This window comes from Tenrec ecaudatus, chromosome 17 (genome assembly GCF_050624435.1).
Source record: "Tenrec ecaudatus isolate mTenEca1 chromosome 17, mTenEca1.hap1, whole genome shotgun sequence".
Classification (NCBI taxonomy): domain Eukaryota; kingdom Metazoa; phylum Chordata; class Mammalia; order Afrosoricida; family Tenrecidae; genus Tenrec; species Tenrec ecaudatus.
The window spans coordinates 36,165,386-37,318,818 of record NC_134546.1 but is presented as its reverse complement, the minus strand read 5'-3'; the positions used below and the strand labels follow the sequence as shown (position 1 = coordinate 37,318,818).

Below are 1,153,433 nucleotides of genomic sequence, written 5' to 3'. Positions count from 1 at the left end.
CACACACACACACGGCCCACCATGCACAAGGTAAGGAAACAACACCTTGTCCTGGGCCAGCCCTAAGATCAGATCACTGTGATCTCAGCAAATCACCAGGCCCTCCTTCCTAGTCGGTCTTGGTCTGGAAGCGCCACTGAAGCCTGTTCAGCATGGTGGCAGCAGATAAGCCCTCCATGGGCAGTCGGGTGGTGGTTGCACCTGAGACAGGAGCCCAGGGCCCCCACAGGGAGGGAGAGAACTGAACCCCCACAGTCCCCAAACTCCCACAATAGGCTGTTTCTAATTTTAGGCTGTTGCCATCAATCCAACCCTCCTGCATATCAAGGTGGGATTGAATTCCACTCTCCCCTCATCTAAATATTCATGGGTCACTTCTCTCTCCCAGGTCTGTGTCTCACATTCCTCACCTCCTGGCTCTCAGCACAGTGTTCCCCACGGGAGCAGGAGCGCAGTGCCCTGGTGTGCAGCATCGGGGAAAACTTCTCAGTGGACGTGATGGAGCTGTTCTAAACCCTGAGAACCCAGCGCGCAGGGACACTTGGATTTAAAGCAGAGGTGGAGCAAGGGGTGGCTAAAGAGGAGCCGGGGGAAGATCATCTTTACTCCACTATCTGGGGTTGAACGCTTAGCAGGGAAAACGGTCACCCCGGGTCAATGTACTGCACTCGCCCAAGTATCTGGACACTGTCCCCTCCCCGCCAGGGCTCCACACCCAAGCTTTGTCACCTGTGTCTTCAGAGGACAAAACGGGCACACATGATATCCCGCTATGGGAGAGCCAGATAAGGCCAAGGGAATGCCAACCAGCGGGCGGTTTGAGAAGGCAGCCAGTGGATGTGCGAGAAGCTGGCTGAGGCCCATTCTCTCTCAGGTTCTCTGCCCATGGCAGAGGGGGCATGCTTGACAGGTGCGCCCCAGTCAGCTGCAATCACATGCCCACAGAGGGGCCAGGAAGAAGACTGGGCTTAGGCAGACCTGAATGGCCCTCAGCCCCGGTTGGGACTACCCTCCTTGGGCTTCCAAGTAGGGGGGTTTCAATTTGGAGAAAGTTCTGCAAACCCTTGGGTCAGATGGCATGGAAAGGGAAGCTTATTGCTGAGCAAGAGCTGCTGGCTCTCCTGAAGAATTCTTGAGTGTTTGCGGAGGTCCTGGGGGCTTTGCTCGTGTAGGGTCGGCCAGCAGTTCCCCTATCTGAGGGGCAGCAGAGATGGTGGCCTGATGGCCTGCCCAGCCAACACCAGGGACCAAGAAGTTGGGATGGCAGAAGAAATTCAATGTCACAAACATGGTCACGGATTGAACGGGCCCTATATGCCAAGCTCTGTGACACCGTGCAAGGCAGCGTGTGGGACAAATGACTATAAAGGCCCGAAGGGGGAAGAGCCAGGGAGGCGAACCTGTGGCTGAGGAGTTGGGCATGCCTTTGTGCTGCTGTGGCATTGGAGCTGGGCCTTGGCAAGACATTCCGGGGACTGTCAGACAGTGGGGATGAATGGAGTGAGAATGTGCTCAATGGGGCTCCCGAGGCTGTCAATCTTTGTGGGAGCAGGAAGCCTCCCCTTTCTCCCACAGTGCAGCCGGTGAGTTTGAACCTTGGGGTTAGCCTCCCAACGCTTACCCAGCAATGTTTCCAGTTATCCTTAAAGTTGGAATGGGGGTTAGGGAGAAATCTTGGAGGGCTTCACATGTCCTCTTAAACATTTGGAATTTCTTCCGGAGAGGAATCCATCACCACCACCAGTGATCTTCAAGTCGATTCCAACTCTCTGGGAAAGACATGTGCGTCAGAGTGGAGCAGCGACCACAGAGTTCTCAGTGGATGGTTTTGGTTTTGCTTTAATGGACTGCCAAGCTTCTCTTATGAGGCACATCCAGTGGACTCAACCCTCCAACCATCCAGAGAGCAGCTGAGCCCATAACTATCCGTCAAGGATAGATGCTCATATTCCAGGGAACTAGGGGTGTAAGGAGGTAGCCAGTGGGCAGCTGGGAAAGAATGAATGAAAGGGAGTGTGCTCCCCCACACTCTTCCCACTGTGACTCCCCCAACAGTCACCCGGGGCCACACCTCCTCTATAAAATGACAGGGTATGCCCTTTGGTTGGCGGTTGGAGATTTAATGAAAAGGGGCCACCTGGGCTGAGTTTGGAGGCTGTGGTGGGAAAGCCAGGCTGGACCTCCTCCTGAAAGAGCCCAGTTGTCCTGCCAAATGGGCGGCAGCAGGTGCCCATTAGGGCAAAGCATCCATACCTATCGCTTCTGCATCAGCAACAGCATCTAACACCCTTTAAGCCCCCCTCTGCCGGCCTTGGCTGGTTCGGGCAGCAATGTTTTACCACGAGAAATCCAAATATGACCTATTTTCTAAGGTGGAAGAAAAACAAGTCAAGCCACGCATAGCCCGAGAGCAAACAGGTAATGGGAGGTACGCAACTGGCTGCGTAATGTTCATACTGGGCCAAACCATTTATTCAAAAGAGAGAAGACAAAATTTCAAGGTGTTTTGTTGTTTGTTGTTAACATATATATTCATCTAGTTATGGTAAGAAGCCAAAGGTGAGTTCGCTGGTCTCTCCCCACAAACCTTTGGCAATTGGCAGCTTTGGGAATGCTTAGGAACCTTTGGATTCTTTCTGAGGGAGAGTGGGGTTAAAATCTGCAGTTGGATTGAGCTCAAACTTCCCCCCATCCCAACTCTGCTTTCAGAGCCCACCGCGATGGGCCTAGGAGTGGGGTCCAGGCTTTGGGGCATCTTCTCTTCCTGAGCAGCGGCCAGCCAGGGTCCCCAGCGCCCCCCTCTCCGTTCCGCTCCCGGTGAATGGCAGATTCCTCTGTCCGGGTCGGGTTTCCGATCACCATAGAAACAAACTCGGAGGCAGTTTCATTAATCATTTAGAGCATGAGAAGTCTAGGTCAGTCTGATTGCAGCATATCGGGTCTCATCTCCGGGCCACATGGGACTCAGTCGATTTGAATTAAAAAAGATTAAGCTGCCCTGGGCTGCCTGGCCCCATCAGCGTGGGTTCTCATGTAACAGCGGTCTCTGGAGCCATATGGATTAGTGAGTGAAGCTATGCGTTCATGTGGCAGGGCTCAGTGAAACATCAGATGTCTGCAGGTGTCTGAGGGGAAGAGGCCCAGGGGTCACATACAGTTTGTGTTGTGTTTTTTTATACTTGTTGCTGTTCTTTGGAAACTGGAAACAATAACTCAGTTTTATTTCTCCAGTGACAGTTACCGCCCTTGCTGACCATGAAACGGTACATTTGTTACCCGGGGTTTATGGTTCACGACGCCACGGTCTCCAGGAGGCAGCCAAAGGTCCTGTAGAGAGGGTGGCAGTGAAAACGCTGATATTTCTCTCAATCTTTTGGTTCTTATCTGTTCCTACCGCATCGAATAAAATATCGGTGGTATTTGCCTTCTCCTGGTATCAAGATTGATGAAGCCCAGGAAATTGACTTAGAGGGGGCTACAAATCAACGTGGCTCTGAAAGCGTTGTGTGGGAGCCCCCCCACCCCCTTCCAAAGGACCTACCTTATTTATGGGCCGCCCCACGACTTCAAAGAAGGTCAGTAACTCAGGCCAGACTGCTTTATGGCTTCGAGGAGCGAAGATGTTCCAGGGGGAGACGGAGCCTTCTTAGTCTCGGGCAAGTCTCATGGGTGGTGGGCAAAAGCTCTCCACCTACTGACCTGTCCATCGAAAGCCCATGACACTCGGCTTTCTGCAGAATCAAGTCCTACGTCCGTCCTGTCAGCCGTGCTTGCAGGTGGGAAACCCGAGACAGAATGTTGGCGCTCCCCACCTCCTCGTACCCTGGGGCAGCTACCTTGGACTAACTGGGAGGCAGGCGGGCCTGGGATGCATCAGTCCTGGAGCTCAGCAGGTGCGTTCACAGGGCTGCGATTCCTGGTCCGGTCCGAGGGGCTGTTTGGTTTTCCTTCATGGTTTGTGACTGAGATCTTTGCTGGGGAAAGCAGGAAGAAGGGATCAGGCCATCCACCCCAGAGCCCCTGTGGGTGACAAACCCTAGGCCAGAAATCAGGTCCTAAAGCCATCTACAGACTTGGCCCTAGCTCGGCTCCTAAGCCTAGTCACGCTACTTCTGGGTTCCTGTGCCTCATCTTTGAGCCGAGAAACTAGACTATCTACCTCCAGCTCTAAAATCCCTTCACAGATGAAGCACTTGAGGTGTGAGATAGTTTATTGTGCCAACCTGGCCGATAAACACATGTGGGGTTAATTGAAGCGTGGAGATAAATGACTCGGTGAGCCTCACCTTTTGAGTTCTCGGGTCTCTTACTTTGTGATGGTCAGACCAGAGTGCAGCTGCCTTAGCCAGTTCCCTGCTTCAGCTGGCAAGGCTCACTTCCTACAAGACATCCCTGAGGAGAAGCCGCATGGACCTACCCGGATGCAGCCCTGGGTGCTGCAGCAGCCGTGTGGAGACCCCTGCCAGCACTGAGATACTTACATACTCACTGATTCAGCTTTCCTCCTGCAGTCGGTATCATGGTGTGTATTTTGTGAGATGGAGGAAGACTTTGTGAATTGTTGTTGGACATATGGGCTAATGTTGGACTTGTGGGCTTGGGCAGCACTGGGTTAGGATGTTTTTTTGATGTGCACTTAACCTTTATATAAAACTCTCTCTTATACATATGAGTTTCTGTGGATGTGTTTCTCTGATGTACCCAGACTAACACAAGGTGTTTGGGAAGAGAAAGAGAAAATGGCCCCAGTTTCAGGAGTCAGTGATGGGTGGGGTAGGGGAAGGGTGAGCTCAAGCCAGACTTGGCCCTGGATGGCTGTCAGTTCTCTGAGTCGCTCCCCCCCCCCCCACACACACACCAGCCAACTTCCAGGACGGCGTGCCACACCTATGTCCTGAGCCAGTGCGGTTCTCCTGGTCTCCAGACGAATAGCCTTCCTCATCTCCCTCCCTGAGTGAAGGGTGGGGGCTCTAGAAGGTTTTCCACAGCCACTGCTTTGGTGGAATAGTTTGAAACAGTCTAGCCAGACTACTCCCACCTGAGAGGAGAAAGGCAGGCTGTGTAGAAGCCTCACGGGCCTGGTGCAGGAGCAGCAGTCCAGGAAGGCCCTGTAGCAAATGGCTCTAGCACACCAGCAATGGGCTTGCTGCCATGACCAGGAAGGACCACGTCACTGCTCTTAGTCAGAGGGCACGGAAAAAGCGCAGCCGCTGGAGTCAGAGGTTCTGGGTGGTTCTGGTCTCCCCTCTCTGGTACTAGTTGGTGTGAGCTCAGGGAGGTGACTGGATACGAGGACTCTGTCAGCTCCTGCTTGGGGACCCAAGGACTTTTACTTAAAGCCAATGCTGGCAGAACGCCTTCAACTGTCAGTCCCCCTATAGGGATTGTCTCAACCAAAGAGTTATTTGAAGGTCACGGCTCCTTCCTGGGGCCACCTGCATCCAATGAGTGACCAGCATGGAGGTCTAAAGGTCTCCTCCCCTCCCAACTTGGAACAACTCTACAGGGCTAGCCCAGCTCCACAGCTCCCCAGCTCCCAGTGCCGACAGCAGGGGCCTTCACTGAGAAAACCCCAGAACTCCGCTGTTCTCTCTGCCGAGGACTGCTTCAGCCCAGGCCTTCCCAGTCACTAAGCCCCAAAGGCAGAGCACGCACGGACAGACGTCCAGCCAAGTTGCGGCTCCTCTTCTGTCTCAGAATACGTCCCGAGAAGCCTAACTTGAGACGGCTCCTCCCAGAGCCCCTCGGTACTTCTTGTTTCCTCGTCGTCACCACTGAGTTCATGGCCTTGCCTCACTGTCAGGAATAGAACCACGAATAGCATTGAACTCACTGCCTCAAAAACTCTAAGTCTCAGCCATCGAGTCAATTCTGACTCATCGTGCCTTCGTAGGACAGAGCAGAACTGCCCCCTGCGAATTTCTGAGACGGCAACTCTTTACAGGGACAGAAGCCCGTCTTCCTCCCCCTGCGTGTTAGCTAGTGGTTTCAAACTGTTGACCTTATGGCTAACAGCCCAACCACTACACCATCAAGGCTCTGGCATAAAGAAACTGTACTACACGCGAGTTGTGGGCTTCCATATGTTGTTATTCTCAAGAGTTATCATGAGCGTCTGTTCTGACTTTTAACAACCTTAAATGTAACAGAGCCCAACATGACCCGGTGCTGTGACGTCTTCATGGTAGTCATGGTGGCTAGGGTGTCCATCCACCTCATCGAGAGTCCCTGCCATTCTTGCTGACTCTACCAGACGTGATGGCTAGCTCTAGCGATTAGACTTTCCTAATGATGCGCCCTCTGCCCTAAAAGACAGCCCTGGATTTGCAGAAGAGCTTGGCCTTGACGAATACGCTCGGGTGCAGGGAGAGGACACAAAGGGAACGGCAGAGGTGTGAGTCCTCTCCAGCCATTCTCCTCTTCTTCTTCTGTGGCAGGAGATGCTGATCTTCAGCAGGGCGCACGGCCACCCAGGCTAAAAACCACATCTGTCGGTTTCTCTAGAAGATAGTTGTGTTCGTGTGACTAAACTCGAGCTAATGGGGTGTATTAAAAGTGGCATGTGCAACTTTCAAAGAGTATCCTCGAAGGCAGAAAGCCTGCCCTCTTCCTTTACTGCCTCCTTCATGAAACGCAGATGTCACGACTGGAGTGATGATACCAGCCATCGTGGGCCAGGAAGTGATCTTGGAAATGACAGCCAGCCACAGCCTAAGCAGCAAAATGGAAGGATCAGGATCACTGACCCCGTATGAGCCCTGGGCTGCCTGTAGCCATCAGAGCAACAAGCCACTGTCCTTTTAGGTTTGGGCTCTTTGTGTCCAACCTACCCGGAAGTTACTCAGAAGGGCGTCTATGTGACTGAAGGGTGAAGACTCAGCAGCACAGCTGTGTAAGACCGTGAAGAGCTGATCTGTCAGTAATCATGGCAGTCGTACCAATAACGGTTCTATTATGATAATTAAGGTTTTGCATCCATTCCATGACTAGATATGCTATAAGCAGCCAAACAATTGAAAAGATGTTTTCTCGGGGCTAGGCCTGCTTTCAGTAGATGTGGCTTCTGTGAAAAGCTGTCTTGCTTTCTACTGCGTTGGAATCCTGCATCTGGCTTCTCGTCTCACCTCGATTTCCTACTGTGAGCCAATTGTCTTGAGATAACCCTCTCTGTAGATATACATATATTAGCATCACTGGTGTTTGCTTCTATAGAAAACCCAGCCCGGGACATCTGTATATTCATGCCCTGCCTTGCTGACTTCAAAGCACTTTAAAAAACTTTTTTCCATTTCATCTGTACAAGTTTGTACAGGAAGGGGCATTTATTTACCTCTATTTTACAGATGAGAGAATTGAGGCTCAGAAAGACGGAATATTAGCCCAAGGTCACACAACTAGAAAAACAGCAGCGCCAACGTGAGAACCCAGAAATTCTGAGGCCTGGGCTGGCTGTCCCTAAGTGGATCAAATGGATGCATCTGACAGTTCACTCAAACCATTTTAGTTCATCGTACTCTTGCCAAAGCCTTGTGTCCAGGAAATTTGCAGTGGTCTGTGCATCATGGGCTGGTTTCGGCACCATGGTTTATCACACCAGGTGCTTTTACATGTATAGCACCTAATTCCCTCAGATTAGCTCTCTATCTTGCATTTCCAGGTTCTGATCTCTATCACACTTTTGTCTCCACAGAGCCTTCTCTGGTGGCCTACTGGTCTCTCGCCTTATGAGGTGGCTCCCAGGTGGACTCGTGCAATAACCTCTTAACTAGAGCTTCAATAACAAGAAAGCAGAGGAAAGACTTCAGAAATAGTAACAAGACCAATGATTAACTGAGGTTATGGAAAGAGAGGGGGGTAAGGGGAGAGAGGGAAATGATTGCAATGATGACTATGTAACCCCACTTGCGGGGAACGAATTACAGAATGGTAAGTGAATGGACACTTTGCATGGTATCTGATACAGCAAAACAATAAAATAAAATAATTTTTTTTAAAGCAGAGTTCTGAAGGAGTCTATTGGTTGAAGGCCAATAAATGAGACATTCTCCTTAGAATTAACTGAGGTGCAGGAAACCCAGCAGGGACTCTGGAGTCAGAATAGTTCCCCAAATTGCTCAGCCTCACCAACTGAGTGACTGTGGGCAGCAGAGCTGGCCTGTCTGAATTTCCGTTTCTTTCTCTTTGGGAGGAAAAAAAGTACAAAAGGCAAGAGGGATACTGAGAGATTGCTTTGTGCAAAAAAAAAATAGTAAAACATTCAGTTCATTATCTAACATACAGTGTGCACTCAATAAATATCATCCTTTCCCCTGTCTCCAGGCCTTCTCCAGATGGATAGCAAGAAAATGCTGGGAGAAGGAAGGGGGAAATTTGAAGTATTTTGTGCAGAGGAGAAAGAAAAGATGGCAGCCTGGCCAGTGCTAGGTTGGGCATAAAATTAGAAACCTGGTAAAAGTCCTGCTTTTGCCAACAGTTAGAATCAGCCCCCACAGACTGAAGTCAGAGGGACCAGATAAAAGAAGTAGGTTGAGATGCCTGGCAAGGTCTCTGGAATCTGGAATCAAGATCTGGGAGGTTTCTTGTGGCTAAAACAAAGCTGGCGAATTCAGGGGCCCAAAATGCATTTGCTTCAAATTGACTCCAACTCATAGCAACCTTATGGGACAGAGTAGCAAGGCCCCATGGTGTTTCCAAGGCTGTGATCTTTCTAGAAGTCAACTGCCGCACCTCGCTCCTGAGGAGCAGCTGGTGTTTGAACCACTGACCTTTACAGTAGCACCTGAGTGCATGACCACTGGGCCACCAGGGCTCCTTTAGAACCGGAAGAGGTCATCAACAAAGTCTATGCAGCGTCACTGGAAACCAGGAGGAGAATCTAGGGTCTCATTAAGAAGGTTCTTGACTCCTGCTGGACCCAAGGCTCCTAAGGAAAACTGAGGGCAGCATTAGCAGAGCCGGGGGAGAGGGGAGTCTGGGGTCCACGGACAGGTGTGTCAGAGGAGAGACTAGACAAGGACATTGCAGCGCAAGTTTTCCTCGCAGCAGGGGGTGCCGCGGAGCCTCGTTCTGGATTCCAGGTCACCAGGGTAGATAGATGTCCATGCGGGCTCAGCATGCTCTCTGGATGCTCTCCGTGGAGCCCAGGAGTGAGTTAGCAGCGAAGCCCCCAGCGGGGCCCGAGAAGAGTAGTCAGATTTCTGAGAAGGATGGGACAAGGAAGATCAGACAATGTGTCAGAAGTCAAGCTATGAGTTGGGGAAAGCAGACAGCATGACTCACCTGGCCAGACTGTGCCACGGTCGGTAAGAAGTTTGGTCCTGAGTTCTGGGATCTAGACCCTGACTTTGATTGCAACCTTGCTCTGTCTAACCAGGTGTGGTACAGGCTCACCCTCAAAGGCAGGGTAAGAAAACACTGCACCATCACCCCCAAATCACTCCCTGCTCTCTTCCCCTGCCTTCACACCCGCTACCTGTGCGTCACAACACCTGCAGCCACCCCCGGAGTGGAGTAGAGACTCGTTGCCTTCTTGACTCCTCTGCAGGTCCTCAGGGTCTGTCCTCATCGCTTCCACCTTGTGGCTCTGCCGTGTCATTCGTGAGCTCCATGATGCTCACCTTTGTCCTTCCAGGTAGTGACTACCATAAGGTTTCATGCCAGGTGCTCCACACTCATGATGTCACCCCACCCCACCCCTTCTCCCTTCCTGTCCCCTGTCTTCCCTGAAAGAAAACCAGCAGAATCAAGGGTCTCTCTTCCCCATAAGTTTGCACTGAGCACATTAGCGAGAGAACGTTTGGAGGAGGGGGAGGGGAATAAAGTGTGAGCAGCTGGAGGAGTGGGTTCCTTTGACCCTGGTTCAAGTTTGCATCGGAGTTGTCATGTCAAGTCCATCCACATCTGAGGGCACTCAATCCCTCTTTGACTAAGGACAGACAGCCACGTGCTGCTGCCGCCCCCGCTCTGCCAGGCAGATAAGCAGCCCTTGGCTCCCCTGCTCTCAACAGTAAAGCATCCAGCTTCTCAGGGGAGGGGGGTTCTGCAAACAGTCCCGCCCCCACCCCCACTCCCGATGTCCACCTCGAGGACAGGGCCATGTCTTCTCTTCCTACTTTGTTCCCCAGAATACACATATGCACATGTCTGCACACGTCTGGATACACAATTATTAAGCATTAAAGATAAGTTGATTGATCGATGGCCAGGTGGCAGCATCAATATCAAGCACCAAAGCTGGGCACTGTGAGATAAAGAAATGCCATGGGCTTAATTTCCCATCCAATGTCTGCTCTCCGGGGCCAGGGAGAGGTCTGGGAAACTAAGCTCAGCCAGGAGTCAAGTGACTGCCCTCCTCACACCCTTCTGTCCCCACCTACAGGCTGGCCAGATCGACCCAACATCTCAGGAGACCAGAGGAAGCAAGAACAGGCTCAAGTTCCTTCGCTAAGCCAGCGTGGTCCTCGCTCTGCAGGACGACAATGTCACTAGGTTGGTGTGATCTTGTTTCAGAGATCTCCGATGTGAAATCCCTGTCCACGCTCCAAAGAAGCTGGTCCCCAAGTCCCTTCTGGTTTACTCCCAATGATACAGACACCCTCCCTGGACCAGCAGGCTTACAAAGGGGTCCTTCCCCCTGGTGAACCCTGGTTGGCCTCCCTGCCCCACTTCCCTCTTCTTCTGGGGCACACCAAACCTTGGCTCCCTGTAAGTGATGCTTGAACGGAAGATGACTTTATGTGTGTGGGTTGTTGTTTTTTTATTGTGATCAAGACCATTTCTTCCATTTTACAATTGTATGTGTGTGTTTAACTATCCCTTCTGAGTATAAAAATCATTCATATTTGTTAAGAAAGTTTGGGGAACCAGGTAGTTTTCAGAGCTCACAGAAGACCACTAAAGTCACCCATAATCCCATCATCTTGAGGAAGGTCCTCAATGAGACGGGTTGGCACGGGGGGCAAAGCCTGAAAGCAATCGTGAGGATGGCGCAGGGCCGGGCACGGTTTCCTTCTGTCTTGCATCCCACCCCCAGAGCGACCACCATGGGCAGTGCACTGCCCTTCCCAGTGGTCTTGCTCCTCCCCGCACACAGCAACGTGACTTCCTTTCTGTGCTCCAGTTTGGGTCTATGTACAATGGAGACAATAGGGGCATCTAGGCTTGACACCTGAAGTCTGCAGCCCCCAGAGGGGCAGGAAGTAAAGACGCAGAAACATCAGTGGCTAGTGTGCTGCTGCATTTCCCCAACATTTTTAAACAGAGTCATAGTGGACATGTTTTTATGATGCCTCCTTTTTTTGTAACTCAGTGTGACCATTTCCCTATATCATTAGACATCCTTCAAAGCACTTTTAATCGCTGTAGTAGTTCATCTCAGGAGCTCTGGTCATTAATTCAATCACTCTCAGAGGGATTACTTCTGTAAACTTTTTTTTGTTTGTAAACCCAGGCTCCCAGGTCAGAGCCACAAGGGCAGGGGGTGGGGGCGCCTCCAGATCGGCTGACCCTCCCTGCCCCCACCTCTCCAGTCATCCATTACCCTCGGCCTGCGTGGGCCTCCCTCCACCTTCAGCTGGAATCAATTGCTCTTGCTTCCGGCCCTTCCCTCCTGCCCTGTAACATCAATCAACCAGCAAGGCACCAGCTCAGTGCCCAGCCCAGTGCCAGCAGTCTGAGAGGGACCAGAGAGAGGCGGGTCTGACCTGCCTTCAAGGACCCTGTGTCCTGTCTGGAGAGGTAACAGATATGTCTGGCACACAATCAAGAGAACTCGGGGGGGGGGGGGGTTGACAGGTTGCAGTGGGGCAGCAGTGGGGAGGGGAAGCAAGAAGGTTCTGGAGGCAGGAGAGAAAGGGCTGCAGATGCTGGTATCCTCTGAGCAGTGCTGGGTACAGGGTTGAGAGAGCACTCCAGTGGTGGTCTTGGAAAGCAATGAGGGACAAGGTGCACCGCAGAGCTCAGGAGAGAGTGGGGAGGGCTAGAGGAGGGGAGGGGCCTGCAGAAGCCCAGGTGGAAGCCCAGGAGGGCAGTCCTGCTGGGGTCTGAGCTGATGGCGCCTTCCTCTGCTGTGGGCCTGCTTCAGCTGGGCTGGTTTTTTTTTTTTTTTTTGGGGGGGGGGTGCGGTGTGCCGGTTCCAAGTGAGTGCCCCCGGTGGCTAGGGGCAATCATTTCGAAATGAAGGTAATGATCCAATTAGTGGTTATCCATCAAGTTCAGTTATCTTTCCCGGGACTGCGGAGCAGAGAAGCTAAGTAAACACGTGCCTGGCTCTGTGACATAAAACCAGACTCCCCTGTGTTGCAAAATGAGTTCAAGATGCAGGCAAGGTACCGCTCGCGCTGGCAGGTTCATGTCTCTGTGGCTAAATGAAGCGGGAGAACCACCGGGAGTACCAGGTCTCCGAGATGGAAACTCTGGCTCCAATCTCCGGATCTGGCCTTGGCCTCACTGTGAGGATGAGGAGAGGCACAGGGAGCCGCTGTGAGCCTGCCAAAGGTGTCACTCCCCAGCCAGCACCTGAGCTGGGTCCCAATCTGAGGACTTCAGCTCAGCTCAGCCTCAAGCCCAGAGCCATAGCCGGTCTCCCCAGCTCCCCACATCCTCTCCACCCGGCCCTGCTTGTGTCCGAAGTCTGCACAGCAATGCTGTGCCGAGCCAGCCTCCTTATTTAGACTCCAGGTTCGGTAAAGCAAAGGGCAAGCTGGGTCCCCTCGCAGGAGGACCTGATTTGTCGTTGGAAGGAACGCTGGGGCGTCTTGTGTTCCAAGTGGCTCTTGGAAACCGAGGTCAGGGTGTGGGAAAGGGAGATCATAGCCAAGGTCTCCTGGCTCCCCAAATAGGTAGCAAGGACTAGTTATGTGACAGGCACAGTTCTGGGCTTTGAGGGACTCTAGTGAACAAACCCGGACAAAAATCTGTTGTCATGTGACCTATGTAGTGCTGTGAGCCAGACAAGACACCAAAGTCCCAACCCCTGGCCTGTCTGCCCATTTTGACCCAAAGTGACCCCAAAGGACACTGTAACACTCCTCAACGATGCCAAGACTCAATCTGTATGGGCGAGACAGAAGTTTCTCCCACTAAGCAGCAGGTGGCCTTGAACAGTGACCTTGTGGTGAGCAGGCCTGTGCTTGACTCAGGGTGGCTTCAGGCAGACAAGAAGAACACTACACGGGCCCAAAGGGAGCGCTTTCCAAGACAGGGAGTAGTGGGGGGGTTTGTGGCCATCGTGGCTGGGAGGTCCATCTAGAAAGGTGACCTTGAAGCCAAGACTTGATGCAAGAGTGAGAGGGAATGAGGTGGCTTTCCAGGGGAAGAGCACTCCAGGAGAGAGGACGGCAGGTGCAAAGGTGACCGGGTCAGAGAGTGCCTGGCATGTTACAGGAACAGCACGGAAGCCGAATGGACTGAGCAGAATGAACATGAAGCGAGGTGGAGGGAAGATCAGGGGAGTCAGACTGTAAGGTACCTTGCACTCATTGTAAGAACTTTGGCTTTTACTCTGAGATTGGAAGTGGGGGTGGATGGGAGGTTGCTCACTGAAGGTCTGTAAGTCATGTAAGAACAAAAGAGGCCGCTCTTCCCCAGTATGACACAACTGTGCCTGCCTGCTTTGTTTTTTCCACAGGGCCTAACAGAACATAGAGCACACGTTCTGTAGATGTCAAACGCGTGCACTCAGGAACTAGAGAGCCAAACCAAGAATCGGAACCTTCAGGAGGCTAGTCCTGCAGGTGAGTCTACCTGGCCAGAGCTTCCCAGAGAATGTGAGCCTATATCCAGGGATTATGACTGTTAGTGGATGAGGGACCCTATTGGCGTCATGGATGTACATTGGGCTGCTAACCACAAGGTCAGAAGTTCGAAACCACTAGCTCCTCTGCAGGGGGAAAATGAGGCTTCTCTTCTCATAAAGAGTTCCAGTGTGGGAACGCCCCGGGGGCAGTTCCCTTCTGTCCCGCAGGGTCACCATGAGTCAGAATTGACTTGACGGCAGTGGGTTTGGAGTTTCTGCAGGGAGTGGCTGTGGCAGGGCAGAAATCGGACCCCAAATCCACTACATTCCCCGCTCCAGGTTCTGAGAGGCTTGGGGCCGAGTTCCCCCAAGAGAACTGAAATCAACCCGGGGGGTGGGGGTGGGAACTCTGTGATCCTTAATTTCTCCAGAGGACGGAACCAGCCGTCACTCCACTACCCAGTCCAAAGTTGGACCTGTCTGTGAAGATCCTCCAATGTGGGCACTGTCCTATTAGACTTTGCCTTCCGTTTCTCTGCTCCAACTTGGGCTTGTCAAAGAGAACATTCCTGGGTGTTCTGTCCAGGCATTTCCCATTCAGAAGCTCACGCCATTGCTTATTTCTCACAGCTCATGATCCCACTGTCCTCGCAACAGTCTTCTGAATACCTCCCACTGGCTCCGATCAGCCCGGCCGCCTCACCCTCACTCACCTGTGCGCTGAGTAGTAGCTGAACTTCAGGGGTGGGGAGGTTATTGGGCATAAAAGCTCTCAGCCCCTGATCTGGTGAGATCATTGAGCAGTGGTTCTCAACCTGTGGGTCGCCCGATTCACAACAGTAGCAAAATGACGGTTATGAAATAGCAAGGAAAATAATGTGATGGTTGGGTGGGTGGGTGGGGTCACCACCACATGAGGAACTGTAGGAAAGGGTCATGGCATGAGGAAGGTTGAGAACCACTGTCATGGAGTGAGCTGGATAATGCTGGAACATGCTTGGCTCCTCCAAGACCCCCCTCCCCACCGCCTCCACACAGAGAGGCCCTCCTCATTGTCCATCTTCTAGGTGACCCACCGCCTAGGCATTCCCAAACTGACCACCCCAGTGCTAAACAGGAAGCAGTGCAAGCCTTCTTCCCACCTTGGAACCTGCTCAAGTAGATCTTGTCGGTCTCACAAGTCCTTCCCCAAGAAGGCAGCAGGCGTGCCCACCCTTGAAGCCGGGTCCTTCCTGTATCATGATTGTAGGCATGGAGGCACAGGCCTCCCCAGTCTGCAGAACGTTCCTGGTGGACCCATAGCTGCTTCTGCTGGGCCCAGCTGAGCACTCGCTGACCTGATGTGGCTCTCTCTGGGTTGCCCGGGTCCGCTTTCAAAGGGTTTCCTGTGTGCTCACCTCTCACTGCGCTCAGGATGCATGGACTCACTGCACATTGACCGCAGGTCATCGCTTTTCCAGAGGCTTCTTCTACACTCCCCCACATGACCCCTATTTCGTCTTATAAAACCCTTAGCCCCCATGGGCTTCTGAAGGGAATCTCTGCTCCACCACATATAGACTGTGTGGCCCTAAGTGACTGAGCTTCCACTTTCTTATCTGTCAAATGGAACAAAGAACAATGGCTTCAAAGCTTTGTGGTGAGAATGGGTAGAAGTGGACACGCCACGTCGGACACAGAACAGGCCCTCATCTACGGTCTTACTTTTCACTGGACTCTTTCTGTCAATGCCTAGAGCTGTTCCCCATCAGGCATGCTTCCTACCTGTGCAATTCCTTTCTGCACTTACCCATTTCTTCCTCAAGTGAGATCCCAGGGATCTAGAAACTTAGAACCTAATAAGAGGAAGGATGTTGCTCCGGGAAGCAAGGAATGCTGGCTGATGCACTCAAGAAAGACAAGGCAGAAAACCATCAAGCGAACAAGGCATTTTTATTCTTCCTACAAATGAGAGTTTGAGGAGGGCCTCTAAGGGGAAGGGGACTCCTGGCCCACAAAGAAGCCAAGGCCAACAGCGATGTCACCTGAAAAAGGCTTCAGCAAGACAGGACTCCATCAGCACCCATGTGATGGCTGATCAAAAGCTCTGGGGCTCAGAAGGCCCTTAGAGGGGTCTGCTGTCCTGAGATGTGATTAACTTGGGAATTCAAGCACTTCTGGAAGACAGATTGTCTCTCCCCCGCCCCCCACCCACCCAGTGAGTTGCCCACCTGTGACCTTCCCAGGTTGGACCTCATACTTAGAGCATCCGGAGGTTACCAGATTCGCTACCTGCATTCCCATCCTCATCTCAGCAACCTTCTGACGGAAATAATGTCAGCGTCCCCCATGTAAGGAAACCGCGGTCTGGTTAAGTGACTGGACAAGGACAACACCAGGATTCCCACCCAAGGCTTCTGACTCTCTTCACACTGTAAGATGGAAAAAGGAACGCAGACTTCCAAGTTGCATGGTTCGAATGGGTAGGACCCAGGGCAGACTCCATGGCGTTTACTCGTCTAGGTCCCTGCAGATTTGGTGTGGAGTCATTTCACTGAAGTCCTGCTTGAATTCTGAGCACAGAGTAATTGCCCTTTTGAAGTCTAATCCTCTTTGATCCTGCTGGAGTTTTCTAGGACACACACACACACACACACACACTGCACGTTGCTTTGGTCAGGGTCCTTGAAGGCAATATCTACTGTGACCACTCCAGATTTTCACTTGGGAGAGGTCCCTGCTGCTGAGAAGATGAACCCCCTGAGCTGATGTTGGCCACCTAACCGGCTGTCTGTGAGAAAGAAGTGCTGGGGGCCTCTCCCTGCGCAGCCCCCTTGTTGACTTTCTGTTGCTGTGTGATCCAACCACATGAAATTGCTTCAAGCCGCCTGTCACAGAGATGCCGTTGTCGTGCCATGGGAATAGCACGCTCCCAGTCACAGGTACGTGAGGGCTCGAATTCCACGGAGGCATGCAGGGGACATCACACACGGGGAGAGGCAGACCACAGGTCTGAGATGGGTTTCCCAGCTTGATTTTTTGACATCTTCTGGGGCGAGTTACTGTGACGGATGACTTATGAAAAGTCTGAGCCCTCCAGATGATGAGATCATGCCCTGGTCGCCATCTCAGGTTGTCTGTCCTGCCCCAACCCCCAGTTTCTTTCCTTCGGTGTCCACTCCCTTTCCCTCCGTGTTGTATGTTCTCTGTAGACCTGGTGAAGAGTGGAAGGGGGGAGGAACCAGCTCTAAGAAGAGCTGACAAACTCCTGACACAAAGGAGCGGCCTCAGAGGAGTGGGGTAAGCAGAGGAAGGCCGAGGAGTCTCGCCCCAACCAGAGTGGCTGCTTCACCCCAGCACTGTTCATCAAGGTCCTCTCCAGCCTTTCCTTACTGAACGTTTCCATTTAATTAGACCCATAAGGTGTGTTCTTGGATATCAACCATGTCCTGGGCCCCGTGAAGCAGTCAGAGGCTCGTGGAAGCAAGGAATCTTAGGGGCAGATGGGCCTTCAGTAATGTGAGTTCAACTCCTCATTTTATGAATGACGATCCAAAGACAAGAGAAATGGAAGGGATTTGCCCAAGGTCACAGGGCTAATTCCTGACCGAGCCGAGATTGTAGAGAAAGAGGGAAATAGTCACCATGTTTCCCGGGGACTTCCATCCTAGACAGAGAAATAAGCTAACAACCTCCAGAGCGTAAACTAGGAGCATAAGGGACGATAGCATCAGAGTCAGTCTTAGGGAGACAGAAACTGAATTCAGAGAAGTACAGAAGCAACCCTGGCTGGAGAGGCTGGGGCAGATTCCGGGAGGAAGCAGCAGTTGAGTCGGATACTGGTAGGTAGGCTCTCTGGCGGCAGGAATTAGCAGGGAGGGTGTGAGAGGCTGAGATAAGGTCTGAGGGAAAGGAAGGTGGCTGGGAACCCAGTGGGAGAGAAGTCCATAACTAGGGATCAATATCTGGAACCAGAGCACTCTGCACATCCTCCTAAAAGTCCTGGAGTTCTTGAACCAGAAGCAATACATGAAAGCCATGTTTTAGAGTTTCACTACAAGTGTGGTCTGGGGACTACTAGCACCAGCCTACCCTCATCTGGGAGCTCTGTAGCAACTCAAATGCTTGTTTCTCCTCCTGACCTATGAAACCCCCAGCTGGACTCACATGCACAGGAAATCTCCCCAACCACCAGAACTAACCATAGCTTTCCCCTGTCTTAATGATATCATTTTAAAAATGATATCACTTTAAAATTTTGAGATAGGGGACACTGAAATGGCGGCAAAATCAGAACCTCTGTGAAATTCTCTGCAAAGGAGCTTTAGGGGAGTGGGGAAATGGACAAGATTCCGCATCTTGAGTTCAGGACCTTCCTTGATGAATGGAAACTTATACTAATTACATCTCATCATCTTAGAGGGAGGAATTGACCCAGGGACTCCTTTAAAAATGAAATGTATTCTGTGTTGCCCAGCAGGACACCTCGGGAGCCCCCGCTCCCCTTTTCCTGCCTCTTTGAACTTCAGTGAAAAGTGGACAGTCCCCCTCCTTCTCCCCAACCCCTACTCAACACCTCAAAGAACACTAAAACTTGTCCCTCAAATTGGGGTGGGGGAGAGTCACAGATTTCTGCACCCTTATACCCTCACAGCATTCCAGCGAGACAGGGGAAATTTAGGTCAACTGTACACTGCCTCTTAATAACCAGCTGGCACTCTTGGGACTGGACTGTATGGAATTTCCCTGCAGAACTGTGGGGGCCAAGGGAGCCAGGGGAAATGCAATATTAGGTGAGTGTGTGTTAGGGGTGAGGACCAGCATGGCAGAGATTGAATATGTGTGGGCCCAGGATTCAAAGTGTTCTCACCTGCCTGCCTGCTGCCCCCATGCCCAATTAGAGTCTGGGCCCTACTCTGAGATACGGCCTCAGCAAAACAGCTCTAGTGGATATTGGGGATCATCTCTTCTCACCCCATGGTGTCACTGTGTTAATTGCTGCCTGGCACCTCCTGGAGAGGTAAGAGCCAGCCTTGAAACCAGGCTATCAATGGAGGCAATTTGTTTTCTACCTTTGGCTCCTGTTGGAGGTAGGCTAGTGCTGAACTGCCATCTGACCACCTTTGATCATCTACAATAAGTGTATGGGTATTGCTTTGTGCCCAGAAACAAACAAACAACAACAAAAACAATGCTATGTCTCAAAAGCAACAAATTGTGCATACATCTGGAAACAAGAGAAAGCAACTCTATTAACTGAAATACATACAAAAGTGGACCCCAAGGTCTTGGAGGAGAAGAAAGCTTTGGATCTTCTCATGAGGGTGATGATCTTCAACTGACTTAAGTGACCGGAGGAAAAAATATATAGAAATACAGGGAGGGGGGAAAAAAAAGAGGAGACAACACAGGAACTCAGGAAGGCACTACAAAACCAATCCAACAAAATACTTGAAAAACCAGAAAACATCCAACAACTCCAAATAGAAATTGAAAAGGTCACACTAAAAGAATCAGTGTTCTTGAAGGCAAAGCTCTCAAAACCAAACGACAAGATCAAGCAATCAAAGACACACACACACAAAATGAAGAAAGCCTAAGATATCTATGAGACTCTACCAAAAGGAACAACTTACATTTGATAAGCGTCCCAGAGCAGAAAATAAATATTAATTATAGAGTATTCAAAGAGAATTTCCCTGTAATTATGAGTTCACATACACTACTCAAGACACCCACGGAACTCCAAGCAGAATCAGTTCCAAAAGAAAATCACCACCACCCATTACAGTCAAACTTTCTCACATCAAAGAAAAGGAAACAATCCTACAAACAGCATGGGAATAAAAGAGCAATCACGTACAAAGGCCGCCGCTCAGGAGAAGTTCAGATTTTTCTATAGAAACCATGAATATAAGAAGGCCATGGATTGATGTACTCAAAATTTTGAAAGAAAAATCTGCCAGTCAAGAATCTTATATCCAACAAAAGTAGCTCTCAAATATGAGGAAGAAATAAATCGTTTTCAGATAAACCAACACTAAAGGAACTTGTAAAAACATGACCACCTTTACAAAGCACATTAAAAATAAAAACACAATAAAAAATTCCTCAAAACAAGAATGAAAACAACATAATCAAAATTTCTGGGACACAGCAAAAGCCGTCCTCTGAGGGCAGTTTAGTTTATAGTAATAACTGCACCTATCAGGGAAGAAGGAATGAGAGCAAACACCTTAACACATCAACTACAATAATTAGAGGAAAATGAGGAGCTGATTGCAGAAGCCCAAGCGGAAAGTGAGTTTTGAGAATGATGAGGGCAACGAATGTATAAGTGTGCTTTACACAATTGATGTATGTGTGGATTGTGATAAGAGTTGTATGAGCCCTCCATAAAATGATTTAAAAAATAATAAGAACAAGACCAGTAACACAAATCCCAAGATACATATAAGATATAATAAAGGTTAAAGCAAAATAAATTAATCTGAAAATAAAAAACTATAGAAGAAATCAACAAGGCAAGAAGTTGGTCCTTCAAAAAGATTAACAAAATTGATCAATCACTGGCAAACCTAACAAAGGAAGAAAAGCAAATATTATAAATAAATTAATTGTGCCTACCTAGCTCTCATAATTTGTATATTACCCCCTTGTTAGAACACCTTAAAAACCACATCAAGAGAGGCGGCCACACAGCTGGGGTCAGTTTGCCTATGTCAGGGGTAGGGGAGGGGGGAGAAGAGGAACACAATGAATTAGTGCCATGCAGCAGTGTGCTACAGTCGTCCCAAGTTCAGAGTAATTAGTTTACTGGGAGATCAGATCAAGAGGAGAGGGGGTACTAGAGGGGGAATTGCACTTCTGATGGTGGGTGGGCCAAGTGGAGCACCCAGCCAATGAGAAAAACTCTTAACATTGCTTGTAGAGACCTCAAGGGGGAAATACCTGATATTATGTCCCTAACTTGGCACTTTTAACCAAACTCCCTACCAACCCCTTATGACTCAGACAGGGTTCTATAGACAACTCAGACATTAGCCTCTGACCTTCTGAAGTACACAACACCCTTCAGAGACCACACCATAAGAACCCAAACTGGAAACCCCACTAAGCAAACTGGACTTTACCTTAAACTCACTTAGAACCAAAGAACAGGAATACTACTTTAATTTTAAGCTAAAATGCCCTAGTGCAAGAAGAAGCAGACAATTGTTATCCCAATATTAAGGAATTGATGATCATTGGACTTTGGTGGATTAGGACTGTTTGTTAGTCTGGGTAGACTAGAGAAACAAATCCAGAGACAGTCATATGTGTGTAAGAGAGAATTTTATATCAAAGAGCAATTATACATTAAGAAAACATCCCAGCCCAACTCAGATCAAGTCCCTAAGTCTGATATTACCCCATATGTCAATACTAGTCCATGAATTCCTCTTTAGACTCACACAGCCATGCAATGATGCTGAATGCAGAAAGATCACAGACTAGTGGGTAGAAAGTCTTGTAGATCCAGTGGTGGTGGAAGCATCTCAGTGCTGACGTGGGTCTCCATGTGGCTCCTCCAGCTCCAGGACTCTGGCTGCATCAGTGTAGCTCCATGTGGCTTGTCAGCAAGAACACGAAGCACAGAGATTCTTTTGCCTCCAGAGAGGAATACAGAAGTTCCCAGAATCCTTAGGAGAAGGCCATACCCATGCAGAAGCCTCATTGGCTCTGGCCTGATTGACAGGCTAGACCCTGCCCCTTCACAAGTTGACAGGAGATTCTGTAACTGCCACAGACCTATTGTTCTGAAGGTGCCCAATGAATGGTGACCCAGAACCAACCTACTTGCTGTTTTCCCACTCTCTCTGCTTTTAAGTGACATGTTATATATGTCTACCAGACATGGCTCCACTCTTGCAAATGAGTGTTACTGCAAGTATTGTCATATCTCTAACCCTTCTAGCATGTGTAACTTAACTAGTGTCCAGGCCCCCACACTTTGAAGACACCCAAGTTAACAATTTATGTGTTGGAGTCTGAAAAGTCCTACACATGTCTAAAACTCTGCTCAACAGTCCCTTAAGCCCCCTGCGGGAGACCTACCTTATGGTCCTACAATCTCTCTCTTTGTTATATACCTTAAAGAAATAAAGAACAAAATAGGGACAGACATATGCACACTCATACTTATTGCATCAATTTCTACAATTTCAAAAAGTTGGAAACAACCAAAAACTGAAACTGAAGAGGAATGGATAAACAAATCTGGTACCTTCGTACAAGGGACTGTTATGCATCCTTAGGAAACAATGAGATGTCTATCAAACATTTAAGACATGGGCAAAATTAGAGAGCGTTGTGCTTTCGCAAGGTTAGTCAATCCCATAAAGATAAGCATTTTATGACACCATTATTATAAAGGAAAAGAAATATGATTTTCACACCAAAGGATAGGACTTTAAATCTGACAAAGCCAGGGTCGGCGAGGGTGAAGGGGCTGGGGAGGGACAGGGAACTGGAAGGAGGAAGACTGGGGAAAGAGAACCACATATACGGGGAGGGGTGGGTGTTATGGGGTCCTGTTACTAATTTGATGAGATGGCTGTGTAACTACACAGTGTGGGTGCATATGATGCCCCACAGACAAAAGGGAAAGCATTTATAAATACATAGAAGGGTCACACCCTTAAGATCCCTCCAGATGCCTTATTCATCCCATCTGAGCACTGGTCTGAGAGGCAACATAAGGAGGAAAAGAAAAAGTGAAGTGGACTTGGATTCTCTGGGACATAGAAGTTCATTTTTTAAACAAGACATCATTCACATGCGAGAGAAAACACCCAATTAAATCATACAGTCCAATCACGTTTAGTTTAGTCACAAGCTTGAAAGCCCTGCTTTGGGAACCTACGCACTGTGTGGTTTTCCTTGGCTCTTCCAGAGGAATCCCGGCTGGTTGCCGACATCATTTCGTTCTGACCAAGGATGGCTTCGTGGATTCCTCGAAAGGGAGACTGGCCAGCAAATTGTTTTCAAGTGGAATCTGAAATGCTCGTGAAGATTAATTTTTACAACGCACGAAGATGGCATGATATTTAATTGTGGGAAACCTAAGAAAGCTTTCATCAAGGTGCTCCGGTGGCGCTTTTAGGTAAGCGATGGATTGCTAAGCGCAAGTTGGGCAGTTCAAACCCACCAGCCTCTCTGGGGGATGAAGGTGAGGCTTGCTGCTCTCATGAAGACTTACAGCCTCAGGAATCCTAGATAGGGTCACTGGGGTGGCAGTTAGTGAGTGAGCTAAACATTTGTTCATTTAAGGTTTGACCTTCCCCTTTCATGTTAGAGCCCGTGGATTTGGGGCCAACGATCAGATATTTTCTAAGCCCTGGAGCTTGTGAGCTCAAGTCATGGGTTGTGTGCTGTCTAATGGATCAAGCAGGCCATGGTGGGTCGTGTAAAAGCAGGAACACCCCCACCCCACAAGCTCAGGGTAGTAGCCTGGGAAGGTGGCAAGACCTCAGAGGAAGACAGAGAGGCGCTGGTCCAGCAAAGACTCCTACCCCACACATCAGACATCAAGGAAAGACACACCCAGTTAGACTCCCTTCTCTTTCCCCAGACTCCACATCCGCTTCCCAGCAGCTCAGTGGTAGGAGGAGCCACGAATGACTGAATGTTCCACCAGCCCACAGAATAGGCACTTAGAATGGGAATTCAGTTGATTTAAGGAAAAGACATAAAACGGAAGTGATGTGTGTGTGTGTGTGTGTGTGTGTGTGTGTGTGTGAGTTCTTAGACTAAGATGAATCCTTGCTGTATTTGAAGGATGCACATGTACCTGAGGTAAGCCCCCATTAGACTGCGGAGTCAAGGGAGTCTTTCGACTCTTCAACTCTCGACTGAGATTCACAGGAAGCACGGAGGCCCTGCTCCCAGCAAGCCACAAAATATGTGCCAAGTCTGGGTCACGGTCACTGCTTCCTCCCCCAGTGAGCATCTTGAAGTGCTTGGGTAGACTTTCCAAGACAGAAATTCCTTTTGGGTCCCTCTGAACTCGCTTATGGTCACCCAGGGGCTGCTGCTCAGGGAGGAGTGTGCTCCGTGCCTGTATGCCTCTCAGCAGGTCGGCTCTGCTGGGGCCCTGCCTGCAAATCCTCCTCAGAGGCCTCCACAGGCAGTGCCCTCAGAGAGACGGCACTCTGAGATCCTGGGTCTCCTGACAGGAACCTTCGTGATGGGGAAATCTCCCACAGTGATGGAAACCAGCTTTTTATTGAAATATCCCTCACAAGCCACACAACTCACTCTTTTTAAAGGTATTGATTCGCTGGCTTTCCGTATATTCAGAGAAGTGTGCAAACCTCACCACTATCGCACTTCAGAACACTTTCGTTACCTCAAAAAGAAACCCCCTAGTTATTAGCCGTCACTCCCCATTCTGTCTCACTTCGCTACTTTCCGTCTCTACGCATTTGCCTGTTCTGGCTATTTCCCATACGGGGAGTTATACAGGCTGTGGTTCTCTGTGTTTGGCTTCTCTGCCCTTCATCTTGCCGTAAGCAGACTTGTCTCTGTCCTTTCTAATGAAGGTCTAGAAGCGGTTGCTCTAGGACAGATGATAGTCGTTGCAGAGTGAATTGTCCTGAGAAAGGCCATTAGCTTCTATCTTCTTGGGTGCTCCTCAAGGAAGTTGCTTAAGCCCGTGTTGGAACTCAGGTCTACTGAAAGGAGAAGGGATCAGGTCAATACGCGGAAACTCATTTTGCTGGAGAATTGTGGCTCAGCTCAGGGCCTGTGCTTGGCACAGAGCAAAGGTCGTTGACTACCATAGACACTAACTTTCTTCAAATCATGTCCCACTTGGCCAAGGTCATTGCATAATATTCAAATGCCTCCTCAGTTAACCTTCACTGCGGGGTGGGGGTGGGGGTGGCGGGGACGCGGTGGAGGCCAAAATTTTGCCAAGGTCACACAGGTAGGAAAGAGAAAGGCCAGGATTCAAATCCAGATCTTCTGCCTTCAATGTTCTCCTAACAGCTAGCTGCTTCCGTGTTACCTAATCATCTCAGAGTGTGCTTGTGGTCCTCTGCCCTTCCAATCCATCCTTCTCTCCCCATCACACTGCTTCCTTCAGGAAGCTGCCCTGTGGGGATGCATCAATAGCGAGCCGACAAGCAGGTACTTCCATTCTCTCCTTCCCGTCACTTCTTTCTTTCCACATCCTGTGATAGCCCAAGTCTGTGTGTCTTTTCCTCCAACATTAAGGCCATTAACTTTTTCTTTTTGAATTTTCTAACTATGGAATCTGGAGAAAGTTATTGAACCTCTTTCTTGGTGTTACAAGTGAGGATGATGTTGGTGTTTCTGTCAGGCACCGTCAAATTGATAACAAATCATGACAACCATATAGACAGTAGAAGTGCCCACATAGGGTTAACTCGGCTGTCATCTCCATGGAAGCAGCTTACCAGGCTCTCCTCCCACAGAGCCATTGAGGGGTTTCAAACCACCAACCTTTTATTTTGCACCTGAGTGCTTAACCCCTGAGCCACTAGGGCTCTCTGAGGAGAATATTACTTACTACCTTTTAAAGAAGGAGGCCCTGTAGCACAATGATTAAGCATTAACTGAATGTTGGCAGCTCAAGCCCACCAGCCATTCCATGGGAGAAAGGTACGAATGACAGCCCATTTCCTTGGAAACCCTAGGGGGCAGTTCTGTTCTACAGAGTACTATGAGTGAGAATCCACTCACAATGGTGTTGGATTTCATTTTTTTAATTTTGTTTTTTGGTTTTAACTTTTAACACTGTTGAGAGCTGTGTTAGTCCAGTAGACTAGAGAAACAAATTCATGGACATTCATATGTGTATAAGAAAAGAACTTTACACCTTCCCAACATGATTGCTGAAGACAAAGTGGATGCAAAAGCAAATGTGATAAAGAAAGCTGATGGTGCCTGGCTATCAAAAGATATAGCATCTGGGGTTAAAGGCTTGAAGATAAACAAGCAGGCATTGAGCTGAAAAGCAACAAAGCCCACATGGAAGAAGCACACCAGCCTGTGTGATCATGAGGTGTCTATGGGATCAGGTATCAGGCATCAAAGACCCAGAGCAAAAAATCAATGTGAATGAGGTGGGGGCGTGTGGAGTGGAGGCCCAAAGCCAATCTATAAGCAATTAGACATCCCCTTACAGAAAGATCATGGGGATAAGGCGGGTAAATCAGGGTGCAGTATAGCACTGATGAAACATACAGCTTTCCTCTGGTTCTTTCCTATGTGTCCACCTCCCAACTATCATGACCCTAATTCTACCTTACAAATATGGCTAGACCAGAATATGTACATGGTACAGATAAGAGCTGGAAACACAGGGAATATAGGACAGATAAACTCCTTGGGACAAATATTGAGAGTAACCATACCAGGAGGGGAAGGGGAAGGTGAGGGACAAAGGGGGAACCTATCTCAATGATCTACATATAACCCCCTCCCAGGGGGGGTGGACAACAGACAAGGGGGTAAAGGAAAACATTGGGCAGTGCAAGACATGAAAAAATAATAATAATTTATAAATGATCAAAGGTTCATAAGGTAAGGAGGGAGGGAGTGAAGGAGGGGGGAAATGAGGAGCTGATACCAAGGGCTCAAGTAGAAAATGCTTTGAAAATGATGGCAACATATGTACAAATGTTCTTGAGACAATGGATGGATGTGTGGATTGTGATCAGAGTTGTACGAGCCCCCAATAAAATGATTTTTTTAAAGAAAGAAAGAAAAGAGCTTTATATACAAAAGCAGTTGAATATTGAAAAAACATCCTAACCCAGTCTAGATCAAGTCCACAAGTCTGATATTAGCCCATATGTCGGATACCGATCTATAAAGTCCTTTTCAGACTCGTGCAACACATGCAATGATACTGAATGCAGGGAGATCACAGGCCAGTGGGTTGGAAGTCCTGTGGATCCAGTGACGTTGTAAGCATCTCAGCGCTGGCAGGGTCCTCCATGTGGTTCCTTCAGCTCCGAAACTCTGACTGCCTCAAGGTAGCTTCGTGTGGCTTCTCCTCTGAAATGTCTCATGGGTAGAGAGTCTTATCAGGAGAGAGTCTCCAATTAGAGAGAGAGAGAGAAGAGTGTCTCCCACCTCCAAGAAGGAAATCCAGGAATTCCCAGAATCCTCAGGAGAAGACCATGCCCACATAGAGGCCTTCATGGTTCTGACCCGACTGACAGACTAGACGCCACCTCTTCACTCTGAATCCTCACAAGTCCCACTCACTCTGAATCCTCACAAGACACCAGATTATGTAACTGCCACAAGAGCATTAATTGATACGTGTAAGGAGTTTAGAACAGTGCTTAATACATAGGAAGTATTCAATAAATGTTAGCCTCTTGTGTATTTTTATTTCTCGTCCTGTTGAATAATAAGCTCTCTTGGTTCACATTGTACCTTGTACAGGAGAGATGTGTGTAAATATTGGAGGAAGGAGAAAGGGTGGAAGAAAGGAATGGAGGCTAGAAAGGAAGGAAGGACTTTACAGCAGATTTATCCTAGCTAAGTTTCCTGTTTCCTTGGAAAATGCTTTTAGGTATACACCCTGAGCAAATACCAGCAGTGCAGAAAGGACAACTTCAATGGCAATTTATGAAATGCACTTGAAGTTGTGAATGGAAAGACTCGTGTGCTGTTCTCTTTGTTGGCGAACCCTGGTGGAAAATCAATACTCAACACTTAAATTCATTCTCACATCAAAACTGCAGTTACTCTTGATTACATCAATTGCCATTTTATTGGATTCTCATTTCAGCATCCTGAGGGCCTGGCTTATTTTATCCTCTGCATTGGCTGGGTATCAAGTTCTCTGCTCAGTCCGTCCCACTTTTCCTTTCCCTCTGATCTTCGCATATAAAGTTCACAGCATTGTCTCACACCAGGATCGGCCTTTGCTTGCTGATTTCCTTGCGAGTTGTCCATTCTAACTTCTTGTGTCATGACTCGCTCTGTATCTGGTGGGTGTGTCGGGAGATGGGGAGACAATGTTGTGAGGGAAGAGAAATTTCCCTCAGGGGGGAGGCTCTCTTTCTTGACCATGCCTACACTTGCGGAGATATGTGGTACCCCAAGCTGCAGCAGGACACAGCACTGGACTGACCAGCCTTCGACGGCTGCCACTCTCGGTGCTATTCTGAAAGATGACACCTGTGTTGTGAGTAGCCTTTAAATTGCCAGGTTTTAAACTTAATGGTCCATCTGTCGCTCTTCTCCAGACCTGGAAGAGCTGACTGGACTAAGGAGAAGCATCTGGCTAGGGAGCAGCCAATCCAAAAGATGAGATATCCCCACCTGATGCTAGTTCTTTGGCAGTGTGCGTGTGTGCGTATGTGTGCATGTGTGCGTGTGTGTGCATGCGTGCGTGTGTGTGCGTGCGTGTGTTGAATTTGTGGTGCTACCAGCATGAGGATGACTGGGGGAGGCATTTACCAAGCAATTGGAAAGGTGTGTCTGGGACTTAGAAAGGACACACCAGGGGTCAGGGTGAGGGAAACTGGGGAAGAAAGTGGAAATGCAGAGGAGAAACAATCAGGGTGAGTGAGAAGAGGGAAACAGAGGTGTAGGAGCCACGGAACTGCCTGGGAGGAAGAGAGTAAGCAAGTGAACTTCGACAGTGGGAGAGAAGAGGAGTCAAGGGACAGAAGAGCCTCGTAATGAGAAGAGCGGGGACAGAAATGCCAGTGGCTCCCCGGGGCGTGGCTATTGACTTTGGCGGGAAGAGAAGGAACAGCAGGGATAAGTGATGGGGAAAGCTTGGGCAGGGTGGGCTAAGACCGAGCAGCCAGGAGAGGGGGAGGAGAGAAAATGCCAGAGGGCAAGGGTACTGGAAGTTAGACAAGTGAACACCCTTGTACTTCACTGTGGGGTTTGAAAGGGCCCTAGAACCACTGGCTCCGACGCTGGAGGAAAGAATGTGGTCCAGAGACAAAGCTTCTGAGCAACGAGGGAAACGATACTGGGAAGTGGCCTGAAGGTTACCGTTTCATTCTAAGACCCAGGGTGTTCTCTAGAGCATTCTCAAAAACTTGAAGGAAAAAGAACACGTGTCTTCCTGGTTCGATTTTATGTCAACGATGACGTAACTGGGGGAGTCCAACCCATCAGTGAGCTCACAGCCTGATGGCATCTCCTTGGGGCCAGGGTGACCTTCTGTGTAAGACAGACCCTGAGCAGAACTGAGCTCACTCTTGCTCCTTCCCCGGCTGCTGGGTCTGGATCCTGCGTCTGATTTGTTGATCTGCTGGTGTGTTTGTTGCCTGCTGGTCCCAGGAGCTGTCAGCAGACTGCAGACTTTGGGTTCATTCAAGGGACCTTTGGAGTCACTCAGCTCTTCCTCCACCAGCCTGGGGCCCCCCTGCTTCATCTTCCCGCTTCATGTTCTCAGTTCCTGCAGCTACCTACCTGAGTCAGGAAATGGCCCCAGCTTACCTCTGACCTGCAAACTTGAACTGGACTGAACTCTCCTACTTCCACAACGGTGTAAGCCATTTCTCGACATAATCTTTCTACATGCCATATACACTCGAGTATAAGCAGACCCGAATACCAGGCAAGGCACCTAATTTTACCACAAAAACTGCCTAAAAGTGCGCTGAAGAACTCGGCTCATATATGAGTATGTGCAGTATGTAAAAAGAACTCTGGTAGCATAATGATTATGCACTGGGGCGATGAACCGCACGGTCTGTAGTTCAAAACCACTAGCCATTCCATGGGAGAAAGGCAGGGCTTTCTAATCCTGTAAAGAGTCGCAGTCTCCGAACCCCACAGAGCCATTCTACCCTGTCCTATGGAGTCATGATGAGTCAGCGTCCACTCGATGGCAGTGGGTGAGTACTATATGTGCACAGACAAGCATCACTGACATTTGCTTACCAATCTAACATGCTTCTTTAAAAAAAAAACCAATTCAAATACAGCAGAAATTTCTTACATAAAAAGTGAAAGTTTCCATAAATCCTCCTTCCCTTAAGATGAAAACTACATTTCCTTCCAGAATGGATTATGTACATGCAAACAATTTGTTCTTTCTCCAGAAAATAAATAAATAAAAAGAATCAAAGCATCCATACTGATGGGCAACTATTTTTTTTTCCTTTTAGGGTAGTAGTTTGTGGGCCTTTGTCCAGATGTGTACATAGATCTCCTTCATCTTTTCTTAATAACCACACGGTATTCCTTTGTGCGGGTTACCATAGTTTATTTAACTGATCCTCTGCTGATGAATTGCTAGGAAAGAAGCCTTTCCAACTCTGTCCTCCGGGAAAGAATGTGCTGTGTTTGGAGCACACCTAGTTCTTCCGCAATTGCGCGAGCATTCCCACCGGGAGAAGGAAAATCTCCGTGGAATGTCTGATTCAAAGTGTACAAACATTCTAATTTTTGTCAACGGTGATAAAGCACCAATGAAAAGTGTACCCTTCCACCCCCAGAACAGAAAGTGCCTTTTCGCCCATCATTGCCAAACTGGCGCTGCCAACATTAATCTTCTTTCCTAATCTTACGGGAAAATGAAAAGCTGTCATTGTTTTAATTTGCTTTACTTATTGCTGGAGAGGCAGAAATTTTTTCATAAGCTTTCACCTTTTTAATTTACCTTCAATTTTTTGGTGAATTTCTGTAAGTATACTTCTATTTTTCTGTTGCGTTGATGAATTATTTTTTTTCTCATACAAAGGGTCGTAGGTAAATGGTTTTATGTCAACTTGAATTTGTATGAACGTGGACGGGTGGAGTCCCACCTGTCCATCAGGCCACAGCCTGATGATGCTTCTTTGGGGGTGTAGCCTTCATATAAGGGAGAAACCGAGAACTTTCTCTGCCTCTTCACCTTCCAACTTGCTGGAGACTCTGTCTCCAGGGCCAGCCCCATGTGGGCCACGTGACCACAGAGCTGTCTGTGGCCTGCCAAGTGTCCACTGACCTTGGATCCATGTGACTCTGCACCTACCAGCTGGTGGTCTCTTCCCTTCATCCTTTTGCATCCTCAGCCTGCAGCTGCATGCGTCTGAAGACAGGAATGATGGACTCGCATCAGACTTAAGAGTGTCTGTTAGATGCCTTCGTGATATCTGATGACTTCTTGCAATATTGATCCTTCTTCTGCATGGATGAGTGTCTCTCTAGACAACCCAGACTGACGCAGGAAGACGTTCCAACAGAGGTCATCGGAGGGCCCTTCTAGGAAGCATCTCTAACTCTTGCAGCATGGCCAGAGACCCACAGCATCTCCAATAGTTAAGTCATTCACACTGCTCGTTTTGGCAAAGGGGATAGCTAAGGATGTAGAGACAAATACAGTTGTTAGCTACTGTGAAAGCGGGCTCTGACTCCTGGAGGCTATATGGATAATAGAACGAACTCTTGCAAGAAAAAAAAGGTTAGAAAAGTTGTGCTGAGGAATTTTTTCAATCCATCACAATGTACGCACTCATTCTTCAAAGGAAGTGAGGGCGGTCCCGCGAGAATTTTGTGAGGAATAATTGCTCCATTCACTCTACAACCTTAACACTTTTGTCCCTTAGCAGTATTTTTTTTCTTCTTCTTTGCTTCAAAAGTCAAAGAACGTTTCAGATGAGTACTTTTGCGTCTTTCAAGGATGCCAAAAACTGCCGTTTTGATGTGGCGTAAATGGAAGCCAGCAGAATTCCTCAGGGAAGGATTAGAAATGGAAACGCTACCTTCAGAAGTGTGCAGGCCTAGCTGAAGGATATGCTGAGAAGCAAAAGCTTCACACTTTGATATTTTTGCTTAATAAAGATTTCTCTTAATTTTACAAATACTTCTTTGCTTCCCCTCAAAATATTCCAAAACTGCTTTTCTATTTTATTACCGTGTGTTACCTGGACTTGGGCGGAAAACATGTGCATGGAGGGGCAAGGCAGGGGTAAGGAGGATCAATCATGGTGTCATCCGGCTAAGGTGCACAGTGGGACAGCCCAGAGAGACTGTCCTTCCGATGGCTCTGGAGTAAGGTCTATTTGTGAGCAGGCACCACCATGGCAGAATCTCCGTGGTGCCCAAACCATCACATCCGGCAGTCAGTTCTTGTTGAATTCAAGTATACAATGTATACAGCAAGTTCCCCAAAGGACTCAAGCAAGGACCAATCTTAAAACTTGGTTGTTCAAGCCGAGCACAGTCAGGTCCGGTTTTTGCTTTGTTCTTAGGCCGTGTTTCTCCCCAGGGGACTCGATTTTTCTTTTTCCTTCTAAAGATGTTGAATGCCTTCCCCACCCAGTGCACCTTTGCTTCCTTCCCTCCGACTGGCTGCCAGAGACCGAGAGCCATTCACTGCTGCAGCACAGTTTTGCTGTGGGTAAGAGTCCCGTCTCTCTGAAGCACCAGCTGGTTGGGGGGTTCTCTGGCAAGTGATTAGTCCATACACCCGCCCGCCTGGCTGGTCCTGCAGCATTCTCCAACACAAACGGCTGAACACATGCCTTTCCCAATGAGGAAAATATGTAGGATTTGGTTCCCAAGTTATGGTTCATGTTTACAACAGTCCTCTCATCATCGTTAGTTGGATTAAATTTAGTGATTACAAGGATTTTTGTTTTTATCAATAATACCCTTGATCTTAAAAAACAAGAGCCATTTAAACAGACCCAGATGCTCTAAACTCCACCACATGTTTGTTGTATTTTTTTAATCGCATTGTATTCGAGGTTGTCATTTAAATCAATTAAATATGAACACTGTTCCTATGACCATGCTTGCCCAGTTTCTCCACCAACCCCGCACTGTGTTCAGTTATTCACGAGCAGAATCTTCTAGGAGAAACATACCCTGTCGCTTGGGATGGCCATCTTCCTCATGCCCCTGTAATAGGTATCGTCCCCGACCAAAACCCACGCAGGTGTCAGCGTGGAGTCCAGGGAGCACTGATTCTGAATTGTCGAAGCCACTAGAGTTCAAGTCATTGCTCTGTTTATTGTCTTCCAGGGAATTATTGTTTTTTTCTCCTTTGGTTTCATTATTCTCACTCTGATTAGCAGCAACTCCTTCTGTCAGTGTAATTCAACCAAATTTACTGAGTGTCCATTGGCTTTGTATAAACATTTTCCATCCACCGATCATGGTGGCTTCAGCTACCTTGGTTCTGCTGCTGTGAATTCTTGGGGAGGGGGCCGAGTGGGGAAGGAAGGCCTGAAGCAATACGGTATTGACCCATCGTGTCCATAAACAGAGGAAGGCTGGTGCCCAAGGGCATGAATTGACTTTAGCATCAGTCCATGACCTTGGGCATGTCATCTAGCCTCTCTGTGAACTTTCAAAAGCATGTGTCTCAAACCTTCATGAGAAAGAATCCCTTTGACATGTTGGTGGGCAACACCACATGGATGCTTTCAGCCTGCGCAGCACCACAGCTGCTTCCAGAGACCCTGAGGCCTTCTGATCAGAGTCAAGGAGGGCTAGATGTCTAGAGAGCACTCCTGGATCCGGGAGGTGAGCCTCCGATCCTGGGGTTAGAAAGATGGGAACAGTGGGAATCAAGGTGAGAAGGCTCTTGGAATGCCTCAGGCTGACAGACAAGGGCTTCTTGACTGAGAATCTCTTTTTCTTTTGAGAATCTCTTTCTTGAACTGAGCTTATTTGAAGTTTTATGTTATTACAGAGACAGCATTCTCGCACACTTTCTCCCAATCTGATGCTCCAAATCCCTCAGTACCTGATATTCTGGCCTGATCGTGCTCTGAATCATTTCCAGCAATGAGGATAGCTGACATGAAGTAAGGGACACTCCCTCCTGGCCCACTGGATGGTCAACTGCACAGACTGGCCGACTAGAATACGGACTTCTTCTCTTCACATGGAGAGGAAACCTCAAATCTCACCCTCACCTTCCCAGCCTGGCTCCAAACAACCAACAGTGCTAGCCAGCCACGAGACTTCCCTTATTATGGGAAGACCTGGGAAATGGTGAATGGACACAGAGGACCTCATTCTACAGCTTACTCTGCTGTCAATGGTCAAAGCTCAATAGAGTCCCTTTGTCATCTGCGTGTGTTAACTGCTGCCCCAAGCTTGATAAAGGGGGGAACTCACAGCAGCAGGCAGGCCTGCTTCCAACCCTGTAAGCTCGGATTTTAGTATGGCAGCTGAGAGTTCCTGTCTGAGCATCATGCATGCTGGGCATAGACTATCTCATAAAACCATCATAATGCAGCAATCTCATGGGTCTTATTTTCTTCCCTTTGGTAAGGTGACTTGGACCCATCGAAAGTAGGTAAGACTCAAATGCAGTCTTGGTCTTTGCACCACTAAGCCTCCCTTGAACAAGGCATCGTTTGAGGTGTGTGCGGTAACTGGTACCAGGTAGCCACTGTGGCTGGCTAGAAACACATGTGTCGGTACATACAAGGGGCTTCAAAAACGCCACTGTCTTTCCATTTTATTTTTCCACGCACTTGTTGAAGGTAAGGAGGGAGGTTCGTATTTATTGGAAGCTTTCTAGCAGGGCTTCGAGGAAGATGTGTGGAGGTAGCGCCAGTCCCCCTCCCCACCCCAGGTGGTCAGGAAGCAGAGGCCCTGGGGTCTGAGCAGCAGGCTCGGTGAGTCTATTCTCAGGGTCATTTGGCCCCAACTCCCATCTCCTGCAGCTCTAAGTTGCAAAACTCTTAACACAAAAATAAGCCCCTCAAATGCTACTTGTAGTGACCCCACATGTGACAGAGCAGAACCCCATATGGTTGTCTTCCACCCAGCATGTTCCCACAGCACTGCTATGTGGGCGCAACCCCCCAATCTTGAGGTTAATAGTCAACTGCAAGCCATCGGCACCCCCAGGGATTACAAACTCTTAGGAGGGAAAAAAATGGTAAGACTGGCTTGGTCAGATGTACCACTGACGCCAGTGAACTCAGTGTTTAGGAGAAGCAACGTCCTTATGGGAGCAGATCATGCTTCATCTTTCTCCCAAAGAGGGGCTGGTGGATTTGAACTACCGACCTTGTGGTTCTAGTTGGTATTTGAACCTCAAAAGCAAAGCAGTCCTGACCCAATCCAATCTGAGCAAGCAGGCTCCCTTTGGCTCTAGCCCTTTCCCGTCCACCTGGTGTCCCAGTCTTTCCCTGGGTCTAGCCCAGCCTCTCGACCCACTCCATGACCATCCAAATATCCCCTCCTTTCAATGAGCTCACCCACCTTCCAAGAAACCTCTCTTGGTTCTTCTGTGCCCCTTCGGCATAACACCCCTATAGAGACCTATAGCACTTAACCTGTGTGCATACTTTACCCCTTTGATTATATTCTATACTATTGGCTCTCTTTTCCTGCTTCTTGGTCTTCTTTCTGCCAACTAAAAATACTTTTGAAGAGCAGATACCTATGTTCTCAATTTCTTATAGAAAGCAAATGTATGAGAACACTTCCCACCAAACCCACTGCCATCGAGTAGACGTGGACTTGTAGTCACCCCTGTGGGTTTCCAAGACTGTACCTGTTTACAGGGGTAGAAAGCCCAGTCTCTCTCCCACGGCGCTGCTAGTGGTTTTGAACTGCCGACCATGTGGATTTCAGCCCAACTGGTAACCACTACGACACTACACACCAGGGCTCCTTCTACATGGTCCTCCTTACCTCGCTGAGCCCAATGATAAAAATAACCGCACCAAAAGTCACTCTGTCTATAGCCTCTTGGAAAGGCTTTGTCCGGAACACTTACAAGCCCTCTTGGCATGCAGCCTGGGCTTCCTCACAGCATGGCAGCCTCAAAGCAGTTGAGCTTCTTAGTGGATCAAAGCTCTGAAGGTGGGGGTCACATCTGAGTTCCTACTGACGCTGCTGAAAGAACAGGGGAAAGCATAACGGCAAAGGTTGCCCAATATGATGAGTGTAATCAGTGTCACATTACACATGCAAAACTAATTGATTTGGCAAATGTTTTGCATCACTTTTTAAAACTGTGATATATATATATATCACACTATGGATGTGAGATCTACATCACAATTTTTTTAAGTGAGTCTTCCTGAAGAACCAGACAAAAGCTATATGACCTTACCTGAACTGGTCTTAGAAATTGTTCCTTTTCTGTTACACTCCACTGGTGACAAGTGAGTGCATAAAGATATAGCCCAGATTCAAGAGTAAGGGACTTAGTTTTAGGTCCCACATCTCAGTGGTAGGGTTGTCGATGAATTTGTCCAAAATATTTTTAAATTGCCACAATTTCTCATTCGACAGAAAATTGGAGGCCAGGTGGCTGGCCAGAAAATAACAAAGTCGGCAGTCATCCCTGCTCTGTGTGCAGGGTCAGTCTCCACCTGGTACTTGTAGATGATGCACTGATGCACTGTCTTGGAAGGAAGGCAGTGGAAGGACCAAGAGCGAGAAGAAGGAGAGAGGGAAACTTTGAGTGATCTTTTAGGACCTTTCTTGATGTCTTCTCTCCTCCAGGCTCCCCTAGAAGACCACTTTGGACTTCCACCAGAGTTTGAGAGGTGCCTACTTTCTCAGAGCTGAGAAATCACTCTGTTTATAGAAATAAATAGATCAGTGCCGGATGTGTGTATTTTACATCAATCAGGATGTAGAGAGATGTGCCTGTGGCCTATCTCATGTATCCTCAGCGCCCGCAGAAAGGGCTGTGGCTGGATACTTGAGAAGAGGGCTGAAGTGTTAGCTGGTACTGAGGACGAAACTGAGGAGCCCTGGTGTGTGCTGGTTACATGGGCTGCTAACTGCAAAGCCAGCAGTTTGAAACCACCAGCCGCTCCATGGGAGAAAGACGGAGCTTTCTACTCCCATAAAGAGAGACACTGGTGAACCAACATCTTCCAAGTATTGTTACTGAAAACCCATTATAAGCAAAAACCCAATATAAGCAAAAGAGAGCCCAAGTGGGTTTAATGTAATAGTATAAAAAGGACTGATGAAACTACCATTTGTCAAGTTCGAGTGTTGTATCAGAAAAAGTATACTCAATTACCTTGAATGATATTAAAATTGTTTTCTCCTTCACTCAAATAATAGCCCTGGGCGCAGCTTATAATTAGTCTGCTGCCCGAGCATGATGCAATTTTAACACCAGTCTATGTGAGGTCGAATTGGCAATACCTATTTGAAAGATTAAATAGAGACCTTATGGGGTCATGGGTTTGTTCATGAGAGAGGGTGTGCATGGCTGTACAGCTGGAGAAATGTAAACAGTATCACTAAATTGTGCGTTTAGAAGCTATGTTTCACTATGTATGCTCTCAGCAAAATAAAATTAGAAAACTCTTCCCTTTTCCAAAAAAAAAAAATACAGTCTCAGAAATTCACAAGGGGGAAATTCTACCCTGTCCTATAGGGTCGCTATGAGTCAGCATTAACTCGATGGCAGTGAGATTGGTTTTTTTTGTTTGGTGGGGGAAAAATACCTGGAGGCTGAGAGATGAGTCTGAGATCTGGGACTAAAGGCTATGCAGGCAGTTAGAGCCAAAGACTAGGGCCTGGGGCTGGGGGCTTGGAGCTGGCGGATGAGGCTGGAGGCTAAGGGCAAAGGGCCAAGGGTTAAGAACCAGAGCTAAAGGTAGGGGGGACTGGAGGCTGGAGCCCCGGGCTGAGTCCCAGGAATAAGGCTCTTTGACATTGGCCAAGATGATGTGCCACGCTCAAAGCCTGGGCACCTATTCACACATCTGTTCCACACTTGCCTGTAATCACTTAGGTTTTGTTATTGGACTCATCACCATATTCATATAGCTTACATTTAAATTGATCGTAATTGTAAGTTTCCTGAGAAACCTTGATTTATTTTGTTACAAGTTGTAATTAACTGAAGCACTTAAATTAAAACAATTATGTAACCACAGACTTGCCTTCCTTGCACTCCGTGTCAAAAATGGGGTTTTGTACAAAGCACAATGTGTGGAGACTCATATTTCAAAATTGAGGTCAATATCTAGCTGGAAAGGAAAACTAATTAACAAACTCTCACCTGTAATCGCCTGACACGTGTTCCCATTAAGAATGCAATTCTTCTTGATCACCATTCTAATTCAGACGTCCAGACATGTTAATGAAGCTACCAATGAGTAAAATCAGGAACAAAATAAGTCAGGACCTCTGGATGAAAAGCGGAGGATGCAGCTGTCTTCCGGTGAAGGCAACGAGATACACATGGGAGCCAGCTGCTACCGGGGTCCAACAAGACCTGCCCTCAGGCGGAGTCTTACCCGCAGTGAGTTAGATGCAAGAGATTGTCATTCTCTCCCCGCTTTGTCCAAATGGCGGGACTCTAAGCAAGGGATTTCGTCTCTGTGCCTCTTGATTTCTTCATTCATTAAACGGGAATGATGAATTATATCCGCCTCATAAAACTGCTGGAACCGCTGGCATCGGTCACAACTCAGAAGGGAACTGGGTTGAGCAGGAGGAGGCGCCGAGAGAAGAGGTAGGGATCTCCGGGGTGAGTCTCAGGAAGCCTGGGGGTTAGTCCCACGGGGCCACTTGCCAGCTGTGTAACCTTGGGCAAGTCCCTGACCTCCTCTGACCCTCTGACCTCACCTGTGAATGAAGGCCACCAGGCTCTCTGCCCACCCACCCCAGCCCCAGTGGAGCTCCGTGACACGCTTCCAGACTAAAGCGAAGGGGTAAGCTCCCAGTACCCTCCAGGATTCCCACACACTGAGCAAGGGATGGAAACTTCTGAAAGCCAAGGAGTCTGTCTGCCCAAGTTCATGGAAAAAGAATCAGTAGGTTCTGGGACTCTGCTCCCTTCCCTAGAAACCTTTACCAGAAATGCCAACCATCTGCCGATTTGTAGACCCCAAGCCTCTGCTGGGGATACTAACCAATTGTCATTGAGTCCACATCAATGCTGATAACTCATAGGAACCCTGCAAGTGTCCAAGTAGAAATGCTGAGTTTCCTCACCTGTAAGATGGGAGCTGGCAAAAGGACTTCCAAACTTCCTGTGCTCTGTGCTCTCCAGTTATTCCTACATGTAATTTTGGTTTTCCTTAGTACCCCCCCTCTTCAAAATCTTTGTTCTATTATTTTTACAAAGCCAAAGATCCCGTTTAACATTTATTTCATGGAAAGAATGTATTTTTTTATCCAGCTGAACTGTCTCTAGTAATAGGGATGGACTTCTGTCTCTAACCAACCCACCCCCTTCCCATCGTCACAGGCTCCCTGGGATTCGGATTTAGACCTCTGGTCATCAGCTCATGGTGACCTCATACACAACAGCCCATAATATTGCCCAGTCATGTCATCCCCACAATGGGTTGTGACCCCAACAATCATGATCCCTACGATTTTCACTGAGGAATTTTCAGAAGTAGACTGCCTGTACTTTCTTCCCAGCCTATCTTAGTCCGAAAGTTCTTCTGAAACCCGTTCCCCATTGTAACAATCTGTAAGCTTCCACTGACAGATGGAAGCAACACGGGGTGTGGCTATACTTGAGTTGTATTGTCTCCCCTGTGGACTATGAGAATTCTGCCACAAAACTACGACAGGAAGAACTGGTGGCAATGGGCATGTGTAAGGGGCCATTGTTCTGTCTACTGCTGAGAGAAAAGGGGGAAGAAAAAATAGAGAGAAAAAGGAGGACAAGGAGGGTGATGGGAATTTTTCCATCGAGGAAGCTTGAGGAGGTCACTGGTTCTTCCTCTGAGTTCTGGGGAGTGGGTGGCATCCCAGAAAATTGTCACACCCACTGAATTCCTGCAGGGACGTCCCGGGCTTGGCTCCGTCGAGGCAAAAAAGGAAGAGACAATGCCTTCAGCTTTTCCTCTGAGCAGACCAGCTTCACCAGGCCTTTCTGATCCTCAGAGGCCCCAGCGGACTGGTGGTGTGAAGTCTGGGCGTAAGCAGGCTGAGAGCCATCTGTGGGTGGTGATGTAAGAGCATGAAGGCGGCTCTGCCCAGGACTCAGGACAATCCCTCCACCAGTCTCCCCTAGGACCTCTTACTGCCACCTCTATTGCTTGCTCCCAGTAGATGAAGACACTGGGCCCTCAGAAAAGACAAGGACCTCTGGGATGGGTGTTACACACGGAGTCATGATCAGGCACTAACCTTTTCATGGAAATTCAGGTAACAGAGTGCTAGGAACATGTTTGAAAGGAGAAAGGTTGATCCTCTCCCAAAGCCTGGAGCACCATGGAGAAAGTGCAGACCGAGGCCAGGTGCTCCTGGTGGTCAGGAAGCTGCAGGAGGGTTCTGGAGGGGTTCTGTTTGGTTGGTCAGATGCCGTTGTATTCATTTTCTATTGCTGCATAGCCAGTTTCCACAAATGGACCAGCTCTCAACAGCACAGCTTCATAGCCCCACCATTTTCTCTGAAGCAGAATTCAGTGGGTGCTCAGTTGAGCCCTCTTTTTCGAGTCCTACCAGGCTGACATCAAGGTGACAACGGGACCGGGTTCCTTACTGGAGGCTCTGAAGCATCTGCCTTTATGCTCAGTCAGGTTGTTGGTGGTTATCTGTTGTTCTCAAGTTGTAGAACTAAGGTCCTGTCTTCTGGCTGGCTCTCTGTTCTGCTCCGGAAGTCACTCACGTTCCTTCGTAATGCTTCCCATGGGGCCCTACAGCAATCATTGGCCAAGTCCCTCTCCCGCCCCACCTCGCTGACTCCAGCCAGAGAAAGCATTCTGTTATAAAGAGCTCATGTGATTTGATTATGCCCATCTGACTAATGAAGATAAGCTCCCCACCTTCATGTCTATGACCTCAGTTAGATCTGTAATGCCCTTTTTGTCACGCGCTGTAATAGATTCGCAGGTGGACATCTTTAGAAACTATCTGCCTACCACAGTCACCAGCAACACCATCTTACTCCCTACTTGGCAATTCATCCTTGCAACTAGCAGGGCCTTGAGTCTTCATTACGCAGGCAGAGAGGCAGGTGTCACAAACATAGACGACAGCATCAACCATGCACAGGGGAAGAGCGTTGGGTTTTCAACATGCCATCTCTCTTCAGCCTCACCCTGGCTCTGAGAGGAGGTACTTACATTTATGCAGGGGGTGTGGCTTTACTATGTAACAGAAGGACACTCCTTGCCTCCACCACCTCACATACACACACATGAGATAACCACAGCATACTGGTCTCATATAAGTCCCATGAGTACTTGTACCTGGCTGTGTTTTAGGGTCAGTGAGAAACTTGTTGACAAATGGAGGAGGGTAAAGGAAACAGAACTCACACTTGTTAAGCACCTGCTCTCCTCTCAACGTTTAGCCCAAGAACGACAGGCTCAGAGAGTTGCAGAAACCCTTGAAGTCAAGCCCAGGAAGGGTAGGGCCACGTCACCCTCACAGGTGTCCAACTTCCACCTCACCAAAGTCACACCCCACACCCCAACACTGCGGAGATGATGATCTGCCTCTGTCACCTGTTCAGGCTGCCTAAGCGGAGACCTGGAGCACAGAGTATGCTCTGATAAGGAGGCGAGGAATAGCTATCTGTGTTAGGCCAGGCTGACAAGCGAAACAAAGCCAAGGACACGCATGTGTGTGTAAGAGAGAGCGTTATAGCAAAGAGTAATTGTATATTGAGAAAACATCCCAGCCCAGTCCAGATCAAGTCCATAGTCTGATATTAGCCCGTATGTCCAATATTGGTCCATAAATCCCTCTTTAGACTCATGCAGCACATGCAGTGACGCCAAATGAAGGAAGATCACAGGCTGGTGAGTGTAAAGACTTGTGGATCCAGTGGCAGTGGAAGCATCTCAGTGCTGGTGCAGGTGACCACCACATGGCTCACTCAGGTCTCAGCGTGGCTCCACATGGCTTGCCAAAGGGAGACAGAGAGAGAGAGAGAGAGAGAGAGAGAGAGAGTTGCCTCTTCTAATGGCAGAATCAAGAAAGGAAGTTCCCAGAATCCTCTTGAGAAGACGACGCCCACAAGGAGGCATCATCAGGCTGTGACCTGATTGACAGGCTAGACTCCACCCCTTCACTCTTACTATCCTCAAGTTGACACAAGAGCATGTAACTAACTACCACTCTATCTATCTATCTGTCATCTATCTAGCTATCTCCCTCCCAGGACCTGTTCCGGGCACACAGTAACTCTTTCTGTCTCTTATTCCCAAACACTGCATGGTGCAGCTATGGATCAATTTGTGTCCCTCCAAAACATTGTCTCAGCATTATGTAATTATTCCCCATTTTTGTAGTTGCCCTATGTGTGGTAAATCTTCTAATGATATATGTCTATGTTGTTAATGAGGCCATTTTAAAATTAGTTATGCTAATGAAGCAAGATGCAAGCTATAGGATCAGGTTGTAACCTGAGTCACCAATCCCTTTTGAAATAGAAAAGGCTGTAAACAATTGAGCGGAAACCAGAGGGATTTACTATTTCAAGAAAGGACTGAAAGAGGAGCATGCCCTTTGGCTCTAGGGTCCCTGTACTCCCCTACCTGACCCAAGAGTAAGATGGATGCCACGCCTCATAGGCACCTGGGGAGCCACAAGGGCCCACAGATGTTCCAAGAAGACAAGAACCAACCGAAAGAGAACCAGCACCCCGAATCTGAACATCTAGCCCCCTAACCTGTAAGAAAATACAGCTGCTTGTTAAATCCATCCACTTGTGGGATTCCAGTTGTAGCAGCCTGAGATAGCAAAGACAGGCACCTAGCCGACGTCTCTTGTCCACCTGTCCCCGTGGAGGACAGAGCTCCTCACTGTAGCACCACAGCATCTACCCTGCACTGGCCACCAGGGGTCTGTCTGCCAGTGTGAGACAATGCCCATGATCCAAGCTGGTCTCTATCTTACTCTTCCCTATGTGAGTAAAGCTTCGTTCCATCACTGCATCTGTGTGTGTGTGTGTGTGTGTGTGTTTTCCATCTTTTGTTAATGATCTCAACTTTATTATGACATTATTCATTAGACTAATAACTTAGCACACATGAATTACTGGGTTCCCACACATGTAACATTGGTATGAGGTAGAATTAGAAGCCTCTTAGGAAAAAAAAAATTGAAGCCAATAAAAGCTTGACCCAAGATTCACAGTGAATCTGTATCTGAACTCACAACCCAAGAAGACAGAAGAGTTGCATCTTAAAGAGGAAGAATGGAGTGAAGGAAGAATGCCAAGAGAGACAGACAGGCAGAGAGAGAAGACATTCAGGAGTCATGAAAACACCGTCAAGAAAACACACTTAGAGCGTCTCTTTCTTTTGGTCCTTGTCCCCTTTGAACCGCAGGGGGCCTGGCATTCCCCGGAGTCTCCATGTGTTGTCATCAGCGGTTCATGGTGTGCCAAGGCTCTGCAATTTCTCTAGAAGCAGATCCAAGGTCTTCTCCTGTAGCCTCGGGTTCCTGTCATTGTAGACAAAGCAAGTCAATACTCACCGAGGCATGGTGTGTTTCCTCGAGGGTTCTTGTGAGGAAACTAGTGAGGACGCACACCAAACTAGACGTGAGGAACTGGACTGACCAGCAGCTGGGCCAAGCCGTCTCCCCTGCCCAGAGCTGCCGATGGAAGCTGACACCTGGGTCAGCCACATGGGTCCAGACTCCTGTGAGGGAAAGTACATTTCATGGGGTGTGGAAAACAAGGTCCCTAAAAAGGGATTCAAGGTAAAGGTTCTAGAAAGGAAAGGATGGGATGAGGCGGGAGACAGTGTGCATCGGCACAGGACAAAGACATCCCCTGCAGGCTGGCCCAGTGGGATCTTCTCTTCCCACGTCCACCTCTCAGCTGACTCAGAGGAGTAAGAAACTCTGATAAAGTTATAGGTTTTACTCCTCCTCCCTTCTACTGCTTTGTGACACATAAGCAGACCAAGCACATGGACAAGCGAAACCTCACTGAGACTCAGTGCATAGTGACGGTCTGTGGGGCACAGAGCAGAGCAATACTGAAGAGCTACCTCCTGACCCAGCTCCAGGGCTCCAGCCAAGGTCACCAAACCAGCAGTGACACTATCATCACCACCCCAACCAACCATCTGCTCACACCCTTCAATGAGTTCGTCTGCAAGGCACATGGATCTCTAGTATTCTCTCGGCAGAAGTTGCCTGTGGTGAAGGTTAAAGCCCCCGAATCAAACTCACCGCCATTGAGGTGATTCTGACCCATAGCAACCCTACAGGATAGAGTAGAACTGCCCTTTTGGGTTTCCAAGAGTATAAATCTTTCAGGGAGTAGAAAGTCCTCATCTTCCTCCCTCAGGGAGGTCAGTTGCTTTGAACTGCTGTGGTTTGCAGAATGTCAGAGGGGTTGGAACTTAAGAGCAAAGCTCCCAGGGCCACCTCTCTGCAGTGATGTCACTGGGGGAGCTATTGGAGGGGGGGTGTCCAGTGACACTGCCAGGGCCATGTGTGGAAGGACACCAAAATGGCTATCTATTAAATTTTTGTGCAGTGGTTCAGTCGACATTTCTTATTTTTTGTAAGATGACCCCTATTGTTTGTTAGAACAACAAAGACTTTCTTGGTAAGGCCAGCTAACATGTACCAATGCAGCTGGATTGCTCACACCCTGGGTTGGTTCCCTTCTTGAGCCTCCTCGTGTGCCCGAGCAGAGCTGTGGATATTACCCAATGACAATGGCGCTGCTGATCCTGTAGTGTTCTGTCTCCATAAGCTAGGGGCATGTGCTCTTGTGTTCGTTGCTGCTGTGTTTTGATGGTCGCTGAGTTGTCGAATTTTCTGGTGTTTTCGCTCCAGTATTTGTGAAAAGTAGACTTTGTGAGCCTCTATCAACAACCCTTTTGAGAATGATGTAATTGCAAGAAAAGAAGGAGGCCTCCTGTGAAACCCAGCTACTGATAATGTTCCGATCAGCTTATCAGAAGTCAATGTAGAAATATTTGACGAACGAATTTTGTTATTAGTACTCAATATGCCTAAGAAATATGACCCTCCCCCCAACTACCATGATCTGAATTCTACCTTGCAGGACTGGATAGGGCAGAGGTTGTACACTGGTACATATGAGGGCTGGAGACACAGGGAATCCAGGGTGGATGATACCTTCAGGACCAAGGGTGTGAGGGGCGATGCTGGGAGAGTGGAGGGCGAGTGGGTTGGAAAGGGGGAACTGATTACAAAGATCCACATGTGACCTCCTCCCTGGGAGATGGACGACAGAGAAGGCGGGGAGGGAGACTCCAGATAGGGCAAGATATGACAAAATAACGATGTATAAATTACCAAGGGCACATGAGGGAGGGGGGAGAGGGGAAAAAAAAAAGAGGACCTGATGCAAAGGGCTTAAGTGGAGAGCAAATGCTTTGAGAATGGTTGGGGCGGGGAATGTATGGATGTGCTTTATACAATTGATGTATGTATATGTATGGATTGTGATAAGAGTTGTTTGAGTCCCTAATAAAATGTAAAAAAAGAAAAGAGGAGAAAAAAAATGATTAGGGCAAAGAATGTACAGATGTGCTTTATACAATTGATGTATGTATATGTATGAACTGTGATAAGAATTGTATGAGCCCCAATAAATTGTTTAAAAAGAAAAAAAAGAAATATGACCTATAGGCAACTTACAACGGTATGGATCACACATCACCTGATGGTTAAAGTAAGTAGCAAACATGACGAAGAATTCTGTATGATCGGGTCAGGAGTAAAGTCCTTGAGTTACCTCACTGGCTGAGACTAACCCCAGTGACACCCCTTCCACCAGGGTCCCACCCCAATGTACATCCAATAAAAGCAGCTGTCACCTAAGTCCCCTGGGTCCAAGAAGGCTCCGGGTGGTGAGGAGAGGACAGGGACAGCAGAGGACAGGCGGGCGGATTGCTCCTGACTGGGAGTCCTAAGTCTCTGTGGCTGCTGTTCTCCATTAAACAAATTGTCACTGTGTGCCAGCTGCGTGCCAGGCGCTTTCCTATGCACAAAAACTCACAGCAGCGACCCAAACAAATATAGTCCCTGCCCCTTGAGGAGTGCTGGTGGAGCCCTGGTTAAGTGCTGGGCTGCTAACCAGAAGGTTGGCAGTTCAAACTCGGCAGCTCCTCGGTGGAAGGAAGACGTGGCCGATAGCTCCGGTGAAGATTCCAAACCCCACTGCCATCGAGTCCAACTCGCAGGGCAGGGCAGAGCTGCCCGGCAGGGTTTCCCAGGCTGTCCATCTTGACAGTTTGCGACCACGTGTTTCACCATGGCGCCACCAGAGCCTTGGGAGGGGGAAGGGAGCCCTAGAATCGCTTGTGATGATGTCTATTCAATGTTTTTGAATAGTGATTTAGCCAAGTGTATGATATATGAATATTATATCAAGAAAACTAGTAAAAACTAAAAATGGACCAAACTTGACCTGTGGCTTCCGTGGGTGAAGGAGAAGCGGTTTGCTTAGGCCATTGAGTTTAGGTCAGTGGGGGGCGGGGGGTTTGATCATTTGGAGAAGCCTATCAACAATGGATGCACACACAAAGAGTAGAACCAATGGCACTGAATTTATACGTGTAGAAAGGCTGTTTTGTATATTTTGGCCCCAGTTTAAAAAAATAATAATTACATGAATAAGGGTGAGTATAAGGAAGGAGAAAACATTCTCAACTTGATGTGGCGATGATTGCCAACTCTTCTTGATGTGATTAAACTATCGAATTGTATGATAAGTGGACGGTGTGCCAGTAAAACGGTTTTAAACATGACAGCCTTCTTTATGAGCCGGCATTGACTCAGGGGCTTACATTCTAGTAGATAGAATGAGGCAAGAATTTAAATGAGTAAGCAAACATATAATCAAGAGAAAATAAAACGGGGACAGTTGCCAGGGTGCAGGAGTGTGCCAATTGAAAGGGGGCGGTCAGGAAAAGTCTCGTGAAGATGGTGACATCTGAGCTGGTCAGCTTCCAGTTGGACTTGACACTGGCTGGACCTGGGGAAGTTCCCTTCTCTGTTTTTTTCTGAGAAATAATAACATACGGGGACTGACCTTAGTAACATTCAAAAAGACTTTCTCCCTGCAATAGGTCCCTTTGGTCAAATGAACAATTGCCCAGAGCCCTGTAGGTTGGGCGATTTTATTTCCAGACAAAATATAAGAGTTAGATCTGAATTTCAAGGAAACAATGAATATCATCGAACCTGCGTATGTCCCAAATGGCATGTGGACTATGCTTCCGTTCACAATTCTTTGTTTATCTGAGATTCAACTTTAAGTGGACATCCTGTATTTCTTTTTTTAAAATCATTTTATTAGGGGCTCATACAACTCTTTTTACAATCTGTACATACATCATTTGTGTCCAGCACATTCGTACATATGTTGCCATCATCACTCTCAAAGCACCTGCTTTCTACTTGAGCCCTTGGTATCAGCTCCTCATTTTCCCCCTCCCTCCCCGCTCCCCCCTCCTCCTGAAACCTTGATAATTTATAAATAATTATTATTTTATCATATCTTACACCATCCAACGTCTCCCTCCCCCAGTTCTCTGCTGTCCGTTCTCCAGGGAGGAGGTTACATGTAGACCTTGTCACCTGTTTCCCCTCTCTCCCTCACCCTCCTGTATTTCTGTTGGCTAAACCTGGTAGCCCAGAGAGGGAGAGGGAGAGGGGTAGGGAGAAGCACCCTTCAGCTGGCTGGCAGAGTGCCCTCTGGGAGCCTCAGTTTCCCACAGGGGAGGGTTGGAAGGCACAGAGGGGACAGTGGAACGGGTCTGGATCGCCCTGAGAAGAGCGGAGCTCCCTCCTCCCAGCACTCCTCCTGCAGTTAGGCGGCCCTGGGGCTCTCACATCGGAGGGAAGTCTAGTTCAATGCCCAACGGGAAGACATCCAGGTCGGCACCTGGCAGCCAGGGGTGCCCAGAAACGGTTTGTTTTGTTTGGGTCTAATTTCCTGGAAGACCGCCTTTGCCCTCTCACCCCCACCCCAGGTCTTCCGGAGGTCACCTCCTGGCCCCTTTAGCCCAGATGGCCCCTCAGCCCCACGGGCCAAGGGGAAGTTGACGGAATATGTCACTGGATCCAGGAAGAGAGCCCGGCAAGGCTTGGGTGGTATTCCCGCCTGGGCCGGGGAGCAGAGCTGAGTCTGGCCCACCAACTCAGTCCCCCAAGTTTGTTTTGGAAGGACTGGCCCTGGGCTCTCCCACCCAGGGAGACTTTAATTAGGGAGGTGGGGTGAGATGAGGTTTTTTTTTTTTTTAATGAGAACAGAAAACTATCGGAAAGGTCCTGGCAGGTATGAAAACTAGCCTTTGAATGGCATGAAGTGGAAGCAAAGCCATCGTCTGCCTTCCGGGAGATCCTCGCCTCCGCAAATGCTGCGCGCAGCTGGGGCTTCTCAGCTGACAGCCAGCACTTGTGTTCTCCCCGGGGTGAAAGCAGTAGCCAAAGCAGTCTGCTCTCAATTATCTGCTGTGGCGGCTTATCTGCTGTGGTGGCTTCACTTCGGAGTGAGGGTGCGAGGAACTGGGGACAGAAGACGGGGCGGAGGCAGGGCAGAGCTGCGGCATGAGCCCTGGCAGGCTCCAGTTACCTGTGGCCAGGTAATGAGCCACCTCCAAAGCGAAGGACTTCCAACGAAGTTTGTTTGCATGGCTCAGGGCTCTGTGTGTTGATTGGCGCTGCCGAGCGGGGCTCACGTTGGGTCTCTCCTGTCATTGCCCTAGCACAACGGCAGAACTTCTGTCATCTGGACACTGGGCGCCACGGGGCATCCAAAATGGTTTCTTCACACACGCGCGTGCACGCACACGCATGCACGCATGCACGCTTGCATCTAGGCCATGGGCTGGGCTGGTTGGAATGGCTGGGTTATCTCACGAACACCCCTGTCTTTGGACTTCTTCACAGTACTAAGGCTTCCCAGTCGTGGGACGTTTTACAGGGTGACTGACTTACTTAGGTCACATCTTCCCAGAGTCCAAGGCAGAAGTGAACTGCAAGCCTTTTTATGACATCACTTCAGAAGTCACACAAGGTCATGTCCACTGCATCCTGTGCACAAATGGGTCAGTCCAGATCCACTGCGGGAGGCACGACAGAGAGGTGTTGATCCTGAAGGGCAATTCTGGAGGCCAGCTCCCACAATGTCCTTGCTGTGTGCTATGCAACACCACAAGCTACGGGGGAGTCCCCACCAGCCCCGGTTCCAGGCAAAGCCAAAGCTGAAGTGACAAGGACAATCACTGCACTCCCTAGGACAAGCGATGTCCTTGAAATCTTGAAGAATAGGGCAAAGTGGTAGAAAGAGCCAGACAGCCTGGGTCTAGCATTTGCTGCCTACCCTTCCCTTCATGATTGTGTGTATACGTGCACGTATGTTGGTATGGGTGTGTTGTGAGTGTGGATTTGTCTCTGTGTGTGCGCCAGTGCATGGGTGGTGCAGGTATGTGTGTGCATGTGTACTTTTTTGCATGTATGCCTGTGTGGGAGTGTACGTGTCAGGCCAGTGTCCCACCGCACAATGTGTTTCTGCTTGAGAAGACTGCCAAATGAGTAGTTTATACTGGAAATGGCCTGGGCTATCTCACTATTTATATAACTGGGTGTTGTAGGGCCTTTTAATTTAGCCCTCATTCCAAATGCATGACATGTCCTTTTGACACCTTGAAGAAATGTTTCTCAGATGGCAGGTTGGACCCAGCAGCTCCAGGCTGCAAAAGGAAAACACACAGTCCTGAAAATTAAAAGTGATTTAGCTCCTCTTAGGAAACGCCTCCCTCCAGGCAACTTGATGTGGTCATTTATTACATGACTTAATCAGGTAAGTAACTCATTCACAGAGCAATTAAGAGCCTTTCCAAGAACTCCTGGGCCCTCCCTATCGCAAGTGGTGCAATGTGCTCATAATGGGATGGCCGGAGGGGAATCTCATTCCGGGGCTGGGGAGCGGCTAGCTGCTCTGGTTGTGGAAACTCTGCAGAGTCTATCCTAAATCACTGAATTGGGGTACGCTGCCATACAAATTCAGGGGTTGCTTTGTTGTTGTTTAATATGGTTTCACTTGACCAATGGCGGCATGAGTCCAAAGACGCTCTCACAGCGTCCCCCTAAACTTAACTCATCATATCGCTGGCCAGGCAAACTCAGAGGAAAACATCAAAAACGAAGGCTACACACCTGGAGTTTGCTGATCTGGGGCTAGGACTCAGTCTCCTTTCTTGCTATCCAAGACTTTTGGCTAAACTAGAGGTGGAAGGGACTTCCCACAGCTCTGTTGTGATAGTGAAGAGATACTCTAGATTTCTACTACTACTAGTCATATGTGGATCCATCCATCCATTCATCCATTCATTATCCATATATTTGGCCCTCCATTAATTATCCACCCATCCTTATCCATCTGGTCATTCTTTCTTTTTTTTTGAAACGTTTTATTAGGGGCTCATACAAGTCTATCACAATCCATACATACCTGCACACCACCTGGGATTTAAGCTCTATCCCTGGCAAGAGACTCTGTTGTTTTATTTTCTGTGGAATTTCTAGTTCTAGACAGACAAGGCCAAGTGGACAAGAGTATCCTGTGCATGTGTAGTGTGAATGAGTAAGTCAACGGGATGCTCAGTGAGAGAGTGTGTGTAACAAACATGGAGTATTGATTTAACGAGTTCACCATTCATCTGTCAGTTGGTTGTACTGTAGCATCTTTCATGGTGCTATGATGCTGAAAGCTGTCCAACCAGGATTTTGAATACTGTCAGGGTCAGGTGTGGTAGACAGGTTGCAGCAGAACTTCCAGGCTAAGGAAGACTAGGAAGAAAGGCCTGGTTATTTACTTTTGAAATTAACCCATGGAAACTTTGTGGATCGCAACACAATCGGGTCTGGTATACTGCTGAAAGAGGAATATTGTAAGTTAGAAGGCACTTAAAATACACAGTAGCCACAGCAATAGACTCAAGTCTACCAGCAATCATGAAGATGGTACAAGACCAGGCAACCTTTCATTCATTTGTGCATGAGGTCATCATGAATTCGCTAGATGGCAACCAACAGCATCTGTTGATTGTCAGGAACTGTGCTCACACCAAAATGGCACACTCGCTGCCATCAAGTCATTTCCAACTCATAGCGACCCTACAGCACAAGGTAGACCTGCCCCTGTGGGTTCCTGAGACTGTCACTCTTTACGGGAGTCTTTCCCCCTGAAAGTAGCTGGTGGTTTTGAACTGTTGGCCTTGCGGAATAAACCCACATAACCACTATGCCACCAGGGCTCGAGAAACTAGAAATATCACATAAAATAAAACAGAAAAGTCTCTGACCAGGGATAGAGCTCACATTCCAAGTGGTGTGCAAAGCATGAAAAAATGATCGGATTGATAACGATGAGAGGATAATTAATGGAGGGCCAAATAGATGGATAATGGATGAATAATGGATGGATGGATGGATGGATGGATGGATGGATGGATGGATGGATGGATGGATGGATGGGTAGGTAGGTGAATGGTTATTGCAGCTAGAGAGCCAGGAAAGCAGTAACTTCAGAATAAGAGGCTGGACTCAGAATGTGGAGTCCCGCTACTCCCTATGAACCTGCAACACAACCAAAAGCAGCTCTAATAAAATATTCGCTTCTCAAAACCCTCCAGTAGCTGCTCCATCGTCTACACTCTATACCCTCCCCTCCCATCCACCCTGCTCTGAGGTTTGCTTCTTCCACAACTGGACAATGCATCGCAGTTCATCATCACCGCCTAAGCTATTGAAACCAAACAAACTCATGCTTGCTCCTCTGACCAGACTGACCCTCCTTTCTCAAATGCCCCTGTGTCCCCTGCCCCTTCTTCAAGCCCCCTCTCCTTGCTTTCAGCCCTCCCTGGTCACTCAAGTCCTCTCCAAAAGGCTTACAGTCCTATTGCCTTGGGCACTGTGAAGCTGACATGTCTCCCCTACATCCTCCGAAGTTGCTGAGTCTTCAAGAATAGGAGCTGCCATCCCCTTCAGCATCCCCATACTTGAGCATGTTGCTGGGCACATAATAGATGTTCAATAAAAATGCCAGGAATATATTAAATCTAGACAAAAATAGTGCAAAGAACCCCCTACCGCCAGAGCGCATGCCTGGCCCAGGTTTAACTCTAGGAAACTCTGACACCCAGTTCTCTTCCTAGAAGTGCTTCCCCACAGGCCCCGTCCAGCTGTTCCAGAGGATCCCCTTGGAAATGGCATTGAGGTAAGGCCTAGAGCGCTAGCGAAGAGTTTTCAGAAAGGGCCTCTGTTCAACCACAAACCTGCTCTTCTGAGCTAGGGAATGACTCCGCATCTTGGAACCCAAAGGAGAAAAGCACACAGGGCCTGGTGGACTTTGTGAAGCCTCCGAGCCAGGCCCAGCCCTCAAGTGTCAAGTGCGGCACTTGAAGTGTGAACAGCACTGCCACGAGCCTAACGCATCAAGAATGGGGAAAGCACTTTCTGTTGACTGACTTGGCCACCCAATTTTATAAATGGAACCTTGAGAAGAAAGTTGATCCAAACCTCTTTCTCCCTGACATCTGACCTGGGCCTTTCTAAGAAGAAGAAAGATGAAGAATTAAACATGCTTTAAAACCGCTGCCACCTTACAGTGAAGGGCCAAACCTAACCCAGGGCCATCAAGTCGATTCAGACTCTGAGGCCAGAGGATAACTGACCAGACCAGCGGCTCTCAACCTTCCTCATGCCGAGATCCTTTATAATACAGTTCCGCATGTTTTGGTGACCCCCAACCATGAGATTATTTTTATTGCTACTTCATAACTGTCATTTTGCTACTGTTATGAATCGGGTGACCCCTGTGAAGGGGTCATTCGACCTCCAAAGAGGTCACGACCCACAGGTTGAAAACTGCTGATCAGAAGGTTTCTCAGGTTGCAAATCTTTATGAAAGCAGACGGTCACCTGTTTCTCCAGCAGAGCACTGGGCGAGTTCAAACCTGGATTAGCAGCCAAGTGTCTAACCACTGGTCCACCAGTGTTCCTTATACTGAAGGATGCACTTAAATGCACATTGATTTCAGAAAGGTCCTTAGTGTCTGGGGCGAGCGCATGGGACCCTTTGACACCCAGGGAAACCTATAGACGCTTTCTCAAAAATTATACTCTCGAATATGTCAAATAAAATACTCATGACTACAAAGAAAATCAGTTCTATTCAAATTGCTAGAAAGTAATTTTGAATGTGGCCTAGTAGCATGGGCTTCTTTATTAACATTTTAAATTCCAACACCAGACTCACTGCCACTGACTCAATGCTGACTCCTGGCGATCCTTTGTGGGTTTCTGAGACCGTAACGGTTTAAGGGAGTAGAAATCCAAGTCTTGCTCCCCTAGGAGCTGCTGGTGGCTTCAAACTGCTGACCATGCGGATCACAGCCCAACATGGAACCACTACACTGCCGGGGCTCTTACAAGGTCTAAAAGAAGCTTGGCGGTGCTGTGGGTTAAGTGCTGGGCTGCTAACCACAAGTGAATCTCTACCAGCAGTTCAAACCCACCGGCCATTCCGGAGGACAAGAATGAGACATTCTACTCCTCTCAAGATTTACCACCTTAGAACCCCCCAGGGGCAATTCTACTCTGTCTACCAAGTCGCTTTGAGTTAGAATCAATTTCAAAGCAGTGTTTGTTTGTTTGTTTGTTTGCTTGTTTGTTTGTTTCATGCCCCTCTACCAAGCGTGATTTCCTTCTCCAAGGCCTGGGGGGTCTTGAGTCAGGCATTGGCCTGCTAACCACAAAGTCATCAGTTCAAACCCACCAGCAGCCCCGTGGTAAGAAGATGAGGCCGTCTTTAAAGAATGACAGCCTTGAAAACCCACTGGGTCCTATTGGGTTGCTATGCGTTGCAATGACTCTAGAACAGTAACTTTTATTTATTTGTTTTTGGTAATAATTACTCTTAATTTCAAAATAATCATGGGCATAAGTAGTGAGAGATGTGTTCAACTGAATGATATGAAACGATCAGCAGATACTGGCCAAGAAGTCTTAAGTATGGCTCCTCCGACAGTAGTTGTTTGCTGCATTCTTGAAGAAAGCCTTGAAAAGGAGGGTACAGAAAAGGGGGCCAGTCTTTCCCACGGAAGTTCCCACACTCTTAGCTAACAATATCAAAGGTGTCCAAGGGACCTTTGATTGTGGCACCGCAGGCCAAAGCCCGACGCTTCCCTATCCGGGATAGTGCACAGCCTACTTCAGACACAGACAGCAACAGCAACAACAAAAGAGGAATTGAACTGGAAGTTGCCCCTCGGCCCTGCACACCGCGGGCAGGGAGTGGCTAGTGACTCTGCCTAGTCCTGCTTAAAAGTTCAGTTCCTTCCTGGAAGCCGAGGGGGCTCTTCATAAAGGGGCTTTATTCTCATTTGAAGGTCTGTGGAGGCCCAGGGAGGGGTGGGATCGCAGATAGCAAGGACCGCCAGTCGACCTGTGCAGCCGCTGGCCGGAAGCGTTCCGGAACAGTTCATCCTTGTGAAAATCCCCTCCTCCGACATCTCCGGGCTCCAGCCAGCGCCCCAGGGGACCGTCGGAAAGGAACCTCCCCCAGAATGAGTCCGCCCTGCGAGGAAGCTCCGTCCCTCCTGCCCTGGCCACCACTGGCATAAAGGGCCAGGGAGCTAGCTGCCTGTTGCGCTGGCCTGTGCTGGGGTCCCAGCGCAGGGTGTCACCCCAGGACGGGGCCTGGAGGAGGCATCTGTCGTGCCCACATCCATTGGCCCACCCCTGGCCATCTGGCGGAAACAGCTAGGCTCCCGCCTCCCTGGAGCTCCTGTGGATCTCAGCTATTGGTGAGACGTTCTTTACTCAGAGAGGCATGATAAACTTGGTGCTCACATGCCGGCCAAACTCAGCAAGTTCATCTCCTCTGCGGTAGCGTCAATTTGCCCTGGGTACCCTCTGAAATCAGACAAATCCATCTTAGGAGAAGCTCCCCCAGAGTGCTCCTTAAAGGCAAGGATGGGGAGACTTCTGCCGGACTTTGGACGTGCTCTCAAGACCCCCCAGGCCCTGGAGAAGGACATCATGCTTGGTAATGTAGAGGGGCATGGAAATAAAAGGAGAGGCCTCAAAAAATGGATCGGCCCAGTGGTTGGAACCATTTAGACCAGATTCAGAAAAGGGTGTGGAGCAAGGGCTGTCATTGCTGATGTCAGATGGATGTTGGCTGAATGCTGAGAACACCAGAAAGACGTTTACTTGTGATTTATTGACTCCGCAAAGGCATCCAATGGGTGGGCCATACCAAGCTGTGGATAGTCTGGAGAAGAATGGAACTCCGGAACACTTGGTTGTGTTCGTGGGAACCTGTACGTGGATCGCTAGGCAATTGTGTGAGTGGGTTAAGGGACTGCAATACAACAATCTTTTTAATTTTTAAGTGTGCTTTAGGGTTATATCCTCTCACCATACTTCTTAACTCTGTATGCTGAGCAAATCATCTGAGAAGGGGGACTATCTGAGCAATAATGAGGTATCAGAATTGGAGGAAGGCTTATTAACAACCTGCAAGGTGCAGCTGTCAACAACCTTGCTTGTGGAAAGGGGGGAGAAATTGATGGCTTCCTAGTGCAGATCCAAGAATGCAGTCTTGAGCCTGGATAGCAACTCAATGTAAAGAAAATCCTCATATTTGGACAATAAGTAACAATATGATGAATGGGGACTAGATTGAAGTTGTCAAGGATTTTATCTTACTCGGATCCACAACCAATGCTCATGGAAGCAGCAGTCAAGAGATTAAAAGATGAAATCTGCTGCACACGTCTTATTTAGAATGTTGTAAAGCAGGGAATCCAGGAAGGATGACCCTTCAGGACCAGCCGTGAGAGTGGCGATACCGGGAGGGGGAGGAGGGTGGGGTGGAAAGGGGGAACCGATCACAGGGGATGGACAACAGAAAAGTGGGTGAAGGGAGATGTCAGACAGTGCAAGATATGACAAAATAATAATTTATAAATTAGCAAGGGCTCATGGGGGAGGGGGGAGTGAGTAGGGAGGGGTGAAAATGAGGAGCTGATGCCAAGGGCTTAAGTGGAGAGCAAATGTTTTGAGAATGATGAGGGCAATGAATGTACAAATGTGCTTTACACAATTGATGTATGTATGGCTTGTGATAAGAGTTGTATGAACCCCAAATAAAATGTCTTAAAAATCAGAATTAAAAGAGAGAGAGATTGCTATAAAGCAAGAAGATTAGAGGACTAAGGTGTGCCTGACCCAAGCCAGAGTATGAAAGTGAGGCATTGAATGAAAAGGACGAAAGACAACCCGGGGCCTTTGAATTAAGGTGTTGGCAAAGAATATTGAAAGCACCGTGGGCGGCCGAAAGAACCAACAGATGTGTCTTGGAAGAAGGACAGCCAGAATGCTCCTCAAGAGCAAAGATGGCGAGACTTGGTCTCACTTATTTCAGACATGTTGTCAGGAGAGACCAGTCCCTGGAAAAGAACATCAGACTTGGTAGAGTAGAGGGGTAGCAAAGAAGAGGACCCCCCCCCCTTAACAAGACGGACTGAGCCAGTGGGCACACATAAAAACAATGATGAGGAAGGTGCAAGACCAGGTGGTATTTTGTTCTGTTTTACTAAGTCACTACAGGTCAGAACTGACTCAGAACACCTAACACCACCACCAACCAAACACGCCAAGTACTCAGTTCATAATCTGTAAAGTGGGCTTAATAATAGTCCTCACCTGTATCCCTTTCCTAGAGCCAACAAAACAAATTACTACAAACTGGGGGGAACTGAAAACAATAGAAATGTATTCTCTCCCAGTGATGGAGGCTAGAAGCCTGAAGCAAAGGGTTTCTCTGGGGCGGGGGGGGGGGGACAGTGGGCCCCATGCCTTTCTCACAGTTTATGGTGTTGCTGGCAATCTTTGGCCCACAGTCAGATGGCTCCAATTACCGCTCCCTGCTATCCCCACGTCATCATCATATGTCATCCCCCTTGTGCGTTTCTGTGCCTCTCTATAAGGACCTTAGTCATTTTGGCCTAGAACCCACCGGAAGCAGCGAAAACCTCATCCTAACTTCATGACATCGGCAAAGGCCCTGTTTCCAAGCAAGGTCACATTCGTCGTATGAGGAGTTCGGACTTCAATACATCTTTTGTAGTTAGGTGACACCGAGTTGGTTCTGACTCATAGCAACCCTGTGCTCAGCAGAAGGAAACACCTCCTGGTCTGATGCCATTTTCACAAATATTGTTGCGTTTCAGCCATTGCTGCAGACCATGTGGCACTCCATCTCCTTGACAGTCGTTTTCTTTTCCCCTGACCAACAACTATGCCAAACAGGAGGACCTGCTCTGGGGACTGAAAGTACGTGAGACAGAGTCTCACTATCCTCACATCTAAGGAGCGTTCTGGCTGTATTCTTTCAGCAAAGATCTGGTCACTCGCTGGCAGTCCACGGTACATTTCATACTCTTTGCCAACATCATCATTCAAAGGCATCCATTCTTCTTTGGGCCTCCTTATTCGTTGCCCAGCTTTCCCATGCATATGAAGCAATTGCAAATCACGATGGCTTCAAGTGGCATCTTTGTGCTTTAACTCTTTAAAGGAATCTTCTGCAGCAGCTATGTCCAGTGCAGTGTGTCCCTTGATTTCCTAACTGCACCTTTCATGGGTGTTCATTGTGGAGCCAGATAAAATGAAATTTTTAACAACTTCACTCTTTTCTGTTTATCATGATGGACCACTTGTGAGGATTTTTGTTTGCTGGATGATGAGGTACAATCCATGTTAAAGGCTGTGGTTTTTTATTTTCATCAGCAAGTGTTCAACTTCTCTTCAAGGTTGGGCCGTCTCCATATCACAGGTTGTTAATGAATCCTTCTCCAGTCTTGAGACTGCATTCTTATTCATGTGGAACTTCTTGCATTATTCGCTCAACATACACACTGGGGAAAAAAAAGATGGTGAAAGGATACAGCCCTGGTACATGCTCTTCCTGATTTTAAACCATACAAAATCCCCTTGTTGTTTGAATGACTGATTATTGATCTGTGTTTAAGTCCCACAAGGAGCACAATTAAGCATCCTGGAATTCCCATTCTTCACAGTTTTGTCCTTAGTTTGTTATGATCCACAGAGTTGAATGCCTTTTCATAACCAATTAACACCAGTGACCATTTTTCTGGTATTCTCTGTTTTCAGCCAAGAGCTCTATGATATTAGCAAGGATATCTTTTGTTCCACATCCTCTTCTGAATCTGGCTTGCTTTGCTGGCAGCCCCCGTGTATGGACTGCTATAACCAGTTTTTATCTTCAGCAGAGCTTAAGTTGCATGTGATACTAATGATATTGTTCTATAATGCACATACGCTCTTAGGTCACCTTTCTTGGGGATAGGCATATAAATATGGCTCTCTTCCAGTCAGCTGGCCACGGAGCTGTCTTCTATATTCCTTGGCATACGTGAGTGAGCCACTCCAGTGCTGCTGCCCGTTGTTGGAGCCTATCCATTGGCATTCCCTCTGTTCTTAGAGCTTTGGTTCTTGCCAATATCTTGGCTACAGCTTGGACTTCTTCCTTCAGTATCATCAGCTCTTGATCGTATGCTCCCTCCTCAACCGATTCATTTTGGTACCATGATTCTGTGCATTCCTAACCCCTTTTTGTGCTCGCTGCATCATTAAATATTTTTCCCAAACAAACTTTCAATATTTCAACTCAATGCTCACATTTTTTGTTTCTAGTTCTCTCACTTTGAGAAAGGCCAAACATGTTCTTCCCTTTTCCATTGAAAACACTTTAGTTTTTTTTTTTTAATTTTTTGGTCAGAATTGTATAAGCCAACATAATCTATGTTTGCATGGTGTTGGCATCGTTTCTGTTGCTAATTGTCAGTCTTCTTTAATTAGGGCATGGACTAGATTAATTATTTCCTTGAGAATTGATATGGATAGCCCATCTTTAACATCATCTTGCCTTGTCCCTTCTTAAAAGGAGTTATCTATGTGTAAACTGCCGATTTCTTTGGGGTATTGTCCCAACATACTTTGTAAAGCCCCAGTGATTTCACCATTTTCCACCCAAGCTTCACTATACAGATGATGTTTGTTCTTGCTTCAATATTTTTCATTAAAAATGCATTTATTAATTCTTTTTTAAAATCACTTTATTGGGGGCTCGTACAACTCTTATCACAATCCATACATACATCCACTGTGTCAAGCACATTTGTACACTTGTTGCCCTCATTGTTCTCAAACATCTTGCTTCAATTTTAGTAGAATTTATGTTGCTCTGATAGGAGCTCTTTTGAAATGAACGCTTTATCCTAAGTGCCTCAAACTAGGCTCTCTTCAGACATGCTGTTCCAGAAACCACTGCCACTGAGTTGATTCCAGTGCATTGCTGCCCCATACAGGGTTTCAACGGCTATACGTCTTTACAGGAGCATATAGCTTCATCTGTTTCCCTCCTAAAGGTTGATGGGTTTGAACCACCGACCTTCCAGCAGGTGGTCCAGTGCTTATCCCACATCACTCTCAGGCCTGCGCTCAGCCTGGTCTCAGCTTCCTCCACCCCCACCCCCGACGCCTCTTCGCCTCTCCCAAGTCTCCCTGGCACTCCGACTCCAGGTCAACAGCACATTCTCCACGAAGACTTTCTAGCCCTCGCGGTGAACAGTAGAAGTGGCCGATGTTTCTTCTGCTTCATACAGACTGGTTTTGTTATCCAAGTCACCTGTAAGCTTCTAGAAGGGAGAACAATGTCATCTCCTCTCCTCCCCCTGACAGAGTCTACCCCAGAGTTGGATGTAGAATAGAAGCAGCGCAGTAACCACTGATTGTAGGAAGATAAGTATTTATGTTGCATTGACTGGGAGGAAAGATTTCATTCAGCGGAGTTGCTCGCGAGCATTGTTATTAGTGATGCAGGTGATGGTGAACCTTTCAGAAAACGGGTGTAGAATGAAGCCGGTAGAAGCTACTAGTCCGTCAGCATGGCTTCAGCCCCGGCCATATGCCACGACAGCCACAGCCTCTAATACAGCAAACACACAAATTGTTCTAACTAAGAATGCTTGTATCTCAAAAGGAGGAAAGCCCAGTAACTGAATTTATTTACATTTTCTATTTTTAACTTCTACCCCTCTTACACCGTCTCCCTCCCTGAAAACCATTACAAAAAACACAACTCACTTCCCTCACAAAAGATGAGTTTGGGGGTGATTGAGAGTGAACTATTGCGCACAACTTCAGGAGTCCCTTCCCCGTGTGAGTATGAATGTGTAGGGCCATCATTGTTCACATACGAGTGTTTATGTGTGCTCCTATGTATATATGAGAACATGTATTTGCCTATATGTACCTAGCTTATATGTGTTCCCATATTTGTTTATCCATACACCTGTGTGTGTGTGAGTGTGTAAGTCCCACCATAAATCCTGACTTCAAACAAGAACCCTACATTACAGTCTTGCTGAGGCCACATTGCCTATATTGCTTAATTTAGCCTCTCCCACCAGGCTATCTCATTTTATGAAATGCTCATTGATTTCATGGTCTGAATCTGTTCCCTCGGGCTGTCTGCTTCCCCAGGTCTATCCCTGCGTCTCCTAGGCCTGCCTTTGGAGATCACTGGCTTTGTGGGACAGAGAAAGGGCAATGGGTTCCAGAAAGACTGACAGTCTTGGAAACACCACAGGGCAGTTCTACTGGATCCTGCGGGGTTGCTATGACTCAACAGCAATGGGGTTTCTTTTGAGCCCCTCTCCCCCCACTCCCAGCACTATCCCTGGCCCTCATTGTCTGCTTGCGTAGACAGCAAACACGGTCACCTGCAGCTGCACTGCACTGTTTTCTGTTAGGCCTGTCACCATATGTCCTTTAAAACAGTATATGTTTACTTCTATGTTCTATGCAGAAAATCACAGTATTGTTCTTTGAGGAGGAAATATGAGACTGATGATTCAAGCTATTAAGGATCAAAAGTCCAAATTAAGCATTTTTCAAATATGACTCCGGTGCGGAGAGCATGGGGTGGGGGTGAGAGAGCCCTAGTCCCAGGGCAGAGGTAGAGGTGGTGCCTGGTGGGTCACGAGCCTTTTGCAGACCACTCGTGGGAGGGCCTAACCATCTGGTAGCCAGGCTGAAGTACTGGGCCCCGAAGCTAGGAATAGTTGCCCCACATTGTGATTTCCTACCACAACACGCCTTTGTGGATGTGACTGTGGCTCTGTGTGTGTGTGTGTGTGTGTGTGTGTGTGTGTGTGTGTGTGTGTGTGTGTGTGTGTGTAAGAGAGCACTGTCTCAGATTATTTGCTCAGTATACATATTGAATAAGTATGGTGAAAGAAGGCAACTGATATACGCCTTTCCTGATTTTAACCATACAGCTCCCCCTTGTTCTGTTCCATGACCCCCCTTGATCTATGTCCAGGCTCCATACGTGCTCAATTGAGTGTTCTGGGATTGCTGCTCTTCACAATGCTATCAATAGTTTGCATCCTTTGCATAGTCAACAAAATGTAGAGTAAGCATCTTTCTGCTATTCTCTTCAGTCAACAACCATCTGACACCAGCAATGATATCCACACCCGACATCCTCTTCTGAATCTGGCTTGAATTTCTGGCAGCTCCCCGGCAATGTACTGGTGCAACCATGTTTTAGTTACTATCAGCAGAATTTTATTTGCATGTGATATTCATGATATTGTTGCTAACATCCACGTTCTGCTGGGTCGCCTTTTTTAAGCACTGGTACAGATGTGGAACCTAGCTGGGGTAAAGCGATATCTTTGCTGGGTGGTGAGTATCAGGGACCGTAGATGGGCCTTGGTGAGTGGATGTCGTGGGGGAAATGTGAGCACTTTAGGGAAACAGACACTGGGTGCTACACAGCATAAAGTAACTATAAAAAGAGAAGCCATGGGAGGAGCTCAGCAAGACTTATTGGTGACTGCATCCCTGATGTCCACTCTGCGCATGCATCTTAGCTACCACTAATCCTGAAGACTACGTTTGTAGGGGTATTGAGAATTCACCAAACACAGCTCATGAATACAGTCACACTTGGTCCTCTCAATAACCTCTTGAAGTAGCCCTTAATGCATCTCATTTATAGATGAAGTACCTGAGATGGCGTTTTAGTATAGGCAGTCCCTAAGAAGGCTTGAGTCAAAGTCACTTTATGTTACTTTTTTTATGTTACGTTTTCCCCCACCAGGGGAAAGAATGAAGTGAACTTTGGGTTGGCTAACTGACCCTAGCAGGGTCGTTGTGGCGAATCCAGTGTGTCAAGTGGATCCATACCATTTGAAATGATCCAGATTGTTCCTGGATGACCCTATCATTATCCCTGGCTTCTGATGAGAAAGTTGATTGGATCCATAATATTCAAGATTAAATTATGGTCCCTCCAAAAAATATATATGTGTTGGAGTCCTAATTCTGTGGATGTTATCCTGCTTGGAAATAGGGTGGGTGTTTTTTTAATAGAGTGGTCTTTTTTATACGGGTATTAATTAGATTATGCCCAAGAAGAGTGAATTCTAAATATAACCACTGATAAGTTATAAAGCAAGGAGACTACGTTCATGGCAGGGAGATGGGCACCATGAGGACCATCTGCAAGTCAAGACGATCACAGAACCCCAGCACTACCTGCAAGGGTCAAATGTGCCCGGATGGGGCCCTGATTTGGACTTTAGTGTCCAAAGCCTGGCAACAGCAGATCTGTGTTCTTCAGAGACACCTACTCATGGAATTGGTTTGGGTAGAACTAAGATAATGAGTCAGGTGCCGAATCCCCCCAGTAAAGACTCGTCCAGCCATGTTCTTGGTGCTCTCTCAGGAGAATGCTTTCTCAATTTTTCCTAATTTTCACAATCTGGAGAAGCCAAGAATATCCATACCCATCCAGTGGGTGGTTTGCATTACGTCACAGTTCCTGCCTTACTTACCTCTTCCCGCTCACATTTACTAGAGCCCAACCGGGAGACACAGAATGTGTCTTCAAGACTTTACTTGGAAATCTCCTCAGCTGGAGATTCCGGTTCATCACTTACCTACTCCGATTCCTATTCAACAGTAGAATGCAATTCATCCAGGTTGTCTGCCACTGCGTAACAAGGACCACATTCTCTCAGTGACCAACAATATGTTTCTCCTTCTCTTTCCATTAGCATTTTGCTCAGAGCGATATATGTATTCTCTAAAGCCATCGAAGTCTTCTCTATCATGCTCTAACCTCTTTCGGAGACCACACCATACTCACCCTGAAAGTCCATGTTTGTATGAACCATTTCTTGGGGCAAGCTAGTTTTTTTCCATCATGCATCTCAAAAATTCTGATCATTACTCGTTTCCAAAGCTGTTTTCACAGATTTAGGGACTTGTTACCATAGCACTCCACCTTCTGGGGCCAAAACCTGTATCTGTTTCATATGACTGCTGTAACAGATTCCCACACACCGAGCCACTTTACACAAAAGAAATCTATCCTTTCCTAGTCCTGAGAGCTATATACCTGAAATGAGCAGAGCCATGCTCTCTGCATGTATGTCTTCAGGAAGAATCAGTCATCCCTTGCTTGTTCCTAGCTTCTAATGACTGTGAGCAGTCCTTGGCAGTCCTTGACGTTCCCTGGCTTGTGGGTTTACTGTCTGTCTTCAATCTTCACAAAGTCTACAGGACAGAGATGACGCAAAATGAAAGACAGCTGTTGAACTCCCGACGTCTACAGGTTCATCGAGGTGCTCCGAAGCAAGCATGTGCTATCAACCAAGAAACCAAGACAAATTAAGAATGGCTCGAGGCGCCAGTAGGCAGGCTATCCTTCCTGTCCAAAGGCACAATGGACAGGGCGTGAAGCCTCAACATATTGTTCTCAGGCCTTGGCACTGAATGGAATTTGCCCTGTTTGATTTTGGACTTGCTTGGGATCAGTGGTCCCCTTAATTCCTTTCACCTTCTCAGTATTCAAATGGGAATGTCTGTCTTATCCTTGTTACATCTTTGTACTTTAGAAGATGACTTGTTTTCTAGTTTCATGATCCACAGATGGAGAGAAACTTTACCCCAGGATGGCTCGCAATCAGTCTCCCACATAGCTAATGTAGATGATACTTGGAATGTCCTGAGTTAATGATGTTTACATGAGATTTTGAACTTAGGATTGATGTTGAAATGGGCCTTCACCTGTTGGTGATGTGGGTGTGAGTGGTGGATGCCAGCAGTTGAGTTGGTTCCAACACACAACGACCCCAGGTACAACGAAACGAAGCATGGCTTGGTTCGGCGCCATCCCCACAATTGTTCTTATGTGTGAACTCATTGTTGGGGATAAGGTCATGTATTTTGGCACTCAAGGAGGATATTAATTTGTGGGGTCAGAAGGAAAACTCTAGTGAGTTTCATAATATCCCTTCAATGTCTACTGAGAACCTCACAATGTGGCCTTACTTGGAAATAAGGTATTTGCAAGTAAGGCATTATTTAATAAGAAATTTTGCAATGTAAGGGGAAGAAATACAGATGACCTCCCCACCTCTCAATGGGAGGAGGTTCAAAGTCACATTAAAGACCACATGGGATGGGAATAATAGAAAATAAACTCTGCCGCACCATGGTAGATAGACCTGTGAATTAATTCATTGATTAACGAATAGCATTCGAGTACATCCATGCTACTAGCCTGCGGAAAGTGGACTGGGGGAGCTCACAGTCTGCTGGCGAAGTCAGATAGAAATCAAGGGCTTACAAGACTGTGAACCAAGTGTAATGATGGAGAGAACAGATAGGGAAACTGGACCAAGACTGCAGACTCACAGACCTGGGCAAGAAGAGAGTCAGACAAGTTTTTCCGAGAAAGCACCATCAATCTGAGTCATGAAGGATTAAAGGGTTAGGAGTGGAAGGAGAGGCTACAGGGAAAAGACATATCACATATAGAGAAGGACATAGATGATTCCGCTCTGTTGCAATAATAAGCAACCCCCAAATCTCAGGGGTGTATGTGAATTATTCCTCGTTCATGTTAAATGTAGGAGGCACATGAGCTGTGACTGTGCTTCAAGATGGGGCTCTGGTCGGTGTTTCTTTCCATGCACCTGTCTGGAATATCAGGGCAAAGGAAGAAAGCGTCCTGCTGACAACCGGCAAGGCCTCAGTCTGACTCACTGGATGCGTTACATGGCCACGCCCAGTGGAAAAGATGATGGATTGCAGATCACTCAGGGCGGAAGGAGCCTTCAGTCAGAATTGGGTGTCATGGAGCGATAAGCTGGACCAACAGGCAGAGTCTCACGACAAGGTGTCTCATAAACTCACTCTCACTGCCATCGAGTTGATGACAACTCATAGTAACCCTATAGGACAGGGTCGAACTGCCCCCGTGGGTTTCCAAGACTGTGACACTTTATGGGGGTAGACAGCCCCATCTATCTCCCTAGAAGCATCTCATGTCATCCTAAACTTGATCCTGAGATCGGCAGGCCCTGTTAGAACAACTTAAACGGAAAAGTGTGCATCTTTGCTCTAAGCCGGTGGCTCTGGCTGACTCACAGATGAATGGATTTGGAAAGTCCCCAACACTGGGAGGTGAGAAGAATGGGGAAGGGAAGGTAAGCTAATATCTGTTTGATGCCTCTGATGTGCCAGGTATGGCGGCCTGTCACTGCCAGTGAGTCGGATCATGCCGAGGAAACACTTCCATTAAATAAAACCTTCCAGTGATCTCGCTGCCATGGAGTCAATTCCTGTCCATAGTGACCCTATAGGACAGGGCAGAACTGTCCTGTAGGCTCGCCAGACAGTGGTTTGTCACAGGAATAGAAAGCTTTATCTTTCTCTCTCAGAGCAGATGGTGGTTTTGAACTGGTGACCTTGCAGTTAGCAGCGCAATGCATAACCACTCTGCCACCAGGTCTCCTCGTATTGTGATAGACATTCGTATTCCAAAGCAGGCTAGAACACTAGTCCTGCCTGTTTTGCCCTGTCTTGGATCCCAGTCCCTGCTGATGGACAGTGGGTCATCTAGTTCTTCGCACCCTAGACAGCACTGGAGTTGGAATCTCTGGACCTTTGAGCCAATAAGATTTGCTTTGAGAGGCAGCGCTCTTAGAGTGTCTTGAGTGCTTGAACCAGAAGGACACATTACAGGTGACAAAGCTGCTCTTCAGAGAGAAGAAGACAGCTACTCAGAAGGAAGCAGAGACCATTCCACCACCCAGAAGGTGCAAATGTGACTCCCTTGCTTTCCACCTAATTTCCAGTTTTTCTACTTCCACCTTCTTATGGACAATGGTATGTACCACCTTTGAATCTGTGAGTTATCCCTTAAGCCTTATAATAAATGGATTTCAGGGACTTAATGCTCAAAGTATCTTGACTAAGATATTTGAATTCTCCAACGGCCCAGGTTCACCCCAGGAATAGCGGTGCCAAGTCAATGGTGCTATGAATCCACCTGGTTCACCAGCTGTGGCGTTGAGGATACTACTCTAGAGTTCACCTTGGTCATGTAAGATCCTGCCCTGAGGTGGGACTAGGGAAGGTTGGGCTGACAAGGATACAAGTCCACAGACTCAGAACCTAGAGACTGAGACTTGAGGAGGGCACGTTGGCTTTTCCCAGAGCCTAGACTCCTCTTCTTCCTGACACCCAGAGCTAATTCTCAACCTCTTAAAGCCAGAAGCTCCTGGAAAGCAAAGCTCAGAGAGTAAGAAAGAGCTAGGGGTAGGGAAGAGGACTTGGCAGAAGAGCTGGACCTACTGAAATGACTCAGAACTTGAATCTGCAGCCCGAGGATCTGAGTCCAAGACTCACCTCAGCCACAGATGCCAAACCCTGGACAAATTACCTATCTTTAACTTTTCTGAACCTCGGTTCCACCATCTGTAAGACGGAGCCATACTGGGATTACTGGAGCTGGTTAATGGCTTGCACATAATAGGCATCCAGCAAACGCTTGATGTTATTACTTTGTCTATTAGAGACCAGCAGTCGGCCTATAGAGTTTAGTGTGGCTTTGGGCATCAAGGACTGTCATTCCAAATGTAGTAACTAGCTGTATGATAAACTGGCTTCTCTGAGCTTCTCAACTTATCTGCTGCTGCTGCTGCTGCTGCTGCTGCTGTTGTTAAGAGGCATCAGTTAGTTCACTCCAACTCACAACAACTTATGTAGAACAGAACACAGCGCTGCCCGCTCCCGCCCGTCCTCAGCCCTGTTGCTGCGTCTGAGCCATAGCTGTCGTCACTGGGTCAGTCCAACTCGTGCAGCATCCCGCTCTCTTGCTGAGTCCCAACTAACCTAAGTGACACAAAGGTGCACTGCCTACTTCTACGAAACATCCTTCTGTCTTTCCTCCGAGGCAAATCAGTCCGTTCTTGTGGCAGTCCGCGGGATCGTCTCTGCTAGTCACAAGCTCCAAAGTTCAAACGCATCAATTCTTCTTCGCCCATACTTGCAAGAGGAAGTCAAAAGGTGTTGCTACTAAGGTTCCAATGTATCCGGGCACATGTTTACTCCAAGGGAAATGTGTGCAGCCATGTGTCCGCAGTCAGCGGAGGCCTACGGAGAACTCTGCTGACTAAAACACTTGTCTCCATCTCATTAGAACGCGTTCCAAAGAAAGGAAGCCTTTTTGTGCCATTGGGGAATTTATTTTCATGTGCACTTGTGTGTGTGTGTCTCTCTCTCTCTTTTCATTTATTTTCTCCCTTCTTTTTGCTCCCTAACCTATGCCCCCAGCTTCCCAGTACCATCAATGTCTACTTCTTTGGGTGTGAAGACCATTTTTCTTGATTTTTTTCATTTAAGTTAATGAGCTCATGGAGTATTATTCTTTATGAGCTTAATAACTTTGCGGAGCATAACATCTTCCAAGTCCATCCAGGTGGCTTCTGAGTGGGCCTGCTGGACAGTGCCCCACTTCTGCAGGCCTCTAACCCTGCCCTGCCCCCACCCTCATGCTCTGCTGTTTCATTTATGCCACATCAAAATAGTGGCTATGTTGAGAAGCAATAGCTTCTCATTTGTGTTTCCAAACCACTTTATTGAGTAGTTCCGGGAGAGCCGTAGAAGTAGCAACCAGGTCCTATGACCGAGGTCCAGCAGGATCTCCCGGCTCCCCCCCCCCCCAACCAGCTGTCAAAAAGCTAGCTTTACAAGTTGATAGCTTCGTTTAATCAAGGTTTTTATGATTTTGTAACAGTACTTTGTTTACTTACCCTCATACTTTATAGGGTCATTATGCAAGCTATTTTTATTATAACTGATACACATGCTTCAAGGTGCAGGAAGTTGATAAACAAAGAATCAGGGGTGGGTGATTGGAATTACTTTACTCTCTTTTTGGGGGTGGCAGGTTGGATAATTCTTTATTTTTATTTTCATTTTTTAACAGTTTTGTCAGTACAGTTCAATCAGATCGCGAAGAGTTGTGCAGGCACAGCAGCCTGTGTGACCGTGAGGTGTCAACGGGATCAGGTGACAGACATCAGAAGACCCAAAACAAGCAAACAGAAAAACATATTGTTGAGAATGAGAGAGGTCGGAGCAGAGACCCAAAACCCATCCATAGACAATGGGACATCCCCTCACAAAAGGGTCGCAGGAAGAAATGAGTCAACCAGGGCACAGTATAGCACAAAGAAAAGACACAAGATTCCTCTGGTTCCTTGACCACCCCCCCCCCACTATCATGACCCCAGTCCTGCCTTTCACTGCGGGCTAGACCAGAGCATGTGCACAGGTTCAGATAAGAGCTCACGACCTGGAACCCAGGTCAGATAGACCCCTCAGGAACAGCGCTACCTGGAGGGTACGGGGAAGGCGGGGAGAAGAGGGGAGGATGGGGGAACCAATCGCAATGATCAACACATGACCACACACACACCCCCCCCAAAGGGGGAGAACAACAGAATGTGGGGAAATGGAGACAGCAGTTGGTGTAAGATATGAAAATAATAATTTATGAATTATCAAGGTGTCATGAGGTGGGGAGGGCTGAAGGGAAAAAAGAGGAGCTAATACCAAGGGCTCAAATAGAAAGTAAATGTTTAGAAATTAATGATGGAAACATGTACAAATATGCTTGATACATTGTTATAAGAGCTGTAAGCACCCCCAGTAAAATGATCTTAAAAAACAAACTAACAGCAATAATAAAGTAAAACAGATAAAAAGCTCAATCGAAAATAAAACAGAAAATGTTAAAAACGGAAACAAATTTCAAGTGGATCAAATGGAGATCAAATGATAAGGTGTTAAGTTTCAACCTGACTGCATCTGCAATAAACCACTTTCCAACGCATTCTTCATGGTAGCCACGGTATTCAGCTCCTGGTCTATGGTCAGGGGGAATTCACCCGAGATTTAATTCATGAGCATTCCCCCCTTTGTTTTTTAAAAAAAACTTTAAAATGAGTCAAAGGGGAGATCAAATGATACTACATTTTAACCTAACTCTATCTGTCATAATCAACTTTAAATGCACTCTGTGATTTATGTCCCGCAACTATGGTCACAGAAGATTCACCAGAGGCTTAGTTGAAGTGTGGACCCTGCAAGTGGATGTTGGGCTTCCACTGACACCCATTTTCTTCTGCAAACCAGGTGTTCACAATTTAAGCTCTGCTACACGTCTCTCCTCCGAATGGGAATTTTATATTCCTTGGATCACACAGGTTGATGTGTTTCTTCCATGGGGACTTAGTTGATGTTTCATTTAGATGGCTGCTTGTTTGTTTCTGTTGTTGCTGTTGTTTTGCTTCTATTTTAACAACTCATTTTATTGGGGGCTCTTACAGATTGTACAACAATCCATACATCAATTTTATCAAGTACATTTGTACATACGTTGCCATCATCATTTCCAAAACATTTTCTTTCTACTTGAGCCCTTGGTATCAGCTCCTCTTTAGTCCCCTTCCTCTCCCACCTCCCCACCCTCACGAATCCTTAATAATGTAAAAATTATTTTTATTTTCATATTTTACACCATCTACTATCTCCCTTCATCCACATTTCTGTTGTTCATGCCCCTGGTTCAGGGGGGCAGGAGGTATACATCCATCATTACAATTGGTTCCCTCTTTCTCCCTCTTCTCGCTCCACCTTCCCCCTACCCTCATAGTATTGCTACTCTCATTGTTGGTCCTGAGGGGTTTATCTGTCCTGGATTCTGTGTGTCAAGAGCTCTTATCTATACCAGTATACATGCTGTGGTCTAGCCAGATTTGTACGTAGGACTGGGGTCATGATAATGGGTGGGGGAGCATTAAAGAACTAGAGGAATGTTGTGTGTTTTGTCTGTGCTGTACTGAACCCTGGCTGGCTCATCTCTTCTTTGTGACCCTTCTGTGAGGAGATGTCCAACTGTCTACAGATGGGCTCTGGGTCTCCATTCAGATCTCCATTAATCACATTGAAATGGTTGTTTGTTTGAGTCTTCTGATGCCTGATACCTGATCCCGTCGACACCTCGTGATCACAGGGGTTGGTATGCTTCTTCCAGGGGTTGGTGGGCTTTGTTGTTTCCTTGCTAGATGACCGCTTGTTTAACTTCCAGCCTTTAAGACCCCAAACACTTTATCTTGTAATAGCCGGGCACCATCAACTTTATTCACATTAACTTATGAACCCTTTTTGTCTTCAGCGATCATGTCGGGAAGGTGAACATCACAGAATGCCAGGTTATTAGAACAAAGTGTTCTTGCGTTGAGGGAGGGCTTGAGTAGAGGCCCAATGTCTATGTGCTACCTTGATATTTAACCTATAAATATATGTACAAAGACTTATATCCCTATTGTTATATATTAATATATTTACATATGTACATGCCTATGTTTATACCTCTATAAATGTATTTTGCCTCCTACTTCTTTCCTCTGTTTCCTTTTACTTTCCTCCTGTCTCACTATCATGTTCAATCTTCATTTAGCTCTGTGTAGTCTCTCTCAGCTGCATTGCACTTGATCGAACCCCACCAGGCTGTCTATGCCCTCCTCGTCATCAATTTTAGATCACTTGTTGTTCCCTTGTCCCTGGGTTTACTGGCTCCCTTCCCCCACATTCTCTTCTCCCCTTCCCCCGCACCCCCAACCAGCCCCCAACCATCATTCCAGTTGTTTTCTCCTCGGGGTTGTACATCCTACCTATCTTATATAGATAGACATGGGGAAAAAAAAGAAAAGGGAGAAAAAGAGCCTATGAATAGCTCCAGGTCTGTCTCTGACCCTTATGAATGTTTTCAGGTCTGGTCTGATGCAGTGGGTGGCTGCTTGTCTGAAGACACACATTTAAAATCCCAGATGCTGTTCCTTCTGTTAGCCAAGCACCATCTAGTTTCTTCACCACACTTTGCTATGGTGTCCATATTATCAGTGATCTCTTCATGAGTGTTTGCGCCGGGTCCGGACCAGGCAACCCTTCCCATAGCCTCTCAGAAAGACTGATGACCTGCTGGACTTTGTGGCCCCTGCTTCCAGCATTCCAAAGAGCTGATCTCTCCAGACAGGGCTCACCCAGCCCCGTCCCCCAGCATTCCTGACTGATGCATGAAGTAAGCCTGCAAAAACAAGATGATTTACTCACAGGCCTCCTCCTGGCTCAAATCCTGCAGCTACAGCACTAAAAATCTCCCTTCCCCTCATCAGTACATTCGTCCTTAGCTCAAACCCTATCTACATCCCACCACCTAAGTGCCAGGCACAGCTTCCTTTAGGGTGTGGAATCCGCCTAGAGGTTCTTCCCTGCCTTAATAAAAGCCTTTCTTTACTTTCTGTTCCTGACTGAGCCCTATCTCCTTTCTGTGCCTCCAGTTCTGCCTCTCAATAAGGGCAAGCATCAAGCAGGGACATGTCATAATACGTTATTGACTTTGGGTCACAGTCACATAATCCACCTGTTCCTGCTTTAGGCTCAGCCCTGGGAGTAAACACAACAGAAGGAAAAATATTGTTCTCAACCCCATAACCCCAAATCCATTGCCATCAGGTAGATCCAAACTCACAGCAACCTTATAAAACAGAGTGGGACTGTCCCACAGGGTTTCCAAGACTACGCTTTCTGGAAACAGACGGACACATCTTCCTCCCTCTCTAGGGTCAGTTGTTAGAGTTTGAACCAGCACCTTTTTAGGTAGCCCAGCCCTTGACCCACCAGTGCCGCCAAGGCACCACTCACCCCATTTCACACTTGCATGCAGCTATTTTTTGCTGTCTGAGAATTGTCCTCGTGAGCCCCAAATCTTGAAAACCCCATCAGACAACGCAGCACACAATGGCAACTGAACTTCTCCTATTGTCCTTCAAACTGGGGTCCCGTCTTTTCACACCTGTGTCCTCATCTCAAAACCCTAGGAGCACAGGGGGGAAAAATGATCTATAACTTATCAAGCCTTCATCGGGGAAGGAGGGGGAAGAAATGGGGAGCTGACATCAGGGACTCAAGTGGGAAGAGAATGCTTTGAAAATGATGATGGCAGCATATGTGCCAATGTGCTTGACACACTGGATGAATGTATGGATTGTGATAAGAGATGTAAGAGCCCCAATAAAAGTAGTTTTAAAAAAAAAACACAACAACCACCCCAGGAGCAAGGTATCTGTTATGCACACCGTTTTCCTCTGCAGACTAAGAAACTGACTCCCTAAGATGAGGTCACATGTCTGGGTCACACAGTTACTAAGTGGCAACTGCAGGATTTAACCTAAATACTCTGATCCCAAAGACCACAACCACCCTTTGCAATGTTCCCATGGATAGTGTGGGGCATCGACCACAACAGTGGTTCTCAATCTTCCTCATGCCACGACCCTTTAACACTGTTCCTCATGTTGTGGTGATCCCCTCCCCCCAACCATGAAATTATTTTTGTTGCTACTTCATCGCTGTCATTTTGCTACTGAGATGAATTGGGCGACCCCTGTGAGAACCGCTGGCCTACACTGATCTCCAGTCTGAAGGGTTCATGTCTTTCCAACTGTTCCCAAGAAGTTTGAATCCCATTGTTAAACCTTTTCCACATGCCAGTCCCAAGTCTGGATATCTAACAGAGACTTGATAAGATGTGACCCCTGCAAACTAAATCTGCGAGGTGTGCTCTAGAAAACACCAAGTGTATGCAATTACAAACTGCATCCCTATAATTGATGGATGGATGGATGGATTGTGATAGGAGTTGTATGAGCCCCCGATAAAGTGTTTTTTTAATGATGGAAAAATAATACCAGTGACAATAACAGTCTCAGTTATTGAGCACTTATGAAGAACCAGAGGCTTCATCCCTAAAGCCACCGCTTTCAATTCAACAACCAATTGGTGAGCGCTTACTGTGTGCTAAGCATTAAGCTACTAGCTCCAATTTATAGATCAGCACAGCAAGACTTCAAAATGGACTGACGTAATGGTGAGAACTGGGTGAGGTCAAAGCCTCTGCTCTATCCACCCCACCTTCCACATGTGACGCATTTGTCAACAGTGTGAAGGCGCTGGAATGGTTGATGGTAGTGATTGCTGGAGGTGCTCCTGTATCTGTCCCAGCAAACTGCCTGAGGACATCTGCAGGAGCCTCCTGCACAGGCTCCCCAGGGCATCTGCCCCCACCCCCAAGCCCAGCAGGACTGGATCTTGTTTCTATCTACTTCATTAAAGTGTTCTCACAGCACTGTGCATAAATTAATTAGCACGCATTCTTCTATAAGAAACAACCCCTGGATTTGAGCCTTAATTCACAGAGACAACTAAGGATTGGATTTCCAAATTAAGAACAATGCTGGCCTTTTCCAGGTTCCTTTTAAAAGGTAGAACTTGGTTGAAAGCCCTGTGTGACTGCTTCCAATGGCTAGGTGGGTGTGCCCTCTGCCAGGGAGCTACCCAAATCCAGTGGGGAGAGGGGGGAGAAGGCAAGCAGCCAGGGGGAAGGGTATTACTGATGAGTAGGGCTGATGCATTATAATTAATGGTAATAAAAATAGATGCTGCAGAAGAGAGAAGTGACATGCCGGGAATCCTGCTCCCAGATAGGGTTTCTCACAGGTAATGGAAAGAAGAAGAAAGGCCCTTCTTACAGGAAACATGATCTTACCCATTGCCCAGAGAGGACTTTTTTTTTTTCTTAAGTAGAGTAACTAAGAAAATGCAAGGAAAGACTGCAGCCCCAGGACCAGTAGAGTAACTCCAGTCTAAAACCTTTCCTCCCTGCAGCCCTGGGGACCTGGTCGTGTCAGATTGCCCAAGAAGCAAGGTAAGCACTGGCTTGCTGGCGCTTACTCACTAATCTGTAATGAACATCCTGCCCCTAGGTCTGCCTGGCATCTGTCTCCCAGCCCCAAAGCATCTTCCTACAGAATCAAAAGCTCTTTTCAATTTTACAATCCCTGCCACACAGTCAGAGTACCAGGTAAGCAAGGTACGAAGGGACTTACTTGTGCTTACTATCAATCTGGAGTGAGTGGCACAGTAAACCCGTACTTAAGTGCTCCATGGGCAATACGCTCTTGGAACCTGGTAACGCTGTAGTGATTACACCTGGAGTTTCTAAGAAAAGAGCCAAGTTCCTTGAGCCCTTTGCAGACCGCAAGGCCCCAGTAGGGTGAGGCAGGCCTCCGCGGCTTCCGAAACTTCCTGTGCAGAGACAGGGGGGAGGGCAGGAAGGGGGATGGGAGAAAAGAGAGGGAAAGCCTGTCTCCTATTGGCCTGGCTACTTCCCAGTTGTGGCTGTCCGTCAAAACCCACTGCTCCTTCAACAAATGTCCTGCATGCTGACAGTGTGCGAGGCTGACCCCGGCGCTCCGGGGGTGGGGGTTGGGTGGGGTGCAGGGACAAGCAAAGGAGAAAATAGTGTGTCTGTCCTCAAGGGCCATGTGATCAGAACCTGCCTGGCAATCTATTGCCCTTCGGGACTTGCTTTGGCGTGTGGAGCGCCCCACTTCTCTGCGAGAGGTCCCGGGCAGGTGAGCGCGTGGGGCCTTCCTTCCGCGCCTGCCCCTCTCTGTTGTGGACGCACTAGGGGAAACCGCGGAAACCAACCCAAGGACGCCACTGCTGGGACCCGCCGCGTGGGGCGCTCGCGTGCAGGCCCGACAGGAGGCAGGCGAGGGGCGCACAGCCCCTCGATGCCCCTTCCTGGAAAAGAAGAAAACAAACAAACACACAAAGGCACTGGATCTCTTTGGGCTCCCGAGCCCAAAGCCAAGAGCCTGGCCCCCTCACCATGCCCGCGGTCCCCTAGGGGAAAGCCCTGCTCCCAGAGGGAGCCAGCGGGCGCAGAGGGGACACTGCAGGACAGAGCTGTGACCGAGGGCGGGGATCCGAGGCCGCGACGCGGAGGAGCCATCAATTACCGCGCGCGCAGCCCTTTCGCAGCTTCTGGCCGATGTGTGCGTTTCCCTGGCCTCCGGGCGGGCAGGGAGACCCTGCCAGCGCTCTTTTCGTTTGAACGAGATCCCCCGGGAGTCCACCGCTTCCCAACCGTTTTCCCCGGAGGACGCGCCCGGCCTCTAAGGCCCGACGGACAGGCCTGGAGAGATGAGGGGCGCGACGCCCCGGGACCCAGCTGCACTGGCCCCAGGAGCCTGGGAACCGGCCAGCCCCGTGCGGTGCCGACGAAGCCCCAGTTCGCTCCTGGCAACCCTACTCGTGATCCGCACGGTCCTTCTGAAACGGAGATTTCGTTTCGTTCGGGAGCAATCCCCATAAGAGCGAGGCAGGCAGCAAGAGACGGGCTGTCCTTTAGCGCTTGCCCGGCCTACTGCTGCAGGACTGCGCTTGGGACCTCCGGGTCTAGGGACCGACCCAGAACTGGGCCTGGGCCTAGCGGCATGGAGAGTGGCAGCTGTGGGCGGGTGGGGGGGTGGGGGTGGGAAGGTGGTGGCAGAGGCTGCAAAATTCAAATATTTTAAAACACCAAGTGCCCACCTGTCTCCTCTCCCCTTAAGCCTAAAGGACGATAGAGAAGAGGGTTTGCCAAATGTCGGCTTTCCTGTCTGCTGGCTTTGGAAACTGGTCGCTAGATCACACACCGGAAAAACCCCAACCCAAAGTCAGGGAGTCCCTTAGGAAGCCTTCGGCACTGCTCTAGCCCTGTTCCCCAAAGTCCCTCACTTGGCCTGCGAGCCTGTCCTGGGAAGGCGGGCGCCTCTCTGCTGGGAGGCCTCCTGCTCAGAGGCCCCAGACTGTCCTTGACCTTAGGGGATGTGTCACCCATGAGTTAGCTCCTTGGATTGTACCACCCAGCCAGCTGGTGCCTTCCAGAGTGTCAGATCGCATGGCACCTCCAGAATATTCGAAAAGATGTTTCAAGGATGCGCCACTTTCACACAGGTGCACTAAAGTAGTCTCCTCCCTAACCTCATAGCTTCTCCAAAGCCCTGTCTGGTGAAGCAACAGAACCTGAAGGTTTTAAGAGAGGGGGAAAGGGCGGGGTTCCAAAGTTGGGGTGGAGTCTTCCAGACACAGAAAGCCTCACCAGCAGTTGCTCTGAGCGCTTTGACTGAAGACTGATATTGTCTTAGGTTCAGACTACTGTCTATCAGATGCCTCCCTGACGGTTTGTCTTATGCAAAGATTGCTGATCAGAATGGGAGCCAGCTTGAAGACATCCCACCTCAGCTGGCAGGCTTTGGAGGAGGGCCCAGCTGCTGCTAAGGAAAAGTTCTGTCTCAGACCTATTAGAAGCCCAAACCAAAAGCTGCCTGTGGATTTCCAACTCATAGTGACTCTATACACAGAGGAGAACTACTTCTGTGGGTTTCCAAGACTGTGACTCTTTTTTTTTCTTGATCATTTTATTGGGTCCTCTTACAGATATTATAACATTCCATAAATCAATTATATCAAGTGAACTTATACAGATGATGCCATTATCATTTTCAAAACATTTTCTTTTATTTGAGCCCCTTGATATCACCTCCTCTTTATTCCCTCCCTCCCCCACACTTGTGCACCCTTCATAAAATATATCTATTTGTTCATATCTTACATCTCATCCAATGTATCCCTTTCACCCACAGTTCTGCTATTCGTCCCCTTCCAGGGGAGTTACACATCCATCATTGCTATCCCCTCCCTTCCTTCCCATACCCTCATGGAATCATTACTCCCAGTATTACTTTGGAGGTGTTTCTCTATCCTGGAATTCATGTGTCCAAAGCTCTTATCTGTACCAATGAACACACGCTGGTCTAGCAGTATATTGTGAGGTCTAACTGGGGTCATGATGGTGGGGAGGGGGCATTAAAGAACTATAGGAATGTTGTGTGTTTCATCAGTGCTACATTACTGCACCCTGGATGACTTGTCCCTTTTGTGAGGGAGTTTCCAATTATCAAGACTGTGACTCTTTACTGGAGTAGAGAACCTAGGCTTTCAATCCAGAACTGCTGGCTTTGTAATTAGCACCCCAACGTAGCTCCACCTATTAGAACCAGTTCCCTATAAACAGAAGAGAAGGAGGATAACCAGTGACATATGGACACACATACATATATCAGGCAATGGTGCTACAGGCTTTGTATGCTTATTCTGCCCTAACATTTTATACATGCCTGTTCTCTCTCCACTGCCCAGCATTGCCTGGAGGTTCCTGTCAGAACAGACTCTCAGGCTTAAGGAGGGTTCAGAAGGTGTAAAGAGCTCAGTGCCGGCAGGGTCAGTGTATCTGAAGCTTTGGAAGATGCCCGGGACATCCACAAGTGGGGGAGCCCTACAGCTGTAGAAAGCCCCAAGGGCCCAGGGTACTCGAGTAGGTTGCAAAGATCATCCACTTTTTCAAGGTTAGAACTCATCTTGACCCAAAACCTACAAGGACTTGAAAGATCGCCCAGGCCCTCTTCTAGGGAGAGAGAATAGGGCGGAGAAGGCTATCTGACCATTCTCTGATCCTGGGACACCCCTCAGAAGGCATCCAGACGCTAAAGCATAGGAAAGGTACTTTGGGAATGTCACTAAAAAGGAAACGGACACTTAAGGGGATAAGTACGTGGCTTGCCCGTAGACTTCAGACAAAGGCCAGTGCTCGCATCACAAACTCGGGAGGAAGTTTATAACGGTAGGATGGAAGAACTGGGTCCACCCGTCTAGGCAGGGGGCGGAGCCAGGACTAGGCGCTGGCTCAGGGGCCAGGCCTTGGCGCCACACGCGGGCCCGGGAAAGTGTCACAGAGAACAGCGCCAGCTGCGGATTCGGTTCCCGACCCCGAGGCACCCGGCGCAAAGAAGGAAATCGAAGTGGCGAGGACCAGTTCGGGAAGGCTTTTCCAAACCGTAGAAGCAGCATTCAACTCCCCCCCCCCGCCCCCAGCTCCAGCCGGCCCCAGCGCCCCGAGCTCACAGAAACGACAGCACGTGCTTCCAAGAGCCCTGACAAAGAAGCCCAAAGCGGGGACCTCTGTTTACATCCCTTCTTTTGGAACTCTACGCCGAGCTCCCTAGCTGAAATGGCAAGAAGAGCCTAAGTGAAGGTCGGGCGGGTGGCCTCCAGGCCGGGGTCTGACGCCACTCCCTCCTCCCGGACCACCCACCGGGGAAGCGCCTCGGCCCTCCTCAACTCCCGACCTCGCCTCCCCGGGGACAGATGGCCCGTCGGTGCGGTGCTCCGGTTCGCCACTGCGGACTCCGTTCAACTTCCGTGGGGGCTTCCAGGAGCCGCCGGGAGATTCCGGGGCCCTGGAACCCGCGGGGTTAACTGCGTGTCGGCCCAGCGCGGAGCAGTGAGCGCCGAGGCGGCGGGGGCAGCGCCCGCGGCGGGGCAGAGGGCCAGGCTTGGAGAGGGAGGAACCGCGGGCGGGCGGGCTGGGCGAGTCGATTCTTAGGCGTCTGCCCGAGGCCGCGGCCAAACCTTCCGCAGCTCTCCCTCCTCCCTTCGGCTGTCCCTAGGGGGCCGCGCAGGTCTCGGGTTCCCAAGATGGGGGTGGGTGGGGCGCCGTTAGCCAGAGAAGTCCGTGACGGACAGCTGAGCACCTCCAAACTCTCCCCTTCCGTGCGCCGACCTCCGGAGGGGCGCGGTCACCCAGTTCGGGGCGCGGTCGCCTGGCTGGGCTGGAGCCGGGCTGCAGCCGCCTCCCTTTGCGAACGGCTGAGCAAAGGTGCCGGCCCCAGAGACCCGCTCCAAGCCTCGTCCCTCCCCTTTCTCCCGGGCACCGTTCCTAACCCACCTCGTTCCTCCCTTCTCCCCCCACCCCTTCCCTTCCCACCTCCGCCTCCCCTTTTCTTCCCCCGGTCCCCACTTCCCCCGTCCTGCGCCCTCCCCCTCCCCAGCTCTTTGGGCGTCCGCCCCGTCAATCACCACCGCCGCCAGCCCCGGCCCGGCCCCTCTCCGCCTCCCCGGCTCGGGGAGCGCCTCCGGCTGCCGTCTCGGGCCGCCCTCCGCTCTGCGCCGAGCGGGGCGATCTGTCAGCGGAGCCGGCCAGGGGGAGCCGCCCGGCCCGCCGGGGCTCAGGTTACCCGTGACTGACAGCGTCTCCATGGCGAATAATTTGACTCCGACTATTGTCTGGCGCGGGCAGGCCCTGGGTCAGATAACCGGACCAATCAGGGCCCGGGCCGCCGCGCCTCATGCCCGCTTAGAATAATATTATTAAAAAAGCAGCGAGCGAGCTAGACGGGAGGGAGAGCGAGCGCGAAGCGACCGAGGGAGCGGCGGGCGGGCGGGCGCGGAGCATGCTGAGCAGCGCCCCGGGCGGCCCCGCGGTTTGGGCCAGGGCGCGGGCGAGGCGCGCGGGACGGCGCAGAGCCCGCGATCGGCGCGGGGTCGCGCTGCAGTGACTCGGGGCTCGCCCGGAGCCCGCGCGCGCCGAGCCAGGGGCTCCCGCCCCGCCCGCCGCCTCGGCCGGCCAGGACGGCCGGGGGAAAAGGAGCCCATGCCGGGCCGCGCGGCGCGGTGAGGGCGCGCGCGGGCGGGCGGGGGCGCGGGCGGCACCATGTCCATGCTGCCGACCTTCGGCTTCACGCAGGAGCAAGTGGCGTGCGTGTGCGAGGTGCTGCAGCAGGGCGGCAACATCGAGCGGCTCGGCCGCTTCCTCTGGTCGCTGCCCGCCTGCGAGCACCTCCACAAGAATGAAAGCGTGCTCAAGGCCAAGGCCGTGGTGGCCTTCCACCGCGGCAACTTCCGCGAGCTCTACAAGATCCTGGAGAGTCACCAGTTTTCGCCGCACAACCACGCCAAGCTGCAGCAACTGTGGCTCAAGGCGCACTACATCGAGGCGGAGAAGCTGCGCGGCCGGCCGCTGGGCGCCGTGGGCAAATACCGCGTGCGCCGCAAGTTCCCTCTGCCGCGCTCCATCTGGGACGGCGAGGAGACCAGCTACTGCTTCAAGGAGAAGAGTCGCAGCGTGCTGCGCGAGTGGTACGCGCACAACCCTTACCCGTCGCCCCGCGAGAAGCGCGAGCTGGCCGAGGCCACCGGCCTCACCACCACGCAGGTCAGCAACTGGTTCAAGAATCGGCGACAGCGCGACCGGGCGGCCGAGGCCAAGGAAAGGTATGAGTAAGTAGCACTTCGGAGGCGTCCCCGTTGGGCCAGAGGGAGGGAGTCCTGGGGTCGTCTGCCACCGCCCAAGAACGGACCTAATGTGGCCTGACCCTGATGGCACAGAGATTGTGCGGGAGACCCGACCAGCAGGGATTTGTCCAAAGCGGGCAAAGCCCTCGCAAACTTGTCGGTTACACTCAGGTGGCTCGTGGACAAAAGTGGAGAAACCGCTAGCGCGGGTTGGCCAGGCCAGGGGACCTGGACGCCTGCAAGTGGGCTTGGCAGGCAGAGTCTCATGGACCTCCCTCCTGATGGAAGGAGGGGCTTTGGTCTTTCGGATTTCAGGACAGCCCATGCGAATTCGCCAGCACTTCTTCTTCATCCTTATTCAGCTCGGGACTCAAAGGAGATTAGGGGGCAGGGCTGGAATGGGGACCTCTTTGCCATGACCAGAGACCGGAAGGAGACTTGTCTTTGCCCAGGTGCAGAAATTAAAGAGAGCTACTTCTTTATCCCGCATGGAAAGAACTGAGGTGGAATGCTCTGGGGGAGGAAGTGTCAGGCCTGGAGACAGAGCTAGAGAGAAGTTCATGCCCTACGGGTCTGCCTTGCTGAACCTAGCCAGGCCCTTAACCCCTCTCTCCGCATGTAGGTCCATGGGGCGCTCACTTTCTGGGGTGTGCTGCAAACAGCAGAAGGGCTAGGAGCCCGTGCCCTCAGGCTCACAAAGACCTCCTGAAGTGACATAAAGTTTGACCACTAGGTCTTTTTGGGGACCTGCCCTGTGACCTCTTGGAACCCCAAATCTGGAAGGAGCTGATAGGAAAGAAACAGAATGTGCCAGCCGAATTGAGCCTGAGGGTACCAGCTTAACAGGACACCTGGGGTGAGTGGTGTGGGCCGTGTGCAGCCTAGAGTCTATTGGGATCAGAGATGGGGGCCCTGATCTCTGAGACTCTAAGGATGAAATAGCCACAGTGGAGGGCCCAGCCACCAGTCAAGCAGAAAGTTTTCCCACAGCAGAAGAGGAAGAAAAGGCCTCTCAGGAAAGCAGTAAGAGAGTCAATGCAGGATTTCAAATGGCCACTTCTTGCCAGGATCTACCAGTCAGAGGCAAGGCAGGAGGGGAGTTCTCTTGGCTGATGGCCGCTGCTCCCCACCCCACCCCACCTCACACACACCTCCATCCACACTGATACGGGTCCACATTCTGGGAGAAGTAAATTCTCAGGTCAGGTCCCTGGTGAAGGCTGCAGCACTCCTTGAGTTTCTGGTTATGGCCCAAAAGTATCAGAATTAGTAATATCCTCCCTTCTCCCTGGCTCTTGCCCTCCTAGCCTCAGGCTCCTGTCCCTGCCACCCTAGGCTGAAGACTTCGTTCTGGGTTGCAGAGAAAGGAACTCTAGCCCTGGGCCTCGTCTCTAGGCCCCAGAAGGACTACAGAAAGAGTTAGGAGCCCCTGCCTCGAGCGACAGGGTTCCCTTCCACAGTTAAAAAAGAAACCAAAACACTAATTTCCTCAAACCTGGGGACCCTCAACTGGGACCAAGGTCCCTCACCTTCCTGGCATCACCGCCAGGCAGCAAACCCAGTCTGAGAATCCATGAGCTGTCTGGAAATCCAGGTTTGCTTTCTCTCCTGCACCCTGCGCTGCTCCACTGGTGCTGGTCCCTGCTTCCCTCGCCTCTGCTCCCAGAGTTGAGATGGAACGAACATTAAATTGAGCACACAGAGATAAGAAAGAAAAGAGCGAGGTGACCCAGAGGGAAAGACATTCGTGAGATTTTGAGCCTGAAAAAATAGAAAGATAAATAAGGTAAGGGCAGAAAAAAAAGCGGCGTCGGAGACCAGGCGGGAAGCCTGCCTAGGGGCGAGTAGAAAGTGAAAACACCCGCAGGCTGCTTGGGGAGTGTGGAGTCAGGCAGCCACCGGCGCGGCCCGGGTGATGCGGCGCCAAGCGAGCGGCCTCGCTTTCCGCTGACGGCTGCTTTGCTCCTGCACTTGCAGGGAGAACAGCGAGAACTCCAACTCCAACAGCCACAATCCACTGGCTTCGTCGCTGAACGGCAGCGGCAAGTCGGTGCTGGGCAGCTCGGAGGATGAGAAGACGCCGTCGGGAACGCCAGACCACTCGTCGTCCAGCCCCGCGCTGCTGCTCAGCCCGCCGCCGCCACCCGGCTTGCCGTCCCTGCACAGCCTCGGCCACCCTCCGGGCCCCAGCGCCGTGCCTGTGCCCGTGCCCGTGCCGGGCGCAGGCGGCGCGGATCCACTGCAGCACCACCACAGCCTGCAGGACTCCATCCTCAACCCCATGTCGGCCAACCTCGTGGACCTGGGCTCCTAGAGCCCCGCCCGCCCGCCCGCCGCAACGCGATTGCCCCACCCCCCCACCTTGGACTTGGGTCTGGACTACCGAGAGAGACGGTGACCTTGGGCGCCCCAGCCGGTGGTCCCATCAGGTACTGGAGAACTAGCTCGCTGGGCCGGCAAGTCGCTGGCCCGGGCAGGGCGCAAAGCGATCTGGCTTAGTCCTGGTTGGCGATGTATTTTCAACAAGCTGGTTTTTGAGATCCTTTGGTTCGGACTTGCCATAGGGAAGAGAATAAATTATACACCATGGTCATTCCTCTACTTTCTTGTCCTGTCTCTTTTCTCTGCTCCCCGCCTCTGCCCTCCTCGGATGGGTCTTGGACTCCTCTCTTCCCCTCTTCTTGTTTTCTCTCCCCCTTTTCTCTGTTTCACTGCAGAAGCCCGACAGGCCACCTCGCCCTAGTTCTCTTGTGTGTCTTTCTGCACTCTGGGTCCCGCTCCCTCTGTACTTCTCCCCGCGTCTGGCGATCTCTGCTCCCCACCAGCCCCTTCGCTTTCCCGGCTCCGGTGGGAGGGAAGACCCAAAAAGAGGCAGACTCTGTGAACCCAAATCGTGTCCTGCGACTCTCCTTGAAAGCCAGAGAGGCCGCAGAGGTCCGCTTTGCGCCTAGTAACTTAAGTGAAAGAAAAGGCGGCACCGCGGTGCCCTGGAGGGCCTCCTCGTCCCCTCCTTTACGACAACACCCCCGGCCATGCTGCTTCCTCCTCTTCCTCCCGGGACTGTGGCCTCAGCGCACCCCAGCGCAGCGAGCCCCAGAGCCGCGGACTTGCCGTCTCCCTGTTACGCCCTCATGTGAATGTTTCTGCTTTTATTTTATAATAAATTTAGAAATCATAATTATATAGATGGATCTACGCCACGAGGACCGCCGGCTGCTGCCGAAGTGTCTGATTTCCCTATGGGGACTTGACACCCTGAGTAGGTAGGCTGTTGTGCTTATTGATATTCTTGTCAGTCCCCCAAGCCGGGCAAGACCCTCACAGGCACACAGCCAGGGTTAGTCTCAGGGTGTAGGGCAAACTCTGAAACTTTCTCCCCCAAAGCTCTCAGAGGCAGAGGCAGGGGGTGGGGTCTGCACCCCTGAGAGGAGGGGACTCCTTTTCCCACGGGCGGCTCCCTGGCCCAGCGCTGTCTTCACCTGCCCGGCAGCGGTGTGCTGCGCGCAGGGAGGGACCCGTGTTTGGAGACGCCAAGGCCGGAGAATAAACATAGTCGCGGAAGTTTCTGAGCGCTCTGGCCAAAAGGCTGTGGCCGCAGATCCCGGGGTCAGGCTCGACGCCTCGGACAGGACCCCTGGCTGCAGGCGAGAGGCAGATAGACGTAAATTACGCCCGGGAAATGCTTGGGGCGTGGAGCAAAGATTTCCACGCTCTGAAATCTGCACCCCGCGCTTCTATAGAACAGCGCTAGAACGGTAGGATGGGGCTCAAAGGAGACTCACCGAGCCTTGGGCTAGTTAGCCGTGTTCTCGATAGGGACCAGGGGGTGCCCCAGCTCTGCGGCTTACAAGGATGGGTCTGGGTGGGTGCGCTCCCCCGCGCTGCTGGGTGCTTCGCTTCAGAAGCTGTAAATTAACCGACACCGCTTCACCACGTTCCCCCTCAGCCCCCCAGGGATCGAGCCCCCACCCTCTTAGAGACATGTCAAGGCTGGCCCAGGCAGATCCAAAGCAGGATGGGCTCAGCCAGGAAATGGAAGCGTTTGGGTCTCAAGTCTCCCTGGCTGTAGGTACTGAATATGACCCTCCTCCTAGCTATCTGGCTCAGCTGCAGGCTGGGCCTCCAGTAGCGGATTCACAGAAGGACTGGCAGGGAGAGACCAGGCGACATCCCGACTTTCGGGCTCTGGGACCTCTCCGGCCATTTGTTCTACAGTGTCGACCGGGCTCCCCTACTGTTGCCTGAGCCTTCGCCCAGTGCAGCCTGGAGGTCACTGGGTCCGCAGCACATCTTCTGCCTGGGCTTTGGCAGCCTTGTCCCTATGAGCCTAATGGTGTTCTCCTGCAGTCAGCATGATCCCACCTCCGCGACAGGGACAGGTGAGCAGACTAAGCAGGCTCCTGGCTGATTGTCTGAAAGCAAAGCAAGAAACCACTTTGAGTCAGCGGGGTTGAGTGGACAGAACTCAGCACTGCCTGGCGGGCAGTTGCTGCTTTTTTTCTGTGATGGGGAAGGAAACCTCAGGGACCTGCCTCATCGTTCCCTGCTTGCATCCATACCTATGTAGAGGCCAACAGGTTCTGAACCAACGTTCACAGTGAGAGGAACCAACACGTTGAACATCCATTCCATTCACTTGTTGAGAGTCTGTTGGGTGCCAGCCATTGTGAATGGCACAAAAACCCTTACTTTAGCTTACACAGCAGCCACCCACAAATCCACAGTCACATACACACACAGAAGTAAGCACACACGAACTCTCAGCCGGTTTCATAGGACACTGTACCTGGATATTTACAGAGATAAGGAGCTCCATTCATGTACACACACACACACACACACACACCTTCTTCCCAGACACACAAAAATGCTCATTGATCCAGCTTGCTTGGAAGGGCCAGCCATCAGGCCCTGGGTCCCAGGAAAAGGTACCCAGCTCAGTTTTCTGACCTCCTGTGAACACCCTCTTTCCAGTGGCCCAGGTGAGATTGCTGGAGTTTATCCGGAGCTTTCACAGGCCAGCAGGGGGCGGGGTGCTTTAGTGAGAAAGGGAATGGGGGAGTGGGAGATTCGGAGCTACCTATTGCAGACTTCATTTTTAACCCCTTGGAAAGCTAACCCCTAAAATAATTTCTTTGAAATGGGAAAACTACATTGTAGTTCTGAAAATAAACCTGAGCAGCTGCTTTCTCGTTGCCTAACCCCACAAGCCAGTCCCATTCCACACTCAGACCCAGCCAACAGCTGCCATAGCAAGGAGAGCGCGCCAACTGGACTCGAGTGGAAAGTAATGTTCACTTAGGTCTTCCCTGGTGGGAATCCAGCCGCACCCTGTCAAAGTCCACTGAGTAGGATTCCCAGTGGCTTGTCACCTCCCCAGGACACAGGACAGCCACTGCAGCGACGGGTTCCTAGGTGACCAAGGGATGGATTACAACTGCGCAGAGCTTCCTTTTCTGCTCCCAGGCCAGCCTCGTGTGCAGCCAGGTGCTGGTCATTTGTTCCCCGCCAGGACCCATGTCCATGTGGTGTGTGAGACAGAACCCGAAGGGGGAGGACAGAAACCAGCCCTTGGGGACAGTGGGCTGGCTGACTGCTTAGGGGAGTAAAAACAGGGCACTGGGGTCACTTTCACTGCCATCCAGTCCATTCCCTGTCTACGGAACAGAGACAGCAGGCCCTGGAGAAGGACAGCATGCTTGGAAACGTGGAGGGGCAGTCAAAAAAGGAAAGGCCCTCCAGGATCATGACGGATTGACACAGTCGCTGCGACACTGGGCTCCAACATCAGAGCAGTTGGGAGGCTGGCGCAGGACAGGGCAGTGCTGCCTACTGTTTTACACAGGACCATGGGGGAGGAAGAGCTCACAGGGCATCCCTGTCTGTCTCCCCCACCTCCGCTAGGTTCAGGCTGCTGGGAGCTTGGTGCTTGAAGTCCTGACTGCAGCCCACCTCCAGTGGCAGCCCCCACCTGGAGAGCAGATGGTAGCATCAGGGAAGTTTCCGCAGAGCTGCCCAACACAGGGTTTATGCAATCCTTCGTGACCCCCCCAGGTCGTGTTGTTGAGCAGGTTCCGACCAACAGCCACCCTATGCTGTTCTGTGCCACTTGGGACTCTATGAAGAGCAGGGACCTGCGGGCTCTGGAATCCAGAGTCAAGGAATTCAATCTGCAATCTTACCAGCAGCCACCTCCCACAGGACGCCAGCGGGCCCCTGAGGGAAGAGACTCGGTTGTGTTTTGTGTGGAAGGATGGTGGGAAAAGGTTGGGGAGAGGTCAGGCTTGCGACTGAACTGTCCTTCCTTCTGGGTTGCCCACCCTTGGGGGCGGGCCCGGAAACTCCCCTCCCCCCACACACACCTACCACCACCAAGACTGACTAGTTGAGGATGGCAAGTCTTGGGAGGAGATGTGAGCAGGTGGGGGGGGGGCGCCAAGGGAAGGGAGGAGGAGAAAGAAGGAAGAACACACCAAACACAGGGTGTGCCTTCTGAGCGTGCTCCTTCTCTGGTTCATCTGGTGGAAGGGGGTCCTCAAAGAGCCAGGGGAGCAGCCCCAGCTCGCTGAAGGCCCATAGGGCTGCCGCTGGAGTAGGACCACTCTGTCACCCAGAAGACCTCATGCGCGCACTGGGAGGTCGCAAGTCCTTTTGGGAGATGCTGCAAGGGGGTGAGTGGGTGTCTGGGGAGGCCAAGAGAAGGAAGCCTCCCAGGGCAGGCAGCGGAGTCCAATTCGCATCTGGTGACCGAATCCAGGGCCCACGCGCCGCTCTCTCCGAAACTCTGCTAGCCCCATCTGTGTCTGGAGCTCAAAAAAAACGCTCCCTCCGAGGTGGTGGACTCAAAGTGGGAGGGCCTCTGATGGCGTAGGTTTGTCTGTTCACTTTTCCGTAATCTCAGCCGCAGGTGGTGCTTTCTCTGAGCGGCCCCACGCAGGCCCGAGGGTCTCCTGTGGCTGTGCTGGTGGAAAGTCCGATGGCAAGGCGCGAAGGGTGCCCCAATGGCCCTTTTCTCGAAGGGGCCTGCGAGGCCGGCACCAGGACCGACTCAGAGTCCTTTCTCTGAGAAATTAAGAACCACAGCGACCCAGCCAAGCAAGGCCCCAGCGAGTCTTCTCTCCCGGAGGAGGAGCCGGTGCCCCTGTCCAGCTGCACGCCAAGTCTCCTGGGTCCCTGACCTGGTTCCCAAGGGCTTCCCACCCGCCAGCTCTCAGCTGGGCCCCATCCAGCGCATCCCCAGGACCCGCCAGCTTTGAGGGGGGGGGGTGCTAGTGGCCCTGGGTGGTGCAGAGATCTGGGGCTAGCCGCTAGGGTGCCTGGCTGTTCTATCTAGTCCCTATGCCTGAGCTGGCTATAAGGGCAGGGCAGAGAAGTGGGAACCAGGACATTTGGGGGCTTGCCACCTGCAACTCACCATCCACAGAAGCCATGCCGCCTCGGTTGGCCCAGAGCACCCAGGAGCGTGTAGTTGGCCGCGGGAGTCCGTGTCCCAAGAAGGAGCGCCTTCTCTGCTGCGGGGACCCAGGGTGGGCCGCCAGCCGCCTGCGGTCCCTCCAAAGGGCAGGGCGACCGGCCCCAGCCATGTGTCCTCAAGTCCCTTCCTTCAGCGCGCTTTTCCAAGGACCACCTAAGCGCTCTCACTCGTTGAAAAGTTTGTCATGGACGGAGGTCGCCCTCCTGGGTCGTGGAAGCGCTGCTTCGTCGTCCCCTGGGCACAGGGCACAACTACCATTTCTGGGCCGCTTCCTACGTACTGGACACGGACACCTCACACACCTGGTATCTATTTCAATGGGAATCTGTTTAATGCTCCAATCGTTCAGACAAGGATGCTATTGTTATGGGCGGATGAAACGGAGACGCCAGGCTCTGGGACGTGGGCCGAGGCGCAGCCGTCCCCGCGCCCAGCAGGCGCGAGCCCTGCTCGGGATCGCCGCTGCCCGGGCCGCCTGGGGGTCGGAGCAGCCAGCCTGCCTGGAGCTCTCGGGGCTAGGGTGGGCGACCCGGAGCCCCTCTCCGCCGCGCCGGCCCCGACGACCCGGAGAACCTTGGCCGGTTAGAGGTGAGCGGCTAGAGGCGAGCTGTCGACCTTAGGAACCGGTTTGCATCTGGGGGAGCGTGTGCCCCCGCCACAGTCGGGGAGTTACTGCCCCCCTGCTCGCCCTCCCGGAGGTAGACTTGACACGGTATGAACCACGCTGGGGGGCCGGCATAGGGGGGAGAGGGGCTTCCCTGAGACCCCCGCCCTTGGTATTGACCGCTCTGCCGACTGCGGGGACCTGAGCGTGGAAGCTGGAGTCCCGCGATCCTGCGTTAGAGGGTCGGTCGGGGCTTTCAGGCCCGGAATCAGCCTGCCCCCTGCGGGTGGAGTGTATTAAGGCGTCGACTCTTGATTCTTTAACGCGGGTTTATTGCTAGGGGGCCGCCAGACGCTGCCCTCTAAAGAAGACAGCAAGTTGGGCCCCCACATTATTTACGCCCCGCGGGGAAGCTTCGTGCTCTTTCTGCCGGCGGGGTTGTTGGCGGTACACGGGCTGGCTCCGACAGCACCGTGCGATTCTGTCCACTACAGGAGAGGTATGAAAAACCCTATTGTTCTGAGACAGAACCTTCGGGACCCTGGAAAGCTGCCCTGAGGCACCTGAACTGATGAGGGAGGTCACTTCCAAGGCTAAGGAAGTGTACTAGTGGGCGTTGAGGGAGGGGGGGGGCGGCGGTTCCAGAAGGGAGACTCAATTCCCAGCCTGGAAAGGGTAGGGAGGGGCCAGAGACCCCAGCACTAACCTCCGGAGATTAGAAAGGCGGAGAAAGTAATGTTCAATGATTTCCAAAAGCAAAATTATGGAAATAGCGCCTTGCCTGGACCTGGTACTTTACACGGTGCAGAGAGAATTCTGGCGTCGTACTGGTTTCGTTTTGGGCTGCTAACCGCAAGGTTCGCAGTTTGAACCTACCAACTGCTCCTTTAGGATCGCTGTAAGTCAGAATTGACTCGATGGCAGTGGATTTCCAGAGTGCCAATGGTTTCACAGGCGTCTGTTTTACATTCACACGTACGCAGGGTGGATATAAAATAATTCTTAGTCCATATGACATGGGAAGAAGAGAGACTCGGGGCATGGTTTTCTGTGACTTCCAGGAGGTCTGACGTATGGAGACTCTTTCCCCGATCTCCTGATGCTGAAATGACTTGTGCAATCTTGGGGAAATTGTCCACACTAAACCAGTTTGTTCCAGCGTGTTTTGGGAAAAGGGACCAGGAAGATGACAGCCAGACTGGAATCTGGATGCTATCAACAGAGGGACAAAGGACACGCAGTTCACAATCCACCCGAGTAGCAAGTAGCAGGCCCAGGGATACTGAAAGAAATACCTGAGCCAGCCTCTGCAGGCAGGACGCTTCCATACAAGGAAGGAGTTAGAAAGCTGGCACACTGGAGAACAGGGCTTGTTTTTCACTGGGCTCAGGGCCTGTCAGTCAAGGCTCTAGGCAAATGAGTCCGGAGCCAGAGATTTCCTAAGAAGAGGAACAGGCATTTTTGTGGGTGGTCATACAGAGAAGAAACTCAAGACTTCAGTTTTTTCTGAAAAGCACTGGTTTGGCGGCTTCGATCAAGAAGTCAAGATTTACTTGTTCACTTTCTAATTTGTCGTTAAAGGATTCAGAACCGACTGTCAGATAGGAAAATGTGGAGAGGAGGAGAGGAAGGGTAAGGGGGGGGATGAATAAGGTGGAAGTGAAAGCAGATCTTCAGAGGAAGGGTGAAGAAGTCTCCAGAGTGGCTGGAGACAAGACACCATCTCAGGGATTAGGCAGATCTCAGGACAGCACGTAAGCGACCAGGAACCAAGAAGGTTCCGGAAAGGATCAACTAGGTAATGCCGCACTGCCCAGAAAAACTGAGGTGTGTTGGCCACCAAATCAGAGAGCAGGAAAAGCCTGTAGCTCACACCTAGTGGTTGTATCACCCCAAATCGACATCCGGCTACAAGTCTACCCAACAGGAGCCAGCTTCCGAGCCAGATGGAGCTACAGCAAAGCGTAGGAAAAGACTAATAGGCATTGCTACAAGTCCTAACACGGAAAGCTTATTCCTCACCCACCTAATCATCCATTTGTGGGAATGAGTAAGGAACGTGGAAGGCTTCGGAGAGACCAGCTGCTGGGTGTCTAAGACCTGTGGAAGGTTTGAGGGGGACCCGGCTTGGATCCATCCTATCAAATGGAATTTAGTCTTATGGCCAACCCGTGGAAATCTGGGAGATACTAGCATAACCAACCGGTGTGACCAAAACTAACAAACAAACATGAATCCCCAGAAAAACGATGTAAGGAGCCCATGTTCTCATCAGTTCCCACCAATCGGCCTCCAGGGCTTTGAGGGCAAAGAAATGTGGGCTCTGTACCTTTTCCTTGTTCGTGGATCCAGGTAGATGCCGGATGGTTTTACGATTGTGGATTTGGGGGCACTCGCTATGATGTTCGATAGCAGAAACACACACACATGAAGATACCACTCCCACCCTGTTATCACAATTCACTTCATTTCTCTGGGCCACTTATGCGTATCATATGTGTTATATGTACCATGTGTATCATACATATTATATGTATCATATGTGTTATGTGTGTCATATGTGTTCTGTGTATCATGTATGTTGTGTGTTATGTGTGTCATATGCATTATATGTATCATATGTCTTTTGTGTGTCATATGTATTAATTAGGGTATGTTGCAGCTTCAAGTATTCAAAAATATAAACATTCATCAATTCATTACAAGGGAGTACTTAAAAGAGCAGGGTCAAGCCCCACCTGTTCTGTGGCTTCATTGGGCATGGCCTCAACCTCATGACCTAAGATGGTAGCAGGATCGAAGGAGGAATGAAAAGGGCCAAAGGCATATATGGGACACTGTGTTTGAATGGTTCCTGGGGGCTGCTGTCCATGTCCCATTGGCTAGAACGTGTAGTCAAGCGATGGATCACACTCCACTGACAGGAAGGATGTAAATGTAGGTGCACATAAAATCTGACCATTCTGTTACTGAGAAAAGAAGGAGAGAATAGATACTGGGGGACTTTGCATCTGAATTCAGAGGACGCTGAATTTAGCGATTTCTGAGAACTGAATGTCAAGGATTGAATTATGTCCTTCAAAAATACGTGTCAGTTTGGCTGGTGGTTACGCTAGTCTCTTGTTCACTATTTTAGAAGCGCTTGTCATTATCCCTCGTGTGAAGGGTTGTCGATCTTAACCTCCACGTGTTAACGAGGCAGGATTAGGGTGGGCCATATCTTGAGTCGCACCCTGGCTGTGTCTTGGGAAGCAGAGAAGGGAAGGACGTCACTAATACCCAAGAAGGAAGAGGGAGGAGTGGAGCTCATCCTTTGGACCCAGGACGCTTGCACTGAGAACGTCTTAGACCCAGAGGAAGGCTGATGTCAAGAAACACTGGGCTCCACCCGCCACCCCGAGCCCTAACAGAGAGCTAGTGCTGAGGACCTGCATTGGACTCCTCGCCTCCTAAACTGAGCGAATGGATTTCTGTTTGTCAGAGCAACCCACTGAGGGCATTTCTGTTAGCATAGCGCTAGATACGGAAGAAAGTGGCGTTCTGTGTTTTGATAAAAACAAGAACAAAGACAACAACAGAGTGTTGGTTTTGTTGTTGTTGTCTTAAGGCAATTTGTTAACAATATTCCATAATCAACTTGTCAGGCTACAAATCACACTAATAATAGCATCACCACACATCTACATGGGTTGTGTAGTTGTAGAGTTCCATCTACTGGACTTACCTACAGGAGAGTTATTATTAACTACCGCCCATGCCTTCATATGGAGATACCATCTGGAGGCATGGAGGCACATCGAGGGCATCTGCAACCTACATTGCTAACAGAACGAGAGTTGCAGAAAATGTTCTTTACCTCGCTGTATAGCAACGGAAATGCAATCCCACTTCTTGGCTTATTTACTGAAGTATTCATTCATTTATTCACTTACTCATTTATCTATCCAGTTACTTAGTAAATATTTACTGATCACCTCTGCTTTCTTGATATTGTTAGGTGTAAGATTTTATGATCATGTTCACTCCAAAGGAATATGAATGGACCCAATGCGGGTCACTCCCAGGCCTGTTTGCTTCCCATGCTCCTTCTCCCTAGAGGCTGACATGCCAGGTCCAGGCTTCCCATGGAGGTCACGCATGAAGACGGTAAAGTTAGCATTCGTCTGATAGGTGAACATATATGTGTATCATATATGAAGACAACTGTTAAATTTTTAACAATAGTCATACCAAAAACAAAGTCACTAGAAGGGCTTGCTGACAGGTCTGAGCTGGCAGAAGAATCAGCAAACTGGAAGATCGAACCACTGAGATGCTGCAGTCTGAGGAACAGAAAGGAAAACTCACATAGAAAAATAAGCAGAGTCTTTGAGGGAGATGGGATCCCAGCAAGCACACAGCGTGCATACATGCATGCAAAAATGAAATTCCAGGCAAAGATGGAAGAAAAGGGACCGAGAGAGCTATCTGATAAAATTTTGCTAAATTTGCTTAAAACAAAAAATGACACATCCCAGAATTTCAATAAACCCCAAGTAGGAGAAGCATATTAAAGAGCTGTGCACTCGGTCTGCAGAAGGCTGTGGGTGACAGTGAACGCCCCAAAGCCATGTGCGGGGTCCCCGCGTGGATGAAGCCTCTGGTGGATCCCCTCTATCACGGACCTGGGATGTGAGCAGCCTTCCTATCACAGGCACTGCAAAGTGGACTACTGCAGACATAGTTAGGTTAAAACTTGATACCATATCATTTGTTCTCCCTTTTAAATTTGTTCTCATTTTTGTCATTTTCCGTTATTTTGCAACTGATGATTTTCTAGGTCTTATTTTGTTATTGCTATCGGGGCATATTATTTTGCTTTTTGTTTCCATGTGTTTTCCTTGATATGAAATCCATGATAGGTAAATCTATAGACAAGTAACTTGATCGCTTCTTGGGTGATGGCAGGGGAAGTGGGGAGAAACGGGGAGCGATTAATGAGCACGAGGAAGAAGAAAATGTTCTGAACTTGATTGTAGTGATGATTGCACATGCCTTTAAGATGTTGAAACTCAAAGGGATCCACACCGAGATACACGATAATGAAATTATGACAAGCCAAAGGTGAAGCAAGTGGGACGTGACTCATTGTCTCCTGAATGAGACAAACAGCTGACATCTCCTCAGAAACTTGGAGACCAGCAGGAAGTGAGATGACCTAACAGCCGTAATAATAACAAAGGCGGGGTGATAGTCAGAGGGACCGGCATCCAAACTCCATCTCTAAATATCGTTAAAGGACTCTGAAAACCATAGCTCTTCACTTTTTGGTTTCGGAAACTAGGGTCTAGAGGTGATGTGGCTTGCCTGAACGGACATCGGGTCCTAGTGGTCCTGGCGTGGGTGCTCCCGGCTTCCCCGGCTTTGTAGTCTCCTCTTTCCTCCACGTTCTTTAATAATTGTTTTTTATCGAGCTCAAGACTGTGTGGGGAGGGATAGGTCAAATCGTTTACATCTTGGTTATTCGAGAACCTCAATCTTTAAGCCAACTTTGAGTTGCTTGCACAAACCAAACAGCTGTGAAATATTCCAAAGAAAGAACAAGAAAGAGAAGGATGGGGCGGAGGAAACATAGAAGTAGATAAGGAAAAGAGAGAGTGAGATTAGAAGTGGAGGAGAGGAGAAGTATAAAAGGAGAGATGCGAGAAAATGGAAGATGAATCATAACGAATAAAAGAAAGGGGTGCCGGAAAATAAATGAGAGGACCCAGACACCAAGAAGCCTGGGAGCCCCGGGTCTCATTTTCTTTCTTGTTGATAACGATTGATGTCTATCGGTCCAGTTGTGAGGATTTGGGGGTTCTTTTTCCAACGGTTTAATTGGCACATAACCCATACTTCATGCAATTCAATAGCTCAATTATATCCAGAAGAGTTGTACAATCACTAGCACAATTTTAGAATATTTTCTTCATTCTTGCACTCATCCTTATTAGCTCCCATTTCCCCCAACCTCCCCTGCCTTACCTCCAAGAACCGTTAATCCAGTTACTGTCTCTATAGATTTACCTATCCTGAATATCATATACAAACAAACAAAAAACCCGAACAACAGAGAAAAACCTGAATTGAAAATCATTAAAAACCAGAACAAATTTAAAATGGGTCAAAAGTGAGATCAAATGATAAGGTGCTAAATTGTAAGCTAACTACATCTGTAATAATTCACTTCCCAGTGCACTCTGCATGTGCATGATAGCAAGATTACACGAATCCCTGGTCTATAGTTAGAGGGGATTCACAATGGTTTAATCCATGTGTGAACCCTACAAATGAATTTTGAGCTTTCGCTGTCTTCCATAGCCTTCTGAAAACCAGGTGTGCTCTGATACCATTCCCTCCTTCAGATTTGGATTATATTATTTACGATCCTTTGCTCAAACAGGCATGGTGTGCTTCTTCCATGTAGACTTCATTGACGCTTGACTTAGATGGCTGCTCATTTGAATTCAAGCCTGTAAGACCCCAGATGTTATTCTTTCTGATAGCCAAACATCATAGAGTTCCTTGGGCACACTTTACTACAGCACCCAATGCCTTCAATGGTCTCTGCATGAGGGAAAGCACCACGCAGGGCCATGTCATAACAACAAATTATTCTTAGATTGGAGCTAGAATTGAGTTCAAACCCCAAATCCATTCATATCTCTACAATTTATATATGTCTTGGGTTTGCCTTAGAGACATCATTATCATCTTATGTTAGAGAATATTATCAATCATCTCCTTGGAGCAGAAGGTAATTAGCAACCCTCAGTTCCTCTTAATTGGGACTACCACATCCCCAGACTTCAGAGAAGGTGCCAAGGAATGGCACCATTTGCATAAAAAATATAGCTGAAACTGACCTAGATCTTGACCTCAAAGATCTAGTCCTGGACCACAGAACCTGTCTCTAGCCCTCCATTAAAAGTATTTTGATGGCTCCAAGGCTCAGTGCAATAAATCCTAGCCCTTGTTCTGAAAATACAGCTGCAACTTTGCCAGAACACTGTAATGGGTCTTACTGAAAACTCTCCTTTCCTGTTGCCCTCACCTTGGTGCTGGGGCTACCATCACTCCACCTTTAATCTAGATGCCTCAGGCTACCACCTTGGTTCATGGATTTCTTCTCTTCCTTCCTCACAGCCCCTTGATTCTGGAAGAACCCCTAAGTGAGGTATCTTGATGAAGACATTTGTACCAGACCCCAGGTATTGTCTCCTTCCCTATTCCTACCAGCACCCAAGTTTTCCTTCTCCCTCCTTGCATAGGAGCTGTGAGATTTGGGTAGGACTGACCCCATCCTCAGCTTCTGAGGCAGATCCCGATTGTTTTCATCCAATCAATATAATACCACCCCTCTTGATTCAATAATGACTTTGTGACCCAGACCCATATCCACACGGCATTCTGCACAGATCATGACTGGTGTGGTTGTTAGGTCTGTTGAATTGGTTCCGACTCATAGCGACCCTAAGCATAACAGAGCAAAGCCCTGCCTGGTCCTGTGTCATCCTCACAATTGTTCTTAGGTTTGAGCCCATCAATGCAGCCACTGAGTCCATCCATCCTCTCGAGAGCCTTCCTCTTTTTAGCTGCCCCTCTCCTTTACAAAGCATGCTGTCCTTCTCCAGGGGCTGGTCTCTCCTGATAACATGTCCAAACATGTGAGACCAAGTCTTGCCATCCTTGCCGCAAAGGAGCCTTCTGGCTGCACTTCTTCCAAGACAGATTTGTTTGTTCTTTTGGCAGCCTGTGGTACTTTCTTTGCCGGCACCATAATGCAAATGCATGGATTCACCATGACCATGCATCAATTCGCCAGGAGTGGCTAGGTTGGTTTAACTGTAGAGATACGCATGACACATTCCTAAGTTTCACAAAGGAAGAATGGTTTTTCCTCTTGATCTGAGCTGAGTGAGAATAGGTTATGCTCTGGAACTGCTATGGCTGTTTTTGCCACTGTGGGGGAAGACAGCCTGAGGGGAAGTCAAATCATGTAAACCCCAAACTCATTTCCATCGAGCCTATTCTGACTCAGACCGACCCCATAGGACAGGGCAGAACTGGCCCTTTGGGTTCCTGAGACTGACTCTGCACAGGAGCAGAAAGCCTCCTCCTTCTCCTGCAGAGCCTCTAGTGGTTTCAAACAGCTGACCTTGTGGTTAGCAGTCCAACGTGTAACCACTGGCCACCTGGGCTCTTAGGTCAATGCATAGAAGAGGGGAAAACTTTGGAGAATTATAGAGACACTACTGCAAACATACTTGTAGGTCGCCCGTCGCTCATGAGAACTAATGAATTTCCTAGTGACTGGGCTTTCTTGCACTTGGCACCCCAATCATCCTAACTGATACTACCCTCCACAGACTTCAACCCTGTAGGTCCCGCCTAACTTTTATTCCACCCTTCCCGCTCCCAAGGGAAGGGGCTCAAGTAGCCCAGTCAGAACCTCTGCTGATACACAGAGGTGGCTCCTAATACACATACCAATGGAAAATTGGAAATTTCATCCCATGACAGGGCTCTTAAATTCTTACTTCTGGTCGCTGTCAGCAAGACTAGCATCTGTCTGGTCAATGTTTCCACAGCCATTCCCATTATTTATAAATATTCTATCAACTTCTGGAATGTGCTATGGTCAGATGCCACATGATGTATAATCTTACTAACTGAAAGGGGGGCACTGCTTCCCAAAGAGGACTTGGGAAACCCACACAAGGATATTTATCTTCTCAATAAGTGAGTGAATGGGGGAGGGGCATTATTTCCAAGTTAGGAAACCGGGAGAGGGTCTTTGATGCCATAGAGGAGTGGGACAAAGAGCCAGCTATGGCTGTATGCATGGGAACTGGGCTCGTGGAAGCAGGCCCTGTTGGTAACAGCTGGTTCTGTTTGTTTTGTTGCTATGCCTTTGGAGGCTGCGCTGGGAAAGGCTGTCTCCCTTTGGCCCCCTTCTCTGGTGTGAGGACTGACAACTGGAGCCAGAAGCTAGGAAAAATGAGTTCAGAATTTGGGAGGAAGGGCAGAGATAAGAAAGATAGAGGGGTCTGTGGTACCATGGATCCAGGAGGTAAATGAACAAAGAACATAACACAGTGCTGATGCCCATCTGTGGTAGTTACATATCTGTTGTCAAATTGAAACTATTAAAAGGGAAGTGGTGGAGTTTAGCCTGTCAATCAGTCACAGCTTGATGACCTCATTTGGAGCCGCTAAGGAGACAAAAAGCTCGCTGGAGGCAGGACACACATACTCTGCCTGCAAGACATTCTTGTTGACACGCCACATGGAGCTACGCTGATGGCAGCCAGAATCTTGAAGCTGGAGGGGTACGTGGAGACCCACACCAGCACTGAGATACTTCTACCACCACTGGATCCACAAGACTTTCCACCCACTGGCCTGTGATCTTCCTGTATTCGGCATCATTGCATGTGTTGTGTGAGTCTGAAGAGGACTTTGTAGATTGGTATGGAACATATGGGCTAATATCGGACTTATGGACTTTATCTGGACTGAGCTGGGATGTTTTCTTAATATATAATTACTCTTTTGTATAAAGTTCTTTCTTATACACATATGAGTCTCCCTAGATTTGTTGCTCTAGTTCTACCCAGAACAACACGCCCTCTAAGGTCAACTCAATGTCAGCTGATTAGATGACCCTCCCCCAGAAGGAAAGAATTATCCCTCATGCTTTGTGTGATATGCTATCGGCATCAATTCTTTTCTGGTAATGGCCATAGACATCAGTTGTCCTCCTTTGCTTAGTTTTTATACCTTTTTTCATGATCCTCACCCCTGTTGAGTCAATTCTGACTCCAAGTGACTTTATAAGACACAGTAGGACTAGCCCATAGGGAGGCTACTTTACACAAGCAGACAGCCTCCTCTTCCTCCCCAGGTGTGACGGGTAGGCTCACACTGAAGACCAATGTGCAGCCACCCACCATGCCTCCAGGATTTTGTTTGCTTGTTTTCGAACAATAGAATCTGCTGCTCGTAAGGAGACAGGGCTATCCAGAATGAAAACTACAAAATGAAAAAGAAAGGAAGAAAACTACATTGCCCTGCTTCCCTTGCAGCTAGCTGTAGCTAAATTTTCTCTGCTGGATATAACTGGAAGCGGTGTTTGCAACTTCCTGAAGTGTCCTTTGAGAAAGAAGATGCACCCCGTGTTCTTTTGGCTTCCTCTCTGCTGGCAGTTGTGATGGCTGGTGTTTGCACAGCCATGTGGGATCAGGAGACATTCTGCTGAAGTGGGTCTCATAAGACTCTGGAGTAGTTCTTCGAACCTTGCGCCTTGGACGTCGTCGGTGAAAAGAGAACTGCATCCCTGTCCTGCGCGTGCACTTGTATCTAGTTTTCATTGTCACGTACAGTGTGCATACTCTTTCCTCCTGTGGCTCTGTGGCTCCTTCACAAGGGCAGCCTCCATTTATTGTCTCTTTTTATCCCCCTGGGGTGTGGTGTGAACAGTGATTATTTCAATTTCACTAAGGTACAGAAGCATCACACAACTCAGTTCAAATACCACCTCAGGCAACGGACTGGGCTTGTTGAGAAGACATGCTCCTCCTCGGTCTCCTGTGCCTGTAACCCCACCAGAGGGAACATGAAAAGGTAGGTGGCCACTTAACGCAGGCACCAGAAAGATGGACATGCCTAGCCACTCGGGTGTCTGCATGAATTTGTGGGGATTTTGGAGGCTTCTGGGGTGCCCCACTTTTCGTTCAGGTTTTTCTCAGGATGACACTCTTGGGAGGGATGCAGAAGGCAAAGAAGAGGGGGAGAGTCCACAGCTGTCCCTTCACAACTGTGAAGGGAAGTCAGATGGAGGTGGCCTCATTCCCTTCCCATGGGATCAGCACCTAACCTAGTCAGACCTCAATGGTATAAATGGTTAGGCAAATCGTGGTGAAATCTCTAGATTTGCCAATGGCCCTTGCTGTGCTCTGAGAATGACGGACCAAGAGGATGGAAGAGATCAATGCAGGAAGAGTCCGCACAGCCACAGGTGGACTAAGGTAAGTGAGTTACAGCCTGGGTATAAGTACTGTCTTAAGTTTGGGAGCTGAAGCTGAAGGCGGGGGCCACTGTGAACTCCTCTCCAAAGACATTAACGCATGCGCTAATGGAGACATTTCCCAGGATTCAATTGCACCATGTTAAAATTGCACCTGCATTCAAATCCACAGTGTGTCAGGCACCATACTGGTTCCAGATTTCAAATGTGTGCGAGAAGTGCCCTCCCAGGCTGCAAGGTCTAGTTCCAGGTGTCACCAGGTTGGGGACTGCAAGCATTGTCATCTCCTGCTTTCCAGACACTATGTGCGTCACAGGTCCCTGTGCTCTGAGGAAGCCACAGCAGAGCTGGATGGGGAAGCTCCAGAGAGGATCCGTGTCAGAAGTAAGGATGTCACCCTAACCCCAAATCGGTCACCTCCTCTGGGAAGCCATGCCTTTTGGTTCCTGTAGGTGGCACTGACCTGATCGTGCTTGGGTATCTCATAGCAGTTTGTAAATGATCTGTCATAACCCTTTATTCCACCTGTAAAAATGAAAAATCTGTCTTTCCAGAGAGCATGGATACCTTACTAATTCTTGTATGTTTAGGACATAGGATCCTAATTGCAGGGAGAACCTGTTGGCTTGATGGGATAAGTATTAGACAGCTAACTGCAAGGTTGGCAGTTCAAACCCAGCAGAAGCTCCTGAGGGAGCGAAATGAGGCACAAATAAGGCTATCTGCTCTCATAAAGATTCACAGGCTCAGAACCCCTGCAGAGAGTTGCTCTGAGTGGACATCGAGTTGATGGCCGTGGGTTTGGCTTCGGTTATAGCAAGTACATGACTTGCGGCCTGTGCTCAACGTGTGTGTCTGCTAAATGGATGGAAAGATGGCTAGATGTCTATGATACAAAGGTAAGTCACAAAGTAATGCGACCAGGGTTCCAGTTCATACAGGCACCGATGTACTCCAGACAAAATGTGTGTTGTCACATCGCTGCGAGCAGTGTGGCTCCAGACAAGTTCCCTTGGGAATGCACTGGGTTTAGCATCATTGGGGTTCTTTCCAAGAAGCCCACTTAGAACAGTGGCCTCCAAGGGGACAATTCAGAAGGATACAGCATTCCAGAAGGATAACCCTGAGGGATTCTCTGAAAGGTCACGGGTGATCATGGGATTTATATGAAAATGTTTTAAGAAAACAGAAAGCTGCCTTGGTGAGAAAAAGCCAGGACAGTTTCACCAGGAAATGCTTCCATCAGGACAGCGCACCTGCTGGTCCTTTGAGGGTAACGATGGATGTCCTACCAGACTTTTATTGGGAAACTGTGCCCCATCTTGTCCCTTCAGACTTCTTTTTGTCCCCAAATCCCAAAGACCATGGGGAGGAGCAGGACTCGAGGGTGGCAAAAATGCCACTCTGATGTCATATCAGTCACAGGGCATGGGTGCTTTGGGCAAGGACTAGCGATATGGAAGCACCAGTCTAAGGAGCGTAGCGACCTAGATGGGGTAGGCAAGAAAAAGAAGCTCCATACTCTGACGTTATTGTTTAATAAAGGCTTCTGTGACCTTACAGCAAAACTGTTTTTTTTTCACTCACACTGGTCTCCAAATTTTGTTCAGACCAGGGGACTACAAAAAGTTTGTGGGGGGAAATGGAATTGAAAGGCAATTAATTTTTTTCCTGTACAACCCAGGTATTCCCTGGTGGTGGTACCCCTAAAGAATAAGACCCTCGTTCTCATAATATCAACACACAAAGACACATCCATGTGTAGTGCAGCTCTGTACACAGTAGCAAGAAGATGGAAACAACCAAAATTTCCATCAACAGATGAATGGATAAAGAAACGTCAGGCCTGATCGCTGAAGACAAAATGAGTGCATAAGCAAATGTGGTAAAGAAAGTTGATGGTGCCCAGCTATCAAAATATATAGCGTCTGGGGTCTTAAATTCTTGAAGATAACCAAGGGGCCATCTAGCTGAGAATCAACAAAGCCCACATGGAAGAAGCACATCGGTCTGTGTGATCATAAGGTCTCCATGGGATAAGGTATCAGGCATCTAAGACCCAAAACAAAATCATACCCACAGTGAATTGGGGGGGGAGCATGAAGTGGAGACCCAATGCCCATCTGTAGACAATTGGACATTCCCTCAAAGAGGGGTCACAGGGAAGAGATGAGACAGTCAAGGTGAAATATAGCACCAATGAAACATACAACTTTCCTCTAGTTCTTTTTTTTTTCTTCTCTCTAGTTCTTTGGTGCTTCCTTCCCCCCACTATCATGACCTCAATTCTGCCTTACAAATCGGATTGGACCAGAACATGCACACTGCTACAAATAAGAGCCTGCAACACAGGGAATCCAGGATAGATAAACCCCTCAGGACCAACAAGGAGAGTAGAGACACCAGGAGGATATGGGAACAGTCGAGGGAGAAAGGGAGATCAACCTACAACTCCCCTCTCAGGGGGACACACAATGGAAAAGTAGGTGAGGGGCGACAGAGAGTGATGTAAGATATAAAAATAATAATCTATAACTTCGTGAGGGAGGGCGGGCAGGGGAGGGAGGAGGAAGAAATGGGGAGCGGATATCAGGGACTCAAGTGGGAAGAGAATGTTTTGAAAATGATGATGACGGCATATGTGAAAGTGTGCTTGGATGAATGTATGGATTTACTGGATGAATGTATGGATTGTGATAAGAGATGTAAGAGCCCCCAATAAAAGTATTTTTGAAAAAAGAAAGGAAAATGTAAACTAAAAGAAAGAAAGAAAGAAAGAAAGAAACCGCGGTATGTATACTGTGCAGTGCTAAAATCTAACCACCTCATGGCATGAATGGACTTGCAGAATATTATGCTGAGTAAAATTCGTCCATCACCAAAGGACAAATAGTGTGTGAAACCACTGTCGCAAAAGGAAAACCCAAGACAAAGACTTTTGTGCCAAAGGGAACAGATTTTGGAGTTTGCCAAGTGGGGAAGAGTGGCGGGAAAATATTGCCTTGGGTGAAAGGGAAGAAGAGAGATCAAGCAAAGCAGGGGGGCGGAATTGTTGGGGGACTGAAAAGTACTTTAAGTTGTTGGATTCAACATCGATGATCTGAAATGCAAACGCTCACCTAATGCACAATGGAAAATTGTAAAAATAAAGTATAAATAAAGCTAAAAGACAATGAAATTTTAAGATAGTGGAGACTTTAAAAATAGGAACTGCTTGAAACTCCTTCATCTACTACCTGAGAAGAAACTATTTGCGCATGCTCCCTATGGGGAGTTCAAGAACCTTTATACTTTATTGTGCAAATGATGGAACATGCACAAAACAAAATTAAAACTGGACAAGGTGTGGAATTAGTTATGAGATTGTTATCATGCCTCCAGCATTCACAGCGCTATCCACTATTACTCAGTAACAATAGGCAAAATAATATTTCAAATAGCCTCCATGTGGTGAGCTTAGATGAGATATACATGATACATATGCATCTGTTTTTCTGACGTTGTCTGACTTCCTTAGGATGGCATTGCTTTCACCTCCCGGCTCCGCAGATAAAGTGTTCTTTCTGGATGCTGAAGAAGCACCCAGCTCCTCTGTGCTGTCGGCATTCATTGTGACATTTCCAGACTGCAAAAGCTCTGTATCAGCATCCCAGCCATCTGGGTATGGGGCATTCCAACATGGTAACCCCTGAACCCATAAACCACAGGTTTCCAAACTCACTTGGTCTACCACTGCCTTTTCAGAAAAAAAGAAAATTACTCAAGTCCCCACTGACAATTAAAAGCTGTTATATATAGTCCATAATCCAGGATAAAGTGTAGGCACCTGCTTCCGCAGGCTCCCTGTATTGTTCCGGGAGGATGACAGGGCTTTCTGGCCCTGTCAACAGTTACAGCCCCTTGGAAACCCACAGAGGAAGTGCCACCCTGTCCTATAGGGGCACTAGGAGTCACTACTGACCCCATGACAGTGACTTCGGACCGTTCCCACGCCCCCACTTCTAAAGCACACCAACTCAAATTATTTAGGAAGATCTTGGGTGGCAATCCTGTCAGGAAGCACTCCCTGCTTCCTCAGAGGACCGTGGGTACAGCAGGTCACACATGGCCACCTGGAAAGTGTGGGTGCCAACACACTCGACATGTGAAGCAGTACAAGAGCAGACAGAATGCTGTTGATAGAGTGAAACGGTGCATGAGATTTCCAAGGTGTCCTTGTCTCACCCCAAAGGGTCCTTTCTGCGGCTTGTTAGTCTATGTTTGGGATTTAGAAAGGTTGCCGAGAACTTGAGGTTCTTTGGTAAAGAAGAGGCAGGATGGCTGATGCATGGAAAGCCAGAGCTAGAGACACACGAAGTTCATTTCCATTCAAGTCTAAACGCAAGAGGAGAAGAGGCAGGAGCCCACGAGCCCACCGTCACACTAGCCACCTGGGACTCTTCTTGGGCTGCTTTTGGTTCTAGCCTGTTTGTGCAAAGAATCAATAGTTTTAGTATTTTCCTTCATTTTTCCATCTTTACGCTTCCCCAACAGGATGAAGTCACAATATTCTGCTTCATCTAGATGGGGCTCTGGAAGACGAAGCCCAAGCTACAGAAGTGGGCGGTAAAAGAGGAGCCCCCATTCCATCAGTAGCTTTCACCTGAGCATGGTATGTAAAACCCTGCACATGGTGCAAGTCAGATCCTCTTTGAACCAATCTCATTTCATGATTTGTAATGAAGGAAAAACACACGATGACGGTATACATAGGGTTAGTCGCCAGTTTGGAGAGAGATGCAAGCATACCTCGTTTTATTGGGCTTCACAGATCGGATGTTTTTGACAAAAGGAAGGCTTGTGGCAAGACTTTGTCTAACTAGCCTATTGGCATCCTTTTTGAATAGCATGCACTCGCCAAATGTCTCTGTGTCACGTTTAAGCAATTCTCTAAATAGTTTTAACTTTTTCATAATGTATTGCACACTTAATAAACCAGAGTGTGCTGTAAACATAACATTTATGTGTACAGGGAAACCACATAAAATCTTTGATTCTATCTAAGATTTTTTAATTGATTTCAATTCAATAAAATGCGATCATTTCAGAACATTGAGACACCACATTTTCTTTCATTTAAAAAACAACACGAAGGCAAAATTTTTAATCCTTCTGCAAGCCAAGGGCAGGATGTCCTGGGCGAGTCTCTGGCTGGAGCTGGTGTTAGGCACCATGGAGCCCATTTGTGATGCTGTGTGATTGATTTCCAAGCCGATGTCTTACACCCCCCTGGACCTCTAAGCCATCCAATCAGAATCTTCCCCTTGAGGCCATCCTGAGGAAGGGGCCTTGTGGGGTGTCCTGGCTGATGGTCTCCCAGCCAGTCCTGCCAAGGCCCCACGCATGTGCAAGAGAAGCTTCCAAACCAGCTCATATGCCAACCAAATGCCCTCTCGTGACTCTGGCAATGTCACATGGAACAAAAGAATGGCCCCGAGAGCTCCCCTCAGACCTCTGACCCACAGGAACACCGCCACTGTTTTCAGTCACTGGGGGGGAGGGGGGTGTTGTCGCCACAGGCAGAACCAGGCAATCTGGGAAGTCCCCCAACATCGGAGCTCTTGAACATGGCAGCAGATGCCAGTGGTGTGTGTGTGTGTGTGTGTGTGTGTGTGTGTGTGTGAGAGAGAGAGAGAGAGAGAGAGAGAGAGAGAGAGAGAGAGAGAGAGAGAGAGAGAGAGAGAGAGAGAATGGGGGCAGTATTCAATGAGACTGGACAACCATTTCCCAAGGGTGCTTGGGCGACAGCTGTGTTATCATGAAAGAGGGCTGAGCTGGAAGTGGGACAAAGTGCCTGGATTCAGTGACTCCTCAAATTCACTGCCATTGAGTCCATTCCACGTCCTAGTGAACCTAGAACAGCGGTTCTAAACCTGTGGGTCACGACCCCTTTGGGGGTCAAACGACCCTTTCACCGGGGTTACCCCATTCATAACAGTAGAAAAATTACAGTGATGAAGTAGCAACGAAAATAATTTACGGTTGGGGGAATCACCACTACGTGAAGTGTATGAAAGGGTCGTGGCATGAGGAAGGTTGAGATCCACTGCACTAGAGGCTAGAACTGCCCCCTGTGGGTTTCCAGGGTGGTGATTCTCTTAACAAGAGTCGGAAGTCTCATCTTTCTCCTGCAGAGGAGCAGGTGGTTTCGAACTGCTGACTTGGAGCTGCACAATGCAATGTATCACCCACGATGCCACCAGGGCTCCTTAAACTCTTCAGCCATGTGTCTCGTGGGCTGTTCCAGGTGCCCTTGGCAGTGCCCCGTGGTGGTGCGGTAACTCCACGGGCATGGGGCCTTTCTGTATGGTTAGCAGCTGAGCATGCTGACTGTCCCCGGCACTGCAGGGGGTTCGCAGAGATAGCCTGCTGTCAGCTCAGCGGATCTCCTAGTTGAGGGATTCCTAACTAGGTGAACAGTTGAATTAGGTGAAACCCTAGCATCCTTTGAGTCTGCGTGTCTATTAAAGGAGACTCAGTCATACGTGGTGTAGTAGTCAGGTAGAACCATGTAAACGTGCTGAAAAGAAATGGTCCCAGCCTCATTGGTTAGGATTTCACCTGGCCAAAGCCGGCTGGAAGTCCACGAAGGCGCTTCTGTCGCTTCCCCTCGCTTCTGGGACACAGTGTCCCGGAGATAAGCATGGGTCATTGGGTTGGAGACATACGTTGATTTTTTATCCAGATCCCAGAATTTTTTAATTTTTATTTAAACTATTGAACTGTGTGGTGTGTGAATGACGTATCAATAAAACCGCCTTGGAAAAGAGCCTCGTCGTGAATTTGCCTACCATCTTCCTAGGAAGATCGAGAAGGGCTAGCTCGTATTTCTGCTGCGTTTCCAAGAGTGTGTTTGCGGTACTCAGATCAAGGCACAGGCAAATGGAGGATTTTGGGAGAAGAGCGGATTGGGGGCGAGATGTGGGTGCCAGGAGATCTCCAAGCGGGGAGCCCCGGATTTAAGAGCCAACTCACGCACACCCCTCCCTGCTCTGCTCGCGCTCAGAGATCAGTGCCTTCTGCAGCACTGGAGGTCCTGAAGGTAAAGTTACGGCGCCACCTGCCGAACAAACGTGGGATAGGCTTCTCTCCGCGGGCAGGAAATCCCTTCTTCGCCATCTGCTCCTCCCTGAAACAGCTCTCAAGGCTCAACCCCACAGACACCCAAGACCTGCAGGGGAGCCACAGCCCGGCCAGGTGAGAAGCCACTCTACTGCTTATCGATATGCTGGCAGCGTGTCCAAGTCTGCGGACTAGGATGCTATCAGTTGCGCACCGTGATTGAGCTTTTGAAAAGTTGAGGGCCCTGCAAATTCCTCCATGCCTCGCCAACTTGCCATGAGAGGGCCTCTTTCCAGAGCCTTTGGGGATGAACACTGATGGGGCACTGAAGACAGAAGCCTGGGCTTTTCTGGGCCACTAGCTGATGGAGGCCCCCGATCCTTCCCCACACAGGAATTTGCAGGTGCCGGGCGCTGTGTAGACGGGGCTGGAAGGTTCCCCAATGACCCCATAATGGCAGGCAGATGCCTTTTCAAAATGCTCCCTCCTCAAGGGACCATTTAGACAGCTATTAAGGGTGTCTAATTATTTCCTAGTGCTAACAAAGGTGCTAATAAGCCTGGAAAGTTTGCTTACTTTTATGGGGATAATTAGCAGGCCAATTATTTTTTATGTACACAAAAGAGGCAAGCTGTAATTCCTGCAGCTGTATTTGATTCTGCGCTTGTGGCAGGGGGGTGTTGCAGCACTTCATTACTGGATCCCAGGACCCCACACTTCCACCTCGGGGTCGGCCTGGAGGAAGCAGAGAAGGCCAATAGGCACTAGCATACTCCTGGGCCTTCTGGGCTACCAGGTCATCTTGGTCATGCTTTCTACCTCAGGAACTGTGTGCCGCCTGCTTCTAAGGTCAAACCTCCAAATCCACTTGCCATCTAGCAGATAAACTCTGGCTCATAGTGATGCTATGTGGTGTTTTTGAGGCTGCAAATCTTTACAGGAGTGGAACACCTCATCTTTCTCTCATGGAGTGGTGGGTGAATTTGAACCGTCAACCTTGTGGTTAACAACTCAATACTCGTTTATTGGACGGTGCCACCAGGGCACCTAGCTGTAAGCCATCGAATTGATGCCAAATCACAGCGACCCTAAGGACAGGGTAGAACTGCCCCGGTAGGTTTCCAAGTCCATAACTCTTTATGGGAGTAGAAAGCCTGCTCATTTTCCCTCAAAGTGACTGGTGCTTTGAACTGCTGCCCTTGCGGTTAGCAGCCCAACACATAAGCCACTACAGCAGGGCCACTACAGCTCTAAAACTGTGGTTCTCAAAGTTGAGCTACACCTGAATCCCCTGGAAGACTTGTTAAGACACAGGTTGCTGGGCGGAAGCCGCCGAGTGCCTGAATCAGTCAGCCTGGCATGGGGAGACTGAGGATTCTCATGTGTTTCAGGTTTCCTAATCATTCCCCACTGCTGGGGACTCGGACTCCCCCAATCCCATCAGCATCAGAGAAGAGCTGGGCTCCACGGGGTCTTTAATGATGCTCTTCTTTGGAAGTAAGTTGCCTGGTCTTTCTCCCGAGGCGCCTCAGGGTGGACCAGAACCTCTGAGCATGCTCCCCTGTTTAGACCACCAGGGACCTAGATAAGGCTGGTCTTAATGCTGGGACCACCCTTTGAAAAACGCTGCTCTAAAACACCGTTATTCACTTACGAGTCTATAAACCAACACACACATACAAGCGAGAAAGAGTAATGGGTAGAATTCAAAGGGGTTCGTGGACTTGCTGGGAGAGGGGAAATTTCCATTGTTATTTTCACTAGCCTCAAACTGAAACTCGGCTTGGCCTTTCACTATGCACGTAGGCAACAGGTCACGGTGGTGTTAGCAGTTCGAATCGATATTTTAAACTCGCAGGAGAGCTGCAGCAGGAGTCTTGAAATGTGATCTATCTTTGCTCGTCACCACTTGGGAACCCCAATCGGGATCTGTCCGGCTAGCAAGTCTTGTTATCGAATGAAGAAGTGCATATGCCACCTTACCTCGACTTTAGGCAGCACTTCGGCAGCTGGGCTTTAGAGACTGGGTTCCTCTCAGGCCCCACCTATTTGCTCCTGGGCACTCGAAAGCTCCCTGTGGAGAAAAGGCACCCTGTGCTCCATGGGCTGCCTTGGAGAGGGCAGGGAGGTGGAGACCCTGGTGCCCAGGGAACAAAAGCTTCAGAACCCTGTTTTTCCATAAAGGGAATGTTTGAAAGAAGTGGTGCTGATTGGAGACCTCGAGGAGGGGTGGGGGCGACCCAGCTGGCCAGCTTGTTAGCCTAATGGTGATGAAAGAGCTGGCAACTCAGTATCTTGCGCCCTTGTGTTGGTGTCAGGGTAAGGTCAAAACCCAAACCCAAAATCATTGCCTAAGTCCATTCCAACACATAGTGACCCTTTTAGGACAGGACAGAACTGCCCCGGGGGCATTCAGAGATTGTAACTTAGCTCCTGAAGCGCAACTGGTGGATTTGAACTGCTGATCCTGTAGCTAGCAGCGTAACACATACCCACTATGTCACCAATGCTGAGGTTTCTTAAAATAACTACCCACCCAGCTTGGAATTTTTTTTTAAAAGCCAAATTCATTGCCATCGATTTGGTCTCATAGCAACCCAGTAGGACAGGGTAGACCTGCCCCTGTGGATTTCCTAGAATGGAAACCTTTTTTTTTTTAAAAAAGCAAAACAGTTTTATTAGCACTTTCTCCACATGTCATATAATCCAATAATTCAATCATATTAAGAAGAGTTGTACAATTGTCATCATATTCCATTCTAGAACATTTTCTTCTTCTTTGTAGTCATGGCTATTCATGTAACTATTATTATTTTTTCTACTTGTGGTAAAAATATACATGACATACACAATAGAACATTCTCCAATTCCACACCTTCTGCTTGTATCTTTCAGTGCCCTTGGTTAGACTCTTTGTGCTGTACGGTCATGACTGATATCCTTTTCCAAATGATTCCACCAGTGACATAAACGGGGTGCCCCTAAGCAACAACTCTTTCCCTTCACCCATGGAAGCCATTAATCATGCTTGGTTTCTTTCTTTCTTTCCCCCATAGTTTTCTTGATGTAATATTCACATATCATACACTTCCATGGTTAAATCACAATCAATTCTAGTGCTCCCTCCCCCTCCTGCATTCATTGTTTGCTCCCCAAATCCCCTCACCCTCCCTATCTTCCACCTCCCACCCCAAACCCCCTATAAACCCTTGCCTCAATTACTAGCTCTAGGCATCTATTCTGTCTAGGCAACCCCATAAAAACTATAGAAAGCAGAAACAAAATAAAATGGTAAGGATAAAATAGTAAAAAGATAACAATACAAATAATGAGTAAGAAAGAGAATCCCACCAAGAATGGAAATCTATGGGAGTAGAATTTCCCATCTTTCTCCCCACCTTGGAATGAGCATTGGCATTGGCATGGATAATGCGAATACATACTAGATTACTGACTTTAATAAGAAACGACACGGTTTCCTAAGTGAGTGCTAGACATGGTTTAAGAGGCATGATGGTGGTCATCATTTCATAAAGCATGGAGCAAGAAGGGGAGCCTACCCACTCGCTGCTGAAGAGATGAGCCTGCTCCCTTGCCTCTGATCCTTCACTTTCCAGACAGTTGAAAGAATGAGTGTGTGTGTGTGTGTGTGTGTGTATGTGTGTGTGTGACTGGGAATTGAGAGAGAGCTATAGGCTTTGTGGATCCCTTCGCTATCCCCTCCCTGAGTGAACAGGTCTTGTCACAGTGGCCCCCAGACCCAAACCCAAAGTCCTCTGTGTGGCGTGGAAGCAAGCACCTGCGAACACGGGCTCTGGGGTCAGAGAGGAGTGAATGTCCCTACTGATTCTGCTTCCGTGAATGTGGACGCTGCGCTCTACCTCCCTGGACCTCAGTTTCTCCATCTGCCAAAGGAAGATACTGCCTACCTTGCATGGTGCTTGGCACACACCGGGGGCTTCCATGCCCACTGGCACCACTGGCACACCTACCCTTGCTCCGGTAACCCCACGGTGGCACCTCCCTCTGCTGCCGTGTCAGTCCTTGTCATTGCAGCTTGCCCATGCGCCTCTTCCCTCTTCCACCTTGCCACTACTCCTCAAGCCCTGCTCTCCAGAACAGAACTAGCTACCAAAGTCCCGAGGTCCCGAGGTCCCAGGGTCCCTGTACCACCATAAATGGCCTCCTGGGCTGTGGCAGCTGCTGCTGACTGTCACCTGAACAGAGACATCTGTGTCTGGCCAGAGGGACACGGTGTCACATAGCAAGTCTGTCTTCGCACAATCCAAACCTTGCCAGCATGGGTCTTAGCCAGTAATTGTCTGGGGGCTTACTTTGTTTTTTCGTGGGTTCTTCCCCCTTCCTTGTGTGTGTTGAGACAGGCCTCTCAAGCCTGTGGCTTTGAACCCAGCCCCCAGACCTCTGCAGCACCCCCACCCAATCCACCCCCCCCCCACCTTGGATGGCGCCAGAGAAACACGCTGATGCTTTGTTTCAGAACTGGGAGGAACTGGTCATGTCAACACCCAAACGTCTTGCATTCAGCTATTTTAATCCTTTTACTTGCTCTGTGTCCTTAGGCAAGTCGCCTAACCTTTCTGGGCCTGGGAACAACGTGTCCTGGTGGAGGGAAGGGTGTCTGCTCATCGGTGCTCCAGAAGGAGTGGCGGGGGGCGGGGAGGGGGGAGCGGGTTCACTCTTCAGAGGGGGCATGACAGTTCAGGATCTCACTGGCCTGAGATCCACGGGGCCTCGCTGCAGCAGCCCCTTCCCCACCCGTCTGGCTGCACCACAGACCGGCCTGCACTGGGACAGAGGATCCCGGGCCAGGAGCAGTGAGAGCTTCCACTGTCCTCTTGGAACGGGCAGGCTGGGCTCCGGGGTGGAGCACACCAGGCTGAACGATGGTGGGTGGAGGGAGCGGGGGGTGGGGGCGGGAATTGGGCACCTCTACACCCTATGGCCCCACTGAGCATTTAGGAGGAGAAGCAGCCTTGCCACAGAGGATGTTAGCCAGAGATAGAGAGGCAGCCACACAGACCACGTGCATCCCAGGACAATCCCAGGGCACCTCAGGACATCCCTGGGGAAGCGCAGACAGAGGCTCGGGCAGCAGCGCCAGGAGCTGAGATCAATTACCACATTAACAGCCAGCGCTAGAGCCCTGCGCTGTGTTCCTTGAGCACCTACTAAGAACCCGGAAAACTTGCTAAAGTGTTTTTGCTTATTTACGTAATCTTCCTTATAACAAACCCGCCAAACAGAATGGGTTGTCCTTGACTTAGGGACACTCAGTGGAGAAGAAGGAGCCACCACACAGCACTCTGCCCCAGATCCCACCAGGGAACCCATGGTGGGGGGGGGGGGGAAGCCTGGACTACCAAGGGCTGCATAGCCCCTTGGGGGGCTGTTCCCAGCTGGTTTTCAGCTTCTGCAGCTTCAGTGGTGAGAAACGGCCCCATCTGAGAAGAAACAATCAGAGCAACAGTGCAAGTCCCGGTGTGGTGCGTGAACAGGCCTGGGAGGCTGTCCCAGCCGCTCCTGCTATGGACTGAGGTGACACTTCTCCCCAGAGCCCGCAGCCACCATTCTGAGGGACGAGGAGGAGGGGGAGGAGGGGAGAAGGTGGAGGGGGGCAGCAGAGAGGGGCTTTGGCATCTCCGTTCTGCTCTTTCCCCTACTAACTTGCTGGACTCACTAGCCAAGCTCAGATGCTGGCACCTACCTCATCCCGACCCCCAACTCCAGGAAGCCGGGGGGGGGGGGAGTATGGGAACTGGGTGGAGGTGAGGAGTGATCCCCATCACACCTGATCTCTAGCTGTCCCTGAACTAGCCTCAGACTGCAACAGAAGGGCAAACCCCAACACCCAGGCAGCAACCGGGACAGCCCTACTGAAGCTGTGTGGGGAAGTGGGGGGCTGCTTGGAGCCACACCAGCTAGGGTCCCATCACAGCATCTCTCAGAAACACTGTGGCCCCTCTTGATCCACCACCCCATCTCAGAAAGCTCCTTAGACAACTGTGAGGCTAGAAGAACCCCTTCACCCGCCCTCTTCACCCCCAGCTTGGAGGGACAGGGGAGCAGCCCCCGCTCAAAAAGTGAGTGTGAGGTGGTTATCTGTCCTCACTTTGGGGTGGGGGGAACCAGGAACACTATCATCGGATTCACCTAACTGCCCCAGCCTTGGTTCCCTGGTCTGTGAGGACCCAAGACGTGAGCAACCAAGCACAGAACCAGGCTCCAGTCATGTCATCAGGGCTCCGTGCACAGCTGTCCCTATGCCCTCCCCCACCTGGGTCCCAGCACCGGGGCTGTTCTTAAGGAGTAAGCCTGGAGCAGGTCATGTGGTCCCAGGCACGCCAGGACCCCTGTGGCCACTGCTGGGTGGAGATCTTGTGGTCAGATCAGAGCGTGGGAGCTCGTGGGCCAGAAGGGGCTTTTGCATGAGAAGCACTCGAACAAAGAGTCCCCAAAGCCAGGGTCTCCCCTCTGCAAAGGGAGATGCCTCTGGGTGACAGGAGGGTGGCCTTCAGCTGTCAAACTTGTTGGGAGACAATGGCCCAAGGACAGTGTGACAGCTGACTTGGGAGGAAGAGCTGTCCGGAGAAGCTAGAGGTGGCTCCGGCCAGTTTGGGTGGAGGTGAGTTGGCACCGCACTGGAAGTTTTGGAGCAGAGGCTGGATGAGGTGGGGAGGAGTTGGAATTCTGGAAGAGGGAATGTAGTGAATGATCAGACCAGAACTTCTGAGTCTGTCGGAACAGGTGGGTGTTAGATGGCATAACTGGAGCGGGACTCTTTACCCCCAATCTCCCTTCTGCCCATTGCGAAAGTCCGAGAGTCCCCACTGCAAATCCCTTGCTGTGTGTAAGCTCACCGGCTCTTGCAAAATGTCAGACACCTGGTCGGCGTCATGTAGATTTATCAGAGTCCTTAGGAAGGTTCTGAAGGCAGGGAGGACAAGGACAGGGGACCCCTGGTGGTCACCCAAAAGGAAAACAGAAACAGAAAAGGAACCTCTCTGTATGCCCCTGAGATGGGGATTGGGCAGACGACATACTTCCCGGTACACTGGGGGCCAAGAGTGTGGGATCAAGCTCCCAGTCTCAACTACTCTTCCCAGTAGCCTTAGAGGATTTGAGTGACTGCAGACCACTTCCCAGAAGAGCATAGCTGTGTACTTAGAGACCAGTTCTAAAAAGACTGCCATATGAGTGCCTGAGGGTGGGTTTGAAGGCTTAGACCTCTACTGCATGTCCCCAGGAGATGCTAAGTTAGCTTCTGACACCCCCACCCCACCCCCCACACACATATGCAGGCCTGTAGTCCAAACAGTAAGCATAACCACAACAGCAAGACCAACTCCCAGCATTGAACTTCAGCATTCTCTCCAAGAATGGCATGAGCCTCATCTTCCAAAGGGCAGAACCCAGACTTGAGCCCAGTGCACAAAGTCCACATAATGTTCCCCTGGGGCTGCCTGAGATGTCACGCCAGCTCTCGCAGGGCCACCAGAGGGCCTGCAGGCACCTGCATTAGGGCAGGCAGCAACCTCCACTCCTCACCCATCTGGCCCACAGGTACCACAGGGCTGCCCAGGGCGGATACAGGCCCGGTTTCTGCCACAGCTGCCCATCCACTTTGCCCCAGTGGCTGAGTGCTGATGGGAAGGAGGTTCTCAGGGAGCAAAGGGGACGGGCCCCAGGACAAGCACTTGCAGCAGACAGCCACTGCGGGGCTGTGAGGAACTAGCCATTCCACAGCTGAGCAGGAGCGGCGGGAGGAGAGCTGGGGAGAGCGCAGCGCTGTGTCCATCACACTGGCTGGCGCCTTGGCTGAATGGTGCGTGGGATTGGCAGTTGCCTGCCGGGGGCAGCAGGAAGCAGCAGAAGAAGGGGGAGTGGGCAGCTCGCTGAAGGCAACCCTTGGGTAAGTACCTTTCTGGGAAGGAGCCTTCAGTGTCCTGTGGACAGTGGCAGCAAGGAAATATTTTCTAGGACAATCAGAGGTGGCTCAGGCTGTCTTGCAAGAGGATGAGCCCCTCCATCACCAGCGGTGGTCCCGGACACGCTGTCCTCTGTGGGCTCAGGGCTCCCATTGCCTGGGTGGCTTGTTAGGAGAGTGGGCAGAAGTCTCCAGAAGAAGAGGTATTGTCTGAAGGAGTGGCTGCAGCTTATTCAGAGGAAGCCACTAATCCTCATGGGGAGCCTGTCTGGCCCAGGGCACTGGCTAATCCCAAACTGCCATTCTGGGGTTTCCTTTCATCCTGGTGCCTGGCAGGGGCGGGGGGGGGGGGGGGGGCTGGGCAGGACAGCAGCAGGGTTCCCAGATGCCCCCTGGCAGCAGTGCTGGGTGGGGCAGACAGTCTGGCTCCCTGTGCCTTTGCTCTCAATGCTGGGCTGCATAGGAGGCAGCCAGGAGGGGTGGGTGCAGAGAGAGGACATGTCACCTCACCCAGAAGGACTGTGTCAGCATCTCAGAATGGACCACCTTATTCCCTCACTCTTGCCTCTCTACGTTCTCGGCTTTCTGCCCACCCCCCACCCCAGCCCTAGAGTCCTAAACTATCGGTATGGGATATGCCAACCGTTTCAACCCAGCCCAGCACGCTGCCCAACTCCTTCTCCTGTAAGCCAACTGCCCACTCAACCTCTCTTCTTGGGTTGTCTTATAGATGCTCAGACTCAAAGCGACCAACCTGAGCTCTAGTGCCCTGACCCTCCACTCCCCTGGTCTCTGGGGGGCAGCTCCAGGCTTCCAACTGCTCCAAATCTTTCTGAGACTCCCACGACCCCCGAGCACAAGTCAGTTCTTTCCAACGACCTGGGTGCTCCCTCTGCGTCTCTTCTGCAGACACCTCCAGTGCTCTCCCTCCTGTGGGACCTCCTGTGATCCCCAAACACAGCAGGCTGGCCTGCAGGCCTCTCTCCTAATGGTTCTTTCTTCCCAGAATGCTTTTCTTCCATCTCCTTCCAGTCTGCCTACACCTCGCTTTCCCACCGAGGTGAAGTTGCAGCTTGGGCTACAACTTGCCCTCCTCACACCAATCCTTCTGGTCTTATCTGGCCCTGTGGCTCTTGTTGTTTCCTAGCACACTCTGTGTTTTCACGTACTATCCTTTTTATTGTCCCTCTCTAACCGCCCCCAATGTGAGGACAAAGATCTTAGCGTAGTGGATACACCTTGGGCTGTGATCTGCAAGGTCAGCAGTTTGAAACCACCAGCCACTCCAAGGAAAGATGTGGCTTTCTAATTCCATGAAGAGTTACAATCTTGGAACACCTTCCCCCACCCCTCCCCCACCCCACCCCGGGCCAGTTCGACCTTGTCCTATAGGGGCACTATGAGTTGGAATTGACTCGGTGGCACTGTGTTTGGCTCTAAGCCCCTACACTGGATGCTGAATACATACTGTTGCCTTGACGGACAAATTCACGCCTCCGGCGGGCCCGTGTGAAGCGCTTCACTGCCTCCTCATCGAACAGAGAAATGTTCCCGCATCCCAATGAGATGTTTGATTAAAACTCCCCGTCTAGATGGTCCTTACACATTAAATTTCCATTGTGCATCTTTGGGGAATCTTGGGAAGGGTGAGCCTCTGGCTTGCACTTTGATTTCAATTCTTCTATCCGTATTCAATCAATCCCCTTTGCATATGTTAATCAAAGCACAAATAAGAGGGGTGTTGGCCATTTTCTTTGTAGATCTCAACTGGGTCCCAGCCCCTCGGCCCTGTGACTTTGAGTGTCAAGAGAGCACCTGAGCTGCTGGTGTCCACAGTGGTGTCAGCGTGGATGCCCAACCCACCTGCTCAGGGAGCTGCTGCACAGGCGTGCTTGTAGAGAAGCCTTCAATTCAGAACCACCCTCTCCTCGAAGTAAAAAAAGCCCCTCTAACCCTCTCTGCAAACCCTAGTTCCCCTTTCCTCTGCTCTTTCCACTCTGGCTTCTCTGCAAACCTGGGATTCCCCGGTTACAGGATATGCACGCGGCAGCCAGGTGCAAAGGGGAGCTGCTACAGGCAATGTGAGCTTCTGCAGAGAGCCAACATTGGATGAACCTTGGCGTGCGTTCGCTCTCCGACACTGTGACTACACGGTTTGACATCCTCACACTGTGAAATAAGGAAACAGCTTCATCTGTCCTCATTCCATTCATTGTTCTCATTTCCATCAGTGCAGCCACCCCACACCTTGAGCCCAGGAACGTCAGCGGCTCAGCAGACCCACATCTGGGGTCCCTTTGTAGATGGCTCAGTCTGGGTTTGGACTCTGACCTGGCATCTCCAGGGTCAGGACAGCCTGCACACCCTCACTCTCTTGGAGATGTCTCTGGTTCCTGGCCCCAGGTAAAGAAGAGGCCACTTATTCCGCACGTCCGAATTCACCAGGCTGTGGTCAGCTATACTGCATCACAGTCACCTCGAAGGCACAATGATCCTGCATCACACTGCCTTCCTCCTGGTCTCCACCCTGTCCCCTCTGCTTCTCCCACTTCCAGCCCAGCCCTGGAGGGTGCAGCCACACGCAACATGTGGTATAAAATGAGCCTGCGCCTAGGATGTGTACAAGTTCAAGTCCCAATGCCACATCTGCCAGTTACAATGTCAGTGGCATTGAGCATGGCATTTTCCAAGTCACCTAACCTCTGTTTTCTCATTAGTCGAACAGGGCTGATGATCTTGGAGCCTCGGTGAGAAATCATGCCTATGGAGTACCTTGGACAGCGCCCAGCTTAACATAAATGCTCACTAAATTCGGGGTTTCCTCATAATTCGTGCCATCTTCCAACTCACTGTTTTTATAACGTCCTATGCCACCTCTCTTTCACCAGTCCTTCTTCAGCGTTCGGCCTAGTTCCTGAGTGAGATGATGTGCTGGGCGACAGCAGGGAGTGGATCCCTCCTAGACCCAGGCTCACTGTGACCTTGTTTGAACTGGCTTCATACAGTTCCAAAGTGCCTCCCCCTAACCCAACTCAACCTCCCATGGCCAGCAGGAAAGAGCAGGGAGGCTGGCACTTGCATACTTTTTGACATTAATCTTAAGTGTCTCATGGGGACAGGGAGGCTAACAAGTGCTCCTTTTTGACAGACGTCAACACATGGCATTTTCCCCATTTTCATACCAGATCAGCATCTTTACAATAACGAGGCAGCCCCACAGATACCCACAGGGCCAGTCACTCCCTGCCAGCCTTACCCAGGTAGTGAAGCTTGCAAAGAACTTGCTTCTCCAGGTGTGGCAGTGACAGCCTTGACCTCTAACTCCTTGCTATGTCACATTTCTTTTCAGAGACAATGATTTGAAGTGTCATTTAGCACTCAAGTATTTGGTTCTAATAAAACTATCTGAGCAGGGTTTCCCCTCTTTTGTCCTCTTTCCTGTAGCCCTGGTGGTTAGTGGTTACACATTGGGCTTCTTGCTGCAAGGTCAGCAGTTCAAAACTACCAGCTGGTCCATGGGAGAAAGATGGAGCTTTCTACTCCGATAAAGAGTTACAGTCTTGGAAAACCACAGGGACATTTCTACCCTGTCCTACAGGGTCTCTGTGAGTCAGCATGGACTCCATAGCAGTGAGTTTGTTTGTTGTTGTTGTTGTTGTTTGTTTGGGGGGCGGGGGGACTCTTCTGACTACAAAGGCTGAGGAAGAAGAACCCATTTCAAAAGACTTGTCCAGCTGGGTTGGGATGTGGCAGCCTTGTCTGCAGCCAAGAGATGGATGAAAGCCATGGCCACTCATGCTCTCTGAGTGCTGTGGGTTCCCTTCTGCTGCTGCACCTGTAGAAAGGGTCCCCAGGCTATGAGCAGTCAGCCTGGCTCTAAGGGTGAGGACCAAGGTGAAGAATATCTTAAGACATTCCTCAATTGGTGCCAGTGGGGGAAAAAATATATATCCTGAGCCCTGAAGTTTGAGGCCAGCTCATATGACCCTCCTTGGCAGGGGCAATTCTGGGACTGCAGACTCAGGACCCACTTTTCCTCCCATGCCCTTCCCCCATCTCCACACCGACGACCCCCCCCCACTCCTCTGTAGATGAGGCAAAGTAAAGGGAACATCACAAACAGTGATGTCAGTGGAACAAGTCAGCCTGGGGCAAGGGGTAGAAATGAAAAGACACGGTCCCCCCTCCCATTGGCTTGGGGGCTGAGAGCAAAGGAGCTGAGCTTCCGTCACCCTGTGCAGCTCAGGCCTCTGGAGGGTGCAGTGGGTGGATATGCCACAGAAGGTCTCCTCTGGAGGCTGGAGCATCTACAAGTACTGGTTCCAGGGCCCATGGCAACCACCCCTTCTTTCAGCACCCCAGCACCAGCTCCTATCTTTTGAGATGATCAAATGCCAATAGTTTTCAAAGTTCCTTCTTACCAAGCAATTCTGTGTTACCCCAGGGATATGAGTGCCCGACAGAAATGTTTTCCTTGTCTTCTGCAGTGGTTATACTCTGGTCTGCGGCTCCTTGCCGTGGCTCACCACCACCCATCCTAAGGAGCCCTGGTGGTGGCGTAGTGGCAAGATCAAGCTTGGGTTGATCAAGGCAAGGTCAGCTGTTTGAAACCACCAGCTGCTCTGTGAAAGAAAGACGGGTGTTCTACTTCTGTAAAGACACACAGTCTCGGAAACCCACGGTCTACCTTGCCCCACAGGGTCGCTGTGAGTTGGCATCGACTCAACGGCAGTGAGGTTTTTGTTGTTTTGACCACTTATCCTTGGGAGCCCATGTGACCGTCACGGCTTCAGGCCCATAGGTCAACACTGATTCAGGCCTACTAGAGTGGATGGGAACGGTGGTCCCCTAAGGCCAACGCCCCTGGCCCTACAGTGGAATGTGTCCCAGTGCGGACAGCTCACCTTGGCCTCTGTTTTCCTCTGTCCACTGGTGGGTGGGGACCATTCTCAGAGCTTTTGAAGGGGCATTGCCCCACCCCCTCTTCGGGCAAGCCTCGTTAATTCTCCAGCTCCTTTGAGGGTCACTCAGTCACTCCCGAGGCGAGGGTGCCAGAGATTGAGCAGGGAAAGGTGAAAGAAAGCGAGGAGGCTGGGCCAGTAGGTCACACTGCTTCTCTGCAGCTGGGGAGTAAGGATTCTGTTTCCCGAGCCGCGCTCCTACCGTTTGGGCTTGAACAGATGGAAATATAGTTCAATGTTTCAACATCATTTGCCTTTCTCTTGCTGAAATATTGATATGTGCTACCCAGGCCGCTGCCCCGGCGGTTCCGAGCGAGCGAGCGGTAACTGGAGCAAGTTGTGTACTGAAGTGAGACAGGGCAAGGCTGTAAGGAGGGTTTAAAATTCCTGGAATAATGCTCCAAGCCGCCCCTGAGAACCTCCCCCTACCCCCAACCAGGGCCGCCTCCGAATAGGCCAGCCTGGCCTGGACCCCCTGCTGGTGGCAATTAGGGACGCAGCTGCTCGTCTGGAGGATGGGAAACAATGAGGGGGGTGCCTGCATCTGCCCGGGTGGTTAGCGTCCCACAGAGCCCGGCAGGGGAGGGCGGGCGAGCCTGAGGTGCTGGCTCCTGCGCCCATTCTGGGGCCTGCGTTTGGTTCTCAGGCCCTGACAGAGGGAGCAGGGGTCTGGTGGAAGGCAGGGCAAATGTGGGCAAATGTGGGGGGGGGGGCTGAAAAGGGGAAGAGCAGAAGAGGAACATGGGGGGCAAGAGGGAAAAGGCAGAAACTTGAGAAAAAGAGAGAGGAAGGAGAAAGAAAAGCGGGGGGCCGGGGGAGGCGGGAGGCACAGCAGCCCTCCTGGGAAGAACCGGCCCACCCCAAAAGGAAATTGTATGGTGCCCCTGAAAACTAGAAATGGGCCTACCAAGGAAGTCCAGGCTCCTGCACCTCAGCCAGTGGTACCCGAGCCCTAGGACACCCCTCTGCAGACACAGCCCGCGCCCCCCACCCCCCCATCCCCACCCCCACATACAGCAGAATGCTAAGAGGAAACCTAAAGTGGGGGCTGGGGTGGCACTTTCAAGGTTTGGGACCACACAGTTGAAGATTTCCCAGGACCTCAGTATCACCACACTGAGGACAGGCGGTCTAATTGCAGGTGATCCCCCCATCCTTAAGGTTCTCATAGACTTTCAGTACACCAGGAGCCCTGGTGGCTGGGCTCGGCTAACCTGGGGTCAGCAGTTGGTAAGCCATCGGCTTCTCTTTGGGAGAAAGAAGAGGCTTTCTACCTACCCTAAGCCTCGCCATGAGTCCGAATTGACTCAATGGCAGTGAGTGGTTTTCAGAAACCCTTTCTCAATCTTTGTGGGCTTGTTTGGAAAAATGCTTTTCCGAAAGACCCTACTTGAATCCTCTCACCAAGAGAGGGTGTCTGCCTTTTACAGGAGTGACCCCGTTAACAGACCCACGTAGGAGGACCCACGTTTGAGTCCAAGGAAACAGGGGCGCACAGCTCTGGGAAAGAAGTCTGAGGGTTGTATGAAAATCCAATCAGTAGAACTCAGAGTCACTGACTAGACACTTGTGCAAATGATTATTATGGGCGGGATAATATTTGCTAGTGGGGAGATGCGATAAGAAATCACTAATGAGCTGCAGAGCAGGGTCTGACAAACTTTCATTAAATACTGCTTAGCCTCTGCCTGCCACAAAGTACAACTCAATGCAGTCATGTAAATAGGATGAACACATCCTCAGCCACATGTGGGACACGTGGTCTGACACAGGGAGAATGCTCTAGGAACAGTCAGGATGAAATATAAAATCACAGAGGACTGCCCTGGTGGCAAAGTCTGTAACATCGTGGGCTGTTAACCACAAGGTCAGCCAATCAAGCCCACCAGCGACTCCTCTGGAAGAAGGTAAGGCTTTCTGCTCCTGTAAAGATGGACAGCCTGGGGGAGCCCCCAAGAGCAGTGCTCCCCTGTCCTGTAGGGTGGCCAGGAGTCAGAATCAGCTGGATGGCAGGGAGTGGTGAGCCTGTGGTGAGCCTGTGTTTGCTGTTGAAGTTCTGAGATGTGCATCCACCATCATGAATATAGGTGTCAGGTAACAAGAGGGGTGGCTATGAGTTGGAAACAACTCCATGACCTGTGGTGTGTGTGTGTGTGTGTGTGTGTGTGTGTGTGTGTGTTGGGGTTAGAGGGTGGGGTAGACTGGTGGGTTGCAGAGACATCCCCTGGGCAGCTCTTTGGACCATTGTTAATAGAAGAGGGATTGTCTAGAGTCCAGAAACACCTCAGGCTCCAAGGCACTGGCAGCAGCCTCGTCTTGCTCTCCTCTGTAATGCATCAGGGAATGACTTGCATGGTGGCATAACAGTAACCCTATTGACACACGTCTGTGGCTCCAAGGACATTTCCTCATCCGTGTGATGTTCCAGTTGCTGGCCACAGTCCAGTCACCCGCTAGCCTCAAGCACACACACACACACACACACACACACACAGAGAGAGAGAGAGAGAGAGAGAGAGAGAGAGAGAGAGAGAGAGAGAGAGAGAGAGAGAGAGAAAGGCCTGCCCATCACCCAAAACCAATTTCCCTGGGCTGTTCCTGAAATGAGCTGTCACTCGGGACTGAGGACTCAGCAGTGGTCTGTCCTCCCGGCAACAGGGCTGGGTCTGTGATTGCTCTCCCAGGCCCCCTGCAGCGTCTGTCCAGAGTGATGGGGCATCAGCTTCCCATGGCCAGAGGTGGGGTGGGCAGGAGAAGCTGTGGGAGTAGCCCCAAGGCTGACCAGCTTCTCCAGGAAGTTCCCTGCAGGAGCCCCAAAACCCCACAGTAAGGGAGTCCGTCTGAATGCCGCAGTGGCCTGAGAGACCAGGACCCAGGAGCAGACAGACAGAGGAGAAATCCTGGGGTGGCTGGAGGTCACAGCCAAGGGCAAGAACCAGCCATTAGGGAAGAGTCTTTATGGCTAAACACTATGGAAGGCTGGGTTTCTATGGGTGATGCCCATGTTGCTAGGACACCACTTTGAGTGTCAAGGTCAAATCTGAGAACAGGGTTTCCCAGGGTAGGAGACTCACAAGACTCATCCAGAGGTTCTGGATACTGAGGATCCAGGAGCATGTTTGTCCAGAGCCTCGGGGGCCCCTGATGGGCAGGTGAGTTTGAGAAATGCTGCCCTAGAGGTTCGGGAGACATGGCCACAGCTGGACAAGCCCTTAGCACCAACTGGGTCTTCTTCAGGAGTCTCCTAGGTTTAGCTGGTACCCTTTCCTCCATCAGGGGAATGTCTTGGGAGACTGTTTTCTGATCTCTCTGTCTCCTCTTCTCTCTACCATGAGAGCTGGCAGAGCCCAGGGCAAGTGGCAGACATGACAGAAGTAGGTACCTCAGGAAGGAAAAATGCTGGGGGAGCCAGTGACAAGTGAGTGTCCATCCTGTGACAGGGTAAGAAGATGGATAAGCCAAAACTAGGGAAAGGAGAAAGCCGGACACTGCCAGGATGCTAAGAAGCCAAGTGAGCACCACCACCCCCCTTCCATTACTTCATGGACAAATGAGACCATGGGGCCAAAGGGCCTAGGGAGGGATTACAGGGAGCAGGGGTGAGAGAGCATTCTGCGGTGGAAACCCAGCCCATGTCTGCTGCCAATCGGTAAAGCCCACCACTTCTGTCTGTATCACAGAGGGTGGACCATCTGTGCGTGGGAGGCTCGGTATGATGCAGGCAGCCCGAGGGGCCAGCTGGGAATCTCAGGCTCTGAAACAACACAGGGAGACAGAGGTCCAGCTGACCAGAATCCAAGGCTAAGCTGGGCCCAGCTTCTACTGAGTGGCCAGGGAAGAGGAACTCATGCTTGGTACAGATCTGCCCACTCTCCCTCAACTGACATCCCAGCCACCATCTCTGCATTTTGGAGCAGTCACCACCACGCCTGGGCCCTTTCTTTGTCTAGAGCACACCAAGTACCCACTTCCTAAGCAATGGAAACACCCATTGGCTCCTTAATCTCCCATCAAGCCTGGCAAGATATATGCGATTGTATCCATTTTCCACATGAGGAGACCAGGCTGGAGAAGCTTGCCTGTCGGGCTGTGACAGGGAAGGGCTGCACTCAGACCCAGACTGTCCTAACAGTTCTCAGACTTCTTTGGATCAGCACCGTGGAAAGAGCCGCAAACCCCACACGAGGCAGGAATACACTTACTTACCCTCTTGTACCAATCAATCAATCAAATCAAATCAAGCATATGAGGATAAATAAATATTGCTATGAAATCTCAAAACAGGAAGCTGTTATCTCTCGGCATGATCTCCAGCTGGGTCTACCCACATCAGAAAGTGGCCTTTCCATCGCGTTAGCCCTTCCTCAAAGACGCCTTCGCTCTTCAAGTAACACCGCATCAAAAGGGCAGATGGGCATTACCGAGGGGCTCAAATCAAGCCGTGTTCTCTTGGAATGTTCTTTGAGTTGGGGGAACATAAGAAGTCTCAGGAGGCAAGATCAGGGCTGAGGGTGGTTGGGGTAAGCTTCTGCAGCCAAATGCTCACATGACAGTCCTCACTGGGCTATGAGCTCAAAGAATGAGCAAGGGCATTGCCGTGATGGAAACCAATTCCCTGGCACAATTTTCCTGGCCTCGTCTCACAAATATTCAAATGTCTTCAAGCTTCTCCCTAAGAAGCTCCCAGGAGAGTCCTTTTGAAAAAAATCTAACAATTTAGATTTTCTGGTCTTCTCATCTGTAAATTCCTTGGGAATCAAAAACTGTCACTATGACCTTCTGAGCCGACCTCTGCCTGGAATTGAACTGGCCCGGAAGATGCCTTAGTGAGCCACGCTTTCACTTTGAAGGCGCCTGATGGAGACAGAGAATTTGTCTAAAGTCATTCGCTGATTGCAGAGATATGTTTAAATACAAAAACTCTCTGCCTTCGAGTCAATGCCAATTCACAGTGGCCCTATAGGACAGGGGAGAGCTGCCCTTGTGAGTTTCTGGGACAGTAATCTTTACAGGAGTAGAGAGCCTCGTTTTACTCCCAATTGAGGGGGGCAGGGGGGTGGGGAGGTCTGGCAGTTTTGAACTGTTGACCTTGCGAATAGCAGTCCAATGCAGAACTGCTATGCCACCAGGGTTTGTAGAAACCTAGTAGCAACACTTGTTTACTTACCCTCATATATTAGAGTAGTTATTGGGACAGGTGGTACATGTCTAGAGACCTTTTTCCAAGAGATATGGACCTAGAAAAGACCTAGATTCCAATTCTAGTTCAGTCGATGGGAGCAGATGAGCTTGCCCACCAAGGTGTGGGAATGCGTGCCGGTTTTGTCCTAATATGCAATTCTATTTCTTGTTTTTCCTCGAGAAATCCATCACCACACGTGGTAGTCTGAGGCACACCCATTAAGTCACCATGTGAAGCCAGCTCCGCACACATGTCTCTATGAAGAAAATGGGCCATCAAGGCGAACACACGCTCTTCCTAGTTCGACAACAAATAAGGTACATGGTGGGTACCAGGAGCTGTTCAAACGGCTGGCTGTAAAATTCAAGAACGAAGCCAGGAAGGATGGGGGCGGTGTGTGTGTGAGATAAAATAGGTGGAGGCAGAGTTTGCTGAGATGTAAGAGATAGAGCCAGGGAAGGGCTGTGAAGACTGGTGCCCCCATGGGACCCAAGCCTGGCTGTTGTGAGTCTCAACTCCAGATGTTTCCTTGTGACATCACCTCCAGGACCCCCTCCTCTCTGCCTGTGCCCCACACACCCCTCCCTCCCTCCTGTGGACTGCTTTCTCTTTGAGGGCTCCCTGGTTGCTTCTGCCCCCTCACCCCAGAGTCTCACTGTGGGCAGGCATCCTGCCCTGAACAGGCAGTCTGAACGCCCACCCCATGCGAGAGATCCACATGGCGTCCCTGGGTGATGCAAACCATTGACATCTGGGCTGCGAACCAGGCCATGGGAGGTTGGAGTCTACCCAGGGGTGCCTCCGAAGAAAGGCCTAGAAGCCCCCCACAGGCACAGTTCTTAAGGGCCCATGTGGGGTCACCTAACTAGAAGGCTCCAGGTCCAGTGTGTTCCTACCAGGTCCACCTGTCCATGCCCCACACCTTCTTCTGCCGGCTCACTCTGAACTGACGCTCATCGATCACTCGCTAACTCATTGGATCCGTTCCCTGGATGGGTGCCAGGGTTTGTGTTAAGGGCTGTGGGCCATCCAAAGATGCATTCCATTCAGCCGTGCCCCCAGTCTAGGGTGGGAGGCCAAGTCCAACAGAACATGCCCTTAGGGGGTGGGGTCAGGGGCTCTTCAGGAGCAGGGTGAGGCGCTGGCAATTTCTGCTCTGCTCTGTGCATGCCCGTCCTTCTCCAGCAGCCTGAACACCGCATGCCAGAGTGCACAGGCCAGGGCCTGATTACTCAGAGGCTCTGAGTCAGCTGTCCTCGGCTTGGGTTACCAGCCCCACCTGGTCTACAAGTTCGTCCTGGGGACTCAGGGAGTGCAGTTCCAGGCTCTAATCTCAGGAAGCTTTCTTGTCCTAAGACTTTCGATAAACAGGGAGACAAACAACGTAGTTGGCTTGACGTTCCCAAGGAGGGGGCAAGGGAAAGCTCCGCTGCACAAGGAAGCACTACTGACCAGCCCCAGAGGGAATGGGGCTCTGCAGGGGAGGGTGCCGCCCTACCTGGAGAGTTGAGGGGCTGTGCCCCAGGGTTGTCTGCCGGCCAGGTTTTCTCACAACATCCTCCAGAGACCAGCGCCCCACTCCCAACCCCAGCCCCTCCCCTATGGAGGAACCCCCCACTCCCCTGCCCACAACAGGTGCACAGTCCCACCGTCTTTCTGGGGGAAGGGACGGGAAAGTCTGATGGTCCACCTGGCTCTGTTGAAACCTTGCTTCTGGTGATCAACAGGAGTGGCGACCCACCCACCCGGCCTCTCGACCCCGGGGATGCTGTGAGGGGTCAGAGAAAGAAGGTGGGAGAAAGGACCCAGGGTGCTGCCTGACCCCTAGGACATTTTCAATCAAGGGTCTCTTTCTCTCTCCCTCAGCAGCTATGTGTCTCAGGCAAAGGTCTCAAGGCGGTTTTACCTGTCCCTTTCCTGCAGAGGTGAGAGTCTACCCCCACACCGGGAACCCAGGGGACCCGGGGATGAGATTAGGGGGCATCTGGCTGTTCCTATTCTGATCTGCAGGGGTGGAGCCCAGTACCCCCTGGGTCTGGAGAAAGGGTGTTAGGTGCAAGCGGGCACCCAGGGTAGAGGACCCAGAAGAAGAGCCCTAGTCAACAGCTCAGTCAGAGAGCTCAGCTCCGTTGAATGATGCACTTCTTGAAAGGGGTCCTTCTTGGTTTTTCAGTGTCAAAGCTTCTTGACCCAAGCTCGGCCCAGAGTCCCGTCTGGGAAGTAAAGGTGGCAACCAGATCAAGGGAAGGGCCAGCAGAACCTGTTCTGGGCCTCTCTGCTATGAGGATGAGAACCAGCCTCTCCATTGACTCAGCAGGGAAAGTAGAGGAGGGGCCAGGGGAGTGTCTGCACACGCAGCTCCTCCCAGCGCTCCAGGGGCTTACGGCCTCCTGGTATCGGAGGAGGGAGGCACCTGAATAAGGTGACCTCTGGCAGGTATGGGTGACCCTGGGTGGGGAGGGGCTCAGCAGGTCCTCCCTTTTGCCTTAACTCCCCCAGAAAGTCATCGTAACTCTCCTTTTCCGTCCACAGTAAACAACAAGGGTACACACAGGTTTGAAATACTGTTCACCCCTAAAAGGAAGAAAGCCCATATGACCACACGGATGGACTTTGATGAAAAGAACCGACACGGCACACCATGTCTTACCTGATTCCAGTTCTACGAACTATCTGGGCGAAGTAAATGCAGAGAGGCAGGAAGTAGATGAACTGGGTGCTAAGGGCTGAGGAGTTGGGGGCGCAATGGGGAGGGACTGCTTGCTGGGTACAGGTTTGTTTCGGGGGGTGATGAAACATTTGGGTACCAGATCCTGCTGGTGGTTGACAACATAGTGAAAGAGCTAAGTATCAGGTGGTAGACGTTGCCTCACGTGCCTTACGAAAACACCTTGTCAAGTGGCAAGCATTCCCTCCTCCACCTTCACCCTGCTACCCCCTGCCTTGTTTAAGAAGAAGCGAGTTGTGAGGAAGGCAGTGTCCACTGGTCAAGTTCACTGAAAGGGAGCCCTTCCTCTTCATTTCCATAGGACCTGGACTAAGAACAAGAAGACAGAAGACCCAGTCTTAGGACCCTTCTTAGCCCTGCATCCTTATGCAGACTTGTCTGTCCCAGCTCACTCTGTTTCCCTGCAGTGGGAGCAAGGAGCAGAGGCAGACCCTCTGACTTCCAAATTGCAGTGAGCGGGCTGGAAAGGGCCTATGCTCCCAGGGCTCAAGGACCGTTTGAGGGGTCTTCCCTGTGGCCACTGCCTCAGGGGCCTGCAGCCAACGAAGTCTGGACACCCCCAGAGAAGCAGCTGGGACCTGTAAAAGATAGATACCAAGGGCCACAGGAAGCCTGGACAATTCCCTGTGTATCTCCCTCCTCCCTGGAGAAAAACCTGGAAGCCAGTCAGTTCAATATGAACCAGACTTGACTTGTGGGCCGGCCAGCCCAAGTCACTATCAAATGTCCAGTAGGAAGCTTTCCTGGGTTGGGATGTATGGGGAAGAACTACAGGTGTTTGGCGACAGGAGCCTGATTGTTTGGCTGGAAGACACCAGAAAAGATCAACTTCCCCAGAGGGCCCTGGGACACCTTCTCTCACCTGGATTGTCAGGGGCTAGGATATATCTGTCTTCGCCAACTTCTGTAGAAACCAAGACCCTCACTTCTGGGCTTCTCCAGGATGTCACCAACACTGCTGAGCTGGTTCTGTGGCTTGTCCCACAGCCAATTTGACTGATCCTTCCTGTGGGCTTTGCCCTTCGGTGATTCGCCAATTTACATTTGTATTCCTCCCTCCTGTGTGAGCCTCCTTATCCTCTCACTAAAACTCTAGGGTACAGTGTGTTTTAGATTATTTCTGAAAGGCACATGTAATGGTGTATGTATCCTACATGAGGAGCCCTGGTGGCATAGTGGTTACTCTTCGGGCTGCTAACTGTGAGGTTCATAGTTCAATACCACTGGCCGCTCCTCAGGAGAAAGATGGAACTTTTCTACTCCTGTAAAGAGGTACGGTGTTGGACATTCACAAGGGCAGTTCTACCATGACCACCACTGACTCCAGGGCAGTGAGAGGGAGACTCCTTACGTGACATAATATCCCCACCTTGGTCTGAAGCAGTCCCTGTCATCAAGCACATTCATCCTTCTGTGAGGCGACAGCTGGTGTCCATGCAAAGTGGGATAGATTAAGACCATACATCAGCCATGGTCAGATTCCCTTGCCAAATGATTTTGACAGCAAACTTACCCAACAATAGCAACAAAACCGTTTCCATTTTCAGAAGGTTGTTTTGTTTTTCTTTCTAATTTCCTATTGTCAGCTAAGAGAATGGGGACCAGTACTTCTGCAGCATCAGAGGGAAACCAGGCAAGGAAAGCTGCCGTGGAGAAGAGAAACGGAGTCTCAGATGGCTTCCCACACCTCCCAGGCTTCCCCTGCCTGCGTGTGAAAAGGATCCAGCAGGGCATCCTGTCTCCCCACCCATCACCTCCAACCCCACCCACCCACCCCAACCCCTGCCACTGTGGCTTCTCAGCGTTATGGGCCGCCTAACTAGCTGTGTCCTTAAGGCCAGAGACTTGGCATTCTGAGTCTGTTTCCTTACCTACGTAAATGCAGGGAGATGTCATTTCATTTTCTAACCCTACTACATTCACTAGCCAACTCTGGGTGCTCTGTGCAGTTGAATGTCTTCAGCATCCAATGAAGGGGTCCCAGAGAAAACCAATGTCCTTTGCACACATGCCTTTGGACGGTGTCCCCCACCCCCAGGCTGGAAAACCCATACTTGTCGGTTCAGCTCTGCTTCCCATGCCAACCCCATGGCTCGCTCTCTGTGGCCACGGAAATGATCATGAGCCTCTTTCTGCTCCCACCGAACTATGACTGCCCGGGCAGGTCTGTGTTGGCCATCTCACTGTCCCCGGTGTGTGACACAGGGGCTTCGCACAGGTGTCGTAGAAAGGATGAGTGGTTAGGTCCCGGTGCTTCCCGCCAGACAGACAGCCCCACACTCCATCTGCACAAGGCTGGGAGGCATCTGCCACTGGAGAAGTGACTGTGCAGGGAACAGGAAGCGTTCACGCCGCTGCAGGGCCAAGTCCTAAAACACACGATAGGAGCTTAAAAGCGGGGCCCAGGTCACATTTACAGACGCAGATCAGTGGACTTTGTTTGATAACAAGACAGTCCTCGAAGATCCCTTGGAGAGAAGGATTATGGCGGGGGAAGGTGCTGGGAAAGACCGGGAAGACCCGCGGCCAGTTGGACGGCGCAGTGCGCCCTGCGGCCGCGAGATGGCAACAAAAACCCGTCAATCGCCGCAGCCGTGCGCGGCCTCCGGCCCCCAGCGACTGTCGCTTTTCACGTGCCCGCTCTCAAGGGGGCTGAGGGTCGGGGGCGCAGACGTACATCTGCGGGTTCTGAGCTCCGCTTCCGGGTCAGGCTCTACTGGGTGTCTACTTCGTGTCGGTCTCCGAAGTGGTACCTGGAAACTTCTCCCAGGAGGGGAGGGAGGAAACTGCGTGAGGACCAGGTCTCAAGCTCCAGCGTGACTGCGGCTCACTTTGTGGAGTCCCTCCCTGGGCTTGTCAAGGAAGACCTGCCTCCATCCTTCCCCGTACGCCTTCTATTCCTGCTCACAGCTCAGAATAGGAGCCGCCCCTGCCCTAACTCCTTAGGCTGCCCCGGTGGCCTCGTGGTGACAATTTGGACTGCCAACCACAAGATCAGCAGTTCTAAACCCAGCGAAAGATGAGGCTTTCAACTTCTCCGAAGAGTGACAGTCTTGGAAAGCCACAGCACTAGTTCTGTATCGTCCTATAGAGTGACTGTGAGTTTAACTTTTGTTTGCTTGGCCCGGTTCCTTAAGCTTCCTTGGAGGTGGGGGGGGGGGCGCACAGTTGGTCAGGCTCTCTAGCCATTACAACCGTAAGCTGAAGTGTCCTGCTGCCAACCCACAGAAGGGTACCGTGGAAGAAAGGCCTTGCCACCTGTTTCTGCAAAGTCCCGGCTTTGAAAACCCTGTGCAGGAGTTCTACTCTGCACGCATGGAGGGCACTGTGAGTCAGGCTGCAGGCAACGCAATGTACAACAATTTAGATCCCTGACACCTATTATTCACACGCCCCCACACATGCACAAGAGTGGAATCATTCTAAGGCCATACACGGTGACACACACTCGGCAAACAGCTCAGCCACCTGCCCTCTCCAGTCCTCTGCCTCTTGGGGTCCAGTGGAAGGAACCTGGGGCCTGGGGGCACAAAGAGAGTCTTTTCCATTTTTCCGGTTCTCCAAGCTGCTTGCCCAGCCAAGAGCAAGAGGCTCGGAAGCTGACACCTCCTCTGAGTCCAGCCCAGAAGCCGTCTTGCATGTCCCCCGCACAGAGCCATCTTGACACTGACACCGGGAGCCCTTAGCTAGGACAACGCCGGAGATGGTTCCCAAATGGGTCGAGCCCAAGCCTGTGTGCATACTTCAGCATGTCCTTGCCCATCGCCCTGGGAGAGGGGGTGTTACTGCGCCCTCTAAGGCAGACGGAAGTGGGCATCGAATGAGACTGGCCATGCCAGACTCTGCTCAGAAGGTGCCCATGGGTTTCAGAAGAAGTGGCACGGGTGGTCAGATGACCCAATAAGCAAGATAAGCATGGTTTACTTGTGCTTATTTTCTTATTATATGAACCATTTCACACACACACACACACACACACAGATTCTACTTCCAGGTCTGGTTGGCATCTCTCTGTCTCCCAGCCCCATAGCACCTTCCCACAGAATCAAGCCTCTTTTCAAATGTACAGTCCTGGACAAGAACCAAGTACTCAGTAAGTATGGTAAGCACAGACTCACTTGTGCTGCCTAACTTGGAGGGATCAGTTTCAGTGGGGAGACACCCTTCTGAGACACCAATCTGATTGGCACCACTGATAGCCCCTTCAAAAGAGTACAAGAAAGGGGCGGGGTGGCTTATGAGAGTGAAGTACTTCAATGCTTTGGGAAGAACCAGGGTCAGAGGATGGCATTGGGGTGAGGGGCCAGGCACTGAAATCCCATCCTGTCTCCATCTGGTCAGTCCATCCTGGCCATTTCGCCTTGGAAAGGCTCCTTCATTTCTCTCCTGCCCAAATTAGAGGGGAACAGCGGCACCTAACTGTTCAGATTAGGCACCTAACAGGCCTTCCTGCTTCCGCCTCACTTTCTCCAAGGAATGTCTATAAAGAGAGGTCTGGGCAGGACCATTCAAGCTCTTCATAAAATGTTATTGGATTCCCAGGGCCTAATCAAGACCGCACACCTTGTTTGACTTTGTAACTGACCCTCACTACCCCTTCTCTTAGACTCTACCCCCAGCTTCATCTCTGGTGCCAGCCACCCTGCCTACCTCGAGGGAGGATGCAGCAGCTCTTCCGTGCCTTTGCTGCCGCCATGTCGGCTAGGCATCTCCGTCCTCAATCCAATTCATCTTCTGGGTCAAGATGGGTTTCTCTTTGTTGTAATAAATCTGAAAGGTGCCACTCCCCCCAAAACATTCTGTGTGCCTCTTCATGTTGAAAATGTTTTTGCTGTTAGTGGTGATAAACACAACCAAACATACACCCGTGCCCAGCCTCTAAGAGAACTGCTGAGTGCCTCTGACTACATGCCTCACCCTGGTGCCATTCTCAGGATCTTTGCCCATGTTTCATCGCCATTCATTGAGGCTCTCTGTCCCCCTGTCCTCCAGATTTCCTGTTGTTCACTTAACCTCATGTGGATTATTCTTTGTAAGAGTACTGGGCTCAAGGCAGACATACCTCTTTCAGGGGGCTGTGCTGGCGTGTAGCTTAACTATGCCTTTTAAACCTTGAACTGAAATGATTCCGCGAGGGCTTCCTTAAGCTAACCCATAGTAAGTCTGCTTTTCTGTGTGAGTGTGGAGCTCTGTTCTGTGATTTTCCTCCTTTTGATCAAGAGTCAGATGAGCCTTTCAGTAAAGGTAGTCAGGACCCCTCTGTTTCTTCTGGCTTCAGTAATGAAGGTAGTCGTAGGTGGAGGCAATTCAACCTGCTGCCCATGCCTCTGGTCTCCTACCTTGGCTATCCCCAGTGAACACAGCTGTTTGTTGTAATTGGGGATAGCCACTTGTACGCGCTTAAGACCCCAGGTGTTGCTCACTGAACTAGGAGGCAGGACAAAAACTCTAAAATTATTAGGAGAATTGACTGGGTAGACTCTGTGGGTTTCACTTGATAAGTTTTGGACCAACTTGGACGCATCATACGCATCACCTGTACAGCACTCTAGAAAATGCCGGTCCCACCCCCCAAGGCACATCTGCAGGTGGCCCTGCCAAGGGGACAAAAGTCATTCGCTTGCAGAAATCCGCTCAACAATCACATGGCATCTACAATGAAAGTCACACACACACACACACAACTAGCCCACGGGAAGCGTTGTCTGTTCAAGCAGAGCCCTCTCCTCTGCTCAGCTAGAAGAGCGCACTCAATGCCGGCTAATCCTCCGGACTCCGATTAACAGGCGGCCACGCCGCTCACAGCCAGGCGCGTCTCTCCCGGTGCGGGGCCCAGGCACGGCCAGCTACCGTGCAGCCGGGGGAGGGGGTCGGTCTGGCCCGCAGAGCCACGGCCGCCGCTCCCCGCCCCGCCTGGCTCCCAGTTCTCGCCTTTGCTCGCTCCTCGGGTGCGCCCCACGGAGTGTCCCAGAACAGCATGGCCCCGGCGGCCGGTGGCGCACCTGCGGGCGAGCGTGGAGAAGCGCTCTGAGTACGCAGGGGCGGCCGAGGGACGGTGGAGAGCGGCCGGGGGCCGGCCGCGGGCTCTCGGCGCTTCCAGCTCCCGGGCGTCGTCGGAAGTCCAGGCAAGCTGTGGCCTGCATTCGGTGCGGCCACAGGGGTGCCTGCGGCTCTGCGCTGCGCGTCGCTGCCCGGTCGCAGTCGGGTGGAGATGAGCTGGAGGACAGGCAGCAGGCGGCGGCGGCCCTCCGGGAGCGCGGAGCCGGAGCCGGCGGGTCCGGAATTAGCATGGTGTTCCCTGCTAAGAATGTCTGTTTAATCATGATCACAAATGAGTTAGGATGGTGAACGCGCATCTCAAAAGCCAGCAAACTCCAGTCGCTGCGGTCCTGGGAGAGCGCTGGTCGACCCCCTCGCCTCCTCTCCCCATCCCAGGACCGCCCGTCTCCTGGGGCGACCCAGCCTGGCAAGACTGCGGTCGAGGGCGAGGCGGGGTGCCGCGGCAGCGGGACCAGAGCATAGAACCGGGAGCCGCCGGGACTTCGGCCACAGCGCCTCCCAGCGGCCAGGGGAGAAGCACGCCCGAGTCCGAGCGGGAGGCGGGTGACAAAGGCCCAGCCAGAAAGCGCACTGCGGAGTCCACAAGGAGGAAAGGGAATTTAGGGGTGCATGCACCCACAGGGCCGCGTCTGGATCCTTCTGGTGCCCGCTCGAGTTCCCGCGTGGATCCTCAGAGGACAGCCGGGCGCACGGGAACGCGCTCGCTCGCTCACTCACTCACTCACTCACTCACTCACTCACTCACTCACTCACTCACTCACTCACTCACTCACTCACTCACTCACACCTGCCTTCCCGTCTTTCAAGGCTCTGAAAAGACCCCCCTCCCCCCCAAAAAAAAACTCACTCCAAGCCCCGCCTTTGGAAGGCGCCTAGGCCTGGTCTGTGGTTACTCCAGCACCACCTAAGACCTCCACCGAGGACCTCCTCCCGGGGAACTGCTAAGGTGGTGGAGCAAGGCCCTCGGGCACAGGCCTTCCTTCCACTGGCCTTCCTTTCTGCCAGCACATTCTCTGTGGCTTATGTGGTATCTCAAAGGGCTAAGGGGTTAAGTCGCCCTTGTTTTTAATCCCCCAAATGAGTGGTGTGTGTGTGTGTGTGGGGGGGTGTGGGTGGGTGTGGGTGTGTGGGTATGTGTGAATCCTGGGCTTATTTGTGGTGACAGGAGCTATGGCTGGGCACTGGAGCTGTCCTCTGGTCCTTGCAGGAGGGTGGAGCATATGCCTACAGGTGGAGTCATATGTAGGGTGTGCAGTGTGAGGGAAGAGGCTGCTGCCCAGTGCAGGGGGCAGAGGCCTGAGAAGGTGGAGTTTTCTTAGGAAACAGAAAAGGCTGGGCCAGGAGACTGCCTGGACTCCCACAATAGGAGCAGGCACTTGTAGGGTCCAGGCTGCCTGAGGACCTCAGGGCAGCTGCTCCCCCAGGGTGCTTTCCTGGGTGTTAAATCAATCATCTCCTGATGACAGTCCCCTCACAAGATCCAGATTCAGTTCCCTCTAGTGCTGCCCCCTCTTCTATCCATCTTCTCTTTTGGAGGGAGGAGCAAGGTGTCCCCTCACTTTTTCCTGTTTCAATTCCTCGTCCTCTTTCTCCCTAGTCTTAATCTCTCTCCCTCTCAGGTACTGGTCCTTCCTTCTCACTCTCTAGAATACTACGCACTGGGCACTGGGGTGGACAGTTCCGCTCTCCAACGGACCACTTTCTAAATCAGGCATGTTTCTCTCCTCTCTTTTCTCTGGTGTGTGTGTATGTGTGTGTGGGGGGGGAAATGAGTTGACCAAATAGGTGGTTCCTGGGTGCCTGCAGTCAAGCAATGCGTTTGGATAGCTCAGAATGGCATTTCTACTCTATTCTGAGTTGCGGTATAGGGTTGTTTGTGGGGCAGGAGCTTTCCCCTCTGCATACTATCTGTGTGTTTGCCATAGTGAGGTGAGTGTGTGTGCTGGCTGTTTTCTGCTTTAATCCTTCATCAGTTCCCTTCCTTCCAGGGGAACTTTATTGGGGTGCATGTCAACAGGCCCTGCGCTCAAGGTTGTCTTGGGTGCTTGTACTGGTTTTGTGCAGATGTGTGTTTCAGGGTAGCTCTGTCTCGGGTGCGATTGTAAGGCTGGGCATGTTTGTGTGTGCCGCTGAGTGGCCCTTGGGAGAATAAGGGGGAAGGGTTCTTGTTATGTATGTCTGAGGACCAGGGCAGAATCCACAGAGGTTCAACCACATCGGAAAGGAAGGCCCGGTGGTGCACAGGTAAAGCGTTCCACGGGTGCTGAGGAACTGCTCTGGGACTGATGGGTGTGTACGGGGAAGTAGTCTTGTTTATAATAAAACGCCTTAGGGTGAGGGAGTGCAGATGTGTGTCTCAGATGTGAGAGCGGTAGGTGTCTGTAGATGGCGTGCGTGCGTGTGTGTGTGTGTGTGTGTGTGTGTGTGTGTGTGTGTGGTAGTCTGGTAGTCTGGTAGCCTGGCGGTGCCTGCCTGCTCCCGCCGCGCCCCGCCCGCCCGGCGCAGCAGAGCTCAATCAGCCGCTGCATGAATACACTCGAATGGAAAGTTGTGCTCAGCTGACCGGAGAAATCGGAGCCCGGCTAGCGCGGCTCCCCTCCTCCAGGCGCCGCCCGCCCTCCCCTGCCCGCCCTCGGGCCAGACGGCCGCCACAGTCGGTTCGCTCGGGCAGAGGAGGCTCAGCTCAGCTGGGGCCGGAAAAGGCCCGGGCGTTGGGCGGTAGAGGGGGCCTACGAGGGAAGACTTAGAGGCGAGTGTCCTGGTGGGCTGCAGAACTGCCAGAGCGCTGGCGAGGGGAGGCGGGGAGGCGGGGGGGGGGGGGCAGAGGGCAGTGGGAGGGCCCGGGAAAGCCCCCGAGGCGGCAGCCGGCGCTCCAGGTGACAGCCACACAAAGACCTAGGCGGGGACTAGACGGCCACGGAGGCGGAGGGAGACAGAGAGCGAGAGGCGACTGGGATGTCCCCCTGCTCAGAGGCAAGCGTGCCCAGTGAGCCAGGGGCCTGGAACTCTACAGCAGTCAACGCCTGCGATCTTGGGAGAAGCTGGCCCCAGAGTCCCGGGCTGGCCAGTTCGCAGGTCAGAAGCCAAGAGCCCCATTCTACTGCTACAGCCCACAATAGGGTTCCTGCTACATGCCTTGCCATCCCTGCCTACTACAGGAATCTAACCCCACTCCCAATGCCTCCCCGTGCTTGGCTGGCCTCACCACTGTAACCCCAGCCCCCGCAGCCAGGCTCTGTCTGTAACTGCAACCTCACTATTGATTGCATCCCTGCCTGGCGCCAAGGTAGCTTCCGGGGCATTTCATTATAATCAGCTGTGCAACATACACTGTGCTGGCAGTAGATTCTCAAGGATCCTAAAAGGAGAGGCAGCTGGACCTGATCTTGGGGCGGGAGTGGGGGAAGAGGAAGAGGTGAGCTCAGCCAAGGGAGAGATTGTCCTACCTCCCCCAGGAAGGCAGCTTCTAGGGGGCCAGAAGTACACACCAAGTTTCCGCTTTCCACAGCCCTTATTGCCAGTTTGGGTTGCCGGTGCAAATTTTGGACCAACATTGTTTTTCTTTGAGAGACAGAGAGATGAAAAAGAAAAAACCCCAAATAACAATTCTTCCTCAAGCCAAGCGGCTTTCCACATTAGAGTGGACAGCCTAGGTGCACAGAGGCCATGCACACAAGGAAGGCTCAGCAGGACAGAGCACACTCTCTCGGGGGCCACAGGCAGGAAAGCACAACATGGGGTGCACACAGGAGGAGAGGAGCCTGCCCACCAGCAGACAGCTGAAGGCCAGGGCAGAAGTGACTGATAAGGGTTAATAGTGAGACCCAATTGACCTGACCTGATGAGGACACTGAAGACTCACTCACTCAAGAGCACACTGGGGGCTGGAGAAGGGGGGTCTTTGCCTGGTAGCTCACCCCCAGGTTGGAGCACAATACCCAACATCCCAGGGGGATGTGCAGAGCAGCTGAGGCAGTTTCTTTACATGTGGTGCTTCAGCCTGGCTTGTCCTGGCACTGTCCCAAGAATGCCCACTGACTTCAGCCCACTGGGATGGCTGGTGGCCTTGCCCTGTGGCTTTGAGGGACGCAGAAAGAGGATCTGTAAGCAGCAGGTGCAAGTCTCTTTACCCTGAGTCCAATGTTTGAAGGAGCAGGGGGGTAGGGTGGGCAAATGGACTGGAATATCCTCAATGTGTCAGGGTAAAAAGTGGATGAAGGAAGAGTCTCCTCCACCCCCACATCTACTTCAAAGACGTCCCAGTGTGATCCTCTTTCCCTTAGAGGGGCCAGAGGGCCATTTAGAGGTGAGCAGACTAGAGACAGTCTCTGAACTGACTAGAACAAGAGGACTCAAGCATGTCCAAACCTGAACCATGACCCACATGGTCGATGTCCACTATCCAGGAAGGCAGCACACACGCCCAGCATCCTGTGGGGGCACTGGACAGGTCCTCCTTGGAGAACGACACACATAAATAAAAACTGCCCAAGCCATAAACAAATACCTCAATTCTAGGCAGGCAACATACATGGAAACACGTGACTGGCCACATCACACTGCTGAGGGCACACACACTCACGCCCAACAAACAACTCAGGCACATCTCTTTGTATGCAGTCCTTGACTGCCTGGTGGAGGCCCAGTTTTCAGCACTGTACACACATGCACCACCCCACAACAGGCGCAAGGAATCTGGAGGGAAGGTCAGAAAGTGCGGAGAGTAGAGTACTGGTATTTGTGCAAAGCTGTGTCCAAATAGAGATGAGAGAGACGGATAATAAATAGCAAGTGAGATAACAACCGGCTGGTGAAGCCCAAGAGAACCCAGCCCCGCCCCGCCCCACCCCCGCCCCCATCTGAAGGCTGCCAAAGAAGAAGATGAGTGAGCCTTGGATGTCCCAAGTTCCTTTCTTTGCGGAGTGAGTGGAGAGAAACCTAACTCCACCAGTTTGTCACCAGACAAAAAGGCACCTGGCTCCTTGCTTAGGCCCTTCCAGGGGCTCCTCTCTAGTGTGGCCTCCCCTTTCCTTCCACCTACCAGTTAGGCTGAGCCTTCTGCCCTCCCTGACTCCCATCTTTCTTTGCGTTTTGACGTTCAGGCTCTGGGTCACATTTGTGACAGGCTACCTGGAACCTTAATCCCAGAAGTCATCTGTACACCAGAATCAAGGCTCAAGCTGAGGAGAACCCAGGCAGCCCCTAACCCAAAGTCCTACCAACTGGGTCAATATTGCCCAAACAGGGTGGCATCCCGGTTTCTGGGCATGGAGCTTGCAGATCCTTGGACACTGCTCTCACCACAGAAGGTCTTGGAAGCCCAGGAGAGGCCTGATGGATGGCCTAGGTCTCCCGGAGGCTGGAGAGGGGGAACCTTGCCTACCACACAGCCCTACACCCTGGGCATGGCTGATTTGTGCACCCAGAGCACCTTGGTGTCCAGCCAGCCGCCTCTCCGCCCAGTCTGCCAGCCAGCCTGCCTAAACCCCATGGCGCTACCCTGTATGGAGACAAAAGGAAATCAATCGGAAGTCAAAATTAGTTTGGAAACGGGCGCGAAATTCCAGGCACGTTTCTCCCTAATCCCCCTCTCTTTGGAAATTGAACTTTCAAGTGAAGGCAAGTTTTCTGAAATTACCTCTTCGGTTCTTCCTCGGGCACAGGCCGCCCTGGCCCAGAGCGATGGAGGCGCCACCAGCTAAGTCATCCCGCCACCCCCTGGAAGTGTGCCCCCACCCTCCCAGTGCACAAGGCAGGGAGGCCTGAGGCCAGTGGGGTTTGGGCTAGAAAGGAAGGTGATGGGGGTGGGGGAAAGTATTTTAAAATGTACACCAGCTCGGAAATGTCTTAGGGGCTGCTCCAGATAGTAAGAAATGTTCAGGGAGGAGATCCAGAGGCAGAGAGGGTGAGGGGCCCAATCAGAGCCTCAGATGAACACGCAGGTGGGGCAGAGCTAGGCCAGCCCGTCTCCAGGCTTCCACTCAGCCACCGCTGCCTCCCTGCTTCCGCTGGCCAGGACTCAAGCTACCTTCCCTCATTCCAGCCAAGGAGGCAAAAGCTGTCAGCTCCGCTTGCTTGGGCTGGAAGCTTCGGTTAGGCGATGTGGAGTCTTTTCCCCCTTTGAAAAACAGAGCAACAACAACGGAAAGACACCAAACCAGAACCCACCAGGCCCCCACCCCCACCCCCAACGCCGCAAAGCCGCCAGGGTCTCACAGCTGGGGCACCTCGTGGGGCAGAAACCAGCCCTCGCCCACTGGACGGTTTAGCTTCGGAAAAGGCTTTGGCACCCCGAAAAAAAACTGAGGCCCGGCCTTTACAACCCAGCCGGAGCTCAGGCGGCTGTGAGGGCCGGGAAGCAGAGGCCAGGCCGCTGCTTTCTCGGGGCTGGGTGGGATAAAAACACCAGTCTCTGGGAGTGATAAGAAAAATGGAGAATACTGTATTTGCTTTAGAAAGTTTTTACATATAGATAAACACGCAGTTAGGATAACAGTAAAAGCGCCCTATGGGGAGTGAGAGACACCTCCGAAGCAGCTAAGAAATACTTGAAATAGCTTTTGCATAAGAATACTACAGTCTCCCTCTCCACTTTCCCAAGCTGGGTCTTTCTACCCCAGCTGAGTCAAAGCCAGGAACTCCGAGAGGAGGGGGACCCCAAAAAGGAAAGAGACAGGTGAGCAGGGGAAGAGGGCTAGGTGGGGGTGGGAAGGAAGGCGAAGAGAGAAAGAAAGAGAAAAGGAGAGGAGAAAATGCAATATCATATACAGGCAATTTCTACACATATATTACAAACTGGGAAAATGACCGATCATTAAGATATACATAATTCATATAAAATTTTGAAATAAAAATAAAAATCTGTTACAGTCATAACTATTCTTTTTCCACATTTATAACCAGTACCCACACAGGCAGTGACAGAAGTGGAGAGAAAAAGGTGCTTACGAAGAAAATGATTGTCTGCAGAACAAAAAACAGAAGATTGCATCTTGTTTGACCAACACTTGGACTGAAAACCCGCGAGAAGAGAAGAAAGAGAGTAGGAGAGGGGGAAAGAGGGAACAACCAAAGGCAAGATACATTTGCTAGTTCCCTCTGGAAGAAGTTCCTTCCTTTTTTTTTGTACAAATTCAGAACGGAGATGGCGGATTTTGTTTCTTTTTTGTCTGTTTTGCTTTTGTCGTCTGGTAGTCGTGGAGGTGGAGGTGGTGCTCGGTTTTGTATAGTCGATTCTTGTAAAATCATTTTAACTAGAGAGAATATTTTCCCAGATACAAATAAATCGTCATGCAGGTGGGGTGCCAGGTCCGTGGGAACCGAAAGGAGAAGCCGTGCTTGTCCTAGAAAGTATACAATTGTCACCTCTTTTATGCTTTCTGCCCGAAACATCAGCCTTTGTGACTGTCTGTTGAAGTCGTGGTCCTTGGGGGTGATCGTGGTTGGGGGTTGTTGATGGTTTGCTGTTAATTTGTTATTTTTTTTCTTGGTTTATATGTATATATATATTTGGCTGGGATGGGAGTGTGTGCATGTGTGTGTGTGTGTGTGGTTGTGTATCCTGATTTCCATTTGTTCTGGGGATGGAGGAGGAAGATGAGGAAGAGGAGGAGGGAGAGGAGGAAGGGAGGAGGGAGAGGAGGGCGGCCTTGGCTATCATACATCACATTCCGAGTCGCTGGAGGTTACCGAGAGGATGGAGGTGCCCGTATCCGCGCGCTCCGTCAGGCTGGACACACTGGTGGTCGGGCTGGCCGCCGTGGACGGCGACTCGGCCGAGCCGTGCGTGGGACAGCCGGGCTCGGCCAGCGAGCGCATGCCGCTCGGCCCGATGGCCTGGTGCTGGAGCCTGCGGGAGAGAGTGGCGCCGGGCCTGACACAGCGGCCTCCCCCACGGGCTCCTCTGAGCCGCCTCCCTGCTCCCGCGCCACCCGGAGCTGGGTCGGCGGTTGCCTCGCTTCCTTAGCCTCCCCTGCTCCCACCCCCGCACCACCCCCAGCGGTCGCCAGGAACTCCGATGGGTGTCCGGGTGCCCACAGCCCCGTGCCTGGCTGCCCCAGAGCGCGGCCACGCTTCCCCAGCCCAGGTCTGGGCTCCGGCGTCCCTGCTGAAGGCTCCCCAAGGAAAAGTAGAATCGTAGGCCAGCCGCCTGGGGGAGGCCACCAGGGAGCCGCACCTGGGGAGCAGGAGGGAGTCTGGGGAGAGGGGAGCTCTACAGACGGAGCCGGCCGCCCTGAGGCTCCTGCCCACTACCCTAACTGCGCCTTGGAGCTGCAGGTTGCTAGCCGGTCACATCTCTGGGTCAGGTCCCACCCTGCCAGCTCCTGTTCCCGGGATTCCAACTCACAACGCAGGAGCAGGGGCGGGGGAAACAAACAAACACACAGTCAGGAATGGGGAACAGAAAGGTGGGTCGGAGGAGAGAAAGGGAATGGGGAGAGGAGGAAAAAAGCAAAAAAGAGGAGGGAGGGCCGAGCTGGCCACTGGTGACTGGACGGAGACCTTCAGTTCTTCCCCAAAGGAGGCCCTCACCTGACCCTGGGTGCTCCCCCCTCGGGCGAAACGTGGCTTTCGTAAGCGGGACAAAGAATCGTGGACTCAGCCTGGGTCACCGGCATCCAAACAACCTCTCTCACTGCACAACTCACACAGGGCTCCCAGCCCTGAGCAGCTGTCAGCCGCCAGGGTTCAGGACGGCCCAGGCCTGGCGGCAGCCTTCCCAAGCAAGCCGGGCACAGATTCCACCAGAGAGCTTCCAGCCAACTTCCTTCCTTCCTTCATCTGCTTCATGTGCCCTGGCTTTCCCTCTAGTCCCCAGCCTCCCGTCGGCTCAGCTCCATTGATGGTCAAGCTAAAAACTTTGTGACTTTGTGGCCAACTTACTGGCAGTTGGTTGATCCTGCACCTCCTCAACCCAGCGATTTTAGGGGCAGGAGGGTGAGCAATTGCTTGCCTCAATCTCTCTCTCACCCTCTCCCTCTCCCTCTCTCCACTCCCGGGCAGAATCAGGCTCTCCGAAGGCGTCGTGCTATGTGGGAGGCGCGCTATGTCGCTGGCCTTTTCCCTTTGTGACAGGGGCCTGGTTCAATCGCTCACGTTTGTGCATTTCTCCTGGGCTTTCGCAGTGCATGGGAAGGAGGAGCGATCACCAGAACTAGATGGCCAGGGGCGCTTTGACGGAGTCCTGGGCTCCGGCGAGGGTGAGCCTGTGGGGGTGGGGGGTGGCTGAGGAGGCATACTCGGATGCTAGGCAGGACTGGAGGCTCCAAGGGTGGGAACCCCCAGGGGAGTGGGCATTTGGGACCTCACGCCCTTGTCCCAGAAGAGAGCCCCATCTGGGACAAAGCAGTCTGCAACCCCACCGCCCACCCCCAGCCCGGCCGGCCTGGGGAAACTTTCTCTACCTGGCCTCAAGGAGGTCCAGGTTTGTGGGGCACTGGGCGGATGCCGCCACTATCCCGCGCCCGTCCCTCCCTCCAGGGGGTCCGGAGGCGGTCGCCAGGACTGGGGGCCCACCAACTGACCTGTTCTTGGCCGCCGCGGCGCGGTCGCGCTGCCGCCGGTTCTTAAACCAGTTGCCTACTTGTGTGGGCGTGAGGCCGGTGGCCTGCGCCAGTTCGCGTTTCTTGCTGGGGTTGGGGTAGGGGTCCTGCAGGTACCACTCCCGCAGCAGGCTCCGAGTCCGCTCCTTGAAGCAATGCGTCTTCTGCTCGCCGTCCCAGATGGTGCGCGGCAGCGGGAACTTCTTACGCACGCGGTACTTGTCCACCGGGCCGAGCGGGCGGCCGCGCAGCTTCTCGGCCTCCTGGTAGTGCGCCTCCAGCCACATGGCCTGCAGCTTGCCGTGAGACTCCTTGGTGAACTTGTGGTTCTCCAGGATGTGGTAGAGGTCGCGGAAGTTGCCCGTGTGGAAGGCGACCACGGCGCGCGCGCGCAGGATCGACTCGTGCTTGTTGATGGCCTCACACGCTCCGGGGGCCACGGGCAGAGACCAGAGGAAGCGGCCCAGCCGCTCGATGTCGCCCGTCTCCTCCAGCGTCTCGCAGACGCTGGCCACCTGCTCCGGCGAGAAGTTGAGGGTGGGCAGCTGGAACATGGACAACTCTTCCGGGGGGGCCCTGGAGCCGCCGCCGCCGCCGCCGCCTGCTCCGCCAGCACCGCCGCCTCCCGCGCCGCTCCCGCCGCCGCCGCCGCCGCCGCCGCCGGCTCCCGCACTGCTCCCGCCGCCGCTACTCGCCAGAAGTAGGGAACGGTGGTGCGACTCGGCGAAGTTTGGCAACAAGAAGTGGGAAGAATAGAGGTCTAGGGGGGAGCGGAATACCATGGACTGACCTGAGAGGAGAGGAGAAAATTCAGGGAGAGGAAGAGAGAGGGGAGGAAGAGGAGGAGAGGGGGGAGGAGGACCAAGAGGAGGGAGAGGAGAGGGGGGAGGAGGAGAGGGAAAGGAGGGGGAAGCAGGAGGAGGAGGAGGAGGGGAAGGAGGTAGGGCGTAAGGGACACCCACACCCCACACACATCCACACGCACACACACCCGCGCAGCCACATAGAGAGGGAGGAAGGCGAGCGGCCCGGTGCGCGCGCGCAGAGGGAGCCCGCGGCGGAGACGGGGAGAGGGGGAGACAGAGCCGAGCGAGAGCCAACCACCGCCGAGTCAAGATTCAGCGATTCCCCAGCAATCGCCCTAATGACAACAGCCTCATAATATCTCCCCTAAATCCACAGTGAGTGCAGCATTGAAACATTTTGTTTCGCTTTTCTATTGGTCTGCGGCTTGTCGTTGTGGCGTTGCCACGGCAACCACTGCCAATCACTGTCAGCCCTGCCAATCAATACCGAGAACGTAAGGACGGTTTTACCACTTAGCCTGAAAAGGGGGGGAGGGGAGGAGGAGGAGGAGGAGGAGGGGTGAACAGGGAGAAAGATTTTTTTTAATCTTTGCAACTCTTAATCTCGCCACTTCCTCTCCGCCCCGCCACCCCCTACCCTCCTCCCCCCCCCCATCCTGGCTTTTCTTACTGTCTGAGTCCCCTTCTTCCCTCTTGCCCCAAAGAAGTTGATCCAGATATCCGAAATGGGCACACAGTTGTTGAATGGGAAGAGCAATTAAAGGAGGGATTTTGTTGGGAGGCAGAAGCTTCCCACTCTGTGCTCCAACCAGAAAGCCAGCCCGCAGGGAGAGGCTGTGAACCAGCCTGGCAGGCACCTTTGGCATTTGGTGAGCACTCATAGTGACGTGGAAAAAGGATAGATGAGATCATGGGGCCCACAATCCACTGACACAGGTCCTGCAGAGTGGGACGCCTGGGATCCCGGAGGGGGGAGGGAGGGGGCTTGAGGGCACCTGGCATCCTCTGAGCTCTGGGAGCATGTGCCCAGGATTCAGGGTGCTGGAGGCGGCTCCTGTGGCCTTCCTGGTCAGCACTGCTGGTCAGTTACCCACCCATGTCCCACTGCACCAGTTTCCAGCTGCTTCCAGTTTACTTCAGCGGCAGTCCCGGGGCCTCCATTCTCCTTCCCTCCCCCATCAGATAGTATTTTAAGACAACAGTGGCAATAAATACATTTTTCCCATTTTAATGTGCAACGCGTGTCATTGTTTCCCACCCCATCCCCACCCTCCCTAGACTTCAGCCGCCTCCACTAGGAGCTGAGGAAGCCGAGGGATGGCAAACTCATGGTGCCTGCTAGCCTGCAGAAAGAGTTCTGGGCCTGCTCTCCTGCCCCAGAAGGGCACTAAACTTTAGAGGCTGGCCCTGAAGCTGTGAGCAAGGCCTGTACATTGCTTGCTTGTTCATACTGATTACAAAGCAAAACCAAAAAACTTCTCGCTGATTTCTCTAGGTGATGTAAGCTAGCAAGGCCCGAAACACCCTCCAGAGAGGACTCTCCCCTCAGCACTGGCAGTCCCTAGACTGGGCCTGAGTATTTTATGATTAGGTAGGTTGCTTTTAAGAGGCTGTAATCAACATCTTGAGCCAGTCTCCAGTCTGCTTTGTGAAGCTTCTGTAGCTATGAAAGTGTGATTCATGTGGGTCAGAGATGTCTCTTAACCGCCACCGCCCTCCCGCCTGCCCCCCACCCCCCAGTACTGTGTATATTTAGACAGGATTCGGTTTGGTGTTAAAAAGTGTATATTTTGAATGGATTCACACACAGTAGCCAACAATGCCCACATTGTCGGCCCGTGTACAACGTGTATTGAGACGCAGCGTCCAGACTTCAACTAATCTGCCCTCAATAAAGCTGAAATAATTATCCTAAGCTGCCTTTCCAGAAGAAAAATCATTGAGGAATTCAAAACTTAAAAAAAATCTTTTCTGCATTCCGATGCAGATCTGGGGGCGAGGCACTTGGTCCACAACTCTTTGGAGAGCAAATGGAGGAGGGGGAGCAAGCAAAAGAGAATGTAAATGGAAAACATAATGGGGGGCGCCCCTGAAACCTTCTAGGGCCCACTCGGGTTAGGCGGTGACTCCAGCCACTCCAGGCCTCTAGGGCCGAGACGTGCGAGTCAACCACCATGCAGGCTCCAGGGTGTAGGGCGGTTTGGGAGTGGGCTAGGGACCCTCAGCAGCCCACCCAGCCCGAGGCAACCTAGGTTCTCGGGTCATTAACCCATTGACTGGAACTAGGAAATATTCCCCTAATCAAGACCAGCCAAACTCCACTGGGGGTGGGGTGGGGGCGGGGGCCTCTCCGCTCCATAGTTCTCGGTCTCTGCCATGAGTCCTTTTCTGCTCAGCTCGGAAGCTCTGGGAGGCCGTTCACAGCGCGCCAGCCAGAACCCAAAGGTTGGGACACAAAAACAGACACTTCATCTTTTCTTCCCGACCCCTTTCTCTTGTAACGGACGGATTATAGGCTGAGAGGTGGGAGGGGGCAGGGGCAGGAGGAGGAAGCCTGGGAGGAAGGATTGGAAAAGGGGAGGGGAGTGGGTATTGTGCCGCGTGTGGGGGGAGAATTCCTACGGGTGGGTTTCAGAAGATTGTGTTCAACTTTTTGAAAACAGCTCGTGACCCCGAAACTGCATCTCCCCGAGCCCGGGAGACCCAGGCGCCGGGCGGGCGGGCGAACCTGGCCAGCTCCCTCCCTATCCCCCCTGCAGCCCCCGCCTCCACTCGGGGGCCATCCGGTCTCTCCGCGGGCCGCCCCGGCGGCCCAGGGAGGTTGGCAGGTGCCGTGGGATGTGCCCAGAGCGCTGAAATAGAAAACCGTAGGCCCTGGAGGGGAATTGAGAGAAGTGGGGCTGGCTACGGCGCTCCGAGACACCCCCGCGCCCCCCCCCCGCCTCAACCCGGGCGTCTGGCAGCCCGCAGTACCCCTCCAGCTCGCTGGCTGCCCCGGCTCCGGAGCGCAGAGCCAGGCGGAGAGAGTCGGCAGGGCGCGCAGCTGCGTGCGCCCGCGGGGACCGAGCCGGGCACCACGGGCTGTCAGAGCGTCCTGCCTCGCCAGCTCGCCGCCCCGCCGCCGCCAGCGCCTAGTGCTTGGAGCCCAGCACCACGCCGGCCGCCGGGAGCCCGTAAGTGCGGAATCGGGCGAGCTGCGCCGGGAGGCGGGGCGGGCGGTCCCGGGCGCCCGGCCCTTGGGATTCCCGGCAGGGGTGGGATCCCGGCGGGACTGGGAGCCAGGCTTGGAGGGCCTCAGTTAGAGGTGCTAAGGTGTGTGTGTGTGTGTGTGTGTGTGTGTGTGTGTGTGTGTGTGTGTGTGTGTACTTCCCCCAACATCCATTCTCTGGGCGGTGGGCGTAGAGGAGAGGAGGAGTAGGGGGCTCGGATCCAGGGACTAGGGTTACCATCTCTACCATTGGGGACCCAGGAGTTGAGTGCTGGGGGCGCGCTGGGGTCGCCTGCAGCACTGGGACTCCCTCTGATACGGGAGTAGGGGAGCGCGAGGGGGTCAGCTGCTCGGCGGCCTGGAGCAGCCCCTGCCGAGGAACTGCTCAAATTCCCGGATCTCGGACTTGGCGCGGGTAACAGGCGGAGGTCACCTGAGAGGAACAAAATATCCTCCTTCGTTCCGCTTCCGACCCGGTGGCCACAAGAGCAGTGATCAGGTCGTGCGAGCAGCAAAGGTGTTTAGGCTGGAGTATTACTTATGTGGCCGTTGTCTACGAATGTCACCTACGCCGTCCACTGGGAAAGTAGCGGCCCCACCAGGAGACCGTCACCCTCCCTCATAGAGTCAACCCCTGTTTCGGCAGCCAAGGACTTTGCAGGCCTCTGGGACCCGAGGCCTCCGAAAGCCTGCCAGGACCCTCGCCAGGCCAGCGTCCACCGGGCCCCGCCTGGTGAAGGCTGGCCCGGGGACCAACGCCCCTTCCGGACTGCATGGTGTCTGAACTCGGGTCCCAAAGGGGCTTCCTCCCCAACTGTAAACCGAGGCGCTGGGCTCTGCGGCGGCCAGGGAGGGAGGGCGCAGGGAAGAGCTACTCGCTGCTGAAGGGCCGGGAGGTCCTCCAAGGACCCCATTACTTTCCTTTGAATGAAAAACAACAACAACAACAACAACAACAACTGCTCCCAGGCTGAGCCTAGGGAGGGCCAGAGCTCCGAGCAATTGTCACCCTGGACAGTAAACACAACTCAGTTGCCTCAACTTTCGCCCCGCATAAAAGTTCCTGGAGTGCCGGGAAATTTGAATATTTGATCAGCCCCTTTGAGTGACCCTCATTAGCCTGGCGCCCTGCTAAGGCGCAGGCATTGCAAGAAAGCTGCTGGGCCCTGCATTTGTACGCCTTGTTAGCGCTGCTTAATGAAGCCGCCCTACCGGCTCAAAGGCGGCCTCCAGAGTCGGCAGTGCGCGCACCTCAAGGCACCCCGCTCAGCCTAATGAGCCCGTCCCTGGCTGAAGGCCCCTTCGCCCCCCACATCCTCAAACAAGAGAAGTTTGGCTCTGCCTTGGACCACAGCACCTCCCACCGTTAGACCTGTAAGAGTAGCTACAAACCCGACCAGCCTTGCTGCTGTGGCGGAGACCCAGCCCAAGAGAGAAGGGTGAGAGATTTGGAGGGTTTGAGTCCAGTGAGGGCCGGAGGAAGTGGGCAGCTTTCACCAACTTGGGCTCTCTCTGTGGGCCGGGAGTTCAGTCAAGATCTTCAGAGGGCAGGTTTGAAATAAATTTGTCTCCTTCCTAGTTTCCTTAAAGATGTAACATGACTAAAGTTGGTAGTGACAGAGGGTAATGTGCCCAGGGGAGGGGCAACTTTTCTTCCTTTGCTCTCCCCAAATTCCTCTGGTTTGGATGGCCCAGGAGGCCACGCATCTCTTAAACATGATCCTCTCCTGCCAGCCAGAGGGCTTGACTTGACTTGGTGAGTGGGCAGGCTCCTCCCAACACCATCATTGCCTCCCCAGATTCCAAACGCTGTCAAAGTTATTATGATAACTGGCACTGAAGAATGAAGGGTCTCCCATGCCCTGAGACAACCATCACCTCTCTGGTTTCTCTTCAGTGATGTTTCCAGTCCCAATGAAGGAGGACAGAAAGAAAGCACCTAGCCAGGGCTGCCTGGCTAGCAGGGAGATATACATAGGCAGGCCTGGGAGAAAGAATGGGAGGAGAGCTCTGGAAGGCAGGAGGGTCAGAATCATCTGGGGCTCTCGCTTGTTTTTGTTGTTGTTTTGAGTGGGCCAGGGATGTGGCTAGCCAACAAAGACAAGGGGGCTCTATTAGGATTTGTGCTGCCAAACCCTTTGCAGCTGCCTTTCTGTCCTCCACAGCCCCCTTTCCCTGGACATTTGGAGTGGAAGGTTCTCTCTCACACCCTCCTTACCCACCCAACATTTGGCTCTTAGCGGTTACAGCTTGCAAAGCCTGCGGCTTCCAGATTCATATTCAGAACTTTCTGGAAGTGACTCCACATGCCCCCCAATCTCAAAAATATACCTATTGGCTTCCCCAAGTTAGTCTCCCCAGGTCCCATCCCAGGGCAACCAGTTCTTGGAGGATTGGGACCCACTAGCCCACCCCTCTGCCAAAAACAACCCTAGAAATCCCTCTGGCTCCCCTTCCCTTACTCTCACCCAGCTCCCTGGATGCCCCATTCCTGCCCTCCCCATACCCCCATCCTAGGAGTCAGGTTCAAGCTGACAATCTTTGGGATCATCTCTGTGCTAGGCCAAGAGTGTCTTGGCCTTGACCCGCCTTCCCAAAGGGCAAAGGTGGGGGCGTGAGCGGGAAGGGTAGGTACTGGTGGAAAGAAAGGGGACTTGAGGTAGAGGGTAGCAGTCAGCCGGTGGCCCCTGGCCAGGCCCACCGCTTGCTCAGGGGAGGAGGAGAGGGGAGGGGGCAGGGAGTCCCCAGGCGTTGGCCAGGGCAGCGGGGGGCCTCGGGCGTTGGCGTGGGGGCTAGGTACGAGGAGAGGGGCGGGGAGGAGGGGGTCGGGGAGCGCACAGGGTGGAGGGGGTGCAGGTCTTTAAGAGGCACACCGCTGGCAGGAGAGGCTCTCGGCCGGTGCTGGTGGCGCACTGAGCCCCCGAAAAGGATTTAGCATGAAGTGAGAGGCTGGGTTTCGGGGGCTTTGTCTGGGGGCGCCCGGAGAAGCCAAGTCACAAGAATAAGTAGAGGCCTCGGCATGAAAGGCCGCGCAGAGTCAGCGGCGCCCCTGCTCTTGACTTCTGAGCGGGGCTTAGAACTCGGGCCAAGGCTTAAGCTGAGCGACTGGGGCTGGGTCCTGAGCACCTATCCCCCAACACCTCCACTCCCACTCCCCACCCCCAGCCTCGGAGCTGAGCGGGCCAGCGAAGAGGGGGCGCGAGGGTGGCAGGGGCACCTGGCCAATTCAGTCGCACTAGGCTTTACAGCCTCCTGGCCCCAGCGCGGGGCTGCCAGCATGGAGGGGCGCTTCCCGCAACCGCAGCAAAAGGATGGTCTGGGTCCAACTTCGGGTTTGGGTGTGGGTTCCTTCCCGCGCAACTCTGGAGCCTGCCGACCCCACAGGGAGCTTCAACAGGTGCCAGGGTAAGTCGGTTTAAAGAAATTCTGTCTACACCGACAGTCCCGACAGTCCTCTTCCCTCCTCCTCTCTCTCTCCCCACTCCACCCGTCGCCCCAAGTTCTGGAGGGTTCCCCGGAAGAGCGGAGGCGAGGGAGGGAAGGGCGCGGCATCCTCTTGTCGGGGGTGGGGGTAGGGGGGGTCTCGGAGCTCCCGGACGGCGGGCGGCGACGCTCCAGCCGGAGTATCCCGAGGACCAAGTGGCTAGGGGAGGGCGGGGGGAGGGGACCGTACAGTGCCGTGGCGCCTCCCAAGCGAAGCGGGCGGGAAGGAGGGCGGGGGTCCCGTGGCCCAGAGGCCTTTGTGTAGGGCTTTTAGGCGGAAACCGAACTATTCACCCTTTCTTAGGAGAGACCCAGGACCCGGCGGGGGGGAGGGTGGGGGGAGCACTCGCGCCATCCTGACAATAGCCAGGCCGAAGAGCTGCCCCCAGAGGCAGAGTGGGGGTGAAGGGAGGACGTAGGGTAGGATGGGCGGTGGGGCGGGGGGGTTGTCGCGCGATGAGGAAAGCCAAGTCAAGAAAAGGCAAGAACCCCCGGGCGCCCCAGTGAAAAGTCGGAAAATGTCCCCAGAGCGCGCGGGCAACCCGAGAGGCGCGCGCACTCGCAGCACACATCGGTGTTCGCTCGCCCGCACACAAAACACACTCGGCCCCCAGCCCCGCACCTGCACCGCACTCCGCCCTCCCGGCAGCCCCCCACTCCTGTTCTCCGCGCCCGCGCCGGAGCCGCCGTCAGCCTCCGGGCCCGCCGGCTGGGGCGTGTGGGGTCCGCCGCCCGGAGCCCCAGTTCAACGCCGAGCAGAGCCGCCCACCCACCACCCACAGCCCACCGTCCGCGCCGGGCCGCCCCAAGCCGTAGCGCCGCCTGGCCGCCGGAACCCCGCGGGACCCCAGGGCAGCCCGGCGGGCAGTCGGTGGCTGGGGCTTACCTGCGGAAAAGTAGGGGAAGCCGGGAGCAGGCTGCAGCGGCGGATAAATATTCATTAGGAAGTGTAAGTGCCTCCTTTTAAACCTCGCGGCGCGCTCTCTCGCTCCTATCTCTCGGTCCCTCCCTCCCTCTGTCCTCTGGTGAGCGCCCTCTCCCTCTCGCTGCCGTCCCCCCACCCTTTCCTGCGAAAGGCCGGGTGGCTCCCAGTCTAGCTAACCTGTAGGGAAGGCTGCGCCGCGGGCAGCGCCTCCACTGCTTTTTGCCTTCGCTTGGGGCAAGCGTGCCCCCATTCTCCCGTCCTCCTCTCGCCCAGCCCCTCACCCCCTTCTAAATAACGACATCATTAGCTTTATTTTCCAGGGTGGGGGTAGGGGGAGCCACAGCGCAGCCCCTAGCACCTCCCCACAACAGGGCGAGAAGCCTGCACCAGCCCAGGCTGCCCCAAGTCCCACCCCACCGCACCCTCTCCCATCCCCACCGTTCTGGCTTCTTCTCTCTCTAGTAACCTCCCCCATCCAGTATCAACCATGGGAACCCCCACTCCTCCCCTCGTGTTTCCTCCGCGGAGGCCCAGGCCCGGCAGGCACTGGGGTGCCAGTCCCAGTCCCACAGTTCGGATGCGTGAGGCTAGGGCTCCACCCAGGCCCCACGGAGGGGGCGGGCAGGCCTGGGGCATTCTTGCCCACTGGGAGTTGTCCTGCCTGCCTCTGGTGGGTGACTGGCATCGTGGGCCTTAGTTAGGATCAGAAGGCCCTCGCAGCTCAAGGGCCTCAGTCGGCCAATTCTCAGGCCCCCCCCCTCCCCGGACAGTGGCCCTTGGGCCCACCTGGATGGCTACTTGGCGCAAGGTGGAGGTGAATGCATTTTTGTGCAAACGCATAGGAGAGACAGAACGACCAATGGATTGGCACTTGCCCCTTACCAATAGACTGGCCTGAAGTTAACCCCCAGTCCACATCTTTCTCCCCCATACTCACAAGAAAGCAACATCCAGGATCCCAGGAACGCATAAATCCCGGTTTAATCCCTCTGGGAAATACTTGCGGCTCGCACGCGACCACGTGCGCCTACCCCCGCCCCCCTGCACGCCCGAGGCCGGCGCTCTCACGGACTTCGGAGACTGGTGGGCCAGAGAGCCCGCGAGGGGTCTCCCGGCCAAGGGGTACATCGCAGGAACGCCTGGGGACTATCCTGAACATCTTCTTGGTTCCCTTTTTCCCAGCTTCAGGGTACTAGGCAGCTCCAGGGGTCCTGAAAGAGGCGCTCCCCCTCCCCGCCCCCCCCTCTCCGGGGTGCTGGGGGTGGCCAGGACTCCAGCACTAGCGGCCAGCGGAGCGCCGAGGTGGGGGCGGGAGGAGGGGCCGAGGGGGCGGGCCCAGGCCAGTTCCCAGTTACAAATGAGGCTGCTGGGGAGGCCTAGGAGGGTTTTAGCCCCAAATGCGCTTATCTTTCTGCACCCAGGTCTCGAAACTCCGAAGTAGGGTTTCTCCCTTTCCTCTAGGAGCCTAGCTCACGCGGAGGCTAGGTGACCCAGGCCTGTGATCTCAACCACTCTACTTGGCCGGGGCACAAGCCACCAGAAGTCCCAGAAGTCAGTCCAACCCTACCTGAAAGTCTCCAGACCTAGTAAGGCCTCCATGGAGGAGAAAGAGGCGGGGCGAATAAAAGTATTAGAGACGCCTAGAGGGCCCCAGCCCCCCCACCCCCCAACCCTCTAGCAACCTCCTGCACTACACCCAAAGCCCAGTGTTTGCCCTGGCACACCACCTCTACCCCACCCAGCCCCAGAGCGTGGCGTAAGCCCCAGCTCGGACTCAAACCCAGTTACCCGAATTCGATTGTACCCGAACACACAGGGGAAATTAGAGGGACGCCGAATGGCATGTACACACCGAATTTGAAGGATAAGGGAGTGTCCACAGGTAAACTAGGTCGAAAGCACAGACAAGCAGCTGTCCAGACTCAGACAAAAGCTGCTCAGCCACACAGGCTGACAAGGAAGCCCTACTCAGGAGACCAGGCCCAAATCGGATGGATGAGGGCCCCTGGGCCCAGGGCTTCCTGCTTGGAGGACATCAGCTCCAGCGGGGGAAAGTTTGCTGAGCAGACAGGGTGAAAGGTTGTGGCAGTTAGAAAGAACGGCTTGTCCTCCCCACTGCCAACTCTTCCGTTCCCCAAACCTTCCATTCAGCTTGGCCACAGACACCCAGAAGAGGGAAAACCCTGCAAAGATCCCTCTTAACTGCAATTATTTATTATTATTATTAACATGTTATGAATGATTGAAGAATGGGGCAGACGGTAGAGATGGAGCCTTGCTCACTGTTAGGAGGCTCAGAATTCCTCCTAGAAATGTGCAGCTCCAAATAGGTTTCAAGGAGCTGCAGGGCCCTTGTTTTTACCCTGTTTACTTCTCAGATCCTAAACGTATTCCTCAAAAAGAACCATTAGCTCAACCCCACCCTCTTCCACTTTGTCCCCTTCCTCACCAACCCAACCCCTGGCCTATCAAATGAACTTGCAAAAGAACCTTCCAAAGAAACCCTGTTATTTTGTTTACTGAACGAATGTTTCTTTGTGGAAGGTTGAAAGTTCTCGGCCCAGTTCCTTGATCCCAAGCAAAGTTAGTTTGTTTGTTTTTTTCCTGGGGGGCAGGGAGGAGTGTCCGTGGCAGCTGAGTCAGAGATGGGGATTTCACAGAGAAATGTGCGGAGTGGTGGGAGGGCCAGGCCAAAGTCAGGGCATAAGGCTTGTCTTTTGGCACCAGTTCCATTTGCTGGCCCAGGATGGATTTTCGAGAGGGGAACGCTGGCCCAATTGTTCTCCTTTCTGCTTCCCTCCCCACCCGAACTTTCTTTTTTTCTCTGAGTCCCCTGGCCCTCTGAAAGTAAAGAGCAAATAGGGGAAGATTTGGTCAAACATAAACAGAGAATCTTTCTGGACTGCAGGTTGCAGGTTGGCTGACCACCCTCCTTCCATGCGGGGCAAAGGCTGGGAGGTCTGCTCTGGAAGAAGCTTGCAGAAAACGCTGCCAGAAGACCGCAGAGTCTGCGCAAAGAAGGCCCTGCACTGCACTCCTGGGATGTGGTTGTTCGAGTTGGACCGCGGAGGAGGGTAGGGAAGCAGGTCTCCCTTTTTGGAGACCAATTCAGTGCCTGCCAGCCCGCCCTCTCTCCCTCCCTCCTAAAATACTCTCAATCCCTGGGAATTTTAGCAAGGGTTTGTTATTGTAGATGTGTAGAACAATAAGAAGTGAAAATCACTTTAGAGTCAATTAACCTTTAGAGGCAGGAAGGGCTGTTTGTTCCAAGGCTGCTTTTCTTCCCCCAGGTTTGTTTTCCCTCCTTCCGAAGGAGAGTCCACCTGCTGAGGCATCGCTGAGGGGGTTTCCACTGAGAGACCAAACATCCTAACTTGCATTCCCTGTAGCTGAGACTGGACGCAGAAGCGAACGCATCTGCTTTTCGGTATTTCCCTCCGTTCTTTGGGTGGCTTGTGTAGAACTATCCCAGCAACAAATAACCGTCAACATTTTAGAGTCCGAGGTGTTTGCAAATTAAATCCAATTCTACAAGAGTCCCTGAACGTTTGAGAGCTGCTTGTCCAATGAAAAAGCACTGTTTGCACGTACCTATTTATGCTGTTGCCACCTTTACTCAAGCAGAAAAGCGACCGCTTTTCTCAGTTTCCCAAATGTCCCTGGTTCCAGTTTCTTTTCCCCTGTCTTTTCCAAATGCCCATGCCACCTTGACAGGGGACACAGGACTCAGGACAACAGTTTGATGGCACTTGTCACCTCTAAAGTGCCAGCGGTTTGGTTTCGTTTGTAAGAAATGCTCAGAAATTGCGTGGGCTTGCTCTGGGCTCTCTGGCTGGCCCAGAAGTCGCCGTCTTAAGGGTTGTACTTGCCTTCCTCAGTTTAGGTAGAAGCTAACCGCTGCCGCTGCCCTGAGCACAGGACTGGCAATTGTGGTCAGATCCCGAGCCTGGGGTTAGAAAGTAGGGGGAGGGGTGCTGGCGGGGTGGCGGAGTGGGTAGAGCCCCTTCAATAATAAAATAAAATAACCAGCTATTCCTATAATCCCTTCCATCAACAGTGTCAACGCGGCTCTTAGAGAGGCCATCTCACCTCCAAGGTCCTTCCACCCCCCAAGGACCCGGCTTCCAGCCACAGCCGCACACTGGGCCCGTGCGCCCCAGAGGAGGTGCTCCGACGGCAAAAATCCCATACATTTTCAACTACAGTGATTACTAAATTAATAGCAGGCACTAAGACAGATGTCAAAACGTCTTGAAAATGTTTATCTGTGAATAATTGAGAAGGTGGTGGGACGCATTATCTGATTGTGTAATGAAATATGTATGAGGAACAGCTGTTTGCAACCGTCCCCTCCCGCCTCCGTCTTCGCCGGGGCCCTTCTCTGGGAGGCAGTCGCCCGTGGCGACGTTGGTCGCCCACTTTCATCCACGTAGGAGCCCGCTCGGGCCCTGCCCGCCCGCTGGCCGCGGCGGGCTCCGCCGGCCGGCAGAGATGGGGGCGGCGTAGCCGCAGGCCGAGATGGCCCGGGCCGGCGCCTGGGGCTGCAGCGAGGCCTGCGAGGTCCGAGAAGAGCCGGGGGCGGCGGCCGGGGCCCCGAGCCCACCCCGCGAGCGCCGGGCGAGCGCCCGCCGAGCCCGGAGGAAGGCTTGGAACCCGCGGCCCAGCGGGGCGGGCTGGGGTCACCGCGGGGTGACGGGGTCCCGACAGGCCTTTGTTGGGCGCTCGGGCCACGTTGCGCACTTCCGTCCAGGCCTGGCGCCCCGGCCCTGTTCGTTTGTCCAACGGACACGAACTCAGCCGTCAGGGTCCCGGGCCCGGGCCGGGGGCAGGTGCACACCCGCCGGGTCAGCGCCGAGCCGGCCCCGCAGGAAGAAGCGGCGCGGAGAGGCGGGGCTCCGTGGCCTTGGCAGGTGGCAAAGACCCGAGCTGGGCCTCCGGAGGGTGCGGGTGGCCTGGGCGCTGCCCACTCACTCCCGGAGCCCCCCTGTCCGACCTCCCCGGATCGGCGGCGAGGCAGGCAGACGAGGGCGCCCACGGGCCCCGCAGGCTCCCGGCCTGGACGGCGCCGTCTGCCTTGCGGGCAAGTCCGCGCCGGCCGCCTGGACGTGTCGGCCCCCAGCCGCAGCGGGGCGCTCGGCGGACGGCCCCGGCGAGGAGCCCGCGCCGCTGGACGTGCGGGGGCCCAATCCGCCCGCCGGCGGCCGGCCGTCTCGCGGCCTCTGGGCTCCTGGCCGCCCTGAGCCTGGGCCTCGGCCCGCAGCTCCGCGCCGTGCCCGCTCTTCCGCAGGCCCTGCCACCGACTCCCCGCTCGGGGTCGGGGAGTGGGGCCAGTTCGGCGGCGGGTGGGCTGGGGGGACACACGCGTCTACGGGCCGCGGGCTCGCTGAACGATGCGGTATTTCTCGCAGGTCCCCCCCCCCCTTTTTTTTTTTTTACCTAATCGCTTATGCTTTTATTCTAATCCTACACATTACAGTTAATCTGTAATGATACCGCTTCGGAGGAACCTGTTGCACGGGAGGCACGGTAATTTGTCACCTTGGAAACATTTAAAATAAAGATTCTAACCGTGATGTCAACTGTGTTTATTCTGCGCGCGGGAGGCGGCTGGGAGGACGGCGCGGCAAGGCCCGGGGGCTCGAGCCCGGCGGAGACGCAGCCAGAGCGGCTCCGGAAGTCCCAGTCGCGCCGCTGGTGGCTTTCGAGTTGTCTTCAAGGAAATGACTTGGTCTGAGCCCGCGAGGCGTTGGGCCCTGGGGCACGGCCGTCACCGCGGCGGGAAACTCGGTGAACTTGAGCCGCTGCGCGTCCCGAATTAGCAGCCCCGCGGCCCGGCGCCCCTCCTGACGCGGACGCCGGCGGCGCGGGAGCAAAGGACCCTCGGCCGGACCCAGCCGCGCAGCCGCCGCCGCTCGTTCCGCTTTCTGCGGACAGACCGCCAACAAGCGTCCTAACCGGCTGGCAAGCCAAAAGCAAAGGGAAACAAAATTACTTTTATTTATCTACTGCTTTTATATCATTAAAATATTTTTAGTTACATTGTATAAAATAGCATCTACTCTGATGCTTACCTGCCATATCTGTTGATCTGCTCCTTGTATGTTCCTTGTTGCAATATTAACAATTAAGAGAAAAGCACATCGTACACATTGTATCTGTCAAGATACGTTACAATTTCCATTAACAACCAAAGAGTATGCTTATTGAAGAAGCTATGAAGCATATCTTTCACAAGCACTTTATTAATAATCACAGTTGTCAAAAGAATTAGATACGCACAGATTGTAGATGTGAAGGAAATATTAGGTGTGCAGAGTAAAATACACAGTGGGATTGAGCCACAACTATTTCTCTTTTAAAAAATTGTTTTATTGTCGAGTTGGGGGAAAAAAACAAACCCTGAGCTATTAAGCTTACTTAAAAGACGGCTTTGTTGGTTTAATTATACTGTAGTTATTTTATAAATGTTTCAAAGGAAGCTTGCCATATTGCATGTCAATGAGGACTTTAAAAAAAGCTCACAAAAGCTAATGCATACCAAATACTAAATTTTAGTCATTAGCATTCTTATTTATTACAAACTAAAGGAACATATTAGCAGACAAGACTTTCTATTTAGCTAGCATTACAATGTTTGGCCCTTAAAGAGGGCAAAGTACATACATATTTCTTCCCCCTTGCAACTATATGTTCTTTCGGCCTCCAAGCTCATAGAGGGATTGGGTTAGGTTTCTGATTGGGAAGCACAATTCCACTGCAAATGGGCTAACCGGTGCAGAACCCTCATATTTTAGGTCTGGAGCTTAGTACTATTCGTTTGGAGGCCAGAAGGTGCTGGCTGGGGCTCTGCTAAGGGCTGAGGTCTGCCCAGTAGCCACAGCCAGTGAGGGGCTCTTTGTCTTTAATTTGTGTCCCAAGCATATGCAAATCATTAATGGTTTTTCATCAGGGGGAGGGAGTGGATGACAACGGTAATAATGCTTTTGTTTGGGTTTTTAAATTTCCTCAAAAGCTCCCCAGATAGGGTACTTCTCCCAAGGCGAAATCCTCAGGTAGGAAATGGCGCGGCTACACGGACTATAGGCGGATATTCGTTCTGGAAACAAGCATATGTAGATTTGTGACAATTGAAAAACCTTTTCCCATTTAATTAAGAAAAATAATTCTGCTCACACACAAGAAGTCAATAGATAAACATATCCTCCCACCCCAGAGTGCTTATTTGAGGGGTGGGGGGAATTTTCAACTATTATTATATTGAGAAGCTTACAAACTATTTTTCTTCCTAAAATTGAGGGAGGCAGGGGAACAAAATTGAAAGGAATTGCCATGAAATGTTTACAAAGGGTTATTTTGAATAAAGTTAGGTGAGATTTATTTTAAAATACCCAACAGAAAAAAAAAAGTCACATGAGGTTGTTAAAGTCTGCACATTTACGAAAGGACCCAAAGTACAAACTCTCCCAGCCCGATGTTTGACCAGGACACTATTCTGCCTGTGGATGCTGCGGGGGGGGGTGGGGGGCGCGGGGAATTATGCAGCTAAGAAAATAGAAGACGGAAGAAAATTGGAATATTTCTAAGAAAGATTTATCCCAGGAAAGTCCATATAAAAACAGATACCCTGAGATACAAGGGAATCTCTGAACCCCTGATCTGAAAAAAAGAAAATCTCTCCATCAAGACCATCACTAGCATCTGCAACTCACATGAAAAGAATCTGCATTTTCCATGTAGCACTACCAGTGGGATGTGCTGGATGCAGGTATTCTATTCCGTGTGGCTACCTGGGCAGAGTCCAAGGTGGGAAAGTGCAATGCTTCTCAAACCACCAACTCCCTGATGGGAGAACGGTGCACGTCGCTGTATTAAGCAGCTCAGGGTGCTTCGATGCCTTCAGCACCAGGGGTGAGGGAATGACCTTTCTGCACCAATATCCCAGGAGAGCTGCTTGGAGGAGCCCTGGTTGTGAAGTGGTTAGTGCTGCTCTCTGTTAACTGAAAGATCAGAGGTTTGACTCCACTTGCGGCTTTGCATGTGAAAGACATGGCAGTCGGCTTCCATAGAAGATTCATAGCCTTGGAAGCCACTCCAAACTATAGGGTGGCTGTGAGTCCGAATTTGACTGGATGGCAATGGGCATATCTGGATGAGGTGTTAACCCCCAAGTCTCCAAAGCATAGTCCATACAGATGCAGGAACATGGCTTTGAATAGCTAAGTGGACCCCTCCCCCCACCAAAAGATAAAACCAAAGGCTGGGTATACCCAATTATTTAAATAATTCAACTCTTCTTAGAAAACAAAAGCCAAACTCAATGCTGAAGAGTCAACTTCAACTTGATGACCTAGACTCTATCCCTCCACCCACAGTAACCCTACTTTACTCATTCCAAATGAACCTGCCTGGTTTTGCATCCATGAATCCAGTGTCCACCTGACCCAGATGTGCTTCCTTTGCATTGCCCCCTTCCTTGGCTCCAAGGGTCAAGGAGGACCAGGCTGTTCCCCACATGTTTCAGTCAAGTTGGTTTTGATCTCAATTCGAGGGATTGACGACCCTGTTTCCGGTTACCTTAAATCCCACCTTGGAGAGCAGACGAGGGGGCTATTTCAGTGACCTCAAGATGGGTGTGGTGTAGACCCCTTTTACATAGGGCTATCACTGGCTGGGGGAGAGTGGTATGGCACAGGACAGTCGGTACAGAGCATGCTGTGCTCTGGGCATCCCAGCTAGGAGTGCACACGAGGAAGCCTGGAGAGGTCTGAGAAGGCTTTCTGGAGGAGAGGGAGTGTGGGCTGAGCCTTGAAGGATGAGTATGATGCATTGTGGAAGAAGGCAGATGGTGAAGAATATGATGTGTAAGCAAGAGCAGCATCCAGTGACAACATAGTGACCAGTCTTACATAAGGTTGGCCTTTAAGAGTGCTTTCTTAAATGAGTGATTTGAAGGAATAAATTATTTTGAAGCCTGATAATAGGTTTCTTGAAATATTTCTCCGTAGCGTGGCCTGCCTTGCTCTGAGTAGACTATGGTAGGCTGAAATTCCCCAGTTTCTCTCCTCTTTGGTGGCTGAGGGACCTTAGTTCGAGAGTTCAGATGGTGTCTAGAGCTGACCAATCGATGCCCCCTGACACCACGTAGTAGCTGCAGGATCTTACTCAGGGAAGACTTCTTCAGGAGCATGTGCACATGGTCTGATAACATTCCTGCAAGAAGAAGGGCATTCCTACCATTCTAAAGAAGTTGGGATTTTGCATAAACCTTCCTCTTGTGGCAGCTCTTGGCGTGTTCAATTTCAAATCGCATGGCCAGAGGAGGCCTGTTCACAGGCTTTTATATACAGAGCCAGGAACGGTCCCAAGGAAAAGGTCTGCGGGTTCGAAACCAGGCAATCTGGTGGACAGATACGCTAGCTCACCCAACCTGGCCTCACTTTTTCTATCTGCAGAGTGGGGACCATAGAGTCCACCTTTGTCTCTCTGGCCAGGCCTTTTGATTTTGTTATGTAAACATGAAACCACAGGGAGGTGGCCCATTGCATTGTTCTGAGTGTGGCCTGCAGTTGTAGGAGGAGGGACTGGGGTCATTTACAGGCAGGTGATACTAACTTATTCTGAACAGTTTCCCAACTTTCAGCCCCGCAACTTACATTTACCAAGACCAGAAAAAGAACTATTCTTGGCAAGATGGGACACGGAGATCCATAGCCCCCTTTCTTCAGAAGGTGTAGTTTAAATGTGAGCAGGCCCCAGGAGTGCAATCTGCATTGGGACCCAGCAGAGATGCCTTCTTCAGGAGGCGCCTGCACCTTTCCAAAGGGCTGCAGCGGGCACGGGCAGTGTTATTTCAAGTTTCCCTACACGATCTCCTCACTCTGACCTCACTCCAAGGATCTGAGCTGGTTTGCCTTCTTTGTCCTCTCCCCCACTCTCCCTCCCCAAATAAGCCAGCTTCTTCCTATGAAAGTCAACAAGTCGCAGGCAAGTCTCTTTCAATAATAAACAGTGGAGGCCCTTCCACGGGAAGCACCTAATTCAAAAGGAGGAAACACGGAGGAGGGTGAAAATGTCTGCAGCTTATGAGGCCTAGCAGCAGACAGTTAAGCCCCTCCTCCAGGGCCTGGCCTGCTGAATTATCTCGGGAAGCTGGGTTCCCTTGGAGTCCCTCTGTGGACATTCCATCCCATTCTAATATCTACAGGCTCAGCATACGAAGAGGCGAGTGTGTCCGTTAGCCCATCGAGGAACGGCATCTAGGGTGCACAGTCAACAAAGGGCTTCTTGTATGCCAGCCTGGTATTACAGCATCTCTCCGGGAAACCCTGAACTGACCTCAATTTGCATGGGCAATGTGCTCATATGTGTGTGCACGCGTGCACGCCCACGTGCACGCCCACACGTGTGGTATGTGTACAAAGCCAACGGAATTCAGGCAACTCAGTAAGTCTCTTGGTTATTATAAAGGAAGAAGAAAGTATTGAATGACCTTGTATGTAGAGGTGGTGGAAGAGGAGGAGCCCCCAGAGATTAGCAAACCAAGAAGAGCTGGCATTTTATGTTAATGAGTCTCACATTTCCCTGGAGAGTTTGTCTGAGAACTTGACCTTCTTTTCCACTACTTTCTCTGCCTCGAGACACACAGAACTCACCAAGCTGAGGCGGAAGAGAGGCTATCTCAACTCGAGCAGAACGCGGAAGAACTCTTGGCCCCAGTGTCCCACGGTCCTAGATCACGAAGATCAAGTGTCAGGTCAGGCCATTAGGACTGAAGTCAGGAAGTCCCCTAGCCCAGATTTCAAGTGCACCGAGACACCTTGAAAGTCTTTTCCTGGAGGGAGAGTCTGAGCAACCTGGATCAAGAGCGATTATGGGTCTTCTCTTCGTAGGGCACAATCTGGCTTCTTCCTTTACCCCTGATACCGAGGTCAAGTTTCTTGCCCCTCCTGGGCCCCACTGCAAGGCAGTATGGGTTTGGTAGGGAGGGGTCCTGAGCATTAAAGTGGGTGGGGAACAGGAAGAACCCAGAGAGCATGCCTCAGAGAGCCTGTCTCTCCTCAAACAAAAGGGACCCACCCACCTGGGGCAGAAGGGCTTATGAAGGGCTCCCCTCAGCCCCAGTGCAGACTCCTCTGTGGGTCCCTCAGCATCCCTATAGTTGGCATCGGCAGGGGTGAAAACGTTCCTTCTATCAAGTTGAACAACTCTCTGGAGTCACTTCTGAGCGGGCGGATTGCTTATTCATGCGGAAGCAACGACGCCCAGTTCATTTGGCCTGTTTTTGCTGCTCTTTGTTGGGGGGGTGGGGGTGGGGGGAGGCTGTTAGGGTAGCTGCAAATGGCTTCTCCGGTGACATTTGCTGACATTCAGCGAAGTCCATTTATCAGTATCCGCCGGCTCACCTCTATACACGCAGTCCACTTTGTTTTATTCTTCCTAGGCACCTCCTTTCCGACACTCGGGCCCTGAAAATGATAAATGGCAAGGTGGTATATTTCGCGAGCTGCACTCAAATGTCACGGTGAAAAATCTTTAATGGACTAAGTGTAGCTTTTCACGTTGCAACTTGTCAGGTCCTGAGAAATTCTAGAGTTTCCCCTTCATCCACAAGTCGTTGGGACCAAACATCTGCAAGCAGAGACTAGTTATAAGTTGCACCAGTCAACCCGGGCAAGCAGAAACCAAGGAGAAAGCATTGGCTACCAGCCCCTTCGTTTTTATTATTCCCCTGCTCAGCTCCTATTTTGCTTCCTATTTCTATTTCCTATTTCTCTTCCTACTTAGAGAACATGCTAGGTGCGGACAACCAGTTAGCTCAATCAAGTGGGCGTCGGTGTGTCCCCGCCCCCATGGGACCCCTGTGCAAGGGCAGAGGGCAAAGGATCTCAGGTGACATATTTTGGATGGGTGGGTACCAGACTGACTCAGGCCCTGGAGTACATATGGGAAATGAGTGGTCTTAGTAGTCAAGACAGATCGCAGAAAGAAGAGAATAAAGTGTGTTTATGTATAAAGCGTCGACATAACTTGGCAGGGTAGCTAATTAAGCCAGATAGATAAGGAGGGGAAATTATGTGCCATAATTCTAGAACCCATCAAACAAGCAAGCCCAAGAGTGGTTTTGCGCGCCTGCTTTGCACATTCCTGTAAGCTGTTTGGCGACAGTCCTGTTGCCGTGGGGTTGATTACGACACACGGTGACCCAGAGCCACATCTTTCTCCACTGGCGTGACTGCCAGACTTGAACCCTCGACCTTTTGGTTAGCTGCCAGACCCTTGGGCATTGTGTCTCCAGGGCTTCTGTTTTGAGATACAGAGGGCAACAACATATCAGCTAGTCATATCTGAGTTTTTAAAACTATTGGCTCTTTAATTTTTATATTGTTTATCTATTTAAAAAGTACTTGAATAGTTAGTTCCAAAATCAACACGCATTCATTGTCTCTTAGCTGATGATCCACACAATACCTGGGTTGAGTCTTAGATGTGGGATGGGATCTGTGACTACTGGGTAAAGTGGGATAGAGTGTAGTGTGTGTGTGTGTGTGTGTGTGTGTGTGTGTATGTGCACTCATGCTTGTGTGCATGTGGGGATGTGGGAGTGACACTTTGCAAGAGTCGGGAATGGAGATGAGGAGGACGCCTTTCAGAACCCAGGGAACTGGGAGATGCCTGCCATCCAGTTTTCTCACCTGACAAATAAAACAGCCTTCATTTTAATACATAATTACCGTCTGCATGGAATAATTAGTGCCAGGTTGCTTTTTCAGACGTTCTCATAGACTCTAGAGGGTCTTCCTTTTGTTTAACTGTTTCGGGGCACAGGTAAGGAAGAGCTTTGAAGGCCCTTGGGGATGGGCGGGTGTTTTCTGTTTGGGTGGAAGTCTGGCCACCATGAGTGGAGTCCAGTTTGCTGCCAAGTGTCACCCTCCAACAGGCATCGTCAGGGCTCAAGCTGGGCTCAGCACGCTCCATGTGGGCCCCCTTCATCTGCAGAGAGGGGCTATCTCAAGACCTTCTTTGGCCATCTGCACACCTCGTGTGTTTGCTTGGGCTGGTCTGTCAGCAAGACACTTCAACTTCGCTTCTTCCTTCTCATTCCTCCTTGTGAGCCCTAGTCCGTCAAGCTCCCTCGGGCATCGTCTCCTCCAGGAACCTCTTTTTAGACCCTGAGTCCTGCAACAACTCCATGATCAAGTGCTTTGACCCAGTTCAGCAGCATCTTTGTGGTGAAGCCTTGGTGTGATAGCAAGGTCACCAGTGTCAACTAAGCAAATCCGTGGCACTTCCAGGGAAAAACGACAGGTCGGTGTGCTGTCATTGGCTGGGAATGGCGAGGTCAGGCAGAGCCCAAGTGGGTCAAGCACAGGAGATTCGGACTTCAGCTGACATCTATCGACCCTTCGTTCCAGTTTCTGCCCAGTCAACTCTTTCTCCCCTGACGTCTCCAGAAAAGTGTTATTTCCTTCAGTTTTCCCCAAGCCTTTCTTCCTGTCCCACTGCTCAGGGGTCAGGACCCAAGCCTGACTCAGGTCCATGAGCCTCTCATACCTGGCTTGCATTTGTACCTCTCTTCTGTGACTTCATCTTCTAGGATTTCCTTCACTCGATGTCCTTGGCTTCATCTTTCACTCTATTTATTGTTTTGCCCCCTTCCCATCACCACTGGGAGCCCCTGCGGGGGGCTGGTTAACTTCTAGGCTGCGAACTGGAAGAGGGTTCAAACCTATTAGCTGCTTTCTGAGGGAAAGTTGAGGCAGTCTTGAAGGGTCCAGTCTGGGGAGCCCTATTGGGCAGTTCTACTCGGTTCTGCGGGGCCCCTTTGGGTTGGAATCAACTTGATGGTGATGGAGGTGGGGGCTGAAGTCCCATAATAACTTCATTGCTAGAGCAGACCACTGTTTGCCCAGGAAGAAGCTGCATATTATGGCTCACGGGCTATATTGGTGTGCTACTTGCTTCCATAAATAAAGTCTTGCTGAAACACAGCCGAACGGACTTGTTTCCATCTTGTCTGTCTGCTTTCTCCCCACAGCAAGGCTGCGTAGTTGAGACAGAGACAATACGGCCCACACAACGGAAACTTTTCATTGCGTGGCCCTTTACGGAAGAGTTGGCTGGTTCCTGTTCTAGATGACAGAGGGTGTTGGTATGCTGCTGAGAACACGTCAGCCAGGAGGGGGGAACTGATGTGATGGGGACTAGAGGGAAGGGGTGGGAGCAGACTTCTCAAGAAGGGAGGAGGCAATGCGATCGAGAGCCCCAGTGGAGAACTCGGTGTTGGTGAATGAAGCTACTTCATGCCGGGTGAACAGGCAGGAAGGCAGCGTTCTGAGGACAGATGCCGGCAGGTAGCTCTTGCTGGTAGCTTCTACTGTTGCTGTCCACTGCTGTCTAGCCGGCTCGGACTCATGTGCAACAGAACCAAATACTGCCCACTCCGGTGCCCTCTGCATGACCTTGGGGTGGTTGAGTGCATGGTGGTAGGTACTGTGTGTTCCGAGTGCTTCCTAACCCACAGAGTGCATCTTCCAGCACTGTGTCACATCGTCTTCCATGACCCACAGATGTTCATTGGCTAATTTGGGGGGAAGGCCATTTCCATGCAGGCCTTTCTTTCTGCTCTACCTTCATCTGGAAGCCCTGCTGAAACCTGTCTACCCTCACTGGCCCTGCAGGTGTTTGAAACACTGTTGGCATCAAAACGGCCTGTGAGACTCTAGTGGATAGCTTCTAGCCACTAGCTCTGTCTCGGCGATCCCTGAGCTCTGGTTTCATGAAGAGCGAAGCATAGCCATGAGGCAAGTCTGGGAGTGTGGGCGGCTTGAGGAAAAAGGAGACCGTGTAGGGTGGGGTCACATGAGGACATATTGTTAGAGGGCTGGGCAGCATTGGGGTCGTGAATGCAGACGTGCAATGTTCTCCATCAGTGTTCATTGGGGGTAGGGGTGGTGGTCATTGAGCCTCATTAGGGTTGGGATTTTCCAAGTAAGCTGGACGATACAGAGAGAGGCGATGCATTGTGGTACAACAGGAATGGCTATTATTAATGGTGGTCACGAATCCAAACTGTTGAAGACCATGATAAGGAATCATGAAAATGATGGACCATGGGAAAAGTGATGAGATCAACCAATGGACTGGATGTCTCCCTGAGGACCACGTATTTTGGAGAAGAGAGCTGGAAGGACAAAATGGCAGAGCATGGGTACACGATGCCCAGGTTCCCGCAGTAGGCAGACCCTGGTAATGGCAGCGTCTAGGGACAACCAGAGAGCCCCATAGAAGAAAGGATGATGAGGTTTCTACTTGCTTCTTTGGACACATCATCAGGGAAGAACCACTTGCTGGAAAAGAACAGCACGTGTGGCACAGCAGAGGATCAACAGAGCAGAAAAAGCCTCGGTGAGACGGACTGACACAATCGCCACCACAGTGAGCTCCAACATACCCACAAGCATGAAGATGAGGTGAGACCAGGGCATGTTTCATGCATGTTTCATTCTCTCATCCAGACGGTGGGCCATGAGCCAGAGCTGCCTCCGTGGCAATTAACAGCAACATAACAGGTGTGGTTATGGAAGCAGGAGACTAAGGTGCAAGAAGGAAAAGTTCCTTGGAAGCTGAGGGGTTCAGGGAAGTCAACACACTGACAGGTCACCTAAATTGGAGACAGGCAGGGGTATAGAGAGGAGGTAAGTGAGTGTTAGTAGCTTTAATGAAAGGGGGTTGACTAACAAGACAGCAACTCCGGGGAGAAACAGTGCGAAGACGAGGTGGTCAAAGAAGCCAGGGTTTTGAAGGAAGAGAGAAGTAGCAATGGGCACATGAAGAACTTTAGCTCATCTCCAGTTCGTGGTGTACAGCGTGCAGGACCATAACAACCTGAGTCTGAGTGGGCAGAAAGGTGAGTCTTCAGGGGAGAAGCAAAAAGACAAATGTTTGATTCCATTAATAGGACATGGCTAGAAGAGGAAAATCCAGAGAGACAAAAAGCAGATCGGTGGTTGCCAGAGGGTGGGCAGGGGTAGGGAGATGGAGGCAAGGGGAGTGACTGATCAAGGGATTGGGGGGCTCCTTGGAGGGTGAGAAAAATGTCTTGGAACTAGCTAGCAGTGATGGTCACATAACATTGTGAATGTACTACAGGCCACAGGATTGTACACCGTGGAATGGTTACCTACGTTATATATATTTAACTCGGTTTTAAGGGAATGAGCATTCAGGGAGGTCATTGCGATCTAAGAATTGTGCTGATTTTGACACAAGACCTAGCACACCCCACTGTGGAGCTTTGGGAGTGTGGGGAGAGTTGGGTTGACTGGAGTTCGATCAGGACTGTAACGGTTAAGTTCTGAGAAATGGACCAGGAGCCTTGAACTTTTGGAATATGATTGGGCTATTGAAGTGTATGTGAATTATATGCCAATAAAACTTTTTTTTTTTAAGACTCAGATGCGATTCTTTCTGATAGCTGAGCACCATCCGGTTTCTTTACCACACTTTTTCTGTAGCACTCATATCGTCAGTGATCTCTCCATGAGGGCGACTATTGAGAAGGGCCATGCCATACGCACTAAGTGTTCTCAGATTCAGACCAGAATTACCGGTAAGTGTGAGCCCCGAATCCATTCTAACATCTATGATTTGTATATATCTCTCTGCTTCACTTTAGAGACATCATTGTCATTTTATGATAGAGAACATTATAAATCATCCCCCTGGATGCATAAGGTAATTATGATCGGGTCATTAATTTAGTCGATGGTGTTGAATTTGAAACACTGTTTAGCGAAAGAAAGCAAATATGTAGAAGGAAGGTTTTCAGAGCACAATACATGAAGTGTCGACTTGTACAGATTAAATACTCAGGTGAATGGACACTGTTCCTTGAACAATGGGGTTAGTGGTTGGGCAGAACGTTCACTAACACCCATTCCCAAGGGCAGAATTATGTCTACCAGTCTAATACATGTCCTAAAAAAGGAGGGAGAGCAATAAAATAGTAAAATATGGTAGCTCTGGGTCACTATTCATGGGGCACCCTCAAAGTAAGAGATCTGAACCGAAGTCCAACAGCCACCAAATCCATAACCTTGGGCTAGCAGGCATCTGCTTCTTCTCACACGACGGGCTTTCAGCATTAACTCTAAGGGCTTATGTCAGGGTCAGCAACCTGCTATCAGTGTTTGACATAAAGACCAATCATTTAGTGGAGGATCCACTATGAAAGATTTTGTGCACTCCAAGTGGAGAGTTTAAAGTCTAAGTAGCCTATAGCACGCAGCTAGTGTTACCAAGTGCTAGCTAGAAACTAGGCCCAAAGTGTCCAATTAGGACCACAGTACAGGACATATTCTCCCCTTGAGTTCTACATAAATATCAATAAGGGTTTGTTATTTTTTCCCTGCTGGGAGGTTGCTTCATCGGGTTTACCCGCTAACAGAAGAGTAATTACCTTCTCAAGACATGTCCCACCCCCATCTCAACTTGCATTTCCAGTAAGGTTCCCTCATCACTCTAAGAGTACTCGTTGATTTGGGGTGTCCTCAGCACAATGTTGGGTGGCAGCAACTGAAGAGCCTGTTCTCTCAGCTTGCTAAACTGACCCCCATTGAGGTGAGGTCTCCTCTGTTGAAGTGGTTTTTACGATGTAGATGGCTGATATGTGGTTCATGGGCACTGGGCAGCCTCTCTCCCTCATTGCTGGGGAGACCAGATTAGATCACATGGTCTGAGAGCAAAGCCCTGCCTTTGTCTTGGTGCTTGTCCTACCAGTAGTGGAATCATACCATGTTTGTCCTGTGATTGACTAGTTTCACCCAGCATCACGGTTTCCAGGTCCCTACATGCCATGAGGGCTTTCATTGCTGGCTTTTAGAAATACATTGTATCCCATGAGGTGTGTCAGCACCATAGTCATCTGTCCATTCTTCTACTGATGGGCATTTGGGCTGTTTTCAGCTTCTTGTTATTGTGAACATGAGAGAGTACATGCCTGTTCATGTTCTGTCTCTTACTTTGTTGCGGTATAAGCCCAGCAAAGCACCATATACATTTCAATGGTGAATTAAAAAAAGAAAGAAAAAAAATCAACAGACCTTTCTTTCAAGGTGCCTCTGGGTGGAATTGAACTTTCAGCCTTTTGAATAGCAGTCAAACATACTTACTACTAATACCACTCACGGCCTCCTTGTAGATTGGTTAGGTGCCTTCAAGTCAGTTCCAATTCATACTGACTTTGTGCATAGTGGAGTAAGACAACACCTGGTCCTGCGCCTTCCTCATAATCTTTGCAATGTTTGGACCAGCATGGATGTGAACCACAGACCACATCTTCTATAGGGATGGCGTTGTCAGTTCTTAAGAGTTAATAGGGTTCCCCTCCATCCCCACCCCTCATCCCCCACTGAGAATAGGCCTTGGGGGAGCTGTGGAAACAAAGATGTGGACATTGTCTAGTCAACGGAGGGGAGGGTGGGGAAGATGAGAGTTGAGAATATTGTGTCCTCCTGTGACTCCAGGAGTCATGTGAACATGTAGAGGCAAGGGATTCAGGCGGCTGGACATCATAGGAACCTTTAGACCTTGAGCTTAGTTCCTTGAGCAATGGAACCCACATAGTTGGGGACATATTAGTTGCTTAGTTAGTTGATAGGATAATTTAAAAGGATTAAAAGCCTAAGAAGTCTCTCTAGAATTCTATTTCTCACAGTTCCGGGAGGCTCCTTTGTTGGTTTGAAAACTCATTGGCACTGCTTGCCTTTCCATTGGTCCCATATCCTAGAGGGAGAGAGAGCAGAGTCAGGAAGAGCAAAGTAGCAGAGAATGCCTCATTTGTATCTGGGCAGCAGGACTTCACAAGCTGCAATACAAAGCTCTGAGAATCAAGACTATTCTTATTTGGGCTTCAAAGAACCCATTTAATCTGGAGGACCCACCTTCCAAGAATCCTTTCCTTTAAGAACATTTTTTTTCACCAGTCAGATTTCAGTTTTATTCTTCCCATTCATTAACTGAGCTGAAGTTTTTGGTCAGAGAATCAAGCACTCATCAAGCATGCAGACCGGGGCTTCAGAAAGCTTTGGGGGTCTATGGAAACAAGGAAACTATTCCTAGTGAGAGTTGAACCTGGTCAACTCTCTGAGCTGGAGATGGATGAGCCAGATAGACCTTTGGCTTGGGAGCAAGGCTATAGAGCAGTGGTTCTCAACCTTCCTAATGCCGCGACCCTTTAATACAGTTGCTCAGGTTGTGGTGACCCCCTAACCATAAAATTATTTTTGTTGCAACTTCATAACTGTAATTTTGCTACTGTTCTGAATTGTGATGTAAATATCTGATATGCAGGATGTATTTTCATGGTTACAAATTGAACATCATTAAGGCATAGTGATTAACAGAACAATATGTAATTATATATTGTGAATTATTTATGTGATTTTCAATGGTCTTAGGCGACCCCTGTGAAAGGGTCATTTGACCCCCAAAGGGGTCACGACCCACAGGTTGAGAACTGCTGCTCTACAGGTAGGGCTGCCATCCCTCCAAAAGATGGACCACTAGGTAGAAGATGTCAAGGCCTAATTACTGCCCCAAACCCTTTCAAAACAAGACCCATGAAGCCATCCTTCCCCATTTCTACACGCTTCTCCAGAGCAAGGGGAAGCATTACAGGCTGTGATCGTTAGTTTTTTTTGAGTTTTGTTCTGATAGTTAGGTTTTATGTCAACTTGGGTGGGCCAGGATTTTCCCATGATATGATCTAACATAGTGTAGTCAGCTCCACGGTGGACTATTATTCTGTGAAGCCGCCAAGCAGTTGTGGGAAGAATGGGGTAGAGTTATTGTTGTTCGATGCTGGCAAGTGAAGTCAGTTCTGACTCACTGCGACCCTCTGTACAACGGAGCAAAACGCCACGTTGTCCTGCACCATCCTCACAATCGTTTCTATATTTGAGTCCATTGTCACAGCCACTGGGTCAAGCCGTATTCTCCAGAACCTTCTCCTTGTCACTGTCCTTTTGCCGTCCTAAACATGGTGTCCCTTTCCAGAGACCGATCCCCCCTGAAGACATGTCCAAAGACAGAAGACGAAGTCTTTCCATCCTTTCCTCTAAGGAGCACTTGGGCTGGACTTCTTCCAAGCCAGGTGTGCTTGTTCTTTGGGCAGTCTGTGGCACTTTCAATATTCTTCACTGGCACATCATTCAAGTGTATTGATTCCTCTTCTGTCTGCTTTATTCCCTGTCCAACTTTCACCTGAATCTGGGGCAATTGAAGGTATCATGGCTTGGGTCAGGCACACTTCAGCCCTCAAGGTAGCCTGGCTGTTCAACACTCAAACGAGGTCTTGTGCTGCAGATTTACCGGATGCCATGTGTCCTTTGATCTTTTGACCGCTGTTTCCATGACCATGGCTTGTGCATCCAAGCAAGACGAAACCTTTGACAACTTCCATCGTTTCTCCATTACCATGATGTTACCTGTGGGTCCAGTTGTCGGGATTTTTTTCTTTACATTAAGAAAATGTAATCCATTGTGAAGGCTGCAGTCATTGATCTTCATCAACAAATACTTCAAATGCTCCTTACTTTCAGCAAGCGAGGTTATGTCATCTACCTGTTGAAGGTTGTTAATAAGCCTTCCTTCAAACCCAATACCATGTTCTTCATATAGTTCAGTTGCTCTGATTCTTTGCGCAGCATACAGATTGAATAAGTATGCCGAGAGAATGCATCCCTGAGCTACACCTTTCTTGATTTTAAACCATACCATATCCCCTTTTTCTGTTCACACAATTGTCCTTGGATCCATGTAGAGGCACTGCGTGAGCATAAGCAACTGTTCTGGAATTACCATTCTTCTCCATGCTACCCATAGTTTGTTCTGATCAATAGTCAAAAAAACACAAGGAACCATCTTTCCGGCATTTTCTGCTTTTAGTCAAGGTCCATGGAATGCCAGCAATGAGACCCCTTCCTCTCTGTCCTCTTCTGGATCACGTCTGCGTTTCCGGCAGCTCTCTCTCAATGGCCTGTTGCAACTATTGGTTTACGATCTTCATCAAAATTATACTTGCAGGAGTGTGTGTGATTTGTACAAGGAGAGTGTGCTGTGATTTGCACATTCTGTTGGGTCATCCTTCTTTGGATTGGGTACTAATATGGATCTCCTCCAGGGTTTCGCCAGGTAGATGCCATCCACATTTCTGGACATAGATAAGTGAGGGCTTCCACTGCCTCATCAGCTTGTTGAAAGATATCAATTGTTAAAACATATCAATTGGTATTTGTTAATTCCTGGAACCTTGTTTTTGGCTAATATCTTTAGTGACACTTGGTTTTCTTGCTTCAGGTCCGCCTCTTTGAGTTGGTCATAGTCTCGATACATTTGAGTGACGGTTCATTCAGGGGGTGGCCTGCTCTTTGCATAGATGGATGCTATGTGGAAGCTAGCTCACTTTCATATCTGGATCTGGATCCTGCATCTGGCTCATAGATCCCCCATTCTAGCACCTGTTGATGCCAGGAGCCAGCAGCGGACCTTGGATTCATTCAGTTCTGCATTTCTCCCAGCTTCATCCTCCTGCTTCCTGTTCATGAGCCCCTGTAGCTACAAGAGCCAGGAAAGCCTGATTTACAGCTGACCCAGGGACTTGAGCTGGATTGGACTTACCCACTTCTACAACTGTGGGAGTAATTTCTCGATAGAATCTCTCTCTCTAGACATTCACAAATAAGTGTCACTGGGTTTGCCTCTGGGGAGAACCCACCCTAGGACCTTGGAGTTCAGAGGCTTGGTTTCTGAACAAGGTTTCTGGCATATTTATTCCGACAAACAACTCTTTACTGCATGCTTACCACCAGCCTGGAACCACGCTGATGCTGGGGCTGGGGGTTGCACAGTGAGTGAAATGGACACAGGCCTTGCCACTATAGAGTCCACCTCTTCATGGGCCTCTGTTTTCTCACTTGTAAAATGAGATGGTTGCATGAGAGAAATGATGTACAGAGTTGAGTGTGTATCAGAATTCCCTGGAGGCTGGTTAAAATAGAGACTTGGGGGGCTAGAATTTGTCTTTTGAACAAACGACCAGATGATACTGCTGCTGCTGCTGATGATGATGATGATGCAGGGGTATCTTGCGAACCACTGGACTAGAGGACCCCTCAGGTTCCTACTTTGTGTGGATAATCTGGGATGCAGACTGATGGGCGGTGGCTAGGGTAGCCCAAGCAGAAGGGGATTGTGGGGAGCTAAGCCAGAAATACAAAATCCTGGTGAATTTACAAAGTTTAGGGGGGAAATGGCTCAGAGATAAACCCCAACAGAGCCATAAAAACATTGCCTCATAATTAAAATAATGATTAAAAAGTAATTCCTGAACATGAAAGTTCAATTCAATGCTAGAGAAATTATTTCACCTTTCTGTGGGGAAGAAGAACTTCACTAAAAAGCTACCAGGGTGCTGATGCCTATTAAATATTTGCTTTGCTCTCGAGCCCACCCCAGACAGAGTCATTTGTGCTTGGCAGAAACCAGCTCCAATTACATCAGGCAATCCCAAAGCCCAACTTGCTCAAACAAAATGCAAACAAATTAGTCGGAATAGCCTAATTAGTGGACTGTAAAACTGCAAACTGAGGCTGGCAGCCTGCTGTGCATCTGTCAAGAGCACTGTCTACCCGGCACAGGGAGCCTGGCACGACCCACCGACCGTGTGTTTCGGCTCCATCTGACTGAGGGTCTTTTGGGGACTTCCAAATGCCAGTGGCCCAGCTGACCCCCAGTGGTTCTGACTCGGGTGACCTATCCTCTCCTGGCCCATAGCATGCCCTCAACTTTCATCAAGTTGGTGCAACGGAGAGAACGTGGACCTTGGACTAGCCTCTCCGCCCGTCAGCTCATCTTGCTGTCTCCTTAGTCTGGTTGCTTCACCTCTCTGCGTCCCTGGTTTTTAACGTGTACATAGTATATCCTGCCTTAGAACGTGGTTGTGAGGAGAAGCCATTGTAAGTCTGTGTAAGTGCTTGTATGTCCTACTTATTGTTATTTAAGGTCTGATTTCTCCTAGCCTGGCATTCCGCAATGGTTCCAACGAGCTCTGAGCAGTTTGGTAGCGGTTGGGGAAGTCTGGGGTCCTGCCCTTCAGAACAATGACTAAGTTTATCACATGGCATGCAGGGTAGATGTGGAATGACACAGACGTCTCAGTGCCACTCCTCAGAGACTACAGGCGGCAGCATCACAGATGTGGAAAGGACGGCAGGCATCATCCAGTCAGTGAGTCCCAGCCCAGTCTGTCCATCAGAATCCCATTAGAATCCTCCCCCCGACCCCCAGGAGCTTGTGATTCTATCAGCCTGGGAGGACCCAGCAATCAGTATGAGTTGATGATTTTGGAGGTCGTTCTAAAGTTAAGTCAAGGTTAAGAAGCACTCTTTTAGATCAAATTCTTAATTCTGTTGTTAAAAACCATAATGAAACTAAAACAATCCAAACCAAAATAGCAACCATAAAAAAAAATCCAAGCATAAATGAAAGACAAGAAACAGCTCAGTGTCTTTGAGAGATGTGAATTATCTAAGGCCATGAATAACTGAATTTATACAAATTTATTTTTCATAAAACTTATTGCATCCGACCATTGGTTCTGACAAGACAGGGAGCTTGGGGAGCAGCAGAGAATCAGGTGTCCCAAATAATCCCCAAAGGAGGCTAACGTGTTTCTGACAATCCTAACGCCTTCTCACAGAAGCATTCCTGGGTCAGTTGGAGGGAAGCCACCAGCCAGATTGAGACTGGGAGGCTCAGACAAGTGCTAAGAACTGCCTCAAGATCACACGGCCAAGCAGTGTCAGAAACAAGCTGGAGGCACTCCGGATATGAGTGTTAGAGAAATAGGGAGCCCTCGTCAAGTCTGGCCCCCATACTTTGTGTATCAGATAAGGAGGGTCCCGACCCTGTCATGAATTCTATCCAAGGGCAGGCAGCAAAGCCACATGTCTTCAAAAAGCAGGAGGGTGTAGCAGAGAGATGCTGCATTTCCTTACAGAGAGACCCTGAGCTCGAAAGGGGGATTTGACTCGTCAGGAAATGTGTCTCATTTATCTTTATATTATGCATTTCCAAATGTGTCATCCTGACCGGAAGGCCACCGCTGCTCCCAATGGAGTGGAACATCTGAAACCCAATGAAGTTGGGCCACAAGCAGAACTCCGAAGCCCCTCACCCGGAGGGAGAGGGTAAGTACTGGGACTCCCGCATGCAGCCCAATTCCCAGCTTCGGTTCTGTCGCCAAGGCCATGTTTCTTCAGTTTCTGATCCTTTCTCTTTGTCTCAGATGTCTAAATTCCAATCCTTGGGAATGATCAATGCCTCTTCCTTCCATGTGTGGTCTTGTTTGATGCTTAGGTGTGAACATTAGCTGAACCTCCGGGAAATGAAGAGCTAAACCAAAGATTTCCAAGGCAGCCAGAGAAGCAAAGGATTTTAATGAAACGCACAGAGACATGCAGTTAGAAAACCAAAAGGGAAGCGCATACTGAATACTGCTGAAGAGGAAAGAACTGAAGAGGAGTTCAAACCTCAAGTTGAAATATTGAAGGCGTCTGTGGCAACATATAGAAAGAACATTGCAGGAAGCATTGAAAGAAGATGGAAGGAATGCACAGAGACATCGTGCTAAAAAGAACTGATTGACATTCAGCGACTTCAAGGAGTAGTATGTGTTCCGGAGCCAATAGTGTTGAAGAAAGACGTTTGAGTTACACTGAAGGCATTAGCAAGAAGTAAGGCTCTAGGAATTCACCAGAAACCACTGGAAGCATTTCAACAAGCTGATGCTGAACTGGAAGCACTCACTCATCTATGGCAAGAAATCTGGAAGACATGCTATCTGGCCAACTGATGGAAAAGAAGCATCTACGTGCCCACTGCAAAGAAAAGTGACCCAACAGAATGTGGAGGTCATGAAACAGCATCACTAATATCAGAAGCAAGTAGATTTTTACTGAAGGTCGTTAAATGAACCAATCACATTAAAGCAGCCCATTAACAAGAAGGTGCCCAAAATTCAGGCTGGATTTAGAAGATGATGCGGAACGAGGGATATCATTGCTGATATCACATGGTTCTCGGCTAAAGGCAGAATACCAGAAAGACGCTTACTTGTATTTTATTGACTATGCAAAGGCAGTTACCTGGGTAGATCATAACAAATTATGAACAGTATATTTAGTAATAGGAATTCCAGAACCTTTCAATGTGTTCATGCAGAACATGTGCATAGGCCACTAGGCAGTTACTCAAACTGAATAAGAGGATATTGAGTGGTTTAAAATCAGGAAAGGTTTTTTTTTTTCTTTCCTCACTATACTTATTCAATCTGTATGCTGAACAAACAGCCAGGGAAGATGGCCTATAAGAAACAGATCATCAGCATGGGAGGAAGACTCAATAACAACCTGTACTAGACAGATGACCCAACCTTGCTTGCTGAAAGTGAGGAGAACTTGGGACATTGACTGATGAAAGTCACAGACTGAAGCCTTCACTATGGATTAAAACTCAATGTAAAGAAAACTAAAGCTCTCACAATGGGATCGATAAGCAACATCACGATAAAAAGAGAAAAGATGGAAGTTGTCAAGGATTTCATGTTACTTGGATCCACAATCAACACCAATGGAAAAAAAAGCCAGGAATGCAAACAATATATTGCACTGGGAAAATCTGCTGCAAAAGACCTTTTTAAAGTGTTCAAAAGCAAAGCAAAGATGTCACTCTAAAAACTAAGGTACTCTTGACCTAAACCATGGTCTTTTCAACTACTTCACATGCATGTAAAAACTGGATAAAGAAAGACTGAAGAAGAATCAATGCCGTTTAATTATGGAGTTGGCAGCAAAAAAAAGAGGAAGACCCTTGTGGTAGTTACATAACCTGATGCCAACTTGAGACTATCAAGAGTGAAGAGGTGGGTTTTAGCCTGTCAATCAGGATGCAGCTTGATGACCTCATTTGGAGGCACTAAGGAGATAAATAACTCACTGAAGGTCAGACCCACCCTCTCTGCTTCCTCTTCCTGCTGATAAGCCACATGAGCTATGCTGATGGAGGCAGAGCCCTGGAGCGGGAGAAGCCACATGGAGACCCACTCCTGAGCTGAGATGCTTCCAGCGCCACTGGATCCACAAGACTTTCCACACACTGGCCTGTGAGCTTCCTGCATTCAGTGTCATTGCATGTGTTGCATGAGTCTGAAGAGGAATTGATAGACTGGTATCAGACATAAGGGCTAATATCAGACTCGTGGACTTAATCTTGACAGGGCTGGGATGTTTTCTTAATGTCCAAATGCTCTTTGATATAAGTTTGCTCTCACACACCTTTAAGTGCCTCTGGATTTGTTTCTCCAGTCAACCTGGACTCACACAGCCCTGAAACAGTGGGCTGACAGAGTGATTGCAACAACGGGTTCAAACGTAGGAGCAACTATGAGCGTGGCACAGGACTGGACGGTGTTTTATTTCACATAGGGTCCATATAAGCTGGAATTGACTCAAGGTCACATAAGAACAACAACAAAGTACTCTTGGGTGCACTCTTTGTTGTGAATTAGGTAGGGGTTCACATTTCAGATAATCATTTTTCTATGCAACAATTTATCAAATTTCCCAATAGCTTGCCTTCTCTCCCCCTGACCTCACCTTCTTCGCTTGCCCTTCTTCTTCTTGTAGGACATTATTTCCCCTTCAGCCAAGTGGCCGCATGTCTGCCCTCTAGCCTATTGCTTCTCCTTCTTTCTCTTTCGGTCTCACCCCTGATAGCCATCAAAATCGATTTCACTTCCTATGAAAATCCTTAGCTTGATTTTTAAAATAACAGTGCACATAATATTTGTCCTTTTGTTACTAACGTCACTCAGCCTAATGTCCTCCAACTCCAACCAGGTCATGAGGTGCTTCACAGTTTCATCATTGTTCTTCAGCTATGTACAGTATCAAAATTTATTTATCCGTACTTCCACTGATGGGTGTTTGGGTTGTGTCCATCTTCTTGTCATTGTGAGTAATGCTGCCAGGAACAGGGGTGTGCACACATCTGCTCGTGCTTTGCTTCTTATTTCTTCAGGGTATATACCGAGTAGAGGGGTTGCTGGGTCATAGGACATTTAGATTCCCAACTGTCTGAGGAAGTGCCATGCTCTTTTCGACAGTGGTTGTATAGTTTAATCAAAGATAGCATCAAGAGAGTTTTAAAAAGAACTCACAGACTAGGAGAACTTTTTTTTGGTACAGTAATACACTGGGTAAGGGACTAATCTCTAGAAATGCTCATGATTACTAACTATTAGAGAGATGCAAATCAGAATAATGATTTGATAGCACCTCCCACTGGCATTGATAGTGAAGTTAAACAAATGAAACAAAACCAGACAATTTAGAGATGGTACAGAGAGATTGGAATCCTCATACACTGCTGATGGAATGAAAACTTTCCAGCCAGTGTGGAATGTGCTATGGGGCTTCCTCAAACAACCTGGAAGAGACGTAGTTATGTCATAATGAGGCAAGAAACCAGGCTGAGGTTATCTCCCTGCCTTCACTTACCTTTCTAAGCCAGATACTTAAACTCATTAGGTCTCATTCTCTAGTTCTGTATTTCTAATGTGATCTTTAAGGATACACATTTCCAAAAAAATTTTTTTAAGGATACACATTTCCTTCAAACAAATGCTTAGCTGCTTCCAAGAATTTTGAGAATGCAGTATTTTATCTTTCAGTTTTAAATATTTTCTAAATTTGTTTAATGAGGATTTATTGGTAGAAAATTACTTTTGTATGAAAATGCATTGGAATTGATTTTCCCGTGGAACCCCAGTGGCATAGTGGGCTATGCGTTGGGTTGCTAATTGAGAGCTCAGCAGTTCAAAGCCACCAGCCTCTCTGAGGGAGAGAGATGAGGCTGTCTGCTCCTGTAAAGAGTAAGCAGTCCCGGAAACCCACAGGGGCAGTTCTACTCTGTCTTGTAAGTTTGCTATAAGTTGGAATAAACTTGATGGCAATGGGTAGTGAGTATACAGTTTCAGATTCCCAATTTTTTTTTCTCAATACCTTGAAAAAAATTTTCTCACTGTCTTCTGGTTTTCAATGTTACTACTGAGGATCCAGTTGCTATTCTAATTATCATCCCTTTAAAAATTGTATTTTTCCTTTCTGACAGCTTATGAAATCTTCTTGTTGTCTTTTGTGTTCCCCATTGCAGTGTGAAGTTTATGGGCATATACATGACCACTGTACTGATAAATATCAGTAGTAGGTTCGGATTGATAGAAAACTAGACATAGGCACCCCCTGGATGGTTCAGATGAGGTTTACTGATCTAAATAACACAGAAAGGCATCAACACAGTCAGAATACAGCAAAGAAAAGGATAAATTCTGGGCCTGATTTTTCACAAATGTGTAGATTGCTTTAGACTGCATTTTTTAACAAATAGAGTGAGGATCACATCAGAATTTCTAGAGAAATGACTTCACCTTACAAGTCCAATTTTAAGTACCATCTTGGTGTCACACATTAATACACTGTATGTTTATCAGGACAGCACAGTATATTATAGCATGCTTGTTGTGGTAGTTACGTAATCAGTTGTCAATTTGACACTTACGAATGAAGGGGTGGAGTTTAGCCTGTCAATCAGGTCGCAGCGTGAAGACCTCATTTAGGAGATAAATAGCTCGATGGAGGTGGGACACACACTCACTCCCTGTGAGACATTGCTGTTGACAAACCACATGGAGAGAGGCTGATGGAGCTAGAGCCTGGAACTGAGGAGTCATGTGGAGATCCATGCCGGTGCTGAGATGCTTCCACCACCACTGGACTCACAAGACTTTCCACCACAGGCCTGTGATCTTCCTGCATTTGGCATCATTGCATATGTTGCGTGATGGGCTAATATCAGATTTATGGACTTGACCTGGAATGGGCTGGGATGTTTTCTCAATATTCAATTATTCTTGTATATAAAGCTCTTTCTTATACACAGATGCGTGTTTATGAATTTGTTTATCTAGTCTACCCAGACTCACACACTTGTGCAAAAACATAATCCTCTGACATCTAGAGTTACCTTATCTTATTTTATTTTGCATGTATTTCATTTGAGATCTGAAGGGGAGCTTTTATTATCTATGTATTGCTTTTGAAAAATTCTTATCTTTTTAAGTATCGATCCCCTCTGCTCAATTCTTTATTTCATCTCCTTATTAACTTTCTTGAGATGCATGCAAGCAATAGTCATTCTATCCTACATGTCTTTTAAAATAAATGTCTTTCACATTTTTTCTCTTCATCTTTCTGAACTGCAAAATGGACTTTTCTAAAGCTACATTCTAATTTATTAATCTCTTTTCTGTCATGCCTTACCTGCCATTTTGTAATATCCTGAGTTTGTATTCCAATGAAATGGAACCCATAAAGATTGATATCCTAAGCATTTGTGAACCGAAAGGCATTGGGATTGGGCACGTTGAGTTGAATAATCATCATTGTTCAGGTTAAAGTTGGATAAATTTAAAAGTCCATGAGAGCCAAAATACTATTTTGAGTGCACCCCAACTGAATTTATAGAACCCCTCAAGAATAGATGTAATGCATAGACCTCTAATGAGAGAAGACCTGAGGAGTTGTGTGATGACATCAAGAACTCTCAAACTCAGTGCCAGCGAGGTAATTCCAATTCATAGCCACCCTATGGGATGCGGTACGACTGCCCCTGTTGGTGTCTAAGACTTTAACCCTTTACAGGGGTAGAAAGCCCCCTCTTTCTCCAGAGGAGTGGCTGGTGATGTTAAGCTGCCTACCTTGAGGTTAACAGCCTAACAATGTGTAATCAATATGCCACCAGGGCTCTGCTGATCCCAAGAATATCATACAGGAAGAAAGAAAAAGGTCATTAAAAAGGCAAGGAAGAGAGAAAAGATCAACGTGGATGTCAGAAGAGTCTATGAAGCTTGCTACGAAAGGACTGATGTTCTCAAGGATTTGCATCTTGCTGGGATCCGCAATCAATGCTCTTGGAAGCAGCAGTCAAGAGATCAAAGGATGCATTACATTGGGTCCATCTGATTAGGGCAAAGACTGTACAGATGTGCTTTATACAATTGATGTATATATATGTATGAACTGTGAAAAGAATTGTATCAGCCCCAATAAATTGTTAAAAAAAAAAAAGTGTTGAAGAGCAGGGAGGCTACTTTGAGGACTATGGTGTGCCTGCCCCAAGCTGTGGTGTTTTAGTTCCATAGTGTAGCGAAAGCAAATGGGAGAAATTATGGCGTAAAAGAGCTGAACAGAAAATTCAAAGGGCACCTACAGAAGATGAAGTAAGACATTATAATGAAATATAGTTAGAAATGAAATAGAATTAGAAAATCTAAAAGGAAGAACACACCCAGCATATTTCAAGCTGAAAGAAATGCAGGGCGGGGGTGGGGGTGGGAATCAAGCCCCAAGGTGTGATACGGAAGGATTCTATTCGGGAAAATATTGATCAATGCAGGATGCATCAAAAGAAGAGGAAGGAATAATAGAGTCATATACCAAAAAGAATTGGTCAATGTCCAACCATTTCAAGAGGTTAGCATAAGATCAAGACCTAATGCTATGGAAGGAAAAAGTCTGAGCTGCACTGACAGCATTAGGAATGAAACAATAGATGGGATACCGATGGAAAAGCTTCAACAAGCTGAACATAGCCCTGGAAGGCTGACGTAGCCATTAATCTATGCCAAAAATTTTGGATGATACCTGGTCAGCTAACTGGAAGAGATCCATATGTGTGCCTATTCCAAAGAATGGTAAACCAGCAGCATGTAGAAATTGTTGAACAATATTATTAATAGCACATGCAGGTAAAATTTTGCTGAAGATCATTGAACAGTGCTTGCAGCAGTGCATTCATAGAGAGCTGCCAGTAATTCCATCCAGATTCAGAAGAGGACATGGAATGAGAAATATTACTGATGTCAGATGAATCTTTGCTGAAAGGAGGGAATACCAGAAAGACATTTACTTGTGTTTTACTGACTGTAGAAAAGCCTTTGAACCCTGGGTAGCTGGGAGGGGAATGGGAGTCCAGAGGGCATTACTGTGTTCTTGGGGAACCTGTAAACAGACCAAGAGGCAGTCCTTCAAACAGAGCAAGGGAAAATGCGGGATTTAAAATCAGGAAAGCGTGAGTTAGGTTTGGATTCTTTCACCCTACACATTCAATCTGTGTGATGAACAAATGGTTTGAGAAGCTGGTTTATATGAAGAGGAATGTGGCATCGGGTTTGGGGGATGTCCTCTTAACAACCCGTGAGATGCAGATAACACAAACTTGCTTGTTGAAAGTGAGGATCTGAAACATCTGATGATGAAAATAAAAAGAATACAGCCTCTGAGGGAGTTTATTGTGACAACCTGGCCGATAAACACACGTGGGGTTAATTGAAGGGCGGAGGGATCAATGGCTCTGTGAGCCTTGCCTTTCTAGTTCTCAGGTCTCTTGCTTCCTGATGGTCGGACCAGGGTGCGGCTGCCTTAGCCAGTTTCCTGCTTCAGCTGGCAAGGCTCACTTCCTGCAAGACATCCCCGAGGACAAGCCGCCTGGACCTACCCCGATGCAGCCCTGGGTGCTGGAGCAGCCGTGTGGAGACCTCTGCCAGTGCTGAGATGCTTACACATTCACTGACTCGACTTTCCTCCTGCATTAGGCGTCATTGCATCTGTTTTGTGAGATGGAGGAGGACTTTGTGGATTGGTGTCGGACATATGGGCTAATGTTGGACTTATGGGTTTGTCAGTACTGGGTTGGGATGTTTTCTTGAGATGCACTTAACCTTTATATAAAACTCTCTCTTACACATATGAGTTTCTGTGGGATTTGTTTCTCTAAAGCACCCAGACGAACACAGCCTTCAATATGGATTGTAACTCAATGTAAAACCAAAAATCCTCACATTGGATTAAAGACAATATCCCGATATATGGAGAAAAGATTGAAGTTGCCTGGGATTCCATTTTACTTAGCATCAAAGGAAGCAACAGGCAGGAACTCAAACAAAGCACTGCATTGGGCAAACCTGCTGCACATGTGCTCCTTAAAGAGCCAAGATGTCACTCTGATGACTGAGGTGTGCCTGACCCAAGCCATGGTATTTTTTTTTAAAAAACCGTTTTATTGGCATTTCATCCACATATCATACAGTTCAATAGTTCAATCACATCAAGGAGAGTTATACAATCCTCACCACAATCAATTTTAGCACACTTTCTTCTTTCTTGTACTCATTGTTATTTGTGTAATTATTTTCCGAGCCATGATAGTTTCACTTGTTTCACATGAAAGCTGGACTATGATTAAGGAAGGCTGAAGAAGAATTGATGTACTTGAATTATAGTGTTGGCAAAGAGTATTGATTAGACTATGAACTGCCCGAGGATAAATAAAACTGTCTTGGGAGGAATATAGCTAAAATACTCCTTAGAAGTGAGACTGTTGAGAATTTATCTCACATACCTTGGACAGACTGGTTCCAGAATTAGGACATGATGCTTGGTGTAGGAGAGGGTCAGCCAACAAGAGGAAGACCCAGAAGGAGATGGATTGACACCATGGCTGCAACAATGGGCCCAACTATAATCACACTGGTGAGGATGATGCAGGGCTGGAGCACTGAGTCACTGTGGATCAGGATCGATTTTGTGGCACCTAACAACAATGACAGCAACATACATTTTTATTTTTGAAAGTCCTAGTTGAAACCATTTCCAATCTGCGTGGGTTTGGCTACAGCCTCTTACTTCTTAGACATACTTCAATCCTCTCCTTTATTTCTTTAGATGTATAAAAGCCATGAATTGGTATTGCTATGTGATAATCTCAATGTCCGAAATCATTGTGGGTCCACTTCTGTCTCTGACTCATGATGTTTCCTTCTTTGAATAGTTTGGGATTTTTTGACTATGAGCTTCTGTCATGGTGACTTCTTTTTCCACGGAAATTCTTTCAGGTTTGAATTCTCACTGCTCTAGAGGGAGCATTTTCTTCCCCAGCACCACTGCTAACTCTGAGCTACCTTCTCAAGTTCTTAACTTGAGACTTCTAGGATCGCCTACCCCTAAACAAGTCTGAATTCGTGGCACAAATCTGTGGAGGAGCTGATTTGTGGCTACATTTTCAGAACAACTCTTCCCCTGCCTCCCCTTAGTGCCCAAGGAGCCCTGATGGCATAGTAAGTTACCTGTCGGGCTGCTAGCTGCAAGGTCAGCAGTTTGAAACCACCAACCACTCTGAGAGCGAAAAGTGAGGCTTTCTACTTCCATGAAGAGTTATGGTCTTGGACACTCACTGTGTTAGTTGTCATCTGTCCTTTAGAGTGACTGTGAGTCAGAATTCACTCAATGGCAGTGGGTTGTTTTTTTTTTTTAACTTACTGTCAAAGTTGGATCGACATCATTTCCCCTTTAGTCCTCAGAGTAAAATCTACTTCTCATTCATCTTTACATCCCAGCAGTAATTTGTCAATGTGGGGTCTCAACTTTAGGCATGGCAGATGTCTACCCTGTTCCTCACCTTGGGTAAGCACCGGGACTTTTCTCTCCCTTCTTTGCCTCCAAAGCTGAGAAAACAGAAGCCTTCATTTACCGCAGGCCCAACCCAACGCCTGGGCTCTAGTTTCTCTGGATTTTCATTGTTGTTTCATTTTGGGTTCAAATATTATGTCCCCCCCCCCACCTGAGTTAGTTAAAGTTTATTGTGCCAACCTGGCTGATAAACACATGTGGGATTAATTGAAGGGAGGACAGATAAATGGTTCCGTGAGCCTTGCCTTTCTAGTTCTCGGGTCTCTTGCTTTTTGATGGTTGGCCCTGGGTGCAGCTGCCTTAGCCAGTTCCCTGCTTCAACTGACAAGGTTCACTTCCTGTAAGACATCCCCAAGAAGAAGCCACATGGACCTACCCTGATGCAGCCCTGGGGGCTGGAGCACCTGTGTGGAGGCCCCTGCCAGCACTGAGATGCTTACACATTTACTGACTCAGCTTTTCTCCTGCAGTCGGTGTCATAGTGTGTGTTTTGTGAGATAGAGGATTTGGGGATTGGTGTTGGACAAATGGGTTAATGTTGGACTTGTGGGCTTGGGCAGTACTGGGTAGGGATGTTTTCTTGATGTGCATTTAGCCTTTATATAAAACTCTCTCTTATACATGAGTTTCTGTGGATTTGTTTCTCTAACACCCACCCACCCCCAATCTATCAATACATTTGAAAAACTGCTCCTTCTTGTTCCATTCAGCATCTTCAGTTTTTTACCTTGGGAAGGTGAATCAGGATATCGCCCAGAAACAGTTCTGGCCCTCCAACTTCCGGGCCTGTTGTACACACTTGTTCTCATGGAAGTGCAATCTCCTCATCTATAAAAGCATTACTTTCTGAGGGCTGTTTGATAATCAGTTGACCTCACATATCAGAAATGTCTGTTGAACAAGGAAAACAGAGCTGCATATTAACAGTAGGCCACTTCCTGAGTCAGTATCTGATCAACGAACGTTCTCTTTTTCATTAAGATGAATGAAGAAAACGCGCACAGCCTATTTATAATTCAGGTCAATATATAGCTATTCCTTTAACAAGCATCCGCCAAACACCTCTTATGTGGCACTTGCTTTGCGTGGGAGTTACCTGATTCCGTGATCTCCCGAGGTGTTGAATCCAAGACAAAATTGTGACTTATTTAATAATTAATTAAAAAAACCCAAACACCCTGTGCTATTTGCTTGTCCATCCTTTATCTTCTGAATGACAGAAAACTGACATGTGTATTCCAGCACACCCCCATTTGCTGGTTGAAGAAATAGGTTTCATTCTTTAAGAGCACTCTTAAGTGCCCTGACCCCTTTGGGCATCACTACCTGTCTCTCTGTTTGTTGTTCTGTGCCATGTGGGTTGCTTTAATGCTGGAAACAGTGCCAGAGGTATTTGAAACCTACCCATGGTGGCTAGGTTTCAGTAATGTTTCCCTTCTAAGACAGACTAGGAAGAAAGGCCTGGTGATCTATTTCTGAAAAGCAGCTAATGAAAACTATGGATCAACAGACTGAACCACACCAACATAAAAATGGTGCCCAAACCCAAAACCCAAGCTCACTGCCATCGAGTCATTGCCGACTCATAGCGACCCTGTAGGACAGGGGAGAACCGTTCCTGTGGGTTTCCAAGACTAAGTGTTTATGGGAGTAGAAAGCCCTGTCTTTCTTCCAAGGACTGGCTGGTGGCTTTGAACTATGGACCTTGAGGATCGCAGCTCAATGGTTACCATTACGTCACCAGGCTCCTGAGGATGGCCCCGTCTGGGTAAAATTTTGCTGTTATCTATCTGAGGCTGTCATGACTTGAAGCTGGTGCAACAGCACATAAAACACCTTTCAGGACTTTTCTCAAGGGCTGCAGTGGTTTGCTGCAGCCAGAGCCAACCCCGTGAGGGGCTAAGCTGTCAGTCTAGACTGAGGGGTAAGAGGTCATTCATTTCTGTCACCACTAGGCTGCCTGAATTTGGGATAGTCACCCGGTATGGTTCCAAGGGCCATACTCCTTAGCCTTACACAAGAGGACTGCTAACCACAAGAGTGTTGTGTGGATCCATTGATAACAATATGCTGGGAATTGACAAGCTTCCTATAATTTAAGAGCCACAACCACCCCTGTCAAAGAGAGAGAGAGAAAACAACACTTGGTGTTGAGTTGATTCAGATTTGTGATGACCCCACGTGCTGGAGAGCAGAACCGAGCTTCATAGGATTTTCTTGACCGTGGCCTTTACAAATGCAGATAGCCAGGCCTTTCTTCCATAGCACCACTGTGTGGTTTTGACCAACCAACTTTGAGGCTAGTAGTCAAAGACAAACAGCTGATCCTACAGAGACCTCTAGTTGTAGGAATGATTATTGCCCAGCATGAGAAATAACTGATCTTCAAGCTACCCATAACCACCCCTTCTGCCACTGACATACTATCTCCTAGCCCTCTCACAAAATCTGCAGGGCTCATTGTCTTGGCAGCCTCCGTGTGAGCGCACTGCCGACCGTGTCCAATCGCGGGACACATCCTTGTCTGGCTGCAGACCCCTGCCTCCGTGAATGAATTCATTCCCGCTACGTTGAGTTTGTGCAGCAGCACCTGTGTCCTGGTTCCTCCCCAGCTAGGCTGTCTGGCTAGCTGGGACTCGAGGCTCCTGGAAGATGAAAGCAACTGCCTCCCCCCCCCCCATCACACCCTCCCCCCCACCCCACTCCCGCCAGCCCCAGCTGAGGAGAGCTGCCCTTCTGTTCTGGGTACAGAGTGTCAGACCCAGCTGATCTGCGAGGAAGCTATGGCATCAGGGGTCAGTGTCAGGCCGTGCTGACTGCGGAGGACACGGTGACAGGCTGAGCTGGGCCAGTAATTAGACAGTGAGCTTCCTGCAGCAAGCTCCAATCAATAGGTCCGCTCACGGAGGGGAAACAGGATTAAAGTAAAGCAGATGGCGGAAGATAATGACATTTCCCACTGAACTGGCATTTTCACTTGTCAAAGTACTTTCAGGACCATTTTCTCATTTGGTCCCTCCCCACCTCTAGTCTCAGGTCCTCTGGTGGGTGTCGCTGTCCGAGTTTACAGCCAAGAAAGCCACCGATCAGAAACCGCAGCCGACTCGCCTAGTGGTACAAGCTGGGGCTCGTTTCCATTCTTCTGGTGCTTCTGTATCTCAGAGAGAGGGCAAACATATCAATTTGTCCAACAAACATGTGCTGAGCACCTAGGACGTGCCAGTCCCGGCTCTAGACATAGAGGACTGTAGCAGTGACGGAGGCAATGGCCTCTGGTCACGGGAGCTCCATTTTTGTCAGCACAGATGCCTAGAAACAAATAAAGGGTCACAATCGTGCCAGAGCGTGGTGTGTGCCGGGAGCCAAGACAGCCGAGCGGATTGGCAGCGAAGACCCGGGGGGCGGGGGGGGGGGTGCCTGGTGGCTGGGTGGCTGGGATACGTTCTCTTAGCAGGTGGTGTGTGAGCTGAGATCCAAGTATTCAGAAGTCACCGGAGGGTCAGGAAGAGGCAGACTATTCAAGAACGAAGGAGGAGCAGGTGGGCATGAGTCCTGCCATGGGAAGGTCGGGGGGTCGGGGGGGGGGCTGTGGCCTCTCAGGATTAGAAAAAGGCGGCTGGGGAAGAGGGTGCAGCACAGAAAGGGGCACCAGGAGAGTGACCCAAGAAGTTATAACTTCTCACTGTAGCGTTTCTCCCAGGCGTCCCCCTGCTGGTCTTGGACTGTCCATCTGTAAAGGTGCTGTAACAGCCACGTTGACCTGCAGGCCCCGTGGACAGTGGGGAAATATACTGCTGGGTGGAACCTGCAAAGAGGTGGCTCTTGCTGCCACTGGATTAGTTGCTGTCCAGTTGGCCCTGCCTCCGGGGGACGCCAGGCAGAACAGAAGGAAATGTTCCACAGGCCCGTGCCATCCCCACCATCAGTTGTGGCCCAAGGGTTCTTACTGGGGGGTTCTCAACAAGGTCACCAGGCCTTTCTTCTTAGTCCTCATTGGTCTAGAGCAGCGTTTCCCAAGGTGAGGGATATTGGGGTTGGAATGCTTGGCTTGGGGTGGGGTGGGGCTGCAAACGCAGACAACTAGAGACCTATCCTTGATCCTGGATTAGGGGCTAGCGTACAACCATTTTTCATTAACGAGGAGCATGGAGTAATTTCTTTTTCTGATAAGGGGGCAGTAGATGAAATAATTTTGGGAGCCTATGATGCAGAAGTTCTGCTGAACAGCAGCACACACCTGGCCTCCACTGTCAGGGAGGGGTGGGGCCTGCGAACGAGGTGCCACCACCAAAGCGCCCATGTCCCGCCTCACTACAGCACCAGCAAAGCCCAAACCCACTGCCCTCCAGGCGGTTTCAACCCAGAGTGACCAGATGCTATTGTGGTCAGGAGACTCCACAGAAGGAGACACCGTCTGCTCCTGCACCTTCCTCAGCATTGTTCTTATGTTCGGGGCCCATTGTTGTCACCACCGCGTCCATCCATCTCCCCGAATGCCTTCTTTTCCACTGCCCCGCATACTTTACCAACCAGGATGTCCTTCACTAGGGGCCGGTCTCTCCTGGTAACGTGTCCAAAGTGCTTGAGATGAAGGCTCGCCATTCTTGCCTTAAAGGAACTTTCTGACTGTACTTCTTCCAAGACTTCTTCTGAAGACGTACAGTGACCCTACAGGACAGAGTAGATCTGCTTTGAGCTCCTGAGACTGTAACTATTTCTGGGAGCAGACAGCTTCATCTTTCTTACATGCAGTGACTGATGAGTTGGAACTTCCAAGTGGTTAGCAGGTCAGTGCGTAACCAACCGTGCCACCAGGCTTCCTTATGGGCCACTTGCTGTTGTTAGGTGCCGTGGAGTCAGTTTCGGCTCATAGTGACGCTGTGCACAACACTGCCCGCTCCTGTGCCAGCCTCACAATTGTTCCTATGTTTGAGCCCATTGTTGCAGCCACTGTTGCCACAGCAGTACAACGAATGGACAGAGCGGTGGTGGATGCCCCACTCAGCAAAGACTTCCTATTTAAAATGATGCTACTAAGACATCAAAGGTACATTACTCTATGCACCTGAATAATGCTTTGCATGGTGGACTGTTAACAGCAAGGTTGGCAGTTCGAAACCTTCAGTTGTTCCAGGGGGAAAGGTGAGGCTTTCCCTTTTTGTGAAGAGCTGGAGTCTTGGAAATCCACAAGAGCAGGATCTTCTGTCCCGTAGGGTCATTATGAGTCAGAATTGACTCAATACAGTGAGTGTGCTGCCACATGACATTAGCTTCTGTGTTAGTCTGGGTAGACTAGAGAAACAAATTCATAGACACTCACCTGTGTATAAGAAAGAGCTCCATGTAAAGAGTACGGTAATTGTACATTAAGAAAACATCCCAGCCCAGTCCAGATCAAGTCCCTAAGTCCGATATTAGCCCGTATCTTTACCAACCCATAAAGTCCTCTTCAGACTCACAAAACACATGCAATGATGCTGACTGCAGGAAGATCACAGGCCAGTGGGTGGTGAGTCTTGTGGATCCAGTGGTGCTGTAAGCATCTCAAGGCTGGCAGGGGTCCCCCCATAGCTCCTCCAGCTCAGGACACTAGTGTAGCTCCATGTGTCTTGTCAGCTGCAATGTCTCCCAGGAAATCAGTGTGTGTCTTGCCTCCAATGAGCTATTTATCTCCTTGGTGCCTAAATGAGGCCATCAAGCTGAGACCTGATTGGCAGACTAAACTCCGCCCCTTTACTCTTAATCCTCTCAAATTGACAGCAGATTATAAAACCACCACAGCTTCTTAGCATTTCCTTTTAGGGATACCACTGTCTCTTAACCTAGCTTCCAGCTCTTTGAAAGCTAGTGTCATCTCTGTGAGGACGGGGCTGGCTTCTCTTTCATGTTTGTCTACATACTAAGCATGCAATCAACGCTTGTGGAATTAGTAAGCAAAAGAGTATCATAATCCTCATCACATCCGTTCCAGTCTCCATCTCCATGTGGGCATCCTATGAAGAAACCGAGGCAGACCGAGAGCCCTGCAGTCGCTCTCCAAGCCACAGACTCCACTGACCTGACGATAGAAACTTCTTTGAGTAGCTATATTGGTAGAAGCATTTGGAGCATCAATCAAGTTTTCAAAAGCAGAATCACAATGGTAGACATTGCTCTCTGCTTCGGGGATTTCAATTCCTTAAGTGGGTTTGCCTAAGAGACTTTATAGACCTAAGGAGTCTGAAGCTCTGAGCGAAGGAGCCTGACAAGATGGTTTAGACTTGCAGGTGAGGAACTTGCACTTTCTCAAGGTCACCCAAGTAGCTAAACACTTAGTTTGAGTCCAGCCAGCGCCTCTCTTTACAAAAGATGCCTGGTGGCCGAGTCATGAGGTTGCATGTCATTTACGTCTGGATTGCCTAAGACGTCAATCTCTTCTAGCCACCTGCCAAGAACATGGCAAGCATAAGACTTTTTCCCCTCTTTTTTTCTGGAAGGGGGATGAAGGGAGGGATGAAATCAATCTAACTGTTTTAATGAAAGGGGTGGGGGTGGGGGAAATGCAGCCAGTAGATTCAGATGGTAACACAGCATGTTCCGACATCGTTTGCTTCACCCAAGCGGCACTCCTTTGAGGCTCTTGCGATAGTTCAGGCTGAGTAGACATGCCCAAGGGAGCTGATCTTAAGAGCATGAAATCCCTTTTCCTGTGCTCTGGTTCTTAACCCTGGCTGCTCATTGGAATCATCTGGGGAATTTTGACAAGCACTGCTGCCAAGGACCTACCCCAGGAGATCTTCATTAAATTGTGCTGGGATGAGGCCAGGACACTGAGCTGAAAAACCTCAGCCAAGGTTGGAGACACCAATCTGTACTGTATACATTTCCCCCAAGTGGCCAAGAGAAGAAGCCTCCAGTATAGAAGATGCCATTTCCTTGAAAGCCCACGTAACCTATGACCTATGCTGGGACTGTCACTTCTCCGAAGATGACCTATTGTCCCAATTTTAGCACAGAAAGTCTCTGAAATCCCTCAAGACAGGCACACCAAGAGGTTGTTTATGATCTGTCCTCTGACCCCAACCCCGTTTTTCTGCCTGATGGAAGGAGGGGGATTGAGAGTTCCCCAGGCTCTCCTGGGGAGGGAGAGGACCTGGTAAGAGAGGGAAAAAGCTACTTTGGTGGATGTCTGGTGCCTGTGGGCATTCCCACGTGCAATTTCATGACCCTCAACTATGCAAATGCCAACGGATCTCAAAATACTTGGTATGAGTAACTTTTTTCCCTTTGGAAAACAGAAAAGGCAGCTGAGTCTGATTCCAGGTAAGTCCCTAAAAGCTCTCGGAGTGGCCTGGAAAAGATACACCCTGATCCCCACAAGGCTTTGCAGAGCATTAGACTGCCCTAGGCTGTGGAGAGGATGGGCTGAGAAGTCATTTGCATCTAGACATGGAGAGAGAAGGCTCAACACTGGCAGCCCTCGGAACTCAATCCCTTTATTGGAAAGTGCAGAGGGCGTGGTGCCTTTACTGGCGGAGATCCGCGACTTTCCTCCGGGTCCCCGACACATAGCACAAAAGTCCTTACAACTGGACCGATAAGCAGCAGCAGCAGCAGCATGATAAGCAGAGAAAAGACAGAGATTACCAAGAATTTCATTTGACCTGGATTCACACTCAGCATCGGTGAAGTCATCGTTAAAAAGGCAAACAATGTATTGTTACATTGGGCACACTTCAGCAATCTCTATAAAGTGTTGAAATTAAAAAAAAAGAAAAGAAAACGATTTTGAGGTCTAAGGTCCACCTGGCCCATGTCATGGTGTCTCCCATTTTCTCAGCTGCATGAGAAAGCTGAGCACTGGATGGGGAAGCCAGAGGAAGAACTGTTGACTTTGAATGATGGTGGTGGTCGAACATGATGACTAGGTCGGGCACTGCCGGAAGAAAAAGCAGATCTTTCTGAGGGGGAGGACAGCCAAAATGCTCCTCAGAAGCGAGGCTGGCAAGACTTGATCTCATGTGCTTTAAATGTGTCATTGGGAGGGACCAGCCCGTGGGGAAGGACGCCGTGCTTGGTGAAGTTGATGGTCAGTACATGAAAGGATGACCCCCGATGAGTTGTTTTCATAGAGTGACTGCAACCCTGGGTCCCCCTGTAGGAATCCCGGCCATGACGATGGTGCTGGACCAGGCAGAGGTTCATTCTGTTGTGCACAGGGTTCCCGTGACTGAGAACCGACTCATCCACCCCGACCACCACCAACATTAGGTAGATGGCAGACCCTGGGCTCCGGCTTAAAGCAGGTGGCAGGGACAGAGGAAGGCCCCGCTGGAGGCTTGCTGGGGCACAGCCCAACTGGCACAGAGGGATGTGTGGAGAGCTTTGATGGCTTCAGAGGGCGGGGCTCTGCTTTATCTCGCGGGCTAAGCGGCACGTCGGGCCAGCTTGAAGAGTGGCCATTGGCCAGGAACCTGGCATAATTAACTGAGCAGATCTTACTCGGAAAATGACCCAGTGGTCATCTCCCCAGTGGCCCCCAAATAGACCAGCCAGGCAGCTAGAAGCAGACAGAATCCCCTTTTCCCCCAGGTCCACTCCATGTGGCCCTGGCTCCCCTGAGGAATGGAGTCCGACATGTTTCCGCATGGCCTTTGGTGCTCTGATTTTTTAAGGGAAGAAAAACACCTATTAAAAATGTTCGTTCCGGGCGGATGGCTGCTTCCAGCAGCTTCCGGGGCCGGAACAATGCCTCTAGAATCCCCAGTCCTGGCCCAAATCTCAACAGCAGGTAATTCAATTTCCCCCAACAGTTTGTTTGATCACCTCAGTTAGCTTGTTGACATACACTAGGAGCGCTGAGAGGTACAGCTACTGAATCATTTTCTTTTACATATTGATATTAGTACCTGGAGTGGGGACATCTTCTTTTCGGAATATGATGACGATTTGGAAATCTGAAGCACAGGAGGGAAATCCATTCCTATAAATTAAACAAGAAGTTCTGAGAGCTTCTATCTCCGGTTCCCTTCCAGACACTAATGCATCTCATTTACTCTGTGCCCGTCCCCGCCCCCACCCAAGTTATCTGTGTCACGCAGACGACTCTGGCATGACACGTTAACTATCTACTGGGAACAAAAAGCTCCAGAGTGCTTGTGATTGTGCCCTGAGCCAGGAGGCAAAGGTAGGGAGCAGACCCCGAGAAATCCATCACCGTCACTTTTCAAGTTGCTTGGATATTTTAATTTAACAAGGAAAGAGCCCGTGCCAGCCGAAGATGGAGTTCTAATTAAAATGCTAGGGCGTTCACTAATCTCCAAACCTGCTAGAGCTGATGTTGGCCTCTTTCACCCATCTCTAAACTATGAAATCAATTATCTCAACAAACCACTCACTTCTGACGCGGATAAATCATCTGAGACGCATTACGGACGCAGATGCGAACCGCTCTTCAGACGGGGAGCCCTGGCCAACTCTGAGGGGATGGGCTGGGGAAGGCACCCCCCCCCCCCGTGGCTCCTGTGTCCAGGGCAAAAAGTCTGGGCAGCAGAGGAGGGCAGTAGGAAGCAAGCTTCACTTCCTGGGTGGCTGTGTGTATGGCTTTATACATAGTGACAAACGTGTTCCCAGCATACCGCAGTGACAGTTCCCGGGGAAAGCGGGGACAGACATCCGAGTCTGAAAATAACCTCTTGTGGGTGGGGGATGCAGCTACCTTGGGGCGGTGACAGGCACAGGTGCCCACAGGGACCGAAATGGAGTTGATGTGATGTCATTGGGGCTTACCCTGAACCTGGTTATCACTCCCCACGCCTTCGTGTCCGACCAGACCAGGAGGAACCCCTCCATGGGAAGCGGCTGTGTTGGCCCCTCTCAGGGAGGTGGAGAATCCAAGAGAGGAATTCCTAAGCCAGATGTGACCATTGCCCCTTTGCCACTGCTGCCACTCGGCTTTCACTAGTGGGTGCTGGATCTGCTGTTGACGGCTGATTATGACCATGACAGCTTCTACTAAGAGTCATGGGCCAAGAAAGGAACCCCCCGTCCCCTGCCCCCATTTTACTTCCCAAATCTCACAGGAGTGCATAGAATTGGCAGAATGGAATGAGCACCCACAGCCTGCCAAGAAATCTATAGTTTTGGGGTTTTTCCAGCTTCCGTACTCTAGCTCTGAAGGTCAGCACTGCTTCCCAGACATTTTGCCTGGATTCCCTTCAGGGAGGGCCCCTCCAGCTGCCAGTCCGCCCCTCCACCTCCTTCCACTTGCTCTGCAGGTCACATTCACCTAGAGAGACCCTCCCCCCAACCGCTGGCACCTCCACCCTCTCCGTTCCCATCTGCCCATAGGAGAGGTGTGCTTCTTCCTTGGACCCTGACGAACAGAAATGCTTCTCCCTTCAGCTCAGGCCCTGAGGTCAGTGCACAGGACGACAGGGGCACATCGCTTAGTCGGTCATTGGATTGCAAACAAAGAATCGAAAGAAAAGAAAGAAGTGAGTTTTAGAATTACTAAGATTTCTTGGCCTACAGGAGGGGGCCTGCAGGTGCAATTGGATTACGACTTTGAATCCATTTCTCTGCCTTTCTCACTGATTCCTCTGTGTATTGGTGTGGTCTGCACGCTCGCTTCCCTCTTGGCCACACATGGCTAGAGAGGCAAGGACACACTTGCCCATTCACTCCAGAGAAGAGGCGTAGAGAGTCTCCAAAACGCAAAGGCCCGAGAGTCTCTGATGGAATTGCCTCCACGTGAATCATGAGGGCCTGGCCTCCCTCCTTGTGTGGTGAGTGGATTCAATTTCACCCAGTCTGCCCGCCTGCTGCCCAGTGGGGAGGGTTCAATGGGGTCAGGACTGAAACTTAGGGTTCACTTGCAGGGAAGATGACTGGGTTCAGTTTTGCAGCCCAGACCGCTGATCAGTACACTAACCACACACATTCAAATCTCGCATATGAACAATTGGAGATATGTGCACTGGAGTTAGGGTTAGATAGCCCATCACTGCTTGTGGCTGAGGCTGGGTTGGGGAGGCGGGATGCCATGGGGTCCCTGGGCCTCTTGTCTGCTGACCACCGTTGGCCAGGCTTACTGAACAGAAACACACCCCTGGCTTCCTAACACAGGATTGCAGATCATGTATGTGTTAACTCGACAGTCCCTTTCTTTCCCAGCCAGGGACACCTGCAGGAACCTGCAGAGCAAACGCCTATGTTCGCAACCAGGTTGTTAAACCTGGTTGTTTCTCAGTGGTTCTCAGCCTGGGGGTCGCAACCCCTTTGGGGGTTGAACAACCCTTTCACTGGGGTCGGCTGATTCATAACAGTAGCAAAATGACAGTGATGAAGTAGCAACAAAAACAGTTTTATAGTTGGGGGGTCACCACCACTTGAGGAACTGTATGAAAGGGTCAGGGCATTAGGAAGGTTGAGATCCACTGACTCAGCAGCTCTGAAAATCAAAGCCAGAACCAATGGTTTCCTGTGCACCATGGAAAAACTGTGCCTCACAGGGTTTGGCTGTAGTCTTATGGAAGTAGATCACCAGGTATTTCTTCTGCGACTCCTCTGGGTGAATTTGAGCCACGACCTAGTAATTAGCCACTTTCATAAGTTACCCAGGGCCTCCAGCAGCTCTGGGACCTGGGAAAATGATGAGGTTTCTAAGTCCTGGCTTCCTGAGCTACACGTGGACATCATGATTAACTCATACGATTGTTGGGAGAAATCAATCATGTGGACAGATGCGTTGGGAGAGTGTTCTTAACCATCTCTCCCTTGTGACTCCCAAGGATCAAGATGAGCACTCACCTAGCAGTCACCACCTCATAGACATCTCCTGGCTGCCTCTACTAAGCCTGGGTCCTGCCCTTTATCATCCAGGACTGCTGCTGTCCTTCCAAGGAACATGGACATGGAGCAATGAGTCCATTTGACAAGCCTTGTGTTCCCTTGTCTACTTCTATTTAAGGGGCGGCGGGGGTAGCAGGGGAATGAGAAAACAGTGGTCTTTGCTTTTAAGGAAATCAATCTGGCTGGTACAATATGACTTTTTTGCAAATATGGATTCAGGGAATCCTGCCATCCTGGCCTTCTAGAATCTTCTGGATCAATGTCAAGTTAGAATGTACTGTCCCTGCAACTCTGCCAAGGAGATCACTTTAGTTAGGTGACAGTAGGTCCTCTGAACACTTCCTTCATGTTGAACAAGACTGCAAACTTGGCCAAATTTGACGACAGGACTTCTGAGCCTTGCATGGGCCTCAGTTCCCTATACCTCTGAGAGGCCTCTCATTCACCTCTCTTCCTCTAGCTAAGGTCCAGGGAGCTGCTATCTAGGCACTGCTCTCTGAACCAAAGCATCACATCACCAAATCCACACAGTTCAACACAACATAACACAAAACAACTCAACAATCTGAAAATGAACACTAGCGCAGGTGTGTGTGCACACGCACACATGCCCACACATGCTGATAATCGCCATCATGGGCTCATGGGCTTTCTTTCCTGGGTGATTTTGATGATCATCAGACTATCATCTTCATGATCATTTAAGACAAGAAGGTACATAAGCAAATGTGGTGAAGACAGCTGATGGTCCCTGGCTATTAGAAGATACAGTGTCTGGGGTCTTAAAGACTTGAAGTTAAACAAGGAGCCATCTAGCAGGGAAGCAGCAAAGCACACCAGCCTGTGTGATTACATGATGTACACAGGATCAGGTATCAGGCATCAGAAGACCCCAAACAATGATATCCATGCGAACAAGAGGGGTCAGAGTGGAGACCCAAATCCCATCTGTAGACTATTGAACATCCCCTCACAGAAGGGCCACAATGAAGGGATGAGCCAGTTAGGGTGCAGTAAAGCACTGATAAAGTACAACATTCCCTAAGTTCTTTAATACTACCCCTACCTCCCACCACTATCATGACCCAGGTTTACCTTACAAATCTGGCTAGACCAGGGCATGTACACTGGTACAGGTAAGAGCTCTTGACATGCGAAATCCAGGACAGATAAACCCCCCCCCCCAGGAACAATAATGGGAGTAGCAATACCATGAGGGTAGGGGGAAGGTGGGGGGAAGAAAGGGGGAACCGATACAAGGATTGACATGTAACCTGAGGAGAGTGAAAACCGAAGCATGGGTGAAGGGAGACAGTAGAAGGTGTAAGATATGAAAATAATATTAATTATAATTTATCAAGGGGTCACGAGGGTGAGAGGGTGCAGGAGGGAGGGATAAAAGTGGAGGTGATACCCAGGGTTCAAGTAGAAAGAAAATGCTTTGAAAATGATGATGGCAACATAGCTACAAATGTACTTGATACAATTGATGTGCGGCTTGTCATAAAAGCTGTCAGAACCCCCAATAGAATGATTTTTTTAAAAAAAAGACTGTCATCTTTCCCACCCACAGCTCTGCCCCTCCAGGGACAGGAGAAACTGTAGCCCCACCAACAAGGTGAGTCCTCTCCGGGGGCACCTGCCCAGATTGGAGTCCAGGAGCCTGGATGTCACTAAGACTTTGATGTATTTTTATAAGCTAATCACTCATCTTTCTATACAGGCATTTTTAAAAATACTTGACTTTTTGCAACAAAATGCATCACTCAGTCTCCTTCCCTCCCCACCCAAGACACTATTCTGGGACTGGCATTTTGGTATTTTTAGGACCATTGATTTCTTTTTGAATCATTATGCCTGAGTTATTCACGATGTCCTCAGACAATACTTCTGGTCTGACTCTTCTATGGACACCTAGCAGAGGCATCCTGCCATTCAGTTAACAGACACGGCAGGAGGCAAGGGGCTGGGGAGGGAACCTCAGCTTCCTCAGTCCCTTCCCCTCGCCCCCCGCAGAAATAATCGTGATAACAATAACGACACCAGCACCCTGTATTTAGATGCCCCACTGTATTTAGATGCCCCAAAGACCATGCACCTTTCCATGAGCGGTGTGGAATAACTTCCAAAGGTTGAGAACAGAGCGATGTGCCAGAGGAACAATTTTTGACTGGGGTTAGGAGTAGGGGGTAGCAGTTCATATACTCTAGACTGCTTTCTTACCAGTTGCCTCTGTCTGTGGAGGGAGGGAAGTAGCTACCCTGTGCCTGTTAGCCCAAGTGGGATCAGTTATCCGCCAACCTTTAACCAGTGGAGAGCCTAGAGTGATCTGAAGGAATCAGACTCAGAAAGAAAACGATTTCTCTACTTGCTTTCTGGGCAAGTTGTATTGCCACCAAAAGTCATGGGTTGGAATGGATCTAGTTCTAGGGACTTTGGGAGAAAATTTTCACTGGGAAATAGTTATGACATAGCAGAAAGATAACTGGACTTGGCATCTGGCAACCAGGGTTCAAATCTTGGCTCTGCACTTGCCTACTGGCTGTGTGACACTGGGAAGTGGAAGACGCATTTCCCTTTTCTGCTTGCAGTGAAAACATGACATGAGTGTCTGAGGGACCCCGAACCCAACCCACTGCCATAAAGTTGATTCTGCCTAATCTTCTTCCCAAGGTTATAAAACTTTATGGGAAAAAGAAGGCTCATCTTTCTTCCAAGGATCAGCTGGTGGGTTTGAACACCTGACTCTGTGGTCAGTAATCTGAAGCTTAGCTGACAGCACCACCAGAGTTCTTTCAATGCGTGAGGAGGCAAAGCAAAGAAGAGGTGGTAGCAAGAGGTGGAGGAGAGAGGATAGCACTCATGCTTCTGGATGTGGGCACTAGAAATGACCGGGAGATCCTGGGCAAGTTACTGAGGCTTCTTGAACTTTCATGTCCATGTCTCTATCAAGGAGAAAACAGACTCAGGGTCCCCAGCACCGTGATCTATATTCAGTAAGTGATACTTACTTCATTACTACTGTTTACGTGCATTTTGAGTCTTGGCTCAAGCTTTGTCTTCTCACAATTTGAGGAGACAGGCATAGTTCATAGAGAAGGATTTACCACATCAAGTTGTAGATGTCACAGGTCAGATTCTACAGACACACAAAGCAGCCTGTGAGCTCTCTCCCCTTGGGCAGCTCTCTACTTGGTACAATGACCATAGTGAGGTCACCTACTCATAAGAAAACCGAACGAAAGGATAACAAGAGAATCGCAAGTGAGAATGACAGCCCTGCTTCAAGGAGGTAGAAGGTCTGCCTTTTACCTTTGCTCCCCGGGCCTCACCTGTACCACCTACTATAGATCCTTCTTCCCTCGGCTCACTCTTTTGGGGTCACCTTCAAAAGTTGGTTTCACCAGGACACCTGGATCTTGATATGAAAGAAGAAAAGACTTTTGCCCTGATTCTAAAATGCTGAATGTGAGTATGTGATCAACTTTTCTAGATATGGTTGAACCACTGAACTGTATGATGTTTGGATGAAATGCCAATAAAACGTTTTTTTAAAAAAAGAAAGTTTTGGGGCTGGACGTCTGCTCAACTCCTTGATTGTAGAATGCATGGGATCCAAAGGTACTTAACCTTCAATTAGGAGTCTAGGCCGTGTTGGAATCCAGAGCCCACAGAAACCCACTTCACCCTGTTAGTATGTCCCTCCCCACCATGAGCACTTCTGTTAGCAAAAAGACCTACGTGAGAATCTTCATGCCAGTTTTATACATAACATCCCCCCAGTGTTGGCAACCCAGATGCTCACCCAAAGTGGAATGGGTACACATCGATGTGGAGTTAATTCAGATACATGGCTTCCCCACACATGGAGAGAGGGGATGCTCCATCAGGTTTTCTGGCTGCAGCCTTTCTGAAGTGGATTACCGAGGCTTTCTTGTAAGACACCTTTGAACCACCAACCTTTTCGCTAGTCTAACCTGCTGCTGTAGAGCTGATCCCAGCTCACAGGGACCCACAAGACAGGATAGAGCTCAGAGCACCCACCTTTCTATTAGTAGCTGAAGGCTTCATCATACCGTGTTGCCGGGGTTCCTTTCAGCTGGTGTAAAAACCAGAACAAACTCACTGCCATCAAGTTGATGGCCAACTCACTGCCACCCTATAGGACAGGGCAGAACTGCCCCTGTGCATTTCCGAGACTATAACTCTTTATGGGAGTAGGAAACCCATCTTTCTCCCTTGGAGTGCCTGGTAGTTTCAAACTGCCTGGGTCCTTTACAGAAACAACTCCACAGAACCTCATGAATAAGAGAGAGTCTTATATAAAGGTTAAGTGCATATCAAGAAAACATCCCAACCTAGTGCTGACAAACCCACAAGTCCAACATTAACCCATATTTCTGACACCAATCCACAAAGTCCTCCTCCATCTCACAAAACACACACAATGATGTCCACTTCAGGAGGAAAGCCGAGTCAGTGAATGTGTAAGCATCTCAGCGCTGGCAGGGGTCTCCACATGGCTGCTCCAGCCCCCAGGGCTGCATCAGGGTAGATCCATGTGGCTTCTCCTCAGGGATGTCTTGCAGGAAAGGAGCCTTGCCAGGTGAAGCAGAGAACTGGCTAAGGCAGCTGCACCCTGGCCTGACCATCAGAAAGCAAGAGACCCAAGAACTAGAAAGGCGGAGCTTACTGAGCCATTTATCCCTCCGCCCTTCAATTAACCCCACCTGTGTTTATGGGCCAGGTTGGCACAATAAATTAACTACCTCACCAATGCATGATCTCTATGCCAGCAGGACTCCTGAGAATGGATGGTGCTTTACTCACAATGAAATATCCTACAGCAATCAAATATAACCAGGTACTGATATTCTGTTGAGTAAAAGAATCCAAACCCAAAGGCGTAGGCATACACAATGTGATTCTGTTTATATGAATGGCGAAATTAATCTATGGTAATAGCAATGACTTTTGGTGGAAGTGCAGACAGTATTGACTGGAGGGTGTAAGAGGGAACCTTTTATGGTGCTGAATCAGAAATGCTACTACCTTCTGAAAAGTAATTTGGAAATAGAAGACATGAAAATAGCCTGTGTTTCATATTTCAAAAAAGATTTTGGAAAAGATTATGGCCACTTGAGCATAAGCCGTGAGGGAGACCCAGCGTTCTCGATCATGCTCGTTCAGTTGTTGGTGGTGTCAGTTACCTTTGAGTTGGTTCTAACTCTTAGTCACTTAGCTAGAACGGAACAAAATGTTGCCTGGTCCTGTGCCATCCTCACCAACGTTGCTATGGCTGAACCCCTTGTGCCAGTCGCTGTGGCAGCCCATCTCCACGATGGTCATCTTTTGTGCTGCCCTTCCACTCTACCAAGCAGGATGTCCTTCTCCAGGGACTGGTCCCTCCCGACAACACGGTCAAAGTAAATGAGGGGAAGTCCCACTCAAAAGACTTCTAAGGAGTATTCTAGAGATACTTGGAAGACAGATTTCTGACAGTCTACAGTATAGTCAATACGCGTGAGTCGTTAGCATGCAGAATTCTACAGTATGAAGCATTCATAAATAGATGCTGCTGAGCGCACATAGTCAAATAGCTTATGTTGAATCAATACGTGTGAGTCATTAGCATGCAGAATTCTACTGTATGAAGCATTCATAAATAGATGCTGCTGAGCGAACATCGTCAAATAGCTTATGTTGAAACAAATTGTTCACCAGTCAGCCACTATTTTCTGATGTGATTGACAGCTGCACCAACCCAAATGTCAGCAGTCCATATCGAATAGGCCAAGAGACGCTTTCCCAGGAGTCAGTGCGTCTGAGGAGACGCACAGGTCCAGGCTGAAGCCATGTAAGCAATCAAAGTCTTGATCCTTGACTCCAGCTGAACTCACCCTGCTCTTTGGACTTGAGGCCTTTGAACTAAAACCTACCCCTGCACCATTTCCCGGCTTTCTTGTTTGGGCTGAAGTGGAATGAGAAACACCATTCTTATGGTATTTCAGGATCTCCCCTTCCTGCCCTGTCCCTCCAGGAGGAAGTTCAGAGAGGGGCAAAGGTTCAATGCAGTCGCACCATCTACCGACCATCCGGCCACCACCTTTGCCCTGAGCATGTTTCCCTTGAGAGTTCATTCGCTCTACTGACCGGAGCGCCCCTTATTGTTTCTCCAGTAGCCGAGAGAGAGAGAGAGAGAGAGAGAGAGAGAGAGAGAGAGAGAGAGAGAGAGAGAGAGAGAGAGAGAGAGAGAGAGAGAGAGAGAGAGAGAGAGAGAGGAGGCCAGGAGCATTTAAATCCTGGCTTGAAATTTTATTATCTTTCTGACAACAAATAATTATCATCATGATAACACTGGGCACTTGTGTGAACTCTGCTATTTTCAAGACCTTTCTTGTGATCTTGTAAGAAGAGCTGTTCTTCTTGGAGTTGCCTTCAAGTTGACACTGCTGCATGGTGACTGTGTGTGTGTGTGTGTGTGTGTGTGTGTGTGTGTGTGTGTGTGATTTCAGAGATCTCCCCAAGTTCCCACAGTGGGACTACGGAGGAGTTGGGGCCAGCATCGAAGCCCCTGAGACTCTGGTTGCTCACAGTCCCATCCCTCACCTTCCACTGTGCAGATGGGGCTTGCTCTGGGAGAGAGAGAGCCGAGGAAGTCACCAGAAAGGTAGATGCTAAGGATTGACTTCAGGACTTCTCAAGGACCCAAGTGACCCCTGGTGCTGCTCCCGTGTCCCCAGGGTCCCCATGAGGACCCCTCGGTAAAGTGAGTCAGCACCGAAGCTCCCAGCTTGAGGAGCATTTGATGAAGGGCCCTTGGGGCCACCTAGCATTTCCTATAACAATGGTTACTAGTACTATTTTGTGAGGGTTTACTGTGTACCAACAACTGTAAATGTTTTTAACATCGATGATCACAATAAGACAATGAGTTTTGGGAATCCAGCCACACAGAAGAGCCCAGATTCGTGTCACCGAGTCAATTCTGACTCACAGTGAACCCAGAAAAGCAGAACAGACTGGGCCGGGTGTGTCTGAACGGAAACTCTTGTCTTTTGCCCACAGGGCAGTTGGTGGGCTTCACCTGCCAAATTTGTTTGGGTTAGCAGCCCCATGTGTACACCCTCTACGCCACCATAGCTTCTGATAGGTGGTTTGATCATGTGAGGAACCCAGGTTCAGAAAACTGCCTGGCCAGTGGACACTCAGACCCTAAGTGGGGTCAGATTTGGGCAGTTAAGGCCAGAGGCCAGACTCTTGAGCTCTGACAGGCAGGGGTCTGCACTCCAGGCCACAGATTCCCAGCCAGCTCGAACTCTTCAGGTTGTGTGCTTTGCTGAATGGATCATCCCCGCCTCATCAGCACGCTCACCCACCTGCTGTCAGCATTTTGGTGACTTACTTTCCCCCTCATTTTCTCACATTCTTCATGTTCTTTCCTATATTTCTAATAGAGATCTCCCCCTTGTATCACTCCCCCCCCCTCTCCCACTTTGTCTCTCCTCCAAATTCTTTCTCCCCCTTCCCCCACCTCCTCCTCCTTTTCTCCCCGATGCCCTTCCAGCCATCTCTCCTTGGCTCTTGCAGTCATATTGGCCCAGACGCAAATTGGAGCAGAAAACCATCCAGACCAGATGATTGAGTGCCCCCAGACACCACCCATGCTTTCCTCCGTGTGGGATAAGCCGACAGCCTGGGAGGTCATCCACTCACTCAAGGCCTATGGACCAAATGCCCTAAGTAGCAGATAGTGGACACACAGTGACAAGAGAAGCAGGCATTTACCACATGCCCCACAAAGGTAACGATGCACGTGGGTTAGCACAATTAAAGAGGGAGGTTGGGACATTGTCAGGAGCGATCACCTCATGGGGACCTCGAGGACAGCAGAAGGCGATACTCCCATCCTGCCGCGTCCTCACATTACTATTATTGAAGCTCGTTGTTGCAGCCACTTGTCAGTCCATCTCCTTAAGGATCTCGCTCTTTTTTGTTGACCTTTCTGTCCAGCAAGATGTCCTTTTCCACCAACTGATTATTCCTCATAATGTGTACAGGTCCATGAGACTGTCTTACCATGTGGCTTCTAAGACTTTACTTCTTATAAGACGAATTTGTTTATTCTTCTACCAGTCCATTTTCAGCATTCTTTGCCAGCATTCTATCATTCAAATGCATGAACTCTTCTCCTGTAGCAATGCTTTGGCGCTTCCTTAGGAGACCTGGTGGCGTAGTGTGTTGGGCTGCTAACCACAACATCGGCAGTTCGAAACCACAGGAGAAACACGAGGGGCTCTACTTCCAGAAAGAGTAAACCTACAGTGGACAGTTCTTCTCTGTCCTGTAGGGTCAGGATGAGTTGGAATTGACTTAATGACAATGAGCCAGTTTGGTTTTTGCGTTTGTTCTTTCATATTCTTAATTTCTCTCGTCATGAGGGAGAACACATAATAGTGGGACCCAAAGTTTTATCGAATTAGTTTGCTAAATGAGATCTTCACCCCCAAACCCAAACAAACAAAAAACAACAAAAATACCTCACTGCCATAGAGTCAGTTCTGACTCATAGAGACCCTATAGGATAGAGGAGAACTGCCTATGGGGGTTTCCAAGACTGTCAACCTTACAGGAGTAGAAAGCCTCATTTTTCTTCCACAAAGCATCTGGTGGTTTCAAACTGCTGACCTTGTGGTTAGCAGCCCAACGTGTAACTCTGTCCCTCACTGTTGTAAGTGCTATCAATCGTCATTTAGTGCTCCTATAACAAAAATACGAGTGCATGTCTATCCCAAACTGAAGGGCCTTTGTTCACAGTTTAGAAGCTCAGGGCCCAAGTGCAGGGTACCAGCTCTAGGAGTGGCTTTCTCACTCTATTGGTGCCAGGGAAGGCCGGATCTCCTTTCAATATCTTTGAGTTCCTTGCATTCCTGCAATGTCCTTTGGGTCCAGACGTCCCCATGTGTGTTGGTATCAACCTTCTGGATCTAGGATGGTCGTAGTGCAAGGACCTAGGTGATAAGTCCTTGATGATAGGTCCTGCTCTGTCCTCTTCTTTCTCGATGATACCAGGTGTTTCCCTCGCGGTTTGCTATTCTCTCCTTTAACCTCGTGTAAGCTAAAAGGTGATGCGGGCCACAGCCCACAGGAATTCCCCTTACATCAGCTCTGGGCTGTGACCTGAGAGAGGTGCTGCATCTTATGCTAATCCTGCCTCATTCAACACAGGCAGCGTTTTGCGTTTACAGCCCAGCACAAAATGTAGGGTAAATACAGCCCATCACGAAACACAGGCCAATCACATCGTATTGGGAACCATGGCTTAGCCAACCGCCATTTTACTTGGAGAAACACAATTCAACCTATGACATTCCACCCTTGCCGCCGACATCACCAAATCCATGCCCTCATCCTTGTAAAACACTTTCACCCCTTCACATCAATGTATCAAAAATGTATTTGATCCCCATAATAGTCCTGGGCGGTGGGTATCATTATTGATCTGATTTTAAAGATGAAGACACTGGGGTACAATGATATTAAATGATTTGCCCCAGGTTACAAAGCTAGTGAGGGATAAGCTGGACTGCAAGCCATGGTAGTGTGTCCCCAGAGCCTGTATGCCCGACCCCTCCTCTGTGGTCTCGCCAAGAAGCGATGGCAGGCTTTTTGAGGAAGTACAGTTGAGGTAAGATCTAAGGAAGAGCAGAGCTGGATTCTGAAATAAAATAGATAGATAGATCAATGCTGTTGTCTTCTAGTAGTCACGGGCCTGGTCGACATCACTAATTGATCCGTTTTAGAGTCCTCAAGAGGATGCGCCAAGAAACCGACCCCTCCCATAGATCAGAATTGGTCTGAGAGTTAAAACCAATTTTCCGCCCTAAGTTTTGCTCATTCAAAATCAGCAGGCACTCGATGGCCACTTGGATGTGTCTTTGAAAGACCATCTCTCAGTGACAGGGAGGAGGGCACCGTAGACAGAGCACTTGCTGTAGACAGCATTTTGGCTCTCCTGCTGTGCTTCCTGGACGGAATCTTCCTGCTCTGAGAACAGTGACAGGGGTAGCTAGATGGGATGGGATGCTCTTCCAGAGGGCTGGTTGTGGGCATGAAAATTGGCTGTGGAGCACACAGCGGGTGAAGAACTCACAGCCTGTCTGTCGATGGCTTCATTGTTGGAAAAACCCAGTTTCCATCCTGGGGTCTGGAGTCTTCATTGACTCCCAGCCAAATAGAAATCATGCCGAGAACAGCAGTCGTGGCTGGTCCCAAGCATTAGTTTCCAAGCAGGGAATTCAAAACATCTGCTCCAGTGGTGACCTCTGCCTGCCATCTCTCCTTACATCCCCACCCAGACCAGCTGCTGGCTGATGCATCTAGCTTCCTGTGAAACCCCAGAGCAGAGGGCACCATGGCTGTGATGGGGACCAGGGGTGGGGGCTGCGGTGCTGAGACCGGGTCCCTAGACATCCAGCTTTGTTGTATCCCTCCACTTTGCTGAAGTCCTGCTGCTGTGGCAAGCACTCATATTGTAAATTGTTTTGTTTTTTTGAAATATGTATTTAATGTGGCTACACTTGTATGAATGGATCAGTATGATATAAGTGATATTTAGTAACCAATAATTACTATGCGTTAGCCATCTGCTATTCCTGAGGGTTTCACCAAGCCCTTTCATAAAAGCAAAATGATACTCGGCAGCCAAATTATATAACATTAACAGAATATTTTATATGCGAAATGCTGTATTTCTTTACTTTTCATTCAGCAGAACATGTACACAGTCAGTAACAAGCCATTTCAGCTGCATATTTATCCAAAACATTTCAGGCAAAAAAAAAAAGTCAAGTGAGAAAAATAGCAGTTCAGCCACATGAGGGCTAGGAAAAAAGCACATTAGAAAAGGAATCCTCATTACAATAATAAACGAGAGTCCAATTAAGACTGCCACGTGGAAGGCAGACCCACAACTGGCAGGAGAAACAGTTCTCAGGAGGTTTTGTCTTTATGGGGAGAGCATCCATCCCAAGCACCCTCACCGTGTTCCCAGGTTGGGGCCAATCATTCCAGACATCTTCCAGCTTCATCTCTGGTTAAACCTTCTCTCAGGTAAGCAGATTCTTGCTGCCAGGCATATTGGGGCCCAGCCTCATTACCCCTATAATCCTCCCTACATTGCAACGAAGGGGACAGGGATAGTTGGTTCAGTGGTAAAATTTTCCCTTCCATGTGGGATATGCAAGTTGAATCCCCAGGCAATGCGCCTCCCCTTCAGTCACTACTGGCCTGTCAGTGGAAATGATATAGCGGGTTACTCCTTGAGCAGCTCACCACAAAGTCAGCAGTTCAAAGCCAGCGGTTGTTCTGAGAGAGAAAAACGAGGCTTTCAGCTCCCCCAGAGTTACAGTCTCAGACAGCCTTGTGAAGCCGATTATGGCAGACATCGTCGAAATGTAATATCTTATCACTTGATCTCCCTCTTGACTCATTTTAAAGCTGTTTCATTTACAGAGAGTGAGAGAGAGAAAGAGAAGGGGAAATAAAGTGGGTTGAGCCCCTGGTGAATCCCCTCTGAGCGTGCTCAGGGATGTGAGTAGACATGCTGTCATGGAGAACACATTGGAAAGTAGACTGTTTCCGGTATACTTAGGTTAGCATTAAACACCCTATCATTTGATCTCCCTTATGACCCCCTTCAATTTGTTTCAATTTCTAGTATTTTCGACTTTCTTTTCAATTGAGGTTTTATCTGTTTTTCTCATTCGATTAAACAAATGCTTTCCTGTATATGAAACCCAGGAAACAAAAATCTATAGAGACAGTAACTGGATTCATGGTTCCCTGGGGGTGTGACAGAGGAAGCTGGAGGGAAACGGGGAGCTAATAATGCTGAGTAGAAGGTGGAAGAATATATTCTTCAATTGTGGTTATGAATGTACAACTCTTCTTGTTGTGATTGAACTATTGAATTGTGTGATGTGTGAATGATATGCCAATGAAATTGTGGCGGGGGGTTGTGGTAGGGTGGGGAGAGAGTTACAGTCTCTGAATCCCACAGGGGCAGTTCTACCCTATTCTATAGGGTCCTTATGAATCAGAATCAACTAGATGGCAGCGAGTGTGGAGTTTCAGAGTGACGTGAAACAGGTTTTAACAGAGCTTCCAGGTGAAGGCAGACGGAGAAGAAAGACCTGGTGATCAACTTCAGAAAATCAGCCCTTGAAAGCCCTGTGGATCACACGGTCTGATCCCTGGGATGGCATTGCTTCCTTCCTTTACCCACCGGGCCCCTATGAACTGGGTGCCAACTTGAGAGCAGCTAGCAATGACACAGTTGTTGGTCCAAGGGCTGTGGAGTCTCAGTGTGGTGCAGCAAGGAGACATCTCTCTGCCTGAGAACCTGGGGACCCCTGGAAGGGAAAGACACCATGGGGTTGCCGGCTAGTGGCACGTGCCAACTGAGTGTGATGTATATGATCACGCAGAGGGGGTGACTTGGGCAGCCTGCCCCGTAAGCTGAATCCGAAGAGGGGGTGGAAGGAAGAGTGAGTGAATTTACTGAGTACTACTACCCAAGCAGGAGGAACCCAGGTGGTATAGCGGTGTTGGCTGCAGTCTACAAGGTCAGCGGAGGGAAGAGTGAGCCGAGCAAGACGGGGCTGCGTGCTGAGGGTGATTGGTGCCCTCCGTTTCTGTGCTTCAGCTCTTGAAGGACACCGGCTGTCCCCTGTCACTGCCAAGGTCCTGAGGCCTCTACAGACAGAGCTCCCCTCTAGTCGCGTGCACAGCCTGCCCGCACCAGTGACCAGGCCATTGCTTGTTCATGACCACGTGGCCCCAGGAGATGCGGCTTTTTGCCAGGGTGGTTAATTGAGAAGGGCAGGGAATTATCAGAGAAGGGCAGGGAATTATCAGAGGCACTTAAATGTCCCTGGGTCAGCAGTTTACTTTAATTAACTTTCCCAGAATTGCTCTATCGGGTGTTGCAAGAACGTCCCCAGTCTGCCTCCTGACTCCTTAAAGGGGAGGGGCCTTTTGCATAGGATAGTTCAAGGATCTTTCAGATAATGTTGTTGTCGTGTGTCATAGAGTGCACTCCACTTCATGGGTACCCTGTATAACAGAGCAGAACTGCCCCATAGTGCCTCCTAGGCTGCTGTCTTTTTTAAAAAAAAATCATGTTATTGGGGGCTTATACAGCTATTATCACAATCTATCTATCCATTCATTGTGTCAAGCACATTTGTACTTTGTTGCCATCATCACTTTCAAAACATTTGCTTTCTACTTGAGCCTTTGGTATCAGCTCATTTCTCCCCTCCCTCCTTCCTACCCACTTGATAATTTATAAAAAAAATTTCATGTCTTACACGGACCGATGTTTCCCTTTACCCACTTTTCTGTTGTCCTTCCCCCTGGGAGGGGGTTATATGTTGATCATTGTCTTTGGTTCCCCCTTTCTACCCCCACCTTCCCCTTCCCCTCCTGGTATAGCTACTCGCATTATTGGTCCGGAGGGGTTCATCATTCCTGGATTCCCTGTGTTAGCCAGATTTGTAAGATAGAATTGGAATCGATAGTGGAGGTGGGGAGGAAGCATTAAAGAACTAAAAATTCTTTCAAGTTGCATGTTTCATCGGTGCTCTACTGCACCCTGACTGGCTCGTTGCTTCCTTGTGACCCTTCTGTAAGGGGATGCCCAATTGTCTACAGGTGGGCTTTGGGTCTCCATTCTATACTCCCCCTCATTCACATTTGACATTTTTTTTTCTGAGTTTTTGATGCCTGATACCTGATCACATTGACACCTCAGAATCACATAGGCTGGTATGCCTCTTCCATGTGGATTTTGTTGCTTCTGAGCTAGATGGCCACTTGTTGATCTTCAAGCCTTTAAGACCCCAGATGCTATATCTTTTGATAGCCAGGCACCATCAGCTTTCTTCACCACATTTTCTTATGCACCCACTTTGTCTTCAGCAATCTGTTGGGAAGGTGAGCATCACGAAATACCAGCCTATTAGAGCAAAATGTTCTTGAGTTGAGGGGCTACTTGAGTGGAGGCCCAATGTCCATCTACTACCTTAATACTTAACATTTAAATTGATGTACATAGATCTAGTTCCCTATTCTTATATATAAATATATTTACATATGTACATGCCTGTATTTAGACCTCGACAAATGTCCTTTGCCTCCTAGTTCTTTCCTCTATTTCCTTTTACTTTGCTCCTCTCCCACTATCATGTTCAGTCTTCATTTGGGTTTCAGTAATTCCTCTCGGTTACATTGCCCTGGATCAGAGTGGATTGCCAGTTCTTTTCTCCAGTGATGAGGCCAGCGAGCTGAACCACCAGCCCTGCGGTTAGCAGCAGGGCACCACCAGGACCCCTTCTCAAAACACGAGACCATCTATTTCCAGCCGCGATGACTGCCTTCTTCACCTTTCGCATAAAGTCACAGAAAAAGGGACAGGAGGAGAGGGACAAAGAGAGAGAGGAAGCAGATTGGGGGAAGAGGGTGGTGGTCTCAGGAGAGTCAAGGTCAGGATGGCGTCAAGGTCAGGATGGCGGCAATGGTCAACAGTTCTGGTGTGAGTATCTATTGAAGAGCCCCCGTGCTGTTCCACTAGCTGAAGATGCCTGGACTCCCACTGGGTGGGTATAGTTCTGCCCCAGCTGCAGCCCAGTCTCCCGTCTGAAAATGCAGCTCCGTGGAACTGGGAGAGCGGCCTATGCACACACCGGGGCTGCTCTTGGTGACACCAGGGATGCGTCTTCTGGACAATCTACTCTTTGGAGACTCGTTTTGTATGTAAGGCAAGTGAGGGGCTGAGCCAAACCAGTTCCCATGCCATCCACACTGCCTCCTGGGGCCTCCTGTCTGTCAGAGGTGAACGGCTCCACAGGAGTTTCAGTGACTGGGTTTTGTTTTTCTGGAAGCAGAACATCATCTGATGTCTTCAAGAGGACATGATGCTTTGCCATTTGATGTTGCCGAAAGTTCCGTTGAAACCCAAAGTCTTCAGAGCCAGTGTTACGTGGGTGCCAGGGTGGGGTGTGGCGAAATCGAAGGAAAAGATCAGGGTACTTCTCCATGAACTTGTGGAAGCCCCTTCCTAGAGTAGCTCTGTGGGAGAAGCTGGCTTTTTAGAGAGAATCATTTAAAGTGAATAATGAGAATGCTATATATATTAATTTATCTAGTCCGAGAAGTTGACCTATTGGGTTTCCTTTACATTTCATTTTCCGTGGCAGGTCATCTCTACGGGGACACCTGTACATTGTGTGCCTTTGGGTTACTTTGGACTGATGAAGACGCCGTTGGAGTGGAGCTGCTCTGTAGATTTCAAGGCTATGTGACCTACCAGAAGCAGACCGTAAAGCCTATCTTCCAAGGCGCTGTGGGCGACTCTAAATGGTCAACCTTTCGACCAGTCATTGAGTGCATACGCATTGGAGCCACCCAGGGAAATACTTTGTAAACACAGTCAACAGATTGAGTACTTGATGCAGATAAGTAAAGAGTGGCGCTGTGCTGAGTCCACCCAGCGGGGTGCTCTGTGTTTATTGAGCATTTACTAGGCGGCAGTCATGGGGAATGAAAAAGAAGTATCATTCACCCCTGCAGACTTTCCTTTGGCCCCTACACCAGGAGAGAGTGATGTCTTAGACAAGGCTAACTCTCACTGCCTAATCTCAGTGACTTATGGAGGAAATCTAGGCCCTAGCAGGCCTCAGAAGTGTCAAGGAAAGCACCATCCAAGTTTTCCAGTAACATCATCACTGAGGCCAGAGGATGGAGAGGCTGGAGGCGCCGGAGACGTCTGAAAGTCTTTCCTCCAGTCGGTGGGGAGATGAGAGGCCAGTGTTCGGAGAAGGACATCATGCTTGGTCAAATAGAGGGGCAGCGGAAAAGAGGAAGGGGTTCCACAAGATGGAGGGCCTGTGTCTCGTGGCTGTAGCCATGGGCCAGGAGCATGGCAGCAATTGGGGAGGACAGCACAGGACTGGGCAGCACTTCCTTCTGTTGCTATGAGTCGGAACTGACTGGACAGCCCCTAACAACCACCCAAGGGTCCCAGCTTGGTGCTGGTTGGGGCCGAGAGAACCCTGGGCCTGACAGGTAGAGAGTGACACTGACCACTGGGAGGCAGGGACCCTCTGGGGCAGGGACTCTCTGAATGCCAGGTGAGGAGTAGAGGCTGGCAGTGCAGGTGAGACAAGTTGGGAGTGCTACTTTGGGAGACCCAGCCTGGCAGGAGCTTGGGGAAGGAGGGACCATCTGGGAGACTTTAAAAATAATAATTTAATTTTTGCCCCTAACAGTTCATTCCACTAAGAGGTCCTCACAAGGTGACCAGGGCTCTCTGGGGTGACCTTCTTGTGTCTGGGTCATGGACCTTTTTCCCGGGGAAAATTACCTGAGTGAATGAGTTAAATAAGTCAACTTTGGCTTCCCTGGCACAGAACTCTGATCAAAAGTGTTTCTGAAAGCACACCGTGTTGTCATTGGAAGCATTTGTTTGTTTGAACCCATCTGAATACTCTTCTGCTTTTGACTCCCCTCATAAAGCTTCGATCTTGGCCGTAGTCGACGAGCTTTGAGCCTGCTTGCAGTTTGACTTCATCGATTCCTGATCCCATGGCCTTGGGACAATTCGCCAATCTTCTTAAACCTCAGTGTTCTCATCTATAAGATGGAGATGATATTAGTACTTGCTGAACTGGATGGTTGGAAGGTCAAGTGAGGTCAGGGTGTGCACAGAGTCCAGGGTAGTGCCTGGTACAGTATAAACACGTGCTACATTTCCCTGCCAGGAAATAGGAAGCAGCATTGGATTATCTAGTGAGGATCTATTGGATGATGGATAGACCTGAAGTGGTGTGGCTCCCAGGAGGGGCATAGTCAGAGCAGGTGAGAGAGGGTGTTGGGAATCCCGCTCAGATGGCTGCCTGGACGAGGGACATTTGTGAAGATGGGCAGGGGACAGACTGGGCCAGGAGCGCCATCTCTGTTCAGTCGGTTCCCTGCACACATTGCTTGCTGGGCCCATGAAGACGGCAACCCTGGGACCCTGGCAGGCTTTGTCGACACACTTTTGGTTCAACTGACTTGTTGGCCTAAGTATGAGGAAGTTCATTTTTAAAAATTCGTTTTTCACTTTAAACATCGTTATGAATACTCGCTGATGTGTAAAGTAATTTCCTGAGCTGAGGCGTGTGTCCTTCCAGCTGTTGGCCCACAGTCAGTGGATGCAGCAGACACTGAGTTTCTGAAGATACTCCCAAACCTGAATGCCAAGAGGTTTCTTTACAGAACCACCTGGTATTCTGTGAGTGGTGCTAACAGGTGATTCGACTCGGAAGAGTCCCAGTCCAACACATTTACACCAGCTTCCTTCTCCGAATTACGATTAATTCTGTATCAACTTTAGTGAGCATTTATTGAGCTACGACCATGACCGGGCAACTGTACATGACTTATTCAATCTCAGCATAAACTACCTTCCGTCCTTCCCAAGGGACAGGTTTTATTGTCATGTCCGCTTTACAGATATGGAAACTGAGGTGGTGGTGGCAGTGGAAGGTGGGGAGCTAAGGAACCTGCCCAAAGACACACAAGAGACAAGGTTAGCACTAAACTCCAGGTTGGTCTGGTTCTAAAGCCTAACATCTTAACAGTGATACTTTTCTGCCTCCTGATAGCCAAGTCATTGAGTATCGGGAACAAAAAGGGACGTGTCAGGTGGAAGGATGAGAAGAAGAAAAACTGAGGGGTTTACAAGACTGTCTGGGGAAATACAGCAAGAGAGGAGAAGAAATCTGGCTGCAGGAGGGCCTGCCCGCAGGGTGTGTTTAGAGGGTGGAAGCTGCATGGCTGGAGGCACTGGTGCCACATCCTGGTATTTGCCAAGCAGTGCCATGCACAGAGCTTGTATGCTACTAGGACCCTAGGTTTTTAGGAGCCAGAGGGGGAGTTTCTGAGACATGAGGACACACAGGGCACCCCAGTCTTCACTGTCTCAAACATCTGGGCTTCTCGGGGCTGTGGGGAAGGCAGAAGGCCCTTCTTTACCTTGGAAATCCAGCCTCAGGGGAGTGGAGGTGGCTTCCAATGACTGAGGAGTCTCAGAATGGGAATGCATTGGGCAGGCACAGAAAATAAAGCCCCGTTGGTGTACCCGATCTGCAACAAAGCCAAGCACATTTACAAGCATATTATGGAAGCAGTGGGAGCGGGAAATCATAGGCAGTTTCTGGTGAACAAGGAAATTGGAGATGGAAAATTGGAACATCTCAGTAGTGTGCCGATTATTATTAATTTGAACGGTGTAAAACGTTATTGATAGTGTCTTTGCCACTGCCGTCTTCTTTCTGGGTGTTTGTTTTTCTTCTTGTTTTTCTTAGCGATGACACACGCATTTGAAAGGCTTCTAAGGGGTCATGCTCGACCTCGTGCCTCAAGCTGAAATCCCCGAGAAACCCCGATTCTCCTAGATTGGACGTTTCTTCAGGCCTGGAGAGGGCTGAGGTCCTGCCTGGTGTGCTTTCCTACCTCGGGAATCCCTGGCAGGCTACCCCGGGAACGGGCACACAGTAAGCGCTCAATAAAAACCCGTGGATCTCCCTCCTCTGGGCTGTGTGACAAGTCTGAGACACGCACTGAGAAGGCAGGTGGCCCCACTGTCTGCCAAGATGGGGCTCAGAGGGGTGTGTGTGTGTGTGTGTGTAGGTGTGGAGTGGGCCACAGCCAGGGGAAGGTTTGCTAACAACTCTGTTTTCTCTGGATAGTGAGCAAGAAGTGAATGAGGAAGGGGTGGGAAGACCCTCCCCCCCCCCATGCCACCCCTTCCCCCCACCTCCCAGGGCCAAGACAATGAGAACATTGAAGAGCAAGCTTGCCCACCTGGTCCAAGCTGACCAAGATACAAGGATGGCTCAGGGCCTGCCTTGGATCAATTCACTTGGTTCAGCCCCAGACTTGGAGGAGAACGGAAATGCAGAAGCGTTTCCACTCATGAAGGACACGAGGAGGCCGCGCAGCGGTTCAGTGGTCAGCTGTAGGCACAGGGATGGATTTATAATATTATTATTTGGTAGAAAAGAACTTACTATGGCCAAATGTAAAAAAAAAGAATTTTTTTTGATGAGTTAAAGAGATTAAGAAAAATCGGGCCGATTTTGACCGAGAATGGTATGTAAGCGAGAGGTGTTATCAGTGAGGATCTGGCACCAGCTCCATTTTGTTATGGTGAAAAATATCAGTATTATTTACTAAGAAGATTAGGGTTGAATTGGAAGAGAGGCTGGTTGTTGTGTGCAGATGGAGATAAGATAAGGATTTTACCTTCTCTGCCGAGCCAAATGCAGCACACACAGGGCTGTTATCTCAGGCCCGGCAAGCAGGGGATATTAAGATGTACGTTGTAATTACCAGTGGCAGGAGCAAATTTCATAGCGACTATTTTAAACCCTAACAAAATGCCGGCCTTTAATTATACAGCTTTGAAATATTTTTTCTCAGTTAATTGCAACGAGGGAAAATAAAATCAACCTCATATTTGAAACTGATTCTCCCAGGGAAAGTCCTCAGCCTGGTACGCCAGCTGCCTCTGAGCACAGCACTGTGTGGATGGCCTGTTTGGGTGAGGCGGTCCAGGCCCCCGACACACCTCTCCGCATTCTTCACTGCCCTCCAGCAGTGCACCAGAGAAAGAAGAGAAATGGAGCTAGCCTTCCCATGGAGAGTTTGAGTTCTGCTACACAACCCTCGGCTCCCCTCGCGTGTCCAGTCCTGCTGGGAAGGAAGTCTGGTTTCCAGAAGCAGGTGGGGTGAGGAGAGGGGAGAAAGGAAAGTTCACACCAGGAGAGGCTCCAACTCTGCCCAGCCGAAGGAGCCTGAGCCCCCATGTCCGCCAAGGAGGGCCATCTTTGTGCCCAGCCGGTACCACACACACCTCTCCTGCTTCTCAGTCTCAGAGATGCAGATCACAGCACCTCCTTCGCCCCTACATGAAAACACAATAACTATCTCACACCAAAAAAGACTCACCTGAGAGCAGTGGCAACGGTGGTAGGAGCTCCTAGGCCAGGCACTGTTTCTTGTTGGCCCGCATGCACCTCTCAGCAGCTCTAGGAGGCAGATTGATGCTCTATTTTCCATTAGCTCCATCCTACAGTATTGTTTCTGAGGTCCAGAGAAGCAAAACCATTGATCCATATTCACCCCCAGGCCCCGCCTACCCCAAAGCCCCAGTCTTCATCCCTGCTTGTAAACTCACAACTCCAGGTGTCCCCTCCGGTTCCTGGGGTCTGTCGTGGTCCTCAGCAGGATCCTCAGGAAGTCTTGCCCAGGACTGTCCTTTTCAGACCATCACCTTCCTTTCATGCTGCCTGGTCCATTCTGCTCGGGCTCTCAAATTCCACCTCCCCACCGCCCCCACTGCTTACAGGACAGCAACCGCTGCAGCTGCTCCCAGCGACTCTGATCCTGAAAGGACCCCTTCTCCTTCCATCCCGTCAATCTGCTTTCAAAAGGAACCACACCCACCAGTCTTCACTCCACCTGGAACCCCTGGGGGCTTTGCTCCTCCTAGCTGTTCTCCAAGGCTCCCAAAATGCATTTCACCCCTCCATGCCCGGCCACTCCCAGCCTTACCACCAGCCCTTCTTCTGAGCCCCTGGGAAGCCCCCGTCCCACCTCTTTGCAGCACCTGTTTCTGCTGCCTTGTCTGCATAGTTTAGAGTGTACGCTCCTGAGGGCAGATGGGGACTCGGCTTTGCCCTACACCGTGTGCCCAGGGACAGACCATTCACCTGAAGTCCTCCTATTAACTCAACGGTGGGTGGCCAGTTATCCTTTCGTTGGTGCATGTTCTATTCCACCTAGTGCAGTGGTCCTCAACCTTCCTCATGCCGCGACCCTTTCATACAGTTCCTCATGTTGTGGTGACCCCACAATCAAAAAATTATTTCTGTTGCTACTTCATAACTGCCATTTTGCTACTGTCACGAGTCAGGCGACCTCTGTGAAAGGGTCATTTGACCCCAAAGGGGTTGCAACCCACAGGTTGAGAACCGCTGAGTCCTAGTGGATCGCACGCTCCTGACCCAGAATTGCCAGAGTTGCCTTTGGTGGGAAGGGGCTGCTTACAGATCTTAGGGCCATGTGGTGCAAGAAACTTCTGTGAAAGATGACACTGAAGGTTGGAACAATCCCCCCAATCTCCACCTCTTATGCAAAACGGACCACCCTATAGAGAGTGGTGAGTGTGTGGATCCAGGGGGTATAGGGACAAGAAAGGCTTCCGGAAGTGCACTAGCATGCCATGTTGGTAAAAACCACCTCCTTCCCCAGGGGCTGTCTGGACGCATCAATCCCTGTTTTGTTGGCGGACATAAGAAAAGAAAATCCCTCATCCTACACCCCTGGCCCCTGGGCTCCAGCCACACAGCACTGTGCAGGCAGACAAGAAGGGACCCACCCGGGAAGCCTGGTGCTGAGCCTGGGGGAGGTGGGGTCCTTTGGGAATCTCTCCTAGGCGGAGTGAGATAGGGAAAGTGAGCGGTGAGGGCCTAGCCCAAGAAGAAAGAAGCAGCCCAGTGAGATACCCCCCTGTGTGATCTATTTCTCACTGGGGCTGCTGGCCGGCAGGAACCTAGAGAATGACTGGCGGTGGGGTGTGCAGCTGGCTGGGCACTGACCTCCTAATGAAGGAAGGACTTGCCACAGCCACCCAGGGAACCTATTCATATGACTTTCACTGCCTAGCTATTGTACACAGGAGAAAGTGACCATGGAACAACAGACAATGGAGTGGCTCAAACACTGCACCCATGTATGTAGTTTCTCTCTCTAGCTTTCCAGCGTGCTCCAGAGCTGGGCATAGAAAGAATGCTTAGCAAGCAAATCCTATTTCTCCACTCCATTACACCTTCTTCTCTTCTTAAAGTTGGCCTGCTGAATTTCTTAAAGAGCTTCTCGGGACCTCCCAGCTCTAGTCTTTCTGCCAGAGAGTTCCTGATCAGAAAATAAACTCTGAACTCACTGCGATGGAGTCCGCTTCGACTCTTAGCAACCCTGTAGGTCAGGGTAGAGCTGCTCCTGTGGGCTTTCGAGGCTGTAAATCTTTACAGGAGCAGAGAGCCTCATCTTTCACCCTCAGAGTGGCTGGCTGGTGTATTTGAACTGCCGACCTTGTGGTTAGCAGCCCAATGGGTAACCTGCTATGCCACCAGAGCCAAGAGCTTCCTCCCCCAGCAGGTCTTGGGTTAGACGTGTCCCACTAGAAGGAAAGATTCTGTGGTCTTCAGTGGTTGTCACCATCAGTGACAAGCATTCATCAAGTCCTGACTAAATATGCCGTCATAACTTCCCCTTTACATTATTGATAACACTAGTTAACATGAAAGGGATATCTTTTACATGCAAGGCACTAAGCTAGATAGGACACTTTATACATGGTCTCATTCTGTCTTTAAAAGGCAATCTAAGGTGGGTATGATTACTATCCCCATTTTCCTGATAAGAAAACAGATGTGTAAAGAAAGGGGGTAATTTGCCCATGCCCCACTGTTTATAAAGGACAGCTGAATTTGGTCTGATTCTAACTCCACACGGGGCTAGCCTGCATCATGTAAGCATGTATCTCCACATACATGCAAAGGGGAGTATTTGACTATGTGCAGTTAGTGCTCACTGGGACCGTGTGTGGGCACATGGGCAGCAATCCCACACCTTCCCTGTGGCTGTCATTGGCCCTCCTGACAGTTAGCAATACCCAGGGCTTTGTGAGTCCCGGGTGTGTGTGTGTGTGTGTGTGTGTGTTTCAGGGCCCACTTCGCTGCAGTGGCCCTTTAGCCAAATAGCAGGAGCCAGCCAACATGTGCCGTCAGTCACAGAGCTCCAAGATTGAATCCTGCTCAGGTGTCTGTCAGGGACAGCTGCGGCTGGCCCTGGGGTTAAAACATTTGTGGATGTTGGCTGTTGTTGGGGCTCTCACTGTTCCAGAAATAATTAATACTCTGATACGATCTTGATGGCTTTCAGAGATGCTCCTCTGGACTGGGATGCTACTGGTTGATATAAAATTATATATATATATATATATATATATATATATATATATATATATATATATATATATATATTTTTTTTTTTCAATCTATTTCATGGTGGCAGTAATTGAGAGGAGGAAATATCTTTGCTTTCCTCTAGAGCTTTATGCTGCTCATGAAAAAGGAGGAAAAGAAAAACAGAAAATCATGGAGAATTTTCCAGAGAACTTAATACATTAGTAACAGAGCATTCACTTTCTAAATATCTGATATGTGACACATGGCTTTCCCACCCTCCCTGAAGAATAATGCCCCCCGCCCCCAACTTCCAAAGGCCATGCATCCCCAGGGAAGTTGGTGAGATAGAACATAGGCAGGGAAAGGTTTGAAAATAGGATGGGGTTTCTTTGATTCTTCATCCGGAAGCAGTTCTATGTATTGGTTTCTTTGAGCAATTGCCCATTATATTTGCACCCTGCTCTGAAGGACCCCAAGGCATAATTTTAAGTGAGAGCTAAATCCACTTATGTTGTTTGTTCCTCCCACTGTTCAGATGTGCTTAAGTTGCTTTGTCTCTGGTGAGCGCGTCCCATGACCTACGCAGCTCTTCAGAGACATGCTACTAGACCTGGTAGAACTCCTACTACTTGTCATTCTTGTTTCCCTCGGCTGCACATGAAAAGCTGAGGCCATTTGTAATAATACTAAAGTGAGAGCTTACTGAAGCTTCTGACTTTGCAGTGAACACTGAATTCAAACAGGGCTCAAGACACCCATTTGCCACCGAGAGGCTGTGGTCGGCCATAAATGGCCAGCAAGTAGCTAGTGACAAGGAGTTGTCTCGGTCTGAGAATCTGAGGAGATTTGGTGACAGGAAAATTGTGATCATGCTTGCGTATTTAGCATAGGTGCTTATAAAAATGATTTTTAACAGTCACACGGTCCACAGTTTAAAAGTCAAAAGCATAATTTCACAAGGCTTCCTCCCACCTTCCTGTGTGTGTGCACCAGGGCCTGCCGTTTGAAAAATTCTAACAGCTTTTTCAATTCTTTGCTTCCACATATCTAAATAATGTGCGTATGCTGGTATTTCTAGCTTTTCCAATTTTGGACATTGTCCGTTTACTCTCTACTAAGGAAGACAAGGATTTGGTTTTCTTTCTTACACCAATTCTCTATACCCCCATCAGCACCCACTCCCTCCCCTTAACACTCTCTTCCTTCCTGCCCCCCTGCTCACAATATAGTTTTAACATAATTTTGACCAAGTCAACATTCAGTGTTTTTATTACCATGATTAAGAAAATATTCACTGTGAAGCTATCTGTACATTAAGGCTATATTTTATTTATTATATTTCCTCTGTCTTCTCTTTACGTAATTTTCTATATCTGAGGGGGCTTCAGAAACTTATGGGAAAATTCTATTATCTTTTTAATCTATTTTCCACCAACTTTTAAAATCTTTTTCATACGTATCATTATTCATCCCCCAAAATATCTTAAATTATAAACCTTCTCTATACTTTTCCCCAAGAAAAGTATCCTGCTTCCATCAGGACTGGTTACTCCCTAGGCTATTGCATGAGGATTGTCCTGAGATGATTATTCTAGTGACCCCCTCAGTTATTTCTTATGTTAGATTTCCTATTTCTGGAATCCAATATATTTCACTTTTTTGGTTTATTCCTTCAGAAGATTCTTGGGGGAAAGACATGTCAGATAAAGGGGAGGTGAATTATTTGAGGTCCTGTAGAAATTTAAATGTCTTTATTCTATACTTATGCTTGATTGGCAGTTTCGCTGGGTATAGAATTTTAGTGTAGAAATCATTTTCTTTCAGCGTTTACAAACATTTCTCTATTCCTTGCTAGCTTCCAGTACCGATGTTGAGAAAATAGGCAGTTGAGAAAGAAAACACAAGCAAAGGCATGTCAACATCCATAACTTGCCTTAACTCAGAAAAATTATTGTTATTAGGTGCTGTTGGTTTCAACTGAACAAAATGCTGCTCATTCTTGTGCCATACTATCATTGCTATGTTTGAGTCCATTGTTGCACCCATTCTGTCAATTCATCTCATTGAGAGTTTTCCTCTTTTTAGCCAGCTATCTACCAAACATGATATCCTTTTTCATGGACTGGTCCTTCCTGAAAGTAGAGCCAATCTATGAGAGATTAAGTAATTAATTTCTGGTTTCTAAGGAACATTCTGGCTGTATTTCTTCCCAGACAGATTTGTTTGTTTTTCTGAAAGTCCCTGATATATTCTTCAATAGTTCTCTGCATTTGAATAATGCAGAGAATATGCATCTTTATCATCTAGATTACATTCAGATTCTGAAAATAATAAACCAGCGGAATCATTTCAGTGATTAACATAGTGGGAATCTACTAGATTTTAAGAACTACAGAAAGGTTGAAGGGTAGATGACCATTCAACAGGTATCTACTGCTAAGATAATAGGAATGCCATTAATGTATCTTTTTTCATCTCCTTTTTTAACATGAAGAATTTCAATGTATCCTCCTGTAGGATGCAGTTCAGTCTCTTCCAAACAGAATTCTAAATTCCAACCCAGCCCATATCTTCCCAGTATGTTTACTCCAGGCTAGTCCAGTTAAGTTATTCTTATCACTTGTTCATTTTCCCTCACCATCTACCAAGGATTCTGTTCCCTCAATGTTTTCTTCTTTAAAAACCCTTAAATAAACCCTCCACAAGATCTATTGCAAATCCCGTTTTCTCCATGAGACCTGGTTATACTAATATACCAGATCCTCTGAATTGGCTCATTCAAACTCCCTTCTTCTTCCTTATAGTTGGAAAGATTAGATAGCTGAAAGTCGCATTTCTAAAATCTTGCAGTGGGAATTTTGGATTTGAATTAGGTTCTGGCTAGCTAAATAGATACAAACAAGATCTGAAAATGAATTAGGCTCTGCTAGTTAGAAAATTGATGACATAAAAGAGCTTAACAGAAAATTTCAAGAGTCTCCAGAAGACAAAGCTAAGTATTAGAATGAAATATGCGACGACTTGGCATTGAAAATCCAATAAGGAAGCTCATACTCATCATATCTTAGGCTGAAAGGACTGAAGAAAAAAAATTCAAGCTTCGAGTTTCAGTATTAAAAGATTTCATGGGTAACATACTGAATGATTCAGGAAGCAACAAAAGAACATAAAGAATATACCAAAATATAATTAGTTGGTGTTCAACCATTTCAACATGATCAAGAACCAATGGTATTGAAGGCGTTAGTGAGAAACAAAGCTCCAGAAATTGACAGACTATCAATTGAAATGTTTCAATAAGCTAATCAAGTCTTAGGAGTAGCATTGGTCTACGCTACGGAAATTTGAAGAGAGCTACCTGGCTGGCTGACTCAAAGAGATTCATATTCATGCCCATTCTAAAGAAAGGTGACCCAACAGGATGTAGAAATCATTAAACAATGTCATTAACATCACGTGCAAGCAAATTTTTGCTGAAGATAATTCAGCAATGATTTCAGCAATATATTGATAGAGATCGTCCAGAAATGCAAGCTGGATTCAAAAGAGGAGACGAAATGGGGGGTGTCATTGCTGACAGCAGATGGATCTTGGTTGAAAGTTGAGAAGTCTAGAAAGATGTTTGCTTGCATTTTATTGACTATATGAAGGCACTCGACAATATGGAATCATAACAAACGAACGATAGCATTGAGAAGAATGGGAATTACTGAACACTCTGTTGTGCCCATGTAGAGCCTGCACATGGACCAGGAGGCAGTCATTTGAACCGAAGAAGGGGATACTGTGTGGTTTACAATCAGGAAAGGTGTGCATCAGGGTTGTGTTCTTTCAACATACTTCTTCAATCTGTATGCTGAGCAAATCATCAGAGAAGGGGGAATATCTGAGCAATAATGAGGTATCAGAATTGGAGGAAGGCTTATTAACAACCTGCAAGGTGCAGCTGTCAACAACCTTGCTTGTGGAAAGGGGGGAGAACTTGAATCACTTGATAATGAAGATCCAAGACTGCAGTCTTCAGTATGGATAACAACCCAATGTAAAGAAAACCCCAAATCCTCACAATTGGAGAACTGGTAACAATATGATAAATGGAGACAAGATCGGAGTTGCCGAGGATTTTATCTTACTTGGGTCCACAATCAATGCTCATGGAAGCAGCAGGCAAGAGATAAAATGGGGCATCATATTGAGTAAATCTGATGCACAAGACCTCTTTAAAGTGTTGAAAAGCAAGGCCATTGCTTTGAGGACAAAGACGTGCCTGACTTAAGCCACAGTATTTTCAATTGCCTTAAATGCATGTGAAAAGTGGACTGAATAAGGAAGACCAAATATGAATCAATGCATTTGAATTATGATGCAGGAGGAGAATATTGAAAGTACCATGGACTGCCAAAAGAACAAACATCTGTCTTGGAAGAAGGATAGCTAGAAAGCTCCTTAGAAGCGACTTCATCTCGTGTACTTTGGACTTGTTTTCAGGAGATATCAGTTCCTGTAAGAGGACATCTTGCATGGTAGAGTAGCAGGGCAGAAAAAAACTAGGGAGCCCCTCAAAGAGATGGACTGACACAGCGGCTGCAACAAAGGACTCAAACACAAAAACAATTGTGAGGAGGGTGCAGGACCAGGGACTGTTTCATTCGGTTGCACAGTGTTGCTTTGAGTTGGCACGGACTCAAGGGCGCCTAACAAGAACTAAATAATTAGAATCACATGAGAGTTTGAAGTTGGAAATGAAGTGGAGCATCTTTCTATTTCTTTGTCTGTTTCTGATGTCAACCACAGGTGATGGGTAAGTGAGGTTTCTCTGCAGCAGAGTCCCAGTGTCCGCACTCAATCTTCCGAAGGCCTAGCTATGTTGACAGCAGTGGGAGTGGTGATGGCTTCTCTTTTTACTTATTTAAATATTTTTTGTTTTAAATTTTTTTTCGTGGCTTCTCTTTTTAAACCAATGATGGCCTCTGAGGTGGTGGTCCCTGGTAGCTCCTTATGTAGGTTGAATCTTTGATGATATGGGAGTCATTCTTGGAAGTTGAGAACCTGTATATGCCTTACCGCCACTTCTTTAAATTCCTTCTTGCTGGAGAAGTTTCTGTTCTACACTGAACTCTGCCTGATACAACTTATTTTGGCCTCCGTTCCTAGCTGTACTTTCCCCACCAGGTGCTCAGTGTCTCTTGGGAAAGAACACTTTCAGTTGGCACTTACACATCATGTCGCCCCTTTCCCTCCTCCTATAGAAAATTTTCTTGTTAATACCATGACCCCTCCAGTTACAAAGTTAGCTCCTTAAGGACAAAGGCCATATTACACTTAAAATTTTTTTTTCTTCACCATAACATCCTTCCAACTCCACAAACCATCCAGAACAAGCCATCCATTTTCAGCTTGATGCTCATCCCATGACTGCGCGTCCTACATACACACACTACCTGCCTGTCTCACACCTTGGTTATTTAATACATACTTGCTGAATGAAGAAAGAAATCTTTTCTCAAAAGAGAGGCCAAGGACAAGTCGATGTATATGGATTATGGTGTTGCTAAGACTATTAAATACACCAGGAACTTCCAGAAGAAGAAAGAAACCTGCCTTGAAAGGAGTAACAACCAAATGCTCCTTAAAAGGGAGGATGGTGAGGCTTCCCCTCATGTCCTTTGACCGCGTGTGAGAAAGGACTAACCCTTGAAGAAGGACGCCAAGTTCAGTAAAGTAGAAAGTCACTGAAAGAGAAGTCCCTCACCAAAATGGGTTGGCTGTAACTGTGGCCTCCTAGATAGCAACCATTGTGAGGAGGGCGCCGGACTCGGGAGCATTTCCTTCTGTTGGCCATGGGGAACTGCCTAGTAGCCACGCGTATGTATATAAGGGAGAGATTTATAAACAAGAGCAATTGAACATTGAGAACACATCCCAACCCAGTCCAGTCCAAGACCATAAGTCTGATATTAGCCCACATGTCCGATATCAATCTATAAAGTCCTCTTTAGACTCACAAAACACATGCAATGATGCCAAATTCAGCAGGAGTCTCTCTGTGGCTTCTCCGGCTTCCAGGTCTGATTGCGTTGGGTGGGGGTGGGGGGGGAATACCAGATTTCCCAGAATTCTCAGAAGAAAGGCCCTGCCCACACAGAAGTCTCATTGGCTATCTCCAGATTGACAGCTTAGACTCCACCCCTATACCCTTAATCCTGAACTTGATTGACACTCTTAACTTGACTACCACAGAGGTCTTCCTTGGCCTTGCCCCTCACCCCACCCCCCAGTGCAAAGACGGAGGAAAGGAAAAGGAAGTTCCAGTGAACTGATCTTGCTTTAGGGAGTTCAGCATCATCACCTATAGTGGTAACTGATGGTAAGTAGCTGATTAGCCGTGCACATGCCACGTGATTCCCGGCCCAGTTCTGTCTGGCTGGAGGTGCTTCTGTTTTCCCTTTCGAAGCACGTTTCTCTGCCCTCAAACATGCCTCACTTTATCTCGTGTCCAGTTCCTTTCTGACTGGCAAGTGTCAAGGGACTATCCCTGGCTAACAACACACACTAGGGGGATTCTCCCAAATGGAGCTCTGTGGAGTCCCTCATTGTTCTCCAGAGAACTCATGCATATCTGCCATTATGTCACTTCTGAAGCATGGAAGAAAAGGAGGACTCCATTCAGAATGACTGACAAGGGAAGGACAACATGTTCCCGAGTCAGACAAGTTAATCTTAGAGCTTGTTCACCAAGAGTTCTTTGGGAAATAGAGAAAAACATAAACACTGCCTCAAATGCCACGTGCAAAGAGGCAGCATCTATATGATCACATATATAAATATATGTTTCAGAACTGCATGTAGCAGTTAGTGAAATGACTACTGACAACAGCGTGCTCACCAACCGTCACAAGGAACCAGAAGAGACAGCAGAAAGCAGGCGAACCTGAAACAGAAGCAATCGCTAAGTTCAATCGAAACCTTCAAATATGTATTGAGTGTCCACTGTGTGTTAAGGCACTGATCTTCTTTAATCTATACGTGGTGAAGTATGTACTACCAAGTCCATGTGCAGAGCAGGATAAGGAGGATCAGAGAAGTTACATAAGTTGTCTGAGGCCACAAAGCTGTTTCCTCCACCACCTCAGCCAGAGCCTCTCCATGGTAATAAAGGATAGACATTGGTTTTTTCCCCATTAAAAAAAACAGACTTTGGGCCTGCACAGCTCTGAATCCAGTCTCATGCTGAGGTCCACCATATACTCACACATTCATCCACTCCATCCGTGAGTCTTCACTGAGTGCCAGCTGAGTGCTCTTCCCAGCCCTGGAGTTCAAGAATGAGAAAAATGTGCTCACTCCACCTCCAGACGCTGACCCTCTTGAGAGAAGACGAGAAACCCACAAGGTACAACTCAGAGCAGCGGTGATCAAATGCCCAAAGGGAGGGTGTGAGCTCCCCCAATACTCAGTTAAATTTATTTTTCAAGAAAATAGACGCTTCAATCATTTAGGGGCACTGAGATACAATTTTTTAAAATAATCAGACTGGAACAACTGCCTATCCTAAAACCATCATTTTAATTCGGAGCCCACTCCACAACATAGCTAAAATTTTGAGATGCGTTCACACAGGAGATATATGTGTGTGTGCTTTGAGTAGGAAATATTTAAAAACTAATGTTGATAATAATTTTGAAACTTTGATTTAAAAATTAGTTGGCAAAGAGTCCCTCCCTTTAAATCATAATTGATTCATTTTCTGGTTATGTGATGCCTCCCAGGAATTTTAAGAAAGAAAAAACTCAAACTTACAAATTATTTTCAAATATATTTTATGAGTAGTGAATCTAATGATAACAAATGGAAAATTATGATATAGTGTAGCTATTTAATTTGGCACATAATAATTTTGATTTTATTTTATAGTCACAAGTCAATAAAGGTGTTTTAAGGTCTTAATATTTTTATAGATTCTTGGAGAGGGGTATGGGGAAACAAACCTAGGATTATATCTAGAATGCCCATAGATCAAAGCAATATGGATTTGGTCTACAAACAAACAGACAAACAAACTCACTGATATCAAGGCAATTCTGGCTCATAGTGACCCTAGAGAGCAGAATAGTCCTATTCCCTCAGGTTTCCAAGGTTGAACATCTTTATTGGAGTGGACCATTTCATCTTTCTCCCATGGAGCAGCTGGTGGGTTCCAACTGCTGACCCTGAGCTTGAGCTTGCCCTTGGAACTACTGTCCAGAATGTAATGCCACTCTACCACAAAGGCTCCTATAGGGTTGGTCTAGTCAATAGAAATAAGAGGAATCATTGAATATATATTTCAAATATATTCAAATAATTGAAGATATTTATATATCAAAAAACTCAAACTCACTGCCATGGAGTCAATGCTGACTCATGACAACCCCCTTGTGGGTTTCTGAGACTGTAACTGTTTATAGGAGTAGAAAGCCCAGTCTTTCTCCCTCAGAAGCTGCTCGTGATTTTGAACCGCTGACCATGCAGATTGTAGCTCAGTGAGCAACTAAAACACCACAATTTCTCTGTGTGTGTGTGTGTGTACGTGTGTAAAGTTCCTCTATTCCCTTTTTATTCCTCCACTGAGAATCACACAAAAGGCAAGAGAAAAAAAAGCATGACAATTTCCACCAAAATCAGTCCTTCAGTTTGTGCCCTGTTCTGGTAGTGATTGACGAGTGGTGCTACAGAGAAGCCGGGCAGAGACATGGAAGCCATTGAGGAGTCTTAGAAGATCTGGTGCCCCTCAGAAGTTCGGATACTCGTGATGAAGGAAATAAAGGACATTGCACGGTCACTACTCAATGATCTGTTCCAAACTCCCAACAATATGACTGCAGACCCTCTCACCACCCTTCGTGCCTAAACTCCCCGCCCAACTTGGTTCCTATAAACAAGTTGTTGCTGAATTGAATTGGATACGTAGTGACCTTGTGTATAATATTAACATTGTCTTGTGTGCTCCGTTTTCATAAGTTTGGGTGCATTTGAGAGTCCACTGCTGTAGTTGGATCTCTCTCACTAATCTCTGAACCTCACTAACCTTCAGGACAACACTCTGACTACCCTCAACCAGGGGTGCACGACAGAGTGTCTCAAAATACTCTCTATCTATTACAGCAGGCAGATGAGAGAGGAAGAGAATGGGCTAGGCCCTAAAGATCAAGGCTCCTGGGTATCCATCTACTGTGTGGGCCAGGCTGTGCCGGTTTGTGAGCTTGGAAGTTGGATGATGAGAGCTGAAGTAGGAGACAAATTCCAGGCACAGTTTCTACCCAGAGGGGGCCGGGGGGGGGCATCTTTTAGTTGGGGAGATACGTGAAAAGATTGAATACCACCACTACCTATTAAGGCAATTCTGAGCCGAGTGATGCCTAGATCGTGCCAGTGGTGAACACGCTGGCTGCTAACTGATGTTTGAGGGTTCAAAAGACACCTTAGAAGAAAGCCCTGGTGTGATACTTCCAAACGGTGAGCCAGTTCGACCCTGACACACGGGGACCCTAGGCGTGGCAATCAATTCAGTGGCAACTGGTTTGGGCACATTTGTGCTGAGAGGAAAGGGAAGGTGACTGGAAATGATGGCAATTGAACCAGGCCAGGCTTGTCCCTTCTGGGGCAGACCATTTATCTGCCCTGTCGAATCACTCAGCTTCTCCAAGTTCCTATCTCGTTCTAGTCTCTTGCCTCTCTTCCCCTCCCAGAGATATTGGCAGGCTTCTTTAGTCATTTGTATTTCTTTATATTATCAAGGCCAGAGGTATATCTTCTCTGATAGATAATGGCCCTCAGTTAAGACTAGCAAAAGCTATTTTGCTTGATGTATTAGCGCCCTATTTTAGAATAATCCTATTCCCTTGATTCTTTAGTATTTACAATTTTTGTAAGTACCGATTATATTTTCTAAGTCAAAGTGGGGTAAAATTAGTGCATTGTATCCTGTTGTTGCCGCTTTCTGGAGTAGCCAGTCTTACATATTTGAACAATACCACCCTGGTGTAATTTTAAAAGGTAAGAGCTTGATTCTTTAAGAAACACTTAGACGGGCAGTGTGAGCTCTCTCCGAGGATCCTCGCATTAGGAGTGTTTTACATATATCAACACAAAAGGAAAATGCGTTTGGAGGGGATGGGGCTCATCCGAGCTGAGAGCTGGACCTGCTGAATTGTGGCAAATGGGCCCGTTTCTGCCAGCTGCACACCACCAGCCAGGGTGACATTTAAGGCATCTTCCTTAATGGAAGTGGGGCTTGGGCGGAGAGAAGGAGGCTCCGGACCTATTCCCTGATGGAGGCATGTCAAAAGTCGGAGCCATTGGAAGCAGTGACCTTCCCACGTGTCCTCAGACTAATGAAGACCGAGTCTTTCCCACATGGTCCTTGCCAACAGCCCACGTGTGCTCTGGACGGTCTGAAGTACATGCAGCGAATACTGACCTGCACAGAAGTAAATCGTGGCTGTGGGGATTCTGTTGGTTCACTGGAGGTAGAGATGGATGTGAGCTGGAATAGTCCAGAAAGACTTCCTGGAGGAGTGAGTGGGCCTTCAACAGGGGTAGAAAGGTGACCAGCATTTAGATGGGCAGAGCAAAGGACAGAGAACTTGACCATGTGCTGCACCTGCTCGGATCCCAAATCTGACTTTTGCTCGGCTTTGAGAAACTATCCGCTCAGGAACTTCTTAGCTGCCAGCTCCTTGCCATTAGGCCAGGTCACTAACTAACATGGCTGGGTTTTACCTGTGGGTCTCAGTGTCTTCTCCTCGCCCTTTACTGGAATCCTAAAAATAAGCAACCACTTCAAAGCACACAGGATATGGTAATAAATGCTCACATACAAGTCACCCAGAACAGGACAATATATGAACAGTTATGTTTATCCAGCTCATTTTCTAATAAGATGAATTTCACAGATAACATAGATTCCCCTGATGTCTTCCCCACCCTCATCCTTCAAGCGCGCTAACACATTTGATTTGTATCCATTTATGTTTTCATGGTGTGTGTGTGTGTGTGTGTGTGTGGTATTGGCCTTTTTCAAAGATTATCGCCCTTGATTTTTTTTTTAAACAGAGTGGGTACTGCAGCATCAAATTCTGAAAGGCAGATCCGTCTGAGAGATGATGAGAGGAGAGAGGAGGCTGGGAAGGCGGGACCCTTGACTCATAGCAAGTGTCCCTGGTTGTTTCTTTGAATAGAGCTCACACAGCTATTGAGGCTGTAGCATTAGGAAGAAATTCCGAATCTTGCTGTGTGTGTTTACTACTTCTTACAGGTGTTGACGAAGTGCTACAAGAAGAGGTTCATACAGGTGATCTTGTAGCAGAGAAAAGAGGAAGACTGAGCACAAGAAACACTGGTCTCTCAAGCCTTCCCACATCTCGTCCTGACAACACGGGCTTCTCACATGCAAGCTTATGTCAGAACTGCCTTCAGCAGAGGCCAGTAGATCAAAGGACAGGGACTGGGCATAGTTGGAGGCAAGGATTCTCAGAATCGCAGACTGAGCCCAGATGAGATTTTGGCTGGCCTATGAGGGCTTCCTGGAAACAGACAGAAGAATTGTATTGCCTCTTAGGAAATCCCCCAATTTCTGAACTTTTATTGAAGGTAAAATTTTTAAATAAGGCATCGCAGCCCAAGACTGTTCCTCTTCAGTTCCACCGTAGGTGTGCCCCAAGGATGAAACACTCGGGAGATCCTCCAAGAGATGCGAGCGCTGCCGGACGACTAACCTCTCATCTCACAGTGTTCTCAGCACAAGAATCCCAGAGTATGCGCGGCATTGCTCACTGAACAATGATTATTGTCTGTGTATACAAGCGTATTTACCTTTTTCTGAATGAGAGTTTTTAACCCTATTTGGGTGGTTTGGAGATGGAGAATATATTGTAGTCCTTCATCACTGGAGCATAATGGCTGCTTCCTGGATATCCGACAGTTCAGCCCTGCTCTTCCATCACCTGTATGAACCTTTTGACTCCTTCTCTCCCACTAGATACTGGACAATAGCATCTACTTCCACCATATTGGGACCCGATGCACAAGAATGCTATAACTGAATGAGATTTTGTTATCTCCTTATGAAAGGGGTTACTGCATTACGTGTAGTTAGTGATCTTATTGTTGCTGCCATGGGTTTTAAAATAGAATCCATGAGTACTTAAAAGGGGTGGACTACAGTAAACCTTATTTGTTGCTGTGTATGGCTCGTAATATTCCTCATGTAGGACGCTCTTGATGTCATCCCATAGCGTGCCAGGTCTTCCGGAATTTGTGTTCAATGAGTCAAATCTATTCCTGAGATGTTCTTGACATTCAAGTGGGATCTACTCAAGGTCATATTTTGGCTCTCTTGGATTGGTCTTAATTTTCTTCAACTGCAACTAGAATGTACATCTTGGCAATTGAGGATGTGTACTGCAGTCAGCCCCTGGCCTCTTTTTGGCTGCTCATTTTGAGCTTCTCCGTGGTCGCTTCCCACAGATGCAGTCAATTTCCCTCCTGTGTAATCCATCTTCTTTACTCGCTGTTTATGTTATTGAAAGGGTGTTTGCCAGGTGAAGAAGTTGTTGGTCTTGTAAACTTCTGTTATGAAATCCCCAGCTTTGTTTTTTTCATCACCGGGGCCATATTTTCCAACTACTGTTCCTTCCCCTTTGTTTCCAACATTTGCATTCCAAAAACAATCACTTCACCTGAAATGTATGTTTGAGCAATTTCAGATTGAAGCTGTGATGGAATTTTTCAATGTCTTCATCACTAGCTTTATTGGTTGGTGCATAAATTTGAACAATAGCTGTATTGACTTGTATGTGTATTCCTTGTATGTGTACAGATATTATTTTATCACTGGCAGCACTCCAAGACAGATCTGGAATTTGTCATGCCTGGCATAGTAAATCATATACCTCTCTGGATGAAATGGCCAATACCAGTCCATTTGAGCTCATTAATGTCTAGAATATCAATCTTTACCCAGTCAATGGCATATTTGATGACTTCCTGTCTTCCTAGATTCATATTTTGTATATCCCACGTTCTGGTTATTAATTAATATTTGTAGCCATTTCTTTTCATATGACTCACGCCCCATCAGCCATCACCCAAAAGCTTTCCTCCATCTGCATCATTATGACGAACTCCATTTTGAGCCGACTGCCCTGGCCCCGTCAGAGCATGAGTACCTTCCAACCTCATCTTTTGGCAATGAATCGACAATGTTATGCTTCTATTCGTAAGGTTTCCAATAGCTAAACAACAACAACAATGCAAGAACATATTTAGGCTCTATCAGCTGAAAGAGCTGAAGAAAAATGTAAGCCTCGAGTTGCAATTACACAAGAAGTATCTAAAGAAGAGAGAAAATGCACACAGCCACCGCACCTAAAACACCTGGCCGACACCAAGCCATTGAAAGAGGTAACAGCCACCGCACCTAAAACACCTGGCCGACACCAAGCCATTGAAAGAGGTAACAGCCACCGCACCTAAAACACCTGGCCGACACCAAGCCATTGAAAGAGGTAACAGCCACCGCACCTAAAACACCTGGCCGACACCAAGCCATTGAAAGAGGTAACAGCCACCGCACCTAAAACACCTGGCCGACACCAAGCCATTGAAAGAGGTAACAGCCACCGCACCTAAAACACCTGGCCGACACCAAGCCATTGAAAGAGGTAGCTTATGATCCACGGAACCAATGGTACTGAAGGAAGAAGTCCAAGCTGCATCAGAACGATTAGCGACAAACAACACTTCAGGAATTGAACTAATACAAATTGAAAAGTTTCAACCAGCTCATGAAGCCCTGGAAGCACACACTCACTCCTCTAGGTCGAGAACTTGGAAGACTGCTACCTGACCAGCTGACTAGAAAGTCCCCATTACAAAGAAGTGGCCAACAGAATTCAGACATTATTGAACAGTATCATTAATATTACATGTGAGGAGAATTTTCCTAAAGATCATCCAAAAATGGTTGCAGTGATATATTGATAGAGAGCTGCCAAAATTTTAAGGTGGATTCATAAGAGAAAGCGGGACCCAATCACAATGACCTATTTATAACCCCCTCCCAGGGGGATTGACAACAGACAAGGGGGTAAAGGGAGACATTGGACAGTGCAAGACATTAAAAAATAATAATAATTTATAAATTATCAAGGGTTCATGAGGGAGGGAGGAGGAGGAAGGGGAAAATGAGGAGCTTTGAAAATGATGGCAACATATGTACAAATGTACTTAACACAATGGATGGATGGATTGTGATAAGAATTGTACGAGCCCCAATAAAATGATTTATATATAAGAAAAGAAAGAATGGACTGAGGATGCCTTTAAACGTGGATGTCTGTTTACAAAAATGTGGGTTTTTAAGTCAATCTAGAGACATTTTGAAGAGGAGGCTATTTTTTTATATTATGTAATTAGCTTACTCTAAAATTTAACTTGGTCAAGTAATAAATGACATTGTTACTAAAAAAAAAAAAGAAGAGGAAAGCATGGAATGAGGGATATCATTGCGGACATCAGCCAGATCTTGGTAGAAAGAGGTTGACTTGTGTTTTATTGACTATGCAAAGGTCTTTTGACTGTGAATCATAGCAAACTCTGGATACCTTTGAGAAGAATGGGAATTGCAGAACAGTTCGTTGTGCGCATGTGGAACCTGTACATAGACGTAGAGGCAGTCATTTGCACAGAACAAGGGAACTCTGCCTGGTTTAAAATCAGGAAAGGTGTGCATCAGCGTTGTACTCTTTCACCATATTCAGTCTGTCTACTAAGGAAATCATCTGAGATGGATGATCTGAAGAAGAACTAGGCACCGCAATTGGAGGAAGGCTTATAGCACCCTGTGACGTGACGATGGCACAATCTTGCTGGCTGAAAGCGAGGAGGGCTCGAACACTTGCTGGTGAAGAGCAAAGATGAGAGTCTTCAGTATGGGTGGCCCCTCCATGTAAAGACAACCCAAAGTCCCCTAACTGAACCAACAGAGAGCGTTATGATGCACAGAGCCAAATACAAGGTGTCAAGGATTCCATCTTGCCTGGACCCACAGTCAGTGCTCATGGAAGCAGCAGCCAAGAAACGAAATGATGTAGTGCATGGAGCAAATCCGCTGCACAAACTTCTTTAAAGTGTCCAAGAGCAAGGGTTTCATTTGGAGCACTAAGTAGTACCTGACCCAAGCCATGTCATTTTCAATGGCATTATATGCATGTGAAAGGTGGACGCTGAATAAGGAAGACCGAGAAAGAACGGATTGATTTGGATGACGGTGCTGGTGAGGAATATTGAAAGTCCCATGGACTGCCAGAAGAACAAACAAATCATCTTGGAAGAAGTACAGACAGATTTTTAAGCAGGGATGATGAAACTCGATCTTGAGTACTTTGGACATGTTGTCAGAAGAGCCCCGGCCCTGGAAAAGAACTTTGTGCTTGCCATTGTTGTTCGTCACCATTGTTGTTAGTCACCATTGTTGTTAGTTGTCATTGTTGTTAGTTGTCATTGTTGTTAGTTGCCATTGTTGTTAGTTGTCATTGTTGTTAGTTGTCATTGTTGTTAGTTATCATTGTTGTTAGTCACCATTGTTGTTAGTTGCCATTGTTGGTTCTAATCCACAGCAATCCCGTGCACAACAGAATGAATGACACTCTCCGGCCCTGCACCAGTCTCACGATTGTCCCTATGCTTGCACCCATTGTTGCAGTCACAGTGTCAATCCAGCTCCGTGAGGTTCTTCCTCTTTTTCCCTACCCCTCTGCTTTACCACACATGATGTCCTTCTCTGGGAAGGACATGTCCAAAGTTGTAAGCTTAAGTCTTGCTGTCCTAGTCTCAAAGGAGCGCCCTCGTCATACTTATTCCAAGATTTTAGTGGTTCCTGCTACTTTCAATATTCTTCAAATGCATCCTTTCTTTTTCTTTGGTCTTCCTTACTCGACATCCCACTTTCAGATGCACATGAGGCAATTGAAGATATCCTGGCTTGGGTCAGGAGCACCTTAGTCCTCAAAGTAGTATCTTTGCCTTTCAATACTCTAAAGCGAACTTATGCAACAGATTTACCTAATGCAACACACACATCTTTTGCTCTTGACAGCTGCTTCCATGAGCATTGATTGTGGGTCCAAGCAAGACAAAATCCTTGACAATTTTAATCTGCTCTTCATTTTGCATGACGGCACCCTACTGGACAAGTTGTGACAATTTGGGTCTTCTTTACATTCAGTTGTAATCTGTAATGAAGACTACCATCTTTTATCTTCATCAGCAAGTGCTTCTTAACGTCTTCTCACTTTCAGCAAGCAACGTTGTGTCATCTGCAAATTGCAGGTTGTTAGTGATCCTCCAACTTGATGCCGCGTTCTTCTTCATAGAATCCAGCTTCTCTGGTGATTTGCTCAGCACACAGGTTACGTGCATATGGGGAGAGGATGCGATCCTTCTGCATACCTTTCCTGATTTTAAGCATCATGCTTGGAAAGCTGAAAATCGGTGATAAATCAGAACACCCTCAACAAAAGAGACTGACACAGCACTGACACAATGGTCCCCAACATACAGACAACTAACAAATTGACACACGGTTTCATTCTCAATTCCTTCTAGCATACCTTCCTGTACTGTAGAGACCCGTGTCGATGCAAATGCACTGGAGCCGAGTCGATTTTTGACACAATCAGACTGAGTAGAAAGGCCCTGTGGAGTTCTGAGACGTCATTCCTTATGGTGTAGAAATCCTCTTCTTTCTCCCACGGAGCGGCTGGGGCTTTCAAATTGCTGAACTTGTGGTTGACAGCCCAACACAGGACCAACCCATCACATCACCAGAGCTCCTGCCTTGTAAAGACTAGAAAGCTAAAATCTCGGTCTTTACGACTTTCTTGCAATTAAGGTGCTGGCTGAAAATTAGTTCCCACCAAGTAGGTGCACTTACTGTGCCTTTTGGAAGACAGTAGTGAGGCAGAGTTCCATCTTCCATCTGAGTGGGGCTCTATTTTGCTGAAAAGCAATGCAGTAGATACATCCTGGTTGAGTATCCACTGCGGGTGAAGGACATTTGCAAAGACAGCCCCTTGATTATGTTGGATGTCTAGACAGATGCAGTAGTGGTTCCAAATATAAATGTCCTGATTCCTAGAGTCTAGCTATGGCTGTCTGTTGAGTCCCCTAACTCCCTGGTGGCCTCCCGGTACCCCACCTCACTGTTTGTGTTACAGGCAGAAGCATCTGGACCATGGTGCTCAGAGATTCAGCTCATGGCTTGCTCTTCCAACCCTTCAGAGATTTTGAAAACAGGGAATTTCTTAATTCCCTGTATCAAATGCCTAATGTGGACTTTGTTTCCTAAACCCTGACTGATATCATTACCTTTACAACCAACTTCCTTCTTCTGTGTGGCTCCCCGGCTTCCTTCTGGTGTTCACCTTTCTCCCCATCCCCCACATGTTTCAGTGATCTAAGCCAAACGTGGTAGTTGCACCACCTCCCCCCCTTGTTGTAGTTGGTTTGGAAAAGGATACTGACGCAATTCTGGACCATAAAGATATGAGGAAAGCCTACTGAGTCGTCCACTATGAGGTCTTTGCTTTATAATGTAATTCTCTTTCATTGAAGGTTGCTGTGGGTGGTCCCTGGGACTGATAGTCACGTTGTAGTCAAGAGAGAAGGTAGGCTGAAGGGAACACATTTAATGTTGTGGAATGAAAAGATAGAGAAATCTAAGCCCTTGATGGTGTCTTGAAATTGCTGAATTAAATACATCGGATGACCCTATTAACAGAGCTTTGTAATGTTGAGTTAATGGATCTCCTCATTTTAGCAATTTCGCGTTAGAGCTCCGGCTTACTTACATTTGAAAGAGTCTAACTAACAGGGTAGCCACGAACAATTATATTTCTTACTACGTCGATGTAAGTATACACCATATCATATTTTTAACAATTACTTTAATAAAATGATATGCTAGTAAGTTTCTGTAATCCCTTTTCCCTCTGAAGTTTTCCAGATCTATCCATGTTGCCAGATTTCCATGTTGATACATTTAACTACAGTCAACTTATTTAAACACTTGTGTTTCTAGAGTATTCATCTAGAGATGGGGCCATAGGGACACTGGATGTGCACTTTTTACATTGTGTGAGATATTGCCAAGTTGACCTCCATGATGGTTGTATAATTTAGAGCCCCACTAGCATTGTGCTATAGCTCCTACTCCTCAACATCATTTTCAGGTACAAGAATGTATTTTCTGCTAATCTTATGTATGTGAAATGATCCCTCATTGTGATTTTCATGAGCTCTGCCTTGATATAATGAGATTGAGCCTTCTAAAATGTCATTTGAGGCTACTCAGGTTTCCTCTTGTGTGAATTACATATGTCTCTATTGGGTTATTTGCAGCTCTTTTTTCTAAATGGTCATCTTTTTGTTGCTATACAAGAAGTAAATATCGTCTGCCAGCCCGTTGCTTGGTTATTGGTGTTGTTTACAGTGCCTTCTGCGCCATCAGAGTTTTCCATTTGTTTATCATTTTCTCCCCAATCTGTGTATTTGCAATCTGTGCTTTTGTGTTATGTTTCTTTTTAAGTCGTTCCTTAACTTGGGATTATACGTACATTTCCTTCAAGTTGATTTGAAGCTTAAGTTCAATCTTGAATAAATCTGGAATTAATTTCACGTATGGTGTGATATAAAACTCTAAAGCCCACTGCCATGGAGCCCATTCCGACTCCTGGCGACCTACCCTGTGGGCCAGAGTGGAGTAGCACGGCCCCTGTGGTTTCCAGACTGCAGCTCTTTTCAGAGCAGGAAGCCTCGTCTTTCCCTGAGGAGCCGTTGATGGTGTCAAAGAGCTAACTTGCCCGTTGGCGGCCCAACTTGTGCCCACTACGCCACCGATGCTCCGCGGTATCATGCAGCCATCCAATTCTAGTGTGCGCTCTCTATACGGCTACCCAAGTGATCTAACACCATTGATTAAGTAGTCCCGTCTTTCCCCACTACTCTTCTGTGGGACCTCCGTAATCCATCACAAACCCCGCAAGCCTGTTCTTGAGCTTTCTACCCTACACGCCTGCTCTCTCCATCTCCGCCTGCACCAATACCTGGCTGTCACGGACACCATGGTTTTATAATAGTAGTTCTCAGTTAATTTGCTAGCAAGCAATTTATTAAAAATAAATTTTCGATTTTTAATAGCTTCATAGAGTTATGACTTATGTACTATACCATTCACCCCCTCAAGTGTACATTGGCGTTTAGTGGATGTGCAGAGTTGTGTGATCACGGCGATGACCCAGTGTCAAAACACTTCCATCGCCCCATAAAGTTACTTCAAGCTCATTTACAGGTAATTCCCCTCCACAAATCTCCTGGGCAGCAACTAATCAGCATTTTTGTCCATATAAATTGGCCTTTTCTGTATATTTTATAGAAATATAATCAAATTATTATAATCTTTTGCATTTGCAAAAATCAGTGTTTTAGAGTCAATCCACCTAATGTCCAATTTGCTAAATTTATCACATTTATTAATTTATAAGAAATCAGAAATTGCCCTCTTTAATACATTAAAACATGACACTGTTCTTTTTGAAATGATATTCATAATTACACATACAAGTACACATATATATTCTAAATTACCTTCTTATAACTGTTAAGTGAATGTATAACTTTCCACAAGTTAAGCTATAAAGACTATATTCTTGAGTATATTTAATATAGTCTTGAACATACCCATGTATGTAGTTAATCCTTTCTTAAACACATTGCTTATATAAGCACATATTAATGAATATTCTATTATTATGAAATCATTTATTATATTCACTAAGAATATAACCTTGGAGTATTTAATATCTAATATATCCTTGACTGGATTTACTATGTCAAATATATTAACTTAGAATTCTTATAACTAACATCAAGAAGAATATTTTTTAAAACACATTTGTGATTACTCAATAAATCTGGTAAATTTTGGTGAATTGGTCATTTGTGGAATTAATACTTTGGCAAATTGGCTTTGGGGAAATTAGCTTTGGGAAAACTGGCCATTCAATGACTTGGTCATTTGACAAGCTGACTGTTAGTGAATAGGCCAGCGTCAAAATGTGTATCGCTAGCCAGGGCAGCAAATCCCCTGTTTTCAATTTTGTTAGGAAGTGTACTGAATGTTGGATCTTGCCTAATAGGTCATTACTGGTGTCTAGAAGTGCCGTTGACTTGTGAGCTGATGTTATACTCAGCAGCCTTCCCAAATCTTATTCTGAGTTGAGGCTCTTTGGATTTTCAATGTGGATAATCATGTTGTCTGCAAATATTTCCCCCTCTTTCCTGCTTCAATTCTTTTTCTTGTGTCATTACGTTCTCTGGAACCTTCCGTACAATGTTATGGAAGAAGAGTGACAGTGGTTCTCCTTATCTTATTCCTGACTAAATTTATAACATTATTAATGTATAAAAATTAGGGGGGAAATTAGAACCAGCTCTTTTAAAGAACCCCCTTCAAATGAAATCTTTAAACGTTATGTAAAATGTCATTACGGATTTTCGGATAATTTCCTGTCTGATTAAAAGAGCTTTCTTCTATTTCTCATCCGCATGTGAAAGTTGCACATCGAATAAGGCAGATTCAAAAAGAATCGATGCATTTGAATTGCGGTGCTGAAGGAGAATACTGAAACTACTTTAGATTGCTCAAAGGACAACTGATCACGCTCGGAAGAAGTACGGTCAGAGTGCTCCTGAGAAGCTAGGCCGGCAAGTCTTTGCGTCGCGTACTGTGGCCTTGTTGCCAGGAGAGAGCAGCCCGCAGAGGAGGACATTGTGCTTGGTAAAGGGGCAGGAACAAGAGGAAGGCCCTCAATGAAATGGGTGGGCACCGGGGCTACAACAGTGGGCTCGGGCACAGGAACAATTGTGAGACGGAGCAGGATTTTGTTCTATTGTGCAGAGGGTCGCGATGGATCAGAACCAACTCAATGGCACCTGACAGCAACAAGCGTTTCCTTTTTTAAAGTTATCAATAAGTATTGAATTTTACCAAACTTTCTCTTCACCTTTTTGACATGATTATATTTTCTCTCTTTTTTGGTCTCGTAAGTGGAGTTTTATAGTGAAATATCTTCTGATATTGAGAGATACTTACACTCCTGGCATGAATCCTACTTCTTAAAAAGAGAAAAAAAAGCAAAACGCCAACAGCCCATTGCCACAGTCAATTCTAATGCATAGTTGACCCTATTGGACAGAATAGGATTTCCGAAGCTGTGTTTTTTATGGAAGCAGAGTGTCACATCTTTATCCTATGGGGTAAATGGCTTCAAACCACCGACCTTTTGGTTAGCAGTTGAGCACTTAGGCACCGTGCCAACAGGGGTCCTTAAAATTAAACTTGCTCAAGCAGTATTCTTGCTATTAAATATTTCTGCATTTAATTGGTTTTTTTGTATCTTTGTTCATGAATAAAATTAACAAAGAGTTGTTTATTATACTATCCTTGTCCAAGTTTACTCCTAAGGTTAAACTAATTTCTTAAAAAATCCTTTTTTTTTTAAAAAGCATATTGGTTACAAGTTGGGCCACTAACCATAAGGTCAGCAGTTTGAAACCACCAGACACTCCGTGAGAGAAAAATGAGACTTTCCACTCTTGGAATGAGTTACATTCTATGAAACCCACAGGGCAGTTCTATCCTGTCATGTAGGGTTGCTATGAGTTGATTTGATGGCAGTGAATTTTTTTGTGGCATAGTGGGCTGCATACTAAGCTGCTAAATGGAAGGTCAGTAGTTCGAATCCACTGGGTATTCTGGGGGTGGGGTGGGGTGGAGTAGAAGCATCTTAAAGTCTCTGAAACTCACAGGGGCAGTTCTACTTTATCCTATAGGGTCACTATGAGTTGGAATAGATCCAATGGTGGTGGGTTTGGTTCAGTGTGGGGAGAGCTTTTATCCTCTGAAATAATTTGCTTTGGAACTAGATCTAAGTAAGTATTCACTCAATTTATCTAACAATGATTACAAATCTCTCAGAGTTATCAATTTTCCTTGAAAACATTTTTTATAATTATTCATCTAGCTAAGCTTTTACATTTAGGAGTATAAAGTTGTGTACAGATCATCTTGTGATTGGAAAATATCTACTGCATCTGTAGAAATATCTCTTTTATTACCCAATATTATTATGTATGTTTCTTCTCTATTTTTTATTTGGCTCACTCCTCTGATAGAAGTGTACTACAATTTCCCATTTTAATTTTAGATTTTTCAGTTTTTTAAATTATAATGGTCAGTTCTTATTTCATGTGCTTTGAGGTTATCTTGTTAGGCCCATACGCATTTGGGGGGATGATTTTCTTTCAATTGTGAATGATTCTTTTATTTATGCAAAGTTTCCCTTTATCTCCAGGTACTTGTTTTGCTTTATATTATATCTTGCCCGATGCAGTTATTTCGGTTGGTGTTTGCCTGGAAGGCAGTTTTGCTGTCTACTTGGTATCAGCATTCCTGACATTTGGTTTGTACCGTGCTTGTAGCTGGATTTTCAAAATCAGCTCTGACGGGCTCGTGCAAAGGGCGTTTTGCCCTTTTCTCTTTGTAATGACCCCTGTCGTGTGCCATCAAACAGAAGCCATGCTCTTTTTCTCTCCAGGTTTTCCACCGGCTGCGTTTGTTTTTGCTCTTCCTATGATTTTGTGTCTGATTGGTGAAGTTTTCTTTATTCCCCCCTTTTTGCCTTTTCTGCTAGTTTCATAATTGCACCGTGTACTTGCTCTAGTCTAATGAGTCTACGTGAAATTCATAATGGTTTTAGTATGACATCTTTAAAATATAGCCGGAGTTGTACAGAATGAGACCATCCTCATCACTATTCGGCCTCATTCAGTGTTATATTTCGCCATCTTTGCCATCTCAGATTTTTTAAAGGTATGACAGGCCATTTAAAGGGACCGGTGGAGCCCTCTCTGACCCCGCCCCCTCCTCCTCTCCAGAAACAACTACTGAGCTGAATTCGGAAGGTCATCCTTTCCATTCGTGCTACACATGCATGTCTCCATGACCACTACGGAGTGTTGCTATGCGGTTTTGCAAGTTTTATGATGTAAATGATATCGTACTATATGTATAAAGGCACCGCCCAAATCTAATTTGCTACAAAATCCCTGAATTTTTTGTTAACCAAAAATATCCAGTTGTAAAGCTGCTGTTTCTCAGAGTATCCTCCATCTCTTGTACACTTCTGAAGGAAGCGCTTCCATCTCTGTCCTCTGTCCCTGAAGGGTCCTGTCCTTTAAAACTGCACAGCACACCAACAGGGCAAGTCTGGCGCCCAGCAGCAGCCCAAAGCATGTTCCTTTTCCATGTTCTTGGGGTTTGGGGGACCTGAAACGTCTGAAGGGGTAAGATCCAGGTGACAGGGGGAATCGGGTATGGTTAAGTAATGCAGTTCTTGTAGGACAGCTTGATATCCTCAAAGAATGTGCAAGCGCACTGTTGTGGTGAACAAAATCCTTGGGCTCAACTTTTCTGCCCTTTTTCTCATCAAAGCAGTTTTTGTTTTTCTTTAAACTTCTTCCTAGTAAGTCTCCATGATCACCTTGTGTCCGTCAAGAAAGTCATTCCAGATGACCCCTTTGGGGTCCCCCAAACCTTCTGAGCCTTGGATTTTGTTGGCCCAGTAAATCCCCTCAGAAGGCACTTTTGAGCAGAGTCTTTTATTGATTTTTTAAGGCACCCAACGGAGACTAAGACAAGAGAGAACTTACCTGCTCCCCTAAAGATTACCATCTTGGAGACCCCATGGGGTTCCCACTGAGCCCTACAGGTTTGCTGTGAGTCAGAAGCAACTGAACAGTCCCAGGAAGATGTTTTATCCACTGAATCAGCAGGCCTCAATCCATTCCCTGGTGATGGACGCTGAAGTTGTTCCCTTCCCTCGGTTTCAAGCCCTTTGGAAATAAACTTTCTAAACATTCAGTTCTTCTGCAAATATGTGTTTCTGTGGAAGTGAGCTCACTCTCTCCCAGGCGAGGCACAAGCTCAGTTGTATTCGGTATTGCAAAATTGCTCTACAACTTGATGTAATTGGCATACTTCCCAGACTCCCCTGCTCCAGACCCGGATGCCAGTAGGATGCATTCATGTGGAAGCGGGAAGGAGGTATGAGGAAGATGCCACGCTTCGGCTGCATCCACCCGCAAGGGCAGTTGGGAGCATTTATTGGCTCTCTGTTGCAGCATTGGCAGCGATCCCAGGCCCTGGTCCCTAGCTCTAGGCCTAGCGAGGCAGGGTTCTTATTGTTGAGAATCAAATAGGTGGCCCTGATCCTAGAAGAGACAACAGTTACGGTGATATCTATTGGGAATTATTCCTAAAAACTCAACCTGGAATCTGGTCAGTTAGTGCAATTTAATAACCTATAAGAAATCTCTTTCTATCTAAGCTTACTAGAGTGGTTGTTGTTCTATGAAACACCCTAACCATTCAATTAACTGTCTCTGTGGGGATGTTCCCCCAAATCAGGATGCACTATGTTTTTAATACCCCTTCCCTAAAGGTATTACAAATTTTTACAAAACCTATAGTTAGTTGGGTCGCCTTTTAAAAGCTTGGTGCATGCTTTAAAATGCCTTATTTTTGAAAGGGTAATGGCATGTGCACCCTTAAACTTTCAGAAGGCGCCGAAACATACGGAGTGGAATGCTGCAGAACCCCCTCACCCCGCTGTCCTTCAGCAGCCCGCTCCCCGGAGACAAGCTGTGTGTCAGCGCTTTCTGTGCGCTCACAGGCCTGCATGTGTACCTCATTTCTGAACATCAATGGTGTCACACTACATATATACGTACACAAGTTCTGGACTTTGCTTTTATGAGAATTAACAAAGGGTGTTGGGAGAGATAGCCTGAACCCTTAAACATGTGCTAAATATACAGGGGGGCTGCCAAAAGTTTGTGAAGAAATTGCCTTCTCTTTTGATTCCATTTCCCATGGACTTTCTGACACCCTTCATCGCTGTCGAGTTGAATTAGTAATTATTAAATATTCCTCTGTGTAACTGCCACCCAGAACAAGACACGGGACACCTCAGCAGTCCAGAAGCTTCCTGGTTGTCCCTTCTGAGTTCCTGGATACACACTGTTTGTCCTGCGGTTACCACGAGTCAGAGCCCGTTCAGTAGCTACTAGCGACGACAGTGTCGACATCGGTCAACATGGAGAATCGTTCGGTAACAGAATATGGTTTCTTTTGATGTGGTCTATTTCTTTGCTTGCTTATGTTTAAATGATCTAGCTCCTGCACATTCCTTGTTCAATTTATGTCTCAGCATCATTTACCATTGTCTCTTTTAACTGGTTACTGCTGTGACTTAGAAGGACGGTGGGTTTCTTAAAGAAAACCTGGTGCCGTGTTGAAAGCCCTGGTTTGCTGACTGAAAGGCCGGCAGAGTGTGACCTTGGGGTCACTGTGGGGTCTACCCATCCTGCCGGGTTTCCATGAGTTGAGATCAATTTGATGGCAAACGAAAACAACCGTATATGAACTTTGTGCTCACTCGCAGGATTGAATTATACTAGTTCTTCAGTTAATTCTCTTATTTCTTTCCCCCAGGTAAACACATCATATACAAAGAGTGAATGTTACATTTTTTCTCTGTTTTTGTCTCCTGTGTTGACCAGTCCTTCCAGAACCATATTAAATTATAGTAATAATTTTAAAAGCCCCGATTTATTTGAACTATGAAGCTGTGTGTATTCTTCCATCCTAACAAGTGAGGCTCCCCCCTAATAAGTTGGGGGGCAGCTGAGGCTATAGGGGACTGACGGTGACAAAGTCCATGATCTTTTAAAAAGTTTTAAACCATTTTTATTGATACATAATCCACGTGCCATATAATTCAGTAGTTGAAACATATTAAAGAATTGTGCGCTATCCCCACATTCGATTTCAGAACATTTGCCCAAGTTTTGTCCTCATTATTAGCTCCCCATTTCCCACCAACCTCCCCTGCCATGCCCCCAACACACTGACTGTCTCTATAGGTTTATCTATGTTGGATTTCACATAAAGAAAAACGTACACACACATACCCCAAACACATAAAAGACAAAACAAATAGACTCAACGAGGATAACAAAACAATGAAAAACCTTGGTTGGAGAGAGAACAGAGAATAAAAACTAGAATACATTTAAAATGAGTGAAGGGCAGAGCAGAGGGCAAGGTGTGAAATGTCAGCTTCATGGCACCTGTGTTAGTCCCCTCGGTCTGATTCCATCCCTGGTCCATGGTCAAGGGCATTCACCTGAGGCTTATTCCAAGCTCGGACTCTGCAAGTGGCTTTTGGGCTTTCACAGCAGGGCCTGTTTTGAAAAAGTGACTTGAACCTTGTCCCGTTGGCTAGGCTGGGCTATGGGGGAGGATTCTGCCTCACTCGGCTTCCTGTCTTACCACTTGGCCCGAGACAGTTCATGCAGAAGTCCAGTGAGTGCTGGAGATGAAGAAGAGGATGGGAGCTTTCGGAGCTCCCTATGGATTCTCGCGAGAGCCAAGGCCACCTGCCTGTGCACAGTGAGCTCTCTGGGGGCCTAGCCTCAGAGGCACTTGCAGTGACTCTGTTCTACTCCACTGGCAGATCGGGAGGCTGCTCGGCTACAGCAAAGAATAAGAGGTGAGAGAGCATTTGCATGCTCTTCCCCCTCCTGCAGTTTAAGTTTAGAATATTGCTATTTCTTTACTGTTAATAACATAACAACCTATTTATATTTATCGCCAATTCTCCTGTTGCGGGCCCCCTTCGCCTCTTCCCGGTCATCACGGAAACATTAGAGTAATACTCTTCTCTCAGTTAACCTTTCCTCCAGGATAGCTTATTTTTGAGAGGAAACATTTGATAAAGCTCAGAGTAATTTTAAATACATGATTTGCCATGTTAACACTTGTCACTTATCGTATGCACTTCCAGCCGACCTCCCTGCCATTCTGTTAACCTGCAGAGGCACCCTTCAAGCAAAGCCATTTGCAGTTGCCTTGTGAAAACTCTGCATTTAAATTGCTTTTCCTCTCTTCCCCAAATTTTCCATAACTATAAATAAATTTAATTACCATGCCAAGAAGTGTAAGCAAATCTTCTATTACATTTTTTAATCTTTTATCTCCTTGTCCCTCCACCAAACATACAGTTTATCAGGCTGCCTCTCTGCTTCCATTGGCTCCCAACTCACCCTCCCTGATAAAAAATGGTGTCTGCTTTCCCTTCTGTCCAATTGGGTTACAGTCCAGCTTGGCACACGAGTCCCTAGGCTGCAGACAGGGGTAATTCTGTCTCCTGTACAGGGGATCAGGATCTTAGTCTGCTTATCATGCCCTTTTGTGCCTCCCTCCCCTGGCAGCCGAATGGGGCTTATCCAGGGTAGAGTCCTCGTCACACCCCAAGCACATCTTTCCTTTTGGGACCATGAGGTTGGGGCCAAGCAGTCCCTTGCACAGGCACACCAGGCACAACTGAGCCTGAAGGCTGTGCTCTTCGGCCAAGAACATCCAAATGCACGGTTTCATTCATCCTGACTAAGCCCCCACAATGTAAGAACAGCAAGTACTTTCTTAGCCCTCCACACGCATCACGCACTGAAGAACTCACTGCCAGTTGAACTCTTGAGTCGATTCCAACTCACAGAGACCTGAGAGGACAGGGTCAGACCGGCCCTGTGGGATTCAAGACTGTCACTCATAACGAGAGGAGAAAGTCTCATCTTTCTCCCGGGCAACGGCTAGTGGTTTCAAACTGTGGACCTTTGGGTGCGTAGGCTAACGGGCAACCCACTATGCCACCAGGGCTCCTTTTAATGATGCAAACACAGGAATTTAAAATGGTCCTGCTACACACACACACACACACACACACACACACACACACACACCTATCCCTACCTCCAAAGCTTCTGCTCTGACTCCCAGTCTCTACCATCTCCTTCGTCAGAGCTAGAAACACAAGAGTGGGCATGGGCCTAACTACTCTCCTTTAGAACGAACTACTGAGGACCCAGCAGGTGTATCTGGGTCTGTGCCTTCTCCCTGCTTCAGCTCAAGACCCGGGGGTTGCTGGTTCTCTCCCTTGGTCAGCTCATCCCAAAGGTCCTGGCTGCGTCTCATGGGCTCAGCTTCCCAGACAGAGAATCAAAGAGTCCAGCCAAGGTGATGCTTTCCTATCCATGCCACCCAGATCACCTCCCTCCTTGAGCCCAGGCCTCAAGGGGGGTGATGGGCCTGACTGACTGCTCACATTGGTGTTCTGGCCCAAGGTGCTTGGGCCCTGGAGCTGGTCCTTGTAGAGCTGAGCAGGGCTTGCTGTTCAGATGGGAACAGGAAAACAAAGCAAGAGACAGAACTAGAAAGCCTGAAAAAGGTTTGGAAATTTTACTCGAAGTAGAGTGAGCCAGTGAGCGAGCGAGCGAGTGAGTGAGTGAGTGAGTGAGCGAGCGGGTGAGCGAGCGGGTGAGTGAGTGAGTTAACATTTGGACCTGTCTACATCTGTCTAGTAGCTGACTGGTTGCAGGCCTTGCATGGCATTCACTGGGTGGCATTCAGGAAAGCTGTCAAAACCGCTGCCTGCCCCCATGGCTAACAAAACAATGACAATAGCAGTTGCTGTGTCCCAGGGCCCCCTTTAAGAGCTTTCTATGTAATAACTCATTTAGTCCTTCTGCAGCCTGATGTGGGAGAGAATAGTGCTACCCACGGACAATTGAGAAAAAATTGAAGCCAAGGAAGGCAAGCAAATTATCTCAGTTCACTCAGCTACGTAAGTGGCGGAGTGAGGATTCCAAGCTGGGCTCTAGAGCCCAGGCTCTTTGCCATTGCACCAGGCGATGATGGTGTCAAGGCAACCTGTAAACCTAGGTTGGATGGGTTGGTTCATGTGGGATGACTCAGCTGCCAAGTATGAAAAAGTGCAAGCCACTTCCACAGTAAGGAGATTTCAAAGCAGGGCTTGTCGGTTTGTTGGCTCAGCAACATCACCAAGGCCCGGAGGCTTCCTACCTCCCAGCTCTGCATCAGCTGGGGTGCGTCTGTGTCCTCGGCTCTCTCTCCTGGGACAAAGGAAACGATTTGGCTTTAGGCGAGTGACCTCATCCTTCTGAAACTCTAGTTCTCTTTTTGGGAAAGAGCCGAGTGTACAGTCAAGGCTGTGCTGAGGAATTAAGGAGCAGTGAAGCCCCAGACTGCCTGTGCCTCTGCTGTCCTGTCCTTCCAGCTACCACCTCCTCCTGGCCCTTCCTTCACACCCATGGCGCCCATGGCATCCCCTTCATCGTCACCCTGATTCAGCACACTACACCTGCACTTGAACTTACTACAGGCATTTGCTAACAGTCTCAGGTCCCCAATCTTTAGTCCCTTCGGTTCATTGGCTGCATAACTCTTCAGCGGAACCATCCGGAAAAGCATTCTAGCCATCTTGCCCTTCTGCTGCTACAGGATTCAACCACTCTGTATTATGTGGGCCACCAGGACCCCCAAGACCTGGGTCTGTCCATCTCTCTAGCCTCCTGTTCTTGTGCCCAGCCGTCCATGCCCATCTTGAGATGTACTTTTCACCCTTGTTTACACATCCACCTTGACCTGAAATGTTGTTTCTTCTTTCCCGGCAAACAAATAAATGCAGACAAACTAGGAGAGGTTGGCTTTCGAGTCAGAGGGGCCTGGGTTCTCATCTCAGCTCTACCACTAACCAGCAGAGAGACCTCAGGCAAGCAGCTTTGCTGCATCAATCTCCAGTTCCTGAAAGCTCCACAGTTGTTTGCTGGGTTGTGAGAGTTGATCATTAAGAGCATGCAAGGAACATGCATGGGACAGTGCCCTGATTCCAGGAGGTTCTCAACGGCTGTTACTTTTTGCACCTCATACATCTCAGCTTGTGTTTCATTTCCCATAGGAACATTTCCCTTGGCTAGAGTGGCCTTGTCCCGTCTTCATTTCTACCTAGAACCCTTTGGCCTATTCCAGAAGGATCTGCACCACATTCTTTGTAATCATTGGTTCAGTGTTCAGGGATGTCGTAGCTTTTTTCTAAAGAAACAGAACCAGAGATAGATAGATGACAGATGGCCCATAGATTGATTGATTGATACATAAAGGAATCGATTCAGGCAATTAAAGGAGGTTGGTAAGTCCAAGATGCGTAAGTAAGGATCTTCAGCAGGCTGTGCCCCCAAATCTGGAGCTCAGGCAATGGAAAGAATGAGAACTATCTGGAGAAATATCTGTTAATAATCTGGAGGCAGAAGGACCCTGAGGAAAAACTCCCGTGCTTGCTTTTAAGGGCTTCGCCGGTTGACCAGGGCCCACCCACTTTCCGGGAGGTCATCTGCTTTGCTTAAGGTCCACTGACTGAATAGCACACAGCTACTCCATCACAGCAACTAGACGAGTGTTTGGCCAAATAACGGGGCACCGCCGCCTAGCCAAGTGGACATATGAAAAGCACTGCAGGCACATAACCGCATCCTGGAGCAATGAGCAACCTCCTGGAAAATTACCCAGTTTCCAACCTCATGCCAGGACCTGGCCCGAAAGGGACTTCTCCAGAAAGGCCTCAGAGTCAGGGCTGGATCTAGGGATGGATGTTCATTAGGTGTAACAAGCCAGATTCCTAGCCATCCGTGGCCCCTGGATAATCTAGTTGGCCCCCAGCCATGGCTGGTGACCAAATTTGTCCTCCGTCCCCAAGGACAGCCAAGACTGGAAGGGAACTGACGTAAACATACACACAAATGCTCACAATCCTTTCCATTTCTCCTTTGCTCTGCTGCACAGAAAGTGGCCCGACAGGGGCATCGTATGTCTAAGATAGCTCTCAAGTCAATTTGTTGGTCTCGTTTTCAGATGCGGCCAGCCCTGATGCCCAGGACCAGGCCTAGAGAAAGTTCTCGGGGGAGGGGTGGAGCAGAGAGGTTCTGGTCGAGGTGAATAGGGGTCAGATGATTGGATGACTTCCTGAAAACAGTCTTCGTGTCCAGAACTTTTTTCTCCTGAGCCCGTGGACCAGGCAAGAATCTGGCTTACCTACCCTCCTCCCCCGCGCCGAGCCCACTCCATTTTTATATTGCTCCGAGGTTAATAGCCATGTCGTGTGGGGTCATAGAAGACATCTGTGTCTCAGATAATATGCTTACGGTGATTACCACACATAATTGACTGACCTCCCCTCATTCTTTCTCTGCTGCAGGCCGTGGCTGATAGGATGAAGCAGGCCACAAGAGTTTATTTTCCATCACACACCATTGTGCTGCTGAGCAAATATTTTAGCAAGCTTTGAATGAACCACTTTTTCAGGCTCTAAAATTTCAGAGGTAAAATAGGAAGCCATGACCAAACTAATAATATTAGATTTTAAATCAGCCGTGGGTCATCCGACTCAGAGTATGCTTGTGGGTCTCCTGGAAAACCAGGTTTGGGGCATATGAACACCCCAGGATTCTTTTCCAGTCTCCCCAAAGTCTATTCTCTTCGTTTTGCTCTTGGGGTGGGTGGGGATTAGAGAGTCTTGGTATTGAGTGCCTGGTGTCTTGAGGGAGGGTCCAAGCAGCCCTTGGGTGCCCAGACAATGCAAGTCCCACAGGGTAATGGGAGCACAGACCTTTAGTCGCCTCATCCACCCTGCCACTGGCCACCTGAGACTCAACCACCAGCCCCTGCATCCCTCCGCCTCTCCCAGGGCCACAGAGCTTTACAGAGGTCCCGGGAGTACTCAGCCTTCCTTCGGCAAAGACAACTGAGATTCCTGATCCCAGAAAGAATGGAAAGCTGGGAGAGTAAAACGAAAATACATTTTTTTTAAAAAAGCAAAAAGAAAAGAAAATCCCCCAAGCAAACTTCAAAATGTTACATGAAGATTTTAAAACTTTTTAATAATGTTTTACCATAGCTCTATTCCATCTATCTAGCAATTAATCCATCAGTCTCTGCATAATACACACCTACAGGAAATGGGATCACACTCCTCGGGCTGGGTCCCACTGTGAATTACTAATGTGTTAACACCAGGGAATTCCAAGCGACTTTGGCTTTCAGCAGTGGCTCCTCTCACCCAAACCAGGGCCGTCTGTCATGGAGGACACAGTTGGGGCCAGGTGGTGGTGTCCCAGCCCCAGAGGGTCACCCAGGTTCAAATGCTCAACGGCATCCCCCCTCCCCCGCCGCCGAACCCAGATTGATTATCTCAGTAGCCGTACTGATGGCTCTCATCGGCTTCCCAACCCCCAACAGGGCTGTGCCCCTGTGTGTGTGGGGGGGGGGGCAGTGTCAACAAGGAAGTGTTCCTGCCTCAGTTTATCACACAAGTGCCACTCCAGAATCGTCTTCCTCTGAACAATCACTTGAATTGGGTTCCAGTTGCCTATTCAGGAGACCCACCTGGAATCATCGGTTCACCACCATCTCGCCTAAGTCATCCACACCTTCCATTGGCGGGAGAGGGACCAGGGAGAATCGGGGTGGGGATGGGGAGACAAGGGAGGCAGCTTGCAACCCGCCTAACAGAAAAATTAAACATATTCTAAACATATGGGTGATCTTTAGAAAAATCTCAGCATCACTTCATAATGATAGACTACAAGTTTTAATTAACTCAAGCTCTGTAAATCATAATGCCTTATTAAAATGCAATTAATTCTTTGATGAAAAAACAAAAAGCACAAGTATTTACAACAAAAACACAAGTAGAATAATTACAAATATCATGTACCCATTTCTTTTATTTGGGTGTCACTTCTGGTGTCGCCTGCTCCCTTCATTAATTCAAACACACTCATTATCTCCCATCCACAGCAGCGTGAGTGACAGTGGCCACCAAACACACAGCACTATATCCTATTGATTTCCGCAAATCCCGAACAATGCCATTTGCATGCTTGTTTCTGTAATAATAAAGATATGCCATTCAGAATTAAAGCCTGGCCAGGCTAGTGGCAGCTAATTGTGCTGTATGTAATGAGTGCAATTTCAATTTGATATCACCCTCAGCTTTTCTTGCCGTACTCGCTAAGTACTTTCAAGTCTTTGTGGGGAAATAATTGATTTTTTTGTGCTGTGGGCACAAGAAAATTATTATGATCTTTTGAATAATGCCAAAGAAAAGACCATGAATGATTTAAATTGGTATATGAAGAAGGCTTCGCCATGGACCACGGCTTGAGTGACATCCTGCTAATGCAGTATCTAGATTAGCCGTTTTTTTAAGGGGGCCGCTAATACAAAACTGGTAAAACAGAACAGGTCGCCACTGGGATGGGTGTGGGGGTGGGCTGGGGCGGTGGAGTGGTGGGGGTGAGGGGTGCCGCTCTATCTTGTCTGTTACCGGGCAGGACCAACACTTCGGGACTAGGAGGCACAACCCGTTCCAGCCACTGCCTGGCCCTCACCGCGGAGGGCATGTTTCTGTTTGGACGGATCCATCACAGGGCGCATTGGAAAGGCGGATGGTGCAAGACCGAGGTGGGATGGTGAGATCCACCTGAAGTCGGGAAGGTCCCCTGTCTGGGATATGAAAGTGAGTTAGCACCATTGTCTGGTATTCCTCTCCAGGAAGAAGTTGGGCGAAGGCGCTCAAGGTGTTACCTTGTGTATTCTTAATCTTCCCATGGGGAATAAGTGCCCGATCCTGCGGTGAGTATCGCTTTGGTCTGGCAGACGAGCGACCATTCCCCCCTTTTAACCTGGGGTGATAACCCGGAAGGGAATCTAAACCCCAAACAGGTGTTCTTGGTGCCTCTGCAACCTCAAGGTTGTCAACTCAACCAGGACCCCCCAGGGCCCTCTCCATTACCACCCACCCCGCCTCCCCAGAGTGACAGCCTGGCCTGATGGAAGATGGAAGATGGAAGGATGGATCGCCGCCGGAAGCCACAATTCCACCTTAAACTGCACCCACCTTCCAAATCTCGTTCTTCGGAGGAGGGAGTGTTGTTAATTTAGTTGGTCATAACTAAATAGTTTCTAATCTGGAGCAGGAGGCTGCTGGGAATATTGGACAGTTTAAAGGTTAATCACCATCGCCTGGTTACACAAGTGAGGCAGAACTAATTCCCCCAAAGGCAAATGGCTTGCAGTTTTATCAGCAGTGCAGATTAGAAGTGTTAATATACAGAGCAGAATGGACGCTTAAGGGCCGGTTTTCCCCTTATCGGCAAACTTTGCAACAGAACTCCGCTCCGGCACAACCTCTGCACTTCTATAATAAGACCCCTTATTTTGCCTCTCGAGCAGAACTATCAAACAATCCTGTCCACGCCACTGCCACCAAAATCAGGGTATTACAGACCACGGCTAATTGGAAGATCACTATAATGAAAGAAGAGATAAAATACTTTGGCTGTCGGCCTGAAATGTGGATCAACACAACATAGGAAGCTATCTTGCTATGTCACATTCGGAGAGATTTACATAAACAAGAAACTCAGTCGGGCCGCTCCCCCAAATACATCTTTGTTTACCATAAATGCAACCCGACTAGAGGAGGCCGGAGAGGTGCTTTCCATAGGGCATGTGATTAGGCCAGCGGCTTCTGCAACTGCGCAGGGGAGCGGGGACTGTGTGTATTTCCTCTCTTGCAATCAGCAGGGAGAAAATGGTTTTTAATGTTCTCCACGCTTCCTATATCATAGATATTTAAATATTTGGACCTCTCAATATGCTAAAACGCTTGCACTCGCTGCATAAATTGGCTCCCATGTTTCTGCTCCAGCTGCAGGTGCCCTTCTGCGAGCGGCTTGGGGTGGAGAATGGAGGCTGTGGATGGGGAGGGAGAAAGGGCTCCCGGCCTGGCACCCAAGATGAGTGCCTTGTGTGGGTTTGCCTCTGGGGACAGGGTGGAAGGGGGTGAGGGGTGCAGGTGTGGGAGGGGTATTTTGTGTAAGACAGCAAAACCAGAGACAGTCACCCTACTGTTAAGGAGACTGCCCGGATGCCTTGATAGGCATCTCTTGCTAGACTAAGACTAAAATGCCAAGCACACAAGGAAGAGCCTTGCTGGGGGCTGGGCACTAGAGCAGGTCCATCCAGGTGATGCACCTGGACCCAGATTGTTCCCCCCGCCGTCCCCAAGCCGTGCCCAGCAGCCTGGATGAACCCACTTCCCTTGTCTTGCTCCAGGTTTGTCCGCTTCTGGCCGATAGCTCCACAAAGCCCAGAGATAGCTGAAGCACGGGGGTTGGCATTAAGGTGGGGCATCCAGCCAGTAGTAATAGGTTTTAAACGTGGACACCCCTGGCAGAAGGAAGCCAGGCGTTTCCTCTGAATGGCTCATGACACATGAAAGAGTCTTCCAATCAGATACTACCCAGACTCTCGGTGACCCTACACACAATGGCACCTAGTGCTCCCTGGGGTTGTGTCACACCCCATGTCGGGGTATCCCTGGGGCTTTGTGAAGTACATTGTGCCCCCTTTCTTCCCAGCCCATGTGATTCTGGAAGCTGTGCAGCATGGTAGCAAGATGCAAACCTCCCCTGACGCCCAAGCGGCGCCTGCGCATCAGGGGCAGGTGCTGGGAATCGAACCCCATTCTCCCTGCTGGCAGGTGAATTCTACCACCGCACCATGAACTTCTCCTTCCGGCATAACATTTCCCCAATGACTAAAGCAGGCAGCATACAGCTGTGGAGTGCCTTTGATGTTGCCAAGGGCCAGGGCTGCTTACCAGGCGCTAAGGAGCTTCACGGGGGAAGACAGAGCCGGACTGACACCTATGAGGTGAGCGGGCACAAAATAAAAGGGGAAATGTGACATGAAGCTTGGCTAAATGTCACCTACCTAGTTCAGGCAAGAAAGACACGCATTGCGCCACCCTTTCATACCGTTCCTTATGTGGTGGTGACCCCTCAACCATCACATTATTTTTGTTGCGACTTCATCACTGTCATTTTGCTGCTGTGATGAATCAGGCAACTCCTGGGAAAGGGTCGCTTGACCCCCAAAGGGGTCGCGACCCACAGGTTGAGAACCGCTGCATTGGCAGTTGGGGGTGGGGCTAGGGAGGGGGAGGCAACTGGTTACTAAAGTGCTCTGCAGAGCCTTTGTGGAGGAGGGGCTTGGGCTGGGCTCCTTTCCCTGTTGAATGACCCCTTCAATGAGTGTGTTGATGAGGCCCCTGCAGTCTTCCAGAGACCCAGAAGGTGAAGGTAAGAGAAGCGAGGCCCCCCAGTGTTATGGGACTCACAGAGAGGGGTGAGCAAGAGGGACCCACACGTAACCAAAGAACCCTGTCTTCGCTTCCTCAGACTGCATGCGGGACAAAGTGCCACAACTAGGTAGCTTTGAACTACAGAAACGTAGTGCCTCACAGTTCTGCACACTAGAAGTTCAGGGTGCCCATCCAACTACGCTCTCATCAAAATCTCTAGGAAAAGGTGCCTCTTGCCTCTCCCAGCTTCATGGGAACTCCAGGAATTCCTTGGCTTGCGGGTGCATTTTTCATGGCTGTCATTTGTCTCTGTTCCCTGGGTCTCTTCTTTTCTGGAAGAAGGGCTGCAGTCAGATTGGATTAGGTCCCACCCTACTCCAAGGTGACCTCATGTTAACGGCCAACAGCTTCAAAGACTATTTCCAAACAAGGTCCCAGGGGTTCAAACTTCAACATCCCTTGGGGCTGGGGGGCAGGAAGCATGATCCAATCTGTAGCAAGCCCCAAGACATCAGGCCCTTGGCATGCTCACATTTAATCTGTGACACTGGAGCTCACGCGACGTGCCAGTGTGAAGGGCCATGCCCTGAAACCGCCTGTGCAGAATGGTGGGTGCAGGGACCGGATAAGAAGGAAGGCTCCTTGCTGATGGATGCAGAAGGCCAACCGCAAGCAGAGCTGGGGGGAAAGGACACCCAGGGAAGATCTTTAAAAGGGGCAAATTCACAGCACAGTCATTTAATGAGAAGAGAAAGAAAACTGGGGGAGAGAGAGAGAGAGCACACTTACAAGAACCGAGCCCCTGAGGACAGGAGGGTGCTACCATCCAGAACATAGTGGAGAGTAACGGGCGCAACACATCATCATTTGCCCGGGACTTCCGAGTTTCTGCAGTGACAGTCTCACCTCACAGGAACCCCCTCGGTCCTAACTCAATCAGGACAGTCCACCACCCTTGTGGCGAGTCAGCCTTAGAAAACCGGCGAGGGGGGCTGAAGGATGGGCAGAGTAGATGATGGGGAGGTGGGTGGGTGGGTGGATTGGGTGAGGCGATAAAAAGGTGGCTCTCCCGGAGGCAATTTAAGAGAAGTCTTGTATTAACTGAGAGGAATGAGGAAGGAGGGTGGGAGGCTTCAGGAGAGAGGAAGAGGTGGGAAATAAATGTCTTGAAAGAGAGGGAGGGGTTTTTGGACAGTGCCCAGTGCTCACTTTAGATCTGGCTCATGCACTGCAGGTGGAGCCAGTAGGCAGGGTCAGGTGCTTTTCGCCAGTCATGTCCCACTGTTGATGTGAAAAGATGGAGGAGGAGGAGGAGGACATTCATCCAGATCACAGGAACCTGGGTGGGGAACCTGAGGCCCCAGAGCTAATTAAGTGAGTCTCAGGAATGCACATTCAAATGCACGCTCCTGTGAGAGCCCAGGGGACCTGCCTCCTGTCTAGCTCTAGCAGCGCTTGCTTTCTGTCTTCCCGGAAGAGGCCCTCCAGTCTCACTAGCCCCTTGGCCAAAGGTGTTTCCCTGTTCTTCAGAACCCCTGTCCTCCCTACCCCTGTGGGCTGGCAGGCTGTGCTAGGCAGCAAGGAGGAGGCAGGGCTGCCCAGGCAGGCATTTGACAGAGGGGCATCCAGGGCCAAGGGACAGCCAATTGGCAAGCAGCAACCACAGGCAGGAGGACCTGGGGAACTTCTCCCTATGGATAGGGACAGCAGTCTGCCAAGGAGTTTAATCTCATGTGCCTATGAAGCCATCCAAACATATAATTATGCAATTTCATTCTTCAAACCGTGCAGAGAAGATGAAATGGCAGCCTGCTCCCTCTCTGCTGTGCCCCCGGCTCCCAGAGGGGTGGAGAGAGATCAACCAGTCTTTCTCTAACTCTCTAGCACCGCCTTGGCCATCACCTGTGCTGCTTGTGGGGAGAGAAGGCCCAGAGAGCTCAGGAGCATTACCCAGGGCAAAGCGCAGCTGTGGTTGAGTAGCAGGCATGCGTCTTTGCTATCTAAGGTCGCCGTACAAAATATTGCAATGTGGGTGGCTTTGATTGTCGTTGTTTTTGCTAGCTGCCTCTGAGTCGATTCCAATGGCAGAGTAGAGCTGCTCCCGAGGGGTTGGGAACCTGATTGCCTGAATTCACTTCTGAGATACCGCTGGATTGGTCTAAACCATGAACTTCTCTCTTGGGAGTCTAGCACTGAACTCTTGGCACCTTCCTGGGTCTCCTGAGGGTGGCCTTCAAGAACAAACATTTATTTTTTCATAGTGCTGGTCATGTCTAAGTCAAGACCTTGGCTATGCCAATTTCTTCTGCGGGCCCCTTTCCCACTTTCTGGTGACTGCAGGCAATGCTTACTAAATTCCCTTGCTGCTTATAGATGCACCTGCATCCATGGTTGCGTGGGATCTTACCCCTGTGTTCCTATTTCTCTTTGTTTCTACTCCCCTTTGTCAGTTCAGAAGGGATCAGGTTTAGGACCCACCCTATACCAGTATGACCCCATTCATAGCAACAGGGAACCTTATTTCGAAGCAGGGTGATATTCATAGGTACATGGGTTAAGACATTCGGGAGCAACACATTTCAACCCATAACAGGATTTAGTAACAGTCGACATATACTGAGCACCTAGAGTGGTTGTGGTACTGTGCTGGGGGCTCAGGGATACACAAGTTGTACAAAGTGTGTGGGAAGGGAGAAGTGGGACTGGTGTTCAGAGAAACAATCATGGCTTTGGAGCTCTGAAGCATGGCAGAGTATGCAGGAGCCCTGGCAGTCCAGTTGGGCTGGATCATGTTGTGTTCCCAAGGGACCAGGCTAGAGAGATGGGCAGAGATCAGAAGAAGAGGCTTGTCTACCAAGCATAAGACCCAGGTTTGTCCTTCTGATGACCAGAGCAATGATAGGGTTGGACTTGGATTTGTGCGTTTGTGTGACCAGTGGAGCAGACATGGCAGTGAGACTAGAGGAAGAAGATTGGAAGTGGGGAGCGTATTAGGGTGTTAGAGAGTTGAGAAAAGGGGACCATGATAAATGCTTGGGCTGAAGGAGAAATGGGCCAAGAATGAGTATTCCATTTATGGCTGGGCAACTGGGCTCAAGAAGACCCAAATCAAACACACCGCCCCGGAGTTGATTCTGATGTTCAGCCACCCTACGTGGGGTTTCTGATGTGCTAAACCGTGATGGGAGCAGATAAGCTCGCATTTCTCCCTTGGAGAAATGGCTAGTGGGTTTGAACTACCAATCTTTTGGTTAGCATAAGTCAATACAAGATGACATTCCAATTTGGTGGTCTGGTAATGGATCTCGAATGGGAAACAGATTGGTGAGTCATTATTGTTCTCAGAGGGAGCAGAAACTGTGGCCCAAGGTGGGAGTGTTCAGGGGAGTATAAATTGAATAGGGAAGAGAGTTACAACCTAAGGGACCAACAAGGGCCGAAATGTGAGCGAGAAGGGGAGTCCGCACGGAAGACAGTTACAGAGCGGTAAGGAAAGAAAGCAGGCTGCCAGAAGAGTGCCCGAGAGGGGAGATGGTGAGAGAAGATGAGGACGGACCGGCAGTGACTTAGATTTGGTGGAAGTCTGGAGTATTGGTGTTGTAGGGGTTACACACGGAGCGGTTACATACAGTGGTTCAAACACTCTGGCCTCTCCAAGGAAGAAAGAGGAGGCTATGTGCTTCCATAAAGATCTAAGATCTCTGAAACCCAAAGGGGAGGTCAACTCTGTCTTGTGAGTGTTAGGTGTTGGAGTGAACTCAACGGCAGTGGGTTGGTGGTTTGGTTTTAGTCTAGACCTGGGTCAGCAAACTACAGCTCTTGAACCAGGTATAGCTTTTTGGGACATACATGTGGCTCTGATGTAAAATTGGAAAATATTAAAGATATTATTCAGCTAATGGTGATTTCATTTGTTTAAAATATATATTTATGGCTCTAGAATAATTTTTAATCTGTTGTGAGTGACAAGATTGACTCTTCCGTCTCACAATGTGCTGTCTCTGGGGCCGGGGGATTTCGGTGGAGGTCGGGGGTGGGTGAAAGTGGGAGTTAGAGGGGAGTGATTGAGTGAGGGACGGGGGTTAGTGAGGAAAGGAAAAGAGAAAATGTTGTGAACATTTGGCTAGAACCCTGACTGCAATGAAAGGAGGCAAGCAGTTGGAGGAAGTTAAGAATCAAGGAAGGATGTGATTTTCTTTTCTTTTGTTTTTCTAAAAAGACATTCTTTTTCCTACTAGTCTTTAAAAGCCAAGGTCCAGGATTCTGGTCCCAGGTCGAGTCACGGGATCCATCTGAGTGAGTCCTCATGTAGCGTATACAGAGCCAGACCCTGCCTTGACTTTGCTGCTTTCCTCCCCACCTCCTGCCTTGCTTGTCTCCCAGCCTAGGGACTCCACTCTCTGCCAACCTCTTTGCAGATTCCAGTTGCTCATTTGCCCAGATTTCCATGTGTAGCCTGTCCCTGATTTCATTTCGTGCCCGCAACTGGCTCTGTCCCTCAAGTGCCTGTTCCACTCAATGGGGACTGTTCCAGGGCAAATTCCAACCTCCTCGAACTGCCTGTCCTGACACAGTGGACGGGGTCGTGGTCTGAGCCAGAATGGAATGGTTGTAAGCAACAGAAATTAAACGGAAAAGGCTGATGCTAGAAGGATATCGGAGCAGCTTATTCAATGAAAATAAAGACAGGCGTCTAGGGAACTGAAGGTGGTAAATGAAGAAGCCACAGAGAGCTCAGAATCTTTTCTTTCCTTCCCTCTCATTCCCTTTTTAATTCTCCCCATCCCCGCTTCTCATCCCCCCTCCCCCCCATCCTTAGCCACTCTTTCCTGGTCTGCTTTGTTCTCTTTGAAGGGCATCTTGCCCTGCTTCCTCTGAATTGCCACAGCCACCCTGCCTTTTGGCTTGCATGTGGCTCATATTTGCATTAAGTCTAATGACCATTGTATTCAGGCTTAATCTCAAATGCCCACTACCAAATCTTCCTAGTTTGAAAATGCAAGGAAGAGAATCTGATGGCATGAACTCCCGAGGCTTGTCTATGTTTCTCCTAGGCCAGGTGATTAGGCCTCACCCCATCTGCCTTGCTAGAGGGGAGGTTGCTGTTGGTTTCAGTTGTCATCAAGCCAGTTCCACCCGTAGCGACCGTAAAGTACAACAGAAAGAAACACTGAGGGAAGGCAGGATAGCATAAGGCAAACCACAACTTTCTGAACCTGTTCTTGATCAAGCCTCTGGCAGATCCCCTCTGGCCACAGGCAAGGGAGTCAACAGCTTTCCTCGCAGACCGAGATGATTGGAAACTTGATATGGTATGCTGCTTGCTCAGTCGACCTCCCTCTTGACCCAACCTGAATTTGCCCTAGGCTTAAATCCTTCTCCCTTGTTCCACAACAGAAATTTCTTCTCTGGCTTTTAAAATATTGTGGGTGGTCTTTTCTTTCTTACTCTTTATTTTTTATTATTATATTCTTCTTTCTGTTGCTTTTTGTTTTGTTTTATTATGGTTTCTGTTACTTCTCCCAGTTTATAAAGCACAGAGACAATAACTGATGTAATGGTTTATCGGGGACAGGGATTGGGGAGATGGGGAGGGTGTGGAGAATTGGGGAGTAATCAACAAATTCAGCAGGGGCAAGGGAAACACCAGAACTAATTGTGATGATGTGTGTACAGCTCTTTTGGAAAGCAACTTATCAAAGTGCATGATATGTGAAGTTTATATCCAGAAAACGACTGAAGAAGAGATCAAAGTTGACCGTGGATGAAAGGGGAAGAGTTTTTGCTTATATTAATGGTGGTGGGATAAGTTGGAAAACAATATCAATAATGGTCGCACAACATGAAGTGTATAATCAAAGGCACTGAATTATACATGTAGAAGTTGTTGAACTAGAGAATGTTTTAATGTGTATATTTTTGCCATAATTAAAAAATAGTACTAAACCTGTTCTTTCAGAGGGTCTATGACAGAACTTCGTTTCCATAGAGGGAAAAACCAAACCAGACATTTATTGTGGACCATGAGGAATCCCCCTGATTGTTGCTAGGGATCTTTATTCCACTTATGTTGCCTCATTTCCTAAAGGAGAGTGTGGGTGAGATGGTTAAGGTTTACTGTGCCAATCTGGCCGATAAACACATGTGGGCTCAATTGAAGGGTGGAGAGATAAATGGCTTGGTGAGCCTCACTTTTCTGGTTCTTGGGTCTCTTGCTCTCTGATGGCCAGGCCAGGGTGCAACTACCGTAGTCAGTTCTCTGCTTCAGCTGGCAAGGCTCACTTCCTGCAAGACATCCCTGAGGAGAAGCCACATGGACCTAACCCGATGCAGCCCTGGGAGCTGGAGCAGCCGTGTGGAGACCCTTGCCAGCGCTGAAATGCTTACACGATCACTGATTCAGCTTTCCTCCTGCAGTCAGTGTCATTGCGTGTGTTTTGTGAGATTGAGGAGAACTTTGTGGATTGGTGCTGTACATATGGGCTAATGTTAGACTTATGGGCTTGGACAGCACGGGGTTGGGATGCTTTCTGAATGTACACTTACCCTTTATATAAAACTCTCTCTCTTATATACATACGAGCTTCTGTGGATTTGTTTCTCTAATGTACAGACTGACACAGTGGGCAAGTTGTTTCAGAGACTTGATTTTTGAGACAAAAATTCAGCCCTCTAGCCCTTCTTTCTTCTGGAGAGGGATAGAATTGGCGACCACTTTCTCCTTCACAGAAGCCTTGAGTAGGTTGAGACTGGGAATACCCAGAAAGCAATTTCAAAACTGCTATAGCACAGAGATGAGATTAACCTCATCAAGAATTTCATTTTGTGTGCATGTACAATCAATGCTCGTGGAAGAAGCAGTCAAGAAACCAGATGACAGGTTGCTTCGGGCAGAGCTGCGGCACAAGACCTTTTTAATGTTGGGAAGAGCAAGACGCTCACTTTGAGGACTACAGTGTGCCTGATCCAAGCACACAAGTGTTTTCAGCTGTCTTACATGCTTGTAAAAGTTGGATATTGAATAAGGAAGACCAAAGAGGAATTGATGCATGTGAATTATGGTATGGGAAGAGCATGTGGGAAGTAACACGGACTGCCAGATGAACAAACAAATATGTTTTGGAAGAAGTATAGCCAGAATGCTCCTTAGAAGCAAGGCTAGGGAGATTTTGTCTCACGTACTTTGGATATATGATAAGGAGAGACCCGTCACTGGAAAAGGACATCCTGCTTGGTAAAGGAAAGGGCAGTGAAAAGGGAAGGCCCTTGACAAGATGGGGTGCCACAGTGGCTATCCCAATCGTTGTGAGGCTGGCACAGGGCCAGGCAGTGTGCTGTTCCCTCGAACACAGGGTCACTGGGAACTGGAACTGACGATGGCATCCAACAAAAGAGCCAATCTAGGGAGACAGAGAGGGGAGTCCGTGCTGGCCAACAGGCAGAAAGAAGGCCTTGTGGGATCTTTCCATGTCAAGGTAGGCGGATCTCAAAACAGCAGAGATTAGGGTGGTCCAGCCCTAGGCAGGAGATGAATCAGGTCCTATCTCAAAGCCACCTTCAGTTCTTCCCTTACCATCAGGCCCGGGATTGCTGGTGGGAGAGGAAACACCTTCCTTTTCTCCCATGTTCTGACTGCCCTTAAGAGGCCACACCTCCGCTCTCCCCCTTCTTTCCCACCTGGATGAGTGCTGGAGGAAGCATTCGTGTTACTGGGAAGAGATTCCCATCGTCTCTCCTACATACACTGAGGAACAGCCTCCTCTTTCTCCAAGGCTCCTAATTTTCAAGGTGCATAAAGGAAAGGAGCAATGAGTAGTTGCCACTTTGACCTGAAGTTTAAACCATGTTCTCCAGCCATGCTTTCATTAAATCCTTGCATTAGGGGTCGCAAGTGTTAGCCTAGTGACGAGTAAAGTCATGGTTTACTTCCTTGTTACTGATCCCCGGGCTGCTCCTCAAAGCTTCAGAACTGTGGGGAAAGAGGAGACTGACCCTCAGCATACGTAGGAGACTTAGAATCTACATGTGCAATTTACGAAAGGTAGCCATGCGTCTGCCCTTGTACGCAGAGCAACTAAAGTAAATGATGAAGTAAAAGAGCGGAACAGAATCTCTCAAAGGGTAGCTCTGGAAGACAAAGTCAAGTATTCTGATGAAGTGTGTAGAGATCTGGAGTTGGAAATACAAAAAGGAAGAACACCATCAGCATATCTCAAACGGAAAAAAATGAAGACGAATGCAAATCTTCAGATGCGATGTTGAAAGACTCCATGGACAAAATATTGACTTCGGCGGGAAACATCAAACGAAGATGGAAGGGTTTCACTGTGTCACTATATTGTGAAGGATTGAACACATCCAACCATTTCCGGAGGTAGCATATACTCAAGAAGCAATGCCTATCAAGGAAGAAGTCGGAGCTGCGCTCAAGGCACTGGTGAGAAACCAGGATCCAGGAATTGATGGCATACGATGGAAATGTTTCCATAAACAAACACAGCCTTGGCAGCACTCACTGATCTGGGTTCAGAAATTTGGAGGACAGCTGCCTAGTCAACAGACTGAAAGAGTTCTGGTTTTTGTCCTTCCGAAAGAAAGGTACTTGGATCCACAATCAGTACTCATGGAAGCTGCAGACAAGGAAATAAATGGTGTATTACAGTAGGCCAATCGCTGCCCAAGACCTCTTTGAAGAGCAGGGATGTTGACTTTGAGAACTAAAGTGTCTCTGACCCAAGACATGGCATTTTCATTGCCTGATATGCATCTGACAGCCGGGCAACAATGAGCAAGGGAGTCCAGAGAAGAACAAATGCATTGGAATTGTGCTATTGGTGGAGAATATTGAGAGATATGTGGACTGTCAGAACAACAAATCTGTCTTGGAAGAAGTACAGCCAGTAGGCTCCTGAGAAGTATGGATGGCTGACTTCATCTCACATACTTTGCATCAGTAGCTGAAAGGGGACATCTTGCTCAGTAAGCTTCTTGAGGTATTTCTGTTTCATTTATTTACTTTTAAATTTGTTTTGATTGACATACAAATCACATATCATACATTTCCATAGTTCAGTCATATTAAACAGTTGTGCAATCACCACTACAATCAGTTCTAGAACATTTTCTTCCTTCTTGCATCTATTGTTAGCTCCCCATTTCCCTCAGGCTCCTCCTCTCGTACCCCTAGTGAGCCATTCATCCAGTTACTCTTTCTATAGATTTACCCATCCTGGATTCCATACACTCGAAAATCTATGTTTTTAAAATAGCAACAACAACAAAAAAAGGACCCAAAACAATAACAAATAGTCTAGACCAAAAAACCTATTGAAGAAAGAAGCAATTCACATGTCATGACCATGGTTAGAGGGAATTCACCAGAGACTGAATCCATGTCAGGACCTTACAAATGGATTTCGGGGTCCCACTGTCGTCCATAGCCTTCTACAAATCAGGTCTTCACAATTTAACCCTCCTTCGGGTTTGGGTTTTATTATCTACAATCCTTGGATCAACCAGGCTGGTGTCCTTCTTCCATGTAGACTTAGTTGATGCCTCACTTAAGTGTCCGCTTGTTTAAAGATTAGCCTTTAAGAACTTAGACACTATTCTTTCTGCCTTTAAGACCTCAGATGCTATTTATTCTTTTTGATAGCTGGACACGATCTGTTTTCTTCATCGCACTTTGCTGGAACACATATTTTTATTGATCTCTTTGTGAAGGTGAGGCATGAAGCTGGGCCATGTCATAGGAACTAAGTGTTCTTAGATTGGGGGTAGAATTAAGTGCGAACCCCAAATCCATTCACATATGGCTCTGGTTCACTTTAGAGGCCTCTTATCATTTTATGACAGAGAACATTATCAATCATCCCCCAGGGGTATAAGGTAATTCTACTAATGGTGTCAGTAATTTATCGAATGGCATAGAATTTAACACACTGTTGAGGAAAGGACGTCATACAAGTATAGAGGGGGCTCTGAACCACATTCCATGAATTGTCAATTTGTACAAATTCAATTTAAATGGTGACATAGACAAATTCAACTTAAATGTTTACATAGACAATGAGGCTTAGTGATGGGGCAAAATTTCCAGAAACATCCATTCCAATGGCAGAACCATTCCTATAAGATAAATACATTTTATAATAAAACAAGGAGGACATTAAAATGGGAAATAAGCACAGGGTGGTCCTGGCCACCTTTCTCTGTGCACCCTCAAAGCAAGGGATTAGCCCCACAGTCCAGTGACTGCCACTTCCACAGCCTTGGGGACAGCACCAGGGAGTTTCAGTCTCGAGTCCAAGGGCTACAGGCCAGTTTGAGACGAAGCCCAGTTCGTTGGCTGTGATCTCCACACTGAGTCCGTCTAGTGTGGCTTATGAAGGATGCCATGTGCCTTGAAAGGACAGAGTGGAAAGTCACAGGAGTTTATAGCACACAGCCGGGGTCGTCGAGGGCTAGAAAGAAACGAGGTCAAGAATGTCTCATTAGGAACACAGTACTGGGCTTATTCGTCCCTTAGGTTCTACATAAGCATCGTTAAGTGGTTGTTTCTCCGATGGGAAGTTGCTCCTCCCCATTTGCCCACCAACAGGGATGTAAACGCCTCCGCTGAAATATACATGCTCCTCTTTGCACATTTGGACGTGACTCTCCAGTAAGGTTCTCTTATCACTCTTGTAAGAGTATCTGTGGATTTGGTGTGGCCTTACCACAATGTTATCTGACAGCAAATGAGTGGTCTTCTCCCTTCCCCCCCTTCTTAAAGGCGTGACCCCAGCTGAGGTGAGGGCTCCTCTGTCACAGTGGTGTTGAAGATGTACCTAGAAGGAGGGTGAGGTGTGAGGCATGGATGCTAGGCAGGCTTTCTCCCTCTTGGTCTGACAGACTGGATGAGAAGTTTACGTGCATTGAGAGCAGAAGCCTGCCTCTGTCTTGGTGTGTCTGTGTTTTATTTTGTTATTGATATTGGATGCGTTTTTGGTATGTTTTTCTTCAGATGAAATCCAGGATAGGTAAAGCTATAAAGACAGTAACTGGATTTATAGTTTCTTGTGAGTATGGCAGGGGAAGTTATGGAGCTATGTGGAGCTAATAATCATGAGCACAAGAGAGAAGAAAATGTTCTGAGATTGATTGTGGTGATGATTATATAATTCTTTTTAATATGTTTAAACCATTGCATTGTAAGATATGTGAATTCTGTGTCAATAAAACTGCTGCGTTTTTTTTAAAGAATAAGAACAGTAAGACACATGTGCAGAGAGGTTTTATTTGGGTTTTATATTTAAACACTTTTGAAAAATGCATGTTATAGGAAATAAGCCTCCAGTGAACTCCCTCTGTCCACACTTGAGGGACAGGAGGAAAGTGACTACTAAGCAGAATGCATATTAGAGAGAAGAGGATAGAAGGTCCAAGGCGGGAATCTGACTTGAACAGGTAAGACTTTGTCAGTTGATCCCCCTCTAATGCAGGCTGCACCTGATCTGGTTGTCAACACTTCTGTATTTTGGTTTGGGTTGGTTTTTGTTTGTTCCTATTAGGGTATATATTAGAAGTGTTATGTCATTGGGGATCACCCTCATGAAGTTGTGCTATATTTTTCCCCTTTTTTTTTTGGTATATGAAACCCAGAATTGATGACCCTATAGGGACAGGAAGAAGATTGAGGGTTTCCAGGGGAGATGGGTACAGTGGGGGAGGGGAGGGGTAACTGAGAGACAGTGTCAGGGAATCCAGGAAGAAAAAGAGTGTTTGGAAACATTGTGGTAGCAATTGTACAATTGTGCTTGATGTGATGGAACTATGGAATGATATGATATATGGATTAACTTCCAATTAATAATCTATTTAAAAATGGAAACAAAACCGTTACAGTCTTGGAAACCGATAGGGTGCTGCTATGCAACAGTGTTGGCTAGCTGGCAGTGAGTTTGGTTGGGATCTTTGCAATCCTCGAGGAAGGTCGGGTCTGATTCAGAAACAAATGACGCCTCAGCTCTTGTGAATGGGTGCCATGAATTACACTTCATTCAGTTCTCTCTACAGTCGTCGTGAGTTAGAGCCAACTCCACAGTGATGGATATCAACAACCATGTACAGCTCAGAGAGTACAAATAAGCAAAAAGAAGAACAGCATGCTGGATGGCCAACGTCAACATTTCGATATATCCTTTTAGACTTTTTTCATGTAGATTATGTGATGCTTATTCTTGGGGGGATGTTAGCATCATATTATGCAATGCTCTTTTGTAGCCTGGCATTTAAAATCTAGCATGATTGTGACTACGTGTCCCTGTTACTATGTGTGATTCAGAGCCCCATTTCGGTGGTTAATTACTATTCCAAGGCCGGACTGCGCCTTCAATCATTAACCAACGCCATCAGTAGATGTTCAGGGCTTGTCCAATATCCGGCTGCTATCATGAGCAGGACAGCTTATGATCAAGAACTGCTAGTATTGAAGGAAGTTACCTGGCCAGCTGATTAAAAAGACTCCATATTTATGCCCCTCCCCCACCCCCAAGAAAAGACTGTGATCCAAGAGGATGCAGAAACTACTGAATAATCTCATTAATATTGCATGCAAGTAAAAGTTAGCTAAGGATAATTCAAAAACACTTGCAGCAGTACATTGACAGGGAACTGCTGGAAATTAAATATGGATTCATAAAAGAATGTCGAATGAAGGATGATATCATTGTTGACATCAGGTGGATTTTGGCTGAAGGTAGAGAACACCAGGAAGATGTTCGCTTGCATTTTATTGACTATACAAGAGCATTTGACTATGTGGATCATAACAAATGGTTGATCATATTGCACATCATGAGAATGCTAGACTACTTAACTGTGTTTGTGTAGAGCCTGATCATGCACCAAGAGGCAGTGATTTGAACAGAACAAGGTGATACGATATGGTTTCAAATCAGGAACGGTGTAGGTCAGGGTTGTATCCTTTCACTAATTCAATCTGCATGCTCAACGAATCATCTGAGAAGGTCGACCAGATGAAGAACATGGTATCAGGATTGGAGGAAGATTCATTAAGAGCCTGCAATGTAACTTGCAGAGAACGCAACCTTACCTGGAGGAAGTGAAGAGGACTTGGCGCACTTCGAATGGAGATCAAAGCTGATAGCCGTCGGTATGGATCACGCCTCCACCTAAAAGACGCAAACAAAATCTTCACAACCAGACCAATACACAATATCATGATAAAAGAAGAAACGATTGAAGTTGTCAAGGATTTCGTTTTACTTGGATCCACATTCAACAGCCCTGAAAGTCACAGCGATATCTTTCATTGGGCAAATCTGCTGCAAAAGACTGTCTTCAATACTACAAAGGCAAAGCCACTTCTTTGGGGTGTAAGGTGCACTGGATCCAAGCCAAGGGGGTCTCAGTCACCTCCTCCGTCCGTGAAGGCGGGACGAGGGGTAATGGAAGCATGATCGAAGCATGTAAATCGTGGTGCTGCTGCTGGAGAATGTCAAACACACCAGGGACCGCCTGAAGAACAAACAACTCTCTCTCGGAGGATGTGCGGTCAGTTCGCTCCTTAGAGGCAAGAGTGACGAGACTTCGTCTCACACACTTTGGACAGATTGTCAGGAGGAACCAGCCCCCGGCGAAAGACAGCAGGATTGGTAAAAGGCAGCCTCAGTAAACAAGAGGAAGACCCCCTCACGCGGTGGCTCCATTCTAACTAAGATAAGTCAGGGTCCTAATCTAGGCCCGAGTACAATGGCAAGTCAGCCTGCGACAATCCGCTCCAATGACCAGGAGACTCCAGAGACGTGGCTCAGCCTCCCTCCAGGAGCCCAGCTCCTACCAGTGCACAAACTCAGGTCACTGCCATTAATTACCTCCCATTCGATTGCGCCCCTGTCTCTCCCTCCTGGGGTCCTCTGGCCCAAGTGCCATCAACCTTCTGGGGTAGGCCAGGCCTGGAGGACCTGCAACAGGAAGTACCCAAGGCGTCCGGAAAGTGCTGTCCCCCTTAGCAGCATCTTCTGTCAGGTGCTGGGGGTGGGGCGGGGGGCATGGAGAGGTTCTAACAGAAATCTCGGCAGCTTCTTGGAGAACCGAGCTCTCATCCTGGCGGCTCCCTCTTTGGGTCCCAGCTGGTTTTCTGTGACAAGCTTATTTAGAAGTTTGGATACCCTTGTCAGTAAATTTAGGGGGGAAATTGTTTTTGTTGTTCAATCACTCGGCAAGCGACAGAGCTAATCAGAGAGTGCAGAACCCGAAGGAAGGGCAAGAGGTAGACGAGCCAACGGCCCCCACTGTCCCGTTGATCTGTCTCTCTCCTATGAGGTTCCTCTTATCTCCTTACGCAAAGCACAGAGGCTCCCGCTCACTTGGCCTTCTGAGGAGGATAGCTTACTCTGGAATCTGCATAAGACTGTCCACACCGGCTTGAGCCTCCACAGAGAAGGCTGTCAATTGATGGAGAGGGGTTTTTCCATCAGCTTCCTCCCAGCCTTCTGAGACGCTCCATCCACTCCTGTCCAGCTCCTAATTCTTTAATCCCCTCCCCCTTGCCTGATCTGATTCTTCTTAGATGTCATGTGCTATTTGGGTCCTTTCTGTACCCCGAGTTCTCATTTGACAGCATGAGACTCAGGGTACCCTGGCCCAGGCGATGCGAAACGGGCTGGATAGGATCCTGCGTTTCCGCCCGGGGTTTCCCTGGCCTCTCAGAGGTCTAACCAGGATAAAGCCAGCCGCAGTGAGGGAAAGTTCACCGTCTCAAGCCGGCAAGGCAGGATCTCGTTTTCGGGGTGGTTTCCCCACGACAGAGAAGTTTTTGGGGTTTTCCAGCTCCATTTCCGGGATACTGTTAGCAGTGGCTTCTGTCACATACGGTGGTGGGACGGTCTCCTCTACAGAACAGCACAGTGAGTACAGAGGCATTTCAGCCAAGGGCATCATCCCCAACACACTCGCTGTGAATGAGATTTGCTACGCGCCAGAGCTAGAAACGGCGAGAAGATTGTGTTTGTCCAACTGCCTCATTTCATGTTCTTTCTTTCTGCACCCCCCTCCACCCCTGCCCCCAACCCCTTCACCCCTGCTCCTCCCACCCAGCCCCTCACTCCAGGCTCCTAAGCACCCAGGGAAGTGGGCGTGGGTGCAGTGAATCCTCACTGTGTGACAGTAGACAAGTCGCTTCGCATCTGCTCTCAGTTTGAGAGCTGATTACAACATCTCTAGTTCTGGAAAGAGACCACCCTGTGGTGTCTGTGTCACAGGTAGAGACATGAATGAGGTCCTAACTCATCCACTTTGAGTTCTAGAACTGGTCCTGCCATCAATTGGCTCAGGCATCCATGTGCCCCCCCCCCCCGATTCTTCTCCCACCACAGCACATAGCAGGGCTCGAAGCGAGGCCAGCCCACCAAACCCATACCCCTTGCCATCAAGTCGACTCAGACCCAGAGCAGCCTATGGGTGCTTTTTGAGGCTGCAAATCTTTCGAAAAGCTGGCAGCCCCCGCTTTCTCCCATGGAACAGCTGGTGGGTTTGAACTGCTCACCTTGCAGTTAGCAGCCCAATGCGTAGCCCCCAGCATCACCACCCCCAACCATCTGGTCACTTCTCAACTTCGTGGCATTGGTATCTGGATAAGGGTTGCTCAGCATGGTTTTTGCTGCCATTCGCCACTCTGCTGGGATTCGCCCGCTGTCCGTCACACCTCCCACTGCAGATGCCCGGGGACACCCCTCCACTGACTCTGTCCTCCCCACCCTGAAATCTGGGACCATTCAGGCCCTGCCCGAGTCTCTCTGTTCATGCCTCCACCCACCCAGCTGCTTATTTGGCAGCTCCAGAGCAGGGTGTCTCTTTAGCTTGCTCAGAAACGGATCCCAAATTTGGCATTCCAGATGTGCCACTCAGGGTGAGAAGACTGGGCTGCCCTTCTGACAGCCCAGAAAAGCGCAAACAAAACAGGACCCTCTGGGTAATAGCAGCCACATGAGGGAAACCTCCTTAGGGAAAGCAGATCCCAGAAATCCAAATTTACCAAACAGGTATTTCGAAAATTGACCAAGTGCTCCTTCGTTCCCAGCATTGTCTTGGGCAAGCTCTCTGTAAGTGCAGAGTTTCATGGACACACGTGAAAATTCAACTGAGCGGCCGCTGGGTTCAAACCACAGACTTACCATCAGCATCGAGTCACCAGGGCACACAGCAGGGTTAATTCGCGAAAATCTGAAGGCAGAGACCCACATTGAGAAAGAATACTCTGGTCTGTCTGAGAAGAGCGGTGCCCTGGTGACTCGGTGGTTCTGCAGGGGTCAGTGCGTCAGCAGTGGGAACCACCCCCCCACCCCCCGCCGCTCTGTGGGAGAAAGAGGTCGGGGGCTTTCCACTCCTGTAAAGAGTGACTGTGTCAGAAACCCACAGGGCCAGCTCTACCCTGTCCTGTAGGGTGACTGTGAGTTGGCAGCGACTGGAAGGCAGTGAAGCTTTCTGTTGTTGTTGTTGTTTTAAAGAAAGATGAAACAATGAGAGTTGGGGGGGGAGCCTCAAAAAAGAAACTTCTGGAATCTTAGGATTGTTATCCATTGACCACTGCATGGATTCCATCTTCTGGCGACGCCAGGGGTGCAGAGGCAAATTGTTCCCCACGGCTTCTAAGGCTGTGACCTTAGTGGGGGCTGAGCACCGGGTCTGCCTCCTGAGGTACCTCGGAATGCGTTCAAACAGCAAGCCTGGGGGTCGCAGGAAAGCATCATGCAGGTATCCCCAATCTTCTCAAAACCCACACCAAACCCACTGCCATTGAGTTGGTTCCCACTCAGCTCACTGCCAGAGAGTCAATCCCGACTCATCTCGAACCCCTAAAGACAGGGTAGCACTGTCCCTGTGAGCATCTGAGACTCACAGGAGTCTCCGAACTCTTTACAGGAGTAGTGGTGCGGAGGAGCCTCATCTTTCTCCTGTAGGGTGGCTGGTGGTTTCAAACTGCTAATCTTGAGGTTAGTAGGCCAACACATAACCCACTGGGCCACCAGGGCTCCTCCACTGATCTTAGGATAGTGATTTCCAGTGTTGGCTAGAACAGCAGTTCGCAAAGTATGTGTGATCCAGGGACACCTGGGGGGAATCCTAAGGGCAAAACTATTGTCGTCATAATAAACCAAACTCTGGTCTAGTTGAGTCGATGCCGGCTCCTGGGGACCCTGCCTGTTAGAGAGCAGCACTGTGTGCCCCTTGTCTCTCAGCTTTTACAAACACTGTCCGTTCATCAGCGCACCCTGTGTGGATCCCACCCTGGAGCTTACTATTTGAATGCAAACCATTTATACCATTCAGGGACCATCTCATAATCACACTAAGGTGCTACTTGCCAGTTCCACTCTCATTCTCTTAGGCGAAGACAGTGGCATTATCCACAGGGGACAGAACACCTGATGTCATCAAGCAGATGCAAGAACCCCGCGGTCATCTATGAGGTCAGACATGAAGGAGACATGCAGCCATTCCAAACATGGCACTCTCCAATTTTTTCCCTTCAGAAAATATTGTTCTCCTTTCGAAGAGACGCCATTCTTATCCAACAACCCCGGTGCGATAGTTTATTGTGCCAGCCTGGCCAGTAAACACAAGTGGGATTAATTGAAGGGCAGAGAGATAAATGGCTCAGTGAGCCTTGCCTTTCTTGTCTCTCGCTCTTTAATCATTGGACCAGCGTGCGGCTGCCTTGCTAGTTCTATGCCTCAATTTAAAGGGGTACACTACCTGTGGGATGCCTAGCCTGTGGACTGTATTGCTGTAAGTTGAGGCCCCTTTAAACCCACATGATTGGAATTTACATCTCTGGAGCTGGGGACTGACAGTTGGTGACAGTTGGTGACCTGCCTTTCTGTTTGCTGCCTGGGTTTATATAGCTCAGCTCTCTCTACAGAGGAGGAACTGGTGGCCCTCAAGACTTAAAGGACTGCTAGTGTCTCACAACTCTCTCAGGGGTGTGAGTTGCACTGAGCCATTTGTACTGCTTTATAATTTAACTGTTCATTTCTTGTATTATCTATCTATCTGTATATAATTTAACAGTTCATTTATTGTGTTATATATCTATCTTAATAAACATATACAGAAAATTACTAGCAATCTGGTTTTATCTCTCTAGAAAACCCTAACACACCCAGTGACACTTACGGAATGCTCACTGAGCTGCTCACAGCAAGGCCGATGGTTCAAGTCCACCAGCTGCTCTGAGGGCAAAGGGTGAGTCTGCCTGCCCCTGTCAAGATCTACGGTCTCCGAACCTTAGAGACGGTCCCTATGAGTTGGTGCGTTTGGTTTGATTTGATTTACACTAACTTGGAAGTTATATTTATCCTAACGTAGGATTGTTGTGGCTATTTCCAAATAAATTAAGTAAATCACATTTCCTCAGTTTCAGCTTCTAATATGGTCAATATCCATGCCTATATGGATATAAATCTCACAAAAATTAGTTGTTTGGGGGTCCTCCATAATTTTTTAAGATGCCTAAGAATTTGAGAATCTTTGCACTAGAACCTGAATATTATCTGCTTGTCTGCTAGTCAGTCCCCCTTCCCCTACCTACCCAATTTCCATCTCTTTTATTCCTGGAGCCTGTGCTCATGAATTTTGGGATTACTCTTAGCTCTGGATAATCCATGAAGTGAAGCTCCCAGAGGCCCTCGGTGCCGGCATGCAAATGAGGGCCGACCAGCTGCGTGTGGAAGGGAGCTTAGCCAGGGTCCCTGGGTACTCTCCCCAGCAAAGGCACCAGCGGGCTTTTCATTTTCCTCTGTAGAGCCCTCTGATTCCTTCTTATCGCCTCAGAAATCCACTTGTCTCACTCCACACACCTTGACCAACGCAAAACCATCCCTCCTTCGCTCACTGCCCCCTTCCCCGAGCAAGAGTTGCAAGTAGGTTTCTCAAGGTCTCTCTGTCAGGATCGGCTGAAAGGCACTCTCCCTCAGAGATGGCAGAGTACCAGGGAAAGGGATAGTAGAAGGGGGCATCCTTCCTTCCAGAAGCCAGCTCGGGACACCACTCCAAGATGAAGATCCCAGGAGCCTAGAGACCATCTGACGCTGGAGCCTGTAAAGGTGTGTTCCGGGGGTTGCCACCAACATGCAGGACAACTTGTCCCTAGTCCAAGCATTTCGGAGCCCGCAGTCGACAGGGCACGGAGCTGTGTCCCAAGCAAGGAGGCAGTAGGAACTTAACAGTAGACATGCTACTGCCGCGCACATAAATAATAATAACAGTAACCAATGTTTCTGATTAGCCCAACCACGCTGATGAGGTTTTTCCCACAAGCCAGCGAAGCAAGTTGCTTATAAATATGATTTCCAACTTTCCGTATCCAGAAGGTGAACAGGCTTACGTAAGTCACCACTTCATAAGTGGCTGGGTGAATGCTGACTCCAGAAGTATAACCTTTTAGGAATCAACGTTACTTCATTATATTAAGAGACGGTTGGTTTCCTTTGCTAGTGGTGGCCGTATTGTTGTTAGCTTAGGAGCCCTGGTGGCGTAGTAGCTATGGATTGGGCTGCTAACTACAAGGTCATTAGTTCAAAACCACCAATACTCTGGTTGTTAGTAGAAAGACGAGGTTCCCTATTTCTGTACAGAGAAACCCACAGGGGCAGCTCTACCCTGTCCTATAGCGTCACTGTGAATCACAATCGACTCGTTGACGGTGAGTTGGGAGTTGTCTTGGTTTTGCTGTTAGCCGCCACTGCAGGATCATCCCAGACTCCTGGAGAACCATGCCTGTGGGTAGGAAGCTCCACTCAGTCCTGCACCATCTCCACGCTTTGCTGTAGATTATACCACTGAGATCCACAGGGTTGTCACCGGATGAGGCTGGAAGTAAATCACCAGACCTTTCTTCCGAGTCTTTCTGAATCTGGAGGCCCTACTGGAGCCTGTTTAGCATCCTAGCAAAAGACCCTCCTCCACTGACAGATGTGTGGTAACTTCACACAAACTGGGAGTGGAGGCTGGGTCTCCCCCACGGCAGGGGAGACCTCTGCCACGGAACCAGCCCGGCCTCACAGGGACAGCCACGAGGCAGGTAAACAGAGCCCCTCTTCTGAGAGCAGGAACAGCCAAGGGCAGGAGGGCTGCTGCACCCTATGGGACTTGTGTGGAGCACATTCCCAAGCAGTGCATCCGCAGGGCACACCGGGAAGTGTGGGCCGGCCATCTGGACAAACAGGATTGCATTCTGTGTTGGCAGGGTAGGGGGGGTATCTGGTTACGCCTGCCTGAAGCATTTTCCAGGCTAGACTGTTTGGCACACACTCTAGAGGTGACCCTGGGTGTGTGTATCACTATGTGCTGGTTTGCTGGAGCCTGGCAGGGCAGAGGGTCCCCTAGGCTCACCTGAAAATAAGTGAGGTGGCTGGTGAGGGGACTGAGTTTCTACTCTTCTTTCCTGCTCTGCCATGACAGCCGTCACCTGACCAGACATGGGAGCCCCTCCATGTATCTGTCTGGCAGTCCAGCCCCAGCCCCAGCTCCACACCTCCCTGTATTGTCACAAACTCTGCCAAGGGGTGGGGGGCTTTGCATTCACTTGCATTCAGGATGATGCACAATCTCTACACTTTAAGAATCTCAAAAGCGCAGCCCCGGGCCAGACCAGTGAAGCTTCTCAAGAAAACGCCACCTGAACCTGGCCTTGCCCTGAGCCAGGGGGCATTGGCCAGTGGGTGGCAAGGCTTTCATGGGGAAGCTGTTGTTCTTTTTTAAAAACATATTTTGTTTGTTGAAGGGGAAGGTTTACACAGAAAATGAGATTCCCATCTAACCATTACTACATGTATTTGGCAGTGATGTCAGTTACATTTTTCACAATGAGTCATCCTTCCCATTCATTCTGTCTGGTTGTATCATTTCCAGGACTCTAGTTTCCCTAGTCCTTAGCTTTTGCTTCCTACTTCTTTTCTCTATTTCCTTTCACCTTCCTCCTGTCCCACTATCATGGTCACCCTCCACTCGGCACTCAGTAATTCCTCTTGGATCCATTACACTTGATCAAACCCCAACAAGCCTCCTTGCCATCATTTTTAGGTCTCTTGTTGTTCCCTCATCCCTAGGTTTGTTGGCTTCCCCCTATCCCTCCATCCTGTTCACCTGGGAATGCTGGTCCCATTGTTTTCTCTGTGGGATTGTTTGTCCTGCCTATCTTATATAACTAGACATAGGACAAAAGAAAAAAGACAAACACCTCCCCAAACTGATAGATAGTTCCAGGTCTGTCTACTGGCCCTTAGGAGTGTTTTCCAATCAGGTCTGATGAGGTGCCAAGCCCTGTCCACCCGAGTCAGAAGTCTATTTTCAGGATTTTCGGGACTTGACTTGATTACTTTGCTCCCCTTGCTGCCCTGATGCACTCCCTTCGAGGTTCACCTTGCTGTGCGTGGGGCAGACCGGGCCCACTTTCTGCACAGTGTCTCCAGGGATGTCCTCATAGCTCTAGTGGTCAGTGAGGGAACATCGTATCTCCTGGTGGGGCCCGCCCTACGGTCCTCTCTGTCCGTTGGCTGCTCCAAGCAGAGATGTCGTCCCCATCTCGTGTACTTCTTGGTGACATCATTGACCAAGGTTTTCTTATGATCAATTTCAGGCAAAGAGTTACACAGACATAGCTTCATCAGAAATGCCTGTCTTCGTCAGCACACACTCACACACACTCCTCCTTCATCTGACTTGTTCGCTGTAAACATGTGGTTTTTGAGGTTCTTAGTACTGGGATAGATTGGGTTGGTTTGCACATTAGGGACCCTTAGGCCACCATGATGCCTGACTTCCTCATCTTTCTATTAGAATGTTGAAAGGCAAATGAGTCCCTCCCTCCAAATAAAACACAAAGGGCAATGCTATCAAGTTGATTCTGACTCACAGTGACACTATAGGACAGGGTAGAATTGTTCTTGTGTTTTTCCAAGATGGTCACTCTCTGCAGGAGTAGTGAGTCTGAGATAGTTAAAGTTTATTGTGCCAACCTGGCTGATAAACACATGTGGGGTTAGTTGAAGGGCAGAGAGTTAAATGGCTTGGTGAGCCTCACCTTTCGTGTTCTTGGGTCACTTGCTTTGTGATGATCAGACCAGGGTGCAGCTACCTTAGCCAGTTCCCTGCTTCAGCTGGCAAGGCTCACTTCCTGCAAGACATCCCCGAGGAGACGCCCCATGGACCTACCCCGATGCAGCCCTGGGTGCTGGAGCAGCCATGTGGAGATCCCTGCCAGTGCTGACATGCTTACACATTCAGTGATTTGGCTTTCCTCCTGCAGTTGGCAACATTGCGTGTGTTTTGTGAGATGGAGGAGGACTTTGTGGATTGGTGTCGGACATATGGGTTAATGTTGGACTTGTGGGCTTGGGCAGCACTGGGTTGGGATGTTTTCTTGATGTACACTTAACCTTTATATAAAACTCTCTCTTATACATAGGAGTTTCTGTGGATTTGCTTCTCTAAGGTACCCAGACTAACACAGAGCCCCATCTTTTCTCCCCAGGGTGGTTTCCAACTGGTGACCTGGTGGTTAGCAGCCCCACCCGTAATCTACTACATGGCTAGGGCTCCTCTCATGGACGCCTGAAATAGAGGAGAGCAAACTATGAGGTTGTTGCAGTAGAGACTGGAGCTAGACTTTGGGGCACCTCCCCTACAATGTAGCAGGCATTTGTGCTGAATGTTTTTGGTTTTGTCCTGAGATTGCTTTGTTTCTATTCGAAATGGGGGTAAAAAAATTGGTGAAATTATCTCTGGACTTTAAATCAATTATAAATACTGTCAGAGAGCTAGTGGGGGTGATGGCGGGGAGACAATAAAAGACCGATAAGGTGTCCTTCTTTTGAGGGCTGTGTGATCTGTTGGGAAGATGTGACTGGGTAAGATTAGGCAGAAGTAGTGAGTGTCACGTGCACAAGGCCCAACTGACTGGGACTGAATCCCGAGTCTGCTCTTCCCAGGGTGAAATGAACTTTCCTAGCCTCTTTTTGCCCCCACTTGGACAGCCATTAAATGGGGAGATCAACAGCTACCTTATACATGGTAGTGTGAGAATTAAACTCATTAATATATGCAAAGTGCCTGACATTAATATTAGAACAGTGCCTGGCACCAATAGAAACCACATATGGATTGGGTAAAGGTAAGTGAAGAAATCAACAGGTGTCCAGTTATCAGAAGGAATCGTGTCTAGGGTCTTAAAAACTTGCCTTAAAACAAACAGCCCTCTGAGGTGTCAGCTAAGCTCACTTGGAAGAAGTACATCAGCTGTTGAGATCCAAGGATTGTAAACAATAAAATCCAAGCTCAGAGGGCAGAAATGTATAGGAGCTTAAATTGTGAGCACCCAGTTTGAAGAAGCCTATGGATGAAGTGCAAGCCCAGGATCCATCTCCAGAGGCCCCCCTGAGATTAAGCCTCCATATCACTCCCTTTGACCTTTGACCAGGGAGGGGGAAAGCCTTGCCTTCAGACAGAGTGCATCAGAAAACGAATTAATGCAGACAGTGTTAGGTTAAAACTTAATATCATATCATTGGTTTTCCCTTTCAACTAATTCTTAAGTAGTTTTAATTTTTATTATTTTCTACTTTATTTTGGATTGAGGTTATTTGTGTTGTGTTTTATTATTGTTGGGTTAAGTTTGTGTGTGATTTTTTGGGGTATGATTTTCTCTAAATGAAATCTAAGATAGGTAAATTTATAGAGCAGCACCTAGATCAATAGTCCCTTCAGGGTATAAGGGGTGGTACCAATAACAAGTACAAAAAGGAGGGAAAATGTTAAAAAATATAAATAAAGCAAAATACAGTCAAAAAGAATACAATAAGTGCTGTTTGGGTGGCACAGACTATAAGTCAGACTGGTCCATAGAGGCTTTGAGCTGAGAGTAGGGGATGTAATGGCTTCAGAGAGCAGGTGTCAGAGAGAACATGAATAAGGACCCAATCAATGCAGCCCTCGGAACCAGGGGACTTGCCCCACCAAAATTTTCATCATGAGGAAACAGATGGACCAGCAGGGAAGAAGCACCTGGTGTTGTGATGGAAAGCAAGTGGAGGTCAGCCACAGCAGCAACAGGTAGCTATTGGAACGACAGGTTGTGGTGTCACCAGCCCCTTATTCAGCGACCTCAAGTAACCAAGTGCATTCCAAGCTCTCGATGCCCCTCCTCTGGCAGACAGGAAGCCCCTCCCCACCTTGGCTTCATGTTGGAACCCAGACTGAGGGCACAGCATCTTTCTGGAGCAACGCTAGGTTGCTTGTGCAGCCAAGAAGAACAAGCACTTAACACACTGCCTGTTGGTGCTTCAAGCCCCCACTGGCCCCCACTGCGTTGGCTAAAGATGGGGGTTTTCCCTGAGTATTTGTGAACAAGAGCAGAGCTGACCCCCAGGAATTTAAAATCCCTTCCTAATCTACTGTCCCCCAGGATAGGTTTCCACAACCAGGCTCCTTTAATCCAGTAGTCCGACATTGGTACCACGCATATTCTGGATGTTTCTTTGGGCAGCGATGCTTAGAACGTCCCTGGGATGCCCAGATGTCGCCAATAGCTGATTCAAAGGAAAGGATTCCGCTAAGAACCACGTTTCCCGCCCCGGACCTGAGAAATGAATGTAATGTTTCTCGGTTTGAGTTTACTCAGGCATCTGGGTTGAGGTGAGCCCTCCCGCTCTCCGGCTTGCCTCGTTCCATCATTTTGCAGCCTGCTGTGATTTCTGGCCTATTGATTAACGGGTCTCTCTCTCCCACCACAAGCGACCTTAATCTTTTCTTAATTGCTTTAATGGCTGCTCGGCTTCCCTCTCCCACAATGTTGTTGTTGCAAAGCTTCTGCGTCTTAACTTCATTCCCCAACTGAGGACGTCGCAGGTAGGCTCGGGAAAGGTGAATTCTCTCATTGTTTACCCTCTTTCCCCTGTTTTTCCACCTGCTTTGCTTCGGCAGCTGTTTTCACATTTCTTAGCCAGTGAGGGGCCTTATCTGAGATAATTGGGCAAAAACAGAAAAATAAACAAAAATAGAATTTGGAGGGAGGGCAATGCCAGCCTCTCCCTGCACTGACCTCTGCACCTCCTCCATTCCCATCTGGTCTGGGTGCTGCCCCCCCCCCCCTCCTTCCAGCAGCCACTGCCAGCCAGGGATCAAGCAAGCAGCCCCTCGGGTTTGAGTCTCTCCCATACCAGGCTGGGGATGGAGGAGGTGTGCAGGGCTGACATGACCTATGAAACAGAATCAGGGAGCATCTTCAAATAGGCTGCGTGCCCTCGTGCATTCATTCATTCATTCATTCATTCACACGTATCCAATGTTTCCCATCTGCCTGGGCCAATACAGAAGACGCACAGCCCCACAGATCAATCACTCACAACCTGACAGGCTCAAACCTCCAGACCCCGGGGCAGTAACTAAGTAAGCAACCTGCCAGGCATCTACCAGCATTCTGACTGACAAATACTGGAGGCAAGCTGGCCTAGGGATGTGGGCAGCCTTCCGGTCAGAGGTGGCATTTAAACTGAGCCTTGAGGGTGGATCGGATGGGAAGGCAGGCTGGTGAGCAGGCCTTTCTGGAGGTGAGAGGACCACAGGCGTGAGCACCCTGGCTCCTTTGAGGCCTGGACCTTGTCGCCATATCCAGGGAGGTCTGGGGATGTTGGGATAATGGCTTTGTTGTGTGCACCTCACCCAGGACTGCTTGCACCTGTAGGAACCTTCCTCTTGGGTCCTGCCCACATTTTGAGAAAGAACAGGTAACAGGCTGGTTAGCGGGTTGGGGACATCAGCATCTTGAAGGGGAGGGCAGGAGTACCAGAATATTCTCATTCAAGGAGAATGTGTAAAACAAACACTCTAGCACTTGGGTGGCCCCACAAAGTCTGAAAAGATTGACCCGGGGCCACAGCTCCCCACATGACCCCAGGCCACGGGCTTGGGATGTAAAGTCTATCCTTACACATTTCATCATTTTCAGTTTCCTGGTCAGCCCCAGGGTTGTCACCGAGCTCCTGGGCCCAGGTCGCAGGCCTCTATTGTCTTCTGTTGCCAACTCAGAGTAGGCGTGGACAGGATTAGGAGCTTAACAAAGATAGGCTGGCCAAACTGTCTGACACCTGGGTCCCTGTGGGGACCTCTGGGCCTCAGGGACTCACCTCTACCCTCATTTGTAAACTCCCATAAAAGGCAGGAAGAAAAGGGCCATTTATTGAACATTCACACCAGTAAATTAAGGAAGTCACAGAACGTATGGTTTAGTCTCGCTCCGGAGTCAGATTGAGTGCAAATCTCACGACGCGGGGCAAACTGGAATAAGTTCTGTAATCTCTCCTTGCCTTCCCCCCTCCCCCAAAGATCTAAGTGCAGTTGCGATCTGTTTCAGAGAGCTGTCTAACAGGTGCGGCTGGCTGGAGGTGTTGCGAGGACCCTGGCGGCTTTGTGGATTCTGCATTGGGCTGCGAGCCCCAAGGTCAGCAAGCCCACGACTGAACCCTGAATTCACTCCCAGCTGCTGTTTCTCAGAAGAAAATTGAGGTTGTCTGAGAAAAAATAATTTGCTCCCCAAAGATTTATAGTCTCGGGTACCCTATACAAGCTATGAATCAGAACCGCTCTAATTGCAGTGGGTTTATGTATACACACACTCACATATGCACATTTATGCATAGACACACACAGAGGGTCTTCAAAAAAATTTGTGGAGAGTCAGAGGCATATGGCTGACAGATAACAATCAGGGGGTGAGCTCAGTAACTACCCAAGAAGTTCCACTGAGAGATCTCCTGTGCCCTAGAAAGTCAAACTAGAAAAGTCAAGCTAGAAAGTCAACTGAAAAGCTAAGGAGACCTAATCTGTTGAAGTTAGAGATTAGCAACACCTGCTGACAGACTCCCTGTTACCCCGACCAGTGGCCGAAGTCACTCCCACCATCCCCTGCACAATGTGAATCCCAGCTCATCAGTGAGAACCTATGGATAAACATCGGGCCCTATCATGAGGCAGACACAGACTACCAAGTACACTAAAGCAGTGGAAGACAAAACAGGTGGCTGGGACCTATTAAAAACAAAGTGCTGGGATGAACAATGGAAAAGTCGGGAAGGGGCAACGGACAAGGATGTAAGACATGGAAATAGCAATCTATAACTTATCAAGGTTTCATGAGGGAGGGGGAAGAAATGGGGAAGTGATATCAAGGGCTCCAGTGGGAAGAGAATGCTTTGAACATGATGATGGCAGCATATTTGAAAATGTCCTTGACACACCGGAGGAATGTATGGATTGTGATAAGAGATGTCAGAGCCCCAAATAAACGTATTTAATAATAATAATTTTAAAATACTGTGCACATTAAAAGATGTCATCAAAACAATAAAACGTAAACCCATCGACTGGGAGGCAAATCTTTAGCAATGACACAATGGACAAGAAAAAAATATTAAAATCTATAGAATTCTTCAATGCCACAGGAAGAAAACCCCACAAATAATCCAGTTACAGGTGGGCAAAGAACATGAACAGATAATTCACCAGGGAGGACTCTGGAAAGGCTAACAAATACATACAACAAGGAGGTATCGCCTCACACCCATAATGGTAGCCTAATTAAAAATATAATAATAATAAGACACCAACAAATGCTGGAGAGGGTACAGTGATATTGAAACGCTTTAAAAATCTATTGGGATTTAATACCTATATCATTCCGTAGTTCAGTCGTGTCAGTAGAGATGTACAATTGCCACCAGTCAGTTGGCAGACATTCTTTTTCCACATGGGAGATTGAAACCCCCATACACTGCTGGTGAGCATGTAACATGTACAAGCACTGTGGAAAGTCATATGACATGACCTAAAACAACTAGGATTAGCAAAACCATACATATAACCCAGCAAATCCTCTGCTGGGCATATACCCCAAAGAAGTAAGAGACAGAACATGAACAGACAGATGCTCTCCCACGGTCACTGCAGCACCAGGTCACAACAGCAAGAAGCTGGAAAGAGGCCAAGTGCCCATCAGTGGAAGGATGGATAAGAACCTGGAACGCACACACCGGAATAGCATGCATCCCTGAAAAGAAAGAGCAAGGAAGGCATGAAACACCTCCCAACCTGGCTGGATCCAGCAACCATTATGCTGGGTGAAGTAAGTCCATCGCAAAGAATAAATATTCTATGAGTCCACGACTATCAGGGTAAACAGCAAGACAAAGGCAGGCGTCTGCTCTCCGGTCATGTCGTTTTCTAATCCAGTCTCCCAAGCAATGCGGTGGAGAGCCTGCCCCTGCCCATGAGTCATGTGTGGCGCCCTGGATTTGTGCATCTTCCAAACCACCTTCACAGAGGCAGCCGCACCTCAGCTGGGGCCAGTTTCCCAAGATGGAGAGAGAAGGAGAGAGAGGGAGGGAGGGAGGGAGGGAGAGAGAGAGAGAGAGAGAGAAGACCAATCAGTTGCTGCCATACAACATTGCAGGAAGGTCACTCCACAGCAACCGGCGCTCCTACCTGAGGGATTAGCAAACTTTACTGGAAACTCAAGTCAAGATGTGATGTGGGGGACATGTCTCTCTTGGAGAAGGTGATCCTCTGTGGGTGGGTATACCAAGTGGAGCAGCACAGCATCAGGAAAAACACTTCCTAGTACTTGTATAGTAATGGGGAGAAAAATAATAATAGTGTGCCAATATCATTCATGTGTTATTTAAAAAGATACCACAGGAATGTAAAATGTTAGTAACGGGGAAAACAGTGTGTCAGAGGGACAGAGGCATGGAGACTCTGCTTCCTGCATACTTTTTCTGTAAACCTAAAACTGTTCTTTATCTTAAAGATCCTTTTATTGGAGGTTCTTACAGCTCTTATAACAATCCATACATCAATTATATCAAGCATATTTGTACATAGGTTGCCATCATTCTCTAAACATTTAATTTTTTTCAAATACTTTTATTGGGGGCCCTTACATCTCTTATCACAATCTATACATTCATCCAGTGTGTCAAGCACATTTGCACATATGCTGCCATCATTTTCAAAGCTTTTTCTTCCCACTTGAGCCCCTAATATCAGCTCCCCATTTTTCCCCCTCCCACCCCTGTCCTTCCTCCCTCACAAACCCTTGATAAGTTATAGATTGTTATTTCCATATCTTACATTGTCCTACGTCCCCTCTCACCTACTTATCTGTTATTCATGGCCCTGGGAGGGGGTTCTAGTTGATCCTTGTGATCGATTCCCCCTTTCTCCCTGCACTCTCCCCGAATCCTCCTGGTATCTCTACTCTCATTGTTGGTCCTGAGGGGCTTATCTATCCTGGATTCCCTGTGTTGTGGGCTCTCATCTGTAGCAGTGTGCATGCTCTGGTCTAGTTTGATTTGTAAGGGCGAACTGAGGTCATGATAGTGGGGTGAAGGAAACACCAAAGAACTAGAGGAAAGTTGTGTGTTTCATCGGTGCTATATTGCACCCTGTCTCATCTCTTCCCTGTAACCCCTGTGTGAGGGGATGTCCAATTGTCCACTAATGGGAATTGGGTCTCCACTCCGTGTCCCTCCCCCCATTCACTGTGGGTATGATTTTGTTCTGGGTCTTAGATGCCTGGTATCTGATCCCATTGACACCTCATGATCATGCAGGCTGGTGTGCTTCTTCCATGTGGACTTTGTTGTTTCTGAGCTAGATGGTCGCTTGTTTATCTGCTTTTTACTGGAGTTGTTGTTGCTTTGTTTTTCTCAGTCTTGTGTTTGTGCATATTATTATCTCTGCATGTCTATCTAGATATGATAGATGGGATAAACAAGCTGGAGGAGAAAACAACGGGACAATAGCTCTGGGGGTAGACATGGGAGATGGGGAGACAGGGGAAAGGAAATGGATTTTAACAAACCCAAGAACAAGGGAACAACAAATGGCCAAAAATCAATGGCAAGGAGGTTGTAGGAGGTCTGGTAGGGCTTGATCAAGGGCAATGTAACCAAGAGGAATTACTGAAACCCAAATGAAGGGTGAACATGATAGCGGGACAAGAGGAAAGTAAAAGGAAATAGAGGAAAGAACTAGGAGGCAAAGGGCATTTATAGAGATCTAAATACAGGCATGCACATTATGTAAATATATTTATATATGATGATAGGGAAATAGATCTATGTGCATATGTTTATAGGTTTAGTATTAAGGAAACCAGTGGACATTGGGCCTCTACTCAAGTACTCCCTCAACACAAGAATACTTTGTTCTAATAATCCGGCAATCTGAGATGCTCACCTTCCCGACATGATTGCTGAAGACAAATGGGTATATAAGCAAATGTGGTGAAGAAAGCTGATGGTGCCAGGCTATCAAAAACATAGTGTCTTAAAGGCTTGATGATAAACAAGCAGCCATCAAGCTGAGAAGCAATCAAGCCCACATGGAAGAAGCACACCCGACTGTGATCATGAGGTGCAAACGGAATCAGGTATCAGGCATCAAAGACCCAGAACAAAAAATCATGTCAATGTGAATGGGCGCGGGGTGGGGGGTACAGAGTGGAGGCCTAAAGCCAATCTGTAAGCAATTTGACACCCCCTTATAGAAGAGTTGTAGGGAGAAGACGGGCCAGTAATGGTGCAGTATAGCACCGATGAAACATTCACCTTTTCTCTGGTTCTTTAATGCTTCCTCACCTCCACTATTATGACCCCAATTCTACCTTACAAAGCTGGCTAGACCAGAGCATGTACATGGGTACAGATAAGAGCTGGAAACACATGGAATACAGGACATATAAGAAACTCAGGATCAAATATTGAGAATTACCATACCAGAAGGGTAAAGGGAAGGTGTGGGGAAAAAGGGGGAACAGATTACAATGACTTACCTATAACCCCCTCCCAGGGGGATGGACAGCAGATTCACCATGGTGAATGTTGAAAGTCCCGTGGACTGCCAAAAGAACAAACAAATCTGTCTAAGAAGCAGGACAGCCCTAATGCTCCTTAGAAGCGAGGATGGGGAGACGTCACCTAAGGGACTTTGGTCATGTCATCAGGAGAGCCAAGTCCGGGGGAAAGGCCATCATGTTTGGTAGCGCAGAGGGCCAGAGAAAAAGAGGAAGGCCCCCGATGAGATAAACTGACACACCGGCTGCAACAACAGGAACAATGTGAGGATGGGACAGATGTGGGCAGTGATTCAGTCACTATGAGTCAGAGTCAACTGAACGGCACCCGAAAACAGCAAAGCGTTACAGAGCAACTGAACGCAACGGCAGTCAAGAAACATAAATACACCTGTAATGCGACATTGGTAAAAATTATGTGACACACATATTTACAACAACAACAAAAGAATAGCTGCAGGGCTGCTGGTGTACAACTAGATTCCTCACGGGCTGTGGTCTCTTGGTTTGGAGGTTTAAGTCATGGTTTCATGAGACGGCCCAGTTATTTGGCATGGTCAGGTGTTTCATGCTTCTGTCCAGCCTCCTAGTTCACTGAATAGCACCTGGAGTCCTCAAAGCTTGCACACGGGCATCCTAGACACAGTAATCCTCCTCTTCACCTAGACAGTGGTCCTCAACCTTCCTCATGCTACAACCCTTTCATATAGCTCCTCATGTGGTGGTGACCCCCCAACCATAGCATTATTCGCCTTGCTACTTCATCGCTGTCATTTTGCTGTTATGAATCGAGCGACCCCTGTGAAAGGGTCGTTCGACTTCCAAAGGAGTCACGACCCACAGGTTGAGAACCGCTGACCTAGAGCAATAGAGGAAGCTGGTGGGTCAGTAAGAAGAGCTAGAAATAGAACGTGTGGAAAATTGCCTCCATGAGCAACTCAATACTTCCTATGTCCTCAAACCAGAACTAGATGGTGCCCAAGGGCCATTACTGAAATATCCTATCAAAATTTTATAGAAAAATCCTTATCAAAAGGGGGAGAAATGCACAACAGAACTTAAAATTCTCCCATAATCCAGCCTTTCTGGAACCATGGAGGCTGGATGAGTCCCCAAAACGACTGCCCAGGATAATCCTTAAGCTTTAAACGAATAATATCCCCTAGGGGTTCCTTAGAATCAAACATTAGGTTAGTTTAGCTAGTAAGGCTATCTGTAGAGGAGCCCTGGCCCCCCCCCCCAAATATCTGTCTAAGAGTTGACAATAGCAGCATGAAAGCTAAGAAACTTAAGGGCCCGTGTGTTTATGTTCACGGGGTAGGAAAAACTCAGCAAAGGAGGGCAAGAATGGTTGCCCAGCTCAAAAACCGGGATCATTGTCCGTGGATTGTACACACAGAAACTGTGAACTGGCAGATGGTTTCATGGGCCCCCTGGCAGCATGGTGCTTATGGGTCGGGCTGCTGAAACTGCTCCATCAGAGAAAGATGGCAGCTTCCTGTTCTTGTGAAGAATGACAGGCTCGAGGAGATGAGCCAGGCAGGGTGCAGGGAAGCAATGATGAAACATACAACTTTCCTCTAGTTCTTAAATGCTTCCTCCCCCGACTATCATGATCCCAATTCTACCTTACAAATCTGGCTAGACCAGAGGATGTACACTGGTACAGATAGCAACTGGAAACACAGGGAATCCAGGACAGATGACTCCTTCAGGACCAGTGGTGAGAGTGGCGATGCCTGGAGGGTGGAGAGAATGTGGGGTAGAAAGGGGGAACTGATTACAAGAATCTACGTATAGCCTCCTCCCTGGGGGAGGGACAGCAGAAGGCAGAGGAAGACATTGAACAGTGTAATATATGACAAAATAATTTATGAATGATGAAGGGTTCATGAGGTAGGGGGTAGTGGAGAGGGAGGGGAAAAATGAGCAGCAGATATTAAGGGCTCAAGTAGAAGGCAAATGTTTTGAGAATGATGATGGCAACAAATGTACATATATTCTTGACACAATGGATGTATGTATGGATTGTGATAAGAATTGTATGAGCCCCCAATGAAATGATTAAATTTAAAAAAATGAATGACAGGCTCAGAAACCCGCATGGACCATTCTACCCTGTCCCTTGGGCCCTTCTAAGTCGGAATCGACTCAATAACTGCCAGTGGTGGTTGTTTTGATGTACATAGTCTCAAGAAAAATACCAAATAAAATTAATTATCAAGAAATAAAAACCAAGAGCTAAGTCTTCACGCACAGACTTAAAATTTCCATTTTATCTCTAATATTTATTCTGCTTTATTTCAAATGTAGACTAGGCATAGCCTATCCAAAAATGAGTAAATGAGAGGAAGGCTACAAGAACCTCAGAGAGCGATGCTGGCAGAGAGAAGAATTGTCTCCTGCGAGTCCCCATTGATGGTGTGATGTGCATGACTATTTCCCTCGTCTGGGTCTCCTGGGTTTTGTCTGTGCCGCTTTCAAATGCGGCTGTGTGGGGAGACTCTTTGGCTCCATGCAGAGACTCCAGGAACGGGACGAGAACAGACAGCACCGTGAGTGTCGATGCCTGCGTCAGTTTGCAGGCACAGGGAGCCAGTTGTAGCCCGTCAGGCCCTGCTCTTGGCCTTTTCCCAGCGTGACCTCATTTCCTCCTTGTATCGAGCAGAAGGCATCATGCCACCCTCACTTTTCTTGGGGAGCAAGAGCGATTCAAAGGGCAGAAGTCTCACCTCCCATCTTCAGAGACACACACACACCCAGCCCGGCCCATTACCCACAATGCACCTCGTCTATAGCTACCACCCATCTGCCAATGGAGGTCTGTGTGTGGCTTCGATGCTGTCCGTTTCTGAGTCACACCGCTAGAAACTACTAGATTAGATGGCGCGCACATGTGTCTGTGTCGGCTTCTAAGACGTGTGTTCGTGCTGAGCGGCAGAGAGAGAGGGCAGTGCTGACCACCCATCTTTACGGAAGCCCTGTGTTGATGGACAGAAGGCCCACAAAAGCCTACCGCCATCAGGTTGATTTTGACACAGAGTGATCTTCCAGAGGGTGCCCCAAGGCTAGAGGGCTTTATGGGAACACACAGACCCATTTTTCTCCCTCAGAACAACTGGAGGGTTCGAACCACGGACTTTGTGGTTTGCAGTCAACGCTTACCTGCTGGCACCACCAGGGCTCCTTAGAAGAGAAGGCAGAGCCCTGGAACCCCCAGGTGCTCACAGGAAGGTCTTGTGAACTTTAGCTAATAAAAAACTACAGGCTGTCCAGTTAAAGTGGAATTTCACATGAGCAACAAAAAAGTACAAGGGGGCTTCTAGAAGTTTGTGGGGAAATGGAATGAAAAGATAATGGAATTTTCCCATGAACTTTCTGAAGCCCCCTGTATGTCCTATGAGACACCCATATACTAAAAAGAAAATCACTCGCTGTTAACTAAAGGCCAAAGGGGGTGCCCTGTATTTAATGGGGTAGCCCCCTCACAGGGCCCCAGCTTAGGGAGAGGGCATGGTGGCAGCTGCAAAGAGGCCCTAGAACACCCTCACCTCCTAGTGCCTGGATCCGATAACTAGCCCCCACTGAGAAGGAGCCAGCAGTTCCAATCCACCAGCCACTCCTCAGAAGAAAGATGAGGCTTTCTACTCCTGGTCAGACTTACCTTCTTGGACACCCACAAAGGCAATTCGACTCTGCTCTTTCAGAGTGCTGTGGGTCAGAATCGACTCCATGGTGGTGAGTTCAAGTTTGATACAGGAAGTTCATCCCCTCACCCTTCTGAGACAGCAAGGCAAGGCCGCCGGAAAGAGCAGGGGCGGGGCAGTGTCAGTAGCCGCCTTTGAGACTCTTCAGGGGTGCGTGGAAAAACGGAGGGCATTGGAAAGCTGGGCTTTGGAACATCTTCTCGCTCACTGCTCTCTCCTCTTTCAGCCCAAAGGCCCTTTGTCCTTGAGGGGACCCTGGCTCACAGTGCGTCTATTTGTGTCAGAGGAGAGCTATGCGCTATGAGGGACAGCGAAGTCCTCAACAAGATGGACCAACGTGGTAGCTACAACAATGGGCTCAAGCAAGCCGAAGGACCACGGTGCGGACGGCACACAGCAGGGCGATGCTCTGCAGAGTTTGCTGTGGCCGGTTTTTCAGGAGCACTTTGCTGGGAGCTGCTTCACATTGGACCCACTTTTCGGGTAGTAACCGATTTATCACCCGTCTGCCCGCCTGGGATTCTCCCCTTTCAGCATCTCCTCTCCCCTCTCTAACCCGGCTCCCCAAGGCTCCAGGCCTCTCTGGGCCTCCCCAAACCCTTGAGAAACACGTCCACAGGGACATTGTGGTGAAACAATGGAGACCCATGGACAATGGAAAGGAAGAGCCCCCAAGAGGACTATGCTGAAGCCCAAGGCAGGGAGCTCAAAGGGTGGGCTTTCAGACTAGGGGGCAAAGTGCTGGAGGAATTTAGGGGGGCTGGGCAGAGCCTGCTGGCATCATCAAAACATATGAGATACACATCCCCTGATCGAGCAGTCCTGCCAAGCCAGCCCTACCTGAAGGAACAGAGTATCGCGCCCAATTTGAACCCCCAGCTGGAATCGAATCTCTCAGGGGCTCATCTTGCTTCAGAGGGCTTCCTCCAGCCCTGGGAGCCCCTTGAGGGGGTTGGAACGCTTTCTTTGTGTTGCATCACCAGCCCTGAGCTCCTAAGAGAGTCTCTGTCACGACCCCCTGCGCAACAGAATGAAGCCCTTGCTGGTCCTGTGCTACCGTCTTCGTCCCTCTCTTTCCCTCCAGCCTCTCCTTGGATGCTCTCCCATCCTTGGAGCAGGTGTCTCTGAGCAGCGCTCCAAGGCCAGCTCCCCGAGAAGGGGCTGAACTCCCAGAAGCTCCCAACCAGGCTCTTCACGCACACACCTGTCCTTGGCTCATTGTGGCTTCCTCCTAGATTCCAAGACCTAGAAAGAGGATCAGGTCTCCCGGCTTGGCCCTGCCCTGTCTGTAAACAACCTCTGTGTGCTGTGTCACGACAACCAGAGGTATTGCTGTCATTTCATACCTGTAACACAAGTCCCCCGCCCCCACCATTGTACCCCCAGGCTCAGGATTCTTGTCTGGGCTCATGGATTCAGACGTCCTCTGCATGATAGACCTCCTTTCCATCAGCCGCGAAGACGATTCTCTCGTGTTTACTCAAAAGACACCAATGCAGGGCTTTCCCTCTGGGGATAGCTATCATTTTTATTTACACTGGGTTTAAAAGTAACAAACAGCAGGCAATTACAAAAATCTTAGATGGAGCTGAAGTGACGATGGGCGCTTTAGAGACGTGAGAGGAGAACCGGGCCCCACGGCCTGTATGTGGAGATGTGGTTCTTAATCGGGTAGGAGTTAGTGGGAAGGCAGCTCTCCACATATTTCATACATGGATTATAGCCAATTATCAGATTATATGAGAGGCCAGCACACTGGCTCCCCTCTGGCCATCTCCACCTCATCGCCACACAGAACTGGGCGACCGAGGAGAGAGGCCCAGGCTGAGGGGCAGGGAGGAAGCTCAGGAAGGAAGGGCTCCCCGACCCTCTGCTCTGCCTCCCTCCCCATAGTCCTCTGATTCTGTTCTCGGCAATGTCCTGCCAGTCCTCTCCTCGCCTCACTCAACCACACACAGGCTGGTCTAGAGTAGGCCCCACCCACGGGAGGGCAGGCCAGTTCTTTCTCCCCTGGCTGTCACCCACAAAGGCCCAAACTACCATTGCCAGCGAGCCCAGCCTCGGTATCAACGTGAGCCCGGAGAAGTAGAGATGACTCAACCCAACCATCTGACTTCTGACTTAGACCCTTCCAAAAGAGCATATCTTGTCAATGTGACCCAAGAGGCTTCTGCCTGGGAAGGTACCCCCATTAGTGATCTTTGGATTAAAATTCATGGGTGGTTGGGGGTCCAGTCCACTCTTTGGCCTTTCTTGAGGTTTCAGGTCTCTCGAGATGGTCATCCATGCTCATCAGGAAGCCCTTCCTGAGGAGGCAAGGCTGCAGAGCTGGGCAATCCCCTGGCCCTCCTCGACACCCCCCCTCCCGCCCTTTCTCGGCCTCTTCCTTGTTGGCTGGATGGCCAGCAGGCAGCTCACATGTCAAGCTTTCTGTATAATCCCATAAGTGGCTCTAATCAGAAGATGACATATCCATGGGCTTCTTCTCAGGTCTTTCCTGATAGCAAAATAACAAAAATGATTTTTTTTTCCAGCAATGTATTCTAAAACACAGCCCGTGGCTACTTTACCCCACGTGACTCCTCACTTTGGAGGTGGGGAGGGGTGGGAGACATCAAGTGATGAGATCGTCCAAGGGGTCTTCTCTGTCAGCCTGAGCCGCAGGGCTTGGGAATATTTTGGATTTGGGGACAAGTCCCCACATCAGCAAATCCCCACCAAGTGCCCTCATAAGAGTGACAGCCAGCCAGAGTGAAGTTGGGATTTTAGGAGATTCGGAAGCAAATTCCATGTCCTATTTCAGAGGGGAGTAGAGTTTTTCAAAGAACAACACAACCTGCTTGGCGCCGCTGCACATTCCAACCTCCCCGTGCCACAAGCCTTCCGAGGGCCCGCCTCGCTCCTGCCCGTTTGGATGTATTCTCACTTGACTTGAGGTGATAGATGTCGTCCGCATTCGGGTTGTGAGAACTTCTCTCCATCCCTACATCTTCTCATCTAGCAATTGTCAGGTGCTCTAAAGGCAGCTCCCGCCCACAGGGACCCTCCATGCCACAGGGGAAAACTGCCGGGCCTTCAGCATCTGCACAACTACTGCTAGGTTCTAGCTGCTGGTCACAGCTCCTATGTCAGTCCATCTCAACGAGGATCTTCCTCTTTTCTTTTTTTCCCTGACCTTCTATGAGAACAAACCTAATGTCCTTTTCTGGAGACTGGTCTCTCCAAAGTAAGTGAGAGGAAGTCTCCCATCCTTGATTCTAAGGGATATTCCGACTGTGCTTCGTCCAAGCCAGCCTGGTGTGCACCTCTGGCAGTCACGGTACTTGATGGACTTGTTGCCAGCACTACAATTCAAATGCATTGATTCCTCTGCGGGCTTCCTTAGGCAATGCTCAACTTCACCTGAATATGAGGCGATGGAAACTACGATGGCTTAGGGCAAGGGACACCTCGGTCCTCAAAGTGACATCCTTGCTCTTCAACCCTTGGAAAGAGGTCTTGTGTAGGGGGTTTGCCCAATGCAATGCATCTTTTATTTCTTGACTGCTGCCTCCATGAGTGTGGTAGTTACATAATCTGTTGTCAATTTGATACTTAAGAGTTTAGCCTGTCAATCAGGTTCCAGCTTGATGACCTCGTTTGGAGGTGCTGTGGAGATACATAGCTCACTGGAGGTGGGACACACACTCACTCCCTGCAAGACATTCTTGTTGACAAGCCACATAGAGCTAAACTGATAGAGCCAGAGCCTTGGAGCTGGAGAAGCCACAAGTGACCCATGCGAGCACTGAGATGCTTCTACCACCACGGAATCTACAAGACTTTCCACCCACTGGCCTGTGATCTCTTGCATTTGGTGTCATTGCATGGCTACATGAGTCTAAAGAGGAAGTTATGGACTAGCATTGACATGTGGGATAATATCAGACTTAGGGACGTGATCTAGACTGGGGCTGGAAGGTTTTCTCAATAGTCAATTGCTCTCAAACATAAAGTTCTTTCTTATTAACATATGAATGTCTCTGGATTTGTTTCTCTAGTCAACCCAGACAAACACAATGAACATTGACTGTGAATCCAAGCAAGAAGGAATCCTCCACTTCAATCTTCCCTCTGTTTATCAATATGCTCCCGAGTAGTCCAGTTGTGAGGGTTTGGGGTTTCTTTACAGTGACTTGCAATCCATGTTGAAGGCTGTGTACTTATTTCATCAGCAAGTGTTTCAAGTTCTCCTCACGTTCAGCAAGCACATTGCTACCTGTATACTGAAGGTTGTTAATAAACCTTCCTCCAATCCCATGCCATGTTCTATTCCAGATTGTCCAGCTTCTCGTACTCTTTGCTCAGTACACAAATTGAATAAGCATGGGGAAAGGGTACAACCCTGGCACACGCTTTCCCTCATTTTAACCCATGTAGTATTCCCTGGATCTGGTTGAACAATCACTTCTTGGTCCATGTACACAGGTCCCACACGAACTCAATGAAGTGTCCTGGAAACCTCATTCTTCTCAATGTGATCCACAGTTTGTTAAGAGCCATATAGAGGAAGGCCTTTGCATTGTCAATAAAACACGAGTGAATAACTTTCTAGTATTCTATTTTCAGACAAGATCCATCTGACATCAGCAATGATATCCCTCATGCCACATCCTCTACTGAATTATCCAGAATTTTGGGACGCACTCTGCCAATGTACTGCTGCAACCATTGACTGATCTTCAGCAAAATTTTACTTGGATGTGATATTAATGATATTGTTCAATACTTTTCTTACTCTGTCGGCTCATGTTTCTTTGGAATGGATACAAATATGGATCTCCTCCAGTTGTTTGGCAAGGTAGCTGTCTCCAAAAAATTTGGGGCATGGATGAATGAGTGCTCCGCTGTTGCATCAATTTGTGGAAACACTTTGATTGGTACTCTGTAAATTCTTGGAGCTTTGTTTTTGGCTAATGCTTTCAGTGCATCTTGGGCTTCTTCCTTCATTCAGTACCATTGGTCCTTGATCATCCCTCTGGACCTTGGTCCCCTTGAAGTGGTTGAATATTGAGCTTTTTTTTGCACACTGACTGTGTCATCCTCTATCTTATTTTGATGCTTCCCGAATTGTTCAGTATTCTGCCCACCAGTTCTTCCAATGTGGAACTAAAGGCTTGGGTTTTTCTTCAATACTACCAGCTCGGTAGATGCTGAACGTGTTCTTTGTGGTTTTCCAGTTCCAGACCTTTGCACATTATACTTTGTCTTCTCAAGCTGCCCTTTGAAAATTTCTGTTCAGCTCTTTGACATCATCATTTCCTCCATTTGCCTTAGCTACTCGATGATCAAGAGCAAGTCTCAGAGTCTCTTCTGACATCCACTTTGTCTTTTTCTTTCCTGTCTTTTGAAGGACCTTTTGCTTTCTTCATGGATGCTGCTCTTGATGTCATCCCGCAGTTCATCAGGTCTTCCGTGGATAGTGTTGAATGCACCAAATCTGTCATTGAGATGGTCTATAAATTCAGGTGAGATATACTCAAGGTTGTAATATGGCTCTTGTAGACTTGTTTTATTTTCTTCAACTTCAACCTGAACTTACATATGGGCAATTGATGGTGTGTTCCACAGCCCGCCTTGGTCTCCTTTAGACATCTCATAATGAGCGCCCTCATCATCTGAGACTCTCCATCATCTCTAGGCACAGAGTCAATTTGATTCCTGCATCCTCTCACCTGCCGAGCTCCATGTGAACAGCCAGCGATGCTGCACAGGTGTTTGCAAGGAAGAAGACATTGGTCTTGCAAAAGTCTATCACATGATCTCCAGCTTTGTTTCTATCACGAAGACCATATTTTCTAACTACGATTCTCTCTTTGTTTCCAACATTGGCATTCCAATTGCCAATCAATAATTATCAATGCATCTTGATTTGCATGTTTGAACAATTTCAGATGGAAAAAGTTGGTACAATTCTTCAATTTCTTCACTAGCTTTAGTGGTTGGTGCATACATTTTGACCAATAGTTACATTAACCAGACTTCCTTGTAGGCATCTAGATATTATCCTATCATAGATAGCACTAATGGATCCTCAATTGTTTTTAAGTGATGAGTGCGGGGACATTTCTCTTGAATTTGTCATTCTGGCATAGTAAGTCAGATGATTGGCTGATTCAAAAGGGCCAATACCAGTCTATTTTAGCTCACTAATGCCTCAGATATTGATCTTTAAGTGTTCCATTTGACAACTATAGTTCTCCAAGATTTGCATTTTGTACATTCCATGTTCTGATGATTAACAGATATTTACAGCTGTTTCGTTTCATTTTGAGCCATGTCCCATCAGCAAATGAAGGTCCCAAATGTTTTACTCTGCCCCCGTCATTATGGTCAAGTGTACTGTGAGAAAGCAAACTTTCTCAGTTGCATTGGGAGTGCCTTCCAACCTGAAGGACTCGTGGTCTGGCTCTATATTTAACAATATTCTGCAGCGACTCATAAGGTTTCCAGTAGCTAATCCCTCATAAAGTCTGTTCCTTCTTCCTAGCTTATTCTTACTGTCAGCTCTGCTGAAATCTGTTCACCTTGGATGACCTTGCTTCCAACATCACAGCAACAGACAAGCTATAACAGTATGACAAACTGACAGACAAAAGACAGTCTCCTTCCTTTGGAGACTTGGTTCTCCATGTTTCCACAGACTCTCTATATTCATGAAGCCAAGTTGGGATGTTAAGCACCTCAGCCATACCTGGGTCACATGTCTTCTCTGCCTTTCTCCCCTCCCTCCACTGTAGAGGTAGACCCCAAATTTCTGAGCTCACCCTTGAGCTGCTCAGTAGCCCCAGACCCTACTGGGTCTATACTGTTGGTCACTCAGTTCACAATGGCCACTATTCACAAGCCCCTGGGTGGGCCTTGCCCACCCCACTCCCTCCAACTTGGTGGCTTTTCATTAGTCCAGCTGCTTCTAAGCCCGAAAAGCTAATGTTTAAAAATCCCAAAATAAGCAGACCCATAAGTAATTGCATCCTGGCAAGATTAAATTAGGTGAGTCAGAAAAGCAGCGGGAGGTGTTATAATTCAGTACTTAGAAGGATAACTACATGAGTCAACAACAAATAAGGGATTCTCATTTCCCCTCTGGGTTCTTTGTGATTGCCTCTCCTCTCCCTGATACTCCCCTCCACCCCGGACCTCAGTCTCTGTCTTCCAGTTCTCCGTCCTTCAGTCTCAGCAGACATCGACCTGCCATCACCACACTTAAAATTAAGTTTATATTTTAAAAAGAATAAGGCAGGCTATCAAGTATGGGTGTAAGAAGTTCTGAAGTATAGCATAGTCCAACCCAAAAGAACTCTCCGGGATACGAATACAATCCATTCCACCTATGAGAGTGGGCTGGCTTGCTAGTGGTGAGTGGGGGTGGGGGGGTGCTCTCTGCACCAGTCTAAGGGGACTGTCCCAGCAGTTCCAGATGGCCCCAGGACCATCCCCTGGGTGAGTGGCTTGGATACCAGGATTTGCCCGGGCAAGAGCGACAGGTGAATATTTTTACACCAGGGCAGAGGAGGAGGCAGAAATAATTGCAAAAAATAAATGGTTTCAATGTAGGATTGTTTTCCTTTATAAAATGCCCCCCCACACACTTGCATTTTGGGGATTAAAAAATAGTTAACCATTTAACTCTAGAAAACCAACTTCCTCTTCTGCCCTCAGCATGCCTGAGGATTTGGGCGGCGTGACCAAAGAGATCTGCAGGATCTGATGGGTAAGGTCGCCAATGTAGCACGTGAAAAAACGCAGGGTGCTCAGGGAAATATAAATGTCGGATAAACAAGGGGTATCTTTTTAATACAAACATGTATGATACGGAAGAAGATTATTTGCTCTTTCTCTGAAATTCACACTTCACCGGGGAACCCCATCCTCTATCTGACAATCCCTCCCAGTCATGCAAAGAGACTTCATATAGCTGGTGGGCAAATTCCACGATCTTTTCAAAGCCATTTTCCCACAGATATTTTGAAGCCCCTTCATTCATGGGCGAGTGAAGAGGTGCAGCATGCGGAGGCCCATTCAGTCCCAGCACTGTGCGTGGCGATAGGGTCATAGACCTCGTGCCTGACACCCCAGCAACCTACGCTCCAGGCCGGGGTGGGGTGGGGGTGTGGACAGAGAAGCAAAGTGGCCATCCAAGCATTCATGAACTGGATAGACCTGGGCTTGTGAAAGAGGCGCATCAAAAGACTTTTCAGGTGAGCAAGGGGCAAATATCACCACCTGTGTGTGGCTGGGTTGTTTGGGGGAAATGAAACCTGCGACACGCATCTATGTATACGAAAGAACTTTATATCAAGAAGGAATTCCATAGCACCAAGGCCTCCCGGCCCCGCCCAGCTCAAGTTCGTCAGTCTGACGCTAGTTGGACCCCTATCCAGACTCACGGAGCAGCAGGCTGATGGTGCGGAGAGGCGAAGCGGGAAGCAGGGGATCGCAGGTTGGTGGGGGCAGAGTCGCATGGATCCAAGGCTGGTGGCAACATGGCAGGGGGCTGACTGCTCTCAGGGTTGGGCAGCCCACTGAGGGACGCCCTGGAGGCAGGCACAGAGTCCCAACAAGCAGGGAGGCAAAGGGGCAAAGGAACTTCCCAGTTGCTCTCTTATAAGAAGGCCCCACCCCTTAGGAGGGGTCAACAGGCACCACATGATTGACAGGTTGTTTTCCACGCGCTACAAGTACAAGCTGGCAGAAAATGTTGCCACCAGGCCTCCAGCGCACAGACAACAGCTCCACCTGCCTACCTGATACAGAACCAGGAGGGGCCAGGAGGCCCTGCTTGGCCATTTGTTGCTTGTGGTACCTCCCTCTTTGTCCACTGGTCTCCACCAAGAACTCTATTCATTCAACCAATTGAGGGTCCGGGTGGCACAGAGAGGTAAGCACTCACTCAACATGGCTGTGCAAGCCACTTCAGAAAGAAGGTAACTACTGAAAACCCTAGAAAAAAATCCCAGCTCAACTTTGACTCCCATGGGCTCATCATGAGTCAAAGGGACTTGGTTACAACTGGCTAGATTTGGTTTTCTTATGCTCCAGACACTGCGCACCGGGGGAAAGGCAATCATGACACAGCCCTGTGTCGCCAGGTTTCAGAGTCTGACAAAGGGCCCCAGGCAGATTGGTTGTGGCGAGGACATCGGACCAGTCAGGGAGCACTGTAGAGAGGTAGCGTGCCTGCAGCCTTGGAAAAGCCCAGGGACACCAGAGTCAGGACATACTGCTCCAGCACCCAAGGCCCCACCCATGTGCTGAGTGACCCTGGAGAAAGACAATGTGAATATTTGTGCTGAGAAGCCAAGGGCATGGTCAGCACTTGGTAGACCATGAACTCTCACTTTCCTGATGGACATGGTCCAGCGGGGCATCCCAGGGAAGGGATTCTGTGAGCGTAGGATGTGGCTGAGGAAGCGGGAGAAGAGAGCGTTAAGAAGAACAGGCAAGGGGATGGTCCCCTAGCCACATCAGGAAGCTGCTCCTGATAGGGGAGGTGCAGACAGGAACTGCAGGTGATTTGACACCAGCCGCCTCACAGGCAGGGCAGAAAGTGCCCGGAGCCACCTGTGGTCACAGCTTCCATGGGCAGGGAATAGATGGTCCCCATTAAGCAACCACCAGCCCTGAAAGCCCTGGCCGGAGATGGAGCAAGAAGGCACAGGGAGAAATAGATCCAGAGGATGTGGAAAGGGAGCCAGAGGGTCTGGGAAGGGGTGGGGGAGTCTGGCGCGGGGCAGGGTGCCTAGAGATGGAGGGAAGAGGGCAATATGGAGACATTCTCCAAGCCCCAGGAAAGTCCATGGGACGGTTGCTTTGGGAAGAGTGTCCCGAGCTGAATCTAATCTAACATGGCGGCCAAACAAGGGCGCGCAGGTATTCCAACTCCCTTCCAAAGGCCCAGAGCGGGTAGAGTGTCAGGTCAACTCTGGGACGCAAGTCACCTCCCAGGTAAGACAGCTGACAAGGAAACCAGTTCTTTCAGGACAGGGTTTCAGGAGGAATCGGGTTCCCCTGACTCAGGGTTGAGTGTCCAAAATTTCACATTCAGTGAACGTAGATTTCTTTTCTCTCACATGGCACCCCACCCCCTCCCGCAAGCCTACCAATTTCATTCTAAAAAAAACCGACTGGTGCATTAGGCCTTTTACACCTTTTTGTGAATTCAAATGTCAGTGTTTCTTTTTCCAAAAGCATTTGCATTTCCTCTGGTGAAGAGATTTCTGAACCCAAGGGGACAGGTCGGGGAGGAGTTGAGAGACAGGTGGTCTTTCTGACTCCCCTGTAATCATGTCTTCAAGGCCAAGGCCCAGAGACACTCTTCCCCATCAAGTGGGGTCACCTGTCCCCCCCACACACACACATTGTCCCCTTTCTTAAATTAACATAGACACAATGGCTAAGCAGCAGGGGTATTTTTTCATAATAAAATATCTTAACAGCAAATAGAAAATTCTGTATAAATAGAGATCATGTAAGATGACAGTGGATTAACATTTTAATTAAACATGGAGACTCCCATCATTTTTATCATTTTAGATACCCAACATTTTGACACACTTCAGGTATAAATTGATGGTTCCAGGCCAATGGCAAATTAAAATAATTTTTTTCAGGTGATATTTGTGTGCTTTCAATGGCAGCAAGAGAATGATGTTCAACAGTGGAAGCTACAGATGTCTCCATTCAAAATACCCATCGGGAAGTGCCCTCCCCTCCATACCAGAAGTCAGGCTAAATTAATGTGATGTTTTAGGATTTGTAAAATTCACACCGTAAGGCACTTTGTTTTCCTTTCGTAGCATGTCACACGTTGTTCTGTGGTTGAAAGGCAGGAAAAACAGCAGCGACGTGTGCATTTGTCCTAGCGATTACTGATCCAGTGAGTACTGTGCCAAGACAGCTCTTCCTAGGGCCTGTTTGATAGAGGAGGAAATGAGGGCCCAGAGTACTTGAGTAACTTCCCAGTAGGCCCACAGCTGGGCAGTAACAGAACTATGGGGGGAAGGGGGGTCCACAGCACCAGCTCCAAACTCTGTGCTCTTGCCCCAAAGAAAGCTGGGTCTGGGCTCTGCCAACAGGGGACTCCATTACAATTTTCTGATTGGTTACTAGATTTCCCCCTATAGTCTAAGCCAGCAGTTCTCAACTTGTGGGTCTCAACCCCTTTGGGGGTTGAAGGACCCTTCCACAGGGGTCGCCTGATTCCTAACAGTAGCAAAATGACAGTGATAAAGTAGCAACAAAAATAATTTTATGCTTGGGGGTTGCGGCCACATGAGGAACTGTATGAAATGGTTTGTGGCACAAGGAAGGTTAAGAACCACTGGTCTAAAAAAAAAAAAAGAACCACTGGTCTAAGGCAAAGAAGACCCTTCACTAACTGGCCACACAAAATGATAGAGCCCGCCCGGAGTGGGCCTTTGCCACTGGTATTCTTGGCCAACTCTCTCACCTCAAATTCACCAGCGTCTTTATCACTTCACTGTCGTCAACAAACAAATTGTATTCGAAGGAAAATTATTTTCCATAAGAGAAATATTCTAAGAGGTGGAGCATATGTCCATTTAAAAAAAATTAAATTATTCTCATTTTTAAAATCCACATTGAGCTAAACACACTCTGGGTTTGCATTTTCCTAATCCCTACCAATCTAATGTGGTGAACATTTGTCTGAAAAAAAACCCCACTCTTTATTTTTAAAAAGCCCCCAAGAAATAGGCCTGGCTTTTTCAGCAAAGGTGGAAGTTCAGCAAAGTTCAGCAATTTATACTGAAATGTATCCTCCCATGGAGGCTCCCCTACCCCACGGCCTCACCTTTTCTAGCAAAACTGAAATGTGCTAAAGAACCACACAGAGCATTTCATATTGAAATAATAAACCTCCTCAAACAAGTGAAACACCCAGTGAAGTGAACGGGATCGAGCAGGGTTCAACGTTCAAGTTTTGAGAGCTCTGAAACATGCAACCTCGCTGCGAGACACAGGGCAGCCATGTCCTCCTCCCTTTGTCGTCGATTTGGGGCTGAGACATACTCAGCATGGCCATGATGCGTTAGAATGCCACAATGCTAAACAAAGTTTATTAATCAAATCAATAAATAGCTCCTGACAAAAGTGGCTGATGTCCTTAATGCATTTTCTCTCTGCTGTCTTTGGGGGGGGCAAAAATCCCCAAGGGCATGAGAGTCCCCTTTTATCTTTATAATCCCCTACAGAACTTCACAAAGTGCGACCCTCGTAGCAATTTGCTCAATAAATGCTTATTGAATGAATATTAGGATTTAATAACTGTTCTACAGATATTCTTAGAAAGGTTATAATGACCAAACTACAGTATTGTGAATATACAAAACGTCTTCAAAAAGGTTGATCTTATGTTAATTCCACCTTAATTAAAAAGCAAAACCAACCAACCTGCAGAGACTAAGGAGCAGCAACCTAACAGTTTCCATTGATAGTCTCATGTTTTCGTATCAACTATGAAGTACAAAAGTGCCCGTGAACATTTTTTAAGTAGAAAATGTAAAAAAAATTTTTTTAAGCCACCACTATTAAATAGACAAACATTTGAAGTTCCAAGAAATTGTCCAGAAAAGGTGAAGCAAATAACTTGAAATACTGAAAGCGCCCATCGCTTAGTGAGAAGTGTTCGCTGGGCTTTCCAGGATTCCCTCAGCCCGGGTGGGGGAGGGGAGCCCCAGGCCCGCATCAGCCACCCCCTGCCCCATGGGGCTCACAGTCAGAGAGAGTGGAGGGCAGAGAAGGTTCTGGGGTCTCCTCCATCTGAGAAATATTCCAAGTGTGAGAAGACCCACAGTCCCCAGCCGTCCCCACAGCTCTAAATTTAAGATGATATTTCCACAGATCATTTCCCAAATCAGCCCACCCACCCCCCCTTTCACGGCAATGTGACGGCAGGATTTCCCCCTTTGTCTTTGAAGCAGTAACCAGAATGGTTCTTAGTTCAAAGGTTTCAGCAATCTTAGTTCAATAAAGTTGAAAAATATAAATGTCCTTCCTATTTAGGAAGGCTTGTTCTGGCGGCTGGGTGGCTAAGAACTGGGTCAGTGGTCTGAACCCGCTCCTTGGGAAAAAGAAAGATACTTCTTTCCACAAAAGCCCAGCCCTGGAACCGCAGCAGGCGGGGCAGTTCTACCCTGTTGTACAGAGTCGCGGAGTCAGAACGGGACTAGACAGCAAGGAGTTGGTTTCCCAGTTTAGAAAACTATGTTTTCTTTTCATTTTTATGAATCCGTTTTGGATTCCACCCGCCCCCAAGGCGAAAGAGCCGGTTGGTGCACACCAATGTTCTGAAGACATTGTACAAGGTTTTCAACCACGCTTTTTAGTTCTAAGAGGCAGAAATGATGCACTTGTTCTCAAAAAAGTTAACGCATTCCCAGTAAGCTGCAACTTGGGATCTTGTTTGTATCAAATTTTCCTTTCTGCTGGCTGAGAAATCACAATGTGATGGCCGAGGAGCCTTCTTCCCGGATCTGGTTCACTCGTTCATTAGGTCTTTCAAAGAAAATGCAAATCCTCAGCTCTTCATTAACCCATCTTAGAAAATAACTCAGATGTTCCTAATTTCTCCTCTGATTTATCAGACCGCTCCCTGATAACTTTTGAAAGAAGTCTTTTGAACATTCCGAGGGAAGGACAAAGGATACTTTATAGAAATAAATAAAAAAAGAGACCCTGACTATACGCACAAGAGGAGAGAACCCCCGAGAAGTTTGGTGAATGTTGCTTCGCTTACTTCCGAAGGATTTCAAGTCCTGCCCAACCCGATAAGCACATTACACTGAAAAATGTTTTATTCAAAAACTTCTTTGATACAATCTGCAAGGATAACGAAACAACTCTCCATTTCACTGCACACCACAGCCTCCTGGCAGGCGAAAGGAATTCAACAATTCTACGTAACCTTGGCTTTAAAAGAAAAATAGCATCCAGTATGGGCAACATGATACAATCTGAATGAATCAAAACCTGCTTATTCTTAACTTCTAAACATCTCCCCGTGCGATTGTATAGATAGATCTTTTTTACAAGGACTCTCTAAAATTGAGTCTTTCTTCACACACCAAACACTAACTAAATCCAGGGGCTTCTGAGAATGCCTCCCCACGATCAGGTGTTTTTAAAATGAATTCTCTTTACCAAAATCATCATGACACTGTTTATTTGCCTCTGAGGGGGGCTGGCAGGAGGGGCAAAGGAAAGCAGGGGAGTTTTTGTGTAGCATGTGACCCTGTCACATAAACAAACAAGCGCTTCTCTTTCAGGAAAAGCCACTGCCAACTGGAACTGCCTTTCCCAGATCCCACCAGAAGCAGAAAAAGGATGGGCCCATTGGCCCCACCAAGAGTGAAGTCCAAAGGATGGGCCTGCCCAAGATTCCCAGGAAGGAAGGGAAGCTCTTGAGAGAATGAGTTTCTTGGATCCTGAGCTATATTTTTCCTCAGCCATCAGACCTTCATGTGGGCTCTTGTCTCTCTCCACTTTCTCCCTGTCCACAACCCCCAGGGATGGATACCTCCCTCAGGCGTCTTCAACTAGGGAGCCTGGGTCTTCCTCCTTTTGAAAGCTCTCAATACCTGTGGGTCTCCTAATGGGAGCGAGGAGGCCAAGGGGAACTTTTTCTAACAAAGACCAACCAGTTTGCAGGAACAAAGCAGAGCTGGGTGTATCTGTGTGTAGGATACAGTGAGGTGAGGAGAGGCGAGGAGGGGGTGCCGTGAGGGGGGTGGGGTTGGGGAGAAGCACGCTAGGTTTGCTTTATCAGAAGAAAAAATGAAAAGATAGGCAGCCCAGATAGCCAAAACATCCCGTTTTGGGGATGAAAAGTATTCCAAGAAGTTCCCATGTGGAAAATGTAATCACCGGATCCTACTGAGCGAGTGGGGTGCCTTCTTTTAAAAGGACACCCCAAGTGCTCTAGTCCGTTCCTAATGGCAGCACCCACAGAGACCCCAAGGCACAACTCAGCTGGGAGAGCTTCCTCCCCTCTCTCCAGCCAAGGTGGGCCTGTCCTCTCAGGTGGGGCTGGGGAACTCTGGTTTGGGGACAGGGAGAGGGAGGACTTCTCAAAGGGGTCCTGAGGCTCTGGCTGAGTCTTCCCTCGGGATCAGGGCTGTGCCTTCTCCCATCTGGTTGCCGGCAGGGAGCCCCGGCCCTCCTTTGGGGGCCTGTTGACTAATGAAACAGTAAAATCATAGGTCAGCCACCAGGCAACTAATAAACATATTTGCATTGCAGGTCTGTTAAGCCTGTTTAATGGGTCGTCCCTACATGTAAATGGGCTTCCTACCCCAGCCCCCATCACTCCACCTGTATCAACAACAATGGCTCCGCACAATTATCTTACCTTAATGAACTTAATCTTTAATTTCCCAGCTTGGCCCTGGTACTCAGCTTCCTAACAAAGGAATTGGAACTGTTTGAGTCCCTGTGAGCCGCCTTCCTCCAACAGCTAGGGAAACTTTAGCCACGACAAGGATTTTTGCCCCTTGTGGAACTGTCAAAAGCAATAAATATTTTTCTTTTTATTCCATCATTAGACCCTCCTAAGAATGCCTCCCCATTGTCCACTGTAATTCCCAGAGCTCTCTGGGCAGGGGCGTCATTGTCGAAAATGAATCCTGAAGTGCTAACAATCCTGCCAAAGCGGCTGCACTTTTTTCCCCCCTCCGAGGGCGTAGCTGTTAGGAATGTGTCGCCTTACCATGGCCAGCTCGGCGAAAAGAGCACTTGTGTTTTTTAACACTGGTCTTTGAGAAGGATGCTCAAGTGAAAGCGTTGCGACCACTGTAAATAGATGCACTCAGCAGAATAGAGCTTCTTCATTCCTAATTAGGGAAGTAACTCCAGAGAGAGAGAATGTCACTTGCTAGGCAGTGCGCATTGTTGCGTTTGCGCTCGCCTCCACAATGTGAGGTAATTGGAGTTGTACCTTTTAGAAAAGCTGCTAATTTCACATAGGAAGTGCTAACAAGACCTTTCTGGGCCATGTTTTCCTTCTTCCTTTTAAAGGAAGTTACAGACCTGCAGGAGTGGGAATGGCTGGGCCCTGGCCTGACCGAGGAAACAGCAGTAATGAACCACTTCAGCGGGCAGTTAGAAAAAGGAGGCCTCATTCTGGAGGCCTGAGAATACCAGGCACAACAAAAGGTTCTGTTTAAGCTTGTTATCCACGACATTCTTACAGGCTGCACAGCCTTCCCTGCAATGACCCTCTCCAAACAAGTGCATCAAGTTTGAGCAAATAGAAACACGCAACTTTCAAGGCTCGGAGTTATAGTTTTCTTTACAAAGCCATTTATATAATGTAAGCTGCAATTAGCATGGGATAGAGCGAGGAGATTTAGGCTGGAAAGTTCCTTTAACAAAAGATAGAAATTAGGGGAATAAGTAACAGTTAAATATCGGCTGCAAATAACTAGTTGAAAAGACCCTTTAAAGCATTCACTAATAAAACAATAAATAAAATGGTCTTGCCTCGGATCTTGTTGCCACAAAGTATGGTTTTAAAATCACCGAACTGATTAATTCCTGACTAATTTTAAATTATCCAGCAAGAATCGATCAGAGTAAAAGAAAAAATAAAATAAATCCACAGCTCACCCCCCCACCCCACCCCAGTGAAAAGCACTACAGCTTTTAAGCCTGACAATTTCATCAAAAGGTCCGTAGGAATTACATAAAAAATTCAAACCATAATGAAATAAATTGCTACTTACATTATGAAAGTCTGCAAAAGCTTTTTATAGACTTGAAATGCAGAAGTTATATAAACTGCACAGTAAAAAGAATTAGAAATTGACCTTTACAGATCAAGGGCTAAAATTAACAGTCTTCAGGGGGAAAAAAAAAATCCCAGTTCACAATGGCTTTTAATGCCATTCCCCCCCCACTCATTTATCTAATAACCATGGCAAGGTTAGGATAAACAATGAGCAGTGTGTTTTCACATTTTCCACCTTTTGTGTCCTCCATATGAATTTCTAAAACACTTAAGAGAATAGATACATAAACCTGTGACCTTCAAATGAGCTTTTCCATACTTTCAACGTTTTGAATTAAAAAGATCAGAAAATGGAACCACTTTTACACGGTAAAGAGTTCTATGCTGTTGGGTAAACAAAGCTAAATTTTAAAACCGAGACCTGACATTTGTACAGCTCAAGAAGCTATTCTGCTCTTTTGGGGGTGGGGGCGGGGAAGGGGGATGGGGAGCATGGTCAGGACTTTAGGGTGGGCCAAATAGCGACCACATCTCCCATTCACTGAGAAAGGAGACAAATCGATCCCCCCCCCCCCCCCCGTTCAGCAGATAGCAGCCACCGTTTCCAGGACAAGGACAACAAAAAATGCTCAATTTTTTGGTGGGGGGCGGAAATTTCCCCCACCCCAAGAACAATCGCTCCATCTCACAAGAGAAGGGGGGCTAGGCCAGGGAGGCCGAGGCCGTCATTATTGCGCTAACGCTTATTCCTGGGAGCTCCAAGGGCCTCCAAAAGTTACTCCAATTTCCGTCGGGCCTTTGTGCATCCGTTGTCCTGTCTGAAAGGCTCAGTTAGGTATTGTTGCAAAAAAAGTCTGCATCCACATTTGTTCCCCTCTAATTCATACTCCCGCATTGTGAAGTTTTGCTATTCAGGGGGCCCAGCGATTAGTCTCCCAGCATGGGCTGGGGTGCTGGGTATAAACCCAGGGCCGGGGCTGGAATTCACTGGGGCATTCAGCTTCCCCTCGGCCCTTCCCGAGAGTCCGAGCCTCCTTTGCTTCAGGTAATGCATTCCTTCAGACCCGGGAAACCGAATCCTTGTAATTAGCGTGTCCGGGACGGGGCCAGGCCGCCCCCCTCCCCGCAGGTCTGCCCTGGAAGGGGGGGGGGGGGGCTGGAGCTTTCTAAGGAGCTCAGCCCCTGAAACGCCGCCGCCCGGCCGCCGGGAAAACTTTCGGGGCCGCCGCTCGCTGGCCGGAGGGGCAGCCCGGGGAGGGGCGCCCGCGGCGGGCGGCGCCTCTTAACCCTTGGCACGCCGAGCCGCCGGAGAAAGGGCCGCCCCTCGGAGCGCCCAGCGAGCCCCCCTCCCGACCCGCTCTCTGGGGTGGGGAGGGGGGGAGGCGCGGGCAGGGGAGAGGGGCGACGTTCGCCTTGGGCGCTCGCTGGAGCACCGCGGCGGAGCAAGTTGGTCCAAAGTGTACCGATGCCCGTCTGGTGTGTGACACGTCAGTACCTCCAAGTCATTTACATACAGCTTCCTATTGTTTGCTCTCCCTCGACGACCCTGAGCTGCCGCCTATGATTTAAGTCGTTCACGGACGACGAACTCGCTTCCCCGCGCTGGGCCGCCGCGGATAGGCCACCCCGCCGAGCGGGCGGACTGGAAGGACCGAGACCGGCCCGCGGCCGGCGGCGTCCCAACGAAGGCTGGGCCCGCGGCGGGACAAAGGTGTGCGCGCGAGCGCTGGGCTCCCACGCTCCAGGGGTTTATGGAAAGTGCCCGCCGCGGACACGTAGGAATCCCCGCCCGCGGCGGGGGCGCAGGCACCCCCGACCCCCCTCCGGGGGCGACATTCCTTAGGCAGCGCTGCCGGGCCCGGCCCTTGGGCCCAAGGGCTCCCCATCACCACCCCACCCCGAAGACGCGGCGGGCCCGGGGGCTCCCGAGGTCCCCGAGGAAGGAGCGGGCGCCGCAGCCCTTGGGCAGAGCCATGCTCGGGTGCCCGAGACTGCGGGGTGCCCCCCAAACTGCTCCCTAACCGCAGCCTTCCTCCCGAGTCGGTTCCCAGCGCCCGCATTTTCACAGCCTGGGCTTTCCTTCCGCGCCCCCACCCCAGGGTGGGGGGGAGGGGGCGAGAACGTCACACCCAAACGTCTGCGCCGCTAAAATGAAAGACGACGACGAAGCACCCCAAACCTTATTAAACATTCAAATAGAAAAATGAAGATATTCTGGGCAAAAGAAGTGTTTAGACAAAGGCTGTCTGCTTCCATTTCCCCGAGAAGCGGGGGGCTTGGCTGACTCGGAAAGAGAGCGACTGTGGGTTTCATAAATTAACAGAAAATCCCTCTTTTCTGGCGCCCAAGTTATCTCTCCGTTGCCTGCAGCTCTGATTTAGAATGAGAGCCGGCTTGTTTACCGGTTTAATTAGTGCTCGCTCTCCAGCGGGGAGGAGGGGAAGGGACGCGGAGGGAAGGGACTTGGTGATAAACAGGTGCAGCCGGCCGAGCTCAGCTCGCGGGCCGAGGCGGCCTCATCAGGCCCGGCTGGGCTTGACCCCGCCAGCGAAAAAGGTAGATGGCCCAGTTGGAAGCGCAGTAGGTGAGCATTATTTTAACGCCAGCCTGTGATTGGAATGGCTTAAAGGGACAATCAGCACTTGGGGTTTTTTTTTCCCCTCCTCGTCTTTCCTCCAGAATGCATTCTGATTCTTTCCTGTTGCTGAGCTGAGCAGAAACCGACTTTGACGTATAGGTCACAAGCCTTTTCTCTCCTCGCCCGCCTCTTCTTCCACAGCCTTCGTCTGTCCCAAATGTTAAGGGAAGAGACACACTGGAGGAGGAAGCCTGGTGGGTGCATCCCGCTGGGGACCGGTTTGTGCTGGAAACAAAACACACACGCACACGCGCGCACACACACACACACACACACACCCTGGACATTCTTTATTTACTTATTTCAGATTTTAATTCCAGGAGCCGCCTATCTAGGATTGGGCTGTCCGGGGCCTAACGTGTTTCTGTGACCTTCCAGATAACAGGAAATCTTGGGGGAGGAAATGAAATTCAAGCGCCAGCTAATTTTAAAAACATAACTAAAAAAACTCATTCCCGAGGGGAGAAATGGCAGTTTCCGTAAGCACAGGCTGAACATGTTTTTAAATGAATAACTAGCCCTGGTATTTGCTAAATGGTGGTCATATCGGAGGGGGAAGATATTTAGTCATTACACACAGCAGGTGCCCACGGTGAGAATATGTTTCATGGCTTAAAGTCACCGGTCTCTGTAGCCTGCTGCCTTTCTGGGATAAGCATCCTTGAAAAACCAGAAGCCTAGTCTGTCGGCCATGCTGGCCTTTCCTTTCGCAGAGAGTAGTATCTGCCCCCTCTACCCCCTTTAAAGGTGCCATTTATTGACTGCCTATTTGATTGCTAATTCTGACAGCTTCCCTACCTGGAGGTGAAGCTTCGCCCTGTGTTTGAGTGGTGGCAGGGCTGGGAAATGATTCTTTTCAAGGTCACAGAGAGTAGGGATAAGGAGTTGGGTTTCTGGGGCCCCAGCGCTCCTCTCCTTTCCACCACATCCCCCATGGAGTAGCAGTGACCCCAGATAGCTCCGTCATGGGAAGAAGAGGATTCCGCTTTTGATGGAAACCAGTGGTGTCCTTGGCAGCCGGAGAGAAGGGCTCCCAGAGGTCTCCAAAGCAAGTTCTGGCTTCAGCTCCGCGGGAACCTAACGCGGGTAAGTGCAAAGCACTTTACAGACTAAGGCAGCCAGGCTTGCTTCTGGAAAGACTGGGAATCGGATCTTTCCTGGCTGGTGCTGTCACCATTAATGTGTGGCCTTAAGCAGGTCACCTAATGCCTCTGAGTGAAGATGTTCCTTGTTTCCACATGGGTACATTGCTTATCTTGCCTCCTCGTGGAGGGAGCTGGTGACAAAATAAGCTGATGTGGTTTCAGATCAGGAATCCCTGTGAAGAACTGTTCAGATGTATGGTTTTATTGCCAATCTCCCAGCATCATGAGGTCCTAATATAAGAAGATGTATGTATTTTGAAAGAAGTGAATGACTGTACATGTGGAAAGATTCTTCTTATGATGACAAAAGCTGTCAGCTTCTAATTTCTAAATGTGAGTGTCCTGGTTACATTAACAATGGTGCTCAAAGTTCCAGGGTACCCTACAATCAGAATTTTTATAGAAAATGCCACTTGTATAGTAATAATGGCCTGTGCTACGTATTAGACAGCAGACAGTGTTCTGAGAAGTTGACGTGAACCCGTTACTCCTCGCCATCTCTCTATTTCAAGATACGGTTATCATTATACCCATTTTACAGATGAGGACCCAAGCCATACACTTTTCAATCACTGTATATGTCTGATTGTCCAGCAGAAGCTGGACAATGCATGAGGCACAGCAACAAAGAATGGATACACTTGAATTATACTGTTGGTGTGGGGAGTACTGCTTTCAGCCCATGATGGGAAGCACTGGGTACCAGCTCTTGCTGAGCAAACTAAGGAAGGATTGAGGACTGTCTTCACAGTGGCAGGCCCCAGAGACTTCAGCAATGGCTGTTTCCTCCCTTTGGGAAGAGGAACTGAGAAAAGAGGGGAGTGGCATGAGACACTGAAGAGTGAGGAGGGAGCACAAACTCCCTAGTGGCAAAAGGTCGTCCAAGAGTGACACCTGGAGAAGTGGGGTGTCTGTGGGGTCCAGAGAGGGCTATCCATTGAAGGAAGATTGTCTAGCATCCTAAGGAAAGGAGAGTAGCTGAGGGGAAGTTGGGGACCATTGCCACAGCGAGCTTTGCAGGTTGCCGGGGCTGCCTAACCTCCGGTCCCGGAGCACCGCCTGTTGTCAAGAACCAGGGACACAGACTGTGGGAAACAATGGCATGGTGCGGAGGTGGTTAGGCCTCTGATTTGGGGGAATCTTCCCCAAAGGTCATAGGAGAAATGCCCTTATTACAAACAGAGGCTCTGGCTCTAAGGCAGTGGTTTTCAACCTTCCTAACTGACACTGCCACCTTTCCTATACAGCTCCTCATGTTGTGGTGACCCCCAACTAAAATATTATTTTCATTGCTACTTCATCACTGTCAGTTTGCTACTGTTATGCATTGGGCACCCCCTGTGAAAGGGTAGTTTGACCCCCAAAGGGGGGGTCTTTAACCACAGGTTGGGAACCGCTGCTCTAGAGGAAAAGATAATAATTGCTAGGATGAGAGGCCCTGATCTGTGATTTGAATCCCAGGATTGGTCAGAAAGCTTTCAGGTACCACGGCTGGCTGTGCCCAACCTTTGATGCCTAGCTCTAGTTTAGGGAGTTCCAGTTACAAGTCTTAAGACGTGAGGAGAGACATCTACATCATTTTGGGGAAAGAGCTCAGGCACTGGATATGGGGGAAATATCTGGCCTCTCTGTCCCTGCCACCCAAGAACCAAACCAAATCTAACTCACTGCCACCCAGCCTATTCTGATTGATAGCGACCCGGGAGGGCAGAATAGAATTGCCCCTGTGAGGTTTCTGAGGAAGCTGTATATTTTTGGGGGTGGGGGTGCTTGACATAATGTATGTATGTATGTATGTATTGTGATAAGAGTTGTATGAGCCCCCAATAAAATGATTTAAAAAAAAATCTTTACAGCAGCTGAAAGCCTCATCTTTCTCCTGTAGAGTATCTGGTGGTTTCGAACTGCTGACCTTGCACCACCCCGAGAAGATGTTGCAAATGGCAGATGCTCAACATGTATCTTGAATAAATGAATAAAAGAGGGTGCCAGAAGTACTTACTGAACACTCAAAAAGGTAATTTGTGTGTTTGTGTGTAGGCGTGCAAATCACGTATATGCATGAAAGACCAGGATTTCTCCAAGCTAAGATTCCCACGCATGGGCGTTTAGCTTTCTCTGTTTCCTCATGAGCAACATTTCCCCACTGTCCAATAGGGGTACTGTAGAGATGAAGAGAGTGATTTGATGTAAACCAGACACATTACAGAAATCTGTTGTGATTGATGGCCTTTGAGTCGACTCGGACTGATGGCAACGCAGTGAGTACGGAGAATTGTCTTCCTTGGAGCCCCTGGCCAGATCTAGACCAGGAACCTTCTGCCTAGCGTTTGAGTCCTTAGCTGTTTGCATTACTCAGGAACCACTAGATGAGGCTTTCCACTCCCGTGAAGAGTCACCGTCTTGGAAACCCACCGAGGTAGTTCTACCCTGTCCTATAGAATCACTCCGAGTCAGAAACATCTGGTTTGTTTTGAGGTACCATTCAGGGAATCTAAGAGTTTAACATCGCATCTGTAGAGAGGAATTAGATAAGAAATGTCATCATTGAAAAATACACCAGAGAGAAGACTGTAATGACCCCTGTGTCCCTGTCACCCAGCTCCAACACATTACCAACCCAGAGGCATTTCTAAAAGAGTAAGTCTCTTTTAAAAAGTCTCTACCAGGATCCTACCCTTCCTCGGCCTTGTCTTCCAATTCCAATTCAAATACTGGGCCCTTGTTCAAATCGCATTTTCTCCTAAGTGAGCTTTTATAGCGGCCCTTTGGAATCAGGATCCAAATACGATCAGCAGCTTGCCCAGGTTGAGCAGGAACGTCTCCCTGAGCTGGCCTGGTGGCGGCTGGTAGGCCTTGGCAGGGTTTGTGTGGAGCTGACTTGGGCAGTGGGTACCCGTGGTCTTTGACCATCTAGTCCTTTTGAAAGGGTGCTTGGACTTTCAGCAAGTGGGTGGATAGATAGCCCTTGCAAAGTGTGTGGCCCTATAAAAGAGAGGTGAGTAGTAGGATATGTAGTGGGGTTCTGGAGGGTAGACATTGGCTCCTGTGTGAGGGACAGAGACTTCAGAAGCAGCTCTGCTTTCCTGCCACTGCCTTTTCCAAATCCCACACCTTCTCCAAATCCCAGCTGTGTCCATGGCCTTGCCTTCGAGTCTCCCTCCGCCACACCAGCTGAGTCTCTGAAGCATTTAGGACCTCTGCTACCTTCTTGTGCTTGTTTATTGTGGAAAAAGAAACAAAACACTTGCCAAGTCAATTCTTTTCCAAGGCGGTGACATTGATTATGTGCATCATAGGTACGCCCATTACTGACATCCATTTCCAAATTAGTGCGCCATTAAGAAAAATGCAGCCCTTGGGAACAATGACCCATCCTTCCTCCCCCCACTCCTGGAACCACTCATAAGCCTTGGTCTCTATACAGTTGCCTAGTTCATAGAAATGGGATCATATAATATTTGTCATTATGTAATGGGCCTATGACCCTTGGTACAATGTGTTTAAAGTTCGGTCATGTTGTGGTGTGTCTCTAAACTTCCTTTCTCTTTACGGATGACTAATATTCTATCGTATTGATACACCACTTTGTTAATTCACTCATCTGTTGATGAATGTGAAGTGGTTTCTTGTCAATAGTGCACCAGTGAACATTGGTGCATGACTACATGCGTCTGTTCACATTGCTGCTTGTGGTTCTGGGCACCGACCCAGAATGGGCATTGCTGGGTCACAGGGTAGTCTTAACTTTTTGAGGAAATCACCCCTTTCTCATCATTTGGCTCCTGTTCCTGCTTCCTTCGAGGGTTAGTTATTCTGCTCACAATATCGATCTCCCTTCAACGAAATCCCAAATTTCCTTGACGAGCCGGGTTGACACAGTGGCTACAACAATGGGCTCAAACATAACAATTGTGAGACCGGTGCAAGACTGGGCCGTGGTTCCTTCTGGTGTACTCAGCATTGCTAGGAGGCAAAACCTACGCAACAGCATCTAACAACAACAACAACAACAACAAAGGACAAGGAATCCCACAGCATCTGACACATACTCGGTTCAAGTACCCGAGATATGTAGATGCCTGACAGACCTGTAATATGGAATCCTCCCAAACCAACATTCTTTAAATATTTATTATTTAGTAAGTGGGGCCGGATAACATGATTTGCTATTAATAAAAAAGTGCCCAATCTACTACATGCACTTAACACATTTGGAACATTTTTTTTATGGTTACGGAAATAGACCAAAGCCATAGCTACAGGTCAAATGTGCATCTTCGACCCTCGGTCCACTGCTCAGAGGTAGCCTTTTGAACCTGTTTGGTTTTTAGCTTCTTCTGGGGGGCTCAGTGCTTCAGGATGTAGAAGGAAAAAATACAGGATGCCCAGTTAAATTGGAATTTTCAAAGAAAACCATGGCATGAATATGTCCCAAGAATTGCATAGTATTTTAACTGGCAGCCCTAGATGGCTCCCCATGTATGAAGTCATGCATATTATAACTGTAATGTACTTATGTTTCTACTTCCTCATTTACCAACCTTTTAGAGAGTCATCTGTAGACTTCCCAATGTGAAAGAATTTTAATATCCACTACTTATATTATTTCCCATTCTTCTACTGTTTGCTTTGTAATGCTAATAAAATGTTTAAGCCTATAGGTACTTATTAATCCGTCAGCTTTCAGCAGTGCCTCTTGACTGCCCCCTTTGTAAGTTGAGAATCTCTCTACCAGGCTCCTACCCTTCCTCGGCCTTGTCTTCCAATTCCATGCCTTATCTTTGACACCTACACTTTTGCATTCACAATATGACGTTTGTCACAAACGTATATGCTATTCGACACAAAGCCCAGTCTTCCAAGCTCTGTCTACAGGCTGACCCTTTACACAGAAAATGAACTACATCCACTGAGCTCTTGACTGCTGCTCCCAGGAGCCTTGATTGTCAGGCCAAGTCAAATGGAATCCTAGGCAACGTCAATCGTGTCTACGTCAAGCACCATGCTGTTTATCTATCTGTTCTCGTTACAATCCAAACCGAAGGTTGCCGTCTTTGATCATCCTCAGCAAGTGCTTCAAGGTCTCCTGGCTTTCAGTGAGCAAGATTGTTAATCGGTCTTTCTCCACTCCCGATGCCACGTTCTTCTTCAGATGGTCCAGTTTCATGGGTTAGATGTCCAGCATGCAGCTTGAATAAGCGCAGTGAAAAGATCCAACCCCTGGGAACACCTGCCCTGCCCTTAAACTTCGCGGCATCTCTTGTTCTGGCTCTGCCTCTCCCTCCACGGGCAGGCTCTGCATCAGCATAATGAGCTGTGCTGGATTTCTCCGTCTTGGAATTGCTATCTACTGTTTGTTATATCATCCACATAGTCAAACTCTCCAGCATGGTCAACCAAACACACGTGAACATCTTTCTGGTCTTCTCTGCTTTCAGCCAAGATCCATCTAACACCAGCAACAATATCTCTTTTTCCGCATCCTCTTCTGAACCCGGTTTACATTTCTAGCAGCTCCCTGTCAATGTACCGCTGCACCTTTTGTTGCATGATCTTCAGAATTATTTCACTTTTACATGGTACTAATGATATTCTTGGATAACATGTGGATTCTGTAAGGTTACCTATCTTTGGAATGCGCACAAATACCAATGCCATCCAATTGGTTGGCCAGGTAAGCCAATTCATCTCTTGTCCTAGATGAATGAGAGCCTCCAGTGCTTCACTGGCGCGTTTGAACATTTCAATTGGTATTCTGTCAATTCTTGGAGTTTTCTTTGTTGTTGTTGTTGTTTTGGGGGGGGGGGTTGCTACTGCATTGTTTAGCTTGGATTTCTTCCTTCAAAACAGTTCTCGATCATATGCTACCACTTGAAATGATTGAAGGTCCACTTACTCCTTTTGGTATAGTGACTCTGTGTATTCCTCCCATCAACGTTCGATGCGTCTTGTAGTATCCACTTTTCTGCCGTCGACGTTGAACTTGTCTGCCACTTTATCATACTACAGTGATTGTATGTTGCCGTGCTTCAGGAAGATATCTCCTCCCTGGTACTTAAATAGCAGCAGCTCCATCCAGAGAACAGGTTTCAGCCGAGCCTCCAGTCTAAGAACAGACTATGAAGAAACCATAGGCTATCCATGCTTGAGGAATTAACTACTGTAAAATCTTATGCACAGCAAAGCAATCTGGTCAGAGATAGGGCCAGAGATGAGCCCTCAGATTGGAAGTCAGTCAAAACTGAGGAACTGCCTCTTCAAAGTAGAGTTGATCATTTATAGTTATGTGAATGAAGTAAAGCTTTGGGGATCTTTCTTTACTTATGAAGCATAACTCAAAATGAAAATAGCAAGCTGCAAATAACTATTAATTGTAACATGGTAGTATGTAGTATTAACCCAGGAAAATTAGAAGCTATCAAAAATGAAATGGAATGTGTAAAGATTGGTATCATGGGCATTAGTGAGCTGAAATGGACTGGTATTAGCAACTATAAATCAGATAATTACATGATTTATTTTGATAGCAATGACAAATTTAAGTGAAGTGGTATAATATTCATCATCAGAAAGAGCATTTCAAAATGTATCTTGAGGTACAATGTTATTTGTTACAGAATAAAGTCTATATGAGAGGGTACCCAAAAGAAACCGGAATTTTTTGTCAAAGTGATATATTAAAAATTTTTTTGACAAAACCACCTTATGACCTTCAAAATATTCTCCATTATACTTAATCCATTTGTCAAATCTGTTATACCATAGTTGGAAACATTTTTCAAACTCATCTATTTGGATGGCTGATAGCACCACCTTCATTTTTTCTTCACCTCTTCTATGTCATCAAATTGCTGTCCCTTCATGCCCCTCTTCATTTGTGGAAACAAAAGAAGTCGCACAGAGCACAGTCGGGTGAGTAAGATGCCTGGGGCAAGGGAGGCATGCTGTGTTTTGCCCCAAGCTGGTGCACTGAGATGGCTGTGTGAGCAGGTCCATTGTCCTGGTAACAAAACTAGTCCCCCATGTGCCACAAATCAGGCCTTTTTTGTCGCACACTGTTACACAATCTTTTCAGAACCTCTAAATAGAAAGCTTGATTAACAATCTGGCCTGGTGGAATGAACTCCACATGTACTACAAATTGACATTTTCATCTTTTCAGGAAGTTGATGGACGTCCAGAACGAGGTTCGTCATCAACCGACATGTCACCTTTTTTGAAACGAGAAAACCACTTGTACACTTGAGTTTTTCCCATAGCGCTGTCCTTGTAGGCTGTGTTCAACATCACAGCAGTTTCTGTGGCATTTTTCTCAAGCAGGAAACAAAATTTCACAGCTGCACACTGTTCTCCTAAATTGGCTGTCACAAAAATCAAGGTTTGAGCAAAACTGCTTTTACGAAAAATTCACTGTGACCAGAGAGACACCACTGGGTGCATGAACCCAGGGCCAGTTGCTGGATGCTCACCTACTGGGGAACGTGCATATTACAAAAGCTCTGCCCAGTGGAGCTTTTTCCAGCTTGTTTGTTTTTGGGGGTACCCCCTCATATATCCTACAGAATAAAGAACCCTCAAGTGAATAGAAATATGCACACCTATGGTCATTGCAGCACTATTCTTAATATCAACTAGATGGAAACAACGTATGTGCCCATTGGCAGATGAACAGAGAGATTATCAGGGTGTGAGAATTCTAGTCTTTTCGCATCTTTGCCACCTTTTCTTTCTTGTTCTCTCATGTCCGTTTTTGACCTTGCTGTTAATGCTGGGTGAGATATTGTTCTTTGGATTTGCATCTCTGGTGGCTAATGCTCATGAGCATTTTTTCATGCTTGCTGACCACTCAGCATATCTCTACCTGGAAGAACCGATGAAGAAAGTCAAGTCTCGAGTTGAAATATTGAGGGAGTCAAGACTTCCTTTTTAGTCTATCTTCATCTAGAAGCTCCACCAACACCTTCTCAGCACCATAGACTGCAAGCCTCCACTTGCATAGGACAGGTGGTAGCTGTGCATGCCCAGGGTCCTGTCCTTTTCCCATCTATATTCATGTTTTACCAGAGTGTAATTTCTAGCAGCTTCTCAAGAAAGGGTATGCTGGGAGTAAACTCTCTGAACTCTTTTTTCTTTTTCGGTCAGGAACTCCTTTTGTTGTCCTCCACTTGAGTGATAATTTGCGTAGAGGATTCTGGACTTAAAAGATTTTTTTTTCATCAAAATTTTGAAGCTACTACTTTAAGCTACTACTTACGGCATCTAACGTTGCTGAGAAACCTGAAGCCATTTTGTCTGCTGTATCTTTGTCGGTGACCTGTCTTTTCTTTGGAGACTTCTACAATACACTCTTTTTCACTCAGTATTTTCAAATTGTACCGGTTGCATCTGGTTGAGGGTCTTTGTCACCTAGTCAGCTTTTTAATGTTAGAGCCATTCCTCCTTCAGCCCTGCGAGTTTCTGCTGCATGTCCTTGGAAAATTCTCTCTTTTTAACTTTTCTATATGTTCTAGTATTCCTACTGTGTGCTGAAAACTGGGTTGGCCTTCCATGTCTTTTAAAAAAATTAAGTTATGTCACATTTTCTGTCTCTGTCCTTTTGGTCTATGCTTCGGAAGAATTTTACACATCTTATTCTTTTACCTGAATATGGGTGGGGGTGGGAGTGTTTCAAAAAGCTCACTGAAAAATCTGTATCTTTTTCCATTTGTCCAGGAAGTTTTTTTAAAGCCCACTCATGTCACTACGACTTTCTGGAGTCCTTTCATTTTGTTAATTTTATGAAAACGTTTTAATCTCATATTTTATTTCAACAATTGCATTTTACATTTCCAAACACTCATTCTTACTCCCAGTCTCTTCCAGACTCTTGAGTGAGGTTTCTTTAAAGACTTTAAAGAAACTCTTCTTTTGGTTCTTGAACTGTTATTCCAGCTCTGAGATTTTTCTGCTTACTCATTTTTGTGTATTTTGTATACTCATTTTGTGGATTTCTTTCATGCTGATATAGTTCTTTCACTCTCCTTGTTCTTCTGTGGTCTCTTATGTGGGAGAACTGTCAAAGGGCTGGTAGGGGTGTGGCTTGCCTGTGAGTTGTGGACATACCTTCCTGGAATGACCTTCCTCAAACCTTTCTGAGGTTTCCTGGGTGAACTAACTCCCAGACAGAACACCCCACGTAGGCTTTCTTGTGTGGTTATTACTCTAATATGAGCTACCGTATTTCCTACCCTTGAGAAATGTGTTTAAATCTCTTATTTGTTGGTGATCTTCATTCTCCTCTCTTGAATATTGTTCATATAATTTTAGAATTAAAAACTTTTATTTGAGCAAGACTTCTGGAAAAGTGGGAAGAATTATATATATATGAATTATATATTGACTATATATATATGAATTATGCATATGCATATATACAAGGGGGGGTAACCTCCCCCCATAAAAAAGCAGAGAAAAGCTCCACTTGGTGGTGCTTTTAAAAAGATCATTTAAAAAAAAAAAAAAAGATCATTTTATTGGGGGCTCATACAATTCTTATCACAATCCATACACATATCCAATGTGCCAAGCACATTTGTATATTTGTTGCCATCATCATTCTCAAAACATTTGCTTTCTACTTGAGCCCTTAGTATCAGCTCTTCATTTTACCCCTCCCTCCCCACTCCTCCCTCCTTCATGACCCCTCGATAATTTATAAATTATTATTTTGTCATATTTTACACTGTCCGATATCTCCCTTCACCCTTCACTTTTCTGTTGGGGCGGAGCTTTCACAGTAGCATTTTCCCCGCTAGGATTCCAAGAATGGAATAGCAGATTTGGCAAATGTATTAAGTGTAATGGAGGTTCTTTGAAGGTGATAAGGTTGTTTTGGGAAAAAAATTTACATATATAGCTCTGAACAAAATTCTCTCTCTCTCTCTGTGTGTGTGTGTGTGTGTGTGTGTGTGTGTGTGTGTGTGTGTGTGTGTGTGTGTTCTTCGGGAAGGTGCTAGTTCAGCGTTCTGGCCTCTCAGCACTCGCCCCCTCAGCCCGGTGCCCAGGACCAATGTCAGTCACTAGTGAGTTAGCTCCAGGTCCTGGCAACCTTATATGAACGGAATGAAACAAGGCCTGGACCAGCACCATTGTCTCAACTGCCGGCCTGCTTGATTCGGTGGTTGTGACTATTGTGTTGATCTGCCTGGTAGAGGGGTTCCCTCATTTTCCTGAGCAAACCTTGTGTCCTTTTCTAGCAACTGGTCTTCCGATGATGCGTTCAAAGTAAGCGAGTCAATACACTGGGGCCTGGTGTTTCCCAGATTTCGCTCCATGCAGCTTTGCGCTCCCAGGGAGGAAGGTTGGGGTGGCCTTCTTCCGATTACACACCTGCCCCTCCTACAATGGGTTCCCTCACCTCTTCTTCAGTCCTTCCCTTCCACTCCTTTGCTCAGCCTCACTCTCAATCTCACTTGGCTTCCACTTACTCTTCGGACCTCGGCCCCAGGATCCCTTCACTGCCTCCGCTAGGTCTTCCTCCTTCCCGCAATTTGGCCAGTCGCCTCAGGAGTGTGGGTCATGAAACAACTCTGACCCGCCCCCCTGTATGGTACTTAGGCCTCGGTTTATCACATCTGGAGCAGGACTTGGTGTGGGTTTGTTGACTGTGGTATCCCATGCACTTCAGCACTGGGTCTGACACCTAGTAGATGCTCAATAAATATCTGATGAATGAATGACTGGCTAGTCAAGAAGATGAGCGCAAAAGAACAGATGTCCAGCTAATGGGAGTTTGAGGAATAACCTCCACGTGCCCAACACCTAACCCTACATAGACTCACCTTCAAGGTCTGACACCCTTCCGGGCCTGCGCACATGGACACCATACATGCACTCACACGTTGCTGTCAGCAGCAGTGCCCAGGTCTGTGTCCGAAGTCCCCCACAGCGTCTTATCTGAAACCTCAGCTCCACCCATGGGGAGCCCAATGGTCAGGGAGGCCAATTCTGGGGCAGCCCCTCTGATTTGAGGTTCACAGGACCTCCTTCTGCAGTCTGTCTTGGGAACAGGCAAAGCTGGGACTCATCCCTGGGGAAGGCTCTTGCGACCTGGAAGGGAGGAAAGCAGCCGACTCACCTAAACGAGGGCTTTTCTTAGCTGAAGCCACAGATCCCCCAGGGGGTGGGCCCAGAGGCTGCCCTGCCGACCAATGGCGGCTGCCCTGGCTGGGAACAATAGCACCCTGCGTCCCAGCTACCTTTCTGTTCTGGCTTCCCAATGGGGAGGCCTTTATTAAATTTGGGATTACCATGTGTAAAGCACAGTCCGAATTTTGTTTGCTCGGCCATGTAACTTGCCTTTCTAAACACTCAGGCAAAGCTTCAGTTAATCTAGGGACCAGGGGCTTAACCGGCAGGTGGCCAGGAGGCCCCCTCCAAATTCCTCCCGACCCTTTGTCACCTGGCCTGGACGGGAGGGGCTCCTTGTCAGAGAAGAGTTGCTCCTCCCCCTGAACATTTTCTGTATTAAGAGCCTTTTGTCACCATAAATCTGAAGGGGTGGGTGGCTGGGGGATTATGCCGGCTAGGCTGCCATCACCCAGGTTGTTTCCTCGGAGGATAATGGGGCAAGTTTGTGGGCTTGCCTAATGAAACCTTTATTCCAGGACAATGCCACGTCCAGTCCATTAAATTAAAGCCCAAGCCTTAACAATGCCTCAGAACAAACCCAATTTGAATATTTAATGTGGGGTGGCTGGAGCTGAGTAAACACCTCTCCCTCTTTCTCTCCCTCCCTCCCTGCCCCTATGGCCTCCTGCAATACCCCCCTCTCCCCCAGGGAGACGACCCAGGAGGGCTCACTGAGGAGGAGGCCACCAACATCAAAGTTGAAAAATCGAAACCATCAGATTAAACTAATATTAAAGAAATGTGGTTAGACCTAACCTGGGAGTTGGGTGGCCGGCCCAGAAGGGGATGCTGATCAAAGAAGCAAACAAGGAAGACTCATCTGTCCTGAGCTTTTTAAGCAACAAGCAGAGACTTTTAAGAGGGGGGATCTCCACCCCAGCCATAGCCCATGGTCCTCTGAGGACTAGGTGCTGCTTCTAACCCCACTCAGGTCTCTGGGTCGCTTCTTCACATGAAGCCAAGGGGAAGGGATGTCTAAGTAGGCCTGGTTTGAAAAGAGATGGCGTGACGTCAAATGCTCTGCAAGGGAATATAATTTTTTTAAAAATCTTCCTGCTCTACCTGGCAACCAGCAGCCAGGCAACAGGCACCTGTGAGACAGAGCTGTGTGTGGGCTCCCCAGCACTGAGTCAGTCACCCCAGAATAATCCCCCCTCGTACCGTGCACAGCTCTCTTGTCCCTGCTCGGAGGACGTCAGCTTCTGCTTTGTCCCCTTTTCACCCCTTGCTTCTTTTGTTCCGTTCTCCCAAAGATGGTCATCAATCCTAACGTGCTTGTGTGGTGGCTCTATGTCCTCTTTTCTCTTACACACATATGTACAGCACAGATGAGCAGACAGCTTAATTACACCCGTAAGTGGTGAATCACACGGACACATTCGATTTCTCTGTCAAAAAGCATGCCAACGAAGGAGGGCACAGAACAGGGAGGAGAAATGTCTTCTGGCAAGGCTGGCCTGGTGAGCCCACCTCTTAGCCCACTGAGTAGTCCTCAAGGGAACCCCTGTGGGAACAGTTGGGGTACCCGCATGCCTGATTGCACCGAGGACTTCTAATCATGCTTCCCACGTCTGTTCCAGGGGCTGATGTAAGGGAGTGTCTTAGGTACTTTTAGCAGCATATGGACCCGGACCACAGAACCACCAACTGCCCCTGGAGGGGAGCTGGGAGCACAGGAAAGCTCCAGCCTCCCCTGGTGTGGCGCTGTGTGCAGCATGGGTGAGGCAGGGAATGCAGGACTGGCACGCAACTTCAGGTAGGTAGTTGGTGACTCCTATTCTATCTGCAGCTCTGGCCCAGATGTGTCTGCATCCGGTGGAGTGGACAGTCTGGCCTCTGGCCAACTCCCGAGCATGCAGCCACACCAGCAGGCAACCCCCGCCGCGGTGCTGAGGGCCCTCTGCACAGACCTGGGGCTCCCTGCCTGCTTGTTCGAAGACTTTACCAGTCTGAGACCAGGGACATGTGACCCCGCCCTTCCTCAAATCCATCCATCAGCCTTCCTTCTAGGTGAGACTCCCCCTCTGCCCCCGTGCCCCCGAGCAAGGAAACCACAGGCAGAGTGGCAGGTTCTTCCACTGTGTCGTTTCCTCCGCGGGAATAACGCGAGGGGTGCTGCGGATTATCCGCAAGCTCACCTCTCCTGGGCAAAGCCATTGGCTCCACCTGTAATGAAACAGTTGTCCGCAAGTTGATTCCTCCCACGGTGACCTCCTGGATGTCAGCCTAGACCCATGCTCTGCAGGGTTTGCACCTGCCCTTTCAGAAGGAGGTCACAGGCCTTTCTTCTGAGGTACACGTGGGAGAACTTTCACCGTCAGCTTCTCAGTGGCCAGGCAAGCACATGAACCATTTGTTCCACGCGGGGTCTCCCGTCTGTGGTCAGGGGGCTACTGTCTGCAGCAACGTCACAGGGCCATTGGGACAATCGAATGAGCGAATGCACGTAAAGTCGCTTAGCCCAACTGCCAGGCACAGGGGTAAGCATTCATCGAATGTGAGCAGCTACTCCGATTTCCTTTGGGGTCTTTCCAGTCCTGCCTTGGGCTTTTCTGTCCTTAGGCAATCCTGTGATGGTAGGAAATGTAATCTCTGAAGACATCTTTGAGTGCTTCGACTGGGAAGTTTGTGGCATTTCTGCCTGTGTTTGTCTGGGTTGTCTTTGACTATCAAAGAGTAACTGTATATTATGAGAACATCCCAGCCCAGTCTAGATCAAGTCCATCAGTCCACTATTAGCCCATATGTCCAATACCAGTCTATAAATTCCTCTTCAGACTCATGCAGCCCTGCAATGACACTGACTGGAGGGAGATCACAAGCCTGTGGGTGGAAAGTCCTGTGGATCCAGTGGCAGTGGTAACATCTCAGCGCTGATGCGGGTCTCCACATGGCTCCTCCAACTCCAGGGCTCTGGTTGGGAACAGCGTGGCTCCATGTGTCTTGTCAGCAGGAAGATGAAGCAGAGAGTGTGTGTCCCACCTCCAGGAAAGAAGACAGGAGCTGCCAGAATCCTCTGGAGAAGGCCCTGTCCACACAGAGGCCTCCTTGGCTATTACCTGATTGATAGGCTAGATTCCACCCCTTTGCTCAAGTTGACAGGCAATGATATAACTACCACACTGCCCATTATGGAATGAAGCTGCAAAAATAGGATAGAGATGGGGCCGGAGGGAAGTCCTGGGGCTGCTCTTGTCTGACCACCTCTCTGCTCCAGCCTTCCCTTCCATCCATCCAACACTGTGCCTGCCACTACCCAGTGCTAGTGACCAAAGACCTGTATTCTCACAACAGACAGGCTTAGGCCCCAGGCCCCTGCGTCAAGCTCAAGGTAAAATTTGACATTCGGGACACAGACCAATGGGGATCTGGGACCCTGTTTCCATGGTCATGACCTCCAGATCAGGAGCACTTTTTTTCCTGGGATTGAGCCAGACTAGGCGAGCAGCATCCCCACATCCCCGAGAAGGCCAGCTCTTGGCTGGATATGTAGCCCTTTCTCGCTCCAGTCCTCAGCTGGCTCCTGGAGTGACTCCCTCGTGTGGCCCCAGTGCCTGATCGACCATAAAGCCTCCCTCTCATTGTCTGCATGCTTCCTCCCCCATCCCGCAGTCCCTTGCCGCAGCCACTGTGAGCTTCTAAACAGAAATGAGACTGCGGCATCCTCTTTTTAAGATCCTCCAGGGGCTTCCCGTGGAGACGACGCCCACCCTGGCCCCCATGGCCTGCGAGGTCCTGCAGGATCCATCCAGCCTGCGCAGGGACATGCTGACTCACTGGGCGTCATCCCCCTGCTCCTGCGCTTGCTGCAGCCTCGGGCTGGAATGCTCTTTCCTTCTGCCCTCAAACGTTGGCTCCGTAGGTTCCAACTAAAATGCTCCTTTCCTCGGGAAACCTTCCTCGCCTTCACAGGTGGCCCTGAAATACCAACGTGTTCAAGGAGCCTCCTCACTCAGCCGAATGCCCTCAGGCTGTCTCCTCCGACTAGCAGAGACCTTGTCCTCTGCTGCCTCTGCACGTGTGGTACCTGCTGAGCCACCGCTGAAGTCTGGGAGATGAGGAAACTGAGGCCATCGGGAGTGAGGGCATGTGTGGAGAGGGAGACAATGCCTAACACTGTGAACAGGAACCAAGCCTCCCAGACTTGGGTGTAGCCCTGCCACTCCCAATCTCAGCTGTCCAAGAGATTTCCACCCACCGATTTTCTGTCCAACAGAATACCCAGACCAGCAGGAAAGGAACCTGGGGCCGTCACTGAGATTTTGACAAATGGGGATGGGAGGGGGGAAGGCTAATAGGTATGGGGATGAGATGAGGGTGAGACTAGACACTGGAGGACAGAGTTGGGCAGCAAGAAGTGGAAGTGTGCCCATATAGGGGTACCCCTCCTGACTGCTGCTCCATATTCCCCAAGATCCCAGAGAGCCCCGTGGTTTGGTCTGCTGTGCACTTGCCATTCTCCAAAGGTCTCACAAGCCTAACTGTAAGTGCTCTGGCTCCTCCTCTTGTGTGTCTTCCTTGCCAGCTTCTCCAGCTGCCAGTGCTGGGCTGACAAATCTCCCAGCCTGGATCCGCCGCCGCAGCTCTTCCAGTGGCCATAGCTTCTTTTCTTCAGATTCTTTATCTTCTTGGCTTTCTTTATGGTGGCAGCTGAGTCAGGCTGGTTGGAAGCAGCTGGAGGGACTGTGGGGCTGACTCTCCCAGGGACTCCTTTTTAAGGGCTCTGTCTCTTCTTCCAGGCCTAGACAGGGTAGCAGGAGCAGTGGCTTCAGGACTCGGCCCTTGGGGTGGGGGTGCAGGGGACAGTTCTGGTTTAGTCTTTAAAAACGTCACCTACTTGTTCTCATCCACTGGGACCTCCTCTTGTGGGACATAGCCTTCCTTCACCCTCCGTTGTTTCCTCCAGGCCTTCTGTCAGGCAACGTACTCACCCTTGCTAAGATGAACTTGAAATTGCTTGCCGGTTGGCCATTGGCCACCCAGGTCAAATCTCACCCAGCTGAACCCTCCAGACAAAGATGCACACAGGGGGCGGGCGGGGGGGGGGGGGACTTCCGAGTAGAGAGCACTGTCGGTTGCCACCTGTTCCTGCAACTTCAAGGTTGCTGGTGGCTCCCAGGACCGAGAAGGCTGCTCCTGAGTGAATCTTTACATCGCGGAATGCTATGTTCCTGCCAGGTCAGACATTACCTACAATTTCCTCTGAGTCTTTGCTTTGGGTCTTCCTGCCTCAAGTAGACCCTCCCTTCTACTCCCCCTAGTTTCAAGGCCGACTTCAAATGCCATGTCCTTTTTTTGAGGTTAAGTGCTTATTTTGAATCTACAAAGCCCGCACCAGTCCTATTCCATGGATCTGTCTTGCCGGCAGCCATACTCTGGCTTCCCTCCTCGCTATTAGGAGTCAGGCCAGGAGGGACCCCTCCCCACGTGTCCCCCAAGGCCCAGTTCATTCTATTCTTTTCCCAGAGAGGACATGCAGTGGCCAGGCAACTATCCTCCCCACCCAGGTAACACTGGGAAGTGGACAATTGACTTTCTGGCTCCTCTCCCCATTCGCAGGGGTCTTTGCCTCCTCTGCTTCCTAGTGTTCTCTACTCACATGCCCACCCCCCGCTCAGGCCTGTTCTCACCTCTGTCTAACATGTTAAGAACCAGGAAACCATTACCTCTCCCAAGAGGAGCCTCATTTTAACCACAGCCCCTGCCTTGAGCTAAGGGGGAAGATGCTCTGCTGGTAGAATTTCAAGCATCAATCATGTTTGTTTGCCATTGAAGAGCTTTCTTGCACTCTTTAAATCATCCCACAGAGGCGATTCTTTGCTGGGCCTCTAGCAAGCTCCCTGGGGCACCCTGACCCCACAGAAGCCAGTCGCTGACCTCCTTGGGACTTTCCCTGAGTAGTTCCATGGGTAGACATTTTGCTGCAGGGCTGGGTGCTTAGAGAAAGAATGTGAAGATAAGGTTCAGGGTTATAGTTTTAAAAAAAGAAGAAGAGGAGAAATGAGCTTCTCCTACAGTCTAGCCACAGCTCTCTCTTCTTCTCGAGAAGATAACACAAAGCTAGGCAGCACCTATGCGGGGAGCCAAAAGGCAATAAATAAGACACAAGACCTTCATGGCCAAGTGCTCACAAATGTGCAGACTGTGAAGTTCAAGGTGGAAGCACGGGATGTCCTCTACAAATCCCAGGACTTACAGGTGGGGTTGGGTTGGGTAAATTATTGGGTAAACAGATTTTCATTCAGTGGGTCTCAAACTTTTAGGTCAACCAACTACAGCTGTACCTGAAATTTGATGAGGAAACTCCCAGCTTCCTCTAAGGCAGTGGTTCTCAACTTGTGGGGCGCAACCCCTTTGGCGGTCGATTCAGAACAGTAGCAAAATGACAGTGATGAAGTGGCAACGAAAATAATTTTATGGGGGGAGCGGGGAGGGAGGGGAAAAAAAAGAGGACCTGATGCAGAGGGTTTACGTGGAGAGCAAATGCTTTGAAATTGATGAGGGCAAAGAATGTACAGATGTGCTTTACACAATGGATATATGTATGGATTGTGATAAGAGTTGTATGAGTCCGTAATAAAATGTTCAAAAAAATAATTTTATGGTTGGGGGGTCACCACAACCACTGTATTAAAGGGTCACGGGATTAGGAAGGTTAAGAACCACTGAATAAGGGCGTTGCTCCTCTTTCCTCATTGCCACTCATGTTGCCCATCCAAGCTGCCATCTTATCTCATCAGGACCGCCCATCATAGCAGCCCTCTAATTGGTCTCCTCAACTCTTCTCGTCCACCCGCCTCCAGTATTCAGGGGGAGCTTTTAAAAACATATATCTGGCTCTATGTCATCCTCACTATGCCAAATGATTCAATGGCTGTTTGTTGGACTCCAGATAGAATCCAAACTCACGAAACCTTGCACAGCTTGGTCTTCATTGACTTGATGTCATTCGCTCTTGCCGCTCCTCATTCCTTTAGGGCCGGTCCCTTGGTTGCCCTGAGAACCTGACCCCCACATCATCTCTTTACCCCCATCATCACCTCTTTGCATGACTGACCCCCTCCCCCAGGAGAGATCCCTGTGGGCGGCTTTCTTGGATCATCTTTTTTAAAAGGGAGCCGGCCCTCCCTGTGATTCTCTACCAGTAAGATCCTGTTTTTCATAGAATTTAGTGCCATTTGTAGTTAATTTTCAATTGTGTTGACACATTCATTGTTTAGAATGCAGGTTACTTAAGGAGAATTTGGGCTTTCTCAGGAGGCCCCGCAGGTAGCAGGGGTCTCTCAGGTTCCGCAGACATCTGTTGAAGAAAAATGGAGGCGCCTCTCTTGCTCTACAGTGGTGTCTAAGCTGGCTCCCCAGCATTCAGCTCGAAACATCGGGATCCATGCCAGACCTTCACAAAAGAAACTCTCCTGAGAAGTACTACATATTCTCTAGGGCCAAGCTAATGTCTGACATCTTTTCTTGGCAGTCCCAGAGAATTCTAATTCCCTGACTGATAATGGAATGTTTTTATCTTACATACTTCAGAATTTAGCATGAAATGGGAAATTAAATGATCTGGTTTCACCATCCTATTTTAGAGAGGAAGTAACTGATGGCCAGAGATGACGTAGCTTGCCTAAAATCACATCGTTCTTTGCTGAGTTAGAATCAAGCTACTCTGAGCTCCTCACTCCATTGTTTGGTCTCCTGCAATGATTCTTTTTTTTTTTTTCCCCCTGCAATGAATGTTCTTGTTTCCTTATCCAGGAACCTAAAGTGATTTGCCTTGGCAATAAGCTGGGCTTTCTTTCGGGAAGGGGAGTGAGAACTGTAGGACTTACACCCTATTCTAGCACTTTCAAAATGTTAGTTGTATTCAATTCAACATGTTTTAAACAAAACATATGAAAAGTTTTGGTAATTTGAGGTACACTTAAGAATGCAAAAAAAGTAAAAAGAATGCAAAAAAGGTTTCTTTACACCCATTTCCCTGAAGCAAGACACTTTGTGTGGACTTTGGTACAGAGACTTCAGACCAGTTTTTCTTTGAATTACATTGTTGCATCTTGGCTATATAACTTATGAGTGCAAATCATTCAACTCAAACAAAGTATTGTAAAGAATAAATCATAACGGGTTAGCATTTTTTAATGCAAAAAAAAAAAAGAACCTCTGAGAGGAGAGATCAAGAACTGCATCCATTATCTATTCCTGCACCACAAAAACAACTTCAAAATGTAGCTGCTTGAAACAATAGCCACTTAGAAACCATCAAGAGACTTGATAGGCAATTGGAGCTGGGCTCAGTTGGGTGGTCTTCCTCGGTTCTTACCTGTCCCTTCATGCAGAGATAGCTAGTAGCTAGGTCTGTCAGGGACTCTCTGTCTCATGTCTCCAGTATCTATCTGGATAGCTCTTTCACGTGGTAGCTAACTTCCAAAGCATCAGGCACATAATAATATGCAAATTACTTTCAAATCTCTACCTGTACCCATATTTACTACAGTCTCCTTGGCCCAAGCAAGTCACTGGCCAAGCTCAGATTCAAGGACTGGAGAGAGAGAGACACTCTATTTCTTGATGAGCAGAGCTGCAAACTATTGTTGCCCCGCCCCCACAAATCTACCAGAAGGCTAGAGCCAGGTAAAAACCTTGGCAGTGGTTCTCCTCATGCTGCGACCCTTTGATACAGTTCCTCCTTTGGTGGGGAGCCCCAACCATAACATGATTTTCGTTGTTACTTCACTTCATCACTGTCATTTTGCTACTGTTCTGAAAGGGTGTTCAGCACCCAAAGGGGTTGTGACCCCCAGATTGAGAACCGCTGCTTCAGTGAATATTCATATTAGAGTAATCCCACCACTCTCTGGTTTTCTAATTTATGGTGGAGCAAGGCTACCAGGAAACAGTAGCAGCAGCACACTAGCAACCAGGGGCCTGCAAGTCCTTGTCACCTGGTTCAACTCTGACCAGAGGCTCTGTGAGAGGGGCAAGGAGAACGTGGACAATTCAGGAGCTAGGAGCTGCTTTAGTCTCACTGGCTCGTGGCTCCATGCTGCTTACTTAAATGATTTGGGGGGTGGTGGAATAAGGCAGAGAGTCTCTCACACAAAACAGAGACTTGGTCAGGGCCGTGAGTGGCCTCGCCTCCTAAAAAGGAAGCCTGAGAAGGCCAATGACGGCTAATGCACCTGGAGGTGAGCCCATAGGTCAGGTGGGGCAAAGCTTGCCATCCTTTCCGCCTCCCCTCTTCCTTGTTGGGGACAGCGCGGACGACATCCTGCGAATTCAAGGAGAGCTGGGCCCTGCGAAGGCCCTGTTGCAAACGGAGGCCGCGGTGGGCCTGCTGCACTTCCCCATCGCTCCGTGGGTGGGATGCGAACAATCGCAACCTTCCATCTCGAGCAGGTGAATTTCACACACAATCCCACGTTTTCCGACCCCTGTGCCAACGTTCCCTTGTGGACCCGGGGTGGGTGGGTGGTGGTGGGGTGACGGCTTCCACGGAGGGGGTTGGGGGTGGTAACGGCAGAGGTGCGGCCGCACCAGGCGAGGGAGGGACGCTGCCCCAGGCCTTGCTCTCGGCGCTGGGGACAAATGACAAACCTCCTTCGCCGTCCTTCTTTCCGCGGAGCCCTCTTCCTTCCTCCACCGGCTGCTGGCTGGGAGGGAGAGGGGATTCGGGGAGGCTGGGCCACGCCGAGCCCTGGAGGAGGGGAGCCTGCAAGCAAGGCCCCAGAGAGGCCTCCCCTGCCGGGACTGGCAGCCCGGGTCACGGGGGGGGGGGGGCGGGGGGTGCGGGGGAAGGAACCTCAAAGCCAACGAGTGGGGGACAGTTCCGCGTTCGGCCTAATTGTGAAGGACGTCTGGATGCGAGGGGCGCGGAGGCCAGAGAAGGGAGACTGGGGCTGCGAGGCCCCGCTGCCGAAGGCGGTCCGGGGGCGCGCGCTATTGAGGGGCCGAGGCAGACAGCGGCCTGGGGATCCCTGATTTTGAGAGACCCCTGATAGCACATTTGCTTGGACGCCCCGAGAGGGAGGGCAAAATGCCCCCATTAAGGGTGGGACGAATTGATTTCCCAAAGAAGCACAGCGCCATTTCCTCCAAATGCCCTCTCCAGTCCTCCTTAATCTGCCCCGGAGGCAGCAGGTGACCTCGGCGCAGGCCCCCGCGGGCGCCTTTGTTCTCGGGCCTTCCGCAGCCCGCCCCGCCCCCACCCCTTGCACCTGGGCAGCGGCCCCCGAATGCACTTGCCCACCCTGGGCTGGCAGCGTGGTGGGACGGGCGGACGCTTTTGTAAGGGAAAAGCCACGAGTCCCCCCAACTCCCGGTCTCCTTTCGGCTTGACACATTCTCTAACGGTTTGCCTGTTCCCGGTGACCGCCATGGAAACCCACTCCTGCGGGGGTCGGGAGGAGGGGGCGGGTGGAACAGGAAGGGGAAGGAAAAAACAAAGTTGAGCCGGTGGCACTTTCTGCGGTAGGACAGGCGGGTGACTTACCGGACCAAGCGGGCAGCCCCGGCCCAGGTGTTCCCCGCTGGGCCCTAATCCAGCCCCCTGGGAGGGCTGGTAATTTAATTGTGTAATGGCCCACACCTGAGACATCCCCGTAGCCATCTTTAGGACCTTACTTAGCTTAAAAGGACGACTAATACGAGTATTAAGACGTAGACTTAGACGCTGAAAGCTCTCGTCGGCTCCGAAACATCAGGGTCAAGCGGCAGAAGGGAACTGGAGGGGGGGGGCTTGCAGTGGGGGCTGGAGGGCGACCTCCAAGTTTGAGAAGGCAACCACCCGTCAGTGACCTGGCTGGGCGCACCCCAAAGATGTGTCCGCGGGCTGGGCGAGGAGGGCGCCGTGGGTTTCGGAGGCTGGGCTGCCCGCCGCGTCTTTCTCCCGCCGCGCGCCTTTCCGCTCGCAGCGCTTTAACCACGGCGCCACCGGGGGGGGGCCTGGAAACGTGCTGGCGGACTTAGCCCCGAGTTTTAAAAAAGCGAGTCTCCAAACAGCCATTATTTACATCCCTGGGGCAGGCGGTCCGCCGCTGGAAGATGTTCAGAAACGAAAAGACTTCCCCACGCTAAAGGTTAATGAAAGTGTAATTTGAATCAGGAAATCTTTATGTGTCGGCTCAATTTACACCCAGGGCTCCTTAAGGATGCAAGGGGATGGGGGTGGGGGCGGCGAGTGACGTCACGGCGAGCATGGAAATGAGCGCGGCCGGGCCGCGCCGCGTGCAATTCTTTAAAGAGAGAAAAGCCTCCCTCTTTCCCTGTCCGTCTCTCCAGCGGTAACAAGGTCGCCAACCGTCCTGGTTCCACCCCGAGGATTTCACGGAGCGAGAACGCGTTAGAGGGAATCGGGAAGCAGAGAAAAGGTCACAAATAAGCGCCTCAGGAACAATGAAAGCTTTTCTCTGTGCAGCAGTGGGAGAGTGGCTGGAAGGACTGGAAAGGTATTAATCAGAAGTGGCTATAAATCCTCTGGAGTTTTGCTCTTATAGAACTCCTCGGAGGAAGTCTTGAAGGAAATGCAGGTCAAAGCCCAAAAAAGCTCTTGATCAGAGATTGCTAGAGGAAAATCTTCCCAGACGCCGTTTAATAGGCGGCAATCACCCCAGGAGTGGGAAAGCCAAGTACGCTTGAAACATGGTTGCAATTCCTAATAGGTCTTGTCACACTTAAGGCGCTGCGAGCTCCATCCAACGAACAGCTGAAGCTAGCTGGCGATTCATAAAGCCAACAGTTTAAAGTTTATTATGATGAAAGCACTTAATGCCAGCCATCGCTAGGGGCCCATCATTTATAAAGCTGTGCTGAGTATTAGACATGTAGCATGGCCACCAATTTTATGTCACAATTGCTACCATAAAATGACCTTTGGTGATTTTTGCTGCATGTGGTGGACAGCTCTTCCTTCACATTAGTGCTCGGTGGCTTTCTGTGCAGACTATTATGCTGTCTAAGGCTTATTTGGCACTGCCGTGAGCCTCGACCCTTGTCATTACCCCGAAGGCCTGTCTAGAAAAGGGGGGGGGGGAATCAAGCTCTATTACGCCACTCCAATAATTTACAGTTCCTACCAGCCTTGGTTAGTGTAATATTTTAATGCAAATGTGCTTTATCATCGCATTTTATTTAAACAAACAAAGTTTCCGTGCTTCTGGCTGGCACAATCCCATTTGATGAGCTTACTGAAGCCAACCTCTTCTTATTCCTCTATTCCTCCGTCTGTCGGTCTTAGTGGACCTGGACCTTGTTCTTTTCCCCTGGTCACTTAAAACACCCCCTCAGCCCCAGGGGGGTTAATGAACTCCCCTGGAGAAAGGAAGTTTTCTTGTTTAAGAACCTGTGAGTGATAAGCCCACCTAAGGAAGCACTGGCCAAGTCTGATTTCCTTGCCTGCAGTCCGAATGCAAATTTACATGGGGTAACATTTAATGAGGCTTCCGTTTTCCAACCTGCTTTGTGTAGTTAGAACGCGTTTGAATCTAGTGCCCCTTTACCGCTCTCATGTAAACCACTGCTGAGAAAGTGGTTTGTCCATACTACCCCACCTTGAAATTGTGTATATAATTTTATAAATGATATAAAATCTGCTTCTAGTCCCCAAGGGGGACAAAAACACACACACACCCAAAACAAACAACAAACCAACAACCTGCAAGCACGGCACACTGCAATTTTGGAAGGATTTAAAATATGTGATTTCTGCTAGTACCTACTGTATTGGGTTTTATATAAAGCTTTTTTCAATAAGGTAAATTGTTACATGACAAACTCATCTTCCACCATTATCATCTGCTGTTTGTGTTTCACAACAGGATCCCGCTCTAACAAAACCGTTGTAATGGCTGCACAAATTACTCAGCTGAAAGCTTGGCCCCAAACAAAACAGTATTAATCAGCAGTTCTTATGAAGGTGCTAATTAAAAACAATTTTCTTCCTCAGTTTGCAATACTAAAGCCATCTTCACTTGCACGGTTTCCAATAGGCAGCTACTGTATTTGCTCACACTTCAGGCCCTCTATTAACTATTGAATCGCCTATTAGCCATTTTATTACATTTCTGTTGACAAGCTTGTTGACATTTTAAAAGTCACAGTATGATCTGTTTTATCTATTAAAAAATGTATTAATTGAAAAGTCAGGGGGGACAAAAAAGAAAACAACAACAACAAAGGGAAAACACAGGCTCCAGATGCATACACTTTGCAGGGCAGGGACACAGCGCACACTTAGCCACAGCCTGGGCAGCGACCGCTCTGGGTGACGGGAAAGCCGAGGAGGGGGGAAAGTGGCATTGAAGGTTCAATGATCTGTTAGACACCAGAGCGCTCCTTCCTCATCCGGAAAGCATCCCCCCAGGAGATGTACGTGCCCTAACTTCAGCATCTACGGAGACCTAGGCTGACTTTCCAAAGCCCCTTTCGCCAGTGGGAGAGACACAGTTACCATGTTTCATAGTGTCAACTCAGGAGAATTTGATCTCGGGGAGTGAAGTCCCTGGAATCTAGGAACTGGAGCCCAGATCTGCGTCCTGACCAGCAGTCCCTGTGAGTGTGTGTTCCCGTGTGTGCCACACAGGCTTTGATTCTCTCCTGTGTGGGCATCCTGCACCGCTGCCCCCGCCCCCACCTCCCCAGAGTCCCTGAAAGGGTCCTGCCAGACAATGCCACTGAATTGTCTGGCATAGATTAGAAACAAGTCAAATGCTGAGTAAGCACAAAGGCAAATTCTGTGGAAGCTGGGTGGAAGGGGTGGGGGGAGTCCATTCTGATGAAAAACAAAACAACACCACCCCCCCCCTCCCCGCCAACCTAACCCTTAGGAGAAGGCTTGCCCCACTTAGGTTGTGAAGAGGGTGGGGGTAGAGAAAGAGAGAGAGAGAAAACCTCCTGACTCTGGTATTAAAACCAGGTTCTTCAACTGTCAAAAGCAGTTAACTAGTTTAGGACAGACACCTGGCTGTTGAAATCAGGCTCCAGAGGGCCGCTAATCCCTCCATTCACTCAGTTAACTGCTGGATCCCCCAAATGGATTCAACAGGTATGCAGTGGTAAATTCAGCCCAGGCTGAAGCCAAAGGGAAACCCAGCAAGGGGCGGGCAGCTCTTCTCTGAAAACACCGGAGGAAGCAGCCAGGAAAGCTTTTATGGCCCGACAAGTTTTCTGCTGAATACGGAACACCCAAATTACCCTTCTCTAATGGAAGTCACATTTTCACGCTCAGTCAAAAAGCTACCCAAATACACAATTTATACAAAATAGCATCAACCGCTTAGGCAGTCCTTTCTAGCACTTTCATCCCAATTCGCAGCCCATGTCTTGCTATAAAATAAAATATACTTCTTATAACCAACTTGTATGTGGCTGTTCGTATCACTGCATTAGGATCGACCACGGGCAGCATTGGAAACATTCTTAGCTGCAACCACACTGACTTAGTCTGACAAAGGATAGCCTAAGATACAGACACCCGGGGAAAAGGCCTAGCGCAATAATTCTTGAGATTGCCTAAGAACACAGGCTGCCTTTGGAAACCAATATATGTCATGTGTGATTGCATAGACAAGTATGGAATGGTGGGTGCATTTCAAGTGCAATTATACAATCCATCAGGGCTGCAGAGAAAGAATTCTCCATCGCAAAGTTCAGATGGAATGGAGATGTATGAACTTTTAAAAGCAGCCCCAATGGCCCCTTCTCGGTACTCATACTTCATTAAAATAGGAGGAAAAAGAATCCTAAATTATTCCATCAGATGTGACATTAGCATCTTACAAACTTCTAAAGAGCCAGAGCTGGAGCTACTTCCAGGTGATGGGCCAGTCCAGAGCAGACCTATTGAAGCATTTTACAGGCGATCTCTCTCTCTCTCTCTCTCTCTCTCTCTCTCTGGGTTTCACTCACACCATAAGTAGAATTCTTGACAAGATGCTACTTGGTAAGCACAGCTCAATTCTGGAAGCCTTTCTCCGTCTTAGGTAGCTGTACCGCCGGATCCCCATTATTTAAAAACACCATATTACTAGTTGTTGTTTTTTTTCTTTCTTCAAAACACAATTTCTCACCAGAAAAATAAACACTAGATTTCTACACCCACACACACAAATGCAAATTGAATTCCTGGCAACTCATGTATTTTCATGAGGAGAAATTGTGGGGGGGCGGGGGAGAGGAAAAAATCTCACGGCCTGTCATATATTTTAAAAGAAGATGAGGAAGAAGGAAAGAATAGCCCATCTTAGGTGTCCCTACCGCGATGGGTTTCCTTTGTCTGGCAGGTTCAGTTGCAGGTTTTACAGGAGATAATTTGCGCTGTCTTTTCACTAGTATAACTGGAACTACCTGTCCTGCCTTTTAAAACATTCCAGATTCTAATTTTTAAACAAGAAAATATGAAGCCAGTGTGCAACCTATACAGTCCCCAGAGGAGAGCTGCCGCGAGCTGAACTCCTCAGCTAAATGGCTGGTTTGCATTGCCCTGGTCTTTATGTAGCACTGAGAATAGACTGCTGTTTTATCCAAAGAGGAATAAATTGCTGTTATTGTGATGTTAGCCCATCACTTGGCATTGCAATTCAAGTTTTTGTGAGAAAGAAATGTGTGATCTAACTGCGACTTGACCTATGCCTTCCGAGACCCATCTAGGTGCTCTAATGGAGCAGAAAAAGTGGGGGGATACAAGGACATGCAAACTGATGGTGGAAAAATGTGTTTGATGATAGAAGTGAGCAGAGGAGACATCTGAGCCTGGCTGTTTCTAGGACAGCGAAGTTTGTTTAACATGCAAACGGGTGCAGTACCGAGTGCGTCTCCCACCTCTCAACCGTGTCCCCAACCAAATACATGCTTTCCCTCTGCTAAAGACAGGTGGCTATGTGGCTGACCTGCTAATGACGTTACTGTTAAAGTGGGCACAGATGATTCCTTACAGATAACCATCTGCATTTCCACAAAAGGCGTCAGAGCATCTTCTGGCTGCACTGAACAAGGATATGCTTGGGTTCCCTGCAGAAAAGTCATTCCGGCTTAATCCTAGGTTGCTCCTATTAGACACTGGCCAGACCCTCGAATCACGGTGAATAGTAGTATACAGTAGATCCCTATTTTAAGTAACTGTAAGATGGAGGTTTATTTTATTTTTAAACCTCCCCCAGTTTCAATCTACTTTATCAACCATTTATTCAACATTTCTATGGGAAGGACCTGTTTTGAAAGAGGCCCGGAGCCCAGCCGCAGTTAGATGGGAGCCCTGATAAAGGCTCACTTTTCATTCATAGAGCCTAAATGTGCTCTTCTTGTACCTAAACAGATAATAAGCACTCAGCACACTCCCCCTCCTTGACACAACACACTGAGACTAATCACACATAATTGGAGAGGAGGAGCAGAGGGCTGGCCATGCTATTGTGTCCAGAGGACAAACGGTCAGTTTATGAGGCTTTGGGCTGATTTCTTATACATCTATTGGGGGGAAGAAAAAATCCTGTTTAAAAGGAGGGGAAAGAAGGAATGAGAGAAAGAGATGGCAGATTTAATACAGTTAATTGGAAGGAGATTGGAAAGATGGACTTTATTTTTTAAACTGGGGGTGGGGGATAGCATGATGTTTGCTATGTTTACAGGTTAGAAAAGGACTCCTACCAAAATCAGGACAAAGAGGTCCATTTACAAGATGGTGGGGGTTGAAGTGTTTCTGCAAAGTGAATTGTGTCTTAGTTACCAGGGAGAAATATTTAGGTTGCTCACAAGTTCAATTCTGAAAATATCAAACAGGCTGCTTTAAACATTTTTAAGGATGCACCAAGGTTTGGTGCAGGGAAAGCAACAAACAGGCTGAGGCAGGGGGCTGGAGGTGGACTGGGGAATCATGTGGGTGACGGCAGGAGGACTCCAGAGACCACACGGTCGCTGAGGGGTGGGGGGGCCTCATCCTGGGGACCTTTTAATCCAGGAGCAGGCGGCTTGTTGAGTGTGATACAGTATAGCTTTCTGTTTTTGTAGAAAACCTTCTATTGTGTGCAGGATGCTCCCATTTTCTCTCAAAGAGCTTCATCTTCACCCAGTTTTGGTTAAAATAAGCAGAAGTGGGTAGTGAAGGTTTTCTTCATATATATCCTGGTTTTCCTTTTTCAACTGAAAGACAATAACAGAAAAATACAGTCAGCAGGCTTAGACTATAACATTCCTATTAATTTGTGAATGTAAGTGGTGACTTTTTACATATATATTTTTTGCATACGGGGAAGAATTTTATATATATATATTATACACACTCAAAATAGTTCATGACATGACAAATGACAACAAGATGGGAATATATATATATATATCTACATATATAGATATATGGGAGGGAGCTGAGGGGGATAGGTTTGTTTTGCTTTTCATAAATACCTCAACTGCATTTATGACCTCTCTGAATTGGGAGGCGTCTGTTCCACTGACAGGAGAGCTCGGAGCCCATTCATCTGCACCAGACTGGCTGTTTGGCAGAGAAGTTTTTGCTCCCAGGTCCCTCTGCCCTGTCTGGCAGCCCTGCATTCAAGCAGGCAAGCATTTCGGGTCAGCAACTGGGTGGAGCCCTGGTGCACACCTGGGCATAGGGACACAGCTTGTGGGGCGAAGACATGTCAACAACCTTTCAGCAGCTGCTTTAGGGCTTTTCATGTGAACAACATGCAATCCAAATGCCTTTTTCTCCGGGGGAGGAGGACATGGCCCAACAATCAGGCAGTAACATTTGCTACTGCCCCGGCAAAGAAGTCCTGAGGGCCTTTCCACGACAGGATTGAAATTCAACCAGTGCTCTCATGTCTAAAGTGTCTGTTTCCGTATGTGGCTAGAGCAGGTTTGACAAGCTATTTTGTCTATTTAAGCAAATGACAATCTGCCAATAGAAAGGCAAAACTATCAATTTTTTTTCCAAGTCCGTGGATTTGAGCCATGTGTTGATTCTTTTTCCTTAAAAAAATTCCCCCCCCCACCACACCACTTAAAAAAAATTTTTTTCCCCCTAAGGCTGCGGTTCTCAAGCTGTGGGGTCTCAACCCCTTTGGGGGTCGAATGACCCTTTCCCCTGGGTCACCCGATTAATCACAGTAGCAAAATGACAGTGATGAAGCAGCAACAAAAATAATGTTATGGTTGGGGAGTCACCACCACATGAGGAACTGTAGGAAAGGGTCGGGGCGTGAGGTTGAGGACCACTGCGCTAAGGATGGGAATAATTTATTTCAAGCACACGGGGCACCAATAACTTTATTATTTTAAATGGGGCACACATCCTCCCCACCCTAAGCTAAAGAGCAAGCTCCCCTCCTGCCTCACAGCGTTCTTGGATCTTGGGCATGCTGATGCGAAGGTTCTCCCAGTGCAGGTTTCTTCTAAATCACACCCCCACAGGGTGACAGGGCCTCAGGATTACAGACTGGAGCTACACCCTGCTTTCTCCTTTTCCATTGGAGACCAGAGGAAGCCAACCCGGTCTTCACGGACTAATTCACTTGCCTAAGAATTGCTGGCCGTCCACTCGCTCCACTCTCTTATTCGCTTTTCTTAAGATAGAGTTTTGCTGTGTTTACAGATAATTAGTTGTCTCTTTAGAAAGAGCCTCATGGATTCTGTTGCCACCAAAGCAGTGACTGTGTTAATCCTAACCACAGGTCCCTCAACCCCATGTCTTTTCATCTGGGGGTGGGAAAGGGGGAAGGTGGCTTTACAACTGCCCAGTCCCAACCTGCTAACTGGGACCTACTGATTGTAAATACCTTCGTTTTCACCATTGCCCTAGTGATGGAGGGAGCCCACTGAAATAGGGTATAGAGCCAGTTGGCCAAGCTAGCAAAATTCTTTCCTTGGGGATGGGGCTCAGGGAAAGTTGGTTACTCAGCATGAGTCAGCTGATTGACTCACTCACAGGAGTGCATGCCTACACGGGGCCTCCAATGAGCCCTTTACCAAGTCCCTGAGGTAATAGGTGTGGGATAAACAATTCTCCTGTAAATATGGGTACATAAGGAATCCCTTTTAACTTGACTTCTATGCTGACCTCTGGAGGCCAAAGCAGAGACAGGGTTGCTGGAAGGGGCCAGGGGCCAGCTGGTTCTGACTAGGACCCCAGGACAAGGGTAGAGCCCAGGGTCCTGTGAGGGCACAGCCCAGTCCCCACTCGTTCCAGAACCGAGCTTGTGCCTAGAGGGCCCTTGGACAACACACACAGGCTGTCAGGAAATCCTTGCTTCCATGGGGAATCATTCCATTGACCAAGGCTGCATATTCTTTGCCTAATTAATCATTACAATTTCAAGAAATAATCAAGCACTTTGGTAGGTGGGGGGGGGGGAGGGAAGGAACCCAAAGCAAGTTGTGAATCACAGAGTTTTTCAATGTCGTAGGTTAAAACAGGGTCTTTGAGGACAGGGCTAAAAGATATGGCTGCTATTAGTGGCATTATGCTTTACTTCATAATGGGATGGGATATGCTCAGCCATCCCGCGTGAAGCGTGGCCACGCGCGCAGTGGAGACTGTTTACCTTGTACAGCATCCACAGTCAGCAGCAGCACGCGGCACAGCCTTTAAGCACCAGCCGCTTGTCATGTGGCATTTGGAACAGATAAGCAGCAGTGCAATCTGGCGTGCCTTTACCACAATGTACTGACTGCACCGCCCAACCCAAGCCTGTTTTCATTACTCAGCACCCCCCAAAAAATTACAGGACAGAAACACTCGAGTTTTGCAAAAGTTAAAAAAAAGGGGGTGGGGTGGGGAGAGGAGGAGGGGGAGAGACATGGTGTGTACAAGCCATGCCTTAGCAAAGATGTGTGTGAACGAGAGGACTTGGATCAACCAATTTCTACCTTTCTAAACAACTTGCTATCTTAATATCCTAGTGGTTTGCAGAGGTACCATCCAATGGGGCCTTTGATTCCATAGCCTTGGAGGGGAGAAGAGGGGAGCATATTTGGTGTTTTTTCCCGTTGCCTGGACGGACAGAGAGGTGAAATTTAAACACCCACGCACACCCACCCACCACACCTATGGGTGCCTGGCTCCTGAGCGCGTGGTGTGGGCACAGTTTAACAAAAGCCCTGGTAGACAAGTGCAGAGTGGCACCGTGCTGATTACAGGCTTGCTTTTGAACGGAAACAAAATTTCACAGTTCACAATGAGAGGTGAAAAGTTTAAGAGGCAAAGCTGTTCCTCCTGATCACTGACTGTTAATCAGCTTCATGGGTGGTTGCCTAAATCTGTAGGTTTTTTTTACCTTGCACTACTGCCAAGATGGTAACTAATTTCAACACCCGCCCCCCCCCCCCACCGTTGTAAGAGGAGGGGTGAACAACTCCGCGTAGAAGGCAGCTGTGTATGAGTGACGTGAGGCCCTAATGCAAGAGGGCAAAATTAAAATTCATGAATCTCTCCACAACCATTTGTGTAACAAGATTAAGACGGGACAGCGGAAAAGAGCGGCATTATCAGGCGTGTTACAGTCCTCCAGCTGGTTCCGCTCTATTCCAACACAGTAGGGCTAAGAGGATAACACGCAGCCTGAAGGAAACGCCGCTCCTCCGCTTGGGAGCGAGCTGGGCCTGGGCACGTTGGGGCTTTGCCCAGAGAGGGAGAGGAAGGAAGCGGCTCACTGCTCAAGATGCAACAGTTTTAAGCCGTGGCTATTAGCTTGCAGCGAACAAAAGCCACCGGGGTGCAGGTTCCAGGGCCCTGTGGCCGGGCGGGGCACGGGGGCCCCAAGAGAAGAGCAAGGGGGGCGCTGAGCAAGAAACTGGCTCCTCTGCATTTGCTCGGGCTTTGCTGTCTGGTCAAAGGAAATCCTTTCCCAACACCCTTATGCAAGGGGGTCAGCATGGGGTGGGGTGGGTGGGGCGGTGCTGGAGGTAGGGGGTCCTAAGGGCCAGGCTCTGGGCAGCCAGTACCCATGGACTAGCAGTATGCTTTTGCTAGGAGCAGAACATCAAACCCACTGAAATAGCTCTGGTCATGAAAACATATCTATTGTGTCAGTCCATGCTTATGAACTGCACGTTTGATTCAGGATTCCCCAACTATAAGGAATAATCCACCAGCATTCTACAGCCTGAGAATAGCCTGCCACTCAGGCATGCACACGTACACAAACACACACACACACACACACACATCCCTTTGCTACAAGATACACCTCCAAGATGACTTTGGAGTCCAATATTAGCTACGTTATTAACACTAGCATGGGATATTACTGGGAAGTAGTTGAGAAGAGACTAACCAAGCCCCTTTATTACTTAAGGAAATTTATTTTCCTGGGAAGAATCCATCTGCCAGGGATTATTTTTAGAGTGATACCTGTGGGGATGGTGTACAACATCACTAGATGAGGCGTGTTTAGCAATTCATGGACATGCTCTAGCTTATTAGCAGGGTAGAGCCCAAAGTTAGACACAAAGTTGCTGTCCACTAGGGACTGACAGTCGGAAGCTCTAAGCAAAGGAGAAGAGGGCACCTGAGGGGTTGAACACCTCCCGCCTCTTGGGTCCCAGAGCACTTCAGATCTTGCTGGAAGGAGACAGAGGCCACCCCACACCAGACTGAACATCTGCAGGTGTAAAACCCCAGGCCTTTGCTCCGCTGAGCTGTCACCGAGAAATTTACAGCGTTTGTTGTTCAAGGGGAAAGTGAATGACATGACATTGAAGCAACCATTAGCTGATCCCTGAAGCTCCAGCTGAATTCTCAAGAGAAGGCCATGCTATCAATTTGTGGGGAGGAAGGTGTGTGTGTGGGTGTGTGTGTGGGTGTGTGGGGGGGTGGTTGCATGGACAGGGGAAATCCTCCATTCCCCTGCCTCCTACCAAGTAAAGCCTTCAGAGCTGATCCTCTTGTTCTGGGGAGGGGTTTAGAAAGAAAAGCAGGTAAAAATTGAATTACACATGCCATTTCTCTTTTAATTTTCTAATTGTAAGCAATGGGCCAGATTCCACTCACGAGAGAAAATGACCTCTTTTAACTGCCTACAGTGAAGGTGGCTTCCCTCATCCCTCGCCTCAACCCCATTCCCCAAAGTGAGCATTTCTTCCCTCTGACCCAGAAGATCAGATCCATTCTTTGCATATCAATTTCTAAAAGTCAACACACTTCTCCGTGACACCACAATCCCGGGCAATGAAGAGCTCTATGAACATGTTTTCCATGAGAAAATCCTGGTCTGGATCTTTACTTCCCTGCAGTCACAACTTGCAAAACTAAGACAACTCAAAGTCTCCTGCCAAGGTCAGATTAACTCCGCGAAGGGAGATTTCGAGAAGGCACAAAATTACAGAGCTAACGCATCTATGTCAGTCACGGTGATGTGTGTGTATTAACAAATGTGAGATTCCTAAAAAGTTTCGGTGGTACCCTTGCCTCTCACTGTCCTATATGGCTCCACACCTATAAATCACAAAAAGGCTGATAACATTGCTTTTATGTAAGCAAGCTCAGATAAGTGCTTTTGACCTAAGTCTTGTAGCGCTTCGCTCTGACATATAACCCCACGACTGTGAGATTCTGTATGAGGGTTAGCAGTTTCAAACTGCCAACTGACCCAGCCATAAAGCTGGCAGAGATAAAGACTTCTAGTCCAGCATGATACAATTAGACATTCACCTTCATGTTTCCAGTGCCGCTAAAGCGTTTAACCTACTTAAAAGCTGAAGGTTTTTCATTAAGCTACAAATGCGTGTTTATTATTCGTTCTATGCCAGCTCCCCTGCATCCTACAGATGAATCTCTTGTGACTGAAAAGGTTAGTTTGTTTCAGAGAAAGGAGTAAACTGAAATGGCTTCCGTAAAGTTCTCTGAGACACACAGAGATAAAAGGTGGTTTTCCTCACCAAAGAATCCGATACAAACAGCTGCTCAGAAGTAGCACCACCTAAGGAGTCCTTTAATCAAACCTGAGGTTACCTGCCAAAAACGACCAGGATCGCTTCAAAATGCAACATGGATTACCGTGTTATCTAACACAAGCAGAAAACTCACCTTGGAGTGGAAGTCTGAAATGTGTTCATCATAATGTTCATGTCTTTGGACCGAGAAACCCGCTTTTCCGGCTAGATTGCAAAACTGGTTGACGGTGTCCCCTCGGCGTGGGGCGAAGACCATGGCTTTCCCCTAGAACATTCCAATGGGAATTCACACATTTAAAAGCGGGAGGTCACTCACACAGAACAAGACGTCAGTCGAAGCATTCCCGGCCTGCCTGCTCGCCCATCACAAACCACCGTAGTGCTTGAGGGCATGCCCGTGGGATATGAATTCACTTCTGGGGCAGACTGACATCCATGAAAAACAGTACATACAATGATTAAAAAAAAAAAAGGACAAAGTTGCGATTATAAAAAAAATCCCAACTATCATGGGCTCAAGTAGAAAGAAAATGACTTAAAAATGATGGTGGAAACATAGGTACAAATGTGTTTGAAACAATTGATGTATGGATTGCTAGTAGAGCTGTAAGAGCCCCCAATAAAATGATTAAAAAAACAGTACATACATATTTCACAATCTGTCAATGGCTGTGTCTTATTGTATTGGACTTTGTAAATAATTTTTTTAAACTGTGCTGGAAGTTGTGTTTTCAGTACCCCTTTTCTGGAGCCCACTGGTTTAAGGACTGCCTGGGTTTCAGGTACCTGATTGAGGGCAGCACCACCTTGTGACTCCTTAATAGGTGTTGCTAGACCCACAGGGCAGTACAGTTTCAGCATATGTGGCAACAGATGCATCTACATGCTGGCTTATCCTCTGGAAACCTGCATGCCCAGCACCACGTCAGGAAGAGACAAGTAACCACCGAGCACCCCCCCCCGCCCTCCTCCCCCCCCCCGCGAGAGAGCTGTCACAGTCCAGTCCTGCCACCAGCCTTTTGGGGACCACGTGGCTCTAGGAGCTTGCTTTCTACCTGCGCTGACTCTGGTAACGGTCATCATCCCAGCAATGCAGCCGCTCACAACTCCAACCGCACCTCAAAGAAAGTGGTACAAAGCGAGCCAACGGGTTTTCCTAAATAAACCGCAGCCCTGTGAGCTTGAAGAAAGATATACACCACAGCTATCATGCCTGGTTTACGAAGCCCATCTGACATGGGACTGCTGTGAGCCACGTACTGGGTGCACGCGGGTCTCCCTCCCCTCCCAGGTGTGCATCGAATGGCCCAACTCAGACGCTTCTGTCTTTTTCTGTAGCGATGCCCACTGCTTTCAGTTATTTCAAGAGTACGCACTGCCTCTGTGAAATGACACTTCAGGCTCCGAGGCCATCGTGAAAATAAATCCCCGTTTGTCATGAAACATACTCTCTCACCCCCCACTTACTCAACCACTGACTGCACATGCGGGACAGGGCAGCCAGTGGGCTAGGTGCGCTAGATGAAGGGGTTTCCAAAAGTTCATGGAAGGATGGAATCCAAAGATAGTAGAATTTTTGCATGAACTTTTTGAAGCGCCACCCACCCGCCACCCACCCTGGCCCTATCATTTTCGATCATCTTCAGACCGCCATGTTGTTGCGGGTGCTGTCAAGTGGGTTTTGACTCAGGAGTGATCCTATGTGCAGCAGAACGAACCGCTGCCGGTCTTTCCGGCATCGCAGGAGGTAGCTTCACAATGGTGGTGATGTTTGAGCCCCTGCTACCGCCACTGTGTCAACTGAGTTGATTGGGCGTCTTCCTCTTTTCCTTTTTGTTGTTCACCCTCTACCAAGCACAAAATCCTCCTCCAGCGATTGAGCTCTACTAATACTACATTATATTATAGTATCGTTACAATATACCACACTATACAGCCTCCTTATGAAAACAAAAACCCCACACAATGCATTGCTGTCAGGTTGACTCTGACTTACATTAACTGTATAGGACAGAGCAGAGTACCCCACGGAGTTTCCAAGGCTGTGAATCTTTACAGAACCAGACTGCCACATCTTCCTTCCTTGGACAAGCTGGACTTTTGGGTGGCAGCAAGTATTTTTAACTGCAGGGGTTCCTTATTAGTACTAGTGACAAGACAACCAACATAACAGCTACCACTGTGCTAGGCTTCACCAAGCCTCCCTTGGAGTCTGTGCGTAAGGCAGGTGCTACATTGTATACGGCAGGTGCTACATTGTGTACGGCAGGTGCTACATTGTATACGGCAGGTGCTACATTGTATATGGCAGGTGCTACATTGTACAGATGATTCCACATGCAGAGCAGGGCTTTAAGAGGAGGGAGAATTGTGTGGGAGAAGACCTTCTAGACTTTAAGGGTGTCTCCACCACCCATAAGCAGCTGTGTCACTTCCTGAAAATCAGAGGAAGAGAAATCATGGAATTGCCAAGCTGGGAAGGGCCTTAGGGATGATGTAATCCGGGCCCCATTACCCACCTTGCAGATAAGAACTGTCCATCCTTTTAGCTGACCCGCTAAGAGTTCGTTACCCCTTCAATGGGAAGACCAAGGCCTGCCCTGTTTGTCTGTATTTAACCAGTAAGTTTTGAGGCCCAAATGAAGTGACAGATGGGGCCATCATTTGGAAAACAAGATTATGCAGATGTAAGATGAGAGGCATCCTTGTCACCTAGCAGTGATAAAAAGATTCCATCAGCTCTCTCGCCCACTCACCTGCAAGGAAATACACCAGCCCCTGTCCTGGACCTGGAGTGTGCTTTTCATACGATGTTTACACAGACATGTACACACTCAGGCACATAATTATAACAGCACCAATCATGCCACTACACTTAAGGTTCTGTCAGCTTTTCCAATACTAATTGCTGTTTTCAGGCTTTTTTTTTTTTTCAAACTTAGCAGCTGAAAATTCATTTTGATGTGAAACCAGATATAATACATGGTCTCAGCAGGGGAGCAAATGTCTCCATTTAAAAAAAAAGGGAAGACTAGTGGGTCATTTTAGTCATTTCTAAGAGCTAGCTGCCTTTCTGAATCTTTGAATAATGGAAGTTGTTTTATTTTAAAGTCACCTGTAAAAAAGAAAAAAAAGTGGCCTTACAGTTACATTTGGGGAGTTGATTTTTTTTAAAACAACTATTATCTAAGTGACCAATCGCTTACAGGGTTACAGGTTTCTTGGTTGGGTGGATGTTCACAAAGCATCTACCTGCTCCCCAGCCTAGTTGGGAGGAGGGGGGACAGCTATAGAGTTGACAGTTACACTATACACAAGGCATGCCTTTCCTAACCTGAAAGGGCACGCCCCAACCATCACTCTGCACCCCTTTCCCTGCTGTATTTGTTTGGGACACTGACCACCCGTGACCCACACTGTATCCTTATGTGTGATGCCTCATCTCCTCCAGAGGGTGTGTACTGGCTGTGGCAAGAGGATCTGAGAACGTGTCTCTGTCCATGCCTAGCACACAGTGGGCACTCCAGCAGTATTTGCTGGGAGAATAGGCCCATTCCAAATATTGAATAGTCTGAAACATGCAAGTCATTTAGAACCGAGAGGAGGCCAGGTTCTAGGGTTAATTCTTTTGGAACAGATTTTCTCCAAGCAGTTACTCTTTCTTTTCTTTTTTCTTTTTTTTAAATAAGAGTCAGCGGCTCTGCTGCGGTTTCAGGGAGAGTAAGAGTGAGCAGTAATTGTCATTGGTAGCTACTCAGTTGAGTTTTAAATTGTTTTCTTCCTTTATTTCTTTGAATGCAGACACCTCTGGCATGTGCAGTAATCCACAGCAGAGCATGTATTCATTCGAAGGGGCCCTCGGCTCTCCTGAGTGCCGACACCCACAACCCCCTCAGGAGTGGATTTAGACACCCCGGGAACCCTGAGGAGGAGGTCACTTAGCCTGTGGCAATCAGAGAAATAGGCCCTCCAATTTTGGCCGTAAGACCGAATCAAGAGAATGGATATAGATGGCAAACTAGTCCATCACTTTGGAAAAATAATTTTCAATTTACCAAAGCACAACTTTCTAAGCAGTCACAGCCACTGAATCACTTTAAACTCGGAATGAACACTCAATTGAATGTGAAATTTTGACTGGTGAGCAGAAATTGGAGCAGATCCATTTATCCCTGGAGATAAGAGAGATTCCACTCAACGGCAATGGTATTGTTTGCATTGTGAGCTTAGTGGTGGTTATTCTACTAGAATAATCTAGACGCACCTATTAAAAGGCATGGGCTTCTGGAGAAATATGTATGCTTCATATTATTTGAATATGCTATGCCAATAAAATACCTTTACTTCTTTTCCATTTCCAGGCAACCAACTATTAAATAGCAATTATATGTTTAAGGGGATGCTTATTTTCTAACACTGCCTTTGCTTCTGCTTCTACTGCCTCTCTCTCAGACCTGTCCCCCGGCGTTCCTTCTCCCACCTGTCCCTTAATTGTGGTGGCCCCCAGGACTCTGCCTACTTTTCCTTCCTGTTCCGTACAATCCCAGACAATTGTACCAAAGTCTGTGACATCAGCCACCACTTGTATGTCAATAACTTTCAAGTGCATGACTCCATTGTTTGTCATCATCCAGGATCCTGCGGTGCAGTGAATTTTTAAATATGATCCTTGTAGCCATAGTCTTTGTGACTCCCACACAATATTAGGTGGGACTATGCAAATAAGGTACTTGTGGCCCACCAAAGGGACTGAACAGCTTGCTAATAATGTAAATAAGCTTCCTGGAACCCTGTGGGTGGGGCCATGAAAATACAATGTAGAGAACCCTAATGAAGGAGTTGGTCAGTTTTTGCCATCCCTCTATACTAAAAAGAAAGTCGATCCCAGAGTGGAGCGGGGTGGGGTGGAGAGTGTGGCGGGGGAGGTGGGTGCCTCACTACTTCAAAGAAAGAAGTGCTAGCAATGGACTATATCCTTTGGGTGTTGGAATCTCGGTGCTGAGAACCTCTGAGACCCAAGGAACAGAGTGCAAGAACACGTGCTGAAGCACCAGGGATGGACGAGATGGCAAGAAGCAGTGGCAGTGAAAGGCGGTAGTGGAAACGAGCATAAGCTACATGGGCTTCTTGGCTCACGGAGTAAGGCAGTAAAGGGGCATGCTGACTCATGGAAGAGAACGCTGGGTATCTTTAGGAGGCTTTCTGGTGGAGTGGGGCCTCAGGACAGTTTTTGGTGAAGCTGAAGAGCTTTGTAACACTTGCTTGAGAAGGCCAGAGGCCAGGATTGAGGACCAGAGGGCCTGTCTGTGGACACAGCTGAGCAGAAGCTATCCTGATTGAAGAACTGTATCCTGAATCATCCGTGATCCGGAATTGTGACCTATTTCCTCCGCCAACAAATGCCATAACTGTGAGGACAGTCAGTGACTCCTGTGTGACCATCGTAAACGATTACTGAACCCAGCAGAGACGTAGAGCAGGCCATGATGGTCTAGGCCTTTCATAAACTTGTACCTCGAACTAACTTTTTATTCTCTTTGCCTCAACCCTAAACCACACTAATACTCTTAACGCTCCAGCCAGAGAGACTTTGCCTTTATGTAAAAACACGCCATGTATATTGCACACACATGAGCACTGTTCATTCCATGAGACGCTATCTTCTCGCCCCTTTCTCCACGACCCACCCTGCCCTCCCTGTGGACTCCTCAAAGCCAGCGTCAGGTAGCACTGCCTCTAGGGAAGCCTTCCCTAACTTACTGAACCCGGCGGTCTCTCTTTCTACTGCACTGACCTCTTTCAAGGAGTCCCGGTGACATAGTGGTTACGCGTTGGACTGATAACCTGCAAACCTGTGTCGGACTGATAACCAGCAGTTCAATATCACAGGTTGCTCCATGGGAGAAAGATGGGACTTTCTTCTCCCATAAAGAGTTACATAAAGGGTCGTGGAAACCCACAGGGGCAGTTCTGCCCTGTCCTATGGGGTCACTGTCAGTCAGCATGGGTGCAATGACAGAGTTTGGTTTGCTTTGGGTTCTCTTTCACAGACCAGCGTATTGCATGATAATCCCTAGAGACTAATGCATGACCCCAGCCTGCTAAGCAATGAGGTTCTCAGTGCTCCCCATCCCTACGAACACTGCTTTTCTCTGTAGTCCTCAGCGCAGTGCCCGGCAGGGAGTAATTGTTGCTCAACAAATGTCCAAGGAATAAGGACAGAAGCCTAACCCTCAAAGTGTTATATTTCAGTTGGCAAAGATTCAAAAAACAAATACAAAAGACTCCAGACCGTATGTGACCAAACCCCGGCCTATGATCGGTCATTTTCCTCTGTCCCTTGTAGCTCCGCCTATCATCTCCAGGACTGGATGACAAATTCCCTGAGGACAGAGGCTGTGCCTCATGCCTTAGTGTTCTCTACTCTGCACACTGCACTGAGCCTGCTGAAGGATGGGGCCTTAGCAAAATGCTTCTTGTGACTGGGGTCTGGGAAGGATGGGGCCTTAGCAAAAAGCTTCTTGTGACCAGGGCCTGGGCTCTGAGGGCCTTGGAAACCACCTGGGGTCCTCTGTAGTTGTACAACCGGCATCGTAGTAGTTACATAATCTGTTGTCAATTTGAGAGGATTAAGAGTGAAGGGATGTCAGTCAGGTCGCAGATTGAGTACCTCCTTTGGAGGTGCTAAGGAGATTAATAGCTGGCTTCAGACAGGGCGCAGGCTAACTCCCTGTGAGACATTTCGGTTGACAAGACACATGGAGCTACACTAGAGCTCTGGAGCCAGAGGAACCACATGGAGACCCCTGCCAGCACTGAGATGCTTCCACTGCCATTGGATCCATAAGACTTTCCACCCACTGGCCTGTGATCTTCCTGCATTTGGCGTCATTGCATGTGTTTTGTGAGTCTACAGAGGAATTTATAGACTAGAATTGTAAATATGGGCTTATATTGGACTTATAGACTTGATCTGGCTGAGCTAGGATGTTTTCTTAATGTACAATCACTCTTAATATAAAGCTCTTTCCTATACACATGAGTGTCTCTGGATTTGTTTCTTTATTCTACCCAGACTAATACAGTCAGCAAGGCACACTTTCACCTGAGCACCCCCAGACCCAGTTGGCAGTGAAGAACCCAGGTGTCCTCTGCCCGCTCTCCACCCATGCCTGAGCCCACAGCTGGCAGGGGCAATCTCCCGAGACAAGCAAGCACAGGTGTTTGCACCGATGTGTGTAGAGATGTGCAATGCAGACGAGGAAGGGAGAGGAAATCGGCGAGGGAGAAGGAAGCTGCTCTTCCACCCGCAGTGCTCCTCTGCCTCCGGGCTGCACTCTGGAATCAGCCGCCAGCAAGTGCCATGAGCTGGAGGAGATTAGACGAATTCCACAGTGACATTTCTGAATTCTTGACCATTGTTCCGCAGCGATAACCGGCTGGTGAGCAGTCCATGTTGCACCCCCACCCGCCTCCGTGGGTCCTAGTAAGTCAAATCCACTCGGCCAGCGGCCTCGGCTCCCCTCCCTGTACCCAAAGCCATTTCCGAGGAATCTGAGGAGATACCACTTGCCGGCTATCATTTCTGGAAGCAAGTTCAACCCCCAGGCTGCGGGGGAGCCGTCCTTTAAATTACATTTGTGGCAAGTTCGCTTGCCACAGATGCGAACTTCAAGGGGCGGCAAAAGAGGATGGCCCTATCAGTCATCAGCACCAAGAAGCCCCTCGCTGCAGGGGGAGCAGGGCCTGGGGCTTGGCTTCTGGGATGGAGCACAATCTGCTGCTCCATTTATTCCTTGTTCATAGCAATCCCATTCTCTTGCTCTGCCAAGTCTGCTAGAGTCCTTCCTGTGTGGGTTTTCGGGTAGGAGTCAATGGCCTGGACAGTTTCTCTCAAAGCAGCAAGTTGAGGGAGGTTTCCATTTGGGGCTGGTGGCAGACATTTCCTGCTGGAATCTGGGGCTTCCTATGATGACTCGGGTGTCCTGATGGCTGAGGGGCTAGGGTTGACCCAATGATTTGACATCCCCCTGGGCCCAGCCCGATCCACGGCTGCTCCCCGTCATCCCGAAAAGCAAAGACATTCTTCTACTGCCTCTCCTCTCTTGGTTTCTGGTCCCTCACAACTGATTTACCTGGTCTGCCATCAAGAGAAGGCAGCCCACCCGAAACATCAGTGGTTTGAACCCCCCAGCTGCTAGGTAGGAGACAAGACCTGGTGATTTTCTCCCATAAAGATGAGAATCTAGGACCCCGCTGGGGCAGTTCTACTGCCATCAGGGAACCTCACCAATCACAGATTTGACTCCACCCCCATCAATCACACATTTGACTCCACCCCCACCCCTTGCCACTGAACCTTCCGGGCTGCTATGGTTTGTTTCCTTGTTGTCATCTAGTAATCCTCTCTCAGACTTACCCAGCAGGGGGTTGTTTGCAACAACAACAAAACTCAACAACCAACCCAAAATCCTAGAGCAGTGGTTCTCAACCTTTCTAATGGCGGGACCCTTTAATACGGTTCATGTTGTGGTGACCATCCCCCCCCCCCCCAACCATAAACTTAGTTTTGTTGCTACTTCATAGCTGTCATTTTGGGACTGTTATGAATCGGGTGACCCTTGTAAAAGGGTCATTTGACCTCCAAAGGGGTCATGACCCATAGGTTGAGAACTGCTGTTCTAGAGTCTTCCTGGGCTTGGTGGAGGGCCTGCTTCAGTTCTTCAGGACATGAGTGCAGAGACACAGTCAAGGTTCCGGCCAAGACAAGGTACCGGGTTCTCCTCCCACCAGCACTGCTCCGAGGAGGACCAGTGCAGATGGGCAGAGCATCTCTCCAGCACTTCCGCAAGGTAACAGGCGCCAGTCACCTGCTATTGCTGAAGCTTATTCACTGCCCATTTCCCAGATGTGAAACAGAGGCTTCGAGAGCGGCATCTAGTGAATGGTAGAGCCCGGATTAAAACCTGAGCTTCCTGCCTCTGGGGCCCAATATGCCTTCTCTCTGGGAGGAGATCTGAGGATCTCAGAGCTGATGGGACCTTCTGGAGCCTGGGTAGAAGCCACCTCTTTGCCCTCCCTTGGGGAAAGCAAGGCAAGAGAGAGGCAACTCTCTGGCGTCTGCTACTGTTCAACCCCATTGCCCTTGAGTCAGTTCCAACTCAGAGTGACCTATGTAGGGTTCCCGAGACGGTACATTTTTACTGGAGCAGAAATCCCCTCTCTCAAGTTGGTGGGTTAGCGCTAAGCAAGGCCAGATGCCAGGCTCTCTAGCGTTTCTGTAGGCGAACTTGGCCCCAGCTGATATGGCAATGACCTGGAACTTGCTAGCATTATGGACAACACTCCCCCCGCCCCCTCTGCCCCGCCCCAGTGGTTAGTGGTCCAATGTGTAACCCCATCCACCAATTCAGTCCCTTCTTGTGCCACCTTCCGTCTCTGGCTGACACAATAGTGGAGGAATGAGAGGGCTCATGTGAACATTACACTCACTCTGCTCTCAGGGGAATGCATGCAGTAATGCGGTAGCTTTTGTGCTCCCCCGGAAGCAGGACAGCCAGCACTGAGGTTTAAGTAGAAGACCATCTGGTTTCCACAGAGGAGAGTCCTGGATTCTAGGAGGCCTGGGCACAGTGATTCACCCTCACGTGGGCAGGCAGACACCTGGGCACCTGTGTGTCACCATCCCATCGAGCTTAGGGAAGGCCCTGCTTCCATTTGTAGTACCACAAGCTGCTGGAGGCCCCTCTGATCTCATCTCCCAGCTCCACCTCCTCCAGGGCCTCCCTCACCCCTGTCTGAGCTCAGGGTGAGGAAGGGTTGTCTGTAGGTGGGAGGGGGGGCTGCTGATCTCCTTCAGGGGGGTGGCTGTGTGGAGCTACACTTCCGACAGGAGGGGAGTGTAGTCCTGAGCTTAATAGAGGGTACAGGCCTGCTGCTGGAGATTCCAGTCCAATCTGCATTTAGGTCTATTCAAGGCTTGGGCAGTTTGCGATTGTAAATCATTCGCATGATTTACAATAGATCCTAGGCAAATCATGCAAATCCGCTGCAAAACGGAGTATTTGCCATAAATAGGCTTTGAAGGGGTGTTGGTGATGAGTGAAGTACTGTTTGTGCACTGAGAGATCCAGGGAGTCCTTGAAAGCATTGTATTTATGTATGATACATTTTCATACCTGCCTCTCCATCCAAGAATCTCAGTGGCCTCCCGGAAAATCCTCAACTTGCAAATGCTCCGAAGAATCAGCCAAGGTTAACGGCTGGCAGGGGAAGTGGGTAGGGTGGGGGTGGGGGTGGGGCAGAAGAAGAATCTCCAAATTTCTTTTTCTACCCTCAAGTTGGACTGCTGTCAAAAGCTTGGTGCATGCCTCTTCCCGACCTTGAGGCAGCCGACCTCACAGGGAGACCGGAGAGGGCAATTTAATTTATGATAATTGATTCTCTTATAAAATTGTGGCCATTCCTCTGAGAAGGCCAAAGTAAAATTTCCGAACGAAACAACAAAATAATAAATGACAGTGTAAACCAAAGGAGGGTTATCAAATTGCTCTGGGAATCTTCACTGTGAAAAATAGAGAAAAGGAAGATTGTGAGGTGCTGGTCTCTTGTTAGTCTCACAAAGACCTAGAGACTAGAATAAGCTTTCTTTTAAAAATTATTTCAGAAACAAAACCTCAGAAAATACTTTTATATGTATATGTACACACACTTTTATATGTATATGTATATTACCTACATACCTATTATCTACCTACCTACCTATTAACCGAGTATCATCCATCTGTCATCTACCTGTCCATCTTTGTAGCCCTTTCTCAGATGAACACAAGCTCCTTGCCTTAGATTACATTAACATTGTTAACCTATTTTAAATCCCTACGGCACAGCAAGAGTCTTACGCACTTATAAGATATTTTTTTAAATGCCTGTGCTTTAAACTCGTTTTCTTACTTTAAATAGCTGTATATTAACTCTCCGTTTAGGCTGTAGGACCTCCTAGCTTAGTTTAACAGCCCAACAAAATAAGAGTGGATACAAACTCTGTAATTTACTCACAGGCATAAATGGATATATAAATGTAAAAATGTGCACAATATTTTATGCCATGCTTGGTTTCATTGTGACCTAATGTTTATAATATGTAAATAATGGCTTCCTTTTAAAGCAAAGAACTTTTAATATACAGATTCATCTGAAGCCCTTTTACTTTAATATAAACAGAAATAAAAATAAAATAAAGATCTTTGCCAATAAATAAATACTCATGGACAAAGGCAACCATTGAAGGGATTAAAAATGACAGAAGTCAACAGAAAACTTTCAATATCATACTTCTACTTGAATATGAAGATATTTTTATCAAAGGGAAAGACTCAAGAAATGCTTTGATAAAAATAATCTCACACTATCTTTGAAGCGGTTTCATTCATTTTACTACCCACTGTGTTTCTTATCAGAGGGCCAAGGGTAAGAAGTTTCCTAGTTATGATTAGGAAGGAATTTGATAGATCAGAAGACCCAATTGAAGTTGGGCATAATAAGTATTAAAGTATTACATGACATTAATCCTGCTGTTCCATTACTCTCTCCATCTTTGTGCACAGACTAATTATCCCGAAGCCAGTGTTCAGGAGCAAATAGACACATACTTACCCCGGGCCGGAGTAATCTCTTTATTGCATCAACAAGGCTGGCTCTGTACTGGTCCAGAAACAGGCTGATGGGGAGAGAGCAGAATCCAGATTAAACTGGGGTTTCAATTCTCATGATACTAATGGAACTATGTGGAAAGCTAATTAACACGTGTTTACCCAAAGCTTAGAAAGAGATTGTTTCCTTCCTTTCAAGTGTCCCATTGGGGTGGGGGTGGGGGGAAAGACACTGTGTTAACCAACTAAAGCCAAGTGGTCAACATGCCAGGGGCCGGCATCCACACCGGTGAACTTGGAGAAACACTGGTGAGATGAAGCACTCTTGCACTTCTGGCCATCGGAGCTCGGACTCTCTTGAACCTGGGCCCTCGCCCTACTGAAGATGTTTTCAGGGTTCCAAAAGCAATCTGCGTGACCCACCACCCTCAAACCACTCAGCAGGTCTCATGTGGCAGTGACTAGGAACAAGAGTGAGGATAGACTCAACCAGTGACCTTGGAGTACATGGCTCCCCAAACCAAAGATAGGAGTGGGCACCATGATATAAGAGACCGAGGCCAGCTGGATGGTTCCCTCTGGACCGCCCTGTGGCACCTCTTCCCCATCCACCACCTACAGCTCCCTGTGCTTCTCAATTCTGCCTCTGGAGAACTGTTGCTGCTGGTTGGGGTTAGTCCTTTGGTTGGGTTAGTCTGACTCTCTTTTCACCAAGCCTTCTCGCAGAAACTTGGGAGAGCGTTTCCTTATCTAGAACTTGCAAGTCCAAGATCTCTGAGCTCAGATCACCCGGTACTCAATGGTAAAACATCAGCTGCTTAAAACCTGGGAGTCTTAAGGTACCCAGAGCATGCTGCTAAGTGAAACGAAGCAACCCGAGCCTGCCGTCAATATCCATTGGGAGGGACCCCTTTTCTTCTGAATCTCATAGGAGGATCTCGGATTCGATCAATATGAAGTTTGGAGCTCTGAACACTCAGCTGAATCTTTGAAATCTGAACCATCCGGGAAATCTAGGCTGCCTAGTTGCCAAAGCCACAGCACTCAACTGTGCCTACCTCATTCGGGGGGAGGGGAAGGGGGAAGGGAGGAGGAGGACTTCCCTTACAAAACTGACAAGACAACAGGGACATGAGCTAGATGTAGGTTCATGCAGATTAAACAAAAATGATGGAGATGAGCACAACTTTTAAGAGCGGACCTCAAAACCCCTACTGTTGCTGAGTTAGTTCTGACCCGAAGCAACCCAGTGAGTCGAAGGGCTTCCAAGACATCTTTTCCTCCCACAGTTCAAACTGGCAGTCATTTGGTCATTAGCAGAGGGGAGCTTAGCCAGGACGCCTCGATAACTAAAGAGTTCCTACTGATCTGAGCGCAAGACCAGGTGCCAAGCATCCTTTTAGAAGCTCTTCAAGGGTCAGTTCACTTAAAGCGCATGCGATTCCCATGAGGTGGTTATTATCGTCATCCACGATTTTTCACCTAAGGAGACGGAGGCATAGAGAAATGTCTTAACGTGCACAGGGTAATGAGGGCAGGAGGGGCAGATGACCGAGTCAGATAAGAGCAGCAGATTGCCAGATGGCTGGAGTTAGGGGAGACTTGTCCAGAGAGCCTGTCCTGGTTCCTCCATGGCTCACACAGGAGGGCCTTTGGACATGCCCCTAGGTCCTATGTTCTAGTGTTGTCTCCCATCCAGGTCCTGAACGCCTTGTCAGCTTTTCAATGACCACATCTAAGCTAAGCTTTTGTGAAGCAAAGCCCCAAAAAGAAGAGGATTGTCTTCTGCATAGTAATAGAAATTCCTAATAACATTTTTGAGGGATGAACGAAAGAAAAAAAAAGGAAGGACAGAAACAGAAGTGTCTTTGGAAAGGCATCGTACTCCATAGCCCAATTGCAAATGCCTAATTTGGAAGCAGTATGGAAGACAGCCCCAGCTGTGGGGCTCCCCTCTCCCACCTTAGGCAACCCACCCCCACCCCCAGGTGGCCTGTGCATCTGCCATCCCTCTGGGACTGAGCAAGGCCTCTATGCCTATTTCTAGCACTGTGGGCTGCTAGGGAGCCCTCTGGTTTTGCCCCTCCGCACCTTCACATAGCATCAGTAAGTGCCGCTTTGTCCACAGCCTGCCCCACCCTTCTCTGAGTTGCTGTCCTCCTTCAGGGGGGTCTGTTGTGTGGAGCCTCTTTAGACAAGAGGGGAGTGTAGTCCTGGCTCTGCGGTTTCTGCTATGTGTCTTTCGGCAAGTCCCTGGAAAGAGGCCTCAGTTTCCTTGTCTATAATGGCCCAGTTGGGTGGTGGTTGTGAGCATCTTTGTAGAGCACCAGCTCCAAGCTATGAATGACAGGAGGTCCCATCCTCAAGGAGCTACAGCTGCGACCACTCGGGCATCACACTGCGTGCACAGCGTCCACATAGAGATGCGGCCCCACGAACAGTGACTAGCGCCTGCCTGGCAGAGCCACGCATTCCCTGAAAGGGAGACACTCAGAGGGGTAGTTCCAGTGACCCAATCGCTCTGGCACTAGAGCGATTAAGGATGAATCCGCATTTTCGCAGGTGTGGCAATTGCACTAGGTTCTTTTCACAGTTGATGATTGTTTCTCAAGCAATACGGAAGCCTTCAAGGAACCAGTGCCTGCTTCCCTGTGGTCACGTGACCTGTGGAAGGCTGGGTGTTTTGCTTTAATGGAAAGATGCTCTGACCAATGGAAGAAAGAATTCTGTTCAGAGGAGCTAGAACATGGAAACCTTACCTAATTCCATCAAAGAATATCAGTCAGGATCACCTGATGGTGGCCCGTGAAAGACTCTGGCATCTCTCCATAAGACTACATAATTAGGTCTTGCAACCCATAGTGTATCTTATCCAAACTCTGAAGATTAGCCATTAAGTTAGATTAAACAGTGATTAACCACCATTCAGGATTGACAAGAGTCATACTGTAGAGAAGCCATGTTTTCATTTTAATTATTTTTCCTAAATCATTTTATTGAGGGCTCTTACAGCTCTTATAACAATCTATACATTAGCTGTATTAAGCACATTTGTACATATGTTGCCATAATTTCCAAAACATTTTCTTTCTACTTGAGCCCTTGGTATCAACTCCTTTTTACCCCCTCTCTCCCCTACCCTCTAACCCTCGTGACCTCTTGATAAATTATATAAAGTATTATTATTTTCATTCAACATTGCGTTTAAATAAGGTAATCGCACTTTAAACTTTAATCATTAAGTTTTTGAAAAAGGACGTCTATCACTGTGAGATAGGAACTGTGGTGGTGCAGTGGGTGAAGTGCTGAGCCATGAACCACAAAGTTGTCAGTTCAAACCCACCAGCCGGTCTATGGGAGGAAAGTGAGGTGGTCTGCTCCTTTATGGAAACCCAATAAAGCAGTAGTTCCTCTCTGTCCTGCAGGGTCATTCTGAGTCGGAACGGACTTGATGGCAATGGGTTTGGAGTTTATCGCTGAGCCACAGGGAGACCTATCGCTCAGTCAGTATCCAGAGGTAGGATGACATCTATGGAATTTTCCAGGTGAACTATATCAAGTGGAGGAAAATGTTTTGAGAATGATGATGGCAACAAATGTACAAATGTGCTTGACACAATAGATGCATGTATGATTTGTGGTAAGATCGTCTGAGCCCTCAATAAAATGATTTTTAAAAAATCCCTTGGGCAGTGGAACCACACATCTTCCAGCTTTTGCCAGTTGACGGTTGTAGGGCAGGGGCTGACTCTGGCCTGGGCTTTTTAATGGCAAGATCTTGAGCAATGGTGCACCATCTCTGCCACAGAGCCTTCGATGGTAAGTGGGGAAAGAGCTGACGACATTTGGACTGACCATCTTTTCAGGCAGACAGGCCTGTGGGCTATGGCCACAGCATCTGGAAGCAAGCAAAGACATTCTGGTGCCTGCAAGATTTATTTTTACAAAACAGCTTAAAAAGCAAGCCTTTTTCATCATTTACTGAAAAGGATGGGAAAAAGAAGCAATCTAATGTACAGTCAGGGTAAAATGGCAGGCAAGGTGGGATGCTGCAGGATGATGTATGTTCCCGCATTGCTTCAAGTCTCTGCTGCTGAGCCCTGATTGCAGGTACACTGAGGGGTCTTGCATCCTGCAAGGGGCCAGGATCTGGGAGGCACTTCACAAAAGCTCCCCAGCCTTCATTTAGAGCACCCAAATGAACAGAGATGTTTGTTTTTGCAGCGCTTCAGAAACCTGGAGAGCCATCAACCACGGAACGGAAGGTTTCATTGGAGAACAGTATTCTCACTTCCAGAACCTTTGATTTTCTTGTGATGGATCGGGAGTCAGGAAAGGTGAGTTTACAATTGGCCGTCACTTGGTGGGTATTCAAAACGAGGCAAGGGCTGGGCAGGACTGTGTTCCAGCAGAAAGGACTCCTTATATGAAACCTGACATTAACCACATCAACAGAGGGATGTAACAGGCAGGTTACTCCCTACACCTGTGGCTAAACCGTCTAATATTTTGGTGTTTGTCAACAGCATCCTTCTGTAGGTGCGGCTGTCGCCCTCGAGTTTTTGCCTTTTTTATTGCAGCATTGGCGTTTTACACGTTATCTAGGAACTGTTGAGCCGTGAAACTACTTTTCATTGTCCAAAATGCTGAGCGGTGAAGGATAACTGGCTCTCGCAGGTTGCCTCTTTATTTTATAATCCAGTTGAGCTCCTAAATGCAGATGCCAACAATTTAGATCTCTCTCCTGAGAACTAAGTTCTTTCCTCTGCTACTGCCCACAGGCTTATGAAAGTCTGAAGTTTAAATAGATGAATATGTGAGTACTTCAAAAACGTACAGATCCCAGGGCTTGCTGTCCTTGTGTGTGTGTTGACTTGAACCACAATGTGGGTTTGGAATCGGGTTGTGAACAGGGCTGGTTTTCATGGGAACGGAGCAAGCAGTATCACTGGATAGCAAGGACACGGGTATCCTTTCTAGAAATGCTTCCACCAAAGTCCCTAATCTCTGACCTCTGACCCTTGGCTGATCCAGATCTTGCAGGACAGCAGCTAACGGGATGGTGTGAGGTGTTCATGTCCTCTATTTATCTGGGGCACCTCTTTCTGGCAGAGTGCTCCCTGTTTCATCTCAGAGGTAGTATCTAACGAGAACTCTCTTTTGCTGTTCTCTGATAGACCAAAAAAAAAAGGCAGGCTGATTGGCCTGCCCGCTCCTGGATGCCACATTGACACACGGACTTGATAGGGCACTGCCAAACCCAACGGGTGTCTGGGCTTCAGCGCTGTTTATGGGGGCAACATGGGCATGAGATACATCACTGTACTTTCTAACTTTCTAAGCAGCGTAGCCTTCCCTGTGAATCTGGTGAAGGACCATTCCCAAATCGCTGCTACCAGAAATAACGTGGCCATTGCAGGGAGAACAGCCTGATGTTTTACGTTTACGAATGGAAAATGATAAACAGGCTCTGGGACCATCAGAAAAAGAAAAGCCCCTAAACTCCACACGCTCAATAATTCATACATAGAACAGTCATTCACAAGATGGGTGTTTAGTGTGTTGGCTCCAGAAATTGTCACACGGCTGTAGGTGTGTGTGTGTGTGTGCCTTTAACAATGTATTATTTGAGTGTTACAGCTCGTTTAGAATTTGTCTAGCAGGTTTTTTTTTCCGGAACCACCCCCTCCAAAAAAAACCCCCAATGTATTATGTGATGTATTTTATCAAAAGGCACACACATCTATCAGTTATACACAACGCCGTTGCTGGCTGGGGGCAGAGGGGCACTATTTTCAAACATTTTGTGTGGCTATTTTTAACCTGACTGAGAACATTAATCAGAAAAGAGCTTAAATCTTCCTTCCTCAGCTTGTCTCTCCGCTACAAATCGGATGACATGGTGTGAGTGTCCGTAATAGGAGACATGACAGAGCCAGACTGTTTTGATATTTGTGTGAAGGACAAATTTAACTCTAAATCTCTTGGCCAGACCTGACTCTGCCTACATAATCGGGCGCCCATCCGTGTTCGACCCTGGGCTAAGCCTCCAAGAAGATGCCACCCTCCTCCCTGCCTTGTGCTGCTCTCTGATCTGACTTTCGTGCTTAATCTGATCCAATCCTGTCAGCATCATCTCCATCTGTGCAATGAAACCTGGAGGATCCTTTCTCAGATTTGGTGAGGAAAGAAAGGCTTTCACTAAATTACTTGCTCAAATCATATGGTGTGGTTTCAGCTCCTTATTTTTGATTAGAGGAGGGATGTACCATTGATGTTGAATATCAATGATTAGGCAGAAATCTATGTTTTGTCCTTATTTAGGACAGGTTTTCTGAAATTGAGTGCAAAGAGACTGAAAGGACCACAAAGAAATAGAAAATCTCAGCTGAAAAATAGAAGAATATTTATCTTTCATTGAGGAGGTTTTTGTTTTTCGGAAGAAGAAAAATTGAGTTTCACTGACTGGGGTGGAAGAGTTATCCCTTGGAAGTCTTGTTCAATACAGAGTTTGCTGTCTGACAGTGCAGTCTCTGTCAGTTGCCTTGCCCCTGGGAAGTGTCTGGGTTCTGGATCTTAGGAGTGGGCTTGGCAATGTTAGAGGGTAAGAGGACTTCCTTAGAATCTGAACATTTTGTGTTTTTATATCGTAAGAACTATCATAATGAAATGACAAATAAGATCTTCGTCTTAACGACAGAGAAAAGGAGACTTCTGAATTCCTTATTTTTCCTATTGATGAAATAATTGTTATTCAACATGCAAAACATACATTAGTTGAAAAAAAGCACATTTGTCCTATAACTTTGGGGTCAGAGTTTCATTAACAAGTAAATAGATCAGGTTTAAAGAGAAGACAAACAGCTAATGTAAAAATATTTTTTCAAGCAGGTACCTGAAAGAGATTTCAGTGTGATTATTTGCATAAGAAGAAACGAATGTTAAAATGTTTGCCTTATGTGTAATTAAGCACTCTAATTTAACACACTGAAAATATTAGATAGCAAAGATACATAAAGGGAAAAAAAAGACATTTCCCTGAAGATGTTCGACAGATATGTTTATTTGCTGGAGTGCATATGAGTGTGTACACACATATATATTCCCTTATATCAATAGTCAGATCTTTCCTAAGAAGGAAGCTAATTGAGCTGTTTGTGTTGATAAACTCCTTTTTCTCCAGACTATCCCTCTCCGGGCCATAATTATTTGCAATTTGCCTAAGTCGTCCATTTACCGATACGTCAAGCATGAAACAGAGGCAATTCCAGAAAATGGAAATGCTTCTCAAAATCAATCTTTGGGAAATAATGTGGTAGAAGTTACTGTGCGATAGAAGACTACCTTATGACTGTCACATGGAGATGAATATTAATTTGTTGAGGTTAAGGTGGCTTTGTGCTTCATTTGTTGACTCTGCTTACCCGTCACCAAAGCAGCGCAGCCCAATTACTCCAGCACAGCTATTTTTTTCTCTAACAGGAGTTTTATGATTTTTATGTACTTACCAGTCAGCACACATAACAATGTCAAAATGTCCTTCCAGTTGAGAGACATCTGTCTCATTATCCCATCGTAAAATGCTTGAGGAAAAAAAGATTTTTAAAATTATACTTAGTTTTTTTTTAACTTTGGATTTTGAGCTATTAACATTATTATTTTTCCTGGGTGGCATTTGAAATGATTTCAAGAGTATATACAAATTCTTTCAAAAGGTTTCATAATTAAAAAAAAAAGACCCTAGGGAAGTAACTGCCTGTTCTGTTTTATTTAGTCTTCAGAGCTAGCTGAAGAAGATTTCTGTACTTACATGCAATAGTTAAGCTTTTGTTGGTTTTTAGAGGCACACGAGGGAGAAGTCACTTCCTTGGCATCACGGTTAGAATGATTTTAGACCCTCAACACCAATGAGGTAGTTTCCCCTACCTGCCTAAAACGCAGATTTATGACAAATAAAAGATGTGAGATCTACCGTTTTTACCATTTTGCCTCCTGTGCCAGTTCCATTTCTTTGCGATGGAAACAAGCACTTTGACAAAGACAGAAAGAGGGAACAAAAACAGAGTCAACTTTCGTCTGGCAGTTCTTGGTTCATGGGCATATTGAAAAATATGCCAGAATCTCACCCGTCCAACGTCTGGTCTCCAAAAGAGGATGCTTTAAACGTCACATTCATAACATTAATTAGTAGCATCTATTTGAGAACTCTAGTTACATTTATGAAGCAGCCAGAGATCGCAAGTTCCTCTCCATTAAGAACTGTGATGATTAACATTTTACCACATAAAAGCATTTTAAAGATCCCTCCCGCACCTCACTCCGGTCACATCACAACTGTGTTTTGCAGCACTACTTTTCCAAGGAGAATTCTCCTCCAATTTTCTGTTTGATTGTTACTTAAAGCTAAACTGACGGATCGTAGTCTACCCTGTCTGGTTATACTTACTTACCTTTATTTCTTCTACATCTTCCTTGAGTGAAAAGTCTTACGTTTGAATAGAAGAACAAGTCATTTTTAAAAACAAGTCCAAAACGCATATGAAATGTGCATACACACTAATGCACAGGCAAGCCCATGAAAGCTTATGGTAGAAAGCTGAAACACTTCACCATGACGTGCCCATGCAGACCGCGCACCTGCTGTTCACGAGCTCACTCGACTCATTCATACTGAGCACCTACTATGTGTCAGGCTCTGTGTTGTGCCTTGGGCCATGTCTTCAGAAAGGCAGCCCAGTGGGCTATACTCTATTGCCATCAAGTGGCTACAGACCCCTAGCGACCCCACAGGACAGAGTAGAACTGCGCACAGGGTTGCCAAGGCTGTGACCTTTATGAGAGCACACTGCCACATCTTCCTCCCTGACAGGGGCTCATGGGCTCAGGACACTTGATCCGGAACCACCAAGCTTCCCTCATCAGGTCACACAGACACGTCGACCAGCCATTCCAAAGCAGCACCCTAGATGTACTTGAAGGACCGGACTCAGAAGCACTGGAGAAGGCTTCCCAGAGGAAAGTAGGAAATTCATGCTTGTTTTGGGGTCCTCCAGAACTCCGCTCAGCTGGGGACAGTGGGCAACAAGCAATAACAAATTTCTGGAGCCTCACATGGAAGCATCTGCTTAGTCCTCATCAGAGACATGGTGTCTTGAATTTTCTAACACGAACAAGGTGATTTCCAATATAGATCTATCCTAGACTTTCTCAACCCAAACAAACAAACTCACTGCCATCAAGTCGGTGATGGCCCTGTGGGTTTCCACGACTCTAACTCTTAGGAGGTAGAAAGCCTTGTCTTTCTGCCTCGGAGTGGCTGCCGACCACTACAGTGGTTTTGAACTGCCGACCTTGTGGTTAGCATCACAGTTGACACACTACACCACAAGGGAGATTTTCTCAGATCATAAAATGCATGTGCTTACTATGCAACTTTGGGAAACAGAAATACATTCAAATGAATCTTACCATTTCAAGTGTCATGATGAAGAAGTTGTGTTTAATACAGATATGATTACAAGTTCCTCGGCGACCTAAGCAGTTGCTGACCAACAGGTTGGGGGGTTGATTTCACTCAGATGCCTCGGAAGAGAAACCTGGTGATCTGCTTCTGAGAAGCCAGACACTGAGAAAAGTGCTACTCTCCCATGAGTTGGAATTGACCTGAAGGCAAGAGGTCGTTGGAAAAGCGCAAATTCAGATAGTGCAGAAAATCCATTGGTGATATCGCATTTTGGAGGGGCCTCCGCCTCTTGGTTCAACCAAAAACAAACGGAAGGTGAAAGATAGGTAGGCGACAATTGGCTGTGGATTGACACAGTGTCTGCCACAAGTCATAGTTCCAAAGGAAACAGATGCTCAGCTTGGTCACATGGACCACAATACATTCCCAAGGACATTTTTCTCCAGCTTTCACGAGGCGTGTGGCTACACTGTTCCCATACCGGCAAGCATGTGGTGGAGAGTGAAAGGTATAGTCCACAAGAGTAAGACACGGGCTGACAGACTAACCCAGGTTCAAATCTTGGCTCCTTCCCTTACTAGCTGTGCAAACTTAGGCAATTATTTAACCTTTAGAATTTGCTGGATAAAAACAGCTATTCTCACACCAGCTTGTGTGATACAAAGAGGGCAATAACAAAATTCCAGTAGGACAATGAGAAAAGTAGCAGAGCCCAAATTGTGAACACCCAATTTGTAGAAGGCTATGGAGGACGGGGGAGCCCCAAAGCCCTCTGCAGAGTAGCTAGGCAGATGAAGCCTCTGGCAGATCCCCTCTAGCCACAGGCAAGGGTCATTAGAAGCTTTACTCTCAGACAGAGACCATTGTAATGGTGATGCTACTGGATGGAACTGGATACTTGGTCAGTTGACTCCCTCTTGACCCAACCCGAATTGTTCTAGGTACAAGTACTTCTTGCTTGCTCCACAACAAAAATGTCCTCCCTGGCCTTTTAAATATTCACGAAGGTCTTCTCCTCACTCATTATTTGTATTTTTATATATGTATTATTATTATTTTATCCTTAGCACTTTATTTTGGTTTTGTGCTTTATTGTTTCGGTTTTCCAGCGTGGGAAGCACAGGAGTAGAGGCATAGAGATGAGAACTGCTACAAGGGTTCATGGGGGAGTTAGAGAGGGGTGGGGGTTAGAGAGGGGTGGGGGTTAGAGAGGGGTGGGGGTTAGAGAGGGGTGGGAGTTAGGAGGGGAGGGGGTTAGAGAGGGGTGGGGGTTAGAGAGGGGTGGGGGCTAGAGAGGAGTGGGGGTTAAGAGAGGGGTGGGGGTTAAGAGAGGGGTGGGGGTTAGGAGGGGAGGGGGTTGGGGCGCAAACAGTGTGTATAGGAGGGCAGAGGGAGCATTAGAACTGATAGTGATTACACAACTCGCAAGAGATACTCTAAACTTGATTGTGGTGATGATTGTACAACTCTTCTTGATGTGACTGAAGTATTGAATTGTGTGATATGTGGATTAAGTGGCAATAAAATTTTTTTAAAGTATAACTATTTTTTTTGAAAAAGACTACTCTAACACTTTAGAAAGACCATTCACCTGTATTGTGGAGTTGTCTTGTTCTCTTGAGACTGCTTTATTGCAGACCGGCAACAGTTCACAAACTGGTGCCTGGGCGTGGTCCTTCCTTCTAGATTATGTCCTTACCCGTAACTGCCACCCTAACCCTCTCCCTGACCGCCCCCTTCCACCCACCGCAGTTCACCCACACGTCCTTTCCTGGCTCTGATTTCAACCATGCTCCAATCCATTGATCAGATCACCTTATCACGGTCCCTCTTTCCTAACATTACTTTCCCTCCTTGATCCATTCCTTGCCCATACCAAACTCCGTCAACACTCTGTCTCGTGTGGACACTCTCACCTGCTGTCCCTCTTGCTTCCTCATGCATGACTTCCAGCTTTCCAGGCTCGCTGCATGGCGCCACCTGTGCACCGGATGTGGCTGGAGAAAATACCCAGGGGTCTGGACCGGCTGCACTTTACATTCATGACCATGAACCTCAAGTGGGTTCTGAATGATGTTTGCCAATTATACTTACCTGTCCCTTATCCAGTTGCTCTCTCATTGACGTTGGCCATTATTTTGCACCTTTTCTCCCTTTTAAAGATTTTAACACCTCCTCCCTCATCCTCACTTTATGATGAGGATCTTGCTTCCTGTTGCTTCACTGCCAACATTCCAGCAACCAGATGAGAACTTCTGTAAACTCCCACTGCCATCTTTAAGCTACAGACATCTCTTACCCATTTCTCTATTCTTCCTTTGCAGCAAAAAATCCTTGAAAATGTTGCCTCACTCGGCTACCAATTTCATTCCTCTGTTTTCCTGGAAACCTGCTCCAGGCTCTTATCATCATTGCTCCACCCAAAGCAGTCTTGGACACACCAGTGATGTCCAAGTGGCTAAATTCAGGCCCATTTTTAGTCTTCATCTTGCGGGCCCACCAGGGTAGACTTTTCCTATGAATTCTAGATTCGTATATTCCATGTTTTAACGCTAATATTTCTACATGCCTATCAAATAGACATCTCAAAATTAACCTGCTTAACATTGAATTTCTGAGCACTTTTTGCAAAATATATTTAATTTGTAATCTTTTTCACCTTAGTTAATGGCATTTCCATCTTTCTAGTTGCTCAGACCCCAAGCCTTGAATACACCCCAACTATTCTCTTTCTTTATCACCCCACTCTATATCCAGTATTCCAGGGTATACCTTTGAAATATTGTTCCTCTCCACTTCTACCACTCCCACCCCGATCTAAGATATTATCATCTCTCACCTGAATTACTGCATAGTCCAATTTTTTTTTGCTTCCACCCTACACTCTTTCCTCAAGAGAGCAGCCAGAGTGATCCATTCAAAGCATATATCATATCATATCATACCATATCATATCATATCTAATTCATGCCCTGTAATAACTGAGTAAAAGTGAATGTTTTCACATGATCTTTAAAACTCTATACAATCTGGGTGTGGTTACCACTCTGAGATCATCTCCGATTACTTTCTCTCTTGCTCTCTCTGCTCTGGAAACACTGACCTTCTTATGATTTCTTTTTTCTTTCAGAATTTTATATATGTTAGTCTATTGTTTTCTTGCCTACTGGTGTCTGCTGATAAGTTTGAGCTGTGCCATGAGTTCTCCAGTAGAGCAGGTGCCAGGCATGCTGCTGTCCTGTGGTCTTTATACTAGCTGCCCCCTCTGTCTAGAATGCTAGTCCTCCAGATACCCCTATCGTTCACGCTCCCACCTCAAAGGTCTTGCTCATGTGTCTTGCCTACCATGATCAACTTCTTTAAAATGGCAACTATTCATTTTCTACTTCAGAAAAAAAGGTGAAATAAATATTTCCAGACATTCAAAAGAAATATAAATGCTGGGTTTCTTGGGGTGGGGGGTGGGGCGGTAAAAGGGAGCTGATGTCAGGAGTTCAGCAAGGAAAAGAATGTTTTGAAACTGATTGTGGTAGCAATTGTACAATATTTCTTGATTTCATTGGACTATGATATCTATATTAATGTCTAATACAATAGTTTCGAAGGGGGAGGGAAGGGGAAAATGTGGAGCCGATACCAAAGGCTCAAGTAGAAAGAAAATGTTTTGAGAATGATGATGGCAACAAATGTACAAATGTGCTTGACACAATGGAAGGATGTATGGATTGTGATGAGTTGTATGAGCCGCCAATAAAATGATAAAAAAATGGTTTTGAAAAAGTAAAAGAAGTATTGATTCTTTCAGCAGGCCTGCACTATAAACAATGCGACGTCCTTTAGGCAGGAGGAAAACGATGTTATACCATGACATGTATAAGTGTGAGTGTGTGTGTCTACATATACCACTTTACTCTCTAAAACAGAATTAACTGGTTAAACAGAAAATAAACAGCATGGGGTTTATAACATATGCACAAGTAAACTAGATGGCAATGGAAATAAATGGCTTAAGCTTCTACTATTTGCATGAAGTGGCAGACTGTTACTTGAAGGCAGACGATGATAAATTAAAGATCTATAACTATCATATTGAAAATAGCTCCTAAAATAATAAAAATAGTTATGGCTGATAAACAACAAAGGAGAGCAAATAAAACAATAAGATGCATCACTCTGATCCAAAGCAAGGTAGACAAAGAAGAAAAGGGGAGCAAAGAACAGATGGGACAAACAGGAAAACAAAACAGCAACAGGCGGATTAAGCCTGACTGTATCACTGATCACATTAAACAGACACGCAATTCAACGGCAGAGAGAATCAGATTGGACAAAAAGACAACACCTAATTATATGCAATGAATGCTTTTCAAATATAAAGACACAAGAAGGTAAAAGTAAAAATAAAGAAAATATCTAACAAGCTAACACTAATCAAAAGAAAGCTGGAGTGGCTATATTAACATAAGACATGGGAGATTTTAGGGCAAAGAACATTTCCAGGGACAACGAAGGTATAATGTTAATGGAGCAATTCATGCAATAACTAACAGGACTTCAAAATGTATGTAGTAAAAATGAACAGATCTATAAGAAAAAAATACATAATGACAGCAAGGGATTTTAGTCTTCCTCCTCCACTGAGAGAACAAGTAGACAGAAAAAGAAGCAGGAGTGTCGGTGACTTTAACAGTCCTACGAATTGAGAGCACTCCAGCCCAAAGCAGGAGAGAACATACCGTATATACTTGTGTATAAGCGGAGTTTTTCAGCACATTTTTATTGCAGTTTATGTGGCAAAATTAGGTGCCTCGGCTGATATTCGGGTTGGTTTATATTCGAGTATACATGGTACATTCTTTTTTAATAGATACAAAACATGCCTATTCTGGGTCATAAAATAAGTTTCTGTAACTTTAAAAGGATTCAAGTCATACTAAAATATATGTTTTCTGACTACAATGGAATTAAATGATCAATCAATAATCTCTGAAATATGCCCCCAATGCTTAGAATGTAAATAATATACTAGGGGGTACCAGAATATTTTGTCAAAGCTATGTATTATCACCTTCAAAGTACTTTCCATTATACTTAATACATTTGTCAAATTTGTGATTCCATTTTTGGGAACATTTTTCAAACTCATCTGTTTGGATGGCTGACAGCACCTCCCTCGTTTTATTCTTCATCCCTTCTACGTGGTCAAATCGCTGACCTTTCATGTCCCTCTTCATTCTCAGAAGCGAAAATAAATCACGTGGAGCGAGGTCGGGTGAGTAAGGTGCATGGAGCAAGAAAGGCATGCTGTTTTGTGCCCAAAACTGGAACACTGAGATGGCTGTGTGAGCAGGTGGTGCCAAAACCAGTCCCATGTCTGCCACAAATCACTCCTTTTTTATTGCGCTTCGTTATGCAATCTTTTCAGAACCTTTAAATAGAAAGCTTGATTAGCAGTCTGACCTGGTGAAACAAACTCCAAATGCACTATCCCCCTCACATCAAAAAAAAAAAAAAAAGAGCATCATCTTGACCTTTCCTTTCACTTGACGAGGAGTGAGGTGACGATGGCATTTTCCACTGGCTTGATGGATATTGGTTCTCGGGTCGTAAGAAGAGCACCATGTCTCCTCACCAGTAAATACTTGGGAAAAAGTCGGGGTGGCTTTGGAGCTGTTCTTTCAAAGCACGGCATGTTTCCAATTGATGCCCTTTTTGCTGGTCAGCCGGAACCAGAGGCACAAATTTTGCAGCGACCCTTCTCATTCCAAAATCTTCCATGAAAATTCACTGAGCCAGAGCTCGAAGAGAGTCCAGATACCCTCTCCATCTCTTCAACGGTCTGTCGTTGGTCTGCGAGCACAAGTGCGCGGATTCTGTTGACATTTACATTTGTATGGGAAGCTGATGGATGTCCAGAATGAGATTTGTCATCAATCAACATTTTGCCTGGTTTAAAATGAGCAAACCACTTGCACGCGTGAGTTTTTTCCCCACAAGCGCTGTCCTTGTAAGCTGTGTTCAACATTGCAACAGTTCCCAGGGCACTTTTCCCGAGCAGGAAACAACATTTCACATCTGCACACTGTTCTCTTAAATCAGCCATCACAAAAAATGAGGTTTGAGCTTAACTGCTTTTATGAAAAAATTCACTGACCTCAATACAATATAACAAAATAAAATAAAGGAAGTAATACAATTAGAGGAGATACTAAATTTTAAAAAGAGGAAAAGAAAATCAATTTAATAATAAAACCAGTGAAACTACACTTTGGGTCTGAGAAAAATCAATAAAATTGATAAAATTTTAACCAGATTAATCAGAACTAAGAGGGAAAAGATATACATCATCAATATAATGAATGAAAGAGGTGATATTACTACAGATTGTACAAATATTGAGGTTAATAAGGGAATATTATGAAGAAATTAAGGCCAACAAATCTTTCAACTTAGATGAAATGGATAAATTTGTTTAGATTCACACTATCCAAGCTCACTAAAGAAGAAATAACTCACAGTTAGCACTGTATTAAATTAGTAATTCATAGATGAAAAGTTTACTACAAAGAAAACTCCAAGCACAGATAGATTTTTCTGGAGAATGCTACCAGACATTTAAGGAAGAAATAATACCAATTTTACTTAAGTCTTCCACAGCATTGGAAGGGAGGTAATATTTTTCAATTCGTTGAGGTCAATCATTACCCTAATACTAAAATCAGACAAAGACATTGTAAGAAAGAAATCTTCAAATTAACACCCCATGTAAATATATATATGCAAAATCCTCCATCATGGTCAAGTACTGTTCATGGAATATTAGGTTGCTTTCACATTGAAAATTTGATCAATGTAATTTGTCATGTCAGTAACCTAAACCGAAATAACAATATGGTCACCTCAAAAGACAAAAACTGCCAATGACAAAGTTCAACATCTACTACCTGACAAAAACTCTCAGCGATCTTAGCATGGTACTTCCTCAACCTCATAAAGATCATCTGTGAGTAAACCACCGCTGGCAGCAGAGCGGAAGCTCCCGCTCCGTCCCCATCAGGCACAGGAAAAGCATGTTCCTCTCACTACTTCCAGTCAACAGTGCACTGAATTGTCATGCCAGTGCAATAAAAGGAAATACACAACACCCAGCGTGTAAAGGAAGAAAGAAAATTCCTTTGCAAGCAGACAACATGATCGCCTATGTAGACAGTCCAATAGGATCTACAAATACTCTACAGAACTGAAAAGTGACTATCAAGATTATGGGATGTATTGATACACAAAAACAACGGCATTTCTTTATAAGAGCAATAAAGGATTAAAAATTGAAATAAAAAAAGAGTTATGAGAGTGTTGAAGATTTGTGGTAGTTACATAATCTCATGTTAACTTGAGGATTTTAAGATGGAAGGGGTGGAGTCCAGCCCGTCAATCAGGTCACAGCATGATGCCCCTTGTGGGCATGGCCTTCTCCTGAGGATTCTGGGAACTCCTCTCTTCCTCCCTGGAGGCTGGATGCACTCGCTGCTTTACCTTCCTGTGGAGGAGCCATGTGGAGACTGGAGCCAGCGCTGAGATGCTTCCACCGCCACTGGATCCACTGGACTTTTCACCCACTGGCCTGAGATCTTTGTGAGTCTCAACAGGAATTTATAGACTAGTATTGGGCATAAAGAATAATATCAGACTTATGGACTTGATCTGGACTGGGCTGGGATATTTTCTAAATATACAATTACTCTTTGATATAAAACACTTTCATATATATATATGTGTGTATATATATATATATGTGTATGTATGTATGTATGTATGTATGTATGTATGTATCTGGATTTGTTTCTCTGGTCAACCCAGTCAAACACAAGATAGAATTGTATTTCTCCAAAAGTATGTGTTGTAAATTCTCACCCTGTACCTATGGATGCAATCTCATTTAGAAATAATGGTTTATTTGTCATGCTAATGATTTGATATCCGTGCAGGCTGTGTTTTAAACCAATCACTTTTTGAGATATAGGAAAGCAGATAGAGCACAGAAGAAAGCAAGTATAGATGAGGTCAGCTAGATGTTATGCAACATGAAGCTCACTAAGGAATGGAGGAACAGAAGCTGAGAAGAGAAAAGACAAGACCCCTTCCACCGATGCAGCAAGGCACGCCTTCCCTAGAGCTGGTGCCCTGAATTCCGACTTCTGGCCTCCCAACCTCGGAGGAAATACTTAAGAACCAATGTGAGCTAAAGGCAGCCATTGTGTTTCTGTTACAGCAGCACTAAGAAAATAAGATCAATAGCACCAGAAATTACTAATTACTTAGAGATAAACTGATAGATCTTGCTAATAAATAGAAAATGCAATTAAAAAACAAAAAAATACAATATTGCTAAGATGACAATTATGCAAGAAATGATCAATGGATAAAATATAATCTCAACCAAAATCCAAGTGCATTTTCTTACTAAAGATGAATATCAAGTCAATGTGGTATTGACATCCAGATAGACAAATAGCTCAATGGAACCGAATATAGAATCCAGGGACTGACCCACACACATGTGGACAACCGATCTTTGAGAAGAACACAGAGGCACTTTAGTCCAGAAAGGATGATATTGTCAAAAATGGTATTTAAACCACTGGCTATCCATATGGGAAAAGATTAAATGAATTCCACATCTCACACCAAGTGCAAAAATTAACTCAAAGAGGATCGTAAACCTAAATGTAAACTGGAAACATCTGGAGAGAATCAAGGAGAAAACCACCGCAACCTTGGCGTACGTATAAATGTCTGACACAAGAGTAGACGTGTGGTCCATGACAAGTGACTTCATCAACACGGAAAACGTCTGCACTTCAAAAGACACAGCAGGAAAGTGGGTGAAAGGAGAGAGTGGTCAGTGTCAGACATGAAAATAAAAAAAGAATAGTCTATAAATGATCAAAGGGGCATGGGGGAGGGTGGGGGAGGGAGGAAAAAATTGAGGCGCTGATACCAAGGGCTCAAGTAGAAAGAAAATGTTTTGAGAAAGATTATGACAACATATGTACAGATGTGTTTGACACAATGGATATATACATATGGATTATGATAAGAGCTGTAAGAGCCACTAATAAAGTAAATGCTTTTTTTAAAAAAGGCACTGCTAGCATAATGAAAGATAAGCCAGATAGGGACACAGTTCAATCCCTAACACTATCGTGAATGGTTTTTGTTTTTTAAATTTTATTTACAAAAGCATACAAGGGGGTACCACTCTCAAAGAAACTGCATTTTTTTGGTCAAGGCTGTGTATTTCAATTTTTTTTTTTAACAAAACAACCTTGTCACCTTCAAAGTACTCTCTATTACACTTAATACATTTGTCAAATCTGCAATTCCATTTATGGAGACATTTGTCAAACTCATCTGTTTGGATGGCTGACATCACCTCCTTTGTTTTTTTCTTCATCTCTTCCATCTCTTCAAATCGCTGTCCCTCTGTGTTTGCAGAAACAAGAAGTCGGATGGGGTAAGGTCAGGTGAGTAAGGGGTGTGGGGCTAGAGAGGCATGCTGTTTTTTGAGAAAAACTGGTGCACTGAGATGGTTGCATGAGCAAGTGCATGTCATGGTGGCAAAACCAGTCACTGTCTGCCACAAACCAGACCTTTTTTGTCATACACCATTACACAATCTTTTCAGAACCTCTAAATAGAAAGCTTGATTAACAATCTGACCTGATGGAATGGACTACACATCTACATTCTCGGCCATTTGGGAAGCTGATGGACGTGCAGAATGAGGCTTGTCATCAATCGACATTTGACCTTTTTTGAAACAAGAAAACCACTCCTATAGTGCTTCTCTTTGTAAGTAAGCTGTGTTCAACATCACAACAGTTTCTGCGGCATTTTTCCTGAGCAGGAAACAAAATTTCACAGCAGCTTGCTGTTCTCTTAAATTGGCCATCACAAAAAAACAAGGTTCAAGTAAAACTGCTTTTATCAAAAAATTCACTATGACCACAGAGAACCTTTCCCGGTGATACCACTGGGTGACCCAACAGGGTGAATTGCTTGATTCTCCCCTAGCAGGAAAAAAATGCTTACTCTGAAAGCTCCGCCCAGGGAATCTATTTTCCATTTTGTTTGTTTGTTTGTTTTTGGAGGTACCCCTCATATATCTGATAAAGGAGTTAAATTCAGAACATACAAAGAACTCTCAAAGTATGTCAATAACAAGAAAACAAACAATCCAATTTAATAAAAACAATAGGCAAAGCATTTAAACTGACTGTGAAGGTTAAGGTTGCATGAACTTGACCGTGCCATGATTCTCAGTGGTTGGGAGTTATGATGTAATTTGACAGTCATTCCCCAAGATGAGGTCTGATATAATATAATCATCTCCATGATGAGATCTGTTAGGAACACCCAATCAGTTGAAAGGGCGTCCTCCTGAGGTTACACTCTGCATCCAGTATATACAGATGTTCTGGCGAAGCTCTGACAGTTTGCTTGGTCTGGATCTTGCACTGGCTCATCAACATTTGACGTCTGGTCCTTTGAACTTGCATCAGCAGCCTGTTACTACTGTCTGCAGATCTTGAGATTATTAGCCTCCAGAGTCAGCACCTTGGTGCAATCCCTGCCACCCTTGGAGTCTTTGGCCCCTGCAGCTACATGAATTCGTAGCAGCCTTCAGCCTGACAGGACTTCTTGTGTCGGATGTGACAACCAGCATTTAAAATCTGCATGAATCCATTTTCCTGAGCTCAATCTACCATTCTATAAGTTTCGCTGGCTTTGCTTCTCTAGAGAATGCAGCCGAGACACTGACACTGCACCAAAGAAGACACGTGGATGGCGAGTAACACATGAAAAGATACCTAACATCTTTAGTCACTCAAAACCAAACCCACTGCTATGCAGTAGATCCAACTCCCAGCAACCCTGCAAAGCAGAGTAGAATTACCTCTTGGATTTCACTCTCAGCATTCACCCTAAAAATGAGAGCATATGTCCGCAGAAAGACTTGGACATAAGTGTTAGCACAGCTATGTTTGTAGGAGTTAAAAATAAAAGCAACAACTACAAGTCCATCGACGAGTAATTGGATAAACAAATTGTGGTATACCCATACAAGGGAATGATACTCAGAAGAAAAAAAAGAGGAACAGATAATTGATAAATACTACAATGAACTCCAAATGCTTTTGTCCTCATTGTATTTCATCATGATGACATTTGTTACAAAGTACGTGTTTACAGATAAAAATATTATACAATCAATGATCGTTATGAACTCATGCTTTAGAAAAACCGTAATAGCTACAAACCTGACAAGCTGAAAAAGAAAGAGTGTAGCAGAAAGAACACATGGGTTTTGCAGTTACATGGCTTAGTTAAGACATTAGTTTCACCAATTCAAAGTAAGATTGCCCTAAAATTGACAGTAATAGTTCAATTGCAGGACTGATTGAGAATTGAATGAGACACTGAAAGCTTGCTATGGTTGCTCAATAGTTGTTTTTAGTTTCATAACCTTTATTCCTGCGCCAACTCCTGTTTCTTCCTTCTGGTTTTGAATTTGTGGTTTCAACAAAACCAAGTTAACGTTTATTCATCCATTATGTGGATATATCACAATACAATTCTTACCTGGTGATTCAAAACTCACAACAATATTTCTTTAAAAAAAAGTCTGTTTCCAGTTTGTAATAAAACCTAACGTCAAACAGGTTCAACCTAATTTAGATTTCATTGTGGTGATCACAAATAGCTCTATAGTGATTTTTTTTTTCTATAGTGATTTCAAACATGTCTTTTCCCCATACTCCCACAGAGACTACTTCTCTGTTTACTGTTACATTTGCAGAATTCCGGTTGCAGGGGAGAGAGTCCGTTTATAAACCTGCCAGCAAGAAGGTGATTTCTTAGGTATTTGTAAAAGTAGTGTACGGATATGATTCTCGATTATGCTTACTAAATGTAATAAACTTAGCATTACTCAAAAGCAAGGTGCCGTACTAGGTCTCATAGAGGCAGGGGTGGTCTCTGCGTCCTTGGTAGTACACAGTTTCCTTTGTCTCATTTCTCAGAGTCTAGGAGTGATGTCGGCACAGCTTGCTCTTACAGGGGACCATGACCGATGATGCCGAAACTGAGAAACCATCTCTCTTCTCTCAAACCCTTCCCCGTGTACCACTCACCCCGTCCCTTTCCCCAATTACAGAGTTGCAAAATGCCACCTACGAGAAGGATGTGTAATAAAGTGCTTGGAACATATGGGGACCAGCACTAAATCTAGAAATGAACACTGAGAATGGGAGGGAGGGGGTACCAGTCTGCTGATTTCCTAAGGTGTGACTTCTACAAAGGCTTAGTGAGCACCGTGGTGAAGGCTGTGAAGGGCAGGACAAAGAGGAGGTGCCCTCCGAGTCACAAAGTTATCATAGGAAAAGGGAACGCACTCAGATAAGTTTATTTGGAAAAGAAGACGGTCGAATGAAGCCAAAGAACTCCAGATGTGCTATGCAAACCCCCTACGAAGACATGGGGCGGCACGGTGGCCTGGGACATTGAGGATGGGAGCCTGACAGGGACTGCATGGAGTGTCTGTGAACTTCGAGGCAGAATTTGGACAGGGAGAGTGCATGAAGGGGTCACCTTCAGAAAACCCTCTGCTGTTGAGTCTATTCTGACAGTGACCCTATGTAGAGAGTCATCTCTGAGGCTGTGAGTCTTGATGGAAGCAGATAGGCTCATCTTTCTGCGCGGAGCAGCTGGTGAGTCTGAATTGCCACCAACAGTCCAATGCACAGCTGACCATGCCATGATCTTAGCCAAGGCTAAAAGAGACGAGGGAATGTCCATGTTTTAAGTCCCAAAACACCCCAGGGTTTTGTTTGTTTGTTTAATGAGCAGAGCCCAAGCCTAACTGATTGTGGTAATTATATAATTGTCAATTTGAGAGAATTATGAGTGAAGGGGTCGAGTCTAGTCTGTCAATCCGATCATAGCCAAGGTTTCTGTGTGGGCATGGCCTTCTCCTGAGAATTCTGGTAAATCTGGCACTTCCTCCTTGGAGGTGGGAGACTCTCACCTTGGGAGACATAGTAGCTGACAAGACACATGGACCCACCGTGATGCAGAGACCCCTGCCAGCGCTGAGATGTTTCCAATGACACTGGGTCCAAAGACTTTCTACCCACTGGCCTGTGATCTTGTACATTTGGTGTCATTGCATGTGTTTCGTGAGTCTGAGGGGACTTTATAGATTGGTATCGGACATATGGGTTAATATCAGACTTATGGACTTGATCTGGACTGGGCTGGGATGGTTTCTCAATGTTCGATTGCTCTTGTATATATATCTCTTTCTTATACACATATGTGTGTCCATGGATTTGTTTCTCTAGTCTACCCGGACTAACACACTGATTCTCTTTTCCCTCCTCACCTTTTCCTGTTTCCTTCTGGCCCAAAGGAAATCGGGTCATGCTTCTCTTTGAAGAGAACCTCCTTGCTGTGTCTGCTGGATAAAGTAATTCTTTTTCTCCTTCCCCTTGGTCGATGGTCTTCAGGCTTGGGCACAAATTAAGCTTGAAGGTAGGAAATACCTCTCCTCAGGCGACATACGTTCTCAGTTGGCCAAATATGTCAGAACCACCTGAAAAGTCAAACGACTCACCGGCATCCAAGTGGACTCACAGCGACCCTAGAGGACAGGGTAGACCTGCCCCTGTCAGTTTCCTAGACTGCAACTCTTTTGGGGAGTAGAAAGCACCCCCCCTTTTCGGGAGGAGTGACTGATTGTTTCAAACTGCTGATCTTGCAGGTAGCAGGCCAACCAGTAACCACAATGTCACCTGAGGAGATTGTTATACTGCCCCAGTTCATGAGCCTCAAGCCCAGGGAGTCAGAATCTGCAGTTAGATGGAGGTTTGGGGAGGGAGGTTTGTAAAACAAACCCCTTAGGCAATCACAAAGAGGATGAGCTATAGACCACTCTGAAAAGCCTGGTTCCAGAAGATCTCTACCTGAATGATTTGGACTAAGCTCCATGCATTGCATTTCTTTATTTTCAATGGGAAATGTTTTCTTTCCTTTTTCCCTAAACAATTTATTGTATTTTTGCTGTTGTTGAAAACACGTGCACATAACACAAGCCGGTCAGACCATTTCTCCCTGTTGGATTCAGTGACATGGGTTCTGTTCCTCACATCGGTGCCCCCATTCTCATCCTCCTTTTCTGGATTGGGTCTCCCCGATGGACATAAATTCACTGCCCCCCTAAGTTCCCCATCTAACCTTTTGAGCTACTACTGCTAATTCGATCCCATGTAGAATTTTAAAGAGGGGATTCTTTGAGGGGGGCCATTACAGAGAAGAAACAGTGGCCCTAAAGACAGATTTGAGAACTAATACTCCCCATTGGATTGCTGAGGGAAGAGAGCAACATCACAGAGGCACCAAAGCAGGTCTTTAGCGACAGAAATTGCACAAAACGGATCATCTGACCAACTTTGCTCAAAATCAATCTACGCTTTCTCACTAAAGCTAAGGCTTGAAGCAGACTCGTGGCGACTACAGAGGATGGGCTAGAACTGCCTCCTACGCTTACCAAGACTGCCATCTTTGGGGACCACATTGCCTCATTTTTCTTCTGTGGAACAGCTGATATGATTGAAACAACCCCTCAGTTAGCAGCCCAATGCTCAGCCCCCTGCACCACCGGGGCTCCTGTGGCAGCCACTAAGGCGAAGTATAACCCTACTGCCATTGAGTTCATTCCAACCCTAGCAACCCTGTAGACTCAGTAGAACTGCTCTCTGAGGTTTCCAAGCCAGTACATCTTTCCTGGAACAAAAAGCCTCCCCTTTTCCCCAAAGATTAGATGGTAGATATAAACGGCTGATTTTGCAGTTTGCAACCTTGCCTTAACCTGCTCCAACACCAGGGCTCCTTAAACTGGGTAAGAAGATAGACTACTAATGGGTTTCAGATCTTAGAATGAAAGGCATTTGTTAATTTTGTGTTTGTAATTATAAATACAATTGCATTTTCCATCTCAAATATCTCTGGGCTTGTGGCAGGATTAATTTATATGGTCCCCAAGCAACGCGACAATGAAAAATTGGAACGAATGGATTGGAAATTACAACCACATGCCATTTGATAGGAAGCAACAAAATTAACTATTGCTTTTTTGGTGTTTTAATTTCTCTCTCTTTTTTGACATCAAAGCACTGTGAACTTTAATATAGGGATTTCATTACTCAAATAATTACAAATTAAGGGCTAAAATTTGTTCTTTTCTAGCAGTGTGGTAGCACCTTGTGGTGACCCATATACAAACTGGTTCAAAAGAAAAGAAAACCCTTCAAATTCTTTAAAGAAGTCAACATAAGTGATATAGGTCTGACAAAATGTGCACAATAAAAGAAAACTTTGGACCAATTTTACTGATATCAATGCAAAAAGCACAGGTGGTATCACAGGCTGCTGATGGAAATGTAAAGTAGTGTACATGCGCTGGAAAATGGTTCGGAAGTTCCTGAAAAGAGTCAACATTCTGAACCTGAGAGACCATAAATCTACCTGAAGAGAAATACAAACCTATGTCTACACAAAAACTCACACAAGGATTTTCAAAGCAGCATTATTCATAGTCCTGAAAAATGGAAACAACCCAAATGACCATCAGTGAGGAAAAGATAAATAACATACAATTTATTGAAAGAAGGGAATATTATCCAGCCCTAAGAAAGAATGAAGTATTGACATATGCTGTAACATGGATGGACCTTAAGAATAATTATGTTAAGTGACAGAAGCACTTGATAAAAGACCACAGATTGTAGGGTTTCATTTATATGAATTGTCCAGAATAGGCAAATGCATAGACATGGAAAGCAGATTGGTGGTTGTCTAGCTATTGGGGGAGGAGAAGATGGGGTTAGGGAGAGACTGCTAATAGGTTTAAAGTTTCTTTTGGGGGTGATGACAATGTTGTAAAGTGATCGTGGTGATGGCTAGACAATTCTGTGACTGTCCTGAGGTCCAGGAAACTCATCACTTCAGTAGGTGAAATGTACGGTGTGTGAATTACGTCTCAATAAAGCCATTAAAAAAAACCCCCAAAACAGATAACACATCAGAATATAGCAGAATTGCTAAGATACCATGACCAAATCATGATGGTAACAGGGATGTATAGCTTGTTAATATTTGTTGCTGTTGTCAAGTGCCACTGAGTCGGTTCTGACTCCTAGTGACCCAATGGACAACAGGACAAAAGAAGGCCTGGCACGCTACCGTGCCACAACCACAGTGTCAGTCTATCTTATCAAGGGCCTCCCTCTTTTTCACTGACCCTCTGCTTTCCCAAGCATGATGTCCCTTTTCAGGGACAGGTCTCTTCTGTCTCCTGACAGGTCTCTCCTGGCAGCATGTCCAAAGAACCTGAGACAGAATCTCACCATCCTAGCTTCTAAGGGCCATTCTGGCTGTACTTCTTCCAAGACCTACTGTATATACTTGTGTATAAGCCGAGTTTTTCAGCACAAAAAATGTGCTAAAAATCTGGGGTTCGGCTTATGCACGGGTCAGTGGTACCCCAGCAAGGTGTAACATCTCGCGGGTGATGGCCATTCCTCCGCTGTTCATTCAAAGCCCCGCTGACACTGCAGGGCTTTGAATGTTTGTTTATTCACATCTAACCAATCAGAGCCGTCCTATGATATGGATGGCACCAATTCACAGAAGCACCCGTAGTGATTTACTTACGCCGGCAGCTGAACTGGTAAGGATGTGTCTGTGGCTGCACTCCGTCTCTCCCCTCTGGTCTCTGTGTTAATTCACATCCTGCATTTCCCACCCTAGGCTTATGCTCGAGTCAATCAGTTTTTCTGATTTCCCAGGTAATAATTAGGTACCTTGGCTTATACTTGGGTCAGCTTATATTCCAGTATATATGGTACTTGTTTGTTCTTCTGGAAGTCCATGGTACTTTCAATATTCTTTGCCAACACCATAATTCAAATCTATCCACTTTCTTCAGTCTTCCTTATGCAATGTGCAACTTTCATATGCATATGAGGTGATTGAAAAGACAATGACTTGGGTCAGGCACATCTTAATCCTCAAAGTAACATACTTCCTTTTCCATACCTTAAAGAGGTCTTGTGCAGTGGATTTACCTAATGCAATGTGTTGTCTGAGCTCTTGGCTGCTGTCTTTGTGAGCATTGATTGTGGATCCAAGCAAGATGAAATTCTTGATAACTTTCAGATAAGTTTTGCATATTAGCAAACTTATAGCTTGTCATAGTAATAGGCAAAAATGGGAAAACCAAGTGATCCTCTCACAGAAGCTAGAAAAGAATCTGTGAATTTCTATATTTACTTATGGTGAAATCTCCTTAAAATATGGACCAATAAAAATTTCAGAACAAAATAAAACTATATCTCAACTCCAAAGCTACTGCCAGGTTGCTGTGCACACCAGAGTCACTCCGTACTGGTCGCTGAGCCCCGCCTGGGCGTGCCAACCACACACTGCCCAGGCTGCGGGCACTTCTCTAGCACCGTGCCCGGTGCACCGCATTATTACATTTTTAATAAGCCATTCATGATTTAGCAAAGGACTTTTATGTGGCCATGTGCTAAAAAAAATCTTAACATTGCCCTTTTCCATTTTTCAGTAACTAGCTCTTTTGGAAAGAAAGGCATTATTTCATAAGTAACTTCTGTGATATAAAACTTTATAAAGGAATAATTTGTCTCTTAAAATCAAAGGGCATTTTCACAGAGAACTCAGAACCCTGACATGTAGACCTGCCTGTCAACATAGAACCTGATTATTTTGGGTAATTTTTGACCCTGATGAAGAGCGGGCATCAGCATGTCCAAAGAGTCAATACCAGGTTGTCTTAGGGCAGTGGTTCTTAACCTTCCTCATGCTGTGACCCTTTCATACAGAGCTCCTCACGTGATGGTGACCCTCCAACCATAACATCATTTTCATTGCTACTTTGCTACTTTCTGTCACTTTGCTACTGTTATGAATCAGGTGACCCCTGTGAAAGGGTTGTTTGACTCCCAAAGGAGTCATGACCCACAGATTGAGAACCACTGTCTTAGGGAGAAAAAATGACTCAAAATGTAATTTTCCATTTGCTGCAGTGTAAAAGGGCTTCTGTAACAACAGAGAGGGAAATGGTGGTTTCATTGCAAAATTTTCACATACCCGATGGGAGGTTGGGTTGGATTCCTGGCCAATGCTGTCCACCTGGAGGCTCTGGTACTGCTAGGATGCTAACCAGATTTCGGTGGAGCTTCTAGACTACAATAGACTAGAGGAAAAGGCCAGGTGATTCCATTTAGGAAAACCAGCCAATGAAAAGCCTATGAATCACAATGCTTCCATCTCCAACCTATCGCTGTGTGTGGGGTTGCCACGAGTCCGGGGCTAACCCAACAGCAGCTAGCAGTGAAAGAAGAGAAATAGCACATGGTCTCCATTTCAACCCTGATAATCTAGCACCCAGAGAGAGTTCTTTATCAAAATATCTTAAACCGGATCACATTCCTGCAAGAGTTGGTTTCTTCCCTGCACAACTCCCAACTGTAGGGATGTGAGCCCTCCCATAAAGCTGCCAAGCAAATCCACGTATGGTATAATAAAAGGCATATTTAGGAATTTCACTTTCTCCTATCCAAGATAGTAACAGAAGGAAAGAAGACCATAGCATTTCGGGAATTCTCAGCAGTTCTCAAGAGTCTGTTACCAGAAATCTAGCATGACTTACCAACAGGTATATTTTATCAGAAAACTCGTTAAAGAGAGTCCTCAGCTTTCTTATCTCAGTTACCTTCTACTAACCTTCCTCTTCAACTTGACAAAGGACAGATAAATGCCTCCTCACACTGTCAGTTTGTCTACAGACACTGCACATGCACACCTGAAATGAAAGTAAGTTATCTGATATAGAAACTGATGTCTGGATTGCTAGAGCTTGACTCTCTTCTACTAAAAATTGTTCAGTTCTGTATGCCTTATAGATTCATGCCTTTCCAAATATTCTACAAATGCAAATCTGAAAGACTTTCATATATCAGAGATAACGTGTTAATTTCTTTAGTGAATTTAAAAACCTGTTAAGCGGCACCTTTGATCCAGAAAATTCTCTCTCTTTCTCTCTCTCTCTCTCTCTCTCTCTCTCTCTCTCTCTCTCTCTCTCTCTCTCTCTCTCTCATTGGAATGTAAACTCCAAGAAACATGGACTTTCTTAATCTTGCTCACCACTAGGTCTCCAATATCTAAGCTGTACTTGGAGTCATGGTGCTTTGAACAATCCAAATATGACACGAGAAACAAAGACTAGAGAACCCTGGAAATCTGAGGAAGTGGGGGCGGGGCGGGGGGAATGGTCACTGGGTCTTCCTGAAAGGAAAGACTTAGGTGAACAAAGAGATGGGGAATAAGATTAGCAAAGACCAGCCACAGGGACAAAGTCAAATGGTGTGTGATGGGGAGCAGCGGAGGCCAGATGGGATGATGAGTGTGAAGCCGGACTACAGAAGGTTTGGGGAATCTGCAAGTGGATCTCATTTGGTCGGGATGCTCACTTTTCAATCATTTTCCACATGCCCAATTTAAGCTCTCGAGAACACTGAGTCTCAGAGAAGACAAAAATCTTAAACAGCAGTAGGGTAATGGGACCACAAGCCAATCATGTGGGCCCTCATTAAGATAAAGCATGGGTTCTGGTAAGTGTTACATTATAGGAAGTTGCAAATGCAAGAACCCAGCTGCCACTGAGCTGATTCTTCCTCCGGGAGACCCCATAGGTATCACAGAGAACAGTTACCATTGGGTTCCATGGCAGACCACCACACCTGTCTAACAGGGTACATCCGTGCTGTCGCCACCTTCCGACACGTGGATGGGAAACTGCCTTAATTGTGTGTACCACCCAGGGACTCTCGGTAAATTCTAGTTTACTAAAAAGTAATGGTTTATCAAATGAGGAAAGCCATAGGTCTACATGTCAGGAGAGATTTTCTTAAGTAGAATCTTACTTTTTAATATCACAGGTGGGAACATTGAGCTGATTTTTTTAAAACTGTAACTTTTAACTAATAACCAGAGAATTACGCCATTCACTAAATCTGGAAGAACTAGAAATATGTACACGTCAAAGGCTTCAAATGATTCTTTATGAGCGAGTCCCAATTTTGAAGACAACTTCAGATAAACCCAGCAATTGAGATGCTGTAAATATCCTTGCTCTTTCACCAATCTCTAGCTATATTTAGCAGCACGGTTTCCTTTGTTCAAGAGTTACACTGTGATAACTCCATAATTTAAGTACTCAAAGGCAGAGTGCCGTGGGCATATTCATTAAATAGTTGGCTGGACAGATGAACACAGGAATGAACCATGGAATGATGGCACGAAGATCTTTGGGACGGGATGCTAGAATGCTGCACCTGTCTGGATCCTCGAGACTGTGCAGTGTGGAACTTCCCAGGACATCATAAACATGTGCTCGACATGTAGCAACCATCGGAACTGGACCAACATGGATTAGCGGAACAAGAAACTGTGGAAGGGGAGAAAGTGATTCTTAGCAAGGCCGGTTCGTGATGGCTTTGCAACAGAGGTGGCTTTCCCAAGAAGATAATGACATTTAAGCATCAGTTTCCCTCAGCTGCAGACGTCCTTTCCAAGGCCCAGCAAAGAGTCAAGTGTCCATATGCCCATATATTTCTCTAAGAGTTGCCCAAATAAGGTTCCACAGAATTCATCTTTATACATAAAGAAGCCTCTCCAATCAACTTCACGCCCCACCAGAGCTGGCTCTGCCCTGGCCGAGAGGTGGGATGGGCCAGCAGCAGGAGAAGCCCGAGTCGCTGAGCAGGAGAATGGGAGGTGGGGAGTGCCAGGCAGAATCCTGGGCAGCTCCTGTGCTTCTGAAAAGACCACTTCCTAGGTTCACGGCTTTCATATCACGACTTTCCTTTCTACTTTACATTTTCCCCACAAATGAAGTCACGGGAGACATTCAGCTATTACGCACTTCATGTCAAGCTTTGAAGTGCTTTTTAATAGCAGAAACATTTGGTTCACGTGTGGGCTTTGTAGTCATGGTAAATACCTCCTCGTTATCTGTCGCTGCTGTTATTCCACACCTCCGATTTGGAGGGGAAATTCTGCATATGCATAAAGGCACTAAGAAAGAATATGGAACTATATCTTAGCTCTTTTGTGAGTGGCTTCCTTTTATTTCTAATTTTATTGCTCATGCGTGCATGGCATTGTGCTGGTGCTGGGTGGGAACGCAGGGATAGAAGGGCAAGGAGGACTGCCGGCAGTTCCCGGTTGTGGAAGGGATTTGTGTGTCTTTAAGTTGAATTTGTAGCTAAGTCATAACAGAGGCAGGAGGGGCTTATTTGTAGCTAAGTCATAACAGAGGCAGGAGGGGCTTATTCATAACAGAGGCAGGAGGGGCTTCCCGGCCAGAACAAGCTCACAGCCTTTCCCACAGTTTAATGGCTGAGTCAGCAGCGCGTGGAGGCGGTTAGCATAAAGAAGCTGTTACCAGTAGGGTAGCTTCATGTGCTTCAAGTCAGGGCAAATTCACATAGCATTAAACGGCCAGTCCACGCGGCCCTGTCTGCAGTTTGGAACCAGGGACACCTTTTCTGACGTCATCAGGTGGCCATTTTCTTTTAGCTTCTTGAAGGTTCCGTGGCCAAGCAGGCTCCTCAAGGTGCTGCCACGGCGTCTCAAGGGCACGGGTGTTCATAAACTTTGAACATAAAACTTTGCAGTGGTTTCCAGAGAAGACTCTAACCACTATGACTATGGCATAGAGATGGTTAAGTCCAGTTACTTGGGAGACTCCTGTGTGATAACTGATGTATAGACAAGGTTGTCCAGGTACATTATCAGGTCAATCGCTTCAGAAGTCACATTTTTGTGAGCAGAAACAGAAACAACGGCCACAGGTTAAGTGTTTAGGCTACGCCCTGTGTTAGGCAAGATTATGTTGCTTCTTTATGACCCTTAATTATTTTATGCGCAGATGCTGGGAAAATACGACTGCACTCCATAAGTCAACACTTGACACTTTCATTCCTCAGAGTGCAACGTTTTGGAAGTCTAGATATGTTTATTAATTAGTGATTATTAACACCCAGTAAACAACATTATGTCTTGTAACAGCACAATCTCTCTTCACAGCATGAAGCTGAAATCTATTATTCCCTGATTCCATATGCTGAAATACACTCAAATGGTCACAGATGACCTTAAGCATTAAATAAATGTAAATGAGGACAACATAGAAAATGTGCTTTTGATTGATAACTAAAAGACCAGCTTGAAAATCATGCCCCCAAAGGGGCTCATCCCAGGAAGGGTCTGGCAGCCTGCACTGTGGAGCAAGGGCCTTCCGGAGAACGCAACGCGCGCGCGCACACACACGAGGGGGCAGACCTCGGTCGTCACCAGGACTGACTGAAGGGCTGGCTTGTTCCTTTATGCGAGAAACAGCACACTGCCCCTGTGCTGTCAGCTCCCTCTCAACTGTCTCCTGCAGACCTGAAAATACACACAGGTAGTCATCCTATGTATGCTGACTGATGGACCACTCACTCTTGCCAGCAATGTTATGTAAATGCAACCCAACGGCATCCAGTGGATGGCAACTCACTGCCATCCTATCGGTTGGAGCAGAACTGCTCCGTGGGGATTCCAAGGTGTACACCTCACAGGAGCAGACTGCCTCGTCATCCTCTCGTGGAACATGCAGGAGGATCTGAACCACCAACTTTTCAATGAGTAGTAAAGCTAAATAAGGAATGCCGGCACCTGTTTCCACTTACCTACATTTAGCAAAGGGACTCCTTTGTAGCCTAAGCACTGCCTATGTAAGGACACATCGTTGTATTCACTCATAAATATAAGGGGGAAATCATTGCTATTATCTATTTCCAACAGGTTACCAACTTTAGTGTTCTATCCCTCTCCCACCTCCCTCCAGACCCAAACTAGAGGAACATCCAGTAAGGAATATTCTCCAAAGGAACACTGAGGTAAGAGGAACATCCTGAAAACAAGGGACGCTAAACACATTGAAGGTGGACAGACTGACAGTGACAAATGAACAAGATCATTAAAACAGCGAATGGTTTCTCCTAATACCGTCTGTGGTTAGGCGCATAAGAGAAGATCCATGGAAGTGCAGATATTTTATGCAAAAACTATTCATCTCTCTGGATCCATCCCCAGAGGGCAAAATGACGATATGGCAGCACAGAAAACACCATCATTGCCAACAGAGAGTTACACGAGTTTCTCTTGGGTGGAGTAAGGCGAATGAACAGAACTCCAAAGGAATGAAGACTCAGGCTCCTCTTAAGTCATGGAGACAGCAGTGTTTCTCAAGCACACACTACTGAGAGCTTGGGTTGGGCCATCCTTTGCTATCTATGCAAGGTCTTCCTGCACACCGAAGGGGGTTTCACAGTACCTTTAGGCTCTACCTACCAGGAGCATGTACCTCTACTCTCCCAGTTGAAAGCACCCACAATATCTCCTGACATTGTCCAAATCGCCCTAGCTGGGAACCCCCAGCATCGAGCTGTTCATGCGCTCCGAGGCTATGCATCTCCTACCTTCCTATTGTACAATCACACAACTTCAATCATTCCCAACTCAGTATGACTTCCAATTTTTCATAAACTTATCACCAGTGTCTTAAGTCCACCGGCTCATCTATTGATTGATGATAAGCGTGCCTGCCACATTTTTATGAGCGCTAAGTGAGACAGTCCTTGTTAAGTGCCTAGACCCTAGTAAGTGCTCAATGAACATGAACTGTTATTATTTTAAACAATCCCCCATGGTCCCAAGAAGAATTTGGACGGGAGGATGCTTTGATGTAGAAAGGACTCTTACCAGCTTGCTATCTTCTGAGTCTTGAACACGCCAGCCTTCCGGTTCCTTGTGATAATGTCGCTCACATCTGTTGGGCATGGTTAAGAAAGCTGCTGCAACAATTGTCAGACGTCTCAAGGGACAAAGAGCAGACCCACGAACACCATCGTTCTCTTGTACACTGGATTTGTATGATGGACAGGGAAGGGCCATAGGGAATGAGACAGGCGCAGAAGCATCTAACCCTGGCTCAAACACCAAGTGCAGTAGGATTACCTATCATAAGGAAACCCTTTTACTTCCCTGGGCAAAGTTTTGTTACCTGTGAAATGCACGCTCTGGTGGCATCACCTAAAGGTCAGGGTCATGGGTGCTGGCTGCAGGGAGGTGACTGCGCCAGAAGTCCCATGACCCATTCACTCAAAACAGCTTAGTCCAGGGCAGGCCTGTTTTGACCAATGAGGAGGCCGATGGCAGTCTTGGGAGATACCTGAAATGCAAGTATTTCCAATTGCCAAAATGTGAGTTGGGCAGATGGTGAGAAGTGAGAAGAGAGAGACGGAGAAACCTTTGGAGAATCCGAGAGGTCATGACCGACTACTGAAGAAAAAGCCCATCCAATGTAGTCCATCCAGGCCTCCGCTCCGCTTTAGCCTGTGGCCATTTGTGCGAATGCACAGCCCTGACCAACAGAGCCACCGATGGTGAAGCTGCAGCTGAGGAGCTGGCCCACTGCATCCCGCATTGCCATCCTTCTGAGATCCCAGGAGAGAAACCACGTCAGGCTGCAACACCAGCAAATGCTGGCCTTTCCATCAACCACTCTGACTTCAACTTGGGCCGCCCTCTTTGCTCTGGCACCTGTGTGACTCCCAGACACAGGCACAATGGCCTCTAACAACCACAAGGGCCCCCGTGGCACCCGTTGCTCTTCTCTCTACTGGCTTCTATGCCTGGTTCTGGGCTTCCTTGACTTTTTCATTTCCACATGCCCCCGTTTTATCATTGATATGAGACACATTCTCTTGTTATATGGCCTGTTCTGTGTATCACTGTAAGACACCTCAAAATCCCTCTTTTGGAATAAGGTCGGTTGAAAGGAAAAAGGAGTGAGATCATTCCTGCGAGGGCGGCAAGCTGAACTGATTTGGGCTCACGGGGAGGGAGCCCAGCAGACAAGCGATGCTCCCCCTCTTGCTGCTCCCACTCTTGCTCGGAGCAGAGATTTCCTGAATGCTCAGAGCAAGCACTGGCCCAGCTCTGTCTGCAAGCACAGAGCCACGGGACTTTGTTACCCAGAGCTTGGCTTCAACCACCAGCCACACCCATTTCTCCTCGGAGTGAATAAGCAGGTACTGTGATAGCATTCTGCTCCCAGGAGAGGGTAAGAAAAATCAATTAGGTCGCCTAATGAAGGGCTTTGTGGAGGTTTACAAAAGTGCTATAATGTCGACTTTCTTTCTTTTTTCTTCCTGGGTGAACTTTCCTGTATGCAAATTAAATGCCGTTAAATTACATTCATTACAAAAATAAAAGAGACTAATTTGCCTACTTGTTTTGATTAACGAAAATGACACAATCGGCCTACACTTCTGTCTATTTCAGGAAGAAAAGTATTTCAGGAAAAGTCGTCTACATGAAATATCTTGCCGAAAAGACCAGCTGACATCTTTATTCTGAGGAGAGCAAAATTAAGTCAGTTGACAACAGTTTCTGCTTCAGCCCCGCCCCTCCCACTCCGGCCACACCTGCCGCGCGTTGTCATGCCTCCAGCCGCCCGCCATCAGGTGCGCAGCCCACCTGCAGCGCAGTATGAGCGCACGACTGATCTATTAGGCCAAACATATTATTTTGTTAGTGGAGGTAATACTTTTGATAAAATAGTCATGGGGAAGTTAAATTCTATAACTCAGGAAACCTATTTATAATTTTTTAGTAAACATCTTAACGTTGTATACTTTTAGACGATTTACAAACCTGTGACTCCAGGTGGTCAAGTGGAAGCAAGCATCTGTATTTATATTCTAGAAGTAATTTTTCAAAATAAAACCAAAACAAAACAACCCACAGCATTATTTGGCTGTTTTATTTTTAGAACTCGGCAGGAAACAGGTTTTGTGGTTGAAAGGGTGCTTGTTCTATTAAAACAAGGGCCCAGAGATTCCATGGCAGTGGGGCTTTAAAAACATTACTGTAAGAGCGCTATTTTGATCATCTAACTCTCCACCCTGCACTTGAGGTGAGACTGTGAGCTGGTGCTTCTGGACGGCACAGTGTCCAGTAATAGACTTTGTCATTCTCCTGTGTCACCGTCAGTGTAATCAAAGAAATCCAATCAAACTGAGCCCCTATGTCCAGGTTGGAGTTCAACACGATGGGCCAAATTGTGTTCCCTGAATTGCACCCAGCTTCTGGAGGACTACAGGGGGAGGTGCTGGGTGCAAAGAAAGCCTTAATGTGATTTCTGATTAAATGGATACCGAGCAATCACTCCCAATCCCCTTGTCTGGGCAACTGGATTTCACGAACTACAGGGTATATGCTCGTAGCTGAAAGGAAACAGGATTCTATCTCTAAGATTTCTTCTCAAATAAAACACAGTTCGGATGGGGGCTCCATGTTCATTTTGTTTCAGCTGATTCACACACAGACACATACACACACACAATTGAAGAGATGTTGTAATAACAGTCATTTGATAGAAAACAATAATAATAGTAATTTCAGCACAAATTTCATTAGGTACCTTGATATGTATATATGAGGGTATTTAAATATTATATTCTTTCTGTAATTAATAATTGTCTTTATTTACCAGTAGTTGCAGATACAATTCTGAAAGTTGGCACTCTAAGCAAGGGATTATTTTCCCAACAATAGCAGACTTTGTTGGTGTATATGACCTTTATTTTCATTAGACCATCAGAAGTAAGGGTCTCAAACTACGAGATAACTGAAATCCCACTAATGTTGAGCTCTAAGCATTTTGGAAAATGTTTGGGGTGGCCCTATTTGCTCATTTAAACATACACAATCTTCTGAAGTGTGCTTATTACTGAAAGGAAAGGAGAGGGTGCTCTTCCAGAATTGTGAAGTCTTGTTAGTCAACACTGGCTGTTCCATTACTGGGTAAGAGGCATTTTCTTCCAGAAGGTGCTAAAGAAATACAAGGTCTCATAGAGTAAACTGTTGTGGTTCTTGGTGAAATAGAAAGATGATGCGAGAAACAGTTACAAGGAACAACAAAGATGTGAGCCCTGAAGTCAAGGGCACCGGCCTCCTCATCCGGGCGTTTCTGCTGGCTGTGTGGCTGATCTTGGATCTAGTAACCTCTTGAGCCACATGGCTGAAATGGGCGTCATTGCACATTTTTAGAGGGCTGGTGTCAGGCTTGCCATGATGGGCCTGACACAGTCTTTTGGCGGTGGTGCCCGTGCATCCATTTAATTCGTAGCGGCCCCGTGCAACAGGTCACCTGACAGATGTCACCTTACAGCAGCAGAAGTCAGGTCCTGCCTCCTAAGAAGCCAGGGGTGGGGTTGAACTGAGGACCTTTCAGTTAGCCCAATTCATGTCCACTGATGATCTTTTTGAGGCCAGGCACAACCTGGAGAGATGTTTTAGATGAAATCTGTGGTTCCTGGGTAACAAAATCACTCTTTAAAGGCATGCTTACAACCTTAAATCCAACGTGGTGCTTTTGTTATTGCTACTATGTTATTAATAGTTCCTTCCCATCATTTGAAAATATGCTTTTGGGGAAGAGGCAACAGGTGCTTTAATTCTACTTAATAGTGACAGTTATTCCAATCGCCAATCTTTGGTGGCCTTTCACCATCTCATAAACTAAACAATCAGCCACAAGGAGCACAGTATTGATTTAAACTCCTCTGCTGTTTACTCAGAGCCTGAATAGTGTAGTGGTTACATGTAGGGCCACTAACAACAAGGTCTGCAGTTCAAAACCACCAGACACTCCTTGGGAGAAAGCCAGGCTTTCTACTCCTGTAAAGAACTACAGAAACTCACAAGGATAGTTCTACCCTGTCTTCTAGGGGTCGCTGTGAATTAGAATCAACTAGATAGGGGAAAAGGGAGGGAGGGGGGGAAAAAAAAGAGGACCTGATGCAAGGGGCTTAAGTGGAGAGCAAATGCCTTGAGAATGATTGGGACAGGGAATGTATGGGTGTGCTTTATACAATTGATGTATGTATATGTATGGATGGTGATAAGAGTTGTATGAGTCCCTAATAAAATGTAAAAAAAAAAGAAAAGAGAAAAAAATGATTAGGGCAAAGACTGTACAGATGTGCTTTATACAATTGATGTATGTATATGTATGAACTGTGAAAAGAATTGTATCAGCCCCAATAAATTGTTAAAAAAAAAAAAGAATCAACTAGATAGCAGGGAGTTTTGGGATGGATGTGTGTGTGTGTTTAATTACTTACTCAAAAAACCCTGGTGGTGTAATGGGCCAATGCTTTAGGGTGTGGACCACAAAGTGAGCAGTTGAAAATCACAAAAGCACCAACTGCTCCCAAGGAGAAAGATGAGCTATTTCTGACAGTCTCAGAAATCCGCAGGGGCAGTTCTTCTTTGTACCCTAGGGTCAGTATGAGTCAGCATCAACTCACATGACTCAAATGACAGAGATTTGTGTGTGTGTGTGTGTGTGTGTGTGTGTACTTTATTTCAAAAAGACCCTTTCCAATTTTCAGTATCAAACTAGTTGTACTTTTGGTTTCCCGCTCCCAGTCGGCCCCCAAAGGAGATCACACCATGGGAGAGAACATTTCATGCCCAAAGCTACAGGCTGCACATCCAGCACACCCCACAGGAGCTTTTCTCAAAAGACGGAGCAGGGTAGGAGAGGGCATTACACGCCAGCACACTCCAGCCTGCAGAGTGAACTCACTGTCAGATGGGGTGGCCTGCCCCAAGTAAGCAGCGTTTCTGAATAACATGAAATTTCAAAAGTGTTTTGTACATAGAATAGCCAAGCTTTCTCCAGCATGGTCTGATACAAAACACTGTGAGAGCCAGCATCAGTCTCGGGCCGGAGCAGAGTGATGAGGCGAACTCCTTCGGCTAGCGATCGGCACGCATTCCTATCCTCACTTACAGGTGGCGCAGTGCTTAAACACTCGGAGGCTGAACACAAGTGGGGTGGTTTGAACCCGCCAGCCCAGCCCCAGGGGCAAGAGCAGGTAGTCTGCTTCCAGTTTTACTCTCCCCTATGGGGTTGCTAGGAGTCACCATTGACTTGATGGGCAGCTAACTGGAGGAGCCAAAGGAACTCCTTTCCAAATATGTCCTTTGTTTTCTCGAGGTAGAGGGTGCCAGGTAGGGGGCTCCAAGGTGCTTCTGAGGGGAGTAAGGAGAGCCCACGAACACTACTCCAAGTCTGAGAAATATGCAGAACATACAACATCCATGCCTTAAACACAGCCTTAAACTCTTTTAAGATATCCCTGTTCAATGAATCTCCGATCAACATTTAGTGTTTCAAGGTCTAGGCCGAGGGCGGGCTCTGAAAGACATCGCTAGTCCGGTGGAATTTTTAGGAGATAGTAGATAACATCACAACTGGGTGAGATGCTTCCATGAACCAAAGATTCAGGATTTATCCACTCACTGTCTTTTACATGTTACAAAAAAATAAGTAAAATTAACTGAGGAAATAAAAAGGGACAATCAAAAAATGCCTTAAAAGGGGGGGGGGAGGAGTGAGGATTTAAAAATCAGAATCTTATAGGCTTAAGAGGCCAGGAAGTCATACTCAGTTGGAGTCATTAAATTCAGATGCCAAGAACAACCAAAATAATTTTTTAAATGACAAGAGTAATACACAGGCCAATACTCAGATGTGATGTGTGATTGCCAGGTCGATTTTCAATTACATTTCACTGATGAATTCATTTGTTTCTTAATGTGCTCATCTTGCCCATTAAGAATAATTAGCAGCTTTGCTTAGGGATTTTCTGGTTTCTGGCAATGCGCCCCCCTCTTTTTTTGTTGTTGACATCCACTTTTACTTTTTAGAAAGTAATTTTTAGATAATATCCTACAACTGCTATATAATTTAGGCTTCCTACAATTTTCCAGGAAAGCTGTAAACAGTAATTTTTAAATGGGTTTGTTTCTGTCTATATGCTTCAACAATATGTGAATTAGTGAATTAGTTATTCTTACAGAAAGTGGTGAGTATACAAATAGAAAAGGAGAAATATCCCATTCATATTAAGCTGATCCAGGAAAACCGATGAAGATTAATGCCAATTGTAAACTCCATTAGCAAGTAAAAAATAAGTGTAGTAAGAAGCAGGAAAAATATATGGCCAAATTTTAAGACTTTACAAGGCCCCCCAACCCATCCCTCTTAATTAAAAAAAAATTAGATCTAGTTACATCAGGGGGGGGGGGGAAGGGCACACAAACCCAGAATAACTGCCTGGTTAAAAACTGAGCTCCATCAGGAAAGTCCTAAGAGAAGAAAGAAAACGCACTACCAGTTTTGGTCTGCATCCTGAAAGAACCTACTTTATCTACATTGTAAAGTTCTTCCCCTCCTGCCCTCTGGCACCCCGCTATATTAAACCCATTGTAAAACCCAGCACAATAAAGCACTCTCGGTGCTGAGCTTCTGAGGACCACATGTTAAAAATCCATTTTCGTGGGAGGGGGCTGTACCAATCATTTCTTTGAAAGGCCGGCTGAGTGAATAGGGCATCTGAGATTTCCTCTCTGATTTCAAGGGCTGGCACGGCATCCTGGCTGTTAAAGGAAAGGTGCATTAATTAACGGCATTAGCATTTCTGCTCTCCTCTGGAAGCTCTGCAGTTTAGCTCAATAATCATTTTAGTACATTGAAGTGTACACACGGACTTACAGATGCTCTGGATAGTTTGATCAAAGCTCTAGTTGTTTGTGATTTGTTGTTTTTTTTGGCCACTGTTTAATAAGACACCTGCTGCCTTGAGAAAAACCGCAGGGTGCAATCGGAAAGTTTAGGTGGCGATAATGACCTGCTCTTGCCTACGGGTACCCTGCCTTTCCCCTCAGTTCTCCTCCTCCTCGCCCCAAAGCTCCGTTGGAGCGCTGGGTACCTGCGTCGCTCGCCCCTGACATGTGGAGGAGGAGCAGCGCGCAATGATACAGTGCAGGGATCACGCCGCCCAAAGTGCCGTCAATGAAGCAACATCAGCTCATCTCCAGGAATATATGGGAAAACTTGGGAGACAGTCTCGAGATTCTGATTAAAATCCTGCCTTTGGGGATCTCCTCTGGTGTGAAAGGCCATGCTTGTGATTGGTTCTTCTGCTTCCCTAAAAAAAAAAATTTTTTTTTTTTAATCTGTCAAGGCAACGGGCTGGGTGGGGCTGGGGGCGCACCCTTCGAGAACCTCCTTTCTGCTTCTCCAGCGGCCTGATCGAGCGGCGGCTACAAATTTCATTTTCAAAGAACTCTGTGGGAAGAGGGAGCGAAAAGACAGCCCCCCCCAATAGATTTTTTTATGTAAGATGCCACGTAAGTCAAAAGGTCTACAACATTTTAGGGGGCTATGTTTGAAATCAGGCCATGATGTACCTCAACAAGTAAGCAAAGGGCGCGCCAGCAAAACAGAAAACCACCAAATCAGAGATCTGCCACTTTTCCTCTCACGATCTTAACGGCTGTTCACTGTTCCTGAACAAATCAGCTCAGTTGCTAAAGCAGCCACAGATTATGCGTGCTTTCTTCAAGTACAGTTCATGTTCGGGAACTCTGTGTACATATCAGGAAAGCGCCACCTGATATAATGGCATTCGCACTGTAACCGCCTAGCTGGGGTGGGGGGTCGGGGGCAAGAAAAAAGATAGGATTTATAATCCTAAATAAGGAGAAACGATGAAATATGATGAGCTCTTTCCAGGGAAGGCTGTCGGCGGCCCCCGGCCTTTAAAGCCGACACCACATTACATGGTAGAGACAATATCGCATGCGAAAAGATAGCATGCAAACAGGACGCGGGAGGCTCATTTTTGTCAGCACTCGCCAATCCAATGCACGTGACACCATTTATTTCAAACTGATGGCGACACTCAAGAAGGAAGCCTTGCAAATGAGCGAGGAACTATTTCGTGTGGCTTGCAGGGCCTGGAAAACGTAGGCCCCCCCCCACCCCCCACCCCTCGAGAATCACCCATGAAAATATGAAAAACAAACCAAACCCTCACGTCGCTTTACCCACCAGTTCCGTGTATTTCTACTTCCTAATTACTTATGGTGGGGGAAGGAACTCCTTTTTAATACCCCATGCTGTCTTTTCTTTATAGCGATTGTTACTGGGCCAGGAAAAAGGACTGAGCACAACACACCCGGTTTCTATCTGAATAAGGATACTTCTGATGGCCTTTTCGTTCCCATCAGTTAACAGAACTTCTTTGACATCGGCAGAAACAGCAACCTGAAAAAGAGAGAGAGAGAGAGAGAGAGAGAGAGAGAGAGAGAGAGAGAGAGAGAGAGAGAGAGAGAGAGAGAGAGAGAGAGAGAGAACAGCAAACAATGAGCAAATATGCTTGTCTGTGTGGAAGGGAAGCCGGGAGTGACAACCCTTCAGTATCATGCTTCCTCACCTATTTCTCTGTAACAATCTTCAATCTTTTTTCATTTTATGTCTGCATTATTTTAATCATTCAATCAAATCAGTCAATACTTTTATCATTCCATTTGCGGGAGCCTCTATCTTGCCATCATTCTGTTCGGTAATTGCATTGTGACAGCGGATGATGGTGTTCTGAGAGGCTTTCATTTGTGGGCTTCTGTTTATCTAGCAGAGCCATCATACAAGGCTGTCACTCTGCCTTGCAGCTTGCTTCTGTCTGACTGCCTGATGCCCTTCATATAACTTTGCATTGCAGCCAGATGGCTTTGTGAGGGTAATTTTTTTGTGAGCTTTGACATGCTCGCACATTGGGCTGTAACCTCGACACATTGTATAAGAGCGACAGGTTTGTCAAATGCCAATCAGTGTAACAATATGCTTTTATTTGTAGAGACATAAAAACTTGTCTAATGCACTATGCTGCTACATAATATCTCCTGAATACATGACTCAGAACCCAGAGAATGGGGAACGACGCTCCTGAATGGCCAATCTAATTCAAAAGAATCTAATTACTGAGCGCTCTGGATCATGTTTGTTGGTGTAATAATGCAGGCAAAACATTAGCAGCTATATCATGGTGCTCCAACTGTGATTCGCCCGGCTATTCCTGTATCTTAGCAAATGGGGCTATAATCTGAAAGGGGGGGGACTGCTTTTGCGATGGCAAAGAAAGACCGTGCGAGGCCTGCAATGTCACCACAAGCGATATTGACTACACGGAGGTAAAATGTTTCTGCTCATCGAGGCAACCATAAAATCAATATGATCCCAAAGCAAGTCAATCTAGAAGGTCTCTCAAGACCCGGCAGCTTGACCGCAGCTGATGCTGTTGGCGGTTCTCGGACCCAGCAGTTGGAGACCCTGGAACATTTTTCCTTTTGTTCCCCTCTGAATGGGATTGGAATTGAGAAAAGACCTACCATGAGCCCAGCCAAGCATGTCATGCCACCCCCTAGCTCACACACAGCAAGGTCTCTGAAAGAGAGAAAAGAGACGATAGAACCCATACAAATTAGAGGAAAATGCTCAGAGAGAGAGATATGTTACAAGAACAAATTGCCATCTGCGGCGAGGACGGCGCTACCAGGAAGTTGTGGAGACATGACTGGGCTACCTCATGTCGTTTTGCGTTTTAAAAATAATTATGAAATAGAAAAGTCACAAAGCAGGCACGCCAGTGGGGGTTCCCTCATTAGCGTTCACTGCAACATTACCACCGCTGAGCTGCAAAATCCGAGAAGGTTCCCTTTTTTCCCTTGTCAATGGCGCTGTCTTTGAGAACTAAACTAGCTAGAGTAGCGAAAGAGAATTGTTAGGAAAGGGTAACACTGTTAATCCACATTCATGCCTTCAAAAACAGTTAGACAAGTAAATGAATATATAGGAGTGTGTATATACCTATCTTATAGTCACATACACACAACACACACAAATAAACGCCATCCTGCTTATTTATTTTTTAATTCCAAAACAAAACTTCGGCACTTTTGGAAAGCCCAACCGCCCCCATAAAGAACAATTAGCAACAGAGAGCATTTAGCAATTAACACTTAAATCACAATTGACCCCAGCACAACACAGCAGCGAGTAAACAATGCCGGTGCATAATATGGGTGAGCCAGCCAAACCCCGGCTGAAGTAAAGCCGGGATCTGACTTCACCCCTCACCGTTGGAGCTGACAGGCCCTGGGCGGGCTCTGCACTTACCTTCCCCCTCTGGGCGCCAACAGCGCCCCTCAACGTGGGGCGTTCTCGCCCAGGGCCACCCCTCGCCAGACTGCAGCGCCAGTGTGGCTGAAGCACAGTGAGGTGAGCAAATGCCAGGTTTCTAGGGCAGCCATCCCAAAGTGCTCCGTTCTTATTTTACATGCTTGGACTCTGATGATTGTTTTTTATTCCCAGTTTGGGAAATGTATTCTCTTAGGAGGAGAAAAAAACCCAGACTAAATGAGCAGGGGGAGGGAGAGTTCGGGTGGGGAGAAAGAAAGATAAGCAGGGACATTCACATTTTAAAATACACTTTAGTGAGCATTTAGTTATTTAAAGCAATTATAGATGGGATGGTAACTATGGACCACTAGAGCTTCAAAGAAATGCATATTATTGACTAAACTTGGTAAACACACATTGTTAAAACACACACCAGATCCTTACTGACTAGTCTGTAAGCAGAATGGCATATTTGGGATGTACAATAGGACTTTTATAAAATGAGAATAAAAATAAAAACCCTATCTTTTCAGGGTCTACCCAAGATCTTTTGCATTTTCCATTAAAAGACAGTAGTTATTTGTTTTTGCTTTGGGCATTGATATTTTCTTCTTCCTAAATTCCATAGTTTGATCTATAACAGAAGCTAACATTTCCATAGGATAAATCTGTACCTGTAATGAATACATTATAAATACAAACAGCTCTATAAACGTATCTCTAAAACCAAGGATGGGATGGCACCTCCGAATAATCACTGTAGGGTATTTAAAAAAAAATCAAATATTCTGTGGTGACTGTCCTCGCAGAAGTTTAAAGAACATCTTTATTGTTTGGGGGTTGTTGTTTTTTTTTTTACCTTCACAATCAGTAAGGATTGATTGGAGCTTCACTTCTGTTTCCCCGAAATCAAAGTGAGATAAAATGCTTTGAGCAAAAATCAAAAGCATTCGACATATAGCAAAAGGCTTGCTGTGAAATATTAGGGCCCAAAGGCAATTTGGATTTCTCTTTCAGAAGCGACATGTTTTCACCAGGAACTTCTTTTTCTTTCTTTGTGCCCTTTCATTCTTTCTTCCTCTGCTTCTTAATACAATTTAATTGGAAGAATATAATCATGAGACTCTTTAATATGCAAACACAACATTTAAGATGGGCTAACCAATATTTCTAAATGCAGTTCTGTACCTGAATACCTCCTTGTGCTTGAGAGCGTAGTAAGCTAGAACCTCTTCTGATGGCCAAATGCCTAGAAGACATGAGAGGATAGAGTTTTGATTATAGACGTCCTTCTTGTAAGAATAATGTCTAGTCTAAGCGATTTCAACATGAAATAAACTTGACATCCGTTGGCATGTTTCACACTGTACCCATCTCTTTTGTTGCTGTTGTTTTATAACAGTTAGATCGATGACCCCTTTCCCTCAGAAAAATTGCAAATGGCCCTAGATAAGTGTTACTAAATTTCAATCACGGTGAAAACTATCTAAAGCCACCCAAATTAAAAATACCTACAGATACATTTTGATAATACTTCTAGCAGATCTGATGTAAACTTTCTCTTCACCTACATAGTAAACACCAGTTAGGAGATGGAAAAATCCTTCGGCATGGTTGGGTGAGGGGGTTAAAACCTTGGAAGCCGTTGACTCTTTTTGTTTGAATCCCTACTAATGCCTTTCAGAAGCATGGTTATTTTTTCCCTTCAACTAAAAAGGTCAAGCTGAAGCACAAAACTATGAAATTTAAATTTCATCAACGTGAGATTCTACCATCCTCCTGCCCACTCTATTCCATCTCAGCTCACTGCCATTGAGTTGGTTCAGGCCCCTGCCACTGTCGAGGACACACTGGAAACCCTACCGGCTCGGGTTTCTGCATGGGCGCAGAAAGTCTCACTTTTCTCCTGTGGAGCGGCTGGTGGATGGATTCAAACTGCCCACCTTGTGGTTACCAGCTCAAAATGAAAATCCATTATGCTACCAGGGCTCTGAAATCCCACAACAGGGGCATTTTCCTAATTTGTCACTTGTAAATCAGAAGTTTTACATGGTCTTCAGACAGAGGTGTGAATTTCTTAAGGAAAAGAGGAACCTATTTGGAAACAGTTTATATGGCTGACACTCTGTGATAGGATTATGAGTGCTTTGATTTCTTTTTTTTTTGTATTTTCCAAACTTTGTACAATGATCATGAATTACTCTTAGAATCAGAATCTATGCCAAAAACAAAACCCCCAAACCAAACCAAAAAACTCAACAATCCCCTCCCACTCCACCCCCAACGAAACCGTTGTCCTCAAGTTGATTTAGAATCACGGTGAGCCCATTGGACAGAGTTTCGAACTATCCCGGATGGTTCCCAAGGCTTTCATTTTTTAGAAAACAGATAGTCGTATCTTTCTCCTCGAGTGACCTGTCCATCAAACTGCCACCTTTTTAGTTAGCAGCTGAGTGCCACCACCAAGTCCCTACCACCAAGGCTCCAAATAGACGTCACGCTTACAAAAATGATGTTTTCTCCAAGTGGTCAGAGCCCAAGTTCAGGCAGGGCACCAAGCCTCCTCGCCTGCCTGACATTGAGAAGTCACTGTCCTGGAAAAAGAGGACGCAGTGTTCTCTGCCTTAGCACCAGCCTCTCTGCTGAGAGCGCATACCAGAAGTGGGACTACCTAGAAGGCTTGCCAGCCCCTCCCCCAGATGTATTTCCGACTTCACGGAGTAGAAAATCCAAACACTGCAGAGTGAGGAATACCAAATAGGCGGTAAATGAAACCTGCAAGATTCAATGGTCAGACATATGAGGAAGCCAAGAGATTACTCCCTAGAGCATTTTCAGCAGAGAAGCTTATTAGTAAGGCGTCCTCATTATCCCAGCCTTCATGGCATTTCTGTTGAAATGGCAGTTTGGGGAGAAAAAAAAACAAACAAATAAAATGAGTGTGGAGGGTCCAGAATTAGATTCACAAGGAAAGTTGGGGAGACAGTGTGAGCCAGAGCTACTTGATTCAGACTCGTTGGTCCCCAGTCTCAGTTCTGCCATTCTTGTGACCTTGGATAGGTTAGTCTAGCTGTAAAACATGATCATAGTAGCATCGACCTCACAAAATTATTGTATTAATAAAACACGTGTGTAAAATGTTCAGAACAGTTTCTAACTCATGCCAAGCTGAAAGGAAAAGGTATCTGTTATTTTTTGATGTTGTCAACCATTGTTATTCTCCAGTCAAGGGAGATGGAAGAGAAGGGAGGATATGTGGAATTGAAATAATGACTCCAGCAACCAGAACATACAGTCACTTTGACCTACTCCTATACAGGAGCTTTGGCATGCTGCAAAATCCCAATACTGAGCATACCTCCACATAAAAAGAACTGTATGAAACTAGAGTACAGAATAAGCGCCTCTGAAAGAAGAGCCTAACCCAATATTCTACACCACGTGGCTATAATCACCATAATGATGAACTTCTTTATGCCCTTAGCACATTGTTTTGAGACTTTACAACGTAATGACGGGGAAGGGTATTTAACTAAAACTCAAGCTTTGGTTAAGTACAAAATGTGACTTCTAAAATGCATAGTTTTAAAAAAAGGGATTTTATACTTTGCTAAAAAAATTGCACACATTTATTTTTAAAAACAAATCAAATACATAAAATAAAATGGAAAAGAAATGAGTAAAATACATATACATACATATATGTGTGTTTTATGATATATATATTCTAAAATTCCACCATGACAATATAATTATTGTTAACATTTTGGACACCATCATTACAGAAATATCTCTAAGTATAAAGTTATTTTACACGGAAGAAACCTTCTGCCACATCCAATCATTTCATCTTTACCCACTCAGTGTGAGTAGGTGGTAAGGAGCTCTGCATGACAATAAGAATATACCCGCGTATCATTATTTTTAATGACAGTCTCGGTCATTGATGTGTGGGCCATATTTGCTTATCCGGTTTCTCTCTATGAAGACTGGTTAGTGTCTAAGCTTTTGATATAATGAGATTCTATCCTACGAGGTTTTAAAGGGTGGTGCAATGGAGGCCTATCTTTCCCCACAGACATCATTTCCCCCCTAGACCAAATACCTTGACCTATGGGATAGCTGATCAAAGAGAAACACATTTTATGTTTTCATATGTACTACCTGAGATAGGTAAAGTTTATTGTGCCAACCTGGCTCATAAACACATGTGGGGTTAATTGAAGGGCGGAGAGATAAATGGTTCGGTGAGCCTCGCCTTTCTAGTTCTTGGGTCTCTTGCTTTCTGATAGTCGGGCCAGGCTGCAGCTGCCTTAGCCAGTTCCTGCTTCAGCTGGCAAGGCTCAGTTCCTGCAAGACATCCTGAAGAGAAGCCGCATGGACCTACCCCGATGCAGCCCTGAGTGCTGGAGCAGCCGTGTGGAGACCCCTATTAGCTCTGAGATGCTTACACATTCACTGATTCAGCTTTCCTCCTGCAGTCAGCGTCATTGCGTGTGTTTTGTGAGATGGAGGAGGACTTTGTGGATTGGTGTCGGACATATGGGCTAATGTTGGACTTGTGGGCTTGGGCAGCACTGGGTTGGGATGTTTTCTTGATGTGTTTCTCTAAAGTACCTAGACTAACACACTACCAAACCGTCCCCCATAAAAACTGTACTAAGCAACACCCCAAATGGGGCTTTGTCGATTTTCTTTTTGCGATTCTATTTATTCCTTTGGGTTTCCAAAGCTGCTCAATCTTTCCAGGAGTAGAGAGCCGCATCCTCCCTCAGACTGGCCGGTAGGCTCACACTGTTGTGTTGTTATGGAGGCTGAGTTGTTTCCCGCTCCCAGAGACCCCGTGTACTCAGTCTTGCACCAGCCTCACAATTGGTGTGATGTTTCAGTCCATGGTGGCAGATGCTGTGTCAAGCCTTCTCAAAGGTCTTCCTTTTGTTAAAAAAAATTTTGCTGACCTTCTACTTTACTAATAAGCATGATGTCCTTCTCCAAAGACAACTCCTATATGACCGCATATCCCAAGTATGTCAGACACAATCTTACCATCCTTAATCCTAAGCAGCATTCAAACTGTACCTGGAAGACAGATTTGCTTGTTCTTTTGGTGGTTCAATGCTATATTCAATCTTCACCGACGCATCATTCAAATGCATCAGTTCTTCTTCAGTCTTCCTTATTAATTGTCCATCTTTCGCATGAAGATGAGGTGAATTAAAATACCAAGGTTTTATTCAGGCATACATTAGTCCTCAAAAGTGACATCTTTGCTTTTAACACTGTAAAGCGGTCTTTAGCAGCAGCTTTGTAAATGATTTGATCTTTTGGCTACTGTTTCCATGGGTGTTGATTGTGGAGCAAAGTAAAATGATCTAATATCAAAGTAAATATCTAAATAAAATGAAAGTACTGCCAATGTGATTTTCCCCCAATATGTCATGATACTGCTTATTTGTCTAGTTGTGAGATTTTTTTAATGTTAAAGTGTGATTCGTAGCCACAAGCCGACCATAATCAAAAAGGTCAGACCATAACAAGTGCTGGTGAGAATATGGAGAAATCAGGACCTTCACGGACTGCTGGTGACAAGTCAAACAGTGCATTTTGTATAATACCCATTTTGTAACACATCTTGGAAGTTTCCTAAAAAGTTAAACAGAGTTACTGTGTGACCCCAAAATTCTATTGTTTGGGTTTTCAAAAAGTTCTTGGAAATTTTCCATGATCTATTTCATTTTTTTCCAGGAACTGTTTAAAGCTTCTCCTACCTAAAAGATGTGAAGACAGATGTGCTATGCAAAAACGTGTACTCAAATGTTCCTGGCACGATTCATGGCAGTCAAAAGTAGAAACAACCTAATGCCCATCAATCGATGAGTGGATGAAATGCAATGGAATATTAATCAATTAATTAAGATGAAAAAGAAAGGAAATATTGATACATAGGTAATAAGAATGGAACTTTAAATCTTTGTGCTACACAGAAGAAGCCTGTAACATCTACTACCTTTATACTAAAAGGTAGCAGATGGACACTGGGCCTCCACTCAAGTACTCCCTCAATGCAAGAACACTTTGTTCTATTAAATTGGCATTCCATGATGCTCACCTTCCTGACATGATCACTGAAGACAAAGCGGGTGCATAAGTAAATGTGGTAAAGAAAGCTGATGGTGCCTGGCTATTAAAAGATATAGTGTCTGGGGTCTTAAAGACTTGAAGGTAAACAAGCAGCCATCTAGCTCAGAAGCAACAAAGCCCACATGGAAGAAGCACACCAGCCTGTGTGAGCACGAGGTGTTGAAGGGATCAGGTATCAGGCCTCAAAGAACAAAAAAATCTTATCATTCTGAAAGAGGGGAGTGCAGACTGGGGTCCCAAAGCCAATCTGTAGGCAACTGGACATCCCCTTTCAGAAGGGTCTCTGGGAGGAGACAAGCCAGTCAGAGTGCAATGTAGCAATGATGAACATACAACTTTCCTCTAGTTCTTAAATGCTCCCCCCCCCCACCCCACTATCATAATTCCAATTCTACTTTGCAAATCCGACTAGACCAGATTTGTAAGGTTCCTATCTGGTACAGATAGGAACGGAAAACACAGGGAATCCAGGACAGATGATCCCTTCAGGCCAGTGGTGAGAGTGGCGATACCGGGAGGGTGGAGGGAACGTAGGGTGGAGAGGGGGAACCGATTATAAGAATCTACATATAACCTTCTCAGGTGGATGGGCCACAGAAAAGAGGGTGAAGGGAGACATCGGACAGTGTAAGACATGACAAAATAATAATAATTTATAAATAATCAAGGGTTCATGAGGGAGGGGGGAACAGGGAGGGAGGGGGAAAATGAGCAGACACCAAGGGCTAGAAGCTATCTGTATACCTAGTTTAAAGAGTCACTGATTTCAATGGAGGTAGTTAGGACACACAGAATCAAGCTCCTGCTCCCTACTCTTCTCCTTCCTCCGAAACCTTTGCTTGCAACCCTTTCAGTTGTCTTCTTCTAGTAATTATTTCTATGTCGATACATAGTATGATTGTATTGCTACTTCTTGATTTTTCTGTCACTGGGAAATCTATTCACACCCCACACCCTTACTGTGGGAGAAAAGCATTTTATACTTTTTTCTCTCCGCCACTCTCCACACTCCCCACTCCTTCTCTCTTCTCCCATCTTCCAGAGAAGCCACATTGTGATTTGGGTAAGATTACGGTAATATTCACTGTGGATTTTATTCTGAGCGTGCTCTAAAACTGAGCTAGTATACATTGATTGTTGCATCTTTTATGTATAAACGTTGGTTTCCCCTGGAGTTTATCATTCTCTTGATCATGTCCTTTATTTTCTAAAGTTTTAATGTACTCTCAAACTCTGCCATGCTATATGAGTCTCTTCTCAGTCCATTCATTACATCAGGCAGTCCACCAATCACACGAGGAAAGCTGACCTAGCTGGCACAGGCGGACAGAATCCCCTCCATGCCTGGCACACAGCTGACGTCCATCCTTCACTACCTCCCAGGCTTTCCTTTCCTTCTCCTGTCATGAATCTCTGGTTTCTTACATACTCTGCCTTTCCTTTTCTTGGTCGACTCCCTTATTTTAGTGCAGCACCTCCTTCCACAGCTTCTGGAGAGTATGTGGGAGATAAATATTTGCGATCTCACATGATCCACTCAAAAAATACTCACTGTCATTGAGTCAGATGCCAACTCAGAGTGATCTGATAGGGCAGTTAGTGTCTGAAACCAATTCTTGACAGAAGTAGTGAGTAATTTTAATATGGAAACACCCGAGTTCTTCTGTTCTTGGGAATTTTCTAGAATTATTTCATTGACGATTTCCTTCCTTCCATTTCTCTCTTTTCTTTTCCTAAAACTCTATTATATGGTTATTGAATATCCTGAACTTACGCTATAGTTTTCTTATCTCTTCTCTGCTCTCTACCTTTCTTTCTCTAATCTCAAAGATTTCCTCAACTTTATCTTCTAATACATCCACTATTCTTTTCATGTATGCTATTTTTGTTTTAGAGCATTCGGTTCCTGTTTTTAATTAAAATTATTTGAGGATATTAGTTGAGGTTTGATTCAAGTTTTATTAACATAGTTTTTTTTCCCTTCAAGTTACTTCTATCTTTTTTTCTTTTTATATTGGTATCTGTCACATTAACAAACTTTCTTCAGATGTCTAATAATGTTGTTTGCTTAACATGTCAGTACAGGATGATGGGAAGCTGACTGGAGGTGAAGAAGGCAGGTCTGTGTGTAATGGATTGTGCCATCCACGGACTCTTGCATTACAATAGTGAGGAGGACAGTGGCAATGTGGTCTATTTAATGTATGTAACTACTTTCTGGCTTGTTTACAATGATTTTTAAAAATGATTAGAGCATGTAATTCACTAAGCATACCACTCAATAGTTCAATCACATCAAGAAAAGTTGTACAATCACACCATATCCATTCTAGAACATCTTCATTTTTGTACTCATTGCTATTAGCTTTCCATTTCCCCCCAACCTGCCTTGCCATGTCCCCAAAGAACCATTAATCCAATTACCATATCTCTAGATGTACCTCTCCTGGATTCATATACAGAAAAACATTTTTAAAAGCACTAACAATAACCAGTAAAACAGATAAAATTATTTTTGATGCCAAATTTTGTGGCCAGTGAGAAAAGAAATAACACATTCACAACTCACCTGAGGGCTGAGCCCATCCTGAAGGTAAGTGACAACAGGGGTGAGGAGGCAGGAGTCTCAAGCTAGCATGGGGCTTTTTACTTCCACTTGAGAGCGGCCTGCTTCTCCGGAGCTCTGTTTGAGAGGAAAGGCCTAGCGCCCTGAGCAGGCAGCGTCCCATGAGCAGAGCAGCTGGCGCCTTCCTCTTCCTCTAACCGCTTCTGCTCGCCCAGGAGGAGGACACACACAGCTCTCACAGCCACCACAGGGCTTTTCTGCGATCAGCCGACGTCCACCCAAGCTGCCCTCCTCAAACTAAATGATCATGTCCGTCATGCAGGAGTCCGAATGAAGGCCCCTCTCACACCTGAGACTCAAGGACAGGGGCTGGCACATTCTAAGCTAAGCTGTTGAACCTTCTGGAAGAAGCAGCGCGTTGCTGGGTGTGCCTGAAAGGAACGGCTGCTCGTGCTACCGCGGGCAGGTCATCCTCTTGGACGATTGTCAGTGTTTGTAGCAGGTCTCCTTTACCTTAAACCCAACTCACACGTCTACTTCGCCACTGATGTGCAAACACAAAGCGGAAATCTGTACGAGAATTATGGAACACGCTATGAATAGTTACTGGGGACCACGAGGGTCCTGGGGGTGCTGCCGGGTAAGCATTGGCTTGCTAACCACTAGGTCAGCAGTTCAAACCAACCAGGTGTCCTGTGGGAGAAGATGAGGCAAGCTGCTCCCATAAAGATCTATAGTCTCGGGTTTCCCTACACACGATGACTGTGAGTTTGAACTGATTGGATGGCAGTGGGGACGATGTTCACGTCCTTACACAGGGAAGGGAGCAGCATGGTCACTGGAGCTAGTCGAGTTGGAGATGATTTTTTATACGAAATTAAACTGTGTACACAGTAACTTCCACAAATGATATGTGGAAAACCAGAGGATATTTCTGAAAGGCTATTGTGGGGAGCCGATGGGAAAGATGGGAGGTGTCTAGGAGGGGACACTCAGGGCATAAGTGGTCTTTAGGCTGAGACCCAGGACAGGAAGAGGCACGTGAAGGAGAAGGGAGGGCCCGGGTTGGAAGAGTGGTCCACAGAAGGGGAACCCCATCAAATAAAGCCCTAGGAATGGAACGAGGTCAGTGGAGCTGCAGATCACAGAGAGGAAGAGACTGACCCCACGAGAGATAGGAGGACTGGCTAGAGGGCCCAAAGGCCCAAAGGTCAGGTTAGTGTGCTTGTTAGGTGCCACTGAGTCTATCCTGAGCCAGGGCGACTCTGGGCAAACAGCACAAAACACTGCCCGGTCCTGCGCAGTCCTCACAGCTGTTGCTATGCTTGAGTCTCTGTGGCAGCCACTGTCAATCCTTCCCCTTGAGGGCCTTCCAGGCACGTGCTTCCCCGCCTCAACTGGGGCCTGATGGTGCCCTCGTGTGTTTCAGAGTGGAATTGTGTTTCCCAGGGGTTTCACGACCTTTTGGAAACAGCACCAGGCCTTTCTTCCAAAGATGGGTTAGTAGTTGAACACTTAACCGATGAAGCCAACCGGACTTTCAAGTTCCGGTAAGTGTTTTCAGCAGCATAGTGGCATGATCAGATTTGCTTTTTAAAGGCTAATTCTGGCTGCTCGAAAGAGAACAGATGGAAGAGGTGCAGAAGGAGGCAAGGGGAGCTTAGGTAGGAGGCTACTGTGGAATCATCGAGATGACAGCTGCTGACGGTGACTTGGGTGATGGTGAGTGGTGATGAAAAAAGCGGGAAGAATGGAGATATATTTAGAAGGCATATTGGCAAGACTTACTAGTTAGTTAGATGGAGGAAGGGTAGGACTTATCACATGAATAAGTGGGTGAATGATATACAGCACACACATATAGGATTTCCCTTCAATTTTATATAAATGGAGGAGGTTAAGTTCATGGTGCAAAAATAACTAGCTAGGGGCCTCCAGTACTTTTCTGTTCCTGTCAATAACAAACTGGGTGATCTTGGGGAAAGAACTGAATTTTTCTCGTCTTCTGTTCTGTGTTCTCATCTGCAAAATGAAAGGCAGGCTAGATTGGATCTAGAGCAGCGGTTCTCAACCTGTGGGTTGCGACCCTTTTGGGGGTCAAACGACCCTTTAACAGGGGTCGCCTAAGACCATTTGAAAACACATTTCTGATGGCCTTAGGAAACAAGACACGGCTCCTCTGTCTGTCTACAGGCAGGTCTGTCCACATACAGATACGCCCACATACAAGTACCTGGTGTCAAGACTGTTACCCAGGCTACACCATGCTTCAAGACAAAATTTCATTTATTTGTGATTAGAAATAAATATTTCAAAAAATATAAGTACATATTATTTTGTGATCAATCACTATGCTTTAAATATGTTCAATGTGTAACAATGAAAATACATCCTGCATGTCAGATATTTACATGATGATTCATAACAGTAGCAAAATGATAGTGATGAAGTAGCAATGAAAATAATTTTATGACCGGGGGTCACCACCACATGAGGAACTGTATGAAAGGGCTGCGGCATTAGGAAGGTTGAGAACCACTGGGCTGGAGGGTCTTCGAGCTACAAAGAGCTACAATTAGAAACAACCAGACCTCAGACTCTGCAGTTAAAGAGTTCAGCTGGAAAAGTGGCTCTTCTGGTTGTCCCCTTGGGCAAGATACTTGGACTTTGAAAGCCTCATTCACCCCTTTATTCATTCAACATGCATTTATTAGCAGCCGGGCCCATTCAAGAGCCGGTGACAAGGCAAGAACTTGGGGAAAAGGTCGTATTTGCCCTAATACTTTAATAGGGGCAAGAGATAATGAATAAGATAGCTTCAGGTAGTAGCAAGTGTTAAGAAGGAAATAGGATATTTTCATGAACCGGAGAACACAAAAACAGGAAAGAATGCTGTTATCTTGGTTTTCTCAGTCACTAAGTACCAGCCGTGTAAGTGCCTGCTCATTGGTTGTTGGAGGGATGAGCCAGCGGGTGGACTGTGGACGACACTTAGAATAGTGACTGGCACACAGTCAATTTTCATAATTAGCTAGTTAGCTAGTGTTGCGGTTCTCGGTATGATTCTGACATCTTCCTTCTAGATCAGGGGTGTCAAACCCAATTAAAATGCGGGCCATTTGGTACAACAGGCAAGATTCGCGCGGGCCACTATACAAATTTTGTTACATTTATATTTTGAAGCGAGGAGGATTCAGGAATATGGATAGGATCATTAAAACACTATAATTGCTTTTATTTAAATATTTATTTAATGTATTTATAAAACTGAAATTATTCTTTTTACCTGAAACTTGCCAGCGCTTTCCCCCTACTAGTTTTCACCTACCTCTTATGTTGTGAGCGGAAATATAACAAAGTAGCTAATAAACACACAAACTGTGGGACAGCTGAGAGACGTGATGCACAGGCGTAATGGCTTCCCTCTAAAAATGTAACTAGCGCTGCCGCCAGGTGCGAGTCACCACAGCACCACCCAGAGTGCTCTGTTTAACCTTTTCCCTCTTGGGCTCTGTGCACGACGTTACGTGACACTGAGAGTGGCAGCATATCGCTTCCGAAGGAACGTCGCCGAGACTGAGCCAGTGCATTATCCGCATGCACAGGCCCCAGGAAAGGCACTGGGCCACGTGTACACTTGGCTTCCGTAGTTAACGAGGGAACTGTGTGGACGGTATTGCCTCCATCTCCCCTAAGCGCTATTTTCTTCATAGCAATTTTCTATTTACATTTTATTTCAGAGCGTCACGGGCCACAAACAATTACCTCATGGGCCCATGAGACCTGTGGGTCACCAGTTTGACACCCCTGTTCTAGAGAGTCCTACCAACCAACTTGGATTATATTTTGTGGTCTTCTCAGAGGCATTAGTATTGCCAATTGATTACCTATAAAATCAAACTCATACCCAAACAGGAGAATTTTGAAAATGAATCCTAAACAAGAATTCCCTATGTGTAGACAATCCTCATTTTCTGTGGAAGACACAGCTCAGGAAGCTCCTGAGGGGCAAGGATGGTGAGCCTTTGTCTCGCATACTTTGGACCTGCTCTCCGAAGTCCTGGAGAAGGACATCGTGCTTGGTGAAGTCGAGCGGCAACAAAAAGAGGAAGGCCCCCGATGAGATGGGTGGACACGGTGACTGCAGCAGCGGGCTCCCACAGAACAATTGTGAGGATGGGGCAGGATTGAGCGGTGTTTGCCCTGCTGTCCACAAAGTTGCTGAGTTGAAACCAATTTCACGTGTCTAACAACAATAATGGTAACAATAGACAATACTTGTTCTATCTCCCTTCTTCTGCTTCAAACCATGACCTGAATCTGAACTTTCATTTCTTTTTTTTGATGGTTGAGATAGCTTCTTTTTTTGTGAAGATCAATTTATTTGGGGCTCTTACAGCTCTTATAACAATCCATACATCAGTTGTATCAGGCATATTTGTACATATGCTGCCATCATTATTTTCTAAACATGTACTTTCTTTTTAAAAAAACATTTTATTAGGGACTCATACAACTCTTATCACAATCCATACATATACATATATCAATTGTGTAAAGCACATCAGTACATTCTTTGCCCTCATCATTTTCAAAGCATTTGCTCTCCACTTAAGCCCTTTGCATCAAGTCCTCTTTTTCCCCTCCATCCCTTCTCCCCCTCCCTCATGCGCCCTCGATAATTTATAAATTATTTTGTCATATCTTGCCCTTGAAGGGAGACGTCGGACAGGGAAAGATATGAATCTGAACTTTCAGTTGTTAAGTATAGGCCTTCTTGTGTTTGTGGGTTCTAATCCAGCGAACAAAGCACACTGGGTATAAGGAGATGTCTGTGAAGTCCGGAACAGGAGGAGGGAAGCATGGCCGGTGAGTTTTGAGCATTTACAGAGTGCTGACAGCTGCCCAGGGACGATGCTGTATGAGGAAGCAGGGTCAGTAACTTCCCCAAATCTGAGCTATTTCATTGCAGAGTTGGGTTTTGAACCCAAGTCATTTAACTTTCGATCAGGTGTACCTTAGCCCTCACATTTACATATTTGCTCATTGACACTTTCAAAAGGTCTGTGTACTAGACTTGCGCAATGCAGTATGCCATTGGATTTCTTGGCTGCTGCTTCCATGAGCATTGATTATTATTGCAAGCAACTTCAACTGATTGACAACTTCAATCTTTTCTCTGTCTATCATGATGTTATCTGTTGGTCCAGTTGTGGGCATGTGGGTTTTCTTTACATTGAGTTGCAATTCAGATGGAAGGCTTCAAGTCCTCCGGGTTTTCAGCAAGATAGGCTGTGTCATCTGCACATCGCAGGTTGTTAATACGCCTTCTCTAATCCTGATGCCACATGCTTTGTCATAGAGTCCGGTTTCTCTGATGATTTGCCCGGCATTCAGAATGCACACGTATGGTAGAAGCATACACCCTGACATTAAACCACTTGGCATTCCCTTCTTCTGTTCACAAGACTGCTTCTTGATGCCTGTGTACCTTCTGCATGAGCACCATGACGTTTTAAGGGGTTCTCTTTCTTCTCAAGGCTACCCATACTTTGGTTATGATCCACACAGTTGAAAAGTTCGACTTAGTCAATAAAACACAAGTAAACATCTTGCTGGTATTCTCTGCTTTGAGCCAAGATCCATCTGACATCAGCAATGCTATTCCTTGTTCCATTTCCTCTTCTGAATCCAGCCCGGATCGCTGGCAGCTCCCTGTCGAGGTACTGCTGCATCCTTTGTTGTATAATCTGCGGCAACATTTGCCTCGCATGTGATATTCATGAGACTGTTTTATAATTTGAGCATTCTGTTGGGTCAACTTTCTTTGGAATGGGAAATCATATTGATCTCTTCCAGTCCATTGAACAGGTGCCACGGAGTCACTGGGCCCATCAGGAACCCACCCACAACAGAACATGTCCCGGTCCTGTACCATCCTCACGATTGTTCTTATCCTGAGCCCACTAATGCAGCCACTGTGTCAACTCATCCTGTTGAGAACTTCATGCACAGCTTCGAATGAGAAGGTCTAGCTCTGTCCTAATGGTAGGGAGTAAGGCGGAGAAGCTAAGCTAAGCTAAGCTTCAGAAAATATACCCCAGAACTCGGCTTTGGGGCCAGATGGTTAGCTTTGGAGCAGAGACTGGAAAAGCAGTTGACTGAGAGCTGAGAAAAGGAGACGTCACAGGAAGGATGTGGAAGCACCACTGAGGAAGAGGAGTAGTCTCCGGCAGCACCAGTCATAGCTGCGTGGTCCCTGTGGCACGGCATGGTGGTGAAGATTTGCGGTCAGCTCTGTCACTTCCAAGTTTTGTGGCCTTAGCAAGTCACCAACCCTTTCTTTATCTCAATTCTCTCATCTGGAAGTAATAATACGATCTACTATGCAGTACAGATGTGAGGATTAAATGAATCAGAAGAATACCTTGTAAGTATTACTGTTTGCTCCAATATTAATAATATTGGAGCCCTGGTGGCATACTGGTTATGCGTTGGGCTGTCATCTACAAGGTCAGTAGTTCGAAACCACCAGCTGTTCTGGGGAAGAAAGACAGGACTTTCTACCCGTACAAAGATGTATAGTCTCGAAAAACTCAGGGGCAGTTCTACCCTGTCTTACTGGGTCACTATGTACCGGCATCAACTTGATGGCAGTGAGTTTTAGTAATATTATTATCAATACTACTTATTAAATGCTTACTATTTGGCAGATTCTGGGTTATTTATTTTATATAGATTATCTGAACTAATCTGTAAAATAATTTCATATGTTATGCACTATCATTATGACCAGCAAAGGGTACACTGAGGTACATAGGTGCAGAGACATCTTGAAGTGGTATGGCCAGGAGTTAGCCACACACTGGACCTCTGGAAGCTAGTCTTGTAATCGCTACAGTAGAGTGCCCAACCCTGGGAGCTGGTCTTGGAATCAAGAGAACCAAGCTCTATGTCTTTCTCTCCGATTAAAAAATAATATTTCAATCCCAAAAGTTTACACAGAAAGGTTCCTGTTATTCATACAAATTGTTCAGTGACTGATATTCTGGGCATGTGGGAGCTGAAATGGACCGGTATTGACCATTTTGAGTGAGACAATCTTATGATTTACTATATCAGGAATGACAAATTCAAGAGGAATGGTGTCACATTAATCATCAAAAAGAACATTTTCAAGACCTATCATAAGCTACAACACTGTCTGTGATAAATTATATCTATATTCCTACATGGAAGACCAATTAATACAACTATTACTCAAATTTATGCACCAACCACAAAAACCAGGGATGAAGAAGTTGAACAATTCTAACAACTTCTTCAATCTGAAATTGACCAAAAATGCAATAAAGATGTAGTGACAATTGCTGGTGATGGGAGTGTAAATGTTGGAAACTAAGAGGAAAGATTAATGATAGACATTCAATTGGAGATCACATGATAAAGTTTTGTAAGACCAACAATTTCTCCATTGCAAAGTCCCCTTTTCAACACGTTTGTTTTCCCTCTGAGAGTTTGCTCTCCTTCTCCCTGTGCTCCTAAGGAGCAGAGACGGATAGCTGCATCTTATGTGGCCATTCTCAAGCTTTATATATTTTTTAAATCATTTTATTGGGTGCTCTTACAGATAGCATAACATTCCATAGTTCAATCAAATCAAACAACAACATACAATTGCTACCATAATCTGTTTCAAAACATTTTCTTTCTTCTTGAATTCCTTGATATCCCCTCCCCCCCACCTACCCCCTAGGAACCTTTATTTATTTATTTGCTTTATCTGACACCATCCAATATATCCATTCACATACAATTCTGTTGTTCGCTCCTCTCTAGTGGGGCTATACAGTCACCAGTGTGATCAGCCCCCTCTTCCTCGCTTCCCCCTCACATTCTCCAGCATTTTAGTCCTGCACTAAGACACAGAACATGAACACGGTGAACTATGTTACAGCAACTGGCACAGCTGTCGCAAGAGACTACGGTGGCTCTAGCTCCCTTAATTAATTGTCTCTAATTTATTTTTGGATTCTGGACAAACGATACTTGAGTTCTACCATCACGAATGGAAGAGTTGGGTTGATTTCTAAGGCTTCTTAGAACTCCCAATCCAATGGACCTAGATAATTAGATTTGTACATTTCCAAATAAGAGTTAAAAAAAAAACTGCCTGTGGTCCCTGGGTATTTGACATTTTAAAGAAATTATCCTGGCTAAAATGTTTTACTTGTCGATTGACTCTTACATAAGACGATAAAAAAGGCACCGCAGCAAAAGACAAAATAGATAGACTGCACTATACCAAGATTAAAAACAAGTGTGCCTCAGAGCACTTTATCAACAAAGTCAAGAGACACCCATGAAAGGAGAAGGAAATCTACTTTCCTTCAGGTAAACAGCAAAAGACAACCCAATCAAAAAATAGGCCAAAGAGTAAGAATGATATTTCACCAAGAGGATATGTCGACAAGACCTGAATTATCACTAGTCATTAATAGTCATCAGGGAGCTGCAAATAAAAAATCACACTATTCCTCCACCCCCACTAGAATGCCTAAAACCAAACAACACCAGAAAATAACAAGGATGTGTTGGCAAGGATGCGGGTCATCAGAACCCTCATCCACTACTGACAGGAATATGCACAATTGTACAGCCACCGTAGAAACCGTGTGGTGGCTCATCAAACAGTGAACACAGAGCTGCCCCATGACCCAGCAATCCCAGCCCAATTCCGTGTCCAAAGAACTGAAAACAGGAACCAGAACAGAGACTCCTATGCCAGTGTTCATTATAGCATGATGCACAACAGTCTAAAAGGGAAAGCATTTAAATGAGAAAAACAAAATGTGGTGTATATAGATGCGCAACGGACCATTACTCATCCATAAAGTGAAATGATATCCTGATTCATAGATGGACCTTGGAAACATTATGTGTAAAATAAGCCAAGTCACACAAAACGAAATGTACGCTCCTGCTTATACACAGAAGTATAGGCAGAACATAGTATGTGGAGGCCGGACAGTGAGACTTCTCACATACTTTGGACATGTTATCAGGAGAGGCCAGTCCCTAGAGAAGACCATAATGCTTGGAAAAGAGGAAGGGCGGTGAAAAGGAGGAAGGCCCTTGACAAGATGAACAGACAGTGGCTACGGACAAGTGTGCGGATGGTGCAGGACTGGGGAGTGTTTCGTTGTGTTGTGCACAGGGCCATTATGAGTCAGAACTGACTGGACGGTACTTAACAACAACAGTATTAACTCTTACACGAACGAGGTAAAAATGCAGAGAACAAAGTGTATTAAGGAAAGGTGAATCCACTGCTTAGAGGGCACTGAGCTGCTGTGAATGTAGTGGAACAATTTAGGGATAGTGGTGGTGGCGTAACAACACGATCATAATCAATGTCAGTGAACTGTGTTTGTAAAATCGCTGAATTGGCAAATGCTTTGTTATAGGTAGATACATTCCACACAATTTAAAAAAACACATCTGTTTGTATTATAATCTCAAATATAAACTTCTACTAAGAAGTATTTCAGATGGAATTAAAACCAGTCCTAGAAGTCAAATCTTTACTGTACGTCTACTGTAATTGAATTAGAACCACCTTTGCTAATTAAATCCCACGGCTCAGAAAAGAACGGCTCTACATCTACATAGTCTCATGTGATAGCTTTTAATTTAGTTAATTCGGCGTATTAATAATAGACAACCCCTAGTACAATTTTCCCTCTCTAATATTGAACACGCTTTTCAGAGATGTGCTATATTTTCATCCCCCTTCAACCTATTTTCTCCCCAGGTTAGAAAAACTGACTCTGGGGAACAGCTCCTGATGTAAGCCCTGGGGAGCTAGGGGAGAAAAGGCTCCATTGGGCAAAGAAGATGCCAGAGATGGAGAATCCAGGTGGGCCTGTCCAATCAGGCGAGATGGAGGCCTTGTTGTTGTGAGTTGCGGTCTAATCACGGTCAAGCCGATGGAACAGTCGAACTGCCCCCTAGGATCCCCCAGGATGTAGTCCTTGTGGACGCCAAACGCCAGGCCTTTTTCCTACAGAGCTGTTGGAATTGATAGCTGAGTGTCTAACCCTGTGCTGCTAGGGCTCCTTTAGAGAGCTCTGGGCAGGACCACAGACGCATAGGGCATTCTTGGGATGTGGGGTGTGGGGGTGGGCAGAGGGGAGGGAGAGGAGGCAAAGAGAAAGGGAGCAGAGGAGAGGGAGAGACTTCCTTCCACCGACAGCTGTATTTCTAGGTCTTGCTGTGCTTGAGTGACTCCCAGGGCTGGGGTGGCCAGGCCATCAGGCCATCTCTTTAGCAAACGTGTCTTTCCCCCTGTGTAATAGGGCTTGGTTATGTCTTGAAAAATCATGTTTAGGAGCAGCACTGCATTCTCCCCCTCCCAACCTAGTCATCGGAGGGCTCAGCCCACCCACGGTAGTCTGAGGAGCAGAAGGGCTGGCGTGAAGGAAGAAGCAGGCACTGAACAGCGTGGCTGTTGCCCCTTGCTTTGGGTGTGCACCACGCAACCGTCACGACTCCTCATATGGCGCGGCAGAATAAGAGAGCATGGCTCCTCCCTGAGTGGCCAATCACTCGTGGATTTGATTGGGAAAGTGGGCTCCTGCCCTAGAGCCAAGTCTTCTCTCATTTCTAGGGATGCTCGGTGGCTGAGTTCCAAAGGGATGGAAAGGCCGTGTGCAGAGCATGCTCTGCACATCTAGGAACCCTTCCCCTGGAGAGAAAATGGTATTCAGCAGGTGCATATTACAGGTGCAAAACAGGGTGCAGTTATTAAACACTCCTGGTGTCAGCCTGGTTAGCCAAGAGGATTCACCTAGCAGTGTCATTTGGAAGGCACGGATTTCAAAATTCTCTTCAGTCTAAGTTCCTCACTTTAGGCTTTGAGAGAAAGAATCATTTCTGTTGCGGAGAGGCGGTGAAGAGGAGGTGAACATCATCTTCTTACAATAAGACTCGCTGTTAGCAAGTTCCAAAAGATAAAGCATCACTCAGCAAATTGACTTGGTAAACAAGACAACCCCTCGCTGAGGGCTCAGTTGAAACCCACTTTCAACAAACCTCTCCCGCTCTGCCATTCTGTCTGAAAGTAAATGCATTATATTCACCTTACTAAACAAGAGAGAGAGAGAGAGAGAGAGAGAGAGAGAGAGAGAGAGAGAGAGAGAGAGAGAGAGAGAGAGAGACCTCAGCTAAGCAAATGGCCCAGGCTCTGTCTCTCCCTCTCTTCACTCTGAATTACTCAAATAATATGAAGGAAATATGCTGCTCTGATCTCCAGAAATGTCTTCTTCTGCACAATCTTGGGCAGCTCACTGCAACCAACATGGAAGCAAAGTGCTAGGAACACCTTGGCTGCAAACGCCACGGTCTTGCTCGGGCAGGACCATCTACACATGGCTCCAACCAACTTGTGTGATTGTCTTTAACCCCTTCTTCTTCTTCTTTCTTAAGAAATGAATTTGATTTCAGTTTCCTTCCCCACTTTTCAAATAATCATTAAAAATTAAACAACACTGGGAAAATCCTTTTGTGATTATCACCTTCATTCTGCTGCAACAAACCGGATCTATAAATTTATGTACCATTGTAGATGTAAATTACAAAATTTATATTCAACTATATTAAAACATCTATTCCAAAAATGATTACCAGTTGTGAAAAGCAGACAGGCTTATCACTTGCTGTCAGTTGTTCGTGTCTAGTTAAGCAATAATGTGCTAAAACTGCTCTTTTGTTTTGTGCAAGATTTTGGCAATAGAAGAAATGAACACTCGGTTAGTGAAAGCTCCGTCTGCTCTTTGCTTTGATGGAAGAAGCAGCTGCCTGTTTTCATTTGCTGCAGAGCACCAAAACCCATCAATATAATAAGCAGCTTAGATGCATCCATCCACAGCATCTGTAAGGATATAGGGCTATTCGCTCAAAACCAATCCCTGGTTTAATTTTAACAAAGATGTGTCTGACATATTTGAAAGTGCATTATAATAGGTTTGGAGACACGAACAATTCCTCTTTCTTTTAAATACTTTTTTACAGATTTGAAAGGTTAATATACATAGCGGAGCGATAACAATGATACAAACCAGCCCGAACTGTGAGACCATTTTAAAACAAGGGCAGTGAAGAGAACTATCGAGAGACAGTTCTCTGGTTCCCTTCAAAATGGAAAGTAATTCATTTGAATGTGATTTCATTCATTCATTCACTCACTCATTCATTCATACACATATTGACCGAGTCCTTACTGTATGTTGCACTGGGCTGCATACTGAAGCCAGAGTCCTTACTCTCAGCTAGTTCATTCTCCAGGGCGAAAGACAGAGACACGTAAAGGTAGATGTAAAACAATGTGGTAAGCCCAGGCTCAGCATCACACACGCGCTTTTAAAAATTACCCTTTTATTTGAAAAACTCAAATGGGCAAAGAAAACAGTGGAAACTGTTAAACATAAAAATTAAAAGTGAAGTACTGTCTCTTCTATTATATACCCATATACTTCATTAGAGACATCTTTAAGGAAAACAATAGATGATTCAATTTTTTTTAAAAAAGGAATCACAATTAAACACATCCAACCATTTACTAGTTTAGCCAAGAATGATCACACGTTGAAGAGAAAGTTCTGGAATTTTTGTTTTGTTTGGATAGTTTTTAATTTCACAGTAGCTATTAGACATGTTCCCATGATCAAAAATACACAGCATAGGAAGCCCTCAAACTTTAAAGCAAGGTACAACATGACACAGTATGCCTTGTTTAGTCCACAAGCTAAGAGATTATTTTATTTTAGTGCTCGGTGCCATTCCAAGAAACCAGAGACCGAATCCTTCTATTTTTCTGATATAATATGGGATAAGTGTGCATCTTAGCATGATCAACTAGGAGCTTGTCTGATGATAAGAGTGAATTCAGTGTTTGCCATCCGTCAAGCTTCTCAGGTTATTGAAATGATTCAATGTCCATTTGCAGAGAGAGAGAGCGCTTCTTTAAAGGAGGAGTCTTAAACACATTCATTTCCAAACACAGATAAAGAAAAGCAAAACTCACTGCTCTTGGGTCTATTCTGGGTCATAGCGACTCTACACAGGGCTTCCAAGACTGTAAATCTTCACGGGTACAGACAGCCTCCTCTTTTCTCCCATCGAGTGGCTGGTAATGTTGAACCACCAACCTTGTGGTTAGCAGCCCAATGCTGACCCTACAGTATCACCAAAGAAGCGTCTTATTTTGGAATAAGTTTAGATTGCAGAAAAGCTGCAAAGCCATCAAGAGAGTTCTAAGTAAAAATGATGGCTTAAAACTACAGAAACGTTGGTTAAGCAAAAATATCAAAATGTGCAGCTGCTGTTTCTCAAAAATTCTTCTACCTGGGTCTATCCATTTCTGAAGGCGGGGCTCCCACCTCTCTTAACCCTTCCATGAAGAATCCTGTGCTCTTGGTTCAGACCACATGGAAACGGCCATTTCGTATCCTCAGTGTACTCACACTGTGTTCCTTGCAAAGGCTCTTTGAGTTTGGGGAACAAACAGGACTCTGAAGGGCCAAGATCCAGGCTGTCAGGTGGAGGGGCCGAGGTTTCCCAGTGAAATTCTAATAGGACGGCCCGTGCTGCCCTTAAGAACAAACAGGTGCACTGCTGTGATAAAGGGGAATAAAATCTTAGCAAAATTTCCTTGCCGATGCAGCGTTCCATTTTCGGAAAACATCTTCTGAAGCAGTCCCAGAAACATCCTGTGTCCTCGGAGAAAACGCCATCAAGCTGAGCCCTTTGCAAGCTCAACAAAATGGAAAAGCCAAAACGAACACCAATTGCCATCACCTGCTGACCTCTCTGCCTTAACGGAACGGGCCCACCAGATCCCCTCCGAAGCCACTGATGTGGCTGCACCTTCCCTTTTGACGGCACCCCAGGGAGACCACCGCAAGTGGAAGACTGAGAGCTTGTCTGCAGCCACCCACCGGCCACAGGGACCTGGCGGAGCAGCTTTCGTGTGGAATAAACCCATGCATGTAGAAGCTGCAGCTCAAGGAGCAAAATGGTTTGAGTGGCCCCCCTTATGTCGCCCACAAGTTCCCCCCATGGTTGACGTCTTGCATTTGCCCAAACGAATGACTTGAAATGGGTCCCTGCCAATGAACTCAACTCAAGGGGTTGGCCTCAGTGGAAGAGGTAACTATTGAGGACGAGGGTTGTTGGAGACCTCGGCCAGACGTCGGTCAGAAGTCACAAGCTGAACCTAAAGGACAGTACCAGCATCTAGGATGCCTTTCCTTCTCTGAATGTGTTTTGTTTCTTCCTAACTGCCCTAAAAAAGAACTCATTATCAAATGTAGGCATCAAAATGGGCCGCAAAACCCTTATAACCTCGGAGTGAAGAAAGAGACGCGTGACCCCCATCAAGAGAGCAGGTGAACACAGAGCAACGGGGGGATCCTTAGTTCCCCAATCCATTGATGGGCTGGGCAGAGTCTAACTTCCACATCCTGATTCACACAGACATTCCCATCATCCCCATCCAATGAAAATGCTCAAATGATGCTGGGATATGCACCTTCTAGCTAATCTTGTGGCAGAAGTCAGAGGTCATGCTTTCTCACCCATCAGTGTTTATCAAACAGTCCTTGCGCCCCTCTCCTCTCTACGGCCCCTTTCCTCATTCTACCTCTTGGTGGCTGGACAAACTGCTTCCAGACGCCTGCAGAGACACGCAGGCTATGTACTGATAAGGGTGGTCTCTCCAACAGCAAGCAGGAAAAGTTGCATTTGCGGGGAAGTTCTCTCCAGCTACACAAATAGACTTACTCCTGTCAGTTGACTTTTGACACTGGCTCCTCCTCCCAGACCCCATAAGCTAATAGAACACTTTCTCTAAAATGTGGAATGACCCACAGGTCACACAGGATCCAGTAGTGGCCCCCACCACTTTGCACATGACTCTCTTCCCTCCGTTGATTCCCTCAGGTCCCCTTCTTCTCTGTCAACTTACCTACCCTTTATTTTCACCTTCACCCTAGTCTTAGCCCCTCCCTTTTATTTAAAGAACTGACAAAGGCAAATGTTTGTTTTTAAGGTAAACAACAACAATCACACTTCAGTAAAGAGGTTTTTGTTTATATCATCATTGTGATTTCATAAATATTTATACATATATATTATTGTGTTTTGGTGAGAGTTTACATAGCAAATTAGGGTCCCAATTGCTATACATATTCTTCAAGGACATTGGCTACCTTTTTCACATTATGTCAACATTCTTTGTTTTTAACTTTTAGCGGTTATTTTGATATAGTATTCACTAATCATACACCTCCATGGTCAAATTGCTTTTAAAATGAGTTGTACAATCTTTTTTTTTTACAAGAATAAATCTGAGTTTTCTTCCCTTTACATAAGAACACTTAGTTCTGATAACCTGGTGCTCTTTGATACTCACCTTCCCAACATGAACGCTGAAGACAAAATGGGTGCATAAGCAAATTTGGTGAAGAGAGATGATGGTGCCCAGCTATCAAAAGATATAGCATGTGGGGTCTTAAAGGCTTGAAGCCACACAAGTGGTCATCTAGCAGGGAAGCAAATAAGACCACGTGGAAGAAGAGGTGTTGATGGGATCAGGTATCAGGTCTCAAAAGATCCAAAACAAAAAGCTACATCGAAGCAAATGAGGGGGATTGGAGTGGAGACTCAAAGCCCATCTGTAGACAATTGGCTATCTTCCCACAGAGGGATGACTCAACCAAGGTGTAGTATAGCACTGACGAATCACACATCATTCCTCTATGTCCTGAATGCTTCCTCCCCCTGACTACCATGACCCACTTCTACCTTACAAACCTGGCTAGACCGGAGGACACACACTGGTAAAGATAAGAGCTCTTGACACATGGAATTCAGGAAAGATCAACCCCTCAGGAACAGTAGTGGGAGTAGAGATATCATGGGGGTTAGGGGGATGGTCAGGGTGGGAGAAGGGTGAGAAAGGGGGAACCCATCACAAGATTGTATATTTAGCTCTCCCCCACCAGGACAAATAACAGAATTGTGGGTGAAGGGAGACAATGGACAGTGTAAGATACGAAATAATAATAACATATATAATTGATTGAGGATTCACGAGGGTGGGAGGCTAGAAGAGGGAGGGGTAAAAAGAGGAGCTTAAACCAAGGGCTCAAGTAGAAAATGTATGGAAATGATGGCAGCCTATGTACAAATATGCTTCATACAATTGATGTATGGAATGTTATAAAAGCCCCAATAAAATGACTTAAAGAAATAAAAATATTTTTTATCTGTTTTGTTATATTGCCTTTGAATATGAACTCCTGAAGTCCAGGGAGCTCATTGCTCCCCAGCCCCCCCGGCCCTGACATGCTTACATGATGCATGTGAAGGCAAGTTGCTCTTACAGCAGCAAACTGGTTCCAAGCCTGGAGCCAACAACTACAACAACAACAAAGGAATCACCTTCTTTTGCAAGATCTCTTGGCTGAGCCTTATATGTCGTACCTACTCAGGTCTCCATTCTTCCTGTAACTGCAGTCCCAAGTCAATTCATGGGTGGCTGTTTCTAATTGCACTCAACCCACTTTCCCTGGCTGTCCTATCTATGTCCACAATCTGCAGGGCTGGCAGGGACAATTATCTCTGGAAGACAGGCTAGACCCGCTGGGGAGTAAGGTTGCCCAGGGCCTGAAAGGTGCATGCTTACAAGCATCCAGGTCAGCAACAAAGACAGCACATTCAATAGGCCATCTTGCTCCAAATCAATCCTTATGCCTCCTTCAGCAAAGCCCAGGCCATGGGTGCTCACATCCCGGGCTTATCTGTGGCTAGCTACAAACATGCAGGTCTCTAATCATAGGCGCCTGGAATGAGCCCCAGAATGGGACTTTTGAGTGACTTGAGAGAGAGAAACCGAGTCTCTGTGCGGCATCTCCTCTTCCTTCTTTTCTTCTGTTTCTTTTTTGGTCTTCTCTCTGCTCTGATAAAATTTGTAACCTGTACCCATGTAACAGAGTGTTTTCTCTGAGAATCACAGCTCCCCGAGAGGGGCCTTTGCAGCGATTCTATTTAAACCAAACTATTGCTCTGAGCTTGACACCACAATTATCTTTCTGTTGGGAAAAATACAAAAATTCTAGAGTTGTTATATTGTTACTGGCCCTTTCACACCAGGACACACAAGTGTTCTTATGTTGAGATCAAAGTGCACGGGGCTGAGTTGCTGAGCGCGGAGAAGTCATCAAGCCTGCTATAGACTCATGCTGGACTTCTGGGGACAGAAACGAGATTTCCTTCGCTCCCCAGCGGCAAAGAATTCAAGCGATTGCACGCGGCCTCTTCCTCCTCGACCCCACCTCACCAGAGGATTGAATAGCGCCTTCAAAACCGGAGCGTTTTATTTAGGCAAGAACATGTTTTTCATCTGTTTAGGCTGCCCAGGGGCACCTGTAGAGGTTCAGGCTGAGCACATGCTACGGTAGAAGGCTATGTTCACATCTGTTACAATTGTCGTAATTATCGTGTATCATAATCGACACAAAAACAATAATCTTTGGGAAGGATATGGAAGTGTTTACATGCCATGTAATGGACTCGTTATTTTTCATGGAGGCTTCAGGGGAATTTCAACTTATAAACCAAGAAGGGGAAACTTAAAAGAATGAAGGTGCTTGTGCAGCACCCCGCTAACACAGGCCCTGCTGGGACTAGCACCTCCGCTCCCCAATCCCTCGCTCCCTTCGCTTTTCCAGAGACTTGCAGGGCAGGGTAGCCATCGTGATCTCTGTTTGTATCACTGCTTCTGGAGAGAGCCTACTCCCCGCCCCCAGGTGGATATCAATGTTTGAAGAAACGAATCAGACTGCTTCCAATAAATGTATATTCACAGACTCTTAGTGATTGAATAAAAGCCCCCTTTTTGGGTTTCTATTTCTCCAACAATTTAGCAGAAACACCCACGGTTACCACACCAAACTCAACACACTGGCCAGAGGAAGGAATCCATTCAGCTACAGTTTACCCAACCCCGGGCCCTCTGAATTGGGCCAGGTGGTAATAGACAAGCTTCAGAAATAGTTTCCCCCCCCCAACTCCCGCCCCCAGAATCACAATGAACCGTGTGTCTTGCTTTCTATAATTGGGTTTCTGTTTGTTTTCAGGAAGTTTATCTTCTAAACAGTCATTATTCTTAGCTATTCAAATGTCTACGTGTAATTTGTATTGCAATTAAGAGTTGGAGGCACATTCCAGCAATTCTTTTGATTACCAGCATTCTGATCATAATAAAAGAGCAATTGGATTTTGTGTTGTGTCTAGGGAGGGGCAATCAAGTAATATATACAATTTTCGCACACAGCGCAGGGAGGAGAAATGTAATTTTCTGGGCATTCTCTTGTAGGAATATTCACAGCGCTTCTGGATGGGCTCTGCACTCAGGAACAGGATTGAAATCTCCACTTTGGTATTTATCTGAGGCTGTGATAGCTCCGTCGTCTGCCGCCAAATGCCAAGATAGGGGGAATCTCATCATCCTGAGACCAGCTGCATGATGGGCAGTTAATAGATATATCAAACCTTAGGATATATGCTAAGCTGAAGAGATGATTGGTTGGTTGATACACTGATTGATTAGCATAGGGAGAATGGGTTTCTTCTTGACAACCTAAGATTATGCTTCAGCTAAGCTCAAATTGCTTACACCTCTTCTATTGGGTTTAAAATTACAGCCCTGTCATCTAAAATCTCTCTTCAATGAAATTTTTACCATATATAAAAATTAAAGGGAAAAAGAAAGTAGGAGACTCGATAAGAGTAAATGGAGTACTGTAGATACATTTCAGGCTACTGTTGTTGATTCCACTAGGAAAAGTTGATATGTAAATTCCCGGGGGGAAATGTTACACATTTTATAAATGATGACGGAACATTATACAGTAATTCAGAGGGGCAGGGGGTGGGGGGAGGAGCTCAGTATGTTCAAGATGGAGAACACAGTATTTTCAGAGACACTAAAACTCAAGCTCCTATAACCAAGGGCTCAAATAGGATGTAAATGTTTAGAAAATAATGATGACACATATGGACAAATATTCTTGATACAATTGATGTATGGATTGTTGTAAGAGCCCCTGATAAAATGATCTTTGAGATTAAAAGCAAGCCTCTGTTAATCATGCTAGCCTTGGAGGACACAGAGACCCCACCCCAGACCCCAGACCCCCTTCTAATATTCTAAACTGCTGGTATTCATTTCAGGGGCAGGGAAGAAAGGGCAGAGTGGAGGAGAAGGCGGCTTAGCTTTGTATTCGAAGCAGTTTAGCACAAGTAGGAGTTCTCTAATGAGCAGTAGCAATCCCAAAGACAGTCACATGCACAATGTGACATATTCAAATGTGGTGCCTGCTCCCCAGGCACGGCGATGGGAGGGGATAAGACAGGCTTGAAGATGGAACAGCCGTCACCTGAATCAAGGAAGGAGCCACAACCCTGCTCAATCAAGTTCTACAGGACTGGCAGTCCAGCAGCGTGGAGTCAAAGATACCACCAAGACTTTGTGCCCACCACAGGCCCACGTCTGATATTCTCATTTGGCAAGAAAGTCATTAACTAGAAGCTTGGGTTAGGAGGGTCCCTTTCCAGAACCCTCTCATTGTCCTCTGAATTATCAGAGGTGGGGCCCAAGAAAGGACAGCACTCTCTCCTGCCTCCCTCTTCCCCTCCCCCAGGGGGGAGAAAGGACAACTCCTGTGCCCCACCCGCACCCCTATCCCCACCCCAAGAAAAAGCTGGCACGCTTTAATTCAGCACTTTGAAGCACACCGCCTCCTCTGCCTGAGCAAACAAGGCTTTGGTTGCCGAATCACACGGGATAAGTGGTTCATTGAGAATGTTAAAATCTGCATTAATAAATAGGACTGGGCTTCTCGGATTCCCCCTCCCCCCTGACTTCCTATCAGCTCCGAGTGGTAGGGGATCAGCTGTGACTAAAATCCCCAGCTGAACAACCACATAGAACTCAGTGAGCAGACTGAAACAAGGCCATTTATTGGTGACTGTTATGCAAACAAAGCGCCCAAGTCTAGAAAACAGATGTCAACTGAAGCATATGCTTACTGTAAACTGGCATTTGATTCTTTTTATAAGAACAGACATAAATGGGCCTTCAGAAAGTGGACTGCCTCTTGTCGACCACGGCCTAGCTTGATTCCGCCTAAAGCTTCTAAAGAGATGATTGGACTGATATGTGAGGGCCGAAGAAGACAAGTTTCTTTTCCAAAAAAAATTAAATCGGAAATAAATGATACCATGTTGGAGCAGTTCCCAGAAGCAATTTTATAGATTTTCCTCTCAAGACAAGACAGGAAGTCAGAAGCTTTGCGCAGGTCAGCCGTGACGTGTCCTGCTACCCTTTCCAACCACTTAGGGCAGGAGAGAAGTCGCACGTTCATGTGACAAGTCCACCAGCGCGCACTTTCTACCCTCCTCGCTCTCTTTTTCTCTCGCTTACCTCTTCTCACATCTTGATGTCTTTTAAATGTCACTTATTTTACATGAGGCAGTCGGTGGAGACATGCGTCAGCGGCCTTCGGAGCCATTATCCCCTGCAGCGAGCCCTGGTCTTAATGCACTGTGACACCTTTGCTGGCCGGCCACCGATTTACGTGCCTTTCTGCTTCTTAGGGAATTAAGTGGCACTATGTGAAAATGGTTGTGATATGAACAGCATGGCCATAACCGGTATTAAATTTACCTCGCAGCCTAAGTGAATGTTCCTCACATGTGACTAATCAAAATGAAAGCTTGTGGGCCCAGGCTGAGCAGGCCAGCACTTCCTCACCCCTGGGACCAGGGCTATTTTGTTTTATCTCTTTGTACAAGCTGGCAGAAGTTTAAAGTGAAGGGGATAATCCAGTGCTGGTGTCTTTATGAAAGAACATCCTTACGTGAAGAGGCTTTTAACTGTCTGCCGCTGTCCTCTCGAAAGAAGAAGAGTGGGACAATTTCTTTTTTGTGGACACCCTCCCACGCAAGGAGAAAACAGCACGGCCGCTGTGGCTAGGGCTGACCTTACACGATCCCGTATCCACTTGACACTTTAAAAGTCGGCGTTACGCGCACGGTGGGGGAAAGCGAGGGCACGGCCACAATCATTTTCACTTTAGTGAATTCGCCATCCGTTAGAAGTCAGTCACTCGATACCCCGACACATCTAGCGGGTGTCACAGTGCAACTGTGCCCAAGCACGTACAGTTGATTAAAAGATGCCATGCGCGTGCACGCGCACACTCTGGCCCTCCACTCCACGGTGGAAGGTGTCTGCTGGCAGTGATGGTGGTGGTGGGCTGGGCGCGCGTGAACTTTCCTCAAACTTAGGCATAACGAGAAAGAACAATCAAAGACAAAGTCCTTCGAATATTCGGAAGTGCTTGACATCCCTTCAGAAATGTGTGTTACTAACCACTTAGCAGAGATCAGTAGGTGCCAAAGGAAGTTCAGGCAGATCAATTAGCATCCGGCACAGTCAGCCTGATGCTTATTCACAGACAAGAGTGGCTTGCATTCCTCCACGCACTAACTGTGCATGGCGCTGATAATACAGCGGAGGCATGGCTAAATTGGTACCGGAATAGCACACCTCATTTATTTCCAACAAATTATTTGTGGAAAGCAATGGCGGCTGGAATATTTTCTCATAACTACGAGCCTAGTCGACTCATTGTTAACATTGAAATTAGTTTTCTGACATGGCCCAGGCTCTGCATTTACTGTTCCTTAAATAGGAACCGCCCATGCCTGGAGCCTAACACAAGCGGCATCTCGTTTCCCCTCGTGGATAATGCGCTGCTTCCTTAATAAACCATCTAGAAGCCTGGCCGATAATCAGAGTGTAGGTCACTTTACACAGCCTGTCCTTGGAAGTCTCAGGACGTTGCCTTTCATTCTGATAATGCATTTCCCCCCCTTGAACCCTCTGTTTGGAGGCATGTGCACAGAGGAGAAAAGTGAGCAGGGAGAGAGAGCACGTTGAGTGTGGCAGATGTCCAACAGTCGGTGTGGCGACTGCCAACATTTCAGTCACATATGAAAGTTCACTAGGGTGGGTGCAGGGGCAGGGGACAAGAGAGAACCTCCAAATACATCAAATGGCTTTCTTAAACAGCGACGCTTGAGTTGCCTTTTTTTTTAGTTTTATACTTTTATCCTGAGCTCCATGACTCAACTCCCATGGACAGCAGAGAGGAGATCAGGATGGCTTATTTGGGAGTGTTTGAGGATTCAGATTCATAAAATCACGGAGGGGAGAGGGTCCTAAGGTTTTGTTGGAAACAACCCAACTTCAAAACAACTCTGAGAGGTTTCAACTCACCGTGGAAACCAAGGAACTCAAATGTTTAAGCAGAACAGGAGAAAAAGGAATCTGCTGCAGGATATGTCAGTGTGGGTTAAAGAAAGAAAAGAAGGCGAGGGGCAGAAGCAGTCCTTCTCTACAAAACGTGCACGCAAAGTCCCAGCCATCCCTGAGGGCTCCCAAGAGAGGCTGCACAGGGATGGGAATGAAGCTCTCCAGAGGAGAAAACTCTTAGGAGACGATGAGGTAGCAACGGAACAAGCAGGAAACAGCAGAAGTAGCTTGTGAACTGCTAAGTTACTCCCTCCATCGGTGCTGTCTGGCTGGCTTTGCGGAGCCAAGCCTGCTGAGGGAAAGAAAGAAAAAACGGGAACACCCAAGCAAAAGGTCTTTAGAATTTGATGACGAGCTTCACAGGGGGGAGGGTGCCCGGGAGTAATGAATCCAACCCAAGTGTTTGGATAGATTGGCCATCTCAGACCTGCCCGAACCATTAGCCTGAAACTGAAGTGGGGGCCCAAGTGTGAGCATGCTGTTCACTGATGAGCCAGTCCCAGCGTGCCGGCGTGAGCAGAGGTAGGCTCCGCAGCAGTCTCTGAGCACCAAATGCATGCTATACATGCACGACTCATACAAAACGCGGAATGACAGTGTCCCTCTTTTTACCGCGCCTTTACTTTGTCCTCCAACATGTTCAAGGCAAGAAGCAACCTGAAGTGCTGTTAACACAAGCCTAATTTTTTGAAAGCCAAGCTGTTCTTAACACCTTTCCCTAAAACATGCACAAAGATCTCTACTCTTCTTCTTTTTTTTGTAATGGGTTCTCCATGGCCAATTATACACAGTTGAGAATCCATACATAGAATTTCTATCTTCACTGCAGCCGGATGCGCTCTGGCTACGCTGGACAGCTCCCTGGTGTGCAGGCTGCTGGCGAGGAAGTCAGGGTTGAATTTGCCTGCATGGCCTTATTCCACGACGGGACACACCTTCTACCCAGGTGTTCCTTCCACTGAAAGTGCGCCAGTCTGCCTGTTTTCCTCCCACACAATTCTTTGGGGGGGGGGGAGTGTGTATGTGTATGTAAGTTTGGAGGTAGTGTGTGTGGGGGGGTGGGGGTGGTTGTTGCTAACTCCATGTATCCCAGTGAAACACTTGTTAACTTATTCAAAACAAAATTATGAATAGGCTCATTCCATCTCTCCCTCAATCCCTCCAACTGCTCTTAATCATGGAAATGTCACTTCCTGAAAACATAACAGGGCTTTGAGAAGTGAGGTTTGGATCAGGAAATGCTGCAGGTTACCACTGTTTTCATTAAGGCAATTTGGATGAGGGCCTATGGGAGATGGAAATTCCCTCCAAGTTTATTTTTTAGGGATTCCAAATGTCAAACCAAATTCCACACACAAAGGTGCAGGGTCAACCTTGAGTTCAATCACAGTCCTCTGATTGGTATGTAGAATCAAAAGCACTGTAAAATAAAATCCTGCTAAAAGAGGCTTGCTTCCGGTCAGCTACTAAATTCTGAGGGAGAAAATTCCTTATTAGAAGGAAGAAGGGTGGTGAAGTGGAGACGCTGGAGGACAGAGTAGAACTGCCCAAGGGGCCTTTCAAAGCTGTAGATCTTGACCGAAGCAGACTGCCACATCGCTCTTCCAGGGAGCAGCTGGGAGGTTTCATTCTCCAACCTTCTGGTTAGCCCAGGGCTCCTTAGCATTTAACTCACATCTACTAAAGGCTGTACGCTGGGCTGGGCTATTCATAAATGTTATTTCATTTAATAATCAAGACACTTTGCACAATAGCCTCTCACCAGTTGATGAGCACATTGAGGCCCAGTTGGTCATCCAGGTGACTTGTTCACAGTCTCTTATGCCAGAGTCAGCATGCGGCCTAGCCCGTCAGTAATGTGGCGAGCTGCAGTTGAGCCCTGGGAGAGCCCCGCTGGAGCAGGTATTAAGAGCATTAGAAAGGACATCTACTGACTGGATGTAGGGGCTGAGAAGAAAGAGATTCAGGCTGAACTCAGCTCTCAGGGCCCAGTAACTGGGGGACTTGTGGTCATTAACAACTGGAGTGTCTGTTTTTGAGGATGAAATGAAGATAAGTTTAATTTTGTCACTGGTGAGTCAAAGGCACTAGAGAGGTATTCTGATGATCTATTGAAAATATGAAACTAGATTCAGCCCAAGGTTAAATTTAGGATACAAATTTGAGAAACTGCCACACGGAGAGTGTAATTAAAACTGAGAGCAGAGATAAGGCTAAGCACAGGAGCCCCCGGTTCACAACGGACAAAATGCAGATACGAGGCAGCTTCAAAAAGTTCGTGGAGAAATGGAGTTCAGTGATATTGACATCTGTCCGTGAACTCTTTGGAGATCCCGTGGAATAATATCTGCACCCTCAGTCTGGCATGGAGGTTAAAGGGGATGGCGGTATAGAAACTTAGCCCACTGTCTTGCAGAGCATTCATTTAAAATGTCCATACACACTCGTTCCTTCTCTTCCCAGAAAGGGGAGAGAAAAACAGAAAGAAACAAGAGAGAAGAGGAATGTGAGAAGAAAAACACATGACTGAACTTTCAGGAAGTAAAAAAGAAAAAAAGATTAATTTCTGGAACAGGACAAGTCAACAGTGTGAAATGCTGTGGAGAACAAAGAAAGGGGACACTCTGGACCCACCACCAAGTCTCCACAGCTGCGGAACGTGCCTCAGTCGAGTGCTAGAACCCTAGAGAGAGTTTAAGCCAGCGGTTCTCTGCCTGCGGGTCATGACCTGAGATAGTTAGGGTTTACTGTGCCAACCTGGCTGATAAACACATATGAGATTAATGAAGGGCGGAGAGATAAATGGCTCAGTGAGTCTCGCCTTTCTAGTCCTTGGGTCTCTTGCTCCCTGACCAGGGTGCAGCTGCCTTAGCCAGGTCCCTGCTTCAGCTGGCATGAAGCAAGACATCCCTGAGGAGAAGCCACACGGACTTACCCTGATGCAGCCCTGAGTGCTGGAGCAGCCGTGTGGAGACCCCTGCCAGAACTGAGATGCTTACACATTCACTAATTCGGCTTTCCTCCTGCAGTCGGCATCATTATGTGTGTTTTGTGAGATGGAGGAGGACTTTGTAGATTGGTGTCAGACATATGGGTTATGTTGGACTTACGGGCTTGGACTGGACTGGGTGGGGATGCTTTCTTAATGTACACTTACCCCTTATGTAAAACTCTCTCTTACACATGAGTTTCTGTGTCATTGTTGCTCTAGTTTACCCAGACTAACACATGACCCTTTGGGGGTCGGAGGGCCCTTTCACAGGGGTCGCCCGATTCATCACAGTAGCAAAGTGACAGTTAAGAAGTAGCAACAAAAATAATTTTATGGATGGGGGGCCACCACAACATGAGGAACTGTATTAAAGGGTCACGGCATTAGGAAGGTTGAGAACCACTGGTTTAGGGAATATGAAGTCACTGGCAACCAAGCCGAGGTGGCCATAGATAGAGTCCTTTTGTCAAAAAGGTGAAGGGATGCAGGGAGAAAGATGGCAGGGAGGAGAAAGGAAGACCCTCACCCTCTCATCTGCTGACCCCTTCATTTTCTGGAGGGAGTGAACCCCTAAGCTTGTTCATGAACACAAGGGGAGGAATTAGTGGAGAGAGAGAGGGAAAAGACGCAGGAGATACCAGAGAAAGGAGCGAACACGGTCAAGAGCCCAGGTGGAAGATGTAGCTTAGGAAAGCAGGTGGGGGTCTCTTCCCCCTCGTGGTGAAGAAATGATTACACACCAAGAATGAGAGGCTATGAGCGGAGCAGAGAAATAACAAATCTGTATAATCAACGCTTAATTATCAGCAGTTTGGATTATCAGCTTCAAGCAAGTTAGCACTTACTCATCTTAATTACTTGCTTTGTTAGCATTTCAAACTCAATGTAATATAACTTTGTATGTGGCCTTCAGCCCAGCGGCTACCATTTTGACACCTGGACACTTCCCCCCTCCCTTGTTGTGGAGGGGGGCACTTACAGGAGGGCACTTACAGGAGGGCACTTCGGTTGAGGTTGGGATCTCCCTAGCCATCTGAGAGAGGAGCAGTTAAGCTTTCCAGGTGTTGGGAGATGTGGTTTCTTGATGTGATTTTCTAAGGTCACATACAGCTATTCATGTATGAACACCAACTATGTCCTTTGACGACCTCTTGGATAGTAAGATGGTGGTCCCTAAGTTTGAGGGGCTGATAATCTGGTAGAAGAGAAAGGGGTGAGTAGATCATTATGATAAAAAAGACTAAGTGTAAAGCACAGGTGCCCAAACTTAATTGGCCTACTACCCACCTTTTTATCAGAAGAAAAAATTATTACTCAGTCTCAAAATCTAGGCGATCTGCTTTTGTAACAACCCCCCGCCGCCATCCTGCCAAGGGGCCCTGGTGGCATAGGGGTTATGTGCCGGGCTGCTAACCGGAAGTCACCAGTTTGAAACCCCAGAATGCTAGGCAGAAAGATGAGCCTTTCTACGCCCTTCGAGAGTTAGTCTCTCAGAAACCCACAGGGCAGTCCTACGCTAGCCTATAATGTTGCTATGAGTTACAGTCAACTCAAATATTGGCAGTGAGTGGGATATTTCCCGTGCCTGCCCCGGGGGTGGTATTGCCCACTTTAGGAAACACTGTTGTGAAGAATCAAAATATAAAGGTAGATAAATAAGTGTAAATCATAGTGTTAGGTATCATTTTGGATTATCAACCTTCCTCTAACCCATCTTAAGTAGTTCAAAAAATAATAAGTGGATGAGACTTCATTCAACTTTAATAGACAACATGTAGGGATATCCTGGTAAGCCCCAGATACCAGTTAACTGCTGTGTTAGACTGAGTTGACCAGAGAAACAAATTCATTGATACTCACATATGTGCAAGAGAGAACTTTGTATCAAGAATTATGCATCAATAAAACATCACAGTCCAGTCCAGATCAAGTCTGTAAGTCCAATATATGTCCAATAATACCTAGTCTATAAATTCCTCTTCAGACTTACACAACATATGAAATGATACCGAATGCAGAAAGATCACCGGGAAGTGGGTGGCAAGTCTTGTGGATCCAGTGGTGGTGAGCATCTCCAGGGCTCTGGCTGCCATCAGCATGGCTCTATGTGGCTTGTCAATAGGAATGTGTAACAGAGAGAGTGGGTCTGGCCTCCAAGGAGCTATTGATCTCCTTCTCGCCTCCAGATGAGATCATCAAGCTGCCACCTGATTGAACAGGCTAAACTCCACCCCATTCACTTTTAATATCCTCAAGTTGACATGAGATGATGTAGCTCCCTTGGTTTGATTCTAACTCGAGACAACCCCTTGTGCATCACAGTAGAGCTATGCAGGGGGTGTCAATGGCAAGGACCTTTTCAAAGTAGATTTCTAGGCCTCCTTCTGAAGTGCTGCTGGGCAGATTCAAACTACGAACCTTTGGGTAGTAGCTGAACACTTAGTCTTTTGGGCCACTTAGGAAGCCCCTAAATTCAGGATACAAAAAACCCCCAAACAAAAAACACGTTACCATGGAGTCAATTCTGACTCATGGCGACTCTGTGTCATATGAAATTATGGCCCACAGTATTACAAAAACAAAAATATTCACTCATTTAAGTTTGGTTACTCCACACTCAAATTCACGTCAGCTAATCAAGGGAGGAGAATTAAGCGATTTGGATAAGCATTCAGAGTAACTCATGGGTTGCAGATGACAGCTGTAGGGCTATGGGCAGTCTGAGCATTGACTCCTGCTATTCCTGCTGGTAGATGCCAACAAGTCAGCCACTCTAGTGTTTTTAATGGCTGCAGTCTGAGGGAAATAGACCTCCAGCAAGAGACCTTGGGTGGATTACAACACACTGTTATATATACTATCTGGGGACTGTACATCTAGACTCCCCGAAACCAAACCCACTGTCATGGAGTTGATTCTGAATCAAAGAGCCCCTATATAAGGTTTCCAAGATTTTGGAAGTCTTTTCAGAACAGGCAGCCTCATCTTTTTTCAAAGAGTGCCTGGTGGATTAGAACTATCAATCTTGTGGTTATGAGCCCAATGCACCACCTGAGCTCCTTAATCTCTGGAATCACTCACTCACTGCCATTGAGTCCATGTGGAGGGTTGATTTGGACAGCGTAGAACTGCCCTTTTGGGTTTCCACAACTTTAAATCTTTACGGGAATGCTTTGAAAATGATGGCATATATGTAAATGTGCTTGACACACTGGATGAATGTATGGATTGTGGTAAGAGATGTAAGCGTCCCCAATAACAGAAGGTGACTAGACATCCCGCTTTTGGTGGGACAGTCCCAATTTTTAAACAATTTTTCCTGCATCCTGCAGCATTTTTAAAAAGTCCCAATTTTTGGAAAGAATGCACGACAAGCTAGGGTGTACAGTTTTCAGCTGCCACGTGGCTATTTCGCCAGGATATGAGTTTTATCAATGGTGTCCCGCTTTACCAATGTTAAAATCTGGTCACCCTACAATAAAAGTATTTAAAATAAACAAACAAACAAACTTTGGGAGTAGACAGCCTCAACTTTCTCCCATGAAGTGACTGGTGAGTTTGAACTGCTCACTTCTGATTAGCAGCTCAGTGGATCGCCCACTATACCCCATGAGTCTTGCCAGAGATTGAGTGCTACCAACAGTTGTCCAGTTCTGGGGAAATTCAATTAGCTTCTTTTCCTTCCTAGGTAACACTTGAGGTTTTGGTGTTTGAATGTTTCACCAACGAGCAGAAAAACATCCACACTTTTCTTCATCTATTACAAAGGGGACGCCTTGTGAGGACTATGCGTGGCTGCGTGGGCAGAAACAACGTCAAAGTGGCAGGCTGGAGCCAAGCAGGCCTTGGATTGACTGACTCCCCTCCTCTGGGAGGCTGGTGCCCTGAGGAGAGGGCCACCTGAAAGGCTGCTCAGGTAGGCTGTTGTCCCGCTGGAAGAACTAGTCCATCTTTCTCCAGTTCTCTGCAGCGGGTGCTCTCATGGCTTCACTGCACTGTTGAGACGGTCTCTTTCTACTGACCACCTGTCCTTCTCTCTCTCTTCTTCCTGCTTCCCCCTCTCCTGCCTGCTCACCTTGCCTGGGTCCTGGAGCTGGCAGCTCCCATATGGCTAGGGTTTGCAGCAAGAACCTTGGTTTTTACAGCTGCCCCCATTTAATCAAGGAAGCCTGATGGCACAGTGGGTCAAATCTGGGGCTGCTAACTGTAAGTTTAAACCCACCAGCTTCCCCAATGGAGAAAGAAGGAGGTGTCTGCTCCTGTGAAGAACACAGCCATGGGAACCCTTAGAGCAGCGGTTCTCAAACTCCCTCACATCACGACCCTTCCATATAGTTCCTCATGGGGTGGTGACCCCCCCCCACAACCAGAACATAATTTTCATTGCTCTTCATCACTGTCATTTTGCTACTGTTATGCATTGGGTGACCCCTGTGAAAGGGTTGTTCGACCTCCAAAGGGGTTGCGACCCACAGGTTGAGAACCGCTGCCTTAGTGGGTTGCTGTGAGAAAGCATTGAATCCATGGCACTAAGAGATCATTTAATCAGAGCCCTGTCCTCCACTTTTCTTTTGATTAACAAACCAACCAATCAGGCCTTTGGTATTTGTTACCATAGGGCTGTGTCTTTGTCCATGGGGCCCTGTCATCCCGTCAGCCACAAAGACTAAAAATTCACTGAGATCAATTGTTTCAGGGCTGTTGGTGGTGTCTTGATTGAGAACGTTACAGGTGAGATGTTGATTTATTTGGGTGATAAAAATCTACTGCCATCATGTTGATTGTGACTCCTAGTGACCTTACAGGACAGAGTAGAACTGCCCCCTACGGCTTCCAGGGCTAAGCATCTCCACAGAAACAAACAGCCACACTGTTCTCCTGTAGAGTAGCTGGCGAATTTGCACTGCTAACCTTTCCATTAGCAGCCAAGAACTTAACCACTGAGCCCAGGGCACCTTTTAAAAAGTTTATTAGGGCAGTGGTTCCCAACCTGTGGGTCGCGACCCCTTTGGGGGTCGAACAACCCTTTCACAGGAGTCACCTGATTCATAACAGTAACAAAATGACAGTGATGAAGTAGCAACAAAAATAATTTTATGGTTGGGGGGGTCACCACCCCATGAGGAACTGTATGAAAGGGTCGCTGCAAGAAGAAGGTTGAGAACCCCTGTGTTAGGGGCTATGAAATCGCTATTTACAAAGACAGTTATTTTGAAAAATCTGTAACTACAAATAGAATTCACCTAACTCCAAACTATACAAAACATGGTTATTATTAAGTTAGTTTTTTTTTTTGTTTCATTTTGTTTCTTTGGCAGGGGTGGGATAAGTGGAGAGTGGAGATGGCTCATAAGGAACTTGTATGATCTTATAAAGCTCGGAAGTTGTGATTATTTATCTCAATTAAATATACATACATTTTATTTATCTCAATTAAATGTGTACTTAATTGAAATAAATGCATTGTAATTATTTATCTTAATGAAAGATATCTATGTATCTATAGCTCTATCAATATCTAGCTATCTGTACACACACACACACACAAATGGCCCAAGAACCAGAGTTGAGTTGATTGGCTGGCAAATGAAACTGGGAAAACGAGCCACACGGCCATGTGTCAGGGTGTTCCGTCAGGACAGACAGGATCAAACTGCAGAAGGTCCTGAAACTCAATCCAAGGGAGCAGGGGCCTCATGAATACAACTGGTTGTCTTGTTCTACAAAGGCCAATTCAGAAAGGGCTCGGCGAATGCGAACACAAGAAAACAGCCCACAACACTATTTACTGGTTTAGCCACCGAAACCAGAAAAGTGGCCTTCCCAATTAGAACTGTAAAGGCTCTACCCACTCCACTGGCGGGCTGCATTGAGGGTGGGCAGGTTGTTCTCCGGCTGGAATGTGCGCTTTCCCAATAAGTATGTATTGCTGCCATTCACCAGACCTCCTCGCTAGCCTGCAAGCAACTATCTCCCCATTATACATCCAAAGAGTAATCAGGGTGAAAAGGACAGTCAGTGTGAGAGGAAATAATTGCAGCTTAAACTACTCTTACTCATTAAGAAGCAGGACTATTTGGGGAGTGCGGGGAGTGGGGCGGGTCAGGGAGAATGGTGTTGGGTTTTCATCATCCTGTCAGGGCAGGTCAAGTTTTAGCTCTAGCAATTTTGGCATGATTTTCTATAATCACATCACAGTTAAAAGTCTATTAATCACAGTAACTATCCCATCCTATGGGGAGATTAATACTTGCAGGAGGACAGGCAAAGAACTGGAAGCCTGTCTTGGGGTCGGCCTCCGTGTGTGTGGTGGGAGCTGCCTTTTGTTTTGGAGAAACGTGGCTGAGGACCAGTAATGAACCATCGAGAAGACGCAGACCCCCTCTCTTTGAGCGGCCACACAAAAGAAACAGAGCACGGGGAAGAAAGGCAGACGGTTTAAAGAAGGTTTCTGGACTGGAACATTAGAGACCAACAAGCTGATAACATCACACACACACACACGAAAAACTCAAACTAAGCATGAGCTGTCGCTAAATCAGTGGTTCTCAACTAAAGTGATTTGTGCCCAGGGGGACATGTGATGCTGTCTAGAGACATGTTTGGAGGTCTTAATTGAGGTGGTGGAGGTGCGGGTTACTATTGCCTGCTAGTGAGGAGTGGCCAGGGATACAGTTCCCAATGCATGGGGCAGCTCCCACAACACAGAATGATCTGGCCCCACAAGGCAAAAGTGTTACTGTTCAGAGATGCAGGTCTAAATAAACTAGAAAGAAGCTTTAACTCTTTCATTTGTAGTCTGCATCCCTACTACCCACCTGAGCTTGGTTTTGAAATTAAGGTGCTTCAGCTTGTTATTCTTGCTCCAGGAAAACACAAAGAGGTCACAAATAGGGCTGGAGATGGAGGAACCCATCATGGGAAAGGTGTCGGTTTTAAATGGCATTTTGAAAAGAAAAAAAAAGTGGGTAGGGATTTTAGAAAAGAGACTGAGACCTAGAGTATGACCAACAATTTGAGTTTGAGTCATGATTTAATAATGTGTCCAAATCACTTCATCATATAGTATACTCTTAAAGGAGACGACAAAGTCAGCCTAGGGCAACCATAGTGGGCTATTTTTAGAGTTGTGTGTTAACTGTGAACAAAATGACAGCAACTAGTAACCCTATGAGCATTCCCTCCATTACAATCACCCACTGCCACGCAGTGCTATTCGGTCTCTAAGGATGTTATGAAGGGTTTTCAGGGCTGTAAGTTTTCTTTATGAGAGCAGGTGGCCTCATCTCTCTCCCTCTGAGCAGCTGGTAAGTTTGAACTGCCAACCTTGTGGTTAGCAGTCCAATAATTATCTGACAAAGTGCCAGCAATCTTTTTAAGCATTCCCGAGTAGCGGTCACCTCAGCTAAGCAGCGCGCGCGCATGCGCCACTACCCTCAAGTCGATGCTGACTCATAGTGACCGTATCGGACACAGTAGAACTGTCCTTGTGGGTTCCCAAGATGGTAAGTGTTAATGGGAGTAGAAAGCCCTGTCTTTCTCCTTCCGACCTGCTGATACTTTAGAACTGCTGATCTTGCAGTTTGCAGCCCAAGAGTCCAGGGCCTGAAAAAGAGTGATAGGTCAGAAACATCTTTGACAATGGAATGCCTTGGTGAGCAGGAGCGATGGGCTGTTTCAGGCAGAGAATAATCTCCAATGTAAGGCCCTGGGTGGTGCAAATGATTAACACATTCTTCTACTAGACAGCTTAGGGGGTTGGTTCTACCCAGCGGTACCTTGGAAGAAAAGCCTGGTGATCTACTATCCAGAAAACCATCCACTGAGAACTTTACTGCACGTAGTCTCACTCTAACAGATAGAGGTCACCACGTGCTGGATTAGACTCAATGGCAAGTTGTCGACACTGAGGTGGAGGTGGAGGTGGCGGGGCGGTGGCAGTTTTTTAATCTCTAAGACCCTCCCTAAGAGGCTGATGATGAGATGACAGATGGAGATGAGCCGAGACAGAGGTTCTAGAAGGGTGGCTCCTGGAACAGTGGCATCACCTGAGAACTTCAAAATGCAGACCTTCCGAAACTCCAGGCGTGGATCCGGGAGGCTGTTCTCCAACGAGCTCATCAGGAACCATACGGGGTTGTGCAGGTAAAAAACTGATCACCTATCAGCAATTTCTTATAGTTCAGCCTAATATGTTCACATTAAGACCTTCTCTTCATCATGTCACCCTAACAATGGTAAAAGCGGGAAACTGGAGAAAGAGAATTGCTTCACAAAGCTAACCAAAAATTAGCATTCAGGATAGATAATGAATTCTTAGAAATCAATAGGAACAGACAATGGGCCCAAACCACGAATAGACGTATCACGGTTTAGCGGAAATATGAAAGCCCATAATCATTCCAATGGAGCCGATTAATAAATAGGGAACTACAGATTAATCCAAAAATGAGATACTGCCACTTCCTTACTAGATCAAGAGAATTTCCGAGTAAGAGAATGCCAAGTTTGGCAAAGACATGGAGGAATAGCTATTTTGATCCCGTATTACAGTAATACATATTGATACAACCACCTTGGAAAGTGATTTGATAATATCTAGTAAAATTGACCTAGTAAATTATACTCCTTGGAAAGTCTGGCTCACCGATACCAAGGAAACAAGTACAAGAATGTCCATAGTAGGAATACAGTAGCAAAACATCCCAAATGACCCACCGTCTGTGGGCAGTGAAATAAAAAACTAACCTGTGATTGAGCCCACAGTAGATCATACTGCAGTAAAAATAAGCTATCGTCGTCAGATGGATACGCTTCTTAAAAAATCAAAGGTAATAGGCCAAATAAAGGAGACTATGTAGTCAGATTCCATGAGTAGAAACTTACAAAGCAGGCAAAACAAAAAAGCATATTATTTGGGGGATAATGTTATCTTTCAATTCCATTTTTTCCCGTGAACTTCTGAAGCCCCTGAACTATGGGAACACTATGAAGGAACACGGGAGGTTGGTGGCACAGCTCAGGATGGTGGCCACTGCAGCAGCGGATCCACAGCATGTGTTCGGGGACAGAAGCACAGGACACACTGGTAGCATCCAGTGTCATTTCTCTTTGTACCTACTCATTGCATGGGGGCGGGGGGTGGGGAGTGGCGGGCTTCAAAAAGTTTGCAGAAATTTTCTATTATATTTCAATATGATTTTGCACAGACTTTCTGAATCCCTCGTTGTATACGCTCTTTTCTATAAGTATATCAAAAATAAAATGTAAAGAAAAATCACAATAAGAGTGAATTCGAGTTGAGGTTCGCTTGTTGGCATGGATTCAGCCCCCTACCTCACGATGACGGGAGTCAGGGACTTGGGTCAAAAGAGAATGAGTCATCGTGGTCCCTTAGGAGAAGGGGCAGAATTTGCATCGGACCACAAAATTTTAGTCGGAAAGAGGTTATATCATTTTCCCAGGAGTCCCTGGGTGATGTAAATGGTTAAGTGGTCAACTGCTAGCCAAAGGTTGGTTATTGGAGCCGCCTCAGGGGAGCCTCAAAAGACAGGCCAAGGAATCTTCGTCTGAAAGACCTCAGCCTGACATCCGCATGGATGTACATCCCTACTCTGCATACCAGGAGCTGAAATCAACTACAGCAACAACATTCATCCAGGTTCGTTCAGCAACAGCATCCAGCTTCAAACCTAGTACCTCTCATTTCCAAGCCCATGTGCTATCTATTGGGTGACTTTGAATAAGCCGACCATCACGCCACCATAGGAACCGTGTGCTTGATTCAGTTATGGACTGAAGAGCTTCAGAAAAGCAGAGATCAGCGTTTCCGGGGTGGGGTGGGGGACGCACTGACATTCAATGACCTGCGTGGCCTTTCCTGACCGCCATCTTAAACTGTCCTTCTCGCCACCCCTCCGAGCTCTCTGGTCTATTTGTCTTCTCTTTGGGCTTCTCACCATTTGGGCAGATTTTATTTATCCTATTGCTTCTCCTCACAAGAATGTAAACACCAGCAAACAAGAATGCCAGATAGGCTCGAGTATAACCAACCCGAATACCAGCTGAGGCACCTAATTCTACCACAAAACTACATTAAAAAATGTGCTGAAAACCCCGGCTTATGCACGAGTATATACGGTGTTTGTCTGTTTTGCTCATTGCTCTGCACGCACGCCCTGAGACCGATGCCCGTCACGTAGAAGAGTAAGTAAGATACACTTGGCATATGAATGAATGGAAACATTCATGAACAAGAAGGTATCTCAAGTTTGGATGGCTAAAGAGGGCGGAGGGTCGGAATCGTAGCCATCAAAGCCCTGACAGAGAAGCCTGGAGTCCAGCATGCTCATGATATGCCCGGGGTCCAGAGGAAAGACCAGCCTCTACGGGTCATGCAAGGAGGAGAAGAAAGTCTCAAAGAATGGAAAGCTCATCAAAATGAGCTTGGGCAGAGAAGGGTTGAAAACCTTTAGAAAGTGATCGCACCCCCACTGAGGGATCAGCACTCAGGTGTGACACCGGAGTGGACGGAAGGGGGAGCTCAAAGGAGAACTGGTCACGTCTTTTTCTTGGAGATGGTAGCTGGCTGTATGCACACCAGTGGCATGGGCATTATGGACGAAGGTCTGAGGAAATGTCCACAGTTAGTATTCAATCTCTGAAAACTATGGACGCTCTCTTCTCATGTGGGGGAGCCTAGCAGCAACCTTAATGAAATGCATGATCCTTGGTAGGATTTGGAGCCCAAAGCTACCTACACCCAGCCTGCCCTCTACCCCAAATAGATATGAAGAGTAATTGATGAAACTTTAATACGGACTGTGGATTAAATAACAGATCAATGGTAAAACTTCTGATTTTCTAACAACAAGGGCAACTCACCCACCCTCCCTGCAGTTTTGAAAGTTTGCCTTAGACCACTTTCCTTTGACCGACGAGCTAGAATATAGTCCTCAGGGCTTGGCGGGAAACTCGGAGCAACCAATGCACAGAGGACCATAGGGCCAGCCCCACCACGAGATACTGTGGACATCCCTCACTGACCCATAGAGCTATGGGGGATGACACTGGAGGCACAGTGTGGGAATTGTGCCCAATCTGATCTCACCACATGGGGGTGAAACACTAAGGGTGTGCAACAGTGCAGTAAGGGGAGCAAAGTAATGAAGTCCCAAAGGAATACCAAAAATAGACTTTGGGGCAAGGGCATGTCACCCCATCAGACTCCACTGGAAAACACTCCTAAAGGTCAACAAACAGACCTGGATCTATTTATAGGCTTTTCTTTTTTTGTGTTTATTATTGTTTTCGCATATCTACCTAGATAATACAGGTGGGATGAACAATCCAGAGGAGAAACAATGGGACTGATGTTTTCGGGGGTACATGGGAGAGGTCTATATATAGGCATATACATATGTAAATATATATTATATATAATGATAGGGAAATAGATCTATGTACATATATTTATATGTTAAGTATTAAGGTAGTAGATGGACACTGGGTCTCTACTCATACGCCCTCAATGCAAGAACACTTTCTTCTAATAACCTGGAATTCTATGATGCTCACCTTCCCTGATAAGACTGCTGAAGACAAAATTGCATAAGCAAATGTGGTGAAGAAAGCTGATGGTGCCCAGCTACCAAAAGATATAGCGTTTGGGGTCTTAATGGCTTGAAGATAAGCAGAGAAGCTATCTTCAATGTAAACAAGCTGAGAAGCAACCAAGCACACATGGAAGAAGCACATCAGCCCACGTGATCATGAGGTGTTGATGGGATCAGGTATCAGGCATCAAAGACCCAGGAAAAAAAGTCATATCAATGTGAATGAGGAGGAGGGCAGAGTGGAGGCCCAAAGCCCACCTTTAGACAATTGTACATCCCCTAGCCGAAGGGTCACAATGAAGAGATGAGGCAGTCAGGGTGCAGTGTAGCACAGATGAAACATACAACTCTCCTCTAGTTTTTTAATGTTCCCCTACCCCTCATTATCATGGCCCCAATTATACCTTACAAATCTGGCTAGATCAGAGCATGTACACTGGTACAGATAAGAGCTCAAAAACACAGGGAATCCAGGACAGATAAACCCCTCAGGGCCAACAATGAGAGTAGCCATACCAGGAGGGGAAGGGGAAGGTCAGGGGAGAAAGGGAAAACTGATCCCAAGGATCAACATATATTCCCCGGGTGAAGGGAGACAGTGGTTGGTGTAAGACATGAAAAAATATATATAAATGATCAAGGGTTCATGAGGGAGGGGAAAATGAGGAGTTGATATCAAAGGCTCAAGTAGAAAGAAAATGTTTTGAAAACAGTGATGGCAACATATGTACAAATGTGCTTGACACAATGGATGGATGTATGGAGTGTGATAAGAGCTGTGAGAGTTCCCGATAAAATGATTTCAAGAAAGAGTTAAAGGCAGCGAAAGTTAAAGTCATTACACACATAACCCTGCAGTTACAGTAGTAATAATAACATGTGTGTGAATGCATCGGTAGACACACAAAATGAATAGGAATGGAAACGCACCTGGGACTATATCCATGACCACATCGGCTTGACAGAGGATGTTTCTGCAGACGTATTTATAGCTGCTGCAAGCACATCCATGAAACAGCACAACACACAGGGAGGCCACACCCCTTGAGGGGCTCAGAACGAGAGTCCGAGGGAACGCGTTGGGCCTTAAAGACTATGTTCTAAGTCCTACTGTGGTGAGTAGGGGGCAGGGATCTTAAAAGCTCACGAGCGACAATTGGTCTCTTGTCTGAAGCAAGTAAGAAAGAAGGAATGCAGACACGTGAAAGCAATTAGAGCAACAAGTAGCTCCCTAATCTCATTTAGTGCATATTATTAATCTTAGTGTTCATGACTCTGAGGGACCATGAGAACTAGGTAGTGCTCGCCTATCACTGCTGACGGCTCTGAAAGGGATCACAACAGATGGTCCTGAACAGAGTGGGAGAAAAATGTGGAACAAACATGAAAATCATAAAAATGACCAAGTGTACTGGTTGGACACAGACTGGTGGGACCCTCAAGACTATGGCTCTTAAGACACCCTTCATGTCTGGAATATAACTGACTCTTGTGGCTCAACTTTCAGGCCAACAATCACCACAAACCAAACCCACCGCTACGGAGTCGATCACTACTCACAGTGGCAGAGTAGAACTGTCCCATGGGTTCCCAAGACTATCACTCTTGATGGGACTTGAAAGCCTCCTCTTTCTCTCATGGAGCAGCTGGTGACCTGGTGATTAGCAGCCAACCATAGACCTATAAGAGGAACAGCAACACCAGACAACCGTGCACCCATTGGAACAATTAGCCAAGTGGAATCAAACGGGAAATTCAAGGCTAGAGCTCAGAAGGCAAGGAGGGATGGGAAATGAGGAGGACTGGACGTGAGTGGCGAACAGTGAAGCCATGGGCGGGCACGGCCACATTGTGGGGCTGGCAACCAATGTTACAGAACAAACTGGGTATGGATTGTGGAATGGAACACTAATTTGCTCTGTAAACATTCAGCCGAATAACAACATAAAGTTTAAGAAAAGAAAAGGAGAGAAAGAGAGAGATGGCTCTACGCAGATACAAAAGGGAGATGGGGAGGTATCTTCAAACATTCTATTGTCGGGAGCATTCAAGCACAGCTAGACAAGTCACATAAGCTCACCTTTACATTTCCTTTCTAACCTTGAATGCCTATCTTCCTTCACCGAGAGCTCTGAAAATCCTTGGGGAAAGTATAAGTGATCTACGTGAACCACTTTCTAGGCAAAAGCATAATCTGATTTTCTGTAAAGAAAAACAAGATGCCAAGACGTGAAGGTGATTCACAGGGCCCTGCAGGAAGGACTGCTGGTCTTTGGAGTAGGTAGTTGACACTTGTTGACTTTGTTTATTTTACCACCACTCGTCTGAAAACAAAAGAGATTTGAATTATGTTTCATAAGCAGAAAACTCTATTTTGTCACCTCTGCCCCTTCTAAACAGCCCAGCTGTTGGGAAACGCCACTGTCAGGGAAGTTACATGTTGGCAGAGGCCTCCATTCTTTTCTGTTTGAAATGGCTGGAAGTTTATGACTCTTCTTTCATGTAAAGAAAAATAGAAACAGCCCCCTCCTCACTCGAATTAGCAAACTGTGAGGAGCCGTTGCAGTGTGCAGAAACAAAGCTGAGAGCTCACAACTCTTGCTGGCACCTACATCAAGAAACATAAACTACAGAGAATGAAATAAAACGTTCTTCTGGACTCATTCGGAGCTTAAGGACATCCTGCCAATGAGGAAGGGCTAAGAGAAAGCATTTGCTCTAGTTATAGAATAGTAGGAACCACACACCTTGTCAAAATGGCATCGGGTTTTCTCACTTCCTGTGACTTCATGAGAAGTAGACTCATTATCAGCACGATCAGCCCATCCATCAGCCCCGGGCCGATTTCTAGGAAGCAGCTACCACACATGCCACCTCTCTGCGATCTTTTTTCCAGTTCGGATACTACCCACTATCTCTCCCAGAGCACACTCTCTCTGTTGTGTTTGGTAATTCATTACAATGGTCCCACAGAACTCACACATGATACCAGAGGGCTCCAAAACGTTTATGCGTAAATTCTATTTTAATTCCATTTTGTCCATGAACTTCCCCCCCAATAGTTTTATTGGCATGTAGTTTACATGTCATACAATTCAATAGTTCACTCGTGCAATCATATCAAGGAAAATTGTACAATCATAACCACATCAATTTTAGAGCACCCCCACCCCACCATGGGTATATTGCCTTTAAAATGAATAATTCAATCACAATCCACTGTTGTGCTCCCTACCCCCTCCCGCCTTCATTATTTACTCCCCAAATCCCCTTTCCCTCCCTATTACCTACCCCCACCCCTGTATACCCCATATCCCCTTGTATCAGTTATGATCATTATGCATCCACTCCTCCTGTGCATCACAGCTGGGAGACCCAAAAGAAAGCAATAAAAAAAACAAAATTGCACTAAGGTGGTAAGGATAAAATCCTAATAGTACAAAGACAAAATTACAAATAATGCTTAAAGAGGAAAAGATCCCCATCAACATTAAAAAAGCCAGGGAAGAAATTTCTGCCATGGAATCAGTAAGAGATACTTGCACCCCAAACAAATTCAGGTGGAGTCTATGGCATGATCAATTGGCCAAGTATTGGGTTCAATCCAGCATAATCAAGATTACTATGGTCTCTGCCCGGACAGTAAGTCAGATTGAGACTCTTGCCTGTGGCTAGAGAGGATCTGCCAGTGGCTCAGTCTGATTAGCTACTCTGCAGACAGGTTTTGGGTCCATGAACTTTGGGAAGCCCTCTTGTATTTTGAGGGTTATTAGGAAAGTAACATGTTACAATTCAGGGTCAGAACGCCACAGGATACAGTTTCCAGTCAGAATAGCTTCTTGGCCACGCCCACAGGTAGTTCTCTTCCTGGACCTTAACCTTTTAGCCTTCAGTGCTGTGGGTCTGTTGGCCCAGCTGGCCAGCCCTGCTTTGATAACGGTTCCAAGGCTCTTTGACCCCCGCCCTCTCTGCCAGGAAGACACCTGCCTGACATCTCAGCTCTCTCACGCTGTGTATCAGTAAGCCTGGCTCTGCCAGCAAGCCCCCAGCCTGAAAGGTGCCTCAGAGCTTCCTCATTAGGAAGCTCACCACACTGCCTCCCACAAGGTTCTGCTGATGCCATTTCTAAGCTGGTCCTCCCCACCACCTCTAGTGTTACAGCTCTAGCTCTTGAGTCTAAAGCAGCAGTTCTCAACCTGTGGGTCGCGACCCCTTTGGGGGTCGAATGATTCTTTCACAGGGGTCGCCTAAGACGGAAAACACATATTTCTGATGTTCTTAGGAACTGAGACACTGCCCCTCTATCCATCTCCTGGTGGGTCCGCCCACATGCAGATAGGCCCACCTATGAGGACCGTACCCAGCGTGAAGACTATTGCCCAGGCTACACCATGCTTCAAGACAAAATTTCATTTATTTGTCATCAGAAATAAGTATTTCACAATATATAATTACATATTTTTGTGATTAATCACAATGCTTTAATTATGTTCAATGTGTAACAATGAAAATACATCCTACATATCAGATATTTATATGTCTATTCATCACAGTAGCAAAATGACAGTGATGAAGTAACAATGAAAATCATGTGATGGTTGGGGGTGTCACCACCACCTGAGGACCTGTCTGAAAGTGTCTCAGCCTGAGGAAGGTTGGTTTAGACCCAACAGTGTGGCAAAACTTTCTGATTCCTCTGTTAGGGTGCCAGACACCTGTTTCTGCATGGACTACTCTCAGGGTGGGGTGCACCTCATCCGTATTATTAGCAAGCTGTTCAAGCTCTCTGGTGAGCTAAAAATACTCATTTGCATAGTCTCAATCATTCAATTGGTTGGGTTGAAAAGATCTTGAAAAGAAAGTTCCATATAAAAGCAGTTTATCACATTGCACGTAATAAAATGAATGGTTTAGTAAAACCAGCTTTACAATGATAGATTGGGAAGCTAAAAATGTCATCTCCATTCCATATATATATATATTTAAATCTACTGCAAAAACACGCCAATGAATTAATAAATTGTTAAGTATTTCTCAAAGTACATGAGCCAGATCCTAAAGAAAATGTCCAAGCATTCTTGGCAACCATAGTTTGAACTTCATGTCTCGGAAAAGCCTGGGATAACGGCAAGAGGCACATTCTGCAGAGATATATGATAGTGCAACAATTGGATGCAGAAGCAGATCTGAGAGCACAGCTGTCTTTTTTTAAGATGGATATTAAAATGGTTTGCAAAAACAATGCCATTCTTCTCGCAAGGTATACTTTTTGGGAAATACTTCTTATATATAATGGTTTTCACATTGTACTATAAGTGAATTAGTAAATACATATTTTTAATTTCTCAGTTTTAATATGTCATGATAAAGACTGACAAGTAAAACTCGCATTAAACAAAAACCAGGTGACTCCTCAGTAAGCTGTAAAAGTACAAAAGGCTTCTGAGCTGCCACCTTTTGAGACGCACGGCTGTCCAGCTGACAAGGGTAAGGCACAGCAAATTAGTGAGTGGTACAGGAAAGCTCTGTCACACACAGACACTGTATAATAAAGGAAAAGAGAACTTTGCATTAAAGCAAAAGATAATATAAAGGACCACCCCCCAAAATAGACCTTTATTATTTATTACTTGTTTCTCTTCCACCTACTTTCAAAATAAGTGAGGCAACTTACCTGGGGCTATAACCACACAGAGGGGACCTGTTAGCCCAAAGACCTGACTCTAGTTAGGCCAGTGTATGAGTTATTTTATTCTGTGTCCTTAGCAAGACTTCGGAGAAGAGCAAACTTGGCTATTTGGGGACCCTGATTCTACACAGCCCGTTTTCCTTCTACAGTTAGCAGAAAAGCTCGAAAGACCACTGTAGCTATTTTATTCTGTGCCATTCAAATAATAAATCTGCCAAGTTGTAAGAATGTAGCTGCCAAAGCTGTATTTTGAAGGGGAATGGACTTGCTTTCCTAATTTAATGCTCACCTACCTTTCAGAAGTAGCCTCAGGAACGCCTGTCGTTCGGGGTATGACTCTTCAGCAAAGCATCTATTCGTGTGCGGAAGAACCGCATGGAACTTCCAAACGTATGCATTATGAATCATAAAGCATGGCCAGAAATATCTCGAGGGCACATGCAGCCAATTTTCCAGTCTGCTAAGTTCTTATGGAGGGAGGGTAGAGGAGTCATTTTGGGTCCAGATTTCAGATTCATGATATTCATGAAGGACCTCAATCATAAGACTTTAAAGGTCTCTCCAAAGGGGCTAGATTAGGCATGAAGTCACTGCATTCTGTGTGGGCATGCTTAAATCATTGATTTGTTATAGACACATAAGCAAAATAAGACAACCATTTCTCCACTCCTGTGTGGGCATTTCCCCTGTTTGCGGGTGCACAGGCACCTCAACAAAGAAAGGGGACGAAAGCTTCCGCAAGCTTCCGCGAGCTCTACCAAGATGTCTTGATTTGTATCACAATGGCATGACCTTCACGTGGCTCTCACACAAACTGACTTTCCAGTGGGGCTGCTCCCTGATCAGCACATTGGAGCCAATTAGAAATGGCCTGGATCCTCAGCTATCCGAAAGAGTCCACCTGGTCAATACACCGGGCTGCCCACTTGGATGTAGGAATGTCTCCTGTCAAACTCGATCGTTTTAGTTTTGTGATTCTTTTTAGTTTATTTTTTGACAACCCCTAACCAAAAAGGTTTCAAATGCTTCCTCGCATCACTTGGGGCACTCATATATAAGCACAGGCTTACCTTCCTATTGCTGTGAAACAAAACAAACAAACAAACAAAATCCAAAACATATCCAGTGCATTTGAAAGTTACTTGGTTTTAAGGTTAAGTGAAAGAGCCCCAGTGACCCAGCAGTGCAACGCGGAACTGCTAAACAAAAGGTTGGCAGTTTGAATCCACCCAGTGATCTGCTTGCCTAAGGTCCAGCCTAACGAAACCCCCTGGGACAGCTCTACTGTACTGTATGGGGGTCACTCGGAGTTCACATTGATGCGATGGCACCTCACAACAATAAGGCTAAGTGTGTCATATCACGTAATTCATTTAAAATGGGAATTTTCTTTTCCCCTGTTTACTCGGGTTCTTATAACATTTCCCTTTTTATTTTGGAGGTTAGTGATGAGAGATTCAGAGCACAGTTAAGTCCCCCGCCTCCCCCTCCAAAAAAAAAAAAAAAAAAGGTCTTTTCCAGAGGTTTCTGTAGTGTCATGCTTAGAAAGCATCAGGGACACGAGAGAGAGCTCAGACAGTGTCACAGTGTGATACAGACGAGAAAGAGCTTCCCTCGAGTCCGATAGCTATTTGTGGCCATTCATTCATGTCTCCAAACTCACGTAGCCACAGGCAACCATGGCCTGGAACTCACTGTTAATTAATTAATACTGTTCCGCACAGGCCTTCCAGAGGCAGAAAGAAGAATTCTTACTTTTGTTTAACTTCTTTTTATCCCTAGGCGGGGTTGGGGAAACGTTTTGAAAAAAAGTTGTGCTGTCTCAGAATTTGCGTTCATCACTCACTGCTAATGATAAGCGGGGGCTTTTCAGACACACCTTTAGCGACCCCGCTGCTTTTGTTCAATAAGAAAATAATTATTTTGGAAAGAAAATTCTCATAGGATTTGGATTTATTTTATGAATGAATAATTCTGTGAAACACGCATTCATCTCTTCTATCACAGTTACACAAAAAGACAAATGAAAATATTTCAAATAAATAACTTTCCTCCCCTTCTTTCTCTTTCTGTCTTTCTTTGTCTTTAACATTCTAATTATTAATTGGGTGAGAGCTTACAGAGCAGATTGGTTTTCTGTGTAACAATTCATATGTTACTAGTTTTATAATATTGCATATAATGCCTAAAATGTAAGAGCACTCTTTCCACTGCCTCGCTTTTTCTTTCTTATCCTCTTTACCATCTACGTGTTCTCCCTGAGAAAATGCTGCCCTTTTGGTCCTTGATGACTGGCTGTTCTAAGGGCTGTGTATCCCTCTGGTGTTATTGGCTTCTCTATTGTTTGGCTGAAAGTTGAGCCAAGGGGCTGAGTTCTGTTCCAGGCTTGATTGGTGTTTAAGCCACAGTCTCTGAGATGCCTACCAGTCCTGTAAGCCTGGCCTTTTTTAAAAACCATTTTTCACTTCGGCTACACATTTTTCTCCCACTCGATCTGTCTGACGGTCTCAGGTCATGGAGACCAGGGTTCATCTGGTTCACGAGGCCTTTGGGCTGATGGTTTCCTTGCATCTTCTAGCTTCTTTACCCTTCTTTGCTCCGGAGAGGGAGAGACCCACAGCTGTGCCTTGCAAGGCCACTCACATTGTTTAAAGTCTCACTCACTACTCACCAATAGGATGTAGAAGGTTGTCTTTGTGAACCGTGTGGAGGAAGCAACGGACCTTCCGTCCCCTGAGTCTCTGGTCCTAGCACATAGGCCCAAGAGCTCATTTCTTCTGGGTGTTAAAAAGCTTTCATCACTTTGTCCCTTGTGTGCTGTACTACATTCGCGGATAGATTTGCAGCACTATGAATACATATGGAGAAATCCCATCTGTCAAACTTACATATGGTCACAGATTAGTTCCATTTGCCATTCCCTTATTTTCCTCCAAACAAACAAACAAACAAACAAAAGCTGGAGGTAACTGAAAATAAGTTTGGTAATGACACCTCTCATTCCACAATACACGATCCTTAGCGCTTTCATAGGGCTATAGTCTCTGTTGCTCATTAACAGAGTATCATCCCCATGCTGTTGTTGTTCTGAGATGCGGTTGAATTGATTTTGGTGCACAATGACCCATGGGACAGAGCAGGACACTGCCCCACAGGGTTTTCTCGGCTGGCATCTGCATGGAAGGAGGCTTAGTGATGCAGCAGGCTGGCAAGGGGCTGCTAATGACAAGGTGTGTGGTCCAAACCCACCGGCCACTCCACTGGAGAAAGCAGAGACTCTCTGTGCCCGTCGAGGTGGACAATCTCAGAAACGGTGAGACACAGTGACACGCTGTCCTACAGGCTTGCAATGAGACCAGACGGACTCATGGCTGCGGGCTTCGTTTCATGGTTCAGTCTTTGGGGGGCAGATCACTAGGTCGTTCTCACTCAGAGGTGCTGGGTCATTGACACTGTCAACCGTTTGGTTAGCAATTGAATGCTTCACCGTTTGTTCCATCCGGGTTGCGTATTTTCTCCATAATGTCACTTACAAGAAACAAACATCTTGCCTACTTTCCCTTCCACTTCAGTGAATAAAGCTGGGCTTCAAAGCTTTTCTAAACTATTTTTAATTTGGTCTCTTTTAGTACACACACACACACACACACACACACACACACACACACATACACATACATGCACGCACGCATGCAAGTTGTACCAGAACAGGCTGATGCTTGTGACATGATAAAAGAAGCCTATTGGTTTTGCCAGACATCAAGTCCATTACATTAAATATTAAATTAAAGGTTACTTAAGGTGCTATCAAGAAAGCCACAATGCCATCAAGCTGAACACACTCAGGAAGCACGGCCCCTCTGCCGCGCTTTCCCCATGACGCCTCCTCTTGTCTTAATAGTTCTGCTCAGACACCCACTGCAGGCAAACCGGAGAGGACTCTCTGTATCTTATTTTAAAGTTTCCCACAGTAGCCTTGCCTGAACAATCATACTCTCGTTTGGGTGTAGATAATCCAAATTATTTAGGAGAGAAGGTAGATTATTGAGACGCACCTGTAAAGTGTCACTTTCACTAAATTGAAATGACAACACCGATTGTTTATATAATCAGCCTGGAAATGGGTAAAATCAAAGGGGAAAAGATTAGTGCATGGCCCAGTGACATTTTGCCTCTAGTCAGAAACTGTCTCTTGTCAAGGAGCCAAGGACAGCATTCAGGCTTTGAAAATAATGAGGAAGAACTCAATCAGCATGATTTGACATTAGTATTACTATTACTATTACCACTGCTAAGAGGACCTCACCATTCAAATATCTAAAACTGATTTAAAACAACATTTTGGGAACTTGCCATTTGTCAAGTACAGTTGAACAAATGTCTAATAAAAATATCTGTTCATCATTGGCATGTAGAATTAAAATAGGGCACTAAGTTTCTGAAAACACCTTAGCCTTAAAAAATTAGAATTTCAAGGTCTATAGTAAGGTGATATCCTTGACACTGAAAAACTAATATGTTCCACCCTTAAGACTCAGTTTACTTTTAATTCAGCAATTGTAGTCCTAAGGAGCCACTGTAAGAGTATTATTGAACACATGAGTAAAGATGCATAAATAAAGAAGCTCCACACAGTTGTCTCTGAAAAGGTGAAAAGTGAAAATAACCTAAATATGCAGAAACAGGGGATTCATGAAAAATTATGAGACATGCATAAGAGAATACCCAACTATTCATAAGAAAATGTTTTAAAATTATGGTAATGATTTATGACTCTTAGTATGACTGAACTGCTAAATTGTATATATGTGGACACAGTACCAGTAAAATGAGCTAAAAAAAAAATACTCCAACTCTGAAGAATGGTTCCTAGGAATAGTTATTGAGAAATAAGAGATACAAAAAGAAAGTCAAGTTTTAAAGCATTGGTTAGTTTTTTATTTTGTACCTATGCATAGAAATAAGGTCTAGAAAGACATATAAGCAATTGTGATATATATATCAATTGTTAACCATTAATCTTTGACTGCTGTAGTTATTGATGTTTTTCCTCCTTGTCTTTGATTAGCTGTATTTTCTCATTTTTCTACAATGAATTTGTATCATGTTAGTGATATAGAAACTTTTAAATAAAGCAATATCAACCAACTTTCCCAACATGTAAAAGTTCATGAATTAGAAATTCTAAACACTAAGAAATTACATCTTCTTTTCTCCATTCTCCTCCACTGGAATTGAAAATCTAATCTGAGATTCACTTTGAAAGTGGACATTAATCATATCTGAAATACTCACGCTAAGATCATAAAATGTTCAGTGAGATTTCATTTGTAAGTGGCAAGGTTTCTCTAGCTTGTGCTGGTAGTTTATGATATCACAAGCAGGTACTTACTGAGTCCAAAGTAATTGGTGGCTGAAATGTCTGTGCTGAGTCAACTAAAATACTTGGCCACACCAAGAAAATTTGATTCAGAGAAAGACTCTGATTTTCATAAGTGGACTTGGTAATACCGTAACCAAAGAATACTCCGAGTCCTTAAGAAATGAGAACATTCCAAGTTTATTCCTTCATTTAACACTTCTTGACAGAGCTCCCACTACGGGTCAGGTGTGTTCTGCATAGTTGGATTAGAATTCTGCAGATTTCAGTTACAGATTAATCTTTGAAATGAATAGAATCACTCCAAATAATTTAATTGCCAGTTTCCTGTAATGTCTATAACTTAAAGGTAATGATTTAGGCAAAAGGGGGATAACAGGTTTTCTCTAGTCTTGGTTACCTGTCACTATTACTAGGCTCCTCCTCCATTCAGCAATATAATCTACGACACTCCTTTTCTGCAAACTTCCATGTCTACATAATCCCTAAATGCCTAAAGTACACTCCGTATAACAGAAATGGGTTGCAGCAACTTGAATTCTACTCCTAACTTTGCTAGAAATATTCTAGGTCACTAAAGGTAAGTTATTTTACTCCTCTGGGTCCCAATTTTAATATTAACAAAATAATCTCTGGTGCTTTTGCTTAGGTCTAAAATTCTCTTCTGCTTGATTGATTTGCAGGGCAGGGTTGGAGAAGTGGCATTTCTCCACAGTGTTCCAGATCATTGCAATTTTCTCATGATTTATCCGATTGAAATCGTGATGAATAGTACTTAGTCAGCCAATGACACTTGTCCAGCTTGCGAAGAGTGGTACTCTGAGCCAGTTGAAGAAGACATTAAAACCAGAGATGCTCCCTGCCTTAAAGGAGCATCCCTGACAGGTGAAGTGATAAATCACAAATAGAAGAGATGACTAAAGTATTCTTATCAACCAGGGCAAACTTGTGCATTACAAACTCCCCCGTGTGTCTGGTGAGGAACTGGAACATGCCATATGACCAGATTTCAGTGACACCTATCAAGCCATGCCCTGAATAAGCCATGGAAAGAGAGGGTTTGATACTGGAAATGGGAGCCGTTTGGCAGAAATGGACTGAGGTATTTGAGTATCTTTCCTGCTAATAAGAAGGGAAGCAGGCAGACAGCCAGATGGCAAAGAAGGAGAAGCATATGGCCGGGATAATCCACACTTTGGATGACTGGCCCCTAAATAACAGGGCAGGCTGCATTGCACTAGGGAGCCAGTGGATGCCAATTGTCCAGCACTGCTTTGCATGGATTCCCATTGTTGAGACTTTACTTGGGAGACAGGGATTAACTCCTTTCCATCATCACACCCACACCTACCTCACCAGATCCCCTCTTGTTCTTTAAATTCGGTTGTCTCACACATAAGCTTGTGTGTGTGTGTGTGTGATACACCCAGGGTGAGACACACTGCTATCCAACTATAATCTTCAGTTAGTGAAGTCAGAGTAGCGCCTTCAAAGCCTAGTCAACCACAGAGGCATAATAATCTCATCAAGCCATGGCAGCAGAGGGCCCAGAGGGATTGTCACCCCTGGTTATTTCTCACACCCCCAAAGACAGTCGGCCTGCATTCCCTCAGGGACAGCGAGCAGGTCAGCAAGTCTAGAGAACATGCTAGGTGAAGCTACCTCACCAGGAGCAGGAGTAGGGCGAATGACCAGGGCTTTACAGCCCTCAAACACTCGGACTCTGAAAAGGGAGGGGGAAATCCTCTTTATATAAGAATGAAAATACCGGGGGGGGGGGGGGCTTCAAAAGTTTTTTTGGAAAATCCATGATCTTTTCAGGCCAGTTTCCTATGAAATTTTTCGTCCCCTCTTAGAGGACGCTAAGACACTAGCATCTGCGTCGGTCACCTGGCATCAAACTCACATGACTAGGTCGGCAATATAAAGTCAGGAGAGATCATTTGTCGTGATGAAAGTGCAAAGCACTTTTCTCCACCGGTGGGTAAGTTATTTTCTGTGGAAATGTGGCTTCAAAATCTCAGCCACAAATCCAAAACTAAAGCGAATGATGAGACAGATTAAAATGATTACTTTTCCCACCAAAAACATCACCGTTAATCATGAATGCATAAATACAAAAAAAAAAACTTTCTTTAAATGTCACTTCTTTCTATCAAAATAATCCTACCATTTAGTACCAGACATATTTATGAAGGAAAAACATCTGGTACGATTTACAATACTACTGTGAGCAGGTTGTTTTTTCCTTTCCCCATACAGCTCATTAAATTCTCTTTTCATTCTAATGATTTCATTAACATGCAAGAAGTATGGGATGGTTTTAAACCAAATATAAAGTTAAATATGTTAATTTTTAATTACAAAAAGAAGTTTGGGCAATATTAAAGAGAATAGGACTCATAATCACAGAATCTTAAGACGGCCCCATGTTCCCTAACACTTTCACATACACTCTTCTCTCTCACTGGGGGTGACTTTTCCTAGATGCATGTTTGGTTTCCCCTAATTGCAAACACACACAGGCCCCAAAGCCACCCATTAGCCATCAACTTGATTCCGACTGCTAGAAATCCTAGAGGACGGAGTCGACCTGCCCCACAGAGTTTCAAGGCAGCAAACTTTAGGAGAGCTGACAGCCACATCTTTCTTCTTTGGAGTAACTAGTGGGCTTGGACTCTTGACTTTCTGGTTAGCAGCTGGATGCTTAACCACTATATTACAAGCACCCCCTTCAATCATACGTACCATTTTAAACACACACACACACACACACACACACACACACCTTTAAAGTGTAAGTGGTCACAATGGTCTTCAATGTTCCAGCTTTTGGTGACTGCATTTTCCAACAAGACACTGGGCCATAATTCAGGCAACCACTCCTTTAGGGTCAGACAAATACAGTGCTCCTAGGTTTTCATTATTTTACCAAAAATTCTCTAATAGCTTCAGGACCACAGTTTATTTTTCTCTTCTTTTTGGACTATTTTCTTAAGCTAAGTTTATAGACATATTCTTTTAAGCAATTTTCTTATTGTTCTGGATGTATTTGTCAAAATTCTTTCAGAGGGATTTATCAGTTTATATCACCATCAGTAGTAATTCATTAGTCATACTGTAGTTTAAAGTACATTATTTAACGATTCCTGAAAAATTTTCCACTTGTGTGCCTAACAAACATATGGCACCTTAATACATTGTTCGTATACATCTTTAGGATATTTTTCTTTTTTTCCCTAACACGTAGTTTTCATATAATTCACATATCATGCAATTCAGTATTCAATTACATCAAGAAGAATTGTACAATCATCACCACAATCAATTTCAGAACATTTTCTTTTTATATTAATTTCTGTTAGCTCCCCATTGCCCCTCACCTTCCTTGACATTCCTGTAGGTGATTGTCTCTATAGATTTACCTCTCCTGGATTTCCCACACAGAAAAACATTAAAAAACAAGTAAACAACAACAAAAGCTAACAAGAATAAGAAAGTAAAGCGGATTAAAGCCTCAATAGAAAAGAAAGCAAAAAAAAGCATCTTCAAAATCACAATAAATTTAAATTGATCAAGGAAGATCAAATGATAGGGCGATAATTTACACTAACAGCATCTGAGATGATCCTCTTTGCAATGCATTCTGCATATTAGCAAGGCTGTTCACATCCCAGGTTCATGGTCAGAGGGGATTCCACAGGGCCTTAATCTATGTATTTCTCCTTCACTTAAAAACAAAACAAAACTGAAAGCTTTAAAATGGGTTTAAAGGGAGAGCAAATGATAAGAATTTACATTTTGACCTAACTATATCTGCCATAATCTACTTTATAATGTTCTCTGTCTGATAACAGGGCTATTCACATTTCTCAACTATGATCAGAGGGAATTCACTGAAGGCTAAATCCATGTGTGGACCCTGAAAATGGATTTGGACTTTTACTGTCATCCATAGAGTTCTGAAAACCAAGTGTTCACAACGTAAGCTTGATGCCATTCCCTCCATTAGATCTGAATTATATGATTTACAACCCTTAGATCACACAGGCTAGTGTCCTTCCATGTTGGTTTAGTTGACGCTTCACTTAAATAGCTGCGTGTTTGAACACATGCATTTAAGACCCCAGATGCTACTCTTTCTGATAGTCAGGCACCAACTAGTTTCTTCACTACATTTTGTGATGGTACCCATATCTTCAATGATCTCTTCATGCATCGAGAAATAATTTCAGGCCCACCAAGCGTGTGTCACTTCACTTCCCCCAGTGGTGCAGATTGTCCCTGAATGGGCACCAACTGCCCTGTGGGCTGCCTTGTGGTGCAAGCCACTTTTCCAGCAGCAGGAGCTAGTAGCTGCCAGGGGGTCAACCCACCCACAAGGTGTGCACAACTTCCCCCAGAGGTGCAGATCGTCCCTGCCTGGACACCCACTGCCCTATGGGCTGCACCACAGCACAAACCACTTCTCCAGCAGCAGCGATAGTAGCTGCCCAGGCCTGAGCCAGACCACTTGGCATGTGCAACTTCCCCCAAAGGTGCAGATTGTCCCTGCCGGGGCAGCCACCGCCCTACGGGCTGCACAGCAGCACAAGCCACTTCTCTGGTAGCGAAGATAGTAGCTTCCCAGGTCCAACCCAGCCCATCAGGCACATGCAACTTCCCCCAGCAGTGCAGACCACCTCTGCCTGGGTACCCACCGCCCCACACGCTGCACTGCGGCACAAGCCACTTCTTCAGCAGGGTAGAGAGTAGCTTCCTGGGCCCCTCCAGGCCTGCATGAGCAGAACAGTGGACAGTACATCCCTGGTCCAGAGGGCATCCTTCCCCCAAATCTAATCTAGCTCCGGAACTGAGGGGTGATCAGCTATCTGGATCAGGGAGAACCCTGGCCCACCGTGGCCATACCACCATAGACCCAAACGAGTCCACCACTAGCACATTGGTTCCCTATAACCCTAGTGCTGTACCTGGAGCTATCCAGCAATCATACTGAGTTCTCCAAAGCCGCCCCCACCAGTGCCCACAACCTCCACTCTGTGACGGGTCTCCCCCGGCACCTGAACCAGCAGCTGTGGGGTTGCCCTTGCCTTTGCTTGCTCAACACTGCCTCCTCTGGCAGCAAGGCCTCCCCCACCACTGTCCTCTATTAGGGGCCTATAAAGAATTAATAATAATAATAATAATAATAATAATAAAGGCTGACACCCCAGACCAAATCAGCCCAGAGGCATACATATAACCACCAGCCCCACTCTAGTCTCTGAGGCCCCCCATAGCCATTGACCACTGAGTCACTGCAGCCCCTGCCTACACAGCAGTCTGACCCACCACCACAGTATGCCACAAGCAGCCCTTAAAAACACAGCTGCTATTCACACAGAGAAGGGGCACCGGGCCCCTTGGTCTCCCAGAAATATGGTGCCCAGCTCTACAAATTCGTCACATAAACAATAGCTTACCGCATCATTCTCAACAAGAAAGAAAGATAGGCAAATCGCAACAGCAGAGCTAATGATGCTCGTAGAAGAATCAGACATGGATGTGCCACAAAAAGAAATGTTCAGAAAGCTGTTTGGAGTAATGCAGGAGATGAGGGAAGCTACTCAGAATAAGGATGCAATGATAGAGGAGATGAAGACCACAGTAGAGGGGATGAAGTCCATGATAGAGGGGGATGAAGTCAATGCACCAAAAGGAAATACAGGGGTTAATGGATGAAGCAAAAGAAGCCACAAACAAGATCACGGATCTCATGAACAGATTACAGAAGGCTGAGAATCGTACCAGTGATCTCGAAGGGAACCAGGCAAACCTCAGCAAACGAGAAAGACAGTCAACAAAACAATAAAAGAGGCGGGGGAAAACCTGAGATCAATGACAGATACTACAAAGAGGTGCAACATCTGAATTATTGGCCTACTGGAACAAGACACAGTGAAGAAATCGACAGCTAAACTAACAAGGGAATTCCTCGAAGAAAACTTTCCCACCTTAATGAAGGAAAATCAGTCACTCATTCAGGAAGCAGAGAGGACACCAATTAGACTAAACCCTAGGAGGACGAATTTCCCAAGGCATATAATAAATTATCCAACTTTGAGGAAAAAGAGAAAATTCTAAGAGCAACAAAAGAAATGAAGACAGTCACATACAATGGCTCTCAGGTAAGAATATGCTCAGACTTATCAGCTGAAACCATGAAGAGGAGGAAAGAGTGGAGTAACATCTTCCAAAAGCTGAAAGAAAGAAAAAAAACACGTCCCCAAGAATCCTCTACTCTGCCAAACTATCTATTAAGGTAGGAGAGATAAGAGTGTTTTAGGATAAGAACAAACTCAAAGAATATGCTGTAAGACACCCAATCCTGTGGAAGATCCTTGCCAACTCACTATGGCCAGAAGACCAACATCAACCAAACACAAGCAGGAGAACACTATATAGGCCAACTCCAACCAGAAGCCAATGATCCAATAACAATCACCAAGATAACATGGCCTCACAGGGAAAAGAAGGCAATAAAGAAGCCCCTCCACAAAGACACAGCATAATAATTTAAAGGGAGATAAGAAAACATCCAACACAAAAGGCAAGAGATGATAAGTCTCAATTTCTACACTAAAATAAAAAGGCTTGCAGACTGGCTTGGAAAACAACCCATCAATCTGTTGCCTGCAAAGCACACATCTTAAGCTCACAGACAAAAATACACTAACAATAAAAGATTGGCGGAAAATATACCAGGCAAACAGCACCTTAAAATAGCAGGAGTCTCAATCCTAATCTCAGACAAAATTGATCTCAAGATTCAAACCATAAAAGGAGATAAGGAGGGGCACTATATAGTGCTCAAAGGGTCAGTTAACCAGGAGTCAGTGAGCATAATAAATATATAGGCACCTAATGAGAGACCCGCAAAATTCGTCAAACTATTCAAAACATGAAAAAAGACATCACAGATTCAACAATTATAATAGGTGGCTTTAATACACTATTTTCAGAGAAAGATCGCTGGGAAGAAAGCTCAACAAAGAGGCTATAGAGCTAAACAATGCAACTAGGCAACTGGATCTGATAGACATATATAGAGCTTTTCATCCAAAAGCAAAAAAAATCACATTATTTTTGAGTGCGTATGGCTCATTCTCAAAAATAGACCACATGCTGGGACACAAGTCAAACCTTAGTAGATTCAGGCACATAGAGATTACTCAGATGTCCTTCTCAGGTCACTGCCCTAAAAAGCTAGAGATCAATAAAAGGACGACCAGAAAAACAAGGGCAAACACTGGAGGATGAATAATGAACTCCTGCAACGTGAGTGGGTACTGGCCCAGATTAGAAAGTTGTTGAGAAAGTTTCTAGAAACTAATAAAAATGAAAATACAATGTACCAAAACTTACAGGATATGATGAAAGCAGTTATCAGAGGTAGCTTGATAGCAATAAGTGCATATATGAAAAAGGAAGAGAGAGTTATGACTAATACACTCTCACAAACTAGAACAGAGTCAATAGAACAACCTCTCCAATAGCAAAAGAAAAGAAATAATAAAAATCAGGGCAGAGTTGAACCAGTCGGAAGACAAAAGGACTGTGCAAAAGACAAATGCACCAAAAAGATGGTTCTTTGAAGTATCAACAAAGTCAACAGACCACTGGCAAACCTAACCAAACAAAGGAAATAGCAAACAGCAATAGCCAGGATGAATCATGAAACAGGGGGAATCACACCAGGTCACAATGAGATCAAAATGATAATCACAAAGTACTATGAAACTCTGTACTCTGATGAATTCAACAATGTGGAAGATATGGACAAATTCTTGGAAAAACAATCCCTCCCAAACTTTCCCAGAGAGAGGTCAAGAATCTAAACAAACCCATAGCAAAAGAAGAAATAGATACGGTTATCAAGAAGTTACCAAGAAAAAAAGCCCCCAGACCAGACAGCTTCAAAGGTGAATTCTACCAAACATTCAGTGAAGAGCTGACACTGATCTTCCACAAGGTATGCCAGAGCATGAAGCCAGTATAACTTTGATACTCAAACAGGGCAAGGATCCTACAGGAATAGAGAACTACAGACCAATTTCTCTAATGAACATAGATGCAAAAATCCTTAACAAGATATTAGCCAACAGAATACAAAAGTATATAAAATGTATCATCCACCATGATCAGTAGGATGTATCCCAGGGATGCAGGGATGGTTCAACATCCAAAAATCCATCAATATTATATACCACATTGATAGGAAAAAAGTATAAGAATCACATGATAATATTGATAGATGCAGAAAGAGCAGTCGACAACATCCAACACCCATTCCTAATTAAGACGCTCAAGAAAATAGGAATGGAAGATCAATTCCTCAAATTAATACAAGCTATCTATGAAAAGCCAACAGCTAACGTGACAGTCAATAAAAGACAAAATCAATCACACTAAAAAAAGGGGACCAGATAAGGATGTCCCTTGTCCCCACTTCTATTTAATATTGTTCTTGAGGTCCTATCTAACAACATAAGACAGTGGAAGGCCATTAGAGGTATCCGACTAGGAGAGGAAGAGGTGAAATTATAGCTATTTGCAGACAACATGACTCTGTACATTGAAAATCCCCAAAGCTCCACAATCAGAATACTAACAGCAATAGAGGAAAGTGGAAGCGTGGCAAGGATACAAGATCAACAAACAAAAGCCAACTGGTTTGCAATACACATTGGACAAGACCATGGAAGAAGAGATCAAGAAGACAGTATCCTTCACAATAGCCAGGAAGAAATTGAAATATCTAGAGACTTATTTGACCAAAGCAACAAAAGACCTATACAAGGAAAACTATAAGACCCAACTACAGGAAATCACAAAATGACCTCTACAAATGGAAGAATATCCCATGCTCATGGATTGGAAGACTCAATATAGTAAAGATGTCAATCCTACCCAAGGCACTTTATAAGTTTAATGCTATCCTGATTCAAATACCAACAACCTTCTTCAAAGAATTGGAAAAACTGACCACCAATTTTATATGGAGAGGGAAGAAACCCCGAATTAGCAGGGAATTCCTCAAGAAGAAGGAAAAAGTCAGAGGGCTTGCTTTACTTGACTTTCACACCTACTACACAGCCACAGTGGTCAAAACAATGTGGTACTGGAATAATGACAGATACACAGACCAATGGAAAAGAACAGAAAACCCAGAAATAAACCTTAAGCATAGAGACAGCTGACCTTCGACAAGGGTCCCCAAAACATCAAGTGGGAGGCAGATACTCTAATTAACAAGTGGTGCTTGGAAACAATGGGTATCCACATGTAGAAAAATGAAACAAGACGTTTACCTCACCCCATGCACAAGAATAAACTCAAGGTGGATCATGGACCTAAAAGTAAAACCCAAACCATCAGGATTATTAGTGAAGGAATTAGGAAAAACCTAAGAACCCTGGCCCAGGGAATACAAAGGCTAACTACAATAAGGAAGGGTATACACACAGGTGAGCATGAAATCGACAAGTGGGATTTACTAAGGATAAAAATACCTGTGTGCATCAAAAGACTTCAACAACAGGGTATCAAGGGTACAAATGGGTAACAAGACTTCAACAACAAGGTAATAAGCCCTTTGTATTGGGAGGGAATTTTTAGCAATGACACAATAGACAAAGGGCTTATTACTAAAATCTACAATACCCTCCTTGCCTACAAAAAGAGGAAAACCATTAACCCCTTGAAAAAAATGGGCAAAAGAACTGAAAATAAGTTTCACTCAGGAGGAGACCTGTATGGTCAATAAACATATGAGAAAATTCTCCCGATGATCAGCTATCAGAGAGATGCAAATCAAAACAACCATGAGATACCATCTAACACCTTTGAGATTAGCCCAAGTCAGAAAAATCAGAGAGCAACAAATGCTGGAGGGGATGTGCTGAGATAGGAACTCTCCTCCATTGCTGGTGGTCCCGTAGAGATGTACAGCCTTTATGGACAGCAGACTGGCGCTATTTAAAGAATATGGAAATTGAACTACCCGATGACCCAGCTATTCCTCTACTGGGCATATACGCGGAAGAGGTAAGAAAGAAACCACCAGCAGTCATCTGCACGCCAATGTTTATTGCTGTGCAATTCAAAATCGCAAATAGTTGGAAACAACCCAAACTCCCACAGGGAGACAAGTGGATCAGTAAACGCTGGCACGTACACACAGTGGAGTACTATGCATCACTAAAAAGCATTGATGATCACATGAAACACATCATTTCATGGGAAAAGTTGGAGGAAATTATGCTAAGTGAGGTTAGCCAATCACAAAAGGAGAAGTACAGCACGAGTCCCCTGAGGTAAGTGTAATCAGCACAGTACGTATATAAAAGAATCCACCTATATCACATTATTCAGGTAGAGGTACATGGAGTTGGGAGATTAGACCAAACCCAAGGAGGTACATGTAGTTCCAACACAAAGAAATAGAATGGGGGGGAGTGGGGAAGGAAGAGCCACCAAAATGGACATCAGGCTGGGAGAGGGATATGCCCCCATAACCAGTGAGGGGATAGTCATGAAGGTCAGGTACAGACCTGGAAGTGTGTGTGTGTGTTAATCTTCCCTTTCTTTTTTTCTCTTTTCTCTCCTTTTCTTTTTTAAATCTTTTTTCTGTTTGTTTGGTCTGTGTCATAGTTGGTTTGCCTACTTATGTAAGATAGGCATGGGAAGCAAGCCTGAGGAGAACACAGTGGGACCAGTGGTCCTCAGGGCACTTGGGAAGTAAGGATGGCAGGGGAAGGGTGCGGGGAGCAGATAGCACCATAGATAGGGGAACAACTAGGGAAATCAAGTCAACAACAAGGAAGATACAGAAATCCTGAGGGTGTCAGAGCAGCAGCAAACTAGCTAAGAGGAAGTTCTAAGAGGTGGAAATAGGGGAAAAGTGATGGTGGGGCAGGAGGAAGGTAAAAGGAAACAGAGGAAGGAACTAGAAAGCAAAGCAATGGCTAGAGGTATAAGCATAGATGTGTGCATATGTAAATATATTAGTCCACAAAAATAGAGGTATTGGCCTATGTACATATATTTATATGGCGATACACTGTGGTCATGGATGGCCTTCTGGCCTCTGCTCATACCCTCCCTCAATTCAAGAACATTTTATTCTAACAAATCGGCATTCTGAGATGCTCATCCTACCAGCAAAATTACTGAAGACAAAACGGGTGCAGAAGCAAATGTGGTGAAGAGTGTGATGGTGCCTAAATATTAAAAGATACAGCGTCTGCAGTCTTAAAGGCTTGAAGTGAAAAAAGCAGCCATCCAGCAGAGATGCACCAAGCCCACATGGAAGAAGCACACCAGCCAGTGCAATCACGAGAAGTCATTGGGACCGAGTAATAGGCATCAGAAGACACATAACAAAAAACAAACAAAAACATATTGTTGAGAATGAGGAGAGGAGCAGAGACCTAAAGCCCATCTGTAGACAATGGAACACTCCCTGCACTTGAAAACTCGAGCATGATATCCCTGCTCAGAGCAGCCAATGCACAGAGAGGACCATAGGGCTGGCCTCACTATGAGACACGACATCCCTCACTGACCCATAGCCCTACGGGGGACAAGACTGGAGACACAGTGTGGGAATTGCTCTCTATCTGACCCCACCACACTAATGCAAAAACATTAAGGGCTTGCAACAGAACAGCAAGGGGAGCAGAGCAAGGAAGTCCCTAGGGAATACTAAAAATAGACTTTGGGGCCAGGGCATGGCACCACATCAGACTCAACCGAAAAACACTCCTAAAGGCCAACAAACAGACCTTGAACTATTTACAAGCTTTTCTTTTTTTTTTTTATCATTAGTTTTGTTGTTGTTGTTTTCTTCTGTTGCTTTGTTTTGCTCTGCCTTGTTTTTTGTGCATATTATTATCTCTGCAGGTCTATCTAGATAAGATAGGTGGGATAAACAATCTGGAGGAGAAAACAACGGGAACAAGGATTCTGGGGAGACATGGGAGAAGAGGGGGGCAGGGAAGAAGTGGGTGTAAATAACCCCAGGGACAAGGGAACAACACGTGATCCAAAATCGATGGCGAAGAGGGTGTAAGAGGCCTGGTAGGGATTGATCAAGGGCAATGTAACTGAGAAGAATTACTGAAATCTAAATGAGCATGATAGTGGGACAAAAGGAAAGTAAAAGGAAATAGAGGAAAGAATTAGGAGGCAAAGGGCATTTATAGAGGTCTAAATACAGGCATGCACGTATGAAATTTATTTATATATGATGATGGAGAAATAGATATATGCGCATATATTTATAGGTTAGTATCAAGTACTCCCTTAATTCAAGAAGAACACTTTGTTCTATTAAACTTGCATTCCGTGATGCTCACCTTCCCAACACCATTGCTGAAGACAAAGCGGTGCATAAGCAAATGTGGTGGAGAAAGCTGATGGTACCCGGCTATCAAAAGATATAGCACCTGGGGTCTTAAAGGATTGAAGATAAACAAGGGGCCATCTAGCTGAGAAGCATCAAACCCCACATGGAAGAAGTACACCAGCCTGTGCGATCACAAGGTGTCGATGGGATTAGGTATCAGGCATCAAAGACCCAGAACAAAAAATAGAATCAATGTGAATGATGGGAAGTACAAAGTGGAGACCCAAAGCCCATCTGTAGACAATTGGACATCTCCTCACAGAAGGGTCACAAGGAAGAGACAAGCCAGTCAGGGTGCAGTATAGCACCAATGAAACGCACAACTTAAAAAAAAAAAAAAGAAACACACAACTTTCCTCTAGTTCTTTAATGGTTCCCTGCCCCCCCCCCCCCAACTATCATGATCCCAATTCAACCTTACAAATCCGGCTAGATCAGAGCACAAGGTACAGATAGGAGTTGGAAAAACAGGGAATTCAGGCCAGATAAACCCCTCAGGACCAATAATGAGAGTAGCGATATCAGGGGAGTAAGGGGAAGGTAGGGGGAAAAGGGGGAATCGATCAAAATGATCCACATACAACCCCATTCCCAGGGGAGAGACAACAGAAAAGGGGGTTAAGGAAGACATAAGTGGGTATAGAAATTGAAAAAAATTATAAATGAACAAGGGTTCATGAGGGGGGAGGGTGGTGGAGGGGAAAAATGAGCTGATACGAAGGGCTCAAATAGAAAGAAAATGTTTTGAAAATTATGACGGCAGCTTATGTACAAATGTGCACAATAGACGTATATGGATTGTGATAAGAGCTGTAAGAGCCACCAGTAAAATGATTTCTTTTTAATTTACTATCTCAGAAACACCCTTGTGCAGTTCTATTCTGTGCTATAAGATTGCTATGAGTTGGAATCAACTCAGTGACAGTGGCTTAGTGTTTTGGCTTAGAAATGTGTGTATAGTTATTTCATGGAATATTTATTATGGACTAGGCACTGTGGTAAAAAGTCTACATATACTCCCCTCTGAGGTATTAGTGGTGGCCCGAGATCACATTTTGTAAAAAGTTTAGAGGAGGAATTTGGTTAGAAGTAGACGATTAACAGAAAATGTTGTTTGCCCAGTTGGCCCATCTTATTTAATGACAAAGTGCAGCAAAATGGCCTTTTACATGGGCTTTCTGGTTATTATAACACCCAGAACAATAATTGGTTAGGATTATACAAATGAAGTATTTAAAACTGTTTCAGGGATTGGACAGCTTACCATATAAAAAAGGTGGCTATGGTCTACCAAGAGGGCGGTCAGTTTTACCATCCAGCTAGACTTCTTAGATCTGATCACACAGAGGTTGCTCTGTGCAAGAGCCTGCAGTGGAGAGCATCTTTTGGACCAAGGGCTTGGGGTCCCTGTGCTGAGAACTTCCTAGACCCAGAAAAGAATGAACACTGAAGACCTTTGGAGGCTTGCCCATAAAGCTAGAAGAGGTTTAACACTTGCTTTTATGCAGGGACAGAGAGACTTGAAAATGCCCCATGAGGAGGTTTCATGCCTCCCCTGGACAGTGGGGGCTCAGACAGCATAACAACAAGAGAGCTTTGCTGGCCCAGGCGGCAAGGAGGGAGCTGGTGGCACGGTTTAGAAGGGTCCAAAGGCAGAAGCTGGGGAGCTCCTGTGTAAACATCTTCTAGCTGGCAGCAAGACTCAGTGGCAGAGCTGGAACCTTAGGAGCTGGGCAGTTCCCGTGGGCAGCATGGTGGAAGCCAGAGCAGCCGTGACAAGTACATCGTATCTATAGTACATCTGCCAAGTGTCATGAGAAGGAATCTGGGTAATTTGGGGCAGGGTAAATGTTTCCCCTTTTGGGGATCTATTGTTATTGTTTACTGCCGGCTCTCTTTAAATAATAATGGCTTTCATTTTGCCAACACTGTGGGAATGCCCTATGTATCTGCAAAATCAGATGAACACAGAATTCACAGAAAGGTTGATGCCAATGGCTGTATGTGCTTTATGGCCACTCAGACATTTGAGAGACAGCCTCTTTGCATGTGCAATGTGAACATGCAAACACATGGACATACCCTTGGCTTGAACTCATAGAAGCAGCAGTCAAGAGATTAAACTACGCATTAAAACTATGCCAATGTGCTGCACAAGACCTCTTGAAAGTAGTGAAAAGCAAGGATGTTACTTTGAGGACTAAGGTGCACTTGACCCAAGCCATGGCATTTTCAGTTGTCTCCTATGCATGTGAAAATTGGACATGGACTCTGGAAGATTGAAGAAATGATGCATTTGAACGATGGTGTTGGCAAAGAACACAAAGTACTATGGACTGCTAAAAGAACAAGCATCTGTCTTGGAAGAAGTAAAGCCAGAAAATTCTTTAGAAGCAAGGATGGCAAGACTTGGTCTCATGTACTTTGGGTGCCTTGGAAGAAACACCTGTGATCTCAAAAAAAAAAAAAAGTTGGCCAATTAAAACCCTATTGGAACATAGTTCTACCCTGACACGCATGGGATTGCTATGAGTTACTGGTGACTCAATGGAAACTGGTTTAATGAAGTTCAAGTTTGTCTTCACAAAAATGGGTCTCTTCTGAGGACCTGGGAGAGGCTGTGAAGCTTCAGTTTCTATCAGCTGTCCAAACCTGAGCGGGCATTTGTCCATTTCCAGTGTTGGGCATTTCTCCCATGCTCCAGAATTTCTTTAAAAGATATCTTTAAAGATAACTCCTATTGGCTCCACGAGCACACAGCTGCTTCACTCAAAGCTTCCCAATTTACTCAAAGGAATGCTTTCTCCTTTCACCTCTGCCTGAGCACCTCTTCCTGAGATCGCCAATAATCTTCCAACGGACAGATTCAATGACCACTTTTTAGTCGTCTTAAAAAAAAATGGTTTGAAGTTCTTGGCATTGCTCTCTATTTTTAGCTTAAATTTCCCCCCTCCTTTACGTCTCAGTTCATTTTCTGATTCTCCTTTTAGGTGTTACCATGTCGGCCTCTTCGTCTTTCTCTGCTGGGTCCCTAGTTGTGTGCCCCAGGATTCCATCTTTCTTATTGTAAATGCTGTCCCTGAATAAAGAAACCCTTCTCTAGATCTTTGACTACGGTTTACATGTCAGTGAGAGGCAAAACAATGTCTCTAGCTCTAAACCAAGGGTTTCCAATGGTTTATAAAACATCCCTAACCGCGTATCCTAAATTCCTCAAATTAGACTCCTTCAAAACAGAGCTCATCTTGCCCTCACCATCTGCCTGTCCCCTATATTCACCTTGTAAAGCTAAGGGGATAACTGTCCATCACCTTGCTGCCATCTGACCCTCACCTCTTTCTCATCCAACCATTCATAACCAGTCACTAAGCTCTACGGGCTTGGTGCCCATTCTCTCCCCTCCCCGGCTCATTTCAAGCCTCAGTCTCTGCTTTAGGGTCAGACTCAGATTCCGCTACTGATCTATATAAAGCATATGATTTAGCCACAATAGAACTGATATTTCCCAAGCATATGTCTTTGGTTTTCTCCCCCCACCCCCAACTTTCTCTCTCTCTCTCTCTCTCTCTCTCTCTCTCTCTCTCTCTCTCTCTCTCTCTCTCTCTCTCTCTCTCTCTCTCTCTCTCTCTCTCTCTCTCTCTCTCTCTCTCTCTCTCTCTCAAAAACCCGGTCCATCTACCATTCCAGTGTAAGTGCCTCTGATTTTCCCAGGCAAAAGAAAGAGCATGCTCCTTGGGGTTTATGTGAATGTTGTTTCCAAACCGCGTGCCTAGGGTGTGGATCCAACACTTGCCAATCAGTGTGTCATACTGTGGTGGTTTGTGTTCTGCTGTGACACCAGAAGCTATGTCCTTGGTATTTCAAATGCCAGCAAGGTCACCCAAAGTCTGTGGTTCTCAAATTCCCTAATGCTACAACCCTTTAATAAGTTCCTCATGTTGTGGTGACCCCCAACCATAAATTATTTTTGTTGCTACTTCATAATTATATATTTGCTACTGTGATGAATTGGGAGACTCCTGTGAAAGGGGTCGTTGGACGCCAAAGGGGTCACAACCCACAGGTTGAGAACCGCTGTCCTAAGTGAACAGGTTTGAGCAGAGCTTCCAGATGAAGATAGGACTATGAAGAAGGACAGGCTGTCCACTTCAGAGGAGTGAGCGGAGGAAAACCTTCTGGCTAGCATCAGAACCTTTTCAGAGAGAGTGTCAGGCAATGGCCCTTCTTCAGGTCGCTCAAAGTATGGCTGAGGAAGAGCTGTCTTCTCGAAGCCTCTTAATGATGCTCATGGAATGAAGCCAGTGGGAGTAAAAGCCTTTGGGATTTCAATCTGCTCTTGGGGTCTCACTCCAAATAAGAAGAAACAGCTGCAACCTCATTTAGTAATTGGGACTTGGAATGTACAAAGTATGAATCTAGAAAAAGTGGGGGTTGTTGAAAATGAAATGGAATGCATTTCGATGTTCTAGGGGTTTGACTGGTATTGGCCCATTTTCAGTCAGAAACCCATATGGTTTACTATGCCAGAAGTGACAGATTCAGGAGACCTGGCATTGAATCCATTTTCACAAAAGACATTTCAAGATCAAGAAGTGCAATATTGAGTGTGATAGGATAACGTCTATCCGTGTAGAAGGAAATTCAATCAATACATCTTTTATTCAAATCCATGTACCGACCACTAAAGCTAGTGAAGCAGAAACTGAGGATTCTACCAATTTCTTCCATCTGAAATTGATAAAGCATGCAATTAAGATGCACTGATAATGCTTGGCAATTGGAATGCAAAAGAGGCAGGAACGATTGCTAGAAAGTATGGTATTGGAGACAGAAATGAAGGTGGTGATTGCATGATAAAATTTTGAAAGACCAATGACTCCTTCATTGTAAATATCTTCTTTCAACAACACAAAAGGCGACTACATAGTTGTTGGACTTCTACAGATGAAATACACAAATCAAAGTGACTACATCTGTAGGAATAAATGATGGTGAAGTTCACTAATAGCGGCCAAAACTAGGACAGGGGCTGCCTATGGATTGGATGGTCAATTTCTCAGATGTAAGTTCAGGATGCAGCCGAAGAATATTAAAACAAGTCCATGAGAGCTAAAATAGGACCTTGAGTCTGTCTCACCTTTATTTAGAGAACATCTCAAGAACAGATGTGATACAGTGAACATTGATGACAGAAAACCCGATGAGCTAAGGGATGACGATGGGAACATCATAGAGGAAGAAAGCAGAAAGTTATTAAAAAGATAAGGAAAAAGAAAAGATCAGAGTGGGTGTCAGAAGAGACTCTGCACCTTGTTCCTAATCATAGAGTAGCTAAAGCAAATGGAAGAAAGGTTGAGTAAAAGATCTGAACAGAAAATTCCAAAGGGCAGCCAGCGAAGAGAAAGGAAAATATTATCGTGAAAATGTGCAAAGACCCAGAGTTAGAAAGCCAAAAAGGAAGAACACAGTGAACAATGTCATATGTGGGCAAGCGTTTGCTGAAGGTAATTTAAAATGGTTGCAGCAGTCCATGGACAGAGAACTGCCAGGCATTCAAGCTGGCTTCAGAAGAGGGTATGAAAGGAGATCATCATTGCTGATGTCAGGCGGCTCGTGGATGGAATTTGACATTACCAGAAGATTTTTACTTGTATTATTCACCATGCAATGGCATTTGACTGTGTGGATCATAACAAACTATGGGTAACATTGAGAAGAATGGGGATTTCAAAACACTTCAATGTGCTCACGTGGAACTACTAGTCCAAGGAGAAACTGTGTGATTTAACACAAGAAAAGGTGTGTGCCAGGGCTGTACTCTACCATACTTCTGAAATTTGCATGCTGAACAAATAATAAGAGAAACTGGACTATCTGAAGAAGAATGCAGAATCAGGATTGGAGGAAGATTTATTGACAACCCACAATATGTACATAACACAACCCTACTTGTTAGATGCAGAAAGTGCTTGATGATGACGCACTTACTGATGGAGACCCAAGACCGCAGCCTTCAGGATGGATTACAGTTCAACATAAAGAAAACAAAATTCCTTGCAGCTGGACCAAGAAGTAACATCATGATAATTGAAGATTTCACCTTACTAGGATGCACAATCAATCCAAGAGGCAGTCAAGAAATCAAGTGATGAATTGGGAAAACCCATTAGAAAAGATCTCTTTAGTGTGTTTAAAAAATCAAAGATATCATTTTGACGACCAAGGTGCACCTGACTCAAGCCATGGCATTTGTAACTCTCTCACATGAATGCAAAAGTTGAACACTAGAAAAACTACCAAGTAAAATTGATGCGCTTGAATGATAGAGTGTGTGAAGACTATTGAATTACCATGGACTGTCAAAAGAACAAACAAATCTGTTTTGGAAGGAGTATAGCCAGAAAGCTCTTTAGAAGCGGGGATGGAGAGGCTGTGTCTCATGTATTCTAGACATGGTAGCCATAGTGACCAGCCTCTGGAGAGGGACATCGTGTTTGCTAAGGTAGTGGGTCAATGAAAACGAGGAAGGCCCTCGTTGAGATGGCTTGGCACAGTGGCTGCAACAATGGGCTCAATATTAACAATTGTGAGGGTGGCAAAGGACTGGGTAGTGTTTCGATCTGCTGTGCACAGGGTCGCTGTGACTCACAAACAACTCCGTGCCAACTAAAAGAAAGCATGTGCGCATGTATTATTTAGCTGGAAGCGCTAAAGCACACTTTGAGCTTGTGTTATGTTCTTCCTTTCATAGATGAGCTGAGCTGTTTATTCAAGGTCAGCTGTGCTTGGAAAATGCACCTCTGACATGCAGACTGGGTCTGTCTGACCTTAGTGCCTTGGCTCTCTCTATCAAGGTAAAAGCAGTGCTAAATCCTTCTCGTCTAAAACCTAATGGCAAAAAGCATCTACTTTACTGTAAGAGGCTTTAAATGGCTATATGATATGTGTAGATAAGCTTTTCAGTGCAATCAAGTAAAAAAAAAAAAAAACCAACAGAAGGCAACAACTTGAGAAATACTTTGAAAATATGCCATCTGTAAGAAAAGTAACCAGGAAAAATATCTCTTCCTAACAGAATTTTCGTGCAAGTCTCACGTTCCACTGGAGAACTGATGGTACAGACCCTCTGCCTCTCCGCCGCCGCCCACGCACGGCACTCATCACGTGCATAGTGCGCAGGTGCGCATGACGCAGCTCTTCACAGAGCCCAGCTGACTGCCCGTCCTCCAGCAGCCCAGCGTCTCTAAAGACTGGGCTCTTCAAGGAATCGTGGCCTCTGGTTGTTGGTTTCCTTTAAGGCAACTCGAATAAAGTTCCTCCCAGTGACAGTACCCAGAAGGTTCTTTGGCGTCCTGGTGGCTCAGTGGTTAAATGCTCTGAAAGGCTGGCGGTTCAGAACCACCTCGTCTTTCTGGATAGACGTCGCAGGCGGTGCCAGGCCATACTCTGGGGCAGTGCGACTGTGTCTCCAGGGGCCACTGGGAGTTGAGACACCTAGACAATATTAGCCACATTTGAGATTCTACGAATTTTAGAATGGAAACAGCACGAGTCCCGTGGGGAGGTTCTAGGTGGATGTAACCCAGATTTGGGGTAGGGGTTTTGATAGAGCTTTACAGATCTCTGCAGGGAAGATCTGAAATTATTGACTGGGCTTTATTGCAGTCAGTGCCAAATTCCATTTCACAATCATTCGATGAAATCATTGGAAATTCAATGATACTCCCTTTCCCTCAGTCTCTATTTTTCTGTAAGGTTAGGAGGCAGATAAAGTAGCCATTCACCGAGGGGCCCTTCAGAATCATTACAGAATTTACTGTTTACTGTTACAGAATTTACTATTAGGTCTGGGGAGTAAGTCTAGCACTACCTGATGTCCAAAGGCGACAGACCCACAGCACACAGGCGCACTCCGTGCTGCTCTGAACCCATCGCCGCGGAGCCGTTCCCTGGGTAAATGGAATCCAGTTCTCACACGAGCTGTAGTGTAAACAGCTACGCAGGACTCACGTTTCCTGACGCTCCCGGTGATATCATCCTACCTTAGGCAAAGTACAAATCCATAAACCTCCATGGGAAGAGCATGTAGGTTTATAATGGCTGTGTCACCAGTGTTGACAATACTATATGAGAGAACAGTCTGGCAGTGAGTAAAGGTTTGGTGTTTTTGTTTTGTGTCCCCCCATCCTTTCATTAGGAGCCCTGGTGGAGCAGTGGTTACAGGTGAGCGGCCTACTGTAAGTGCTCTGTTTGAAACCGCGAGCTTCTCTGTGGGGAAAGACGGAGCCTCTCTATTCTCTTAAAGGGTCACAGTCTGGGGAACGCACAGAGGCAGTTCTCTACCGTCCTGTAGGGTCGCTGTGGGTTGGCATCAAATGGATGGCAGTGAGAGTTGGGAGCCCTCCAGTAATGCGTTGCTCTTTGCCACAGCCAGCCTTTGCCTTTTGGGGAAGAGGGAGGAGTCCATTTCTTAAGAAAGGAGGCCATTTCCCCCCACCTTTTCTACTGCATCTCCATTTGAACTCCTTTTAGATTGTTGTTCATCTATTTTGTTGATGCGGGTCTTTCTGTACTCGTCTTTGATTTTAACAGCTGTGTCCAACCCTTAGAAAATGTCTCCTACATTGCCTGGAACTAAGGACTATGTGAGCCCTCCCTTTCTGCCCACTCATACGCCAGCCTTTGTCCCGCACCTCTGTGGTGTGCTTGGTGTGTGGCCTGGCTAGGAAGAAAGGCAGGGTGGAGCAGCTCTGTCCCCTTGAAGCTTCTCTGTGCCAGGAACACTGTCCCAAGGGTTGGAGTTAATACTTATCTAATGATTGAATCATTTCCTTTGCTTTTTATTCCTCTGTGATTAATAGCTACCATCTACTATGCCTTCACCCCAACCTCCAACCTTCTAGCTTCTCCCCCAAAAGATATTTTCCCCAATGGTCTTTTCATGTGATTCTCACTTTACAGCTGGAGAACGGAGAGTACAGACCTCCTGCCCCTTTCTTGCCCTTTCAGGTAAACCATCACCCACACAGTGTGCCCTTCTACTGAGGGGACCTTCGAAACCATGAGAGAACCTAATACTGTCTCTGCAAAGGTTGGACTAAACTTGGGTTATTTTCCTAGACTTCTATTGAAACAGTAAGATGCCGGGAGTCCACTAGATGTGAACACAACGTTAACATTCCATCATGAACTACTTCTGTCAACAGGAAGAAGGGTAGAAGAAAGCGAGCCTTTTCTATACCTTTCAATAAAAGTCTGTGTGAGAAAAACGACAGAACTCTTGCTTCTCCGACTCAGGGCTGAGCTGGTAATTATATATTTCAGAAGAATACCACATACAATTAAAAAAAATCATAAAAAAGTAGTACCGGCAAAAAATGTGACATGACATGAAGCTCAATATAAAGTTGTTCAATGCACATACAGTAATTGCACCAATTATGTTTAAACTATTTATTTGCTTACCCAAAACTCCAAGACATAAAAGGCTAATTATCAAAAATGACACCAGTGAACGGTGGTACCCAAGCTACCCAAAAACAGAGCAATATTAATGGTGCAGAGAAATGAAAAGAACTTCAGTTTACATTTTGAATTAAAGTGTCAACTAAATAAAACAGCAAATTCATCAGCCTTGTTGTTCACATACATGGTTTCAATATTTGAAGAAAACACAAAAAGCTTTTTCAGCTCTGATAATCACTTCTGACTTTTGGGAGCTGACTGAGAAAGAAAACTTCCATGTGTTGAGATAGGGTAAAGTCAATGCATAATTTGAAAACGTAATCGTTTCTTTTAAAGAATGCTTTATGCCTAAAAGAATTGCTGCCCTTCCCACTGAGTGCCTTGATGGAAGCCACGTGTGGGCTTATGTGTTACAGGGGCCATTTTCCATCTCCAAAAATCTACAGAAAATACCGGAAGCAGATCAGTTCTTCCTTTGTTTTTGGAAATCTCATGCACTCTTTTGTTCATAGTTTTCCAGGCCTCAAAGTAAAGAATTTGCATCGTGACACTCAGGGGGCGACTTAGTGAAAATGACTGACGTTCTCTGCTGACAGCTTGAGATGGGATCGGATGCCTCTGCACAGCACAACGTGATCTCGGTGAACAATTAAATAGCAGCATGGAGATGATCACCGTCATGCTACCTAAAAACATCTCTGCCCACGTGTGTGCTTTGCCTGAGGATGAAAAAGAAGAAGAAGGAGGCACTCTCTTTTTTCACAAGGGGTATTTGCTGTCCTAGAGGATTGCTTGCAACTCTCCTGCCGTGGACAGAGAACATTTCATTCATCCCACTGCTCCCCACTTAGCTGCTCTGTGTAGTCCATCTCTTCGGTCCTATTGTGCTAATACCATAGCTACACAATATAGAAGGGAGAACCCACCTCAGGTATGTACTAGTATCTTACCTTTCTAGACCAGGGTGGGGACGGGGGGAGGAAGATATAATTCCCGTGTCAGGGATGTTCAAATGCAGAAAGAGTTCTGAATTGTCACAGAAAGGTTAAAGATTTCCTTTCAGTAGAACAATCTTTAACTCTTGCTGAGAAAAACACAAAGAAGAGTTTCCACACTTTTACAAATCCGTTCAAACACACAGCATTCTTTCCCAACAGGGGATAGATAAAAAATGAGTACGACGTTCTCTGTTTAAAACTGTAAAACAGTTTTAGAAGCTTTGGGTTTTCTTAACCTGGAAAACTCTCCCACCTCACTTTTACTCATCAATCTCTTCCCCATCTTTTAAGAACTGGCGCCAGCTCTCTTTCCTCCATCAGGCCTACCCTTACCTCGCGAGTCCCCTCCTTCGAAAAGCTCCTTGTATTAGCATAAGGAGCTCTGGGGGCACTGTGGGGTAAGTGCTGGCCTGCTAACCACGAGGTGGGCAGTTCACATCCACCAGCTGCCTGCTCTTGTAAAGATTTATAGCCCCCAGCGTGCAGAGTCCTGGCGAGGACTCACCAAGAGTCGGAACTGACCCGAAGGCGGGAGGTGGTTACATCACACAGTGCCTCCAAATCTACTTGACCGAAATATTTTATCTTCACAATTGTTTCTAAGAGATAGATATTGAATCACCTAAATTGTGCAAACTTCAATATACTCGTGTGAAATACATGAAAGTACTTGGACAAGCATGATGGGCAGTAAGCAATAATAGATAATAAGCCATGTTGTGATTAATATCTGATCATCGTTGATGTCCCTGGGATTCCATGTAAACCTCCTGCTAGTCTGCCCCCTCTGCTCATGTTATCATCAGTGCCTGCAGAATGAAGATGAGCCATCCTTACCTTAATCCACTAGGCCTACAACCATGCCATGAACACAGCAGACATTCAGCATGAGCCTTCGGATGGGGAGTCATCCACGGGTAGGCTCCATCGTTATGTAGGGAAAGGAAATTAATAAGTTTGGTGTCCTTTACCAAGCTCTCCCAGGGGCCTCAAAGCAGCTGGGTGCTAGGGCGGCACTTCTTTCTGTGCTTTTGGAAGACTGGACCCAAGGGTGAACTCCTCCGGGTGAAGCCCCCTCCACACACACACACCGACATCCTTACATAAATGCTTCAGACACATTGATCAGATTTGCCAACATCTCGATCAGGGCATGCTTTAGGACACGGACAAGGGAATGTGTGGGCAGAGAAGGTCAGAGACGTCTCACAAATTCACACTCGTAGTCTCAGCCATACAATGCAGGGAAGCAGGAGGTATGCGGCTTGACTACTGGTCTTCTTTTCAAATACCTAGTTCCCACTCAGTCCCTAAATTATAATAGCCGTGTATGAAGGACCTGCACCCTTTTCAACCGCAGCAAACAGTGAAGGTCAGGAAGCCATTCAGCTGCGACTCCACCCAGCTGCCTTATGGCACCAGTGCCGCTAGGAAGCACTTGAGACAATTTAAAGGGCACTTTATGCCTTTCCACCAGATGAGCCTCTGTTTGCGCTACACCTTATTCGCTCTCGGCCCAGTCTTTGCTTATATCCTTTACATTTGCTTTCTATTTCTAAGGTCTGCTATACCACGCATGGGAGTTATTCAGACTGGCATCCTGGATGAATTTTAGCCCAGAAAGGCACAAGGGTCTTCCCTTGCAATTATTTCCCCATTAATTATTTCTGCATAGGAAGTGGAAAACATGAACAGCAATGGATCATGATACAATGGACCATTATACTGCGTGATCAAGCACCAACGATCACATTATGAGGCCGCAAACCAACACAAGCCCTTACAAGCGGCAGGGCGTGGAAGTCTCCGCCCAACTGTCTGGCTGCCACCTGGCAAGAAGAGCTAGGGTAACTCCGTAGATGCCAGGAAAGGGCGACATTTAAATGACACAAAGAGAGTCGTTGTCTTCTAGAGCCAGGGTGCGCATCTTAAATAAAATAAAACCAAATCATAAATGTTCTGAACAAAATTTAATCCCATAACAATACGTGATTGTCAGGTGGATTTTTGTTCTGTTTTCGGTCCACCATCTTTGGACCGGGGTGTGTTTGCAAGGCGAAGGCCATGCTATCACCTCAGCCCAGAAGAACTGCCACTCCAAATAGATATAGAAAGGCATTTTTGCTCAAAATAAGGGACGAGGCTGAATGAGCTCGTCAGACCACCTTTCCTATCATTCCTTGAAAGAAGCTTAGGAGGTCAATGTTATAAGAAAAATATATAGGCTATTCTAGAATCTAAACAATCTAGAAATGATGACGGAGAAAAAACCACTGACTTACTCTGCAGTGTAATCTTGCTGTGGCTGTGGGGTGCTGGTGTTTAAGAAGGTATGTCTATTTTCCAAACGATTACTGGGAAGACCAGTTAGTTTGAAAGGTAGCGTGTGCTATAAAGGGGCACCTGGGAGATGTGAAACTCATCATCAGTGTAGCTTGAAGAACAAAAGTGGCCTGTTTACCGAATCGAGAACATTAAAAAGGAAGAGACAGAAAGATACCACTCTGTGGAGCTAGAACAAGTGGGCTTGATGTCACCCTACGTCAACGTCCACATCACAGCGCACCCTTGCGGAACTCATCAGCCAGAGGCGACATTAGCTGGATGTGCTCAGAAGTTAGAAATGGCTCTGGGATAATTCATGAGTGATGGATGGATATCAATTGATATTGGTATCACAGGAATCTTAGGATTATTGTATTCTGCTCAATATTGATATCAAAAGAAGTTTAGGAATATCTAATCTGTTCAATATTAAAATCGCAGGGGGCCACCAGGTTCTCCACACTACTTCTGAATGATTCTGTCAGGGACAGAAACTTCAGCTGACTAATGGAATAAAAGTAGTGGTCAACATAGTAGTAGTGTTGGTGGTGGTACGGTATGGTGGTGGTATGGTGGTGGTATGGTGGTGGTACGGTGGTGGTAAGGTGGTGGTACAGTGGTGGTATGGTGGTACAGTATGGTGGTGGTATGGTGGTGGTATGGTGGTACGGTATGGTGGTGGTACGGTGGTGGTACGGTGGTGGTACGGTGGTGGTGTAGTGGTGGTGGGTGGGAGAAGGAGCAGCAGCAGCAGCAAACTTTTAGTAGGAGGCAGGCACTGTGTGATGCTTTATTTTTATTATTAATTTAATTTCCTCACAACATTTCTAAGAGCTAAACACTCCCATCTTATGTATGAGAAAATTGAGGTTTCCAGAGGTACAGTAGCTTGCTCTGGTTATAGGGCTTTTGTTGGTAGGTGCTGTTGAGTCTATCCCAATTAATAAGTGACCCTCTGTGGCAGAGTAAGACTGGCTCATAAGGTAAGACTGTTTCCTAAGGTTCACTACTTATTGGAACAGGCCACTAAGTCTTTCTCCTGTAGAGCTATTGGCTGAGTTTGACCTGCTGACCCTTCAGTTTGCAGCTGAGCCCTTGACCATGGTACGACCAGGGCTTCTGAGTCATAAAGCTAGTGAGAAGTAATGTGAGGAGATCAGCCATCAACCCAACTCCCAAGCCCATGCTCTTCTTCCCAGGTGTATTTTCCTCCATCCCTGTGATAACACCTGGAGGCTGAACAGGAAGACACGTTCAGGCTTTCAGATCCCCAAAATGGCATCTTCCCAAACAACACTGGAGATGAACAAAATCCTAAGAGATATTTCTTTGTATCTTGTACCTTGTTACAGGTGGTATTTAAGAAAAATATTAAGAACCACTCTTCATTTCACTTATGATGCTTCTATTTAAAAGACTATTTCTGTTCCATTTTATCAAAAGTCATATTATTGATAGTCATATTCCTGTTTGATGACACGTCAATAGTAAAATGACTTTTAAATTGTCTGTTGCTTAATGTGAACACTCAGAACCCAGGTATTAACTGGAGGGATGTGTACTCCACAGGGGAGCTCAGTTTTCAAACAGGAGGGGCATGGGTGCTCCCTGGGCTCCTGGCTTGTAGGCAGCGCCTGCAGGGCAAGGAGCCAAGATGGAAAGAGTACGCTTGCCATTTCTGGGCTAACTGAGGGGGTGGCAGGTGGGAGCAATTCAGATCATCCAACATATACCCTCCTCTCTAAGTAATTAAAAATGCATTATATGCTTTTAAGTTATCTTGGTGGGATTAGGGGTGGGAATCTTAATTTTTCTCCTGCCAAGGGCCATTTGGATATCTAGCACATAATTTATAGACCTTACTAGCCAAACATTTCATTAACTCACCCATAATGTGGTGGCAGGAGAAAGATGGGGCTTTCTACTACTGTAAAGAGTTACAGTATCAGAAACCCTGTCTTCTAGGGTTGTTATGAGTCGGCATCAACTCGATGGGATTGAGTCTAGTTTTTAGAATGTGATGGCTCTTGGTAAGGTGTGTGATGTTAGCTGGTATTGATGATTTCACGGGCCATATAAGGGCGTTCCTTAACCCCGCCTTCTCAAAAACTCGAAATCGCTGCCTTTGCGTTGGTTCTAAGTCATACTGCCTCTATAGGACGGGGATGCACTGCCCTTGTGAGTTTCTGAGACTGTACCCCTGCCTTAGACAGTTAATAAAATTAATTTGTATTCTTTGGGAAGTCAATCAACTTCTATGAAATGAAGTACCTTTAGAAATAGGTTGAACAGGGCAAAACATTTCAGGCTTGAAATACCTACATGGATACTCTTCAAAGTAGATGATCTTCATTTTGATAATTGAGGGGTGATTAACTACAAATGGAAAAACTAGGCTTACATTCAGGTGACTGGTTTCCTTCCACACAGGAAGAATTGATAAATTTGAATTGTTATTTGTGAAGACTATTGACTAATTCGTAGACACATTTAGCATGGAAGAAGTACCGCCAGAATCCTCCTTTACAAGCAAGGATGACAAGTCTTCATCCCTCTTACTTTCAACCAGTGATCAGGAAGGACCAGTCTCTGGGGAAGGGCACCATGCTTGAAGAAGCAGACGACCAGCTAAAAGAGGAGGTCCTTCAGTGAGATGGACACGCAGTGACCCAAACATGACCGATTCTGAGACTAGCCCAAAGCGGCAGGGTTTCATTCTGGTGTGCAAAGAGTGGTCCTGAGGCAGAACTGACTTAAGAACAGCCACCAACAACAGGAAGCCATCCGTTTCCAAGTATCTGACCACAGAACATAGGAAGTAGCATTGCAAGTCATCCTGATGGAAAGTATGCCATACTTAAGCCACACCTCTACATAACTACGCCTGTGCTTCTTATGTGCCAGGCATGATTCTAAATGTTTTTATAGCTAATGACTCATTTATCATCATCCATAACGACCTTACAAAGCAAATGCCATTATTATTCCCATTGTAGGGATGAGGAAACTGAAGCATATGGTTTAAAGATTTGGCTCAAAGCTATCCATATAAAAAGCGGCAGAGTCGCAACTTGATGCATGTGGTCTGTCCTTGGGGCCTGTGCTCAGAATTATGCTAAAGGCCATGTGTCAGAACTGAAGGTAACATCTTGGAAAGTCTGAAAGATGGTATTGCTCTCTGCATACCAGTTGAACTACAATCTAGTGATATCAACCTATGGGCCTATTCCCTTCATTGAACAAAGAGCTCTGAGGGTGTAGGAGCTTACTCGTTGGGCTGCTAACGAAAGGTCAGCAGTTTGAATTCACCAGCTTCTCTCCAGGAGAAAGGTGAGACTTTGAGCTCCTACAGAGATTTACAGCCTCAAAAACCCGCGGAGGCAGTCCTACTCTGTCCTTTACGGCATCGAGTCGGATCAACTTGATGGCCTGTGTATTTTAATGAAATACACAAGCATTCTAGTTTCGGGGAGTTCAGGTGAGCAGAGTAGCCACCAACTAGTCATTTCTGTCAGATACCCTGGCCTGAGGGATCCTGGGGTGGGGGTGGGGTGCAATCAGCGTATGGCCCTCAGCTGCTAACCAAACAATTGTTAGTTATTTATTGTCTGGGATTCTCATTAGCAGAGTTTTCAGATTAAGCAAGTGGATAGGATTTTAGACAGAAAAACTTCAACTTCAGTTTTTAACATGCAATCATGACTGCCATCAAAGAAACATAAGGAGACATACTGTACATTCCCGAATCTTGGGCGAATCAGCTTATTTCGAATCAAAATGGGACAATATTCACTGATTGTCTAGAATTCTTAACACGGCCCAGAATTCTGAAACAAATGGTATCTCGCTTCCAGGTGATGGAATCAGAATGGAAAAGAAACGATATACAGTTCTACACATAAACACAGAAATACCTATGTCAATCTGATTGGGCAGCTTCTCAAATAGAAAAATAAAGGAAATTCCCTAAGTAAGTCGGAGACTGAGTGTCCTTTCAACCCCCCGCTGTCATTCGGTTCAGAGTGCAGCAACAAGGCACTGCAGGATCCCATCTGTGTCAGAAGAGAGCTGTGCTCTCCAGGGCCTTTAATGACGGCTTTTTCAGAAGTAGATTGCCAGGTCTCTCTTCCAAGGCACTCTAGGTGAACTTGACCCTCGAATCTTTCAGTTGGCTGCTGCACACCATGAACTATTTGCAACAGAAAGAGGTCGACCTTTAAAAAGATAGTTGAAGCAAAGAGGGCATTTCGATGGCTCAGGGAAGGAACTTCAAACACTTCTACACAGTCTATCATTTTTAAAGGGAAATTGGTTGTCTTGGGTTGAAGTTAACAAAGGGGTAGGGTGCACAGAGTACAGATTAGCTTCCTAATAGAACCAGAGACCTGAAAGATTTCTTTAAAATCAAGCTAACCCTGAGAAAAATAATGATGTAAAGAAAAAAGAAAAAGAATAATAAAAAAAGCATTCTGGGTGGTGGAGGGGCGGCGGGGGGAGAGCCGTCTTCTGACAGACTAATAAGGACTTTAATATGATAATCTGGTGTTTATCTGTGATTTGCTTGTGCAATTGCAGTTTTCTTAGCTATTATGCAAGAGCTGTAAAATGAAGAATACCTAATTGCCTCCTGGAGAAAAGTATTGCTACTGAAGTGACTTAAGCAAACACATTCTGAACTAAGTATTTTAAAATAATTTGAACTGAAAAATGAGTGACAGCCAAATGAGTGCCATTAGCCCTTCTACAGGTGCCCCTGGCTATGGCCCATTTGGGTTTCAGTGAACACCCACTGGCCTTCAGGACAGCTTCAGCAGCTGACTGTCAGGTACTTTGGTAACTGATTTTTTTTTCCTTCTTACCTGCCACAATGCCTGCCTGTCAGCTTGGAGTAGTGCTCTCTCTACTGCCAAGTGAGCTCATGAGAAAGAATGGTCTTGACTTTCTTTTGCAAAAGATGTGGCGTGTGCCGATTGAAATGGGCTAGATAAAGTAGAATACAAGAAAGGCACATTTGCTATAAAACAATTAGGCAGGGGACAAAAAGCAAAGCTGCAAAAAGGTTGGACACGGCACAGGAACTCTTCCATTAGAGGTGTTGGCTGCTGAAGAGTTGGCCCTCGTGAACCCCAAACCTCCAAATGCACTGCCATGGAGTTGATATTGACTCCTGAGGAGCAGCTGGGGCTATTGAACTGCTGACCTTGCAGATCACAGCTGAACGCTTAACCACGATGCCACCATGAGAGGCTGATTGTGGATTGGGTGTTGGGATCCAAAGGCTTTTCATTAGCTGATGTTTGGAAGGAGATCACTAGACCTTTCTTCCATGTCCAGCTTAGTCTACGTGATGGTTATGGTTGTGTGTCAATTTGGCTGGGTCATGATTGTCAGTGGTTTAGCAGCTATGATATCATCAACCCCATGATGAGCGCTGATAGAATGTCATCATGTCCTGATAAGCCATGATACCAGCAGCCAATCAGGTGAAAGGGCATTTCTCTAGGGGAGTGGCTTGCTTCAACTATATTTGGATCTTCCGGCAAGGCTCTCCTTTTGCTGGTTCTGGATCCTGCATCTGGCAAGTCATCATCTGACTTCTGGTCCTTTGGACTTAAGCCAGTGGCTTGTCCCATTGCCTGCTGATGTTGAGATTCATTAGCCTCTAGAGCTCATGAGTCAACAGTCTGACCTGCAGATCTTGGGATCATTGGCTCCTGCAGCTACCTGAGTAGGATGAAGCCCTACATCTGACCCATGAACTTGGGACTCCCAGCGTCTACAACCTCAAAATATTTCCCTGAGACAGATGGATGGATAGTTTAAATCAATATTTAAGATTCACTGCTTTTGTTTCTCTAGAGAACCCTGTCTAAGACAGTGTGGAAGCTCCGCTGAAATCTCTTCAACATCCTAAGAGTACACAAGCTCACTGAGAGATCAATGCTGGCTGTACATGAGGTAGACTGGCAGGGAGGTACAGAGAATCAAACCGGGGTCTCCAGTGTGGATGACAAGAACTCTATCACTGCCCACAAACTCTTTTCCAATCGACAGAAATGCATTTTCTGGGCAACAGTTTCCCAATTAATTAAAGTAAGGTTATGTATCCTTGCAAGTCTTAAACTACATGGGTACTGTACACACAAACGCACACACATACACTGAAAAACATTTGCTAGAAAATCGTAGAAATGTTAATAACAATATAAAATTTGTTTGAAATGAAACAAAAACATCAAAATGTGAGACTGTTTGGCAACATATCTAATCTGGTTTTATATTTCTGAAGGCAGTGCTTCACCCTTCCCTCAAAGAATTCTGCCCTCTTCAGTGTCTGCATCTCAGAACCGCAGTTTGCACACCCTTGAGGGACTCAAATTGTGCTTTTGAGTGTTCCTTGAGCTTGGGGACCCAAAAGCAGTGTGCAGCAGCAAGATCAGGGCTGGAGGGTACCTGGGATAACACTCCCCAATGAATGTCTCCCACGACAGCCTTGGCTACCCTAAAGATTGAGCAGAAACACTGTTGTGACAGAAGGGGTGGGGCTAGTCCTCCACATAGCTTTAGTTCTCACCCACTTTTACACTTATTCATGTGGGGTGGGGAGAATACATGGAGATGGTAAAGACCAGAGGGTTTTTTTTTAAGTTTGTGGGAAAGATCATGGAATTTTCCCAAGATCTTTTGAAGGCTCCTCATATATCCTTATGCAATTTTACAACTTAGGAAGAATTTCTTCCCTACTTCTATAAAACAATGGTTTTTAAAGTGGTCGAGAGTTTGGAAATAAGCCATAGGAGCATTTTAGCAAAAGAATAACTCTGTAGCACAGTACTTCAAAAAATAATTTTGCAATAGCATCTTGGGTCTTAAAGGCTTGTTCTTAAAACAAGCAAGTAAGACATCAGTCCTCGTGGAAGCAGCACACCAGTCTGTATGATCCTAAGATTGTAAATGATAAAATCCAAATCTGGAGGAGGGAATGGTATTCGAGCTTAAATTCTGAACACCTCGTTTGCAGAAGGCTATGGATAGCAATGAAAACCCAAATCCAAATGTTTTGGAATTGATGATGGCAACATATGTACAGATGTGCTTGACACAATAGATGGATGTATGGATTGTGATAAGGGCTGTAAGAGCCCCAAATAAAATGATTAAAAAAATAAAATAAAACCCCAAATCCATTTGCGGTGTCCCCACTTGGATTAAGCCTCAGACCACAGAACATAAGTATGAATAGGTCTTGCTATCAGAGTGCATTGGAAAGTGGATTAATGCAGATGTAGATAGGTTAAACCATAACACCTTATATCATTTTATCTCCCTTTTGACCCATTTTAAATTTGGCCCAGTTTTCACTATTTACTTTCTTTTGGGTTGAGATTTTTTCACTGTTTCCTTTTGTCCTTTGTTTCTGTTTAGGGTGTTTTTCGGTATATGAAATCTAGGTATATACATATATTGACTGGATTAATAATTTCCTAGGGGCATGGCAGAGGAGGTTGGGGGGGTGATATGCGGAGCTAACAAGTACACAAAAGAAGGAAATGTTCTAAAATTGATTGTGGTACTAATTGCACAACTCTTTTGTATGATTGGACTACTGTATATATGAATCATGTCAATAAAACTATTTTTAAAAACCTTTGTTATCCTGTTTAGGTGTCATGAGTTGCACATCCCGCTGAACGTAAGCAAGCGGCCTCTTTCTGCAGTAGAATCTTCCTCGGGGTTGGCTCGCTGCATCTTCCCTTCTCTAAGTTCTTCCAGATGACCTGGATCCCAACTCGGATCATCTTGTCTTCCTGGTTTGGGAGCTTCTGGTGTTAACCCTGGCTCCGCCTTTCCGGTCATTAGTCTTCTACAGCATCTCATTCCTCGCTTGATCCGTATGTCTTCAGCTCCCGACCCGCTTGTCTAACAGCCAGAAGCATTCATTTCTGGAGCCTTCAGCACTGCTTGTTTCTGCTTCCTTGGTTTAGCTTCTTGCCTAATGTGTCTAGTCTTTATTTTATTATTATTTTTAATGTGTAATTAAAGTGAATCCAAAAGCAAATTTCCAGACTCTTTACAGGGGGAAATATCAGATGTACCACTCTCGTTTGAAAGCCCCTGGCTTACAAAAATCAACTTTTAAAAATGTTTGCAGTAGGGTATGTGGTCTTAACTAATGTTCTCTCTTTTACTTCTCTTGGATCTAATATCCATTGCAATGCCGGTGGCTATAGAGAATTTCACACATGAAACTTATGATTAAAGGGTTGTTTATTAAGAAAGTTAACAAGTTGTAATGAAAGTGCGAAATTCTCAGGAGAGTTGTTTACTAGGACATGTGACAAAGTTCTTTGGGGTACACCACTCTGCTGCAAGCCTCACTGTGAAGGCCTTCAGCTCAAGCCCTGCAGGTCAGCAAACCCCGCTCCCTGGATTAAGTGCCCAGAGGTGCCCCACTCCAGTAAGCCGAAGCCAGAAGGTACTCAGCTCCACTTCTGTGGCTCAGCAAGCCCACCTTCCCCAATTAAGTGCCCAGAGGCGCCCCCATTCTGCAAGCCAGCCTCCTGCACAAAAGCACTCCGCTTTCCTTGCTCTGCAAGGTCAGCCCATCCAAAACTCTGTTCTCTGCTCTGGTTCGACCACTGCTCCTCTGATGGTCTAGCTGCCATGTGGATCCAGGAGGTTCACTGAGCAGGAATCCCGGGTCTGGAAGGCACACTCCACTCCCAGTTCTTGCTGATAATGAGATCCCTTCTCTTGCTTCTCAGAGGGGCTCATTTTACACACAGCGAGATGACACTCCAGAGCATCTTCCTCACAATTACTCACAGGTGAATCCTATCCCCCACCTTCTTAGCAAACTGACCCAGTTGATTTAATACCAGTTTAGACAATGCATACAAAAATATTAGTGAGCTAAAAAACACAGTGGAAGAACACAATTGAATGGAAGGAGACCGATATAAAGAGCAGAGCCTGAGTGGCATACAGGACAAGCCCTGCAGTCCTGTGGGTGTTGTAGTTACACACTGGACGGCACATCATGCACTCAGAAGTCTGAACCACCAAAAGGCTTTCCACTCCCATAAAGAGCTACCATTTTGGAAACCCACAGACACAGTTCTACTCTGTCTTACAGGGTAGCTGTGAGTCAGAATCAACTTAATGACAGGTAGCTTTTATTTTTTCCTCTATTTTTTTTGAGCCAGGAGCTGACTTGATAGGAGTTGGTAACAACAACAACCACAACAACAACATCATCATACAAGTAATTGAAGCTCCAAAAGAGGCAGAGAGAGAAATAAGCAGACAACATTGTGATGTAAGTTAGAAACCCACAGATACACAAAACCTGTGAGTCCCAAACGGGATAGATACAATGAGAATCATATAAAAGTATATTATAATCCATAATCCATCAGCAGGCCAGTGATTAAAGAAAAAATGTTTAAAATAGCCAGAAAACAAGGACAACCGTCTCTTGAGGGCATCTTGTTGGTGAGGTGGCTGAGTGCTTCATGGTTTGACCCCACGAGCCACTCTGGGGGAGAACAGCATGGCAGGCTGCTCCCACAGACACGCACAACCTGAGAAAGTCCATAGACAATTCCAGTCTGTCCAACTGGGCCGCCATTTGGTGGAATCAACATGATGGTAATGGATTTCTTTTGAATATTCAGGCAAGCAAATATAGAAATTACTATTGACTTCTCATCCAAACACAGCTACAAGTCAGGAACAATGAAATTACCTCTGGGGTCTAACAGGTTAAAGCCCCCAATTCTTCATCCAGATGAAAATAGTAAGGTAGTAAACAATGCCATTTGAAATTCTGCATACGGTGAAAACATACTTCAGTAATGGTGGAAGAAGAAAGATGTTTCCTGACAAATAAAACGTGCGCTAGCCGACCTCTACAAGACATTATAAGGGAAGGTCTTCAAGGGAGAGAAAATGATACTCCAAAGAAACTCAGATCTTCGTAAAAGAATGATGAGGGTTGGAAATGGTAAATATGGGGGTAAATATAAGCATTTCCCCCCTAGCTTTTTAAGCTCATTTAAGAGCTAGCTATTCAAAGAAAAAAAAATAACACAGTGAATGGTGAAGGTTCTGACACATAGAAGTAGGATGCACAAGACAATGGCACTAGGGAAAGTGGAGAGTGGAGACACACTCGTGAGACTCTAACATTATGTGTGAGATGGTATAACAGTGTTGGAAGGTGGAAGGCTATAATATTTTAAAGTATATAGTTTATACCTTATTAAAACCACTAAAAATTAAAGATGTATAACTACTAAGCTAAGAGCAGAGAAAAATAGAATGCTAAATAGATCTAAAAGAGGAAAAGCACAAAGAAGAAATAGGACAAATACAAAACAAATAGTAAAAAAGGAAAAGACAACAAACTTAAGCAATATTAATAATTCCATCTAGTCTACTTAAAAAGTAAAGCTCTTAAGACTTGCTAAAAGCCCAACACCTAATTTTTTGCTGTCCATACATGCAAAATATGCACCTAAAATATGAAGGCATAGGTTAAAAGATGGAAAAAGATACACCATCAAGCATGAATCATAAAAAAGAGGGACTATATTAAATTAGACCCAGTATAGTTTAAGACAAAGTATAAAATTAGACTTCAAAAGAGAAATAGCTCATAAAAATAAAAAGGTCACCCATGTCAATGACTTAACAACCACAATGTGTATCCAACTACTACAAGAGCTTCAAAACTCAAGTGCAACTGACAGAAATAAAAGGGAAAATAGACAAATTTTTAATTATAACCAGAGATTTCACCATTCTCCTCTCAGTAATTGATAGAATAAGCAAAAAATTAATAAAGGTATAAGATATGAGAACAATACTACCAACCAACTTGATTTAAATATACTTATAAAACAATGCACTGAATATGAGCAGGGGCAAAGGTTTTCAAATGCACCTGGCACATGCACCAGGACTGATTATTCTATGCCTGGCAGGGTTTCTGTGAGTTCAAGAAATCGAAGGAATCTAGAACCTGTTCTCTGATCAAACTAAAAGTCCGTTCAAAGTCAGTAACAAAAAGGTGTCTGGGTGCAGTACAGTACTGAAGAAACATACAACTTTCCTCTTGTTCTTTAATGCTTCCTCCCTCCCACTATCATGATCCCAATTCTACCTAACAAATCCGGCTAGACCAGAGCACATACACGGGTACAGAGAAGAGCTGGAAACACGAGGAATCCAGGACAATGAACCCCTCAGGACCAGTGGGGAGAGTGGCAATACCGGGAGGGTGGAGGGAAGGTGGGGTAGAAAGGGAGGACTGATTACAAAGATCTACATATAACCCCCTCCCTGGACAACAGAAAAGTGGGTGAAGGGAGACATCAGATAGACAATGTAAGACATGATGATAATAATAATTTATAAATTATCTAGGGTTCATGAAGGAAGGGGGTGGGGAGGGGAAAAAGTGAGGAGCTGATACTAAGGGTTCCAGTAGAAAGCAAATGTTTTGAGACTGATGATGGCAACAAATGTACAAACATGCTTGACACAATGGATGGATGTATGGATTGTGATAAGAGCTGTAAGAGCCCCCAATAAAATGATTAAAATTTTTAAAAGAAAAAATAAAATAGGTACTTGCTATTAACAAAAAAGTGTCTGCATAAGATCTGAAAATAATAATAATTTATCATTTATCTAGGGGCCACAAGGCAGGGGAGAAAATAAAGAGGAGCTGATACCAAAGACTCAATAGAAAGTAAATGCTTTGCAAATGATGGTGGCAACTTATGTACAAATATGCTTGATACAATTGATGGACTGATTGTTATAAGAGCTGTAAGAGCCCCTTATAAAATGATCTTTTAATAAATAAAAAAGATGTCTTGGAAAAAAACTAGATATTTGAAATTAAGTAGCAAAATGATAAATAACTTATAGGTCAAAAACATCACTAGAAAAAATTTGATTATTTTAACTAAATTATAATTTAAAACAATTCATCAAATTTTGTGACATGTGTTGTGATTGGGGGGAAATTTGTAGCTTTGAATGATTACAAGAAAAAAATAGAAAGATTTTCAAATCAGTATTACAACTCAAAGTAATTAAAAATAAGATAAAAAAGATAAAGGACGAAAGCAGTGAACTAGAGAACAGACAATACTGTGGAAAATCAATGAAATCAAAAGCAATTCTTTGAAAAAAAATCAATGAAATTGATAAACATCTAGCTAGAAGGGTCAAGAAAATAATAAAGTACAAATTACTAATACTGACCATGAAATAAGGGATATTGCAATAGATCCTATGCTGAAAAGATAATAAAGGAATATCATAAGTACTTTTATGCTAATATGCTTGAGGATCACACATAATAGATCAATTCTTTAAAGACATAAATTACCAAAAATAGCATAAGGAGAAATTTTAAAATCTGAAATGTCTATGTTAAATAGAACCTGTAAATAAAAACATTTCCACAATAATAATCTAGGACCACTTGTCTTCTCTGGTCAAGTTTGCCCATCATTTAGGGGGAAATGAGCATAAATCTTAGGCAAATTCTTTCAGAAAAGAGAAGAGGAAAGGATACCTAACTCAGATTACTAACTTATAACAAACTTCTCAAAAACACAAGAATATCGATCTTAACAAATAACAGCAAATTAGGGCCACACTATACAATGATTTGACAAAAGAAGGTGCACACCAAGAATGAAAGATCGAGTTACGTTAGCAAATCAATGTAATTTATTGTGGCGACAAAGAAAAGGAGAAAACTCATGAGATCCTCACAGCTGACATCGGAAAAATAATTTGACAAAATTCAACACTTATTCATGACCAAAATAAGTAAATACATAAACACTCTCAACAAGCCAGGAATGAAATGAAACTTCCTTATTTTGATGGCTAGTATCTAACAAACAAACAAACAGAAACTATAGTTAAGCTAATGGTGAAAAGTGGAATGTTTTAAGATCAGAAACAAGATAAAGATATTCGTTCTATTTAATATTGTAGAGTAAGACAGGAAGAGGAAATGAGAGTGACCCATAGAGAGAGGGAAGAAGTCTGCACGTGTTGCTGTTGTCACGTCGGTTGTGATGCCCAGCAGTCCTGTGCAAATCAACGACGCGGCGGTCCTGCATCGCCCTCACACTGCGTCCACACAGCTCATGAACATCCTGACTCTTTTGCGTTCACTCTTTATTTAACCACACATGACGCCCTTCTCCAGGGACTGCATCCTCCGAGTGACGTGTGCAAAGTATGTGAGACAAAGTCCCCACATGAAAGTTCAGAAATACAGCCATTTCACTCACAGAAGACATAGTTTTATATAGAGACAATCTGAAAAAAATTTCAATAAAATTTTTTTAAAGATCCGGAGGGTGGAGGGAACGTGGGGTAGAAAGGGGGAACAGATTATAAGGATCTACATATAACCTCCTCCCTGGGGGACAGACAACAGAGAAGTGGGTGAGGGGAGACATCAAACAGTGTAAGCTACGACAAAATAATAATAATTTATAAATGATCAAGAGTTCATGAGGGGTGTGGGATGGGGAGGGGGAAAATGAGGAGCTGACACCAAGAGCTTAAGTAGAAAGCCGTGTTTTGAGAATGATGAGGGCAACAAATGTCCAAATGTGCTTGACATACAATGGATGGATGTATGGATTGTGATAAGAGTTGTATGAGCCCCCAATAAAATGATTTAAAGAAAAACTATTAGAATTAATAAGTGAATCTATTGTCAGTATCACAGGATATTAGGTCAACAAAAAACCTAGAAAGTAAAACACTATAAATAGCATTAAAAACCATAAAATATTTATAAATACAGATGTACATCAGGATATATGTAAATGACCTCATCTTGAAAACTATAAAGAATTATTGATAGAAATTAAAGAAGACCTGAATAAATAGAGTGATACGATTATGGATTAAAAGATTCAATATTCATAAGATATTAGTTATCTCCATATATATATATATTTAATGCAGTTCCAATCAAAACCCCTGCAGCCTTTTTATAAAGATTGCCCAGCTGATTTTACATTTATGTAGAAATTCAAATGATCTAGATTATCAAAAATATTTTTGAAAACGGAAGAAAACTAGATCACTCAATGGTACTTGATTTCAAGACTTACAAATCTATATTAATCAAGATAGTATAGTATTTTCATAAAGACAGACATTGAGTCCAGGAAGAGACCTGCAAATTTATGGTCAATTGGTTTTTAACAAATATGCCAAGCTTATGCAATGGGAAATGAATGATCTTTTTAATAAATGATGCTTGAAAAACTGGATAACATTATTGAGAAAAAAGACCCTGGAATTCGTCCCTTACCTCACACCACTTTTAAAAAATTTATAATGCACCACATTATTAAACAGAAAATTTAACACTTAAAATTTCCAGAATATAGAAAAATCTTCATAATCTTGATGTCAGCAAAGAGCTGTTAGTACACAAAAGGCATAAACTATAAACAACAATAAAAAATGATCACTTTCACTTCAGCAAAATTAAAACTGCTTCTCTTTAAAATACAGTAATAAGAAAATGAAAAGGACCAAATAATTGCTCTTGCTATATGTAACAAGGAGCCCAGGTGGCTTAGAAGTTACCACAAGGTCGGCAGCTTAAAACTACCAGTAGTCCCGAAGGAGAAAGACCGGGCTTTCTACTCCCCTAAGAAGTTCCGGTCTCAAAACTCACAGCGGCAGTTCTGCCCTGTCCTAGAGGGGCCCTATGAGTTGGCATCGATTCAATGGCAATAAAGTTTGTTTTTTTTATGTATGAAGCAAAGGACTTGCATTCAATTATATAAAGAACTCTTGCAATTCAATAAGAATCCACACAATACAAAATACATGAAATATCTAAACATATATTTCAGGGACGGAGATACATAAAGGACCCACAAACGCATGGGAATAAAAATCCCAATACCAGAAATGATCAGAATGTACAGTAAAATCATAATGGAAAGTCAAGCATTACATAAACACAAGAAAGGCTACAATAAAAAAGACTGTGTGTTGGTATCCATAATAATGGTTGGTAAAGATGTGAAGGGGCTGGAAATCTCAAATACTGCGGGTGGACTGTAAAATTAAATAACCACTGTGGAAGACAATTGGCAGTTTCTTAAAAACAAAAGCAAAACATACCTACTATGTGGCACGGCCATTCCGCTCCTAGACATTTGTTATTAAGTGTTGTGTCTGTGTTGAATAAAAGTGACCCCGTAGTGGCCCCAAGGCTGCGATGCTTTGTACCTTGTACCTTTGTACCTTGTCTTCTGAGGGGCCTGTGGGTGGTTTGAATGGCTAACCTTTCTGCCATCCAGACACTCAGGACTCCTAGACTTTTACCCGAGTACCTATCCTTTTATATAGTTCACTTCAAATTACTCCTTACCTTTGCTTATTCTGCATGGAAATGGCTGCCTCCACCAGAGAAGACTGTAGACATAACCCTCCCTCGTGCTCAAGTCACTAACGTATGATTTCCTTTCCCTGATCTCTTTCCTTTTCTTCGCCATCCCTCAAAGTCCACCGATTGCCACATACGGATTTTTGTCTTCAAAATGCACCTTCAATGCATCTACTTCATTCTATTGCTGCTGTGAGCACTCTAATCCAAATGGGAATAACGCAATCGCCTTTTATCAACCTTTCTCCATTCCTTTCTGGCTTTTGTAAATCTCCACTGATCAAAACGAGTAATTGTCATAAGACACAAATCAGATCATGTCATTCCTCTCATTAAAAGTCTCCAAAGATAGATTCACCACCCTGAACATGTCTGATCTGGTCTCAAAAGTCTCCAATGGCCTTCTATTGCACTAGGAACAAAATCCCTTATGGGTTAGGCACTGAGTTATAAAGTCGGCAGGTCAAGTCCACCTGCTGCTCCATGGGAGAAAAATAGGTTTGTCTGTTCCTGGAAAGACTTACAGTCACGGACACCCTACATTTGGGACCACTATGAGTTAGAACTGATTAGGGGGCAGGGGGTTGGGGTTTGGTTTGAGGCCCTCTATGATTCTGACCTCTGTCTCTCTTCACCTTCCTCTTGAGACACTCTTACCCTTCCAGCTACACTTCAGCCTTAACCACTTTCTCTTCCCCTCAAACAGCCCGAACCATTTTCTTCTTTCATACCCTTTGCTCTAAAATTATGCTTTCCCTAGCTGTTCACATCATTCTTTAGATCTCAGCTGTCAGGTCATGTCAAAGACCACTGCTCTTGGTCATCTGTCTTGTGCCACTTATCACAATCCCATCAGTTTTTTTATTTACTTTTTAAAAGTTCTGTCTTCCTATTTGATTGCAGACTGTCTAAGGGTAGAGCTTATTTACTGTTATATTCTAAGCTTTTAAAATGCCCAAACCAAGAATTCTGCAGATAATGTAAATCAGAGACCAACCAACAACCTAGATTATGAATTCAAGTCTGCTGAACCTAATGTATGTACTTCCAGACTCTAAATTTAGAATCCTGATTCTCTTTCCTATGTTACTGACAATTTTTATGTTAGTTTTGAATTCATGATTTGAATTCGCATGCATATCGTACTTGTACAAGGAAAGTAGACGTGCAAATAACATGGACATTGCCCTCAGTATCCCGCAGTGGGGAAAATTCTACTCTATTATGAATGACAGTGATTTGTTTTGTTTCCTTTATTCACGCACATGCAAAAAATGGAGCACCCAGTTATACCTGCTAAGATATTCTATTGGTGCCAAGAAACAAAAATGAGTATGATTGCTTTTGCTGTCTTCAAGGAGTACGTCGAACTCCAAAGCTAACCTCGCTGCCATAGTATCAAAATTCCCAGTCCAGAGTTCCATCCTTACCCCAAACTTGCTTTGTTTGTGAATCAGATATGCAAAAATTACTTTATGATTACAGGTCACTAAGGTGATAGCCACAGTATTTTATATTAGCTCAGTAAAAGGCACTGTTAGCCTCAAAGAAGGTATACATCTAAAATATTTTAATTCCCCCCACCATGGGTTTGCAATTATTGACAGCACTAGAATATACTTGTAGAAATGATCAAACTTTGCTAAAATCTCGAATCGCATATGCACATATTTTCACCCCACATCCTTTGGATATGTTATCAGGGGAGGCCAAGGCCTGGGGCAGCACATCCTCCTTGGTAAAGTAGGGGGGTCACTGAAAAAGAAGAAGCCCCGCGCGGAGCTGGAATGGCACAGTAGCTGCAATAACAGGCTCCAACATAACAACCACCCAAGAATGGCAGAGGAATAGGCAGTGTTTCCTTCTCTGGTACCTGGGGAGCCTACTCAGTGCCACCTCACAGCCACAATGTGGACTGACGCCTGTGTGTTGTACATATGTCTACTGTTGCACAGATATGCTCGTTATCTCTTCATTCCGTTTCCCATCAACTGCGTGACGTTCCCTCACACAGTGAGCTAAAACCACCCGCACTTACAAAGAGGTCCGAGTTCAGGGTAACAGATTGCAATGTGTGATAAGTGAGTTATATGCCACTTATTTAGATGAGATAGAAGTCTCAGTTATTTAGATGAGATATAAGTGTATTCATAACAAATTTCTGTGGTTGACAGATGTTAAGCTTATTCTGTAATCTTTAAGTGCAAGGGCAGGTTCAAGTAATAGTATTTTCAATATCCCGAATAAGTACCCTACGTAACCTTTTCTGGGGTGGGGGGAGTGAAAAAAAGAAGTCTCTCAGAGATATCCTGTTCCCATCATTTATGACCATCTTGGTCACCTTGCACTACATCTGTGTTCCATCCTCATGGTTATACCTCTGCTGTGAAAAGCTACCGCGGTCTTCTTGGATCAAGGTTGGTGTCCTTCCTCTTCCCCAATGCTTGCCAACCATGATGGGAATGAGATCTGAATTACAGCCATTTCAGAGGAAACCAGGACGTCAAAACGTGAAGTTATCACTAACTCTGTGGAGCACTGTCATTGATTACACATGAAATAGAATAAAAGGTGGTTGTACAACATAACTGCTTAGAGAAGCAACAAAGGGGGGAAAAGAAAAGAAAAGAAAGTAGGTAGAAGCACCGAGAGCCTTACTGCTGAACTCTGCAGAAGGAGCCTTCAAATAAATATTTCAAACCTTCATATGAATATTTTAAGCATGACAACTACACATAAACACACAGCCAAAGTGCTCAAATCCACTCAAGAAAGACTATTAAGTCATCAACTTGCTCCTGACAGGATCCACTGAATATGGCAACAGTGAGAAGTCAGGAGACAGTTGGAATCATTTCAAGACTGCTAATTTAACTTGTCTTAAAACCAACCAATGCTCAACGTGTCATCATCAATGTCATCTCATCGCAGTCTGAAAAGCCTTCGACCTAAAGCAAAAAGGTCCCCAAGTGCCACCCTTCTTGTCTACTGGTTGAAAATCTAATTGGTTCTGCTGACAGGCTTGGGAATTGGTAGGAAGGCTGTTCAGTTAATCTCCAAGGGCCAGCAAAGAGCTCAGTATCCATCTCTGAGCTTTGCTCCCTGGCTGTCGTAAAATGACTCTGATGGCAGTGCAAGCTCTTATGCTTCAGCTGTCTTCTGACTTCTGTTAAGTCAAATTCAATAAAGTTTGTCACTCAATAATCTGAGAGCTACCCAACAAAACCTCTTTGATCAATAACAGCTTGCCTGCTTGCACTTGGGAAGGTGACCTATTAAAGATTAAAAACACACCTGCTGCTTGAAGCACAGAGAACATTCATCCGTTTTTAACTTTTAAATAGAAATCCAACCATTAGAAGCAGTTTAACTATTAGGAGTGTATATAAAGCCTTGCATAGGAGGCACCGGAATGAGATGAAAGGAACAGCTCAGAGGAGGCTTCCTTGATGTCTGAATGAAGAGAAGTTGGATAGGTCCATGGCTCTGCTATCCTGGGTTCTTCCCTAAGTCATGCCGATCCCATTGTTGCATTTCAGTATCATACATTTATTTGCTGCCTGTGTACGGATGAAGCATTGATATTGTAACATTAAGTCAATCCTCAATCAAAACAAAGTAATCCTGTTGGCCCATGTCATCTGCCAGCCTGCAGAAAATCGTGAGTGCCTCACTCCAGGGAAAACGGGCTGTCTTCCTTAAAGCTACAACACTCTTTTTCATTTAAGTGGTTTCCCCCCACCGGCCCACTACATCGGTGAGACTATGACCACGTGAAACTCCAGGTAATCTCAAAGTTAGCGCACACACACACAAACCTCTCAAAATTGAGAAATACAAAAGGGCTTCAAAAGGTTGGAGGGGGGTGTCTATTATCTTTGAATGCCATTTTTCCATGAACTTTTCCCCCCATAAACTTCTTAAAGCCCCACTGTGTGGCGGGGTGAGCGCAGTGCCTGGTCCCTCACATAAGGAGCATAGGAGTGAGTGGGTGCTTGGGGAATATTTTGTTTTCAATTCAACAGTAAGAATGGAGATATTAACACTGTGTTTCACAGGACCTTGTATAATTGGGATCGGATAAAAACATCTACAGCGCACTATGACTCAAAGTGTAGGAAGAATGTGACTTTGGGTTTCCTGGTGGTCAGCTGTCCTCCCCAGGCAGCACCCGGGTTTCCCTGTAAAAACAAACATGTCCATCTCTGAACGTTTGTACATCAGCCTCCTTGTGTGGGCATTTTCCCCCCATAAAATTTAAACATGTTTATTTTAGAAGGCATTCATTTACACCCATGACATTCACAGAACTATTACATAGGACACATGTGACAGTGAGATATGGATTACATCTCCAACAGCCCCTAATAATTTCATCATCGTCTCTTTGAACTCTGCGGCTTTTCCCTGAACTGAATTAATCACTTCTCCCCTTCATTGGCTATTATCTCCTTACTTTTATGCTGCTGGTTTTCTGGTTTCTGTTTGAAATGCCTTCATCAAAGCGATGCATTCAGAAACATGAGTCCAGTCCGGCTTTCAGCGGATTTCTCCTGATTTGTGTGATATGCTTGGATCAAGGTTTTTCACGCCTGTGTACAGCAACCCAGAAAGGCCAACCTAATCTAATTAAGGTTTTCCGACCAAAATAAGGTAATTCTGCGCATCAGTTTGAACCCTGGGAGGAGGTGATTCATTTCAGAGGCTATCTTAGTTCATGAGAATGTAGTTATAATAAGGTTGCGCTAAGGACAAGACACAATACTGCATGTGATCAAGAAAGCATCACCTTTTCTGGCGAGTCAAGGAAACATGTGTGTGCTTTTTGAGGGTTGTTCTAGTAATATACATGTGATCCACTAGCTGTGATAGAAACTCTTGATGATACTTAAATCAAACAGCAATAGTAAAAAATAGAAGGTATGTAGGGTCTGGAAAATTAAAATTCAAGACAACAAGGCAATAAAGGAGTCACTAGAAATTCCATGCAACTGACTGGCAGATACATGTTTTCTTTCTTTTGAATCTTCAATCAGTTGGTATGTGTGGCATGTCTCAGGATAATGTTTGCCAAAATACATGAAAGCCCTTTTAAAGACTCGCGAGTATGGAAGTGGACGACATTATTTATTTATATGCTGAGGACTCCCAAATCTATAAACCTTGTTCCAACTGTGCTCCTTGTCCCTCAAACATCAAACATACTGAGCAATATTCACCAGGCTGCTCACACATTCCTCAGTCTCACCCACTGGTCTTCCCCGTGACCAGTGACCTGGTCATTTATTTTCCTTTGGTGCCATACCCAAGCAACCATCAAGTGTCAGTGCCTTTTCCTTCTCTATCTCCTTCAACCTGCCCACTTGGCTCCGTTCTCTGGGCCACAGCTCTCGTTCAGCTCTGACCATCCTTCACCTTGATTACCGTTCCCTCTTCGAATCTTTCTAATCCATTCTCCCACACGGCAGCCGGGTCGCCATTGCCATCCACATAAAATCAACCCCCTTAAAAAGACTTGTAAGACCCTTCAGGATGTGCTTGTATACTCTGTCTCCACACGCACCCCAAAATTGCCCCCTCTTTATTTTACACGCCCCCTCTTTATTTTACACCAACAGGCTGTTCCTATTGGCTCCTGCTCACTCCAATCCAGTCTGGTCTTCTCAGAGTTCCTTGAACAGGTCAACTGACCTCACCTCGGGGAGTGCTGCATTTGAGACTGTTTCTGTCTGGAATATACGTTCCTGGTGACACAGTGGTTACAAAGTGGGCTGTGATCTACAGGGTAAGCAGTTTGAAGCCACCAGCCGCTCCTGGGGAGAAAGACAGGACTTTCTACTCCCATAAAGAGTGACAGTCTCGGAAACTCACAGGGGCAGTTCTACCCTCTCCTATAGGGTCACTATGAGTCTGCATCAATTGGATGGCAGTGAGTTTGGTTTTTGGAGTTGAGAATAACAGAGCTTTTGCCCTGAACGGCATTCAGCATTTTATTAGAACATCTCCAGGGGGCTTGTCTTGACCTAATTCAAGTTGAAACCAATGCCTCCTAAGTCCAGTAGTCCCTCTCTCCCTTCCTGCTTGCTTTTCGCCACTCTGTTTGCCATCATTTGTAACAATCTTGATCTTATTCAGTGTTTTTTAGTATTTCCCATAAGAATATAGGCTACACTCAAGTACTCTCTCAATGCAAGAACACTTTGCTCGATTAAACTGGCATTCCATGATGCTCACCTTCCTGACAAAATTGCTGAGGACAAAGCGAATGCATAAGAAAATATGGTGAAGAAAGCTGATGGTGCTCAGCTATCAAAAGATATAGCATCTGGGATCTTAAAGGCTTAAAGATAAACACGCAGCTATCTAGCTGAGAAGCAGCCAAGCCCACATGGAAGAAGCACACCAGCCTGTGTGATCACAAGGTGTCGATGGAATCAGATATCAGGTATCAAAGAACAAAAAAGTCATATCATTGTTAATGAGAGGGAGTGCAGAGTGGGGACCAAAGCCCATCTGTAGGCAACTGGACATCCCCCTATAGAAGGGTTGCAGGGAGGAGATGAGCCAGTCAGGGTGCAGTGTAGCAATGATGAAACATACAACTTTCCTCTAGTTCTTAAATGCATCTCTTCCCACCCCCTCCACCCCCCTATCATGATCCCAATTCTACTTTACAAATCCAGCTAGACCAAAGGATGTATACTGGTACAGATAGGAACTGGAAACAGGGACTCCAGGACGGATGAACTCCTCAGGACCAATGATGAGAGTGGGGATACCGGAGGGTGGAGGGAAGTTGGGATATGAATGGGGAACTGATTATAAGGATCTACATATAACCCCCTCCCTGAGGGACGGACACCAGAAAAGTGGGTAAAGGGAGACATCGGACAGTGTCAGACATGACAATAATAGTAATAATAATTTATAAATTACCAAGGGTTCATGGGGAAAATGCGGAGCTGACACCAAGGGCTCAAGTAGAAGGTAAACGTTTTGAGAATGAGAATGGCCACAAATGTACAAATGTACTTGACACAACGGATGAATGTACGGATTGTGATACGAATTGTACAAGTACCCAATAAAATAATTTTTTTAAAAGAATACAGGTTACATAAAACAGGGGTATGGGTCTATTTTGTTCGCTGGCATAGCTGCAGCATCTCAGATGCACTTATGAAAAGTCATTGTCCAATAACTATTTTTTAAGGGAAGAGAGATGACCTTTCCCCCGACCACAACACTGCTGCTGTGGCTACTGATTTACTTCTCTGCTGCCCTTGTTGGAGAGGATGTGTATTTTAAGAGTGTGTTCCTAGCACTTAACAAAATCCATGGTCCGGAAGAGAGTTCTCCGTTTCCCCAAGTCCTCCTCACACTTCCGTCCAGGTAGCATTTGTACATGCTTCCTCTTTGCCAAAAATGATCGCTCCCTTTTTTAACCTTTAAGATCTAGTTCCAATGTCACCTTTCGAAAAGAGAAAAGGGGGCAGCTATGACATCATCTCACTCCAAATTGTGTTCACGGAACAAGAGAGATGGGAGAAAGATGGAAAAACTCTGTCCAACTCTTACTCTTGGTGCTCGTTTTGTGTAGAGGGTGTTCCTTGCTCTGCCTTGGATTGTGATTATGCTTCAGTTCGTCTTATTACCCCTACAGAATCATAGATTTTCCAGACAGTTAGAGATCATGTCTATGTTCTTTCTGTAGCTGATGGACCTGAAAGTCAGGGAATTACACGACTGATGACAATTCGAACTTTAAACATATTCTCCAATGCCCTTAAAGGAGTCCGACGGGCTGATAGATATTGTAGTCCTGCCACTATTTAAAATTTGGTATGACTTCCCACCCACCCCCCAAAAAATCCTTGCTCTGTGCTTCATTTTCCCTTTCTGCAAATGCTTATATATGCTAGAAAAGAAGAGATCTGGAGGCTTCTGGAAGGCCGGAGACTTTCAGAGCATGAGATATGGGATATGGACATGGTGTTTCTAAATAAGTATAGAAACATTTCAAAATTTTAACATTGGTCCTGCTTGTTCAGTTGTGTATCAGCAGACTGCACTGCATACAGTAGACAGGCACATGCTAATTACCTTAAAGAAAGAATCAGTGACACTACTATGTTACTAAAACAATGGCCAATACAGACATCATATGTGGCTCCCAAATATCCTCCCTCACACCTCATGTAAACTTGAAAAAAGAATCATGGATTATTTGCATCCTTATACCCACCCGTCGTTTTATGTCACCATGATCCCTAATGCCACTTCGAGGTACACACCCTGCGGACCTGTGACAAAAACAGGTAAGTGTGTGTCATGTTAGCGGCAGCCCAGAGGTGCAACCATGGAAATGCCCATCCGCCTATGAGTGGATAAACAAAATACAGCACACGCAGACCACGGAAGATCTTACTACTCAGCCAAAACATGGATAAACCCAGATGAAACTAGAGGACATTAAACCGAGTAACATGAATCAGACATGAAAGGACAAAGACTGTATGATAGTCCTTATATGAAATAAGTAAATATGTATGAGCCTTAAGTAGTCGGTGGCTATAAGGAGTGGGGGAGAGGTGGAAAATGATGGGTTCTACACAGACTGCAGGGAGTAGTTTGGGGAAAGACAGGTAGTGGAAAGGGTCACACACGTGAAGAATACAATCATCCTGAAAGGAAGGCACCAGCAGAAATTGATGAAGTGTTATATTCGATGCAAAGCACTATAATGGAAGACTGTGTTAAAAACTGAAGCTAATTGGTAAAGGTAGAAGTTAAGAAGGGAAAGAGTTTGAAAACTGAGCTGAACACTTATTGAAATGTTATCAATTCAATAATTATCAAATCAACTCATTATCACTTTAGAATCTCTGTAATAATCTTAGAGGAGTCCTTGGGTGATGGATGGAATGGTGCTTGACTACTAGCCAAAAGGTTGGTAGTTCCCACCCACCCGAGGCGCATCAAAAGAAAGGTCTGGTGACTGTATCCCACTTTTTATATATGCAAATAAGTTAATTGTATGGCGCATGGATTATATGCCAATAAAACTGCTAGAAAAGAAAGAGACAGAAAGCCCTGGTGAGCTGCACCCAAAGGCCACAGCTTGGAGACCTGGGTGCAGAAGAGTTCTACTGTCTCACACAGAGGCCCCTTGAAAGGGGAACTGGCTCTATGGCTTGGCTTTTTAATTACATCAGTGACCATGCTGCTTAGTTAACTTTGAATTTAAACTCCTGAACCAATCTGGCAGGCACAATTGACCGCTGATATTGATTTTAGGGGGAGGCTGGTCCATGTATTCGTAAGCCACTTTCTATTCGTGGTCCTGATTGTATTGAGAAGCAATAAAATATTGTACTGTACTGCCAAATCTGTACAGCTACACAATTAATATCTGGTCCCAAGAATATAACTATGATATTATTCAGAGTAAAAGAAAATTACTACACTAAAAGTCTTAGCATAATCAGTACTTTCTCAAAGTTAACTCCCCTTTTATGCTTTTTCCAAAGTACTGCATTTAATCAATAAACGCATCATTTCTGACAACTAAAGGTATGGTGATGAATGTGCTGTTATCTTTATTGATTGGCAAGGAGAATATTAGAAAATTTCTGGAAATCTTGAACTATGGTGAACGCATATCGACAGCTGTTCCCCTTCAAAAAAAATTGGTAATACATGCTGGTTATTCTACTTCCTGAACGAGCCTCCTTCCTCTGAGTTAACTTTCCCTTGTGTCTAATTGTTTAAAAGAAGAAAAAGAAGGCCTGGGGGTGGCGGCTGATGTCCTCCACCTTCACAGGATGGAGAGGGAAAAACCACCATGAGCAGCATCAACTGCTGAAGTCAAACATGCGCTGAAGTCATCCATTGCAATGGCCACACAGGCCTCACAGCCCATTGTGGGGTTCATTAGGGGAGTTAACAGATTGCAAATGCTCAGGTTACAATCATTCTGACATGACAGCCTTTTCTGTCATGCCCACAGAAGGCCTAATCTTTGGCCTAAGTCACATGGTCCATTGGCCTCTGTCCTGCTCGAACAAGGTTACAGAGCTCTTTTAGTTTCCAATAAATGCCCAATGGACATACTACTCTGCCAGGTCCTGTGAAAGTCCTCAGCTCTAGCTCCCTGGGTCAGCACATCGGACTCCACAAGCCAGCCTCCAGCCCCAAGGCCCTTCGGGCCTCACCTGTTCAGTGGTTTAGGAAATCCACCACTCTGTCCCATGCTCTGTCTCTTGTTTCTGCTGCTGCTCCTCCTGTTCTGTTCCTCAGGTGTCACAGCTGTCTCCTGGGGCAAGGTGGTTCTATGTGCAGGATCTTAGAGTCCAAAGGATGTGCTCCACTCCTGGCTCTTCTCTCTTGCTGCTAATGAAATCCCCTCACCTTCTGCTTCCAGGATGGCTCACTCTATACCCAGCAGGGTGGCAACCATAATTAACCCTGTTAATAATCACTCACATGGAGGCCTGTTAGTGCCTTCCCTCACCTTCTCTTACCCACATCCATCAGGAAAAAAATCACTTGATGGGAGTTAAAAATAAAAAACAAACCTGGCTAGAAGAGCTATATTAAATAACCCATTGTATTGCATTAATGTTGGTGACATAGCACATTGGCCTATTAACCACAAGGTCAGTAGTTTGAACCCACCAGCTGCTCCATGGGAGAAAGGCGAGGCTTTCTGCTCCTGTAAAGATGTATAACCTAAGAAATAGATGGGGGTGGCAGCTCTGCTCTGTGCGATAGGTCACTATGACCAATGGCAGGAAAAGTTTTAAAAAATGACAACAGCTTTGTGTTCACTTGCAAACACAATATTAGAGCATGTTAAGTTAAATGAAAGGTTTTCATAACTCCCATATGGCCCTATGGAAACTGCTTTTATAGTGCATTTGAAAGTTATCCCGATTTACAGGGCTAAAAAATATATTTCTGTTTAAACTAACCTTTTTTACGTTTCAGAATGTGAATTTTCTTATTAAAATTACTTGGCAATTCCTTCGACTTTCGCTATCAATTTTAGTAAAAACTTCGTCCTCCATAAAGTTTCCAAGCATAAACTCTTTAAATGTGTCCAACAAATCCATGTAATATAACTTCAGGACCTCACGAGAGTCCAGCCTCAAACAACATCCTTAGGAGCACCACTCCTCCTAGTCTGTTCCTCTTTTTGCTCTGATAGCCCTCTGAACTTCACTGTTGCTGCTGTTGGCCGCAGTCATGCTGGTCCCCTGGGTACTGTACGAGGAGCTGGCTGCTGCCCAGTCCTGCATGAGCCCCGTGGCCAGCTCATCCATAGGATTGTCATTCATGATCTTCAGAAGCAGCTGTCCAGCCAAGTCCTTCCCCGAGTCCATCTTAGTCTGAAAGCTTCTCACACTTGTTCAGCAGCAAAGCAGCATGCGATCTGCCACAGCAAACAGGCGATGGCTGCACATGAGGGGCACGGACCAGGATCCGAACCCGAGTCTCTTACATGGAAGGAGAGACTACGAGGAGCCATCAGTTCCTCCGTCTGTACCTACTTATCCTTATTTTGACCACTAGCCCTGTTGTTTTTTTTAAAACCCAATTTGTCACCAGCTGTTCCAAGGAGAAAGATGAGGCTTTCTACTCTGGTAAGGATGTATAGCTTGGAAACTCACAGAGACAGCTCTACTCTGTCTTACAGGGTTGTTATGAGTGGGAACTGACTTGCTGGCAGTGAGTTTTTGGATGTGTGTGCGTGTGTGCTTATACGTGCGTATGCAGATGCACATAGGTAAGTTTTATATCACTTATTTAAGATAATGAGCCTGTTTCCTTAGTGGAGGTCATGACTGAGCAAGGCATTGTTATTTTCCTACGTGTCAAAAATCTTAGGCATGCCGAGCTCAGAAGGTAAACTGGGAACATGACAATTGTATATAGCAACTTTTCTATGAGCGCCCTACAGACAGACAGCAGGTTTTTTGGACCTGTCAGCACATCTGAGGGACGTTGTTTGATACCACCAGTAGCAGGGGCTCAGAACAGCAAATCCCACTTCAACACGCAGGAGAGAAGGTGATGGACGGTGGTGGTGAAACACTCCCTGGTGATTCTGATCGACCCCTTTGGAAAGAAACATGTCTTTCTCCTCCCACTCCTCCCCAGCAAGAAGAGAAACACTAACTTAGGACAGCTTGAAACAGAATTTGTCCATTAGAACCAATTTTTTCATTTCAGAAACCCAGCTCTACAAAATCACAATGACCAACGAACACTATTAAGAAGTTATGACCACATAAGGAGGCACAAGCAGGACTATCACCTACAGGACTTAGAGTGGCCTCGCCCCACCTCAGTGGCACTCTGTGCCACCCACAAGTAGCAGTAAGCGAGAGCTTTGGTTGATTGACAACTGCCCTAGAAGAAACTCGTGGGAAAGGACTTCCAAGGCACCCTGTCTTCTAAAATAGCAACATCTGGGACTGAGTGCAATGGCCAGGCAGAAAAAGCTACATTTGGGGAATGGACCTTACCTGAACAGAGAAAGGAAGCCATGCTGAGATGCATGTTCAAACTAAAATAATATTAAAATATGCACACTAGCAGTCTAGAGATACTTGCTAGACAAATACCTCTAGGGGGGTACAATGAGCAAAGTCCAGGATGGAGGAAATTCCATAGGAAAAAAATGACTCAATTTATTTCACAAAGATTGGTAAGAAAATAACAGAGGAGAAGGAAGCCTAAGTATAATGACCAGAAAACACACGTGCATGAACCAGATGCGATGTGTAGGATCTGGATCTAGATTCAAGAACACTATCAAAAATAATATGAAACAACTGGGGTTGGGAGGGGATTTGGACTCTTTGCTTATTTGATGGCATATATGAAATATGTCTTAGATATATTATTGTTATACAATCTATGGATGAAAGTATTTAAGGATAAAATGATAGGATGCCGGGCTTGAATTTCTAATCCAGTGGTAAGGAAGAGGGTGGTGAATAAAGATATACATGAAACTAAATTGGTCTTGCTCTGATTATTGAATTGGGTGGGTGATGGGTATGTTGGGTTCATTATATTATTCACTCTATATTTATAAATATATTAAAATTTTCATATTAATAAGTTTTTTACAGTGAAAAAATACAATATTAAGCATATATATGGTACTATCATTTGGATGACATGAAGGCTACAAGATCAGAATGTTTTCAAATTATAATTAACTTACGTATGCACAAATACAGACTTCATTTAAAATGCCAATTAAACATCTAATTGCATCAATTACACATTTCTGCACTGAAATCACCATAGCCAAGTGTTTACCTATTTTGGTTCTCATTATGGTAAATAAAACACATTTCACTAAAAAATACACCAATAACTCATAATATTTTCTTTCCTACCAATAAACTGTAGGCAGAATTGGAAGTAAACAGAAAAGATGTTTTTCGTGTAAACCACTGGAGCTTCCATGTGACTTAATACCAGAATCTGTAGTATATGCAAATATGAAACATGCAAAAGCAACTTGGTGTTCAGTTAAGAAATAAACATGGGTACTCTGCATTTTCAAAATAGTTTTAAAGATCCATATATCAAAGTCTATTCCAAATGAGCTTCTCCAAGAGAGAAACAGAGATTTCCGCTGCGGTGAGTTAAACCTGATTATGTTATTGGAGGCGATGGAAAGCATGGGGGAGATGTTGGTAAGTTAGAATGGCCTCATCAACATGACTGGCGCATTCTGAATGCAATCAAAGAAGGAAATGGGAATGAAATATAGTCTGACGGATGAGCCTGCCATGGCTGCGGAGTTTGCAGCTACGACACAACTGAGGCAAAATGTCCCTTCTGATCCAAAAGGAATTACTCCTAAAGTAACTTGTTGAAACCACAGATCAGTTGTAAGAACAGGAAGAAGGGCTGTATGACAAATCGCAATTTTAATTAAGAGTTAGTAATACTGATATTTGGCATTGATGTAGGAGGCTGAACTTCAGTGAAAGATTCAGAATGGTCCTGAAAATTAAACAAACCCCCAAAGCACCATTGCTTAGAAATACCTGCAGCAGACCACGGAAGACAAACTAAAGAAGACTAGATCCTCAGGGCAAGCTTGGAGGTCAAATGAAGAAACGCCTACATAGCGTACTCCACTTTCATAATACCATCGAAACTCTAGAACGTATACTTTATGTTCTAAACGGGTAAATCATTAATTGGCCTCTAGATTTTTGTAATTCCCTGAGTGGTACAATTTTTTGTTAAGTGTGAGGATACTAACTTTGCTAAATAAGAAATTATAAAACAAGCAAATGGCAACGGCAAAGGCCTAGTATCCTCACCACTGCCTAAATGACACCCCAGTAACAAAACCCACCACAGAGTCCTTCTTTCGCTCCTTTCACTATCGACAAGCTAAACTCCTGTCACAGGCTGCTTGCCATGAACTAGCAGCAGTCTGTGGACTGGAATTTGGGTGCCAGTCTGTAGTCTTGACAGCACTGACTGAGAATCAGTATCGGAGGCCTCTTGTCTCTCTAAATGTTAGAGAAAGTGATTCTACAGGTGATTTAAATGGAAAAGGGTATTTGTCATTTTGAGAGGCATTTTTTTCCAGCCAGTCTGTTTCTTTGATCGTGTATTATCATCTAATTTTCTCACAAGCTGTTTTCCTTTCTAAGTAACTATACACAGTAGGTATTTCTTACAGATAGTTGATGATCGTGATGGGATCACTTTTGGCTGATACGTTAGGGGCTATTTGTAAAGAACATATTTGTCAAGGTAGAAAATAGCAGATTTATCAAAGAAATATGCTTGAGGAGGTAGACACATGCACTGAATGGATTTTCCTGAAGTAGTTTACCAAGAACAATACTCATGGCAACTATTAAGTTATGCACAGCTTCAAATTCCTAAAACGTCCCATGAGTTATAGAGTAATAAGCCCTTTAGTGGTTTTCAGCTTAAATGTGAAGTTTGCCTAAAGATCATTAAAATTATCAATAGCATCTGGCTCTATCTATCTATAAGAAACTCTATATCTGAAAGAGGCTGATTTCTATAATTGATATCATCATTTCTTAAGACGCTACTGCACACACAAGGCCCGGAATGTTGTATTTCCTCAGAACTCACTCTCAGAGTGAGAATTAGGACAAGCAACATGTGGGAACCTAGAGGGGGAAGCTGCTATCTCAAATTATCAGGCATGAGCCAGGAGACCCAGTCTAGTCATTTTACTTCTCTGTGCTTCTTTGCTCAAGGTACTGAAGTGTTTTCAAGGCTTCTTCACATCTGATCATTTGACTCTTAGAAACATAAAATATTGCCCCCACACATCAAATAACCTCAGGAAACTACATTTTTTCAATGATAGACCACATCTTAATTAGCCTCATTACTATATATATATGTGTGTGTGTGTGTGTGTGTACATATATGTATATATGTGTGTGTATGTCATTGTCTACTGCAGTGGTTCTCAACCTTCCTAATGCTGCAACCCTTTAATACAGTTCCTCATGTTGTGGTGACCCCCCCAACCATAAAAATTATTTTCGGTGCTACTTCATAACTGTAATTTTGCTACTGTTATGTATCAGGCTACCCCTGTGAAAGGGTCTTTCAACCCCCAAAGGGGTTGTGACCCACAGATTGAGAACTGCTTGTCTACCAGAAGACTCCTTGGTGGCATAGTGGTTTTTGCATTGACCTCTTAACCACAAGGTCAGTAGTTTGAGCCCACCAGCCACTGAGAAAGCTGAAGGGGTGTGCTCCAGAATTGACTTGACAGGGGTGGGAATTGTATTCCTGTGTGTATGTACTGAAAGACATATAACACAAAATTCCAAACTCACTGCTATCAAGTCAGTTCTGACTCATACACTCAGCATGATTTCATTCACCTAAATCCCTAATATGTATTATAAATATCAATCATGGCATCTTCGTACTCAAGAGTTTTAGTCTCCCTATGCCTCTGCCTTTCTCTCTCTCTCTCTCTCTCTCTCTCTCTCTCACACACACACACACATAGACATACACACACATACACACAATGAGGCACAATAGCTTACATGTCCAGTTTTTCTGTTTCTTGGGTCAGAGGGAGTAAGTCAGCAATTATATATCCAAAAATGTGCTAAATGATTGTCAAAACAATCAGAAACACACACATACACACACACAAATATCTTAGTATGAAAGACCATTGCAGCATGTCACACTGAATATATAAGCATAGAGTTGAATTAAAAAAACTTTTCATGGAAAACATGAAAAGTTTATGGCGAACAAAAGTTAGTAAGTTAATATCAATTGTTTAGAATCTCACTGTAATCACCTTCATATGTCTATGCACGGTGCTGAAAGGACTATTTTATTTTAGCATATACATTAAAATTTTAGATGGATTTTCACGGCTTGGCTTGTGTCTGTATAATCCCCACACCATTTTTCCTCTGGTATGTGGTGACTCTTCCCATCTTTAACCCTCCATTTTACTGGTGTTTTCAGATTTCAGAGAATTCTTTATTGGAGAAAACTGGTTGCTTCCCTTCTAGTCACAAGTTGCATTGTTAAGGATGGTCAAAAATAAAATTGTGGCGTCAAACTGAGCATTTTGGTCATCCCAGTTATCGGCTCGATGGACAAATGTTTCTGCAGATGGTATTGCGTTCATGATAACAAACACGGTCTTTTATATTCATACATCTTTGAGTAGTATAAAATGAATTTCAAGTAAATGACGACTATGCTTAGGTGCTTCTCTTTAGTCCATGTGGCCAACCCAAACCAGCCCACTGCTACGAAATCTCCTGCGGCTCACGGAGACCCGACGGGCTGAAGAGAACTGCCTCACGGGGTCTTTCCGAGGCTGTTAGACCCTCTGAAGCAGACTAGTTGACCTTTCTCCTACAGAGAAATGCGTTGTACTTGTGGTTGTTATTTAGTTATTCCGTTCCAACTCATAGCAACCCTACATCCAAGAGAACTAAAGACTGCTCTGTCCTGCGCCAACCTCCGAGTGGGTCTTCTGCCTTTCTCCCAGGATAGATTGGTTCGTGGCTTTGAACTGCTGACTCTGCAGTAGCAGCCCAACACAGAATCACTACAGCACTGGGACTTCTTTTGTCTTCTAAACTGGATTAGAAGTTACTAAAAAGCCAGGGCTCTATCTCATACTTGTTACTTTTGCATCTTTCTCAGTGTGTAGTCAATAGGTATTCAATATATATTCATTACAATGAATCCAGCCAACATCTGAAAAAATTATTCTGAACCAAAATCACTTTGTATTTTATAAATGCAAACCGAAACTGTGAGAAGCAAAGCATTTTAAATAATGAAAGAGAACTATTCAGCTATGTGTACATATAACTTTTCTAAAGTAAGTCCAGTACTGGGAATTAGTAAATCAGCCATCCTGCACAATGCACAATGTATACTCCATAAAGCTGTCAGACGACTGTTATACGAATGACCCCTAGAGAGCCAGCAGAAAGCCACCCAGCTGAACTTAATCTAGATTGCCAATTCATAGAGCCATAAGTACATAAAACGCTTGTGTTTTCACTCACTAACGTTTAGGATGTTTTGTTATGTAGCAATATATAACCGATTCAATAATTGTACATGAAATCCTAGGAAGCAATTTTTAAAGTTTAGGTTGGGTGCCTATACAAAGAGAAAATTCCATTTTCCATGAACTTTCTAAAGCCTTTTCATATACTTATTGATCTCTGGTTAATACTGCTAAAATATTTGGGGAGACATATACTCTTACTGACAACTTACCTTGAATTATACTTTAAAAATAGAGTAGATTGACAGATGTGTAGAGAGAAATCTAGTTGGAAAAATATGTGATAAGCATAATAAATTGTTAGTTGTAATGTATTTGTACTCACTGTAAAATTACCTAAACTCTTTTGTAATTCATTTCTTAATAAAATGTTAGAAAAACAGGTTGGCTTAAAAATGATATCTTCTAAAGAAAGCTGAATGGAGGGGGAAAATGTTACCTTCACACCATGGAATACTATATAGTCATTAAAAAGAATGGGTGAAAGAATGTTTATTATCAAACATGGCTACTATATATGAAAAAAATCTACAAATACGAGAAACCACCAAATGGAATATGCAGTCTATTTCTGTTTAAAAATCAAATTAAAAGTATACTATTGAGGATCAACAACCAAAGAACATATTCAAAATTATTGTTTCTGAACATGGGACTGTATAGTTTCTTTTCCTCTTAGCTTTGCTTCTTTTAGCACTGTCCTACTTAACTAGAAAAGTTAAAAGGTAATTAAGAGGATGGGGGTTTTCTAATAATGAGTTTACATCCTCTACTCTGGAAAGGAACTTTAAAAAACAAAAAGTTGACTCACTCACTCTCTCACTCACTCTCACTCTGTCACTAACTCACTCACTCTAGCACTCACTTACTCACTCACTCTCTCACTCACTCACTCACTCACTCTCTCACTCACTTGCTCTCTCTCACACACAAAAGTTATTCTATGTTTCAGAACAAGAAAAGAACCAGCATCAAGGGAACAGGATTTACAGAACGGAAGAGCGTGCTGAGCTACACGGAAGCAGTGTTTGGACAATAAAAGGAACTGCATGGAAGTGCAGAGCCTGCATCTGCTCTCTTCCAGGAGACACAGCCCCCTGGGAAAGGAAGCTTTACTGGTGACTCACTGAGGTTTCGAAATTATTTTCAAGAGTAGTGAAATAGCTCATTTTAAATTCAGCCAGAGCATCAAAATATAGACAGATGTTGTTCTTAATTTGTACCCAGATTTCAATTCCCTCTAAAAATTTATGATATGACAGAAACTTGGAAATTGGAAAAGGAAAGGAGAGGACCAGAAAAGGAGGCTCATGTTCCTGAAAAGCTACAATCTACAGTTACTCAACTCAACTCACTGCCATTGAGTAGGTTTCAACTCAGAGCAACCCTTTGGAACAGGGTGAAACTGCCCCATGGCTTTCTGAGACTGACTCTCTATTGGAGTAGGAAGCCTCATCTGTCTTCCTCAGAGCAGTTAATGGTTTCAAACTGCTGACCTTGCAGTTAGGAATCACACATGTAACCAACCCACTATACTGCCAGGGTCCCTTTAATCTTAGAAGAAGGCTACCTAAATAGTTAGGCAAACCTTACAAAAATTCCCGAGTCCATTCAACATTGTATTGTAAACAGGGTGGTTGTAATCCCCATTTGATAGAAAGCAAAAATAAAGGATTGCCCAAAGGTCACTATAAAACTACTCTAAAGAGATTTTTACAAATTAATTTTGATGCCAAGGAAATATGGGAATATCAAATCAATTTTATCCTACAACCTATATCTATCTATCTATCTATCTATCTATCTATCTATCTATCTATCTATCTATCTATCTATCTATCTATCTATCTATGTAGAGAGCATGTGTGTGTGTGTGTGTGTGTGTGTGTAACTAAACAAGGGGGAAATTTCCTCAAGATAAAGTATCTAAATATGAAGACAGAAGACATTTCCGGTTGTCATGAGGTGCCATAGTGACGATGAATGACCCAGAAGGAAACACTGCCCGTCCTGTGCCCTCTTCACACGTGTTCCCTTGTGTGAGCCCACTGCTGCAGCACTCTGTCCATCCATCTTGTCCAGGCCTTCCTCCTTCTCACTGCCCCTCTGCTCTACCAAGCGTGACATCCTTTTCCCAGGACTGTTCTTTCTTGATACCATGTGCACAGTACGTGAGAAACAGTCTCACCAGCCTTGTTTTTAAGGAGCATTCTGGATAAACCTCTTCTAGGACAGATTTACTTTTTCTTTTGACAATTCATGGTAGTTCCAATATTCTTTACCAGCACCATAATTCAAACGCATCAAATCTTGTTGGCCTTCCTTACTCATTGGTTAAGTTTCACATGCTTATAAGGCAATTGAAAATACCATAGCTTAGATCATTCACACTTAATCCTCAAAGTAATATCCTTGCCCTTTATAGAGGTTCCATGCAGCCATGTAAAGCTTACAAAATTCCTCACACTGGACTAATAGATATTATCATGATAAAGGGAGAAAAGATCTAAGTTGTCAAGAATTTGATTTTTCCTGGATCTACGATCAATGCTCATGAAAGCAGCAGTGCAGAAATCAAACGCTGCGCCGTGCGGGGTACAGCTGCTGCGTCCATAGCTAAGGAGGCAAAGTGAAAACGTGGTCTCATGAGGATGGCAGCAGAGAGCACAGCAAGAGTAAAGGGTGCAAGGCAGCGCTGTGAGCAGTCTCACCCTCGGAATGTGGAAAAGGGTCAGCTTTTCCCATTCCAATTCAATGATAAATGTGGCTTTCATAGCACAACCACACGCAGCACCCTTTCTAACAACACGCTCTTCCACCAGCACGGGCTTGTTGTGAAAGAAAGCACAGGTAAGGGAGGGAACTGTGGGAACTTCTGTGGCTTTTATGCATACATCATAAAATGCGGTGTTTTCTAAAACGTGAATTTATAAAAACCTATTGAGTATCAAATTGTTTTGAAGAAAACAATAACAAAATTCCTCTATCAAACTCAGTCTCTTCCTGGCTATTTAAACAATGAGAACGCATACGGACTGCCACTTAATGAGCCTTGATGTCGCATCAACTACACCTTTAAGATAAGCTGTTTCTCAGTTACTCTCTGGACAACCCAGGCTGGGCGATCAGGCTGGGCATTTCAGAAAGCAGGTTGCAAAAAGCACTTACAAATTTGTATGAAATTTATTTTCTAGGGTCCTGTTTCTGAGATTTTAAGTGAATGTTTCAGATTCTTAAAACAACACATAAACGCAAATCAAAACAAGAGGATGGTTTCCTTTATTTAAAAAAATTTACATAGATTGATCTTTAAATTTTAAGAAATGATTCTGACAAATTACTTTTCATTTCCACAGAAGATAATGGCCCTATTAAACGAAATAATGGGCTCCAAAAGAATATGATATTGATGTGTCTACATTTTCCAGCTCATTCATTGAAAGGATTAGTAACCAGTGCAGTGGCTATTAAATGTTGAGAGAGATTGGTTCCTAAGAACTGCCAGATGGCCAGAAGAAAATATCTTACAATAGTGTTATTGGAGCCCTTGAGACAAGGACAGATATAATCTAGCTTTGAAAGCTGCCAGGTATTAAGGAGTGTTACTTTTCTTTGTAAATAAACTGAGTTATGTCACAATAGCTGAGAAATGGAGAACAAAGAAAATTTAAAAAAATAGTCCCAAAGCTTCGGGTAGGTAGCTACAATTGTAGCTCACTACAGTTGTTTACAATTGTTTTCACTCTTCTATATTAAATGTAAAAGCTAACTGTTTAGTAAACAAGCACCAAGAACCCACACGCTTCAGGAACACACAAACATATCTATCTATATATCCATCCATCTGTATATCTATCTATATACCTATGAGTTTACTCTTTCCATGACTAAATGGTTTGTAATTGGTTAAAATTTTAAATACACACTAAATGGGTGAACTTCACACAGACAAAGTGAATACATTTTCCATAGGTAATTATGCTGTTTTTTTACCGACATGTGCAATTAATCAATCTAATCATGCAATGCCAGTGAGCAACTTGAAAATATTAGGTCTACCATATATTCTGAGCACTTGTGCATATGATGTGGCTTTTCTGAACTTCATATTTTGCAAACACAACTTTAAAAGTTCCTTCTTTACATTTCATTATTACCTCTTACTACCACCTCCCAAAGCCTTTTAACACATTTCTAAGACAAGACCCATAGGATTTCTGATTTTTAAGGGTTCCAAGCTTGCTGCCAATTACGTTCTTCTGGGCTCAGTTTGGTATATAATTCTCTCCTTATATCATTATACTTCTATTTTGTGCTACCATTCTGAATAGGTTTCATAGATTAAAAGCTGTATGATTAAGTCATACTTGTCAGACTGTTCATTAGTGGTTCATTGAATAGGACAATGTTAATTTCAGCAGGAAGTAATGGAATGTAAAAGAATGTATATCATAATGTTGGATAAAGCCTTTCAAACCAATTCCACAGGGAAACTAGCCCTCATTTTTTCCTCTTCATATTTCTTTATAATATATTTTCTTAATTAATAGACTATTTTTATAGCAGGTCTAGGTTTACAACAACTATTGAACAGAAAATACAGAGATCCCACTACCCCTCAGCACAGTTTCTGGTTATTAGTATCCTGTATTAGTGTAGGTCATTTGTTACAACTGATGAACCAATATTAATACATTATTAACAAAAGTCTTTAGTTTACACTAGGGCTCATTCTTTGTGTTACAGAACTCTGTGGGTTTTGACAGTATAGAATGTCATGTAGCTACAAAAAGAGAATATGTAAATCATATAAATAATGAAATATAAAAAATGTTTATCACAATGCTGGATAAAGCCTTTTAAACCAATTCTACAGGGAAACTACCTCTCATTTTTTCTCTCTCCATATTCCTTCATAATGTGCTTTCTTAATTAATAGATTTTTTAGAGCAGTTCTATGTTTACTACAAATATTGAACAGAAAATAGAGCTCCCTCTCCCCCACCCTCCCATATCATACAGAATAGTTTCACTCTTCTGAAAGACTCCACTTATTGATGTCCCTCTCTCCTTCTGTCTCCTATGACAATTACTGATCTACTTGCTATCTCTATAGTTTTTGCCTGCTCATGCATTTTTTTTGGTCATAAATTTTTAGGTCCTTTGAGTCCTTTCTGACTCACAGAGACCCTATTTACAACAAAACAAACACTTCCTGGTCCTGTGCCACCCTCACAATCCTTCCTCTGTTCAAGTGCACTGCAGCCACTCAGCGAAGGTCTTCCTCTTTCTCTGACCCTCGACTTTTCCAAGCACGATGTCTTTCTTCTGGCACCAATCCCTTCGGAGGACATGTCAAAAGGCCATGACACCAAGTCGCTTAACCTTCATTCCTAAGGAACATTTGACAGTACTTTTTCCAAGACAGATTTATTTGTTTTTCTGCCAGTTCACAGCATATTTAATATTCTTTGCCAGCACTAAAATTCAAAGGTATCAATTCTTCTGCTGTGTCCTTTATTGCTTAGCTTTCACCTGCATATAACGTGATTGAAAATACCATGATTTGGGATGCCCACCTTACTCTTCAAAGTGACATATTTGCATTAAACACTCCCCAGAGGTCTTTGACAGTAAATTTGTCCAGTGTAACATGTCCTTTGATTTTCTGACTGCTATTTCCATGGGTGTGTATTGTAGATCCAAATAAAAAGAAATCCTTGACATCTTCAATCTTTTCTCCATGATTATTATATTGCTTATTGATCCAGATGTGAGAATTTTTTGTTTTCTTTGTGTTAAGGGTTAATCCATACTGAAGGCTGTAGTTTTGATCTTTATAGTATGTGCTTTAGGGCCTCTTCACTTTCCACAAGAAAGGTTGTGTTATCTGCATATTGCAGGGTGCTAGTGGTCTTCTTCCTAGCCTCTTCTGAAACTGGCTTGAATTTCTGGCAGTATCCTACGGATGCTCTGCTGCTACCATTTTTAAATTCTATTTTGCAAAATTTTACTTGTATGTAATGTTAAGGATATTATTTGATGATTTCCATATAGTGGAAATCACCTTCGTTTGGCGCAAACATAGAGCTGCTCCATTCAGTTGGCCAGGCAGCTGTCTTCCAATTTTCTTGACGTAGATGAGCTAACATCTCCATGTTGTGTTCATTTGTTGGAAGATTTCATTTGGTATTCCCCTCAATTACTGGAATCTTGTTTTTCACCACTGCCTTCAGTGAATCTTGGACCTCTTCAATATCATTGGTTCTTGACCTTATACTAGCTCTTGAAATGGTTGAACATTGGCCACCAATTTATGATACAATAACTGTGCACTCCTCCCATCTTTTTTGATGCTTCTTGCATCATTCACTATTTTGGTTATATAATCCTTCAGTATTACAACTCAAAGCTTGAATTATGTATTCATTTCTTTCATCTGGAGAAATTCTGATAGTATTTTGCATTTTGGGTTTTCTAATTCCAGGTCTTTGCACATTTTTATTGTAATTTACTTTGTCATCTTGAGTCACCCTTAGAAGTCTCCTGTTAAGCTTTTGACATCCTCTGTGTTTAGGCAGTGTTCTCTAAGAAAAGGACCAGGACACTTGTGTGTGTGTGTGTGTGGGGGGGTGTATCAAAAAAGAATGTAACAGCAGTACAGAGGGCTCAATTCAACTCACTTTCATGGAACAGTTAATATACTGAAGGTCCTTCACTCAATGTAGGCTGCAGGTTCAAGGTCAAGGAAGCAGACAGTGAAATCAAGCAGGCAAGACAAGCAGAGATGACCCACAGGCAGCAGATGGCCGGGTGGGGCAACAACATTCAGTAGCTTGGGAGCTTAGCAAAGCAGACCTCAATGATGTCTCAAGCTCTAGTGATACACGGCAAGGCTAACTGGTACACTGGTTGGCTCAGTTCATGGGTAGCGCAGCACACGGCTGAGGCAAACGACTAGCTCAAGCAGCAGCACACTGGTCCAAACACCAGGGAGAAAGAGAGACGGAGGGCAAACTTGGAAAGCATTTATCTCAGCTGCCCTCCAATCAAGCTGTGACCTGATTATACTCCACCCACATGTTCCTACAGAAGACAAGTTGGCACAATAAGCCTAATTATCACATCCTCTTTGGCCTTTTTACTCTTTCCTGTGTTTTTCATGACCTTTTGATATTTTCACTTATGATAGTCTTTGAAAACATTCCATAACTCTTAGTCTTTGCTCATTAGTATTCAGTACATCATATCCATCTTTGTAATGATTTATCAATTCGGATGGGATATATTTTGACTCTCATGGACCTATTTTAATGTTTGTCAGCTTTTATGAACTAACTTTTGAGCCTCCCCACATGGAATACACATGAATCAAACCGAAGGAGATTTAGCTTTGCAAAACCAACAGCTATTAATTAAAAATGCCCATCTCTGGGCAATATTTCTTTCATCAGTGCTATATTTTCCAACTGGTGATCCTTCTTATTTCAAATGTTCACATTCCCATCACCAGTAATTAATATTATATCTCAACTCTGGACTACAGAAGTCTGTAAAGATATTCACTTTCCCCATCTTTGGCATTGGTGGTTGGTGGGTAAATTTTAATAACTGGTCTTCGTTGTACACAAGTAGATATTATCCTATCACTGACGTTGTTGCATTTCAGGAAAAATCTTAAAAGATTCTTTTTAACAGTGAACACAATGGCATTCCTCTTCAATTTTCCATTTCAGGCATGATGATCCATATGACTGTGTGAATCAAATGGGCAACACCAGTCTGTTTCAGCTCACTAATACTTAGGATACAGATCATTATACAGCCCATTTCATTTTTGATGATTTCCTATTTTCCTAGATTCATATTTTGTGCATTCTACATTCCTATTATTAATGCAGGTTTGTAGCTATTCTCATTCTGTGTTGTGCTACATCAGCAAATTAAAATTCTGAGACTCAATGGCAGTAAGTTTGAGTTTGAACACTAGTTGTTGGTATTACTGATTCGAGTGCAAAGGACATTACGTTGTTTTGTAAGGAATCCATATTTACTCAACAAAAATAGGTGTATTGGGGTAGTTATGGGAAATTTATTGTTCACAAATTAGTCCCACTTGTCTAGGATCAGAACCTGGTTACATAGATAGTCAACTAGTCCATGCTGAAGTTGGACCTTTGTGAAAGACGTCACATCACAGATCCACCCAATGTTATAATTAAACCAACTAGTTCGTTAACATGCCCTTAGAACTGCCACTATTAATACCCAAGACAGCAAGGTATTTTCAAGGGAAAAAAAGCACTGCCATATAATCAATAAATCATAGTGACTCTATATAGGGTTTCTGAGACTATAAATCATAATAAGAGCAGATATAGCCTTGTCTTTCTCATATGGAAAGGTTGTGAATTTGAACCACAAACCTTGAATTTAGCAGGTCAATGCTTAACTGACAGCACCACCAAACCTCTTGCCAGGAAGAGAAAATTAAGACCCAAATATATAACAGTATATTGAAAAAGAATAAAGTTGAAGAACTCATATTCCCAGTTTCAAAACTTACTATGAAATAATCAGAATAGTGTGATGCTCATATAAAGATAGGCACATAAACTAAATGGGACAGAATTTAGAACCTAGAAATAAAACTATACATCTATGGCCAGTTATTTTTTTAGAAGAGCATTCATACCATTCAATGAGGGAAAGAAGAGTCTCATCTACAAATGATGCTGGAATAACTTTTGAACGCATGCAACAGAGTGAAGGTGAACACTACTTTTTATCACATATGACAATGAACTCACAATGGAGCAAAATAGATCGAAATATAAAATCTAAAATTATAAAACACTTTTTAAAAAAGAGTAAATATTTAGGATTGTGACTATGGCAATGGATTGTAAGATAGGACCCAAGAATCATTAGCAACATAACAAAACAAAAACCCAGAAAACTGAGCTTCATTAAAATGAAAAACTTTTGTATAGTCAAAGACATTATTAAGTGAAAAGATAATTTGAACAATGGGAGAACATATTTATAAATCTTGATACATAAAGAATACATAAACAAATTCCGACAATTTAACAACAGAAAGATAAATGGGCAAAGGACTTAGAAAGACACCTCTCCAAAGAAGATATTTATATTGCCAGCAAATATGCTAAAAGATGTTCAGCATCATTTAAGCATTAGGGAAATGCAAATCAAAATCACAATGAGATATCACTTCACACTTGATTACTAGAAAAATAGAAAATGAGTTTTAGAGAGAATGTAGAGATACTGAAATTCTTGTGCAGTGCTGGTGGGAACTTACAATGATCTAGCTACTATGTTAAATAGCTTGTTGGTTCTTTAAAAAGTTAAGCATAGATTTACCATATGACCTAGAGATTCTACTCTGAAGTAAAAACCAAAAGAACTGAAAACCGATTCATATAGTTGTACGGCAATGTTCTTTGCAGTATTATTCACAATAGTCAAAAGTGAAAATAACTCAAGTATTCGATAACAGGTGAATAGATTTAAAATAAGTGGTGATGCAGACAATGGAAAATTACTTTGTCCAGAGAAAAATGAAATTTTGATACAACAGTGTACAAAACAAATGAAACTTTTAAAAACATGACAGAAGGTGAAATAGACCAGACACTAAAGAACAGATACAATGATTTCACTTATAGAAAATTCCTAGAATAGGCAAATTCATACACACCAAAAAAATACGTCAAATGTTACCAGGGGCTGAAGGCAAAGAAAGGGAGATATTACCTAATAGATAAAATTGCTGTTTGGGATGATAAAAAACTTTTGGAAGTAGTTAGTGGTAATGGTGATACAAAATTCTGAATGAAATTAATGCCACTGAAATGTATGCTTGAAATGATTAAAATGATGTCATATCATATTCTCCTTAACACAATAAAATTTTGTTAAAAAATAAATTGACCAAAGAGAGAGAGAGAGAGAGAATGACTGGTTTGAAACTGCTATTGTTTCTGTTGTGTGTTGTCAGATTGATTCCAGTTCAGCGTGACCCTATATGACAGAGCAGAACTGTTAAATAAGCTTTTCAACGCTGTATGGGAGCATATCTCAATAATAAATAATAATAATAAAGTTCTCCCTTTGCCTAAGTAAATTCTGTTTACACTTAAAACTTATCTGCTCATTTTCTTCCCTACAAAAATGTAAAACAAACAACTGTTGAATAAACGTACTGTGAAATGTATCTGCTACGGGATAAATGCCTATGGAAAACAATGCCCCTTTCAGTAATCTGAGCAGGAGATTTTCTTCTCTAGGGTAAACTTTAAAGAACCATAAAGTCCTCTCCTTCTACTGAGAATGCTTTTCTCTGGGTCCTAACATTTCCCTCCAGAGTCAAGTCAGAATAGTTGAAGAGAAATCATTAAAACTGACAATAGCAGAGTTATGCCTTCTGGGCATTTTATGCCTACAAATCACACTTTACATACTCTAATATTAGTTGCTTATAAACTGTAATATAGACTTCCTTGGTGATACATGGACTGGGTTGCTCTATTAACCCCCAAGTCTCTCTGTGTCATATTTATGGCCAAGCTGCCCCCATGTTGTATCTATATTTGATAGTCTCCATGATCACCACAGTATATTATTTTTAACTTGATGCTATTGCCTCTCATATTTTGGCTTATTTGTATGATTTAAGATAATTTATTCTGTATCAATCTTTCCAGGATTTGCATCAAGCAATGATTTACTTTGTCAACACAGGCTCAATTTCGCATCCATGACACAGCAGCTCAGAATAACTCCAGCTGTAAGATCTACATCTGTAGAACGAGAATCCATCCCTTGATACTCCTGTTTTTCAAACCTGGTCGCCAGTTAAATAGGTCCTTTCCTATAGAAATATAGCCTGGTCTAGACCACATCTTATGAGTTCGTGCTAAAATATGAGCAAATGGATCAGACTGCATGCTGCACTGCAGACAAATTACATATCCTGTTTCTTAAATACCTATATAAACTGTCAATCTCTTGGGGAAGGAAATTAAATTGATCTGGCACATTTGCTCTTTGTAAAGTCAAGGTAGTGACTACTCAGTGCTTACTGCTCTCCTATGTAGTGACTAATTGATTATTCAATGATTTCATCTAGCACTGAACCTTTAAAAGTAGACAAATTAACGTGACTTACAACAGGTATAATTTGCTTTTCTTTCTAAAAGTCAGACACTAAAACTGCCCTGTTCAAACCAACAAGCCTTACCTGTCTTTTTGTTTTGTTTGTTTTATCATTTTATACAGATACCCAATTTCCCACTTTAAATCACAGGGCCTCCAGGGAAGGAACTCCATCTTGCTTATCTTTTATTGCCTTATAAAATTGAATCCTATGCTTCAAGTATAACAGAGGCTCAAATAGTTGTTGACCTGAATTTGAACTCTAAAATGCATTGTTGTGTTCCACAAATACCACACAATGTACAATGTCAGGTTGTTTTATGTTTAGGGCATATTAGAGCTCATAATTTTACTCAACAATTAGAGAGTATTTAATATTCTCTATAAAGTATTAGTAACCAAGCTGTGAGATACAGGAAGCAGTAAATCAGGAAAATTAGCAGTTGTCAAAAATGAAACAGAAACCTTGAGTGTTGATATCCTGGGCATTAATGAATGGAAATGGACTTATACTGGATATTTTGAATTAGACTATCTCATGGTCTACATACACAATGACGATTTAAGTGGAACAGCATGACATTCGTCATCAATCTCTATCCTGAAATACAGTAACTGCCAGTAGTAGGGTGATATATATATATATCCCTACAACAAAAAAACCCAGTTAATAAGACATTTATTCACATTTATGTACCAACCAATAATGCCAAAGATGAGGAAATGGAAGGTATTTACCTCCTGCAGTCTGAAATTGATCAAGCATGGAATAAAGATGCATTGATAAAACAAAGAAGAACAGGAGCTAGAAAATATGATCTTGGTGATACAAACTAAACCAGAAGGTGCACTATAGAATCTTACAAGATCAATGACCTATTTATTGAAAATATCATTCTATATAACAAACATGACTACTATAATGTGGTACTCCCCCCATGGAATGTACAGGAATAAAACTGGCTAATGACGAAACTCAGTATCCCCAGTTAGAACAAGGCCAGTGACTGATTGCAGATCAGATCATCAATCGTTCATATGCAAAAACTGAAGTTGAAGAAAATTAAAGCACGACCACGAGTACCAAAGCATAACGTGAGTGCGTCAAACCTTGGAGACTATCTCAAGGACAGATTTGGCACATTAAAAAGGAATGACTGAAGTCCAGACGAACTGTGGGACGCCATCAAATATGTCATACACCAAGAAAGGATGAAAAAGACAAAAGGGCATACAGGGATCTCAGAAGAGATTCAGAAGCAGAAGGACGTAAAATGATGAAGTAAACAGCTGAGCAAAAGATTTCAAAAGCTGTCTTGAGAAAACAAAGTTAAGTATTATAATGAAGTGTGCAAAGACCTGGGCTAGGGAAATGGTGGGGGGGGGGGGAGAGAGCATGCACGGGAATGGCATTTCTCGAGCTGAAGAACTGAAGGGGAAAAAAATCAAACCTTGAGTTGTAATATTGAAGGATCACAGAGGTAAAATATTGAATGATGCTGAAGAATCCAAAGAAGATGGAAGGAGTATACAGAATCACTATCAAAAAAGAACAGGTCACATTCAGCCAATCCAGGAAGTATCATAAGATCAAGAAGTGATGGTGCTAAAGGAAGAGATCCAGGTGCACTGAAGGCACTGGTGAAAAACAAGACGTCAGGAATTGACAATAACAATCGAGATGTTTCAACAAAGGAATGCAATGCTGAAAGGGCTCATTCATCTCTGACAAGACATTTGGACCCAGCTACTTGACCAACTGATTTGAAGAGATCCATATATTTGTCTAATTGAAAGAGAGGTTATCCAATGGAAATTTGCAAATGATATCCTTAATAGCAAATGCAAGTTATGTCAAAAATTATTGAAAAACTATTTCAGCAGTGTGTAGATAGAGAACTGCTGGGGACTCCAGCAAAATTCAGAAGAGGATGTAAAATATCATTGCTGATGTCAGATGGATCTTAGCTGAACGTAGAGAACACCTGAAGGATGTTTACCTGTGTTTTCTTGACCGTGGAAAGGCATCAAACTGTGTGTACTATAATAAATTATAGATAAAATGTGAAGAACGAGAATCCCAGAACACTTAATTGTGCTCGTGTGGAACCTATATATGGACTAAGAATCTACTGCTCATTCATACAGAATAAGGGGACACAGTATGGTTTAAATTCTAGAAAGGCACGCCTCAGGATGTGTTTCCTTTCCCCATAATTAATATGAAGCTGAGAAAATAATCTGAGAAGAATATGGCATCAGGATTGGAAGGAAACTCATCAACAATCTGTGACACACAGATGACACAGTCATGCTTGCTGAAAGTACAGAGGACTTGAGCTTACTAGTGAAGATCAAAGACTACAGTATGGATTAAACCTTAACGTAAATAAAACCCAACAACAAAAAGTCTCACAACTGGACCAACAAACAACATTGAGGAGTCTACCATTTTATAGTTAAGACTATTAAGAGTTTCTGTAACAAGAAGGTTGATAAATTCTTTATACCCATATTTCTTTCTTTAAATTACGGTAAATATCTAACTAAATATTTGCCAATTCAACATTTTTACATGTACAAGTTAGTGGCAGTCTTATCGATTACATTATTTAAGCATCTCCACTATCCACCATTATTCAGACTTTCCATCATTCTTAACAGAAGTTCAAAGTCACTTAAGCAATGAGTCCCATAACCACTAACAAACTTTGGTCTCTATACTCCTGCCTATCCTACATACTTCATATAAATGAGATCACATAATATTTTTTATTTTATGACTGACTTATTTCACTCAGTACAATCTTGCAAAGGTACATCCATCCATGTTGTTACATGTATCAGGACTTCATTTATCTTTTTGGCTGAACAAATTCCATTGTATGTAAACACCATATTTTGTTTAGCTATTTACCTGTTGATGGACATTTAAGCTGTTTGCACCTTTTGGATTTTGTGAATGGTGATACAATGAATACCAGTCTTTTAGTCCTCAGAACCTTATGATGCAAGTCAGTATCATTAACTCTGCTTTACAAATAAATACACTGACATTTAAAATGATTAAACAACAGGTCGCATGGCTAGCTACTATGGGAGAAAATTCCGCCTATCTTTCAACAGAGTCGGATATCTTATTCACTACACCGTACAGGCACTCCAGTGGTCTATTATGGGTCAAGCATGGCTCTAGGTACTGAGAAAAAAAGGTGAGTTAGACATAGTCCTAGACTTCAAGTATCTTACATTGGGTAGGTGAGGGAAGGTACATCGCAAGGGTTTTTGTTGTCATTGTTCCTCTCTATAAACTGGCCTACTTGGCTGTGACAACAAAAGGCTCCTCTACCTGGGGCTACATAAACATGAGTGCTCTAGAGATTTCTGTCTCACCCTTGAGAGGTTGGGAAAAACTACCACATGAAAAGATAGTTCCTTACACAGTCCGACATCTGTAAGACATGACAAAATAATACTTATTTCTAAATTATCAAGGGTTCATGAGGGAGGGGGAACAAGGAGTGAGGGGGGGGGAATGAGGAGCTGATGCCAAGGGCTCCTGGAGAAAGAAAATGTCTTGAGAATGATGAGGGCAAAAAATGTACCAATATGCCTGACACAATGGATGGATGCATGGATTGTGATAAGAGTTGTACGAGCCCCCAATAAAATGATTTTTTAAAAAGAAAAGATAGTTCCTTAGAGTTGGTCAATACTAACTAATCATTCCTTAATTCCATCTCCTCTTTTGCTTCACCTTTCATTTAAGCCAAATGGTTTCCTTCATATGCATGCTGTCGGACTCATGGTAGCAATGTGGGTTAAGCATTAGGCTGTTAACCACGGGTAGGCAGTTCTAATCCCCGAGCAATAGGCAGGAGACAGATGAAGCTACCTGCCTCTGTGACGATTTGTAGTCTCAGGAACTCTGGTGGAGAGCGGGTGTGTTGAGAAGGATGAGGGCAACGAAAGTGCAAATGTGCTTGACACAATAGATGGATGGATGGATGGATGGATGGATGGATGGATGGATGGATGGATGGTGATGAGAGGGTTATGAGCCCCCAGTAAAACGATTAAATAAATAAGCAAATAAATAAAGAAGCCTCATCATAAAGACTTCATCCGAAGGAGCACTTCTGGATATTTCACAGACTAATCGTTTGTGCAGGTGTGGGTTTTAAAGGGCATCTCTTAAATTACGTTTCCTGGGCCAGCATCGATTTAACTCATGCTCACCTGCAACCTTAGTGGTAAAACAGTGCATATGAAGCAGGAAACTAACAAGCATGTGAGTTAAATATAAACCTTTTAAAATGTTAAACGCAGATTTTAAAAAACACGAAAGAAGCAAACAAAACAACAACAACATCAACAACAAAGTATTATTAGTTTTTAAATGCCACATTTTTTGTGATCATAAAGCACTTTGAATAAAATGCAACTGCATTTTAAAAACTTTTTAAAAAAGAAACTCGAAGGAGCAGATAGGTCCTATCCCATCCTGTAGAGCTGCTATGAGTTAGAATCAACTCAACCTGCGTAAGCTTTGTTTATGAACTGCGTAGTCTGAAAAAATGTTGTTCAAATGTATGAAAATCTTAATTTAAGAAATACAGGAATTTCAAAGACTTCTGACAATGCATCCACTCAAAAAGTGAAAAAAAAAGTATTAGGAAAGTGTCATTACAGAATTAAGGGCCAACTCTGTTTCCATGAACTTTTTCTTTCTTTTTCTTTTTTTTCCCTCACTGTTCTCACAGAGCTATTGTTGATTAAGTGATGGGGAAAGTTTATTTTCCTTTTCATTGTTCTTCTTTGGACTGCTCTATTCCTATTGACAACTTATGGTATAGCCAGCCGATTCCTTAAATCTTCAAACGACCAAGACTTATCTACCTAGCCCATTCAGGAAGACAGGTGTATTCGTCTGGGTAGACTAGAGAAACAAATCCAGGGAGACTCATATGTGTATAAGAAAGAGCTGTTTATACAAGAGCAACCGAATCTTGAGAAAACATCCCAGCCCAGTCCAGGTCAAGTCCAAAAGTCCAATATTAGTCAATATATCCAATACCAATCTATAAAGTCCTCTTCAGACTGATGAAAACACATGCAATAACACCAAATACAGGAAGATCACAGGCCAGTGGGTGGGAAATCTTGTGGATCCAGTGGTGGTGTAAGCATCTCAGCACTGGCAGGGCTCTCCACGTGGCTTCTCCGATTCCAGAGTTCTGGCTCCATCAGCCTCTCTCCATGTGTCTTCTCCACAGAGATGTCTTGCAGAGAGTGAGCCAAGAAAGAGAGTGTCTTCTGCCTCTAAGGAGGAAATACAGGAGTTCCCAGAATTCTGAGGAGTAGGCCAGGCCCACATAGGGGTTTCATTGGCTATATTCTAATTGACAGGCTAGACTCCACCCCTACATTCTTAAACCTCAAATTGACACCAGATTATATAACTATCACAAAAGGAATCTGACAAATATTAAGGAAGACAATTTTCCATGTGTTCCTTAATTTTTGCTATACGATGAAAATTTTTTAAATTTACTCTTATATAGCCAAAGACAAAAATGGGTGCACAAGCAAATGTGGTGAAGAAAGCTGATGATACCAGGCTATCAAAAGATATAGCATCTGGGGTTTTAAAGGCTTGAAGTTAAACAAGTGGCCATCTAGCAGAGAAGCAACAAGTCCACAGGGACAAAGCACACCAGCCTGAGCAATCATAAGGTATCCACAAAATCAGATAACAAACATCAGACGGCCCAAAACAAACAAAAACACATTGTTGAGAAGGAGGGGGGCCAGAGCAGAGACCTAAAACTCATCTGTAGACAATGGGACATCACTTCACAGGGGGATCTCAGGGCACAGTAAAGCACTGATGAAACACACAACATTGCTCTGGTTCTTTGAGGCTTCCTCACACCCCACTATCATGACCCCAGTCCTGCCTTTCACTTTGGTCTAGACCGTAGCATGTACACTGGTACAGGTGGGAGCTCACAACACATGCAATCCAGGTCAGGTAAACCCCTCAGGAACAGAAATGTGAGTAGCAATACTAGGAGGGTGGGGAAAAGGTGGGCAGGAAGGGGGAACAGATTACAATGATTGACACATGGCCACACACACCCCTGGGGGAGGGAAACAGAAACGGTGGGGGAAGGGAGACAGCAGTCAGTGTAAGATATGAAAATGCTCATTTATAATTTTTCAAAGGGTCACAAGGATAGGAGTAGGGGAGGAAGGGAAAATAGGAACTGATACCAAGGGCTCAAATAGAAAGCAAGTGTTTAGAAAATAATGATGGCAACATATGTATAAATATGCTTGATACAATGGATGTATGGATTGCTATAAGAGCTGTAAGCGCCACCAATAAAATCATCTTTTATTTTAATTACTCTTATGATTAATCTTGTATTTTTTGCCTACTAATTCCCCAAACTGTAATTAGGGTTTTTTTTTTGTTTTTTAAAGAAATAGACCTTTTCTGCTTTGTAATTCTGAATTTATTCCCCCAAATATAAAGTTTGGTGAGGCCTCGTAAAATTGCTTGTTCCAACTTTAGTCTAGGGCAGAAGAATCAGAGCTAGTTAAATGTTGTCTAGGCAAAAAATGAAGACATCGAGAAGAAGTGACATGTAAAAGACACACTCAAAATGGTCCTGGTATCTGACTTGAAGAGTTGGAACTTAATATTAAGCATTTGGAAATATAAGAGCTCAGTTGAAGAAGTGGGATATGGTGAAAAGCCATGGCTTGAGGGAAGGAAGCAGGCTGCACAGGGCTTTCGAGATCAAAGACAGTGGAGTTTAATTTCAGTGGGCAAAGGGACCCAGAAGTAACCACAAAGTTCAGTTCTTCTACTGTTGGGGCTTTGGCAATGTGGTGAGTGGGACACTTAGCAGACTTAGAAGATGAGAGGAAGGAGGGACAAAAAGAAAGTGATTTCTGCGCGGAGTCTATCCACTGAAGGGGAGGGGCTGGGGTGGGCATGGTCAGGAAAACAAGCTAGCAAGTTGGCACCGAGGTGCAGTTTGACAGGATGAGGCTCTGGCAGAGAAAAGCGAAAGCAAACAAATCTAAGAGAGCTTTTTAAGAAGGTTGTTTGTCCACAGAGGAGACACAAGGAATATACTAAAGATAAAACACTTGTTAGGGTTAGGGTTAGGGTAAATAAAAAAAAATTTGTGTACATCGAAAGGATTTGCCAAGCGAGTAACAAGAGAGACCACAGAATGGGAATACAACTTTAGCAATGACACATCAGAAAAAGGCCTTCTTACTAAAATCTACAAAACTCTGCTGACTTACAACAAAACCAATTGTTCACTGAGGAGGTGGGCAAAGGACCTGAACAGGAGTTTCTCAAGGGCAGAAATCCAAATGGCCAATAAACATGAGAAAATGTTCCCAATCATTAGCCATAAGAGAAATGCAAATTAAAAACAACTATGAGATACCACTTAACACCCTCAAAGATAGCCCAATTCAAAATATCAGAAAGTAGTAGGTGTTGGAGGGGCTATGGAGAGACAGGAACTCTTGTCCACTGCTGGTGGACCTGTAGGAATTTACAGCCAATATGGAAATCTATTTGGTGATATATAAAACAGATGGAAATTGAGCTCCTATACGATCCAGCAATCCCCCTACTGGGAAGATACCCAGAAGAGACAAGAAACAAACCACAGCCAGACATCTGTGCTCCAATGTTCATCACAGCACAGTTCACAATTACAAGGAGTTGGAAACAACCCAGATTTCCATGAACAGATGAGTGGATTACAAAACTGTGGTACATACACACAATGGAGTATTATGCAAACCTAAAAAGCATGAAGCACATCGCCACATGGGAAGAACTGGAGGAAATTACGCTAAGTGAAGTAAGCCAAGCACAAAAGGGCAGGTACAACATGCGTCCGCTGAGGTAAGCTAAAAAATAAAAAAATCCAAAAAGGTCACTAACCCACCCAAGGGGCGGGTGTTGTTTATATCTCCACAGGGAAAAGGGGACCAGACTTCAACCAGGTACTCTAAAACAAGAACGCAACACACTGGCATAAAGCAGGCCTGAGGGGCCGGCTCTAATACCAACTAAGTGGACAGCCCCCACTCTCCCCAGAAGAATTCATTTCAGAGTACAGCACTGAAGCTACAGCTCAAGGAGAGGGATGTGTCTGATCAGAGCACGCAGAAGAAAATGAGGGGGGGAGGAAAAAAGAGTGAAGCACATCCTGGCCCACCAAGCCCTGAGGAAAGTATTTCTGCTCAGAGAAGCCAATGCACAGAGAAGACCATAGGGCCAACCCCACCATGAGATGCAACAATCCTCACTGACCGAAAGCACCATAGGGGACAACAGTGGAGACACACGGCAGAAACTGTGCTTCCCCTGACCCAACCACACTGAGGCGAGATGCTAGAGGCGTGCAACAGAGCAGCAAGGGGAGCAGAGCAATGGAATCCCCAGGGAAGACCAAAATTAGACTGTGGGGCCAGGGCGTGGCGCCCCATCAGACTGGACTGGAAAACACTTGTAAAGGACAGCAAATAGACCTTGAACTATTTATAGGCTTTTCTTTTTTGTTGCTGTTGTTGTAGCTATTATTTTATCTTCTATTGTTGCTTTGTTGTGCTCGGTCTTATGTTTGTGCGTGTTGTCTCTGCATGTCTATCTGGATGGGATAGGTGGGATAAACTAGCCGGGAGAGAGAGCGACACGACAGTTCCAGCAGGAGCATGGGAGGGGGAAGGCAGGGAAAGGAAGTGGATGTTAACAAACCCAGGGACAAGCGACTGAAAACCGAGGGTAAGGAGGGTGTAGGAGGTCTGGTATGGCTTGATCAAGGGCAATGTAATCAAGAGGAAGTACCGAAACACAGGAAAGAACTAGGAGGCCAAGGGCATTTATAGAGATCTAAATACAGGCATGTACATATGTAAATATATTTATATATGACAATGGGGAAATAGATCTATATACATATATTTACAGGTCTAATATTAAGGAAGCAGATGGACAATGGGTCTCTACTCAAGTACTCCCTCAACACAAAAACACTTTGTTCTAACAATTCGGCAGTCTGAGATGCTCACCTTCCTGCTATGATTGCTGAAGACAAAGTGGGTGCATAAACAAATGTGGTGAAGAAAGCTGATGGTGCACGGCTATAAAAAGATATAGTTTGGGGTCTTAAAGGCTTGAAGATAAACAAGCAGCCATCTAGCTGAGAAGCAAAAAAGCCCACATGGAAGAAGCACACCAGCCTGATGCAGCACCCACAAAATGCAGAAGGGACCAGGTATCAGACAGCAAAGAACAAAAATCATATCAGTGGGTGCCCACCTTCCCGATATGATCACTGAAGACAAAGGTGTGCATAAGCAAATGTGGTGAAGAAAGCTGATGGTGCACGGCTATCAAAAGATATAGCATCTGGGGTCGTAAAGGCTTGAAGATAAATAGGCAGCCATCTTGCTCAGAAGCAACAAAGCCCACATGGAAGAAGCACACCAGCCTGGGAGACCAGGAGGTGTTGAAGGGATCAGGTATCGAGCATCAAAGAACAAAAAAAATCATATCATTGTAAATGGGGGTAAGTGCAGAGTAGCAATCCAAAGCCCATCTGTAGTCAACTGGACACCCCTTACTGAAGGGTTGGTGGGGAGGAGACAAGCCAGTTAGGTTACAGGGTAGCAACGATGAAACATACAACTTTCCTCTACTTCTTAAATGCCTCCTCCCCCACTATCATGATCCCAATTCTACCTTACAAATATGGCTAGACCAGAGGATGTACATTGGTATGGATAGGAACTGGAAGTACAGGGAATCCAGGACAGATGACCCCCTTCAGGACCCGAGGTGAGAGTGGCGATACTGGGAAGGTGGAAGGAAGGTAGAGTAAAAAGGGGAACCGATTACAAGGATCTACATATAACCTACTCTGGGGGATGGACAACAGAAAAGTGGGTGAAGGTAGACGTCCGACAGTGTAAGATATGACAAAATAATAATAATTTATAAATTATCAAGGGTTCATGAGGGAGGGGGAAAATGAGGAGCTGATATGAATGGCTCAAGTAGAAAGCAAATGTTTTGAGAATGATGATGGCAACAAATGTATAAATGTGCTTGACACAATGGATGTCTGTATGGATTGTGATAAGAATTGTTCAAGCCCCCAATAAAATGATTTAAAGGAAAATATACCCTGCATATCAGATGTTTACATTAAAATTGATAACAGTAGCAAAATTACAGTTGTGAAGTAGCAAGGAAAATAATTTTATGGTGGGGGGTCACCACCACGTGAGGAATTGTATGAAAGGGTCGCTGCATTAGGAAGGTTGAGAAGCGCTGGTCTAGAGTTAAGTAAGAAAGGACATGAAGCAATCGTGTGGGGTGATACCGCGCTGGTACAATAGATGGCGCTGTGCTGCTAACAGAAGGGGCAGAGGCTCCACCCAGTGGGATAGGCCTACCCCCACAGGGGTCTCTAAAGATAGAAACCGACTGAATGGCACCCACCTATGTGTATATGGTTGTATACAGTTGTCCAAACTCACTGCAACATACATTTATAATCTGCGAGGTTTATTTTAGATAAAACCATACTTCAATAAAGTATACTAGAAGAACACAGAATTATTCTAATTTCATCTGGGAAACCCCTCCCTGTCTTGAATTTGGTTAGGCATATAATGAGTCACAGTTATATTAAACAATTACATATATAACTAGTTGCTTAATGTCTGAACCCACTCCTCCCCATCATGAGCTCTTTACGAGCAAGTATTGTGTGTCTCGTTCAGTGACTGCTGCATCTGACGCCTTCCACTGTGCCTCATTGCAGCAGGCACTCAACAAATATTTCCTGAATGAATGCCCAGTCTATTTCCACCAATAGTTAAGTTTCTTTTACCAACGAAGCATAATATTAAGCAATGCAGGAAATGTTAGCCTAAGTTAGACATGAAGAGCTAAGAATCCAACAGGGTAAGTACACAAACAATAACTATACAGGTAGTACATGCATGTTTGGCTTCTGGGAGAAATCAGGACAACTAGCATTTTTAAAAGGAATACCCATTCTCTTTTGAGTATTACTCTGGCTGATGTGTGACTTCTAGTCAAGCCTGACCCATAGTCACCCTATAGAACAGAGTAGAATTGCCCCGTTGGGTTCGTCCAGCTGGAATATTTAAGGATGCTGGCTGCCATATCTTTCTCTCCAGGAGCAGCTAGCTGGCAGGTTCCAATTGTCAGTCTCTCACTTAGCGGCTATGCACGTAGACATTGTGCAACGAGAGAACTTTAGTATTCTGCTAGTGTACAAATCCAATCTTCCCTCGAAAAGATTGAAATCTGAAACAACAACAACAACAACAACAAAGAAGCACCATCACCAAAACTCACTGCCATTGAATCAGTCTGACTCATGGTGACCCTACAGGACAGGTCAGCACTGTCCCAGTGGATTTCTGAGACGGCAACTCTCTACGAGAGTTAAAAGAGTCCAAAGGAGTGGTTAGGGATTTTGAACTGCTAAACTCATGGTTAGCAGCTCACAGCATAACCATCAAGCCACCCGAGTTCCTGAAATCTAGAAACTTGGAGTTAGTTTTTAACTATGTGCCTGGTTTGGGTCAGAAATATCTGCAAAGGGTACTCAAACAGGTGTCGTCTTTGGTGTTCACAGACTTAAACTACCGCATATCTCAGCTCCAAGTCACCTCTGCATGTAACTTTCATGTACTTTATCCATTATCTCCCACAATATTTGGGGTAAGAGATCAATCATTCGGTCTTTTTAAAGTAAGAATATGAAATAGTTTCCAAGGAGGCAAAAAAATCATTGCCCAATCATGATTCAAAGCTGCAAAATTTAAAACCAAGTACCAAAGGCCTTGCTTACAGGACTACTTGCTGTGAGAAAGCCTTTAAAATACAATGAGCAGGTAACCACTGACCTTTAAAGCACAATGGTGAGTAGCGGGCAGAGAGAGCGAGTGAGACTGAGTGCATTTAGAGTTGTAGAACAGTGTATAAAGGTCCCTACATCTATATTGCTATTTGGGGGGATGTGAATTATCAATTCCAACAGTTAATATTTTCATGGTACTGCATTGCTAGTAAGGTATTGTTTTTATATGCCCTTTTCAGAGAAAAAGCATGACTATTCCATGGTGAACACGTCGAGGGTTTAAAATATATGTTGGTGGGGTGACTTGAATATCAAAATAGGACATTCCCTATGCATCCAGGTAGTGTCAGAAAGGCCCAGTCTAGGTCCCAAGATGTGATGTCATGCTATAGTTACCTAGCATGGGAATGATCCCAAAGTGCACTACAAGACAGATGAATGAAAATAGGAAGTGGCAAAGGTAAGAACTTTGAAGAATTTGCTAGAACAAGCAGAGCTTTCTACCAGAACCATCTCGATTTTATACACTAGCCATTAGCTATAAAATTTATATGGGTCTTTGGATAACCTTTATATGAAATCATCTTTTCTTAACAATTGTACAATATGAGCGCTTTCCTTTTGAAACCTTGTGAACATTTAATAGGCAACAGTCTCAGGTTGCTCAATGCGATGATTCATTTAAACAGCATGAGAGTCTTCTTCCATAATCTAACTGGATCACGTGTTAGATCTTTCTGTTCACACGTATTTAATGATCAGTTCTGATAATCTAATAAAGCAGGGAAAAAGAACGTAACAAAGCACGACTGCCTCAATTGCCTATTGGTGCTGTCACAGACATATCGTAGTAGGTGGCTTTTACCAGTGGAAATTGGGTTTCTCGCCGTCGAGAAGGCTAGCAGGCCCAATTCAGGGTGCCTGCGCTAGGGTCAGGCTTCCTCGTGCTCACAGCTCGGAGGGAAGGGCTTTTGTCTCTTCTGAGCTTCTGCTCCTGGTCCGTCTTCATGTGGGCGGCAGCTCTCTTCCTTCGTCTCTCTTTGCGCATCTGTGTTTCATCTCTTCTGTATCTCAAAAGGCATCGGTTCAAAACACATCCAACGTTAACACGGTCTCATGACCATAACAAAGACACCTCGAAAATTGGACTAGAACTACAGGCTAAGAAATTAGGGCTTACACACATTTTTTTGGAGAACACAATTTACCCTTTGGTAAATGTAACAAATTACCCTTTGGCTCCCCCAGAATCCATGCGTTTGCCACATGGAAAACAGATTTACCCAACCCTATCAACTCAAAAGTTGTATATCAACTCCAACTTCAAATTCTCCTCTCCTGAGCTGCCTAAATAAAATATGGTAAGACTATAGATATATTCCATCCCAAAGCAAAATACCTCTTCATATGCGAACCTGCCAAATCTATGTTATAAATTACCCATTTCTAAAGTACAATGGTGGAAGGCATAAAGCAGACATTTCTACAACAAATTAGAGAAGTCGGAGAACAAAGGTTAACAGGTATCAAGCAAGTCCAACATCCAGCTGAACTTACATTAGCTCTTAAGGTCTGAAAATAATGATCTATCCTTGGAGACCATCTGCCCTCCAGATGCTGGGTGTTAGCCGCACCCTCTGGATACTGGGTAAGCACTCCTCAGCACTGGCCTTCAGCTCTGCCACTATGCCCTCTGGGATGGATGGATGGATGGATGGAAACTCTGCCCTTTGGGCTTTAGATGGCCCCGTTCTCCTAGTCTATTTGAGTGGAAACCTCATACCTGGGGCTCTAACAGGCCCCACTCTTGGTCGTGGCAACTTTGGGTGGCAGCTCAGCCACACAGCCTCATCTCCCTGGCATACTTTACTGGAAGCCTCATGCTGCGTTGGTGAAGATCTGACTTTTTGACACCTAGGCAGCGGTGGTCCAATGAGATCTCAGAGATGGGGTCCTACCCCTTGAGCCCAAGTAGGCCTTGCTTCCCATGTTACTCCCCAGAGTTCTGCTGGTCTCCACCACACTCCAGGGGTGTCCTTTTCTTTTCTTAGGGGACAAAAGATGAGTTCCTTTGGCCTTGTTCTGACTGGCAGAATTCAGAGGGGGAAACATTGTTCTTTCCTTCCAGCCTCTCTGTTCCCTTGACTCTAAACCAGTGGTTCTCAACCTGTGGGTCGCGACCCCTTTGGGGGATAGAATGACCCTCTCACAGGGGTCACCCGATTCATAACAGTAGCAAAATGACAGTGATGAAATAGCGACGAAAATAATGTTATGGTTGGGGGGGGGTCACCACCACATGAGGAACTGCATGAAAGGGTGGCAGCATGAAACTAATATGCTTTCTGCTCTGAGAGTTGGTTAGCTCCATCAGCCACAGGCTTAATCTCTTTACTGAACGATCGTCTAACCATGTCCTTGGCGAGGACTCCCGGGCATGCTCTCAGCTTGGACGCAGAACTGTCTAATTGTGCAATGTTGGTGGCATTTTACAGCACTCCTTGTTTAGCCTCTTTCCTCTGGCACTTTACCGTAAGTGCCATGAGAAATCACGCATTCCCTTTAAGATCCTGCTTAGAAATCTCATCACTTAGCGATCCAAGCCAAGCGCGTCGCTTACAAGTTCTATATTTGCCAAACGTTTGAACACTATTCCGACAAGTTCCTTGACACCGCATAAAAAGTATTGCCCTTCCTCCATGTTCTAACCACCTACTTGTCATTTCCTTCTAAAGCCTCACCAGAAGCACATTTTAATGTTCTCATTTCGAAGAACATTTTGTGGCTGGAGAGCTATATAAATTCTGAAAGATGACAGAGATTTCCTCTATAGCTCGCCTCACTTCCTTCTGAGCCCTCGCTCCTTGGTACCTTGATTCTCTGTTAGCTTCTGTCCATTACCCAGTTCCCAAACTGCTTTCACGTGAAGTAGATACCTCACTCCTCCCGCATCAGATTCTCTCCTGATGCCGCTGGAACAGAACAAAGGTTTTCCCAGCGAAGGAGGCTAGAAGTCTGAACTCGGAGCGCAGGCTCTAGGGAAGGCTTTCTTCTCTCTTGGCTTTTGAAGAAGGTCCTTGTCTCTCCTGATGGTCTGCTCTGGGCTGTTTCCATGTGTTTGCGTTTAAGTCTCTTTTATATCTCAAAGGAGACTGATTTAGTCTTCAGCCTACACTAATCCTGCCTCCTTAACATAACAAAACAACCCACTCACAAATGGGATTATAACCACAGGCATAGGGGTTAGGATTTACAACACATTTGGGGTGGGGCAGGGGGAGGAGACAATTCAACTGAGAGCCATGACTTAACATTTAAAAGAAATACTCTGTTTAATTCCTCACACTGTGGCTCACTGATCATGTGATCTTAGCCTACCTAGTGCACGGCTCTATTTAGGCCTCTGTGCTCCTAGCAACAAAACAAGGCTATTGGTCTTACCAGCTTACGTGTTGCCTCCTTGGGACACCCCCTATCATACATGTAAGGCCTTATGGTTACCATCAGCTAGGTAGACATTGGCTCTTTTTAGCATCATCTTCATATGACGGGTCAACTCCCAAAGTCCTTGGAAATTCCTCTTTTAAGTCTCATCTGATACACACTTGCACTGGCTGATGTTCCAACCGGCCACATTCTGACATTGGTGTAGTCACCCACGACCGCAGCAAGCAGGATGGCATTTATCTCTGATAACGATACAGAGTGCTCTGTCGTCAAGTAGAGTCACTGAAATGCGTAATAATCCCACCAGCATCTAAGGTACAGCCAGCGGGGTCCAGGTCAACAGGCAAGCAGTCGATAATTTGCCCAACAACACTGAATTTCATCTGCCCACAGCCTCTATCTACTGATTATACAATCAATACCCTCAGATGAGAAGAGCTAACCACTGACCGGGGCAGATCAATGCTGGCAAATAAGCGCTTCATGACAAAAAAGTTTGATAATTACCATTCTGAAGCCGTGTAAATGTTGTTTCCATTGTGACAACATTCATGATGATACGGCTATGATTGCACTGTTATTATAGGTTTAATGTTAGGCAATCAAGCTGCAGTGGTCTAGGTATCAACAAACCGTATCAAAAGAAAACATCAGATTGTCCCTATTCTTTTGACACGGTAGCTGCGAAATGTTTCTGTGTTAGTGGCCCTAAATGAACAATAATAAGTGACAATTGAGTGAAACACACTATTTTCACATCTTACAAAAGTCATGCAATATGCGTAGATTGATATAAGTATGATTATTTCTAGGACCACTTGAACCGGGGGGATTAAAATACATCCAGTCCTGTGACTGAGATTTTTCTCTCTGGCTTTTCTCCACAGACATCATTTAAAGAGGATTTATGTAAATTTTCTCCCTACTTGTAACGTCTCAAGCATTAGGGCAGTCAGAAGTATAGGGCACCTTGGCTTGATTTAATTCTTGTCCTTTCTAATACAGCACACTTTATTTTATTTTATTTTATTTTCGAGCCCTGATTGCTAGTTCATTCTCAATCATTAGCATTTAGGAGAACTAGTCATTACTGGCTTCCAGTAGCTGCTTGGGTTCCTTTAAGCACTTAGTCTTAAAACACAGAAATGGAAAACAGACGTTTCAAAGGTAGAGCGAATCCCGACTCGCAGAGGAAGGGTGCGAGCAGGCCTGGGTGCGTGGGCACTGAAGCACACCGATGCTTAACTTTCTCATTTGCTTTTTAAAGGCCACAAGGACTGGGGCGTGAGAAAAGCAGGACACCACATTTCTGTACCAGGCTTGTTCACATAGAAAAGTGGGAGCTGGTTCCAATTGAGAGGCTTTTGAAGAGAATGGCTGTCACTCTGGGCCATCATCATCATTTCTGCGGGGGTATGCCTGACTTCGGATTTGTGTGACACACATCTTTAATTGTCGCTTCCATAAAGACATCCCCCAGCTGAGTCCAGACAGCAATAAAGTTACCTGTCGAAAACTTGGTTTCCACAGCCCTGAGTGGCCAGATCGCTCCCTGTCTGGGGTAAATCGGCTGTCTTTCCCTGTAGATAAGAGATACACAGTGGGAGGAGGGGAGCAATGCTAAAGAGTTTGTCAATAGCTCCGAAGAGAAAGGGCAAACCAAAAGCCTTTTGTGGGCAGCAATGCGAGCAAGATTTCCAGCAGGCTCAGAGGCCGCTGTTAAATGTCTTTTTCAGCAGCGTTTCGCTCTTTCCGTGCAGCTTCTACCTCGCAATAGAGCCGAAGAATGTGATGTATATTAAAATGCTTTGCCTCTCAGATGGGGTTCATTTTTATTCAGGGACAATTTTGCTGACTGACAGGTAAGCGTTTGGTGCTGAAATTGGACCCGTACAAGAGCTTTGCATTTCATTTGCTCCATTACACCAGTGCATGAATTACTGGGCTTCCACGTTGGCATCTTTCCATTACTTTCAAATATGTGACATGAGCAAAATGACTCATCTGACATTTCTGGTAACAAATTTGTCCCAAAAAGAATAGCACATTATTATACTCTTTTATGTACGTGAGTACCACAACCTTCCACCCTAATCTGACCAGAAATTGTAAGTGTATGTATAAATAGTGGCTGGTAGCGGTTTAAGAAAGCACGCAGCCTGTGACAGCTGTAACATGCCACGGTGAGGAACGTGTCTGCTGCTTCATCTGAAGATCCCACCATCACTCCGACCCGCTTGCTGAAATGTCAGCAAGCTTCAGGTAAAGGTGGAGCTTTGCATCCTGATTCCATCACCATCACGGAGGAGGCAAACTTTCGGGCAGTGTTTATTCCAAAGCTCTGGCCATCCACTCTTCCTTTTAATCAGTTGCGGGAATACAAACATACATTTTTCTGATAGAAACATTCTCCTGAAAACGCGCAATGATGGTTTGACTCAAGACTTAAGAGGCCTACAGCTCATCGTTATTCAGTCACTGTGCTACTGTGTTTGCTGGTGAGGACAGAGTGATTTGGTCCTGAAAGCCTTTTAGCTCTCTCTGGCCCTTTGAATGCTTGCTTTCTTTAAGCAATAACTACACAGACCATGGTTCAGAATAATCTTGAGATAACACCACACCTAATTGGCCTATGGGGAGCCCTGGTGGTGTAGCAGTTACACGCTGGACTGCAATCCGCATGGCCGGCAGTTTGAAATCACCAGCAGCTCCGCAGGATGAAGTCTGGGCTTTCTACTCCCGTAAACAGTCACAGTCTTGGAAAGCCCCAGGGGGTCACTATGAGTCAGCACTGACTTGATGGCAGTGAGTTTGTTTTTGGAATTTGCCTATAAACCGCACTGCCATTGGGATGGTTCTGACTCCGAGTGGCCCTGTAGTATAGAACTGTCCCTGGGGTTTCCTGAGACCAAGTCTTTATAGGAGTAGGAAGCCTCAGCTTTCTCCTGCAGAAGGCCGAGAGCTCTCAAACGGCCGGCCTTGTGGCTAGCAGCCAGCCCAACATTCAACCCACAATGCCGCTGGGCGCCCTCTGAAAGTGCAGAGGTGCTGCAGTTCTCTGCTAAGGTCGGTGCTGTACTCAGTAGACTTGCTCCAGCAGGATTTTAGGAAAGAAGAATCTTTCAGCTGTATGACTCAGCCCGGAGTCCTCTCCGCCTCTTTACTTAAAAATACCCAGTGACACATTCCAACCTGCCATCTGAAGCTGAAGATCGCAAATTTACCCTCAAAGAAGGTGACAGTATAACATTTCACAAAGTAGCAGTATAATTATGTGACAGCAAAATTTAAAATATCATGTTCACTGTTAGTGAATTCATCAAATTGATACGGTATTATTTCCACATGAAATTATTAGCCTCATATTACATAATGGTATTTTCTTCAATAATCAATATTTTGTATTACAAATGTCGAATATAGTATATTATGGTATATCCTTCTTAACATTTTAATTTAGATTTAAGTATTATTCATATGAATGAATGTATATGAAGCTTTAATAAAACTGAAGTTTAAAAAAGCATATCACATTTATCCTTATAAATCATCAGAGAAAAATCATGAGAAAAATGTCACAGACTTGTATGATATATACCTTTAAAGAAATGGTATTAAGAAATGTTCCAAGAATGCCAATCTTTTATAAACAAACTTTTTGGAAATAGGTCTAGGATCTAAAGACAATATTTGGCATTTTTCACATGCAAATTTTGCAATACTTATGTATTGTTTATGATTAGTGTTGAAACTCTGGAGTATTTTTTTTGGCAAGCAGATTTAATGGTTTACCTAAAAGAGCAAATAAATACAGAAAGAAATTGAAATAGAAAAAAAATGAGAGAGGGATTTTCCCTATCAGGAACCAAAATATACTCTAAGTACCTAGTACCTAAAGTAGAAATGGCAAACAAACCAGTAAAATAGGCTACCGTATCTATAAACAGACACATTTACATATGAGATGTAGTGTATAATATAGGTTAGATGTCAAAACAGAGGATAAGATGAACTATCCAATATGTTTTGTATGAACAAATGGATAATCATATTTAAAAATCTAACTTGGAATCTTATCCCATATCATACATAAAACTAAATTCTAGATGGGATTATACTACCAAATATTGTGAAAATGTTAAAACTATTGAATGTTTAGGAGACTCTTTTTATGGTATTATGGTAGAGAGACACTTCTCAAACAAGACACATGAGCCAGAAACCTTCGCAGTAAACAGCACACAGATGCTGGGTTGGGGGCGGTATTTGAAGCATATATGACAAGCCTGAGACATTCATGACCCTCGGTGTTTTATTTCTGTACCCCGATTTCAGCCAGGATGGATTAATCTGGCCATTTGGTAAACATCCTTTATACTTTCTTAATGCCTCACCTTTACACAAGCTTTCCCTTCATCTACACATGACAAAGTCTTACTGATCCCTCAAGGCTTACCTCAAATGTACCTTCCCTATGAGGTCTTGCCTTCACCCCCTCTTCCCTGCTCCCTCAAGTCAGAAAATAAGCTCGCCCTTTGAGTTCCTATTGTTGTTTTGTTAATTATGGGTGCACTGTGACCAAATAATGACCTGTACGTACCCAACTTACCTTTTAGACCGCGGCTCACTGCAGATCGAGATTGGGTCTTACTTATTTTTTATGTTCTCTGTAGACCCAAGTTCCTCTAATGTCAGTGTTTTACTAAGTGGGAGAGACACCACTAATAGTATATCAGATGGATGAGCATGTTTCATTCTCAGGGTTGCAATGTTATTTTAGGAGGTCTGGTGGGGCCATGGTTAAGTTGCTAACTGAAAGGTCAAAGGTCAAACCCACTAGTCACTCTGTGAACAGAGACTTGGTGATCTATTCCAGTAGGTTTTCCAGCCAAGGAAACCATGTGAGGCAGCTCTACCTTGTCACAATAAGGTCCCTATGGGTTAGAATGACATGATGGCATACAATGGAAACAATGCATTTTATGGTAAATTTCCTTTTAGGGATGTGAAAATCTTCTACTGAAGCCATGACTTACATTTTTCTTCTTAAATAAGCTTTTTAATATAAAAAATAATGAATCAATAAGAAAACCATTTCAAAACAATACAGCTATTTAAATTTGGCAATAATTCATGAAGGTAGTTTATGAATAAGAGGTCAGAAACAATGCTCTGATAAATTATAGTGTACATTAATATAATCTCTTCTGATATGAGCTTTGTAGGGATTATCTTTATTTCTTTTTGATACCTTATTTATATCCAAGATCTCTCCAAAGAATACCTTAGAGTAATGCTACAAATATACTATTGGTTATAAATAGTTGTGCAAATAAATAAAACAATACAATGCATATATGTGTTCATAAGGTAAATCTGTTGTTAAATCTCAGGGGGAAAGTGCATATGATTGCTATATATAGACATTACATTCATTAAAAATAAAATGTATTATGCAGAACTAATAATTTCAAAAGCAGACTAGATTTGAACACACAATTATTTTAAACTTCATTTGCACAGATTTTATTTAAACAATAATAAAACCTGCTTTCCAATATTATTCCAAGGAGAGAAATTGCTTTTTCCCTTATAATTTGAGGAGGCAGGGCAAAATGGGAGAGAAGTGGGTGAAGGCTCCATTGACTCCTACATCAATGAGTCCATTGAACAGTGGACAAAAAGAAGCACAGGCTGAGATCTCAGTTCTCCAATGGCAGCTGGGGGGTTGGAGAGTCAGGGAGTCTAGACAGAAGGTAGGAGGAGTGGAGATGGCACAGACCCTGGGGGAGCCAATCTGCTAACTTTGGGGCTGCATGCTCGTCACAAACACATTGGGACAGGCACTAAGAAATACTCCAAGCAGGGAGCACAGGAAAGAAGCTCATCTGAGGCGGTTGTAGGCCAGTTTTAGGATGCAGCACAAACTGTCCAGGGAAGTTTATGAGCTTTGCAATTGGGAGGGAGTGAAGAGAGGTTGCGGCACAACAAGAGCGTTGTTGACAGTCAGTGAGGCCTGAGATGGACCGGGCATTAGGGCTGAGAAGACTATCAGAAGCAGTCAGATAAGGGGAATACTTGAGACTGACCAGGCAACACAAAGGGGAAGGACCCACAGCAGAGCATTCTGGGTGAACCTGTACAGAGGAAAAGATAAGAGAGTCCACCATCTCCACCACAGGAACGTTGAGCTCCACCACTTATTTAGCAACTAGCTAAATCCTCTCTCCTGCACACTTACTACCATCAAGTTGATTCCAACTCATAGCAACCTTATAGGACTGAGTAGAATGGCTGTTCTGGGTTTCTGAGGCTTTAAATCTTTACAGGAGTAGACAGTCTCAGCTTTCTCTACCAACAAAGCAGCTGGTGGGTTCAAACTGATAACCTTCTGGTTAACAGCCCAAAGGATAGCCAACTACACCACCAGAGCTCCATTCTCCTGCACATGATTGAATTACAGCGTGTTAGCATCCAGAATTGAAAAATACCCTAAGAGTAAGAGTGGTCGCTACTGCTTCTCAGGAAAAGATACCAAGTCTGCTGCCTCTGAGTTGATTCTGACACATAGTGACCCTGTGGAACTGAATGGAACTGTGATGGATGGCGAATCTTTGGAAAATGGCTCTCTGCATTTTCCCCCATGGAGTAGCTGGTGGGTATGGTCCACAGTCTTTCATTTGTCAGCTGGGTAATGGGCTGCTCTTCCAAGAGTACCCAATCAGGAAAATCTCCCACAACAACCAGAATACAAAATTTAAAGTTAAAATAATGATAAAGTGGCCTAAATTCAACAACAAAATAATAATAAAACACAAAATCACATGAGGACAAGTCAAAAGCAAAATATAAAGAAAAGGATATTTCTCACAGATTACCAGAATAATTCAAAGAATTTATCATTTTGATACTGTGATACAAAATATGTTTTTTAAAAAGCGAGAAACTCACAGGAAAAAAATGTGGACATCAGGAAACAAATGTAGGAGTAAAATGAGAGATTCAACCTGGAAATTGGAAACATCAACAAGAGACAGAGACCACACACACTACTAAAACTGAAGAATAAAACAACTGAATTCTAAAAAGCAACATTTACCTTATGAACACATATATGTGTTTTCTACTCCAGTAGAGTTATAGTCTCAGAAACTCACAGGGGCAATTCTGCCCTGTCCTAAAGGGTCACAATGAGTTGGCATCGACTCAATGGCAGAGAGACTAGCCCTGCATCAAAATACTGACAAATATGAAAAGATAAATTGATAACTCCACAAAAAGATAAATTGATAACTCCACAAAAAGTGATGGCCTTGAACACACCACTTTGGATTATAAGCAGACCATCATAAAGAAGATCACTGAGAACTTAAATAAGACAAGAGCCAAATGGATCTAATAGATGTACAGGAAACAACCCCACTCAGAAAGAGAGCAATATATTCTCTGTTTCTACAGGGAGCATTGATCATTTTCTACAACAGACCACATCCTAGGTCATAAAACAAATACCAGTTTTTTCTTTCTTAAAATACTGAAATTATACAAGCATCTTCTCTGACCATGATGGTATGAAGCCAGAAACCAACATCAGGAAAATAATAAAAACATTGAAACCAAGTAATATATGGCTAAAAAACTACTGGGATAGAGAAGAAATAAAAATGAAATTGATAAATTCCTAGAACCAAATGAAAATAGCACATCCAAACTTTGGGGGCACAGCAAAAGCAATGGGGAGTTTATAGCAGTAAGTGCCTACACTCAAGAAGAAGAAAGGTCCAAAAGCATTAGAAACAAATAGCAAAGGTAAAGAAGAAGGAGAAAGAAAGACTAAGGGGCACAAATTAGTAAAATGGAAAAGTAATAGAAAGAAGTAACAAAACCAGGTGTTTGTTCCTTGAAAGAATCAGTAAAATAGACAAACCATTGGCTAGATGGATTAAGTGTGTGGAGGGGTGTGGCTACACCACCTCCAGGTGTAAACCTTTTCCAGGTCAGGTGCTCTGACTCCAGACTACATTTAGGCTGGCAGGTACCCCCCCTCCTAGCAGCTGGCAGGTAGACGGTACAGATGCATATGGGTGCCCTGAACCCCTCCCAGCCCTTCAGCACCATGTCTCCGTCCCTGGACACTTAAATGCCTTTCCTCTTCTTTCCCTTCTCCTTCCCACACTTTATTTCTCTTCTTGGTTTTTCTTTTCTCCTATTTCTTGTATGTTTCCCTTCTCTACTTTTCTTTCTCTATTTGTCTTCACCATTCTCTCCCCCCACCACCCATAGTTTCGTTGTTATATTTTTCTTCTTTTATTTTTAAATTTTAGTTATTAAATTCTTTTCTAGCTCTTAATTTCCTGATTTCCTCCAATTTTCTGGGTTCTTTGTTTGCTTTTAGTTTTCTACTTTACTGTCTTTTTTTTTTCACCTTTCTTTATTTGTCCTAGTCGTACAGAAGGAGAGCCAGCCACGCTCATAGCTCCTGCAGCCCCTCCGACTGGGTGAGAGCCACTCCCTGCTCCTGTACTACTACCTAGTCTTCAGAATTCCAGAACAGGAAGAAGCCAAAAAGGGCTACAGAAAATAACACTGAAAAATTGTTAGATGAAAATTTCCCTAATATTATAAAAGATATACATTGAAGAAGCTGAACATATTCCAAACAGGATATATCCAGAAGAAAGTCACCAAAGCAGAGCATAATCAAACTTAAAAAAAAAACACGAGGAAAGCATCCAGAAAGCTTTGGGGGCAAAAGTCACCAATATAGGAGAACCAATAATACTAAGCTCTGATTTCTTAGGACAAACTACACAGGCAAGAAGGCAATGGGATGATATATATAAAGCTCTGAAAGAAAAAGGCAATAATAAAGAATCGTATATCCAAAACATAAAAACATTTTAAAAGAATCATATATCCAACAAAACTGTCCCTGAAATACAACAGTAAATTGGGATATGTCTAGGTAAACAAAATTTAAAGGAATTTGTAAAACTCAGTCAATTTTATAAGAAGTACTAACGGAATTCTTCCATTAAAGAACTGACAAAGCCAGACAACAACCTGAGATTAATACATCTGACAATGATACCCAAAAGTCAGCCAAGACATAGAAGTATTATGTAAGACAAACCTACGAGACTGGAAATAGGGCACCAGAGATCAATTTGTAATGATGATTACAAAGCAAGTAGAGGAAATAGTGGAGTTATGAACTTCCAAATAAAGAACTCAAGTCGATTTCAAGAACCTGGGTGAAGTGGAAGGTGATGCATAATAAGAAGGTGGTTGCTAACAATCATGGAGATAGGAAGGAATGCAAGCATTAATGGCTACAGAGGTAAATACTGCTCTCTACTCAAACCTGCAATAACAGTGGTCAGAGTAAATGTGGTGTTACTGTGGATACAGGAGTCCTGGTGGTAGGGTGGTTATACATTGAGTGTGATCTCCAAGGTCCACAGTTCAAAACCACCAGCCCCCTCCACTGGAAAAAGATAGGGCTTTCTACTGCTGTGAGGATTTATACAGTTTTGGAAACTCACAGAGGCAGTTCTATCCTGCCCTACTAGGTCACTACGAGTCAGCTTAGACTCAGTGGTGACTTTGGACATTTTTGGTGTGAGTAGATATATAGATAGGTATGTAAGCAGAACGGTGTAGGAAGGAGAGTGTGAGTATTATATGTGTGTTTTGCACATAAATGTTTGTTAGAGGATATATATATATACACATATTTACTTGTGCTATAAATATATGCATAAATAGTTTGTAGCATACAAGGGCAAAGTTATGAAAATGTCACCAAACAGTTTGGGTGAATGAGCCACTGGGCCTCGGGAATGAAAACCACAGTCTTGAGGAGACTCAAGATCATCTGGCCTAACATAGTCCACAGAGACAATGTTCTACATCCTACTTCGGTGAGTAGCAACTTGGGTCTTAAAAGCGTGTGAAGTGCAACTATTTATCTCTTCCCACTCATTGGAAAGAAGAGTGATAAACTTGGAGACACATGGAAACAATTAGTCCAACGGACTAATAAATCTTGTGAACAAACATCAGTCTCCTTGACCCTGAGACCAGAAGAATTAGTGCTGGTTACCACTACTAACTGCTCTTAAAAAAAAAACATGTTAGAAGGTCCCAGATAGAACTGGAGAAAAATATGGAACAAAACACAAAATTATGAAAGAGACCAGGCTTGGACACAGGCTGGTAGCCCTTGGTTGCCTTTCAAGTCTGGAATTAAAGTCACCTCCATGCTTCCATTTTCAACCAAACGGTCAAGTTTATAACTTGGAACAATAACACTAGTGAGATACAGACAACATAGAATAAGCAACAATTTCAGCTCAAACTGATAGCATTTATCTAGGGACAAAGTTCAGAAGACTTGGGAAAGAAAGAGGAATAGAAACAAGAACTCTGGGAGGAAATGGGAAGGGTGATTGAGGGGGTTATAATGCATGGTATGAAACAAAATGTGAGTGAGTCATTGAATGTGAAACTGATAGCTGCTCCATAACCATTCACAATAAAAAGTAACCAACACACATCTGCCAACAAAATGAATGGCCGTACCAGAATGCTTCACTGGGGAATTCTATCAAATTTCACCGAAGATTTTATATCAATCCTTCTCAATCTCTGCAAAAGTATACAGACGGTACACTATCAAACTCTTTCTATGAAGCCAGTGTAACTAATACTGGCATGCCGGATAGCTAAACCAGGCAAAGGCATTACAAAACACAAAATTATACCTGATATCCCTTAGGAACATAGATGCAAACATTTTCAACAAAATGATAGCTAACATATTTAAGCAACACAGCAAACATTAAAACAAGTATACACCATAATCAAGTGGGCCTCATATTAGTATTACAAGGGCTGTACAACATTAGAAAATCAACCAAGGTAATCTACCACATAAATAAATATAGGAAAAGAATCATCTGATCATATCAATTGATGCAGAACTATCATTTGATATAATTCAACAACCTTTCCTGATAATAAAAACTCACAGAAAAATATGAATAGAAGGGAAATTTCAAATGCATCCTTCTTCCCTGGTCGTCTTTATTTATTTTCCAGCTTTTAAATGCATATGAAGTGACTAAAATTACCATAGCTTGGGTCAAGTACACCTTAGTCTTCAAAGTGGCTCTTTGGTCTTTAATACTTTAAAGATGTCTTGTGCAGCTTGACTGCTGCTTCATTAATGGTGACGGTGAATCCAAGTGGAATGAAATCCTTGAGAATTTCAATCCTTAGTTTATCAAGATGTCAAAGGCAGAAAAACTGCCCCTTTTGGTTTCCAAGACCTAGGAGCAGACAGCCTCAGCTCTTTCCCAAGGAGTGTTTGTTGAGTTTAAAATCACCAACTTAGTGGTTAGTAACCCAACGCTTAACCCAATACGCATTGGGGTACGGATCCTATACCTAGAAGACTCCAAAACCCCCCCACAAAAGCTGCTGGAACTAACGGGAGATTTTAGCAACAATGCAGAGTAAAAGGTCAGCATGCAAGCATCACTTGGGTTCTTCTACATTAACAATGGCTAACCTGAAAAAGAAACCAAGAAAACAATACTACTTATAATAGCTCCCCAAATTAATACCTATTGCATTAAGTAAAAACCTATTGAATTAAATAAAGTACCAAGTTAATAAAATACTTCATGGCCTAACTCAGGGATTAAAAATACATACACAATGAAAAATACAAAACGCTACAACAAAGGTGAGCCAAAAGTATTGCTACTTCATCATAGCACACTTATTAAACACAAATATCAAAAAGGGAAGGTCTTATTTCTTGGCATATCCTTCAACTAGGCCTATGCATTTCTGAAGATGGGATGTCCATCTCTCTAACTCTTCCTAAAGAACTCTGTGCTCTTTGAGCTTTGATGTCAAAACAGTTTTGACGTCCTCATTGGACTCATATTTTGTTCCTGCTAAATGTTCTTTGAATTTTAGAAGTCTGAAAGGGCAAGGTCAAGACTGGACCGTGAGGGAGGTAAGGTCTGCAATGATGTTCTCTTAGAACAGCCCCTGCTACTCCTCAAACAATACACAGGGGCACTGTGTGATTAAAAAAAATTCTCAGTGCAACTTCTGGGCCTTTTCTAACCGATGCAGTTTTCAATTTTCTTTAAACTTTATAATAAGCCCTCATGATCGTCCTGTGTCTTTTAAGAAATTCTATCAAGAGTATCTCTTTGGAATTAAAAAAGAGAGAGAAATCACCATCACTTTCTTTGTTTCTGACAAATGTCTTTGTGCAGTTGGTGTATCTTCCTTCAAAATCATGCTACTTCATGAAATGATTGAACATCAACCAATTCTTTTGGTTGCTGTGACTCTGTGGACTCTTCTGTTTGATACATTCTACACAATTCAACACTTTTTCCATACAATGCGGCTATATTTAAACTTGTGGCTTGAATTTTTTTCTTCAGTTCTTGCAGCTCGAGAAATGCAATGTCTTCTTTCTACTTGGTTTTCTAACTCCAGGTCTTTGCACATTTCATTCTAATACTGTACTTGGTCTTCGCAAGCTGATCTTTGAAGTTTTCTGGTCAGCTCTTTTGTCATCATTTCTTCTAGTTGCTTTAGCTTCTTTAAGTTCATGAGCAACTTTCAGAGTCCCGTCTGACTCTCATTAGGTCTTTTCTTTCTTGTTGAGCTTTTTCTTTCTCCATGGATGATGTTCTTGGTGACCACAATTTTCTGGTCTTCGGTTATTTAATGTGTCACATCTATTCTTGAGATAGTCTCTAAATTCAAGTGCATTCTATTCAAGGTCCTATTTTGGCTCCTGTGTAATTGTTTTAATTTTCTCCACATTCAGCTCAATCTTGCATACAAGTAATCATCTGTTCTACAATAGGCTCTTGCCTTGTTCTAGAAGATAATATTGACTTCTCCTTCATTTCCTCCCACAAATATGGTGAATTTAATTCCAGTATATTCCATATGGCAAAGTCCAGAAGAATATCATCATTTGTGTTGTTGAAAAAAGGTGGTACGTGCAATGCCAAAGTCATTGTTCTTAGAAAATTCTATCGTGCAATCTCCAGTGGCATTTCTTTGACAACTAATAATCCTTCTTCATTTCCAACTCTGGTATTCTGCTATCAATTACTAATGTATTGGATTGCATGTAATGCACTTGGATTGCATGTTGGATCAATTTCAGAATACAGAAATTGATAGATTTCTTCATCACTAGCTTTAGTCGTTGATGCATAAATTTTAATAATAATTGTATTACCTGAACTTCCTTGTAGGCATATAGATTTCATCCTGTCATAGACAGCACTGTATTCAAGATAGGGCCTAAAACGTTCCTTTTGAGGATGAAGGTGATGTCCTTCCTCTTGAACTTACCATCCTCAGCAGTGTAAGTCATACGATTTCCCAGTTCAAAATGGTCAATGCTAGTCCATTTCAGCTCACTGATGCCTAGGATAGCTTCCGTTTTATTTCTGATGACTTCCAATTTTCCAAGATTCTTATTTCGAACATTCCCTGTGCTGATATTAACAGATGTTTAAAACTGTTTCTTCTCATTTTGAGTCACGTCCCATTAGCAAATTAAGTTTCTGAAAAGTTTGTTACATCCACAACATTAAGGTGGAGTCTACTTTGAAGAAATATCTCTTTGTGAGTCGTATTCTGAGTTCATTCCTCCCTTAGGGGCTCATATTCTGGCACTAACTCCTCTTCCCTCTTCTTAGCACCTTATTCTGGAAGCTCCGCTGAAACCGAGTACCTTGCCTAACCCTCGTGGTGCATGAAATACCTATGGCATAGATTCCAGTATCGTGGCAACATCCAGCCAACTCCAATACGACAAACTGACAGACAAAGGGTAGGTATCAGCTTTAATTCTTTCCGTATCCATTTCTCCTGTTTTGATATCAATAACAATAAACATTTATTTAGCTCTGACTGCACAGAAGGAACTTTCTTCTCCCTTGTAAATCAATAAATATCTATGTTATGATGAACCTAGGATAATAGTATTTTGTTAAGTTCCTAGAATGCAGTTGTTTGAAAGAAGATGATCAATCTCTTTCTCTAACCGGTTTAGCACTGCCCCAGGGATCTTCCTCATAGTTCAGTCTCACATTCAATGCACAGTAGATTTATTCATCTACCACTCTCCCATGACAAGTCTCATCATGACTGCTTTGTATTTCTCCATTTGGCACAATAGAATTTTATTCATTTAACAGGATTATTTATTAACCAGGCATTTATTCAACAGCATTAAAATAATTAAATAGGTTTGATGTAAAGTGCATGAGATATATCATTAGGATTATTTTTTTATTTCAGGTATTTATTTAAATGGGATTTGCTGTCCTTGGGAGAAATGTTACTTATAAAATGGATATTTTCTCTTAAAATATTTATGCTGGCTTTATGAAATACCTAACATGTGGATAAAAGAAAAAATTAACTAGGTGGCCTTCTATGAATTTGATACTTAGAGAAAAATACTTCTATATTAATATTTGACAAAGGAATAATCCTAGTTAATAAATAAAATCCTCCTTGATCCAAATGGCAACTGGAAAAAAAAAAGTAACCACAACTATAAAAATCCTCCATACAAATGAAACCAGCCAATTTCTATGAAAGCCCCATTATCAGACTGACATGTTATTTTTCTTTACCTAATATCAGAGAAAACATGTCATTGCTACAGAGAACACGGTATTGGAGGATTAAATGAGCAATGACTGCTCTTGAAGCTAATAACAGAGAGGAACCCAGGGTAAAGAACTGGCACTAACTGGGACCCAAGCTGTAATCTCCCCTCAGTAAGGGCACGCCTTGAACATTCTAACACACACCTATATTGCCGGTCACCGCCACCACACAGAGAGAGGAGCAGATAGTAAGCGAGAGAAGTGAGATCATGGGAGAGAGTAACAGCAGGGAAAAGGGGAATTTTATAGTTGGAAGGCAATTTACAGGACGACCAAGGGAGAGCAATAATAATAGCAGTATACAGATTAGGAATGCAAGATTATGAAACCAAACTCACTTCTAAAATAGGAGGAAAATGTGACTCATTTGAAATAAATATAGTCTACTGGATTACATATGCAAATAAGTGAAAGAACCCCAAGAAAGTAGTCATTCCTGTACGAAGCCCGTGACATTTGCATCTTGATTTATAGACCTTTACCATGTAAGCAGGAAGATTGCAAGTAAGTGAACTTGGAACTTTTGAAAATGAAAAACATTTATTTTGAAGCAGTGAGATGATATTATCACTAGTTATTAATAGTTTTCCTATGGAGTTGTCTCTAGGTACAATTGTTCCATGAATAAAAATCACAGACGAGCGTGGTTTTTATTCATGAGGCAGAGTCTTTCAGAGGACGCACTTAGTCTGGGGCTCTCCTTGTCTAGCATTAAACCCAAACGATTCAGACACTGGAGTAACAGGTCACAGCAGTCAGGGGAAATTGAGACTTCCCTGCCGGCTGGCATTTCAGCTGCCACTATTGCAGGGAAGCAAAAAATCTGTTCTTTTAGCATATGAATATGAGTGTGTGTGTGTGTGTGTGTGACTTCCGTCACCACCACCCCTCTCGTTCAAGGTCTCTGGTCTAGGCTGGGGAGCTCTGATGATGCAGTAGTTAAGGACTTGGCGATGAATCGGAAGCTTGGCAGTTTGAACCCTCCTGCTGCTCCGTGGAAGAATGATGTGGCAGTCTGCTTCCAAAATGCTTAAAGCTTTGGAAACCCTACCAGGTAGTGTAGGACTGCCCATTGACTCAACTGGCAATGGGTATGATTTGGATTTTCCTGGTCAAGTCTTTGGCAATAGCCTCTCGGTGGCCTCTCAGAATCCCCACTGGCATTTTGGCTCAATCTGCCATATACTGTATAGTCGGAGGATTATTTAAAGGGACTTGGTGCACACATCATTTCCCCATGTCCACACCCTTCAATGCCTTTTGTGGTTTTTTTTTGGGGGGGGGAGCCAAAAACCCTGACCTAGACCCATACAGCTCTGTTCAATCTGGCCCCTTCCCCTCCTATCTCACTTGCCCGCTACAACCAGATGCCTTTGTAGACTTCCAGCTTGTTCAGCACATCAGAGACTTTGCCTCTGTTCCCTGGGGTCTCGAACACTGCCCCTCCCCCTTTTACTCCTTTCACCACTGCGGCCTTTAGACTTAAAGGCCACTTCCTCAGCGATGGCTCCTTGATCACCTCACGTCAACTCCAGCCAAGTTCAATGGCCTGTATCTGAACTCCACCAGTAAGCTTTATCACAACGGAAATGAAGCTGTTTACTAACCTTGGTCTATTTGACTGCTTATAGATTCCATGAGGGCAGGGAAGGGGTGCTGTCTTGTTACCGATTCCCTTAGTGCTAAGCAAGCAGTTAATAAAGACATACTGAATGAAGAACTATACATCAACAAAAGCCGTCATTGTCAACCTTGAAATCAGTTGCCACGGTTATGCTGCTAAAGAAACATTGCTGACGTCTGGTTTAACTCCCAAATGTCGAATTCTGACAAGGTGTGCTAGCTGGGGTTGGGGGTGGGGGTTGGGGGGGGTTGGGGAGGAGGGTGAGGAGCACAGGACAAGGAACATCACTGCACAAGAAACCCAACACCCTTCTCTTTTTATCTGCATTCGTGCTCATCTTCCCAGGCTTTTCTCTGTCTGACAGCCATCTTTTTCTTCCAGAAAACAAGCGGAGCCCAAAACAGCTTCCTCCAAATGGGCCTCCACTTCCATCAGTGTACTTACTTGTAAACTGTTACTCAAAGTCTCTGTGTTGTATTCTTTCCCTTACTCTAAGGAATTTACATGGGAGAGAACCCTGATGTTTCAAGACTCCTCAACGACCATAGATTTCCCATGAGCTGACTGCTGTCTTTCTGTGCAGTGCTTAGGGTAGAAATATGAATATTCCTGCCAGGCAAACATCATGTCCACGTGGAGGTCACCCACAGCTCTGTGGTCCTGTGGAGAGCATTTTAATATGCAGTTGATTGATGGTTGGATTGCATGTGTCATCTAAGCCTCATAGAAGGGCTAAATTAATGTTAATTAGGACAATCTGAGCGTTGCTTGGATAACCCAAGGCTGAGCCAGTAGGACTGAAAGAAATGAAAGGGAAAACAAAAAGCAAACAAAATATCCTATTATTTAATTACATAGTCCAGTAATCCCATACTGAGAATACGAGATTTCACATTCTTAAAAATTCCACAGAGAAACTTTTTGGCCAACTGGTAATTCTGATCATCATAATTGGCTTCTGGACCACAGGTTTCTATGGTAGCCAGCCTCTTTCAAGCTTCTGATTTTGGCTGCACCATGACACTTCAATTCTGCTTTCTGTTCCCTATCCCTCCCCAGTAAATAAATAATTAAAAACAACAAACAAACTCACTGCCATTGAGTTGATGCTGACTCACAGTGACCCTACGGGACAGGGTAGACCTGCCCCTTGTGAGTTTCTGAGACTTCAACTCTTTATAGGAGTAGAAAGTCCCGTCATTCTCCCGAGGATTGGCTAGAGGTTTCAAACAGCCAACTTTGTAGATTGTAGCCCAACTTGTAACCACTACACTTGCTGCCACTAGGTGTTCAATCCTAAAACCTTATCACCTGAGAAATACTTACACATTAGTGAATGATTCCAATTAGATGAATTATATCCATTCTTTCTATAAGCAGAAGAAACTGAGTTAACGGAGATAAGTATTGCATTGTTATGTCCAGATTAACTTAGTGTGTGTGGTGTGTTTGTGTATGTATGTGTATACATAAATGTGTTAGGCAGGGTTCTCTAGAGAGATAAAACCAGATTGCTGATAATTATATATATATATATATATATATCTATGTTTATAAATATATATATAACACAAGAAATTAACTGTTAAATTATAAATAGATAGATACATAACACAAGAAGTGAAGTGTTAAATTATAAATAGATAGATATATAAGGAGTATCCTGCTGTACTTCTTCCATGACAGATTTGTCTGTTCTTCTTGCGGTTCATGGTACTTTCAATATACTATATTATGGTGCTTTGTCAGCACAAGAATGCAAATGCATAGATTCTTCAGTCTTTAAGTTCAGTTGAACTTTCACATGCATATGAGGCAAATGAAAATACCACGGTTTGGGTTAATTAAGATAGTATAGAAAAGTACTTAAAATGTTTATATTTTGAAATGAAAAAAGTCAGATTCAGTGACTGGTCTGATGGTCCCTGGGGGCATAGGAGGGCAAGAAGGTGAGCGAGGAGCCAGCAACAACAGGTACAGGGAAACAGGAAGTGCTCTAAAATTGATGGCAACGAAGGTGTAGCTTTTTTGGTTGTGTTTGATCAATCAAATTATATCTGAGAGGGATTACTAAGAGGCGAATGATGGGTAAAAATGATAGTGAGGTAGGAGGAAAGAAAAATTTTTTAAAAGAAAAAATATACGTATATATTTGTTTATATGCAAATGTAACAAGGAAGCAGATAGACTTTGGGCCTCTACTTAAATCTTACCTCAGTTCAAGAATGGTTTGTTCTAATAATGTGGCAATGTATGATACTCACCTTCCTGACATGACTGGGAAGACAAAACGGGTGTATAAGCAAATGTAGTGGAGAAAGCCAATGGTGCCTTGCTACTTAAAAGATATAAAGTCTGAGGTCTTAAAGGCTTATAGTTAAACAAGCAGCCATCTATCAGGGAGGCAACAAAGCTCACATGGAAAAAGCACACCAGTCTGTGTGATCATGAGGTGTCAACAGGAAGAGCTATCAGAAGTTCAAACACCAGCAACCAAATTGATGTGAAGGGGCATGGATGTAGTGGAGAACCCCAAGCCCACCTGTAAGTTAACTGCACAGTCCCTCTCAGAAGGGTCACATGGCAAGGATGACAAATCCAGGGTGTGGGATGGTCCTGATGAATCAACCACATAACTATTCTATAGTTCTCTAATAATTTCCTCCCCTTACTATTGAGACTTTTACTTTACCTCATTAAAGCGTGTTAGATTTGAGTATGTTTATCTGTATATTTAAGATCATTTGGTACATGAAAATCAAGATAGATAACCCTTCAGAAATAGTAACAGGAGTAATGGTTCCCTGAGGCTACGGGAAAGGGTGGGGAGGCTAGGAGTGGAGTGGGGAGCTGATAGCATTGATGACTGTATAAGGATTGGACAACAGATTTATATGTGAATGGATAGATAGCATTGTGTAAGAGATGTAAAAGCTACAGAAAACAAAACAAAAGAATAAGGGTTAAGGGGGGGGGTTGGGAGGCAAAGGGGAGCTGATCTCAAGGAGTTCAAAAAGAAAGAAATGCTTTGAAACTGATTGTGGCAGCAATGCTATAACACTACTTGATGTGACTGAATGGTGGAATGTTATGCTATCTCTAAGAGCTCCAGTTAAAAAAATCTTAAATCATATTGTAAAATGGTACATGCATTATAATCCCCTTTCCTCAAAGACATATATATTTTGATATACAACTAGAGGAAATAGATCCCAAAGAATTAAGAGTGGATAGTTTAAGTGGTAGGATTATAGAATTATATTTATGATGAGAAAATAGTATTTCAAAAATGCAATAATGGATAACCTTTGTGTGGTGTGATTCAATCTTTACTAGGTTTCTTTTTTCTCTTCTATGCAACAAAAATCATAGTGAACAGGATGGTTGTATCAAAGCTTCTTAAGCTGTGGCTTGTGACCCACATGAGGGTCACAAAACTGAATATGCGGGTCAGGAAAAATTTGACAATAGTAAATAAAAGGTTTCTAAACACTCATAATTAAAAATTAATTCAAAATCAAATGCATAATTGTGTTAGGCAGGGTTTTCTAGAGAAACAAAACCAGGGAAGTTATGGTTCTACATATATGAGGATAGGTTTATACAGCGAGAAGGAATATGACAGCTAATTAGTCCACACAGCAGTACAGAGGGTTCGGTTCAACTCACTTCTGTGGAACAGTTCATATACTGGAAGTCCTTCAACTCACGTGGGCTGCCAAGTGCAAGGTCAAGGAAGCAGACAGTGGATTCCTCCCTTGGGCAGTGCAAGCAGAGTCTGCCCACAGTCAGCAAACAGCAAGGTGAGTCACCAACACTCAGCAGCTCAGGAGCTTAGCGAAGCAGGCCCAGATGGGCTATCAAACGCACCCAATGCAAGGCAACAGGTCCACCAGCATCAAGCTCAAGTGATGTACACACCAGCAGCATGGCAAAGCAGGTCTTGAAGGAGCCACAAGCTCTAGTAATGACCCATGGGTTGTCTTGGCTCATGGGTATTATAACTCGCAGGTGGAGGCAGAGAACTAGCTAAAGCAGCAGCACACTCTGATCACCAGAATGCAAGAGAGAGGGGGCAGGCCTTGCAGAGCCATTTATCTCTTTGCCCTCCAATCAAACTGCAACCTGATTGATCCCACATGTTCCTATTGGCTAGATTGGCACAATAAACCTATCACAATAATGAATCCAAGTGTTTCTGGCAGCACTTGCCTGTGTTATGAATTTCTCAGTCAAAAAGAGCTCACATGTAGACAAAGTTTAAGAAACCTTGGAACTTTAGATCAAATGGTGGAATACTTTTTAACAAGGAAAAAATAAAACTTTATAAGCTGTGACAGTCATACCTGGTTATCATAAAAGCTCAGAAAATGTTATCTATTGATGTTGCTAGTGGTTATGCTGTTGATGAATCTGCAAACTGATTAGAAAAGGAAGGCAAAGTCTATGGATGGTGTCAAGAGAAACAGAATCAGCTTGTTGTACAAATGCTCTGGAGCTGAAATTCTAATGTAAAACACAGACCGGGGCCGGAAGAGATGGCGGGGTGCTAGTTCAGTGCTTCAGAGGATTCTTGACGCAAAGATAGCAGCTGTGGAATAAGTTACAAAAGCCTCCCTAGAACGCCCATATCTAAACCGCTTACCCAACTGGCAAACATCAACTCGACGCTTGTTTTCATTCTGCATAGCCTTACAACAAGTAACCCAGCATCTCTGTAACACCAGACCACCCCGCCACCCTAGTCCCCGTGTGGAGGCTCGGCCGTTACTCTCTCTTAAACAATTCATGCCCTTGCTGGCATGGTAATTTCACTCTTCCTCACTAAACCACGATCCTGAGGCCTCTCACCAGATAATTTGTACGTTTAACAAGATCATATCTACTCTGTTCCCTCTATCAAAACATGAGTGGGGGGATCCAATGTGATCAGATGTTATAGTACATTATCAGGGTCTAAACTGCAACACACCCAAGACCCCAAACACTGCTGCCTATAGAATAAGCTAGCAGATTGAAATACTCCTGAGAAGGGGTCGAACATATTTGACAGAAAATTGAGAGAAAATGGAGCTAATTGAGAGAAAGTGGAAATATTAATAAAAGAGGTAAAAAGCCAAGTAACACTTTAAAATGAAATACCGTGGACTATAGAAATGACTCAGAGAAATGGCTTATTTGGGGAGAGGTTACCAGGTCACCACAAGAGAAAACAACAAAGAAAAGCAGGACAAATTGTTTATACATCAATTCATGAAGATTAGTAATCAAATATAAGTTTAAAATTATTAATTTACCCAGTAATAGGTGAATAAACAAATTATGTATACACGCCATGAAATACTGTGCAATGTTAAGGAAGAACGAATCTGTTAGACACCTGTTAACAAGACAGATGAACCTGGAGAACATTGTTCTGAGTGAAATAAGTCAATTACGAAAGATCTGAGACCAGTCCTGTAGAAAGTGAAGAAAAGGTACATACACACACACAGTTCTCCATCTAAATGAAAATCTAACACAAAAGAGGATAAAGTAAATAAGGTATTGAGAAGAAGGAGCAGCGACGGTAGTCTTGTGGGACCATGAACTACCCATCTAGATGGAAAATAAAAAAACCATCTATGTCTAAATCTACCTATAAAATTGACATTTTCATTAGATGTAGCAATGACAAAGAGCTGCCCCTAGACAAATGTATGCTGGGAAGATGGCGGAAACATATCAAACAATGTCAAAAAGGTCAAATCCTGGAATGTGGAGGCTTACACGAAGAAAGAAAAAAATGACATAGACCGCAGAATTATTGTTTGGAAAACAACAATAAACAAGAATTGTACCCATCCAATGTTTGGGGTGTGAGCTGTGATAATAATAAAAGGTGACAGGAAGAGGCAGTATTTATCAATTCCTTTTTTTGCTCTGATCTATTTTTTTCTCTGGAAAAGGGAGAACAAGAATCAAAATGAAGGCCTCAAAGTCCCTGTCCGATGTCAGACAGTAAGAAAGAAAAGCGTGAGGTCACTCTAAGTGCCTTCGAGTTTGCAAACTCAAACACTAAATTATATCCTGAGGGCCTGAAAGAATTTGAGGGCAAGTGTACAGAATCAATATTAGTAATTTTGAGATGTCCTGAAGAACAGGAGAGGTGGCAGAATGGAAATAAGCAAAGGCTTTGTGCCGATTTATAAAAAGGACAAAAGTACAGTAAGCAGAACTAGAGACCAGAGCTTAATTACAAACCACCTCCCCGCCCAAAATGATATCTATTCGTTTTTAAAAAGTATTTCAAACATACTTCATGTCATCGTCGACTTTTGTTCTTTTTCCTTCCCTGGATTGACAGATTCATTAGGAGAATGAAAACTAAGCCCAAACCAAATCCACAGCCATTGAGTCAGTTTCAACTCTGAATTCCATGAAGGCATTTAACGGAGGCCTGGGCAGACCCTTATGGACAAGATCAAGAACAACCCCCAAGAGCATTAGATGGTAGATGTTAAAGTGTCCAGTAGAACTTCCTGGACCATGTGTTCTAAGAAATGTTCATTCGCAACTTGCAAGGAGACATCAAAAGCAAATGTACCACATTTTTCAACCACCAAAGCACAAAGGGCTAATAATACAGGTGATAAGTTAATAATACAGGTGATAAGAATTTGAATCGCTTTTGATTGGTTAGGACATGAGTTTAAAACCAGTATTATTCAGAAGTCATTTATGTTAAAACAAGCCAATCAGGTAGCTGGTTCAAATTAGAAAGCAATTTTCAACAGCCAAACAGTACTTTATCGTAAACCAATTATGCAACCCTGAGGCAATCAACACCTATGGAGTACTTTCCACTCTTCAGGTGCCTCGGTAGACTCCTTCGCCCACTCGTCAATCAGGCATCAGTGAGACAAGCAGCCAACACTGCAAGTCCACAGAGATAATAGTTTGCTCTGCTGAGCTTCGCACAAGGCAAGCCTTACAGATGTGAGAGCATTCAGACAAGAGTGAAATGTTTAAAGGCCATAGATTTTTTAAGTTGTTATATAAAATAGTAATTCTTAGTCTCAAAAATAAATACAGAAAAGGCAAAAGTTGTCATCAAATGATTTAAGGACTCTCATAAAACTAGACTGGTATCTGTAACCTTTTAACCTAAATCACCCCCCCCATCCTCCCCCACCACTCCCCACACACAAAAGCTAAAAGCAAAACAACAAATTCACAAGCAAACTTGGGATGCTATCTTAGTTCTCAAGTGCTGCTATGGCAAACATACTACACACAGGCACCAGGCTTTCTCTCTGGATCAGCTCTCGGGAAGGTTCTCATCATCTTTAAACATCTGTGGGTTCCCTGTCCCTCGGAGGTCTCCATGGGTCTTGATATCAATCTTCCCTTGGCCCCAGAAGCTTCTCAGCACAAGGAATTCAGGTCCACAGAATGAACTGCCCTCTTGGCTCCTCTTTCTTGGTGGTACTAAGGTCCCTCTTCCTCAGCTTAATTCCCTCTTTTATCGATTATAAAACAAAAGTTGATGCAGACAACATCCCAAGGAAACCCTTTACTTGGGGACCAGGGCTTCATCTCACCCTAATCCCCTAACAACTGACTGGCTGATCACCTCACAGAGGGTGACTGCATTACATGATTGCCAAACCACTGGGATCATGGCCTAGCCAAGTTGACATATATTTTGGAAGGGTACACAATTCAACCTACAACAGGTAGTGACCCAGAGAGCAGAGAAAAGAGTATATCTTTCACCAGAGAAGCACGTTTAGACCCTTTTTGAGAAATACTTCCTCAAATCTTTAATAGTTCAAGATGTACTACCTCAAAAGAACTGTACTCCTTCTCAGTAAAGATGCTCGCAAATCTGTCAGAAATGCCATATGAGGGGTTCCTGCATTTGGACCCCAAAGGGGAGTACATCTACCCCAAGCTGGAGGACGTGACTGCACGACCCTCTTAACACCATCGTCCCGTGAGTCTGTGAAGAGCATAGTCCATGACTCTGCTGTATCTCTAGTCAAACAGTTCTCGAGGAGATGGCTGAATCTGAAAAATCAACTGTTCATAGATCCCAGGAATTAATGAACGAGTTTCTCTGTGCCTTGCCTGGTAAAGACTGGCTTCTGTCTGAAGAGAAACCCTTTGAGGCTACAACTGAAATAAAAGTATTTCCTAAATTGTTCTTTATAGATGTATAATAATGGGCCCATTTCAGAGTCTAAACCTAGTAAGCAACAAGGGTCCTGTGACAGTGTAAGAGAGCTTTTTTTTTTCAAAGAAGGGGAAAAATGACAATGCTACTGCAGATGATCACTCAAAGGTAGAGGCCATCACACACATTTTCCATTTATGGCTGGGTCTTGCTAACAGGTATTTTGAACAGACTGACATGGTGGAGAGCAACTTAGATTGCAATACAGCAGAGAGCAAAGGCTAATCTAATTCTTAAAATTCATTTTTTGTCTAGTCCTCAAATTTAAAAATATCAATGTGGAATAAAAAATCTAGAAAACAATGAAAAGTGTCTTAAAAATTCTTCTCCTCATAATCTAAAACAAAATTGTTAGTATGTTAAAAAAAAGTTTCTACGTAGTGGTCACTGTCTGGTAAAAGGCAAACGTGTAGTTGTGAAGAAATATATAAATATTGCCAATCATCCTTTTAAATATCTAGAAATGTTTGTAAATTGAATTTCACATGCATTTCATTACAGAATGATTATTGGTGTTATTGGTTGCATTTTATATACAGGAAAAAATAGAGGAAGAAGGGCAGGAGATAGGAAGATGGAGTAGAAACAAAATGGCTTGTTCAAGGTATTATGACTGATCAGCTCAAGATCAAGCGCAACACCCCCAGATTACTGTACCAATGTGCTCCTTTTTCAAAACGGGATCCCTTAACCATGAGGGGGTGGCCTGTCAACACCCTTCAAGACTGTAACTGAACCAGGAACATACTGCTGTGTATCATCAACCACAAGAACCCTAAAGGCTGCAATTGACCCAAAACAAGGCTTATAAAGCTGGAAAGGGTGGGAACGGACAAATGGAAACAGGGACCTAGGACAGAAGTGGGGAGAGTTCTTTACATGAGGGGATTACAACCAATGTCACAAAACAAAAGGTATATAATTTTTTAATGGAAAACCAACGTGCTTTGTAACCCATCACGCAAACGACAATAAAAAGTCAACAAACAAGCGAAGCAGACCGGTCCTCAGTCACTGCCACAACATTACGTCCCTGAGATGCATCGTTTGGTTAGGATTCCTGCTTTCTTTCTGATGCTAGTCTTCTGTCTCCAAATCAGGGAATGCAAACACGGGCCACGAGACAGAAACGAAAACAGAAATAAGGCTCTAAATGTTTACCTTTTCATGCCGTCTTCCAGAGTGAGAAGGAACTGGAGCAAGAAAGGGATGCGTAAGCAGTTATGCGTACTACCACTTCTGCCGGACATTTCTGTGACACACAATATTACAATGAATTATGAACTAAACCATGTCTACACATGCCATAAGCAATGCCTTTCCTTAGTGGAGAGAGGCAAAGCAAACAAGAGGGAAAAGATTCACTTCTGCAGGTTGTTGCATTTACTGGTGGGTGGAGGGGGCTATTGCCTGGGCATTTTCTTCCAGAAATTAACGTTCATCCTCCTAATGCCCACCTATTTTTTTGGATAGCCTTTCAGAAACTTTGTAAAGAACATGCCACCTGCCATTCCAGTCAAGTGTCATCTTGCACACCCCTTTCTGCTGCTCCATGTCTTGATTTTCCTTTACAAACAAACAAGACTTTCTCTCCTGAATTCACTCCTCAGCCCACTGCTGACTGGTTGCCACTCCTTACTACTCCTTGGAAGACTCTCTAGCCGGAATCAACAAAGAAATCTTGGTTGATAAATTCAAGGAACATTTTCCTGACACCATCTTACCCAACAACTCTGTAAGATTTGGCATGGTTGGATACTCTTTCCCTCTTGAAAGATTCTCCTCCCTTGGTATTTGTCTATCAGGACTTTGAACTGATTCTTCCTGGTTCCTGGACCTGAGCTCATAACATGTGGGTATACCAAAGCAGTACTCATAAATGAGAGAGATTACAGTTTCATGCCTTGCTAGAAACTTACTCTCTGACTTAGGAAACAAAGGCAGCACATGCCCTGAGAAACTAAATCTTTTGATCAGCAGAAGCAGAGACCATGGTGCCCAGCCCAAAGGTGGCAGCCATTTTGCATGTCTTCTCCAGTCCTGGAAATAACCCAGTCTCCTGCTTCAGACTCCTGAGAGGGTTCAAGACACCCCTGTGCAGTCTCCTATTTCGGGGCTTTGACTTGTGGCTTTTCCTGAGCCAGTTATTATTCTGGCACATCCTCGTTTTAAAAATTTGTGTCTGTTCTGATTTTAATGCCTTGACCATGACAGGACTGAATCCAGCAAGTTCAAAGCTCAGGTTTCTATAGCTACCTTTTCTCATAGGTTTCTATATCTCTGTCATTACTTCTATTTCCCATGGTTTTTTAGTTGCCATTTCCCAACTCTCATATTAGTGATGTCCAAGAATCCATGCTGACCTCTATCCTATTTCTTCTTCTTCTTCTTCTTCTTCCTCTTCCTCTTCCTCTTCTTCTTCATTCTCCCCACCTTTTATGACTGCAATTCACATTCATTTGAACATGCTTTCGAAATTCATTCCTCCAATGAGACCTTCTCTTAACCTCAAGCCTTCTGAAGAGACAAAGGCCTATGTGGGGAAGCCCCACAGCCAACACACATTTCTGAAACTAAATATATAACCTCTCCACACTGTCACTCTAATCCGTTCTCTGCCTATTTTCCCTGCTTTGGCATTAGCTGCCAAAAGAGCCAGAGACCTGGGAGACACCCCGATTTCATCCTTATCCCTTATCCCACACATTCAGTCCCTGAATCCTAATAACACTGCTTTCTTTCTAATTAATTAGGAATTCATTGAAAATATACACTTTTGCTTATGCACCCATTTGTCTTCAGTGATCGTATCGGGGAGGTGAGCATACAATAGTATGATTTTTTTGTTCTTTGATGTCAGGTATCAGACATCTTTCAATTCTTTGGGGCAATTCTAGGACCACAGTCTTGCCAGGCCTTATATCTATGTGTGTTCTTCTGCTGGAACTGCTCCATCTTCCCACTTCGACCCAAATCCCCTTCATGTCATTAATTCCAGACTCATCTGTTGTGTTTTAACTTTCTCACTTCACAGACACCAATGTAACAGTCGCCATGGCAGACACAGTTCTAAGAGCTTTACAGTAACTCATCTTGTCTTCATAACAATTCTATGTGTTAGGCAGTATTATTACCCTCATTTTTACAAATGAATAAAGGAGATCGAAAAATGTCAAGGGACATAACTTCTTCAAGGTCATACAGTCAAGCAATGACAACATCAATATTCAAGCCCTTTGGAGTACATCCTGGGTCTAGCTTCTATGTACTTAAACAATAGGAAAACTCAGGGGCTCCCATCCCATCCACTGCCTGTATCAATCATCATGATTAATGATCATATTTTTCTACTCTTTTATCCACCTTCCTCCCCCAACAAAACAGTTTCTTGAGGACAGAAACTGTATGTTGCCTTTACAAAAAAAAAAGAAAACAAACAAAAACAAGTCTAGCAGCTGGCATTGAATATACAGACACGAAATACTTGTTGAATGAGGTAACCACAAGGCCACAATGAATAAGCAAATATTTCTATAGCAAATTTCTGGAAGAGATAAGCAAGGATCTGCTTCTTACGATTTGTTCCATAGCCTCATTATGTGTAAGACCCTTGATATTAAAAAGAAGCCTGGAGCCTCTCTGACATTTTTTTCTCTTTTACAGAACTAGGAAGCCTAACCACACAATGGAAGGAACCAATTTGCTATGAAATGAAAACTACTTTGCAAGAGAGGTATCTTAAATTGTAAATCCATTAAAATAGCTTCATTTGTTAAATTATTCTTTTATTTTAGTGTGAAATTATAGCTAAATTATACTTGGAAACTTTATCAGGGTTTTGAGAATAATTGTACCATTTATAGAAATAGAAATTAAAAAAATTAAACTGTTGAGAATCTTGCCATCCAACTTTGGTAAGCCATACAGAGGAAATACCATCTCAGAATGTATTTTAATGTCCTTTATTATCCCTTTGATGGATAAAACTATATATCTGAGATTAAAGATCAATCAGACTTTTATTAGGAGTGTTTATAGGTAGTTACTCCAAAGTCACCGCGTGTGAAGTAGAGCATGAAGTATAAAGATTATTCACACGCTATCAACACGTATGACTTTGCGGGCCAATGGTCAACAGTGCACCACTTGTGTAATACTCCGTTGGTCAATTACAAGTAATTAAACGGCACCTGCTACTTTCGACGTTTTTCAACAGAAGACTTTGATGTGCCACGGAACTTTAAGTCATGGCACATGTCTGATCCTTAACTTCTATGCCAGCTGTCTCAACCTGTGGGTCATGACCCCTTTGGGTGTCGAATGACCCTTTTACAGGGGTCACCCGATTTATAACAGTAGCAAAATTACAGTGATGAAGTAGCAAGGAAAATAATTTTATGGTTGTGGGGTCAACACAACATGAGGAATTGTATGAAAGGGTCATGGCATTCGGAAGGTTGAGGAGCACTGTGAATCTATGCCCAAAGAGCACGCTGACTTAGAAGTCTGCTGCTCATCGTTTTATCCCACGTGTACTTCATGACCCTCAGGACCAAGCACATGGACATTGCCCAACAAATTCTTGCCATGATGATTTATTAGATTTGAATGAATCCGAAAGACAACTTTAATTTTTAGAGTAAATGTCTGAAATCCTCTGTCCTATCAACCAGAATGAAAATTGCAAACCCTTCCTCATAAACCCAGGATGACTACATAGCCTGGTGTGCCTGGGACAGTGCTGGCTTGTACTTGTTGTCCAAAGATGATTATTAATGCCAAATTCTTTGGTACAGACAGTGAAATGATCAGCTACTAACTAAAAGGTTGGCAGTTCAAATCCACCCAGAGGCATCTTAAAAGAAATACATGGAGATGTGCTTCTGAGAGCTCACAGCCCTAAATATCATCTTGAATTGGTCTCTCTGCACACATGGGATCTCTACGAGTCAAATCTACTCAATGGCACTGGTTTGGGGTTTTGCTTTTTCTTTCACTTAAGAGTCCTTGTTAGTACTATAAAGAATACGACCATCCTAAATATTCCCCGCTACTACACAGAAAAATGAAGTATGAAATCAAATAGAACGGTCTCAGAACTATCCAGAGGAATAAGGAATCTTGATCATATACATAAGGTAAAGTTTAAGATATATGGCAGGCTGGAACTCTATGATGCTCACTCTCCCGACACAACAGGTGGAGCCAAAATGGGTGAACAAGTAAATGTGGTGAAGAAAGCTGATGGTGCCCGGCTATCAAAAGAGATAGTGACTGGGGTCTTAAAGGCTTGAAGATAAACAAGCGGCCATCTAGCTCAGTAGCAACAAAGTCCACATGGAAGAACACACCAGCCTGTGTGATCGAGTGGTCCCAAAGGGATCAGTTACCAGGCATCAAAGAACAAAAAATCATATCATGGACTGCACACCTCCATGATAGGATCGCTGAAGACAAATGGGTGCACAAGCAAATGTGGTGAAGAAAGCTGATGGTGCCCGGCTATCAAAAGAGATAGTGTCTGGGGTCTTAAAGGCTTGAAGGTGAACAAGCGGCCATCTCGCTCAGAAACAAATAAGCCCACATGGAAGAAGCACACCGGCCAGTGCGATCACGAGGTGCCCAAGGGACCAGATATAAGGCATCATGCAAAAAAAAAAAAAAAAAGATATAAGTGTGTGTATGTATGTGTATTTATGTGTATATGTATATATGTATGTGTATATATATATTATATTAAATGAAGGGGGAAGTGCAGAGTGGAGACCCAAGGCCCAAGTGTCGGCCAATGGAGATCCCCTCATAGAGGGGCTTAGGAGAGGAGATGGGTTAATTAGGGTGTGAGGTAGTATCGATGAAGAACACAGCTTTCCCCCAGATCCTGGATGCTTCCTCCCCCCAACTACCATGATCCGAATTCTACCTTGCAGGGCTGGATAGGACAGAGGCTGTGCACTGGTACATATGAGGGTTGGAGATACAGGGAATCCAGGGTGGATGATACCTCCAGGACCAAGGGCGTGAGGGACGATGCTGGGAGAGTGGAGGGTGAGTGGGTTGGAAAGGGGGAACTGATTACAAGGAGCCACATGTGACCTCTTCCCTGGGAGAGGGACAGCAGAGAAGGGGGGAAGGGAGACCCCGAATAGGGCAAGATATGACAAAATAACGAGGTATAAACTACCAAGGGCATATGAGAGGGGGGAAAAGGGAGGGAGGGGGGGAAAAAAAAGAGGACCTGATGCAAGGGGCTTAAGTGAAGAGCAAATGCCTTGAGAATGATTGGGACAGGGAATGTATGGGTGTGCTTTATACAATTGATGTATGTATATGTATGGATTGTGGTAAGAGTTGTTGGAGTCCCTAAAAAAATGTAAAAGAAGAAAAGAGGAGAAAAAAATGATTAGGGCAAAGACTGTACAGATGTGCTTTATACAATTGATGTATGTATATGTATGAACTGTGAAAAGAATTGTATCAGCCCCAATAAATTGTTAAAAAAAATAAATTAAAAAAAAATTGTAAATTATTTTTGCCCCACTGAGATGTAAAGCACCTGTCTCATTGAAAAGTTGTCCAAAGGTTCCATTTTATTGTCCGATGTGATATTAAAAAGGATTTGAATTAAAAAAAAAAGATATATGGCAGGCATGATAAGCCGTTTCAGCCGGATATTATTAATACTGCCAAGACTGACAACACATCAAGATTCCTTACAACCATAAACCCAACAACCACAAAAATCTCAAGCCAGTTGTAAATGAATTGATTCCCACTCATGAGGATTCCATGTGTGGTAGACTAGAACTGTGCTCCATGGGTTTGCATGGCTGCAGGCTCTCAGAAGCAGATCGCCAGGCCTTTATTCTGTGCCTCTGGCTTTGAACCACCATTCAATTAATAGCTAAGAGCTCAGCCATTTTTGTCACCTGTGGAACTCTAGTGGCACACCAGTTACGCACTTCAGCTGATAACTGAAAGGTTGGTGGTTCAAATCCAGTCAGAAACTCCAGACGAGAAAGACCTGGCCATCTGCGCCCATTGATGACAGCCTAGGGAACCCTAGGGGATGCCTCTACTCTGTCATAGGGGCCACTCGGGATCAAAATCAACTTGCCAGCACCACAACCACACAACAAGGAAAATGGAGACTACAAAAGCAGAGTCTTCTCTTCCATTGGCTATTAGAGAAAGAGGTCCCTGCATAAACCTCATAAATGCCTAAGGCTCATGAATGTATTCTGTTCCTACGGCTGAATAATGGGTAGTTAGAGGCAGGCCTGGTGGCCAAACTAACCTGTTCTCCATCTCATCACGCGAGTGACCTTGGCCAAATTACCTCCTTTCTCTGTGCCTATCGTCTCATCTGTAAAATGGTAACAATCCAAGGACAAAGCTGTACAAGTTACGTGTTTAGTGTGTTTTGAGGCCTGTAAAACGAGCTCCGTAAACGGAAAATAGAAAGGAGGGCAGCTGACCTGAGCCACAGCTTTTTGTGCGGAGGCATCCAGAACCGCTATGACTCTGAAGACCTCCGAGTAGAACCCCTCATCTCTACAGAAGACTGTCAACCTCTATGCAGCCAAGTGGCATGGCTGAGTCTGTATGGCTTGCTAATAAGAAAGAAGTTGAGGTAGTTTATTGTGCCAACCTGGCTGATAAACACATGTGGAGTTAATTGAAGGGTGGAGGGATAAATGGCTCAGTGAGCCTCGCCTGTCTAGTTCTCAGGTCTCTTGGTTTCTGATGGTCAGACCAGGGTGCAACTGCCTTAGCCAGTTCCCTGCTTTAGCTGGCAAGGCTCACTTCCTGCAAGACATCACTGAGTAGAAGCCACAAGGACCTACCACAATGCAGCCCTGGGTACTGGAGGAGCCATGTGGAGACCCCTGCCAGTGCCGAGATGCTTACATGTTCACTGACTCGACTTTCCTCCTGCGTCGGCATCATTGAGTGTGTTTTGTGAGATGGAGGAGGACTTTGTTGATTGGTGTTGGCCATATGGGCTGATGTTGGCCTTGTGGGCTTGGGCAGCACTGGGTTGGGATGTTTTCTTGATGTGCACTTACCCTTTATATAAAACTCTCTCTTATACATATGAGTTTCTTGGCTTTGTTTCTCTAAAGTCCCCAGACTAATACAGAAGTCAAAAGCGAGTTATTTTTATTTGTTCTTCTGAATTTTATTAAAAAGATTCAGACCTAGCAATGACTGTAGATAACAGTGTCAATGTGAACATGTGTTCCCTCTGTATGTTACAAACCCCTATTACACTATGTCCTAAGTAAACTAGACTTTCAAAAGTGAGTTCCCCTATAAATGCCAACATTACCATTAAGGAAAGTTCTTTATAAGGTAACAAAGCTGGGTCACTTGCCAGCCTCAGTTTTCCATTACATAAAGTGGGAATAATATCATGTGATACACCGAGCTGTTGTGGCGAACAAAGTACCATGCACAAAAGCACTTAACGCGGGACCTCACTGGGACATCAATGTGAAGTTTATGGCGCTAATAACGATCTCCATTCTACCATGCAAACTCATCTACAGTGACAAGCGATCTCAACAAATCTTTTCCATCGCTGCCAGTTGAAAAGCATTCTTTGGTTTAGAGCCCAGCCAGGATACTCTGAAGAAAGCCTGGCCTCGAAGCTAATGGCCTGGTTATGTTCCAGCATCTTTTTGTTGGGAATTCTCTCTTACAACTGAATGTTACATACAGATCGCAGGTAACCCTGATCAAACCACTTAAGAAAGCACATTTGCCATATTTTTCTTATGCACTGAACGCTGGGAGCTTCAAGGCCCTCACTAATGGCCAAGGAAACACAAAGGGCAGAGTGCCCGATTCCCTTTAGAACTTCTATCCCTTCCAATGAAGTACAGCTGCCTAGAGTCACCTAGACAATGGAGATGTGAGGTCTTCGGGCTCAGGTCTCTGGAGTAAGCTTACGAACGCAATTCATGTGACAGATAAGGCACCGCCACTACTGCGTGGCACCGTGTTACACCCGCCATCCAAATCCTTGTCTCAGCCGTCTAAGAGCGAGAATAAAAGTCTTGCATGCCCCAATTAAATATGACTATGCATTCTTAGAATTAGATTCCTTCCATTTAATTTGGAACACCACCTGGAATTGTGTAGCTAAGGGCAACAGATGGATTTTATTTTATACCAAATAAAAACCCTGAAGAAACTGCTTCAGAAAGAATTGGCTTCTAGGCCTAACAAGTTATCTTATAGTCACTAATAGATGGTTTAAAACATTAGCCTCTACCCAGCCCTATTCGTCACAGTCCCTGTGACGAAAAGAGAGGATCCCCACAGTTCCATTTATGTCCTGTAACACTCCTCACTCCTACCCAAGTAACTTCGTCACTGAGTGCCTTCTCAGTCCATGTGCACGGCAATGCATGACTGACTCGTTCTCCATGTACAGACAAGTGGACCCGAGAGAATAACAGAATTGCAGAGGACACTGGAAGCTCTTAGAGAACTTCTTTGGTTCAGAAGACAGTCCGGCTCCATGGGTATTTGGTAACTCTGACTTTTCCTATATCCACACCCAGAAAGAAATAGAGGAACCTGTGGGTATTCTGTGCTGAAAATCTTCCAAAGAGCCCTGCTTAGTGGTTAGACTTATTTTCTATGAAAATGTATATAATGTAGACATTTTTATAAATGCCCATACTCTTATATGGCTGTCAGTCTTTTAAAAAATATATGTGTCTGATGGTCCTTGCACTGATACTCTGAAGCAGATATTTCTATGAAGATTCACCCCCACGCTTCCTTCTCCAAGCTCCCTCCCCCTCTTCCCCTGCCTACGCTCTAATGCCGTTTACAGTTCAGGCAGATAAAAAAAAAACCAGCTCATATATTTAAAATCCTACATCCCAAAGTTAATCAGAACGATCCACTGAGGCAAAGACGGAGGAAGGACAGGAGCCCTCCACAAAAGAACACCACTTTTAACAAGACAGAGCTGAGACTGGGACAAAAAAGGTTGACCCAGCATGACATGGGGTTGATGACCAGAATGTCCATCTTAGACGTACTGAAGTTTGAAGCCTTGGCTCCCTTAAGATGAGCCAATAAGCAAAAGGGCCGAGAAAGGCTTAGCAAATATATGGGTAGCTAATAAGATTGTGCAGGGCAAGTGGCTCTACAGAAAAAAACAACCACAACTGAGTCTTCTTACTGTGAGAGAAGTATTCTTCTTTGCACTTGGGGTAAACTATGCTTGCTACTCAATATACATTTCCGTGTTTTTAGGATTATAAAATTATAATCATAGCACTCTGGAAGAGAATTCTCCTGGGGATGGCAGTGCCCAAGGAGCGGACAGCGCTGGTAAACGGAAGCAAGAAAGACTTAGAAATCCAGTAACTTTGGAAAATGGCAATTATATCTTTTGGCAAATGGTCTGAGAACATTTTCCTGCAACACAAGGAACTTAGAACTTTCACAGAGAATGTGAAAAAAGAAAAAAAGGGGTCATATTTTCTTCTTTCCTAGGAGGAAACCAAGGTAGGGCAGGGAAAGGTTAAAAAAAAATGAGGGAATGTTGTTTTTGTTTTATTTTTAATGCTGTGTAATAAATGACCAGGAATTGTGTGACTTAAAATAGCACTTATTTATTAACAGTTTCAGAGGTTAGGAGTTCAGCAAGACATGGCTGGGTTTTTCTACTCAAAGTACCAGGAGGTTGAATCAAGACGTTGGCCAGAATGAATTCTCATTTGGAAGTTCTGGGTTAAAACCCATTTTCAAACTCTGTCTCGCTGGCAGCGTTTAGTTCCCTGCAGTTGTGGGCTCAGGTCCCTTTCTCCTTGCTGGTTGTCATTCAGAGGCCACCCTCAGCTCCTGTAAGTTGCCTCTATCCCTTTGCCGATGACCTCTTTCTCCTTCCAGCCAACAATGCTGCATCAAATACTTTTTGTGCTTAGATAATCTCATTTATCTCTAACCTCTAAACCCAGATTTACAGGGATCATGTGAATTGGTCATGTCCACCTGGATAATTTCCCTGCCTTACGGTCAACTGCTTAAGATGACCATAATTATATCTGCAAAATCCTTTTGCAGCAGTGCTTTGATGAAGTTAAGTGTGCTTATCAGGGGCCTGAAAGCTTGAGGACAATCTTAGAATTCTATCACAAGAACACCTGTTATCAGGGTTGTGATTTCATGAAGGACTGCAGTTTAGGAGCTTAGGAAAACAGCTGAAGAACCAGCGTGAATCAAAGAATTCAAGGAGAAGTGAGTTTGGCCAAGGATAGAGTCGTTAAGACTCTGGATTCATGGAATTCTAGAACAGAACTAAACACTGCATGTGTTCATCTAACATTCACTCCGTGATATTCCACAGTCCCAAATGAGGTCAACAGATAGTAGGAGGGTAAATAGTTGTTGAATGAAAGAATGAACCTCAATGAAAGGCAAACTTTAATTAATGTTAGAATCACAAATCTAAAGCCAGCGTATTTCTATGCTTTCATCTTTCTTCCATATTCCTACACTTCGGGACCTCTCGTTCAGGCTTTTACCATCTCTGAAAGGATAGATAAGAGCCCTGGTGGTGCTGTCCTTTAGACGTTAGGCTGCTAACTGCAAAGTTGGCAGTTCAAAGCCACCAGTTGCCTCACAGGAGAAAGATAAGACTGCCTGCTCTTGTACTTAGAGTCTTCAAAACCATAAACAGAGTCACTCTGAGTCAGAATCAGCTAGATGCCAAAGGGTTGATGGATAGATGGAGTGGCTTGTGTACTGCTGACAGTCACGCTCACCAATAGCGGGTTTATTACTGCAGGAGGGACACTGAAGCTTCAGTTTGGACTCACCATTGATACCTCGTGATCGCACAGGCTGGTGTGCTTCTTCCCTGTGGACTTTGTTGCTTCTCAGCTAGACGGCCGCTTGATTATCTTCAAGCCTTTAAGACCCCAGATGCTATATCTTTTGAGAGCAGGACGCCATCACCTTTCTTCTCCACATTTGAACATGCATCCATTTTGTCTTCAGGGATCACTGTGCACCGATCTCGATGCTTGTATTCTATCCATTCTACCTGATTTCGTTCACAGTCTTAACCGTTTTAGGTTAAGCTTCTGTCAACCATATTTTTCACGCATTCTTCTTATTCCCACTCTTGAACTCCCACCTTTACCAGCCCTTACGGAAAGCGCTGTCCTCCACCCACCATTCGAGGACAACCTTTACTCTTCTTCCTGCTGAGTGGATGCCAGTCGCAGTGGTTGTCCACGCCTCAATGAGATTACTGCTGCATTTGCAGCGCACTTGCTCAGCCCTTGGCGATGTGCTCTGAATTCCGGTGCCTAAACATGTTCTCTGTGAGACGGAGAGAGACTCGGCAGCATGAACAGATTCTCTTTTTGCAATCCCCAGGGCTCCTCACACCAGAAGTACATTTTGCTAGACAACCCAAGGAATGTACCTTTCCTTACGCTTGGGGATGTATAGCCTGTGCTTTGAAGTGAAAACATCCTTGAGAAGGGGAGAAGCAAACCCAACACCAAGCCATGTGTCATTCTGTTGTATGGTCAGTCTCTCGGTGCGCCCTGCCCTCGGTGCACATCAGCATTAGGGAAAATTAAGTGAGAAAAACATTACAACAGCCCAGGGACACTTCTGCCTAAATTTTGTGATTACATTTTAAGTGCTCTCTGTCACAGATATCATAAACTGATTAAATCATTTCATGCCTGAGCCCAACTGACCATGCTAAGTGAAAAGAGAGGGCTATTAATAACTACCCATTTCTGACAGCTGCCCAGGGGCAATGCAGCCGTTTGCAGCAGTGAAATGACTCCCCAGCTCACTTACTGAATGCTGAATATTGATTCATATTAGGAGTGTTGTCAAACACAGAGTGCAGGGCTGCAGATCCGTAGTGGCAGGTCGTCAGGAATAGCATTAGCAAATGTCAGGTCAGGAATCAAAGGCCTGCTGGACTCTTTAGGGATGAGATTTATTGATTCCTTAAAACGTGAAGCAGATCAAGTAGTTGCGATGATGGAAATGGTCGTGGCAGAATGAGGCTGAGCCTGCTCTGATGCACACCTCCGGAGAGATGCATCTCACAGTGACCCCTGAGGAAAATGCTGAAAGTTGGAATGCCCAGGACAAGGACAACGGCAACTGTGGGCTGAGGAGGAAGGTAGATGTCATATCTGAGTTGTGAAGCTGGGCAAAGCTGTGTGTAATGTGCATGTATCCGGAAGTTTGAGATATTTCTCATATCTATAACGCGGGATGAATAGGATCCAATCCAATGACTAATACAGACACATGAGAACTCTTCATACACAAAATGTAAACTTGTTATTTTCTTGACATCTTTTTTTGAAGCGACTTAACTGACATCTGAGGTTTCCACAGCAGAATGAACATTTGAGCTAAGTGCTGTCATATTTTACTTTGTTCTCATATTAGTCTGCAAGCTGTCCTTGAATTCCTGTCTTCATATCTCCCCACACCCTTTCAGGAAATATATATATATAATGAGCATTCAAAAACTTATTTTAAAATTAAGATGAAATGATAGTGAATTTTGTCCACAAACCTTTTGAAGTGAGTGAGTGTGTGTGTGTGTGTGTGTGTGTGTGTGTGTGTGTGTTTAAACCCTAGACTAGAAATTAGAACCCTGGATTTTTACAATTCTTGTTCTGTCATGTAACTTGCAGCCTTGGGCAAGTCATCCCCTATGCCTCCATTTACTCATCTGCAAAAATACAGCAGCAAAAGTACAGGTGCACTTGCGGAGGAGCGAGTTCCATGAGGGAGACCAGGGGCGGGCTTATTGCTCATCCGTGCACGCTCTCCCGTCTACACTGCCTAGAGTTACAAGTTCAGAGCCCTCATGTATTCTTTATTTGAACGAAAACACAGATGGGCTTACTTAGAGACTCTAAACGTTTACTAAATTGCTAGTATCTGTGTGTTTGCCAAGTATGTCGCATTTGGTCTTCCACTCCTGGAGCTGGCTTTGCTAAACGGGGCTCACAGAACCGTATTTTCCTGTGACCTAAGAGTAGCCTACAATGGCTCCTCTCAGTTTGCCTCAAGCTGTGATGGTGCTTGGAGCCGTATACCGGGGACAGCTGTCCGCTGCTACACTTGGGTTCTCGGGCTATATAGGAACAGGGAAGTGTAAGGTGCTGGTTATCTAAGGCTTAAGAGACCTTCCACTCTCCAGGAAGCCTGCTTTTGAGCGCAGTCAAGTATCACCATGGATGGGCTTTTACTCACAAGACGCACTTCAGAAAGTTAAACCATGCACTGTCTTGTGAAAGGAGTCGTCACTGGATTGACTTAGAGTTCTTTTTTATTTTCTTCACTCTTACTTAAATTATAAATAACTCTCCTTCCTGTGGAAAAAGTGACACATGGGGAGGTATTGAGATCTGATAGCTTGCCCACCTAAGGATTACATGGGCCTTGTTTTAAATGGGTTGCTGAGTGAAAATGAACAGGTGCTACAGGTTGCTCAGCTGTTCTAAAATTAAAGATTGATAGTTTTCCTCTTGTTCTATTAGCAGACCTCTAGTGACATGTTAGCCCTGGATAACGGTTGCAGCAGTTTAAGCTTCACACTGTGATTTTTAACAGAAAGCCTAGCTGCAGCGGCCAACGATGACAACTCCCCAATAGCCAGGAACCTAATGAGGAAGCAGTTGGCAGCCTGAGGCAGTGTGACTAAACAGCAGAGAAATTTGACTTCCAAGGTACTGACTCCTCTTTAAAAACAATGGCCGCCTTAACGAACACTGAATTCATGTGCGAGGCAATCAATTGAGAATTTCTGTCCTCCAACCACGGACTCTGCCAGCTTAAAGAACAAGGAGGAAATAGAGGCGCTGGAGCTGCTGGAACTCCATGGTGCTTTCTGCAAACAAGCATTTCTGAAACCGCTGTGGAAAAGACAACCCACGCCTTTAGTGGTGACACGTCCTAGAAACCCAGGTAATCATAAAACCAGCTTGTTAGTACCAAGAGAATCTTATTGGCTATTTGAGGAATTTGGTTGGTATCTATTTAACATCTACAGACATTGTCTTCTCTCCCCCTTCCTTTGATTTTTTTTGGGGGGGTGGTGGTACATGAAGTGAAAAAGATTCTGCTTTAACCAAAAGATGCTTATTTCAAAGTATTTTGTTGTACCCAGCACAGTATATTGAGCCTGACACTGTGGGATCTTGTGAACTTCATTTGACCTATTTTGGCCTTTCAGCTTGGTTGGAGCAATCTCCTCCACTCTGAACTGAAGCTAAATGTACATACTAAGCACAACAGATTATTACCCTACCTGATTGTCATTTAAAAATACATCAGTCAATAAATAATGAATGGTTATTATACAAGACTGTAGATTCTATAGTGTAGAATAAAACAGCATTCGGAATTCTTATATGTAGGAGTACTATTTCAAGAGAATGCCTATATGAGATCAAGGATTTGCCAAATATAAGGATTTGCTGCCTTCCTTAAAAAACCAGCCACACAGACTTTCGTGACAATTTTTCAATCTACAGAATGATGCACTACAAAATACGGGTTATGGGGAAAACAGTGTTGGGTCAGCTCCCTGAAAACTCTTCAACCAGAATGTAAATAAAAACATTAACAATCCTAGTGAACAGCCTGGCATAGGTAGGTTGTCTATACTGGTATTTCGCTGAGCACCACAGTCAATCATTCACAGACTTAGAGCTTGAGCGTCATGCTTGCTGTCCAGATGCAGATTCTGGAGGGAGGGCACTTGCTCTTAGAGACAGCACTTTCTCCAAATTCAGAAGTAGACATGATCCAGAGAGCAGCCTTCTCCATGCGTGCATTGTTTTACTGCAGGACGGATGTCCTCAGAGCCTCGTTATCTGGAGCGACCCCAGAAACCTAATCATAGAAGAAATAAAGGTTCTCCAGCTTTTTTTTTTCTTAAAGTCTTCACAAGGGGGTGAGATTGTCTCTAACTGAAAGAAAGCCTGCCTTTGATTGCTTTGAAACACTAATCAAAATATGGAAAACTTCTATACAAACCAACACAATTTCCACATGACACACTTACTTCATTCCCTTATTTACCAAGCAGTGAAAGATGACTGGGAGTCCCCGTGCTGTAACGGCCTACAGGCTGAGCTGCTAAACACAATGTCTGTGGTTCAAACCCACCAGCAGCCAAGGGAAAACGGTTTTAAATTTCAGAAACACACAGACCGCACTTCTACCCCGCCCTCTCGGGTTGCTATGAGTCAGAATCAACTTGATGGCAGTGAGTCTGGGCTTCTTGAAAAGAGATGATTAATATAACGATTGTCCTTCTGTTGGTGAATATACACCAAACAACTTGAAATACATGGTACCTACCTCCTGGATATGTAACAGTATCTGAGAATGATTTATACATTTTTATAAATCATTCTCTATACTAAGAGGAGATTAGGTTTGAGCTTATTATAGACACGAATACTTTTATAGGTATAAATTTTTCAGTGGCTGTTCTGAAGCAATAATCTTATTTTAAATGTATATATTCTTTTCATACGTATGTATGTATGTACACACATACATTATATACATGTGTAAAGAATATATAATATATATATGAAGTGTAAATGTATTTGCATTGTATAATGTATGTATTTGTAATATATCATATATGTGTGAATATATTTACAATGTGTGATATGAATGTATGCAATGTAATATAAATATATATAAAATGTAGTGAGTTGCAAATATATAATATTCTTACTAAGATTATATGTACATATATACACATACATATGTATGTAAATATACACACACACATATACATATACACAGTAAAAAAATTCAGTATGGTTGCAGAGCATAAACTATATACAGGAACAAACACCCTTTAATTATACACATGATTGCTAATTAAAGACTATCATAGAAAGAAACCCAAATTTTAATAGCAACAAAGAAAATAAAACAGATAAATTTTACAAAACTAAAAGGGGAAACCGATGACAAGGATCTATGTATAACCTCCTCCCTGGGGGACGGACAACAGAAAAGTGAGTGAAGGGAAATGCCGGATAGGGCAAGATATGACAAAATAAAAATTTATAAATTATCAAGGGTTCATGAGGGAGAGGGAAGCGGGGAGGGAGAAGAAAAAATGAGGACCTGATGCCAGGGGCTTAGGTGGAGAGCAAATGTTTTGAGAATGATGAGAGCAATGAATGCACAAATGTGCTTTACACAATTGATGTATGTAGGGATTATGATGAGAGTTATATGAGCCCCAATAAAATGATAAAAAAGAAACACCTGGGGCTATAAGATGATAGGAAAATAAGTAAATAAAAAGAATTGTAAAAATTTTTTACAAAAATGCGAAAGATTTATATGAGGAAAACACTGAACTGCTACTGTAAAGCCCAAGAGTAGACTGAACAAGTGCAAAGGCATCTCCTGTTTTGGCTAGAAGGACTCAACTTGATAAAGATACCTGTTCTCGCTAATCTAATAAGTATAGTGAATGCAATCTCCATAAATATGTTTTACAGAAATGGTAAGGTTGTTAAAGTTTACATAGAAAAATAATGTGTAATCTAACAGACATGAAGGAATTGAAAAGAAAACCTATGATACTGGACATACCAGATATTAAAACATACTTTAAAGTCTCTATTATTAAAACATTCTGGTCCTAGCACATGCATAATCAGAAAAAAATGAGATAAAATAAAAGCCAGAAATAGACTCAAGTAACAAGGAAATTGAGGATATAATAGAGGTGACATGCCAAATCCTGTGGGTAAAGGTGGAGTTTTAATAAATGTTGCTGGGGTACCTAGAGTCCATTAGAATAAATATGTAATTAAATGCATATCTAACATCATCTCTAAAATTTACTTCAAATAGCTTAGATGTCTAAATGTGGAAAAAATGACCATGTAATTACCATTTTAATAATAGGTAAACTCCTCTGTAAACTGGGTTATAGGGAAAGATTACAGAATCTGGAGTGTAATAAAGGAAAAAATACAAATTTAACTACATACAATCTAAAAAATATAAAGAAAACCTATTTCATGTCACAAAATGAAAAACCAAAAATACACAAATACACAAAACAATAGCAGAATACATAAATCAAATTATTAAAAACGTATAGCATATAGGAAAATAGACAAATGCATGAACAATTCTTCACACACACAATTGTTCTATCTCAGCTTCTTTAAATATATAGAATAACGTTCAACTTCACTCATAATAAAATAAATGCAAATTAAAACTGCACTAAGATATCTATCAGATTGGCTATAATTTTAAAAAGCAAGATAAAATATTCTGGTAGCAAACTTGTGGGGAAATAGGTGCTCTGCATATCTTAGAGCTTTAAAAAATTCATAGGCAAATTAAATAAAGATAATGAAAAAATTTCCATGAAATATCCATACCCCTCTAGTATTCTTAGTGAGAACGCAAATTGGTTTAGCCTTTATAGAAGAGAATTTTGTAACATTAATTGCAATGGAATGAATTATTTAATATGGCCCTTCTAGCTATGCCTTTTGTTACTCCAACCAAATGTCCTTCCTTTTCCTGATGGGTTTATGTATGAAGGTGGGGAAAGATGTTAACTGGATTATATGATTCTGTTGTGAGTGTTGTTAATAGGGGTAATTGAGATGGCCATTCTCCTGGGTATAAAATCATCCATCTAGATCTTACTACCAGCAAGAAGAAGAGCCAGGAGTGGTGTGCATTCTTGGACCCTCAATTTCCCTGCCCATTGAACCTCTTTGATCTAGGAAGCAGTTTTGACACCGGAGCAGTGGCAGAAGAATAGCGGCAGCAGAACCAAGAGTCAGAGCATGAAACACGGTGGTGAACTTGGCAGCCCACAGAACAAGTAAAGCTGAGTGCCTTTAGGCAGGAGGCTGCCTTGTGGAGTAGGGTGCCTCCTGGCACTTAATTGGGGAAGCTAGGTTTGCTGATTCACGGAGCTAAAGCTGAGAGCATTAGAGTTGAGGCTTATAGCAGAGTTGCATGCCCTTTGGGCATTTGTTGGCAGTCCTAAAAGAGCTTTGTAACATTGCTTGAGCAGGGAAAAGCCAGGACAAGAGGTTGAAGGTCAGAGAGAAGTCTGCCTGCTGCCATGGTAGAGATAACATTATTCTGACCGAACAACTGTCTGCTGCACATTTCTCACTTGAAATAAAACATGATAATGTCCCTAATAAATACCTTAATCCTAAGTATTATCTGTGAATTATATGTGGCCATTGCAATGAATTACCGAACCTAGCAGAGAAGTAGAGTGTGCTGTGGGAGATAGAACACTAATAAATCTTTATGTCCATTTCCTCTTTGACCCACTAATTCCAAATATAAGAATTCATTCTGAAGAAATACCTTAAGCAACAATAAATACGTACAAAGTTATTCATTGCAGCATTGTGTGTTAAGTACAAAATAATTAGAAACAATCTAAATGCCCACATGTAGGAGAATGATTAAGTAATAATACATTAATATAATAGTGACCTGAAAATATCTCTATAAACTGACATTAAATGATCTATGGATATACAGATTAGTTTTGTAAAGTGAAGTTGCACTTGTATATATAGTATGTCATCATTTTGTGTAAGAAAACAGATAAATAAAATATACACATTTACTTAGTTTTTCAAAAGAAATCTAGGAAAATAAATCAAAGACTAAAAAGACAGCTACCTAGAGAACGTGGATAGAAAACCGTTGAAAGTGTTGTGGCAGTGGAGAATGAATGCACTTCTCTGAGTAAGCTTCTTTGTAAAGCTGACTTTTGGAACCATGATAATGCTTGATAAACTCAAAACGACCCAAATATCAGAAAACCAGCACAACCACGTTCAAAGAGCTGGTAGTGGGAAACAAACTAAAATAAAATAACTTGACAAAATATTTTAACTTTATACGCTTCATTTACAGACTAAAAGGACTGTAGATAAATATTAATGTTTGCTTAATATGTTTGTTTTTTTACAATGTTAATGTGTAAACAATTATATAACTATTTTTTATATAATCTAGTATCAGCAAATAAGTATCTCTGTTGAAGGTAATAGGAGAGTGTTAAAAATACAGGAAGGAAAAATATAGGGAAAAACCCACTATTGTTGGATTGGAATTTAGGATATCTTCAGGAGCTCATAAATACATGTATATATAAGTTTATTCAGATCTAAATATTTGTGTATATATGTGCATGGGTATATGTATATCAAACATATATTTGTGTGTGTGTACACACACACATACACTGCCATTAAATTAATTTCAAGTCCATACTAATCCTATATAGCATTTCTGATACTAAATTTTACAGGAACAGACAGCCTCATTTTCCTCCTAAGGAATGACTAGTGGGTTTGAACCACCAACTTTGTGGTCAGCAGGCAAATGCATAACCCACATTGTCATCAAGGATAAGTGCACATGTGTGTGTATAAGTGTATTTTTACATATGTAAAAAGATGTATGTGTATGGATCTGTATGTATGTGTGTATGTGTGTACATATAGATATAACTAAAAAGGGGTTATATATAAGTATATATTTAAATATTTTACATTTATAGATATATATCTATAAATAACTCAAAACTATTGGTACTAAGGTTCTATCTAGTTCAAGCACTGTAGTTGCTAGGTCCCCTCTAGTCGTTCCTAGTAATGAAGACCCTACATACAACATAACAAAACAACACCTCCCTGCACCAATGTCATTATTATTCCTATGTTTGAGCCGACTGCTCTCAACACTGTCAATCCATCTCATTGAGGCTCTTCCTCTTTGCCACTGAGTCTTCACTTAGCATCATGTCCTTCTCCAGGCATTGGTCCTTCCTGATAACATGTCTGAAGTATGTGAAAACAAGTCTTGCCATAATTGCTTCTAAGGAGCATTCTCTCTGTCCTTCTTCCAAGACAGAATTTTCCTCCTTAATATTCTTCACCAACCACAAAATTCAAAGGCATCAATTCTTCTTCATGCTTCTTTATTCATTATTAACTTTGCATGAATATGAAGTGGCTGAAAATACCATGGCTTCAGAAATGATAGAGAATTATAGAAAATGACAATTTGTCGGTCTGTCATACTGTGGTGACTTGTGTATTGCTGTGATGTTGGATGCTATATTACCATATCTGAAATATCAGCAGAGTCACCCAAAATGAATAGGTTTCAGTAGAGCTTCCAGATTAAGAACAGACAAAAAGGAGGAAATAAGAAATTCTACTTCTGAGGAATTAGTCACTGAAGAGCTTGTAAATGGCAGTCAAATATTGCCAAATACTGAAAACCTCATAAATAGCAGCAGAACATTGTCAGAGATACTGACCGAAGATAAGCCCCTCAGGCCTGAAGGCACCCAAAATAACTGAGGAAGAGCTGCATCGCCAAGTAGAGTTCACCATAAAGCCATGGGTGGAATAAAGCCTTTGGCAGTAAATCCTGTGGGTCTTTCATAGGCTGCTGGGGCACAATTCAGAATGAGAAGAAACAGTTGGAAAATGTATTACTAATGAATGGAATGCACATAGGATGAAGCTAGGAATATTGAAAGTCATCAGAAATAAAATAGAAAGCATAAAGATCAACATCCTAGACATTAATGAGTTGACTGGTATTGGTCATTTAGAAACAGATAATCATAAGGTTTACTATGCTAAGAATGACAAATTCAAAAACAATGGCAACACATTCATCCTCAAAAAGGATATTTCAAGAATTGAAGCACAATGCTGACTGTGACATGATAGTATCTATCCACATATAAGGAAATCCAATCAATACAACTGTTTTTCAAATTCATGCACTAACCACCAAAGCTTGTGATGTAGAAACTGAAGAGAATTCTTCAAATTCTTCAGACCAATGCCTTGAGTCTGAAATTGATCAAACATACCAACAAAATGCATTGATAAATATTGGCAATTGGAATGTAAAAGTTGGAAATAGGAGTAAGGAGCAGTAGTTTGAAAATAATATTCTTATACTGAGCCTCCACTCAAGTACTCCTTCAATGAAAGAATACTTTCTCCTATTAAATTGGTATTCTATGATGGTCATCTTCCTGACACAATCACTGAAGATAAGCAAATGTGATGAAGAAAGCTGACAGTGCCCGGCTATCAAAAGATACAGTGTCTGGGGTCTTAAAGGCTTGAAGGTAAACAAGTGACCATCTAGCTCAGAAGCAACAAGCCCACATGGAAGAAGCACACCAGCCTGTGTGATCATGAGGTGCTGAAGGGATCAGTTATCAGGCATCAAAGAACAAAAAATCATATTAGTGTGTGCTCACCTCCCTGATACGATCGCTGAGGACAAACGGGTGCATAAGCAAATGTGGCGAAGAAAGCTGATGGTGCCCAGCTATCAAAAGAGGTAGTGTCTGGGGTCTTAAAGGCTTGAAGGTAAACAAGTAGCCATATAGCTCAGAAGCAACAAAGGTGACATGGAAGAAGCACACCAGCCTGTGCAATCACGAGGTGTCAAAAGGAATAGTTATCAGGCATCATCAGAACAAAAAATCATATCGTTGTGAACGAGGGGGGTTGTGCAGAGTGGAGACACAAAGCCCATTTGTAGGCCACTGAACATCCTCTTACAGAAGGGTCTCATGGGAGGAGACGAGCCAGTCAGGGTGCAATGTAGCAATAGTGAAAAATACCACTTTCTTCTAGTTCCCAAATGCTTCCTTCCCTGCCCCCCCCCACTATCATGATCCCAATTCTACCTTAAAAATCTGGCTAGACCAGAGGATGTACACTGGTACAGATAGGAACTGGAAACACAGGGAATCCAGGGTGGATGATCCCTTCAGGACCAGTGGTGTGAGTGGCGGTACTGGGAGGGTGAGTTGGAAAGGGGGAACCAATTACAAGGATTTACATATAACCTCCTCCCTGGGGTATGGACAACAGAAAAGTGGGTTAAGGGAGATGTTGGACAGGGCAAGATATGACAAAATAATAATTTATAAATTATCAAGCATTCATGACGGGGTAGAGCGGAGAGGGAGGGGAAAAATGAGGACCTGATGCCAGGGGCTTAGGTGAAGGGCAAATGTTTTGAGAATGATGAGGGCAAGGAATGTACAAATGTGCTTTACACAATTGTTGTATGTATGGATTGTGATAGAGTTGTATGAGTTCCTAGTAAAATGATATTAAAAAAGAAGAAAATAATAGTCCTGTTGATAGAAAAAATTAGAGATCACATCATAGAATTTTGCAAGACCAATGGCTTCTTCATCGCAAATATCTTTTTTTCAACAACACAAAGGCAACTATATATGTACACTTCTCTATATATGCACAGAAAATAAATTTATTATACGCGTGAGAAGGGACAAGGGAGAAGGTCAATCTCAGCAGTTAAAATGTGATTGTTCTTAAAATCTCTTGTTTTAAAAGTTGTTTAAAGATTGTTCTAAAAATTCACTTGTTCTTATGTAAGTTCAGATTGAAACTGAAGAAAATTAAAACAAGTCCATGAGAACCAAAATACAACCTTGAACATATCCCACCTGAATTTTAAGAACATCTCAAGGTGTGATGCACTGCACATTAATGACAGAAGACTTGATGAGGGCAGCATTAAAAACATCACATATTAAGAAAACATGAGGTCATTAAACTGTATGCAGGTTGTAAGGCCCAGGGGCCTCTTCCATCCTAGTCACGGGGAGCACTAACCTCTCCTTTCATACAACACAACATTAGGTCATTAAAAAGAAAGAAAATATCAAAGTGGGTGTCAGAAAAAAACTCAAAGTTCTGCTTTGAATGGTACAATAGCTTTGGCAAGTGGGAGAAACGAAAGAGCTGAACAGAAAATTTCAAAGGGGAGCTTGAAAAGACAAAGTAAAATATTAAAATGAAAATGTGCAAAAATCCAGAGTCAGGAAACCATAAAAAGAAAAAAAAGAATACGCTCAACGTATCTTAAACTGAAGGCACTGAAGAATTAAACCCAGAGTGATACTGAAGGATTCTAGGGGAGAATATGGAATGATGCAGGGAGCAGCAAAAGAAAATGAAAGAATCCACAGTCACTGCGCCAACAAGAACTGGCTGATACTCAACCATTTCAAGAGGTAGTGTATGAGCAAGAAACACCTGTGCTGAAAAAACTAAAATAAAAAAAGAAACAATTGTATATAGACTGTACTGCATCGCCTCCAAAACAAGCACCAGGATTTGGCACAATACCAACTGAAATGGTTCAACGGGCAGATGGAATACTGGAAGCACTCATCGGTCTATGCCAAGAAATCTGGAAGACATCTACCTGGCTACTGACTGGAAGAGATGCATTTTTGACCCATTCCAAAGAAAGGTGACCCAATAGAATGCTCAAATTGCAGAACAACATCATTGATGGCACATGTAAGTAACACTTTGCTGAAGATCACCCAGCAATGGTTGCAGCAGTACACTGACAAGAGCTGTAAGAGGTTGAGGCTAGATTCAAAAGAAGAGGTAGAACGAAGGACATCAACGCTGATGTCAGCTGGATCTTGGTTCAAAGCAGAGATTATCAGACAGATGTTTACTTATGTTTAATTGACCATGCAAAGGCATTCAACCATGTGGAACATAACAAACTACCGACAGATAGCCTTGATGAGAATGGGAATTCCAAAACAATTCATTATACACATATGAAACCTGTACAGGGATCATGAGGTACCACATGTACTCGAGTATAAGCCAGCCCGAATATCAGCCAAGGCACCTAATTTTACCACAAAAACTGCATTAAAAATGTGCTGAAAAGCTCGGCTTGTACATGACAAAACTCAGCTTATACATGAGTATATACGGTAGTTTTGTGAACAGAACAGAGGGATACTGATGGTTTAAAATCAAGAAAGGTATGTATCAGGGTTATATTCTCTCAACATACTTTTTCAGTTTATATGCTGAGCAAATAATCAGAGAAGCTGGATTATCTGAAGAAGAATGTGGCCACAGAATTGGAGGAAGGCTTATTAATACCTTGAAATATGCAGATGACACAACCTGGCGTGCTGAAAGTGAGGAAGACATGTACACCTGACTGATGAAAATAAAGGACTGCAGCTTTCAGGATGGATTACCACTCAATGTTAAGAAAACAAAAATCCTCACAAGACCATTAGGTAACATCATGGTAAATGGAGAAAAGACTGAAGTTGTCAAGGATGTTGTCTTGCTCTGATCCACAATCGATGCTCATGAAGGCAGCAGTCGAGAAATCAAATGGTGCATTGCATTGTGTAAATCTGCTGCACAAGACCTCTTCAAGATGTTGAAAATCAAGGATGTCACTTTGAGGACTAAGGTGCACCTGACCCGAGCCATGGATTTTCAATTGCCTCATATGCATGTGACTGTTGGACACTGAATTAGAAAGACAGAAGGAGAATCAATGTATTTTAATTATAGTTTTGGAGAAGACTATTCAAAGTATCATGGACTGCAGAAAGAACAGACAAATCTGTGTTAGAAGTACAGCCAAGACACCTCTTGGAAGTGAGGATAATGAGACTCTGTCTCCCATACTTTGGGCATGTCACTGGGAGAGACTAGTTCCTGGCGAAGGATTCAATGTTGGATAAAGTGGTGGGGTAGTAAACAAGAGGAGGACTTCGGATTAGATGGATTGACCCAATGCCTACAATGGGCTTGAACATGATAACAATTACAAAGATGGGGCAGGACCAGGCAGTGTGTCATTCGGTTATACATTGGGTCATTATGAATCAGATCCAACTTGATGGGGCCTAACAACACAACAATATACTTTGCTAATCATTAGAGTCATAATTAATTCAGGCAAAATTCATTAATGATGATATGAGGAAGGATATGTTTAAACTGTCTCAAAGGATCTTCATCAATGATGCTATAAGGAAGGATATGTTTAAACTGTCTCAAAAGATCCTGCCACAATTATTTACTAATTACAAAAAGAAGAATAATAACTGTAGAATGAAATAAATAAGATTTTATTACCATTGACACTATCATCAAGTGATCAGTCAACATTACCAATAATGAGACAAAGAAGGATATACCACTTATGTGATATGCCTGCCAAAATTGCAAAACCTTTACTTGATCACAAAGAAACAAAAGGCACTCCTGATACCCTACTTGGTAGGACATCAACAAAACACTTGCTCTGTACTCTTTTACATGTCAAGATCAGAGTGAGAAAGTAAGGCTTGAAGAATGGTTGAGACTAAAAAAATTAAATGAACATAATAAGTAAGTAAAATCCTAAGCCCCAAAATGGATAGCAGAATGGGGAAATATACTTAAAAGGAACTGTGAATTGATAAAATCTGAATATGGATTGTAGGTTAGATAATAGGTTTGAACCAATATTCAATTTCCTGATTTAGAGAACTGTTCTATGATTATGTAAGAGAATCTCATTGTTCTTATAAAATTCATATGGAAGTATTTAGAGATAAAAGGGTAGTATATTTGTAACTTTACTCCAAGTGGCTGCAAAAAATGTGTTAATCTGGGTAGATTAGAGAAACAAATCAACGGAAACTCATATGTATAAATGAGAGAGTTTTATGTAAAGGGTAATTTTACATTAAGAAAGCATCCCAACCCAGTGCTGGGCAAGCCCATATGTCCAACATCAACCCATGAAATCCTCCTCTAGCTCACAAAACACACACAATGACACCGACTGCAGGAGGAAAGCTGAATGAGTGAACGTGTAAGCATCTCCACGCAGCTGCTCCAGCACTCAAGGCTGCATCAGGGTAGGTCCATGTGGCTTTTCCTCAGGGATGTCTCACAGGAGGTGAGCCTTGCCAACTGAAGCAGGGAACTGGCTAAGGCAGCTGCACCTTGGTCCAACCATCAGAGAGCAAGAGACCAGAAAAGCGAGGCTCACCGAGTCATTTATCTCTCTGCCCTTCAATTAATCCCACATGTGCTTATCGGCCAGGTTGGCACAATAAACCTTAACGATCTCAAATGTGTTCCATGCAAATTAAAAATATATAAGAGTAATTATGTAAATTAGAGTGAAAGAAGATTAAAGTTAATGAGAAAAAAAAATAAAACAATTTATATGTTTGAGTAAAGGGTATGTAAGTGCAAGTAAAAGGTACATATATAAATTTTCTGTAAATTTGAAGTTAACATAGTTTAAAAATATAAGTCCAATTCTACCCTAAGAATCTGGCTAGACCAGAGGATGTACACTGGTATAGATAGGAACTGGAAACACGGAATCCGGGACAGATGATCCCTTCAGAACCAGTGGTGAGAGTGGCCATACAAGGAGGGTGGAGGGAGGGTGGGTTGGAAAGGGGGACTCGATCACAAGGATCTACATATAACCTCCTCCCTTGGAGATGGACAACAGGAAATTGGGTGGAGGGAGACATCGGACAGGGCAAGACATGACAAAATAATAATTTATAAATTATCAAGGGTTCATGAGGGAAGGAGGAGCAGGGAGGGCGGGGAAAAAATGAGGACCTGATGCCAGGGGCTTAGGTGGAGAGCAAATGTTTTGAGAATGATGAGGGCAATGAATGTACAAATGCGCTTTACACAATTGATGCAAATATGGATTGTGATAAGAGGTGTATGAGCATCTAATAAAATGATTTTTTTAATTAGGGAAAAATATATGTACATCAGTACAAATTTTATGTCTGTACAGACATAGTCCACACTGGACTTCCCTAAGGCAGGTACCACAGACTGTGATCATTTCCCAATGAAGAGACTAAGTGGCAGTTTGAGGAGAGCTTTGAAAGAAAGTCCAATCTATCTCCCGGGAAACAAAAGCCATAAGGATATATTGAGTATATTGGTCATGTTAGTGTAAAAAATAGCTAATGAGAACCCAAGAGAAAAAATGGCCTACAGACAGAGAATCAATCAATACAAGGATGAGTCCCCTTCACAAGAGGAAAACAAGTTATCAGTAAGAGAAGAAAAAAATCAGCAGTGCTCTAGGATGTGAGAAACAGACATTTTACCCAGGATGTGAAGATCTATGCCTGCTACCCTACCATGTCATTAACAGAAATTTTTAGAATGTATATATTTCGATGAAACAGTACATACGAGATCACTCTAAGATAAAGAATTATCTGTCCTGATTTTTGCCTTTCATTTGTTATAATTTCTTAAAAGGGGTCCTGAAAGAGTGTTCCTTCTGATGTGTTTGCTTTGTCCTCCTGTCCATCCTTTATCTGAAAAGGAATAAAAGGTAAGTGGTTTGAGTTACAGATTGAATTATATTCCCCCAAATATTTGTGCAAATCCTAAACCCTATACCTGTGGTTCAAACCCCATTTGGGAATAGGATTCTCTTTTTCATTTTAATGAGGCAGTTTGGGTGTGTTTTAAATGGATCTCCTTCGAGGTTTAAAAGAGCAGATTAAGAAAGCATTAAGGGAGGGGAGATGGGGGAGATAGATGCAAAGCCACATGAAGATCACCAAGGAACAAAAGCTCAAAAGATACAAGGATCTTCCTCCAGGGCCAACAGAGAGGGAAACACCCCCCCCCCCTGCTCTAGTGCTGACACCCTGAATTCAGACTTACTTCCCTAAATTCAATCCCACTACCTATCCTGGAGGTGCAGTGATTTCACATTGGGCAGTTGCAAGGTTGGTCCACAGTCCCAAACCACGAGCCACTCCATGGGAGAAAGATGAGACTTTCTACTCCCATAAAGAGTTACAGCCTCTGAAATCCACAGGGCAGTTCTCTATGCTATGGGGTCGTTGGGTACAATGTCTTTTTCTCACAGCCTAGAGTTCTGCTAATTCTTTTTTCTCAATTCGATGGTAGTGAGTTTGATGGTTTTTTGAGCTGCTCCTTGGAAGATGAGGCTATTTGTGCCTATATTTATAGTCTCAGAAACCCTAAATATGGTCCCTATATATCAGTTTGTATATAAATCAGGCATCCCTGGTGGTGCAGAGGTTAAGCAATCGGCTGTTAACAGAAAAGTCTGAGGTTTCATTCCACAAGATAAACGTGTGGAAGTCTGCTTGAGTTCGTATTATAGCCTGGGGGACTCTATGGGGCAGTCTGACCCTATCCTGAAAGGTTGCTATCCGCCACTTATCTGTCAGTTTGTCACACTGTGGTGGCTCATGTGTCGCTGTGATGCTGGACGCTGTGTCACTGGTATTTCTAATACCAACAGGGCCACCCAACGTGAGCAGGTTTCAACAGAGCTTCCAGCCTAAATACAAACCACAAAGAGGGAATAGGCTGAGGAATTGGCCACCGAAACCCTTACAGATCACATCAAAACATTGTCAGATACGGAGAACCCCGGGAACAGCAGCAGAACGTTGTCAGAAACAGTGCCAGAGCCGAGCCCCTCCGTTGGCAGGCACTTAAAACATCATGGAGGAAGAGCTGCTTTCTCAAAGGCCAGGGAAACATAAGGGCATGGATGGAATCAATCCTTCAGGACCTTCATCTGCTGATGCTCAAACTGAGAAGAAACAGCTGCAAGCATCAATGAGTAATTTGAACTTATGATAGACAAAGTATGCATCTAAGAAAATTGAAAGTTGCAAAAGGTAAATGAGACGCATAAAGATCGACATTCTAGGTGTTAGTGAACTGAAATTGACCCATCGTGGCCATTTTGAAACAGAAAATCAGATAGTTTACAATGCCAGACCGACGGATGCAAAAGGAAGGGCATTGCATTCGTCAAAAAAGACGCGTCAAGATCCACCTTACTCTGTGCCAGAATTGTGGGTCCACAAAGAATAGTAGTCAATACAACTACTATTCAAATGTATGCACCAATCACAGAAGATAGTGACGCAGAAATGTATCAAACATATGATCAAGATACACTGATGATTATTAGTGATTGGAATGCAAACATTGGAAACAAAAAAGGTAAGTACAGATGTTGGAAGAGATGATCTTGGTCTGGGGTCCTCAAACTTTTTAAACATGGGGTCAGTTCACTGTCCCTCATTGGAGGGCCAGATGATAGTTTAAAAAAAACAAAACTTTGAGAATGATGATGGCAACAAATGTACAAATGTGCTTGACACAATGGATGGATGGATGGATTATGATAAGAATTGCACGAGCCCCCAATAAAATGATCAAAAAATACTATGAATAAATTCCTATGCAATTGAATGAGTCGGCTGCTAAGCAGGACAGACAGCGACAGCAAAAATACCTGGCAGGCAGGATAAATGTCCTCGGTGGGCTGCAGGTGGCCTGCGGGATGTAGTTTGAGGACCCCTGGACAAAGCTGAAAATCACATGATAGAATTTTGCAAAACCAATGACTTCACTTAGCAAATACTTTTCAACACCACAAACAGTGAGTATACAGTTTTCTCCAGAAGGAAAACACAGACATCAAATTGACTACAGATGGGAAGAGACTATGGAGAAGCTCAATATCAGCAGCTAAAACCAGACCAGCAATCAACTGTGGAACAGACCATTAATTTCTTATATGTAAGCTCATGTTAAAGCTGAAGAAAATAAAAACAAATCCATGAGAGGCAAAATACGATCTTGAGTGTATCTCATCTGAATTTTTAGAGTGTCTCAAGGAAAGAACACGTATGACAGAAGAGCCGATAAGCTATGGATGATATCAAGAACACCACACATGAAGAAAGCAAAGGTCATAGAAAAGACAAAAAGAAAGAAAAGATCAAAGTGGATATCAGGAGAGACCTGAAACTTGCTCTTAATCCTAGAGTAACTAGGGCAAATGAAGGAAATAAATGAAGGAAAAAAGTAAACAAAAAATTTTCAAAGAACAGCTCAAGAAGACAAAGTAAAATATTATAATGAAATGTGTAAGCTCCTCGAGTTAGAAAACCACAAAAGAAGAACATGTTCAACCTATCTTAAACTAAAGAACGGAAGAAAAAATTCAATTTTGAGTTGAAATATTAAAAAATTCTTTGGGCAAATTGTTGAATGATGCAGAAGTCATCCAAAGAAGATTGAAAAAATACACAGTCACTGTACCATAAAGAAGTAGATGATATCTAACCATTTCAAGACACAGCATAGGAACAAAAGCCAATGGTACTGAAGGAAGAAGTCCAAGCTACACTGAAAGCATCAGCCAAAAACAAGGCTCCAGAAACTGATGGAATATCAACTGAAATGTTTCAACAAGCTGATGAAGCACTGGAAGCACTCACTAGTCTATGCCAGGAAAATTGGAAGACAGCTGATTGGCCCACTGACTGCAAGAGATTGCTATTTATACCCATTCCAAATAAAGGTGCCCAACAGAATACTCAAAATACAGAATATCACTGATATCACACACAAGTACAATTTTGCTGAAGACCATCCAACAACAGTTGCAGCAGTACACTGATAGAGAGCTGCCAGAGGTTCCAGAGGGATCCACAAGGGACCTTCTGTTTCGCAGCCCCGTGTGTAAACCACTACACGGTCCCGGCTCCTTCCTCATGACATAAAATGGAGTCAACTATCTGACTCTTTCCCTTCCTGGGATCCAAATGAAGTTACCACTGAAGGTCTGTTCACAATAGAGAATCTCCTCTACTCCACCTTCCTGAATGCCTCGTTTCTTCAACATGCTTCAGCCACTTTCCCTGCTTCTCAGGATTTATGCTAAATGCAGGCATACCATGGAGAAAGCACAAGTTTGGTTCCAGACCACTGCAATTAAAGCAAATATCACATTAAAGTGAGTCATACGAATATCTTGGTTTCCAAATGTATATAAAAGTTTATGCTGGCACTCTTACATAGTTTGCTAAGTGGGAGGGACCCAGCTGTATGAAAAAAAGTTTGGAACTTTATGAGAATTGCCAAAATGTGGCATAGACATGAAGTGAGCTCACGCTGTTGGGAAAATAGTATTGATAAACATGCTCAACTCAGAGTGGCCACAAACCCTCAATCTGTAACAGAAAACACAGTATCTATGGTGCAGAATAAAATAAAGTACACTAGCATGGCATTCAATCATTTAGGGAAAATTCAAATTCTTTATTAAAATTTTTAGCTTCATTACTCCCTTTCTTCGTCTACTCTGCTTTGAATGTGCCTTAATAGTGTTGCCTTCCCTGCAGCAAAGCTAATTCACCTGCTTTGTCTTCCAATTGCAAAGTATGTGTTCATTATTATTCACTGTCATTGTTTATTTGCACTCTAATATATGAAGGGGCTTCGAAAATGCAGGGATTGATGACAACTCATGCCAGCATCTTAGTAGAACTGCCCCATGGATTTTCTACAGCTGTACTCTTTCCAGAAGCAAATTTCCACATCTTTCTCTTGTGGAGCATCTAATGGGGTCCAAACTTTCGTTGGCTGGCTGTCTCTTAAGTACTGCGGTAGCAACTGAACTCTAACTAGACTTGTACCACAAAGACTTATTCAGTTCCTACTACATGCCAGGTTCTCTATTTGGTACGTGAGATGGACATGGCACATTGCTTACCTTTGTGGAGGTTAAAGTACATGGAGACTTCAAAAAGTTCATGGAAAATTTGATTACCTTTTTATTCTTACTTTTCCTGTAATTTAGGAGTCCCTGGGTGGTTCAATCAGTTAGTTACTCAACTACTAACAGAGCGGTTAGTGGTTCAAATCCACCCAGAGGGGCACTGAAAGATAGGTCCAGGAACAGACTTCTGAAAGTTCACAGCCTGAAACCACTCTAGAGTAGCTGAACTCTGCACATGAAGTAAGGGCACCATGAGCAGAATCGACCCAACAAATAGCTTTTTAAATTTGAAAAACAACAAACTTTCAACTGTTTAGTTCATATGAAATATTTATACACCATTTTATCAGTACATACCTGTTCATGCTGCCAAAACATGGTTCCAGTTTTATGAACTATTTTCTGATTCTATAGTCAGCTGATAGTCAAGTTTACTTCCTGTTGAATTCAAATGCCAGTATGAAAGGACTTCAAAAAGTTCATGGAAAAATAGAATTATGACCAAATGGAATTTTTCCATGAACTTTCTGAAGCTTCCTCATATATGTGGTAATATGAGTCACTGTGATCTCTTACTCAGCAACATTTATGCATTCTAACTTTGATCAACATGGCTTTCTATTGCTCTAGGATATAAACACTTCAAACGCCAAAGCTGAAACCTTACTACAATGTGAAGAAGCTATTGGGAGGGCTAATTGATTAAAATGGCACTAGAGCCCTTGAAAGTGTCAAAAAAAACAAGGATGTCACTTTGAGGACTAGGATTCGTCTGACCCAAGCCGTGGTATTTTCTATGGCCTCATCCGCATGTGAAAGTTGGACACGGAATTAGGCAGACCCGAGAAGAATCCGTGTATCTGAATGACGGAGCTGGCAAACAATACTGAAAGGACCACGGACTGCCAAAAGAACGAGCAAACCTGTCTGAGAAGAGTACAGCATTTGTCCCATGTACTTTGGACAGGTTGTCAGGAGAGAGCAGTCCCTGGAGAAAGACACCATGTTTGGTACGGCAGCAGCAGGCAGTGAAAAAGAGGAAGACCCTTGACAATATGGCTTGACGCAGTGGCTGCACTGATGAGCTGAAACATAAGAACAATGATGAAAATGGAACCAGACCAATCCGGTTTTCCTTCTCTTGTATACAGTGTCGCTATGAGTCAAGAGTTCTGCAGGGCCATCTGGGAGAATGCATGAATGCACTGCAAACTGTACATAGTGGAGTGGAGCCTACACAGAAAGAGCATGCAGAGCCCGACTCCTCAATTACAGTGGCACAACATCTGTCTTAGCTTAGTTTAACAGGCCCTAAAAGCAGCCTTGCTCGCTGTTTATTTTCTAATGCATACCCTCTTCTAAGGGATGCCCTTGAGCTATGATGTAACATTTGAACTCTGTGACAAGAGCAAAGCTAACAACAACCAAGCAGAAATTGTGTTCCATTTTAATGTACTTTAAACCTCCTGTTTTCTTTTTCTTACAGGGCCCCTGCATGTCACTGAGGAAAGGTGCGTGCACTGCAATGGGATTCAGAGGCTTCTCAAAACTGCCATGCCATGGGCAAGCCTCGAGTCAAAGTGATGCCAATGTGTACCGGAGATTTGGTGTTATTTATTTAGCTAAGGCAGGCAGACATGACATTGAAAAACAATCATCATGACATGGGAAGCTGTGTGGAGAAAAGGATAGATGGCGGGGCCCAGCTCTCTGCTCCTGTGATGAAGAATGCTCTGTCCTCTGGTAAAACCGTGTTTGAACATAATGTCAGCTGTCTTTCTCATTCAAATGAAACTCCCTGTATCCACACCAGCACAGCAGTGCTCATTGTGGGCTGTCAGTCAGAACATTGAAGAGCCTTAAAACAGCTGGTTTGTACAAAGAAATCCTTTATAACAAGGTTGTACAGCCTCAAATTATCCCACGGTATATTACACAAGGCAACTTTAAAAAGGAGAACCACGTAAAATATTGTGTAAGAAGAGCCAGATACTTCTAGGACTTGAACTCTGTGTAACCTTGTTGTGTTGGATTCATTATTTAAAAAATCAACCTGTTGGGAATTGGACCTCATTCTTAACTGTAAAAATCGAGGGGAACAAAAACTATTAAAATTTCTTAGAGTAATCTTTCAAAGGAGAGGTTTACTAACTCCTTACCAGACTATTGCAAAGAGGGAAGATTCTATCCTGTTGGTCTAGTTACTATAAAATGAACTGTACATAGCCATATGATTAAAATATTCACATCTGTACTTTATATGAATCTTTTTATTATACTCCCACCAAGTTGATATCAAAACGGTGAGAACACACTTGAAAACCAAACTCATGGTCATCCAAGAGATTCTGATTCATAGTAACCCTATAGGACAGAGTACAACTGATTCCAAAGTTGTAAATCTTTAAGAGGAGCACCAAGCCTCATCTTTCTCTCTCAGAACTTCTGGTGGGTTTGAACTGCCAACCTTGTGGTTAGCAGCCAAACTCATAACCCACCATGTCAAGAGAGCTGCTATAAAATGGTGAGTGTTTTTATTATTGGTCCTGAGGCCACTCTATTATTAAGCAATTAACAATAATAAAAACAAGCAAACAAAAACACCTAGACCTGGATATAGTCCAATATTGTAAGAGGTTAGTAAATAGTCAACATCTTAATCTAAAATCGATGGTGAGGAGGGCACAGAATGTCTAGTGGGGCTTGATCAAGGGCAATGTGGCTGAGAGGAATTACTGAAACCCAAATGAAAGCCAAACATGATAGGGGGACAAGAGGAAAGTAAAAGGAAATAGAGGAAAGAACCGGGAGGCAAAGGACATTTATAGGGGTCTAAATACAGGCGCATATATATATATATATATACACACACACACACAGATAATGATAGGGAAATAGATATATGTACATATATTTATTTGTTAAGTATTAAGGTAGCAAATGGATATTAGGCCTCCACTCAAGTACTCCCTCAACGCAAGAACCCTTTGTTCTAATAACCCGGCATTCTATGATGCCCACCTTCCCTGACACAATTGCTGAAGACAAAATGGGTGCATAAACAAATATGGTGAAGAAAGCTGATGGGGCATGGCTATTAAAAGATATAGCATCTAGGGTCTTGAAGGTTTGAAGATAAACAAGGGGCCATCTAGCTGAGAAGAAACAAAGCCCACATGGAAGAAGCACACCAACCTGTGATATCATGAGGTATCGATGGGATCAGGTGTCAGGCATCAAAGACCCAGAACAAAAAACCATATTGATGTGAATGAGGAGGGATGCGGAGTGGAGACCCAAAGGCTATCTGTCGAAAATTGGACATCCCCTTACGGAAGGGTCACAAGGAAGAGATGAGCCAGTCAGAACACAACTTTCCTCTAGTTCTTTAATGCTTCCCCCACCCACTATCTTGACCCCAATTCTACCTTAAAAATCCAGCTAGGTTAATGATCTACACGGGTACAGATAAGAGCTCCCAACACAGGGAATCCAAGACAGATAAACCTCTCAGGACCTATAATGTGCATAACAATACCAGGAGGGGAAGGGAAAGGCGGAACCAATCACAAGGATCGACATACAACCACCCCCCAGGGGGACACACAACAAAAAAGTGGTTCAGTGTAAGACATAAATAATAATAATTTATAAATTATCAAGGGTTCATGAGGGAGGAAAGGGGGGTTGGGGGCGGGGAATGAGCTGATACCAAGGGCTCAAGTAGAAAAGAAAATGTTTTGCAAACGATGATGGCAACATTTGTACAAATGTGTTTGACACAACAGGTGTTTGTATGGATTGTGATAAAAGCTGTAAGAGTCCCCAATAAAATGATTTTTTTTAGAGTAAACACTTTATATACTTTCTATACACTAAAACTTCAAAATGACTTATTAAAATCAGAATTTGAGGGCTGTGTTTTACTTTTAAGTACAGTAGCTAGCCTACCTTATCTTTTACTCCAATATATAAAACAGAAGCATTCAGCATGTATATCACCCATGACCATAAAAAAATAGCAAATCATGAGTCAAATGAAAGGCAGTAATAATTCTACTGCATGTGCTTTGGCCCTTTAAGAACCTTAAATATTATCCAGTTGGTGAAAATGCATTGACTGAAGGTTACAAAGTAGGGGTGTTAGAATCACTCACATCAAACACACGATCAGTGATTTTCTAGATATGTCAACAATGTACCTAATCTTTTCAGTTAAACAATGCTTTTAGAAATGCCTCAAAAGCTAAAATGGATATCTGAAAATTCTTTCAAAATGCTATCAGGCCATTAGTAGCCTAGCACATTTGTCAACAATTTAATTAAATATTTTTAAGTCATCTCAAAGTCACATAGTGGTGGATTTTTTTGTTTTCAAAGCATCACACTTGTTATTGATATGCTATATAACAGATAATACATTCTGAATTTTTCTTTGTTTATTAACAAGCCCTTGTAATTAACTTGCTTTTAAATCATAAGTATGATACTATTTTAATTTCCCTCACATTCTCTACCCTATCATTTGAAATCACATTAAGCTGACTCTTAGAAGGCCACCTGGTGCAACACTGTGACATTGAAGTGAGCTGCTCTGGTATGCGGGAACCACTGACAGTCTTCTATGCAAAAATCCATTTCTCTAACTGATGACAGAACTAGGGGAAATTAATTTTTGCTATTCATAAATACCTGACAGGTTTAATGTAAATGTTTTGAAAAAGACCTCAGCATAGGCTGCACATACATTACATATGCAGCGCTGCACTGGAATGTTGTATTTGAAACCCATTCAAATCTCAATCACTACTGCCGGAAATGTTGGAATTTCCGAAACTAACTCACAGATTGCAATCGCCTCCGTATACATGTAAATAACAACAGAGGGCCCCATGAAGTCTTTCCGACATTGGGAAAGATCAGCAATTTGACACTTAGGGCAAATTTCTTTGATAGGAATACTCTGAAAACACGGGCGAACCTGACGAATCACTGACTGTTGGCCAGGCTACCCTCCTGTGGTCAAAGCGGAAGAACTTCCAGGAAGGAGGCTGAGCTCGTTTTTAAGGTCCAGAAGGGCTGCCGTGGAATGAACGGCTGCCACCCCAGAAACAATCTTAGCCCCAAACGAGATGACATCGCTCCTTAGGATGCCATAAGAGTGTCAGGGATTGCCAGTGGCGATGCAAAAACAAAGCCCCGGGGCAGCTTCAACCCACTTCATGTATTAGACATAACAAGGAAAACAAAACAGAAACCAAACCCACTGCCTTGAGTTGACCCTGATTCATAGCGACCCTACAGGACAGGGCAGAACTGCCTCTGTGCATGTCAGACTGTAACTCTATGGGATTAGAAAGCCCCATCTTTCTCGCATACTAGTTACAGACCTGAAAAAATCACGTGTAGATACACAGGCTAGTCACTTATTTAAATAATTCTATGGGGAAACTATTTGTAAGTAATCACTCTTAACTAACTCAATTTTAAAATGTTATATGTATTTTCAATTTTGAGTATCAATAGAAGAGTGACCGTAATAGATTAAAACAATCAAATAGGATTTTTTAAATCTACAAATTCAAAATGATTCTAGAAAAAAAGAAACACCCTGGTTCGCTTCTTTGGGAGCATTTGGAACCAACTGTTTATTCTGAAAACTGGTAAACAAAGGTTGGGTAGAGGGGACCTCAAGTATGTCGGTGACCTTTCCTGATTGAATTAAACATCAGGTATTGGGTGCGTTTCTCTTCATAGAAGTATTCAAACTGACAAGTGAAGAAAGAATAAATGCATCAGAATACAACCATTTTGCAAACACTGAACGAAATATTTGTCACAAGCATCAAAAAAAACACGCACAATAAGAGACTTGGTTGAAATGAAAAGTACCACCAATAAAATATGCACGCCCCGCCCACAATAAGCCTGAATCAGATCAAGCTACTTGAGCTAACTAACTACGAGTAGCCAGAGAAAACCATGTGAAGCAGTAGCACAAGGATACAAGAAGCAGGCCCTAAGGTGAACAATAACAACCCAGTATCTGCAACAAGATTTGAAGGAAAGAAAGGGAAAAGAAAATTATAGATTACTACAGACAATCTACATGTACGGATTTGTTTACATCCCAATTCAAAGAAATTGAGAGTGAGAAAAAAAAGACAATTGGAAAAATTTAGACATGAGATGATATTAAGAAATTATTAGTGATTTTAATGGATACTAATGGTGAATTGATTTTTAAAGTCTGTATCCTTTAAAACACAGTCAAATATGTATGGATGAAATATGGTGTCTGTAAGTCAATTAGATATACTTCAGTTGCGGAGGTAGCAATAAATAGAAGAATAAATGAATTGAGATTGGCCACATGCTTGTTGATAATTTTGCTCAATGTGTAATATTATGTTTTCTGCTTTTGTGCCGTTTTAAAGTTCTCAATTAGAATTTTAAAATTATACAAGACTCATAAACTAAGAAAATTCTGTTTTATTTTTAAATTCTAAAATGTATTGCCTGGCCTATTGCAAGTACAGAAATAACCATTTGTGGTAAGAAGGGGTGGGGACCTACAATAAATGAAGATACTTATAGCTATGAGAGCCAAGAAGAAAACAAAGAATAAATTCAGCCAAAGAGATTAAGAATTCCTTTTTTTATCCTTTTACTGTGTCAAGCACATTTGTACATTTGTTGCCATCATCACTCTCAAAACATTTGCTTTCTATTTGAGCCCTTAGAGATTAAGAACTCTTAATAGATTCTTCCCAACTGGTTGGTTGCAATCTATATCATCTGCATCTCTCTCTACTATAAACATCTGTAATCCTATTTTTATAAAGAACTATAGTATGCTGAACATTATGCACAAAACCCGAACACCTCTGCTTCTTTAATTTCTATTATTGCTCCCGTGTGAAAATAATCTGACAGTATTTCAGGACATTGAAAAATATTTGGGGTAGTGCCTAGGTCAGGAGGAAATGGGAACGATTGCTAATATGCAACCTCTTTTTGAAGTGATACAAACGTGGGTTGTGATATTGGCTGCCCAGGGAATAGACTAAAAACCTATGAATTGTATACACACTTTAGGTGGGGAAATTGTGTGGTATGTGAAGGATAGCTTCATAAACTATTATAAAAAAAGAATTTTTGTCTGCCTCTAGAAAAAAAGCGCATGGCTATGAAGATCCTTGTTGATGTTGCTATTGTTATTAGGTGCCATTCAGCGATTCCCACTGAGAACAGCCCCCGGCACAACAGAAGGAAACACTGCACCATCCTCACAGTTGTTGGTTGGAGCTCATTGTTGCGTCCACTGTGCCAATCCGGGCTCCTCAAGGGCCTTCTTTCCTTTGTTCCTTCCTTGTTTTCTTCTTCTTCTCCTTCTTCTCCCTCTTTTCTTTCTCTCTCTCTCTCTCTCTCCCTCTCCCTCTCCCTCTCCCTCTCCCTCTCCCTCCCCCTCCCCCTCTCCCTCCCCTCCCCTCCCCCTCTCCCTCCCTCCCCCTCCCCCTCTCCCCCTCCCCCTCCCCCCCCCTCTCTCTCTTCCATTTGCTGGTCTCTCCCAACACTACAACCAAAGAATGTGAGAAGAGGTCTTGCCAACCTCCCTTGCTTCTAAAGAGCATTCTGGCTGTACTTCTTTGCAAGTTGAATTTGTTTGTTCGGGGAGTCCCTGGTACTTTCAGTGTTCTTTGCCAACACTATAAATCAAATGCACCAATTTCTCTCTTGTCTGCCTTATGCCGTGTTCAGCTTCCACAGGCATGTGGGGTCAATGAAAAGGGCCTGGGTCAGTCACACCTTAGTCTTCAAAATGACATATTTGCTCCTGGACATTTTCAATGGGTCTTGTGCAAAAGATTGACTCAATTTGATGACTGCTTCAGTGAGTGTTGCTTGTGGATCTACGTAAAATGAAATCCTTGACAACTTCAGTCCTTTCTTGATTTTCTTACTGGTCCAGACAAATGAATTATCTTCTCTCTGTCTCAGTTTCTCCCTAAAAATTGAGCATTATAATTCCTACATAGTAAGATTAGGTTAAGAATTAGATGATATAGAATAGTGTGATGTGTACTAAAAAGAGGTATGTAATAATAATTTATTCCACGATAATGAGTAGTAACATTTTCAAAAAGAGTGGATACCATTTTACTATTTATAAGAACAACATTATAATAGCTTCTGTGGCATTTCAGTCATCAACAAGTTAAATGTGGGCAGTTTTAATAATCGAATTCAATATATGTTGTCTATCATATAACTGAGGCATTTATAAAAATGCCAAAAAATATTTCCAGTGCTACTAGTACTATAGCTCCTAATGCAAGCCAAATATCTTAATCTCACTTCTTCTCCTATAAAATAAAAGGTTTTAAATGAATATTTAACTAGAATAATACAAAGGGGTATTTAATGAGCTAAATTGGTTATTTTATCATTACACTTCGCACGCATGCAGCGGCTCTACAGCTGCTGAAAGGAGAAAGGAAAGGTATAGGAGACATGACAACTATTGTTTAGGAGACAGGCAGAGAAAAATCATTTGTTCATTTAGCCATTTCACAAACATGTGCTGAAGTCCAGAGATTGTGCCAGGCCTGGTTGGTAGATGAATGGCAAACAGGACAACGGCACAGGACTTGCCTGTCTGGTGCTGTGCAGACACAGGGAAGCAAGCAAACAGCTCCACGAGACTGAAAGAAATGGAAACCGAAGGACATACCCAGTCTTTCTGGAGCTTCAAGGAAAGGCCCGGCTAACTGCAAAAATAAGGGCTCTCCTACAGTAAGACGGAGTGCCAATGACTAGTCAAAGGCAGAATTCTCTGACCCTGGTGTCTGCTTCATTTGTCTCCCCAAATACACACAGATGTGGAAGATCCGGACAGAAGTAAAACAGACACAATGTTCCCCCATGAAGCTGCTGCTCTACCCGCAGAAGAGGACCATGTAAGTCATCATCTTAATTTCCTTTAAAGAGCTCTAGAGTGGGTGTTCATGGGAGGATGAGGCACAGGGCCTCAACATATACATTTGCATTGACACGGAATCATTTTTGTGAGTAAATATGAGACAAGATATTTGAGGTACTAAAATATGCAATGTTAAAATTCTGGTTTGGGTTCACACGAGCAACCCTGCCTCCCCTACTTCATTTCCAAATTTTTAAGCTCTTACCATTTTTTGGCGTTCGTGGTCCACTTCATCTGTTTAAGATTCTAATAGTGACTATCGATAATCATGACCTGCTATCTAGTTTACTCCTTCCACCATAAATTATTCCACTATAAATGTGGGTTTGAATCATCTTAAAGCCAGCAACGCACAACACTCATCGAGCCTAAAACAATGGCTTGAAGACGGACAGTTAGAAAACAACGCTGTTTTTGGCAAAGGAGAGAGGGTCAGGGAACATAAGGTAAGTCCTCTATTAGATGCATTGACACAGTAGCCTCAATGACAGACTCGCATATACAAGGGGGTGAAGATGGTGCAACCTCGTGTTACACATATACGACCGTCAGCCATCAGGCAACCACAGGGCAGTTAACAACTGTGACAATATATCACGGCGCCCCTTGATTAGCCAGCATGACGACAGGCAACCAACTGGCAGTATAAAACACTCAGGAAATGGAGACTAAACCCCTTTACCTTCCATAGTTCTGGAACACTCAGATTCTTCTGTCCAAGACGCTTCCCCCCAATTCCACGTGCATCCCAAATGCTCTTCACTGAAGGCTCAAGATGTGTGTGTGGTTGGCCATTTCCTTCTCTCATTTGTAACAGAAAGACTGTGTACCGGCAGCCTTTGGGGAACTGGGGAGATCATATAGCTTCTCATACTTTATCTCCCTGGAAGTTAAGACAATAGACTACATCTTGTTTGATAAGAATTTCCTTCAACTATGCTCTTTACTGACAACAGCGCTCGCGCAGAATGAAAATCCTCTCCGACATCCGTTGTAGCTTTTTTTCTATGTATTTTCACCATTTGTGTTCTTCTTCTCTTTTCAGATTTTACCACTTGAAGAATGTCAACGATCTCACACTGTACTCAGAGCTAAGAACAGCAAAACGAACAGATTCTAGGGACTTCTCAGGGGACACGAAGACAAGAGGAGGAAGATAGAGAAGTGCAGGGAGGAGGGGCAAGAGGGAATAGGGCAGGAAGAAGAGGCTATTGTAGGGGGCATTGAGTTTATCTCAATGGTGGTGGAATAATTTGGAAAAGGATATCAATAATGGTTGTACAACATGTAGTATAATCAATGGTACTGCATTATACAAGTAGAAGTTGTGGAATTGGAGAATATTCTGTTGTGTATATGATTGCCAAAATTAGAATATATATATATATATATGTAAGAATGAAGGAAGAAGAAAATGTTCCAGAATTGAATATGGTGATAATAGTACAACTTTTCTTGACAGGACTGAGTTATTAAATTGTGTGATATGTTGATGAAGTTCTAATAAAACTTTCAAATAAAAAGGAAAAAATAAGAGGCTACAAAATAGTAAGAACACAAACAAAGAACAAAAACAAACAAGGAGGCAACAATAATAATACTTTGGATAAAAAGCTCTCATCATAATAAAATAGTATCTTTCAATCTCCATGGTTGGTCCTGGTAGGAGAAACTCCTAGATGTGGGATGAGGTGATTGAGGACAAACTAATGAACTTCCGGTTCAGATTATAAGCACCGTGAGTCAGAATCGACTTGCTGGCTTACTGGTGGTGGCTTGAAAGTCCATGGGTGGCACCAACAGTTACAATGCTCGGCTGCTGAGCAACCACCCCGAGGCATCTGGAAAGAAAAACTTGGCAAGGTAATTCCAAAATCCTATGGAGAGTAGCTGGAATCCACCCCAAGGCAACCAGATTGGGGTGGTGGTTTTGAAACATGAGTCCTAAATTTTTAAAAACTCTTCCCATCAAGAGGGAAAGTCTATGTTCCTCCCTTGTGTATCTGGGCAGACTCATGATTGCTTCAACCAACAATGTTTGTGTAAGGAAAGCTGTAGAGCTTCTAAGGATAGATCAGCAAAAAACATTAGCACTCCAGCACCCTCCTGTTGGCCTGCTGCTCAGGGCACTCCCTTCTCACAAGCCCAGTGCTCATGCTGTGAGAAACCCAAGCTGCACGCTGATGCTCCAGGCAACAATAATCCAAGCTAAGCCAGCCTGTGGGTTATCCCAGCCAGGCAGCAGACTTATGAGCAAAGAAACCTCCTAGTTTGACCAGTTCTGGCTTAAGATATCATGAAGCGGAGGACAAGGACCCCAACGTTCCTTTTCCAATTCTTGACCTGCAGAGTCTGTGAGCATAATAAAACTATGTGGCTTTGTAACATGAAGGTTACTATGTTTTGTTTTAATATAGCAAAGACAACTGAACTCAGCTTGGTTGTTGGAAGTGTGGTGCTGCCGTATCACAACTTAAATATGTGGCACTGATTTTAAAACAGAACACAAGAGGCCAACGATGAGGCCGTAAAGGAAGGATGTGAGGAAGAGGAAATAGGACACTTGGTATATAGTGGCATGGAAGGCAGGAGTTAATGAAGGAATGGAAAATAGGAAGTAATGAAGTAAGAGATGCCTTCAAGGTACAGACCTAAATCCAAGTTGCTCTCAAGAAAATATTTTAGGGTAGAAATGAAGCCCTGTCCTTTATAAAACTCTTGGTTAAAAGCTCATAAATCTTTACGTGTCACACCCTAAACTCAGCTAGACATGAGAACTTTTCGGAAATATTAAGCCTATCCCTAGAAGACTTTCTCTCCTAAACAACAGAGCATCTAGGGATTTTGAGGGAGTTGTCCCAGCAGCCTGACCAGGGAGAGAAGAAGGGCTTTATTCATGAACACGGCTTTTCTCTACTGTCATGGATTCTAAATCAATACACAGTATGTCTATGAGGTTTTTCAGGGATCTGGACCAGTTGAGACAGGAAGCGAGAGTACAGAATGACGAGAGTCTTATAAGCAGGAAGCAGAGAGAGAAAGCTGCTCTGTTACAAACGCAGGCCATTTCTTATGAGAAGAAGAATGAAGCCGAGAATGAAAAAAAAAAGGCTCAGAGGGTCGAGCCAAGAGTCACAAAGAACAATCCCAAGCAGTAGGCCTGAACCCTACGGAGTCCCTGTTGGGAACAAATGCTTAAATGTTGATCAGCGGAAAGGTCGGCAGTTCTATCAGAGGTGCTTTGCAAGATAGGCCTGGAGATCTGCTTCTGCAAGGTCATAACCTTGGAAAGTGGAAGCGTTACACACCCTGAACAAAATGTCATGAGTCAGAATTAACTCAAGGGTCATGCCAGCAAATAAAAACCTCAGGACTGAGCTCAAATCTGGGAACTGGCCTATGTGCCAGACTGAATTGCTATGGACCAGCAATGTTGGTCACGTGCTTCCATCATGTCAACTGGACCCTCCTGGTTGAGGGTGGAGTCAAGCCTGTTAATTAACTGGTAGCTTGATGATACCTCCGTAGGGTGTGGCCTTTTAGGAGCGTAGAGGTCTCTGGGAACTGTCTCTCTTGGCCTCTCTACCTTCCTATCTGCCAGAACTCTGCCTGCCTTGAGGGTGGCCCCATGTAGGTCACCCAGCCTGAGAGGTGCCAGTGCGCTGCCCATTTCCCCCAACCTTGCTTCTACATGATTCTGCATCCTCTGGCCTGCGATCTTTCCGCTTCGTGGTTCACCATTCCGAGTCACTGGCATACTGCTATGAGCATTACGCTAATGGACTGGGCTGGGATGTCTTCGTGATGTATAATTCCTTCTTAAGATAAAGCTATTTCCTATACATAGATGAGGGTCACTGGGTTTGTTTTGCTAGACAACCTGGCATAATATGACAACTATTTGTATTTTCTCTGTTGCGATATTGCTTATTGGTTCGATTGTGACGCTAGGTGGACAACCCAGCGCAGAGGCGCTAGAATCAGTCACTGGATCTGTCTCCACTGCCTGTAAGTTCAATGTTTTTTTCTACTATATCATGTTGCATTTGAAATAAGAAGAGGTACTATGACCATCACTTAATAAAGAAATTGCTTCTCAAAGTGTCTAAGTAACTCACCTATAATGACATAATCAGTTAATGATAGGGTGTTCAGGAGAAAAACACTGCATAGCAATTAAAAACGCTTCTCATGAACAAAATGAAGTTACTGTATATACTCATGTGTAAGCCAAGTTTTCCAGCACATTTTTAACGCAGTTTTGGTGGTAACATTAGGCGCCTGGGCTGACACTCAGGTCAGTTTATCCTCGAGGATATGTGGGGCTTTGGAGTCCAAGCTGGTAACTCACGCTGAGTTCTAAGCACCACGGCGCCTAGTACATCATAAAAATGTTTAGTAAAGATGCATCTCCTATGACCATGTCAAGGTTTCGTTTTTTAATCATACCAAGCTGATTCGTTACTGGACTGTCTGTGGAGGAAGGAAGCCACTTCCGGCTTGTGTTAACGAGGACATTCGATTTCACCTTTTCTTATGCACGGACTAGAGAAGCCCTGGTGACCTAGTGGTTCCTGGCTGGGCTGCTAACTGCAAGGTCAGCGGTAGGAAACCACCACCTGCTCTTGGGAGAAAGACGGGGCTTTCCGCTCCCGTAGAGTTCCCATCTCAGAAACCCACAGGAGCCCTGTGACCCCGTCTTGCAGGCTTGCTCGGAGTCTACAGCAACTTGATGGCAGGGAGTTTGGTTTGGGGTGTCTGCATCAACTAAGAAAGGGAGGAAGAAGTCTTCAATAAAAAAATTTCACCTGAAATGTTTTCATTCATTGGGTGGCATTTCAGTTCAGAAGAGGAAAAAATTCCATACAGGTTCAAAATTAAGTAGAGGAAACCAGCTGAGTTTGAAGTGATGCGTACAATACCCTCTACACACACACTCATCTCTGCTTCCAAGTATGTTCCCAGCGAAGAGCTTATTTATAAACACGCGGACAGGAGAAAGAGGAACAGTTCAATTTCCGTCTGTGGAAGGAAGCAATCTGTTTCACCCCGGGCCTGGGACCGGCTTTAACAAGTCCGAGAATCACAACAGCAGCAATCGCAGCCTTCCTAGCACTCTATTATGCTGAAGCATCTCAGGGCGCTTTGTGATAGTATTAAACATTGATCTGGTTGGGAGGTTTAATAGTTAACAATCCATTCACATCAATTTCATCCTAGATGGCCCTAAGAGAGCCCAGAGAAGCACTGTTTTCCATGGCCGTCGCTATTGCTGTTGGGATCCATTGAGTTGAGTTTTGACTGATAGTAACGCAACATGAAACTGCCCCAGATGGTTTTCTAGGCTGTAATCTTTATGGGCGATCGTCAGAACTTTTCTCCCGCAGTATCATTGTGGGGGGGTACGGTGCGGGGTGGGGGGAGGGGGGCAGGGACAGAGGTTCAAGCAGCCTATCTTGTGAGGAGCAGCCAAGAGCTTGCTAACTATTGTTCTCCTCACATTTTAGATACCTTTATGCAACAGGGCCGGGTCACCAGGGAAGAAGGATGCTGCGGGAGGTGTGCCCTGGACTACCTTCTCCTCAAACGGACGCCCTGCTCGCCCCTTTCAGTATTCCACCCTCAGTGCTCCAGCGTCGGCGTCCCTTTCGCCTGACATGTTCTCAGACATCCTTCCCACTCACACCTGTCACCAACAGGCACTCACTCACTGCAGCTCATCTGGCCATGGCTCCCCAGCTAAGCTCCATCCATCAGACGGAGACAGAGACGGCAGCACCTGCACTCTGGAGCATCTCCGCGGATCATTTACCTTCTTGTTGCACAGGTTTGAGTGGGACAAGAGAAAGCCTTCCCACTCATCTTGGGATGCTTCAAACCCCTTTACACAGGGGAACCGTTGAAGGCAGAGGACTGGAGGGGGATGCGGGGGGCTGGGAGGGGGTAGGTTGTATAAGGGCAATTAGAGTAAATAATTGAATCAAACCGACTCAATTTGGCCGAGGTCTATTTCTGCCTGCTGGAATGAATACACTGGAGAAACGCGCTTTCTTGCGGTCACGCAGGATCGTCCCTCCCACTTTCGCTGCTGCTGTTTTAAAAGTGATCTTTAGCAAACATTGTGTTTTTTATTTTCAAAAATCGCCCGGCAGACAGCACATGAATATACAACATACCTTGAAGGATGCGGAAGCCAATCAAGTTGGTAGCAGGTGAGGCACGGTGCAGATAGTTACGCCATATGACAGGCCTGACCACACATAATGGCCTGTGGACAAGCCGCCAGGATTAGAGGGAACAAACAGGCAACGCTGATATGATGCTCTACAGCGCATGCACGTGTGTGTGTGTGTGTGTGTGTGTAGAAGGGGGGAAGGGCTTGTGGGATGCTTTATGTTTCCTTCTTCATACTTTTAAATTGTCTTCCCTCCAAAAAAGAAGTTGGAGGGGGAGTGGGGTGATCTGCAGCACTTCCCCATTTTCCCAACCATCCCCCCAACCCCACCAAACACGCGCTGGCACCAGAGCCAGGGCATCTAGATCACTGGTTAAGTGAAAAGGAAAATGAAGTGGTTTCCCTAAGAAAGGCCCACAACAAGAAGAAATCCATTCTTCCCACTGTAGGGAGGAGTGGGGGAAAGCACAGTGTAAAACATCATTCACTTTAGGAAACAAATTAATTAAACTCTGAAATGTCAAACAAGACCCCTCATTATTGATGCCAGTGAAATTTCAACTCAGTAATAGGTGTGATAGAGATGTCACCTAATTGTTGATGATCTTTCTACCTAATTGTTCTCACACAGCAGCACCAGGCTTTGGAGAGATGAAATATTTGTGGCTGTCAAAATCTTCCTCTTAGGGTTATCTGCTTAGTCTGTCATTGATGGCACTGCTGTTTCCACTAAGTTCCCGGTTACACCGTTCACCACTACTTTCTGATTGCCTGAGGACTGCACAGAGGCCGGTCAGAACTCGCCACAGGCTGCCAGTTAAAACGAGGAGCCTCGCTTCCCCTTGAGACTGCGCACAGTGGCACTACAGCATTCTGGGCAAAAAGAGTCCATTTTGCTCTCCTTTTGTTTTGATTTCTCCAGAGCAAAACCTGAACACCGCTGAAGAATTACAAGAGCGTCCTGGGCCCTTTGGTAGTGGGAACCTATCGCCGTAATGTACCTAACTTTATTCTTCATTAACTCTGAAGTTGCTCAGAAGGCATAAGAATCAAAACTGAACTTCCTTCCAAGCACAATGTGTATCAACACAATACACCTTCTATGCAGCATTTTTATATGGTTTCCACTCAGAAAAAAAAAAATTTCGGTTGCATTGGCAACTCCTTTTAGTTTTTTAAAACAATGTGGGCAGAGTTGTGTTTTGTTGTTTTGGGTGTAAAAGGAATTCTATTAATCTGAAATTCACATAACAAATACCAATGCACATATTAGTAACTGATTCTCACAATGACAATTGAAGGAAACTTGAAGAGCCCAAGTAGCTTTCTTAATCACAAAGAGTATATGTTTACAACAATGTATTATTTTAAAGAATGTTTATTAATTTTAAGGAGTACTGCACGATACTTTTTCTGAAAGGCACTATATGAGATTTAAACATGTAGACATTTCTCAAGCGTTTAAGGGGAATGAGTTAACAATACATCTCCTAGCCACTTCAGATAAAACTCTATGTCTTTTGACAGGCAGTTTTTGCCAACTAAAGTTTTTGAGCGTTTAGGGGGGTGAAAAAAATAAGAGCCTTCCCTTGGTTCAGTGCTGTGGACACTAAATCCAAATCTCTCACTTACCCGTGTTCCCTCTCCCCTGAACCACAGCATTTGGCTACGACTCAATCCCAGATCAAAGGAACCAACAAAAATTAAACTAGAAATGCATGCTAAAAATAATTCAATACCAAGGCTCCCCTCTGACCTAACACTGTGGCATTTATTTCATTAAGTGTTTCTAAAAAACTCCCAGTGGGAAAGGTACTTAATTTATTTACTGCATGCGTCTAACGAGAAATGTGAAAGAAATTTTAAGCAGACCGCAATGGTTTGGAGCAGGATTACTGGAACATTCGATGCTTCCCAGGAGGCTGTTTTTCACCCAGCAGCCACCCTGGCACATTTCACCGTAAGCAACGAAAGATTTTTGTTTAGTTTTGAGCATATGTTTCTGAAAGAAGCTCGGTGATGATGAGAAGAAAACAGCAAAGGGAAATTGGTTATCTGTGACTTCTGTTCTTCGAAAGTTCACAATCTATAGAAGTCACTGCTTTGTGCTATCTTTTGGCATTCTGCCCCCTGCATCCATGTTCTAATGCTGTTAGACTACGGATAGCGAAGGGCCTAAAAACCCAGTAGTCAAGGGTGACAACTGGGAGTCCTAGCTCATGACATTCCCACATGAGCTGAACATAACAGAAAAGAGAGAACCCACTAGGAGCCCTGATGGTGTAGTGCATATGAATTGGGCTGCAATCAAAGTGGTCAGCAGTTCAAAACCACCAGCAGCTGCTCAGGAGAAACAGTAGGCTTTCTCTTCTTGTCAACAGCTACATTCTCAGAAACCCCCACGGGGGCACCACTGACTCAATGGCAGTGAGTTTGGTTTGGAGAATCAACTGCCCGCAACTTTTTCCTCAACTAAGCTTCCGTCTGTTCTTTCCATTGATCCACTGGACATGACGACAGGTAAAGTTGGCACTGTAAACTCAGAACTTCTAAAACCAAAAAGACCACCCTAGTTCCCAAGTTAGTTTTCCCCTCCCCAATTCACTGACTCTGTCAATGGTGCTGCTAATCCTCCAAATTTTCAGTCATGTCTTTGAGGCATTGAACAGAGTCCCTCAATTTCAGATTTCCCCTAGAAGCAAGTAAGACCTCTGAGACTGATAGATGAAGGAACTGTCTATTCTGTTGGTCATTTACTTCCTGGAATCCATGTGTTCTAAGATATTCCATGTCAGTTACAGACCTGCCTCCCTAGATCTAGAAGGGGTATTTTGTCAGGTCCTGAACATGTTAATTAATGGCTTAAATTTCTTTACACTCAAAATAGAAAGTTACTCCTGCTGGCAAGTCTGCTATTGACTAGAATCTCTTCCCAATAAGGTTTTTCTGATACCAAAACCACTATCTGAAGAAGTGAATAAATTTTCTTCTGTAGAAATATGAATACTAAGTGAAGTCCCACTTAATTTTAGGCATGATCTTTGAGAGGCCCTGTACAGCACAGACAGTTAATGTGATTGGCTGTTAATGAAAAGGTTCGAGGTTCAAATTCACGCACAGGTGCTTCTAAAGAAAGGCCTGTCCATCTACTTCTGAAAACTCAGCCATTGAAAAACCTATGGAGCACAATTCTACATCGACACATAGGGGATTGTCAGGAGTTCAAATCAACTTGAAAACTACTGATTTATAAATGTGCGGTATAGCGTGTGTGTGTGTGTGTGTGTGTGTGTGTGAGATGTTTGTATCCAACAGTAAGCTATCAATCCTCGGATTCTCTCTTGCCCTAGCTATTCCCTCCTTCGCCCCTTAGAGCTACACAGGGATGGAGACATCAGAGCCCCAGGGGTCAGCTTTATTTGCCTGTACAGGTACATCAGTGAGCAGTCTACACAGGCTATCCAACATCTCAGGGGCTATGTGGGCCTCACACTCAATAGGTCCCTCTTTTATGAATATGCTAAGCCATTCTTTGGCTCATCCCGTAAGTCATAGCAATGCTACCTCCTGATTTGTTATTACCAAGCATATTCCTTTAATAAACTACTATAAAATATTCAGAAAGGATATGAGGAGAGAGCTAGCCATAATATCGTTGCTCTAGCTCAGGCGTCCTCAAACTACGGCCCACGGGCCACATGCGGCCCACCGAGAACATTTATCTGGCCCGCCGGGTGTTTTTGCCCCATTTGTTTTTTTTACTTCAAAATAAGATATGTGCAGTGTGCATAAGAATTTGTTCATAGTTTTTTTAAAAAACAAACAAACTATAGTCCGGCCCTCCAATGGGTCTGAGGAACAGTGAACTGGCCCCCTGTTTAAAAAGTTTGAGGACCCCTGTGTCTAGCTGATGGCCCTTCCACAGAGTTGACTTCGCACTTAAACATATCACTAGTTTCCCCCAATAACATAATCACTTAAAATTATTCATTGAATATCTACCATATTATCAGGTCCTAGACTAGGAACAAGAGACAGAGCTGTGAATAGAACAGAAAAGGTCCTTGGCTCTTCTGGCATGTACAGTATCATTAGTTCTTCCTTTGATGTTATCTTGGCACCTTTGAGTTTGGAATTAAACAGCCTTAATTAATCTTTCAAGGACTTCCTCTAGCAACTCCTCCTGCAGCCAAGGCTTCCTTGTTCCCAGAGGAGCACATTAGGTCTGGTTAGTCCTTGAGAGGAGACACTTTGGAAATAATTCGGTGTTCTAGGTCTCTATGATATCCTCCCCCAAAATGCTTTGTTCCACTAGGCTCATCCCTCTGTCAAGTTCTCTCTCTAGTCAGTTCCCAAGGTCCATCACCCAGTACCAACTTTAAGTCAATTTTATCTTAATCCTAAACACATTTACTACCACTCATTGGTCAGTTTGTTGCACCATGGTGGCTTCTGGGTTGCTTTGATGCTGGGAGCTGAGCAAGTGGTATTCTCAATCCAGCAGGGTCACCCTGGTGGGCAGGTTTCAGCAGAGCTTTAGAGGGTAAAAGAGTCTTTAAAGAGTACTAAGAGAGCAAAGATTTCACTTTGGGGACTAGAGCATGCCTGACGCAAGCAATGGTGTTTTCAATGACCTCATTTGCATGGGAAAGCTGGACAGCAAATAAGAAGGGCAGGAAAAGAGGGAAAGAATTGAGGCATTAAAATTATGGTGTTGGCCAGGAATAGTGACAATATTCCTCAGTGTTCATTCAAGAGAATGAACAAATCTGTTTTGAGAAGGGGGCAGCCGAATGCGCCTTAGAAGTAAAGGTGGAGAGATTTCATCTCAAGTACTTTAAATATGTTATCAGGAGGAGCAGCCCCCGGGAAAGAATGCCATGTTTGGTAAAGTCGAGCAAAAAGGAGGAAGACCTTGAAGGAGATGGACTGATACAGCAACTGCAACAACGGGCTTCAGACATAGCAATCATAGTGGGGGTGGCACAGAATAGGTGCACATTCATTGCATTGTACATATGAATTGGAATAGGTTTGATGGCACCTGACACACATACGACATATTTGCTCTTCTTGGGTGGTCCCAGTCCTGGGCAACTACTACAGCCTCTTCACCTCCTCTAGTGGTGTTTTTCCTGTTGGCCGATACAGATCCATTCATACTCTGAATTCTCTCCATCTTCCATCGGGGGAAATGTCTAAGTTTTATGACATCTGCTCTTTACTGTCATAATAAGCCATGGTTCACAGTGGTCAAAATCAGTTCTTTCTAGTGTTTGGACCCAGGAAGGGAGAGGGAGAGAGAGAGAGAGCTCTGCAGACGAACTGGTCCATCGTTCCAAAAGGAGCCGCCTTGCATGTGCACCTCGCAACTGAAGCTAAACTTTTGTCTACATCTCCTAATCCAGATACGTGAGGGAATTTATGCTATCACAACATCCATGAAACAGGATAATCCAAACTGAAAAAGAACTAAGCACAGAGGCAAGATGTATTAGACACTAGGGGGAGGGAGCACTAGAACTGATTGTGATGATGTACGTACAATTCTTTGTAAAAGTGATTTAACCATAGAAGTGTATGATATGTGAATATTAAGAAAACTACTTAAAAAAATTAACTTGACCAATGGTTGCCATGGGGGAAGGAGAAAGAGTTGTTGCTTAGGGGCATTGAGTTTATTGTACTGGTGGTGGGATAATTCAGAAAGGGATATCAATAATGATTGTACAACATGAGGAGCATAAGAAATTGCAGTGAACTATAAAAGTAGCAGTTGTGGAATTGGAGTATGTTTTGTCGTGTATATTTTTGTCACAATTAGGAAAAATAATAATTACATGAATAACAATGAGTATAAAAAAGAATATGTTCTAGTATTAAATGTGGACTTAATGGTATAACTATTCTTGATATGATTGAGTTATTGAATTATATGACATATTAAGTGCTAAAAAACTGTTAATTAAAAAAAAGATGTATTAGACACCTACCCTAGTTGCTACAGTGGAAAATGAAATTTTGCTCTGACCAATCACAGTGAACATGGGAGCAGTTGGCTCAAATGTTCATTCATTTATTCAACAATTACTGAGTCACTACTGTAAGCCAGAATTGACTTCATGGCAGTGAGTTTGTTTGTTTTTTGTTTACTGACTCAATGCACAGTTTACATACTGATCACACTCCTACATTTCAGCCCTCTTCTATTCTCCCCATCTAACTTGGTGTGTGGGTCCTGCAAAGGCTAGCAGTGAGAAAGCTGTCTGAGTGTAAGACAATACAGAAGAGCTGCCTGAAGGCATGTCTCTCTGCATGGCTTGCAAATGATCAATGGCCACATGAACCATGAAAACAAATTCAAGTTACCAAAGCAATCAGCAGAATGTTGTTTCCATTCCATGGAAATGCCTGATGTCTTGTGAATGTGTGAATAACATTAACACTAAATGCAATTAAGCAGTCGTTTTGTTTTGTTTTTTCTTGAACTTATTTTACACAAACAGATGGGGAATAGCATGTATCACACTATTCCAAGTCTCTCATGAGAGCTTATGAATATTTACATTTATTTGCTTTGAGAAAGAAAGGCTATTTGTTTGCATTTAGCTTTGTTTTGAAAACATGCATAAAATCCTATTAAATGTTTTAAATATATTAAATGCTCCAAGTGTGATTTCTTATTTTAGTTCTGCAATAAACTTACAATTTACCACATATACTTGAATATAAGCTGAGTTTTGTCAGGGCATTTTTATGCAGTTTTTGTGGTAAAACTAGGTGCCTCGGCTGATATTCAGGTTGGCTGATACTCGAGTATATATGGTACTATTCTCATTTTAAAAAGAAAATGACACTCACGGTATGTGTCCAAAGTCATGGTGTTGGTGTAGGGAAGAAGCTAAGAACTTGTGGCTCTATTTTTAACGATGACGGCATTGCCTCCCTCAAGAGGAGAAAGAAAGCAGGAAAGATCAAGGAAAAGCACATTTGCCCGATATACAAAATGACACAGAACTTGTCAACACTCGGTGGCTCTGTCATGTACGGTAGGGTAGCCTGGGATGCAGAGGAGCTGGCTATCCTTCACCCGCCACTCCGGCTGCTGCCCGCAAGCAGAGGTGGTTCTCAGAATGTCATATTACACTCTCCTGAAGCCTGAAATTAGAAGAGGATGTGAGAGGCATCGCCTAAGGAAGTGAACATCATGGCAATGTTGGAAGATCAGTGCTGGGGAAACAAGAAAAGGAACAGGGTGAAGGGGTTGAGAAAGGCGGGTGGTGGAGTGAAGAGCTTGGAGGTTTACGATATTTTTAAATAGGATGATCGAGGTCTCATTGAGAAGGCCAGACTGGTGTGAAGTGAGAGAGTTGGCCAACTCCTCTGGGAGAAGAGCAGTTCTGGGAGAGGGAACCACTAGCGCGTGAGACCGCAGTGGGCTAGGAGGCAGGTGTCTGGGCCTGTACTGAAGTGTCTTTTGCCTTGAGATGACTTACAAAGCTTCAAAGTAACGGTTCGGAAGGAAAGCCATGGAACGGCAGCTGTGATCATCAGCAGGGAAAAAAGTCTGAGGAGAATCAGGATACTTGCACACTCCCAACTAATCTACCCCGTCGACACTGATGGCAAAGGGAAAAAACGTGGCTTTAACACTGAGCAAGCCTAGGAGACACCATCTTAACCAATGATCAAGGTAACGTCAGCAGGAGGTAGTAAGTTACACTGATTGCATGTAGCCCTGATATGTTGCACTGAGACGGGGCACATCACTTTTGTGGTATTCTGGACCAAACGTCACAATCCCCGTAGAAGCATGGGAAGACCTCAGACAAACTCCAGCTGAAGGGCATTCTACAAAATAACTGGCTGGTCCTCTTCACCTTGTCAAGGTCATGAAAGGGGCAGGGAACGCTGAGGAGCAGTCACAGGTCAAAGAGATTCAAGAGACTCTATGATGAAACATAAAACATGGTTCTGAATTGGACCCTGGACCCAAAAAAAGAACACTAGTGGGACCGCTGAAATTTTAATAAGGCTTATAGACTAGTGAAGAGCATGATATCGGTGTTAATTTTCATAATTTGAATATTATTCTGGGGAATGTAAGATGTTAACAATAAGGGACGTTGAGGGAAGGGCATTTGGAAATGCTTTCTGCAGGTTTTCTGTAGGTTCTAAAGTGATTTCACCATTCTGAAGTTAAAAAAAAAAAGAAGAATTAAGTCGTAGGGACAGTCAGCTTGAGTTCTACACTTGACTGTTACTCATTAGACCCTACAACTGTTACGTATCTTTGGCTAGTTACGTTTCTTGTATCAACCTACAAATCAACTGTCATTAAGCACCATGCTTAGTTTCACCTGATTTTCTTTGTCCTAATATGGCTTTCTTGATGAAGGATGTATGTTTATTTAATTCTGATACAAGCTCCTTCTCTCCCTATCTCGTCGCAGACTCTAGACTCCATCCATAAAATGGGGATGACAAGTACACTTCCTCAAACCGATGGCCGTGGGGCGGGTTCTAATGACCACAGGACAGGGCAGAACTGCCCCATAGCGCTTGGGCGTCTGTACATCTTTACTAGAGCAGACAGCTTCATTTTTCTCCCAGGGTGTGGCTGGTGGGATTACGCTGTAGACTTGGTACTTAACAGTGCAATCTTTAAACCACCACACCACCAGGGGTCCCTTCCGTATCTCATAGGGCTGTTAAATATAAAATGAATGTAAGTCACGCGGCACATCTATAATAAGGACACAATGTGAACTGTGATTACTATGATCACAACACAATTTTGTAGATGGTGAAAAAAAATCAAAGCAAAGGGAAAACAGTTTGAGTCGGACTCATAGTAAACCCGCATGTTACAAAGTAGGACCGCTCCGTACAGCCAACTCTCCTCGGTGATGACCTTGACTGAAGTAGACTAACTTCAAGATGAAGTCAGGGTAGGCAGGCAATAAGAAGCCTGCCCAAGGTTAACAGAATACCAATTAGAGACGGATTACAAATTGGGCTCGGTGTTTGAGGGATATTTTCCTTTTTAATAATCAACAAAAAGGAAAAATGATGGCTTACATGATATACATGTCCATAAGATTAAGAAAAACAAGAACAAAATGCTCCCCAAAAGTACCTTCCTTCAGTACTGCTCTGAGGAAAGGTCACTGAAGATTAAAGGGCTGAATTTCAAAATTGAAATTAAAACTACTTCTCTTTTTGCCTTCAATTTGTAACGACAAAAAAGAATTACTGAAGCAAGCTAGAAGTTTTAACAGACTTGCTGTAGAAGAAATTTAGCCATTAATCTGTCATTTTAGTCAAAGCTAAGCTCATTAATAACTTCTATTCATCTTTAAGCTGCCTTCAAATTTTCTCTTCTGATGATAAGGAGCCACATATTCAAATTTTCAAAAAAAAAGAACAAATTTTATGAATTCCAAAATTAACAGGTAAATAATATTGAAGATAATGCTTTTCTTGTAGGCACTAGCTTTTCAAATGCCTTGTGAGCTTTTAAAATTAAAACATTTTAAAGAGTATGTTTGCCATTCTGTCACATAGTCATTTTCATAAACATTTCAAATGTGAAGATTTTTTGATCAGCATAAATTTGCAAGATAAAAATGATACCTTGATTATTTAAAGTAATATTAGCTAACACATTTTGAAATATGACAAAAAGCAAGAATGGTTTAAACAGAGTTAATTTTGGAGGAAAATTAGTCAGTAAAGCATACTTATTACAGAAATCCAATTTGGCAAAAAGAGACAGATTTTTTAAACTATATTTATCCTATGAGAAATACCTCATTTTATTACTTATTATTACCACTAAAATTCTAGGTTTATGGGTCTCAATATTTATAGTCTCCCTACAGAGAGAATTTGGTTTCTTACTGACCAAATCATAATCAAGATCCTAACATAATTTCAACAACAATAAACAAAGAATAGATTGCAAAGATATTCATTAAAGCCCCACTATTATTCCCAAATGTCAAAAAGCAAGTAGAAGTAGGAACAAATAAAAAAAGAATATAAAATATTTAAATATCTCCAAAACAGTATCTCACATTCCTAAAAAAATGAATGGAAAATACTTAATGGAAACAAATATATACAGCAGAGAAGATAAGGTAGACAAGTAGTCCTTAACACTTCTAATTTTCCTCATTTAGTTATCTACTTTCATATCACTACCATTTAACAACTGGTCGTTTTCTGCTTCCTCTCTCTCCTTAGTCCAAGAACGGATTAAAACTCTTTGTTTCTTCTTAACTTAATAGAGCCCAGCAAACATTTTAAAAAGTGATTATATTTTAAAAACTTAAAGGAGCAACTGAATATCCAAGGCTAAAATAAAAATTGATTTCATCTAAACCCTCACAGCTTATATAAAATTTAACTCAAAATGGCTCACAGGCTTAAACCCTAAAACTATTCAGAGAAAAAGCAATCAAAGAACATTTTCAGAATCTATGGAGAAACTGGATCATTGATTCACTGGGAATTAAAAATGGCATACCCATTCCTTCAGGAACTTTGATAACAGTCATCAAAGAACAAAAAAATCATATTGTAAATGAGGGGGAGTGTGGAGTGGGGACCAAAGCCCATCTGTAGGCAACTGGACACCCCCTTACAGACGGGTTGTGGGGAGGAGATGAGCCAGTCAGGGTGCAGTAAAGCACAGACAAAATATACAACATTCCTCTAGTTGCTAAATGCTTTCTCCCCCCCACCACTATCATGATCCCAATTCTACCTTACAAGTCTGGCTAGACCAGAGGATGTACACTGGTACAGATAGGAACTGGAAACACAGGGAATCCATGACAGACAAACCCTTCAGGACCAGTGGTGAAGTGGTGATACCGGGAGTGTGGAGAGAAGGTGGGGGAGAAAAGGGGAACTCATCCCAAGGATCTACATATAACCCCCTCCCTGGGGGAAAGACAACAGAAAAGTAGGTGAAGGGAGATGTCGGACAGTGTAAGACATGACAAAATAATAATAATTTATAAATTATCAAGGGTTTGTGAGGGAGGGGGACAGGGAGGGAGGGGAAAATGAAGAGCTGATACAAAGGTATCAAGAAGAATGGAAATGATTTGAGAATGATGATGGCAACAAATGTACAAATTGGGCTTGACACAATGGATGGACCTATGGATTGTGATGAGTTGTACAGGCCCCCAATAAAATAATTAAAAAAAAATAGAGGGGACGCAGCACAGTGGTTAAGCACTCTTCTTCTAACTAAAAGGTCAGTAATTCAAACACTCGTGACTGCAGAAGACAGACGTGGCAGCCGGCTTCCTTGAAGAAGACAGCCTTGGAAAACCTATGGGGCAGCACTATTCTATCCTGCTGGGGTCTCTGATCCAATAGCCATGGGTAGGTTTGTAGTACAGCTGTTCTACAGAACAATTTGACAGTTCCTTATGAAACAAAAAAATGCAATTCAGAAATTACAATACTTTGTGTTTCTCCTAGAGAAATAAAAGCTATGTTCTGACAAAATCCTGAACAATCCTTAATAGCCAAAGACTGAAAACAACCCACATACTTCTCCACAGGTGGATGGTACGACAAACAGGGGTACATCAAGATAATAAAACGCTGAACAATGAGAGACAGACTACTGATTCATCCACCAACATGAATAAATCTCAAGGAAATTTTGGTTGGGCTTCTAAAAAATCCAATGGTCATGTACTCGATGATTCCATTTATTTAACATTCTTGGAATAACAAATTAGAGAGAGGGAAAATATAGAAGTGGTTGACAGAGATTATGGATGGAGGAAGCTAGATATGGTTAGAAACGGGCACCATGAGCAATCCTTGTGGTGAAGAACTGCTTTGTAGCTTCACTGGTGGTGGATGTAGATGTCTACATGTGATAAAAATTGCATAGGGACTACACGCCTAAATCACAAATGAGTATAGGCAAAACTCATAAAATCAAGAGTAAGATTGGTAGACTGTATCAATGTCAATTTCCTGGTTATGATATTATGCTATTATTTTGGAAGCTGTTACCATCAGGAGAGATTAGGTAAAGGGCTTATAGAACTCTATGGATAATTTTTTTACAACTGTATGTGAACAGCCATCTAGCTGAGAACCAACAAAGCCCACTTGGATGAGGCACACCAGCCTGTGTGATCATGAGGTGTTGAGGGAATCAGGTATCAGGCATCAAAGACCCAGAACAAAAAATCATATACATGTGAGTGAAGGGGAGTGCAGAGTGGAGACCCAAAGTCCATCTGTAAACAATTAGACATCCCTTTACAGAAGGGTCACAAGGAAGAGATGAGCAAGTCAGGGTGCAGTATAGCATCAACAAAACACAGAACTTTCCTCTAATTCTTTAATGTTTTCCCCCATCCCCCAACTATCATGAATCCAATTCTACCTTACAAATCTGGCTAGACCTGAGCATGTACATTGGTACAGATAAGAGCTCACAACACAGGGAACCCAGGACATATAACCCCTCAGGGCCAATAATGAGAGTAGCAATACCAGGAGGGGAAAGGGAAGGTGGGGGGAGAAAGGTGGAACCGATCGCAAGGATTGACATATAACCCCCTCCCAGGGGGACAAACAATAGAAAAGCGGGTGAAGGGAGACAACAGTTGGTGTAAGACATGAAAAAAATATATAAATAATCAAGAGCGCATAAGGGAGGGAGGGTTGGGGAGGGGGAAAATTAGCTGATACCAATGAAAGAAGATGTTTTGAAAATGATGATGGCAACATATGTACAAATGTGCTTGACACAATTGATGTATATATGGATTGTGATAAGAGCTGTAAAAACCCTCAATAAAATTTTTTTTAATGTAGCTACCCTGAAATCACCATGCTTCAGGAAAGAAGGCAAAGCCAGAGGAGAGGCCCTGAGGATGATAAAGTGTATGCTGTCTTCCAAACAACACTGAGGCATTTGACCCTCAATTCAAGAGTTATATTTACTCGCCAGCCTAGTATTTTGCAGCAAGATACTTATTCTACATTTTTTTCAACTATTTTTTCTCTTATCTCCTCACCTTTTTTGCCCATGACCCAGAGAAAGAAGTTTGTTTTATATTTAGAATAAAGGACATACACAAACACATATACACATACTTGTAATAGAAAGAAAAGTTTGAACAAACAATACTTATCCTTCTTTTATATGTAGATTTAAATATTTTCCCATAATCTCTTCCATTATGTTGTATTCCTAGTAAAACTCAGTCTTTTTAACTATTTGATAAGGTTTTTTAATTTTATAAACTAGGATAATATAATTATTACATTGTTAAAAAATAAAATTCCCATCATCTTATGAGTAATGTTCCTGGTTTCATATTTAAACCTGTTCTATAGATAAGGAAGGATAAATGTTGACTAAAATTTAAACCCTTGGAAATATAAAATTGACCCATAATCGCTTTCACTGTCTAAACAAAGAAGAACAGACTCTCATCTTAGCAGTAAGGTCATCCCACCCTCCTATTTCTTCTATTCACAGGGTTCCTGCTGACATAATAAGCTTCACAGGAAAAACACAGATGCTTACCAGAAAAAAAAAATAATTTGGGGAAATAAAATTTTTCAGAGACACTTTCCTAGGTTAGATAAAAGGAAGGATCACAACTTTTCATTTGAAAATAGAAATGGTTCAGGAAGCAATAAATGGCATCCACCCCCTAGCTGAAACATTATCATGCTCCTCAAAATTTGTTAAACTCTTTCTTTAGAGGAACCTCTCCACTGCACTGATAAGTTCTCTATCCACATGACTTTCCCAATGAGATAGAGACTGTGAGTACTCCCTCCCATAGTCTTCCACGCTTCCAAGGCTCCTTCGCATTTGGATTGGGATCAAGTGACTAACTCTGACCAAGGTAGTTCAGATCAAGGTAGAAGACTTGGTGCTCCTCCTCTTTCTTTTTCCTGCCAATGTTGCTATGGCGAAATGGAAACCCACAAGTTCCAGCTGGTATCACTACAGGATGAAGGTGACTATTCCGCCATGTACTGGTCTTGAGTGAAGAGCAATAAACCTTTACTTGTGTGGCTATAGGTCCCATCAAGCCATCGATGATCCTTAGCAACCCTCTGTACCTCGTCCTGTCCCACCCTAGGTCTAAGCCCACTGTTGTACGGAGGGCCTATTTTTAACTGACCCTCAGGTGCAGTGGTTCTCAACCTTCCTTATGCCGCGACCCTTGAATACAGTTCATGTGGTGGTAACCCAACCATAACATTATTTTCATTGCTATTTCATCACTGTAATTTTGATACTGTTATGAATCGGGCGACCCCTGTGAAAGGGTGGTTCAACCCCCCAAAGGGGTCACGACCCACAGGTTGAGAACCACTGTTCTCATGGGTTTGCATTGAACTGACTGCAAAATCAGTGGTTTTAATTCACCAGTCATGCCGTGGGCAAAAGAGGAGGCTGTCTGTTCCCATAACGATTTAAAGTCTCAGAAACCCAAAGGGGTAGTAGGTCTACTCAGTCCTATAGGGTGACTATGAGTTGGAATTGACTTGATGGCAGTGGGCTTGGGTGTGGCTACTTTAGCAAGCATGATGTCTTTCTCCAGGGATTGGTCCAAACCCAGTACATGAGATAAAGTTTCACCACCTTTGCTTCTAGGGTTGTACTTCTTCCAAAATACATTTGTTCATTCTTCTGTCAGTCCATTGTCTATCAATATTCTTTGCCAACATCATAATTCAAATGCACAAATTCTACCTCGGTCTTCCTTATTCACTGCCCTGCTTTTGCATATATATTAAGTGAATGAAAATATCACGGCTTGAGTCACACACACCTTAGTCCTCAAGGAAATATATTTGCTTTAAAATGTGCATGCGCGTGCGCACGCACACACACATTTTAAAGAGGTCTTCTGCAGTAGATTTTTCCAATACAACATGCCATTAGATTTCTTGATTGCTACTTCCATGAGTATAAATTGTTGATCCTAGTAAAATGAAGTCCCTCACGACTTCCACCTTTTCTCCATTTATCATGATGTTGCTTATTGGTTCCGTTATGAAGATTTTTATTTTCTTTCTGTTAAGGCGGGGTCCACACTGAAAGCTTTCATCTTCATCAGAGAGTGCTGTAAGTCCTCTTCATTTTCAGCAAAGAGAGTTGTTTCATCTGCACACCTACACATCTGTCTAGAAACATTCACGAATACCATTTGTGTGGGGGCCCTGAGATTTCAGCATTTCTTCTTCATGTATGGCTTTCAATGGTAGTTCAGCTTAGTCTCACAGTACCCTGATTAGAACATTTGGCTCCCCATGATGATAACGCTCACCCACCTCTCTAACTTCTCCTAGGGATTGTTCTTTCTTTGTCTACTCCCTCAGCCCTGACAGTTAGCCAAGGCTCTGTCCTTAGGCCACTGCTCTCTGCTTTCTATCCAGCCCCAAGGCCATCCTTTTTACGGATGCCACAGTGGAGAAATCAAGCCACAGTTAATGTAATCAGTTGGGTATAACTACTGCAAATGGCATCTTTACAGTTCTAAAGAACAGAGATGTCACTTTGAGGACAAAGGTACTCCTGACCCAAAACATAGTCTTTTCAATGGCTTCGTGTGCATTTGAAAGCTGGACAATCCGAAAGGAAAAGAGAAGAAGTGATGCATTTGAGTTGTGATGCTGATGAAGAATGTACCACAGACTACCAAAACTAACAAATCAGTCTTAGAAGAGATACAGTGAAAGCCACTGGAACTAGGACGAGGAGAGTGGGCTCCAAGAGAGAGGTGAGGAGGATCCTGGTCTGTCAGAGAGAACCTAAGAGCACCAGGCAGGGCACACAGGCACTTAATGGCTACCCATTAGGGTCGTCTTTGTAATTTCTGTTCAGTTTTCTTTACCTGTATTTTTTTCATTATTGTTGTTAGGTGCCATTGAATCATGGTGATTGTGTTAGTATGGGTATTTTAGAGAAACAAATCCACAGAAACTCGTGTATAAGAGAGAGTTTTATACAAAGTGCACATCATGTTTTATATAAAGTGCACATCAAGAAAACATCCCAAGCCAGTGCTGTCCAAGCCCACAAGTCCAACCTTAACCAGTATGTCTGACACCAATCCACAAAGTCCTCCTCCATCTCACAAAACACACACTATGATGCCGACTGCAGGAGGAAAGCCAAGTCAGTGAACATGTAAGCATCTCAGCACTGGCAGGGGTCTCCACACGGCTGCTCCAGTGCCCAGGGCTTCATCAGGGTAGGCCCATGCAGCTTCTCCTCGGGGATGTCTTGCAGGAAGTCAGCCTTGCCAGCTGAAGCAGGGAACTGGCAGCTGCACCCTGGTCCGCCCATCACAAAGCAAGAGACCCGAGAACTAGAAAGGCGAGGCTCACCACACTATTGATCTCTCCACCTTCAATTAACCCCACATGTGTTTATCGGACAGGTTGACACAATACACTTCAACTAACTCAATCCACCCCTTGCCAACTTGGCACCTGTACATAATTATTTAGTCTCATGACTGCAATTAAGTAACACCTACATGTTAATCCTGTAATCCTATGAATATGTTCCCGCACCTGTGAAAGTTTGTAAGCCAACCACTTCGGGCCTTTATCCCCCCAATTTTGGGTATCCAATTTAGTGACCTTATATATAACAGAACCAAAAGTGTCCCAGTTCTGTGCCATCTTCATAATCATCTACTGTGGTGACTGGCTATTAAGTCAGACTGCTCACTCACGGTTCCCCTCTTACCAGCCATAATGTTCCGCTTCAGCAAGTCATCTTTCCTGATAGCATATTCAAAGTCAACAGGCCGAAATCTGACTTCTGAGGTTGATAGGAAGCAAAAGACAACTCTAATGATGAGGTCTGACTGATAAATGGGAAAACACCAAAGCTAAGTGCACATCTATTTGAGAACCTTTGCCCGAGGCAAGTCTTAGGTAACGTTTACATGTTCTAATGTATGACCTTATTCATCCTTTTAAACTGAGTAATTTAAATATTCCCTGAGAGGAACTAGCTTTTTAATTTGTCCAAGTCCTTAGTTGAACTAAAGCTTAAGTACAGGTTATTCTATCGGCTGGACAGAGTTTCCAGGAAGATGTCACATAGATGTGCCATAGTGACCAGGGAACAGGCAACTTAGCCTCTACATGTATCTTCATTCCCATTCCAAAGAACACTTTTAGATATAGGGAGCACTTTAAATACACCCATTCAAAATTCTGTCGGTGTATTCATGTTTGTCCTTCTACATTCTTCTTCATACACACACATGTGCATACGCAGCCACATTCAGAGACAATCAACAGTTCTACTCACCCAATGGAAGTGGCCAGTAACAATAGAGTATAAATAATTTCTCAAAAGAGAGCTCTCATACATTATTATAAATGAAGATACTGACCAAAGAATATAAACTAAGCTTATATTGAAAAGTAACTGGTACTAGAAAGAAAAGAACATTGGGATATATGTAAGTAATCTATAGCTATACACACAAATATATACACATATATAATATATACACATACATATATATGAAGATTAGTCAGGTATGTGTATATAAAACAATTACAATGAATCTACAAATACATATCATGCAAACTGAGTTAGTAATATTTACAAATCATCAGAAAACAAAATTATCCAATTTAAAATGAAAGCAAAGTTAGGGGAATGCTAATAAAAGTTTCTGTCTCCAACTGTGATCGTACTAAATTTGAGAAAATACTAAAATGCTATATTTTTGTTAGAAAATGGAATTGACTCTTATGTAAAAAAAAACCAAACTAATGGATAGGTAGGAATAGAATATATTTAACCATTTGGGTCCAGATTTATGATAGCACCACGTGTCTGACAGTCTGTCATGCTGTGGTGGCTCGTGCGTTGCTGTGATGCTGGAAGCTGTGTCACTGGCATTTCAAATGCCAACAGTCAACCACAGTGAACAGGTTTCAACAGAACTTCCAGGTTAAGAACAGACTACGAAGAAGGAATAGGCAGGCTACTTCTGAGGATGTAGCCACTGAAAACCTTATGGTTAGCATTGAAACACTGTCCAATACTAAAAGCCTAATAAATAGAAACAGCACGCTGTCAGATAGTTCCAGACGATGAGCCTCTCGGGTCAAAAGGCACTAAAAACACGAGTGAAGAAGAGTTGCCTTCTCAAAGTAGAGTCGACCACAAGGACGTGAATGGAGCAAAGCATATGAGAGTAGTCTCAGAACTGTCATTTGCTGATTGGGCACAACTCAAAATGAGAAGAAACAGCTGTAAATTTTACTAATAATTAGAATTTGGAATGTTCAGAGTATGAATCCAGGACAATCGAAAGTCATCAAAAATGAAACAGAACCCATGTAAGATTGATATTTTGGGCATCAGTGAGTTGAATTGGACTTACATTGGTCATTTTAAATCAGAAAATTATATGCTGAGAATGACATAATCAAGAGGAAGGGCATTGCATTCATCATCAAAAAGGATATTCTAAGATCTATCTTGAAGCACAAGGTTGTTTGTCTGCAATAGGGTATCTAGCTGCATACAAGCAAATTCAATCAACACAATTATTATTCAAATTTATGTACCAACTACTAAGCCTATGAAGCAGGAAATGAAAAATTCGATCAATGGCTTTGGTCTGAAATTGATCAAGCATGAAATCAAGATGCATTAATAATTATTGGCAATTGGAATGAAAAAGTTGGAAACAAAGAGCAAGGAACAGTAGTTAGAAAATATCACTTTGGTGATAGAAATGAAGCTGGGCATCACATGATAGAAGTTTTCAAGATAAACCACTTATTTTTAAGTTTTGGCTGAAACTAAAGAAAATGAAAACTTGTCCACAAGAGCCAAAATACAGCCCTGAGTATATCCTACCTGAATTTAGAGAACATCTCAAAGATTGATTGTCTGCATTAAGCATTAATGACAAGAAGGCCTGAGAATTTGTGGGATGACATTGGGAGCATCATTCATAAAGAATTTGTGGGATGACATTGGGAGCATCATTCAAAAGGTCACTTTTGACAGGAAAGGAAGAAAAGATCAAAGTGAATGTCGGAAGAGGCTGAAACTGGCTCTTAGTAGTAGAGTAGTTGAGGCAATGGGAAGAAAGGATAAAGTAAAAGAGCTGAACAGAAATTTTCAAAAGGGAGCTCAAGAAGAAAAGTTAAATATTATAATAAAATGTACAAATACCTAGAGTTAGAAAATCAAAAAGGAGGGACATAGCATATCTTAAATGAAAGGAACTAAAGAAAGAATTCAAGCATTGAACTGCAATATCGAAAGATTCCATGGCCAAATTATTGAGTGATGTAGGAAGCATCAAAAGATGATGGAAAGAATACAGACCCACTGTGCCATGAAGAACTAGTTGGCATTCAAACATTTCAAGAGGCAGCAAAGGAGCAAGAACCAATAGTACTGAAGGAAGTCCTGAAAGCATTCATGAAAAACAATTGATGGAATTGCTGAAATATCCCAAATTGATAGGAATAGCTATTGAAATAGTTCAACAAGTTGATGAAACACTGGAAGCATTCACTAGTGTATGCTAGGACATTTGGAAAACATCTACTTGGTCAACTGACAGGGAAAGATCCATTTTATCCCCATTCCAAAGAAAGTGGCCCAGCACTGATACCCATGAAAGTGAAAGTCTGTCCTTCAACAACAGAGGCAGCACAGTATATTGACAGGGAGCTGCCGGAGTTGGAACTGCCCAGATGGCACCTCCCAACAGATTCATATAGCCAACAGAATACACAAAATTCTCCTTGCATTGCATGAGATTGTGTATGATGTATTACTAACAAAGACGTGTCCTATACTACAGAAAAACGATTATGAAATGCTGTATATAAAGCAAATATTCTTGTAAAATATAAATATTATGAAACTGAAAAATAAAGTACAAAAATGTTTTTCAAATAACAATGTTTGGTATTAGAGATGTCTACAGATTTTAAACAAAATCAAGTATTGTTGGTTTTTTAATTCAAATGTCTGATGGATAAACTATATGTTAAAATTTGGGACCTTAAAAAGAAGAATTTTAACAGATATTGCAAAACCCACCTACATAAATTAGATTAATGTTGCTGAAGAGACCTGTAAGGAAAGTGACGACTCTGAACCCGTATTCTGTGGCTTTGTCCTTACATCTCAGTCAGTAGTGATAGAGGTTTTTATCTCTGTTCGTGTGCTTCAATATTTTCATCAAGTGAATCTTATTGATGTTTACCTCTTGGAGCTATTTAAAATGAAGAGTAAAATTTTTGCAAAGGCCAGAATAGATTATATATATATATATATGTATATATATATATATACATATATATATATATATATATATACATGAACTCCAATTCAAGTATTGATTTAATGCATAGTACAAAACTTTTTATATTTGGTCCTTCTCAAGGATACTGCCAGTTATCTCTATGAAACATGGAAAGACTAATCCTAAGAATTAAAAGTATCCTAAGTATCGCAAAACAGATTTTATCCAGTACTACTGTGCCAACAGCCTTTTATATAAGAATGTTGCAAAATCAATCGGGTTCCGCTGCACGAAAACCACACAAAGTTGCATTTCAGAACCTCACGTTCGCTCAGCTGGAAGACTGGGACGCCCTGAGCAATAGTAGAACAATCTCATCAGTGTTCACCAGGTTTGTCAGAGAACCGGTACCAAAGAACAGTGCATTCCATTTTGCTGCAAGGACATGAGCTAATGTGTGGTCTCTGCTCTGAATACACAAAGAAATACAATGCGGTGCTTAAGACAAATGTCCATTTCTCTAAAGTAGTGCTAATTTCTTGGTAGGTCATTTGAACTAGAGAACAATTACAAAGTAGATATGATAAGAATACACTCCAACTTAAGCCCGACTACACTCAAAGCTTCAATTAACCGGAAATCAGAACAACTGCGTGGCAGTAAGTCAAGAAACCATAGGCCTTTCCCATGACCCCACCCAGTGACAGGCAGAAGGGCAGCGTGACTGCACACTGGATGCGGTCACGGAAAGAACTTCACTCTCACGGCTGCAGTTTGCAAGATAATCCTGGCTAACATCATTATCCATATAATACTTACATGTTCCCCATCATGATCTGCCCATTACTGAGGATCAGCGACCAATTACGTGTCTTTTCTCACAGACAACAAAGAATTCCATTTTAAAACAGGATTCCGCAGAGGTCATTAATCTGAGGACTGTCGTTGGTTTTATGTAATAGGATCTCTTACAGTGAAGGTGATTTTGTAACTCTCCTGTAGTTACCTGTATTTTTAGCTCCCCTCCCACACTACCTTCACTATGCCAATCCAAATGGGAGGTTTCTGGTCATCTCCTTGAGAGACACCCCCCCCCCCCCACTCATCACCATCACCACCAAATCTAAGCCTTTGAAAACACTCAAGATAATTTGGCTATTTGCAGCAATCAAAAAGACCAATCTCATATGAAAATATTGGCCAATAATTTAAGGAGATATCAGTTGCCTTAGCAACAGATTCCTTCCCAAATAAGCGCTGTTTTCATTCAGCAGCCTTTAGCCCAAAAGGGAATTAAATCACTGAAATCAACAATTCCTTTGTTTTGCAAACAGAGCCGCTTTCCAGGTCTGAAGAAAACAGACCCCTTGCAGTGGGGCCAGTTGCCCAAGGTAGCAGTTGTTTAGTTGAATCAGCCAACCTCTTGGATTAGAGGATTTTATCATCAAAACCACTGCTAATGGAACTGCTAGCTTTTGCCAAAGAAACATGACAAAAAAGACAGCATCTCCTAAGTGTTAGTCATTCTATTTAGCAATAGAGAGCTTAACCTTACATAGAGAATGTATGTGTGTGTTCTGCCTAGATTTATTAATGACGTTCTGATCTGTAAATTAGCACAAGACTAATCTTCATGCTCCATTAGCTAATAAATCATTTCTAAGACCCTTCACTTTCTAATGTAAGAGCCTACCATCATACTAGTTTTAAAATACTTTATGTAGCTCATCATCAAAACTGAAGAAGCAAAGAGCTACACTTCTAGATGTTCACATCGTCGGGCCAACTTTACAACCTGAAGTCGGGCCACTGTATTAATTGCTGTTCTAGAGATGTTAAGCTTGGCGCATTTCTCTGATTAATAACAAGCTCAGCTCACTATGACCGATTTCTCTCAATAGAGACAAAGGCTGGAACTGCCAAGGATTCCGAGAGTAAACATTTACTTGGAAGGAAAAGCCAAATGCTTGCCACAAAACGTCCTGACTACACTGCCAGGATCGCTGGTGCCTTTAGTTCCGACAACCGCCACTGGGAATCACCTTACTTTTTCCAGTGTCACACCACCACACCACTCCACTTCTGGAGTGTTCCTCTCCCCCTCCCCATTCACTTCTTCACCCCTAAGCCACGCTCCAGATTCCTCTTCTGGCAGAAGGACTCCTCTCCTCCCCGGCAGCTGGCAAGTCTATGAATGGATCTCTGTGTCAGGATCCAGGATGCCCAGGCTGCCCTTCCATGCCCTTCGCTGTCGGCAGAAGGCCCTTCACATTCTCTCTCTGTATGTCTTCTTATGTTTTTTAGTAGGGCAGGAATCTAATATACTTCCAGACAAATTCAAATAACATAAACAATGAAAGGCCCTCAAATGCTACCCTAGGTCTATTCCCAAAGGTGATCATTGCTAATCGTCTGCGGTGCAGACTGATAAAGCAAAGAGCTTAACCAGTCATCTTTTCTGCCATCTTTTCTCATTACACCCATACAAAGGTGCGTTTGTTTACGGGACTTTTTGTTTTATTTTCATTTTCACGAAAATGGAACCTTGTCACTCCCTTCACATTTACATAAATGGAGACAAATTGAGCTAAAAATGTAAATATGAAAGAATGAATTCCCTGAGCCCACCCCATCCCTACAATGAGCTACCCACAGCCACTTTTTGCTCCTTCTCCCTAGTAGTTTCTTCCACCCTTGGATGATATTATATCGATATAATAACTTTTCCTAATTATTAAAAATGAACGACATATATAATTTATTTTCTCTCTATAAAAAAATAGAGACACACGGAATGTCCCATGAAACAGAGATGCAGAGTTATCTGTCAAAATTCTGGAAATTAATTGAGGTGAAATACTCAATTAGTTAAAAAATTTAACACCATAATTTTTTAAAGATATATAAAAACCAGCCTCCTAATTTGTTTTGGAATCTTCAAAACTTCTACTGGCTTTCATTTATATTTTACCTCATTTTTAACAAAAGAATCCTAACAAATATACGAGAGGGCTTAAAAAAAGTTCATGGAAATTTTCCATGACCTTTTCACTCTATTTTTCCATGAACTTCTTAGCCCCTAGTACTGTGGTTATAAATAATAAATGCACATATCCTCACTCTGCCCATTAAAGATTTCTAAACCTGAACATGGCTAACGTTCTTTGGCTAGCTGATAATTTTAGCCAAAGGCAGACACTAAATTTCTAAGTCCACTGTACACTAACAATGAAACAAATCAAGCTATCAAGGCACCTAAGGTCCCCATTTACAAGTAAAGCAGTACATCAACATCTCCAAATGCCTGTACTGTAGACTTGCTATGTCAAGTTGAACTAAGTATTTACATTACTATGGGTTACAATTATTCATTTCAGCACCATTTCACAAGTGCAAAACTGGAATGCTATTTTTGTGACTTTCCAAATGTATCTATGAGAAAGAGATAATTCAAAGTCCTATTCCCTCACAAAGATAAAAAGACCACACTACATACTAATTAAATCTGGCTAAAAGGCTGGGCTATTTTGTATAGAACTGAAAAGCTAGGATATTCACGTTTCACCATCAGGTAATATTTATTGTGTACCTGGAGGGCAGATGGCAATGTACAAGTCAGCTACAAGGGTGTGCTCTAAAGCTTTTATTAGTCAAAGTGGGAAATGCTGTTACTCTATGAAATATACATGAAATCTGACCACATTTTCCGCTAGGCTCTACTCATATATACACAATAAAGCAGGTGCCTGTGCTCCTTTGAATCAGTAGTCGGTGTTTACCTTTAACCCTCACTCACTAGACAACAGCTGTTTGCCTCTGCAAGTATTGACAATGCTCTACAGTAGTGTCTGAAAAATATGACTGCTGAATGCACTTTATTGTTAGGAGATGGTACGAGATCAATTCCTTTAAAGAGCCTTGATTTTTCTACATAAAAAAGCGCAATAATGCTGTTAAATTAATAGTAGAAGCTTTACATCAATCAATATAAAAGATAGTGTGAAATTGTACTGAGGACTTTTGAGTTAGTTTATTGTGCCAACCTGGCCAATAAAAACATGTGGGGTTAATTGAAGGGCGGAGGGATAAATGGCTCGGTGAACCTTGCCTTTCCAGTTCTCGGGTCTCTTGCTTTCTGATGGTCGCACCAGGGTGCAGCTGCCTTAGCAGTTCCCTGCTTCAGCTTGCAAGGCTGACTTCCTGCAAGACATCCCCAAGGAGAAGCCACATGGACCTACCCCAATGCAGCCCTGGGTGCTTGAGCACCCATGTGGAGACCCCTGCCAGCGCTGAGATGCTAACACGTTCACTGACTTGGCTTTCCTCCTGCAGTCGGCATCGTTATGCCTGCGTTGTGAGATGGAGAAGGACTTTGTGGATTGGTGTTGGACATATGAGTTAATGGGTTAATGTTGGACTTGTGGTCTTGGGCAGCACTGGGTTTGGATGTTTTCTTGATGCACACTTAACCTATATATAAAACTCTCTCTTATACATGAGTTTCTGTGGATTTGTTTCTCTAAAGTACCCAGACTAATACAACTTTTATAAGAGAAACCTGAAAAGCTTCCAGGGTTTTGGCATTTTGAAAATTAGAAACTTGGTTAGGACTCGGGGCAGTCATGACTTCAATCTGAATGCAGGAGGAAAACATATTTGCTGAATTTAAAGTGTTGAATCACAAATAGGTCAGAGAAGAGAGTAAGAGGTTCTGCCCAAGACCAGGTGATCATATGTGGGCGAAATCTCACTGAATCGTTAATAAAAAATAAAATAAAACTAGATCTATTCGAAGCAGCCCAATAGAATGCCAGTCAACCTTTCGGCTGATCCTGTTGCTTGGTGTCTTTCTTCATGGGATGAGAAATGTCAACACAACTGCTTGAACAGCACTGTGACTGCTGCCCAAGAACCAATCCTGACAGGGTACAGGTGTCCCTCAGTATATACAGAGGACTGGATTCAGGACCCCTGCCATGCCCAAATCATCTGAAGTCTCTTCTGAAAACTGCCTAGTATGCATAAGACCAGCGCACATCCTCCTGTATACTTTTAATCATCTCTAGATTACTTATAATACTAAATACAATGTAAATGTGCTGCAACCAGCACTTACACGCCCTCTTAGCCTCTGAAGGATTGCTCTGACCACTTAATTCCCTGGAAGCCATTTTTTCTCAGAAACAAAGGGTGCACACAGCACACAGCACACGCAGGGAGGAAGGAGACAGGAGGTGACTGCTGGGAAATGGAAGGGGGCTCCTGCAGGGCATGCCTGCACCTCGGTTCTTTTATGTGGCCTCTGGAGTGCTCAGCATGTGGCAAATACGAGCTTTGCTTTTTGGGATTTCTGGGCTTTTTTTTTTTTTTAAGAGTATTTTTGACCTATGGTTGTTTGAATGTGCAAATGCGGAACCCGTGGATACAGAGGGCCAAATGGACTTCTACCTGGGTTCGATTTGCCCTGCTCATGTAACGGGTTAGTAGTTAGTAATGAGGAAGAACTGCCACCGATAAAGCATCAACATTAGTACTTCAAATATTTTGAGGTTTTGTTTTAACCCTCGACATAGATTCAAGTTTCCGGAATCCAATTACACATGTTATCATGATGAATTACCAATGTATAAGAAAATTTTTAAAATTTTAAAACCTTACATTTAATTGTAATCTCTAATATAAAGAGGCCTTGAGGCACGAGAGTGGAACCCTAGGCTGCTAACCGAAGGGTGGATCCCAGCTCCAAGGGAGAAAGTCCTGGTGGGCTGCAGCCAAAAGAACACAACCTATATGCTATGGGCTGGGCTGGAGCCAAAATGGTCTCAATGGCGCTAAAGAGCCACCATCTTTAACATGTACTTTCTCCGATCCGGTCCTCGAAATAACAAAATACTGATTCTCCTGGGAGACTGCCACAAGCTAATTCCTTAATCCTTCTCAAACAGAGATGGAAAGTGGAGTCCCTCCATCATCACTCTGAACCTGGTGTTCATTCAATCGATACTTTCTGATCAACTGCTGCACGAGGCAGCAACTAACAAGTCAGAGTCCCTGCCTTCAAGGAGCTCACCGGCCAGTGATGCTGTGCTGAGTAAGGGGAGGGAGGGGCAGCCCGGGCACACGACCCACAAGAGCTCCACGGAGGGGGACCGTGCCCAGCAAATGGGCTGTCACTGAAAGCTGCCTTGGATTTGTAAAAGATTTCTAACTTACTAATTAAATCCCAATCCTCTCTGCTAGAGAGGGGTGCCTTTCCTTCACTATGTAGTGCGTTGTAGGTACTGACGCCACTGAGTAGCACAATTGGGGGCCCCAGGACTGATCGCTTCTTCTACAGGGGTCACCAGAAGTCAGAATCAACTTGATGACAACTAACAACAACGGTGCCTCCAATCTCTTTTCTTTAAAACAAAACAATAGTCTCTTGGTACAATGGAGTGTCCGAAGAAAAATGACGTTACAATTATTTCTAGGTTTTTGTCAGAGGTGATCTTTTCTAACCTCTCCCAACACTGTTGCCGTAGAGCCGCAAAGAGGTCCCAGAATGACAGCTTTTCTGTTACCCCTGTCCGTCTTGTCCGGCTGACGTGTTCAGTCGTTTTAGGGACAGAGTTAGAGAGGGAAGGAGGCAACATGGGGAGCACACGCGCAAGCCGGCCTCTTGGTTACAAAACACCTTACGTCATTTCCAAAGAACGTGCCACACCAGCACCTGAGACAGCTGCGGCAGAACACTAAAATAATAAGAATAACAATTAACTAAAGCACTCGTTAACAGACTTTTCTAATTATAAGGAAAATACAGAAATTACTTTAAAAATAATAACATGGTAGCACATCCACTAGTGTCATAATTATATTGGTTTTCCTTTGTTTGATAACAATATGAATCCACTGTTTGATCATGGCTACCAAAGGGAGAAAGAGAGGGAGAGGGATTGGGGGGAGACAGAACATGCATATTTTCAGTATTTTATGCTCGATCCTGAGGCAGTACTTCAGTGGCTCGCCAGTCTGGCACGCTGAGGTCACTGTACACCGTGCAGCACTTCTGCCCTGTCTTGGCCGCCTGGTCAGAATGCAGACTTCAGCAGTTAGAGGGAACCTGAGCTACCTGTGACTCAGAAAGCAAAACAGCGGTCCAGGCCACACAGCTAATTAGAGGCAAGACACATATTACTAGCTACATCTCCTAATTCCTTGGCCCACTGACTTTCATCTTCGGGATTCCCAAAACAAAATCTCTGGTCCACAAAGGGTAGAAGCAGACCACAGTAACACATATGTTGCTCTGAATTCTTCAAATATGCACGCTTCGCTGTGTTAATTTAAAATCAACCCAAGACTTGGAATTGCGTCTGATATTGAAAACATCTCCATTCCCAGGTCCTGGTCCTTTGAGCTACTAACATTTTCTGTTCTGTCTGACCTGTAATTCGCATCTCCAAATTCTGCACCAAATCTCGAGAATGAGTGTCATTTGAGTTTTTCACCAAAACAGACAGAAGGGGACAAAATCTCAGGTGATGTCTCTTTTTAGTCCACTAAGCCATAAAAGAACTATATTGAAATATCACTCAAAGAATTTCAAAGGACAGAATTCAAAGGAAGATAATAAATGCAAGTCACCACGAGTTGACATTTCCGTGACCTAAGCTTGTTGTACAAGGTACCTCTTGCTTATGTCTACTGACATCCAGGAGTAAACCCTAAGGGAGTCGTTAAGAGTGAGGGTTTCTTTGAATAGGAATACAAAGTGACAGAAAAATAACTCCAAATTGCTATAAAATGAATGGTATTTCCAAATGCGCAAGCAAACAACATGCACTTTAATGTAACACATTTCTTCTTATTTGGCAGTAAGTTAAAACATATGTTGTTTGAAGTTTATATAAAATGGATGAAAAGGTGTTATTTGTGTTAAAAATGAAACCAAATTACTAAGTGGTTTAAAATCCATGGCTTTTATTATCCAAATGTAGCCAGTTAAAAGTAATGTCACTTGAAGAGTAAAAATAAATTAAGGTTAACAGTTACTGGTTTGCTTGTTTTTTGATGAAGGAAATAAACAAAGTAAAAACCTTCAAAAAATGCACTTAGTCATTACATTTTCACAATTTCCTCTAACACAATTCAAAAAAAAACCCAACAAAGAAATTTTGTAACCCCTTAAAATCAAGTACAATTTCCCCCTCCAGCCTTTTCCTTCTATACATTTCCAAAGAAAGAGCTGTCCACAGCTCAGTCACACTTCAAAAGGGAAAAGTCAATGACAGCAGGTCAAAACAGGTGATGGAAACTCCTCTGCAACTTGCCTTGGGAAAAGTCTCACGAGGAGCAAGAGCAACAAAGGAGCAGAAATCATTACGATTAAGTAATTTTTCTATTGAGAGTTTGATTAGTGCTTTGCAAAACAAACGAAAGCAAGAATGCATGCGCTTGAATTGTTTTGCCTCAAAACTGAGAATGAGAGAGAGAAAGGCTTTCACAGGGAGCTGAAAACGAAAACTTAAAAACAGAAAGTGACTGCACGATTCATTTTAAAGGCCATTGAGCCATGGTGGGGGGGGGATGCTCTAAAATGGAAGTGGTAATGAGTGTACAATTCTCCTTGATATGATTGAACGATTGAATCGTATGATATGTAAATTATGTGTAAATAAAACTGTTAGGGGGAAAACAGTAGTTTCGTCTGTTTTTAAGTCCACAGAATAACGAAATGTATTTGTGTCTTAAACCTGACATGGATGACCTTCCTCTAAAGTCATTTGTCTGCAATTTATTCAAAACTCAAAATAAAGAGCATTGTTTTCTCTTAAGTGTTATCTAAGGTAGCAAAAAATTTTACACAGCATGCCTCAGAAAGCTCAGGCCCCTTGCCGTACCCAATGCAATCAAAGAACCATGCTCTGCTACAATTAATCTAGAAGGACAAGTGCTGCATGATAAGAGTTGTATGAGTCCCTAATAAAATGTTTTTTTTTAAAGACTATTCTTAGGTACTTTCTAAAGTACCCCATTGTGGGAGCTGATTAATAATAAATAAGGATATTTTGTAAATGAATTGCCTCATCCCTGAATGGCATTGAAAACACACAAATGGTAAAGAAGGGCCAAACAACACCAACACAGGAGCTGGGCCCAAGGAGCATGAGTGAAGACATGGCAATTACAGAGCTTGCCCTCACTCACACTACCAAGTTTACTTCCATCTGCAAAATGCATCTTTTGTGTTGCTACCATGATTAGGGTTTTTGTTTTGCTTTTTAAAACATTCTAAAACACTTATTTTTATATTATCATCCTTATTGGGAAATAAGAGTCGTTAAGGATTGGGGGCGGCAGTGGGAGTGGGGTAAAGGGGAGATGATGTCTACTTATCCAGGAAAAAAAAAAAAGAAAGTTTGGAAACTGGTAGCAATTGTACAATTCTGCTTGACGTGATTGAACCACGGAATAACCTGATATATGCATTAACTCTCAATAATAAAATTTTAAAAAGAGAAATGTAGAGTACCTTAAGAAATGTTACAATGTAATGTTACGCATGTAGGAGAAACGTATGGAATATCAAAAAGAGGAAACTTTACAAATAAATATTTTATATATACACCATATATACTTGATTATAAGTCAACACAAATGTCAGCCAAGGCACGTAATTTTACCACAAAAACTGCATTAAAAAATGTGCTGAAAAACTCGGCTTATACATGAGTACATATAGATAATATATAGATATATTATATATAACATATATAAAATATTTAATATTATAAAATCTAATGGCAATTTTAAGAAGGAAAAAACTATTCATAGACTAGTCTTTATTTTCAAATATGACCTATTTCTGAGAACATTTCAAATAACTATTAGAAGATAGTGGTGAACAGATCCTTCTTTATTCTCAGATGACAGTATTCTGTTGCTGAATAAAAACACTTCAGGGATATAATTTAACTAATTCCCAATATTTTTTATCTGAAATCTCAATTTTAAATATACATGATGGACATACGGAATACTACTTACCGTAGCAAGTATTTACATTGTGCTTAATGTGTGTAAAACATGGCTGTGTGTGTCTGATATTTATTATTTCCCTTAAGCCCTACAACAATGTCATTACAGAGTCCCTTTGTAACTTGGTAATATGGCTACAGAGTTCATTTTCTTCAATCACTTACATCTGAAAATATGTATGTATTATGACATAATCTGTCTTTCAGAAAGAGACCACACACCAATGTTACTAGAGGTCTATGAGACCATAGTACAAGAAGACATGACATAGCTTTACATATCAAGCACCATCAACAATAGGTAATTAATTGCCTGCTGGATAGAAGCATTTTGTATCTTCATGGCTCCTAGCCCATGTGAAATAGCTTTCCTTCTCATTTAATCATATTATTAATTAAAGTTGACTGTATCATAAAATTAGTAAAATATACTACAGCAGTTCCACCATGCCTCTGTCAGTTTGTCATACTGTGGTGGCTTGTGTGTTCCTCTGATACTAGAAGCTGTGTCACTGGTATTTTGGGTGACCAGCAGCATCACCCAAAGGGAACAGGTTCCGGCAGAGCTTCAGGACTAAGTAGAAATAAACTAGGTATTCACTTCTGAGGAGAACCTTGTGAGCAGGAGCAGAACACTGCCAGAGAGAGGGGCAGAAGATGAGCCCCTCGGGTCGAGAGACACTCAAAATATGACTGTGGAAGAGATGCTTTCTCAAGATCAAGTCTACTCTAATGATGTGGGTAGAATGTTAGGGAGTGAGGCCTTCGAGACCTTCATGTGCTGAGAGGACACAACTTAAAATAAGAAGAAACAGCTGCAAACATCTGTGAATAATTGGAAGTTGGAATATAAGAAATATCAGTCTAAGAAAACTGGAAGTCTTCAGAAATGAAATTGAATCCATAAAGATCACTATCCTACACATGTGTGAGTTGAAATAGACTGGTATTGGCCATTTTGAACCAGGCAGTCCTATGGTTTACTATGCCAGGAATGACAGATTCAAGAGGAATGGCAGTGCACTCTCTAAAAGGACATTTCAAGATCTATCTTGAAATACAATGCTGTCTGTGATAGGATAACATCCATCTGCATTCAAGGAAATCTAGTCAATCCAACTGTGATTCATATTTATGCTCCCCCCCAACCACTATAGAGAGTAATGCAGAAACTTAAGAAATGTAATGTCTTCCATCTGAAATTGAGCAAACATGAAACCAAGCTACGTTGAAAATTATTGGTGATTGGACTGGAAATGTTGGAAACAAAACGGAAGGAATAATAGTAGTTGGAAATATGGCTTTGGTAATAGAAATGAAGCTAGACATGACATGACAGAATTTTGCAAGACCAATAACTTCTTCATTGCAAATACCTTTATTTTCAACAACCCATAAACTTCTCCAGAAGAAAAGCAGTGATATCAAATGGACAACGTGTGTAGGAAGTGAGGGCAGCGAAGCTCAGTAACAGCAGGTAAAATGAGGGCAGGTTTCAACTGTGGAACAGACATCAATTGCTAATATGCATGTTCAGCCTGAAGCTGAAGACAATGAAAACAAGTCTGTAAGACTAAAAATATGACCTTGAGTCTACCAACCTGAATTTTGAGAGCAGCTCAAGAACAGATTTGACATATTGAACACTAATGACAGAAGACCTGATGAGCTAGGTAACATCAAGAACATCATACATGAACAAAGCTAAAGGTCATTAAAAATACAGGAATGAAAGAAAAAAATCAAGGTGGATGTCAGAAGAGACCGAAAGCAGCTCTTAATAGTGGAGCAGCTGAGGCAATTGGAAAAATGATGAAGTAAAAGAGCTGAACAGAAAATTTCAAAGGGCAGCTTGAGAAGACACAACCAAATATTATAATGAAATGTGCAAACATCTAGAGTTAGGAAACCAAAAAGGAAGGAGACACTCAGCACATATTGAACTGAAAGAACAAAAGCAAAAATGCAAGTCTTGAGTTGCAATATTGAAGACATGAAAGGAACAACTCATCCAGGGTGCACCAACGAAACACGCAACATTCGCCTCGTTCTTCAATGCTTCCTCTCCCCACTATCAGCAGGCCCCAGTTCAACCTTACACAGCCTGTTAGACCGACATATGTACATTGGTACAGATAAGAGCTTTCAACACACAGAATCCAGGATAAACCCCTCAGAAACAGTAATGGGAGTAACAATTCCAGGAAGGTACGAGAATGGAAGGTGGGGAAAGGGATAACTGATTACATTGATGGACGTATAACTACCCTGGAGAGGGATGAATAACAAAACTGTGGGTGAAAGTGTGGGGAGTCTCTTCCAGCGAGACCCTCACGCGGTGACCCGGAGGGGCAGCGAACCTGGATGGAAGAAAGACACAGAGACGTGGAGCAAGACAAGTGCTGATCAAGCTCGTTTATTTAGGGAAAGGTTGGCAGTATATATCTCCAACAGAAGAGGAAGTGGGAGGCACATATTTTAATGAAGCATACTGTATAACAACCCATCAGCCACATGTTCCTAATAAGGTAAAAAGGGTGCGCAACAGTTCTCAAAGAAGTCCGTGATGACGTCCGAATGCAAATTAGGGCTTACCTGGTGAACTTATCACTATGTTCCTAATATGGTCTGTCTGTAGTCCAATGGGTGTTCTGTACTTTGACCAATGGCAGCAAGGTCAGCTATCACAACCGCCAGTGCTACTGAGCACGTAGCTTGGGATGAGGAGGCGGAGTTGGGCAGTAAACAAAGCTTTGCTGTTAGGAAGCAGCCAAGTTTCTGCTACGTGGCTGAGAACAGGGCCTTAATGGCCATCGGCTCCCAACATGAAAGCATACATCGGATGGTGTAAGATGTGAGGTGGGGATATATATATATATATATTTTAAAATAATTTATTAAGGGTCCATGAGTGTGGTAGGGTGGGAGAAGGAGGGAATAAAGAAGAACTGATATCAAGGGGCTCAAGAAGAAACAAATGCTTTGAAAATGATGATGGCAGCCTCTGTACAAGTTCATCTGATATAATTGATTTATGGATTGTTGCAGTATCTGTTAGAGTCCCCAATAAAATGATCAATTTTTAAAAGTCAATTAATTAAAAAAGATTCTGTGGGAAAATGATTGAATGATGCAGGAAACATCAAAAGATGATGATAAGCATACACAGAGCCATTTCAAGAGATGGCATATGAGCAAGACACCTAGCTGGCCAAAGACTAGAAGAGATCCATATTTGGACTCATTCTAAAGAAAGGTGATCCAACAGAATGCACAAATGATAGAACAATTTCACTAATGTCACAGGAAGGTAAAATTTTGTTGAAGATCACCCAACACCAGTGGCAGCAGTACAGAGGTTCAGGTCGGATTCAGAAGAGGATGCAGAACAAGGGATATCACAGCTGATATCAGATGAATCTTGGCTCAAAGCAGAGAATACCAGAAAGATATTTACTTATGTTTTATTGACTGTGCAAAGGCGTTCAATTGTGTAGACCACAACAAACTAAAGATAGCCTTGAGAAAAATGGGAACTGCAGAATAATTAAGTATGCACATGTGGAACCTGTACATGTTGTATGAACAGAACAAGAAAATACTGCATAGTTTAAAATCAAGAAAGGTGTGTGTCAGGGTCATGCTTATGTTGAGGGGAATCAGATGAGGAAGAACGTAACGTCAGGATTGGAAGAAAGCTTATTAACAAACTTTGATTTGCAGGTGACTCACCCTTGCTGGCTGAAAGTGCGGAAGGCTTGAAGTCCTTGCTGATGACGACCAAGCATTTCAGCCTTCAGTGTGGATCACAGCTAATGTGAAGAAAACAAAATCTTCAACACTGGACCAATAGTTAACATCACGATAAAGGGAGGAAAGATTGAAGTTGTCAAGAATTTCATCTTACTCCTATTCACAGGCAATGCTCATGGAGGCAGCAGTCAAAAGATCAAATGACGCGTTGCGTTGAGTAAATCTGCGGAACAGGTCCTCCTTGAATTGTTGGGAAGTAAGCAAAGATGTTACTTACAGGACTAAGGTGCAACTGATGCAAGCCATACTATTTTTAATCTCGCTGTCTATTTATAAACGTTGGACATTGAATAAGAAAGCTCAGAGGATAAGAGATGCACTTGGGTTACGGTGCTGGTGAAGAGTACTGAAAGGACCATGGACCGCCAAAAGAACAAACAAATCTATCTTGGAAGTTCATTCATAATGCTTCTTAGAAGCAAGGGTGGCAAGACTTCGTCTCATGTACTTTGGACATGTTATCAGAGGAGACCAGTCCCTGGTGAGGGACATCACGCTTGGCAAAGTGCAGGGGCAGTGAAGAAGAGGAAGGTCCATGACAAGCTGGATCGACACAGATTTTGCAACAATAAGCTTAAACTTAAGAACAATTGTGAGGATTGTGCAGGGCCGATGCTGAAAGAAGTTTAAAATACAACATAAAGTTCTTCAGGATAATGTTTGCACTCAAATGAAGATCAAATAATTGAAAATAAAAATAACTAGTTAGAGCCTTTAGTTTCTACCAAGGCACAGAGAGAGAAAGAGAGAGAAAAGTGAACGGTTAGAAATTAAATAATTAAACAGTTTGGAGCAGTCTGATTCAAGAGCGCCAAACCGTAGCAAAAGTCTGTATGTTTGTTTATTAATTTTTTGATGCAGCATATCTGTATCAAAAAGAATCTTTATATTTTTCTACATCAAAAACAAAATCAAACAATAAAACCAGATATTCCATCTGGTATGAACAGCTGCATATGTAGCACTATCTTTACAGTGAGAGGATATGTGCTAAAATACTGAAACATTGTTCTCAGCGAGAACCTTTAAAATCTCCTCCAATTTTTCTAGTTCTTTATAAGAATGATGATTTACTTATCGTGTTACAATTATATTTTTTATTCCGCTATAAGTTTTTGAAAGCCTAAGATTAACAATTGCCACTTCAACTTCACACCATTAGTAATTTGTAATTTTTTCAGTGGTTTGTTTTTGTGTCAGCTTTAATCCAAACATTACAATGCACTATTATAATTCACCAATTGATTTTAGAGTTATTCTGTAATATCATACACTAAAAAGCATTCCATTGATAAATACATTTGAAGACCACAGGATCAGAGAAAGAAAAATTCAACTAAACAATCTCACAAAATGATAAGACCTAACCTGGTGAAATCCGCTTAAATTTAGAAAAATAAGCTAAACTAGAAAAGCTATTAAGACATTTTTACATACCTAATAAAATGAATATTTATTTTTAATGAATATTTCTTAATTGGTAATATTTATTTTTGAGCTTTCCAAATGGCCTGATTTTATCCTTCACGATATCAAAGTTGAACACGTCTTTACAAACAAATTATTGATCTACCACTATTACCCAACTGTCAACTTGAGAACTGATACATTTTATCACCCTTAGGAAAGGAAGTCACTACACAGTGGAGAACAGTGTGTTTTGTGGAGACCAAATGCCATTCATATTGATGTGAAACAGATTTCATGGCATTCTTCCCTATGTCTCGGTATTTCTCATAAAGTTATATCAAAAAGGCTTCAATTTTAGTTCTCATACTGACTACAGAAACCTTTAGAGAGCTACTAAGAATTGGAGGCAGACGCCCCCCACAAGCCAAGCGTGCCATGATATAAAGGCAAAGTGCCAGAAAGGTGGCCTGTAGCCATGAATATGAAGATCCACTTGCTGAAGCTGAATTGCTGTATCAAAGAAGACACGGCGTCAAAGCCTTCAGAGAAAGTGACAAGTGAAACCATGGGCAAGCCACTCTACAGGGCTCGCTCATGTTACTGCATTGTGGTTTATTACCGACACTCCACAGATCCATTTTCCCTCACTGACGGAAGGTTCTGGGCGCCCCTGCACTGTGCAAGCCTGCGGGTGCAGTTTTTCCAACGGGATGTGCTCACTTCCTCTATCTCTGGCACATTTTGGAAATTCTCTCCATTTTTCTTTCTTTTTTTGATCATGTTACTCCACAATACAGTGCAACCATAACTTTCATATGCTTTGGAAAACCAACTAATAACAACAATTTGTGTGAGCATTGCAATATTCATTTTCTTACAGTCGCCTGGAATTAAAGCTGCAGCCATCTCTGAAGTGTACCTACATTGAGAACTGTGGGAACGTCCATGTTAAAGGGCCTTCCTTATGATCTTCGAAGGAAGCAGTCCTCAATCTGTGGGCCGCGACCCCTTTGGGGGTCGAATGACCCTTTCACACGGTCACCCGATTCATCACAGTAGCAATATGACAAGTTATGAAGTAGTAACAAAAATAACTTTATGGTTGGAAAGTCACCACAACATGAGGAACTGTATGAGAGGGTCCCAGCATTAGGAAGGTTGAGAATCACTGTTCTAAGAAGTCCTGCCCCAGTAAGCATCTACAGTCTCCAAAATCTTACATTTGGTTGCTCTGAGTCAGAACTGCCCAGATGGCACTCATTTGGGTTTTAGTCTTCTCTGGAATGCTGATGGTGCCATAGGTGAAGCAGTCAGCCACTGAAAACCACCAGCAGCTACTTAGGAGGCAGATAAAGCCGTCTGCTTCCACACAGATTCAAAGCCTGAGAAATTTAACAGTTCTAGTCTGTGCTATACGGGGGTCAGTTAGAAGTAACTCCATGGCAGTGGGTTTTGGGAATGATCTTCCATGTCTTAGAAAAAATATAGCCAGTGTGCTCTTAGAAATGAGGATGGCAAGACTTGATCTCACACACTTTGGATATGTTATTAGGAGAGACCAGTCCATGAAGAAGAACATTGCGCTTGTTAAGTAGAGAGTCTGTGAAAATGAGGAAAACCATTAAAAAAAAAAGGATTGGCAGAGTAGCAGCAACATATGAAGGGATACCCAAAGAGAATTGGAATTTTTGATGATGGCAATAAATGTACAAATGTACTTGACACAATGTATGGATGTATGGATGGAGCCCCCAATAAAAATGATTTAAAAAAAAGAAAACTGGGTTTTTTTCCAAAGCAATGAAAATAATTCTTTTTTTTAAAAAAACAACCTTATCACCTTCAAAGTCCTCTCCATTTGTCAATACAAAGTACTTAACACATTTGTCAAATCAGTAATTCCATTCTTGGAAACATTTTTCCAACTCATCTTGGAATAGTTGATAGCGCCTTCCTCGTTTTTTTCTTCACCTCTTCTACATCATCAAATTGTTGTCCTTTTCATGTGACTCTACATTCTCAGAAACAGAAAGAAGTCACGTGGAGTGAGGTCAGGTGAGTTAGGTGCCTGGAGCAAGAGAGTCATGCTGGTTTTAGCCCCAAACTGGCACACCGAGATGGTTGCTTGAGCAGGTGCATTGTTGTGGTGGCAACACCAGTCCCGTCTGCCACAAATCTGGCCTTTTTGGATGCACACGGTTAACACAATCTTTTCAGAACTTCTGAAAAGAAAGCTTGATGAACAGTCCGACCTGGTAGCACAGAGCTCCAAATGCACTCCATGCGACACATGAGTTGACATTTTCGTCTGTTCGGGAAGTTGACGGACATCCAGAACGAGGTTTGTCATCAATCGACATTTCCCCTATTTTGAAATGAGAGAACCACTCACACACTTGAGTTTTTCCTATAGCGCTGTCCTTGTAAACTGTGTTCAATATCACAACAGTTTCTGCGGCATTTTTCCCGGAGCAGGAAAAAAGAAAATTCAAAGCCACACGCCGTTCTCTTAAATCAGCCATGACAAAAAATGAGGTTCAAGGGAAACTGCTTTTATGAAAAAATTCGCTGTGACTAGAAAGAACTTTCCCAGGCGACACCACTGGGTCCTACCTTACAATCCTTCCAGGTGTCCTTCACCAGGTCTCTAAGCTGGGCGGGGAGGCTTCCTAGCCACCACTGCCCATTTCACTCATACCTGACTGCACCTGCCTCAGAACCTGGGCCTGGGCCAGAGGGGCAGGGTGAAAAAGTATTACAAGAAAAAAATAATAAGGAAAATATATGACTAGACTCAGCCTTTGGGACTTCCAACAAGAGAAATTACATATAAATATATAGATAGATAAATATATCTACCATATGTGATGAAAAGACTTTTCCTTTCCCAAAGAAATAAAATGGAGAAAGTCTAAAAATAAAAAGTTACAACAACAAAGGCAAGTGTCAGGAAACAAAGAGTTCAAAATCCCTCACCCTAATTTTCAGTACTCATGAGGAATTGTATGCTTCAAAGGGATCAGTATACACAATAGTTAAACAAAGGCATCTCTCATGTTATGAACATCTGGCTACACACACTTATTTACCTATTTAGTTTATTCAGTGTCAAGAATAGGTCCTAGGATTTGAATTTACAAAGACAGACAAAGTCACTCCCTCAAGATGCTTACAGTACCTTGAGTAAGAGCCAAAGATCGGTGCTGTGTAACCGTACCGGAAGAGCACTGAGCTCAGACTGAAGGACCAGGGAAAGTTTTCTGTGAGGTTTATGCTGAGCATCATATGTCGAAGCTTGGAGCTAACTAAAGTTCCCGATCTTTAACAACTTTCAAGCATGTACGTAAACACTATCCCATGGAAGTAAACAACAGTCCGCCAAGCTTTGCAGTACTGTGGCATTCTGTAAACAACTCTGTGCACTCTGCCGTTGTGGCTATGAAAGACAGTATTGATCTCCATCGTGAACCACGTCAGAAACCAGAAAGAGCTTCCGGAGCTGAGTTTCTTATCCATCTTCCGGTCTGTTTTTCCTCTGCTCTCTACTTGCAATGCTAGGAAGCAATACCTGTCTCTCTCTTTTTTTTTTAATTAAACTCTGTTAAAGTAGGAACCTTGGTGGGATAGTAGGTTATGGGTTGGGTTGCTAACCACATATTCAGCAGATCGAAACCACCAGCCACTCCACTTTCTACTCCCATAAAGACTTACAGTCCCAGGAAAGTACAGGTAAAGTTTACTATGTCCTTTAGGGGTTGTTTTGTTTTGTTTTAAGACTGTCACTCTTTGTGGGAGTAGGAAGCCCCATCTTTCTCCAGCAGAGTGGCTGGTGTTTTCAAACTGCTGAGCCCACCAGGGTGTGTGTGTGTGTGTGTGTGTGTGTGTGTGTGTGTCGTCCAAATTCATGCTGTTAACTGCTATCAAGTCCACTCTGACCTGTGATGACCCTATGTGTGCTGAGTCAAGCTGCTCTGTAGGGTTTTCAGAAGCAGGGCCATCAGTCCTTGGTGCTTTCAATATTCTTCACCCGCACCATCATTTAAATGCATTCTTTCGTCACTGTCCAACACGCACATGGATGTGTGGACATCGAAAATACCATGACTTCACAAACGAGGGACTCAAACAGCTTTACCATCAGAGAATATTGTAACCTTGATTGTGGTGGATCAAACCACAGTATGATATGATACATGGTCAGTCAACTGCCCTCTTGACCTGACCTAAATTTGCTCTAGGCCTAAGTACTTCTCACTTGTTCCACAACAAAAATTTCTTCTCTGGTTTTTAAAAATATGGTTGGTGCTCTTTTCTTTTTGACTCTTTATGTTTTATCTTTATATTATTATTACTATTACTTTCTTTGTTATACTTCATTTTGGTGTTTTTTTATTATTTATGTTAGGTTTCCCAGTTTATAAACACAGAAGGAATGGATGAATGACACAATAACCCATACAAGGGTTTGTTGGGGACAGGGATGTGGGGCAGAAGTTGAGAGTGCACTGGAATCGATTATGATGATGTATGTACAACTCTTTTTAAAAGTGAGTTAACAATGGAACTGTATGATAGGTGAATTTGATATCAAGGAAACTACTAAAAAGAGAAGAAGAAGAAGAAACCAGAGTTGACCACTGATTACTATGAGTTAACGAGGAAGAGTTTTTGCTTAGGGCATTAAGTTTTTGTTTAATGGTTGAATAATTTGAATATGGATAGCAATATGGTTGAATAACAGAGTGTAATCAATGGTGCTGAAATATACATGTAGAAGGCGCTGAATTGGAGAATGTTTCATTGTACATATTTTCCCCACAAGTAAAAAAATTACACTAATATTGAGTACAAAGATGAAGAAAATATACTAAAATAGATTGTGATAATGATTGTACAATCTTCTTGATATAACTGAACTACTGAACTGTATTTGTGCCAATACTGCAAAACAAAAACAAAAACCTGTGAAACTGTAAAAAACGAAGAAGAAAATACCATGATTTGGGTCAGATGTACCTTAGTCCTCAAAGTAATATCCTTGCTTTTCCAATAGTTTACAGAGGTCTTATGCAAATGATTTACCCAATGGAATGCATCATTTGATCTCTTCTGAGAGTTTGAACTCTTCTGAGTTTGTGAACCTAGTAAAGGTTAATAATTGTCGTTGAAAACATGAACAATTTATTTAACTCCATCATTGTTACTCTGGAAAGATAAAAGGAGGAGACTTTTTAAAAATGCACTCCAACTGAATGGGAAGTTGCCTTTAAATGTTACAGAAGATGACACTCAGTTCTATTCAGGTGAGAATGGATGGGGCTGGTCACTTGGGCCTGAAGGGGTAAATGTCAGTCACAGGAGCCTGATCTGTTTTCATACAGTCCCAAGCACATGTCTTGTCCACAGCATGTGTAGTGGAAATGTGTGATGATTAGACTTGAGAGCACGCATAATTCTTTAGGTTACAGTCAGTGCCTTTGTGAGAAATGATAAGTTAAGGCAGAACCTGATTTTATGAGCCTGTGGCTAAGAAGGCCCCTTTAGTGGGCCATGAAGACAATGTGCCTGCCGTGAAAGGAAAGGGTGATTCATCTGCATATGCAGGAATAACCAGCTTTATGATCCCAATTTACCTCTCTCTTATACCAAGGAAAGCATGCTCATTAACTAATACTCAATGTGGGTTCTACTGTGTTTCCAAGCTGTGCAAAGAGCAGGGCCCTCTCATGAATAAGATCATTTCTAAGGGCCACCAAGTTGCAGAAGGCTGCTCAGAGGTGGGTGGGAAACTGCTTGAGGATTCTAACATTTTAAATTGCATTTGCAGCACTGATCTGCAATAACACTTTTAGCTAAAGACTTGAGTTCCTTGGGTGAATATCCTCTCTTAAATTTACGGAATAAATAATAACAGATTTTTGTCTATCTGGGATTCAGGCAACTAGAAAGCTCAGTTGTTAAATTATGTTTGCACATAATCAGGACTCTAAGACATCGAAGCAGTGTTCAAGATGCTGATGATTCATAAGATAGGGCTCAATGGGCCTCCGGAGTAATTTTTTTAAGGATTATTTTTAGAGTATGTTTAAAATTAAGTTTATCTTATGGTATTCTAATGCTAATTATATTCTAATGTTCGAAAACTGGTTGCAAGTAAAGTATGTCTATATGGACAATAATATAAACAGAAAATTCAATTAACCACAAAGTTCTATTTGTCAACCATTACATCTCATCAAGTAGCTATCGTGCCTGCAACTTCCTAAAATTCACTGCTATCAGTCCCTTTGCTGAAAAATCATCAGTCTGTTATATTGTTCCCTAACTTGAACTCTTCTCAAAATATGCCAGGTAACCTTTTCCTGTCCTTGCAACTGTGTTCACTGCTTCTGTGAATGGCATGTAGTTTATTGTACTCATATCAAAGTTTATAAAATGCATCATTTTTAAGTAAATCAGCAAAAAATCTGTAACAAAAATTGAAAAGGAATACTAAAACTTGAGTCTAAGTCGAAACTATCTTACTTTAGCCAAAGATCCCACTTTCTTCTTTTTATATTTATGATGGCAAGATATTTTACTTTATTATTTTTATTATTTTTATTTTCCTGACCTTTACTTTATTTTTTAAATCTACATAAATTCAATCTCAAAATGCAACCCCATGGATTCATAGTTATCGGGTTGATGAAAAACATTCTTAAGTGCCAAAAAGATTTTGCTCACAGAAAAGCAAATTTTAACATTAAGGAATTTTTTTTAGAAAATAATATAAACTCACTGAAGGATATGTTTTATTAAAATATTTTATAAATTTTACGAATTTGAGCAAGGTGGTTATCTTTATGTTTCCAGGATTTAACAAATAACACAATTAATTTAAATTAAATTTAGTGATTAATTTTAGCATATTGATTTAGAAGAAAATTACTTTTTAAAATATGTCATTTAGTTTGTGGAGTCTTCTCTTGTAGCCGGCTACAGTATTTTTAAAACTAAAAGCCAAACTCACTGCCATCAAGTCAATTCTGACTGATAGTGGCCCTGTAGGATAGGGTAAAACTGCACCTGTGAGTGGACATGATACTCCAGATCAGCTAAAAGGCCTTGCCTTCAACAACAGAGCTCTCCTACCCGGCTAGTTATTTGCATAAACTAAAAACAACATCAAGATAAAAAAATACTATTGGCACATAATTGCATTTAATTATGCTATCCAAAATAGATGTGTTTTTCTTCTTAGAGGCTGCTTTAAAAATGGCACAGATGCATGATGCTGTAGATAAAGCATAATATCACTTGTTTTGATGGAAGTTCCCCATCAAACTTGTGTTGTGTAAGAAGTCTCTTCTTTTTACACTTACCAATTAGGAAGTAAATAGACACTTCCATATAATACTCATTACTGTTTTTAACACACACCATTCTGAACGTACAGTTGGATGAATGTCACGTTGTCTGGATGACAGATATAGGCATGCAGCGTACACTTTTATGACCCAGCTGTTCCACAGTCAAAGGAGCTACACTGCCATTATCGACACGCGTAATGCACATGCTCTTGTTCGTGCCATCAAGCCAGCTCCGACCCATAGTGACCCTACGTGTCACAGTGAGCATTGCCCAGTGCTGTGTATAAATAAGTATATATCTATTGGAAATAATGGTCGATAATCACTTATTTACTAGAAGCATTTTGCCAAAACTAAGGTGTAATAGAGTTCAAACATGTATCTACTGAATAAAAAAATATATAGCCCCAAAAGATAAATAGTTTAACTTACTCCTTTCAAAATATATTATGACATTTATATACTTTAATTAATTTAATTATCTCAAATTTTATATATAAGTAAGAAGAATCTACTCTTTCTGCAATAAAAATAATGAATATTTTCATATTCATTAGAGCAATATCATTTTCTATTTCCTGGACAGTTCACTTGAACAAACACTTCCAGAAATAGGTTAACCTTAGTTTGACTTAAGTGAAAAGAAAAGCTTCACTAGGTTTTGGGGTTTTTTTCCTCCACTAGATTTTGCAGCTCTCCTGATGAAGCAAAATAATTGTTAGGGGAGGAGTTTTAATCATCACTTTGACCTTCACAATTGAATGTATTGAATGAATGTCTATCCTTGTACCTAATGGGCAGAGGTGGGGTGGGGGGAGGAGAGAGAGAGAGAGAGAGAGAGAGAGAGAGAGAGAGAGAGAGAGAGAGAGAGAGAGAGAGAGAAAGAGAGAGAGAGAAGAAGCGACCAGAAGTGATGACAGGTGCTCCGGTCGCAGTAACAAGAGAAGCCCTGCTCTTCTAGCAGGCAGAGTGATCGAGTCGCTCCTTACAGCACGTATTTCCTTAGTCCTGAGTAGACTCATGGGACACAACAGTATTATTCAAAGTTTCCTTTTTATTAAAGACAGGTACTAAAATCATCCTTTTATAGTTGTGCTACAATTTGGTGCAAAGTCTCCTGGAAGTTGAATGGCAATGTTTCCCGACATTAAGTGCTCAGTCTCCTGAACATGAGGGAAAGTATGCTTGCAAACAACTGAGAAGTCCCCCAAGATTGCAGCAGCGATCAGAATTAACAGTGGATTGGGATCGTAATTGGAAAGAGAGAGTGGGGTGGAAAATCCTTTCTCTCATGCCTTTCCCTTAGATTGCCTAAAGATTTATACTTCATAATGCCAGCACCATAAAATGTGGCTTTTAACGCTTGTTAGGGGACACGAGTGCAAAAGTGGAACTTAAAAGAAAGATAAGCTACTTAAATCTTAAAAGGGAAACGAAAAACTAATGGCAATTTTCTCATGTATCACATTTCAAAGAAGAGCCCTTACAGTCGAAAGATCCCATGGGTTCATGACAAGCTTTAGTCCTAGACCCCAAATCAAACCATTGTTTGATGGCAACTGCTGCCACCTATAGGGTGCAAATGGTAATGGCGGTGCTTGACTCCACAGTACCCTCTATTGGCGACAGGAAAGTGCTGAAAGTGTAAACACTTTTCCTAACAGCAGGTGGCCTCACTTTTGCTTCAGGTTTACCTCAATGACACTGGTTTACAAACTTTTTCAGCTTTTGTAAAAATAAACACCACCTACTGCCTGAATCTAAAGTTGCTAGGTGATTTGAGAATGGGGGCGGTGGGGAATATGGCCTTGAACTCTGCTAATTCATTTCCATAAACACAACCTGATAGAGTCATCCCCCAGTTGCTAATCTGATGTCACTCAGGACCAAGTGGTACCATAAAGCCACAAAAGAGGTATTCAGCTGAGACCAAAGGCAAAGGGACTAATTATGAGGTTTTTACTGCGTATAAAATACCAAAGCTATCACAACTAGAATCAAGTCTTCCAGACCTCAAACAAGGTAAAATACATTTTTAAGCGTGTTTACTATGATGGATCCATAACCACAAATCATTAGGAGTAGCAACATGCACCAAATCTTCCAGCATAAATGTGGGGGCAGGGGGAATCAATTAAGGTTTATATAATCTTATTGTAACTATGAAAGACAAAATAATTGCCTTTGTCTTCATTCTGTCCCCACTAATTAAATAAAATGGTCAATGATCTATTTGTCTTAAACAACTGAACGCATTTTAAATGTTGAAAACATAAAAGGACATCATAACCAAGGACAGAAGTAAGAGAGAGCAGCACATTCAGAGCCAAGATAAAGTATGCTTCTATACCAGAGAAAACCTGTCTTTTTCATTCTCAGACTCAAGTAGCACGAGTATTACTAGTATAAATAAATACTGCCCACTTGGTGCCCTGGTGGTACAGTAGTTACATGTTGGGCTGTGATCCACATGGTCAGCAGTTTGAAGCCACCACCAACAGGAAGACTGGGCTTTCTACTCCCATCTTGGAAACCCACCGGGTGGTCACAATAGTCAGCATGGGAGTGAATTTGTTTTATTATATGCTGCTGTGAGGAGCCCCGGTGGTTTAACTAACCACAAGGTCAGCAGTTCAAAACCACCAGCTGCTCTGAGGGAGAAAGATGAGGCTTTCTGCTCCTGTGAAGATTTACATTCCCAGAAACCCCCAGGGGCCTACTTCTACTGCCTTATAAGAGTTTGTTGGGGCGGGTGTAGAGTTTGCTGGGGGCGGGTGTAGAGTTGTATCCATGCCATGAACTTAGCAGGTGCTAAATTCTAAACTTCTAACTATAATTATATCAAATGGCAAGGAAAAGCAATGCAACAAACCAATACAAAATCTGAAGCTATGAAAGAACAAATGAAATTATTTTTGAAACGTTGACTACTGGATTGAACAATGGGAAATCCAGAAAAATACTGAGATGTTTATCATGTTTCCATAGCAAAATGCACAGGCTTTGTTTCTGAGTACCCGTCAGATCTTTTGTCACGTGCACAAAAATCACATAATCCTAGGATGTGTTTACTAACTACTTTTAGACTTGCATATGAAATCTTGTGCATATACAGCTTTAAGAAGCTATTACAATAAATTGTACCATGAGGGAGAGGGGAGCAGGGAGGGAGGGGGGGGGGGAAATGAGGAGCTGATGCCAGGGACTTAAGTGGAGAGCAAATGTTTTGAGAATGATGAGGGCAACGAATGTACAAATGTACTTTACACAAGTGATGAATGTATGGATTGTGATAAGAGTTGTATGAGCCCCTAATAAAATTACTGTAAAAAACTCTTAAGGTGTTAAAACTAGAAATAAATGATAGAATAATAAGTAAACAGAGAGAGAGAGAGATAGACAGGTAGATAGTCCCTGCAAGCTTTACACATAGGCTGCCTATGCTGTGCAGTGCTGTACATAGAGGAAGGATTAGCCAGTCCTCTGCGGGCGACGTCTTGTTAAATCTATCAGGTCTCATGCTATTGGCTTTACCTGCGCCAAACCTTTGCTATCACCATTAATTTTTTTGTGCTTTTTTTCTTGGTATCTTGGCAAAGTAGGGGGATAGAAGCTAAAATGCTCAGTCAAGTGTTCAGCAGCTCAGAATTCTAGATAACTGAGCTTTATCTTAAATCTATACTTTGGTTTTTACAAAGTTTTTTTTTCCCTCTCTGCCAAGATATTTTTTTCGTTTGTCACATCATTACAGTTCTGATCTCTCAATTATAATTTTTCATTTTCAATTTCCAAACAAGGTCGAGGAATCATGGTTTTGTTTTGTGTTTTCCTTTCGAGGAAACATGGTTTTAAAAAGTTCTGTTAACGAGAAGAATTAAGCAAATTTCTACATAGATGTGGTGTACAGCCATGTGTTACCTAATGTCCGTTCAAGCAAAGGCTGACCACATAGACGTCCGTCGTGGCTCCATGACGTCAGAAGAGTTTAGAAACCCCATGAGGAACTCCACAGCTTCCCCCACACACTACAAGTATCTCATATCTCTTGTACACAAAGCAAGTACTCTACTAGGCATATAATGACACTATATATAATCCATAGTGCATTTTGGCATGTGTCTTGATGGTCATAATAAATGCCTATGGGACTGGGTGATGTATAGCCTGTGCTGTACGTTTTATCTAAAAAGTTTACCACGTAACAGTGTAGGCAGCAGCATTCAATTTCATGTATTGTGAATCTGGGGTGTTACAGCATTATCTGTTTTAATTTTCTTTTAAAAATATCGCCGCCAAGTGCATCCTGATGCTCAGACACAGCAAAGCCAGAGGCGGGAGAGCAGCAGACAAAGGAGAAGTAGCACTGTGGGATTGAAACAAAGCCCTCCCCATCCAGAGGAAAGTGGGGAAGCAGTGAACCCTATTGCTGGTGATTGAAGTGTGTTGCTCTCTACAAGCACAGTGATCCTTAGAAACAAAAGCAAAATTCTCCCGGCTGTTAAATGATTGGCTCCCCTGAAAACCTGCAAGACTAAGGAAAATGTGCGGGGGGTTTAGCTAGTCGAGGTTGCTCAGAAGGTGTGCTGAAGACCACACACAAACCTGAATTCTTCTCTGCACACGAATGATTGCTGCTAAGGCACACATTTTGCCCGAGATGCTTGATGAAAAAGCAAGACCAGACAATTCCACGATGCTTATACAGCGTCCAAAGACATAACCCCCCACTCCACAGAGCATACTGTCGACGTTAAGCAACACGGGCTGTCCTCAGTTTAGGCCTCATCATGATTTTTCTTACACACACAGACAAGGAGGCGGCAAAACATTCATGGGAAAGTCTGTTATCTTTCAATTCCACAAACGCTGTGAAGGCCTTTCCTATACATACTCCTATACACACATATAAATCAAATCCCTGTACTGAAATAAGGACCACGGGGCCTATAATTGCCCTCTGGTTCTCATGGAAGATGGTAGTGCCCATCCTGATCCTGAGAGTCTCCAAATTTGATGACGGCATCAGGGGTCTGTTCTGCTACCAAGTATATGTACATTTCTAACGTTTCACTAACGTACCCACGATCAAGTCAATATGGATTTCTCTTGTGTGAGTTAAAAAGACAAGTATTAAGTAGACAGATAAAACTGGATAACAATGCATTTTCACAGTGTTTTTCAAGTTTCATTTATATAATTTTTAAATTTTCCTACATATTCTATATCTTCATTACAATGCTTTTTCAGAGTCTATGATAGAAATCAACCTTTGACATGATTTTATTAAAATGTTCTTTTATTGATTGGGTCATAAGTGACTTAAATGTTAAGAATCACTGTGGTACAGTTTGATTTCACCACCCATCCTGTGTGCAGTGTTTCTATTTATAAGTATTGATCTTGGGGCCAACCCCATGAGTACTATGCCCATTTTGCAGATAAGGAAACTGAAGGACAGGGAAATTAACTAACTTGCCTAAAACCATCAGGTCTATGAGCTACAAATTAAGTGCTTGTTACATTAAGCCACTATGTATAATTTTACTAAATTCTCCCCTGAAATTTCTTGAGCAATTGACACCTGGAACACATGATATTGATGCAGTTGTTTTTTTCCACAAAATAATTTAGCTCATAAAATCAGGTCATTAGATAGACAGACAGACTGGCTGACAGGCTGAACAACAGTAGAAAGGCAAATGGGACCACATTCAAGAAGATCTATAAGTTTGTCAGGTGACGCGTCTCCCACTTTCCAGGTACTGCAAATGCATACACGGATGTAGTGGAGCATACAAAGGGCAAAGCTAGGAAAGCTTCTTGAGGAAATGAGGAGCTGGGGCTGGAGGCTCAGGCTCATAGTCTCAAGGGACACCAAGGACCATTGGCCCAACATGGTCACCACGTGGGTCTATGTCCTACATTGGTGAGTGTATAGCAACTGAGATCTGAAAAGCTTGTGAATTTCCATCCCCAGTCCAACTGTTGGCCTCTCCCAACACTCACGTGGACTAAGTAACCAAATGGAAGCCAGCCTCCACAGCTCTGAGACCAGAACAAGGTGTTGCCTCACTCCGACTGCTGACAACTCTGAAAGGGATCACAAGAGGTGGATCCAGATAGAGCGGGAGAAAAATGCAGAATAAAACTCACAAAAGGCCAGGCATTACCCTAAAAACAGGCCAGGCCTTACACTATTGAATTGTGTGATTATGAGTTGTATGAGCCCCTAATAAATTGTTTTTTAAAAATATTGTGTGATTATGTCCCAACAAAACTTTATTTTTAAAAAGTTATCCAAAAAAAAAGTTAGCAACTTAAAAGTTAGCCTGCTAGATGTAGTTATGTAGATTAAAATACAACACTTTATCATTGGATTTCCCTTTAGACCCAATTTTCATTTGTCCTGATTTTTAATATTTCTGCTTTCTTTTCTATTGAAGCTTTGTTGTTTTATTTTGTCATTGTGGTTCATTTTGTTTTATGCCTTTTGTTTCGCCTGTTTCTCTGGATTAGTAGTTTTCTAGGGGCGTGGCAGGGGAGGTGGGAGGGAAATGGGGAGCCAACGGCCATGAGTACAAGAAAGAACTGGTTGCGGTCATAGCTGCCCAACGCTTTATACTATCAGCAAAGTATTGAATCGTTTAAACAACAACAAAAGACCAGGCTTATCGTTGGTGTGATTAGTGGAACTCAGGGACTGTAGCTCTTAGTCCCTCTTAGTTCCAGTCTGGAACTGAAATCACCCGGTGGCTCAACTTTCAGCAAAACAATAGACAAGCCTACGAAGTGGATAATCACCCCACGGAAGCATATACTCCTCTCAAACACCAGCCCAACCCACTGCCATCAGGCACCTTCCAACTCACAGTGACCCAGCAGGGCAGAGAAGAACTTCCCCACAGACCTCCAGGGCTGCAATTGTTTTTTCCCCAATCATTTTATTGGGGCCTCGTACAACTCTTATCTCAATCCATGCATCCATCCATCGTGTCAAGCACATTTGTACATTCGCTGCCATCATCATTCTCAAAACATTTGCTTTCTGCTTGAGCCCTTGATATCAGCTCCCCATTTCCCCTCCTCCCTCCCCATTCCTCCTCCCTCATGAACCCTTGATAATTTATACATTATTATTATTTATTATTATTTTGCCATACCTTACACTGTCCGACATCTCGCTTCTCCCACTTTTCTGTGGCGACCTATTGCTTCATCTTCCTTCCAAAGAGAGACTGGTAGGGTTAAGCTGCCAACCCTTCGGTTAGCAGCCTGTGGCTTAACTCTCAGCGTCACCAAGGCTCCTCAGAACAAGCAACCACAGGGGAGCAAAAGAGCAGCATTTGCCCTGAGATGAAACCCAGAAGGAGGAGAGGAGAGCAAATGGAAATAGGAAACCAAGGGAGGAAGTGTGGAGAGTAGATTATATTGGGATTGTAATCAATGTTACAATTTAAAAGATGTATGGCTTATTGAACGGTAAACCAATTTGTTCTGTAAACTTTCACCCAAATCACAATGCATTTTTAAAGAACAATTAGGTCACTCAAAATCCTTTGAAAAGCATAAAAGATGCAAATTAAATTAATGCTAAAATGCATTAAAAACCTCATTGTGACCAGGTTTAAACATTCACGTTAATTCTTGGTGTACATTAATGTCATCGTGCAACGAAGTGGACACGTTTCTCAGCGAGAAAAGGCCTCGGCAACTGGAGAGCACAAACAGCCAAAGCCACAGTCCCTTTCTCTCCCAGCTGAAGAACACAGTGCAATATGCAAAACACGCAGAGAGGCCCCATACTGACAACGATCAGGGTCATTTGAATTGGCAGTATTCTTGATCTTTAAAGAACTGAGTCTCCAACTGCATTTTTTCCCAACAACACATTTTTACCATTTTTGTAGTGTCTTCATTTTGAAAGCACTTAGAATAAATAGTTTCAAAACTGTAATTTTCTTTGTAGGTGCAGCATTAAATTACAATATCGAATCAAGCACCAAAGAACTACAGTGCTACCCTGAGGACAACAGGCATTTAGATGCCTTAACGATGTTATGAAGAAGCTTTTTCTTTATGTCATCAAAGAAGGTAATCTCATTCTTAAAACACACACACACACAGTGCAATTTAATCCTATTTTGCACAAAAATCAAGTGAAAGTCATATTGTACAAGGGGCTTCAAAAAGTGTGTGAGAAATTCCTTTATCTATTAATTGCATTTTCTACCATCGTTTGAATCCCCTATCATACAGAAGGAACAAAGATGAGGTTGGGAGGGGATCCTGAAGTTTATGTTCTAAGGACATAAGAAGGTGAGTGAGCAAATGGTTTTCCAAGAGTACATTCAAAGACTTCTCCCTTCAGAATATGCTTCCAACTATAAATGGAGATGCTTTTTTAGTAGGATGACTCTATAGGTTAGGTTACCAGGCTGCTAATCGTAAAGTCAGCAGTTCAAACCCATCAGCTGCTCAGTGAGAAAAGATTACAGTCTTGGAAACTCAAAGGGGCTGCCTATAAGGTAGCTGTGAGTTGGGATGGACTCAATGGCAGGGATGAGTTGATATGCCACCATATGCTCCTAGGATATCAAAACAAGCATGAGATCATTTATTGTAAGCTTTAAAATGAAATTTTTCCAAATGCTTAAAAAGGAAAGATAATAATATGTACTACTAGGTTTGCTATAATGTGCTTTTAAAATACATATATATGAAAATATACTGGCTACCCATAGTAAATTTTTTAGTATTAGCTTTCTTTTTTTAACATTTTATTAGGGGCTCATACAACTCTTATCACAATCCATGCATATACATACATCAATTGTATGAAGCACATCTGTACATTCTTTGCCCTACTCATTTTCTTTTTTTTTCTTTTTTTACATTTTATTAGGGGCTCATACAACTCTTATCTTTAAGTTTACATATACTTGTGTATATCCTTAATTCTCTTTACAGTCTTCCAAGCATCATGGTTCAGGAATTTCCAAGACCAGTAGTTTAGTTAATTTTTGAGCTCCGATGATTTAAAGCATTTCATAAGTAATTTAATAATATATCTCCACTCATGATAAAAGGAATGTATGTATGAATTGTGATAAGAGCTGTATGAGCTCCCAATAAAATTATTTTTAAAAGAAAAATGCAAATGAATATAAACAAATGAAAAGTGATTAACCCTATAAGTAATCCATAAAATGTAAATTAAAACTTATCGGTGTGTTATTTTTATGTCACTGACAATTTCAAAATATAGAAAAGGAGAGAATGGGAAAAGATATGCATACATACTATATAACTAGAGGTACATTTTTCTAGACATAACTTTTATATAACGTATCAAAATTCCACACACAGTTCCTTAAATCATAGCCGTGGCATACTTTTAAAATAGAAAAACCAAAAGCCCAAGAATGCAAAGCTAGTAGACAAGGTATCTCAGTGAATGAAAAAATACAAACATGGGGGCAAAAACCATGAACACCTCCAAGCTGTTAGCAGGTACTTGTTGGGATGCACCGAGAGCCAATGGGGTAACAGCAAAGGAGAGTGAAGGAGACAGTTACCAAGCTCATGAAGGTGAGACTGCACAGGGTTCTCAGGAACGTCTGGAGGAACCCACATGCACCTTCATTGGGCAAGAGAACCAAAAAATAAAAGGAGAAAACCCAGAATTATCACATCAAGCATGAAATAATATTCTTTTAAAACAGAATTAAAGTTCTAGACCTATGATGTTAGAAAAACTATTCTGACCCAACCCTCCCATTTAAGTGTTCAGAATAACTAATTTCCCAACAAAACAAGCCACAAAAAATACTATCTTTGAATCCAAAGGAAAGTTCTTATTAGAAAAATAGAAGTATAACATCTCCTTAAAATAAAAACTTGAAAGGAAGGCATGACCACAAAACAATAACTCCAATATTTCAAAAGGAATCAAGGATATGACAGCAGGTATTAAATAATATAAGTAAAATTGGAAAACTCAGAAATAAGGTGATAAAATGTAAGAAAATATAAGTGGAAGAATAATTTCACAAGTGAAATTTAAACTAGAAGAAACACAAATTGAAAAACAAGCAAAACACAACTGATGATGCCTTAAGAGAAATAGAAAGTAACAAAAAGAAAAAAGTTCTTCTTAAAGTCAAAATAAAATTAAGAAATAATAGGCAGAAACCAAGCAACACCTATAGAAAACATAGAGAATACCTTAACATCCATAAAACGGGAGTCCCAGGTGTAAAAAACAAGAGACCAAAAAAACTGTCAAAAATGTAATTCAAGAAAATGCGCTTGAAATTTAAGCACATAAACACACCCCTATGTATTGAGAGGGCACTCTAAATCATACAAATTCTTTAATATCCAGATGACATGGCCAATTATTTACAAGAGAAAACCATATTGCCATCACACTGCAGTAGGACATGCCAGAACACTGTGAAGAGCAAATTAAAGACACAAGCTAATGATTTTATAGCTAGGCAAAATAACTTTTAAATGTAAAGACTTCAAAGTGTCAAAGACACATTAGAACTCAAGAAGTGGTGTTTCCAAGGACTATTTCTGAAGAACCAATTTGAAATGAGCTTTAGATAACTGTGGCCAGATTATTAATTTTCCAAAGATGACTACATCTTCTAACCACCATGCGCCAAGATAACCTCACCTCTCCCCATTTAGGGATGCAAATACATTCCCTTGAATCTGGTCTGGCCTTATGACTCATTGTAATCAGTAGAAAGCTGTGGAAGTGATATTGTGAGGCCCCCAAAGAGTAGTTTAAAAAGATCAAGCAGTTTTCACCTGGTCCCCATGGGATGCTTGCTCTTAGGGATACCACCAACTCTCTAAGAAGCCTGACCAAGCAGAGAGCCACCATGCAAAAGAGTCTGCAGGTGGGCCCTGGGGTAGGTGTTTTATGCAGGTCTAGGAAGTGAAATAACTATGGGAATGATGGAAACATATTAACACAAGAATCGGTGTCATTGATCAACAGTGGTGTGAATATCATAAAAGACATTGATGGGCACTGTGTGCCTCCTGGAAGAATATTCTCTAGGAAATGACCTGGGGAAAAGGAAGGAAGAAAAGAACACCTGGATTGGCTCATCTCTAGGCCTCTACTAGAGACTTCCTCAACACAAGACCGCTTTGTTCCAATGACCTAGCATAGTGTGCTACTCAACTTCCCCACACAATCATTAGAGACAAAATGGGTGCCAAGGGAAGGGTATTGTTTATATCTCCACAGGGAAAGAGGGACCAGACTTCAACCCAGTGCTCCAAGATGTGAATGCAACATGTCGGCATGGAGTAGGGAACCAGTGGAAAGGTCTGGGGAGCCGGCCGCAATCCCAACTACTAAGTGTACACCTGCCCCTCCCCCCAGAAGAATTTATTTCAAAGGACGGCACTGAATCTGCAGCTCTGGGAGAGGGACATATCTGATCTGAGCACACGGGAGCAGATGAAGGGGGAGGAGGAGAGAGTGGAGCACATCCTGGCCCACCAGGCCTTGAGGACGATGTTCCAGATGAGAGCAGCCAGTCCACAGAGAGGACCACATGCCCAGCCCCACTATTAGACATGGTGCCCTCACTGACCCATAGCCCTACAGGGGAAACACCAGAGACACAGTGTAGGCATTGTGCCTTATCTGATCCTGCCACACCAAGGCAAAACACTAAGGGATGCAACATATCAGCAAGGGAACAGAGCGGAGAGGTCCCCAATGAATGCTGAAGGTGGACTTTGGGGCCAGGGTATGGTGCCCCAATAGACTGGACTGGAAAACACTCCTAAAGGCCAACAAACAGTCCTTGAACTAGCTACAAGCTTTACTTGCTTGTTGTATTTTGTTTTGTTTGTTGTCATTGGTTTGTTGTTGTTGTTTTGTTGTACATTGTTGCTTGGTTTTGCTCTGTCTTGTTTTTGTGCATGTTATTATCTCCGCAGGTCGGTCTAAATAAGATAGACTGGATGAATATAATCTGGAAGAGAAAACAACAATGGGACCGACAGTTCCGGGGGGGAAACATGGGAGAGGGATAGGTGGGGGGAAAGGTTGTGGTATTAACAAACCCAGGGACAAGAGAACAACAAGTGATCCAAATCCGGTGGTGAGGAGGGTGTAGGAGGCTTGGTAGGGCGTGATCAAGGATAATTCCAAGAGGAATTACTGAAACCCAATGAAGACTGAGCATGATAGTGAGACAAGAGGAAAGTCAAAGGAAATAGAGGAAAGAGCTAGGAGGCAAAGGGCATTTATAGAGGTCTAAATAAATGTACATATGCAAATATATTTATATATAAGGATGAGGAAATAGATCTATATGAATATATTTATAGACTTAGTATTAAGGTAGCAGAAGGACATTGGGCTTCCACTCAAGTACTCCCTCAATGCAAGAATACTTTCTTCTATTAAATTGGCATTCTATGATGCTCACCTTACCGACACAACTGCTGAAGACAAAGCGGGTGAATAAGCAAATGTGGTGAAGAAGGCTGATGGTGCCCAACTATCAAAAGATACAGCATCTGGGGTCTTAAGGGCTTGAAGGTAAACAAGCGGTCATCTAGCTCAGAAGCAACAAAGCACACATAGAAGAAGCACACCAGCCTGTGTGATCATGAGGTGTCGAAGGGATCAGGTATCAGGCATCAAAGAACAAAAAATCATTATCACAGTGAATGAGGTAAGGAGTGTAGAGTAGAGAGCCAAAGCCCATGTGTAGGTAACAGGGCACCCCCTTACACAGAGAAGGATCGCAGGGAGCAGATGAGCCAGTAAGCAGTTCCGTGTAGCAACGATGAAACATAACACTTTCCTCTAATTCTTAACTGCTTCTGCCCCCCGCCACCCCACCCCACCCACTACCATGATCCCAATTCTACCTTACAAATCCTGCTAGACCAGAGGATGTACACTACTACAGACAGGAACTGGAAACACAGGGAATCCAGGACAATTGATCCCTTCAGGATCAGTAGTGAGAGTGGTGATACCGGGAGGGTGGAGTAAAAGTGGGGTAGAAAGGGGGAGCCGATTATAAGGATCTACATACAACCTCCTCTCTGGGGGACAGACAATAGAAAAGTGGGTGAAGGGAGACATTGGACAGTGTAAGACATGACAAAATAATAATAATTTATAAAGTATCAAGGGTTCATGAGGGAGAGGGGTACGAGGAGGGAGGGGGGAAATGAGGAGCTGATACCAAGGGCTTAAGCAAATATTTTGAGAATGATGAGGGAAACAAATGTATAAATGTGCCTGGCACAATTGATGTATGTATGGATTGTGATAGGAGTTGTATGAGCCCCCAATAAAATGATTTAAAAATTTTTAAAATAAAATTCTAATGTATTAAAAAAAGTTTAAAGCTTTCTAAATATACATAAGCAAATAATAAGTTATCAAAAGCAAAACTATTTTGGGATGTAATCCCTTTAGGAACAAAAATGAAGGAGGGAAAGGAAAAAAGAGTGGGGGTGGGTTGCCGTTCACTGTAGGTAATACCCGGTGCCAGCTGAAATGAAGGCAGTGTTTCTAGATTCTTCCAGTTCTGGCATCGTTTGGCTTTAATTTTTATTGTGACATAAATTACTTCATTTTCTCAGGCCTCCTGTCATTTTTTTTTTTTTGCTGAAAGTATGTTTTTGCCATTTCAAAGCTCACATGTGAAAAGAAATCCTGCAACCAAGTTTTAGTGCTTGAATCAAATCCTTTAAAAGACCCCCCTTTTTTTTTTTCAAATAAATATACATATTTTTTAATGTGTCACTTCCCCCAAGATTCTCATTACCTAACCTGGGTAACAGTGCCTACAGTGTAATTCCAAAGAAATAAAAGAAAATCTTCCAATTATACTCTCCTTTTGAAACAATTTCTTTACATTTTTATGGAAATTATTTGCAGTGATTCAAGATCAACAACATAATGGAAGTACTCACAGTGGTTTTTTGTTTGTTTGTTTGTTTGTTTGTGGTTTGTTTTTTCCTCCCTCGCCTCTTATGTTATCTATAGGTTTAAAATGAGAAGCTTTGATTATGCAAATGAAAGCAAGATCTATTATCTCCTTGCTGACTGCGGAGGGGTTTCTGGCAATGTTAGTTTCACACATTAGGAATCACAGTTAACTGCTGCTGCTAACCAAGGGGCTCTATTTGTCCACTCCATCAGTTTGACCTAGCTTCCAGAGCTTAATGGCCCGTCCTCTTGGCTAAAAGAGCAAGCTGATCCATCAGGCTTACATTAGCATAGAATCACACTCGAAGCTTATTGATGTGTGTTCCGCATAGTCACCCGCCCCAGCACCCAGCTCAGTCCATTATTTTCATTTTATCTCAAGTCATTTGTATGGTTGTCTGCCCCAGTTAAAGCTCCTGCTAGACTGGTACTTACATGAATTTGTGAGAAAGAGACAAATGGCCCCTGAACTTTCAGCACTCTGCTATCAGGGCTTACTAACATAAAATATACTCGTACTCTTAGGTCCACTTAGTGAGCATGTCGAGAATGGCCCGTCGCAGGAGGGAAAAAGTCACTTAGGACCCTATTAGCCAACAAGGAGTGTGATGATTAAATGATTTTTTAACTGTAATTTTAAAGCACTGCTCTGATTTCTGGTGAAAGCTATTTATAAAATAAATTTCATAACAGCTACATCTTTGCTGTTTAAATACCTTTCTCTTTTAAAATACAGAATACACACTAAAATAAATGTTCCCAATAATAATACATTTCATCACCTAGGGAAATGTTACATTTAACAGTAACAAGAAAAACAACAATCTATAACAACCAGGCATTTAATGTGCACAAAACCCCATAATAAGGAGGGATTTAATGTGTGCATAAACCCTGTAATGGGTTTGTATATAATCAAGCATTGGAGGTATACATAAAATCACTTTAATTGTAAATCTTTAAAATGAAAATAAAATGCTTCTGGAGCTGTTTTGAATATACAATAACTATTGAAATACTAAAGCTGGTCTTCAAAACTATTTTTATGAATTTACATAATGCTTACAGCTATAATTCTGAGGGGATCTGAAAAGGGTACTATTCCCCAACCTTTTAAAAAATTACTTTTATTTAGAGGAATATAAGAATGACAAAAGTATAGTGACTAGGCCAGATCTCCAGTGAGGGAGTATGAAAACAACTCACAGTTGATGGTGAATATTCCCTTTGTTTAGCTGTCACTCCACGTTCTGGATGTGATTCCACCCTCCTTGTTATGTGTCTTATTTTTATGCCCAGTAAATTAAAACCCAACATGAGAATTTTTATATCCCAAATATTTTCCCCATGGTGTCCAACACTATGGCCTTTGGAGCACACATACTACTCACTGCAACTGGAGAGGCTAAAGGGGGAGAACGTAGCTTTCAAAGGACTTCATCCATCAAACACTGCAATAGAAGTATTCACCTGCAGTCTTCCATCCACTACTTATGTCAACTCTCAGAGAGACTAAAGAGCATGAGAGGTTAACAGCCTGCCGTTAAAGCACTACACAAAAGCTGGTGTTCGGTTAACAACATTTGACACCTGCCTCCTCATAAAATGAAATGACCCTATTCTATCTTCCACCAAAATTCTGTTTTCAATGGTTGTTGCCAATATTTTAGCCAACAGAGCTAAATGATCTCAATTATAATTGCAGCAGAAGGAGCTTATAAGCCTTCCAGAAAATGGTATATTTACCAAAAGAAGCACAAACTGAACCACACAACTCCCTGAAAGTAGGCCTGTGGCAGTGCTGTTACATAATCTGACAATTTGCGAAGGGGTGGAGTCTGGCCTATCGCTCGAGTCACAGCCAATGAGGCCTCTGTGTGGGCGTGGCCTTCTCCTGAGGATTCTGGGAACTCCTGTCCTGTGGCGGTGGAACACACATTCTCTGCTTCATCTCCCTGCCACCCATTCCTGTTGACAAGCCACATGGAGACCCCTGATGGAACAAGAGCTTAGAGCTGGAGGAGCCCTGTGGAGATCTCGGCCAGTGCTAAGATGGATCCGTAAGACTTTCCACCCACTGGCTTGTGAGCTTCCTGCATTTCGTGTCATTGCATGTGTTGCATGAGTCTGAAGAAGAATTTATAGACTGCTATGAGACATAATGGGGTAATATCAGACGTAGGGACTTGATCTGGACTGGGCTGGGATGTTTTCTCAATAAACAATTACTCTTTGATATAAAGTTCTCCGGATTTGTTTCTCTAGTCATCCCAGACTAATACGAGGCCTTTAAAGTACCAACTTTCTGTCAGCCTCCGTTTCACTTATATCATCTCACTGACAGCTCTGAAATGCACCACAGTGGGATTACCCACAGTTTACAGTCGCAAGAGGTGACTCATGATCTCCAGGGTACTACATCCTCATCCTGCAGACCCAGGTTAATGTGACTCCAGTCTACCACTGGGCAGGCTCCTCTCCATGCTGCCAAAGGAATGCTAGGGTTCACTGTTGTTGTTTTCATTTCCCCCAGGAAGACAGAGTTGTCCTTCATCCAGTTGTGTAAGACCTAGTATCAGGGATTTCTTTCATAGTTTTATAGCATCAGGGATTTCTATCTTGAAAATAGAATCTTCAAAAGACTAAAACAATTACTGAGGCTAATTCTTCTGTTGCTTTCTATTTTTTTCTTGTTTCTATTTTCATTGACTCTTACATACTATGTACTCCCCCCCCCTGTTTTTATTGGGCACTCTTACAGATATTATAACCATTCATAGTTCAATTAGTCATACTAATTGAGAAATTGGTGCTCTCGGAAGTTACTCATGATCATCTCCTGTCCTTCCAGAATGTGATACATTTACAAAAGGAAAATCATCCCCATTGTGCAAATATACAAAATTATACTCAAACACACATGCTTGTGTTCATATGCATAAAACATGTCTGGAAGGAAACAAAGGGAACTAGTAGTCATTGTGGTTGCAAACAAAAAGGAAAACTGGGTTGATGTTGGACAAAGGAGGAGACACAGTATATATTATTTAGGGCATTTTGAACTTTGAATCATATGAGTGAACTACCTACTCAAAACATACATACATAAAATCAACATATATATAAATCTCATTCAACTATCTTTATGGTAAATACCAATCATTGTTACTGTAGCTGCAACCTAAAGCAATAATTGACCTATGGATATGGTACTTCACTAAATATTTGAGGTAATTTAGTTTATTGTGCCAACCTGGCCGATAAACACATGTGGGATTAATTCAAGGGCAGAGAGCTAAATGGCTCAGTGAGCCTCGCCTTTCTAGTTCTCAGGTCTCTTTCTTTCTGATGGTCGCACCAGAATGCAGCTGCCTTAGCCAGTCCCCTGCTTCAGCTTGCAAGGCTGACTTCCTGCAAAACATCCCCAAGGAGAAGCTGCACGGACCTACCCCAATGCAGCCCTGGGTGCTGGAGCACCCATGTGGAGACCCCTGCCAGTGCTGAGATGCTTACACATTCAGTGACTCAGCTTTCCTCCTGCAGTCGGCATCATTGCATCTCTTTTGTGAGATGGAGGAGGACTTTGTGGATTGGTGTTGGACATATGGGTTAATGGGTTAATGTTGGACTTTTGGGCTTGGGCAGCACTGGGTTGGGATGTTTTCTAGATGCACACTTACCCTTTATATAAAACTCTCTTTTCTACATGAGTTTCTGTGGATTAGTTTCTCTAAAGTACCGAGACTAAGACAGTATTTTAAATAGAATTCATTCTAGTGAGGTGGTAGAGAAAATTTCTTGAATGAGTTAGTATCATAGACACTAGTTGAACAGAACATACAACTGGGTTGGAGAAAGAGAACTCTTAAAACAGGGTGACTGACAATTGATCTTCCAAGAAAAGAAGGGCAACAAGCATTTACATGAGGAGTTCTGCCCCAATCATGATCAAGATCATGGAGGCAAGCAGGAAGGCTATCTTGGCCAAGCTACGAAATGTTCAGATGCATCCCATCTTCCTGGCACAATTCCCACATAAACACAGTTCGCTACGCCAAAATAAAGACAGAAATGAACCAGGCAATATCCCATTCTTTACAATTGTGTAGATTCTAATTATCTCTCAAAATATGGGAATACAATATTTCCAAACCCTACAAGCAGATGTTTCTAAGAATGTTTAACCTACAACTTTTCTAATGCAATTTAAGTTAACTCCTCCACCATTAGTAAAAATAGTGAGTATGAGTACTGTACCTATTTTCACACACACAAATGGTGCATACCTGTTCAAGTTGTAATTATCAGGTGCTCTAATAAGTTAGAATTTACATTCACCTGACTTTCCTTCCACATATAATTGAATGCTACCTGATGTCTGCTAGCTACAAAGATAGTAGCATATAGCATGTCCCCTATTCTAAGGAATTGACTGGGGCAGAAGCAATGACTAAGATTTCATAAATTCCATCTCATGCTACAAAATACTTTGCTAAACAGTAATTGACTTTCTGTTTCCAAAGTTAGGATTCCTGATAACTTTATTTTATCATTATTTTTTGATAACATTAGTTATTATATAAGGACCCGGGTCTTTAAAACAGTACTCCAGATGTAAATAGATTCCAAAATTAATAAAACATTTATAAAATATAAATATAAGTAGAAAATTAACTTTCAAACAACAACAATAATGGATTCTGTTTATTAAGCACTTCCTACAAGCCAAATACTATTTAAATAATGTTAAATGTATTGACTCATTTGATTCCCTAACCCTTATACCGGATGTGGTTTTGCCTACTTTACAGATAAGGACAAGATGGCATAAAATGGTTAAATAACTTTCTCAAAGTTGCACAACTAGTTAAGTAATAGAGTTGAGATTCAATCCAAGGCAGACAGAAAATTCTTTACTACCACACAATACCAATTATACACTCAAGAGACTAGACATCACTTAAAAAACATTTGAACAAGGATATTGTGTTGGACCAGGTCTCATTAAAACTCTTCCAACCCTGATCAGTGATAACTGACTTGGAAACTTTTTCAGTGTCTTGTAAGCCAATAATATCTTCTTCAAGCCCTCCATAGTGTGCAAAGGATACACCATTTCTTCCCCTGTCTTTTCACTGCTCAGGTCTACAAAACCCATATAAAGTATAAGTAGAAAGAAAAATGGAAACAAAAAACCAAACATCCATCTAATTTATGTCTATTCACAGGGACCCTATATAGGACAGGCTGGAGCTGTTCCTGAGGGTTTCTGAGATGGTACCTCTGTATGGGAACAGACAGCCCCATCTTTTTTCCTGCAGAACAGCCCAGTGTTTAACCCGCAGTGCCACGAGAGATCCTACTCAGGTCTGAAAACACAGTGCAAAGCCTAAATGTAAGTATTCAAAAGAAAGAAACCAGATAAGAGAGAGGCCCCAGTGTGACCACTGGTGGCATCAAGCATCCTGTCCATCTCCAGAGCCAAGCTACCTTCAAACACTGTAATTCTAAGCTTGGGTTTGGCATCACGTCCTTCTTTTGCTTTGTCAACAGTGTAGTCTCCTCAAGAATTACATCACCATGCATAATAAATTATCTTATTAATCCAACACCTGGACTATAATGGGCACCTTCTCAAATGAGTCTGTGATCAAGAAAACGAAGACAACCTTCAGGTACTTGAACTACTTTCCATGATGCCATAGAGAAGGCGGGTAAACATGACAGTGCCCTCCCATCCCCACCCCACCCCCCACAGCCCTCTGCTGCAGGTAAACCAAGACTTCACGAGGGTCACTTCATAAAAAGCCGAGAGCTCAAAAATCAGGCTACAGACTCATGGCACTGTTGCTAGAAATCAGCTCGGATCTGTGCAGTGAGCCATATACTCTCAAGGTTTAAAAAAAATGTTTACGGAGGTGCAACAATGCTTTCATGTCAAGAAATTCTTTTGATTCCCTCATATATTGCAATTCTAAAGAGTATGGTAGTGACCTGAACATGAAAGACTCTCCAAAATGTGCTTGGCTTGTGTACAGTCTCAATGTTACATTGTGTTTGGGGCCGTACGTCCTCCAAGAGACAAGTAGGGCAGAGAACATATCAGAGAAAAGTCTACTGACTTCTCATGACGATTTGCTTTATTCTCCTAATTTAAGACACAGTCACCAAGTAAAGCTGTCACTCAAGTGGGGCCAACCTCTCAGAAACTCAGAGCAAGTGTTCTGAACACCGCGGCAGTGTGATAAAGACTTAGGGATGGAGCTCTCTTGGAATGAGTTGGGAAGGGTATCTCCTTGTCCTTTGTAAAATAATCTCTGTAAAAAAAAGAAATGGGTAGCAGGGCAACAGGGCACTAACCCACCCAAGGGGAGGGTATCTCCACAGGGAAAGAGGGACCCAACTTCAACTCGGTGCTCCAAGATGTGACTACAACATACTGGCACGAAGCAAGGAACCAGTAGAAACGTCTGAGAGGCCAGCCTCAATCCTAACTATGTGGACAGGTACCCCACCCCCCAGAAAAATTTACTTCAGAGGACAGCACTGAAGCTACAGCTCAGGGAGTGGGGCATGTCTGACCAGAGCACATGGGAGCAAATGAAGGGGAAGGAAGAGAGGGGAGCACATCCTGGCCCACCAAGCCTTGAGGACAATATCCCTGCTCAAAGCAGCAAATGCACAGAGAGGACTACATGGCCAGCCCCACTACGAGACACGGCATCTCTCACTGACCCATAGCCCTACGGGGGGACAATACTGGAGGCACAGTGTGGGAATTGCGCCCTATCTGACCCCACCACACCAATGCAAAACACTAAAGATGTGCAACAGAACAGCAAGGGGAGCAGAGCAAGGAAGTCCCAAGGAAATACCAAAAATAGACTTTGGGGCCTGGCCGTGGCACCCCATCAGACTGGATTGGAAAACACTCCTAAAGGTCTGCAAACAGACCTTGAACTATTTACAGGATTTTCTTTTTTTGTTGTTATTGGTTTTGTTGTTGGCTTGTTTTCTTTTGTTGCTTTGTTTTGCTCTGCCTTGTTTTTGTGCATATTATTATCTTTGCAGGTCTATCTAGATAAGTAGGTAGATAAACAACCTGGAGGAACAAACAACAGGACTGACGGTTGGGGGGTGGTGCAGGGATGGGCACGGAAGAGGGAGAGGCAAGGGAAAGGAAGTGGGTGTTAACAAACCCAGGGACAAGGGTACAACAAGTGATCCAAAATCGGTGGCAAGAATAATGTAGGAGACCTGGTAGGGCTTGATCAAGGGTAATGTAACGGAGAGGAATTACTGAAACCCAAATGAAGGATGAGCATGATAGTGGGACAAGAGGAAAGTAGATGGAAATAGATGGAAGAAGGGCATTTATAGAGGTCTAAATACAGGCATGTACACATGTAAATATATTTATATAGGTTGATGGGGAAATAAATCTATTTGCACATATGTATAGGTTTAGTATTAAGGTAGCAGTTGGACATTGGGCCTCCCCTCAAGTATTTCCTCAATGCAAGAACACTTTGTTCTATTAAACTAGCATTCTATGATGCTCACCTTCCTGACATGATTGCTGAAGACAAATAAGTGCATAAGCAAATATGCTGAAAAAGCTGATGGTGCCTGGCTATCAAGAGATAGTGTCTGGGGTCTTAAATGCTTGAAGATAAACAAGCAGCCATCTAGCGGAGAAACAAGAAAACCCACATGGAAGAAACACACCAACCTGTGTAATCATGAGGTGTCAAAGGGATCAGGTATCGGGCATAAAAGAACAAAAACTCATATCACTGTGAATGAGGGGAAGTGCAGAGTGGAGACCCAAAGCCCATCTGTAGGCAACTGGACATCCCCTTACAGAAGGGTCACAGGGAGGAGACGAGCCAGTCAGGGTGCCGTGTAGCAACAATGAAACATACAACTTTCTTCTAGTTCTTTAATGCTTCCTCCTCCACCACTATCATGATCCCAATTCTACCTTACAAATCTGGTTAGACCAGAGGATATACACTGGTACAGATAGGAACTGGACATACAGGGAATCCAGGACAGATGAACCCCTCAGAACCAGTGGTGAGAGTGGCAATACCGGGAGGGTGGAGGGAGGGTGGGGTACAAATGATGAACCGATTACAGGGATCTACATATAACTTCCTCCCTGGGGGACAGACAACAGAAAAGTTGACGAAGGGAGACATCAGACAGCTTAAGACGTTGGACAGCGCAAGACGTGATAAAATAATAATAATTATAAATTATTAAGGGTTCATGAGGGAAGGGGGTGGGGAGGAAGGGGAAAAATGAGGAGCTGATACCAAGGGCTAAAGTAGAAAGCAAATGTTTTGAGAATGATGAGGACAATAAATGTACAAATGTGCTTGACACAATAGATGCATGTATGGATTGTGATAAGAGTTGTACGGGCCCCCAATAAAATGATTAAAAACAAAGAAAAGTATGAGCCCCCAGTAAAATGATTTTAAATAATAAAATAAAATCTCTAAAATATTTCCCTTTCTCCTTCCATGCTATTTTGTCTTCCATTAAGACACATCTCTGTAGGGTGGTAGGCTAAGTGTCAGGCTGTTCACCACAGGGTCGGCTGTTCAAACCCACCAGTGGCTCCATGAGAGGAGGTTGAGGCTCTGTACACGTCGATGTGTGCAGCCATAGAAATCCCTCTAGAGTCACCCTAAGTGACGGCACTGTTTGGTTCTTGGTTTGGTCTCAAGCGTTAAGTCCATTTTCAAGGTCCATTTCCTGTTTTTCTAAAATGCTATTTCATTTACATTGAAAGGCTAACCAGATGTATTGAAAAACCCCTCTTAAAGTCATTTTTCAAGACTGAGTACTTCACCCACAGCGGGAGAGAAAAGGAGGAAATCTGATTTTAAATCCAGAGAGATTGTGTTTCGGGAATCCAATAAAAGCTGACTGCATATACTCTCCACCCCCAAAAACTGGACAACAAAATTATCTCTTAATAAAAGTACTTGCCTTATAAAATGCATGATAGAACTATCCTGAAACCAAACTGAATCCATTCTCTACACTAATGATGACAAAAATTATCCCAGTAGCTGAATTTCATTGCTAAGCTGTCAACTTGCATTTCTTCTCTTTAAAAATAGCTGTTCATTACACTCAGGAACGGGCTGTCAAAGCACTCCAGCACTGAATCCGGATCATCCACAGAAGCAATGGGGCACTGTGCATTATTATATTTAGATGACTTGCATTCTTTACAAGACCCCTGGGCTAATTTTAAATGGGATGGTTCACTCGAACTAAATCAAAACTAATTTTATTTTGGCTTAAAGCTAATACACATTTTCCAGTCATGACCCACTACTGCAGGCAAGCTAGACAAAAAAACTCATTGAAAATGTACATATAAATATACATATGAGCACACATTAACTTACATATATATGTTTCTGGGTCTGTGAGTGATTTTGTGCACACACACCAGTCACATCTATTTGTAATACTAGATGATTGAATTACAACGCAGGGCACACCAAGTGAGGTCACACTGTCCGTGTGTGAGCAGGCATTGTTGCCCCATGAATACATGACAGGTTGTTAACTGGAAGCATCACTGCTGCATCACATAGTCGTTGATATGTTCGTGCAGGAAATCAATTAGACACCTCGGAAAGTAACCAATGTATAATAATTAGCCATATAATTTAGCATGGATATTGTGAGAAACCACAAAAAGGCACATAAAACTTGCAGCTGGACCATTCTCCCCCAGCATGATATCATAACCCCACAGGCATGCAAAACTGCTGGATGATATCAAAGCAAAGGGAGACAAACGGACCACAGATGACTTGTAAATACGTCTAACGAATGCAAGGGCCAGGTTAATGACTCTTTTTGTTGTTCTCTAATCTCTAGCTGCAGAAGGAACAGTAGGCTCACAGGATCATGTGAGAAGACATTCTAATGCTCCTCAGGTTAGAAATAAATTTTACTTGTAAAAAAAATCATCTCTAAATTCCTATCTTGGAATATCAGAGATACATTGACTTACAAACTCGTAGACTGCAAGATTAGGGAAAGTCAAAGAAACTTCACTTCTTCAACAAGAATGACACTCTGTGGGTCTACTTTGCCAAGAAGGCTGTCAAGGCAAGAGCGGTGGCCACGGCAATTTAAAAATGAATCATTGGGGACAGTGCTTCTCTGGGTCACCACCCAACAGAAAGGGACATGGAAGGCGAGCAGTGGAAGGGAAACAATAGGAAAATGCCGAAAAGATGCGACTGTTTAATTTATTGGTTTTAAGGAAAAACTTTATTTTCGCAAATGTGAGAAGATCGACATTGCATTTTGTTGGTTGCTTAAGGAACGCGTCTCAGTGCTCCTCGTACTCTGAGGTGCACTGAATGAACGAACACCTGCAAAGAAGATGCCCGCTACTCCAAAGGAAGGCATGGCCCCATGGCTCGTTTCCTAAAGTTCTCCACTACGCCATTTAATCCTGAGCACCTTCACAAGATGTAAAATGAAAATATTTACTTAGCTGATTCAGGCTAAAAACTGACTTTTGATGGAATTGTTTTGGTTCCATTAAAAATCAGTATTTGAAACCATTAACCAGATATGAACATGTTAAAGTGTGCCAGGAGGTAAAACCGGAATGAGGTAAAGTTGTAGACTGATTCTTTACAATTAAGCATCAGGGGTTTTTTTTGTTTTGCTAAGTGGTTAAATGTGTGATCTTACCAACATATATACCTATATTTTATTTGTTGTGCTTAAATAAGTGAAATAAAATTAAGATATCTGTTATATGTATTTTAAAGCAACTATGTTGGTTATTGGATGTGACAATGAAAATAAAAATGCCTTCCCGTAAACTGTATTATAAAAATCTTTAAATATACAGCAAACATGAAGGAATTTTACAGCAAACACCCAAATGCCTAGCACCTACAAACCGTCCCTGGAATCTTAACAGTGCTTGTTTGATCACATCTCCATCCATCTAAGATAGTTTTAATAAAAAATAAAGATATTTTATGAGACTAAACTCAGTGAAGAATAAGCAAGAAGAAGATAATGCTTTACTGAATAATGAACTTGCAAGGACAATAGCTACTGCTTTTGATTGCAACCAGATTCTCCTAAGTGATAACCTCCATTTTTAAAAACTAGAATATTTCTTTGTCTTAACAGCGACAATTAAATCTAAATTAATTCCATATCAGCTCCTGACTAATTATTACATTTTAATCTGAAAGGCAAGGTTGTGACAGTAACAGTAGCACATATTTCATCAGTCACTTGAAAGAACATGGACCTCCAAGACACAAAAGCCTTTTCCGTTTGTTTTCAGTTACAAAACTAGAATTAGGGTAATGATTTTCCCAATCACTAATGTATCAGAAATGGAAACGATTCTAATTCGACATTGTGTGTCTCATAATGCATGTGAGTTATGAAAAACAACCATTCTACTGCACATCTCTCCTTCAACAAAAGAATTCCACCCATGGCACTCTCTCTAGGAACTAAATGTGTGCCTTTTGCTAGATTAAAATTAGTTTCTTATTAACCCATATCAGAGTCCAGCAGGTTTGAGGAATTTAAACTCTTTCTGCTTTTCATTTATTTTCCTTATACGGGAAATAAATGTTAAAATTCAAGTCACAGTCAAGAATACCAGCTTAGCCTCTAACTTACATTCTCTCGGACGAACACTTACTTGCAAAGACTTGAGTATGGCTTCTTCAGGCCCTTCGATTGGGCACTTCCTGCAAAACTTCAACAGTCAGAGAGCACAGGGAGATGAAAACATCAGCAAAGCACATTTTTTAATGCTCAAGTAATCTTTTCTAAATTAAAGATCTAAGTGAGAAAAAAAATTCCCAAGTCACAAAGCCTACTTTTATTTAAATATGTTTTGAAGATTATGACTAACGAGGTGTTGCAGTTTTAATTAAGTATTTTTCATACCCAAAGTTGTTCTGGGCTCCGTGCAACACAGAAATGGTGAATGGCACATAATATTCCTCTTTTTACTAAAGATAAGAAAGGGTACACTAATTAAAAGTGAATAAGCTTTCCAGTGTCCTCTACCATTGAGCATAATTTCTTTTTGAATGTACTAGCTTGCAAACTATCTATGAAAGCACACAGATGAAAGTGTACCCCAAAAATGTTAGTGTACAGAAGAAAATTCTTAATCATTATAAACTATGTTTAAGCAAGTTTGGAATGTCTAATACCCTTTGTCGTGTTTTTTATTTGTTGATGAACCAACAATGTTTGGCATAATTAACACTAAGATCTCCAAAACTCAATGACTGAAAATAATTGCTTCTCTCTTTTCTTTCCTGAGTACTCTGAAGCCCAACCTAAAGATTTAAAGCTGACTGGTCAAATATAAAGGATGTCAAAAACAGTGACCGCTGACATGCCATTCAAGGCACATGGAAGAGAGTTCGGGCTTGAATGCCTCTAAACTGCTCATTGGTAAGATCAGCTGTCAGTGGGACACAGTGTAAATCAGCATTATTCACTGAGCCGGCGATGACCTTAACATCATTGCTCCTGGGGCATGTTCATCCGCCAATTAGTTGATATGCTCACTGGAAACGCACTGTCCAGTGAATGCGTGGGCCTCTCATTCCACGGTGTTGATGAAGTGTGTGCGATGCCTTTCTCTTCACACCTTGACCCCGAAAGCTGACCCGACTTAAGCCGCAGCATTCAAGTCACTTGAGCACTCCCTGAGTCATCACAGCTTTTGACACGTCACTTAAACACCACCACGCTTTCCGAGCAGACAACCGGGAAAAACTTTGACAAAAACAAGTTTCATGGTAACGACGAGAGGACATTTGTAAAACACGCTAAAATTCACAACAGAATTTTCCAGTCCTCAAAGGAAGAAGATTTATCGGCAGGAAAGTCCATCCTAAAATTTATTAAGTTAAAAAAACATAATGTATCAACACTGCTTTCCTCCCCAAAGTGCTATTTTATGCCAGATAGTTGTTCATACTTGTGCGTGGGGGGGGGGGGGAACCCTTGCTGTTTTGAAGCAAGTGTAATTAACAGAAATCTGCTGATCCCATATTGTCACTTAAATTTAAAAAAAATTTTTTTGGCCAGGTAATGAATAAAAGGAGGCCTACCAGAAAGTAAATTTTAAGATGATATACATGATAGAAGGTTAGATCCATAAGATAAATTAATGTTGTAGGCAGGAACTGGTAGTGGGTCATGGAAATAAAAATAGCCAGGAGATAGTTGTGAAACATTAAATGAAAGATCCAGGCTGGATTTCTAGCAGAGCATAGATTGCTAACTAAAATAACATTCATGAGTTCGTTTTCAAAGAACTTATAGAGCCACAGAGACAAAACTCCCCCAGTCCTTCTGGTTCAGATTGCCACAGCAGGGAGAAAAATCTACCCCTTGCCCCACTCTTTCCACAGGAGGAGAAGGAAACTATTGGGGTCAGCCTTGGTCTCACTTCCAAACTGCTTCTTGGACAATGATCTGATTGGGGTTTTCTTTGTTTTTTTTTGGGGGGGTGGAGACAGTTAACAGCTTCAGTGAGATATCATTCATATACCATAAAGTTAACCCATTTAAAGCATATAATTAAATGGTTTCTAATGTACCGTAAGAGGTGTGCGACGTCAGTACCATCAAGCCTAGAACATCTTTCATCGCTCCCCCAAAAAACTCCTTACCCTTAGCTGTCACTTCCCTTTCTGCCTCTCCTTGGAGACCTCTACCCTAGGCAACCACTGTATCTACAGACTTCTTTTGTTTCCTAGCTTTGCTTGTTCTAGACATTTAATATAAGTGGTATCATATATATGGTCTTTTGTGACTGGCTTTTTACATTTAGCCAGATTTTAAGGCTTACCTAGCTGGTTGCATGTATCCCTTTTCATTGCCAAGTAGTATTCCATTGACTGAATATACCAACTGAGTTCTAAAGCAATGCAAAATAATGCCTGAGAACAAGAGCTTATGGCATATGTTTACAGGCAATATCCATATCTCCTTACAGATGTGATTTACATCTCACATTAGTTACATGCGTTTCTTAATTTGGTGGATGTAACTGTTACCACTGATTGAGAAGATTTAATATATAATTGCTCAACTCCTGTAATAAGAGAATTAACACTCATAGATCTGGAGAACTAGTGAAAGTATTCACAAAACAATACTTAGTTAAGTATATGTATGACCATCAAAGGCTGTAGCTTTCAATGTGGTTTGCAATTCATTGTAAAGAAAATGAAACACCTCGTATTACAATAAAACAGACAAAAGATTAAAGCTGTCAAGGATTTCCTTTTGCTTGACTCTCCAATCAATGCTCATTCGGGAGCAGCCGTCTAGACATCAACTGGACCATTGTACTGGCAACTCTGCTGCACTAAACTTCTGTGACGTGCCGAAGAACTGAGATATATCAGTTAGAGGTCACGAAGGTGCTTGTCGCCCAAGCCATAGTATGTCCAGTCACCTAATATGCATGTGAAAGTTGGATCAATCCTAAAGAAGGCTAAAGATGAATGGAAGGTTGTGAATGAAGGGAGTGCGGTGGCAATGAGCTCAAGCATAACGTGTGAGAGCCATGTCAGAGCCGGCTGCTCCTTGTGACACCTGTGCTTGCTGTAACTCATACAACCTGAAGGCACATAACAATGTAACAGTGCCCCTGACCCCTCAAAACAAACAAAGAAGCTCACTGCCACTGAGTCGAAGCTGACTCAGAGACCCTACAGGACAGGGTAGAACTGCCCCGGTGAGTTTTCAAGGCTGGAACTCTTTATGGGAGTAGAAAGCCCTGTCTTTCTCCCTTGGATCAGCTGGTCCATTTGAACTGATGACTTTGCAGTTAGCAGCCTAACCTTCTACTCCTGGTATATTCAAAAGAAATAAAGCATCACTTACGAGGAGTACCCCCACACAAAAAAAACCAGAATTTATTTTCAAAGATATACACTTAATTTTTTTTTAACAAAACAACCTTATTACCTTCAAAGTACTCTCCATTACACTTAATACATTTGTCAAATCTGTGATTCCATTCATGGAAACATTTTTCAAATTCGTCTGGATGGCTGACAGTACCTCCCTTGTTGTTGTTTTCTTCACTTGTTCTGCTTGGTAAAATTACTGTCCTTTCGTGTCCCTCTTCATTCGTGGAAACAAAAAGAAGTCGTGTGTGGAGCAAGAGAGGGATGCTGTTGTTTGCCTAAAACTGGAGCACTGAGATTCCTGTGTGAGTCGGTGCATTGTCATGGTGGCAAAACCAGTCTCCCATGTGCCACAAATCAGGTCTTTTTTGTCACACGCTGTTATGTGCTATCTTTTCAGAAATTCTAAATAGGATGTTTGGTTAACAGTCTGACCTGGTGGGAAAACTCCAAATGCACTACCCCCCTGACATAACACAACAACAAATACACCTTGTCTTGATCTTTGATTTCAATTGAGGAACTTTTGGGGGGTGAGGTGATGAGGGCATCTTTCACTGGCTTGATTGATGCTTGCTTTCAGGGTCGGAAGACGAGCACGCTGCCTCGTCACCAGTAATAGCTTTGGGGGGAAGTCGCTCTGGAGCTGTTCTGCCACGGCACAGCATGTCTCCACCGACACTCTTTTCCTGCTCCGTCAAAAACCAACACGCACATTTCACAGTGACCCTTCTCATTCCATTAAAATTTGCTGAACTGAATTCCAGATTTTTTTTAAATTGCTCAACTGAGCTCCAAGTTAGTCCAGATAACTTCCTCATCTCTTCAATGGTCTATCGTCAGTCTTCAAACACACCTCCATGAATTTTGTCCACGTTTTTGTCCGTTCGGGAAGTTGAGGGATGTCCAGAATGAAGTTTGTCATCAATTGACATTTCACCTTTTTTGAAATGAGAAAACCACTTGTACACTCGAGGTTTTCCCATAATGCTGTCCTTGTAAGCTCTGTTCAACATCACAACAGTTTCTGTGGCATTTTTCCCAAGCAGGAAACAATATTTCACAGCCGTGTGTTGTTCTCTTAAATGGGCCATAAGGAAAAAAAGCACAAAAATACGAGGTTTGAGTGAAACTGCTTTTATGAAAAAATTCACTGCGACCAGAAAGAACCTTCCCAGGTGATGTCCTGGGTGCATTAACTCAGAGCAAGTTGTACAATACTTTTTGGATACTCCCTTATATAGTGGAAGAGAACTGAAGGCAACTTAAGGGAGGAGATAAGTCTATGTTTATCATGAAACTAAAAAAACATGAAATCAACTCATAGGGATGCTATAGGGCAGGGCAGACTACCCCCGTGGACTTCTGAGGCTATAACTCATTATGGGAATTGAAAGCTTCCTATTTCTTCCCATGGGGTGGCAGGTTTCAAACTGCTAACCTTATAGTAAGCAACCCAATGCATAACCACACTATGCCAGGAGGATACTCTTTTTTTTAATCATATACAACAAATTGAGTGAGCATGCAGCGGTGTGACTAAATCTTGAAACCTAATGCTGAATGAAAAAAATCATTCAACTCTCTCGTATAATACATCTGTATAAATAGACAAAATATATATCACCAAGCAACAGCATGCATTTCATGAGAACACATAACAATGAACAGACTTTTGGTAAAAAAGAAAAGAAACACACATGACCATGATGACAATGTGTCACAAAGTGAACATTGTGATTTACTGAGCACTCTGCATCTAAGGTCACAATAGATTATTTTTTAGTTTCAGGTTAAAAATTTTTGTTTGTTTGTTTTGCTGTCCCTATTTAGAGAAGGCATTTACTTTTCCATCCTACTAACAATAGGCTTGCATGTGTTAATTGCCTTGACCAAAAATATGAAAACAAAAACTCATATAGTATACTGTTAACACATCTCTTTTAAAAATAATTTTATTGGGGGCTTGTACAACTCTTATCACAATCCATACATAAATCCATTGTGTCAAGCACATTTGTACATTTGTTGCCATCATCATTTTCAAAACATTTTCTCTCTACTTGAGCCCTTGGTAACAGCTCATTTTGTTCCCCTCCTTCCCCCACCCTCCCTCCCTCATGAACCCTTGATAATTTATAAATTGTTATTATTTTTTCATGTTTTACGCTGACCGACTTCTCCCTTCACTCACTACCATGACTCTTTTCCATCTGCCAAAACAGTTCCAGAAGCTGCATCACCATCCAGGGTCCCAGGCTGAAGAAAACATGATGCAGAAATCAAGTATATTAAGCCCAAGATATACCTGCAATACGAAACACACATACACACACAACAGCCCTTTGCCATCATAAACCACTGAGGCTGGAAGTAAACTGTTATTACAGCCTTACCTAGTGTTACACATATTTGGAAGGAGGACGACAGTAAGCACGGCTCTCATCCTTCAGGATATTATAGAAGGTGAGTTACCCCAGGAGAATTTATTTCAAAGGACGGCGGATGGCATTGAATCTGAAGCTCCGGGAGAGGGACATATCTGATCAGAGTATATGGGAGCAGATGAAGAGGGAGGAGAGAGTGGAGCACATCCTGACCCACCAGGCCATGAGTACGATATTCCTAATTAGAGCAGCCAGTCCACAGAGAGGACCACATGGCCAGCCCCACTAGGAGACATGATGCCCTCACTGACCCATAGCCCTGCGGGGGACAACACCAGAGACACAGTATGGGAATTGCCCCCAATCTGATCCCACCACATCGAGGCAAAACACTAAGGGGGTACAACAGAACAGCAAGAGAAAGGAGCGGCGAGGTCCCCAGGGAATGCTGAAGGTGGACTTGGGGGCCAGGGCGTGGTGCCCCAACAGACTGGACTAGAAAACACTCCTAAAGGCCAACAAACAGTCCTTGAACTAACTATAAGCTTTTCTTTCTTGTTGTGTTTTGTTTTGTTCTTTGTCAGTGATTTGTTGTTGTTGTATTGTGGTATATTGTTGCTCGGTTTTGCTCTGTCTGGTTTTCGAGCATGTTATTATCTCCGCAGGTCGGTCTAAATAAGATAGGCTAGATAAACAATCTGAAGGAGAAAACAACGGGACCGACAGTTCCAGGAGGACATGGGAGGGGGATAGGTGGGCGGAAAGGTTGTGGTGTTAACAAACCCAGGGACAAGGGAACAAGTGATCCAAATCGGTGGTCAGGAGGGTATGGGAGGCCTGGTAGGGTGTGATCAAGGGTAATATAACCAAGAGGAATTGCTGAAACCCTGGTGGGAACTGAGCATGATAGTGGGACAGGAGGAAAGTCAAAGGAAATTGAGGAAAGAGCTAGGAGGCAAAGGGCATTTATAGAGGTCTAGATAAAGACATGTACATATGCAAATACATTTAGATATGAGGATGAGAAAATAGATCTATGTGCATATATTTATAGGTTTAGTATTAAGGCAGCAGAAGGACATTGGGCCTCCACTCAAGTACTCCCTCAATGCAAGAATACTTTCTTCTATTAAATTGGCATTCTATGATGCTCATCTTCCCAACACAACCGCTGAAGACAAAGAGGGTGAATAACCAAATGTGGTGAAGAAAGCTGATGGTGCCCGGCTATCAAAAGATATAGCGTCTGGGGTCTTAAAAGCTTGAAGGTAAACAAGCGGCCATCTAGCTCAGAAGCAACAAATCCCACATGGAAGAAGCACACCAGCCTGTGCAATCACGAGGTGCCGAAGATAAACAAATGGCCAACTAGCTGAGAAGCAACAAAGCCCACATGCAAGAAGCACACCAGCCAGCACAATCATGAGGTGTCAAAGGGATCAAGTATCAGGTATCAAAGAACAAAAAATCATATCATTGTGAATAAAGGGGGAGTGGAGACCCAAAGCCCATTTGTAGGCCACTGGACACCCCCTCACAGAAGGGTCTCGGGGAGAAGATGAGCCAGTCAGGGTGCGATGTAGCAACGATGAAAAATACAACTTTCCTCTAGCTCCTAAATGCTCCCTCCCCCCCCCCCATCATGATCCCAATTCTACCTTGCAAGTCTGGCTAGATCAGAGGATGTACACTAGTACAGATAGGAACTGGAATCCAGGGAATCCAGGGTGGATGATCCCTTCAGGACCAGTGGTGTGAGTGGCGATACTGGGAGGGTAGATTGGCAAGGGAAGGTGGGTTGGAAAGGGGGAACCGATTACAAGGATCTGCATGTGACCTCCTCCCAGGGGGACGGACAACAGAAAAGTGGGTGAAGGGAGACGTCAGACAGGGCAAGATATGACAAAATAGTAATTTATAAATTATCAAGGGTTCTTGAAGAAGGGGAGAGCAGGAAGGGAGGGGGAAAATGAGGACCAGGGGCTTAAGTGGAGAGCAAGTGTTTTGAGAATGATAAGGGCAATGAATGTGCAAATGTGCTTTACACAATTGATGTCTGTATGGACTGTGATAAGAGTTTTATGAGCCTCTAATTTTAAAAACAGTTACATAAAGGAAGAGACCGTAAAAGGAATCAGTGACTCAGTGGGAAGCACTCTGCGGTGTGCTAGAAGGCATGAGTCTTAGTCCTAGTCTTCCCAATTACTAGTTAACCGTTCTAAGCCAAGTCTCTAAACTACTCTTTAGTCTCAGTTTCCTTATGTGAACATTAGTGGAGAGTTCATGCTAAGCTTCTCCCAACCCATGCCCCAACTCTAGGTTTCAGATCTATAGCAAAAGAGCATGTAGCTGAGTCATCAACCCATGAAATAAAAATCCAAATTTTAACGAAAATAAAATAGAACTGGTTACTCTTCAGTGGGTCAGCATTCTAAAATAACGTTCCCATTCAGGTGCCAGGTGCATACGTGGCCTGGTAGCGAGCATGCACGTCAGGGAGATCAAGCAGAGGCTGCCCTCATCAGTGCTATGGAAAAGGAGAGAGCCAAAGCCTAGATGTGAGACCCATCAGCATATATGACAATGACGTCCAAAACACAAGTGTGACCACATCTGATGATTACACTGAGCAATGGCAGAAGATGACCTTTGTGCCCGATGAAATGCCTCAATGCGGAACCGAGATGTGTCGTTCTCGCAGCACCAAGTCTGAGGCAGCAACACAGGGCAGCAAGTGGTGGAAGGGGTGAACCCCGAAAGCCGGCTGTGCACATGGGCTGCTGACGTGAATGAGAATACATGGGAAAGAGCACGCACAGGAGGCCCTGAGAATAAGGAATCGATACCACTGAGCCTGACACATAATTGCCATTTGATATATGCCTGTTGATTAAATATAGATCCTGCAACCTTTCAACTAAGAAACTATACTTTTCTCAAATATTCACAAATCAAACCTGAAGGCCGACTTACTGAAGAAGTGGTTCGACATAACTGCTATTGCCAAGACCCTCCCACCTCAAAGTAAACATCACCTCCCATGCAGTAAATAAACTCCCACCCCAAAGGCTATTTTTAGGCAATGTCATCATGAGGCAAAGAACAGCACGTGCTGAGTGCAGAGGCAGTGAATTGTCTAATTTGGTTCCTCTGACCAAAGTCTCTAGCTCTCGCCAAATGACCTTTCCCTGCACGTGTCTGGTAAGGAGGAGGATGGGGGTGGGGATGTTATGGACAGGATTCACCTGTGAGTAATTACGACTAGGTGATTCCTGGAATACCTTCCTGCTGTGTGTAAAATAAGCCCTCTGAAGAGCAGGAAGGGGGATCTCATTACCAGTCAGAGCCAGGAGTGGAATGGATCCCTGTGCAGTGTCCCTCCTGCATCCAGACGACAGCCGTACTACCTATCAGAGGAGCAGAACCAGGAGCCAAGCATGGAACAAGGTGATGGGTGGGGGTCTCTGGGCACTTGCAGTACTAGAAGAAATTGGACCTCTGACCCAATGAAATGGAGCTAAATGCCTACAGGTTGAGGCTTTCTGAAGTGAGATGCCTCTGGGAACTTAATTCAGGGAGCTGGGTTTGCGGACCTATGGAATTTGAGCTGAATGTCTTCCGGTTGAGCCTTACTGCAGAGTGGTCTGTCCCTTTGGGCGTTTATTGGCAGACCTGAAACTCTGAGACAGGTCCTGGTAATCAACTACCCCGCGCCTTTCTCACTGACATCACGACTTGTGAACTTCCTCAATAAACCCTTCGTCATGAATTTCATCTGTGAGATTCCGTGTACCCATTGCAATGGATATTAGAACCCAAAGAAGTAGAATAGAAAACAGTAATTAAGACAATTCACTGAGAAACGAGCTATTTATTCCTATGCCAGTGGCCATGCTGGACCTTGTATGCCTCATCAGCCCCCCCCCTTTTTTTCATCCGCCCCCTTTGCTGAAGGCGTGGCTGCCCCGTCACTAATCCTAGTTCTTAGTACATGCATATTTAGCAGCATCTTGAAACTTGGACGTGTTACACTCTATGTGTACAGATGGGAAATACTGATTAAAATATGACAAATGTGTGCACAGTAAGCTCTGAGTTCAGCAACATGAATTCTCCAAAAGCTACATGCAAGAATGTACTCAGTTACCTTTTAGTCTTTTTTTGGTCTCTTCATCCCCTTCGAAGTGTTCCTTGCTTTGGAGTTAGCCGTGTTTCAGTCGGTCTCCTCGTTTTTAACAGTGAAGTGCCCCCCCCCCCGTGTCTAGTCATCATTGGTGTCTCCCGTTCCCCCTCTCCCGTGTCTAGTCGTCATTGGTGTCTCCCGTCACACCCCCCCCCGTGTCTAGTCATCATTGGTGTCTCCCGTTACACCCCCCCCCCGTGTCTAGTCATCATTGGTGTCTCCCGTTCCCCCTCTCCCGTGTCTAGTCATCATTGGTGTCTCCCGTTACACCCCTCCCCCCCCCCGTGTCTAGTCATCATTGGTGTCTCCCGTTCCTGGTAGGTTTTACATTGGATGCTCGTCCATTTAGAACTTAAAATTTTGTATTATCATGTACTGTTTTCATTTGTTTTAGGCCAAACTGTAAGAGTGTCCAATGTCTGCCAAATCAGATGGAGGGTAAAGATGTGTTTTCTCAGACTGCAAAAGTTTACAAAAGTTAAAGGTCTGAAAGGATCTAAATCACTGTAACATTTCACAGAGAAACCAGTGAATGGGACCATTCATGTGGATTTCAGCCTATCCACATTGTGAAGTCAGCTTATGGTTGCATTTTGGCCTCCAGCAGAGCTCTGTACATCTTAGCTTTACCTTCCAACTTGGAGCGGACCCTCTAGGGCTGAACAGAACTGTCCTTTGGGATTTCCAAAGCCGTAATCTTTACAGAAACAGATTACCACTTCTTTCCCCTGGATAGGGCCTGGTGAACTCTAAATGTTGAGCTTTCAGTTAGCAACCACGGACTTAACCAGTGTACCACTCAGGCTCCTGGGTACAGAAAGCAAAACCACATCCGCTGCTGTGCAGTCGATTCTGAACTCATGACAACTGCAAATCTTTGTTTGTCACTTCATCCCCATGGCATGCAGTTCAATAATGCAATCACACTGACGGGTGTTGTACAACGGGCACCATGTTCAATTCTGGAACATTCCTTCTTCCGTGTACTCAGTTATTTATGGAATTGCTTTTTTCCTAATTGTGCAAACATACACACAAGGAAAGATTCTCCAGTTCTACAACTCCTAATTGTATAGCAGTTCAATGTCATTGATTATGCTCTTTATGTTGTACAACCATTATTGATATCCTCTTCCAAATTATTCCACCACCATTGACATCAACTCAGTGTCCCCTAAGAAACAATTATTTCCCCTTCACCCATGGTAACTGTTGGCCAAGTTTGGTTTCTTTTTTTTAGTAGTTTTCTTGATGTGAGTGTGAAACTGGGAGAAACAGCCTCATCTTACTCCTGCTCCCGTAGCAGGCGGTGAAACACAGTGGTCAAAGTCTTCCAAAGACTGTGGACCACCTCACCATTTTACTACTCATGAGAGACCCTACATCAAAGCCACCTGCTCCATTTCTTTGAAGTCACTGGGGGGAAAAAAAGTGATGTAACAAGGTTTTGTCTCTACTGAGTAATTTCTTACACAGCCATAGTTAACTTGCGCAATTTACCCGGAAACTTCCCCTTACATCTCAATGGCCAGAATGTGTCCCAAGACCGCAGCTGTAGTGGAGCATCTGGGGAATATTTTCACTAAGCAAAACCTGAGTTCTCTTATTAAGGACAAAGGGAGAGGAAATGGAAATAGGCAGGAAGCCACGCAACTTCTATCTCAAGCCAGTCTTCTTGAAGAAAACTGTTTTCAGATAGGAAGAAAAGATAAACAATCTAAAGAAAATGCAGCCTACATTAAGTAAGGAAATTATAAAAGATACAGTAGCTGTTCGAAGAGAGTTTGACTCTCTCGACAGGGCAATTTGCATTCCACCATGCTAACTAAATTTAAAAATAGTATCTGACATCCTCTTTCAGCAATCACACTGAGGAATCATGGCAAAGAGGAGAGAAAAGGGAAACGAGAATATGAAAATGCTATTTTGAATCATGGAAAGGGGAAAAGGGTATATATCAAATGCTAACCATGGCTTGCCATCCATTATAAAATTCTGTAACCGATTGATGAAGAGGTAGTAGATGCAGGTAAAGAAAATAATGCAGCACTTCTCAGCAAGACAACAAGCCCCTTCTTGCCCCTAACCTCCTTGGCCTTGCCTTCCCAATATTTTTAGAATTCACTTAAAGACACAAAGGGGGTGTCTATCAAGTGCTCGTGTGACACATCTGAGAATGATACATATAATAACAGAATCAAAATTTTAAATGATCTTGACAGCTTACAACACTGTCATTCATACATTCAACAATTCTACAAGATTATTTCACGAAATTAATTTTTGTCTCGTCAAAAAAAAAAAAAGAATGCTAAATCCCTTGAGGGCAGGATTAAAGGACATGTTTTCCAAAACCTTCCATAGTCTATACACAGAGAGGTGTTGGGAACATAGCAGGGGCCTCATCAATAGTTGGAGATTTGAGACGAACTCTCTCAAGTCAAACGCAGAAAAGCTGAGGCTAAACCTGCCTCCTAGGCAAGCAGCATCCATGTATCCCCTGACTTCTCCCTGAGGTCATATCCTTTATCTCCTTCAAAGACCTCTTCAAAATCGAATTTTTCCAGTAAACCCTTCCTGAGCAGCCTTAGGCCCTTTACAGAGAGGCAGCAATAGATAGAACTTGACAGGACACTAAGAAGCGTTTGCACGTTTTCCTCATTTATTTTTGTTTCCGTATGATGCCCAGTCTGTGCCTCTGGCTTTAAGCCTTCTAGGCAGCGTCCACGGTGGTTCAGAGCGGTTGCCGTACACACAGAGTGAGAATAGGTGCGCACCCCCTCGCCGAGCTGTACAACATAACATTTTCTTGTTACAATTCAATATTGGCGCAGCCGGAGAAGCACACCCCATAGTCTAATTTAACAGACATGAAGAAGTCAAGCTCTATTGTTCAATGTCACAGCCAGCCAGCCCTGCATGATCAACCTCTATTCTATTCTGGCTTCCTTATGAGGATGATGCCTTTCAACTGTGGTGACTAAACCTGTTAAACTACAAAGCAAGAAATTTATAGAACCTTTAGAAGAGTAATACTGAACAGCTTAAATGCAAAACCTACAATTAAATTCCAAAACTAAGCACTTCAACCCCAAGAAAATGCTAAGTAGCTCCGCAGCAGGTTCCTGATTTACATAACCCAAAGATGAAGGGACTTATGTACGTACATATTGCACACCTATCAATAGTGAAATTTCAGGTCCTGCTCAATTTTTTAAACAAAGAATATTAACCCATGCAGTACGAAACGAATAAATTGCCCCTTGGCATAACAGGGAGAGGAACTCTTGATTTTTCATCCTCAAAAAGCTTCCTTTTGTCAGATGAGAGCCCCAAGGGTAAAATATTTCAGTATAGTTCCGTGATAACAATGGAGATGCCATTAGATTATCGTACAAGTGAATAAAGCACCAAATGATAACGAACATTTTTTCACACTTTGGATTTTGATGTGAAATGAGTCTAATTATTTATTCATAGCCTTTTCCTCTAAGGAGTTCATAGCACTGTATTTTAAATCTTCAAACACTTATTTCCTAAGCTCTCAAGTCTACCAGGTGGGACAGATGAGCATTGGGAGAGAAGAAGAAAAGGGAAATGCGCACAAAGGAAAAGACTGGTCGGGAGAAACGCAGCACTGTTTGACTTTCTCTATTTGCTCACTCACTCATTCACCGAGCAGTCGATCGAGCACCTAGATGTTAAGTCAGTACAGACATCCCTTGCCCCAAGCAGCAGGCCAGCCGGAGGGTGACGGAACTAGGGGGGTACTTACCAAAACACAAGGATTAACAAAGTACTGTGGGCGCACAAGGGACAGAGGCACTGACTCGAACGACTCTGGAGACTTTATCAAGTAGGGGCACTGCCGTTGCATCTAGAAGGAGATGCCGAGTCTGTCAGAGAACGGAGGGCAGAAGCTTCAAGGCAGAAGAAAGACCACAGAGAAAGGCAAGCAGTGGTCAAGGGGGCTAACCAATGCAGCCTGGGTGAGTGGCGAGCTATCACACTAAAGGGCTAGAAGGCACAGAAAGGCTGTTTTGTGAAGAGATTCAAAGGCTATCATAATCTAAAAACCTTAGCCAGAGACTAAGCAAAGCAAAATAAATACTTTTACATAATACAGCATCTCTTTGGAAGCTTATAACCCAGGTCATTTGGCTTCTGGCTGGCCCTCTGTTAGGGCCACTGCTGCTTTACAAGGCAGCTGGACAAGGTCCTCTCCCTCATGCACTGGGTCTACACTGATGTGTCTTTTCGTAGGTTGGAGCATCCCTTGGGAAAAGACGGATTTTCAGGTCAGACCCTGCCATTGTGCTCCATTCCCAGGCTGCTTCCCACACATCCACTCAGCAGGGCAGAAGCTACCTGCTTTTCAAAGGCCAACTCAACATCTATCCTTTAATATGGGGCAAGCTCTTGCGATCTCCCATCAACCCTGTATCTTAGGGAGCTTCAAAAAGTTCATGGAAAATGGATTGGAAAGATAATGGGGCAAAAACACAAAGATAATGGAATTTTCGCATTAACTTCTTGAATCCCCCCATGTCCAGATGTACACATCATGTTGCTAAAAACTGAAATGATAATAAAACCACCACCAACAAAACCCCACAACTCTAGCTTCTATCTCAGGAGTCCAGATAAAGGAGGATGTTTTCCTTTGCATTTATATTATATTCCAGGTATAAAAGTTCCCATGTCAAAAGGCACAGCAAGCCATGGCTCCACATAGAACAGGCACAGAATGTAGCACTGATTGGTAGAAGAAATTCCCTACGTCGTCAACCTCAGAAATCAAGGGGGACTACATAAAGAGTGAGGAGACAGAGGTCTAGAAACTTCTAGATGAATAATGATTAGTTGGGGATGCCTGGTTTGCAGAAGGCTATGAGTGACAGTGGGAGCGTAAAATGCACTTGCAGTACCCGCACCCAGAGTAATCCTCTGCAGAATGCCCTCTGATCAGCGTCGATGCAAACAGCCCGGTTATCTGACAGAGCAGTGTAAAGTCAATAATGGCAGACAGAGTTAGGTCAAAATGTACTACCGTATCATCTAGTCTCCCTCTGACCCATGCTAACGCATTTTTTGTGTTTTGTTTTGCTTTCTTAAGTGAAGGGGAAATACACCTGGACTGAGGCTCTGGGGAATCCGTTCTGAGAGTGGATGAGGGATGTGAACAGCCTTACTAATATCCAAAGTGCATTGGAAAGTGGATTGGTGCAGATACAGTTAGTTTAAAATTTAGCACACTATCATTTGGTCTCCCTTATCCATTTAACTTTCTTCTAGTTTTCAAGATTTTCTGCTTTCTTTTAGACTGAGGTTATCTGTTGTATTTTATAATTTGGGGTATTGTTTTTTGTTTTGTTTTGCTTTTTCACTTAAAAAATGCTTTGGGGCATATGAAATCCAGGATAGGTAAATCTAGAGAGACAGTAACTGGATTAATGGTTCCTTGGGAGCATGGTAGGGGAGGCAGAAGGGAAATGGAGAGATAACAGTATAGCAACAATGAAACACAACTTTCCTCTAGTTCTTTAATGCTTCCTCCCCCACATTATCATGATCCCAATTCTACCTTACAAATTTGGCTGGACCACAGCATGTACACTGGTACACATAAGAACTGGAAATGCAGGGAATCCAGGGCAGATGAACCCCTCAGGACCAGTGGTGAGAGTGGCAATACCGGGAGGGTGGAGGGAAGGTGGAGTAGAAAGGGGAACCTATCACAAGGATCTACATATAACCCTCTCCTTGGGGGACAGACAATAGAAAAGTGGGTGAAGGGAGATGTTAGACAGTGTAAGACATGACAAAATAATAATTTATAAATTATCAAGGGTTCATGAGGCGGGGGCGGGGAGGAAGGGGAAAAATGAGGTGATACTAAGCTCAAGTAGCAAGCAAATGTTTTGAGAATGATGATGGCAACAAATGTACAAATGTGCCTGACACAATGGATGTACATAATGGTTGTGATAAGAGTTGGACAAGGCCCCAATAAAAGGATTTTAAAAACAAAAAGAATGAACAAAGGGTTCTAAAACTGATTGTGGTACTGATGGTACAACTCTTCTTGATGTAACTGAACTATTCGATTGTATGATATATGAATTATATGCCAATGAAACTGTTGGTAAACGAATGAAGAAAAAATTGTTTTACCAAGTGTAAAATATACACAATATGTAAAAATACTATATTAACTCATTCCATATTTGTTAAAGAAGGCAAGAAATAATAAATCATACAATTTCCCCTTTTTTAATCTTCTATATTTACAGAATAAATAAGATTAAATGGTTTTGGTCTCCTGCCAGGTACCATGGGAGAAAGAAAAGATAGTTTCTTTGTTCTCAAAACCCCTCTGTCGGCAATCTGGGTGATACAAGGCTGAAGATGATGACCTCAGGGTTACCCTTCTCATCTATAGCACACATGAATTAGTGTGAATCCTCTCACCCCACAGCAATAACTTAAAGTACTGGCCACTATTTAAAGGTGAAAAAATTTTATTATCCTAAACACAAGATAGAGAAATAAAATTTTCTTTTTCAGTAAGTCCAATCATAAGGCATAAAATTTCAGTATCCAGAATCTCAAAATGTGAAAGATATTAGAAAATAAATATACAGTGATATGCAGGAATAACGCTCTGATATTCCAGAGTGAACCATAAAAAAAACGTGAAAGCAAAATTTTAAGGAACCAGAACCAAAGATATACACCAAAGGGAAGAATGTAGCCTGAAGTGCTTGCCAAATAAACACCAAATACAATGCTACATCTCATGTTGTGGGATTCAAACAAGTGGACAGGACAAAGCTAGTATGAAAGAAGCTCATTTTGAGAAAAGAAAAGGCATGGGTTAAAAGATTAAATGGAGAAGTCTGACTACCCCAAGGAAAACGAAATTCTGTGACAAGCAATGCCAAGATGGTCTGAATAGATTGAGGGGGGTGGGGGGGTGGGGAGAAATAGGTAAAGGAACAAAGTTTCTACAATTCTATAGCTATAGAATTTTTAGAGTTTGGAAGATGCATAAAATGACTGTCGTAGATGCAGCCCTTGTCCAACACATCTTTATGACAGAAATGTTCTGTATCTTCCTGTCGAATTCAGTAACCACTGGCCACATGTGACTACTGAGCACTTGAACTGTGGTCAGTGAACTCAAGAAATGTTTTAAATTTATTTTAGTTCATTTCCATTTCAAAAGCCAAGGGGCTAGTGGCTACCATATTGAACAGTGCAGCTTAAACCATGAAGGGTTTGGGTATCTTTTAAAAACAGAAGAGTGGGAGAGCAAGCAATCCTTGGGAGCAGCTTCCCCAACCCTGGTGCTGGGCAAGAGCATTTCATGGGCTCTTTAAACCCTGAAGTTGCCCATGATCCATAAACTGCACATGTCCTGAAAGACACAGGCGGCTGTTGCCTCAGCTCCCTGCGGCCCTCTAGCTCGATGCTTCCAGGTGCAATGAGTTTCCTCAAAAGTTTCCTTCCAAATCTGGCTAGACCAGAGGATGTACACTGGTAGAGATAGGAACTGGAAACCAGAATCCAGGGAGGATAACCCCTTCAGGACCAGTGGTGCGAGTGGTGGTACCGGGAGGGTGGAGGGAGAGTGGGTTGGAAAGGGGGAATTGATTACAAAGATCTACATATAACCTACTCCCTGGGGGATGGACAACAGAAAAGTGGGTGAAGGGAGACATCAGACAGTGCAAGATATGACAAAATAATAATTTATAAATTATCAAGGGTTCATGAGAAAGGTGGGAGGAAGGAGGGCTGAGGAAAAATGAGGAGTTGATGCCAGGGCTTAGGTGGAGAGCAAATGTTCTGAGACTAATGAGGGCAATGAATGTACAAATGTGCTTTACACAATTGATGTATATATGAATTGTGGTAAGAGTTGTATGAGCTCCTAATAAAATGATTTTTTTAAGTTTCCTTCCTCCTAGCCCGGCTGATATGGAGGTTGTACTAGATGGACTGGCACCCTTTACCTTGCTGAGAGCCACCTTGTCTTGGTTGGATGGCTCTGGATTAGGATTCTCATTGGAATACCCTGCTATTAGTTTACATGCTGTGTCCTCAGACCTAAATGCTTATCATGAGAAGATTTGTATGTTGTGGTGAATGCAAAATTTGGAGGTAAGTATGCTGCAATTTAACTTTGAGTCTTCTTTGGTACAAATTACACATATATTTTTAAGAGCAGCCTTTGAAAATAATGTGATATGCAAATCATTGATCCATTTTGGATCATTGAAGTTGAACTAGCACAGTAAAATAGTTTCACACTTTAATTTCCTTTTTATTCAATATTTAACATATTTCAATATGACAGGTGAAAGTCTATAGAGCACATCATCAGTTTTACAGTCAACAGTTCATATGCATTTGGTTTTAATTCATAGGTTACAATCTCCTCAGTGTGCCATCATTTACCCCACTTCCTCCCTGTGTTTCCAGTTTCCATTCTCTTCTCCTAACTCTCTGTATTCTGCCCTTGGATAAATGCTGCCCTTTTGATCTGAAAGGGCTGATTATTCTAACACGGTGAGCTAACGGCCTAGTGTGGTAGTGACATCATCTGTTGTCAATTTAAGACTTAAGAGTGAAGGGTTGCAGTTTGGCCTGTCCATCAGGTCGCAGCTTGATGACCTCCTTTGGAGGTGCTAGGGAGATAAATAGCTCACTGGAGACAGGAGACAGACTCACTCCCTGTGAGACATGCTTGCTGACAGGACACATGGTGTGCTATGCTAGAGCCCTGGAGCTGAAGGAGTCACGTGGAGACCCCTGCCAGCACTGAGATGCCTCCACCGCCACTGGATCCACAAGACTTTCCACCCACTGGCCTGTGATCTTCCTGCATTCGGCATCATTGCATGTGTTACATGAGTCTGAAGAGGGATTTATAAATTGGTATCTAACATATGGGCTAATATCGGACTATGGACTTGATCTGGACTGGGCTGGGGTGTTTCTCAATATACAACAGCTGCTTGATATAAAGCTCTTTCATATACACACACACACACACACACACACACACACACACACACAGAAAGACACAGGCACATTGCACACAAGCCCCCAAGGCAAGCATCAGAAGCTCTTCTCCCTGCTAGGACATAGGCACTGGCCAGCGAGGTGCCGTCAAGTCAGTTCCAACCCATAGCCACCTTACCTATAACAGAAGGAGACACTGCAGTGGTCAGAATCATTCCTCTGTTTAAACCCATTTGTGAGGCCACTGTGTGAGCCCATCTCATTGAGCGGCTTCCTCTTGTTTGCTCATTTCCTACTTTACCAAGCATGCAATCCCTCTCGAGGGACCGGCTTCGACTGACAACATGTTCAAAATACATGAGATGAAATTGCACCATCCTCGTTTCTAAGGACTATTCCAAGTGTACTTCCAAGACACATTTGTTTGTGCTTCTAGCCAAAGAAAAATCAAAATCTCATTGCTATTGAGTTGACTCCAACTCATAGTGACATTTAGGACCAAACAGAACTGCCTCAGTGGGTTTGTGAGGCGGTAAGTCTTCACAGGACTAGAAAGACATCTTTCTGGTACAGTCAACATTTTTCACCAACATCATAATTCAAAGACATCACTTCTTATCTGGTCTTCCTTATCCATTGCCCAGCTTTCACAGGCATATGAGGCGACTGAAAATACCATGGCTTTAAGTGACATCTTTGTCCTTCAATATTTTAAAAAAAACCTCTTGTGTGGCAGATTTGCACAATGCACTGTCATTTGATTCCTTGAATGGTATTTTCATGGGCATGGAGTATGGATCCAAATAAAATGAAATCCTTAACAACTTCAGCTTTTCTCCATTTATCAATAGATTGCTAATTGGAACAGTTGTGGGTATTTTTGTGTCTTCTTTACATTGATCTTCATCAGTAAGTGCTTCAAGTCCTTTCATTTTCAGAAAGCAAGGTTGTACCATCTGTGTATACTCAAAACTCAAACTCACTGGCATCCAATGGATGGTGACTCCTAGTGACACCGTGGGGACCGGGTACCACTGCCCCATGTTGAGTTTCCAAGACAACTGTTTCTAGGAGTAGAAAGCACCAGCATTCTCCTCCATCTGCATACAGGAAGCTGCTAATGAGTCTTCCTCCAAACTTGCTGTCTTTTTCCTAGAGTCCAGCTTCTTGGTTGATTTGCTCAGCATACAGATGAACTAAAGTGAACAGGTACAGCTCCACACACGCCTTTCCTGACTTTAAACCACACAGGATCTCCTTGCTCTGCTTGAACAATCGCCATCTGTGTACAGGTTCTGCAATGTGGACAATTAGTTGTTTTATAATACCCACTGTCTCCAACGTCACACATAATTTTCTATGGTCCACACAGTTAATTTTTTTTGCATAGATAATAAAATAAAAGTAATCTTAAAAATAGAAGAGTGGAAAAAGAATATACTTAGAAGCCAAATCTGGGGGCAAACACTTGTGCTCTACCATCATCCTGTATCTGAGGGAGTTTCAAAAAGTTAAACTGAATTGACAGATAATGGAATTTTCCCCTTCAATTCTGAAGCCCCCTCGTACAGGTGTTTCAAGCCCCAGGTTAACATTTACTAGTACTTACTAGCACGGGACTTGGGGGTAATATGAACCTCATTTTCTTTATTAAAAATTTTAGAATAACAATATGTTATTTTCTATTGTTACTGATGAGATCCTGTCTTTATAACTATAGCTGTCCAGAGGCCATGGGGCATCACAAAGGAACGCTGAATCTGGCTTTCAGAATCCTAGAAAACTTCAGGGGAATCATGAGTTACACTAAAAACTTATGCCCAAGTTCAATGAGTACAATCCAGTAAGACAATCAAAACCTCTTTCCATTCCCACGTAGTTCAGCCCCCTTCAACTCCAATCCCATTCTCACTCTCAGCAGCACCTTAAGAAACTTCATCTCATGAAAGGGAGGCTTTATTTTAAAAGACAGAAAGCTTGTGCTTGCCCTACGACCTTTGCCCCCAATTGGGATAGGTTTGTTCTCAGGTGTTTCATTCACTTACCTTGTTGCTGGCTCCTGTGATTTTGGACTTAAGAGCGCTCCTGAGCCCACGGAAGGTTTTCAGGTGGACTTAGGCACGCTCATTACACAAGCCTGGTTCACAATGTTGGCGGAAACATTCCATTCTTGAATTCACACCAACGGGGGGGAAATACCTACAACCAACTCTACCCAAGATGTTTTTTCCAGTGGGAAAGAATTCAGAAAGGAGGCAGGGAGAGAAACTACCGTGAGACTAATCAAGGTGTGAATCATTCGGAAGGACAGAGGTGGTTCCTGGCAAAAACATAAAGAAACACTGTAGAATACTAACCTTTGTCCCCATGAGTTCCTAAAGCTTTAATCACAGCTGGTGGGGGTTTCAATCTGGGTCTCCAACAGGCAGTTTAAAAAATAGATGGTAACGTCAGGGAAATTAAGCTAATTTGGGCCTAGAAAGTATAAAATTCAAACCGGGTGCCATCTAGTCTATTCTGACTCCTAACAGCCCTGTGGTTCCCAAGGCTGTCAATCTTCATGGGAGCAGACTGCCTCAGTACCAGCCCCTGCGATTGAGAGTTGCCACCCTAGTGGGAACTATACATGGCAAAATTATCAAAGCATGGTGAGTAAAATAACAGATGGTGCACAGAACCAAACAGGGCACCTAACCTAGTTCAGAAGTCAGCAAGCTCAGAGTTATCCAAGGAAAAGTTAGAGAGGTGGAGACGCTGTGTTCAGAAAAGTATACAAAGACCTCAGTAGAGGCTATGGTTAAGGAGCTACCATGCCAGGCTTCTAGCACCTGCTCTTGCTTAGCCAACAGGGTTTGGGAATACAAATAAGTTTACCCTGTATACAGGAGGACACTGAAACCCACCCGAGTGGAGGCAGAGTTCCCAGTGTATGAAGTGTGAGGCAGGAAATGGTGAAAAATCAAGAGGAAGAAGGAAGTAGGGAGCAGAGCTTTAAGAACCCCTATACCTTGTTATAGGAGCCCAGTTATGCTTTCAACCCTTTTCGCCTGCCCAAAACAATGATGAGGATTTGAAGTGAAGGAAACAGAAAAAACAAACAAGCAAGTGACTAATGGTTTGAAGAGAGACAAAGCACAGGCACACAGGATTAAAATGAAAACATGTTTGTGGCCACAGGCTGGGCAGTCCCAGTTCCTCACCAGGCCCTACACCAGCAGTTCTCAACCTGTGGGTCATGACCCCTTTGGGGTTCGAAAGACCCTTTCACAAGGGTCACCTGATTCATAACAGTAGCAAAACTACAGTGAAGTAGCAATGGAAATAATTTTATAGTTTAGGGGCTACCACACTATAAGGAACTGCACATTGAAGGGTCGCAGCATTAAGAAGGTTGTGAACCACTACCCTACACTCAACCAGAGGAACACTGCTTCTGCCCCAGGGACCTTGCTTAAAGTATTTTTAGGAAAGGTGAAATTGGGCTATTAATGAATTAAGGATTTCCAAAAAGAAATACATTAAGTAAACATTAACCTACCAACAAAAATGTCAGATACCTTGTACTTGTTATAATAAAGATCCCTGCACTACAATGCTTGGCTGTTAACTAACAGGTCAGAGTTCAAATACACCAGAGAAAGACCTAGCCATCTATTCCCATAAAGACCACAACCTAGAACACCCTATGGGGCAGTCCTACTGTGCCATGTAGAGTCGCGATGAGTCAGAAGTGCCTGGACAGCCTACAACAACATCAACACCAACGAATCATATTCTCAGCTATTCCTTGGCACTCTTCAATAAAATATACGAGAGAGAGAGAGAGAGAGAGAGAGAGAGAGAGAGAGAGAGAGAGAGAGAGAGAGAGAGAAAATGAGAATGAATCCAGGTGCCTGCAATAGTAAAAATGTAAAGAAAAACTAGTAAGCACTTAAATATCAAGGACATATTTTCAGTGGGTTAATCTGCTGCACGTGGAGATCCACAGCCCATCTGCAGACAATTGGACACCCTCACAAGTTTGTTCTAGTTTGTTAATGCTTCCTCCCCACCCCCATCATGACCTTACATATCTGAACAGACCACAGCATGTACACTAGTACACACAAGAGCTTGCAACACGGGAAATCCAGGACAGATAAACTCCTCAGGATCAGTAATGAGTAGCGATACCAAGAGGGTAGAGAGAAGGTAGGGAGAGGAAGGGGGAACCAATCACAACGATGTATTACTCCCCCCCGCAGGGGTATGAACAGGAGAAAAGTGGGTGAAGGGAGACAGTGGTCTGTGTAAGATAAGAAAAAACACATAAATTATCGAGGGTTCATGAGGAAGGGAGGGGAAAAAATAAGTAGCTGATACCAAGGGCTCAAGTAGAAAGAAAAAAGTTTTGAAAATGATGACAACCTATGGGCCAATGTCCTTGACACAATGGATGGACAGATGGATTGTGATAAGAGCTGGAAGAGCCCCCAGTAAAACGTTTTTGTTTCTTTTTAAATTTTGCTGCAGAAGACCCCTTTAAAGTGTGGGAAAGTACAAGGATGTCACTTTGAGGACTAAGCTTCACCTGACCCAAGCGGCTGTGGTGTTTGTTTTCCATGGCCTCATATGCATGTGAATGTTGGACGCTGAATAAGGGAGACCGAGGAAGAACTGATGCATCTGAATGATGGCGGTGGCGAAGAATACTGAAAGTACTATGGACGCCCAGAGCACAGGCAGATCTGCCTGAAGACGTGCGGGCGCGGTGCAGTATGACACGTCTTTGTGTCACATACTGTGGACATGCTGTCAGGAGAGACCGGGCGCTGGAGCAGGGCATCGGGCTTGGTCAAATGGAGGAGCAGAGAAGAGAGGAAGGTCCTCACCCACATGAAATGCCACCCTGGCTGCAACAATGGGCTCAACCTGAGAACAACTGTGAGGATGGTGCAGGACTGGGGGATGTGCCTATCAGAAGGTCGCTATGAGGTCGACCTGACTTGATGGCACCTAGCAACGACATGATGTTTTTAAAATAAACATAAACATAAATATGAAATCACACTGGTATTTTATGAATTCTACAATGGTCAAAATCCACTTCCAATATAAACTTCCATTTTATCTCTTAGGGAATTAAGTGTTTCAAAAAGTTGAAACTTAAAAAAAAAAAAACTGGAATCTTTCAGATAACTAAAACATCTCTCCTAATAATGAAACTTTTTTATCTTCATGAAAACCTAAAAAGTCAGGTTTTCACATTTTCTTAAATAGGACATAAATAACATAGTTTGTCCATTTGCTTGATGTTTAAAATTCATTGTTACAGATATAAATTATCTTATTGTTGAATATAATTATATAGTCCTCAGAACATAGAGAAACTTTTTAACATTTGCCTAAATTGGAAAATTAAGGAATTCTGGCCAAATATGGTCTTTGGGTCTGTTTTTATATGGCCTTCCATCAAGATTTTTACATAGAGAAACCATTTTTTAATAAAAATATTCAATAAATATCCTATGTGGCCCTCAAAGCCTGAAACGTGTATTCTCTGACCCTTTACAGCAAAAAATTGCTGGCCCCAGGCTAACGGGCCTTATAAGTTATGGTGTGAGGAGGGAATGAAATGAACACTGCGTTGAATCCTAAATCAATCACATGTTATCTATATGCCTTTGGTCACTTACCCTCTCTGAACTTTACCATTTTTTTTAACTTTACCATATTAAAAGGGGAGCGCACATACCGATGCCACAAGCTTGTGGGGCACAAGAATGAAGCACTGTGGTAGGTATTCAATAAATGCAAGTCATTGTCATGGTCCTTCACTAGACAAAGACTATCCCCGAAAGGAAGATAAACAACTTCGTACACTGAGCTAGGAAGGCAGAATTCATTCATTTTGTTTTAAATCTTCTAAAGCAAAAGTCTTTCAGCTATGTGAGTGAAAACACCTCAAATTTTCTTTATCGGAACATGGAACATTCTCAATTCTTAAGTAGAAATTTTGACTGCAAGCTAAAGATCGATCAAGTAAAAGTCATGATACTGGAATAACTTGTTAGGTCACTACTAGAAATCCAGGATCAACCTTCATTTCACTTGGATCACCTTTTTTCATTATACATTTTATAACATCAAAGCAAAACATAGCACAATTTCAGGTACTGAATCACCATCAAACTGAGTTGCAATTAAGGATAAGAACATCATTAAGTTTTAGGTAATGCTTGCAATTGTAAGTAATCAGTGCCTTTCTATTCTTCTGGAAAATGTCATTTGGGAGGTTTCAATAATTCTCCTAAACCTAGACTGTAAGTGCCACGCTTGAAATTTTTTGGATGCATGCCCAACAATAAATGATCCACAATGATCTGAGGACAGCACTCCCATCCAAGAACTTAATCAGATTAATGATGTATTTGTTTTATAAAAATGAAGTGCATTAAGCCTGAGAATACCTAATTTACATACTAAATGGTTGCTAGGGACCAAAAATACTAGTGTTTTTATAAAACTGAGGTTAGAAAATTGTCTATTGTCTTGAAATCTGTTAGTAAATAGCAGTGAAATGCAAAATAATAAACAAATGTTAATTAGTAGTATTTATGTATGTAAATTCATTAGATGATGTACCATCATTTCAAAGAATCTAATATAACGACGCTCATATTTCAAAACATACATGCCCCACAGACAACGTGATGTCATTATGTGAAGTTCAAGAAAATAGCAAATTTATGTTTTCTAATTGATTTGACCTGAAATTGTGATTAACATCCTACTCTAATTTCTTCATTTGGGGTCCTATTTTAATATATGCAAACATGACAGTAAATAGAAAATTAGCAGTCTAGATTTCTGCCATTTTTGCTTGGAAACCTATTAGCAAGCTTCATCTAAAAGGGGAGGAGAGCTTTCACAGAATAGCAGGAATTCAGTGTGTTCTGAAAGGAGGAAAATGAAGAGCATCTCTGGATGTCCTCTGGGGAATTTACACACAAGCGCGCGCGCACACGCACACACACACACTCACTCACACGCGCACACATACGCCCACACACACGAGCACACACATACACACGCACGCGCACACACGTGCGCACACACGCACACACACCATTCATTCACCAGATTAGTGTTGATTGAGGTGGGGGCACAAACATGAGTAAGACAAATCCCTGCTCTGTTTGCAAAGGTGACTGACAAGGCCCCTAACAAGCAGATACAATTATCACAAGGATAAGTGTTACAATTCAGGTATGAGGAGATTGCTCAAGGCACCAACAGCGGCCAACTCTCCTGAAGAGTCAGCCGCACAGTTCTGGTCACCTGAAAGGAAGGAACCCTGTGCAGGGAGCACAGCAAATAAAGAATGGGGGAAATGGAAAAATCTCTAGGTCTACAGATATCTGTATCTGCCATTGCAGGTGGAGGTGACAGCCCTACTAGCTGAGCTTGCTGGGACTTGTGACCATTTCCATGAAGAGTTTTCCTAGCTTAAGCTTAGTCGGGTACATTATCCATTATCCACACCCTCAGTTATCCATCCATGTACCCTCTTCTTATTGCCTTCTATACTCTGTTCATTTAATGTAGTAGGACATGGGTATATTTTGTTCTGCTCATCTTTCTCTCTCACATGTCAGAAGTATATTTAAATAAGTTTATAGGGTGAAAAAAAACGCAGCATCTTTACTGCACCAAAAAAGACAGAAAATCATTCATGGGAGAATAAAAGCTGTAGAAATTTGAAATAAAGGAAACACTGTAAGATGGGTTATAAAATAATATAGAATTGCGGTTTGTCATAATGTTTTTCTAAGTCATCCATGTCAGTTTTCTATGGTTGCAACTACATGAATAGTGAGAGTAAACATATCTAACCTAAGTATTGGGCACAGTATTGAGCACGGAATTTTTATGCATAATAATTCTGATGCAGAGTAAAATATTCTCTACGGGAGCTTGAGTAGAGAGAGGAAGCAGAACAAATAGGCAAGTTAACTAACTGAAGAGAGGTATATAGCACAGATTGTAAATAACAGCATTATTATACAGGGAAGGTTCATTTCAGTCCAAATGCCCTATGCTATGCTAAGATTGGAAGACAAAGATATATTCCTTTTAGAAATAACAAATGCCTGCTGTTGTTAGCATGTTGAATTGTCAAACTGGTTCCACCTCCCAGCGATCCAATGCACAACCTAACAAAAAGCTGTTCGATGCTGCATCATCCTCCCAATTGCTGCTACCTTTGAGGTCACTGACACAGCCACTAGGTCAGCCCATCTCTCTGAGCATCTTCCTGCTTTCTACTGCCCCTCTCCTTTACCAAGTTTGAGGTCCTTCTTTTCCAGGTACTGGTCACTCCTGAAAACATGTGCAAAGTGTGTGAGACGAAGTCTTGACTGTACTTCTTCCAAGACAGACCTGTTCGCTCTTCTGGCAGTCACGATGGCTTCAGTTTCCTTCAGCGACACCAGAATTCAGGGAGTTCTGAGGAATCCCCGCTTCTCCAGTCTTCCTTAGTCACTGTCCAGATTTGGCATGCATAGGTGGTGACTGACAATGCCACTCCTTGGGGAAAGTGCATCTTAGTCATAGACGTCAAAATGTCATGGTTGTTGTTTATTTAACACGTTGAAGAGGTTTTGTGCAGCAGATTTGCCCGGTGCACTGTCATTTGATTTGTGTCTGTTACTTCCATGGTGTTAATTGTGGATCCAAGTAAGATGAAATCCTTGGCGATTTCAAACTTCTCTCCATTATGCTGCTTTTTTGAGACTATTTTGCTTTCTTTATAGAGAAATATAATCCATGCTGAAGGTTAGAACCTTCGATCTTCAATCAGCAAGCACTCGCTCTCAGCATGGAAAGGTGTATCATCTGCATAGCAAGAGTTTGGGGCTTTGTTTTTTTTTTCAGTTTTGCATAGCAAGAATTTTTTTAGTCTTCCTTCAGTTTGATGCCACATACTCTTCATATAATCCAGCTTCTCGAATTACTTGCTCAGAATACTGAGTAATATGGTGAAATGATACAACTCTGATGCACGCCTTTCCTGATTTCCAATCATAAAGTAAGCGCTTCTGTTCAAATCGCTGCCTTTTGCTCTATGTACAGGTGCCACAGGAGCATAATTAAGTGTTCTGGAATTCCCATTCTTCACAATGTCATCTATAATTTGTTACAATCCACACAGATGAATGTCCTTGTTTAGTACTTCAAACAAGGTCCATAGGAACTCATTTCATATCTTCTCAATCTGGCTGGAATTTTCAGGCAGTTCCCTGTCTCTGCACTGCTTGTCACCAATTTTCTATTACCTTCAACAAAATCTTACTTGAGAGTGATAGGAATTATATTGCTCTATAACTTCTGCATTCTGTTGGATCATTTTTCTTTGGATGGGCACAAATTCAGAGCTCTTACAGTTGGTTGGCCACATGACCATCTTCCAAATTTCTTGGCACAGAAAACTGAGAACTTCCAGTTTTGCGACCATTTGTTAAAGCATCTCAATTGATCTGTCAATTTGTGGAACCTTGTTTTCCCGAATGCCTTCAGAGCAGCTTGGAGTTCTTCCTCCAGTATCCCTGGTTCTTGATCATATGCTACCTCCAGAAATATTTGTTAGCCAATTCTTCGGTTACAGTAATTATGTAGGCACGCTGGTGACCTAATGGGTTAAATGCTGGGCTGCTAACCTCAAGGTCGGTAGTTTAAACTCACTGACTGCACGGTAGGAAAAAGATGAGGCTGTCCATTTACGTAAAGATTTGCAGAATTGGAAACACTAATGGTGAAGTTCCACGTGTACTATTGGATCACTACAAGTCAGAACTGACTCCACAGCAGCTCGTGAGTAACTGTGGATGCCTTCCATCTTTTGTTCCCCCACAGTTGTATTAGCATGTAATTCACATATCATGCAATTCAATAGTTGAATTACATCATTTTCAGTTGTACAATCATCACCACGATCAGTTTTGGAACATTTTCTTCATTCTTAAGTTATAGAACATTATCATTCATCCCCTGCCATCAAGTGACTGCTGCCTCATATTAACCCTATAAGGCAGGGGAGAACTGCCCTTGCGAATTCCCAAGCCTGCAAATCTTCACAGGAGTAGAAAGCCTCGTCATTCCCCTGAGGAGCTGGCTGGTGGTTTAGAACTGCTCACCTTTCACTTATCAGCCCAATGCATAACCACTAAGCATTTATAATGCTATTAGTTTAGCCACTGGCGCAGAACTTAAAACTCAGTTGAGAAAAGGAAATTGCATGAATATCCTTCCATCTTGTTTTGATGCTTTCTTCCTCTGTTCTTTCATATTTTGCTCATAGACTTATGGTGAACACCTTGTTTGCAGAAGGCTATGGATGGCAGTGGAAGCCCAAAACCCACTTGCATGGTCTCCACAAGGCTCACACCTCCTCAGAATACCCTGTGACGGTAATCGAGGGGTGTGACTAGCCTGGTTATCATACAGAGAGCACTGTAGAGTCAGTTATGATAGATCAAGTTGGGTCAAAATGTAATATCTTATTTGATCTTCCATTTAAAAGTTGTTTCACATTAAAAAAGTAAAATGTGGAGAAGAAATACATATGGATGAAGCCCCTGTCAATCCCCTCTGATCATGGACCAGAGATGTGCACAGCCTTGCTATCATGCAGACTACCCTGAAAAGTGGATTATTGCAGATGCAGGTAGGTTAAAACTTAACCTTATCATTTGAGCTTCCTTTTGATGAATTTTAAAGTTTTTCTAGTTTTCAATATTTTCTACTTTATTTTCCATTGATATTTGTTTTACTTTATTTTTGTTCTTCTACTTTAAAAAGTGTTTTTCTGTATATGACAGCCCCCGCAAAATAGATAAATCTATAGAGGCAGTAACAGGATTAATGTTTTATTGGAGGTGTGCCAGGAGAGGTTGGGAAGATGTAACGATGTAATATGTAATAACGTATTAACAATGCTAATAACTATGAACACAAACAAGAAAATACGCTCAAGTTAACTGTGGCGATGATTGTACAACTCTTCTTGAATATGACTGAACTACTGAATCGAATTTTATATCTGGATTATGTGCCAATAAAACGGTTTCTTAAAAAATTAAAAGCTAAATATATATATATATATATTGCTCATTTCTTTCAACTTGAGAAGTGTTTTGGTTTCTGGCTCTAGCTCTCTGCATATTCATTGTGAGACTTGGTCTCCTCGAGCCACCTGCTGAGATTTTCTGTTCCGCTCTTTTACTTCAGCATTCTCCCACTAGTTTTAGCTACTCCGTGTTCAGGAGTAATTTTCAGAGTCTCTGCTGATATTCATTTTGTTCCAGAGCATCCTCTGACAACAGATTCCTACAGAAGGTTAAAGATACTGCGGAGCCGCCCGGGTGTTTTTGTTCTGTTTTTTTGCAATATGAGTAACCAATTGAACAGATGGGTTTGCCCCTTGTGCTTCCATAAACAGATTTTTTTTTTAGTCTAAAATAGCCTATCAATGGACACCTCCACCAACACACACACACAGATAAAAACTCTCACAACAACACAGCCCACAGTTGAACACTTGGCTTCTTTTCATTTCGCGCGCGCGCACGCAAGCACACACACACACACACACACACACACACACACACACACACTAAAGATGGCGCTGCACACCCTAGAATGCCATCCGTCTGCTCCTCTGAGAGCAGCGTCTTTTCTCTGTGAACCCTGCCTGGAGACAAAGGAAGACCATTCAGGGGAACTGGTTAAGCATCTTTTGTACCTGGAATGTTGATGAAATATCTAGTTGGCAAGCAGCAGCAGCATGGACAACAAAGCGCTCCCTACTTCATTTACATGCAGAATATACATGCATAATACACACACACCACCCCAGCAAATGAGTGCTTTCAGTGTGGAAAAGGGTATGGCATGGTCTCACGATGGCAAGATGTTTCTAAAATGTTTCCCTTGAGTTGGTGTGGGAAAAAAAATACTTTTTCACAAATCTTGATTCCTGAAAAATCTCAGAAGTGGTTCACCTGACATATGTGCCATATTTCTTGCTGGTGAAGAGTCTGAAGTCAGAAAAGGGAGATGATTTCATATGGAACAAAGGCAGAGATTAAAGTTAAGATTTAATTTGATGGACTTCCAGAATGCTTGTTACTTTCATATTGCACATCAGAAACATTCTGGCTAAGAAACACATTTTATTACATTAGGTTATAAAACCTGAAAGGTCACTAAGCACTTCTATCACTGATAACTTTGACTGGAAAACAAAGTAAAACTTACAAACTCAGTCGGATGATAAAACCATCGTTACATCGATTTCTTACTTTGGTAACCTATTCTGGTGTCAACTACGCCAGGCGTGAACGGTCCGCTCTTGGCCCAACTTGTTCCCTGTGGTCCCCTCTTTGCTTTCCTCACCGCTACACCACAGAATACAGTCTAGTAGAAACAAACATGTTTATTTTTTTACAATTTTAATAAATCATTTTACTGGGGACTCACAGTTCTTATCACAATCCATGGTGTCAAGCACATTTGTACATTTGTTGCCATCATTTTCAAAACATTTCCTTTCGACCTGAGCCCTTGGTATAAGCTCTTTTTTTTCTTCCTTCCCCCCTTCCCACCCTCATGAACCCTTGATAAATTATAGATTATGATTGCTTTCATTTTTTACACCATCCGCTGTCTCCCTTCACCTACGTTTCTATTGTTCGTCACCCTGGGGGTGGGGGTTATGTCAATCATTGTAATTGGCTCCCCTCTTCTCCCCCCACCTTTCCCCTATCCTCATGGTATAAATACTCCCATTATTGTTCCTGAGGGGGTTATGTGGCCTGAATTCCATGAGCTCTTATCTGTGCCAGTCTACATGAACTGGGTCATGATAGTGGGGGGAATGAAGCATTAAAGAACTAGAGGAGAGCTATATGTTTCCTCAGTGCTATCCTGCACCCTGGTGTCTCTTCCTTGTGATTCATCTGTGAGGGGATGTCCAATTGTCTACAGATAGGCGTTGGGTCTCCACTCCAGTCCCCTTCGTCCACATTGATATGATTAATAAACATAAGTTGTATGTTTTTATAAGTTGTATGACTCACCTTATGGCACGAGTGGCTTTATTTATTTGTGTGTTTATTTTGCAGTAGTGGCTTTAGTATAATGGTCTGTAACCAAACCACCCCCACCCCCAAATCTCTAAAGTATGCTTGTATCTTCTGGGAATCAATTAATAAAGGCATTCAAATGTAAGACATGCCTTGTAAAATGACATGTAAATATAAAAGAATCCCAAGTATTGAAATACAAGTCTTTTAAATTAAACTGAAATTAATACAGAAATGTAAACCAAGATATGAGAAAGAAAAACCCTGACTGCTATAGAATTAATTCTGACTCATGGTGACCCAATAGGGCAGGGTAGAACTGTATAGTACCAAGACTGTAACTGGTAGATTTCCAAGACTGTAACTCTTTACAGGAGTAGAAAGCCTCATCTATCTCCCTCAACACAACTGGTGGTTTCAAACAGCTGACCTCACAGTTAGCAGCTTACACATAACCACTAGGCCACTGGAGCTAGATCTGAGATATTTTTGCCCTAACTTAATATAACTGCAGAAGAAAATAAGCACGTTGACCAATTCCGCCCTGCTAGGTAGAAGACAACACTAGTGAGATAGCATGAAAGCTAAATACTTATTTTCAGTTTAATGATAATTGTATCATGCTTTCATATTGCTGACACGGGCCAAGTATGACCATGTGCCAGGCATTAAACACCTCATGCTTTGACTCATTCACCCCTTACAATAGGCCCAGAAATCAATACTTTAGCAAAAGAGAAAAAAAAAAAACTCCCTTTGAAAGCAACCAACGTGATGAAAGAAAAACCATCGACCTGAAAGGGACAGCCCAACCATCGACCTGCCTCCCTCCCCGTGACCAAGAACAAAGTAAACTCAGGACCTGCCCCTGTGGGTTTCTGAGACGGTAGCTGGTGGTTTGGAACTGCTGATCTGGGAGAGCAGCCTGACAGGGAGCTGTGATGCCACCGGGGCACCTTTCAGACTACAGCAGAGGCTGCTAATATGTTAACATGGAAGGCAATTTGCTGTACCAGGCTAAAGGTTTAAGCTGACCTCTATCTACAGCATCCAACTTTCAGAGAGCCATAAAATAATACACATCAATTAATCATCATCATCTGCGGAGTCAAACATTGGGAAATAATGTCAAGAAGCCACCCTGTAATTACTCGGTGGCTCCTTGAAAACCCATTTGACACAATCACTCTCTGGCAGCTGCAAGAGGGAGACTGCTCTGTCTCTTCTCCCACCAGTGCCCTCTCCTACGAGCCAGCCAGGGGCATCACTTCCCACCACTTCCTGGTCTGCCAAACGTTTACGAGGGAAGTGAGGAGGGGGCCATAGTAATCAGTGCTCCCAGGCTGCTCAGGGGTTGAGAGTTTCCAATCAAAGCTGCCGATTCAGGAGAGTCACAGTCAGGGGACAGGCGATGGGCTTATTATGACACGGTGCGCTGGGAGGAAAATTACTCAAGTACAAGACAAGAGTATCTGGCTTTATCCGAAAGACAACCGGAGCATTTCCCTCTTTCTCTCTCGTATGGCATTACATTTCTGTTTACAGAAAAAGAAAGAGAGAAAAACCAACACTTCAGTATTCATCATATTATGTTATTTTACATTGTGGGCTAAGAGCTATTTGGAACTGTGACTCTTTCATGTAAACCAGGCAAGGCATCCTCCAGAATCCAGTTAACAAAGACAGTCTGTACTCTCCATGCTAGGCTGTTGGGCAAAGGTTCACAATTGGATTTTCTGCTAACACCTGAGCCGATACCCATGGACTAAAGCTCCCCTGAAAGGGAAGAGCAGCCGTTGCAAACAGCTCATTTCCAAGATGTGAATATCATACTTGATTTCTTCTCTGATCATTGACCTGAAGTCTGAGACTGTTACCCACTCCCAAAGGAAGTGACTTCTATTTCAGTCACCCCTTTGCTTTCCTCAGGAGCACCCACCAGCAGGATGGCCGAACCTTCCGCCAGCACAGCATGACGGAAGCCTAAGGGCTGGGCACCTCAGCCACAGACTGGGAGAGGGGCCTAGGATGAAATTCCTGCAGAGCAATTCTCTTGTGAGAGTGTGAAGCTTTTTATTTATATTGCATCGAGAATTTCTGCGTTCCTATTGTGGGTGTTTCTTTTCTTTTCTTTAAATCAGGAGACATAGCAGGTAGGCCTGTGACACACACTGCATTCATGAACATGTCTTACACCCCCTACCGTAAAAAACGGGAAAGATAAAGATGAGGGAAAGAAGAAAGTAATGATAGAACAAACCAAGTAGCACCTTAATAAATACCACTTTCTCTCAAGTCATTTTATCTAACTGCCAGAGACCCGTCATCTGTACAGTTTGGTACAGAGCTGAGTGAGGAGGAGGGGAGCCCTAGGGACATAGTGGTTAAAGTTTTAACTAGTAGGTTTGATGCTTGGACCCACTGCTTGCTCCACGGAAGAAAGATGTGGCATTTCTGTATAGAATACAGCCTTGAAAACTCCATGGGGCAGGTGACTCTCACAGGGTCACTAGGAGTAGACACTGACTTGACTGCAAAGCTTTGATTTTGAATATGTCCTTAATTTTCTAAGCCATTGCTCAGAAGTAAAAGCAACATAATTTATTCCACTTCTTAATAAATTAAAATGAAAACTGAAAAAGAAAGTGTGCATCACATCATTAAAACTATTATTTAAGATATCTTCAGGTAGGAAAGCATACACTTATGCAGAAAACAATATATTTCATTAAGGAGGTTAATTGTGCTGACCTAACTTACATCAATATTATTCTTGCTTTTGTCCTCAACCTTGTCACTTGCATGTTATACTCATAACATATTTATGAGTAAGAGATGTCGGCATGATTAAAAAATGCACTTCCAGACTATTTGATAACTGACCTTTTAAAATAACTTTCCCATAACGGACTACAACAATGATCATCTTACTTTGTAAAGCCTTATTTATTATTTACACTGCTGATAGTGCTTACACTACTCTTGCAAATCTTTGCTAATTTAACATTACAACTTCCTTGTGTTTCCCTAATCTCATGTAATTTACTCCTCTTAATTCTTTGCTTCTGGATACGCTATATTTGCCATCCAATGAGTTTATTTCACTGGTCATTTACTTTTAACAGTAAAGCCAAAAAGTATTTGAAAGAAATAATCTCCCTGCAAATCCAACATAGCAAAAAAGGACTTATTTATCCAGCGTTTTGTGCCATGAATTGAAGCTTTATTGCAAAGGGTAAGCAATAAACAAAAACACCTCGGGGGCCTGGGAGGAGCAATGTCACCAATTACATTTAATTAAATCAAAGGATGGGAGCCCCAGGGCTGAATGAGCTGAAGAACAGATTTGCATTAACACCTAGCAGCCAAACAAGGAGCTCTGGGTCTAGTCTGCAAGTACAATTGTTGCCATCTACTCTGCGCTGAAGGGGGGCCATTAGCTAAATTCTTAGGCATTGTTTGTCCACTGATGAGAGGCTGCCTTCTCAACATTTCACTTCATCACACATGAAAATTGCCTACTAAAATAAACAGCTTCCTCTGAAAGCTCAGAAACAAACATTATTTACCTGACTCCAGTTTGCAATTTGGAGACAACTTCCGGGCTGCTAAGGGGGGTTGGGGGAAGGGAGGAAATGAAGGGTGCGATGCCAGACCTCCCCTTGACGTTTGATGGCGATCATAAGTTTGAGCAGATTCTTTTGTACCATCGGAGGCAGGTTATTTCTCAGGCTCCACCAAGAGTACCTTTGTTCTGGATGGAACACTTTGATTTGACCTGACAGCATGGAAATCTCAAATACTCACAGCTGAAAGCCCACTCTCCTACAATAAAGTCACAATTCCCAAAACAATATTAGTGTTGTATGGAGGGCTTCTCCCTGGGTGTTTATTATGATCCTTATTGTTTAGAGATGTTTGTCCTTGTGCGTATGCATATACCAACAAAGTGGCACTGTGGGCTGCTAACCGCAAGTTGGCAGTTCAAAGCCACCAGCCTCTCAGTGCTGTTTGCTCTTTTAAAGATTTCCAAGTCTCAGAAATCCCATATATGGTTGCTGCCAGTCGGAGTAAACTCCATGACAGTGGTCTGGTGTTTGGTGTTGGATATACATACATACATACATACCTCTCATACTGACAGATTGAGGGGCAGGGGGGTACAGCCTGCTGTTTGTTAATCAGCCATTAGAAAGGTAACATCGTTTGGGATTTGACGGGTTGAGATTTAGTTTGTTAAAGAGACCCAGGAAGTAATAACCCTTTCCCCTATAGTAAAAAGTTCTTTGTAAACCTGTTAATTATTCACAGTCTGGACCTATTGCAAACCCTGTTTCTTATCACACAGTTTAAGGTATATAACTTACTTGATTTTGACTGAATTTTGAAGCAGTTCAGAGGTGCAAACCTGGCTGTCCGTGCTACCAGAAATAACTTAGATTTTCTCAAATAGACTTGGTGGTCTCTGTCTTTGGCTGAAACAATGACAGGCTTTCCAGGATCCCTTGTCAGCTGGCAACAATACATGATCCCTACCAGGAGCCCCACAACACGATCATCCTGAGAAATTACCCCCATCATGATGACAGTCCCCAGGAGTGCAATTGTTAACGTCCTTTCTAATAACCTCCAGGTTTGCATCCGCCCAGGGCCCTCAAGATAACTGAAAACTCAGCCACAGCAGATGTGGATGGAACCCGTCTTTCTCTGATAGTCATGGGGTCACCAGGAGTCAGAGAAATTCTACTGGTAGTTAGGGGAAGGTAGCTTCCACTCCTACACTGGTAGACAGATTAAAAGCATTGAAAGAAGAACTCAGTAAATACAAGTAGCTCCACTGTGGTAGGTGTTGGAAGAAATCTCACTGTCACAGCATCGAATCTCACTCGTGGTTATCCTAGAATTGCCCCTGGGGGGGTTCTAAGACTGTGACTCTTTATAGGAGTAGAAAGCTCAGTCTTTCTCCCACAGAGATCTAGTGGTTTCAAACTGCTAACCTTGTGGTTAGCAGCCCAACATGTAACTACTACATCCCCAGGGCCCCATTTGTAGGGGCAAACAATTTTAGTAAATTCTGTAAGAAAAAGATACAGGCCTAGTTAAGACAAGTTCAGATTATAAAACAAAAACTGGTTTCCCCTTGTACTGCGGCTTAGACTGGAGCATGTACACAGGTACAGATACAAACTAAGAGCTCAAGACACATGGAATCCAGGAACAGGAATGGGAGTAGTGGTACTAGGGGGAAGGTGGAGAGAGGAGGGGAGGAAGAGGGAATCAATCGCAATGATCGACATAGAACAACCCCACACCACCCCTGGGGGAACAACCACAGAAATCATGGGGGAAGGGAGACAGCAGTCCGTGTAAGATATGAAAATAATAATAATTTATCATTTATCAAGGGGCCACCAGGGGGGGAGAGAAGGTGATACTAAGGGGTCAATAGAAAATAATAATGGCAACATATGTACAAATATGCTTAATAAAATTGATGTGTGGATAATTTTCCTCTAGTTCTTGAATGCTTCCTCCCCCCTCCTGACTATCATGATCCCAATTCTACCTTACAAATCCGGCTGGACCGGAGGATGTACACTGGTACAGATAGGAACTGGAAACACAAGGGATCCAGGACAGATGAACTCCTCAGGACCAGTGGTGAGAGTGGCAATACCAGGAGGGTAGAGGGAAGGTGAGGGAGAAAGGGGGAACAGATTACAAGGATCTACATATAACCTCCTCCCTTGGGGATGGACAGCAGAGAAGTGGGTGAAGGGAGATGTCAGATAGTGTAAGATATGACAAAATAATAATAATTTATAAATTATCAAGGGTTCATGGGGGAAGGAGGAGTAGGGAAGGATGGGTAAAATGAGCTGAAACCAAGGGCTCAAGTAGAAAGCAAATGTTTTGAGAATGATGAGGGAAACAAATGTACAAAAGTGCTTGACACAATGAATGGATGTATGGATGTGGTAAGAGTTGTACAAGCCCCCAATAAAATGATTTAAAAAAATAAAATGAAAAAATTGATGTATAGATTATTATCATAGCTGTAAGAGCACTCAATAAAATGATATTTTAATTAAAAATGGTTGGAATATGATACATAACCAGTTTGAATTAACATAAATGATAATATGTTTAATTAACATAATGATTTTAAATCAGTTTGAATTAACACTATAATTCTCCAACTATAAGATAGTAAAAAATTGTTTTTATAAAACCTCCTGAGTACCAACACATTCTGCATTGCTTCAGCCAGCTGTAAAGTTTGTGTGGTGAGCATGCCAGCTTGTGTCTAGGTGGGATTCAGGCATGAGCCCAGCTGACAAAATCTGTTTGGGCAGCAGGTTTCAAGGAGCCCTATAATAAGATTTAGACTCTTTGACTGACCAAGTTCCACATGGCTGGGACAAAAATTCTTCCAACCTACATTTCAGATCCATTCCTTGGACTCAAATCACTTTAAAGTCCCAACAAATAAGGAAGAGACAGAAAAATACAAATTATAGAAAGGTGAGTAACCCCTTTTCCAGGAGCACAGGCATACTGAGGGACCCCAGTACAGAGCTTCCGGCTGGGAAGAAACTGTGAGTGGAGTTACCCTCCATGGGATGCACGTCCATGTAGGGAACAAAACAAAACAAACCCATTTTTAAAGATGCCATTGACCAGAAGCACATGCAGCACTGCTTTGGAATCCTCTAACAACATGAAACACAAGAAAGAGCAAAGCGTCCAAGTCTACTCTGCTACAGTGCAGTCATTCAGCACCTGGTCCAGAGGGATCATGGGAGAGACTACGGTATTTAGAGGAACTGTGCTACCCATCTAATTCCTGACAGGTGCAAGGATGTGAGGTGAAACAGACCGTGTGTGCGAGCATGGGTGATACTTTTAGGGTCTCTCAGAAATATCTCAGGGGCACATTCAGTGAGATCCTGCAAAAGCAGGTAGCTAAGAGTCAGTGGAATCTACCTCTGAACCAACGTGAAGCCTCAGACAATTGGGTTACACATATTTAAGCATGAACTCAGGAAGATAATATTGGACCATATTTACAGAGAGTATTGGCTACATCTCTAACTCTTTCTCGCACATATATGGTGTGTTTTGGGGCTATTGTAATATGAATCTAGAATATTTTGCAGTTACTGGTTTCTTGGGCTCTGTGTTAAATTACAAGGTGATATTTTTTAGACAACACTTTGAAGGTACAGTGCTGCCCATTTGACATGAGTGAAATTTGGAATGATACATGTTAATTTAAATATATATATATATATACACACACATTTTGATATTTACATATCTCTATATACTAATGATCGCCACAACGACCTCCTCCTCTAAGTTCAAGGGGGTAGTCAAGTCTCCCCATAGAGCACTGAAAACTCAGAAACTGCCATCGAGTGAATTCTGACTCAACGTGATGGAGACCCTCTAAGACACGGTAGAGCCCCCTGTGAGTGACTGAGACTAAATCTTCACAGGCCTAAAAAGTCTCATCTTTCTTCTGCAGAGGTGGTTAGCTGGTGGTTTTGAACTACTGACTTTCAGGTTAGCAGCCCAACACAGATCCAAGTTGACAGATTTGGATCCTAACCTGTAAACTGTTGTGATTGTTCATTCTGATTCTCCAGTACTAACTAACTGCCTAGAGGTCTTCCTTGACGTAAGTACCGGCACCAGGCTCAAAGCTAAACAAGTCAATGTATGCCAAACCTGAGAGTCTCTTTTATTTATTGTGAAGATAAAAATGCTCCGTGACAGCCATATTTTCTTAATTGTTAGGAAAGGAGTCATTCTCAATGGGGGCAACATGTGTTATATTTGTACTGCAATTCTAATAATATTTATTTTACTTACAATCAAGCAGTCCTTCCGCTGTGATTTTCCACTAGCAGTCATGTTCATTTACCTTTGTCTTTACTTAATTCTATTTTATTCTCTTGTGGTGTTGTGGGCTATTCACTGTTGCTAAGGTCATCGGTTCAAATTCACCAGATGCTCCATGGGAGAAAAATGAGGAAGATGAGACTGTCAACTTCTGTAAAGATTTAAAGTCTTGGAAACCCAAAGGGGCGATTCTACTCTGTCCTATAGGGTCACTATGAGTCAGAATAGACCTGATAGTTATAAATTTGGAGTATTTTATACTAATACTAAAATTATTTTATAAAAATGTTAAAGTATGTTTCAGAGTGGCATAATTTGCTTGTAAAGCAAAATTACTTAGTAAATAATTCTCATGTTTTGGTTTTTTTCCTCAAAGTAATAGTCAAAGCTATTATATTTTCTGCTTAATGGATTCAATCCTAGATAGAACCAGATAGAGAATTAAACTACACTTCCTAAAATTGTCTTCATTTTATACCTATGGCTTTTGATTTAATAGTTCTTTTGCCCTTTGAAAAATGTACATAATTTATTCATTTATATATACTAAAAAAAAGAAGAAGAATGAATGGGTCAATCTTATGAACCTGAAGATTTTCTTGTGAATATCTGAATGCAAAAATGAGTCACAGGCTTTTCTGTAATCAAAATAGTTCATATCAAATGTCATTGTTTTCTGATTGCTCCATTAACCATTAAAGAGTCTATAATAATGACCTTGTGCTGAAATTTCTGATAATTTGCAGTCTCTGTCATCTTCTTTCAGTCATGATAGTCTTTTTCTCACAATGTACGCAAATCTTCCCCACCGAAATGGATGTTACACAATGGTCACAGCACACCAACTAGGCAGATCATTAGTCTCTTCTTAGCTAGATTTGAAATACTGTCGTCTTTTGGTAGGACAGAGTTGTATTCATTTTAAATTTGGCCATTGTCGATCATTCTTTTATAATTATCTTTTTTTGTGACAAATATGAATTTCTGTTTGGGTGATTATCCTAGTGTTAAGTTCTTTCTCAACTTAGTTTGAATCTTCTTTTCTGAGCTCAGGTATTTACTGCTATTTGCCGAGTGTTATTTTATGGCTATTACTTTATACAGGAGGCCAAAGAGGAGAGAGCAAATGAATACAGTGGGAAAGTGGGCAAACCAAATTAAAGAATTGCCAGAAAAAAATTAAATTCCTTTTAAATAAATTTGAATTAATTCAGAATTCTTCAAGCAAAATAATTTTCATGATCAGTTTTTTAAAGGATCTGGGTTTCTACAAAGCAGCTAGAATTAAAAACAAAAATAGAATTTAAGTCATGGGTAGACAAAGGTACAAAAAAAAGACATGACTATATTTAAGACAAGGTTCTCTTCGATTACTGAACAGCACACAAGAAAATTTAATCAAAGCTATATCCAAGGGTAAGTAACCAAAAAGATGGAAATAGAAAGCTATTGTTTCCAGGTATATCCTCCATCTAGATTTCTGAAGGCAGAGTTTGCATCTCTCTACCCCGTTTCTACAGTATTCTACACGGTTAATTCATGCCACATCAAAACCCCAGGTGAGCATTTTTGAGGGACTGAAATCATGCTACTTTGAAATGTGCTTTGAGTTTGAGCAACCAAAATAAATAAATAAATAAAGTTGGAAAGGATAAGATCAGGGATGTGGGTTAGATGGAGTCAGGTTTCCCAGCGAAATTCTCCTAGGACAGCACCTACGGCCCTACAGGAACGGGCGGATGGATTGTTCTGTTAGGAAAAACAAAATCCTTGGTGCAACTCTCCTGGATTTATTCTCACCAAAGCAGTTTCCGATGTTCTTAAAAGGTCTTCAGAATAAGCCTCCTGATTGCCCTGTGTCCTTTGAGGGAGGCAATCAAAATGATCTCTTTGAAATAAACATTTTCAAAAGTCGTCATAACCTTCTGACGTGGCCTCCCCACCCTGAATTCCTCGTCGAGATTATCTGACCTTCCTTAAAACACTTGATTCCCCTAAAAACTATTGTACTCCATGAGGCAACATTCCTGTGACCTTGGTACAAAGCGTCAATGATGTGAGACTGTGTGAGGCCAGCCTGACTAGGGAAACAAATCTAGGACCCTCGTGGATGTGTAAGCGAGAGCTCTGCATCAATGAGCAGCTGTACATTGAAAAACACCTCCTGCCCTGTCCAGCTCGAGCCCATATGTCCACTATTAGCCCATATGTCCAATACTAGTGACAAATTCCTCTTCAGACTCACGCAATCCATGCAATGATGCTGAATGCAGGAAGATCACAGGCTGGTGGGTGAAAAGTCTTATGGATACAGTAGCGGTGGAAACATCTCAGAGCTGGGGAGGGTCTCCACGTGGCTCTTCAACAGGAAAAGTGATACAGAGAGAGTGTGTCCCGCCTCTAGGGAGGAGAGGAAGTTCCCAGAATCCTCATGAGAAGGCCTCACCCACAAGGAGGCATCATCAGGCTGTGACCTGATTGACAGGCTAGACTCCCTACATTTATGTATCAAGTTGACATGTAATTATGTAACCACCACAGAGATGATGTCCACTTGAGTTTTGCTAAAACATTGATATTAGCTTTGACCTCAAAATCATTTTTTTCCCATGGTACAAAAAGAACCTTTTTTTTTTTTAAGGCACTCTAAGCTAAGACAAGTGTATCACTGATAGAACTTGTCTGTCGTCATCCACTGATCACAGAGGTATGTTCAGACAGGTGTTTGGAATCAACCTATGCATATATGAACTGGAACCCTAGTGACAATAATTTTTCACTTACATGTGTAGTTGTGGGCCCAACATGTAATGGATATAATGCTTCTGTAATATATATTACATATATATAAATGATAATTTGGTAGAATTCATTTTAAAATTAAAATACAAGTTACATTTACATACTGTATGATCACTAGGAGCCTTGGTGCTCAGTGCAGAGCTCTCTTGGCATAGTGGGTTACACACTGAGCTGCTAACCACCAGAGCAGTGCTACCTGGGAGAAAGCTGAGGCTGTCAAGTCTTGCAAAGAAGGAAAGTCTCTGAGACCCAAAGCAGGCGGAGAGAGGTCAGGTCTACTCTGCTCTACAGGGTCACTATGAGACACAATCAACTCAAGGGCAGTGAATGCGTGACATAGTGATTAAAACATTTGACTGGTATCCACAAGGCTGGCAGTTCAAACTCACCAGCTGCTTCCCAGGAAAAAGATGAGGCTACCGGCTCCTGTAAACATTTACAGTCTCAGAAACCCTATGTAGTGTCCCTAAGAGTCAGAATCAATTCGATGACTGTTTTTGGTATCATTTGCTTAAAAATATTGTTCAAAACTTCCCTTGATTGATTGTATAGTACATGAATTATACAGCAACAAAGCTGGGGGCAGGCGTGAATTGCCTTGAAATATTCTGAATTTTTCACACTAAATTTCACTACACAGTTGCTTCTTTAAATGAATGGCCATCACATGCAGTTCAGTCTTTAAACGAGCTGTCCTCTGAGAGACCCCGGTCACACAGTGGGGTGAGTACTATGAGGCTAACTGGAAAGTCTGTCGTTAAACCCACCTGCTGCAGCTCCAAAGGAGAAAGGTGTGGCCGTCTGCCTCAAAAAGCCTCCTGCCATCTAGTCGATTCCAGCTCCCCGTGACCCTCGCTCACTGCCAGAGAGTCGATTTTGACTGAGAGTCCCTCGGGGGCAGGATTGACCTGCCTTTGTGCATTTCTAAGACTAACTTTTTAGAAGAGTAGAATCCTCATCTTTCTTCACCTGAGCAGCTGATGAGCTTGCTGTCTGCAGCCAATGCATAACCACTACTACACCCACAGGGCTCCATGGTGACCCTCTCTATGGGGCAGAGAAAAACTGCCCCATATGGTTTCCAAGGCTATGAATCTTTACAGCTGCTCACATTTTTTCCCGACGGAATAGTCGATGGATTTGAACCTCTGCGCTGTGGTTAGCAGCCCCGTTCTTACCCCCACTGCCTTACCAGGGCTCCTGCTGAACCCCCAGAGCAGCTCTGCTCTGCCAGATAGATCATTGAATCAAAATCAGCTCAACAGCATGCGGATCTTCAAGGATCGAAGGGAGTGGGAGCAGAGAATCTCTAGTGGAGTCCATGCAGTTTAGAGACAATGAAGTACTCTGCCCCTACCTAAGCTTTGCATCATGATTGTTTTTTGTTTGTATTCTCACTTTGTACTGTGTGGTATGAGCTTTTGTTATTCATCAAAAGGGACACAGTTTTGTTTTTTAATCAAAGGATTGAAAATGCTCCGTATCATTTACTTTTAAAAATCCAAATCCTTATAAGCTTAGTTTTGTCTCTTCTACCTTCAGCCTTTTGGGGGGCGGGGGGGTAGCCTAGCTGAGTCACCCAACAAGGTACACAGCGCAAGGGGCTGTTAACAGCCGAACTTGGCATACTGAAAACAGGCATGGATCTCCTCACCCACCAGAGACTGGCTCCGTGATGAAAACAAATGACAACAACCCACTGCTGGCAAGTCCATTCTGACTCACAGTGACCCCAGGGGCCAAGTAGAACAGAATTCCTGAGACTGCATCTCTACGGGAGCAGACAGCGTCACCTTTCGGCTTTGGAGTCAAGGTACTCAACAGCCAAGATAAACAAGGCGAGTTTGCATCACAGGACAAGAGACTGTTGGAGATTTCTAGAAGCAGGGAGGCAGATGGAGAAGTAACCGTTGGTGAAGCAACAGAGAGCAAAGCAGAGTTAGAGCAGCGCGTGGCGGCCATGGACAGAGCACCAGCACTGTGCCTCTCAAACCCAGAGAGGGAGCTGCCTGGGAAGTGCCAGTTACGGGGTAAGAGGGTTGAGGCCAGGGCTGAGAATAGAGGACCCAACTAAAAGTCTATTCAGGTCCTGCCTCCCCGAATAGCCATGTGTCCACCCAATAAAAAAGTCAAGCAAACTGAACAGTCCACAGAAGAAAGACCTGGCCATCCAGATGTCGAGAGCTCTCTAGCTGATCTTTCTAAAGCCCTGCCCACATAGCCATATGTTTCTGTTGTCTCAACTAAGGTACAACATTTGGGGGAAAGTTAAAACATGAAAGGGAAAAATGAAGATAATTAAAGATAACAAAAAATTGGGGTGGGTGATAATAGAACTTGAGAGACTGTTTTAAAAAACAACAACTACCAGCCCTTCTGTTCTAGGGAAATAAAAAATCTAGCAGTTAAGCGTTTTAAGTTTTACGAGAAGTATCAGATTATGTAAAATTAAATTTGTGAAGGATGTATAGAGTCTCAAACACTGATCACAAATAAACTGCTTTGTTGTAAAAAAAAAAAAAACAACTACAAGAATCTACGTAGAGCCTCCTCCCTGGGGGATGGACAGCAGAGAAGAGGGCGGGAGGAGACGTCAGACGGTATAACATATGACAAAATAATAATAATTTAGGGAGGGGGTAGTGGGGAGAGAGGGGGAAAATGAGCAGCCGATATTAAGGGCTCAAGTAGAAGGCAAATGTTTTGAGAATGATGACAGAAACAAATGTACATATATGCTTGACACAATGGATGGATGGATGGATTGTGATAAGAATTGTACGCACCCCCAATAAAATCATTTTTTTAAAACACCATCATTTTGATAGCTTCAAATAAATGCAAAAAGATAAATAAAAAATTCATGAAAGGGGCAGGGGACACAGGACAAAAGAGTGCTTCTAACCCAATAATTTGCTAGAAAAGGTGGGAAATAAAAAACTCGCACAAATAGTTTTCACGTTTTTTAAGTAAAGAACTGATTGCATATCACCAAGGAGTCATACAATGGCTCAAGGGCAAGAGGCATTTATTTCCAGCCTGTGTGTAGCTAGTTCATAAAGTAGCTACCGCGGGCCAGTAGGCTGCTTTAGTGCAGGGAGCTTTACAGGCTCGGGTTCCTTCTGTCTTGTGGTTTTATCGTCCCCGGAAAGCCGGGTGGTTTTGTGCATCTTTCTGGTGGAAGGGGAAAAACACAGTTGCTGACTGAAAGCGATAGCCCAGAAATGGCACATGCCACTTTTGCTCACATTCAATTGAATAGGCCTTAATCACACGACAGAAGTTGGGAAAATATAGTTCAGTTATGATCCCTGAGAGAAGACAGAATGTTTATGTTTCAGAGATTTGGGCGTGTGGTGTTTGGAGATTTCTGTTGTTGGAAGATGGGCAATTCATGGTCAAAAGCTGATGAACCAATAAATATTAAGATAATACATGAATAGATATACAAAATGTGATACATGGATAAAATGGAATAGTATTCAGCCATAAGGAGAAATGAAATTTGAATACATGCTAGAGCTTAGGTGAAACAAAAATATTAGACTGTGAAATAAGTCCATCACTATGGGACAAATGGGATGTCATTTATACTAAATATCTAAAACAGGCAAATGTATAGAGACCAAAGTTTATCAGTGGTTTCTACGGATGATACCCAACCATTCCACTGCCACTGAGTGGATCCCGACCCATAGTGAACCAGAGTAGAGAGGCTTCAAATGTTGATGGGGTGAGATACTCTCGCCTTTCTCCCAAAGAGTGGCTGGTGGGCATGAACCACCAGGTATCCATGTAGCAGCCCACCAGGTAACCGACTGGGCCGCCAGGGCCGGAGGAAACACTGGCTTTCTGATGAGGATGATGGGGAAATCTGGACACGAAAAGTGGCGATGTTTGTACAACATGATGAACTTAATGTCACTAAATTACGCATGTTAAAAAATGTTGAAATAGCAAATGTTGTACATATAGGTATATATACACACACATATCTCTATACCACAATATATAAAATATGTCAGAAACATACATGGTTAGTATGAATGTATTTCTTAAAGGAACGTGAGACATTTAGAAAGTTACAAGTGTTGGCCTCTGAGAAGCAGGTTAGGGGTGGGAAGGGACAGGAAAGAGAACTGCTGATCCGTCTTCATTATAAGTCTATTTGACTCTACCATATGTGTTAGTTTGATTTTTAAAACTCACTCCTTACTATAGCCCAGTGTGATGTGCATATAATACAATGATACATTAAAACTTATTTCTTGCTCTCCAGGAGTTCGTAGTGGGGAAAACAAAAATTACAATTCAGTGTGATAACTAAACTCATAGAATTATTTACAAGATGGTCTCTTTGCAAAATAGAAAAATAAGAGGAAGGGGTTAGGAAGTGATGTTTTAAATGCTATTTGAGCTAAGAGTGTGGAAGGATCCTTCAGTCTTAATCTGAGCAGAAGATTTATATTGAAGATCACTTTTAGAATAAATTCCATTTAAATCAGAAGAGCCAGTAGAAGAAATACTTTTTCAGGAAGGTTAAGGAAATTCATTATATTTTTATTACTAATGAAGCTTGAGAAAAAACTTGAGGCTGAAGATGTAATGGACACTTGGAATGATATATCACATTGATTCTTAAAAAAATCTGAGTTTACAGTGAAATGGGGAAGTGTGGACTGATACGTTAGAGAATGTTCTGTGTTGTTGTGGTTAGGTATTGTCAAGTGAATTCAGACTCATAGAGAACCCCTGTACAATAGAATGAAACACTGGTAAAGCGCTTTACCAGGTATGATATCCTTCTCACGAGTGTTAGACCAGGTTGACTAGAGAAACAAATCTAGGGACATTCATATAAGAAAGAGCTTTATATGGAAGAGCAACTGTATATTGAGAAAATGTCCCAGCCCAGTCCAGATCAAGTCCATAATTCCGATATTAAGCCATATGCTCTATATCAGTCTATAAATTCTTCTTCAGACTCACAGAATACATGCATTGACACCAAGTGCAGGAAGATCACAGGCCAGTGGGTGGAAAGTCTTGTGGGTCCAGTGGCAGTGGAAGCATCTTAGCACTGGCGTGAGTCACCACATGACTTCTCCAGCTCCAAGACTCTGGCTGCTGTCAGCACAGCTCCATGGAGCCAGGGAGGGTGTCACTGCTTCTTGTCATCACTACCTCACCTCTGGGGCTTTGCAGCGCCTCGCAGGCCCCTCATGTGCCCAACCCACACCACAGACCACTCGAGCACAACTCCATGTGACCTATCAACAGCAATGTGTAGCATATAGAGAGTGGGTCTGGCCTCCACTGAGCTATTTATCTCTGTCGTGCCTTCAAATGAGGTCATCAAGCTGCAACCTGATTGACACCAGATTATGTAACTACCACACTAGTCTATAAATTCCTCTGGAGACTCGTGTAGCACATGCAATGATGCCAAATGCAGGAAGATCACAGGCTGGTGGGTGAAAAGCCTTGTGGATCCAGTAGTGGTGGAAGCATCAGTGCTGGCATGGGTCTCCACATGGCTTCTTCAGCTGAATTTCTAGACAGCAGAAAAGTGAAGCAGAGAGAAAGTGTGTGGCCCACCATCAGGGAGAAAGAGATAAAGTTCTCAGAATCCTCATGAGAAGACCTTGCCCACAAGGAGGCATCATCGCACTGTGACCTGATTGACAGGCTAGACTCCATCCCTGTACTTATGTATCAAGTTAACATAACTACCACATCAAGGGACTGGTCTCTCCTGACAACATGCCCAAAGTACATGAGATGAATCCTCACCATCTTTGCCTCTAGAAGCATTCTGGCTGTACTTCTTCTAACATGGATTTGTTGGTTTGGCACTCCATGATAGTTTCGTTATTCTTTACCAGCACAATTCGAACACATCGATTCTTCTTCAGTCTTCTTTGGTTAAGATCCACTTTTCTCATACATAAGAAATGATCAAAAATAGCATGGCATGTGCCAGCTGCACTTTAGTCCTCAAAGTAACATCTTTGCTTTTCAACACTTTAAAGCAGTCTTGTGCAGCAGATTCACCCAATGCAGTATGTCTTCTGATGTCTTGATTGCTGCTTCCATGAGCATTGATTGTGGATCCAAGTTAGATGAAATCCTTGACCACTGCAATCTTTTCTCCAGTTAGCATGATGTTACCAACTGGTCCAGTTGTGAGGATTTGGGGTTTTTTTTTTTTATATTGATCTTTAATCCCTCCTGAAGGCTACAATCCTTGATCTTCAACAGCAAGTGCTTCAAATCTTCCTTACTTTCAGCAAGCAAGATTATGTCATCTGCATTATCACAGGTTATTTAACAAGCCTCCATCCCATCCTGATGCCACATTCTTTTTCATATCATCCAGCTTCTCTGATTATTTACCCTGCTCTTTGTAGCCCTTTAAAGAGGACTGGTGATGGTGGGTTAAACATTAGGCTGCTAACTGCATGGCAAGATGTTCAAACACACCAGCTGCTCTGGGTGAGAAAAAGTAGTCTGCTTGCTCCCATAAAGAATTACAGTCTCAAAAGGGGTGTCAACCAATCCAGCAACAAGTGATTTAAAATCGATGGCAAGAAGGGCATAGGAAACCTGGTGGGGCTTGATCAAGGGCAATGTAGCTGAGAGGAATTACTGAAAACTGAATGAAAGCCAAACATGATAGTGGGACAGGAGGAAAGTCAAAGGAAATAGAGAAAAGAACTAGGAGGCAAAGGGCATTTATAGAGAGCTAAACACAGGCATGTACATATGTAAATATGCTTATATATAACACAGGGAAATAGATCTATGTACATGTATTTATAGGTTTAGTATTAAGGTAGTAGACGGGCATTAAGCCTCTACTCAAGTACTTCCTCAACACAAGAACACTTTGTTCTGATAACCTAGCATTCCGTGATGCTTAGCTTCCTGACACAATTGCTGAAGACATATGGGTGCCATAACCAAACGTAGTGAAGAAAGCTGATGGTGTCCAGCTATCAAAAGACATAGCATCTGGGATCTTAAAGGCTTGAAGATAAGCAAGAGGCCACCTATCTGAAAAGCAATGCAGTCCATATGGAAGAAGCACACCAGCCCGTGTGATGATGAGGTGTCCATGGGATCAGGTATCAGGCATCAGCAACCCAAACTAAAAATCATATCAATGTGAATGAGGGGGAGTACGAAGTGGAGACCCAAAGTCCATCTGTAGACAATTGGACATCCCCTTACAGGAAGAGACAAGCCAGTCAGGGTGCAGTGTAGCACTGATGAACATACAACTTTTCCCAATTCTTTAATGCTTTCCCCTGCCATATTCTGATGACCCTAATTCCACCTTACAAATCTGGCTAGATCAGAGCATGTACACTGGAAACACAGGAATTCAGGAGATAAACCCCTCAGGACCAATAATGAGAGTAGTGATACGAGGAGGGGAAGGTGAGGAGAGACAGGGGACCAATCACAGTGATCTACATATAACCCCCTCCCAGGGGAACAGACAACAAAAAAGTGGGTGAAGGGAGATATCAGTCAGTGTGAGACATGGGAAAAAATATATAAATTATCAAGGGTTCATGAGGGAGGGAGGGAGGGTAGAGGAAGGAAGAAAATGAGCTGATACCAAGGGCTCAAATAGAAAGAAAATGTTTTGAAAATGATGATGGCAACATATATATAAATGTGCTTGACACATGGATGGATGTATGGATTGTGATAAGAGCTGTAAGAGCCCCGATAAAATGATTTTTTTTAAAGACTTACAGTCTCAGAACCCCTAAGGAACTGTTATAAACTGCCCTGTATGTAACTTTAAGTTGGAATCTACTGAATGGCGGGCGGGGAGAGGGGGTGGGGGGTGGTAGTGCGGTGTGTGTGTGTGAAGATGGTGGGTTATATGTTGATCTGTTAACTGAAAAGCCAGCAGGTGAATCCATCAGCACCCCTGCAGAAGAAAGATGAAACTTCCTGCTGTCGTGAAGATTTACAAACTCAGAAACCCAAAGGGCATTCTACTCTGTTCTACAAGGTTGCTATGAGTTGTACTCGACTCAACGGCTATAGGTTTGGTTTAGGTTTTTACGTGTATCCCTTCCGAGTTCACAGGTGGAGCAAACACTTAAGTGCTTGCAGACTGTCCTTTCACACCTACTCATCAGCTCCTTGGAAGGCAAGCCTTACCATCTGCTTCCGAAAGGGCTCAGCCTTGAAAACTCAGTGGGGCTGTTCTATTCAGTGCATGTGGAGCCACCGTGAGTCAGCATCAACTCATCAGGAACATGTATCCTTCCACCAAGTAGCACTTTGGAAGGCTGAGTCAAAGACTATCCCTGTCAGATGGGAGACAATACAGTTAAATACCGACATATAAGGTAAAAAAATTACAACACACAAGCCAGGGAACCAAAGAGCAGAAGTAAAGGTGTCCTCCTACAATATACCTTAGCCCAACCCAAGTCAATTCTACGGGACATAGTAGAACCGCTCCTGAGGGCTACCTAGACTGCAAATCCTTATGGGAACAGACAGCTTTCGTCTTTCTTCTGGAGAGCAGCTGGTGAATCTGAACCTCTGACCTTGTGGTTAACAGGCCAACAGCTAACCCACAGCACCACCTGGGGACACCTAAAACGGGGAAGATGAGAAAGTCTCGTGGCAGTCAACTGGATGTTGCAGCCCTGGATTCTGGATCTTAGAGAACTACAGGCACAGGTGACAAAAATGTGTTGCAGCAGCAACAACTGAAGCAGCAGGAAGAAGCCTAATCCTGCAGGCTGATCTGAGCAGAGGTCCTTGGGCCCAGTCTGTCTTGCAAGGCTCCTGCTCATTTCCCAATCTCGGTTTTCCAGTTACTTCCCATAGATATGAGAAATGCCCAATATCCTTCCAATAAACGTCATTTCTATTCCAGTTAGTCAGTGTCAGTTCCCAACATTGTGCAGCCCCAAACTCTGATGATTCAGAAGCTGGATGATGACAAGTCAGAGAGGTGAAAGGATTTTTAGATCTTTAATACATTCCCATCTATCCTTATTCTAAAAAATATATTTATAATCGAGTCATGCACTCCAAGTTTTCTCTGGTTTGAAGAAGAAAAAAAGTGTTTTCAAATCAAAGGAAAAAATATTTCAGCTGAAACAATAAATCTGTAATCCTGTTATAAATACTAAATTTGGCAACATAAAAAACAAAGTAATTTTTCATCTACTTCTCATGCCTTGGATCTGTTTGTTATTTTCCTCATTTTGTATTGTTATTGGGAATAGTGATGACATCTCTTTTATTTATTAAAGGGTGATTGCTTTTATATCTTCCTAGAAAGGTCATCTTAACTGAGAAAGCACCTTTTTTTATTACTTCAAATTTCAGGGTTTTTTATGTTTATCTTTAGAAGCAAAGACCATATTCTCAGAAAACATGTGAACAAAATTTCTTCATACTACCCAAAGATTTTAAATTCTTAAACAATGAAATCTTTTTTCAAAACGTTCAAGAAAACTGTAAAAAAAAAAACAAAACCCAACAATAACCCTATAAACTCACTGCCATTGAGAAGGTGGAACTACCCCCGGTGAGCAGGTAACCTCATCTTTCTCCCACAAAGCGGTTGGTGATGTCAAACTGCTGACTGCAATTAGCAGCCCAACTCAGAACCATCTGCCACCAGGGACCCTCAAAAACACCCAAACAAATCCTAGAAGCAGAGGAAAATAGCTCAAATCAGAGGTTCTCAACCTGTGGGTTGTGACCCCCAAAGGGTCACAGGGGTCGCCCGATTCATAACAGTAGCAAAATTAGAGAGATGAAGTAGCAACGAAAATAATTTTATGGTTGGGGGGGCGGTCACTACCACATGAGGAACTGTATGAAAGGGTCGCGGCATTAGGAAGGTTGAGAACCACTGTTTTAAACTGTTTCGAGGAACCATTAGTTATATATAGTAAGACTTCTGTTCTATTTCTAATTTGTCTATTTATTTGATACTGAAGATCTCCTACAAACACATTTAAAATCTTTAAAAAAAAATATACTGGATTCCAAACATCATTGCCGCACAAATGTTCAAAAGAAGTCTATAGCAACTGCTCACAATCAATTTTCTTTCTGAACCCAGGTTGAGCACTTCCTTTCAGCCACTGGGACAGAGAGCAGCAAAAAGGTGTAGACATGATTAACAAAGGCAATGAGGTGACAGTTAATCCATCAGTCAATGCTCAAAACAAAACTTACCCAAGGGGCAAAAAAGGGATCGTTTCTACCAGCCCAATGCAAACTATGATAAACAGGTGATAATCCACCCTGAACGACAGGCCTGGGCCTAACCTTAAATACAATTATACGTTGTTAGCTCTGAATTCTCCATCAACCTCAAGGGCATAACAATACGCCAGGTGACAGCCTGGGTACGTCTCGCTGCTCCCACCGTCTGTATATCCTTTTCCTTTCACACACATTCCCTCTCTCACAAATATCAATTGGATCATGACTATAAAAATAGAAGAACGCAGGAAACAATAATATTAATTAGAAAATGGTCTGAGACTTGGACTGCATATTTTATGCAGAAATATGCCAATTGTATGCAAATGACATGTCCCCTTTTAATTTTGTATACCTGCAGGTAATCCTTCAAACCATTTCAAAGAGCAGCCAGAAAATTTAAACCATATCATATCATTATTAAACTCATGTTAAATTTACACAAGTGCTAATATTTATATATAATTACCTAGAATAAGTGTATAATTTCCTCTGCTGAGTTTTCAGCTAAACTGGATGATCAATGACCTTGTATAAATACCCCTCAAATGGCAAATAGCTCTTAATACTAAAAAGAGGAAACAATGATGTCATACCATGCTTTGTGTCTGGTGAACATAGCACTCTTGGCACTTTTTAAAAAGTGGTGTGTTGGCTCTAGCTGATATTTACCCTCATAAAGAGATCCCTGAAGATATAGATGCCATAACGAAGTGTGGTGAAGGAATCAGATGGTGCCTAGCTATCAGAAAGAAGAGCATGCAAGGTCTTTAAGGCTTGTCCTCAAACACGCAGCCATCTAAATGCAGCGTCAACTAAATCCACATGGATGAAGCACACCAGCCTGTGTGATCTACCCATATTTGGAGGAAGGAACAGTATGAGAGCTTAAATTCTGAACACCTGATTTTCAGAAGACTATGGAGACAGTGGAAGCCCAAAATCCATTTACGGGGTCCCCACATGGATGAAGCCTCCAGTGAATGCCCTCTGAACATGGTCCAGGGATGTGACTAGTCTTGTTTTCAGACAGAGAACACTGTCAAGTTGATGATGGCAGATGTAGTTAGGCTACAATGGAACACCTTATCACCTGATCTACCTTTTGTCCCATGTTAGAGTTGTTTCCAGTTTTAATATTTTCTGCTTTCTTTTCTATTGAAGTTTTACTATGCTTTATTTTGTCATTGTTGTTTGAGTTTTGTGTTTGTCCTTAGTTTTGTTTTTTATTATTTTCTGTATATAGGTAAATCTGTAGAGACAGCAGCACGGGATTAATGGCAGGGGAGGTGAAGCTAACAACAATGAACACAAGAGAAAGAAGAAAATGTTCTCAAGTTCATTGTGGGGATGATTCCACAACTCTTCTTAATATGACTGAATTATTGCTTTAAGATATGTGAATTAGGGGGGGACTGTAAAAAAAAGATATGTGAATTATATGCCAATAAGACCATTTTTAAAAAGAACGGTACCAAAAATAATGGTGCTTCTCTTACCAGAGCAAAAATGTTTTGTTTTGTTTCAAGGCTATTTCCTGGACCTCATAAAACATATGCACTGTTTATAGATTAAGAAATTCAGTTAGGAAACAAAAACAGGAGCTGATAAGCTCCTCATTCACAAAAGTAGCTATTTTTCAATATCAATGAAATATGGAAAAATGGCTTTTAATGAGACTGCCACATAAGACTAACAGAGTTAAACGAATGAATTTGTATGTTTTTAAAAAGATCCTGATAAAGGGATTCCATGTTAGACAGATTAATTAGCATAGTTGTTACCTGTTTAGTTGGACATTGAACAAACAAGGAAGATCAAAAAAGAATGCAGGCATTTGAATCATGGCGCTGGGGAAGAATACTGAAAGTTCCGTGGACTGCTAGAGTAAAAAGCCTGTCTTGGAAGTATAGGCAGAGTGCTTCTCGGAAGCAAGCGTGCTAAGACTGCATCTCACCCACTTTGGACAAGTGGAGGGCAGCATAAGAGGGAAAGACCTGTCACAAGATGGATTGAGAGCGAAGCTACAACAATGGACTCAAACATAGTAACAATGTTGTTCTGTTGTACATAAGACTACCCTGAAAACATAGTAACAATGTTGTTCTGTTGTACATAAGGCTACCATGAAAACATAGTAGCAATGTTGTTCTGTTGTACATAAGGCTACCCTGAAAACATAGTAACAATGTTGTTCTGTTGTACATAAGGGTACCCTGAAAACATAGTAACAATGTTGTTCTGTTGTACATAAGGCTACCATGAAAACATAGTAGCAATGTTGTTCTGTTGTACATAAGGCTACCCTGAAAACATAGTAACAATGTTGTTCTGTTGTACATAAGGCTACTGTGAAAACATAGTAGCAATGTTGTTCTGTTGTACATAAGGCTACCGTGAAAACATAGTAGCAATGTTGTTCTGTTGTACATAAGGCTACCGTGAAAACATAGTAGCAATGTTGTTCTGTTGTACATAAGGCTACTGTGAAAACATAGTAGCAATGTTGTTCTGTTGTACATAAGACTACCGTGAAAACATAGTAACAATGTTGTTCTGTTGTACATAAGGCTACCCTGAAAACATAGTAGCAATGTTGTTCTGTTGTACATAAGGCTACCGTGAAAATATAGTAACAAGGTTGTTCTGTTGTACATAAGGCTACCATGAAAACATAGTAGCAATGTTGTTCTGTTGTACATAAGACTACCGTGAAAACATAGTAACAATGTTGTTCTGTTGTACATAAGGCTACCGTGAGCGAGAGCCAACTGTAGGGCAACTAACCACAGTAACAATAACCACCTGTTTAGGAATACCTCTGTGGATTTTGTGATGCATCACTACCTGTCTGCACAGTCTTCCTTCTAAGGCACATTTTGTTTTCCTTGTACTTCTCATGTAAGTGTTTCATGGCAAAAGCCACCTAGCCATGTGTTCCTTACATTATGATGATGCTGTGCACATACATGTACCTCATTCCCTCACTCTCTTTTAAAAAAAAATTTTTTTTTCATTCCCTCACTCTTGTTCCTTCCTTCTCTTGGGTTATCGCATCACTTAGTACCACGATTGCCACAACGCTGCTTTGCTGGAAAAGCCACTAATTTCACCCTTTCGACCGAGTTTGCATAATGGATTCTTTAACACCACACAGCATTTGAGCTGTTTGGGGCACTGGGTAACAATAGCTATCTCTACAGAACAGATTCTCAGGGAGACGTAAAAAATGGTTAGTTGCTGATTTTCTTTTTCAATTGAGATGCATTGTCTGGAAAACTAATAAGCATGTTCCCATTTTAAAATAAGAAATTAATGTAATACATTTATCCACATTTAACATTCCTATAATCTTTATAGAACCTAAATATGCCACTTGTAAATCAGATGTGGTAGCACCTTAACTCTGGTGGAAATGATTCAATCTTCTTAAATGCAATCTTACTTAAATGCATTTGTTGTTCAGATTTTTTTCTTTACTAAAGCAGCACTAATGTGTTCACAGTAAGTTGGCAGTTACAATAATAATCAGTAAAAATTAAACAGGAACATCTGTAAGCTATTAGTTTACATTGTACTATCTATGTTAAAATCTAAATTAGTCCAGGCGAGACAATGCTAGGCTTTGTTCAAAGGTTTTAGTCAATGAGCTATCAAGGCCAATCAATACAAGGTAAAAGGTTAAATACTGAAGGGACAATCCTTAGCTCTTTCTATTCACTCAAATTCTAGAAATAGGCCTCAAATATAAATAGCGATGAATCTGAAAAACCAAGGGCTATGATGTAAAATCATGTGGTTACTAATATAGGTATATTAGTGATTTAAAGACTAGAGACTGATTTAAGCTTTATTACTTTCAGGTTAAAAGACCTAACATGGGACAGAAAGGAAGAACTAATATTAGTTACCATTAGTAGAAACTAGGTTAGTGGTTTTTTTAATATAGTATCTAATTTTGTTATTAGACTTTCATATGTAACCACAGAATATTGGATAGCAGTACACTGAAACATGTACATGGAATTTACTATTATTGAAGATATCAGGGGGTTCCTAGAAGTGATTTGTTAGGATTTATGGTCTTTAATAATTATACATTCTCAATTTACTCTGCAAACGATCAGGCCAACAGAGCACATGGATATGTCTTAGGAAAGACAAACGAAAGCAAGTCGTGCACGTGTTGGGAACAGTAATGTACTTAAGAGTAATCATTCTATGGCATTGTTTTGAAAGAGAAGTAGTCTATTCTGTGGACAGGTATTGGGTACAGCCAACTTGATCTTCCCTTTGGCAAGGAAGGTGGGGCTCCCAAAACTCGGGCCTGACCCGGTAGGCTGACACGAGCAAGTGAAGCGTCAAGATTTAAGTGTTTTTGTTGCTCTTGTCTTGGTTTTACTGTCTTGTTCTTTAACAATCTTTTAAGGTCTTCTGCCTAAAACTTCTATTTTGCTTAATTATGAAGTAGACCAGCATGTTTACATTTATGAAAAATATTTTTGCTGTGTAAAGTTTTGGGGGTTTTTGGCTCTCTTCAAGAAGATCACCATATTTAAACAAAAAGAAGTTCAGCAATAAAAAAAGTAATAATTCTAAAAAACTATGTCAAATTTAATGCCTATAAATGTTACAAAAGTAACTGATAGTCTCATTTTAAATTTGCTAAATGGTATATTCAACATACACAGACCCAAAAATTATCTTTCATAACTTATCTAAATAAAAGTTGAAGGCGACTTAAAACAGACAAAATTTGTTTCATGTGATCAAGCTCTTGAAATATCATTTATTTTTTACCAAGATGGCATTTCCTCTTAGTTTAGCAACACTGTTTAAGATATATATCCTGATTATAATAAAATAATTTCTCAAAACAAACACTGCATAATAGAAATGTAAAAAATTAGTATCATAAAAATGAAATATTTTACCAGTTTTATTGGCACATAGTTCATGTATCATACAATGCAATGGTTTGAATATTTTTAAGAGTTGCACAATCTGAAAATTTAACACTGAAGGATAAAATTAACAAAACATGTATAAGACTTATGACACAAAAGCTAGACAATGCTACCTAGTTAAATTAAGCTATACTTACAAAAAGGGAAAGCCATACGACTTCATGGGTTAGACTGTTTAGGATTATTAGGATATAGATCATCCTCAAGTCTATCTATTTAGTCCATGCTAACCCATCAAAGTTCCAGGAACTGTCTCAACAGAAACTGACAAGCTGACTCTAAAATTTATATAAAAATGCAAATAACCTAGAAGAGCCAAACCATTTTTATAGATTAAACCAAAACAAACTGCAATTTCCAGAATGATTACCAAGGAATCATGATCAAGACCATAGAGGACTGGAAGAGTGGCCGATCAATGAAACAAAATAAGAAGTCCAGACACACATTGTACCACACAGAACACAACTGCAATTTAATAAAGAAAGAATTGTCTTTTCAAGAGATAATGCTGAAACAACTGCACATTCATGTGTAAAAACAAACAAAAAGAACGTTGACCCCCATCCCATGCCATCTATAAACAATTACTCAAAATGGACTACAAGTCAAAATGTAAGAGCCCAAACTATACAATTTCTAGAGGGAAAAATATAGGACAAATTTTTCACGAACATAAGACAGGCAATTATTTCTTAGGACACAAAATGCATGAACCGTAAAACAGTAGGTCAATGAATAGGCCTTCGTAAAAATTTAAAATTGCTCTTTGAAAGGCACCAGTAAGAAAAACAATATACATTAAACAGAAGACTTGTATCTAGAATGTATAATTCACTTTTACAATTCGTTAATAAGAAGACAACTCAACTTATAAATGAACAATAACTGTGACATAAATTTCACATCTGAAATACACAAGTGGCCAATTAGCACATGAAATAATCCTCAACATCTAATCCTAGGGAATTTGCACAGAAACATCATGAGATAGTCAAGAGGGGAACTCAGAAGCGTGGCTAAAGAGACTGACAAAACCAAGTGTTGATGAGGAAGCGAAACAGTTGGAACCCTCATATGTTGTTTGTAACAAAGTAAAATGAAACAAGAATATGGGGGTACAGTTTGGTCCTAGCTAACTAAGTAAAACATACATGCTAGCAATTCCAGTCCTATGTATTTACTCCACAAAAATGAAAACATAGGCAACAAAATCCTGTACATGAATGTGCAGAGTTTTATTCAAAATAGCCAGAACCAACCAACCTACCCATCAACGTATAGAAAGATAAACTCTGAGTACATTCATACAAAGTGAAATTACTCAACAGTAAAAAAGACAATAATTATATATAATTTTGTATGAATGTATATTGTATATAATTATATACAAACAATAGTATGGCAGAATCTCAAAAAAATACTATACTCAAAAAAATACATCTTATACTGAGTAAAAGAAACTAGAGGGGGAAAAGAAACACAAGCACATGCTGTAATAGTGTATTTTTATGGCAGGACTAATGTAAAGAGCAGAGCAGGAAATGGGTGCGTGCTTCCCTGGAGGGAGAGCTGTGGATGACCTGGAAAAGGGCATCAAAGAACCTAAAGCCTTTTGTAGCCTCGGAAATGTTCTCCATTTTCATTGTGATAGTGTTCATCTGAATGTGGAAAATGTTCAAAATTCATCAAAATGTAGACTCAAAACGGATTTTATATATGTAAATTATATTTTAATAAAGTGTTTTAAAGAGAGCAAACTAAGTTCTGTACATTATTTATCAAAAATTTCAATGATCCACAATTACTGACAATATCAAGTGTGGAATTGTTTTATTAAGTTACAAAATTGCTACACTTTCTCCAAAGATAGCGCCCTCAGAAAAATATCTATTAACATTTAATTGTGCAGAGATGAAACTATTGCTTTTTCTTTAAATAATAAAAGCGCTAAACTCAACTATAATTCAAGAGTAATATTAGTTGGTAAAGCATTTAGTTAACTGAAACAATTATTCAATGTCTTGAAAGGTTTTTGAATAATATTAGTTCACATTTAAGATTGACATGAGAAGAATCAAACCTACAACCATTTACCAAACTATTATGTGCAGCTTAGCCAGCATTAGTAGCAATTTCCCTTTAAAAACAATATTTGAATTTAAAACATAACACGGTATTATGAATCACAGCATGTTTCAGTGTGTAGGGGTTAGAAATGAAGTACTGAATATACGTATAAGGGGATGCAAAACACTTTGAAAAGGAATACTATGATTTCTAGCACACTTCCCACCCAGGGATTGCAATTTCTATTCTGTGGCAGCCACTTGAAGAAATGTAGAATCATTGTTTTCACAAAATGGAAGACTTTAAACGTATAATTCCTTCTCTAAACTGTGATTTCATTATAGATTTCGCACATGTGCATATATATACACATACCCAATTTGCTCTGTCTGTTTACATAAGAAATTCATACAAGTAATGCAAAGTGGCCGTTTTAAAGGCTAAAGGAAAGAGAGTAAAGAAAATGTAACCATTAATTTCCCCATGTGATTCTCTTAATTTGTAACACTGTCGTCATCCTAATTGTCATCGTCTGGAGGAAGGGGGGATAAGTAATTAACACAGGATAGGCAAGGCTGATCAGTAACTGTCCATAAAAATGCAATGTCTAGTCTAGCTATCATGCAAAACAATCTGCGGCAATTCAGTCCCAGTGGTGGCATGTCAACCAATGTCGACATTTGACTCGATTCCTTCAAAGAGGTGAGATTCCGAGGCAGTTTTCTTTAAAGAAGTACTCTTCCTTACCATCTCCCTTTCTACATGATGAAACCTTCCAGTAACTCAGTTATGGACACGAGGCCTTATATCAAATGATCTAAGAATCAGACACATCTACAATAAAAATGATACTTGGAATTTTCCACTCAAATCCACTTCCTCTGCCCAGCTTGCTTTAAATGCTAGACAATTCCATCTCTCTCCCTCAACACCCCAGAGACTTCAAGACAGGCACCCTGCCTTTGCTCTCAGCTTCCTCACTCTGGAGGAAAACAAGCAGCCGTGCTGTGAGGTCGTCAGACCTGTGCAGAGACCCGGGAGGTAAATGACTGAAGTCTTGGGCCAACAATCGGTGAGGACCTGGAGCCCGCAAACAATCATGTGCACGTGAGCGAGTGTGGAAGTAGATTTTCTAGCCTCAGTCAAGCATTTAGATGATTGAAATCCTAACAGCAGCTTGACAACCTTGTGAGAGCCTCTGACTGAATCACCATAACGCTCAGGAACCATTTATAGATAACAAGTTAATTGGGAGGCCAATGTGTTATGTAGCATTCGATACCTAATAAAAACCACTGCCATCGAGCCTCACAAAGTGAACTGGCTGTACCTCAAACTGAAGCAGAATTATGGAACTGACATGCTCCCTTGGACTTAAGGCTGAATGAAAGGCAATAGTATGACAAGAAGCAGACGACTGCTAGCCCAAGGTGATGGAATTGTAGGCCATCAGCTATGGGTTCGAATCTCACCATCGGTCCTGATCAAGGTGTTGACCTTGGCTACGTCAATGTCATAGAGCTTCTTCACAGCCTGTCTGATCTGGTGTTTGTTGGCTTTGACATCCACAATGAACACAGTGTGTTATTATCTTCGATCTTCTTCATGGCAGACTCTGTGGTCAAGGGGAACTTGATGATGGCACAATGGTCCAGCTTATTTCTCCTGGGGGCACTCTTCCGAGGGTACTTGGGATGCCTCCTTAGTCTCAGGGTCTTGGGCCACCGGAAGGTGGGTGACAAGTGGATCTTCTTTTTTTTTGTGGCTGTGGACACCTTTCAGCACGGCCTTCTTGGCTTTTAAAGCCTTTGCTTTGGCTTCCGTTTTGGGAGGGGCAGGAGCTTCCTTCTTTGCCTTTGGCGCCATCTTCGTGAAAAGGACAAGTGTCAGGCTATTAGAACAAAGTGTTCTTGTGTTAAGGCAAGCCTTGAGTAGAAGTCCAAAGTCTTAATATTTAACATATAAATATCTGTACATTGACCTCTATCCCTTTCATTATATGCTAGTATATTTACATATATACATGTCTATAGCTATACCTCTATAAATAGCTTGTGCCTCCTATTTCTTTCCTCTATTTCCTTTCACCTATCCCATAATTGTGCTGACACCCCCCCCATTCAGCTTTAAGTAATTCCTCTTGAATTCAATGCACTTTATTAAACTCCACCAGGCATTATACAGCCTCCGCGCCATCAAATTTAGATCCCTTATCCCTGAGTTTTATGGCTCCCTACTCTGCACTCCCCCTCCCCTCCCTTCCTCTCCTATGTCACCCCAGAACCACTGGTCCTGTTGTTTTTTTCCTCGGGATTGTTCATCCTGCCTGTCTTATATAGATACACACAGGGTGAAAGAAAAACAAACAAAACACAGGTCTGTCTGCTGACCCTTACGTATATGCTTTCTGATCAAGTCTGATGAGGTGCCAAGCCCTGTCTCCTGAGTCAGAAGTCTATTTTCAGGATTTCTTGGGGACTTGGTTACTTTGCTCCCCTTGCTGCCCTGTTATACTCCCTTCACGTTTCACCTCAGTATGCATGGGGCAAACCAGGTACACTTTCCCCAGAATGTCTCCAGTGGTGTCCCTGTAGCACTACAGGTCAATGAGAGAACATTATGTCTTGTGGCGGGGCTGGCCCTATGGTCTTCTCTGTGCATTGACTGCTCTGAGCAGGGATGTCATCCCCAGGGCTTGGTGAGCCATGATGAGGTTCTCTCTCTCTCTCTCTCTCTCTCTCTCTCTCTCTCTCTCTCTCTCTCTCTCTCTCTCTTTCTCTCTCTCTCTCTCTCTCTCCCTCCCTCCCTCCCTCCCTCCCTGGGCTATATCTTCAGTGCTGTCCTCTGTATTGCCTTCTTCTGGTGAAGGGGTCAACATAGCTCAGCTTGAACAATCAGTTCTTATGACAAGACCCTACTCAATACTCACTCTCATGAAGTGGTCATTGAAGCTACAGGTGCTATAGCAAAGTGTGGTGAAGAAATCAGATGGTGCCCAACTATCAGAAAGAATAGCACCTGAGGTCTTGAATACCTGTCTTCAAACAAGCGTCCACCTAAGTAAAGCATCGACTAAATCCACGTGGAAAGAGTATACAGGTCTGTATGATCCAAGGATTATAAATAATGAAATGTTTTCTTTTCAATTGAAGTTTTATTTTTCTGTTTCGTTTTGTCATTTTTGTTGGTTAGTTTGTCTCCTACTTGTTTTGTAGGATTTTCTGTGAAAAACTGTTGGTCTCTCTGTGTTCCGAGGAAAGAAGGGTGAAGAAAACCAAAGATGCATAAAAACAATTAGTCCAACAAATTAATGGATCACACAAGCCTCCTCCAGCATGAGACCCAAAGCACTAAAGCGTGCCTGGCTACTGCTGCCAACAGCTCTGAAAGAGATCGTACAAGAAAGTTCCGGGTAAAGTGAGAAAAGAATGTGAAAGCAAACACAAATCATAAAAAAAAGACCCAACTTATTAGTCACTAGAGATGAATGAAACCCCTGAGCCTATGGTCCTTAATCACCCTTTAGATCTGGAACTAAATTCACTGCTGTAGTTCGATTTTCAGTAAGGGGGACAATAACCCTATGGGTGTATGGACCCCTTAGAATCATCAACCACCTCATTTCAAAAGACCACCTCATTTACCCAAAGACAGAGTCCAGAAAGGTTAGGAAAGGAGGAAGAGGAAGAGGAAACATGGGGAGGAAGTGGGGTAACATTGTGGAGACTGTAATCAATGATACTTTCACCCAACTCACAGAAAGCTAAAAAAAAGGGGGGGGGGATAAAATATCCAACATAATATTACACAGGAGAAATTAAACAGAAATATTAAAAGTATTGTAAAAAATTCAAATGTAAATGCTAGAAGTGAAAAAAGCATTATTATTAAGGACTTAAATTTTTTTCAATGGTTTAAAAGGCTGGACACAGCAAAGAAAAAAGGAATTGTTTGCAGCTAATGATAAGTAAATGGACATTATCTACACTGAAATACTAGGGGGGAAATCAATGAGGCAAGCAAGACAATGTGGGGTGATATCAAACAATGTAGCACGTGGGTGATGGCAGTTACACACACATACGTAATGTGAAGGCAGGCGAGAGAAAGGACAGAAGATACACTGTAAGAGATTATGATTAAGATTTTACAAAGTGGCAAAAGAAAGCAAAGCACAAAAGAGAAAGTATCTCAAACAAATTAAATATAAAGGAAAATGTAACTACACACATACTAATCAAATGCCGGAAAAACCAAACATCTAAAAGGCTACCTGGGTGCATTAGGTTTCTTTCTTTGGGGTCTAGCCTTGAGTTTGCAAATACTCCCACAGTGATAGGTTTGGCCACAACACAATGTATCAAACAATACATGAGTTTGCTATCTACTTAAGTGGCCTTCGAAGGATTGGTGATGCTTATTAGCCCATAAGAAACCTTACAAGGAATGGTTGGTTGGTTTGCTATAAGCAGCTTGCAAGAATTGTGGCTTTGAAGCCCAAGCAATAGGATCAATAGGTTTACAATATTCCTAAGGGATTGTTCCTGTTTACAAAAGCAACATTTTGAAATTGACCAGGAGTTTTTCTATATAAGCAGCCGATCTCACACTGTTTTGTTTTTGTTTTAGCTTTCTGTATTTATGAAGTGGGGGTCCTCCTGATTGAACTGAGACTGGTAAGAAGTACACCCTTTGGGCACAGGGTCCCTATACTGAGGCACTCCTAGAAAAAAGAGCTTTAATATGATTGTGGAGGCTGTAACAGCAGATAACACTGAAAACCAGGAGAAGGGATAGAGCTGAGCGGCACAGAAGGCAGTGTGAGCACTGGACTCCACGAGACCAGCAGGTAGTGGTGCGAGAGGTCTCTGATGGGGCTGGGCATCCTATAACAGAAGCAGCTGCCACAGTCTGGACACCTCAGCAGCCTGACGCCTGGGCTGGCCTGCCTGTGATCGGAAAATGGCTGAAAGAGTGTCAGTCCAAAGAACCAAGAGGAAGCCCGCAGCGGCCTGGGCCTACATCACATAGGAGCTGCCTATAAACAGGTGTGCTGGTTTATGAGCTGTCGTAGTGCCAGCCTAGCCCTGGCACTAGTCCAGAGCTGTCCCAAAGCTGCTGGTTGAGAGCCGGACCAGTGGAAGCACAGGAGCACAAACACAGACAAGAAAAGTCACAGAGAAGGAGAGAGAACAAACACCACACTTCCCTGAGGGAGAGAGACAGAAATAGCAGCAGAGAGACAGGCAGACAGGGACAGAGAGACAGTCCAACCGACGGACCTGCTGAAGCCTGATCCACAGAGTGCTTGCCTAGTGACGCAGAAATGGACATGGGTAATTTAGGAAAAGAAAGCCCTCTTTTAGACATAAGTGGGTTCCTCTCCTGCAGTGTTAAGTGGGGTACACATGGAGAGAAACCATTTACCTTGAATCTCCTTGCTTACTGTTGTGCCGTCAATAAGGAATTTGCTCCTATTGTTTACTGTGAACTTTTTATAGATGATAGCCATGGCTTTCGATCGCAACAATTTGCAGAGTGTCTTTGTGAGGGTGACTCAGGTGGAATGGACAGTAGAGACCTCACTCTAGCAGCCTGATTGCTTGCGATTTAGAATACAACCTGCGTGTACGCGTACCTGTAGACATGCCTATGTACAGTTTACCTTAACGTAGGTAAGGCAAGGAAAGACCCAGAGCCCCAAAGTCTTGCTGAGTTGAAGAGACAGATATTAGAATGTGAGGAAAGCAAAGCAGCTAGAGCTTGTAGCACAAATGCACTGGGGGGGGGGGGGGGGAGGAGTCGCACAGAGAAAGAGCTCTGACAATCTGCTCACGAACTTGGTGGGGGTGGGGTGAGAGGATGAAGAAGAAGAGGAAAAAAAACGAACCACAATAATGTGCCGAATAACTACAAAGGTTCACACAGAGTAAAAAGACTGCAATACAGGCCCTCGACAAGAATCCTCAGATGGGTATCACCTTAGAATGGGCTGAAATTAGCCCTCTAACCCTAGGCTGCTAGGAATCCCAAGCTAACAGAGCTTAAAAGCAAGCCTCAAAAGAACCCAACTGATTCTAATTAACTTAACGACAAGCCAGTTGTGTACGGGGAATATGACGACGTCAGCAAACAAAAACATACAATTCATAATAGCGGACATCTCTTAGAAAAGATCACCGGGTACCCAAAAGAGCAGAAAAATATGACCCATAATCAGGAGGGGGGGGGGGGCGGGGATCAAATAGAAGGCGAACCAGGCATGACAAGAGATGCTGAAACCAGCAGCAAAGGATGTTGAAGCCGTTCTTGTGAATATGCTCTGTGTGTTCAAGAACATAGACGAAAACGGGAACATCGTGAGGGGAAAATGGATGAAACAGAAGCATTACAACGGGAACTTACAGCACCAAAAAATACACTCTCTGAACTGAAAACACTCCTGGCTGCGAAGACCTGCACGTTACCACCACACACGTTACCTTAAAAGCAGAGCAATAGAAACTCCCCAATGTGAGCCGTGCCCATGGAAGAAGAAAGGCTGAAAATGGACAAGTCATAATCAGAGTGTAGTACTGAAGGGAGGGAACAGAAAAATATTTGAAGACATATGGTCGAATTTTTTCCAACTTTAATGAAAAATATAAACCTATAGATATAAAAAGTTCAACAAACCTATGTAAACTTAAAGAAATAACACTAAAGGACATCATAGCAAACTCTTAATCACGAGTGATGAAGGGAAGCCCTTAAGAGCACCTCAGGGAAGAGGAGGCTAGAGTAGCTATACTAATATCAGACAAAACAGAACTTTAGAACAAGAAACATTCCAAGGAAAAGAGATGAGCATTGCACAATTGTAAAAAGATTCATTTATCTAGAATACACAATGATCTTGAATTAAATGTACCTAAAAACAAAGCTTCAAAATTGGCCAGCATTACCCAGACAAGTAAAGCTAAACAAAAACTATCTATGGGTAGATGATGTTCAGAGTCCATGTAGAAGCTGCATGTTTGGAAACTGATTGTGGTAGCAAATGTGCGATTCTGCTTGACATGATTGAACTATGGGAGGATATGATATTTGTATTAATTCTCAATACTAAATTTAAAAATAGAATAGCAATGTAAAACAGGACAACCTCAACTGAAAAGAAAGCAGAAAATATTGAAAAATCAGAATAAAGTTAAAACGAGTAAAAAAAAAGAGCCATCTGTGAAGAAAAACTAGAGCAATCTCATGAACATGTAGTAAAATCCTTAATTAACCAAAAGCCAAACACTGCCATCAAGTTGATTTTGACTCACAGCACCCCCAGAAGACTGGGTAGAACTGCCCCCAGAGGGTGGTTTCCAATATTGGAACTCTTTACAGGGGTAGAAAGCCTCGTCTTTCTCCCCAAATCCTGAATTAAATTCCAACAAATAAATTCAGCAATACATAAAAGGTAGAACCAAGTGAAGTTTATATTCAAAGTATATGCAACTTGGCTAAGGCAGCCAAGAAGTGACAGGACCATGATTTGTAAGCATGTGTTTACGTCAGTCCTTTCACCTCTTCTTTTTACTGTGCCACTCACAGTCCTGGGTGCACTCCGTTCAGACTTCAATCTAAATAAGGTGTCATGTCATGCTCTCATTATGTCAAGTGGCCACTAAAGATTATTCATACTATCATTCTTAAAGCCTTTTCTGAATCTATCTCCCACCTCCAAAGGGTACCACCTTCTTCTCGGCTCTGACAACATCCAATATGCATCTTGTTTGTAGCAATAGTTACAGTACTCTCTGGTTTTGTCAGGCGAATTCCCTTTATAGAACATGGATTCTCTTAAAGTCAAGATCTTTAGCCATCCTTTTATCCATCACATACCATAAATACAGCTGAATGGATGGATAATAATTATATACACATGATGTTGTTGTTAGGGGCCATGGAGTTAGTTCCGACTCACAGCAGCCCTACGTACAACAGAACAAAACAACATCCTCACAGCTGTCCTTAAGCTGAGCCCATTGATCCAGCCACTGTGTCAATCCATCTGGTCAAGGGCCTTCCTCTTTTTAGCCGCTCCTCCACTTTACCAAGCACGATGTCCTTCTCCAAGGACTGGAGTCTCCTGACAACATGTCCAAAGTATGTAAGACAAAGTCTTGCTATCCTTGCCACTAAAGGGACACTCTGGACCTACTTCTCCCAAGACAGATTTGTTTGCTCTCTTAGCAGTCCATGGACTTTCAAGATTCTTCTTCAGCGCCACCATCCAAAAACATCAGTTCTTCTTCTGTCTTCCTCATTTAGTGTACAATTTTCACATACATAGGAGGCAATAGAAAATACCACGGCTTGGGTCAGGCACAGCTTAGTCCTCAAAGTAGCATCCTTGCTTTACAATACTCTAAAGAGGTCTTGTGCAGCAGATTTATCTAATGCAATACATCCTTTGATCTCTTGACTGCTGCTTCCACAAGCATTGATTGTGGATCCAAGTCAGACAAAATCCTTGACAACATCAACATTTTCTCCATTTATCATGATGTCAGCTACTGGTCTAGCTGTGAGGATCTGGGTCTCCCTTACTCTGAGTTACAATCCAAACTGATCTCCATAAGCAAATGCCTCAAGTCCTCCTAATTTTCAGTAAGCAAAGTTGTGCCATCTGCATATCACGTATTGTTAATGAGCCTTCTTCCAATCCTGATACCACATTCTTCTTCATATAAGCTAGCTTCTCTGACGATTTGCTCAGCATACAGACTGAATTATTATGGTGAGAGGATGCGCACATTTCCTGATTCTAAACCATACAGTAATCCCTTGATATGTTCCCACAACTACCTCTTGATCTATGTCATGTCCTGTGTACAAGATCTATGTACATTGTACATGATCACAAGGAAGTGTTCTGGAATCCCCGTTCTTCTCAAGGTTATCCATCATTTATTATGGTCCACACAGTCAAATGCCTTTGTTATAGTCAATAAAACACAAGTAAATATCTTTCTGGTACTCTCCACTTCAAGCCAAGATCTACCTGACATCGGCAATAATATTTCTTGTTCAATGTCCTCTTCGGAATCCATCCTGAGCCTCAGGCAGATCCGTGTCAAAGTACTGCTGCAACCATTGTAGGATGACCTTCAGCAAAACTTTGCTTGTATGGGATACCAATGATATTGTTCTATCATTTGAGAACTCTTTGGGGCCACTTTTTTGGGGGAATGGGCACAAATATGGAACTCGTCCAGTCAGTTGGCCAAGTAGCTGTCTTCCAAATTTCCTGACATACATGAGTGAGTACTTCAGTGTTTCAACAACTTGTTGAAATATTTCAACTGGTATTCCATCAATTCCTGGAGCCTTGTCTTTGGTTGATGCTTTCAGTACAGCTTAAACGTCCTCCTTTAGCACCATTGGTTCTTATTCATATGCTGAAATGGTGGAATGTCGACTAGGTTTTTTTTTTTTGGTACAGTGACTCCGCATGCTTCCCATCTTCTCTTGATGCTTCCTGCAACATTCAATATTTTGCCCACAGAATCCTTCAAGACTGCAACTCAAGGTGTGATTTTTTTCTTGAGTTCTTTCAGTTTAAGGTATGCTCAGCATGTTCTTCCTTTTAGGTTTTCTCATTCTAGGTCCTTGCACATTTAGTTATAGTATTTGGCTTGTCTTCTTGGGTTGCCCTTTGAAATTTTCCATTCAGCTTTTTTATTTTATCCTTTCTTCCATCTGCCTTAGTGACTCTGTGATCAAGAGCACGTTTCAGAGTCTCTTCTGACATGCACTTTGGGCTATTCCTTCTTTCCTGTATTTTTAAACCATTTTACTGGGGGCTTGTACAGTTCTTACCACAATCCATCCATCCATCCATCATGTCAAGCACATTTGTACATTTGTTGCCATCATCATTTTCAAAACATTTTCTTTCTACTTGAGCCCTAGGTAACGGCTCCTCGGTGCCTGTGTTGTTAATGATCTTTAGCTATCTTCATGAATGATAGTCGTAATGTCCTCCCCCAGCTCATCAGGTCTTCTGTCATTAGTGTTCAATGCATCAAATCGGTTCTCGAGACGTCCTGAAAATTCAGGTGGGATGTCCTCAAGGTCATATTTTTGTTCTCATGGATTGTCTTCATTTGCCTCAGCTCTATCCTCAACTTAGATTAATTGATGGCCTATCCTACAGGCAGCCGCTGGCCTGGTTTAGCTGCTGACCTGAGCTTCTCCATCGTCTCTTCCCACAGATATAGCTGTTCTCGATGGGGATATGAGAGGTATTACACCTGAGGGAATCTGGCAATATCAGAAGACATTGTGGTTTTCAAAACTGGAGCAGAGAGGGCAGATGTGTGCTATAGAATCTAGTAGGTCGAGGCCAGGGATGCTAGTAATTATCCTCCACAAAAAACTTTCTGGCCCAAAATATGATACGTTTCAAGATACCTGTTATCTAGTATGGGTTTTGGACTCATTGAGTCCCATTCTAATATAATGTAGGAACTCCTGACATTTGTGTATTTATTACTATGTATATTCTTACCTTACTTAATGGATTATAATCATTTTCCATCATTTATTTTGATGCTCCAGTTGTCTCATACTTGGCCAGTGGGAATCCCTCGAAACCAGCTTCTATGCCCTTTGGGCATATGCCAATCCCCTTTGGGTACTTCCTTACTCTCTGGGGCAAAAGGCCCAGCCCTAAAGTCACCCACTTCTCCAAGGAGGCCTAGTTCTTTTTGAGTGAAGAATGATATTTGGAAATCAAGATCCAAGAGGTAGTTATGCTCATGGCTACTGACAGATGCTACCATCCAAATCAACACCACAGGGTTTCTTCGAGCCCTTCCCCTTTCCACATGTAATCCTCTTTGCTGACACAGAAGAATTTGGTTCTCATTTTCTCAATAAATTTACATATTTACTCAATCATCCCACCCCTTGGTGTCTTCACAGCAGGAAACTCAACTCCAGAGGCACATGCCCCACCTCATCCAGTTCAAGTTGGCCTCAGACTCATGGAGACCCCATGTGCCTTAGAGTAGAACTGTGCTCCATAGCATTTTCAACGCCTGACATTTCACAAGTGGACCTCAGAGTTTTTCTTCTGGGGCAGCCCTGAGTGGTCGGAAACCTCCACCCTTTAGGTAAGCAGTGAGGGCAACAACTGTTTAGAGCACCCAGGAGTCCCTATGCTGGGCATACAGACCTACGTCTTGACCCCAATAAATGAAGAGAGAACAAGGAAATTAGATAGGCCAGTTAAAAAGCTTGGCCCTGGACTGTACTCGCATGCCCAACCCCACTACAAATTGAAAGTTTTGCTTCAATGCTGGAAAAGGAGAAGAATTTGCCAGATTGTATTACAACCAGAAAGTACCTAAGGGCAAGTGTACTTTATATCAGATACATGAGAAATATTTTTATGTCTTCCAAGTTGACGAGCTTTAAATTAGCATTTATTATTATAATAATTAAAATGGTGTTACATTTCATCGAAGAATCTATTGGGAAACAGACATAATTTGAAATAGTTGAAACATAGCTTGAAAAATATAGCCAAAATTAATGTGTTGATTAAAAAAGATATATCTGAAATATTTGGGAGAAATTCATGCATATACTTTTTAAAATCATAAATAATGTATAGTCCATATGTTCCAGTTCATTAGACAGAAATTATGAAGACTAGCATAGATATAAAATTAAAATTTTACATTACAAGCATTTACAACATAATCTCTCTGGAAAATTTCTCACTAAAGCAACGAACTAAAAAAGATAAAGGAAGGATCCAAAAACTCTTCTACACACAGCCTAAAAAGACATTGCATTACATTCAAAACAACGGAGAAAGTCAATGGTGACAATTCTAAAATAATACACATTGCTTCAGATTATTCATAAGTATTTGAATTATATATTTGATAGCAAACCAACTTGAGCTGTAATTCCAAACCTACCATTTATTTAAACAAAACTTTGGAGGAAAAAAATAAAAGCTACATAAATTTGCCTTTTAAAAAATGCTCAGCTTTTTAAAAAGACAACTAAATTACAAATATGAGAACAATTTAAGAAATCAAAGAACTCACGGCATTTTGGCAAATATACTGCAGAAGACCACTTTAAAGTGTTAAAAAGCAAAAACTGTCAGTGTGAAGGTTAAGGTGTGCTTCACCCAAGCCAGGGTGTTTGCCAAGTGCTCCCTTCCCTTTTTATAAATGCTGCTATGCCAGATTTAAAATCATTTTATTGGGGGATCGTACAATTCTTATCGCAATCCATACATCCATCCATCGTGTCAAGCACATCTGTGCATTTGTTGCCATCATCATTCTCAAAACGTTTTCTTTCTACTTGAGCCCTTGATATCAGCTCCTTATTTTCCCCCTCCTGCCCCGCTTCCCCGTCCCTCATGAACCCTTGATAATTTATAAATTATTACTATTTTAGCATGTCTAACACTATCCGGCATCTCCTTTGACCCACTTTTCTGTTGTCCATCCCCCAGGGAGGAGGTTATATGTAGATCCTTGTAATCGGTTCCCACTTTCTACCCCACCTTCCCTCCACCTTCCAGGTATTGTCACTCTCACCACTGGTCCTGAAGGGATCATTTGTCCAGGATTCCCTGTGTTCCCAGTTCCTATCTGTACCAATGTACATCCTCTTGTCTACCCAGATTTGTAAGGTAGAATTGGGATCATGATAGAGGGGGGAGGAAGCATTTAAGAACTTGGGGAAAGTTGTATGTTTTATTGTTGCTACACTGCACCTTAACTGGCTCATCTCCTCCCTGCAACCGTTCTGTAAAGAGGATGTCCAGTTGCCTACAGATGAGCTTTGGGTCTCCACTCTACACTTACCCTCATTTACAATGATATGATTTTTTGTTCTTTGATGCCTGATACCTGATCCCTTCGACATCTCATGGTCACACAGGTGGCTGGTGTGCTTCTTCCATGTGGGCTTTGTTGCTTCTGAGCTAGATGGTCACTTGTTTATCTCCAAGCCTTTAAGACCCCAGACCCTATATCTTTTGATAGCCGGGCACCATCAGTTTTCTTCACATTTGCTTATGCACACATTTGTCTTTGGTGATCATATCGGGAAGGTAGGCACCCACTGATAATATTTTTTGTTCTTTGATGACTCATACCTGGTCCCTTCTACACCTCGTGGTAACACTGGCTGATGTGCTTCTTCCATGTGAGTTTTGTTACTTCTGAGCAAGATGGCTGCTTGCTTACCTGAAAGCCTTTAAGACCCCAGACACTATATCTTTTGATAGCTGGGCACCATCAGCTTTTTTCACATTTGCTTATGCACACATTTGTCTACAGCAATCGTGTCAGGAAGGTGTGCATCCTGGAATGCCAATTTAATAGAACAAAGTGTTCTTGCATTGAGTAAGTACTTGAGTGGAGATCCAATGTTCATCTACTGCCTTAATACTAAAACTATAAATATATGTACATAGATTATTTTCCTACCATCCTGTATAAATATATTCACATATTTATATGCATGTATTTAGACCTCTATAAATACCCTTTGCCACCTAGTTCTTTCCTCTATTTCCTTTTACTTTCCTCTTGTCCCACTATCATGCTCAGTCTTCATTTGGATTTCAGTAATTTTGCTCGGTTACATTGCCTTTGCTGAATCCCTACCAGGCCTTTCACATCCTCCTTGCCATTAATTTTGGATCCCTTGTTGCTCCTTTGTCCCTGGGTTGGTCAACACCACCTCCTTTCCCCCGCCTCCCCTCTCCCATGTCCCCCACCCCCACCCCCAGGAACCATCTGTCCCATTGTTTTCTCCTCCAGACTGTTCATCCAGTCTATCTGAGTCAGAATGTTCTTTAGAAGAATTAGTGAGGTTTCATTTCACATACGTTAGACATGTTATCAGGAGGGAAAAGTTCCCGGAGCAGAACATCATGCTTGACAACATTGGGGTCAGAAAGAAAGAGGAAGATTCTCAACAAGATGGACCGACACAGTAGCTGTAACAATGGGCTCAAGCATAGCAACTAGGGTGAGGATGGCCCAGGCAGTATTTCTTTCTGAAATGCGTACGGTCCCTGAGTCGGAATGGACTCAGTTGTACGTAATACCACATAAGTTTCTCTTTTGAAAAATGCTGATTAAAAAAGTCTTAACTGAATTTAATCCATAAATAGCAACATTTCAAAGGTGTAGGGCTAGAAAATTTCAGAGAAATGTTCTAATTGTAAGCAGCTAACATAATTAAAAGCATACCAAGCACAAAGTGAAATGTCCAGTTTCCAAGTGAATCTTGAATTCTGCTTAGTATCCTTCTAACATGTTTCTTTTTGCCTTAGTTAGTTTACATCAGTTTCTTTGATCACAAAAAAGTACCTCAGTTCTAAGTTGCACGTATTCTGTTGAAAATGGAATGCCTTTCTTTATTAAACAAATAGGCTCATTTAATACAAAAGCGCTTACACTTTTGGCACAGTCAAAATTTTAAAGGCCATGGAATTAATGGATGAAAGGCCAGAGTCTTATTCTAATTCCCACGATGTAATTTTTGTCTGGTATTTGGAGATAGCATCAAAGTGCACTATGTATGCTCCACAGGTATACATTTATATTATGTTTCCTTCTCAAGCCAAGTGATCATCTAAACTCACCATTTGGCTTCCTGTCCATATGAATTTCTGCTTCCCTTAAACTTTAAAGACAACTTATTTTTAACATATGTAAAAATGACACTTGCTTTTAAAACACTTTATTTTTAAAGTTATAGTCAAAATATTTTTACAGTTCTTCCCAAATTTAATACACAGTTGAAATAAGTCAAATAATACAAAAATTAAATGGGGGAAATCCATCTCTTTAGGTCCCGTTTTCCTATAATAACCAATGCTGACAATTTGATGTGCACATGCTTTCTGCATAGTCACACTGCTACTGTTTTACAAAACTGAAATCACATTGTATACATGACCCAACTTGCTTCTTTTTACCTACCCTTGAACTTCTCTCATCTTGAACCTCTCTCCAGAATGTACAACTCAATTCACTATTTTTAATTGCTACATAATAATCCATTATATGGACAAGCTATCATGTATCCAGCAATCCTGCTACAGATTAGAATTGAGCTGTCGGACTGTTTCCAGCTTGCTTCATTCCCAATCCAAATACCACTGCAATTAACAGCCTTGCCTTTGTCTGTTTTGTACTAGAAGGCAGGTACCAAGAAGGGATTACTGGATCCAAAGGATGAAAAGTGATGCTTCCATTTTTAAAGTCATGTATTTAGGAAAAAAATCTTAATGTATGTAGAAAAATAAAGAGAACAGAAAATAACGAACTCTCATTTACCCATCACTCAACCTCAACAAATGCCAAATTTCGCTGCTCCTTTTTGTCCTTGTCTATGAAATTCAAACAAACCTTAGTTCAGTATTTGCTGCCACGAACAGCTTTAAAATCCTTGAAGGAATACTAGGCATACAGCAACCAACAGCACTTGTATTCTCATTAAATATTGTGCTTGACAAGTTTTTTTTTAAAAAGTCACCCATAATATTCACTTCCTCCTTCCACTAAGCCCTTTCTGATGGAGAAACACCAGACTCAAAGCATCTAAGGCAGTCAAAAAGAAACTAGGGATGATCATCCTAAAAGCACAAAAAGACCTTGAGAAAGAACAATGTCAGGCAGGCATACAGGTCTATTAAGTGACAGAGACAACAAAGGGAAAGGAAAGAGTAACATTAAGTAGATTTTTAAAAGCTAGCATTAGCTGGTAGGAAAAGTACTTAAGGGATTGCTGGTGGTCCAAGTGGAAATTTTGAGCAAAGAAATTGCCATTCTCAAGGAACAGGACATGTTATTTAAATGTATTTTGGAATTAGTTGCTTAAAATATATTGCACTGATCAAAAATCTAAGTGAATAGCCACTTAGAAGTCTCTCAGCAAAAGATATCTGCAAGGAAAAACATCACCAATGCATAAGAATATAACATCGACTGTTTAAAAATATGATTAACATCCCCAGGAAAAATGAACAATACAGACTATGTGTACATGTACACATATGAATATATAATTACAAAATGGATACTGCATATAAACAGGGAGGAAAGTCATATAATAACATTTAAATGCATGAAGACATTCAAAGAAAGCTACAGTAAATTATTTTGTAGGGTAAACATTTCCTTTTTCTTTTTCATCAATTTATTGGGGCTTATAACAAGTCATCACAATCCATACATACATCCATTGTGTCAAGCACATTTGTACATTTGTTGCCCCCATCATTCTCAAAACATTTGCTTTCTGCTTGAGCCTTTGGTATCAGCTCCTCATGTTTCCCCTTCCACCCCGCTCCCCCCTCCTTCATGAACCCTTGATAATTAATAAATTATTACTATTTTATCACGTCTAACACTGTCCGGCATCTCCTTTGACCCACTTTTCTGTTGTCCATCTCCCCCCCCCCCTGCCCAGGAAGGAGGTTATATGTAGATTCTTGTAATCAGTTCCCCCTTTCCAACCCACCCTCTGTCCATCCTCCTGGTATTGCCACTCTCACCACTGGTCCTGAAGGGATCATCTGTCCTGGATTCCCTGTGTTTCCAGTTCCTCTCTGTACCAGTGTACATCCTCTGGTCTAACCAGATTTGAAAGGTAGAATTGGGATCATGATGGGGTTCAGAAGGGAGGAGGCGTTTAGGAACTAGAGGAAAGTTGTATGTTTCAACAGTGCTACACTGCACCCTGACTGGCTCATCTCCTCCCCATGACCCTTCTGTAAGGGGATGTCCAGTGGCCTCTAGATGGGTCTTGGGTCCCAAATCTGCACTCCCCCTCATTCACAATGATTTTATTTCTTGTTTTTTGATGCCTGATACCTGATCCCTTCAACACCTCGTGATCATACAGGCTGGTGTGCTTCTTCCATGTGGCCTTTGTTGCTTCTGAGCTAGATGACCACTTGTTTACCTTCAAGCCTTTAGGACCTCAGATGCCTGTATCTTTTTTTCTTTTTCTTTTTTATTCAAACAGGTTGTTATTTGCCACTTTAACTGCACACTACGCTACTCAGAATGGACACCTTCCTCCTCAGGAAGCCTTTGCAGAGAACCAGCCCCACACGACCTGTCCCCTGCCCGTGACTCTCTCTGGACACAGAAATGCCAAGCAGGGAGGGAATGAAAGTAGCCCCACACCCACCATGGCCATATTGTCTGTGGCCAGGATGAGGAAAAGGGACAGGGGTGTCACCTACCACCATGGGTGGGGTGGCCCACCAAGTTCTCTCACAAGCGAGGCTTCCTGCAGGACAAGAGGGGTGGGCTGTAACGGGCCTCCTCTGCGAGGGGCCGCCCACCTCCCCAGCTCAGGGGGCCAGCTCAGGGCAGGCTGGAGGGCTCTGGGGCTGAGGGTCAGTGGCAAGGTTGGCAGCGCATGGAGGTGGAGGCTGGGTGGCGTTCCCATCTGTCAGTCAGCTGACCTGCCTGCCTCTCACCCTACAGCTGGGCCACTTTCAGCTTTGGCCCTAGACCAACGGGACCTTCAGCAACCAGGAGGGAAGTGCCAAGCGTACCGGTCGCACAGGAGCCAACATCTTGCTGGGGTGACCCCAGCCCAGAGGTGAGACTCATATCATTTCAGCTTTGCTGTTGTGTCCCTCCATCTTCTCCCCAAGGCACATGGTCCTGCTGAGGTAACCCTTGGTGACAGCGCCAGGGCAGCTTTAAGCAGTGGGGAAGCTATGGCCCTGGCCTTGCCACCTCAGGTTCCGGGCGCCATGCACTTGGGTCCCGTCAACACGACTCCAAGTCTCTGAGAAGCTGCACACAGGACTTTAATTCCAGAAGAAGAACCACAGGGCAAGGCGCCCCCAAAAAGCGGAGAAAGCTGGTGGGTGAACACAGGGCTGGCAGTGTTGGGAAGACCTGCTCGGTTCCTGCTGGGCTCCCTTCTCAGCCACCCCCAGGGGGCTTTGGCTGACCAGCCCTGACTCCGAGGGCAGGCCCGGTTGGATGAGCTATGGGTGCCAGACACCAAGGGTCAGCAGAGTCTGCTTCAAGGGGATAATACTTCAAAGCCTTCATCTTCCAAGTCAAAGAGCCTTTCCAGCGGCTCCATGTCAGAAGAATCCAGGGAGAGGTTCAGGACGTCCGGGCAGGCCAGGTGGGAGGGCTGCTGCTCTGCCAACTCGAACATGGGCAGGGCGCCCAGGAGCAGCAACACCTTTTTGACTTGCTGGCACCAATCGTCAAAGTCTTCCTCCGTCTTGCAGAAAAAGCCCACGGCGATGGACGGGTCGAGCTCGGGAATGCCCATGCAGCAGGGTGGGTGTGGGCAGTGAAAACTCTCATCAGGGATGCTGTAGGTGGCCATGAGCTCCACGGCCGGTTGTGTCGTGTGCGGGTCCAGGTAGATCAGTTCCTCCCCCACGTAGCCGATGAAGTAGTGTGCACTGTTGAGCTTGCCACCAATCACACCCAGAGACTGGGACATCCAGAAGCAGTGCTTCAGCGTGCCCACATAGACCTCGTTGATGTTGCTGAGTCCCAGGCAGAGGGGGATGAGCAGCACCAGGGGCCTCCAGGGGGTTGCTGTGGCCAGGAATCCATTGCAGTGGCTACTGGGAGGCTCAGGAGCAGCCATGGCCCCTGTGCTCAGAGGCTCACTCCGACTCAGCCACCAGATCTCCTCCATGACCACGGTGTTGTCCATCACTATGTGAACAGCCAGGGAGCTTGAGGACCTGGGCGACGATGTTGGGGCCATACCACTGGCCAATAGACTTGCCCTCGCCGACTCCCATTTGCGCTATCTGGTGGATGGAATAGTAGCCGTCCTTCCTGTCGATGACGGCATGGAGGACGTTGAAGTAGCTGTCAGGCTGCCTCCAACGCCAGGCCCACCTCCAGTCTCGGCCCAGATGCCGGCACAGCAGGGCCTGGGCGAAGATCATCTGGCCACAGTGAAGCATGCAGCCCCAGCCTGTGTCCGACGTGGGGCCAGCCCCTCCAATGGCCGGGAAGTTCTTCCTGTAGGTAAACCACAGTCTTGAGGCCATGTTGGACAAGAGCTCATCCTTCCTGTGAAAACGCTGTACTTTTTGCCCAGGATCCACACAGGCTCTGAGGTCTCAGGGAAGTCTTCAAACTCGGTGAATCTGAGCGTGTCATAGGTCAGAGTCGTTTTGAGAAACATTCTGCACACTCACGTCAGCAGTTTGAATGAGGCAGGGCCCTCGTCATCTGGGTCAGGCTTGTCCAGGGCTGCCATCCCCATCTCTTCTCAGAAGGAACTACAGCTGGTTTTTGGCTGTTCATCTGGCTCAAATGCAGCCAAACGCTGTATCTTTTGATAGCCGGCTCCATCAGCTTTCTTCACCACATTTGCTTATGCACACATTTGTCTCCAGCAATGGTATGGGGAAGATGGGCACACAATGTTATGAAGTTTTGATCTCTGATGCCTGATAACTGATCCCTTTGGCACCTCGTGATCACACAGGCTAGTGTGCTTCTTCCATGTGGGCTTTGTTGCTTCTGAGCTAGATGGCCATTTGTTTACCTTCAAGACTTTCTTTTAAAAAATAACCATATCTTAATTTATTCCAAGTGTTATTTCAATTTGTAAATATTAAGTACCTTAATCCAAAGTATTTACTGAGATAAATGGGATTATTAAGTAAAATGATACAAATACATACATTAGTCTATTATCACTATCCTTAGACAGCATGGAATAAAAATATCTTCCTAAGATTAGTAATTTACCTGTTGAATTAAAAATGACTTACCATCAAAAGAATTTTCAAATATCTTATTTAGCTTAGATAAAGAAAATGACTAATCAGGTTTGGCTCTTAAGTAGATAATGAAGGAATCTGAAAAAGTAGATCAAGCCTACCGTGGTTGAGTCTGTTGCTATGCTTCAACTCATAGCACCCAAAGTACCTTAAATGCTTCCAAATATACAATGCCTATCAGGGGTAATGTGTTGTCCAGGGATTAGGAAATGCCCAAGGGTGGAGGGGTGAGAATAAAAGCAAAATAGAGACCCTGCCAATCTCCACACAATGATTATCGTGTAGACTCAAACTTAAGCTGATAGGCATTTTTCCCCCATAAAAGAGATGAGGGGAGGCCTGGTGCTGCAGTGGTTAAAGTGACTGGGTGCCAACCAAAAGGGTCAGCAGTTGGAACCCACTAGCTGTTTCTCAAGAGAAAGATGTGACAGGCTACTTCCTTACAGATCGACAACCTTGAAAAGAGTTCTCCTCTGTCCCACGAGTCAGAATCAACTTGACATCAATGGAATAGGATAATACAATGTGATAGATGTTAATGGTATACAGAGTTTTAAGCCTAGCAATGACATTGGAAGAACCATGTCCTGTATCTTAGGAGAGTCAGGAAAGGCTTTCTAGAGGACGTAGACCTGCGTTGGATCTGGGAGGTTCAAGAGGAGCTCAGTAAAGAGAACAAGGAAAGAATCCCTGATTTTTTTTTCAAATCTTGCTGATTTATCTCAATATGTTTAAGTGGAAATATTTTTCTGTTGTGAATTTGACAAGAACCATAGGCGGTGAATGTAATAAATTTTAATGTTTTATAAAATTATTTTAATGGCCCTTATGTGACACAGGAGTAAAGTATATGTGAAGTGAGAGTTAGAGTTGGTAGAATGGATCCACATATTCCTTTCTACTTTCCATAGACCATCAAGACAAAAGTAAAAGGATTTAAAAACAAGATGAGCATTTGTAATGGTACAAGGAGATAGCAGCAACAAAGTCCTAATCGTGAATCAGCAGTGTGAAGCTAAGGCGCAGTCCCATGTGCATTTCTGAAATTCAGGGGGAGGGTGGCTAAACAAAGAATTTTGTGGAAAAATCTACTTAAGAGGCGTTTGTACCTTGAAATTTAATCTTCTACTCGAAACCACTGGCCAACTCTCTCTCCTCCACCTAGTGGTTATTTTCCAGCATATAATGCAAAAAAATATCCAAGTGTCTTTAGACTAAAAGTGGAAAATTGGTGCTCCTGGGGAAGGTAAAATAGTATTTTAAGGAGCGGCTGAGTAACACAACTCTGAGATTCTTCTTCCTAACCACCTTCCAAAATGCTAACAGCTAAGGTATACACCTGTCTGAGGTAGAACATGAAACACTCAAACAAGTTTCCTCCAGGAAACAGACCAGTCCAAGGGAGTGCTCAAACACATGGGCGAACAACCAGGGGTCCCCAAGCAACAGTCCAGCCGAAAAACACCCCAGTGAGAGCTATCATTCAAAAGCTGGGATAGTACGGTAGCTTGGAGAATAGAAAATTCGTAAGGATCATCAAACATTGCATGAGCACCTCTACTGTAAAAGACAAAGGGCAAAGAAAACAGAGAAACTTGGGGGAACAGCCAGTAAAAAAAGAACAACAAACAAAACTTCAATAAAGTATTAAAAAACTTTAATGTGACAATATTAAAAGAATGCTATGGGAGGAAGCATCTACAAAAGAGAAAAGTAACTTTTAGACATTAAAAAAACATAAAAACAGGTGAGAACTACAAAAGACGTTTGAAAGATTATGACAGAGTTAATAATATACTGAGAGTATAAAGAAGGGGCAGGAGTGGTGGTAAATAGAAATGATAGAAAATAGAAAATGGAAAAAGTAGTCCAGGAAGTCTAAGAATCAAAAAGTCAAATTTCTAGAAACAGTTTTTAGAGAGGAAAGTGACTTAAGAGAAGTAATTCAAGAAAATGCTATAGATTGGGAAAATATGACTTTCTATATTGAAAGTTTCCACCAAATATCCAACACAATAGTTGAAAATAGAGCCACACCTACTTACTATATCTTATAAATCCAGGACATTTGGAACAAGAAAAGACTCTAGGAAGCTAAAAAAAAAATCACAACATTAATAGAATGCCATCGGACTTCTCAAAAACAGCTTGAGAAGCTAGAGCACTGCTGTAAAGTTTTGAAGGGGAAGTTATGTCAAATGCTATCAGTTCCTATCCAACCCAAGGACCACCAGATCTCAAAAAAAGAAAAGCTACTTCCACTTATTTCCTCAGGGACTGGAGCTTATAATACTCCAAAATGATATTTTTTTAAAGGAGGGGGGACTATAGGATTTGAGAAATTTGTTTCAACATAAAAGAGAAATGAAAAAAATTCTGAGGATGATAGGAAAGGGAGATCTCAAGGTGAATGGTTTGTAGCAGGCATCGAGATCAGATGAGAAAAGTTCAGAAGATTCTGGAAAACATTTTAATACCATGAAATTCGTGATCCACACACAGATACTTTTGACTAAAGTTATGTTAAATATTTAAAATGTACTAATAAAATCATGTCCTAAGACAATGTATTTGTGCCATTAAAATTATATTTCATGCAGTTAATCATAAACCAAGCCATTTTCTTGACATTTTTCTAAAATTTGTTATCAGAATGAGTTTTTCACTGCTGAAGCTAAGAATGGCGATTGACGTGGGAATCCGGGTATTCTAAAGTTTTGGCAAACATTTTTAAGAGAAGTAAGGGAAAATTATTTTGAAAGTTATGTGTTGCTAAAATTTAAGACACAGTTTATAGGAATTTTCCAAGTGTCTGGATGCATCAGACAGTGAAACATTTATCCAGATTTTTAATACACAGTTACTTCTTCCAACATATGTAGAAAGAATGTTTTATTCCTTTGTAGTAGTTCAATCAAACTTGAGAAATCACTTGAGAATTGATAAAGCAGGACAGCACATAATAGTCACTTAATAAATACTTGGAGACTGCACTTTCTTTTCCTATCTATAAAGAAGAAGCAGATGGAGATCAAGTTAACTACGTGTCTTATACACACACATATATGTTTACTTGCACACACATACACTCACAAATAGTTTTTCTTATAACTACATTGGTTGTCAACTACATTTATAAATACACATTTTATAATTTTAACTCAAATGATTAAATTTTTAAAAGATGTTTTCTCAAACTATTAGGTATTGAAAAATATATTTAGTGTCAGCTTTTTGTATTAAGTAGAATAATATAATTATTTGTTAGCATTGGCCATCTGTCGAAAGCATGAGGAGGAATTATTTTCTAAAGATTAGTGATTAACCTGTAAAATTCAAAATGGCTTACTTTCAAAGGAATTTATAAGTCTTTTTATTTAGATCAGATAAAGAACTAAAATTGTTAAACTTGACTCTTAAATAGATAACTAAATGACCAAAAATATATATACAGGTTCTAAAATACACACACACACACACACACACACAAAGATAATAAGCGTTCCTTAAATGCTTCCAAATATACAGTGTACATCGGGGGTTACAAACCCAAATGCCCATGGGTGGAGCGGTGAGAGGAGAAGCAGAACAGTGATCCAAATTCAAAACCACACTCACTGCCTTGGAGTGAGCATAAAACCAAAACCAAACACTTCCATGGAGTCGATGCCCACCCACAGTGAGCCTATCAGACAAGCTAAGAACTGCCCTTGTGAATTTGAGACTATGAATCTTCAACAGAATCCGTAACTCTGCTCAGTCCCGCACCATCCGCACAATTGTTATGTTCATTCTCAACTCAATCTCGAACCTATTAGTTTATGAGACCTGTGGCATGTGCTCTCTAAAACTGAGACCTAGATTACTCTGGGCACTGTTCACAGTAATAGATCACATATAAATCAATGGGTACAGAATCAATGACTTGGTCTGCACATGGCTAGAATTAAATGAATCAGTACACGTGTACTGACTGATACTTGGGTTGGGCCTTGTACAAGGTATTATAGTGAGATAAAAGGTATGACGGGATCCCAATAATTATAGATAGGCTTCTAATCTTTCTTCCGTGCCTTCTAATGATATACATAAAATGTTTCATTTACAACAGGACACTTCTACATTCTCAGAATCATACACACAGACAAAACTACCAGCATTTTCGCTTCCTCCTTCCATGAACTCCCCAGGGCACAATGCAATATTCAGACTCAGCGCTGAGGGTGAGGGGTGAGGAGGGAGAAGGTATGAAGGAAGACATGACACACAGACACAAACTCTACACTCTTTCCATCATCAAACCACATGATGTGCAGTCACAAGAGTGGTGCAACATCCAGACTGTACAATTGTCCCCAAATCTGTATCTGTCTTCAGTGGAAAAGCTACTGTCGAAACAATCTTGCCGAAGAGTATCCTTTTAACTGAGATTTCTTTGTGTTGCCTATGTTTGTGTAGGCAGTTTTTAAATACCTCAATAACCAAGGGATTGAGAACTGCATTGAGTTCGTAGAGAAAGGAAGATGTAAAAATAGGAATCACAATGACTATTACATTATTTTTGCAAACAGCACTCCTCAAAAAGAAAAAAGCCCAAACACTGAAATACATCAAAACTCACATTTGGCTTAAAACTATTAAAAGAAAATGTATTTCCTTTTCATACTCTCTTTCCAAATCTCCACTCCATTAGATTGTCAACTATGTTTCAAAACCCCTCAAGAACCCATTTCCCAATGACCTTTAATCAGTCTCCTCGGAGCCACAATCCACTGGGCAGGGCATAGTTCTTTTCCATTCCCCCAAAATGATTTCTCGGCAGCGTCTTCGTCTTTTGTTTCGGTCCCCACGGTGAACTTGCACCACGCTCTCCCGCCACACTGGGGAAGCGGCGTCCCCAGAACTGCAGCCACTCTCTGGGCCTGCCTCTTCAGGCAAGTCGCCATTGCCTGAGCATGCAAAATAAATGGTAGCTCTTTGCGAGAAAATAGAATATTCAGGCCTGCCTCACTTTAAAAAAAAAAAAAAGCCCTTGCTTGACACCTCTTCTGCTAAAATTTGGAGGCAACTAATTATAGGTATTAAAAGAGGGGCAAATTAGCAGGTCTCTGACAAAGACATGAGCTACCTTGCAGGTCTTATTGCACTGATTCAATCGTGAGTACATGTTATCAATCTCAAAAGGGTTCATTTCAGCCTTTCCTCACAATAGAAGCAACTTCTCTTCTAAGACAACCATTCCACCTCCTTAATTTCTCTCTCAAATATCTACGTGTATATTAATGAACAGAAAAGAGATGGATTGTAAATGTTATTTTTCTTTCTGTTCCTTCCGTAGTAAATAGTAATAATAAATGGGTTGTGTGCCCTGAAGCCAATTCTGACTCAGAGTGAGGCAACAGGACAGATTAGACCTGCTCCATGGGGTCTCATAGATTGTCATATTTAAGAGATAGTGTCCTGGTGGAGGAGGCAAGCATTGGAATGCTCCCTGAAAGGACAGTGGTTCAAACCCACCAGTTGCTCTTCGGGAGAAAATTGAGGCTATCTACTCCTGTAAAAATTGAAAGTCTTAGACCCTATATAGGGTCACTGTGAGGCGGGATTGACTATGGAAGAAAAAATATTACTGGACCAAATCCCAGGCTTTCTCGCCTACACAGTCATTAAGGGAGTTCAAAGCCCTGACTTTAAGTAGCACTTGTGTCTAACCACTATGGTACCAGGATTCCTTAAAGAATGCGACAGAGCAGAAGGGTTCTGTTATTGGCCTAGAGCCACACTTACCCACTATGGTGCCAAAGGACACTCCGCCCTGACCACTGTGGAGCTAGGAAGTCGGGCAGCTGAAGACACTTGGCCAGGAAAGCTACTCCCTAACAGCCTAGCCTAACCTCCAGACACTGTAAGCAACACACACGGACTCTGGAACCAAAGACGGGATGGGATGTATGTCGACGACGATTTTCAAAAGGGGCTAAGAACCCAATGGGGAACTCTTTACTGTGACTCCTGCAGCCTGCCACCCAGTGCAGGGACGAGCTTGTTACTTTGTTATCAGATGCTCTGAATTACCTAGGCCCAAAGTTCAGTGGCTTCCCACTGGTTTGACTTTTGGACCTTTTTGCCCTCTAGCACACACACTTAGTGTGGGGTCAGATGTTCTGATCCAGCGGTTCTCAACCTGTAGGTTACAACCCCTTTGGGGGTGGAATGACCCTTTCACAGGGGTCGCCAGATTCATAACAGTAGCAAAATGACAGGTATGAAGTAGCAACAAAAATAATGTTATGATTGGGGAGGTCACCATAAGTTTTGCTTATTTCTTGTCATCCCTGTTAAGCTGGTAAGCAAAAATTCTATCTCACTGTTTTAATTGCATTTCCTTAATGACTAGTAATTAGTTGTAGAGCATTGGTATTTCTTCTGTGAAATTCCTAATTTTTGCCTATGTTTTATATTTTCTTATAGATTTTAAGGTTGTCTGTGTTTGTTATTGACGTATGTGAGCTCTTTATACAATAAAGAGAATATATCTTTGTCTGCATAGAATACATCTATGTCATAAATGATCAGTTTATTATTTGTCTTTCAATATTCTTGATGCTGCTTTTGAATAGACTGTCTTTAAATCTTTACTTTGTCAATCTGTTCAACCTTATAATTCATAGGACTTGGGTTGCAATTAGAATTTGAAGTATTTGGAAGGATTAAGATTTTTTTAATGAACTCTTTCATACAATTTAAGTTTCTTTTGTATATAGTATAAAGGAATCAACTTTATTATTCTTTAAAAATTCCTAGTCAAGGGACCCAATAATAGTTATTGAAAATCCATGCTTTACTCTTACTGAAATGCCATCTTCCTCTTATGTGAAATCTCCACATGCATGTGCTTTTCTGAACCTTCTATTTCAAAACATTGATCTACGTGTTTACTTCTACACTGGAACCACCCCACATTTTTGTTCATTTTAACCTTTTTTTTCTTTTAACTTTTTATTGTGAATGAGTTATCGTTTGCAGAGTAGACCAGTTTTCTGCTCAATAATCCATACACACATCTTGTTTCGTGTCACTGATAGCCCGCCCCACAGTATGACATCACTTATCCCACTTCCTCCCTGTGTTTCCTGTTTCCATGTCTCCTTCTTTCCGGATTCTTCTGAATTTCGTCCTTGGATAAATGCTGCCCTTTGCACTACACATGTTTGCTTATTCCAGGGTGTTCACACCAACTACAACAGAGTCCTTCCCTGCCTAGCCAGTGCCATGGAGTTGATGTCAACTCAGAGCACCCTCTAGGACTGGGCAGAAGTAGCCCTGTGAGTTTCTGAGACAGTAACTCTTTACAAGAGTAGAAAGCCTTGACTTTATTCCCCTGTCATATTAGGGAGCCTCAAAACAGTTAGGGCAAAATGGAAGCAAAAGATAATAAAATTTCTCCACAAACTTATTTGGAGCCCTTTCAAGTAGCTCAGCCAGGATAGGGGGGGGGGGGGACCAAAGAATGGTAGAAGGGGTCTTACCAATACATTCCCTACATTTGAACTACAATGGCAGGCAAGAATCCTGATTCATACTGTTACTGTAATGATATATCAGAACTACTGACTTCCTGGCCTTCAAAGACTTCTACATACTACAGTGCATATGTTGTACAAGAAAGAGCCCTCACTGCCACAACCCTCACTGCCTCTGTGAGTTCCTGAGACTGTAACCCTTCATGTGAGGCTGGTGGTTTGTTTGTTTAAAGGTCCAATGGTTTATTGGTTTGAATACATCCTCCAGAAGCCCCTCCCTCCGTACCTCTATGGCTGGTGGTTTTGAACTGCTGACCATGCAGTTAGCAGCCCAACATGTAACCACTACGCCACAAAAAGCATTAACCCATTTGTTCATACCAAACAATGCATGCTGCACTGTAAAATTGTAAATAAAGCTACTATACCCCCAAGCACTGATGAAACTTTATAATGCCAAATAATTATACTGTAGACTACAGTATCCCAATTTGGTATCCCGAGGAGACTTACATTTAAAAATTCATTTGAGTAGGCACAAGAGACAACCCTGAAAAATGAAAATGATTTGGAAGAGGCATGGAATGTCAGGGCTTCTCTAGCTAAGAGGCCCCGAGTTCCCAAGAAACTAGGCAGTGCTTGCTGAGAGACACAGAAGCAGCCAGCACCTCCCCTGCAAGCAGGCTGCTGTCCGGCACTCTCCCCTGGGGAGCCGGACTCGGCCAGCACCTGCAGAAGCCACCTCTCACACAGCAGCGCGGACAGCTTTGAAGGAGGCAGACTCACAAGCAGCAGAAACTTTTCATTAAAAATACAGACCAACAAAACATAAATAAACAGAAGAAAATGAGTGAAAAGCTCGATACACACCCCTACCGAAATGTAATCAGAAAGAGAACTTGGCTTTCAAATAAATTTGTTTTTCATAAAAACAAATAATTAGCATATGCAACGAAACCTCCAGTCAGTCAAACACACTAGCCTTTAGTCGATGCCAATCCAAATCGGCCCTGGAGAACGGGCATGCCCCTGTGAGTCTCCGAGGCTGTAACTCTCCATAGGAGTAGAAAGTCCTGTCTTTCTCCCCAGGAATAAATGCAAAATGTGTGGTCATATACTGGACAGTAATGAAATCATGCAAAAATGATCAATTCTGCATGAGCTTCCCTTTAATTTCTCATACACATTCAAAGGAATTAAACCTATGAAAGGATCCTTTCTTAGCCCCCAATAAAATGATTTAAATTAAATAAATAAATAAATAGTGTATATCTAAAAAAAAAAAAGGATTCTATCTCAAATTTTCTTGGCAGAGCATACCTTTAAGGACACACAACTCTTCTAAAAAATGAAAGTAAATAAGAAAACTAGTTTCAATTACATGTATAACTCTCTAGAGGAATAAAATTACCTAATTTTTAAAATTATCTTAAAATTGTGATTAATGGCTACATTAAATTATGACTATAGTTTTTATTAGACATACAAATTTGTATGTCACGTTTTTGTAACTATAAAATATTTTCATCAAGCTATTTTTTTCTGTTATCAGTAAATAATATGAACCTGGAAACTAATGCCTGAAAAAAGTAATGTCATCTGCTGGTTTACCCAATCCGCATTCTCATTACCTCCTAGTGTACTTCCAAGGTGGCCACTTAAACACTGACATTAATGCATACAACTGTCCCTCCGCGTCAACATTAGCAAGATCAACAGTAGCACTTTCGTTAAAGCTAAAAGTTAAAAAATTAAGTTGGCATTAAAACTGAACCAAACTAATTATATGCAAAGCTCGGCCAGGAAAACATACCCTTAATATTAGTAAATTGTTTAATGTATTAGAAATTAACCAAATGGAAATGTTTCAATAACAACTTTATATGTTACAAGATGAACACTTGCAATTTGTAACAAATGATCTTTGTTTCAAGTTATGTATTTCAATTATTCTATGCTCTGAGAGAGAATGATTGTGGCGCCCTCTGCTGGCTTCTCTAGTCACAAACTCAATCTAATATCCCTATTGGCATAAAATCAAAACCTTGAGGCATCAAGTGAGAGATCATTTTTCAACCTTGAATCACTTTATGCCTTGAAATAGATGATATAAAATATTTAGACATATAAACCCCCTCAGACCCAATAACGATACCAGGAGGGCAAGGGGAGGTAGGGGAGGAAGGGGGAACCAATTACAATGATCTACATATAACCCCCTCCCTAGGGGGATGGACAACAGAAAAGTGGGTGAAGGGAGGATCAATGTAAAACATGAAAAAATTATAATTTATAGATTATCAAGGGTTAGGGAAGGAGGGAGGATGGGGGAGAAAGGGGAGAAAAATGAGCTGAGACCAAGGACTCAGGTAGAAAGAAAATATACAAATGTGCTTGACACAATGGATGCATGTATGTATTGTGATAAGCGCTCTATAAGCCCCCAATAAAATTATATATATATATAATTTACATGAGTAGAATTTTACCAAGTTATCATTCAATAAGATATTAGGATACAGCTTTCTTTTAAAATAACATCAGTAAAATATAGAAATTATACCAACCAATATGTTTTAAATCAAGGCTGTCCTAAATTTTTGTCACCACCTCTTTTTTTCTTTCAGCTGCAGGAAAAGTGCTATTGTCATAGTACTTCTTTTATTTTATTTTTTTCACTAGTTGGAATTTAATACATATAACATACATTACAATTGCTACCACAATCAGTTTCCAACCATTCTTTCTCTTCTTGGACTACTTGACATCGTCTCCCTTTTACCGCCCCTCCCACTATACCTCCCTCTCCCCCCAAACTCCTTCTTTTACTTGCTGTCTGTGTAGGTTCATCAATCCTGGGTTTCATATACTAAAAATTAAAGATCATATAACACAGTTTCAAGAGGGTGACCTCCATTAATATAACAACTCTGAGATACACTCTGTTATGAGCAAACAAACACCAAACAAAGCAATACAAGCCAAAAATACAGAAAAATATGAAAACCAGATCAGGTTCAGCCTGCATTATAGGGGGGAAATCTAGTGACAAAGTTTTAACTGCTCGGGTCAGATTTATACCTTTGATCTTCTGTACTCCCCTCTCCCAAGTATTCTGTTTAGTATCACCACTTCTATAGCTTGGAAACATATGCAAGGTTGGTTGGGATTTTTGGCTTTCTTACTCTTGATTTTTATCTTTTATTACTTTAAAATCACTTTATTGGGGGGCTCTTACAGCTCTTATCATAATCCATCCATCCATCCATGTGTCAAGCACATTTGTACTTATGTGGCCATCATCATTCTCAAAACATTTTCTTTCTACTTGAGCCCTTGGTATCAGCTCATTTCCCCCCACCACCCCACCCTCCCTCCCTCATGTACCCTTGATAATTTTTTTTCATATCTTATACTGATCAATGTCTCTCTTCACCCACTTTTCTGTTGCCTGTCCCCCTAAGAGGGGATTATATATAGATCACTGTGATCGGTTTCCTCTTTCTCCCCCCACCTCCCCTTTACTCTCCTGGTATCGCTACTCTCATTTTTGGTCCTGAGGTGTTATCTATCCTGGATTTCCTGTGTTTCCAGATCTTATCTGCACCAGGGTACGTGCTCTGGTCTAGTCGGATTTGTAAGGTAGAATTGGGGTCATGATAGTGGGGGGGGGGGCATTAAAGAACTAGAGGAAAGCTGTATGTTTCAACAGTGCTATATTGCACCCTGACTAGCTCATCTCTTCGTTGTGACTCTTCGATATATTCAAGGTTTTAATAACATACTGATAATAAAAAGTTATTATCTTGACAATTTAACCTAAATGTTTTCCCCACTATATTTAAATTAGTTCATTTAAAGTAATTTTTTTTAAAACATAAGAATAATCCTTAATACCATGTTTCCTTCCTTGGGGAAAAAAAAGAAAGAAGTGTCAGGGTTCCTCACCACCAGGAATAACAAATCGCTCCCACTGTCTGAGTGTCAGGAATGAGGAATCAAGTGTGCCATGCACTTCATACACGTTACTTCTGTTTCTAAGAGAGGGAAAAAACTGAGGTTCGCAGGGAAGACAGAAGTTGCTTACGATGAATTTTAGATGGATCTCATGCCAAAGACTCAAAACCTTCTGCCAAAGAATAGACACGTAGGGGAAAATTTACTCTTAATTAGCAATCTGTTAGTGTATGAGTACAACAACAACTTGGAGGTGTGGGACAAGTTGATAGGTTCAAGATATGTGAAACAATAATTTCAGATAATAACTTAAACCTTTAGGAAATTAATTTTGTTTTATATAATGCTGCCAGCTAGTGGCCCTATTTTATACTGAGCCATTGGATGAAATACTTGTTTTGTACACTACTGAATCAAATATTCTACGTTTCACATTTTAGGATCAGGTTCAAAAAGTAGGTATGCCTAAACCTGACTTCATTTAACAAAACCCAAACCAAACACACTGCCATCACAAGTAAATCACAGCAACCCAGAGCTTCCCCTGTGGGTTGTCAGGCGGTAACTGTTTGCAGGAGCCGAAAGCTTCATCTCTCTCCCATGGAGCAGTTGGTCATTTCAAACTGCTGACCTTGTGGTGAGCATCCCAATGCACAGCCACCACGTCCCCAGCAGTAATCGTTAGGTCAAATTAAAGAAGAATACTTCCTCTATCACCATTAGCATTCCCTATCCAGTCCTTGCTCTGGTTCCCAAGAAAATCATGATATGCCTAAGTTTCGGGCTTGTGTGTGTGTGTGTGTGTGTGTGTGTGTGTGTGTGTGTGTGTGTGTGTGTGTGTGTGTTAGTGGTAGGGTGTCAAGTAAGTGCCAATATATAAATATTAAAAGAATTACAATGGTGTAAGCACTTTAGGATAATTTGGGGACGTGTATATACTCCTTAATAGGTTAGACATTGGGTTGCTAGCCACAAGGCCAACAGGTCCAATGCACTGGCTACCCCAAGTGAGAAAGATAAGGCTTTCTGCTCCCACAAAGATTCCTAGCCCCGAAACCCACTGCGCCAGTCCTACTCTGTCCCATAGGTCGTGGTCAGTCGGAATCAACTCAATGCCGGTGAGTGTGGGGTTTTTTAGTTACAAAAGGACATATACACTTTCCTATATAATCAACAGTTGGTCACAACATGGGTAAAATTATTGCCAAAGTATCACTGGACATTATTATACACAGACCTATTATACACAACTGGACATTATTATACATAGACTTAAACATTTCATAAGGCAGGATTGATAATAAAGCATGTAACTTTTTGTTAAAACAGTAAGTCATTATAGTTTTGAATTTTCCTTTGAGAAAAATTATGAGTACTATTTTCATGCTTAAAATGGAGATTTTTCACTGATAGTAAACTATTTTAAGGCAAATATACCATGTAGCCAGTTATGAAGGTGTGCACAGCTTCTACTATAGTATGCTGCTCAACTCAGTAGGAGCCCTGTTGATGTAGTGGGTTATGAATTTGGACTGCTAACCACAAGGTCACCAGTTCAAAGCAACTGCCATTCCTCAAGAGAAAGACTATGCTTTCTACTCCAGTAAAGAATTACAGTCTTGGAAATCCACAAAGGCAATTCTACCCTCTCTTACACAGTCAGGATCAATTCAAAGGCAGCGAGTTTTGTTTTTAATTCAACTCAGTACCAGAAAGCTATTCTTACCAGATTGCTTTCACTCTATGGCATTATTTTATAATAGTTTGTCTTTCTAAGGTAACTACCAAGCATGAATCTTAATCTAGCACAAGCACTCAAAAAACATTTGTTGAACTCAACTAGGAAATCTAACTTCATTAACTAGCAATGTATCAAGAGGCCAAAATCTAACAGTACAGCAAGTTTTTTTACGACTTATCCAGATGCTTAGGTGAAAAGCCTAATGTTGTTGCACTACAACACCACATAAAACAAAAAACACTCTAGCATTAATATATATCAGCACCAAAGTAACATGGTCTGGCATTACTCAGACGAAACACAGACCGGAAAAGGAAGCATCCAAAATTCAGCAAAGAAGAGACAGATCCTCTGCAGGATGAACCGAGGTCAAAATGCAAACAAGTAACGAAAGGGTCTTATCGAATAATCCAATGTGCTTTTTGACCTTCATTCTGACACACATACGCTCCAAACTGCAGACTGTACAACCAGATCCTATTTAGTAGGTGTGTCTTATCGTGCAACTGAAGACGGCAAGTTTCTAAGGTAAGATACATTGATATTAAGCATATGTGCATCAGTAAAGATAATAAGCATAAAAGAAATGGCATATTTGCTTTAAAAACACGACATGTTTTCCTATATACTGGGCACATAACTTACAAACATTTCCTGTGTTGTCAAAGCTGGTGAGAACATCGTCAACATTCAAGGATCCATTATTATGCCTAGAAAGAAATAACGCATCTTCTGTAATGATTCTGAAATGGATTAGTATTTCTTAAATTTTAAAAAAGACGGGTCTCTGTGTTGCCACACATCCAACACTAAAAAAAAAAAAAATCTAATGCTTCATTTTAAAAAATACTTCCTGCCCACTAGAGGGAGAAGGGAAAGAGATAACACAATATAGTCCTAAGAATGCTTGATGTGACCACAGTTCTTAATCGGGAATCTACTTTAATGATTTAACAAATAGTTTATTGTTTATTAGATGTTTTTATCTTTCATTTTTGTTTTAGTTATTTAGCAAAAAGGAAAAAAGCTTCACTGCCAAGAAGCTGATTCCAATTCATAGCAGCCCTGGTGGGGAACGTGCTGGGCTGCTGACCACAAGGCCAGCAGTTGGAAAACACCAACTGCCCCGTGGGAAATAGATGAGGCTTCCTACTCTGGTAAAGACTGACAGTCTTGGAAATCCAAAGGGGCTAGAAAGTTCTAGTCTTGTCCTATGGATGGCTATGAGTTAGTTATTTTAAAAGGAGGTGGGGGTTAATTTCTTAAGATTTTTAATAGAAAGAAAAAACTTCTTTGAGAATTTCAGAATCAAAAGGAAGACAACCACTGCAGAACTAACTTTTCCAAACCTCACAATAAAGTGAATCGATCTTGACAGCCATGGCCACACATTCCATATGTGGGCAGTTCTTTTATTGCAGTGGGTGATACCGCCCCCTGGGTGACACCGGGCGGGGGGGGGGGGGGCCTGGAACAACCCAAGGTGGGCTGTAAAAAAAAGATTCCTACACTTTATCCTGGATTGTGGAAGATAGCACAAATAATTCTTTTTCGTTTTATAATCATTTTATTGGGGGCTCATACAACTCTTATCACAATCCATCGATTGTACAAAACACATTAGCCCAAATAATTTTTATTGTGCAGGAGGGGGGAGGGGATGGTGAGATTTTTTTTTTTCTGAAAAAGGTCGGTAGACCAAGTAAGTTTGGGCACCTATGCTTTAGTGGGTAGAGATTTAAGCTTTTCCTTTTAGTCTTAATTATCTCATGCTTTATTTCTCACCCCGCTTCTCTTAATAGCCCTTGTTGACAACTGATATTTTATTCATGCGTATCCAAGGAAGGAGCCCTGGTGGTGTTATGAGTTACACGTAGGGCTGCGGCGAACTGCAAGGTCAAGACCTGGAAACCAGCAGCCACTCCTCAGGAGAAAGACGAGGCTTCTGTTGCTGGGAAGATTTACAATCTTAGACGTCCACGGGGCAGTTCTATGAGTGGGAATGGGCTCAATGGCAGTGAGGATGGTTGTGTTTTTGTTTGTTTGTTTGTTTGTTTGTTAGAACACAGCATCGGGGTTGGAGGAAGGCTCATATAAACTAGTTAGAGGAAATTGGTAGGTGATTTCTACATGCAGTATATGAGAAATTTTAAAATGTTAATGACAACAGGAAATTGAACATTTTTAATATAATTCATTATATATAACCAAACGACATAGTCATGAATAGAAAACAAATTGGCCTGTATCTACACAGTTGCATGAAAATATGACTCAGTCTTTTAATTTTTATAAGTATATACAGGATCTTGTTTTTTTTAATTCAATAGTTCCTATGAAAATACAAGATAAGCTTCAAAGGAGTTAAACACATTGCTGTGTTTAATATCACAACTAAAATTAAAATATTTTATCAAAACTTTTAAATGTCAGTTTAGTATTCATATTTGCTTCAGATGCCAGTCTTACCAAGGTCTAAATAACTGTCTATGAGATACACGTATAAGGCGGAGCAGAGGTGAAAATGCTAGACGGCGCACCACAATGTTAACTACTGCAACCTCCAGCCACTCCGTGGGAGAAGACGTAGCAGTGCTTGCTTCCCATAAGATCTGCAGCCTTATTCAGCCTGATCACAGGCTCTCTGGGGTTATCTCTGGGGTTCTGTTTGGCTACCATATATCTAAGTATATCGTTTCAAGCACTAATTTTTACTTTCTGAGTACTCAATGGTGGTTACTAAGTTCAGTCTGGTGGACATTCAGTTTATTTTTTTCCTTCTCCATATATGATCTTGCAACAGTACATTTCCCTGTTCTACAAAGATGCATCACAAAGACAAAGTCGTTCTTAACTTTCTGCTCATTCTAAGCTCCTGGGACGAGCCGAAAGCCCAGTGCCAGGCTTCTCATTCAACAACTGCCACAGCTCCAGTAGTCTTATACAAAGGAAGAAGGATACTGCAGGTCTCTCAGCTTTTTCTATACCGAAGATAATGTATATTTTCATAACTGATTAAGTCAGGCACATCTGTGATTCCAAATATAATGGAAATATTTGAAAGCTTCTGGAAAATGAAAATGCTGCACTGAAACTGAGAGTGGGGGTGGGGAAACAATTTAGTTACATATCTATAAAGCAAGCGCTACACAACAATAAACTACAGCTTATAGGACAGAAGGAGAGGGGATTTTTAATAAAATATTTTAACATGAATACCTTCTAGTATATCTTCATTTTCTATACAAGCATCTATTTAATGGCAAGTACCTTTTCTAAAAAGTTTTTTTTAAGCACCAGAGAGATGAGAAGAATTTGTTGAGGAGTAAGTTAAGATTCATACTCAATACATTTTACTTCCCTAACTTTTAATACTTACTTTGGAAGAGAGAGTCGACATCTTCACGTATACAGAAAAGATAACAGGTCCAGGGGACTTCATCACCTAATATGCTATTCAGACTTTTCTTTCTGATGAAAAGCTAGTATGGGAACTTCCTTATTCCTTTAAGAATCATCATGTCAGGCTGACAAAAATAATGGCCAAACTTTAACTTTAGATCACTGCTTGTTGTAGATTCCAACACATAAACACTGTTTGTATATCTTGTAATAATATTAACCTGATCCCCACTGTTGTCGATCCAGTCCAACTCATAGCAATCCTATGGGAAGAGGAAAACTGCCCTGTCAAGTTTCCGATCTTCATGGAAACAGATGGACACATCGTTCTCTCACAGAGCAGCTACGGGGTTCAAATGGAGAGCAGTTAGGTGAACAGCGGAGTGCTAACCACTGCACCCCAAGAACTTATAGACAAGGCACAACTGGACATTCTAAGTAAATGTGCAATTGGGGCAATCTCCAGGATTTTTGCTTTTTTCCCTGGTGGCATAGTGGTTACAAGTTAGGCTGCCAACTGCAAGGTCAGCAGTTTGAAACCACCAGCTGCTCAGAGGGAGAAAGATGGGCTTTCTACTCCCATAAAGAGTTACAGTCTAGGAAACTCACAAGGGGCAGTTCTACCCTGACCTATAGGGTTGCAGTGAGCTTAGCATTTTGTTTTGGAGTCTAACCTGCCGTTTTTACCACTCAGCAGAAATTAGGTTTAAGAATATAATCTATATTGATAATGGCTTCCTTAATGTAACAAAAAACCTAATTCTAAATTGGATTACATCCGGAGGTGTAAACCCAAAAACCCGCTGCCATCTAGCAGATTGCAACTCTGAGTGACCCTGAATAGGATGCAGGCAGCCACATCTTTCTCGCTGGCAGCTGCTGCTGGGTTTGAAGCCATGTACCACTGGCCTTGCTGTTAGCAGCTCACATGTCAATCTATAATATTCTGTAAGACAGTGGTTTGCAACCCATGGGTCATGACCCCTTTGGGATTGAACGACCCTTTCACAGGGGTCGCCCGAATCCTAACAGTAGCAAAGTTATAGTTATGAAGTAGCAACGAAAGTAATGTTATGGCTGGGGGGTCGCCACCACATGAGGAACTGTCTGGAAGGGTCGCAGCGTTGGGAAGGTTGAGAGCCGCTGCTGTAAGATGAGGATAACAGTCTCACCTCAAGGCTGAATTAATAAGCTAGGACATGGGAAGCGTGGAATGCTTTTCACAGAGTAGGTACTGAACAGTTAGCCATTATTAATGTAATCATCAATGCTTTTATTACTTATTCTAAGATCGCATTTAGCTCTACAATCCTACATGCTTATATTTGCATCAATTTGTACTACTAACATGGACAGACAGACATTGCCTTGTAGTTTGAAAAACAGGGGAAGAAAATCTTGGTAGCCATTGAAACCGAAATATGAGCTCAAGCATTTGATTCTCCTTCAGTCGGGAATCAATGTCACATTTATAGTGTCATGGTTTTTCTTTATTCTTTCGCAATTGAATGTGTCACACAGAACCTGCTGAAGGAGGGGAGTCCAACAGAATAGCCTGCGATCCTGAGAAGACTATACCAAGGTCATTCCTACCAGAGATTGTGAATTCTCCCTGGCTACGCCTTCCTAATGCCCAAGGATGTCAGGACACTATTCTTACTACAATCTATATTTACTGTCTCTTGTTTCCAGTGGATGTAAAATAAAAATTTTAGAATGTTGTGCCTGAAGATCACTACTAGATCACTGTTTTCTTATTAATATCCTTCTAGGTGCTATCTTCTTACTGTTTAAACATCTTTATTATTACTCCACAGAATATTTTAAGGATTAAATGAAATAAATATAGCAAAGTACCTAGCTCTGTATTTGGGCATGGTTGTGTGTGATTTTCCCTTCCTTACTAACTTAGGATCATATTGATTATTGCCACCAAAATGCAAAGAAGCTATGCTACTTCCATTAAAATTTGATAAAAGATGTACAGACAAGCTCACACATCTTTTCCCTATTACTTGGGACTTTGAATAAAACAATATTATGAAACCAGCTTCCAGATGTTGTTCTCGAAATACTTAAATCAGTTTTTAGCCAAATCCCAAAATGTCGGCTCTTAGGGTATCTTTTGAAGTTTAGATATGTAACGCTAAAATTGTTCAGGAAACATATCCTTTGTGATGTCTTTTTGTTTCCCTCCTAACATTATTCCTACAGCAACTTAACCTCATTCAATCATATTTTCACATAAAATATATTCTTAGTTCTTCTTAAAACTACTGTAAACCTGCTCCTCTTCTCTTGGACAATGGGAAATCTCATCGGGAAGCCAGAATTTAAAAACACAAATACCTAGTGGAATACTGCGATGGGGAATCTTTCTTCCACCCAGGGCCATTTGGACACCGAGAACATCATTCGTGGGCCACACTAGTCAAACATTTAATTCACTCATCCCTAATGTGAGGCCTGGAGCTGCTTTTCTTTGGTGAGACGTGTGATGTCAGCCGATGATTTCACCAGCCCTGCACAGTCCGCGGGTCACCCCTGTGCTGGGCCATCACGAGGAGGGGAAACTACTTCAGCCAAAGTAGTAGCTGGTTATTTGGGTTTAAAACTCTCTTCCCTCCTTTCCAACAAATTTTAAAGTCAGAAAAGTCTAGGAGTGTCTCAATATACCATGTTTCCAGCGGATATTTTCCCTTTTATTCTTAAGGTTCTTTTCTGAAAATGACAAAATATATGAATGGGGAAAATACCAACATTTGATTTTTCAGATAGCTACTAAAGACAGATTGGCCTGGAAAGTACTGTTTCCACTTTCAACCTTGTACACCCAACAAGAACTTGACTTTGAGTCGTAATCAAATGCCATGATTGAATGGTTAAGTAAACTCTTTGATTTACAATCCACTTTATCTCACATGACACTGCATTCCGGAGAATGTTTTTTGTAGTTCTGAGAATCTGGCAATATTCTGTTGAAACAGCAGGATTCCCTAATAACAAGTCGCAAAGCCTAAATTCTGATAAAGATTACGTGTAAACTGAATAGGACGACGAGGGTTTCATTAGGCTTTTTTTTCTTCTATAAGAGAAAATACCTATTTTCAAAAATCTTGACCATAATGAAAGTTACCTTAAGGAGACACTGTACTCAGGATAGAAGACACTTGTATATTGGACCCAGGCACCCATCTCCTCTTCAGTCTCCCCTTTTTTAGCTTCTGTTACAGCAAACAGATTAAATGATTCAAATCTTCGGACAGACACATGCCGCAAACAATCATCCAGTTGGTGTTGCCTCAGAACCTTTGAAATAAAACCAAATATCATGGTCATCTAAACATGTAAGTGTTACAAATTTAAATGGCATGGAGACTTTCACTTGAAATAATGGCAAACTGAATAATTTGGACCAAACCACCCACTGAGGACAACTAGAGAGCATGGGCAACCTTTTATAAACAGTATTCAACAGCATCAAAGAGCAAAGAAGAAAGTGAAGAATTACTCCTCTAAACTCTCAAAGAAGAGACAAAGATGAAGGCATGGGGGGACAGGGCACTAATCCACCATGGGAGGACACTGTTTGTCTCCACGGGAAAGAGAAAGGGGGCCAGACCTCAACCTGGTGCGCCAAAGCTTGAGGGCAACATACCGGCATGAAGCAGTGAACTAACAGGTCTGTGGGGCCGGCCCCTATCCCAGTTATGTTGACCCCCTCCCCAGAAGAATGCATTGAAGACACAGCCTGAGGAGAATGGCACGTCTGCCCAGACCACATGGGAACAAGCTAGAGAGAGAGCAAAAGCGAGAGAGAGAGTGGACAGAGCCCTGCTCCACCAAGCCCCAAGGATGACACTTCTGCTTGGAGAGGCTACTGCACAGAGAGGCCTCACCATGAGACACTACGTCCCTGGACTGACCCACAATGCTACGGCGGGGGAACTGGAGACACAGTGTGGGAATTGTGACCGGTCTGTCCCCACACCAGAGCATAAAACGAAGGGACTGTAACAGAGAAGCAAGAGGGGCAAAGCAACAAAGTCCCCGAGGAATTCTGAGAATAGACTTTGGACTCAGGAGGCAGGGCCTGGCACTGCATCAGACCCAATAGGAAAACATTCCTAAGGGTCAGCAGACAGACCTGGAACTATTCACAGGCTATCTTTTGTTTTGTTTTTGATTTCTATCTATATAAAATAGACAGGATAAACAATCCCGAGGAGAAAACTATGGGACCAATGGTTTGGCTGGAGGTGGGACAGGACAGGGAAGAGTTGGGGGAAAGGGAGGGGGGAACCAACAAACCCAGGGACAAGGAAACAACAAATATCTAAAATTGATGGTAAGGAGGGCATAGAATGCCTGGTGGGGTTCAATCAAGTGCAATGTGGCCGAGAGGAAGTACAGAGAGCCGAATGAAGGTCGAACCCGATAGTGGGAGAGGAGGAAGTAAAAGGAAATAGGGGAAAGAACTAGGAGGCAAAAGACATTTATAGAGGTATAAACATAAGCATATACATATGTAAATATATTCATATATAATGATAGGGATATAAGTCTATGTACATACATCTATAGGTTAAGTACTAAGGTAGCAAACGGGCATTGGGTCTCTACTCAAGTCCTCCCTCCCTCGACACAAAATCACTTTGTTCTAAGAACATGACATTCTGTGATGCTCACCTTCCTGACCTGATCGCTGAAGACAAATGGGTGCGTAAGCTAAGGTAAAGAAACCTGATGGTGCCCGGCTATTACAATATGTAGTATCTGGGAAGTTAAGGCTTGAAGTTCAACAAGCAGCTATCAAGCAGGGAAGCAAAAAGCCCACACGGAAGAAGCACACCATGAGGTGTCAATGGGTTCAGGTATCAGGCATCAGAATACCCAAAACAACCATTGACAACTGGACATTCCCTCACAGATGGGGTCACAAGGAAGGGACGAAGCAGCTAGGGTGCAGTATAGCACTGACGAAACACACAACAGTCCTCAAGTTCTTTAATGCTTCCTCCCTACCACAATCATGACCCCAGTTCTACCTTACAAATCTGGCTAGACCAGAGCATATACACTGGTACAGATATGAACTCTCGACATACACAATCCAGGACAGATTAAAAACTCATGTGGACCAATAATGAGGGTAGGGGGAAGGTGGGAGGAGAAGAGAGAGGGGGGTGCAGGGAAGAGATCGCAATAATGATTAACAGACAACACCCACACCCACCCACCCCCCAGGGGACAAACAACAGAAATGTGGGTGAAGTGGGAAGGTGAATGATATAAAATATGAAAATAAAAATAATTTTTAAATTATCAAGAGTTCACGATGGTGTGAGGTGGGGGAGGGAGGAAAGTAAATGAGGAGCTGATATAGGGCTCAAGCAGAATGTTTGGAAACGATGAGGGCAACATATGTACAAATGTGTTTGGTACAAATGATGTATGGATTACGATAAGAACTGTAAGAGCCCCCAATACAATGATTTACTAACATAAATAAATATGTAATCTCTAAGAAGGCATTTTGGCCATCTACACAAGTAAGGTTGGGGAGGTACAAGGTGGCAAAGTGAGTACAGGCTCCTATTTCCTCCTCCCGCAACTCACTCACTGACAACACATACAAGCAGCACAGACTCAGAGGGCAAACTCTGGGTGGCCACTGAGGTGTTCCAGAGATTTGAGCACCCCAGCACCAGGTTTAGTTTGGATTTCTCAGAAGCATTTATTGCAAACATTTTAAAAAGCAAACCAATCCTCCCCAAAGAGTAGAAATTGATGAACTAGAAAACAAACATAAAGCAGGAAGAACCACCACCACCAAAGTGAGTTCGTTGGACAGAATCAAAACTGGTGTTACTCTTGAAAGAAAGAGAGGAGGAGAGAGGCACAAATAATCAGAGTGATACAGTAGATCACGATAGATGTTAAGGGGATACATCATCCATCAAATTAAATAAAGAAGTAAAATCTGTGGACTATGTAGAAGGTTTAAAAGGTTGGGCTTTTAAACAAAGGATCGTTTCACGCATGGGTTTGGATTTATGGCAGGCCTAGCCTCATGGGGCTCTCACAGTATCCCAGGCCAGAACCAACTGGAGCCCCGACCATAGCCTTGCTTCCTAGCCTGTAGGCTTCCGCACTAAAGTGAGTTACACAAGGAAAAAAAAGAAAAGATGATTTTAAAACTTCAGGATCTTACTATTACCATAGTCATCAGAAAGATTAGCAAAGCATTCAAAGGAGCTTAACCTTAAGAAAAATCAAGTTAATCAAGAGATGTAAACTATTGACATTAGAACTTACCTTGGATCTTTGTCCAGAGAAAATGAAAGCATCAAAATATCTTTTTATATAATTTATTCTTTTTTGAAAATTTTTACATCCTTTTATTGGGGGCTCTTACAGATATAACATTTCATAATTCAATCACATAAAAAGTATTGTACAATTGCTACCACGGTTTCAAAACATTTCCTTTCTTCCTGAATTCTTTAATATCTATTCCCCTTTATCCCCTCCCTCCCCCACCACACCCCCCAGGAACTATTATTATTATTGCCATATCTTACACATCCAATATATCTATTCACATTGTTCAATTCCATTGAGTAGAGTTACACAGTCGTCAATGCTATCAGACCCCTACCCTTCCCTTCCCCCTTCCCTGTCTTCCTGTACCCTCAGGGACCCATTACTCCTGTGACTGTTTCTGAAGGATTATCTATTTTGGCTTTCATATATCAAATTATCCTAAATATACAGATGAACCTATGCAAATATGACATGTTAATGAAGTAAAACAAACAAAAACCATAATAGTAAGGGGAGAAAATATTAAAGAACTAGAGGATAGTTATGTGGTTCATCAGTGCTATACTGCACCTTGGATTTATCATCCCTTCCATGTGGCCCTTCTGAGAGGGACTGTCCAATTATCTTACAGGTGGGGTTTGGGTCTCCACTACATTCATGCCCCTTCACACCAATTTGGTTGCTTGTTTTTGAACTTCTGATACCTCTTCCTTTTGACACCCCATAATCACACAGGCTGGTGTTTCTTCCATGTGGGGTTTGTTGCTTCCCTGCTAGATGGCTGTTTGTTTGACTACAAGCTTTTAAAACTCCAGATGTATATCTTTTAATAGCCAGACATCATCAGTTTTCTTCACCACATTTGCTTATGCACCCATGTTGCCTTCAACGATCGTGTCAGGAAGGTATCATACAGTGCCACATTATTAGAACAAACCATGCTTGTACTGAGGTAGGATTTAAGTAGAGGCCCAAAATCCATCTGCTTCCTCATTGCATTTGTGTGTGTATGTATATAATCAAATACACAGATATTTATGTTTACATTTACATATATGTATTTTTCTGCTTTCCTCTTTTTCTCCCTCCTGCTCCACTATCGTGTTTACCCATCCTTCACCTCTCAGTAATTCCTCTCAGATACAATTTGATTGATCAAACATGCCCAGAAAAGCTATACCCTCCTCACCATCCGTGTGGGAACCCTTACTATTCTGCACCCATCACTACTGGCTTACGGCTAAATTATTCTAATTATGAATTCAGAGCCCTGGTGACCTAGTGCAGAGGTGGAGAAATTTCTGAGACGGAAAAGACAATCCTGTCCCTTGTAACAACTTAAAAATTACTCCATAGCAATAAATATATTTTACCACAAATATCTGAATAATATCCTTTAAATTTTTTCAGTGTGACTTCAGAGCCACATGTCTGTAATATAGCGCTACGTATAGCTCGATAGCCACAGTTTGCCAACCCAGGTCCAGTGGGTGATGAACTGGATATAGAGTGGGTGATGAACTGGATATAGAGTGGGTGATGAACTGGATATAGAGTGGGTAATGAACTGGATATAGAGTGGGTTATGAACTGGCTGTGTAGTGGGTTATGAACTGGATATAGAGAGGGTTATGAATTGGTTATATAGTGGGATATGAATTGGATGTATAGTGGGTTATGAATAGACTGTATAGTGGGCTATGAATTGGCTGTATAGTGGGTTATGAATTGGCTGTATAGTGGATTATGAATTGGTTGTATAGTGGGTTATTAATTTGGCTATATAGTGGGTAATGAATTGGATATATAGGTTATAAATTGGCTGTACAGTAGGTTATGAATTGGCTGTACAGTGGGTTATAAATTGGGCTGTTAACCACAAGGTCAGCAATTCAAAACCACCAGCTGTTCCATGTAAGAAAGATGAGTCTTTCTACTCCCAGAAATGGAGTCTCGGAAACCCACAAGGGAATCAACTTAATGGCAGTAGTTTGATTTCTTTAATGTGAAGGTAATTGTACTATAAATCACAGAAGTAAAAATAACTGAAGGAGCTTTTATAGTTCAATAAATCTTATAGTTCATAACAATAAAGTAATGCTTGATGAAAATAACAATATATTTAGAAACAAAACACTTCTCAGGAAAACACTCAGGGAGGTAATTATAATAGGAGATGAAGTCAAATGACTTTTGACATTTCTTTTTAAAGATTGCTATTTTAAGACCAGACAATATTTTGTGAGCTAAAAAAAAATACTAAAATCTCCCTTCAAGGTATAACTTTATGAAAAACACATGAGAAATTCTGGAAGATGGCAGCATAAGCAAATTATTGCTCCAATCCTTCCCCACAAATACAACAAGGAAATAATGATTGGCTTGTAGGTACAAGCTGAATGTGGGGGCAGAGGGACGCAGTAGGGAACTGGAGACAGACCTCTCCCACCTTCCCTGTACCTCTCTCCATTCATGAGGGCTACTGGATGCTGTGAACTAAGGAAGAAGCCCCAGAAAAAAAGACCTTGTTTTCCGAAGTACCATACCCACTGCCTGTACAAGGCCCTAAAATGCTGTTCTAAAATCCACAAGACAGGCCTTCCTAGAGGTCTGTCTAAAGTGTGTCAGCACCTCCCAACCCAAACACTGTCTGTCAGCTGTCAGCCTACTCCAAACTGCTACAGAAGGCACCTGTAGTGGAATCTGCTCCCACGGGAAACATTCGACCAGTAATTCCATAGATCGACAACCCCCCACCCCCCCATGGTCAATTAGGGTTAGTCTTTCCCCACTTCCAGTTGATGCTGAAGACTGCTGGCTGAAACGGCTATGTATTAGGAAAATTAGAAATCTTAAACTGGGTCTACATTCACAGTCCAAAAGCTATCGGAATGCTGATGGCCACCAGCCTCCACAGGATCTACCCAGAGCTTGACACCCCACTCTCCATCTGGTAATATTGCAGTTACAGAAGACCACCATAGTGGAATCTGCTCCTTTAGCGAGCACTCTGTCTTCCTCCCTGGAGAGGCTCAAGCCTGAAAACGAACATGACGGAAAACCTCTCTGGAGGTCTGTTTGCGTCTCTCTGCTTCCCTGTAAAGTCAGCACTGAGGACTCTGCCTGAAGCTGCTGTAAGCTAGAAAGCAGGTATCTTTAAGTAGAGCCTATACCCACAGGCAACAAACTTACTATAGGTCGGGCTCTTCTAGCAACAAGGTAACGCTCTAAGGGTCCATTTGCTGTGGGGAAATCCCCCAAGCCTGCAACCAGTCACTGCTAAGTGGAGACTATTCTCTCAACTACCACAGGGTCACTGGAGCTCTGAAACCAACAATACATCTTCTAAAGGTCCTTCTAAAGATCCCCTGTGGGTCCAATCCCTCCACCTCCTGACACAGGAAATTCTGCCTGTGCTTCCTCTGAACGCCAGCTCAGATTTAAGCAGACCCTCGGCTGCAAGAAAGAAAACAACATGCAAAATGGCAGGGCTTACTAAATGTAGATTCTCCCACTAAAAGCGTGATTGCAGAAAGTGAGAAAGGAAAGGAAAAATAACCAGGGAGGGCATGGCAGCCCCTGGTAAACACATTGATTAGTCTAGAATCGCTTTCATGATCAGTGGTATAGTCTGGTGAACAGGCTGACCAAAGCATGGTCAATGGTGAATGTGGAACCGATTATAAATTAAAAACAAGATCCAGGACACTCTAACCCTAATTAGAGCAGGAGGGGAGAAGAAACATCACAGAAAGGGAGACCAAATAGTAAACAAAAACAAAGATTCTGTCCACCGAAGAGTTTCTAGCAGAAAGTACTGTGCACAAAAACACCACATACAGGGGAAACTAGGAAAGTTAGCACCCTTGAAAATTCCAATTGCTCAACAAAATAACATAAGGCACACAAAGAACAAAGAAGCAACTGTTGGTGTAAATGAACATGACAAAGCAAGTAAAAGCATATGTACCCACCACCATGGAGTTACTGCTAGCTCACATCGATGCAATATAGTGTCTCTGAGGCTGTAAATCCTTACAGGAGCATAGAGCCTCAACGTTCTCCCATGGAGCCCCTGGTGAGTGTGAACCACCAACTTTGCAGTTAGCAACCCAATGCTTACTCAACAGTGCCTGGGGATTATCAAATAATAGAGTAGGTGCAGGAAGAAGACACACACACACATTAAACTTAATTAAAGAGCTAAGGGAAAACAGGATAAGAGCTAAAATAAATCTGGAAAACTAAAAAAAATTACAGAAAACTGTGTGAAAACAAAACTAGGATCTAAAACAAGAGATTGCAACTAAGGAACAATAATTGAAATGAAAAAACACAAAAGAATTTAGCAATAGATGTAATCAGATAGAAGAAAGAGTAAGCAAAGTAAAGGATTTAAAAAAACTGCTATTCAGCTGATGCTGATTCATAACAACCCTATAGAACAGTGTTGAACTGAATGTGGATTTTCGAATCTGTAACTTTTTTTCGTTGTTGTTGCAGTTTTAGAACCTTTATAACAATCAGCGCTAGTTTTCATCCACATTGACTGTAGGTTTCTGAAAGTGGTGACAGGCACGTGGTAACCAATGTGTAGAACTTGCCTGGGAATCTACATGCTCATTACTTCTCCTGGACAACCTCACATGGATACGGTATGGGACGTTCCTGGTTCCTTTGACCCAGAGCTTTGTTGAGCCTGCTGTCAATTTGTACATCTGGTGCTCCCATCTCCTTCATGGCAAACTTCCGAATCAACTTGAGCACTGAGGGGCACGCTTTTTGAAGCCCATGCCATGGATGTTCTTGTGAATGTTGATGGTGTGCTCTGTGCTCACGACCTTGTTGACAGCCAAACGGCCCTTCTCACCACCTTTCTTTGCAGGAACCATATTGCTGGGACCAGGCTCCAAATCTGTAACTCTTTACAGGAGTAGAAAGACCCATCTTTCTCCCAAGGAGCGGTTGGTGGTTTTGAACTGCTAACTTAGCAGTTAGCAGCCCACCTTGTAACCACTATGCCAGCAGTGATCCAAATTAAAGGATAAAATGATTAAAAATACAAACACTGAAGAACAACAAGAACAAAGGCTCAAAAAAAAATAGAACAAAGACTGAGCACAGTTTAATGCAAGCCTTCATAAACTTTTTCCACTCATAATCCCCTTTCACCTAGAAAGTTGGCAACAAAAGTATTGCCAGAAACATTATGTGCTTTTAAGTAACTTCTGAGTGTTGTGAGTTCAGAAACTGTGTATTGTAACCAAATGTTTTACAACCTCCACTTTCAATTATGGGACCCTATATGGGGTCACAACCCACAGTTTAAAAAGCTTTGGTTTAACATAATTATAAATCAACTAGCTATCTGATACATAACATCATGGGAACCCCACAGGAAAAGAAAGAAAAAAGACAAAAAGAGTATTTGAAGAAATAACGACCAAAATTTTTTTTAAATAATAAAGAAGGACATGAACATAAAAATCCAAGAATATCAGAGTGCCCCATGTAAGATAAATCCAAAGAGATGTACACAAAAATATATCATAATTAGGATCTTAAAACTTAAAGAAAGAATTCTGGAAGCAGTGAGAGAGAAGCAGTCACATACAAAAGATCCCTAGTAAGATAAAACAATTTTTTTCTCAGAAACATTGGAGGGAAAAGGCAATAAAATGATATATCTAAAGTGCTGAAAGAAATTATAAAAACCGGTCAACCGTCAAGAATCTCAACAGACCCATAACAATAGAAGTGATAGAGGAGCAGACAAGGTTATCAAGAGATTACCAACAAAAAATCCCCTGGACAAGATGGCTTCAGAGGAGAATTCTATCAAGCACTCAGAGAAGAACTGACACCGATCCTACACAAACTCTTCCAGGGCCTAGAAAAAGACAGCAAACTCCTGAACCCTTCAATGAAGCTAGTATAACTCTGATACCAAAATCAGGCAAGAATCCCACAAGAATCAAGAACTACAGACCAATCTCCCTAATGAATATGGATCCAAAAAATCCTTAACAAAATACTGGCCAACAGAAAACAAAAGTATATAAAACAAATAATTCACCATGACCAAGTGGGATTCATACCAGGGATGCAGGGATGGTTCAATGTACAAAATACCATTAGTATCATTCGCCACATTGACATGAAAAACTATAACAACCACATGATAATATCAATAGATGCGGGAAACATCCAATAGATGTGACAACATCCAACACCAATTCCTGTTTAAGACATTAGAGAAGATAGGAATGGAAGGAAAATTCCTCAAGACAATACAAGCTATATATGAAAAACCAGCAGCCAATGTGGTAGTCAATGGAGAAAAGATTAACACAATCCCACTGAAAAAGGGGACCAGACAAGGATGCCCCTTGTCCCCACTCTTACTTACTTACTGGAGGTTTTACCTAACAGCATAATGCAAAAAACAAACAAACAAAAAAAACATCAAAGGTATTTGCCTGGGGAAAGAAGAGGTGAAATTGTCATTATTTGCAGATGATATGATTTTATATATAGAAAATCCCAAAAGCTCCACAAGGGGAGTACTGGAAGCAATAGAGGGGTTTGGCAGAGTGGCAGGATACAAGATCAACCAACAGAAATCCATCAGACTGCTATACACATCAGATAAGACCACAGAAGATGAGATCAAAAAGGTGGTTCTCTTCACAACAGCCATGCACAATTGAAAAATCTATGGATATACCTGACTAAAAGAACAAAAGATCTATATGAGGAAAACTACAGAACACTATTACAAGAAACCAAGAGTGACCTCAACAAATGGAGAAATATTCCATGCTAATGGATTGGAAGACTCAATATAGTAAAGATGTCACCTCTGACCAAGGCACTATATAAGTTTAATGCCATCCCAATACCCTCATTACCCTCATCTTTCTTCAAAGAAATGGAAAAACTGATTACCAACTTCATATGGAGAGGGAAGAAGTCCAGAATTAGCAGAGAACTCCTCAAGAAGAAGGACACAGTGGGAGGGCTTGCTTTACCTGACTTTAGCACATATTATAGAACCACAGTTGTCAAAACCGCATGGTATTGGTATAATGACAGATATTCAGGCCAATGGAAAAGAACTGAAAACCCAGAAATGAAATCATCAGCATACGGATGACTGGTCTTTGATAAGGGCCCCAAAAATCCAATGGGAAGCAGATGCTCTCTTCAACAAGTGGTGCTGGAAAAAATGAATATTTACCTGCAGAAAAATGAAGCAGCAACCCTTATCTCACTCCATGCACAAGAATAAACTCAAGGTGGAACACAAACCTCAAGGTAAAACCCCAAACTATTAGGGCCATCAATGAGAGAACTGGGACCAACCACAGAACTTTGGCTCAGGGAATACATAAGCTATTAGAAATAAGGAAGGACACAAACACAGTGGAGGCACAAACTGACAAGTGGGATATACTGAAGATAAAACACCTGTGTACATTGAAAGAATTCACCAAGAGAGTAATAAGAGAGCCCACGGTCTGGGAAAACATCTTTAGCAATGACACATCAGACAAAGGCCTTATTACTAAAATCTACAATACTCTGCCAGCTTCCAAGAAAAAAATGAATTGCCCACTGAGGAGGTGGGCAACAGACCTGAACAGAAGTTCCACAGGGGCAGAAATCCGAATGGCCAAAAACATATGAGAAAATGTTCCCAATCTTTAGCCATAAGAGAAATGCAAAATAAAACGAGTTACCACCTAACATCCTCAAAGGTAGCCCAATTCAAAAAATCAGAAAGCAACAAGTGTTGGAGGGGTTGTGGAGAGACAGGAACTCTCATCCACTGCTGGTGGACCTGTAGGTATGTACAGCCACCATGGATATCGATCTGGCAATATCTAAAACAGATGGAAATTGAGCTACCATACAACTCAGCAATCCCCCTACTGGACATATACCCAGAAGAGGCAAGAAACAAACACCTGTGCTCCAGTGTTCATTGCGGCACAGTTCACAATCGCAAGGAGTTGGAAACAACCCAAATTTCCATCAACTGACGAGTGGATTAAAAAACTGTGGTATATACATACAATGGAGTACTATGCATCGCTAAAAAGCAGTGATGAACGTATGCAACTCATCATTGCATGGGAAGAACTGGAGGAAATCATGCTAAGCGAAGTAAGCCAAGCACAAAAGGACAAGTACAACATGAGTCTGCTAAGGTAAGCTTAAAAAAAAAATTGCAAACGGGGCATAGGGAAAAGCTACTGTATACAAACATTCTTGGGGTGAGTGCCAGGTAGTATGACAGGGAGCAGACCAAATCCAGGGATACACATGGTAGCCAACTAAAAAGGAGGCGGGGGGGGGGCGAAGCAAAACAAAAAAAAACACATACACACATGGGTAGCGGGAGAACAGAGCATTAACACACCCAAAGGAAAGGAGGGGGGAAAATGAGCTGATGCCAGGGGCTTAGGTGGAGAGCAAAGGTTTTGAGAATGATGAGGGCAACGAATGTTCAAATGTGCTTGACACAATTGATGTATATATGAATTGTGATAAGCATTGTATGAACCCCCAATAAAATGATTTTAAAAAGCATCTCTGAGATGCTTACAACGCCATTGGATTCACAAGACTTCCCACTTACTGACCTGTGATCTTCCTGCATTTGACATCATTGCATGTGTTTCATGAGTCTGAAAAGGACTTTATAGATTGGCATTGGACATATGGGTTAATATCAGACTTAAGGGCTTGGACTGGACTCTTTTGGGATGCTTTCTTAATGTACAGCTACCCTTTATATAAAACACTTACACATAAAAAGAAAGACACTGAGTGTTTGACCATTGTATGTCTATACATATATAGACACAAACATTAAAAAGAATTGTAAACTTTTTTAAAAAAGAAAATCTTATGGATAGCATCTAACATTTCCAGGTACTGCAGATCTCATGAATAGCAGAATGCCAGCAGAGCAGTACCAGATGAGCTGTCAGGTTGGCGGGCACTCAAAATGTGACTGAGGAAGAGCTGCCTTCTCAAAGTAGAATCCACTGTGATGATGTAAATGGAGTAAAGCCCGTGGGTGTAAAACCTCTGGGGCCTTCACTTGTTGACAGGGCACGACTTAAAATGAAGAAACAGCAGCTGCAAACATCTATTATAACTGGAACTTTTCACTAAATTCGCTAAAGAAGAATCTAGGAAAATTGGCAGTCGTCAAAAACTACAGGAGTGCATAAAGATTGATATCCTAGGCATTAGTTAGTTGAAATGGATGAGTATTGGTCATTTTGAATCAGCAGTCATATGGAGTACTGTGCCAAGAATGACAGATAAAAAAGCAAAGCAAAGCATTCATCCACAGAGAAGACATTTCAAGATCTTTCTTGAAGTACAATGCTGTCTGTGGTAAAATGATCTCTCTGCAGACAAGAAAATCCAGCCAATACAGCTACGATTCAAATGAATACGCCAGCCAGAGATTAAACAATTTTACCAACTTCTTCAGTGTGACATTGATCACACATGCAATTAAGGTGCATTAATTGGCAATTGGAATGCAAATGTTGAGAACAAAGAGGAAGGAACAGTAGTTGAAAAGTATGATCTTACAGAAACAAAGCTGGAGATTACATGATAGGATTCTACAAGATCAACAACCCCTTCATCACAAATTCCTTTTTTTACCACCACGAACAGTGACTATACATATGAACTTTTCCAGATGAAGTACACAGAAACAAAATATATTACATGTGTGGGACAAGATGATGGAAAAGCTCAATAGTAGCAGCTAAAAGTATACCTGGAGTCTACAAATGTGCTTGACACATGGATGGATGGATGGATTGTGATAAGAGTTATATGACTCCCCCAATAAAATGATTTTAAAAAGAAAAAATAAGTATACCTGGTGCCAACTGTGGGAGAGACCATCAATTGCTCATAATTAAGTTCAGATTGAAGCTAAAGAAAATTAAAACACGTCCATAAGAGCCAAAATATGACCTTGAGTATATACCACTGAATTTGGTTAACATGACCAGAACAGATTTGCTGTATTGAACACTAATAACAGAAACCTGATGAGCTGTGGGACATCATTTATGAAAAAAGCAGGGGGGTGGGCAATAGGAAGGGTGAGGGGGTTGTAGGAGCAAACTATGTATGTGGTAGGGGAGAGAGAGTACTCTGTAGAACAAGTGGTGATTATATACTATTTTAAGAGTTATTTAACCATGGGGGGTGTATATTCTAAAACTGACTGTGGTGATGACCATACAACTCTTCTTGATGTGACTGAACTTTTGAATTGCGTGATAAGTGGATTAAGTGCCAATAAAACTGGGGGGTGGGGGGGAAGAAATGGGTCATTTAAAAGATAGAAAAGATCGGAGTAGATGTCAGAAGAGACCTTGAAGCTGACTCTTAGTCCTAACGAACACAAATGGAAGAAATGAATCCAAAGGGCTGAACAGAAATTTTCAAAGGGCAGCTCAAGGAGCCAAACAAAGACCCAGAGTTCGAACACCAAAAAGGGAGAACATGCTCAGCACACCTTCAACTAAAAAAAAAAAAAACAGAGAAAAAAATCAAGCATCGAGTTTCAATACTGAAAGGCTCTATGGGCAAAAATTTCCATGATGCAGGAAGCATCAAACGCAGTTAGGAAGAAAAGAGTCACCATACAAAAAGAAAGAAAACCTAGTTGATATTCAACCATTTCAAGAGGCAGCGTATGAATAAGGACTGATGCAATGGAAGGAAGAAACCCATGTTGCACCGAAGGCCATAGCCAAAAGCAAGTCTCCAGGAATTGACAGACAAACTGAAATCTTTCAACAAGCTGATCATGGCTTGGATCAGATATCAAGCAGTTGGAGCACTCATTTGTCTATGCTAAGAATTCTGGAAGAAAGCTACTTGGCTAACTGTTTGAAAGATCCATATTTGCACTCATTCCAAAGAAAGATGAACAAAGAGAATATTCAAATTACAGATGAATATCATTGGCATCACATGCAAGTAAAATTTTGCTGAAGATCATCCAACGATGGTTTCCGAAGTACATTGTCAGGGAGCTACAAAAGGTTCAGGCTGGATTCTGAAGAGGATGTGGAACAAGGGATATGATTGCTGTTGTTAGATGGATCTTGGCTGAAAGCAGAGCTGACTAGAAAGCTATTTACTTGTGTTTTATTGACTAAGGAAAGCATTTTACTGTCTGGACCATAAAAAAATATGGATAGCCTAGAGAAGACTGGGAATTCCAGAACACTTAACTGTGCTCATGCAGAACCTGTACACGGATCAAGAGGCAGTTGCGTGAATGGAACAAGGGAATACTGGATGTTTTAAAATCAAGAGAGGTATGTATCAGTGGTGTACTCTCTCACCATATTTATTTAATATGTATGCTAAACAAATTATCAGAGAAGCTGGATATAGAAAGAATAAAGCAATGTCAGAATCTGTGATATGCAGATGACACGATTTTGCTTGCTGAATGTGAGGAGAATTTGAAGCCTTGCTGATTGAGATCAAAGATTGCAGCCTTCAGCATGGATCACAACTCAATGTAAAGAAAACAAAAATCCTTACAACTGGACCAATAGGCAGCATCATGATAAATGGAGAAAAGATTGAAGTTGTCAAGGATTTTTGTCTTGCTTGATTCAACAATCAGTGCTCATGGAAGCAGCAGTCAAGAGATCAAACAACATATAACATTGAGCCAATCTGCCTCAGAGGACCTTTTTAAAGTGTTGACAATGAAGGATGTTACTTTGAGGTCTAAGTTGAACCTGACCCAAGCCATGGTATTTTCAATTGCCTCATATCAATGTGTAAGTTGGACACTGAATAAGAATATTGAAGGAGAATCGATGCATTTGGATTATGGTGCTGGGGAAGAATACTAAAAACATCACAGACTGTCAAAAGAACAAAGAAATACATCTTGGAAGAAGTACAACCAGAATGTCCCTTAAGCCAGAATGACAAGACTTGGGCTCAAGTACTTCAGACATATTGTCAGAAAAACAGTTCTTGGAAAGTAGAGAGGGAGAGAAAAAGAGGAAAGCCCTAGACAAAATGGAATGACAGAGTGGTTACAATGGGTTCAAACAAGAACAATTGTGAGGATGCTGCGGGACCGAGCAGTGTTTCATTCTGTTGTACAGAAGGTCATTATGGGACAGAGCCTACTCAACAGCACCTATGAGAACAACAAGAATCAAAGAAATCCTAACTGGCATGTTTAAACAAGCCTTGGAAGCACTCAACCATCGATACACGGGGTGGGGAACTTTTTTTTTCCTGCCAAGGACCATTTGGATATTTATAACATCATTTGCCGGTTTCATTGGTCAAACATTTCATTAATACACCCTTTAGGTAACGGCTAGAACTGCTTCTTTGTGCTGCTGCCTGGTATTGATGATTTCGAGGGCCTTGGCTCAGATGTTCCCCACCCGATCTACACAGGGAGCCCTGGTGGCACAGTAGTGATGGGTTGGGCTGCTAAATTCAAAGTCAGCAGTTTGAAACCAGCAGCTGCTCTTCAGGGAAAAAAAAACGAGGTTTTCTACTTCCCTAAAGAGTTAGGGTATCCGTCTTGGAAAGTCACATGGGCTTTTCTACCATTTCCTACAGGGCAGACTCAAGATAACTGCAACAACAAAAAATCCCTAAATACTAACATTACATCCTCTAGTAATAACTGGGAAGCTCTTCTGGAAGAATAATAGCAATGGAAAATATCCCCTCAAGTCGCGTTTCCAGCAGGAAGCCTAAGGTATGGGCATAACAGACTTCAAGCAAGGATCCCTCAAATGTGCAGGTCAACGAAGACAAATCAGAAATACCTGTCAACGGTGCGCACAGGTGATCAACCGCAGCAGCAGCAGCTTTGAAGTAGCAGGAGATAACATTATTCGGAGTATTACCAAGTACCCTCCAGAATGACAAGTGCACCCCATACCAAGAATCTCACCCTTCAAACTACCAAAAGGAAAAACAAAACCCGTTAGCTTTCACAGTGGCAACTTTTCCTACTCCTTTTCAGCTCCGTTATAGGATAAACTCCGAGGTCACGCCCTGCAGGGCCACAAGTTCAAACACGTTCAGACTCAGTGAAATTCAAGCGCCTTGGGGCCGGAGGGTGCAGACCTGTCACCGGCTTCGATAGTTAGGTTACAAGTTAGGAAGTACGAAGAAAGTTTGTGGGAGTCACCCTAACAGAAGCAGGAAAGGACCGCGGTGTGGAGTTGGGTGCGGTGGTCTCACCAAAACGACGGACGTGCAAAGGGTAACCCCCACTACAACCCCCGCCCCCCCCCCAAAAAAGACAGCTAGCTGAGTTTCCCAGCAGTTCAACCAGGGATGCCCTCAGCCCCACCTGGTCCCTTCCTATGGGTCCATCTATCCGAAAGAGAGGGGGACGAAAAAGAGAGGCTAGGAACGAGGGGCTTAAGTAAAGCAAGGGGCGCGTCTGCGGTGGCCCCAGGCCAAACTCAGGAGTCGCCTGGAACCTACGAGGGGAGTGGCCAGAGGTGGACGCCGAGCACGTCGTCCCTTACCTGGCGCAGGAGCTTCCAGCGCGAGGCCGCCAAGGCCCTGGGCCCCCGAGCGGCGAGGCCGCCTGCAGGGTGGCCGCCTGCGAGCTGCTCGGCTTCGCCGGCCCTGCTGTCCCTGAGCCGCGGCTCCATCTCACGGAGGACGCCAGTGCCCGGGGTTGCCGCTGCCACAGGTCTCCTCTTCCAGGACCTGCCCACTTCTTCCCTGTCAGGACCTGCGATGCCTGGCCTCCCTCCCGCGGCCCCGGCGCGCAGCCCCGCCCGGAATTCCGCATTTCCGGTATTCGCGTTTCCTTGGCAACCGCGGCCGCGCTGACCTCACCGCTGCACCAGTCGGCTGGCGGCCATCCTAAGTGAGGGCGGACGCGAGGTTGGGGGCGCGGCGGCAAAGCTGGTGCGACGCTGCTGCTCTCTGCCCCCGGCCCCGCTGCTTCAGCTTTGAACTCAAAGGACTCTAAATATCGTTCGTGGCCACTGCCCCTAGGAGGAGGGGGAAGAAGCCCACCACCACGTTCCTTGACCATAATAAAGATGGCGACCCAGGCCCCGTGCGCCCGCGAGGTCCGGTGACGGAGCCCGACGTGCTGCAGCCCGGCTCTGCGCGGCTCTGCGTAGGTTGTCGCTCCCAGGCTTGCCCAGCGCAGACTTCGGCTGGACGCGGCGTGGGTGACATCTGCGCTCGGTCCGAACCGCTGTGCGTCCTCGGCCTGCCTTCACTCCGTGCTGGGCCCACAGAGGACGGGCTCTTTTTCGCTGTGCGTACGTATGCGGTGGTGCTTGGGTGTCTCCCCTTTCCCTTTCCTGCTCCCACCCGGCCGCCTCTGCCCCTTGGCCCTTGCTTCGGGGGCTGTGCTCCTCCACTGCAGGGCGCTTGGCTCCAATTCCCTGGCACTCTGGGAGCGCTTCATTCCCGGGGTCCAAAACCTAGGTTCGCTGCGCAACTCGCTTAACCCCGCCCGGGTCCCGAACCTTCTGCCTCGGAATGGAAAATGAATGGACCGCAGCGGCGGAATAAATGATGGTGGTTTAGCCTCTTGCAGCCCCTGTCTGCAGAGCCTTTTAAAACGAATCTTGGCTGCTTGTCCGCCATCCCCGCCCGCCCATTATTTTGCTGCGACACATAGCAGATAAAGGGGGCGGGGTGGGGGGGAGGCGGCTGCGTCGTAGCTGGAGGGATCTGTTGTAAATCTGACGCGGGGGAGGGGGGAATTTTCTGGAAGGACTTCCATGATGACATGCAACAGTGTGCAAAGTGCCCAGATTAATCCGATCCTGATTATAGTAGCCACCTTGGCTACTACGTGTCAGGCACGGAGTGCAGAGCTTAACGTAAATTGTTTTATTAACAGCAACAATCCCCTAAGGGGTAAATGGTGCCATTTTTTCAGCCCTTAAGGTAAATGGTGCCATTTTTTTTCAGCGTTGCCGATGAAAAAACTGAGACTCAGAGACAGTAATTTGCAGAAACCAAAACCTAAACATAACAGATTTACATATCAGGGCAAATAACCAACTCACCAGCAGAAACCAAGGGTTTGATTTGTTCATCCTGAAGCATTGTGAGTAGTTGTAATATACGCGCTAGACGCGTTACTTTTTTTTTTTTAAGGTTAAAGACTAATTGTTATGTCCATGATTTAAGAGACAAACTGGTTTGGACATTTTCCCATACCCTTACTTAGTGACCCCTGGATCATCAGTTTCTTCAACCTCTCAGACCCAGTCTTCTCACCTGTAAAATAAGCATAATAGTTGCGATTTCATTAAGTTCTTAGAAAATTTAAAGTATATGAAAGCATCCTGGCACATCGCATGTGCCCAACACATATTTTAGGATCCCCTCTTCCCTCTGCAGCTAGACGCTTTCCAATCGGTCCTCCTGTCCACACACACCAGCCATGTTCACCATGTGTAAGACCAGAGCCCTTTAATACCCTCAGAGTTCCTACAGTGATGCCCCATTACATCGAGTATACTTATTTACAGATCTTTATTTGTGTGTGTGTGTTTTTATTTGTTTTAGTTTGGCCCTGTGCATGCCAGAATGAGTGCTGCGTAGCTTTGAGCCTGATAGGATTGACCTTACAAGTGAGGCATTTCAGTCACATCGGCCAGGAGTTTGATTGGAATGAATCTTAATGTGCACACATTTTCAAACGTATTTAACTGGAGTCATCAGCTGCCTCCAGTTACTCAGCACCTAAGGGGTGCCTGGCACTGAAGGGGAAGGATAAGAACTGCCCATCTTAGATGCTCTGAAAACCTACTGCAGTATCTATGCATGCCTATACAATTATTCATGATGCTGGCAGCCCCAAACAGGACATAAACCTGACACCATGCAGCAGAAGACCAGATTACTCCTCCAGGCTCTGAAGTATAGTGTTCCTCACCTTGGGAAATGCATGCAGAAACAGCCTTTGAATCGCGGTCACTTCGCTGATCATTGTTACAGTAGAATAAAATTGAGAAAATACCACCTACCCAAGTGTCTGCAGAATAAGAACAAGATATCAGAGTTAGCAAGAAACATCCCAAGTCGGAGCTTCTCCTGTAAGGTATGGACTGTTTTAAGTTAAACTCTTTATAGGTCATTAAGGTTCGTTCTAGTTAAGAAATAAAGTAGGGATTTTTCTAATTTTCTCAGCAATTTTCATTTGATCTTTTAAACTCTCGGGTTCAAGATTCTGTCACAGAATTGTGTAAGAAAACACACGCAAAGAAATATAAATTTATGATCCACCTTAATGTGCTCACTAATGCATTTGAAAGTATAATTTTTTATGAACTCCAAATTCACAAAATAGGGCTATGTGGTGAGTGTGTTATTTTGCTGTTAGACAACAAAAGGGGGGTGGGGAAAGGACGTGCATCTTTAATCTTTAGAAAGGTACTTTAGAGTACTCTCTGCCCTTAGCAGCAGTGGGCATGACTTCAGTCTTTCTGACCTCACTGCCTTGATATTATAGCGTGACCAGTTTGCCAGAGGCAGTGCCAGTTGACACCTGTTGTCCAGTGACATTATTACTGGTATACCCTTCCACCTCAGCAAGGTCCTGGGTTGGGTTATCAAGTTCTGTGGCCATCCTTCTGACTGGAGATGAAACTGCTCCCCATTTATGCTACTGCATCTTCCCCCTTCATTTTACTCATTATATTTTGTAGGTTTCTTAAACTATACTTGGTTTTGCACTGTTGACCTTGAGGTTAGCGGCCATCTTAAACTATATTTAGGAGTGATATTTTTGCATTCTCTTAGCAAAACTTGTGACTTTTAACATCTTAATTTCTGGTTTTATTTTGTGGCATGCTTCTTTTTAAAAATCTTACTTGACTCAATTTTTCTAGTTATTCTTTTGAGCTGACACGTGAGGTTTTTGTGTTTGTTTCAGCGTCTAATCTTTTACTGTTAGCCCTTACAGTTTAGTCTCCATGGCTTCATTTAGTACTTTGATTCTCACTTTACTTACTTAGAATTCCAATATTCTTTGTTCCTTCATTTTTATCTTTTTATTATGATAGATTTACCCTGTTTTAAGAAGATAAAATATTTTATTTTATTCAGTGGACTAAACTAATTTTTTATTGTATTAGAACATTTTGGCATCTTAGGCCTTTATCTCATGTTCTAGTTTATAAATAGCAAGGAAGAATTCTCTCAGGGTAACAGCTGCAAGAGTAGCTCAGTCCTACACAGAGGTTATCCTCCCTCCCTCCTTCCATTTGTCCCTGAAACAAGTTTACAATTCTCTTGCATAAATCTTCTACTCGAACTTTGTCACTCTAAGAAATAATAGTTGTCCTACTTGATATAGTGGCCTCGCTTCTACAAGTTAGATGTCAGCCATTTCCTTCAGAAGACATGAGACGATCTACAAATTGCGATCATGATAATCCCTGGGGCCTGGAGAAGCTTTATAAAGATGTCGCTGCAACTGTGAAGAGACCTCTAGCCAAGAACAAACTTTTCTTTTTTTCTTTCAGAAAACACCTGCAGAGTTCTGCTTTGTCTACTCCCGAGGGCTAGTGAAATAGCAAAAATCATTACCACTATTAGCCAAGTGAAAGCACATGACTTTAATTAAAGATTTAAATTAAGAAAGAGCAAGTGAGAACAGCACCTGGTATGTAACAGAAATGCTGGCAAGCAAGTTACCCAGCTAAGATAGTGTGACCAGGAACTCTTCATTTTCTGGCTGGGGAACAAAGACACTTTTTTAAAAAGTAGATTCCTGGAGCCCACCCTGGTTCTGCTGGACACAAGTCTTGGTTTCATGGCTAAAATTCTGACATACCCAGGCTGCCATTGACAGTTGCACATTTAAGAACTGGAGAGACTTGGTGATCTAGTATTGCTGACCTAAACCTAGCTGGAGACATTCAGTTCCATAGTTCTTATTGGCAAGTCTACGTTAGCTTTTCATTTTCCACAAGCCAAATGGCAAGATGAACCTACTCCGTTACACTCACATACCAGATAGTGATACTCAACTATGAGCATCGAACCAGATCGTGCAGTTCTGTATTGGGATGGGTTACTCTTTCAGCTTATCCTGCACTGATCTGCCTATAAAATACTTTCTAAACTCTTTGGTCATTATAATGTGAAAAGGCTACCCTCACCGCCCCCCCACCCAAAAAAAAAGGAAAAGCAGAGAGACTAAACAGGTGTCAGTTACCTGTTTCTGCAACATAGATTTGTAATTCTTGCCGTAGGAGTAGTTCCTAAGATAAGTAGGTTGGCAGTTACCTGTCACTAGCACTCCTAATTGGTAAGAATCACAGCTTCAGGAAAGGAGACCAAAAAAATCTCGGCAAGGCCAAGAGGGGGAAACTTATAATAATAATAATTGTGTGTGTGTGTAATCATAGTACAGTACTGCCAAATGCCATAACTTATTTAAAAGAACTCAGATGAATGACGAGAAGCTAAGCCAAGGTCATGGCCTTGGGCTTGGAGAGAAGATTTGAAGGACGTTTTGAATGAAAGCCAGTTGTACTTGGCAGTGCGGGATGGTTGCCTTTATCTCGGAGCCCTGGTAAGCACTGTCAGGTAAGTGTTGGGCTGCTAACTGCAAGGTCGGTGGTTTAACCCCACCCACCACTCTGCAGCAGAAGAATGAACCTATCTGCTCCTGTGAAGATTCAGAGCCTTAGAAGCTATGCAGGGTCGAGACAAGCCGGAGCTGGCTCGATGGCAGTGAGTGGGTTAATGGAATAAAAGAGAATATAAGGTGATGGTCCCTAATTTTTATAAATTCTGAAATCCAAAAAGGGTTTTGAAACACTTGGCATAAAGGCTATTACAGTCTTCACTGGCTACATGTTTTGCTATAGAGTCAAGTTATGGATTGTGTAGTGGTGCCCCCCCTCATGCCCTCATTGGGATATGTGCCCTACTGTTGCCATTAGCAGCTGTCAAGTCAGTTCTGACTCACAACGACCCTGTGCACAACAACCAGACACCACCTGCTCCTGCGCCTTCCTCTTAGCTCTTGTGCTTGAGCCCATTGTTGCAGCCACTGTGTGGAACCATCTCGCCAAGGGTCTTCCTCTTTTCATTGCCCCGCTACCGAACAGGGTGCCCTTTTTCAAAGATTGGTCTCTCAATCACTGGTCCAAAGTACACAAGATGAAGTCTCACCAGCCTCACTTCTAAGAAGCATTTTGGCTGTACTTCTAAGACAAACTCATTGGTTTTTCTGGCAGTCCATGGTACTTAACAGTATTTTTTGCCAGGACTATAATTCAAATTCATCAATTCTTTGGCCTTATTCGGTGTGTAACTTTCACATGCATATGAGGAAATTGAAAACACTTGGTTCAGGAACACCTTAGTCTTCAGCATGACATCTGTGACCCTCTCCACTTTAGAGTCTTGTGCTGCACATTTGTCCTGTGTAGTATGTCTTCTGATCTCTTTTTTTAAATAATTTATTGAAGGGCTCTTATAAATCTTAACAATCCATTATCCGTTGTATCAAACACATTTGTGCATTTGTTGCCATCAATATTTCCAAAACATTTTCTTTCTATTTGAGCCCTTGATATCAGCTCCTGTTTTCCTCTCCCACCCTCCCACCTTCATGAAGCCGTGATCAATTATATATTTTACTGTTATTTGTTGTCCTACACTGTTAATTGTCTCCCTTTACCCATCTTTCTGTTATTTGTCCCCCGAGTGGAGGGGCTTTATACCCAACCCTTTTGCCTCCTTCCCCAACCCCAATCCCTCTACCCTTATGATATTGATACTCAAACTACTGTTACTGGTGGTTTTATCTATCCTGAATTCCATTTGTCGATTGCTCTTTTCTGCAGCAATGTGTGTACTCTGGTGTAGCCGGCTTTGTAAGGTAGAACTGAGTCATGGTAGTTGGAGGGAGGAAGCATCGGGAACTAGAGGAAAATGTGTGTCGTCCCTTGCTTGTAACCCTTCGGGGGAGGTGTCTTTTGACCTCTTGACTGCTACATTTATGATCATCAATTGTGGATCCTTGTCAACTTTAACATTTTTTCTATTTCTCATGAAGCTACCTTTTGGTCCTGTCACGAGGAATTCTCAAGTTCTTTTTCCCTTAAGTTTAGTTGCAGTTCATTTAGAGGTGCCCTCTTTGATCTTCATCGGCACATACTTCAAGTTCACCTTGATTTCAGCAGATGAAGTTGTGCCATCAGCATACCACATGTTTTTTGAAGTTTTTGATCTTGATGCTTCGTTGTTCATAGTAGACCAGCCTCTGATTATTTGCTTCCTTAAACATTCAATAAGAATACTGTCAGGATACAACTCTGCAGCTCATCCTTCCAACCAGTGTTCCCTTGTTTCATTTGTTAGGTTCCACACGAGCACAGCGAAGTGTTCTGGAATCCCCATTCTCCTCAGTGCTGTCTATAGTTTGTCATGGTCCACACAGAAAAATTCCCTGGCACAGTCCAGAAAGCACAAGTCAACATCTTTCTGGCATTCCCTGCTTTCAGCCAAGATCCATCTGATATCAGCAGCGATACAGCTCATGGCATGGTCGCTTCTGAATCCCCTTAAATTTCTGGTAGCTCCCTGTCCATGTACTACTACAACCAACCATTATTAAATGATACTGTTTCATACTTTACGCATTCTGTTGGGTCACCTTTTTTGGAGTGGATACAAATACAGGTCTCTTCTGCTTTGTTAGCGTAGAGGGATAGATGCTTCCAGGGCTGCATCCGCTTGTAGCAACATTTCAGTTGGTAGTCATCAATTCCTGGAGCCTGTCTTCTGCTTTCTTAGCGTAGAGGGATAAATGCTTCCAGGGCTTCATCCGCTTGTAGCAACATTTCAGTTGGTGGTCATCAATTCCCGGAGCCTGTTTTTTGCTGAGACCATCAGTGCAGCTGGACTTCTTAATTCCATCAAGTCTTGATCATATGTTGTTACCTCTTAGAATGGGTTGATATCACACCAGTTCTTTTAGGTGCAGTGACTGTATTCTTCCACCTTCCATTGATGCTTCCTGCATCACTCAATCTTTTGTCCATAGACTATTGCAACTTGAGACTTGAATTTTTTTCTTCAATTCTTTCAGCTTAAGATGCTGAGCACTGTCTTCCTTTTAGGGTTTCTAGCTCCAGAACTTTGTACATTTCTTTACTTTGCAACTTACTTTGTCTTCTCGACCCTTTGAAATTGCCTCTTCGACTCTTTTATCCCCTCACTCCATTGCCTTTGTGATTCTGCAATCAAGAACAAGTTTTACCTTCTCTTCTGACATCCACCTTTATCTTTCCTGCCTCTTTAATAACATTTACTTGCTTCATGAGTGATCTTGTTGTCATCCCATAGCATGTTGGGTTTCCTGCCATTAGTGTTCAGTGTATCAAATCTGTCCTTCAGATATTTGCAAAGTTCAAGATGAATACACTCAAGGTCATATTTTAGCTCTTGTAGACTTTTAAAATTTTTCTGCAGCTTCAATCTGACCTTCCATAAGGGCAATTGATGGTCTGTTCCACAGTCAGCCCTGGACTCATTTTAGCTGCTGATATTGAGCTGCTCCATTGTATTTTTCCACAGATATAGAACTTTGATTCCTGTGTATTCCATTTGGCAAAGTCCATGGATTATTAAGAGAAAGGCTGGTGGTGTAGTGGTTTACACACAAGGGTAACAGTTCACAACCACCAGTCGCTCCTCGAGAGAAAGACGAGGCTTTCCTCCACCTTTAAGAGTTACACCCTTGGAATTCTACTCAACCTATAGGAATGAGTTATACTATTGGAAAATGTGTTTTCCGTGAAGGAGATCATGGGTTTGTGAAAGCTCTATCATGTGAGCTCTAGCTTCATTTCTATCACTAGGCCCATATTTTCTAACTATTGTTCCTTCCTCTTTGCTTCTAACTTTAACTTTCCAGTCACCAGTGATTATTTATGCATCTTGAGTGTATGTTTGGTCAACCTCAGATTGAAGAAGTTGGTAGAATTCTTCATTTTCTTCACTAGCTTTAGGTATTAATGTGTAAGTTCAAATAATAGTTACATTGACTGAATTTCTTTGTATGTGTGTAGATACTATCCTATCACAGATAGCGTTGTACTTCCAGACCGATCTTAAAATGTCCTTTTTGCTGATGAATGTGACATCATTCTTTAATTTGTTCTTCCTGGCGTAGGAAACCTCATGATTGTCTAATTCCAAATGGCAATACCAGTACACACCAGCTTCTAATGCCTAGGATATCAATCTTTATGTGTTCCATTTCATTTTTGATGACTTCCAATTTTCCTAGTTTCATACTCCATACATTCCAGTTCCAATTTGTAATGGATGTTTGCAGCTTTTTCTTTCTGTTTTGAGTCATTCTCCTGAGCCAATAAAGGTCCCAACGTTTTACCCCATCTACATTATTATAGAGAGAGCAGTTTTTCTCAGTGTCATTTTCTCTATTTTCTGACCTGAGAGGCTCACCTGGCACCATAGCTGACAGTGCTCTACTGCTATTCCTAAGGGTCTCCGCATAACTGCCGATGTTTCATTACTGTTCACAAGTTTCCAGTGGCTCATCCCTCAGAAGTGAACAGCCAGCTCCTTCTCTGTAGTCTGTTCTTAGTCTGGAATTCCAACTGAAACCTGTTCCCCTCGGGCAACCTTGGTGGTATTTGAAATACCAGTAACATCGTTTTAAGCAACATGCAAGTCACCATAGTATGACAGATTAACAGACAAGTGATAAGGCTCCCTATTAACATTCCAAAGCCAAATAGCGCCAAAACCATTTGAATTATCTTTACCTTTCATGTAGTTATTTCACAGTCATATGTAGCCTCATTGGTATTCCTATCTTAAAAGTTGTAAAAGGAACAAATATGAGGGGGGCCTCAAAAATTCATGGAAAAATGGAACTAAAATATAATGGAATCTTTCCATGAACTTTTTGAAGCCCCCTCATGTAATATCCTACTAAGATAGGTATTCTGATCCAAACCAAAACCAAACTTGCTGCTCTAGAGTTCTGACTCATAACAAGCTATAGGGCAGAGTAAAACGGCCCCTGTGGATTCCTGAGACTCAGTCTGTGTGGCAGTGAAAAGCCTCATCTTTCTCCCTCGGAGTGGCCGGTGAATTTGAGCCACTGATCTCCTGGTTAGCAGCCTAACACCTAACCCACTAACCACCAGCAAGTCATCTATTCCAACAGGCAGATGATAGGAGTTTGAAATGCGTAAGAAATTAGTAGTTTTATCCATAAGAGCCATTACATATTTACCTAAATGAGATTACTGACTGTAGAACATTTTAAATGTTCTGTCACCTCTGTTAGATCAGCAATCTTTGAAGAAAATAGTTTTGTAATACATGTTTATATTCCTTGCACCCTTGCATGATGACTACTACATAGTCAGATACTGTGGGGTGATGTTTCTGGGAGTAAATACATTGTAACCATTATAACTATAATTTTTATTACTGAAAAATAATCTCACACAGAATTAGCCAGTTTGAGTCCTTTATTATGGTTTGTGATACATTTTGAGTTACCGTATTAAGCCGACCTGAATATCAGCCAAGGCACCTAATTTTACCACTAAAACGACATTAAAAATGTGCTGGAAAACTCGGCTTATACACGAGCATATACAGTTATTTGTGCATGTGGTGTAAGGGGTAGTTAACTGCTTCATTCTTTTACATGTGAGTATCCAGTGTTCCCAGCACCATTTGTTGAAGACAGTGTTTTCCCTAATAAATTTTCTTCATATCCTTGTCCAAAAAAAACTAAATGCCAAGATTTTTTATATGTCTACACCACACTATCTTGGTTACTTAAACTAGTCAGAATTCGTCAAGTAATCACTTAGGAAATGTGTGAACTTTTTTTGTAACAAAGGATAAAACCAAAGCCACAGAGCCCAAGGTTTCAAAATCAATTGTTAGGAGTCCTGGACTAAACTTCAGGTAACCTAATTCACAGTACTTTCTTTTGTCATGCCTTGTATAATAAATCATTGCAAATCTATACAGTCATAGAGGATACCATAACAAATTTCCATGTAACTATTATTCAACATGACTTTTTTAACTAAAATAATTACATACTTGAAAAGTCCTGTGTGTTCTCCCTGATTACATTCCTTTATCTTTCCAGAAGATAATTGTTACCCTTAGCCTATCTATAAATAGCTACATGTTAGATAGATATATAGTAATCTGCAAATAATATGTAGTACTGTATATGTTTTAAAACTATGTAATCAAGTATATATTATTTATAATGTATGTACAATTCTATAACATGCTTTTTCACTAAACATTAATTTGAAATTCATATATGTAGTGCATTTATTTTAAGTGTTGTATAGACTTCTATTGTATATTCCACACTTAAGCCTTCCAGCAGGGAAGCAGGGCAGGGGATGTTAGGCTGTAAATTTGATCATTTCAGTTAGGGTAACAACTGCTAGTTTTCTCCATTGTTGATGGAGTATTACTTCCTTTGCAATTAGTAGGTAATCCAGAGCATTTTATTGTGTAAATGTTACCCAACATTCGTTTATCTAATGAGTTTAGCAAACACTGATCTTTATCCAAAATCATTGTTTCACTGGAAGTTGCTAACCAGTAATGTTCCAATTCTATTATTTTTCTTAGACTTACTCACTGGTATTCTTCTATGAAGAACCTATGAGTAAATATTTTTATTTTTTTAGCTCCTTTCATTTAAATAATGTTTGCATCTTAGTGTTTTAAAGTGATTACTGTGAGTTTTCTTTTTAAGTGTTTTGTAATCAATGATAATAATTGCTCTTTTTGATGCTCACGTTGTCCCAGAGATGGCCAGGAGGCAGGTGGCCTCGTGTTCTTTGGACACGACTCCAGGACTCTTGAAGCAAGTCTGTGCTCTCTGGCAGAAGCTGCCTCAGCCTGGTCCAGTCCCTTCCTACCCAAGTTGGAATTAGTGCCTCTCTGTTTCCCATTTTTCTGGTTTTAGTGTTCAACATTGTTGCCATTAAAGTTTCACATCTTCCGGGTCTTCTGTTTTAGAACAGCTTCCTTCCTCGTGATTTCATGGTTTTTTGATAAGTCACCTGGAAAGCAGCAGGTGTGCTCAGTTTTTCTAGCACTGGAATGATGTAACTTTCTTAAAATTTAGAGCAAAGTTAAAGTATTACTCACCTCACCCTTACTTGATAGCATATGACCTTAAAACAAGTAGATTGGTATAGTATTAAGAGTTGGCTAAAAAAAGAATTAGGTTTCACTTTCTTGCTTAACCCATACCCAACCCACTGCCAGTGAGTTGATTCCAACTCAGAGTGACCCTAACTTGGATTTCTGTGGTTATAATCTTGATGGCAGCAGACAACCTTGTTGTTCTCCTACATTGCTGCTGGTGGTTGTGAAACACTGATCTGGTGTTCACATCACAGCCAGTGCTCTAATGACGGTACCAAACCTACTGCCACTGAGTCGATTCTGGCTTGTAAAGTGTCCTAGACTAAATTGTTCCTTCCCCAAGGAGCGAGTGGTGAATTTGAACCACCAACCTCACAGTGAGCAGTCGTATCCAACATCACTTCCAGGGCAGCAATGTAAATTTTGAAGCACTCACTGCTGTGACCGAGTAAGACCCCAAAATAACTTGGAGTGCTCTATGATTATTATGTCAAGTTCCAGTTTCCCAGGGCGTATTTCCTTTTGAGGAATTATTTATAGAGTGCTTCATTTGGATTTATGACAGAAAAATGTTAAACCAAGAATGTAACTTCAGTTAAGAGGATGAGTCTTGGACACAGCTGTATTACCTTCAGTCCTGCTTCGGCTGTAGCCCCCAATTAGAGTACGAAGATAGATGTGGCAGAGGCAGGTTCTGTGTAACCTAGAATGTGTCATGAGCTACATGACGGCAGAGAGAGGCACGCTCACAGCTGTCCGGACACTACAACAGTGCTGTGATTGTACACAACAAACAAGCCTGTAAGTGGGGGAGGGGGAGGTAAGCGGCAGTTCCTAGTACTCGGCTGGAATTCCTGGGTGGTGCAAATGGTCACCACATTTCCTATGACGAAGAGCTGACCGTTCAGGCCCGCCCAGAAATAGTAAATATGCATGACGATGACCCTCCCATATGTTAGTGGATTTTCAGTTTTGTGATGATGTTTCATTTTAGACCGCAAACTCTGATATGGACTCTGGTTTTAGCTTATCTGTACTGTGTTTGGAGAGTACTGTGGACACACTCGTCCATGCAGTAAAAACTCAACCAGCTGTTGGCGGTCCTTCGTAAAGCTTAGTGCAGAGAGCTGGCGTTGAGAACACTGCCTAGAACTCTGCCTGAACAAACTGGCAGAGAATTGAATGATCATTTTTGGGGGGTGGTGGACAACTTTTTTTTCTAGTTTGAAATAGTTTCATCATTGCTAATAAAACTTTTTTTTCAGGATCTCCTGCCTCTTAAACAAGAAAACAAAGACTCCCCTTCAGAAAATATGGATGCCTTTGAAAAAGTGAGAACTAAATTGGAAACACAGCCACAAGAAGAATACGAAATCATAAATGCAGAGGTGGGCTCTTGCACGTTGCTCTTTTTTTTTTTTGCACGTCTATTTATAAAAACCTGGTATTACCAGTCAATACAAATGAGATACTTTATAATTTGAAAAGCTGTCTCACATCAAATTTTACTGCTTTTGACTTTTTAAAGCGAGCCAAGAGTAAGTGTAAATGCGGTCCTTAAAATAAATTGTAAAGGTCAAAATTAAGGTGAATGTTTCAAGTGTATGTAATACATTTAACTGTCTTTTGGAAGCAGTCATGTCTGGTTTTTGTTTACAGTTTGCATAATTACAGGAAGGTCAAAAGAAATTAATTCATATTTATCATCTGAAAAGAATTCAATTGCTTTCTCTACACATTTTTGGAAATGGAAAAATAGTATAAAGCCAACTATTTGTCTAGCCATTTTATGGTTGCCACCATCATAGATAATGAAGATACAGATCAAACAAACAAAATTTTCAGCAAGATGAGAGACAGAACCACGGGTTATGGATGGAAGTCACAGACATATGCGTGCGGATAGCACGGGGTGGCTGTAAACCACGGGTTCCGGTTTAACATTGTGCCACTAGCGAGCATGCAGTAAATGTGTCCTTTGTCAGTTAAAGTCCTTCCCGTTAAGTAGTCGGGGTTGATATGTAGGCGGTAGGAGCACTGGTCTGAGATTGGTAATGCTTGTTGTCTTAATCTCTTAACTGCCTATATTTGTCACCCCACGGTGAGTAATTCTTTCTGAATTTTAGTATGTGTGCTGCTAGAGCAAGCACAGTTCTTTGAATCAAATCAAAATAGCGCACAGTTGGCAACAGATTGTAGAGCAGAGCATCTCAGAGCATTGTTTGCTGGCTTTTCTGGCTACTCTGAGTCAGAGGTCGCTCATCTGCATCATTGTGAATTATTTTAATGATGCCAAATTTTTTTTTAAAAGGTACCACTTGAACCTTGTTAATTGAATCAAATCAGTAGTCCCTAACCTCTGATCTGTGGTGTAGGGGTGTCAGATGTTCCCGGTATATTCATATAGCTGAGATGGTTTTGTTGTGCCTTCTCCTAATTATCTCATGCATGTATGTATTTGGAAAGCCTCCAGTGATGTGCACATATGAAAACCATTCCATAATTACTATGATGTAAAAGACGGTTTGTTTTGTGTTTTGTGCGTGTTCGTTCATATGCCCCCAACAGGTCTGCTTGCCATACGAAACTTCATTTCTTCATCTAGAAGAGTCCATGATAAAGTTCTGTGAGGGAACTTCAAAATATTTGTGGAGATAGTCCATTATCTTTTCCGTTTCCACAAATTTTTGAAGCTCCCTCGCATTTAAACTAAATAATGCTCAATCAGTTATTAAATGAATCATTCCTATCTTTTTGCTATCAGGTGAAACACGGAGGTTTTGTTTACTATCAAGAAGGTTGCTGCTTGGTTCGTTCAAAAGATGAAGAAGGTACATCACAATTTATCCTCTTAAGATGCTCTGATAGCTTTTCCATGGCTTGTATTTTTCATGGGAAATTTGATAGTAATTCCTCAAAAGTAAAGAAATTATTTTTTTAAGATTATGCTTGAGTTTTTTTTCCCTTTTCTATGACCAGTTTTTGCTATTTGGTCTTGGTTAAGGTCTCTGTAACAGGGACACTTAAAGGCTTCAAGAGGGAGAATAGAGGTAGAAACCAGCATGCTTCGAGCATCTACTGTGTCCCGGGTACTAAGCTAAGCACTTTGCACACATCATTCCAGATGGTCTGTAGTCTCGTACTATCTAGACTGTGGTTGAGAAAGGTTGTCCGCAAGACCAGTGTCACATAAGCTGAGGCATAGAGTACCATGGGGGGTCCTTCACACAGTTTGCTGGAAAATGGAATTAAAAGATAATGGAGTTTTCCCACAAACTTTTTGAAGCCCCATTTGAATTGAATATCAGTCTGCAGCAATATGAAGTAGCGAATGCCAGTCTAGGTGCAGCTTAAGTTGCTGAAGAGGGATGCTCATTTAAAACAATGAAACACAGTTGCTAAATATTTGAAGTACGTTATCTTTCATGCTCTTTTTACAGCGGACAGTGACAACTACGAAGTGTTATTCAACTTGGAGGAACTGAAATTAGACCAGCCCTTCATTGATTGTATCAGAGTTGCTCCAGATGAAAAATATGTGGCCGCCAAGATAAGAACTGAGGATTCTGAAGCATCTACTTGTATAGTTGTGAAGCTCAGCGACCAGCCTGTTATGGAAGCATCTTTCCCAAACGTGTCCAGTCTTGGTAAGCCTCCCAAGGGAATGGCCCCACTCCTGAAGCAGGTTGAGCTGCCATGTGTGGGAGCAGGTGTGGGCCTCCACTTAGCCCTGTGGGCTCGACACCTTCCTGGGTGTCTTTCATTCAGCAGAGCACATCGTCTTTAATTTTATGTCTAAATACGCTGATTTTAAAATAACATGTGTGTTTTAAAGAATTAAGATCAGAGTCCAAAACGTACAGTACTTTGCTGTATCGAAAAATTCTCTGCTAATTTATTGCATATCATAAACTTTTGCAAATAAACTGTATCATAATCTTTTTTTCCAATATTGAATTAAAGTCTTTTGCAATAACTGAATCTAAGAAGTTGTGCACATTTCCAGCTGTCTGAAATCAGTCTCTGCTTAGATGGTGTCGTGCAGTCGCTGTCAGCCAGGTGGCAGTCAGGATGTGACGGGACGCTTCCAGGGACAGCGTCTAGTCAGAGCAAGAAAGCACCAGCAGCCTAGTGCCGAATCATTTCCACTGTCCAGGGTCTTGCACAGGGGCGAAAAGACTCTTAGGCCTGAGAGAAAATGATCCCTTTTTCCCCTTCAGTCTTTAAGTTGGAATTTGTAGATTTAAACAAATTTCGTCAGCTGAAAGCCGGTTTGACTACCAAACTCTTTCCCAGATATTGAATGTGCAGGTCCTTGTTGGAATCTTAACCACTCTGAAGCCTGGAAGTTCTTGAGAACTTGGAGTTGATGCAGCAATATGTTCATCCTATATACCGTGGAGCCTATCGTACTAAATTTCCAGGGATAAATTTGCAGTTCAATTTGGCAATCCAAATTGGGATGTGTGTGTCCACCCCCTCTTGCTTTTTATTTTAACTGTAAGAATATGGCTGTGTATAATTCTTCCAAATTTGTCCTTTAGAATGGGTCAAAGATGAAGAAGAGGAAGATGTTTTATTCTACACCTTCCAGAGGAACCTTCGCTGCCACGACGTCTATCGAGCCACTTTTGGTGATAACAAACGTAATGAACGTTTTTACACAGAAAAAGACCCAAGGTACTGGAATCACGTCCTTAAATCTTGTTCTCCAGATATATGTCGTATACAGAAATAGCTTGAACTTTGCACATGTTTTTTGTGCTCAGGTGTGACATTCCATTGTTCCTGTCTGTAAATATAGAATCTTTTTTGAAAATAGAATCTTCATAAAGGTCAGCATACCCAAAAATTTTCATATCAAAACCTTAAAAAAATTGTGAAATTTTGAACAAATCTTAGATTATCTTATTCTGAACTGCCCTAAACATGTCCACCAAGCCGCATATGGCTGCTGAACACTTGAATTGTGGATATATTGACTGGAGATGTGCTGAAAACATAAAATACACACCAAATTTTGAAGAGCTCACACCAACCAAATTAGGAATGTAAAACAGCTAGCTCATTGTTAACAATTTATATTGAATGCATGTTCATTTTATTATAGCTATATTGGATTGAATAAAATACATTTCTGTTTGCTTTTTTAATATGCCTACCAGAAAAGTTAAGATTACACATATGACTCACATAATACTACTCTTGAACACCGCCAACCTACTTTATGAAGGAAAAAGCTGTGACTTAGCTGAGGTTGCAGAGCCGTTTAGCTGCTGAACTAAGAATAGAAGCCAAGTTATCTGGTGCTGTTTCTTTCTACTACATCAGTGGTTATCAACCTTCCTCAAGCCGGGACCCTTTCATACAGTTCCTCATGTGGCGGTGACCCCCAACTATAACATTATTTTCACTGCTACTTCATCACTGTAATTTTGCTACTGTTATGAATCATAATGTAAATATCTGATATACGGGATGTATTTTCATTGTTACAAATTGAACATCATTAAAGCATAGTGATTAATCACAAAAAATATGGAATTATATATTGTGAACTCTTTGTAATGACAAATCAATGAAGTTTTGTCTTGAAGCATGGTGTGGCATGGGTAGCAGTCTTTACTCCGGGTACTCGTAGGTGGGCCTATCAGCATGTGGGCGGACCCGCCTGGAGACAGATAGAGGAGCAGTGTTTCGGGTCCTAAGACCATCAGAAATATGTGTTTTCTGATGGATGGTCTTAGGTGACCCCTGTGAAAGGGTCGTTCGAGACACACACACACACCCAAAGGGGGCTCGACCCACTGGTTGAGAACTGCTTCCTTAGATGGCATTTGAGGAGGAAAGTGGATCCCTCTTCAATCAAATAGGTCTCCGTCTTTCTGTCTTCTCCTAGGGCAGAGCCCCTTTGTGTGACGTCATTAAATGCAGATTATGCAAATCTCTCTCACCAAGAGTAGGGAAAGTGACAGTGTTCATGTCATACACTGAGATTAGTGCTACTTATTCCTTTACAGAACAAACCGCCACCTCCTGTCCTACCTACTGTTTTTTGGTTTGGTTTAATAGTTGTCGTAATGTCTCCCAAAATGGAAGCTATTTAAAGTGCTGGTCTTGGTTGACTGAAGGTCCTGATTTTGGCAGGAACTAAGAATAGTAAGATGAAAATGGCCTTAACCATTCTTTTATTGTTGTTTGTGTTCAAAGTAGAGTTTGATTTTATACAGACTACTGAGGGAATACAAATTCATTGTTAATTGCAAATGCTGAGTTGTTAATGAAGCATGTAAAAGTTTGCCACCGTCACCTGAGACGAGAAGACCTATTGGGTGCCCGACTGTCTGCTGCACAGTGTCATAATACAGGAATCCTCCAAAGGGGGAGAAAATGTGGAAATGGACTCCATTTCATTGAGGAATCCCGATTTACTGGGCCTGTTGATTCTGGAGGAGTCCCTGAGATTATGACACTGAGCTGCTCTTTAAACCTTACGTTGAAATGAGCCCCTGAAGTCACGTTTACACTAAATAGCAGTTTTACCCAAAGAGTAAAGCTTGAGTATTATGTTAACTAAAAAAATAAAAGCCATTTATAGATGGCCAAAAGGTCAACCGCCGCTATTGTAAGGCACAGATGAAAAAGTTAGGAGCAGGGAGTTCAAGTAAAACCTCTGGAGCAGAAAGGACAGGAATGCTGACACATGTGAAGGATGAAACCACTTGGTATCTGGTCATTACTCTTGAACACTGAAATGGGGTGGGTTTTGCTTTGTGTGTTTGCACCAAAAATAAAATGTAAAAAACAAATCATGTAACAGCTTTACCAAACAGCAATAATAAATCACTTTTTAAAACTGGTAACTGAAAAGCATGATGTCAGAGACAGAATTTTCTATTCATTTATAGAGAGGATCGGATTATTAAATTGCTGTGCTTAGAGCCATAATGTCCATCCATTAGTTTTACATTTTGCTTTCCCCCATGCTTGAATAAGTTCTCCTTAAGGTGTGTTGTTCACTTTAATTCCTTATAATTTTCATGCTACACCATGAGACTTACTAGGTTTTCATATTTCTTTCTCTCTTTCTCTTTTATATAGCTATTTTGTCTTCCTTTATCTCACAAAAGACAGTCGCTTCCTCACCATAAATATTATGAACAAGACCACTTCTGAAGTGTGGCTGGTAGATGGCCTGAGCCCTTGGGACCCACCAGTCCTTATCCAGAAGCGAATTCCTGGGGTCCTGTACTACGTTGAACACAGAGATGATGAGCTCTACATACTCACTAATGTAGGCGAGCCGACGGAGTTCAAGGTAATCCTGAGTCTGCCTTATTCCTAGGTGGCTGCTTGAGAAGGCCACTCTCCCGCCAGCTGCATTTCTTGCTTCTTGGACGTAGAAACCTATGCCACCTTCCTATGCAACACTATTCTTAATCATTCTTCTCTTCCCTTAGGGGCAAGACCTCTGTCTTTCGTTGTTCCTAAACAGGTTAATAACTGGCCTACTCTAGCATGATTAGATCAGTTTAATAGAAGCCAAACTTAGTGACTTAATTTTTAAAACTTACAAACCTCGGACTTCGTTAGTTGGCAGTTGGACTGCTATTCTCAGCTCGACTCACTCACACATCTGCAGCCAGCTGACAGTCCTGTGGTCATTGTTGGCCGTCGGCTAAGCTCAGGATGACACTTTTTTACCATCCAGCACGTTAGCATGGGCTCAATCACCTAAAGCCGGTCACACGCATCCCTGATTCCGAGGTCATGCCTTCAGCTGCTCATCAAACAGTAGGAAGAACATTTGTGGTCTTGTTTTGGATAGGTTACTCTCTGCATGCTGAAACTTTCATCTCTTGTTACCTCTTTTTCCCTTCCAACAGCTAATGAGAACAGCAGCTGATAGTCCTGCTATTATGAATTGGGATTTATTTTTCACGATGAAGAGAAATACCAAAGTCGTGGACTTGGACATGTTTAAGGATCACTGTGTCCTGTTCCTGAAGCACAGCAATCTCCTTTATGTGAATGTGATTGGTCTGGCTGATGACTCAGTGCGCTCTCTAAAGGTGTGTTTACTTTTCAAATACCATTAATCAGTATTTTGTTCATCAAGCAGCAGTACTGTTAATCAAAATGCATGTGTAATTTCTTAATCCAACATTTAAATTTTTAATAACTGTACTTTTTCTTAAAAGGAACTTAGACAAAATTGAGCACCCTGAGTGTGTCTCAAATTAATGAGGATTTTTTTCTCTCCATCATATTGGGAGCTCTTATAGATGTCATAACATTCCATTAATCAAATAGATCACGCATACCTGTACAGTTGCTTCTGCAATCAGTTTCAAAACATTTTCTTTTTTCTTGAACTCTGATATCTGCTCCCCATTATACCCTCCCTCTCCCACCCTTCCCCCCAGGAACCCTCGTTATTGTTTTATTTATAGATATGTAAAATTATTTTCTTATATATGTAAATTTTATTTTAGAAGTGCTTATAGAGCTTTGTTTTAATGCAGTTTTACTTAAAATACTGTCTCATACTCGGACTTTGGAGGTAAGGTCTTAGGCCATTATATTTCTCTTTGTACAGATGTAACTTGATAGATCTAGTACCCTACAACTTGGCTACTGTTATCTACCTCTGCCTGCTGCTCCCATCCCACAGCCCAGCAGAGGTACTAGTTTTGCCCCAGTTTGTGTGTCTGTATCGTCATCTTTTTGCCAGTGTTCGTATCCCCGGGAAAGGGAGTAGCTTTGCTTCTTTCTACCGTGGGAGTGGCAGTGTGTGTCCCCCAACACACTAATTCACTGTGGTCCAGAAGGGTATTCGGCTCTCACAATGGAAACTTGCATCCCATTTACACAGATTGAAACACCCTTAACTTGTGAGATAAGGTAGCAGGCTCTGAAGGGAAGTAGAAGTGCTTCCTTTTTGTTTGATGTGAAAAGCCTTATTGAGCCAGTCGACCAGTCAACCCTCGGAGCTCAGTGTTGTCACCGTTCTGCTAGGATGCCTTCCAGGGGGTGCCGTGGATGGATGCCTTGGGGGGGGGGACGTGGGCGGATGCCTTTGGCGGGGGGGGGGGGTGCCGTGGGTGGATGCCTTCCAGGGGGTGCCGTGGGTGTTTATGGGACTCCTGTGTGCACTGTGTTGGGCAGTCTTGGAGGAGAGGCTAAGATAGCAGGAGACAATATCCAGCCTGAGGAAAGATGCAGTTTAGCATAAGAGATATTCCATAAAGGTAGAGTGTACAGCGGATTGAATAAATGAGGTCAAATCCAGAAAATGTGTTCTGAGCTCAGAGGAGAGGTGGAAGAGGGCTTGGGAACGTTTTTATGGACTAAGCAGAATTTCAGATGAACCATGGAAGATATAATTCCCATTGGTGCATTTCTGTGGATGAAGCCGTGGCGTGAGGCTCTCTGACTCACGGTGAGGAATGCCTGCATCAGTCAGGAGGAGAGGCGCTGTGTACGTTTTTGAGCGATGGGAGGATGTGAGGAATTCAGTTCTACTGCAGGAAGTCAACTGTTAGGTTAGACTGAAGCAAGAAGAGGTGAGGGGTAAGGAGAGATTCGTTTTGAGGGTTCTTATAGTGGTATAAATAAAAATAACAAGGTCCTGAAACAACAAAAATTCACAGCTGCTACTAAAGTCAGTTATAAAACGTAATGCTTCATCTCTTAAAAGACCGTATCAAATCAAACCCCCTGTCGCCATGTCAATTCTGACACATTGTGACCCCTTAGGGAGTTTCCTGAGAGTAAATCTTGGCTGGAGCAGCCAGCCCCATCCTTCCCACAAAGCGACTGATGGGCTCAGTTAGTGGCCGGTGCCTGCCCGAGAGAGCCCCTGGGTGCTCCCGAAAGGATTCTGTCCAAAGACAAGCCACACTCCCTGCCGTGAGTTAACTCGGACTCACAGGGACCCCATAAGGCAGAGTAGAAAGTCGGCCATCATCATGGGAACAGAAAGCCCATCATTCCGCAGCAGACCTGTGTAAGTAGAGAAACGAGCGATTTACTTCAGGGATTTCCTCATTGCCTTCATCTGCTGTGCTCGGCCATTTCTTCTCACTGCCTGGTTACTGTCAAATCCAGACCGCTCTTAGAATAGTGGGGTAGTGCGTCTCCTATTGAGCTGCTAGCCGAAGGGGCAGCTAGTACCGCCAGCCGCTCGCCAGCAGAACACAGGGATTGTCTGCTCCCACGTAGATGTGTAGTCTCAGAGGTCCTAGAAGCAGTTGTGCTCCATCCCTAGAAATCGGATGCCTCAGTGGCACCTATCAGTGGGCATGGGAGAGACGCATAAATGTTGGCAGTGTATTTATTACAACAAAATTCTATGTCATGAAAATTAGGAATACCCATTATAGCTTACTATGTTTGATTTCTGAGTAAAATGATCGCTTATATTTTGTATCCGTACCCCTGAATTAAAGATGTGCTTCTTTTTCTGTGGTTTGAGCTTCCATTAGACAAAGAGTATTTAAACAGTATTATCTATTTCTAACTCTTCATTCCCTGATCTGTGGGGTCCTTTGAGGCTGGTGTAATGTTCTTCCGCAAGAATTAGATATGTCACGTGCTCCTTAGAGACTTGTCTGGCTCAAAGCTTAACCTTCACGAAGCACAGCACACTGGTAGACACAGCACACACAAAGGGCGGTAGCTGGACCCTAGTGGGTTCCAGAGTGGTACTGCATCTTTGACAACAGAATTTTAAAACTCAATCTCAGCAGCAGGAATGCAAAACCCTTCTTGTACCTCCTGGCCTGGCTTATCGGTATATTCTCTGAGTCTCTTTTTCTTCCCCACATAAAGAAGTTTTGGTATTTACTGTCTAAGTAGTTGGGGACTTTTTCACTTCGTTCAAACATCAGCTTCATTTGAAGGTGGATTCTGTACCCTCAAGTTAATTTCTTTTCACCATGGCATGTCCTAATCATTAATACGTAACTCGTTACAGAGTCCTGGTAGCACAGTGGTTAAAGTGCTCCGCTGCCAACCAAGAAGTCAATCGTTCAAACCCACCAGCCACTCTGGAGAACAGTGTGGTGACATAAAAGACTAAGCCTGTAGGGCCTTTCCACTCCACCCTACAGAATCACCACAAGTTGGGACTGACTGTGGTGGGTTTGGTTTGGGGTTTGCTGAAGCTCAGCGCTTTTTCTGTCTAGTATCTTCGAACCTGGCCAACTTAGGGTTCACAAGTATTCCTGTTTACTCAGAGATGATATGGCAGGCTTATCTCAGTAGGACCTGTATCTTCATACGTCCCTGAGATAGTTAATATCTTATTTCTACATCATTTGGACAAACTTTTTCAAAGTCTGTAGCCTTGGAACAGTCTTTGTTGTGTTTAATACCTTGACCTTGATCCCGTTAGTTGTATAAATACACCCAAAAAACAATGATCCAACTTGGTCTAAAGCTAAGACAGTTCACTGACCGAATCCCAGAGAACTGTCGCAAGGCCTCACCAAAGGGCAGGGAACGTGCTTGTGTGGGCTGCGGACCCAGTGCCCAGTGGGCTCCTCACTTCTGTGTGTTTAAGGCGTGGGGTTGCCTGCTTCTTTCTGACTCCAGTGCTGGCTTACGTTGCGTTAGACCCGTGGTTCTCAACCTGTGGGTCTTGGCCCCTTTGGGGGTTGAACCCCCCTTTCATAGGGGTTGCCTGATTCAAACAGTAGCAAATGACAGAAAGTGGCAACGAAAATAATGTTATGGTTGTAGGGCCACCACCACATGAGGAACTGTATTAAAGGGTCACAGCATTAGGAAGGCTGAGGACCACTGCTTTAGACAAAGTGTCCTTTAAAATAATCCCAATTCGAGGGGAATAAATGAAGAGCTCTCTTTCTAAAACATCTTGCAAATGTGCGCCTTTATTAATGTTTCAGGGAAATAGATTCTTTAGATTAATTAGAAGTAATGTCCCAGCGTCTGTAGGTGACATGATGAACCTTTTACACGCGTAACCCCCACCTAACTTTGTTGAACGGTGCCCCCAGTGACACTGCTGAACCAAGACCTCTGATTTTCTAAGGAATTTGCTATTTCTCCAATCACTCAGGAAAAAGAAGGCAATTTTCTTGTTATGTTCTGATTCTCAGTACCCTTTCTAACCTTCTGTCAGCCTGCTTACCTGTTTAAAAGGTAGACGAGAGACGTTAGTGGAAGGCTTGCAGCTGGGCCCTGCTGTGCTAAGAGAGTGGATGTTGACTCCTTTCCTTTTTCCGTAACGTTCAGAATCTTCAGCACAATAGCCCGCGTCTCTCGGCGGGCACGTGCGGGAAGGCTTCGTCCCGCACAATGGTCAGCCTGGGCGCGAACGTTGGCAACAGATTGTAAATGCGCCCATGCTGTGGCGCCGGCGTGTAGCCGGGAATAGCTACCGTCATCACTCTGCTGTCCAGGCAGCAGGATCAGGGCTGGTGGGCAAATTATTAAAAACGCGTGCCAGGAGTTCATGTGCTCGGATAGCAGATCTTTGCGATGTCTCGGGGTCCAGAATTACCATTTGATTTGTGCTTATTTCGAACCACTTTGCTATTGCATTTGCCCAAGTTTCTATCTCAAGGTAAACTTTCTTACTAAAAAGAGATTTCATGTGAATCTATCCTCATACCTTTTTCTGTAGTTTTTGAAATATATTGTGGTGAAGGAATTCTAACTGAGGCATGGTGTTATTTGGGTAGATACAAGTAGACTTGCTATTCACGTCATCTTGTTTAGAACAGGCTTGGCTGGAATTAAGGATTCTCAGTCTCCAGAAAGAGTAAAAATCGCTTACTTTCTTCCCTTAGCTCCCTCCCTGGGCCTGTGGATTCATAATAGATACAAATTCTGACCCAAAGAACTGCCCCTTTCAACTGTGCTCTCCAATACGTCCCCCCAAGTACTACACATACAAGTTCGCAGAAGGCAAGCTCTTCGAGGAAACTGGGCATGAAGACCCAATCACGAAGACGAGCCGTGTCCTCCGTCTAGAAGCCAAGAGTAAGGTACGTTTTTGTAACCGCTACTTTCAACACAAATCCAGCTCAAACATACTTTGTGCCAAATAATGTTCTGTCTGTATAAGACCTCAATGGCTTTCAGGTTGGTTTGAGGGCTTTTTGTTTTGTTCTGCTTTTTAATTTAAACTACACTTTTTAAAATGACTAGTGTGAACAAGACTTGTAATGTCTCTGCTCCCCATGGAGCTTAACTCTATCAGGGTGGGGACATCTGATGACGTAATTACTAGAACACTAAATCCTACAGAGAAAGAGATACTACATATTGTGGAGCATGTGGTCAAAGGACCTTTCTAGTTTGCGGTGATGAGAGAAGGCTTCTCTGTGAAAGGGATGTCTCAGGTAGGAGCTCTAGGATGCATAGACTAATTTAGAAAGGGGATATTTTTATATCAGACAATACAACACACCCCAAACGCAACTGTCATCGAGCTGATGCTGCCTCATAGTGACCCTAGAACACGATGCTGCCTCATAGTGACCCTAGAGCTGCCCCTGATGCGTTTCCAAGACTGTCACTGTCAGTGGGAGTGGAGAGCCCTGGTGTTTTCAAACTGCTGACTTTGTGGATCACAGCCCAGTGCATAACCACCACACCCCCACGGCTCCTGCATTTTTGTACACAGACCCAGAGTCGGGGGGTGGGGGGGTCGGGCAGATGTGCCTTCAAGAAGTCAAATACAGCCAGCCATTGATGCTGGTAACTTGTATGTGTTTCTGCAGAAATTTGGAAAAAGCTGGCAATAGCAGTAAAGCCATGTTACGAGCCTTAAGGATAATTGAGATCATTAAGGTCCCTGAAAGTGGCTACATTCATTTAAAAAAATAGTCAAATACACCCAAAAAGTATAAAGATGGAATATGTAGGGCTGAGTGAGCGGAGGTGGAGATGGAAATAACAAATTTATGTTCCAGGAATACCCACTGTACAGAATGAAGTATGTATATATAAACATTGTGGCCTTGAATTTAAGGACTTTTATGACATTCGTATATTTTATATCATAATATTTTACATGTACTGAAAGTGTATTTCCACAGGCCTGTCTTACCTGTTGTTGTTGTTTTAATATGTAATAGACAAAGAGATTCAAAATGTTCATGGGAAAATAGAGTTTTCCCAGGAACGATTTGAAGTGCCCTGGTATATGGTTTGCTTTTGTGATTGGGGTAAAAGCTTACAGAGCAAACTGTTTTTTCCCCCAACGGTTCGGACACTGTGTTTGGGGGCATTGATTGCAGTCCTCACGATGTAACAGGATTCTGCCGACTTCTTCCTACGCATGCCAGTAACGTCCATTCCTCCTCCTTTCCCCTCCCTCCTCTGAGGTCAGCTCTGGGCAGAGCTGCTCTTTGGATCTGGTATGCTTGATTGTTCTGTGGCACGAAGGCTTCCCTGGTGGGACTGTCCACTCTACGGGCCTGTCAGAGGCCTGAAAGTTGAGCCCCAGGAGCGAGTTCCGTCCAGACCTGAAAGATGACTGATGCCGTAGCCTCCTGAGCACCACCACTTCCTATCAGACCTGGGCTTTAGGGTGATTTTGGATTTGGTTTATGTTCTCCCACTTCTGGACCCCTTATGTGATCCTGTTCAGAGCAAGTCAGGCAGCTGAGTAAGCACCATCCACTTCCTCTGATCTCAGGACGTGGAGACTTAAGTTCCTCATGTACGAATATTGTCTTTGTCAACTCTGCTCCTCCAACTGACCTTGATGTCTCTTGACGCAATGGTCCTGAGCCTCGAGGGCAGCCGTTCCCAGCCTTCCTCACACCGCGACCCTTTCATACAGTTCCTCATGGGGTGGTGACCCCCAACTAGAAAAAATATTTTCGTTGCTACTTGATAACTGTCGTTTTGCTACTTTGATGAATCGGACAACCACCAGAAAGGGTCGTTTGATCCCCCAAAGGGGTCACGGCCCACAGGTTGAGAATTGCTGCTCTAGAGCCTAGAGTCTAGACTAGAATTTTCATAACTGTAGCCTTTATATGTTCTGCTATATTCATGGATATGTTGTCAGAGCTTATAAATACACAAGTAGTTCTCTCCCTCCACGTGGACCATCAGGCGGGGCTGAGGAGACAGATCTAAGAAGTATGACGACCAAACTCCTCAGTCTCCAGGAACAATGAATCTGGGATTCTTCGGCTCAGTGTTGCTCTCCCAGTTCTCCTGGTTATGGAAGTTATTTGAAACTGAATGAAGAAAATTATATCTATGGTTCAGTGTTTTCCAGTGACTTGAGAGCAGATGAGGCAGAACGAAGACAGGAATGAAAGGAACTGAGAACGCAGTGACGAAAATAAATGTCTTCAACTTAGGATAAAGCAAAGAGCCCCTGAAATGTAAGGGAAACGGTGGCTCTTGAATAGGGGAAAAGAAAGCAAGATACAGTGAAACCCATGAAAGCCAGGAGTTGATGGGACTCCCTTGTTTGTTTGTTTGCTTTTTAAGTTATCTTGAAATGTCCACTCTGGGCAGGTTGCAGTGTTACCATTTTTCCATTACACACTCTTTGTGGCAAATGTTTTTATTTTCCTTATCTGACAGGTTTCTACCTTACATGGGTTCAGGCTTTGACAGATTTTACTGTAGATTACAGAAACACATTTGGAGTAAGTCTCTCAGGGAGTAAACCCAGCTACCAAGCTTTCTTTTCTTCCACACTCCAATTTCCTGCTAATACGTCAATGATTGGAAAGAGCAGCGGATAGCTACAGGGACCGGGCAGAAGCCAGAACTTGGGATTGGAGCCCAGAGTTACTTGCAAAGAGAAGGAAGCCATGACGATATACAGCGCACTTTGGTTGTTCCGATTGTGAAATAACTGATGGCCATGGGAGACAGACAGTTATACAAAACCTTGGCAGCCTTAGCTAGGGTAACAACAAGAGTGGTAAGCAACTGAATGGTCATGGGCTCCGACTTCCCTCAGGAGACACAGCATGAGCGAGACCAGCACATTTCTAGGAGCTAGAGCCCTGATTGTGGGTATAGTTATTTTTTAATTAATGGGGAAACTAAGAATAAAAGGTATTTCACCTAATCACCGAATCCAACAAGACCACATTATTTCACAGTATCCAGGTCAGCATTCCACACAGTGGCTCTGTACCTCTGTAGGTGACCCATCCTCAGAGGTATCTGTGTTCGGGAAGCAGACGCTTACACGTCTTCAGTAACTGACTGACGGCACCTGAAAAGAGTAACGACGAGTTTCACCCACACCCAAAGACTGAAAGGAGGAGTCTCTTCTCTTGCCATTTGACACTTTCTTTTTGGAAATGTCCTCTCATTTACAAACAAAAATTATATTTATAAATTATTCCTGAAAAAAATAAATAAATGCATAAGTAGAAATAGCCTCTTTCTAACTATTCATGGGCGTAGTCCCATTTGTTTGCTTCTCCCATTTTTTCAAGTCATTTTATTGGGGGCTCTTACAGCACCTGTAACATTCCCTATATCAGTTGTATCAAGCATATTTGTACATATGTTGCCATCATTTCCAAAACATTTTCTACTTGAACCCTTGCTTAAGTGTCATATCTGTATATTGACTAGAAGATTATTGTTATTACTATTAGTGCAAGATTGGGTCTGTAATATAGTGTTTACTTTCGTTGTTTTTAATCCTGTGCTCCTCCCATTAGGAGCCCTGCTGGTTTAGTGGTTACGCACTAGATTGCAATTCTTATGGTCAGCAGTTCAAAACCACCAGCAGCTCCACACGTGAAAAACTAGGCTTTCGACTCTCAGAAGCAGAGTCTCAGAAACCCAGCGGGGCTCCTGCAAGGTAGCGTTGACGAGCTGGCAGCAAGCTCGGTTTGATGGCTTGTCCCAGCATCTTCCTTTGCCTTGACCATTTGTGCTGCCCTCGCCCACATCCAGGTGTGTCTGCACGGTAGTCGGTGATCTGGCTTCTCCTCCCATCCCTGGTAGCCTTCAGAGAATGGTTCTTTCTGTGTGGAGGTCTGTCTTGCTTATCCTTTTGTGATGGACTCATTTCACTCAGGAGAATGTCCTTCACGCTCATCCTTTGATGAGCTGATTCAGTTACTGAGCTGATTCACAGATTTGTTATTTTTTGGTGTTAAATGAACGTATCTTAACTCATTGATTTTCATTAAATATCTTTAAGCACATAATGCTTTTAATAATTCAAAAGCAAGGCATGCTTGTTAGAATGTATGCAAAAATACAAAAATGTATAGTTTAAGAAATGATGACTTTTTTAGTTCCATTTGCTGCACCTCAAGAAATAACCATTACTAACTTGGTGTATTGACTGTGGGACTTTATAGCGGGGTGTGGGGGGAAACATATATACTTTTATGGGTTTTGGTTTTTGTTCTACAAAACATGGGGTAACATCAGCCTATTAAATGTTGCGATATACTCACGTGGAAGGGGAGATTACCGTGACCACAAAACGTTGTGATTATTGTATATTGGGGATACCATGGGGAAACAAAAGGAAAGCGGGGGACTCTGGATAACAGTGACCCGCGTGGTCAGAGTCCAACTGTGCTTCCCATGGCTCTCGGTGGCTCATTTTCCAGAAGTACGCGGCGAGACCTTTCTTTTGAGAAGCGTCTGGCTGTCTAGGCGGCACCACAGAGGAACTGCAGCATGGAAGCCGCCCGGCCGATGAGCTGGGGCTCCTGTCACAGGGCTTGCTAGCAGCTGTGCTCCTGCCTTTCTCCAAGTCTTCCCCAGCAACGGTTTCCCTCACTGTAGAATCGAAGTTGGGACAAGGCAGCAAAACGGAAAGTCTAAACATATTATTCTATTGAAATTTATTTACAAGTGTTATGAATGACTCTATACAGAGAAGTGAAAAGTAAATAATCTGTGTGTAGAAAATCCCGAGTAAAGAGGACAGAAGTTAGTCAGAAAATCCTGCCTAAAGAGCTTGCTTGCTTTTAGTCAGCATATTCGTGAATGGTGCAAATCCTACTGGTAGCAAGAATGCTCTGCCAGAATTCCTCGATGTGGTAGGTGTTTGGGGCTTGTTCTAGAAGGAAAAAACGAACAGTAATACTGGGTCATAAAGGACTCTCGATCATCACGTCACTGTCATGCAGAGCTGCCTTTAATCAATTGTTTTCAATCCAGAGTCTAGCTATTCTTTCCTGGTTTGCAGTCAGGGTCCGTGAGGGAGCTAAAATGAGGGCCACAGTAAATCTGCGGCCAAAGCACTCTCGTCTGAAATGAAATGTGTGTTCACATTAGTAAGCAGAGGCTGGCTGTGGTTGTGTCTCACTTTACTTAAATTGGGGGTTCAGTTGGTTGTAAAGACTGCTCTCTCCATGTGTACTAATTCTTCATTTCCAGGATGGAAAATTAGTGCCAATGACCGTTTTCCACAAAACGGATTCTGAAGACTTGCAGAAGAAACCTCTCCTGGTGCATGTGTATGGGGCCTATGGAATGGATTTGAAAATGAATTTCAGACCTGAAAGACGAGTGTTGGTTGACGATGGATGGATCCTGGCGTATTGCCACGTTCGGTGAGTCTGCACCTGCTGTGTGAGCAGTCGCACGTTGCGACTGATGTCTGTGATCACCACGGACCAGGAGGCAGGCAAGAGCTTGCTTTCTCGTTTGTATTATGGAATATGTGTACAGCTAAGACTGTGCCGGTGGTGACAGGTGGTCCCCCCAAATTAAAAAAAAAGTATATTATTTGGATTTTTAAATCGATGTGTCTGTCGCTATAATCACTTAAAATGGTATTGTTTCCATTTAACTCTTCTCAGTGTAGATGTTTCTGTAATAGTTACTTGGTCTTTTTTCTAGTCTTAACTTCCTTCTGTTTGAGCTGTTTACAAGATATCAATATGATTTTTTTAGCTCTTTATGATCAATTAGGCAGGGAGTTACATTTCTATGTCATCATTTTTTTATCCAACCGTTTAAACAATCTCCCAATACTTAATCTGTCTACTTTACATTCCACTCTCTTGTAGAATAATATCTTCCCCATCATCTTAGCTAACACATATTTGTTACATCAATTTTTTAATGGCTGTATATATGAGAGATTGGCCTACTTTTTTAATGAGGAGCCAATAGTAAGCAGTGCATCTTTCTGGACAAATGGTCTCTATCGCCGCCTCTGGTGGCTGCTGTCGGTTTTCTCTTCTCCCAGAATGCAAAATCCATTCTTAGCTTGAGCACCAGGAAACAAGGCGGGTGGATGGATTCAGCCCACGGGCTTTTTCTGGCCTTGACCTGTGTCACTAAGCTGTGTGCATTTTGTTCTTGCTAAAATGTTTTTGCCCTTCGATTTCAGGGGTGGTGGTGAGTCGGGCCTCCACTGGCACGCTGATGGCCGGCTAACTAAAAAACTCAATGGCCTTGCTGACTTAGAGGCTTGCATTAAGACGCTTCATGGCCAAGGCTTTTCTCAGCCAAGTCTAACAGCCCTGACTGCTTTCAGTGCTGGAGGGGTGCTTGTGGGAGCGCTGTGTAATTCTGCCCCAGAGCTCCTCAGAGCTGTGACTCTGGAGGTGAGTACATCATAGCTACCGTGTGTAGAGACGGGGCGGGACTCCGGAGGTCACTCTTAATTAAGAAAAAGTATTCTCTGACAGGCTTAACCTGGCTGGGGGTGGGGGTGGGAGGGGCTTGTTAACAACGCTTTTAAAGGTTATAGTTGTGCTTAACACCTTTCTATAACTTGAGGAGAACTTCTAAAGTTATGTAACCCAAGTCTTGACCCTTCTTTTTTTTTTTTTTCTCCCTTTACAATTTTCTTTGGTTGCTAACAACTTCCACGGAAGATGCTAATGGCTCTCAGTGTTGACTTGTAGGCGGCTAGGGACTGAGAGGAAAAGAGAAGAAGTACATCAGCTCACCAGTCCCTGCCGGGGGGTGCCGACCTCTGGCCCATCAACACATTAGCCCTGGATTTGTGGTTCTCGGCTTTTAGGTTCCCCACTCAGAATCAGCTTAAAATATTTCTTTTTTAAAAACCCCATAGGTGATGCTGTGGGTTAGCTGCTGAGCTGCCCAAGGTCGGCAGAACCCCACCCCCACCCACCCCACCCCCGCTGCTGCTCAGGAGAAAGGAGGCCGGCTGCCCCATAAAGGTTTACAGTCTCAGAAACCGGATGAGAGACTTCCGTGTGCCCTTTAAGGTCACTGTCAGTCCAAATCAACTCAATGGCAGTGGGTTTGGTCTGGGAGTTTATTGTCTTCTCCTGGTATCCAAAATTATGACGTTAGATAATAGAAACTGATGGTCTATCATTCTTCCTGGTTAGGAGTAGCTATGGGAAATAATAATTGAGATGGGAGAGGATAAAATTATTTTGTTGTGGCTTTTTGTTTGTTTTTTAATTTTGAAAGTGAGGAATCTAGCCTATGGGATTTTCTGAAGTAAACAAATTTCGACTAATCCAAATCCTAGAAATTTAGAAGAATAGAAATACTAACTATAGAGAGAAAAACTTCATGTACAGAGATAATGGTGGCAGAATTATTGACAGTAGGAAGAAAATGGAATTCACGCGTCATGAGTTTCAGGCAAAGGAAAGTCATCCGGCATGCATGTTAAGATGCTTGAATCCTCCTGTTTGCTTATAATAGTGAAGAATCAGACAGCAGAAGTATCCAAAAATACAGGATCCAGTTATCAGTAGGCGTTCTTTTTTTTTTAAGGTGTTCTTAATTACATAAATCAAGTACTAATTCTGTCCAGCTGAAGAAGAAAGGGATTTATTGAAAGAAATGATGGTTAGGCACGAAACTACTAGTCAGAAGGTTGATGGCTAGAACGCACCCAGCGGTACCTTAGACGACAGGCCTGGTGACTGACTCCCATAGACTGCAGCTCCCGACGACATGGGGCGGGAGCCAGGCTCGCCTGCACACATGGGCTTGCCCCGAGTCAGAATTGACTCGGCAACAGCTGACATTCGCTTGAAGCACAGAATTAGGCTTTGAAAACATACAGGAGGATGTACAGTCAGAGAGGGGCAAACAGCGCCATGATACTGGCCCAGGGAAGGGCCACCACCACTTCTAGAAACTGGGTACAGCTACCGCGCAGGCTGCTGCTAGAATCAATCCTGTGTCACCCCTACTTCTGTGAATCACTAACAGCCTAGTCGGAGTCTGGGTGCACGTGTCTGGTTGGCCGACCAAAGCCCCGTGGGCACCCCACGCTGCAGGAAAGCCCGCACAGGCAATTTGGGACACTCCGTGCTTCCACAGGGAGGGCCGGGCGCTGGTCCTTGGGCTGAAGAGGAGTTCCCGTGCTAAGCAGCCGCAGTGGCAGATGCCCACTGGGCTAACGTTGCTGTGAGGGGAAACTGGGTAAGGCTCAGTGAGCAGCAGCCTCTGGTGCATTCAGCATTCGTTAAGAGCTAGTGAGGAAGGCCCAGTGGTGGCACAGTGGTTAGTACTCAGATCCGCCCAGCTGCCCCGAGGGAGAAAGACCGGGCAGTCAGCCCCAGGAGAGAGCACAGCCTAGAAAGCCCTTCTGGTGTCATACGAGGTCCTCCAAGTCCGGAACCTCTCACTGCACCCACGTCAGCCACCCACGGCGCCAGTGGGTGACTTTGCCTTTCTTCAACCTGGATATTTTCCAGATTGTATTCAATTACGATTTATTACTATAGGGTCACTGTGAGTCAGCAGTGACTCAGTGGCGGTAACTATATAAATTATACAGATCAAATGAAAATTGTAAATCGTGAAATTCGAAGTAAACCCACCTTCATACAAATGCCATCCAAGCCTGAGCCAACCCCCTGGGTTCCTAGGAGCCAGCCTGACTGTTGAGCTCTGTCCTCATCTCAGCCCGTTCATTCATAGAGGAGCTGTCTTCCGAAACCTGTTTCCCCAATTGCTTAGTGTTTTCGTCTCTGTTGCTCGTTTTTCAGGCTCCTTTCTTGGATGTTCTCAACACCATGTTGGATACGACACTGCCTCTGACATTAGAAGAATTAGAGGAATGGGGGAATCCTTCATCCGATGAAAAACACAAGAATTACATAAAACGCTACTGCCCCTATCAAAATATTAAACCTCAGGTAATACAGTTATGCTCTCCGGAAGTGGTAGCTTTTGCTTTTGTAAAAGACACTGGAGTTGAAGCAGGAGTTAGTGGGACCTAGTATTTTGTTCTTGTAACACCGTCTGTGCTCACATTCTGCATGCAGTGTCGAGCTGCCAGGCCTTCCTTACAAAGTGACATCAGGTCACACCGCTCAAGAACAGGCTGGGCCAAGTAACGCAAAATCTTCAGGACGTCACACTGGTTCCTGTTGTTGCAACTCGCTCCTGAGAACTTCACCTAGCTGTGCATTTTAACTAGGACCCCAGACAATTCCTCAGGGATCTGCACGGATCCCCCAGGAGCCTGTTAAGAAGCAGATTCTGACTAAGTTCATTCCTGGGAAAAGGCAAGTTCTCCACGGGGCGGGGTCCAGTCGAAGCAGAACGGACCAGTTCGAGTCCTGGAATTCTGCTATGAGCTGCAGGACTTGGGAGAATGTCAGATGAGCCAATCTCGCAGCACTTAGTGGGGGAAATGGCAGTTTTATTTTTCGTGATCTGTAAGATGAAAGGGGAGCGTGAGGAATAGACTTTTGCACGCGTGTTTTCTTTTAGCATTACCCTTCGATTCACATCACCGCTTACGAAAACGATGAGCGAGTCCCTCTGAAAGGCATCGTGAACTACACGGAGAAGCTCAGGGAAGCCACCGCTGAGCACGCCAAGAACGCGGGGGAAGGTAGGAGACAGCCCAGACGGACCGTGGCTCCTTGCTCGCGCACGGCCTAGAATGACACGGTGTGTGTGATCCATAGTCCAGATCATCGACCTCTGACGGGCCAGCGCGGATTTCCTCCGTGCTTGCCCGTCACAGCTGCTACAGGGCAGGCAGGGCACAAGTTAGAGAAAAAGGAAATAGGAACTCGGGGGTGGGACCGTCAGACATTCACTTATCCAGCAGTACTATTTACTGAGCCTTTATCCCTGGAAACCTTTAAAAGACAGTCTGGGGTTTTAACGCTGAAGTCTCACTGGACAAGAATTCTCCGTGTTTCCTTGACAGTTCAAGCCACGACATCCTGGGCTTGGAGTGGGAGGGGCCTGCACACTTCTGTGCTCCTCTCCGTGTCTCCACCCGACAGGACTCTCAGATGCCACAGGGCCAGTCAGCTCCCTCCTGGGTTACAACTGTGTCTCCTCGGTATGGGGTGGGGGGCCTTGGTCATCATTGGTGGTGGGTGGTTTCTGCTTTATTCTTTTGCTAGTGTTTTTGTAGCATGTAGGAAGGAGAGGGGAGAATGGGGGCTCAGTCAACCATCTTGAACCAGGGACCTTCTGATTCTGTCGTTTGTAACTTTTCCAGGTTACCAGGTCCCCAATATTACTTTAGATATTCAGCCTGGAGGCAATCATGTGATTGAGGATTCTCACAAAAAGGTATGTTTTGAAGTCTCCCTCAGTTGACAGATTGAGTAAAAATGTGTGCGAGAGGGCTCTACGACAGAGCCACCTTACAATGAACTGTGTTTGAGCCCAGTGGGAGGGCTCAGGGACGTGGTGTCAGCCAAGGTCAGAGACACACACTTGGTGAGTGAGCGCTGTTAAAGAACAGTAGCCCTTGAATAGCATGGGCAGCAAGACATCTTCCCCCTTCCCCTCCCTGGTTGAAAATCTGGGTGTAACTTTTCACTTCTCAAACACTTAACTACTAGCAGCCTACTTTGAAGTCTTACGGATTACATACTGCACTCGCTTAAAAGCTACAGACTGAATCTGAGACAAAGGCATTTTGCCAAAAAGGCAAGGTTTCTGTGCCTGCTGGCATAGCTGCAAGAGCAACTTCACGAACTTCCTTTATTTTTAATTATGATTTTACAGATTAATTTCTCTTAAAATGGCTTGAGCTGCAGCCCTCAGTGTACAGTACAAAGCAAGCGAGTCCCCATGTTCTTGTCGTGTCATGGGCCCCGGTATGCCGGTCAAGGTTTCTGGTATTGCAGTAGGCACGAGGAAAAATACACAAGGCGCTCAGTCACGTTTTACTTGCTCACACAGAGATGATTAGGATCCTAGGGCATTTCTGAAAAAAAGATCTACGTAGGAGTAGACCCACGAAGTTCCAGTCCATATTGTTCAAGGTCCACCTGGAACAGAATTTTCACTGTTGGGAGCTTCCGCCCATGTCCTGAGTCAAAGTGCCTTCACCGTAAATTGCTGACTGCAGGTGAAATGAAGCTGGGTAGACACAAGCACGTGACTGCCTGCATATGCCATCTGTCTAATTTCAAATGTGCTTCTTTTAGATTACAGCCCAAATTAAATTCCTGTACGAGGAGCTTGGACTGGACAACACCAATGTCTTTGAGGACCTTAAGAAATACCTAAAATTCTGAACCGCCACCACCAACTGAGCATGAGAAACATGCTGAACGACTTCAGTCTTTCTCGTACTTGCATTAGCAAAGTGAGATTTTTTCCTAGTTATTAAGTAATCTTTTTTTTTAATTTGTTACTTTACCTAAATTAATCTTAGTTTAGATCTCACTTGTTTATACTGTTCCATCTGTCGGCGCCCTAAACCTAATGAAATCCGTCTTCAGACCCGGCACCTTCAAAGGGCACCGGTTAGGGAGCAAGGGAGGGGTGGGTGTCATCGGGGCGCTGGGTGTGGCCCTCCCAGTCAGAAGAGCTTTTTGGTTTTGTCTGTTTTACTAAGGTTTCCCTGGACCCATTTCTAAGTCAAGTCCCCCCACCCCCACCCCTTCACCAGTGAGCCTTTTAGCTCTGTGGCGTTGTAGGCCTAGGTCATCCCCCATTTCTGTGACTGGTAAACTTCTCGGTAAGTTGATCACATCTTCGGAGTGGGCTGGGCTCTCAGGCATTCTGGTCCTCTTAGCGACGCTGTGTCAGTGCACGCATGTGTGCCTGTAGGGATCACTTTCTTTTAAATCCTTTATTCTTTAAGAACATTTGAGAGCCTTTCTTAAGCAGTTGTAGTCAAGCTACTGAACTATCTTAAGAGTCGTGACAATTCTTCATAAGGTTTACTCAGCAGAAAGCAAGCTATAGAAGGGGGCTTCGAAACAACCATGGGGAAGTCCGTTCTCTTTCCATTGCCTGGCTCCACGACCTCTGCAAAGCCCCCTGGTGGGTGGAGGTGCATGTGTGCCAGGGTCCCCATCTGGGGCACAGAGGTGCCTAACACAAGCTGTGCAGTATGCCCAGCGCACTGGAGTAGCAGGCCCGACTGGACACGAAACACCTGTCTTGGAGTGCTGTTTCGTAATGAAGGAAAGTGTTTGTGTTGTATTCAAGGATGAGCCCGTCTCCCTTGTCCAGCTTGATGGCACTGGTGTCCAGGGCACTGCCCTCCATGGCAGAATTGGTACTTAACCGGATGCGCACAGTGGCGGGAAGTCCCGACATCATCGCTGCCAAGTTTACCACTGAAGTTGACTCCCCAAAATTCAGAGCCATGGCCAAGACTCGGTCCAAGCCGTCCAGCTCTCTCGTGTACACAACCACACGGCCATCGTCCCCCGTGTTTCCCACATGGCAAAACCAGCCCCTGCTGAGGAGCAGATCATTAGCATGAAGTAAACTTAGTTCTTGATATAACTTCAAACTGGATCCTGACTCAGTGTTCTGGACCTGTTGAAGGGGGGGAGGAAAATCAGGGTTATTTACCTGAACTAATTTGATTCAAATCAATCATGTTTTTTAAAAGATTTTTTAGTATCTACTAGAGATATAACTCCTAAAAACAGTGTATCGATTTTACCCCCTGAAATGCATAACCAAATTAGAACCATTGGGAGCAGATAGGAATCTGCCCGTGTACAGACTGACAGTTGCAGATGCGACATTCCCTCAAGTCGCCACGTTCTGCTGCGCCTCAGCCAGAGCTGCATTCACGCACCGGGGCTCCCGAAGCCCGGGTCTAAGCTACTGTCTGTCTGAATTGCCTACACACAGTCCCTGTCTGTTACATTGTACTGCCAGATGCCTGGATGAAAAGCTGCCACTATGTCCAGGGACTCTTAAGAATTTCTGATGAATGTCTGCTTAGATGTTCTCTGTAAGATATCATGTAGATGGCCACTGTGTAAAGATCTTGTAATTCCATCAGATGTGGATTTCTTACATAGCTAAGTTACGTTAAAAAGATGCAAAGTGAAAAGCTGCTTAAAGTCAAAGTTAGAAATTATAGATATAAAACTTTTTGCTACAAAGCAATGTGTCCGTTTTTAAAATATTTTCATTTATTTTATTGCTTTACAAGTGTGCTTATTGCTGTTTTCTATGTTTTCTTTGCTCTCCTCTCAGCGTTTTCGGCATTGTCCCCTTACGTAGCTTCCATCATGTCATCGTACTGTCAGTATTTCCGTAGGCCAAACAAAGTTAGTCCCTCTCTTGTCAACACTCAAGAGTCAGCAGTATCTTTGTGTATGTTCAGCGTCTCCTTCCCTCATATTTTTTTATGATTTATATAGAAGAGTTTATCAGAAAAAAAGCTACTAAAAGACCAGATTAAAGTATATGGACACTTGATGGACAATGCCAAATTCGTATTTATAAGTGTTGTGGCTAAATCAGCAGTGATGTTCATTTTATTGTATTCTTGCCAGCCGTGTTTAGTGGGTGGTGGGGGTGGTGGTGAACTTGTTGTTTTTGGGTGGCTGCCTATTATATGGTCTTTTATGCGTATCTAATGAATGTTTGGGGAAAATGTTTATTCTCTGTGTCTCCATGTCACCGGTATTAATGGTACATGTACATGACTTGTCAGCGTGATTAATATTTTCTGTAGCCTTAGATAATGCATGTGAAGCACATAGTCCGTGCTACTCAGATAAGAAGTGCCCTGTAACTGTTAGCTCCTTTTTGCCTCTGATTTGTCCATTTCAAAAGTCTGTTGAAGTCCTTCTCTGTAGTGGGTTTGTCCATTTCCCTGTGTATTTGCCTTACTTATTTAAAAGCTGTTGTTAGATGCATAAAGATTTATGATTTTAGTGAAAAGTTCTTTTATCAAATTTTTAATATTGCCTTTGTCTCATATAATGCTTTTCATATGGAATTCTATTTTGTCTGCTATTAAATATCTCCACACCTACCTGTTAAATTTTCTAGGGAATGTATGTTTTGATCTGCTTTCACATTGTTGTGTCTTTGCTGCTGTGTCTTTTTCTGAATGATCGCTCCTTGGACATGGATTGGTCTATGGGAACATGCTGGACATAATGAAAACCAGTGCCTGCACTTAGTCTGTAATGGAAACGTTAACTACAATGTGTTTCCTGGGACCCACAAGCTATCACTGAATTACACTGAGCACGGGCAGGGAGCTGCGGGCAGAAGATATAATGGCGTGGAATTCTGCATCGGGAAATACTTACAGGTGAAGAGCGTGCCAGTGGCGTCTCGCCCCTACGTCAGTAGAGAGGGTGGTGCCCAGTGTCGTTTTCAGGATTGCGTGATGGTGACCTGAGTCTCACCTGAAGCCTCCCCCAGCCCCTGGTCAGCTCTTGCTTGTTTGGAGAGCATGCACAGTGAGGTCTGTTTAGCATTTGGGAGGAATGTGCACACTGCGATGTATTAAGAAGTGTGTTGAAACTTGGTTATTGTAACAGATAGGAGTACGGTCAAAGCCCCAGGCTGCCCCTTTTCAGAACAGGGCCTTTCAGGGCAGTCACATCTTTAGTTCTTGTGGTTCTACTGCTATTTGTTGTTTCTTCAGATTAACAGCTTATTCTCAAGTGCACAAGACCTTGAATTTGTTCCATTGTTTGCGTTCCCTACCTCCGTCTCTCCATTTGAGGGGAGCTAGACTTGTTGAAAAGCTAGACTTCGTGGCTCAGAAGTCTTACTTGTGGTCATCTCCATGAAGAGTGCCTGTTCTTCAGTTGGTAAATGTGTGCCCGGCGTTTTTTCACAGACATGGCTTACACACAAAATTGCAAGACAAGTCTGTGATTGAAAGGTTATCTGTCAAGGTTAGGCCCAGGTGGGGGGGAGGGGGGGTGTCTGGAATCCGCTCACGTTTCTCAGTGGTACTTACATCGACATTCACTGTGTGGTAATCCGAACTGATAGGTAGCCAGGTGTGATTGCCTTCAGAAAAACCCGCATTTGAGCTGTTGTCCCACTGCATTGGTGACTTTGAGAGGAGTGTGTTCTATGTCAAAAACCATTTAAAAAAAAAAAAGATCTGGTTATTCAAAGAAGTGGAACTTGGCCCTGATATACTTACTTCATAATCATTTAATTACCCATTATCTGTTAGCCAGTGCTTGTTTTCATAGCACACACAGGGAAGATACCTTAGCTGTTGATACATAATTGGAAATAATCCTAACTAAGATTTAAACAGACAGTAATAAATGAACTTAGAGATGTGAGGGCTTCTGAAAGTTCAGGGGAAAATTCCATTATCTTCCATTTACATAAAGCTTCGTCATGCCCCTCATCCCTGCTTGCGATCTTTGCTGCTTTTTCCCTTAGTCTCCTAAAAAGCATTTCTAAATGTGCCGTTAACCTCTTCTCTTCAAGGTCCCCATTCATTCCCGATAGAGTGATGCCGAGTTCCAGACCCTCCGGCGGACAAGGGAACCTGGGTTTGCTTCCTGTTCTCAGGGCCACACACCCTGTACCCGTGTCTTTTTAAGAATGTGTAACTATGTCGGAACAGACGTGTATGGCTTTAGTCTTTGTGTAGAGCAACAATGAGCTAAAATCCCTCTGGATTTAAAAGCGGCACGGGCAGGAGGTGAAGGTGGTTGTGGTGAATTTGCTGTGAGTAGAGAGGATTGCTTCAGCCATTTCAGTGTGAAGCCTTATCAATGTAACCTTAAATGGCAAGTAGGAGTTGCCCAGAGTCAGAAGTTGTTAACCGAGAGATGGGCAGGATAAGAATCAGCCCGAAAGCATCCTGAATGCAGGTTCCTGGGCTCTACATTTTTAACATATCCACACTACCAGGAGAGTTGATCGTTTGTGATACATCAGAAGGAGAAAGACAAGAAAAGCCCTTGGTTTGATAACCATAGCACATGGCATTGAACTTACAGCATCATAGAGTTCATTGAGATTTGCAGACAAAATATTTTCCATTCCTATTTCTTCCCCATAGTAAGTTATGGGCGTTCCAGGGAGTGTTAAGATAAGCATATTCATGACATTGATGTATTCTTTCCCCAAACGCGAAGTCAAGCGGGAGTTGTCTGGGCCACCAAGCTGAAAGGTAGAAACATTTGAGCAGTTGGCCTCTGCAGAGTGAAAGCACCACCTCACAGCAGGTGCACCGGGCAGCCAGGCGGGGCAGCTGTGGGCACCTGGAGCTCGGTAAGTGACCAACCAACCGTCCTGGCCACCGAGTCTAGTCAGATGTGCTGACATTTGAATCAAAAAAACGCTAACAGGAAAAGAGACACGCGACTCACTGACTCAGTCTCGCTCGCTCGGACTCACTCACTCACTATCTCACTCTCTCACTGACTACCTGACTCACTCGCTCACTATCTCACTCTCTCACTGACTACCTCACTCACTCAATGACTCACTCTCTCACCCACTCTCACTCACTACCTCACTCAAAAAAAAAAAAAAAAAAGAAAGGAAAAGAGACACATGTTCCCCTGCGGAGAGCAGGACAAGGGAACAGGTGGGAGAAATGCTTCTGATACCCCTTTTATTGGTTTGACTCAGACATTCAGAACAAACGGTTAAAAAAGAAACCAATATTTTAAAAACAAAGTTATATAGTCCAGAAAGGGATGTTGAAATATATCTGTAAGTCTATGAGTTGGAATCGACTCGATGGCAGTGAGTTCCTTCCTTAGGCCCGTGGTGGTGGTGGTGATGTCAGGTAAGTATTGAGCTGCAAACTGTAAGGTCGCCAGTTCAAACTCACCAGCTGCTCTGGGAGGTAGGAGATGGGGGTGAGGTAGGGAGCAGGAGCCAGTGAAGCTGTCTGCTCCAGGAAAGATTTACAGCTATGGGAACCCTATGGAGGGTCGTTTTGAGTCGGAATCAACTCAATGACCGTGGATTTGTTTTTGTTTGGTTGTGGTTCATACCTGTCTTCTCCACTGAAGTACTGTCAGGTGTTAAAACAACGTTTCACAAATGGCAAAACTAGCCGAGACATTTCATCATTTATTCAAGATAATCATAAGAGGGAGAATTTGAACCTGGAATGGGATGTGTTACAATTTAGGAAGAAAGAGTTTCATTTTGTACTAAGACAACTTTACACTTTGACTTTTTTGCACACTACTGTATGGTATTTTTTTATATATCCATAGAATTAAGTCAGATCTTACATCAACTTACTCTTTTCAATGTCTTGCGAGCATCCAACAGAAACGTGATTCTCAAGTCTTCTGAACATAAGTCACTTTCTATCCCAAAATTAAAATCAGGGAACAAGCTCTCTGGGTCAGTAGTTTACAGCAATGGGCATGCGTAGGGCCTTCTCACAAGCTGTGAGCGGTCCCAAACCAAAAGCAAACTCATTGCCATCAAGTCCATGCTGATGCCCAAAGCCCCTATAGGACAGAGTAGAAGGTCGTGTGTTTGCAATGCTGTAAATCTTGATGGGGTCAGATAGCCTCATCTGTCTCCTGAAGCACAGCTGGTGGGTTTGAACTGCCAACTTTGTGGTTAGCAGTTTAATACTTACTCAGCAGCGCCCCCTGGGCTCTGAGGTGATAAAGGGTTTACAAAACACCCACAGCTACAACAACGTGCTTAATATGTGGAAAGACCAAATGTGTTCCCCTAAGAGAAGGAACAAGACAAGAATGTTTTCTATTATCACGTCTAGTCAACATTTACTAGATATCTGAGCTAGGAAAATGGGGCAAGAAAACAAGACATCCTGATTGAACAACGGTAAAACCATCAATATTCACAAATGGCATGATATTACCTGGAAAAACTCTTAGGAAATCCACAATAAACTGTTGTTAGGAGCCATCCAGTTGGTCTCTATGTCGTTCACTCACTCACTGCCATCGAGTCAATTCTGACTCTGATCCTTTCGGACAGAGTAGAATTGCCCCTGTGGGCTTCAGAGGCTGAAACTCTTCCCCTCTCTCCCTCAGAGGGGTTGGTGGTGCTGCTACTCTTGCGATGAACATCCAAACTCATAACATACTACACAGAAACTGGGGGCTCAGGTTTCTGCACACAACATGATAATGGAAACATCAGGGTTTCAAAGCACAAAACATCAAAGTGAAAACAGCACACAGAATGGGAGAAAAAGCTTGCAAATCACATCCAGAATAAAGAATACTTACCACTCAATAAATAGCCCAAATGAATAATATATATATACATACATATTTCCCCCAAAGAAGGCATAAATGTCAGTAAGCACATGAGTATACAGTCAAATTAGTGATAAGAAAATAGAAAGTATAAACAATCAGAATGTGCATACATACTATTTCCCTTCCTCTAGGATGACTATTAGGATTCTTGGTGGGGTAGTAGTCATGTGTTGGGCTGCTAACGGCAAGGTCAGCAGTTCAAAACCACTAGCTGTTCCAAGGGAGAAAGATGGGGCTTTTTACTACCATAAAGAGTTAGTCTCAGAAACCCTCAGGGGCAGTTTTACCATGTCCAACAGGGTCATTAACAGTCAGGCTCAACTCAGTGGTAGTGAATTTGAGGTTGGGTGTGTCTGCTTTAGATGGTAGAGGTGCCGAGAAACTGATTCAAGAGACTCAAGAGCTGTTCAGGTGTTTGTTGTTATTGTTTGCTGCCCCATCCATGACAACCCCAGAGCAACCTGTTTGGGAGGAAGTACGGCAGGAGTGCTCCGTAGAGGCAAGGATGGCGAGACTTCATCTTACATACTTGGAACGTGTTGGCAGAGGAGGCCAGTCCCTGGAGAAGGACATCATCCTCAGGAAAGAGAGGAAGGCCCTCAACAAGATGGATGGACACAGTGGTTGCAACAATGTGCTCCAGTGTAGGGACAATTGAGAGGACGGCCAGGACCTGGCAGTGGTCTGTTCTGTTTGTTGGACAGAGAATCGCCATGGGTCAGAACCCCCTGAATGGCACTGAACGACAGCAGGGCAACCTCACGAACCACGAGAGCGAGATTCATCCTGGTTCAACAGGCACATCTACACAGCGCCGGCTGAGCCGACTGGGAGCACTTACCATCCAATTAGGCCATTTCCCTTCAGGCATGTTTTCCATCCAGGACATGATAACCTTATTCAGTGCGCTGTTCCCAGGGGTATCAAGCGTGGTGAGGTAATTGTTGAAAGGAAAATCTGCTTCTTGGATAAAAGGCAACCCGTAGTACATCATGGTCCTGTCAATGCTGTCCCCATTGGCTTCTGTCCCCAGGAACCTGTAAGAGTGGGCAGGGTTCGAAGTCCTTAGGGCCTGTGGGGGGACTGGGAAATTCCACAGCTGTTTGCAGGATTGGGAACTGAAATGAAAGGGCACTAGAAATCATATGGGCCTGGAGCTCACTGAGGAGGAGAAGCAAGCCAGATGCTCAAGAAACACCACGTTGGGCCTCCTGGACGATTTTTCAGTGAACAAAGATGAAATTAAGCATCATACAAGGCCAAATGCCTGAGTTAAGCAGCCTGTTTGGGTGAAAACCAGGACCGGTGAACTTACAGAGTCAGCAAGGGGAATAAGGATTTGGGACAGGAGAGGGGCACAGAGATGGGAGCAGGGGTAGGGGTGATGACATCAAGGGGTCCAAAAAGGGAGAAAAATGCTTGGAAACTGCTTGTGGAAGCAAAAGTGCAATTCTGTTGGATGTGATTGAACCATGGACTGATTTTAAAATGTCTTAATCCCCATCAATAATTAAAACAACAAGAAGAAGCCTGTTTGGATCTCAGTCAATAAGTTTTCCTTCTTTCATAACCTGATGGAAACTCAGTAGCTTCCATAAAGGCTCTTCAGCAATCCCCACCTCCTCCGCATGGAAGTTACTGGCTATGTCTACATATAACGTGAGGCGTCTCTCAGCAAATCCCCCTTGTATTCGAATGCTTGTTCATGTCGGTCTTGCTAGTGGACGATCTCTCACTTACTGAAAACCCATTACTCTTGAGGAAATTCACAAGCTTGGCGCCTACCCCGGTCAACACGGATGAAGCAGCGTGGTAATGGTTAGGCACACAGTCTCTGGACTCCCAACTGCCGCTGTGCAGATCCCAGCTCGGCAGTGACTACTTGCCTGCTCAGGACGTACATGCTCAGAGCTCAGTTTCCTTATCTGTAAAATGGGACGAATACCTATTTTAAGGAAGGAAAGGATTTCTTTCATTCCTTTTCGATTAATCCCGCCAGGTGATCTCTCTCTCACTGCCTTCAAGTCGATGCAGACTCACAGCAGCCCTCTAGGACAGGGTAGAACTGCCTCTTGGGTTTCTGAGGCGGTAACTCTTTGTGGGAGTAGAAAGCCCCATCTTTCTCCCTCGGAGAGGCTGGTGGTTTCGAGCTACTGACCTTTCAGATTGCAGTCCAAAAAGTAACGCTACATCACCAGGGCTCCTATCGGATGCCTATATAAACCAAACCCAGTCGGTTGCCATCGAGTCGATTCTGACTCAGACTGGCCCCTGCCTTGAGGAGAATTGTGCTCCACACTCTTTCAAGGGTGAGATTTTCCAGGTGTGGATCACCAGGCCTTTCTTCTCCTTTTTAAAAAACATTTTATTGTGAAAATAATAAAATTTTTATCGTGATTTGACATTAATTTCACATTGCACCAATTTGTACACAGTTCAAAAAGAAACTGTACACAGAGTGCTTTGTGACCCTTGTTGCAATGCCCAGTCTAACAGCATGCTACTACTTCCCCCTGGACTCCCCTTCACTTTGCCCTTCTTGTCTGCTCCTGCCCGTCCACCGGAACTTGGCACCCGGGCAAATGCTACCTGCCTGGGCTGGCAAAGTGGACTGTTGTGAGCAGCACTGTCCTCACTTGTGTCATTGTTCACCCTAGAGGCCCATCTATTGCTTGGCTGAAAGGTGATCCTCAAAGGTGGTCGCCAGGCCTTTCTTCTGAGGTGCCTCTGGGTGGGTTTGAAGCACCAACCATAGGTTTGTAGATTAGCACTTAACCAAGGATGCCAAAGTAAGAACAATAATTTACTGAGTGTTTAGTATGTGCCACACATACACTTTTATTTCATTTAATTTTAAGACGGCCTCAGAGGGGAATGGATGTTGCCTTTTCATTAATGTGGAACCTGGCACTTGTGCTAACCAACCAGCCCACAGTAACACTGCAGCTCAGGCCCATCTCCTCCCCAAACTGTGTCCACTGACAGGGAGCTGAGACATTTAGAGCCATAGGGTACAAGGACACTATAGGTCAAATCATAAGGATAACCAAAGTCAATGGCTCATTCAGCTAGCATGTTACCTTTTTAATAATTTATTTTCAACCCCCCACCCTCCGAAGCAGAGACTGTGATTAGCACCATTTGCCAACGCATAGCAACCCTGTAGGGCAGGGTCAGAATGCTCTGTAAGTTGTCAAAAGCCTCATGGTGATAGGTAGGTTTATTATGACAACCTGGCCAATAGGAACATGTGGGATTAATGGGTCACAGTTTGATTGGAGGGCAGAGAGATCAATGACTCGGCAAGGCCTGCCCCTCTCTCTTTCTCTCTGGTGATCAGACCAGCATGCAGCTGCTTTAGCGAGTTTTCTGCCTCAACTTGTGAACTACGCCACCTGTGGGACAACCAGCTCATGGTTTCTGTCGTAGAGTTGAGGTTCCTTCGAGACCTGCTTCCCCACACTGCTGGTGCACACATTGCTTGAGCTCGAGGCTGATGGACCCTGTGGTCTTGCATTGCTTGAGTTTGATATTCCATCCCCAGGCCTGCTTTGCTCAGCACCTGAGCTGCTGACTGTTGGTAACCTGACTTCCAATACACTGACCGTTCCATGGACGTCTGAGCCCTCTGTACTGCTGTGTGGACTAATTAGCTGTTACATTCCTTCGTGCTGTATAAATCTGTCATATTATAGATATATGTATACACATATCATCATAAGTGTCCTGGTATTGTTTCTCTAAAGAACCCTGCCTAACATACTCAGCTTTCTCCAAAGGAATGGCTGGCTGGTGGTTTTAACTGTTGTCCTTGCAGATCGCAGTCCAAAGCATAACCACTGAGCCACCAGGGCTCCTAATTTTACAACCGAGGAGGCTGAATATCAGCGAAGCAACAGGAAAAAATACACTTACATTCTGACGTACCAAACTCTAACGTCCACTGTCATCCAGTTGATTCCAACTCTTCACAACAGTGAAGGACAGAGTAGAACTGCGCCCCCCACCCCCACCCCACCCCACGGGGTTCCGGAGGCTGTGAATCTTCACAGAAACAGATAGCCTCGTCTCTCTCCCCCAGTGGCTTTCGGTTAGCAGCCCACTGATTAACCCCCTGCACCACCCAGGGTCCTTATTCAAGTTCTTCCATAAAACCCAAGGCATTGATTCCACCTCGATAGGGCCTCAGACAGACAGAATCTGCAGGGAAGCGGGCAGCCACATCCTTCTCTCGAAAGGTGGGTGAGTTGGCACGGCAGCCCATCACCAGCCCGCAGCCCATCACCAGCCCGCAGCCCCACCATGGCGTCACAGAGGTTACAGCCAAGAAAACCCCACAGGAGGTTCCAGGCAATCACATGGGTCGCTATGTGTTGGCATTAACTCGACGGCATCCAACCACAAGGCACGGCTGCGTGGGATCGCTACAAGTGACACGCAGCACCAGTGGAGAACAAACACATTCTTTCCTTACCGGTACCTCCCGGGCTCCCGGCTGTAGCGGTCCATCGTCTGCCGGAAACTGCGGACAATGTCATGCATGCCCACCTGAGTGGTGGTGAAGTCGTGGTACAGCTCGGAGTAGCGTGTGACCGTGTCCTTTGAAAACAGGGGCACAGTTACTGTCTTTCACGTGTCAGGTGCTCACAGCTGGCTTTGTGGGACGCAGATGGTCTCTTTTTAAAAGGCTCAATCAGAGACACAGGCTCTCCTGTGCTCCAGGGTTCTGTGCATGAGGAACACCTGCAAGTGTTAGGATTTCATTTGATACTGAAATACTGACTTTATAAAGCTATTCAAGAATATTCCACGAACAACGACCACTACCCATTGTAGCACATTAAAATTTCCCATTTTAAGCATCGATTACTAATGAATTAAGTCTCCCTGAATGTCTAATTGACATCAGAAATCTAAGCTACTGGGTTATCCTACATGCTTCAAGCACTTTTAAAGACAGACAAGCGTTACCTGAATCACTTAAAACGCTCATGATTACCGTCACATGTAATCTGGTTCCAAAAATGTTAAATTATGCATTTAAATGTATTTCTTCACTTTCTCCTGAAATTAATTTTAATAGCTAATATTTAATAAATATGCTATCTGTTGAAAGGAATTATTTGAATAATTTAATTCCTTAAGTTTTTCCCTGGGTAGCGCACAAAAACCAGTGTTCTGATTTGATCACATGGCACCACTTGAAACGCAAGCAGTCGTAGGACAGCTCATTGTAATTCTCAAGGTCATTGTGAGATTTCATCTCCAAGGAGAAGTTCTTCTATTGGGGAAAATAGAGTAAAACACCACCTGTTTTTCTCTCTTTTCTTTTAATTGGAAATCACATACCTAAAAAAAGGGTAAAAAAAATTTTCCTACCTAGAAACAGAACTTTATACCTTAGAAAGGGAAAATATTTTTGGCTTAATCATAACCATTTCATGATATGCCCTCATCCTTGGCCCACACATAAGCAACCTCTCCTTAGTAAATTAGTTCATTAATCTTTTTAATGAAGGTCTGAGTACCTACAAATCTACTACACAAGGCAAAAGTTAGAAAGATGGCAGTAAATTGTGCTATCCATTTTATTTGATTATATCATGCCATGTATATTAGATGTTTGGATTGTCTTTTTTGGCTCAGCATTACATTGTGATTCATTAGAGTTCATTTATTTTGATGAAAGTATAAAATTCCATTGGGTGAATAGAATATATAGGGAGCTTCAGAAAGCTCATGCAAAAATGCAATGCAAAGAAAAGGGGATTTTCTCACAAACTGCTGGAAGCCCTCTCATATAAATTCATCATCTGGGGACACCTTTCAAGACTCCTCTCCACTTCTCCATGAAGAGTGGCTTCAGAATGGGGAACAACTAGGGGAACGGGCCGGCACATGAACATCATCTCTCACGTGCGACAGGAGGGGTAAGTTGAGAGCCCGTGGTGTGGACAATGGAGACCAAACCAATGGAGACCGGACAGAGGACAACTGCCTCGTACTGTTTCCAAGTCTAAAGAAGCAGACCACCTCATCTCCCTCCAGCTGAGAACTGGGAAATTTGAACCATCAACCTTTTTGTTAGCAACCCACTGTTGTAGCCCCTTACACCAAAAGGGGTCAGGGAAGTACAAAGAACCCAGATTCCTTAGCTCCAGGGCTTGGCTTGGAATTCACCTAGCATCTCTTTAACCCCTGAGAAGGTTATCCTCCCTAGGATTTGCTGCGTGGAGACAAAACATCTCTCATAGGATGCAGAGGTCAGTGAAGTAGATTAAGTCAATAGCACATAGCATACAACAGACATCAGAAAGCGTCCATGCCCCCTCTCCCCCATGCTCTCTTGGAACTAGAAAAAAGCCTGTAAAATCGAGGCATCCTCAGTTCAGCTTGAGTGAGCTGGCAAAACCGTGACGAGCAAACGCGCTTTCATTGCCCACCCACTCGTGTGTCTCAGCACCACTGTCACTCTCGGAGTCTTCAGGGAAGCCCTCGCTCTGCAAGGAACGCCAACAGTTGGACAGGTGAGTTTTAAATGCCTCTGTATGTGTATTTCCCACAGAAAACCATTCAAGGCACACGCTGTACACCGGACACAGCTCACCCCTAGCAAATGGTGTCCCAATGCATACTGATGACATCATCTGAGGAAGAAGAAATAAAGCTTAAGGCAAAACATTACCGAATTCTGGGACTCATTCACTTGGGCCTCATTTCTCAGGTGTGTTGCTTCCAGAAGAAATTTAACAGCATCGAAACTAAAGCCATCGACGCCCTTTTCAAGCCAGTACTGGATAATTTCCTAAACAGAAGAAACAAACTACTTGGTTATATTCACCACACATTTTTGTCCTACTTTTTAATAAAACTGTGTCTGTGAACTACTTTCTATCGTCCCTGCCTACAAAACAAGGACAGGACCCAGACAGCACAACAGTGTGACAGCTCACTTACACATTCATAGCGGCCTGGGGCTTCCGGCACCGTACATCTTCGTAGGAGCAGACAGCTTCATCTTGTGACCAGTAGCCAAGGCCTAAACCACAGTGCCACCCACGCTCCTGTGATAATTAATTTACCATAGCATAGTAATTGCATTTATGGACTTCTGCATCCCATCTATATTTTTATTGTGACAAAATAATATTAACATTTTAGACCGTGTGATCACATTATAGTCACAGTGTTATACAACTCTCACCATTCTCTATTTCCACCCACATGCCAGCACCCTAAGCCGCCATTCCCCAGTCCTGCGGCTCCCCAGCCCCTGCAAGCCCATATGTGCTCTCTGTCTGGGAATTTGCTTTTTTGGGTCATTTCCTAGAAACAGATTCATCATGTAACTTTTGCACCCGGCTCCTTTCACACAGAGCCTGTGTCCTACTGCAGAGTCCGCGGGGGTAGACATCAGTTGAAATGTAATGTCATTTCATCTCCCTTTGGTCCCATTTAGAAGTTTCCGGTTTGGTTCTGTTTTTAAAGTGAAGGGAAATACACGTGGATTAAGCCTCCAGTGACTGTCCTCTGACCACGGGCCGGGAGGCAAACAGCCTTGCGATCATGCAGAGGCCTGGGGAAGTGGACTATTGCAGGTGCAGTTAGGCAAACATTTCACTCCGTATCACTTTGATCTCCCTTTTGAGCCAGTTAGGATTTGTTCTAGTTTTAAATATTTTCTACTGCTTTTTGATGGAGATTTTCCTGTTTTACTTGTTGATTTTTAAATGCTTTTCTATATATGAAATCCAGGACAGGTAAATCTTTAGGACAGCGGTTCTCAACCTGTGGGTCACGACCCCTGTGGGTCAAACGACCCTTTCACAGGGGTCGCCCGATTCATCACAGTAGCAAAAAGGCAGTGATGAAGTAGCAACGAAAATAATGTTATGGTTGAGGGTCACCACAACATGAGGAACTGTATGAAAGGGTCGCGGCACGAGGAAGGTTGAGAACCACTGCCCTAGAGAGAATAACTGATTACTGTTTCCGTGGGGGTCAGGCAGGGGAGGTGGGGGTGGGAAGGGAGGGATGGGGGCACTAATAACGAAGAGTCCACGGAGAAAGTAACTGTTCTAAAGTGGATTGTGGTGATTACTGTACAGCTCTTCTTAATATGATTAAACTATTGAATTGTTTGATTTGTGAATTACATGCCAATAAACCGTTGTTTTTTTTTAAGAAGTTCTGTTTCAAGGTTCCTCTGTTGTAGTGGATCTCGGTACTTCAATCCTTTTTTTATGATGGAATGATGCTTCAACTTGACAGCCCATTCACTTACCCATGAACACGCGGGCTGTTTCTGCCTGTGGGCCACTGCGACCAGTGCTACAGTGAACATCCGTGGGCATGCTTTTGTTTACCAGCTTCGGGGTGTAGAATTGCTGGGCCACTCGGTCATCCGCTCATCTGGTGCTTAACATTGGGAGGCACCTCTCAACTATTTTCCACAATGGCTGCCCATTCCCACTGACAATGTCCCAGTTTCTCCACATTCTCCTTCAGGCTTGTTAGCTTTCTGTTCTTCTGGCATTTTGTTAAGTACTACCAACTGGTAGTTTTCATTTGCATTTCCCTAATCAATGATTATGTTGAACATCTTCTCCTGTGCTGGTTGGCCATTTGTGTATCTTCTTTGGTGCCGTGTCTACATGAACTCTTTGCCCATTCTATCATTGAGTGACTTGCCTTTTTCTTGTTGAATCATAGGAGTTCTTTATAAATCTCTCTCAGATGTATGATATGCAAATAGGTTCTCCCCTTGTATGGGTTGCTTTTGCCATTCTGTTGTCAGTGGGTGTCTTTTGATGTACCAACCGTTGAAAGCTTGGTGACGTCCAATCTGTTTTCTTCTTTGTACCACTGGTTTTACATCTATCAAGCCATTGTCAACCTAACATTATAAAAATGGACCCCTTCATTTCCTTCTAAACGTTTCCTAGCTCATTTGTTGCCGTTGTTGTTGTTGCTGTTGTTGTGTGTAATCACATTGATTTCAACTTAAGGCAACCTTGAATGATGGGGCAGAAGTAGTCCATGGGGTTTGTAGGCTGCCATCTTGAGAGGAGCAGACCCCGGGGGTTCTCAGCCACAGAGCTGCTGATAGGTTTCCATCACCAACCTTTGGGTTAGCAGCCAAGCACTTAACGAATGCATTTCAATTTAGGACTTTGGTCCACTTTTAGTTTTTGGGTTTTTTAAGGGGCTTTTTGGGGTACCTGCTGTGCGATAAAGTCCAACCTGACTACTTTGTCAGTGGCTATCCAGTTCTCCTGCCACCCGTCTGTTGAAGAGACTCTTCCTTCTCATGAAATGTTCTTGGCACTCTGGTAAAAACTCAGTGGGTCATAGGTGTGTGGGTTTATAACTGGGCTCTCAATGCTACTCCATTGGTCGATGTGCCTCGCCTTAGGCCAGTACCACACTGTTTTCATTACCGCGGCTTGACAGTAAGGGTCGCAATGGGAAAGAGTGGGTCCTCCAACCTTGTCCTATTTCAATGTTAGTTGGTCCCCTTGCAATCCCAAGTGAATTTCAACCTTGATTATTTTCATTTCTGGGGAAAAAGGCATTTGGGATTTTAATAGTGATTGCATTGAATCTGTAGCTAGCCCTGAAATGTATTACTATGAAAAATATTATATTTTCCAATTCGTGAACATGTTTCCCTTTTTATAGCTCTTAAGTTTCTTTCAACAGTGTTTTGTAGTTTTCATTGTATAAATTTTGTACCTCTGATTAAATTCATTCCTACCTATTTTATTCTTTTTGATACTATTATGAATGTAATTGACCTTCTTAATTTCCTGTTTGAATTATTCATTGCTAGTAAATAGAAATATAGCTGGGTTGTCTTTTCTTTGTCTCTCCATTATTTTCTATCTTTGGTGAATTCATTTATAGTTTCAATTTGTGCTGGGTTTTGTTTGTAATGTGAAGGGGCTTTAAAAAGTTCATTAAAAATTGAAATGAAGATAATTACATTTTTCCATTAGCTCTTGAATCCCCCTTTATGTAAGATTATGTTACATAGAGACCACTTTAATTCTTCCTTTCCTGTTTGGAGTCTTTAGTCTTGCCTGCGTCCATCGCTCTGGCTGGAACGTGCAGAACAATGCTGAAGAGAAGTGGCAAGTGCTCATCCTTGTCTTGTTCCTGTTGTAAGCAGGGAAGCCTTCAGCTTCTCACCACTGGAAATCATGCGCCTGCGTGTTTTTCACAAATGTCCATTATTATGTTGAGGCAGTTTCTTTTGGTCCCTAGTTTGTTGAATAGTTTTATCATGAAAGTGTTGGATTTTGTGAAAAGTTTTACTGAACCTATTGGGATGAACATATGGTTTCTTTTCCTCCTTCTACTAATGATTAATATTTCTATGTTGGACCACTCTTTAAATCTTGGGATAAATTTTACTTGGTCATGGTGTGTGATTCTTTTTATATGTTGCTGGATTCAGCTTACTATTATTTTGTTGAGAATTTTTACAACTATACTCATAAGGGATCAATCTCAAACTCACTGCTATCGAGTCAATTCCAACTCATGTCAATCTGATAGGATGAAGCAGAATTACCTCTTGGGTTTGTGCGACTCTATTTCTTTACCGAGGCAGAAAGTCTCCTATTTCTCCCTCATCATGGCAGGTGCTTTTGAATGGCTGACCCTGTGATTAGTGGCTGAATGCACATAACACGACTCCACCTGGAATACTGGTCTATAATGTTCTTTACTGTGTTGTCTTTGCTTGGCTTTGCTAGTAGGGTTCCCTCCTCTTCTGTTGATGTTCTTTAAATATTTGGTAAAATTCACAAGTAAATTTATCTGGGCCTGGACTTCTCATTGATAGGTGTTTTATTACCGATTCAATAACTTTTATTGTTATAAATGATTTCAGATTGTCGATATATTCTTGGGTCAGTTTGGTCATTTATACATCTCTAGGAATTTGTCCTTTTCATTGGGGCAGACAAACTAATTTTGGGGGATACAATTACTCATTGTATTACCATAGGGTCCTTTTCGTTCCTCTAAGGTCAATAGTAAGACCCCCTCTTCATCTTCTTCTTTTATCAATTTAACTCTCATCTCTTGGTTCTTTGTTAGTTTTTTTAAAAGTCTTTTGGTTTAGTTGACATTCTCTAAGACACTGCCATTCTGATTGACCTCTACTCTTGTTTTCAGTCTTTCCTGCCTTCTGCTGTCTTTGTACTCTGTTCGCTTCCTTGTTCTAGTTCTTTAAGGTGCAAGGTTAGGAGGTTGGTTTGAGGCTCTCTAACTTGCCTGTTGCCCTTGGAGGACTGCATTCCACTAGTCGGGTAAGTTGCTTTCATTTCCACGTCCCTCAGAGCAGTTTCTCATTTCTCTGGTGATTTCTCTTTGGTCCATTCAGTTATTTAAGAGTGCATTTTTAAATTTTCACAAATTGGAACTTTCCAATTTTCCTTCTGTTACTAATTCCTAATGTCATTCCATTGTGGTCAAAGAAGGTAGTTTGCATTATTTCAATCTTTTTGATATGTGAGCCTTACATAGATTGTAATCTGAAGACTTTTCTACGTGCCCTTGAGAAGAATGCATCGTCTGCTGTGTCTGGGAGAAGTGCTTTGTGCATGTCGGCTAGATTAATTCCTCTATTTCCCTACTGCATGCGTTGTCTAGTTCCTCTATCCATTTTTGAAAGCAGTGTCTTAAAGACTCTAATTATTAGTATCGACTCATTTACTTCTCCATTTCTGTTAGTTTTTGCTTTATATATTCTGGGGCTCTGTTGGTAGATTATATGACTATCTACTTGATGGTTTGATCTTCAAATCAATATCGAATGCCCTTTTCTCTTGTAAACTTTTTTATTTGAAATCTATTTTTCTGACAATACTATAAACACTAGACACTGCAGCTCTGTTTTGCTTATTATCTGCATATTTTCCCATCTTTTCGCTTTCACCTCTCTATCTCCAGAACTAAAGGGCACCATTTGGCAAATAGCAGACAGATGAGTTTTCCTGTTTATTTTCAGTTGTTTTCTTAGTGGTTAGTTTAGGGATTATTAATAATATTTGAAACATATAATTTATTTTGAGTCAATATCAAATTAACCTCAATAATATACAAAAAAGTCAAGTCCTACACATCACTCTTTCTCCCATCTTTGTCGCTATTGTCACAACTTACGTCTGTATACAAGAATGGTAATGATTGTTTTTGCATTTGTGTTTTGCATGTGCGCAGCTAAAAGAGGAGTGGCAGGCTGAAATGCAGTGATAATGGCTTTTCTCCTTTCTCAGACTATGTGGCTACTTCTTTCCGTCAGTGTGGTTGATGTCTTCCTATGACTTCAAGCTACTGTCTACTGTCCTTAAGTTTCAGCCTAAATGATGCCCTTTGACCTTTTCCAGATGGCAGCTCCACTGACACTGGTTGTTCTGGAAATGTCCTCCTTTCTTCTTCATTTGAGAAGGTTAGTCCCACTCATATTTGAGTTCACTGTGCTATATTTGTAATTTATGTTATCAACATGTTACCAAAGTTTAGAGAATTACACTCAAATTATACATTCATACACACAGACACACACAATGAAAGCTGTGATTCAGGAGAAACTTTACAAGCATCCTACCTTCTGTAGGCTCAACTCATTCTTAAAGCTCACTGCAAATTGAGATGCATTAATCGTAAAAATCGTTAAATATTTCATTGTTCCAGAAAAGCAAATAAAAAGTGAAGTGCTTAGATGTTAAAGGGTTTCCTGTTAGGACTGATATGGGAGGAGTGCAAACCAAAATAGAAAGAACCAACCATCACTAAAGCCAATCATGAAAAAGAGTGAAGATGCAGCAGGGGCTGCCATGCACACCCTCAGATAGTAGAGCGTTGTGGTCCACGAGTCTCCAAGTCAGTATCCTACTGGTTTCATTCAGGTACATCTTGCTGCCAAGCTAAGATGTTCTTTGCTCCCCTAGCTTAGAATTCTTCACAATGTTTTAACAAGAAGCCCCACATTTTGGGTCGGAGTCCCTGCACACTAGGGAGCTGGTGGTGCAGAGGGCGACCTGTGGAAGAGCAATGGAGTCCAGGCCACATTGCAGAGACACTGGAGGGTGGAGTAGAACGGCCCCCGTGGGTTGACAAAGGCAGTCAATCCTTAAAGGAGCAGAAAGCCTCATCCTTCTCCCAGAGAGTGGCTGATGGTTTAGAACCCTGACCTCGTGATTAGCAGCTCTCCCTTTCAAAATATAGAGATGAGAAATATGTAACTCATGGGATCGCTGCTCGAATTTAGCTCCCAGCAGAAAACATCTCGGACATTCAAATAAAATTGAGCCCTTCTCAAAAAGAAAGAAAAAAGAGCAAAACAAAGGCAATTAAAGGGACAGACATTGGTGGCGTATGGCGCGGAAGGAGGGGAAGTAGGTTTAGTTGAGGAGCCAGCATTTCAGCAGAGAAATCAGGGCGTGTGTTGTGGGACGGTCAGAAGAGGGAGACATGGGGGGTTCAGGAGGAAGGAAAAGAGGAGGCAGAGTTGTCAGAGAGGCAAAAGCAAGGGTGGAAGGGGAGAGGCTGACTTTGTCATGTGGAGACTGGTCATTGATGAAAAACCTTGGGCTTTGTTCATAGGTGATAGGAAGCCTATAAAGCAGGTTCTCAACCTTCCTATTGGCACGGCCCTTTCAGACAATTCTGCATGTTGTGGTGACCCCCACCCCCAACAATAAAATTATTTTCTTTGCCAATTCATCACTGTCGTTTTGCTACTGTTATGAATCCAGCAACCCTTGTGAAAGGGTTGTTCAATCCCCCCAAAGGGGTCATGACCCACAGGTTGAGAACCACTGCTCTGAAACGTTGTAAGCCTCTGAAGGTTAGGTGGTGGTCGGCTGCAGGTTTTAAAGGATCTGGTATGTGAAAATTAAACCAAAGAGCCTACCAGTTCCTCAAAATGTTAAGCTAGAGTCACCCCATGACCCAGAAATCCCGCACCTGGGAGTGGACTTTTCTTTCCTTATTCAAATATGGAATTTTATTTGAATATTCAAGAGTAATGAAAATGCATTTCCACTCAAAGATTTATACATGAATGTTCATAGCAGCCTGTGATGGTCAGTTTCTGTGTCAACTTGGCTTGGTCAGGATTCTCAGTGGGTTGGCAGTTCGGGCCGGTCATGCCCATGATGTGGCCTCATTCATAAACACTGCCATCAAGTGGATGCCGACTCATAGCGACCCTGTGGGCCTGGGTAAGACTGTCTCTGTCAGTTTCTGTGACTGTAACTCATTAAGGGAGTCCAAAGCCCTGTTTCCCTCCCATAACTACCTAACAGGCCAATCAAGTCCATCATGGTACCTGCTGTGAGAGCCAAGCAATTAGAAGAAGTATGGACGGTAAGGGAAAGGAACTGACCTCGGAGATGTGGCCTGCACCTACTGAAGCAGACTCTGGAAAGACCTGTCTCCCCTCCCTGCCATGGATCTTGCAATCTGTCTCATTGACCTCCAGGTCTTTGGATGGGAGCCAGTGGTCCAATGCGTTGCCTATAGATCCTGGAAGCTAGCAGCGGTCTGCCATCTGGCCGATCAGCCAGTGGTCTTCTGACTTCCAGTCCATCAGCCCTGATGACAACATGGGTCAGGAAAAGCCTCCCACTTAATATCTGACCCATAGACGTCAACAGGACTGAACTTACCTGCTTCTATGACTGTGTGAGCCACTTTCATGATCTAAATCTCCCTGTGCATTTGTATGTATCTATGTGTGTATACACACACACACACACACACACACACACATATATGCCCTTTTTCATAAAAGCCAAAATATTCATAAAAGCCAAAAAAAGTGGAAACAACTCAAATGCTCATTCCGTGATGAATGTATAAATGAAATGTGGTTTGGCCATGAAACGGAACATGATTCAACCATGAAAGGGGCTGGACCTTGAATACATGTTGCTAAGTGAAGGTAGCCAGTCACAAAAGATGACATGTCATATGATTCCTTATAGGAAAGCATATTTTAACATCCATGGTGTGCGTAGAGCGGGGGCGGGGGTGGCAGTGAGAGACTGGAGAATGTTGGCTAGCGCACTGAGGGCCTCTTTAGGGGCTGTGAAACGTTCTCAAGCAGTGACGATGGTTGCCTATTCTGTACAGTGGTGAAACACTGATCACACACTCTACAAGGTTAACCCTCTTGGTATGGGACTTAGCCCTCAGTAAAGCTAGCTTGGGAGGGAAAGAAGCCTGGATTGAGGCCACAGTGCAAGTGCAGAGGTCACGATAGCGGTCAACGCTGGATGTGCCAGAGGCTTGAAAGGAGAGACAGTGGTGTTGACAGCAGGGATTGGTCAGAAGCTGGATCTGTTCTGAGGATGGGCAGAGGTGAAAGAGGGAGGCTGCCTGGGTCACACTAGGAAGGAAGAGGAGGAAGGCGGCATGTTCTGACTTAGATGCCTGGAGTTTACAGTATCTACTGAAGGTGGGTCGAACCTGGAGTCTAGGCAGAGACCTATGTTCCCTATGTCCAAGTTTCCACCTTGGTCCTGCAATGTAGCAGAGGGAGGGCGCGCGCACACACACGCACACACACCACCCACGAAGCACGCAGGCTGTGAAACTCTCTCACAGTAGACTGCTGGTAAGTCGGCCCCTTTTGTTTCTGTTTCTCTGCTAGTCCCTGGAACTTAATGACCCAACTGTGCCATGAAAGAAGGAAGCATTGAGCCTGAATGGGGCGTGATACTGCAGGGACACTGAAGAACACAGCCTGTTCCTGGCCTCCAGGGGTTTACAGAACTGGTGACACTTGAGACAGGACAGGGTTACCTAATAGTGCAAGGCAGCGCCCAATTCAACAGCACAGCTAGTAGAGGCTCCTCAGCCCACAGGCACCCCACAAAGATCAAGATTAAGAGCGGAGGCAACTCCCAGAGCGGGGAGAGCTTGAACTTGACTTGATATCCATGTGGGAATTTCATCAGAGCAGGAAGTGGGCCAGCGAGCCAAGCATGGGGACAGAGGGTATGAGGAACCTCACAGCCTGGGCCTCAGCTTGGCCCTCTTGCACCAGACCCCAGACTGCCTCTCTGCACACAACAGTGGCTCTGCCTTCTCTTGCTTGGGCCAATCTTTATGTGGGATTACCATAAACTGAATGTTAATCACCCTGCTGAGAGGAGGAACAAAGAGGCCCAGAGAGTCCCTCAGAATAAGCTGCAGACTGGGAGTGAAGGGGGACCCAGGCTGCGCATGAGCATCCACTAAAACCAAGAGCTTCCGGTGAGGATCTGCGATCGCAGATGTTCTGTGAGGCAAGACGCCCACAGGGGAGTTGAACAGAAGCCACACTATTTCACGGTGATCTTTGCTAGTCAAGGAGGGTCGGCGTGGTGCGCCCACACTGCCACCGAGTCCATTCCAACTCCCAGTCCCAGCGACCCCATAGGACAAAGGAAAAGTGCTCCTTAAGAGTTTCTAAGGCTGTAGCTCTTCATGGGAGCCAACAGCCTCATCTTTCTCCCTCAGAGCGGCTGGAAGGTTTGAACCACCAAACTTGTAGTCAGAAGTCCAAAAGTTACTTCACTCCTCTACCCCCAAGGGTTCCTTTGAGTAATACAAGGGAATTCTACATAACCTGACTCAAGATAGACCAGAGTCCTCAGCTTGATGGCTGCACTATCTAGTCGAGCCCTATCAGCTTTGTTTTAAGAGCATGGAAAGCAAGTGTTTGCCCTAGGTTGCTCCCCCTACTGAAAGAGGTGCACTCCTTCTGGTCCCCAGCTTTCCAGGCTCTCACCTCAAGGGGGTTTGATCTGTCTCCCCCCTCTCCCAGTCACCTAAACAGCAGCTTACTGGTTCAGGGCGCTGCTTCCATCTGCATATTCTAACACCCCCAGCCTGGCTCGTCCAGATGGCATGGCTGTTCTCTCGAGGGCTTGTTGGTTTCTGTTTGTCACATCCACTGTGCGCACATATACCTTCAGCCCAGCTGAGCGGCCTGTCTGGACTGTCCATGTCCTCCCTCCAGGAACAATCATTGTTCTGCGTGCTCTGATTACAAAGTTGTAGAGGTTTTGAAGTGTACTATCTTGCCGGCTATGTTTAGGGCGGCCTGATAAAACACAAGCTTCCCAGGAACATCTGAGTCCTCGATAAACAGCAAATACTGTTCCATGTAACCATAGATTCCAGCCAAGAAAACCCAATGGGGCCAACTCTACTCTGTCACAAAGGGTCATTATTGGTCAGCAATCAACTCAAGGACATCTAACAACCACAATATAATAGAGTATAATTTTTAGACTAATTATGTCCAAGTGGGAAAATCATTTCCTTTTTACCTAAAATCTGAATTCAAGTGAAGATTCTGCTGTCGCTTGTTTGATTGTAAATCTGGCAACCCTATCTTTTCCTCATACACCCTATTATTGTTGTTGCATGATTTCGCTGCATGGAAGGTTTCTCAGGAACATGTACAGCACATGAGCACCGAGCCTTCCATAACTGAAGCATTAGAGTTCAACACCCAAATGTCAAGGCATTTCACTTGTAGAACTGGATCTTGGTGGCATCTGAGGCCGACTGAAACCAGGGGCCCTCAAGTCGATCCCAGCTCACGGGGATCCCATGAGTGTCAGAGTAGGACTGGGGGTCAGAGGGTTTTCAAGGGCTTATTTTTCAGAAGTGGATCACCAGACCTTGCTTCTGAAGAACTTCAGGAAGGACTTGAACCTCCAACCTTTCCATAGCCACTGGCACCATCCAAGGATTTCTGTGGCAAACTTCCCATCAAGCACTTGCATGGGCCCCTTCCAGATCTCCTTCTAAGTCAATGTTTTGTTTTGGTTTTCGGTACCTAACTTTGTACTTTTTTGTTTTGAGGTCTTCAAAGACCAAGTCTACCCCAGAGGTGCCTGCTACTCTGGCAAGAGAAAACCCTGAAAGAAAACCAGGGTGGGGGCGGGGTAAAAATGGCTGCAAACCGTCCAGGTAACTTGGGATGGAAAGGTGGGGCAACACCACACACTCCGCTGTTGTGAACAGGAAGCGGCAGGACATTGGTTTTCTAGACCAAAGCCAGCATTTCCTCTTTCATCCCCTGTGGGTCAGCACTACTGCACATTGACCCAACAAGTGTGCCACAGAAGTGGTTTGTGGGGGCTGTCGCTTCCTTCCAGAGAGAGTACCTTTGTTGGATGGGACCGAATGGCTAAGGCTGGATGGTTACTTTCTGGGAATCTGTTTTCGCCCAGATAATCCAGTTCATGGTTGAAAAAATATTTATGTATTTATGCTCTCAGCCAGGTGAGAAAAGCGAGCTGCAGGTTTGGGCTGTTAACCCCCTCTGTACTCCAGTGAAGCTCTCCCGGAGCGCCTGCTGTGGGAACAGTCGCCTTGCATGGCTGTGTCAGGTCTGGGTGACGCACACGGATGGGTGCAATGCGATCCTGGGGAGAGAACACTGCGTCCTCAATTCTTCCCTATCTCTCAAAACATCACACCGTCCCGGGTTGTGGACCTTCTCGTTCTTTTCTCCTTAAACCCCTTGCTGCTCGGAGACAGAAAGAAATCAAATGATTGGCCAGTTGCCTGACACATTCGATTTTGTGTGGAGCAGGGAGGGGGAGTTACTCAGCTACTTGCTTTGGAGGTTCAGGGTATGGCTTCATGAGACATCCCCATTGGTTGGGCTAACATGTCCATGCGGCTGCTCTGCCTCCTAGCTTGCTGCATAGCGTCTGGGGTCTCAGAAACGTGCGAGTGGCCATCCAAGGGACAACAGCTGGTCTCCTTCACTGCGGAAACAGGAAGACGATGTAGGGACAGAGGGAAGACATGGAGCGTGTGGCTGACTGCCTCCATGAACGACTGCCTTCTTGGCCCCAAGACCGGAACGGGATGGAGCCCCGCTCCCATTGCTGATCATCGTGCTCAAAGTCAGCGAAGAAACACTGAGCAAGGGGAGAGCGCGGAGGACAGAATTTACCCTGTTCAGGGTGTCCCATTTTTCTCGAGAGTTGGAGCCTAGAAGAACCCTGAAACCGTTGCCTTAAATTCGTCTTTAAGCCTTAAACCACAAATGTCTTCTGAAGGTTTCTTCAAACAAATCATAGTTTAGCTTAATTCGTGAGCAACATCTTTCCTGTGTATTGTGTTCTCCTAAGGGATTCCTCTGAGCCCCTGCTGAGACTATGCCTTTCTACTCAATTTATGGAAGCAGAATCTACACTTTCACAGAATTCCCAGGGGATTTCTATGAGAATCATCTGGGGTAGAAAGACCCCTTCTCAAACTAGCATGAACTGATGGGAAGCCCTGAGGCTCTCTCTGTGGGCTCATACTGGCAACAGCAACTCCCAAGACCAGCCAGGGAACTAAGGGGGTCGTGAGGCGAGGCCAGGGGGAAAGCAGGGGAACCGGGGAAGCAGTGCGTTGTAATCAGGTGCGGTCGAGTCCTCGTGACCAGTGTGCATGAAACGCTGCCCGGTCCCACACCGTCCGCAGAATCGGCCCTGTGCCCGTGCCCAGCAACGTCGCCACTGTGTCCATCCATCCCATCGAAGGTCTTCCTCTTTTTTGCTGCCCTTCTACTTTACCAAGCACGATGTCCTTCTCCAGGGACTGATCTCTCCTGACAACATGGCCAAAGTATGCGAGACAAAGTCTAGCCACCCTCACCACTAAGAAGCATTCTGGCTGTACTTCTTCCAGGATAGATTTGTTTGTCCTTTTAGCAGTCCACGGTTCTTTCCCTATTTGCCAGGACCATAATTCAAATGCATCAATTCTTCTTCTGTTGCCTTATTCTATGCTCAGCTTTCACATACATGTGTAGCAATTAAACATACCAGTACTTGTGTCTGGGCCACCTTAGTCCTCAGGGTAATAGCTTTGCTTTCAATACTTTCAAGGGGTTTTGTCCTTTAAAAGTTGGTAATAAAAATACCATATGACCCAGGAATCCACCTACTCAATATAAGCCAAACAGATATACGCACACCCATATTTCTCCCAACACTATTCACAATAGCAAAGAGATGGGAACAAGTGCTAACCAGAGGAAGACGGGATAAATAAACTTTGGTGCGTAGACACAGTGGGACACTACGCACGAGGAAAGACTAATGATGAATCTGACAAACACATCGCAACATGGATGAACACAGAGGATACTGAGGAGTGAAATTAATCCCAACCGGGCAAATATGGTCTGAGCCTCTCACAAAAGGTCAATAGAAGGCTTTCACACTAGAAGACACATTTTTTTTCATGGTTACCAGGAATGGGAGGAGAGTGGGGGAAGGGAAGTCGCAGGCTAGAAGGCAGACTGATGTGAACTCGGGTGAAAGGGAGGACAGGACCCAGTAAGAGGGAGGTGAGGAAAAATAATGGAGGCAGAAGAGACACTGGTCCGTTTGCAAGAGTTAAAGGCAACTGACGCGAACAGCATCAGGTACACAGAGTTGCCCAGTGGTGATCTACAAGGAGAGGCTTGGACAGACCCATACTAAACAGGTGTGGGAGGGACAGTGGCAGTCTAGCCGCGGATTTGACAGTGGATACGGATATGTGTCTATTTACCTTTGCTTGCAATGTATCCTTGGATGTGCTGGAGCATCCAGGAGATAAAGTTATAAAAAACATTAACTATAATCAAACACTTGAGTTCCTGGGCCTGAAGTTATAAGAAAAATTAACTATAATTAAACACTTGAGTTACTGGGCCTGGGGCCTCAGAACCAAAGTCGGGACACCAAGGCCCATTGGCTTAACACGGAGTGCTCTACAGTCTCTTTGGTAAGTAGTGACTGAGGCCTTAGAAACTCATGACCACTCATCTAGGGGCAAATAGAGGTTTCTCTTCATCCAGGGGACCGAAAAGCGATGAAAATGGAAAGACAATGGAAGCAGTCCCATGGGCTCACGGACCATGCAAACCTCATACAACCCTGACACCAGAAGAACTAGAGGGGCTTGGCTCCCACCACCAACGTCTGTAATCAGGAGCACATGAGGAAGTCCCGAATCTAGAGTGGAAGAAAAATATGGAACAGAACTCAAAGCTTATTGGTCAGATAGAGACTGGTGGGACCCTCTCCCCCGAGATTATGACCCTCAGCCCTCTTCCAGGTCTGGACGAGAACCCACACTTCGCGGTAGCATCATCAAGCACAGAAGATAAAAAGGGCAGCGTTTCCGCAGGGACTGAGGGTGAGGAAGGCAGGAGGGGTGGAAATGGGAAACACTGGGCAGCGTGAGGTCGGCGATGGTTCACTGGGGGGAATGAGATGCTCGAGTTGAAACAAAATGTGTATCAACTTCGGAACGTAAAGCGGATGACGTCCTCTGCACCTAAATCATAAGAAAAAGTTGTTTTGTTTTATAATAAAATAACATAAAGAAGAAAGGAGGGTGAGGATAACCGCACCACTCAAAGCCCAGCACGCTGCCAGGGTCGCTGGCCTGTAGGAACTGTGCCCGGGGGGTTGGCTGTGTGTATTCTCACCAACAATGACCAAGCAAACGCTTTTTACGAAAGAAGACTTCAACATGCAGGTTATCCAGTTCCATGAAGCCTTGAGAGACAAGCTATCCCTTTGAGATGGCTGACGCTGCCAGACCGGTGGCCCGAAAAAGGCAAGGCTGGGACGTGGGAAGGCCGCTCCCTCATGTGATGAGCATGACATCAACCGCAGGTTGGCTTCTGAATGAGGAGGGGGCATTTCAAAGGCGCAGAGGGGCGGGGGCGGGGGGGTGCGTGTACGTGTGCATGTGTGTGTGTCTGTGTGTGTATGAAGCCCCTCTACTTAGACAAAAGATGGAAAGCAGCCCCTACTGCTGCTCAGACCCTTGGTTTAAAAAAAAAACAAAAGAGTGCTAACCCCCCAGGGGCAGGGCACAGAGGAGGGAGGGGTCACGGGTCTGGGAACCTGCTCATCTGACAGTTATCCCATCTCCCCGCTGTCCCTCGGTCAGGACATCCGTGTGACCTCGTTAAACATCGGTTTCCCTTTCAGTAACTACTCTCCTTGCCGGGTTTCTGTGAGGAGTGAATGAGCCACCTGACACTGTGTTCTTTTTCCTTCTGTACCTTGACCTCCCGAGATGCTCTATTGTTGACTGAGAGGAGCTACTCGTATTTCTCTGCTCTGTGACACCTGGTTTGGGGCTCAACGTGCCTTCTCAGTATACTCGCTGTGGCTGCTGGGGCTGCAGGCCCAGAGTAGAACGGCCCCAGGGGGGCAGAAGATTGCCCATTACCAGCTCTTCCTCTTGCGGAGTCAATGGGTGGGTTAAAACCGTCAACATCCTGATTAGCAACCAACCACTTAGCCATTCTGTAAGCTGGGCTCCTTCAGTCTATGGCAAGGGTCTTTCACAGTCAGCGCTCCTTGGAGGGTTATTGCATGCCTTTTGTTCCTTTCACTTTATAATGTTTTTTATCCATCTGTTCATGTGTGGATTATTTAACTATGACCTAGTCAAGTGCTTTACAAATGTTATACGGTTCATCTTTATACAACCCTAGCCAAAAAAGCGAGGCGCCCTGGGGGTATTGGTGGGTCATGCGGTGGGCTTCTCAACCACACGGTCAATGATTGGGATCTACCAGCCGCTCTGCCAGAGAAAGATGAGCCTCTCTACTCACCAGGGCAATCCAAAGGGGACAGTACTACCGCATCCCACAGGGTCACTATGCGTTAGAATTGACTCAATGGCAGTGAGTGAGTGAGTGAGTGAGTGAGTGAGTGAGTGAGTGAGTGAGTGAGTGAGTGACTGAGTGAGTGAGTGAGTGAGTGAGTGAGTGAGTGACTGAGTGAGTGAGTGAGTGACTGAGTGAGTGAGTGAGTGAGTGAGTGAGTGAGTGAGTGAGTGAGTGAGTTAGGAAACTAAGCCAGTTGTCACTGAGTAGATTCCTATCCATGGTGACCCATGTGTCTCAGAGTAGAACTGTGCACTAAAAGTGGATTCTTGATTGATTGTGTGTGAAAATACACAAATCAAACCTGCTCTAATTCCACATTTTCTAGACATAATGACCAGTGACATTAATTCGCGGTTACATTGTGTTAGCAGTCTGGTTGCCAGTTCTAGGTGTCACGTCTCAGGATTTTCAGGGACAGGAAGCAGATCTCTAAGCCTCATTTGTGAGACACCCCTGTGTGGACTCTAAGCTTCTAGTTAGCTACTAAGAGCTTTAACCATTTCCACCACCAAGAGGCTCCATCTGGAACTTTCCAACTGCCAACTGCTCTATCCTGGGCACATGGGCAATTCACAATATGTAAGATTATTAAATAAGCGACTGATTTTTTATAAAGCATTAGACATATAGGAGTAGCTTCACATATGGTACAATTATGATCATCAACCATGGAGCTGGTTTATAAGAGAAACAGTGAATAAATTACATTTTGAAAGGCTGGCAATATGGTGCTTGGTAGGGGTGGGCAAGCCAATCCCTGTGCTCTGGAAGGGCCTATTGGCTTCACATCCCTACCTGCTGAGAATGTACTGTCAGCCCGGGAGACCCCACCCCAGGGCCCCTCATTCCCACTTGGCAGGGTCAGGAGTACCGAGCCCCGGACAAGGCACCCAGCTCTCCACAGTCTCTTTCGCCTAAGCTGCTGGCCCTGGGTCACTGCCATCTGTGCATTAGTGTCCTCATTTGTCCCATCAGGCATTTGGGAGGCAAGTAAAGGCCAGAGTGATTGGAAGAGTGGAGACGACTACACCAACACAAGCTCCCCCCCGTTTCCAGAAGCCCCCAGACCTCTCTAGCTAAAAGCACTCAGACCCTTGCAAGGAGAGAGAAGGCAGGAGAGGAGAGGAAGGTGGGTGTGCTGGGTGGCCCATGCATGTCAAGTCTCCCGAGGAGAAGACTCAGTCCTCTCTAAGTGGCTGCCCCAGCATAGCTCGGCTCAGTGAGTACAAGCTGGACGGTAAGCAGTGCCACCCCACGAATGCAAACCCTCTGGGTTGCAAATGATTAACCTGTCTAACTCCCCTGCAGGGATAAAGCACTGCCTTGGGGGTGGGGGGCGTGTTAGCCAGAGGTCTCCTGTAAGTGAAAAACCTCTCTCCAAGAGAAAAGAACCTTCCCTCCCAGCTTTTCAGCCTTTCTTAGTTACTTTTACTGGGAAATCTTTTAAACCAGGTTGGCAAATGATGTCTTGGGATCCATGCCAAGAGGGATTTCATTCTGGGGTGCAGGAGGGTGTGGGGGGGGGAAGAGTAAGGGAGACTCCCCTCCACACCTCCTGGCAGGCCTGCAGGGGGCTGGGGGTGGGAGTCCCGAAGGAATTAATCTATCGACTGGTACATGTTGGCCAAATTGATCACCCACATCTGAACATCTCTAGAGAATCCATTCCCATGGGGAGCCAGGGGAATACACCACAGGATACACCAATAGTTTAAACTGACACGTAAGAATTTCCAACTGAAAGCCTCCCCGGGGCTGGGTGGTGGTGGGGTGTGTTCAGGAACCATGAAGCAGAGATGTCCCAGAAAGCATGGTCCCTGGAGTCTTGCTCTACCACTCCCACACAGCCTCTGTTTCCTTCTCGGTAAAACGGTCCTGAAAGCTCTGGGTAGGCTTGTTGCAAGGTGAGATGAGGTCATTCAGGTAAAGTGCCTGACACAAAGTGAGAGCCTAACGGAGGTTGAGGGCTGGGAGATGATCTTTGGGGATGGAAAAGAAAGAGTCCACAGTTTCACTGGTGGTGTTTATGCTACCCGCTAGTTAACCTGCTGACCATGCCTCCGCCTTTCCCTGCCTCGCAAGACGAAACCCCTGACTCAGTGTGCCCATTTCTACACAGATGCCAATGCGATGCATCTCAGCTCTGGAGAGCATCAAACATACACAGCGTAAACGGTCTCACGACCAAGGAGCCAAAAGAAATACATTTCACAAACTAAGTGCAGGTTTGTACATTGAAAAATGAAAACAATAGAAACGAACAAGTATATAAATTCAAAGATAGCCTATGTTCGTATATCAGAAGGCGTAATATTGAGATGGCAATACTCCTCAAAAGGATCCACAGAGCCAATAACCTTGTCTTTCCCCTGCAGAGCAGCTGATGAGTTTGAACCATGGATGTGGTTGATTAGCAGGCCAGTACTTAGTCAGCAGCACCACCAGACCACACATGTCCAGCTGACCCTAGGACAAATGGGTTTGTACTGAACAGATGCTCTTATATATGGTATATATACATATATATTTCATATATACTCATATGAATGCATATATATGGATATATTACATAGAGAGAGAAGGCACACACAGAAGCTGGATTATATGAAAAAGAATTCAGCATCAGATTTGGAGGGAGGAGTGTGTAGAACCTGCGATATGCAGATGGCACAACCTTGCTTGCTGAAAGCGGGGAGGACTTGAAGCACCTGCTGATGAAGGTCAAGGACCGCAGCCTTCAGTAGGGATGACAGCTCAGAGTAAAGAGAACAAAAGTCCCCACACCTGGACCAACGGTTAGCATCATGATGAAGCAGGGAAAAGACTGAAGTTGTCAAGTACTTCGTCTGGCTTGGATCCACAGTCAATGCTCATGGAAACAGCAGCCAACAGATCAAATGATGCATTGCATTGGATGGATCTGCTGCACAGGACCTCTTCAAAGTGTTGAAAAAGCAAGATGTTACTTTGAGGACTAGTGTGAGGATTAACCCAGGCCATGATATTTTCAGTTGCCTCATGTGCATGTGGAAGGTAGGCATTAAACTGGAGCAATGCTGGTGTGGTTTGTTTATACATACAATGGACTATTGTGCATATTTTCCATAAAAGGAATGGGAGTACTAAAACACCCTACAGCATGGATGACTCTTGAAACACTGTGCGAAGGGAAAGCAGCCACCTCCCAAGGTGAGACCTTGTGTAGACATTGCATAGTTCCACTGACATGAAAAGCCTAGGACAAGCTGATGCACAGAGACCCAGGTCAATGAGTGGCTGTCAGGAAGTGGCTGGCGGGTGGAGGTGAGGGTGGGGGTGGTGCTATCGGGAGTGGCAGTTGGTGGGTATGGGATTTCTTTGTGGAGTGATGAACATGTTCAGAATTACTGGTGATGAATGCTCCTATGGAACCAGTGATGGGTTTGAGCAGCCCAGAGTAACCCTCTATCGACCAGGGCTCCTTATTCCAGTGTATGGATGTACTTATATGAGGTACAGATATATAGATGCATAGACACACACACACACAAACCACTGTACGAAAAAAAAAAAACAACCACCACTGAATTGATTTTATAGTCTGTACAGTATATGAATTACATATAAATAGAGCTGTTTCTTTTTAAAACAAACAAATGAAACTAAGGGGGTGTAGGTGCCCTTGAGGAGTCTGACACTGCAGCTGCAGCTTCTGTTTGGCTGGTATTGTGAACAAACTGTGAATGGGACCCACAGCTCTGTTCCACTGGGTCCTCCTTGCCTTCCTCAGAGCACCACCCAGGACCCGAACCCAGAACCACACTAGCCATAGCACCACAAGAAGGGAATCGAGAGAGGCTCGCATGTATTGTGAATTAAGTATCGGGTGGTGGTGTAAGTGCTACCTCCCCCACAGGACAGGCCTGTCAGAGCTCACTTGGGTCACCACTGTGTTCGCCCCCCACCTCCCTCTCTCCTTCCAGTTGTCAGCACCCTCCAGAGAGAGCGTTAGTGGCTCAGCCTACAGTGCTCGCAGTTCTGGTCAAGTCCACACCACACCTTACTCCTTAGGCCTCCCCCCTTGGCTCTCTCCCTGCCCTCCGGCCGGGCTGATAATAACCAGGTGAAAGCACAGGTCGACTAGTTCCATTTGAACTTCACACAACCAACAGATAATTTTCAGTGCAAGCATATCCCATAGACGGTATGACCCGTGGCATGGTCTGAACCCCCATGCCCCTGGATGGCTTGCATTTGTATCTGCTAAGCCTGGGTAACCAACCCCACCTGCCATCCTCCAGGTTGGTCCTGACGGACTCCTTTGCTCTTCCTGCTGCCTGACTTTCTCTCCCACCAGATAGTCACAGTCCCTGTTCAGAGGAAAGTCTTTGGCTAAACATACCTACCTCATCGCAGGAGCCTCCTCTGACCGCATTATACAAAGGAGAAGTGCCCCGGCCACTCACAATATGTCTGCATCTGACCATATACATACATACTATGTATCGATATGCACACAATGTATGTGGTTACAGCCTTTCCCTCAGGGTCCTGAAAACTCCTTGAGGGTGGGGCTTCTATTCTTTGCTCCACTCCCAAGGCTTAGGGCAGCCTCAGCCTTGCGCTCAGCCATGCGGTAGAAAAATCAGTGAATGAATGAATACTGAATAAATTCAGAAATGTCATGCATGGGTTTCCTTAAATCTGCAAAAAGGCCCAACAAAATAGAAACTGCCAGCCCCAGCCCCTAGGTCTCACGTGTGCGGGATCTGAGCTGGCGGACAAGCCGAGTACAGAAAGGCGGAGGCGGGGCGACCGGCAGCCTCCATCCCGTGCTTGGATCCCGTGCTTGGATCTGCCTGCGCCTCGGGTGCTCGGCAGAAAGACATCTTTTGAAATGAAGCCCCGCGTGTCAGCCTCCCGCGCACGGCGGAGAAGTCCGCTCACCTTTATTTCTTGGTGAACATCACGATTGCGGAAGTTCAAATCCGGTTGCTCTTTCCTGAACTGGTGAAAATAGCACTGCTTCCGCACGTCGTCAAAGTGCCAGCTGGAGTTGCCATAGACGCTTACCTGGCAGACAAAGGAAACAAACCGGGCATCATTCACGGGACCACACTGCCCGCTCAGGACGAGGGCCACCCCGGGCCGCGGCTCCTTCCGAGGGGACGCCACTGGCCGACACCACAACCAGGGGCAGGCACAGCGAAGGCGGGCGGCCGGGCTCCTTGATGGCCACGGTTTCCTTGAATGAGGTTCAAGTGTAGCAGGACTGATGGGACATGGGACCGGAGCTGGACAGGGTGGAAAGTGAGGAAAAGGGACGGAGAGGCTGATGGAAGGTATCCTCGGCCCTGCTCGCTGCCAAGGACTCAGGTGTGACTCAGCGACCCTGCGGGGCAGGGTAGAACTGCCCGTGTGTGTTCCCCAGACTGCCACTCTCTCTGGGAGGAAGTAGCCTCCTCTTCCTCCCGTGCAGCCGCTGCGGGATGCAAACTGCTGACCTTGCGGTTGGCAGCAAACGCGCAACCCAGTCCCCAAGGCTCTTCCAGGACACACCAGCGCGACTGTGAAAGCAGAGGCTTGCGGACCTTGTTTCTATTTCTCTGGGAGATTTTTCCTTCGCAAAAAGCTTGACCAAAAAGAGAGAGAGAGAGATACAAATACACACACACACAGGTGGAAACTCAAATTTTTATCTACCGGTGAATGGATAAACAAAGTGTGGTATATCCATATCCAGACAATGGAATATTGTTCAGTCATAAAAATGACTAAAGAGCTGATACAGGCTAAAAACCATAATAAAATTGTATCAGTTCTCTCTCTCTTTCTATCTCTTTTTTTCCCCCTTAAAAGGACTTTATAATTAGCCACCTTAATCGCTTAAGAGCTGCCCATTCTCCCTTTGTGAACCTGGCCAGCCGTCACTTACCCAGTTGTTGGGCGGGGTGGTCACGCCATCCGCGTGGGTGCAGTTCCGCCAGATATAATAGTCGCTGTATTTCTCCGTCCGGTTCCGACTCAATTGAAACCAAACATGTTTATCGCTGGTGTGGTTTGGTATGAAATCGATGATTAATTTTAAACCTCATGAATGAAAACATTGCAAATGTTAGAGAAAGAATCTATTAGTCTACATGACAGTTAAAGGGGTGGGGAGTGTTATAAGTAAGCATTTGGAGAAATATTTTCCCATCTCCCACCTCCATCCCAAGCAGCTTCTGCTGAATTTACCTTTATCATGTATGGCTGCAACCAGATTCTCAAAATCTTTCATTGTTCCAAAAATGGGATCAATTTCCCGGAAATCTTCCACACCATGTCGGAAATCTTTAAGGGATGATTTATAAAAGGAAGTAATCCAAACTGTTTTTATATTTAAATTTCGGATGTAGTCCAGTTTATCTTGAATACCTGAAGGAAAAAAAGTCAAGGTCAGGGATGGTTCTAAGGTATTTGTTTGATTGTTTTGAAGCCAAAAATATTTGGAATTTCATTCAAACTGAAATCCAAATAGCGAGTTCTATCTACCGCTAACAAATAATATCAAATTAGCCTAGTAGCAATAGTCTTGGGCCTTTAATACAGAATCCAGGGCTTCTCACATGTGGTTTGTGGCCCCAGCATAGGGTAGCATAACTGAATGTGGGGGTCATGGAAGTTTTGGCAACAGGAAAAAGGTTCTGAACATGCAATGACCTGAAAGTCATTCAGAATTCAAATGCAAAATGAATCCGAGGTCTTTCTGGCAGCGGGTACAGATCAGAGCTGGAAACACAGGGAATCCAGGACAGATAAACCCCTCAGGACCAACATTGAGAGCAGCCATACCAGGAGGGTAAGGGGATGGTGGGGGTCGAAAAGGGGAACCGATCACAATGATCTACCTACAACCCCATCCCAGGGGAATGGACAACAGAAAAGTGGGCAAAGGGAGACATCAGTCAGTGTAGGACATGAAAAAAATAATAATTTATAAAGTATTAAAAGTTCACGAGGGATGGAGAGTAGGGGAAAGAGGGGGGAAATGAAGTTGCTGATACCAAGGGTTCAAGTAGAAAGAAAATGTTTTGAAAATGATGATGGCAACAAATGTACATATGTGCTTGACAAAATGGATGGATGTATGGATTGTGATAAGAGCTATACGAACCCCCAATAAAATGATTTCTTTAAAAAAAAAAAAAAAGAATTGTACCAAAAGAAAAAATCCAAGCCCTTTGCCCTTACAGTGAGTCTAAATAAGGTTTCCAAGGGTGTACATCTTCCAGGGAGCAGATACCCTTGTGGTTTTGCACTTACCTGACAGTCCAGCCTTTACCTGACAGGACCATCAGAGACAGGTGCCCGGGTGGTGTAGGAGGTACGTGTTGGGCTGTGATCCCTAAGGATGGCAGTTTGAAACCACCCGGCTCTCCTTGTGAGCCTTTCAATCCCCCATCAATAGGCACAGCCTCAGAAACTCACCGGGGCAGTTCGACCCTGTCCTATGGCCGTGAGGTTTTTGGTTTGCCATCAGGGCTGTAGAAAGTGCTACCAGAAAGGTGCCAGTCCTTGACTGAGTCGGGCTGAGGAAGCTGATGCTGGCTGGGCTGTGGCCCCAGAGGGCAGAGAAGAGGAGGCCACAGGAGGGTGTGGGCAATGGAGAGGGGAAGAGAGGAGCTGTACAGCTGAGGAAAGGGAGTGGGCTGCCACTGACTTGGCATGTCTAGAAAAGCAGAGGAAATCGCCCACGAGGGAGAATGAGCTGGAAAGGGAGGTTCCTGCCAGCATGTTCACAGTGTCTTTGGACTAGCTGAACCTGGATCTTTTTCCTTCTTTGTGTCTTCCACCAACAGCCGAGAATGTATCCGGAAGAGAATTCTAGATGTGCTTGAGGAGAGAGAGGGAAATGACATTCTCTGGACTTGATGCTTGCCTAGCGGGAAAAATGGGTACTATGAAAACTCCACCCAGCGGAGCATTTTTCTGTTGTTTTTTTTTTCCTTGGGGGTGTGTGCGCGTACCCTCTCATATATGGAAGGTGTAGGACCATTTAGAATGTTGAAAATGTAAGACTTCATAGCAATTTTCAAACATTTTTTGTAGATCTAAATTTCTCTTCAAATTATGCAGTACGCATTTCAGAGCACTTTACTTCATACATGGAAGTCCGTGGATACTTTATGTTAAATGTCTCAGAGGTGAAGTTCAGTCCACGCTTCTTTATAAAATAACATTTAACTTTTCTCTTTAGAGTTTCTGTTTCTTCTTCACTACGTTTGCTTGTGCACCTCTTTTGTCTTCAGCAATTGGGTCAGGATGGTGAACATCTCAAACTGCTGATTTGTTAGAACAAATTGTCCTTGTATTGAGTGAAGGTATGAAGAGAGGCCTGAAGTCCATCCCCTACCTCAGTGTATAGCCATATAAATATATGTACATGGGCCAATACCTCTATTTTTGTGGACTGATGTATTTACATATGTACACCACTACGTTTATACCTCTACCCATTGCTTTGCTTCCTAGGTCCTTCCTCTGTTTCCTTTTACCTTCCTCCTACCCCACCATCACTTTCCCCTTATTTCTGCCTCCTGGTACCTCCTCTTAGCTAATTTGCTATTCTCTCTCTCTCTCTCTCTCTTTCACACACACATACACACACACCACTTTCCCTATCTCATCCTTGTTATTGACTCCAATACCCCAGTTGTTCTCCTGTCCATGGTGCTGCCTGCTCACCTCCCCCTTCCCCCACCACCATCACCCCCCAGGGCTCCCCAGGACCATTGGTCCTGCTCCTCTCTCCTCGGGCATGCCTCCCATGCCTATCCTATATAGGTAGGCACATCAACTATTACATAGCCCAAACTTATTTTTTTTTAAAAAAAAGAAAAGAAAGAAAGATTGAAAAGCAAGAAGGAGAAGAGACAGAAGAAAAAGAAAAGGAAATAAAGGAAAAGGAAAAAATGAGCGAGAAAAGAAATATACAGGGGAGGGAGGGGGATGGGGGGAAAAAAAGGGAAACCGAGCTGATTCCAGGAACCCAAGTGGAAGGTGAATTATGAGAGTGATGAGTGCAATGAATGTATAAGGGTGCTTTGCTCATTTGATGTATGCACAGATTGTGATAAGAGCCTTATGAGCCCCAATAAAAAGATTTAAAAAAAAAAAAAGAGAATGCGGACACACTATGAAAAATGTCGCTAACGTCACTGTACAACTTGTATCGAAATTGTTCAGTGGGAACCTGATTTGCTGTGTAAATGTTCACTGGAAATACAGTAAAATAGATTTTTAAAAGGACCCACTTTGGGCCAGTGAAACACAATAAACCAAACGTGGTGAACACACACAAAAAAAGAAATATACAAAAATCCCGGTCTGTTCACAGGCTTTCATGACTGTCCAGGAGCTGCCCCTCCTGGCCTGGAGCCCCCTCGTGGGGGCTCCTCTGGGGGCTGAAGTATAAGTTGACCTAAATATCTAGTACAACACAAACCAAACTCCCTGCCCTCGAGTCGATGTCGGCTCATAGCGACCCTGTAAGACAGGGTAGAATTGGGCCTGTGAGTTTCCAAGACTGTTGCCCTTTACTGTAGTCAAAAGCTACCTCTTCCTTCAGAGAAGCGGCCGCTGGTGGTTTGGGACTGCTGACCTTCTGGACTTCAGCCAACACTACATGAAAATAACCTGGCTTTCTGTGGACAAGCTGAGAGAAGGGTGGCACATGGCGTGTGTTCTGGGTCTCAACAGCTAGATCTTGTGGGGGAAGTGGTCCCACTGTCGGAGTCCACAGGTCAAATACACCCAGAAACACGTCTAACTTTAGAGGCACCAAGATGCAAATGTGTGTTGGCCAGCTCTGACAGCTTAAGAGTAGGTTGAAGGAATGTCGTGGTAAAAGCCAAGGCGCCTCCACATGCCCAATATAAGAGAGAGATCCCTGCAGTTTACTCCGGGGGTGGGGGAGGAGGACAAGAGGCAATCCTAAAAAAAAAAAAAAAAAAAAGAGGCAATCCTCAAGAACGCAGTTCTTGCCTTCAAGGGCCATGCGGGACCTGGAAGAGGCTGGCATCTGTGACAAGGCCCCATCAGAGAATGTCATCACAGCACGGGAGCGCAGCGGCCCAGAGGCCTTGCTGGACAGGGAAGTCAAGAAAGGTTAGTTCAGAAAAGGGCTTGAGAAGCTCCTGAAAGGACTCGGGGGATTGCAGTTAGCGGAGATCAGGAAATATTTTTATTGTTTTAAATAAGATGAGGTGAATGTGAGCAGGAACAAGCCTTTAATTAGCCAAGCCAGTGTTTTCAAGAGTTGGTTTGTTACATCCTCAGGGTTTAGTCTCAGTCTGGACACCCGCTGGGGCAGTTCTACCTTGCCCAAGAGGGTCGCTCGCTGTGAGATGCAATCCACCGGACAACAGTGGGTTTGGGGGTCCTGGATTCAGCGAATGACCACAGATTGCTGTGCCTTTTTTCTATCTTCCATTCCCATGATTGAAACTTCAAAGCCAGGCCCTGAAAGCATTTGCTTCTGAAAATCCTCTGAGCACAACATCCACTCCGAAGCCCAGTTGGGGAGGGTGCTTGGGGTCACCAGGAGGCAGGGCTAACTGGGTAGCTGCTAACAGCCACAAGCATTAAAGACCAAGAGTACAGACCTTTTAAAACTTCATACCTTATATATGTACACATATATGTATATATGTATGTATATATTATTTACACTTAATTCAATAATAGATTCTCAACTTGCTACCCTAACCTTGTCACTTACTGAGACAGTAACTCCAAACTATCACTTTCAAGGCTGCCAACACAAGGTGAGTGGTTGAACCTGCCCCCACTCCATGGGAGACTAATGAGGTTTTCTGCTCCTGTAAGGATTGACCAGCCTGGTGCCCAGCTATCAAAAGATATAGTATCTGGGGGTATTAAAGGCTTGAAGGCAAACAAGCGGCCATCTAGCTGAGAAGCAACAAAGTCCACATGGAAGAAGCACACCAGCCGGTGTGATCACAGGGTGTCGAAGGGATCAGGTATCAGGCATCATCAGAACAAAAAATCTTACCTTAGTGAATGAGGGGGGTAGTTCAGAGTGGAGACCCAAAGCCCATTTGTAGGCCACTGAACATACCCTTACAGAAGGGTCTCCGGGAGGAGATGAGCCAGTCAGGTTGCAATGTAGCAATGATGAAACATACAACTTTCCTCTAGTTCCGAAATGCTTTCTCCCCCAACCCCCACCCCCACTTTCATGATCCGAACTCTACCTTGCAAGTCTGGCTCAACCAGAGGATGTACACTGGTGCAGATAGATTAGAAACACAGGGAATCCAGGGCAGATGATCCCTTCAGGACCAGTAGTGTGAGTGGCAATACTGGGAGCGTAAAGGGAGTGTGGGTTGGAAAGAGGGAACTGATTACAAGGATCTACATGTGACCTCCTCCCTGGGGGACGGACAACAGAAAACTGGGTAAAGGGAGATGTCAGACAGGGCAAGATATTACAAAATAATAATTCATAAATTATCAAGGGTTCATGAGGGAGGGGGGACGGACGGGAAAAAATGAGGACCTGATGCCAGGGGCTTAAGTGGAGAGCAATGTTTTGAGAATGATGAGGGCAATGAATGTACAGATGTGCTTTACACAATTGATGTATATATGGATTGTGATAAGAGTTGTATGAGCCCCTAATAAAACAATTAAAATAAAAAAAGATTGATCAGCCTTGAAACCCCATGGGGTAATCCTAGCCTGTCCTATAGGGTCACCATGAGTAGGAATCAACTCAGCGGCAGTGAATTGGGGGTTTTCAATTATACAGTGCAAAGAAGCAGGAGGACAATTAAAGGAGGAAAAGAGGGCCAAGTAAGAAATTAGAATTGATTAGCAAGCACATAGTTGTCCTTTAACCCAAACTACACCCATGGCCTTTGAGTCGATTGAGACTCATGGCGACCTCGTAGGGCAGAGTAGAACTACTCCTGAGTTGCCTATGCTGTGAACGTTGCAGGAGCACACAACACAGCCTCTTTTTTATCTGCAGAGCAACCGGTGGGTTTGAACCACCAACTTTACAGACAGCAACCCAACGCTTCATCCACTGTACCACCAGGCCTCCACTTTGTGAGCATTGTAAATTCAACACTTTTCCCTGGAAGGTCTCCAACAAGTAACATTCATCATCTGGTAGAATTGCTGAGTGACTTTTAAATACCATAAACAAGGTGACATTTGGCTTGACTCTTTTCACAGGAATGTGCTTACTGCACAATCCAGGTGGCCATTGGCTTTGGGAAGATGAGAGCCATAAACCACCTTGCCCCATCCCCTCCCTCCCCGAGCTCTCCCTACACCCACCTTTCAGATCTCCGTTCCCATCCATGTCGCTGTCCTTGAAAGACCTCGGGTAGATCTGGTACATGGGCCCTACCTGCCACCAGTCCAGGCACTTTGGGGAGAGGGCGATGATGGCGATGGTGACGCCGGTAAGCACCAGCACGGAAGCCACGGTGAGCCAGAAGAGGACCTCCCGCGGCACCCGGTAGCGAGCCTGGCTGGAGAACTGAAGCAGCACCTCCTTGGGCATCCCTGCATATGGCTTCGTGGCCCTGAGGTCGGGGTCCTGCACGGGCAGGGCGCAGGGCTGAGGGGTATCCTCTGGGCTGCCAGGATCTGGCTGCCTCTCCAGGATGTCTTCGTTTTGGACAAACCCGTTGTTGGTCCGGCATCCCTTCGTGCTCTCTCGGAGCGAGTCTCTCCCGCCTTTGTCCGCAGCCATACCTCACCTCTCGTCCCTGCCCGTGCCTTCCTGCAGTCACAAAGGTGGAAAGGTGCCTGGCTGAGTTGCCTGCTAGTGTAATCACATCTGCGTGGTTTATAACTAAACCTGGCTGGACTTTGTTCAGTCAAGGGAAAAATAGGGTAAAGATGAATGGGGTTTTAAAAAGTGTTCTTTTTAAATCTCTTCTAGGGAGGTATAGAAAAAAGAAACAATTGCTGGATTTTTGCAAGGGCAAAAGAGCTTTTTTAAAATCATTTTATTGGTGGCTCATGCAACTCTTATCACAATCCATACAAACATCAATTGTATAAAGCACATCTGTACATTCTTTGCCCTCATCACTTTCAAAACATTTGCTCTCCACTTAAGCCCTTTGCATCAAGTTATCTTTTTTCCCCTTCCTCCCCGTTCCCCCTTCCCTCATGAGCCCTTGATAATTTATAAATTATTATTTAGTCATATCTTGCCCTGTTCGGCATCTCCCTTCACCCCCTTTTCTGTTGTCCGTCCCCTAGGGAGGCAGCTCCTCATTTTCCCCCTCCCTCATGAACCCTTCATAATTTATAAGTTATTATTTTGTCATAACTTACACTGTCCAATGTCTCCCTTCATATTTGTTGAGGGTCCCCGCCTGCAAATCCTAGTGACAAACCAATATAGTAGCTTCAACAGGGTCTGGAGGCATGCATCCACACAGTTCTTATTAAGCCACTTTGTTGTATTTCAGTTTCACGTTAAATAAATGCCTTCCGTCTTGGGTCCTACTTTCAGAAAAGGAAGCAGCTGCTCATTCTTCAGAGCTTGTCTGGCAAGTTCAAGCGCTTTGCTGTAGGTAAACGTTAAAGAACAAGTACAGCAAGGGAGTTAAACTGCCCTGATCGCATTGTGCTTTGCTGCTGGGCGCCAGGATGTCTACTGAGCATGCTCGAAAGTCAGGCTCAGAGCCAGGAAGGGGCTAGGTGGACGGCACACCTGGGTGGGCTCCAATCAGGGCCAGGTGAGTTTAATTCAGCCAAAGGGGTCAACCAGTACCATCGACCAGGTCTCCCAACGGGTGCCCTGAAAAGCCAGAAACTTTGAGACTAGGGGCCCACACCGTTCCAGGAGGCCGCTCTGCATCCAGGCTGTCGCCCCCGCAGCTGTGCTGCAGTCTCCTCTTTTCCAGCTGCTCCTGGGCTGGGCTGCAGGTTTGTCTGACTTCAGGTTTCCACCTGTGGGTGTGAAGAGCCCTAACGGTGCCTATGTAAAACCTGAAACTCCTGTCCTTTATAAAAACCCACTTGGATCACAAACCAGGCTTCGAAGTGAATTCTTTCTCGTGTGAAGCCGAGGGAGAAAGTTGGGGCTTTCTACCCTCTGTGAAGAATTCTGTCTCCGAAACCCACAGGGCAGTTCTACCCTGTCCTGTAGGTCACTACGAGTCGCCATTGACTCCGTGGCAGAGTTTGGGGAATCTTTATGGAAGCCGACTGCCAAATCTCTCTCCTACCAAGTAACGGGTTCAAACTGCTTGCGTCTGGGTTGGCCACCAATGCTTTAAGCAGGGTGCCACCAGCCCTCCTGCCATAGGAAAACCATCCTTAATCCCAGTGAGTCGTGTCATCATTGTCAGGTATAAAATGTATTTGCAAACGTGAGGAAAACTAGCTCTCCTTGCCTAGACGGTTCATCAAGTCTTGAAGGAATTTGGTGATTTATGGATCTTGGTCAAGGCATTTTGTTTTTTTAATTTAATAAATAAAGTGTGATGCCTGGCTCATTAAAGACAGCCACAGGGGGCAAACCACCGACTTCTCTGTGAGAGAAAAGATCTGGATCTACTCATTATCCTCTGACCTCTGATTCTTGGGATATGAGCCTCCAGCCTGCTACGAGACCCACAGATTTGAGACAGTCTTGCCTGCACAATTGCTTAAGTCATTTCCTTGAAATTAATCTCCTTGTGTGTGTGTGTGTACATGTTTATGTTTATGTTTCCTGTAGAAAACCAAGTCTAAGACAACTCCCATGACTCAACTTGTCCCATGATGGACAAGTCTATAAGGTCAAACAACCACAAGGAAGTCTGCACTCTCCTCAACTATTAGCTGCAGGAGATCAAGGGTAGCCTTTGCCCAAGGATAAAGCTCAGCAGGCGGGAGAGCTAGGACAAAGGGCAAATGGAAAGGAGACATGCTGGGAGCCAGTGTAGGGACTGCAACCCAGGTCACAAACAAACCGCATCTGGCATCTGAATGATGGCGACCACTGAAGACACATGGACTGCCAAGAGGACAGACAAGCCTGCCTTCAATGAAGTGCAGCCAAAATGCTGCTGCTGCTTCTGTTGGTCTTTGCTATGACTGTATTAGCTTCTCTTAAGAAAACAGTGTTCTTGGCACATAATTCACACATCCAATTCAATAATTCAGTCATATGCAGAAAAGTTGTGCAGTCGTCACCGCAATCAGTTTTGGAACATTGTCTTCTTTCTTGTATTTGTTATGAGCTCCCCATCCTCCCTGCACGCCGCCCACCCAACCTCCCCTGCCACACCACTACGAAACCATTAATCCAGGTGCTGTCTCTCTAGAGTCATCCATCCTGGATTCATATACTGAAAAACATACACAAACAAGAAGAAAAGAAACAAAAACAATATGCTTCCTAGAAGAGAGGATGATGAAATTTCAACTCATGTACTTCGGCTGTCTTATCAGGAGAGGACCCTCCCTGTAAAAGACGGCATGCTTGGTAAAATCGAGGGTCCGCAGAAAAGAAGGCCCTCAGCCAGGTTTGCCCAGTGGCTGCCACGATGGGCTCAAACACACTCACCACTGTGACAGGGCACAGGCCTCGGCTGCGTCCACGTTTTCTTCTGTTGTTCATTGGAGCCCTATGAGTAGAAGCTGATTCCATAACAACAATCACAGCTGCTTTTTTAAGGCATCAGTTCAGATAAGCATGCAGATTACAAGGAATTTTCAGAAGGTCATACTGCTGGCAAGGGTGCGTAATAACGACACAGTCGTTCTAGAAAGTGATTCGCCAGTATGTATGATAACCTTTAACATCTTTCAGAGTAATGAACGGAGGCTAGCTGTATCAGGTTTTAAAATAGAAATTCCAGAAAAATGAGGAGCGGATACTAAAGAAGATCGATGGAATAAATTGGAATCACCAAAATGAGCCCGTGATTAAAAGGCAATTAAAAATATCAAAAGGCAACATTCCAAACCAGAGTGAACAAGATTGCTGAAAAAAAGTAGTGTTGGATAGCTGACCAACTATTTGTGGGGGGCGGGGGGGACAAAACCAAAGCTACACAGCCTACCTTGTTCTTACACCAAAATAACTCGTTTGAAAATCAGATATAAAAGTAAAGTACAAAGTAAATGTTTAGAAAATGATGATGGCAACATATGTACAAATCTGCTTGATACAATGGATGTGTGGATTGTTATAAGAGCCCCCAATAAAATGATCGTTTTAAAAAAGTAAAATATAAAATGTTTAAAATATTAGACATAAATATGTCTACTTAAAAAAATGTCTCGGAGTTCAGGAGTCTTTCCAATACAATGCCAAACCTATATTCCATGACTAAACAGATTGGCAAATTTGATCCCATTGGTTAAAAACAAACACAGTGATGGAAGGCATAAGAGGACAGTGCGAGGTCTGGGGCCAGGGGCGGAGGCTGTGAGGAGGTAGAAGGCAAACAGCAATCTGGGAAAACTTTTTTCACACATGTGGAAAATTAATTTACATACTATAGAAATTCTTTTTATAAGGAAACATGAAAAAATGGGAAATATAAGCAGTTAAAAACACAAAATGCCAATTTTACTCTAAACTACAGAAGTAGAAACTAAATGGAAAAGGCGACACCATTTTCAGATGTTCTTTCTGCAGAAACCAGAAAGGCTGATAATTCTGAGTAACAAAAACATACAGGATATGCTCGCTCTCGTAAGCTCACGGTAAGACGATAAACTAGTACAGACTTTGTGTGACACAATCTGGGAGGATATGTCAAAATTGTAAATCAGAACCTTTGACCTAGAAGCTTTGCTGATAAAAATTTATCTTGCTTGTATATCAAGATCTCAGTGCACATTGGGCCTCCACTCAAGCACTTACTCAATTCAAGAACACTTTGTTCTATTAAATTGGCATTCCAGGATGCGCACCTTCCCAACACAATTGCTGAAGAAAAATGTGTGCATGGGCAAATGTGGTGAAGAAAGCACACCAGCCTGTCTGACCACAAGATGCAGAAGGGACATCAAAGAACTAAAAATCCTATCAATGGGTGCCCACCTCCCTGATACGGTCAATGAAGAAAAACGTGTGCATAAGCAAATGTTGTGAAGAAAGCTGATGGTGCCCAGCTATCAAAAGATATAGCATCTGGGGTCTTAAAGGCTCGAAGATAAACAAGTGGCCATCTAGCTCAAAAGCAACAACACCCACATGGAAGAAACACACCAGCGTGTGTGACCACCAGCTGTCAAAGGGATCAGGTATCAAGCATCAAGGAACAAAAAATCATATCATTGACAATCTGGGTGAGTGCAGAGTGGAGACTCAAAGCCCATTGATAGCCAACCAGACACCCCTTGCTGAAGGGTTGTGGGGAGGAGATGAGCCAGTCAGGGTGCAGGGTAGCAATGATGAAACATATAACTTTCCTCTAGTTCTTAAATGCTTCCTCCCTCCAACCCCCACCCCCACTATCATGATCCCAATTCTACCTTACGGTTCTGGCTGGACCAGAGGATGTACATAAGTACAGATAGCAACTGGAAACAGGGAATCCAGGACAGATGATTCCTTCAGGACCTGTGGTGAGAGTGGCAATGCCTGGAGAGTGGAGAAAATGTGGGGTAGAAAGGGGGAACTGATTACAAGAATCTATGTATAGCCTCCTCACTGAGGGAGGGACAGCAGAGAAGAAGGCGGGGGGAGACTTCAGACAGTGTGACATATGACAAAATAATAATATATGAATGATGAAGGGTTCTTGAGGGAGGGGGGAAGTAGGGAGGGAAGGGGGAAAATGAACGGCACTATTAAGGGCTCAAGTAGAAAGCAAATGTTTTGAGAATGATGTTGGCAACAAATGTACACATGTTCTTGACACAATGGATGCATGTATGGATTGTGATAAGAATTGTAGGAGACCCCAATAAAATGATTTTTTTAAAAAGAAAGAAAATGTGGTCGGTAATGGAGCCCATCGTGCAGAACGAGGGTGAGTGTTAAGTGCGTATCCTCCCTGCAATGTGCTCCATCATTTTGCAATAGGATGAAAAGATTTTTAAAAATGCAAAAAAGATAAAAGACCTCCACTGCAACAAAACTGGTAACAACCTAGGTCTCATCCATGAGGAAATCATTTAAATGACGATGTCATGGTCACACAGCTGAACCCACTCTGTCCTACCAAGAATGTCCTTCACTATCTAGGCTGGTAAACACAAACGTGCAGAATACAGCGTGAGGTAGAAAAAAATTTAGACCAGTGTGTATGTGTATAATCTAATTTTTGTGTGAATGAAATGGATAATTGTGTGAAAATGATACGAACATTTGGAAATATAGATGAGATGTTCAACCAGCAGTTGAGTAGATGCAGGGAAATAAGAGGTTGAGGTCACTGGACTTGTTTTACATTTTACTTTATCCTGACTGAATTTTCTATCCTCAGCATATGTGTCTTTCGTAATGAATCAAGGAGAGGACTCATATTTTTTCATTGAATGATTCACTGCCAAAAAATTTATCTCAGTGGAAAAGATGGAGGCAAAATTTTATGTGTAAAAAGCTTTATTAGTGACAGCAAAGGTTACAAAGTATCTAAATGCTTCATGATAAGAGACTCAAACTCAAACGTGCTGCCTTCGAGTCAGTTCTGCCTCGTGGTGGCCCTACAGGGAGTAGAAGGAAAGCTTTGGCTTCAGTGCTCAAGGAGCGGCTGGTGGCTTTGAATTGCTGACCTTGCAGTTAGCAGCCCAGTGCATAATCCACTATACCACCAGGGCTTCAGTAGGAGACTAGCTAAATAAATTATTGTCTAAGGGTATGTCCCAAAGTAGTGCTACATGGGGGACGGACAACAGAAAAGTGGTGAAGGGAGACGTCGGACAGTGTAAGATATGACAAAATGATAATTTATGAATTATCAAGGGTTCATGAGGGATGGGAGAATGAGGGAGGGGGCAAAATGAGGACCTGATGCCAGGGGCTTAAGGGGAGAGCAAACGTTTTGAGAATGATGAGGGCAATGAATGTGCAAATGTGCTTTACACAATTGATGGATAAGAGTTGTATGAGCCCCTAATAAAATGATTTTTTTTAAAAAGAAATTAAGCACAAAAAAGAATCCATCTTAAGAATTATAAAAGTTTTCAATTGTCAAGATCATACGTCTCCTATTGTACAGACAATGAATATAAGAGATTTACACAAAGTCCCCGAGATAGCCAGTCATGTCACAAGCCAGAGTCCAGGTCTTTAATCATCTCCACTGTCAACATTTGGCCCAAACAAAGCCTACTATCGCTCCTGTTCCCTAATGCACCTGCATTTCCAGAGGCCAAAGGTGACACCTACCAGGAAATACATACGCTTCTCTTTTCTCCCTCAGTCAATTACCCCAAAGAAGTAAGACCTGTCTGGAACACAAAGGCACACACACTTGCCCAGTTCTCAATGGCGGAACGAAAAGATATCTGAAAACGCAGGATGAAGGATTTGAAAGTTGTCCCTGGGATCGGCAAAAAAAGTCAAAAAGAGCTAACAGTAATAAACAGGAGACATCCAGGAACTCAATCAGACAAGGCACGCAAATACAAAGTTTAAAAACTCACTTAAAATGTAATCAAAGTCTAGGTGGAATCTGCACTGTTAAGTACAAAAACAACTTTACAAAATTGGGCTATGCTATGCAATGCCAAGACTGTTGTTAAATTGGTCTCCAGCTATAGTAACCCTGTGCACAGCAGAACGAAATACTCCCTGGCCCCGTAACATCCTCCTAATTGTTGTTACTTTTAAGTCTGTTCCGTTGTTGCAACCAAGACAAAAGAATACAATAAATACATAATTTAATATTTATTTTAAAAAGTATTGCTACATGCCCACAATAACCTTTAGCAAAGAAAACTGATCAAATGTGAGGCTGCTGTTTGCAGGCAGATCCTCCATCCAGGTCTATGCACTTCTGAGGGCTGTGTGTCCATCTTTCTCCACTTGCTGCAGGTCACAACAGCAGTGTGGGCGTTCCTGGGGAACTCCGACTGCGCTCCTTTTCACTGACGGAGAACTAACTGGGGAACTGAAGGACGTCGGAAGGGGCAAGATCAAGACTGAAAGGCAAATGGGATCAGGGTTCCCTTTTTTTTTATTTGAATTTTTTTTATTTTAATAAAGCATTTTATTGGGGGCTCATATAGTTCATCACCATCCACCCATCTATCCATTGCATCAAGCACATTTGTACATATGTTGTCATCACCAGTTTCAAACATTTGCTTTCTACTTGAGCCCTTGCGATCAGCTGCTCGTTTTCCCCTTCCCCTCCCTCATGAAGCCTTAATAATGTATCTTTTTCCCCCCACTGAAATTCTCACAGGCTAGTCCTTGCTCCCCGTCTCGAGGAGTGGGCAGGAACATTTTTATGGTGGGAAAAATCCTTGGCGCAGTGTTCCTGGTCTCTTTCTTATGGATGCAGTTTTCTCTTTCGTCGAACTTCTTCCTAATGAGCCCCAATGAGCTTCGTGTCTTCTGAGAAAAGCTAACAAGACGGCCCCTTTGCAAACCCCGAACACAGTCTCCATTACTTTCTGAGCTGACCTCGCTGCCTCGAATTTCACTGGCTAAGCAGATCCCCTCCAAAGACAAGGTCGTAATTGCACCTTGCTCGCTGCACCACACTGGTAAACCCCAGGTTTGTCCCGCGCGTGCGCGTGTGTGTATAAAATTGATTTACTTTTGAAGACCCACTGACAAGACTAAGATAACCGGTCTGTAGTCAACTACTGATCATAGAAGAATACGTGTTTAGACACATTTTGTTTTGGGACGTGGGAACCCACAGGCATGCGCTGAAACCCCAGTAGCAATAGTTTTTGACTTAGCCTCGTCGTCATTGACCATATTGCAAAGATAGTTTAGTGCCATGGAAAACATTTCACGATGTGTTGACAGGATAAAACCAGCTCTGAGTATCACGTTGGATGGAAGAACGTATCGCAATTATATAAAAAATAAATAAATAAATAAGAGTTCCCGTGTGTTTGTGAAGCCTGACTCTAAAATGTTCACCTGTGGATTGTAAAAATGATAGGTGGGATTAATTTTGTTCTTCCCATTATTCTGGGTTTTCAGATTTTTCTGGAATAGCTGTGCATTGTTCCTTCAACTGAAAAATAATAAGCTAGAGAATAATCCTGAGTTGAGAGGCTACTTAGCACAGCGGTTCTCAACCTGTGGGTCGCGACCCCTTTGGGGGTTGACCGACCCTTTCACATGGGTCACCTGATTCATCACAGTAGCAAAATGACAGTGATGAAGCAGCAATGAAAATAATTTTATGGTTGGGGGGTCACCACAGCATGAACTGTATGAAGGGTCGTGGCACGAGCAAGCTTGAGAACCACTAACTTAGAACACGTTAGCAGGTAGTTGGAGTTCAGTATGTGATAATTCTTCCTAACAGAGCCTCCTCAAACTTACCAACACCCCAAACTAATATCTAGACAAAAGAGATCTGAAAGGTAGAAAGGAGGCTCAGAAGTATTGAACAATGAACAAGTATTGAAACACACTACCCAGCGACTACAATGAGAGTAGAGCTACCAGGAGGATTAGGGGATGGTGGGGGGAGAAAGGGAGAATCGATTACAAGGATCAATCTAGAACCCCCTCCTAGGGGGACGAATAATGGAAAAGTGGGTGAGGGGCGACGGAGGACGATGTAAGATATGGAAATAATACTCTATAACTTATCAAGGGTTCATTAGGGAGGGCAGAGGAGGGAGGGGAAGAAATGGGGAGCTGACCACAGGGGCTCAAGTGGGAAGAGAATGCTTTGAAAATGATGACAGCACATGTGCAAATGTGCTTGACACACTGGACGGATGTATGGATTGTGATAAGAGATAGAAGAGCCCCCGATAAAAGTTTTTTTTTTTTAAAGAAAGAAACACACTGCCATCGAGCCAGAGTCAATGCTGACTCATTGTGACCAGTGGGTTTCTAAGACTGTAAGTGTTTATGGGAGTAGAAAGCCCAGTCTTTCTTCCACGGAGCTGCGGTGGTTTCGAACTGGTGACCCTGCGGATCACAGGCCAACATGTAACTACTGCAGCCCCAGGGATCCCTCAGAAGAGGGATGCCATGTGCTCTACGCAGGATTAGAAAAGAAAGAATAATTGTACAAACAGATGATAGTACTGTACACACTTATAGAAACGAGTGAGGAGCAACGTGCACTCAAGAACTGCAAGAGCTAACTCAGCTCATCACAATAACGAATTCGAGAGAACAAAGACACACGACCTCAGCCACCTCAACTCTCGGGTGAGTTACATATCCACGACAGCCACACAGAGATAGGTACCTAGACAGCCTCCTGACATACAGAGAAAAATACAACTATAGACAAAGGATGTATGGCAAGCCATGACATCCTAAAGCCGCATCCCATCCATCAGCAAACTAACATGACGCGAGGCAGCGTGTCCGTCAAACGGGTAAACATTTACAACCCAAGGAAGATGCTCCAGCTGGTGACTACCTGGTTCCTAGGCTGGCTCAGAGGCGCTGTTAGCAGAGGCTAGATCGGTAGTCACCACCTTTTGAGTTGCCAACATCTGTCGCGGTGCCTGGTCTGCTATGAAGTGAACATAAAGGTCTGTTGAAGATGGACAGGCAAGTGTGGGCTGCGGGAAGGGAAGCGACAAGGACGTTCTGCACGCCCCAGAAAAATGCAGATTTTTATCACTCCTCTCTGCCACATGTTCTTGCCACAGCACCGTGTAATGAGTGAAGTGTTAAGCCTGGGAACCTGGGCCGTGAGCTCTGGCCCCGCCACCTGCTGCTCTCTGCGTGACCTTCCATTAATTCGCCAGCTTCTTGAAGCTGCTGTTAGCTCAGCTGTAAAATTGTTAGCGGTGAATATTAGAAACCTAGTCCCACACTGAGCTGTGTTTTATACACAGTTGTTGTTTTTTTACATATTTCCATATTCATTTTATTTTTTATTTGAAAGTATTTTTATAAAACAAAAGTCAGTTATTGTACATATTTGCTATATCATTTTCTCTTTCAATAAAAATATATCTTGACCTTAGAAATATTCATTTACATAATCATTTTGGGTTGCGCTGGGTACTCTAATCCTTTATTGCTAGATATTATGATCATTTTCATTTTTTTAAATCGTTTTATTGGGGGCTCATACAATTCTTATCACAATCCATACATACATCCATTGTGTCAAGAACATATCTACATTTGTTGCCATCATCATTCTCAAAACATTTGTCTTCTACTTGAGCCCTTAATATCTGCTGCTCATTTTCCCCCTCCCTCCCCACTACCCCCACCTCATGAAACCTTCATTCATAAATTATTATTTTGTCATATGTTACACTGTCCGACGTCTACCCCTGTGTTCTTCTCTGCTGTCCATCCCCCAGGGAGGAGGCTATACGTAGATTCTTGTCATCAGTTCCCGCTTTCTACCCCACGTTCCCTCCACCCTCCAGGCATCGCCACTCTCACCACTGGTCCCGAAGGAGTCATCTGTCCTGGATTCCCTGTGTTTCCAGTTGCTCTCTGTACCTATGTACATATACCTATGTATATATACACAGTTTTAAGGTAGAAGAAAACAGAAGGATAGATTTATCCCAGCAAGAGAGAACAGTTAAACTTAAATCACAATTGAATAAAAAAGGAGGTTATTTTAAAAACTTTGTATAGCCAAATATAACAAGAAAACAAGAGAAACAGAAATGAAAATGTGACAAATATCACCCCTAAATATTGTTTCCCCCACAAATCCATGCAAATAGGCGAAATCAATAGTCAAATGGCATTCAATAAGAGATGAAAGGATAGTGTTCTGTTATATATAAAGGAAGTAACACCCCAAAACCTATTTGCAGAATCCCCACACTGGTTAAGTCTCCACTGAGCCCCCCTGACCACTGACAAGGGCTATGAGTAAGCGTGCACTGGACTACTACAGAGAGTTGGGTTAAAATGTAGCATATTGTCATGTTTGCCCTTGTGACCAATTCTTAATTTTTTCTAGTTTCTATTCTGCTTTCTCTTGGGTGGGGTTCTCTTGTGCTTTCTTTAGTTGTCAACGTTGGGTTTGGGGTCTGATTCTGTTTGCATGAATCCCAGGGTGACCGGGTGAATAGCTTCCTGGAGCGATGGCAGTGAGGGTTGTGGGGCGTGAGGAGCTAATAAGCTGGGTGCCAGAATGAAGAGTGCTCTAGAATTAAGTGCGGTGATGATCGCGCGCCTCTTTGTAGTGTTATTTACACCATTGAACTGCATGATATGTCAACAATATGGCAATGAAACTATTTTTTAAAAGAATGTAATAGCAAGTTACCACATAAAAGTACTTTCTCTTTTTAAAAAAAGCACCTTCTTGATTGAATTAAAAAATACAAAATTTAAAATTATGTAGGTGCAAGATTAATTAGTTGCATTGATGACCCAATTAATAGCTTGCCTGCATCCATGTTGACTGCACTACTAGCCTTCCTGGATCCACGTTCTTTCCCTTCATGGATTCTTAGTCCCTTCACACACTGAATTGAGTTTCGCTGGGTCACTTGCTTTGGCCAATGCAATGAAAACTCTGGAGAACAATTTGGGAAATCCTTTCTAGTTCTATTCCTGAATTGGGCTGGATGAGACCCAAATAGCACATGGTGGGGATGCTGGCTAATCAGCACGCTCAAGTCCAGCCTAAGGAGGCCGCAGCCCCTCCATGTCAGCAATGTGGGACCTGAGTCACCAGACCTGATTACTCTGAAGAAGCTGGAAGGTTGTATTCAAATGGAAAAATTCCCAAATTATGAATGTTAACAACTAATTCAAATCCATGTTTGATTGAGAGGCTCCGTGAGACATCCCCCTCATCTCTTCAATGAACCTTTGGGGGACTGAATGATAACGTGGATCCTTTGCTTCTCCTGAAGCCTTAGGAAAACCTCCTACAGTCATACCTCGACCTAACCATCTAGGTCTGTAGGTCTGTAGGCCGGACCATTAAATGGATTGTCAACCTATGGAATTGTCAACCCGGACCATTAAATGAATTGTCAACCTATGGGAAAACGACATTGTCCTTGGCTGCTTATTTTTGTGATAAAACAAAAACCAAACTCACTGCCATCAAGTCAGTGCTGACTCATAGCGGCCCCCAGTGGGTTTCCAAAACTATACCTGTTTACCGGAGTAGAAAGCCCAGTCTTTCTCCCTTAGAACTGCTGGTGGTTTCAAACTGACAACCATGCAGATCGCAGGCTAATGTGTAACCACTACACCACGAGGGCTCCTTTTTTGATATTGTGATAGTGAATCTATATGACAGAGTAAAACTGCCCCGTGGGATTCCCTAGCCTATCATCTTTTTGGAGAACCCTGGTGGTATTGTAGCTAGGCACTGGGCTGCTAACTGCAAGGTCCACGGTTCAAGCCTCGGACTCTGCAGGAGAAAGCTAGAGCTGTCTGCTCTTGGAAACCCAAAGGAGGGTCACTAGGAGTTGGAATTGGCTCAGTGGCAGAGAGCTGGGCTTTTTGTTTAATCTTTTCGGAAGCAGATCACACGGTCTCTATCTGCCAAGCCACTGGGTGGGTTCACAGTCTGCCTTTCAGTTTAGCAACGGAGTGCTTCCCCACTGCACCCTTAGACTCCTTCAGCCTTTCCATGTTGGCATCTGTATGGCTTGCTCATCTTGTCATGCTTTCCAAGGGCAGCCCAGGGCCGTGGCTGCCTTTTGCTGACTGAGTTAGTTCTTTTATAATTGTGCTTCAATCCTCGCGGTGTGATGGGGAACTAGATGTCTGGGACCAGATAGACAAGAATTTAAATTCCAGATCAGCAACTTCTAACCTGTGTGGCCTTGAGTCACTTCCTCAACCTCTTTGGATCTTAAACTGTTCACCTCTTGCAGTTACTTCGTAGGCTGCTTATGATGCTTACATAGAATAGCATACGGTGGTAACTAGCCCTTCTTGTACACACTGGCCAGCTTCCTCACCAACACAGAGTGTGTACACATGCCTGAGTCATGGATTAAAGTTGATAGTATTAACATTATGATGGTAACAATGAACGTAACTAGCAAGGTCCATCTCTTAGGACAATGAGGTCCTTATTCTACATGCACATAAGTAAAAGGGACTTCCCAAATTGTTCTTCACAGAACCAGAATGACCTGCTTGGAGCCATGTTTTCTCCAAGAAGTCAGGAGGAATTTCTCATGAAATGTGAAATAAATACAAGTTCTCTTTGATAGCAAACCCTGAGTTGGGAGAGATGAGAAACAACAGAACAAAATACTATCCAGTCCAGGATCCTTTTGTTTCTTGGTAGGATGCTAACAGCAAGCCACCAGCTTTCCTCCATGGAGGAAAGACAGAGCTTTCTACTGCGTAAACAGTTACAATCTCAGAACTTCCCAGAAGCAGTTCTACCCTGTCCTATAGCATCGACTCGATGGCAGTTGAGTTTGGTTTGAATGGTTAAATAAAAATAAGTTTTAAAAACTGCCGGTGTTTCATAACGTAGCTAGACCGTTTCACTTTCCCATGAGGGAGCGTGCCACAATCTCACTTGGCAACACCATCTTTGTAACCGAAGTGTGACCAGAGCGGTGGTGGCACAACTTGCACTTCCATCAAGACTACAGGATCGCCAAGTCCGAACAGATTCCATAGCAGTGAGTTTGGTATGTGTTTTTGTTGTGTGTTTTCTTTTAAAGATTAATGATGCTAAGCTTTGATACTTATCGGTTACATATCTTCCTTAGTGAAAGGCCCATTCGATTTCTTATGTAGTCTTCATCAAGTCATTTGCTTTTGATTGTGAGCGAGTTCTTCGAGTATGAGCTGATGATCAGATGTGGTTTGCCTACTGCCTGCCTTTTCGTTTTCTCCCAAGGATCTCTGGAGAACTATTGTTGTTGTTGCTGTTGTCTCTGGAGAACTATTGTTGTTGTTGTTGTTTGCCCCCACCAAGCTGGCCCCTGCTTCCTGGAAACCACATGCACACAGGGATATGACTGCTGTGACCCCAAGTGTTTTCACAGGCTGATGTCAGACATGGATCACCAGGCCTTTCTGCTGTGTCTGCCTTAGTCTGGAAGCTCTGCTGAAACACGTTCAGTATCGTGGCCACGCAAAAGCCTGCGGTGACCCACAGGTAGTGGCTGCACAGAGGCATTGGCCAGAGATTGCACCAGGGGGTCCCTCATGGAAGGCGAGCAGTCTACCCCACCCACCTCTGCTCCCTATTGACACACAAGATGCTCCCTTTCCATGAAGTCCGGTTTGTGACAGATTTAACGTGATACCAAAGCTGCATTGCTCTGTGTCTTACAATCCGATAATAGGAATCCCTCCACTTTATCCTTCTCAATCAATGACTATTCTAGGGGAGCTGCATGGCCCTGTACATTTTTAGGAACAGCTTGTCAAATTTTTTCAAAAAGTTTATTGCTACCATTTTTTTATTAGAATTGTATTTCGATAAATCACTGCAGGGATAACTGACCTCTTAACAAAAGCCCTCCATCTAAGTTCCTGGTGTATTTCTCAGAAATCGACCTTATATGGGGTTTCTGAGACTGTAAATATGGGAACAGACATCCTCACGGTTCTTCCCAGGAGCAGCTGGTGGGTTTGAATCTAACCCACAACCCGACCAGAGCACTGGCCATCTAGTTAGGTTTCCTTTAATTGCTCATAGAATAAAGCTGAGTTTCTAGCATTCAAGTCTTGCATGTATCTTGCTAAATTTATCTCCAAGTCAGAAGCATTTCATGGTTTTGACTTTTGTGTTAATGCTTTTATCATTTTGATTTTCAGTTGTTAGTTCTGAGTATATAGAAATACAATTGTATTGCTATGGTACTGAACAGGTTTTGGCAGTTTCCAGAGTAAGATTGGCTACAAGAAGGACCTGTGGTCTGCTTTTGAAGTCTGCCATTGAAAACGCTCTGGATCGTAACTGTTACACTCAGAACCCATCGAGGGCCTGCCCAGGGACGGGGCAGCTTTCTGTGTCTTCGTGCCAGGGTGACCAGGCGGAAGAGGGCGGCCAGCTCGGTGGCAGTTACGGCGACATCCGCAGCAAACTGCTCCTTCCATCCCTCCTACTGACACTGTGCTGTCTTTGATTTCTTCCAGATAAACCTAGTTAGAAGTTAATCAACTTTACTAATGTTTTCAAAGAACCAGCTTTTGAGTTGAGTGATTTTTCTCTTTTTAATTTCATTTCAGCTCATGTGTTATTTCCTTCCTTTTTGTACCTCATTCTTATGTTGGAAAGTCAAATTATTAATTTAGGACATTACCTTTTTTCCTAATATAAGTGTTTATGGCTACAAATTCCCTTCAAGCACTGCCTGAGCTGCAGTCTATAAATCTTGATACATTGTGATTTTCACTCGAGTTATTTCTAATTTGGGTTCCCAGTTATCTTTGGCACACACGTTGTTTAAAAGTGTATTGTTCGACGACGTGCGCGCGCCCTCTCCCTCCACCACTGCCGCCTCCTTCTTCTGCCGCTCCTGGAGCTGCCTGTGTGCTCGTTTGGTGCGGACCTGGTACCTCTTTTGTGAAGCGGCAGCTGAGGAGACTTCGGCGCTCGCCATGGCCGACGAGAAACCCAAGGAAGGAGTCAAGACTGAGAACAACGATCATATTAATTTGAAGGTGGCGGGGCAGGATGGTTCCGTGATGCAGTTTAAGATTAAGAGGCATACGCCACTTAGCAAACTAATGAAAGCCTATTGTGAACGACAGGGTTTGTCAATGAGGCAGATCAGATTCCGATTTGACGGACAGCCAATCAATGAAACAGACACACCTGCACAGTTGGAAATGGAGGATGAAGATACAATGGATGTGTTCCAGCAGCAGACAGGAGGCGTCTTCTAAAAGGGAGCCTGCTCCTTTCCTCCAGAACTCTCTTCCTACCGACCCAGAATCCATTCTCTATTAGAAAACCACGATTTGGTTGCACCACCTCCTGACGACTACAGTGTAGTTTTCTCTTTTATTTCCCCTTCCCCATTCCTTTATTGTACCCAAAGTAACTGGTGCATGTGCACACGCATATTGCATTTTCCCCTTTGTTTATGTTTTTTTACTAAATGGCCAATGGTATGTTTTGATCGACACCAAGTGGAGATGGGATGGGGAAACACTGGCTCTGTGAAAACGCCCCCCTTCGCCATCAGCGGCATGCTCACTCAGCTCCTCTCTCTATATTCCAGTAAGTTATTTTGCTCTCACTGTTTAACAAAAACAAAAAACAACAACATAAAAAATCCTTGCATACCTTGTTGGATTGGAGAATTTTAATGTTTTTCATTTATCATTGTAAAACCAAGGACAATTTTATAACTTTTTTGTACGTAGCTATTACATGTAGGGCAATCTGTCTTTAAGTAGGGGTAAATTACTCTCAAAGAAATGAAGCCTGGATAGTTTTCCCTTCAAGTCAAGTGTCTTGTTGTTTAAATAAACTTCTTGTTTAAAAAAAAATAAATAGCATGATGGGGACCCAATGCCCACCTGTAGAATGCTGAACACCCCTTCCAGAGGGGTAGTGAGGAGGAGATGGGCCACACAGGGTTCAGTGTAACAACAATGAAACTCAAAACCTTCCTCTAGTTCCTGAACGCTTCCTCCCCTCCCAATCATCATGACCCCAATCCTACCTTGCCTTGCGGACCTGGTTGTACCAGAGGATGTACAGCGGTGCAGTGGGGATCTGGAGGCACAGGGAATCTAGGACAGACGAACCCTTCAACACCAGCGGTGGGAGAGGCGACACCAGGAGGGAAGGGCATATAGAAAGGGAGAACCGATCTCGGAGATTTATGTGTAACCTCCTCTCTGGGAGATTGTCAAGGGGTAGGCGGGTGAGGGGAGACGACGGGGAGTGTAAGATATAATAATTATTTATAAACTATCAAGGGACCAGGGGTGGGATCGGGGAGGGAGGGGGATAGGGGGAAAAAAAGGGAAACCGAGCTGATTCCAGGAACCCAAGTGGAAGGTGAATTATGAGAGTGACAAGTGCAACGAATGTATAAGGGTGCTTTGCTCATTTGATGTATGCACAGATTATGATAAGAGCCTTATGAGCCCCAATAAAAAGATTTTTAAAAAAAAGAAAGAAAATGATTAGGGCAAAGAATGTACGGATGTGCTTTATACAATTGATGTATGTATATGTATATGTATGGATTGTGATAAGAGTTGTATGAGCCCCTAATAAAATGTAAATAAATAAATAAATTTAAAAATAATAATAAATAAATAAAATAAAAGTGTATTGTTCTTGGGGATGCCCCAGTTATCTTTCCACTATCAACTTCCAAGGTGATTTCATTGTTGTCAGAGAACATCCCTCCTAAATTTATTTAGACTTCTTTTGTAGTCCAAATTATCATCTCCCCCGGTGAATGTTCTGGACGTACCTGAACAATCTGTAGTTTGCTGTGGTTTGGTAGGGTATCCTATAAATGCCACTGGTCAGGTTAGCTGGTAGTGTTGTTCAAGTCGCCTATAACCTTACTGATTATTTTCAACTTGTCTTATCGATGATGGAGAGAGAAATGTCGACATCCTCAACTCTCTAAATGTGGATTTACTACATTTTCTTTAGAGCTATTGGTTTTTTCCTTGGGTATTTGGGAGCTCTGCTCATAGTTACATACATGATTTTAAGTATTAGGCAAAGGGAACTGATTTGTGCGCCCATCTAGCCAGCGTCTCCTTCCGGTTCTTCTTTAGCTCAAAGGCTCCCAGGTCTTTCTGTCACTGGTATGCTGAGAGATTGGGGAACAGAGACCTCCTAAATGCAAGGTGGGGTGCACTACCTCTGTATCTGCTCTCCTTAGAACTGGAAACCTGGGGCATAAAACCATGATAGGGCCCCCACATTAGATGCCAGATTTGTTACCCAAAAATATTCAGTTCTTGCCTTGGAGTGATTAGGCCCAATCAGTAACTAGTCCAAGTGAAACAGGGAGAAAAACTGCATTCCATTAGGAGAGTAGTCAACAGAGCATCTTTCCAGCAATGTGGCTGTTCGTTCCATGTTCCTTCAGTGACCTTTTAAAGTTGTTATGGGATGTCCCTGGTAAAAATCCTTCCTCTAAAATCTATTTTGCATTGTTTAATACAAAATGATGCTCTGAAATGTAATCCCCCACTTAAATCACAATAAATAGTTGAAAAAAGAGCAATGTATAAAAGAGGGGAGAAAACCCTATTTTGTCTGATATTTATAAGCACTCTAGTTTTCGTTTGATTAATGTTTTGATGGTGCATCTTTCAACAATCGTATACTTGAACTTGCCATTATACTCAAAGAGAGACTTTTTATAGTTGAACATTTTTTCCAGTTTTTTTTATCATTTCATTGGGGGGCTCATAGAACTCTCATCAAAATCCATACATACATCAATTGTGTCAAGCACGTTTACTTCCGTTGCCCTCATCATTCTAAAAATATTTGCTCTCCACTTAAGCCTTTGGTATCAACTCCTCATTTCCCCCCTCCCTCCTTCCTGAATATTAATTTTTAACCTAAACTGAGCATGTTTCTTAATGGAAAATTTTACAGTTTACATTGATACTGATATGGTTGGCTTTAAATCTATCATTCTATTGTTTTCTGTTTGTTAATTTTCATCTTATCCTGCCATCTTTGGATTTGAGATTTTTTGTTTCATCTCAAGTATGTGCCTTTATAGCTATCCCTAAGAAGCCCTGGCGGTGTAATGGGTTACACACTGGGCTGAACTGCAAGGTCAGCAGTGTGAACCCGTCAGCTGGTCTGAAGGAGAGAGATGAGGCTTTCTACTCCTATGAAGATGTACAGTCTCATACTCGCCTGACACTCGTCTTCATGAGGGGGTCACGGGAGATATGGCAACATTGGTACTCAATGGCAGCAAGTTGGGTTGTTTTTGTAATAGCTACACCTCTGTTTTTAAAAATATTTGTTGCTCTGGGTTTTCCAGTGTACACCTTTACCTTATCAAAGTCCTCTTTTAAATAATGTTGTGACACTTTGTGTGTAGTATGAGAACCTCCCATCAGCTTTCTTATCCTCTGTGTCATTGTATGTCTGTGTACATCATGTTCTCATACATCCGGATTTCCAACTAATTTTCAAAATGGGGCTTTTTATCTACTGATATATTTATCAGTCCCGTTTCCTGGATATTATTTTCCTTCTGCCTGAAGAAATGAGCTGAGATTTTCTTGTGAGGGAGGTCTTGTGTTTGTATGAAAGGGTATTTTGTCTTCACTCTGGAGAACGGCTTTGGTTGGGTGTAAAGTCCCAGCTGGACAGATTTCTCCTTGCTTCCCTGTACTTTAAAAATGTGTCTCTGTGGTCTTTGGGCTCACGTAGCTTCTGATGAGAAACTGCTCTCCTGGTTACCTTTTTCTAGACATAATTTGTCCTTTTGGGGACTGCTTTGTCGTTGCCATTAGCTGTTCGCAATTTGACGATGATGTGACTTAGTGGGCTATTTATTCTGCTTGAGGTACTTTGAGCTACTTGCATCTGGGGATTGATGGTTTTCACACAGGAGCCCTGGTGGTGTAGTGGTGACACGTTGGGTTGTGATCTGCATGGTTGGCAGTTCAAAAGCACCAACCGCCCAGTGGGAGAAAGACTGGGCTTTCTACTTCAGTAAACAGTTACGGTCTCGGAAACCCACACAGGTCACTGTGAATCAGCACTGATTTGATGGCAGTGAGAATTTGAATAAGTTTGCGTACACTTAAAAGGTAAACTAGCCTTTATTTCTTCCCTATACAACAACAGCATATCTGCTGAGGGTCTAATCTCTAAAAAAATTTCAACAAAAATAAGACTAACAATTCAATTTTTTTAAAATGGGAAAAGGGCATGAACAGACGTTTTACCAAAGAAGCCATTCAGGGGTCTCACAAAACAATATGGGAAAGATCATCCGCCATTGCAGATGCAAATCAAAATGACACTGAGAGACCATCTCAAACCAGCAATAATGACCAAAGTCAAACTCAGGGCAGCCCCACGGGCAGTGGAGAACTGTCCTGTGGGTTTCTGAGACCATCAGTCTAAATTTAGAGTAGAAAGCCTCATCTTCCTCCCTCAGACTGGCTGGTGGTTTTGAACTGCTGACCTTGCAGTTAGCAGCTCCACATGTAATAACCCACTATGTCACCAGGGCTCCTCAGCATTAATGACATGGATCCCCAAAACCGAACACAACAAAAGCTGGTGAGGCTGTGAGGAGATGGAGACTCTTAGAGGCTGCTGTAGAGATGGCCGACTTAAACAAGTACAGTGTGGGAAATGAGGTGCGGCTTCCTTAACCAGCCAGCGGTGGAAACCCCGCAGGACAAGCAACCCCACATCTAGGCATATCACCTAGAGAAATAAAAGCTGCAACGTGGCTCTCTGGACCCCCAAGTTCACCGTGGCATTATTTACGACAGCAAAACCATGGAAACAACTTGCCTCCACCAACCGATGCAATAGATACACAAATGATGAGTCATATAAGAAAGAGCACAAGGGTGGGGGACAGAGTTATGGCAATGACCTGGACTTCAGAACTGAGCCGCGGGATGTGAGGGCCAAGGGGCATGGCCGTGGGGTACATCTGAGTCACCTGGCGAAGCAGGGCGCATAAAGATGACATCTGTGCCCAACTCTGCTGAGTTGCATCTGTGTGCTTAAAAGCTTCCCCAGGAGCAACTATTGGTCTCTGCCCTCCCGGAGAAAAGAAAAGCAAAACACTCAAGGAAGCAATTAGCTCACAGGGCAAATGGCCCACCTAAGCCACGGCCTCCTGTAACCTCAGAGAAAAAACGAGATGGTATTGGCTACTGCCACCTGCCACGGTGACCAAGCCCACAACAGGAGGTCCGGGTTAGAACAGCCAAAAATATATATATATAGGACAAAATTCAAATTAAGAAGACAACAAACTTACCTGATCTGCAAGAGACCAGGAATCCCTGACACTATTGCCCTGACATTCCCAGAGGCTACCTTTCGGCTGAACAATCCGAAACTCACTGCCATCAAGTTGATGTCAACTCATGGCCACCCTACAGGATAGAGCAGAGCTGCCCCCGTGGGTTTCCAAGACTGAATCGTTGCAGAAGAAAACGTCATCTTTCCCATGTGGAGAGCTGCTGGGTGGGAACTGCTGACCTTACCCCACGACACGGCCGAATAGCAGAGGGCGCTCTAGCACAGACAGGAACCCCACAAAAAGGATGTCCTCGTAGAAACATCCAGAGTCTGAGCCCCAAAGGGCAACATTTGTCCCAAGCCAAAGAGGAGGCAGAACTGCGGCACACTGTGGAACTGAAATGAATGTGTGGGGTTTTTAAAAACCATTTTATTGGGGGCTCCTGCAACTCTTATCACAATCCATCCATCCATTGTGTCAAGCACATTTGTACATTCATTGACCTCATCATTCTCAAAACATGTTCTTTCTACTTCAGTCCTTGGTATCAGCTCATTTTCTCCCTCCCTCCCTCCCCAAACCTCTCCCTCAAAAACCCTTGATCATTTATAAATTATTACTTTGTCATGCCGTACACTGTCCGATGTCTCCCTTCACCCACTTGTCTATTGCCCCTCCGCCTGGGAGGGGGTTATATGTAGGTCCTTGTGATCAGTTCCCCCTTTCTCCCCACCTTTCCTTCCCCTCCTGGAAAACTAGTTCTGGAACAGTGTCTGCGTGCACTCTTGCTTGGAAAGCTACTTTGTTGTGCAAAATCCACCCGAAGCACAAACAAGCACACTCCCTGCCATTGAGTCACTTCTGACTCACACTGGCATTCTGGGACAGGGTAGAACTGCCCCTATAGGGGTCCCGGAGACGGTGACTCTTTGCTCTTCCTCTTCTTGCTCTGGGTGGGGGGTGGAGGGGTCAGTTGGCAGTTCCAAACGGTGGGCCTTGCAGTTAGCAGCCCCATACGTTCCCCATTACACTACCAGGGCTCCTCCCCCTAAAGAAGGGAGGGACAAGAAGGGAGTTGGAGGCCCGCTCAAGGTCATCACGAGTCTAGTGGGTCTCTACACCCTGATCATAAAAGCAAAATCCATGTGCCTTTCACTAAAGGTACACCAGGGGCGCCCACCTGGGTGCTGTATCGTGCAAAGTGCCTGGCTGTTCATTTTCATTTGGGGCTACTGGGAAGAGGGTCTATGCAGAATAGTTGAGTCCCTCTCTGACCCAACAAGAATCTCTCCCATCCTTATAAGGAGGATTGACACAGTAGCTAAACCACGGCTCAAGCACCACAATCATGAGGATGGCCCAGGAACAGGCAGTGTTTTATTCTAAACCCAATCCACGAGACAGCACTTCACGATGACCACCACCACCACGTATGTGTCATCATCTTTGAAGCAAGCTAAACTTAAAAAGTGGCTCATATAAGGGGGTGATGAGATTTGTATTCATGGGATGCAGTCCAGTCACCAACATATTTCTCCTCCTACTAACTGTAAACAGTTCTTGGCTCTAGAAGAAACCCTGGCATTCCAAGAAAGCACAGTGACAAGAAACTCATGAAATTCATCCCGTGACTTCTGATTCAGGCGTGCTTTTGGGGAGGGGGGGGAGAAGCATCGTGACAGATCAAAGACTGCCTTTAACCACGAGAATCGCCGCCAAGAAGCCACAGGTTCTCGTCATGTGGATAAGGAAAATCATGATTTCAAAGGCTTCTCCATGCCTCCAGTAATGAGTTAGGATGATAAGTTCATAGACATACGTTGCCGAGTGTGGTGGGATCGATTCCAACTCATAGCAACCCTAAAGGCAGTGCCGAACTGCCCGTGGCTTCCTGCGCGGTCATCTGATGGTCAGCTCTGTTCTCTGCTGGATTCAAACCGCTGACTTTCTGGTTGGCGGCCGAAGGCTTCCAGCATCGCACCAGCATACTTTCTTATGCTATTGGTTCTCGTTCATTGAAAAAGAGGGGGTCGGGGAGAGGGAGACAAGAGAGCCCTTTGTGTCCTTGTACTGTGGAGGTTTGGGTGTTCCGCCAAGATGCAGTGTTTCTTGTCAACAGAGAACTCAACAGGATTACAAATGGACATGCCCAAGACCGCCATCTAGTGGAAATGGCAGTGACATGAATTTTTGGCATGGGAACACATTCCTAACGCCAAAAAAACAAACCCATTGTTTATGGATTCTATTCTGGCTCATAGCAACCTTACTGGGCAGAGCAGAATTGCCTCCATGGGGTGTCTGAGGCTGTAGTCTTGACAGACGCAGACTGCCTGCCACTTCTTTCCTCCAGAGGTTCAGACTCTGACCATTCAGTTAGCAGTGAGTGTTCAATCACTGTTCCACTGGTCTCCTTAATAAATACCTACTACGGGGGAGCAGAGGGAGGGAAAAATGAAGAGCTGATACCAAGGGCTCAAGTAGAAAGCAAATGCTTTGAGAATGATGATAGCAACAAATGTTCAAATGTGCTCGACACAATGGATGGATGGATGGATTGTGATGAGTTGCACGAGCCCCCAATAAAATGATTAAAAATAAACAAAGACTATAAGTTAGAAACCTATTGGGGGAGGGGGATAATCCACTCGAAGCAGAAATGAGAGATAAGTGACATGGGATTCATTTAAATTAGCAATGTGCAGGCCATATGGAGAAAACCACAACACTTTCCTGGGAACATAAGAAAGGCTCAAATAGTAGAAATACATGCATGTTCCCAGAATGGAGCTTATTTCTGCAATATATGAAACCATACTGTCAATATAGCCACAGATTTATTTAGCAAAAATTCTTGGCCAAATTATTCAAGTTTGTCTGGAAGAATAAACACTGGCAATTTCTGAAAAGGTAGAATAGTAAGGGGTACCTGCCCTGGTGATGTAGTGGGTTAGTCATTGGGCTGCTAACCTGGGGTCACCAGTTCAATAGCAGCAGTCTGCTCCACAGGAGAAAGACAAGGATTCTACTCCAGAAAGGAGCTCCAGGCTCAGAAACCCACAGGAGCAGTCCTACCCTGTCCTATAGGGTCGTCACGTGTCAGAATCGACTCCGTGGCAGGAAATTTGGTTAGCGTTTTTCCCACTGGGAAATAAGATGTACAGTATAGCAATACTCAAAATAAGTTTAAAGATTTTAATTTTAAAATACCGTATATACTCGTGTACGAGCCGAGTTTTTCAGCACAAAAATGTGCTGAAAAACTGGGGTTCGGCTTACACATGGGTCAGTGGCATGAATGGATGTCATCTGGTCAAGCCCAACTAACAAAAGGAGGAAATCTCATGAAGCCTGACAGCGTTAATAGCAAAGTGGGTTCGAGATGCATGGGAGGACATTCCAGAAGACACGGTGGGACGTGCCTTCCAGAAATGTGGTATTAGTAATGCTATGGATGGCAGTGAAGACTGCGCTTTGTATGAAAATGACAGCAGTGATGATGATGACGGTGATCTCAGTGAGGACAGCGTCTATGATGACCTCACACTAGCTGAAGCTCTGCATTGGGATACGGATGATGATGAGGAATCCAGTTTTGAAGGATTTTAACTCTTTTACATTTTAGCTTGGTTGCTGATTGAGCTCAGGGAATAGTACTCTTAAGGTATCATTGTTGATACCTTATTGTTTTTGTTGAACCTATTTTCACTTACTGTGCTGGTTTACTAATGTTAAATGACTTGTCCTTTTTTTATGTTTTTTATTTAAAATAAATATTTAAATACGTTACCCCACTGATGTCTCAATTTTTAGTAATTTTATTTTCATTTGTTTTGATTACTGAAATTTACCAATAGCTTCTGCATTTTCCTCCCTAGGCTTATACTTGAGTCAATCAGTTTTTCTGGTTTCCCAGGTAATAATTAGGTACCTCAACTTATACTAAGGTCGGCTTATATTTGAGTATATATGGTATGTATTAACAATTTATAATAGAATGCAATGACAAAGTCATCAAAGAAAACTTGGGAAACATTTACCTAAAATGAAAAACAAAAAACAAAGCCCAACTATGTATATAATAGAAGTTTGAGATGGTTAGAGAATGTGAAAAATTTATAAAACTTTGAACATAAACACTTCTCAATACTCACCCAAATTTACACATGGAAGGGATTTACAGTTTACTGTGTGTACATTTTATCTGGTTTTTTAAAAGGTAAAACAGAAGTATTTTTTTTAGGAGGGCACATGGGAGATAAAAAGAAAGATTTTTTTACCTAAAATTATACAACTCTTCAGGTCAGAGCAGCGGAAGTCCTCTAGGAGTGCTCCTGGCAGAGTGACCAGAAATCCCTGGTCCTGTCTACTGGCCAAAGTGGCACAGAAGCAGTTACTGGGTAAGCCACAAGCTCTGAGAAATAAATGTTTTTAAAAGATAACTGTGATACATAAACAGAAGCAGCATGTATAAAAGGCACATAGCTGACCAGCTCATAAAAAGTGTTGCTTCACTCATCATCAAGTATTTGGAATTAAATCAAGATGGTAATACAAGTCACTCTATTTTGCCCAATGGATCGGTGATGTGCAACACTGTTAAGAAAGCAAAAAACAAACAAAAAAGAGAAAGCAAAAAACAAGGGCATTTAGCAAACTGTTACCCTCTTTATAGAAAACAATTCAGAACCACGAGGGCCATTTTTTTTGTACAGTATTTCAAGTCATGCTTTTATTAAAAATTTAAATATACCAAAAATTGCGTTAAATTAAGCAATTACTACGCAGATTTAATAGATGTTAACATTGTGCCTTTTACGACCTTTTAAGAAAAATGTTTTTTTTAAAGAAAAATATTGTTTCTTCCAACGCCTCCCAAATAACCAGTCCTGTTTAATATTGTACATATAGATAAATCACCCATACTTCATGAATTATAAAATGCCTCCCCACCCCACTATCATGACCCCAATTCTACCTTACAAACCTGGCTAGACCAGAGGATGTACACTGGTACAGAAAGGAAGTGGAAACATAGGGAATCCAGGACAGATAACCCCCCTCAGGGCCAATAATGAGAGTAGCAATACCAGGAGGATAAAGGGAAGCTGGGGTGGGGGGGAGGGGAACCAGTCATAATCTACATAAAACCCCCTCCCAGGGGGTCGGACAACAGAAAATCGGTTTAAGCCAGGAGTAGGTGTAAGATAAATTATCAAGGGTTCATCAGGAAGGGATGGTGGACAAGGGGGAATGAGCTGATACCAAGGACCAAGTAGAAAATTATGACAACAAATGTACAGATGTGTTTGACACAATGGATGTACATCTGGATTGTGATAAGAGCGGTACAAGCCCCCAATACAATGATTTTTAAAAATTATAAGATGCCATTGTCTATGAGCCATTCTTTTATGTATTAAAATGCTATAAACTGAACTATAAAATATGCTCTTATCAACACTTAGAATTTATTACATTTATTCAAACTGTTTTCCACTGTTTTCTGTGCTGTCTGCTTACACAAAAGCTGTTTAAAAAATGTCTTATTGATATATGTTAAAGTCGCATATCATTCAGTTCAATCATAGTCAAAAGAGTTATATAATCATCACCACAGTCAGGTTCAGGGCATTACTTCATCCTTGCACTCACTGTTGTTCGCTCGCCAACCTTCCCTGCCATGCCTCTAGGAAACTATCAATCTGGTAAGTCTCCATAGACTTCCCAATCATGAATTTCACATACAGAAAAACATACAAAATCCAAATAAAAACAAACAACACAATAGAACAAAACAGAAAAAAACAAAGAGGAAAATTAAAAATTTTTAAATAAAAAATATATTAAAAATTGCAACAAGTATACACTAGATCAAAAGGGAGCTCAAATGATCACATTTTAATCTAATTACAAGTACAGTAATCCAGGCCCTTCCCATCCCTAGTCCATAGTCTAAGGGGATTTACCAGAGGCTTAATCCTCCCTCCCATGGGAAACCCTATAAATGGGAATTTGGGCTTTCATTGTCATCCATAGCCTTCTGAAAACTGGGTGTTCAGAACTTATGCTCTAATATGGGTTCCTCCTCTGGATTTGGACTTTATTATTTACAATTCTTGGATCACATAGGCTGGTATGCTTCTCCCACGTGAACTTGGTTGACACCTTCCTTAGATGGCTGCTTGTTTTAAGACAAGCCCTTAACGACCAGGTACTATTCTTTGCCATAGCCAGGCACCCTCTGATTTCTTCACCACACTTTGCTATAGCACCCATATCTTCAGTGAGATCTTCATGAGGGCAAGTACTGAGCAGGGTCATTCCATAGCAACTAATTGTTCTTAGATTTGGGCTAAGATTAAGTGTGAGCTCAAAATCCATCCATTTATCTATCATTTATATTATGTCCCTAGTTCATTTTAGAGGCATTCTAATTACTTCACACAATAATAGCCTTTTGTTCTGTTTAAAGACAATGTAAACAGCATTTAATGTTAAACCATATAGCATCAGTAGTGCACAAATCCCATTCAAGGAACTGAAATATAACACTCTGACCAAATTGGTGCAATTATGAAATCACCACATGGCTAACAGAAATGCTCAGCTGCCACTGATATAACAGGCTTCCCAACTTCAAAGATTAAAATGTGAGGGGGAGGGGTGCATTGTGGAATATATTTGGGGCTTGACATTTTTACATAAAAGTATTAGTTTTGGAACTTGCTTTTTCTTGGCACTGTTTTCTAAAGTGTTAACAAACGACTCACAGCCTAAGACAGCGAGGCGAGCAGCAACTGAGCTTCTACTGGGAGATCAGGACTCCCTTCGTAGCCCAGCCTTCTTCTAAGGCAGCTCAGGGCCAATTGCTTGTTGTTTTTAAAATTTTTTAATAAATCATTTTATTGGGGCTCATACAACTCTTATCACAATCCATACACACATCAATTGACTATAGCACCCTTATACATTCGTTGCCCTCATCTTTCTCAAAATTTGCCTTCCACTTGGGTTCCTGGAATCAGTTCCTTTTCCTTTATTCTCTCCCCCCCTCCCTCATGAATCCTTAATAATTTATAAATTATTATTTTATCTTATCTTACACTGCCCGGCATCTCCCCTCACCCATCTTCCTGTTGCCCATCCCCCAGAGAGGAGATTACATGTAGAACCCCGAAATCGGTTCTCCCTTTCTACACTCCCTTCCCTCCCAGTGTTGCCACTCTCACCACTGGTCCTGAGGGGTTCATCCATCCTAGATTCCGTTTCCAGATCCCTACTGAACTGCTGTGCATCCTCTGGTCTAACCAAGTCCGCAAGGTAGAATTGGGATCGTGATAATTGGGGGGAAGCGTTCAAGAACTAAAGGTTTTGAGCTTCATTGTGGCTACACTGAACCCTGAGTGACTCATCTCCTCGCCTCTACCCCTCTGCAAGGGATGTCCAGCTGTCTACAGATGGGCATTGGGTCCCCATCACGCACCCCCCTCATTCACAGTGATGTGATTTCCCCCCCCACCTTTGTTGTTTGAAACCTGGTCCCCTCGGCCCTTCATAATCACTCATGTTGGTGTGCTGCTTCTATGTGGGCTTTGTTGCTTCTGGGCTAGAGGGCCGCTTGTTTACTTTCAAGCCCTTAAGTCCCCAGACGCTATATCTCTCAATAGCCGGGCACCATCAGCCTTCTTCACCACACTTCCTTATGCACACATTCGCCTTCAGCGTTTATGTGAGGAAGGTGATCACACAATGATGGTTTTGTTCTTTGGTGTCTGCTACCTGGTCCTTTCAACACCTTGTATTCACTTGGGCTGTGCTTCTTCTCTGTGGGCTTTGTTGCTTCCAAGCTAGCTGGCCGCTTGTTTGCCTTCAAGCCAAGACCCAAGACGCTATTATCTTTTTGATAGCTGGCCACTATCAGCTTTCTTCACGTTTGCTTATGCACACGTTTGTCTTCAGTGACCATGTCGGGAAGGTGGGTATCATGGAATGACTGTTTAGCTGAAGAAGGTGCTATTGTATTGAGGGAGTGTGCGCGAGGAGGCCCAATGTCCACCTGCTACCCTACTACTGAACCTATACATATAAGTACATAGGTCTATTTCCACCATAATCATATATTTATATATGTACATTTGTATTTAGGCTTCTATGTATGCCCTTTGCTTCCTACTCCTTTCCTCTATTTCCTTACACTTTCCTCCTGTCCCACTACCATGTTCAGCCTTCATTCTGGTTTCAGCAATTCCTCTGTTACCTTGCCCTTGGTCACTCCCTACGTCCTCCCATCCCTTCGCAGGACCAATTGTTTAATGCTACTAGTGGTGCAATGGGTTAAGAGTTGGGCTAACTGCAAGGTCAGCAGTTTGAACCAGTCACTCTTTGGGGAGGAAGATGAGGGAGGCTATTTCAACAAAGATTTAGAGCTTCAGAAACCTACAAGGGCAATTCTTCTCTGCCCTGCAGTAACTATGAGTTAGAACTGACTGAATGGCAGTGACACTCTGGTACTAATAGACTAAGGAGTTACGTCTCTTTGCTAACATCTACCCTAAATCAGGAACAGTTTGGAGAGAAGGTATCAACTCAAAGGGCCAGGAGTTCACATACTTACCAAGTGGAATGAGAGGGATGGAAGAGGGTGCAAAAAAGATAGCTCACTCATCTCGTTGGATGCAATGTTTTAAAAACATGAATACAAAAATCCAAATGAACACATTTTAAGTTAAGATGATCCACAATGCTGAATTCTTATTTGCCTCAGGATCCAACATAGCTGGTCATAGCATCAATGATTCTCCTTCAAGGTAACAGGAAAGGAGTTATAAATGGAAAACTAGGAATGTGGTACACTATAGCTTGAACAGTAACTGGGCACCAGGAAGTTACAGAATTATCATTCACAGGGTGAACAACTTTCACTATAGCTTTCCAAAATAATCAGGAAGGATATAGACTGTTGCCTTTTAACTGTGCCGACAGTGCTGCAATGGTTAAGGTTGGCTGCAGACTGAAAAGGTTGGCTGTTCAAACTTGCCAGTAGCTCCACAGATGCGGCCGCCTGCTTCTGTACAGCTAGCAGCTTTGGAAATCTTATGGGGTGGTTCTAGTCTGACCTAGATGAGTAGAATCTACCTGTCACAATACAATGAAAAGCAACTAGATTTATGATGGAAACAATATTTTGTCTGCCAAGTGGCAACACTTACGAGGCCACAGAAATCATAACGGTGTGATATTTGCATAAGACTAGACAAAAAGGCAACAATATATTACTAGAAATGGTTCACCTGAGAAACTTGTTTTTCATAGTAGTGCCATGGTGTTGGCCCAATTATCAGGATGAAAATAGAACTGAGTCTTGACTTCATACTGAAAGAGCCCTAATGGCACAGTGAGTTATAAGTTGGACTACTAACTGCAGGGTTAGCAGTTCAAAACCACCAGCTGTGCTGTGCGAGAAAGATGAGGCTTTCTACTCCCATCAAGGACTGCCTTGGAAACTCATAAGGGCGGTTCTACTCTGTCCAAAAGGGTCTTTATGAGTCAGTATAGACGATGGAAATGAGTTTTCAGTTTTATGTCAGATTATATATAACAGTAAAATCAAGATGGATAAAAACCTATATATCGTGCCTATGATGTAGGAGAAAACATTTAAACGGATGGAAGATGTTAGAGAATCTATAAACTCGAAATGGGAATGATTTCTTTTTGTTTTTGTTTTTGGTTTTTTTTGTGTTTTTTTTTTAGGGAATGATTTCTTAAGTAACACAAACCAGAAATAAAAGATTAATAAATAAGGTTCTATAGACAAAAAACTAGACTGTGAGTTTTGTAAAATAAACCAACAAAGGATTATTATTGTAGAAAAACTGTAAATAAGGGGGGGGAATAGAAAATTGAACGAAAGACTTAAAGAGGAATCTCAAATGATTAACAGGAAAAGATGTTCTCACATGAAATCAATATTTCACACTCATCTGGCTGGTGAATATAAGTCTCACAGTAACACATCAGGGGTGGGAGCAGCTTTCTTACATGACCCAAAAAACCCAGGTCATAGCAACACTTTAGGTCAGGGTAGACTCACCCATGTTTCTGAGACTTGAACTTTGTGGGAGTAGGAAGCCCCTGTCTTTTTGACTGAGGATCGGAGTTTCGAACTTCAGATCTTCTGGAATTGTTGCCCACCTCGTACCCAATCCACCCCTACACTAGGGTGCTCACCTCTGATAGCACAGCTTGGTAATATCAAGTCCATAGATTGGAGTACTCTATCATACTCTACGGCCCATTTTATTCTAGGCAAATCCTGGCCAAAGAAATGCATTTTCTCTAGACACAAAGGTTCCAAACAACCTAAATGTCTCTCACCAGAGAAGCAGACCCAATTGTGTCGTCAGGTTGTACAATATGAATTTTTACTTGTTAGAAGAAATGGTAATGTGAGTATATAAGGTCTCACCTTTTGGTAGACCCCTCGCAAAATAACCAAAGGTGTTAAGTGTGTGTATGTGTAAATAACCGAGGTGATTGACTGATTGATAGGTAAGGATTTGACACACTTTCCCCTCCGGGTCTTAAAATTAAACAAAATTACAATACTTGCTAAATTATAACCTGGTCCAGTGGCAGCCAGGCTTTATGCTTTTATTGTGTGTTCATTCTTGGAAGGGTACATGTCTACTTCCATTTACCTAGTCATAAGTTATTTATGCTCTGAGAACATTTATTTCAATTCTTACATGCAATTCCAACATATATGGAAATTTCCTCTAAGCAGGAATTTGAGAATTGGTACTCCAGTGAATTCCCGATAATCAAAAAATTTTAATATTATATTCATAAGTCTGCGTTACATAAATGTCAAACCTGAGTATAGTCACTAACCCCCATTGACTAGACAGCATCATAATTTTAAAAATGTAAATTTTTACTGAAAACCTTCAGTTTCTTAAAGAACCACTAACTCCATGAATTAAGTCCATCAACTTTTAGAGCCAAACTGCTATAATTTTAACCAGTCTTACCTAAGATCAATTTTAGTAGCAACTAAACTTAGCACTATTATCACTATACAAAATCTCATTAAAACTCCATATTGTCCTAAGAATTAGCACTCAAGTCTTCAAGACTAATGACTGCACGAGATGACCCATGAAAATTAAGGTGTGAAACCCACAAATTCTTGGGTTATACTGGTTTGCTTCTCTTCAAATAGTTACATATTACCTGAGTTCTTCATTCAAAATATTACAAATAAATATAAACGGAGACAATATAGATGATGCATTTGTTGTACAGATTTATTCATTAAAAATCAACCGACAGCTTCTAAATAGGCCAAGTAAACAAAATGACCCATTTCCATTCTGACCCGTAGCAGCCTTCCAGGGTAGATGAAGTAGGTTGCCACCTTGACAAAAGCTACCTTTCATACTTTCCGCCTGTGTCATGAAACTCAAGCCTTTGGTTCCCTCCAGACCATTTGATCAGTGCACCGACAGAGCGCTAAATACTAGATGGGAGTTTTTAGCTTTGATTCGATGCATACTTAAATTCCAGTTCTCTTGTATCACATTAAAGTTCAGAAAACTACTAGATAGCAGAAATACTACTAACCTCTTCACATTGTCAAGTAGAACAATTCTACAAGACAAACCTGAGCGTGAAACAATGTCTATACAGGGAATACAAGTGTCCAGTAGGTAGAATAAAGGTGCCAAGGAAAGTTGACTAGAAGTGAGAAATTGCAATGGCTGACAAGCTTCTTTTTATTAGTTAAGATTGTTATTGCTAGTCCTCAAAGTAACACCAATAACCAAAACCATGGGCAAAAATAGAAGCATGTTGAGCAGGAAAAAAAAACGATGCTACCTAAGTAAAAGCCAGTTATTTTCAGAATTCTTATCTGTTGCTGTTCCGGGTGAACCGAGTGGGTGGGGGGCTCGTAGGGACCCTAAGCACAACAGCACAGCACACAGCCGCAGGGTCCTACACAGCTCCTCTACGCTCGTGTTTGAGCCAGCACCCAAAGCAAACTGTGTCCCCAGGGGAAAGTTTATCAAGTATTTCCCCTTTTCAACCAGATTTTAAAAGACAAAGGCAGTTTAAAAGGAAAAAAAATGGATATGAAGCCATTCTAAAAAGCGATCTAAATTCAAGACAGAGAGCAAATAAAATTTGGCTAGCAAAAAATAAAAAGGAAACTTCACTGAATTATACATGAAGAAATTGCTGGAAAATGTTGTGCGCCTATTTTTTAAAATTACATGAATAACAATGAGCACAAGACAATGTTCTAAGATTGATTTTGGCAATGATTGTACAACTTTTTGATATGATTTAGTGACTGAATTACATGTGAAGTGCCAATAAAACTTTAAGAATACAAACTAGTTTCAATGACAAGATGAGTAAAAAATGTGTAACTCAACATCTATTGATAGTGGTGAATTTTCTAAAGTTTCAGAAAGAAAACACTGTTTGGGACCAAAATCTTTGTTCAGAATGAATGCCAGAATACTTCTATTTACTTGTCGTCTCACTCAATGAAACATCTCAAGAAGCCTAGTTTGGAATATAAACAAGGCTCTTTGGTAAGGTTTGACTCAAATGTTGGTTGACTATCATTCTCCCCAACTGATATTCGGGAGCTTCAAAGGTTCATTGAAAATGACATTAAAGGGGGGTGGTGGTGGTAAAAAAAACAAAACATTAAAATGGAACTTTCCCATCAATTTTTTGAAGTCCTATCATATTTCCTTGTTACTGACATTTGATGCCTTCCTGGAAAAAAAGGAACACCATTATTGTCATAGAAAGTTATTTTAAAAACTCAATGTCAACTCCCAATGTGTCTACATTTGGCATAAAGAACCATATAAAGCTAACCCTAACTGAACTCAGGCTCACAAGTTAATGGTGCAGATAGCTAGCAACATGTTACCTCAATGTTCTTCAATTAAAATGAGGTATCTAAAAAAATTCTCAGCAAACAGGAGACTTAATATCATAATAGCTATATTGGCTATTAAACGGGCTCAAGGAAACCCAACTCTTAGAAAGGCACACTAATGCTTAGTTTCCAAACTGGCAATCTCATCTTTGTTCCAAATTGATAAAATTTCTTATGAAGGCAAGTGTTTAGTGAATTGGTAATAGTACTATGAAAAGCAATCAGACTCGACAGAATCCCACATAAATGGAAAGAAAGCGGACTTGTTGAGGCTTTAGGCTGCCACTTTGCCAGTTCTAAACCTGTTGTTTAAAGTATATTAAGTAAATATTGCACTTACTAAGCCTCATCAATGGGGAAAAACTGGGGGTTAAAGAAAATTCTAGTTTTTAAATCAGAGGAAGCAAGAACTGTGCCACTGAGATGCTAGTACAGAGTAATGACCAATAGCAAGGACTGCCAGAAGGAACAGGAGCAATGGGGATGGCAGCACTTCCAGGTCTCACCAACGGGGAAGACCAACATGCTAGGAAAGAGCAGACTGGCTGGTGGACAAGTGACAAGCGTGAGGGAGTATCTGAGATGGCCAGGAGACATGCACACACCAGCAGTCATGAACCGGGCAGGACTGGGTATTTTGTTCTGTTGTACAAAGGTTGTCATTAATAGTGATTTTATTAAAATGGCTAAAGATTCCATTTAGGGACGCACATTTTAAGACTCAAATGGCCTGAACTATATCCCATAAAATAAAAATCAAAACTCTATTGTGAAGTTTTAACATGAAATCATATTTTCCTAAATGGAAACACATTGCAGGAACATTCTTGGGAGAAAAAACAGACAAGATTAAAGATTCCATTTTGTCTAGTTACCAAAGTCTCAGCAACCATCCCATCAACAACTCAAGTATCATATATACTTGCGTAAAGCTGACCTGAATATCAGTCGAGGCATCTAATTATATTACAACAAAAAAACTGCATAAAAAGTATGCTGAAAAAACTTGGCTTCTACACGAGTATATACGGGAAATTTGGTCATAGACCTGTCTTAAGAATCATTTATTAGGCCATGCTCTCTCAGGGATGTTCTGGTCTTTAGAGATTAACCATAAGTAAATATTTCAGTGCCCTGTCTGATGAAATGGGAGCTTCTACCACACGAGTACACGGCTAGCTCCTGTCATAGAGCACGCCCAAGGTGGTCTGTTGCCAAAACTTAATCCAGCACTTTTCCTAAAATGAAGTTAGCCTGAGGCACTGCCCTAATGAGATTTTAAAAAATTACTGTCGTAGTATGTGTTACTATTAGTATGTTCCAACCGGCTAACATAAGATATGCAAAATCATGCAAAAAGATCTATTCAAAAGGCCAAGACAGGCAGATGGCATTTCGTGTGCAGCACTGTAAATTAGATTGCAACTAATCTTCAAGACTCTAGTCAAGTGTTGATACTGCACAGAAAAAGATATATCCACAATTAACCCGAAGTCATTTTTAAAATTCCCTTTGAACTCTGGATTACCCGTTAGGTGGCCAGGCTTTCTTCATACTCACTCACTACATCAAGTTGATGCCAACTGATAATGACCTGATAGGACAGGGGTGATGTGTCCTGTGAGATCCCGAGATGATTAACTGTTTACTGGAGCAGAAATCCCCCACCCCTGTCAATCTCCCGTGGTGCATGAGGCTGGTGGTTTCAAACTGCTGGCCTTAACCACTACACCACCTGGGCTCCTCCTTTCTTCATACACTGTAACCAAAGTGCCACATTACGACAGACCGAATGCAGAGGGCAGATTCTGGCCCAGAAATTTACAAAAATGCAAGCCAATGCTACTCAAGCTATTATTTTGCTTTGAAAAATAATTACTTTTTATAAAACCATGCGAATGTTAACGTTTTTAATGAATTCAAACATATGCAACAGTTATCAGGTTTACTTCCTACTATAGTATCAAAACACAGAGACAGTTCTTCAGGAATCTTGATTTATAAGAGTATCAACTAATTCCAAGACCATAATGCTTGTCAACAGCTAACTAGGGGAATTCATACAGGCCAGCATTGAGTATGTTTTCTTTCGTTGATGCACACCTAATTTGCACTCATAATCCTAAAAAGGACATTTTAAAAAGCTGTGTGAAAGATGTTTTTGGCATGGAGGGATGAGTTAAAATGATCTAAGACTGCCAGTTCTCAACCTGTGGGTTGTGACCCTTTCAGAGGTCTCCCGATTGTTAACAGTAGAAATATTAGTTATGAAGTAGCAACGAAAATAACTTTATGGTTGGGGAATTACCACAACATGAGGAACTGTGTTAAAGAACCGCAGCATCAGGAAAGTTGAGAACCACTGGTCTAAGACAATTTACTCTCTCATTGGAATTATTATTGGGGGGGGGGAGAATTATTCTTATACAAGGTTTCTAAGGAAATTTTCATAGCAGTATGTTAACTATATAAATATTTAGACTATCATTCACAAGACAATTTTATTTTTTAAAGCATACCACATAGTAAAAAATGTCACATTGTTTTTCTCAATTTTTTATTTGGGTAAACAAGTTGGTTATGTTCACGGCATTGTATGAAACATCACAATATCATACTGAAAAGTTACTATCAGTACAGGGTTGGATCAGAGTGGACAATTTTAACAATAAACCATTTTGCATTCTTCATTCCCTATCTTTCAACAACCCCTAAACCCAGTAAAGGGACAAATAGCTTTTAACACCATCATGTAAAGCACATTAACTTACGAAGCTAAAATCTAAAGAATAAATAAAATATATTGTGGCAATAATTCCTTTTAGACCCAAAATCAGGTACACGATGAATCAAATGACCAAGAAAGCTGTCTATATTCAAATGTGTGGTTCTCCAGAAACAGCTTCAGAAAAATGTTACAGAAAATACCATGAATTCCATTTCACACAGGACCAGATGACGACTCATTGTTTTAACTACATACAAGGGCAATTACATCCCGCTGAAACACAGTTGAAACATAGAGGGAAATGTTTACAAAGCATCCACAACATGTAAACCATGTACAAATGGATTCATCAAGTGTTTGTCCTACTCCAATCGCTTCTTTCAATAAATAGCTTGCGCTTCGTGTTCAGCATTAATTGGATTTAGTACATGCAAAACTCAAGAGGATTCAAGAAATCAAGGTTATTGTAAAAATAGAATTAAACTAATAATCTTCAAGTACCTATGTGACAGCCACTCTGTACTGTGCCCAATGTTATAAAACGAAAGGTCACTGAACCCATGAATATATCTCTGTAGTATTTCCTTCGATCTAAAATAGATCATTTAAAATTGTATTTTTTAATTTCAATGTGATATTCTGAGCTTTTAAAATAACATAAACAATTAAAAATTATACCAAATTACACAAAACTCGTTTGTATCTTAAAAGCTGGAAAAATTAAAACTATAGAAACCCACATGTAAAACAAAATCACAATTTACATTATAAAGGCAAATTTCATCATTTAAAAAAATTTGCAGCAGTGAGATGTCAAAGCAAATTATAAATAGCCATAAATTAATTTATTTGGTTTTAAAAGATTTCCTAGTGAAAGTTGAAGGATGGAGTGGACACACGCAGAAAATCCAGAAGAGTGTGTATTATTTGCCAAGCACACCTGCAGCTTGAAGCAAGGCAACAGTACAATGTGGACATTATTGGAGAAGCCAGTTGGTACTACAGGTAAAATTGAGGAAAAAATTAAATAACAATTAATAATAAATACATATATCCTATAGTAAATTGCTCAAATGAAATTCCAAGCCACAGAGCTGCAAAAGGTTTCCAACTTGGTGAACTGAGAAAGGATCATCTCATACAATTCTTTACTCTTACATGCTTATTATGTTGTGTTTTGTTTATTTTTTTAAAAAAATAAAATAACGTTATCTTCAGAATACAGCTAACTATATTCCCATGCACCTCAGGCACATTTGTTGATCTGTGGTGAAATAACGCAGTTATTTTCTAGGGCCCGAAGTTCAATACAGACGGAACCTGTCTGCCTGAGGTTGGCAAAAATACTGCAGAGCACAGGCGGTGCTGCCAGTGGCCATTATCAGGAAACACAAATATGAACAAATGAGGGGAAATGCTAATGATTTTCTGCTCATATCACAAAACGCTGGGAATCCACAAGAATATTTTCCCTTGTATTGAAGAAAATTGTGATTAAAAGTTTTTCCCCCAATTTTCAGAATCAAAAGCATTTAGAAGGTTTCTAAGGCTACCATGGGTCTTCTAGATCTCCAGCAGCCTACAGGAAGAGAAAAGGAAGAATATCATTATTTACCTGTATGGTTTCCAGGTTGAAATGAATTTCAAAAGAAAACAAAATTAGATGAACAAGATTACCTTCCTTTGTTTGAAAAACGTACTTTTACAGAGAGGTGTGTGTTGTATTTTGTGATTGTATAGATGTATCTGTCTATACAGAAAATTGGTTGGGTTTTTCTCCCCTCTCCACCAAATGCCTTCCTCTTTCTTAAATCACTTACAAATATTCTGGCTTTGGAAAAACAGGTCAAAATATCAGCCATGTAAGTTTCAAGTTATGGTATACCTTCAGTAACTTTTTTTTTTTACTTCAAGTAACTTTTGACACGCAATATAAAATTGTAATGAGGAAAAAGAAGTCAATGTTCTACAATCACAAAATTGTTTTAAATAATATTTTCCAATGTGACTAACAGCCACCTGTATTTAAAATATCAATTTTAACGGAAACAAACCTGTCACTATTTAAAATAGCCCACAAATTCTATTAACAAATGAAGAGAGCACTTATAGCAAAACTGGTGTGGTTGAAATCTTAAAACGGTCACCATGGTAATTTTCTCACAGGTTTGTGTGTGTCTGTGATGTCTTAAAAATTAACATTAAATGCCACAAAATTATTCTGAGTACACATTATTAAAAATGCCAGGTCAACTTTTGTATTTTTATATTTAAGTTTCCCTCTTTTGGTTAAGAACTAAGTTTCTAAAGTCTACATAAATGCAAATGAATTTCTAAAGGGTAAATTTTCTAATGTACCATATCTGTTTTTATTTTTTAAATAACTTAAAAATAAGTACAACATGCATAGCTTATTCCACATCACATGCTTTATTTGGACTTATATTTCATTCTAAACACTTGATCAACATACATTTTGATGTGTGTTATTAGGCTATACAGATAATACAAACCAAAATTGTATGAATAATACATAGGTTTTTCAAAAGTTGTTTCATAATTAAGAATACAGAGAAAGAAAAAAACCACACATCCAGTTATCTCACAATTTCTAAAAATAAAACCACAGAGATGTAAAATTTAAACAAGTCAACACAAGTTATCATCTGTGAAAGAACTGAAGGCTAACATTAGCCATTTTTAGAAGAACTAAAACGATTAAAGAAAACACAAGGTTATTACAAAGCTACCTATCAGTGTTACTAAAAGCAAAGTAATGCGAAGCAGAACTCTACATCAACAAATTTTTTTACATAACATAATGTAATCTACAATCAGGAATCACTAGTCCTGCCTGGCCTGGATTTCATTTACAACTGACTTTAAGTATTGTCAGTCTAATTTCTGGCAATACAATGTGAAATTATATATATATTAAAGCCAAAATACTATAAATAGATCATTTTAAGCTATTTGATAAAGATGTATGCAAAGGAGGCCTTCTTCAAAAAACAAGGCTATATGAATATAATAAACTATTTTTCCAGGATTCAAATAACAAAATGGTTATATAAATGCATACAGTATATCTCCTAAGTAAAAACCATCAAATCAAGGGTCACAAAAATATTACCAAAAAGGAGTCATATTTTTCCACCACTCATCTTTGTCCCTGTATCTTCATTAGGGCTCTCTAAGTCAGCAAGATCATTTTTGGGTTCAGTATGGCCTTCCTGCATTGTCCCTGGGGCTTCAGCATCACTGTTCGAAGAAGGAGCTGCAGCAGCTGGTTCAGCAGGGCTTTCTTCTCCCTCTACTTTAGCTAGCCTGTAACTAGTCAGCATCTCCTCCAGAAGTTGGCGGTAGTTTCCCCTATGATTAATTCTCATTTGCCTGAGCGCTTCCACCAATTTCCCCTGTGATCCACTTTCCTCTGCTTCATCGGAGGCCTTTTGTTAAGATTCAAGACCCCAGTGTCAGTAGACAAACCAGGATAGCACATGTATTTCATAACACATTACAGCAAAATACTCATTTCTTTACCAGGAATAAAATAGTCTAAGCATGAGAACATTTATTAATTTAAAAAGTACTCAGTCTTACCTGCATCAATTATTAAGATTTCTTTACTATAATAACTAATTTTAGCAAACAAATTATCATTAACCATTTTACATCTTAAGTTTTCAGTTACTTAATTTTAATTTTTTTCTTATGAGAGAAGTCAACGGCAGCAACATAAAGCATGTTCTAAACCCCACTGACTCAAACAATAATGGGCTATCATTTAGTAGAGAAGTGAATTACTGTTTACAAGCAATGAAAAAACAGAAAATCAAGCCATGTAACCATAGTTTCTGAACCATACATCTCTTGGTATAAAACAAACATTTCCTAACATTAGAATTAGATATAAACTTCTCCATCCTTTTATACTTCATTAAATTTTAGACATTTTAATAGTCACTACTTAATCTTGTTAGCAGGACAAGCTAACCGTCATCCAAGATGATCACAGGTGCTAGACAAAAATGAGTCCTGTACTGCAATGCCCCCAGCCAAGTCTAGTGTTCTTGTCCCCAATCTTTAATGACTGTAATAAAAACTAATCTCCAGTTGACAGTACAAAACAAGGACTGGAGAAACATGTGAAAGAATGCCAGGAAGAAACAATCATACAAATCTATGGTTTGAGACATTCAATAAAAAGCTGGGTCAAATTCTTCAAAAAGTCAGTATCATAGGGGGTGGAAAGGTGGTGCCATAATTCAACAGACTAAAGAGATTTAACAACCCAATTAGACCACGGTTCAAAATAAGAAACCCAACAATGATTCAAGAAGGAAAAAAAATGGACAAAACGGGGTTTGATATTACTGAGTACTAGAAAGTTTACTATTTTCCTACATATCTGCGTGGTATTTTGGCTCCGTAGGAAAATGTCACTATTCTAAAGAGCTGCATGCCCGCATGGTTCAGAGGCTAAATGATTTAGTCAAAGAAAAGTGAGTATGCACATACACTTATAAAGTGATATGGTACAATGTCAACAGCTGTTGAATTTAGGTGGAGGGCAGATGACATTTCAACTTTACTACATGTTTAGAAATTTTAATCATAAAAACAATGGAAAAATAAAATAAAAATTTTAAGCTCAAGGATTTAGATGATCTAATATAAAAATTCTTCGCCATCTTTGGAGGCTGTTATCATAAGTATCTTACAGTTATGGAAGGCTGGTGATACAATGTGTTAAGCATCAGACTGCCAACTGCAAGGCCAATGACTCAAACCCACCAGGCACTCAAGAGAAACAGGCTGCTTTCGTACCCTCTCTTAAATATTCACAAGGATCACATCTACTCTGTCCATTAGGGTCCGTAGGAATTAGAATCAACACGATGGCAGTGGCCTTGGTTTGGCATTTTTTATAATTCTGCAATAATCTTAAAGGTAATTTATGCTACCAATATATCCCTGAATAAGGAATAGAGTTCAGAACACTTTCTAGACTTAACTCAACACCTTGAGGGAATGAGCCCCTGAGGCCTGAGGGCTCAGAACCATAAACGGTTTCAGGGAACCCCCAAAGCAAATTCTCTACGTCCTGTTTTGGTGAGTAGCACCTAGGGTCTTAACTGCACAGCAGTGGTCATCTGAAGCACAACTACTGGCCTCTCCCTTTCTCCAGAAAATAACTAGTCCACTGTGCCAGGCATCCACTCCCAACTGCTCTGAAAAGGAACACATTAGAAGGTTCTGTGTAAAGTGGGAGGAAAAATAGGAAGCAAAACTGGAAATCATTAAAACAAAACAAAAACCCAGCCTACTGGATCAGATAAACACAGTGTGGAAGCCCTTAGAAAAAGACTATGTGTGGCTCTTAGTCATCCTTCAAGTTTAGAACTGAACTCACCCACCATGGCTCAGTTTTCAGTCAAACAATGCACAGGTCTATTAGGGAATAGTAACACTATTGCCTTAGAATGTCTTAGAATAATCAACTATTTGAGATAAATGGGCAGCATTTACCTAAGGACAAAGTTCAGAGGGGCACTAAGAAAGGAAGAAGAATAGAAAAGGAAATGTAGAGAGAAAATGGGACAAATGCTGCTACATTCAATTAACATGAAACTAAATGTAAATGAATTGCTGAATGGAACACAATTCACAATTAAAAAAGAAACTTGAGGTAAAGATAGCACATAGAAATGGGATTTCAGACGGAAAACGAAAGCACCTGAATATTTAATGTCTGTATGCTAGTTCATTTCAGGATTTTATATGTTAAATGTCTGAAATGAACGGAAATACAGTAAAATTATCAATGATAATAGGTAGTGGTGTTATAAATATTTTATTTGTGTATCTTTTATTTTCGAATTTTCTACAATATGTTAACTGACCAAAAGTAAACAAACTTTTTAAATTGGAATTTATAAATTTATGTTGGGACTTAAACTATGTAAGCATTTTTCTTATTTTTCCTTGCTTTTCCCCATGTATAAATAATGTTTTTATAATTAAAATGTCTTATCTGTATCTGTTCAGGGCTCTAATCATAAAATTTGCCAGTCTTTAATCAGAACTTCCAAAAGTCTAAGTGTTCTGCTTTATGGTATACTGTGAAAACCCTTTAAAAGGTGGCATTTGACTAATATGTAATAAAAAATAAAATAAAAACCTTCCCCTAAGAAAAAAGTTTAAGACACTGAAACAAATTTGCATCAAATGGCAGCTGGTCAAGTTCTACCACCTAAGATAAACACATTCAGTAGGCCATTGTCATTTTATTATAATTGGGTTTTTTGGGAGTAGGGGTATGGAACGGGGGTGTTGGTGTTTCTATCTTTTAAATTTTAGATGATCAGAACCATTGCTATAATGACTAAACAGTCTAACTCTACTGATTGGATTTATTGCCAAGGCTGCCTCAAAGGACATATATGAACTAATGTTGGTAAGTCCAACAGGTGAGGCCTCTTCTTCCTCTCTGACACCTTTGTGATGACAGCAACCATCTGTATTTCTTGAACTGCTGGGGTGGTGGTTAGGGAGTAGTAGCTGTTTTCTGAATAGTACTCAGACCAACCTGTTTATCAAGTGGGTGAGTTTATAATGGCTAGCATCACAAAACCACTAAATTGAAAAGGAATTTAACACCTCACCTTACTTAATACTTGTTTTGTCTAGGGAAAACAGCTTTTTCTACTTTTTATATCGTGATTTCCCAGGTGATGTGACATTTCCGGTGACCATATGTGCTTCTTCAGAACAGTGTTACATAACTAGCTCGTGAGTTTTCATTAGTATCAGAAGAGGAATCTACTATCCAGCTACAATTTCTTACTTGACCTCAAATAGGCAGCAGAGCACACCATGTTTATCTATCGATTTTAGCAACTATCCCACAATGAAACTCTTCACAAGTCTCTAGTGACTAGAGGCATACATGTGTCAGGAAGATTCAACCATAACCAAATGTGTGGGCTTTTTAAGAGTCAGTATGGCAGCCTAACCTTGGTCATCCCTGAGCTGGCTTGACCTTAGGTGACTTTGAGGTCTTCACCAGGGGAACAATCTATGATTCCTATCTTAAGGGAGTGGGCTGTATTTAGGATTAGATGATCTGTTTTTGACAGCAGATAACCTTTAGGCAGATAGGCAGTTGACCTTCTAGCCTACAGTGAGCAAGCATGTGTTTGCAAACAGCACCTTAAATTTGGCATTATTATGGGGGGACAATGAGGGGAATGACTTTTACTGAGGAGAATGTGACTGGAATGCATCTCAAACTTAAGAACATGAAGATCTCCCCCCATGGCAGCCCCTCTCTTCCCAGTTCTGTTTCCCACAGGGTGTGTACTTCTCTAGTGTTCATGGTTCACCCTAATGGCCTATCATTCGGCTGAAAATTGAGCTCATGGGATGAGTTCAAGTTCCCTCTTGAAGATCATCCAACAGCCATTGTCTTGAGGGTTCCACCAGTTTCGATCAGACAAGGATTGCTTTTCTTTTTTAATAATTTTGAGTTATGTTCCCCATTTTTCTCCCATTCTACCCAGGTCCTCTTATTGAACTCTTTTCTTGGAGGTTAGCCATGGGAGCCAGGCACTATCTAATTCTTCTGGTCCCAGAACTGTGAATGCCAGGAACCCATCAGATCAGTGGTTCTCAACCTTCCTAATGCCACGGCCCTTTAATACAGTTCATGTTATGGTGACCCCCCCAACCATAAAATTATTTTTGTTGCTGCATCATAACTGTAATTTTGATACTGTTATGAATTGGGTGACCCCTATGAAAGGGTTGTTTGACCCCCAAAGGAGTCCCCACCCCCAGGTTGAGAACTGCTGAGTTATACAATGAAGAAGTCCTTAAGGGAAGAGAATTTCATATTCCTCTAGTTCCCTAATCCCTAAGGAAGGGAGAGTAAAGTTTATGCTAAGAGTTTCATACAAAAATCTTAATTTGCATAAATTTGTAATTCATGAAATATGTACAGGCCTCACTTATTAAGTGAGGAAACTAAGGCTCAAGGAGATTTTTGCTATTTGTGATGGTGGCAATGCTAAGCAGTGTCAGAGTTTAAATTGGTTCCTTGGCTTGGAGGTTTAGGTTCATGGTTTCATGAAACATTCCAGGTCACTGCTTCTGTTCTACCTTCTAATTCATTGTGTAGTGCAGGGGTCGTACAAGCTTGTAAACTGCCATTTAAGGCAGAACAATTGGTCTCTATCCACCTGCAGGAGCAGAAGGAGGAAAGCCAGGAACAGCAGGGGAACATAAACCTTGTGGCCAACTGTTTACAGGAACAACTTCCTTGGCCACTAAGCCAGAAGAATTAGAGGGTTCTCCGTTACCATTACTGAACATAAAACAATGCCAATCTAAAGAGAAAATGAAGAACAGAGTTTGAAATTCTCACGGGTTTTAGACTTTCTGGAGTCACAGGGAATGGATAAAGCCTGGAACTACTGCCCTGAGATAATCTTTAAATTAAACCTTGGGCCTAAAATATTCCCTAAAGTCATATTAAAATCAAACTTTTGCTTTAATTTAGTTTAAAAAGTCTGCCCTTAAAGACAACAGTTGGTGTAAGGTATGAAAATAATAATAATTTATAATTTATCAAGGGGTCATGAGGGTGGGAAAGGGAGAGGAGAGGTAAAAAGGAGTTGATACCAAGGTCTCATATAGAATGTAAATGTTTAGAAAATGATGGCAACATATAATATGCTTGATACAATTGATATATAGATTATAAAAGGTGTTAAGAGTATACAATAAAACGATCTTTTAATTTTAAAAAAGGATATACTACAATTAAAAATTGAGGGCCTTTCCCTTTTTGTTTTTAAAATTTCATTTTCATCTAGATGAACATCAATTAAGATCAAATAAGCTGCTAAAGCTGTGTAACTACAACCAAATACCTCATGGGATTTGGTGCCTGGGTTAGGAGGTTAAAGATCATGGTTTCATGGGAAATCCAAGTTTAAAAAGTAAAATGTCATCAGATAATATTTGCAGCACTATCTGTTTTTAGAAATAGGCCGCGATATAAAACTTTTCAAAAATAATATTTAGAACTAAAAATTTCACAGATGACTTCATGAACACAATTAACAATGAATCAGGAAGAATCCAATTACAGTAAAGGCTATTTGCAAGCACCAGAGAATCAAGAGAAATTGTAATGAGTCTGAAAATAATTTGGCAAAGCCATAGTAGTTAAGTTCATATAGATGTTAGCGTGGTATGCCAAATTATATCCCCTCCCAAATGATATCTTAAATAAGAGTGACTAAAGTTATTCAAGTTCTAACAGAATGCTAAAATAATGCATAAAAGTCAACATGAACTAACTTTCAAACTGTATTCACACAGCCTTAAAACTGGTATAAACATGCAAAAGTATCTTTGCACGTATCTGTTTGGAGTGAAACTTCAAAGTCCATATATAAATGTCTAACTAATAATGAATGTATTATACAGACATTATTTCAAGCTTAAGAAGAGTTCGTTTTGCTCTGTCATTATTCCCCTTCTCAAAAAATCTTTTATAGTATAAATTTTTAAAAGAATTCAATTTTAAAAACGGATAGGCAAGCAGGCATGATCGCTTAGTGTCAACAACTTTATATATAAAGTATTTCTCATCAAAATAAAAGTCTCACAAGAATATTAAACATGAGATTCAAGTGACTGCAAAACCTTTTCTTTCTGGGATGGCAAAGATATGCATATTATCTCTAAACATCTCTGTGAGGCAAATGGGGAAAAGTAAATGGAGTTTGGAGTCAGTCTGACCTGGATTCAGATTCTGGTTGAGTGATTCATTTAGCTTTGTAACTTAGGCAAACTATATTTCATGTGTCCGGTTCTTAAGTTTCATTTGTGGAGAAGGGGTGTTGAGAATTATGTGATTGGACACCAAAATATTTGTGAATAAATGAAGTTAAAAGACAATGGTTATTTTCCAAAGACTTTTTGAGAAGCCTTAACACAAGTAGGAGTTAGAGAAAAACAAGTTCCTCATCTACTTACATCAGTGAGTAGGATAGTAATTCAAAAGCCTTATTCAAAAGAACTTATTTTTTACTGGAAAACTAAGTTCTAAAAATAGAGAGGTTTTCATAACAATTAGCAACCTACAATTATTTTAATATGTTTTTAAGGAAATTACTAGAAAGTGAATATTTAATTTACAAATATATGTTGTGCTCTCATCATAGGCTAATTTAAGCATTATTCCAAGTGCTGGGGCTACAGCCATAAATAAATGCAATGAAGCCCTATAGTTCACCGAACAAAAATGTATACACAGAAACAAGTTTCTAAGTGTACTGTGGATTCATGAGCTCCATAATTAAGAATATCTGTTATATGGAAACAAACACATTCGAAAAAAAAAAAATTAAACAAGGAGTCTTCTGAACAATGAAAATTTCTGAGTTTATATTAATTTCAAACTCTTTCAATTAAGCTTTTGAAAATTCACCCATGTAAAATCTTTGGTTCTTCATTTAAAAAAAAAATGAAGCAAACCCGATTTCTAATTTCAAGTATTAATTGGAGAACATATCTATTCTCTGATGTAAAGTAGCAGATAAAGAATTCAAAATGAACCAATGATGAACAATGGATTCTTTTCTGCTTTCTGTCTGCTAACCCTACTTAATAACTCTATGTCGTGCTAACCAGCTTTTCTCTCCATGTTTCAACAACACTTCCGCCTTTCTTACTCCACAACTTAACAGCTCCTGCAGCTCTACTTTTAGGATCATTGAAACGATCAGATGTTATTAAGTCAAGAAGCATTTGTGAAGCACACTAACTCATTACACTGGGTCAAGTGAAGAGCTAAGAGTGAAAAGCTGATTTTTTAATATTTGTATTCTTCCTGCTTTAGTATTTTTTTAATAATGATTACAGTTCAGTGTTGAAATTCAAGCTTCTTGGGTTGCAAAATCGGTTTTTATAATAAACAGTACAGGGACTTTAATCAACATTAACTCTCAATACTGAGCTGTTGCTAATCACCCTATCAATTTAGAGTTTACTTTTTATCTCTATAGCTGAATGTTCAGTAATCATTATACAATTCCCTTGACAACTGGTCACACTGTTTCATCACATCTTTAGTTCTCTACTATACTGTGACATATTTTTTAAACGTGTGTTTACAACCACACTGCAAGCTGCAACAATAAGGACGGGACTTTGTCTCAATTTCTGTAGTCTCTTCTCTCTATACAAGACAGTCAGTGCTTGATATGCTGGTGTTAACAGAAAGCTTACATATAAAAGTAATTTAGTAATAATACATCCTTAGTTTATATGTTGTAGTGGTTGGGTGCCACTGAATCAGCTCTAGCATGTATCGACCCTACAAACAACAAAATACTGCCCAATCCAGCTCCATCCTCATAATTGTTCCTATGTTTAAGGCAATCATTGAAGCCACTATTTCAATCCATTAATTTATATTGCCATATGATAGTCATAAAATCTTGAGGGCTTCCCCTAATTTTCCCTGTGCTGCTGCCTCCATGAAAGCGCTCTGGAGGCACTGTCAGGCAGGAGTCAGACTGCTAACTGCAAGGCTGGCAGCGAAGCCCACCAGCAGCTCTGCAGCAGGAGAAAGATGAGATCAATAGCTCCCATCTGGATTTACACTCAGAAACCTATACAATGTTCCTATGAGTTGGAATCAAAATAGATGGCTTTTATTTTTCACTAATAAAGTTTAAAAGTTTCTTTTGGTATATATTAACAAAACAACAACAGAAATGTAGCGCTATTTTAAAATTCCAGAATAAAAGCAACTCTTATTAATGAGAATTCATGACATTCAGGAAGATATACTGAAAAACCAGGTTGCACTTCAAAATACACAATAAAACGAAGTCTCCTCTGTGATTTACAACAAATCAATTACTCACTATCGTCTCATCTTATTTCCGCCAACCATGGTGCTACATATCCTGTGGAATCCAAATTCTAACTGAAGAGGCAAGCTCTCTTCTACTCCCTGCTTACCATCATTTTAGTCGTCTCAACAACCCACTGGTGTAGGGTTCAGATTCTAGTATATGACATTATTTTTAATTAATTTTCACAGCCTTGGATAGACTGCTTAGTATTTTGAGATACTCTCATAAGAGATTCAGAATCATTATATTAGAATAAGATAGAAATTATTACCAATATACATTAGTCTTTTTATTCAACTCACTAATGCTATTACTTGTAAAATAATTCCTTTTCAACAGGAGACTTTCATGAAAAAAATTAATTATTTTAACAAATCTTGGAAAATAATGCAACTCTCTGGCTGCTGTATCTCTAATGACCTACCAAAGGAGCTGAGGTCTTTGATGGTTAAAACTCAAAATCAAACTCACTGCCATCAAGTTGATGCAACTCATACAGACGCTACAACTGCCCAGAGTAGACCTGCTTCTACAGATTTCTGAGGCTATACATACATTGTTACAAAAATAGAAAGAAGGCTTCATCTTTCTCCCTGGTGGGGTTGTTGAAACCTTCAGCCTTGCAGGTAGCAGCCCTCCTTAAACCCATCATATCACCAGAGCTCCCTTTCTAGTCAATGAATTTTGTTCCTAAGATTTAAAATATGCATGTTAAAAATTACATTAGTCGTTTAAACAAAATGTCCAACCACCTGAAAACTCTTAAGAGGAAATATTTAATTGAATAACTGACAATGAAATATAGAGCAAAAACGACGTCTCCTAGTATTAGCGCTACAATACCAAACCCACACATATGCGTTAACCGAGCTCCTAAGTAGGGAGTATGAAAGGCATGGATAACATGGCTTCAGCACTGATAAACCTGGTTCTAACGCAGTTCAACGCACATACACTAATTGTAGAAAATATTCTTATTTCAATAATCTAGACAAATTATCCTTAGGTATTCAACTGGGCACACATGGGCACTGAAACGTCGATTTTTCAAATAGTAACTCATTCACTATCACTAACTTCTTATGGTAGCAGCCAGCTTGGGGAGAAATTCGGATATTTAAAAGAACACTGTTGCCTCAAAATTAAGATGGAAGGGAGAAGAAGAGGCAAGCAATCATGAAACCTAATTGAGGTCATTTGATGGTGCCCACAACATGATCTCTCTACCTCCAATTCAAGCATCTGACAATTTAACAAACTACCCCAAGTGAACAGCAGTGACAGTTTATTATGGATTTCAATATTTGACTATTTCATTTAGTATTAATGTGGTAGTATTTTTTAAATGCCCAGAATAAAAAATTACACTTACCCCATCATTTTCCCTGTGTGGATTCAGTCTATTATAAACTGCTTCAATAACATTGCGCCTAAAAAATAACACACATGTGCTATAGTTTTTATTAAATTATGTACACTTTTTAAAATAATCTTGACTACAACATAAAATTCACTGCCACATTAAAGACTTGCACAACACCAGTTTCTAGATTGTACTCAGAATTTGATTTTGTAAAATCTTTTTTTTAATGCAACAAAGAACCATCTTTATCCTAAAATAGAATAAGGAGTCATTTATTTTTTTAAAACGTTAGGTCAAGATTTCACTCTACAATTTCATCTTTAGAGAATTGGTGCATTTCCTTTTCCCATTTGATTGGCATATAACTCACAAAACACACCATTTGACAGTTAACCAACAGTGGTACAAATGTATTTCTTTTATAGAAAAAAATGTGTTATGTGAATCAAAGTGTATTCTTGTAATAGTAGTTTATAGTTAGAGAAAACTAAGTCTTTTGTATCTCAGGTTAAGTTTATTCCTAAATATTCTCTTTTCAGTAGCTACTATAAATTACATTGCATTCTTCATTCCATTTTCTTAGTTTTATAAGCTGATCCATTATTTTATTACTTTGCTGAATCTTCTGATTAGTTCCAGTCATTTTCTTGCTCAATTTTTCGAGATTTTCTATGTATAGAATTATATTTCTTTCCTACCTATCTGGATGCCATTTTTTTTCTTGCCTTACAATAAATACTAGCTAAAACTCCCAATATACTGTACAATAGTGACAGAAGACATTCTTAAGGTTCCGTTCGCAAAGGGAGTCAAGAATGATTTCCATCTATCTCTAATGAGAATTCTGTTTGTCACAGTGATAAGTATGACTTTAGTTCTGTTGAGAAATTTCATCTTCTTTTCCTCCTTCGCTTAAGAATGGGTATGGGGGAACCCAATGCCCATCTGTAGACAAGTGGACATCCCTTGCAGAGGGGTAGTGGCCATTCAGGGTTCAGTGTAGCTATAATGAAACACACAACCTTCCTCTAGTTCTTAAATGCTTCCTCCCCGCAACTATCATGATCCCAATTCTATCTTGCAAACCTGGTGAGACCAGAGGATGCAGAGTGGTACAGATGGGAACTGGAAACACAAGGAATCCAAGACAGATGAACTTCTCAGGACCAGTGTGAGTGGCGATACCAGGAGGGAAGTGGGTGAGGGGTAGAAAGGGAGAACCGATCACAAGGATCTACATATAACCTCCTCCCTGGGGAATGGGCAACAGAAAAGTGGGTGAAGGAAGGTGCCAGGCCGTGTAAAATAAAATAATAATTTATAAATTATCAAGGGAGGGGGGAGCGGGCGGGGAGGCAAAAAGGAAAATGAGGAGCTGATTCCAGGAACCCAAGTGGAAAGCGAGTTTTGAGAATGATGAGTGCAACGAATGTATGTGCTTTACACAATTGATGTATGTGTGGATTGTGATGAGTTGTATGAGCCCCCAAAAAATGATTAAAAAAAAAAGAATGGGTACGGGATTTTATCAAATGTCTTTTCTATATTGGCTGATATACTATTTAGCTTTTACTTATGTAGTGAATCATGCTGATTTAGAACATTCTGAGTAAAAATGGTATCAGCTATTCTCTTTCTAAGAATTCCCCATTGAGGCGGTCTGGTCTAGGACATTTTTGTCATGGGGAGTTTTTTGTTTGAATGACCTATTTGATTTCATTTGTTAAAGGCTCAGTTCAAGTTTTCTACCTATCTCTAAATTAATTTGGGAATTAGTTTGCTTCTAAAATTTTGTTCATTTCTTCTGGGTTTACAGATTTTCTTGTTGTTGTATAGGTCACACAACTGTTATCCTTTTGATTGCAGTTGGGTAAGTAGTATGCTTCAAGAATTTTATTCATTTCTTCTGTTTTTGAATTTATTGGAATGTCTTCAAATTGCTATTTTTTACATTTAAAACATTTTTAAATTTTTACATTTTGATTCACTTATTTCACCCATTTATTTCTGTCACATCTTTCCTTTCCTTTTGTTAAATTTCTCGCGGCTATCATTTTTGCTAATCTTCCCCAAGAAAAAACTTTCTAGTCTTATTTAATTAATTGGCTTAATATAGTTTTGTCCTTATTTCTTCTGGAGACCAGGCTTCTTTGCTGCCCCTCTCCCCGACCCCACCACCAAGTTGTTGAATAAAGGTGTTGACCTTGGCTTTCTCCTCTTTTAACGTGTACATTTATTGCTATTAGTTGGCCTCTGAGCACCGCTTTAACCATTTCCCAAAGGCATGGGTATACTGTTTTCCTTCTCACTTAGTTCTAGGAATTTTACTTTACTCTTTCATTTCTTCTACTACCCAGTTTCTAAACGGTATTGTTTCTATTCATTTGATTTCTGTCCCAATCTTCCTATGATTGATTACTAAATTTTATAGCTTGTGGATTCTGATCATGCCAATCTTTGGCTTTCTTTATCTGCTCCATTTTTCTCAAATGTATATTTTGTTAATTTGATTAGTCCTTTGTCTTTCAAATATACCACTTTAAAAAATGAAGTCGGGGGTCTGGAAGGGGAAGCTGATACCAAGGGCTCAATAGAAAGTAAAGGTTTAGAAAAAATTATGGCAACACATGTACAAATACGCTTGATACAACGGATGTAGGGTTTAAGAGCTGCAAGAGCCCTCAATAAAATGATCTTTTAATTATTTTTAATGTAGTGTAAATCTTCTAGATTTCTAAGTGCTGCCTTTCCTATGATTTCTAATTGTCATCATTTTGCTGTTGCAATGTTTTCCCGAATTCTTCTAGGGCAGTGGTTCTCAACTTTCCTAATGCCGAGACCCTTTAATACAGTTCCTCATGTTGTGGTGACCCCCCCCTCCCAACACATAAAATTGTTTTCATTGCTACTTCGTAACTGTCATTTTGCTACTGTTATGAATTGGGCGACCCCATGAGAGGGTCGTGCAAGCCCCCACCCCCAAAAGGGGCCGTGACCTACAGGTGGAGAACCGCTATTCTAGGGTACACAGTATTTTGACATTTTGGCGGGCCCTGATGTACAGGTTTTTTTAGTTCCTTTATCATGTCATTCTATTACCATTTCTTCCTGAGGGAAGTTGTTTGGTTCTTTATTTTGGTCACTGCTAGAGCCAACTTGTCCTATTTCTTTCTTTGAAGTTGTTTTATTTGTTGATAGTGTTTGTTTAAAAATGATTTGGTTGAATTGAAGGGACGGGCTCCAGCCGAGAGTGAGTGGAGGCAGGCGCACGGCGGCGGGCAGGCCTGGAAGGGGCGAATCCCGGTGGGACCCGGAGCCGCCCGCCCTACCTGGAGAGAGGTCCCAGCGCGGGGTCGCTACCGCTGCTCCAGCTGCGTGATCCGAGTGCCCAGCTGCCGCCATGGCCTATTGCCGGCAAGAAGGGAAGGACCGAATCATATTTGTGACGAAAGAAGCCCATGAAACTCCGAGCAGTGCAGAGCTGGTGGCTGATGACCCCGACGGTCCGTACGAGGAGCACGGATTGATACTGCCCGATGGAGACATTAACTGGAACTGCCCATGCCTTGGCGGCATGGCCAGCAGCCCCTGTGGGGAGCAGTTCAAGTCCGCTTTCTCCTGCTTCCACTACAGCACGGAGGATGTCAAGGGCTCAGACTGCATAGACCAGCTCCGGGCCATGCAGGAGTGCATGCAGCAGTCAGTACCCGGACCTCTACCCCCAGGATGATGACGATGCTGAGGAAGAGAAGGAGAAGCCGGAAGTGTTAGAGGGAGTCCCTCCCACGGAGGCGACTGCAGCCCCAAAGGAGGCGGGCTCGAGTTCATGAAGGCCAGTCAGTCCTGCGAGTTCACATCAGATGGACCTTACAGAGAGGCCTTTCAGTCACCCTCAGAAAAACCCTCTCCTTCTGTTCCGTGCACTGTCATATACAAAATAGCATATTCTGTGAAGTCGTGGTCTTGGCCGTTTAAAAGACACATTGCAAAAGCAAAACAAAAAACACGGGTGTGTCCTCCGGTAAACCTATCGGCAAAGGTAGATTGTTCCCCTCTCAGGCTGCCCTGACTCGTTCCACTCTGAAATAACGTGCTGAGTCGTCTCAGCAAGCCAAAGGCATCATCCAGGGGTGTCTCTTGTGAGTGAGCTGGTTGATTCTAATCCATCACGTCTTGGACTGCATTTCAGACCCTTGTGGGAAACAAGCATACTGGCATGGGACCATCCCGAATAGAAGAGGCCAGACAATCAGACACTTAGTTTTCAAAACGCCTCCTCTCCATCTTCAGTGTAGGAGGCAGCGCTGTGAGGCTGTCAGCACATCCATCATTCCTGATCCACCCTGGGTTTCACTTCTGCATTGTATTTCTTGTTTGGAAGGAGGGGGTCTGGACTTTGCATTCAGTCCCTAGTAAGTGAAGGGGAGGGCTGGTTATCACTGTTTCTTCCCCCCTCCCCTCTGGTTTGGGGCTGGTGTTCATCCTGGTTCTGTCTCAGCCAGTGCAGGCGCGGTATAGTCAGGATGGGAACCTAATTATCCCCAGAGGCACAGCCCAGAGGGATACTGGTCTGCATTAAAATGGCAGGGGAAAAGATTTCTACCTAATTTTGAATGTGTTCTTTAATTTTACTAAAGATATTTTTGATGTAAGGAAATATAAATTATATAAAGTTTAATTTCCTCTTTAAAGATAAAAAAAATGATTTGTTTGGGGGGAGGGGTAGGGAGGTACTATATGGACTGTGAGTTTGGTAGCTGGTAGCACTGGGATTAACTGCTGAGTTGTAGGCACGAGTCTCTGGTGGTCAGACAGAGTAGCTATGGACAGAGCGATCAGATGTTGCAGTCTTTGATCCAGGGGAACAGGAGCAGGTGGTGGGGGTGAGGAGGATGGCTGACTTATTTCATTCTGAATTTGTTTACACCATGTCTGTTATTTGGGATTCCTTGAAGTTGGCTTCTCCTTCTCTACTTCAGTGCTGTGTAATACTCATGCTGTATTAGGCCCCTGATCCATCTCTATCTTCAGTTGTTATTTTTGTTCTTGCCCCATGTGTGTTTGATACAATTCTTCGTCCTTTCATGCGATGTGTAGAGCTACATGATATCATCTGTAGCACTTTCATTCTGCTTTTGGTTCTTTCTTGAGGAGAGACTGAGCAAAGGAGGTCACCAGGATGCCATTTTACTCTCAAATTAAGGTACCACTTTTAGGTTTTCTTAAGGAGCCCTAGTGTGGGAAACTAACAACAAGGAAGATACGATGGGACTTATTCCCTGGTACTGGTATTGGAGATATAGTCCAAGTACATTTTCCTGCAGTAGTCTACCATTTTCACAGTTTCTCCCCTTAAAGCTGTGTTGCCATAAAGCACATGGTTGACTCCATCTCCCTACAGAAGCAGACATTCCTTTTTGCTCTACTTCTTCCCACTGCAGCATCTAATCGCTCTCACACCTTCCTCCAACCATTCCTGTTGCCTGAATTCAAAATGTTTGCCATAAGTCAGAGATTTTGGCTTAGCTATATTAATTTGGTCATTAGATTTGCCCTAACAGCTTTCAATGTATAGAAAATAACTACTTCACCCCTGTGGCTCTTTTGAATTTTATATGTAAAACAAAAAGGGGGTTTGTGGGATAAAAAAGACTTTCCCCCAGCTTTATCTCCCCCAAAGATACTCCAAGCATTAGAGACTGTTTGCCAGCACATGGTGGAAGGTCAGATGCTTAGACATTTTTCCTGAAGACATTCAGCCATCAACAGTGTCTGGCCCACTGTAGGTAGGGTTCACACCCTACTGATAATTGTTTCCATAGAGAGCCAAAGAACAGGTCAAACTGGCTCAGTGACATCCAGAGTGAGGCTGCCATCCTGTATTTAGGATCCGCACATCTTGTCACATGTACACCCCCAATACCACCCCGTCCCATTGCACGCTTACCCCTAGAATGTCCCCCTCCCATTACTATAGTACCTATAGCACAACCCCTTCTTGTGACATCTCTGTACCTGTAATTAGGGGGCTTGCATGCTCCCCAAAGATATATAAACCTTGGTTAGCCATAAATCGCTTTCTCCTGGCCTCTTGTCTCCCATCTCTACATGTACCACCAAGAGAAGCTGAGGTGAGCAAGCTACCATGAGCTGTATCAGACTCCTTTATTTCATACTCTCTTCTATTTCTCTTATACTCTATGACTTTACTATAATCTTTACTTATTATCGCTGTACATTTGTGCCTGTCTGTGATAATTTGTTTGGGGCTGGCTCCCGACATCCTGGTAGTGTGGTGGTTTTAACCTCCCTGGCGGTCTAATTATGTCAGTAAGTTTATACCCAAAGCAGTACATTGTTTTGCATAAAATGTGTTGTTTTACATTGGAGTAGTGTAGGCCTGTAACTCTTAAGAAATCACTCATTTTAATCTCTCTAGTAGAAATTCTGTGAAAGAAAAACTGGACTTCCTACTCTCATAAACAGTTCTAGTGCCAAAAACCCACAGAGTCGCTGTGTATCAGCATCAATTCCTTGACACTGAATTTAATCTTTTGGTTTAAATGGTCTTATCCAAGGTTATATATATATATATTATAAATTAACTCAAAATCAGCCCTTTGATTCTACTTACTTGCCAGCAAGACCTCCGCCAGGAGGCAAATTTGGGATATTTTCTGCAGATAAGATACGCATGACATGGGCAAGATCAGGCATTCCTTCGTCACCAGATTTCTCCATAATTTCTATAGGTTAAAAAAAAAAAAACAACAACCACAAGGCACCTAAATTACAGTGATAACCCCCAGTATCCACAAAAAACACAAAATTTGGCATGTGTTAATCATACATTTAAAAATAAGACATGTATACCATAATTACAATAAAATAAATGCAGTGGATGGTTAAGAATAAGATGAAGGAGAAATGTGTACACTTTTATGGTGCAGTGGTTATGGGTTGGGCTGATAATAACATGGACAGCAGTTTGAATCCACCACCACTCAGCAAGAGAAAGACAGGCTGTCTACTCCTGTAACCTACACTCTTGGCAACCTACAGGGGTCATTCTACCCTTTCCTCTAGGGTTGCTGAGTTGGAATCAACTCTATGGCAGTGAGTTTGGTTTTAGCTGATGACAACAATAATGTATTAAGAAGGAAAATTAAGCTAACGTTTAAAACAAAACAAAACCCCGACACTTTTAATTCCAATGGTAGCGACTTGGTAGTGGGGGGGCAGGGGGTAGCAGAGTCCCTCTAGTATAGAGTGGAAGAAAAATGTGTAAAGAAATCTCAAAACTATGAGAGAACAGGCTTGTTGATCACATAAAGATTAATGGAACTCCCAACACTGTGGTACCTAATCACCCTTCAGATCTGAAACTGTTAATCATTTAAGATTTTGAAAAGGCAGCATCTACCCAAGGGCAAGGTTCAGAAGGTTAGGCAAGTAAGAGGAATAGAAACAAAAGTAGAAAGCAAGTGAAGAAATGGTAAAGTGAGCGGAGTGCAATGGATGAGTTGAAATAAAATGTACGTAAAACTGATCTACTCTATAAAGCTTCACCTAGTTTGAAAAAAAAAGTCATGCCCCAAGGGGTGCTCAAGATGCAAAATCTGTTTACCTTGTGTCATAAAGTCCTTCATTTGTCCTCAACTTTTACCTTCTTCTGCCTTAGTCTCCTATTTGAGAGGCTCCATTATAAAAGAAGTTCTTCCCTGCGTCTAGATCTTCCCATGTACTCTTTCCACTTGGTTAGGGACACTTTACAAGACAAACCAACAGCTCCTCTATGTGGTGAACTCCTAGTCATCCTTCAGCTTTCACGTTTAAATACTTCTTTCAAGGAACCTTCCTCTGCTTTGACTCAGGCCTCGTGTAGTCGGCCTGTTGCTCTATACATCCAATGTATGCTACGTTGGCCATACAAATCATAGACTGTAAATTTCAGGAGAGCAGCAAAGTTATTCTCGATCTTATACTTGTAACTCTTTTTATGAGTTTATAATCTATCTTACATTTGTTTCGCAACCCTGGCACTATGGATTTTCTGGACCAAATAACTGTTATGGGGACTATACTATACATTGTTGGATGATGCAAAGCAGCATCTTGCTACTCACTAAATACCATACCTCTCAGTTATGATACCAAATATGTATCCACTTTGCCAGGTGTTCACTGAGCTTCAAAAAACAAAATTACTGCAGTCTAGCTCTTAATTGACCGATTTTCACGACACCCTACTAGTGAGTGCTGTTCGAGTCCCATTCACCATCATGCTCTATCATTGCTACCATGGGCTCCAGAGAGATGACTTATGTTGTCTTTACTGTGTCCTTCATGACACATAAGCTCAACAAACACTAAATAGAATACATGCAGATGACACTAAATAATTTAAATACTATTGTCAGTATCGGATCTGGGTTGCCCAACACACCAGAGTGCTTTTACCTTAAAATCGAATGTTAGATTACACTACACAATTTCAGGTCCCGACAGACCTCATAAAGTTACAAGTTGAGAGCCAACTCGGATTGTTTTGTAGTGGCTGCTTTATCATTGATTAATCTTGACTGAATAATTACAAACAAGCATTTGTCACAGGCCCCAGAAGATCACCATATTTCAGCTTTGTCATTTCTGCTTTATGACCAGGGGTTACAGGGTATCTTTATAAGTTTATGGGAAAATCACATTAATTTTAATTCTAAATTTGACTAAAAAATGTGACTCCAATAAACCAAATTCAATAAACCCAGTAGCCTAATGCAAATCCACTACATATATGAAGTTTTATCTTTCCAACTTTTCTCTTACAGAGGTACCTTTCCCCCTCAATTCAAGGTTATATGTTGACCTATGTTAGCTCCTAACAATTCTATGACTTATTTTATACAGCTAAACACATTTGAATAATGCCAATTAGAATTATAGTATAATTCAAATGCACTGCCAGAGTCTATTCTGGTCCATAGCAACTCGACAAAACCTCTTTATACCAGTGGTGCTCAACTTTCCTCATGCCGCGATCCTTTTAGTTGTGGTGAATTATTTTCATTGCTACTTCAGAACTGTTATTTTGCTACTGTTATGAGTTGAGAGACCCCTGTGAAAGGGTCATTCAACCCCCAAAGGGGTCACGACCCACAGGTTGAAAACTGCTGTCTTACACCCAGACCAGAAAGCTGCTTAACACTGAAGAAAGAGACAGAGTGGGTGTGAAAGAAACCTAGCAGGAGGGTGGAAGGCCTAAGGCGAGGCACTCACTTTTGGCTCATTGGTCCAGAGCAAGAGCGAGAGCTGAATGCCTTTATACAAGAGGTTTGTCTGCAGCTAAAAAGCTGTAGCATCTGCCCATACAGGCCAGGGGCATGAGGGAGTCCTGTGTAACACTCTTGGTCTTCTCCTGCTCTATTGTGGTGGGAGCTACATGGGCTCCAGAAAGTTTGCTGGCATGTGGCAGCCCAGAGGAGCCCAACAGCAGAGGCTATGCCAATCCCTATGCAGAAAGAAGTCTTCCTGACAATAAGGCATGGCCCAGCAGCAAGGCAGAACACTTGGGAGCTGTGTGGGCACCCAGGTAGCACGATGGTAGCCAGAGAGAGCAGTGACATGACATAGTGTCTGACCTGAACCGCAGTGCATTGATCTAGTAACATACAAATCAGAGAGGAGTAATTTTGGGAAAGGGAAAAGCCATTCTCCTTTGAGAACCTGTTGTTCTTGTTTATTGGTTGCTTTTTAAAAATAATAATGGTTTTCACTTTGCTAGCTCTCTCAAATGTCTTGTGTATCCAGCTCAGTCACGAAGGACTGCAGCACACTGAGGTGTACATGCTCATTCCGAGCAGCCTTATTGATCTGGAAGTTTGAGACACATCCTGGTCACATATATACCTAATATCTCAATCCTAATTGCAAGTGCTATTCGGTACTAAACTTAAATAAACCAGGGCTCCCTGGAAAATGGCTGATTAAAGGATTGGAACAGGGAACATTTTTATAAAATGAACCTCTGGAAGATTCATTGTATCAAAAAGCAATAAATTGCTCCAAAAAAAAGGACAGAGACAGGCCACAAAGACTAGCATAAATTCAAAGACCAAATTATGAGAAAAATTCTATTGAAATAAATAACAAATTATAACACAATGAGTATATTAGGATTATATGAGCCTGTATTCATATAATGGGCAGGTGAGAACACTTTTTTCTTTTATCCTCCCAAACCCTTTTATTCTGAGCACTTACAGATAACATATACCATTCCATAATTCAATCAGAACATTTCCTTATAGTAAAGTGCCAATTAGTAACTATAGAAAAAAATAACTGAATTAGAAAATCCATATTATTATACCAGTAGTAACTGATTCAAGTTAACATCATCAATGGATACTAAACTGGTCTGTGAAAATTAAGATTGCATGTGCAATAGTTAACTAATATAATCTCAAAGTTTCTCTCTATGACATAATTACAGCATACGAATTAACTTTTAAATGGAGGAACCTGAAAGCAGCATTTCAAACCAAATGGTAAAAGTTAGCATTACCATTAATGGCACAAGTAAATACTGTATGCCTTCTTGTCAATGTATAACCTAAATTAAGAGGCAACATCAGTCAACCCAAATGGAGGGACACTTCTAAAAAATGAGTTGTGTATTTTACAAGTGTCAAAGCCAGTGAATATAACAAAAGACCATGGAACTAATTGCAAATGGAAGTAGACTAAAGAAATCTACGGAACTTTGGTGGTACCATGGATTAAATACTAGGCTATTAACCACTGGGTCTGTGGTTCAAATCCCAAAAGAGAGAGGCTAGCTGCTCTTCCAGAAAGCATAGGAACAATTCAACCTCTACCCTTGACGATGGCTAAGCATCGGAAACATGTCAACACTGAGAGTGAGATCTTTTTGTTTTGTTTAAAGAGGCTTAACAGTTAAATGCACAGGATCCTGGCCCATGAATTAGATGGTGATAATGTAACAATGCTAATGCCCTAATCTGGAGTATGCTGTCGTTATGTGGGAAACTGTAAATCTGTTGCATTAAGAGGCAAAGGAGTATTATATCTGCAATTTACTCTAATTGGCTCCAGAAAAAAACATTTAATACGGTAATATGTATGTATATGTTATAGAAAGCATAGCAAAAGGTCAAATGAGATCAATATATGAAGGGTCTAGGAAAAGGATACATGCACACAGAAGCACTTTACAATACTTCTGCAACTTTCTTGTTAAACTTGGTATTACAACAAAATGTTTTTGTTTTGTTTTTTAAGTAAAAACAGTAATCTTTGGTAACACCAACACTAACTCATCAGTAAGATGGGGGGAATGAACTCCAACAATTCACTATTCTGTACTACTGAGTTTATGAATGGGAGCTGACTCGAGCAATGAATTTGGGTTTGGATTTTGTTTTGGGGGAAGCAAGTTCTACTAGAATCTTTACTTGTCTACTAGGAATCGGGTAAAGAAAGCAAAATTAAAAAAAAAAACCTCTAAGAAACTATTTTGAAATAGCTTTTTTTTATTGGTTTAATCATTATGTGTCTCCTCTCTTTTGATAAACCCTCTTTGGTCCAAGTTATATTACATTTTAGGCAGATAGAAGGTTGGTTTTGAAGGCTTCATATTGGAATGCTTATCTTTACTTCTAAACAAAAAGGCACTCTTCTTACCTTCAACCCTTGATTCCAGGTGCTTATCCAACTCTGAATCGTTTTTCATTGCTTCATCTGAGACCTTGGGGGCATTTGGAAAGCAAACTAGCACAATACTCATGTTATCTCGACTCCCCTGTTAAAGAAGGAAAGTGAAGTTATATTCTATATTCTACTATGATTTACTTCTAAACAGTTCATTACTTTAAGGAATTATGGTTTAATCATCCAAAATGTACACATTGAGCACATTAATTTTTATTTCAATTTTAAGTACAACCTGAAAAACAAAAAAAGTATTTGGGTATGAACAGATCTGGATTTTTGGATGCTGGATTCCATGTTAACTATTCTTCTTACTCACCACGTATTCTGAAATCTGAGACTTGAAGATAGTTCTGTATGTCCTTTGTCCCACATATACACACTTCCACCCAAACTTTATTTCCCACTCAAAATCTTATTCTCATATTCACAATGTGGTTAAAGCCCAACATCCATCCTTCCTAAACACATGTACACATATTTTCTGCCTAATTAACTTGTATCAAACAAAGCACTGCCATTAAAACTTTACTGAGTTTAAAATCTAAAAATGTAGCTCAGCATGATACCCAAGCCCGATTGTTCTGAGTATATATTCAGCATCAAACTGAGTAAGGTGCAATGTAACTTCTGTTGCCAAGACAACAGTCAGACGTGATAGCTTTTAAAGAAAAAGACCTCAGATTGTCAGATTATTTAAAGCAAGAATCACAAATACTTCTTTCCTACCATGAAACAATATGCACCAAGGGGTGGGGGTGGGGGGTTTACTTTTTCTATAGGTATATATTACTTTAATTTCTAAAAACAGAGATTTCCTAATCAAACGCTTCTTTTTCTTTTGGGTTTAGTGCCTTCAAAAATGGTGTCAATGAAGGGGACGCTCTTTTTTTAGGATAGTGGAGTTTGCCAACCCCAAATGAAAGAAGCCAAATGGGCTTACCCCTCCATGTCAGACATAATCTAGAAAGTATACTTGGTTCAGGCGTGCCAAATTTGGCAGAACCTGCATTAAACAATCAGCATACAACTAAAAGGACAGGAAGGCCTTGGAGAGCTTCTGCCGCCATCTCCTAACTCAATGGAGCAAAGTTCAAAAACAGAAGAGGAGGCTGAATCTAAGAAAGTTAAAAAAAAAAAAAAAAAAAAAAGAAAGCTTCCAAAGAAATTGCTCTCTCCACAGACTAGTGTTTGACTAGAAAGGACTGATTCTCAATCGTCGCAACACCCAGGAATTGCAAACTGGCCCTTAGTAATTTTATCAACTGCCTCCTCCTAACCCCCAAATTTCTCTAACGGTTTCAGATTAAAACTACTGTATTTAGTTGAACCAGAAAAGAAAGGAAAAAAAAAAACCAATTTCCGAGAAATCATGCCTTTACCATTTAAGTTAGGGTCAAACAAAATGTCTAAAGTGTGTCATGGAGCTTATTCAAGAAGCAAGCATCCCTATAATACTATGATTCTGTTTTTAACAAGTTTGTGAATACACAGAATTTTAAGAAATCTGGTTTTCACTAACCATATTCTATTTGATACAATAGTATCAATGCTCTAACAATTCTTAACCTACCCTTAATTCTTAACTTACCCTTCTCTGTACATAATACACTATTAGATTTTATAAACTACAAAGTATAGATCACACATAATGGAAAGTAAAGCAAAGAATAGTTTTAGGGAGTTTACAAGACCCCAAAGATTAATCTAAAGGAAATAATTTACAACAGCTGAGATATATACAATTTTAATGATGCTATTTTATATACAGATGACTTTCTACAAACACAAAATATGAGTAAGAGTGTTTTGAAAAATCTTCCCCTTTTATGCCTATTGGTTCCAGAGACAAAGGAACCATGAGCATACACTTTTCATTAGGTTCAAGGAATTAAATAACATGTTTAAAAGGTAAAACAGAACATCTTGGACAAAAATACTGTGTCAAATATTTAAAGACTATACTTTTTGTACCTTTGTAATTTTGACACCAGTATAGTGTTGACACCATCATCACTTTAAGGAATTAGAAAATGTACAGAGTGACAATGGCCAGTGCCACCCAATCAAGCCTTAGTAGCACATAATGTAGCATCTGTAATGGGCTGAGAGCCTATAACTCTCAGGGAAGGGACAAACACATTACCTAGAAGGCACTGTGATTTATCAAAATAATCAAGGTAGATAAAAGACTAAATTTTCAACTATCTATGAAACTGTCTGAGTGCTTCCTGTATTTCATTTATACAAATCTGTATCATGAGCACCTTCAACAGAACTAAATTAACTGGGGCCTGTAAATTAGATATTCCTCAAGTACTGACAAAGGGCTTTACTCCAAAAAAATGCCTTGAGGATATTATCATCCCTCTTTTGTAAATAAGAAGACATCAAAGCTTTGCCCAAATTCATACTAAGTACCATACCAGAAGTTAAAAACCCAGCTTCTAGCAGCAAAGCTTATGTTCTTAACACAATATTCATGGTCCAGAGTGTACCGTAAGTGTACTCACAGGGGCTTGGTGGGATATTTTAAATGAGGGGCATAACACAGAGATAATATTCAGTATCTGTGGGCAAGCCACAAATTTGCTCAAGGAGGCTCACGGTTTCAACATTAAATAATGCTACATTCCTCTTAATTTTACATTAAAGCAAGTCTCTGCAAAAATTACTGGGATAGGAAATGAAAGTAGAGAAGACCAATAACTGGTTTCTTAAAAATAAAAAAAATGTACTTTCTCTTCAATATGTGTTTATTATTTTGTTGGGGTATATACATTAAGTTGTTTGGACCTAGTACTTATATGTGTCAGGCAGCAGGATAGGGATAGAAGGGTTTGTTCCTCCCATGCCTGCACAAGGCCCCATATGGAGGTTTGGAGAAGAATCAGGCGAGCCTCAGCCAACTGTGTATGCTCTAATTCAGCGCCCCCACCCAGGCAGGTGGGCTGATTCAGCCAATGGGGTCAACCAATGCCTTCAACCACGCCTCCCCAGCCAGAGGTTTAAATACCTCAGCGGCCAGTCCTTCAGCTCCTCTGCCTTCATCCCTTGACCCTGCTCCTGCGCCCACTCAGCAGATGCAAGAGGTGGCCCGGGCGCGGCTTACACAGAGTTTGGCACGCTTCAAAATAGTGTAAGTGCTCTTTTGAGACTGTAAAACCTGAACCTCTGCCCTTATAACACCCCACTTGCATCATAAACCATGCTTTGGCGTGAATTCTTTCTCATGTAAAGCCAAGAACCGAAATATTACCCACCTGAGAAACCTAAAATATAGTCATGCCAATTTTGGTCAAGGGGTACTATGAAAAAAACAACTAAGAAACTAAGGGCACGATGAAACCTAGAGTGTGAGAAACTGCATCCACAGACACTGGCTGTGCATGCACTTTGCTAATCAGTCCTGCTCCTGCACACCCCAAAAATCCCCAAACACCCCCACTCTGTGCACTCCCTTTACTTAAGATTATATCGTTAAAAGTCACAATGAGTAGGACCAAACATTTATTTTAAGGGACTATGTGCATTTTCCACATTGTACCAATAATCTGAATGGCTAAGAATGGATACTTTTGAGAAATCATTTTCCCTCGGTTTTGTCAAATTTCTGAAATAGATATTGAATTGAAATCAGTATTTTAAAGAATTTAAATATTGACTTGATTTATAAGAAAAGTAAAACATAAAAGAAACATGAGAATTATCAATTTCTAGAATGTCAAGTGAAGGGAAAAGTCTTAAGAAAGCCCTATTTTTATGCTTGTATTTGCTGACTAAACATGGGGAAAGAGTTGAAGTTTTCAGAGCAAACTGTTAACAGTGATTTCCTCAAGGGATGATACTGGGAATGAGAAACAAAGATTAACAACTTTACTTTGAATATTTTTGTATTTGTTACAAAAGAGAGTATTAATGTTTCCCTTGAGGATGGAGTGAGAAAAACATTCTTAACATATATGAAAGTAGTATCTGTGCAAGTACATCTTAAGCCTGTCTCTTAATGTCAAACACGCTCTATCTCCTTACTTGCATGTTAGTTGTTTTCATTTTCTTCACTTCAGAAAAGTCATTGTTAGGCTTGGAAAAAATGTTTTGATTGTAATTTATAAACAATGAAGGACTACGCAAATATCAGTTACATACTCAATACAATCTTAAATGAGATGACATTAAACACCATGAACTGGCAATAAAATTAGAGGCTTCTTTCTTAGGGACCATTCTCCTAGAGTGAACTATCCAATGTAAACGGGATAACACCCGACCAGGTCCTTCATACTTAAAATTTAATATAGTGAAACTGCATTCCTAAAATGTGATTCTAAGAACAATGATGCTAACAACATCTCACATGGTTGTGAAAGGAACACTAGCTAAAATATGTGAACTACTCCAAACAGTGTCTGGGATTGAACATCCACTGCCACAGAGTTGAGTCTGCTGTATTAGTGACCTTTGAGGGTAGAACTAGCCTATGGTTTCCAAGCCTGTAAATCTTTTGGGGAGGAGACTGACTCATCTACAGCAAATGTTAAGTACAAATCTGACCACTGACCTTGTGGTGAGCAGCCCAAAACTTAACCAACATTAACCAGGACTTCTCTCTGCCTCACAGAAAACACTGATTTATCAATGTTATTGAGATGAGGAGCCATGTTGGAGTAGTGGTTACTGTTTGGGATGCGATCTAAAGTCAGCAGTTCAAAACTAACAGCCTATTGAGAAGACACGACGAATCACTTTCTACTCCCATAAAAATTTACAGTCTCAGCCACTCACAGGGGCAGTTCTGCCTTGTCCAATCTTAGAGGAGTCACAGCGGTTCTCAACCTGTGGGTCATGACCCCTTTGGAGGTCAAACGACATTTTCACAGGGGTCACCCGATCCTTAACAGTAGCAAAATAATAGTTATGAAGTAGCAACGAAAACAATTTTATGGTTGGGGGTCACCACATGAGGAATCATATTAAAGGGTTGCAGCATTAGGACAGTTGAGCATCAACTTGATGGCAGTGAGTTTTATTTTTTAGTATTAATGATGCTGATCAAAACCTATTATGATTTCATAGACCAAAAGATTAAAGTGCTTTGTAAACTGTTATAGCTGACAGGTGTTAGAAACATTTAAGGTGTCATTTAAATCTCTTTATCAGAAAACATCTACTTAATGAATGGCTTTTCTCTTTCTTAGAACAGCGAACATCTTCTGAGCAAGTGTTGTATGTCAAGCAGTGGGCTAAATGCTTTATATGGAGTTTTATATTTGTATTCAATTTTTCAGACTGAATAAAATTATCTGTAATGCTTCAAATATTTTGTATACTACTATTCTTTAATCAAACCATGTAAGTAAACTGAAATGACAAAATAGCATTTTAAGAAGCCAGAAAGGTTTCATTCCATAACTTTCAATGGTTGAAAAAATTCTGAACAGTCTACTATGTGTATAGAGAAAATCGCTAAGCTTCTCAAAACTAACTGAAGAGTTTGAAAGCACCTTTGTTGAGGCGAAAGAACCGTGCTGATCCACCTCCACTAAAATGGAATGAGCCACGTGCCTGACTCATGTATCTGTTACTCTATTTCTCATTTCAGAGATGTCCGGACTCTATCGAAACATCTTTTAACACCTTCAACAGTGAATATTTATCACTAGAATCATTTAAATACCATTCAGGGAAGTGTTGTCAAATTGCTGTAAAAACTTGTCTATTTTACAAGCTCCTTTTCTTGACTCTCAATTCCAGATCTAAGAGCCTTTGGCTATTCCCTCAAACTGGTTAGCCCCAACTCATGGCAATCAGCCACACAATAGAATGAAAGGCTGTCAAGTCCCTTGTCTTCCCCACTTGGATCTGGCTGTTGTGGGGTGCATAGGGGTTTCTTTGGTTCATTTTCTGGAGGAAGACAAGACTTTTTTTCCAGTCTGTGTAAGTATGGGAGGTCTGTTGAGACATGTTTTTAACATCCAAACAAAATGCAACTCTTCAGTGACAGACGGGCGGTGGCTGCCCATGAAATACATCAGCCACGAATTGAACACAGTCTACACCTGGCTGCTTAAAGGTTTCTTTTTTTTTTTTTTTTTAACTTCTGACCCCTGAGAAATTTGCAGCATGGGCAAGCACTGTCCCAAACACTTGACTCATTATGCATTTGATTTGGAATGAATCACTTTCAGAAACCTTGTATTGTTGCCAAAATTTTCAAGACTTCACATACCCACTTCAAGACACCCACAATTTAAGAAGCCTTGGTCTACAACACAAGGAAGGCATGAATTGTACCAATGAATCACTAATGCCTGCATTCCTCAAAATCAGTTATTAATCCAACAGATTGAAATATAGCCACAGAAAATTATGTAATTAGTACTTATAGGCATGGGGATATCACCAGAAATATTGCTGGATGAAAAAAGGTAGCTGCAGAAGAGCAAGAAGAGCACTGACCAAACGATGCACTTACAGGCAGATAAAAGACTGGAAGGATATACACCCAAGCAGTGAAAGCTGACTTGATTGGGTAGCATAACTTTCTGATTTTTTTTCCCAATTACATTTTCTCCCTCATGTGATAACTATCATGAGAGAAAATCCTGCTTTCATTTATTAGTCTGACAATAAACAAATAAATAGCCTGCTTTCATTTCCAAAAGCTACCCATCAGAATGATTCCATCCAGAGTCTGAGGAGAAAGACACTGCAATACCACTAAATGAGTAGTCAGTTGACAATCATCAGTACAGTACTGCTGTACCTGTACTTACTGCAGCCTGGAGTAAAAAGGATCTGGTACTCTGAAAAATCAATTAATGTCATGTGTGACAGGCGCTACAGGTATCTTCATGTAAGTCTTTCTGGGGGAAAAGCTGTCCCTACTGGTAATATTAGTCCTTAAAAAGTTGTCTCTTTCCAGTATACAGCGTACAAACATCATCAAAACCAGAGTATCTGCATAGACCCAGGGATCTTTCTGGAGAACTTTTTTGGCTATGCCTGCCTGATGGGGAAATGGCCATCTGCCTGATGGGAAAACAGAATGAATCTCCATCTAGAAAAAATGAATAAAGAGGTGAGACTCCTGTCTCACTTAGTTAAGTATCAGTTTTGCCTTGCTATTTTTCAAATACTGCCGTAAAAATGCAGCCATAAAATATCCTTTATTTTTCAAAAGATCACTTTAAACTACACACTGCACTAGGCACAAGAAACTAGAAGAGGATTTCTGCTGCTGTGAGACAGGTGTCCTAGAGATCAGCAGCAAGCACTTAAAGCGGCAGAGCCGTTTTGAGCAAAATTTCTGCCTCAGAAACTACACTCAGCTTCTTGGCATCAAGCTGCTGTAGCTTTAAACTGTGTGTGAACTTTATGTTATTTTAGGTTTTATGCGATATTTGGTATGACTTGATAGATTAATTTTGGGGTCTGAGACACTAAGAAGTGTTCCCCCATAAATCTATGGTAATTGCTTCTCTGCTTCGTGTTCCATAGGAACATGCTACTTCCACAAAGGGAAAACCAGGCAATGGTCCTATAACTCAAATTTTAATTACCAACATAGTAAGTAACGTCATAAAGGTCAATTGAAGTAACTAAACATGGTAAAACACATTCAAGAGACTTGTTAATTACCTGCTGCTCTACTCCATCAAGTTAAAATTCAGAGACAAGTTTATTTTCCACAGGAAAATTTTACATTATTGTATTTTATACAATAAGCCTTAGCTTATGATTTTAAATATATATACCTTAAAAATAATGTCTACGGCTTCAACAAAAAATACTATGTATTAATCACCATGCATTTATTATTTCGTTACAAGTAAATGTCTTTCAGATTAAATGTCAGGAAAAAGCTTCTTTGGTGAAATAATTAAGAAACATACAGCTCATACCTGAATTCTGGTTTCTGTCTGGGCTGCTAAAAGCCTCAGAACTGAACTACGAAACTACACGTGGCCTAGGTTCTGGCATAGCCTCAAATACTTGATGTGACTATTGATCTCTTAGTAATATTACATTTGATTACATATGAAGGGCTTAAAAAGTACCTGAAAACGGAGTGCAAAGATAATAGCATTTTCCCACAAACTTCTCAAAAGCCCCCTCAATCATATTTTATCCAATGCCTTCAATTGCAAGCTATTACCAATGATGAGAATTTTAATCAAAAGCAATCATTCTCAATAGCAACCAATTATAAAGTAAGTGTTGACAAATGCTGCAACTTTGTTTGATTTAATTATCAAATTAAAAGGTGTAAGGGAATGAGAGTCAAAAACAGTGGCAGCAATTGTGAAGGAAATATATTAATATACCCAGGTAATTCCTAATTAAACACTTAAAAAGTTTATTTTTACTTACCGATGCTTTCAAAATTAAAAGTGCATTTGAATTGTAACAAAAAAATTTTTACATACCTTATGTAAACAAGTGTCCACTACCCAATTGCATACATTTTCCAGGTCATCAGATACCTCAAGCCTAGATTTTACAAATTCACAGAGCTCCTCATTACTCATAACATCCCAGATCCCATCACAAGCCAAGATGATAAATTCATCCTCTTCTGCTCTTAAAACTTCATAAACCTCAGGCTCTGGAGAAACAAGTTGTTCGGTTGGGCCCTTGCCATCAACACACTTGTAATCATAGTCCCCCAGAGCACGAGACACTGCTAATGAACCGTTAACACGTTGGATCATTACACTGCCGCCTGCATTTTGGATCCGCTCCTTCTCCCTTGGATTGCACGGTTTGTGATCCTGGGTAGAAAACCAGACTTGTCCATTCCTATACAGCACTGCACGAGAATCACCACAGTTGATAAAGTAAATGTGTTTGGGAGAAATCATGACTCCCACTGCAGTTGAACCACTCCTGTCCATCCCGTTTCTGAGGTCTGAAAAGTTACGCATGTATTCATCAATTTTCAAAAAGCCAGTCCTGATACCATTCTTGACGTTTTCCACAGAAGGCTCCAGAGCAGATCCTGATTTTCCAGCTGCCCTAAAGTCTTCATTATTAGTGATGTGTTCTAATAAATGTGTTGAGCAGTAATTTGCAACTCGGGATCCAGCATGACCATCATAAACTGCAAAAAATGACCAGTCTTCCAAGCCTTGAGGAATACCTACAACAGCGGTGTGTGCATCTTCCATTTCCACTCTCCATCCTTGCATGCTGCTCAGGCCAAAACGCAAGCCATTCCCAGCACCACGAGCATTATGCTTCTCAGTTTTGGGTTTATCCAAAAACGCACCCATGTTTAATAATGAATCTGAAAAGAAAAAAAGTAGGTATTAAATGTTAATGTTTGTTACAGGATGAAGCTACAAAAGTCTGCCTACTTTCTAGTTCTGCCAATCTCAATTTCTATGATCTCCAATTTATATAATCTCATAATATAGGTAATATCCTGATTTATTGAACTCAAAACACAAGAACTTTCCTCATGCATTCTCTCATCTGGAATACCAAACCTATACCCTATAGGACAGGGTAGAACTGATTGCTGAGACTATACCTCTTTACGCGAGTAGAAAGCCTTATCTTTCTCCCCCAACTAGAATAGTTTTTTCATCATCCATTCTTGCACCTTAGAATCACCAGGCAATCACATCAAAATCTCTACAAATGAAACAGACAAAAAGGCCCCTTCCATGATTGCAATGTGCAGCCAAAGCTCGCGGCTCAACTACTTTAGCTTGATTAAGGTTATTGTAAAAATTCCATTTACAAGATAGACTAGGGTTTAACATAAATGCCAGCCTCATCTTATACAAAGGGGATTCAACATGTTTGAGGAAAGTCTACATCGTAGTTTAATTCCATTTTCCATGAAATTTTTGAATCCCCTTAGTGTGAGACTTAACAATAAGATTATCCAAAATGTTACAGCATCTTGTTTAATATACTAAGCCATGTTTTAGAAAAACTACCAAAGCAAGAATTAAATTCAAGATAGTCTCACTAGTGATATATTACTTTTCTAGCATCTCTTTGCTTTACTGTTCACAAAACAGTACAACTACTTCTCACTTATTGTGTTTGCATTTATAATAATAATCATTACACACACCAACTGTCTTGTGCATTAACAACGTATGTCTGGGAATACGAACTCCCAAGTTACAATGCAAGGATTATGCTAGCTAGGATGGCGGTGGTTATCTTTAAACCTAAGCATGATTCTTTCTCATTAGTTTGGCAGTTAATGCAATGATGTGATCTGGCGGTTACTTTCAATTTACATTGATTTTGCATAATAACTTGGTCTATGGAATCTAAGCACAGCTAAGGTCTTTATTTCTGAAACACACCGAGCAATACTAAAAATAAGAAATTTCATAAATAGCTATATGTCAATCGATCTAAAGCAAATGTCCTATACTATATAATCTACTCTGAAATTAGTTTCTCAATGTCAGGACAATTTACTGGCATGTTCCAAAGGCATTTGCTGGAGATAGTACGTATTTTGATTCTATGGTTTATTTCATGATTTTTTTTTTCTCAAAGTGGGGAAAATGAGAATTTACCGAAAGGCACCGTTTTATTTTACTTTTTTGTCTTTTAAGTGAAAACCTCCAAGAACTTTCTAAACATTTACAGTGATTGTTTGTCAAATATTAGATTTGGTGTTGTATGGATTTATCACATATCTCTGAGGTGGGAGAAACACAAAAAGTCATCTTTATCCTTGGAAAACCTGAAATTTAAAGTGCTCAGCCAATTCCTTATGATTTCATATGGTCACTTAGCGTTATTTTAGCCCACAAGTACAATTAAGCAAAGTACAGTTTAAATAGCAGTATTTCTGCATTTCAAACCGTATTCTTAACAATGTCAATATATTTTTTCTGCTCCAGAGCCACTGTTGATTTCAAACTGTGGAACTTGTAAATTGCAGCCCAACTTGTAACCACCTCCTTTAAGGAATTTGTTAGCTCTGGTTCTATCACAGTTTGGACGCCAGAGTAAAAGCTGTGTTAGGATTAGGAGGTCTATCAATTCTAAACTTTCTTGCTGTGTGCGTGTGAGCTGTATTATAATTCTCACTCACCTTATTCCTGCCATTAAGTTTACTCTGACTCCTGGTGGCCCTATAAAGCAGAGTAGAACAGCCCCTATAGGTTTCTGAGACAACTCTTTATGGGAGTAGAGAGCCTCGTCTTTCTATCTGAATTGTACAGGACACTTTTATAATCACTTGTCCATTTTTTAAGAGAATACAATTTAAACTAAATATTTGAAAAGCAATGTAACACACCAGTGAGGAAGTGAAAACCACTGGACATACTAACTGTGGGGAAGTTAAAGTCAAACGTTACAGTAAGTGGAGTTTAATTGCCTTTTTTCCAACATTAAAGATAATACCTTTTACTTTCCTTTTTTCAGAAGAGCACCAATAGATTGTTCTGCACCTCCACTTTAGAAATCATTGGTCTACACAACTCTGAGCCTCAGAGATTTACAAGAGTGAGAAAATTATACATAGGAAGCGTTGTCTGAATATTGAATAAACAATGTTCTCTACAATGTGTCTTTTTTTCCATTGCCTTACTTGAAAACAAACAGGGCTGTATTCCCACAAGAACATAATACCATTATTTATTTTCTATACATATATGTGACTTTTTGTTGACACTCCACAGAGCAGAGCATATACAGAATCAACAAGTTCTAAACATACAACTCAGTAACACTGATTAAAAATTCAAATTGTGCTACCAGTCTCTCTCCTTTTCTGATTTTATTTTTAATCAATAGTATACAAATATGAAATAAACACCTGAGAAATCACATCTAAAACACAATTCTTGTACCTGAAAGGAGAATGATGTGGTGGTCTGCTTCTATAGAGATTACAAACTTGGACATTCTGTGGGTAATTCTACTGTCCTATAGAGCCATTGTAGGTTGCAGCTGAGGCCACATCAATGGGTTTTACCGGGCATTCAATGTGTTATTTGGTATGTGGCCTTCACCATCCCCACAGGCCATATCTCTCTAGAGATGGGGGGAGAAATGAACATACCTTCTACCCACTGGGAAAAGACCTCAGGCAAAAAAAACTGACCTCGTAATTTCAATGGAGTGGCCAGATTTCATTCTCTTAGATCAACATTTAGTTAGGGGAGGGGATTATCTAGGAATGAGATCTAGGTCAATAGGCATACAGATAGTCCAGAAGCTGTACTACACAAGGATGCTATGCACAGAGGGGGCAAGTTAGATTATGCATTTGACTGTCATGCTTTGCATGTTTATTCCCACCTTTGGATGACCCTTATACTTTATAATAAAGTTTTAAGGTTCTTTCCAAGTAAAATTAAGGGGAAACAGCCTCATACCCACATCTACATAAGTACTAAATATGAAATCAAATATTTTCTGCTTCCACAAAGGAAGTAATGGAGAGCAGTAGAAATAAGAGAACAGAATCTCTCAATGAGACACTGGCTTAAAAAAGAAACATTTTGATCCGTGGTACATGGGATGAATGCCATGAGTCAGAGTCTACTAAAAGGAATCTATCCACCTATCAAAGACATCTTTTTCTCAAAGGTGATCAAATCAATCATTCTCATTATATAGAAGTCTGGTGATCACTTGGGATCCATCAACAACTTTTATGGCAACCTGAATATACAATCCAGCTTCATTCTGTTTATATAGTAAAATCGCCATGAGTCAGCTCAATATAGGCCAAAACTCAAAAAAGTAAACTCACTGCTACTGAGTCGATCCCAACTCGCAGCAACCCTATAGAGCAGGTAGAAATGTCTCTCTGGGTCTCTGATATAGTAGATCTTTATGGGAGTAGAAAACTTCATCTTTCTCCCTCAGGTGGGCTGATGGTTTCTAACTGCTGGCCTTGTGGTTGGCAACCCAAGCCATAAGTCACTATATGCCATCAATGCTACTTAATAAAGACCACTATTATGGGAAAATGGTCAGAGAAAACACAAATGGACCTTAAGCTCTGCTCAATTTTACATTTGTAAGTGGAAATTACAATTATATTGAGCTATCATTTTTCAGGTGCTCATCAAATAAAAGGTTTGGTAATCATCCTCTTGGATTGATAATACAAAAATACCACATAGTTTGAAAAATTAATATACACAAGCCAATCTTAATATTACTTATTGAAAACTGTTTATTTAATAAATTAGAATATGAAATTAGTACTAAAATATATTATTATACAATGTGAAATTAACACATGCAAAAGAAAACATTAAAAAAAGTTAGTTATGAAGCCTGTTAGGGCAGTTCACTTTGAATTACAAACACTATCTTTAATTGGTTCTAGGCTAATGCTGACAGGGAGAATCTTGAAGCACTGGCTGAAGAAGATCAAGGATTGCTGACTTCAGTATTTATTAGACTCAATGTGAAGACCCAAATCATCACAATTAGACCAATAGGTAACAGCGTGATAAATGGAGAAAAGGTTGAAGCTGTCAAGGATTTTGTCATGCTTGTATTGGACAATCATGCCCATGGATGCAACAGATCAAATGAAGCACTGCATTGGGTAAATCTGATACGCCTCTTTTTAATACTGAAAAACAAGGACGTGACTTTGAGGACCAAAGTATGCCTGACCCAAGTCAAGATATTTTCCATTGCCTCATATGTATGTGAAAGTTAGACATTGGATTTAATAAAGAAGACCAAAGAAGAACTGATTCATTTGAATTGTGGTAATGGCAAAGAATACTGACAGGACCCGCTGAAGACAAATGGGTGCATAAGCAAATGTGGTGAAGAAAGCTGATGGTGCCCGGCTATCAAAAGAGATAGTGTCTGGGGTCTTAAAGGCTTGAAGGTGAACAAGCGGCCATCTAGCTCAGAAGCAAATAAGCCCACATGGAAGAAGCACACCGGCCAGTGCGATCACGAGGTGCCCAAGGGACCAGGTATAAGGCATCATGCAAAAAAAAAAAAAAGATATAAGTGTGTGTATATGTATATATGTATGTATATATATATGTATATATATATCATATTAAATGAAGGGGGAAGTGCAGAGCGGAGACCCAAGGCCCAAGTGTCGACCAATGGAGATCCCCTCATAGAGGGGTTTAGGAGAGGAGATGGGTTAATTAGGGTGTGAGGTAGTATCAATGAAGAACACAGCTTTCCCCCGGATCCTGGATGCTTCCTCCCCCCAACTACCATGATCCGAATTCTACCTTGCAGGGCTGGATACGACAGAGGCTGTACACTGGTGCATATGAGGGTTGGAGGTACAGGGAATCCAGGGTGGATGATACCTTCAGGACCAAGGGTGTGAGGGACGATGCTGGGAGAGTGGAGGGTGAGTGGGTTGGAAAGGGGGAACTGATTACAAGGATCCACATGTGACCTCTTCCCTGGGAGAGGGACAGCAGAGAAGGGGGGAAGGGAGACTCCGGATAGGGCAAGATATGACAAAACAACGATGTATAAATTACCAAGGGCATATGAGGGAGGGGGGAATGGGGAGGGAGGAGGGGAAAAAAAAACAGGACCTGATGTAAGGGGCTTAAGTGGAGAGCAAATGCCTTGAGAATGATTGGGGCAGGGAATGTATGGATGTGCTTTATACAATTGATGTATGTATATGTATGGATTGTGGTAAGAGTTGTATGAGTTCCTAATAAAATGTAAAAGAAGAAAAGAGAAAAAAATGATTAGGGCAAAGACTGTACAGATGTGCTTTATACAATTGATGTATGTATATATATGAACTGTGAAAAGAATTGTATGAGCCCCAATAAATTGTTAAAATTTAAAAAAATAAAAAATAAAAATAAATAAATAAAAATCACTGGCCATGAAAAAAAAAAAAATACTGACAGGACCATGGATTGCTAAAAGGACAAACAAATCTGTCTTGGAAGTACAGTCAGAGTGCTCCTTAGAGGCAAGGATGTTAAGACTTCATCTTACATACTTTGGATGTGTTGTCAGGAGACCAGTCTCTGAAGGACATCATACTTGGTAAAGTGGAGGGGCAGCTAAGAGAAGGCCCTCAACAAGATGTATTGACACAGGGACTGCCAACACTGGGTTCAGGGCCAGCAACAACTGTGAGAATGGTGTAGGACTGGGCAGTGTTTCATTCTGCTGTACTCGATGACACCTAACAACAACTGCTGAAATTGGAGTTCAATATTCTTCTATTTCTACCTTTCTGTAGATTTGCACATTTCTGTAACAATTATAAAAATATTTATTGCTTTCTCTTGGTTCTACCAAAAAAAGCCATTTCTCTGAACAACCAGACTTGAATACTTTTGATGGCAATGAAATTTAAATTGCAATGCATGTACAGAAAGAAAAAGCCTAAGTAATTTTATTCTTTTAGTTCCTAATAATTATAAATGCCATATATTATGTGAACTTTTACCAACCCTTTGTCCAAATGTAGGAATCTTCAAATGTTTCAACAGCATGATGAAGCAAACTGAAGAGGATGGTGTGAAACCAAGCCCCTGCACAAACAGGTAATTAATCCAACAGAGCTAATGGTCCTCCTACTTCATATTTCACTTCATTTTTATGCCAAAGGCTCATTATAACATCAATTTATAATATTATTTTATTCTATGTGCTAGACACTTATAAATGCTAATTCATTTAAATGCTATCTTTTAGTAAAACAAGTACCCAAAAGCAAACAATTCTCAAAGAGTGCTTTAACAAAAAATCTTTAGACAAAGCTAAAATTTCAACAAGATATTCAGAAAAGCAAATTTCTACTTGCCATGATACAGTTCGTATAGTGTTTCTTAGAAGGGGCACACAGGCCTTGGCAAGCCTTGCTTCACAACATCACAATCTGTCAATCCCATCTGCTTACTATCAAAAGGACAAGGTGCCGTGTCAAGGGTTTCTTAGGCTCATGGAGATTTCCCCTAAGAGCTTTCCCAAAGTCGTACACTATTCTTTGACAAAGTAAAAAACTAAAGTTTAGGGGTGTGTGTGTATGTGTGTGTGTGTATATACACTATATGCCAGACACTATCCTTACATTAATATGCATTGCAACATTTAATTCAAATAATTTAGTAAGAGTAACAATATTCTTTTTTCCCAGTTAAGAAAACAGATGCCAGTGTACCCCAAACAACATTCTCCGTGGCAAGTTAGGTTCACAAAAAAGCAAACTAGCCTGCAGTTTTGCAATTATAAATGCTAGGCTTATGTAACTAATGAATTAGCAAAAAATTTTCTTTAAAATTCAAAATTAGTTATATAAGTGGTTGAGTATTCAAAAGGATTGGATCCTGGAACTCAAAAAGGATATTACTAGCAAAAATGAATGGTGCGTTGTATACAAGGTCCCTAGTTAATAACAGTACCAAGCAATACTAGAAGCTAACACTGGAGGGAATTAAGAGAAATGGGAGACCTCACTGCACAATCTTTGCAACCTCTCTATGAATCTAAAATGATTCAAAATTGTGAGTTTTGGAGTTTTTTTATAGTAAGAGTCATTGGTGATTATAGATTAAGTAGATACCTCATTCTCCCAAAATAAGTTGCATAAATAAAAGTTTAGGGTGGCAATGAAAAAAAAAATCTCTCCCCCCAACATTTTTCCAATTATACTACAGTAACTTGAAATGGGTCCTAAAATTAACACTTTGAGCTAATAATCAGAAACTCTGGTCTAATGATTCCTTACTGAGGCATTATCTTAAAGAAATCATTCAAATGTATTCAAGCACTGCTATTCGTCACCGTCAGAGCACCCTGAGCACAACAGAATGGAACCCTGCCTGACCCAGCACCGTCTTCCCAAGTGTCCCTGTGCTCGAGTCCACTGCTGTAGCCACTGTGTCAGTCCATCTCCACGTCACACTATTATTTTAAAACATGACAACACTGAAAAGTTAAATCTATCATCATGTGAAAATATAATCCTTGACAGACAAAGCTGGAATAGAGATGGGTCTGTATTTGGAAATCAGATGCAACTCACCAGTACAAATCAGAAGAAGTCTATGGGTATAATGATGTTCGTTTCAGTGTGTAATGGGGTCTTCAACCCGGTTTTTGCCCCACACTACATCTAGCAATGTCTACAAAGTTTCTGATGCTTAGGGCAGTACCCACAACAAAGTAGTAGTGATTTAAAAAGTTGAAAGAGACTATAGGATGAAATATTATACAATTTTAAAAGGTCTCCTAAGACTTCAAAAGTTCGTATTGGTTAAGAAAAAATCAAACAGATAACACAATCAAGTGCTTGGACTTTAAAGGCAAATAAATAATCCATATAAATAAAGGCACTAAAAGGAGGAGAGAAGATTAGATAAAGCAGGCTAGTCTTCTCAACAGCAATGCAGAGAAGTAGAGCAGGTGTACACTACAAAACACTAAGGGAACCCAGAAAGCACTTATCAGATGGAAATCTGTATCTACACTGGATAAGGTAACTATATGGGTAAACATATATTTTGCCCTAATGATTCAAAGCACCTCAAAAGACAATTAACTGTCTGAATAAAAATCATAGCAAAGTAGTATGGGTTTAAAATATGCAGAAGGAAACAATATAACTTCAAAAGATCAAGAATAGACAAGCAACAACAGAAGAATGTTATCCTAATGCTTTAAGTGAAAGGAGGAAATACTAAAGCAGACTGGCAACATTAGAAATATTTGCAAACCCTTAAACCAAAACCCACTGCCATTGAGTCAGTTCTGACTCATCAACCCTACATAAGGATGTCCAGATTTTCAAGTGGAGAGCCTCCTCTTTCTCACAAGAGCTGGGGAGGATGGACCACCAACCTTGTGGCTAACAATACTGCAATTAACCAACAGAGCAATCGGGTTCCTACATTGCCTTAAACAGTCACTAAAATAAAGGGTTGTTGTTAATAAATCAAGAGATAAAATTAAAATGTAAAAAATATTAAATTAATCCAAAGGTTGGAAAACAAGGAGACTGATTTAAATGTAGCCATATCAACTATTATATTAAATATAAGTAGCCCAAACAACTGAAAGGATAGAAACTGTCAGATTGGAAAAAAGTAGCAAGATTTAACTATATCAAGGACCCTCAAACTTTTTAAACAGGGGCCAGTACAATGTTCTTCAGACCCGCTGGAAGGCCAGACTATAGTTTAAAAAAAAAAACTATTAACAAATTCCTATGAACACTGCACATATCTTATTTTGTAGTTAAAAAAAATGGACAAAAACACCCGGCGGGCCACAAGTGGCCCTCGGGCCATAGTTTGAGGACCCCTAAACTATATACTGCATAGAAGATATTTTAAAAGGTTACTTTTTTTAACTTTTAACACTTAACATATTAGGTTAAAATATAAAGATATATAAAGGCTTTGAAAAGCCCATGGGAAAATTTTATCTTTTATTCTATTCTTTCATCAACTTTCTAAAGTCCCCTTGAATCTACTAATACTTAGTTTTTTTTAAAACATCTGGGGGAAAAAAATCTGTTAACACCATGACAGACTTTGGAATGGTAAGTATATGATACTAAAAAAATATTTAATAAACACTAATAATAATAGATAAAATAAACTGGTTTCAAGAAGAAAACAATGCAGGAAGTATAAAAAACAAAGTACCCTTAGGAGAAATTAAAGAACTGTCTTCATGAAACGGAAGTTGTGGTGGTGCAGTGATTAAGTGCTTGGCTGCTAGCTGTACGGTCAGTGGTTGAACCCACCAGCTGTTCTGTGGAAGACGGAGAGAAGCAATCTGCTTCTGTGAAGATTACAGCCTTGAAAACCCATGGAGCCATTCTACTCTATCCTATAGGGGCTTTATATGTTAGAGTTGACAGGAAAACAATAGGTTGGGTACATTCATGAAGTAAGAACACGATGAAATTTTTTTTTAATTTGAGGAAGAAAGCACTCTTAGAAAATGAAAGTAATAATCGCAATTTAAAAAATTTTAAATACAATTCAATATAGTTGGGAGATAACCCCTCCAAGACTAGCATTCCTTACCACTTACCCTCCCTTCCCCAAAAAGACTCAACAAGAGAATAAAAATGAGAAAATTTGGTATTCGTGCCTTAATATGTAATAGACCACTGAGAAAAGGAAAAAGAAATTTATCAAAGGATTTAGAAGTTTCCCCTAAGTAAACATGAGCTTCAATATTAAAAGTGTTTTAAAAAATCCTCAAATTCCAAAGCACTGGTAATGTAAAGATAAAACTCTAAAAATTTCCAGAATAGAAAAATAAGATCACATAATATGTAAGGAATCAGAAGTGTATCTGGTAAGGGTTGCACACATAACTTCTGGTGGAATAGTTGTTATGAAATATTTACTCTAGAAAAAGCCTCATATGCCAAGTATATAAAGAGGTATGCAATGATATAATACTCTAAGGATATCAAAACATGTTAAATGAAAAAAAAAGTTAAATGCACAAATATCACAACGAATAAATCTCCAAATCAGTGTTAGGAGCAAAGCTAGCTGGAAAAGGATATATACATAAATTGTGTTGAAAATTATTCAGTCAATTCTGACTCATAGCGACCCTATAAGGCAGAGAAGAAATGTCCCTGTCAGTTTCCCTCCTTTCTCTCACATTGGTTTCAAACTGCTGACCTTGCAATTGGCAGCCCAATTGGCAGCAAAACAGTAAATAAATTACTTCAGAACATGTAAGCAATATTTTGTCCTTTTGAGAACAGCATGAAGGAAATATGGCAAACTATTAATGTCCGATAAACATCGGTGAGATGGACATGGATGCCTATGCCAAATCAACTTAAATTTTCTTTTTTTTTAGTTCAGGGATCATTGTTGGCCTTTAGGGGTGTTTTCTAGTCCAGTCTGTTGGGGCACCCCGCCCTGGCCCCAAAGTCCACTTTCAGCATTCCCTGGGGACCTTGCCGCTCCATTCCCTTGCTGTTCTGCTGCACTCCCCCAGTGCCTTGGTGTGGTGGGATCAGGTCGGGCGCAATTCCCACACTGTGTCTCCGGTGCTGTCCCCTGTAGTGCCTCAACTTAAATTTTCATGCTGCCAAGACTATTATTACATACACTGCTATCAAAATTCAGGTCTCAATATTTCATTACAATATAATAATTCTGCATGAGTTTCTCTTATTAAATGGTCATTAATACCCGTTTCTTTGAGTAATATTACAACTTAACTTAGTGAACTCAAAATTATGGGCACTGGTTCTGTTCAATTTATGGGGTGTGAAAATACTATGTAAATACATATGTAGAAAAGAAACTGTTTAACCAAAATAAATGTCACTTCTGTTTTAACAGACGCCTGGTCTAACACTTACAAATAAAAGATCAACTCACTTAAATTTATCTCCCTACAAAATTCTGATTCTTTAAAATTACAAAAATGAGTTTTAAAAAAAGATAAGAACAGGCAAATCTAGAGACCAAAATTCATTAGTGGCTACCAAGGATTTTTATAGGGTTGAACTGCGATGGGCTGGACTAGATGACACCTAGTATGAACAATAGCAAAGAGAGGAAAGGGGCATGGCTTGATTCCTTATGAATACTGAGTTTTGGTGTATGATGATGAGGAAAACAAAAAAAAAAACATTGTCAATAGTAAGGTTGCACAACCAATTATTATATTTGCATTAAGTTTTATACCTATAAAAAACGGAACTGGCTAAGTTGTGTGATATTTATCACATCGCCCTCCACCCAGTCTACCCTCCTAAAAGTTGAGACTGCTTATTATATACAACCGAACAACTCATGGGATTTGGTTCCTTGATTTACAGGTTTAGGCGCCTGGTTCATGGGGCATCCCCAGTTAACTGGTCTAATAATGTGTTTGGTGCTTCAGTCCTACCTCTTACTATATTGTGCCGTGGCTGGCCCTTAAAACTTGGCACGTGGTCATCATCCAAGGAACAATTGGTCCCTAGTCACCTGGAGCAACAAAGGAAGAAGGAGAGCTCAGGTGGGAGTAAGAAATGAATACTTAATTCCTGAGGGTTCTGAGTTTTTGTTATGGGTTTAGAATAAATTTGAATTTAGAGAGTGGCTATGGTTATGCAATATGGCAAACTTTAATGTTACTGATTTGTTTTGGTTTTTTACTTGTGAATTGGGTGAAGGTTTACAGAGAAAATCCTTTTTCTAGTTGATAATTTATATACATCTTGTTTCATGCCATTGGTTACAATTCCCACACAGCGACATCATTTAGTCCACCCAGTTCCTCCATATACCCAGTGTCTCTATACTTCTTCCTGCCTTAACCTTTCTGAACTTTGTCCTCCAGGAAGTGCTGCCCTTGGCTCTCAAATAGTCGGTTATTCTAAGGTGTGCCAACCTTGCTAACACTATTGCTTTCCCTTATAGTTCTGGCAATTGTCTGAAACCTGGGTGATGAGGATGAGTTCAGGCCCTGGTCAAAGGAGGGTTTAGGACAGTCTTGGGAATTCCACCCATCTCTATTTGATAAATAAGGTTAGTCCTCTTTTATGATTGAGTTTTGTTCCATGATTTCCTTTCACTTTTATTCTAGTATGCTCCCTTTCAGAGCAGTTGGTAGCAGTCACGGAAGCTAAAAGCTGATATTTACGTGATCCATTAGTCCACTGGACTAAATGTTTCCATGTATTTCTATTTTTTTTCTTTTAAAAATTATTTTATTGGGGGCTCGTACCATGCTTATCACAATCCATCCATTGTGTGAAGCACATCTGTACATTTGTAGCCATCATCATTCTCAGTGTTTCTATTTTCTTCACTCTTCATTTCTTTCTTTGGTTAGGAAGACACACCAATAGTTGCACCTAAGCAGGCTTTCCAAGACATCAGTACTCACCAAAGTAGCATGGCTTTATGCCAATTTGTTACCTAAGATCATGGTCCTAAGTCCTAAAGCAAAGCAAATACTTTCTGCATGGCGTTTGCTTAAGGATAAGACATTTACATTATTTGCCCATGTGCCCTACCACATTCATGGAAATATCTATAGCCGAGGTAAACACATGAAATATCCTGGAGAGTGCGGGCACACGTGTACACACACGTTTGTGGACATGGTGTTTCTCATAACTATTGTGTCTATCCATTAATTACAATTATTTACTTTTGTTGCCGTTAACGCTTATAATCCTCCCAGTTCTCCTGCCTCTATCATTTTGTTGTTGTTGACCTCCCTTTTATTATATATCTTCTCTTCACTAGTTAATTTTTGTCCATGGTCTTCTTAATTTACCCTTCTTTTCCTGTTCACCCCTGGCACCTACCAAAGAATGCTTCTTTTAGTGTAAAAACCTTTTCTTGACTATTGTAATAGTGGTCTCAAACAATATTTGTCCTTTTTGATTGACTAACTTCACTCAGCAAAAATAACCTCCAGATTAATTCATGTACTGGCATATTTCATACATTCTCCACTGTCACAGGGTACGTATTCAAAGGTTTGCTTTTCCACTCTTCCATTGAAGTGCATTTAGCCGGTGGTTCTTATCTTTTTATTATTGTAAATAAACTCAAAACCAAACTCACTGCCACCGAGTCGATTCTGACTCAGTTATATGATAAACACAGACGTGCATATATAAGGAAAGGAGACCTGGCGGTGGAATACGTACAAGGGCAGCAGTTCAAAGCTACCTACTCAGAGACGACAGGGAAATCTTTCCTCTGCTCCTAGAGTCCCATAAACTCCCTGAAGCAGTCCGAACCCCGACCTACAGGGTTGCTACAATTCAGAATCAACTTGACAATGGTAGTGAGTCATATGAGGCTTCAAATGTGCATGGAATAAAGAAATAGAAAGGTAATAACTTTCCACACACTATTTAAAGCCTACAGATATACACTGATGCCATGGCTCTTGTTTCACCAAGATACAAAACAAGTAGTGGGTTGCTGGATCATGTTATTTATATGTCCAACTTTTCAAGGAAATGAAAAGGACAAATGTTTGATTGCATGTAATTTTATAACTTTAAAATAAGTAAATAACTTAAAATAAGTAAATAAAAGAAACATTTGGATTCAAATGTTAGCTATAGAGCACTTATGGGATCACAATTGCCTAAATTAAATTTTATAACCTTCAGTATATTTATCTTAATGATAAAAATAATTAAAGTCTCTATATTTATTGTCTATAAATCATGCAGATCATGCAGGCTAACGGCTTAGGTATATGCCTGGCATAAAATAAATGCTTTTCAAGTATTAGCTATTACGATCATTATAATTCAAACCTATCATTCTTATGTATCAAAGCAGACATACTTCATTAGAAAAAAAGCATGGTTCTGAAGATCAACTTTTCATATATAGATCAACAAAATATCTGATATTTATAATGATTATCCAAATGGGTAACAGCATCCCAACGCTAAATTTTTCTAATTTACTTAACTACACTGAAATATTATTTTAACCAAAAAAAGTTCATTTCACAGGTCCTTTAAATAACATCTGAAACTGGAATACAAAAGGCAGGAACTTATTTCATGAGACAGTTTCAGAACATTGTTACCAGTAACAATACATACAAACATAATGTTGAGATTCAAAGTTTAGGTCTTGGAAATAAAAAGGAACAAATTGTGATGTTTTAAATATCCTTATGTGCATACAAGGAACTAAAGGGAGAGAAGAATACTTAACACCATGGTGCTGATGAAGAATATTGACTCTACAAAGAACCATCAGACTGAACATTTGGTCTGGGACGAACAGCCAGAGGGTGTCTTAAGTGAGGATGATGACAAGACTTTCCTCATAAACTCTGAACATGTTACCGGGAGGGATCATTCTCAGGAGGACATAATGCTTGGTAAAGTAAAAGGACAGTTAAAAAAAAGGCAGACCCTAAATAAGACAGACTGACACTATGGCTGCAACAAGTTCAAGATATATCAACAGCCATAAAGAAGGTGAAGCCCAGACAGTGATTCGCGCTATTCTATCCAGGGTCACTATGTATGAGGCAGAGCCAATTCAACAGCACATAACAGTAACACAGTAGCTGGATATAAGTACATAATGAGTACATGCAGACTCACACACCCATGTTAACTAACACTCCAAATGCAGTAAAAAAAAATCACTGCATTTGCTTGAATTACCCTTTTATGGATAACTCAATGGCAGAAACATTAAGGTACACCACCAGCTTTACTTTTATAAAAAGTCACACAATTTACTAAAACCTCAGATTACTGGATGTGAATCTGATCGACAACATACCATTTTTCATTCAATTTGTCCCTGTTGCTGAAACATACTACAGATTTTTAACACATACAATAAAATACAACTATATTATGTTTATGGTGTGATGAGTTCTGACAAATATAAACAACATGTAACCACTAGCAAAACAAAGGTATAGAATATTTCTAAGTCTTGCATGCCCCTTTGAAGTCAATTTCCCAAGTCCCTCCAGACTGAGGCAAGTACTGATCCACTTTTAGTCAGTAGAATAGTTGTCTTGTCTAAAATTTCATGTAAATGAATCATATATTATATACTCCTTTATCTGGTTTTTTCATTTGCTTCTGAAATCCATCCATCTTGAGCTTATCATTAATTTGTTCCTGTTTATTGTTTCCAAAATGTTTCTAAACTTTGAATCACAACAGTAAGTTTGGGCTGAAATAAAACAAAACTAAACCCACCATAAACCAGTCGCTCTGGGTCACAGGATTTTCGTGGCTTTTTGCAGCTTTATGGGCACACAGTCTCACTGTTCTGAGGGCAAGCTAGTGGCTTTGAGCTCCCTACTTTGTGGTTAGCAGCCCAAATCTTACCAAACAGTGCCACCCGGGCACAGCCTAAATAAAACGGTTCAGACCTGTATGCAGAGATAACATAATTAGCTGCTTGCACAGGTCCCTAAAAAGCCTAATATTAAAAGGGAATTCTCCACTCCACCCCACCCCCCTTGATTATAATACTTAACTTTTCTCAGCTAATGTTGCTGAAATTAGTGGGAGTTCCCGTTCCTATTTATATTTGACTACCTAGATGATCAAACAAAGGCAAGAGCTACCTTGGACTTTGTCATGATTTTATGTTTGATCATTTTATGAGGCTGATTTCAAATATACGTAGTCTTTTTAAAACCCAAGAAGTGCTCTTTAATCTCAATATTTTTCATTAGAAATACAAATAAAGTTCAAGGATTCCTTGACTTCTTCATCCTATCCCCATCCATACCCAATAAACAGCTCCAAATCACAAAAAGTAAATTAGCAATCACACAACACCAGTTTCATTAGTCTTTTAGAGGAAATTTACTTGTAGTTCACCATCTGATCATTTTAGTATTACGTTTAGGAGCAGTTAGTGAAATGAACCACAAAACAGAATTTACTTTTACCTTGGAACAGTTTTATATAACCAGAATGTTTCTCAAGATGTAATGTATAATCATTTCATTTCAGTATAACAATCATCGCTATTACTGGCAAAACAACGCAAACACTGATGAAGTGCTTGGTAGAAATGCTCTTTCAAAATAATGTTCTTCATACAATTGACACTCTTTGCCATCCTAAACTCTTTATGCTGTATTGACTTCTCAGGCACTGACAAGCGCTCATATTTAATTGTCCTCATAAATTTAGGAGGAGGGGGAAAGCCTTCTCAAAATAGTAATTAGCTTTCAATCCAAAACATAAGACTGTGATCTGATCTCATTAATTCATTTAACATTCATATACTGGGCTCTCAAGAGGAATTTTAACCTAGATTTTAAACAATAAAAACCTGCCTTTCAAACAGCCAAAATTTACATATCCTCACCCAAACCACTAATATCTAAATCTATTTTTGTTATTCAGTATACTCTTAATAATTAGAGCACTTCTTTGTTTTGATATCAAAATAATCACCATGAATTTTCTGATATAAATCTACCCACTACACAGTAAATCAACATTTGTTCCAGCAATTTTAAATGCCTCTCTCATTCTCGTATTCTTTAAACCTTCCCCTAATGTCTAATCTTGGATAGCACTGATAATTGGGTTACTTTAAATGCCATTCAGTTGGTCTTCCTGACTTCAATCTCTATTCTATTATGAAGGTTAATTTGAGCATCAGTTTAGTTTCCCTGAAATATACCTTAGATATCCCCCTCAAAAGATGTTCATGACTTCCTACTCTCCAAATGACATAAAAAAAAAAAATCATCTTATGGGGGCTCTTACAGCTCTTATAACAATCCATACATCATTTGTAACAAGCATAATTGTACTTATGTTGTCATAATTCTTTTCTAAAAATTTACATTGTATTTGAGCCCTTCATATCAACTCCTCTCTTTTTACCCTCCCTCCCCTTTCCAAATGACATTTTAAACACAAAGTATCCAGTGTGAACTTACTTATTAGAAACCTTCCTCTCCGACCTGTCTATGTCCTACACAATGCTCTTTACTACCTTAGAGTTGAAATCTTCTTTCATTCAACTAGCCAAATTCTTCAAACCAGTTGTTGGAATAGAAACCAACTCAAGTGAACCTTGTGAGCCAAGATCAGAACTATGTTCCTCTTGGTTTTCCATACCGGGTTTTTGGTTAGGTAGCCCACTTGACCTTTCTTCTAAACATCTCTGGGTGGACTCAAACTTCCAACCTTCAGTTAGCCACCAAACATGTACATTCATATTCCCTTTAACGTTTTTTGCCATCTAAAAAAATCAGATGAGTCAGAATCCATCCAGTGCAAGTGTGGTGTTTCTCCAACTTCATGTTGTCTCATAATAACTTTAAAGATGAGATTCCTGGTCAAGAAACAAGAATCGGCCCATTCTCTAATTGATTAGAATGAAAACCAGTAATAAGATCAGGTACAACTCCAAGAGAAGACATTGAAGAACCAGGCTGAGTTTCTAAGGAGACCCCTGAGGGATGGGACACACAACCACATTTGGCCAGGCTCACTAGCGGTCTGTCAGCTGAGTTGGATTAAGACTTTTGCACCATCTGATCAACTGAACTTATATTGGCAAATAATCTGATTTCTTCCTTGTTTTTTTCCCCCCTTCGTTGGTTTTTATGCTTCCACATTGAGAGTTTAACAATAAATAATGTAAGGCCGTTGGTTTGAAAGAAAAAAAAATCCAGAGCAACTGGTTATCTCCTCATAGTCTAATTTGTGGCCTTAACTCTTAGCAGGTACTGAATAAAAGTATACTAAAAGACATCTCTAAAAGAAGATATTAGGGGGGGGGGAGAGAAGACATTAGTCATTCCAATGTTCATTTCCAGAATTTTTAAATTGGCAAAAATCTAAATACCTATTGGAAATCTGGTATCTATTATATTATGTACAAGCCGTCCTTGATTCCCAGCGTTTTTAACTTTTGGTCATTCTCACTTAAAGAACCATCCTTGCACCTACTTACAGCAGAGTTCACAGTAGTGAACTTTTATTATATGGCTTGTCAATTTTATAGACATACCATCTAGTGAACCCCTACAAACACAATTAACAAAAAGAAACACCAGTTCTCTAATGGCAAAAATTCTATTTATGCCTACAAAACATTTTATCATGAAAAAACAAATACAGAAAACAAGGCAGTCAGTAATGGTAAATACAAACAGTCGTTAGGTGCCATCAAGTTGGTCACAACCCCCAGCGACCTTTTGCACAACAGAAAGAAACACTGCCCAGACCTGCACCATCACAATTGCTCTTATGCCTGAGCCCACTGTTGCAGCCACTGTATCCATCTCTCTCCATGAGGGCCTTTCTCTTTTTTTGTTGCCCCTCATACATCTAATATGATGTCCTTCTCCAGAGATTGGTCTCTCTAGACATCATTTCCAAAGTGTGTGGGACAAAGTCTCACCATCCTTGCCTCTAAGAACAGTCTAGCAGGACTTTTGCAAAAACAAAACCAGTTTGTCCTTTTAACAATCCTCCGTACTTTCAACATTCTTTGCCATTAACACAATTCACAATGCATCAGTTCTTCTAATGTCCAACTTTCACATGTATATGAGGCAACTGAAATTACTATGGCTTGGTGTTAAGTCCTTAAAATCATCCTTGCTTTTCAATACTCTAAAGAGGTCTTGTGCAGATTTATCCTTCATCTCTTGCCTGCTGTTGCCACGAGCACTATATATCCAGCAAGACAAAATCCTTGACAAATCCACCTTCTCTCCATTTATCATGTTACCTATTGGTCAGCATAAGGGTTTTGTCCATAAATATATTAAACATATGAAAAGATGTTCACCCTTATTAGTAATAGAACACTACAAAATTATAATGAATAGTGAAATACCAGTTCTCTCACACTAAATGGAGGAGGGGACTCAATACCAAATACAGACAAGAATTTTTAGAGCCGAGAGCAAATGCTTTGAAAATGATTAGGGCAAAGAATGTACAGATGTGCTTTACACAATTGATGTATGTATGGAATGTGATAAGAGTTGTATGAGTCCCCAATAAAATGTTTTTTAAAAAAAGAATTTTTAGAGCTGTGTTTTCAATCTTCAGCTACTAGCAACAACAACAAAAAATACAGCAATGACCATTTGAAATATGACTAACCCAAGTTGAGAGCTGCTGTGAGTGGAAAATGTACACTGGCTTTTGAAGATTTAATATGGGAGAGATGTAATATATCTCATTAATTTTGTATTGGTTAGGTATTAAAATGATAGGATTTTCTATATAAATTTTAATTTCATCTATTTTTAAATAACAGTTCTGTTGGCACTTCATCCACGTATCATACAATTCAATAGTTCAATCATATCAAGAAGGGCTATACAATCATAACCACTATCATTTTTAGCACATCTTCTTCCTTGTACTCACTGTTATTCGTATTCAACTATTTTTGTTGTTTTTATAACATGGCTACTAGACAACGCTCAATTATATACATGCCACACTTGGCTCACACTGATAGAGCAACAGAACTTTTACTTACCACTATCTAGAAGGCTAAATTGGTACTGGCACTCAATTAGGTCTCCTACCACTGTTTATAATTCCAAAATGTAGATATCCATTCAAACACTAAACAATCATACATGGAATGCTTTGCAGTCGTTGGATGGGGTGGGAGGAAATAGAACTAAATGCATCAAACAAGAGCTGTGATAAAACGTTAAGTAAAAAAAGCAAATTATATTTAACAAGTGATTGAGTATAACAAAACCCACTGTCATAGAGTAGAATCCAATTCATAGCAACCTATAGAGGGCGCAGTAGAGCTGCTGCCTAGGGTTTCAGAGGCTGTAAATGATGACGGGAGCAAACAAGTTTTACCTTTCTACCTCAGAGCCACACTGGTGGGTTTGAGCCACCAACCATGAGGTGTGTTAGTCTGGGTACTTTAGAGAAACACATCTACAGAAACTTATATGTGTAAGAGAGAATTTTATATATAGGGTAAGTGCACATCAAGAAAACATCCCAAGCCAGTGCTGCCCAAGCCCACAAATCCAACATTAGCCCTTATGTACACCAATTCACAAAGTCCTCCTCCATCTCACAAAACACACACAATGACGCCGACTGCAGGAGGAAAGCCGAGTCAGTGAACTTGTAAGCATCTCAGCGCTGCATCGGGGTAGGTCCATGCAGCTTCTCCTTGGAGGTGTCTTGCAGGAAGTGAGCCTTGCCAGTTGAAACAGGGAACTGGCTAAGGCAGTTGCACCCTGGTCTGACCATCACAAAGCAAGAGATCTGAGAACTCGAAAGACAAGGCTTACTGAGCCATTTATTTCTCTGCCCTTCAATTAACCCTACATGTGTTTATCAGCCAGGTTGGCACAATAAACTTTAACTCATGAAATTACTGAGAAAATCCCCTATAATCTCCATACTATGATCTAAATCAGGGGTCCTAAAACTGTGGCCCAGAGAGGACATTTATCTGGCCCACCAGGTGTTTTTGCCCCATTGTTTTTTACTTCAAAATAAGATATGTGCAGTGTGCATAGGAATTTGTTCAGTTTTTTTTTAAACTATAGTCCAGCCCTCTAACAGGTCTGAGGGTCAGTAAATTGGTCCCGTTTAAAAAGTTTGAGGACCCCTGATCTAAATAAACTACAAAGACACTTAAAACAATGCTTTGTAATTCAGATACACATACATGTAGATCACATTTATGAGGGTAAATGAAAAAGCAATGCTACAATATCACAGAAACCTTTATTAAAATATCAAATTCTAAAGTATTTTGTGAAGCTATTGGTTTTCAACATACCCTCCATGTAAGTTGATGCACTTCGGAAGGTGTAGTTTCCACTTCTCTCGCCCTTTCCCAAAGAATTCTGTACTCCTTAACTTACACAAACAGATGTTTGGGCATTCTTAAGGGACTCAAATTCATACACATTTTCCCCAACTCATCCACTACAGTCCCCTCAGTGTTCCACCACTTATTTAGCCTGCTCCAGGCTTCCTTTGTTATTATGGAAATGCTGCCATCTCAAAGAGTTGCTTGTTCTACCACAAGGGGACTTCAGTTCCAGACCTGAAGAGTGACCACATGCCTGGTCTCCAGGGTCCCACCTGTCTCTATCCAATCAGTAAGCTGGGTCTTTTATGATCAAATCATGCCCTTTGAAATATTCTTTGGATTTTGGAAGCAAAATAAAAATTCTGAAGGGACAAGAGGTCTGTAGGGTGGAATAGAATGGCTTCTCAATGAAATTCTTAGAGGATAACCTTTGCTTCCCTTTAAGAATGAGCAAGTACATTGTGGTGATTAAAAGACCAAGCTCCTTGGCTTGGCTTTCCTGGTCTATTTCTCATGAATTAATGTTTTACATGTTCTTAAAATTTCTTTTTTTTTTAATTTCTTAAGAAGTCCTTGTTATCATCCCGTGGCTTTCAAGAAAAATTCACCAAGATTACACTCCTTGGAATTCAAAAAAAGTCACTGTTATCTTTTAAGCTGACTTCCTTGCCTTGTGTTTTGATGGAACTTTCTCCCCACTGTGAAGACATTATAAGGAAACTAAGACAAGAGGAGTGTATTATTGTGGACTTGTCTGCAACCACTGATCAAGAAAAACATTTAAACTTGTTTTGTTTGGAATAAATTCGTGTGCATTATAAAATGAAACCCTATAAGGAGTATTTTAGTACTTTAGACTTAAATACTCCTGCTACTTTCTTTTCTTCTCCCTCCTTTCTTGCTCTCTTTCTCACACATACACAAATAAATAAAACAACTCCATGCCAATGAGTTGATCCCAACTCACAGACAGCAACCCCACAGGACTGAGTAGGGTTTAGTTTTCAAAACTGTCGATCTTTAGGAGCGCAAACAGCTTCCTTTCTCCCACAGAATAAACAGGCTGACTGATTGGTCAGCAGGCCAATGGTTACCCCACGGTGGCACCAGAGCTCCTATACACATTTTAGATAGTCTAAGACTCCTTAAGGGCGGGGAAACGGGTTTGTATACTAAGAAAATATCATGCTTGGTAGTCATATAATGAAAATGTTTCTTTTCCATGGAGACACTTAGCAGTACCACTTTAACCCAGTGATCAACCAAGCACCACTCAGTGCGACAAGCAGTACCAATGATATAACAGGAAGCAACAAACCAATGAAGTATCCTGGCCAAAATGTTAACTTTAATAAGTCTAAAACCTAAACGAACAGTTTACAGAAGACCAAGCGTACATTTTAAAACATCATCTCAAAAGAAACAAGACAAATCCAGAAAATAGAACTTTTATTATAGATTGACTTATGCCCCATCCCCTCCCCCAAAAGGAGGTTGTAAATTCTAACCTCTATGCCTGTGATTATAGTCCCATTTGGGAATGGTTTTCTTTGCTAGGTTAATGAAACATGGGTAGTATAGGGCGTGTCTTAAGTCAATCTTTTTTGGACTATTACATTAAAGAAGCCAGCACATGATTATCTCCAAGGAACCAGGAAGGAGAAGGTTCCCAGGGCTGACAGATTGACACTCTTCCCCGAGAACCACTGTCCTAAATTTGGACTTCTGAGCCTCGGGGTGGCCTAGATTACAAACTGCGTCCCTCTGTAGAAAAAGATGAGGGTTTCTGCTCCCACAGATTTACAACTCGGAAACCCACAGGGGTAGTCTACTCATCCTGATGGCGGTTAGCTTAGTTTTTTTGGTGTGGTCTCCATTATGAGAAAATGTTTGTTAAAACCATCCACTTCACTGGCACAGATAGGAACTGGAAATTGAGGGAATCCAGGACAGATGAACCCCCTCAGGATCAGTGGTGAGAATGGCCATACCAGGAGGGTGAAGGGAAGGTGAGGGAGAAAGGCGGAACAGATTACAAGGTCTACATATAACCTCCTCTCTGGGGGGCAGACAGCGGAGAAGTCAGATGGTATAAGACATTACAAAATAATAATAATTTATAAATTATCAAGGGCTCATGGGGAAAGAGGGAGCTGGGAGGGAGGGGAAAAATGAGAAGCTGATACCAAGGGCTCAAGTAGAAAGCAAATGCTCTGAGAATGATGATGGCAACAAGTGTCAAAATGTGCTTGACACAATGGATGGATGTATGGATTTCATTAGTTGTATGAGCGAGCCCCTAATAAAATGATTTTAAAAATCCACTTGGTGCTTTTCTGTTATAGCAGGACTATATAAATAAATCAGAATTCTATTTGCTAATTGACTCCATCCCTTCAAAATCAAGCCACTTAAAAAATTAAAAGAGGTGTTTAAGAGAGAAATGAGAAGCTGTGGAAATAGTTTGGAGGTTCCTTAAAAAGTTACCCATAGTGGAAGCAGCACACCAACCTGTGTGTTCATGAAGTGTCAGTGGGATCAGGTATCAGGCATCAAAGATGCAGAACAAAAAATCCTATCAATGTGAATGAGGGAGAGTGTGGAGTGGAGACCCAAAGCCCATCTGCAGACAATCGGACATCCCCTCACAGAAAGGTCACAACCAAGAGATGAGCCCGTCAGGGTATAGTATAACACTGACGAAACATACAACTTCCTCGAGTTCTTTAATGCTTCCTCTCCCTTTACCCCCCACAATCATGACCCCAATTCTACCTTACAAATCTGGCTAGACCAGAGAATGTACACTGGGAATACAGGACAAACAAACCCCTCAGGACCAATGAGAGTAGCCATACCAGGAGGGGAAGGGGAAAGTGGGGGAAGAAAAGAGGGAACTCATCACAGTGACCTATATAAAGCCCCCTCCTCCCAAGGGGACGGACAACAAAAAATTGGGTGAAGGAAGACATCGGTCAGTATAAGACATGAAAAAATACTAATTTATAAATTATCAAGAGTTCATGAGGGAGGGAAAAAATGAGGAGCTGATACCAAGGGCTCAAGTAGAAAGAAAATGTTTTGAAAATGACACAATGTATGGATGGATGAATGGATGGATTGTAATACGAGCTGTACATGCCCTCAATAAAATAATTTTTTTAAGTTACCATGGAACTGCTATATACCAACAATCCCACTCCAGATATCTACCCAAGAGATTTGAAAGCAGTGGCAATGAGTTAACAACCTAAATGTCCATCAATTGATGCACGACAAACTAAATGTAGATTATAAAAGGGTTTCAAAGTGTGTGGAGGAAAAAGACAGAGTGAAAAGATAGTGAACTTTTTCCACAAACGTTTTGAAGCCCCCTGGAATTGGTCATCCATAATGAGGAATGAAATATTGATACATGCTAGCTACATGGATGAACCTTGGAAATATGCTGAATGAAATTAGTCAATCAAAATAAGACAAATAGAAGATTTCCACTCACAGGAAATACTTAGAATGGGTAGAGATGGAGACCAAAGCTTGATCACTGGTTCCAATGGGTGGGAGGAAGGGACAAAGGGAGGATTGTTTAGGAAGTAAGGAATTTGTTTCTATTTGCCATATATACTCGTGTATAAGCCGAGTTTTTCAGCATACCTTTAATACAGTTTTTGTTGTAAATTAGGTGCATTGGCTGATTGATATTCAGGTCGGCTTATACTTGGGTATATACAGTATAGGTTGCTTTTCAGATGGAACTCATAGTGGCCCTATGCACAAGAGAACAAAACACTGCCAGGTCCCAGGCCGTCCTCACTACTGCATGTTTGAACCCACTGTTGCAGCCAGTGTCAATCCATCTCATCTAGGGTCTTCCATTTGTCAGTGCCCTTCTACTACACCTTTACACTAAAAAGAGAGAAACCGTAACAAATACAATGTAACCCCCTTTACTGGTAGCTGGTTGAAGGGCAGGGAAAATGTATTCCACAAATTTTAAAGGCTCTCCCATATAAACCATTTGGGGAAATCTGAACTTTGATTTTAGGTGGTAAATATATATACATATACCACCTAAATATATATATATATATATTCTCAGTACACTCTCCTAATGTTCTATATGGTTTAAAAGTCTAATGAAGACAAAAACACAATATTAAGGTCATTTTAATTTGGTTTATTAACTTGCATTAATCATTTCCCCACAAAACAAAGTTGTCCTAAGTCTCCCCCAAGGGAGTCCTGGTGGTGCTTAGAGCCATGAGCCACAAGGTTGGAGGTTCCCACCATTAGCCGCCCAGAGGAAAAATGATGAAGATACCCAAAACTCGTAAAGATTTAAAACCTCAGAAGCCCTACAGGGTTGCTATACGCCAGAATAAGCTTAATGACAATGGGTTCTGAAGTCTTCTCTAAAGTTCTAGTCAAATAAATTCATCACCCGGAAGTCTGTTAACCATTTGATTTTTAAAACTAAAAGCAAGCAAAAATCTTAACTTGCATTAATACACTGCCATTTGATTTTTATACATTTTGGAAAGGTTTAATATATACCAGGCACAATGGTGAAAACACTCAATTGCTAACCAGAAGGTTGGCAGTTCAAACCCATCAACAGGTTTCCTGTGGTAGGAAAATGTTGCATTGTACTTCTGAAAACATTACAGCCTTGAACAACACATGGGGCAGCTCTAGCCTATAGGGCCCCAAGAGTTGGAACCTATTCAGTGACAATGATTTTAAGATGTTTCCTATTTAGCATTTTTAAACTCTTACCTTGGACAATTACTTGTAAGTTTGTGGGAAAATGGAACTAAAAGACTGGAATTTGTCCACAAACTTTTTAAGGCCCCCTCAAGTGTTTTACAGTCTCATCACCCCATATGGCAGATTCAGAAAGTCTTTGTTCCCCAAAGTGCCTGGTGCTGATAATTTTTATTAAATTTTTATTTAATAAAGAAAGTTTTATTAAACTGATAATTAACTAAATAAAAATGAACAGAAAGCATCAAGTCCTTCATAAAGAATTAAAATTACCATTCATTTTCCCCTATTTCTCTTAAGAAGCTTTGCTGGTGCTGGAGGCTAAGTATTGGGCTGCTAATCACACAAAGTTGGCAATTCAAATCCACCAGTCACTCCATGGGAGAAAGAGGAGGCTGGACTACCCTTGTAAAGATTTAACCCTCTTGGAAATCCTGCATAGGATCGCTATGAGTCAGAATCCCCTCTCCTCCTCCTTCTAAATGATGCTGTTTCCTACAAGAAATTCACTCATTAACTACTTATAAATACAACACAGAAACATTAATCAGCATACGAAACAGTTGTCCTTAATGGTTTACACTGAGAATCTTTTGCACGGAACTTTTGATTCTTAGGTTCAAAAGACTTTGAGGTTCAAAAGGACTTGGTCCAGTATTCTGTCTTAAATCAGAGAAAAGTATAGCATTATAGATTAAGACTATTAATTCCTCAAAGTGCAAGTTACAACTCATAGTGATCTACCCTACATGACAAAGAACTACCCCTGTGGCTTTCCAAGACTGAAACTCTTTCTCCAGCAGAGAAGCTAATGGTTTCGAACTGCTGATTTTATGGTGAGCAACCCCATGTGTAACCACTATACCACCAAGGTCGCTATACATTGAGATCACTTTGAGTGGTTGAGGTTTGGTTTGTTTTTCTTTATGTTGCACAATAGCTATAATACAAGTAACTCAGCAAATGTCAGTGGTTATAAAGTGCCAGGCCCCATTTTCCATACTAAATTATCTCAATCCAACATCCTTATGAAATAAGCCATGATCTTTACTTTGCAAATGAGGAACCAGGTCTAGAAATGTTAATGGAACTTATTTTAAGTACAATATCTATGGAGTGGAATAGGGATTGAAACCTACTTAGCCTTGCCTTAGAGTCAATATTCCCAAATCAGTTTGCTCCTTATTGGGACTTTTTCCAGAAACAATCACCTATCCAGGCTACTTCCACTTAATATGCATTTATAAATATACATAAGCAAACAATGCTAAGCATCCTATAGCCTTACCTCAAAGTTTAGAGTAGCATATGCATTCAGAAACATGTACCTAAATTTTTTGAGAAGCCTCATGCCCTTTTTATAAAAAACTAATTCTCACCTAGATCCGTGGATAGAGACATTTTCCATACATAATTAAAAAGAACTTAATCATTAGCGAGCTATTACTTTTAAAAACATACTCTTTTAATGTTCTTACCTTTGGCCAACCCCTTTGACTATCTTTCAAGTATACTCCTGAAGCATTAAGTCACCTCCCAAACATTTTAGCCAAAATTCCTGACAACCAATTAAATATATTATTTTTAACCTGAGTTACATCCTTTTCAGTTCTCAAAAAAATGTTAATGTTATTTCTGCATGTTCTCTACAGTTAAGTCCGCATTTATATTTATCACATGCATTATATTTGAATTCTTAGTAATACACTAACATTTTTAAGAAATCTTGTAATAAAGTGTCAGCAAACTATTCTTGTTTATTTATCTGTGTTTTGGGACTTGGTGGCCATCCTGTATTTAGAAAAAAAAGCTAGTAAAGAAAGACAGAGGCAAGAAAAGCAACACAAATCAAAAAGGTGAGAACAGCAAATAACTTACTAAATTGCAAACCTATCACTAATAAAAAGACAAGGTGTAGGTAGGGTCAGAGGAGTGGAACAATCTAAATCACCATTAGTTCTTTTCAAAATAGATGATTTTTTTAAATATAGCTAAAAATTATCACGTTTAGCTGAAAGTTATTTCACTTTTACATTTCAATTCAGAGTAATCCAGAAAAGTTAAATTTCTAAAAACCAATCTCACTGCCATCAAGTCAAGTCTGACTCATAGGAATCTTATTGGAAAGTGTAGACAGCACTGCTCCTTTGGGTTTCCGAGATGGTCAAGTCTTTACAGAGGTAGAGAGCTTCATCTGTCACCCAGAACAGTTGAATAAAAGACATCTATTTGTAGGGCCAACAACTATGAAAACCTTAATAAAGTTTATATATATGTATATATGTGCAAAACTAGCTCAAGATATCATTTTAAAAATATAAGCTGTTTTAGTAGGTTTTGTAAAATTCTTAAATCTAGAATGTAAGCACTTAAAGATGGCCAAACGTTAAACACTATTTTAATAAATCTGCTCTGAATTACAAGACTATACTGAATGAGCTCAAAAATTCAAGTTGTCTTACACAGCTCTTTTGACAAAGTGATTAAATATTTTTTTAAATATATCAAATTCAAAATTAGTTATTTGAAGAGTCATATGTGTGCAAAACCTAAGCTCTCTTAGTCAGAATCTATTGCTCATTTTACATGGGGACATTGAAATAAAACAAGTAGGTTTAATTTTGAAATAGAAAATTCTCTGCTCAGCCCAGCCATCAAAATTACAAGAGACAGGGAGAGGAAGGGAGAAAAGGGGAACCAGTAGCAATGATCCACACATAAATACACCCCTCGACAGGGGGAAGAACAACAGAAACATGGGGGAAGGGAGACAGTGGTCGGTGTGAGATGAGAAAAACAACTATGTACAATCTATTGGGGAGGGGGTACACGGGCGGGGGGTGAGGGGATAGAAAAAAAGCTGGTACAGAGGGCTCAATAGAAAGTAAATGTCTAGAAGAGAATGAGGGCAACTTATGTACAAACATGCCTGATTCACCTGATGTATGGATTGTGATAAGAGTTGCAAGAGCCCCCAATAAAATGATTTTTTTTAATTACGTGAGACTGGCTCAGTGACTCTCAAATGAAAACCAAGAGCCATTAAACTTTAAAAATAAAAAGTACTTAGAGACACATTAGGCCAGTGGTTCTCAACCTTCCTAATGCCTCAACCCTTTATACAGTTCCTCATGTTGTGGTGACCCCCACCCCAACCATAAAATTATTTTTGTTGCTACTTCATAACTGTCATTTTGCTACTGTTATGAATCGGGCGACCCCTGTGAAAGGGTCATTCAACCCCTAAAGGAACCCATGCCTTAAACTAATGCTGAATATACAATATTTGTGTAAACTTGGGATACAACTTCACAAACGGGATCATCACTAGCAGTTATAGAATTTGAAACTAAGCACCTATTTCATACCTTTAAGTGCAACAAGACATCTTATGTGGATAAACAACTAAGTGTTCAAATAATACAACACAGTTATGGCATCAGGGGAAGTACTTTTAAGTATACAGTACATGCCACCATAAGCTTTATAAACCAAGAGGCAGATTTGCTCCATCAGCCAACTTCAACAACAGTTATCAAAGGGCCAGAAAACAAAGCAACAGTCACAAAGCAGTGACAGTGTTACCAGACACTGCTGGGTCAACCACTGATCTTTTCAGTTATGCTCACGAAAGAATAGAAACAGCAGCAGGATCTTTTTCAAATACAAATGACAACACATGTTTTAGAGGCGCACCTTAAGTTGTTTGTACCACATGTGTTATTGTCTTGTGTCTCCCCTCCTCCTCTTATTCCATCATTTCTTCCATCATCCCCTCCAGGAAGTTTTCAGCCTAGGGTTAAACAGTAAACGGAAATACCTCATGCTCTCAGCAACTCGCGTATCTTAATTTAGGCTTTTCTTGGTTCACTATTCAATCTTAGTGTCTTTTTCTCAGATATAACATTTTCTCATCTCATTTTATCACTTCATATTCCAGTTTTCCCATCCATTTGTTAAAGACAGCAGAAAATTTTTAGAAGATCTTCTAAAACAGTGGTTCTCAGTCTTCCTAATGCCACAACCCTTTAATACAGTTCCTCAGGTTGTGGTGGCCCCACAACTATAATTTTTTCGTGGCTACATCACTGTCGTTTTGCTACTGTGATGAATCAAGCGACCCCTGTGAAAGGGTCATTCAACCCTCCAAGGGATTGTGACCCGCAGGTTGAGAATCGCTGTTCTAAAATGTTTTAGAAATGATGATGGAATCCTATGTACAAATGTGCTGGTACAATTTATGTATGGATAGTTATAAGAGCTATGCGAGCCCCCAATAAAATGGTTAATAAAAAAGACTTAGTATAATATAAAAAACACCATCCAATTAAAATTTCTCACTCTATGTTTAAGCCATTCACAAAGGAAGCCCAGATGTAACATAAATTTAAGTATTTTTTTAATCAGAAGGTAAGCTCTCTGAGGACAGAGATTTCCACTGTTTCAAAGTAGCACCAGGAATAATAATGAGGTAGCTACGACCTGAACACTGTCAACTATACCAAATTCTCAGTTGGTTGAAGTCTAGGTTAGTTTAAAAAACCAGTCTTCCATGTCAAAAGATGACAGCCCTTTCATTCTATCGCTTGAAGTTTGGGTCACTTACACTCCATTAATTCCGTTGACTGCCTTAAATCAGAAGTTAACTCTTTGTCAAGATAGGTGAAACATCCACCTACTTAGATTTTGCTACTCACAAGAACATCTATTCATTTTCAATGTTAGGACTGCGATTATTACAGACCTGTATCAAGAAGACAAAATGTAATTTTTGATTTAAGAATCAGTGACATAAAAAAAAGAAGCAAAATGTGTTGATAACCTTCAGAATTTCACAAATGACTCCTCATCCTCATTACCAAACTTACTTCTTCCTCCTGAAGCCCATACCTACCACCTATGAAAAAAAAGCTATTCACTTGTTTTATTTTCTGTATTATGAATTTGATTATACTTTATAATATAAAATACATTATAAAAGTTTCCCATGAAGAAAAAGGTTTTCCATATTTTAAGCACACAAACATACTTTATATTCACAACTTCTTAGAGGGGATCATTCTAATTAAAAAAAAATCACACCAATATTACAGACAGAACTCGTCCTGCCTTTATTCCTACAACTGGTCTCAACAAGTTCCTTATAATTCAAATGAAGTCTCTCAATGACTAACCATTTTACTGGGTCATCCTTTACTCACAAGGATGGAAACCAATTTTTCCAATTAGTGATATTTCTAAACTTCAAGACTTCAATTTTTCAAGCAACTTGAATCAATTAAAAGCCAAAAAATACGGGGGAGCAGGGAGGGAGGGGAAAAATGAAGAGCTAATACCAAGGGCTCAAGTAGAAAGCAAATGTTTTGAGAATGATGAGGGCAACAAATGTGCTTGACACAATGGATGTATGTATGGATTGTGATAAGAGTTGTACAAGTACCCAATAAAATGATTTTTAAAAGCCAATAAATATAATCTTGATATTTTCCAAATACTTCAAAAGAAAACTCTGAGACTATTAAGTCAGAAAAGCTTCAATGTGGTAAGCTACACTTACATATTACACACTATATTAAATGTTTATTATATAAACAAATACAATGATTACAATTGGTTGTTCAACTATTGGGTTCTTGAAGCTAAACAAGTTATTACTAAGGGTGTATCATTATAAAAAGTAAAAATCACACCAAGCAATACCAAGAGATTGTAGATGTGGTTACAAGCAAACAAAATAAGAGGTTCTGAAATTGATTGTGATGATTGCTCAACTCAGTATGATGAAATGATTAAACTGTATATGTGAAGTATACATACCAATAAAACTTTAAAATTATATGCAAACTCTTCTGTTATGATTTACTATTATTTGGAAGCAAAGGGTTTGTGTCTGCTACTAAAGTTACAATTGAAAAGATGTAGCCCAAAATGAATGAAAACTTTTTTTAAAAAGTATGAAGACCCTATGGATTATCTGTTTCTCTCCAGGGCATAGAGTCAATGTTGACTCACAACAACGCCCCCACCCCCGTAGGTTTCTGAGGCTGTAACACTGTTTATGGGAGTAGACAGTCCAGTGTTTCTCCTAGTGGTTTCAAAAGTCCAACTATGCGAGTCCCAACGCTTAACCAATATACCACACACCACCAGGGTTCTTCATGGGATTTGACTTGATAGCAAAACTTGGGGTTTAGGCCTCGTAAGCGAGTACGAAATACCATTTACCAAACCCCAAACCAAATTTATTGCTAACAAGTTAATTCTGGCCCACATAGTGCCACTATTAGCAAAGGAGAACTTCCCCCTGGGCTTTCAAGTTTGTAACTCTTTAGGGTAGTAGAAAAGAAAGCCTCATTTTTCTCCCAGACCTTGCAATTAGCAGCCCAACACATAAACCACTACACCACACTAAATCTTCATATAATCTGGGAAATAAAATATAGACTACACTTTTGGAAATTTTCATAGCATTATCAAGATTTGGTAAAGAGGTTTTTAGTGTCGTAATTCAGCTACCTGGTCAAATCACTGAAATTAATTTTAGCAGTGGTCTCTTTGAAGAGCGAAACACAAATGTAGTGTTAAAGTATAGGTATCTTACTCTTCTGAAATCAATACAAGACTGCATCTTAAAAAACAAGATATCCACAGCCACCAAATCTATTCCAACTCATATTGACCCCCAGAGGACAAGAGTAGAACTGCTCCTTGAGTTTACAAGACTGAGTCTTTACTTTAAAAAAAGAGAGACCCACAGCTACCAAATCAATTCCATCTCCTATTGATCCCAAAGGACAAAGTTGAGCAGTTCCTATGGGTTTTACAGAAGCAGCCAGTCTCATCTTTCTCCTTCAGGGTGGCTGATGTTCTGAATAGTGGACCTTATGGCTAACAGACCAACACCTTAACCCATCAGGTCATTAGGGTTCTTTTGAATGTTTATTTCTTAGAAATTCCTTAGAAATATACTAAAAAATTGGTTATAAAAAATTGGTTATAAATGGTATATAAGACCACCTTAGCATACTCAAATTAGCCTAAAAGGCTTTTGTTTTTCCATTATTTTAAATCAATGTATTGATGTAAACACTCATCCCCCAATGAAAATCAGGGATAAAAAACATGAAATTCAATGAGCTCATGTACCTTTTTAATCCCCCAGAGATGAGCTGATGACAAGCTTCAATGATTTTATTAAGTTTTATAATATTTAAGCAAAAATTAGAAATAACAATTCCCCAAATCAACCCTGCCGATTTTTTTTTTTTTACTGAGAAAAGGAAAGCGTCTAGATCATCACAAAATCTGGCACCCATCCAGAGTCTATGAACTTTCTCTTATCCCCAATTACGAAAAATAACCCATTGCCATCTAGTCCATTACTGACTCATAACAACTCAATAGAGGGTTTCTCGGACTGTAAATCTTTCTCCCTGAGTAGCTGATACAGGTTTGAAACGCCAACCTTGCAGTATGCAGCCCCATGCTTATCCAACACAGAACCACTAGGGCTCCTTATGCCGAATTAATCATTCTTAAGGAACAGCTCCGCTAATCTGATGAGTCAGATACATTTTGCAATAAAACTTTAAAGTCACTAATATAAATAGGAACACTTTCATTTCAAAAAACAGAATCAAACACAGGAATGAAAATGAAGCACAATGTGAAAAACCACTGAATATCCAGAAATTCTTGTTCCAAACAATTCTCTTCCCACTAAAGTTTTTAAGCTATTACTTGAATAAATTTTGCCATTAGAATTTTAGAATAAAAAAAGCTTTTAGCAGTGTCAATTGTTTGCCAAATAATCTCTGCTTAAAAATCAGTGATTTGTAAAAAGTCTTATTTCAGAGTGAAGCACACTGTATTTTAGTAAGCTAATTTTACTCATTTACACGAATTTTAACCTCTCATATGAAGGCACCCTGTAGTGAGAGCTAGTCTACTTCACTACTTTCTTTGCTAAGTAACTTGGAAGAAAGGCCTGGCAATCACTTTTAAAAATCCAGCCTCTCCCTACAGAGCACAGCTCTACTGACACAGGTCTCCAAAAGTGGAACAAGCTAGATAGCCAGCAAATAGTCTATATGCTCATGTCACAAAACACACCAATGAATGTGAAAAATTAAATCAACCCCTAGTATTACATAATTGCACACGTTTACCAACGGATTTACAAGAGCATGGTTTACCTCAGGACAGTCTGCACTCCAACTATAATCTCAACCAACTTTTTTTTTTTTTAACGAATCTCTACATCCATTACAGAAGTTCCACTCTGGTAGATTTAATTCAAAAGACTGAAGAAATGTTATGGTGTAGTCAAGAATGTGACTCTCAACAAGAGCTAATTTTTTTTCTTACCTTGTCAATTTGTGAACAAACAGCTCTTTGAAATACCACTAGTTAAGACTGTCCTCCATCCCTGTAGTTGAAGTAATCCTAAGGATTTAGTAGGGATACATGTGCATTACTGACATGAAGCAGCGCTTACTAACATGCCTGTCACACCTTTGCTGGAAAGGCTTTCACCTATTCCTGGAGTCTTCATAGAAATCAAACACCCAGTGTAAAGAAAACAGGTGTTGAAAACTCTGTAAGTCACTTCTAAGAAAAGTCAGCACAACATCAAGAGAAACATCTTCCTAAAAACTGGGGGGGGGGGTGACAAATCAAATAAAAAGACTACTTCATGATAGTGCAATATAAAGATCTGCTACAGAAACTTTGATAACACTCTCAGACAGAACAAACAAATGAACAGAAAACCTTTAAGGGAAAAAAAAGGACAAAGGCAGCTTTGAAAGAAGGTAAGAAACACAGTGAAAAAAAAAGCCAGGATTATGCCAGAAAGTCTTTTAAGTTAAAGAAAAAAAAAATCTGTTCCAAATACTAAGTCTTAAAAGACTTAAGGCCTGCCCACTTGGGAAGACTACAAAAATATTCAACTGTAATATAACTTTATTCTTTTAAATAAAAAGAGCCTGTATTCTTGAAAAAACTATTATAATACTTAGGATAAGTTGCCTCACTATGTAGAAATGCTCTATTTAAAAAGTAGGCCAACAAAAGAAACTTTGCTATTGCACAACAGAGAAAGTAAATGAAATAAAGTCTCTTAACATTCAGCGTCCACGGTATGTTTCTTCATCTCCCGGAACACACTGTGACTTACGCTGTCTACCTTGGACAACTTACCACATCGACATCCATGCAGAAGCGCACATAAAATAAGTTCCTTTGCTAATCCCACAATAAACCTCAATAATGCTCACATCACAGGAGTTGTAAATGCGTGCTAAGGGAAAAATATTTCTTTTCCCAAAATAGCTCCATAGCACCAAGACGACTCAAATTCCTAAATAATCCTTTAGGAGTCTCCTGCCAACTTTATTTTGATACATTAAACATGTGGAGCCTATTTTAAAAGGTCGTAACTGTGACTTCATCGTAACAGCTTCCTAGTGGCTCCTAAGTGATCTTAAAAGTTTTCACGGCGGTTGTAGTGCTAAGTGAATACTGATGAATCTGGTTTGCTATCAAATGCTTGAGCAGCCTTTCTGCAAACAAAATGGACAAACGATACGGATCGGCTCATCCTGACATTAAAGATCAGAAGAAATAACTTCTCAAACACCTCACTGAGCCTTGCACTTTTAAAGTGCTTTCGGGGTTCTTTTTCGCACCCCATTTTGAATCAACCTTTTTTTTTTTTTTTTTTAAGGATAGCTCGGTGATACTATTAAGTAGACGGATTTGTCAAACGAAGCCGGTTCAGCCCACTCTTTTTTAAACTTTGGGGTATTGCATCCGAAGCCAGAGTCGGTCGGATGAGAACTTCGCCGGTAAAAGGAAGGACCGTGCTGGGGGAGACGGAAGAAACGCCCAGCGTCTGATCCGGGAAGAAATAAAACACCCCAAAACCTACTTAAAGCTACTTAGGGGGGGAAGGTCGGGGTGAGACGCACACACACGAAGCGGAAAGATTGAACGAGGAAGTGAAGCGCGGAGGAGGGCAGGAAACCAACGGTAGAAAGGTAGTGTTTCCCACCGGCAGGCACCCGAGCGCGCCGAGTTCGGAGCCCGGGGCAGCCCCCGAGCTCCGGCGTGAGAGATGCTGCGGCGGCAGCCGTTGATTTCCAGGCGGGCAGGTCCTCGCCCGGCGCGGAGGCGGCGGCTGGGCAAGGGAAGGGGCCTAGCCCGGAGCAGGCCCGGCGTCCCGCTCCCCCGGCCTCCGCGCCAGCAGGGCGGGCAGGCGACGAGGAGGAAGGTCAGAAGCCGTGACCGCGGCCCGGGGCCACCCCGAAAGGGGTCGTGGGCCCCCCCCCCCAGGTGTCCGCGAGCCGTTTCCCCTCCGCCCGGGGCGCGGAGCGGCCTTACCTGAAGGAGGGAGGGAGGCGAGGTCGAGGGCGTCTCGCTCGCGCCCGACGCTGAGCCCCCCGGCTGGCCTCAGCCCAGGTTTCCAACAGAGGCGAGACCCTGCCTTCGCCGCGGCCGCCCCTCGGGGTGCTCGGCTACGTCCGCCGCCGCCTTCAGGGCTGTTTACACCGCCGGTCCCCTCACGCCGCCGCCGCCGCCGCTGCCGCCTTCTCTCCACCCCAGCGCCGTCGCCGATGCCGCCGCCGCCACCTCCGCCGCCGCCGCCTCGTCTCTATGGAGCATTTTCCAGCCACCGAACCCTGAGAAACACAGACTCCAGCCGCGCCGGCAGGAAACTCCCCCGCAACTGCTTGGGGGGACGAGTGGGTCAGAACACCGGCGGCTTTTCCGCCATTGAGCAGCAGCCGCTCCGCTCCTTCTGCAACCCCCTCCCCGTCCCCCTGTTCTTCACCGCCCCTCGGAGAGCCCCGCCCCCAACTCCCACCCATTGGGAGGCCGCGTGTCCTCTCGCTGCATTCGGTTTGCGGAGAGCTCTGTCAATCATCGCTCTCCCGCCCAGTGGGCAGCCTTCGCTGCTTCGGTGCTTCATTTTCCCCGCCCACACTGCCCCGCCTCTGAGTTCTTCATCTCCCATTGGGCACAAATGGTCGCCTTCAATTGGTCGGCTCACCTATCCATCAAACACCGCCCACTGAGTGAGATCCAACCTTTTATTACCATTTACTTCATTCAGCACCGCCTCTGCTACATACGATCTCCCCGACGTCGGGGACCAACCCACCCTACGAGCCATAAGTGGACACCTCTGTCAATCAAGTAACGCCCACCTGCGCCCCGCCTCACTAAGGCCGAGCCCTATTTATGCCCATTCCCTATAGGTCCAAATAGTGACCCGAGCCCTCAGTCATTGGCTTGCTCCGAGTGTCTGTCAATGAACTAATTTTCAAGTCCGTCACACCGGCTTTTTTTAAAAGAGCGCGCAAAAGGCGGGGAAGTATCCGAAACGTGATTGGTCAGTCTTCGAAAACGGTCAACCCCAGGCTGACTGTGCGGATCCTGCTTGTTCCTGCGAAAACCATGCCCCTGATTTTTTTTTTTCACCTATACACCTTGAGTAAAACTAGAGCTATAAAGGAGCCAACGGATTGTCCAGTTGTAGGTGCGGAGGAATAATCCCACCCAAATTGCAGGGAGCTGACGACTGATTGGCTAACGAAGTCTTCTTTGGCTGTCATTGAAGGATGGGAACACCTCTCTCCGGCGTCGAGCTTGTGAGGGGTAGAGCAGGTGAGGACCTGCAGCCGTCCGAGAAAGGCGGTTGTTTTGCTTTAATCGAGTGGGGCTCACGCGGGAGTGGGAAGCTCAGAAAGCCAAGCTTTGGGGGAGGTGTTGCAGAGAGAGAAAAGCCCGGATGTTCTCTAACAATGAAGTCATCACCGACCAATCAGAGTTGTTGAGCTGAGAGCTACCTGCCTGGTCTGTCTTCAGCCGACCAGAAAATGAAGGAGTGGGTGGGAAATTAGGGTGTCAGAAGAGGCCCAAATGCAGTGTGTGAAAACAGAACAGGTGATCCCTTCGGGAAGAGTCTCTGCTGTTGGAAATTACTTTTGTTCTGCAGGAACTGACATTAAACTCTGTCATTTCCGTGTTTTGATTTTGCCAGATATGACTGAAAACCAGGGTTGGAAGTAGGCTCATTCTAGTTCTAGCCCCTGCTGGGAAATTGCATCTTCCTAGTTATGCTGAATTGGAATCTACATTTTAATAAGATCCCCAGGTGGTTCTTTACATAAGAGACGCTGATCGCAGTTCCATTGGTACTTGGGGGGGGGGTGGGGAGGGAGAACCAAGAACCCCAGCCTTCTATGGTACCTGGAGCCATTTCCTTTAACCTGCTCCACCTGGGAATTCTTATGTATACTTAAAGAATCATCCGTTTTAATTTAAAGTTAAAATAAAACTCCTGACTAGTCTCTGACGTTCGTTCTAGTTATTGAGTGCCTGCTAATTGCCAGGCTCTGCACGTAGAGCTGGGGATACACAAATAAATTAGGCAATCCCAATCCAAAATGAGAAGTTCTCTAATTGAAACGAGCAAGGGATGGTGGTGGTGACATAAAGGATATTCCCTGAGGATAGAGTTCGCTAAAGCAGACTTCCTGAAGACACAAGAGGAGTCTTAAATGAGCTATAGGAGTTCAATGGGCAGATTAAGGCACTCAACTTGATTCCTCCAGCAACTGATGGAAATGCCAAGTTAATGCTCCCAACCAGAAACAAAATTGCAATAGAGATGTTCTAATGCTTAGCTTAGGGAGGAAGATAAGACTTTTAACTCTAGTAAAGAGTTATAGTCTGGAAAACCCACAGAGGCCTGTAGGGTCATTCTCAATTGGCATTGAGTTCAGTGAAAAAGACTTACCTTAGGACATGCTTTTTCTAAAGAGCCCTGAATGAATTAAAGCCTCATTTATACTGTGATGTAAATTAGTTTGGGCAGATGATGCCAGCTGAAGGGCCAAGAGAATTCAGTTAAGGGCTGCCAATGTTTGGTGGAGAAGGAAAGTTTAGGGATAGGCCGATTTGCCTAGGCCTGTTGAGGATAGCAGAAATAAAATCCTGGTTCCGTTTAAAATCTTTTTAAATCTATGCTTACAGCTTTCCTAAGGATGGTATTTTTCATTCCACAATGGCTAGACCACTGACATCAAAATTGGAATCACCTACTCATGCCCATAAAATTAGGGACTCTGAGGACATGGTTCAAGAAGGTGAATTTTTAACCAGTTTTCAAGATAGTTTTTAAACACACTGTTCTAGGGTACAAAATAGATACCAATCTCAAATACAATTTAAGGAGAATATTTCTTAAGTCTTAAAGGAAACAGAAACACAGACATTTCATCCAGATGTGGAAGGCCATTAGGACCAAGTCAAAATGAACTCGCAGTCGGGATGCTAGTTAAATAAGATTTGGACCAAAGGAAACTTTATAATTGGCGGCAGATCAACTTCAACATATCATAGGTACAAGTGGGACTACAGAAGCAGGTACAGGAGCATGAGTGGGACACTCAGATTATGTTGGACAGATGAGCTTGCAAGATTGGTCCAGGGCCTTCTAAATAAGGCAGACAATCCATTTATTTAAAAAAGAAGGGCAAGACTGATAAGACAGGTATGGGCCCCTGTATAGCCATGTCCAGAAAGGACACACCCAGGGAAGCTTTTAAAGAGATTGTCCTTCCCTGGGCTGGTTGGAGGTAAAGTACTTTCCAAATGCACTCTGCCTGAGGTCAAGATGATCTTTGGTTAATAATCTGAAGAAATTCAATGGAAACTTAATCTCTGTGGGGACCCTGTGAATGGATTTGGGTCTATTATTGTCTTCCATAACCTTCTGCACACCTAGGTGCTCAGATTTTAAACTCTGCTTCATCACCAGTGTATGAGACTGGCGTGGAGGCAGCTGTTAGCAGAATCTCAGCAGTTCCACTTCTACATGCATTTCCAGAGTTTTCCAGAGTTGAAAAGAAAAACAAAAGAGAGAAAAGTAGGCCTATTTTGACCTCACATTCCCTTGACTCCTTCATTATCATTATAGAATCAGATCACTCTCTGGAAAGCTCTCTTACGTGACTTATAGAATATATTTCCTTAAGCCCCACGCCTTTGATGGGCACACCTCTCAAAAGGAAGGGACTCTGGGAGCTCCGCTTTCAAACTAGGAACTTTGGTAAAGATCAGAAAGGTGGGGACTCTGGTCTAGAGAATCCAAGAGACCTCAGAAGGCCATGACAGGAGTTTCTTAGCCTAATTCATATTCTTCTCCCTTTCCCTTGGTTTACCTGAAATTAATAAAAAGCAGTCACTTAGGTGGTCTATTTTTATTAGTGCCTAATTATGATGCAGAATGCTAATGATTATCTTATTTCATTTTTCAATCCATTTATTTTTAAAAGAAGGAATGTTGAGTCCTATTCCAGGTGCTGAGAACCAGAGTCCAGTTAGCTCTACTCTGTTGTATGCTCTGTCTTCTGATTAAAGCACACACACACATACACACACACACAAAAGGAGGGAGGGGGAAAAAATAAAGAGGACCTGATGCAAAGGGCTTAAGTGGAGAGCAAATGCTTTGAAAATGATTAGGGCAAAGAATGTACGGATGTGCTTCATACAATTGATGTATGGATTGTGATAAGAGTTGTATGAGCCCCTAATAAAATGTTTTTTTTAAAAAGATATGAAAAAAAATTTTTTTAAGGTTCAACCATATTAACCATTTGTATTAGCGCTTTAATTCTCAGCACCCTGGTCACAGAAGGTTACTGAGGACAGTAGAAGCCCAAAACCATTCCCAGAACCCCCACATAAAATAAGCCTGCATTGAATTCTTTCAACTATTGACAAGGAAGTGAACAGTCTTCCCCTCAGGTAGAGTACACTGAAAAGTGGTATTACCTCTACTTTTTTCCAGCCAGCCCTGGGAGGGCTGCCTCCCTTAGGGGCTAGCCTGGGTGTGCCCTTGATGGAGCTCACCACACTAAGGAGTTGAATAGTCCTGAGTCACGCCCTGCCTCCTTTAGTCAGAAAGCCCTGGCCAATCATGTAAACTCATCTGAACAATACAATGTAGGATCCCACTCATGGTCCTAGTCTCCCTCTGTAGTCCCACCTACAACTGAGATGTATTGACCTACAACCACTGTAGCTCTCCATCTCAGCACACCTTTGAACGCCATTGTGACCTCCTGCGAAAGGCCTCCCTTGTCTTTGCCATTTTCAAGCCATCATAAATTAAATTAAATTTGTAAAGTTAAATTTGATGGCGCCGTCTTGTTGTGGTTACAACAGTGGCAAACTATCAACCGTGCCGCAGGAGAAAGACTTACAGCCTCGGAATCCCGCAAGGGCGGTTCTACCCTGACCTATAGGGTCTCAGTGAGTCAGAATTGACTTGATGACAGTGAGTTTGGTTGGGGTTTTAAATTTAATTTCAGATGTGAGGTATCTTCTGTACCCTAAAACACATTCTACCTTTGAAAGGTAAACTGGTGCCCAAGGTTGATGTAACTAAGTTTGGACTTCTACACTCTCATCTTCAGTACCACACCCCGCCATCCTGCCCCATCCTCCTACTCCTCAAGTTGATTTTATAGTGCAGGCCAATGGTGGCATTCAAATAATTTAACAACTGTTCACTGCCCTAATGACTGTTTTAAGTATAAAGAAGGTATGCTGGAAGGTAGTTTACTGTTTCATACAGTTAATACTTAAATAAAGAATAATAAAACAGGTACACAAAACTAGATTATAGTATAAGAAAGAGCTTTGTGATATTAATGAAAAAATATGAAATAATATCTGACAAAAATGACAAAACTGTTATTTAAGATATTTCCATACTGCTTGTGTGTCATCCTCACTTGTAATGTTCTTTGCTTTTATCCCAGCATCATCAGCTGCATGGTTTATCCGTAACCATCTTTGCGCTGTAGTAGGATCCCATTCCTTGAGAGATGGGCCAAAGGGACAATAGTCATTGTGTTTGGTGTATCAGAAACAAGTAGCTTATCTTCTCTGAACATGTTATGTTCATCTTTGAAAAACTGATTTCTACTTCTGGTGAACTTATAACAATTGCCCCAACAATATTTTTAGCTCTTGGAACACTTTCCGGAATTGCGTAATTCACCCAAATATCTTGTGGGAATTTAAGACATAACACAAAGCTGAAATGAACAACAGAGCATCAGCCTATTGTTATTTGGCCCCTTTTCCCCTCATGGTCTATGTTCACTAAAGTAACAAACACACAAGAATAAAAACATAGTGTTTCATCAAAAGTATGAACTTTGTGAAATGAATAAAGAAATATCACAAGCATACCTGGGGACCAAATGGATATTACTACAGGCACTTAGAATGTGCTGTTGTGCAGATAAAGGTTAAAAAAGAGTAAGGAATGTAAATTTGTGCTTTCCACATTGGGCGCTTGCCCAGCCACCTACTCTAAAGAGAACCCTGATTACAAGTGCTATTTTAACAGCGGTGTGCCAAACGCAACCAAAAATCCGGTATCGGTTCTCCGGAACCAGTCGCATCACGGGGGCAGCCTCTGCTCCTTTCCTTCAGGTTAGGACCACCCAGTGTTCTCAGGCCGGGCCTAACAGAGGCCGCTGCATCTCCTTGGAACCTGAGGGAAGTGCAGAGCCTCAGCCTCACCCTACAAGACCTATTGAATCAGAATCTCTGCCCTCTGTGTTTCACAAATCCTTCTGACAAGTGAAGGTTATATATGATAGTGGGACAAGAGGAAAGTAAAGGGAAATAGAGGAAAGAACTAGGAGGGCAAAGGGCATTTATAGAGGTCTAAATACAGGCATGTACATATGTAAATATCTTTATATATGATGATGAGGAAATAGATCTATGTGCATACATCTATACATTTAGTGTTAAGGTGGCAGATGGACATCGGGCCTCTACTCAAGTACTCCCTCAATGCAAGAACACTTTGTTCTATTAAACTGGCATTCCATGGTGCTCACCTTCTCAACATGATTACTGAAGACAAAGCGGGTGCATAAGCAAATGTGGTGAAGAAAACTGATGGTGCCCGGCTATCAAAAGATACAGTCTGGGGTCTTAAAGATTTGAAGATAAAGAAGCGGCCATCCAGCTGAGAAGACAAAGCCAACATGGAAGAAGCACACCAGCTTATGTGATCACGAGGTGTCTATAGGATCAGGTATCAGGCATCAAAGAATAAAAAATCAAATCCTTGTGAAGGAGGGGGAGTGTGGAGTAGGGACCCTAGGCCTATCTGTAGGCAACTGGACAGACATCCCCTTACAGAAGGGTCTCAGGGAGGAGACGAGCCAGTCAGGGTCCAGTATAGCTCCAATGAAACATACAACTTTCCACTCGTTCTTTAATGCTCCACCCCAACTATCATGATCCCAAGTCTACCTTATAAATATGGCTAGACCAGAGGATGTACACTGGTACATATAAGAGCTAGAAACACAGGGCATCAGGACAGATAAACCCCTCAGGACCAATGATGAGAGTAGTGATACCAGGAGGGTAAGGGAAAGGTTGGGGGGGAAAAGAGGGAGCCTATCACAAGGATCTACATATAGCCCCCTCCCAGGGGGATGGACAACAGAAAAGTGGGTGAAGGGAGACATCTGACAGGGAAAGACATGAAAAAATAATAATTTACAAATTATCAAGGGTTCATGAGATGGGGGAAAATGAGCTGATACCAAGGGCTCAAGTAGAAAGAAAATGTTTTGAGAGCGATGATGGCAACAAATGTACAAATGTGCTTGAAATATGGATGGATGTATGGATTGTGATAAGAGTTATATGAGCCCCTAATAACCTGATTTTTTTAAGAGAAAGAAAGAAATAAATCCTTCTGACAGGTCTTATGTCACTAAGACTAAAATTTGAGAACTGCTGGTGGCTCAGTGGGCTACACCTCACCACCTAACCAAAAGTTTAGTAGTTCAAACCCATAGCTCTAAAGGAAAAAGATGAGGCAATCTGCGTCCATAAAGATTTATAGCCTCAATAACCCTATGGAGCCCTCAGGACTGAGGGGATTAATCCTTTATTCCAGGGTATCTTGGAATTCTGTAAGAAGTGGGCCATGCATGCTGAAAACTTACCTTAAAAATTCATTACAATGTTACCCTTTGCTCCATGTTTGTTACTGTGTCTTTTGATATTTAAATAATGTTGAAACTACTTATCACAAGTTGTTGTTTTTTAATTATTATTATTTTAATCCTTTTATTAGGGGCTCATACAACTCCCATCACAATCCATCCATCCATCCATTGTGTCAAGCACATTTGTACATTCATTGCCCTCATCATTCTCAAAACATGTGCTCTCCAGTTAAGCCCCTGGCATCAAGTCCTCATTTTTCCCCTCCCTCCCCATCACAATTTGTTTTTAAAAGCACATCAGATTTATTTTTAAATATCTTGGCTATGCCTTACAGGAAACTGAAACTAGGCATGTTTTCCCGCATAACAAAAAGGGCAGTGCTTCCAAGATTAGATTGTCTTATTCCTGGATTAGAGCGTGGTGGCGACAGCTTCGGGTAATTCAAGGTGGTAGATCTAGCTTGAGGGAGCCAACATGACCACCCCGAGGTTCAAGAGAGGCCAGAAAATTAGGGATCTGCGAATGCATGAATTGCTTAGAACTGAGGTTCTCAAGCTTCTTTGCGCATCAGAATCGCTTGAAGAGCTTATTAAAATATGGATTCCTAGACCCACTTCTAGAGTCTCTAACTTAGTAGATTTGGGGTAGATCATTGGTGTTTCTAACAGATTCACAAGTGAGGCGGATACTGCTGGTCTGGAGAACACCTTTGTGAACTCTGTCTAGGCTGATGCTGTTGCCCAGAAGCATGGTCACTTGACCTTTCTGAACACGTTAACAGTAATATTTCTGCTTTTTCTATGCACAATGAAAATAAACCTAAGCAGAAATAAAAAATCAAGAATTCCTGGCAAATACAAGTAGGTCTTCAGTGTACCCAGTCTTCTATTCCAGGGTCAGGAGACACCAGGTTTTGCAGCTTTTTAATGTTCACCAATTGGATCTGGTATCATTGGTCATACTTTAAATGAATTTGAACTCACTGCCATTGAGTCAATTCCAACTCACAGCAACTCTGTTGGACAGGTTAGAACTGTCCCTGCGGTTTCTGAGCCTATAAATGTTTATGGAAGCAAAAAGGCTCATCTTTCTTCCGAGAAGTAGTTTCGAACTGCAGGCCTTGTGGTTCGTAGCCCAGTCAGTAAATCTACTACACCACCAGGGCTCCTAAAGATCATATAACTCTCTTAGATTGTTTTAGCCAGGGTCCTGTGTGAAATGGGAGGTGCACTCAAATTGGGGGAAAAAATTTTTCCCCATCTTGCCCACTGATATTCCCCAGAGAAAAAATTTCTATTATTCTGTATCATCATGAGCTGCATAACATCCATTCAGGTAATGGATAACCACATATATATTTCAATTTGGAAATTTTCAGGAGACTCTAATAAAGGGACTACTTACAAAGGAGCAGACAAGATAAACCATAACATCTAGTATAGTACCCAGGCACCAGTAATGGGGGGGACTTTATCATCCCTATACCTGCGAGAGGAGGGGAGGAATTATGGAAACTGGTAGATGGTGTGGTGTGCAGAAGGTCCCCTGACAAGAATTCTTCATGGAGAATGAATACCCCAATATCAATCTCCTCCCTGTCTTTCTTCTGTTGATGCTACCCATTGGCCCACCCCAGGAAACCTGCTCATACTCGTCTTGCTGAATCTCATTTATTGCAATGAATGCTGTACGTAGACCCACTGCCTTCTAGAAACCAAATATTAAAGAGATTTTTTTAAATGTAAGCAATGCGTCTCTCTTTACTAGTTTAGTTTTGTTTGGGAACATAGTTAGGTTTCACTAAAAAAAAAAAAAGTTTTTTATCCGAACAGGTAATCGTTTATGATTACTATTTTATGCATTCATAAATATTTTAAAATGTTTAACCAATCAATGTTTATAGAGACAGCCAAAATAAAGGCTCTTTGGGGTACTCAATAATTCCTACAAGTGTAAAGCGCTTCTGAGATGAAAACATTTGAGCACTGTTCTAAATCCTACTATACCTAGGAGCTAGTGCCCAAGGTAAACCAGTTGCAGTCATTTTGAATCAAGTGGGAAGGGAAAAGATGGGGAGAGAAGAATGAACCAGAAGGAAAGTGCCTTCTGTTCTGATCTCTCCTTCCTTCCCTTCCCTGCGAGAAGTCCTGGTGGTCTAGTGGTAAGGTATTAGGTTGCTAACCACAGAGCAGCAGTTTGAAACCACAAACCCCTGAGAGAGAGAGAGAGAGAGAGAGAGAGAGAGAGAGAGAGAGAGACTGACTTTTCTACTCCTGTGACAAGTTACACTCTACCCTGCCCTATAGGGTCCCTAGAAGACAGAATGGACTTGACAGTGAGTTTTGAGTTTTACATGCCTTTAAGCCTCTTATACAGTCCCCTTCTGTAAATCTCCATACATTTATTTTAAAGAACCCACTGCCATGGTCAGGAGTCTGATGAATAGGAAGCCTATAGGACAGAGTAGAACAGAACCTTTGGGTTTTCAAGACTAAATACTCACGGGAGCAAAAAACTCATCTCTCTCCTGTGGAGCAGCTGGTACATGTGAATCATTGACCTTGTGATTGACAGCCTGATTCATGATGTACTGCCTACCAGGGGTCCTTATGGGACCATAGCACTTTACTATTCCAATTCGAGAGCACCTTTCCTATTCTACCTCCTAGTCTACTTACTTAGGTCATTTCACTGTTCCAACCTTTTCTTTTTTCTTTGTGGATGCACACGAGAACTTCTTAACCTGGGATCTACAACATCTAAATCCGAATCTACTGCCACCAGGAGAGCCACCCTCTGAAGCCGCTCCAAGGCTTTCCAGGAGTCGACAGACTCATCTTCACCCTGCAGAGTGACTGGGGGGTTGAAACCTCTGGTTTTGACATTAGCCATTCACCACTCACCCCACAGCCCTACCAGTACTTGCTACAGAGTCTCAAACTCAAAACTCACTGCCATCAAATCCATTCCAACTCATCGTGACCCTGAAGTCCAAAAGGATCTGTAAGTTGAATCCAGGAGCCTATAAACCTGGATGCAAAAAAATGTACTCATTCATTGTGACTAACTTTAAACTGTTTCGGAAACAGTGTTCAGCTATGAACCCAAAGACTGGCAATTCAATCCACCAGAAAACCTTCTGAAAATCAACCACTGAAAACTCTATGGAGCACAATTTTCTACTCAGACACACATGGATCATCTGGACTTGTAGTTGGCAGTGCTTTTGTCTCATTTTTTACCTTGAAGTGTATCATGTCTTTCAGTTATATATTTAGATAACAAACCACAGGAATATTATACATACCTGTGACTTAATTACCAACATAAATATCATCTTTTATACCACATTAGAGTTGTGGAGATCTTTCAACATATCATTTGTACTCATCATCTTAAAACTACAGGAATTACTTGATCCAGATTTGCTTAGCACATATATTACTATATCACAAATGTGATTTTTTTTTGTTTGGTCACTGTATTTCCTTAGAAAATTAATTTCATTTAGAATCTTATGAACCTCATTAACTCATTTTTAAAACAATTCTTTTTTTCTGAGAAGGAATCTACAGGATCCAATAATAAAATCCTTGGCCAAAATAGGATGAAAAAATCATAGTCCCCACTAGAGAGTAATCTCTAGTCCCTCAAGGAATTATGGATCATGGTGAATGTTTACTCTTTATTTCTTGAATTGAAGTTGGACGCTATCAGGTCGCTCAGTGGGTGTCTTTCCTTCCCTCAGCACCCTAAGACTGAATTGAAACCCCAACTCCACTTCCTCCAAAGAGAGGAAATTGATCAAGCTGTCCCCATCCTGTATGCAGTCCTCTGGCCTTGGGAACCAAAACCGGCTACCACAAAGCCAGCTCGTGCTTTGTGCTTAAAACGAATGTTATGCACATGAGACGATTGAGCTTACGGCTACAATACAGTAGATGTCACTTTAAAAACTTCTCAGATAGAGCCCGAGTATAAATTCTAGAACGTTAAAAAAATGTTTTAATATTCTTGACTGTGGATAACTCCAATAAAAATTAGTTATAAGACAAGCAGTTTAGCATTTATGCCCAAATTCATCTGCATCATTCATGTACTTTATTATGTCTTGTCTTCTTTTTATAATCAACTGTACATTTCTGCCAACTCGTGGTGCTTGGCTTCTTAGGGGTCTTACAATTTGCGCATGCAATGTAGTGGTTTGTTTCATGCTTCAAAAACCTAAAGCAAGCATTGCCCTACCGCTCCCCTTATTTCCCTGCCACATGTGCAACAACTTTCCTGTTGACTTGTCCAAGCACTCTTTCTCATGTTGCTACTTATTAGCTGGCTGGCTCCAGCTAAGCTCCTTAACTTCCTCGCACAACCCCCTCCCCAGTTACCTCATCTGTAACGTGGGGATAAAAGAACCCACATACAGTGTTGTATTGAGTACTGAATGAGCTAACATATGGAAAGTGCTTACAACAGTGTCTACCAACAGTTCTATCTAAAATTACCTATTGTTACTATTTTGGAAAGATATCATATTTAGAGGTGTGGTAGCCAGTCTATGACCATGACCATGAAGGAATAAGCTTGAGGACAAAGACCAACTCATTATGCCTAAATGTCAGATTGCTTACTACAGCACCTCCAGAACCACCCTGACCCTGACTTTCTCATTAACTTTGGTAATAATTTTCTTTTTAAAAAAATCATTTTATTGGGGGCTCATACAACTCTTATCACAGTCCATACATACATCAATTGTGTAAAGCACATTTGTATATTCATTACCCTCATCATTCTCAAAACATTTGCTCTCCACGTAAGCTCCTGGCATCAGCTCCTCATTTTCCCCCTTCCTCCCCGCTACCCCCACCCTCATGAACACTTGGTAATTTATAAATTATTATTATTTTGTAATAATTTTTCTTCTTATAAATGTATTTTTAGTGTTAGATTTTATATTACTGCCCCCCCCAAAAAACACCTTAACCAAATTCTCCTCTCTTAAGTCTTGCTCAACTTTATTGTCTTTGTCAAGACTTCCCCATTACCTTCTTTTTATCATTTCTCATGCCAATTAGTTTTTCCCATGTTTCTTTCCAACACTTGCCTTCCTCTCCATTAGCAAAGCTATCGTTAGTGACCGAAACCAAAAAACAAAGACAGCTAATGCTTTGGCATAGTCCTAATGAGAAATGTGGATTTCATATCAGCTGAAAGTATTGGTCATCTTCATCTGTTTTGTTTATAGCATCTAGCATATAGGAGACACTCAACAGATATTTGTTGAATGAATCAATGGATCAATGGGTGGATGGACAAAAGGTTGGATGGATGGAGTAAGATAGTTGAATAGATGGGTAAGATATTTCCAAGTGATTTTTCAAGCGATAATTTTTCAGATAAAGAAATCCTACTCTGCCAAATAAGTTTATTGATTAAGTTTTAAAACAAAGTTTATTTAGGACTTCTCAGAGCCCTTAATGCATTTGCACCATGGTGGGATTCAAAGAATTTAACAACTGGTTCACTACCCTAATGGCTGTTTATATGTATATATGAAGATAGTTTGTTATTTCATGCACTTAATACTTAAATAAGAACAATAAAGGGGGTACACAAAACTAGATGATGTTATGAGTTTTAAAATGTTAATGAAAAAACATTAAATAATACCTTACAGAAACGATAGAACTGCTACCTAAAAGATTTCCATGTTGCTGCTTGTGGTCATCCTCATTTGCAAAACTCTTCACTTGCATCCAAGGATCATCGGCTGGGTGAGTTTTCCTTGACCTTCTCTTCCCGGAAGGAGCAGGCTCCCATTCCTTGAGAGGTGGGCCAATGAGACAAGAGCCATAGTGTTTGCTGTGTTAGAGACAGGCACTTCTCTGCTCTGCACACACTCTGTTCATCTTTAAAAGCTACTTTCCTCAGCAATTGTTCGGACAAGGTTTGTAGCTCGCTGACCACTTTCAGGAATTGCATAATCCACCCATAACATCTTGTGGGAATTTAGGGCCTAACAAAGATGAAGCGTGTTACTCTCTTATTATTTGGCCCTTATTCTCTTTATGTTACATGTTTGTTTACTGAAGTGACAAAATGCAAGGGGATAAAAATGTAGTATCTCATCAAAAGCATATAAACTTTTATGAAATAAATAGATATTAAAAAGCATGGTTCTGTCCAAGGTGTTCTACCTATGGATGAAATGAACATTACTATGGGCACTTTGAATATGCTGTTTGTGCAGAACATTAAAAAAAAGAGTAAGGAATGTAAAATTGTGATTTCCACATTGGGGGGGGGTGGTTGCCCTGCCACCCACCTTAGAGAGGACCCTGGTTACAAGTGCTAGTTTAACAGCTGATTTGCTGAACTCAACAAAAAATTACGTATGGGTTCTGCCAAACCAGTGTGAACCGGCTGACTCCCACCACTGATGATCACATATTAAGACTTTTAAGAGAAGAAAGAGGGGGAAAAAGACTTGTAAGAGAAGGCTCTAGTATTTAGTGCTACCTGAGTTTAATTGACCAGCGAATCATTTGTTCTCAGCTAATATCACCCACAATTCCACAGAACATAGCTGAGAATTCCTAGGGTAATAGAGTGTTATGACTATTAATTAACAAATAAAATCATCAAGGAATAGAATTTAACTTTGGCTGGGTGTTCTGGACTCTATAGGGCAATAGTCTGCAACATCTCTGCTTTCAGATGGTTTCATTGGTGTATCACAGGTTGCTAACGTATCTCCCTCCAATCCTGATGCCTAATTCTTCTAGATATGGTCCAACTTCTCAGATTATTAGCTTAGCATATAGTTTGAATAAGTATGGTGAAAGGATACAACTCTGATGCCCACCTCTCCTGAGTGCAAAGTATGTCATGCCCCTGAATTGTGTTTGCCGTCTTACCTAGTATTTGGTATGATATGATGAAACGCCTTTGCCAAGTTGGTAAAACACAGATAAACACCTTTTGGGGGGTGTTTAGTTGCTTTTGGCTAACACTTCTTTTACATTAGTAATAACTTCCCTAGTTTCATGTTCTAAGCTAATTTGAATTTCTGTCAGTTTTCTGTTTATGTACTATTGTAACCACTTTTGAGTTATCTTCAGCAAAATTTTACATGTGTGTGATATTAGTGATATTGTTCAATAATGTCCTCATGCTGTTGAATCACTGTTCTTTGGACTGGGCACAAATGTGGATCTCTTCCGGGAAGTTGATCGAGTTTCTTGGTCCAGACAAATGAGTACTTCCAGCTTTGCATCTGTGTGTTGAAACGTCTCAAGTGGTAATCCAGCAGTTGGTAAAGGCTTTTGTTTTTGTTTGTTTGTTTGCCATTGCCTTCCCTGCAACTTGGACTTCTTTCATACCATTGATGCTACACTACTTCTTGAAATGGTTGAAACACTGTATTATTTTGGATACAGTGTCTCCATCTTCCTTTGATGTTTCCTGCGTCATTTAATATTTACCCATATAATCCTTCAGTATTGCAATTTGAGGCACATCCCTTTTGGTTTTCTAACTCAGGTCTTTGAATTTTTCATGATTATACTGTGTCTTCTTCAGCTGAAATTTCCTTTTTGGGTCTTTTCTTTCATATCATTTCTTCCCTGCCCGTTAACTCCCCTCACTATTCAAGAGTGAGTTTCAGAGTCTTTCTGACATCCATTTCAGTTTTTCCTTCCTTCCTGCCTTTTTATGGCCTTTGCCTGACCTCTATATGACGTCATTGTCATCTCACCATTTACCTCGTCTTCATTCATTAGTATTCAATGAGTCAAATCCATTCTTGAAATGCCCCCTAAATTCTGGTAGTATATACTCAAAAGGACGTGAAGATCAATAATACTAGAGCCGGGGGGGAAGGGAGACTCCGGATAGGGCAAGATATGACAAAATAACGATGTATAAATTACCAAGGGCTCATGAGGGAGAGGGGAGCGGGGAGGGAGGGGAAAAAAAAGAGGACCTGATGCAAGGAGCTTAAGTGGAGAGCAAATGCTTTGAGATGATTGGGGCAGGGAATGTATGGATGTGCTTTATACAATTGATGTATGTATATGTATGGATTGTGTTAAGAGTTGTATGAGTCCCTAATAAAATGTTTAAAAAATAATAATAGTAATACTAGAGCCTTCAGCATGGATTATACCTCAACCTAAAGAAAACAAACATCTACACCAATGGATCAGGAAGTAAAATCATGACGAATGGAGAAAACGGTGAAGAATATCTCTACTCCCTCCACCTAGATTCCACAATTATTTTAATTTTGCCATATTTGCTCCATTCCTCTCCAGTTACCTATCCGTATTTTATATTGTTACTAAAACACATGAAATTAAGTTGCAGAAAATCATATTAAACCTCTGTTTTAGCATTCATCTCTAAGAATAAGGGCCTTCTATTTAACTATAGTGTCATAACCACACCCAATAAAATTATGAAAATTCAATAATAACTTCCAATATTCTTTCCTAATTCACCGTTTTTTTTCGTTGTTGTTTGTTTTAAACCTAATTTGCCTTTCCTTATTGTCCCCAAATTGTCTCATATCTGTTTTTTCCTCACTGTGATCCAATAAGTTTCATAATTCACATTTATTCTTTATAGTTTTTATATATCTTTACAAACATTTTTTAACATAATAGTCTTATTGACTTGTCTTACACAATCCAATATATGTATTCACATCGATTCTGTGGTTCATCCCCTCAAATGGATCATACAGTCATCGGTGCTATCAGCTCCCCTTCCCCGCCCAAACTTTTGATCTAACAGTCACTCCTCCTTTTAAAATAATGGCATTGAGTTTTCATAGATATAGACAGCTTTAAGAGTACATTTTTAATTAAGATAAATAATGTAAAAGAATGTTTTCCATTTTTTTCTTGTCTTTAAAAAATAACTTCTTGAGGTTTGATGTAACCTCAAAAAAGAAAGAAATTTAACCTCGTCTGTTTATATGGCACTAAATAATATAGGCTCTGCAGGTGAAGAGAAAAATGTGAAGCTACAGGATAACGGATGGGGTTCAGCCATCCTTAGTTATGACCCCGTAGACAAGTTGCTTAGCTGCTATGGGGTTCACTTTCTGTCACACGAGAAAAAGAGCATGCCCACTTTGTAAATAAACATGGATACGAGATGGTTATGTAAATCCTTGGCATAGAATGGAAACTTATGAAATGCTGTTTTTCTTCCCTTAAGAATCTCCCTGCTTCCCGCCCCCCATCCCCACCCTTCTTCTAAGAATGGTATACTTTTCATATTGGTAAAGTTTTACAACTATTATTTTTTCCTTAAATATTTTATTGACAAGTTAATTACAAAACAATAAAACTCCAGATTGTGGTTTTGTGATACATTTTACCTTGTTTTGCGTTTCTTTCTTAAATAAATTATTTACTTGATTTTTTGCTGTGTTGTCAAGAATGTAAACAATTCTTATATACATCATATGTTACTCTGGGTATAATAGAGAAAACAAATCTACAGAAACTCATACATGTATAAGAGTTGTATATAAAGAATAAGTGGACATTAAGAAAGCGTCCCCCCCAAAATAAATAAATAAAATTAAATTTAAAAAAAGAAAGCGTCCCAACCCAATCCAGTACAAGTCCAACATTAGCCTATATGTCTGACACCGATCTACAAAGTCCTCCTCAAACTCACAAAACACACGCAATGATGCCGACTGCAGGAGGAAAGCCGAATCAGTGAACATGTAAGCATCTCAGCGCTGGCAGGGGGGTTCTCCATGCGGCTGTTCCAGCACCCAGAGCTGCATCAGGGTAGGTCTATGTGGCTTCTCCTCAGGGATGTCTTGCAGGAAGTGAGCTTTGCCAGCTGAAACAGGGAACTGGCTAAGGCAGTTGCACCCTGGTCTGACCATCAGAGAGCAAGAAACCCAAGAACCAGGAAAGCGAGGCTCACCAAGCCATTTATCTCTCTGCCCTTCAATTAATCCCACATGTGTTTATTGGCCAGGTTGGGACAATAAACCTTAACTATCACACATCAATTCAATAATTTCTCTGCAATTTAATGACACTGATTATTTTCTCTGAGTTGTAGAACATTCTGATCCTCCTTTTTCAAGCGGTTGCTTATGTTCCTTAAGTTCTTAACATAAACACGCTGCCCATTAATTTCCTACCTAATATTTTGATGTCATATTCATAGATCTTAAAAGAGCACCATGCTCAAGGCAGACATTCCTTATGAAAAAACTCCAAACTTCACTTCCATTGAGCCCATTTCCCACTCATAGTAATCCTACATGGCAGAGTAGAACTGCCTCTGTGGGTTTCTGAGACTGTGAATCTTTAAAGAGCAAAATGCCTCATCTTTCTCCCATAGAGTGGCCAGCGGTTTTAAACTGCTGACCTTGTAAATAGCAGCTTGATGTGTAACCAGTGCAGCTGTTTGGTTTCAAGACTACAGGGACTTCTATAGTTTATTGTGCCAGCCTGGCCGAAAAACACAAGTAGGATTAACTGAAGGGCAGAGGGATAAATGGCTCGGTGAGCCTCGCCTTGCTAGTTCTGTGCCAGGTACTCAGATGTGGGCATATCTGCATGTGGGCAGAGCCACCTGGAGACAGAGGAGCAGTTGTTCGGTTCCTAAGACCATCAGAAATATGTGTATTCCAATTGGTGTCTGTATTGATTATGATAAGAGTTGTATGAGCCCCCAATAAAATTATTTACAAAAAAAGAAAGAATATGTGTATTCCAATTGTTTTAGGTGACTCCTGTAAAAGGGCCGTTTGACCTTCAAAGGGGTTTGAGAACCGCTGCTCTAGTTCTTTAATGCTTCTTCCCTCCCCACTATCATGACCTCAATTCTACCTTACAAATCAGATTTGATCAGAACGTGCACACTGCTACAGATAAGAGACTGCAACACAGGGAATCCAAGATAGATAAACCCTTCAGTGAAAATAGAGATTCCAGGAGGATAAGGGGAAGGTGGGGGGAGAAAAGGAGATGAACAACAAAAAGTAGGCAAAGGGTAACAGAGGACGATGTAAGATATGAAAATAATAATCTATAATTTATCAAGGGTTCATGATGGAGGGAGGGCAGCGGGGAGAGGGGAAAAATGAGGAGCTGATCTCAAGGGCTCAAATAGAAATAAAATGCTTTGAAAATTATGATGCCAACATATGTACAAATGTGCTCGACACAATGGATGAATGTATGGATTGTGATAAAAGATGTAAGAGCCCCCAATTAAAAAAAGAAAGAAAAGGAAAAATCTGGATTTCCTGAAAATTGGAATTTTATTTTGTATATTCCCCTTTTCTGATTAGTATTCTTCTATAGAAGTTTAATGAAAATGTTCCACTTATTTTGGTTTCATGGCAAAGAAGATAGATGGTTCATGGAATTTGGGTATTTTTTAAAGTAATATCTGTGCCCTCACTTTGAATTTATTACATACAGTGACTTCTTAAAAGCAGCTTAAAATAAGTGCAGAACTATTACTATCTTAAATGAACATTACTTTTCTTAAGTGAACATTTTAATAGAAATATATTTTTAGTTTCCTTGTGGTTACCTTTCAATGAACATTAAATCTTTAAAATGGAATATTTAAAAATAATAACATATAATTTCAAATTATTTGCATGAAGATAAAGACATTATTCTAGTAGAACTATTCTTTTTCATGTAAAAAAATGAATTTACCTGGAAAAGAAATTAAGAAACCAAATTCATGGTGGGAGGGGAGTCCTCTAGAATTGATGTGATGATTGTATAATTCCCCTTGATATGATTGAATGATTGAACTATTGAATTATATAATATGAAATTATGTGCCAATAAAACTGCTCAAAAAATAAAACAAATTCATATGGAATGGCAAACCAAACCTATTGTCATCAAGTTGATTCCAACTCATAGCCACCCTATGTATAGAAAAGAGTAGAACTGGCTGAGTTCAAACCACCAACCTTTCCATTAGTAGCAGAGCACAAACCATTTGTGCTACCTAGGAACATGGACACACACAGACACATATTATATATTTGTGTATTTATATGTATGTGTGTGTACATATTTTTTTTTCTTAATGAATGTACTCCCACCAGAAAGCCAGACAACTTGTGTGTGCTTGTGAATAAAGGCAGGAGTTAAAGGAATCATTCTCGGCATAAACATACTACTAAATATAATGAAAACCCCACACACTGCATATGACAACATAGAGGGTTGGGGCCTCCTGAAAACATGACATTTATGTACAGCAAGAGAAGGGAACCTACAGATTGGGGGAGGACAGGGATTGGCAATATGTCTAATAAAGGGATAACATTGAAAAATCCATAGCAAATGCAACACCTCAATAAGAACATTATTTTAGTGCATAATGACACTTAAAATTAGGCAGAGGGCATGAATAGACAATTCACCGAAGAAGGTATCAAGATGGCCAATAAACGTATGAAGAAATGCTCATGATCACTTGCTATAAATCAAAACAGTGATGAGATACAACCGCACACGAGCACTGATAGCAAAATTAAAACCCAAACCAAAACCCCCCTCCAAAATAGACAATAACAAATGCTGGAGAGGATGTGGAGAGATTGGAAACCTTGTGCGCTGCTAGTGGGGTTGCAGAACTGTATGGCCACTAACTACCGAAAACAATATGGTGCCTCCTTAAACAAATGCAAATAGAAATACCACATAACCCAGACTCTCTCAGCATATACCCCAAAGATATAAGGAACAAAACATAAACAGATATGTGTACACCCATGTTGATCAGAGCAAACTTCACAATAGCAGAAAGGTGCGTGCATACAATGGAATAGTATACAACCCTGAAAACAATAGCAAAACTGTCAAACACCTCATAACATGAATGAATTTGGAAAGCATTTTGCTCAGCAAAGGTAATCAATCTCATAAAGACAAATACTGCATGAGATCATTTTATAAAATTTTAAAAATCAAGAAAAATGGTGGGGTTCTTTTTCATTTATGGCTTTTTAATTTTGCTTTTCTAAATTGCTTCTAAGCTCACTGAGTCGAATTTCTGTAACATCTTTAATTATGATGAAGTCTTGGCTTTAAAAAAAGAAAAGTTGTTTAGTTAGAACGTCATAATTGGCAATGAACCATTTAACCAAAGTGCCAGCATTCACATTTGTTAATTTTTTTAAAAGAAAAATGGTTTTCACACTAAAAGAAGTGAACTTTGATGCTTAGAAGGAAGCCAGCAAGAGGAGGGGGAAGGATAAAGAAGCAAATAAATAAGAGACACACACAGATACATCACATAGAGAGAGACACACAGATTCACACATATGCAACATGAGATAAGACCTGATTGGTAATGTCGGCTGTAAAGTAATTCACTGCGTATGATAAGCAGTTGATTGACAACAGGAAACCTAGACTTATATCAAGCTAAAGTGAGTCAATGTAGACTATACATTGAAACTACTTTAGATCAGTGGTTCTCAACCCATGGGTAGCGACCCCTTTGGAGATCAAACGACCCTTTCACAGGGGTCACCCAATTCATAACAGTAGCAAAATGACAATGATGAAGTAGCAATGAAAATAATTTTATGGTTGGGGAGGTCACCACCACATGAGGAGCTATATGAATGGGTCGTGCATGAGGAAGGTTGAGAACCACTGCCTTAGATGATAGAGAAAGCCAACTTCAATTAAAGCAGTGTGTTTTTGTAATTTCCCAACATTACAACAGAACTCCACACCACCTGGAAGCTACCAATCAGAAAAAAGAAGACTATTTTTAAGCAGACTGAAATTACCAACTAGCTACAGGAACTAGTCATGCTTGGTTTCCTCCCGGTGAAACCCGTCCCCCTCCTCCCTTCTTCCTTTTCCCTCCTCCCTCTTCCCTCCTCCCTCCTCCCTCCTCCCTCTCTCCTCTCTACCCATTCCAACCGTGGACCTTGCGCTCTCTCTTGCCTGAATACAGCAGTAATGTTTCTGTACTGTGCAGTTGAATACTTAATTATACACTGTTTTGTTCTAGCCTCTAATTGTTTTAGGTATGCTATGTATTGTCTTCCCAACTAGATTGTAGTCCCCGGGGCTAAGCCCATGCACCATGTTTCTGTGTTATTTGTTTTGTTATGCTTAACATAGTAGGCACTCAGTAATTTCTTGTTAATTATTGATAGGGAAACCTAAAAATAGCCTTTAAATATAACCATGACTAGAACTCAAAGCAAAAGGCTTCATGACTGTGTGGGGCGCAAAGACCTATCATGATTTCAAGTTCATTCAGATCCTCGGGTCCCAGTGAACATAAATCTACTTAAGCTGGTTTAGCTCGACAGGCATTTATAACCAGAGACAGGAAGGGTCATGGAACCCAGCGGCAAGCTGGTGATTAAAACCACCTGAGACTGGAAGACTGCATTGTTAGGTTAGGCATCAACCGCGGTCCCTTTTTCTTTCTTTTAACAGTTAGATTGGCACTCCATCTGCATATCGTACAATTCAGAGGTTCAGTTATCTCAAGACGAGTTGTACAAGCTTTATTTACCACGATGGATTTGAGAACATTATCTTCTTCCCTGTGCTCTTTGTGTCCCTTTGCCTAAAAGTTGAAATGGCTTCTCTTTTGTCCAGTTTGCTGACCAAATGTTTCTACCTCCTTATGTAGACACAGGTCAGTCTAACAAGGGATGTTCAAAAACTTCATGGAAAAATAGAATTTTAAAATCATGGAATTTTTCCAGGAATTTTTTTGTTTTGTTTTGAAAGAGAACATTTACCAACTCGTGAGACGAGGACAAGATAACTACAAAGACACGTTATCTGAATGAAGAAGACCATTATCCAAAGTCCTAATGGGGTCCAAGGATTGGTTGAAAGGCAGAGTTCTGAAAAAGACATACGAGGTTAAAGGAAACGCTCACAGAAACATAGTTCAAGTTCTCACACGAACTTTTTGAAGCTCCCTGATATGGGCTAGTCTGGCTATTTCATCATCAGTCTTCCATGATTTTATACGTCTAGAACCCATGGGTGACTAAAGTCTGATATCCAGATTTGTGGCAGAGAAAATATGATTTGCCTGCATTTGGTCCGGTGTTAAGTGCTGTCTTACTCGGCTGTGGCCAGGAGAGCAGGGCTGTGGAAACAACTCTTGGAAAGTCCATCGGGGACAGGCAACTTGATTGATGAAGTTAGTGAAGTTAAAATCTGTAGAAAATGGAAATAAAATGTTTTTATGGGTGACTCCTTAGTTCTTAGCAACCCCCTTCTGAGAGAGGCGAGCCCCCCCCCCATGAAGTGAGCCCCAAGCAGATACAACTTATTAAATGACACTATCCTTCTGACCAATTGAGCAGAGCTGCGTAGTCACTCTTCCTAAGCCAGACCACGCTGACCTTCTCCTGGGAAATTTGAGTTGAGGATGAGAAACTACTTGTCAATTCAGACTGGATGTGATAGTTAAGGTTTGGTATCAACTTGACTGGGTCAGGATTCTCAGTGGTTTGGCTGTTAAAACATCGTATTACCCCACAATGAGATCTAATAAAATGTAATCACTTCTATGATGAGACATGTTATGAGCTACCAATCATTTGAAAGGAATTTCTCTCGGAATACTTCCAGTATTTCCAATCCAGGAGATGCTGTGGAAAAGCGTGCTTGCTTTGTTCTGTATCTTAGATGTGGCTTGACATCCAACCACCTGTTCTGGGGACTTGAGCCAGTGATCTGCCATATTGCCTGCTGATCCTGGGCGTCAGCAGCAACCTGCCATCTGACATGCTAACCTTGAATTCATTTGCCCCTGCAGTCTGAAACCTGCTTATCTTGAGTTACACAACCTCTATAGCTAAGGGAGTCTGGAGAAGGTGCCAGCCTGATCACTGGACTTGACACTTACCTCTACAACTGCGTGAACCACTTTCTTGAGATAAACCTCTCTCTCTCTCTCTCTCTCTCTCTCTCTCTCTCTGCGTGCACTCGTGGGTGATTAGTTTTGCTTCTCTACAGAAGCCAACCTCAGACACTAATCTTTTGAGAGGAAAGATGGTCAACTCAGAATATGTATGGACCACTTTTCCTTGTCCCGTGTCCAGAGGTGAGAGAGCCAGCGTATTGTAAGGGAAATGAAACATCGTTGAAGAAGCAGGGCTGAGAGACGGGAACAAGCGCTGTCTGGGTTCTTAAGCCTACATAGTTGTGATTCCAGAAGTCTAACTACTTTACTCTGAGTTCTGGGGTACATCTCTACATTCTTTTTTCGTTTAAATTAACTTTAGTAGTTCCTGTTGTTTGCAACCAAAATAGTTGTAACTGAGACACCCAGATTAAAAGTAAGAGTCTTTTGTACACTTGCCCATCGAGACAGTCGTGTTGGGATGCCAATATTTTGTTGCCATGAGAAGTTTCTAAATTTATCTTGTAAACGCACACATCTGTGTGGCTATACGGTACATCTGTTGGTGACTCATGAGGATTAGATGGTATGGGAGGCCTCTGTTATCTGAGTTTCAGATGAGTGTTCTACGATTTCTAGAAAGAGAACTGTTTATGAAGAAAAATTGGCTTTGAGATTATTTTGTCTTTAATATATGTCAGTTACTATAACTAACACCTGTTACAATTTTCTTTTTAAAAAATTTTTGGGTTACAATTTTCAAAGCACTTTCAAATTTACTCTCTCATTTGTCCTTCACAATAATCCACTTAAGGAATATTATGACATCACTCCAATTTCATCAATGAAAAAACTTGAGATTCAAGTGATTTATTTAGTGTCAGAAACCTAAGAATACAACACAGATTTAAATACCAGGCTTCTTCACACATTTCTGGCTCGTGTTTGGTCTTTGTCTTCTTGTATAGACTTTTTGCGTGTGCATATATATGTATTGGCTTGTGTGTTGATTTCGCAAACTCATTATTTTATATAAGTAAACAATGTCTATAAAAATACACACACCCTAAGTGTATATTAAAAAAAACAAAAACAGCAACTCAGTGCCATCGAGTCAATGATGACTTATAGTGACCCTACAAAACAGAGTAGAACTTCCCCTGGGAGTTTCCAAGAATTTCTCTACAGGAGTAGAAAGGCGGCCTTGCTCCCTCGGACAGCCGGTAGTTTGAACTGCTGACCTAGCAGTTTGCAACCCAACACGTAACCACTAGTAGCTTTATGGATTATTACAAAGTGAACACACTCTATGACCACAACACATGGATGAAATTAAACACAAGTAACCGAGAACTCCTGTCTTCCTCCTGACCTTCGCTTTTCTTTCACTGCTCCCCAAAGGAAACTATGCTCCTGACTTACAACATCATAGCTTTGTAACGTTATGTGAATGAACTTATATCGTATAGATAATTTTATACTTCACTCCTTTTACTCAGGTGAGATTCATCCACATTGTGTGTGTAACTATAGTTTATTCATTTCTACTCTATTTTATAGATGCACTACCATTTATTAATCCATCTATTATTAATGTCTTTGGATTGTTTCCAATTTGGGGCTGTAGCAAGCTGTGATATTCTAAGTATTCGTGAACATATATGTTAGGCCACCATGTGCATGCTTTATTGGGTAAATATTTGGGGTGAACTTGTTGGACTAAAAGTTTAAATTTAATAGTAACTGCTAATTAGTTTTCCATTCTGGTTTTACTAATTGGCACTCTTGTAACACTGGTACAGGGAAATCCAGGCTGCTCCATGTTTTCGTCAACATTTGATATTTTCTCTCTTTCATTCTAACCGTTCTGAAGGGTGTGTAATGGCACATGCCGCTGTGGCTTTAATTTGCACTTCCTTGATACCTGATATCAAGCACATTTTTATGCATATTGGTCATTTGAATGCCTTCTTTTGTGAAGTGCCTGTTCAATATTTTGCATTTTTTTCTTATTTATTCATAGGAATTATTTATATCCTCTGAATATAAACACTTTGTAATATGTCCTATCAAATATCTTCTCTCTCTCTCTCTCTCTCTCTCTCTCTCTCTCTCTCTCTCTCTGTGTGTGTGTGTGTGTGTGTGTGTGTGTGTGTGGTTTGCACTTTTCAGCCTTGAATTTTTTACACAAAAGGAATTGTAACTTTTTATTTTCTGCATTGTTTGAAAACATAGAGATAAAATAAAAACCTATGATATATTGTAAAAAGCTTTACGGAGCCCTAAAGAGACTGGTGAAACCCAAGACACAGTGATCCTTAAATATTATTCAAACTCGGACCCTAACCCACCCTGGGTGATCACCTTCCGGGCAAACATAGAGACCTGTAAGATGAACACTGATTCCCGTAAGGAATGAACACGTGCCTTAGAATGACCCACCATACAAGACGAAAGGGCAGCATTCCCTAAAAATAAAATTCAGACCACAAGGAGGGGCAGGGCTAAAGGATTGATGGAAATGGAAACCCAGGGAGGAAGGGGGAAGAGTGTGTTCCTCTTGATGACAATCAATGTCAAGAAACCATGCGAAATGAAATAGAAAGAAAAGACTTCAGGAAAAAGAAAAGAAACACCATGTGTAAAATTATTAAGTGGAAAACTGACTTGCTGTGTGAGCTTTCAACAAGTCACAATAAAAAAAGGAAAACATATTGATGTAATATCTGAGCTAAAAGTCAATAAATTAAGATATACAAAGGTCCCCCTCTGCCTAGTTTTATCTGGGGAAGCTGTAAGTAATCCAATGAGTGACTGGTGCTCCCACAGTGAGGTAGTTAGTTTATTGTGCCAACCTGGCCGATAAACGCATGTGGGTTAATTGAAGGGCAAAGAGATAAATGGCTCCATGAGCCTCGCCTTTCTAGTTCTTGGGTCTCTTGTTTTGTGATGGTCAGACCAGGGTGCAGCTGCCTTAGCCAGTTCCCTGTTTCAGCTGGCAAGGCTCACTTCCTGCAAGACACCCCCAAGGAGAAGCTGCATGGACCTACCCCGATGCAGCGCTGGGTGCTGGCGCAGCCGTGTGGAGACCCCTGTCAGTACTGAGATGTTTACACCTTCACTGACTCAGCTTTCCTCCTGCAGTTGGTGTCATAGTGTGTGTTTTGTGAGATGGAGGAGGACTTTGTGTCAGACTTGTGGGTTAATGTTGGAATTGTGGGCTTGGCAGCACTGGGATGGGATATTTTTTTGATGTGCACTTAACCTTTATATAAAACTCTCTCTTATACATGAGTTTCTGTGGATTTGTTTCTCTAAAGCACCCAGACGAACACACTCTTGACAAGATGGATTGACACCGTGGCTGCAACAATGGGCTCAGATGTAGGAACCATTGTGAGGACGACGCAGGAGCAGGTGGTGACCAGAAGACTTTGTTATTCAGGAGTAACTGCATGTCATGTCCGAGTTTCCACCCAGTGAAACGAAGTTTCCCTGAAACTGCAGGTGAAGAGTAGAATTGCTTTCAGACTTACACATTGCTGAGCTCAGCTTGTTCATAAAACAGATCACACACTCTGCAATTAGATGACTAAACTGAGATGCCTTTAAGGTTTCTAAAGAAGCATTAAGAAGTGGTAATGCTTCCAAGTTCTTCAAGTAATCCTGCAGAGGAGTGAATTTGAGTCACAGTGAAATCTAGCCCTCATCAAGATATATGTAAAGTTAAAGTTAGCAGCAGGGAACCCGAAGAAGAATGTTGAGCTGGAGTGCGTAGTGACTGCAACTTCTCGAGCATTCCCGGCCCCCGCAGCATTACAGGTCATCCCAAGTCAGGCTTCAGCAAACCTCTAATGTGGGGAAGAGAATGGTTGGCTCATCACCCAGCCTGCTTCATTTTCTTCTTGAGACCCTGTTTTATTTTATTTTCTTTGTTTAAGCTAAATATGCTTTAGATGTAATGTCAGAAGTTGCCAAGATGATTGGTAGATCTGTTGGTCAGGAGAAAACCAAAAAGGCAAGGTAAATGATGCCTGTGAAATATGCTCACTTCAGATCATTAAGGAAAGGAAACCCGTAGCGTGGGAAGCATCTCACGGTTGATCAAAAGTCTGGGAAAGTCTACCTGTATAACACACCAACAAAAGTCTACCTGTATAGCACACCAACAAAAGTCTGCCTGTACAACACATCAAAAGTCTACCTGTATAACACACCAACAAAAGTCTACCTGTACAACACATCAAAAGTCTACCTGTATAACACACCAACACACCGTGATTACAGAAATCACTCATTTTGGGAACTACAGAGCTTTAATGTAATTCTGGGAACCCAATCGAAAGAGCTATGCGCGCTTATACAATGTTCTAGTCTCGAAGCTGCTGTGTTTCTAATGCAAAGGTGCATTAAGTAATACTTGTTTAAGAAGGAACTGGATTTCCTCAAGATGCGTGGAACAGAGATGCTGTTTTCTATACAGTGTTTCTCTGCAGAGAAGTGGGTCTGAAGAGAGGCAGCTCATCTCAATTTACATCAGCTCATCTCTTGCTTGACCTCACCATCAGTGGGGAAGGTTGGTGGGGCTGAGAGATACAGGGCCTCTGAATGCGTTTGCACAAGACAGAAGTCAGGTAGTCTATCTCCTCTGCTGGTATCTCCTCGTGTGATAACCCCTTGCTTCTTGTTGTATGCTCAAGATGGAATCAATGCATCATTTTATTAAAGCAAAAACAAAAGCTTTCTTTGTGGGCTTTCCCTTCTGTCCCTGGAAGCAAAAGACTTCAAGATTCCTGAGGATGGCTGACCAGGAGATGGAAGAAACCTAGAAGACTGAGTCATCATGTGGAAGGCCATTTACCAAGCACCAATTAGAATGTAACTAAGATAAATTAAATTCGTTATATTCAGCCAGTGAGATGCTCTATTAACACAGCTTTTATACTACCGAGGGCAGCTGTGGCACCCCTGAAATCCCAGCAAACTGACCCACCGAGGCTACCCTACTTGACTTCTGCAAGCCAAGGCAGCTGGATCCAGTAACTAGGATTTGGATACAATTTTTTAAAAAAAATTTTAGTGTGTGTGGTTTTTGTGTCATTCTTTTTTAAACAACTAGCAAAGTTTTGTTTGCTTATTGTTTTTCATTTGAAGTACTCCTCAATAACATCCTGGGCTTGAGCGCCTTCGCCATCGTTCTTAACAACCACACAACCTCAATGTTTCGGGGTTTTCCTCTCTGTCAGTTTTGCAGAGACCTGCCCACGCCTCTAGTTACTTGTTGTCTGTCATCCACCTGAAGGAGGTTGATTTGATGTTCAGCACACGGCGCCTCCAATAACTCGACGTGCCCAGGCTCGCCACCTTTAGATGGAAGCACGCACCTCTTGTAACGCAGTGCTAACGTCCATGACACCTCCAGCAGCAATGTCTTCGTCGGTCATGGCGTGGGTTACGGGTGCAACCGAATCTTGCACAGCGGTACCTGGGAAAGAGCTGGATACAATGTTTTATTCTGTCCCTCGTTCCATCTTGATGACTAAGCATCACCATCACAGGCATGTGTCAGTTGGACGTTGACTAAAGGAGACCAGAGAAGAATCGATGCGTTTGAATGATGCCACTAGCGAAGAATACGACAAGTACCATGGAATGACCAAAGAACAAACAAACCTGTCCTGGAAGGAGTACAGCCGGACACTCATTAGAAGCGGGCATGGCAGGACTTCCTCGTACGTACTTTGAACTTGGCAGGAGAGACCAGACCTGACCTCATGCTTGGCAAGCAGAGGGGCAGCGAAAGAGGGAGACCTTTGACGAGATGGATGGCCACAGTGGCTACCAAAGGACAGTGGTTTTCCTTCTAGTGTACACAGGGTGCCTACGAGCTGGGACTGACCTGAAAGCCCCTACCAACAACAAGCATCACAAATGTGCAGTATTATTGCAAGTCGGTCACAATGATCCAGAGACGTCTATGATTATTTATCTCTGAAATCTAGGAGGAGCTGAGTGCAGTAAGCCCAGCCAGGATCCCTAGAACTTAAGCATGCCGATGCTTTGCTTTTTCCTTCTCTATGAGACCTGAATCAATCTAGAGACCCACAGGGGCCTGCCTTTGTGTGATGCATCAGATTCACATTAAACAAACAAAAAAAAAATCCCAGCATCTGACCCTAGAATTCCTGAAGATAATGCTGATCTTTAAGTTTTCCTAAAGAAGCGTGGTACTTACATAATCTTTTGTCAATTTGAGACTCTTAAGAGTGAAGGGGTGGAGTTTAGCCTGTCAGTCAGGTCACAGCTTGATCACCTCATTTGGAGGCACTAAAGAGATAAATAGCTCGCTGGAGGCTGGACACACACTCACTCCCATTACTGACGATGAGCCTGATGGAGCCAGAGTCCTGTCGCGGGAGGAGCCACGTGGAGACCCACTCCAGCGCTGAGCTGCTTCCACCACCACTGGACCCACAGACTTTCTACCCACTGGGCTGTGATCTTCCTGCATTTGGTATCATTGCATGTGTTGCTTGAGTCTGAAGAGGGATTTCTAGACTGGTACTGGACATATGGGCTAATATCAGACTTATGGACTTAGACTGGACAGGGCAGGGATGCTTTCTTAATGTACAATTGCTCTTTGATATAAAACTCTCTCTTACACACATATGAGTGACTATGAATTTGTTTCTCTAGTCTACCCAGACTAACACAAGAAGCAAGGCAGACATTTTACACAGTGCTTTCCCACATTGTAGGGGTCACGGTACTTGCTTGGGGATAAAATAACAGAAATCAAAACCTATTGCCCTCAAACTGATTCTGACTCACAACAACCCTACAGGCCAGTGTAGAACTGTCCCCAAAGAGGTTCCAAGACTGTAAATCTTCCAGAAGCCAAACGTTACATCTTTCTCCAGTGGAGCAGTGGGTGGGTTTGAGCCACCGACCCTTTGGTTAGCAGATGAACACGTTAAGCATTGTGTCACCAGGCTCCTTGACAGAAATAAATTCTGGTTAAAAACCAATTCTAGCATAAAGGAGAGGAATAAAAAAACACCCTGATTTATTGAAATTAGAATAATATTGGGTAATTAACAACCTTAAAAACAAATGAACAAATAAAACTGCTGGTGACTTTAAAAAAAACAAACCAAAAAACTAGCAGGAACTGTAGGGAGCTCCACCGAGGACTCCACCGAGACCACCATATAGGCTCAGTGTTCTAATGACACCACTTCCACTACCGGAAGCCCTCGTGGTCCCTGCATCTTTGCATCCCTCTCTAAAGACTCAGAACCGGGGAAGGGAGCATCTAAATGCAGTTCAGCCTTGTCACCAGCTCATCTTTAGATTCCTGATGATGAAGACACGGACTATTTGTCAGTTTCTGTAATGATATTACAGATGTTGGGGACCCCTTTGCATACACCCATAGGCTCATTCACAACCACAGTCTCCCATGCACGATAACAGACACATATTTACCATAAATGTTGGTCTCAATGCCCATCAATTTCCACTAAAGACAGCTGCTGAAAACCTCTCTTCATCTTTCTTGGACACCACTAGATAAATAGCTTGCTGGAGGCGAGACACACACTCACTCCCTGCGAGATACTACTGACAATGAGCCTGATGGAGCTACGCTGATGGAGCCAGCTTATTATTTCCATCGCAACTCCCTGCACACCCCCTTTCTCTTACTAAAAACCCCTGGCCTCAAAATAGTCTTATGAATAGACATTTTTAAAGAAATCAAACTAGAAAGGCTCTGGTTTCAAAGATGCCGGATCGGTAGAAGTGTAAGTTGCACCAAAAAGAAAAAACAAAGCCACATAATGCCTTGGCTACTGCTATGAGCCAGGAAGCCTGCCTGCCACTCCATCTCATTGCCTCCTCGTCTCAGGTCTTAGGGACACAGCCCTCTGGTCTGACCCATGGGCTCCGTGCCTCATCCTCTGGTGCCTGTGGTCTCTGCCTCCATTGCTTTAGGCAGGGATCTGAATCATGCTCCACTGGTGGCTCTTCTCTCTTGATGGTCCTCAATCTCTCTGCTTCTTACACGCTCTCTTACATACAGAGGAATGACGACCCCAACTAACGAATCCCCTCCAGTAGGGGTTCACACACCCTATTTGCATGTTGCTATGCACCACAGAAAGAAATGCTACCTGGTCCGGCACCAGCCTCACAATTGTTCTTATGCTTGAGCCCATTGTTGCAGCCGCTGTGGCAGTCCATCTCCTGGAGGGGGTGAGAGCTGTGTACTTTCCCATCAATTAGAAGCTATATACAAGTGTAGGGGTGGAGTTTAGCCTGTCCTTGTGAGCATGGCCCTCTCATAAGGAGGATCCTGGGAACCTCCCGGTCTCTCTCTTTCTTCACCTTCCTGCTGGTGAGCCACCCTGAGACCGGCCAGGCCCCATGATGCTTCCACAATCATTGGATCCACAAGACACTGCATCCACTGGTTTGTGATCTTCCTGCATTTGGCATCATTGCATGTGACTGCACGAGTCTAAAGAGGGATTTATGGGTTTGGGTTGGACTGGGCTGGGATGTTTTCCTGATATATAACTACTTCTTGATATAAAGCTCACTCTCACACATATATGAGTGTCACTGGATGTGTTTCTCTTGTCAGCCCAGTCTGCCACAAAGGGCCTTCCACTTTTTCTTTGCACTTCCACTTGGCCAAGCATTATATCCTTCTACAGGGACTGGTCTCTCCTGACAGTATTTAAGATGAAGTCTTGACAGCCTTGCCTCTAAGAAGCACTCTGGCCATTCTTCTTTCAAGTCAGATTTGTTCTTTTTGCAGTCCAGGGTACTTTCAATTTTCTTCTCTAGCCCCACAATTCAAATGCAAATTCTTCTCCAGTCTTCCTTATTCAATGTCCATCTATCACATGCAGATGAGGTCATGTAAAATACGATGACTTGGGTCAAGTGCACCTCAGTCCTCAAAGTAACATCCTTGCTTTTCAATACTCTAAAGAGGTCTTGTGCAGCAGATTTACCCAATGCAATTTATCTTTTTCATTTCTTGACTGCCACTTTCATGAGCACTGATTGTGGATTCAAGCAAGACAAAACCCATGACAACTTCAACCTCTTCTCTATTTATCATGATGTTACCTATTCATTCAGCTGTGAGGATTTGGGTCTTCTTTGCATTGAGTCATAATCCATGTTGAAGGCTGCAATCCTTGATCTTCATCAGCAAGCGCTTCAATTCCTCCTCACTTTTAACAAGCAATGTTATCTCGTCTGCTTAGTGCAGGTTGTTAATAAGTTTTCATCCATTCCTGATGTCTCTTTCTTCTCTGATATGATCCAGCTTCTCTGATGATTTGCTCAGCGTACAGACTGAACAAGTGGGGTGAGAGGACACAACCCTGATGCACAGTTTCCGATTTTAAACCGTGCAGTCTTCCCATGTTGTTTACATAACTGACCCTAATTGCAGGGTCCCCACCATACCTGCATAGCCCGAGTCACTCATTTGGTGGAAGCTACAGAGACATGGGCTGAAGAGCCATATTCAGAAATTTCACTTCACCATACCCCCTTACTAAGTCTTAAACAAGACGACGGCAAGACAGAGACAAATGAACCCAATAAGGAAGATTGTCAGCATGAGACCATAATGGTGTCCAGAGGATACCTGGCCACAAGGCTAATTTTTATTAGAACCTGGAAAATAAAGGAAACATCACAAAATCGTGATTGCTGGTGGATCGATTCATCACTGTCACAAATGAGACTACAGAAGCCAAAATGAAACCAGAATTAGAATGTATACACTGTTGCAGATTAGAAAAGTTTACAAGAATTGGGCCTTCTAACCATCTAACTCATGACCATGAAATCCCGGTATCCCAATTTTCATAAAGGGCAAACCTAGGCAAACTCTCGAGGGTCAGACTGGCCCTCCTTGGGATGACCAGGAGAATTGTAATCTACTTTCAAACACACTCTACCTGAGGGTAAAGACTTTTAAGGTCTATGTTCAGAATAAGCTCAATGGAGGCTGATTTGTGACAAGACTCATAATGAATGGAGATGGGACTCCCACTGAGAACTGTAGCCTTCCAAGCACCAAGTGCTAAAAATTCAAGTTCTAGTACAGGGTATAGACCTTTAATTCATTTTCTAATATCTTGTTCTTCAATACCAATGGCTAGCTAATATCACCAGATTTTACTTTATATTCAGAAGCTATCTTGTTAGAAACTGTTTTTTATATCTTCTTAGCTGAATTTTTAAATTAATACAGCATCCTTTTCTGCCCTTAGTTTTTTTATTCTTGAATTCTCTTCTATCTCATAGTAATATTGCCATTCTGGGTTTTTTGGTATTGCCTTATTTATCTTGGTCTGTTCCATTATGTTTAAATTTTCATGTCATTTGATTTAAATGTATTGATTTAACTTATTAGTTGATTTTATTTATTTACCTCATCTGAGAGTTTATCTTTTAATAGGGTGGTAGAACTCATTCACAATTGTAACAACTTTTGTTAGATTTGAACATGTTCCATTTTTGTTATATTTGAACATGTTCCTGCCATCTTATTTTATATTTTCTCTTAATGATTTGTCTATTTCTACCTTTCATTGAATTGATCAAATTTCCTTGTTTCCCCTTTTCTGGAGGAATAGAAATTGATATTCTATTTCTATTGCTAGTCTGACATTTGTAATAAAAAATTTGTTTAAAAGCCTCCCAGTGGTAGACAATTCTGACCCATGTTGGCCCAATAGGATAGGCAGAACTGCCCCTGGGAGGTTTTGAGGCTGTAATTTTATAGGAGTAGAAAGCCTCATCTTTCTCCCAAGGAGCAACTGGTGGTTTTGAACTGCTGACCTGGCAGTTAGCATCCCCAAATGTAACCACTATGCCATCAAGGCTAAATTTTTAACAATTATATTTAAATAAGTTTTTTTCACCACAAAGAAAATTAAATCAATGTCTAGAATCACTCTAACCAGACCAGACCTTTAAGCATGATTTTGTGTTTATTTCCTGCCCCTCCCATTTTGTTAAAATCATCTAGAATTTTCATTTCAGATTGTTATGAGACTTGATTTTACATTGTACTTCTACTTGTTTTATAGTAATTTTATGAATTCTCAACATGTTAATTTAACAATAACTTGTATTTTTTGTTTGCTTCTGTTTCTTTTTTATTCTTTTAAAACCGTGTTATGGACATGTTTCTTGTATCTCAAGTAATGTAATTTGTATTTTTTGTTGTTTTCCTTTTTCTGGAGTGTATTCTCAATATATATACACATATATATGTATGAAAAAGTGAGCCAGTGATTAAACTCTGCTGCACTTTTACGTATCCCTGATTGTGTGACGTGGACTACACTGCTACAAGGAGCCCTGGGCAGGCAGGAAAGCGCTCCCCGACTCCAGCTTCCCCTCGGCCCTCTGATGGTGACCTCAGCCCTGTCACCTCTGCTTCTATGGCCCAGGCGCCTTCCCTCATCTGAGTTTCCTCTTTCCACAGGGAATGATTTGATAACATTGACTGGAAACAATTCAAGGTTAACTACTTCCTATGGGATGTTAGCACTTCACCAGATGGAATAATCTCAAACCGGAGGGCTGCAAGCAGAGTTTCAGATGTCAGCACACAGGATTTGAAAAGAGAAACTGCAATCATTTGCTGCAACCTCTTGTAGAAGTAGACAAGCACCTGTTCTATTAAAGCAGACCCTTCATTAACAACTTCTCTGGAAGACTCAAAAACTTAAAACTTGCTGCCACCGAGTCAATGCAGAGGCCCTAAAGGTCAAGGTAGAACTGCCCCTGTTAAGCGTGTGGCTCGTTGTGGGAGTAGAGAGCCCTGTCCCTCTGAGCTGTTGGTGGTTTGGGACTGCTGACCAGCTTAAAACCAACTCAACAGTCCAACTTAGAACTACTACACCCCCGGGCTCCATACTTCAGACCATCTACATGTAATCTTGCCAAGAAGTAGGGAGTATGCACGATAACCTACTGTGTCTTTGATTTAAAATAAAAGTAAGATTTCACGTCTACAAATTATAACATGTTTTTTTGTAAAATATCCAAACACTGAAATACCTATTCCAGCGGGTGGACTTTTCCTGCCTTCCCATCTTCAAGACAGTCAATCCCTGTAGGTTCCTTCCCCACTATCAACACTAATTCCTGTGCAAAAGAGACACAACCTCTAAAGTGTTATCAACGATTCAGCTATGTCCATGTCTGTGGGAAACAGAAGGATTTCTCCCAAGTTGTCTCCCCCAAAGATATGCCAAACTTAGCTGCTTGCGAATGACTGTACACTTGGAGGTCATCAGAAGTAGGTCAGGGTTATGCTCCCTAAGGGTTATCAACCATCTAGACCAAGAAGACACCACTGTTTATACCACAGCAAATAGGGCCCATTCCCTCCTGATAAGGATAGTAGTTGTCTGTTTCCTTGTAGGAGACACCAAAGAGGTCAAACCCGTCCAAGAATGACCAAGGTTAGGCTGCCATCATGAATCTAGGGTCCGCCCATCTTATCACATGTATACCCCTAGACCTTCCCATTCCTATGGGCACACCCCTAGCTCATCCCCTTCCTGTCAGGCTTATACCTATCATACATCCCCTTCCTACAATGTGAATGCCTATTGTACTCCCCCTTCCAGTGACGTGTGGTTACCTGTAATCATGTCCCCCTAAGGAGAGATAACCCTTGATTAGCAATAAAGTGGGGGCTCTCCTGCTTTCACTTCCAAGGCTCTCTCCTGCTCTCGTGGCCGGGCTCCCCCCACGAGGACCACCAAGCGGGGCTGAGGTGAGCATGCTACCATGAACTGTGTCTGACTCCATTATTCCAATCTCTCCTCTACCTCTCATGCGCTCTATGACTTTACTATAATCTTTACTTATTATCGCTGTGCAATTGAGCCTACCGGACCTGTGATGATTTGTGGGGGACCCTCCCCTCCCCACACACGTCTACCCACCTAGGTAGAGTTCCTCTTTAAGTATCATCGAAGCTGATGGGCATTTCGTTTGTCCTTACGTTTCTTTTTTTCAATACAAACAGCACCGTCATAAACATTTAACAATGTTTCCCGCGTTCCATGGCATTTTTAAAAAGTCCCAATTTTTGGAAAGAATGCACGACAAGCTAGTGTGTACGGTTTTCGGCTGCCATGTGGCTATTTCGCCAGGATATGAGTTTTGTCAATGGTGTCCCGCTTTACCAATGTTAAAATCTGGTCACCTTAGGGAGGCAGCACAAGGTTCCCAGCCTCTCCAATCTTGTCCTGTTTTCAAGAAAGAGTTCAGATTTGGAACAAAACTCAGACCCGGGTCAGAGAAAAGACCGGAGTCAGGAGTGAGTTTATTGAAGGGGATACTTTGACTTCTATAGAAGTCCAAAGGACCTTACCCCACCCTCCAAAAATCATTGCCATTGGCTTGATGCTGACTCACAGGGAGTTCAAGAGTGTAATTCTGTGAGAGTAGAAAGCCCTGTCTTGAGACGCCAGTGCTGACCTTACAGATTACAGCCCCACTCGAAATCACCACCCTATCAGGGCTCCCTGGCGGGTCTGAAAGGCCTGGTAGACCATAGGGTTGAATCTTTTAGTCAACTAATGGAGGACCTCCCACCATTGGCTATCTTCCTGGTGGGTCTTCTACTATTGGCTGGTTCTCTGTAGTGTACCTCCTCTTTTCAGGTAGATGTGTCCCTACACCACACGCTGTGCCCTGGTCTCCAGATGCAAAACCAGTCCTTGTGGGGGTCGTGTGAACTTCCTGCCCTTCTCCACCCAGCCCTTTCACTCTCTCTTGGCTCTTCCACTGATAAGGAAACGTGTCTTCTCTGCCCTTTACCTTCCTTTGTGCTGGAGAGGTATGGGAGGGGGACACTGTCCCCACCTCTCTTTTGGGTTACAACTTGTGCCAGATTCCTGCCATCTGCTCTCCTCACCCCTTTGTCCACTTCTGTCTGGCTAACAAGAGCTTAGGGATATAATATACATAATTTAATATATGCTCAAATGAATGACCTGCATTAGAATCACGAGACCTTGCTGAAAAATGAGTTTTAGTGATGTACAGAACATGGGGCTGTTTACCGGAAGAAAGATCAGCAGTTCAAAGGTGCCAGCCTTCCACTCCTTAGAAAGGTCAGGTTCTCTGGTCCCATAAAGACTGACAACTTTGGAAACTCCAAGGGGGAAGTTCTACTCTAACCTATAGGGCTGTGATTTTGAATGTTGTTTTTTTTTTATCCCCATCTAGACCAACGGAACCAAGATTTCTGAGAAGGGGAATCCACATGTATGTAATCAACATTCTCCAGGTGACTTGTGTACCAAAGTCAGGAATCATTCCAGGTTTCTGACCACCTCTTGAAGAATAAAGAGAAGTAAATGAAATGCAGATGTCTGGGCTCTCAATATATTGGGTCAGGACCTTGGGCCCAGGAACTGGCATTTCAAACAAATTCCCAGCCGACGGAGCCCTGGTGGCACTAAAGTGGGCCATTCAAACCCACCAGCGGCTCCAGGGAGAGAGAGAAGGCGTTCCACTCCTGAAAAATTTTAGTTTTCATCTGAGAAACCCTCCACAAACAAAAACTGAAGTCGCCGCCATTGAGTTGATGCCCTCTCGTGGGGATCCTTATAGGGAAGGGTGAAACTGCCCTGTGGGCTTGCAAGATTGCTCTATAGGAGTAGAAAGCTGTGAGGAGCCGCTGGTGGTTTCAAGCTGCTAAATTTGCAGTTGGCAGCCAAACTCTTAACCACTACACCACCAGGGCTCCTCATCAGGCCACTGTGAATTGGAATTGACTAGCGGCAGTCGGAAGCCCTAATGAGTTGGGCCTAAACCACAAGGTCAGCAGTTCAAACAACTGGTGCTCTACACGAGAAAAACAAGGCTTTCTGCTCCAGTAAAGCGTTACCAGCTCAGAAACCCACAGGGGCACTTCTGCCCTGTCCTCTCGGGTCGTTATGAGCTAATATTGACTTGGTGCCAGTGAGAGATGGCAGTGGTTAAGTCCACTGCAGTTAGGAACCCACGGCTTAGGACAGAGGATACGTACCTGAGTGAGAACTGATGGAGTGATGGCTAAGAGGACCTTGCGCACTGGTTGCCTGGGTTTCGGGATGTGTGGGAAGGGCCCACAGGCATTTTAAATGGTTGCCGCCTTGAACAAGCAGATTTCACATAGAAATCCCGATTTCCTGCAGCGTTTGAAACAAGGCCCTGTCTGGAGAGCCTGGGCTTCATGAGCCCGCTGAGTGACACACGTTAAAGATCTCAAAGAAAATGAAGGGACACTTTCACCGACAGAGTTTATTTGATTTGTAACAGCGTTAGGTTTCCGGGCTGGTTTTCCCCGTCCTTGCTTCTCAACGCTGAGAGGATTCACGTGGCAGGAGCACTTTTGATAAATCCAAGGCACTTTTATATGGGAAAGGGAAGTTTGGAGTAATGCAGGCTCAGCTAGGACTCGTTATCCCTGGGAAACGTGCAAGGCCACATGGGGGGGGGGGGGCACGCAACCGAAAATGGCTGCTTTCAAGGAGCGTGAAAACCCACGTGGGAAATGGCTTGTCTGCACACGGGAGAGCTCTCACCCTCTGACCTGAAATAAGAGCCTGCCATCGGTTTTGGCTTTTTGTCCCCATCGACCCCAACTGAGGCATGGCGGGGCTGAAGGTAGTGGTCGTTCTTAGTGGCTGGGTTCAGGAACCATTTAGGGTTTGACCCAGTTTTATCATAGACTGACTGTGCAGAAGCCAGTTCATGTCTACTGCTGGATCTGGGTCCTGAATCTGGTTCACCCACCTCCTGCTAAATTGCCTGCTGATTCCAGGAGCCAACAGCGGATTCATTTGGCCAACCTCAGATTCATCCCGCAGTGGTACAGCCACTTTACTGCTTTACTTTACTGCTTCCTGTTCAGCAGCTACACAAGTCCGGAGAAGCCTCCAACTCAGTCACATGTTCAAAGTGTGTAAGTAGTAAGTAGGTAGCTGTTTCCAACCATCAGTTTTTTAGCAGGTAGGTGCTTAACTAGTGTGCTGTAAGGGCTCATCCTAAGTACTGAAGGGTAAAATGTTTTATCTATAACTATGTTAGAGTCTAAATAGTTGAAATGATTTAAATAGTAAAATTAAAGACGGACAGACAGGTAGGGAGAGAAAGAGTGAACCACAGATTGAAAAAAAGCCCATCAATAGTGAGTGAATAGATCTAGGGGAAAGATGTGTGAGAGTTCATTGTATTATTTTTCAAATTTTTGTAGAATTGGAGTTTTTTTTAAGCAAAAAACAGGTTAACATTAAAAAAAACCTCAGCAACACGTTTGAATGATGTCTGGGGCGCTTGTCAAATTCATGCAGAAGGTATGGGTGATAACTTATCTTGGGACGGGTCTGTTGGCAACCAGCATGCTACAAAGTTGTAAGTCTCTCACAAAACTCATGTAGCTTTTCGTAGGTGTAGTATCATTTGATAAAATGCTCCAAAGCGGAGAAAGGGGAAGAAATTCAGCCACCAAAGGTCATACAGCTCACCAGTGGCAGAGCCGGGATATAAACTCTTGTGCTTTCCTCCCCCATGGAGAGCAAAAGAGCCGCAGGCTTGACCTGCTCTGAAATCAAATAACCTACTTTCAAAGATTGCAGAGGACCAACCTTGAAAATAATTTCTAAATAATTCTAATAGTGCTAAAGGTTGTCACAGAATAAAAGAATGCTTTTTGGAATACCATTCTATTGAGCCAAGGTTGAGAATGCTTAGGATTTATAATGGAATTTGAGGAATTTAATAAACCAGTTACTTAAAAACAAGAGAACAAGAGGCTCTTTGATATAGATTTAATAAGAGTTTAGTAGCAGTTAGGAACAACTCACTTCCTAATTAGTCTAATTAATATGTTGAATTTGTAGGGGGGAGGGAAGCAATTAATTGCTTAAGTGGAGAAATAGTCTGGAAATTAATATGATTTTATATAATCACTAAGTCTTTCCATAAGAGACCTTTGCTTTTCTTTCCCAAGCCTTTAAGAATTTGGTTCTCAGATCTCTCCTCGTTGTTCCTTGTTTTCCACTCCCAACTTCTCCGCTTTCTGTAGCCAATACTGGTGATAGATGCTGTCAGGGATTAAAGGATGTCCCCTCAAATAGGTATCAACTTGACTAGGCCATGATTCCCAGTGTTGTGTGATTGCCGTTCATTTTGTGATCTGGTGTAATTACCTTCCATTTTGTGATGTGGTGTGGATCTTTACCTCGGTATGTTCAAAAGGCAACATTGGTTTTAGGGATCTCTGAGTCACTGCCTTACAGGAGGGTGTGATCCAAGTCCCACCCTTACATAAGTCACATCCTTACTCAAGTTACATCAGTGCTTGAGTCACACCGCTAATCCTAGGAAGAAAAAGAAGGGGGCAAGAGGGAGAGGGCTCTCACAACTCCCAAGAAAGATGAGCCGGTCGTAAAGTATGCCCTTTGGCATTAGGGTGTCTGTGCTGAGAACCTCCTCAGCCCAGGGGTAAACTGATGCCAAGACATATGGAGATCTCCCAGGAATGTCAGGTCCGTAGATGTGGAAAGGCGAAAAGACCCTTCCCCTGGAGGCAGCACCCTGAATTCGGACTTCTAGCCTTCTAAATTGCGGTACAATAAATTTCTGTTCGTTGATACCAGCCACTCGGGTATCTCTTTTACAGCAGCACTGGGTAAAAAGACACATGCTATCAGATTGGCTTCAGCTCACGGGGACTTATGTACAACAGAACAAATCATTGCTTGGTCCTGTGCACAACCTTTGCTGTGTTTGAAATGGTTGAAGCAACCACTGTGTCAATCTCATTGAAGGTCTCGCTCTGGTTTTGTCGATCCTCTATTTGAGCAAGTATGATATTCTTTTAAAATAAACAACAACAAAAACCCCAAGTTCGAATCGTTTGATGTCCCTGTCCAGAACCATTCAGTGGTTCCATACTGTCTACAGAGTAAGGCACAAATTCCTCAGGGCCCAGGGTGGCTAACTGCCTTAGCTTTGACCACAAGGTTGGCTGCTAAGAGCCTACCCAGAGATTCCTCAGGAAAAGAGCCTAGTGGTTCATTTCCCCAAAATCCACCACTAAAAACCCTATGGAGGAGAGGTCTACTCTAAACCACATGGGGCGTCCGGGAGTCCAAATCAGCTTGATGACAATTGTTTATTGGGCTCCTAAGGACATGGTAGTCCTGTTTCCAACTGCTACACTCTACATGCCTCCTTCTAGCTTTTGTGCCCTCTGAACTTTCGCTTATGATATTTTCTTATATGCATTCCACAAGCGTTACTTGAGCACTTCTTAAGCACCACGTACTGTGCTAGCCACTTGGATAAAAAGGGAGACACGGCACCGTCCGTCAGGAAGCTAAGCATGGTCGTCAGTTATTCACGGTCTATCTCGTAGTCCTTCCCACTTCTCTCAATATCAGAGTCTTTATTTTTCAAAGGTATGAGTAACCTTTCCACGAGGTTCAGGTTAGACTGACTTACCCTTACTCCCACCTCCTCCACCACCAAAGGAATGCGCCCACACATAACCCAGGACTAAACAATCAGTGTCGCCACCTGTCTGGTTACAGTGATGGGTTCCAGATGGGCAGGTGACCCCAAACAGAATGCCAACCTTGAAATTTTTTGCTAGACACTAAGGTTATCCAGCTGTTGGAATATGTTTTGGACATTTGGTGACGTTTGGTGGAGATTTCCCTGCCGCATAAGAGAAAGCCTGTTTGAAAGATGGACAGATTGTCTTGATGTAATTTTCTCAGCCTCTTCATCCAGTCATCCCTGAAGCAAATCTCAAATTGACCCCCAGATGTAATGGACTGAATTAGGACGCTGAGGGGTGTTGTTGGTTATGTAGTGGGTTATTCACTGCTGGGTCAGCAGTTCGAGCACGCAAGATGCTCTGTGGGGAAAGAGGAGGCTTTCTATTTCTCTGAAGATTTACAGCTTTGGAAACCCTGGTGAGCAGCGATGAGTTGAAATCGACTCGATGGCAGTGGGTTGAGTGGGTTATGGACTGAACCATGTCCTCCTACATAGGTTCTAAGCCTACCCTCTCTGTCTGTGGTCATGGTGCCCGGGTGGTGTGGTGGGCTAGGAGGGGCTGCTAACTACCCACTGCTCCGTGGGGGAAAGACAAGGCTTTCTACTTGAGTGAAGACTTACAGTCTCAGAAACCCACAGAGGCAGTTCTGTTCTGTTCTTCTGGGTCATTATGAGCAGGAATTGACTCACAGGCATGGAGTCTTGGTTACACTATGGCTATACTCCCAGTTGGAAATGGGGTATCTTTGCTATGTTAATGGGATTGTAATAGTACATGATGTGTTTTAAGTCATTCTCTTTTGAGATCTAAAAGAGCAGATTAAGCAAGCAACCAGCATGAATGAATGGTAAAATACGTGCGCATGACCACTAAGAAGCTTTCCCTGGAGTGGGCAGAGAGAAAGGCAGCCTTCCCCTAAGGTGAGTGCCTTGAACTTGGACTTCTAGCCTCCTAAACTGAGGAAACAAACTTGCTTTAAATCCACCCTCTTGTAGTATTTGTGCAATTAGCAGCACTGGGTAGCGAAGGCCCCTGGGGTCTGACTTGGCCCTGTGGTCTCAATGAATGCCACCATAATCCATCTAGCTGGCAAACTCGAGACCAAGAAGTTATCCTAACTATGCCTCTCTCCTTTAGCTCTTCCTCCGCTTCATTACCAAGCCTTGTCAGAATCCCTCAGCAATACACTTCCTGCAACACTTGCTGGATCCGCCAATCCACAATGCCACCATGGAGTGATGTGGATTTCCTTTACGTGGCCTTCTGCCTTGATTTTTTGGAAAACACAGCCTGAGAGGGTTTCTACCTAAACTCTGAGGCTTAGTTATCTTTGCCCTAGTTCCTATCCCAGAAGGCTTGTTACTCTTGTTCAGACTGATCGACACTTCCTGTGTAAACTGTAAACAACCTAGTTGTGATTATTTTCATCTCACCCTGGGATTGGTATGTACATTTCAGGAATTGATCAATATACTATACAAATTAATTTACTACAAACCAGAATTCCAGGCCTACTGCCATCGGGTGGATTCTGACTCATAGCAACCATACATAATGTTTCTGAGACTATACATCGTTAAGGGACCAGATACCTTCATCTTTGTCCTGTGGAGTGGCCGATGGGTTTGATCTGCCAATCTTCAGGTTAGCAGCCCAATACCTAAACTCACAGCACCACCAGGGCAAATGAAATTAGTGTAGCCTTGTACTCAAAGATAGGTAACATCATGATACATTGAAAAAAAGTTTGAAATTGTCAAGAGTTTCATCTTGCTTGGCTCCACAACCAATGTTCATGAAAGCAGCGGTCCAGGGAGCAAACAGTGCACTGCATTGGGTCAGTCTGCTGCACAAGACCTCTAAAGTGCTGCAAAGCAAGGATGGTACTTTTAGGAATGAGGTGCTCTGGCCCAAGCCAGGATATTTTCAATCATTTCCTAGCATGTGAAACTTGGACAATGAAGAATCCATGAATTTGAATTATGATCCTTGCCAAGAGGATTGAAAGTATCATGGGCTTCCCAGAGGACAAACAAATCTGTTTTGGAAGAACGTGCACCCAGAATGCTCCTTAGGGGCAAAGATGGAGAGAGTTTGACTCGTGTACTGTGGACATGTTATCAGGAGAGACCAGTTTCTGGAAAAGAACATGTGAATTATGCTTGATAACGTAGAGGGGCGGCAGAAAAGAGCAAGACCCTCAACAAGCAGGGTTGGTGCAGAGGCTGCAACAACGGGCTCAAACGTAGGATCAGCGGGAGGATGGTGCAGGACTGGTGAGGTGCGTCCTTCTGTGTACATAAGGTTGTTATCAGGTGGAATGGACTTGATGGATTCTAAAAGCAAGTACTCAAATGATAGATCCTGCTGTGCCAAAGAGGATTAGATGGTTGGTGGCCTTGGTGAGAGGTTCAGACCTTGACATTGATGAGAGGATGAGGACATTTTTTTTTAATGGAATTTTAAAAGAATAGATATTTTTCTCCATGAACTTTCCGGAGCCCCTCCATGTGTGCACCCCACCACACAAAGGCTTTTCAGACAGGAAGCAGCCCAAACAAGAAGGAAGCAGAAAAATAAACGCAAGAGATGCAAGAAAAGAAGCAGAGAGCGAGAGAGTCGGGGTGAGGAACCTACTAAATTAGCTTGTAACTGTGTAAGACTGAAGACATCAACTAGCCTGGTAAGGCCTCTGAAGCAGAGCCGATGGCATCAGATCTGGAAGGGGCCTGGGGCCGAGTTGATGGTGACCACAGACCCTCACTGCTGGGAATGCAGCTTGTGGAGCTGAACGAAACAGCTGCACTGGCTATAAACTGATACCAGTGGACGGAGGCAATATGGCGAGCTGCTGATAGCAGGCTCGGCAGGCAATAGAGTAGGCTGTTGGCTCAAGTCTAAAGAATGAGAGGTTGCGGAAACAGAGGCGGGGTCTACTCTAGACCCAGCAAGAAGGAAGCCTTCCTACAGAGTCTGTTTAAATAGGAGGAGACCACACCTCTGAGGTGTGCTCAGTACTGTATTTCAATTGGATCAGTACTGTGACCTGATCAAGGGGGTAACACTCCACCTAATCTTCCCACAAACGCTTGGCTGCTCCCAGGAAGTCCTCCATGGAGTTGATTACATTATGTTAGATCATCTCATGGGAGGATCCCAGCTGAGTCAAGTTGACGTAAGACCTAAACGTCACAACCATTTAACCCCCAGTGTGGTCTGTGAATTCTGTGTGGTCGCTGCAATGGAATATTGAACTCACAAGAAAAGTAGAGAATGACGGGGGAGGAACAGCTGTTCTTAGAGTGTGTATCCGATTGGAGACCGGTGGGACGGCTACCTCCCTGCGACTAACTTGGTGCTGACGGTGACTCTCATGAGCCCCCTGAAGTGAGACAGGTTCTGACACTGTTACTCATTTTAGACACCTCACTATTCTAGCTTTGTCTTCTCTGGACTCTCTTCAGCCCCTTCTTAAATTCAAGTTCATCAAATCATCCCCTCCTCCCTTTATTGCTTTCCCACTGTTTCTAAGATGAAGATAAACTTCTTGACACATTGTTTGCCTGTATCTATTTTTCGGCTTCAGTGTGTAACACCTTCTAAATGACACTGGAAATGGACTTTCTCTCTTTTTCTCTCTCTCCAAATTTCCTCCTAAACAGCCGGGCCTTTCCCAGCAGACAAATGTTTCTCTCCTTTCTTTCCTCCAGTTAACCTGTATGCATCATTTATGACTTAAGTATCACTTCCTCAGAACACCTTCCCTTTGGCTAAAGAAAACCTGACATTCCTACCATGACCTAGGGATGAATTGGGGTCCATCTGCGGATAGCTGAGGCTACTCTGCAGTAATGGCAGTAAGCCGCTAAGAAGTGCAATAGAATATAGTGCAAGGAATTAGATGCTTGCAAAACTATTGGGAGAGTGTTTGGTGCAAATCCTAGGCTGTGCCTCCCAGAGCAACACCGCAGAAGTGGTTTACTAAGGATCTGAACAAGGCAGAAGTTGAAGAGCTAAGAGGCTCCAGGATCAGACTATCTCAATGGTCATCCGGGCTCCTGGGATCAGGAAACTGCTGTTACAGCTGTTGGTCCAGGAATAAAGCTACAGCTTGCGTATCAGAAAGCCACCTCTAGAACTTCTAGAGCCAGAGCACATTGTGTCTATAATAATCCCTGCTATCAAAGGAGACATTCTCACAGCATCTCTCCCCCCACTCAACTCAGTTCCCAATTCGTTTGACATCAATGTTTTGATTGCAGAAACCTAAGTCACAAGTAGAACCCCAGCTGTAAGGAATCTGGGAAACTAGGTTTTTCATTAGTACAGCCTTTGGTGTTGTCAGGTAAGTGAACAGCTGACAACTACAAGGTTGACTGTTCAAAGCCACTAGCTGCTCCAAAGAAGAACAATGAGGCTGTCTGTTCCTGTAAAAATGTATATCCCTGGACATCCTATGTAGGCTTGTTAAGAGTTGGAATTGACTCAGGGGCAAGGGGCAAGGGGTGGGTTGGTTGGTTTAGGTTTCAATACAGAAAGACATACCAGAAGGAGGAGGGATCATTGTTAAATAATTCAATGTACTATAGACACTACAGGGACTATGATGGCATAGTGCATTATGCACTGAGTTGCTAACCACAAAGTTAATAGTTTGATACCAACAGCTGGTCCATGGGAGAAAGACGAGACTGTTTACTCTTGTAAAGTTTTAAAGTCTTGAAAACCCAAAGGGGCAGTCCTACCCTGTCCTGTAGGGTCATTATGAGTTAGTTTCCACTTGATGGCAGTGAGTTGTAATGCACCACACCCTATAAAGCTCCGTGGGAGTTGGCTCCAGGTGCTCGCTCTCCTCCAGCCATCCTTGCCTCCTCATTAGTCTATGAATTTGCTAAGGGTACTTGTAGGCTTTTCCACGTGTAGCTTTCTTTGCCTAGAAGGCTGCTGCCTTCATAGACTGATGGCTTGTCCTCATTTTCCTCCAAGTGTTGGATCAAATGCACTTCTCTTTGAGGTTTTCCCAGACCATCCAGCACCTCGTGCAGCTGACCTAAAGGTTGCCAACCATCCCCAGAGGCGCCTCCTGGAAACGAACCTGGCAGTTTGCTTCCATAAAGATGACAGCCTAGGAAACTCTCTGGGCAGTTCTACTCTGTCCCATGGGTCACCGAGTTGAAAATGCTCAATGGTCCCCAACAACCATCACTCTCAGAGTCCCTGGGGAGTGCGAATGGTTACATATTCAGCTACTGAGCAAAGAGCTGGTGTTGGCAATCTGCCCCGAGGCTTCTTGGGGGAAAGGCCATCGACAACTTCATGCAGCACAGTTCTACTCGGAAACATGGGATTGCATGGGTTGGAATCGACTCAGTGGCAACAGGTTTGGCTTTGAGTTTTCAAGTACCCTCTCCCCTACTTAATTTTTATTCTTAGCCATTTGTACTACTTGATAAACACATTTTTTTCTTTCAGTGTCTATCTTCCCTGTTGCCTTCATTAGACTATATGATCCATGAGTCCTTCATTTACTTTATTCACTATCTATGATTCCAAATTATAGATCTTGACTCAAAGCAGGCCCTCAGAATTGTTTGAATGAATCAATGGCTTTTCCAGATTCTCCTGGCATCCTCTTAGTACAGTGTAGTATATCTCTCCATGATAGTATTTTCAGAGTTGAAATTTTACATTTATTATACAAGGTTTGAAGTCGTATGGCTCCATTTTACACATCTCCCTCTCCTGATAGAGTGTAAACTCTCAGAAGTCAGGGGCGATGTCTGCTTTTGAACGCTACTGTCCCCACCCCAAGTAAGTGCCTGATAAAGAGTGGACACTTAGTAACTACGAGAAGGATGCACGTTAGTTGACAGGTAGGGAGGAAATGGTGTGGAAGCCACATCTGAGCTCCTCTGGTTACACAAAGGAGAAGGAGAATCTAATTCCACGTTTGTCCAAGGATGATTCTTATGAGGCAGAGGTCAGACATGCCTCCGTCTTCCAACTTTCTTTACTCTGTGAAGGGGCACCCCACCCCCCAAAATAAAACAAAACCGAAAAAAGTTCCGCTGGGTGGAGCTTTCGTAGCATGCATTTTGCCCACTAGACGAGCATCGAGGAACTTGCTCTGAGTTAGTGCACCCAGTGGCATCTCCTGAGAAGGTTCTCTCTGGTCACAATGAATTTTTTTAGTAAAAGTAGTTTCACTCAAACGTTGTTTTTTTGTGATGGCCTATATAAGAGAACAGTGTGTGACTGTGAAATTTTGTTTCCTGTTCAAGAAAAATGCTGCAGAAACTGTTGTGATGTGATGTTGAATACAGCTTACAAGGACAGCACTCTGGAAAAAACTGAAGTGTACGAGTGTTTTTCTTGTTTGCCAAAAGGTGATATGTCAATTAATGACAAGCCTCGTTCTGGAAATCCATCAGCTTCCTGAATGGATGAATATGTGGACAAAATCTGTGCACTTGTGCTCGAAGACAATGGACCATTGAAGTGATGGGGAAGTTACCTGGACTGTCCTGGAGCTCAGCTCAGTGAATTTTAACTGAAGATTTGGGAATGAGAAGAATTACTGCGGAATTTGTGCCTTGGGTTTTGACTGACCAGCAAAAAGAGCCAACTGGAAACACACTGTGTTTTGAAAGAACAGATCCTAAGCGACCCAGAATTCTTTTTTTTAACCAAGGTCAAAAATCCCTGCCTTGGGCACCAACTCACTTATGCCACATTTCTAACTCCTTTAATCCCATTCTGTTTTTCTTCTTCTTCACAATTCAAAATAAGAAAAATACAAGAATCAGATTGTCCTATATGGGTCCAGAGGTAAAAGGCAGAGAAGAATGGGAACCAGGGGCAGGTAGCAAAGTTGTGGAAGTGAGAACACACCCAAAGCCAAAGGAGCTGAGGATTTTGTAAGCAGAGAAAACCAAGCATAGAACACCCTAATGATGTCTTACATAGAGAATGCTACCCTGTGTCCCCAAAAGTAAGACATTCCCCGAAAATAAGACCTACTTACAATTTTGCTTCTCGCTGAAATATAAGGCATCCCCTGAAAATAAGGCCTCCCCCAAAATAAGCCCCCCTGAAGCTACTGTAACTCTGGACTCTGACGATAGCGGCGGCTTCCCCCCTACCCCCGTGCAGCTCACTGTTGGCCGCAGCATAGCCAGAGCAGACCGGAAGTGCAAGGTCTCTTTTAATGAAACAATAAATGCGTACCGTATTCTTCCTGGAAAAATAAGACCTAGTGCATCTTTGGGAGCAAAAATTAACATAAGACACTGTCTTATTTTCAGGGAAACAGTACAGATCAGTAAAAAATAGGCACATAAATCATCTAGAGCAGTGGTTCTCAACCTTCCTAATGCCGCCACCCTTTACCCTTTACTACAGTTCCTCATGTGTGGTGACCGCCAACCATAAAATTATTTTTGTTGCTACTCCATAACTAATTTTGCTACTGTTATGAATCATAATGTAAATATCTGATATGCATAATTATATATTGTGAAATATTTCTTTCTAATTACAAATAAATGAAATTTTGTCTTGAAGCTGGTGTAGCATGAGTAACAGTCTTCACTCTGGGTGCGTGTATGTGGGTGTATCTGCATGTGGGTGGACCCACCTGGAGATGGATAGAGGAGCGGTGTGTCAGTTCCTAAGACCATAAGAAATAAGAGAAAGGTTGAGAACTGCTGATCTAGAGAAAGGGGCGAAGGATATGAATAGGTATTTCACAGGAGAATAAATACAAGTGACCAATATTCATACGCAAAGATTCTAAATCGTAAAAAATAAAATAGATGTAATTTTAAAAATTAGGAGGTATGATTGGTCTGTCCAAGGAGCCCTAGTGGCATAATGGCCTACCCATTGACCTGCTAACTGGGAGGTCAGCAGTTCAAACCACCAGTCACTCCACAGGAGAAAGATGAGGCTGTCATTCCCGTAGAGATGCAAAGTCTCAGAAACCAAAGGGTCCAATTCAACTCTGTTCTAAAGGGTTGCTATGAGTCGGAATAGATTTGATGGTGGTGGCTTACTTTGTTGTTGTCTGTTCAGAGCAGTCCTGGTGGCATAGAGTTTAAGCACTTGGTTACTTAACCCAAAGGTTGGTGGTTTGAATCTATCAATTGCTCTGGGGGAGGAAGATGTGGCAGTCTGTTTCTGTATAGACTTACAGCCTCAAAAATCCTATGGGATAATTTGACTCAGTCCTACAGGGATGCTCAGTAAGTTGTAATTGACTCAACAGTAAGGGGTAGAAGGAGAACAGTCTGCTTGCCAAAGAGAAATTTCATTAGCCTCTGTTGCTTAGGTCCAGACTAAAATGAAATGGGCGGAACCCAATCACCTTTCCAAAGTTAGATCTAGGCCAAGTGTCTTATGAGAGGATAGTTTGTTGTGTGCGCCTTTTTGAATACTTGCCTTGATTTCCCCTCCGACAAAGTCCCTGGAGGCCATATGCCCCCTCTTCTCCAACTGACTCTAGTGCAGGGCCTCTTCTCCAGCTGACTCTAGTGCAGGGCCTCTTCTCCAGCTGACTCTAGTGCAGGGCCTCTTCTCCAGCTGACTCTAGTGCAGGGCCTTCATTTTCTCACCTTCCCAGCTTCCCTCTTTTCCTTCTCGGTTTCCTCACATCACACTCACCTGGCTCTTTATTGAGAAGCTCTGGTGGCGCATTGGGATAAATGCTGGGCTGCTAACCACAAAGATAGACGTTCAAGCCCATCCCCTGTTCTGCAGGAGAGAGGAGAGAGTCTGTGTGCCCCGGGGATTTATTCAATTATCTCATATTACAACGGCACAGGACCTTCCAACAGGAGCTAAGTGGGACTTTTAGAGAGTTAAGACCTAATTTTATTCATCTCTGTATCTGCAATGTCTAACCTATGATGATTGTGCAGAAGAACTTTCTAAGTGGATGCTGGATATACTAACACACTAATGGGAGAGGCTAACATAAAGTGCTTCCCTAAAGATTGCCAACAAATAGGAAGGAGATATTTTGGGAGCAGAATCCCTAGGTGGTGCTAATATTAATCGCACTCAGCTGCTCACCAGAAAGTTGGGGGCTCAAGTCCATGCAGCGAAACCTCAGAAGAAAGGGCCACTGATCCACGTCTGGAAAATCTGTCATTGAAAACACAGTTCCAAAACAGAAAAAGAAAACAAACAAATGAACAAGCGCAGTTCCAGCCGGACAATACACACGGGTGCCTTGAGGTAGCGTTGACTCCGTGGTAACTGCTATGTAGCGAGAGAAGGGAGACTTCAAGTCTCCTTCCAGGAGAACTGCCAAGATCCCTTGTATGAAAGAGCATCCCTGGCTGTCCTGGGGCTGAAAGAGACATTTGTGGCCACATCTTGAATGTGGTGAATAAAGAAAGGAGGAGCATTTCAGGCCCCTCAGAGGTTTGCCTGTGGCGGGGGGAGGGGAATCGGGGAGGAAGGCGTATGACATAACAAAGCAAGCATTGCTCTACAAATCAGATCAGAGTCCAGTGCGCTCTGTAACCTGATTCTATCACACACTTTCAGTTTAGCCATAATATCACTATACATTTATTAAAGGGAACTTGGATCACTATTTTGAAAATGTCCTTACATATACTTCAGCAATGTTTGACCCACAATACTTTCCATAAAAGGAACTTAAATCTTTATTTTAAATACAAGCGTACATATACTTAGCCAGAATCTGCCCCATAATACTCTCCATGCCGTTTGTACTTCACAGAATGTCCGAGATATACTGTGATCTTGTTTCTAATAGCTGAATAAGCTAATCCTCCTAAAGCCACATGAGTACGCCACTGTGATGTGCTACAAAGAAGAATTAGCATGTTCTCAGTGGGCAACTGCAATAAACTACCTGCTGAGTCACTGAGCTGATCTATTTTTAATCCAATGAGCAAAACTTCTATTTGCTGTGACCTTATCTAAGTGATACCTTTTGTGGAGCTTGTAAAAACTACACCACACCAAAAATGGAGGAAATGTTCACTTTCAGGTCTCCCTGACAAAATTATTATCCTGCTTACTCAGTAAGACTTAAATACTTTGTTTTAATCTGAGATCAAATGAGGATTACCTTAATAAAGAAAGACAGGCAGCCAAGTTGTTAAAAAAAACAAAACAAGCTGAAAAAGTTTTTAAAAAATCTTACCAAAATGAGATCTCTCCTCTCTTATCTGTTTTCCTCCAGCTTGCTCTCCCTTTTGAGAATTTCTATTTGTCATAATAATAGTAGACATGCATTCCTTATGGAAGAAATTATATCCTCGTCTTACACATCCTTCTCCACTGGTTCCGGAAGGAAAGTGGCTAAAGTCACCACATGATACTGCTTTTGATAGTGCCAAGTAGATGGATTGATGGTTTTATGATTGATGGGCAAATTCTATCAAAATTGTGACACTCCTGCTGGGTTAACTGGGAGGGGAAGAGAAAAACCACAGTATTAGGCAGAAAAACAATCTTACATTTGGGAACCATTTGTTAACCATTTCCTTTCCAATTTCCACAAGAAAAGAAAAAAACACCTTATTAGATGCTAACTGAAGAAGGAGGCGCTCAGCGCTGAAGTCCCCAGTTAGTAAGTAATCTCTTACACGACAGATTTACATTGTAAAATGAGGGCAGGACGGCATTTGTTCCATCCAGTCTAAGAGCTTTGGGCTTATGGAGCTGAGATTCACCAGTGATATTTTAAATGATTTTCCTTTTAGATTTCAGGAAAATAACATAGTCCTGATACATATCCAGTCAAGAAACACGCCTTGCCAGCAGTGTGGGCTTGAAAGCATGGCTCCCGGGAGGGCATTTCCACTTTGGCGTCCCACCAACCAGCTCTTTAGGTTTCCCCATTCATTTTCTAGGATCAAGATGATCCTGAGAACTATTGGTAGTGATTTTTCAGGAAGGTAGAAGACTCTAAGGGTCCTGAAGAGTAATCCTGGGAAGTCCTATCCTTGGGATTTTTTGACGAATTCACAGTTCCACGTTGTATGGTCAACATAAATGGACCATGCTAGCTTCCTTTTGCCTTTCCCAGACATTGCACGTCAGCCTACCGCATGTCTTCTCTATTTCCTTGCCTCTGACTGACAGCCCGGTTTGTTCGGGGTGAAAAGTACCCAATTAAAAAAATATTCAGCTCCCTGGTTGCCTTGGCAGCCAAGGATGGCCCTGCAACCCAATTCTGGCAGATAAACTGTAACTCAAGTCTGTTGACGGAGTTCCCAGAGAAACTAGTGTTTTCCTGCCTGAAACGGTCACTTTCAGTTGGCCTAGGCCCTCGGTCTTTTCTCATCTCTCTTCCCCACGCCTCTTGCCTGCAACCAGGATAGGCTGGCTGTGGGTGCTCGTGGTTCACCTGTCTTGTAACCACGACGATAAAAATCACCTAAATGGATGGCAAGTGGGAAACTAGAAGGAGCTTATAGACAATCTGGAGCCAGCCCTGGCTAGTCTGTTTCAAAGGTTCCCAGATAAATCTGTCCACGGGACATGTACTCCCTGTTGGCGAAGATTTCATGCCGTCGGTAGGGTTTGATATGTCTGTGAGATTTATGACGCATCTATGGCCACCTAGACTCCACGTTGTCAATCCCAGGGGACACCCACCCTTCACACATGGTCTGCTGTGGGAGTGAATGGAGCCCCTGAAATTGGACAAGGCTGTGGCAGTCCAGGCAACAATTCTTGAGCTTTCCAGGGCTTGGAAGTCCAGGGTCTGGCCTACCTCAAAGCAATGTATGGACCTCTAATAGATAGATAGATAGATAGATATAGGACCTCTAATAGATAGATAAGTTTCAGTAAACCTGTAGTGTCCGTGTGTATGCCAACTGCACACTCGGTCCCCTTGTTCCCCAGTTTTAAATGTCTCCAAAATTCCATGTACCAGATACAGGTTTACGTTCTTGCCAGTAACTATTTTTATCATATTGCTCGGGTAAAATAGATTTCCTCATTCATAAAATGAGGCTGATAAGAATACCTTGTCCTACTTACCTAAAAATAGTTCCCTATCTTCAAAATGGGGGCTAAGGATACCTACCCCATTTGGGTTCACAGGGTTGCTCTCAGCATCAGATGTGACACGACGGGCAAGCATGTCGAAAGTCAGAGTGTCACGCACACTGTACGCCTGGCTGCTGATAGATATAGCCTTTCCTTGCCTGGGAGCCAAAGCAGGGATGAGAAAAGAGCCAGCGGTCCACCGCAGTCACGGTCTGATACCGACTAGCGTCATGAACTTCCCCCAAATGTCTGTGCTTCATTTTGTGCTGAGTCCTTTCGGCCATAGCAGTTTTTCAAGGGAGGTGGCCAAAGCCCACACAGCGGCTGTTGACTGCATTTAGAAACCTTGCCCTATGCCATTGAGTGTTGAAATGAAGAAGGTGAATTCTGTTCGCTCCTCTCCTCTCCTGCTCAGCTTCTCTTTGCTTTCTTTTGTGGCCCCTCCTTCCACAAAGGGACCATCGCTCAAAGCAGAATTGTAGATGCCCTCAGTTTCTCCTGATGCTTTCTTTTGACCTCCGAGCTTGAATGCATTTTGGTCTGACCTTTGGCATTTGCTGCTCAGACGTGAACGTGGCATTGTGGTGCGCTTCTGGAGGGTGAAATGGACGGAACCAGAGAGCTAGGTGCTTGCCCAGCTCTTGCGTGATTTCAGGTCAGGCTGATTTCGCTGGGGCTTAGTCTTTCTATCTAGGAAATGATCTCTCTAAATCCTTTTCACAGACATATACATAACAAGTAGATTGAGGAATAAACCATACCACTAATAGATTTTCTAATGGCTGAACACCACCTGAGTGGAAGCCTGAGTCGCCTCTTGGGATAGTCGGAATCGACTCCATGACAGTGAGTTTGTTGTTTTTGGTTAATGCCTTAAAAAAAATCCATAGACCTTTAACTCTGTTTGTCTTCAAGCACATTTATTCGACAAGCTAAATTAGCAATAAATTCTTTGTTTCCTCTTGTGGAACCCTTGTGGTAAGAGGTTGGTGGTTTGAACTCACCCAGTGAGTCTGGGAAAGGCCTGTGGATCTGCCCCGTGAAGACCACGACCACAAGGAGCCCCGGTGGTGTCGTGGTTGTGCGCTGGGCTGCTAACCGCCTGGTCAGCAGTTCGAAACCACCAACTGCTCTTCAGGAGAAAGATGGGGCTTTCCACTCCTGTGAGAACCCACTGAAGCTTACAGGGGCAGGTCTAGCCTGTCCTTCGGAATTACTAGGAGTTGGAATTGACACGATAGCAGTGACATGACAACCTAGGTAGCTCTATGGGACGATTCTACTCTGGCACATGGGACCACTGGGAGTTGAACAACGACTCCACGGCATCTAACAACCATCACCCTAGGTGCCACCATTGGTGCGGGACTGGACGACTAGCTGAAAGGTTGGCAGGTGCCAACTAGATGCCCTCAGAAAACAGGCATGGGAATGTTCTTCCTAAACGTCACAACCTTGGAAGCCCCAGGGAGCTGTGTGTCTGCATGGTTGGGGTTGGAATGAACTAGACAGCAACTGCAAACAAGGCTGCCAGGGCATGAACTCACATCCAGTGATTTACCTCCGCGTTCTCTTTCTTTTCTCTGTTTTTATCATTTGATTAGGGGTTCATACCACTCTTATCATAATCCATACATACAGCAGCTGTGTAAAGCACATTGTAGCATTCTGTCTCTTGTATAAAGATTGCTTGAGGAGGGAGCGGGGAGGGAGGGGGAAAAAAAAGGGGACCTGATGCAAAGGGCTTAAGTGGAGAGCAAATGCCTTGAGAATGATTGGGGCAGGGAATGTATGGATGTGCTTTATGCAATTGATGTATGTATATGTATGGATTGTGATGAGTTGTATGAGTCCCTAATAAAATGTTTAAAAAAAAAAAGATTGCTTGAGAGGAAAGAGTTATCTTCTATGACGGTGATTCTCAAAGTATGGTCTCCAGACCTTTGGGGTTCAGGAAACACTTTTAGGGAGTCCATAAAGTCAAGACCATTTTCCTGGTAATATGAGATTACCTTCTGCATTGTGTTGATATTTGCAGTAAGAGTACCAAAAAAAAAAAAAAAGGTGGGTCCAACCGCTGGCCCCTTAGCATGAACCAGGCAGTTGCACCGAAGTGTAGTGGTAGTCATTATATTGTTTACTAACTAAAAACCAAACAAACAGACAGTGCTGTCTGGTTACTCTTCCCTACCTCTAGGTACTAATCGTCATTGCACTGGGTACATACACCTCACAAACAAAATTCACGATTAAAGGGCTTATAAACAAATTGTAAGGCCAGTGTGAAATGCTCAGGGTTGAGTTGTATATCAAGCCATGTTGCAAAGTTCTGTCAAGGCTGCTAATAGATGCCCAAGGGGCATACCACTCTGCTGTACGCCTCATCCTGAAGACAGCTTACGTTGAGTGGGTGAGCCAAGTCAGCGCCCTGAGAGTCCAGAGGCCTCCCACTCCAGGAAGCCTTGGAACAAAGGCAGCAGCTCCACTTCCGTGAGTCAGCAAGGCCAACTTCCTGAAGTGCTCAGAGGCGCCCGCTCCACAAGCCAGCCGCCTGCACAGAATGACTCATCGTTACTCCCTCCGTGGGTTGGGACGTCCATCACTCTGTTCCATGCTTGGATGTTGTAGCCGTCTTCTCGATCCAGGAGGTTCGCTGCACAGGATTCGTGGCGTGGGTCCAGAGGATGTACTGTACTCCTGGCTCTTGCTGGTAATGAGAGCCCTACTCTTGCTTCTCCAGGGCTCATTTTATGCACCACAGCACGGTGGCACTCTATTGCCATTAGTCACAGGCCAGTCCTTTTCCCTACCTTCTTATCAGACCCATGCAGGGGAAAGCCCTGGTGGGATTAGAGACATTGGCTGGAAGAGCCACATTAAATAATCCACAGCCCTGCACAGACAAAACCTGGTGCCACGCAAGAATGTCCCATGCGAAGCAGTAAAAATCTGTAATTGTATTGCCTCTTGATCTGTGTGAACATGTCTTTGTGTATGTGTGTGTGTGTGTGTGTGTGTGTGTGTGTATGTCTTAATATCTGTGTGACAAATGGGAAGTGTCCATGGAAGACCAGTGCTGCACGCTGAAGATGGTGACAATCTTGAGGAAAACCATTTATGGTTTGACTTGGAGCTGAACGTGGTTGCTTTTTGCACAGAACACCGTTTTTATTTAAAAGAATTACTGATCGACAAATTAGGGCTATTCAAATTTGGGTGTCTGACATTTATTGAAAAATGAGCCAAGTGGGCCTGTCATTTCAAGGAAAACAATTGACAATATTTATATTCCAGGGAAAATGAGAATTTTGGAAAACTTATACCAGCCACTGTGAACTTGACAGCTTCTCAGTATTTAAAGACCTTTCCAATGAGATTGTTGGTGACATTAATAAAGGCCTTTTTGTTTTGTTTAATGAAATATGCCAACATCTAGGAGATCTGCATAACTCAGCGAGCCGATCGTTTCTGAGCAACCAATGCATGTGGTATACAATGGGTCTGCATGGGGAAAGTATTCACATAACGTTAAGCTAGTCAAGTGGATTTCTTTAATTCAACGGTGTGAAACGTTTCAGGCTGCCGGTTTAATTAATCTGCAAGAAACTACAACTTGTCAAACTTTGATAAAATATCAACGTAGGATATTCACAATTATCTTAAAAGACTATTGAACTCTTCCCTTTATTCAACAAACTAGCTGTATAATGCCTGATTTTCTTCGTTTGTTTCAACCAAAACCAAATAAAGTGACAAACCGAATGCAGATGCAGACAGGAAAGTCTACTTATCTTCGGTTAAACATGACATCAAAGAGATTAGCATAGCCAAACATAAAATATTCCAAGGCCCCTCACCAATTTCTTTAAAGCATGTGTTTCATTAAGTAACACATGATTAATTTCTTGTGATTTTCAATAACTTAGTCATTTTTTAATTTTTCAGTTTTGGTTTCTGATTTAATAAAAATCCATATAAACACAAGCTCTTCGAGGGCCACAAGAACTTAAAGACTGAAGAAGGTGCTGCTTTAGGATATCCATTTAAAAAAGTTTTAGGAAAGGTCATCACCTCTTCCTGGCGCCCCTTTCGTATTTTATTGCACATCCAAACCACCAGGCTGTTGTTTTGTTTTTCCTTCACTAACCCACATGAGGAAAACAGCACGCACCCCTCAGTAATGGAAGCTTCATCATGCTAGGGCAGCAATCGTGCTGTCTTAGTCACTGCTGTGCCCTGGTGCACATACAAAGCCCGGCACATAGTAGTCACTAGACATAAGCTTTGTGAACTTGAATTGAGCGGAATTATAGCATGGATCCTCAGTTCTCACCAGGCTTACCTGTGTTTTAGGATAACATCATTCTTTTTAGGGAAAGAAATGTAATTCCTTTTCTGTCCAAAATAGACTTCTTCAAAAGTATCCAAGCAAAAATTCAACTCAACAACAGCATGCGAGAACAGCCCCAGACCAGAGTCAAGGCCATCAAGTCGATGCCACTCACAGCGACCCTGAAAACACTCACAGCGACCCTGAAAACTGACCCTGTGCGCTTGCGAGACTAACTCAGTCTCGGAGTAGAAAGCCCCCTTTTTCTCCCTCGGAGGTCTGGTAATGATGACCTGGAGGTTAGCAGTCCAATACAAAACCACTACACCATCAGGGGGAAGAAACTACAAAATTCAACTCCTAGCAATGACTGTAAATGTTGATCCATAAAGACTGGGGTTGGGCTGTCTGGGTTCAAACTTTCTACTTCCACCATTTGTCATTGTGACATTTAAGAGAAGTCTTTAATCCACCGATACTCCAGCCCCCTCACGTGTAAAAGGGGAGTTTAATAATACTTATGTTGTAGGGCTATTTTGAAAATGTAATGAGTATTTTATATAAAACCATTTAGAACAGCTCTTCACTAAACTTCAATATTTTCCCCTATATTCCATAAGATGGGGGAAATTCATAAAAATCCATGTAAACATGCAAATATTATAAACATGTACACCAATGTAAACATGTATTTCTATGGTGAATACAACCACTTACTCTCCTTGACGCCATTGCTTACTGTGTTAGACTTGGTTAACTAGAGAAACAAATTCAGTGACACTCATATATGTGTAATAGAGAACTTTATATCAGGAAATAATTATGCATCAAGAAAACATCCCAGCCCAGTCCAGATCAAGTCCGTAAGTTGGATATTAGCTCATGAATTCCTCTTCAGACTCTTGCAACACATGCAATGATGCCAAATGCAGGGTGATCACAGGCCCATGGGTGGAAAGTCCTGTGGATCCAATGGCACTGGATGACTGACTCTTCAGGGGGAACACACAACTCATTTTAAAGGTGATGTAACCATGGCAGGGTGGAGGATGTTCTAAAATTGATGTGTTAATGACTACACAGTTCTTCTTGATATGATTGAACTATCGAGTGGTATGATATGTAAATTATGTGACAATAAAACTATTGAGGGAAAAAATTGAGGATGGCAAAACTTCTAAGGATCAGGAAGGCAGTTCTCAGGAGAAATCAATCCCTGGGAAAGGACATTATGCTTGTGTGTTAGTCAGGGTAGACTAGAGAAACAAATTCATAGACAGTATATGTGTATAAGAAGGAGCTTTATATATAAGAGCAATTGAATATTGAGAAAACGTCCCAGCCCAGTCCAGATCAAATCCATAAATCCAATATTAGCCCATGTGTCCAATACCAATCTATAAAGCCCTTTTCAGACTTATGAAACACATGCAATGATGCCAAATGCAGGAAGATCGCAAGTCAGTGGGTGGAAAGTCTTGTGGATCCAGTGGCAGTGGAAGCTTCTCAGCACTGACAGGGGTCTCCACACGGCTCCTTCAGCTCCAGGGCTCTAGCATAGCTCCATGTAGCTTCTTAAAAGTGATGTCTTGCAGGGAGTGTGAGTGTGTCCTGCCTCCAGCGATCTATTTATCTCCTTAGCGCCTCCAAATGACGTCATCAAACCACGACCTGACTGGCAGGCTAAACTCCACCCCATTCACTCGTAAGTCTCAAATTGACAACAGATTATATTACTACCACAGCTTGGAAAATGGTCAGTGTAAAAGTGGAAGGACCTCACTGAGAAGCATTGACACAGTGACTGTCACGATGGGCGCACACATAACAATTGTAAGGACAACGTAGGACCAGGCAGCGTTTCATTCTGTTGAGTCCTAACAACAACAGCAATATCATATCATATAAATTTCCATTTATATATATATATTTTTTCCTTGCTTCTGGCTCATAGTGATCTCTCCTCTTGGACAATTCAAGTCTACTTCACCGACTATGGAGAAGAACAGACATTTCTAGTAATAAGTGTACAGGCAGAGCAAGCTATAAAATATAGATATTAGGTGACTAATGAAAATGCCAGCAACTAGCCCTATAAAAACACGCTCATAGGCATAAAAATACTATCTAATATTTTTGAACTGCTTACTATGTGCATGATGCTAAGTGATTTCTTCCTATCCATTACACTATTGAATTCAGAGTAGAATTCTATGAAGTAGTTTAATGACCATGGCCAGGTTGCGGGTGAAGACACTGAGGCTCACACTGCTAGAGAGTGATACCGAACCCAGGACCAGCTAACTCTTTCGGCATGCTCTTAACCACAGTGCACTCTCTCCTTCAGACAAAGGAAGCAATGTAACGTTTTAAAACCAATGAGTCTTTTTGTCCGATATCTTTGCGAGGCTGCTGCGGTGGCAGCTGCTCTCTGAGCTTCCGGATGCCGCCCATGGACGACAAGAAGAAGGATGCCGGGAAGTGGGTCAAGAAGGACAAAGACCCAGTGAACACATCTGGGGGCAAGGCCAAGAAGAAGAAGTGGTCCCAAGGCAAAGCTCGGGGCATGCTCAACAACCTGGTCTTGTTGGACAAAGCGACACCTGACAAGCTCTGTAAAGAAGTTCCCAACTATAAGCTTGTCAACCCAGCTGTTGTCTCTGAGAGCCTGAAGATTTGTGGTTCCCTGGCCAGGGCAGCCCTCCAGGAGCTGCTGAGTAAAGAACTTAGCAGCTGGTTTCAAAGCACAGAGCTCAAGAAACTGACACCAGGAACATCAAGGGTGGAGACGCCCAGCAGCCGGTGAAGATGCGTGAGCAGGTCCAACCAACTGTACATTTTGAACAATCAAATTTTATTAGCTCAAAAGAAAAACAAACGAATGGGTAAAATAGTGAGTATGCTGGTTATTACTTTTGAATTCGAAAGCATGCCTATTGAAAATTGATACTATAACGTTTTAATTACATTATTGAAGTTAAGATAAATATAAAACAGAGAAAGGCCCACCCACCATTTTACTATCCTAACCTAACATGCTAATAGTTTGATATATTTCCTTTCTATATATCATCCAGGTAATTTTTGCATACACAGTTTCATGCCCTCCCTTATTGTTACTTCGCATTAAGAAAGTTTTTCTGCCTTAAATGCTCAAAACCTTTTTTTCCCCCAAGCATTTGTTAAACTGTTATATTGTGTGGGATGCAATGGAAATGTAATAAAATAAGTTAATGAATGTAGTCTGATTTGATTCGTTTGGAAATAAAGACTAAATTATCAATAACTGAACTTCAGAGACAATCTGAATGACTTAAGTTGAACTATCCTATTCGTTTTCTGATGTTTACTTTTTATTTTTTGACTTTTAGTGAATTTACTGAGTTGTACAACTATCACCATTTTAAAATAATTCTTTTTTAAATTAATCATTTTATTGGGAGCTCGTGTAGATATAACAATCTGTAATTCAATTTGATCAACATAATTATATAATTGCTGCCACCATCAGTTTCAAATGATGCTTACTTTTTAATGTACTTGTACGTACCTGTGTTGTATATCATGTTACTTCATGAAATTAAATTTTCATGTCTTAGAAAACTTTAGTAATAACCTTTTCAGAACTGTAAAACATTTACTTCTTAAGCTTTACTTTTTTTGCATACAACAAAAAGAAAATAACAAAAAATCAAGCCTGTAAGATATTTTCATTTCTTCTTTATTTTGCCTCTGCCTTCCCATTCCAACCACCATCTTTTTTTAATCTTATACAATTTTGTCTTTTTGTGATTGACTAAATTTGTTCAGCATAAATATCTTCCAAATCTATCCGTGTCACAAGGTGTTGAACAGTTTCCTCATTAAGGATATGCAGTATTCCCTTGTATGTATGTGCCAAAGTTTATTGACCCATTTCTCCATCGAATGGCATTACCACAACAATTTGAAGTCCCATAAATTATTAGTTTGTATTTGTTAAGGGTAACGTACAGTATGAATGATAGAATGTTTCAAACAACAATGGCCTAAAGAAGATCAAAGTTTGTCATTCAATAAACATAGGAAAGTTAAGGCTGGCAAGATGGCATCATGACTTCTAGTGACCAACCAACAACCTAGTTGCCAATGAGTCAAGTCTGAATCAGAGCAGCCTGTGTAGGGCAAAGCACTGCCAGGCTTGATAGAGTTTTCAAGCTGGTAACTTTGTGAAAGCAGATCACCTTGTCTTTTATCCGATGTGCCCCTGATTGGACTAAAACCTTCAACTTTTGGGTTTGTAACCAAGTGCTTTGGGCCTTTTGCAACACCTGGAGACTCCCATCAGAGATGAGGGTCCCTGATTTTCCATCCTTAACCTTCACTTTCTACACTGACAACCTAAGTGACTGACGAGCCTCAACTAAAATGTCTACATTCAGTCAACAGAGAAAAGAGCAAGATGAGCATGGCCCCTCCCTTTTAGGGTGTTTCCTGGAATTTTCTCACACTGTATTTACTCATGTCCCATTAGCCAGAATTTAGGCATGTGGTTACATCTAACTGGTTACATCGAGTGGAAGGAAGCAGATACATGTGATCTTGATTCTACATCCCTCTGTACTACTACTATGCGTGGCTTTCAAGTTGATTCCAATTCATGGTTTCCCCGTGTGCTACAGAGCGGAACTGCCCCATGAACTAACTTCTGGGCTGTAAACTTTGTAGAAGAGGACAGTCAGTCTTTGCTGCTTTGTCACTCCTGGGTCTTCTTTTACTTCAAATAGAGGTTCTGCTACTGTAGATCCACATTCATATCCATTCCAAAGAAAGATGCTCCAATAGAATGTGGAAATTACTGGCAGTATCATTAATATTACATACCAGCAAAACTTTGCTAAAGATAATTTTTAAATGGCTGCAGCCATTCATCAACAGGGAGCTGTGAGAAACACAAGACAGATTCAGAAGAGGACATGGCACAAGGGCGATCAGTGCTGATGTCCGATGGATCTTGGCTGAAAGTAGAGACTACCAGAAAACGAGTCGCCTGTGTTCTATTAAATGTGCTAAGGCATTCAACTGTGCAGATCATAAAAACTATAGACAGCAGTGAGAAGCAAGGGAACTCCAGAGACCCTCACTGGGAGAATGTGGAAAGTATACATGGACCAAGAGGCAGTCTTTCAAACAGAACAAGGGAAGACGATGGGGTTGAATATTAGGAAAGGTGGGCGCCAGGGCGGTATCCTTTCACCAAACGCCTTCAATCTGTAGGCTGAGTAAATAGTCTGAGGTGCGAGACTGTATGAACAACATGGCATCAGGATTGGAGGAAGACTCATTAAGACCATCAACATGCAGATGAAATTACCTCGATTTCTGAAAATGAAGACAACTCGAGTGGACGAACTTACTGATGCAAGTGAAACATTACAGCCTTCACTAACAGATTACATATAAAAACATAGTAATGAAAATCCTCACAACTGGACTAAGGAGCAATGTTATAATAAACAAAAGAAGAGATTGAAGCTGCCGAGGATTTCCTTTTACCTGGATACACAGTCCATGCTCATGGCAGCAGCAGTCAAGAAATCAAATGAATAAAATAATAATTTTTTTAAAAAACACAAAAGAAATCAAATTACTTACTGCAATGGGCAAATTTGCTGCAAAAAATATTTTTCCCCTTAAAGTATTACAAAGCACAGATTTAATTTTGATGATTAAGGTGTGCCTGACCCAAACCATGGTGTTCTTGATCACCTCATATGCATGCCAAAATGGAACAATAAATAAGGAAAGCGAAAGAAGAATTGATGCATTCAAAGTGTGTTGTTGGCAAGGGGTAGTCAATATACCGCCCACTGCCAGAAGAACAAACACATCTGTGTTGGAAGACGTCCTACCAGAATCTTCCTGAGAAGCTGGGGTGGTAAGACTTTGTCTCACATACTGGGACTTTGGACATGCTATCTCGAGGCACCAGTCCCAGGAGAAGGTCAGGGAATGAGGAAGACCTTGGACATGATGAACTGACACCGAGGCTGCACTCAGGCAGCCTGTGAGGAGGGCGCAGGCTCCGGTAGCACTGTGCTCTTGTACATAAGGTCGCCACGAGTCAGAAGCAACTCTCTGGACGCCTGCTGCCCAACATCGGGCGCGAATTGCTTTTGGAGGACAGCTTGGCTTTTCTATGGAGCTGAATTCCTTTTCTTTTGAAATAAGAGCTAAGAAAGTCAATTTATTCCCTTGGTTTTATCTTTTTTGTATAGTGCTACCACACCAGAAACACCATTAGGTGATGGCTTTAGCTAGCAGAAATTTATTTGATCATTGTCTAGAAGGCTGGAAGTGCAAGTTCAGAGCACTGAGGCTGGGGAAAACTTTCCCTCTGTGCCAACACGAGAGAAGGCCTATGTCTTCTGTTTCTGCTTCCTGAGTCCTCAGAGAGCTCCGTGTGCTTGGGCATCTCACTCATCCCACCTCTCTTGTGTTTACTGGTTGAACCTCCTTTCTATTGATAAAGAGGCTAACTCAAGGCACATTCGACATTAATTCTACCTCCTTCACATAACAAAGACAGTTAATTTCCAAATGGGATCATCACTTCAAGGACATAGTTTAACCCCTGTTGTTGCTGTTAGGGTCTGACTCAGAGTGACCCTGTGCACACAGAAGGAAACACTGTGCCTGAGCCACTGCCAGTCCATCTCATGGAGGGCCTTCCTCTCTTTCGCTGCCCTCCTACTTTACCAAGCATGATGCCTCTCTCCAGGGACTGGTCTCTCCTGACAACATGTCCAAAATATGTGAGATGAACTCTTGCCATCCCTGACTTCAAGCAGCTCTCTAGTCTTACTTATTTCAAGACAGATGTATTTTTTTCTTCAGGAAGGAAAACACTGGTCCTTTCAATATTCTTCTCCAGCGCCACAGGATTCTTCTCCAGTCTTACTTATATTCCCTGTCCAACTTTCACATGCCTATGAGGCCCCTGGAAATACCATGGCCTGTGCCGCGTATAACTTAGTCCTCAAAGTAACACCTTTTCTTTTCAATACTATAGAGAGAGGTCTTGTGCAGCAAATTTACCCAATGCAAGGTATCTTTTAATCGCTTGACTCCTGCTTCCATGAGAACTGATTATGGATCCAAGCCAGACAAAATCGTTGACAACTTCAATCTTTTCTCAATCCATAGTCTCTCACATTTTGGACCCCTGGAGTACATGTCCTTGCTAAACATGTTCATACCATCATTAAAAAAAAAAAGCTAAAAGCAAACAAACAAGTTGCCATAGAGTCAGTGCTGGTGTATAGTGACTCCCTGTGGGTTTCTGAGACTGTAACTGTTTACGGGGGTAGAAAGCCCAGTCTCTCTCCCATGGTTGCAAACTGTCAAACAGGCAGATTGCAGCCCAACTCAGAGCGACTCTTCGAAACATAGGTTATTTATTGCCCCACCTTGCGATCCAGGAGACCATGGTCCCACCCATTGACACCAAGATGCCCTGCTTCCTGTGTTCCTTGCATGGTTCTGTTGATCTCCAGGGTGTTCCAGGGGTGACCCTTACTGGAGAGCAACAGATCAGCTCCTTTGAGCTGTTTCTGGCCTATAGCATACCAAGAGACAGACTGTGTATTTTTCTTTTCATCCTCTGTGCACTTCAGTCTAAGCTGTAGGTTTTTCAGTATGGTGGCTGGGTAGATCCATCAGTCACAGGCTTAATCTCTTTGATGAAAGATTATGTAACAACGTCCTTGCTGAACATTCTAAGACATGTGTCCTGAGTTTGTATAACAGACTATCCGGAATCCTCAAGTTCTGTCTTCTTTTTGCACGGTTTGAGTCTTTCCTCTTTGCCCTACATTTTACTGAGGCAAGGAGAAATCACATCACCCCATTAAGATTCTCTTCCCCTCCTCCCATTGAGATTCTTACTTTATTCTAGGCCCTCAACAGAATTGCCTTGGAAGCCCATAATTCTACTAATAATATCGTCCAGATAACCCAGGCTTTTACCATTAGGCACTTTACAATTCTTCCACCCTCTACTCATTACCCAGTTTTACAACTGATTCCACATTTTAGGTGTTTCTTAAAGATCCAGAGCCCTGGTGTCGAAGTGGGTTGTGTTTTGGACTGCCGACTGCAAGGTCAGCGGTTGGAATGAACCAATCACCCCTTGGAAGAAAGAAGAGGCTATCTGCTCCCATAAGGATTTCCAACAACTCACTTCCCTTGGGGGTTTCCGAGACTGTAACTCTTCGTGGGCTGCAGGACAGCTGGTGGTTCTGAACTGCTTGAACTGGGCAGCCCAGTACATCACCACCACAGCACCAGGGCTCCTCCAGCTTCAGAAGCCCAAAGGGGCACGCGACGCTGTCCTACAGGGTCGCTATGAGTTGGAATCCGCTCAATGGCAGTGTGTCTGGTTTGGTTTTCCAAGAGCAGCACCCCACTCTTGTAGGAGAACATCTGCCTTAATTATCTAGTACTGCTATAACAGAAACGCCCTAACTGGGTGGTTTTAACACACAGAAATTTATTTTTTCACAGTTTTAGGGGACAGAAGCCCTAATTTAGGGGACCAGCTGTAGGGGAAGGATTTATCTCTATCAGTTTGGGGGTAAAGTCCCTGTCTCTTCATGTTCGAGTCCCTTGGACATATCTTTGTGGCTTAGCATCAAGTCCCCCTCATCTACCTCTATATGTTTGTTTAATCTCAAAGGAGACTGACTCAAAGACACCCCACCCTAATCGTGCCTCATTCACATAACAAAGACAAGCGGCACTATAATCACAGACACTGTTGGTATTGGGTGCCATCAAGTCCTTTGCAGCTCACAGTCACCACAGTAGGACAGAAGGACACACCGCTGGTCCTGCACCAGCCTCAATTGCTTTTATGTTTGAGTCCATTATTGCAGTTCACTGGGTCCATCCATCATGTCAAGGGCCGTCCTCTTTTGGCTGCACCTCACTTTACTGAGCATGATGTCCTTTTCCAGGGACGGGTCTCTCCTGATAACATGTATAAAATGTGTGAGACAAAGTCTTGCCATCCTTGCCTCTAAGGAGCACTCTGGCCGTACCTCTTCCAAGACAGACTTGTTTGTTCTTTTGGCATCCCTGGTACATCCAATATTCTTTGCCAGCACAATTTAAACACATCATTTTTTCTCCAGTCTTCCTTATTCAACATCCAACTTCCACATGAACAGCTTGACTGAAACAGAGCCACCTTTGATTTTGTTCTAGAAACTTAAGTTAAATCACCATTGCCAAGACAGTTTCCTCTGGGAGGGTGGAGGGAAGGTGGGTTGGAAAGGGGGAGCTGATGACAAGGATCTACATGTGACCTCCTCTCTGGGGGACGGACAACAGAAAAGTGGGTGAAGGGAGACATCAGACTGGGCAAGATATGACAAAATAATAATTTATAAATTATCAAGGGTACTTGAAGAAGGGGTGAATGGGGAGGGAGGGGAAAAATGAGGAGCTGATGCCAGGAACTTAAGTGGAGAGCAAATGTTTTGAGAATGATGAGAGCAATGAATGTACAAATGTGCTTTACACAATTGATGTGTGTATGGATTGTGATAAGAGTTGTATGAGCCCCTCATAAAATGAGTAAAAACCAAACAATTAAAAAAAAACAGTTAGAAAATAGGATAGTGGAATTTTTCCCCAAAGTTCTTTTTCCCAAAAGTTTTTGAAAAAAAAAAGGTGGGGGGAACTATTGTCATAATTTATAGCAAGGATAACTGGAGAATATAGTTACTATTTCATAGCAACATTTCTCTCCACATAATTCCCATATTGATATTTTAATGAAAATGGACCTCAAAATTCTGCATTTTAGCGTGTCTATGCAAGTATTTATGCTATATTCTGAAATAAAAATATCAAACGATACAAAATTAAAATTTTTTGAATGATTATGGCAACAAATATACCAATGTGCTTGATACAATGGATGGATGTGTGGATTGTGATAAGAGTTGTAGGAGCCCCCAATAAAATGATTTTTTTTTTAAAGACAGTTTCCTCAGAGTCAGCATTCTAAACCTAGGTGCAGCGCCTCTATTTCTGGGGTTGTGTGACCATCCTTTCTGGAACGTCTGAACCCCTTGAATGGAAGAAGGGAGGGAAAATGAAGTCGGCATTCTGGAGGAAGGAGTTGGAAGGTTTCCTCCAGAGTGACTGTGAACCCGCTGTTAACCCAGGAAGACATCAGTCAACCGGTGTATAAACTGGCCTGGACACTCAGCATTTGAAATTATTTGAATTTGTGACTCATTCATTAAAAATGAGTAGAAAAAAGTCTACTCGCAGAAATTCTTGTGCCTTAAGGGTCTTCTCAGGAAATAAAAGACAGTGCTCCTGAAAGTGGGTAAGAGTCAGCTTTCCCATGACTACCTGAGGCAAGAACACTATAATTTGTCAGCTAGGCTTGACCGCCCAGTCGTGGTCACAGCCTCAACAGCATCAGAGACTGGGTGAAGCCATGGTTATGGAGTAATAGCTGGCGCTAAGAATAAAACAGACTCATAACTGGAAGGGTCTCAATTATCCTTTTGTGAGTCAGACTCGTCATTCCGGTTTGCCCATTATGGAGTCGAGATAGCGCCCTGCTCACACCGGCTCTCACAGATTGTAACCTCTCTCTTAGACGCTGAACGCTTCCCCAGGATCTTATTTATTGAGAGAAAACGAACCGTTTGTTCTTGCTCGAGCGCATTTTATGGTGTGTCCACACTCTCGGAAGCAGAAGCTTGAATGGCTTCGTTCTGGCCTCTGAGAAGCTTCTCATGTAGGAGATTAACCAAAGAGGCCGGGCAGAGTAACTAGAACTGGGTCCTATGGGAGTAGAGAGGAAAACAAGCATGCTGGGCTGATCAGGAAAGTTTCCATTGAGACTTCAAACTGGGCCTTGACCTTGACGAGGACATACATACAATCACTGCCAGGATAGGATGCAGGTCATTCACATTAGTTTTCTATCGCCCTGTAGTCAATGAGCCCTGCTGGTTCTGTTGGTCAGTGCTCAGCTGCTGATCCAAAGGTGGGCCTTTCAACAGATCAGCAACACTCTGTAGTCCAAAGAGGCAGCGAGGTGGTTCTGCCAAGATTACACCCTTGCCAATCCTCTGGAGGAGAGTTCTCTTTTCCCTATAGGGTGGTTATGAGTCAGCATTGACTTGCTGACAAGGGGATGACAGGCCTACCATGGCGATACTGGGCGTTCAGTTCCACAGACGACTGCAATGAAGTGAAAATTGCAATAAAGTGAGTCAGACACATTTTTGGTTTCGTTTCCAAAAGCACATGAAAGTTAGGTTTACACTCTACTGTTGTCTATTACGTTGGCAGTAGCAGTACCAGTAAAATGTCTTTGAAGTATTGTGAGAATAGGGCACCGGGTCATAAAATGAGGGCATGCTGTAGAGAAATGACATCGATAGCCTGGCTGGACGCAGAGTTGCCACAGACTTTCAGTTTGTACAAAAATGCATTCATGGCAAAGCAGAAATGCAATAAAACCAAGTATGCCAACAAATGAGCACACACTTAGCAGCCTGATACAACATTCCGCTATGAACTCATGTTCTGTAGCGCAGAAGTCTGGGCACGCTCAACTGAGCTCTTGCATGGAATCTCACAAGGTCAAAATCAAGGTGTTGGCCAGACCAGGCTCTTATCTGGAAACTATGACAAAGAATCTGCTTCTAAGCTCCTTCAGGTTGTTGGCAGAATCCAGTTCCTTGCTGAGTATCAGCCAGGGGTCACTCTCTCTGTTTCTAGAGGCCACTCACATGCCTTCTCATGTGGTCTCCTCCATCTTCCAAGCCAACAATGGCATATTGAGTCTTATGTTTCAAATATCTCTTTCTCTACTGCTTCCAGCTAGAGAAATGGTTCAAACCAGCGGTGCTCACACTTTTTCAGCATGTGAGCTACTTATGAAACGATCAAGTCAAGATGATCTACCAACTACAAAAATGCAAAACATATATTTTAATTTATGTATTTATTCATAAATGCATTGAGAATTCTTTATATGTACAATGCATGCTTATGTTCCTTGCATAACCGCATGAGTCCATATTGCACAACACAACACAATTAACTATGTACATCTTTTGTCATTACCTGAGTTTACTCTGATGACTTGTACTGAATGGAATGAGCCAGGGATGCATAGTCCGGACAGTAGCTGCTGACAGCCAGCCTCAAGCACACTTCCAAATGATCGTCAGTCATGGTGGAACGGTACTTGGACTTAATGATCTATATGGGGGAAAAGGCTGACTCACATAAAGAAGTAGAGCCAAATAATGCAGTCAAGGAGGTAACACATTTTCTCATGTTTGGGTACTTTCCCTCTGCGAGTAAGTTTCAGAACTGTTCATGTGCTCTGGACTTCAGCTGAAAATCAGCATGTAGTGTCAAAATCTCCCACTCTGTATGAGAGTGATATGTTTTTGTCTTCTTACTTGGTCCAGCTCCACCACTCATTTTAATACCTTTTCTTAAGTTTAAGAGAAAAAAAAAACAAGGTCTAAAGATTGGCGATAACTCAGCTTGTCAGTTTTGCTGCACTTAATGCAGTTGTTTGCACATGTGTTTGGGACCTAAGATTGCATCTGATTGGCTGCTCTGTAGATCAATTAAGTGATGCCATGCGATGTACCCACACTACATTTGAGATCGACTAGTAGATCACGATCAACATATTGCGCGCCGCTGGTTTACACCTTCATCCTCTTAAAGGGCTCGCCTGGGCATCTTAAGGTTGACTGCCTTGGGACTTTAAATAGCTGCAAAAGTCCTTCACAGCAATATCTAGATGAGTGTTTGGTGGAAACGCCAGGGGAAGGGACTCTTGGGAGCCATCGTTTAAAATTCTGTGAACCGCATGTCTATTCTGGGAACCTATCTTAAGGCGTTTTTCAATGAGCTTATTAATTAAGTATCATGTATCTACTGACCAAAGGAGCCCTGGTTAAACACAGTGGGTAAGTGCTCAGCTGCCACACAAAAAGTTGGTCGTTCAAACACATGCAGCCGCTCCACAGGAGAGAGACCTGGTGATGTGTTGTCATGAAGATCACAGCTGAAGAGACCCTATGGGAAAATTCAACTCAGTCACATGAGTCAACTCAAGGCAACGAATGTATAAGGGTGCTTTACTCAATTGATGTATGTATGGATTGTGATAAGAGTTGTATGAGCCCCAATAAAATGATTTATTAAAAAAAAAGTCAACTCAAGTGCACCTAACAACAATGCCCATTGACGGCGCACTAAATCTGTGCTAGATTGTTGTAAAGCTGAGCATTTTCAGGTGCTTCCAAATTTAGAGTCTACCCAAGGCTAACAAATGGAAAACGTCAAGTATTTCCAATAGAACACATTTAATCTGTCTCTATGAAGACGTGGCTTTGTTTGTTTCTTATGCCAGTGAAGCTATTTTTCTAAAGAAATACATATATGTTCTTCTTTCCTTCTCTATCTTTGTCATTCCTGGTTCTCAAATATCACATCTGGCATCACATTTCCCTGGGGAATTTGGATAAGGCTCCGATTCCTCCTGCTTGCTCCTATCCGATGGGATCCCTGTGACTCAGGCTAGGCTAGGTGGGTGGGGTACAGGATAGGCGTCTGCACTTTTCTTCTTTAAAAAAAAAATCATTTTATTGGGCCTCATCCAACTCTTATCACAATTCTTACATACATCAATTGTATAAATTTGGGGTTTTTTTAAGACGTGTTATAACAGAATTATGTTGTATGTTGCTCTTTAAACTATGTCTACACATGTCTGCCTCATTCACACTCACTTCTGCCACACTCATTCCATTGGTGGGTGATTGCCGTCATAAGAAATAATTCTTATTTTCAAATTTTCATCCATGATGGTCTCTTCTCTGTCTCTCCCACACGATTGCTCTCTCCAGCTTCTGGGCCTTTCACACATGTGGAGACTTTTCTCACCATTACACCTATTAAACATTTCGCCCAGACTTCCAAACTCGGCTCCATTCCTGCTTTCTCCATGTCTCCTGATCAGACTGGCAGCATTTTTCCCCCTACAAAAGCTTTTCTGCACAAAAGGAAGACAGAGACATAGAAAATCCAAAGCTTCTACAGGAAAAGTTACTGGAACAGGACCGAGTGACAGAAGAGGTCAGCAAAGGGAAAGGGTACAAGGTTCACAGACAAAGGTACTTGAGAGAACTCTGAAAAGAAGCATTTCTTTTTGAGGAAAATAGCTTTTATAATAATTTAAAAACTCACTGCCATCATGTCGATTCCAACTCATAGCAACCCTAGATGACAAACTATTACTGTGAGATGGACTCTTGTTCTAGTTTCTGCTTTTGTTTTGTTTACATTTTTATTGGCACCTAATCCACATATCTTATAACTCAATAATTCCATCATTCAATCATATCAAGAAGAATTATACAATAATTACCCCAATCAATTTTAAAACATTCCCCTCCTTCCTCCCATGGTGAACTTTTGATAAGTTATAGATTATTATTTTTCATATCTTAAACATCATCCATCACCCTTTACCACTTTTCTGTTGTTTGTCCCCCTGAGAGGGGGCTATAGGTTGATCCTTGTGATCGATTCTCCCTTTCTCCCCCCACCCTCCCCTAATCCTCCTGGTATTTCTACTCTCATTGTTGGCCCTGAGGGATTTATCTATCCTGGATTCACTGTGTTGTGGGCTCTTATCTGTAGCAGTGTGCATATTCTTGTCTAATCCAATTTGTAAGGTAGAATTGAGGTCATGATAGTGGGGGGGAAGGAAACACCAAAGAACTAGAGTAAAGTTTTGTGTGTTTCATCCGTGCACCCTGATGGGTTCCTCTCTTTCCTGCGACCCCTCTGTGAGAGGATGTACAATTGTCTACAGATGGGCATTGGGTCTCCACTCCATGCCCCCCACCCCATTCACATTGGGTACAATTTTGTTCTAGGTCTTAGATGCCTGACACCTGATCCCATCAACACCGTATGATCACACAAGCTGGTGTGCTTCTTCCATGTGGTCTTTGTTGCTTCTGAGCTAGATGGCCACTTGTTTATCTTCAAGTCTTTAAGACCCCAGATACAATATCTTTTGATAGCTGGGCACCATCAGCTTTCTTCACCACATTTGCTTATGCTCCCATTTTGTCTTCAGCGATTGTGTCAGGAAGATGTGCATCACAGAATGCGGGATTGTAAGAACAACGTGTTTTGTGTTGAGGGAGTACTTGAGTTGCGGCCCAATGTCCATCTGCAACCTTAATTCTTAACATATAGATATGAGTACATAGTTCTATTCCCCTCTTATTGTATATATATTTATATATGTACATACCTGTATTTAGACCTCTATAAATGTCCTTTGTCTCCTGGTTCGTTCCTCTATTTCCTTTTACTTTCCTCTTGTCCCACCATCATGTTTGGCCTTCATTCGGGTTTAATAATTCCTCGCTGCTACATTTTGCTTGATTAAGTCCTGCTAAGCAGTCTAAGCCATTCTCTCCATTGATTTTAGTTCACTTGTTGTTGCCTTGTCCTTGGTTGGTTCCCCACCCCTCTTCCTTTCTCCCATCTCCCCTTCTCCCATATGTCCCCAGAACCACTGGTCCCATTCTTTTCATCTCTGAATTATTTATCCTGCCTATCTTATCTAGCTAGACATGCAGATACATTAATAAGCACAAAAACCAGGCAACGCCAAATAAAACAACAAAGGAAGGCAAGACCAACAAAATAATAAAAAGCAACAACAAAACCAACAACAAAAAGAAGGCCACTGACAAAAATGGAAAAGCCTATAAATAGTTCAAGGTCTGTTTGTTGGTCTTTACGAGTGTTTTCCATTTGAGTCTGATGGAGTGCCACATTCTGTCTCCAAAGTCTATTTTTGGTATTCCCCGGGAACTTCATCTCTTTGCTCCCCTGGCTGCTCTGTTGCATGCCCTTACTGTTCTGCCCCAGCATGATGGGGTCAGATTGTGCACAATTCCTCGACTGTGTCTCCACTGTTGCCCCCACAGTGCTCTATGGTTTAGTGAGGGACATCGTGTCTCGTGGTGGGGCTGGCGCTATGGTCCTCTCTGTGCATTGTCTACTGCGAGCAGGAACATAGTCCTGGGGGCTAGGTTGGCCAGGATGTCCTCCCCTCCCTCTCCATCCCTTTTCGTTTCTCCCGTGTGCTCTAACCAGACACGCCCCTCTCCCCAATCTGTACCACAGTGCTGGCCTCTGAAGTGCATTCTTCTGAGAGGGTGGGGTGGGGGGGTGCCCATATAGTTGGAATTGGGGCTGGCCCAAGACAGACTCTTTATGGGAGTAGAAAACTTCATTTTTCTCTCACGATGCAACTGGTAGCTTAGAACGACTGTCCTTGCAGTCAGCAGCCCAGGGCCTCATCCACTATGCCCCCCAGAGCTCTTCTCGTTTGTGATAGCCCCTTCCAAAATGAAACTACCGAGGAAGAAATTGAACCAGGGACATAAAAGACATATACAAGGAAAACTACAAAACAGTACAGGAAACCAAAAGAGACCCAAATAAATGGAAAAACTTACCATGTCCTTGACTTGGAAGACTTAACATTGTAAAAATGCCAATGGTATCCAAAGTGACCTACAGATCCAAGACACTCTAATCCATATGTGCACATTTTAAAACCATTTTTTAGAAACAAAGTTTCCGACTTTGTATGGAAAGGAATGAGAACCCAAATCGCAAAAGCATTATTGAAGGACAAAGTAGGAAGCCTCACACTGCCCGATATCAAAACATACACAGCCTAGGACTGGTACCATGACAGCCACGTAAACCAACGACACAGAACTGAGAATCCAGAAGTAAACCCATCCAGTTGTGGACAGTTGGTCTTTGACAATGGGTTGAAGACCATTTAACAAATGATCCTGGAAAAAGTAGTTAATTATTCCCAGAAAAATGAAACAGGATCCCATGCCATACTCAAAAACTAACTCCAGATGGATCAAAGACCTAAAACTATAAATTTCCTGGAACACAGCATAAAGGACAAACCTATGGATACTAATTGTGTTAGCCTGGGTACTTTGGAGAAACAAATCCACAAAAACTCATGTATAAGAGAGTTTTGCATAAAGGGTAAGTGCACATCAAGAAAACATCCCAATCCAGTGCTGCCCAAGCCAACAAGTCCAACATTAACCCCTATGTCTGACACCAATCCACAACGTCCTCTACCATCTCACAAAACAGACACAATCATGCTGACTGCAGGAGGAAAGCCGAGTCAGTGAATGTGTAAGCATCTCAGTGCTGGCAGGGGTCTCCAGCCTGAAAGTAGAAAACCTACAGAGTGTCTGATACCAGTATGGATAGCTTTGACCAGAGACACACTAGGAAGTCCCAGACAGAATGGAAGTAAAATACTGAATGAGTTAGTTTATTGTGCCAACCTGGCTGATAAACACATGTGGGGTTAATTGAAGGGTGGAGGGATAAATGGCTCGGTGAGCCTCGCCTTCAAGTTCTCAGATCTCTTGCTTTGTGATGGTTGGACCAGGGCTCAGCTTCTTTAGCCAGTTCCCTGATTCAGCTGGCAAGGCTCACTTCCTGTAAGACATCACCAAGGCGAAGTCACATGAACCTACCCCAATGCAGCCTGGGTGCTGGAGCAGCCATGTGGAGATCCCTGCCAGTGCTGAGATGCTTACACGTTCACGAATTTGACTTTCCTCCTGCAGTCAGCGTCATAGGGTGTGTTTTGTGAGATGGAGGATTTTGTGGATTGGTTTTGGACATATGTGTTAATGTTGAACTTGTGGGCTTGGGCAGCACTGGGTTGGGATGTTTTCTTGATGTGCACTTACCCTTTATAGAAAACTCTCTCTCATACATATGAGTTTCTGTGGATTTGTTTCTCCAAAGTACCCAGACTAATACACTGAACAACTCAAAATCATAAAAAAATAGACCAGACTTACTGGACTAAAAGGGCCTAGGGGAAGTCTATCATCCTACGGAATGTGAGGGGAAATTCTGGATGTATTCCCACCAGAAACCGTGAACGCTTTGTTTCCCCTCTTTTGCCTTGACACAGAGAACTATGATCTTCTCAGCTTGGCACAAGCCGGGGGCCAGATGACCTCTCCATTCCCACAGTACCCGGTCCATGGCAGGAACTGGGATGCTTTCCATCCTAGCCACTCCAGTCATTTGCACATACTAAATGCTCATGAACATTTGCAGAGTGACCTGGGTCAGAAGGCTTCTTTCTTTCGCCTGTCTGTCCTTTTCCTTCGTACTTTGGCAGACTTCTTGTCTGTGGGATCCTGAGGCATAATGGACTTTGCTCGATCTTCCTTCCTCCACACAAAGAAGAGAATCCTCTCTGATGAGTGAATTTTGTGTTAGGCAATTGACCCATCCTGAGAATGACTTCAGTGACTGTACTTTTAAAGGGCAGCTTCTGCCTCCTTTCCCCCCTCCTCCTTTGCATCTTGACTCTGAAGTCACAGTGCCGAATTTAGGCCACCATCATAATATCTACCCACAGCAAGCTGAAGTCAGCGAGAGCAAGCACTGCTCCAGATGAAGGGGCAGAAGCCCAAGAAACGCGCATCCATTCCTCCCTTCCTTCTTGCCTGCTGTCCCCACGCCCTGTTGTGATGCTCAAGTACAGTGCAGAGAACGCAGGTTGGAATGCACTTATTCCCTGCAGGACTATTTTAATCTACTTTTAAAGCATAAGAGGAACTGCAGGTTCCAGTCTCCCTCCCTGGAATAGAGGGAGCCTCCCATCTATTGGCGTTATTAGCTTTTCAGCGGAAATCACAAAAACAAGGAATCGGAAGAGTTAAGTGCTTGCAGAACGGCCTGTCCTCATTACTTGTGCGAAATCCCCACTGTATCACCGGAACAGCAAGTTAAATCAATAGAGACTTGGGCTGCTCGTTTCCAAAATGGAAGAGATGATTGAAGTGGAATAGTCCACGTTGCTTCTCAGTCCATGGGGAACGGAAGTCCCCTTCCATATTAGGGCTGTTTTTCCTTTTTTAACAGTTAGTTCCAAAAAGCTCTTGATCTAATTTATAAAATGCACTGCTTTCTTTTTCTTCTTTCAGGAAAATGCCTTGTTGACACAAAAGCTTTGGATTTGTACAGCACCTTCTCCAGGGTATGGCCCAGGTGTGTCCAGGTGAAGGGTGAAGAGGGCAAGGTGGGGTTGGACAGGGGGAGATACATAAAGGTCAGGACCAGGCAGACCAATTGCTGGTTAGGGTTTTTTTATTTTATTTAATCTCTTTTTCTGTGTTGTGCACCTGAAAGTGGGTGGGAGAAGATGATACTGGACATTTTACTACTCCAAACCCAAACCAAACGCACTGTCAGTGGTGACTTCTCGCGGCCCTCTACGCCAAGGTAGAACTGTCCCTGTGAAGTCCTGAGACTGTAACTCTTTTTTTCTTTTTAAAGATCATTTTATTGGGAGCTCGTACAACTCAGCACAATCCATCCATCCTTCAATTGTATAAAGCACATTTGTACATTGTTACCCTCATCATTCTCAAAACATTTGCTCTCTACGTAAGCCCCTGGCACCAGCTCCTCATTTTCTCCTCCCTCCCCACTCCCCCGAGACTGTAACTCTATGGGAGTAGAAAGCCCCATCTTTCTCCCAATGAGCAGCTGGTGGTTTTGAACTGCTGACCTTTAGGTTAGCAGCCCAACGTATAACCACTATGCCACCAGGGCTCCTTCTGACTACTCCAGGACCCTTTTTAAATATTGGTCCGGTCAAGTCTGAGAAAGAGCCTGTTTGCATTGCTTACACTCATAACCAATTACTAGTTTGCAGGGACCGGTGAGGACTCAGGGAATTAAACAAAGTGATCATTTTCATCGCAAGTCGCTTCACAATGCTGGCTCCTGGTTGACTTTTACAGAGCATGATGACATCCATTGAAGGGAGAACGAGTCATCTTTTGCAAATAAAGGTCAGCTGAATCTAATGTCTTTCAAAAGTTTCTCTTTCATATTTTCTCACTCTTATTTTATGACTTCTTCCAACTATGAGTGGGCTACAACAAGCTAGGGATTTCTCTTACCTAAAAAAATTCTGTAAATTTGTAGAATGGCCATGAGCTCCAAGTCATAAGCTGCCATGTCTGAGTTAAATGGTTTTAATATCTTTCCAAAGCACAAGAGGACAGGAAGGTATATGGGGGATGAGGAGGGAGGCATTACAATTGATTGCGATGATGTCTGTACAACTCCTTTAAAAGGCGATTTACGAGGCAAATCACTAAAGGGGTGTAAGGGAAGCACACCAGCAAGGGGAGCAGAACAAGGAAGTCCCAATAGACTTTGGGGCCAGGGCGTGGCATCCCATCAGACTCCACCAGAAAGCACTCCTAAAGGTCAACAAACAGACCTTGAACTATTTACAGGCTTTCCTTTTTTGTGTGTCATTGGTTTTTTGTTTTTGTTGTATTGTTTTATTTTGTTGTCTTGGTTTTGTACATATTATTATCTCTGCAGGTCTACCTAGATAAAATAGGCGGGATACACAATCTGGAGGAGAAAACAACAGACAGTTCCAGGGGGACATGAGAGATGGGGGAGTGGGGGAAAGGAAGTGGTGTTAACAAACCCAGGGACAAAGGAACAACAAGTGATCCAAAATCCGGTGGCAAGAAGGGTGTATGAGGCGTGGTAGGGCTTGATCAAGGGCAATGTAACCGAGAAGAATTACTGAAACCCAAATGAAGGCTGAACATGCCAGTGGGACAAGAGGAAAGGAAAAGGAAATAGAGGAAAGAACTAGGAGGCAAAGGACATTTATAGAGCTCTAAATACAGCCATGTGCATATGTAAATATATCCATATATGATTATAGGGAAATAGATCTATGTGCATATATGTATAGGTTTAGTATTAAGGTAGCAGATGACCATTGGGCCTCCACTCAAGAGGGCCTCAATGCAAGAACACTTTTTTCTATTAAACTGGCATCCTATGATGCTCTCCTCCCGACATGATCACTGAAGACAAAGTGGGTGCATAAGCAAATGTGGTGAAGAAAGCTGATGGTGTCCAGCTATCAAAAGATATAGCATCTGGGGTCTTAAAGACTTGAAGATAAACAAGCGGCCATCTAGCTCAGAAGCAACAAAGCCCACATGGAAGAAGCACACCAGCCTGTATGATCATGAGGTGTTGGAGGGATTAGGTATCAGGCATCAAAGAACAAAAAATTATATCATTGTGTTAGAGGGGGAGTGCAGAGTGGAGACCCATCTGTAGGCAACTGGATATCCTCTTAGGGAAGGGTCGCGGGGAGGAGATGAGCCAGTCAAGGTGCAGTGTAGCAACAATGAAACATATAACTTTCCTCTAGTTCTTTAATGTTTCATTCCCCCCATTATCATGACCCCAATTCTACCTTACAAATCTGGCTAGACCAGAGGATGTAGACTGGTACAGCTAGGAACTGGAAACACAGGGAATCCAGGACAGATGAACCCCTCAGGACCAGTGGTGAGAGTGGAGATACAGGGAAGGTGGAGGGAAGGTGGTGTAGGAAGGGGGAACCAATTACAATAATTTACATATAACCCCTTCCCTGGGGGACAGACAACAGAAAAGTGGGTGAAGGGAGACATGGGACAGTGTAAGACATGACAAAATAATAATAATTTTTAAATTATTAAGGATTTGTGAGGGAGGGGAGGGAGGGAGGTGGAAAAAATGAGGAGCTGATACCAAGGGCTCAAGTAGAAAGCAAATGTTTTGAGGATGATGGCAGCAACTGTACAAACCTGCTTGACACAATGGATGGATGGATGGATTGTGATAAGAGTTGTATGAATCCCCAAAAAGTGATTAAAAAAGAAAAAGAAAATGAAAGAAACTAAAAATAAGCGATTTAACCATGAAGTATATGATATGTGAATATTCTATCAAGAAAACTACTAAAAACAAAAACAAACCTGACTTATGGTTACCATAGGTGAAGGAGAAAGAGTTTGTGCTTAGGGGACATTGAGTTTATTTTAATGGTGGCATAACCATTTGGAAAGGGATATCAATAATGATTGTACAACATGAAGGATATAATCAATGGCACTGAATTATGCATATAGATGTTGCTGAATGTGATAATGTTTTGCTGTGCATATTTTTGCCACAATTAAAAAAATAATAACACAAATAACAGGGAGCACAAGAAGAAAGTATTCCGAGGTTGATTGTGGTAATGCTTGTACAACTTTTCTTGATATGATTGAACTATTGAATTGTATGTGGATGCAGTGCCAATTAAACTGTTTAAAAAAATAAAAGAAAGAAAGTGGATTACCTACGGACAGCGCAGGCAGTGGAAGTCCCCTTTAGGGGCTTGCTAGCGTGTGGCCTTGATGGAGACCATCTTAACTGTGGGTCTCAAGGTCATGAGTCAAGCCCTAAGTACCTTGGTCAGAAGGTCCTGGGCTAATTTTCTAAGTTCTGCTATTGTGGTCTTGTTCTCACTTGTACAGTCTTGCCTGAAAACATGGTGTATTGATCTGTTGCCAGTCATGGATTTGTGATAATTTACTTTGTGTTCCAAGCCTTATTTAGACAGCTCTGTGGGCGTGAATTCTCAGGCGCCATTATGACCTTGCAGTAGTGGTGTCACCCTCATCCAGATCATTTGTCTTTGTCCTTTTGGAAACTCAACAAATGTACCTGAGAGTTGGAAGAAGCAAAAGGAAGTGGACAGCTTCCCACTGAAGAAGACAGAAATGAGCGCAGTGGGTGTATCCATCACCCCATCATCTCTCAAAGGCTCCCCGCTTCATAAAGAGCAAGGAGACTCTTCCAGTGAGGGGCCGGAGTAGTCCGTGGTTGGACTTCTATTGGCTACTGGCAAGATCAGTAGTTCAAAACCATCAGCCACTCTGAAACACGGGGCCAGTCCTACCCTTCTCTATAGCTTTCTCAATGGCAGCGAGTTTGGTTTGGGGGTATCCCTTTTCGTATCCCTTCTCTTTTGACTTGGGAACATGGCCTCACCCAGCATGCCTCACTTCGAAGTTTTTAGAACAGAACTGCAGGCTTTCGGCAGATGCCACTGGGGCTGAGCTGTTATAGCCCGAGGGTGCTTCTCTTTCTCTCCAGCCGGGGAAAGTAGGGGTAGAGGGGAGACTGCAGAGACTGACAGAATGGAAAAATGGAACACCAGAATTTGTTCTCAAGGGAGACTGGCTGTGGAATCCTTTAAATTAGAAATCTTTCCTCCCTCCCTTTTTTTTTTAATGTGTTAGGAATCCCTATTGCCTTGATTGGCTTTGGGTGTGGTGCTTTCCAACAGGGGAGGATTGGTGGAATTCTTATAGCCCTGTAATTCCACTTGTGATGAGGTAGAATTAAAGCTGAAATGTGAGTTCATAAATTGCCCAGTCGGTAAATAATAGAGTATAATTCTCTTCCACAAAGTTGGAGATGAAATCATATTTAAAGCTGTAACCCTCTGCCTGCAATGATTTACTTTGAGAATTGAGGACAATTAATATTTTGGACAATTTTATTCTATTCCAGGTCAAACTTTACATAGACAATTAAGTGCTCATTTAACCATTTTCATACAGCCTCATGACATTGGTTATAATTTTCACACCAGGCCAGCATGCTGGCTCGGATCCCCGCTGGTGTAGCTGTTACAAGGCTAGCAATTCGAAACTGCCAGCCACTTCTTGGGAGAAAGATGAGGTTTTCTACTTCTATAAACAGTCTTGGAAACTCACAGAGGCAGTTCTACCCTGTTTATTAAGGTCACTGTGACCTGGTTTCAATTTGATAACAAACAAACAAAAAATCCACCCACAGATTGCAGTCCAAGGCCTAACCCACTAGAGCCACCAGGGCTCCCTTAGATTTGCTGGTACTGATTTTTGTTTGTTTGTTTTGATCAGCATCCTCTTCGGTTTCCCATTCCGTTTGTTGGTTTCCCTTGATGTTGCTGCCCTGCCCCTTCTTGCCTTCCCATCTTTGCTTTTGAGTAAATGTGGGTCATTTGATCTCCTCTGGCTGACGGTGTCAGGGAGCTCATTCCTCATGGGTGATGTTATGTATTTTATAAGCCAATCTGTTATCAGGCTGAAAGGTGACCTTCTGGAGTGGCGCCTGCTCCCACGTTAGAAAGATATTGTAGGGGTGTCGTTTGGCGGTTCCTCTGCTCTAGCAGTCCAGCAAGTTTAGTCCCCTTTTTAGCAATTCGAGTTTTGTTCTACACGTACAATTAATTTTTAATGCCAGGTCACTGTTCCCATTGCCACCTGTCCCTATCCCCATCACCTCCCCATCAGATAGTCTGCAAGTGCTCCGAGAACTTGAGACCACTTTAAATATTAACCTGAGTCACACTCTCCAGGAAGATGAGTCTGCACACCCGCCTTCTCTTGTTTCCCCTATTATTACTAGGAAGGTTGTTCATAGATTTCTAAATGTAGTTCTGGCTAAAAATAAATTCTGTAAACTAGGAATGTGGGATGTGTCTGCTCCCACAAAATCCTCTTTGTTCTCTGTTGAGAAGTAGGCAGAGAGACGGAAGTCGAAAGCCGGGGTGGTACTTGACGTAAAGATATGGTGGTAGTCTTTCAGGGCCTGTGTGTCAGCTTTCTCTCGGATGTCACTGGGTTTCTGACTATTTCAAGGCCACAGAGTGTGGACTGCTTAACTTCCTTCCACCGTCTCTGGGATTTGAGTAGGAAGGAATTCCATGGGAAAAGGCCCAGGCCGGGCAGGGGAAGGCCGGCTATCACCAGGAAGCTGTCACGATCAGAGAATCCTCCAAGAGCAAGCAGACCAGGAAGAAGACAAGAAGTCTTCCCCAGCATCATGAAAAGCCAGTATATGTTGAGAGAGGAACTCCCTGAATGGAGGTACTCTGCAGAACCTGGCCTTTTCTCTGCATTACCAAACCATATATATTTTTCTCTTTTTTTAATTTAATCATTTTATTGGGGGCTCGTACAAATCTCATCGCAATCCATACATCCATCCATCGTGTCAAGCACATTTGTACATTTGTTGCCATGATCATTCTCAAAACATTCGCTTTCTACTTGAGACCTTGGTATCAGCTCCTCATTTTTTCCCGTCTTTCCCTGCTCACTCCTCCCTCATCAACCCTTGAGAATTTATAAGTTATTATGATTTTGTCATATCTCACACTGTCCAACGTCTCCTTCGCCCACTTTTCTGTTGTCCATCCCCCAGGGTGGGGATTATATGTAGATCCTTGTCATTGGTTCCGCCTTTCCACCCCACCCTCCCTCCCATATATATGTTCATGAGGCTTGCTCTTCTCAATATTGAAGAGCTCCCCTACTGTGACCTACCTGTCCATGAGGTTAGGCTTTCGGATCCTGGTAACAGCGTAGATCCTTGGGAGGAGACTCAGAACAAAGGAGTATACCTTGGGCATGTGATAGGCCAGGTCCAGGGAGAGCAGAAGTCAAATGATAAGGTTTTCGGAGTGGGTCATACCTCGGTTCTTGGCTTTGCATGAGAAAGAATTCATGCCAAAGGTCATTTGTAATCAAAGTGAGTTTTTATGAAGGACTGGAGGCTTTCCAGGTTTTACCGTCTCAAAGGGGGCACGTTATTTCAGGGAAGCGCGCCAAGCCGGCGGAAGTTGCCCTGGGGCTTACAACTGGACGTGAGCGCTCTCTGGGAGCAGCGCACCCACACGTGCAGAACTGAGGCCAGAGAGAGTGTGTGGCATGTCACAAGTAGGCGCAGGAGCTGGGTAAAGAGTAAGTGCAAAGAGAGGGGTGGGGAGAGTGTGGTTGAAGGTATTGGTTGACCCCATCGGCTGGATTAAGCCCCCCAGGCTAGTGCAGGACCTGAAGGAACAAGTAAGCTGCATGAGGAAGTAGTCCAAACACCTACAGTCCTCACTCCTGTCACCTTACCTTCCTTCTCCCAGTCTGCACCTATGGCCTCCTGGGGAGTTCCTTATGGTACGTGGACTGAGGGACAGGAAACTCGTGCGTGGTTTACTGATGACTTTGCATGTTATGCAGGCACCGCTCGGGAGTGGACAGCAGCACTACAGCCTCTTCCGGGGTTCTCCCTGGCAAGCAGTGTTGAAGGGAAGCCTTCCCAATGGGAGAAGGGGGAGCAGTACACCTGGTCGTTCAGTTCACCCGAAAGGAGATGTGGTCAATGTGCGACTGTATACTGATCATGAGCTGTGGTGAAAGATTTGACTGGATGGTCAGGGAATCGGAAGGAACATGATTGGAAAATTGGTGACAAGGAGGTGAGGGGAAGAGGTATGTGGATAGACCTCTCTGAATGTCTCCAGACATTGCCAAGTAGTCCCTGGGAGACAAAATCCCCCGAGTTGAGAAAGACTGATTAATATATCAAGTTGCCTCTCTCCAAGGGAGTGAATTCTCCCTTCTTGAACGCGCTGCTTTATATCCACGAGGTCACCAATTCCAGCTCATCAAAGATCTAGGTTTAGTCAGTATGATTAACTCCACAGCAAAGAACATCTAAACAATGATTAAAATTTATTATACCACTCTGCATCTGATAACTGAGACATGTTAGGCGAGGAGGTTCTCGCTACAGTGTAATTAGGTTATGCAAATTAGCTGTAAGGATTCTAAAATGTGGAATAAAATTGAAAAGAAGAATTCCATCATGGCATCCTGACTTACTGGTTAGCTCTTTCTCTAGGGAGGGGACTTATGCTCCCAAATCATAACCTCGGCTTCAATGGAATTTCCCTCGCTTTCAGGCAACCTAGGGCAGAGCCCAGCAGTGGTTGAGAGACTGAAGGCCACTCCATGGAGAATCCCTGAGCAGAGTGATGAGGACTGGGTCTGCAACATCAATAGCTGCTTCATCATCAAAGCCGCCTGCCCAAGAGAAGGCTTTCATGAGAACGCAGCTCATTGTGTGAAAATTCAGATGACTGAACTATAATTAGCTCGATTAGTCAACGTTTTAATTCATAGGATTCTGGCTTTGATGTGCTCCTTTCTCACAGAATCAAAGCTAATAATCCTGGAATTATAATTGGGAGCTGAGTGCCAGCTTGAAGCACAGGGCGCTCCCTCACCTCCTTGGCAAGCCTTGCTTCCAAAACAGCCACTTCCAGGCTACAAATGCTTGTGAATCTGGTCCAGGCACCTGGACCTTGCTCTTTATGTTCTTTGCTTCAGTGGACATTTCCTGGGCAGCTCCATCTTAGAGTCAAGTTCTCCTGTAGTTAGGTCCTAAATTTGCCACCCGTGACATCAAACCATGATGCTAATGTTCCCCAAAGCTTAAGCCATAGTAGGAGCTCAATTGAATATATTTTAACCAAATCCGCTGCCATCAAGTCAATTTTAGTTCATAGCGATGCTATCTATCTAAGGGTTCCGTGGCTGTAAATCTTTACAAGAGTGGAGAGCCTCGTCTTTCTCCTGAAGAGTAATTGATGGGTCTGAACCACTGATCTTGTGGTCAGCAGGCCAATGCTTACCTGACAATGCCACCAAGGCTCCATAAATATATGTTGGATCTTGCTAAATAAAACCATGATGCAGCTCACTGGTCAGTTGCCTAGCCCATGACCATCTTCCTTGTTTCAGGAATATAGGCTGATTGAACCAAACCGAGTCTAGTCCGTCTGTTTCTCTTAGGTAAATAGAACCATGTGTGTTAATGAGATATGATGGGAAGTCTACAGAGGAGATTCCCAGAAAGGTTTCCCTGCTTGAAAAGGCATACATTGGAAGAAACCATCATCGTCTACTAGTGGATACTATACATTTCCATTTTCCACCTGAAAGTGTGCCATGATTTTCAAGACATGAGAGAGGCTGCCTAGGATTAAGGCTGGTAGGCTAAGGATGCAGAACAGAGAGATGGAAGACTTTGTCTTTGATGACAATGTTTGCCTATGGATAAGCCAACCCAGAAGCTACCTCTGGATTTTTATGTAAGTAGCTGATTATATATATAATATACACATATATGAATATTCATATATATTATTATTATTTAAACCCACCTCCAATGGCCTTCCTGTTAGAAACCACCAGCCACTGCACAGGAGGGCGATGAGGCTTTCCACTCCCATAAAGACGTAGAGAAACCCACAGGGGCAGTTCTACCCTGTCCTGTGGGGTCTCTATGAGTCAGAATCAAGTTGGTGGCAGTGCGTTTGGTTTTGGAGTATAGCTAAAAGCGCTCACTCCCATTGATCCAATCAATGACTGGGGTTAGCAGCCAACACATAAACCATGGGAAGCCATGGAGATTTACACTAAGCCATCTAGTCACTATGTTGCGCAATTTATACAGAAACCCAAATCTAGTCTTCCTGCATGTTTTTGCTACATGCTGCCTCTCTTAAAGTTCTTCCAAAGACATGATGGAAGTGATGAGAACAGCTATTCAGAAGAGGACTAATGAGCTGTAGTCGATGAAATTGGCCCTTCGAACCATAATTCCCCACACGATGTTTTATCCTGCTGGACTCTGCCTGGGGCTATGACCCTGTTCTGGAAGGAATTCTCTGCCATGCTAATGGACATGATTAAGGTGGGATTAAGTCTTAATTTAAGGAGAGGATATGACCTAAATTACACTCTTTGTTTCTTTGGACTATGGTCTGCTCAAAGACAAAACCACACCCCCATCAAAGCCATTCTTTTGTGTATAAGAACCATCTCAGACCCCACATTCCAGGACCATGAAAAGAGCAAGCGCTTTTGAGATCTCTGGCTGAAACAGCAGAGGCCAAGGGACCTTGTGGCTGACCGACTGGAGAAAGATTTGGCTGCTGGCTGAGGAGAGGCGTTGCTGTGGACCGATGACTGCATCCTTACTGTTAATTGATCTTGACTTCTAACTTAGTAGCTTCCCTAATAAACCCCCACAAGTTTGAGTTTTGTCTGTGAGTTCTCCGTGGTCGTGGCAACAAACGATCCAAAGAGGAACAGAAGTAGAGTACCGAATCGGAATGGCTGATATCAGAACAGGTAAAGAAGGCTAGAGCTTGGACACATGACTGACCCTGCTTCATGGTGCTAGGGAAGCCCAAGGTCAGAGAGAGCCTCTGAGCCATGTTATAAAGACAAGTTGGTTTGATGAAATGGAGCAGATGGAAAAAAAGGAAATTCCATCTCTTCAAATTGCCCGGATGGGTAAGGAAAGCACCATTTTTATCCCAAAACATCAGTTACTAGTGGTCCCGAGCCGCTTCCAAGCAGGAAGGAGACATTTTGACATCAGGCCTCCAGGTGAGCCCTGCCAACCTGGACATGGAATTGTAAAGACTAAAAGCAAATACTAGCTTCTCCTAAGTATTTCTCTGTGATATCTATAGGTATGTTTCCAGTATCTATAACAGCACACACACACACACCCTACCTCACCACCATTGAGTCAGCGCTACCAATCCTATAGGACAGGTAGAACTGTCCTCGTGGCTTTCTGAGACTGTAACTTTTTATGGGAGTAGAAAGCACTATCTTTTCCCCACAGAGCAGCTGGTGGTTTCAAACTGCTGACCTGGTATTAGCAGCCCAACAGGTCACCACTCTGCCACCGGGGCTTCTATCTCTAACACAGTCTCTGCAGATGAGAGAGCTGTGTCCCTGATGCTGACCTTGCCCTTTCGAGTGCCCTCCTTGTTCCAAACATATTCCCCAGTACGCAAAAGCCTGGCACCCAGTAGAGACAGAGAAGGGTGGTCACGCTACGCTTCTGAAACTAAGTTCTGGTCCTACGCTTACCCTTGGTTTGCTCAAGAGAGAAACAATTCTGGTAAAGACCAGAGACCTAAACTGGGAGCCGGGTTTTCTGATGGCTCTCCATGAGCCTCGTCTACACAGAGACCTATGAGGGACTGCCTCTCCTTGCCTGACCCCGATCAAGGCAACTCATAAATTCTACAACTTCCCTTGTAAAACAGGACTCATAAGGGCCAGTTGCCCATAAAGTCCCAGAGATTAATGTCAGTCTCTGAGCACCATGAGCTCCCAAGGCTGCTGGGTGAAAGCCACACGAGATCATTCCAGAACCATCTCCACAGTTTCCCCATTGGCTGCCTTTCCTTCCACATTCCCAGCAGCATCACGCATCTATTCATCCAACAAAGCCAGAAGGGTTTGTTTGTTTGTTTTTTCACATTTCCTGGAGCTCTGTCAAAAACAAATAAATGAGCTAAACTCTGTACACCAAGAGTTTAGGCTTATCAGGCTTGGGAGCGTGACACACTAACAAACCTGGAGAGGCAAAAGGAGTTTCAGACCTTTTGACATCACAAGAGGCAAGAAAGGCAGATGAGTCACCACACAGAGTCTTGCGATAAGGTTGGATGAAGCTGGGAGACCAAGACATGGTGCTCATTCGCTGAAGCAATATGAAGTTTGCTGAAACAAAGGCCGTGGGAGGAGTGTTAAGGAGGGAAACCCTGGCAGAGGGCGGTCAGGAGAGAACAGGAGCGGAGGGCTGTCTATGGACAGCTCTGTTGAGAAATGTTGCCATGAAGTCGGATCGAGAAATCAAAAGGAAAGTACAAGAGAAGAGGTAACTACAGCATCTTTACATGCTGAGCTGATAAGAGTATTCTTTGAGAGCTTGACAATGCAGGAAAAAGTGAAACCTGTTTGTTTTTATATAGTTTTATTGACAGATATCCACATATCATACGATTCAATCAATCACATCAAGAAGAACTGTACAATCATTACCCCAATCAATTCTAGGACATTTTCTTTCCCTCCCCCTGCCATGGGTAAATAGTTTTTTTTTTAAATTATTTTAGTTGGGGGGAGGGTTTAAATAACTTTTAAGATGAATGGTGGAAACACAATCAGTTCTAGTGCTTCCCCCAGCCCCCATGCCCTCCTATCTCCCCACCCCCTCCCTCCCCTAGAAACCCTTGACTCAATTCTTATCTGTATGCATCTAACTCCTGTGTACCACAAACTGGAAAACCCAATACGAACAACAAAAAATAAGCAAAGGGTAAGGATAAAATAATAATAATATAAAGATAAAAATATAAATAATTAGTAAGAAAGAAAAGACCACCATCAGTCTTTAAAAGGCCAGGGAAGAAATTTTTGTCATGGAACAAGCAAGAAATACTTGTACCTAGAACAATTTCAGGTTGGTTCAAGAACGGGGTCAACTGACCAAGTATCAAGTTCGGTCCAGCATAATCACAATTACAATGATCTCTATCTGACAGTAAAGCTGTTGGGGAGACCCTTGCCTGTGGCTAGAGGGGATCAGTCAGTGGCTGAATCTGACTAGATCAGTGGTTCTCAACCTTCCTAATGCCACGACCCTTGAAGACAGTTCTTCATGTTGTGGTGACCCCCCAACCATAACATTATTTTCGTTGCTACTTCATCACTGTAATTTTGCTACCATATGAATCGGGCGACCCCTGTGAAAGGATCATTTGACCCCGGGAGGGGTCACGACCCACAGGTTGAGAACTGCTGGACTAGCTACTCTGCAGATTGGTTTTGGCCTCCCACTGTGCTCCATAGTCTTCTTCAACTGGGGTGTTCGCAGTTCAAGCTGATTTCTTTCCCTTTGTCATATTTGAATTTTGTTATTGTCATCTTTGGATCACACAAGTTGGTGTGCTTCTTTCATGTGGATTTGGTTGACTCCTCTCTTAGATGGCTGCTTGTTTGAATACAAGCCTTTAAGACCCCAGACACTATTTTGATGGATAGCCAGGCACCATCTGCTTTCTTCACCACACCTTGCTGTACGCAACCTTATCTTCAGTGATCATTTCATGAAGGTGAGTAGGACCATGTTATCGGAACTAACTGTTCCCAGATTGAGACTAGAGTTCAGGGGGAGCCCAGAAACCATCTGCTTGTCCATGTGATATGAATGACTCAGGTTTACTTTGGTGGTCACATCATGACAAATTCAAAACCCCATAAGATGAACTACACCAACAAACCAACAAACAACAGCAACAAACCAACCAGCAAAGAAAACAGCAACAACAAACTAAAGTCACAAAAACAAACACCCATAGAAATGGAAACATAAAACACTGTCAATCACCCCCCCCCGGGGGGTATAAGGCGATTGCACTGATGACATCATCAGTGTTTCCAATATTGCAAAATTGCAAATATTGTGGGTATGAAGAGTCTATGCATATGCAAATCGAGTTCCCCCAGGACCCGCAACCCATAAGTTGCTGCTCTCTACAGTTTCATCTCCCATTCGATGGAGCTCTGTTCACTCTAAGCATGGGGTTGGTGCCAGGGGGAAACTTCCTGGATCAATTCTTCCAAGTCCAGATGCCTGCCCAAGAGATCAAAACCTGTCACGTACTGTGAGGGGGCATCTAGGTACTAACTCTATGGTGATTCTGGGTCCCTTTCCATTGGACACCCACCAAGCTGGGGGATGACCCCAAGGTCCAATGACCACCACTTCTACAGGTCTGGGCGGCCATGTTCTGCTTCCTTTGCAAGTTCTCCATCTAAGAGAGAGGGGGTACTTCATTCTTCAAATGCGACGTCTTTCCAGGACTTTTTTTTACTGTTGTCTTCTTATCAATACCTGCTCAGTGCAACCCCAGTGACAGTGTGACCCTAGAACATGTAGCTTGATGATGATTTCATGCTGGGACCCTGTGTTAGTCTGGGTAGACTAGAGAAACAAACCCACAGAATCATATGTATATATATATATATACATATGATTCTGTGGGTTTGTTTCTCTAGTATATATATATATATATATATATATATATATATATATATATATATATATACGAGAGTTTTATATAAAGGGTAAGTATACATTCAGAAAGCATCCCAACCCAGTGCTGTCCATGCCCGTAAGTCCAACATTAGCCCATATGTCTGACACCAATCTACAAAGTCTTCCTCAATCTCACGAAACACACACTCTGATGCTAACTACAGGAGGAAAGCTGAGTCAGTGAACATGTAAGCATCTCAGCACTGGCAGGGGTCTCCACACGCTCCAGCACCCAGGGCTGCATCGGGGTAGGTCCATGTGGGATGTCTTGCTGGAAGTTAGCCTTGCCAGCTGAAGCAGGGAACTGGCTAAGGCAGCTGCACCCTGGTCCGACCATCATAGAACAAGGGACCCGAGAACAAGAAAGGTGAGGCTCACCTAACCATTTCTCTCTCCACACCCTTCAATTAACCCCACATGTGTTTATCGGCCAGGTTGGCACAATAAACCTTAACTATCACAGACCCAAACTATGGCAATCAGCTTCCGCCTGTGTCTCCCGCCTTCCCTAGCACCATGGCCAATGGCTGCGCAGATGCAATGTTTGCTCTCTTTTCACTGGTCACACTCATGTGTCTAAGCTCCCTGGTAATGTAGTCCTTAGTATGTGGCAGGCACGCATTTCTTGACATGATCCTCATCTTACAGGGGAGGAAACTAAGGTAAGGACAAGTTAGGCCACTTGCCAGAAGTCACACACCTGACACACGAAGGATGGGGGATTCTTCTTCAGACTCTCTCACTAAACTGACGACAGCATCAGGAGAGATGGAGAAAAAGTGGATTTTTCGAGGTTTTCATTTTCCGTGGATCTGCCACTAATGCTTATGGAAGCTGCAGTCACGAAATCAGATGTCATGTCTTTCCATGGATTGCGGTGACGGTTGCGCAGCTCTTTTAAATATGGTCGAACCGCTGAAATGTGTGGTATGTGAATTATATGTCAAAACTGTAACAAACAAACATTAAAATACATCAGATGCTGTATTGCATTTGGGCAAATCTGCCGCACAAGACTTCTTCAAAGTGTTGAATGCACAAGGATGTCACTCTGAAGACGTAGGCGCCACCTGGCCCTCAGCTTGGTACATTCAATCGCCTCCTAGCGGGTGAGAACCGGACCATGAATAAGGAAGACGCAGAAGAACCGATGCCTTCGAATGACGGTGTTGGTGACGAATCTGACCGGTGCCAGAAGAACAAACAAGTCTCTCTTGGAAGAAGTCCAGCCAGATACTCCTTAGAAATTAGCATGCAAGACTTTATCTCACATACTCTGGAAGGGTTATCAGGAGAGACCAGTCCCTGGAGAAGGTCATTATGCTTGGTATAGAAAAAGTATGAACGGAAAGGAACAAGACCCTCAACAGGCAGGGGCTGGAGCAACGGACTCAAAGCGGGCCACAGTTACAAGGACGGCACAGAACTGGGCCGTGTTTCTTTGTGAGTCAGATCCAACCGGACCACACCTCGTAACAACAGTAACAACAGCAAATCTCGATAAAAGGCAAACACCAGGTCTTTCCTCCCACTGAGCTGCTGGCCATTCGAACTGTTGACCTTTCAGTTAGAATGCTGAGCATTGAGCCATTGCTCCACCGAGGCTTCTTGTCTTGATTTAAGCATCCTTCAATTTGGGGTGCAACTTCACTCTGCAGTGACAGAGCCAAACCCAAAGGGTGAGTCCAGAAGCCCTTCAAGGGAGAGGTCATCCCAATTCATTTCCATTCCCATAAGGAATACTGCTCGTTGGGGGAGGAAGGCCTCTGAACTATTGCCTTCCTGACTGCCTGTTTGTATCAGGCCAGACCCAGCAGGAAGCAGATGGCACACTCAAATTGAGTAATTTGAGCAGAATTCAATAAAAAGACTCTTTACAAAGGTGTGGGCAGGATGTCGGGAAACCACAGGGGCAGTGCAATAAGGAACAGCCACTTGGCTCAAAGAGGTGAGAGATGCAGTCACTAGGACCTGTGTGCTGGGAGCCCCCGATACGAACTTCGGCCAGGAGTCCAGTGACAGCGCCAGTCCAGATGTGACTCCCGAGTCTCCCTCCTGCAGCTGCCTCTCCGATGCCCTCCTGGGGATGTTGATGTTGCTAGGGGACCTTATGCTCCACAGAAGGAGACGCTGCTCGGTCCTGTGCCGTCCTCACCATCATTCCTATGCAGTCCCATGGCAGTCCTTCTGGTCAAGACTCTTCCTCCTTTTCCCTGCCCCTCGGCTTTACAAACAGGATGTCCTTCTCCAGGGACTAGTCTCTCCTGACACTATGTTGCCACGAGTGGGAATGGACTCAACTGGCAACAACACTAGGCACAGCAGGAACTCAATAAATGCTGGTTTCTCTCCCTCTATCATCTCCTTCAGGGAACTGTGTGGGGATGCGGCCCGACACGTTGTACGCAACCAAAAATGGATGAAGGGCCTTGGAGCCTTCAAAGCATCCTGTGAGTGACCCATGCTGTCTATCCTTGAAGCTTGGAACAGGTACCAACTATGGTTTAAAGATTCTTGGTGTTGCTGACATGGTTCTGTTTGGAGATGGTTGCCAGGTTGTAGGAGTGTTTGCCTTGTCACTTATTGGGCTGTACATTTGCTTTATGCTGTTGTCTGTATTTGTGTTAACATTTGAAGTGCTTGATTTCTATCTTGAATTTTTAAATATTTTTTATATCAGCATCAAGAATGAAGATTTATCCGTGTTTGCTCCCTCTCTCCGTGCTATTCCATGACTGTGGTGGATCTGAATTCTCACCAGGTTTTTGACAAAAGGCAAAAAGTGATCTGACTTGTGAGAAGCAGACCTGAAGCCACGTGTCTCTTTCTACTCACATATTTCTTCTTCCCACCGATGCAAGAAGCAGAAGCTGGGTCTCAATGATTGTCCTGAAGGCAGCTAGAGGGCATGCTCCATCCCTGGTCCTTGGTGTTTTTTAAAATCATTTTATTGGGGCTCATACAACTCTTATCACAATCCATATATACATCAATTGTGTCAAACACATTTGTACATTCGTTTCCCTCATCATTCTCAAAATATTTGCTCTCCACTTAAGCCCTTGTTATCAGCTCATTTAAAAAATCATTTTATTGGGAGCTTATATAACTCATCACAATCCATCCATCCATCCATTGTATTTCAAGCACATTTTTACATTTGTTGCCCTAATTCTCAAAACATTTGCTTTAAAAAAAAAAACAACAAAAAACATTTGCTTTCTACTTGAGATCTTGGTATCAGCTCCTCATTTTTTCCCCTCTCCCTGCTCCCCCTTCCCTCATGAACCCTTGATAATTTATAAATTATTATTTCCCTGGTCCTTTTTAAAAAACATTTTTATTAGCACCCAATCCACCAATCATACAAATCAATAGTTCAATCGTCCTTTGCTGAGTTCCCTGGTTCTCAGTGAGCAGCTCCAAACCTCTGCCCCTCAATGCAGGAAGCTTAATTTCTCCTCCTTTAGCCTCCTTGGGCCCCTAAGTGCTTGCTGATTGGGGCTCCTGGTGTCCACCAACCACTCTGCCATTTTTTGCAGGCCTCATCCCAACACCACTTGAAGGTAACCGCCTATGCAAATACCAGAATGCTTTGCCAAGCCATTTGCCTGGCTTTCTCCCTGTGTCTTGTTATGCCTCTCTCAACCTGTGCTTTCAATAGGTGCTTTACAGAAGGAACAAAATCTCCCTGGACCTATAAACTCCACTGGGCTTGAAGTTCCACAGTATCAGGAGCCTGAGTAGTTGGCAACAGATGTGGAGCAGGAGAAATGGTCAGTGAACTGAACAGGATGGGATTTTCTTGATACCAGCAGGGTAGGGGGAAAGTGGGAAGAGGAGGGGGGAAGAAACTGGGGGGGAAGGGAGACAGTGGTCAGTGTAAGATATGAAAATAATAATTTATAGTTTATCCAGGGGTGACAAGGGTGGGAAGGGGGAGGGAGGGTAAATAGAGGAGTTGATACTAAGGGCTCAAATAGAAAGTAAATGTTTACAAAATAATGATGGCAACATATGTACAAATATACTTGATACAGTTGATGTATGGATTGTCCTAAAAGCTGAGTCCCCACTTAAATGATCTTAAAATTAAGAAAAGAATTTCCCTCCCTCTCCTGCCTGCATGAAAACCATCTCTCTCTTCTGACCAGAGGACTCACTCCATGGTGGATTTCAAACTACTTGAGGCTGCAGGACGCTCCCCTCCCTGGGAGCTGTTTTTCTATAAAAGAGGCAGAGTATAAAAGGATGGAATGGGATGGGAGGAGGAAGGGGAAGAACAGGCACTTACAAACACTTTGGGGACCATTTATTTTTAACATCAATCTATAGACTATCTTCTCCCTGACCTCAGACGCTTCTATCTTCTCTCTGTTTGTCAGAGGGGTTCCGACTCATAGGAACAGTGAGTACATCGGAATGAGGCAGTGCCGGATCCTGGGTCATCCTCACCATCTTAGTGTTTGAACCCACTGTGGAGTCACCGTGTCAATCTAGCTAGTTAAAGGTCTTGCTCTTTTCCCGGACCCTCGATGATGTCCTTCTCTGGGACTCGTCTCTCCTGTCCAAAGTATGAGAGACGAACTCAGGCTCTTCGCCGCTATGAAGCATACTTCCAGTGCGATTCCAGGCTAGGAGGCATTCAGCACCGACTCCTAGGTGGGGCGCATCTGAGGCTCCAAGCCTTTCCGTGACCTTCAAGGTGTCTGCACCCCATGAATCAGGACCAGCTAGACTCAGTGAGCGGCTCCCCTCATTCCTCGAAGTTTCAAACTCCAAATACTTTCCAGCTGAGTAGTGATTTTAAAAGAGGGCAAGGGAAATAGAAAGGCAGACACTCCCGACGACACCTCTCCGGGGCTCGGGGACACCACCCGTCCTCCCTCTCCTCCCTCCCCGCATGTCCCAAACCCCAAGCCAGAAAGCACAGCCGCAGGGCACCGGGTGACGTTGGAGCAGATTCCGAGTGTGTGCGGAGCAACCCTCCTCGCGGCGAAATCCATTGTCAAGAAGGAGATCAGCGTGCTTGTCCAGAGGGCCTTCGGCCAAAGCGAGTGGGAAACCATGGGCCCACTGAACATCCTGTGAGCTTAGAGCTAAAAATGACCCGGAGCCAGGGAAACAGGATGACGTCAGCGCGCAGGGCGAGGCGCGGCTCTCTCCTGCCACCCAGAGGGCAGCATCCGCAATGGCACCCGGGGGCACCCCGGGGCCGTAGGAAGGCAAGTGGCGGAGACCGGCCGCGCGGTTGGCGGGGCTGGGGGCTGACCTGGGGGTCCTGCTCCGTGAGCCCGAGGACAAGGGCCCCGGTGGGCTCCTCCTGAGAGCAATCCTTCTGTAACGAGACTCGGGCACGAAAACAGTGCGCGAAGCACTGCGGGGCCCTGAGAAAAAGTCTCAGTCGCGAGCGGCAGTGGCAACAAAGGGACTGGGCATTTTCTATTCTGCTCCGTGCTTCGGGGTGACTCAGGTGGGGGGGGGGGGGCCGGGGGCGTCCGAGGCCTAATTTGCTTTCCCGGCAGCCCCACGCGAAAGTGAGGCTGCCCGCGCTCTGCGTTACACAACGCGGCGGGCATGCAGGGAGATGCCCCAGAAATGTGCCAGGTCTGGGAAGGCGAGCTGGGCCTTCTTACGTTGCCCCTTGGTAGCTAATCCACCCGAGGAAAATGGGAGTTGATTTTGAAGTGGCTCCAAACAAAACTCCCCTGAGTTTTGCTTGTGTTTGTTTTTTTTGTTTCTCCAACAATTTTATTGGCCTGTAATTCACATACCGTACAATTTAACAGTTCAGTTACTTTGAGAAGACTTGTACGATCATCACCACAATCCGTTTCAGGACGTTTTCCTTTATTCTTGTCCTCATGGTTATTAACTTCCACTCCGCCCCCCCTTCCCCTGCCTCCAAGGTATCATTAATCCAGTTACTGTCTCTATAGACTTTACCTATCCTGGATCGCTTATTCAGGGGGCAAAAACCAACACATTAAAAAACAAGCAAACAAAAATTAACAAGAAAACAAAATAAAGCAGAGAAAAGCCTCAATCTAAAAGAAAGCAGGAAAAAAACCTAGAAAAACTAGCATTAAAAACTGGAACGAATGTAAGTGGGTCATAAGGGAGATCAAAGTTAGCACCGGCAACAGTCCGCTTTCCCATGCGTTGTGCATGACAACAAGGCTACTCAATCCACACATGGCCCCTTCACCGTTTCCCCCTTCAGTTTGAAGTTAATCCAGCTGTGCTGCATAGCAGACCCCCCCAATCTCAATAGCTGAGGACAACGGACTTTTTCTTGCTACAGGGTCTAGAGAGGACCCCTGTGATGCAGTGATCACGAGTTGGGCTGTGATCTGAGGTCAGCAGTTTGAAGCCACCAGGAACTCTCTGAGGGAGAAAGACAGGTGATAGTCTTGGAAACTCACAGGCAGTGAGCATCGACTCAATGGCAGTGACTTTTTTTTTTAGTCTTGGACCTGCAGGTTGGCTTCCACTGAGGCTCACTTGAGGGAGGTGGGTGAGCTCGGCTGGACTCCAGGTTTAGGGCAGTTGGGGGTCTGCGCCATGGAGGCACAGAGACATTAAAGGACTTGTCCAAGCCCACACAGCCTGGTTCTGAAGGCCGTAGGACCGCATACACCTGTGGTAACAGCTACCAGAGGCTCTGCGTGTATACACTAAAGGGACCTCCGTCCAGAGAAAGTTACTCTGAGGGAGGAGATCAAGGTCAGGGGGAAGACTAGGGGTTTTCTGGTGAAAGACTGGAGGAAAGGGAGTCCTGGCAGGAGGAACAGCATGTGCAAAGGGCCTGAGGTGCGAGGAGACTGAAGGATGTGACTATGCCTCCTGTGCCCAAGGGGCAAGGAAGGGCTCAGCCCACAGGGAGCCCAGCAGGGCTCTGTCGATCTCAGCAAAGGTTTGATCCTTGTCCACGGTGGAAGTGTTGTCTTGGTGAGGATTTTTTCGCTATAAGAGACATCAGCAGAAAGGTCTCATGACCTGCTTCTGAAAAACCAGCTACGGAAAACTTCACGGAGCACCGTTATCCCCCGACACACTTGGGGTCTCCGCGAGTCGGCCTCCAGTCAACGGCAACTGGTTTTAGTAAAGAAGTGACTGAAGCCCTGAAAATCCTTGTCATCGCCCAGGACAACAAAACCCGAACCAGGAGGTCCCAGAGTAGTGTGGGGTGGTCAACACTGTCACAAAGGACTCTCTTCGCTTTCCTCTCGTTAGCCTTTTGCACTGACTCTTAACCCCACAGCCTCTTCTTTCTCCTGTGGAGCAACTGGAGGGTTTCAACCGATGAACTAAGGGTTCGTAGCCCAATGCTTAAGCCACTACATCACCAGGACTCCAGGACTTATCCTTAACCTGGTTAATTCACAGTCAGAAAGTGGCTGCCTTGGTCTTGGCCTCTCATACAAACATGGCCGAGCAGGTGTTAACTGATCTCCTGCCAGCGGAAAGATTGGCAGGTCAAACCTACCAGCTGCTGGCTGCTTCTACACAGACTTAAGGCAATGGAACCCCCCCGCCCTCCACCACCACCACCGGGACAATTCCACACTCTTCTCTAGGATCACTCTGAGTCAGCTTCCACTAAACAGCAAGGAGTTTGGTTTTATTTGATTGATTGATTCTGTCTAGACTAATAGGTCTCAGGGCGACATGGCCCCCTGGGGGGGCGGGACGCACTGGAATGATCCAGGTGACTGCCAAAGCAGGTGCCTAAACTTTATCCTGGATTATGAACTGTAGCCCAAAAGTTATTCATTTCTTGGGGCTGGGAGACAGTATGAGTCATTTTTGTTTTGGGGTCGTGGGAACCTCTGAGGTTCGACACAAGAAAGTTGTGTTTCCTCCCGGGTGTACCTTTTCCCTAGGGAGGACAGTTGGGCCCAGAAACCCCCAACTAGTTAGTCTTGCCCTGAGATCCCACTGGCAGGAATAGGTCACATCCCCAAGATCTGGTTGAAGGGAACTGGGGGTTGTGGGGAGGGAACACGATGTAGCATTTGTGGTCTGTATCCCTGGCAGAGATCTCTCTCAGGGAAGAGGGGAGGAGAGGCGAGGGGAATAGCCCTCGGAGAGACAGCCAGCTTTATCCTCTGTGAAGGTTTGGATCAACGTCATCAGATAGGCATCTGAGGAAGGTGATTCTGGCTGGGGGGGCCGGCTCATGCCCTGCTGGTGACCATTTCCCCTAGATAGTTCCTGTTGACTGTCCTTGAGGTAGCTAAGGATTTCATCTTGTTTGGGCCCACACTCAATGCTCATGGAGGAAGCAGTCCAGAGATCAAAGGACACATTGCATGGAATAAATCTGCTGCACAAGACCTCTTTCAAGTGTTGAAAGGCAAAGAGATTAGGACGAAGGTGTGCTGCCTCAAGCCATGGCTTTGTCCATTGCCTCCTGTGAGTATGAAAGTGGGACATCGATTAAAGAAGACCAAAGAGGAATCGATGCATTTGGATTTTAGCGCAGGTGAGGAATATTGGAAGTGCCATGGACTGCCAAAAGAACAAACAAATCCGAAATGAAAGTACAGCCAGAAGGCTCCTTAGAGGCAAGGATGGTGAGTATTTACTTCACCTGCTTTGCACATGCTATTAGGAGAGACCAGGCCCTGGAGAAGGACCTCGTGCTCGGTAGAGGAAAAGGGCAGCGAGACAGGGAAGACCGTCGACAAGATGGATCGACCCAATGGATGCCAGGGTGGATTCAAACTTAACAATTGTGAGGACGGTGCAGGACCGGGCAGTGGTTCAGAGGGTTTTGCACAGGGCATCCCCTGAGTTGGAAACGACTCAATGGCATCTGACACCAGCGACATCCTTCAGGTCTCAAGGTAAGAATATGTTTTCCTGGAACCCACCTCTTCTTCACGTGAGTTTGGGGGTTCTTTTCACTTCTCCCATCATAGCTTGAGTCATACTTTCCTGTAACCATTAGTTAAACCATTAAATTAACTAACTAGAAGCTTCAAGAGCTGGAATTGTATGATATGTGAATTATGTTCCAATAAAACTGTTTGTGGTAGTTACATAATCTGTTGTCCATCTGAGAGGATTAAGAGTGAAGGGTGGAGTTTAGCCTGTCAATCAGGTGGAAACTTGACCTCATTTGGAGGTGCAAAGGAGATAAATAGCTTGATGGAGGCAGGATACAGGCTGATCCCTGGGAGACATTCCAGCTGAGAAGACACATGGAGCTACACTAGTGCCCTGAACTGGAGGAGCCACGTAGAGACCCTTACCAGTGCTGAGATGCTTACACCACCACTGGATCCACAAGACTTTCCACCCACTGGCCTGTGATCTTCCTGAATTTGGCATCATTGCATGTGTTTTGTGAGTCTGAAGAGGACTTTATAGATTGGTATCAGACATATGGCCTGATATCAGCCTTAGGGACTTGATCTGGACTGGGTTGGGACGTTTTCTCAATGTTCAATTGCTCTGGTATAGAAAACTCTTTCGTATACACATGAGTGTCTCCCCAGATTTGTTTCTCTAGTCAACCCAGACTAAAGCACTGTTTAGTCATCATAATAAAAGATAATAGAATTTCCCCATAAACTCTTTGAAGTCCCTTGGTACTATCAGGCAAGCTTTGGACTTTAAGCCATAAGGGCAATGATCCAAACCCACCAGGTGCTCCGCGGGTGATAGGTGAGGCTGTCTGCTCCTACAAAGAAATTCAACCTCAGAAACCCTGTACAGGGTCTCTCTGAGTCAACTCCATGGCAGGGATGTTCTGGTGGGGGAGGTATAGCCCATCCCCCACCCCCACCCCATGTTCTGAATGGACGCTCTTTGAGTGGACAAACAACCCAGGACTAAGAGGCATTGGCATTTCCATCTGGAAGGGTTCTGGCACTCTAACTCTTCCACCGGAAGTGGCCAGGACACAGTGTGCCAGGACCTTCAGGACCCATCATGCCATCCCTTCGAACCCCATAGAAGGCTGCCCAGCAAGGAACAGCCCCCGGGATCATTGGATCCAGACTGGAAGTTCACCCCTGGCTATGTCTGCTCCCGGGAGACGTCAGCTTCTCGGTAGAAGAGTTACAAAGAAGAGTGAGGGATTGACAGCGGGCATGAACACCTTGTTGGCACTGAGGAACCACTTTTCACTTCCCTTCGTTCATTTCTATTACTGAGACCTCCACTGATGATACCATGTGTTCAAGGTCAGGGTCATAATGTGCTTGTCCCTCTCTAGTCTGATTTATACCATGCTGCCTGGCTTATGACAGGGTTCACTCAGAACCTCTGGGCCATGAGAGCAGACCCCTGTTCCGTGGTTATCAGCTGCAGAATGAAAAGCCCTGGCAGAGATTTTCAAGGCGTGACAATGATGTGCTGAGATGAGCCCTAGACTCAAGCAGGAAGGAAGCTGGGTTTCTAGACCTGCTTCTGCTAGTATTTGAATTGGGCAGGGTCGACAGTGGCCAGCCATCCAGAGCCTACAGAGTCCTGCTGAGAAGCGTGGACTTTATCCTGTGTACTGGGGTGTGACAAGGTCAGAGTAGAGCTTTGGAAAGACCATTTTGGCAGTAGCATGGAGGGTGGATTGCAAGAGAAGAAATGGATTGGAGGTAAGGAAATGAATTAGAATAGAGTCCAGGTGAAAGGTGATAGAGCCGTGGACTAAAATGGAAGGACTGGGGATGGATAAGAGGGGATGAATAGAGAGACGTTAAAAAATAGAAGTAACTGGAAAGATTTAAAGACAAATAGGATAAGCGGAAAGAAAGGGGTGGGGGAAGAGTCAAAGATGGATCTAGGGTCCCCAGGGCATTCTATAAAGTTCTCTCCAGACTCATGAAACACATGCAATGATGCCAAATGCAGGAAGACCACAGGCCAGTGGGTGCAAAGTCTTGTGGATCCAGTGGTGATGTAGGCATCTCAGCGCTGGCAGGGGTCTCCACGTGGCTCCTCCAGCTCATGAGGTCCAGCATATTTCCATGTATCTTCTCAGCTGAGGGTCTCTCAGGGAGTGAGCAGAGAGAGTGTGTGTGTCTCCTGGCTCCAAGGAGGAAATACAGCAATTCCCAGAATCCTCAGGGGAAGGCCATGCCCATATCAAGGCCTCATTGGCTATACAATGATTGACAGGTTAGACTCTACCCCTTCAGTCATAATCTTCTCAAATTGACAACAGATTTTATATCTATAACTACCACCGTGTGTGAGGCCAAAGACCAGCAGAGTCGACCGTGGTAGACAGGTTCCATTGGAGTTTTCCAACGACGACAGAATCGGAAGCAATGTCAGGTGCTCTACTTCCTAAATGTAGGCAATGAAAATGTATAGCACTCACATTGTCTGACGTGGGCTTTGGGCTCAGCAGCAGCAGTGACCCACATCTCCCGGGTGGTGGAGCGGAGGGCCAGGAGGGTGTGGCAGATGCGATGTGAGATGGATTGACACAGCAGCCCCCCAAACGAACTCCAACATGCTGGTGGTGCTCGTGGGGCGCCACAGGCCCAGGCAGCATGGGAGCTGTTTCACAGAAGGTCCTGGTGCGTTGGCAAGTCCACTGAAGAGCAGCTAACAAGTGGCCGACATTGAAAATGTAGCGCTGTCAGCCTGCTTAAAAAAAAAATACAAAGTTGGATTTAATTAGTATTTTGAAAGTTTCTGTCACTTACAGAGCACCTTTACAATTTTTATCATGTTCCAGTAACACTGACATCATTAATCACTAAGTAGCGTTCATGAAATGAAGTCACCTTTCCACCTAAGTTGCTGTGGTGGTAGTTTTGATTTCAGAGGCGCCTCCTAAAATACCGTCCATGTGTGTGAGAAATCATAGCTTGGATGTGCCTGTTATGTTTTTATACACCATCGAACACATGCAAGTTCAAGGAAACAGTGTTTCTGCTGTAGTACCTAAATGATCACTCCCCCTGCCCCAAATTGTGAGCGAGGCAGCATCAGGAGGCCACTGGCCGAGTGATGAGGAGCCGTGGTGGTGCAGTGGTTACACCACAGGGGCAGCGGTTTGAAACCACCAGCCACATCACCTGAGAAAGACAGGGACTTTCTACTCCTGTAAAGAGTTAGTCTTGGAAACTCACAGGGACAGTTCTAATCCTGTGCTGTAGGGTCACGAGCTCAATGACAGGGAGTCTGAGTTTTTCTTTTGGACCTCGGGATAGCTACAACTTGCCTGCTTTTAGCCTCCTCTTGTTTTCCACTCGTGGAGCAGCCGTGTCCAGGCCCAGAGAGCAGTAGCCCGGGATCAACAGCTGTTTTCCAGGAAGCTTTGCTGGAGCTGAGCTGGAGGTTCTTATCCAGACAAATGGGGGTTGACTTGGAATGTTTGTCATTTGATGTCTTAGAGTCAAGCCTCTGAAATTACTATGAGAGCAGCCCCATCCAGGGAAGCCCGTGCCCTCATTGTCTGCAGCCAGCAGTGCAGATGGGGCCTGCTGTTGTGGTGTGTGTGTGTGTGTGTGTGTGTGTGTGTGTGTGTTTGCATGCGTGCATGCCATCAGGTTGATTCAGACTTACCCCAATCCTCTGGGGCAGAATAAGGATCCCTGGTGATGTAGCCGTATAACATGTGGGGTCAGTGTCCAAGCCCACTGGTCACTCCTTGGGCAAGGGAAGAAGAGGCCTTTTCCAGTGGACACTTACCTTCTCAGATGGTCACTTTCTACAGGGATTGACTTGATTAGCATGGATTTGATTTTTGGCTTTTATACGACAGAATAGAACTGCCCCCAAAGGGTTTCCTGGGCAGATCACCAGATCTTTTCTTCCAAAGAGCTACTGGCTGTCTACTTTGGAGAAATAAGCCGCTGAAAAGCTTATTGTTGGCACTGCAGCACTGTCAGATACGGAAGGCCGAGTGGCTATGACTCAGGAAGAGCTGCCTTCTCGAAGTAAAAACTCCCCAAACCAGACTCACTGGCATCAAGTCAAGGCCACTCGTAGTGATCCTATAGGACAGGGCAGAACTGTCCTGGTGGGTTTCCTAGACAGCAACTCTTTATGGGAGTAGAAAGCCCAGTCTTTCATAAAATGACCCGATGGAGAAAAGATGCTGAAAGTGAAATCTTTGGGTCCTTCATTGACTGACGGACACACTCAAAATGAGAAGAAACCAGCCGGAAAAACAACTATCAGAACTTGGAATGTATGAAGTATATTTAAAGGAACATTGGAAATCATAACGAAAAGGAAATGGAACACAAAGACTGAAATCCTAGGCATTGGCGAGCTGCAATGGATTGGTATTGGCCACTTTAAAACTGAAAATTGTATGGTTTTCTATGCTGGGAATGACACAGTCAAGAGGAATGAATGGCATTACATTTTTCATCAAAAAGGACATTTCAAGATCTATCTTAAAGTACAATTCTGTCTGGGTTAGGATTGTATATCACCAGGTAATAGCCGAACATAAACATGAGTGATGAAGAAGCTGCAGAATTCTACCAAGGTCTTCCATCTAAAATCAATCAACCTTGCAATCAAGATGCACTGATCATTATTGGTGATTGGAATGCAAAAGTTGGAAACAAAGAGGAAGAAACAGTAGTTGGAAAATGTGGATGGGCCTGGTGGCAGAAATGAAGCTTGGGGATGACGTGATAGAATTTTGCAAGACCAATGACTTGTTCATAGCAGGTACCTTTTTTTTCCATCAACACAAAAGACAAATATACACTTGGACTCCATCTCCAGATGGAATTTACAGAAATCCAATCGACTACACTTGTGGGAAGAGACAATGGAGACGCTTGATATCAGCAGCTAAAACAAGGCCAGGGGCTGACTGTGGAGACCACCAAGTGCTTATATGTAAGTTCAGGTTGAAGCTGAAGAAAATGGAAACAAGTCCAAGAGATGTAACACATGACCTTGAGTATATCCCACCCTAATTTTGAGAGCATCTGAAGAACAGATTTAATGCATAGCACGCTAATGACAGAAGATCTGATGAGCTGCGGGAGGACATCAAGAACATCATTCATAAGGAAAGCAGAAAATCATTAAAGACAGGAAAGAAAGAAAAGATCAGCGTGGATGACATAAGAGACTCTGAAGCTTGCTCTTAATCGTACAGAGGCTAAAGCAAAAGGAAGAAATGATGAAGTCAAGAAGCTGAATAGAAAATATCAAAGGTCATCTTGAGAAGGCAAAGTATTATCATGAATGAGCAAAATCCTAAAGTTAGAAAACTGAAAAGGAGAACACACTCAGCATATCTTAAACTGAAGGAATTCAAGAAAAAATGTAAGCCTTGGTTTGAATACAGAAAGATTTTATGCACAAAATATTGAGTGATACAAGAAGCATCAAAAGAAAATGGAAAGAATTCAGTCACCGTATCAAAAAACTTACTGACATTCAATCAGTTCAAGAGATAGGACATGAGCAAGAGCCAAAGGTACTGAAGGAAGAAGTCCAAGTCACACTGAAACCATTAGCCAAAAACAAGGCCCCAGGATTCGATGAAATGCCAATTGAAATATTTCAGTAAGCTGATGAAGAAATGGAAGCACTCACTGGTCAATTTAAGGAAATTTTGAAGATGGTTACTTGACCAACTGATTAGAAGAGATCCATATTTTCACCCTTTCCAAAGAAAGGTGACCCAAGAGAATGCTGCAGTTGTAAAACAATATCATTAACATCACATGCAAGTACAATTTGCTGAAGATTATGCAACAAAGGGTATAGCAGTACATTGACAAGGAGCTTCCAGAGATTCAGACTGGATTCAGAAGAGGAAATGGAACAAGGGATTTCATTTCTGATGACAGATGGATCTTGGCTCAAAGCAGAGAACACCAGAAGCTGTTACCTATCTTCTATTGACGATGCCAAGGCTTTCGACTGTGCGGCGCATACCAAATTACAGGCAGCCTTTAGAAGAATGGGAACATGCACAGTGTACAGGGGATGCAGTCTCGGCATCCTTACCTCTACAGAGTATTCTGGCTATACTTCTTCCTACACATATCTGTGTTCTTTTGGCAGTCCATGGTACTTTCAATATTCTTTGCCAGCACCAACATTCAAATACATCCATCGGTTCTTCTTTGCTCTTCTCCTTAGTCAATTTCCAACTTTCACATGCTTACGAGGTCATTGAAAATACCATGGCTTGGGTAAACAAGTGGCCATCTAGCTCAGAAGCAACAAAGCCCACATGGAAGAAGCACACCAGCCTGTGTGATCACGAGGTGCCAAAGGAATCAGTTATCAGGTATCAAAGAACAAAAAATCATGTCATTGTGTGCTCATCCATGATACGACTGCTGCAGACAAATGGGTGCATAAGCAAATGTGGGGGAAAAAAAGATGATGGTGCCCAGCTATCAAAAGATATAGCGTCTGGAGTCTTAAAGGTTTGAAGGTAAACAAGCAGTCATCTAGCTCAGAAGCAACAAAGCCCACATGGAAGAAGAACACCAGCCTGTGTGATCACAAGGTGTCAAGGGATCAGCTATCAGGCATCATCAGAACAAAAAAATCTTACCATGGTGAATGTGAGGGGGTGAGTGCAGTGTGGAGACCCAGGGCCCATTTGTGGGCGGCTGGATATCCGCTTGTGGAGGGATCTCGGAGAGGAGTCGAGCTGGTCAGGGTACAATGTAGCAATGATGAAAAATACAACTTTCCTCTAGTTCCTAAATGCTTCTTCCCCCCCCCACCCCCACTATCATGATCCCATTTCTACCTTGCAAGTCTGGTTAGCCCAGAGAATGTACACTGGTACAGATAGGAACTGGAAACACAGGGAACCTAGGGCAGATGATCCCTTCAGGGCCAGTGGTGTGAGTGGTGAGACTGGTAGGGTCAAAAAAGGGTGGGTTGGAAAAGGGAAACTGATTATAGGGATCTACATGTGACCCCCTTCCTGGGGGACAGACAACAGAAAAGTGGGTAAAGGGAGACATCGGACAGGTCAAGAATGACAAAATAATAATTTATAAATTATCAAGGGTTCATGAGGGAAGGGGGAACGGGGAGGCAGGGGAAAAAAATGAGGACCTGATGCCAGGGGCTTAAGTGGAGAGCAAATGTTTTGAGAATGGTGAGGGCAATGCGTGTACAAATGTGCTTTCTACAATTGATGTACGTATGGATTGTGATAAGAGTTGTATGATTAAAAAAACAAACAAAAACCATCAGCAGCAGTAGAAACAGCGTGTGCTTTCAGTGAGTAGATGAAGCCACGTGTTTGGAAGCATCGTTATCACTGAGTAATACGGAATGACGGCTCTGACCAGGGCACATTGCTCAACAAATCACTGCCGTCGAGGTAATTCTGACTCGTAGCAACCCTGTAGGACAGGATAGAACTGCTCCTTTGGGTTTCTGAGAAGTTAAAAAAATATTTTTTAAAAATGGTAATTTTCTCATGAGGATTTGAACCACATCACATTCTGAGTGAAAGCTGATGTTAATTATAATACACTCAAACGATTCAACAAATGAAATTATTTGTATTTGTCTATATTTTAAAGCCACAGCAGTAATGTTTACACCCATCCCCAGTCCAATTATTGTAGTACCCTTAAAACAACATCTATGATAACTGTATTGACGACCATGGAGAAGCTCTAAGTGGGACTTGTCATCATCTACTACCCACCACACTGCTCTCAAGTCCACTCTGACCCCTGGCCTCTTGCAGGACACAATGAAACTGCTTCGTGGGGTGTCCAAGGCTACTCCTCTGCCAGGCAAGTCATTCGCAGGAGTAAAATGTGAAGCAACATTTTAGAGAACTCAGTGGACATGATTTGGGGGAAACTAGGATTGGCAGCTTAAGGAACACGGGTAGCCTAATGGGCATTACGGTCCTCACCACAAGGTCTCAGGTTCCAACCCACCAATCATCCGTGGGAGCAAGATGGGGCTTTCGGCTCCTTTAATGACTTCACCTCAGAACCCCCAAAGGGCAGTTCTCTGTCCTATAGGGTCCTTATGAGCCAGAATCAACTGGATGACAGTGAGTATTAGCTGCTTGGGAGGGTGTGTTCCTGACTGGAGCGCCTGTGTAAGATGCTAAGGGAGGGAGCTCTTCCCCTCAGCCCCCTCCAAGGACCCCACCTTGTTCTGCCAGCCTCACTTCATCCCTTAGAATCCACCCTCAGATCTTCATTCACACTGAGGTGTTGATGGCTGGTTACTGTCCAACACCGCTCCTCTCACCAGTGTGTGAGGTCTGGGGAAATTCACTTATTACCAATCATAAAGGGCTGCAGTCTGAAATAATGTACTTTTCCATAAGTCCCAGTTGACCCAAGGTTACCCCGACCAGGAATTCACAAAATGATTGCCGGTGGTTGCCCTCCACCTCCCTGCCACAGCCCCCGGGGTCTCAAAGACACGGCTGTTTTTATTCTCCCTTGAGTGGTATCCACCAGTACATTTTTATTAAATCCATATTGTAAATGGGCAGGCATGAGGCTGGGGAGCCTTTTTGCTCATAAAAATTAAGATTACTTAATTACAAATGAACGATACATGATTGATCTTCTCAGTCGGTACTCAATAAATATTTGTTGAATGAATGTCTAAAGCCTATTAACATCTGTATGTCTGGATCATGACGTGAAATCAGGTGCCTGGGCACTCGTTACTGATATGACCTGTGGCCAAGAGCAAGAGTTTAAAAAAATATTTGTTGAAATAAAGGTCACTCCCCCAAAGGTGTTTTGTTTGTTAAACTAAACAAAGCTGGGGTCTCTGGAGGGTTCTGAGACCTTGAGAGCCTGTAAAAGTGAGAGGGAAATTTGGGGAACAAAAAAATAGAAACTTGCTGTAGGAAAATGTTTCAAAGAAAATATTTCCAGTGTGATGACAAGCCTGTGCACAATACTCTCTCACAGACACAGACAAGATTGATTTGATTTGATTTGAGGCAAGATCAAGATCCTGCATCTGGAGGAGGGAGAGCGAAGGGTAACATTCAGGCAATAACCCACAGGCTGAGCCCCTGGAATGACCCCCATGGGCAGCTACACCCTTTGTCCACGAGTACTTTTAGCTCTGCCAAGCTGATCTCGTTCAGTGCCCCATTGCCAGTTCTACCTGCTGGAAGAAGACTGGCGTGGCATGATGATTGGGAGCATGAGTTGCTTGTATTGGTGGTGTAAAATATAGACAATCCCTCCTTTCTTCCTGGTCACCCAGGACCCCCATTTCCATCAAAGGAGAGGTTAATTACTAGCTTGGTGCTCGCCAGCCCCCACGAGACATCAAGAAGTCACCTCAGCACCCCTTCAAAGAGACTCGTTGATTTGGGATTTCAGTTTCTGTTGTCCTAACCCAGTTTTCCCAGGAACAAAAGGTTTTCAGTCCTTTTAAATCCATCTAAGGACACAAACTATGGAGAACAGTTGGAACATAAACCATGTGAACAACAAAAAACAAAGCGCCAATTACATGCAGTGCGCATAGAGTTTCAGTGACTTCATGTTAGCTAAATATAGGCAAACACTTGATGTGTTGTGGGTGCCAAGAAAGCCATGATGCAATGTGTCTCTCCCCCGACGGAAGGGGCAGCGCCAGGGTCAGAAGGCAAGAATATCGTTGCCTAATAAATGGTCACTTGTAATGGTCTCCCGTTACCCTCCCTTACAAGGTCTTGTACACGCACACACATGCACAATGACAAAGCAAACATTACCACACAGCCTAAAAACGACATATTCAACTGCTGGCTAGAGTTAAAAATACAGTGCCTTTATTTTTAAATTTATTTTTCCTCTGTTCTTTTAAACCTCTATTGCGTAAGACAGTCACCCTCATCATAGGGAATTTAGAAATAAAAATAGCTACTTATTTCTTACTGAGCCCTGAACACCTGCCAAACACTATTTCTTGTAGGAGGTTTACAATATCGACTCACTTAATTCTCTCCATAACTCCCTAAGCGAGGTACATGTAATTCCTCTGCCTTACTGAAAAAGAACCAGGACTGAGCTAAGTCACTTGCTCAAGGTCATCGCACTAGAAAGATGAAGACTGGGAATTAAATTATTTTTGTCTCTCATAAAATTTCACATTCTTATGCCCTGGACCAGCACTGTTCAATGGAAATATACTACGAGACAAATATGTAATCTCAGAATTTCCAGGAACACATTTATAAAAAAGAAAAGCAGGTAAAATGCAACTTGATAATGTTTCATTTGATTCAAAATATCCCAAAATACCATGCTAACATTTGATCCATGTGAAAAACAGAGAGTTTTCTTTCCTAGTCAGTTTGCAAATCCTAGTGTGTGTTTTATATATTTACAGCACGTATCAATGTAATATGGTGTCATTTGACATTATCGACAGCCATTGGTCATTGGAAGCTGCCATGTTGGAAACTAGAGACGGATGATTTGTATAGCCTTATCATGGAGAGTTAATTGGACAGAGCTTGCGAAAATGATTTTTTAGAAAGAGTACTATAAGGAGGGTCTTTTCTCTTCCCTCCCTCTCTCTCCCTCCTTTCTTTTTCTATAGTACCTGCGTAGCCATCAGATCAAGATCTCAAACATTTCCAGCACCACACTCTTCCATCAATCCAGCACACATCTTTACTCTGGATAGGAAGGCAGAAGCCTCTATGGTGTTCAATGTCGCCCACCCACATTTACCCCGAGTCATAGACAAGAGTATTTAAAGTATTTCACTTTGTGCTTCCATCGTACATGCTATCTCATGAGAGACCCAAGAAAGGATCAAGGATCAGGAGTGTCCATATGTTCTTTCCCTGGGACCACCCCCCACGTGCCTGCCCACTACATCTGCCTAATTTTTGTTTTAATTGAGGTCAAAGTAATCGAGTTAAGTGAATAGTTTTTAAGTGGATGGTCCCATAGCGTCTAGTATCATTCACGGTGCTGTGCACCCACCGTCTCCATCAAGACTCCCAACATTGCATCATCTCAAAGGGAGACCTTGCACCCATGGCCTAGCCACTTTGCCTGCCCCCTGCCCCGCTGCCCCCGGTCCCTGACAACCACCAATCTACTTTCTGTCTCTATGGATTTACCTATTTTGGACATTTCCACAAACCTGCAACATCTAACCTAGTAGTTTGCATTGGTGTTTTGCCCGGGTCCACAATCCACTCCCCTCCCGCCATGGTGGGCAGGGGAGCTTCTTGGCTGCTCACGTCTTCTTCCTCCTTGACACCCTTTTAGCCCCTTTGTGTGAGGACTTGCAATGCTGCCTATGTAAATAAGGAGATGAATTTCAATTTTTATTCCCTTCGAATTAATCAAAAGTAGGCTGGCATTGGACAGTGCAGCTCTGCCATTGGTCACTGAAGCTGCGTGAAACCAAAGGACTGGTAGCCCGGTAAGAAAGAAGACCCTCAATGTGAAGGTGGTGGGGTTTGGGGCCGGGGTGAAGTTCAGGTCAGAGATTGCCCCTGAGCGCTGGAACTGGCATGGGAGGCACCACGTAAAGATTATCTAGGACATCTGTCACCCGCCCCCCCCCCCCCAAGTCCCCTGATCACAGTGGTCTGCTGTCCCTCAAATGATCTGACGTTCTTCGCTGACTGGCCCTTCTCCTGTCTGGTCCCTCGCCGCTCAGGTGAATGGCTTCCACTCAAACCATGAAGTGTGCAGCCTGCGCACCTGCGCGTTGGCACCGTGCCCAATGAGAGTGTCTGCCTCGACTGTGGAGGTTACCAAGGGGGAGAGAGCAAAGGAGAGAAGACGAAGCTAGCAGGTGAGCCGGCAGGTGTTGACTTGGGTGAAAGGGAGGTCGGAGGAGAGGGAGGAGAGAAGGTTTGTGACTGCTATTGAATGCTGAGTGGATGGTCTGAAATGCAAAGCCCACCCTGCGTGCGCGCGCGCGCGCACACACACACACCTAATTCACAAAAAATAATTTTTAAAACAACGGTGTCTGTCTCCTCGTGTATGCACACTACTGTGGTGTGCAGTCAACTCCAAGAAGAAAAGGGAAAGGAGAAAGAGGGAAAGCCCCTCCCACCGCAACTCTTTCCCATTTTAGTGCCCAAGCTCTCCAGCTTGCTAGACTCTGGACTCGGTGAGGGCAGAGCCCCTGACTTCTCCGTTCTAGACACAGAGCCCGGATCTGTGGGGGCAATGCTCCACCCAGGCGCTCCCCACAACCCCATCTCCCCGGAGGTCCCCTCGCACTTGTTATGATCTCAGCATTGACCCCCACTGATGGCCTCAGGACAGTGAGAGGGGTTCACGACCTCTCCTCCGATCTCCTGCCAGACTACACTCGGGACACTACGGAACCAATGACTACTTGTCTGAAATGTTACAGCATCGGTGTCGCCCACCCCGGCACAGTGAGAGAACTTGACCTGATACTGCCACATGAGTGAGGAGACGCTCAGTTATCGGGTTTGTCTGTGAAAACAACAAAACAAAACAAACATGCTAATGGAAGAAATGATTATCAGGGAGGAGGCAGAAGCTGGCTCCTGGGGTGGTGACAGCAGTTGGAGGGAACCAGACACTGCAGGGCATCGCAGAGCCAGCGGGGGGTGGGGGGGGCTGAGGGGTAGGGAGGTGGGGGGCGTGTGGGAAGCCAGGCCCCTGCTCTTCCCATCCTGTGCTACCAAGAGACAGACGTCAAACCAGTTATGATGGAATGAATTCCAACTCCAGCAGACCGGGAGCTGTGGAGCACAGCTGCACTCAGTGTAGAGTGCCAGACCTTTCTTCTGCGGTACTTCAGGGTGCGTTTGAGCTGCCTCCCTCTTACTTAGTTAGCAGTCCTCCTCCAACTATTTTTTTTAATATTTTTATTGGGGCTCATACAACTCTTATCACAATCCATGCATACATCTATTGTGTAAAGCACATTTGTACAATTGTTGCCCTCATCATTCTCAAAACATTTTCTCTTAAGCCTTTGGCATCAGCTCCTCATTTTTCCCCTCCCTCCCCTCTCCCCCCATCCCTCATGAACCCTTGATAATTTATAAATTATTTGTAGTCCTCCTCGAACTTAACCAGACCCTATGCCATCCCTCCCAGCCTCCTGGGGCCAGTGGGGATGGGGAGGGGAGGGGGCATGTGTCTGATTTCACATTTACTTGGGAACATTTTTTTTTGTCCCAGGAGGCCAAATGAAAAATGATTGCTATGTGTACACATCTGTGACCTGCTGAGTCATAGCAAACATCCAACGGCTTTTCCGCCCTTTGGACTTTGAGTCACAATAAAAGTTTTCCCCAGAAGTCAGTATCGATTCCTCACTACCTCCGAGTCAATACACTTCAATGGGCCCCTTCTTTCTTAACGCCAAGTGATTGACGGGGCCCTGCTCTGTGCATGTGCATCTGCTGGGGGCTCTTTTCTGGCTGGTTAATTACAGTGCTTTGCTCCAAGACGCTGAAACACTGATGGTGACACTCAGATATCAATCTGAGGGACATGCTGTTCTTATGGTAACATCTGCCTGGGGCAGGGACCAGAGGCACTTGGCAAAAACATCCATGCTGCTCCTATTGGAAGTAGATGGTGTGCTTTGTTCGAGGCCCCCTCTGCCCAGTTTAAAGCCAAGGAAGAGAGATGAGGAGGGGAAGGAGCAGTCAGGTGGGGCCACATTCTCTTGGGAGTCATGGGGTTCTCGTTGGCAAAGTTTCTGAAGCAGATCACCCAAACCAACAAAGGCTAGCCAAGCCTTTCTCTCGAGCTTGGCTCAGTCTGGGAGCTGCTGAAACGGATTCATTTGGGGACCCTACTTGTACTTGTTGTCAGGAGAGACCGGTCCTTGGAGAAGGACATCATGCTTGGCAGGTCGAAGATAAAGAGGATGTGATAAGAGGAAGGCTCTCAACAGGACACACTGACCCCGTGGCTGCCACAATGGCTGTCGCGTGAGAACCGTCATGAGAATGGCACAGGCCTGGCCTCTCCCCAGGAGAAAAACATGTTGTTTCTACAAAGATGACTGTCTCGAGAACTGTCTTCTAGGGTGACTCAGAGGAAGAATGGTCTGGACAGCAAAGAACAACTCATGATGGTGAGCGTGTCTTCATGGGCTTACCGGGTGTCTGTATACCTGCTTGGAAGCAATATAACTTAAAAAAAATTACACTGTCTCATGGTGTAAATCTACGCACGACATTGAGTAGACAAAGGCAAATCAGTCATGTGAGAGGGAGCCCATCAGCACGACGCCATAATGGTCTCCAAGGATTTACAGTCACAAGGCTACACACACAGGACATGGAACACAAAGGGAGCTGTCTCCAAATCATACTCAGGGGCAGGTCAATTCCTCGCAGTTGCAGGAAGTGGCAAAGGGGCCGTGGCAGAGATAAATACAGGATCATCGCAGGCAATAAAAGCTAACAAGATTGGTTCAGGACTCCTCAGGCACCTTGGTTGGATCATGACCCATGATCATGTGGCCTTCGGACCCCAACTTCCATCACGAGTATGGCCAGACAAGTTCCTGAACGTTCAACTGTTCCTCCCCGGGCTGCCCAGGGAGTCCCAGCAAACACTCTCAGCCTGAAGGCCAAGCTTTTGACATTGGCAGTCAATAGGAAGAACCTGTAAGCCTTCACAGAAGCACACAACCTCACCCTTCTCCAGTAGAGCTACCCTACAGTTGGCAGTGCAACGCTTAACCCGCAGGGCTCGTGTCACTTTCAACAAACAAACAAACAAACAAACAAATGCAACAAAACCCACACCTACGACCACAGAGAAGACGCTGACTCATAGCAACCCTGTAGAGGGTTTCTGCGATGGTAAGTTTAACAGGGGAAGACAGCCTCATCTTTCTCTTTAAGGATGGTTGGTGGGTTTGAACCACTGACCTTGCAGTTATCAGTTGGTGCTTAGCCCACCGGGTCACTAGCAACTGTAAATTAAAATGACAGTGAGGTCCCGCTTCACACCTACTGGAATGGCTGTCATCTAAAGGAGGAAACAACTCGTGTTGACAAGGCTGAGGAGGAATTGGAGAACATAAGCCCTGAATGAGAAAAATGCAAATAACCCAATCAAAACAGGGGCACAAGCCAGGTTTTGAATAGACAACTTACTAAAGGTGACACCCAGGCAGCCAACAGTCACCTGAAGCATCGCTCCTGTTCGTCAACCACCAAGGAGAAGGCAATTAAACCCACAGTGAGATGCCGCCTTACACCGACACTCTCAGCAAAAATCTTCAAAGTAGAGAATAACAAATGCGGGAGAGGATGTGGGGAGGCTGGCGCTCGGGCCAGTACTGGCGGGAATGTAACATGGGACAGCGGCCATGGAAAGCAATTTGGCAGTTTTTCAAAAGTTAAACTGAAGTAGCAGATGATCCAGCAATCATTAGGTATGTACCTCGGTATAAGCACTAATGTTCTTAACAGGATTAGTCACAAGTGCCCAAAGGTGAAAACAACGCAAAAGTCCATCAACAAATGAACGGATCACAAAAATGTGCTCTGTCTCTGCATGTAGCGGAATACTCTTCAGCCATAAACAGAACGAGGTTCTGATAGACGGATAAAACCTGGAAACATGATGCTAAATGAAATAAGTCAGACACGACAGGACAAATATTATATGACATCACCTTTTTAAGTGTAACTCTAAGCGTTTATTGAGGACAACGATGAGACAAGTGGGTAAGACAGCTCCTGCTTCTGAGGCGGCGCTCAGAACCTAAGCGGCAGCTTCAGGTGATACAACGTCTATGAAGCATACTTAGATCACTGGTTATCAGGAGGAGGAAAGGAAGGATGGGGAGTTAAAAAACAAACCACAAACAAACCTCAATAGCCAATGTGAGGCAACCTCAAAAGCAGTGATTCTCTACCTGTGGGTCATGACCCCTTTGGGGGTCGAACGACCCTTTCACAGGGGTCTCCTGATTCATAACAGTAGAAAAATTACAGTCATGAAGTAGCAACGAAAATAGTTTTTATGGTTGGGGGGGTCACTACAACATGAGGAACTGTATTAAAGGGTCACGGCATTAGGAAGGTTGAGAACCACTGTTTAAAAGCAATTGAGTTAGTTTATTGTGCCAACCTGGCTGATAAAAACACGTGGGATTAATTGAGGGGTGGAGGGATGAATGGCTCGGTGAGCCTCACCTTTCGAGTTCTCAGGTCTCTTGCTTTGTGATGGTCGCACCAGGGTGCAGCTGCCTTAGCTGTTCCTGCTTCAGCCTGCAAGGCTGACTTCCTGCAAGACATCCCCAAGGAGAAGCCGCATGGACCTACCCCGGTGCTGGAGCCCTGGGTGCTGGAGCAGCCGTGTGGAGACCCCTGCCAGCGCTGAGATGCTTATACATCCATTGACTCGGCTTTCCTCCTGCAGTCGGCATCATTGTCTCTGTTTTGTGAGATGGAGGATGGCTTCGTGGATTGGTATTGCACATATGGGTTAATGTTGGACTTGTGTGCTTGGCAGCACTGGGTTTGGATGTTTTCTTGATGTGCACTTAACCCTTATATAAAACTCTCTCTTATACATATTAGTTGCTGTGGATTGGTTTCTTTAAAGTACCCAGACTAATAAAGCAATAGAGATTTGAACAATGTCCAATGACCTGAAAATCCACAACCTTGAGAGAGCTGCCCTCGGCCTCTGCCCTCTAACAGCATTTCAGCTTCAAGTCCAACAGAGCATTTCAGTGCCTTGAATCTCCAGCAAGTGTGTTTCAACTGCAGTTTAATTCTAGAAGGTTCCAGAGGAGTCCTTTCTACGGTATGCCTCTTCCATTATGATATTTGGGAATGAAATCAGACAGGACTGGGTATCCAGCCTTTCTGACCTGTGAAGAATACTGGATCCATTGCAAAGGACAAGCCTAAAATTCAGAGTGTCTGAGGCATGAGGCCTGGGTCTCAAGAGACAGAAGAAATGAATTGTATTAAAAATATATGATTAGTACAATAATATAGCTTGGACCCTCCCCTTTATGTTTTTTTCTTTTATTCAAGAGCAAAATGTCCTTTTTCTAGTGCACCCACTAACAATTGTGAGTCACCTTCTTGGAAGTGGACAAAGAGAAGGGTGGCCTCATTTACCTTTCCCTCCTTTGACCATGAATTTCCATGGAATTCTTTTGTCACCAGCACATGAATGTCTTCTACACCCTGCTTCTTTAATAGCAAATGAGGGCAGCTGCAGGGCAAAGCTATATTTTAGGAACTATTTGGTTGGTTCCCCCTCCCCCACCCCCCGCCCAAATCCTACTCAAGCTGAGGTAGGACCTCTTCCAAAGAACTAGTTTGAAGATGATGAATAAAGCCGGTGAGAGTTTGATTACAGCACTTAGACTGGTGTGTTAGTCTGGGTAAACTAGGGAAACAAATCCACAGAAACTCATATGTGGGAAACAGAAGGATTTCTCCCAAGTCGTCTCCCCCAGAGATATGCCAAACTTAGCTGCTTGTGAATGACTGTACACTTGGAGGTCATCAAGAATAGATCAAGAGCCATTCTCCCTAAGAACTATCAGCCATCTAGACCAAGCAGACACCACTGTTTATCCCACAACAAGTAGGGCCCACTCCCTTCTGATAAGGATAGTAGTTGTCTGTTTCCTTGTACAAGACACAAGAGAGGTCAAACCCGCCCAAGAATGACCAAGGTTAGGCTGCCATCATGAATCTAGGGTCCACCCATCTTGTCACATGTATACCCCTAGACCTTCCCATTCCTATGGGCACACCCCTAGTTCATCCCCTTCCTGTCATGCTTATACCTATCATACATCCCCTTCCTACATTGTGAATGCCTATTGTACTGTCCCTTCTGGTGATGTGTGGTTACCTGTAATCATGTCCCCCTAAGGAGAGATAACGCTTGGTTAGTAATAAAGTGGGCTCTCTCCTGCTCTCATGGCCGGGCTCCCCCCACGAGGACCACCAAGTGGGGCTGAGGTGAGCATGCTACCATGAATTGTGTCTGACTCCATTATTCCAATCTCTCCTCTACCTCTCATGCTCTCTATGACTTTACTATAATCTTTACTTATTATCACTGTGTAATTGCACCTACCGGACCTGTGATGATTTGTGGGGGACCTTCCTCTCCCCACACTCATATATGTATAAGAGAGTTTTATATAACGGATAAGTATACATTCAGAAAGCATCCCAACCCAGTCCAGTATAAGCCCATAAGTCTGACTTAGCCCATATATCTGATACCAATCTATAAAGTTCTCCTCAAACTCACAAAACACATACAATGACGCCCAACGCAGGAGGATCACAGGCCAGTGGGTAGAAAGTCTTTGAATCAAGTGGTAGTGTAAGCATCTCAGTGGTAGCAGGGGGCTCCACGTGGCTGTTCAACCCAGGGCTGCATCGGGGTAGGTCCATGTGGTTCTCCTTGGGGATGTCTTGCAGGAAGTGAGCCTTGCCTGCTGAAGCAGGGAACTGGCTAACGCAGCTGCACCCTGGTCAGACCACCAGAAAGCAAGAGACCTGAGAATTAGAAAGGCGAGGCTCACCTAGCCATTTATCTCTCTACCCTTCAAATTAATCCGACGTGTTTATTGGCTAGGTTGGCACAATACATCTTAACTATCTCAACCAGTTTATCATAATATTGTCTTGGAGCTCAAATAAAATTATTAATGATTTGATCTAAACCCTTGATTGCTTTTCTCTCTCTGCTTTCTTTTCTTTTGATTGACTTATTTTTTGAGTCCATTTTTCTAAGCAGACGGAATTCATCAAAAGAGTACAATGCTCACAGAAAAAATATCCCACTGGTTTCGCTGGAGTATTGGTTAATTCAAAATGACCTTTAGGCACCGGTGTTTGTTTTTGTTGTTGTTGTTGCTCCCCCTCCCCTCCAGGCTAAGAGTTTAAAGGGACATCTAGGGACAGTGGCTTTCATGAGTTACCCCAATTTCCATGAAAACTGGAGATAGATCAGAAGTGTTAGGAGGGATGTTAGGCCAATTGTCTGAAATCATCTAGACAACCCAAACCTGAAAGTGTCTGTATCAAGAATAACAACTACCAGGAGGTATTTTTCGTTACCCCTAAGCAGTCCCAGTAGCAACCCGTGCTGTAAAACATCAGGTTGCTTAGGAACCGGGACACAGAAAGGCTTGTCTATGAAGATCCTGAACTGATCCTTTGGAGACTTAAGAAAGCCTTACTGTTTTTCCACTACTTAACTTCAGCTACTGCTCTAGTCTTGGTGTTTATACTTTGTTAGATTTACTAATGAAAGGCCTCCGATGCTATTCTTTCTGATAGCCAGGCACCACCTGATTTCTTTATTGCACTTTGCCGGAGCACCCATATCCTCAGTGATCACTTTGAGTCCTTTGCCTATTTTTCAACTGAATAGTTTGCCTTTTTGTGGTTGAGTTGTAGGAACTTTTAATGTATTTTGGATCTTAAGCCCTTAGGATACATATGGTTTCCAAACATTTTTGCTCATTTTTGTACATTATCTTTTCACTTTCTGTATAAAGCTCCTTGATGCACAAAAGTCTAATGTTTTTAAATCCAATATATCATTTTTTTTCTTTTGTTGCTTGTATTTTTAGTGACATGTCTTTGAATCTATTGCCAAAAATAAAGTCCTAAAACTTTACCCCCCGTGTTGGGCCAGGTTGTCCAGAGAAACAAATGCAGTGACACGTGTCTGTGTGTAAGAAAGAGCATTATATCCAAAAGTAATTCCATGTCAAGGAGGCATTCCAGCCCAGTCCATAATCTGATGCTAGTCCATACAGTCCTCTTCTGACTGAGGTTACTGTAGGCCAGTGAAGCAGGAAAGTGAAGCAAGAAGCAGGATCACCACAGGCTGGTGGGTGCAGTCACATGGTTCCAAGGTAAGTGGAGACGTGGCAGAGCGCCAACAGCATTCAGGTTTGGGTGGTCCACATGGGTCCACCCTGGAGGCAGGCACAGAGCCTCCCAGGCAAGAAGGCAAAGTGGCAGAGAGAGAGAGACCACATCTGTTTGTCTTGCTGTTATGCTACAGACCTATGACATCGAGGAACTGTTTTCAGGCTGTGACTTGATTGACATGTATGACTCCACCTCTAACCAGGAGAGTCTAGTTGACATAATCCTTAACACCCACACCCGTAAACTATTTTCTAATATATATATATATATATTTTTTTTTCCTTTTTCTTTTTCTTTTTTTTCTAATATATTTTAAATGTTTTTAGCTCTTTTCTTTAGGCCTTGGATCCATTTTGAGTTATTTTTAATAGCTAGTGTGAGGTGTAGATTCAGATTCATTCTTCGGCATGTAGAAATCCAGTTATCCCAAGAAGAGTTTTCTAAAGTCCTTTTTAAAAAAAACCCTTACCGATATTGTAACATTCCATAGTTCAATCATTGTAAGCAATAATGTACACTTGCTACTACAATCAGTTTCAAATCATTTTCTTTCTTCTTGAACTCCTTCATATCAGCTCCCCTTTATCCCCTCCCTCTCCCAGATCCCCCCAAAACTCTTTTTTGCCACCATATCTTACACGATCCAATATATCCTTTCACATACAATTCTGCTTTTGATCCCATAGAGTGGGGTTATAAAGTCATTGGTGCTATCAGCTCCCCGGTTCCCCCTCTCTTCCTATACCCTCAGGGAACCATTACTCTTGTTACTGTTTCTGATGAGTTATCTATCTTGGCTTTCATGTATCCACGATCTTAAATATACAACATACACAAATCTAACGTGATTCGTGAGGTAAAACAAATAAAAACCATAATATTAAGGGGAGGAAATATTAAAAAACTAGAGGAAGTTATGTGGTTCATAAATGCTACACCACACCCTGGATTTATCATCCCTTCCCTGTGGACCTTCTGAGAGGAACTATCCAGGTATCTTACAGGTGGGTTTGGGTCTCCACTACATCCCCACCCCTTCACATCGATTTAGTTGCTCAGTTTTGAACTTTTGATACCTTTCCCATCAACACCTCATGAGCACACAGGCTGGTGTGCTTCTTCCATGTAGGTGTTGTGCTTCCCTGCTAGATGGCCACTTGTTTAACTACAAGCCTTTAAGATGCCAGATGCTACATCTTTTAATAGCCAGGCACTATCAGCTTTCTTCACCACATTTGCTTATGCACCCATTTTGTCCTCAGTGATCGTGTCAGGAAGGTATCAGACAGTGCCACATTATTAGAACAAACCACCAAGAACATTTATTAAAGAGGCAATTCTTTCTCCATTGAATGACTTGGCATCCTGGTGGAAAAATCAAACACATGAGTCAAACGTGTGAGTCAGAGCTACTTTTAGAGTCAAAAGAGATACAATCTCAAGATGCCAGGCTTTGTAAGGCGGACTGAAGAACCATCAGGAACATTTCTTCCCATTTGAGGTAGTAATCCTAGTGATGGTTGCGGCTAACCCTTGTTTAGAGCTGACAATATGCCCACTCCTCTTCTCAGTGCTTTACCTTCGTCAGCCAAATAACTCTCACCACATTCTGTCAATTCTCCCCACTGCTCTCCTTTAACAGAGGAGGACGCTGAGGATTGGATCAAGCCCTCACCTTCTGGCTTCAATGCTGGCCGACTTAGCCTCAGGTCTGTTCATCAGGGAGGACTGCCATGGGGTGCAGTGGGGCTGAAGCTGGGGGGGGGGGCAGCGGTTACCAAGTTGTATCCACTCCTGCAGCACTCAGGAGGCCTTTCTGTGCTGTGTTTCCCACTCTGGGTCAAATATTGGGCGGGTAGAGAGAAGTAAAATCCAGCCCCTGGCCTCGATAGGCCCACAGTCTCCTGTCCACGAAGCACCTGCCATTGAGTTGATCCTGACTTCTAACTCCCGTAAAGGACTGCCCCTGTCGGATTCTGGGGCTGCGTAGAAAGCCTCACATCTTGTGGGGTGGCTGGTAGGCTCAAAAAGCTGACCTTGCAGGATTATCTCAGCGCATAATCCACCACATCCCAAGGCTCCTTACGGTTTCCTGTTGTGAGGCTGAAATGTGGGGGTCATGATGAGAAGTTCTGCCCCTGCCTGGGAAGGAGGGCAGAGAAAGGAGTCAATTCAGGGGTTCTGGAAGGATGAGAGCAATGAGTAGGGGTTTCTCTGCTTCCTTCTTCTATTCAGGAAGCACCGGAAGACAGGCCATGTCTTGCCCGTCTTTGTGTGCCTAGTGCTGACATAATGAATGACACATAGTAGGTGTCAGTAAATGTATGTAGGATAAATGAAGGGTGGGGAGATTGAGTAAACAGAATTGATTCTTAAGAACTTTGACTTGGGAACAAGAGTAGTCAACACAAACTTCGTTTCTGATAACACTTGCCTTTGTAACTCTGGAACCCTCTAATCTAGAAAACCAAATATTCCCTAGATTCAGGTAGAAATAAAAACCCAAGTAGTTCCAAACAGAAAGAAATCATCTGTGGCAAACTCTTCGCCAGAACTGAGGAGGTCTGCTGGTATCTGCATTCGCTGTCCTAGTCCGTGCTGTCTGGAAGTGCTGAAGGCAAAAAGCTTGGTCCATGCAAAGATTCTTGGTGGTAAGCGCCTCATGAAACAGAGCTGGAAGACTATCTGCTGGAGAGAGCTCTGGTGGTATACTTGCTACGCATTGGGCTACTAACCTCAAGGTTGGCTGTTCAAAACCACCAGCTGCTCTGTGTGAGAAAGATGAGACTTTCTACCCCAGTAAAGAGTTACAGTATTGGCAGTCAACAGGGGTAGCTCTACCCTGTCCTATAGGGTTAGTTGAGTGAGAATCAACTCAACTACAGAGAGTTTGCATTCTGTTTTGAGATCAGAAAACATGCATCATTCCAGAAAACCCTCTAAACCAACGGTTCTCAACCAGAGTCGCGACCCCTTTGGGGGTTGAATGACCCCTTCCCAGGGATCACCCAATTCATAACAGTAGCAATGAAAATAATCTTATGGTTGGGGGCGGGGTCACCACAACATGAGGAGCTGTATGAAAGGGTCGTGGCATGAGGAAGGTTGAGAATCGCTGCTGCAAACACTGTAGAGCCCATGGTGCATGAGAGCTTCCTGAAACTCCATCTTCTAGGCAGCAGAGAGGGTCCTGGTGTAATCTACACCTACACCTACACCTACACACCTACACACACACACACACCATGTCACTTTGGGCAGCCTCAGGGAGTCATGAAGTCCTAGAGGTAAGCTATCTACTTTTGATGTCACTTTTGTAATGGGACTATGACGAGGACCTTTCTCTCTTTTTTTCTCTCTCGTTCATGATCATTATATTATTTTAAATTTTAATTTAGAGTAACTGCCTACCCCCCCCAAAAAAAATCAAACCCACTACCATGGAGGCAATTCTGACTCATAGCAACCCTACCAGGGGTTTCTTAGGTGGTACATCTTTTTTCCCCCTCCCTTTTACTTCTCATGGCTACAGATTTTTACAGGGGCGGATGGCTTCATTTCTCTCCCATGGAGAAGTTGGTGGGTTTGAACCTCCAACTTTGCCATCGGCAGCCCAGCATTTACCCCACAGCACCAACACCTAACAAAAGAAAGGTTAGCTTATGGTGCATCCATACAGCAAGCTGGTGAGGAGCGGTTAAAAACTGACATCACAGGTTTTTATTGACATGAAGAGACAATCAGGACATATTTACTAAATAGAAAAATAAATCAGGAAACCGCTTGTATATGGAGAGTGGAGTACACAGGAGAAAAAGAAAGCCTGGAAAGATAAAGATCAAAACTTTAAATGCCGATTGTTTCCAGGTTGGCGCCTTGGGGATAATTTTGATTATTTTCCCAAGTCCACATTGTGAATGCTCACAATGGATTTGCATACAATCAGCAATCAATGGCTAATCAGAAAAGGTCCCTCTGAGAGCAGCCTCTCGGGTGGTTTTCAAAGCACATGACCTGACCCTGGACTTTCATTGCCACTGCCCACTTTGAGAATCATCTGAGAGGCGTGAACATGACCTGGGTGGGTAGCACACTGCTGTGTCAGCTCACACCTGCTGATTGCAGTTGGAGGGGGGCTGCCCGTGGTCGTAAAGGCTGCTCTTTGTATTTTGTGGTTGTGGGTTTGGGGGACAAGGTACAGATCTCTTTGCCATGACAGGTATTGCTGACTTTCCCCCTTTGCTCTAGTTTCCAGAGCCCATGGTGGCACCGTTGGGCAACTTTCCTCATGACCACTGGCTCTGTCCTCAGATCTTCAGGAGAGCAGAACTGGCCCAGGTCAGCCTTGGCTACCCTCCTACACCCCTCAGTTTCTATTTCCTCTGTGGGGAGCCCAGCTTCAACTCCGTCAGGGGGTAGCCTGGGATGGGAGCAGATTGCTTTTGTTGTAGTTTGGTGCTATTGCATCTCAACTCGGAGCAGCCTAGTACGACAGAATGAAACGCGTACTGCTCCTGAGCCAGCCTCACAAGGGTTAAGTTGGAGTCCATTGTTGCCACGGTGGCAGTCCGTCTCATTGAACGTCTTCCTCTTTTTCACCAACTTCACCAAGCACGCTGCCCTTTTCCAGGGTCTGGTCTCTCCTGATACCATGTCCAATGTACACGAGACAAAGTGTCACCATCCTAGATTTTCAGAAGCATTTCGGTTGTACTTCTTCCAAGACATATCTGTTGGTTCTGGCAGTTCAGGGTACTCTCATTTCAGTTAAGTCTTTATAGGTCTTCCTGCATCTCAGCTCTGGCAGGGAGTCTCTACGTGGCTTCTCCGGCTAGCTTCAGAAGTCTGATTGCATCAGGGTAGGTTCATGTGACTTCTCCAGCTCAGGACACTAGCATAGTTCCATGTGTCTTTTCAGCTGCAATGTCTCCCAGGGAGTGTCTTGAGAGTCTCTCCCGCCTCCAAAGAGGAAAAACCAGATTTCCCAGAATTCTCAGGAGAAAGCCATGCTCACACAGGGACCTCAGTGGCTATAATCTGAGTGACAGACTAGACTCCACCTCTTCACTCTTAATCCTCTCAAGTCCCAAATTGACACATCAACACCTGTACACATGTAGATCTAAGTGGAGACCTACAGGTGCAGCCATGCATGCTTGCCAGCTGCATACACACCCTAGGACAGATATAAGCACACCAACATGCATCTTCATCGGCACCTCTATAGAAGGAGCCTGTCGGTACAGTAGGTTACACATGGGCTCTAACCACAAGGTCAGCAGTTTGAAACCACCAACCTGTCCGTAGGAGAAAAGATGAGGCTTTCTCCTCCAGTAAAGAGTGACAGCCTTGAAATGCCCCAGGGGCAGTTCCACCCTGTCCTGTAGGCTCACCACCAGACAGAATAACGCAAGGGTGAGTAACGTATCTGCTCCCAGCCCAGCCTAAGCCGTGACCTGCATGATGGAGAAAGAGGAAGGCAGCCAGTCAGGTTGGCTCATCTCATCATACTTGCTCAATCTGTATGCTGAGCAAACAATCCGGGCAGCTGGACACCAGGAAGAAGCACGGGGCCATCGGGTTTGGAGGAAGACGGGTAACACCCTAGAAACAGGGATGTGTACACACAAGGGTAACCAACACACAGGCCTGCACAGGCACACACCATAGGCCACACGCCCAGACACAATCATGCATTCCCACACAGGCTAACATGAGTACCTGTGTACGCACAGACCTGGGTCCACACTAGTACACTACAGGCCCAGGAGACGGCTGACCGACCACCTATGCCCACCGTGACCGGCATTGCTCTGCTGGGCAGGAAGTTTTTTAGGAAGTGGCCAGTGCCTTGGACAATGAGTTCAGCCCTCTGGCACCCCTCCCTTTCTTCTCCTCGTCCCCTTGCAGCCCCATTCTTTCGTCCATCACGGTGCCTGGCCAAGGGGAACGCTAATCGCATGACAGGAACTGTTTCCACCTGTTTCCATGCCCACTGGCCTCCCCTGAATGCCACTTTAGACTCTGCCAAGCAGCGGAGATGGCCTGCTGTGCAGGCACCGTGAGGGGACGGAATGAGCGAGAGGACAGTTGGAGTGTGAAAAGGACCTGTCGCTAAGTGACTCCCCATTCCAACAGTCGCACACAGATGCACATAATTGCTTTTAGCACAGTGGGACGGATAGAGATACAAAAGGTCAAATCAAGGATTTGTCCCATAATATCTTTGCTAAGCAGCAGCACCAGTCGTTGGGAAAGCATATTCATGAATTGAACTGTCGGAGTGTGGGGCAGGCTTTTCCGAGGCGGCTGTGTGTACCCTCCTTGACGTGTGCCTGCCGTGGTGACTGGATTCACACGGAGCAAGTGACTTCTCAATGCTCAACAAAGCTCTGCCTGTGAATTGGACTAAATAGACTACTTGGCAGGCAGCTGAGATAACTATGCTAAGTGAATTTCAGAGTTGCTTGCACTCCGCTTCCTGCTCAAGCCTACTGGAGAATGCAGGATAAGGGCCAAACCGCTGACCGTGGCAGTCAAGGCCCCCAACCACCTGACCCGAATCTCCCTCTTCAGGCACTCCCTGATGTCCGTGGCAGGTGTCTGTCCGCTGCCCCCTTCACCGTAGTCTGTCAATACCCCATCGCTGCTTTGGGGCATGGCAGCTCGTCCCTCCGTGCGTGATGGCCTTCCTTGCCCATTCACGGCCTAGTTCTATTAACCGATCTCTTTTCCCTTGCAAGAAAAAGAGTCCCTGGGAAATGCCAATGGGTAGCATGCCAGGCTGCTAATGGAAAGGCTGGCGCTTCCAGTCCACCAGAAGCCCCTCAGAAGAAAGCCACCCACTTGCCATCAGTGTCTGAAAACACAAGGCCCAGAAACCCGGATGAAACACAGTCCTGCGACCCGCAGGGGGTGGCTATGAGTCAGAATCGCCTTGGAGGCAATGGGTTTGTCTAGAAGTAATAAAGCTACAGGGTGTCTCAGCCAGAGAGCACGCGTGGACCCCATGAACGGACCAAGGGCTTACAAGCTCCCTCTTGTTACATTGAGGATGGGTTGATGCAAGAAGAGGGAGGCGCTGGGGAGGGGAGGAGCAGAAACACGGAGCAGTTTGGGGTGATTGGAATAGTCCAGGGGACAGATGTGGATGACTTGCACCCACTGATGGCAGCGGAAGTGGTCAGCAAAGGTTAGATCCTGGTGTTCTGAAGGCATATCTGGAAGGCTTGATTGCGGGGTATGAGAGAAAGCCAAGGACTATTTAAGTTAAATGACTTAAGGCTTTGATCAGAGCACGGACTGAGGTGGGGAAGGAACTAATTTGGATGGGGAAGATTCGGAATATAGCTTAGGACATTTTGAAAATGTGCACCCATGCAAAGCACTTGCTGATGAAGACCAAGGACCGGAGTCTTCAGACTGGATTGCAATTCAGTGTAAAGAAGACCCAAATCCTCACAGCTGAATCAAGACGGCATCATGGCAAACGGAGGAAAGACTGAGGTTGTCAAGGAGTCCCTCTTGCTTGGATCCACAAACAGTGCTCATGGAAGCAGCAGTCGAGAGATCCAAAGATGTGTTGCACTGGGTACACCTGCTGCACAAGACCTCTTGAAAAGCAAGGATGCTACTTTGAGGTTTTAGGGGCCCAAGGCATGGTATTTTCAGAGCCTCCTATGCATATGAAAGTTGGATATTGAATACGGAAGACTGAAGACAAAGCAATGCATTTGAACCATGGTGAAGAACCTGGAAAGTACCATGAGTTGCCAAAAGAACAAACCAATCTGTCTCGGAAGGAGTACAGCCAGAATGCTCCTGAGAGGCAAGGACAGCGAGACATGCCATCAGGAGAGACCAGGCCCCGGAGAAGGACATCATGCTCGGTACAGCAGAGAGGCAGCCCCAAAGAGGAAGGCCATCAAGGGGATGGTCTGACACAGCAGCTGTAACAATGGGCTCAAACACAAGAGCAATTGTGAGGGCGGCGCAGGGACACAGAGTTGTAATGCATTCGGGCTCACCAGACAGCACCGAAGAACCAATCTGGCATCCACGGAGAAACACCTGAGAAGGACCAGTGGTAGGACAGAAGAAAACGGGAAGAGGATGCCGCCCTGACTTCCCAGGGCGGCTGTGAAGGAGAGTCACAGAGCAGATGGCTCCCGACACAGAAAGGTGCCACCTAGAACGAGAGGAGAGCAGACTAGATTCAGAGTGCTGAAGGGGACATGCTCTCCCTGAAAAACTTCGAAAGGAAGAGTCTTTCCTGCCGCCTCTAGTTCCTGTTCGAGTTGGGAATTCTGTGGCACGTGACCAGACGTCCTGCTTTTGGCGGGACAGTCCCGAATTTTAACAATGTTTCCCACGTCCCACGGCATTTTTTGAAAGTCCCGATTTTTGGAAGGGATGCACGACAAGCTAGGGTATAGTCTTCTGCTGCCATGTGGCTATTTTACCAGGATATGAGTTTTATCAATGGTGTCCCGCTGGTGTCCCGCTTTACCAATGTTAAAATCTGGTCACCTTTATAGATGCATCTGCACATGGCTGTCTGTCCCCTGTCTGTCTCTCTGTGTTTCTTCTCCTCTTTTATAAGGATGCAACTCAGACGAGCTTAGGGTTCACCCTACTCCTGTATAATCTCATGTCCACGTAACTGGTATCGTCTTCAAGAGTCCATTTCCAAACAAGGCTAGGCTCACAAGTCTGGGGGTGGGGCGTGAGATGCCAACATCCCTTTTGAGCAAAATTTCATCCACAGCAGGCGGTATCCTGAAAGAAAGTCATTGAAGGCGGAAAGCATGGTCAACTACAGATCTACTGCGATGAGGACTGACCATGAACTTTAAGCTCCTGGGGAGGCAGTGTAGTCTTGGCCAGTTGGGCCTTTGTGAAGCAAGGGAAGCAGAAACTTGAGCTTCGGCAGCTTGGAGAGGAAGCAGGATACGACAGTACAATAGAATTGTCAAGAGCAAAGGCACATCTTTCCAGAAATTTTGTGACAAAGAGAATCAGAGCTATGAGGCTGTTGAGTGGGGGGAGCGGAATCAGAACAATGCTTCCTTTTAAGAGGCAACAACAACTTCCTTCACAAAGGATTGACCTAGAAAGGGGAAGGCCAAGAAGGGGGAGGAGCCAAAGGGAAAGAAGAGCAAAGCCGGAAGAGAAGGGATCTACAGCTGTGGAGAGAGACTAGTTCTGAGTCCCCACAAAAGGATTTTATACAGGACAAAAAAAATCCATCAAGACCGGCTCCTCCTTCTCTTAAGCCTCCTCCTGCCTCCTTGGCCCATGTCACAACACTAACCCGCAAAGGGAGGGCACACTTTGTGAGGGTGAGAATCATCATGGAAGACAAGTGGTCTTGGGGAAGCCTATCATAGCGTTTTCCATAGCCAGTTGAAAAGATTAAACAAGGGGGGTGGGGAGGCGAAAAAAGAAGAAAAGAAAAGATAAAACAAATGACAGGAGACACTGAAAGCTCTCCTCCATCAGGGGTCCAATACCGGGCGTCTCAATGGCAGAGACGTTTTCCGTTGTTGTGTGTCCGGGACATCATTTAGTGGCCTTTGTGTGGACTGAGCTACTGTGGGGTGTCTGTCATGTCTGCATTATTCCCACCCCCAGTGGGATCTCATCCCGTCAGGGCTGTTTGCAACCAGGGTTTCCCATTTCAATTCACATTGGGCTCCAGTTAGGCAATTATTTTGCAATTAGGCCACATTTTCCTCCGGCATGTGGCACTGGGAAAGCTGCTCTGCCCAGGGGCAAAGAAAGGGAAAGTGCCCAACTTAGTGCGAGCACATCGCCACCCACTTGGTCCTGTTCCTGAAGAGCGGCTCTAAGTGGGAAGGAACCAGCCCGGAGGGCCACTCACCTTGAGTCACTGAGTGGTTGGCATCTTGTCAATCTCCTGCCACTGCAATTGAAGAGGCCAGCCCGGGAGATGCCTTGAGATGGCACTTGGAAGTCTCACTCCTGGGTTCCTCGTGGTCCCGGCTGCCAGGGATGGAAATGGTAGCACCAGATTTTGAATTGTGCAGTGTACACGCTACACAACTGTTGTGGTGACCTTGCTTTAGGGCTTAGGTGGGCAAGAGACAAGAACTGCCCTAAAAGCTTCCATCCAGTGAATACTGACTCCGAGTGGCCCTCACAGAATTGCCCCTGTGGGTTTCTGACTGCCAATCTTCGTAGGGGGAGAAAGCGTCCACTTTCTCAAAACGCAGACAGACGAGAACATTGGCATGCAAATACTTGTAGTTTCTCTCCCAACCTGGGCTCTGCCTTTCTGCCACTCAGTCCGTCTCCACTCGGCTTCACGGAAAGGGCTGAGGGCACTCAACCTGCCGCGGCCATCACCTTGTTCTAAAATAGCCGGAAGGTGAAAGTGGAAATCATCACTTCCATCTCAGCACTTAACTGCTAGTCCTGGGAGGCACAGGGATGCTCACTGGGGGGTAGAAATGATATCACATATCATGTATCTGACAGGAGGGGGCCTCCAAAAAGTTCCTGGGAAATCCCATGATCTTTCCATCCCATTTATCCCGCGGGAAGCCCCCTCGTGTCTTACGCATTAGGAGATAAACCAACACAACCAAATCATGGCCATCCGATCAATTCCGATTCATAGCAGATCTTAAAGGACGGGGAGTTTGAGGTTGAGAATTGTAACGGAAGCAGAGGGCTGGTGGATTTGAAACACCCGCCTTGTGGTTCTCAGTTGGCGCTTAACCTAGTGCGCCACCAAGGAGCTGGTATCATATAATAGCAATCATATTATACATGTGATTCCTCAACCCCAGGATCACCATAGGCTTCTCTGTTTCCTTCCAGCCACTCAGCGGTGCCCACACCCAGGACAGGACCTTTCATATGGTAGAAGCTTCTATTTAGCAGTCTTTGAGACTTGCCGAAGCACCTGGTGGGCCCAGAGAAGCTGGAGACATTTCTGAGCCCTAAATCTTGGCGGGGGCAGGAGGCCCAGCTAGCACCCTAGTGGTGTCATCATACCTACAAGCTATTAGTTTGCGGATCCATTTGGATCTGACCCCACTACAGCTGCGGAGGCGTTCTCAAATCACTGTGACCTGATCCCTCTTCGAAAGTGGGTCTTAGAAGCAGTGGCTCCATCTGAAAGATAAGCCTGCCATCTAGTGTCCAAGGGAGGACACTGCAGATGGAAGCCGGCCATCCGCACACCAGAGCTGTGTCCTAGCCAGAGCCCGCTGGTGTGCTGTGGTTTCTTCTTTGACCACCCTTGAGACGGATCATAAGCCCCGTGTCAGAGAGGTGGTGAGTTCCAGAAACACGTGGAAGCCATTCTTCACTGAACAGTTACACTGGGAATACAAAAATAAGGATTTTCTCCTCTGTCGTTTGTTAACCGTCTGAAGATTGGAGATTGAAGAGTCCATAATGATAAAACATGGTGTCTTGGGGATGTGCTTTAGACACTTTATTATTTTAAAGCCCACTCTCTATACCTAGAACCCTTTTAAAGTACAGTTTCATGCAGAACCTTCAATCCATCCTCCCTTCTGGAAATGAGTATGGTCGCTGCCTGTTTTCCATGTGGGGCCCCTCTTGGATAAGGAGGGTGGGAAAGGACAGGATGGGGAATTTATTCAGCTGCTGAGTGGGAAGTTTTCCACATTCCAGGGACAGACTCCAGTCTTCCTCAGTCTTGGTCCCTCCGAGTGGAGGATTAAGCTGGCAAGTAGACTCCCACTTTGGGCTGTTTGTCCTTCTTCCGACTCCAGATCTGCGCAGGGGCTGATTGATGGAGGGGTACTAGGCAGGAGGTTCTCTGCATCCCTGTTTCTGCAGGGAATGTACAGCCCAGAGTATAGGTCTCAGGTGACACCAGACTGATGTTCATCTGAGGACACAGGGGGAGGTGCCCTCAAATCAAAGTCTCCAGGTCACAGACAAGTGGTCCTGGGTGACGCTGTTGAAAGACCGCTGCCGGAAGACAGCGTCAGAATGTCCCAGCAGCAAGGCAGGTATCGCATGCTGGTGGGTGCTTACTAACCCGTAATCCAACAGTTCACCCAGAGTCCGAGGTCAGCACAAGTCAGCCCGAATTTACCTTGCTGGTTGGGTCATCCGACCCTGGTCAGAGAACTAGACCAAACCGGACTAGGGTTAAGGTGTGGGAGGCTGCCTTAGTTTCCAGGGCTGCCAATAAAAAATATCTTAAAGGGAGTGGCTTTAAAGCACAGAAATATATTTATTTTCTCACAGCTGGGGAGGCTGGCATCCACATCGGGCGTTGGCCATGTCAACGCCTTTTAAAGGCTCCGAGAGAATGGTTCTATGTCTCTCTCCTAGTCAACCTCGGTGTTACTGTTATTGTTGGTAGGTGCTGATGAACTGGTTCCGATACATAGGGATCCTATGTACAACAGAACAAAACACTGCCCAGTCCTGCGCCCCCTCCCAATTGTTTCTGTCTATTGTTGAACCTGTGTCGATCCATCCTAAGAGTCTCTCCTGAGGACATGTTCAAAGACTGTGAGACAAACTCTTGTCTCCTTGACGCTAAGGAACTTCTGGCTGTACTTCTTCCAAGATGGATTTGTTTGTTCTTTAGGCAGTCCATGGTACTGTCACCACTCCTCCCCAAATGCATCGATTTGTCTCCAGTCTTCCAATGATTCAATGACCAACTTTCACATGCACATGAAGCAACTGAAACTACCATGGTGTGAGTCAGGCCCACCTCAGTCCTTGGTCAATCCTTGCTTTTCAATAGTCTGAGGCGGGCTTGTGCAGCAGATGGACCCAATGCCACATGTCTCTTGATCACTGCTGCTTCCATGAGCATTGATGGTGGATGCAAACAGGACGAAACCCTTGTCGATCTTTGCTGTGTTTCTCATGATGTTACTAATTGGTCCAGTCGTGGGGATTTGGGTCTTCGTGACATTGAGTCGTAATTCGTACTGAGGGCTGCGATCCTTAGCTTTTACCAGCAAGTGCTTCAAGTCCTCCTCACTTTTGGAAAGCAAGGTTGTATTGTCTGCATGCTGTAGGTTAATAAGCCTTCTTGACTGCTGGTGGTCCTTGGTGTTCCTTTGATGTTGGTCGCTGTATTTTCTCATGGTGTCTTCTCCACTCTGTGACCTGGCCCATGCTCCCCCCTTTCACAAGGCGCTACTCAGAAGAGATTAGACCTAGAACTTAGCCTATTTCAATATGATACTAAAATGTTACCACTGTCTCCAAAGGAAGGCCCTCTTCCCTTCACAAGGTCACATTCACGGGTACAGGAGTTAGGGCAGCCACATATCATCTGGGGGACACAATTCAACCCATGACAAGACAAGGAGAAAATGCTTCCCACGCCAGCCAAATCAGCCCCTGGAAGCCAGACCTCAAGTCTGAGCAGCTGGGAGCGCTGGATGGGTTGGGGAAGGGCCCTGATCAGCCCTGGGCTCTTCTGCCCAGAAACAAGTAGCCCTTTCTTCTAGCATACTTGCTGCCTGCAAATGAGCCGAGAACAAAAAGTCAATTCCGTTGGGAATGAGCCTAGCTTTGGTACCAGACCCCTTTGGGGACATTCAATTTTTTAAAATTTGTTTTTCATTCGGAAGGAAGCAGCACAGCTGGACCTTCGCTTGTCCCTGTGCACTTGGTCCCGAGCGTGTTCCCCTGGGACCAACAATAGTGGAAGCATCCCAGCTGGTAAATGCACAAGGAGTCGGCAATTTAAATATATATAATATATATATATATATATATATAATATATAATTAATCCCCAAGTGGGTATTGAACTTGGGGGACGGGCCCAGGAAGGGTGTCTTTACTCAAAGCTGAGATACGTTTGGAAATGTCCAATGAAGGACCCCGTCACATACACTTGCAGTATCCTTGACCCACCCCTACTCTGAATCCCCTTACTCCGCCTCCACTCTGGTGCAGATCACAGTTCATATCATATCATGTAAAACTCCCCCTCAGGCTGGTAGATTTAGACCTAAGAGGCCAGGAGTGCCCAAGGGAGCTTTGGGAAACTCTCCTCTTTCAAGCATTTTGAATTTGGAAAGATAGCTGGCACAATCTTTGAAAAAGCACCTTCTCCAAAACAGTGGATGGCAAGACTGTAGAGAGTTGTCTAGACAGCGATCTCTTGGCCTTGTGGAACGCAGCTGCAGAGTCACTTAGAGCCCCACTTTCTTCCCACCCCATGCAGCAAGCCGACGCGCGGAGGAAAGCACGAGCGACTGAGGTGCACCCCAAACCACACACATGGCAGCGGCCACAGTCGCTGGGACAGGATGCGAATGCTCGCCTGGTGTGAGGACACCTCCACTTCCCAGATAACGCAGAAGGCAGCCCCGCGAATTCATAGCACGGACTATTAATATCCCGTGGGGAAAGTCTTTGGAAGCGAGATCCAAAGCCTCATACTTCATCCCACGACTCCTGGAGCATCTCTATCAACGTGCCGATAACATTTAAAGGTGCGTCTCAAAAACGGTGACACCTTGCCCCCATTTGAATTCCTTGTTTTTAATTCTTCCCAGCCACACATCCCCCACCCCCACGCCCCAAGTGACTTTATCTAAACTAAATTCTCACTCAGTGCCTACAGGCATGTTGTAGTAAACTGTGCTCAAGTCTGCCTCCAAGGCATGGCAACTAGGTGTGCCACAGGGTTTTCATTGGCTGATTTCAGAAGTAGCTTTCCAGGGCCTCCTTCCTAGTTCGGCTTAGTCCAGAAGCTCCCCCTGAAATCTGCTGGGCCTTACTGCAAATTGCCAGACGCCATTGACAGGCAGTGTTTGTACTTGAGGGATATTGGCTGGGAATGAAACCAATGTTTGCCCCAGGGAATGGATTCTACCACGGAACCACCCATGTACCCTTGGCCTGGATACAGAACCAGACCCAACCCATCAAGTTCATTCCAACTCACTGCAGCCCAATAAAGGGTTTTCCAGGATTGTAAATCTTTTTTTAATCATTTTATTAGGGGATCATACAACTCATCACAATCTATAGATACATCAGTTGTGTAAAGCACATATGTACATTCTTTGCCCTCACCATTTTCAAAGCATTTGCTCTCACTTAAGCCCCTGGCATCAGGTCCTCTTTGTTTCTCCTCCCTCCCTGCTCCCCCATCCCTCATGAGCCCTTGATAGTTTATAAATTATTATTTTTGTCATATCTTGACCTGTCCGACGTCTCCCTTCACCCCCTTTTCTGTTGTCTGTCCCCCAGGGAGGAGGTCACATGTAGATCCTTGTAATCGGTTTCCTCTTTCCAACCCACTCACCCTCTACCCTCCCAGTATCATCGCCGCTCACACCCCTGGTCCTGAAGGTATCATCCGCCCTGGATTCCCTGTGACTCCAGCTCCCATCTGCATCAGTGTACAACCTCTGCTCTATCTAGACTTGCAAGGTAGAACTGGGATCATGATAGTGGAGGAGGCGGGGGAGGAAGCATTTAGGAACTAGAGGAAAGCTGTCTTCTTCATCGGTGCTACATCACACCCTGATTGACTCATCTCCTTCCCTAGACCCCTCTGCAAGGGGATCTCCAGTGGCCAACAAATGGCTTTGGGTCTCCACTCTGCACTTCTCCCTTCATTCACTATGGTAAGATTTTTTTTCCTGATGATGCCTTACACCTGATCCCTTCAACACCTCGTGATCGCACAGGCTGTTGTGCTTCTTCCATTTGGGCTTTGTTGCTTCTGAGCTAGATGGCCGCTTGTTCACCTTCAAGCCTTTAAGACCCCAAATGCTATCTTCTTTTGATAGCTGGGCACCATCAGCTTTCTTTGCCACATTTGCTTATGCACCTGTTTGTCCTCAGCGATCATATCATAGAGGTGTGCACCCAATGATATGATTTTTTACTCTTTGATGCCTGATAACTGATCCCTTTGACACCTCGTGATCACACAGGCTGGTGTGTTCTTCCATGTGGGCTTTGTTGCTTCTGAGCTAGATAGCCGCTTGTTTACCTTCAAGCCTTTAAGACCCCAAGGATTGCAAATCTTTACTGGAACAGACAACCTGATCTTTTTTCTGCAGGGCACCTGGTGGTTTTGAACGACTGACCTTGCATCCCAATGTATAACCTACTATGTCATTAATCATGACCAATTCTCTCTAGCACACTCCTCGCGCCCAAGCTTCAAGCCTGGATTTCCAACTTCTCACCCAATACTTCCTGTGGAATCTTGCACTACACACATATGGCCAACACATATTTTAGTGCCTTAAATGTAGACTCGTTTTCTGGCAGACACCAGGGGTTGTCCCTCTACATGCCAAGGCCTCCCTCCCCCTTTACAGGAAGCTGGAGGCCAATCAAGGCTAGAGGGCATGCACAAATTCAGGCCTTGAGACAGGGAGCCTGAGAGGGCCCCAATCTAGGCCAGGTGGGCTTAATTTAGCCAATGGGGTCCACCAGTACCATCGACCACGCTTCCCAGCAGAGAGCCCTGAAAAAGCCAGAATCAGGAGCCCACCCTTCTCTCTTTTCCAGCTGCTCCTCAGCCAAGCTGTGGTTTCTCTGCCTCAGGTCTCCAGTGTGGGTGTGAAGTGCCTTTTTGAAACCCGAAGCTTCTTCTAGCCTATCATCAATCATCCCACCTAGCCTCCTGTGCTTCCTGTTTCCACTCCTACATTTCCCCTAACCCTTCTGAACTCTGTCCTTGGGGACATGCTGCTGGCATGGTCTTAAATGGTGGCGTGTTAGAAGCTGTGAGAACCTCACTAGTGTTCTTGTTCTGCCAACCCTCCACCCAGGCTGGAGCCCAGGGAGCTAACTACCTTAGTGTGTTAGTCTGGGCACATTAGAGAAACAAATCCACAGAAATGCATATGTATAAGAGAGAGTTTTATATAAAGGGCAAGTGCACATCAAGAAAGCATCCCAACCCACTGCTGCCCAAGCCCATAAGTCCAACATTAGCCCATATGTCCAACACCAATCCAAAAACTCCTCCTCCATCTCACAAAACACTCACTATGATGCCGACTGCAGGAGGAAAGCCGAATCAGTGAGCATGTAAGCCTCTCAGCACTGCCAGGGGTCTCCATATGGCTGCTCCAGCACCCAGGGCTGCATTGGGGTAGGTCCATGAGGCTTCTCCTTGGGAATGTCTTGCAGAAAGTGAGCCTTGTCAGCTGAAGCATGGAACTGGCTAAGGCAGCTGCACCCTGGTCCGACCATCACAAAGCAAGAGGCCCGAGAGCTAGAAAGGCGAAGCTCACCTAGCCATTTATCTCTCCACCCTTCAATTCACCCCACATGTGTTTATGGGCTAGGTTGGCACAATAAACTTTAACTATCTCAGCTAGATACTCTCTTTCCTTACATTCAGTTCCCTTCCAAGCCCTGCTGATTCTTTTCCATAATATTTCTCACCTGTACCTTCCTTTTCTCTTCCACTGCCCCTTCTCTCTCTCAAGGACTCCACTAACCGCCTCTGACTAGCCTTCCTGTTCCCAGCCTGGTTCTTTCTACTGCATTCTACATGCAGTGGGTCAGTTGTTCTTTCTAAAGGGGAAATCTGACTGTTATGGATTGAATTGTGATCCCCTGCCCCCCTCTCCCCTCCAAAACACAGAGCTTTGGAATACCAACCTGTGGGTGTAATATAATGTAATGTTTAGAGCAATCTCATGGAACACAATCCACTACTCACTCACTCAGTTGAGGTCATAGCAGTACAGGGTGGGTCCTAACGCCAATTATTTTCCAGTTATATAAAGGGCAGCAGAGACACAGGCACAGGGGCATACAGGAGACAGCGGCACCATATGCGGATCACTAGGGAACCAAGGAGAGCCCGGGTTAAGGAAAAAAATCAATGTGGCTGTGACCCTGATTTGGACTTTTAGCTTGGAACTGTGTGAAAATTTGTTTATGTTCTTTTTTTGGAGGGAAGGGAGAATTTTTTCTTATTGCATACATTTTTAATTAATAAATCTTTTTATTGGGTATCATACAACTCTTATCACAATCCATACCTACATCAATTGAGCAAAGCACCCTTATACATTTGTTGCACTCGTCATTCTCAAAATTCACCTTCCACTTGGGTTCCTGGAATCAGCTCGGTTTCCCTTTTTTCCCCCTCCCCCTCCCCCTCCCCCCCCGCTCCCCCTTCCCCCTTCTTATTACATAATTTAGTAGTCATGCTCAATCAACAAGGTCAACAGAAACCTGTAAATATTCTGTTAAATAATCTAACACTATATATATGTATATTTTCCCCGGTGTGGTAACATTAAAATAATCTCTACCGTCTTTATTCACACAACTTCACAAATGAGGGATGACGAGTAAATAAAGTTACACAGAAGCGCTTCTTAAAGCAGGTCAGACGTTAAACAGACGTTAAAATTGTACTTACAGATAAGCTAAAGACCAGCTGTGAGCCTGAGAAACACCCAACTGCAGAGTAGCTCTTGGGAGAAGAGTTTGGTAGAGGGTGCAGGTGTAACTTGTGTTAATTAAGACCATCCACAGGGGCATTTGATTTATGTATTTGGTTATGCAAGCTCTAGGAAACAAATCTAGGATATATCGGTTTGTTTTTTTTTTAATTTAAAATTCTTCCATCACTGCCCACGGCTTCCAGGGGAAACTTCAGACCTGGGCAGGCCAACAAAGTCCTTGGCCTTGTGGCGGTCCTCTCACTGCCTTGTTTCCCCTTGACCCTGACGCCTCCACACCTCCTGGGCCCCAGCCACACCAGGGCTCTAGGAGCCCACGGCTACACTACACCACGCCCCTGGAGGGTTTTCTCCACCTAGCGAGCATCTCCTGCCTACCACCTTCCCTTCTCACCCTTCCTTCTTCCTCCAAGAAGCCTTCCTTCCTGGTTTTCAATGCCTACTTTGCTCCCCCAGCCTTCGACACCAATAAGCGAGCACCTGTAAGCAATCAACAAACATTTGCGGGGCAAATGATAACTCCGACTTAAAGTGTCCCCTGCTCCCACCCCCGGCTGGTTCTCTGTCTGTTGGGGGGCTCCCCAGAGGTGGGCCTTTCTGCACTGGTCTCCAGCCAGCGCTTATCGCTACCCTTGTGGAAGCGGTGGACTTTGGTTTCTCTGGCGCGCCCGTGCGGCCCACGCTACCTGCGCACGCCTGCGCCCGCGCTCGTCCCCGCACCCAAGCTGAGTTTCAGATCTTGATTCCAGCTGACACCAGGCAGCTGTGGAGGAGAGGTTTTCGCTTGCCCTCCCCATCCGGTGTCGCCGGCCCTCCCGCCACCCCTGGGGAAGAAGCTTCTCTGTGTGTGTTTTGGGCCACCACGCCCTGTTAGAGCGCTGAGCTAACACCAGCTGACAGGTGGGTTTGCTGGGGAGGGGGGCTGTTCTCCGGGGCCGTGGCCTCTTTAGTGGATTGGGGCCCATCCCAACTCAATGACAGGAGGCCGCTCCAGTCCCTTCTTGATTTAAAAAAAACAAAACTCTGGCGAGTAAATAAGTCATGATGGTGATAGGGGCCAGTCATTTACTATTCATTGAAGTACACATGTTCGGAAATTGGAAGCAGGGTTTAATCCAGTCTCATATTTATATCAACATACAGCTTTAGAGAGGATCTCCCATTTCTGGAGCAATCTTGCTGTTTCCTCCGTGGGGCAGATAAAGGGGAAATGGGCACATGTTTTATTCCAAAGCAAGAGAGAGAGAAAGAGAGAGAGAGAGAGAGAGAGAGAGAGAGAGAGAGAGAGAGAGAGAGAGAGAGACCCACCCCTGAAATGAGGATGACCACGGTGTGAGCTCCAGTAAGAACTAGGCCTTTGCTTGGCGTTGAGCCCCTGGGAGCAGTGGGCACCTGGTAAATCCACAGTGACAATTTTTAGACTTGACTTTGGGACAGGGGTGAAAAGGGAGGGGATGAGGAAATGTGGCTTTAGCCCCAAGACCTTACAGTTTAGGGGCATAGACCCTAGTCCGGCAAAGTAAAGTCAAAACGCTGCCCCATCCTGCTTCAATAGTAAAGACAAGATTCCCAAAGCAAGAGGTCCTCAACCGCAAAGGAGACACACTTGCTCTCGGAGAGATGAGGCACCCGGGCTGGGGAGAGCTAACACAGGGAAGGCCTGGGACCATCGGTTGGGCTGTTTTTCTTGCTCTCGCCTCACTGTGTTGTGCGGGTGCATGTGTAAGCATTGGCGCTGCGGTTGAAGGCATCTCTTTTTAATAATGCAGCACGCGGCTTCCTGAGGGGACAGCCGTTGATTTGGAAACAGAATATGGTGCACTCTAAATCCGCGTCCCCGAGGACAGCAGCCTAACTGATAAGTGCCATGAGCTAGCAGGGGGACTCATTCTGTCAAAGCCACTTGCTGGAAAGGCCCCATGCGGAATCCTCGCCAGGCTTCGGGAGCTAATGCGAGCGGACACTTGCGACATTAGACAGGCAGCAGCCTGGCGTGAGGGAAAAGTTCACCAGCCGGCGACAAGGTGGTCTTTAGAGGACACGGATGAAGAAGTCAGTGCAAATTTGTTAATGTAACAACCCAGAAAAGTATGCCTTGAAAAAAAGAAGACAAGAAAGTCAGAACAAGCACTCTGTAGGGAGCGACGATCCAAAGACAGGGCCGCCCGGCGGTTCACTCTCGGATGGAGAGGGCCTTACAGGTTCACCTGGTCCTTCAGGTGAGCGAGTGAGCCCCCAATTTTGTCATCTCACAAGCCCCTGATCTACCTGAAAAAGAAGCCAGAGAGAGGGAGAGAAGTGAAACTCCTGGGCTTTTTGTGCCTTCTGGAGAAAAATGACATTTCCCAGGCAGATTATTTCTAAGGACACATTCTTCTCATCTTGGTCCATTTAGCCCGGAGGCAAACAGAGGGATCCTGACCTGGAAACAGTTACAAACAATAAGTCAATGCCTCTACTTGGATCGAATGAAACTATCAAGATTAAACTGCACGAGAGGGGAAAATAAAGGAATGCAGGTGGCCCACTGGGTTAAGCAGGTGGTTCAAACCTACCTGGGGCTCCTTGGGAGAAAGATGGAGCTGCTCTTTCTGCAAAGACCAGCAGTCCCTCAATGGGGCTGCTGTGAGTCAGAATTGACTCAATGTCGGCAGGTTCGGTGTTTTTTTAGGGGAGGAAAAGGAGAGGTTGCATGGTGCAGTGGACAAGGGCTTGACTGCTAATAGAAGGTTGGTGGTTTGAACCCTCCTTCCCACAAGGGAAAGATGAGGCGGTCGGCTTCTGTCAAGGTTCCATCCCTGGAAACCCTTTTTAGGGCAGTCATTTAGGATTGCTATGAGTTTAACCCAACTCTATAGCAATGAGTTGTGTTTGCTTGTTTTGAGGGGGGAATCAAATTCTTTTCAGATAAAGGTGGTATTTATAGATTTGATTCAGAGATCTGGTTTTTAACTTTTTCCCGCCCTTGATTGGGTTGAATTAACTAAAATGGAAATGTGTACAACATGCTGCTGCTGTTAGCTGGTTCGTGGGGACCCACATGAACCAAGTAGAACAACACTCTACAAGGATGTCAAGGCTGTGACCTTTTGGAAACAGACCGCCAGACCTTCTCTCAAGGCACTGGGATGGGTTCATATCATGAGTAGTTGAGCACATACTGATTCATCCCACCCGGGGACCCTCTGCTCTACTGTATCTCCCAAAACTCACTGCCATTAAGTCATTTTGCTCCCAAGGAACAGCTGGTGGGTTTGAACCACTGGACTTGTGGTTAACAATCCAATGCTTACTGGGCAGCGTCACTAGGATTTCCTACTCAGGAAGGTTCAACAAAATAATAATTTTTAAAAACTTCACCGTCATCGAGTCGATGCCAACTCTTAGCAACCCCATAGGACAGGGCAGCACTGTACTTGTGGGTCTCTACGATGATAACGCTTTATGGAGTAGAAAGCCTTGGTTAGGTGCTGCTAATTTCACCCCCAAATCGCAGAGCGAACACATGACAGTGCCAATAATCGACTTTGGCTCTGTCTGACTCCCCGACTCCTGCTTAGGACCCTGTGCTTAAAAAAAATAATAGCAAAACACATTGTAAGCTCTAACATAGTATTGGCTATATATAATTAATCTCCCTTCAGGCTCTGCAAAGACCTTTCTGTTAGTGTAAAAGCCCTTCGCTTGGACAGCCGCCATTAGTTAAATGCAGGAAGATGATGCATTGGGTAGAGCATGGAATGGCGAACACAGGCCCAGTCTCTTAATCAGATGATTATTTATGGACACTGGGCAGTCGATTAACTTCCCCTGTGACCCGTGTATAGTTTCTATGATTACTACTATGATTAGCATATGTTTGAGGATACCAACGGGAGAAAGTCCAGCCACCTGTATTAATTGATCTCTGCCTCCTGGAGTTCCCGGATGGCAAAATTGACGTGCACAGCAAGCAACCTCAAGAACTGAAGCAGAGCGAGGCCTGTCAGAGAGGGAAAATCTATATTAATGATATGCTATAAAACACTTTTTGTTAGGTACATATATTCCTTTACTTTCATTTCCCAAGAATAGCTCAGCTGTCAAAGCATTTCCAAGATTTCCATAGATTCAGCAAATACTGTGCGATCGAATTATTGCTCCGAGAGGAGCTACAATTAAAACACATTAATCATTGTAACAAAAGATCCTTATTGAGGCTGACAAAGAGGGTGAAATCTGATGAATAATTAGTCTGGTTAATCTTTTAAAAGTGAATTAAACTGCTAACAAGTTAAATCACAGTGATTTTCCAAATAAGCCTCCAGGGTGAGCAGGGAGTGGGGATAATATAATTTTTAGAAGATGCTTTCTTCTCTCTCTCTTCTCTCGGATTGTATTGGGGACCCCGTGGTTATAGGAGTAGGGTCCTGGGAGCAGCTGAGGAGAACTTAGCGAGCCAAGGTGAGGAAGCGTGGTCCTTGTCCATGCCTTACTCTCCACACACCAGTTTCTGAATATTTGAAGTTGTACGGTAACTTGAAGAGGAATCATGCACGACCCCCAAATCTGACCCAGAAGCAACATGGTGCCCACCTACCATCCGTTCTCAATGGACCATTCAACTGGATCATTCAGGTCATTCAACTGGACCCGAAGTGCTGTTGTGAGGTCTTCTCACCATGACCATGGCATTCCCCCCTTATTCTGACCTTTCTCCGCAGTCAGATCATTTCTTCTTCCAGGTATCGCCTCTCCTCTTTGCAATTCAATGGACTGTGGATGATTTGCCATGCTCTTAAATAAACTGAGATGGACAAATAGGAACTGACAAATGATGGGAAATGATTTCGTCTTCACTCTAGTGGAGGCCCTATGATCACTGTGTTGCACTGTCCAGAATCTTCGTCAGGAATAAGACTCATCCCAACTGTGGGGAGTAGCCATCCAATTTCTGATCAATTGTGGGAGTTTAGAGATCAGCCCAATTTAGGAGATGTTGGTGCCAGAGCTTCGTGTGAGGCTAGCTGAGACCTTTTGGGGGCGGGGTGGGGGTGGTGGTGGCATCACAGCTCAGCTTCTTCTGCTACCAAATCCTAATGTCTCCTCCTAATGGTCAATTGGTACTAATCACCAGAAAGCTTTCTAATAATAAATCTCCAACCAGAATCTATTTCCCAAGGGTCCCAATCTATGACAAGCGAGGTCTCACTTCTGAGTCAGAGGTCATTAGTGATGATTAGTGCCATGAAACAGGAGGGGGAAATCAATCATGGCCCCCCCAGGGGGCGATGCTCTCAACTTCTGCCGCAGGATACATAGAGCTCCCTTTCCACACAGGCTCCTGCCGGCAGAGGCCATAGGCGGGATCAGGAATCATACAGCAGATTCATATAACCATTAAATGTTTCCTTGGTATTGTTTTTATCTTCTATCCCTGGCACATTCAAAGTCAGATGGAACATAGACACATTCGTGAATTTTGGCCAGCTCCTTCACTTGGCCGAATTTTGCTTTACACGTGCCCAGGAGACAAGGGCAATCAGAATGACATCGCTGTCTGTTATGGGAGAAGATGCGTCTCACTTACCTATCCCCAGCCCCATTTCTTAGTAGGCATTTAAAACAACAGAACAACAGGTCAACAAGTTGACCCTGACCCATGGTAATGTCCCAGGTGTCAAAGTAGACTGTGTCCCATTGGGATGCTCACAGCTGTTTCATTGGAAGGAGTTTGGCATGCCTTCCATTCAGAAAGAGTTGACTCGTCTTCCACAGCCATCCGCCTCACCATGTTGTCTAGATCCAGGCAAAAGTATTACTTTTATTCTGAGGATTTCTTTCCTTTAAAAAAAATCATTTTACTGGGGGCTCTTACGGCTCTTTTCACAATCCATCCATCCACCCATTGTGTCAAGCACATTTGGGCATATGTTGCCATCATCATTTAAAAAACTTTTTCTTTCTACTTGAGCCCATGGTATCAGTTCATTTTTCTCCCTCCTCCACCCTCCTTCATTCATGAACCCTTGATAATTTAGGATCTTTTTTTCATGTCTTACACCAACCGCTGTCTCCCTTCACCCACTTTGCTGTTGTCTGTCCCCCTGGGAGGGGGTTTATATGTCGATCATTGTCATCAGTTTCCCCTTCCCCAACCCCTCCACCTTCCCCTTCCCCTCCTGGTATTGCTACTCTCATTACTGGTCCTGGGAGGTTTATCTGTCCTGGATTCCCTGTGTTTCAGGCTCTTATCTGCACCAGTGTACATGCTCTGGTCTAGTCGGATTTGTAAGGTAGAATTGGATTAATGATTGTGTGTGTGTGTGTGTGTGTGTGTGCATTAAAGAACTAGAGGAATGTTGTATGTTTTGCTGGTGCTATACTGAACCCTGACTGGCTCATCTTTTCCTTGTGACCCTCTGTAAAGGGATGTTCAATTGTCTACAGATGGGTTTTGGGTCTCCACTTCACCCTCCCCCTCATTCACATCCATGTGATTTTTGCTTGTTCTGGGTCTTCTGTGGATTTCTTATATCTCAAGGGGTCATCCCTTTCTTTCGCCCCATGGTTACCATTTCAGGAATGCCTCAAAGGGGTTTGGGGTCATCCTGAGGGTGTTCAGCCCCTAGTCCTTCTCTAAAATGACTGAATTAATCGTTAAATGTTCATATGTTTTGTTGTTTTTTTTTTAACTCTTTGGTGTGATGTAGATGAAGGTTCACAGAGTGGATCATAGCTTACATTCAACAAATGATGCATGTTTTGTTTCAATGCGGCCATTGCAGTCCCTCCCTGTCCTATTGTCCATTCTACAGTCCTCTCAGTGTTTCCTGTTTCCATTGCCCCTTCTATTCTAACCCTTGGACCAATGCTGCTCCTGTGATCTTAAATGGTAGATTATTCTAACACAAAGGTGAGGTCAGTCTCAGGCCTGAGGGGTGACTCAGGGCCAAAGTCTTGTTTGGCTCCACCAAGCTCTATGCAACCAACTAGCCGGATCTCTTTTCTGATATTGAGTCCAGTTTCACATTTTTCTCCCACTCTATCCAGGGTCTTCTGGTCTGACACTTTTCAAAGCAGTGTGTAGTGGTAGCTGGGCACCAGCTAGTTCTTCTGATGTCAGGCTTCTGGAGACTGAGGTCTGGGTAATCCGTTGGTCCACTGGATTGATTGTTTCCACGTGTCTTTAGACTTGCCTCCTTCCTTTTTACCTCTGCCATGAGGGTAGAGGGAAGGTGGGGGAGGAAGGGAGAATCAATCACAGTGATTGACATACAACAACCCCCCCCACACACACACACCCAGGGGGACAAACAACAGAAACACGTGTGAAGGGAGACAGCAAACAGTGTAAAATATGAAAATAAAAATGATTTCTAAATTATCAAGGGTTCACGAGGGTGGGAGGGTTGGAGAGGGAGGGGGAAAAACGAGGAGCTCATACCAAGGGCTCAAGTAGAAAGAATATGTTTTGGAAATGTTGATGGTAACATGTACAAATGTGCTTGATACAATTGATGGATGGATTGTAAGAGCCCCAATAAAATGATTAAAAAGAAAGCAAGCATATCACCAGGCCTTTTTTCTGAGGTGCCTCTATATGGGCATCAACCTTTTGGCGAACAGGCCAACTCAGTAGACCAGCAGGTAACAACAGAGAAGTGGCCAGGAATTCTTGTCCAGGGAATGGTGGGAAGTCCCTTGTCTTAAGCCCTTAACATGAAGATTCAGGGTGAGAAATAGTCACAAGGAATTCACAGTCTTGGGAAGCCTCGTGCCATCATCTGTGTTTGGGGATGATACCAAAGCCACAGGTGCTCTGAGCAGTGCCACACCCCTGACTCACAACAATGTCCCAGGAAGGAAAATGATATGGTGTGGATACCCACTGTTGCTATGTGTGTCCAGTGTGGCTCTCTGAACCTGCTTTCCCAGCAGAAGAACACAGCCGCCCATGCCCAGAATCACTGTGCTGAATAAATGTGTTATTTTGAGGAAGAAAAAGATTCCCTACATTGTAGCATGTCAGGCTGAAGCTGGATACAAATTAAACAACTCCGCAACAAACCCTTCCGGAGGGAGCTTATAATGGAAACACTGACGGGATATAATTATGATCCAGATTTTGATCACTACATTGTACTGAAGACACCCCCAGTATACAGTAGTTATGTAAAATACCTGTGCACTGTTGTCAAGTGGCACTTTAGAAAAGCATTAGGGTAAAGTTAATTTTTTAAGACTCTCAAAAACCAGAGCGATGATTAAATGAGGAAGTTAACCCAGCATTCTCTTTGCTACAAAGGCATTCAAGAGATGCTGGGTGGAGGGTGGTCACTGGTGGCAATTCACTCAGGTCCTGTCTGTTTTTCCTTCACTGCTAAGATGCTCACAGCCCTCAGGGTCCGTGCTGAAGGTCTAGTGGAAGAGCTAGGGCACAGATGGAACCTGGTAAGCAGAACATTTCCAAATCATTAGACTCGACCAGTAATAATGAACCTGAGGGACTTACCACATAAATCACAATGTTGCTCTCACCTAGTTCACAGTCCAGTGGGAGGAGAGTGTGGCAGTTGCATAATCGGTCAATTTGAGAGGGTTAAAAGTGAAGGGGTGGAGTCTAGTCTGTCAATCAGGTCATAGCCAATGAGACCTCTGTGTGGGCATGGCCTTCTCCTGAGGATTCTGGGAACTCCTATATTTCCTTCTTGGAGGCGGAGACACACTCTCTCTCTGCTCCCTCCCTTGCAAGACATACCTGAGGAGAAGTCACATGGACCTACCCTGATGCAGCCCTGGGAGCTGGAGAACCCTTGTGGAGACCCCTGCCAGCGCTGAGATGCTTCTATCACCACTGGATCCACAAGACTTCCCACCCACTGGTCTGTGATCTTCCTGCACTTGGCATCATTACATGTGTTTTGTGAGTCTGAAGAGGACTTTATAGATTGGTATCGGACATATGATCTTGATCTGGTCTGGGATGTTTTCTCAATATTCAATAGCTTTTGTATATAAAGCTCTTTCTTATACACATAGGAGTGTGTTTATGAACTTGTTTCTCTAGTCTACCTGGGCTAACACAGAGAGATAAGGTACTACGACCTATCATAGAAAGTTATATATTGTAGGTGCATAACTTTGGGCCTGGAACCCCAATATACCCAGTTGATGTCAAGTCAATTACAGCTAGGACAATGGTGACTTCCCTCATACATTTCAGAGTGACCTGTTCACCACAGATTATTTTCCCCCTCCATTTGATTTATTTTGCTAGTTGTTTTTTGTTGATAATACACACAGCAAAAGCACACCAATTGCACGTTTCCTCCATGTACAACTCAGTGACAGATTATATTCTTCGAGTTGTGCATCCATCCTCCCTTTTTTTGCTGAATTGTTCTTCACCCATTAAAATAAACTCACCGTCCCCTAAAGTCTAAAGTTTTTAGTTCATCTTTCAAGTTGCTCTTGTTAAGTTGATCCCATATAGCGTTTTCTTACATCTAAATATGGCACCTTTATAGCTACAGAACGGTCATGTGCATGGTTTTATTGATAGTGATTTATTATTGATATTGGCATTGAGGGAGTTCTTGAACAGAGGCTCAATGTCTAGGCAGACCTTTTTTTACTAGTTAAGTGGAATGATTGTTAGTTTAACTAACAGTTGAACTCCCCCTCAAAACTCAATTTTCCCAACAACACTAGATGATATACCTTATAATAATCAACTTTTGAGGGCAAAAGACAGTTCAAAAGGTTTAGGACAGAAGAAAGAATAAAAACAGGAAACACAGGGAGGAAGTGGAATAAGTTCAAGCGCAGGTAATGTAAGGGCTAAACTGCTTACCTGCTAAATAAAAGGGCCATTTGAAACTAGAAGCTGCTCTGAGGGGGTACAATGTGGCACTTTGTGCCATAAAGATTTGCAGCCTTGGAAACTCTATGGGGCTTGTCTGTTCTTTCCTCTGTGGTCTCTGAAAGTTGGAAGTGACCCTATGGCTGAAGGTTTTGAGTTTTGTTGGGGTTTCTACGATAACTCCAGGGATAATTTTTGGTTTAAAGTTTAAAGATGATCTCAGGGAAATCGTTTCAGCGGTTCATTCACTCTCCATGGCTCTGGAAAGAATGTTCTTGTATGATGCCCTCCAGTTCTTCTGGTCGCATACCCAAGGAGCCAGTTGTTCGTGGAGGCAAGGAGTCTCCCATTCCATATCCTCCTCCTATTTCCGACTCTCCCTCTACTGCCCATTTGGATCCTGGATGGCTGCTCACAAGCTTTGAACACCTCAGGATCACTGAACACATGATTAGGCCAATTCATCAGGAGGTCCAGGAAACCAGGACCCTAAACCTCCCAACCAAGGAACCCAATCCCATGAAATATTTGCTTGTAGCCTAAGAAGCTACTCTGTTTTCTGCCAGTGATGCAGATACATTTATAACACAACTTCCACCAATTCAGCCTGGAGAGAGAACCTGGAAAGACACCGTGATTTGTCCACTGGAAGTTTCTTAATCAGAAAAGAATGCCATCAGAGTTGAATTAATATCTTTAGTAAACGTAAAACTTAAAATGATCCTCAACGATAAAATTGTACTTTGGGGGACTAGTCTTACTAGTCAGCAGAGGCCGGTGAAATCCCTGGCACTATGACTCTTCACGTCTGGAGCTGAACTACCCTTCGAGGTTCAGAGGTCCAGTTTTCACCCCAACAACAAGTAGGTCTCTATGGGAACAGCAACATTAGATGTACCGTAAAGCAATCAACATTTGAGAGCAAAGAGCAACCTTTTCTCAAGGACCAAGTTCAGAAGCTTTAGGACAGAAGGAAAAATGAAAACAGGAAACAGAGAGAGGAAGGACAATAAGTTACGTCACCTTGTGTATCTTGGGATTAATGAGATAACACAAAATGTACATAAATTGTTCCATGGAAAATTGATCTGCTCAGTACATCTTCACCCAATTCACAATAAAAAGAAAAGCTAAAAATATGTATGGTCCTTTGCTAAAAGTAAGTCATTTGCTTCAGATACCTTTCACAAATTCTAGTTAATGTTACCCACCTCTTTCTATCCTTTTTGTTGGCTCCCTTCAGCAAAGAATACTCTTTTCTACCTTGGCTCTAAACCTGAGATGCCATTTAAGCTCAACCTTCATCTAACTCTAGCCAAGAAGTTTGAAGATGAGAATTCAAACACCAATAAAATTCAAAACAAACCGTTAGGATTGAATCACACAGCCCCTACAGGTTTTTTTTTGCAGTTTTCCAATTTGGGCCTTGCAGAAAACAAACTGAGGGCGGGGCTTTGACCAGAGAGAATGGACTGCTCTTGAGATGCTGGACATCGTGATCGATTTGGTCCCATGTGTTGGCTCTCAGGGAACATATAGTACAAAGGACAGAGGGAGCTTCTGTTTCTGCTTCTGTTTCTGTTTCAGAAGCTCCCTCTGTTCTTCCAGCATCCTCGGTTTTCAAACGTTTTTACTGTGATTTGGATGAATGTTTACAGAGAAAAATCCAGCTTCCATTGCATATGTAATGCACATTTTCCTTGATCCTCAATTACAATCCCCACAATGTAACCTCATGTATCCTACCTCACCCCCCTGTGTTCCCCATTTCTATTCCTCTGTCCTAAACCTTCCAAAGTTTGTCCTTGAATAGGTGCTGCTCTTTTGCTCTTAAGTGGTTGATTATTCTAAGAGTGCTTACCCTCCGGTGTCATTGATTCCCTTGTGGACTTGTCTGTTATTTGGCTGAAGATTGGACCACGAAGGTGAGCTCAGTCCCAGACCTAAAGAGAGGGCAAAGACCAGAGTCTCAGGACTTCCGTCAGTCTGACTAGTAAGCCAGGTCACATTATGATTTTGAATTTTGTTCCACATTTTTATTCTACCCTATCCAAGACCTTTCGAAGTGATCTGTGGGGTACCAGCCCCCACAATCGAATGGGTCCAAGGGGCAGTTGTGTAATTGAGGGGAAATTTAATGAGGCATTAGACAAGAGAAAGCATGCAATTACTCACCTCCGGGATGGACATGATCTCAGCAGCCAGATCCACGGTGAAAGCAAATATATTTCCAATCAAGGTTTATATACACTCAGGGGGCATGCAAGCCCCTCTAATTACAGGTAATCACATGTGTGGCAGGAAGGGATTGTGCAATAGGCATACATGTGACAGGAAGTGGATGAGCTAGGGGTGTACATGCAATAGGAAGGGGAGGCACTAGGGACACACATGTGACAAGATGGGCGGGCTCTAGAGTCAAGATGGCAGCTTAACCTTGGTCCTCCATGAGCACCCTTGACCTTAGGTGTCTTTGAGCTCTCCTTCAAGGCAATTATCTATTTTCCTTATCAGAAGGAGTGGGCCTACTTAGGATGGGGCAGACTATGGGGTCTGATTGCTCTAGATGGCTGATAACCCTCAGGAAGATAACCTTTAATCAGTTGACCTCCAAGTGTATAGTCAAGCAGCACCTCAGGTAGGCATACATTATGAGGGGACAACCTGGGGATAACTTTTCTGTTTCCCACAGTGACCTTTCAGAGCAATTGGTGTGGGAGCCAAGAGACACTCTCATTTTCCTGGGCTCACAGTCACGGAGGTGGATGTTTGATTAGTCTATTAGTTCATTGGGCTAATTGTTTCCATGTAAGCTTAGTTTTCTTCACTCCTTATTTCCTTGGGGCAAGGCGAGACCAAGTTGTACAAAATTCTTAAAAGAAGACTAGGCTTTACTGAAAGTCTTAAGTTCTCTGTGGGTGTGTGTTGGTGGGGTGTGGGTGTGTGTCCTGTGCCTGTAGCTGTATGTGGTTTTCTTTTCCCTGGCTGGAATCCAAAGAAGTGATGACTGGGTGATGATATTTCTAGATAAGTCTTTGAAAACTCATGGAATGACTTCACTCCCCTGGGTGGGCATGCCAGACCCAACTCAAAAACTCCCTGCCACGGGCGAGCCTGAACTCGGCTTGCAGAAGGCAAGGTACAGTGCCATTGTATTGCTGTCCATGGTGCTGACACATCGCTGTACGCAAAGTAGACATGATTGTTTCTCTTAACCCGGAACACTGGTGATGGTGGGTTGAAGGTCCTTGTGAGTGCTGTGCCCCAATGGTCACACCTGTACTTATCTTTTTTTTAAAGCATATTTCAGGACAAAATGAACTTAGTATTTACAGACCTGACATGCCACATACAGCGCAAGTTCTATCATATTTCATGTAAGTATAAATCTTTCATGTAAGTATAAATCTATCCCCTCTGAAAGGCACATGTACTGTTTACCCTCCCCCATCTCTTTCTACTTTTGCTGGTTCCTGGCTTTCAAAAGGCTGTAAATCTGGTCATGAAGCAGTGTGGCCTTATCTCCTACTGCTTTTAGCACATGTCCTCAGCAGCCACCAAAGCAAGCCCTTCTGTACCCTTCACATAACACCGCCCTCCTCTTCCATTTCTCAGCTCCTAGTTCTCAGCGTGCACTTTCTGTGTGCCCACTCAGACTGCAAGGTTGACTCCTGCCCAGCTTCCTCTATATAACTATCCCTTGGAATTAAGATATATATATTTTTGTTCTTTCTTTTAAATATATACATTCCTTCAGCATTTTGTGTTGTCATTTGAAAAGCTGGGTATTTCATTGCAAGGCATAGCACATTTGGAAGGGCATCTCACTTTTAATTGTGTCCATTGTAGGACAGTAGGAAGGGAAAGAGTGTGTGTTTTAATTTAGTACCAGATTTTCTGGACGGCAGCTGCACACCCTCCATTTCTAGCTAGCTAATGCCCACGTTACTTCATGGTACACATGGTGACATATGGATGTCCACCAAAAGGATGGCCTCCTCAGTGGCTCCACGAGACCAAACCTGGACATCTACTTCTCTAAAGATGACAGCTGATGAAACCCTGTGGGGACATTCCACTCTGTCATACGAGAGCTCGAGTTGGAATTGGCTCAGTCTCAGTGGCTCTAGTTGGAATCGCTAGTTGGAAATGACTCAGCCTCAGACGTAAACTCAAAAAGTTTGAGTTTGGCTGATGAGTCAACAGTGAACCGAGAGCACCCAACAGCAGCGGCAACCAGGACAATCTCCATGTGTCTGTCAGTTTGTCCTACTGTAGTAACTTACATATTGCTGGGATTCTGAAAGCTAGACCACCAGCATTTCAAGTACCAAGGTCATCTGCAACGGACATCTTTCATCAGAGCATCTAGATCGGTGGTTCTCAACCTTCCTAATGCCGTGACCCTTTAATACAGTTCCTCATGGGGTGGTGACCCCCCCAACCATAATGTTATTTTATTTGCTACTTCATCACTGTCATTGTTCTACTGTGATGAATCCAGCAACCCCTGCGAAAGGGTCATTCGACCCTCCAAAGGGGCCGCGACCCACAGGTTGAGAACCACTGGTCTACATTACGATAGACTGAGAAAAAGGGCCTGGTGATCTACTTCTAGATAGTATTCAATGAAAACCCAAAGATCAAAACAGCATTGTTGGATTGTGGGGTCGGGCATGTCACCAGTTGCTGGAGCAGGACATCATGTTTTATAAAATCGAGGACCAGCAGTGCCCAGGGAGACCATCAAGGAGATGAATTGGCAGGACAATCACCACCATGGTAGTGGTCACTGGATGACACAGGAACAGAAAACTTTTGTTTCATTGTACAAAGGGTCACCATGAATAGAAATGACTAGACTGTAGCTGTCCATCTATATAACCATGAACAATAACATTCAGAGGACATATACAGTAATATGTTAAAGACCTCTGACATTTAGGTGATTTTGACTCGTAGTGACCCTACATGAAGATTTTTGATGCTGTAAATCTTTGGGGCATAGGAACTCAGTACAGGAACTCAGGCATAGTAATAATTGTGTGGATGGATCAAGCTCGGCAGTGTTTCATTCAGTTGTGTATGGGGTCGCTGTGGTTGAAACAGATGCCAGACTTGATAGCACCTAACAACAACAACAGCAGCAGCAAATATTTTCGGAAGTAGGTATCTTCCTATCTTTCTTCCAAGAAGTGGCTAGTAGTTTTGAACCACCAACCTTGCATTGAGCAGTCCAATGATATCAGGGCTCCTCATTAAATGGTAAAGATAGTATAAATTAGTTGTCACACAAAAGGCTCTCAATATATTTGCTTTAGCACCTCACACCTTCCCCATTGTGGCATTTAAACTAAGCACAATGTTGAGAACATGGTAAGTCTAGTTTTCCTGAAAAGCATACACAACTGACCTTGTCTATTCAACTCTGCTGTGTGAGCCACCTGCAAGAAATGGACCATCTCTACCCAGTGGAAGTTAAACTCCTGTCAACTTGTGTGTCAATCAGGTCATAGCCAATGAGGCCTCTGTGTGGCTTCTCCTTAGGACTCTGGGAACTCCTGTCTTACTCCCTGAAGGCAAGAGGCTCTCTCTGCTTGATCTTCCTGATGACAAGCCCCATGGAGCTACACTGATGCAGCAAGGACCCTGGAGCTGAAGGAGCCGTGTGGAGCCCCACACTGAGATGCTTCCACCACCACTGGATCCATAAGACTTTCTACCCACTGGCCTGTGATCTTCCTGCATTCAGCATCATTCATGACTGCGTGAGTCTAAAGAGGAATTTATGGACTACTATCGACATATGGGCTAATATCGGACTTATGGACTTGATCTGGACTGGGCTGGGATGATTTCTTAATATACAATTACTTTTTTATATAAAGCTCTTTCTTACACACATGAGTCTCCCTAGATTTGTTTCTCTAGTCTACCCAGACTAATATATACACAAACACATTTTGGTTGAAGAAGTGTCTGCAAAGGTTGAGAGAGCGTGCGAGAGGCTGTTTGGAGATGATGCTGAAAATCTTTGGCTCTTAAGCTGCTTTTGCTCTCAATCAAGGTCTGTCTGATGAACGAATGGAAACACGGTGAAGGGGTTCATGGGCAAAGAAGCCATGTGGATTCAGAGGCCTGACTCCTACACAGCCCTTGCCCCAACCCCTACGAAATTCTAAGTGCAGTGTTGGAGAAATGTTCCACTCTTTACAGCTTGCTACATTTTGACATTTCCCCCCCTGATGTTCTTTCCCCTTATTATCAGAAAAGGCAAATTTTCTTCTAAAAAAAGAGAAGAAAAAGAAGATACACAGAATATCGGTTTTAAGTGTTATTTTTGTTCTTGAAAAGACTTCTCATAGACTTTAAAAGAAGGCTTTTTTCCTTCAGAGATATATTTTGATAGAATTCTCTAAGTCTTGTCAGGGAGAACAAAATTTTTGTGAGCCTACCCTACCAGTAAAATGCCAAATTATATGCTGCACGTTTTTTGTTTTATTGTAGCTGGGTCCAGTCAAAGAAAGAAAAGGTTTTTGAATCCAGAACTATTAGCATTCAGAGACAAAGGAGAGCCTTCACCGCAGCCTCTCCCCAGGGGCTTGCTGTCCCCAGCCCTCCGGATAGCATCACTCAGGTACTCCCCTCCGCACTCACTTCCAGTGGGCCCAGGAGTCTTCAAGCTATTTTCTCAGCAACCTCTATCGAAAGCTTACAGATTGGCCCTCTAAGAAGCTGAGTTCCTGGGTGGTGGAAATGATTACTGTGGGAAAGGCTGGAGGTTCAAATCCAGCCAGAGGCACCGCTGAAAAAAGGTCTGGGGATCTACTCCAAAATCAGCTATTAAAAGCCCTACAGACACATGGGGTCACTAGCAATCAGGACAAACCTGATGGGAACTGGTGTGTAATGGGCAGGGAATAACTGTACCCTCTCCAGGCTTACCTGCCAGAGTAAAATGTTACTGAGGGTGTAAGACAGCACTTGATATCCCGGGTTCTAATCAGGTCGTGAAGAGGCAGTATAAGGGGACAGAAAATATTTAGACTGCAAAATCAGACAGACCTGGACATGAACCCCAGCTCTGCCCCTGTCTATCAAAGCTACTTTGGGCAAATTACCTACCCTCTCTGAACCTCTGTCTCTTCATGTGTGAAGAGAGGAGAGCCAGATCTATGTTGAGAGGGTCACAGAGGCCATTGAGCCAACTCTTACAGTGACCCGTTAAGGAGCAGAGCTGTCTCCGTGTGTTTCTGAGGCTGTAACTCTTCATGGGTGCAGAAGCCGTTGCCTTTCTCCCACAGAGCACCTGTCCTTTCAAACTGCTAACCCTGGGCAGCCCACGATGCCACCAGGGCACCTGTGACGGGTCATGAGTAGGATTTTAAATATATATGCAAAATACCTGGTGCACTGCCTTAGGGGCTCGAAAAGACGTCTGCTGCTGTTATCAGGGATCTCAGGGAGACAAACGTTCGGTGCCGGAGACCCGGTGGGCAGGTCCCGGGGAGCGGAAAGAGACATCCAGAGGAAATGTGTCGGCGAGGCTGCAGAAGGGAAGACGGGTTGCATTAAGCAACCATGGTAAGCACTGAAGATTGGCCTTCGAAGGCTGATGGCAGAGTTATAGACGGTTTGGCCAGAGGAACCAAGGGATCAGCTTCATGTTTTAAAATGCAATTCAGATTGTTGTATGGCAAACAGATGTAGCTAGCTCCCTCATCCAAATAAGGCCTTGTGGTAGCTGGGTTTTCTGCCAACTTGGCCGGCTCGGGATTCTCCGTGGTTTGGCAGTTGAGGTCTAGTAATCTACCCTGATGTGACTTCACATTGTATCATTAACTCCACTCACTATGGGATCTTCTGTGGGATTAGGATGGAGTGCAGCCCCTTATTCGGGTCACGGTCTTGATGCAATTGGAAAGAGGTTTTTCTGAGGGGTGTGGCTGACTTCCAATGTAAATAATCTCTGTGGGGGAAAAAATCGCTTGCATTTTGCTAGGCCTGGGTCCTGCATCTGGTTTGTCAATCTCTGGTTCTTTGGACTTTAACGCCAATGGCCTGTGCCGTATTGTCTGTGAATCCTGGGAGCCATCCATAGCCTTCCATCTGACCTCCATCTGACTTTCCATCTGACCTGTTGACCTTGGATTCATTTGCCTCATCAGCCTGTGGTATTCCTGAGGATCCTGAGTTCATCAGCCCCTGAAGATACACGAGTCAGGAGAAACGTCCAGCTTAACCTCTGATCCATGGACCCGAGACCACATTGGCCTTACCCACTGCTACAACTGTTTGAGTCATTTTCTTTCTTTCTTTTTTCACAAGAGAAAAGCTTGTAATTAGTTCAGGGATCGTTTGCTGGCCCTTAGGAGCGTTTTCCAGTCCAGTCTGTTGGGGCACCACGCCCTGGCCCCAAAGTCCACTTTCAGCATTCCCTGGGGACCTTGCCACTCCATTCCCTTGCTGTTCCGCTGCACTCCCCCAGTGATTTGCCTCGGTGTGGTGGGATCAGGTCAGGTGCAATTCCCACACTGTGTCTCCGGTGCTGTCCCCTGTATCGCCCTTAGTCACTGAGGGGCATCATGTCTCATAGTAGGGCCAGCCGTGTTGTTCTCTCTGTGGACTGGCTGCTCTACTCAGGAACATCATCATCACGGCTTGAGTCATTTTCTTGGCATAAATGTCTTGGTGTGTGTGTGTGTGTGTGTGTGTGCGTGTGTGTGTGTGTGTGTGCCTCTGTTTTTGCTTCTCCAGAGAACCCAGACTAACGCAGACATAATCGCTATGGGCACTAAGTGATGAGGAGGCAGGTGGTGATGAGTGGTGTGAATTTGCATTTAGTTTGACGGTGGAATTGGCCAGGCTTGCTGATGGATTTGCTCCAGTGAGAGAGAGGGGAGGAAAAGATGGCTTGTAGGCATCTGATGTGAAGGTTAGGAGAGAGGAAGAACCAAACACAAACCCGCGAAGGTTGTAGGAGAAACAGTAATGGTCAGATAGAGTGGGGAAGGCGGAGTTTTGCACCGCACATGCTAGATTCAAGAAAGCTATTAAACATCTATGTATGTATTAGAGCCAGAGCTCAGGGGGAGAATGAGCGGTCATCATCCAAAAATGGAATGTCAAGCAGGAGACTAGCTGACATGGCCAAAGAAGCAATGCAGAGAGAGAAGCGACCCAATGACTGAGCCATGGGGCACTGCAAAGCTTAAAGCTTGGTAAAAGGAGGACATTGAATAAAACAGACTTAGGAGAGTGATCGATGAAGTAGAAAAAAAAACAAAATAAAACTAACAAACAACAGAGACAAAGGTATTCCAGAAGGAAAGGGCGACGAACCATGTGAAAAGCCACTTCTAGGTCAGGTAAGAGGAGGACTGAGCGTCCCCCTGGACTTGGCCACTCCAAGGTTCCTGATGAATGGAATGGTGGGGCAAAAGCATATGTGAAATGGGTTCAAGAGGGAATGGAAACTGATGAAGTAAACAATCCAAGATAAAGCAAACAAACAAACCCATTGCTGTCTAAGTGACTCTTGGCACTCTTTGTAGTACAGAGTAGCATGGGGTTCCATAGAGTTTTCTTGGATCTACTCTTGGCAGAGAAGGAGCTCTAGTAGGGCAGTGATTGAACACTCAGCTGCAGATCAAAAGGTTAGTGGTTTGAACCCACCAGCAGCTTCATGAGAGAAAAAAGAGGTAATGTGCTTCTGTAAAGATTTACTGCTTTGGAAATCCTATCAGGCAGTTTTAGTCTGTCTTGTAGGTTCACCAAGAATCAAAATGGACTGAATGTAGGTTTGGGTTTTGGTTGAACCTTAACGGAAGTGGGTCTCCGGACCTTGACCTTCCTTCTATATGTTACAGCTTAAATTCTGAGCACCAGGCTTGTAGAAGGCTATGGCTAAGTGTTGTTGATGATGTTATAGATAACAGCAGGAGCCCAAAATCCATTTTTGAGTCTCTACATAGATTCAGCCTCCATTGAGTTTGTTCTGACCATTGACCTGCAATGTGAGAAGCTTTGTGTTCAGGCAGAGTGTGTTTGAAAGTGTATCACTGCCCTAGCCAGCCCAGTGAAGGGTAGCCTCCCCATCAGGGACTTGCCTGGGTATGAGGGGCCCCTGATGGTGTCATAGGTTATGAGTTAGGTGAGCAGTTCGAAATCCCCAGCCACCCTATAGGAGAATGATAAGGCTCCCCTAAAGATGTACCCACCTGGGAAACCCACCCGGCAGTTCTATTCTGTCCTACAGAGTTGCTATGAGTCAGAATCAACTTGATTCAATGAGTCATTGAGGGTCTTGTTGTTAATGAGTCCTATTATGAATGCCTTGGTCAGTGGGCCCTGAATCAATCTTGTAAAAATTTCTGATGTGTAACAGTGCTTGTCTCTCAACCATGTCCCTGTCCCACTTCTGCCGACAACTCTAAAGAATGGATCTGCCACCAGAGGTGGCTTTGTGACACTTTCCTTTGTTCTTTCTGTCCTGTTTAAATGGCCAGGTATCTGTGAGTCCTTGTCCTTGGGCACCAAGAAGGCCCTTCAGATGCAGCAGCTCTGTCCTCTCTATGACTTAATAAAAGGGTCTCAAGAAATCATATTGGAAGAACAAAACATCAGGTCATTGGGTGCACACCTCCATGATACGATTGCTGAGGACAAACGGGTGCATAAACAAATGTGGCAAAGAGAGCTCTGATGGTTCACGGCTATCAAAAGAGATCGCATCTGGGGTCTTAAAGGCGTGAAATTGAACAAGCGGCCATCTAGCTCAGAAGCAGCAAAGCCCACATGGAAGAAGCACAGCAGCCTGTGTGATCACTAGGTGTCGAAGGGATCAGGTATAAGGCATCATCAGAACAAAAAATCTTACCATAGTGAATGAAGGGGGAAGTGCAGAGTGGAGACCCAAAATCCATTTGTTGGCCGCTTGAGATCCCCTCATAGAGGGGTCTAGGGTAGGAGATGAGTCAATCAGGGTGCGATGCTGCGCCAATGAAGAATACAGCTTTCCTCCAGTTCCTAAATGCTTTCTTCCCCCCCCTCCCCACGACTACCATGATCCGAATTCTATCTTACAAGTCTGGATAGAGCAGAGGATGTACACTGATGCAGATAGGAGCTGGAGGCACAGGGAATCCAGGTCGGATGATACCTTCAGGACCAGGAGTGTGAGTGGCGATACTGGGAGAGTAGAGGGTGAGTGGGTTGGAAAGAGGGAACCGATTATAAGGATCTACATGTGACCTCCTCCCTGGGGGACAGACAACAGAAAAGGGGGTGAAGGGAGATGCCGGACAGGGCAAGATATGACAAAATAATAATTTCTAAATTATCAAGGGCTCATGAAGGAGGGGGGGCAAGGAGGGAGGGGGAAAGGAGGACTTGATGCAAAGGGCTTAAGTGGAGAGCAAATGCTTTGAAAATGATGAGGGCAATGAATGTACAGGTGTGCTTTATACAATTGATGTATGTATATGGATGGATTTTGATAAGAGTTGTATGAGTCCCTAATAAAATGTTTTAAAAAAAAGAAATCATATTGGAATCTGGGAATCACTTTTTTCCTCTGGACAGTAGCCAAGCACAAACCATTTATGTCACCTTGAAGCCAACATAGACAACTTTGTTCAGGAATTTCAATATCAAGAAGAAAGGATGAAGGGGAAAAGAGAGAAAGTGATTGGAAAAAGATGAATCTAAAGAATTGTTTTTTAGGTGCAAATCACATTAGAATGTATGCAATGGGAGAACGGGTCAGGGGGGAAGAAGAGAGAATTTCAGGAGCAGAGCCCCTGAGTAGGTTAGAAGAGATGAGGTGGGACCATTGGAGGGGTTAACCTTGGACAGTGGATTAAGAAGAGGAAACAAGCCCGCTTTATAGGCATAGCCGCAGGAGCCCCGTTGAGTAACTGCCTGGTGTATTCCGGGACCTTCCCGACTCATACCCCGCCAGAAGGCTTTCCATTAGCGTGGGGCTCCAGGGTACAAAACAGGGAAGGCTGGCTTGCTTCCTCTCCTGGTTCCCTGCACAGTGACCTTTCCTCTGGTCTCTGCGGCTTTTCTAGCCAGGCTGCAGCATGGACCCTGCATGCTAATGAGACAGCACTCATCCAACCTAAGGCACTTGTCCCCGAATAATTAATCTGGCATTTTACCAGCGTCTACCAGCCTCGATTTTACTAACGATTGAATAAGAGGTCAAAGTTCTCAACAGCCGCCAACTAGCTCTTCCATTTGGTTTGGCTTCATGGCATAGCCACACACAGTGGGGGTGGCTCAGGGGTGCCGGGAAGATCTGACGGCAAAGGGAACACGGTCCCCTTTTGATTGCCACCCTTCTCCCCACAGCCCGTAGCTCAGACAGCAGGAGGTTCCGCTCAGGGATTCTGGAAAGGAGGCAAAGGATAATTCCCACCTCTGGGACCCACTGCAATGTCACCTGGACCCTCTGATTTTCCCCACATCCCTTCCAACCATCCCAGCGCTGTGTTTCTGTTTGCTTTCTGGCGATTCTTAGTCTCCCTCCTCTCTGTCCTCCAGTATTCTGTTTCTCCTGAATGGGGTGATGGCCAGCATGCAGCTGCCCAGACTGACCTCAAATGAAAAGAAAGTGCTGGGTTTTTGTTGTTGTTGCTCCCGAGCATTAAAGAAAGAAACCTGATTTCTCTGAGCTCACTTTGGAAGCTGCCAACAAAAGCCCCACCTTCTGAACAAGCTTTGAGTCACCACAGAAGAGAATCCATAGCGACGGGTTTTCATGTTCCTGAAGTCCTGCCTGCCCTGCAGAGCCTCCTGAATTCACAGGGGCATCAGAGGCAGTGAGATGGCAGAGATTGTTGTGGCAGAAGCAACTGGAAAATGTCTCGAGACTGAAATACAGACAGATTAACATCACCCCGGTGGACGCTAATGACTTGCACTTGGAATTGCCAGGGGCTCACACCGCCAGTGAAGGCAAGGAAAAAAAACCCACATTCCTCAGCTGCAAAGACCTCAGATGCTTCTGAACTCTGCAGGCTGGCTCAGCCACCAAACAGTTTTACAGCAGGGCTGTGCTACCCCTGCTGGACCCTCGCTCAGGGAATCACTGCCAGGGTAGCCACGGGCTGCGCTGTCAGTTAAGCTGAGTAAAACCATCACAGAAAACCTCCCAGAGGTGGGTATGAATGATTCGATTGTGAATTCGATGCATCCCAAGCGCCAGGCTTGCCAGACATCCAGCTTCTCCTATCCGTAGTAGGAAACCCCCCTCTGGATGCTTGACAAGCAAGGTTTCCCGAGTGGGTTTCCAAGCAAGGTCCCCGAGGCACTGTGGACAGGTCAGCAGAGAGTCTTTCAGGTCACTGGCATCTGGGTAAAGTGCTTTTGCCCCAGCCTGGGCATTTCAAGGTGGAAAGAGCTGGTTGGAAGGTTTTTGAAAAGAAAAATCTTTCAGGAGCCGGTCTTAGCTGTAGGAAGAGCATTTTCCCAAAAGTGGGTTTTGAAGAATGGAGATTACCAAGAGGATTTCTGAAGGGGTGGGGGCAAACAAAATAAACCCAAAATTGCAACAACAACAACAACAACAACAAAAGTAGGGACTGATCCAGTGTCCTGTAAATCTCCTCAACCCAATCCTGAAGGAATCGAGAATTTACACATAATGGGTGTCAAGAATCCCAGTCATGGGTGTTTAGGTTTCTGGAGCTTTCTAGAGTTGATTGTGACTCCTGTGTGTCAGACTCGAACTGTGAGCCACTGGGTTTTGATAACTTTTTTGTGGGGGTTTAAGTCGATCACCAGGCCTTTATTCCAGATGCTGCTCCATGACCTGAACTCTAGCCTTCTGGGTGGCAGTCAAGAGCCATTCATCTTTGGTGCCACCAGAACCTTCTCAAGGCCACCTCCAAACACGGTCGACGGATAGCAGGAGAAGTCAAACCAGACCTGCGGTTTATCTCGGTTGCTGAGTTTTTAATGGAGGACAAATTGTTCAGAAGTGAAAAATATCACTTGGCTGAAATGGGAACATGCCTGGGAGGAAGAGGGGCAAGCAATTCTAAACAAACACAAATATGTCTTCTCCCAGAGGGCCTGCCTCTCACGGCCACTGGGGTGGCTGTCCCTTTACATCATGATCACCTTACGTTCACAATGTCCATGGTAGCGGTTAAAGATACTGGGGACTATCCTCCTCCCACCCCCCAGGGAAGGATTCCCACTGCCGTGAGTACCTGTTGTAACCAGATCTGGCCCCCCTAACATGGGCAGAAAGGACAGTCACTGGAGAACAAATGCTTTGAGAATGATTGGGGCAGGGAATGTGTGGATGTGCTTTATACAATTGATGTATGTATATGTATGGATTGTGATAAGAGTTATATGAGCCCCTAATAAAATGTTAAAAAAAAAAGAAGATATGGGTGGAGTTCAGCCTGCCAATCATGTTGTGACTCGATGACCTCCTTTGGATGTGCAACCAGATAAATGGCTCCCTGGAGACCAGCCCCTCTCTTCCTCTCACTGGTGATCAGACCAGTGCACTGCCTGATTTAGCTGCCCTGCCTCAACATGTGTGCTGTTCTGCTTGTGGGCTGAGCTCACCCCATGGACCCTGGTGGACCGCATCGCTGTGCTGAGCAGTTGTATGATGTGGTACCACTCCACCTTGCTGCATCTGCTGCCTGTGGACTGACTCCACTCGTCTTGCCACCACTCCAGATGCTGCACCTCCCACCAGGTACTTTGCATTGCTACACGTGAGGCTCCACTGCAACCTGCTTCACTACGCTGCACTATTGGCCTGTGCTACAACTCACCATGTAATCTTCCTACTGCTTGCTTCCTTGGCCTTGAGCTAGAGACAACATGATGACAACAGGAGTTGAAAGGACCTTCAATATATTAACTGTCCCAGGAAAATGAGTAGGACTGAGCTCTCTGTATTGCCATGTGGACTCATTTGCTATGATATTCCTCTTTGCTATATAAACTTATCCTTTTACAAATAAAAAGAAAAAAAAGAAAGGACAGTCACGACAGGTGACCCCAGAACAAAAGAATTTTCCACAGGAACTGAAGTCCCTGGAAAGATGTCACTAGGCCAACTGGCACAACATTTGGAATCTCAGGGCCAGTCTGTTTTACCTAGGTTTCCAGCCCGGCTCAAAGATAGTAGGATCTCAGGCAACTTATTCTTTCGGTACCTCTCTGCGCTCTGCTAGAAAATGTGGTCGGTAATGGAGCCCATCTTGCAGAACGCGGGTGAGTGTTAAGTGCATATCCTCCCTACAATGTGCTCCGTCATTTCGCATTAGGGTGTGCATTCAGAATCAACTGGAGATTTGTTGCAAATAGTTATGTCATCAGATCTCGAGACGCTGAAGAAGGCACTAAGACCTCTAGACTCGAGAGCAATTCATTTTACGCATGGAGACGTGGAAGCACGCAGTGTGGGATGTAATTGAGACTGGTCTTTGAATGTCTCCTTTCCTAAGTGACTTGATTGGTAGGCCATTGCATTTTTACTGCCGGGCGTCTCTCCTCAAGCCCTTGAACTGCATGGTTGTGCACCATTCGTGATGTCTTAGTCTCAATTTGGAGGATATGTGATTAAACACGCTCCCTCCCACCCCACCCCACACACACACCCACATCCTGGACTTTCCCTTGTTGTTGAAACTTGGGAGTACCACTTATTTTATATCTCAGCCTTTTGCCATTCTCTGTGCATCGTTTGAAAAATGAGAATCTTTCCTCATTCTGCAGGCGCAGGGTAAGATCAGAAAGAAAGGGGGATTCTCTTGGCGAAAGGCTCTACAAGCAAATAGGGAGACAAAATTGATCGACTTCTCCGGGACATTCCATGACCGGCTGAGGTGTCTGTCACGCATTGTAGGGAGCCCCAGGGCGGAGGAACTGTCCCCAAAGGAAACAATATAAGGCTGAGCGAGAGCCCCGGCGTAGTGGCTACACGCTGGGTTGCTAGGTCAGCCGTTCGAAACCACAAGCTGCTGCTCAGGAGAAAGATGAGGCTTTCCCTGCCTGCGAAGAGTTACAATCTCCATCTCAGAAGCACCAGGACAGGTCTATTCTATCGACTGGACAGCGGTGGGTTGGGTTTGATTAAGGCAAAGGAAGGCAGTTCTTCCCTCCATTCCTACACAAAGCATAGCCCTAGACCCCGAGTTCCAATCTAAGGAAGAAGACAAACCCCTGTGTACAAAAGAAGAAGAAAACTGGGCGCAGGAACAAAGTTGTCCCCGAGTCCCACCAGCTGATGGCAAGGAGAACACGAGGTCTGCATCCCCAGGTGTCCACGTGACAGTTGGTGTCCAGCTGCCTCAAGCCTTTCATACAGGCCAAGGTCTGTGTCCTGAGAACATGTTCAGTATGGACCAAATTCGGGCGGGGAAGCGGGGGTGGGGGAGGTTGAACAAGTGACAAAACCTGTACTCTCTGTGCACAGAATAGCCCACAGGGGAGATTTAAACCACCAGGACCGGCCCCAGTACAAAGATGAGCAATGTGTCTGGGAGAGGACCCGTCAGTAGATTTTACCGTGATGCACAGATGCTGACGATGTAAGTATCTCTTAGGAATGGGAGATACCTTTTCAGGGAGGGTACAAGCATACTCCACCCAGACTGAAAAAGGCAACAGAACCAAGTTAAAGTATCCTCGAGGAAATGATTCCCCTGTTTGGGCTGCCCATTATTGTCCAAAGCGACCATCTTTTCACGAAAAGATTGCCCACAGCCCTGAGAACTGAATCTCACCACCCTCCCTCTTGGAAGCCTGAGAGCTCGGGACTAGAACAAGGAACAAGCCGAACCCTCAAGCAAAGCCTGGCTCCCCTGTGCCAAGAGACTAACACCAACTGGGAGCAAAAATCTTCCTGTTTCTCTGGGAGAATAAGGGCAGTGTCTACAAAATCGACTGGCTTAAGCCCCTTTGAATCTATGTCTGGGCGCCCCTTCCGCATCCAAGTAATCAATACTGCCCCAGAGGCAAGTAGATTTTCCCACCCTATCCTCAACCTCCGCAGAGCTCAGCAGGCACTGTTAGATCCTAATAGGGATGTGTCAGAACCTGCCATAGAACTGGGAAAGTGGACTCTCTTTAAAGACAGGGGCGGAACAGGCCTCCCACACCCAACCTGAGCCATGAAGGTTGAGCCCCTGACCAAGTTGTACTGGCCACCCCGACAAGTGTAAAGACGCAGGGCAGGAAAACGTGCATTCATACCTCCTGCATCAAGCCACCGGATCAACCGATCACCGAAAAGAGCGAACCGTCTCAGGACTTTTACAAGAGGGTCCAAGGCAGAGGAGCCACCTCAGAAGAGCGTTCAACAATCCTAATGCTGGGCGCCCGGCTTGGTCTCTCCCTTCTCATACGATTCATTTTGTTCCTTTCCTGTGTCCTTAATTTAGGTTAAGATGCCTTCCGACCACACTGCTGTAATAATCCAGACTACAACCAGCACAGGGTGCCTGACTGTATTCCTTAGTGCAGTGAAGTGCAGTAATCATGGCACGTCCCCGTTTAGGTCTCAGCTAATTCTAAAGGAGAAAACCTACCCATTGAGAAGCCTGATTCTTAAGTCATTTCATGGACACTCAAAAGGTCATGGCCAAAGAAGTGTCAAGGAGGGAGGGGAAAAAAAAAAAAAGAGGACCTGATGCAAGGGGCGTAAGTGGAGAGCAAATGCTTTGAGAATGATTGGGGCAGGGAATGTATGGATGTGCTTTATACTATTGATGTATGTATATGTATGGATGGTGATAAGAGTTGTATGGGTCCCTAATAAAATGTAAAAAAAGAAAAGAGGAGAAAAAAATGATTAGGGCAGGGACTGTACAGATGTGCTTTATACAATTGATGTATGTATATGTATGAACTGTGATAAGAATTGTATGAGCCCCTAATAAATTGTTAAAATTAAAAAAAAACAAAAAAAAAACTGTGGTACATACAAAAAAAAAGAAGTGTCAAACTCCCCAAACAGGCTCCAGGGACCTTTTGACCTCTCCTTGACTAATCATTTGACTCCTAACTCTTGTTTGTAGTGGCCCCCCAGCCACAGAAAAGTCTCCCTAAAACACCTACAGTACCTGAATTATAGTTTCGAGGGAAACCTAATCTTATGCCCCTATCCAAAATTACACTCAAAATAATGACTACACCCTCTCTAATCATCTGACCTTGCTCGTCGGGAATCATTCAAATCCTTAGACTGCCACAAAGCCTAGGGAAATCTGCTGGACTCTGAGAGAGGTCTCCCACACCATGGCTTGTTCTCTACTTAGCCTTTACTGGCCCACGATGGCGGTACACTGGAGTGCAGCCTCATCCCCACGTTGGGAACTTCCGTAAAACCTGTGCACCCCTTCCTCTACCTCGGAGACACTGCACTGTAGAAAAGGAGGCAGGTTTCCACCTAAAGGTAACCGAAGCACCACCCAGCGGCTGCAAAGCCTCAGTCACACGTGAGCATCTAACTCCCTTTCAAGCAATATGTGCAACTCCCTCCCTCCCTAGATGCTATGGGTAGGAGGGGCAGCCATAGCCAAGCTCCTCAAACCCTGAGCCGACAGGAGGAACAAAAGGATGGGCAATCCTTTGCCTCACTGGCTGGGTGCATACTGGAGAATGGATCCCAGGGTACATTGGCCCGACCAGCCGGGCATACAAATCTACAACAGCACTGACTCAGACCCAGCCAGTCCACGCTCACTCCGAGAGGGCCTTAAGACGTCTCATGGCCAGGATCTGAGTGGCCATTGGAACGCTAACACACTGGTGTGGTGGTTGGGTAGGGGTTTCGTACCAGGAGAACACCCTCCAGAACTCCCTCCCCCCCCGCCCCCGAGGAGCCCTAGAGCTGCATCAAGAGAGCACAGAGTCCGTAGCCCAGAGACTTCCAGATAATTGTAGGACTTTGGAGTTTTTGTGGGTAGAACGAGGAAGGTGTGCGCCCTGGTTAGCATCTCTGTTGTATGTTGATAAATACTTCAGGGGAGGTGGAACAAAGAGTAGAAAATATCTAGGAAAAAAGGAAGGCGATTTCCTAAATAGAATCAAGCTGTTGCTCCAAATGATGTCTAGAGCATTATTTTTAAAGGCTTTAGCTTTTATGATCTGTTTTCTCCCCTTATTAGGACCGGTTGGAGCTTCATTTGCCTACTAAGGTTTGGAACTTGCCTATTTGACTTACGAGTAAAGTTTGTCTCATCCCAAATACAGGTGTTGAAATTCAAGGGCTAAGCGACCAAGATACATAAATATACTATAATTCCCACGTGATTGTCCCCCTTAGATCAAACAAGTGCTTCCCTTTACAGTCAATGGCGTGTCTGGTCGGTGATGGACTCCATCGCCTCCTAAGACCAGGGCCAGAGAGAAGCCTCACCCGGGTCCCATTTTAGGAATGAAAAGTGTTCAATAGAATTGATGTGGGGCATGGAAGAAGCACACCTGCCTGGGTGAGCATGGGGTATCGATGGGATCAGGTATCAGGCATCAAGAACGAAAAATCATATTGTGAATGAGGG

The 1,153,433-nt window shown here is 44.1% G+C and overlaps 7 protein-coding genes, 1 long non-coding RNA gene, 2 other non-coding genes and 5 pseudogenes across 16 annotated transcripts; 9 read left to right on the top strand and 6 right to left on the bottom strand.

The window, feature by feature from the left end:
* Positions 1–79,514: 79,514 nt before the first annotated feature.
* On the top strand, positions 79,515–82,409 carry SIX2 (SIX homeobox 2). The gene is made up of 2 exons (XM_075535890.1): positions 79,515–80,074; positions 82,073–82,409. Exons 1-2 carry the CDS (start codon positions 79,515–79,517, stop codon positions 82,407–82,409), a joined length of 897 nt encoding a protein of 298 aa, XP_075392005.1.
* Positions 82,410–140,856: 58,447 nt separating this feature from the next.
* On the bottom strand, positions 140,857–143,524 carry SIX3 (SIX homeobox 3). The gene is made up of 2 exons (XM_075535891.1): positions 142,725–143,524; positions 140,857–141,049 (listed from the first exon to the last, which is right to left on the bottom strand). The coding sequence occupies exons 1-2, from the start codon at positions 143,522–143,524 to the stop codon at positions 140,857–140,859; spliced, it is 993 nt and encodes a 330-aa protein (XP_075392006.1).
* Positions 143,525–338,761: 195,237 nt separating this feature from the next.
* CAMKMT (calmodulin-lysine N-methyltransferase) lies at positions 338,762–799,793 on the bottom strand. The gene is made up of 11 exons (XM_075535807.1): positions 799,539–799,793; positions 782,762–782,934; positions 776,869–776,933; positions 401,781–401,841; positions 399,803–399,857; positions 398,618–398,681; positions 390,254–390,320; positions 364,344–364,418; positions 356,840–356,903; positions 345,318–345,449; positions 338,762–339,436 (listed from the first exon to the last, which is right to left on the bottom strand). The coding sequence occupies exons 1-11, from the start codon at positions 799,665–799,667 to the stop codon at positions 339,359–339,361; spliced, it is 963 nt and encodes a 320-aa protein (XP_075391922.1). The 5' UTR covers positions 799,668–799,793; the 3' UTR covers positions 338,762–339,358.
* Positions 362,465–362,538, top strand: LOC142431171 (U7 small nuclear RNA; annotated as a pseudogene).
* Positions 590,544–590,642, bottom strand: LOC142431250 (U6atac minor spliceosomal RNA; annotated as a pseudogene).
* On the bottom strand, positions 759,739–762,864 carry LOC142430600 (cysteine protease ATG4B pseudogene; annotated as a pseudogene).
* LOC142431215 (small nucleolar RNA SNORA42/SNORA80 family) lies at positions 785,666–785,799 on the top strand. Its single transcript, XR_012780757.1, has one exon. It is a non-coding gene; the product is annotated as a small nucleolar RNA SNORA42/SNORA80 family (small nucleolar RNA).
* A 95-nt stretch (positions 799,794–799,888) lies between the features above and the next one.
* Positions 799,889–838,354, top strand: PREPL (prolyl endopeptidase like). Of its 4 annotated transcripts, none has more exons than XM_075535802.1 (15): positions 799,889–800,290; positions 801,559–802,093; positions 812,457–812,579; positions 813,956–814,022; positions 814,632–814,838; positions 815,736–815,871; positions 818,293–818,509; positions 819,078–819,263; positions 824,010–824,207; positions 829,561–829,736; positions 830,522–830,738; positions 833,118–833,267; positions 833,848–833,971; positions 834,596–834,669; positions 835,536–838,354. In XM_075535802.1, the coding sequence occupies exons 2-15, from the start codon at positions 801,875–801,877 to the stop codon at positions 835,623–835,625; spliced, it is 2,184 nt and encodes a 727-aa protein (XP_075391917.1). In that variant the 5' UTR covers positions 799,889–800,290; positions 801,559–801,874; the 3' UTR covers positions 835,626–838,354. The 4 variants fall into 4 exon arrangements, with proteins under 4 accessions (XP_075391917.1, XP_075391916.1, XP_075391920.1 ...); XM_075535801.1 differs by having other exon boundaries at positions 799,889–800,294; XM_075535805.1 differs by lacking the exon at positions 801,559–802,093 and having other exon boundaries at positions 799,892–800,290.
* On the top strand, positions 824,904–825,037 carry LOC142431232 (small nucleolar RNA SNORA33). Its single transcript, XR_012780770.1, has one exon. It is a non-coding gene; the product is annotated as a small nucleolar RNA SNORA33 (small nucleolar RNA).
* Positions 836,125–878,020, bottom strand: SLC3A1 (solute carrier family 3 member 1). The gene is made up of 10 exons (XM_075535806.1): positions 877,600–878,020; positions 871,486–871,665; positions 871,184–871,338; positions 870,196–870,321; positions 849,253–849,372; positions 847,042–847,166; positions 843,409–843,604; positions 840,298–840,465; positions 839,272–839,407; positions 836,125–836,864 (listed from the first exon to the last, which is right to left on the bottom strand). Exons 1-10 carry the CDS (start codon positions 878,018–878,020, stop codon positions 836,431–836,433), a joined length of 2,061 nt encoding a protein of 686 aa, XP_075391921.1. The 3' UTR covers positions 836,125–836,430.
* A 15,784-nt stretch (positions 878,021–893,804) lies between these two features.
* On the top strand, positions 893,805–894,242 carry LOC142430336 (small ubiquitin-related modifier 2-like). The gene has a single exon (XM_075535397.1). The coding sequence runs from the start codon at positions 893,915–893,917 to the stop codon at positions 894,200–894,202; it is 288 nt and encodes a 95-aa protein (XP_075391512.1). The 5' UTR covers positions 893,805–893,914; the 3' UTR covers positions 894,203–894,242.
* Positions 894,243–914,766: 20,524 nt separating this feature from the next.
* Positions 914,767–985,819, bottom strand: PPM1B (protein phosphatase, Mg2+/Mn2+ dependent 1B). Of its 4 annotated transcripts, none has more exons than XM_075535984.1 (6): positions 985,391–985,819; positions 948,416–949,275; positions 939,960–940,077; positions 934,891–935,002; positions 928,266–928,323; positions 914,767–916,533 (listed from the first exon to the last, which is right to left on the bottom strand). In XM_075535984.1, the coding sequence occupies exons 2-6, from the start codon at positions 949,259–949,261 to the stop codon at positions 916,504–916,506; spliced, it is 1,164 nt and encodes a 387-aa protein (XP_075392099.1). In that variant the 5' UTR covers positions 949,262–949,275; positions 985,391–985,819; the 3' UTR covers positions 914,767–916,503. The 4 variants fall into 4 exon arrangements, with proteins under 4 accessions (XP_075392099.1, XP_075392100.1, XP_075392096.1 ...); XM_075535985.1 differs by lacking the exon at positions 914,767–916,533 and adding an exon at positions 916,576–918,403 and having other exon boundaries at positions 949,133–949,275; XM_075535981.1 differs by lacking the exon at positions 914,767–916,533 and adding an exon at positions 917,355–918,403.
* Positions 931,562–932,086, top strand: LOC142430874 (mitochondrial intermembrane space import and assembly protein 40 pseudogene; annotated as a pseudogene).
* A 589-nt stretch (positions 985,820–986,408) lies between the features above and the next one.
* LOC142430713 (uncharacterized) lies at positions 986,409–1,023,600 on the top strand. Its single transcript, XR_012780658.1, has 3 exons — positions 986,409–986,677; positions 998,754–998,850; positions 1,023,284–1,023,600. It is a non-coding gene; the product is annotated as an uncharacterized LOC142430713 (long non-coding RNA).
* A 22,822-nt stretch (positions 1,023,601–1,046,422) lies between these two features.
* LOC142431109 (small ribosomal subunit protein eS25 pseudogene) lies at positions 1,046,423–1,046,818 on the top strand (annotated as a pseudogene).
* The last annotated feature ends 106,615 nt before the right edge of the window (positions 1,046,819–1,153,433 follow it).

Coding starts and splice junctions, on each gene's coding strand:
- SIX2 (XM_075535890.1), top strand. CDS start 79,515: ATGTCCATGCTGCCGACCTTCGGCTTCACGCAGGAGCAAGTGGCGTGC. Junction 80,075..82,072: donor GCGGCCGAGGCCAAGGAAAG/GTATGAGTAAGT, acceptor CTGCACTTGCAG/GGAGAACAGCGAGAACTCCA.
- SIX3 (XM_075535891.1), bottom strand. CDS start 143,524: ATGGTATTCCGCTCCCCCCTAGACCTCTATTCTTCCCACTTCTTGTTG. Junction 141,050..142,724: donor GCCGCGGCGGCCAAGAACAG/GTCAGTTGGTGG, acceptor TCTCTCCCGCAG/GCTCCAGCACCAGGCCATCG.
- CAMKMT (XM_075535807.1), bottom strand. CDS start 799,667: ATGGAGCCGCGGCTCAGGGACAGCAGGGCCGGCGAAGCCGAGCAGCTC. Junction 776,934..782,761: donor GAGTACAGTGTCTCCTTAAG/GTAACTTTCATT, acceptor ATTTCTTTCTAG/GCATAATAATGGATCCTTGA. Junction 399,858..401,780: donor AAGCACAAGGAGGTATTCAG/GTACAGAACTGC, acceptor TCTCTCTTTCAG/AGACCTTGCTGTGTGTGAGC.
- PREPL (XM_075535802.1), top strand. CDS start 801,875: ATGCAGCAGAAGACCAGATTACTCCTCCAGGCTCTGAAGTATAGTGTT. Junction 802,094..812,456: donor GTCGGAGCTTCTCCTGTAAG/GTATGGACTGTT, acceptor CTTTTTTTTCAG/GATCTCCTGCCTCTTAAACA. Junction 814,839..815,735: donor CCCAAACGTGTCCAGTCTTG/GTAAGCCTCCCA, acceptor TTTGTCCTTTAG/AATGGGTCAAAGATGAAGAA.
- SLC3A1 (XM_075535806.1), bottom strand. CDS start 878,020: ATGGCTGCGGACAAAGGCGGGAGAGACTCGCTCCGAGAGAGCACGAAG. Junction 871,339..871,485: donor TGCAGCCATACATGATAAAG/GTAAATTCAGCA, acceptor TTCATTCATGAG/GTTTAAAATTAATCATCGAT. Junction 870,322..871,183: donor CCACCCCGCCCAACAACTGG/GTAAGTGACGGC, acceptor TTTGTCTGCCAG/GTAAGCGTCTATGGCAACTC.
- LOC142430336 (XM_075535397.1), top strand. CDS start 893,915: ATGGCCGACGAGAAACCCAAGGAAGGAGTCAAGACTGAGAACAACGAT.
- PPM1B (XM_075535981.1), bottom strand. CDS start 949,261: ATGGGTGCGTTTTTGGATAAACCCAAAACTGAGAAGCATAATGCTCGT. Junction 928,324..934,890: donor GGCGGAGGTCTTGCTGGCAA/GTAAGTAGAATC, acceptor GTTATTTTTTAG/GCGCAATGTTATTGAAGCAG. Junction 918,404..928,265: donor CACACAGGGAAAATGATGGG/GTAAGTGTAATT, acceptor TCTTAACAAAAG/GCCTCCGATGAAGCAGAGGA.